Below are 1153433 nucleotides of genomic sequence, written 5' to 3'. Positions count from 1 at the left end.
TCCCTCTGGTAGCATTTTCCTTCTGTCTGAAGGATTTTCTTTAACAATAATTTTATTTTATTTTATTTATTTTATTTATTTATTTTTTTGAGACAGTCTCGCTCTGTCGCCCAGGCTGGAGTGCAGTGGCCGGATCTCAGCTCACTGCAAGCTCCGCCTCCTGGGTTCACGCCATTCTCCTGCCTCAGCCTCCCGAGTAGCTGGGACTACAGGCGCCCGCCACCTCGCCCGGCTAGTTTTTTGTATTTTTTTAGTAGAGATGGGGTTTCACCGTGTTAGCCAGGATGGTCTCGATCTCCCGACCTCGTGATCCGCCCGTCTCGGCCTCCCAAAGTGCTGGGATTACAGGCTTGAGCCACCGCGCCCGGCCTTAACAATAATTTTAAAGCAGGTCTGCTGGCTCTTAGTTTTCCTTTATCAGAATGTTTTTAAATTTATTTTGCCTTCCTTCTTGAAGGATATTTTTACTGGATATAAAATTGCGGTTTCAGAGGGTTTTTCCTTGTTGCACTAAAATGTTGTTTCACTTCCCTTTGTCTTCTGTAGTTACTAATGAGAATTCCACAGCCATTTGAGTTGTTACTTTTCTATAAATAATGTGTTATTTTCTTCTGGTCAACTTCAGATGAGTTTTGTTGTGGTTGTTGATTTACAGGTTTGCTTACAATGTGTCTGGGCATGGATTTCTTTGAGTTTATCCAGTTGTGGTTTGTTGAGCTTCTTGAGTCTGTAGATTTATGTCTTTCACCAAATTTGGAGATTTCTAAGCCGTTATTTCTTTAAATACTTTTTTGTGCTGCTCTCTTTATCTTCCCTTTCTGGAACTCTGAAAACATAAATGCTAGATCTTTTGGTATCATCTCACAGATCCCTGAAGCTCTATTCATTTTTTAAAACAATTCTTCTCTCTGTTGTTGACTTTGGGTAAATTTTATTGATGTGTCTTCAGGTTCACTTACACTTTTTTCTATCATCTAAGTTAGAAAAAAGTGTAAGTTTTATCTGTTGAGCCCACTGACCACTTTTGTTTTTCAGTTTCATGTGTTTTAGTTCTAAAATTTTCATTTATTTCTTCTTTATATCTTCAATTTCATTGCTGAGACTTTGTGATTGTTTTACATTTTGAGAGTATCTGCTCTTACTTCTTGGAGCATTTTCATAATTGCTACTTTAAAAATCTTTATCAGGTCTAGTAGTCTTTTGGTGCACTCTTTAGAGTTTTCCAAGTATAACATCATAGCATCAGCAAAGAGAGATAACTTGATGTCCTCTTTTCCTATTTGGATGCCTTTTATGTCTTTCCTTTGCCTGATTGTTCTGGCTAGGACTTCTAGCACTATGTTGAAAAGAAGTGGTGAGAGTGTATGTCCTTGCCTTGTTCCAGTTCTTAGGAGGAATATTTTCAGCTTTTGCCCATTCAGTATGATGTTGACTGTGGGTCTGTCATAGGCAGCTCTTATAATTTTGAGTTATGTTCTCTTGACACTGAATTTGTGGAGGGTTTTTTTAAGTATCATGAAGGGATGTTGGATTTTATTGAACATTTTTCTACTTCTATTAAGATGATCATATCATTTTTGTTTTAATTTTATTTATGTAGTGAATCACATTTATGGGTTTGTGTATATTTCCTGACATCCCAGGAATAAATTCACTTGATCATGGTGAATTAACTTTTTGGTGTGCAAAGTCTCATGATATAATGTCAACATACAAAAATCAGTAACATTTCTATACACCAGTAATGTTCAAGCTGAGAACCAAATCAAGAACACGATCCAAGGCCAGGCACACACCTGTAATCCCAGCATTTGGGGAAGCCACAATGGGAGGATCACTTGAGCCTAGGAGTTTGAAATTAGCCTGGGCAACATAACAAGACCCCATCTCCTCCTCTTCCTCCTCCTCCTCCTCCCCCCGTCCTCCTCCTCCTTCTTCTTCTTCCCCTTCTCCTCCTCCTCCTCCTCCTTCTTCTTTTTCTTCTTCTTCTTCCTCTTCTTCTTCTTCTTCTTCTTCTTCTTCTTCTTCTTCTTCTTCTTCTTCTTCTTCTTCTTCTTCTTCTTCTTCTTCTTCTTCTTCTTCTTTGAACGCTGTTCTATTTACAATGGCCATATGCACACATAAATAAAATATTTAGGAATACATCTAACCATGGAGGTGACAGATCTCTACAAGGAGAACTACAAAACACTGCTGGAATAAATCACAGATGACACAAACAAATGAAAAGCATTCTATGCTCATGAATTGGAGATCAATATTGTTAAAATGTTTATACTCCCCAAAGCAATCTACAGATTCAATGTGTTCCTATCAAATTACCAATGTCATATTTTACAGATTTAGAAAAAACTATTTTGAAATTCATGTGGAACCAAAACAAAGCCTGAAGAGCCAAGGCAAACCTAATTTAAAAAATAAAGACAGAGACATCACATTACCTGACTTCCAACTATACTTCAAGGCTACAGTAACGAAAACAGCATGGTACTTATAACAAAACAAAACAAAACAAAACAAACATATAGACCAATGGTATGGAAGTAGAGACCCCTGAAATAAAGCCACACACCTACAACCAACTTATCTTCAACATGCTTGACAAAAATAGTGGGCAAAGGATACCCTATTCAATAAATGGTGCTGGGAAAATTGGCTAACCATATGCAGAAGAATGAAATTGGATCATTACCTCTCACCATACAAAAATTAACTCAAGATGGATTAAAGACTTAAACATAAGACCTCAAACTATAAAAATCCTAGAAGAAAACCTAGGTTAGGACCTCAAACTATAAAAATCCTAGAAGAAAACCTAGGAGATACTCATCTAGACGTTGGCTTAGGCAAAGAATTTATGACTAAATCTTCAAAAGCAAATGCAACAACAACAAAAAAAGGAAAAATTGGGGCCTAATTAAACTAGAGAACTTCTGCACAGCAAAATAAATTATCAACAGAGTAAACAACATACAGAATGGGAGAAAATACTTGCAAACTATGCATCTGACAAAGGACTAATATCAGAATCTATAAGGAACTTAAATAAATCAGCAGGGAAAAAAATAATCCCATTAAAAAGTGGGCAGAGGACATGAATGGGTACTTCTTGAAAGAAGACATACAAGTGGCCAACAAACATGAAAAAATGCTCAAATCATTAAGCATCAGTGAGAAGCAAATCAAAACCACAATGAGATGCTGTCTTAAACCAGTCAGAATGGCTATGATTAAAAAGTGAAAAAATAACAGATGTTGGCCAGGTTGCAGAGAAAATGGAACACTTATACACTGTTGATAGGAATGCAAATTAGTTCAGTCACTGTTGAAAGGAGTTTGGAGATTTCTCAAAGAACTTGAAACAGAACTACCATTCAACCCAGCAATCCCTTTACTGGGTATATACTCAAAGGAATATAAATCGTTCTACCAAAAAGGCATTTGCACTTGTATGCTCATTGCAGTGCTACTTACAATGGCAAAGACACTTAATCAACTTAAGTGTCCAACAGTGGTGGATTGGATAAAGAAAATGTGGTACATATGCACCATGCAATAATGCACACCATAACAAACAATCAACTCATGTCCTTTGCAGCAGCATGGATGCAGCTGGAAGCCATTATCCTAAGTGAACTATTGCAGAAATAGAAAACCAGGCTGGGTGTGCTGGCTCACGCCTTTAATCCCAGCACTTTGGGAGGCAGAGGCAGGCAGATTACTTGAAGTCAGCAGTTCAAGACCAGCCTGGCCAATACTGCAAAACCCCATCTCTACTAAAAATCCAAAAATTAGCCAGGTGTGGTGGTGCGCACCTGCAGTCCCAGCTACTCTGGAGCCTGAGGCAGGAGAATCACCTGAACCCAGAAGGTAGTAGAGGCTGCGGTGAGCAGAGATTGCACCACTGCACTCCAGCCTGGGTGGCAGAGTGAGACTCCATTAAAAAAAAAAAAAAGGAAAAGAAAACCAAATACCTTATAAGTGGAAGCTAAACCTTGGGTACATATAGACACAAAGATGGGCATAATAAACACCAGATATTCCAAAAAGGGAGTAGGGAGGGATAAAAGTTTAAAAACCACCTATTGGTTATTGTGCTCAGTACTTGGGCAATGGGATCATTAGAACCCCAAACCTCAGTATCAGCATCATGCAATATGCCCATGTAACAAACCTGCACTTGTACTCCCTAAATCTAAAAACAAAACAACAACAAAAAACTTTATCAGATAAATCCTACATGTATGTCATCTTGGCATTGGTATCTGATGATTATCTTTTCCCATGCAAGATGGAGATTTCCCTGGTTCTTCATATGCTGATTGCTTTTGAATTGTATCCTGGACATTTTGAATATTATGATACAGAATTCTGGGTATTTGTTTTGTTTTAACAGACAATAAACCAATGGGTTCAGGTACAAGTTCCAACCAGTTTTCTGTGGTTTCAATGTAATTTCTTATTTCAGAGCCTATTCAGTGCTATTCAAATCTGTCTTGCATGCTTACCACACAGTGGCTAGTCTGGGACCTTGGCAGTGTTCTATGCTATATCTGTACTTCAGTTCTTAAAATCAATGGTATGCTCTTTAGGGTCAGATCCGTGCATGTGCCACTTCGAAGTGAGCCCAGGAGCAATTTTGTAGAGCTGCTTCCTGATCTCCTCCCTTATAGAAATCTCCCTAGTACTTTCTGATTATCTGGGGCTCCCATTTTGGTTCTCCAACCAGAAAGTTGGGATTATTTTTATTCACTCAATGGTACATGCACTTTTTGCAACTACACTGATATCCAGAGCCAAGCACAGAAAGAAAGAAGAAAAAAGCAGTGGAGGTTTGTCTCACCCTCTGAAGATCACAGCTCTTCTATCAGAGGAAAGTTTCCCTCTCTTAGCATTTTAGATTCTTGTAGGCCTCACTGTCACCACCATTGCTGACATTGCCATGCCACCATGGAATTTCCTAGGGGTTGAGTATGAGAGAGTGGAGAAAAGAAAAAAAGAAAAATATGCTTTTCCCACATGTTCTGAGCCTTAGGAGACCCTTGGCTTGTCCTTGAGGTCCCTCTGCCCATGCAAATGCCCACGCAAATGCCCACATTTAGATTTTGTGTTGCTTTGGCCGGGCACCTAGCTCACGCCTGTAATCTCAGCACTTTGGGCCACGGCAGGCGGATCACCTGAGGTCAGGAGTTCTAGACCAGCTTGGCCAACCTGGGGAAACCCTGTCTCTACTGAAAATACAAAAATTAGCCAATCATGGTGGCGGGTGCCTGTAGTCCCAGCTAGTCAGGAGGCTGAGGCAGGAGAATCACTGAACCTGGGAGGCGGAGGTTGCAGTGAGCCAGGATCGTGCCGCTGCACTCCAGCCTGAGCAACAGAGCGAGACTCTGTCTCAAAATAAGTAAGTAAGTAAGTAAGTAAATAAATAAATAAATAAATAAATAAATAAATAAATTTTGTGTTGCTTAGAGTTCAACTGGGTATATAAAAGGGAAAAAATGGTAAACCCACCATAAGTTTTATGGTACTTTAAATTCTGGTCTTCTTTGCCAGTCACCAGCTACCATGTAATTTTTGGAGTCCTCAAATAGCTGTATTCAGCATAGAGTATGTTTACTCCATTTTCCCCAGAATCAGACACTTTTATCTTGTTTGAGCCACTGAATTATTATTATTTTTTTTTAATTTTTATTTCTATAGTTTTTGGGGGAACAAGTGGTTTCTGGCTACATGGATACTTTTTTTAGCAGTGATTTCTGAGATTTTGGTGCACACCTCACATGAACTGTGTACACTGGACCTAATTTTTTTTTTTTTTTGGAACAGTGTCTCACTCTGTCACCCAGATTGGAGTGCAGTGGCACAATCTTGGTCCACTGCAACCTCCACTCCCAGGTTGAAGTGATTCTTGTGCCTCAGCCGCCCAAGTAGCTGGGATTACAGGGTTGTGCCACCACACCCTGCTCATTTTTGTAGTTTTAGTAGAGATGGGGTCTTACCAAATTGGCTAGGCTGGTCTCAAACTCCTGGCCTCAATTGATCCACCCACCTCGGCCTTCCAAAGTGCTGGGATTATAGGCAATAGCTACCACACCCAGCTCCAATGTGTACTCTTTTATCACTCACCCCCTTCCCACCTTGCCTGCCCTCACCCTGCCCGTGAGTTTCTAAAGTCCATTGTATCATTCTCATGCCTTTGCATCCTCATAGCTTAGTTCCCACTTGTAAGTGAGAACATATGATATTTGGTTTTCCATTCCTGAGTTACTTAACTTAGAATAATGCTCTCCAACTTCATCCAGGTTGCTGCATTATTTCATTCCTTTTTATGGCTGAGTAGTATTCCATGGTGTATATATACCACATTTTCTTTATTCATTTGTTGGTTGATGGGCATTTAGGCTGGTTCCATATTTTTGCAATTGCAAATTGTGCTGCTATAAACATGTGTGTGCAAGTGTCTTTTCTGTATAATAACTTCTTTTCCTCTGGGTAGATACCTAGTAATGGGATTATTGGATCAAATGGTAGTTCTCCTTTTATTTCTTTAAGGAATCTCCATACTGTTTTCCATAATGGTTGTACTAATTTACATTTCCACCAGCAGCGTAAACTGTTCCCTTTTTACCACATCCATGCCAACATCTATTATTTTTGACTTTTAAATTATGGCCGTTCTTGCAGGAGTAAGGTGGCATCTCATTGTGGTTTTAAGTTGCATTTCCCTGCATTTGTGATACAGTTCCCTGCATTAGTGATATTGAGCATTTTTTCATAAGTTTCTTGGCCATTTGTACACCTTCTTTTGAGAATTGTCTATTCATGTCCTTTGCCAACTTTTTGATAGGACTATTTATTTTTTTCTTGCTGATTTGTTTGAGTTCCTTGTAGATTCTGGATATTAGTTCTTTGTCAGATGCATAGTTTGCAGATATTTTCTTCTACTCTGTTGGTTTACTCAGCTGATTATGTCCTTTACTGTGCAGAGCTTCTTAGTTTAATTAGGTCCCATCTATTTTTGTTTTTGTTGCATTTGCTTTTGGTTCTTGGTCACAAACTCTTTGCCTAAGCCAATGTCTAGAAGAGTTTTTCTGATGTTATATTCTAGAGTTTTTATGGTTTCAGAACTTAGATTTAAGTCTTTGATCCATCTTGAGTTGATTTTTGCATAATGTGAGAAATGAGAATCTGGTTTCACTCTTCTACATGTGGCTTGCCAATTATCCCAGCACCATTTGTTGAATAGGGTGTCCTCTCCGCACTTTATGTTTTTGTTTGCTTTGCCAAAGATCAGTTGGCTGTTAAGTATTTGGCTTTTTTTCTGGGTTCTCTGCTCTGTCCTATTGATCTATGTGCCTATTTTTATACCAGTACCATGCTGTTTTAGTAAGTATAGCCTTGTAGTATAATTTGAAGTCAGGCAACGTGATACCTTCAGATTTGTTGTTTTTATTTAGTCTTGCTTTGGCTATGTGGGCTCTTTTTTGTTCTATATGAATTTAAGGATTGTTTTTTCTAGTTCTGTGAAGAATGATGATGGTATTTTGATGGGAATTACACTGAATCTCTAGATTGCTTTTGTTGTATAGTCATTTTCACAATAGTGAACTACCCATTTATGAACATGAAATGTGTTTCCATTTGTTTGTGTCATCAATAATTTCTTTTAGCAGTGTTTTGTAGTTTTCCTTGTAGAAATCTTTCACCTCCTTGGTTAGATATATTCCTAAGCATTTTATTTTATTTTATTTTTTTGAAGCTGTTGCAAAGGAGATTGAGTTCTTTATTTGATTCTCAGCTTGGACGTTGCTGGTGCATGGCAGTACTACTGATTTGTGTACATTGATTTTTGCATCCTGAAACTTTACTGAATTAATTTATCAGATCTAGGAGCTTTTTGGATGAGTCTTTAGGGTTTTCAAGGTAAACGATCATATTGTCAGCAAACAGTGACAGTTTGACTTCCTCTTTACTGATTTGGATGCCCTTTATTTCTTTCTCTTGTCTACTCTGGCTAGGACTTCCAGTACTATGTTGGAGAGGAGTGGTGAGAGTGGGTATCCTTGTCTTGTTCCAGTTCTCAAAGGGAATGCTTTCAACTTTTCCCCATTCAGTATTATGTTGGCTGTGGGTTTGTCATAGATGGCTGTTATTACATTGAGGTATGTCCTTTCTATGTCAATTTTGCTGAAGGTTTTTATCATAAAGCAATGCTAGATTTTGTCAAATGTTTTTTCTGCACTTATTGAGATGATCATATAATTTTTGTTTTTAATTCTGTTTATGTGGTGTATCACATTTATCAACTTGCAGATGTTAAACCATCCTTGCATTCCTGGTAGAAAACCCACTTAATCATGATGTATTATCTTTTTGATATGTTGTTGGATTCAGCTAGCTAGTATTTTGTTGAGGATTTTTGCATCTATGTTCATCAGGGATATTGATCTGTTTTTTTTGTTGTTGTTGTTATGTCCTTTCCTGGTTTTGGTATTAGGTGATACTGGCTTCATAGAATAATTTAGGGAGGATTCCCTCTTTCTTTATCTTTTGGAATACTTTCAGTAAGATTGGTTCCAATTCTTCTTTGAACGTCTGATAGAATTCAGCTATGAATCCATCTGGTCCTGGACTTCTTTTGTTGGCATTTTTTAGATTACTGTTTTGATCTTGCTACTTGTTATTGGTCTGTTTGGGGTTTCTATTTCTTCCTTATTTAGTCTAGGAGGGTTGTATATTTCCAGAAATTTATTAATCTTCTCTAGATTTTCTAGTTTGTGTGCATGAAGGTGTTCACAGTAGCCTTGAATGGTCTTTTGTATTTCTGTGGTATTGATAGTAATATCTCCTGTTTTGTTTCTAATTAAGCTTATTTGGATCTTCTCTCTTCTTTTCTTGGTTAATCTCGCTAATGGTCTATCAATTCTGTTTATCTTTTCAGAGAATCATCTTTTTATTTTATTTATCTATTGTATTTTGTTTGTTTGTTTCAGTTTCATTTAGTTCTACTCTGTTCTTTGTTATTTCTTTTCTTCTGCTGGGTTTGGGTTTGTTTTGTTCTTGTTTCTCTAGTTCCTTGAGGTGTAACATTAGATTGTCTATTTGTGCTCCTTCAGACTTTTTGATGTAGGCATTTAATGCTAATGAACTTTCCTCTTAGCATCACTTTTGCTGTATCCCAGAGGTTTTGATAAGTTAGTTGTGTCACTATTATAGTTCAGTTCAAAGAATTTTTAAATTCTGTCTTGATTTCATTTTTGACCCAAAGATCGTTCAAGAGTAGATTATTGAATTTCCATGTATTTGTATAGTTTTGAGGTTTCCTTTTGGAGTTAATTTCCAGTTTTATTCCACTGTGGTCTGAGAGGATACGTGATATGATTGTGATTTTCTTAAATTTATTGAGCCTTGTTTTGTGGCCTCAATAAATTTAATGGTCTATCATATAGTCTATCTTGGAGAATGTTGTATGTGCTGATGAAAAGAATGTATATTCTGTAGTTGTTGGGTAGAATGTTCTGTAAATATCTGTTAAGTGGATTTGTTCTAGAGTATAGTTTAAGTCCACTGTTTCTTTGTTGAGTTTCTGTCTTGATGTCCTGTCTACTGCTGTCAGTGTAGTATTGAAGTCCTCCCCACCCTACCTCTGTTATTGTTGCCATCTATCTCATTTATTAGGTCTACTAGTAATTGTTTTATGAATTTGGGACCTTCAGTGTTAGGTGCATATATATTTAGGATTGTGATATTTTCCTGCTGGACTAATCCTTTAATCATTATACAATGCCCTTCTTTGTCTTTTTTTTTTTTTTTTTTTTTAACTATTGTTGCTTTAAAGTCGGTTTTTTTCTGATATAAGAATAGCTTCTCCTGCCCATTTTTGGTTTCCTTTTGCATGGAATTTCATTTCCCCACTTTACCTTAAGTTTATGTGAATCCTTATGTGTTAGGTGAGTCTCTTGGGGACAGCAGATACTTGGTTGGTGGATTTTTATTCATTTTGCTATTCTGTATCTTTTAAGTAGAACATTTAGGCCATTTACATTCAATGTTAGTATTGAGATGTGAGGTACTGTTCTATTCATCATGCTAGTTATTGCCTAAATACTTTAGTTCTTTTCATTGTGTTATTGTTTCATAGGCTCTGTGAGACTCATGCTTTAAGGTCACTCTGTTTTGGTATACTTTGAGTTTATTTTGCAAGATTTATAACTCCTTTTAGCATTTCTTGCAGCACAGGCTTGGTGGTGGCAAATTCTCTCAGCACTTATTTGTCTGAAAAAGACTTTATCTCTCCTTCATTTATGAAGCTTAATTTTGCTGGATACAAAATTCTTGGCTGACAATTATTTTGTTTAAGGAGGGTAAAGATAGAACCCCAGTCCCTTCTGGCTTGTAAGACTTCTGCTGAGAAATCACCTGTAAATCTAAAAGGTTTTCCTTTCTACGTTACCTGATGCTTTTGTCTCACAGTTCTTAAGATTCTTTCCTTTGTCTTGACTTTAGATAACCTGATGACTCTGTGCCTACATGATAAATCTTTTTGTGATAAATTTTCCAGGAGTTCTTTGAGGTTGAGGTTCTTGTATTTGGATGTCTAGATCTCTAGCAAGGCCAGGAAGTTTTCCTCAATTATTCCCTCAAATAAGTTTTCCAAACTTTCAGATTTCTCTTCTTCCTCAGGAACACCAATTATTCTTAGGTCTGGCTATTTAACATAATCCCAAATTTCTTGGAGGCTTTGTTCATTTTTTAAAATTCTTTTTTCTCTTCAAGGTGTGAAGTTCTTTCTTCTGCTTGTTCTAGTCTATTGTTGTAACTTCCCAGTACATTTTGTATTTCTCTAAGTGTATCTTTGATTTCCAGAAGTTGTGATTTTTCTTTATGATATCTGTTTCTCTGGAGAATTTTTTAATCCATGTCCTGTATTTTTAAAAAATTTTCTCTAAGTTGGTTTTCACCTTTCTCTGGGATCTCCTTGAGTAGCTTAATAATCAACCTGCTGAATTCTTTATTTGGCAATTCAGAGATTTCTTCTTGGTTTTGATCCCTTGCTGGGGAGCTAGTTGATCTCTTAGGGTGTTATAAAACCATGATTTGTCATACTACCAGAATTACTTTTCTGGTTCCTTCTCATTTGGTTACACTATTTCTTAAAATTGTTCTTGGATTTATTTTTGAATGGATTGTGGTTTTTCATTTTTTGTTTTGTGGTTGTTGTTGTTGATCTCTTAAGGATAGGACTTTAATGTTTATTTTAGCCTAATTTGATTCTTGGTGCTTATAGGGGTGAAGACTCTGTATGAGATCTTCAGTTAGAGAGAGTTTTTGTGTGCTTAATTTCCCCAACGCTGGTTGTAGTAATTATATTCTTGGTGTGTGGGCAAGTTCACTGTCTCCTATGGAGTTGGAATGGCAGGGATCTCTTGAAACTTACCTTGTTCTCTTGTGTTGTATACTTTATTTATTTATTTATTTAATTTAAAAAATTTTTTCCTGGTGTTTTATTTACTGAGTTGATGATTCAGGCTTCAGGCCATCAGGAGGTAACCCTGGGTATGCACCAGTTATGACTAAGGCGGGTAGGTAGATGTAATATCCAGTGAAGGGCCAAGGTCCCAGCCTTGATGAAGGTGGCTGAGGGAGCACTGAATTAGATGTACTGGGGTTTTATCAGGATGAAGAGTGGGAGTTACTTCAGTTCCCCTGCCAGGTCATCAAGAAAACTGTTCACCTCACAGCCTCACTCTTGTCCTGGTGTTTCAGCTATTCAGATTGGACAGGTACCTCTTTTCTCTGTACGTAGGGAGGAATTGTGACTCTGCCTCTCTTGCAGGCCTGAATCTGGGGTGTGGTCCTCCTGTGGGGCTGCACTCACTCTGGATTGTTCCAGAAACACTGTCTACAGGTGCCTCCATGTTGCGTTTCTGTCGGGGAAGCCCTAGCTGTGTCTGCAGTACAGTGCCAGAGGGGAACAAGGACCTCTTCTCCAGGGCCCTTCATGATCACAGAGGCCACTTGCCTGTTGGGGTATAGGTTCAGACTTTCCCTACTGTACCCAGCGCTGCAATTGTGTTTCTGCTGTGAGAAACTTCCCACCAATGGAAAGAACTAAAACTCAAGGCCTGCTGATTCTTTGTCCCACGGGGTAGTCCCTTGATATGGTACTCTCTCCTTTCCCCTAGGGAAGGGGCTTCCTGGGAACTGGACTGAAGTGATTGTTATTGCTCTTTTGGTTTTAGCCACCCAGTGGGGCCATCAGGCTCTGGGCTGGTGCCTGGGATTTTCTGCAGAGCCCTGTGATGAGCCATGAATACCAACACTTGTTCTAGTGGAAGTGGCAAGGGAGTGAAGTAGACTCTGAGAATCCTTGGTTGTAGATATGCTTAGTGTGCTGGCTTTCTGAAATGCTGGTTATGCATTTGTCACATGGACAGACTCAGGGCCTCTGGTTAGCCAGGACAATGCAGGCAGTGGTATTAACTGTCATTTTCTCCTTCCTGGGAGCAGGGTCGATATGCTATGAGTTGCTGTAATGGCCTGAGTTGGTTGGCCTCCAACCTGGAGGTGGCACTTTCAAGAGAGCACCCGCTGCAGTATTAGCAGTGGGATTTGAGTTTGCCCTAAGTTGGCCAGGGGAGGTATTCTGGTTACCACATAATGGGCGGGGCCATGAAACCTCCAAGAGTTTGTGTCTTTTATGTTCAGCTACTAGGGCAAGTAGAGAAAAACCATCAGGTTGGGGCAGGATTAGGTGGGTCTTGGTGGGACTCTCCTTGGGCAGGGCCACTGTGGGGGATGAGGGTTGGTTCTCAGGCCAATGGGGTTATGTTTCAGAGGTGAGAATGGCTGCCTCTGCTTAGCAGTATTGCTTGCCAGGGAAGTTGGGAATAGCCGGTAGTGCAAGGCCTCACCTACCTCCCACGCAATTGGTGAAGCTGGCCTTGCTGCCTCAGTGCCCCACTAACAGTGCCAAGTTCAGATCCAGGCAGCCTGTGCATGCGAAACTCAGACCTTGCCCCAGGCCATAAGCTACCTTACTGAGCAAGCAAGCTTGGCTTTCAGGCCTCACTCTTCCCCATCTACCCACAATGTCAGCTGTGGCTCCTGCCCTCATATCTGCAGCAGTTTCTATTTGCCCCCTGGATTCTGCTCAAAAAAGTTAGTGCCAATCCAAATCATTGCACAATCCAGTCAGAAGCTTCTTACACTCTATGACCCCTCCCTAATTCTACTGGCTGCCTTCCCTGAGGGCTCCTGTGAGATATAGTCAGGGATGGCCTCCCTGGGCTTGAGCAGGAGAATGGCAGTGCCTATAAGGCTCTTCCTGCTGTTGCTTTTACTTTTATATTTTGCACAGCTCCCTACATCCATTCCAGCTCTAGGTAAGGTTAAACCTTTAACCTGTGATCTGTATTTTCAGATTCCCTAGTAGGGATGTGTGTTTAGAGGCAGTTTTCCCCCTTAACACTTTGGGAACTCACAGTTTTTTTGCCTGTCTCATGGAATTTGCAGTGGTATGTCACTTATTTCAAAGGATCTGTGAATTCTTTCAGTTTTCCTGGGATAGTCCTGCGGTGATTCTTGGAGGAAAAGCTTGTGGTGTGAGTCTCCACATGCTTTTCTGTACATCCAAATGAGAGCTGCATGTTAGCTCTGTCTCCTATCTGCCATCTTCCCCGCCACTCACCACTGAATTATTGTTTTTCTTTTTTTTTTTTGTTATGCCAGCTAGGCTCGTTGTAACTTATTGAGTTCATTCCCCATCAATTTGGTCTTGCTGTCTTAGTCCATTTTTTGTTGCTTAGAATACCTGAAACTGGGTAATTTATAAAGGAAATAAATTTATTTCTTACAGTTATGGAGGCTGAGAATTCCAAGGTCAAGGATGAGGAATTTCTTGCTAGTGGGGATTCTCTGCAGAGCCCTGAGGTGGTGCAGGGCATCATGTGGTAAGGGAGCTGAGCACAGTAGGTTAGGTCTCTCTTGCTTTGCTTATAAAGCCACTAATGCCACACCCATGACAACACATTTACTTATTAATCCATGAGTGGATTAATTCCATGAGTGGATTAATCCACTGATGAAGGCATAGCCCTCAGGATCCAGCGGCCTCTTAAAGGCTCTACTTCTCAATACTGCCACATTAGAGATTAGGTTTCAACATGAGATTTGGAGAGGACAAACAATCAAACCATAGCACTTACACTGCATCTACTCTGCACTCTTTTAGCCCTGGATCAATCCTAGAACCCACCTTCCTGCCCTCGATATTCAGGATGATGTGCTAGACTGGAAACAATTCATCCAACCATGTGGGCTGGTGGTCTTTCACTTGTTAAATATCTCTACATAACTCCTTTCCCCTTCTTCACACAAGTTCCTATTAATGTTTGTATTGCTCCTCAAGACCCTTACTGCCATCCTCTCACTCTTTCAGAAAATGTCTTTACTGCCTGCTTCTCAGAGAAAATGTAGCTACTAAGTAGCTTCTTACCGCTCACCTGTAGATATGTTTATTCATGTGTCTTCCCTCTTGTTTTAAATAGAGACATCCTTTCTCTCCTCCTGTCAAAGAGATATTGTTTCCAGGTGTCGTGGCACATATCTGTAGTCACAGTTACTTGGGGGCTGAGGTGGGAGGATTCCTTGAGCCCAGGTGTTCAAAACCAGCCTGGCCACCTAGCAAGACACCGTCTTAAAAATCATGTTACTTGGACACGGGAAGGGGAACATCACACACCGGGTCCTATTGTGGTGAGGTGGTAGGGGAAGGGATAGCATTAGGAGATATACGTAATGTAAATGATGAGTTAATGGGTGCAGCACACCAGCATGGCACATGTATACACACGTAACAAACCTGCATGTTGTGCACATGTACCCTAGAACTTAAAGTATTAAAAAAAGAATCATCTGTTACGGTTAATTTTAGGTGTCAACTTGACTGTACTAAGGGATACCTAGGTGCTGGTAAAGCATTATTTCTGGGTGTGTTGGTGAGGGTGTTTCCAGAGGAAATTGGTGGAGTTGGTGGACTGAGTGGAACAGATCTGCCCTCAATGTGAACAGGCACCATCCAATCATCTGGGGTCCCAGATAGAACAAAAAGGTAGAGGGAAAGGCAAATTAACTTTCTCTCTCAGAGCTGGGACGCTCTTCTTTTGCTACCAGATGTCAGAACTCCAGGTTTTCTGGCCTTTGGACTCTGAGACTTGCACCAGTGGCTCCCTGGGTTCTCAGGCCTTCAGCCTCAAATTGAGAGTTACATCATTGGCTTCCCTGGTTCTGAGGCTTTTGGACTTGGACTGAGCCATGCTACCAGCATCCCAGGGTCTCCAGCTTGCAGACTGCAAATTATGGAACTTCTCAGCCTGCATAATTATGTGAACCAACTATCCCAATAAATTCCATCTTATTTGTCTATCTATCTATCTATCAATCAATCATAAATCATCTATCTATCTATCTATCTTTATCATGACTCCCAGAGTTGACAACCCATCTGTGACACAGCCTCAGGAGGTCCTGAGGACATGTGCCCAAGGTGGTCAGGGTACAGCTTGCTTTCATACATTTTAGGGAGACATGAGACATCAATCAATATGTGTAAAATATACATTGTTTCTGTCTGCTAAGGTGGGACAACTCACGCTTCCAGGTCAGAAGTAGAAAAAAAGACAAAAGCTTGAATTCTTTTGAGCCCTCTACTGAATACACAACTTACTCAGGCTCAGTGAATCTGCATTTTCACATAAACAATAGGGCAGAAGAAGGAATCAAATATGCATCTGTCTCAGGTGAGCCTCAGAGGCATGACTGGGATGACTTTGAGTTCTGTCTGTTCTTTGTCCACAAGGAATTTCCTTGTGGGAAATTGTGAGGGAAGTATGTAGCTTTTTATGTTTGTGGCTATCTTATTTAGGAATAAAATGGGAAGCAAGTTTGCCTGACACAGTTCCCAACTTGAGTTTTCTCTTGCCTTAATGATTTTGGGGTCCCAATATTTATTTTCTTTTCACACTATTCTCTTTCTCTCTCGGTCTCTCTCTCTCTCTCTCTCTCTCTCTCTCTCTCGTTGGTTCTGTCTGGAGAATGCTGACTAATACAGCCTCCTATTCTTCAATGTATAACATAGAAAGTCTATATCTTATTTCAAGTATTACAAAACTTTTCTAATATTCCTCTGGTATTAGTCAGGGTAATCTAGCAGGTATAATAATGTATTAGTCCATTCTTGTACTACTATAAAGCACTACCTGAAAATGGGTAATTTATGAAGAAAAGAGGTTTAATCAACTCACAGTTCTGTAGGCTGCACAGGAAGCATGACTGGGAGTCCTCAGGAAACTTACAATCATGGTGGAAGGTGAAGGGGAAGAAGGCACATCTTCACAGGGTAGAACAGGACAGAGTGCGAAGCAGAAGGTGCCACATACTTTTAAACAACCAGATCTCATGAGAATTTTATCATGAGACAGCACTGGGGGATGGTGCTAAACCATTAGAAACCACCCCCATGATGCAATCACCTCCCACCAGGCCCCACCTCCAACACTGGGGATTACAAATCAACATGAGATTTGGGTGGGGACACAGAGCCAAACCACATCAAATAATATCTAGATCCCTTAGACTTACCAGAATAAAAATTTATTTTGTACTCATGAAAAGTTCAGTAAATGTGTTCTTAGTTGGGTGGCTCTTCTGGGCACCTCATGTCTGATTCAGGGATCCAGGTCCCTTCCATCTTGTCACTCAACCATCTTTAACACAAGGTCTCTAGGTTTGCGGTGGAAGGGAAGACAGCATGAGGTAGGTTCCTTGGATACTTAATCACCTTGGCTCTGAGTGACCTACACACTTTAACTCACATTTCCTCAGCCAGAACTATCACATGGTTCTACCTGGAGATAGCTGAGAAATGTCATCCTGTGTTGAGCAAATGATTCCCAACATTGAATCTACATTGTAGTAGGAAGCCCAAATCTTCAGTGGTCAGCTGGCTATTTCAGCTATACTTTTTACCTCTGGACTTACCACACATATCCATCCATATGGAATCCATAGTAATCTTTCCTAACACAGATATGAGTTTGTCACTTCCCCATTTAGTACTCATCAGTGACTTCCCCCTGCCCACTGAATGAAGTCTAAACCCTCTATCAAGGCATTCAAGACCATTTTGGATTTAGCCTTTCCAGCCCCATCTTCTGTAGGGTCTTAGGCACTAGTCCCACCAACTGCTTCCAGTTCCCGGAAGCTACCTACTTAGCTTTATTTAATACATTAACACACGGTTATTCATTTTTCTGAAATGTCCTCTTTGCTGTGTCTAGTGGGCAAACTTCTACTCTGTTTCAAAAGCCAGTATAAGCAGCTTTTTTCTGTGGCCTGCTCCTTAAGTATTGTTGATCATTTAGTTCCTCTGTCACCACTGAGGTTTTGGCACACCTCTATGGTAGGACCCTTATGCTGAGTTGCAATTGTATTTTCATCTATCTGTCTATTTCTCTCTATGAGCTCCTTGAGAACTGGGACCATGACTTGCTATCTTTGTATCTCCAGTGCCTAATATAGTGTCTGCCACATGATGGATGCTTAATAAATGTTGATGTAATGAAAGAATAATTAAATGAATGAATAAATAAGTGATGTACAATTTAAAATATTTCTTATACTTAAATTTCAGTTTAATATTTATTCAATATTTTAAGATTCTTAGACAAAAGTATGAGCTGCACTATATTTTCTGTGTCTTCTAATGAGGAAGAATGGAAGGCATTAAGTTAAAACCTTACAGAAATGCACTAACATAAATTCTTGATTTGGTGAGGGAGCTTCTTCACAATCAACCAACTTAATGAAAGTGATACAAGAGTAAGCTGAAGCTTACAAGGAGGTTAAAGGGACACAGATTCTTAATGATGCAGAAATAGTAGTGACAGTTTCAATTCTGGGAAGTCAAAGTGTACAGAGAACAATGATAAAGACAGAGAATTTCAGTGATTGAGACAAAAAGCTTGAGGAAACGTTATTTCAGGAAGTAAATTATAATGAAAGGTAAAGAAGGTAACCATGCATCCCTGAACTCTTCCCTCCGGAAACATCAAAACACAACTTAACTATATTTAATATAAATAAATATGAATTAATTGTATTTTGTTAATAATTCTTTGAAAATCACTATCCATCTTTGTTATATATAGTAATTCTCTTTGTCCCCAACTTTTATTCTAGATTCAAGGGGTATGAGTGCAGGTTTATTATATGGGCATATTGCTTGATGCTTAGGTTTGAGGGTATGGATCCCATCACCCAGGTGGTAGCATGGTACCCAACGGGTAGTTTTTCAGTCCACACCCATCCTTCCCTCCCCACTGTGGGAGTCCCCAGTGTTTGTTGTTTCCATCTTTTATGTCCATATGTACTCAATGTTTACCTCACACTTATAAGTGAGAACATGTGTTATTTGGTTTTCTGTTCCTGTGTTAGTTTGCTTAGGATAATGGCCTCCAGTTGCATCCTTGTTTCTGCAAAGGATATGAGTTAGTTCTTTTTTATGGCAGTGCAGTATGCCATAGTCTATATGTACCACATTTTACTTACCCAATCCACTGTTGATCAGCACCTAGGCTAATTCCTTGTCTTTGCTATTGTGAATAGTGCTGCAATGAACATACGAATTCAAGTGTCTTTTTGGTAGAATGATTTATTTCCCTTTGGGTATATACCAAGTAATGGGATTGCTGGATCAAATGGTAGTTCTAAGTTGTTTGAGAAATCTCCAAACTGCTTTCCATAGTAGCTGAACTAAGTTTCATTCCCACCAATAATCTATATAAGTGTTTCCTTTTCTCCACAGCTTCATTAGCATCTGTTATTTTTTGACTTTTTAATAATAGGCATTCTGAATGGTGTGATATGGTGTCTTACTGTGGTTTTAATTTGCATTTCTCTGATGATTAGTGATGATGAGCATTTTTTGATGTTTGTTGGCTGCATGTACATCTTCTTTTGAGATGTGGCTGTTCATTCATTTGCCCATTTTAAATTGGATTATTTGGTTTTTGTTTGTTGATTTGTGTAAGTGCCTTGTAGATTTTGGATATTAGACCTTTGTCAGGTGCATAATTTGTAAATATTTTCTCCCATTCTGTAGATTGTCTGCTTACTCTTATAATTTCTTTTGCTGTGCAGAAGCTCTTTAGTTTAATTCTATTCCAATTGTCAATTGTTGTTATGATTGCAATTGCTTTTGGGAACTTAGCTATATATATATATATATATATATATATATATATATATATTGCCAAAGCTGATGTCAAAAAGACTGTTTCCTAGGTTTTCTTCTAGGAGTTTTATAGTTTGAGGTCTTACATTCAAATCTTTAGTCCCTCTTGAGTTAATTATAGTACATAGTTAAAGGTAGGGCTCCAGTTTTATTTTGCATATGCTTAGCCAGTTATCCTAACACCATTTATTGAACAAGGGTATCCTTTCCCCATTGTTTGTTTTTGTTGACTTTGTCAAAGGTCAGATGGTTGTAGTTGTGCAGTTTTATTTCTGGGTTCTCTCTTCTGTTCCATTGGTCTGTGTCTGTTTTTGTACAAGTACTATGCTGCTCTGGTTACTGCAGCCTTCTAGTATAGTTTGAAGGTAATTCTTTTTTTTATTTTTTTGAGATGGAGTCTTGCTCTGTCACCCAGGCTGGAGTGCAATGGTGCCATCTCAGCTCACTGCAACTTCTGCCTCCCTGGTTCAAGAAATTCTCATGCCTCAGCCTCCTGAGTAGCTGGGATTACAGGCGCCTGCCACCACTCCCAGCTAGTTTTTGTATTTTTAGTAGAAACAGGATTTTACCATGTTTGTCAGGCTGGTCTTGAACTCCACACCTCAGGTGATCCACCTGCCTCAGCCTCCCAAAGTGCTGGGATTATAGGCGTGAGCCACCGGGTCCGGCCTGAAGGTAATTCTTAATAAACATATTAAATTAACCAGCTTATCACTGCATCTCTAACCAGTCTATAAAAGTGGAAGTCACTGTACATTGAAAAACAAACAAAAAACCCAGGCCAGGTGCAGTGGCTCACTCCCATAATCCTAGCATTTTGGGAAGCCGAGGTGGGAGGATCGCTTGAGCACAGGAGTTTGAGACTAACCTGGGCAACATAGGGGGACCTCCATTTCTACAAAAAATTTAAAAAGAAAATTTTTCAGGTATGGCGGCATGCACCTGTGGTCTCAGATACTCAGGAAGCTGAGGTGGGAGCATCACTGGAGCCCGGGAGGTGGAAGCTGCAGTGAGCTGTGATGGTGCCACTGCATTACAGCCTGGAGGAAAAATAAACAACAACACAAATACCCTGAAGCCTGCATTATCTCCTCCAGACCATCTAAGGTATTGTCATAATTTGCATGGTCTCCAACTTGATCTATACTGGGACATTGCCTCCCAGGGTGGGTGGGTTGGGGCTAGTGGGGAGCTGGAGTGAGGCAGGAACCTACTTTACCAAACTGAGATAAGAGTCAGGAAAACTATCCCAGCTGTAGATGCTGGTGCAGAGCAAGAAAGGAGTCTAACACTGTCTCAACCCTCATTTCTGACATTAATTTTGGCAGGACATGTAAGCAACAGTGGGAAGCCTCCCTCTCCATTAATTTGGAGCTAAGAAAAACAAAAGGTCACCTTCTGAGTTGAACTAGTAAAATTCACATGAAATGGATGTGATTAGTCACCTTTTGGAGTAAAGCTAGAGAATATCTGAAATGGTTGGACTTCAGAAGACTGCAATCAATGTAAATGATTTGGGTGTAATCAGAGGCAAGCAGGTCCAGAATATGAACATCATTTAGTAGAAGGCATTTAATCAATTGTATTGTAAGGTGTTGGTGTGGGGGAAGGTTGGACAGAAAAGGAGGTGGCCAGCTTGGACTATGGAAATCCCAAGGAATCATAACCAGGCAGTGTCCAACCAAGCATGGTGTGGAGGAGAGACCCTGCCCTCTATGCCCTCGTGGTTGCTGGAGAAGTTGCTCTGCTGGAGGATGGTAGTGCCTCTTCTGGTCTCTCCTCAACAGTCTGGGTGCCCTTTGCACAGCACCTAGGTTGATTCCTGGTCTTTGTTATTATGAATAATGCTAAAATGAACATAATGAGTGCAAGTGCCTTGTTCACCTGTTGTTGGTTTTCCAGGCGTTCTGATCCTAGGACAGGCTGCCCTGGATGGTGGACATAAGCTTTTCAGTCCCTGGGAGGAAATGTCTCCCATCGTGAGTTTATCAGTTGGTCATGAGGTTAGACTCATGGCTTTGATTAACTTGAGTGACCTCAGATTCTGAAAACTTCTGAGACTTGATGAGGGTAAATGATGGAATTTGGAAAGTGGTCAGTTCCTCAAGGGCATACTACCCGTGAGACCCTGTGGTTGGCAGCGTAGCCTTCTCTTAGAACATGCTGATCTCATCGTCAGTCCCTTTGTGCCTTCAACAGGCACTGTCTACTTAGGTCAATGACTGTCAAACATATCAGACTCAAAATCCTACTTTTAAATGAATGTTTTATTATGTTCTCTTTACTATTCTGAAAAGAAATGCACAAGTAGGCCAAGGCAGGAGAATCACTTGAGTCCAAGAGTTTGAGGCTGCGGTAAGCTATGATCTTGCCACTGCAGGATCCAGCCTGGGTGACAGAATGAGACCCTATCTTTAAGAAAAAGAAATTCACAAGTAATACCACCTCCTACTCATATATATTTTTAAAAGTCATTATTAAAATTAAAAATCTGGTAAAGAGAAATACTTTGTAATAAAATCATGTATATTAGCGAATTCTAATGTTGGGGATGACTAATTGGAAGGCCTAACGAAGTAGTTACTTTGAGATCAGAGTGAAGGTGGCAGAGGCATGTGTAGACAGACAGGTGTGCTGGCAACTCAAATACCAAGAGTGATGTTGCTGTCAGTGAAGTGTGTTTCTGAAATTGTGACTACTATTGGCAGAGTTCCAAACCAAAGTACAGTCTTCCTTGCTTTAAAACTGCAGAGAGGGCCAGACGCAGTGGCTCACGGCTGTAATCCCAGCACTTTGGGAGGCCGAGGTGGGTGGATCATTTGAGGTCAGGAGTTCGAGACCAGTCTGGGCAACATGGTGAAACCCAGTCTCTACTAAAAATACAAAAGTTAGCTGGGCATGGTGGCGTGTGCCTGTAATCCCAGCTACTCTGGAGGTTGAGGCATAAGAATTGCTTGAACCTGGGAGGCGGAGGTTGCAGTAAGCCAAGACTGCACCACTGCACTCCAACCTGGGCAACAGAGCAAGACTGTCTCAAAAAGAAAAAAAAAATGCAGAGAGAGCATGTATGGAAAACAGTGTACATTAAACTTTGCAAAGGTAATCTGTGTTTCTAAGTAAAATGGAATTCCATTTCACACCCAGATAATTATAAACAGGTTTTTCACACAAATGTTCAGTGTGACTTCTGAAGGTTTTACAGGCACAAGAACATTTCTTGGTTGTTGTGCCTGTGCTGCACATGACTGGATAGCTAGCATCCTTGTTTCCTTCTCAGCAAATGCCACCAGTACTACTCCAATAATTATGACAGCCAAAAATGTTCCTTCAAGTGTCTGATATATCCCCTAGGCGGTGGTACCGCTGCTGTTGAGACACTGAATTAAGTGAGCAGGAATCGATATGAGGGTCCAATAATGCAAGTGTGCTGTTTCCCACAGCACACTCATTCCATGGCCTGGATGACAGAAAACCCTGGGTAGCAGAAAGAAGGCAAAGACTGCATGAGAATGGGGCCAAGTGTTAGGTCTAGGGGGGAAGCAATGTTCCAGGCATGACAATATGTCAGAACTTAGGAGGGGAAACCAGGATAACAGTTCACCTCTGGGACTTTGGCCAGCATATGAGTGGGGCCAACACAGAAAGAACTGTGGCTCTGGGCCACATGGATGCCCAGGTTTGTCCTCGGTGCCTGAGATCCCAGATCTGGCTGAAAAGGAAGGATTAGGGGTCAGTGCAGGAGCCTGGAAGCATTGGCTTTGTTCCTAAAATTTGAGTCTGGGGATATGACTTATTTCCAGATTCCTTATGCACAGCCCCACTCAGAAATGCCTCAGTGTCTTGCATGAACTTAAGTCTTCTCAAGTAATAGCAGCAGAGAAGAAAGCAGAGGCAGGAGAGACAACAGCCTCCGTTTATCAGTGCCAATCATGTGACTGAAAAGGGGATGTCTATACCACACCATCTGATTTTCTTACATCAGAGTATTCTTTGTTCTCATTTTAACAGAAATGAATCAACTCATTATTCAAACAAAAATATGTGTTCAAGAGAATAAGAGTTGAATGGTGTTAGCAACCATGTCTCACTCCACCCCACACCAACTCTGTTGGTTTCCTCTGGATGGACACAAAACAGCTGCCTCGAACTCAGATTTGGAGTTCATTTCCACAAGTATGGTCATGAAGGTGTGGCCATGAATTGAGGCAATGCTTATGCTGAATACCACAATTTACATGGGTAAGTAGATAATTATGCTGAGAGCCCAGGCTGAGTCCAGGCACCACAATCCATGCTTTGTAACTCAGAAGCCGAAAAACACTTCCATAAACCCGATATTCCCTGAAGACCTTCTGAACAGGATGATGCCTCATCTCCTGTGCTTCTGATCCCAAAGCCATATCCAAGATAACTATCTAATCTCTGCTCAGGATTCAAACTACTTAATGTTTTTACTCCATTGAGCAGGCTCCTTGGTGGATACAGATTCTGCAAAACAATAATTAAAAAAGCTCTTATCTCATCTATGAGGTTCTATTACTTCATCTGTCCCACATTCATTATAGTAGATGGTCATGAGAAGAACAAGTTCAGCTTTATAGTCCTTAAAGAAATGTATTAGCAAAATTGAGTTTTAAACAAAGAGATAGAGAAGTATTCTGTACATGAGAAAGATTTTCCATTTTAGCATATAAAAAGAGGGAAGGAACTAAAGAAGAAATTATCTGCAATTACAGAACAATCAAGGAGATAGCTGACTTGTCTTCTCTCCCATTCCCATAAGCTTTGATTTAATCATGCTTAAGATATTGCAGAATTACACTCCTGAAGTCCCGAGTCAGTGTGCTGGCCTCTCTGACATCTTCCATCCCTCCACTCTTTCCCATTCTCTCCTGGGGTCTCCTATCTCCCTATGGACAGCTTTCTCCAAGCCTGGCTCTGCCCCTACCCCTTGAGTACATGCCTGGGTAGATTTGAGGGCTACTTGCCTTTTGGGTTTTTCCTTCAGTGCCACAGAGCAACAATTTGATCCCCTAGTAGTTTAAGATCTGAGACACCACTAGAAGTTCCTCTGAACAAAGCATTCTATGAAAAGGAAGGGGATCTACATATATGTGCTAATATATTTATCTCTGCTTTTCTTCTGTGTCCTTTGGATTTTCTTCCTGTGTGTATCTCATTTTAATCAAGATATACTTCCCTGTCCAGAAACCCTTAATAGTTACTTATTGCCCAAAAAAATCAAGTCCAAGTTTGTCAGCAGAGCATTCAAGATCCTCTGTGATTTGCTCCCTCACGTGCATTTCCAACAAATCAACTCTAGCCAGAGTGAGTCTGTATAATTCAGTGCTGAACGTGTAGCCTCTGTAGTCCAGTCCCAGCACAGCCACTTGTGAGCTGTGTCCTCAGGTGAGTTGCTTAACTCTATGCCTCAGTTTCCTCAACTGTGAAGATGGAATAATAATAGTAGTAATTTGAGTTGTGTGTGAAACAAGAGAATTGATAAATGTTGTGGGCTGAGAACAGGGCCTGATCATAATGTACCAATGTACTACTCTCAACACACTTGCACTTTTCTATCTTTGAACATTTTTTCACAGTTACCAGTTTTTGAAATGCTCTTCCCTTCTCTCCACCCCTCTAAATTCTTCCCATCCTTTAAAGTCCTGATCAAATTTTTCTTGCAAAAACTTTCCTCAACTGTTCAATGTACAGTGTTCTTTTCTGTTTATTGTTCTTATGATCTATTCCACAAATTTTGCAAATAATCATTTGTTGCATCATGGAACTTTTTGTATTGCCACCTTGTATGTTAACTTTGAATGTAATTTTGCCTTGTCCCCCACCAACTAGCCTGTGAATTCTTGGAAGCAAGGACTCAGGCCTGTCTTTGTATACCTGGTACATTGTCTTTCCAATAGTGGCTCAATAAATATCTGTTTATTTGACTTATTTGATTCACAGGTTGAATGCAAGTTTGCCAGATGCCTTTGGAAGTGGTGAGCTAAAGGGAGAGTAGAGGAGTTAGAACCCTTGTTATTTGCTTGTAAAATATTTATGTTTCTGTGTAAGATGTTCCATTTCCATCTTGGAAGCACTAGAACTGTCTGATCGGTGGAAATCCACTAGGATGAGATCAGGCGCTGTTTTTGGCCAGAGGGAGAGATTTGGCAGCCAGATGGGCTCTTAGAAGAGCAATTTAACCAGATGCAGAATGGCAGAGGCAGAGTCCCCAGGCCTGGCTATAACACAAAGGGGTCTCCTGAAGCACAGTTGCTTCCACAAAGAAGTTTTGCAAATTCAGGCCTTCCTTCCTTGCTGCTTGATTTTCCCCTGGGTGGAAACCTTTGGCATCTGAGAGGGCCAGGGACAGGTAAGACAGGAAGAAGAGCTAGTGTGTTACTGGGCCAAAGACTTCTGAGTTCTAGTCCAGATTTTTTCCACAACTTCCTGGGTGGCCTTGGACCTTATGTCATCTCCTTAATCTTCAGTTCCCTCATCTATCATGAAGGTGTTGGATCAATACGTAATCTCTACAGTCTCTGCTGACTCTCATAGTCTATCACTCTATGATTTTTCTCATAGTGGAGTCATTAGTATCTACTATGCTGGAGACAGAGACCTCCTTTGCCTGGAATTAATATTCTTCTGGTTGGTGAGATGCAATCAGAACTCTGGCCAGTGGAGCTCAATTGAGTCAGTCCCTAGGGTGCGAGATGATCTCATTTTATGGGGAGTGACCCTGCTTACAACAACTTGGAATCCTTTACCTTCTCCACCACATCTGGGAAAGTAAGGACTTGGGATATATGATAATGAAGAGGGGGCAGGGTAATAATGGGGCAAAGGATTAAACTGGAGCCATATCTGATTATTTGGTCAATTATCCTTGCCTCTAGATTGTCACTGAGGGTTCCCTTTCTGTAGTCCCTGACTGAAGTCACAGTCATTAATGACGGTAGAAGTCCAGGGAGATGAAGCACTGAGGCTTGGTGCCAAGTATGTACAAGTGGTCAGAGACCCCACCCAGGCCTTGGACTTGGCCTTATGGGTACGTTCTCCAGGCCTGCCCCCACCTCCCACTGCCAGAAGGTGCTCCTCCCCCAGCACCCCCCACCCCAGATGTCCTTGGCAGCCTTCCTCAGGTGCTCCTGGCTGCTCTCTGCTCCTGCACCACCTCTCCCTGTCAAGTTAAACCCATAGTAGCCCCTCCCACTAACCCTCCTCTACTCCCCCAGGTAAGACAGTAGGTCTGCCTTTTTTAACTCAGATCAGGCTACTGGGTGTGAGATCCATGAGGCCATGGCCTTGTGTCTCTTGGTGACTATGAGCTTATCTCGGGCCCGGAAAATCATGCTGAGTAGGAAGATATTCCTGCTGCTGCTGCTGCTGCCACCATGGAAAACGGTGCTGTGTTCCAGGAGCTGGGAAATAGTGTGGCAAGCAGATGACCCTGTACAGCAGAACATTGATGACCTTCTAGAAGAGACCCAGAGATAAGGTGGGAACAGCTTGTGTGGAAAAGGGAGAGTCCTAGAAGCCAGTCCAAATATTGCAGATGGAATTATTGTGAGTCAGGGCTTTCTACAAAACCATTTGCCAAGACAGCTCACATGTTTGCAAGGCAAACATGTAAGCACAAGCTTACAAAATGAAACAGGCAGCTCAATGGCAGGCCCTGGCATGTTGGTGGGAGGTGGACAAGTGAGGACCATGGGCCTTTCACCTGTCCATTTCTCTCGAGCTGCTGTGGGGGTCCTCTAATGCTGTATGAGTTCTTTGACTTTCCAATCTATTTAATAGAAGAGAACCTGGGAAGTTAGCTCATCCAGGTCATGCCTCTGTTACTATGCTGGATGTTACCTGCAGCATGTGACAACAAGCAAGTTCTGTTCTTTCAATAAATGCCTCAGAGGAAGTGCCCACCCATTCATTCTCTGTGACCCATTCTAGTGTTTAATTGCTGTGAAATCTTGAACAATAGGCCTCACATTGACCTTGAGATGCCCCCTTGGTAGTTTACTTTTATTCCCTCTATTTCCTATTGATTACAGGTGGGGAATAGCCACTGACCAAGGTTTCCACTTTAGAGGATGCTTTTAAATACTTGACCATAACAGGCCCCCTTAACCTACACTTATTTAGACCTAATAATTTTAGAAACATTTTACACACTTATTTACTTGATCACAATCTTTTCCAACTATTCCATGATCTCTGCTACTGACCACAGCTGTCCTCCCCCGACAGAGCTCCCCTCTCCTTTCTAGGCACCCCATCTCTTCCCTACCTATGAAATTTTTCCATCTTCAATGTACCAACATTTGAAGAGCTGTATAAGCACAAAATATTTAATTTGGGAACAGTGTCTGTGGGAAGGAATGCTTTGTTAGTTTCCAAAGTAATGCAAAGCTTAATTTTAGAAAGTAATTTACTCTTTTTTTTTTTTTTGGTTCTGGAAGTCACAGAGATTATGGATTGCTCTGCAGAGGCAGCCTGCCTGATGATGCTAGCACTTTGCAGCACTGGGTTTTTCTGCAGCAGTTTCATTTTTATTCTCATTCAGAGACACAGTGGGTCAGTTCAATAGAAACATTTACTCACGGAGGTCAGGGCCTGTGTCTTGTACAGCCTGTTTGTATGGCCAGGGACTGACAAGGACAAGTAAGTGGGAAGTATTCTTAAATGTTGAATTGCATTGCATTGCCTGTCTGCCCCCCAACTCCCTACCTTGGTCTTAAACTTGGTCCAATCAGGTTCTGGAACTAGGAAAAAACAGCTATCAGGTATTGGGCAGGATGGGGACAGGAGGGATCAGATTATACCACTGCTACCTTCCATGGCTCCAGGAGAAAGTTAAGGTGACAAGATTGAAGAGTATCATGTCCTACCAGATCTAATGTTAGTCTCTTCCTCTCAGAGACACACATGACTAGGAGCTGAAACATAATAGGAATTGGGATAGGAATCTGAACCAATAGAACAGGGACCATGAAATGCAGAAATTAGGAGGGTACATCACCACCGCCATAGTAGAAGTATTTGGGGCCGGAACTGAGATAGGCTCTTGATATGTAGCACTGCCCCAGAGCCCTCTGTGGGCTCCAGGTGAAGCAGCCTTCAATCATTTGCGGGGGTGCCTTTTGACTGTCAAGGCATACTTTGGTGCCTTAATACCACGATCAGTGACATTCCCAATTCCCCAGAAAGAAAATTTAAACTCTGTTTTCCAAGGGTACACACACACACACACACACACACACACACACACACACACACACACAGAGTCTCTCTCTCTCTCCCGACTGTGTTATAAGCAAAAGTCAATTTGAGAGGAAGACAATGAAGTCCCCAAGAGAAAATCACTGTGAGTAAAGATACTCTGTCAGAGTGGACCAGACTCAACCAGAGAACCTGAATCGTGGAGGACAAGAGGTTCCAGGCAGAGCATGAGACTCTCTCTGTAGTTCTCACCTGAAGTCCCTCAACCTCGAATCCTAAGAGTTCCAGTATGTTCTGGAAACGAGGGGCGTGGTCTTAATTAGAAAACAAAAATCAAAACGAAACAAAAACATGTAAACAAAGGTACAATCATTCTGGAGTTGGCATCTTCTCTAAAAGACCTGGAAGACCTGTCCTGCTGGCCAGGGAGGAGCTGACTATTGGAGGTCAGGGGTTTCGAGGAGGTGGGCAACGGCGGCGGCAGCCAAGGGGGAGGAGGCAGCTGTAGCGCGGCACGGCAGCCCACTCCGAGGACAGAGACGGGAAAAGGAAAGACATGACTGCACAGCCAAATGTGGCAGAGTTAGCCACTTTTGCAGTATAACATATTTTATATTTTATTCAAAGTGTTATCTTCTGCCAGATCTTGAAATCTTTCAGAGCTCAGTATGTGGGTGGGTTCAGCTCCATATATTTTTCATTAACGTCTACTAGTAGGCCTAGGATAGTGCAGAGAGACAAGGATAGTGCAGAGAGACAAGAAAGAACCACGCCAGAAACACAGATACAGAGAAAACCAGGCTGACAAAAAGATACATAGGGAGAGGTACTGGGTGATCTTGAGAAAAGCCATTTTCTAGGTTCAGAGGAACACAGAGTTCTAGGAGCAATTTGGTCAAGAGATTCAGGAAAGCCTATTAAGACGGTGTTCTGCGAGACGCTAGTTGCGTACCCCAGGATGGAGATCTGGCGGTCCTGGATTAAGGCTCCCCGAACTGAGAAATGAAGAGAAATCGCAAAGCTTCATTGTTTTGTTTGTCCCTTGGTTGGGCTCCAGGCAACCTGCGCGCTGGAGTTCTGACACACTGCTTGAGCGCCCCCTGCTGACCACTCTGCAGAACTTCACCGTCTGGGCCCAAGGTGAAATCGAATTACGTAATTTCTCGAGCTTTGCCCACCCCATTTTTACATTTTTATTTATTTTTTATTTATTTTTGTATTTTTCCAAGTTCCTGGCTTCTCTGAAACCTACTGTCTAATGCCAGCGCTTGAATGCTCTGCTGCCAAGGTCCTAAGGTCCAGTGAGGGTAGTCCTGAGAGACCCAGCCTAATGAGAGGGCACGTAGGGGCTTGGCTGCACATTTATGAAACACGTGCCACATACAAACTGCTGCGGAAAGGCCCAAAGGGATTTCATTTGGTTTTTCGTGTTCTTGCCTCAAACGGGAGGCTAGAATTAAACTGCCCTTCTGGGGCTGGGGTGAGAGCCCTTCCCCGCCCAGTTCTGACCTTTAGAGCAGCCTTCCAAAGTAAATCCCTGGAAGAGCCTCTCAGAGCACCAGCGATGGCGCGCCTCCCTCTTTCCTTTCCTTATCTCTCTCCCTGTTCATCTTTTCTTTCTTCTCTGCTTGGGGTGGAGAAATTGCAATGTGCAAAGCCCCTGGGGCGAGAGGGAGAGAAATACAAGTCTCCGCAAATGCCAAGCCTATGTTACTGCTAAGAATAGCCTTTATCTCTGGGAGGAAGCGCAGGAGACCTGGTTCCTGTTTCTCTCTCCCTCTCCCCTCCCTCCTTTCTCCCTCTCTTCTCCCTCCCCCTCACACCCGATGAAGGTTGATTATAAAGAGGGCAGTGAGCCTGTCTTTCCTAAAGTGACTGAGACTTGAGTCACAAAGGCTAGAGAGGGGATGTGGGAGGAGAGAATAAGAGTCCAGAGGACCAGGGTGGGAGGGAATGGAGAAGGCAAGAGCAGCATGGGGGGAACAGGAAGAACAGGACACGGGAGCCTGCAGTCAACTGATTGACAGGGGTGGTGGGACCCTCAAGTAGCGTCCCTGGGGTCAGCAGTGGGGGCAACTGGGGCTTTAGGCACGCCCCCACCTCCGCGTTCTGGCAGGACATAGCCATCACCTTGAGGGATGGGGACAGGTTTCCAGACCTCTGGCTAGTATATGGGCTCACAGTAAGCAACTCATCTCCTCAGAGATTAGAAACCCAAATTATATCTCTCAAAATCAGGTTCTTTCAGGCTGGGAGTGGTGGCTCACACCTGTAATCCCAGCACTGTGGGAGGCCGAGGCGGGCAGATGGCTTTAATTCAGGAGTTCGAGACCAGCCTGGGCAACATGCACAAACCCCATCTCCACAAAGAAATGCAAAAATTAGACAGGCTTGGTGACTCGTGTCTGTGGTCCCAGCTACTCAGAAGGCTGAGGTGGGAGGATTGCTTGAGCCTGGGAGGCAGAGGTTGTAGTGAGCTGAGATCATGCCACTGCACTCCAGCCTGGTCAGCAGAGTGAGACCTTAAAGGTCAGAGGCACATGGTGAGAACAGCAGAAAGGATTCTCTTTCCTTTGTAATGAAGAATTAAACAGATATTACAGTTAACTGCCTTGCAGGAGTGACCCTCAGGGAAATGGGGTCACTTATGCTTTGGTTTCTTCATTACCTGCTGGGCCCCTGCCCCTTGTTTCTTTCTTTTGTCCATCTTCCCTCCCAGCTTGCCCTCTTTCCTCTTTTCACGAGTGCAGCTTTTTGCCCACACCGTCAGTGATGTTCCCTGGCTCTGGCTTCCTCCCCCACTCACCTTTCCTGTCGCTGCTGGATCTTCTTTTCTGGTCAGAATGCTGTTGTGGAAGGAAGGGGAAGAGGGTGTTGGCACATCTGCTTGGGGACCCAAATGTCTGATGCCTTGCAGATTTCTAACAGGACTAAGAGGTATCCCATAGAGTTTGAGGAGAGTCAGGCTCTAGGTCTTTCTTGACTCAACATCAATCTGCAAAGCACCGCTGAAAAATTACTAGACAGCTGCCAGCCCAGAAGTTGTATTATCTCCTATCTTGAATAGCCCTTGTCCACTTCTACCATAGAAAAGTATTTTAGTGACTCATGAGTCAATAGGAGCAGAAGGGCCTTGGCAGGCACTGCATAAATACATATTATGGTTATTTATCACGAATGAAGGTGGCTCATAAATAACTGAAACTGGCCCAGTTCTGCTTCTGTTGAATAAAAGGAAAAACCCAAAAACATCAAAGGATAAAAAACAAAAGGGGAGCGCTCTGCAGAAGATGGCATTACTTTGTGTTCTATAGCTGAATAAATTATAGCAATTGCTAAAATGCTCCTGGAGAATAAACGATTTTAGAAGAGACCTGCTCAGCAGCCCCGAGTTGTGGGTCTGGGCTGCCCGTGACCAGCAGAGGGCAGACTTCAGTTATAAACGGAAGACTGCCGAACAGATAGTGGGGAAATGGTAATTGATGGTTCAAGGTTGCAAATTGCTTATTCCATGCTGTAAATACTCACTTTGGGCCTATGCATACCCCCAGAGATCATAGTCCAAGATTCTTGATAGGTTACAAGAGACTAGATTTCAAGGAACCAGCTCCTTGTAATACATATTTTTTTGTTCATAAGGTTAAAATCTGGGCAGAAAGGGCTGGTTTTGCACAAACCTCCCTCTGGGTGCCACAAACTGCTATTTAATGTGCAGTCACTGAAGTGACTTGTCCCTGTCCTGGCCCTGACACAGCTACTCACAGCCGCATATAGTTTGGAGTGGAAGTGTTGGGGCTTTGTATCCGACTTGGAAAAGCAGGTGCTGTGTCATGGACTTGGTGAAAAAGTCCCTACTGTTGGTCATTCCCCTTTGTTTAATGAATAGAGAGAAGTCTGCTCCTGAGGAAACAGAGAAATAGGAATGAAGAGTATTGGAAATGTTTCCTTAAGATTTGGGTCAGCGTAGCAACTTGACTCCTAGGTATATATCCAAGATAACTGGAAACACATGTCCACACAAAAACCTGTGCACAAGTATTCCTAGCATTATTAATCACAGCCAAAAAGTGGAAACAACCCAAGTGTCCATTAACTGATGAAGGACTAAACAACATGTGGTTTATCCATATAATGGAATATTATTCAGTCATAAAAATGAAGTATTGATACATTACAACATAGATAAACCTTGAAAACCTCATGCTAATTGAAAGAAGCCAGTCACTAAAGACCCATATTGTATTATTCTAATTACATGACATGTCTAGAATGGGCAAATTCATAAAAGGCAAATAAAAAATGAAATAGGCAAACAGAAAAACAGATTGATGATTGACTGGGGTTGGGGAAGGGAGACATGGGACTGACTCCTAATGAGCATGTTATTTCTTTGGGGGATGATGAAAATGTTCTGAAATTAGATAGTGGTGATCGTTGCATATCTCTGTGACTATATGGAAAGCCACGGAATTCTATACTTTTAAAAGGTAAATTTTAAGTATGTGAATTATATCTCAATAAAGCTGTTATTAAAAAAAGATTTGGGGCTGGGCACAGTGGATCATTCCTGTCATCCCAGCACTTTGGGAGGTTGAGGTGGGAGGATCACTTGAGCCCAAGAGTTCAAGAACATAGTAAGACCCCATCTCTACTGAAAAAAAAAAAAAAAGATTCGGACCAAAACAGACATTAACAGACACTATAGAAGGAAACTCAGAGCAGGAAACAAGGTGAATATAAAGAGAACATTTGACTTCTGGGACAGCCAGCCCTACCCCCATCCAAAAAAGTACTTTGGATGAGAACAGAGTAGGTTTAGTTCAGGTTAAAGACAGAGGCAGCCAAATTCAGTGTAGGAAGCAAAGAGAATTATCCACAAAGCTGAACTGACCTTGCATCTTCTCCAGCTGACCCACCTGTAAAGAGTTAACACCTCTCTGATCATGCTGGCTTTGGTAATATGGGTGCTGGTTCACTCAAGGCAAGAGGACCACATTTGAGCTGATGTCATGGTGACAGAAGGTGCAGAGGGAAATAAGGGAGAATCACACTCATCAAACCACAGTAACAAGAAAGGCTTCCCAAGCTCTCAGGAGGTGGCAAGGAAGGAAGGTGATAATAGTTAAGTCACCAGCTCAGCTGCCAGGGAACTTCATGGTTACACTTGAGTTCCAAGTATATTACCAGTGACACCCAAGAGGCCAGAAGAAGCCTGTGCTCTATTCCTTCTGTAGTAGCCGCCACAGCACCTTGCAGAGGTTGGGCCTATGAGAGCCCTTAGTAAATACTTGGAAAAGGTGGATAAATTAAGAAATAGATGAGCACACAACTCCAAAGGGCAAGGGAAGTACCCTGAATGACAGAAGCCAGGGCCAGGTGCAGCCTTGTTCAGTGCATTGGAGAGGAACTATCCTTGAACGAGAAAGATAAGGAGATGCCTGCTCTTTATCAGAGCCATCCACTCATCCATCACGGGACTTGCCCGGCTGAGTTTAAGCAGGGCCATGTCTCAGGCGCATCTGGACACATCCGTCTGCTATGGCATGCTTGGTATGCCTCATTTCTCACCTTCCTCCAATTCCTGGGCAGAAACTGTAATGTGTTGATATCATTGTGTGAGATAGAGCCAAACTTTGTATTGTTTAGAAACAAAACATCCTAGAAGATGCACTAGAAGATGCACTTGTCACTATGTCCTTGTCACTATGAAGATATTCTGCATAAGAGCAGGCCTTTTAAAATTTGTGTTTACTGATTTGAAAACAAAACAAAACAAACCTCTCTGTTCTGTAATTGCGTTTGGTGATCAGGGAGAGCAATGATACTAGGGTATGATCAAATGTTTTCCAGTCCTGTGTTTTTCTCCAAGTCTGGTCCTCTGGGTGAATGTTATGCATTTCAGGGAGCCAGGGAATAGATCTAACTATGCCTTACAAAATTAGCTTAATTATAGATTCAGCCAAGGCATGGGAACTCAGTAACTAATTATGTATCTAGAGCTTCATATGGGCATTGGAGCCAAAGCTCCACAGAACTCTTTATGTAGTAAATGAGAGGTTAAAAACAATGGCTAAATACCAATTGTTTTAAATAAATTATATGAGTTCAGTAGTGAAAAGAATTGGATTTGGGAGTTGGGCAGATCTGGGCTTAAAACCTGGTTACTTCCTTCAGTTATGCCTTTAGTAAGTCTGTATTGATCACCTACAATGTACAAGGCATTCTTTTAGGCATTGACAATAAAAGCACAAATGAGAAAGACAGTCTGTATCCTCAGAGAGCTTACAGTCCCACAGCTACACTAAATACCTGTTATCTTTAAAAGGTTACTAAACCTGCTGGGTGCCGTGGCTCATGCCTGTAATCCCAGTACTTTGGGAGGCTAAAGTGAGTGGATCACCTGAGGTCAGGAGTTAGAGACCATCCTGGCCAACATGGTGAAACCCCGTCTCTACTAAAAATACAAAAATTAGCTGGGCATGGTGGTGGGCACCTGTAATCCCAGCTACTTGGGAGGCTGACGCTGGAGAACGCTTGAGCCCAGGAGGCGAAGATTGTAGTGAGCCAAGATCGTGCCACTGTACTCCAGTTTGGGCAACAGAGTGAGACTCTGTCTCAAAAAAGAAAAAAAAAAAAGGTTACTAAACCTTTCTGTGTTTACATCTGTAAAATGAAAACAAAAACAAAAACAAATTTGAAGGTTGTTGTAAGGATTAAATTGAATACCATAAACAAAATGCTTCGAATATTGCATTAAAATAGTATTGCTTCCCTTCTCCTTATGTATATCCCCTTGGTACCGTTTTATCATTTGCTACCACTTACTACTACCTTTAATTGAACATTCCTAGCTTAAAGGGAGACCAAATGTGTCAGGGGTTTGAAATGGAAACCCCAAAGCAACTCCATTAGGTAACAGTATGTGTTGTAGTTGAGGACATGGGGGTTGACATCAGAGAGACCCCAATTAGAAACTAACCCTGTTACTTGCTGATTTGGAGCAAGTTATTTAACCTCTCTGAGCCTCAGTTTCCTTCTCTGTGAAGGCTAATAACCCTATTCTCCCAGAGTTGTTGAGAGGTTTAGTGAGATGCTATATGTAAAACACTTAGCTCATTGTCTGGTACATCATAGGTGCTTGGCAACGATTGTTACTCTTATTTGTTTGTCTTACTTTTAGAATATCAATTTTTAGGGCTGGCACTTGTCTTGAATAGCATTATGGCCAATTTCTCATTTTACAGATAAGGAAACTGAGGTTCAAAGCAGGTTGGCCAAATCATACAGTTAGTTGGTGTCAGAATTGGAATCTCTGATTCCTGCCCCAGTTTTCTTTGCCTCTACTTCATGTTCAGGGGTGGATTTGACTAGAATATTGGTTTTAAGGAACATTAAGTTCACACATGTAGGATGTGGTAGGAAGCCTTTTTCCTTTCCCAATCCTCAGTTTCTTCTTGTACAGTGATGGAGTTGTCTAAATGATTCTACTCAAGGTTTTGAGACACAATGTCTTTTTGAAGAGTAGCTAGGAAACACAGGTAACCATGGACAACTTCACTTCACCTGCCCTTGCTAGGTTCAAGCTCTTGATCTTCCAAAGATTAGGTGCAAACAGATGGAAGATTGTAGCCCATGTCCTCCCCTACAAGGCAACCATGCCTGGCCTTCCAGGTGGCTGCTCTTTCAATGGAAGTGATTTTTAAACTGCAGATCATAACTTATTAGTGAGTCTTGAAATAAATTTAGTGAGTATTTCAAAAATGGAAATAGAAGTGATTTTAAAATATCAAAGTATGCCACAAGTTATAATAATCAGTATTACTTTGTGAAATCCTTGTTATATATGTCATATTTGTGTGTGAATTTATGTACTGTGATGTCACAATTTTAAAAATATTTTTTACCGTGGGCTGTAGTCCAAAAAGATTGAAAACTACTGCTTTAAGACATAATTTGTGTTTCCTGCAATTTAAAACAATTCTCACTTTTAAATTGCACATTATTCATTACTCAACAAATGTTTATTGAGTGCCTACCAAATGCCAGGCACTCCTTTAGGCACTGGGAATACAGCAGTAAACAAAAGAAACAAAAATTCCTGCACTCATGGAGCTTACCTTCTGGTGGGAGAAACACAAGCAACACATAGGTAAGGTACAAAAGGTAGGAAACACAGGAGAAAGGCAAGAAGGAAGGATGAGAGGAAGGAAGGAAGAAGGAAGGAAGGAAGGAGGGATGGAGGGAGGGAGGGAGAGAGGGAGGAAGAAAGAAAGAAAGGAAGAAAGAAAGAAAAGAAAAGAAAGAGAAAGAAAAAGAGAAAGAAATAAGAAAAAGAGAAAGAAAGAAAGAAAAAGAAAGAAAAAAGAAAGAAAGAAAGAAGGAAGGGAAGAAAGGAAGAAAGCAAAGGACATTCATAAACATTTAACCCAGTAAAAACACTGTTGGCATTTTGGTGTATGTCCTTACTGACTTTTCATCATATGCACATGTCATTTATCTTGCCATTTAGAGGACTTCCAGGGAATAGTCCTCACATAAATGTGCAGGATGCTGCTGACCAAAGTCCTGTCCTCTGAAGCATGAAAGGAGAGGCTCTGCTTTCCTCTCTGCCTGCTTCCCTCCTCCCTCCTTCTTTCTCTTCTGTATTAATTGCACTACCAGGCCCTCGGCCTTGGGCACAGAGACTTCTGCTGCATGTTAATTAGGCACAGCACCACCTGACCCTGCTCACTGGGAAGTTCTATGTCCGAGTTCTGTTGCATACTGTCCTTTAATAGCCTTAATGATTTAATCATTTTATAGATTGAAAACACTGAGGTCCAGAGAGGTTGTGACTTGTCTGAGTTCTCACAAACGGTAAACGGAGGCAAGAGTCTGAAATGCCTTGGGCTCCACCGCCTGAGAGCCCGGGTTTGGCCCCTTCATCTGCTGTGCATTTCACATTCCTTTCTTATTGTGCCAATATAGTCAAAAGAATTTCTTTTCTGATACTAAGCTGTGATTTTAAGTTTTTGTTTTCTAACAGGTACAAACTGGTTAGACTCGTCCTGGCTTAAGTGACCGTTAATTTAGTAAATCTCCTTGGTTTTTGTGACTTCTATGCTAAAAGTCTTAAAAATAAATGTAATAAGAAGCTGCCCTTGGGTCCAGCAGAGAAGAAGATAGAATTGGATCCTTTTCAAAGCCAGTGTTTACAATCACATGCCTCTGGCTTTCTCGTTTACTTTAATAAGCTATGTCATGAGGTAACTTTATCTTTACAGATACTTTTTTTTTTTTTTGAAGGAGAGATGGTTTTTAGCAGAGAACAAGGAACTTAAAATCAAGAGGTTTGCGTTCTAGTTCCAATTCTGTTAAGTAACCCTAGACCAGTCACTTGCCCTCTGTGAGCCTAAGCTGTGGTCAGTGGGGCCTCAGGACTTCCAGGACATATTTCCGGGCTACCACTGGAGACCTACAGTGAAGGCTCAGAGGCTGCCGTCCCAGAACCACACTGCCCCCTTGTCTCCCTCCCTCCCCTACTCAGAGCAGCTCTCCTTTCATTTGTTTTAAAGGGTACAGTCTGCATAAGATTTTATTTAAAAGAAAAGTTCTGCTGTTGTCAGTATATAAAAATCACCAGACCAGCTAGATGATCTGAAAGATCCTTTCCAGCTCTAACGTTCTGGAGTGTCTGAGTTTAAAGATCGGCTCTTGCTTTTTTTTTAGCTACCTCTTTGCTCCATGGACATGCCAACCAATCACCTCTAAATTATAAATATTCTCTCTGCTGCCCCCAGCTGACTGCAAGCTATGTATTATGCTGGCTATAAAGATCCTGGAAATGAGCTTGTCTGCTACTCCTGCCCTAATAATGTTGTGACCGGCAGGGAAGAACATTTGTAGCAGTACTTATTTGCTAACCAGGGATTTTATTTTATTTTATTTTTAAGCTTGCATTTGTTTTAACCGCTTGAGAAAAACAGTTCCAGAACTATCCCCAGCCCTGACCAGCACAGCAGCATCCTCATTCATATGCTGCTGCTTTGTCTGGCGAAAGGCATTCTGCAACACCATTCCTAATCGCTTCCCACTGTGGTAAGCAGCTATTTGGATTGGATCCCACATCCTCTCCTGGACATTTTGTTTGTCAGGCTGTCTGTCTTACTGCATGCTCCCAAAGTTTCCTCTGAAAGCCAGTGATCTTTGGCTGCCACTGCAGTCCGGCCAGGCCTGAGCCAGGCTGTGCCTGCCCTGCCCTACCTAGAGCACCACATCCCTCTCTGGTGCTGATTTATTTCACATGCACTGTGCCTGCTTTGCCCAGAGTAGAGCAAGACCAATTTTTCCTTTACAAATAAGTGATTTAAACTTTCATCGAAAATTCACTGGTGCTAAAAGCAGACGAAGATAAATCAGCATTTTCTACTCACTACATGTCAGTAAGGTTCAAGTATTTGCTGCTAGATGTGTAAATCAGGATATAGGATGGGAGAAGCAAATGCTGATCGCACTCTGAGTGTTTCTTACCTCCCTTCATCCTTATAATAACACTCCTAGGTAGATATTCTCATCTCCATTTGTTAGAGGAAGAAACAGGCTGGGGGAGGTAGAATAACTTGTCTAGACACAGTTAGGAAGTGGCAGATGCAGGAATTGAACTTGTTCTATCTGGCACCAAATGCCCTGTTCTTTCCACGACACCATGCTGCCTTCTTGATGAGCATGCTGACTCATTTGGGAAGTTATGTAAGCTTGTAAATCACATTGAGATTCCCAGATAATGTGACTGCATAAAGAAGAACAAAGTGCTGCCACGAGTGGCTTTGGTGCAGTGACAGAAGCACAGGGGAGAGGCTCTGCACTGTCGAGAAGGGGTCAGCAAAGCTGTTGAGAGGAGAGGGGCTGCACCATTGGGCCCCAAACCACAGGCGATCGTTTATCTCTTCCCTTCCCAACCTGTTCTGTAAATAAACAGGTTTTAATTATAAATATATGAATAAAGCTATCTATTCATTTAATTCACAGACAGTTACTGAAAATCCAGTCCAAGCTTTGACCACCTGCAGAAGGTGTGCCAAAGGTGCCCAGGGTCAGATGGCTTGGCACCACTCCAGTCACCTGCATCAGGCGAAATAAGCAAGGTAGATCTTTAGCATCATCCACATATGCTTTAATTGACTAGGGGAGTGTCATAATCAGATTTGCACTTCGGAAAGTTATCCCAGGCCTCTGTTGGGAAAGGGAGAAGGGAGGCAATGCAGTGGTGCTGTCAGTGACCCACCCACATCCAATTAGTATGCACCCCACACTCCCAAGGCCTGTGACCCTCTGTGCTCTGGCTTGGCAGCATGCACAGCCCATACACAGTGCAGGAGGGCAGGCCAGACGTGCTGGGTAGTTGATGTCCCTGAGATCAGCCCTCAAACAATGATGAATGGGAGAGTTGATGGGTAAACACCCCAGCTTCCTTGCCTGTTGGTTGGGATAACTCTAAGTCGTATTCTACTCTGTGTCTTAGAGTTTCTCAGTGAGGTGGAGCTCCAGTGGAGTTTCTCAGTGGCATGGAGCTCTGCAGTGCTTAGTAACACGTCCTTTATTGACTTCTTCCACTTCCCTGTCCTGCTCTCTGAATCAACTCCCAGGGTTTCCTGAGATCACCTCTCAAATGAACTATTTATAGTAGAATCCATGTTCCAGGTTTTGTTTCCAGAGGAAGTCGGATAAAGACCATTCAGAAGCTGGTGTGGTGGTTCATGCCTATAATCCCAGCACTTTAGAAGGCTGAGGTGGGTGGATCACTTGAGGCCACGAGTTGAAAACCAGCCCAGCCAACATGACAAAAGCCTCATCTAAAAAAGAAAAAAAAAATACCATTCAGTACCTCAGTGTCGAGATGGATAATGTGCACTAGACAAAGGGAACAGAAGTGGGAATGGAGAAGAGGGGGTTGCTATGAGAAATATTCACTCTGAGATTTAGAACTTCATTATAAGAAACTCCTACATTCAATAGTAATAATTAAAAAAACAACAACAACAACAAAAAACTAACCCCTAATTTTAAAAATAGGCTAAGGACTGGAATAGACATTTCTCCAAAGAAGACATACAAATAGCCAACAGGCATATGAAAATGTTCAACATCACTAATCATCAGAGAAACACAAATCAAACCATAATGAGATACCACCTCACACCTGCTAGGATGGCTGTTTTATATATATAAAGATAACAAGTGCTGGTGAGGATGTGGAGGAAACTGGAACCCTCATGTACTATTGGTAGGAATGCAAAATGGTGCAGCCACTATGGAAAACAGTGTGAAAGTTCCTAAGAAAATTAAAAATAGAACTACCATATGATCCAGCAATCCCACTTCTGGATATTTATCCAAAAGAATCGAAATTAGAATCCCAAAATGATATTAGTATACCCATGTTCATTGCAGCACTATTCACAATAGCCAAGATGTGAAAACATCTTAAATGTCCATCAACAGATGAACGGATAAAAAGAAAATGTGGTACATACATACAATGGAATATTATTCAGCTTTAAAAAGGAAATTTGGCAATGTGTAACAATATATATGAACCTTGAGGACATTACACTAAGTGAAATAAGTCAGTCACTGAAAGGCAAATATTGCATGACTCCACTTATATGAAATATCTAAGATGAAGTATCTATGATTCAAATTAATAGAATCATAGAATGGTGGCAGCCAGGGCTGGGAGGAAGAGGAAATGGGGAATCACTAACAATGAGCATTGTGTCTCAGTCAAGCAAAACAAATCAGCTCTGGGGAGCTGTTGTACAACCTTGTACCTATAGTCAACAATGATGTATTGTATACTTAAAATTTTGTTAAGAAGGTAGATCCTGTGTTAAATGTTATCACGATTTTAAAAAACCGGTTAAATGGAGGGGTAAGAGAGAAAGGAGGGAGAGAAAAGACTCTACAAGAATTCTGGGTCTGTTGCTTAAGCTCCTGGGTGGATACTGATGCCTTACACTGAACTACAGAATACATTTCAGGGGTAAGAAAGTAAATCCAATTTCGGATATGTAGGAGAAAGTGACATCTGGCTCTGTGATGTCATTTGCAAAAATGAAAGTGCCCCCTTTGCCAAAAGCATCTTCCCAAACCTCTTACCATAGTGCTTGAAATTCTCTATTACTCACTTATTTGGCTTGCTTTTTCCAGAAGACTATTTTTAAAATGCTCCTGAGATTATTGATACTTTTGTTACGTGTGATAATAGCATTGTGGTTATGTAGGAAAAAACCTCCTTAACTGTTAAAAATACATGCCAAAGTATTTAATGGATAATATACAACACTGTGAGGGACTGCTTTCAAATAATCCAGCAAAAAGAAAAATGAAGGGTATATGTAGGGGGATGGATAAAACAACATGGACAAAATATTTAAAATGATAAAGCTTGGGAATGAATACAGAGGGTCCATTATACCATTTCCTCTACTTTTGTGTGGGGGAAGTTTCCATAACAAAAAAATAGAAGTTACCCTGGTATTTTTAAAATGCTTTTGGCAGGATATCTTATCCAATTGTCTTTAACACCTGTGAAAGAACAACCACAAAAGTGTGTTTTGAAACTTTGGTTGGGTTTCATATATTTAGAATATTTAGAAGAAAAGGAGGCTGGTTCTTTCAAAAAATAGACTTGTAAGGAGCTGGATTTTCAAAGAGAGAAGAAACCAAGATTCAGATGTAGAATTTCATATGTTTTTTGCCAGCCATGTGATTCCTTCCACCATTTTCCAGAGCATAAGAAGGCATCTCATGACCCTCCATCATGCCTTACCACGATGGTCAGGGCCTTTGTGTACCTGCTGTTATTTTATCTCCAAAATGCTCTCTAGGCATCCATTTCAAAGATGAAGGAACTCAGGTTGGAGAGGTCAGGTTTTCTGCCTATAGACCATAGAGTGATCAATTCCAGGGGCATTGGGAGAAGGGCCCAGGTGTGACGTTCCATGTATCTGACTCCAAAGTCTGGTATGTTCTACAGCCTTCAGTCTAGTTTGCTGTGGTTGGCCTTAGGTCACCTTGCCATTCCAAGAAGTGGTCATTCACAAACTAGCTTCAGCAGAATTGATTTTCTGGGAATCAGCCTGTTTCTGCTGAGGACGAGCTTAAACCAAGAAAAATTAACAGCATGCCTCCTTGGGCAGGGACGATAGAGTGATAGAGTTCATAGACCAAGTGAGAACTGTCAGGAAAGCATCGTGTCTGTTTATTCCACAGCCTTGAGGCATTGACAGTTGACAGGAAGGGTGGAGGTGGGCACAACACCTAGAAGAGGCAACTGGGTGGAAAGCAAAGATAAATACAACTGTAAAAAAGCATATAATTCCATAAGCAAACATAAAATGCTTTAAAAAGTGGTGTTTCCTTATCTAAGTACTTACTGATGCTTTTTAGAAAACCAACCTTAGGGCTTTGCACAGTGGCTCACACATGTAATCCCAGTGCTTTGGGAGGCCAAGGCAGGTGGATCATCTGAGGTCAGGAGTTCAAGATGAGCCTGACCAACAGGACAAAACTCCATCTCTACTAAAAATATAAAAATTAGCTGGGTGTAGTGGCGGGCGCCTGTAATCCCAACTACTTGGGAGGCTGAGGCAGGAGAGTCACTTGAACCCAGGAGATGGAGGTTGCAGTGACCCAAGATAGAACCACTGGACTCCAGCCTGGGTGACAGAGGGAGACTCTGTCTCAAAAAAAAGCAAACCAACCTTAAAGTCAAGTAAAGAAGATAATTAAGTAAATTATAATTATTTCCTATTGTTGGAGTATTATATGTCCATAGGATAGTTTATGGATGTTATTATCCATAATAAAGTTTATGGAAAACTGTTTATTTAAAAAATTTAACTGAAAAAGCAGAATATAGAATACACATAGGATAATTACAATTTTCTAAAACATCCTGTGTGTGGAAAAAAGATTGGAAGAAAGAAATGTCAAAAATGTTATGTGATTGTCCTTAGGCTGATGAAAGTTGGGTTTCAAATATTTTAATTTTTCATTCTATTTTAAAATTTTCCTATAATGAAATGTATTACTTTTGGAATGGAAAAAATGCTTTAAAACCCCCAAAGAACTTCATTTTACTTTTTATCCTTCTTTAATCCAGGGTAATGCTTATAAGAACAAAGGAAGTTAAAGATAATTCATGTTGAGAATTTAAGTATAATTTGGTAGGAACTCTGAGCAAGTGATACTAAGTTACGCCTTGGCTGCCCTAAGTTAGCCATATACACATTAAGCAAACCTCATCACTGGGTCTCCATCCCCTTTCCTTGGTCAGGTGACTATGAAACACTAAGAAGTCTGTTCACCTGGCTGGGCGCAGTGGCTCACACCTGTAATCCCAGCATTTTGGGAGGCCAAGGTGGGTGGATCATGAGGTCAGGAGTTCAAGACCAGCCTGGCCAACATGGTGGAACCCCGTCTCTACCAAAAATACAAAAAATTAGCCAGGCGCAGTGGCAGGCACCTGTAATCCCAGCTACTCAGAAGGCTGAGGCAGGAGAATCACTTGAACCCGGGAGGTAGAGGTTGCAGTGAGCTGAGATCGTGCCATTGCACTCTAGCCTGGGTGCCAGGCTTTTTTTGAGACTCCATATCAAAAAAAAAAAAAAAAAGAGAGAGAAAAAAGAACTCTATTCACCTAAAGATCATACCAATGATGGCAGAATACAGACTCTAGCAATAGGTCTAGCAAAGTTTGGTATATTCCACAACCTTCAGTTTAACTTGCTGTGGTTGGCCCTAGGTCACCTTGCCACACCAAGAAGTGGTCATTCACAAACTGGCTTCCACTGAATTGATTTTCTGGGAATCAGCCTGCTGCTGCTGAGGCCAAGCTTGAACCAAAAGATAGGAGACCTCAGGAGGTTAAATTCATAAGCCAATATTTTTAATTAGCCATCCTTGGTATATTTAACAAGTCACAAGAGTTAGATTCTGTAAATAATAGTCTTTCAGAGGCCAGGCCTGTGCTGCATTTTTAGAAATTCAGAGTCAGCCCAGGCAAAAATTTCAATGATATATTTTACCTGGAGAGAGAACATCTCTCTAAGACTGTTAAATCAAAAGCTATACTACACTCACCCACAATAGCTACAGAATTCCTTGGCAGGGGCTAGTGGTTTCTTCTAGCTGATTCTGAAATTGAAATATTGAATATCTGTCATTTAGGAACATGAAATTCAGCAGCTTTCTTAAAGAAACTTAAACCAACATGGGAGAAAAATATAAAAAGTTTCCTTATAACCTAACCAGCATTACGGCCTGCCATGCACCCCGAGTCCTGGGCCAGTTTCTTCAGGAGACATGTGGAGTAAGAAACAGAAATTGTTCTTAAGGAGAGGGAGAAAAAAAACAAGTACAAAATTGCCCGTAATATCAAATAGAATAAAAGAAGTAGGATGCAAATTTAGGGAAGAGAAAAATCACCTCTACTTGGGGGCCATAAGGGAAGATTTCCAGAGAATGAGGCATTTGAAGCAGACCTTGATAGACGTAAGATTTCAGTCAGCCATAGGCAGCAGGGAAGGTACAAGATAACACTGATGGAGGGAAGAATATTATCAAGCAAAAGAAGATATGAAAAAAAAGATGACATGTTCCAATCCAAATTTCTAAAAATGCAAATGGCCCTATGAACTGAGTACCGGGGAGTCATGGCCTGGCCTATGGTTGGGCTTTGTTTTGCTGGGTATGAACTTATAGCTCTGTGAACTTTGAGATTCAGGTGGAGGAGGAGGCTGCTTGGCTGGTGGGGCTCCCAGAACAGACTTATGGAGTGGGGGAGAAGAGGAATGAGAGCTCTTACTGCTACAGAGATAAGAACTTGGTAGGAAGCAAATAAGAGATATTAAAAAGATATCATTGGGGCATTTTGCTTTGTCATATAACTCCCCTCCTCTGTATCCACATAAATCTTTGATCACAATCGACATTACTAGACAATGTGTTAGACTTGAATTTTGAGTGTTTGTGTGTGTGTGTGTGTGTGTGTGTGTGTGTGGTGGTGGGGGGTGTATGTGTGTATGGGTTGAGGGGTGGTGGGTATAAAGTACACCCTGGAGGTGAGAGTGGGATGAAAGCAGAGGCAGCAAGAGGGGTGTAGGCACATTGGTGAATAGACTTACCTGGAAGTGAAGAAAGACAACTAGTCATTCATTCATTCACCACTACTATGTTGTACCAAACACTGTGCTAGTGTCGAGATGCAGTGGATCCAAGTCTGATGTGGTCCTGGTCTACAAAGAGCCTGCATTCTCGTTGGGATGGGGGCAGAGATGAACTAAATAATTTTAAAAATGCATAATTAGGATTGCAGTTAGTACTATGAAGGAGAAGCCTATATTGCTATGAAAGTTCGTAGAGGGATTTGACCTTGTTGGTTAGTTAAGGGGCTATAGAATTGAGTTCTGAAGGACGAATAGGAATGTAGAGTGTAGTGTTTAAGGTAGAGCAAAGAGTAAGTGCAAAGGCCCTGTGGAAAGAAGGAACTGAAAACAGGCCAGCATGTCTGAAGCATAGACAGTGATGAGGAACATGGAGTCAAGCACTGCTGAAGAGACAGGAAGCAGACCACCATTGGGTGTTACAAGTCAGGTAAGGGTTTAATTGGGGGTGATAGGATCATTTATATTTAAGAAGGCCACTCTGGCTGCTGTATGGAAAAGGAATGAGAGTATGACAAGAGTAGATGTATGCAAGAAAATCAACTAAGAAGCTGCTTCTCTCCCCAGGGAAAAGATGATGATAGGACTATACTTTATCACAAATAAGAAAGCATGACATAGCCTCAGCTAAGAGGATTAACTCTCTTTTATATTTAAATTGAAAATGTGCAAGAAAATGTCACCTTACCCTTTGTAGGAAACGTATTGTTCCTTTCAAGTACAAATATGTGCTTATGTAAGTGACTTTAGCAATAAGAACAGATATATGCTAACACTAGGATGAAAAGACTGTCTCTGAAGAAGTGGAATGCAAAATGTAATATTCATAAGCTTTTGGATGTCTACCTGACAGATGTGTTTCTAAGTGTACTGTATATTTTGGGCAGAATTTTTTTTTCTTGGCTGGTTTGTATACAGCACACTGAATGGATAGAGGAAGCAAAGCATTATATATGAGTTACTTTGTCTTTATATACAAACAATTCACAGAGGCATTCCCACTAAAATGCTTCCATTTCACCTTCAATTCATCTTGTATACTCTACTTTTGTTCAAGGAGAAATTAACAAATCACAATGACATTGGGAGATTATAATACATCTCTATAGATGAAATAGACAAAATGAATAAAGGTATGAGAGATTCAAACCACGCAATTAACAAGCTTGATCTAACCCTGCACTCAATAAATACGGAATATATATATTCTTTTTAAGCTCACATGGAACTATTATATACATTGACTATGTATGATTACAAGGTAAGTTCATTTTCTAATAACAGAATATACAAAATTTTTGTATTTTTCTACGTGTATGTTAAATTTCCATAAAATGACTTGTTTTTTTAAAAAGCCAAACGAAACCAGAGCAAATAAAGATCAAGTCTCAAAGAGAGACTCAGCAAATTTCAAAGAGATATCACACCAGTTTCTCTGACAATAATACAATTAAATTAAAATTTAACAATAAAATGGGTTCTGTTAAAAAACAAAGTAGACAATCCTCTAGCAGAATGGATGAAGGAAAAAGCAATAATATTAGAAGTAAAGGGAGGAACATAATTATAAAGAAAAGCAATTTTGGAAAGCAAAAAATGCATTTCTAAAGAATTTGTGACTTAAGAAAAAAATCATACAGGAAACTATCAAATACTCAGAACTGTATACCAATGAAAATGATAATAACTTGTGGAGATGTAATTAAATGAAATGTACAGGATAATATGCATGTATTATAAGCATAAAAACAAAAATGAACGAGATAAGCATTCGGTTTAAAAATCTGGAAGAAAGACATTAGAGTAAGTGCAAGAAAAGCAGAAGAGAGGAAAAAGTATTGATTAGAAATGATTAACTAAATCAAAATGGAATCCCAATCAAAGTTCCAGCAATTTACTTTGTGGATATCAACGATCTGACTCTAAGGTTTATATGCAGCAGCAAAAGACCCAGAATAGCCAACACTATATAAATAAATACTGGGCCAAAGACCTTAACAGACACCTCATCAAAGGAGACACACAGATGACAAACACATGAAAAGATGCATCATGTCATGTGCCATCAGGAAAATGCAAATTGAAACAACAATGAGCCACCCCTATACACCTATTAGAATTGTCAAAATCAGAACACTGACAACATCAAATGCTGGAGAGAATGTGGAGCAACAGGAATGCTCATTCATTGCTTTTGGGAATGCAAAATGGTATAGCCACTTTGGAAGACGGTTTGATGCTTTCTTATAAACAAAATATACTTTTTTTTTTTTTTTGAGGTAAATTCTAACTCTATCACCTAGACTGAAGTGCAGTGGTGCGATCTCAGCTCACTGCAACCTCTGCCTCCCGGGTTCAAACCAACCTTGTGCCTCAGTCTTCCGAGTAGCTAGGATTATAGGCACCTACCACTATGCCTGGCTAATTTTTGTATTTTTAGTAGAGAAGGGGTTTCACCATGTTGGCCAGGCTGGTCTCAAACTCCTGACCTCAGGTGATCCACCTGCCTTGATCTCCCAAAGTGCTGGGATTACAGGCGTGAGCCACTGTGCTCGGCGAAAACTAAACATATTCTTACCATACAATTCAGCAATTATTCTCCTTGGTATTTACCTAAAGGAATTGAAAGCTTATATCCACACTAAAACCTGAACGTGGATGTTTATAGTAGCTTTATTCATAATTACCCAAACTTAGAAGCCACCAAGATGTCCTTCAGTAGGTGAATGGATGAATAAATTCTGGTACCTGAAGGCAATGGAATGTTACCCAGCCCTAAAAATAAATGAGCTATCAAGTCATGAAAAGATATGAAGGAGCCTTAAATGCATATTTCTAAGTGAAAGAAGACAATCTGAAAAGGCCACATACTGTAGGATTCCAACTATTGACATTCTAGAAAAGGCAAGATTATGGAAAGAGAAAAAGATCAGTGGTTGCCAGAGGTTGGTGAGAAGGTGAGAGGAAGGTTAAATATGCAGAGCACAGGTAATTTTTAGGGCAGGGAAAATAAACTGTATGATACTATAACATTGGATATGTGTCACTATAGGTTTGTCCAATACATAGAATGTGCAACACCAAGAGTAAACCACAACGTAAACTATGGACTTTGGGTAATAATGATGTCAATGTTGGTTCATCAGCTGTAACAAATGTACTACTCTGGTGGAGGATGTTGATAATGGGGGAGGCTATCTATGTGAGGGCACAGGTGGTATATGGACAATCTCTGTATCTTCCTCTTAATTTTGCTGTGAAACTAAAACTTCTCTAAAAAATAAAATCTTAAAAATGGGTTCTATTAAAAGACAAAGTAGACAATCCTCTAGCAGAATGGATGAAGGAAAAAGCAATAATATTAGAAGTAAAGGGAGGAACATAATTATAAAGACAGTGGAGGTTGAAAAAATTCATAGGATGAGATCAGAAACTCTATGGCAGTACATTTAAAACAAGATATTTGAGAAAATATAAATTATCAAAATCAATTCAAGAAGAAAGAGAAAAACTGAACAAACCAACAACCATTACAGAAATTAAAATGATAGCCAAAAATCTCCCCTGAAAAAAACATTGAAGGCCCAGATAGTTATACAAGTTAATTCACCAAGCTTTCATCAAATAGATAGTCCTATCTTATACAAACTGTTTTGGAGAGTTAAAAAAAGAAAAAAAAAAACAAGAGAAATCTATCTAACTCATTTCATGTAAATATACTACCCCCATTAAAAAAGAAGGAAGTATATCCCATGTATTCATGTAAATATAAAAAAACTAGACAAGAACAAAATAAGATAAAAAAAACCTTTAGAGCCAATTCACCTATAAACATAAATGACAAAATTCAAAGTAAAATGCCAACAAATGTAATTAATCAGCATATTAAGAAACATACATCATGGCCATGACATAGGATTAATTCCAGAATGCAAAACAACTCCACATCAAAACAACTTACCAAAGTTATCTGCCTTTTTAATAGACTAATAGAGAAAAAAACGAACAATAGATCTTAAAAATGTTGAAATAGCATTTGATCAATTAAACACCCATACATGATTTAAAAAAAAAAAAAAACGAACAAACAACTTTTGCCAAGGAATATAAGGGAATTTTCTTAACTCAATAAAGGGTTTCTGTCAAAACTTATAGTAAGCATCATATATGATGGTGAAATATCAGATGATTTTCTTTTTTTTTTTTTTTTTTTTTTGAGACGGAGTCTCGCTTTGTCGCCCAGGCTGGAGTGCAGTGGCCGGATCTCAGCTCACTGCAAGCTCCGCCTCCCGGGTTTACGCCATTCTCCTGCCTCAGCCTCCTGAGGAGCTGGGACTACAGGCGCCCACCACCTCGCCCGGCTAGTTTTTTGTATTTTTAGTAGAGACGGGGTTTCACCATATTAGCCAGGATGGTCTCGATCTCCTGACCTCGTGATCCGCCCGTCTCGGCCTCCCAAAGTGCTGGGATTACAGGCTTGAGCCACCGCGCCCGGCCCCAGATGATTTTCTATTAGAGTTGGGAACAAGATAGGAGATCCCTTATTTCCACTATTACGCAACATTGTACTACAGGTCGTCCTAGAGAATGCAATAGGAGAGAGACAGAAAATAAGTTTAAGACTTGGAAAAGAAAAGGCAAGACTGCTATTTGCACGAGATATGACTGACTACATAGACGAATCCTAAGGAATATAAAGAAAAGCTAATAGGACTAATAAAAATTTTAACAAGGTTACTGATTTCAAGATAAGTATATAAAAATCAATAATATTCCTATATCCCAGCAATAACCAACTGGAAGATGAAATTGAAAAAGTAAACAATAGCAGCAATAAAAATCTATTACTGTATTAAAGAGGCAAGAGTTATTTATGGAGAAAGTTACAAAACATGATTGAAGGACATGAAAGGAGATCTGACTAATGATCACGATGGGAAGATACAATATTTACAAAGATGTCTATTCTCTCCAAGTCAAGCTATAAATTTAGTGCAATTCCAATAAAAATCTCAATGGATTTTTTCATAAGATTTGATAACTTAATTGTAAAATTCATCTGAAAGAGAAGAGGAACAAATGTAACTTAGACAATTTTGAACTATAATAAAACAGAGGGATTTGCCCCACGAAATAACAAGACATTACAAAGCCATAGTAAAAACACATAGAAAGTAACACATGTTTGTCATGGACAGGCCTTGTAGTCTCAAAGTGCCTGCTGGATACATTACCACGTAGGAAGAAAGTAGTCCTAGATGGGTCTTTTCTAAATATCATAAACTTCTGTGACTTAGGTGTACCTATTGGGTGAAAACAGTTGTATGCTTATTCATGAATTGGATGAATTCATGAATTGATGACTTGGACAGTGCCCAAGTCAACAGAACTACAGAGGAGTTGGATACAATGAAAGCCAACCTCCCATGTGGTGCTTTGGGGGCAATCTAGATTGAAGTGTCAAACTGACCCAGTAATGTCTTATTTTGGAAGAAGAGTAAGTGCTAGGTAAACAAATACAAAGTGGGTTATCAAGCTCAAGTAGGACCCTGAAAACCCTAAAATATTGTTCTTATTCTCCCTTAGGGCTGCTGTTCATTCCAATATTGGGAGGCAACCAAACAGATGACTGTCCTTGCTACCCCATGTTCCTGGATCTTCTTACCAATTAAATTAATTCACATAGCACTCTGTGTCTCTTCCTTGCAGCCTTAATAAGACTAACAGGAAGATCCAGGTTTGAGGAAGATCCAGGTTTTGGAGGAAGCGTCTTTAAGAAAACTTACACAAAATTACAAATACAATTAGATATAAATGAGAAAAATCACAATAAATTATAAATTTAAAACATAAACATCACAAAATGAAATATATAAAAGAAATAATAAAATATTTGTATTAATTTTCTGATATACCTCTATGTTTTTTCCTATGTATTTTGACTGCATCCACTTTGTTTACCTCTTCAGATGGCAAGCTTGTTGTAATACTGTATTCTATAGAGGAAAATGCAAGATAATACAGTGCTTTCTGGAGTCACCTTTCTTACAGTTTTTATATCCACCTGTTCCCCAAAACACTGCCCTATCAACATAACTCAACCACCCCTTCCCATCTGCATTCCTTCTTCACTTCACCACATCATCCCCCTTCTTCCAGCCAAACACAGGTACATATACTTTGTCCTTGTAACCCATGACCTGATAAATTCTGTTAGGAGGTTTCTTAGGAAGTAAAAGGCTTCAAAACAGGAAATATTCATTGATGAAATGACAACTTGTGAAATTTTTCCCCACTTAAATTGTCCAATCTTTTAACCTTAGGGCCTATACCCACTTCTATCAAAATCCTGGTCGTTCACTTGGAAATATCCAGCCCTCAAATGCAACTGAAATCTATTTCAAATTAAAAGCGCAAATTTGCAAAAGATGTGGAATTTCATGACCTTGAAATTGATGTTAGTAAACTGCTGGATCCACATGCAAAGTCATTAATAAAGGAGGACTTCACAGAGTTGGACCTGATAACAAATGAAAAAGAGAAAATCAATGAGAACGATGTTGACATCAGTACATCAAAAGGAAATAATCTGATTTCAAAGGATTAAGAGAGGACTTCGGGAAAACTAGATAAATGCTTCCAAAACTTTTGCAAATAAGACCCTGCTGCAAAAATCAAATGCACAATGAAGGATAATGAGCCATATAAAAAATTATGTCCCTCCTCCAAAACATTTGAGTTACCAGAATTAGCACATACTTGCAACTGTAACCTAACGTGTTAAATATAAGATAAATTCATTTTTATAAGTTTTGGTTGAATTTTTTTTAATATAAAGTTCAAATCAAGTCTTTTTCTTTCACTCTTTCACCATGGAATATACGTCTCTATTTTTAATGGATTCACTGTAAGAGGGTCTTTTCTGGTACCAATTATCTTTGGAAAAGAAAGACCTTTTGTACTCATCTCTGTTTTACAAGCCTGCAATATATTTTAATACCACCACTCCCCCACTGGAAATTGTAAAAAATACAGACTCTTGGGTTCCTCTGCCATACCAGTTTTGAATCTCCAGGTGGAGGACACGAACTAGGAGTTAAAAAAATTTTCCATATTTTAATTTACTAATTATTTTTACTTCTTCTTCTTTTTTTTTTTTTTTTTAAGAGGTGTAGTCTCACTATGTTGCCTAGGCTGGACTTAAACTCCTGGGATCAAGGGATCTTCTGGCTTCAGCCTCTCCAGTAGCTGGGACTGCAGGTACATGTTACCACACCTGGCTAAACTCCCTATTTTTAACACTCATCATAAGCAATCCTCGTGATAATCAGGCAAGTGTGGTAATAGCTACTTTAAGTCATCCAAAGCTTTCTCTCTTTATAGTAACCTTAAGAAATCTTTAACCTAGTCAGCTGGTTTTGAGGTAGGAGGTAGGACTAGGACACCGAACCAAATTGAGCACTAGCCTGAACAGGTCGGAGGTGGAAGCCGCTTTCCATCAGATAGGCACAGCAGTGTGTCAGTTCATCATTGCCATGGCAACACCCGGGAGTTACCACCCCTTTCCAGGGCAATGACCTGATGACCCAAAATTTACTACCCCTTGCCTAGAAATGTCTGCATAAACTGCCTCTTTTTTTTTTTTTTTTTTTTTTTGAGAGGGAGTCTCGCTCTGTCGCCCAGGCTGGAGTGGTGCTATCTCGGCTTACTGCAAGCTCCGCCTCCCGGGTTCACAGCATTCTTCTGCCTCAGCCTCCCGAGTAGCTGAGACTACAGGCTACCACGCCCGGCTAATTTTTTGTATTTTTAGTAGAGACAGGGTTTCACCGTGTTAGCCAGGATGGTCTCGATCTCCTGACCTCGTGATCCGCCCGCCTTGGCCTCCCAAAGTGCTGGGATTACAGGCGTGAGCCACCGTGCCCGGCCAAACTGCCTCTTAATCTGCGTGTTATTAAAAGTGGTAATAAATGTGGGTATAGATGTGACTGAAAGCTGGTCTGAGCTGGTGCTTTCTGCCTATGGGGTGGCTCTACTCTACAGGAGCAGTCACGGCTGTGACACCACCAAAGCTGGAACACCGCCTCTTCAATAAAATTGTTTTCTTCTACCTCCGGGTTGCCCTTGAATTCTTTCCTCGGCAAAGCCAAGTACCCGGGCTGCCTAAGCCCCACTTTGGGGCTCGCCTTCCCCGCGTCAGTTCGTACTCGCTGGACTCATTCCTTTATCCTTTTATTGTTTTTACATGCTCTCCTTCCTAGATCCGTGTCTAATCTACACAGCTTTCTGAAACTTTATGTAGTCTTTAGAATTTTATAACCTGCTCCTGCTTTTCATATTGTATTATTATTATTTTTTTTTTTTTTTGAGACGGAGTCTCGCTCTGTCGCCCAGGCTGGAGTGCAGTGGCCGAATCTCAGCTCACAGCAAGCTCCGCCTCCCGGGTTTACACCATTCTCCTGCCTCAGCCTCCCGAGTAGCTGGGACTACAGGCGCCCGCCACCTCACCCGGCTAGTTTTTTGTATTTTTTTAGTAGAGACGGGGTTTCACCGTGTTAGCCAGGATGGTCTCGATCTCCTGACCTCGTGATCCGCCCGTCTCGGCCTCCCAAAGTGCTGGGATTACAGGCTTGAGCCACCGCGCCCGGCCTATTGTATTATTTTCTTAATATTTCAAAACACCTTTGAACAAGTCAGAATTTCCTTTTTTTTTTTTCTCCTTTAAAATTGAGTCTGAGTAACTCGTCTTGTGTTCATTTATTCTACATTCCCTCAGCCTGCATTCTCATGAGTCCATTTTGCTCTATATTCATCTGGACATTAGACTACTTTGCAAATATTACCATTTCTGCCCGTTCTTTCTGTACTGCTTGATTGTCAGCACCTGGAAGACAAACACCTCATCTTCCATTTTGTCTGGATTTCCCCCACTGAGCCTAGAAGACTGACTTAACACTGACTAGTGTGCTGTGTGCTTCACGCGGTGGGTGCTTAATAAACATTTTAAAACAGTATTAAAATGTTGAATAAATTTGACAGCAGTGCTGCTTCTCATCATTTCAAACGCCAACACTTTCTAGGTCCCTTTTCTAGCAACCATTTTCCAACATACCTACATGCCTCCAGACATTTCAGCCAAGCTGGGCTCTCTTTTGATCCATCTTTCTTTGCCCGAGTTATGGAAATATTGTTTACATTTTTTCCCCTGAGGAGGGAAACCCAAAGACCCTGCTGTGAAACTTGAAGTTGCTTTTTCACCTTGGTAATTGGGGGAGAGGGAAGGACAGCAAGGATAGAGAAGGTTTTATTTCCAATTACTTCAGTTTTCGCCCCAGATCGTCTTTTACAATAAGATACAATGCCCCTATGAGTATTTTCACATCTTTATGTTTTTAATTTATTTGCATCTGAAGAGTGCTAAGGATTTTAGGCAAGAGGTTTTAGTATTTTAACTAAGATGATTTCCTCATGAGCTTTATTCAATACCTCATTTTCTTCTTGACCTTCTATAGTCAGTCAGGCAACATTTCTCTTATAACATCATTTGTCCTATTAATCATTATTTCTTACCTGTGAAAAATAAGCTTACACTTAATCTTGTATGAATCTAGCATGGTAACGTACAGAAAAGCTTATTCTCTTCTTCTTGGGTAGGGAATTCTGTTCTGCTTAATCTATTTGTTAGCTTATTTAATCCTCACAACAACTTTGCTAGGTGGACAGGAGTCATTATCTCCAGGATAAGGAAAAGGAAACTCAGAGACGTTAAGTGACTTATCCAAGTGACACAGCACTGTTAGACCCACACTGAAAACCCGGACTTCTGACTCCACAGCTAGTCCCACACAGCTCAGCTTTACATAATAGGCCCTGGTTGTGTCAGTAGAGACAAGGCTGGTAGGAAGAAGCAGCCGAGTGACAGATGAGTAGGTAGGGAGCGGCGGTGGGGCAGGTCGAAACGCGAGAAGAGCACTTCGCGCATGCGCATATCACTGAGCAAACACAGCCGTGTTCAGGAAGGTAGGAGAAAGAGGCGGAGCTCCTTGTTAACGCCATCGCCAACCTCTGCTAACGCGCAGGCGCGCTTCCTGAAGCTGAAGGTCCGCATAAAGACAAAGGGCCTCAGAATCGCGCAGGCGCAGTTGTGCCCTGGGTCGCCAAGATGTCGACCTCAAAGTATAAGCCGTCGCACCTGGCCACTCTGCCCGAGAGCCTCGACCCAGCTGAATACGACACATCTCTGGAAACCCGGCGGGCGCAAGCCGAGCGGTTGGCTATAAGAGCCCGGCTGAAACGAGAGTACTTGCTTCAGTACAACGATCCCAACCGCCGAGGGCTCATCGTGAGTGCGGGGCCTGCCGGGCGGGAATAGGGTCCGAGTCCTGGGAGAGACCGAGAGAGACCACGCAATGTGTCGGCCACCGTTCCCGATCAGTATCGCAGACGCAGGTCTTCTTCAAGGCCTAGCCAACTCACTACCCTTTCACCTTTGCCAGAGCTTGGCCCTCGAGAGGACCGGCTCTGGAGTCAGACCTGACTCGGTTTGAATCCTTGATCACTTCCTGCCTGCGTGACCTTAAGAAAGTTACTCACTCTGCTTATCCTCCCTCGATTTTCTGTCTGCAAAATGGGCGTAATATAGTGCTTACTCTTTTATCAGGCTGTTAGGATTAAATGAGATAGAGCGTGTGACTGGCCTAACACAGTGCCTAGTTCGTAAGGCGTGTTCAGAAAATGTTTCTCTCTCTATATATGCATATATATATATATATAAAATTTTAAAGAGCTGGTGTTTACTTTTCAGTTCACACCTCATAGGGGTACTGCTCTCTCCTGATGAGAATACAGTGATTCCTTCAGCCTGCATCTTTTAAAGACCCTGCAGCTTGTTGAAGTTCTAGGCTTTGGAGTCAGAACCCAAAGCACTACTCATTGGCTAACTCTATTACTTTGGGCAACTTTAACTCCTCTGAATTATAGTTTCCTGATTTCATATATAAATGATGTGCATTCTTTATAGAATTATGAGGTTAAATAAGATAGTCTGTGTAACATTCCCAGCACATAGTATATGCCCAGTAAACTGGTAATTAACAGGTATGCTTCTATCAGATAGTTTTCTATACAGGAGCTAAATAGGTCAAATACGATGTTAACAGAACAGGACATTTCCCACACGTTGCGTTGGTGTTTTGGAATTTTGGGAAGTTATGAGGATTGAATGAAAGTTACAGTGTGCCAGGCACTGTGGTAAACTTTACATATCACAACTATTTGGATAATTAAGCTCTACTACTGTCCCCATTTTACAGATGAGAAGACAACGTGGGAAGGACAAGTAGGTCATATAGAGGTGCCCCTTTAGCAGGTGATAGAGCAAAATTCTAACCCTGGTTTGTGTAACCCACAGCGTCTGCTTTTAACTAGTAGGCTGTACTGTCTCCAGCCAGAACCTTGTTAACTTGGGAAGAGGGTGCAGAAAGACACATTTATTACAAACTCACATGATTGGGTTTGATGTGTTAGTGTGATGCATTAAAAGAGAATAAGGCCTCAGTCAGACCTGAAACTGAAACCAAGATCTTCTATCTTCTAGCTCTATGCCTCAGGGTAGTTTCAATTTTCTCATGTGTAAATAGAGGTAATACTACCAGTCTCTTTGGTTTTGTTGATTAAATGAGTGTGTGACACTATCATTCATTAATCAATACATGTAAATTGTCTTGCCTAATTTTTTTTTTTTTTCTTGAGAGAGGATCTTGCTCTGTTACCCAGGCTGGAGTGCAGTGGTGCGATCTCGGCTCAACTGCAACTTCTGCCTCCTGGGCTCAAGCTGTCCTCCCACCTCAGCTTTCCAAGTATCTGGGACCACAGATATGCGCCACCACGTCCGGTTAATTTTTTGTATTTTTTATAGAGATGGAGTTTCATCATGTTGCCCAGGCTGGTCTTGAACTCCTGAACTCAAGCGATCCTCCTGCCTCTGCCTCTCAGAGTGCTGGGATTACAGACTTGAGCCACTGCGCCCGGTCATCTTGCCTACTCTTTAAGAATGATTGATTGAATCAGTAAATAATTGCTCAGGGTCTATTATGGCCCTATTTTACATGCCAAGATAACAATGGAGATCAAAACAGGCAAAAATTCCTGTCCTTGTAGAACGAACTTTCTAGTAGGGGAGACAAGAAACAAGTTAAACAATTAAAATCATTTAACATATTAGGTAGTGGTAAATGATTTAAAAAAAAAAGCAGGGGAGATTTGGAGTGTGAGTGAGTAGTAGGGCAGGGAGGTAGCTACAATCTTAGGCTCAGGGAAGGCCTCTGTTTGAAGGTGATATCTGAATAAAGATCTGAAAGAAGTGGGGTGAGGGACCTAGCTCTCTAGGAAAGTAGCATCAGGGAATAGCAAGTGCAAGGGCCCTTAGGCAGGAGAGTGTCAGGTTAATTGAAAAACACTGGAGAGACCATTGTGATTAAAGTGGAGAAAGGTGAGGGCAGAGTGGGACAAGATCACACCAGACCTCGTAGGTCATTGTAAGGACTTTTACTGAATAGGGAATTTCGTGATCTGGACTTAACAAGTTCTCTGGCTGCTTAGTTGAGAATTGACTATGGGGAAAAGGACAGGATCAGGGAGACTAGGAGGCTTTTGTAGTAATCCAATCTGTTGATAGTGGCTACCAGGGTGGTGGCAGAAGGCGATGAGAAATGGTAGATTCTGGGTGTATTTTAAAAGTAGAGCCAACCAAGTTTGCTGATAGACTGGATGTGGTGTATGAAAGAGGAGTCAAGGATGACTCCAAGGTTTTTGACCTAAGTGATTTTAAGAATGAAGTTGCCTTTTACTAAGAAACACAGGAATGTGAGAGGAGAAGGTATGGAGGTGGAGTAGACTATTGGGAAATCAGTTTGGGATATGTGACATTTTAGACGCCTGATAGACCGTATGTCAGAGTTGAGCAGTTGGTTGGATATTGAGTCTGGAGTTCAGGGTGGAGTTACAGGGCTGGAGGTAAAATGTTGGGAATCATCAGCCTTTAGATAGATTATTTAAAGATTATTTACTCCCTTGACACTGTCAAGGGAGTAAGTGTAGATAGGAAAGACGAGCAAGGTCTGAGGTCCGAGGTCCAATATTAAGAGATTGGGGAGATGTGGAGGAAAAGAGCAAAGAGATGAAGAGAAAATGGCCATAGAGTTGGCAGGAAATCCAAACAGGTGTGGGCCTGGAAGTCAAGTGAAGAAATGATTTCCAGGAGTTTTCACCATGTCAGATGCTACTGAGAGTCCACTGGACTTTTAGTGATGTCAGAGGAGGAAAACTCTTCCTAGTGTGTCTTTTGGAACCTCTCTTAGTAACATTACTGGGCTTAATGAACTATGTTCATGGGGCAATTGGTATTTTTATGAAATGAAATGTCTGTTTCTGGAAGACAGATCTGGCAGATATTAAAGCACAGAGAGGTGACTAGCAGATTGAGAAGTCTGCCATTTGATAGTCATTCAAATACATTTATAGCAGAAAGGATGTAAAAATAGATGCATTAATCCTTTCAGCTATTGAGCTTTAACATCCTCTTGGACCTACATCTGTGTCTTGACCCTCTTTCTTCTTGTTGGCAGTATAGGCATAATAATAAACAATGCTGCAGAAAACTTGCATGTGCTTTCATTTTAATGTGCTGTGATAACATCAATAGTTTCTAGAACAGCAGAAGATATTTTGGGACTTTGTATATAGTAGTGAGTGCCTACACCCTTGAGGAATTTCAGTCTGACTGAAAGGAACCAGGAGCATTTCCATTATAAAGTTTTTTTGGTTTTTTTGTTTTTAAAACTTCTGAGCTGCAGCTGATTATCTCAGGGTAAAATTGTTGTAATTTAGTTTGAAATATGACTGTGAAATTATTTTAGTTCTACAAATCATGACTTCTTGATGTTGGTTAGGACCTTGAATATGCATGTTATATACTAAAGTCTGAAAGCTGATTTTATTTGCTTATTTTTATCTGTCAGTTAATTGGGGAGACTAATTTTGTAAAATCACTTGGGCATTTAGCTAATTAAATTTAATTATGTTTTTGTGGGTAGATTTGCTGTCCATGGATAGTTATTCTAGTATAAATATATGAAAATGGACAATTATTTTCTTAACCAAGACAGTCTGATTATTTTTCTTTAACAACTTTGACCTTTCTACAAAACTTTTAATAGTGTGAAATGTCTGAATTAATGCTTTTAAAATATCAGTCAAGTCAGCTTAAAAAACTTACAGTTCAGCTAGCCTACCCCCTCCTTCATTTTCCTACAGCTTATTTGTAGCCTGGAAAGACTATTTTGGTAATAGCATTAGAAAGGATCCTGGAAACAAAATACAAAGCATGGTAGAGCATATGAAATCTGTTTCTCTTCATTGGGAATACTGCATGGTTCTGATGGTCACACTTGACAATGACGCTAAGAACAGTCCAGAGAAGAATAGATAAAAATGACAAAGGAGAAAAAGTGGCTTCTATGAGAGTTTAAAGATTAGGATTCTTAAGTAAACAGAAAGCTAATTGGTGATATGAGCCTTCTACATACTGGAGGATTTGAACACGATCATCAGAATTCGAAAAACACCAGAAATGAAAGATCTTTCCTGAAACTGTTTAGGAGTATTCATGATATACCCTTAACTGTTCTAGAGAACAAAATGTGTCTGTGCTCCTTCACAGAAGTCCCTATGAATTTGTTTCTCAATGTGATCCTTCTTAAGCTCTATAGCTCTTTGTTTTCATTAATTTTAGGAAAATCCTGCCTTGTTTCGTTGGACCTATGCAAGAATAAATGTCTATCCTAATTTCAGACCTACTCCTAAAAACTCACTCCTGGGAGCTCTGTTTGGAATCGGGCCCCTCATCTTCCTGTATTGTATTATCAAAGCTGACAGGGTAAGTATTCAGACCAGATGTTTAGTATTTGAGTGACAGGGTCCCTCGCTAGGGGCCAGCTGCAGCTCCTTCTCCACCAGTGCCCCTCCCACCTTGGGGCTGTACGCTGCCTTCCCTTCCTCTCTTCTTTTATCTTTATTCCTTTCCAGCAGGAGTTAAAACAAAGTTTTCAGTTACCTTTGTCTATTTTTCTTAGTTCATTTGTTTTTAAAAAAGATGATGTTTATTGGGTGAAGTATTAGCAGAATACATAAATCATTTAGTGCGTTTCCTGTTTGTGTGAATTCTGTTTACGTTGGTCACATTTTGCGAATTAATGTTAAAACCTATTAATACTCTAGGGACAGAGAAGCACAAGCTGCCTGTGGGGAATAGCTGCCATCAGCAGCCTGGGTATATGATTGTAGAGAAAGTCAAGCTGATCTTTGGCACCAAACTGTTCCACATCTGGTACTAAAGCCTGAGCTGCAGCCCCCAGGATTGTGTTGCCACTGGAGCCCACTCATCTAGCTTTGTCTTTAACTGGCCCATCTGCTTTCCCATTAGAGCTCGTGTATTTTGATTATCTAGTAAATGATCTACTTAGCAGAAAGGTAGTCCACACTTTCCCAGAAAGTGTTTGCATTTTGCTGTCAGTGTATGCTTTTAAGTGGGATAATATATTTCTAATGACTAAAATGTGAGTAAGATGTTTTTGAATAGGAGCATTTTCTTACTGTCTCTTTAGTTCCTTAGATTACTATTTCTTCGCACACTCCCTGGGCTTTAGACAGCGGGATTGCAATTAGGTTTGGAGTGTTTCATTCTCTTTGTCAGTTGTATCATGGGTTGTGCCAAAATGCAGTTTTTCTTGTCTTTTTTATTATTTATTTTTATCTAATATAGCCAACTGGCAGAATATATTGTTTTTAATGTACTTTTTTTCTGTCTATACAGGATAAGAAAGAAAAACTTATCCGGGAAGGCAAATTGGATCGAACATTTCAGCTCTCATGTTAAGTCTGGCAATGATGACTATATGTATTCCTGCCTAAATAAATAGTTTATTAATCATTAAGTAGTAGTTTCTCTTTCTTAGTATTACCTTGATTCAATGTTAAAAACTTATTAACACCCTAATAACACAGAAGCAGAAGCGGCCTGTGTTGGGAATCACTGCTGTCAGAGTGACAGCAAACATTTGCTGGACGTTGAATGAATGAACATAAATCTCTTTCCTCATTAAACTGTGAGCTCTTAGAGTACAGATTCTACAATCAGTTGTTCAACAAGCAAGTGTTAGCTATGAGCCAGGCATTATGTTAATGTGCAGAGAATACAACAGTCAATAAGACAGAGCCTGTTCTTAAGGAGTACATTCTCTGACAGCTGTTTATTGAACAATTATTTCAGTGCTTACTACCTGTCTGGTACTATTTAATACCTAAGCCCTTGTCTGGCCCCAGCTGCAGTGGTAAATGCAGCCAAACTAACACCAATGTAAAAAATACAATCGAGATTCAGGAAAATGATGTAGGCAAGCTGATGAGAAGCAGTTCCACCTGAGGAATTTAGGAAGGTGGCATTTGATCTAGGCTCTGAAGTTCACAAGGCTGACAGGACAAAACAGAAACATGAAAGGGTAAGGTGTGTTGGGTATGGCTGGGTTGTGGGCTACTGTGAGGTGAGGAGATGGAGAGTGGAGGTCATGCTGAGGAACAGAAATATAATGGTTAGGGGCGTGAGCTTTGGAGGTCAAATCTGGGCTAGAATCCTAGCTCAAGTTTAAACAGTTGGAATACTGGGCCTCCATATGCTCATCTATAGCATGGAGATAGCCTGCTACCTCACAGGGTCATGAAGATGACAATGAAATAACAGTATTATGCTTTGAAGTTAAGTCTGGAAACAGTAGGGTGATAATTTCGCCACAAAGGCAGAGTAAAGTCAAGTGCTGTAGATAGCATGCTCTGTAGGGCTGGTTTAGATGGTATATTGGTCTTAACTTTCAAAGGCTATTCACGACTATACGACTCCACTTTGATTTGATGCTTGCGTTAGCCTGGGTTGCCCCAGAAAGCAGAGACTGAGGGAAAGGCTTCTATGCAGGTAGTTTATTTTAGGAAGTGAGCCGAAGGAATAGAAGATTGGGAAGAGTGAAACATGGAAGGAGGGAAAGCCAGCAAACATGTGCCATGAACCTGTTACCTCTGAGAGTAACGGGCTCCCACTTGGGACCTGAGAAGCCCTGTGGAATGTACATTGAATTTTCCAACCAGATGTGGGAAAAGCCAATATTTGCCTTGTCTCCATTGGTCAAGGCTTATCCCATGCAATTCTCTTGTACATCAGGGTATGGACATACCTTGGAATGGCTGACTGTTTTTACAGGCATCACACATGCAGGAGAAAGGAAGCTTAGAGCAGAAAGCAAGTGATGTGCAGCTGAAGTAAAGTATTGTCAGGTCACGCCTGCAGGCAGCTGACAGTTACAGCAGTAGAGTTAAAAGGTGGACCAAGAGGTGGTGAGGTAGGCACAAGAGGTATAGGATTTCTTCCTCCACTTCATGCACTGCTTGGATCTGTTTGTACATACACAGTCCAATCTATAACATGTCCTTCAAGGTGATGGCTGTGTACAATCTACAGAACCCTCAGTATGGACCATTAAGGGAACAAGCTACAGTACATACTGTTGCAACTGGCCCATTCATCTCCCCTCAATGTACTTACTAGATTTCCCTTCCTTGGCCATCATTTTAGCAGGTCTAGATTGCTAGCCAGATGGAGTCACCAAAGCCTTCATTTCTAAGGACCAGAATCTTAGTTACTCTATCATCGTCAACCCTTTGTTGTAGCAATTGCATGTTTACAGTTGGGCTGGAAGTGGAAGCACCGAGTGTTCCAGTGAATCCCCTGGGATCCAGACATTACCCTTTTTGCCCCATTGTGTAGCAGCAACCCTAGCTCCAGGGGTCACTTACTGCTGCCAGTATGGAAATTTCTTCTTTGGTCTACTGTTTCCCAAATACAAGAAGTACCAGATTATTTTGTTTCCCTGGTGAAAGTGTTCTTACGCCTCAGCATGGGAATCAGGACTTCTTATCCAGTAGAACCCAAATTTGGAGAGAGGGGAAGCACATGTTCCACCATGAGTCACTGGGATGGCAAAAGGGGCCAATCCTACTTCTTGGTTCTCAAGAGTCATAAATTCTAGCTGTTGGGGCATAGCACTGTATCTGTGACCACTGGTTCATTGCATGTACCACATGGTCAACCCTGAGCCTCAATCCTGCTACATGTCCTTAAGCTGGTACTTTAAGCCTTTAGTAGGCTTAGCTAAATTCATTTGTGCCCTAGAGCTGTTGTGTCCATCCAACCACACGGCAGATCTTCTGACTGTCCAGATCTTGATGGGCAGTTCTGGTTGAACGGTCACCTCATCTCAGACTGGGTGCCCAGCTGCTTTTGGAATGGTGAATTTTTCTTTGCTGCAGAAGGCATGGCCTTCCTCCACAACCTAAGAAGTCAGCACTGCAACTATTCTAGTGCCAAGGTCTTGCAGGAGACTCCAAGCAGCATCCTTAGCTACCACAGACACCTAGACTATTGGCTCTATCGTGTTATGTGACCCAAGTGGTTGCTGATTACACTGCAGCCTGGATCTGCTGCAGAGTCCTTTCTGGTCTCCATTCGAAACTGGCAGCTTATAGCCAGGCATGCCTAGTATGTGCCTAGCTAATTGGAAGGCTGAGATGTGAGGATTTCTTGAGCCCAAGAGTTCAAGGTTGCAGGGAGCTATGATCATGCCACCCACTCCACTCCAGCCTGGGTGACAAACTGTGACCCTGTCTCTGGAAAAGCAAAACTAGCAGCTTTACAAATCACTGCATAAATGGGTCAGAGTACTGTTCCCAAGTAGGGTACAACGTTGTGTCCAGAATCCAGAGGCCCACAAAGTGCTGTGCCTTTTTCTTTGTAGTGGAGGGTGTGAAGTGGTTCAACTTGTGCTTTACTTTGGAGGGGCTATCCTGGTATGCCAAAGATCACTGGATACCCACAAACATCACTGATACAGGAGGCTCCTAAGCCTTTATAGAGATTATCTCCCACTTTCTGGATCTCACACTAGGACACTGAAGTAATGAGGAACCTAATCTATGAGTAAACAGAAGCTTTAAGGCAGAAATACTAGAAGGTGTGACAAACAGCAATTCAAAGGGGCCAGGGTGATAGACATGTGGGAGTAGCTGTGTGTAATGGTGGAGTAAAGATCCATGAATTCCTGCAAAATGGATCTTAAAACTATTTTGGATCTACAGCTACCATCCTGTGCCCATGAGACTTGACCAAACCTTATAATTTCCATGTGGTTCCTGTTTGCTAATTTGTCTCTGCCTGTATCATTACAATAACGGTAAGACCCTGCCTCTTCCACCCATCTTAATGACCATTATTGTTACATTGTTCTCCAGATCTTAAAGAATTGTATTACTTTATTCTCATTTTGCTAGAGGGCAAAAACAGAAGGAATCCTACGGTGACCTTCAGTCATTTTTTCTAGATGACTTTAGTGTACTCCGTAGTCCCCACTTATTCAGTTATCTGAAGTCAACCACAGTTCTAAAATAGGTGAGACAGTACAATAAGCCATTCTGAGAGAGAGAGACAACATTTCCATAACATAACACTGTTTACTATTATTATTACAGTATATAATGACAGTTCTATTTTACTATTAGTTATTGTTTTATTCTCTTTTGGTGGCTAATTTCTAAATGAAATTTTATTATCGGTATGTATTTGTAGGAAAAAACAGTATACATAGGGTTTGGTACTATCTGTATGGTTTCAGGCATCCACTGGGGGTCTTGGAATGTCTTTTCTGTTGATAAAAGGGAACATGCTATTCTAATAAGAATACAAGTATACAAGTCTATTATAAGAAAATTACAAATTTCCAAAAAAGAAAATTACAAATTAGTTAAGTAAAAGAATAAGATAAAAGCCGCTCCCAATTCCATCACACAGGGATGATATTTTGGTGTACAGCTGTCCTTCGGTATCTGCAAGGGATTGGTTTGGGACCCCCTGTGGTTACCTAATTCCTCAGATGCTAAAGTCCCTTATGTAAAATGGCTTAGTATTTGCATATAACTTATGCACATCTTCCTTGAAATCATCTCTAGATTACTTATAATACCTAATACAATGTAAATGCTATGCAAATAGTTGTTATACTGCCATGTTTATTTCTATAATTTTTTATTGTTATATTGACTTTATTTATTTAATTTCAATCTATGGTTGGTTGGATTCACAGATGTGGAACCGTCGGATATCGAGGGCCAACTGCATATCCTTCTAAAACTTTTTTTTCTCTGTGCTTATATATCTTTTCTTTTTTCAACAAAATGAGATACACTGTGCATAATAATTTGTAAATTTTTGGCTCAATGATTTGTCACAGACATCTTTCCATGCAATGACTTTTCTGCAACATTTTAAATAACTGCTAGTATTCCATGTGTCTACCACAATTTATTTAACCAATCTCATAGTTGAACATTTCATTTTCCAAGTTTTTCTTTTTTCTGAGACAGAGTCTCGCTCTGTCGTCCACGCTGGAGTGCAGTGGCACGATCTCAGCTCACTGCAACCTCTGCCTCCTGAGTTCAAGTGATTCTCCTGCCTCAGCCTCCCGGGTAGCTGGGATTACAGGCATGCACCACCATGCCTGGCTAATTTTTGTATTTTTAGTAGAGATGGGGTTTCACCATGTTGGCCAGGCTGGTTTCGAATTCCTGGCCTCAGGTGATCTGCCCACCTCGGCCTCCCAAAGTGCTGAGATTAAGGGAGTGAGCCACTGCGCCCGACTCGTTTTCCAATTTTTTTGCTGTTTAATTAATGTAATGAATGCTCATGCCACAAATTCTTGTGTGTGTCTTAACTTTTCTCATAGGATAAATTTCTGGGAGTGAAATTTCTGGATCAATAAGTATTCAAATGTTTTGTTTTGGGTGTAAATATGAAAGGTTTTATAATTTTATATTCCTGGGCAATGAATGCAGTGTCTGTTCCCTGTACCCCGAACATAGTCACAGAAGCCAAACTCTTTGCCCTTGTATCCTTGCTGTGTCACTTACTGGTGAAGTGACCTGGAAAGTGTTTACATTCTTTGTGCCTCAGTTTCCTTATCTTTATAATAGATGTACTAATAACACATAGTATTGTTTAATGATTTATTACTAATAAATGCAGGGTCTCACTTTATTGCCCAGACTGGAATGTAGTGGCGCCATCATGGCTCACTGCAGCCTTGACTTCCTGGGCTCAAGATCCTCCCGCCTCAGCCTCCCAAGTAGCTGGGACTACAGGCAAGTGCTACCATGCCCTGCTGGTTTTTGTATTTTTTTCGGAGAGACAGGGTGTTGCCATGTTGCCCGGGCTGATCTCGAAGTCTTGGGCTCAGGTGATCCGCCCACCTCAGCCTCTCAAAGTGCTGGGATTACAGGCATGAGCTGCTGTGCCCAGCCTGTATTTCCTTCTCTCTCTCTCTCTCTCTCTCTCTCTCTTTTTAATTGAAAAAAGAGAGGAGGTCTTATTATATTTCCCAGGCTGGTCTTGAACTCCTGAGTTTAACTGGTCTGCCCACCTTGGCCACCCAAAGTGCTAGGATTACAGGTGTAAGCCACCCGACCTGGCTCTGTTTTTCTGATAGATCTTTTTTCTTAATGATTTTAAGGCTTAAACAATATATATTAAAGACATTAATTCTTGATCATGCTAGTCTTCTTTCATCAGGAGTTATTTTTGTACCCCTCAGTAACAGGAAAAATATTTACAGTATATTCTTGGTACCTAAATGTTAAAAGAAGGCAGTACCTGAAGGAATTTTTACTTAGCAGGATTTTTAAAAAACATGTTTTAACGTTAGGAATTATTGAACAGTGTGTTCCTATGGGTTTAATCAGTTTCAATAGATTTTTTTATCAGTCAGGAACAACAAAAAGTCTGAAATCACACCGGGCAGTGGTCTGGTGCGGGCAACAATTGCCACCTCATCTGAGAACCACATGCTACCATCTGTCTGACCAATGCACTAGCTCTGGGCACTGGGCACAGGAGCTCACTCTGGTACTATTGAGCATCCAAAACATGATGTGTGCAATGAGAAAGGTAACCAAGAACCAGATCATAAAGCCCTTATCACATAAAGAGTTTAGGCTTTAGCCTGATGTCAGTGAGAGTCACTGAAGGGATTAAGCAGGACAAACCTGATTGGATTTTCATTTCTGGAAAATCATCTGGTTCCTGGATGGAGGATGATTGCAGGACGAGAGAGGCTGCAGGAGGACCATAATCATGTTCATTTTCAATCAGACATAATTTTCAATTTTTGAGCCAGCCCTCAATGCAGAACAAAGCAATCCCTGCCAATACCAAGATGACTCATTTGGATGTGAACTTGTTGAAAGCTTTATGAAAGTCTAAATACATTATCTCTATGAGTTCTCCTTTACGCACATGCATGAGGAGTCAGTCTTACAATTCCTCACACTTTTATAACAACCTCTCCCCGTCCCTGTAACAATGTTGCTTCCCTAACAGGCTGGTTCAAGTACTATGTCTTTTTACCCTTTATTGTGGATCCTGGAGAAAAGGATAACATCCATTCTCTGATTGAAATCCCAGTGGGTCCAGTCTCTGATTTATTTTCCTTTTTACGTTTTCTCATTCCTAGTGGCACCTGGCAGTCTTCTCATAGCTTATTATCTATCTCTATATTCCTCAGGATAGTTAATGGGGTATTTGAAAAAATCAGAGATCTGCACAAGAAGCTCTCTCGATCAAATTTGTATGGTTACAAAATATGGATAGCACTTTAAAATTACTAAAAATGTAATTCTATACATATATTCAAAGATTCTGGATTTTCAAAGCTTTCACTGCCACTGTCTTTTTAAAAAAAACCTTTTATTTTGAGTTCAGGGGTATATGTGCAGTTTTGTTATATAGGTAAATTGTGTGTTGCAGGGGTTTGGTGTACAGATTATTTCATCTAGATAATAAGCATAGTACCTGATAGGTAGTTTTTTGATCCTCACCCACCACCCTCCTCCCACCCTCCCCCAGTGGTCTATGGTTTCTTTCTTTGTGTCCGTGTGTACCCAAGGTTTAGCTTCCACTTATGAGTGAGAACATGCAGTATTTGATTTTCTGTTCCTGTATTTGTTTGCTTAGGATAATGGCCTCCACCTCCATCCATGTTGTTGCAAAAGACATGATTTCATTCTTTTTTATGGCTGTGTAATATTCCATGGTGTATATGTACCAGATTTCTTTATCCAATCCACTGTTGACTTGATCCACTTTGATGATTCTGTGTCTTTACTATTGTAAATGGCACTGCAAGGAACACACAAGTGCAAGTGTCTTTTTGGTAGAACGATTTATATTCCTTTGGATATATACCTATAATGGGATTGCTGGGTCAAATGGTAGTTCTGTTTTGTCATTTGAGAAATCTCTAGACTGCTTTCCACAATGGTTGAACTAATTTACATTCCTTCTACCAGTATATAAGCATTCCCTTTTCTCTGCATCCTCATCAGCATCTGTTATTTTTTGACACACTGCCACTTTCTACCTTTGTGTGAACAAATAGCATTTTATCGTGTTTCTATTCCTCATTTAGAGAACCCACTTATACCTATAAATACGACTAATACTTCCAATAGTTTCCCCTATGGCTGCATTGTTTACAGCCATTTCTGTGGTAAGATAGAGACTCTTCATTTTGCTGATACTCACTGTGGCCCGGAGAGACATGGCGCCACATCACCTATTTGGAGAACCTTCATTTTGAGTTACCAAGAAAGAACAGAGCACATCAATCTCATTGCCAAGCTTCAGGATTCAAAGTATTAAAGGAAGCTCAATTCCTGACATCTGACCTCTGAATTTCCTGGAGCTAGATGTCTGGTGGAACGTCTGAGATTTCTGGAGCAAACCTGGCACTAGAGTTCACTTGTCCCCTTAATCACAAGGAGTATCACGTTATCAGTTTTGAGTTGTTATTCACTTCTATCACCAACTGTATTTAAGTAATTCACCTATTATTTAATAACTACGCTTTGAGGAATCTTGGCACTGGGGGAAGGAGAAATTTGTCTGAAGTTGCTCCATAAATCAGTATAGGAGGTACTCAGGGGCTGAATTCTGGTATGAAATTATTGAGGGTAGGAGGAGAAGGTGGTAGGAGACTTCTGAAACTTTGCAGATTTAAGCACTTAAAAAAAAAAACAAACTCACGTTAGACTGGGCATGGTGGCTCACGCCTGTAATCCCAGCACTTTGGGAAGCCAAGGTAGGTGGATCACTTGAGGTCAGGAGTTCAAGACCAGCCTGGCCAACATGGCGAACCCCTGTCTCTACTAAAAATACAAAAATTAGCTCAGCATGGTGGCACACACCTGTAATCCCAGCTACTTGAGATGCTGAGGCAGGAGAATCACTTGAACCCAGGAGCAGAGGTTGCAGTGAGCCAAGATCATGCCATTGCATTCCAGCCTGGGTGACAAAGAAAGACTCCATCTCAAACAACAACAACAACAACTTACATTATATGTTTCATATCCATTAAAAACATGAGTTTTCTAGAGAGGGTTTTACTCATATATTACAGAAAATGGAGAAAACATCAGAGAGTATTATTATTTTGTATGGGATGACTTGGGTGGAGGGTAGATGGAGATGGAACTGGCCAACTTCCCTGAAGCCATCTATTATAAGCGGAGCAGGCAGCTTACCCTCCAAAATCATGTGGTGCAGAAAGGGTGGCCCAGAAGTGATTTGGTCCTTTCAGAACAGTTTTTCAGGCCGCAAGGAGGAAGAGCTGCTGTCAATCTGCAGATATTGGGGATGGTTGGATTTCTGGAGATGCTGGGGTAGAGGAGCCTATGTCCTATTGAATTCTTGTAGGTGTGCAGGCCTCCTCTGCATTGATCAAACACTTATTGAGCCCCTATCATCTGCTGAGCATTGAGGATACTAATATGAAGAAGATACAGCTCCTTCTTAGAGGAACTTATAGTGGACAAAGACAATTACAGCAGCCAACACTACTAACTCTGACTTGTGTTCCAGGCACTATGCTAAACTAAGGGCTTTAGACACCTCTCAAAATACCTCAAAACAACCCTTTCAGGTAGGTCCTAATAGCCCCTTTATGCCAAAGAGATTTAGAAGGATTAAATACTTTGCCTGAGTCCACGGAGCTAATAAGATGGGACTTAAATCTGAGCAGTCTGACTCCAGAGAACGTATCTTCAACCATGTTTTGAAAGGGATAAAGACTGATGCATTGGGGATCCAGGTACTGAGAAAGGACAACTGATCCAGCCTGGAGGGTTTAAGAGATGGTGCCTTAGAGAGCAAGGATTCCTGCTTGTGTCAGAGGTGTTCAAACCAGAGCGACTCCATATTAAATAGGGATTGAGTAAAATAAGGCTGAGACCCTAATGGGCTGCATTCCCAGGAGGTTAGGCATTCTAAGTCACAGGATGAGATAGGAGGTCGGCACAAGATACAGGTCATAAAGACCTTGCTGATAAAACAGTTTGCAGTAAAGAAGCCAGCCAAATCCCACGAAAACCAAGATGGTGACGAAAGTGACCTCTGGTCATCCTTGCTGCTCATTAAACGCTAATTATAATGTATTCGTCTGCTAAAAGACACTCCCACCAGATCCATGACAGTTTACATATGCCATGAAAATGTCAGGAAGTTACCCTATATAGTCAAAAAAGGGGAGGAACCCTCAGTTCTGGGAATTGCCCACCCCTTTCCTGGAAAATTCATGAATAATCCACCCCTCGTTCAGCATATAATCAAGAAATAACTATAAGTATCCTTAGTCCAGCAGCCCAAGCTGCTGCTCTGCCTACAGAGTAGCCATTATTTTATTCGTTTGCTTTCTTAATGAACTTTCTTTCACTTTATGGACTCACTCTTTCTTGGGCAAGATCTAAGAACCCTCTCTTGTGGTCCAGATTGGGATCCCTTTCCAGTAACACTGTACTTTTAGGTTTCTAGCACATTCACAGACTTATAGAATGTTAGAGCTGGAAGGATCTTTAAAGATCTGCTAGTCTCACAGTCTAATTCTGTAGGAAAAGTTTGGACAGGAGAAATGACTTGTCCAGTTCTTTGAGAAACTCTACAAATTCAAGGATTAGGATTCTAGGTTTTGATTAGGAACTACTGTTCCGATTGCCCATGTCACCTGCTTGTGATTAGAAGTGAAACTGTCAGGCACTAAAGACGATGACCAGTTGACTTTCTTACCTCATACAAACAGAAGACTTGAAAAGCCATTTTAATAGGGAAAGATTTAGGAAGAAATCAGGCAGATGTTTGAAGCAATTTCGTGTGTGTGTAAAGTATTAGCAGATTTGTCTCTTCTTAGGGCTGTGGGAATGAAGATATTAGATTTAAGCTCAAAAGTCTCCCATATTGTTTGTTCTTGCTGGAGTGCCACAATACAAGAATCCATGGCGGGCACTAGCTATTGCCCACCAATAGCACCTATCTTTTATTTCTTTCCAATAGAACCCTGATTTGTTCAAGAGCTGGTGGGGATCCCTTTATCTCAGGGAGGGTGAGCATGACCCCAGCCCCAGAGAATGAATCAGGGATTCACAGGGATTGGTGTAAGGGTGGTCATGTGACCCAGTTCTGCCCATGGGGCCTAAGGAAAAATCTGCAGGGAGGGCTTCCTTTCCCTCCTCAGGAAAGAGCTTTCTGTTCATTCATCCTTTTGGTTTCTCCCCCTTCCTTTGACCTGGAACATGCATGTGAGGCCTAAAAATGAAGACAATAAGACAAAATGCCAGGAACAGAAAATCAGAAAGCACGTGGGTCTGGGATAAGTTTATCATTTTCCCTATCCTAAACTGCCAAACCTCAGACTTTTTCTTTTGGGAGATAAAGCCTTAGATGTTAGCTAATGTTAGATTTTCAGATACTTACAATTGAATGCACTCTTAATTGATACATATAAAGTGAAGTGATATCAAACAATATGCCTGCCCTTCAGATTTTAATTTTATTCATAGAATCCAAGATAAAGGTAGTAAATGCTCATGAATGAGCGAAACTGCCCCATTTGTTAAATTTCTCTTCTGGGAACTGTATAGAGTTGCATACACTTGGTTACAGGGTTTACAGCGTTTCACAGTCAATAGTGCCATGGTGGGTTGAGTCGAAGCTTCTAACATAATTTCAGCTTTTAAAAACCTAGTTTAGGCTAATTGGAGTCCCAGGGGCCCCCATAAGCTAGATGATGTCGCATCTGTGCTCTTACATACTACACTGCCTCACAAAAGTATAAATTTTGAGTATACTTCAGATTTTGTGATGTAATTATATAAAGACAATAGCTAAAGAGCCATTATCTTATAATGGCTAATATTCATGTATGCTCTCCATGTCCCGAAAACCGTGTGGGTGCCTCTAGTGCATTACCTCATTTAACTCTCAGAAAACCCCTGTGAAATAAATCATTTACTTCTTTCAAACGAGGAAGGTAAGACTTAGAGAAGTTGAATCACTTGCACAAGCTCATTCAGCTATGAAAGTGCAGTCTGGATTCCAGGGCCTGTATTCTTAATGACTATTCTTTTGAAAAAATTAAACTAATTGATAATGGTTATTATATTGATAATTTGACAATTATATTAAAAACTAATATATCAAGATCCAAATTTTAAAAACACCCTGAAATAATAGCTACTTGTTATATAGTGCTTATTATGTAAAAGGTTCTATTCTAAGCAATTTTCCTGTCTTAACTCATTTAATACACTAACACTATGAGGTAGGTACTATCATTATTATTTTCAAGCTGAGGAAAAAGAAACTCAGAGAGGTTAAGTAACTTGTTCAGGGTCACACAGCTAACACGTTGTAGAATCTGAATTTAAACCCAGGCAGTCTGGCTCTAGCATCTATTCTCTTATCTATACACTACTCGGTTTCACAAAATGATACATTTTGGACATAACTCAGGTTTGGTGATGTAGTTATATAAAGTTAATTATATCAAATTGAAGGCTAGCCGATTACTAAATATAATAAAGAAGTTTAAATGCCAGCACTCAAGCCTATTTTTTCATTTTAATAGTTAAATATCTTTCTAGAAGGACACAATTTCCTTCACACGTGCAAGTGATAACTCTTTGGTCACTCTGGAAAGTCACAATACAGAAACAGCACATTAATTTGTAACTTACAGAAAGTTTATATCTAAGCCTTAGGTTTTTTAAAACTTCCCTCTCCTCCTTCCTTTGATACAGCTTCGATAAGTGGAGGAACACCGGGGCTCTTGTCTCGCATCGAATTGGAAAAAAACTACACGGACACATGTGGAGTGGTTTTAAGGAGCTGAGAGTTTAATAGGCAAGAAGGAACTGAGAAGCCAGAAAGAAGAAACTCCCTGCAAGCCTCTTGTATCGGTTGGAACCCAGAGAGCCCGCCAGCAAACAACACGAAGCGGTGTGGAGCAACACACTGTTTTTTTTTTTTTTTTTTTCCCATTCACATCGGTGGATTATTTACTTATTTTTACTTTTTAAAAATTATTATTATACATTAAATTCTAGGGTACATGTGCACAACGTGCAGGTTTGTTACATAGGGATACATGCACCATGTTGGTTTGTTGCACCCAACACCTCATCATTTACATTAGGTATTTCTCCTAACGCTATCCGCCCCCAGTCCCCCACCCACCAGCAGGCCCCGGTGTGTGATGTTCCCCACCCTGTTGTCCATGTGTTCTCATTGTTCAACTCCCACTTATGAGTGAGAACATGCGGTGTTTGGTTTTCTGTCCTTGTGATATTTTGCTGAAAATGATGGTTTCCAGCTTCATCTATGTCCCTGTGAAGGACATGAATTCATCTTTTTTTATGGCTACATAGTATTCCGTGGAGTATATGTGCCACATTTTCTTTATCCAGTTTATTATTGATGGACATTTGGGTTGGTTCCACGTCTTTGCTATTGTGAATAGTGCCACAATAAACATACGTGTGCATATCTTTATAGTAGCATGATTTATAATCCTTTGGATATATACCCAGTAATGGGATGGCTGGGTCAAATGGTGTTTCTAATTTTAGATCCTTGAGGAATTGCCACATTGTCTTCCACAATGGTTGAACTAATTTACATTCCCAACAACAGTGTAAAAGCGTTCCTATATGTCCACATCCTCTCCAGCATCTGTTGTTTCCTAACTTTTTATTGATCGCCAATCTAACTGGCTTGAGATGGTATCTCATTGTGGTTTTGATTTGCATTTCTCCCAACAGGCTGTTTTAATGAGTACCTGAGTGCAGGTGGGCTGAGGCCTAAAATGGCGTCAGCACCACATGAGGACAGGGCAGGGGTTTTATAGTCTCCTGTAAACAGGAAGTGTCTCAGTCTGATGTAACTGCTACCAGGTACCCGGATGGCCTCTTTGTCAGTCTTCAGGGGGTATGTGTCTTCTGGCCAGCTGTCTTCCTGCTTCTGCTGTCTTGCTGACACATGCTGCTGGCACAAGTGGCCTGGAGCCTTGAGACTGGGCCTGAGGAGGGAGGAGTTACTCATTCCCTTAAGCTTTCAGGCCCTGGGGAGAATCTTTCACTCCCCTGTACAGAGAGACAGAGGGAGGGGGGCTCCCCCAAGCGCCATGGATATCAGCCAGTTTTATGAGTAGGCTGGAGGAGGCGGTGTCTGATTTGCACAGGGCTCAGGGGATTGGTTTGACCAGGCATGTCCTTCAGATAGCCCATGAAAAAGCTGGCCCTCCCCCCCTAGCCTTTTAATATGCAAGTACAGGTGGCCATGATGTTCTACATAGGGGATATGTGGGGGTGGCCATATTGCCAGGCACATGCAGGGGCAAGGGCAAGAGGACAAGGCTGGGAATCACCATGTTGGGTGGACCCAGTTTCTAATGGCCTGCATTTGCATATCAAAGGTTACCTGACTGGCCCTAAGTGCCTGGGCTTTACAAGAAAGGTTTCTGAAGATGCTTTAAAAAATGAAAACTTCCGAAGGACCTCTTTTCCTCTGTATCTGCCCAAAATAATTTCTTAATAACTCCTACAACACCTTGACTCTCCCTGTGCCCCACCTGAGCACCCTTGCAGAATTTGAGCTTATTATGGGAGGTAGTGCCCCTCCCCACACTGCTGTTATAAATAAAGTTTCAGTGCTGCAAAAGAAATAGCACTCAAATATAAAATTATCTTTTTAATTCTCAGCAGGGCAAGGTACTTCTATAGAAGGGTGCACCCTTACAGATGGAGCAATGGTGAGCACACACTTCGACAAGGGAGGGGAAGGGGTTCTTATCCCTGACGCACGTGGCCCCTGCTGCTGTGTCGTTCCCCTATTGGCTAGGGTTAGACTGCACAGGCTAAACTAATTCCAATTGGCTAATTTAAAAAGAGTGACAGGGTGAGTGGTTTGGCGGGAAAAATGGTTATGACAGAGCAGGTAATCTGTCAGGGTGGAGAAGGTAATCAGAATGAGTCAGGGTGGAGAAGGTAATTGGAATAAGTCAGGGTGGAGCAGGTAATCGAAAAAGTTTACTTTATGAGGAAGTTAAGTTTAAAAGTAGAAGGCAAAGAATTGAACATACTGACATATTGATTCTTTGAAAAGAAATTTAGAACTCATACCTAATAGCCTCTCCTCTTGCATTTCCTTACAGCAATTTCTTTTCAAACTTTTTAACATGTCTTGGCTTAGTTGTTCTGCTGGATTTTCCAAAAGAAGAAGCTTCTCTGGATAAGGTGGAGGTTAGTTAAGGGAAGTTTTAGTAAGTGCCATTTTTATGAGCCTCTGTAGCAACCCACAGATGCATGGTGTGGCACAGCACCCGACAAGAATAAGTACACCCATTACGGCTGTGAGGGAAGTAAGAATTGAGGCTATTATTTTTTTTCCATTTACCAAACCACTTTTCTAGCCATTCTATAAAGGGGTCATTTACCCCTGAGTTGCTGGCTAACTCACTGGGTAGAGCAGTCAGACCTTGCAATGCCTTTGTTATACTTCCATATAAGTTGTTTAGGATGAAGGTGCAACATTGAGTTTTAATCATGACGCAAACTCCTCTTCTTTCTGCTAATATCATATCCAAGGCTATCCTATTTTCCCAAGCCATCTGGCTAGTAGCCCCTAACTGCTCAGCTATTTCTTTAACAGCATCTCTAGTGTGGTTAATAAATCACTGTTGGTTGTAATAGATGTAATTTATCCAATCTATATTTTTTTTTTTTTTGAGACGGAGTCTCGCTCTGTTGCCCAGGCTGGAGTGCAGTGGCACGATCTTGGCTCACTGCAAGCTCTGCTTCCTGGGTTCACGCCATTCTCCTGCCTCAGCCTCCTGAGTAGCTGGGACTACAGGCACCGGCCACCATGCCCAGCCAATTTGTTTTTTGTATTTTTAGTAGAGACAGGGTTTCATTGTGTTAGGCAGGATGGTCTCGATCTCCTGACCTCGTGATCCACCGCCTGAGCCTACCAAAGTGCTGGGATTACAGGCATGAGCCACCACGCCCAGCCCAATCTACATTTTTATTAATTGTCACCCACCAAAATATTGACTCAAATCCTGCAGCTATTTGATTTTGGGCTTTAAATTGATTTGGTATTCCTCATGGGACTCCGATTGCATTTAAATAGACATGAGAGTCGAAAGACCCATAAAGGGCTTCTCTTGCTTTATGATGTCTTATTTATCCTTCCTCTGGTTGATGAAATTCCAGGGTGAAAGGGATAGCCAACTGGACTAAAGCACAAGTGCCACTCCAGTTATTTGGCAGAGTGTCCAGTAAAGGTCCACCACACATCTGCTCGAGGATGAACAAGGGCTGACCGATTAAGGAAAATTGAATTGAAAATTCTAAAGCTCACTTCATCTCTTCAGGTCTCCAAGGAATGCTAAGTTTCCTCCCTGTCATGAGAGACATGAAGTGAACTTAGTGTCGGGAGATGGAAGCTTGATGGCTCTTGGGGGCTGACCCACAGGGTGCTGGACTTCAGGATACAGCAGAGAGAGTGCATGGCATGACTTGTTACTCCAGGCTGAAGAATCCTGGAAAAGAGCTATCATGCAGCCCATGCCCAGTCGACTGGAGGACCACCCTAGTGGAAAGGGGACAATATGGGCCTCTGGCCTGCAGTGCACACAAGCATAACAGTTGCTTTTGTTTAACGTGTGGACGGAATATTTGATCCATTCCAACCAGGCATTTGCATCTTGGTATCCTGTCTTAATTGCCAAAGTTTGTTTTAAGTCTTTAACTTCTACAATAGCTATCTTGGTCTTGTTAGATAGTAGAGAAGCAGTTGTTCCATTGTGAGAGGTTTTGGAAGAAGGCTTAGAGGAAGATGTGGGTGGTGGGGGATCAAAGAAATGCATTTCAAAGAATCCAAAGGGTCTGTCCCTGAAACCTTAACCCGCATACCATAAAACCGGCTTAAAGAAGTGAACCAGCTTAGAAAAGGGGAAGAACTTTGAGGGTTCCAGACAATAACCTGTATAGGATTGCACCAGTTTAGCTGACAGTTGGCAGGGGAGGCTGTCCCTCTAGTAAAATGAATGTACGGTTTTAGGAAATTACAAAAACCAGTTGTGGCAGTCCATTCTTGCTCTTTAGTGGCCCACAGAACATTGGACCAACTATGGCATGAAAGTGCTACATCAGGGAGCAAGACTCCTGGTTGACACTGGGGTCTTTATTGAAATCTCCTCAGATTAAATGGTCCCAATTCACTAATGACCAGTCTGAGGAGAGTCAGGAGGGACAAAGGTACTTTTCTGAAATAGAGAGCTGTCTTTGACTTGGCAAGTTCCCACAGGGTATAACAAGGCAAGCATTAAATGCAATAATTGAGGCAAAATTGACTTGGTTATGTTAATAACTAGATGGTCAGCAATAGAGCAAGGAAAGAAGAAGGAGTAATAGAATAGATGAAAGAGACTTAAATTTTTCTTAGCTTTAGGTTGGTAGGGTCTTCCCCCGGGACTATGGCCCATGGCTCTGGAGAGGGGGCGGCACTTTCTTGACTTGGGTGTGATGAGTTCATCCCCTTTTCACTATACAAACAGCAGTCTCAGTGGTTAGCAGCACAAGGTAGGGTCCTTCTCAGGCTGGCTCGAGTTTTCTTTCTTTCCACCCTTTGATGAGAACATGATCCTCAGGCTGGTGCTGGTATACTGGAAATTCTACGGGTGGTACCTGTGCTAAAAGACTTTTGGTTTTGAGGGAAAGGGAAGTGGAAGATAAACCAAGTATATAATTTCTAAGAAATAGATCTTTTGTTTTAAATGTGGGGACATCAACAGTGGACTTTATAGTCCTTGGTGCCTTCTTACTGAGAAATCTCCTTTAGCACACATTTTTATTAGTTTTTAGACCAAAGAAAGTCAAACACCATTTTATATTTGACAGTGCTTCCTGTATGATTTTTATACCAGATAAGCTAAACTTCACCTTTATATTAGTGTGTTATTAATGTTAAACTTAATTTTAATAAAGCCTTGTACACATTTTAATCCAATTTTTAATGTCTGACCATAAAGTAAGATTTTTATAGAATCTTTTTAACCTTTTACAATTTTTGTTAAAGAGCAGGTTAATGCTTTAAGAAAAACCTGTTGTGCTTTTATTTTAATGTCCAGTTCACAGAAAAACTGGATGATACCCCTTTAACTTTAGCCAATATGTTTACACACAGAATTTTCTTTACAATTAACATTTCAAAACTTGCTTAAACCTTTAAAACAAAATATTTTTTAACCTTTTAATAGGTAAAAATCGACATTCTTATGCCTCCTTATAATCGATTTACCAAAGGTATATTTTACTTTCCTTATACACCTTGCACATAAACTGTTTCTTCAATAGTTTTACATTCAGGAGGCCTAATTACTTTTAAACTACACAACACATCTTTCATAAATTCCCTTTTATAACATTTTTTTCCTCACGACTTTCACAGACAATTCTTAGACATGCCTCAACTTTCGGACTTGTTGCAAATATCCCTTTCTTTAAACAACCAGTTAATTTATTTTAGGACAAGATTTTACCATATAACATTCATTTTTACACAAAGATGATAATCATTCTTTTCCAAAGTAAACTTCCTTCATGTCTGTGGACTAGACTGTCTAAGGCCACAAGATCAGAAGTTAGCATGATACATGTTACACTGTTAAATTTTAGCAAACTTTACTTTTGTTGAAAACATTGTAAAACCTTGTAAGTTTGGGATTTCAATTATCCTTTGCTATTAATAAGACCTTGTTTAGTCCAAATTAACTTAGAATTCGTATAGATGGTTCCTTCTTGATTCTGTAAGTACTTTAAGGCTTGGCTGAGTGCAAACAGATTGCATGTTTGAGCAGACCAATTATTAAGCAGTTTTCCTAACTCTGCTTCTGCAAGAATTTCTCTATCAATTACTGAATACCAATTGTGTCTTTTACCCTCAGTCACCTGGGAGGAACCATCTATTGTCCTGTCCTGAAGGGAGTTCCTCCTAGGTCTGGTCGGACCATTGTATGGTAATTAATTGAGATTTAGATCCCCGGTTAGAAAACCTGCTGGGTTAAGGGAATTATCAGTGGTTAATGTTAAATCATCTTTTTCTAACAGAATAGCCCCATACTTTAAGATTTTTGAGTTAGTAAGCTACCTTTTGCTTTTTCTTCTTCTTTTTTTTTTTTTGACTTAGAATAGTTCTAAACTGGTGACGTGTGCTCACAATGAGGTTTCCTCTAAAAGTTATTTTTCTACTTCTGGTAGCAAAGCTGTTGCCGCTACAGATTGAATGCTTTTGGGCCATCCACGGGTTACTGGTTTAAGGATTTGTATTTATTTATTTTTTATTATTATTATTATTATTATTATTATTATTGAGACGAAGTCTAGCTCTGTTGTCCAGGCTGGAGTGCAGTGGTGCAATCTTGGCTCACTGTAAGCTCTGTCTCCTGGGTTCATGCTATTCTCCTGCCTCAACCTCCCAAGTAGCTGGGACTACAGGCGCCCACCACCATGCCTGGCTAATTTTTTTGTAGTTTTAGTAGAGATGGGGTTTCACCATGTTAGCCAGGATGGTCTCAATCTCCTGACCTCCTGATCCGCCCACCTCAGGCTTCCAAAGTGCTGGGATTACAGGCGTGAGCCACCACGCCTGGCCTAGGATTTTTGATAGGAAGGCTATGGGTTGTCAGTGGCCTCAGTACTTTCAGGCTACGCCCTTGTTTACAGTGACAACAAGGTGGTATTGGAGTGTTAGAGTGTCATGGAGAAGACCTTCAATTATCAGTTATAGGTTTTAAATTTACCCTGGCTTTTAAAGGAATAGGGTACACTGTTTTCTCTTTACTACTTCTGTCTCTCTCTTTCTCTCTTTCTTTTTCTCTTTGAGTTTCTGTCTCTCTCTTTCTCTCTCTTTGACTCCCTCTTTTTCTCTCTCTCTTCCTCTCTGCCTCTCTCTCTCTCTCTTTCTCCTCTCTCTTTCCCCCCATCTCTCTTTCCTCTCTCTCAGTCTCTCTTTCCCCTCTGTCTCTATTCTCCCCTGTCCTTTTCCTCTCTGCTGTTCTTTCCCTGCCTCTGCCAGCCACTTATGCTGCTGTTCTCCCCTCTCCTTCCCCTTCCCCTAGAAGAAGCACTAGCGGGAGAGGAGCTACTCTTTCTTCCCCCAAGAAGAAAGGAAAGGGGAATTCTGAATATTTTTCTTACTACTGGAGGTTTGTGTGGGGTTTAGTACCCCCCATTGGGATTTCTCACCTCTTTTTGAGGTTCAACCTCCCCCATGGGGATTTCTCACCTCTTTTTGAGATTCAACCCCCACCATGGGGGATTTCTTACCTCTTTCTGAGGTTCAACCCCCTCTCATGGGGATTTCTCACCTCTTTCTGAGGCTCAACCCCCTCTCATGGGGATTTCTCACCTCTTTTTGAGGTTCAACGCCCCCCATGTGGATTTCTCACCTCTTTTTGAGGTTCAACCCCCATGGGTATTTTTCACCTCTTTTTGAGGTTCAACCCCCCTCATGGGGATTTCTCACCTCTTTTTGAGGTTCAACCCCTCATCATGGGGATTTCTCACCTCTTATTAACCTCCAAGACATCCCATCTAAGGAATACTTCACTGCCCCCATGGCTTTCTTTCCCTAGTCCCAACTAAGGAATGCTCTACTGCCCCTGTGATTTCTATCTCCTTGATATATCCTAACTAAGGAATGATTTACCACCTCACAGCTTTTTCCTTAGTCCTGATCACCAAGGGAATACTTTACCTGCTCCTGCGGCTTCTCCTTCCTTGATTTGTGCACAGAGTGGTTGTCGCAGTATGCGAGGATCCTTTAAGCTATGTTGCTGGCCAGTTATTTATTTATTTATTTTTCTGTGTTGCTGAGAGCTCAGATTACTCCTCGCACTGGGTGGGTCTTGATTTCTCACCCTTGAGGCTGCCACAAGGGGGCAGGGCACGCCTCCTCATGAGTGAGAACCAGAGAGTGTCCCCAGAGGGGAATGTAATCCTGGACGAGCCCCCAAATTGTTATAAATAAAGTTTCAGTGCTACAAAAGAAATGGCACTTGAATATGACATTTTCTTTTCAATTCTCACCAAGGCAAGTTACTTCTATAGAAGGGTGTGCCCTTACAGATGGAGCAATGGTGCGTGCACACTTGGACAAGGGAGATGAAGGGGTTCTTATCCCTGACACATGTGGCCCCTGCTGCTGTGTCATTCCCCTATTTGCTAGGGTTAGACCACAGAGGCTAAACTAATTTCAATTGGCTAATTTAAAGAGAGTGAAGGGGTGAGTGGTTTGGCAGGAAAAATGGTTATGACAGAGCAGGTAATTGGAATGAGTCTGGGTGGAGAAGGTAATAGGAATGAATCAGGGTGGAGCAGGTAGCCAAAAAAGTTTGCTTTACGAAGAAGTTAAGTTTAAAACTAGAAGGCAAAGAATTGAACATACTGACATATTGATTCTTTGAAAAGAAATTTAGAACTCACATCTAACACTGCCCTGAAGGGCAATACTTCAGCTCATCCCATTATGTTATGCAAATGTTGGGAGACTTAGGGATTTTTCACCTCCTTTCTGTACACCTTAAGAAACCCTTACATGGATGGGCCTGGTGGCACATGCCTATAGTCCCAGCTGCTTGGGAGGCTGAGGCAGGAGGATCATTTGAGCCCATAAATTTGAGGCTAGCCTGGGTAACATAGTGAGACCCCTGTCCCTGAAAAATAAATAAAACAAAACCAGTCCCTGATTTGGACCAGGATCTGAGGTTGAAAACAGAGGGTGCTTTGGATAGTGATTTGAAATTCCTAAAAGAGTGGCTCTCAGCCTTGCCTGTGCATTGGAATCACCTGAGGAGTTTCAAAAACATTCTCATATTTGGGTCTCATGACTAGTGTTTCTATTTAGTTGATCTGAGGCGTGCTCTGGGCACTGTGAGTTATAGAGCTGTGAAAAGATCCAATGCACAGACGAACTTGAGAACCACTGTTTCTAGAGCAGGGTTTCTGAACATCAGCACTATGGGCATTCAGCACCATGTAGTTCCTTGTTGTGGGAGATTGTCCTGTGCATTGTAGAATGTTTATCAGCATCTCTAGACTTTACTGACTAGATGCCAGGAGCACCCTCCCCAGTTGTGACAACAAAAAATGTCTCTAGACTTTGCCAGATGTCTTGGGGTAAGAGGGACAAAATTGCCTCTGTTGAGCACTGTTGGTCCTGAGCCATTGCTAGTAGTTCGGGCTGTGAAAGACATCTTTCAGAAAGAAAGAGAGAAGGTGGCTGTTATTCCACCCTTCTCTAAGAAAAAAAAATATGTATAAAGATGCCAAGGGGATCTGGCAGAAAATTATCCTGTCATTGGAAGAAACCTAGTCAGGGTGCTTTCTGTTCTTTAAGGTTTTCTATTTCTAAGCAAAGAGATGGCATATTTCTTGGGGAGCATAGTAGAGGAAGGCATCTTAGAAAACAGGGAATTAAGAAAATGATACAGGAAACTCTAGCTGATCTGAGGCACAACAAAAGGAAATGAAATATTTTTATAATTAGTATGAACAGTCTGGCTTGGATGAAATCTTGCCTCCAGCTAAGGAGTTGCAGCCAGCAGTGGGGTGACAAAGTAAAAGGGCTTGGGTGCTAAGTGGATGTCAACCAGAAATGTTGCATTAGCCCTAGGAAGGCTTTGCCACCAAATTGAGAGTAGAGTGAGCTGAAATGGGTGAGAGTTGATATATGTGTATAAGAATAGCGATAGAATGAAGTAATAAGGGGAAGGCTGGGGTTTGTGAATGAAATATTTTAGTGGTTGTCTTAGTTATTGGTTGAGAGAAGAGTCCAGGAAGCACCCTAGGAGAGTGGGGAAGTGAGAGGGAAGGGGAAGATGTGAATAATGGGTGCATTATCAAGAAGTTGCCATGTGGGCACTTGGAGTAGAATCCCTCTGGGAGCTGCAGAAAGTCAGGGCAGAACACAAACCTCAGAGGTACGAGGTGACAGAGCTGCTATATTAATCCATTAATTCCTATTTGTCATGGGTTAAGGGCTACATCCAAGGCCATTAATTCCTCAGCACTTTGGTTGAGTTCTGGCTTTGGCTTCAGGCAGAGTTGCCAGTGCTGGCAATTTCCAACTGGCACTGAATGGTGATTGCTGATGGGATGTAGGTAAGCCACTGGCAGCCTCTGCTACAGTGGTCAATTTTAAAACTTATTTTAAAGTACTGACTTCTTTGCTAGTTAATGTTTAATTTTTAATAGACTTTTTTATATGAAAGAATATCGGGACCAAGCATGGTGGCTCATACCTATAATCCCAGCACTTTGGGAAGCCAAAGTGGGAGGATAGGTTGAGCCTAGGAGTTCAAGACCAGCCAGGGAAACATGGCAAGATCTTATCTCTACAAAAAATAAAAAATCAGCTTGGTGTAGTGGTGTGTGCCTATAGTCTCAGTTACTCAGGAGGCTGAAGGTGGGAGGATCACTTGAGCCCGGGAGGTTGAGGCTGCAGTGAGCTGAGATTGTGCCACTGCACTCCAGCCTGGGTGACACAGTGAGATCCTGCCTCAAAAAAAAAAAAAAAAAAAAGAAAAAAAAAAAAAAGGTATTCACGTCTGTCAGCCTTAAAGATGTCTTCACCTTAGTTTTTGAGACCATGAAATACCATTGCCAGAAACCTAGCAGTCCTCCCAGCCCTGTCCTTAACTCTTCTTTGACTCACCCATTACATCTAATCCACCAAGTCATTTCAGGTCTACTCTCAAACATTCTGCAATTTATCCACTTCTGTCTCTGTTGCTACCTCATTAGTTCAGGACAAGGTTTATTTTTGCTTGGACTATTGCAATAGCTTCCTCTTGGGCACACCACATTCACTCCTCTTTCAGGCACTTGAACCCATGAGGCTTTTTCTTAAAATGCTTCTTCCCCTCCCACCTCTCCCCATCCCCGCTCTTCCAATGACTTGCTCCTTCCTATTAGGTCTGGTTAAAGTCACATCTTCACTGAAGACCTTCCTTCCTCTGAAGAAAGATCTCTCTCAGGTCATACCATTTGTTATTCCATATCAATCCCTGTTCGATTTCTTCTCAGCACATTCCACAGTTTGTAATAATTTTGTTTACTGTGTTGTCTCCTTCTCTTTATTTTATTATAATCTTTTTTTGAGACAGAGTCTTGCTCTGTCACCCAGGCTGGAGTCCAATGGTGTGATCTTGGCTCACTGCAACTTCTGCCACTAGGGTTCAAGCATTTCTCATGCCTCAGCCCCCAAGTAGCTGGGATTACAGACATGTGCCACCATGCCCAGCTAATTTTTGTATTTTTAGTAGAAATGGGGTTTCGCTATGTTGGGCAGGTTGGTCTTGAATTCTTGGCCTCAGGCAGTTTGCCCGCCTTGGCCTCTCAAAGTCCTGGGTTATAGGTGTGAGCCACTGCATTCGAACTCCTTCTATTTATTTATTTATTTATTTATTTATTTATTTATTTATTTTATTTGCTTTCTCTCCAGGTGGAAGTCATGTCATCTCCCTCTCTATAATGTAACCTTGGTAAGGGCAGGACCATGCCTATCTCCTTGACCACTTATCCCTAGTAGGATTGCCAAATTTAGCAAATAAAATACAGGATACCCACTTAAATTAGTATTTCAGGTAACCCATTAATAATTTTTTAGCATAAGAATGTCCAAGTATTGTGCAGGACATACTTACACTAAAAACTATTTGTGGTTTGTCTGAAATTTAAATTTAACTGGGCCTCTTATATTTCATCTGGCAATCCTAATCCTTAGGCCCTGACACATAGCTGACTCTCACTACATCTTACTGAATGAAAATTTGGTAGCAGCATATCAAAATTGCTACTATGGCAACAAAGCTGGGGAAATGTGCTAAAAGTACAGAACTGAAGTAGTGAAAAACATCATTTTCCATCATATTTCTGTTCATATTTGCCTGTCTTTTCACACCAGGAGACTCTAATCAACTCTCATCCAAAGTCTTGGGCAGCACAGTACTCTGGGAGGGATGCTGACCATAGGAAGGGAACTGGTAGGTACAGCTTTTCACACAGTGGAAATTTTTGTCATGGCCTTGTACTCAGACCTTGATTTTCTTTGGCCCTTATCTCTCCAGACTGTGAGCTCCTTAAGGGGAAAGCCTGCTTCTTTTTATTCAATCCTCCATCCCCAGCATCTTCATCTGTAGCTGGTAGTAAGGATTCAACATGTGGTTCCCGAATGGACTGATAAATGAGTAAAGAGTAGGATAACTAACTCTCCTGGTTTGACCAGGACTGAGGGGTTTCCTGGGATGCGGGTCTTTAAGCGAAAAAATTGATGTAGTCCTGTACAAACTGGGACAGTTGATCACCCTAAGAAAATGAGTGGTTCTCACTTCTTGGTGGCTGGTGTTCTTCTCCAGTATCATCATATTGGCTGCTACGTGACTACCAAGATTAGACAACCTATTGGCCTGGTTCCTTATCCATTGAAAGCTGGATGTTTGGAGCGCTCATGATCCCCTAAATTTCCCCGTGTCTGGATTGGCTCCTAAGAGCTTTGCCATACCTCCAGTCTCATCTCATGGTCTTAATGCTTGGCTTTATGGCCTGGTCTTGTGATACCTAGCACATGCCTGGACTTGTGCTCCTAGAATGAAGACCTTCAGGTCAACCACACAGGAAAGGACCCTGGGCCTTGGTTCAATCTTAGCAAGACTTACCTGACCTGCTAGGTTTGTTTCATCAAGACCTGATTATGACCAATCACTACTTCCACAGAACACCAGCAAGTTTATTGAGTAATTAAGGTGACAGCCATAGAACTTTGCAAATGCGTTTCCGCAAAAGTTCTGAGTTACTTGACTATGAAAAGTGAGTTTTCATTTTAACCAACCCCCGCTCCCAATACTACCAGAAAGCATAAGATTCTGAAAAAACCTTCACAAATCTACTCTTAATTATGGTAGCAATGTTCCAGTCTCAATTAGGTTCTGCTGGGTTCCTGGAATTGGGAGTGAAGTGGCTCTTGAGTGGCTCCCAGCACTTGTAGTAGTTCTCATCCAAACACTTGGAGGCCTTGAGTCCCCACTTGGTGACCGCTAGACTTAGAGATGATTCAAACATAAATGCCTGGAGGAAGTGAGGATGGGGATGAGAAAAAAGAGGTGAGATAGATAATAAACATGTTTGATTAGATGTCAACAGAAGGTATGGGTAGGTAAAATCTTCCAATAACAAATTAAAGATTTGTGTGCTAGCATGGTGAGGAGAGCAGGCTCAAGCCCTGAGTTGTGGCTCTGGTCCTACCATTTGTAAGCTGATGAGACCTGGTACAAGACCCTTAACTTCTCAGGGCCTCAAGTTTCATTCTGTAAAATAAAATTTAGCCCTTAAGCTTCACATTGTCTTCATGGTATTAGGGAACTAAGTCTGCTAGATCCAAGGGCAGACGTGGGAGAATCCTGGGAATATCCACCTTCTCAGGGACTTCACTGACTGTGGCTATGTCCTTGTGAGAAAAGGCATACTTCCCACTTTACAGAGGAGGAATTAAGGCTGAGAGCCGGGAAACAACTTGCTTAAGGCGACAAGTCATGGCAGAGTTGGGATTTGAGCCTGTCTTTTCAGGACCCTGACCAAAAGATGGGCTGGGAAAAAGAAAAAAGAGGGAGTACAGGGGGAGAGGGAGGTGAAGGAAAAGGCAGGAATGGCTGTAGCACTTTTAAAAGTCATATCTCAAAAGTGTCTGAAAGGTGGATGTTTCACTGTCAGGAGGTTTTTGTCCACAACAGAAAGAATATGCAAATACTCTGTGCATCTTAGATATTACAGCTTCATCAATTGCTGATTTTTCTTACCCAACATGGCTTTAAAAACAAAACAAAACAAAACCCCAAAACCAAACCCTACAATTTTTATATGCTCACATTTGGAAATTTGTAAAATATAGATAGGCAAAAAGAAAATAATAGAATTATCTTGTGCCACAACCCAAAGCACCCACATTAATGTTTGGGCTCTAATATACATTAACTTCTTTTTTTGCCTAAAACAATGGATATGAGTATCCCTGCCTGAATTTCTGTGACAGACTTGATGGAAAGACTGGATGAGATCATATGGAAGTGCTATGCAAGTTATACAGCACTATTCAAGATGCAGAAAAGGCTTTCAATAAAATTCAGTATATCTTCATGTTAAAAACTCTCAATAAACTAGGCATTGAAGGAACACATCTCAGAATAATAAGAGCCACCCATGACAAACCTGCAGCCAACATCATACTGAATGGGGAAAAGCTGGAAGCATTCCCTTTGCAAACCAGCATAAGACAAGGATGCTCTCTCTCACCACTCCTATTCAACATACTCTTAGAAGTTCTGGCAAAGAGCAATCAGGCAAGAGAAAGAAATAAAGTGCATCCAAATAAGAAGAGAAGAAGTCAACCTATCCCTGTTTGCAGATGACCTGATTCTATATCTAGAAAACACCATAGTCTTGGCCCAAAAGCTACTTCAACAGATAAACAACTTTCAGCAAAGTTCATGATACAAAATCAATATACAAAAATCACTAGCATTCCTGTACACCAACAACAGTCAAGCTGAAAGCTAAATCAGGAATGCAATTCCATTCACAACTGCAACGAAAAGAATAAAATGCCTAGGAATACCCCTAACCAGAGAGGTGAAAGCTCTCTACAATGAGAATTACAAAACACTGCTCAAAGAAATCAGAGATGACACAAACAAATGAAAAAACTTTCCATGCTCATGGATAGGAAAAATCAATATCATTAAGATGACCATACTATCCAAAGCAATGTAAAGATTCAATGCTGTTCATGTCAAAATACCAGAGACATTCTTCGCAGAACTAGGAAAGACTATTTTAAAATTCATATAGAACGAAGAAAGAGCCCAAATACCCAAGGCAATCCTAAGCAAAAAGAACAAAGCAGGAGGCATCATGCTACCCAATGTCAAAGTACACTACAAGGCTACAGTAATCAAAACAGCATGGTAATGATACAGAAACAGGCACATAGACCAACGGAACAGAATAGAGAGCCCAGAAATAAGGCCACACACCTATAACCATCTGATTTTCAATGAAGCTGACAAAAACAAGCAACGGGGAAAGGACTCCGTATTCAAGAAACAGTGCTGGGACAACTGGCTAGGCATATGCAGAAGATTTAAACTGAACCCCTTCCATACATCATATACAAAAATCAACTCATGATGGATTAAAGACTTAAATGTAAAACCCCAAAACTATAAAAACTCTGGAAGACGACCTAGGCAATACCATTCAGGACATAGCCATGGGCAAAGATTTCATGACAAAAACATCAAAAGCCATTGGCAACAAAAGCAAAAATTGACAAATGGGATCTAATTAAACTTAAGAGCTTTTGCACAGCAAAAGAAACTACCAACAGAGTAAATAGACAACCTACAGAATGGGAGAAAATGTTTGCAAGTGACGCATCTGACAAATGTCTAATATCCAACATCTATAAGGAACTTGAACAAATTTACAAGAAAAAATAAACAACCCCATTAAAAAGTGGGCAAAGGACATGAACAGATGCTTTTCAAAGGAAGACATACATGCAGCCAACAAGCAAATGAGAAAAAGCTCAATATCACTTATCATTAGAGAAATGCAAATCAAAACCACATGAAATACCATCTCACACCAGTCTGAATGGATATTAGTAAAAAGCCAAAAAATAACAGATGCTGCTAAGGTTGCAGAGAAAAGGGAACACTTATACACTGTTGGTGAGAGTGTAAATTAGTTCAACCACTGTGGAAGGCAGTGTGGTGATTCCTCAAAGAACTAAAAAAAGAACTGCCATTCTACCCAGCAATCCCATTTCTGGGTATTTACCCAAAGGAATGTAAATCATTCTACCATAAAGACACATACATGCAAATATTCATTGCAGCACTATTCTCAATAGCAAAGACATAAAATCAACTTAATACCCATCAAGGACAGCCTGGATAAAGAAAATGTGGCATATATATATATATATATATAGAGAGAGAGAGAGACATACATAGAGACATTTGTCAGATGCATCATTTGCAAATATTTTCTCCCATTCTGCAGGTTGTCTATTTACCCTGTTGGTGGTTTCTTTTGCTGTGCAAAAGCTCTTAAGTTTATTTAGATCCCGTATGTCAATTTTTGCTTTTGTTGCCAATGGCTTTTGATGTTTTTGTCATGAAATCTTTGCCCATGGCTATGTCCTGAATGGTATTGCCTAGGTCGTCTTCCAGAGTTTTTATAGTTTTGGGTTTTACACACACATATTATATGTATGTATATATACACATACATACATATATTATATGTATGTATACATATACATACATATATTATATGTATGTATATATGTAATGGAATACTATGCAGCCATAAAAAAGAACAAGATCATGTGTCTCTCAGGAACACGATGGAGCTGGAGGCCATTATCCTTAGCAAACTTAGAGGAACAGAAAACTAAATATTGTATGTTCTCACTTCTACATGGGAGCTAAATGATGAGAACTCATAGACACAAAGAGGGGAACAACAGACACTGGTGCCTACTTGAGAATAGAGGGTGGGAGGAGGGAGAAAATCAGAAAAAATAACTATTGGGTACATTTAGTACCCGAGTGATGAAATAATCTATACAATAAACCCCTGTGACATCAGTTTACCTATATAACAAATCTGCACATGTACCCCTGAACCTCAAATAAAAGTTAAAAATAAATAAATAAATAAATATGTAAAAGATAAAAATGAGTAAGACCTAGCATTTGATAGCATAACAGCGTGACTACAGTCAATAAAAATTTAATTGCACATTTTAAAATAACTGAAAGAGTATAGTTGGATTGTTTGTAACACAAAGGATAAATGCTTGAGGTAATGGATACCCCATTTATCCAATGATGTGATTATTACATATCATATGCCTGTATCATAATATCTCATGTACTCCATAAATATACATACTTATTATGTATCCATAAAAATAATAAGTAATAAAAAATTTGAAAAGCACTATTCAGACATAATGATTATTATGGCTATTCCTATTGTCTCTTTGCTGGCTGCTTCTTAAAAGCCTCTCCATTTGGCTGGATTAACAAAAGCCCCATCCAGCTGACTTTGAAGACGGTGTTGTGTCAAGTTAATCACTCCAAACAAGAATAAGGATAAGGTATATAGATAGACCTGGGTCTGAATTATACAATGGGAAATGGTGAGGACGACCAAAAGTTAGGTCTTGGTAAGATGTTGGACCCTCTGTCCTCAGGTATTCTGGCTCCTTGATACCCAGGGTCTCCCATCCTAGTAGGAGAGCTCTTTCTCACTAGTAATTCAAAGCATTGCTCCTCATAGAAACAGCCCTGTCCTATGCCTCACTGTTGTAAAACACAGCTCCCTCATAACATTGACCACCCAAAGCCAAATTGGGGCACCAAAGGTTATTGAGTGGCAACTCCGGAAGAGCCTCCAGGAATGCACCTCCAGGAGACTTCAGAGGTAACAGCTTAACTGAGACTGCCAAACTGCATCTCATTGAGATGTAGGGGTTCGACAGAAACTCCACAGAGGCCCTTGAAATGGGAAATAGAGCCAAAGCAAGCAAATGGGACTCTGTATACCCTCCTTTTGCAGAGGAGCTCCACCAACTCTGGCTCCAGGGTTGGGACTGAAAGCAAACTGCACTAGACAGAGGGAGATAATACTCACTGCTTAGGGTAATTTGCAAGCATGAAGCAGGCAAGTCTGTGCTATGGATTTTAAACCAGGTAGCATTCAAGGCATTTATTTTAAAAAGTAAAGCAAATTTGCATGTGATTTAGCATAAAATTACTCCCCGTGGACCATAAACTCTACCTCGAAGAATGCAAAATAAAATCAAGCACTGCAGCCAACTGCAATTGTGTTCGGCCTCAATGTTTACAGCCTGACACAGGAGGAATACAAAACAGGTTTTAAATCCCATCAGTTGCATCCATGCCAAAGCAGAGCAAAGAAAAATGAAAAAAACAGCTGAGAATTGCTTCTCACAAGCCCTGACTATAGTGAGGCAAGGGCTTTTTGACCCTTCTTGGTTTGAAACATGTGCTGAAGGTGACATCCTGCCTCCACTACTATTGTGGCCCTGGAGGATTACTTCAAAAAGCAGAAGACTCTGAGACATAGCATATTCCTAGGGCCGCATATGGATACAGGAAGAGGCTTCACATAGTATTAATAATATTCCCTTACATTTGAATAGTGTTGGACAGTCTGTTAGGTTCACTTATAGCCATCTGCTGGGTTGGATACTATATCCATTTTATAGATGGGGAAAATGAAACACAGAGAAGCTAAGTGAGTTGTTCAAGATCACACAGGAACTAAGAGATGGGACCTGAACTCAGAACCCAGGTCTGACTCCAAGTCCGAAGATCTTTCTACACCACCACAACAGAAGTCTAGCATATACACAAGGATGTGTGTATATATACATGGAAATGTACTTATGCAGTCATGTAACTCTCCCCCTTTTGACTCTTCCTCTGTGACTTTGGAGAAATGAAAAATGGCCACCTCTTTCAGCAAGGGTGGGGAGTTCAGAGGCCGCCGGAATCTGGCAGTTAACATACTTACCATAGTGCCATCGGCAATCCTCTCAGGTGCCAGCTTGGCCTTGCTGGCCTTCTCAAAGCAGTCAGCATCAGGTCCATGGGGGGTCATTGTGCTGTGCAGACTGCCTCCACCCGGCAGGAACCCACCTTGCTTTGCCTCATAGTGACCTCGGATGAGTCCCATGAACTCACTCATGCAGTTCCCTGGGAAGGTTGAAGCAGGATTATTTTTATTATCCAAGCAAGGCAAGACCAGTAAAACACAAAGATCCCTTAAGCATTATTTCTGCAGAATTCCAAGAACATAGGAGAAACTAATAAATTGTATAGGATTAATAAAGAATGTGGATTGACAGAAGAACAATCACAAAACATTCATATTGGCATTCTTGGCAGGCATGGCTCTACTCCATGGCCATGTGGATTATCAGAGGTCTTGAGTTCCACTATCTTACAGGAATCAGGCTAGATCTAAAGAAAATCAGGGCCCAGAGAAGACAATAATAATTAAAATGGTAGTCATAATAAAGAGTGAATGTACTCTATCATGTAAGCTTACAAGCCCTCTATCAAAGTTATCTTATCTCCCAGATCATAACCCTTTCCCAAGCAGCTCCACTGTAGGACACAGCAACACCATATTTCTAATTCCCAATCTAGAAGGCTTAGATTGGGTGTGTGTGTGTTTTGATGGATGATGATGTAATGAAAAGAACTCCAGACTTAAAGTCCATTATCAGATGATAATCTGTGTGAAAGAGTCTTGGTATGTGTATAAAACAGACCAGAAATGCTATTTATTATGACAAATATTATCTTCTATAGATGAATCTGTTATCCTCTTGTTTTTCTGTTCTTCAAAATGTCTTCTGGATTTGTTTTTATTTTTTCTATTTTCATTGATACCCTATTCATAGAGTCCTAAACCTTAAAATTGGAAGGGATCCTTACTTCTACTCAATGTAGAAGAAATTTCTATATCTTTCCTGACTGATTACCACCTGGGCTCTGCCTGGATGTGAATGGAAGTTTTCCACTCTACAAAGCGTATCATATTATTGAAGAGCTCTGTGCGTAAGAAAGCTCTTATATTAAATGGAAATTTGCTTTTATATGAGTTAAATTCATTGGTCCTAGTTTGCTTTCTAGAGTTACACAAAATTTAACAAAAACCACCATGCTTCCACTCTTGCAATCTTATGCTTCTATTGAAATAAAGCTCTTTATTAGAGTAGCAATACAATAGAGCAGGAATTAAAGAAATATAACACCTGAGCAAATTTAAGTGTCTTTGCATCTCAAACCACACATCTACTCATCCATTCATTCATCTGTCCTTTTCCCCCTTCACCCATCTGCCCATCCAGCCAGCCAGCATATATAATTAGATACTGTGCTGGGTACCATGAGACAGAGATGAATAAGAAATAGATTTTAAAGCTACTTAAAAAAGAAATAATTAACAACAACAACAACAACAACAACACAGCCTTTAAAGCTACTCATAGTCTGTCCTGTGAGAGTACTGAGAGTGTAAACCAAGGACGGAGTAGAGAGATGTGGCAGTTGCAACCCTTACAAAATTACACTGGACAGGATGCATGCCTGCCCTCTTGCTTACATGTGCAGTATAACCAAGTGCCAAATGCTTTTATAATTTACTAAGCAACCACACCCACCCTGCTCAGAAACAGAAAGCTACTGCAGGCCCCTACAAAGTGAGTGAGAGTTTGTGAGCTCCTGCTGAAGAGGGAGACCCAGACCATAGCTCTACTTGTTTCTCTATGAAGTGGAAATACAGAAAAAGCAGCAAATGTAAGCATAAAGTGTCTAAGTTTAAAAAACAGTTCAGCTCATGACTTAAATTTGGTGTCACGCTCCTTGCTCTAGTATGTGTCCTCAGGGTCACCTTCATGGCTTAATTTTAAGAAGAGAGCAAAATGGAATTCAGCTTTGATCTGAATATGAATTTAGATAGCAATGAGCTTGGTGATGACATTTCTATATCATTTTCTATATTTCAAAGGACAGTGGGAGGATAGACCTTGCCTTTCTGATTAAAGCTGAATCTAGTTGACTAGGGCACATTAAGATGATCGGAGGCAATATTTCTATAGAAATAATTCTCCATTTTCTCTTATAATAAAGTCACATCAAAGTAGCAAAGATTTTGAGTATTGCCAAGGCAATATTTTTAATATCTCTAGAAAACTCTTTTCTAACCTGGGATTCTGTAGTTTTTTCCAACTAACTCAGAGTACCCATACCTTTATAAGATCTACCCTGGGGCCAAATTTACTTTGAGAGTCATTAAAAAACTACAGGAGGCATCTCTCAAGGTTATTTGTGTCAGGAAGTCTGAACTACAAATAAAAATTAAGGAGTGGGTTGAGACCCTATAGCACAGTAGCAAACTTGTCTAAATCAGATGACTCTATTATTCCTCCACCTAGGGCCAGGGACATGCTCTAGGCTGGTATTTCTCAACAAGCAGTCTGTAAACCTCCTTCATCAGAATCCCCTGACTTGCCAGTGAAAAAAAATGCAGATTCTGGCCAACCACGGTGGCTCACACCTGTAATCCCAGCACTTTGGGAAGTCAAGGCAGGTGGATTGCTTGAGTTTAGGAGTTCGAGACCAGCCTGGGCAACATGGCGAGATTCCGTCTGTGCTAAAAATGCAAAAAAAAAAAAAAAAAAAAAGCCAGCTGTGATGGTGCACACCTGTGGTCCAAGCTACTCAGGAGACTGAGCAGGGAGGATCACTTGAGCCTGGCGAGTGGAGGTTGCAGTGAGCTGAGATTGTACAACTTGCACTCCAGCCTGGGTGACAGAGCGAGACCCTGTCTCAAAAAAAAAAAAAAAAGAAAAAAAAAAAGGCAGATTCAGCATCACTTGGGAACTTGTTAAAAAAGCAGATTCTTAGGTCCTATCCCAGACCTACTGAAGCAGAAATTCTGAGGATGGAGCCCAATAATCTGTGTTTTAATAAACCTTCCAGCTGACTCTGACACATGGTAAATGTAAGAACCACTACAGGCACACAGAGTAACCTCAATAAAAGAACAAGAGTGAAACAGTGAATTATTAAGGAGTAGCATGTGAAGTACAGACTATCAGCCAGGGAAATTTTCTCTCCTTGACAACAGGCCTGTAGGTCACTAACTTCCAGGAGGAGAAAAGTTAGAGTCCTTAGTAGGCTTGACATTTTTTAGAAGGGACTTATGATGCTATTCACAAAATAGCTGGTGTCTTTGCAGTGGTAACCGATTGTTTTCTTTTCTCTACCATGATGGTGTTATCTGAAAAGGGGATGCTGGCATTTGACCATGGAGTGGCCTTCGTCCGTCCTGAGGGCCTTCATTCCTGATGCTATAAAATAGCTAAATTGGCCATTCAGTGCACTGTTGTTTTCTGTTGAGCCCTGACACCTGGGAACTGGTATATATAAAGAGGGACCTAATATAAACAGAAGGCCCTGGAGTTTACTAAAGAAAGGAATTTGTTTTCTAGAATGTTCCAGGTGGAATGCCTCTTAGAGTCTTCCCAGAACTCTATGTACAAAAAAATGCACACTCCAGGAAGTAGAATTGCACACTGACCTTTGATTGGATTTTCAGCTAGCTATTGCACAATTAAAAATGTCAACCTCATTAAGTACAGCCATGAAATACTTTATTCTTGTTGACACATTCACTTATTAAATAAATATTTATTAGAAGCATGCTATATATCAGGCACTATGCTAGCCATACCAGTTAGTGGTCATGAGTGTTTGCTCTGGAGTCAGACAGCCTGCAATTAAATCCTGACTCTACACTTAACTTGCTGTGAGTCCTTGAGAGAGTTACTTAATCCCTCTTGTGTCAGTTTAATTTTCTGAAAAAAGGGGCGGGGGGGGGGACAATAATACTACTTGTCTCTTACAATTATTATAAACACTTCATGAGTTAGTTTTTTAAAAAACTTGTAACAGGGCCATAGAAATTGGCCAATAACTATTAGGTGCTAAGAATAATAATATTAATAAAATAAAAATAGTAGATTTGTTAGGTCTTGTACTAGGCAACAAATATTCTGTAGAAACTCTTTCCAGAATAGAGTCTATTCCCTAATGTAGGCTGCAGTCTGCTTTGCCCTGCCAAAATAATTGGAGAATGCACATTTCTGTTTTTCTCTCTCTCTCTTTTTCTTTCTCTGGTTCTCTGAACTAGACTTAGGTGATGAACTTTCCCAAAACAACAGACTAACTAACAATTTCCCCAGCATTCTCCAAAACGAAACATCTAAAATGTGAGGAAACTTGTTTAGAAGCCTTTCTAACAAGGCTTCTAAACTTTACCAGCCTTTCTGCCTCTTACAGGGACAGACAAACCGGGAACCAGGCTCAGAGTCAATGCATCACTATTGATATAATTTGGATGTATGTTCCTTCCAACTCTCATGTTGAAATGTGATCTCCAGTGTTGGAGCTGGGGCCTGGTGGGAGGTGTTTGGGTAATGGAGGCAGATACCTCATAAATGACTTGATGCCGTCATGACGGTTATGAGTAAGTTCTCACTCTATGAGTTCACATGAGGTTTGGCTGCTCAAAAGAGGCTGGGACTTCCTCTTTTCTCTCTTGCTTGCTCTCCTCATGTGATACGCCAGCTCCCCCCTTGCCTGCCACTATGATTGTGTTTCCTCAGGCCTCATTAGAAAAAGATGCCAGCACCATGCAGCTTGTACAGCCTGCATAACCATGAGCCAAATGAACCTCTTTTCATTATAAATTAAGTAGCCTCAGGTATTCTTTATAGCAATGAAGAATGGACTAACACAATTACCATCCCTTAAAGAGATTAAAGCTTGGGGATCAGCACTAGGCCTTGTGAGGCAGGATCCTGAATTCAAGCCAGGGTAGGTGTCCAGAAACAACCCAGGCATTATTCCCAATGGGTAGTGCTCACTGCTTTGTTGTCTCTTTGGCTTGCAAATGTGGCTTGGTAAAATAGAGACTTACTATGGTAATAAGGAGGCCTGAAGGTCTTATCAGCAACCCCCCATCGAGGTGGGAAGATGACAAAATCAGCGATGGCCACTCCAGGGCGGACAGACTTGGCAGTCAACACTGTGAAAATGGATGGGTCCTGTGAATACACAAGGAGAGACCGAACGCACGATGCAAGGGAGGTGACTGGACAATGACACATATTGCATGCATACATGAAGGTGTTTGCAAGTGACATGCTAATTTCTTTTTATTTATTTTTATTCAACTTTTAATTTCAACTTTTATTTTAGATACAGGAGTACATGTGCAGGTTTGTTACACAGGTATATTGTGTGATGCTGAGGTTTGGGGTAGGGATCTGATATGGTTTGGCTGTGACCCCACCCAAATCTCATCCTGAATTGTAGTTTCCATAATCTCCACATGTTGTGAGAAGGACCCAATGGGAAGTAATTGAATCGTGGGGGTGGGTTTTCCTGTGCTGTTCTCGTGATAGTGAATAAGTTTCACAAGATCCGATGGTTTTATAAAGGGCAGTTCCCCTACACATGCTGTCTTGATTGCTGCCACACAAGACACGGCTTTGCTCCTCCTTCGCCTTCTGCCATGATTGTGAGGTCCCCCCAGCCATGTGGAATTGTGGATACATTAAACCCCCCTTTTTTTTTAATAAAGTACCCAGTCTCAGGTATTTCTTCATAGCAGTATGAAAATGGACTAATACAGGATCCCATCACCCAGGTAGTGGGCATAATATCCAACAGGTAGTTTTTCCACCCTCCCCCTTTTAGTAGTCTCCAGTGTCTATTTTTCTCATGTTTATGTCCATGGGTGCTCAATGTTTAGCTCTGACTTATAAGTGAGAACATGCAGTATTTGGTCTTCTATTCATGCATTAATTTGCTTAGGATTATGGCTTCCAGCTGCATCCATGTTGCTGCAAAGGGACCGCCTAATTTCTGATCAAACAACAGAAGTCTGGGCTTGTCATCAAGGTGCAGTAATCACTCATATGACTTTTTCCTCTTGCTGTGCTTGAGGCAAAATGAATTAACACCAGCTGAAAGGATTCTGAACTACTTTTTCACCCTGCTGAGCCCACATTACATGCAACCTATTACCCCGTGGGTCTCAGAACCAATAGTGCCTGCTTCTCAATCTCAGGTCAAGTTGACTAGAGCTGAGATGTGCAGCAGAAGGGATGCTCAGAGCGAAGTGGAAATAGAAATAAAGCAAAATCCAAGTTTTGGTGTAGGTGTGCTCCTCTTTGGGAGAACACAGAGATTCCAGATTGTATCCATTGGCAGAAAAGTCTGAGAAGTCGTTCATTGCTTTCCTACCTTTGTTTGACTTTCAGGTCTAAAACACATCATTTACATCACTAGTCTTCATAGTGGTAGCGTAAGATGGAATAGGTTGAGGGACGAGATTATACTTTTGAAAAATCTTCAGAATTCTTCAGTGAAAAGATTGAGATTCAATTTAATTGAAATCAACAATCATGTTCCCTTTCAGATGCCATGCAAGAGTCTGGAGATTCAAAGATCATGGGGATAGATTCCCTGCTTCTTTAGCATTAACTGGGGGGTGGCGGTTGGGCAGCTAATTCTACCTGAAAGGGTCAAAGAGGGCTTCAAAGAGGAGGTGACATTTGAGGTAAGTATTCAAGAATGAACAGAAAGAAAGAAAAAGAGAGAGAGAGAAAGAGAGAGAGAGAGAGAAGGGAAGGAAGGAGGGAAAGAAGGAAGGAGCACATGTACCCTTGAACCTAAAATAAAAGTTTAAAAGAGAGAGAGAGAGCGGAGAAACCTACACATGTACCCTTGAATCTAAAATAAAAGTAAAAAAAAAAAAAAAAAGAAAGGAAGGAAGGAAGGTGGGGGGGATGGGGGAAAAAGGGAGGGAGGGAGGAAGGACTAAGGAAGTGGTAAGGAAGGGAAATGACATTTTAATCACAGAAAACACATGAAAGTGCACAGAGATTTTGTTAAGAGGAGATAAGGCTAAAACCCCAGTGCATTGACAGAAGGGAGAGGGGCAAGAGGTGATACTGGAAAATGAGTCCAGGGACAGATGGTGAAGAGCATCAAACACCACGCTTCAGAGCTCAGACTTAATCCTAAGCCATGGGAAACTTGCAAAGGCTTTCTAATGAGTACAGTGGTAGCATGATCAGAACTGAATTTTGGAAAAATAATTATAGCAGCAATACAGAGAAGATTGCACCTGTGTAAATTCAAATAAAAATAAACCCAACCCTTATTGCTGTGAGAGCTGACATTTCTGCATCTGTCATGGGAAATGGTCTAAACTATTCAAGCAAAGGTAGTGAAGCAGCAAAGGTGGTGAAGTAGCAAAGGTAGTGAAGCAGCAAAGGTGGTGAAGCAGCAAAGGTAGTGAAGCAGCAAATCAAGCTTTATCAGTGTCTCGGGATCCTTTCTCATGCTGCTTGTTTGGGGTCTGATATCTCACTTTTCTTTTCCCCTTTGCTTTTATTAAGAGTTGCTGCTGTTCGGAGAGGTGGTTTTGGCCCCCCAGAGATAAAGTGAACTAGCTCAGGATGATCCTTTTGCCTCTGAGTCTCTGACTTCTGCTCTAATCATCCTTCCAGCCTGTGGGTTAAGTTCATCTCTTATGAAGTGGGCTGCAGAATGAACTGCCCCCCACCCCCCGATCTCAGAACCATCACTTTATTAAGAATGTAGGGTCTTGGGAGCCTGCACTGCAGACCAGACACTTATTTGTGGCCCCCTAACTGAGTGAAAAATATGACCAAGTTCATGCTCTAGAATTTCTTTTTTAAACTCAAGCACTGAACGTTATGAGTAACTTTAGAAGTGGGCTGTTCGTTCTGTCACTGCCAAATACAGCCAGGAGTGAAGGCACTGGGGTGAGAAGTCAGAGATCATAGAGGAGACTCTTGAGAGTTGTGAGGTCAGAGGCTTCTTCAAATTCACAAAGTTCCTTTCTCCTCATTCTACCACTGACATTACCACTTGGTTGTTTTGGGGGATAAATTTTCCACAAAGAAATTGTTTATCCACTTAGTTTGGCAAACACAAGTCAGACTATCACGAATGCTCTGTAGAGAACAAAGCTGTGTTCACAGGGAATGTTGAGTATCTGGCTTGGCTCCCCTACTAGCTATGTTATTTACTCCTTCACCATAAGATAAATGACTATATCTAGGGCTTCCAACGATGACTCTGGAAATGTCAGGAGTCTACTGTGGACCCCTCCCACCAAAGGGTTGCCTCACCCCAATGCCCCTGCAAGGTTCAGACTTACTGCATGGTCAAAGGCCACTGAGTTGATAACCATGAAATTCTTCAGGTTGTACTTGTAGGGTGTATAATTCCCGTGCCAGGCCACAACATTGAATGGGGAGACATCCTAATCACAAAAAGCAGGAAAGGATGATTTTACCATCAAATGCTTTTGTAACTGTGATCCCACAATATGTACTGGGCATACCTCTCTCTTCTTTTGATTTAATTTTGTTCTTGATTTAATTTTACTATCCTTTGGGAGAAGTACAACCCTGAATCATTTTGTGGTTGCTCCACACACCCTCTACTTAGCCACTAACCCTATTTTTCTGGTTCATAAGCTGCAGCTGCCTTCTGATCACAAATGCAGCAGAAGCACAGCACATTCTCCAAGTAGTGCCTTTTCAACAATTTTTAACCTAACTGTGAGGATCTGTGGATGTCAGCAATTCTCAAACAATCTGGGCTACCTTCTGTTTCCTGGAGCAGAGAGTACCTGCTGTGATAGTTCTCCAGGTAATTTCAGCCTAGAGGAACTTGCAATAGACACAGTGCCTGGGTTGGTGAGTCCAGGAGAGGGGAGAAGGCCTCTAAAAGTTCCCACTCCAAGGACTTGAGATTTCAGAGCAATCCTAACATAATATTTCTTGGTCCTGTCCTGGGGTAGAAGAGGATCAGTGTTCTGCTATAGGAAGGTTGTCCCTTCTGTATCTATGGGTCTGAAAGCTCTAAAGATTTTAATGAAGGCACTACTCATAGAGGCATGGTTAGGGTTAACTGGAATGACTAGAAGTGTTGAGGTATCTGAGCCTAGCAATAGTGGGAAGACACTGCCATTCCTGGGCATGTGGAATAAGGAGGGAAATATTGTTATAGTAGTTCAGCAAATGCTAGGACTATAAAGAAGGGTGCTACCCAGTGGTGTGCTGGTAAATATTTAACAACTAGCACTCTGAAAAAATATATAAAGCATTGACATATAGTGTTTACTGATTTCTAAGGTGGATATAGTCTCACCATGATGATTTTCTAGCTACCAACATGACATCACTGAATACAGAGTTGGACAGAAGTGTGCATATCAGCTTTTGCAAGTCACTATGAATCAGCTCCAGCATACCACTAGGGCTGTCCAACAGGAACTGAGGTCATATGGGGGATGCAGCTACTGCCAGAAACACAGTCCTAAACAGGGAGGAAGCAGGGGAAGAAATCTCCCAATTTGTCTTTCCTCCTGCCTTGCAGTTTCCTGTGGGTTGAACCCAACAGGAGCCAGCTGGCTAGAGAGCCTGGGTGATACAGTTAACCTTCCAGGACACAGATCATGGCAAAGAGGGAGAATGGATCAGTGGGGACTCACACAGAGAATAACCAGCACAGGGTCTACCTGGAAAGTGCAAATCTTTCTGGAGGAGATACTGGCTGGTTCTAGAATTGTGGTTCTTTAACAATTGTATGTAAACAATGATCTGGGGAACATGCTTAAAATGAATGTAGGTTTCCATGTCCCATCTCCAGAGCTTATCATTTTTTGCAAGGCTAGAGTAATATCTGAGGATCTGCATTTTTTTTTTTTTTTGAGAGGGAGTCTTGCTCTGTTGCCCAGGCTGGAGTGCAATGGCATGACCTTGGCTCACTGCAACCTCTGCCTCCTGGGTTCAAGCGATTCTCCTGCCTCGGCCTCCCAAGTAGCTGGGATTACAGGTGTGCACCACCACGTCTGGCTAATTTTTGTATTTTTAGTAGAGACGGGGTTTTGCCATGTTGGCCAGGCTGGTGTTGAACTCCCGACCTCAGATGATCCATCTGCTTCAGCCTCCCAAAGTGCTGGGATTACAGGGGTGAGCCACCATGCCCGGCCTAGGATCTGTATTTTAAACAAGCCTCCTTGAGGGTTTCTGATACAAATAGCCGTGGAATTTTGAGAGACCCTGACCCAGAGAATAAGAAAATAACAATGTGTCTGCTTCAAGGGTTAGTTTTAAGTGCCAAACTGGTTGGCCTCAGCTGGTTCGCATTATCTCTAGATGTTGCCTGAGAAGAATAACATACCTTGGAAAACATAAGGAATAAGTCAAATAGACAAAATGAAGCAAATGAATAATGCTAAACAGAAGAGATCTTTGGGTTCTTCTTATTATATGATTATTTTATTCTAATATATATTCAGTATATTTCATAATATGTTATAGAGTCCATATTACATTGTTGTTATTATTATTTATTAAGATCTGTGCCTTTGCTTGTGTCCTGAATTTGCCAGCCTGGTGGTACAAACCAAGCCAAGCTAATTAACTGAATTCTACTTGTTTTGTAGAATTGCTTGCATTTGAAATAGGGTGGTATTGGAGAGTATAAATCTTGGTTGATCTGTTAACTCATTTCCTTTTCAGAACATATTATGCTGCCCATATATTATGCTTTCCACACCATTTACAGAGACCCACATATTGCTAAGATTTTCATTGCTTGGTGAGTAGAAAGGGCACAGCCTTTGGAGTCAGATAGATATGGGTTCAAATGCTGGTTCTGCCACCTACTGTGAAGTTGGTAAATTATTTATCATTACTGGCCTTTTTCATGACTATGAAGGTATCATTGACTACTAGAACTATTTGCTTTATCTGTAGTGCCATAGTGGTATGATAACAATGAAAGGATATATGTAAAGTTTCTAACACTCGCCTTGGCAATCAGTAAGTGCTCAATCACCCTTCATTTCCTCCCCTGCCTGCCAACCCTCTTACTTTACCTGTTTGGCAGCAAACAGCTTGCCCTGGTATTTATTAATGACAGTGTAACCACCTGGTACTTGGCGATCCTCATACCAGGCAACGGGTATCAAGAAATCACGAGGATTGGCCAAGCCATTGGCCCCTAGAACACAGTAACCCAAAAGTCTTTTAGAAACTTCCAAAACATAGGAAAGACGCCCATGGTTGCATGAAGAGAAAGGCTTTCTTTCATGTCAAGAGCCACTCCACAAATCGCTTTCATTGCTTAAAGATTCACTGGATTTCCAGTCTGGTACCTTTTAGGAAGACCCAAGGAATCTGGTCAGAAAAAAATTCACAAAAACCAGCATTACCTTCTAAGGTTGTGGAGTGACTATGGTTAACAAAACCACCTTATATGCATTATCTTATCACTACAGGTGAGGGGAAGGGAAAAGAGAAAGAGACCTGAAAAGAGGAAAAGGGAATATCTGATAGAACTCTAGAACTTTTTCTTTTAAAGGAACGCCTGAATACTCTAGAACTCATGACAGTCCTTGATCTCAGATAGGAAGGGTTACGTGCTGTTGCCTGAGGCATGCCTCTGCTCCTTAGACAGAATTCAGATTCCAAGTCTGAAAACTGCTCTCCAGCCTGAAAAACCCTGTCTGCCACTCAGGAAGAAGTATTTAGGACCTGCCTGCTTACCTTTGGTTAGGAGTGAGTGTTTCCTCCAGAGAAAGAAAATAAATCAAAAGAGCAAACATGAAAAACGTACATGCAAAAACAATGCAACTCTGAGAGGAGCGAGCTGAGGAGTGTTTTACCATTTCCAGCTCCTGGGGTTAAAAAAAAATAAGCCCCCGGCTGGTTAGCAAATTATAGATATTTTCCAGAGGGTACATGTTCCATGGAACCTGGAGGCTATGCTGACTATAGAGCAGCAGGAAGCCAGAGCAGAGTGGGAAGAGTGGGCGGTGAACAGGATGACAGACGGCCCACCACGGCTCCAGCTGCCTCTTGCTGCCTCCCACCTTCCTCTGCATATTTGGATTCCTCAGGGGAGTTGACCAGAAGGCACACACTGGCCTGTCCCTGTTTGCTCTAAAAAGCTGTTGACAAGGAAGGGAAGAACTGGGAGATGTGACCAAAGAGGAAACCAAGGACCAATTTTTCCAGTCACTCCTTTCACTCCAAGAGACAGTTTGAGAACAACCCCTCCTAACATTTTCACTTCCTCCAGCTTGCCAGAAGAATGGGGGTTGGGGGGACCTTGGTTCACTTTTGAATGTTTTGATCTGCCTCCTGGAGTGTGGTTTCTAGATCCTTCATAGCACTGAGTTATGTACTTTTTTGACTGCTAAGTGTGTGGATTTGGTGGGGTGTACACAGAGGTTCGTAGACTATGTGTCACCCAGTCCATCCCTCCTTTCCATAGGAATACAGCCCAGGGAGTTTTTATGGCCTTCCTACTTTATAGTCTTACAATATACAAAACAAAAAGCAACCCAAACCAATCCATTATAAATCTCACTGACTTAACAAAAAGATCTTCCTCTTAATCACAAAGCTCATTCTCACTTGTATGCTTTTGCAAAGCTGTTCCCTTTCCTCTTTACTCTCCTCAACTTTTCATAAAGAATTAGTCAAATTCTCATCTCTTCTGTGGAGCTGTTTCTGGCGACCCTAGCCCACAGTAACCCAAACTTCTATATTCATTCCTGTACACACTATGCAACCAGAAATCTATTACATGCTGCCTTTATCTCCAATGCCTATATACTATTCTAGAGAGATTTATAATAGATTGGTTTGGGTTGCTTTCTGTTCTGCATATATTTTCTGGCAGACCCTTGGTCTAGAGAAGAATTTGTCTAGAGAGAAAAGTGGAAGTTTGAGTGAGACAGCGAAGGGAGAAGGATGTTTAACTTTCATGCAATTATCTGTGTCCTACATCTCAAGCGAGGCGTAGAGGCTTGCAATGAAGATTTACCAATTGGTCCAAGGTCAGGTAACTCAAAGTGGACACCGTAGACCTCCAAGAGGTAGCCCCTGGTCTCCTCAAAGACATCTATGCTGAACCGCATTCCTCTCTGGAATGGAAAGCAGACACTGGTGTGCCTTCTGAAATCACAGCTGTAGTTATAAAGAAGCTGCCCAGAGCCATAGCATGTCCCACATGCAAAAGTAAAGCTCTGGTTTGTTGAGCTGCTTGGGAGGTTAACAGAGCAAACATGAGTTAAAAAGAAAAACTTAAATCCTAATCACATATTGACCCAAGCCAATTCTAGTCTACCCTCTCATTGGGTCCAGAGATAACGGAAGCCTGATTTAGCCACATTTAAAAAAAAATGTCCACCTTCACTGCCTCTACTGCCATTAGTGGGAACAGGGCCTTATCCAGAGTGTAGGTAAATATTTAGGAAAGTGCAGTGACAAGTGGTCTTTGTTTTAGAATTATGTGCTATATTAAAACAAAGCAGGCACCCAAGCTTGCTTACTCTTCAGCACATGGAACCTTCTGCATAACTCAAATTCCCTTCTCGTTGCCCAGACATGACAGAGAAATTTTAGAGTTGGAAATAGCAGCAGCTGAAACATCTGACTGCTCCCAAATTAGTGAGAGGCAGGGAAGAGAAGGGGACACATCACCAACCTGAATGACGCAGATCTCATTGGGCTGTACAAGCATCTTGCCAAACTCAGTGTAAATGAGAAGGTTCCCTTTCTGGGGAACTGAACAAAAAAAGACAGGGCAGTGGTGAGCAATTCTTTTGGTGTGATAACCATTTCATGAACAGGAAAGGCTTAAGGCTGCATTTGCTTTTTCATTCCAAATGAAAAGAGCTTTCTTGAGTCTCTTGGGGAAAAAGATAAATTCTGACAACTTAGATTAGTTATTTTCCTATCTAGAAGAATGTGAATAAAACAATGACTCTGCTTTTTTGGTCACCAGGCAAGAAACTTGTATATGCACAATTTTGTGACATGGCCAAAAAGGGGTAGCAGAAATAGGATGGAAAATCACCCATTTCTGATAGTTCCAGTGAAAGGCTGACGTTTGCTTGTGTAACATATACACCAAAATGTTGATTCCAAAATATTGATACTAAAAAAACCATCAAATATAATAGGCAGACCAGAACAATATCTGATAGACTTTACCTTTTAGATGGTCTCATGAAAATTTGAATTTAAATTGCAGTTACTAATGATAAATGGGCTTTTACTGAGTGAGTTTGAAGGCAAATACAGTTACCTTAATAAGTTAATCCTATTAGTATTAGTCTTCATTTCTTTTCAGCTGCCCAGGTCTCCCATATCAGAAAGGTCCAGAAGGGAAGGGCAAAGACAGACAAGGAAATAGAATAGGAGCTTTGAGGTACACTAGAAATCTTTTCCAGACCACCTGTGGCCTCTAGACCTCAGTCTCTGGATTGCACTAAATGAAATAAGAGATTGGAGAATGAAGGAAAATAATGTGCATAAAATTAGAAAGCAGCTTGTAGTTAGGGGTCAATTAACAGTGAGGAGGTCGGAAGTCTTCAGAACTCACCAATCAAGAAGTCCCCATCTGAATTGTAAAAGCATCTGAAATATATAGAGTAATTCTTGTGATTTTCATTTCTAACATTATCTAGACAAATTACTTCATAACACAAATCATTGTTTAGTGCCTATGTACCAAGCTAAGAGCTGGGTATAAAATGGGGAGCAAAATGACCCAGGCTCTGCCCCTGTGGAACTTAGAGTCTAGTGGGGAGTCAGAGAGCAATCAAATAATTACAGAACAATATCACTGCAGACAGTAATGACCCTGTGAAAATCAAGTTCAAGGGAATGAAAGAATAGGGACTTGGTTAGTTTGAAGAATCAGCAAAGGCTTCTTCAAAGAAGGGACACATTTGACCTGAGGTCTGAAGGTGTTATCTAGGTGAGGGTTTGGAGAAAGGAAAGAATGTTCCAGGCAGAAGGAACAGCAAGTGCAAATGCTTAGAAGGAGGAGGGCACGTGGCAGGTTGAAAGAAGTGAATGAAGCCCAGTGTGGCTCAAGTGGAGAGAGGGGAGGTGGGCTGATACAAAATTTGACCCAAAGAGAGGCCTCCAGAGCCTTGTCATAGGGCTGTGATCTTGTCCCTGATTCATGGCTCACAAATCGCCATTGGGCTTTGGACACAAATGGTCCAGTTCCAGAGGTAGTGTATAATAAGGCAGGAATGCCATTTGCATACTTTGTTTTGCAAAGCCAGTATATAAGCTCCTCTACTTAGGAATTTTAAGCTTACACAGAACTATTAGCTGAAGCCAAAGTCGGGTAGCCTGCTACCAACAGGTGGTCCTAAAGGAAACTCACACAGTGTGACCTGGGACTCAAGAACAGCCCTGGGGAATCTTAGAAATTAAGGATATTCAAAGGCACATGTTCTCAGGATCTCCTGAGGGCTGGGTCATGGGTCACTGGTCACTCATATTTGGCTCAGAATACATCAATTCAAATATTTTACATATTAATAGTTTGACTAATTTTGTCGACAATAATTTGGCACCTGGACAAATTGGGCTTCAGAGAAGATTCAGAACCCTGAAGGAGTTGCCTGAACTCAGAGCTAAGGTACCAGCAGGGACCCATTGAAAGCGCCTTCAACTTTGGGCTTCTCCTCTGATGGAACTAAGTCCTTCTGAGCACTGTTTCGTTGACAGTTCTTGATTTTTTTCCTCCTAGGAAGTTCTCATTTAGGTTCCTAATTCTAGTTCACAGGTGCATTCTAAAGGATTTTCTCCATTGCATTTTTCTTCTTCTTTCGTCTTTCTTCTGTCTTCTTTCTTCTTTCTTCTTTCTTCTTCTTCTTCTTTTTTGAGATGGAGTCTCACACTGTCCGGCCTGGAGTGCAATGGTGTGATCTTGGCTCACTGCAACCTCCGCCTCCCAGGTTCAAGCAATTATTCTTCCTCAGCCTCCTGAGTAGCTGGGATTACAGGCGCCTGCCACCACGCCTGGCTAATTTTTTGTATTTTTTAGTAGAGACGGGGTTTCAGTATGTTGGCCAAGCTGGTCTCAAGCTCCTGACCTCGTGATCCACCCACCTCGGCCTCTCAAAGTGCTGGGATTACAGGCATGAGTCACTGTGCCCAGCCTCCATTGTCTTTTTCTAAAGACAACAAGAATGACCCCCTTTTGGGTACCATGTTTGGTTTCCAGTTTGGAGGTGCATTCTAAATGGTCTTCTCCATTGTTTTTTCTCCCAAAATTTAGCACAACTGGCTTGCCTGCGCATTCGCGTGACTGTCATTTTTGTACATAAATGAGAGACTGAGCTCCTAAGCTCTGAAGAGAAAGGGCATTTTGTTCCTCCCAGCTGAAAGGCACCCTGGGTGACTAGGGGCTGAGTTGCAGTGTCTGGGGGATTCATCCCCTGTGATGTGCAGTGGCCCTACAGGGAACCCCCCAGCAAATTAGTTTAAAAAGATTTGTCCCGGAAACGCGTATAAGAGCTGACCACTTGGCATTTTGAGGCCTGTCAGAGGTGCTAGATCTCTAGAGAGAGAAACTGAGACAGCTAAGAGGGTGGAGACGACTCAGCAGTGAAACACTGTGGAGTCCTGCCTACAAACAGTACACCAATCCACCACCCAAAAACCCCTAGGCCACAGCTCAGTTCCAAAAAAAAAAAAAAAAACAGGGTACACAAATAATCTAAGAATGAGGAAAGACAAGGAGAAAGGTGCCTCTACTTGCAAGTGTTTGCGTAAAATGGAAAAGTTCAAGGGCATGCCAGGGTTTCTAGTACTCCAGCTGGTTACCTATTACAGTTTGTTGTGCACATTTTAAACCGATGGGAAAATTGTATCATTCAGAGCCCAAAGGTCAACCTGCAACTACAGAGTTTCTAAGTTCTCTATTTCTCTGTTTTCTTTTTTGCCTGCTTTAAATCTGCTATTACTTTTCTACTGAGATAAAAACCACAGGTTGGGCTGGGCGTGGTGGCTCACTCTTGTAATCCCAGCACTTTGGGAGGCCGAGGCAGGCGGATCACAAGGTCAGAAGATCGAGACCATCCTGGCTAACACAGTGAAACCCCCTCTCTACTAAAAATACATAAAAATTAGCCGGGCGTGGTGGCGGGCGCCTGAAGTCCCAGCTACTCAGGAGGCTGAGGCAGGAGAATGGCGTGAACCCGGGAGGCGGAGCTTGCAGGGAGCAGAGATCGTGCCACTGCACTCCAGCCTGGGTGACAGAGAAAGACCCCGTCTCAAAACAAAACAAAACGAAACAAAACACCACAGTTTGGATGTGATGTACACCTTATATGTGTTGATTGATGTCTTATGCCTCCCTAAAATGTATAAAACCAAGCCGTAGCCCAATCATCTTGGGTACATGTTCTCAGGATCTCCTCATGGCTGTGTCCATTGGTCACTCATATTTGGCTCTGAAAAATCCTTGAAATATTAAACAACAACAACAAAAGGATATTTGGACTCAAAGTCAAAATGCCTTTCGATCTACTCCTGCATTCCAGGGCTCCATCCTCCCTTTTCTGTTTACATTGTTATGTGATGTTCTTGTTTATATCACGGATATCAGTCAAGATAAATGCCTTTTGTCTCATTGATCATCATTGTCAATAAATATATATCAATATTGCCTTGAGAAAAAAACCAGTAACAAAAATAACTATGTACGTGCATATGTGACTTCAGAAGAGTGAAACCTGGAGTTTGCCTTCTGGCCAACAGCCCTTAGAAGATGGGCATGTCCTGCCCTAGAACTGAGCCACTTACCTGTTCTCCATGGAGGTATTGCAGAGGAAAATGTGGATAGCAAGCCCATTGTTAGACTTTATGTCTCCAGCTCCACACAAGGTGTGCAGGCCCTGGGAGAGAGCCACAGAAGAGGGAAAGGTTAATGTGAATGATGCCCAAGAGGCAGCCCTTCCACTGGTCCCTGAGGGTCATGAGGTACATTTCTACTAGGGTCTTCGCTTTGGGACTGGTGGGACATTTGGAATCCAGGCAGCCTCTGAGGAGCCTGAATTACTGACTCATGTTTGGTAGTTTGTGGTTTACCCTAGTCTCCAGCCATGGCCTAAATCTGGATTGTCTCAGTGGCTATATCAGAAGAACTTACAGAGCATCAGTTCATTACTTGGTATTTTATCAATTTGATGCTTGACATCAACTGGAAGAAGAGATTCTGTTGGAGGTACCATCAGGCATCTAGGAGGCTTGGGGAGGAAGGTTGCAGCATCAGGGACCAGTTAATGCCCCTCAAGTACACTCCACTATGGGCAGCCCTCTGCTTATGAATAGGGTCAGCCTAATCTCTCTGGAACAGGGCAGAGGACTGCATTCTGACAGATTGTGTAATTCTCTCTGCTGTGTGACCAGATGATCCACAGTTCAAGAAACCTTAACACGTGGGTCTTCTCAAAATAGCCCTCAGCTCCAAACCTGCAGATAGAAAGCCAAAAGAAGGGAGCTCTGCTCCTCCAGATAGCTACAATTCACACAAGAAAGGAGATGGGGGTATCATTTTGTATTTTAACTCAATTTGTAAGTTTAGGGTGTATTTAAGTGAGTCTACACAGGGTTTGGAGCATTTAATAAAGATGAGAACTTCAAGATGTTTCCAACAATTTGTCCTGTGGCTGGGCACTTGGACTGTCCCTAAGTAAGCCATGAGCTGAGGCTGGTCTGCAGAACCCTCCACTGGTCTCTTTGAGTCCCACTTCCTTAGAGCTCCTTTCTCCTCTCCCCCAGATACTCCTTGCTCTGGGCAGTTATTCCAATACTCCCGGGACCTATAACTACCAAACAGAGCTTCCAATCAGCATTGTACTAACTAGAGTTGCCATGCTGAATTGACGCCATTCTAGCCCAAGCATCTACTTCAGGGAGATCATGAACTTGGATGGGAAATATGTTATTATATTTACTTCTGCTAATCTCTGAGTGAAATTTATCATTTCCTTCAACTAACATGAATGTAGGCAACAAATTACAGTGGTATTAGAGGTGCCTATAACTTTATCAGTGATAAAAATCATTATAGTCGTTATAGATTCCTCAAAATATATTTATGCTCATACCATAATTATTAGATGTTTTCCATAGATATTATGATTTAGCACATTAACAAGAAAGCATATGAATGACGATAAACCAAATCAAATTTGTTTTTAATAGTATTTTTATCATTATATTTCAATATCATTAGCTTCTTTGTAATATTATATAATTTATTTTATATATTCATAAACAAAGACATCATCAGACTATCAAAGCGAGCAAAAAGATTAAAAGCCCCCATTCTAGCCAAAAGAAAGGAGCTTAAGTAGGAAAATGTTCAATTGCCATTGACCTTTCTAAGATATAAATAGTTCATGAATACCCTTTGGTGTCAGGGGCCATATGGTTTCTGTAAGTAAGACATCGCTCCGCCAGCCCCCAAAGCATACGCAGGTGGTTTTGTCTCTGCTGCCTCCTGATAGGGCTGCTTCTGCTTGGCATTCAGCCTGCAAATGGTTGGCTCACTCACCACAGAAGAGAGGAGAGCAGTAGGAAGGGTGTGGATGGGACTGACTTACACTCACAAAGTCTACTTTCTTCTGAGATGCTTTTGGAATCTCAAATGGTTTCCATCTAAGCTGGAAAAAAAATACACGTACAGAAAAATTACTTCATAAGGGTAAACCATAGACATTCTAAATAAATTGCATCAATTACATGGAAAAGAAAGGACAGCTACCCCCTCTGTGAGGCTCTACTTGTGATTTTGTTATTTTAAAATGATTATCCATCATTTCCTTAAAGGGAATCTGTTAGTGTTTATGTTATTTGTGCATGTGCACATGCGCTTGTGTGTGTTTAAAACTATATGAATATAAACTGCTTTTGTTCCTTAGCACTTTAAATTATAAAAACAAAAGAAAACCATTGCTTCCTCTTTTAGAAGCTATTTGTTTCTTTTAACATTTTGCTCAGGCACATCAGTGAGTTTTGACTGATGCTGCTTTTCATGCTATTTATAATCAGGTCCCTTTCCTGTCATGCCAGCCTCTCTGTGTGGGCTCCTGACACTGCAGGGGAAGGTTCTACTTCTACTTCAAGCCCTTAGAGTTCTAAATTATTTTTTTAAGAGAAAGAAAGAGCACCCAGCTGAGATCTGATTTGGTAAATGCAGTACCAGGTTCAGTTGCTTCACCAAACCCCATGTTTGTCCCTAGGCTGCCTGACAGTTCAGTTTAAATCACAACAATCTTTAATTTAATAATGAAATGATCTAAGGAAGAGGGGAGGAAAATCAGCAGGTTTAGGTCCTTCTTGAAGTGTCAGCCCAGCGCTTATTAATCAACTTGGCAGCAGGCCTGACTTAGCCAGGCTCACAGCTGATAAGCCCAGCTGCCACGTTTCATAGAGTGACCTGCACCCTGAGGACTAGCTCCACTGGCTGCAGCACCTGGTCAAGGTGGGCATGGCAGGACCTCCATCAGGTCATAGGGCTCAGCTCATTCTGTATTTCAGGGAGGGAGCCAGATGGGAAAGGAAACAGCAAGTGGAAAAGGCAGCCCTGGGATTACTCTGCCTCTCTGACATAAACAGGCAGCAGCCTTCATTTCTTAAAAGCAAAGCAGGATGGTTACATTCTAAGATACTGAAAAAGGATGTAAAATGTTGATTTGGGAAACAGTGCTGAAATCATGCTTCAGAAAGAAGGAAATGCTTTAGGACTAATTTCATTAAGGATGTTATCTCTTAGGGATGTAATAGGGGGACCTGAGGGCAAGGATCTAGGAAATGGTTTCTCAACCTTGGCACTATTGACAGTTTGCACCAAATAATTCTTTGTTGTGGGGAGGTGTTCTGTGCATTGTGGGATGTTTAGCATCATCCATGGCCTGCCTCCACCAGGCTCCAGTGGCATTCCACCAGGTTGTAACAAGCAAAAATGTCTCCAGACATTGCCAAACATCATTTGGGGGGAAATTTTCTCCCAGTTGAGAACCACTGACCTAGGAGGATATTTCCCTGACATCAGGAAGTGCCACAGCTAAGCGCTGCTGGATTTTTTAGGGGAAGTTCTGGTCTACCACTAACCATTACCTGCTGCTTCCTTCTGTAGTAACAGAGCAGAGTATTTATACCCAGGAACATTGTTAGGAAGACTATAATACCTAGAATCCTAGTTTCAGAAAGAAAATCCAGAGAGAGTCATCTTTCTGGATTTCCCAGTAGAAGGGATTTAAGTATCAGATCAATGGTTGCCTGGGTAACCTTTTAGCTCTATCCAGAGATTCTCAATCCTGGCCACCCATGAGAATCACATGGACAGCCTTTGAGACCAAGACCAAATTAAATCAGAATCTGTGAAGGTAGGGCCCAGACATATTTTATAAAAGTTCTTCTAATGTGCAGCTAGGCTTTAAGAATCAGCACACCCAATCCAGAGGTTCTGTGATTCTTGTATTGATGAACCAAGCATCACGCTCGGAAAAGTCCACCCAGTCAACCAACCAACCAACCAACCAACCAACTGATCAATCAACTAAATTCTGGCATCTTGGGCCATATGTGGCAGTGACAATGACAGTTACTAAATAGCAAGAATGATTAATTAGTACAAGTCTAAGGATTTACAAATCTAAGGAAAAAAGTGACCAAGAAAAAAGAAGAAAGAGCAAGGGGAAAGAAAGGAGAGAGAGAGAGAGAAAGAGAAAGAAAGAAATAACGAGAAATCCCAGTATCTGGGGATTTCCTGCCTGGTTTGTTGTACTGGGACGATACCTTTGTACATCTGCCTGATGTTAAAATACGTGTGGTAAGGCCAGGGGTGGTGGCTTACATTTGTAATCACAGCATTTTGGGAGGCCAAGGCGGGTAGATCACGAGGTCAGGAGTTTGAGACAAGCCTGGCCAACATAGTGAAACCCCATCTCTACTAAAAATACAAAAATTAGCTGGGTGTGGTGGTGTGCACCTATAATCCCAGCTACTTGGGAGGCTGAGGCAGGAGAATCATCTGAACCCAGGAGGTGGAGGTTGCAGTGACCCAAGACCTCACCATTGCACTCCAGCTTGAGCAACAGAGTGAGACTCTGTCTCAGAGAAAACAAACAAACGAACAAACAAACCTGTTGCGAGTAGAAACAAAGTCCTGGCCCTCAGAGAAGGGCTTTGTTTTCTTTGAGTGGAAAAGACTGAGTCAGAGAGAATGGTGGGTTGACCAGTTCAGCTGGTCATTTTTCAAGGTCTTCTGTAGCACATTAGCCCTCAAGTCATGAGAAGAGAGCCTGGAGTGGTGGATGAAAATGCAACTACATTTCATATTGAGGGGAGCATACCTTCAATACCCACAATCTGGAAGAAGCAACGACCTTGATGAACCTTTTCTAATGCAAAAAATGATCCCCACCAAATGACAGAGATGGTATATGGAGAGGAGTCATTTATCTGTTGGCCCTGATGGCAGAAGATTATGCAGAGTCTATATTCAGATCGTACTGGGCCTGTATCATGAAGGATAATAAAATCCCCAAGGTGGTTCTAATAAACTCAGTACTCACAAGAGAAAGCAGAGATTTCGGTTGGGAGCTCTGATGTGATATTTTGGTAAGTGTGAGGAGGGAGATTTGAGCAGAGGATTAATAGGAAGAGTCCATGGAGTGCATGGTAGAAACATCTATTACAGCCAGCTGCAGCTTCATTGTAGGCTGTGGAGCGGTAACTCTCTGATCCTAGGCCAGACCAAAAGGACAGTGCACTGAAGACTTGGTTTTTGCTGCTGTCTCTGTTCCCATTTACTCTGTGATCTTCAGGAAAGCCATTTTCTCTCTCCAAATTTTGTTTTTTTCTTACACATAACAACAGGGTGCTGGGTGAGAACTATAGTCCCATAATTCTCTCCAGAGAAGAACCTCTGAAAGAAGTAAAGGATGCTTGCTGACTGATTTAGTCCTTGTTATGGGCTAAATTGTGTCCTCTTCCAAATTTGTGTGTTGAAGCCCTAACCTCCAGTGTGACTATGTTTAGAGATGGGTTTTAAGGTTAAAAGATATCATTAATGTGCGGCCCTAATCTGATAGGATCGATGGCCTTATAAGAAGAAGAGACCTCTCTCTCTGCGTGCACTCAGAGGACAGGCTATGTGACGATACAGTAAGAAGGACTGTCTTTAAACCAAACAGGAGCCCTCACAAGACATCAGCCTTCTAAAACCTTGGACTTGGATTCTCAGTTTTCAGAACGGTAAGAAGATACATTTCTGTTGTTTAAACTACCCAGTCTGTGGTATTTTGTTATGGTAGCTTGATCAGACTAATATAGTCCTACAACTTTTCAAAATAGTTCATTTTATTTATACTATATACTCTTGTTAAATAGTTTCTTCTATATAGAATTTACTTATTAAACATTTCAAAAACAATAAAATTAATTGTAACACCCAAGCAATGGCTTGATTATAGTAGGCGTTAGTATTTGTTGAATGACTGAATAGATGAATAAATCTAAGGCACTAAGAACATTGCTAAGAACAAGACTAAGGCAAATTTTTGAGATTTTTTTTTTTCTGGGATGGAGTCTCGCTCTGTCACCCAGACTGGAGTACAGTGGCACAATATCGGCTCACTGCAACCTTTATCTCCTGGGTTCAAATGATTCTTCTGCCTCAGGCTCCTAAGTAGCTGGGACTATAGGTGTATGCCACCATGCCTGGCTAGTTTTTGTACTTTTAGTAGAGATGAGGTTTCACCATGTTGCCAGGCTGGTCTTGAACTTCTGACCTCAGGTGATCCACCTGCTTCGCCCTTCCAAAGTGCTGGGATTACAGGCATGAGTCACTGTGCACGACCTGTGAGATCTTTTGGAAGTCAAAATAACATTCAGGCAATAGCTAGAAAATCAAATATTTCTAAAAGTCCAAAGGTGATTTCTAAAATGTCAGTTCTTCATATGTGTGTGAAATCATCACTTCCATTTCTTTTCTTTTTTAAAAAAACTTTTTTCCAATCCTGCTACTTCTGTAGATCACTTCTATATCTTTTCTGACTTTCTGTTCAATCGTTCTATCAACAGTTGAGAGAGGGGTGTTGAAGTCTCCAACTAAAATTGTGGATATGTCTATTTATCCTTTTAGTTATATTATTGCTTCACATATTTTACAACTATATTCTATGAGTTCTATTGGAAGATAAACTTTTACTTGCTAGAAATGTGGTGGTCAAAAATAATTTGAAAGCATCTTTAAGGGTGTCCGAAGTTAGAATTAAAAATTATTTAAGATTGCCAAAGGAGGAAGACAGAATTGGTGTCAACACTTGATGATCAAGATTCAAAATTCATACTCAGAAATGAAAAGGAAATATTAGATAATTGACCTAAGTATTTCCAGTTACAATACTGGGAGTTGAACTAGATGATCCAAGTATCCCGTTCAAAACTGAGATTCTTTAATTTACTGAGATTCCCTCCAAATTTCCCATGGACTCAACTAGATTGGATGACCTGAGTACTCTCAACAACACTGGCTGAGGATAGACAGACATATCATTAGAAGTCAGTACCACCTATCCAAGAATTTTGAAGTAACTTCTAGGTGAAATAGTCATCATAATGTACATATTAGTCTGTTCTCACATTGCTATAAAGAAATACCTGATACTGGGTAATTTATGAAGAAAAGAGGTTTAATTGGCTCACGGTTCTTCAGACTGTACAGGAAGCATGATGCTAGCATCTGCTCAGCTTCTGAGGAGGCCTCAGGAAATGTACAATCATGACAGAAAGTGAAGCAGGAGCAGGCATGGCTTACATTGTGGGAACAGGAGAAAGAGAGGGGGGGGAGAGACAGAGAGAAAGAGAGAGAGAGAGAGAGGTGGGAGGTGCCGCACACTTTTAAATGAGCAAACCTCATGAGAACTCACTCACTAGCATGAGGACAGTACCAACACGGATGGTGCTAAACCATTCTTGAGAAACTGCCCCCAAGATCCGATCACCTCCTGCCAGGCCCCACCTCCAACATTAGGGATTACAATTTGATATGAAATTTGGGTGGGGACACAGATCCAAACCATATTATTCTGCCCTTAGCTCCTCCCAAATCTTCTGTTCTTCTTACATGTCAAAATATAACCATGCCTTCCCAGCAGTGCCCAAAAGTCTTAACTCATTCTAGCATTAACTCAAATGTCCAAAGTCTCATCCGAGACAAGTTAAGTCCCTTCCACCTATGAGCCTGTAAAATATAAAATAAGTTAGTTACTTCCAAGATACAATGGGGGTATAGACATTAGGTAAATACTCCCATTCCCAAAGGGAGAAATTGGCCAAAACAAAGAGTCTACAGGCTCCATGTATGTCTGAAACACAGCAGGGAAGTCATTAAATTTTAAAACTCCAAAAAAATCTCCTTTGATCTCATGTCCACAACCAGGGTACACTGGCATGAGGGGTGGGCTCCCAAGGCCTTGGGCAGCCCCACTCAAGTGACTTTGCAGGGTTCCGCACCTGCAGCTGCTCTCATGGGCTGCCATTGGGTGTCTGTGGCTTTTCCAGGTGCATGATGCAATCTGTGGATGGATCTACCTTTCTGGAGTCTAGAGAATGGTAACCCTCTTCTCATAGCTCCACTAGGCAGTGCCCCAGTGGGGACTCTGTGTGGAAGTTCCAGCCCCACATTTCCCCTCCACACTGCCCTAGTAGAGGTTCTCTGTGAGCACTCCGCCCCTGCAGGAGGCTTCTTCCTGAACATTTAAGTTTTTCTGTACATCATCTAAAATCTAGTTGGGGGCTCTCAAGCCTTAACTCTTGTATCCTGTGCACCTGCAGTCTTAACACCACATGGAAGCTACCAAGGGTTATGGCTTGTACCCTTTGAAGCAGTCCTTGGGTCTCTTTGAGCCACAGGAGAGCTGGAGCAGCTGGGATGCAGGAAACAGTGGCCTGAGGTTATGCAGGGTAGCAAAGCCCTGGGCCTGGCCCACAAAATCATTCTTCCCTCCTAGGCCTCTGGGCCTGTAATGGGAGGAACTGCCCCAAAGGTCTGTGAAATGCCTTTGAGGCCTTTCCCACATTGTCTTGGCTATCAGCATTTAGCTCATTTTATTTATGTAAATTTCTGCAGCCTGTTTGAATTCTTCTCCTGAAAATGGACTTTTCTTTTCTACCACATGGCCAGGCTGCAAAATTTCCAAACCACTCTACTTCCCTTTAAATACAAGTTAAAATTTAAATATAAGTTCAAATCTAAATTTATTTTTAAATGTAAGTTCCAACTTCAGGTCATGTGGGCATAGGCTGTTAGAAGCAGCCCGGTCACATCTTGAATGCTTTTCTGCTTAGAAATTTCTTCTACTAGACACCTTAAATCATCATTCTCAAGTTCAGAGTTCCACAGATCCCTAGGGAAGGAGCACAATGCAGTCAAGTTCTTTGCTAAGGCAAAACAAAAGTGACCTTTGCTCTAGTTCCTAATAAGTTCCTCATTTTCATCTGAGATTTCCTTGGCCTGGACTTTATTGTTCATATCACTATTGGCATTTTTGTTTCAACAATTTAACAAGTCTCTAGGAAGTTCCAAACTATCCTTCATCTTCCTGTCTTCTGAGCCCTCCACACTCTTCCAACCTCTGCCAGTTACCCAGTTCCAAAGTCATGTCCATATTTTCAGGTATCTTGATAGCAATGTCCCACTCCTTGGTATCAATTTTCTTTGTTAGTTCGTTCTTGCACTGCTATAAAGAAAGACCTGAAACTGAGTAATTTGTAAAGAAAAGAGGTTTGCTTCGATCATAGTTCTGCAGGCTGTACAGGAAACATAGCAGCTTCTGCTTCTGCAGAGGCCCAGGAAGCTTTCAATCATGGCAGAAGGCAAAGAGGGAATGAAGCATCTCGCATGATGAAAGCAGGACCAAGAGAGAGTAGGGGAGGTGGTTGCATAATGGGGGTGGATTTCTCACAAAGGGCTTAGCACCATCCTTTTGGTGCTGTTCTCATGACAGTGAGTTCTCATGAGATCTGGTCATTTAAAAGTGTGTAGCACCTCTCCTCTCTGTCTTGCTCCTGCTCCTGCTCCTGCCATCTGAGATGCTTTGCTCCCCCTTTGCCTTCCACCATGATTGGAAGCATCCTGAGGCCCCTCCCAGAAGCAGAAGCCACTATGCTTCCTGTACATCCTATAGAACTATGAGCCTCCTTTCTTTGTAAGTTACCCAGTCTCAGAAATTTCCTTACAACAGAATGGACTAATACAATGTATAAATAGCTGTTAGCAGAGAGACCCAGGGTAATTTGTGGTGGTGAGTTTCAGTCAGACTAAAAAGATAGGAAGTATTAAAATAAAACAGTAGCTCACTTGAATTCTTCAGAAACTTTGGAAATTTGAGGAAAAAAAGGTAGCATGAATTATGTGGAGAGAAATCAGGTTTTGGTTGATCCACTGGAGTTCTTTGAGGTGATAGGAAGAGTATAGGTAAGGAGGATCCACGTCACTGTAATTTAGATTTCTAAAAGTCTTTCAGGCCAAGTGAGGTGGTTCACGCCTGTAATCCCAGCACTTCGGGAGGCCAAGGCGGGCAGATCACCTGAGGTAAGGAGTTCAAAACCAGCCTGGCCAACATGGTAAAACCGTGTCTCTATTAAAAATACAAAAATTAGCCAGGCATGGTGGTGGGCACCTGTAATCCCAGCTACTTGGGAGGCTGAGGCAGGAGAATCGCTTGAACCCAAGAGGAGGAGGTTGCCGTGAGCTGAGATCACACCACTGCATTCCAGCCTGGGTGACAGAGCAAGGCTCTGTCTCAAAAAAACAAACCAAACCAAACCAAACAAAACAAAAGTCTTTTGTGAGGCTACAAATGAAGATGAACCATCAAGGATAAAAACTTGGATTCTCATTTGACCTTGCCCTTGAATGTAAACCCAAGAGCTTTAAATCCGTTACCCAGCACCTAGCACAGAGTACAGAACATAATAGTCACTCAATAAATATTTGTTGGATGACATTTAATTCTCACAACAACTCTCTGAGGCTCCCTATGATTATTATCTCTATTTTAGAAGTGAAAAAACTGATGGTTTAGAACAGTTAAATTTTCTCTACTAAGAACTGATGCCAACACTTTCTCAGCCCCTCTTACTAACCTACACCCTGAGCCCTTTGATCTTAGCCTGTCTTGACCTGTTTCCCAAATTATTCCTGATCTCCTTGGCTCCTAAACCCAAGCTTTCCCTCCTTTTAATGGTCTTGTACCTGGTCTTCCAAACTGACCTTTGTTTACTGTTCCTCCAGTGCTGAATCACCCTGGCCAGTCTGATTCCCGGGACACCAACCCTGCTTAGGTCCTTCAGGGTCAACGTTCTTGTCTAATCCCCTTATATTAATTCTTTCAAACAATATTTATTGAACCTATCTGTGTGCTGGATTTGATGCTAGATGCTGGAGGTGAACATGACATTGTCTCTTCCCTCAGGGAATCCATTACAGAAGATCCTGGAAATGTGAAAACCTCATGATAGAAAAACAAGGAAGTGGATCAGCAAATAACTTTGGAAGAGAAATGTAAATAGAAATGTTCCCTCAGGAATGAGTCCTGGCACAGGGCCTATTTAACATTCTTATATATGGAAAATAAGAGATATAAGCAATGAAATCATCTGGTTTGCAGACAGCTCCAATATCTTTGCAAGAAGTGAAATGTAAATTGATGGAGATGAACTGTAAAAAGAGCTAGCAAGCTGTCCAAAAGGGCTGAGCAGGGGAATGTGCACTGCAATGCTGGAACACACCACTGAATGCATTTAGAGAAATGCAATCTAGTTTATTTACAGAATGATAGGATCTGAACTGTTAGGGAGTAAATTCAACGAATACTTGCGATTCTATTTGGAAGAAGGCATGTACTGGATACTGCAGATCAGATGAAGATTATAGAGCCATAGAATCTTAAATACTCTGAGAAATATTGAAAGGGCGTAATGAAGAAATCATGAGTGGGATTTAGATGGGTGAATATTTGTGAAGGAAGAACAGGAAATCTCAAGTAGATAAAAGAGCATCCAGCATGAAGGCAGGAGAACTTAGGGAGTTGTCCTGGAATGATGATGGTTTAGTGTGACTGATAGGTAGGGGACATGGAAGGGAGTGGAGAGTCTGAAAGGCTGTGACAGTGAATCAGAGCTGTTGATCTCTTATCTTGGAAGTCTGCACTGGATTGGCTGGGCAGTGGAGGGGGTGGGTGATAGTTAGATTTAAAGATTTTTGGGATGATAATTTAGCATGCTGATTCTGGCAGCACGGTGTGGGATAGGCAGGGGAACACATATGAATCGGGTAGAAGGTCATTATAATAGTCTAGATAAGAAGAAGTGAGGTCTGAACCAGGTGGAGGTAGGAAAAGGAAAAAAGGAACCAGAGAGATCCTGAAAGCACACTCTACAGCAGAATTTCATAAAGTGTGGTCCAGCACCAACCTGCATGGAAATCATCTGGGGAGACTCCTGAGTACCACCTTAGACCTACTGAACTAGGATCTCTGAGGAGCAAAACTGAGGAATCTACATTTTCAGCAAGTTCCCTGTTAACTCTTATGTATACTCAGGCATCACCATTCTGTGGACTTGGCACCTGATTCAGTGTAGTGAGCTAGCAAAATCCTCTATTGCTAAAGGAGTTCCTCCTGTTAGTATGTCCCACTTGGTTATTTCTTATCAACAACAACTATCCCTTCATCTCTAAGGCAAAGAGAATCCAAAAGAATGGGAATCCTTAGTTGATATTTGGAGGGAAAAAGAAGCAGAAGGAGAGAATTATGGGCTAGATTGTATTCCTCCTCCAAATTCATATGTTGAAGTCCTAACCCCCTGTATTTCAGAATGTGACTTTATTTGGAGATGAAGTCTTTACAGGAATAATTAAATCAAAATAAGGTCACTAGAGTGGACCCTAATCTGATATGATTGCTGTCCTTGTAAGAAGAGGAAATTTGGCTATAGACACAGAAGGAAGATGATGGGAGGAGCCAAGGAGAAGATACAAGCCAACGAGAGAGGCCTCGGAAGAAAGCAACCCTGCTGATACCTCAATCTTGGAATCCAGAACTGTTAGAAAATAAATCTCTTTTGCTTAAGCCACCCAGTATCTTTTTGTTATGATAGCTCTAGCAGACAAATACAGAGGGGAAGGGGAAGGTTGGGCTGAAGAGAAGGAGAAGAAAAGCGGAGGATAAGAAAGACAGTAAGGAAGGGGAGGAGAAGCGAGACAGTAAGTACTTCCGCTTCTCTCAGAGGAGAGATGATGATAAGGGGGAGGTGAGAGTTGTATTAGTCCATTTTCACGCTGCTGATAAAGACATTCCCGAGACGGAGTAATTTATAAAGGAAAGAGGTTCAATTGGACTTACAGTTCCAATTAAGTGGCTGGGGAAGCCTTACAATCATGGCAGAAGGCAAGGAGGAGAAAGTCATGTCTCACATGGATGGCAGCAGGCAAAGAAAGAGCTTGTGCAGATAGACTACCTCCCACCAGGTCCCTACCATAACAAGTGAGAATTCAAGATGAGATTTGGGTGGGAGCACAGTCAAACTATACCAAGAGTCTAGTTCAAGACCTTGAAGGCCACTTATTTTGCAGGTTTAGGAATCATGCAATGTCATGGAACCCAGGGAAAAAGGGAGATTCAGGAAGAAAAGAAGGAGGTCAGTTGTTCCAGGCTGGGATGTTGAGGAGAAAAGGATTATATTTAACGTGGATTTACTACATAATTGCAAAAATGGAAAAAATTCAAATATCTCACAATATAGGAATTGTGTTATAAACATTTATTGGATTTTAATATAATATCAAAAATTATCTACACTCAAGAAGTTTAAAAAGACATGGAAGAAGGTGCAAAATATGATATTTAAATAAAAACAATTTAAAACTGCTTTACACCATGAGCTTAATTATAGTAAATATATATGTAACTGATTTTTTTTTTTTTAAAAGCACTATTATAAGTGTATTCACAGCCTCTTCCTCTTCCCTTCCCTGATCTCTACAGGAAATTTAGATTTGCCTATTCTCATTGGAGTCCCTTGAACTCTAGTATAGACATGGAGGTCAGTGTTATGTGTGTGTGTGTCTCCCAGCCAAAGGGGATAGGGGATCTACAGTGCAGGAATCATTTTCTTGAGGCAGAATGTACAGGGAGGAAGACAGAGGTCAACAATCAATGTTGACAAGGCATGAAGAGCTTGGGGAAGGTGAGAGGTGAGGTGAGGTGAGAGAAGACAGATGTGAGAGGGTTGGGGTCTGGGAAAAACTGGAAAAAGGGGATTTTAAAAAGTGTTGCTGTGGGTCATATATTGGATACTCTTTAATGTTTTCAGGAAAAGCAAGTAAAGATTTCCCTCCCCTCTCCTCCCCTCCCCTTCCCTCCCCTCCCCTTCCCTTCTTTCTTCTTTCTTTCTCATATGGTTTCACACTGTTGCCCAGGCTGGAGTGCATTGGCATGAACAGGGCTCACCACAGCCATGACCTCCCAGGCTCCAGCAGTCCTCCCACCTCAGCCTCCTGAGTGCCTGGGACTACTGGTGCTTGCCACCATGCTCATCTACTTTTTTTCACTTTTTTGTAGAGCCGGGGTCTTGCTATGTTGCCAGGGCTGGTCTCAAACTCCTGGACTCAAGTGAACCTTTCATTTTGGCCTCCCAAAGTGCTGGGATTACAGGCATGAGCCACTGTGCCTGGCCAGATATTATTTTAAATTACTTTTGGTTACTGGCTACAAGGGAGCCTAGGACTTATTTATTTACATATAGGTACAAAAAGAAAAGGCTTGAAAGAACCCAAAACATTAAAAGTTGTTAACTCTGTGTTAGTGGAATTATTGGGCATTGACACTTTTATTTTTTAAATAAAAATATGTATTAATTAGAGAGTGACGCACTATTGTGCAAAGAGGGTATAAATATTTTCAATACAGTCATCTGGGCAGGCTGAATTTCATAGGGTTAAAGAGTGAATGGAAGTGATACAGTGGGTTTAGATTATTTCTCAAGGAGTCTGGCTGTGAATAGGAGAGACTTGGGCAAGAGAGGCAGGAAAATCCAAGACATTCATGGAGGTAAGGGGATTTCAGGATGGTAAAACCTGGAAAGTTTGACAAATTAGACAGCAAATACCCTGTAAGGGTGTATTGTTTTGAAACATTTTTTTATAATTTGCATGTACTGGAGACAGAAGGCATTTTATGATATGTTCTTTAGTTAGCTTTGAGGTATTTCTACTTGGTCTTATACTGGTTAAGAACCAAGAGGTAGGCTGGGCGCAGTGGCTCAAGCCTGTAATCCCAGCACTTTGGGAGGCCGAGACGGGCGGATCACAAGGTCAGGAGATCGAGACCATCCTGGCTAACACGGTGAAACCCCTTCTCTACTAAAAAAATACAAAAAAAAAAAAAAAAAAAAACTAGCCGGGCGAGGTGGCGGGCGCCTGTAGTCCCAGCTACTGAGGAGGCTGAGGCAGGAGAACGGCGTAAACCCGGGAGGCGGAGCTTGCAGTGAGCTGAGATCCGGCCACTGCACTCCAGCCTGGGCGACAGAGCGAGACTCCGTCTCAAAAAAAAAAAAAGAAACAAGAGGTAATTTTCTCAGCTGAGTCTCAACTGAGTCAATAATCTGATTTTTCAACAATCAAGAGGTTAGAGATGAAATAAAGAAAAGTAAATTTTAAAGGACCCTTAAAGAGAAATGCTAATTCAGGAATTCCAGCTGAAATCTGTAAAATCATGGTTAAAATGGATATAGATTAGTTCATTAAATTCTGAGACTTCAGAAATTAGAGGCAGACACATAAAATTAGGGATACTTCCTATGTGAGATAATAATGAATTGAATTTATGTCCTCAGGCTGAATTTAAATACACTCAAAAAGAGGCTACATTAATTCTGGGATAACTGATTAAATATACACTAAAGAAAATGAAGGCTTTAGGGGGCGCAGCCCCCAGTCTTCCTGAGAGGGTGTCAAGGATGACAGTGATGACAGCATATTGCATGATGCAGTCTTTGGGACTAAACGTTAAACACGAGGACACATCAGGCAATTCTCAGGTCTTCAAATTCCCAGAGATGACTAATGTGGATATTTGGTGAGGCTGATGCAATATTGGATTTGGTCTATGACAGCTGAAGACATGCCTATCACACAGGCTTCAGCTGGGAAGGACTGTCAGAGGGGTACCTAAATATAATTTTCTCAGCCTTTCTTGCTGAGAGTCTGGAGTACATATTTGGAGGAGGTTATGAGGGAGAAAGTGATGAATGCAAAATACTGTGGTTAAATAATGAAGTATAAAATTGGAAAGAGATATTAATGTGTAAAGAAGAAAAATGAAAAGACAAAAGGGTAGATTTTGCAAGAACAGCCAGGGTTTATCAGGGAAAGAGAAGTAGTTGGCAGGTGACAGAGGTCACAAGTCAGAAAGATCATAAACTGCTACCTGGATGGAGCCAGTGTTCACAGAGACACCGAGACACTATTGAACTCTGAGGCACATCTCTCCCAGTGTGTGTGAAGACAAGATCTCAAAGGAACAGGGAAGATATTGGAGAAGAAATTCATTTGGTGGCTACCAAACAGAAAGTGTTCAGGGAATTCAAAACAGGAGAAAGGCAACAAGCTCAAGGACAAAAGCAAAGCCATTCTAACCATAGGTTAGGATGGGAAACATGGGAAGTGAGGAGAAGGGGAACAAATATGGGCTGACAGTCTACTAGAAAACAAGCAGAAACTTCTAATACAGCTATTATTATTATTGTTATTATTATTTTGAGACGGAGTTTTGCTCTTGTTGCCCAGGCTGGAGTCCAATGGCGCAATCTGGGCTCACCACAACCTCCGCCTCCTGGGTTCAAGCGATTCTCCTGCCTCAGCCTCCTGAGTAGTTGGGATTTCAGGCATGCGCCACCATGCCTGGCTAATTTTGTATTTTTAGTAGAGATGGAGTTTCTCCAAGTTGGTCAGGCTGGTCTCGAACTCCTGACCTCAGGTGAGACTGGTCTCGAACTCCCAATCTCAGGTGATCCACCTGCCTTGGCCTCCCAAAGTGCTGGGATTACAGGCATGAGCCACCATGCCCGCCCTGATACAGCTATTTTGATGCCTTTGTGTTAATTCAAGCTTCTTAATCCAGTTGCTTCAGACTTCTTGTCAAAATGTCTGTCAACTATTTATGAAATAATGAATTAACATGTACAACTTATATACGTGACTCTCACTTATGATGGGAGACTTCCAGTAATATTTTATTAATTTCTACAATATTTTTGAGTTTTTATAAGTATATGTTACTGATATAATCAGACAAAGCTAAGCTGGGTGCAGTTGTTCATACCTGTAATTCCAGCACTTTGGGAGGCTCAGGCAGGCAGATCGCTTGAGTCCAGGAGTTCGAGACCAGCCTGAGCAACATGGTGAAACCCTGTCTCTACCAAAAATACAGAAAACTAGCCAGCCATTGTGGTGCATACCTGTACTCCCAGCTACTCAGGAGGCTGAGGTAGGAGGATCATCTGAGCCTGGGAAGTCAAGGCTGTAGTGAGCTGTGATCACACCATTTTACTCCAGCCTGAGCAACAGAGTGAGACTCTTGTCTCAAAAAAAAAAAAAAAAAAGCTAGAAAAATTCTCTTAGAACAAGGTTATCTTCCCTGGATATGTCACCCAAACTCCAAAATAATTCCTATGAAAGGGTGTATTCATGTTAAATAAAATGTGGCAATGATAGTCAAGGAAATAATAATATATAATAAAGGAATATTACTGAGCATATTACACATCACACATTTTCCTTAAAGGTTAGGTTTAAAACCTAATCCCTCACCCAAATTAAACTATATAAAAATGTGGCTCCACTGTCGTCCACACAACTACAAACAAATCTATGAAGATTTATTAAGGTTGAGAGGATTAGACAATTGTGATTGATATGAGCAGGGAGGAGCCCTGGAACTCCCCAGCCTACCCTGTCAACTACTAGTGATTTGATTGCTATCTTGAAGCAAAATAATAATAAATAATTATTTATTATTAGAAATAAACAATAATTTAAATTCTCCAAATCTGCCCATGGACTTATCTTATAATCCCTCATTCAGTTAACTTTATATACATAATTACTATACCCATATTACTTGAACCCACATGAGACTCAAGAATGAGGTGAAGTCAGGGTCCCCAGGTTGTGCCCTGCACAAGGGCCTTGTCCGACTGAAGGGGAAAGGGAGGAGCTGAATGCCCAGCCTGTGTCCCTTTGTGTCGGGGACAGAGTCTGAGGGATTGGGGGTTAGAATAGGGGCTGCATTTTGCAATGTGCTTGAAGGCAACATATAGGCCAGCTAGGGACCAGGGAGGATGTCTGCTTTATGCATTAAACTTCATGCAAGTTTAAGGGTCATTATTTAGACTAAATGTCTTAGTTTCAAAGTGGCTATGAGGTAGACAATATTTTAAACACCAATTCACATTTTTCCACCCTAAATGCCTCCCTCCCTTCCTGTCCCTGGTAGAGAGGGGTGGTAGCATACAAGCAGACGCTTACTTTGCTGAGATTTCCATAATTAAGACAAGAGAGAGAACTGGGCAGGAAACCAAAAGTGTCTATAAATTATTTCGACTTTTGTCTTATAAAAAGTCTAAGCACTTAGGGGAGGGATATTTGCAGGTATAGACAAAATGTCTTGGTAAACAAAGGAGAAGCAGGAGATTTCCTTGGGCTGTGGAAAGTGGGGGTAGGGAGAGAGGGAGGGAGGGGGAGAGAGAGAGAGAGAGAGAGAGAGAGAGTAGGAGGGAGGGAAAGATGGCAGAAGACGACTTCAGAGTAAAACATAATATCAAATGTAGAAATAAATTTACCTGAATAATGTAAATTCAGGTAAATATAAACAGCTGTATCAGAATCATGGTTCTTGCCTGTCACATGCCAGGCATTGTACAAAGCAGGTTCACACCTATTCTCTCATAATCTTCACAATAGCACTGCAAGGTAGATGTTATCATCCCATTTTAGAGTTGAAACATCATAGCTTAAGACACAGCTAGTAAGTAGGGGGGCAGGGATGCAAACCCAGGTCTGTTTTTCTTCCTGCCTTACATACCTATTATCAGCGACATGTACCTAAACTCGGGGACAAAGGCAATACACTGGGGTTCTCAGAAGGTTAAAAAAAAAGAGAGCTCAGTCCATTATAGCACTGGGTCTATCTCATTGCTATAGTACTGGTTCTGTCTCATTCTATCTTATATACTCTGGAAGCAGAGAAAAAGCCCACTATTACTAGACCAAAAAGAGGAAACACCTAGAAAAAGAATGGAAGTCCTAGGTCTGAAGAGACTGTGATAGTGATCTGTGACCACAATAGACTTACATAATTCAGCCCAGACAGCAAGACTCTCACCCCTATGCCAGATTTCAAAGGCCTCTCTTCAAAGATATCAGTATTGAATGTGTTTTCTGTATTTCGTGGTAAGTTTAGATTAACAAAAAAAACCTATGAGCATGTAGATATTTTGACCAACCTACATAATTTCCACTCATCCAATTCACCTGAGCAGTTCTACTAAGTCCGAGTTACTCCTGTGCCCATCTATATGCCATTAGGCTAGAAAGTTACAAGTTTATGTGTGCACGTACACACATGCGCGCGCGCGCGCACACACACACACACACACACACACATATGCAGGCTGTTAATCAAATTTATCCTAAATCTGCCTCCTTACATATTTTAAGTTCTGCCTAAAGGTTTCTCCATACATAGTGAACCATAACCTAATTGGATGTGTAACCTACTCTTATGCCAATCATTGTGACACACCGTTAAAGCTGTGTTCAAGAAAGTCATATGCTGAGCTGCAATCAATCTGGCTATTTCTGTACCTCATTTCTGTTTTCCGTACATCACTTTCCTTTTTCTGTCCATAAATCGTCTTCTACTAGTATCTGTGCTGGAGTCTCTCAGAACCTATCCTGGCTCAGGTAGAACAATTTGTGAATTGGCCTTTACCCAATTAAATTCTGTTAAATTAGATTTGTCTAAGGTTTTTCTTTTAACAATATGTATATACATAATCAATCAATCAGCTCCAAAATTCCCACCTCATATGGTTTGGCTGTGTCCCTACCCAAATCTCATCTTGAATTATAGTTCCCATAATCCTCATGTTTTGTGGGAGGGACCCTCACAGTGGGAGGTAGTTGAATCATGGGGATGGTTACCCTCATGCTGTTCTCATGCTAGTGAGTTCTCACAAGACATGATGGTTTTATAAGGGACTTTCCCCCTTTCGCTTAACATGTCTCTCTCCTGCTGCCATGTGAAGAAGAATGTGTCTGCTTCTCCTTCTGCCATGATTGTAAGTTTCTTGAGGCCTCCCCAGCCATGCAGAACTGTGAGTCAATTAAAAATATTTCCTTTATAAATTACCCAGTCTTGGTTACTTCTCCATAGCAGCGTAAGAATGGACTAATACACCACCCCAGTTTGAGCAGAAAACAGACACACTTTAGCATTTATTAAAATAATGCTTTAAAAAGCTACCTATTTTTTTCAATGACCATCGTATTCTATTTAGGTATTTCTAGTCAAGGCTTTGGATACATGATATGCTTCAATTCACAGGACCAGGTTACCTGGTTAGGATCAGGATCAACTTCATCCCAGTTGTGAGTGACATGGCCTTCATCAATGGATTCAAAGGGCTTGTGAGAAACTGAAGGTAGAATCCTATACAGCCAGCTAGAGGGAAAACATATGAGATATACAAGCCTTAGAGTAATGTTTTAAGTGATACACAGAATGACTCAGGCAGTACCATCAGGAAGACACGCAAGTCAACAACGACCTGTGGACTCTAATGTGTGAAGCTGTGAAGCAATGTCACGGCATTACTTTTTAATGGCCATCTGCTGCCCACAGCCCTGGCCTCTTCTCACCTTTTCACTCCACCCATCATGTTTCAAATTGACTTTGACTCATGCTTATTTCCATGCGGCCAAAAAATGAAGAATTGTCTTTTCTAAAAACTGCAAGGAAGCGGGGAAGTACCTTGGTGGGTATCTGTGTAGGAAAATCCATAGAGAAACATCAGCTTATGTGTCTCATAGGATGCTAGTCCCTGCTCTGGAAGGCAAGAACAACGAGTTCTATGTAGCTTGAGAGAATATGGGTGGTATCGTTGTTATTTTTGAAATAATAAATCAATTTTCTCCTTTAAAATCATAAAAGTAATACATGCCAATGGTAAAAATAATTCAAGTAATTAAAAAAGTCCTGAAAGGTAAATGGTGCCTTCCTCCTTCAGTTTCTTCAGGGCTATTCCTCAGAGGCATCAGAGCTTAATGATTTTCTTATATATTTCTTACATATTCTTTCAGATACATCCAATGCATTTCTAAGCAAAATTGTCAGATCATTTTAATACTTTATTATCATACTAACCATGTGTGAGTGCCTGGTCACCCACATCTTCACAAATCTGGAGTATTGCTAAAAATTTTAGTGTTTTAGGTGAAAAATAGTATCTTATTTTATTTTGTATTTCCTTTATTAGGAGTTATAAAATACAAAATATTTCCAAAAAACAAGTCTATTCATTTGTTGATTGGCTCTCTATAGATTTTCTATGAATTACTTGTAAAAGTCCTTTATCATTTTCTATTGGGTCTGTCTTTTTGATACTAATTTATAAGAGAAACAGATGCTGGAGAGCCTGTGGAGAGATAAGAATGCTTTTACACTGTTGGTGGGAATGTAAATTAGTTCAACCATTGTGGAAGGCAGTGTGGTGATTCCTCAAAGACCAACAATGAGAAATACCATTTGGCCCAGCAATCCCATTATTGGGTATATACCCAAAGGAATATAAAGCATTCTGTTATGAAGATACATGCACACATATGTTTATTGCAGCACTATTCACAATGGCAAAGACATAGAATCAACCCAAATGCCCATCAATGATAGACTGGATAAAGAAAATGTGGTACATATACACCATGGGATACTATGCAGCCATAAAAAGGAATGAGATCATGTCCTTTGCAGGGACATGGATGGAACTAGAAGCCAATATTCTCAGCGAACTAAAGCAGGAACAGAAAACCAAATGCCACATGCTCTCACTCATAATTGGGAGCTGAACAATGAGAACACATGGACACAGTGAGGGGAATAACACACACTGGGGCCTGTTGAGGGGTGGGAGTTGGGGGAGGGAGAGCTTAAAAAAATGGCTAATGTATGCTGGGCTTAATACTTAGGTGATGGGTTGACAGGTGCAGCAAACCACCAGGGCACACACTTACCTATGTAACAAACCTGCGCATCCTGCACCTTTACCCCAGAACTTATAATAAAATAAAAATAAATTAACGCCTCTGTACTCCAAAATTTTAAGACTGTATGTCCACGTTTTATTGTAGTACATTTATGCCTTTATTTGTTTTTCTTTCTTTTCTTTTTAAAACGTGTCCTCTCTACCAGGACCAGATCTCAGGCTTCAGGAAGGGAAGAAGACTCTGTAAAGGAATCCTAAAGGACACCAGGATGAGAACCTTCCAGAAGCTGGAAAGGACATTGAAACTCACTAAGAGGGACCCAAGTCCTTTCAGAGGCTACTACACTGACAAAATACAGAAGGACAATGGAAGACCAGACCTGAATCAACAGGCTCTGGCCCTTTTAAGCCCAAGGACAGTCTATCTCAGTGGGTTGAGTTGGCCTGGCCCAACATTGAGCCATCTGGGGGAAAATGGGCTACATCTGTTTAGTTTCCATTTGATTACTCCATCTCTTCATGACGTGACCTCGGACCTTGGTCTTACTAAGCCTCTCCAGCTCCCAGTATATGAAGTTCAGAGCATGTGTGTATGTCTTGGAACCACCTGTGTGATTCTGGGAGAGTTACTAAACTTCTTGAACCTTATGTTCTTCATCCTTGTCTCCTAAGATTGTTGTGAGGACTCAAAGAGTTTGTGTACCAAAAATGCCTGGCATACAGGAGGTGCTGGCTTATTAGACATTTGTTAAATTGCCTTTCTTCTCTTAATCTTCTGAATTTTTATCATGGTCCACATTTTCCAAATTCTCTCTCCTCACTCTTGCCTTTTTGAGACCCAAGGGATCAATCAACTAGCTAATCTGATAAAAATTAATCCTTGATAGGTAGGTAGGTAGGTAGGTAGACAGACTCTTTAATAGTTTTGTGGTGGCCCTGCATGCTGTGGTTCAGATGAGTAGTAACTAAGAATTTCAGGCTGGCCTACTTTTGGATGGGACTGGTCCCATCTTCCCACTGGAGATTTTGAGTGGAAAGCATTTCTACACAATTCTTGTGGCTATCTTTGAAGAGTTCTTCTAAAGAGATGGGTGAGCCATACCTAGTATCCCTTATTTTTTAGCTGAGTTTATAAAACTCCCCAGGCAGCACTACATTGCCCTGAACAGAGATTTAATTCTGATTCAGGGAACAGTGCCAGCTTCTTAATGAAATGCCAACAGCTCCTTTTCAGCCTCCTGGAACAAAGCTCAGCTCCTGCTGGCTGAAGATATTGCTGAATAATGGGGACAGGCAGCAGAATCTGGAGACCAGGTGGCCTGTTAGGGAAAGGGCCACAAAGTCAAGAACATAGTCATAGAGGCCAGGTTGTCATAAATTAGAATGGACAGAATTATCTGTGTGCTTACCTTACCCTGTCTATTTGGGCTTACAGAGAGAGAGAGAGAGAGAGAGAGAGAGAGAGGGAGAGAGAATTAAATAGTGATGGAATTGTCCCCTGATTTTTGACATGTATAGAAAACTTTCTCTATCTCTTCCTCTTTCCACTCACATATCTACTGAGAGAAAAGCACTGTTGATACTGACATTGTAACATAGCACCTGCCATATATCATGCCCAGTTCTCTTGACAGCCTCCTAGAGATACCCTGGAAATGAGGCAGAAACTCTGCTATGATGGCAATACTTAATGATAGTTATTATGACAATAACTAGCATTAACTGAACACTAACCATGTACCGGGCAATGTGCTAAGCTAAGATAATGTGCTTTACACACATCCTTTCTTTTAATCCTCACCACAGCTATGAAATAGGTACTATAATTATCTTTGTTTTACGAATGAAGAACTAGAGGATCCAAGGGGGCAGATGATTTACCTAAGGCCACACAGCTGGAAAAGGAGCCAGGATTTATACTCAGGGGGCCTGCCTCCAGGGTGGCCATGATTAAACCGTGCAATCTTTATCATTTGTTTGGTCCATTATAGTTTTGTACTTACTATCTCATTTGCTTCTCAGAAGGATCTGTGGAGATAAACCCAGGCTGCCCTAATAAGCAGTACAAGACCACAAGCCCTTCTCTCCAAGTCTCTGGTATCAGCAGCATTCCTCTTCACAAATGCCTTAGCCTAAAATTTCTATAACTAGACACCATTTGTTTAAATCACAACACTTACTGCCTCCCAAAACTATAACACATACTGCATCCAACCTGAGTTAATCAAGGGATCATGTTCATTGACCTGGATGTAGCATTACAGCAAACATGGAACATGGCATACTATGTTAATGAAAATGATGGTTTCTAGCAAAGGCAAATTTCAGAATAAAAACCTTATTAATTCAAACCACAGTGGGCCTTAATACATGACTTTTAACTATCCAAGCTTGGATTACCCAACATTTTCTTGCAAAGACCATACCTCTAGTCAGCTGAGAGAGATATTGCTCTGAATCTTCCCTAATTGTGACTTTGTCATTATAAAACAAAACAAAAACAAAACAGGTAAACCCCAAGCCAAAACTCAACAGGACAGTCTTTAGAAGAAGGCCAAACTATTAGGAATATTTTCTTCTGAGTATAAGAGATAATTTGTAAATGGAACTGGACATGTGTATTTTCCCGGCTCTGTGCAGTTTTCCTTCACCTTCTTCCAGTAGTCACTTGGTGCTAGCTGGGAGGAAGTCCATTCTCTTCCGACTATGACCCAGACCATAGCCTATAAGAAGCAGGATCTTGGGCAACTCTGGGAGGCTGTGGCCCAGGGGAAGGAGGCAGCACAAAGTCCCTGTCATAGTTCCCACAGTCTACAGGTCAGAATTCATCTAATCCTTGTACCTTCTCTTATTGGTGCTCCGTGGACAAGTGAAAGCCGATCCTGAGAGCTGCTCAGCGTAGAGATTGTAGGGGCAGACCTGAGGATTATTCTGAAATAAAGGATGCAATAAACAATATTACTCCAAAAGCATCCCACCTTCCCACCAACCAACTCAGTAGGGGGATGGGGATACTCTGGGCCACTGCACATGACCATGTCCAACCCAATATGTTTCTTGTAACGACTTCTGATGTGACTTGCCCCCCGATTATAAAAGTAATATATACTTATTGTAGAAAATGTATAAACTATATGATATCACCCATTATCTCACAACCAGAAATAACAGAGTGTTAACATGTTGGTATTTTTCCTCGCATTCTTAACCTCCAAAATTGTGACGCTATGATACGTATAATCCTGTAATAATCACGCTTTTTTTCTTTTTTTTTTTTAAGAAAACATTATACCATGAGGATTTTTTATGCCATGATACAGCCTTCAAAAAGTTTTGAAAATATTTTGTTTACTGTGTTGTTGCTTTTCTAACCAGCAATAGTATGAACATCTTTGTGCATACATGTTAAAGCATCTTGTTATTTTCTCATAATTGTCACATCCATGGTGCTCAAGGGGAATATGAGGAATTCCCCTTAACCCTGGATTTTGGGAATCCTACTGGAAACCCTACAGTTAATTTTACTAGTTTGGATTGGCTGCTGTGCCACCAATCCAATTTTAATCTTTGTATTGTCATTGCTCTGTATCTTCATTGCCCCTATGACTTGGGAAACCCCTAGACAGTTCACAGGCTAGACTGGAAGAGCCACAGTGGGTGGAGGCACTTTGGCCTGAAAGCTAGTGATCCAGGAATAGGATTCAGAGCTCTTCTAAGCACGTTATTTGCTTGTACCTGTCCTTCTGGCAGGGAACCTGGGCAGCGAGGATCCTCTGAAGCACACTCATTCCCAAATCCAGAAATGTACTGTATGTGACAAAGACATAAATGCCACCATTAGTAGGATTTAAAGAGCATTTCACAAAGTTGGCAGTCCACAAATGTAAGAATTTCTATATAGACATACGTTTGTGTATGACGTTCTATGTATAATATCTTTACTGTGTCTTGACATATGAATCATTTAGGGAAGACAATATGCTTTCTGTGAATTTTAAAGACTTCCAATTAATCAGAAGAGTGCTGGATATTGCATAGACCTCTCCACCTTTAGCTGTACTTAGCTGATTTATGGGTCTACACTGTAACCTCCCTGAACTTGAGACTCCATTTCCCTTTCAAACTCTGGAAAAAAAAAGAAAAACCATCTAGGAAGAGATGTGTGGGTCCAACCCCTGACAGCAAAACCCTCTGCAAACTAGCCTTGCTGCAGGCAGAAGCCTCTGCTATCTGCCTCACCTATGGAACACATCTATATTTGTGTGAATGCATGAAAATAAAGTTTAAAGATATGGGTGGCCTTCAGGAGACATGCTAGCCCAGAATCTTTTCACAATGATACAATGAAACCTACTCTGATTGCCATCTCTTCACTTCACTCCCAGAGGAAACAAAAGTTAAAAGGTTTCTCAGCAAGGTTAAGTCACGGGGAGCTCCTGAAACTTACTCTTACAACACTCAACACACTTGAGAGTTCTTGTGCACTGTCTGGCTCTTTTGCTAGCCTAGAAGCTGCATGAAGGTGGGACTATGGCAGTCTTGGGTCAGAGAAAGTAATCAGTGGAAATCTATTGATTGATTGAGTTTTTCACTTAAAGCCAATTCTAATATAAGTGTATGTGTGCTGCTGTAAATAGGGTTAGAAGCCTCTTTGCTCTAACTTAAATACCAATTGATTTTAGCCCAGGATAATGAAAGTGCAGTCTTGCTCAGCGAGTGAAATGCCACCATCTGAACACATCTCCTTAAGAGATATAAGAAGGGTGGAAGCAGGTGAAGGGTAGGCCCTCCAGAGTGCTCAGCAGCATGGAGATGTAACAAGCCTGGATGTGTGAGTGATGATCAGGCCAACAACAGTCTATATTTGGAAGAAATATCAGATGTGAATGTTATGACCTGGGAAGCAATGGAAGTGAAATGATTCTTTTTGCCTTCAGACTCAATATTTTGCATATTTGAAAATTTGTCATCACAAAAAATACTAAGCTATATACTGATTTGTTAAAAGCAGCAGCATGCAGTTAGGATATCTTTGGGGAAATGGCAGAGGCCATCCAGCATTCTGATTCTCCGCTGCATCCAATTTTCTTCTCTCAAAATGAACCCCATGCTCACCATCAACGGGATTGAATTTGAGCTGCTGAGAATTGGTAATAACCCCAAATTATCTTCAATTCTGTGAAATGGAATTTTAGACCAGCCTATGACTGAAGCCACTGGGCATTACAGTGCCTTCGCTTTGTTCAACTGCCGCATTGTTTCTCTCTGCAAGAGAGGAAAGAAGGCTGGAGTACAGCTGAGCTTTCTGGCAGGCACCGGTGGATTTATTCATTAACCTTCCCCATTCTTTGTAACTGCTTGCCTCAGAAGAGAGTTCAGGGTTATGTGTTTGCAACAAGAGCTAGTATATATGTTTCTGAAGCCCTTAATTCAGACTGTGCTTTAAAAAATAGAAAAGAAAGTAGAAAGAACAGCTGGTGGTTTGGAAGGGAGCCACCAAGCACCAAGAGGTGTGAGTTCTGAATCCGTTTCTCAATCTTAGCTGCAGTGCATTGGCTAAAGAGGAAGGTGAAAACTGCTGAGTCACTATCAAATCGATTGGTTTTTCTGATCCCCTGAGAGAAAAATTACAGATGAGTTTATTACAGCTTTAAAATGCCATGTCCCTCACTGCCAAAGGCATCTGAATTAAGGAAGCAGTATTCGCAGCTGCTTTCTCCAGACATTGAGCTCAAGGACAGAATCTGAACTCTGCTTTTATCAGCTGCGAAAATCCAAGCATTCATTTCCAGCTGGTTCAGTGCCTATGTAAAAGTATATTGGGTACAAAAATAAGACTGAAAACCTAACATTAAGCAAGTGTGTTTGTATGTTTTCTACAGTTCAGATTTCTGAATAATTTGATCCGACAGAAAAATATGATTTCTTTTCAAGAGAATTATATGCATACTTTCTAAATGCAAGAATAAATTTCTGAGCTCCATGTGACTTTAGTACCATCAGTTCTTTGGCAGCTTACCAGTATACAGCTTTTTAATTCTCACCTGGTCCCCAGGATATGGTTTACTTGTCAGAGTAGTTTTATGAGGTGCTTTCTCCTGACTCTGATTCTAGGTAACACCTGATGAGATGAACAGATGGTGCACCTCACTTCCTCTTACTGGGCATGAAGGAAAGAGAGAGGAGTCAGGGGAGAGATGAAACTACTGCTACATTTTTTTTTTCTGTGGAAAAAGAGTCTAATATTTCTAGTTAACCTTGATGGGAACATAGAACATAGATTGTAAAGAGAACTTGCAGATTATTGCAGTAGGCTGAATAATGGCTCGCTCTGACAGATACGTATGGCTTAACCCCAAAACCTGTGAATGTTACCTTTTCTAGCCAAACAGACTTTCGCATATAAGATTAAGGAATTTGGGATGGAGAGATATCCTAATTATTTGGGTGTATCCTAAATGTCATCACAAGTGTCATTATAAGAGGGAGGCAAAGGGAGATTTGACTTATAAGAGGAGAAAAGGTGATGTGATTACAAAAGCAGAGAGATACATTTTTTTGAAGATAGAGGAAGAGGCTACAAACCAAGGAATGTCGGTAGCCTCTAGAAGAGGAAACAGAATCCATGGAAAAGGCAGGGAAACACAAACTCTCATAGAGTCTCCAGAAGAAACCAGCCACACTGACACCTCGACTTTACCCCAGTGAAACTGATTTCAGACTTGTGACCTCCACAACTTCAAGATAATAAATTTGTGCTGTTTTAAGCCAATAAATTTGTGGTAATTTTTTACAGCAGCAACAGGAAATCAGTTGTGTAGAATAGCAGGCTCTGTCTCTGGCTAATCATTAGAATCACTCCAGAAGCTTGTTACATACAAACCCAGAGCCAGCGAATCAAGGATTTGGTGGTGGGGCTCAGAGCCTGAATGTTAAGCAAGCTCTTTGTTTCAGAAATGAGGAAACCAAGGTTGGGAGAAGCTAAGCAACTTACTCAGATACACAGGGTATTTCATTTTAAATTTAATTTTATTATTGTATCTTTTGAATTTTCTTCCCCTAGCTGTACTTTTGTGTAAATGTGATTTCATTTATGGCTTTGTGTTGACATATTCATTAAAATGAAGAAATAAAAGATGAGAAACAGTTTAAACATTATGTAATGTTTATTGAGTAGAATGAATATGATGCAATCCGGTTTTCTGTGCTCGGATTCCTGACCTCTGGAGTTAACCTTTCCTTGTAAAGATTAGACAGCAGGCGGGGAAGAATGCCTTTGAAACTGAGAGCAAAGACTGGCATGCAATTTACATTGATGTCCTGGTGCTGTGCATAATAAGTTGCTTAAACATGACAGCAGGATAAGATTTTATATATAATTTATTTATAAATGGTAAAGATGTTTCCAACCCCTGCTGAACTTCCTCACAGAATGTTCATCAGAAAACAAAGTTTCTATCTACTCTTTCTTCCAAGACTTCAACTCCTACCATTGACATCATGACTCTCAGTTCTATTCCCCTTGCCCTGCCCACTCCACTGAAATCCAACCACCACCTAGGTATCTCAATTTGGCTGTCCTCCCATCAACTCAAATTTGGCTGACAGAGTTTTGGATTCTAGAGCATGCAGGCATTCTGTATGTGCTGTGCCTTTGCACTCACTCTTTCCTCCAGACCCCATCCTTCTTCACTTGGCCAGTTCCTACTTCTCTCTTAAGATTCAGTTTGGGTACAGGCTCCTTTAGGAAGTTTCTTTTGACTCTTCCTAGCCCAGACTCAGTTCCTCTACTATATTAATCTGCAGTATCATGCACTAGCACAAAATATTTGCTGAATGAAAGAATGAGAGTTAACTTTTAGTCAGGCATAAAGATAAAAAACCAAAGTCTTTCACTCTGGTGTTGAGTGTTTTCAGGATTCCCATCAAATAGGAAGGTGTTTGATTCTTCAAACTCAGAAACACCTCCCTTTAACTGATGGATTCTTCAAACTCAGCATCCGTTAGAGGGCATTAGGGCACTTCTCAAACCCTGCATTCTGGGAAGATGTCTGTTGTGGGGTGGTCTGGCCCACTAGGCCTGAGCCAAGGTTCTGGGCAGTTCTGTTCAGTTACACATGCATGTGTTGAGCACTGATGCAAGCCTGGGCTGGGCGCTAGGCATGGCTTCAGATATTAGGTACATATTCTGTTTTCCTTGCCTTAAGATAACCAGTCTAGTAGGAGCCACTGAGGCCCCTTTTTGAGCCTAGACTTTGCATTCAAACATACCCTGGTTCTAATCCAGTCATCTATTGGCAGTGACCTTGGGCAAATCATAGTCTCTCCAAGCATTACTTTTCTAATTGAAACAAGAACCTCTCTCTACACGCCAGATTTATTTTGAGGATTATGAGTTAATTCATAGTTAAAATGCCTAGCGCCTAACAGCATGTAACCCACACATACTTTTCAATTGCGCATTACTTAAAAGAAGAATGATTTCCTAGAGGAGGTGCTAGGGCTTCTACTGGCCAAGGGCTGATGGCTGATTCAGAGCCTCAATTAACTAAATAGATTAAGCATATCTAATTGGTCACCGGAAGTGGTCCATGAAGCTGTAGCAATGGGAAGGTGTCAGAGCAGGGGGTGGGAAAGAGACATGGTGAGAAACGTGTGTGTCCGTAGTGGAGGGGAGCTCTTAGGATGTCTACAGATTTCCAAGACAATAATTGAAACGAACAAAGGCAAGGGATGACCAATAAGAGCTTCATTTCTTTCCTTTGTTACCCTTCCCTTGTTCTTCAGCCCCAGCCATGCCCAGACACCACAGTGAAGCCTCTGAACACAGGGGTTTGAACCAGGGCCTCTCCCAGTCTTTTCCAACTCTGATACCCTGGAGTTCTCAGAAGCTTCCATAAATTTTGGCTGAAGAAGGCACAGTAAACTTGCCAGCTGGTTTCTTACCTTTAACTCAGCCATTTTTTCTGTCTTCTATGTATGATGACTTCAGGAAACCCAGGCCCAGAGGATATAAAGCCACAATGCTTCTTTCTCCTTCAAACCACTCTTTGGATATTCTGGTTCCCACTGCTTCACTGCGCTTCACTGGTCAGCGTGTCACTCAAACTAGCTGAAAGAATTGCCTAACTCATACATAGGGACAAAGTCCAACAAGCTTATTGAACAGGTTACACAAATGCTTTTGGTTTTTACAGTTTGTTCCTAAGTGTTTGCAGAGGCTTCACTCCTCTTCACCTGAGGTACAGATTGACCAATTATTTGTTCCAGTTAAAAATAAGCTTATTTCAAAAGGCAGAGAATTTGAAGCTATCAGGGAAAGGAACTGTGGCAGATAGTGCCTGCTGTTTGTGGTGGAGGATTCTCTGCTCAGTCCTGACTCAGGTTAGGAAGGAACAGGGCAGTGCTGAGTCTCCTGGAGAGCAGTGAGAACACCCCCAGACGTTTACCAGCTGCAGATGTTTACACTGGGGTAAGATGTTTACACACAGCCACCTGAAGACAGGGACCGGGACCAGAATCAGTTTTCTGCAGGTGCTTCCCAGGAATGGGCTCAGGTTCTTGGTTGAATCATTGAGAGCCTGAAACATTTCACTTAGAGCAAACTGAGATGTTTCCTACTGCTCCTTTTAATTTCTTAAAGTACATTTAGTTTTCTTATACATTCTTTAAGAGTTTTGTTTCCTAATGCCTTTATACTTCTAAAACAGACCAAGGGATTACTTTCCAGCCACCTCCTCTATGACTCCCTTGCTCTTCATCTTGGCCGCTCTCCTTGGTCATTGGCAGGTAGCAGCTTCATGACTAGTAGTGTTCAGAAAGGGGAAGACATATACTGAGTGCCTGCTTTTGTTAGATTTTTCCATATCGAATTCCACAAGAACAATCTTGTAAATTAGGCATTATCACAACTCAAATGCCAACAGACGAGGAAGTGTAAATGAATAAAGTAGGCTAGCTGATTTTTCAAGATAAGATGAAGCTCCAATTTTTAAACATTGGCAATTAGAATGAGAGAGAGAGAGAGAGAGAGAGAGAGAGAGAGAGAAACCACCCTGTGGTTGATGGCAAAAATGCCCAAATTCTTCTTGTACACTATCGAAATGAGGACTCAGAAACTCTGATTACGGGAGCAATTAGGTGCTCTTCGCCTCAGTCTGATGTCCCTGCACATCAGTTCCATGAAGTCCATTTTCAGAATGAACAGAAAAACAACAGTGTCAGGGCACCTGGATTATATCATGAATGCCTTAAGTTTGAGGAATTCTAAGAACCCGAGCTAAAACTAATATGGATCAATTCTTTTGGAAATAGCTTTTCTTAGAGCACTGTAGGGAAGAAGAGCTTTCTTTCTTCACACATCACTAGGTTCACAAATGAGGCACCTATAACAAAAGACAGATTATTGAGAAAAGCACATAAATTTATTTACCGTAAGTTTTACATGACAGGAATCTTCAGAAATGAAGACACAAAAGAAACAGAAAAACTTGCGTATTTTTATGTACAGTCTCATGCAGAAGTATAATCAGAGGACAAAAGGACATAATCTAATGGTAATAAACTGGAGAACTTAGCAAGTCCTATTTGTCCAGATTCTTCTTGGTGTTTCTGTATCTGTGAGGATATAGGGTACCTATGGAATGAAGGTTTTATGATCTACTTCAGGGGACAGTCACTTAGGTTTTATGGCCTGCTTCAGGGGAGAAGGGGTAAGAGGAAGGTATGAGAAACCTTGCTTCTGCAGTTTTCTCAAATATCAGGGTACAATATTTTGGGGTTGTGTGTCCTGAATCCCATCAACATTAAGATGGAGAGACCAGCCCAAATCTTTAGTTGGATTCCAACTAAGTCTTATCCACCCAAGGGACAGAGGAGTAGTCATAGATACGCCTTCACATCTGGTCACCTTCATTGGTTAGACACTGAAATCACAACAGGAAAAAAAAAAAAATCTTTATTGCTACCAACTTGTCCCATCAAGAGAGTAAGATATACATATGTAAAGAGATGGAGTCCCACTCTATCGCTGCTGGAAAGCAGTGGTGCAGTCATGAATCACTGCAGCCTCAAACTCCTAGGCTCAAGTGATCCTTCTGCCTCGGTCTCCTAGAGTGCTGGGATTATAGGTGTGAGCCAGCACCCACCCACTTTTTAAAAAATATTTTGACATTTATACTTGTTTATTATCTAAAAGCATTTTTTTACCAATAGTTCTCAAGAAGTCCTAGCAAAAATTATGCTTCATGCTTTTTTGAAGAACTCTAGCTAGTAACATTCATTTGTGCAAAAGCCTTATTATGCTGCTGCTGCTAATAATTGAAACAAATTTACCTTAGATTATTAAAAACTATTTTTTTCTTGGAAAACCTTAATTCAAGGAATCAAGCTTGGCTGCAGAAAGAAATAGAGTTAAGGAATACTGTTAATTTTTCCAGATTGACCCTGGAGTCATCAGCAATGGTTTATTTATTTACTTATTTATTTAAGATGGAGTCTCACTGTGTCACCCAGACTGGAGTGCAGTGGCATGATCTTGACTCACTGCAACCTCCACCTCCCGGCTTCAAGTGATTCTCCTGCCTCAGCCTCCCGAGTAGCTGGGATTACAGGTGTGTGCCACCAGGCCTGGCTAATTTTTGTATTTTTAGTAGAGACAGTGTTTTGCCATGTTGGCCAGGCTGGTCTCAAACTCCTGATCTCAAGTGATCCACCCACCTTGGCCTCCCAAAGTGTTGGGATTACAGGGGTGAGCCACCGCACCTGGCCTATTTTTATTTTTTAAATAAGATAGAAAATAAAAAAATCAGGGTGAATTTTTTTTTTAAATTAAAAGAAAGAGGAAGAAAGCATAGGGAAGGAAGGCATTTGATTTATTTCTTAAAGGAGAAATACAAAGAGCTTTAGTTGGGTTAGGTCTCTGTGTAGCATTTCGTTTCCACTTCCCAACTCTATAGCCTATCCCACAACACATTTGTGACCAATTCTACATATAGATCATGATTTGCATAGCTTTCCTTTGTGTCAAAAAGAAACCAGGGCTATGTCCTTTCAAAGAGGAAGTAAAGAAAGGCTGGAGAACAGTCTAGCTGATGAAAGCTGCTTTAAAAAAGCCATAAAAAAGGATGAGTTTGTGTCCTTTGTAGGGACATGGATGCAGCTGGAAACCATCATTCTCAGCAAACTATCACAAGAACAGAAAACCAAACACCACATGTTCTCACTCATAGGTGGGAACTGAACAATGAGATCACTTGGACTCGGGAAGGGGAACATCACATACCGGGGCCTATCACGGGGAGGGGGCAGGGGGAAGGGATTGCATTGGGAGTTATACCTGATGTAAATGACGAGTTGATGGGTGCTGACGAGTTGATGGGTGCGCACACCAACATGGCACAAGTATACATATGTAACAAACCTGCACGTTATGCACATGTACCCTAGAACTTAAAGTATAATTAAAAAAAAAATCCTTTTCCAAATTCCCAAGACTGCCTTTCTAAAAGGACTCTCTAACATTCTTATTTTAATATTCTCTTGCAGCATACCTTGATTTCCAAGGTACTTCTGAAACCTAATTAAAATGGAATAGAAAGTGAATTTGGTGTTTTCTACCTAGGTTTTAAATGAGAAATGAAAACTGTATATTTATTATTATTATTTAAAAGTATGGAGCAAAATCAGGAGTGCAGACCTGCAGCAGAGCCAGAGAGAGAATATGAGTGATAAAGTGTTGAATAAATTGTTTTTAGAAATCAAATTCACATACTAAGGAAGAACTGGGGCAGAGAAGATTAAGCAAGCAAAAAGATAGATTAAAAAAATGATGAACAATTATGGACACACACACACACACACACATACACACACACCCCACCCCCAAAAAGCTTTGGAGTCATTATGAAATCCAAGAATCCTAGTTCATAATTCATGTAAATGTGTTGCTGTGGAACTTATTTTTACTTCTCTCCATAAATACATTGTTGACACAAGAATAATATTCTTAGTTTTCTGACTATAGCTAAGGGACATTTCAGGAGTTGACTTTTCCTTAAAAAAAAAAATGGAGAGGAGGCTGTACATCTCTCTCATTGCCCTTGCGCAGGTATTAGATTTTGCCCTACCTATTTCCAAACAGAAAGCCTAGACTGCATACAGCAACAACCTTAAGAGTGAGGGAGTTGCCAATTTTTTCACATCATTTTACCAGAATTCTTTTTTTCTGGTATTGCTGTTCTCTATGTATTATTAATTTGTATTTATATTTAACTCTGGCTATCAGTCCACCTCTTCCAGTCACTGAGCCATTTGCAAAGGAGAGAAGAGGGAGCCAAGGGTAGATATTATTTAGGCATTCCTGTGTGTGACGAGGGTGGAGACAAATAACACGATCTTGCATCTTTGAAAATGACAAAGATTGTTTGGGGTGGACAACTCAGGGCTGGTTAACAAGGCCTTTTCCCTCAAGAAGGTAAAACAATAGAGATACATTTTTGAAGTACTTAATTAAGCTTTCAGCAATGTGTGGGGAAAAAGTACAGACCCGTAAAAACCCTCCCGTTGTAGGCAAGAGTAAATTTTCTCTGCAGTACACTGTCATTGCTCATTTACTGCATCATTTTGACAACATCTCATATTTCCACAAGGCTTTTACATAATCTATACACAGGGACAGAAAGGTAAGGAACACAGAGAACAGGGACAAAGTTTGGACCTCCCGTGTTGTCACTTCCTATCATTTTTCCATTAAAGGGTGAGGCTGAAGGGTAGCATTTAAGATGATTTCGTTAAAAGGCTGTGATGGTAATAACTGAACACAGCAAGAGGAAAGCTGTGAAAAACTGCCACTGCTTGCTCACTCTTCCAAAGGATGAGTGTAACTCAGTCATAATGAAGGCTCTTTAATGTTCCTGCCCCAAATCTTTTCCGATCAGGAAAGCCTGGAATCTGTAGGCAAGAAAGATAATTATATTAAGTCTCAAGCAATAAAAGTTCAAATACTAATAGTAATTTTTCCCTTCTTTTCCATTTCTGTATGGCAGTGTGTTGTTCCTTAAAAAAAAACCAGCTTTCTGAGGTTTTACTCAGAAAGCCACAGATTAAATAATAAAAATAAATTTTACCAAAATGGAAAACATTTGCCAACAAATTGGTGATAGTGTCATCTAAATCAGAAAGAATGAAGGTAAATCTCATAATACCTACTAGACTTTTATATAAATTATTTGTATTGTGACAGACCCTGAATGTATACTCTTGGAGTCCCAAGCAAATTATTTTCCTCTTCTATTTTATAATACAATCTTATTTCTAGATTATTCTTGTTTCCTAGATCCTTATTTTCCCTTTGTTCTGATTTTCCCCTTTTGTATTTAACAGGATAGAAGGAAATCAGTTGCTTGTGCCTACAAAGGGCTTTTCCCAACTTTTTAAAACTACTTCTGAACTTAAATTTGGAAATCACCTATCTAAATTTAAGAATCTATTTTATCAAGAAAAGATAGATACCAACCTGATTACCTTCTCTTAAAAAGTATCTCTTCTCTATGACCTGTGAAAAACAAAGATTTTAAAAGCTTAGCACACATACCTGCAAAAAGTGGCTAACTGAAACAACCACTAATGGTACTAAAAGGAATATATCCAAACTAAGAATCTTTTCCGCAGCAGTAGACATGTAGTAGAGTGAGCTAAAAATCTGGTGTTAATTAGATCAGAATTGTGGGAGTATTTCCATAAAAGCCTACCTCATTCCAAAACGCATTAATGATAGATCAAAAAATAAATAAATAACAGAAACTAAATAATGACAGAATGACATAAGAACCCATGCAATTCTTAGAGTATGGCAGCAAATCTGACTCTAAGTTTCCTAGCAGTCAGTCCCAAAAGGTACTAACCAGAATCCATAAGATAAAAAAAGCACTTGCCTGCTACAATAGTCTTGTCTATTTCTTAAAGAGGGGACTGTTTAACATAGCAAACCACCACATCCCTATAGTAAGTGGTGAAAAATTCTATATGTCCTCAATATAGACAGATGACACAACATCAAAAGCAGTCTAATGACTGTTGTAGAAAAAACAAGTTCAAGCAGTAGATGTACCTGCACAAATCCATCACCATTATTGAAAAGAAACCCTCAAAATATATGTTCAAATGTAATGAGTTTAAGAACACCATGTTTTCATTTTTTTTCCCCAAACTGCTGTGAACACTAAAGAGCACTATGTTTTCAGATGATGAAAAACATTTTCAAGAAAAATAAATTCTGTTCTGACACTTCAGAAACTGCAGTGGTTACAGAGGAAGTATTATAAATGTCTCTGATTTAGGATGGCTTGACTACGATTTTTTGACTTTATGGTGGTGTGAAAGCAACATGCACTCAGTAGAAACTGTACTTTGAGTGCCCATACAATAGGCATTTTTTTCACTTTCAGTATAGTATTCAATAAATTACATGAGTCATTCACAACTTTTTAATAAAATAGGCTTGTGTTAGATGATTCTGCCCAACTGTAGGCTAACGTAAGTGTTCTGAGCATGTTTAAGGAAGGCTAGGCTAAGCTCTGATGCTTGGTAAGTTAGGTGTAATCAATGTATTTTTGACTAACAACATTTCCAATTTACATGGGGTTTACTGAAATATAACCCTATCGCAAGTTGAGGAGTATCTGTATTTCCTTTACACAGACCTGCTGTGGTAAGAAAAGTTAATCGGATAATGATACAGATCAGCTGGAGATGAACTCTAAGACATTCAAATCTGAAATTATGCAGCTAAGAGTTCCTCTGAATTAGAACAGAGCATGTTCTTCTAAGGCCAAGGCCAGCTTGCTCTCTCTGGTACGACAGCGATTCATTCAGATTCTTGCTGTCTTAAAGACTATAGCTGGATTATTTTTAGCCACAAGACACCAGGGCAAAGTTGCATTCACTTACCCCAGAGGTAGAAAAGTTGGTTTATCATTAGTGTACATCTTAAAACAATCCCACAAAAACCAAGAAGGAGACTGATTCCCTTTCCTGTCTATGGTAGGACAGGAAAATCTGATTATTCTGGAGTGTGAGGAATTACTATTAGAAGGAGTTAGACTTCCTTTTGGAGAAGAAATCTTTTTTTTTTTTTTTTTTTTGAGATGGAGTCTTGCTCTGTCACCCAGGCTGCTGGAGGGCAGTGGCACGAACTCGGCTCACTGCAAGCTCCGCCTCCCGGGTTCACACCATTCTCCTGCCTCAGCCTCCCGAGTAGCTGGGACTACAGGTGCCCACCACCACGCCCAGCTAATTTTTTGTGTTTTCAGTAGAGATGGGGTTTCACTGTGCTAGCCAGGATGGTCTCAATCTCCTGACCTTGTGATCCGCCCACCTCGGCCTCCCAAAGTGTTGGGATTACAGGCGTGAGGCACTGTGCCTAGAAAGAGAAGAAATCTTTATGCTAAATTCTGGAAGAACTGATGTATAGAAACTGGGTGAAATTTGGTTGTCAGCTCCTTTGATTTCAGGCAACCACCTCAGTCTGGAGGTCTGGCCAACCTCCTAACCCACATACATTTTGTTGTGATTCAGGCAATAAAAAGAGAAGTTACCTTTTTGGTTTTGGTCATAATTCTTTACCCCTGACTTGCAGCGTGTACTCCTGATTTTTTAAAAAATAAAGCCTTGCCTGACAACTTGGATTATACCAGTCAATAATCCAGTTTCTCTAGGATGTAATTTAGTATATCTTATTTTTTAATTTTAGAACTAATAAAAATTTAAATTTAAACAACATACTGTGGGATCTTCCCAGGTCAGGGCAGATCTGTAAGATGTTGCTCATAGGGGACAAATTTTGTATTGATGCGGCCACGGATCTAAACCAAATGGAAATTCTTACATTTTAAGTTTGAAAGCAATGTGGAGAGAAAATCTGGCTCCTTGCAGTGCTGCACAACATTTTTCATGTCATGGCACACGTAGAAAATGCTGATATTTGCACAGCACACTGGGGAAAATGGAAGAGGCTGCCAATCACCCAACCCCCCACCCTGAGGGCTCTGGCTGCTCTGAGAATTGAGGGAAATCAGTATCTAGGCACATCTGTACCCTATTTGCCACATACCGGTTAAGAAGTTTTGCAGTGAGGCAAAATTTTCCTAGTGGCCTAATATTAATTGAGGAGGGTACTGGAGCTTATCTAATGCTGACAAAAAGGCCGAATATTAAATCCCAAATTAACTAAACCTGGGGCTTATCTAATACTGAACAAAACGGCCAAATATTAAATCCCTAAACAGTTAAAAGAAAAAAATGATTGCTAAAGAAGAGCTATGGGGAAGATGATTTTCTTAGGAGATGTCACTTAAAAAGAAATATAACACAGGAGTTAACCTTTTTCAATAATACAGGCAGAAAGATCCTATTTTACCTTACTATGCAATGTCAGCATTGGGCAAACAACTTAAACTTGGTCAATACTATGTGCAATGCAGTTGTATGGCCTTGTGAAGGAAAGACAAACAGTGCTCAAATTTACCAGTATGCTGAGTCATTCTACATTTTCCTTCCAGTTGAGGACAATAAAATGATGTTAGCAGAGAGTCAATAATTGGAATGCAAATATTTCTGAGAGGGAAACACTAGGAAATCTAGACGACGACATTACCTTAAAAGGTAACAGTAACATTTATGTGGAGAATATTAACAGCTGGGAGAGCAAAAAGAACTCAGGGCTTTAAGCAGAATCTCCTCAGTTCAGTGCCTTTATGTGGGTGGGAGGGTGAATAAGTGAAAAAAAGAGCTAGAAAATGGGTAAATAGAAATTATTATTATTATTTTTTTTTTTGAGACGGAGTCTCGCTCTGTAGCCCAGGCTGGAGTGCAGTGGCCGGATCTCAGCTCACTGCAAGCTCCGCCTCCCGGGTTCACGCCATTCTCCGGCCTCAGCCTCCAGAGTAGCTGGGACTACAGGCGCCCGCCACCTCGCCCGGCTAGTTTTTTGTATTTCTTTAGTAGAGACGGAGTTTCACCGTGTTAGCCAGGATGGTCTCAATCTCCTGACCTCGTGATCCGCCCGTCTCGGCCTCCCAAAGTGCTGGGATTACAGGTTTGAGAATAGAAATTATTTTAAGGAGAGGAATTAGATATCTTTTTAAAACCCCCATTTAAATCCAGTAGCTTTTACCCTTTACTTAGAGAACACTGGTGATGGAATAAATATGTCAGCAGGCCTTGGGCAATTATACCAACAGATAAGAGAGACCAAAACAAGTATTAGTCAGGCTGTGAAATTTTGGACAAAAAAAAATAAAGGGTCACAGGATTCTACAAAAAAATTTTAAACTCTCATAATATATAAATTAAGTTTAAAAATAACTTAATTGAAGCCATTACCTTATCAAAAAACCTACTGAGCTTGACAGCATTGGAAGAACCTGCAGCTAAGTACCGTGGATTTGTGCAGTCCTAGAAGATAAAACATAAGATCCACAAGTGAAAGTTAGGAAACCCAAGCTCTTTGCTATTCATAACTCATCCTGTTGCACATTTCTATAGGCATAATACTGTTAGGTATAATACTCTCGTAAAATATTCAAATAATTTTCAAATTATGGTGCACAAAGCAAGGAGGAAAGTACTAAAGGAAAATACGGTCACTTAATCTTTGTCATTTAAACAATTTTAGAGTATATCAAATCAATGTATTCATCATCAAATAATTCACAGAGGAAGACAAGATTACTAATATTTTACTAATAACAAAACCAAGGTACTAATGGAGTGACCTACCTACATTTACCCTGAAAACCAGAGAGACAGCCATGAAAAACAGTAAGCGTTTCACTTTTGTACTCGTTATTCACCAGTGCTCAACTAATTTAGTACCATGCAGTTCATATGAACTGCAGAAAGCATGAAAATAAGGATTTAGAGGCGCAAAGAACAAACAGAACAATTGCCAAGGGTTTCTCTTTGGATGCAAGGTACTACATCTTTTGGTAGGCCACAAACATATATTATTTTTGGTAATAAACATCTACTACTATCGTTTGATAATAAAGATATATTACTACTCTTGGATGGAAGTTTTTTATAGGGGAAAAAAATGGGCCCAGAAGGGACAGAACAATCTGGAACATTAATCATTACAATAACTTTAAAACCTTAAAAGGCCTACTATTCGATGGAATCCCAGTGTAGCTGTTTTGTTTTTTGCTTGTCACTCTTGACTTGTCACCTTGTGAGATAGAGTACTTTGATTTTTACCTGAAATGTACCTAAGACCAAACTATAAGGGCTACCATGTAAGCTCCTTTGCAAGCATGAAATTTTATCTTTTAGCTATACACCCTCTGTGCCCCTAGAAATTACTAAAATTACTGTTGTTACATTTATTCTGTTTTTGTAATCTCCAGGCCCACAGGATTCCTTTCTAATGAAGCCTCCTATTTTATTCATATGCAACATTCCAAGGCTCACATTTTAAATTTTGGCCAGAAATTATAATACATTCTCCAAAACTACAAAAAAGAGAGGCTACAACAAAGTTGTCAAAGATCACAGAGTACTAGAAATCAGGGGTCTTCAAAGCCAGCAAGCTCTAAATCGGAATACCTATTCCAACATTTCTACTCTGTGTAACATTGGTTAGGTAACTAAACCTTTAAATTTGGGCTTACTGATTTGTGGAATGGGGATAACAATATTTTATCTGATGGGATTTTTGTGAAAAATTAAATAATCCATACCTGGATACAGTGGGTAGTAGAACATTAGTCCTTCTCTCTTCAATCTAAGAAAATGCTAGCAGAGTGAATTTTCAAGCACAACAAGCACTTACCATAATAAAGATAATTCCACATATGGATTACATAGACTGAAACATCATTGCACAAACTATGGTATTTGAAATAGTGTTTGAACACATTTCTACAGCAATTGGGGCATATAAGAGACAAATCTTAGACCTGTGGTAGAAACGTTTTATAAAATAGATATTGATTAGCTAGTCATCAGAATGTCAAAAGTTTGAGACAATTCTAAATAGAGCTGAAGTACTATATACAAAAACTAAAGCAAACAAAAACACACCCCCAAAACCTTAATTCTATGGTACCATAATTTCAGGTCGAGCAGCCTAGAGAAACACTATGATTTTTGGGATGAGAAATTTAGAGCTGAAAGAGTCATCTGCCATTTATCATAGCTGAGGGAAAAGTCTGAAAATTAATAGCTCTAAATAGCTTGTCTGAGCTTGAGAAAGGACTATTAACCAGGGAAGATACTTCAATATGATCACTTCAAAGTAAATACATAACAGAGAAAATTTTTTACGGGGTACAAAAAGCCTAACAGGATTTTAGAAAATAAGTAATTGTTCACCTATTTATAATTTAAACAATTTGCATTTATTCAGGCAGTTATTTATTAACTTTGATTCCACCTTTGATGTATACATTTGTTAATTCTTACTTTTCTACAGTTTCAAGTAAATTTATACAGTAACTGATGTTAGCACTAATATTGTTACATTAGTTTTTATTTGAGGCTTTATATTTAATTGCTGAATCTTTTTGATGGCTATTTCTTTTTGAAACTCTCATATTCAATCTTCTTCCTCATTTTTTCCTCCCTTCATTCTCCGAACCTCTCCTAGTCTTATTTGTGCTGTGTTCTTGAAGCTGTACACTGATAAAGTCCAAAAACATGTTATATTTGAACTCTTTGGGGACTATGTGTGCTGAAGTCTCACTAACTGAGTACCTTTACATCTGACTTACAGTTAAAACAAGGCCTTGGCTTTGTAAGGCAAGTAGGAATAACACACACACACAGACACACACAGACACACAGGCAATTATCACAGAAACCCACAAGCACTAGAAACAGATACATTCTAAAATATATTAAAAGTAAGCACTGGAACAAATTAAGTGTTTTCAATGGTAAATTTCCCTTTGGAAATAATGTTCAAAGTAATCTCAGCACTTCTTCAACAAGAATATTGTATATCTATATAGCAAGAATCCTTTGGAATATCATGGTTCAGTGCTGACTACCTGGGGTATGCCCATCAATATTCCATTGTGGCAGCTAAGAAAAATAAGGGGCTCTCCACTGCAAAGCAGAATGTAAAAAACAATGGAATGACAGGCAGAAGCTGGGGGTAGAGGTGGGGCTGAACCAAGCAGTGTTTACAAACGTTGATTCACAGAACAAGGCATCAGAATCACCCGAGTTATTTGTTAGAACTACAGATTCCTGGTCCTCCTGCCAGGCTTTATGAATAAAAAGCTCCAGCTGTGGGGCAGTTATTCAAAATTTTCCATAGGTACTATTGGTAATATAAATACACAATCCGATTTGGGTAACTGTTGGTCTAGATGATTTCTAGGAGATTTTTCAGCCGCCAAATTCTCAAGGTGAGTTGAAGGATTAATTAAGTGGAAAAGAGGCTTAACTGTAGAGCACAGGCTCTGAATCTGAATACCCCATTTGACCTGGGTAACCTTCCTTGGTCTTGTTACCTCTCTCCTTCTTGTCTTCATCATTAAGAAGAGGACAGTAATAGTATCTGTCTTATAGAGTTGATTGTGAAGATGATGCATGTGAGATCATATATGTAAATAACTAAAACAGTTTTCAACCCCTAAGTGCTCAACAAATGTTGGTCACTAGTACTATTGCACCACCACCACTGCATTTCTGGAATGCCAGTGCACAGTTGCAGAAATCCTATTTGTGAACAACATGACCATGACTGAAGTTGCTGGCCAGGATCTTTTTCTGGGATCCTAACAGGCTTACATGACAACCATTTCTTAGCTTTTTTAAGCACTCAGTTCTAATTGAGCTAGTTATCTTATCAAGGGACTCAATCCTCTATATATGCATAAGTATACATAAATTAGTCCTTATGAAGCACTCCTAGTTTAAAGTTTGTAATTTTTTCATGTATCTGTTAGGTTGCCCTTTAAGGTAAAATTTGTAGTTTAAGAAGCTAAGAGGCTTTTTACAAGCAATAATAATAAACTTATAATGCCACTTTAATCAATTTATTTTAATTTTGGTGTGATTTTTAAAAACTTTCTCAAGAAAAAGTCCATGGACCAGGTGCAGTGGCTCACGCCTGTAATCCCAGCACTTTGGGAGGTCAAGGCGGGCAAATCCCTGGCAGTCAGGAGTTCAAGACTAGCCTGGGCAACATGGCAAAACCCCATCACTACTAAAAATATTTTAAAAATTAGCTGGACATGGTGGTATATGCCTGTAAACCTAGCTACTCGGGTGGCCTAGGCATGATAATTGCTTGAACCCAGTAGGTAGAGTTTGCAGTGAGCTGAGATCACGCCACTGCACTCCAGTCTGGGCGACAGAGCGAGACTGTCTCAAAAAAAGAAGCCCATGATTTAAATTATTCATAGAATAAAGTTGGAACATTCCAACAGATCAACATAAAAGGCTGAAGTGACTGTGCACATCTCTCAGTCTAGATATGTTGATTCCAATCTTGACTACATTTTGGACTAGAATCCAAAAAGCCTGATTTCAAGTATAAAGTTTCTTTCACTAGAATATATAATTTGAACATGTCTTTAGTTTTGTCTTTACGTGATAATAATACAAGCATGCATTAGTGAAAATACACACCAAATTAATTTCTTCTGGATTGAAATCCTCAGCCAGGAAAGCAGTCCTAGTTAAAACTTCATGGCGCTTTGTTTCATGAATCTGGTCCAGCTTAGTCCCTATTACCAACAGCGGTATTTGGTTATCAGCAAACTGTTCTCGATCATAATCCCTGTGATAAATAATAATGAAGAGGTGAAGAGAATTTACCTTTCTGATGTAGATGTGTAATATTTAAATGCAACTAACTTAAACTATTTTACTGAAAATTAACTGATTTTTGCTGCCTTCACCTATAAATCCACTTTCCTTCCAACTTCTTCCATCTACTTGTTCTTTTATCAATCCATCCTCATCATCTATCAAATTCCAGCTATTCATCTAACTTCTCAAAATTTGGTCCCATGTTTTTATTGAATGTTGAATAATACTGAATAATTGAACAACTAAGTGCCCATCAAGTATATTATAGTCAGTGGACTTGACTTCCAATGTAGCTCTGTCTTCTAAGGCTAACATAACAACTCAGGAATGTTTCAGAGTAGAAGCAGAGAGTGGATTTAAGTCTCTGTGTAGAGAAAACCCAAAAGCCTAGCATGGTGTGCTGCAAGACAAAATGGCAAGCTTCTTGGGTACCTTTTGGGGTATGCATTAGCTCTGTATCTACAATACACATTTCTGTCTGAATAGTAAAGAAATAAGAAGAATAAGAAAATAGAAATAAGGAAGCTGAAACCCAGAATAAATCAAATATAGGTGATACTATAGCCTGAGAAAGGTGGGTTAAACACATGGAAATGGAAGGAAACAGCTGAAATGCAAAATGAATAGTAAAAGGAAAGAACTTAGTACCAAGTAGTTGTTTCCTGAAATGAGAGCCATGGGAGATAGAGGACGGGCAATAAGAATCACTTAGGGTTAGTGGCCTTGGATCACTGGCTATTATAATCCTTATTTTTTAAAAAAATTATTATTATTATTATTATTATTATTTTTTTTTTTTTTGAGATGGAGTCTTGCTCTGTCGCCCAGCCCAGGCTGGAGTGCAGTGGCGCGATCTCGGCTCACTGCAAGCTCCGCCTCCCGGGTTCACGCCATTCTCCTGCCTCAGCCTCCCGAGTAGCTGGGACTACAGGCGCCCACAACCGCGCCCGGCTAATTTTTTATATTTTTAGTAGAGACGGGGTTTCACCGTGGTCTCGATCTCCTGACCTTGTGATCCGCCCGCCTCGGCCTCCCAAAGTGCTGGGATTACAGGCGTGAGCCACCGCGCCCGGCCTAAAAAAATTATTTATCCAAAGAACAGAGTGGTGATGTAAATTAAACTTTTCATTACTGAAAAGAACACAGAGGCCATTGCTGTTGAATTAATTTAAATTCTACTCACATATTAGAAATAAAGCAGATTTGGATTTCTGACACGTCATAAGCTCAATTTACAACAGTCAGCAAAATCTGGTTGTGCACAATTTATGACAGTAAATCAATATTGCATAATCCAATCACTATAACCCAGTTGAGCAAAGCTTTTTTTCTTCCTTTAACACTACCTTTTCTTTCTCTTAGAGAAATTCTAAATTGGGGTAAGGGGGAAAGTTACTAAGTATTTATGTCCTTCACAATAATCTTACAGAGCCTCAACAAACTGTTCAGCCTCAGAACACAACTGTTTTAAATATATAACCTCCCATCTCACAAAAATATTACCATTCTATTTATTGCATCAAAGTCAATAATAGCATGATCAAGACCTTTGATTATTCATACCAACAGCAACCCTAATTAAAGAGACATGGTTCAAAGCTGCAATTCGCTTTGTTAGGGAATAAAGTTTTGAGCGTGTCTTTTGTTTAGGACTGTTTCCTTCTGTCTCACATACAAATTTTTGCATATCTTCTATCAAATACCATCTTTGATGTACATACATCTCTCACATAGTCTTGCACAATTCCTTGCACATTGACACATATAAAGCATACATATATAGTTTGCTCTCTTATTTCTCTTTTTAGGTTTCCTTTTATCTTTTTCATAAAATCTTGCAGCATCCAATATAAAATTTAATCTTGAAATCTTTTCTGGTAACCTTCTGAAGGACTTTATCATGGATGGATAAGGCTGATAACTCCTTAACATCACAGAGAGACACACAGCCATGTATCATATTATATGCGTAATACTGGGTGGAAAAATAAAGACAAAAAACTTGCATCTTTCAGATCACTGTATTTAATTATTACTTTAGAGAAGATTTAGAATTCAGAGAAACAAGTTTAAAAGACAATACAGGGAGACAATCAGCAAATCCAGAATATAGGAAACTGTACAAGACAAACAGCCATCTTCTACAAATAAACTGCTAGGAGGTTGGAAAAAAAACAACTAAGAAGGGAGAACCTAAGATTTGACTCTTAAGAAATGAAATACAATCAGAGGACTTTATTTAGATACTGTTTCAAAAAAATCAACTACAACATTTATGAGACAATTGGGGAAATTAAAATAATATTTGGTTATTAAAGAATTATTATTAAAGTTTTGGCTATGATAATTATATGCTGTCATGTTAAAAAAAAAAAAAGCCCTTATGTTTTGAAGTATATATGGATGAAGTGATAGGATGTTTTAACATTTGGTTCAAAATAATCCAGTTGAGAGTGGGAGAAGATAGAAAGCAGGTAGAGATATGGATGAAACAAGACTGGCTATATGTTGATAATTGTTGAAACTAGGTGACAGGTATATGGGAGTTCATTTTCCATTCTTCGTATTTACATACGTTTAAAATTTTCTATAATAAAAAATTAAAATTTATTGTGGTAAAAACCACATAACATTTATCTAAATTGTTTAAATATGGCTAAAAACTCAATCTGATATAAAAGATATATATGCTAAGCAGTCTTGCTCCTACCACTGCACCCATCCACCCATTTCCCCTGGCCCCCTATAGGTTATCATTTTTGTTAGTTTCTTATTTATCTTTTCACTGATTCTTTATCCAAATATAAATATATATTCTTATTTCTTTCCTTTCTTACACAATAGAAGGTATATGATATATATTCTCTGCATTTTGATTTGTTAAACCTAATAATGTACCCTTTGTAGATCTTTCTAATTTAGTTCATAGAGATCTTCCTGATTATTTTTCAAATGTTGAATACTACTCCAGTATGTGGATATGTCATTATTTAGTCTATGAATCTTTTGTTGCTCGGACACTAGGGTTGCTTCCAAATCTTTTGATGCTAAAAAATAATGCACCAACAAAGCACACCAATGTATTAAGGTTGTTTTATACATTTGCAGGTTTATCTATAGGATCAAAATGAAGCTGTACTGTCAAAATGCAAATGGGTACAGAATTTTTACTGAATTCCCTCACATAAATACAGATTTCATTCTGATATGAATATGCTGTCTCCTAATCCTAAATTTAAAGATAAGTTTCTTAAGTAGAAATTTTAGTAGAAAATAGAGAACAAGCTAGGTTAATGAAGACATCAGTGATGAAAGGAATTGAGATAGGAAACCAGAAATATCAACTAGGCTTTGAAATATAGGTTTTAAATTAGTTGTGCTTATTCTTTATTAGGTATTGCAGGAATCTACATATATATACTCAAACTTATATTACATTTAGGTTTCACATAACAATTAGACTTCCACACAGAAAACAAAGTCTTTGAAAGACTTGCTTCAATCAAAAAATAGAAAATGGGGTTCTGTTCTAGGTAAGACAGAATAAGCAAACTCTATTTTGTCTTTCCCAGTGAATGCAGCTAAAAAACCTGGACAGGATGCATGAAGTGGCTATTTGAAGACTCTGAAAAATTCATAGTGAGCATCTTGAGGAAGACCGCAACGTGAAGAACCATTGAATTAGCAGTTCCCTTCCATATCCCCTTGTCTGAATGCAACTCAGCTTAAAACTCAGAAGTGCGAACAGAAAACTCCAGAAGGCGGCCTGCAGTTCTGGCTCATGAAACAAGAAAGGGGGCTCCCGAATACTTGGAGATAGCGTAGAAATACAATATTTTTCCTTCTGTTGTAAGCCAGCCTCTGAGCAATTTCATGATAGTTGTGGCAAAGGCGGTAACACAAGCAGAATGCTCAAAAGCAACAACAGTCCCCAACCTTGTTGGTACCAGGGACTGGTTTCATGGAAGACAATTTTTCCATGGACAGGTGTTTCAGGATGAAGCTGTTCCACCTCAGATCACCAGGCATTAGATTCTCATAAGGAGCCTGCAACCTAGATCCCTCACACGCACAGTTCACAATAGGATTCATGCTCCTATGAGAATCTAACGCCTCTGTCGATCTGACAGGAGGTGGTAATGCCCACTAACCTGCCACCCACCTCTCACTGTGTGGCCTGGTTCCTAACAGGCCATGGACCAGGGGTTGGGAACCCCTGCTTATGAGTACAGAGGAAGGGAAATTTTTCCGATTGACAGAACTGGATCTCAAGATGGTGGGGCAAATTCCCATTGCTTTTATTCTTTGTCCTTCTACTACTTGGCCCTGGGGACATAGGTGCAGTTGTGCAAGTGCATGAGAAAATTTGGCTTGGGGACCAAAAAAGGGAGCCCCAGCAAATCACAAAGTATGGCAGAGACTGCAGAGAGGGTAAAGTGTGAGAAAGCAACCCCATGAAGTAGTTCATGAATGCCTGAGCTCATTGTCAAAGCTGTGCATGCATGGATTTGATCCTCCTTAGCATTCCAAAGACACTGAAAACTGAAACAACAGAGATAACACCCAAGTCACATACTGGGTGTTGCACAAATATAAAATAAGTGAAACCATATAAAGTATGCTCTTAGATCATGATAAAATTAAGCTAGAAGTCAATAGTAAAGAATAACTTGAAAGCCTCTAAATACATGGAAACTAAATAACACATTTCTAAACAGCCGATGGGAAAATCTCAAGAAGTATTAGAAAATATTGTGAACTAAATGAAAATAAAAGTAAAACATTCAAACATTTGCAGGATGCAGCTAAAGCAGTGTTTAGAGGGAAATTTATAGCATTAAAATGCTTGCATTAGCAAAAATGCAAGGTATCCAATCAGTAATCTAAGAAGCTATAAAGAGAGAACAAAATAAAGCAAAAGCAAGCAGTAGGAAAGAAATAAGAGCAGAAATCAATTAAACTCTATACGGAAAAACAATAGAGAAAAATCAATGAAGCCAAAGGTTGCTTCTTTGGAAAAAAAAAATCAATACAATTGATAAACCTCTACAAGTCTGACAAGAAAAAGAGAAACATAAAATACCAAAATCAGAATGAAAAAGGTCATATCACTACAAACCGTGAAACTATCAAAAGGCCTATAAACAAATACTATAAACAACTCTATTGATATAAATTCAAAAATTTAATGAAATAGATGAATTCCTTGAAAATCACAAACTACCAAAACTCATCCAAGATGAAATAGATAACTTGAACAATCCTATTACTAAAGAAGTTGATTTTGTGGTTAAAAACCTTTCAAATAAGAAACCTCCAGGCCCAGATGGTCTCTTGGTAAATTCTGCCAAACCTTCAAAGAAGAAATAACACAATTTCTCCTAAAAAATAGAAGAGGAAGGAATACTTCCAATTCATTCTATGGGGCCAACATTATCCTCACACTAAAACCAGTCAAAGACATTATGAGAACAGAAAACTACACACTAACGCTTGTCATGGATAAAAATCCTGAAGAAAATATTAGCAAATCAAATCCAGCAACATATAAAATGAGTAATATACCATGACCAAGGAACGGAAGGCTGGTTCAATATTTGAAAATCAGTGAATGTAATCCACCAATATTGAAAATCAGTGAATGTAATCCACCATACTAACAGCCGAAAGAAGCAGCCACACGTCCATACCAATTGATGCAGAAAAGGCTTTTGACAGAATTCAGTATCTGTTCATGATATTAATAAAACTATCAGCAAATTAGGGATATAATGAAATTTTCTCAACCTGATAAATGGTGTCAACCAAAAAACCTAAAGCTTACATCATACTTAATAGTGAAATGACTGCTTTCCCCCTAAGATTGTGAATAACACATAGATATTCACTCTTATCACTCCCAGTTAGTACCCTTTTGGAAGTTGCTGCCAGTGTGATAAGGCAAGAAATAAGACAACAAGCACACAGATTGAAAAAGAAAAAATAAACTTGTCTATGTAGAGCATCCTAAGGATTTTACTAAAAACTCCGGTCACAGGATACAGGTCAGCACTCAAAATCAATTCTGCTTTTTTATACTAGCAATGGACAATTTGAAACTGAAGTTTAAATATACCATTTATGGCCAGGTACAGTGGCTCATGCCTGTAACCCAGCACTTTCAGGTGGATCACCTGAGATCAGGAGTTCGAGATCAGCCTGGCCAAGATGGTGAAACCCTGTCTCTGCCAAAAATACAAAAATCAGCCAGGTGTAGTGGCACATGCCTGTAATCCCAGCTACTTGGGAGGCTGAGGCACAACTGCTTGAACCTGGGAGACAAAGGTTGCAGTGAACTGAGATCGTGCTACTGCACTCCAGCCTGGGCAATAGAGCAAGGCTCAGTCTCAAAACAAAACAAAACAAAAAACAATTTATAATAGCTTCAAAAATATTAAATAATTTGGTATAAATCTAATAAAACATGCACAGGATTTGTATGATGAAAGCTACAAAATGCTGATAAGAGAAATAAAAGAAGATCTAAATAAATTTAGAGATACATTGTGTTCATGAACTGGAAGATGCAACAGAATAAAGATATTAATTCTCTCCAATGTGATCAATAGGTTTAATGCATTTCTAATAAAAGTCCAACCAAAATTTTTGTCAATATAGACAAGCTGATTCTCAAAATTTATGTGGAAAACAAAACTATAATAGCTAAACAATTATGAAAAAGAATAAAGTAGAAGGAATCATACTGCTCAATTTTAAGACTATAATCAAGACAGTGTAGTACTGGTGAAGGGAGAGACACATAGATCAATGGAACAGAACTAGAGTACAGAAATAGACTCATACTAATATGGTCAACTGATTTTTGGCAAAGGAGCAACAGCAATTCAATGGAGAAAGGATATCTTTTCAATAAATGGTGCTGGAATAATTAGACATTCATATGCAAACATTAACCTCAACCAAAACCTCACATCTTGTACAAAACTAACTTAAAACAGATCATGAATCTAAATGTAAACTTAGAAAACTTAAAATGTTTTATATAAATGGTTTACTATAAAAATGTAAAACCATACAATCTGTAGAGGAAAACATAAGAGAAAACCTGCATCATCTAGGATTAGGCAAAGAGTTCTTAGACATGATATCAAAAGCACAATCCACAGAAGAAAAAAAGAGTAATCAGACTTCATCAAAATTAAAACTATTGCTTTGTGAAAGATACTGTTAAAAGGAAAAGATAATCTATACACTGAAAGAAAAATCTTTGCAAATCAAACATCTTACAAAGTGTTACGCAGGGGAGTACATTCCTGTGATTGCTGCAACCTTTCAAACCAATTGTGAAATAATTCTGGGCTTACCCATTTGTTACCAAGACCCCAGTGGGCACCAAATCCCTGTTGAGAGCTTCCAATGACCAACGACGCAAGTTTTGGGAGGACTTCTTATTTGTTAAGTCGTGTACGAAAATAATACCTAAAATAATCAGAGAAAAAAATGTTAGTCCCTTAACAATTCCTCTTCATTTCACAATTGGCCAAATGAAGCTTAGTAAATAGAAGCATTAGGTTGCTTAATGAATCTAGCATTCTAGTATGACTAACTCAGACACAACTATTTTAAAATTTCCTCTACAAATATTTATAAATGATTAGCCATAAACTTTTCTGTCAGTTTTATAACTCTTTATTTTACAAGGGCTGACGAAATGCCATTAAACTTTTAGCAGATCTTTACTTCATTCAACACTTTTTGAGTGCCTACTCCATGCCTGTTCCTACTTGTAGAACCACTTCATTAATCAAGAGAATCAAAACTACTTCAAGTACATATGAAATTATTCATCCAAAAAGCTATGTTGTTTCTTCACTGTACATAGTACTGCCATAGATACCAGTACATACATGTATTATTTATACTCATTACTTATACTCACTAAAAATAATACTAAGTAATGAAAATCTACTAAAATAGTACTGATATGATACAATTGCTATTCTTTAGCTGACAAAATAGTGTCCTGTAGATCACCTGAGGCTAATCTACTCAAATGTCTAATTTTCTAGTTCTTTGAATAATGTTTAGTCATGTAAGCTTCCTACCTGTAAGAGATTTAGTTATGAGAGCAAAAGAAATATGCCACTACAAGAGAGTGGGTGGAGACATTAAATAGTAAAGAAGTATGAATAGTAGAAAGTACATGCATGGATTTCGATAGACTGAGAAAAATAACAAAATGTAATGAGGCCCAGAAATACAATAAAATACAACTGAAGAGAATCAATTAAAATCCTAGATAGAAAGGTAAATCCAGGAATTAATTATTACAGCAAGATATAGACAAAAGAGAAAAACCTTTGATGCCCACTAGAATTTAGGATATCATCTTATGGTCAAAACACTATAGGTTTCAAACTCCCAACCCTTTTCTATATTACCCAAATTGTGAATAGGACATGAAACCAATGATCCCTCCATCTTCAAGAGGTGGTATGTGTCAATTTGAAAAAGAAAAGCAGAATAGGTAGAATTAGCTGGCTTCTACAGTTTTTACAGCCATCTGTGTAACTAAAGGGCTTGTACAAGCTATAGTTGAGTTGTTCCAGCCAGCTTAGATAAACCTGCATCTCTTCTGGTGTCTGAAACTAATAGAGATCCGACACTTGCCCTAATATCCAACTGTACCCACTCTTCCTTCCTCAATGAGCGGTTTTAATCAGCATCGGTGGCATAGATTTAAAAAAAGGAATAAAGAACTACCATTAAAGACCACAGCTAATATTTATTCAGTACTTATGTGCCAAATATTGTGCTTTACATGTGTTACCTAATTTAATTTTCAGAACAGTCCTATGAAGCAAGAATTATTATTATCTTTATACACAAGAGAAAACTGAAGTTCAGAGAAGTTGAGTAACTTGCCCTTGGGCACATGATAAGTCAGAATTTGCACACAGGTAATCTGACAGTAAAGACATAAAGACTAGTGGTAAGCAGAATAAAATCTCATTTTAGGGCAAACAACTGGCATATATTTTCTGCCTTTTCTTTTCCCCAGGTTATAAACATGGCAAAACTACAGGTGAGAATTTTGGACGGGGGAGTGAAAGGATTACAAAGGCCTAAGTTGGCTATTAGATGGACAGGGAAAACTTTATTGAGGATCTTTAGGTAAGACTTTTGAGCTTTTAAGGGCATTTGAGTACCCTTTTCCCCTATTCTTTCTCTTTCATTTGGGCTGAGAGTTCTTGCTTTGCAGAACATGTGCTAGAAGAACCAAGGTGGGGCTGAGATGAAAGGAGTCAGGGTTATGGCAAATGGTAATATATCTTAATCTTAAGGGAGAGAAGTAAAGACACTTCTGTCTCAAAAATACCCAAACATTGAAGGTGTTATATATTCAGACTTCTCTGTGCCAGATCAGATAGATATCTTACTTTGACAAGTAATTTTACTGATACAAGTATAAGTCTAAACTAGGTTTCACTTCCCTCTCTTTCTCTAAGAGGTCACCTCACACTATACTAGTCTTATTATTGTTTTTCTTATTTATATGCATTCTATTAATATATACCATTATATATACTTTTCTGCACGATGATGGCATATATTAAGGTCATCTTATAACTGTATTTTGTCTCATTTATGAATGCTTTGTTTCTTTATTAAGACTGTGACATTTTCAGATAGAATTCTGAGCTAAATAGGATATAAGTCTGAACTGACACATCTCATTCTATATCCTATAATATGTATCCAGTGAAAAGAACCTTCTGTACGTCTTTTTGTAGAATCTACAACACCTCATGATATGAGAAGACATCAAAAGAGGAATATAAGGAATGAACATACTGAATAAATGTAACGCTTACCTAATATTGAGTGAGATCTAAGCACAGCATAAATGAGGTCTATTAATGGCTATGCATTTACCAGGGGGGAAATGCCAACTCCTTCGGTATATTAATCAAACAGAAGTTGGAATTATGTTTCACAGTAAAGACAGATTTTAAAAATGAATTTTTAAGAAGACTAAGAAAGAAACTGTATTGGCAAATCATAGGTATAAGCAGTTTAGTCTCTTGATATAGAGTAGGTACTCTATGAAAGGAAATTATGTCCTATATTACACACCTCCATCTGGAAGTCTGCTCCAGGTATTTGAATATTTATAACTGGATAAAATTTCTGCACCCATAAAGACTCCCTTAAGCAGCTCTTCATAAGTAGCTAAGAAAGAGCCTTAGGGCTCTTTCTAAGGGGCAAATGAACAAAATCCCTCTATCTCTGTGATATCTGGCTTAAGACTATGAGAATCCTATGGTCCTACTGTACTTAGTCAACTCACTGGAGAGATAGCACCCCCAGAGGACAACATTTTAAGTTCCATGTTTTATGTCAAGTATCAAAAATATGATTTTATTTCTCAATATTTAGTTTATGACAATCATATAAATAGAAACACTTAAGACAAAGCACAGGTTCAATGTTCTGAATTAAATTAGATGGCTACAATGTAGAAACACAAACTGGAATGTACTATGCAGATTTAAATCAAGGGTTGTGAGTACATTACATCTTTCTCAAATTAAGATGAGTCTGGCATGCTATGGCATTCCATATCAGATGATCTATACTCTTAGACCATTAATATAAGATAGAAATTAAAAAATGCTTTACCATTTACAGAGTTGTAGAATACTGCTCTTGTGCTTTTCACGCTGCTGGCACTGCCCACAGAGCCTCCAACATCCCATAATTCTATGTAGTAGGTCTTCTCTTCTGGGGTTCCTTCTTTGTAATCATGAACCTAACAAATCAATTAAAATAATATAGCCACTAAACAAACTAGTAAGTACCCTTATTCCAGTTTAAAGCATTTCAGCATCTTACTCTGAGTTTCTGATCGCTACTTCTTATCTTTTAAGCTTACTCTCTTTAATACTTTAATAATTTCTACTCCAGAGGACCTTTTGGTTAATTGATCTTAACATCTTTCACAGCTCTCTGTTCCACTTCCAAAGCCTTACCACCCTCTTAACTAAGCATAAATTCCATGATCCATCATTACAGTCACTCCTTTGCCCCTCTCTCATATTGCATTCATCTGACAAAATTCCACTCTGGGTTATATCTACCTTTTGCCCTTTTCCATGTCTACAACCCAGCAACCGAATGTGGAGTTCAGAAAAATACGCATTCAAGATAAATGGATTCTTCCTAAATTTAAGTGTACCTTTGGAGCTGTCTTTTAATCAATTCCACAGTTAATTTACCATTTTTCTCTTCCAGATAACTATTCATACTTATTATTCTTTTTAAACTTCCAGTATCTCTTCCCCATCCTCAATCACAACTAACTTTGCTTCCTACTGCAGAAGCAATTAGAAAAGAACTTCTACAACCTGTTCTTCCTGTATTTATCCACCTTCCTCCATCTGTGCCCACATAATCTGCTTTCTTTCTTGTTGTTTTCTTAGGCTGCCTGTGTCCCTAAGGTTAAATCCTCTCTCTATGCATGAGATCCCATCCCCAGTTTCTTGCTCAAAGATGTAATTCTACCAGTTCTCCCCTCTCTCCCTTATATCATTAAAATTTCCTTCTCAGCTGGATAATCCTCACCACACAATTCAATTCTCAGCATACAAACATGGCATAATTTTCCTCATCTAAAAAAAATCCTTCTCTTGACCTCAAGTCCTCTTCCAGCTACCATGCCACTTTCCTTTTCCTTTTCACAGCAAAAGTCTTCCAAAGAGTTGTCTATTCTTAGTGGTAATTCTTTTCTTCACATTATCTTTTGAACTCATTTCTATCAAACTTATGCCCTAATGACCCCAATGAACTACTCCTTGTCAAGGTCACCAATGACCTCCACATTGCTAACTCCAATGGTCAATTAACAGTTTTCATTTTACTCCACCATTTGATCCACCTAGTCACTTCTTGTGTCTTGCAATATTTTTTCACCTGGCTTCTGGGATATCACACTCTTCTAGTTTTCTTCCTATCTCATTGGCTAGTGCTTTTCAGCTTCCATTTGGGTTCTTCTTCTCTCTCTGATTTCTAATTGCTAATGTGTCTCAAGGTTTAGTTCTTCAGTTTCTTTTCTTTTCTATCAATACTTGTTCTTGTGGCAATTTCATCTAAAAGGCAGTTTTATTCTTCCAGTTACTTGGGCCAAAAACTTAAGACTGATCCTTGACTCCTTTCATATTGCATTATTGCATTTGTCAACAAGCTCTGTTGCTTTGACTTTAAAAAAATGTGGCAAAAATCTGTTCATTTCTCCCTATCTCCACTATTACCACCCAGGTCAAAGTCTGTATCTCCTTGCCTGAATTGATGTAATGGTCTCTAACTGATCTCCCTACTAGAGGCATCCCCCAACCTCCCTGTTTGTCTTCCATACAGTAGCTAGAGTGATCCTTTTAAAATGCAAGTTTTATCATATGCCCTTTTGCTCAAAATCCTCCAATGACTTTCTCACTCACAGTTATCTCCAAAGACTCTCTTTTCCTTATGTCTAGGCTCTACAGGCATTTATTGCCTGTACTGTATAACTATTCAGAAACAAATTATGATATGTGGCAAGCAGATTAAAGTATGCTGGTTCCTGAGTACACATTGGCATCTTCCAAGAATTAATTTTTTTTTTTAAGAAATATACATGCCAGTCTTACTGAATCAGGACCTTTGGGATTAAATACTAGGCATGTATATTTTGAACAATTCTCCAAATGATTCTGCTGTAACCCCCTCATTAAGAACTGCTGCTTTTATAGAATGGGACTATTCTGGTATCAGGAGGCCTAGATTCTACTCCTTGATTGCCACTGATTATCCTTGGTATCTTGGAGCCTCAGTTCCTTTGCCTATAAAATGAAAGAGTTGTATTATGTGATTTCTAAAGTATCTACTGGCTTTGACATCATAATTAAAAAAACAAAATCAGTAGTTAAAACAGATGTCATAAAATGCACTAAAACTCACATACTACATTCAACTTAATGCTTTACACTTTTACTTATTCACATTTTTTTCGTCCAAATCCTTTTGGCCAAGGAAAAATTTAAATAAATATGCTACTCTATAAACAGCCACATTAACATTAAGAAGACAATTATCAGACTGACATCAAAGACAGTATGACAGAAAAATGAAAACAGCACAGTCACAGCAGCTGAGGACCATTTGGGATAATGGAAATTAATTTTGTATACTACAATAGAAGGCATCACTATTTTGTTATATGGCAAAAATAACTTATAATATGTGATCATGCCAAGTCAGCAATAAAAAAGTTAAACCAAGAAGAAAAAACACATGTTTTAGCAAGATTTCTAAGCAAAACAATGAGAAAAAGCAGTATGAGGTCTTATAAGGAGTAAGTTTTCTGTCATGAAAAAGCTCAGCCACTTCAGTTAAGTCTTTCTGATCCTACCTTCCTTCTGGGCCCAAATCAACCAGAGCACGTTTTGCACTCCTCCTATTTGCTTCCATAGCATCCTACACACCTCTATCATTTCACTAAGCACACTGTCTTATTTATCTACTGATATCTCTTCTTCTGGGCTCTGAGTGTAAGGGCAGGGACCATGTATTATTCATCCTTTAGCCCTAGAAAATAGCATAATATCTAGCATATATTAGATGCTTAGACAGGTTTGTTAAATACATGAATACATTTTGGATAACTCATCCTCCAGGTTTTTATTATATTCAGTTTATTATTTACCAAATTCCAGTGTTTCTCCAGTACAGTTCCGAGAGCAAACTAAATCAAAACCAATAGGAAATTTGTTAAAAAATACAGATTCCTGGACTGTCCTTGAAGCTTCTGGGATGGGGCTCAAAAGTCTGTATATTTTTTTTAAGTTCCCTAGGTGATTCTGATACATGATTAAGTTTGGCAACCACTGCAGCACACCATTTTTTTCTCTAAATTATTTCAAGTATTTCATGTTGCCTCCTCTAAAAGACTATAACTCCTCTGAGAATAGCCACTATCCAATATAAATTTCTAGGCAGCATACCCTCTTTGCCTTGCATTGTACCAAACCTGTTAGCCAGCACCTTTCAGGCTATGCATATTCCCAAGCCAGACTGACTCACTCATCTATACTCTTCTCTACTACAAATTACCTTTCCTAGTCAAATCCTTTCCTGTTTCCTTCTGAAATCAGAAGATAAGGTGTCCTCCTTCCTTTCCAACTTAATTAATACTGGCTAAGTTTAACCTAATTCACGTGGAATGAATCCCAATGACTTTAAATCAGTAGCTTACAGCTTGTAGTTATGACATCACATCTTTCATATGTGTGAGTAATCTCCAAGGGAAAGCCTGACATTATAACAAGTATTGCTCTCGACACAGTAAGTAGTACTTTGGTGCTATACTGAGAGCCCAACATGATGGGAGGTAACGCTAAACTCCTTTGACTCCTTTCATATTGCATTATTGCATTTGTCAACAAGCTCTGTTGCTTTGACTTTAAAAAAATGTGGCAAAAATCTGTTCATTTCTCCCTATCTCCACTATTACCACCCAGGTCAAAGTCTGTATCTCCTTGCCTGAATTGATGTAATGGTCTCTAACTGATCTCCCTACTAGAGGCATCCCCCAACCTCCCTGTTTGTCTTCCATACAGTAGCTAGAGTGATCCTTTTAAAATGCAAGTTATATCATATGCCCTTTTGCTCAAAATCCTCCAATGACTTTCTCACTCACAGTTATCTCCAAAGACTCTCTTTTCCTTATGTCTAGGCTCTACAGGCATTTATTGCCTGTACTGTATAACTATTCAGTGTGTTTTATATTTAAAGCAGGTCATTGAGGATCTGATACTTAGAGTCACTGCAGACCTTACAGCTATACAATAAAGGATTTTCTTAACAGGAAGCAACAGTACAGCTGATCATCAAATGGAAAAAGGAATACTCCTCAACGATGCTGCCACTTTGGACCTTCTCATTTATTCAGCTTTTGACTTTTTCTTGAAAACAATATTAAGACCTATGTACATACGGTTTTGTTTCATTTGAAGAGTTCATTCATTGTAACTTTTAAAATGCAGAAACACATTTAGAAAGAAAATGATACACATCAAGAAAGAACAGTGGATATTGTAGATGCTAATAAGTTTGGTTCAGTATTTGTACCTGCAGAATCATTATTAAAGAGAGGAAGGGAGGTAGGAGGTCTTAGGAGGGAGTTGGTAACAAAGAGAGAAAGGTGAAAAAGACATACTAGGAGAATATACCACAGGAGCAGAAATTAATTTCTCTCATTCACTGCTATACTTCCAGTTCCTTGCACAGTGTCTGATACCAAGGAAGTATGCAACATATGTACTGAAGGAACAAATGAACAAATGAATAGTGTCAAGGTTACTGCTACTGTCTCTTCCCTGCTGGTTACTGCTCTTTTGCCTTCAGTCAAGCTTAATGTTTTCTATTTTTTAAAAAGCCCTTCACTTTCCCTTCCATTCTGTAATCATTTGCTCCTTTATTTAATGTCTAAACTTTGTGAAAAATTGATTTAAACCTGTCTCTGTTTCCTCTCTGCCAGTCATATCATTTGGTTTCTGCCACAAATATTCCATTACACTTTCATAGGTCAGCAGAGACTTTATCATCACCATATCCAGTTTTATTTTCCTCTCTCAGTCCTCATATTGCTACTGTTTCAAACTAAAAATCAATCCCTCTATGAAGTTCTCCTCTCTCTTTGCTCTTGTAGTTCATTTTGGCTATCCTCTTATTTCTTTGATTAGTCTTTCTCTGACCCCTCTTTTCCCATCAACTCTCTAAATATATCCCAAGATTCTCCCCACCTTTTTCTAAATTTTCTCTTTTAGAAATTGAATCAGTTCTAGCGGTTCAGGATTATTTCTATAAATATGATTCCAACTCAGAATCGTCTTTTGAGCTTTAGCATTTCATTTCCAGGACAGTTCCAGTTGGCTAGCTCACAGATACCTCCTTTCACCATGTTTGGAACTGAACTTACTATTGTTTCCTTCTTTTTCACCTATAATATGGCCCTCTTCTTGGGGACAGTTCATCTAGCCACTTACTCAAGCCACCCATTCAATCATTAGTGTCTAGGATAATTTTACACTTACTTTCTTGAACTATTATAACACTTATTTTCTATATCAGTGCTGTCCCCATGGAATTTTCTACAGCCATAGAAATGTCCAATACAGGCTGGGTGTGGTGGCTCATGCCTATAATCCCAGCACATTGGGAGGCTGAGGCAGGCAGATCACTTGAGGCCAAGAGTTTGAGACCAGCCTGGTCAACACGGTGAAACCCTGCCTCTACTAAAAATACAAAAATTAGCTGGGCATGGTGGCACGTGCCTATAATCTCAGCTACTCGGGAGGCTGAGGCACAAGAATCTCTTGAGCCTGGGAGGCAGAAGTTGCAGTGAACCGAGATGGTGCCACTGCACCCTAGCCTGGGTAACAAAATGAGACCCTGTTTCAAAAAAATAAAAAAATAAATAAATAATAAAAAAAAGAAAGAGTGGATGAAATGTCCAATACAGTAACCATTAGCAACATGTGACTACTTAGCAATTGAAATGTGGCTTGTTTAACTGAGGAGCTAAATTTTTAATTTTAGTCAATTTAAATTGCCACATGAGGCTACTGGCTACTATATTGAACAGTATGAGAATTTTTTTTTTTCTTAATACTGTTCTGGAACAAGAGGCAGTACAGAGTAGTGATCAGGAACACAGGTTCTTGAAGCAGATTGCCTGGGTTTGAATCTCAATTCCATAACTTACTAACTATATGATCCAGGACAAGTCATGTAGCGCCTCTGCGCTTCAACTGCTTCTATGTCAAACGAATAGGGGCACTAATAGTTTCTGCCTCAGAGGGTTGTGAGAATTAAATGAATTAGTATGAAAATGGATGCCTAGCCAAAGTAAGCAATAAAAAGTGTCCCACCTCATATGCTTAGTGAAGACAGAGACTATTCCTTTAACTTCTCCCCAGTGCCTGTATATTGATATGCTGTCCAAAGAGGAATTCAATAAATATCAATTGTATGAAATGTGTAAACTAGAGAGTTAAATTACCATTAAAGTGAACTAGAAATGACAAATCAATTTGCTTATTTATAATTTGTGAAAAGATTAAATTTGTTAAGTCTTGTTTTCATAATTAAGAGTAGCCATGCATTTATATTACTCCCATTAGACTTGGGGCAGCGAAGTTAAAGACAGGAATGAATGAAGAATACTACAAAATAAAACTTTTCCTTCTTTTCTCTTCAGTTCAGTTGTGAACACCTCTGTACTAAATACTAAATCCAAAATTTTCATAATTACTGAGCACATACATTAAACTCATTAGCTTCACCTGGTACTTAAGATTAAACAATTACATCATCACCGCTATCATCTCTATTTTCAGTTGGCTCTTAATAGATTTGAAGTAAAAGAGGCAACTGTTTCTAAGAGTTTTGAGAAGTGTGTATTCATGAATCTACACTAATTCTGGAGATCCCTTCTCACAGGTTTCACTAAAACAAACACTATAACTGCAATATAAAAGCTGCTACAGGTAACAGTGTTCTCCCAAGTTATTTAGGTAAAGGCTTTATAAGCTTCAGTTATTCTTTCTATAGAAAAGAACTGTTCACTTTATTATAACAACAAAGTGATTTACATGTCTATGACAACTTTCCTTAAGGTTATCATTTAAAAATGCCTCTTACTTATGTTGTCACTCAAGCAATGCATTATTCTAAAAAATGGAAGACGTGGCCAGGCATGGTGGCTCACTCCTGTAATCCCAGCATGTTGGGAGGCCGAGGCGGGTGCATCACCTGAGGTCAGGAGTTTGAGACCAGCCTGGCTAACATTGTAAAACACTGTCTCTACTCAAAATACAAAAAAAGTTAGCCAGGCGTGGTGGCACATGCCTGTAATCCCAGTTACTTGGGAGGCTGAGGCAGGAGAATTGCTTGAACCTGGGAGGTGGAGGTTGTAGTAAGCCGAGATCGCACCACTGCACTCCAGCCTGGGCAACAAGAACAAAACTCCATCTCAAAAAAAAAAAAAAAAAAAAGACAGAAGTCAACTGGCTTAAGATACAATGAACAGTAAAGCAAGTCATTTTCAGCTGTGTCCCATTCTTCCACAATAATACAATTCAGGTAAGACTGTCTTTAAAGGAATCAATTAGTGCCACACTCATTCCAGTAAACCCAGTCACATAATTATATGACATTTGACTTTTTGTTTTGTTTTTGAGACAGAGTCTTGCTCTGTTGCCCAGGCTGAAGTGCAGTGGCCTGATCTCGGCTCACTGCGACCTCCGCCTCCTAGATTCAAGTGATTCTTCTGCCTCAGCCTCCCGAGTAGCTAGGATTACAGGTGTGTGCCAGCACGCCCAGCTAATTTTTGTATCTTTAGTAGAGATGAGATTTCACCATGTTGACCAGGCTGGTCTCGAACTCCTGACCTCATGTGATCCAATGACTTTTGGCCTCCCAAGGTGCTGGGATTACAGGTGTGACCCACCGCACCCGGCCCCAAAGCAGAAGTTTCTAAAGGGAATTACTTCTAAAACTTGGTCAGCGTCTTGAGAACTAACTAGTAATCTCATGTTGGCCTGCTCTCTGGGACTTTGCACAAAAGCATTCCTTGCAGACAAAATCAAGTCTCCACTCTCACATACAGGGGACTGCTGAGATAAAGTTTCTTTTGGAAACTTTGCCACCAGCTATACTCAAGATATTTATATCCCAGTTATCCTCTGTTACTATATATATTGGGTCCTTAATTGGTCTCTCATATTCTTATTCCCAGACTGCTTTTGCTTCCTCTACCCATCATTAAACTCCTAATTGTTTTCTTCTCCAAATATTTCCACTTTTCTTCTGGAATCTTACTCCACGGTTACAAAATTCCATTATATCCTACCCTCAGTCTCATTCTATTAACAAATCTCTGCTTCTGCCTTGAAAACACAACTTCTTATGTCCTCTCAGATAGATGCTGTTCACTTTTCAAAATTCTAATTACCTTGGAGTTCAGAAAATAGGAAATGCCTTGCTTACTCTCCAAAGCTACTTCTAGTGTGTTATTCCTCTACTCTTATATTAAAAATCTGTCTTCTTTAGATGCTCTGGACCATCAGCTATACTCCCTTCCCTCCTTGTCTTATCGTTAATATGTACTAGCTTCCTATTAGCATCTCATTCTTAGTCTTGTCCCTCTGTTCTATAAGTCCTGTCATTAAACACTTCTATATCCACTTGGCGATCTGATTCCACACCTTACCCAGTATTTCTCAAGGCATTATTCACCTACAACAGAATCATCAAGATGCTTCTTAAAATGCAGATGCTTGGGCACCAATCATAACTCTGAAGTCAGAATATCTGGGGGCAAGGCTCAAGAACCAAATAAAAATACTAAGACTGTCAGACTGGTCATCAAAACAAAATTTAGTGTATCTTACTTATAAGAGATATCCCATAAATGTTAGGACACAGAAAGTATGAAAGTTGAAATATGTAAATAAGGTAAACCACACAAGCACTAACTAAAAATAAGTTGGCTTTAACTATTTTAATATCAGACAAAATAGTCTTCAAGGTACAATGTATTACCAGATATAGGGAGGTGCATATTAAAATAATAAAATGTTAAACCCTTTAGGAAGTTCAAACAATCATAAATTAGTACTCATCTAGTAATATAATCTCAAAGTATATAAATGAAAAATGGACAGAAATAAAATGAGGAACAGACTAATTCACACTTATAGTTGGAGATTATATTACTCATTCCTTAGCAATTGATGGAAAAAACAGACCAAAAAAAACCCCCACCCAATAGAGATGGAGAAGATTTAAAAAATGATTACCACATATTTAGAACACTGCACCCAACGATTACATAATATACTTTGTTTTCAAGAGAATATGAAATTTTTATCAAAATTGACCATAAAATTGGACATGGAGCAAATCTCAACAAACTTCAAAGGATGAAAGCATACAGCGTATATTCTCTAAGCACAATGAAAGGTAACTGAAATCAATCATTAAAAGATAATAAACATTGTCAAATGTTTGGAAATTAAGAAGCATATTTAGAGTTTTTACAGGACTGCAAGGTTGGTTTAACATTCAAAAAAATTAATCAACATAATTTACCACAGTAATGGAATAAATCAGGAAAATCATGATTATCATGAAGAGGTGACTGGTAAATTCGACACCCATTCATGATACAAACTCTCATTGTAAGAGGAATAGAAGGACATTTCTTTAATCAAATATACCTATAAAAAACCCTCTAGCAAATACTTTACTAAATAGTGTTATACTGGAAATTTCCCATGAGATGGGAATGAAACAAAGATGCTTGTTGGTGCCACTTCTATTCAACATGGTACTGGAGTTTTAGCTAATTCAGTAAGACAAGCAGGAAAGAAAACCAAGACAAGAGGTGAACAACATGAATAGAATGCATGCTGGGTGGGGATAGGAAAAAGGAGTAGGGCAGAAGGCAGGGAAGGGGCAGAAAATTGGACTAAAGTTCAATTACAACTTAACATTGTAAAGCACTAGACCATAACTTCCCTCTTACTAAGCTTCTCTGATCCTTCCTACAAACCTGTAGACTCAATAAAGCACATATTATTGACCTCTGTTTTCCAGATGATGTAACTATGCCTCAAAGAGGTAAACTGATTAGTCTAAGGTCACTCTTTCAGAAGTGAAGGGCAATTGACTCAGGAAGTGAGGGTTTAAATCTAAGTTTCTTTTCAATATGTCATGCTCTTTCACAGAATGGGAGCTAGAAAAATCCAAAGGGAAAATTTGTTCAGAACTTGCTATTGGGTCTCCCAAACCTAAATAAAGTTGCCACTGAATTTAGGAATATGGTTGGCCAAAATGACACAAAATAGGTCAGCTCCTACTTCAAACTTATAGAAATGCTATAAAAATATTTTGAGACAGAAAGACTAGACAGAGGAGAGACAGAGAAGACTAGCTCAAGAGAAAGTTAGGAGAAAGGAAGGAATATCCCCAAATGCTAGAAATGAAGAAAAAACTTAAAATCAGAGTGAGATATGATTTTAAGTTTTTTAAGTTCAGAGGAACTGACATAGATTCAGATATAGCTTCAGGGCTGGTGCCTGGAGTCTTAATGCCCATCCAGGAATAGCAGACCTGTTTTCCAGCGTTCAAGGCAAAAGTATATGTGGATGAGTGATGAAGACTAGACTGTAGTTGCCTTTTTGAAATCTGGACCTTTGATGAGCTGCCCTGTGAAAAGAGAGGTGGAAAAACATTGTCCACAGGCTCAGGGAAATGGCAAAAACTTTCAGTCAGGGGCCTCAGACAGAAGGTAGAGATAAAATAAATGGTCCACAAGAAATGGAAACTACAGGTCTGTGCTGCAATCAGATGCTGGGGGAATTTACATTACCTAGATTTACATTATCTGAGCTGAGAAATTGAAATCCTTAGGGTCTTGGCAATGACAGAAATGAAAAGGCACTGTATAGGGATACTTTCACAATATAGCATACAGCACTTCCAAAGGGAGAGGAAAAAAATCCTGTTGAAGATGTGATCATCTTAAAGAATTACAAGCCATACAAGGAGATACATTTCCATGAAGCAGAGTAGCATATATAGCAAGAAGCATAGCTACCTCTCCTCCAGAAAAAAATAACTATGTTAGAAATGATTAAAATAAAAAAACAGACACCATAATGAAGGATCAGGACACTTTGGAAAATTTTTACATTTTAAAAAGAACTAAAAGGAACATCTAGAAATTAAAAAGTATAGGTACTTGGGATGAAAAACAGTGTAGATATATTAAAAAGCAGATTAGATATAATTGAAGAGATTCTTAGTTAACTGGAAGGCAGATATGAGTACACCATCCAGAAGGCAGCAAGGAGAAATATTAACAGTTATGAAGAACAAAAATCTCATAGAAAGCCAAGAGGAAGGGATAGAAGAAATGAGGGAAGACAGATAATGACTTAAAATTCTGAAGAATAAAGACATGAGAACCATGACTACTACTGAATAGGATGAATAAAAACGAACCTACACCTAGATACAGGTTAGCAAAACAACGAAATATCAAAGATTAAAAAAACACAAAAAATATTTTTAAAGCAACCAAAGAAGAAATTACCTTAAAAAGGAATAATAATTAGGCTGATGGAAGATTTCTAATCAGCAGCAATGTAAATCAGAGCTATGGAACAATAGTTTCAAAGAACAGAAGGAAAATAACTATCAATCTAGCCAACTACGTTGCCTTCCCTATGTTTCTTAACATAAAAGAGAGAGGTGTGCCAGCAGATGAGAGACTTGTCAGAACTAGCTGGCATTAGCAAGGACCAATGATATCTGGGAAGATATTTAATTTAATTAAAACTATACCTAATTCCTAAACACAAGATGGAACAAATGACCCAGACATGAAGCTCCAGGAGCTTTTGCCTTTGCATTATATTTCTAGCTGAAAGCTGGCCGTCTTAATAGCACAAGCTTAGACAGAATTATTTACGGAGGATGCTATGTGAACTCTAGATAAATAGCATAGTGATTAAAACTGAAGTCTATGGCATCAAACTGTTCAAATCTTGACTTTGCCTTAGTTTCTGCACCTACACATCTCAGTTTTAAAAAGGTGAAATAAGAAGAGACATGTAAAGCAACTGGCATAGTACCTGGCACACAGTATGAATGTAACAAATTCTAGCTATTGCTATTAATCTTGACCATAGTACTGTAATTTGATCATGTAACCAGAAGCAGTTATCTTTAGTACAATTATTGAAAAACTAAAATATAAAAGACACATACTCTGACATCCACTGAGCAGCCCACAGTCCATGATGGATTTCCCAGTACTTGATTTTGGCATAGAAGATGGACTAATGAAGATTTCCCAACACCTGTAAGAGATACAAGAACTCTAGTCATGTAAGAGACGATGCTGAAATCTGTTTTGGAAAGAGTAAGACTAATACCACACAGGAATAATGTTAAGTAAAGCATAGTTGTTAGAATGCCATACCAACAATATAAGCTTCACTGAATAAAGTGAAGATGGTAAAAGGCAGTGGTTCTCTCAAATTTAGTATCAGAATCAACCAGAGGGTGGGTTAAAACATGGAATGCTGGGCTCCACCCCCATACTTTCTGATTTAGAGGGTCTGTCTTGGGGACCAAGATTTCTAACAAGTTCCCAAGTGATACTGATACTGGTCCAGGGGTCTCACTTTGAGAACCACTGGTCTAGGGCAATTTCATATTAATGAATCCCTTTCCTTTTGAATGATTTAATCAATTTAGCCTATTTTAGAATTGTAGAATCTCAACAGATCTTAGAAGTAATCCCTCTCTCCTTCACACCAACGCTGAGGTCCCCTCCATGGCATCCTGTTAGAGGGTCTTCGGTCTTCCAGACTGAGCTTGAATACTGTCAGTGAGAGGGATTCACCATTTCACAATTCTAAATTTAGACACTCCAGTTCTCCCACATGGTGATTTAAAAAAAGCAGCCAATCACTTAGCCCAGACTTAGCTTTTGGAAAAAAGATCAACTCCCTCTTCTACATCATGTCCCTTTAAGTCACCATTTGATCTTCTTTTCGATTTCTTGGGCTTAGGGAAACCTAGTTATTAATGCTAAGGATAGCATTCAGAGATTTGTATCAAGAGGAAAGGGAATGAGCTCTTCCTCTACATCCATGTGTGGAGTCACTCACACATTCATTTAACAGCATTTTTGGGGTTCCATTATGACAAACATGGTTGGTATTTTTACAAATCACTAGTTTTATCAAAAATTTAGATCATCTCTTTGATCCTACTGTGTATGAACCTATTGTTTATGTTAATTTTTATTATTAAAAGTTACATTTACAACCTAGAAAGTATGTACAAATGAAGGCCAGGCACGGTGGCTCACATCTGTACTCCCAGTGCTTTGGGAGGCTGAGGCAGGAGGATCACTTGAGCCCAGGGGTTTGCGACCAGCCTGGGCAACATAGCAAGACTGCATCTCTACAAAAAACAAATATTAAAGAAATTAGCCAGGCACGGTGGCCTGTGTCTGTAGTCCTAGCTACTCAGCAGGCTGAGGCAGATGATCCCTTGAGCTCAGGAGTTGGAGGTTGCAGTGAGCTATGATCACACTGATGTACTCCAGCCTGGGTGACAGAGTGAGACCCTGTCTCTCTTAAAAAAAAAACAAAACAAACAAAAAAAACACCTTAAGACTACTGTCAACATGAAGGTTTATTTAATTCCACATGAAAAGTTTTTCTATGAGCAGGTGGTTGTTGTGATTATATACACAGTATACTTAAAAACAATAAAACAACATAAGCCTCTGCTTCCATAGCTTGTTCTGTCTGGAATATCCTACCCATCCTCTCCTTTCCCTCCCCTCCCACATTGGCCTGGTGAATTTACCTTTGGAGACTCAGCATCATTCTAGTTATAAAGTATTTTCTGACCCAACACAGGGAGAACTAAGCATAACATCCACTATCCTCTGGGCCTCCACTGTACCCTGTACATTTTCCTACAGAGCACTTAAAATACATTATCATATGTGTTTGTTTATAGGTTTTATCAACTCTATTTAATTTTAAGTTCCTTGAGGGTTCCCATGCATCTTTTTTATCTTCAGTACTTAGATCAGAACCTTAATTAGAATTTATTGACTAAAAGTTTCCATATTATTCCAAAATCTTCATAAACATTTAAAGTATCTCCATAGTACTTCAAAGAGTAGACATAAAAATTTACTTAACCGTTCTTCCATTATTAGATATTTAGGGTGTTTTGAAATTTTTGATATGCTAGTGAAAGGTTATTTCTGTTTAAACCTTTGTTTAAAATTAAAATTATGTCCTTAGTATACCTTCCCAGAAGTAAACTCAGTACTTAAAAGGAAACATTTGAAGTTCTAGATATGTATTGACAAATAACTTCATGGGGTTATGGTGCCATCAGCCATACACTTGAGCCTGCAGGTCTTGTTGCACCTCAACAGTATCATGTAGTTGGTTTTTCATCTTTGTTAACCTGATAAAGGAATAAAAGAGACATCTTGGCCAGGCGCTTTGGCTCACGTCTGTAATCCCAGCACTTTGGGAGGCTGAGGCAGGCAGATCATGAGGTCAGGAGCTCGAGATCAGCCTGGCCAACATGGTGAAGCCCGTCTCTACTAAAAATACAAAAATTAGCCGGGCGTGGTGGTGGGCACCTGTAAGCCCAGCAACTTGGGAGGCTGAGGCAGGAGAACTGCTTTAACCCAGGAGGTGGAGGCTGCAGTGAGCTGAGGTCGGCCACTGCACTCCAGGCTGGGTGACAGAACAACACTCTATCTCAGTGGGGCGGGGGGGAGTGACATCTTACTTTAGTCTGCATTTCTTTACTTTCTGATAAAGATCAAAGATTATCATTATGATTATCCTGGCAAATCAGTTGTTTTTCCTCTCATAAATTCTCTGTGGATCTGTTCTGTACGTTTATCTACCGAGTTTTAGTGTTATTAATTGATATGAGCTCTTTATCTATTAAATATATTAATCATTTTATGTATGTGTAATTGAATCAAACATTTTACCAGGCTTCCCTTCATTCTTTTAATTTTTTTACATAGAAACATTCAAGATTTTTAAACACTCAAAATTATATTTGTCATTGAGTTTACTGCATTGTATCTGATATCTGTAACTTTTAGGATATACCATTGATTCTGTATTTGTAAATAGGTTTGTTTATGTTCAAGGAATGTATCTAGCCACTTAATTGCTTGATGCAACACTTGAGGCCTAGTTTAGCTTAATTGTGTTAGGGTAAACATTTCTAGGCAGTAAAATTGTATAGCTCTCCATGAATTAACTGCTTTGGGTGATTAAGTATTAGCTAACACGGGATGAAACCCTAAACAGTAAGAACAGTTGAAGTGCTAGGGAATAATGGCTAATTTCATTTCTTTAAGAATTTTGGGAGCTTCTGACTCTATGTGTTCACCTTTAGAACTAAATTGGATCAAAAGAATGCACTTGACGTACTTGGGGGGAAAAAAGTCCCAATATAAATAAATGTCAGCTCCAAATACAGCTATTTGGTAACATGTTAAACTAGTCCCTAATCTCTGAAAGAAAGAGAAAACCAGATGGTAGTGAGACTTTCAGGGTTCTTCACCAAATTACCAAATATCTCAATAGGATAGAAAACAAATCTCCAAATATCAACTCATTTCTTTCTTCTTTTTATTTTTATCTTTGAGATAGGGTCTCACTCTATTATCCAGACTAGAGCGTAGTGGCACGATCCTAGCTCACTGCAGCCTCAAATTTCCGGGCTCAACTGATTTTCTCACCTCAGCCTCCTGAGTAGCTGGGACTACAGGCGTGCACCACCACGCCTGGCTAACTTTCTGTATTGTTTTTGGTTTAGAGAGGGTCTTGCCATGTTGCCCAGGCTGGTCTTGAACTAAGCTCAAGCAATCCACTCGACTCAAACTCCCCAAGTGCTGGGATTATAGGCAAGGGCCACCTTGTCTGGCTAAGTCATTTCTTTATATATTTGTGAAACCCTCAACATTTTATGAGGGAAATGGTCTTTATTTAAAAATAAACTTTCAGGTTTGAAACAAAGGCAGAGGAAGTGTAAAAAGTGTATTCTAACCTGTCAGACTGTGTACTATTAAATGACAGTTAAAAGGAGACTGACAAAATTGCCTTTTAAAAAGATAAAAAGACAATAACTAACTTTGCACATAAAGGTTAACATTAGTGAATGTGTGACAACATCTGCACATAAAGGTTAACATTAGTGAATGTGTGACAATATCAATCACTTTCCTGGCCATCACAGCTGTGTCTTCTGCTTCACAACTAAACCATAAGGGTGGGGGGGTGGGGGTAGGGAAGCTTATCAATTGCCTGATTACTTTTCCACATTTAATGTAGCAGCTAATTCTACCCCTGTTATATGATGCATTAATTCCACAGTTATAACCCCAGAACCTAATACAGTGCCTGCTGGAAAGAAAATAAATTGACTAGTTGCAGCAGTTTGCAATATGAAGGGATTGTTACATACAACAGAAAATGGAATTATAGAGGACAGAAAACACTCACTTAACATATCGTGAAGAAGTCTGTTAGTTCTGGATTCTAAATTCTACTCAGTGATACTCTTGCTAAGTCCCTTTAGGCCACCATTACTTTCTTTATCTGTAAAACTGAGTGATTTTATTAAATTAACTTTGGCACCACTTCAAGCTACCTGATAGAAATGAAGTCGACATAAATTGTGATTATGTCCATTGAGTTTCAAAAGGCAACTTTCTTAGGGGAATATTAAATAATGCTCTCTGTAAAATATTTCGTAATGCAAATAATACTCAGGGCAATGTGAAAACAGTCTTAACCTATCTTTGCCGGCCACAATTTTATTTAGTTTCTGTTAAGCTAGTTTTCAAGCCTCTCCACCTCCAAGCATCTAGCACAATGTCTCTGCTCACAACACAAGCTCTTAGGCCAACTCCAGAAGAGCACATCTATAAAATGCAAGTTCAGCATTTATTGAAGTTACTAAGGAGAGATGAACTGGGGATTATGGAAGAAAAGATAAGGGCAGTGAGGTGGGAGCTGGAAATCCAGAAGTCAGCTGTAGTTCTCAAATGTCCCAGGGGTCAAAATAATTTTTCTTTGCATCCATTGAGATAAAAAAAAAAAAAAAAAAGAATTTTAACACTAGGATTAAATTCGGCTCAGCGTTAAATCCTAGCTGCTTCAGAATAAAACTCTTACTTTAATTTCTCTATCGTACAGTCTAGGACATAATAGGTTTTCAATGAAGATCAAACGAGAACCAGGAAGTCAAGAAGCTCAGTTAAGAATAAAACAGGACCACCACCCAATATGTCACTGCGTCTTTATAACTTAGCGTTTAAGTTTGTGGACTCTGCGTTCAAAAGGATTCTGCCACTCACATCTCTCTGCCTCACTACTCTCATCCGTAAAATGTGATCATAGGACTGATCTCAGAATTAAATGAGTTAATGTATGAGAAGCGCTTGCCAGTTCACGTTTGTCAGTGCACGTTTGACTTCCTTAATGAACAAAATCTCTTGAAGGCACGGTCCTACTAACTTCTGTACCCTTAACACAGAACTCCATACAATACTCAATGCCTGCCTTTTTTTTTTTTTTTTTTCCAAATAAAATAACTGACAATACACTCTAGGCTGCAGTCTTCTGGGAGACTGATGTGGAAAGCCGCGAAGGAAAAAGACCCGGGCTCCGCGACCCCCACCCGCGCGACGCTGCCGCCGCCGCGTCGTCACACGGAGCAAAGTCCCCTGGGAAGTGTAGTCTTCAGGACTTCGGAGGGACTTCAGCCACGGGCCGAAGAGCCAGGGAGTTGAGGGAAGGAAGGTAAGGGGAGGGTTACTGGGTAACTCAAAAGTGTCTGGAGCCCCAGAGGTGGGGTAAGACGCTCACCTGAGTCTCCCAACACCAGTACCTTCACCCGATCCAGGGACGCCATCTTGCCACTGCCTTCCTTGGGTTAACGCCTGTTCCGGGATTGTAAGCCAATCAGAGTTGGGCATGGAGGGCAGAGCTTTCAATTTCATTGGCCGCTCGGAGCGTGACTGTCTGAATCGAAAGCTTCACTGAGCTGATTGGCTGGTCTGGTAGCGGGGTGTTTCCCCAGCTGGTCGCAGGAATAGTGCGTTTTCTTTGTCGCGTAAGAGGCGTGGCTCATTTAAGCCGGTAGTTGAAGAGCTGAGGGCAGCTGTAGTGGGAGTGTTCCAGGATTCGCTTTGGTAAACCTTGTTCCCTGTTCCTTGTTCGGAGTTCCCTGGCCGGGCATTGCATTTCATGATTTCTTCTTCCTTTCGTTCCCTCTTAACTGTCCTCCCCTATTGAATTACCCTCTTGCCTTGGTCCTCTTGGTTCTCCAAAGAACCATTGACCCCGGAACGGCCCGTGTGGGACCTCGGGTAGGGCGGGCTTGGGTGCGCCGAGTGTGGCCCTAGACCCAACTGGGAGATTCCGAGGGAGTTTGGGGTCTCGGGGTCTCGCAGTGGGGAGGAGTGCACATCACCGAACGCGTCTCGTGGAGGGCAGCTGGGTCCGAAGGTTTCGCAGTAGTTTGCCGCTATGTGTTCAGTGAAGGCGTGGAAAGTGCCATGAAATGTGGTACCAGAACACCGCAGTTAGATGTGTAGAATCCCAGGTTGTTCTAGAACTGGCGTAGTGGTGTACTGAAGTAATCTAACTGGACTCTTCGCATCCAGCTTTTTTCTCCATTCTGCAGTCAGCGCACACTTTTAACATCGTGAATTTGATCCACTCACCTCCAGCTTAAAACTGTTTTAAATTTAAGAAGAGAGTGCCCAATAGCCTGTCCAATTCTACCGTGGAAGCAAGAGTGGAGGAAGTGAAGCGGGGGGAAGCTGGCAAAATGAGCCATGTTGGAACAACACGTGTCTAGGACACATATGGAAAGTTTTATGGAAGTACTTGTCTGGCTGTGCTAGATACTGGAAATTAATTGGTGAACAAAATGAAGTCTGGTCTTAGAGATAGACATGGAGAAAGTACAAGAAGGGAGAAAGAGCCATGGAACATGTGAGAGGGGATGATTGTACGCTACCTAATGGGGAGTCTGGGAAGGCCTCTATGAGGAAACGTCATTTGAGACTTGAAGGATGATTAGGAGAAGGGGGTTGGCTTAGTTGTAGGGGCAGAAGGAACAGCATGTGCAAAGCTCTGGTAAGCACGGAAAGCACATGTGGCTTATGGAATTGAGAATATGCTAGTGTGGCTGGATATGAGGCTGACAGAGTAGACAGAGGGCAGAGGGTGCATTCTTTTCAACTTTGTTTCTCTAGCTCCGTGCCTGGTGCACAATAGTCCTTAAATGTTTATATGATTAAAATACACGTGTCTGGACTGGGGTAGGGAGGTGAGGCTGGGATATGACTCATGGACTATGAAGATCAAAGGAAGAAACAAAAGGTCCTAGGAGGTACCACACTCAGAAGTCTCCAGAGACCAGCCATACTCCTTCCCTAATAATGCCAGCTGCTATTCGTCTTCAGCTTATTGTTTCCATGTGGGACCATGGGCTCACTTTTTCCTCAGATATTTCCAATTTTTCAGGAGGAGCTGGAAGTTGAAATTTATGTGAACTCTTACAATTTTTAAATGTTGACAACTAATTCAGAAAATTTTTGAAACATTTCTTTGGGTGAAACAATGCGTTGGGGGGCTGCCAGTTTGAGAATTCTTACCTAAGACCTCTAGAGATTGAGTAAGGAGATTCAGTGTGAGTGGGAAGTGGTGGAGGAGAGAAGTTAGTGGTCAGGAGGGAGGATTTTAGAATGCACAGATTTTGAACAAGGTGGCACAGCTTCATTTCATTCCTAAGCTCTAGTTTCATTTGTTCAGCTACCTGCTGGGCATATTCAGAGGAATATCCTATGGTATTTCCTCAGAGACACTTCTAAAAATGATTTCCTCATTTCTTCCATATCTGCTCCTCTTCAAGTGTCACCTATTTCTCATGGCAGTACTTTTCCTAGCTACACTGGCTCAAAACAGAGCTATTTAAGATTTTTCCTACTCTCATATTCTGTATCCAATATATTTTGTTGGGTCCTTGTTATGTTTTTTTCTGTAATAACTTTCATTCATTCTGTTCTCTTCTTGCAATTTTTTGCCTTCTTCCGTAGTTTGATTTTATACACCCAATACTTCCACATTGCCTCCACCTTCACTCATTTGAGTCCATTCTTCATATTGGTATAAGAGTCGTTTTTCTAAATAGGGGATTTATTATGAATGCCAGTACGTAATTGAACTCTTATGCCAGCCCTGAAAGCAGAACACTTTGCATTAATTATCTCACTGAGTTCATACATGAACTGTGTGAGCAGGGGACCGTTAATCACTTTTTTTTTTTTTGAGGGTCATGTCCTGTCACCTAGGCTAGAGTGCAGTGGCTCAATCATGGCTCATTGCAGCCTTGACCTCCTGGCTCAGTTGATCCACCTCAGCTGGTACTACAGGTGCACGGCACCATACCTGGCTAAGTTTTAAAATTTTTATAGAGGTGGGGTCTTACTGTGTTTCCTAGGCTGGTCTTCAACTTCTGGACTCTAGCAGTCCCCCCATCTCGGCCTCCCAAGGTGTTACAATTACAGGTATTAGCCACTGCACCTGGCCTAATCACTTTTTATATATAAAGAAACTGAGTCTGAGAATTTTCTGGGGTCAGGGGGGCTAAGAAATACTGGAACTGGGATTTAAACCCCAAAACTGTTGGATTGTAAAGTCTTCACATCACTCCCTGACTTTAGTCTTCACAGCTCCCTAGGGTGTTTTAGGCAAAGGAAACAGGCTGAGCGATTAGTGGCACAGGGACCTCTCCATGCAGGATGAGCATTGGCAGGATATATAGTAGGTACTTTTGCTGTATAGTAGAGCCACCTAAAGAGCTTTAAAAATTTGTGTGATGCCAAATCTGGCCGCCCCGAACCACCTGAGACAAAACCTTTAGGAATGGGGCCCATGGTCAGTATTCTTAAAACGTTCCCTAGATGATTCTGCTTTAAAACCAGGCTTGAGAACTATTAGTCTGGGACATGGCATGTATGGAGCAGGGAAGGAGAATACAATAGTAGGAAATAATCCTGGAAACAGGTTATATTGACATTTTTTTGCTGTTCTTTGTTGAATGTTTCAGAAGCCATATGTTGTGTTCTGACAACTGTTGAGGATGTAAAACAACAAAAAACCAAAACTGGGTTCAAGTACAATGTACAGACCAAACTGAGAAGGAGAGCAAAGTGTGTCCAGTAGTATGGCTGTGGTACTACTTTGGTGTCTACCCCAGGCACTTGCCGGGCATCCTTAAGCCCTGGGGTAGCGGAAAGGCTCTAGGTTCACAGATTTGGATCTAGGTGCTACTTTGTTATATCTTATAATATATAGTCATACCTGAGTATTTATAACCTAAAGTACGTGTTTTCTTTTGACTGCCTTTTCCTTTATTACACGAAGGGCCTTATATTTTCCCCCCAAAATATGTGCATAGATTGGTTATAGATTGGTGTGTAGAGTTTCCTTATAGTATGATACTATGGATATCAAAACATTTCTTATTAAAAGAGTATTAAATCTGTTGCGGTTGATAACCATTGATTTAAAATAAAAAGGTCAGTTGAAACTAGTATTAATAACAGAATATGATTCTCCATGAAATATTTCAGTGGGATGTCTGTTAAAAATTATCCTGTGGAGCCTGGCCAAGATGGTGAAACCCTGTCTCTACTAAAAATTCAAAAATTAGACAGGTGTGGTGGTACACGCCTATAGTCCCAACAACTCAGGAGGCTGAGGCAGGAGGATCGCTTGAACCCGTGAGGCAGAAGTTGCAGTGAACTGAGCTCGCGCCACTGCACTCCAGCCTAGGTGACAGACTGAGACCCTGTCTCCAAAAAAAAAAAAAAAAAAAAAAATTCTGTGCTGGGTGTGGTGGCTCACATCTATAATCCCAGCACTTTAGGAAGCCCCCAACATGGGTGGATCCCTTGAGCTCAGAAGTTCGAGACCAGCCTGGGCAAAATGGTGAAACCCTGTCCCTACAAAAAATACAAAAATTAGTCAGTCATGGTGGTGTCCACCTGTAGTCTCAGCTACCGGGGAGTTTGAGGTGGGAGGATTGCTTGAGCCCAGGAGGTTGAGACTGCATTGAGCCAAGTCACACCACTGAACTCTAGTCTGGGCAACAGGGCACCTGTCTCTATTAAAAGAAAAAAAAAAAAAATTCCCTGTGGGCTAGGGAAATTTAACTTGATTTAATCTATGTGGATAGTCTAGCCATTTTTAGTTTGGAACATATTAAGTTGATATGCAAGCTGTCCTTCCTAAGCACTTTAATTACATTCTTATTAATCACAACAACTCCATTGAGGTAGTTGATACTATCCTTATATCTTAGAGAGTAAAATGTGGCTTGAAATTGTTTAAGGGATTTGCTCAGGATTACATAGTTACCAAAACACAGGCTGGTACTCTGAATTTCAAAGCCCAGGTTTTTTTTCTTTTTTTTTTTTTTTGAGACTGAGTTTCGCTGTTGTTGCCCAGGCTGGAGTGCAGTGGCGCAATCTTGGCTTACCGCAACCTCCACCTCCAGAAGCCCAGGTTTTTAAATTAAACCACATGCCAATATGGGCTTTGAGAAGACAGCTTTCTGGGTCATGGTATGGAAATGAGATACACTTAGTTTCTGCTTTGTTAAGGGATTCAGTATTTAAGAATATTTTGGGCTGCGCTCCCTCTCTCATTTTCTACCTTTTTAAGGACTGGATGGTCTTTCCTTGATTATGAGATTTAATTTTTCAAGGTTAGTAAAACTATCTGGATCTAAGTATTACTTTCTTTCAGTTTTACACCAGTTAATGATTTTGTCAAACACCCCAGGTGGTGATTACTTATGTGTTTATTGGTTTGTTGTGATATTATTGTGAAAGCATGAGTATGTAAAACATCCTAGAATCTTGGTAGAAAAATTTTACTCAAGAAAAGAAACAAAGACACTTTTAGGAAATGCTAACTGCTAGTTTTCTCAGGGTTTCCAGCATTCCCAAAGAATAGTGAGCATTTCATGTAGCTTTTTTTGTGTTTCTCTTCTGAAGTAAAGGAGACTTGACATAATATATTGTTTTATAAATAATAAGTTACTTTTTAATCAAACATACTCTAGATCATAAAAGTAGCTATTTAAGAAATATGTAAAACTTTTTGTGTGTAATCTTTTGTGCACTCTAGAGGAAAATCTTGTTCTGCTCTGTTAAATGCTTAGATATTAGGAATGTTTTAAAACTCTTTGAGTACTTCTCTGGCACTGCAAGAATGGTGGATATGATTACCATGTTTTTATACCTGGCTAATTTTCTATTTTTTTCTGAATTCAGTATATTTAAAGTTGGAGTTCGTTGCTAAAGATGGCAGACCCAGATGTCCTCACTGAAGTTCCAGCAGCATTGAAGCGGTTAGCCAAGTATGTGATCCGGGGATTTTATGGCATTGAGCATGCCTTGGCCTTGGACATCTTGATCAGGAACCCCTGTGTGAAAGAGGAGGATATGTTGGAGCTGCTCAAGTTTGATCGGAAGCAACTTCGATCAGTTTTGAATAATTTAAAGGGAGACAAGTTTATCAAATGCAGAATGAGGGTAGAGACTGCTGCAGACGGAAAAACCACTCGCCATAACTACTACTTCATCAATTATCGTACTCTTGTTAATGTGGTAAAATATAAATTAGACCACATGAGAAGGAGGATTGAGACCGATGAGAGAGATTCGACCAACCGGGCTTCCTTCAAATGTCCTGTCTGTTGTAGTACTTTCACAGACCTAGAAGCTAATCAGCTCTTTGATCCTATGACAGGTGAGGTTTATCCAGTTTGTGAATCTTTAAAATAAAGTGTGTACTACTCTTTTTCTTAAATTGACTCATCTAATTTTTAAACCATCATATATATTATTATAAAAGTGAATGGATCAGTGTAAGTCACAGCATGCAGTCAGTCTTACTGTCCTGTTTGGCTGTCGCACTACTTTGAGAAGCCTTTGCAAAGCCTTTCTCCTTCACAAGGGAGTTTCTCACTTATGGCCCTCCTACCTCTGCCCACCCCGCCTTATTTACAACTGCAATCTACTCTGAAGGGTTGATTTCTCTACCACTTTGAGGCTGTTCTAATTTTATTTTTGATCTCTAGACAGTTGCAATACAGTGTATTTAAATGCTTTGTTAGTAAAAGTAGAAAGTGGTATCAGGAGTATATAACTAGGGCATGTAATCTGGATTTGGGGAAGGCCTCTGGAAGAAGTTAACGTTTGAGACCTAAAAGATAGTAAGAGTTAGCCAGATGAAATAAGAGGGGAATTCTTTCTAAGGTAAGACATTTAGTGTCCTTTAGATAGACATTATTATTGGAAGAAAATTGTCAACAAGATATATAATTGGCCTGATTTGATTGAATAGTTTTAAGGATTTTTAACACAATTTAGAAATGTTTCTGAAAATATAATATGTATTTTCTGCATATTTCTGAAAATACATTTTCTGAAAGTACAATATGTCTAGCATAAACATGAGAAACTTTAAATTTCTCAGCTATATAGTTATTTTATCTTGTTATCTGTTTACACAATAAAAAGAGACTAGTTTTGCTAAATACTTAATGGATCAATTTTGTCTTATTTTCTACAGGTAAAAATCTATAGAAGGACTCAATGCTATTAGATTAAGTCATTTTGTTATGATTGAATTCAGGAGTATAGGCTGCTTTTCAGTTCATAGATCTGTCTTTTTAAAAACTTCATCTGAAAGTTTAAACTTTGACCCATGAAATATTTTGTCGTACAAAAGTACAGATTTCTGTGTATGTTTTATTTTCTGATTTTTATGTTATATATGGTACATTTTAAATAATTTTAAAATTATTTTTTTAAGTGGGAAATAACCCCAATATAAATTCAGGTTATGACAAAAAGAGCCAGAAACAATCTGTGACCTTTTTTTTCTTATTTACTGTGAGGCAATGATTTTGGATGCATTTAAAGAATTCACAATTAAACATTTAATTTGTCTGAGCCTAGCTTTTTACCTTGAAAGGGCTCCACAAAGAGAGATCTTGATTATAAGAAAGTCTTAACCATCCTCGGTATGAGAATTGCTTGAGTGTTCTATAGAGAAAGGTTGTAGAATATATCTGGAGTTCTTCAAAATAGGCTAGAAAAGTCTCATGATTCTTGCCATTCACTCTAACAGATTTCTTACAGGAGGTCTGGGTTTGGTTTTGTAATTCTCTATGGATGTTGGTTTTAACACTCTTGTTAAAGAGATGTTTAAGATGTTGGCTTCATCACTCTTGACCACAGTAAAAGGTGTTATCCAGTCCCTTAGAACAATCTAAAATAACATGCTTCTACTACATTTATTTGTCATTTGAGTCATATTTAATTTAATGAAACTTTCCAAAAGGAGATGATTTCTACTACTTATATATCAGTATTTAGGAGATTGATCATGATACTCTTGAATTTCACCTAGATTCTGAATGAAACTAGTTGAACTCAATAGATGGCCTGTGAAAGAGATGGCCTAACATTCTGGTACAGTCAAGGGACTTGAATCAAGGAGTTAGGGTAGAGGGCATGAAAGTATTTTATGAAATAAAGCTAAAACTGAAACAATTGAGTTGTGACCAGTGTGAACAAAGACTATTTTTAATGTGAGGGCTATGGTCAGCATGAAGATGAAAAGAAGGGGTACCTGAGAGCAAGAATAAGTCACTTAATCTTGATGTCACTCAGGGGAGGGTGCCCTTATCAGCCAACACTGTTTGACTTAATTGGCAGTTATGTCCTACAGTGAAGCCTGAGGTATTATGATTAAAAATTTATAATCATTAGGGACCCTCATTCTGAGAACATACTTGCCTTTTTATTGTAATGTGGCTTTTCATTTAGATGCTCCTTTAAGGGGAAAATGTGCTGATTAGGCAATATTAGGCCCCGGTTGCTTGCCAGTTCTGATGTTGTGAGTTTTGTGTTTGTTTTGTTTTGTTTTTAAACTGTTAATACCCAACAACCTCCTTTGGTCTATACATTTCTTTTAGAAATCTTTGTATTTTTCTTTATTATTCTTTCTTGTTTTGCTCAGTATTCATCTCTCTCTTCTCTACTCCCACCCCATTATGAGGAAGATGGGCAATAAAAATTTGGTGTGTATAGTAAGGTAGGAGGGAACTTTTTCTGCTGTGATAATTATACTTTGTGTAAATTGGTAGATTGCAGTTTTCTTTCTAAGCCCAGTCCTGTACAAATCCAGTTTCCTGGTTGCTAGAGGAGATTGATAATATTTCTGATCAAGTGATGGAAGTATTTAATGGACTTCTACCTGCATTTCTTTTCAGTAGTTCTCAGATTGACTTGTGGTGTGCATGAGCAATTAGGGGATACTCAGGAATTGGATTTGCAGCCTTCTAGGCTTTACTGTTTTCCCTGACAGAAAATGCTTAACTCAAGTGTATGGGCAACTCTCTGCCACAGGACAAAGGGTAGTAACTCCTAGATGAGCTCCTGAGGACCACCTGCAAATTCTGGACTGAGGAAACAGACCAGCAAGGATTGTTTACCATTGTTAATTCACACATAAGCCATCGATCTTCCTACTTCAGTTTACCACTTTTCCCTACTCCATCTCTACTTTTCCTAAAGATTGTAGATTTTCTCCATACTTTCCATTTAGATTTGCTTTTGGTATTTCTGGGTTGAACTCTCTTCAGATGTATAGATACATTATTTACTAAAATGGAATAACCTATTCTTTGCACACTAGTCCCTCAGAAGCTTAATCATTAAGGTAAAACCAGCTGTTTTAAGTTTCTAAAATATGGGAGGATTATGTAATCAAAGCAAAAACATGACATGAAATCTCTCAATGAATCAGCAAAATAACATCTTGTGTTTCATAAATGCGTGTTTTAGATTTAGCAAGCTTCCTGACCGTTTAAATAGACTTAAGTATTTCTATTTTAGCAGTCTCAGCCATGGGTGATTGAGTTAATGGTACTTCTAAGTTAAGTTCAACAGCATGCTTCTCCTGAGGGGGAGAGGGGGATCTTATCTCTTTTTAGATGTTAAGGTTAGATGATTTGGAAATAGCTTTATATTTTCCATTTTTAGTTTAAAAATTATGCAACCATAATGCCAGGGACAAATTTGAAGAGAAAAAAATCACTCACAAAGCCACCAGCCTTTTACATATTACCTACAATTACAATCATAGCTTAGAATAGTTTATGATCTCTTGGTTTCTTAATGTACCAAACTCTCCTGTTTCTATCTAGTGTTCAAAGTATGTTTTAATAGGTGTAATTTTTTCCCATTTTCCTTTCCCCTCCTTTTGGGCACTTCGGTGGTATCTATTTTTTGCTGGTATAGATAAGATGCTTTGAATACTTTTGTATATATAGCATGTTATTCGTGTTCACATTTTTCCTTATGAATTCTTGGCAGCGGGAATATTGGGCAAAAAAATACAATTTTAGAGCTTCTCTAAAAACATATATGGCGTTGTAGTTTTACTATGGGTGAGTGGAGTAGAATTGTTAGATGTTTGAATTGGAAATAATTTGGGAGCCCCTTTTACTGCATTCACCTAGAGAAGGAGTCACATTTTAAATTTTGACATGAGATAATTTAAATTTTTTTAAAAAGGAATCTTATAAATGTATATTTAATAAAATCTTAGAAATAGAAATTGAGAGATTATCGAGTTCAACTCATCAAATAATGTGTATGTGGGTGCAATGTACATGCCTGTGTTGTACTTTTGGATTTGGAAGATCTTATAATGTAATAAAGAATAAATTTAGGGGTATATACATTGCTAGACTGTTTTAGATTTACTATTAAGGGAGAATATGACACTTCTTACGGAGATTCATCTTGTTTTGTTTGGCTCCATGGAAAGACTTAGCAACAGATTTTAGGATTAGCATAAAAATGTCTTTGATAATTAAGTAAGTCTCTAATAAATAACTCTTAAAACAGCCAACAATTGAATAGTTCTCTTCTAGTGATGAGCTCTGAGTCACTTGGAATAGTCAAGTAAACTTGGTATCTACTTAAGATATTCATATGTAAGTTTGGAGTTAAATTATATGAGTCCCTTCTTGGCTTGTGACTACAGATAAAGCTTTTTGATTTGGACAGATCCGTTTCCTGATGGCCTCATTCATTGAGATTCCTTTTCTGTTCCCTTACCCTAACGTTTAAAAATTATTAGGATTCTGTATTTGTGAGATTCAGTTAAAGAGTTTGCCTTCATAGGGCAGGCTACTTTTTCCTGTCTTCATCTCTTTCTACTTAGGATAGGAGATACCTTTAAAATTTTTTTTAATTAAAAGAAATGTTTTTGTGGCTAAGTAAGTGTTTATGTTTATGGGGTACATGAGATGTTTTGATATAGGCATGCAATGTATAATAATCACGTCATGGAGAATGGCATATCCATCCCCTCAAACATTTATCTTTTGTGTTACAAACAATCCAATTATACTCTTAGTTATTTTTAAATATATAATTATTGACTATAGTTACCTGGTTGTGCTATCAAATAGTAGGTCTTACTCATTCTTTCTAACTATTTTTTTGTACTAGTTAGCCATCCCCCATCCCTACTACCCTTTCCAGCTTCTGGTAACCATCCTTTCACTCTCTATGTCCCTGAATTCAATTGTTTTGATTTTTAGATCCCACAGATAAGTGAGAATATACAATGTTGATCCTTCTGTACCTGGCTTATTTCACTTAACATGATGATTTCCAGTTCCGTCCATGTTGCAAATGACTGAATCTCATTCTTTTTTGTGGCTGAATAGTACTCCATTGTGTATGTGTACCACAGTTTCTTTATCTAGTCATCTGTTGATGAACACTTAGGTTGCTTCCAAATCTTAGCTATTGTGAACAGTGCTGCCGCAAACATGGGAGTGCAGATATCTCTTTGATATACTGATTTCCTTTCTTTTGGGTATATACTTAGCAGTGAGATTACTGGATCATATGGTAGCTTTATTTTTAGTTTTGTGAGGAACCTCCAAACTGTTCTCCATAGTGGTTATACTAATTTACATTTCTACCAGCAGTGTACAACAGTTCCCTTTCCTCCACATTGCTTGCCAGCATTTGTTATTGCCAGGACAGGAGGTATCTTGTAAGCAGTGTTTTCAATTCCTGAAGTGCTAAAAACACAAACAAGAAGAAGTCTTTCCAAGGTTGTTTTGCTCAGTTGTTGAGTTCTCAGTCTTTGGAATCTTACCCAGCATGGGTTAATTAGACAATTATGCTGCAAAGCTCAAAAGTATGGATTGGGGAGTGGGGGGAGCAAGAGAGGGGGGTGTTTATTAGAATAAGTTAAAATAGATATAAAAACACGTTCTGGAAAGATAGGAACAAGTATCATTCCTCTTCTACCCTTCCCCCCCAAAATCTTTAGGTCTGATTTTTAAAAATTCTGCAGCTTTTGATTTTGAGGATTTGAGAACTTTTTTAAAAAAACAACGTTTTGGCTGGCCTCAGTGGCTCATGCCTGTAAACCCAGCACCTTGGGAAGCCAAGGTGGGCGGATCATTTGAGGTCAGGAGTTCGAGACCATCCTGGCTGACATAGCAAAACCCTGTCTCTACTAAAAATACAAAAATTAGCTGGGCGTGGTGGAGCGCACCTGTAATCCCAGCTACTTGGGAGGCTGAGGCAGGAGAATCCGTTGAACCCAGGAGCCAGAGGTTGCGGTGAGCTGAGATTGCACCACTGCACTCCAGCCTGGGCGACAGAGTGAAACTTCATCTCAAAAAACAAAACAAAACAAAAAATCTTTTATCTTTTTTGTATTTCAATGCCAATGACATAAGAGCTAATTTATTTGCTTATTTGTGAAGAGTTGCTTTCTGGTTTTGATGCTTTGGGGTTTGATATAATATTCTATTCGTTATTGTCTTTCAGATAGTTGAGATGAGTTTGATTTGGGCCTAATTTAGAGAATTTATTGCAAGCTTTAATATTCATCCATGTACCATCCTTCAGTTTGTTGTTTTCTACCCTTCTTCTCCCACATTGTACCTTTTTTCCCCTTTATCATAAATTCCAGAATTGAGGAATGATGCATGATTAGAACAAATTCAGGTAAATTCCTATTTAAGGAAGGAGAAGCCAATTTTATTGATTAAATTGAATTTTGGAGGGTGAGGTTGTGTTGTGTAAATCATTGATACATTTGATTCTGAATTTCAAAAACATTAAATCTGATTTTTCTTTTGCATGCAGATGAATGAGTATTTTGCAGTGTTATGTGTTCTGTGGTGAATTTTTAAAAGATAATTTTTCAAATTTCTTTTTATTATAGGTAAAATAATTAAATGTAATGTAAAACTATGTTCCTGTCATGTGTGCTACTGTTTGCTAATAGCAACTCCTTTTTCTATACATTTTCCCTTGCCCAGTTAAACTGAAGAAATTTGCTTTATGAAAATAAAGTTTAGGAATTAGACTAAAAGGTGACTTTTTGAGACTTCAAAATTACGTTTTAATAGATATTCCCCTGAACATTATAAGTTATAAAAATTGCAACAAAGGACTTGATAATGCTTTCAGAAAAGCCCAGGAATGACTGTATAGCTTCTGCATATTGATTAAGAGGGAATTGAATGTTTTTGGAGAGTTCAATATGGCATTCATTTTCTTTCTTTTAAAAGTACATAAGTAATATATGGCCGGGAGTGGTAGCTCAACGTGTGTAATCCCAGCACTTTGGGAGGCTGAGGTGGGCGCATCACATGAGGTCAGGAGTTCAAGACCAGCCTGGCCTACAGGGTAAAACCCCGTCTCTACTAAATATACAAAAAGCTAGGCGTGGTGGCGCACACCTGTAGTTCCAGCTACTCGGGAGGCTGAGGCACGAGGATCGCTTGAACCTCGGAGGCAGAGGTTGCAGTGAGCCGAGATCATGCCACTGCCAGCCTGGGCAACAGAGCGAAACTCTGTGTAGTAAAATAAAATAAGTAATATATGAATGAAAACTTGGTAAAGACACAAATAGTAGAGAGCTATGTAAACTAAAATGGCAAACTAGTTTTTCCTCTCTGTGACTTTTCCACTTACCCACCAATTTTCTCTGTCATAACAGAGAAACTATGAAGTTTTTGCTTATCCTTCCAGTCCTGTTACCTTGTATCCCTAACACCATCCTTCAGAAGCCCTTTAGAAATCTAACAATGCATAGTGATTCTTTATTTTCTTTTTAAAAAATTTTATTTTTTTATTATACTTTAAGTTCTGGGGTACATGTGCACAACATGCAGGTTTGTTACATAGGTATACATGTGTCATGTTGGTTTGCTGCACCCAACAACTTGTCATTTACATTAGGTATTTCTCCTGCTAATCCCTCCCTAGCCTCCCACTCCCTGACAGGCCCTGGTGTGTGATGTTGCCCGCCTTGTGTCCATGTGTTCTTATTCAACTCCCACCTGTGAGTGAGAATATGCGGTGTTTGATTTTCTGTCCTTGTGATAGGTTACTGAGAATGATGGTGTCTGGCTTCATCCATGTCCCTGCAAAGGACATGCACTTGTCCTTCCTAATGGCTGCATAGTATTCGATAGTATATATGTGCCACATTTTCTTAATCCCGTCTATCATTGATGGTCATTTGGGTTGGTTCCAAGTGTTTGCTATTGTGAATAGTGCCACAATAAACATATGTGTGCATGTGTCTTTATAGTAGCATGATTTATAATCCTTTGGGTATACCCCCAGTAGTGGGATGGCTGTGTCAAATGGTATTTCTAGTTCTAGATCCTTGAGGAATCACCACACTGTCTTGCACAATGGTTGAACTAATTTACACTCCCACCAGTAGTGTAAAAGCATTCCTATTTCTCCACATCCTCTCCAGCATCTGTTTCCTGACTTTTTAATGATTGTCATTCTAACTGGTGTGAGATGGTATCTCATTGTGGTTTTCATTTGCATTTCTCTGATGACCGGTGATGATGAGCAGTTTTTCATACGTCATCTATGCTGTATATGCATATGTTGGTTGCATAAATGTCTTCTTTTGAGAAGTGTCTGTTCATATCCTTTACCCACTTTTTGATGGGGTCGTTTGTTTTTTTCTTGTAAATTTGTTTGAGTTCTTTGTAGATTCTGGTTATTCGCCCTGTGTCAGATGGGAAGATTGCAAAGATTTTCTCCCATTCTGTAGGTTGCCTGTTCACTCTGATGATAGTTTCTTTTGCTCTGTAGAAGCTCTTTAGTATAATTAGATCCCATTTGTCTATTTTGGCTTTTGTTGCCATTGCTTTTGGTGTTTTAGTCATGAAGTCTTTGCCCATGCCTGTGTCCTGAATGGTATTGCCTAGGTTTTCTTCTAGGGTTTTTGTGGTGTTAGGTCTTACATTTAAGTCTTTAATCCATCTTTAGTAAGGAAGGGATCCAATTTCAGCTTTCTACATAGGACTAGCCAGTTTTCCCAGCACCATTTATTAAGTAGGGAATCCTTTCCCTTTTTCTTTGTTTTTGTCAGGTTTGTCAAAGATCAGATGGTTGTAGATGTGTGGTGTTATTTCTGAGGCCTCTGTTCTATTCCATTGGTCTATATATTTGTTTTGGTACCAGTACCATGCTGTTTTGGTTACTGTAGCCTTGTAGTATAGTTTGAAGTCAGGTAGTGTGATGCCTCCAGCTTTGTTCTTTTTGCTTAGGATTGTCTTGGCTATGTGGGCTCTTTTTTGCTTCCATATTAAATTTAAAGTAGTTTTTTCCAATTCTGTGAAGAAAGTCAGTGATAGCTTGATGGGGATAGCATTGAAATTATAAATTACCTTGGCCAGTATGGCCATTTTCATGATATTGATTCTTCCTATGCTTGAACATGGAATGTTCTTCCATTTGTGTCCTCCTTTATTTCGTTGAGCAGTGGTTTGTAGTTCTCCTTGAAGAGGTCCTTCACATCCCTTGTAAGTTGGATTCCTATGTATTTTATTCTCTTTGTAGCAGTTATGAATGGGAATTCACTCATGATTTGGAGCTCTGTTTGTTTATTATTGGTGTGTAGGAATGCTTGTGATTTCTGCACATTGATTTTGTGTCCTGAGACTTTGCTGAAGTTGCTTATTAGCTTAAGGAGATTTTAGGCTGAGATGATGGGGTTTTCTAAATATACAATCATGTCATCTGCAAACAGAGACAGTTTGACGTCCTGTTTTCCTAACCGAATACCCTTTATTTCTTTCTCTTGCCTGATTGCCCTAGCCAGAACCTCCACCACTATGTTGAATAGGCATGGTGAGACAGGGCATCCTTGTCTTGTGTTTATAGTATTCTATGATGGTAATTTGTATTTCTGTGGCATTGGTGGTGATATCCCCTTTATCATTTGTTAATTGCGTCTATTTGATTCTTCTCTCTTTTTTTCTTTATTAGTCTGACTAGCAGTCTATCTATTTTGTTGATCTTTTCAAAGAACCAGCTCCTGGATTCATTAGGGTGTTTTGTGTCTTTGTCTCCTTCAGTTCTGCTCTGATCTCAGTTATTTCTTGCCTTCTGCTAACTTTTGAATTTGTTTGTTCTTGCTTCTCTAGTTCTTTTAATTGTGATGTTAGGGCGTCAATTTTAGATCTTTCCTGCTTTCTCTTGTGGGCATTTAGTGCTGTAAATTTCCCTCTAAACACTGCTTTAAATGTGTCCCAGAGATTCTGCTATGTTGTGTCTTTGTTGTCATTGGTTTCAAAGAACATCTTTATTTCTGCCTTCATTTCGTTATTTACCCAGTAGTCATTCAGGAGCAGGTTGTTCAGTTTCCATGTAGTTCTGCAGTTTTGAGTGAGTTTCTTATTCCTGAGTTTTAATTTGATTGCACTGTGGTCTGAGAGACAGTTAGTTTGTTGCGATTTCTGTTGCTGCAGAGTGTTTTACTACCAATTATGTGGTCAATTTTAGAATAAGTGTGATTTGGTGCTGAAAAGGATGTATATTCTGTTGATTTTAGGTGGAGAGGTCTGTAAAGGTTTATTAGGTCCACTTGGTCTAGAGCTGAGTTCAAGTCCTGGGTATCCTTGTTAATCTTCTGTTTCGTTGAGCTGTGTAATATTGACAGTGGGGTGTTAAAGTCTCTCATTATTATTGTGTGGGAGTCTAAGTCTCTTTGTAGGTCTCTAAGGACTTGCTTTATGAATCTAGGTGCTCTTTTACTGGGTGCATATACATTTAGGATAGTTAGCTCTTCTTGTTGAATTGATCTCTTTACCTTTATGTAGTGGCCTTCTTTGTCTCTTTTGATGCAAAGTGCTTCTTAAATACTTTGTTAAAACAGCTTATGGTTAGTAATGCTTGATCAACTTCTCATAATATTGTATGGTTTTATTTAGAACACTTATTATGTTGAATCCTTTTGCATAATCATTGTGTTCAGTGTTCATGTCATTTCCAGAAGTTTTTTGGGTTTTCTTTTCAGCAGTGGCTGTAAGACAGTAAAACAAGAGGATATTAAGATTCCAGAGCCCTGACTTTTAGTCTTAGTCATGTTAGTAACTGTTACCTTGGGCAAATCCTGTAACCATTCTTGGCCTTCTTTTAGCATGTGTAAAATGGTAAGTTCATCCTATTCTATATCATATATGGCTTCTCTCAACTCTAATTTTATACTTACTCTTTGATTTGGAACATATTTGACATTCTAAAAGTATGGAGAAGCTTGGGGGTTTTATCACTGGTTTTAGAGGATTATGTTAGTCACTTTGGGTTAATTTAGAAGCCTTGGTTAGGAATTGGAACCCCCCAGTTATAGTATTCATATAGAAAATATGCTCTGTTTAATTATGTCATCTTCAGAAATGCACAGGCATAATGGAGAATATTTAAGCTGGCTTATTTTTCCAAGCTCCCCAATTCACTACCTTCCATATATATATATATTCTATTGGCTATTGTCTTTCAGATAGTTGAGATGAGTTTGATTCTGCATGCTGAAATGAATTTGATTTGGGCCTAGTTTAGATAATTTATTGCAAGCTTTAATATTCATCCATGTACTATCCTTCAATTTGTTGTTTTCTGCCCTTCCTCCCCCATATTGTACCTTTTTTCCCCTTCATAATGAGGTCCAGAATGGAGGAATGATGCATGATTAGACCAAATCCAGATAAATTCCCATTTAAGGAAGGACAGACTAAATTGAATTTTGGGGGGTGGTTTTATATATTTCATAAAATATTCAGTGGGAGGGGAAAACAGTATCTAAATATGCTTCCTAAGCTATGTGGTGGTTGGATGTTTACGGTGCAGTAAAATTAATCATATATGTTAGTGTTATGTCTTGAAATTTTATAGTTTCCTCCTTATCTCACTAAAATCCTGGGAGTTCTGTTTCTAGCTACTTAGTTTTAACATGGAACTCTGAAGTGTCTTTTGTTTTTTTCTTTTTCCGGGAAGCTTTTTGAGTGAAGGGGAGTAAAAAACTTGGATTCAAAGTTTTTTCATAAGATTGTCCAGAAAAATTATGCATGCCATTATCTCTTGCTTAGATTTTGCAAAGCTCTCTTAGATAGTTTCCTTGCTTTCACTCTTGCTTCCCATGTAGACTGTTTGTCATAGCAACTAGTGCTCCTTCTAGCATATCAGGGCATGCCACTCCTCTGTTAAAAATTTTACAGAGGCGTCTTCTTTCCCTCAGAAAAGTCAAAGTCCTCAACAGAATTTATAAAGTCTTCTAGTTGCTTCTTCCCCAATTTCACCTTTTGGAGACTATTTCTATCACTCTTCCCATGTTCACAGCAGCCACCTTATTTGTGCTTTGTGTGCACCAGGCATGCCTTTACTTTATTTGCCTTTTTGCATGCTATTTTCCCTTGTCCAAACATTTGCATGACTTGCTCCCATCAAGTCTCTGCTCATACATTACTATATCAGAGAGGCCTGCCCTGAGTTTCCTGTATAACAGAGCAACACCCCTTTCCCTTCACCTTCTTTCTTCCCTGCTTTTTTCCCCCATAATACTTATATACTACTGATGTGATTTTTTTGTGTCTTAACTACCCCCAACTAGAATGTGAGGGCTATGAAAGTAGCTCAGAAGATGATTGGCTGAACTTCTTAGGAAGTTCTGAATGTCAGAAGCCCTGAGGATATCAAACCCACTGTTCTGGGGTGAGGGCTCTGTAGCAGCAGACATTTGATCCTCCCTGTTTCCTTGGCCAGCCTTGAGGACATGGGCTGCAATATGAGTCCCACTTGAGCACTGAAGCACCCTGTGCCATATCAAAGCATTTGAGCTTATTTTGATTTTTTAAAAATTTGTGGGAAAAATGGCTGAATATTTCAGTTGCAACTAATGCCTTTGCAAACATTTGTCAGTGAATTGTGGGCATTAGCTGATGGCTTATTCATTGTATATACTGGACTGAAGAGAGAAAAATATAATGCTAAGTACTGACTAATTGAGGGTTTGACTAATAGTGTCTTCTGCCCATAGTATAACGGGTCTATGTCCTTTTTGTCAATTATGCATTTCCAGGGCACATACATGTCAAACTTAAGAGAATAAACAAGTTTTTGGTGGGGTTTTCTTTTTTTTTGCTTTGGTTTTTTTCGTATTTATTTATTCTCTTAACTGTGAATACCCATATAATTACAGTGAGTAACATGTATGTTAAAATGAGTAATATGTTGGAAGCAGTTAAGTTGAAGGCCTTGGCTGGTATAATATATACCACTTAAATTTTCTTCTGTGTTTAGCAAAGGAAAAATGTCAAGTTTCAAATTTTGCTGAGCATTACTGGTTTTTTTTTATTGTTGTTACCAATCCCTTCCCCCCACCCTCCCCACTGCCAATTCATTTTTGCTTTTACTTTTATTATTTTGGAGAAAGTTAAAATTAAAATGGTGTAGAACTCTTTCCCTTCCCCCCCCTTCTGCCACTGTCCCCCTCATCCCCACAATTAGGTATCCATTTCTTTTCTCATTTGGAGTGATAACTAAGCTTCCGTAGAAGAATCCTGAGTCATAAAATTGGGACATTCCTATACTACTGAGTAGATAACCCTAAAATATAGCTTTGAAATACTATTTATAAAAGGTATTTTTTTCTTCCCATTTTCAATGCCTGTTGGTTATCTGCAGTTGGATTTATTTTTATTTGTTTGGCAAACCTGATAGGTTAAGACTCAGCCAAGTAAATGCGAGGTATGTGACAGGCACTTATGTTTGTTAAATAAATTATTTGTTATAAATCTTTTCTCCTATTCAATATTTTTAAAAAAATAAAGCTAATGTATATACATGGGAAAAGTTTGCTAAATTGTAGCTGGCAGGGCTGATAGGAGGTTGGAAAAGGAATGTACAATTCAGGATTAGTGCATTTAGTATTTTGAGACAGATTTGTATTTGAATCCAAGTTTAGTGATTTTTGTTTTCAAGCTATGACTTGGTAAACTTAACGCCTCTTAAGCGTTCATTTGCTTTTATGTCAGATTTGGGTAGAATTATTGCATAGATTTGCTTCTGATGAATATATAGGAATATTTGTAAGTAGCTTTCTTAGTTCTTTTTGTGGTTTCTGAGTATAGTTGATCAAACAAATGTGTTGTCATAGAACTCCTTTTTTCTTCCTAACCCCATCATTTGTCAAGCTTTGCCTAAAGAATCTTTGTAGCCTTCATTTTCTCTCTGTTGCCACATTCTTAGATCTAGCTTGCATGTTCCCCCTTGCATGCCTTGGATTCACCGTTTCTGGTTTTTGCCTTCTTGATCTTATATGTGAAAAGGGAAAAATTGTGCAGAGCTCTGAGTTTCAATTCCAGTTTCTTCTCTCATTCTTGAGTAATATAGTCTATGCACACTACTTAGTGTAGAATGGTCTAGTTACAAGAAGAGTTGGGATGTTTATCATATTGCTTAATAGCAGCTCTCTACCAGGTGTAGGCATCAGAATTCCTTGTGTAACTTTAAAAATTCTCATTCCTGGGCCCCACTCTGGACCTCCGGGATCAGCATTTCTGGCATGGAGCCTGAGTATAAATTCCACAGGGGATTTTTATGCAGACACTCAGTTAAGAACTGCCTTATTGGGAGGCCATCTCAAGCCACTCAAGCAGATCAATATATGTAAATACTAGTTTTCATGACCTAATGGTCTTTCCTAACACCCTTCTATGGCTTTCCTATTACTAAAGAATAAAGTCAAAATGAAGCGTATCATTCAAGATCCACTTATGGTCACCCCAGTTTATCTTGTTAATTGTTTTTTATCATTCTTTTTGGTATTTTCCTATCAGACTGAAATTGCAGTCTAGCATCATTTTTCAACCACTCTACTTCTCTTATGATGATCTAGAATGTCCTATTCCTTTACCCCTTCATCTTCTTCATCTTTTATTTTCTAAACTCTATCTCAAAAAGGTTTACCTTCTCGATAAGCTGTTCCTAGTGCCCTCAGCTAGAAGTCACATTCCTTCTTTGAACTCCAAAACATTTATGTACTTTATTTTTTGCACTGATCCCTGATTGTTTTATCTCCAGACATCTTTCTTCCCTGCTAAAGCTTCTTGATGACTGGTTCTGTCTGTGTATGCCACCACCACTCTCTCAGTTACTTGGGTGCTTCCTTGGTACATAGTGTGTGCTGGGTTTCCATGTCCTCCTGCCCCTTGCCACTTGCCCCTTCTGATTTCAGGAAAACTGATTTGCATTTTTATAATGCGTAGTGAAATGTATACAAAATGCTGCTGGTGTATTAAACCAGTCTTAAGTCATTTTCCATAAAATGTCAAATTTCTTACTTTTCTTGGATTTTTTAGGGTCCGAGAAGAAAAATAAGAAATTCTACATTTGGCTTTGACAGGCTTCTCATTTACAACTAATGTTTTTGTGATAAATATAGGGCTCAGAGATGTCGGGCTAGCTTTTCCTTTTGTAATATTTGCTAGACGTGGTAATTATTGGGAGACTATTCTCCATGGATCTCTCACATGTTGTGCATGTCTTACGAGCAGAGATACAGACTGCATTTTTCCTGGACTATCATTTTCAAGGATGTTTATGTAGTGAGCTGCCTTGGAAGACAGAGATAGTATTTCTCTTCAGAGCAAAGAGCAGGTTTGCTTATGGTCCAGTATAAAAAGTGTCTCCTTCCAGAGCATGTTTACATAGAGTTTAGTGCAGTAAGGATAATGCCACCCTTCAGTGCAAAGAATGGGCATGCTTATGCTCATTTAAAATATTTGAGTTCCTATTAAGCTCAGGTTTTCTTTCCTGTAACACAACCCATTGCATGTGTAATTGTTACCTGGCCCTTGTATCACACCCCATGGAAATTGGGGCATGGGGAACTGGCTTAAATATTGACACTGGCTACTGCTATTGCCTTGAGTAGTAAAGTTCTTTGTCTCTGACCTGGAGTCTTGTGTCTTCTACCAGCACCCATAAAACTGGCAGAATAACTTGTTAGCTTACAAGTAGGGTAAAATCTCAGACCCTTCACAGTTCTTAATAATAGTTTTAAAGCTGCTCTTTTCATACCTGCAAAATCAGCCCTTCTGTAAGTAACTCTTGTTAAATTTGGCTGAGATTAGAATTCAGTTGCCTTATGACTATATACTTTGTTTATTTTTCCCTCTATTCTTTTTCATGAAAATAAATTACTCTAGTTAAAGGACTGTCATTCTGAGATTGTCCTTCTGTGAAATAATGGTATTAGTAGTGTTCTCTATCTTTCTCTCTTTTCCCCAAATAAAAGCACTGCTGTTTTACGAGGATGAGCTACACTGACAAGCATGTTGATTTGTTTACTTAAAGCTGAAGTTTGGAGTACATATTGTCTTGAAATGAGAAATGGGGTTTTTGGGAGGACATTTTTTAAAAATTCAGGTATAACATGACTTTTTAATGATAAATTAGATAAATAGTAAAACATGTTGGATAATGATAATGCTAAGGGAAAAGAAAATGAAAGAGGATAAGATTGTTTGAGTGGACAAGACAGTATTGAAATTTTAGATAATGCTGGCTATGGAAGGCCTTACTTATGGCTTCTGAGTAAAAACTGGAGTAAATTTGGAGATGAGCCATGTGATTTTCTGGAGGGAAGGCATCTGGGTAGAGGGCACAGCAGTGCAAAGGTTCTGCAGCAGAGTGTGCCTGATGGGAAGCATTGAGGAGGCCAGTTTGTGATGCTTTGAAAACAGATAATGAGAGGGTTGGAGTATTGACCTCTGTCTTAGCTGTGTTTCTTGACTTTACTCCGGAGCATTTGCTTTTATGTTTATATATTAACCCCCTTTCCATTTGAGAAATGGGATTCCTTTCTTTAAAAACATATTCGAAAAATACAGAACTAGATAACTTGTCTTCCAAACTATTCTTAGTTCTCATTGACAGTCTCTGTAGGTGCTTATTTTTCAACAGTCAGTTTAAGTCCCAGTCTCACATTGGTGTGTTTTTTAATTCAGCAGGTATTTGAGAGCTATATTCAACCCTACTTTTTGTAGTTTATTTTTAAGCCCCCACATGATTATATTCCTTGCTTCTGTTGAAGAGAAGAGGCTGAGACAGCTTGGAACAGTTAGAGAATAATAAAACATTCTACCTAAAACCCCTCTAGCCAAGGTTGCTTCTTACCCTTTGTTACCAAATATAAAGGCTAGTTTTCAACTCTTGTTGGCCTTGAAATATTAGGACTATACCATTTCCTTGGAACACCATCCTGTCACTCTGGTTGCACCATTTCTGTTTCTCAAGGATTCCTCATTCCTTGAGTTTATGCCTTAACTGCCTCTTCTCACTCTCTTTAATCTCTCTGGATGCTCCTATCTACTATATGGCTTCAGTTACCACCTATAGGTTGTTGATTCTCATATCTAAATTTGTAGTCTAAACCCCTCTCTTGGGCTGAGTTGTTAGCAGTTGTAATAAGTTGGCTTTCTACGTATTCATTTTTATATTTAAAGCAATTTGATATCTTTTACTTAAAAAAAAACAAAAACAAAAACAAAACTTGTTCTTCCTGTCTTTACTTTGGTAAATAGTATTCTTGTCCATTTGATTAAGTTATAATCTTTATGTTGGTGACCATTAGTCAAAGACTATCAGGTACACACCTGTAGTAAACAAAGTTAAGTTTATTGATGCTTTCCACAGCAAGGGAAGCCACATACTGTGGGGAACCATGAAATGTCAGTAAGATGATGTTGGACAGACTTAGAGAATGTGGGCTTTTGTTGGGTAATTTTGGGGAGGATTCAGGGAAGCGATGAAGGTTTCCTTTGGATTAGATGCTGTGAAGAAATGGGGAAATTCTATGATTGGATATCTTAATAAATCTTATCTAGGAGATGACAAGAACAGGGTGACGCTAAAACTAATTGGTAAAGAAGCAGCAGTCACTTGTGCAAGATGGGATTTTTTGTGGTTTGCATGGAGTCCTTGCTTTTGTCTGTTCTCAGACGCAATTCCACAGTGGCTTGGGTTTGCCTCACTTCCATCATAGTCTGATGTTGGTGGTCTGTGAGATCCTGTTTGACAGAAAAATGCTAAAGTCTAGTGAGTGCTGAGCCACCTTCCAGCTCTGAGGGGTTGCTTTTCTCTCTCTTTCTCAGTTATTTGGGATAGATGTAGATTAGGTGGCATTCAGACAATAGGAAGATGTATTTTAGGGTATTCGAACAAATAATTTACATGCTATTGGCTATGTGTGAGGGGCAGTAAAGAAAATTATTATACTGGTAATATATCAGTAGGCTCTAGTGTTATGTTGAAGTAGAGATCACTTGGTTGTTTATTCTTTATGTATCAGTCATACATGGGGCCTTTTATAGCTAAATGTTTGAGTACTTAACTATTTGCCAGACACTAAGTACTTATATGTTCTCTTTTAATCTTTCAAGTAAGTTGACTCAGAAAGGAAGGATGTATATTCCTGTCTTTGGGAATAACCAAACTGGAAATCCAGGTGTGGCTAGTGGTGTAGACTGTTAAGTAATGTTTAAGAATGTGAGTTTTAGCATAATAGATTGGATTGATTAGATGACCAGAAACTCTTGGTTTTAGGTATTTATTTAGCTTTCCGCATTATGTAGGCCCAAATGTGTAATGTGAACAAAAAGAAAAGAGAAAAGCTGCCAAGAAAGGGTATAAGTTGTGGTAAGCTGTAAAAAATTTGGCTTTAAGTTAAAATAAATATATGTTAGAAATATTGTGATTAAAAACTATGCTGAAGTTAGGGATGAAATTACTTTGAAATACATCAAAAATGATAGATGGATAGATATGTGATGAATAGCAAAATGCTAACTGTAGAATCTAAATGGTGTTCACATGGCTGTTCACTGTGAAATTCTTTCAACCTTTGTGTATATTTGAAAGTTTTAATAATAAGATATTAGGGGAGGGTGGAGATATAAACTGTCTGCTAAAGTCTTCTCCCTGACCTGAGATACTTATTTTCTCTGTAGGAACTTTCCGCTGTACTTTTTGTCATACAGAGGTAGAAGAGGATGAATCAGCAATGCCCAAAAAAGATGCACGCACGCTTTTGGCAAGGTTTAATGAACAAATTGAGCCCATTTATGCATTGCTTCGGGAGACAGAGGATGTGAACTTGGCCTATGAAATACTTGAGCCAGAGCCCACAGAAATCCCAGCCCTGAAACAGAGGTGAGTGTAGGCCCTGTGCTCTTACTAAGAATACTTTTCAACCTGTTCTTGTTTTAACTACCTATACTTTGGAGAGCAAGAGTGGGTAATTTACTAGGAGACTCAAGACTGTAATGTTACACAGGTTCTCAGTTCTGCCACATTTGTCTTATTATCATGTGCCTGTGATGAAATTCGTTTGTTCTAAATGCAGAACACTGTGGACTTTAGGCAAAAGTCTTTAAATATTTAGGTTTGACTTCAAGTACTCATTCTGCTTGGGCCTGTAGCAACTCAGCCAATTGTTAGCTAATCCTAAATTAGTTGTGCCACTTGGGTATATTTGAATTTTCCTAGCCAGCTTCTGAAGGCTGAAGTCCTTTAAGGAATTCAGCATTTTCTTTTTTGTTTTTGAAGCAATTTAACCACCTTTCTTTCTTAGTTGTAATTGCAACTTCCTTGAAAGTAAAACATAGCTGGTGTTACCTGTGGGTTAATACTCCTAATAGTGGCTCCCTATTTTTATCAGTGTTCCCTAATGTTTGAATTGCAGAGGTAGGCTTAGTTTTGCCATGCCAGAAAAAGTTGTTTATATTTTCTTGAAAAGCATAAACGAAAATGGGGGTCAGGGAGTGCTCTCCTACTCTACCCTTTTTTTTTCTCTCCGTCTTCCCAGCATCAAGTAAGGGATATCTTTATTTAGATACCCTTCACTCCACCCACTCCCTTCGAAAGAGCTGAACAATCAGGTTGTATCTGTATAGTTTTTAGGAGCATTCTTAGTATTTTATTTCCTGTGGAACTGATGTTACAGAATAGCCAGTCCTGAGTAAATTTGGCTTCTTTTAGATGATTAAAAGCAATCCAATTCTACAGAAAATTTTGTGTCTGTAAGAGTTATGAATTTTCTAATCCAGTACCATGTGTCAGTTAGGATGCCTTTGCCTGTGATAACAGAATATCTAACTCTAGTTGGAATTAGAATCCAGTCTAGAAGTAGATTGAACAGTAAGAAAATTTGTCTTGCATGACTGGAAGTCCTGAAGTAGTACAGTTCAAAACTGGTTAGTTTCACAGCTCAATTATATTTTCAGGGATCTAGATTTGTTCCATCTTTCTACGCTGCTGAACTCAGCCTGTTGATTGTCCTCTTGGAACCATGAGGGGAGCTAGCCTAAGATGGCCATGTATTTCTAGGTATCACATGCAGATGAAAATGTTCAAATGCAGAAAAAGGGACCATCCCTTCCTTGTGTCCTATTTTAAAACTGAAGAAAGGTTTCCCAGAGGGCCCCCTAGGATACTCTATTTATCCCCGGATGTCTCACTGGCTACAGTTGCCTTATATGCATATTTCTAAACCAGCAGCTGGCAAAGGAAATGAGATCACATGACTGGTACTTATAGTAGTTAAGGTTTACCTTCCAGGACTGGGGAAGGTCCCAGAGCTCTTTGGAGCAAATTGCCATTGGTATTTTAATAAAGCCAATAAGCAAAGAAAGAAAGGAGCCACAGTTGATAGGAAACTAATAACATCCGTATCACAGATAGCTTTAACTTTTGGTACTGGTTATTTCTTTCTTTTTGTATACGAAAAGGATTTCCTCTTTTGAAAAAGGAATTTATTTCTTTCTGTATCTTTTTCAGTCCTTTTAAGTTATATTGTAGCTCTAACATACAAGGTTATGAGGGAAATTGATTTTACAAAAATACAAAATTTTCTAAGCTTATGGGGGGGATTATTTCATGTTGAAGTATGCATCAGTGTACTATTTGATTTCTTCCTACACAATATACTATCGGAATTATTCTGATGTTTCCTCTCCTACCTGTAGTTATTTGTCCTGTTTATCAAGATGCTTCTCCACTACAATAGCATTCAGTCACCCACCACCACTGACTTCCTGTCTCTAATGTTCTCCACCTACCACAATCCAGCTCCCCTTCCAGGATCTTTATTTCGATATCCCCCACTCACTGCAGGCCTGAGATGAGTCTTAGTGGTACAGTGACACCAGAGGCCCAATAGCAGCTCTCTGTATCAGGTCACTTTCTTCTCATCAGGAATGATGGTGACTCCAGGGATGAAGAAGAACCAGGAAGTAGAGGAAATAAACTGATCAGGAAAAAAGGATACCCAACAATCTGGCCATTAAGAAAAAAGGGAGGAAATGGAGGCAGACAAGAAAGACAGAATGGGGTTCCTAGAGCTGCCAGCCAGACCAAAGTAAAACCGTTTCCATGTGGTCAGGAAAAAAAACATTAGGTTAGAAGATGTTACTGAGGTTATAATATCCCCACCAAAGCATTTGACAAATTCCACTCCTTGTATATAACATCCTGGAGGTGATATTGATTTGGCCTTTCTGTACTATAGGAGTATGGAGTTTTGAAATGGCCCATCCTGCCTCAGTACAAGAGAAGAAGCATCAGTAGAGTGGTATGGGAGCTCAGAGATGATAGCTCTTTTTTTTTTTTTTTAATAAGTGGCAATATTGTTAGTTTGATTACTGATCTGTAATCAGTTAAATTGTAGCTTGTCCCTAGGTCAGAAACCAGGGGCTATCTCTGCAGAACTGTCAGTAGGCCTAACCCAAGAGTTGATGGACAATTCTATCCTTTCAGCAAGTCAACCTATTGATGATATATAAAAATCTTCCTGTCTTTCTAAAGTGGAATTCTCTGCTAGTAATCCCTTTTTCATCATCTCTTAACACCTTAAAGATCTTTAAAAATTTAGTTTTGAAATAATCTTCCCCTCTCTGAACAGGAGTTATATTTTTTAAAAGTTCTAAAATTTCTTAAATAATATAAAAAGATTCAAACATGAATTGTCATTTTTGTCATCTTCAATTAAAATTGTTCCAGATTTTAAAATTTGTTTGACTTGTGGTCAAATGTCTGCTGCCTCACACTGGAATAAAACCCATCTTGAATTTCTGTGACAGAATACTGAAAACAAAAGACTTTTTAAAAGTACTCTTGTGTTAACATTTATTTTAATTGTTCTGTTCTTGCTCTCTAGCTTTCTTGTTTTTCTCAAAGTACTCCTCATACCTTCATGAGATAGTCTTTAGTCAATGCTAAAGATAGAGAATAGAGAAAAACTCTGTGTTCAGGATTATATATAAAGAGAAACAGTAACCTCAGAGTGAGTGAGTCATTTAAGTCTGGATCAAGGAAAGATAAGGATGTGGTTGGCCAGATCAGAGAAATATGCCTATTCTGTCTCTCCCAGGTGGGGTTAGCTAACTCGGGGAGATACATTTTGGGGTGGTGGATATATAGAGCAGACTCAGCACATCAAGATGGGGGTGTTGGCTGAGGATAGAAGAGGCATTGAAAGGAGTCAGAGAGACAAATGGGTGCAGGAGGAGAGGCCAGAATGTAGAGTAAGCCCAGAAACATAAAAAACCAGATCAGACCAAGAGAGAAGAGAAAGAAAAGTGAATGCTGAAGGAGACAAAACTTCAAAAAGCCAACCTATACAAAGTAAGCAGCATCATATTACAGTGACGCTACAACACAGCCTTTAAAAGACCACCCAGAACAGATGGAAGATAGAAAATGACTAGGGACAGTTAATAGTTACATTGAGATGAACGAGAAGTGATACACAAAGTAACATCAATGAATGCAGAAAGAAATAGCAGAGAGAAACCAGTTATTTGCATTTGCAATTGTAGCATAAGACTTCAGAATATAGCAAAAAAAAAAAAAAAAAAAAAAAGATGGTTTGGATATGTTTACAGAGAGATGCCTCATAGTCCTAGATTTAGAGAGCAAATAACTGGTAGAAAGTAGGAGCAGTGAGGAGGCAAAAGAAGTGATTGAGACATGGAACAGGTAGAACAGGCACCGGGAAGGAAAAGGCTGTGGGAGAAAGTGGTTTACAAAGTAGCCCTGGGAACAGAGGTGGAATAATGAAAAGAATGCAAAGGCAGTACCTGGAAGGCATGGATTAAATGACTGGATCAGTGTGGATTGGACAACTGGAAATAACATTATTTTTTTGTTGCACAAGTAGCAGTGGCCCTATAGATATCCAGAGGTAGGACAGGATAGGTGGGGTAGCTAAGCCCAAGTTTACCTCCAGAGGATGGTCAGAAACAGTGTAATTAGGGAAAGATGTGATGGGCTAATCAGATACACGGACACAGACCTCAGCTAAGTATGAGTTAGAAAACCCTGGTAGATAAGAAGTGACCCGGAAAGAAGTGAAGAGTAAGGGAGTAAGCAGAGATGAAGTAAGACAAAAGTGAAGGCAAAATAGTGAATGGCTTAGGAGCAAAGACTAATGAAGTATTTATTAGATTCAGAATGAGTCGGCGCTTCACGCGGGAGATAATTCAGGATCCGTGGAAAAGAGTGAGAAAAATGGATGAAAAATAAAGGAGAGACGTGAGGCCAGGTCAGTCATGGACACTGAAAGAAACACCCAAAAGGTTTGGAGTGAGCAGGCAGTTCAAGAAACATGAAGATGGTTACAGGATAAAAAATAGCTGTCTGGACAGAGGGAGGTGGAGGGTGGAGAAGCATATGTAGAAGTTGAGGTGGAAAGCGTCAGTAGCAGGCAGAGAAAGGCATGAGCTCAGAGAATCAGGATATTCAAAAGAATTTGGAACAGATTGAGAGTGAAACAGGCAGATAAAATGGGGAACCATCAGAAATACTGAAAACTTGGCCTAACACAGAGGTTAGGGGGGAACATAAGTGCCTAGAAGATAAGGACGTGATCAGACCTGGAACAGGCTAACAGACAAAAAAGATCATGGGTGGTAAAAGTAAAAAGCAAAACAAAATAGACTGAGTGAAACAGACCATTGTCACTGCAGAGTAGAATCTGGTTGGGGATGGATACAGAGTATCAGCATAGATGTGGAGATAGAAAGATACAACTCCATAGAAAAGAAGCTAGTCTCTGCAGAGGATTATACCTTATTCCATGGGTGGCCGGAGAAGAACACTACTTGAGGTCAGTCTTTGTAGAATAGTTTTCTAGCTTTTTCCATGATCAGCACACAAAAGAAAGGAAAAAGCACATAGAACCACTTTGAATTATTCTGGGTTGAGCTGAGATAACATTTTTAAAAATTCAGTGTGTTTTGTTTTTGTTTTCTATACAAAATACTGGGAGAGATTTTTGCCAGACTAGTGGCTTTAAGTAGATGATGTCACCATATCACTCTCTCCTTCTCCAAGTATTAATAGATTTATTGAAACATCTTAAATCTATAAAACCTCAGTCATTTATATACACCAGAGGATCCTGTGTTTGAGGAACTTAAATATAAATATGATGTGTTTTTCTAACACATGCACCTTTTACCCTGAGGTTTAGAAGCCCTTTCTTGGCCTTGTTGAAGCATGTGTGCATGATTACTAAATAGCATTTACATGTAGTATTTCAGTAATTGCCTCCCCAGCTGCCCTTCTTTTCCAACATCAAGACATTAATTTTTCTTCTTCCTATACCTCTATTCTTTTTATATAGCAAGGACCATGCAGCAACTACTGCTGGAGCTGGTAGCCTGGCAGGTGGGCACCACCGGGAAGCATGGGCCACCAAAGGTCCTTCCTATGAGGACTTATACACTCAGAATGTTGTCATTAACATGGATGACCAAGAAGATCTTCATCGAGCCTCACTGGAAGGGAAATCTGCCAAAGAGAGGCCCATTTGGTTGAGAGAAAGCACTGTCCAAGGGGCATATAGTTCTGAAGATATGAAAGAAGGTAAGAGTAGAAGTCAGCAAAATGGATATGTCTTAGGTTCAGTAGAACATGAACTTGGTTTAGTGGGAAGCTGCCTGAGCGATTCTGGATCTGTTCTACAGAACAATTAATTGCATTATATTAGGAAGTAAGAAATTGAGCAATAAGATAAAAACCAACTAGTATACTTGCATTGCCCTTCAACTTAGTGAAAATAACAAATAGCCTTTTAAATTTTCAATTTTAGATTTGAAAAATTGTCATTTTATCTTAATTTCTTGGAAAAATGCTATCTATTGTTTTCAAGGTAGCCATACTCACCTCTCCTTTAATCTTATATTACCCTGACTTATATGCATTTAATTTTTCTGAATTGGGAGCCAAAACTATACACTCCCCCAAACTTTATGTTGTTTCTTCATAAATACCAAGGAGTGTGTGCTACCTGAAATATATACAAAGAGTCCACATGAATAAAGGATTGAGCATTCTCACAGTCCAAGATGGTTAGCAGAACTTTGTTCTAGAGGATTTTGGAAATTTCTGAGCCATAAAGGGTTAAGAATTGCATACTAATCTTCAGAAGTTAGAGAACTGCAAGATTTTACTTTTTTAGTCTAAGTTACTGGATTCAGGACTTTGAGTGATGATAGTTTACGAGTATGTAGAAAATGGGAGGCGAAAATGGATGACGATGACTCAAGCTGGAAAGTAGAGAGGAAAGGTGTCTCTATTTCTGGCTGGATTATATCAGTGTAACAATCTATGTGCTCCTACTCCCAAGTTAATATATCGTTACTAACATATCACCAAACTCAAGTTACTAACATATCACCTGAGTTTGGTGATCTGTTAGTGCCAAAGAATAATCAGTAACTGAAAACCACTTGTTTTTTGACCTTTCTCCTAGCCTCTTTTCCCTTTGGTATTAGCATTTAGTATATGTATATACTAGAAACCGTGAAGGTAATGTGGAGTTTGGTAGTGATGGTAAAGCAGCTAATATCTCCACTGTGCTTCTCTTTGATATATTAATTTTAATAAGAAAAAATTTTCCAAGGTAACCATACTTTACCTTCCTTCTTCCTCACTGATTAGCCTGCCACGTTGGTTTTTTTGACGGAGTCTCGCTCTGTTGCCTAGGTTGGAGTGCAGTGGTGCGATCTTGGCTCGCTAAAACCTCTGCTTTCCGTGTTCAAGTGATTATCTTGCCTCAGCCTCCTGAGTAGCTGGGATTATAGGAGCAAGCCACCATGGCCAGCTAATTTTTGTATTTTTAGTAGAGATGGGGTTTCGCCATGTTGTCCAGGCTGGTCTCAAACTCCTGACCTCAACTGATCTGCCTGCCAAAGTGCTGAGATTACAGGCATGAGCCAGTGTGCCCAGCCTGTTGTGCTATTTACATTCAAGCTGTTTTAGATTATACAGTAGTTAGGCTATACTACTATTTAATAAATTTGTTTTTCCCACCTTGGCTTTTGCCGGTTTTTAAAGCAGCCTTCTTTTCTTTGAACTTAGGAAGAAAACTGAATAAAATAAAACTATTATTAACCAACATTATATATTAAGCTCATAAGTTTAACATTCTAGTTTACAGTTCCTAGAATGATAGAATATGAATCGTATGGGCCTTAGTTATCTGGTCTACTTAAGTTTTATAAATATTTATTTCAACATAAAATAGGATAGTATATTGTCATGTCTAAATTTGTCTTAAGTTTCTTGATAGTAGAGCAGACTCTATCCAGTGAATGTATGAAGTGGGTCTTACACTTGATTTTCCTCAAACTTCAAGTCATGTTGATATCTTTCACAACTGTATTAACTTCAGTCATTGTTCTCATTACCATACTGAAGAAAGTTCTAATTCCTTTTGATTATGTTTTCCTTAAACAGTTCTCTTTTCCACTGTTACCACCTCCTACTGTTTTTGTTTATTTTTGTCTTTTTCTGGACCATCTCTAATTGTAATATACTTTACTTGAGACATAGTGACCAGAATGATACATGTTGTTCATGCATGGATTCACCATTGATTTGAGTTTTATTTCCAGTATATCTTTCTGGTTTTTACTTGAGATTTTCTTTTTTGCTTTGGTTCTGGAAGCATGTTAAGACCAAAAACTTTAGAAACACATAGAGGTACTTTTTAGGATCTTCTCTGCCTTGAATTCAATAGCTTGGATCATATCTTTCAGTATATTTTAGATTATTTTTCTGTAGGCAGATTTTCTTGCACTTGCTGAAATAGAAATAGATCTGCTACTTTTCTGCCCACGTATACAACCTTCAGCTCTTCCTATGTTTTTTTGCTGCAATTTGGCCTTTCGGTACCCACAATTGTTTAGCATCAATTCCGTGAATATAGTTTCCCAGTATACATCTTCTTTGTAATTTATAACTCTGTTGAAAAAGACTGTTCCTAGAACCACTGTTTCTACTTTATCATCCAGAAATTAGCTCACTCATTTATCCTTGTTTTTTGTTTTCTGTCTTCATCTGTAACAGAATAATTCTTTTTTTCTCCAAACCTCTCAAGACCCTTGTCGAAATCTGTTACGTGTGACTTAATTTAGTTTACAAAACTAATTTTCTTTTTCCCTAATTTTATATTTAAATATTAATCAAAATAGTGTGTTGATATTATTAAACTATTTGGAACATTCTTTTAGGAGCAATTATTGTTTTAAAGGCTTGCATGCATTCCCTCTTTTCTTTCTGTTGTAATGCTGCATTGGCAGTAAGCTCTAGGGAGGAGGTTCAGCCTTTGACAATATTTTGAAGTAGTTAAGTTTGATTTTAACTCTCATTTTGACAGTCATGTTACCAAAAGCCCCTTTTCTCTGACCTAAATTTTTAACTTATCTGTTTCTATTTCCCTTTCTGTCTCTCACCTGCCCAGTATCTCATTTTAGGAGTTCTGTGCTTTCTAAAATATCCAGGGTTTTAGCTAATTCATTCTAATGTGTTAATGAAAAGATGTTTTCACTTTATCCATAGTCAGAATTGACTATTTCTGCGCCTTCTCGTGATAGTGATGGTGATGATGATGATGATAGGTAGGTAGATAGATAGACAACACTATTCTAAGTGCCAGGCCCATTCTAGACACTTCACAGACATTCACTTAATCCCCACAGTAATCTAGTGAAGTAAATACTATTTTCCCCCTTTCTGTACTTGAGAAAATTGAAGTGGAGAGATGAAATAACTTGGCCAAAACATATGGCTAAATAGTGTTAGGATTCGAATTAGGGAGTCAGGTTCCAAACAATACTTTTAATCTTTTTATATATTTTAAATGGCAGTATGTTTGGTAGTAGTATCAGAATGCAGAATGCAGGTAGTTTTCTTAAATATTGAATCTGCAGTATATCAGGTACGATATGTACGCAAAATGATAGGAGGTGTGTGGTGAAAGAAGCTTCATTCCTAAAATTAGATTCTTTCTTTATACAGAGTTTGAAGTATGCCTAGTTTGCTTCATGAAAATAAAACTCACATTTATTCACTCATTTGTCAAATGTTTATTCAGTGCCTAACAGAGTGGCAGGTACTATCCAGGTAAATGGGATATATCCATGAATAAACAAGATAAATATCTGTTGTGGTGGAACCTACACCCTTGGAAAGGGGATGACAAAGACAATAGATGTAAGTTATTCATTATGTTAGGAAATAAGTGCTATGGGGGAAAAATAGAGCATTGGGAATGTAGGGATGGGATACATTTAAAAGATAACATTTGAATAAAGACATGAAAGATGGAAGGGAGTTAACTGTGTGAGTACCTAAAGGAAAAATATTCCAGGCAGAGGGAACAGGCAGTGCAAAGGCCCTGAGGTAGGAGTGTGTCTGATATGTACAAGGAATACCATGGAGGCTACTGTGACTAGACGAGAATGAGCAGGGGAAAGAAATAAGAGGTAGATGGTCAGGAAGGATTCCAGATGATGTGGTATCCTATAGGCCATTGCAAAGCTTTTACCTTGAGTGAGATAAAAAGCCATGTTTTGAGGCCGGGCGCGGTGGCTCAAGCCTGTAATCCCAGCACTTTGAGAGGCCGAGACGGGCGGATCACGAGGTCAGGAGATCGAGACCATCCTGGCTAATACGGTGAAACCCCGTCTCTACTAAAAATACAAAAAACTAGCCGGGCGAGGTGGCGGGCGCCTGTGGTCCCAGCTACTCGGGAGGCTGAGGCAGGAGAATGGCGGGAACCCGGGAGGCGGAGCTTGCAGTGAGCTGAGATCCGGCCACTGCACTCCAGCCCGGGCGACAGAGCCAGACTCCGTCTCAAAAAAAAAAAAAAAAAGCCATGTTTTGATTTTCTATTATGCCAGCTACCGTAGTCGAGTCGATTCTTCATAGACATTATTGTTTATGTTTTTATCCAGAATCTTAGAAAGTCAATGCTTTTATCACCTCATTTTACAGAAAAAGGTATTGAAGTTTAGAGATTAAATAACTTGCCCAAGATGCTTGTGTATAGAAGAACCAGGATTCAACTCTATGCTATAATACTGTTAAAGCCGATGTACTTGACCATTATACTACTTAAGTTCCAGTTTGTAAGAAATATTTTGAATATTTTATGGACAGCAGCTCAAAAATAGAACCAGTGAAGTCTGTTATTTTATTGTATCATTTAAATATATGTTAAAATATTATCTATATGTTATAAAGAAATGCCATTTATATTTAAGATTATTGACTTTCTGAGTTTTACTCCCCAGGGGGCATAGATATGGATGCATTTCAGGAGCGTGAGGAAGGCCGTGCTGGGCCTGATGATAATGAAGAGGTCATGCGAGCACTGCTCATTCATGAGAAAAAGACTTCCTCTGCCATGGCTGGTTCAGTGGGGGCAGCCGCTCCAGTGACCACTGCCAATGGCAGTGACTCGGAAAGCGAGACCAGTGAGTCAGATGATGATTCTCCACCCCGTCCGGCAGCTGTGGCTGCGCATAAACGAGAAGAGGATGAAGAGGAAGATGACGAGTTTGAAGAAGTAGCAGATGACCCCATTGTCATGGTGGCTGGCCGTCCGTTCTCCTACAGTGAAGTGAGCCAACGGCCAGAGCTAGTGGCCCAGATGACACCAGAAGAAAAGGAAGCATATATAGCCATGGGACAACGCATGTTTGAGGACCTCTTTGAGTGAGATTTCCCTACTTCTTTCTCCTTTCTCTAATGCTTAGTTCAAAAAGAAATGTCTCATCTTTGAAGAAAAGTATTTAAGTGGCTTTCTGCCCCTCTTGATGGTGATCCTTGTGCAAAGAATGATGGTAGAGAGTTTGACTTTTATGCCAGAAACTTTCCCAGCAAGGTGGGGTGCTGGGAATCCTACCCTTCCTTGCTGTCACTACAGTACTAATATTTTACTGTATTTTCTTTTCTTTTCTTTTTCTTTTTGAGACGAAGTCTCACTCTTGTCTCCCAGGCTGGAGTGCAATGGTGCAATCTCGGCTCACTGCAGCCTCTGCCTCCTGGGGTCAAGTGATTCTCCTGCCTCAGCCTCCCAAATAGCGGGGATTATGGGCACCCGCCACCACACCTGGCTACTTGTTTGTATTTTTAGTAGAGACAGGGTTTCACCGTGTTAGCCAGGATGATCTCGATCTCCTGACCTCATGATCTGCCTGCCTCAGCCTCCCAAAGTGCTGTATTTTCTTACCTAATTTTTTTCTTGCCTTATTAAGACATAATTTTCTCCCTTCTGAAATGAATGAGGGATGTTCATAAGGTAAATCTTTCCCATCCATCTGTTTACTACAATAGGTTACAATAATTCACTGATCACATCCATTTTATCTGTTCTAGCCAGGCATTCCAAACAACTTCTTATACTGCTGCCCACCAAAGCAGCTTGCCAACAGTCAAATCATTGATTGGGGGGAAAAATCCTGAAAGTTGCTTAGAATTTGAGCATTTCCTCAAAATTGAGATAGGTCAATATGTAATGGGAGGTGGAAGTGTGTGTGGAAGGGGGATAGATGTACTTGAGTCTCATGATTAATGTCTAAACCAGAATTTGTGTCTTTAGAACTGACCAGACTGTTAGATTTAATTGTATTGCTTAATGTCTTTTGGTTTAGGTTTGGGATGATAGAAAGCAGAAAGTGTAATTGGTAAACCCTTAGGAAGAAACTAGAAAAACACGGACATTGGACGAGAAGTCTGTGTAAAGGGTTGAAGAGTGACAAACATTGTGAACAGTGCCTTAGAACTGTGTCAGTTAGTCTGATTTGCAAATCCTTTATATAAAGCTGAGACTGGTCCTGGTTTTGTTCCCTTTGGGTACAGACCTCTTGTCAGTGCTATAAATTGTTTAATGAGGCCATTCCAGCAGAAATCAACATAGAATAATTGATTACTCTTCTCTGTCACTCTCCCTCTTTCTAAACATCATTGAAGGCTGTCTCTCTTTTGATTCTTGTCAGACATGGTATTTTAGGGTACATCCAGTATACCATTGAGCATTGTAACCTCAACAAACAGTTTATTTTGGGTTCTGATATGTAGCATGGTATTTTCCCTAAGGCAGAACTCTAAAGAACTTTCACACAAGGGTCTATAACAATTGTATATCTTAAAATATTTTTCCTTGCATTGTAATTTTTAAGTATTTATCATTTTATAGTACACGTGTAAAGGATATATGAGCCTCGTATGGAGTGATGTTTCATTTACCTGGGTTGTATTAATGACTGAATGTTGACAATAAATCTATTTTATACTGACTGAAATTTGTTCATTTTAAGCCCTGTAACATCTTGGAGCATATTAAACTGAAAATTCTTCCCATTAAAAAATGTTAAAGACTTTTTTATTAGTCATATTTTAAATAATAGATGCATCATATGGGATCTAAACTTTTTGTGCAGTAAGATACCTTTGTACCTTGTATACGTATTCAACTTTTACACTTGATCTTAGCCAAAAGACCAGGAAGCAATGTTATTCAGCTTTAAACGTTGTTTTTTAAACTTTTATAGTTCTAGAAGTTAATTTAAATAAAATGGTAATCAGATGTTAATTTTTAAAATGTAGTTAATTTTTTAAACTATTTTTTGTGAGTGTGTTCGTGTGTATGTAGAATTCGTGTTATGAAAAAATGTCACAAGCGAATATGGAGATAAGAATAAAGGTATTCATTGCAGCAGTATTTGAAATAGAATAAAAAGATAGATACACTCACTAAATCTGTATTTCGTCCTAAGTACTCAGGACACCAAGGCAGGAGGATTGTGTAAGCCAGGAGTTCAAGGCTAGCCTGGGTAACATAATGAGATCCCATCCCTCCCCCAAAAAGAATGTATTGAGAGAAAAGATATCCATAATGTGTTAAATATTGGATTCAGTTTTTCTAGGGGAGTGTGTATTGCGTGTGTGTGTGTGTGTGTGTGTGTGTGTGTGCGCGTGTGCGAAGGAGAAAGTAGCTAACATATAGTGAACTATGTGCCAGACACTATTTTAAGTGCTTTATATATGTTAACTCATTCAATCTTTTATAATACATCTGTGAGGTAGGTATACATATATAAATATATATATGAATTAGGGATGACAATTACAGTGATCTTAATATGTTGTTATGAGAAAGATATTTTTATTTTGAAAGAGAATCAAACACATTTAATGAAAGAAATAGTAGAGTGTCAAAAGCAAGGTCTTTTTAGGTTAATGCTAGGATTTTTAGGTGAGTAGGCCCTCAGTTAAGTAAAATGAAAAAATCCAGAGTTTATCATTTTTTTGGATAAACATCTCTAAATTACTCAAAATCAATGGGAAGATACAATTTAATAGGTAACTATCCCCCATTCAGTGACATCTAATAAGACTCAATAGAATTTATATTACTTTATCAGATAGGTTTATCTCTTGAGTGGCAAAATAATCTGGTGAGGAGAGACAGTCAGTGACAGAAGGACCAAAAATGGCAGCCCTGCCGATTAGCCTCTGAAGCTCTAGTAAGGGCAGGCTCACACCCAAGGTTGGTAGATACATGTAGTCACTGTGTTTCTTGACCCCAGGAAAGCTAGAGTCATCACCACACACAGCCCATAAGCGATGATGGAGGAGCTTGGTTTCCCTGAATGTGGTTGACTATATTCGTGTATCTCAAGTGTCAGCTGAACAAGTATCCCAGCTTTCCCACTGTCCTTTAAGATTTAAATAGAACTTTTTATCCTAACATGTTGGACTACTTCTTCTAGTATCATTTCTTTTGGGAGATGACAGTTTTTTGCAGGTGGTAGGGGACAGGGGAGTATAGGCAGGGAGCTTGTATCCTCTGGCTTCATGTTTCTGCTTCCCTGGCTTTTCCATCTCTCCTCTACACCACCTGTCCTTGACCCCCCAGTACCATCAACATAAGTTTGTGTAGCAGATCTTCCCTGAAGCTTTTACAGTAGAGAGCAAAAGCAGCAGGGCTATGAGAGAGGGATTTTTGTTTCTGTATTCCTTTTATTTTTAGTTGACATATAATAATCGTACATATTTGTGGGATGCAGAGTGATTATTTCTTCCAACTTTTAGGCTCAGGGGTATATGACATGCAGGTTTCTTATATAGGTAAATTGCGTGTCATGGAGTTTGGTGCACAGATTATTTTGCCACCCAGGTAATAAGCACTGCATCTGATAAGTAGTTTTTCAGTCGTCACCCTCCTCTCACCCTCCACTCTCAAGAAGGCCCTGGTGTCTGTTGTTCCCTTCTTTGTGTCCATGTGTACTCAGTGTTTAGTTCCCACTTATAAGTAAGAACATGGGGTGTTTGGTCTTGATTCTTGCATTAATTCACCTGGGATAATGGCCTCCAGCTCCATCCATGTTGCTGCAAAAGATAGGATCTCATTCTTTTTTATGGCTGCATAGTGTTCCGTGGTGTGTATGTACCACATTTTCTTTATCCAGTCCACCAGTGATGGGCATGTGTTTTTATGGTAGAATGACTTATATTTCCTTGGGTATAAATATACTCAGTAATGGGATTGCTGAGTTAAATGGTAGCTCTATTTGGGGTGTTTTTTTTTGTTGTTGTTTTTTTTGAGACAGTCTCTCTCTTGCCCAGGCTGGAGTGCAGTGGCATGATCTTGGCTGGTGTGCCGCAGCCTCTTGAGTAGCTGGGATTACAAGTGTGTATCACTACGCCCAGCTAATTTTTATATTTTTAGTAGAGAAGGGGTTTCACCATGTTGGCCAGGCTGGTCTCGAACTGACTGCAGGTGATCCACCCGCCTTGGCCTCCCAAAGTGCTGGGATTACAGGTGTGAGCCACCATGCCTGGCCAATTTCTGTATTTTTAGTAGAGACAAGGTTTCACCTTGTTGGCCTGGCTGGTCTCTGACCTCAGGTGATCTGCCTGCCTCGGCCTCCCAAAGTGTGCTGGGATTACAGGTGTGAGCCACCATGCCCAGCCCAATAGCTCTGTTTTAACCTCTTTGAGAAATTTCCAGACTGCATTCCACAGTGGCTGAACTAGTTTACATTCCCACCAGCAATGTATAAGCCTTCCCTTTTCTCTGCAACCTTGCCAGCATCTGCTCTTTTTGACTTTTTAATAATAGCCATTCTGACTAGTGTGAGATGTTGTCTCATTGTGGTTTTGATTTACATTTCTCTAATGATTAGTGATACTGAACATTTTTGTATATGCTTGTTGGCCACGTGTATGTTTTCTTTTGAGTAATGTCTATTTTTTTTGCCCATTTTTTAAATGGAATTGTTCATTTTTTGCTTGTTGATTTAAGTTCCTTATCGATTCTGGATATTAGACCTTTGTTGAATGCATAGTTTGCAAATATTTTCTCTATTCTGTAGGTTGTTTACTCTGTTGATAGTTTCATTTGCTGTGTAGAAGTTCTTAAGTTTAATTGGGTCCCATTTGTCAGTTTTTGTTTTTATTGCAATTTTTTTTTTATTATTATACTTTTAGGTTCTAGGGTACATGTGCACAATGTGCAGGTTTGTTACATATGTATACATGTGCCATGTTGGTGTGCTACACCCATTAACTCGTCATTTACATTAGGTATATCTCCTAATGCTATCCCTCCCCCTTGAACAATGCATTTGTTTTTGACATCTTCATTGTAAAATTTTTGCCTGGGCCTATGTCCAGAATGGTATTAACTAGGTTTTCTTCTAGAGTTTTTGTAGTTTTACGTTTTATATTTAAGTCTTTCATTCATCTTCAGTTGATTTTTGTATGTGATGAAAGGAAGGGGTCCAGTTTCAGTCTTCTGCATATGGCTAGCCAGTTATCCTAGCACCACTATATTGAATAGGGAGTCCTTTCCCCATTGCCTGTTTTTGTTGACTTTGTCACAAAGATTGGATGATTGTCGGTGTGTGACTTTATTTCTGGGTTTCCTGTTTTCTGTTCCATTGGTCTATGTGTCTGTTTTTATACCAGTACCATGCTATTTTGGTTACGGTAGCGTTGCAGTATAGTTTGAAGTCGGATAGTGTGATGCCTCTGGCTTTGTTCTTTTTGCTTAGGATTGCTTTGGCTATTTGGGCTCTTTTTTGGTCTTCTCATATGCGAAAATAATTCAAACCAGGTGAAGGATATTTTAATTAAGGGATTAATATAGGTGGCAGGTTTAGGATTGAGGTTGTAGCAAATCACAGCAAAAGCATGAGTTAATTTGGTTTCTCCTTCCTCATCTTGCCAAGTTACTTCATTTCTAGTCATCTGAATGCGTGAGGGAGAAATAATTGATTCATTTCATAACTTGTTGGTATTACCTGAGACAACTGGACACTGAGTGGAAACAAGTTTGGGAAGAACAGTTCATTTTATTTTCTAGCGGTTGGCTTGATGGCTGGACCACAGTTGAAAGACTTACATATGCACTTTCTTATTCTCTTTATTCTTGAGTTTAAAAGTAGAAAATAACAATCAAAAAACAAATATAAAAATCCTTAGAATTTAGAAATTGGTATAATTTCACCTTTGTTTTGTTTCCACTAAAGCTACTTTATGTCATCTCTAACAGAGCTGAGCTATCACTTGATTTTTTTTAATATCTAAAAATGAGGAAGATTTCCAGAAAGGAACTGGCACTATAATAAATTTACTGTGAATTCTGTTGGTTCTTTCTGCTACAGAAGAAGCAAAATACGCAGTGAACAAGATAAGTACAGGTACTTTTAAAACATCTAATGCCAAAATGGGTTGGGAAGGGGAAAGAGTTATGAAATTTTACTTCTTCCTTTGAAGAGCTAAAGGAATGAACCTATTTTGACATGTCCTCGGGGCAGGAACAAGTACCTTAGCTTCTCTTCAGAAAGAGCTTCATGACCTTCTGAGTATCAGAGGTGGCCTTTCCTATTCTAGTTGCAAAGCAGGTAGGCCTAGTACACAATCCAGTTTCGACAGTCAACCCACGTTTCCCATAATGCAGAAGTGCATAATCTCCTACCTAATGTAAGTAAGTCTCAGAAATTAGTCTGGAAAGAAGGCTGGTGCCAGGTCTGAAAATCCCTTCAATCGTTGAGGCATACAGGATGGTTGTACAGTTTTTTGTTGTTAATGTTTTAATTATTTAAAAATTCATTCAATAGGAAATGTATATAGTAAAAAATGAAAACTCCCCAGCCCACCGCTGTCTTACTAGACTGAGGTAATCATTGTTGATAGTTTAATGTGTATCCTCCCAGACCTTTTCTAGGCCTTTAGAAACCACACATACATACTACAGTGCTGTTTACACAAATGGAATCATATTATACACATTGCCATTTGATTTTGAAATATCTTGGAGAGCTTTCCATTCAGTATATTTAGATCTTCATTTTAAAAAATAAAATAGAATTTTATAGTTGTATAATAGTTTATGTAAAAATTCCTTTATTGACGGGCATTTAGATAGTGTCCAGTTTTTCACTATTACATGCTGTAATCAATTACTCATTTTCATTTTCTTCGAGTTATTTCTACAGAATAGAATCATAAAAAAGAAATAACCAAACAAAGGGCATGTCTATTTTAAACTCTGATATATACTGCTAAATTGCTCTTCAAAAAGATTGCTGGATAATTTTAAACAGAGGAGTAATTTGTAGTATTTATACTGGATTGGAGTTTAAACCTAGAGATTATTAAGGCCATTTCAATAGTCTTGGTAAGTAATTTAATCAAAAGACCTGAGCAAGTCAATGGGGATGAGAAAGTGGGGACAAATTTAAGAAACTCTGGGGAGGTAAAATTAATGAGATTTGGTGACTGTTTGGATAGGGCAGTGTCTTGGATGATTCTCAGGTGTCGAGCTGGTTAGTTATTCCATTAACGCCATAACAAATACAGGAGAAGCAGGTTTTCCTCCTGTTCCAGACTCAGTAAATGTCACCACCATTTTACCTACAAGCTCAAGCCAAAAGTCTCAATATTTGACTATCCTTTCTTTTTTTTATCCCACATCCAACTTACCAGCAAGTCCTGTTAGACTCAAAATATTATCTGATTTTGAAAGTAGAGGTGACAGGGCTTGCTAATAAATTGAAACTATACTCTAAATCTGACTTCATTGCTCCCACCACCTCCACCCTACTCCCAGCCATGTGAACTCTCACCTTGACTACTACAGCAACCTCCCAGCTGGCCTCACTGCTTCCTTGCTTATCCCCCTCTCACACATACATGCATTTTAACCAATTCCCACACACAAAGGGATCTTTTAAATGTAAATTAGATTATCTCACTCCCCTTAAAACCCTTAATTGATTTTTCTTAGAATAACATCCAAACTTACTCTATTCAGTAGGCTTTACATGGTCTGGCCCCTGGCTGGCTACATCTGCTAGTCTACTCTCTAACCATATTGACATTCTCTGTGTTTCTCAAATGTGCCAGCCTTTTTCCTGCCTTAGATCTTTGCCCTAGCGGTATACTTCACTCTTGTCCCTGTTATTTCATTCTCAGCTTCAGCACCACCTCACAGAAGTCAGTCTTCTTTCTCTAAAGGAATCTCTTCCATTCACTATCATATATATTTTTTTATTTTCTTCATAGAAAAATTATTTGAAATGAACTTGTTTATTTCTTATTTGATTGTTTATGTCTATCAACCCCTCAAAAGACTAAGCTCCTTGGGGGCATATAGAATTAATTCTGGCACATAGTAGGGTCTCAATAAATGTTGAATGGATAGATGGACAGAATTGGCACTAGGGAGAACATAGCATTTCTCCACCAGGGCTCATCATCTTGTTCCTGCTTGAATGGCAAGTCAGTTAATTATGTTCATTTGTGGAACATGTTACCTAGGGCTGTGTCTCCAGGACCATCAGTAGGGGATGCTAGGATATAGCTTCTAGGGCATAGCCAATGAGATGTTTAGAGGCGTTAGTACCCATTAGCTTTAATGTTTTTAGAAAAGGGAATTAAGTGAGTACTTTGTCTAGGGCTGTGGTGTTCAAATACTTGCATTTTTCCTCACATACAAGTTTTTTACCTGAATCCTGTGCCCACCCTCCTCTCCTCCCCTACCCTCTACCTGAAAGGTAGGTTTTACTTTGTTTGTAGGCTCTTTGTTCTTGGGAATGAATGGATTTTGTTTCTGGTTTATTTTTTTCCCACTGAGGAGGTAGGTTGGGGTGGTTGGGGTAATGTGTTTTGTTTGTTGCTTTTTTCTTGAAGTAGAATAGAATGGAAGGAAACTGTAGTAATGGTGATAAGGAACTGAAATTTTTAATTACTGAGACCAATGGTGTGATATTAACAAAGCTGCTGACTTTTGGGTCACTGAGGAACCTGAGCACCCTGTGAAGCTATGCCAGAGATGGAGGAGCTAAGAGCCAGTCCTAAATCAGAGGAGAGTTGGAAGCCCAATGTGTTGATCTAGATGCATGTATTAATAGATATTGTATGTTAAATTGCTCATGTGTTTATTATCTATCCTCCCCCGCCCCACTAGAATGTACACTCCATGACAGCAGAAGCTTTATCTTGCTTGCTCCCTGTAGTATTCTGGCTCAATGCCTGGCACATAATCATTAATAACTATTTGTTGAATGAATAAGCAATTAAGTGGCAACTTCTTCAGGCCATGAGTAAACTATGGACCTTATATAAAGGGCTTCTATTTTCCATTTATGTCGTTATTTCTATACCTCATATCTGTGATGCTATTTTGTATTAATTTTTTTGTCCAGAACTTCCTGTTTGGAATGCTTACAGATAGTAAGTGCTGATCTGTGTAGCAAAGGGCATTTTCTCAGCACCTGGTGAAGCCACTTAACCAAAAATACCAAGACTTGCGCATTAATTTGTTCACTTAGTCTACCTTAAGATCACTCTTTAAAGAGGACATTTGTAAAGAACAAAGATTGCGCTGTTTGTTTTGTTTTTAAATCTAGGAGTTTTATTTTTTTCATAAAAAATGGTGGTTCTGTGGTTGCCTTCATGATATCAAAGACCCAGTTTGCTTTTATCTTTATGCTTAGCCTGCTTTGGCAAATGCTTGTTGCTTCATAATGCCTGATCCATCTTCACCTTCAGGTAGAAGGAAAGGAGGGTATTGGGGGATAAATGTGTATGCCAGCTGAGTCAGTATTCCCCCACTTTTTTGTGTGTGTGGTGAAATTCACTTAACATAAAATTAACCATTTTAAAGTGAACGATTCAGTGGCAATTAGTATATTCATGGTATTGTGTAACCCCCACCTCTATTCCGTTGCAAACCACTTTCATCACTACAAAAGAAAACCCAGTATCTGTAAAACATTTACTCCTCATTCTCCCTTCCCCCAAACCCTTGGCAACCACCAGTCTTCTTTCTGTCTCTGTGGATTTACTTATTATGAATATTCCATATAAATGGGATCATATGGTATGTGATCTTTTATGTCTGGCTTTTTCACTTAACATGTTTTTGAGGTTTTTACATGTTGCAACATGTATCAGTATTTTGTTCCTTTTTATGGCTGAGTGGGTATCCCATTATATGTATATACCACAATTTTGTTTATCCATTCAGCTATTGATGAATTTAGGTTGTTTCCATATTTTGGCTATTTTGGATAGTGCCCCTATGAATGTTTTTGTAAGTATTTGTTTGAGTACCTGTATTCAGTTTTGGGGAGTATGTACCTAGGAACTGTTGGATCATATGTTCTATGTTTCTGTGCTATTTCATTTTAAAGTAATACTTCTTCCTGTACTATCTGCAATAATTACTGTTATCCAATGGGGAGTAGTACAAGATGACTTGTGGATGTGGGAGTCAACACAGAATACCAGAACTCTAGGGTCTGTGACCAGAGAAGATTTCCTGGCAATAACTACAGAGGAGAGATTACTAGGAAATATGCATATGAGGTAAGAATTCGGGAATTCCAGGCCCCAACCCTCCACCCCCGGGAAGGAATTAGGTTCTCTAAGTCACCCTTTACATTTTTCCTGGGATTCAGTCTCTTAGTCAAACGATGGATTCATCCTAGCCTTCTAGCGCCTTAATCTGGAACTGTGACCTGTATGCTACAATTCTCTGTCATAGTCAAGCCTTCAAGTACAGGATCAGCGGTGGGCTAATAGCTTCATTTGGTTAAGCATGGAGGTGAGGCCCTTCTGTTTGAACATACTTGGAACTGTAGCAATATCAGGGGTGGTAGTGATGGCAGTTGTTAGCATCCAGAGGATGGATCCAGAGCAAAATTGCCTCTCACAGTATTTACGCAGTATGGAGTCAGCGTTAATCAGCGCTATTCTACCAGCTTCAAAAATTGGAGGCTGGCAGCTTTTAATTTCAGGGTAGTGACCTACCTGGGAGGTCTAAAGAATGGTTCTGACAATGTTCCAAGAGAATCTTTTCCTGCTGCTGTGTGCTTGTGTGCAGGTATTATGTGTATGTAGGAGGGTGGAAAAAAGGCAAGACAAGGTGGGCCTTTATGTTTAGTGTGTGGGTGGGGAGGACCTACCGTGTGGTATATGTCAGTCACATTTCACATTTCTGACAGTCTGTAACTTCTGGTAAATTTAGTGATAATTTCTTTGCTGCTTTTTTCACTGAGACGCATTAAGCTATAAAATCATCACAGTGTTATGGTCATCTGTGTCCATGTTTCCAGCATCATTTAGGCATCTGGCTGCTTCCTACTGTTGCAGCCTTCTTACCCCTCTCACCCCCTCCCCTGCCCTACCAACAGTTGGGAACAAACACTCCCCAAGCAGAGAACGAACTGAAAGAATGTGACAGTGGCTGCTTCTCCCTCCTCAGCTACTAGTTCTCAAGAAGCATTTTGGGCCACTTTGAAAATTCTTAACTATGTCCTTGCTGCCCTCCCCCTATTTGACTCACAGATGTCTTTCCACACCACCTCCCCATCCCCCAAAATGCACTTGGTAAGTCCCTTTCTAAACTTGCCTTTCTCCTTGAGTGATACTCTCCCTAGGCTACGCCTTGGATCCTCCCTTGATTTTCTTCCCTCCTCTGTCCTGCATCCTCTTCTCCGCAGTCATCACTTCTGGAACAAGCCTCTTAAACCTACTTCCAATGGTGAGCATGAGTGGTTTTCATGTGCTTCCCTGCAGTTTTTATTCCTTCCCCACTCTCCATCCATGTGATTCAGCTGGGATTGACACCCATCATAGTGACTGGATATGGGCTCCAGGACAATCACGTTACCTAAGGGTTTTTGTTGAAATGGAAAAAAAAAAAAAGCCACTCTTTTTTTCTATAAGGATTACTAAGACAGAGACTAGAGGTGGGGAGAGACAGATTTCCAATCATGACACTTGAGCTCCTAAATTCTTCCACGCTTGTAGCCATTCTTACCCTTACAATGATTTCCTGTTGTGTGAATCAATACATTTTATTTTATTCTTGGGCCAATCTGAGATGGGTTTTTATCCCTTGCAATTAAAAGAACTGACCAAGACAAGGCCTGTCAGCCTACTGTTATCTCCACTTCTGCAGTTCCCTCTGGGCCCTATTCAATTGGAGATAGCATCTTGCCCATATCCTTAACCTTCTCAACCCCTGCCACTGACTCACTTCAGCATTAAAATTCCTACATACACTAGGGCTTTTTAGTCTATCAAGAGGCTTTCCTGTCTAATTCGATCTTTACATAAAGCTTTGAGGAAGATAGAGGAGGAATTTTTATCCCTTTTCTTCTGCTGAGGAAACAAGTTGAAAGAAGTTTATGCTGATTTACCCGTTTCAAGCTTCAAGCTATTCGTAGTCACTGCTGGGACTCAAACCTGATTTTCCTAACTGCAGATCTAGAGTTTCTCTTCTTTTCTTTTCCTTTCCTTTCTTTTCCTTCTCTCTCTGTTTCTTTTTTGTTTATTTGAGATGGGGCCAGGTTGGCCTTGAACTCCTGGCCTCAGGCAATCCTCCCACAGTGCTAGGATTATAGGCCTGAGCCATTGGACCTGGTCTTAGAGTTCTTTCTTTTATAAATTGTGTGTTGCCTCCCCTGGGTAGAAACATGGCTGTAATGTAAACACACTGCCTTCTCCCATGGAAACCTTTTTTTAACACCTGTAAGGCCCTGTGGGACAGAAGGCCTTTGTTTCACTATCTTTCAGATTGCTGTCCTCCATTTTTCATTATTTGGATAACATTTCATCTTTGTGTACCATCTACCACAGTCTTTGTTTCTGTTACAGGTTCCTTCTCAAGGACTTATTCTAGTTTAAAAATATGACTTTTGCCCAAATTTGATTTGGGTCCTAGTGCCCATTGGAGAACCCCTTGACTTCTTCCATCCTTCAACAACCCAAGACCTCCCACAAAGCCCGTCAAATCATTCATCATTTCTACTCTTCCTGATCTGCTTCTTATGATCCCATTCCTGGGCTGGGAAGTGCAACAGCAAAGAGACTAACGCATGCACTATTGGCCTTGCTGCCTATTTTCATCTGGGCCCTTTCTGCTGTGCAGATCTCCAGGTGGCTACATTCCTATAGTGGCTGCTTCTCAACCTTTGCCAGTCTGTTCATTGTCTTGCTTTCTCTATTTAATGTCTGAAACCAGTTTGCCTTCATAGAACTTCTATAATAAACATTATTGTTTGCCTACTTAGCATCTATTGCTTCCTTCCTTATAATATCTGATTTTTACTAAGGGATCCCCTTACCAAGGAAGTACATGTGTTTTAAGAGAAGCTAACTCTATACTCATATCCACAGTTGGTCCTGATTGAGCCAAGGGTAATTACAGTAGTAATTGGGGCTGTTCATAAATATTCTGGTTCTCCTTGGGACATAGTAGAATTCTATTTCCCAGCTTGTTGAAGTTAGGAGTGACCATATGACTTGCTTTGGTCAGTAAAATGCGAATAGGAATGATATATGTCACTTCTAGGCAAACACCTTTAAAAGCCAGCGTGTGATTCACCAGACCACCTTCCCTCTGCTGCAATGGTTGCTAAAGCCTGTGTCAAGGTGAAGCCTCCATTAGCCTCCATCTTAGGGTGACTATAATGGTAGAGCGCCCCCTGCTGACACACACTGGCATGTAGTGAGAGCAATAAAATTTTAGCTGTATTAAATAGACACTGAGATTTGAGGGTTGACTGCCATTGCAGTTTAAGTCCTAACCAAAATAGTAATCACGTCCTCTAACCTGTACCTGGGTCAGGAACCTAGCCTAAGCCAAGGAATAGGTTGAAAAAAAGCTTGTGACTCAGTTGGTACACTGACATGAGAAGGGAGATTTGCTGGGGCTTTGATGAAAGAAGTAAGTTACTTTTAGGAAAGCCATCAGAAGAGATGAATCCTCTCTTTCTCTGGATGTTGTGTGTAAACGTGAAGCCTGGAATTATTGTAGTCATCTTGCTACCTGCCTGAGGATAAAGCCAATGCAGGGGGAGAGCAGTACTAAAAAGAATCACAGAGAAATGAAGCCAAAGCCCTCATTGAATCATAACCAATCATTACTCTACTTCTGGACTTTTTCATTTAGGAAAACCAATAAATTTCCTTTACTGTTTAAGTCTTTTGAGTTTTCTGTTACCTGCCTCCAAAAGCATCTTAACAGTTGCAACTTCTTTCTCAGTTCTTATTTCCACTTCCCACTCTTCCATTCAGTCTAAAAGAAATAATAACTAATAATGGCATTTGTTTAGAGAAGACTTACTGTGTAGCTGACACTATACGAGTGCTTTTCAGAAGGAGATTATCATTCCATTTCAGAGTAGCAAAATGTGTGAGCTCCTTGAGAGCAAGATATATGTATTTTTAAATTTGTAGTTTTTGTAGAGATGAGGTGTTGCTAGGGCTGGTCTCAAACTCCTGGCCTCAAGCAGTCCTCCCACCTTGGCCTCCCAGGTGTTGGGATTACAAGCGTGAGCCACCGTGCCCTACTTGTAAGAATCTTTTCTTATTTGTACATATTTGTTTTCACTGCAATTATGATATAGTACAAAGCCGGTACTGAGCAAATATTAACTGAACAAATATAAGTTGACCTTCATCCTTAAAGGGCTTACAGTATTGTTGTATAGTCAAGTGTTAGAAACCTGGATGATTCGAGACCAATACAAGACAGCATGTACTGTTACTAAATTGAAGATCCAAAGGGCATGGTACTAGCAGTAAAGGCTATGAAAGAAAGATATTGTTATTATCATGATTGCCTGAAGGTTGGGAGCAAAAACTTTTTGGAAAAGGTCAAATTTGATCAAAAAAGAAGGATCAGAATTGAATAGTACAGCAGATTGGGGGAGTGGATATCACCTAAAATCAGGGCAATAACAGAAGCAATAAATAGCATGGTGTCAAAAAGAACTTGGTGCATTGAAGAGCATGCAGTATATCCAACTGAAGTGCTCAATGTTAGACCTTTTATTCATTTTTCTAATCACAATAGACAATAGAAAGCCATTTGCCTTTGAATTGCTTGAGGTAGACTTGATATAAAAGAGGTATTGTGGCCACTACTCTGACTATATACTCAAACCCCTTGCACACAGTAGTTAATGATGTTTGTAAACTTGCAAATGCATCCATCCATGTACTGTTTCTCCCCAAAGAGAGCAGAAGCTTCCAAGGGCTTTTGTGCCAAGCATTCTGCTTCTTTCCTGGCTTTCTTAACTCAATGCTAGACACATACTGATGTACAGTAGGCCCTCAGTTAAGTACTGACTAAATTGATTCAAATTGTCTGGTTTGGGGAAAGAAGTTATGTGCCTAGTGAGCCTGGTTTCTCAGCACATTAACACTTCATCAAACCTCTGTCAGATCAGATTCTCAATAGGATATCTTAAATACATGCTATTAAAATACCTAAGTAGAAGTTCCATCTGTTTGAATAGACTGAGCCTGATGAATCAGCCAGAGGTGGGAGGCTGATCCAGCCAGACATGAACCCATCGGGTGGGGAACAGGCAGCTAGCTCTCCCTCCTTTTGCTACCCTGGTAGTGCTCACACTACAATGTACAGATTTATAAAGACAAAACATGATCAACCAGTTAGCAAAACGCAAAAACTGGAGCAAACTGTAGGGCATTGTTTGTAGGCTCGTTAACAGAGGTCCGGCTGGAACCCCGCATCCCAGCTGTAGATCACGCTGAAGCCCTTGTTAGAGTAGGAGAAAGAGGAGCTCTGGGACCTGCCCTTTTCACAAATCCTGGGCCACTGGAGTCTAGATTTTGTTTTCGTGCCATTGTAAAAAAATGTTTAAAAGACACACACACAAAAAAACAGGACTTATTTTGAAAACTGTCACCAGTGAAGTCACTAAGGACTTAAAGACAAAAATACAAAGATGGAAAAATGTTGAGGAAGCTGCATCCTTTTATATTTGCCCAGCAAAATTTTGGACAAACATCCATCCTTAATGAGATGTCATCAAGCCCAAATTTCCAAATGGTCTTGGCTGCCAGAATTCTAGTTACAATCAACTTCTCCCCTTTCCCATTTTCCCTTAAATACCCTGGTTGTGGGTTGCATTTTTTGATGCTGTGATTAAAGAAGGAAAATGATTTTGGGGTCACTCTTCACACCGAAATACATGTTTCAAAATGTTCTTTTCTAAACTTTGCTTCAATTGGTAGCACTTAGTACACAAGGCCTTGCACACAATAGGTGCTCAGTAAATAATTTGTTGAATTAAATTGAATCAGACTTTCATTTTTCTAAACTAAGAAAAAAATTGAGTGTGTTTTCTTATTACCACCACTGTCTGATTTCTCTTCTGCTGTGCTGTCAACTTGCCTTCCGTATCTGTAGCCTTAGCCCAGCCCCGCCCCCAACACAAATACATGCAAACACAGTCCCATGCTATCCCATTCAGGTGTTTCTATTGCTCCTTTATGGGTCTGCTTATGGTATTTACTTTGTTAAATGAGAAGGTAAGTGAAAAGAATAATGTCTAAGAGTCAAAAGACCTGGATTCTCGTCCTACTTGTGTCATTTACTTTGGATCTTAGGTAAGTGACTATATGCTCAGATTCCTCATCTCTGAAATAATAATAATAATATTGACCTACCTCCCAGGATTGTTGTGAATATCAAATGAGCTAATATATGTGAAAACCCTTTGAGAACAGAAAAGGCTTTTTAAAGAACTGTTCTTATAAGAACCTCACCCCAGTTCATGCACCCAATAAAGAACACCAGCATCAAAAAGGTCTCCCATACTGTGTTTCCCTGGGAAATGGGTTCCTTCTCACCACCTTTCTCCAGGAGAGGCTTACTGGCTGACTTCCTGGGACACATTTAATCTGATGAATACACTGAGGTCCAGGGTTGGACCCTCAGCTTTGCAGCACCAGAGACTGGATCTTGGCAGAGCCTCTGAGTTGATCAGACTCAGAGATGCTGACTCATACTAATCCACAAGACTGGTATATAACCAGAATGCCAGTTGATTAATTTACAGTGGGAAACATTTGGCCTGATCTGCCCCTTTTCTCCCTATAGGCCAGTTGCATGGGAAGAGAGATCATCTGACAGTTGCTCAATGAATAAGGAACTTTGACAAAGGGAGTTACATTATTCAGTGTTTGATAACATAGGACTCTGCTCAACTGGAGCCTCTGTCTCCTCAACAGGAATCTGCTCCAGATGATCTAGATGTTTCAGGCACTTTGGCGGAAGCCCCCATTCCTGAACCATGCACACAGGAGCCGTTGTACCATGTGTGCCCTTTTCCCCACATTCTCTCTGTTGACCAACACATTGCTCTTTATATATATTAATCCTTTTGAGACTTCTTGCAGTGCAACTGTGGTTCCCAAAGCCAGTCTGCTGACCAGAAAGAAGCTGGTTGCCACAAAAGCACCTGGGGTACATGTAAAGAAATAATGGGCTTGTATAGCTCTATTGGAAATTCTAATAATTAGGTCTGTGGAGGGGTCTAGGAATCTGAATGTTTACAGGCATCCCAAGTGACTCTGATCATCAGCCAGGTTGGGGAACCACTGATATAAAAGTCTTATTTGGTTAAGAATCTATTCTACCACTTTAAGATGACTTTGCATATCCATTACAGACCGATTGTATAGATAAACTCTCAGAACAAAACATTACTTCCTACTTCTCAAAGGCCAGTTGCTGTTGTATCCTTGAGCCTGCTTCCTTCATTCTTTCTTTCCTTCCCTCTTTCCTTCTTTTCCTTCCTCCCCCCACCCCTCTCCCTTACATAAATATTTATAAATACATAATGCATAAGGAAGCTTACCAAGAGGAGGCTGTAGCAGTTGACACTCCAAGAGCCAAAACCAAAAGCTTCTTTCAGGTGATAATAGACTTGGAGGATTAGGATATATAAGCCTGGTGCACAGACAGCTCTAAGGCCAGCCAGTAATACCAAGGCCTGACATTGAACAATCTTGAGATAATTTCTCTGCGGTAAGCAACCCTGGGCCTTGGCATACTTCCTGAGTTGATGTGCTGTAGGAAACAACATTATGCTCCCAAGGGACCTTGAGGGAAACTCCAAGAACCATGTTCCCGTCCCACTCATGACAAAGCAGACAGCCGTCTTTCCTCTCAAATATGGCTCCCATGTTGCTAGCACCTGGCGGTGCCTTGCTTCCAGCAGAGCACCAAAATCAGGACAGCAAAGTGAGAATCAAATCTAAGGAGGGATGCCAATGTGTGATGGGCATCTCTTTATACCAGGCTCTGTGTTCCCATACTATATATCCTATGCACCACAAAAATCACTGAAACAGGTTTCAATATCTCCATTTTCCAGATGAAGAAATTGAGGCTCAAAGGGATGAAGTAACTTGCTAAATAAAGGTCCTGCAAGCAGTTAAGTGGTGGAATTGGGATTTGAATCCAAGCTCACTCCATTCCAAATTCTATGTTCTTTCCATAATCCCATGCTGCTTAGTAAACAGGGAGGTTGGAAGTGGGAGTTTTGAACATAAGCTTCATTTGCTATGCATACGTATTTATAGATAATTTTTATAATTTCTCTGTATAGAATGACATAAATAAATACATATTTTTTTCAAATATTCCATAACAAGTATCACATTCCTACATATAAAATATACTAGCATCTAAATCTGCATTTGGTTAATCCTGATTCTTTTCTCAGAGGGAAAAGGGTGGTTATAATTAGGGATAGGACTGGGAGTCAGGATACCTAGTTTATAGTCCTGGCTTTGCCTTTCACTCACTGGGTACATTGGGAAATTCCTTTTTTCTTCCTGAGCCTAATTTTCATCATCTGTCAAAGGAAGGGTTGGATTAGATCTTTTACATGCTAGGATTCTAAAAATCTAGTAACACTGTTGTTACCATGTTTCTTAATCGTTTTAGATCAAAGCACAGAAATTGAACAGTAGAAAAAGAAAGCTGAACACATATATTAGAAGCCTGTTTAATAATAACTAATTTTATTGAACACTGTTTGTATGCCAGGGACTGTACTAACTAGTTTGTATTACTTATTTTGATTACTTCTTATCACATCAACTCTATTGTTATTTATCCATCTCTTAGGAGTAGAGAGGTAAGTAATTTGCCCAAGATCACATGGCTGGTAAGTGGAGAAGCCAATGCTGAAATCCAGGCCCAAGCCTAGGGCTAGCTCCTAAATATAGTCCTAGCCTCCACTCTTGCTTTACAGCTCCCACTGTGATGACTGTGTAGGACATTTATTAAAATTGCATTTGAGATTATCTGATCTTGGGACATGAGGAAAAAGGAGGGCACATATCAGCCCATGTAACAGAATTTTCTAGAGATTATTGCTATGATTATCTCCCTTAGGAAAGGAAGCTGTAAAAGTTATATAGAATATGTTCAGGTTCAGAGAATCAACTGCATCAGAGAAAACATTATACTGGTCAGCAGGCCCTAGACATAAAATTACTTCTATTCCTTAATATTATTAGTAAGCTTTGTTTTCCTAACGCCAAGGTCATAAAAGTTAGGCCCCAGTTTCTCTGCCTAGGTCTAAGTAGGAGGAAATAAATCAAGAAGGAGAAGAACTTTTCTTGCTCTTACTGATCTGTGGAGGTGAAGGCAAGTGGGAGGAAGAAATGGTTGCTGGCGGGTAGATAAAGAACTATCAAAAGGCTGAGTCCTGTACAGATGGGGATGCTGTATTTGATATCCACCCTATTCAAATGATGCCTTGATATCTACCTATTGCCTCTGATCTCCCTGGACAGGGAAGTTGGGTGGCAAGGCTGAGCCATGGTCTAGGATGAACTATAAAAACATTATGAACCATTTCCATCCCCAAAGGATAATACCTAGACAAAACTACAAGAATGTCCAATCTTGGGAGCTGGGATGGAATAGAGAGCGAGCTACCAGCAATGCCACTACTTCTTTCTGTTTTCTTCCTTGCTCACTACCCACATTAAGTAGGACTCTTTTTCTTTTTTGTGAGCTTTGTATTACATGTCACGCAGGTGGGTTGGAGAGAAGTGAAAAAGGCTGTCTATAAATTGCTGTAGCTAATTTAGAAGTCATTTTGCATCGTGTACCCAAGCCTACACTTTCAATAATGTCAGAAAAGTTTGCTTTACTTTTGCAATGCATCGATAGGTTAAATGGCATTTTTATTAAACCTACAGGTGACACAAAGCTGGAAAGTATACTTATAGCTACAGAGCTAAATCAGAATTCAAAATTGTCTAGACAGTCTGGAGTTTCTTGTCTAACTCAATAAGTTGGAATATATCAGAAATAATTGCAGAATTCTATATTTAGGGTAAAAAGAAAACCATCATATAAGTTCAGGATGGAGATGATTACCCGAACAGCATTTGTTCATATGAAAGGACTGGGGACTTTATCCACAAGTTGAATATTTTCCAACATTATCATGTGTCTGCTGGATAAAAACAACCCAATCTTTGACTGCATGAAGGGAAGTGAGGGAGAGATTATAGGAAGCCCTGGTCCTAGTGCAGTGGGCTGTGGTCAGACCACACTGAAGTACTGGGTTCTGTGGTAGGTACCACAATTCTTGGGGGATTTTGATCAACTAGAAAAAAAGTAATGGGTTGGTAAGGGGTAGGAAATCAGGAATAGTCGATATAAATTATCACATTTAGCCTAGAGAAGAAAAAAAAAGTCAACCAAAGGAATACCATATCCTAGTCTGCAAATATTTAAAAGGCTCCTTGTGTGACAGGCAGAATAAATTTGTTCTGCCCTGTCAAGATGTAGAGCTAGATTAAAGAGCAGAAGTTAAAGAAGGTAGATTTCAGTACAATATAAGAGCTTTTCAATACCTGAGCTGTTGTCCTAAAGAAAGAGAGAGCTCCTAGCATCTAGAGGTACTATAGCTATGGCTACCTTAAAGGAGACCTTTACACTGGGCAGAGGTGAAGTACGAAGAAGACACCACTGTCTGTTTTGCCAGGACTGGATTCCTTGCTCTTATTTCACCTGATATTTCGTATATATTCTTGGGCTTCAACTTGGAAGCCATCAATTTTGGCTGAAGAACCAGGCCCATGACTTTCTGAGCAGGGACTACCACTTCGGAATGCCTGAGCTTATAGCCCCTTCCTTAGGAATTCTCTGAACAGTGAAACTCACTCTCTTGTACTTACCCATTTGCCTAATAACAGAATGGCTCACTTTGCTTCTTGAGCATATATTAGGCACTTATTTTTTTTTAATTTTTATTTATTTTTTTGAGACAGAGTTTCACTCACTCTGTCACCTAGGCTGGAGTGCCGTGAGTGGTGTGATCTCGGCTCACTGCAACGTTTGCCTACCAGGTTCAAGCAATTCTCCTGCCTCAGCCTCCTGAGTAGCTGGGATTACAGGCATACACCACTACACGCAGCTAATTTTTGTATTCTTAGAAGAGGTGGGCTTTTGCCATCTTAGCCAGGCTGATCTCAAACTCCTGACCCCAAGTGATTCGCCCGCCTTGGCCTCCCAAAGTGCTGGGATTACAGGCATGAGCCACCACGACTGGTCACATATTGTTTCTGCTATAGAAATATTTTATTACTCCATAGATTGCACTTTTATTTCTTTGAATTTCATTTGTTAATATTTAGACATTTTTTTCTGAACAGACCTTTGATAATATGATGATTTTAATAATAATTAGAATTGTTACACGAAAAGAAACGAAAATTTCTGCTCAGAGGCTTGGCTGTACTGTTAATAATAGTGCCAGGAAGCCAGGTGCGGTGGCTTACACCTGTAATCCCAGCACTTTGGGAGGCCAAGGCAGGCAGATTATGAGGTCAGGAGTTCGAGACCAGCCTGGCCAGCATGGTGAAACCCTGTCTTTACTAAAATTACCAAAAAAAAAAAAAAAATTAGCCGGGCATGGTGGCGTGTGCCTGTAGTTGCAGCTACTTGGGAGACTGACACAGGAGAATCGCTTGAATCCGGAAGGCAGAGGTTACGGTAAGCTGAGATCACACCACTGTACTCCAGTCTGGTGACAGAGCGAGACTCCATCTCAAAAAAACAAAACCAAAACAAAAGAAAACAAAAAACAAACAATAATGCCAGGAAACTTCTCCCTGCAAGATACATCTATTCAGCCCCTAAGAGAGTTGCTATCATGCCCCAACCCATCTTTATCCTACTGGGAAAGGCAGGTAGCCTCATTCTTAAAATCCATTATCCAGGAGCTTAGGAGATATAAAATCTAAATTTCTTTTCAGGAGATGTAAGAGACTGGAAAAACTAGTCCTTTGGTTTTTCACACACTACTCAACACAACACTTCTGACACTGGATGTGTGAATTCTTTTCCCCACACACCAAATAATTTTCCACTGGACATCAGGAGGGTGTCCTATAATTCAGTTCTGACACATCTACCTAGAGTAGATCTCACAGGTTGAGGGCGCAGCCTCTCAAGACTCCCTCTCGCTTTAGATGCCAACTGCAAGTCCCAGGTTGCAGCCTGTACTCCTGACTGTCTGGCTATAAATTGGGGTTCTCATGACCCTCCTCCTCAGGTTTTATTAATTTGCTAAAGTGGTTCACAGAATTCAGGGAAACATATTTACCCATTTATTGTAAAGGGTTTTATAAAGGATACAGAAGAAGAGTCAGATGGAGAGATGCCTAGGGCAAGGCATGTGGGAAGGGGTGCTCTGCTCCAGGCACCTTTATGTGGTCAGCTCTCCAGTGGCTCCCTGAACCCACTGCTCCTGGGTTTTTAATGGAGGCTTCATTACATAGGCATGATTGATGATATCACTGGCCATTGGTGATTGACTCAACCGTTAGCCCCCTCCCCTCCTGGGAGGTCAAATGGTGGAACTTAATGTTCCAACCCTCTAATTACAGATTGGTTCCCCTGGCAAACCAATAGAGATGGGGTTTTGCCATGCTGCCCAGGCTGGTCTCAAACTCCTGAGCTCAAGCGATCCTTCAGTCCCGGCTTCCCAAAGTGCTGGGATTATAGGCATGAGCCACTGTGCTCGGCCATCTTCTCATTTTTATAACAGTCCAATTCCCTAAGATAAACCCATGATTAAGTTTCTAGTTTCAATATCTTACAACCAAATAAATGTAGTAGTTAAGAGTTCTGACTTTAATGTCAGATAGACCAGAGCTCATATACAGAGTACCCACTGAGAAGTTACTTACTTTCTTCAGCTTCCTTATATGTAAATTCACAGATTTGTAAAGAGGATTAAGTGAGATAAAATATGTAATGTGCTTAGCACAGTGCCTGGCCCAGAGTCAGTGTGCAGGAAATGTTAGAGCTCATTAATATGTATTATAATCAAATAAAATATGAGGAGACTGAAAAAGAATAAAATCACCCATAGTTCCACCACCTGAACTGATTTTGAACTATTTTCTTTTTGTCTTTTATCTGTGTGTATGAGAAAGAAATGTTATATATGATTCTGAGAGGCAGTCCTGGTAGTTAGAATGCCCTTTGTTTGCCAAGTCATCATAGGTGGTGGGGATAAAATCTGGAGGTGGAAGCTGGGGTGTGTGAGTGCAGAACTGCTCTGCATAATGAAGGGAAAAGGCAAATGAGATTCCCTAAGGGAGAAATAGTTTAATCCCTGGGTTAGATCTTTTAAGCACTCCCTAAAGACAGAGAAGGAAGCCATTAAATGTTCTGAGTCTTAGAACTACCCCTGTTAGACTAGATCACCTTTGTAATATCTTTTATACCAGTTCCCAATTTGCTGAGAGTACTAAGTCCCTGAGAACTGAGCCTGAGACACTTGTGCCGAGAGCCCTTTATCAATCCTTCTGTCTCCTTCAAGTCATTCTTTTCTGACCCATTCCTCCTAGGCAGCCATGGTGGTCTCTTCCATGTTTCCCTATCTCAGGTCAGGCTCTTTTGAAAGTGGGCGTACACATGACCATCTTAAATCACATTAGTCAGTAGTTCTGCGGATACCTTATTAGTAGGGAATCTGGATCAGGAAGATTGCTTTCCTATGGGCTTGGGTAAAAGCCACTAGAACCCAAGGAGACAATACTTGTCCAAACTGATTTACAAACAAAAGCTAATGTTACTGAGTGGTAACACAGGGAAAAAATTTATTTACTACTAACATCTAGGAGCCAATATTTTAATTTAATAATTTACTTTTCTTTATTTCTATTCACAAGTTGAATATTTTAGATTGGTTTGAAAGTTATCACTTCTCTATGCTGTTCTCTCTCAGCCTCTATTTCTATTTGATAAGCAATTTGAGATTATTAATGCAATTTATGAACCTATGGAAGAAGAATGTGAATGGAAACCAGATGAAGAAGACAAGATTTCGGAGCAGTTGAAAGAAAAGGCCAAGATTGAAGAAGAGAAGAAAGATGAAGAAAAAGAAGAGCCCATAGGAATTCCTGAATTTTGGTTAACTATTTTTAAGAATGTTGACTTGCTCAGTGATATGCTTCAGGAACATGATGAACCTATTCTGAAGCACTTGAAATATATTAAAATGAAATTCTCGGATGCTGACCAGCCTATGAGTTTTGTCTTAGAATTTCACTTTGAACCCAGTGAATATTTTACAAATGAAGTGCCAACAAAGACATATAGGATGAGGTCAGAACCAGATGATTCTGATCCCTTTTGATGGACCAGAAATTATGGGTTGTACAGGGTGCCAGATAGATTGGAAAAAAGGAAAGAATGTCACTTTGAGAACCATTAAGAAGAAGCAGAAACACAAGGGACGTGGGACAGTTTGTACTGTGACTAAAACAGTTTCCAATGACTCTTGCTTTAATTTTTTTGCCCCTCCTGAAGTTCCTGAGAGTGGAGATCTGGATGATGATGCTGAAGCTATCCATGCTGCAGATTTCGAAATCGGTCACTTTTTACCTGAGCACACAATCCCAAGATCAGTGTTATATTTTACTGGAGAAGTTATTGAAGATGATGATGATGATTATGATGATGAAGGCAAACAAGCAGATGAGGAACGGGAAAAAGAAGGAGATGAGGAAAATAATCCAGACTATGAACCAAAGAAAGATCAAAACCTAGCAGAGTGCAAGCAGTAGTGAAGCAGGATGTATGTGGCCTTGAGGATAACCTGCACTGTAATAGCCTGAACACAACTCTTATTTACTTATAGGCTTACGCTTTTGTATTTTCTTGGTAGACTAGGTCATTTTTTTTAAAGGACAGGAAACTGATATTTTAAAGACCAATTTGTCCTACGTAGAATTTTAACTAGTTTTTCCGCCAGATATGTTGAATGCACAAATTCTGTCACGCATGTTCATTCATTGCTACGTAATTTGGTTCTTCTGGAACATTTTCATGTAGATCTTGGAGTACAACTGTGAAAATTAACAACTGCTAAAGGAAACACTTTTTTTCGTAATTTTTTCCTTAAAGAACCAAAGTATTTTTTTCAGCTGGTTGTTGAATAGGGTTAAGTCCACTTGGATTAGTTGTGCCTTTCATTAATTTGTTACAGAAATGCAGTGACTTATATTAAGACAATTCATTGTTTAAAAATAAAATTGACAAGACAACTATATGGTTAAGAATTTCCAGTATGACCACATCCAATAACTGTATTAGATTGTTAATGGATTATTGTGTTATAGATGACACAGTTAACTGTAAAGTAACCTGACTCAGGATAGTTACTGGTACCACAGTGAGGTGAATAAAACAGGATTTTCAGAAGTTAGCCCTAATTTAACTGTACTTTTAAATTTAACCTCCATTAACTAAGCATCTTTTCTTTGTGGTAGAGTCTACCTTCTGCTTCCCTGGAAAGGATGAATTTACATAATTTGACAGGCCTATTTTCAAGTTATTTGCTATTTGTTTGCTTGTTTTTGCTTTTGCAGCCTAAAATAAAAATTTCAAATACAATTTTGTTCTTACAAGATAATGTCTCAATTTTGTACCAATTCAGGTAGAAGCAGAGGCCTAGCTTGAATTAAGGGTTATACTCAGTTTTTACCACATTATTGAAGAAAAGGGGGGAAAAAAAAAGCTTTGGAAAGACATACTATACTAATAAGCAACTGTGGAAGAGGAAGAGGAAGAAGAAGAAAGAAGAAGGAGGAGGAAGAGGAGGAGGAGGAGGAGGAAGAGGAAGAGGAGGAGGAGGAGGGGAAGATCTTAAGTGATTTGATGCTTTTTGTAAAACAAAAATTATTCTTTGGGTTAGAGCTAGATAAAAGGCCCCAAGCTTCTGTGGTTTATTCTAATTCTTATTGCTTAAAGCATGAGTATGTCACTTACCCATGCTTCTTTTACTATGTATTAAAATGTGTAGTACTGTTTACCTAACTACCTCATGGATGTGTTAAGGCATGTTGAGTTAAATCTCATAAAATGTTTCTCAATCTCATTAAAAGCTCAAAATTTGGGGCCTATTTGTAATGCCAGTGTGACACTCAGCATTTTGTTCACACCACAGTTTGATAACTAAATTGGAAAACAAAGGTTAAGTACCTCTGTTCTGGACCTGGGCAGGCAACACTCTTTTAGATCTTTGTGTGGCTCCTATTTTTACAGAAGTGGATGGACGCACTATTTCACAAAGTCCAAGAATTTTTTTCAGGTGTTTTTGCTGACTGTATAGTAGTAAATACTACGGGGATAGCACTATAGTATTGTAGTCATGAGACTAAAGTGGAAATAAGACTATTTTTGACAAAAGATGCCATTAAATTTCAGACTGTAGAGCCACATTTACAATACCTCAGGCTAATTACTGTTAAATTTGGGGTTGAACCTTTTTTTGATGACAGCGAGGCTGGACTATTGGGTTGTCATTTAGAGGAAGGTCTAGATTTCCTGCTGTTAATAAAATTACACTGAATTCATTTTTAGAGGTGATGAAAACTTCCTTTCTGAGAAGTTAGTGTTAAGGTTTTGGAATGTGAACACATTGTTTGTAGTGCTATCCATTCCTCCCCTGAGATTTTTAACTTACTACTGGAAATCCTTAACCAATTATAATAGCTTTTTTCTCTTTATTTTCAAAATGTTTTCCTTTGCTTTGATTAGACACTCTGTGCTTTTTTTTTTTTTTTTTTTGGTAACCACAGTTCATCTAAATTCAGCTTTTTCTAACTTTAAAGTTGGAATCTCATTTCTAATGAACTGAAGTAGCAAAATCATCTTTTTCATTCTTTTAGGAAATAGCTATTGCCAAGGTGAAGATGTAGATAATACCTAGTCTTGTTATATAATGGTGATGTGGTTTGCAGAAGAATTTTCTTTATAAAATTGAAGTTTCAAGGGATGTCAGTGTTTATGCCATTTTTCCAGTTCCAAAATGATTCCATTTCATACTAGAAATTTGAAGTATGTAACTTGAAATCCTTAATAAAATTTGAATTTAATTATATAAAAAAAGAAAGTTATCACTTCTTCATTAAGTAAATCTGGACCCTAAAGATTGAAGATTCTGTTTGTTGCCAGAATCATAACTCGATTAGAAAGATTAAGAGGTAAAAAGAATGAAATGGAATAGGCCTTCTATGGCTAACGTTTGGGAAAAAATTTTTTATAGAAACAGAAGCTTCTTCATTAGCCACCTATTGATAGATTTTAGGCTGTGTCTAATTCACAGTCATTACCCCTCACTAGAACCATTTTATGGCCTTTTGGCTTAACTAGTCACTCAGTTTGATAGAGATTGTTAGGAAGGGGGGAAAATAAATTTGGAAATCTTAGATAAAAATCACTTGAGAAGATGTTAGAGAATGTCCTACAAATAAATACTACATGTAAATATTCTATTAAGCATTTGGTAGAGAGTTGGCCAAGATGACCCCTAGCAGGTGCACAAACTAAATTGGGGTGGGGATGGGAGTAAGGACAGGTAAGATTTGGAAGCAGCAAGAGCTTCCCAGGCAAAGTCAGGACCTTTTGGGGAATGCAGCTGGAAAAAGGGGCAGTGTAAGAGGAAAAGAGCTCAGCACTACAAGTCCAGAGTGTTAAGCCCAAAGAGTCCAAAAGCTGAGGTTCTGGCTTTGCCAAGATACCAACATGGAAGGTAGGAGTGCATAGAGATGACTGGGGAATCCCAGGTAACCAAAAGATTCAGGCTCAGAGGAGCCATTAGGGCTTCAAGAGAAGCTTTCCTTGTACACATTTCAGGATTATTTGGCTCCTATACTAACTAGTACTTTTTAGCTTTAAGTCAAAAACAATCTAATAAAAAATGTGGCTTAAGTAAAATGGAAATGTGCCTTTCTCTCAAGCAACGTAAAGTTGAGCAGTCGTTAGTCCAGAGCTCGTATAGAAGCACCACAATGTCAGTGAATCCCACCCTTATTCTTTCAGATGCCAACATCCTTAGCATCTAGTTTCAATCTTCAGTATTGCTTCGTGGTTAGTCACAGTTAGTTACTATAGCTCCAACCATCACACCCACCATACAGGGAGGAGGAAGGAGGAAGAGAGGAAAACAAACATACACTTATCACCTAAGTCAGCCAGTCCCCTTTAAAGAGCATTCTCTTCAGTACTCCACCCTGTGATTTCTGCTTACATCCTTTCACCAAATCTGTTTGATATGACCAATCCTAATTAAAAAAGAAGCTATGGAAAGACAGTTTTTAAACTTGGTACTGAGTTGCTGTCAACAAAATTGGAGTTCTCTTAGTAAGATAAAAGGGAATAATGAACATTAAATAGCAATTAGAAATCTCTGCCACAACCTCCTAACCAAAGAATGGCTGAAAACTTATTTCCAACTCCCAGTTATGTGTTGGGTGAGGCTCTAGATGTATTGATGTTCTTGGGATGCTTTTTCATTGATTCCAGGGCAAGGCAGTTTATAGACAGCTTATTCCAACACTGGGTTTGAACTAAGTTGAATTATGGAAAAATAATGATAATAAAAAGGGAATGCCTACAGGAACAGTCTAAAGGAAGTGAACTAATATGATTTGACTCTTGTCCCCACCCAAATCTCATTTTGTAGCTCCCACGTGTTGTGGGAGAAACCTGGTGGGAGATAATTGAATCATGGCAGTGGGTCTGTCCCATGCTGTTCTCATGATGGTGAATAAGTCTCATGAGATCTGATGGTTTTAAAAACAGGAGTTTCCCTGCACAAGCTCTCTCTTTGCCTGCTGCCATCCATGTAAGATATGACTTGCTTCTCCTTGCCTTCCACCATGATTGTGAGGCTTCCCCAGCCATGTGGAGCTGCAAGACCATTAAACCTCTTTCCTTTGTAAATTGCCCAGTCTCAGGTATGTCTTTATCAGCAGCATGAAAGCAGACTAATATATGCATCATCATAATGGTTACAGTGTTGGGTGAGGTGATGGGATCATGACTTTTCTAGTTTTCTGTTATGCATTTGTATTATTTCAAATGTTCTTGTATTCTTTTAATTTCCTATTGAATTCTTTTTTCTATTTTAAGACTCCCTGGAGAAGGAAGGCATTTGGGCTATCCTACTTAAAGTGAGACATATGCCCAATGTGCAAATTAAGCCAAAAGGCCATAAAATGTGTTTAGGAAACAAACCAGGGCATGTGAGATTGCACTTGCATAAACATGTTGTATGTGTGTAATATTGATCTCCATCTCACAGGGGAGCAATAATGAGCTGGCAAAGGCTCCTGGGAGAGAAAATTAGAGGATGAGAAAGCTACTCCATGAAAGTTATTGAAGAGTAGGTGGCATGTTTGGAGGCCTTTGGTAGAAAGACCTGGGTTCTAGGCCTTTTCCCATTCTTCCCCTTAAACAGCTGCATGATCCTGGGGAGATTAACCTATTTAGTCTTGGATTTTTAACCTATAAAATGGGAAAATAGAATAATATGATAATTAAAATCCTTTGAAATATAAATAATTTTATTTTCCATAACTGCTGAGCCAAAAGAGAAAATGATGAAATATTTTGGGAAGTGAGGCTAAGGGGGAATGAAAACAGACAAGTAGCCTAACATATGAAGAGGTTTCACCAAGAGTAAGAAACTTAGAATAACATGAAAGTAAGAAAACCATTTGGGGGCAATTTTAAGTGCATAGTAGCTATGTGCAACCTCTTTAGATTGGGAGAATCACCCAACTGATGAATCGAACTCTGTTGTTGAATTGAACATCCTGATGGCAGTTCTAGCACCAGGAGGGGATTCCTCATGTGCATCTGGTTGTAGCCACCCAATTAAAATTCCCACAAAAAGGAATTAATTTTATAACTATCTAAGTCAGTGAAATGGACTAATTTCCATTAGGAAGATTTCTAACGCAATTATTTTTAAATAGCATTAATTCCACAATTCTTTTAACCTTGCCATGTAGCTTTCCCTAATGCCTGTTCCTCCAACCCCAAGTCCTTTTATTTTTAAACCTCTACAAGTCTTTCCCTCTTTAAATTTAGGAACATCCCCTGATCAATTTATCTTCCTTTTCAAATTGCTTTTTAATTGAAGTATATGTACTTTTAAGTGGAAAATTCAGTGTGTGTGTGTGTGTGTATCTGTGTGTAGGCACACATGCCCGTGCAAGAGACCGCTATGGTTCTTCTCAAACATTTTTCTGGAAAATATCTTATAATATAACATACTGCTCTAATGAGATAGTTTTTTCAAATGCAAATAATGCCCCGAATTCCATAGAAGAAATGGAGTTTCTTTCCCTGCACTATCAGACTAATTACAATTATTTTGTTACATTAGCTCTTCCTTGAGCAAAACCTTGCTCATTTATCCTGCCTTCAGCAGCTTGAGGATAAGGAGATAAATCTGTTTCCTGGGTTGGTGGGTAAGCCAATGAGCAGAATGTTAAGGAAGAGGAAGAAGAATAGTGGAGATTTAGCCCAAATTCAGTGGAAATTCAGGCTTCTTTCCTTCAACTATGGCCTCAATGCATCCTCTACTCTTTGAACTCTGTAAGCCTCAGCCTTCACATTTCTTTGATAAATTCAGGATTCTAAAACTTCTGGTCCAAGTTCCTGTTTTCGTTTTCAGCAAATGGCACTCTCATAATTCCTCACAAGTCTGCTCTTTCAAAGTCTTCCTTCACTGTAACATAGAGAGAGAAAACTGTTCCCATCCTTCTTCCCTTATTTTATCCTGTTTATCCAGAGAAATAGGTATCTCTTTGTCTATAGTTAATTCTTGCAATTGATACTCCTCCAAAATCCTGGGAGAACTTATTTCTAGATAAACCTGAATGAGTTGGGCTATCTAGCTCTTCCTTCAAGGCCAGATTAGGTACATAATTGGAGACTAAAAACAAAACAAAACAAACAAACAAAAACCCTGAAACAAAAATAAGCAGTCTAGGTATTTACTAAAGTTTCTTAAGGAGATGGGGAAGGAATATATAAAACTTCTTGAAATATATTGTTGATTTTCCTTTCTAAATCCCACTTCCTTGCCTGTATCTCCTCCCTCTACTTCCCACTACCCAGTCTTTCCTTCTGGAAGTGAAATTAATTATCTGAAGCCATTTGGCTGCTATCACATTTTCTAGTGATCCTCTCTCCTCATTACATGGCACAACTAAGGCTCAACAATTAGCTGCCCAAGAAAATTTTATTTTTCTTTAGAGCGCAGGGGATTGGGTGATACGCATCATTCAACATTATAGAACAAGGATAAGAATTATACTTCATAGAGTTGTTGTGAGAATTAAGTGAGATAATATAAGCCAAATTTTTAGGATAGTGACTGGCACTAGGTAATAACTCAATACATTTTAGTTCCTATCATTTTTAGCTATTTTTTCCCAGCATATAACAATTACGTTTGCTTCTCTAGCAGTTTTTATTTTGCATTTGCTCATGTTCTCTGTCCAAACCAACCTAGATTTTTGGATCATTTCCAACTATTATTTTCTTTTTTAAAAAAATGCTAAGCTTCTTGAAAAGATAAGCTATGCTTTATGCCTATTGCCTCCTCAAGTCTCTGATTTCTAAGAGTTTAAAGAAGTGAAAAGAACATGAAAAGGATGTAAGGACACATTCCAATACAAACTATAACTTTACAGTGCTCTGTTATTACCAGAAGGATGATGAAAAGAAGGGAATATCGGGCTATGTGGAGTGGGCCAGAAAGACTTTAGCAGAGTTTGGAACAAGAGGAAAATAATTTTTGGCATAGAATGGGGAAAGGCATTCAGATGGGCAAGAACTGTGGTTTGGAGCAAAAATGTAGAAATGTGTTCAGAGAACAGGAAGAGTTTTAAAACAAAGCATAATGTCTGAAATAGAGCAATGAAATGTGAAGTTATTGAACAGTACTATTTATGATAAATAAAGAGGTAACTGGTAGAGAGCTTAAAGTGAATGTAAAAGTGTCCAGATTTAATGAAGGCAGTAAGTAATATTATGTAATTCAGGCTTATAATAACAATAATTATTATTATTTTATATTATTATTATTATTATTATTTTGAGACAGAGTCTCACTTTGTCACCCACGTTGGAGTGCAGTGGCGTGATCTCAGCTCACTGCAGCCTCAGCCTCCCAGGTTCAAGTGATTCTCCTGCCTCAGCCAACCAAGTAACTGGGACTCCAGGCACAGGCCACTAAGCCTGGCTAACTTTTATTTGTATTTTTTTGTTGAAACGGGGTTTCATCATGTTGCCCAGGTTGGTTTCGAACTCCTGAGCTCAAGTGATCCATCCACCTCGGCCACCCGATGTGCTAGGATTATAGGTGTGAACCACTGCACCCGGCTAGGCTTATAATTATTAATAATGACCATGTCGGTCTTATTTTTAGAGGGCTTACTACTATGTGCAAAACATGTGCAAGAACCTCCTGAGTGGTTTTCCTGCATTTCCTCTTGTTCTGCTAATTCTTTCCTCAACATAACAGCCACAGTAATTTTTAAAAATGCAAATCTGATCATGTTATTGACTCCTCCACATCTTTCTTAAATCCTTCACCAGCTTCCCTTTCCTCTTAAGATAAAGACCAAAATCCTAACACATCCTTCTAGGCCCTACTGTATCTGACTCCAGCCTCTTCAGCTTCAATTCTTGTACTCTTTTTGTCCCTTAAAACAAGCACTGCTGTCTCTTGGCTTGGTGCTTCACATGTGTTCTTTCTTTCTTTCTTTTATTATTATACTGTAAGTTCTAGGGTACATGTGCACAATGTGCAGGTTTGTTACATATGTATACATGTGCCATGTTGGTGTGCTGCACCCATTAACTCATCATTTACATTAGGTATATCTCCTAATGCTATCCCTCCCCATCCACTCCTCCCCACAATAGGCCCTGATGTGTGATCTTTCTTAATCCTGGACAGCTCCTGCCTACACCTCTGGGTCTGATTTACACTGCCTCATCCTCCACATCTCCGAGAAACTTTGTCAGGGTAAGCCTAGGCAACCTCTCCTATCGATTCCTTTACAGTGTGGACAGCTGTGGGGGTACACCAAGTGGATGTCCCTTCAAGATCTTGCCATTCAGCTGAAAGGAGTGCAGATGACTAACTGCCTTCAGCTGTTAGTGTCTCAGGGCCTGCCTTAGCCACACTTTTCTGGAGAAGCCCCAGTGTCGTGACTGGACGTAGTAAGGGGACTAGCATCTGATCATTTCTATCCAATCTGGGATTCCTCTATCAGGCAATCTTTGTTTCCAAGTCTCTCTTGAATTGGCCAAGACTTTGACAGAAGAGCACCCTTAATTTTTCTCTAACATTAACCCCCAATGAACCTTGTATGCTTCTGACTCTTTCTCTGAATCTACTCTCTGCAGAACCCAATGACACATAGCATTTACCATTATTTCAATCTATAATTTTATTTATGTAATACTTAGTTAATATAGACACCACACTGCAAATTTATGAGAGGAGAAGCCACATCTACAACTCAAAGCTGTATCCTTAGTTATCTTCTAAAATGCTCAATATATAGAATATCTCAAAAAATATTTGTGGAAAAAAGTGAAGAACTTTTACATGAGCTATCTCACTAATTCTTTGAGAAATATACTATCACTGCGCCCTTTTACAGGTGGGGAAACTGAAGGAGAGAGATTAACTTGCCCAAATTTGAATCCAAGTGTGTCTGATTTCCAAGATCTTCTGAATCTCTATTTAATTTTCTTCCTGAGCAGATGAACAAGAAGTTCAGAATGGCTCATCAGCTAGGATCCTTGGGTTTTTACATTGCTAGTTTTTTCTTTTATCAAACATTGTGAGTTTGATTTGGAAAAGGATCTTAATTCATTTCTGTATTTCTAATAATGCCTGGCACATAAAAGTGCTTGCTCAGTGTGTAGTGAATTGGATGAGCAGTGGAGGACGGGAATGATGCTTGAAATAGATGGTTTTTGCTGGTCTCTACAGACTCTACTGCTTCTCAAGAGAAACCGATGTCCAGGACAGCTGGAGCACAGCTTTATTTGATAACAGCTCCTCTCCTCCATATCTAAGGCTATATGGCAGGGTTCTCTGTAAAGAATTTCCATTTGTGCTGCAAAAAGCAGTAAGTGGACCTGAGAACCAATCGTTTTCCTCTTGCCTTCAGAGTTATGATGCACTTGATGCAGCTGGGAATGAATTATTGCAGCAGATCTTGGAAGGAACGTTAAAGAAAGATTTAGCCTATTTATTTTGTAAAGGGAAGAAATTGAGGTCCAGAGATATAAAGCAAGCCAAAATGGAACTGGAACGAGATCTCATGTCTCTCCTTTGCAGACTTCCAGCCTACAAAAGAAATTAAGAATCTTCATTTTACTTCCTAGCTATGAGGCTAAACTTTGCCTCAGAGAGAGTCATGCAGCCACCTTTTGCTGGGATGTGACCCAGGGAAAGAGGTATGGACCGTGGCAGGCACAGAAGATTCTAGAATGACAGTACTGTGCAAGAATCAGTATTTCCTAGACAAGCACAACTTCTGACAATAAGATATACTCACTGGAAAGAGAAGTATAATTGCTTGACTAGAGGTACCTAACCTAGTTTGGATTTTATTGTTGGAAAGTCTGATCAAATTTGAGTTCTTCTGTATGACTTTCTCAAATATTTAGTGGTTCTAGCCTAAAGCAATCACTGCTGTCTTCCAAGGAGCTCTTACCACTGCTGTGACATTGAGTCTCTTTCTTTGTGAATATTTGTACCTTCCTGGTGTTATTTTTATCTTATAAATTTAAAAGGAAGCCAAAATAGGCATATGTCCTGCCAGAGGTCATGCCACTTCAATATTAGGACCAATCTCTCTTCATTTATGAGGGTAAAGGCAATTCTCAGGCTGGGAGAGATGGACCAGACAGCCCCAGTTCTCTCCTGGCCACTGGTCCTCCCTGGTACCCATCAGCCTGCCAGGAGCTGGTACTGCAACTCTGTCTTAGTGCCCATCATTCTCCTGGTTGGCTGGGAGGCCCTGCTGGGTTTAGAGAGGGTCAGGGCACAATGCCAGGCAAGATGAGAGGCCACAGAGAAGAAGTGAAGAAAAAAAATCCTGGCAAAATGCATCAAAACAGTACTGAAAGTAAACCTTGGTGTGGACTGAGGATTGGCAAGAAAGTGAAGTATCCCTGTCCAAGGTCAGAGCAGTGCAAACATTCTCAAGCTGGAAGCTGAAATCAATTTTTCTTCCCTTTCAGTCTGGCAGCTGCATATGGTGGGTACGTCGGAAGCTAGAACACTAAGAATCAGCCCTGGCAACAGTAACACTAGGAAAAGGCAAAGGGGCCCACAAAGGACTGGGGCCAAAAGGGGCATTGATCCTTGTTGTTAAGCCCCTTGCTAACAAGGCAGAGCTGGTCCCTGGCCTATGAAGGCATCATGGGAGTATCGATTCTTGTGGGTTCCTATTTTTATCATAATTAGTTTTTCATGAGTTTTTTTTTAAAATAATTCTTTAAAATAATTATATGTCCTCATAGCTAAGGCCATGTTTTGATGAGAGGGGAATAAGAAGAGACTCTTCCTCTATTATGAGGCTTAAAATTCAGGACAGGGAAGCTGCTGCACTTCTGATCAGTCAGTTCTTGCCAAGACAGGTCCAAAGATTTTGGATCAATGGAGGACAGAGGAAGGGAGGTGGGGAATGTAGGGAAATCAAGCTCCTTTTCTGTCTCTTCTGCCACACTGCTCTGTGGAGTGTATAAGGGTGAAGGTAATTTAAGGATGGAAAAGGAAGCAAGGGAAAACACTGTCCAGTGAACAAAAATATCACAGAATAAGAATTTTTAGAGACAGAAGAAAATCCATATTTTGAAAACTTAAATGTGATAGATTCTCACACATTTATAGCTTATATAGATCTGTAAATGAACAAGTAAACTGAGAAGGGAAAGGAGGAGAGAACACATTGTCCAGAACAAGGTCGGCTGTAGGCAGATGACAGCCTCCGCAATGGAGAAGACAGAGGAGATGCAGTGGAGCCTAACAGTCTTCCCTTTGCACATTTCAAGTCAATGAACATTTGTTGAGCGCCTATTAGGTGCCAAGTATTGTGCTGGACCCTGGACATTTAGAAGCTAGTAAGTTATACCATCATAACATTTTAGAGAATAAGGTAGATCTGTTCATAGACAACCTCAAAACAAGGCATAATGTGACAGGTTCAACAGAGGTAGAAGCTGTATGTTACAGGAAGACAGAAGAGGCTAAGGGTGATTCTATCTAGTAGATCACAGAATCCTTCAAGGAGGAGGGGTCATTTGATCTAAAAATTGAAAGATGATTTTCTTTTCTTTTTCTTTGCTCTATACATTGATGTTTTATTTGAATAGGTAAATTCATTAACTTAAGAACATTAAATCCCTTCACTTTGCGCTAAAACAACAGCAGCACAATATGTATGATGAATTCCTAGGGATATTATCATTCTGTATCAGAGCTCAGGTTCACATTTGATTGTTCCAATAGCAGTGCAAAGGGTCTTTTTTTTTTTTTTACTTTTACTTTAAGTTCTGGGATACATGTGCAGGTTTGTTATATAGGTGTACATGTGCCATGGTGGTTTGCTGTACCTATCAACCCGTCATCTAGGTTTTAAGCCCCACATGCATGCATTAGGTATTTGTCCTAATGCTCTCCCTCCCCTTGTCCCCCATCCCCCAACAGGCCCCAGTGTGTGATGTTCCCCTCCCTGTGCCCATGTATTCTCATTGTTCAACTCCCAACATGTGGTGTTTGGTTTTCTGTTCCTGTGTTAGTTTGTGCAAAGGGTCTTATGGAAACAAGAGAGTGCAGAGTCCAGAGAAAACCTAACAAGCTACAATAAGAAACAGAAACTTCTCCAGCGAAAATGACAACTCATTATTTAAGAAAAGCAACACTGCCCTTTCCCCAATAATATGCAGCTACTGCATCCTTGTGATTGTAGATCAGATCATATTTATAACCCACTGTTATAGTGAAATTGCTTAAGACCATAGGAAGTATTAAAGTCAGAGACTGGATCACTTCATTCAGGTGTTTTAATTAGAGGTCAGCAAACTTTCTGTAAAAGCCCAGATAGCAAATATTTTCAGCTTTGCAGGCCACATGGTCTTTGTTGCGACTATTTGACTCTGCCATTATAGCATGAAAGCAGCCACAGACAAGATGTAAATGAATGAAAGTGGCTGCGTTCTAATAAAGCTTTCTTTACAAAAACAGCTGGATTTGATCCTAGAGCCATAGTGTTCCAAGCCCTGCATTTTTTTTTTTTTTTTTTTTTTGAGATAGAGTCTCCCTCTGTCGCCTAGGCTGGAGTGCAGTGGCGCAATCTTGGCTCACTGCAAGCTCCGCCTCCCGGGTTCACGCCATTCTCCTGCCTCAGCCTCCTGAGTAGCTGAGACTACAGGCACCTGCCACCACACCCGGCTAATTTTTTTGTATTTTTAGTAGAGACGGGGTTTCACTATGTTAGCCAGGATGGTCTCGATCTCCTGCCCTCATGATCAGCCCGTCTCAGCCTCCCAAAGTGCTGGGATTACAGGCATGAGCCACCGCACCCGGCCTCAAGCCCGGCTTTTACTAATCACTTTAAAGTGACTCCTCCCCATTCCTGCTACACTCTCACTTCTGCAACATGAAGGGCTGTGGAGGTATCCATTAAGAGCATAGCTCTCCTTTCCAATCCCACATTAGTATTTTCCAATCAATAGTTATTTTCCTTTTTATGTTTAAGAATCAAAACATTCTCTCCTGGCTGGGTGTGGTAGCTCACGCCTGTAATCCCAGCACTTTGGGAGGCTGAGGTGGGTGGATCACTTGAGGTTAGGAGTTAGAGACCAGCCTGGCAAACATGGTGAAACCCTGTCTCTACTAAAAATACAAAAACTAGCTGGGCATGGTGGTGCATGCCTGTAATCCCATCTACTTAGGAGGCTGAGGCAAGAGAATCACTTGAATCTGGAAGGTGAAGTTTGCAGTGAGCCGAGATCACACCACTGCACTCTAGCCTGGATGACAGAGTGAGACTCTGTTTAAAAAAAAAAAAAAATTATATCTCTACTCTTTTACATAAATTTATGCCTCCATTTTTTTTTCTACATCTATCCAGGCATATCTCAATGATCATATGGATTAATATTTCCTTATCCTTAGCAACAACTGTGGCTAAGCTGCTCTGGAAACAGAATTTCCAGAGCTCCATTCTGAAATGTCGCACAGATTGCTAGTTGTTTACCTCAATATCTATTCTTCTCTTTCCATAGTTATATAACTCCCAATATTTATCTAGGCACACAGCCACCCAGAATATAGACATTTCCCACTCTCTTTGCAGCTAAGATTAAGTTCTAGCTAATGTGACATAAGCAGAAAGATTGTGCAGCACCTTCCAGGAAACAGTTTGAAAATGCAGTCACTGAGTGCCTTCTCCCCTTCTTCTTCATCTCTTTCTCCATTATGCAACCTGGAAAAGGGAGGTGATGACTGAGCTCTAGCTGCCATCTTGGACCATGAATATGGACTTTGTCATGAGGATGTCAAAACAGAGCTGGAGGAAGCATTAATATTAAGGACTGTGGATTCTCATACTAGTCCTTGACCACCTTACTTTTTCTGATAGAAAAATAAACTGCTCTGTTTAATTCACCATTGTTTATAGTCATATCTATTCCTAATGAATACATTCAGTTACTTCAAATTTTTTATTTTTATTTTTATTTTTTTTTGAGACAGTCTCGCTCTGTCGCCCAGGCTAGAGTGCAGTGGTATGATCTTGGCTCACTGCAACCTCTGCCTCCTGGGTTCAAGCAATTCTCCTGCCTCAGCCTCCTGAGTAGCTGGGACTACAGGTGTGTGCCACCACGCCTGGCTAATTTTTGTATTTTTAGTAGACAGGGGGTTTCACCATGTTGGCCAGGTTGGTCTTAAACTTCTGACCTCGTGATCCACCCATCTTGGCCTCCCAAAGTGCTGGGATTACAGGTGTGAGCCACTGCACCTGGCCCTTTAACATTTTAAATAAGGACTTTTTTTAAACAAAGGCTGAGATGAGCTTCATTATAGTTCTTAATGACTATTTTAGAAAACAGTAATCATCTTACATTTTAAAATCATTGGATATTTATATTTGTTAAATGTGGCAGGATGGAGCACAAGAGTTGTCTATCTGAATTTATTGGACTTTTGTACTATAGCTTTAAAATGTTCATTGCTTCTTGTGAATTCAAATAACAAATAGAGGCAACTGAGAAACATTTACTATGTTAAGTAAGCCTAGGATATACAGCCTGCCTGGTTCTCTTAGCAACAGTTGTTAAAGCAACAGGGCAAAGGTTGTGCTGTATAGCCAGGTTAACTGGACACTGTCAGGTTGCTGAACAGAGCAGTTCCTCTCAGAAGGGCTGAAGGTGGGCAGGCAACATACATACAAATGCAATTCATTCATTGCCTACTTACACTCTAGGCCTGCAATCATCTGCAGCAATCCCCCTATCCACACCCTACAACCACCAGTCAAGCTTGAACTGTATGGCTAGCTTCTTGTGGATTACAGGTTAGTGATAGCACCAGGAGTTCCCATAGGTAACAGTTTACATTCTTGATTCTTTGGAGAGGAACTTGTCTTTTGGTCACCAATCACACTGCCTGAGTTTTCACACTGCTGTAGGAGGTCCCTGTGAGGGGAGACCTTACAGAACAATCCTTTCCTGCTCATTACCCCAATACTGGGCAGCATAATTTGTCTTTTTTTCTTTACACTTAGCATGGGCATTCCATGCCATGTTGATTTGTAAGACACAGGATAGACACAAAAAGGATTACCTACAAGGCTGCACAGTGGCCCTGTGTTTCTCTATCTGCTGCTAGCTGGGCAACCTGGAAGCAAAGATTGTTCTTTTCTTGTTGCACTTTACCTTAGAAAATAAAAAGTAATAAACCACAATTCTTTACTTTCATTGCTCAGAAATGCTCTAAGGCAGTGGCCATAAGGTTCCTGAAAGACTTGTCTTTCAAGGGCCCAAGATATCCCAGCCCCTGCTTTTTTGTCTTTCCAGCCTTAGTTCCACATACTCTACACTTCTGTATTCTCTTACTAGAATGAGATGCTACTGCCCTTCATCCTGCAATGCCACATTTTAGTTGGATCTACTATGTGACACCCTATTCCTGGTATCAATTTCAGGTTTAGTTAAGTTCCTTTGGTTGCAAGGAACAGAGACAAATGGGGTGAGGGAGTAGCTATTCTAAGGGTATACTTGAACTATAGTCGAGCCTGAAAATCTGGTGAGAGCCAAAGCAATCTAGAAAATAACTGCTTTTTTGAATTTTCTCAGGGACATATGGCTTCTCTAAATAATATCATCTCTGTGACTTTCTTGTTTCTCCGGATTGCTTTCTCTTCATTCATTCACAAATATTTATTGATGTGCAGGATACTGCTCTATGTACCAAGAATGAAGTGTTGAAAAAAATAGACAAAATCATGGAGTTCAGACTTTAACAGATAGAGACAGGCAACAAGCAGATGATAAATATATAATGCCAAGCAGCAATAAATGCTATGGAGAAAAATAAAGCAGGGAAGGAAAATAGGCAATAGCAGGATGCTATTTTAGATAGGATAATCAGAGAAAGTCTCTCCAAGAAGGTAAAATTTGAGCACAGACCTGAATGAATTGAGAGAGGAAGCCACAGGGCTAGGATCTTCCCGGTAGAGGAAGCAGCAAGTGCAAAGACCCTAAGACAAGAATATGCTTGTTGTGCTAGGATCAACACCAGAATCAGCTGGGGATGGAGTGCTGAAAGTAGAGGGAAAATTCACGGATAATAGAGTCAGAAAGGTATCCAGGGATCTGATTAAGTAAGGCCTTGTAGGGTCTGGTAAGAACAGTCATATGTTAAATTTGAATTATTTATTAGCATGAGGCAGGATTGACAAATTAAAAGCATGTGATCTGGGACCAGATTCGTTTAGGTTAATCTCTTAGTTCTGCCAATTTCTAGCTGTGAGATATTTTGCCTCAGTTTCTTCTTCTGTGAAGTGAGTATATTCATAGCTTCTGTCTCATGGGGTTGTTGAAAGTATTAAATGAGTTACTTACAAATAAAAGCATGTAGAACAGTGGTTAGAACGCCATGCCTTGTGGGCCAATCCTGTTCACTATTTGTTTTTTATGGCCAGAAGAATGCTAAGAATGTGTGTTTCTTTGTTGTTGTTGTTTTTTTAATTTATAAATGGTTTAAAAATATAAAACTATTTCTTATTTTATTTATTAATTTTTTAAAATCAGGCAGGTTCCCAAGCCAGAATAGGCTCAGAGACTCTCAAAATACTATTTCTTGACTTATGAAAATTATATCAAATTCAAATTTCAGTGTCCAAAAATAAAAGTTTCTTTTTTATACACAGACATGCTAATTCATTTACATGCTATTTATGGATGTTTTCATACTATAACAGCAGAGTCGAGTGGTTATGACCAAGGCTATAAGGCCTACAAAATGTCAGATATTTGCTATCTAGCCATTTTTAGAAAAAGTTTGTTGACCTCTGATACAGAACATCAACAGGTATGAAAACACTCGATACTTGTCAGCTGTAAGCTTTAGTAGATAGTTCAGTTACTGCTCAGTCTCTACTCTTTTCTAAAGGAACATTTCACACAGTCCACACTGGCCTCAAATCTGTGTCATTGCTTTGCATTGTGCTTGCCATGGCTTCCCAATCTCAGCGTGATCTGGCTTCTGTCTCCCTCTCTGATCTCATCTTTCCCTCTTGCTCACTCTGCTCCAGTTGCCCTGGCTGTCTGTCAGTTCTGGGAATCTGCTGAGAATTTCCTTCCTCCGGGTCTTTGCAATTGCTTCTCCTTATATTTGGAACATTCTTTCCCCAGCTATACACAAATCTGAATCTCCATCATTCTTCAGATCTCAGTTTAAATATCACATCTCAGAGAGCCCTTCCCAAACCACCTTATATAGAGTGTCCCTCCCCCTTGCTATTCCTTGTCCAAATTCTTTATTTACTTCATTCATGGCAATAATAATCACCTGTCATTCTTTCATTTATTTATTTGTTTCACTGCTTTTTGTCCTCTTTCCCACTAGAATGTTAGTTCCTTGAAGACAGGCACTTTATGTTTTTAATTATTTGTTATAGTATAGTACTGCACTCTATAAGTATTTGTTGGATGAATGAATGATATTTTTGCTTCAACTCTCATGGTGAAGTACACTAATTCTCTTGTTTGTTGATTTGTTTTTCTCATACTGTCATACTAAGGAAAATGATTTATCTTATCTTTTTCTCAAGGCTATGTCACAGGTCACTGGCTGGGCTATTGTTTGGCTGACTTTGGTCAGATAGCCTTCCCTGGTCTAATGAACTATGGCCAGGAGTTGGGAATGAGGTGGCATCACAAGGGACAAACTGGCTCCTTTCAGCGGGACCTATGGACAGACAGCACAAAGTGGGGTGCAATCAGGAAACAGCTTTGTACTTTCCCTTTACTGCCTGTACTCTGCAGTTACATCTTCATCTGCTCTCAGATGAAATCTGGGGTAGAGCTCATATCTTATATGCTTACCATTAGACAATAAAGTCTGTCTCCTCTGGTCACTTGATTTCTTAAAACAGCCTTAGTTCAATAATTAATATATCTAGTCCACTATAATAGTAAAAATTTTGAAATTCATTCAAAGTTACATCTTTTCGTTTTCCCCAATTTGGACCTGCTTCAAGTGGAAGCTTGCTGTGCAGGTGGGTGTGGATGGGAGCACGTGGGTTGTTTCCCTTCCTTCTGCCCCACTCACTAGGCTCTCTCTGGCTCCTTTAATATTGAAGTACAGGAAGGCAGCAGAGGTGTAGGATAGCAAAAGTCTGACTAGCACCACTTTAGTGGTCTTAATTTCCTCTGGCTATGGCAGAGATGCAAGCAAAGCACCTAGTGGTACTGTTGTGACCTCCTCAAACATTCCCCTGGTGGGTTACTCAACCGTACCCTCCTCCCCTACTTGCAACTTCTGTACCCATAGATATTTCTGAGCTTCTTTCTGCTGAAGATTGTCTTATCCCCCTCTAAAAATCCTCCTGGGCACTCTCCTAACCAGTTCCGGGCCAGCAGCCTTTCTTCTGTGTTTCTCACAACTGATCAATGGCACACAAGCACCTTAGCCCTTTTGTTAGCAGTGACCTAGTTACCTACCAACAAGATAATGCTATGTCTTGCTAGCTCAGGTTACTTCAGGCAGCCTTTAACCCTCTAGATTTCTCATGATTGACCTGGAGACACATACTGAATTCTCTGATGCTGTCCTTGGCACTCCTGTCACTGGGCTTGGGGTACTGTGGAGGGCTCCATGTTGGGACAAAGTGGGCACAATAGAGAAAGAAAATGACAGTTCCACAATTCACTCTAGAATAAACCTTTTTTTTTTTTTAATTGCCAAAAACTTCCTCAGCATGTTCAACCTTATTTTTACAGGCAGGGGTTGGGTGAACAATTAATGGTCATAAAGCTGTAAGCCCTGCTCTGAGGAGCTTCGCCTCACTTTTGAATAGGGAATGGATTGCAATTCATTATCTTAGGGTTCTCAGTCAAAAAGAGACAGAATCTCTCCTACTCTTTTTTTGAGACAGGGCCTCATTCTGTCACCCAGGCTGGGGTGCAGTAGTGAGATCCTGGCTCACTGCAGCCTCAACTTCCCATACTCAAGTGATCCCCCCACCTCAGCCTCCCAAGTAGCTGGGAGAACAAGCACATGACACTATGCCCAGTTAATTTACTTTTATTTTTAGTAGACACAAGGTCTCACTATGTTGCTCATGCTGGGCTTGAACTCTAGGCTTAAGTGACCCTTCCACCTCAGCTTCCCAAACTGCTGGGGTTACAGGCATAAGCCATCAAGCCTGCCTCTTTTTAAACATTCTATTACATGTCTGGTACACTCTGAAATGTTACATGTCTCATGCATAAAACACTCATTTTAAATCATGTGTGTAATGGTTTTTATTAATTCTATAGACTGCATTATAGACTTTTCAGTTCTGGAGGGTTTACAAAGGCCCATGGCCAAAAGGTTTTAACTTCATTTATGGACTAACTTTGGGTCTATATCAAAGACATCATGAGGAAAAAAAAAAAAAAGACAAAGAAAAGGAAATTTTTGTAATAGGTTTAGGTGTTCTGAGTAGGGTGGTATGGTTTTATTGCATGGTAGATTCTACTTCTATCCCTTGAGGCATCATTTTTGCAACACAGCTTATAAAGGCAGCAGAAGGTAGTTCTGCGTTTATTACTTGTGTGTTGGTGGAGTGAGAAAGAACAATTTCTAATTTCTGCCAGTAAAATTCTTTTCTGTTCCTGTCTGTTGAGCTTGTTCTGGCAGTATTCGTATTCTCCCTCCCCCTTTCTCCCCCTAGCCTTAACAGAGATACATTTGTGCTCATGCTGGATTGATGTAGGAAAAGTGAAAAAACTCTTCTTTTTTAAGAATCATTAATTTCTCCTAGAATTCACAAATTACGATTGAGTAGCCTACATGTCTAATTGTCTTCTCTGCTATAAAATGGAGAAAGCTTATGAAGACAGATGAAGAGTTAAACGCTTTGTGGCATTTTATCAACAGCCTGTGTCTCTTTAGCCCTCACTAGTTGTTTTTCTCTACTCCTTTATTCATTGACCACTCTTTTCTATGCTTGTCCTTTTTTGAGTGTGGGTGATATTGTTCTGGATCAGAGGAGGTACCTGGTGTATGTTAATAAATAAATGACTGCTTTTCTAGTAGTATCTACCTATAAAAGTTTCCATGGGTACTGTAACACTCAATGGGCCTCATGTGAGGGCTGATCAGATATATGGCTTTTAGGTCAAGTGGCCATGAAACTGGAGGGATAGTCATAAAGGGGAGGTCTCTTTTCTAGTTGATGCTAGTTGTCTATATACTCAACCTAAACAAAAATAGTTTGATCCACACTTTATCTTCCCAAGGGTGACCTTAACTGGCTAGGAGAAGAATAATGGTAGACTCTTACACACTCTGGCTTAAAAAAAAAAAAAAAACAAACAAAAAAAAAACGTAAAAAGAGCATGGGTCATATTTTACATCACTCCTAGTTAATGCCTGAATGAACCGTTGACATAGCTCTTAGGAACCCCACCCACCAACAAAGCTGTTAATATTTAGTTTTCTTCTATAGCAATAAGGAGTTTTGTGGAAGATGATCTTTGGGAGCCCTGGGGCATCCTCATACAGAGACCTGGCTCCCTTACATTAGAGACCATACTCTCTAGTCAGAAAGAGCAGCTGCGGTAGTTCACCATGCATGCCTCTCTCTCCTTTACAAGCTCCTTCTCTACCTTACCTTTTAAAACTTAGTTTTATCTTATCTTAGTACTTATCTGAGTAAAAACTGCCATTTATTGATCTTTTACTATATGCAAGCCACTGTGCTAAGCACTTTACATACATTATCACATTTAATCTTTCAATATTCCATCTTAAGTCCTGAATTATGCTCTTTCTTTTTTCTATTCACTCTGGGGAGCTCATCTGTTCCAAAGGCTTCAGCTATCACCACCATACTTAATCTCAAAATCTGGATATATCTACATCCCCAGGTCCATACCACCAAAAGCTCAGTTGGTGTTTTCCCATGGATGACTTGCCATCACCAGTCTCGACTTCAACATCTCAGAAACTCTTCCCACTCTCCTCTTCTGCCTTATTTTTTGTGTATTAAATTGTCATATTTGCCATAAGTCAGATTTAAATCTTACAGTTATTTTAATACATAGGTATCTATATATGATATAGATACATATCTCTCTAAATATATATCTATATGTATGATGTATGTACATATAGATATATGGAGAAAGAAGCAGAGAGAGAGAGAGAGAGAGAGAGAGAGAGAGAGAACAAGTCCTGATGATTTTTCTTCCCTCTGTCCCTTCATCACAATGCTACTTCAGGCCTCCTCACCTCACATATGAATTACTTCAACTGACTGTAGGGGCCTCCATGATTCTAGACACTCTGCTCTTTGATGCCTTTCACCACCACCCTTGGCTGCTCTTCTGTACACCCTTTGAGGTGTTGCCATTGAGGCCCATTGAGTTGAATCCACATCCTTATTTTGGCTGTATTTATTGAACTCTATCCATGCAAGCAGTTGACCTGGATTGAAACCTATTTTAATCCTCAAGACTGTGCTTGCTTTCCTCAGTGACAACTACTTGTTTCAGAATAAGATGAACATAGGATGAAATTCACAGATGGAAACTCAAACTACATTTGTATAGAGTTTGCCTAATAATAAAATACTACCAGCTTAGGCCAGCATCAGCTCCTGAAGACTGTCTCCTTTGTGCTGGACCCCAGCCATGGCAAATGAAGACATTTCAACACCTCCAGCCAAATTAATCTGCAAAATATGGCTCAATTTTTAATAGCTTTCCATCTGTAGTCCCTTAAAGAAAACTTCAAATTTGAAGAAAACAATAGTAAGATGCCTACAGTTTATTTCAGCCACTGAAATCCTCTACTAAATTTCAAATTCAATCATAGGAGTATTGCCCCTAGTTGTCCTCGGTTTGCACTTTAAGCTGCACCCAAAGTTCCAGCATCAGTTTTTTAATGATTCTAAAAAAGGATGAGATAGCATATGTTCAAGCTGAGCAAGTTACTAGGATGCCAATTGTATGTTTCTGTAAACTTTTGATTGTGAATTTCCTAGGCAAATAGGACTTCTCTGGCTAGTTTTGCTTTTAACTAAGGACATGCCCTTTAGTTCAAATGAATATCAAAGATTATTAGACTCTGATCTGAAGTATTTCTTAAGGGTATTCATAGTGCAGAGACATGGATTTGTGATCTGGCTGGTAACTTGCGGAATAACCAACAAATGTCTTTTCTCCATCTCAGTTTCCTTCTCTAATAAAGGAAGGCAACAATGGTCTCTTTCCATTCTCCCAGGGGTATCAAAGGATTAAGGATGTTGGTGAACATTATTAAAAGAGAGGTTACCTTTAATTAAATGTAAAACTCATAAATATAATCACATCATGGCAATAGCTGAGTTTTATTACAGGTCCATACAATGAACAGTTTTTGTTACTCATTAGTCAGCCTCATTGTCATGACCACATTGATTTCAGTCCGAAAAGTCAGATTATCAGAAACATAAACATTAAATTTGATTCAAGCTGACAGCACTCATGGCCTTGAAAATCTTTAGGTAGAATTAGAAACTAGGCAGTTGTCAAAATCTGCCTCTGGAATCTTCTACACTTTTCTAAGATTTTAGTGTTTGGGTTCCAGAGGCTGGCTGCTAATAGTAGCAGAAGATACGTCAATCTGATTCCAAACTCTCCAAGCCATGATGAAAAGCTAAACATCTGTGATGATCACAGTAACTTCTTTCCACTGCCTTCCCAGTAAAAGAATACCACGCATTATACCACAAACTGATACTACTGACAACTCATTCTTTTATTAATTCAGCACCTACTGTGTATAAAACATTCTTTCTAATTATGGGAGGTGGGGAGAAAGTTTTAAATGATGAATAAGACCCAATCTCTATCCCAAAGGAATTTATAATCCAACACAAATATGTTGTATTATCAATATCATAATTTATATTTCATATCTAATAATGGAATTATTTGTCTACTTTCTTTCTTTTTATACATCCAATAGTGTAAAAAGCTTCAGATGAGTGGTTTGAAAGCTTAAGTCTTTCAACTGGCTCTGCTATTGACCTGCTTATTTGACTTTGGTAAGTCACTTTACTTATCTGGGTTCCAGTGTTTTTAATCTGTAAAATTCGGAGCTTTAAAATTCTACTCACTCCTCTAACATTCATCAGCTATTGTTACAGTACCTACGACATACCTACTACATGCAAGGCAATGGTCAGTTACTTGGGATGCCTTAGTTACTGAAACAGACACATATGCCTGCCCTCCTCCTCCCTCACATTCTACAGGGAAGGAAGACAAATAATGAACAGTAAACACAATAATAAATAAGTAAAATAATTTATCAGAAGGTTACAGTCCTATGGAATAATGGGCACAATGTAAGAGGGAATCAGAAGTGTGGGATGGGGCAGAGTTCCAATTTTATACAGAGTGGTCAGCTGGGACTAAGGAGATGTCATTCAAGCAAAGACTTGACAATGCCCTGTCCAGTGCCCTCTAAAAAGTATTTTTTTTTTCCTGTATGGTATGAAGGAAAATTATTAAAGAAGTGCTGGAGCAAACACCACAGAAATAGTGTTACTGAATCAAACTGGGCTCTACTCACCCAGCACAGTAAGGCCAAACATTCACACTGAAAGTTTGCAGTGGGAGAAGGAGGGCGTTTATTTGCAAGATGCCAAGAAAGGAGAATTGGGCAGCTCACGCTTAAGATCCGACCTTTCTGATACAAGTAAGGGTTTTAAAAAGCAGGGATAAATTTCAGGAAAACAGAAGTTACAGGCAAATTATAAATGGAGGTTATATATTGCTGTGGCCTAAAAAGGTGGATATCTTGAAGCAGGTGGCTTATAAGTCATAGGTAGAGTTAAAAGTTTCCTGATTTGCAATTGTTTAAAGAAGAGAAGCTGTGTTTTAAAATCTGGGGTCAGCAGAAAGAAAGCGTAGGTCTGGCTCATGGGCATGGCTTCCTCACAGGGTTGTCCAAGGAAGAGAATATAGCCATGGGTTCCTAGTTTGTTTCTGGTTGAACCAGTAAAGCCCCTTCCTCATCCCTCTTTTCCACTTATCACTAGAGACAGAAACTGAAAACCGTCACTTCAGGCTGCTAAAAGCCTAAAATAAAACAAAGCAAGACAGAACAACAATAACAACAACAACAAAATAAGGTGGGTTGGATAAACTTGCACCCCTCAGGAAGAACTTTAGAACAAAGAATGACTGTTCAGTCCTCAGTTTCTCCCTAGCTGAGGTCTATGTGCCAGTGGATTTGTTTGATGGGGGTCCAGGTCTCTAAAAAACAACTCAGGGACATATGTTAAGATGTTATTGCTAGTTTCTATATGGAACCAAACATCTCACAGCTCTAACTTCCCTGGCTATTGTTTTAAGCTACTATTACCTCTTGCTTATCAAGTTGCTCATTTACTTTTCAGGACTAGCTAAGTACCTGGAATTTCCCTTGAAGGAACTCAAGATTTTCTTTTATTTCCTGGCTCCCTGGGGAGAGGGTGCGGGGTAGGGGAGAAGCAGGCCCCTAAGAGGAGTCTAGACTCCATCCCAATGGCCCAGCCTTTGTTGCTTTGCTCTTTCCTTTCCTTGCAGTTGAAGCCAGATATAAGATCTAGAACTTCTTTGTCCAATATAGTAGTCATTAGTCATATGTGGCTATTGAGTTCTTAAAATGTGGCTAGTTCAAATTGAGATATTCTGTAAGTGGGAAATACAAACTGGATTTCTAAAAATGTAAATACTTCCTTAATGTTTTTGTATTAATTTCATGTTGTAATGGGAATATTGTGTGCATGTTGGATTAAATAAAATATATTTCTAAATTTAATTTTGTTTTTTACGTTTTTAATGTAGCTACCAGAAATTTTTTTTTTTAAATTTCTTGTAGAGACAGGTTCTCACTATGTTGCTCAGGCTAGTCTTGAACTCCTGGCCTCAAGCAATCCTCCTGCCTCAGCCTCCCCAAGTATTGGAATTACAGGCATGAGCCAGTGCATCTGGACTGCTACCAAGAAAATTTAAATATGCACATAACTCACATGATCTTTCTATTGGGTAGCACGTATCTAGAACTTGAAATGGGGGTTTTGCTATTAGCATGTATGTCACTCTTGCCTTGGTAGGTAAGTCATCTCGTTTTGCTAGTTGTCTTTCCTTTTGTATTCTTTAGAATTCTTCTCCCTAGGGCCTCTGGGTCAAGGAATGCAAGCATAGGATTCACATTTCTAGAATTCAGGATACTTTCATGCTATCATCAGCATATAATTTGGGAGAGGTAGAAGAGGAAAAGAGATTTAGGTCCTGGGATAGAATATGATTCAAGGGCATGTTTTAGAAACTATAAGACAGACTATTTTGATTATATTGTTATGCTAATGAGGGTACATTATTTTTATCTTTAGCATTCATTCTGCACTTAGTGACAGAAAATGTTAGCTGTCATAAGTGGTGAGTGAGAGTAACGCTACTATAAAATAGAATCCATTTTCCCCACACCATAGCTAGTCATGGAGGTCAACAAACTGTGAAGGGTCAAACTAAAAATTAGGAGAAATACCTATATAAAATACAGATATCTCTTTTTTTATAGAGTCAGGATATAGCATGGGACCAATTCAACATACAGTTCTAAACAATTCCCTTACCAGATTCCTGAATTTCCCTGAACCATGTTTTTTAAGGTAATCAAGGGCCAGAGAGGGTGTTGAAAGATTGTTCAGCTACCTTTCTTTAAGTAAGCAAAGAACTAAATCCTTCAGCTCAAGGAGTTTTTTATTCTCTTTATGATTCCCCAAGGATAGCAATAAATCTTACTGACTGACTAGAGATTCCACAATCTCCCTTAGAAGCCCATTTCAGTATTTTATCCCTCATCAGTAAAGAAAGCATTGCTGGTGTACAACCAAATATAATATTCTTCATTCTAAGCTAATCTTCCATTCTCTTTTTTCCTCTCCTCTCCTTGCTTTTGTCTTCTCCCCTCCCCTCCTTTTCCCTCCCCTCCCCTCCCCTCCTCTCTTCTCTTCTTCTTTCTCCTTCCTTCCCTTTTCCCTCCTTCCTCCCTCCCTCCCTCCCTCCCTCCCTCCCTTTTCTTTCTTTCTTTCTTTCTTTCTTTCTTTCTTTCTTTCTTTCTTTCCTTCTTTCTTTCTTTCTTTCTTTCTTTCTTTCTTTCTTTCTTTCTTTCTTTCTTTCTTTCTTTCTTTCTTTCTTTCTTTCTTTCTTTCTTTCTTTCTTTCTTTCTTTCTTTCTTTCCTTCCTTTCTTTCTTTCTTTCTTTCTTTCTTTCTTTCTTTCTTTCTTTCTTTCTTTCTTTCTTTCTTTCTTTCTTTCTTTCTTTCTTTCTCTTTCTTTCTTTCCTCTCTTTCTCTCTCTCTCTTTTTCCTTGTCTTCTCTTTTCTTCCTTTCTTCTCTCTCTTTTCCATGGAGAACAACTGATAAGCACTAGCTTCTCAAAAATTTTTAAAGTACATAAGCAGTTTAAATGCAATTCATCTTTCTCTTCTTCTTTTCCCCAAAACATTAGTTGCAAAGCTCTACACAGTTGCACAGTATTGCTCCCTACCTTATATTTATGTGTGTGTTTCTGTTTATAAATCAACTACCTGGAGTTTTCTTTGACTTTCATCCTGTTTATTTTCTCACTTATCTAGGTTACTATCAATGTTTTTTCTTTCATTTTATCTTACCAAATAGATGTGTTCCTGGACCTACAATATCAGAATGTCATAAACCATGGCACTACTAAAATATACGTTCCAATAAGGAACCAACAGAAATCAGGTTTCACTGAAGAACACAGAAGTGAAAAGCACAAAGAATATGGGATTGCAAGGAAATCTATAATTGAAAACCAGACAAGAGCCACTCACCACAGAACATCAGGGAAGATGAAAAGATAGAATTTACTGAAAATAAAATAATTCCTACGTATCTGGAATTAAGTTATATAATCTGAATAATCTCAAATAATAGGCTATTTAGAAGGCCCCTTCCCCTCCAGTTTAGAACAATTTGGTTTGGGCTTTTTTGTGCAGACCACTTTTCTTTGAGAACAATGGAGATTAAATCTTGTTCAAGTCCCAAAGGTTCTTCTCATCTTTCTTCTTCAACCAGTGCTCCCATTAGTGAGTTATTCAATCTAACTGCTATTGTCTTGCTGGGAACCAAATAAAATTCTAAATGCAGGAAATATGACCAGGTCAGAAGAATAATCACTTCAATAACAATGAAGAATACTCATGAGTCAACTGCTTACTGATGGACCAATCATCCTGGAAAAGTGAGGGTAGAATCATACTGCCTTTTGTGACTGTGTGAGTGGGAAAGGACAATTCCTAGAAAGATAGATGGTGACTACAGGTGTCTGATACAATTACAACTATCTAGTTTCTTCTCTGTGTCTTTCACTGGTCTGTGAGTTCCTTGAGAGTCGTGATGGTGTCTCATTCATCTTGGGATCTCCAGCTCTCACATCAGGGCTCAAGACAAAGTAGGTATTCCATAAATAGTTGATTTTTGAATAAATAAATATATGAATGAATGACTCAAGTTATCTATCCATGAAGGACAACAAGTGGCAATGCCAACATTTCAAAGTAAAATTATTTATTTCTTTAAAATGCCTTATTAGTAATCTAGTTTATGAATAATTCCACTCTACACTGATGAAAAATTAGTAGAGTCCCTTTATTTTATATAAATTAGTTTGGAAAATAACATGTAAAAAGAATTTTATATATATGTATATGTACATAGATGTATGTAGATGTATTTGTATCTGTCTGTCTGTCTGATAGTACATGGAAATGAAAATCAAGGTGATCACCAAGGAGAGTAGCAAGTGAATATTGAATCTGATTTTAATTGAGTGGTGGTCATGAATTGATGGGGAGATGCTGAGAGCCACCCAGGCAAAGGGAAAGATCATAAACAAATGAAAAAAAATGAGAATGATCAAGAGTTGAGAGAAAAATGATAAGGCTACCAATTTGGTTTGTAGTAATATTTCTTGGTACTAGAGTAGCGGAAATATTAATACACATGCGTATCTATCCATTTCTTTCTTTTTGAGCCAATATGAAGTTGGAAGGAATTAGATTCTTAAGCAAAAGAATGACATGATGAAAAGGTTGTTTTGAAAGTTGTGCCCAGAAGAACTGGATGCCAGAGGAAGAAATTTCAGTTGGGAAGATATCATAATGCTGACAATGAAGCGACTAGGGCCTCCATGAGAATAATGCCTATGGGATTAGATAGGAAGAGGGATACAATGAGGATATATGTATCCTCTCTTTTTCCTCATTCAAAATCTCCAAGTTAATTTTTACTTTTTGTTGTTCCATGTATACCTCATGGCACAAAGTTCTATGGTTTGTTCTATGAATGTCTACCTACCTCTAGGCCTCAACACTGTCTTTGGGACTTTCTTCTGAGAGGGTCTTTAGAATTGCCTTTTCTCTCTCTCTCTTACTGTCACCTTCTTTGAAGGCCAAGAAAAGGAATCTGTTCTCTCCCCAAGAGTTGTCATCCTGCTACCTGTACTAGTGCTGGCTGGCGCTCTACCGTCGAATTTGTCTGAGTCTGGCTTCAAACTGCAACTCATCATCTGCCTCCAATTCCACAGATTTGCCTCTTCCTTCCATCTTTTCTTCATATGTCTGTAATGCTCTTTTGTTTTTGTTTTGTTTTTTGAGACAGGGTCTCATTCTGTCACCCAGGTTGGAGTGCAGTGGTGCAATGACAACTCACTGTGGTCTCGACCTCCCCTGTTTCAGATGATCCTCCCACCCAAGCCTCCGGAGCAGTTGAGACTATAGACACATGCCACCATGCCTGGCTAATTTTTTATCTTTTGTAGAGATGGGGTTTATCCATGTTGCCCCAGAGTTGGTCTCGAACTCCTGGACTCAAGCAATCCTCCCACCTCGGCCTCCCAAAGTGCTGGGATTACAGGCATGAGCCACCATACCTGGCCCACTCTTTTGGATTCTCCAGGGGTATCCTAGATCAGTGCTTCACAAATTTAAGTTGCATAGGAATCACCTGGGGGTCATTTAAAATGTAGATTCTACTTTAGTAGGTCTGGGCTGTGACCTGGGATTCTGAACTTCTAAAAGCATCTCAGGTGAAGCTGATGCTGCTGATCCATGGATCACACTTTGAGTAGCAGGGTCCTAGTCCTAGAAGACCTGGAGACTCTCTTCTTGCAGGGGTATCCCAGCTCAGGTCTACATAAGCCACCTCATTCTAATGTGGTCACCACTGCATCTGCCTGGCCCAGTTATGCTCCCTTTCACCCTCATTCCTGGATCCCTGAGCGTCCAACTGAGCCTCCCTGGGGACTTAGCATAAGTGGAATCAACCTCATATCTGGTCACCAAACTTTAGAGAACCTCACACAGGCCCTTCCTCTCAGCCTCAAGGTTTCTAGAGCAGCTCTCTGTATTCTGCTTTTCTTTTGTAGCTGTTGCCGTCCCTGGAGATCTGCCCCAACTTGACCACAGAGTGGGACACAGACTCCTTAGCTCCCCAGTCACATGGCCTTTTGAAGGGAAGCTCACAGGCTGTATTGGTTTTAAGGATTTTCCTTCAAGTTGTGTTGCCAAAACAATTTTTACTGTATTTATAGTAAAAATTATAAACATAAAGAAGTTACAAAGATTAAGGTTCTTAAAATCCTGGTCCCTGTTTTACACAACTGCAGTTATCTTCCTCTGAGATGGTAAAATAGATGCCTAAAATCTTTTCCTTCTGTTGTGAAAGTTCTACATTCTTCTGGATGCCTTATATCTGCTATCTTACGGTTTCTCCCTGCTTCTCTGGCTTTGTGACCTCACTTCTTGGTTGCTGTCCAGTATCTGACCCAGCCTCCCTATCACCTTCTCACTTCTTGGCTCTTCTGACTCTGAATTTCTACTCTGGTCCTTTTCCTGCTTCAAACTGCCCAACCCACTGTTTTTCCTCCTCAAAGGAGGTGAGGAATCAGGAAACTCTGTTGGCTTGACAGCAGCCTTTTAGATGTTTTAGAGTGCTACCTTGCCAATATTATTTGACTTCAGTTCTGGCTCCTGACTAGTACTTTGGACCTTGCCTGTGTTTATGCTATGCCTTTTTCAACTGCCTGAGCATGCCATGAAATTGATTGTTTTCTGACACTTAATTTGGACTCCTGTCCCTATCCCCATTTTCCAGTTCTACCACAGACCTGTTGTCAAACAAGTTCTTGGCATAGAGCAATCAGGGCTTTCTCACATCTGTATAAGATTTACTACGAACAAGCTGACTGTTCTTGCTCCTCTTTAAAAGAGTTGAAAAATCAAAACCGTGTATTCTATATTCAAAATAAACTGAAAGGAAATATGCATTTCTTTAAAAGTCGACCCAAGTATCTATGAACAGATGAATGGATAAAGAAAATATGGTATATATACACAAAGGAATATTATTCAGCCTTAAAAAAGAAAAAATTCTGTCATTTGCAACAACAAGGATGAACCTGAAGGACATTACGTTGAGTGAAATTACCTAGGCATATAAAGACAAATACTTTGCGATCTCACTTACTATGTGGAATTAAAAGAAAATCAACTCAGAAACAAAGAAAAATGGTGGTTACCAGAGGCTAGGGTTTGGGGGATTGGGGAGATTTTAGTCAAAGGACATAAAATTTCAGTTAGAGAGAAGAAATAAGTTAAAGATATCTATTGTATATCATGGTGACTGTGGTTAATAATAATACACTGCACACTTGAAAACTGCTAAGAATAAATTTTGTGTTCTGACCACAAAAGATACATCTGTAAGGTAATGCATATTTGAACAGCTTGATTTAGCCATTCCACAATGTATACATGCATAGAAGCATCATATTGTATACCATAGATACATGCAATTGTGACTTGTCAATTAAAACATAAATTAAAATGTAAAAAGTTAACTCACGACTCACAGACTGCACTGGCCTATGCATATGCTGTTTCCTCCTAACACTTTCCCCTCTGCGTTTTACATAGCTGATTTCTTCTCATCATTTACATCTCAACTCAAACATCACCTTCCAGACTCCCTGACCCTCTAAGATGTTTCCTCCTTCTTGTTCCACTATGCTCAGATACTTTATTCTGTTTGTTTTCTGCCTAATCACAAATGGTACTTGTATACTTATTCATATCTTATTTTTATTCATATCTATTTTATTTATTTATTTATTTATTTATTTATTTATTTATTTATTTGAGACAGAGTCTCACTCTGTCGCTCAGACTGGAGTGCAGTGGCACAATCTCGGCTAACTGCAACCTCCGCCTCCTGGGTTCAGGCAATTCTCCTGTCTCAGTCTCCAAAGTAGCTGGGATTACAGGCATGTACCACCACACCCAGCTAATTTTTAGTAGAAACAAGGTTTCACCATGCTGGCCTGGCTGGTCTCGGACTCCTGACCTCAGGTGATCCACTGCCTCAGCCTCTCAAAGTCCTGGGATTACAGGCATGTGCCACACCATACCTGGCTAATTTTTGTATTTTTAGTAGAGATGGGTTTTGCCATGTTGGCCAGGCTGGTCTCAACCTCCTGACCTCAGGTGATCCACTCACCTCGCCCTCCCAAAGTGCTGAGATTACAGCCCTGAGCCACTGCGCCTGGCCTCATATCTATTTTATTTTTCATATACTCATTAGGCTATAAATTCTAAAAGGACACAAGAACTATGTTTGGTTAGTTTGATATTAAATAAAGAGCATGCTGATTTAAATAAGTATTTAAATATGCATGGCATGTTGTAGGTGTTCAATAAATATTTGGTAAATGAATGCTTCAGTTGGATCTAACCTTGATAGGAGACAAATATGCCAGCATTGACTCAATAAAACTATGTGATGAAGAGTGTTTTAAGGCTTTTCATTGACGATGAATACTCAAAACTTTGAGTTGAAATAGGCTGAATGGGAAGCCTGTAGAAATACATATATTAGAAACATTTTTATTAACTGTAGTTGGGAGTAAAAGTGCACCCTGGCTGGAGTCATGTGGAGTCTTATAATCCCATAAATCCTAGATAGGTTTCAAGGCTAATCAGCAATCAAGCATGACAGGCCCTTGACCTAGTTTTTGCTGAAATCCCTCCTGAGACCATCGAACCTGATAAATTACTGGATTAGCAGACTAAAGATTAATGGTGCCTTCTGGTTCAGATGGTTTGAAAAGCTGATGTAAGGCATTCATATCCTCTTAGTCTGTCCCTTGAAAGATTTTTTTTTCTGCCCTTAAATATTTTCTGTAGCTCCTGTATATAACTGAAAGGATAACCACCTGTGGATTTTTGTTTTTCTTTCAGTACAGTTAAAAAAGCAGATGTGAGATCAAGAAGTGGATGGGGAGAAGGACAGCCTGGTATGATCAGGGAATGGCACTCTGCATGAGTTTAGAAAAGTTAAATGTAAGGTTAAACTCCCTGACAAAAGCACCGAAGATAACTAAGAATTTTCTGTCATGGTTGTGAGAAGGAGGACAGTGAAGGCTTTTATGCAACGTTCTCAGTCTCTATTCACAGAATAAGGCTCCATTATGCTTAGATTATTTGACTTTATTAAATCTAGGCAAAGCAAGCCTCATGTTAAAGAATAACACATATATGCACGTGGGTAAGTGTAACTGGAAAAGGAGAAGAGGAAGGTCACTGTGTGGACAGCAAAAAACAAGAACAAGGTTCTCCCCCTGGAGTGTGAAATCATTAGAACTTCAAAAGTGCTTGGCAGGACTAAAAGTCAAATATGCGAATACCATATGACTCAGCAATTCTACTTCCAGGTATACACTCGACAGAAAGGCACATATCATATATATATTCACCAAAAAGAAGGTATTTGAATGCATATAGAAGCACAATTTATAATAACCTCAAATTAGAAACTACCCAAATGTCAAATAACAATAGAAAGGAAAAATAAATTGTGGTATATTCACACCATAAAATACTATCCTGCCATGGAGAATTAAGATATAAAATTGTTCATGACAATATGAAACAAATGCATAAATATACCATTAAGCAAAAGAAAACAGGCACACAGAGTACATACAAAATGATTCAAGTTCTATAAAACATGAATACAGGCAAATGTATGCTATCAGAAATAAGAATTGCAGTTACCCTTGAAGAGGAAAGTAGGGACTACAGGGGGTCACTGGGATTTAGGGTTTCTGGAATGCTGGCAATATTCTTCTTGATCTGGGTATTGGTTAAATGACTGTATTATGTTTTTGAAAATTCATCAAGTTGAATGCTTATATGTACTTTTCTGTAGGTATATATTACATATTAATTTTTTTAAAAAACCTTCTTTGGGACTAAGGATCCTCTGCTTCCCCAATCATCAAATGAATACTCTCTTTTCTCCCTGTTTTCATTCTTTTTTGTCAGTATCTTGAAAATTTAAAAGAGGAACAGAAGTAGTGATTTAAAATGGTTAAAACCAAATGAAAAGATAACAAAGAAAGTTAAAAGTAAAAAAAGAAGAAAAAGGAATGCAAGAAAGAAAGAAAGAAAAAGAAAGGAAGGAAGAAAGGAGAGAGAGAGAGAGATCCCATCAGCCAGTGTCAGCCCTTACCACTCGCTTCTGCTGATAGCTACTAGACCTTCTCTTCGAGAATAGCCATTTTCCCTTGGCCTACCCATAACAGAATAGCCAAGTTCTACACAGTCTAGGGATTTTGTCAGAAAGACATGGCTGAAAGAGGAAGGAGAAATTTTTAAAAAGGGGAGGAAAGGATAAAAAGAAGGAAAGGAAGCCTCCACCTTCAGTGGGGCACTCTATAAATCACCACTTGCAAACTGCTCTGAAAACGTTTTACATTTTCTTGTCACTTAACTTTCAATGACTATTTTGGGAAATATGCTCAATAAAAAATATTAGGTTGTAATATTCAAATAAAAACATTTAAACAAGATACAACTTCTTCATTTATTCTTTAATATAAACAAAAACACTAAACTTACTTATTCTTTCAATTCTATGACCAAATTTTATCTTTTATCTATTTCAAACAGTATTTATGTAAGTGAATTGCTTTTGTTCTCAGAAAAGGTTGTTGGTCTGTCTGCAGGAAATGAGACTAAAAATTACTTTCTGACAAGACTCTCTCAAGTGGTTGAAACCTTACCTGGCTTGGATCAGTGAATTAAGCCACAGAATACAGAAAAAAGAGTCAAACATTTCAATCCCAAATATCCTTAATGTATAGCATGATTTGTGATGGCTTTTACTTATTTATGGAATGTCTACAAAATTACTTCTAAATGAAAAAGGTCAATTGACTTTTATCTACACAATGCAAAATCTTCAGAAACATTTTGATCCATTTTCCATCCAGAAAGGAAGTATTAACATATGCATCGTTATTGTTTTCCACTAAGTTGGAAAACAAACTCTCAGAAGTCAAAAGAAGCCTCATGGCCTGCAGTCCTAAGTAGAAGAAACTCCAGTGACCACTTGGTACCAATTCCTCATTTTTATAGATGGGCAGGCAGAGACCACTCAAGGTTACACAGATGGTGACTAGAGCCCAGGCCAATACATTTGTGTCATCCCTGGGTAATATGTGATATATGTTATCTATTACTTTTAAGACTGGTTTCAGTTCAGTTTCAGGGCACAGAAGAGACTTAAACTATTTTCAGTTTTTAAACTCTAGCTATTAAACAATGATTATAGAACTGGGAGTGCAAATTGTAGAATAAATGCCCCCCGAAGCCTCTTCTTTAAAAATATATTCCTACAATAAAATTTTCTCCATTCCTCATCCTTTCTTCCATAAAAGATTTCTTCTTTCCTGCCTGTTCCCAATATTACATAGTCTTTCATTATCTGTTTTTATTCACTCAACTCATTCTTTTTATTTCTAGGTTCAATTGGAGGATGATTTTAAATTAATTACATAATGAAAATGTTCACATACAGACCTTTCAGTAGTTTAAATAACCAAGTTATAAGAATACTGAAGTATGAATAAAATTCTCTTACATGAAATTCTACCCAAATTCTATTTCTTTTTGAAAAGTATTTTGGTGCAGAACATCCTTCTGAATTCTTGAAAATAAATTATTTCTCTCCACCTTAATCTTGAATAATTGTGAAATTTAAAGTATACTTGGTAAAAAATATTGTTATGTATATTTTTTACAAAGTCTTTAAAATAAAAGAATGTTTATTTTTCTCCTTTGGAAAAACTAAGACTTAAAAGAGTTGTCTTAGACACTAGAGTATCATGAGACGAGGATATAATATTTTAGTTTACAAAATATTTTGAGACAAATTAAACTTGCTTGATTCTTATAAAAGCATGAGAAATAGGCATGAGAAACACTATTATTGAATTTCACAGACGAGGAAACTGAGACTAAAAGAGGTGAAGAAATGTTTGCACAGTCACATAGCAATTTAGCGGCAAGAAACAACTTGAAACTAGGTTTTCGGTCTCTAAGTTCTGTATGTTTTTTAATGCTATATTAGAGCTTCTGCCCCTCTTCTCCCTCACTCTCCTATCAAGTGCTCTTCCCATTCCACAAAGTACTTCTAAGCTGGACTATTCAGAGAATATACGCAGGAAGACATATTGGATTAAGAATTCTGGCTGCGTAAGCCTTCACCCTCCTACCCAAATGAAAAATTTCTGGCAAAGCCATCTGTTTAGTCAAGCATTTGCCTGATGGCTGTGGGAGGATCGACAACTGTACCACCATGGATTCAGTCCCTAGAGAGTAAATATTGAAACATGTGTTTGTTTCTGTACATGTGCCTCAGAGCTCAGTGATGGGCACATTTTAAAGATCTAAATAATAATAGTCACGGAGATGCTGCCAGTCCTAGTGCTACTGCAGTACCTGAGCGTCACTTGAAGGAGAGCTGTGGCCATTTTGCTGATTATACGACTTCCCTCCCATTTATGTAATGTTTCCAGCCAAATCCCTGCTGTCCCCATATACCTCCCTTGATTCTCTCCTTCCTACTCTCCCAGCCATATTTTCTCTTTTGAAGGGGCCCACCATGTATTCCCACGGGTTCTTGATAATGGATTTCTTTTTTCTTTTTTTTTCTTTTTTTTTTTTTTTGAGATGGAGTCTCACTCTGTCGTCAGGCTGGAGTGCAATGGTGCGATCTCGGCTCACTGCAACCTCCTCCTTCCGGGTTCAAGTGATTCGCCTGCCTCAGCCTCCTGAGTAGCTGGTACTACAGGCACGCACCACCACGCCAAGCTAATTTTTGTAATTTGTTTTAGTAGAGACGGGGTTTCACCATGTTGACCAGATGGTCTCGATTTCTTGACCTCTTGATCCGCCCGCTTCAGCTTCCCAAAGTTCTGGGATTACAGGCCTGAGCCAGCCTGCCCGGCTGATAATGGACTTCTTCCAAGGAGATGCCTAAGTTTCCTTCTTTCTTTTTTTTTTTTTTTCCTCCATATGGTAGGATACCTACTCCATGTATCAGTAAGAAGCAAATAACACAGTTATCAAAGATTGCTTGGGTAGGGTATGCATCAGATGTTGTAGGAATATACAAAACAAATAGAAACCTGTACCTGCCCTCAAGAACCATTACCACTGGTCTGGAAGATAAAGAATGAGATCACCTAAGAAAAGCAACCTTTAACTAGATGCCCCAAATTATATGTGATGGTACATACAAAAGAGTCAAGAGAATTCTGAATAAAGGAATCAGGTGGTGTTACACAGGGGTGGCTTTTAGGAAGAAGAGAAAATGGTGTCAAGCGGTGATTTAGGTGGGCTTAGAGCCAATAATCTTTATCAGCACTCATTCTGAAACTACCCCAAATAAACCACTTACCACAGTACACTAGATTACTTTAGTTCACATAATCCTCTGACAAAAGTGTTATGAATCCTGTTTTAGATGATGCAGTAAAGGGATTAAGATGGTTGATCAAAGTCACATGGCCTAATAAGTGGCACGTCTGTCCAACTCTGCAGCTCATGGTCTCTCCCCTTTCCATAATTTAAAGTAGTTAAAGTTGACTATGCTAGGAAATGTTATTTTTTCTTACAGGTTTCATTTTCAATTACATTTTATTTTTGTGAGTAATATATGCATATAGTTTATAAAAACATGACAAATTTAGCAGTTCCCCATCTACCTTTCCCTCCCCATCTTCAGGCACTGCTTCTCAGAGGCAACCATGTCCATTTTTATTTATTTTTTTTCATTCTATCACATTCTCCATATTTCAAAATGATATGCTTATACTATTTATTACTTTATCATTTTAACATTATCTATTGTTATCTTATTTTTGTAGATGAAGATTTATGTTTTATCTAGCTCCACCTCTTCTTCCTCTCTCTACTGCATCTTTTCAACAGTTACATAATTTTTAAGGTAAATTAATATTCAATGCTTACATTATAATGTAGATACTGTTTATTGCCCACTAGGTAATGTACCTTGACTATGTTTCCTTCGTGTACAACTTTTTGCTTTTTTGGAGTAAAAAAATGCCTCAATTTTTTAACAATCTTGTTTCTTATATTCCATATATTTTTAAAATGCCTCACAATGCTGTTTCCATATGGTTAAATGTATCAGATAATTTATCAGTTATCTTTTATTTTTCGGTCTTTGAGAACCTCTCTCTGCCCCATCTCTTGTCTGGACCAATTGCTCTGCTGTCACCCTTCACTACTCTCCTTTGCTGGAGTTCATGTTTCCTGAATTCTGTATCTTCCTATTACTCTATTGGTTTTAGTGGAGCACATCCTCCAATAGTACTCTAAGAAAGCATATGTTAAAGGAATAGTTTTGAGTCCTCGAATGCCTAAAAAGCCTTTATTCTTACAAATGATTGATAATTTGACTATGTATAGAATTTAACATTAAATTTTCTCTTAGATTTTTGAAAGTATTTCTCCACTATCTTACAGCCTTCAAGTGTTGCTATTGAAAAGTTCAGTGACTTTCAATCCTTTCCTTTGTGATTTTTCTCTGTCTTTTTTTTTTTTAATTTTGTCTTTATCTCATGCTATTATTTTCTACAAGTCTTGGGTACCTGGGTCTTTCTCTTATCTCTCCCCTTCTGTTATCCATCTCTTTGTCTTCTATTCTATATTTAAGAGCTTGCCACACCTTTGTATTCCAAGCCTTCTATTGCATTTTTATTATCAAATTTTTATTTACCAAAAGTTCTTAATCTCTAATTATTCTTCCCTCCCCATTTTTGCTTCATGGATGCAATCACTTCTCTTTTTTCTCCCCACAGATATTAAGTTATGAGTATTTTGTTATTGGAAGCATTTTTTTTTCTTCTCCTTGTGTTTTCACTGTTTGTTTTATGCCTTTCTTTGTTTTGGTCTGTTTTTCTTATTGAAGGTTTTCTTCAACTGTCTGGTAGTCCTTTCCTCCCCATTTGTATTTAAGAGTGAGGAACTACAAAGCTGGAAGCTCTGGGTGTGGAGGCAGTTAGAATGATAGAGCAGCCAAATTGTTTGTTGTTGTTGTTGTTGTTGAAGACTTGCAAGTGCCAGTGTTGGGTAGTTATGTTTTCTCAGGAGTCATTCAGTTTCTCCAGAGAAAAATCTCCCATCTATTGTCTGGGGGCAACAAGCTGGCCTCTGTGAGAGAGAGCTAATGGGAGGAAGCAGACTAGAGGTGAGCTGTCTTCCTCTTGAATACATAGGCTTTCATTTATTTCCCCTATTTTTAGCTCCAAGCCTCACCCCGTTCTAGCGATGCTAGTATTCTCAAATTTAGAGTCTCCCTGGTCCATTTTTCCAAGAAATAAATCTCTAGTCTTATGCAAGGATAAAGGAAAAGACCTGGGGTTGTACCCTATTGATATATTGATTTCAGTCAAGCCCTGTTTTCAGCTTTGCTCTTGCATTTGTCTCCAGGAACGCCTGTCCATCCAAATTCTGAGTCTTTTGGAGATTCTATGGAAGAAATCACTCAAATCCTCATTTATGTCACACTTTGCAAGACATTTCTGTTGCTTTCTTCTTTCTGCTAAGACAACTTTTATTTCTTCATCCACTGAACTTCTTTTCTTGTTCTCTTTAACCTAATCAGTTAAAAAATAAACAAAATTACTTTACCTTCATTTTAGTGGGTTTCTGCGATATGGAAGATACGAGCATGCCTAATCTGCCATGTTTAGTATCATTACAGTTTGTGTTCACTGGAAGCAGATGCTGAGATAGTTTGGGGTTCAAGGTTAGAGATCAATGTTGTGAAAGACAGTGGGAGGAAGCAGGATTGAGCAGAGGAAGCAGTCCAAGCATGATGCAGGTCTGTCAAAGCTTCAGCCAACCCAGCAGGGAGCTCTGGAGTGAGCAGTGCTGGTAAGAATTGTCCTTCATCCAGCAGAAATGGCTGGGCTTTCACTCCCTGCCTCACTGGGATGTGGGCTGCCCTAGGAATGGTGTGGCTTTGGCCAAGGCAGCTCCCTGGAGCTGTGGCTGACTCTGAAGGAGCTGACAGCTGTAGGCTATCTGCTGACTGTACTCCTCACAGCTGGGCTGTCCTTCCTTGAAGGGGAATTTAGGTAGCCGTGTCTACCATAAACAGGAAGCCCACCATAGGTTAAAAAAAAAAAACCCAGCTTTTTAAAGACATAATCCATGTAACATAAAATTTGCCCATTTAAAGTATACAATTCAATGACTTTTAGTATATTCAGAGTTGTATATCCATCACCACTATTCATTTAGAATTCAATTAGAGTTGTATATCCATCACCACTATCAATCTTCATTACTAAAAAGAAAAACTCTGCTCCCCTTAGCTGTCACCTCTCAGTCCCCTCATTACCCTCATTCCTAGGCAACCACTAATTTACTTTCTGTGCCTATTTTGGACACTTTATATACATGGAATCATACAACATGTGGTCATTTGTGACTGGATTTTTCATGTAGCATAATGTTTTCAAAGTCCATCAGTGTTGAAGCATATATGAGTTATTCATTTCTTTTTATTGCTAAATAATATTCCATTATATGAATATTATTTATCCGTTTACCAGTTAATAGGCATTTGAGTTATTTACATGTTTTTACTATTATAAATAATGTGCTGTAAATACTCAGGTGCAAGTTTTTGTGTGGATGTGTTTTCGTATGCATGTGTTTTTATTTCTCTTGATAAGAATTCCTAGAAGTGGAATTGGATCATATGGTAGCTCTATTTAACTGTGTGAAGCCCTGCCAGACTGTTTTCCAAACAGCTACCCCATTTTATATTCCCATCGGTAGTTTATGAGAATTCCAGTTTCTTCACATCATTGCCAATACTTGTTATTATCTGTTTTTTGATTATAGTCATTCTAGTGGTGTGAAGTGATATTCCTTGTGGTTTTGATTTACATTTTCTTGATGGCTAATAATGTTGAACGTCTTCTCATATGCAGAAATATCTATTAAAATCCTTTGTTCATTTAAAAATTGTGTTATTTGTCCTTTTATCATTGAGTTGTAATCTTTCTTTTTAGGCTCTAGATTCAAGTCCCTTATCAGATACATAATTTGCAAACATTTTTCTCCCATTCTGTGAGTTGTCTTTTCACTTTATTAATAGTGTCCATTGAAGCACAGAAGTTTTAAATTTTTGATGATGCTCAGCTTATCTAGTTTTTCTTTTATCATTCATGCCTCTGGTGTATCATTCATGCCTCTGTATGTTTTTTAATGCTATATTAGAGCTTCTGCCTCTCTTCTCCCTCACTCTCCCATCAAGTACTCTTCCCATTCCACAAGGTACTTCTAAGCTGGACATATCTAAGAAATCATTCAATAATCTAAGGTCATGAAGGTTTATACTTATGTTTTCTTCAAAGAGTTTTATAGTTTAGGCTTTTAAATTTAGGTCTTTTCTACTTTAACAATTCCAAGTTAACAGCAAAAGAATCTCAGCAAAATACTTCATATTGAAACTTTGGCAGTAGCAGCAATGTGACCAAGTAATAATAGGGCTAGAGGGGACCAAAAAATAAGAGCCTCCCTTCTGTCCTATTCTTCCCAGAAGAGAGAAAATCCAAAAGAATGTGAATCATATGTGTCTAGTTCCATTTTCCTGAGCTCACATCATTCAATAAGCCCACTCCACCCTGGGGTAGAGGAAGAGGGCTCGGTAAGTTCCTCCCAAACTTCCCCCTTTGGAGCGTTAATGGTTTCTCTCTCCCAGACCTAACTTAGATGAGCATTTATTGGCAGGAATTATGTTCACAATGTATTACTAAATGAAGATTATTTCAAAGCAATATGGATGGTGGGGGGAGTATATACCATCCCAAAGTGTTAGTAGTGCTTAACTCTCATAAGTAGGATTGGGAATGTTGTTAATCTTGTCTTTCCTTACCTGTACTTTCTAACATTTATAATTCAAATAATAAAAAAATGGCTTTTGTAACAAGAAAAAAATAGATTTAGATCTTTGATTCATTCTGAGTTATTTTTAGATGTACTATGAGGTAGGGGTCCAAACGAGGATATTCAGATGTCCTAACTACCATAAGAAAAAAGCTATTGAACATATATATTCTATATGCAGCATTATATTGGGCACTGTAGAATACAGAGCCACTGTCTTCTTAATGGCTTCTATTTTCCAATTCTTATTCACTAGAACATTTACCTGTAAAATTTTATTTATTTTTTGCTAGTATTAAAGTGTTGAATAGAATAATGGTCATGCACAGAGTATTTAAAATATACCTCATAAGAATTCTTTCATGGTTGATCTGCTGTTCATCGCACAGTTCATTTTGAGTAGGTTTGTTTAAGCACTTATGAATTCAGGAAAAATGGATTGGCTACCTGGTATTTGCCAGGCATTGAATTAGGTGCCACAGATACAAAGAAATATAAAACATGCTTTTTTTCTGTGTTTGAGCTCACAGTCTAGTGGGAGAGAGTGATACATTCTTAAGAAATGTCAGCTATCTAAACCACCATTCTAGCTCACACCAAATCATCCTGTCCATGACATTCTAAGAGATTTACTGAAATCATAATTTGTCTTTGGAATTCCTTCTATTCAGTATACCTCTAATCTTATTAAGGGAAATGATGTTTTTCTTTCTTTGCATCCCATGCTGCCTTCTGATATTCACTGCTTCACTTTCCATGTGCTTACAAACCATTGTAAATAAATCAGTTTCAGACCTTTGGAAAGATGCAATTTTATACTTATTTGTCTATGGTTCCTAGTCATAGAGAGCTACTCTCTCTTCTACCCTACCATTTTTGTTAATTGGGCAAAAATTATCCATTTCCAATCTTCAATTTCCTTTACTATCTTCTGTGATCACTAAATGTTCACTTATAATGTAAAAATTGACACCGAAATTGACTTTACTTGCTAATTTAAAGTTAGTCAGGAAAATTTTCAATCTTATATATGAAACATTTTCCATAGTAGTCTTCTTTTCCATCACAGTTAATTGTAATCACTTAATAGTGGACCACATATGGCAGAGAGATATACTCCAAAATTAAGAGCTGTAATTAAGAAATTACACTGTACAAGGTAGAAAAACAACAATTTTCTTTAAAAAGATAAGGTGACTCTATAATTTAATGAAATGGGAAAATATACAAGGAAGAGTATAAAGACTTTACAATTATCTAATCTTTAAAGTATAGCATATGTTTTCAGTTCTAAGGTTACTAGTAAAGATGGTAAAACTTATCTGAATCTCAAATCTTCTTATCTTAAAATAAATACACTTTGGTCTGAGGCATGGTGCAGATTTATAGATGTCTTTCCTACCTTTCTTCTCAAATTCCAGCCTCCTCTTGGCTACTCGGATTCTGGGGGTCTGATTATATCTTATTTCCTATGAACTGGCTTAATTGGCCTTCTTGCTTCCTCTCAGAGCAAATTCCTTTTTTTTCCTCTAGTTTAAAACTCCCAGAATTCATTGAGTCCTCACATTTAACCAGGATTTCTCATCTGAGGGATGTGCCTTATTCACAGAATGGCAAAGTATTTGACGTGTTCCTTTCTGAGCTCAACTTACTTATTCTCACAACCCTGGGTAATTTGAAGATAAGGAATTACTAGAGAATGTAATGTTTCCTCAAGGTTTCAGGATTTTGTAGAATGAGTGAATCTTTCTGTGAATGAGTGAATCACCTATGATTGCAGATAATGCACACAGCAGAAGTTTGCAAGATTGTACCAATTCATTATTACTCAGGACATTCTTTAAAATTACTTTAAAAATTACATCCATGATGTCTAATTTTTTGTCCATTTTCTCCTTTTAAAAATACAGAGCCATAGAAAACATTCTTAAGTGATCCCAGCCTCCCATGAACAGATATTTTAATATAATAAGAAAATCCAGGAAATGGAAAATGCTTTTGTAAAAACCACAAAAACAAATGATTATAATCCAAATCCACCAATGTTTCTAACTCATGATTAGAAGGAAAATATTTTAAGTATTTCCCCTTATTTTTATATGCAGTCAAAGAATTATGTAAGTGGTATTTATTGTAAATTCACTGTTTATACTGCACCATGATGAGAGGAGCACTCTATCTGAAATCATTATGAATTATTGTTGGCAGGAAGAACAGCCAGAATAAGTGATTAAAAAAGAGAATAAGACAAGGGTCTGGTGGGGATAGGGTGTGGAGCTGCAGCTGCTACCTCAGCGTGAGAACAGAGACCTGTTATGCACGCAGGAGGAACACATGGTCTGCTTCCATCCTTGCAGAGCCCTTATTTCCGCTGAGTTCTCTGCTGACTCTAGTTCTCAGTCCAGAAGGAACTGGCACAGTGTTTACTACCTGGAGGGATCAGAAATAAAGAGTAAGCCCCCCATGGTGCCTCTGAACAAGTAAGCTTAGAAAGCCACAGAAGGGGAGACAGATTGCTAATAGCAAAGGGGTAGGGCATGGCTTCTGTAGTATTGTCCTAAGGGAATTCTATCTATGGGCAACCAGGAAGAAGGAAGAGTAAGATCTCTGCCATACAAATATCTCATTGCCTGGGTAGAAACTGGTTGAGATGATGGCCGTGTGTTTGTATACCATTTAGAGGACTGCTTAGGAAAAATGGGCACACAGAAGCAGTCATTCCTTTGTTGGAAATTGCCTTTTGGCAATTTCCTTCCCTTGGCATAGTGAGCCCTCATTTTTCACATAAAATGCACTGGCACCTAGACACAAAACTCCTTGGAAATTCCCCTGAGTGTACTTTCTGGGACATGCCAGGTTCATGGCAGTAACTTGGGATCACAGAACTTTAGAATTAAAAAGCCAGAAGGGGCCTTAGAGGTCATCCAGTCAGCTGTGTATGCCCAACAGATTCTAGGTGAATCATGAGTTTTCATCAAGTTAGGCATCTGCCTGTGAATTTGGATGATGTCACTTCAATGCTGACAAATGATCAGCCTGGCTAGAGCCAACACTTGTGTGGGGTGCTTCATCCACAGGCGTTAGCTGGTTAATTTGATGATAAATCAGTTCTTTTTGACTCAGTGGACTGCAGTACCAGCAGTTTTGCCTGGTCTGGGCTTCATTTACCTGTCACTGTCACTGTGATTGCTGGGTCTCTGAGTTATTCCTTTCCCCACTCTACTGATGCTAACTTTTTAGCAGACTAGCTAATTGGCTCACTCTTCTGTCCTCTGCCCAGTCCCCTCCAGCCTACTGCCTTTTCACAATCTCTGTATTCACATCAGGGAAAAAGGAGTAGAGATCAGGTCTCATGTCTGAGGATGAGGGTTGATGGTCCATCTTCTCCCCAACTAAAGTTCTTCCCTTCTCTTCTGATGTCAGGATCTCTCCATTCCTCTCATCCCCTTCCTCAGCAGCATATTGGGAGGATTAGGCAATGGAAAGAGATGCATTTAGCCTAATTTCAGGCTACAGGTCAGGGAATGGGATCAGTCCATGCATAGAGATTTAGCTCCAGAGAATACTCTGCAGTTAGGTGAAAATACCATTGTCTGCATCCTTAAGTTAACGTGACCTCCTAGCTACAGAAGCAATGAAGCAGAGGTGGGGCTGGCTGCAGGCCTTTCTTTTAAACTCACTTGGCCAAAAACTGTCTCCTAACCTGAGGCCATGTGCCTGAGAAAGATAAAGGAATGTTGACAGAAACCAGATGGACTATTTGACAGAGATAAACCAAAACAGGAAAAGACAAATTTCACGTTAGAGATGAAAACAAGCAGGTCTGTCCCTACCATCTCTGAACCAAAAAGTAATTCTAATCTTGTCGAAAACCTTGAGAATTATGATAGTTAAATATCAGTACTAAGGGGGAAAATACCCATATATTCTGAATCAGTGATTTTCAAGCGTGGCTTCACATTGAAATCATCTGGGGAGCTTTAAAAAGTACTGATGCCTTTGTCTCACTCTCAGAAATTTTGATTTAATTGGTTTGGAGTGCTGGCAAGGCACTGGGATCTTTCAAATTAGCCTAGGTAAATCTAATCTAACAGTCAAGACTGAGAACCACTGTTCTAAAAGGAAATTGTCATATGCAACAGCGTAACTTTCCAGAGATTATATTTTTTCTTTTCTTTAGAGAGAGAGGCACTGTAAAAGCACCATGGAATCACCTTAGGCCTCTCTTTCAGAAGAGAAATTACTGTGGAACCTGAAGGTGGTTTCTTTCAGACAGGCAATTGGATAGGAGTTCTTAGAATCTGAACTCAATAGTTACTGTCTAGAATAAGGGGGGTATAATTAGATGCTTTGCATTTTGACAGTTCAAAAGCAAAGGTTACATAACCCTTAGTTTCAAATTTCCAGATAGAGAAAAGGGATAGCAGTTGAGGGTCCCCTAATGTCCTGGCAGATATCTGTAAACGACTGTTATCTTTGCTTTTCCTGCTGTGTACCTGAAAATTCCCACTTCCTCTCATCAAGTTTCTAGCTCAAATATCAGCTACCCTCCCTGAAGCTTTTCCTGGCCACCTCAGGTAAAATTAATCTATCTTGCAATCCTAGAGTGCTGCATGCATATTTCTATTCCCGCACTTGTCACCTTATATTACAGTTACTTGTTTACATGCTTGTCTTCCATCATAGCTAGACTGTGAACTTCCTAAAATCAGAAACTTCACTTTTTATCTTTATGTAATAAATGTCAAGTCATAAATGACATATGATATGTGCATAACAAATATTTATGGAATTAATCAGAAACAATAAACTAGGTTCTTAGAGAGTCCAGAATTCTATTTCACTTACAATGTAATTGAAATAAATGTACAATGAATGGTAGAAAGCAATAATGTAGAACAAATTTTTTGTCTTTAAAGTATCATGAAATTTGTTTAAATACAGAATAAACAAGAACATAAAATGCATAAGGCAGAAATTTCCCAACATGCCATCAGTCAGTGGTCCAGGGGCTTGGAGCATCGTGTCTGGAAGGGTAGAAGAGTGGCTGGAGGTGAGGCTGGGGATACTCACTGGAACTCACTGTGGGAAGCTCTATGTGCAATGGGAGGCATTTGGACCTTGAGGGGGGTCTCTAAGCAGGAAATGACAAAATTAGATTTGCCATTGGTTTAGAAAAGCATCAATCTTTGGCTTGCTGGTGGATTTACCACAGCATCGTAAAGTGGGAAGACCAGGGAGGAGTTTACTATCCAGGTGAGTGACTGGAAAATGTGTCTTCTATTCCTGTTCCAAATAATAGACCTCCCAATTGTTTTAGACTTAATTGTGTCTCCCCCAAAATTCACACGTTGAAGTCCTAATCCCCTAGTACCTCAGAATGTGACCATGTTTCAAAATATTTAAAGGGGTAATTAAGTTAAAACAAAGAAAGTTAGGGTGAGCCCTAATGCAATATGACTGATTTCCTTATAAGGAAAGGACATTAGGACACAAACAACACACACACACACACACACACACACACACACACACACACACACGGAAGGCCATATGAAGATATGAGGAGAACACAGCCATCTGCAAGTTGGGAGAAAGGTCACAAGAAGCCAACCTTGCAACACACCTTGATCTTGATTTCTGGCTCCCAGAATTGTGAGAAAACACATTTCTTTATTGTTATATTCATTTGTTAAAGATACCATAGCAAACTAATACATTAAGAAACTTTTAGGACATAATTTATTGTTAAGTTGTATGCTGCTCTTACGTATTATTTTTTGCTACCTTAAGCCCCAGGACTTGAAGCAGTTTGTGGGGCAGAGAACAGACATTTTAGCACAGTGTCTTTCACTAAACTTTAAAATAGGGATATCCTAGAAGTGCCCCCTAGAAACCTAGGGTTTGAGCAAACAATATGAAACCTTAAAGATAATTTTTCATCTATTTTAGATTTTTTAAATGAATATATTAGAAATGGATATTTACCATTTTTCTCCCCCAACCCGATTCAACCCCAAACATGCACTCATATATATTTAACCACATATTCTATTGAGAGAATCTGCAATATAGCTCTAGTGGCAAATAACCCTGTCTTACTTTGCTTGGTGACAGTGACCACAGGGGTATCATTTGAATCAAAGGGAATAATGTACAGACTGAGCTGACTGAGCAGGCTCTCTCTCTCTCTCTAATTTGAACCAAGAAAGCTAGAAACTGAGGACATTGGTAGCTGAGTAGTGCTTATGGTGGAAACAGAATGACTATTGCTGGAGTTTCCTGATTTGCTTGGTTTTTTGGAGGCCTCTTGATTTGTAGATCTGTATCATTATTATAAGCCCCACAGCCCCCTTTACTTGAACCATGTTAAGTAGATTTCTCTTCCCTGCAAGCAAATGTGCCACAATACAAAGGATAAAATTAATTCTAAGGCTGAGATTAAGCTTTAGAGACTAAAACCATGAATAACCACATATATATCCTGAAATATATGTAATTCCATATATCCTTTTATTTCCTAGAACAAGAGACAAAACCTATACCACAAAGAGGGAGAGGAAACTGAGGTGGTAAAGTAGCTGCTTCCATGATTCATGTAAACTTTATTTTTAATCTTCTTAATTTTCATTTGAATATGAATGAGTATATATGTATGAACACACACACATGCAAAATATACCAGAGAAATGGATAGTTTTACTAGGGAAAAGAAAAAAGGCAGAGGATATGGAATTGAAGCATGAAGTTCCATGATACACACAGAAAGCAATTTAAAATCTACCCCTATAATACTGAAATGTACAGATGAAACCGAAAGGTCTTATCTAAACCTATATATTATTCTGAATAAGGAAAATTTTAGTAGCTTTCTGAATTGCAATTGAATTCCTATATGTGAGCATTTAAATCATTCTTAATTCTCTGAAAACACTTGGTGAGGTGATTTTGAAGTGTGAGTTATTTTCCTCTCCTCTCTGACTCAGTTTTGTGAAGCAAACATTGCTTTTTATGGGCACTGTCATATATTCAGGCTAATGGCCCAGCTTTCTTTTCCTCATTAGAGGACGTACAAGGTTTGGGGAGGCTTTCTGGATTCAGCTAATCTACATTTCAAGGCAGGGCTTTGCATTCAACATTAGATCTGAGAATGGGATTCTATGTGGAGGAGGGATGGCCCTCCAAGGGACAGGCCTGGGCGCTTTCCTCTTCCTGACCAGGACTGGTTGCCCTGCAGATGGCCCTCTGACTGGCTTTTCTTAGGAGAAGAGAGAAGCCAGGCAACGGGCATCTGGCCTTCCCTTTATAGCACCTGTGACAGAGAAAATAATTAAAAACCAAATATTAAGTGATCAGTCTAGAGTCAGAAACATGGAGGCCAGGCTGACTCAGAGGACAGAGGAAGCAAAGCAATAAGGTGAAGTACTAACCATATATGGACAAGACAGGATGGTCTGGTATTTATGTGCACAGATACTGAGTCAGCCTGCTGGGGCTCAAACTCCAGCCTGCTGTTTGTTTATGAGTTTCTTGACCTCCCCAAGTCCTAATTTCCCCATCTAGATAGACAATGGTAATAATAGTACCTACCTCATAATGTTGTTAATTAAATGTGATAATATATGTAAGATGATTTGCATTCCATCTCATGTGTGACAAAGGTATTATGTTATTAATATAAAGCTTGCCAACCTAGAGGAGAGATATGCAGTGAAGGGGGGCAGGGCCATGGGCCATAACACAGAGGGGAGATGGGGTGGCATACGCTGCATCTCACACCACATTGTTCTCTACCTGCATTTGGCACAGAGGGAAACCATGTTCCTCTGGCTGGGCAGCTGCACCAACACATAATAAAATAAGAGATTTGGAGAACTCTTCACAAAGCAAAGAACAGCTGTGCCTTTCTCCTCCGTTTAGCTTATTTTTGTTCCCCATGAAGGCCACTCTAGCTACTGAGATTAAAAACAACATCCCTCTCTCCACCGCGCCCCCCCTCCAAAAAAAAAAAAAAAAAAGTCTTTCTCCAGTGAACCAAGAGATTTAAGTAGCAGCTCCAATGACAGAATATCTGACTGGCTGTCTGGCTCCTGTGTGCTGGCGCCTCTCCATCCCCACCCATCCCCATCCTAGTTTTGGCTTTCCTAGTCAGACTTCTCTGCATAGCAGCAGAGGGTGTGCTCAGCAGCTCTGCCCAATGACTGATGGACCTGCAGCAGCCCCCGCGGAGCAGGCCAGGCAGTGATTCAGACTTCAGAGCATATTTGAAGGGTATAGATTCTCAGCTGCCAGTAACTGCATTAGACTTGCACTTGGTTAGTGATGGGCACTTCGTGGTCACTTTTCTGATTAATAAGTTACCTTACCTATGTGACCCTCTTTCCAACTACCCTTTATTTTTGCCCCCCTCCCCTTATATCAATTTCCTTATTTATCCTTGTGAATAACTACATATTTCAATATCTTTGGATATAAATTCCTCTCTCTAATCTGATGGACACATAAAACTTAATTGTGGGAAAGTTCCATTTAATAACAGGCAAGGCTGCTCCAAGGAAGCACCTATATGCCCAAAGCCTGTCTAGTGGGAAAAGAGGGTCCTCAGCTGGCCTATACATCCCATAGACATTTCATTCAGCCCTCAGGTTCCCAGATTCAGGGGACTCTCAGTATGAGCACAAGTACTATCAGACTATTCCTTCCAGAGCCTGGACTCTGAGCCTTCAGGGACAAGTCTGGTACCTCTCCTTTTGTGCTATAATAATGTACACACATATTGTGTTTTTCAAAAATGGTGGTTGGCAGTGCACACAGACCTGTAGTTGATTGTGACTGAGATATTTATAACATAAGGACTAGACTACAGCACTAGAGTTCAACAAAGTTTTCGCAGAGATTGTTGTAGTGAAAGTAAGTGAGTGTGGAGAAGGAAGTTGGCAGGCTCTGAAGACCCCACCCCTATTCAACAGGAAAAATTCTGCTTGATGAGTTTTGCATATTTGGTTCTGTGCTGGATATCTTCTGTTTGCTTGTTTAAATCCATTCTCTGTCCTTTTCATTTTGCCTTTTGTCTCAGGAGGCTGACTTCTATGGATTGCATTAATTGGACTTCCTTGACCTTTAGCTTTCTATTGGGTTCAGTCAATGGAAGAAGCAGCAGGAGATTGGAGGTCAGAAGGAGAGAGAAGCAGGGGTATTTCTTTTCCAGATTCCTTCATTTCTAGGTTGTGGTTGGCAATGGCTTCATTGATCTACGAAAGCCCACCTCTCTTATTTGGTGGCCCTCTCCCATAGCTTCATTTCTTGCCAGGTCTTGATCATTACTCTGCCCTCTTTCTTGCACCTTCAGGCCTAGGGGTGGCAACACCATTCCTGGCCCTGAGGTACTCTCACCTTCCCTTGTAGTTTTCCCTTTATCCCACCCAGACCTTTGTGAATAGTCCTTTCATTAAACTCTATTCACTTTCCCTTTTTGAGTTTTCCTTCAGTGTGAATTTGTCATGTTAGGACTATGACTGATCCAGTCTTCTATTGTAAGGTTTCGTTTAGTAAGAGATTTTACTGCTAAATGAAATTTGTGAAACCACGGCACTGGACAATCAGAAGCATTGTGAGAACAAATGTCATATTCTTTGTGGTTGTAAATTACCCAAGATGGCTACAGCAATGTCTTAAAAAAATCATTAAATTCATGATCTTTACTATACAGTTTAAAGTTTGTATTAAGGAATATATTTAATTCAGTACTAACTAAATTGACTTTGGAATCAGACAGGCTTGCAGTCTGACTCTGGCACTTACCAGCTCTTTAATCTTGAGTAAGCTATTTAACTTCCCCAAGCCTCAGTTTTCTCATCCATAAGAGAGAAGCAATAACATTCTCTATTTCATGGAACTGTTATGAGAATTAAATGAGTTGATGTACATAGAGTGTTTAATGCTGAGCTTGATACTTAGCTTGATGCCCAATAAACTTTAGTGTTTGCTATTATTATTTATAATAATAATATGGTGAAGAATATATCAAACTAGCAAAAGTGAGCCATTTGAAGAAAAACTAGTTTGAAAATCTAAAGGTCTGGGTGGGTAAGCAACAAGTGCTTCACTTAGACAAAGACCAGACCTGGTTCTGCCTGCCTCTTGCAAGCATCTAAATCAGCCTTCCTGTCCAAAGATCTGTGGTGAAACAACATGCATTCTGGGCCAGCAGAGATTCACTGGCCATAACAGTAAATTAAGACAGGCATATAAAAGGCAGAGAAAGCAGAAGTCATATACGGAAGTTGAAGAAAACCTCCTTCAAATCTTGGTTCAAATATTATGCTTTCAATGAGACTTACCCCAGACCTACTAAAAACTGACTCACTCCCAATCCCCAGAGCTCCTGATCTCCCATGTCCCACTCTATTTGTTTTCTTCACTCCATTGCACCCATCACCTCCTAGCATACCACACAATTGCTTTATTTATTTATAACATTTTCTGCTTACTGTCTCTCTCTTCCAGCTAGAATATAAGCTCCACAATAGCAGGACATTTTTGGCATGTACACAGATGTTTTCCAACTCAGTACTCAATAAATATTTGTTGAATGTTGTTGAGTCATCTCTGCATTACATTGTGTATGACGTTTGGTTACCCAAAGATGCCAAGTGATAACCACTGGGTGATTATTTGATTGTATTCAATGGATGTTTACATCAGTTTTACAAGTTAGTCATCATTTATGACTGGTCCCACACTTGAATCATGTCTGCTTAAAAGTCTGGCACAAAGTGGGCACTCAATAGGTATTATTCCCCCCATGTTGTGGAACTATGTGTTGTGTTTAGCTTTTTTAAAAAAATTAGTTTTCATGTACAGGTATCTGTGCAGGTGGGTACACTGCAAAGCACATCTGCGTTTACACGCGGTGTTAAAAGCTCTCAACTATCTGTTTGCAGCTTATCAGAGAGAAGACATTAATTGCTTCTTTAATATCCCTTTTTCACTTTGAGTGTTCCCTCTCATTTCCTTCCTTCTTTGGTTTTCCTAAGTTTTAGCCATTTAGTTTGTTTTCCATACTGAGTGGTTGATAGCACAGAAACAAGCAAAATCCAACAAAAAATTTTTAATCAATTTAGGTCCTGTTTGTACTGTTTTTTCCTTTTCCGTATTAGAAAGTCTCATGACTCCTGTCCAAATTATCTTCTAGGGTAATTAGGAGTCCTTTCACTTGCTTTCCTCTGATTGAAGGTGGGATTGAAAATTGATTTGATAGTTCATAGCAATAAGTTCAAAGGCATAGTCCAAAAAGCTGGAATTAAGTCCAAAACAAAGGATTTATGGTGGAGGATACATGATGTTAAGTGGAAGTATTTTGGAAGGGGAAACCAGAGTTTTCTGATGCAATAAGAAGAAAGCTTTTAAAGGATACGTGTAACATGAACTGTTAAGGGTTCTCATCTGCTCTGGAAGGCTATTACCCGTTTCCTGAAGACCCGTGGAGATAAGGCATTATCATAAGGGATAACAAATGGGTTCTATATTATGGATCAGTTGAGTCTGGTCGTGGTAGTAGTTGACAGGAACAGTGTTTCTCAGAGTGTGGACCCCCAACCAGCAACATCAGCATCACTTGGAAACTTGTCAGAAATGCAAATTCTTGGTCTTTGCTCCAGACCTTCTACATCAGGAACTCTGAGGTCATCTCTATCTTAAATAAGTCTTCCAGGTGATTCTGATGCACCCCAAAGTTTGAGAATACAGGGTTGCAGGAGTGTGTTGAGGATTCTAATCTGGGCTCCGTGTAGAAAAAAAAAACAATAATTCATCAATGATGTCTGCCATGAACATAGGAGGGAGGGATGGCAGCAAGTGCTCTATGTATTTGCAATCTCATTTCTGGTGGAATTGATAAACATCATGCAAACAAATGAGCTAAACAAGATAGTAGTTACCCAAAAGTTCTAAAGAACTGAAAGGACAATTTTTCAAAGTAAATAACAAATGTGGATGAAAAGGTGCCAGTGGACTGTTGGAGAGCCACATAACTCCTTGTCCATATATAGTGCTTTCAGGGAGACTTTAGAAAATAAGAGTTTCACTCTAAATTTGGCAAGATGTAATGGTAATAAACATCATATTTATAGCAACATGAAAAAAATAACTCACAAGTATCCAGAGCTTCTTTTCTCTTGATCCATAAGGAGAATTATGTGTTTGCCAGATGAGTTTTATGGGTCTATCCTGGGCAGAATCAGTGTGAGAGGTGAAGAAGATAATTGAAAGGAACCCAGCTAGAAGGGCTTGCTCTATAGGGGTAAGAGAAGAGAGTTATTGGAAAACTAAAATAATAGACCAAAAAGGTGAAAGAAACTGGGGATCAGAGTAAGAGTGGGCTGGTTTGGGGAAGAGGTTTATTCTGAGGTTTGAAGTTGGTTTGGAGATAGAACTAAAGAGGATGAAAGCTATACAGAGAGAGATGGAGAAAGAAAAATTTAAGAACTTTTTCTATGTGTTAGGCTAAAATTTCCATTTGGTATTTTTGAGAGACTTCTGTAAATATTTAAATTGCTTTTTAGTTACTATAATACTATCAATCATTATTATTTTTGTTGTTAAACTGTTTTTCTTTCAGAGTGATGCCATGCTAAAGCTGAGCTTTATTTAGATTATTTGTATAGTTTTTTGTGTGTTTATCTTCTGTCTTCCTCTAAAAATGCTTTATTTAAAGTGGCATACAGAGAACAGTAATGCTAAGAGCTTGTGTTTGTTAAAAATTTTGCAATTATAAAGTCATTTCATACATTATTTTCAGTAGAATATTATAGTGATGCAGGCAGAAGTGACATTATTATCCCCGTTTTCCAGATGAGGACACTGGAAATCTGTGGAGTTTCTGCCTTGCTTGGAGTGAAATAACTAGCAAATGATGGATTTTGGGATTCAAACTTGGATGTTCTAACACCAAATGCTCATTCTTTTTATTACTTCTGATGGTACTAAGAGTGGTATAACGAAACAAGTCTCCTGTAGTTGAAGGTAAATTACTTTAAACTTTAAATTTATACAGTATCTCATAAGCTGTGGTTATACATGTAGCCACATCTTGGCAGGTAAGGAATTAGGATCTCATCTGAAAGGCGAGATTATTACAGAAATAAATTTCCTGAGAAGAGGAAAGTTTTTTAGATTAGAAATTGGATCAGTAATAGGTTGCAAGCAAAAGCCACCTAGTCTTGCTTAGTCTAGCTACAGATGATTAAAAGGAACTCTTGGTGGAGATTATTAAGAGAAGACTTTGAGGCTATGCACATGTCTCAGACAGCAGGCACATGCAGGACAGATAGCAAGAGTATCAGGAACCTGTGCTTGGAAACTGTATTGATTTTACATTTTTGTACTCTTATTTCCCTTTCTTCTCTTCCCTTCCTATAGTAGAGTTGTGCTGAAAGTTCTAACCTGCCTAAGCCATGCCAAAGGAAACCAAGGAAAGGGGTTTTCTTCCTATTCGGGGTGCAGTTTTATTGTAGACCCCTGAGGATTCAGAATGGTGGCATCAATGGGAAGGTGAACCCCAAGGACATAGAGTTGGGGTGGAGTGGTCAGTTGTCTCCTCCCACCTAGAGATCCCATTCCTTGAAAAATCGGAAAAATGTACTCTTTTATTTTTGTTTTTTATTCCCCTTCTGAGAGAGAATCTCTGAAAAGATGACTGCCGAGAGTGTCCAGTTCACATGATTTGTAGGAGAGATGAGTCAGGATGAAGGGGTAGTGAGAAAGAAAAATTAAATAGTTATTTTCTAAATACAGAATTTAAAAATATATACTAAAAATAAAATTGTTTAAAATATTAATAAAATGTTCAGAATGAAGTTTTTTTCTATTGCTCTCTAGTTTTTGCATTTCCCAAACTCAAAAGAATGTTTTCTTATGTAACAATCTGCACAATGTCAGTTGACAAGCAACACAGTGTAGTTCTCAAATACAAAAGTAAAAATCAGGATACCCATCCATTTTCCCAAGCTGAGAAGAAGAAAGAATGAAGATATTTCTTTGCTTGTAGAATTCTCATTTAAAAGTTGGGAAGTTTTCCTATTCTGCTGATTAAGACTTGAAGCTTGTGGGTAAATAGTGGTTGCAGCAGAAATCTGCTCCTTAGAGACTGGAATCAAGAAGCATATTGCCCTAACACTTAAAACACATGAGAGGGAGAGACAGAGAGAGACAGAGAGAAAGAGAGAGAGAGAGAAAGAATGAGAGAGAGAGGAGGAAGAGAAAGAGAGAAAAAAGAATAAATAAATCTAAAAATAAAAATATGGCAATTAGAATATGGATTTCCACAAAGGAATTGAAAGATCATTGATAGGCAAGGGTTTATATAGATATGAGTGAGAATACTGGACTATATTTCAACAACATTAGCATATCTTCCTAGCTTATATAAATTGCCATTGAAGTTTTACTTATGTGGTGTTATTGCATAATCACTTGCTTGACCTTGGCAGTGAAGTAAAGCTTGTAGGACTAGAAATTTGTTTATATTTAACCCATCTCTACATTGGTATGTGCTGTAGGTTGGCATTTATATGCAAAGTAGCCAATTATCTATATTTTTCTTTGTTTCCCCTACAGCAGAATGGTGAAACCAGTTTCTTGCATGTATAATTCTAAGAAATTTAATGCTAATGAGGAAAAAGAAAGACTCATATACTGTCCAAAATGTATAATTCCAGTGCTACTGGGATGACCAAGTGCATTTTTATATGTAAGAAGTTCGATGCAGTTTATTTTTTAAAGAAATCTTTCATAGATATAAGAGAGGAAGAACCACACAAAAGAAAGACAAGTTGCGTTTCTCACCCTTCTCTCACCAGATGTTCTCCTGTTGCTGCTTCTGCAAAGTGAACAGAGTGAGGTGGCCAATTAACTTCCTTGAGTAACCAAATATTTAAAACAAATGAATACAGAAAAACCTTTCAGCGGCCTTCATTTGTAGGCAAGGTAACCACAGAGAAGCAGTCAATAAATTGACCAAGCACTTGTAAGAAGAATGTCTTTATCACAGGGCTGTGCTGCTCACTGACAGTGCACCTAACTGGCTTCTTAACCCGGGCAGCTCCTTTGTCCCAAACCCAGGCTCTGCTTCCTTTCAGGGTCTTGGAATAAGTCCTACCCAATTTGTTAATTTGAGATAAAGTCCGATTTGTTGCTGGCCCCTGTCTAAGCCTGGTGTCCCATCTGTTCTTGGTTAGGTTTATTTGCTATCTCCTAATTACACCACTGACTGAGCTTTCTGCCAATTTCTACAGCTCTCATGTTATTCTCTGAAGCTTATGTATTAGTTTGCCAAGGCTGCTGTAACACAGTACCACAAACTGGATAGCTTGAACAACAAAAATTTATTGTCTCACGGTTCTAAAAGCTAGAAGTCTAAAGTGTCACCAGGGTTGGTTCCTTCTGCGGGCTATGAGAGAGAATCTGTTCCACAACTTTCCCCTAGTTTCTGGTGATTTGCTGGCAATCTTTAGCAATTCTTTGACTTGCAGAGGCATCACCTTGATCTCTGTCTTCAGGCTCACATGGTGTTGTCTCTTTATAAGGATATCAGTCATCTTGGATTAGGGGCACACTGTACTTCATTATGACCTCATCTTAACTGATTACATCTGCAGGGATATTATTCCTAAATAAGGTCACATCCAAGAAACTGGGGCTTAGAACTTCAATGTATCAATTTTGGGGATACACAATTCAACCCATTCAACCCATAACAGCTTATTAACTCTTGTCCTAATTTCCAAATGCTGCCCTGCTTGATTTCTGCCAATGGCCTATACATGATTTACCTTTGATTGCTTATTTTACTACACAGCCCTCTTAGATTTGATTTGAACTTCACCTGACTGTGCTCATGATCTTTCTGCCCTCTTTTTAGGACACTAATGTCCTAGGTCTATATTTACCATGAGATTTACATCTCACTGTGTCTAGTTCTGTGTGGTGGGCAGAACAATGATTCCCCAAAGACATCCGAGTCCTAATCCCCAGAACCTGTGCATATGTTAAGTTCCATGGCAAAAAGGAATCAAAGTTGCAGATGGAATCAAGTTTGTATTCAACTGCCTTTAAAATAGGGAGATTATCCTGGATTATCCAATTGGGCCCAGTGTAATCAAGCTTTTAAAAGTGAAAGAAGGAGATAAAAGAAGACAGAGGAACATATATGCCAATGGAAGTATGGTTCAAACGATACTTTATTGCTGGCTTTGAAGATGCAAGAAGGGGGCTTCAAACTGAGGAATGCAGGTGGCCTCTATAGATGGAAAAGGCAGGAAGATGTATTATTTTCTATGGCTTCCAGAAAGCTACACAACCATGCTGATACCTTGATTTTGGTCCAGTGAGGCCCATGTTGGACTCTTGAAGTACAGAATTATAAGTAAATTTGAATTGACTTAAGCCACTAAGTTTGTGGTAATTTGTTAAGGCAGCAACAGAAATCTAATACATTTTAGAATAAAAAATTCCTGGGCATGCCCTCATATTTAGATGCCAGCCTTTATCCTACCCTGAAAGTTCTTCCTGTTCTCCTAGGCTTATTCCAATTAATTTATTTCACCACTGCTTCAAAACTTAGAATTAACATGCATTAGATGTAACATGGTGTAACAGAATTTGCATGGGTGTTGGAATCAGACTTGACTGCAAATTCTGGTTCTGTTACTTTTTAGCTGTGTGACCTTAGATAAATTATTAAACCTTTCTGAGCTTCAGTTACCTCTCTTTTATCTACAAAGTGGAGATAATAAGACATACCTTTTTCTGTGAGGATTAATAATAAAATCTTTAAATGCGCCTAACACAATGCATTGTATATGTTAGGTATTCAGTAAGTGGTAGCTATTCTAAAGGCGTTTTAAATTCTTAAGCCCACCATTTAATTTTTCTAGCACATGTTATTTTTAAAGCAAGGCTCATTTTATTATTATTATTTTTGAGACAGGGTCTGTCTCTTGCCCAGGCCAGAATGCAGTGGCGCAATTTCGGCTCACTGAAATATCTACTTCCTGGCCTCAAGTGATCCGCCCATCTCAGTCTCCCAAGTAGCTGGGACCACAAACACGGGACCACATCTGGCTAAATTTTTTTTTTAAATTTTTTGCAGAGACAAGGTTTTGCCATGTTGCCCAGGCTGGTCTCTAATTCTTGGGCTCAAGCAATTGCTGGCCTCAGCCTCCCAAAGTGCTGGGATTACATGTATGAGCCACCGCGCCTGGCCAAGTCTCATTTTAGATTCAAAATATAAACAAGTAATGGGATCTTGAAAGGAGGAATCAGTGAGGCATTGTGTCTTATAGCACTTATTGGTAAATGGATAAATATTCAGGAATAAGAAAACACAAAACTGTCAAAAATATGTCCAATTATTTTTTTGTAGGAGACACCCTGAGACAGAAGAGGACAGCACTCAGGAGACTGAGTTAATTGTGAAATATGTGCTGTCCTGCAGTAGGCAGAGAATGGGAAGATATTTGCTCTGTTGAATAATAACGATGTAAGTAACGTGAAAGCATTTTGGAAGATAATATGCATGTCTCCTTTTGCCTTCAAAGGACTCTACATACCATGGCCTAAATCTGCTTCATTGTGTCATCATGAAGTTGCATACCATAAAAGATATTTAGGAAAATGTTAGTTATAAAATATGTAAAAATTACTTATAACAAAGAATAGTTTATTTAAAAACTATTTTTAAAAGTTTCTTCTGGTTTTCTGTCCTTGTGATAGTTTGCTCAAAATGATGGTTTCCAGCTTCATCCATGTCCCTGCAAAGGATATGAACTCATCCTTTTTTATGGCTGCATAGTATTTTATGGTATATATGTGCCACATTTTCTTAATCCAGTCTATTACTGATGGACATTTGGGTTGGTTCCAAGTTTTTGCTATTGTGAATAGTGCCACAATACACATATGTGTGCATGTGTCTTTATAGTAGCATGATTTCACATGTTCTCACTCGTAGGTGGGAATTGAACAATGAGAACACTTGGACACAGAGCGGGGGACATTACACATGGGGGCCTGTTGTGGGGTGGGGGCAGGGGGAGGGATAGCATTAGGAAAAATACCTAATGTAAATGATGAGTTAATGGGTGCAGCAAACCAGCATGGCACATGTATACCTATGTAACAAACTTGCACGTTGTGCGCATGTACCCTAGAACTTAAAGTGTAATAATAAAAAAAAGTTTCTTCTATTTAAAAAAGAACCGGGGTGGGGGGCGGAATGAATAAGTAACACTGAAACATTGCAGCAAAACTTGATAGAGTGAATTAAAATTTTTCTTTGAGAGTTAAAAATGATTCTTCAAGAAACAGCAATAGTTATTGAGGATCTTACTGTACTCAGAAAAACAGGGGCAACCTCCCTAAGACAGTACCTTCTGAGCTTAAGTGCAGAGATGTAAACTTCACAATATTTTAAAACCATGACATTAGCAACCATTGCATCTGGCTCAGATAGTGCAGTTTTAGCTAATATTTGTCAACTAAATGAGTAGAATAAACTCACCTGAAAATACATTTTGAATCTCAAGAACCAGGGAACATAAGTAAAATACTCTTATTAAGAAATAGTAGTTGCCATTAGTCAATTCTTGTTGCTGCAAATTTCTTAAATCTCAAATCTAAAAAGGGAAATACAGGACTAGAAAACAAGTGGAATTACTGTTGGAGGAACAGATGGGATCCAACAGATAATTCCAGTTGCAGAGAGCAAAAGACGTGGGTAGAGGTGAAGTCAGAACAGTAGGTATAAGGTAGAGGCTCTCCAGAGGGTGAGGGAAGATCCATGATGGGATAGAAGTACAGCACCTGAAAGAAATACATACTTCCCTCCTGGGGAGGAGCCAGAAGCCAGATTCAGACAAATTGGAGGTCAGAGTGTGGCATCAGAATACATGTGGTACACAAGGAAGCAAATGGGATTCATGAGGAAGTAAGAAGTTACTAGCTATGTCTAAGGGAGAGAGGAATGAAGAAATAGAACCAGGAACAACAAGATGTCACTCAGGATCACTGATCAGGAGTAGAGTAGGGAACACACCATGAAGTTTTAGAATCCAGCAGGCAGTTAGTCCTAATGATGAACTTGTGGGCATAGCCTATTTTCTATAATATCTTCTGACCATTATTTTCAATTTGTAAAATGGTCAGGCCTGGCCAGGTGGACAACAGTGTGAGTCTTGGCAAGCAACATTCTTGTGATTTGATATTACAAAACAGAATGTCCTAAGGTAGTAGGTCCCAGGATACAGTCTGGGGCTCTGCCAAAGAATTCCAGAAACACGATGGCAAGGCCTGTGCAAGCCAAAGTCATTGGTGCCTCTTGCTTCTTGTCTGATGAAGATGTCCTCATCTTCTTCAGCTAGTGACAAAATTAAACACTCACTCCAGACCAATACATAAGCCAATTTGTGATTAAAACAAGATAAACTTGTTTTAATTTGGGAAATTCTATAAATTTTAGAAATATGTGAAATGAGACAAATGAGATATCAGATGGCCAGAGTCAGTTGAGAACTTCCTAATTCATCTCAGTTACTGACTTATGTAATGATGTCTGGCAAATGGCCTTGGAAAAGGAGTTCAAGTCCCAAACTGCATTTATAATTCCAAGTGGTATATATTGGTGATATCTGGATCTTTGGGTTGGGAACACCCTAACCTCATTTCAAAGATTGATAAATGGGTGGTTATATGATGTAAGAGTGTTTGCTATCACTTACCTAGATGAACAAGTAAGTAGACCTGGCTACAATACAGAAAAACCCCCAAAACATTGCAGTTTAATGCTACATGCAACCCACATCTAATCAGAAATAATATTATTTTAATTCTGCCTCCTAAATATCTCCCAAACAAAAAATAATTTTTTTCCTCAACTTACTGTGACATTGACCTAGTTCAAGCTCCTTCGCCTGGACTATTAAAACAGCTTCTTAATTGGTTTCTAGTCTAGCTTTCCCTCATTTATTCCAATTTCTTTTCCATACACAGTGATTACTGTTTTTCTAAATATCCAACCTGATAATTTCATTGCTATGATTCAAACCTTTAGTGGTACCCAGTTTTTTTGTATAAAGCCAACATTTCTTAAAATGGTCTATGAAGATGTTCATAATCTGCTTGTCATTTGTTTTTCCAATTTGAATTCCACATTCCAGCCCCACTGAACAACTTTCAGCTCCCAAATGTCATGCTGTCTCACCTCTGAGTCTTGCACTTTATGTTTTCTCTGCCTGTAACTTTCTTCATTGCCTCTTTCCTACTATTGCTACTATTTCCTACTATTGCACCAATGCTCATTATCTTTATACATTGCAGAATGTCACATGAAATGTGAAAGAAGAGGTGAGTGGGCTAATTTCTACTCACCGCTCAGGTTTGGGCAGGCAAACTACTTGTGCTCACAGTATCCATCTTTCCTTCTTTATCCTTGGCATGTGGATAGACTACATTTCCTAGCCTCCCTGGAAGTTAGGTGTGGTCATATGACTAAATAAAATGTGAGTGGAAGTGATATGCCTGCCACAAGCCCATAAAAAAACCTGTCACAAGCAAACCAAACCTTCCTCAACCTCTCCATCCACCCATCTCACTGGAAAGGACTCAGAGGACTTTGAGGAGGATGGAGTCCTAAGAAAGGTGTCTGGGACTTTCATTTGACTGTAACATGAGCAAGAAATAAATCATTAGTGTGTTGAACTGTGGAGAACTTGGGGTTGTTTCAGCAGCTGGCATTACTATCCTTAAGTGACTCAAGGTTTTTGTTGCCTTACAACTTTGGGAAACCTCTAATTGAAAATATTTGTCTTCTCTATGCTACTATAAGCTTGGTAAGGGCAGACACCATTATCTTATTCACTGTTTTATCTTCTGTTCTTATTACAATGTCTGTACACAATGTGTAAACACCCGAAAATATCTCTTAAATGTTAAATCAATGGGCTTTATATTGAAGCTTAGAAAATTCACATTTCAGTTTCCAGAGATTAAACATATAGGATTAAATTTAGAAAGTACATTTAATTCCTTTATCTGACAGAGCAGAAACTGGGAAAACTGGGAAATTCTTACATCTTAACAAGCAAACAACTTGAAAGACCAAATCAGCATTTTGGGACAAGAAAGTTAGTACAAAGTGAGGTTTACATTTTGATACTCGAGCTGGTCTGCTGCTTGATTTTACTTAAAAGAGGTAAGGATATCTGTCATGTGGCATGTCAAGAAGCTTCTGAAAAGCTGAAATAGGCTCTAATTTTTCTTATCAATTTTCAGAACTCTAGGCAATTCAAACCTGTTCAAAGTGTCAGTTGACATGTCCAGTAACGGTCGGTGCACTTTGTTACAAGACCACAAAAGGTAATAGTTGTCTACTTATGAGAAAAATATTACCAAGAGAAAGAAACTTGTCATCTCCACAGCATTAACATAAAACAATTTGTAGTTATTGAATACAATGGATCTCTACCTTTGGCCAAGGTTTTTTTGTGTGTGTGAAGTGACCACAATCTTCTCTCTTAATTAGGGTGTGATGGACTTTAGAGTAGCCCATAGAAATCATCCTGAAAACAGAAGAATGAATGAATTTTCAGAAAGAAAAGAGGTAAGAGAAAATGAGTGGGAGGGAGAGAGAAAGAGAGACAGAGACAGAGAGATCACATACTAGAATATTCTCTATGTGAATAAAGAGCCTAAGATTTTCATACTTCATGGACCTTCCTCAACTAGAAGAAAGTCTGCTGCTGCGGATTTTCACTAAAATTAATTATGGCATGGATAGGAGAGAATAAGGAGAAAGAAGTATTCATAATTTACTATACTTCTACTTTTCTTTTATCTATAAGAAATTATTGAATTTTTTTCCTTACCTTTTTGCTAAAGGATTGCAAAAAATACAGTTTCAGATTGGATATTAAAGGCAAACAAAATTAGTTATCTGTTCTAAATGTATTATTTGTTTCTTTCTTGCTACAGAAGCCTGATGACTAGTATGCCAATTATGATACTTTTCCTTTCCTATTCTTTTCAGCTTGGGATAGCCACATGATGGAGTTCTCTCCAATGAGACCTAAGATGAAATCTGTTGATGAAATTTCTGGGGATTTTTTTTTTAAATTAAAAAGGAACATATACTGTTGACACTGTTCTCCCTTACTTCCAGCCCCCTCCTATTCTTCTTACTTTGAATGCATATATGGAGTCTACAGCTTCAGAGGCCATTTTGCTACTATGAGGCAGTTAGCATGAGGACAAAATCCAACATGCTTTGGATGATAAAGCTGAAAAATAGAAAGAGCTTAGGCCCCTGGCATTGTTGAGACGATTAATACCAGCAGAGATAAACATTTATCTCTAGACTCTCTGTAATATGAGAAAAATAAACCACTATATATTTAAGCCTTCATTAGTCAGATTTTCAAAAACATTCAAACACTTGGCCAATACATAGAGGCAGAAGAGTAGAGAACATATTGAAACATATTTAAGACTCACACCAGATTCCAATGCATACCTTTCTCTTGCTGATTTGCCAGAATCGTCTAGGATACAGGACTTTTACACATTTGGATATTCAGTTTAATGGTAGAACTTTGAAGATGGGAACAATGAGTGAAAACCATTTAGTTAAGAAATGCTGTTGCCAGTTACTTAAAAACAAAGCCTGTGCAAATTTTTAAAAAACGTTTTATAGGCTGTAAATCAAAGAAAATACTAAGGTGAATTTCAATCATTTTAGAGGTTTATTTCGCCAAGGTTAAGGACACACTCAGAAAAAAGGAACACACATACACAAAATACAAAATTAGCTGGGTGTGGTGGTGCACACCTGTAATCCCAGCTACCTGGGAGGCTGAGGCTAGAGAATTGCTTGAATCCAGAAGGCAGAGGTTGCAGTGAGCCAAGATCGGGCCATTGTACTCCAGCCTGGGCAACAAGACTGAAACTCCATCTCAAAAAACAAAACAAAACAAAACAAAACAAAAAACCCAACCAACCAAACAAACAAAAAACCCCCAAGAAACAAAGCAAAACACAGGAACAATCTGTGATACATGCTTTTTCCACAGAGGATCTAGGAGCTTCAATATTTAGGGGAAAGAGCAGGCAGTAGGAGAAAGAGGAAGGAAAATAAAAAGAGGGGAAGATAGATAAAGGGGGCAGCTGTTGCATTCTCTTGAGTCTTCAATTAGTGTTCACTGAATCCACATCTTATATGTGGATTTTTATATATGTCAATTTATGACATATATGACTTATATATGTCAATTTACATTGTCAGGGTGAAATTCGACAGATTTGTTTTAGGGTAAAGATCTTGGGGCTTACACGGAATTTTCTGGTAAGCAAATTGTGAGGGAGGTATGTAGCCTTTTATCTTTGTAGCTATCTATTTAGGAACAAAATGGGAGGCAGGTTTACATGACCCAGTTCCCAGCTTGACTTTTCCCTTTGGCTTAGTGAGTTTGGAATCCTGAGATTTTGTTTTCCTTTCACAGGCAAAAGCATGTTTATAAGAACATAGATACTATATCACATGGGACTGACAGACTGAGATATTATTCTTACATGTGAGGCTTTTTTTGTAGTTACTCAGGATTAAGAACAGGATTGGTCATCAAGTCTGGGGCATAGCTGTCGATGAAGAGTTAAATGGTGTAAAATATTTGCTTTAAAATATTTGAAGAGATTTCTTCTGAGCCATATATGAGTGACCAATGGCCTGTGACACAGCTGTCAGGAGATCCACTAAGGTGGTCAGGCCATAGCTTGGTTTTATACATTTTAGGGAGACATAAGACATCAATTAACACATGTAAGATGTACATTGGTTTGGTCTGGAAAGGCAGGACATCTCGAAGTCGGGGCTTCCAAGTCACAGGTAGATGCAAAGATTTTCTGATTGGCAGTTGGCTGAAAGGTTAAGTTATTGTCCAAAGACCTAGAATCAATAGATGGGAATGTCTGGGTTAAGAAGAGGAGTTGTGGGTTATTCAGAGGAAGCCTCCGGTAGCAGGCTTCAGAGGGAATACATTGTAAATGTTTTTAATCACTGCTGATTCTTTCCTGAATCAGGAAAAAGGCCTGGAAAAGGAAGGGGATTCTCTTTAGAAAGTAGATTTTTCCCACAAGAGACAGCTTTGCAGGACTATTTCAAGATATGGCAAAGGAACATAATTTGGGGTGAAACATTTCATTTTCTTTCAGGCCTGCTATCTGTCATGTGATGCTATACTAGAGTCAGGCTAGAATTTGGTATCTTGTTGCTACAAAGTCTGCTTTGTCAGTCTTAAGATCTATTTCAATGTTAATGCTAGTCAGCTGTGCCAGAATTCCTACAGGGAGGAGGAAATAATGAGGCATGTCCAACTCCCCTTCTCATTATGGTCTGAACTAGTTTTTTGGGTTAACTTTGAAATGCCCTTGGCCAAGGGTAGGGTCCATCAGTCAACCAAGGGGCTTAGAATTTTAGATTTTTGTTTACGTTGCTAAACCCATAGCCTAAGACAGATACACAGACTTGATTGTGGGATTGGAAAAGATAAGTGACTGGTGGATAATTGTCTAGAAAATTTTGGTAAAGTCATGGCTATGTATCCCCATCAACCTATTAAGAGGATTAGAGATATTTTATTAATTCTTAATTTTAGAGGGTTAGAATCTTGGAACCGCCTCATCAAATGTCACTCAGTATTGGAGTTAGGGTAGCTGAACCATTGATCTAAACCAGAACATATGAAGAAAGAGCAAATGTTTGGAATCAGAAGATTTAAGATCAGTGCTCTGACAATAGTTCATTGACTTTGGGAAAAATCACTCTGATCCTCAGTTTTCTCAGCTGCACAATGGATATAATAATGCTTTTTCTCTGTTCTTTCTAGGGTTGTTCTGAGGCAGAGATAAGAAAGTGTGTGTAAGGTCTTTTTGTATACTGTTAAATGTTACATGGATGTTAATTGTTATGATGATGATGATGATGATGATGATATGCCTAATGTGCAGCCTGGTATTTTTCAGGGATTACTAATCTGTCTTTATTACTTCCTTCTAGTAATCACAGCAAACGCCTGAGCAATGTCATTCTATAAACATCCCTGGTTGGGTTTAGGGAGCAAACAGAAATCTAGGGTCCAATTGCTGGAGTCATCTCTGTGATATCAGCTAGCACATTTCTGAAAACTCCTCAACCTTCATGACAACCTGAAATGTGATTTTCAGCTCAGACCCCTGTCATTTTCTGTCAGAGACTGAGAGATTTTTAGCACAGGAAGAAAAGCCTAAGAGTCCTTTCCTTCTTGGCCTTGAAAAGAAAATATAACTGTTTGGCAGAAAAAAAAAAAAACATTCACAGGTCTGACAAAGAACTAATATTTATTCTTTTAAAATGTACTTCTGAAATAGTTCAGATATATAAAAAAATTTTAACAATTATAATGAACACTCACATTTCCACCCACCTTAAGAAATAAAACACCAACAAAATAAGACTTTTGGTACCCCTCTGAAATTGTATCCCAGATAAGCAGTATCTTGAATTTTGTTGTTTGTCATACATTTCTCGGCATTTTTGCCGTTGATCAACATCAATTCCTTATAAGGGCATATCTTTAGCTAGGCATGGTGACACGTGCCTGTAGTCCCTGCTACCTGGGAGGCTGAGGTGGGAGTTCACTTAAGCCCAGGAGTTAGAGGTTACAATGAGCTATAATCATTGCCACTGCACTCCAGCATAGTGAGACCCTGTCTTTATAAAAGGTATTTTTTAAAACAATTTTTTAAAGTGAGCAGAATCTTTCCAGACTTATCACAGTTCTATACATCAATATTCCTTCTTCATCTCCTGTTTTAAAGGTTATAGCATTTCTTTTTAAAATTGTAAGTTTCTCACTAACATACACGTTTTTGACATCTTAAGAATTGAGCTTGGTGAAATATATATATTTGGTCAAAAATAAAGCACCAATGTTCATTATCTTTATACATTGCAGAATGTCTCCCCCGCTCCCCCCTCTTCCTGAACCTCTTCTCCCTTCTTTATTTGCATTGGCATGTGGACTTCTTGTTCCCACCAAATGAGTCAGTGAGATAGAACGGATGTCAGTGTCTCCTGAAAAAAAAAGATGCCATACTGTCTTGTAGAGTCACAAAAAGCATTAGTTTGAGCCAACACTGAAAAAACTTGGGAGAGCTCACATAAAAGTCTGGATTTCTGGCTTCTTTAGAAAATGCTGATAACACACTGCCAACATTCCCACATAACAATCATCCACTTGAACCAAGAAGCAGCTGCGTCTTTTAAATGGGGCACCTTCCATTTTATCATGTGATGTTCCTATCACTCCTTTTTTCTCCCTAAGAACAATGTCAGTTGTCATTTATTACTATACTTGGACTGCTGATGTTCCTTATGGTAGAGGAAAAAGTTTTTTCCTTACCCATATAAATACTCTCGAAAGTAGGGAAAGAAAAAACAAAAAAATCAATCAAAAGGGCCAAACCCACTCTGAAGTCGCCCTTAAACAAGCAGATAGTCTAGGAAAAAAGTGTGCTCACTCCAAAATCACAACTTTAAGAGAAGCTCCCCTGACTTTTTTTTTAATCAATTAGATTGCTGCTTCTAAGACCGTCTTCTATAGCAATTTACTTCAGTAACCTGTCACCCCAAACCCTCACACCAACTTCCAGTCTCCTCTAGATTCATATGTAATTTTAACTTAGACTTAAGACAATGAGTGGAAAATGAGACAAGAGAAATGTAGGAAGAGGATAAATGTTAAAAGACTCTCAACATAAAAGACTCCAAACATTCAAAGACATCCCAGCTTTGAATTCAGGGATGAGGCACAGAAATCAACACACAGTGGATACGATTATTTAAAAACAATTTCACAAAAGGAGATCCACTTTAAATATAATTTAAAAAGTGTTGCTGCTAAGGTTAAGGTTTTTTTTTTTTTTTTCCTAACATCTCATCAAATTTAAGCCAGTCTAAAATGGGATGATAGAGAATAAGCTCTAACCTTGGAAATTATATTTAGGTTGTAATGACTGAAGCACTTGGTAGGCCAATAGAAAATATTAAAAATGAAGAGAGGCAAATTAAAGAAATTGTAAGTATTTAGCTAGCAGCATTCAAGGAAAAAAGGCACTGTGTATCTGGCCTCTATATAAAACACAGGAATTCCAGCCACTAGCAAGGTGTTCTCTGGACAGAGTAGGTATAAATCATTTGGCTTCTATATAAATTATTCAAGTACTTCTTTGTCACTTTAAGCTTAAGAAGAATTTTATAAATATTATTATGGGAAAAGTATGTCTTAGCTAAGAGACATGAGAACAAGTAATCCTTGATGTATGAATAACTATCTGATTTAAAAGCAACTGGTAACATTGTAGTATTTTCTCCATATTACTCACAACCCTGTCCCACATATCACTCTTCCCATAGGTGATACCCCGATATTTTTTCTACTTTTGCAGGTCACATGAAAAGTGAAGGATAGAGGTAAGAAATAAAATGTTATGGGTGTCTAGAAATATTAACTCTGGCCGTGGGTTACTACTCCAACAGCAGTCCCCCTCTTCCACCTCTTTTTCCTTAGACCCCTTGGCCACCTCTGTCATGGGAGGGAGAGGGTCAAGGGAAAGCTGCTGAAACAAGATACATTCTTGTACCTTCATGTAGAATTCTGAATGTCTTTTCCTATAGAAATACTATTATAAATTGTGGTTACATTTAGTTTAAATAGTACTGAGTGTACCATACTTAAGCATGTTTTTTGCTAGATCAATCCTTTTGAATTAGCCTACGACTCCAAAAATGATTGAAAAACATATTCCACAGTCATAAACATATATGTACAAGTGAAATTTTGGAAGCAATCTGTTTCTCAGTTTGAGAAATGCCTTGGTCTCTCATTATTATAAATTATTGCCCATTATTAATTTATAATCACCCTGGCTTTGTTATCTTTGAATTTAGGGTAGGAAGAATTAATGCTGAGTTAAGATTGAAAGTCCTAAATTGCAATACTGAGATTCATTCATTCACGAATAGCTACTATATATTAGTAGGCACCGTACTAGGTTTTGGGATACAGAATGATTAAAACAGATGCACTCCCTGCTGTCATGAAACCTGCAGTTTATATGAGGGAAGACAAATATTAAGCAGTTGACCACACCAATAATTAACTATGAGTCCTATAAAGGGACAGTGCTGGGGGGGAAAAAAAAAACAAAAAACTTAAGTAAGGGAACCTGACCTCTTGTGGGAGCTAGGGAAGACTAAGGAAGGCTATATGGGGCTTGAAAGATGAATATGAATTAGCCACTTAAACAAGTGGAGAATTAGTATCCCAGTTAAAGGGACCAGTATCTGAAAAAAACCCGGGGTGAGAAGAAGCTTGGGGCATTGGAAGAAATAAAAGGAGGCTAATGTGTCTAGAGCATATTAGCATGAGCAAAGGCTGGACTAGCAGGTAAGGGCCAAATAAAGCAGGATGCTTTAGGTCATGTAACAGATTTTAGACTTCTCTCTAATATCAATAGGAAGCCACTGGAGTATTTCATTTATTATGATTATAATTAGCATCTTGCTATGCTGCACAGGCTGCACTTGAACTCTTGAGCTCAAGTGATCCTCCTGCCTCAGACTCCCTAAGAGCTAGGACCACAGGTGTGCACCACTGCACTTGGCTCTGGAGCATTTTAATCAGAATGATGTGATTAGATTAAGCTTAGAGCCAGTCTCTAATCTCTAGTGACTCCACATAGATGTAGTTATATCCTTAAATTAGCTTGTAGCAAATAGCTGCCTCAGTCCACTCTACTGCAATCAGCAGCATTCTATATAATGCATTTCTAAGCTCCTTCTTAAACTAATTCCTCAAAACATAGGATCATTTTGTCCCACATTGCCTCCTAGAAAAATTAACTAACTCTTCAGTATGTGGAATAAACAGTTACTGTTTTCTTTATTTCATCTTTACTCTTTTAAACTCTAAATAATTTATTACTTCTTCTACTAGCCTCTAAGCTCCTGTTCAGAAGTTTGACAGGAATTCAGAATCTATGTCAACTGTCAGGCCACTAGGAATTCATTTAGGGAATTGAAGTGGCAATTTATTAGCAAACTGGTGTGGAAGCCCATTTTCTTATCTTTGTACTGTATTTTTTTCTGCATTTGGGCCATTCTGAAAGTGGCAGTAACTCATGGCCTGAGACAGTAAATGCAGTGTTCAGATCGCTGAATTTGTGCCACAAGAGATTGTACTGGAAGAATTTTATTACAAAATGCTTTATATTATAAGCACATCCAGTGACTCTTTGGCATCAATCTCCTCTAAAAAATTAAATAATCAAAAGTAACTAAATATAATTCAAACCTACCTCCAGACTCGTGCTATTGTTTTTTTTTTCTTGCATATGCAGAGCTCTCTGATTATCCAGAGAGCTCAGCCTGCAGAAGCAGTGTGTGCGGGGGCGGGGTGGACAGAACAAGATTTTGGCCCTCCATTGCAAACTGTTGCCTTTTCAAATGATGCACACATGCTTGGTCCATCTGTCATCAAGGACTCTGCAGAATAGTCAAGTAAAACTTTCTATTCCATGTTTGAAGCTGCACTGCCAAATATTAGTAACTCATTTTATTTATAACCGATTCTCCAAAGTAGGAAAAACAGGTGGTACTCATGAAGAACTCAATAGTAGCCAAATTTCAAAGGTCAGATGCTGCAAGTATGGAATAAGAGGAAGCATTCTGTGTTCATACTCTTACTATAAAAACGTTTGCCTGTGGATCCTTTCCCCAACTATGATAGTAGTACTTAAGGCTGCCCAGGACCTCTTTCTAGAGCCTTGCCCCCAAACCCCAGCCAAATTACTGTTCTCCAGGAAGTTCCCCAGGCTGCAGACTTTTAAAAATACTCTCATGGGGACTCCTTCCTAACTCATTTTATGAGGCCAGTATCATCCTGATACCAAAACCTGGCAGAGATACAATAAAAAAACTTTAGGACAATATCCCTGATAAGCATCGATGCAAAAATCCTCAATAAAATACTGGAAAAATGAATCCAGCAGCACATCAAAAAGCTTATCCATCATGATCAAGTCAGCATCATTCCTGGGATGCAAGGCTGGTTCAACATACGCAAATCAATAAACGTAATTTGTCACATAAACAAAGCTAAAGACAAAAACCACATGATTATCTCAATAGATGCAGAAAAGGCCTTTGATAAAATTCAACATCCCTTCATGTTAAAAATTCTCAATATGCTAGGTATTGATGGAACATAACTCAAAATAATAAGAGCCATTTATGACAAACTCACAGCCAACATTACACTGAATGGACAAAAACCGAAAGCATTCCCCTTGAAAAGCAGCACAAGACAAGGATGCCTCTCTCACCACTACTATTCAACATAGAATTGGGAGTTCTGGCGAAGGCAGTCAGGCAAGAGAAAGAAATAAACGGTATTCAAATAGGAAGAGAGGAAGTCAAACTGTTTCTGTTTGCAGATGACATGATCGTATATCTAGAAAACCCCATGTGTTAGCCCAAAAGCTTCTTAAGCTAATAAGCAACTTCAGCAAGGTCTCAAGATACAAAATTAATGTGCAAAAAACACAAGCATTCCTATACACCAAGAACAGACAAGCAGAGAGCTCAATCATGAATCAACTATCATTCACAATTGCTACAAAGAGAATAAAACACCTAGGGATACAGCTAATGAGGGAAGTGAAGGACCTCTTCAAGGAGAACTACAAACCACTGCTCAAGGAAAGAGAGGACAAAAACAAAAAAACATTCCATGCTCATGGATAGGAAGAATCAATATTGTGAAAATGGCCACATTACCCAAAGTAATTTATAGATTCAATGCTATTTCCATTAAAATACCATTGATACTCTTCACATAATTAGAAAAAACTACTTTAAAATTAATATGAAGCCAAGAAAGAGCCTGTATAGCCATGACAATTCTAAGCAAAAGGAACAAAGCTGGAGGCATCACATTGCCCAACTTCAAACTGTATTACAAGGCTACAGTAACCAAAACAGCATGGTACTGCTACCAAAACAGACACATAGACTAATGGAACAGAATAGAGACCTCAGAAATAAGACTTCACAGCTACAACCATCTGAACTTTGACAAACCTGACAAAAACAAGCAATGGGGAAGGGATTCCCTATTTAATAAATGGTGCTGGGACACTGGCTAACCACACGCAAAAAACTGAAAGTGGACACCTTCCTTACACCTTATGCAAAAATTACCTCAAGATGGATTAAAGACTTAAATGTAAAACCGCAAAGTATAAAAACTCTGGAAGAAAATCTAGGCAATACCACTCAGAACATAGGTACGGGGAAAGGTTTCATGATGAAAATGTCAAAAGCAATTGCAACAAAAGCAAAAATTGACAAACGGGATCTAATTAAAACTAAAGAGCTTCTGCACAGCAAAAGAAACTATTATCAGAGTGAACAGACAACCTACAGAATGGGAGAAAATTTTTGCAATCTATCCGTCTGACAAAGGTCTAATATCCAGAATCTACAAGGAATTTTTAAAAATTTACAAGAAAAAAACCAAAGAACTCCATTAAAAAACGGGCAAAGGACATGAACAAACACTTCTCAAAAGAAGAGATACATGCAGCCAACAAACATATGAAAAAAAGCTCAACATCACTATCATTAGAAAAATGCAAATCAAAACCACAGTGACATACCATCTCATGCCAGTCAGAATGGTGATTATTAAAAAGTCAAAAAAGAGCAGATATTGGCGAGGCTGTGGAGAAAAAGGTATGCCTTTATACTGTTGGTTGGAATGTAAATTAGTTCAACAATTGTGGAAGACTGTGTGTGGTGATTCTTCAAAGACCTAGAACCAGAAATACCATTTGACCCAACAGTTACATTACTGGGTATATACCCAAAGGAATATAAATCATTCTGTTATAAAGATACATGCACACATATGTTCATTGCAGCACTATTCACAATAGCAAAGACACAGAATCAACCCAAATTCCCATCAATTATAGACTGGGTAAAGAAAATATGGTTCATATATACCATGGTATACTACGCAGCCATAAAAAGGAATGAGATCATGTCCTTTGCAGGGACATGGATGGAGCTGGAAGCCATTATCCTCAGCAAACTAATGCAGTAAGAAAAAACCAAACTCTGCATGTTCTCACTTATAAGTGGAAGCTGACAAAGAGAACACATGGACACAGGGAGGGGAACAATACACACTGGGGTCTGTTGCTGAGGGGAGCAGGGGGAGGAAAGGCATCAGGAAAAAGAGCTAACACATGCTGGGCTTAATACCTAGGGATGGGTTGATAGGTGCAGCAAACCACCATGGCATATGTTTACCTATGTAACAAAACTGCATATCCTGCACATGTATTCCAGAACTTAAAGTAGTAAAAAATACCCTCATGGTCCTCCATTTCCTTCCTGCGTGGTTTTGTGCTGATAAATTATGGTCATCTAATCTCAAAAATTCATCCACAAATTGTTTTAGTGATGATTGTTTGGTGTTAAACCCCTCCTGGAGATGACTACAAAAAACAATGGCTATAATGTCAAAAGACTTTAGCTACATTGCATGTCAGTAGGCAAGACAATATCGTGGGCAGGAAAGATCTTTCTCTTGTTGGTCTCTTATACTGTGATCATGAGAACAGCAACAAATTTCTGAGGAATTAAGAATAGAAGAAATACTGGGAGACAGCTTAATAAAGTTCAGATTTTCAAAAGGGAAAGAAGGATGTGTTTTGACCGTCTAGTATCCTTCTTTTTTTTATATAACACTGATTTTTTTCTGTTGGGAAATTACCTCTTTCCCCATTGGAGTGGAATATTACAATGCCTTGATGTCCTCTAGCCAGGGGATGGGCTTGTGACTCAATATAGCCCATCAATTTGCACACTTTGAGTGACTATTAAAATGACCGAATTTTTGTGGACTTTATTTACCCTGATAGGGCACTTTAAACAGGCCATCCATTTCTTCTTGCTGTTGAGACACCTAGAACTAGCTTGGTTCTTGGTCTTTCTGAACCTGGTTATTTAATCTTCTCTTTTTAGTTCTTCCAATGAATTCTTTTTTATTCTGTTGTTTGCAAACAACAGAAAAGGACACTAATTGCACAAATATTCATTCTAAACTGGTAAATGTGATATTTATCCTGTAAGTTTCTAGAGAGATTATCTACTAAATCTAATTCTTCTACTATTGATGTGGTGGGACTCCTATTCCTAGTCCCTTTTGAAGTGAAGTATGCTCATGTGATTTTCTTTGGCCACAGAAAGGTGATTTGGAGTGATATGTAGCATTTCTAGGTAGAAACTTTGAAAACCAGTGTGCAGTTTGCCACTGTTCTGGTGATCAGGGAAGTTTGTGTCAAAATGAAATCTCTATTAGCATGGGTATCTGAGGGACTATGATGAAAAGAGCTCCTCTGCTGCCCTACATTAGGCTTCTAGTATAAGGTAGTTATAAACTTTTGCCATGTTAAACTATTGAGATTTGGCCAGGTTGGTAGCTTGGGGGGATGTTATTTTGACTAACATAAGAGTGACTTTAGAGGATGTAGAAAAATGGGTAGTTATTTCTGGTTGTCAGCCAGCATGGAGTCCTCAAGGATAAGACATGTTAGATATTTTACTCTCACTTTTAAAAATCAGAGTTGTTAGACCAGAAATATAAGAGAAATGGAAAAGGCTGAATTTTTCTCCTAAAGTAATATATAAACCCTATTAACAAGAAAGAAGAGGGCCAAGCGCGGTGGCTCACGCCTGTAATCCCAACACTCTGGGAAGCTGAGGTGGGCAGATCACGAGGTCAGGAGATCAAGACCATCCTGGCTAACATGGTGAAACCCTGCCGCTACTAAAAATACAAAAAAATTTAGCAGGGCATGGTGGACAGCGCCTGTAGTCCCAGCTACTCGGGAGGCTGAGGCAGGAGAATGGCGTGAACCCGGGAAGCGGAGCTTGCATTGAGCCGAGGTCTCACCACTGCCCTCCAGCCTGGGCGACAGAGTGAGACTTGGTCTCAAAGAAACAAAAACAAAAACAAAAACAAAGAAGAAAGAAGATAGAATCTGTTTAAATTATTTTTATTTTAATGATAAATATAAATAAAACTATAAAGCAAGATCATCAAATATGAATTATAAAAAAGCTACAAAACTAGTATTATTAAAATTCATCCCATTAATTAAAATAAAATTGCTATTTAGTAATGTGAACATGGTACTGACTTCCATAGGTTTAGTCTTCTGATTCTATCACATGCCATATGATGATTCAGGTCACCCACGTTTTTTCTTTATTTGAAACACTGCAAAATCATCATTTATAGAGGACACAGTGATGTCATCTAGCCTGCTTTTGGTGTGCATGCATCATTTAAGTATTAAGGCATTTCTTTTTTTAACTAAAAACAATTAGAGTAGTACTTTTTGGTACCAATGTGAGGATAAATGCAGACCCAGGAACAAAAGTAGTGTGCCAATCCTCAGTTATAAAAGGGTCATTCAAATTATATTGAATACATTTGTATCAATTAAAAAACTATTATTAAAATGAAATGATAACATTAGCATAATTCTCATAAGAGACTTGAGAATCTGAGAATATGTGGATTACCAAGAACTGCATGAAATAGTCCAAAAAACATTGCACTTGTTGTGAAATATCAACATTTCAGCAAGACATGACATCTCTCACAACACTGGACATCCTCATGGATGAACAAGATAATAATTATTGAACCATAGCAATAATTCATGGAATGTTTACTAATGGGTCAGAATCAATCCAGAGAGAGGTTTCTAGTGACATAGCTCAGAGCCTTATCCCAAACTTGTTTTATTTTGTAACTTAACTGAAGCCACCAGTAAAAGTGCAGAATGTGTTAAACAAATATATTAATGACAAGCTGGAGATGAAAACAAATATGGTGCATGAAAAAGAAATATGCAAAACAACCTCTACTCCACCTCCCTTCCAATATTTGATTCCTATATCATCAGATGTCTATTCCACCCATGAGCCCCCCCTTTTGGAGTCATGTACTGACCCCAAGAAGATCACTCCTCCTCATTTCTGTCTCTTTCTCCAGTAATATAACTGTCTTTATTCTTGGTAATTTCCTCATAGAGATGGATAATCCTTCCAATTGCCTGACTTTTTGGTTTCTTTACCTCCTTCCTCTCTTCCAATGTCCTTGTCTTCCATCTTCCTTCAGTCACTCTACAGGCGTATCTTAAATTTTGTAACTGTGAATAACTGAAATCTCTGCATAATCTCAATCTCAAACTTTCTATTCTTACCTCCTCCTCCTCTAACCTTTTCAGTTCATTTCTTTCAGTACCTGAATTCCAACAATCCTTTGAACCCACTAAGACCATAAAGTATCTATTCTACTATCTAATCACTCACGTCTTTTGTCCCTTTGTTATTCAGTTTGAATTCTATGATCTATCAGTATACTAACTCCAGTACTTATACCCTTACCTTCTTTCCACTTGCCACTCTCTCACTATATTGCTTTCACTTGTCTTCAATCAAGACTAAATCCAATTTTATGCCATTACATATCTGTACTTGTTTAGTCAATATGACTAGAAAAAAACACAGAACAATGTTGACTTGTTTCACTTTATATTCATGATCATTAACCTTAAGTGGACTCTTAATGCTGCCTACCAATTACACATACGCCTACTCTGTTAGATTCAGATAATTATTTCATTCTTCTCCTTTCTCTTTAAATTTTCAATACTTCTTCCCTCATAAGCTTCACTTTTAGCTTATGACCTTGCTTCCACTTTGCCTGATAAAATAGAAGCAATATTTAAGAACTTGCAAAAACTATACCACCTTTTCTACCTTTCTTAATATACTTGTGACCATATACTTTGCTTTCTCCTCTGTTATTATGGATAAGTTCTATGTACTTCTAAATAAGTCCAGGTCTTCAACTTTTCTAGATCTTTTCCCTTCTCTCCAACTCAGGGATGTCCTCCAACTATTCTTCCTACTTTCATGCATCATTGATTTCTCAATAGTAAACATTCCGTTTTTATTATATTATCATAAAATAAATAACTAAATAAATAGATAAACAAATTAGCCTTTTCTTGAACTCACTTCCTTGCCAGCTCACATGCCATTTCCCTTTACAAAAAAACCCTAAGGAAAAGGTATTTATACACTTGATCTCCAATTTCTCTCTTCTCCTTCTTCCTGGAATGCATTCTAAATAAGCTTTTACCCTTGCCACTCCACCACAACCACTCCTGTCAATATCATCCATGACCTCATGTCCTCATCTTATTAGACTTTCAGCAGCGTTTGACAGACATTAGCACTCCCTCCTTTTCACTTGGCATGGACAAAACACTCTATTAGTTTTTCAACTACCTCATTTACTGTTCCTTTTTATTCTCTCTTCTTGGTTATTACTCATTTCTTTACATTGGAATGCCTTAGGTTTCAGTCATTGCATCTCTACTCTTTTCTATCCATACCCATTCCCTTGGTGGTTTGATCCAGTACCATGATTTTTGTTTGTTTGTTTGTTCAGAGATGGGGTCTTACTCTGTTGACCAGAGCTGGAATGCAGGCCTACAGGTGTGTGAGCCACTGTGTCTGGCTCTTTAAATGCAATCTAAACACTGGTGATTCACAGCTATAAATTTATAAAGACATTTATATAGTTCAGGTCTCTCCCCTGAATGCCTGACTTAAATACCCAAATGCCAATGAACACGACCAAAATATTAACAGGTCTAAAACTAAGTCCTGATCTGCCCTTAAAAACTTTCTCCCCCGAGTTGAACAATGAGAACACATGGACACAGGGAGGGGAACATCACACACTGGGGCTTGTCAGGGTGTGGGGGGCTAGTGGGGGGATAGCATTAGGACAAATACCTAATGTAGATGACAGGATGATAAGTGCAGTAAACCAGCATGGCACGTGTATACCTATGTAACAAACCTGCATGTTCTACACATGTGTCCCAGAACTTAAAGTATAAAAAACAAACCAAAACAAAAAAAACTTTCTCCCCTCTAAGTCTTCCTTGATCAGTCAATGGCAACTCCATTTTTTAAACTGTTCAGGCCTGAGACGATAAACTTCCAGCAGTTGTCTAACAGCTTACACCAACTAACTATTACTTACTTAACGATTCTTCATATTAGTACTTTTTTTTTTTTTTGGTTATTGATCAATTACCTATCCCATTCTTTCAAGTTAGAGACTTTCCATTTTATGGTATCTAAGACTAAGAAGATAATCTCTACATCTCTGGGAACTATAATTTAAGAGGGCTACAGGCATCTGGAGGGTGTCAAGAGGAAAAATCACCAAAATATTGAGAGAAAGTAAAGCCAAGTTTATGAGAAATAGGTGAAGAAATTGAGGATAGAGGAAAAAAAATCGAAGGAGAAGTTATATCTGTTGTCAAGTATTTCTATAGTCCTTCATGTGGAAGGATGATGACCACAATTTGAACTATCTATCCTAGTAAAGTTAAGCCATTAGGAATGTGACAATGCTTTCTTCTGGGAATGGATAGACTTGATAGTCAGCCACTAAAAGAACATAATACTGCAAGGCTTAGGCCATTTAGTTCCCAAGTCTATATATATATGTCTATGACTCTCTCTCTCTCTCTCTCTCTCTCTCTCTCTCTGTGTGTGTAACAAAAAGGAAAGGAATAATATCTTGAGATATTTTACAGTCTTAATATATTGCTATATGTCCATGATTGTTACTTTGCAATATCTACTAGAGTATAAAGGAAACCCTTTATTCAGTGTCCCAAAACAAAAAGTTTAGTTAGATGTTATCATACCTCATCTGAGAAAGAGATGGTCAACTGTCTCATAGGTAGAGAAGTAGTGATTGGATCATGTCCAAAGAACCAGACTCTAGATGAAAATGTTTCTGTCCAATCCTCTTAAGAGAGAGCCTTCTTTTCTTCTCAGATATGTACAAGTTTAAGGAAAGAGATCTTTCTCCCAAGGGCTGAAAAACAAATTGGAATTATATGTGATATCTGTCATATGTAGTTCTGAGTCTTTCACCTACGCTTTATAAACAATAACCTATTATTTAATTTTTGACTGGACAAGGAGAAGAGGTTATTTCCCTGAGTTTCAGCTACAAATTCTCAAAACAAACAAACAAACAAACAAACAAACTTCTTTTAAGACGAATAGGTCAAAGTTGTAGAGTAACAGATTTTGACTTCCTATGAAAACGACTTATCATTTCCAGGATGTGTTGCCTCTAGAGCAGTGGCTCTCAATCTTGGCTGCAGTTGAAATCACTTGAGAGGGTTAAAAAATTCTGATTTTTGAGTCTGGCCCTCAGATTCTAATTTAGTTGATCTGGGCTGTAGCTTCAGCATGGTGATTTTAAAACGCTCCCACAGGTGTCCCATTGTGCAGCCAAGGTTGAAAACCTCTTTTCTAGAGATATTTTAGTCCTTCTTTCTGTTACTGAGGATAGATGAGGGAAGATGGGGGTGAGGGTAGTGTTTCATGTATGTGTTGGAGGACCACTCTGAGCAAATGTTGCTGAAATAATGTAAGCATTAAACAGTTTATTGGAGTAGGTAGCCTTTTATGTTTTCCAACCTTGAGATTCTGTTATCTTGTGTCTAGCTTTCACAATGCACATATATGGAAACAAGGAAATGTATACAAGGATACAAATTCCACTGAGCTATACAAATTGAGATGATTTTGCTAGTATAGCTGTATTCTTAGTTGCTGCCTCTTTGGGTGAGTAAACTATTCTTTTATTCTGACTGCTTTTCAATGCACATGACATAGTTTTATTAGACTACATTATACACAGCATCATTGAGTCAAAGAAAAGTCATTAGCCTGCTAGAAGAAGCTTCTTAAGCAGCTGTGAGGGCTCGTTAATATACATTATGATGTTAATAGCGCACATAAATGTGTGTTGAGTGGGTAGTAGGGGACAGAAATTTAAACCAAATTAAAAATGTGAGAGAGACTGCAGCACACGGGAAATAAATGATCATTGCCACTAGTCTCAATTCTTTTTCTTTTTTTCAAGGTCAAGTTGGCAATTTTTCACAACTCCTACCCACAAATGCCCTTCCCAATTGATTGACTCTTATAGCTAGAAGCTCTTCTTACACCCAGGAGGCAAGCTTGCTTTTTTTATGCTATTAGAAAAAAATCTAAATGCCAAAGTGAAAAGAATACTGAGCTTCTGTTTATTTTTATCTGAAAATCAAAACATCAGGCAAACTCTAAAGCAGTTAATTTCGATTTTAATCCAGGATTTAAAAAAATGAAAAAAAATGAGCTCAAATGACTAAAAAAAAAAACCTGAGGAAAACTGTTAACTATTTTAAATAACCATAAATAAAGCCTTATTATAACACTGCTAGGTAGGAATCTCCTAATTCTTCCCACTCAATAAAGCATGCTATCTGATGTGGCAAAAGAAAGAAAATCTTTCATTTATCATTCCTATTGCAGGATGAAAGAATATCTAATGCTTCCATAACTGTGTAGGACTTTTTCTCATGGATTTCTTTTCCCTAAAATTTAACCATAGCTTAAAGAATCAGGGTAAACTATCATAATTTTGCACATAGAGAAGGTGAGAAGTCTCTAGGGATTCTTAATTGTTATATTGATAAACAAAGTGTATTAGTCTGTTTTCACACTGCTAATAAAGACATATCTGAGACTGGGCAATTTACAAAAGAAACAGGTTTATTGGACTTACAGTTCCACGTGCCTGAGGAGGCCTCACAATCATGGCAGAAAGCAAGGAGGAGCAAGTCACATCTTACATGGATGGCAGCAGGCAAAGAAAGAGCTTGTGCAGGGAAACTCCCATTTTTAAAACTATCAGATCTCATGAGACTCATTCACTATCATGAGAACAGTGCAGGAAAGACCTGTCCCCATAATTCAATCACCTCCCACTAGGTCCCTCCCACAACATGTGAAAACTGTGGGAATTAATTCAAGATAAGATTTGGGTGGGGACACAGCCAAACCATATCACAAAGAGAGATGTACATGATGTTTGATACAAGTAGGAGAGTGTGATTAAATGGGAGAAGGCAGGAATAAAGTGGGAGGTAGGGGCTGTTAGTAGGGTAGGAAGATAACATTTCCAAGATCATCATTTAATTCTAAATATTATATAATGTATCAACCTGCTTTCAAAGTTCCAGTCTACAAATATTCCCTTTTTTAAGTGGCCTAATCTATGAGATGCAGAGAAAAAATGTGCTCTTTTTCTCCAAAGCCCAACAATATCTGAAAAGAGGTATAGGATGTAGAATTGACGGAACACAGGAATTAGTCATAGATTGGCTGTCACCAAGTGAGGGAGACGAAAGGATCAAGAATAATTTCTGGGTTTCTGGTATGAGAAATCTAGCTGACTGAAGTACCACTCACTGAAATGGGGAACAGGAGTAGTTTAGTTTGGACATGTTTTTTTGAGATTTCTAGAAGACATTCCAATGGAGCTATCCAGTAGAAAGGTGACTGTGGTTCTGGAGTTCAGAAAAAAGATCTGGGCTCCAGTTATCAATTTGTAGGTGACTAGCATATAGATGGTATTTAAAGCCATGGGATTAGACAGATCATAGGTTGTAGAAATTAGAATGTAGAGTGTGAAGAAAGAATATCTAGAAGAAAGACTTGAGGCAGTCCAATTCCTTTTGTGAAGAGGGGGAGGGTCCAGAAAGGAGTGGCCAGAAAATTAGGACAACTAAGAGAGTGAACCATAGAAGCCAAGAAAGTGAGTATTTGAAAAGGAGAGAGAGTCAACTGTATTGAGTGCCTTTGATAAATCAAATAGGAAGGAAGTTGAAGTGTACATTGAATTTAAACCTGTTGAACATTGGGAACCTTAGCAAACACACTTGCATTGTAGTGGTGAGAATGGACCAGATTAGTATGGGTTAGATAGGGAAAATGAGGAAGTTTAAAGAACTTTGAAATATTTATTCGTCTATAAAGGAGTAGAGAGATACAGGTAACTGAAAGGAAATATGGGAGTCAAGGTAAGTTTTTTGTTTTGTTTTAAGATAGATGATTTTATACCATGTTTAAATGCTGAGGGAAAGATCAAAAAGGAAATGGCTGAAGATGTGGGAGAGAGAAGGAGCTACTAAATGGGGCGAGGTTCCTGAGAAACCTGGAGGGGTACATCCAGAGCTTGTGGTTTGGGACAGAAGGAGAAATCTCTCAATTGTCAAAGGGGTGGGGTGGGGATGGGTAATTAGAGAAGGCAAGAATGAGTGCTGATGTTAGTGTTGTCTACAAGATTTGATGATAGGATGATGAGGACATTCACATTGAGTGGCTTCCATTTTCTCTATTTATGGCAAAGTCATCAGCTGGAGTTGCAGTGGGAAAGGAGAAACTGGAGGACTGAGGAAAGTAGAAAGATTATGAAACAGTTGTAGCAGGTAATGACCTTGTTTCATTGGTTATGTTAGTTTACATTTGGATCTTTAGTAGTTTGTTTTCTAGTTCTACCACTCTGCCTCAAAATATTATAACATCTCTCCAATTCACTCATATCCCCTCCAGTCCCTCTCTTTTTGACTCTTTATTTTCTCCCTTTTTTCTTTACTACCAAACTTCTTGAAATGGCAATTTGAATTAATTGCCAATTCTTGCTCATATATCATTTGCTCCTAAATCCTTAGGATTTAAGGATCCTAGGGGGTTGGGAAAAGGAAGATGACCCAGTGAAGAAGATGAAAGGGACCTCAAAGAAGTCAGAAGAAAATCAGCATAGAGTCACATTAACGAAGCTAAGTATAGAATAAGATTCCAAAAGAGCTAAAAGTCCATCTCAATGCATTCACCTCTTCTTTACTGAGGAATAATTGGTTATTCCTTCAATACAATCACAAGACTCTGTTTTTACAATTCACATCAATAATCTTACTACAGTGGTTCATTATTAGTTGTTTATATGTCTGTCATCCCCCTATACTCAATTGTTATTAGTTCTTCAAGTTAGTATTACTCTGTTTTTCATTTCTTTTTTCTTTATGATTTTTGTCCCCTATAACATCTAGAATTGTACCTAGTGCAAAATCGGCACACAATACATATTTGTTGAATAGGTGAAGTATTTTATCTAACTTGTGACTTAATTATCTTCAAACTCAGGCCTGAAATCCTAGCATGAAGCATGAAGCATGAATATTATATACTAGTGTTCATTCATTCAGTAAATATTTACAAAATACCTACCACATGTCCGTCACTATTGTTAATCTAATGTGCTGGGGATATAACCATAGACAAAAGAGACAGAAATCGATTTTTGTAAGCCATTTTACAAACCATAAAACTGACCCTTCTGTCTATTTCTGGTATTTTTCCTCTTTTGTATTCTTGTCCTATCAAACGCTAAGGCCTTCAGGAAGCCTGATATGCATAAAGGGAATAAGGTTCCTTCCTCATCATCTTGTTTGCTTCCCACACTCCATGAAACACATGTTTTTGTAGCTACTAACTTTAATTCTTCCAACTTTCTTCCTTTCTTGGACTGTGGAAATCTCTCTAAGAGTTGACGAATTATAAATATGGTAACTGTATTTTTATATTTATAAATTAGGGCACATATTCTTACAAAAAGCTTATTTTTTCTTATTTGTAAACTAATTTACATAACATCTTATTGTGGTATAAAATTTAAATCATATTTAATTATATATATAATAAATACTGTTTAAAAAGTATACAATTACATAAAGAGAAATTAAAAATTCAGCCAAGACAAATGTTAGTTAATACAATATTTGCATTGTCACTTTCATCATCTGCTGTTGAAATGATGGCACATTATTCTTCTCATACTTGTTTGAAGAACTCAGTTTGCTTAATAATTGTTTATTCTTTCCATTTTTTCCCCCCGAATTTCTTGGCAAGTCTCTGAGTACTCCATGCAGATTACTAGGAAAGATTTTACAATGCCAATGTTATTTAAATCTCCAAAAATTGTTAATGAAGAAACAAACAATAAAGAACAAAAAAGCAAACAAAAGCTTTCCTCAATTCTGGAGTTTAAATAGACAGAGACTAAATTTATATATTTTCCTTCCATTTATGGAAGAATAATGTTTCTATGTTGAAAATCTTTAAAAATATTCAACCATCATTGATCTACAGATACATTTGTCTCATTTTGCTAGCAAGTTCTTGTAAAGACACAACTTAAGGCCACAGTGTTCCTTTAACAGATAATATGACTGAGTTAATTACCTACTTTCCAAGATTTACCACTCTGTGTCTCCCCAGTGGAATCTAGCCAGCTTAGAGTGTCTTAGATTTCCTTTCTAAATGAGTTTTCCTTTCTAGATGACTAGGTAATTATGAACCTACAAATATTCAGCTACATACTACCCAAGGTCCAAATCATAACAAACAGTATTTTATAATTTTCATGTTAAGTTCTTTTACTTTGCATAGTAAAACTAAATTTTTTTTCTTTCAATTCTTTTATAATCACTAATATTAACATGAGACTTTTGGTGCTGAAAAATAATAGTAGCAAACATTTACGGAAGTTGTCCTATGTGCCAGGCAGTGTTGAGTACTAGCATGAATTCTCTCACTTAATCTTTACAAAAATCTCATGAGGTTGGTAATTTGATATTCCTTTGGTAGATAAGAAAATTGAAGCACAGAGAAGTAACTTGCCTAACATCACACAACAAAAATGTGGCAGCCTCAAATCTGTCTGAAACCACAGTTTTTACTCTTAAAAACAAACTATCATGTATCCCTCTCCCCTCTAGGTTTTGCCACTCAAATTTAAAAACAGCCTTATGGAAAACAGTGGTATTTGTTGAGAAACTGGATGTTTTTTGATGGTTTAGGAAAACAACAATACAGTTTTTTTTTAATTTAAAGTTTTAGTATATTTAGAGGTACACAATATTTAAATAGGAACTGTTCCAGAAAATTCAAGGTATGTGGTCTCCATAATTAAAGAACATTAAACACAGACATACTTAAAAATTATGCAAAATAAAGTAATATTTGCATTAAATAAAGAAGGATTATGGCTGAAGACAGTAGAGAACTGGGAATAATGGGGAGGAAGGAATGAGACTGAGAAATAAAATTTGTTTTTCTAACTGCAGAGAGCTAGAGGGAGAAAAACCCATAAATCACTCTGGCTGTTACTGAAAAAATGCTTGTAAAGTTCCTCAGCTTGGCAAAGGTTAAGAGAACAATAATGTTTTGTCAGCCCGAGCTAGCCAAGGAGCTGATTAGAACAGAAAGCTTATCCTTCATAGCCAGAGAGGACCCATTTAAAGGGTTTTCTTGTTTTAGAGTCTGCAATAAGACAGGCATGAAGTCACTCATCCTTTTCTTTCCCTCATGACTATGTTTTTGAACTTCTGCTTATGGTAAAGCAAAGTCATGCTGGTATCCTAGCTTACTGTCTGAAACTCCAGTGTGCCAATTTTAGCAGAGCTAATAATTAATATGGCCATTTACAAAATAATAACATTATAACCCTTTGTCAGCCATTATGAAAAATTAATTCAGTAATGGCATTATTAAATTTGTTATTGCCATTATGAAAATAAATACATATCCCTACTTAAACTGGTGCAATCTTCATGAGTCATGATGAATTAAAGTTTCAGGAAACAAGAGAGGCTAGGTCTAAAAAGAATTGTTTCCTCTTGTCTCCATATTCCAAACCCAAGAAAAGCTTACATCCCTTTGTAGTTTTTTTCATCTAGATCAGGATCAAAGAATGTATGGTCTATGGCCTGAATCTTGCTCACAACTTCAGTGTGAATAAAAATTCCAAGGGTTCATATTTCTGTTCATTTTGTCTACTACTGCAAAAACCAAAACTGGTTTTTAAAGGTCTCTAGTATTATTTTAAGATGAAATTCTCCTTCTGTAGATGTATCTATATTTCTTTCTTTTCCCTTTCAGCTCTCCTTGTTCTTATTTTCTCATTTCCCCCCCTCACATAACAATAACACACAAAACTGTAATTTTTATTTGATAAAACTGGATGAAAGTTTGTGTCATCATTTTTTAAATTTAGAAGTAAAACTTAGAGATTACTAAATTTCTCTCTAGCCCTAAAGTTCTATGAAAACTTTTATAGTTCCTCCCTCCAAACCGAAATCACAATCACATGTTTTACATTGTCATGTTTTTCTGTTCTGTTTAGTTGATTATGCTTAGCAATTCTTATCATTTTAAAATCTCTCTGAATTTTGTCAACATCTAAATGAAAAAATCAATGTAGATGGTATGGGATTTCACTTTACAAAAGTCCCTTGTAACATGAGCTCTCCACAGAGACCTAACCTCTTAATGAGGGTATAAATTTGCACAACCTTTTAATAATAAAACTTAGAATTACATATGAAGACATATTATTTTGACATAATAATATCCCCTAAAATACTGAAACTTTACCAAAGATTTAGTATGAAGGTATTCTCATTATTATTTATAATAGTATAAATATAGAAATAAAATATTCAAGAATATGGAAATGATTAAATAAATTGTGGAATATTTGCATGATTAAATATAATATTGGCATTCAAAAATGATGTGTCTGAAGAAGAATATTTAATGAAATGGGGAATGCTTACAACAAAATGTTTAGTTAAAAAAACCTAAAAATCAAAATAGTATGTACTAGACACTTCCAATTTATTTAAAAATGTCCTAAAAAGGACTAGAAATAGATGTCTAGATTTTCTAAAGTTCTCTAATACATGCACCTTACTTTTATAATCAGATATAAATGTACACATATGTAAATAGAAATATATTAATAAAAATGTGATTGCCAGGAATCTCTAATTGGTAGAAGAAGACTTTTGAGAATTCTCGTGTTTTTTGTCTACTGTGGGCCACAGTTCATCTCTGTTGGCCAGTACCTACACGGATACCATTTTAATTACCTTTTCAATAAGTCTGTGTAGTGTTTAGGAAGAGATTGCAGTGAATCTTGACTAAACAAATCATATGAAGACAGAATTTTTGATTGGAAAGAACCTTAATAGTCACCTAGTCCAAATCCTCTTTCTCTTCCTCAATTTCAGCTATAGTCAATCCACAGATGCAAAGGAATTTCATATTAATAGTAATGGGAACATAAATTCAAATCTAAAGCCAATTCCTATAAACAACTTTACTAAAGTACAAAATAATGAAAATGATGACAATATTATTTATTTGTAGTTTGCATTCTACAAGTCACTCTTATATGCAGAATTTCACTTGTTTCTTATACTACCCTATATTTATTCCCATATAAAAGGGTAAATTGAGGCTTAGAGGCTAAAAGTGCTTGTTAGTGCCACAGTTAGTAAACTTAGGCCCGTCCCAACACTAAATCTTTTTTCTTACCACATCACAATGTGATGGATGAATATGTGAAAATTATTTTAGAGTATGCACAAAGAGCTGATTTTAAGTACATGTTTAACAGCATATATTTGAGTTTTGCCCCTAGCAGGGCAAAACTATTTGCTATTCTGTTATTGATTTTGTGCCCAGCCATATTTTGTGTCTTGGTTCTATCCTAATGACCCCTGCCTATTTATCTGAAACCCATGACAGCTATGACACTATCTAATTAACCCTGTGGTTTTTCTTTTGTGGGCTTGGACTGGGAATAAGAGTTTTAATGCTGATTGTTATTTACTGCCATATAATAGAAAGCTGACAATTATTAACCAGTACTCCTCTTGAAGGATGTATAATAGGGTCAAAAAAGAGTTAGATAAAGACTCAGAAAGGAAAGGTAATTCCTAATGCTCTGGAAAAATTTGCCAGAAAGGATATAGGTGGAACCTGTTTACTCAGCTATGTTCTCTTACTGAAATTCTAACTTAAACTGGCAAATAATAAGGACACTGCTATAACTTGATGGAAGGGTCAGAAGTGGGTGACAAATTAGGTTGCTCATGCCAGGATCTAGAAGCTCACAGCATGCACATTGGAAATGTTCACACTTGCTAATGTAAACAATTGCCAGCCCCACTTTATGGTAAGTATTATGTCATAATTCTCCCTCCACCCAAATTCTCCTTCCAGCTGTTCTGATATTCACTCAGACTACAGCCTTTCTCAGCAAATTAATACTGCCTTACTACATCTAATTAGTTATTGATAACTGATTTTCTTCAATTTTAATGGGGTACTCCCCTGCGATTCTCTTAATGTATTTCAAATTATGCTGAGATTTCTTGTGAGATAAGAACGTCCCATTAGCTTGCCGTTCCCAAAGTCCTCTGTTTCTCGTACTCAGTGCCCATGAACTCGCAAATGTCTTTCTAGTTCTAGTATCCAAACTCCTGATCAGATATTTTCCATTTTTTTCTGTTTTGTTTTATCCTAATACTTGAATTTGTCATAATTAACTTTCCTAATATAAAACACCTTTATAAAGGGATTTCTTTGGGTCCTTAACAGAAAACTACTAGTGTAAGGAAAGAACTTTGTAATAAGATTGATATTAGTCCAAATTCTTGTTTCAAAACCTACCAAATGTATGATATTGGGCTTATTACTTAACCTTGCTTTGCTTCAGTTTTTTTTACCTGTAAAATGGAGTTATCTATAGCTACCATACATTATTGTTGTGAGGATTAAATAAGAAAATAAATGTAATTTTTTTTTTTTTTTTTTTTTTGAGATGGAGTCTTACTCTGTCGCCCAGGTTAGAGTGCAGCGGCGCTATCTTGGCTCACTGCAAACTCCGCCTCCTGGGTTCAAGCAATTCACCTGTCTCAGCCTCCCAAATAGCTGGGATTACAGGTGCCTGCCACCATGCCCGGTTAAATTTTGTATTGCAGTAGAGACGGGCCACCAGGTTGGCCAGGCTGGTCTCGAGTTCCTGACTTCGTGATCCGCCCGCCTTGGCCTCCCAAAGTGCTGGGATTACAGGCATGAGCCACTGCGCCTGGCCGGAGATAGGATATTTAAAGAGGTGATTAAGCTACAATGAGGCCATGAAGGTGGACTCTAACACAACCTGACTGGTAGCCTTTAAGGAGAGGAGATTTAGGCACGTGGAGAAATCACACGAGGGATGTAAGCCCACAGAGAAAAGACCATGTCAGGCCACAGAGAGAAGGTGGCTGTCTGAAGCCATCGAGAGAAGCCTCAGAAGAAACTAAATGTGCCGATGCCTTGATGTTGGATTTCTACCTTCCCAAACTGTGTTAAGTTCCTGTTGTTTAAGCTATCCAGTCTATGGTATTTTGTTATGGCAGTCCTGGAAGACTAATACACATATATCCACTATTTTAGGTGGAGAATTGACCCGCCACCTTTTTTCTATTCTAGTTTCTAGTTAGTCTTCTAAGCAGTATTAAATAATAAGGCACCGATTAAGAGCATGATCTTAGAAGTTAGACAGCTTTGAATTCGAAGACTGGATTGTCCACCAAAGTGACCTTGGGTGAATTTTTAAAGTATTTCTGAGCCCCAGATTTCCTCATTCATAAAATGGGGACAATATCTATCATATAGAGTTATAATAAAGATCAAGTTTAAAGAGTTGTATGTAAAGTTCATAGCACAATGTTTAACATAGTGCTAAATAACTGGTAGATTTATTATTATCTCTATATACAATGGATTATTCACATATGGTTTTGTCAATTTGGTTTAGTTTTCTCTAACCCTAGCCAGTTAAATTTTCTTCTTCGTGTGAAACGCCACACATGTACGTACTTTCTACAATTATTTAATTATTTTGCAGGTGTGGAAAGGCAGCCTCTCTTAGCTTCATTGTTGGCTTGAGTCCAAAATCACAAACACTTAAAGTGAGTTGTGACGTATTTTCAACATACATCCTAAAAATCCTTCCGATGTACTAGATTTATTTAAATGCTTTGATGATTTTGCTCCATGGATCAAGCTGAAAGTATTTTTCTTCTTGCAGTTCTTCATACTTGTCATTTTAGGAAGAAGTCAAGCCTTATTCAGAAGCTGTACCTCAATCATTCCTCTCCACAAAGTATTCTTCCAGTTTGCAACTATCATTACCCGATCCAACTCTAAAGTTTCTTACATTATTTATAAAATATATGCTGTGGTCTGGTCTTATTGCTGTTAACAGATGGTTTATAAGATAACTTCTTATTGCTTTTTAATTAATCGAGGATGAAATCTACTTGCATAGGTATTTCATTATGCTTCTCTCACCTAGTAAGATTTTTAGGCCATTGTTTCTGCTGTCTCCTTACACAATGTACTCTGCCTCTTGCTTAATTCTATCCTTTGCTCACAGTTTGTGAATTGGCATCACAATATCTTCTGTCCACAGGCTCTCTGAGACTGCAATTATGTTATGATTTTTACTTGCTGCCATTCATTTAAATTAATGTTAACTGGGCACTTATTATGTAGACGGCATTATGCTATTCACTGTGGAGGAACACAGATATTTGAAATAGTACCAAATAGTCCACAGTCTAAGCATCCTAATGATCATATTTTTTTAGGCTTCCAATATTTATTTGGAAAAGTTAATATGTTTTGACTTGGCTTTTCTCCCACTTCCTATACCTATTTGTTGTCCCATCTGAAGAGACGTCTACTTTGTCACCTCTTTTTTAACTCAGGCAGTCTATTGAATTCTCTCCAGGGTCCTCAAGAAGGATCTCTGTCAATCTTTTGTGTACTTTTTTCCTCAGCTCTCCCCCAATTTTTAGAATAAAAACCATTATTTAGTTTGCGATAATAAGGTGCTAGTGATGATCAGTTTAAGAGGTTTTGTTTGCAAACATTACATCTCACTTTGCTGAACTGGGGCTCTTCTTCTTCTTCACTCCCATCAAAGTATCAAACCATTACTTGCTATAGGCTTGTTTTCATTTATTAGAAAAATGAAAACTCAGCCACTTTATTATAACCTTCCTTGCCTCTGTTTTTAAAAAGAAAAGCCAGACATAAAACAAGGAAAGCAAACTCTTTAGCCTTAACTGGCATCCATACTTTGAGGTGAGCAATGGGCCAGGAAGAAGAGAAGAAAAAATGGTGGAAAAGAGTAAAAAGAAACCTGTTGTTAGGGACCCAATATACAATTTGGAACCCTACCAAGATCTAGTTTGTGTCAGACATAGCACTTGTTTCCACCATTATTTTTACCCCTTTCAAACGTTGTGCAATTGGGTACCAACTCATATATCTTTAACTGATAAAAAATATTAATAAAACAACTCTTCAAAACCCTTTAAATGCCTATTTTAAGTGAAATATTGTGCCTGGTGCTAAATAATCTAGGGAAATATACAATTCCATGCTTGCCTTCAAGAAGGTTACTGTCTAGCTGTGGCAATGAGAGACTACCAGCAGTGTAGGGAGTCCCAAAAGGAGTGAAATAGTTATTCAGGACAGAAAGATTCAATAATGAGCTGAGGATCTGCAAAACTGAGCTCTATTTCATCTTTACCATTTCCTTCCTATGTCCTTGGACAAGTCATCATCCTTCAAGTCTCCTGCTTCCTCTTTCCCACTCTCTTCCTTGAAATGATCACTAATGAGTTCTGTTGTGATGCCCAAATTGAAGTCTCACTTAGCTGTGGCCCGCTGAACTGCCCTTCATTTTGCAAAGACATCGGGGTCCAAATTTTCCCCAATTCAATAGCAGGTGAGGGCTCAGAGCCAAGTCTATCCTGATACAGTTTTTTTTTTTTTTTTTTTTCTGCACTGAATAATGCATCTTTCAAAATGATTATTGTGACTCACAGAGATAGCTTAAATATATTCTTGATACGGTTTACAGAGTGAAAAATATTTCTTTAAAGAAATTAAATAGATATCTTTGCATATGTGAGGATGATGGGGAAGGAGTAATTCTACTTACTAGAGAGCAAGGTGAGCAATCAATTCCTTAGGCTCTAGAAGGCTATATATTCTGAAACCATTGAAATACAATTCTGTCTGGCAGATACGAACTATTAAGCCATTATTAGGTAACGGCAGGGGTTAATCACAGATACAAGTTGAGTGCAGGTGGCAGGAGAGTTACAGGAGTCAGATAGATGCTCCTGAAGAGCGGGAAGAGGCTCGTAGAAATGAAAAGGTGCAAAACACTCGCCCAGTTCACCATACTGTCCAGAGCCATACCTAAGGTAAGCAACCTTCCCCGCAGCCTCAGACTCCAGGCGCCCAAATTCGCACGCTTGCAGGCATTCTATTGATTCACACTTGCGTCCTTCAACAGGGAGCGCCAATTACATCCCCCAGAGCACGACCCCCCCGCATACTGGCCAATACCGCTGTCAATCAAATACCTCACCTACTTCTGTAAATTCTCCCCTCCCGCTGTCATTGGCTTTACCTTCGGCCTATCCACAGTTATCTTCCGCCCTGGAGACCGCGGAACTTACCCTATCGAATCTAGGATTGGCGCCGAAGCTACTCCCGCCCTTCGACGTACCGGGCACTCCGCCCCCTTCACCGCCCAGCTTTGCCAGGGAAGAAGCAGGGCGGGGCGAGCTAGAGGCCGGCCCGGGGGCGGGGTCTGCCTCCCACGGCGGGAGGGCGGAGCCTGCGCTGGAGCCTGACTGCTCGGTTAGGACCTCGGAGAGCGCCAGGCGCCGCGACCACAGGGACCAGAGAAGCGGCTGGAGCCGGGCCGGACCCACGCCTTCGAGCCCTCCTCCCTCGGCCCCCTCAGCTTCCCGGGCTGGCAGGCGGCGAGTGGCGTCTGAGGAAGGTGCCTAAGTCCTGGGTCAGATAGTCATCCCTCTGGGACGCCGCCGCCGCTGCCGCCGTCCAGCCGTGGCTCCCTTTGCACCTGTGTGTGTCTGTGAGTGTGTGTGTATGTGTGTGTTTGAGAGAGAGAGAGACAGAGAGACACCGAGCGCACCAGCGCGCGAATGCGCGTGTTGAGGGTGTTTGTGTGTGTTCTGGCTGGGCGCGCGAATGCCTTGGTGTGAGGTGTTTGTGTGTTCGCGCGCCCGCGGGCGAGAGCCCCGCGCCTCAGCGCTTGGCCTGAGGGAGGGACAGCGGGAGCGGCGGCTCTGCGCGCCCAGAAGACTGACGCGGGACTCGGGCCGCAGCCGTCGCCGCCACCGCTTCACGTCCCCCGAGGGCGGCCGCCGCGCAGCGGAGAGAGCGGACGGCGGGAGGGCGAACAGGCGCGAGAGCGCGGCGGCGGCGGCTGCGGGCTGAGGTGGAGGGAGGGGAGCAGGAGATGGGGAGAGGGTGGAAAGAGGACGCGGGGAGGGAGATGATGGGGAGGTGAGGGGGAGGCGGAGGGAGAAGTGGAAGCAGACGGTGTCGCCGTTCTCCCCTCCCCCCCGGCAGCTGTTGCTGTGGGTCACTCGCAGATGTTTTGGGGTCCGGGCTGCTAGGGGATGGGGACTAGAAAAAGTATCCCTCCCCCCCGCTGCCTTTCATAGTGACAAAAAAGGAAGCGTTGAAGCTGATGGGGGAAGAGCCCGGAAGGTGGTGGCAGAGTAAATACCGGCTCCCCCAACATCGTTTTTCTGAAAATAAAATATTCTGAGCTGAACGTTTCGAAGAAGGAAAGCCCGCCCTTAAGAGAGAGACGGAGTCTTGTTCTGTTGAACTCTGGTTTGATTGTATAATAATGATGATATAATGCTAATGACGATGATGACACTGCCTTTTATTTTTACCCCAGTGCTGATAAAGCGTAGTTACAGCTGGGGATACAGTCCTTGAATATCTGATGTATGAGGAGGGAATACTGTTGCTTTTGGAGTTGTGTTATATTTATCTTTTTTTTTTTTTAAAGGATATGCTTTTTGGAATTAAAATTTGGCAAACGAAGCCTGACTCTTTTCCAGTCGGTTATAACCAATGCTCGTAAAATGGGAACTGACTTGACTAGTGAAAAGAGAAAGGTCTTGACTAGTGAAAAAACCAAGGTCTAATTGCATGTGTTAAGTCACCCCTTTCCCTTTTTTTCCTTTGAATTTCTCAACAGTGTTTAAAATGAAGAAGTTTAATTTCCGAAAAGTTTTGGATGGCTTAACTGCCTCCTCCCCTGGCAGTGGTAGCAGCAGTGGCAGTAACAGTGGTGGTGGGGCTGGAAGTGGTTCCGTACCTCCCGCGGGGACTGCAGGGGTTCTCAGAGAGGAAATTCAGGAAACCTTGACTTCAGAGTATTTCCAGATTTGCAAGGTAAGCTTTGAATTGGCTTAAAGCCTATTATTTCTTTATTATACTGTTGTGAGGAAACAAGGAGGGAAAAACACACCAGGAACAGGAAACGTTGAGATGTCAGCATCAGAGTCTGCTGCAGAAAGCTCTGTGGGTAAATCAGTTTGGCTGAATAGATATTTTAGGCGTCAACTTAAAAAGCGATAATAGTTTAAGGGGGAAATGAGCACACACAAAAAGTAGAATTTGCAAGATAATGTTAAGATCCAATAGTGGACGGAATTTTTAATATTTTTGTATTATATTAACTGAAGAAACAAATAGTCATTTTTTGTGTGTTGTCAGAGAAAATAATTGTTATTTCACTGTTCAGTATGAAATGAATAAAGCTACTAGCATGTTGCTAGGATTAAATAGATAATAGAAAAATATGTCCATTTTAAAGGGGCCAGTGACTTTGCTTTAAAATTCTGAATAAAATCACCTCCACATTCTTAAACTCTTCATAAATACACAAACGGACAAATGCACAGGCTTATAAGAACTTGTTGTAGTTGTAAGAACTCAAAAATAGCCAGTGTTCTAGTTTAGTGAAAAAACATTTTATGTAATTATACTTCAATATTGAACTTCTAGTTAATATGCAAAAGAAAGAGTTTCTGATAGGTAGAGAAGATGAGAATTTATAAAACAAGCATTAGGTTAATGCATAGAGATATCGTTATTGCTATATTTGTTATATTTTATGATATAAAGTGATTTATAATTTTATTGCCACTTTTTGAGTTGTCTTGGAATGTGCCTATTATATGCAACAAAAGCTACTAAGTTATTTATGTCATATAAATGAATATAATTTTGTAAATGTGTTTGGCTACATAAGAAGAAATAGAAAACTTGCAAAATTATAGAAATTAACAACTTTTAAAATACTGTCACAAAAGAAAAGTTTTTTGAAATTATTAAAATAATTTTTTGGTAAACAAGTGATACATGTATAATGAGATATATTTCAATCACTGCCTCAGCCTATATTCCTGACAGGGTCATTATGAAAACATTAAATAGTTTTAGTATTTAATAATAAACTAATTAATAAACTAATAACTATAGTTATTAGTTTACATAAAAACAAGTTTATTTAGAGTTAAGTTAGATAGACAGATTTAATTCTAAGCTACTTTGTGAAATTTGTGAACAGTAATGATTTTTTTCCTCAATAGGAAATAACAGATATTCTGTTAGATGAAGGAAGGTCTTAATAGTGGTTATGAGACAAATGTAAAAGAGTCTTGGAGTTCAAATTTGAACTGTTAGGCAGGGGAATTATGCCCTGATTCTTTAATCTTCGAAGTGTTTGCAATTTTCACGATCAGATTCTGAAAATACTTTCCAAATTCTCTCAATTCATGTATATGACAGTGATACAGGAGAATTTTACCAGAGGTAAAATTGGTATAGGAAAGGTAGACTTCTGAAACAGAATGGCATTGGGCTGTTGAGGTCATAAAGCTTGTAGAGAAGGTTTTAAATAAAAAACTTAAGGAAAATGGGTGAATGCAAGAGAGAATGGAATACATAGTTATCTTCCCATTTACTCAGGTAATAGATAGTCATAGGAAGTGGCAGAAGTTAAAAACATATGGCATAATAGGAAGAGCATTGGCCTAGGAATCAGAAAATTTGTGTTTTATTTAAAGTTCCGCTAGTTGATAGCCATATAATCTTGGGTAAGCCATTTATCTCCCTTGAACCTTCGTTTCTGCATCTGTAGTATGGGAATAAGTATATCTGCTCTCCTTAACTAACAGAGGGTGATTGGGAGGATCAGACAGAACAAGGTGAAGGTAATGCATAAATGGAAAGGATGATAAAATATATATTAATATTATTGTTAAAGTTTTTAAAATCTCATGTTCATAGTAGAATGAATATAACTAGTGGGTTACAATAATATTAGCTTATGATTTTCAAATAAATTGTAAGATAGATAGCTATATAAGTTGTCCACTAACAGTATTGAAGTCTTATGAAATGTGTAAAATACTGTGGCATCTTTAGATAGGAATATAGTTATTTATTTATTTTTTTTTTTGAGGCAGAGTCTTGCTCTGTTGCCCAGGCTGGAGTACAGTGGCGCAATCTTGGCTCACTGCAAGCTCCGCCTCCCAGGTTCACACCATTCTTCTGCTTCAGCCTCCCGAGTAGCTGGGACTGCAGGCGCCCGCCACCACCCCCAGCTAATTTTTTGTATCTTTAGTAGAGACGGGGTTTCACCATGTTAGCCAGGATGGTCTCGATCTCCTGACCTCGTGATCCGCCTGCCTCGGCCTCCCAAAGTGCTGGGATTACAGGCGTGAGCCACCACGCCGGGCAGGAATATAGTTAATTTTAAAAAGTGGTTATATGGATGTATTATAGTTACCTGGTCTATAACAAAATATATAAAAATGGACTAAGGAAATCCCAAAATTAGAACCGCTACTGAAATGGGGACTTTATTTAGATTCATAGACTCACTGATTAAATGTGCAAAAAACATTCTCTTCTGAGTTCTAAGGAGTTGTCATTCTGGGTGCTTCTACCTTTTCAACATGGGCAAAACTGAAGTATAAATCTAGACTTGGCTGTTTGAAAGCCTCCTCTCTACTATATCTAATTAGTCATCACATCCCATCTATTCTATTTCCTTAGTGTTTCTGAAATTTATGATCTTTTCTACATCCCCAGTACTTGTTTATTCCATCATATTTTCTTGCTTGGTCTTCTGAAATCACTTTTTAACTGATCTCTTTACTTCTAGTTTTACCTTATTATACTTCATTTTGTTACAATAACGGCTATTTCTGAAATGCAATGTTAATTAGGTAATTTCCTTGCTAAAAATTCTATATTGGTTTCCCTACAGCAATGATGCTCTTAAAATGAAAGTCTTATTTGAAACCACAGGAAATAACATCTATTCAAACAAATAAATGTGGCACCTTATGGGCACACATCTGTTTTAGAAATTATAAGAATAAATTATACAGCCAATTGAAAAAAATTGTTTTTTATATTTGCTTTTTGTTGTGTAATATCACCCATAGGAAGTTAGTAGGATGTTCGCTAGCCTTAAAAAAGTGAAAGTATAAAGCTGTACCCTTCATAATAAACAAAATATCTATAAGAAGCTCACAGCCATAGAAATGGCAGAAGAAACTTTGGTTCAAGGTCAGCTAAAAAAAAAAAAAAAAGTTAATGCATTGGGTTACTGCAATCTAAGTTCAGAATGTGTATGCATTTGAATGCTTGCATTGTCCAGGTATTTGTGAAATATATGAACTGCCTTTCCTGAACTTGAATTCTGTGAAATACAATTTGAAACTATTGCTCTATAAAATAAATTTCAAATTGCTTACCTTGATGGGTATAGAGTTTCCTTCAGAAGGGATTCCTGTTTACCTTTCCATTTTCATTTGCTTGATTCCCAAAGTGTACTGCATTCCCTAAAAAAAACCATATTTTCTCATATCTCAGTGCCTTCTCTCATTCTCTCATTTCTGACTAGAGTAACTTTTCTACATTCATATGACTGGATAATTCCCAGCCATCTTTTACCTCATAATTCAAACATCACCTCTATGAGACTAGCTCTGACCACTGCCACCTCAACTACCCACCAGGGTTCTCTTTTTTCTTTTTAAAAACCTCTTCTATGTTTTTTCTGTAGCATCTGGCATATACCTATAGTGTGAATTTATCATCTTCTTGTGATTAAAAAAGTTTCTTAAAAATCTGTCACTGCCCTTATACTATGAACTCTTTGAGAAGCAAATAAGTGTTTTTTTTTTCTTGTTTCCTTCTTATTGCTAGGGTATACACTATCTAGCTGGCCAGTAATTCTCAACTCTGGTGTCTAAAATAGAGATTTCCAGCACCTCCCTATTCCTAGAGAATCAAACTCTCTAGGAGTGAGTCCTAGGCACTTGCATTTTTTTTGAATGGCCCCACAGGAGATTTCTGTGCACAGCCGTTAGTGAGAACCATTATAGTGCATACTTGATACACTTTTTAAATGAGTAAAGATGCATATACATGATTGGTCGATTAATTGAAAAAGATATTAAAGCAGAGAGCAATTACTACTTATATATGCCTTAAACATTTTATTTTAATTGAAAACATCTAAATATACAATTTACAAATCATTTGATAAATGACTAAGTTTTTCTGTTGAATATTGATTCTGTGTGAACTTCTCTTCCATAAACCTTTCCAAATTCATATCTACAACTTTCAGTTTTGCTTTATTTAATGCAGAGTAAGAACTTACATGCTTTTGAAGCAAACCAAGTGTCAAGTCCTTCTAGATTATATATACAGTGATACGTATAAAGTAAGGCTTTATTTTGTTCACATCTGTATCATCTATGTATAGAATGGTGCCTGGCCCATTGAAGGCAGTCAAATATTTGTTGAGCAAATAAATGAGTAAATTAAAGGAAGGAAGCTATATAGAGTGGTGTGTTAAAAGCAAACTAGATATTATTTTGAACAGCTTCTTGGAGTTGCTTTTATGAAATAACTTTTATATAAAGAGGTAGAAAGCATCTAGTGAAAGAGTTGATACCACTTTAGGAACATGGTATATGCTTTTCAAAGAGATGTAGAAAAGAAGATTGTAGGAGGATTCAATTAAATTTATTTCAGTTTTTATTGAAGAAGATATTAGGAACATTCTTATTTCCAAATGATCTCTTTGGGGGAACAGCTCAGAAGTTTTAGATTGACAGTGACAAATGCACGGGGTGTTCTAGACCTAATTAACAAAAGATAAAAATAAGTATATTACCAAAAAAATAAGAGTAAAATAAATATATTACCGGAACCAGATAACATAATCCCTAAATTTCTGAATAAACTCTTAAATTAGCCAACTCACTATTTATAATCATTCATAAACTGTTTTTATAAATGGTCATAATGTTAGAAACAACATGTAGTTTAACTAGTATAACTTCTGCAGGGAAATGGATTTATAATAATGATCCTCATATCTGACATAATATCAGATCATACCAGGTAAATAGGTATGGATCAGAGGTACAGGCATGAACTGTAGAGCATTGGGCTTTCCAGGGCCCTAGCAGGATGAAAGGAGACTAAATGCCCAGATATTCTTGAATACTATCTCTTCCTCAAGATTTTCATTGTCTCCACATTCCCCTAATTTCACTCCATTTTACTTAAGCAGTTTTGCAACTGAGATTGGGACAAGATCATGATCACAGTTCCACAGTTATAAAGTTTTCATCCATAAAAAGAATAACAGAAGATTCCCTGAGATATGTGGATTTGTTTCATTTCTATACTTAAAAACTGGTAAAATAAAAGGTAGTACAGTTGGATAACTGATTATGGATTTAGCTTCTGACAATGACTTCATGCTCCTGTCACCAAAAAGCACAGTAGAGGCATCTTTAAGAATGGTAATGGAGGCAAACAAGGAAGAATTAAGCTACCATTAAGACTGATATGCTAAGAAGCATAATAACCAGGAAGAATTAAAGATTTTTTTTTCTTTTAAGAACCAGAAACCAAAACCAGATGATTCAGTACTCCAGGCTGTCTGCTTTGCTTATCCTGAGGGCATAAGGGTGTAGGGGCAGTCTTGAGTCAAGGATTATGGATGTGTAGAAAGTATGTTTGCAAAATTTTAAAGTTACCTAGAGGGCAATCATGTTTTCTCACAAAAAGTCCTTTAGTGCTAGTATTTATCAGCAAATTGGGTTGTTGATCTCATATAGTATGGTGGTTCTTATGTTCTTAAAAACAAATAGTGCTGTCATACTTTATGTATTTCTCATACAGAGCTAATTAAAAATCTTAACATAATTTCCAAGTATGTTTATCTGTAGGGTTATTATCAGTGAGTAAACCAAATTTCTATTTCTTAAAATTTAGCACATTTCTGTAGATATTTCTCTGCCCTCACTTGAAGATTTGCCTGTGAAAAATCTTAGGATTAGGTTTCATATTTACTTTTAATAATAGGGTGATTATACTGATTTCCTATATTATAGTTCTGTAAAGCCATTTACATATTGGTTCAATAGCAACAACTTTGATTACATCCATTAAAGGTCTCAAGTAGAAGCCCTGCTTTAAACTTTCAAATTGAGTTTGTTTCTCTCATAAGAGAAAAATGGAACTTTTTGTTCCTACTTAAGTATCAAAATGATGATCTTTATAAAAAAGCTTTTGTTTATAGTGACAGTTATTTTCTTTTTTAGTTTTAAAAGGAGGATAACTTTTCTTCTTTTTAGTATTTGAAAGGCTAATCTTTTAATGTGCACACTATACTAGTGTTTTTATATAAAAATATAGATTAAGTATTCTGAATAATTGTTCCTAATTTTCTAGGTAATACTAAAATGTCTTTATAAGGACTAGTAAAAAAAATAATTGATTAAGTTTTATACAACCAAAAATAGAAATAACATTTAAAGGATTTAGAGAAGGTAGTTATAAAGAATAGAATATAAGCCCTCTAAAAAGTATATAATAAGTTCACCATGATACCTAGGGAGAGGCTTGATTAAATGAAGCATTCATAGTCACTGAAGGAATGCAGCAAGAAGGTATTTTGGCATGTTTATTGTTGAAAAGATATTTTATTTATTATATACCTTTAAAAATAGGACATAAACTGTTCTCAGCCAACTGACTATGATAAGAATGAAATAATGCTTTCTGGGATTGATTTATCAGCAAAATCACCTATGATGTATTCTTGACTTATCTAACATATTAGAAAGAAGAATATGATTTTAGTTTTATTGGAAGCCCAAACTTACCAGTTAATATTGATGGTGTATAGAATTATTTTGAATATAATGGTATATAATGATGCTATATAATCAATATAATGAATTTGAAATTGAAAATATAGTATTTGTTTTAGTTTCAGTTAAGTGTTTTATATTTATTATTATCTTCTTTTATTTTTAGACAGAGTTTCGCTCTTGTTGTCCAGGTTGGAGTGCAATGGTGCGGTCTTGGCTCACTGCAACCTCCACCTCCTGGGTTCAAGCGATTCTCCTGCCTCAGCCTCCCAAGTAGCTGGGATTACAGGCACCCACCACCATGCCCGGCTAATTTTTGTATTTTTAGTAAAGATAGGGTTTCACCATGTTGGCCAGGGTGGTCTCGAACTCCTGACCTCAGGTGATCCGCCCACTCCAGCCTCCCAAAGTACTGGGATTACAGGCGTGAGCCACTGTGCCTGGCAAGTGTCTTACAATTCAATAAATCTCTCTTTGAATTGACAATAGCATAAAATCAACATCTTATTTGGATATGTAAATTTTATTATAAATAAAACCGATCATTTTGGTGGTTTTAGATGCAGATTTAATACCTGAATTTAGAAAGTAAAGATTGGAATTGAGAGAAAATTGTTATACTTCTTTTACCTTTCTTTTATTTTTACTTTACCAAAATGAACACAATAAAATTAGTTACACTCTGAAGAAAACTAATTGGATTGGCTAATGTTCAGTTTAATTTGTTCCTATAAATTGACTAAAAACCTGTCTATAAATCTGTAAACTGTAAAAGTTTGAAAATTATTAGTAGTATAATAAATTTTGAAGTTACATTGAGTCTGGGGGAAATGCTTACAGTTGGTAAACATCCATGTAGGTGGAAAATGTGAAACTAGCAAAGGAGACAGAGAAGAACCGAGCAGAATGATATGAGGAAAACTTAAGAGTAGAGGCAGGTAATCTGAAGCATTCTTTAGAAAGAATAGTAAGAGACAAACTCAGGCTTTGTGGAGTGGTCAAAGACAGTAAAAACAAAACAAACTTCAAAACAACAAACAAATAACAGAATTGTCAGAGACAAGTGAATTAGGCCAAGAGGAAATTGATTAGGGTAAACATATTTTCAGTAAGGTGATGGACAGAAATAAGGTCAACACTATAATAAAGAATATAATTCATAGCATCAGTACCAAGAGTAGAAGTAGGGGAGATGTGTGAGGAGTTGACTTTATAGAAAAGAAAAGTGGTAAAAAAATAGCCGTAGTAGATTTTAATATCATTTTGGTATACTGTAGGGGTGGTGATGCAATTAAGCCACAGAAAAGCAATTAAGGATACCAGAAAGGGAATGGTAGGGTGGGGAATAGAGGTAAGATTTGCCTTTTAATTTAAATAGCAAGGGGTGGCCATGGTAGCACATGCCTGTAGTCCTAGTTACTGAGGAGGATGAGGGGGAGGAACCCTTCAGGATAGGAGTTTGAGGCTCTAATGCACTGTGATCATGAATAGCCACTAATAGTACTCCAGCCTGGGCAACATAGCAAGACCCCTGTCTCTAAAATAAATAAATAAGTAAAATAAAACAGTAGGTATCTAATTTGGAATTTTTCTCCTTACCTGACAAGATACATATTTCATTTGAATTTTCAGTAAGATCTGTGCTTTATGTCCTTTCAGGTAAATAAAAGCATGTAATTCTACTAGAAGATCATGTAACTTTTGTATTGTTGCTTCAATTACCAAAAACTTATTGGCTTAAAACAACACAAATTTATCATCTTATTGTTCTGGAGGTCAGAAGTATGAAATGGATGTCACTGGGCTAAAATTAATGTGTTCACAGAACTGCATTCTTTTCTGGAGGCTGTAGGGGAGATTTTGTTTTCTTGACTTGTGCAGCTTTTAGAGGCTGATCACAATTCCTTGGCTGATGGCCCCCTCCCATCTTCAAAACCAGCCTCCTTCCATTTTCAAAGCCAGTTGATCTTTCCGACACGTCACCACCCTGACATTGACTTTCCTGCCTCCCTTTTTTATATTTAAGGATGCCAGTGATTACATTGGGCCCACCGGGATAATCCAGGTTAATCTCCCCATTACAAGGTTAGTTGATTAGCAATCTTCGTTCCATCTGCAACCTTAATTCCCCTCTGCCATATAACCTAACTTATTCACAGGTTCTTTGGGGGCTGTTATTCTCTGTACCTAGATGTTCATCACCTCACCTGTTTTTGTTTTTTGAGTTATTTTAAAATTTTAAACACACAAGAACAGAGAGAATAGTATTGAACCCTCAGCTTCAACAGTGACCATCCTTGGCTAATCTTGCTTATTTATATTATCTTATTTGCTACTCTTACATTTCATTATTTTAATGCAAATCTCAGACATCGTACCTTTCCACCTGTAAAAACTTTACAGAACAGATAAGCACTTCCCCTCACCCTGTGCTTACACTATAATCCTAAAGACCATTATCATAGTGAAAAAATTAACATTTCTTTATATAATCTAACATGTAGTTAATGTTTAAATTCCCTTAGTTGTCCCATATTGTGTTTTTGTAGTTGATTTGTTTAGATTGGGATCCAATCAAGGTCCATGTTGCATTGTCACTTGGCTTGAAGTTATCTTAATTCAATTTGTGTAAAGTCACAGGTTTTTTGATAAGATCAGCTATCTTGTGCTTTTGTGTATATTAATGAAAAAAAAACCTCATTGTCCTGATTTCTTTATGAACTGGAAAGCTATATGTGAGGAAGTGGGTGGGTTGTTCAGTGCATCACAAGATGACAAATAGAGAACTTTTAAATGTTTTCTAGACATGGTAACATTCTTTAAAGAATGGGAAAAAGAATATTTTTAGCTCATCCTGAGAGCTGTTGTACTATTTTGTGATGCTACTATAGGATAGGCTTTGCTGAGAATGTTAGAAAAAAGTGTCATGAAAGACATGACTAAATAAAAGTGGGGTGGGATTCTTTAAGTTGCACTCAATGTTACTGATTTTTATCCATGAAATAAATTATTTGAGGGATAGGATGAGATTCAGTTTTGTATAGCTCTTCTTTTAAGTGAAAGAATAGAACATTTGATAAGGATTCACTCTACAGTTACTTAGAATAGAATTATATAGCAAAAAGCTGAAAGTGAATTGGACAAAGTCTGTTTTATTAGTAACTTAGATTTCTTCACTTGGGTGAATAGGCTAAATATACTTGAAGAATTGAGTTGTAAAGTGGTAGGAAGAGGATTAAAATACTGATGAGGAACACATTTTGATTTGTTGAGTTCCATTTTTGAATAATCTTACATTACATTTATTGATTACTTACATAATTCCAAAGGGACCTTATTCTGATTCTCTGCCATCCTATAGTAGTTTATTGTTGGATCTTTCTTTGCTTTTTCCAGTTTCATCTTAACCAAAACTCCTTTGCTGTTTGAGGTAATATTCAATATTCTTGTGCTCTGCCATAGCTCCCCACTAGCTATTTGGTGAATTCAGTTACTTATTATTTAAACATTTACTGAAAGCATATTTTATATATAATTCTAAACTAGATTTTTAAATTGGGCAACCTTTTTTTAAGAATGACTTTGCAAGGCAAGCACACACTCTGTGAACCATTTATATTTTTATGTGATTAACAGAATAATTTGCATCATGTGAACTTTAATTCATGTTTTGTAACATTTATGAAACTCTCCCTTATTCCTTTTCCAGTGGCTCAAGTTTTTTGCTCCCTGTCCCTTCCTTTCTTTCTTCCTTGTATTTCTACTATTTTTGAATTATTTTATAATGTATTTGATATCTTTTCTTTGTACTTAGCTTATGTTAATTTCCATTTATGTCTTCTTGGATAAAATAAAAGAACCTGGAAAATGTCTGAAATATATTTCTTTTGGTACAATTTCATTTCCCTAACAAATCTAATACTTACTGAGACTATTAACATACCAAAATAACTCTAAGTCACAGTTTCTCTTTTATTCACCAATTTCTTTTTGAAAGGATTGAAAAGTATTTAATCTGGATCAACTCAGTATAATTATCAAATAATTATCTTTAAATCATGCTTCTTTGTTCTCTGCTAACAGACTCAAATTTCTTACAATTTTTTTTTTTTGAAAAATGATTTGGGGTACTTTTTTGATTTAAAAAAATTTAATACTTTTAATTGATGCATAATAGATGCACATATTTTTGGGGTACATATGGTAATTTAATACATTTATATAGTTTGTAAACATCAAATAAGTGTAATTGGGATATACATCACCTTAAATGTTTGTCTTTGCTTTATGCTAAAAACATTATAATTATTCTCTTCTAGCTATTTTGAAATGTACAATACATCACTGTAAACTATAGTCACCCTACTGATCTACTAAATACTAGATATTATTTCTTATATCAAAATATATCCCACCTTCCTTTCAGGCTTCTGGTAAACAATATACTCTCTGTCTTCATGAGATGTACTTTTTAGCTCCTACATGAGTGAGAACCTGTGATACTTGTTTTTCTGTGCTTGTTTTATTTCATTTAACATGACTTCTCGTTACATTCATGTTACTGCAAGTGACAAGATTTCATTCTTTTTTATGACTGAATAATATTCCCTTGTATATATATACCATATTTTCTTTATCCATTCGTTCATTGATGGGCACTTGGGTTGATTTTATATTTTGGCTATTGTGAGTAGCGCTGCAATAAACATAACAGTGCCAATATCTCTTTGATATATTGATTTCCTTTCTTTTGAACATATACTCAGTAGTGGAATTGCTGGCTGTTCTATTTTTAGTTTTGAAGAACCTCCATGCAGTTTTCCTTAGTGGCTGTACTAATTTACATTCCCACCAGCAAAGTGTGAGTTCCCCGCCTCCACATCCTTGCCAGCATTCATTATTCCCTGTCTTTTTAATAAAAGCCATTTTAACTGGAGTGAGATGATATCTGATTGTAGTTTTGATTTGCATTTCTCTGATGATTAGTGATGTTGAGCATTGTTTCATATACCTGTTCGCCATTTGTATGTCTTCTTTGAGAAATGTCTTCTCAGGTCTTTTCCCATTTAAAACTCAGATTATTTATTAATTTTTGCTATTGAGTTGTTTGAGCTCATTATATATTCTGGTTCTTCATCCCTTGTCAGATGAACAGTTTGCAAATATTTTCTCCCATTCTGTGGGTTGTCTCTTTACCTCGTTGATGGTTTTCTTTGCTATACAGAAGATTTTTAGCTTGATGCAATCCCATTTTCTATTTTTGCTTTTGTTGTGTGTACTTTTGAGGTCTTAGAAAAAAATAATTGCCCAGACTGATGTCTTGGAACATTTCTCCAGCATTTTCTTCTAGTAGATTCATAATTTTAGTTCTTAGATTTAAGTCTTTAATCAATTTTGATTTGGTTTTTGTATATAGTGAGTGAAAGGGCCTTGTTTCATTATTTTGCATATAGATATCCAGTTTTCCCAGCACCGTTTGTTGAAGAAACTCTCCCCAATGAATGTTCTTGGTAACTTTCCCAAAAATTAGTTGGCTGGAAATGTGTGGATTTATATCTGGGTTTTCTGTTCTGTTCCATTGGTCTGTGTATCTTTGTTTATGCCAGTATCATGCTGATTTGGTTACTTTAAGTCTGTAGTATATTTTGAAGTCAGGTAGTGTGATGCCTCTAGCTTTGTTCTTTTGCTCAGGGTTTCTTTGGCTATTCAGGATCTTTTGTGGTTTTCATATAAATTTTAGGATTTTTTTTGTGTGTTTCTGTGAAGAATGTCATTGGTGTTTTGATAGAGATTGCATTGAATCTGTAAATTGCTTTGGGTAGAATTGTCATTTTAACAATATTAATTTTTCCAGTTCATAAGTGTGAAATTCTTTCCACTTGTTCGTGTCTTCCTCAATTCCTTTGTCAGTGTTTTACCTTGTAGAGATCTTTCACTTCTTTAATTAAATTTATTCATAGGTATTCATAGGTATTTTATATTCTTTGTAGCTATTCTAAATGGGATTGCTTTTTTATTTCTTTGTTCAGATTGTTCACTGTTGGTGCATATAAATGCTTCTGATTTTTTTGCATGTTGCTTTTGTATCCTGCAACTTTACTGAATTTGCTTATCAGTTATAACAGTTTTTTGGTGGAGTTCTTAGGTTTTTTAAGTGTAAGATCATGTCATCTGTGAACAAGGCTAATTTGACTCCCTTCTTCCAATTTGGATACCCCTTTATTTTTTTTTCTCTTGCCTAATTGATATAGTCAGGACTTTCTGTATTAGGTTGACTAAAAGTGGTGGAAGTGGGAATCCTTGTCTTGTTCCAGATTTCAGAGGAAAGACTTTCAAATTTTCCCTGTTCAGTATGATGTTACCTATGGGTTTGTCATTTATAGCCTTTATTATTTTGAGGTATGTTTTTTTCTATCCAGTTTACTGAGGGTTTTTCTCATAAAGGGATATTGAATTTTATCAAATGGTTTTTCTGCATCTATTAAAATGATTGTATGGTTTTTGTTCTTGGTTGTATTCGTGTGATGTATCACGTTTATTGTTTTGCATTTGTTGAGGATTGTCACATCTGTGTTAATCAGGGATACTGGCCTGTAGTTTTATTTTTTTGTTGTATCTTTGTCTGGTTTTGGTAATGCTAGCCTTGTAGGATAAGTTTGGAAGTATTCTTACTTCAATTTTTTTGAACAGTTTGAGTAGAATTGCTATTTGTTTTTCTTTAAAATGTCAGGTAGAATTCATCAATGAAATCATCAGGCTTTTCTTTGGTGGGAGACTTTTTATTACTGCTTCAGTCTTATTCCTCATTATTGGTTTGTTGAGGTTTTCTATTTCTTCTTGGTTCAATCTTGGTAGGTTGTGTGTGTCCAGGAATTCATTCCTTTGTTCTAAATTTTCTAATTTGTTTGTATACAGTTGTTCATAATAGTGTCTAATAATTCCTTGCATTTCCGTGGTCTCAGTTATTATGTCTCTATTTTTTTTTTTGTTTCTGATGGTATTTTTTTGGATATTCTTTTTTTCTTAGTCTAGCTAAGAGTTTGTCTATTTACATTTTCTTTTTCTTTTTTTTTTTTTTTTGAGACGGAGTCTCGCTGTGTCACCCAGGCTGGAGTGCAGTGGCACGATCTCGGCTCACTGCAAGCTCCGCCTCCTGGGTTTACGCCATTCTCCTGCCTCAGCCTCCGAGTAGCTGGGACTACAGGCGCCCGCCACCACGCCCGGCTAGTTTTTTGTATTTTTAGTAGAGACGGGGTTTCACCATGTTAGCCAGGATGGTCTCGATCTCCTGACTTCGTGATCCACCCGCCTCGGCCAAGCTTTTCATTTCGTTGATCTTTTGTAGTTTTTTTAATTTTCAACTTTATTTCTTCTCTGATCTTTATTATTTCTTTTTCTATGAATTTTGGGTTGGATTGTTCTTGCTCTTCTAGTTCCTTGAGGTGTATCTTAGGTTGTTTATTTGAAGTCTTTCTGCTTTTTTGATCTAGGTGTCTAATGCTATAAACTTCTCTCCTAGTGCTGGTTTTACTGTATCTCATAGATTTCAGTATATTTCCATTTTCATTTGTTTCAAGAAATTTTTAAATTTCCTTTTTAATTTTTTTCATTGACCCATTGGTCATTCAGGAGCATGTTGTTTAATTTTCCTGTGTTTGTGTAGTTTCTGAGGATCCTCTTTTTCTGGATTTTTAGTTTTGTTCCTTTGTGGTCAGAAAAGATATGTCATATGATTTTTACTTTTTTGAATTTGTTCTAACTTGTTTTATGGCCTAAGATATGGTCTGTTTTGGAGAATGTTCCATGTGCTGATGAAAAAAATGTGTATTCTGTAGCAGTTGGGTGAAATATTTTGTAAATGCCAATTAGATCTATTTGGTCTAGTGTGTAGTTTACAGTGATGTTTGTTGACTTTCTGGCTGGATGATCTGTCTGTTACTGAGAGAGATTTTTTTAACTGAATGTTTAACACATTTGTAGTAATAGAAGGAATGCAACAAGGATTAGAATTTTATAATTACAGTAGACATTTATGCAAAAGATGTTTCATTTTTCAAAGATGTTTCTCCTATGTCTCTATCATTTCTATCTTTCTTAAAGCAGTAGTTATTACCATTCTCATGGACAAGCATATTTCATTGTGTTAGACAGTAATTATACCAGTATGTTTCACATCATTATCATTTTCAAAAACTCTACTCTTCATTTCACCACACAATCTCATGCATTGTTTCACAGTACAATTGTATTCCACTTAAATTAGAAAAGCCCAAAGAAATTAGAGCAAAAACAGTCAAATTCATGTGAATGAATGCTAAAGGACCAAAGATTTTAAAGTACTGATTTAGTAACAGTTACTAAATCTACAGGCATAAGACTTCTATTTATTCATATTATTAAAACTGCAGTAATAGAAATTAAAGCTACATTAATGAAAAGTGAATAAGGAATGAGATCAGTAATATTTAAATATAGAAGCTATGTATTTTGTGATTAGTATCTGGTAAATACCTTAACTATCTATCTTAAATTCTGGTCTCAGAGAAAATGTCAGAGACAATTACAGAGAAGATGCTTCATATTGTCAAGTCCATTTTTCTAACTAATGAGATCCTTTGGGAGAATGGCTTTAGTCTTTCTTTTTGTCAGAGATTTCCATTGGTCCTTTTGTTGGTAATCCATTTGTTTGCATCCTTACAGTCTACCTCATCTTTATTTTATTTATTTATTTATTTATTTATTTATTTATTTATTTATTTATTGAGACGGAGTCTTGCTCTGTTGCCCAGGGTGGAGTGCAATGGTGCGATCTCAGCTCACTGCAAGCTCGGCCTCCTGGGTTCACGCCATTCTCCTGCTTCAGCCTCCCCGGTAGCTGGTACTACAGACGCCCACCGCCATGTGTGGCTAATTTTTTGTATTTTTGGTAGAGACGGGGTTTCACCGTGTTAGCCAGGATGGTCTCCATCTCCTGACCTCGTGATCCGCCCGCCTCGGCCTCCCAAATGCTGGGATTACAGGCGTGAGCCACCGTGCCCAGTCCTCGTCTTTATTTTAAATTGCTGTATTCCTGTATAGTTTTATAGGCTATATATAACTAACAAAAGGGGAAATAAGAGGGTATATGTATGGCTCTAGAATTATTTTGTATTTCCAGAACATAATTGAAATGGTGATACAAGGAATGCACACCATTGCCTGGGCTTCACCTCCTGAACTGCAACCATGAAGCCCTAATGACAATGTCCATACTTCTGGAGAAAGGGATGAGTAGCAGCCTAGAGTGGGTTGTTGAAGTACCCTACTATTATTGTATTGCAGTATACTTCTCTCTCTAGATCTATTAATGTTTGCTTCATATACTTGGAAGCTCTGGTGTTGGGTGCATTGTTATTTATAATCGTTATATCCTACTGCTGAATTGACTCCTTTATTATTATATAGTGACCTTCTTTGTCTGTTTGTATAGTCTTTGATTTGTAGTGTATTTAATCTGATCTACATATAGCTACTCCTGCTCTTTTTTGGTTTCCAGTTCCATGGAATATCTTTTTCCACCCCTTCAGTTTCTGAATGTGGGTTTATTGTAAGTAGTATATAGTTGGGTCTTGTGTCTTTATCCATTCAGCCACCCTATGCCTTTAGTTGGATAACTGAATCCATTTACATTCAAGATAATTATTGGTAAGTAAGGATTTACTACTGTCATTCTGTTGCATGTTTTCTGGTTCTTTTGTAACTCTTTTCTTAATTTCTTCCTTTCTTACTGTCTTCCTTTGTGGTTAAGTGATTTTCTCTAGTAATATGCCTTAATTTGTTGCTTTTTATTTTTAGTGAAGCTATAGGATTTTGCGTTGTTATTGCCGTGAGGCTTACACAGAACATCTTATAGATATAACAAGTTTATTTCAAAAAGATGACAACTTATATTAGATCACACAAAGAATAGGACAAATGAAGAAGAGTGGGAAAAAATCTCTATACTTTAACTCCATCTTCCCTCGTTTTGGATTTTGTTGTCTCCATTTATGTTTTTAATTGCTTATCTGTTAACAGATTGCTCTAGGTATTATTGTCTTTGATAGATTTGTCTTTTAGGTTTCATACTAGAATTATAGGTGGATTGCACACTACAGTTCCAGTATTAGAGTATTCTGGGTTTGTCTGTGTACTTAATTTTACCAGTGGGTTTTATACCTTCACATGTTTTGTTTTTGTAAGTTAATTTAAAAAAAAAATTAGATGAAAGAACTCCCTTTAGCATTTCTTGTAAGATGGGTCTGGTGGTGTTGAATTCTCTAAGCTTTTGTTTGGGAAATATTTTATCTCTCCTTCATAGTTGAAGGGCATGTTTGCTGGATATAGTATTCTTGGATGACAGTTCTTTTTTTTTTTTTCTTTCTTTCACCACTCCTTGCTGGCCTATATAGTTTCCATTGAGAAATCTGAATGGATTAAACCTTCTTTTTCTGTTATTTGCATATTTTCTCTTGCTGCCTTTAGGATCCTCTCTTTGTCTTTGACTATTGAGAGTTTCATTATTCAAGCCTTGGGGTAGTCCTATTTGAGTTGAATCTGTTTGGTATTCTACGTTCCTGTACTTGGATATTTATCTCTTTTTCAGTTTTGGAATGTTTTCTGTTATTATTTCTTTGAATATGCTTTCTACCCCTTGCCCTTGCTTAACTCTATCTTGACTATCAGTAATTCTTAGATTTTGTCTTTTGGGGTAATTTTCTGTATTTTGTAAGCAATCTTTATTCTATTTCATTTTTCTCCTCTGTGTATTTTCAAATGGCCTGTCTTTGAGCTCACATTATCCTTCCCCTGCTTCATACATTCCGCTGTTGAGGGCCTCTAGTGAGTTTTTCAGTTTAGCAAACATATTCCTCAGTTCCAAAATTTCTGTTTGATTTTTAAGAATCATTTCAATCTTTTTGTTAAATTGCTCTGATAAATTTCTTTCTTTTTTTCTTTTTCTTTTTCTTTTTTTTTTTTGAGATGGAGTCTCCCTCTGTGGCCCAGACTGGAGTGCAGTGGCGCGATCTCGGCTCACTGCAACCTCTGCCTCCCAGGTTCAGGCGATTCTCCTGCCTCAGACTCCTGAGTAGCTGGGACTACAGGTGCATGCCACCACGCCTGGCTAATTTTTTGTATTTTTAGTAGAGACCGGGTTTCACTGTGTTAGCCAGGATAGTCTCAATCTCCTGACCTCGTGATTCGCCCGCCTCGGCCTCCCAAAGTGCTGGGGTTACAGGTGTGAGCCACTATGTCCGGCCAATTTCTCTGATGCATTTCTGAATTGCTTCTCTGTGTTGTGTGGGAAGGCTGGCTAGGGGTTCATGCCCAGCAGACCTGACAGATGAACTTCCTATAGCATGACACTGTTGAACAACCTCTAATTTGGTGTCTCCTTTGGCTGAGTTACAGAGCAGAATCTCCAAGGCTAGGGATGCAGTCCTACCTCCCCGCTTTGTTTCTCTTTGTCGTCAGGGATATTTCTTACTTCAGATACCCCTAATGCTTTCCCTGGTTTGGGGTAGATACAGGGCTCCTATTAGGGTACCCAAAATGTGGGGGAAGCTGGTTGTCTACCTTGAGCTCACTTTTTCCAAAGCAGAAATCATGAATTGGGGGAAATTTTCTTAGCTCTTGGTGCCAGGCAGATTGGTACGAGAGGCATCACAGATATGGAAATCTTATTCTCTTTATTGTCTGCTTGGAGTTTTTTTCACTTCCCTGTGGCCCTGGAAACTGACTTGTTCTTATATTTGAATTTTGGGATATTTCTGGTAATAATCTCAGCGATGTATATTTGTTTTGGTTTTCTGTGTGGGCAGTGAAATGACCTTGCTTGTATGCTGCTATTTTGGAACCTGTAGTCTCCCTCATACTACAATTTCTGTCTTCATACAAAGCAGGATTACATATTTACTAGAAATAATTTTATTTATTGCTAATGTTTTTACACTGCTCATATATTTTGTTCTGTGAAGAGCTACAGATTCAGAGAACTTGGAACAAAGATAAACAATGAGAGAATAGGGTGCTAAGAGCTGAACATTTGGGAGTTGACAATTGAAAGCAAAATAAGAAAGATCAGGGAGGGAAGTATGTGAGGGAAAATTTACACATAAAAATCAGATTTTAAGTACTCATTTCAATGAGTTTTGATAATTACATACATCTGTGTAACCATCAGTCAAAACAAGATATAAAATATCTTAAATTTTCTAAAAATTTCCTGACACTTTCCAGTCGATTTCCCATCCTTACCCCATTCCGGAGGCAATTAAATTCTGACTTTTTTTCTGCCCCCTGAGATGGAGTCTCTCTCTGTCGCCCGGGCTGGAGTGCAGTGGTGCAATCTCGGTTCACTGCAACCTCTGCCTCTGGGGTTCAAGCAATTCTCCTGCCTCAGCCTCCAGAGTTGCTGAAACTACAGGCGCGTACCACCACACCTGGCTAATTTTTGTATTTTTAGTAGAGACAAAGTTTCACTATGTTGGCCAGTCTGCTCTCAAACTCCTGACCTCGTGATCTGCCCTCCTTGGCCTCCCAAAGTGCTGGGATTACAGGCAAGAGCCACTGCGCCTGGCCTAAATTCTGACTTCTATCACCATAGCTTATGCTTATATGTTCTTAGACCTCATATAAATAGAATCATATGGTATACAGAGTGTGTGTGTGTGTGTCTTTTACACAACACAATGTGTTTTTTAAGATTTGTTGAAGTTGTTGAATGTACAGTGATTTGTTCTTTTTTTTTATTGCTGAGTAGTAGGTAGAGAGAAAAATACTTCAAAAGTATCCATACTTCAAACATGCAGATGCAGGCAATGATTATTGTTTTTTCTGGGTGCATTTCATTTTAGTATTTTTTATGTTTAGTTTTTTGTTATGTGGAAATTAACAAAGACCACTCAAATGAGGACATAGGCTATTCAGATTTTGCTGTGGCAAAGGAGTCACCCACCATTGTTTGCATTTGGCAGAGACCCAAACGCAGGCAGAAGAGTGGAAGAGCTTTGTAGTGAAAAAAGGGTAAGCTTTAAGTATGTTCTTATTGTAAGTTGTTGGCATGGGAAGCTGGAGGCAGGCTGTGTACAAGGGAGACATTCTACGTGATTGGTTTGGGAAGCATATTTGGCTTTCTGTAGTCAGTATTGAGTTGGAAGTGTTGTGAATGAGGGACCTGCGGAAGTTAGGGATCTGGCAGTCATTGGCCATTTCCTGATTATTCTGGGCCGATGATTGCGGAGATTGTGGTTTGACTTCCCAGACTGGTTGCTGCAGGGATTGTGGTTTGGCTTCCTTGTCTGGTTGCTACAGAGGTTGTAGGTTAGAGTTCTATTATCATATGTATTTTACTAATTGTATATTATATTGTATAGTCAGTCTCTTGGTTATATTTTGGTATGTGTTACGGATCTTATATAGAATTTTACATCCTATTTTTTTCACTTAATATTAGAATATAAACACTTTTTGGTTGTTAAGGATTTTTTTCTTTATATAAATTTAATGGCTGTATAACAATCAATCTAGAAGATGTACTCTTATTATTGGAAATTTAGTTTTCATTCAGTTTTTCTCTTCTTACAATAATGCTGTTATGAACATCTACGAGCATTAAACCTTCAGCATATTTAGTATTATTTCCCGTGATGAGATTTCTAGTTGTAAAATAGGTTATAGGTCTTATCTTGTTGAATTACTTTCCAAAAGGATTCGCCTAGTAATATGTAACAGTCAGTTCAGTGGTATTCTTACCAGCTTTCGATATTTAGAAATATTTTTACTAACTTAGTAAGTGAAAAATATACTTTTGTAATTATTTAATTTATATTTTATGGTTACTAGTGAACTTGATTATTTTCCAATATACTTATTAGCCAGTTGAGTTTTTCTTTTTATGAATTGTCTTTTCATATCCCCTTTCTCCCTATTTATTGGTTCCTAGTAATTTCTATTAGCTTGTATAAATTTTTATATATTAAATTGATCAATCTTTTATCTGGTATAGTTTTGTAAAATTTTTCCCAGTTCATTATTTGCATTTTGTTCATGATAGTTCTAATTTACATAATTAATATTTTTTCTGTTGTCAAATCTATTGACTTATCCTTAGTGATTTCTTTTTTCTCCTCTACAATCCAGAGTTTTGATTGAATATTCATTTCTATTTTCTTTTACAGTTTGGTGTTATGATATATCACATTTTGACATTTTTATTTTAACCAAGTTTATTTTAGTATATAGTATGACTCCAAAATGATGTTTCCCCCAAACAGCCCATCAGTTGCACTACACCATTTAACTGCTTCTTCCCTCTTCCATTGAATGTGGTACTCCTTTGTCATATATTAACTTTTGAAATGTACTAGGATTTATAACTGGGATAGCTATGTTTTTCTATCTTTCTACCTGTTCTTGTGGCAATCACATACCAATTTCATTTTTCAGTCTAAAGGCTGACCAAAATATTATGTAGACTGGGTTTTGGAATATTTAAAAGAAAATACAGTTTGTGTGCTTATCAGCCAAAGACTGCATACTTGTAGTTAAACAAAGTTGGGTTTTCTTTTTTTTTTTTTTTTTTTTAGAATAAGGGAGACTATATACCATAGGGAGGGCTTGTTACAGGATTTGAACTTGTGTTAGGTCATTTTAGACAAAGTTCAAAGAAACACGAATTGGGTATTGTCAGAAAGTGGGATAATTCTATCATTTGTTATCCTAAGAAGTTTTATCTAAAAGGTAGGAAGAGTGGCATGAGGCCACATAATTGGTAAAGAAGCAGCAGTTGCATATGTTGACTAGACAAGGGGAGCCTTTAGCTATTAGTGTGGTTTGTACAATGTTCTTACAGTTGTCACTACCCAGATTCCACAGTGGTTTTATTTTTGTCTTGCTTCATCATGGTCATAGAGTGGTTTTGTTTGGTGTTGGTTTTCTGTGAAATTATTCATGGTCCTTCCAAAAGAGAACACCATCGCCTAGCACTTAGTGCCAGGTAAACTGCAGCTTACAACTGTTAGAAGTTGCTTATTTTTTCTTTTGTTAAAAAATCAATTTATTACTTTTAAAGTCATTTTTGTAGGTAAAGTTGCTAGAATATGTTGCTAAGCAGGTATGCTTTAAGAGCTAGATAAGAAAAAAATTTTCTCATTATTAGGCAACAATTTGTATTGGTTGATTTGCAGCAACCAGACAAGGAAACCAAACCACAATCCCTGCAGCAACCAGTCTGGGAAGTCCAACCACAATCTCTGCAATCATCAGCCCAGAATAATCACGAAATGGCCAATGACTGCCAGATTTGTATTTGTTACATAATTGTTGGACAACAGCTATTGTTACAGTGTAGTTATATACAGTCACATGTCACTTAATGATAGGGATAGGTTCTGAGAAATGCATTGGTATACAATTTGGTTATTGTGTGAATGTCACAGAGTGTACTTACACATAGCCTACTACACACTTAGCTATATAGTGTAGCCTATTGTTCCTAGGTTATAAGCCTATACAGCATATTGCTGTACTGAATATTGTAGGCAGTTATAACAGAATGGTAAGCATTTGTGTATCTAAGTATAGCTCAACAAAGAAAAGGTACAGTAAAAAGTATGGTGTTATAATTTTATGGGTCCACCCATAATATGTAGTCCATTGTTGACCGAAATATCATTATGCAGCACATGACGTTATGAACTTGAAATAGTGTTCTTGGAAACAACCCTCTTAAGTATATAAATTTCTTATGCTCTTTTTATTTACATGATTTCTCTATTTATTTACATTTTCTTTTCCTCTCCACTTTGAGAAAGTAATGCAGATTTTATTTCCTCCATATAATAGTCTAGCAGGCAGCCATTTTTAATTCTAGCAAATAAATAGAAGATTTGAAGTAACTTTTATGTTTCTGAGAGTAGTTCAACCCAGCAATTCACTTTAGTATTTTGGTGTAGTTAGGTGAATCCACAAAATTCCAGTTACTATAGAAATAAAGTGAATTTAAAAAAATAAAACTGTTTATAGAAGCTATTATAAACATAAAATTAAATTCCAAAAATCCTACAGGAAGCTCTGCTGTGTATGAATTAGGCTGAGTGAGATAAGTTGCCTATAATATTCTGATATTTTACCTAAACTGTGTAACATTAGCCAGAGCAGTTATTTTAACTGAATCTCAGAAGATAAATTATCTGGCCAACATCACTGCAAACATTTTATACTGCCAGAGTAGTCTCACTGCTGTTTTATTCAACCCTTCCCTTTTAGTCATTCTCTCATACTGGCAAACATAAATTGTTTGATAAAATAAAATTATTTGAGGTAAAATAATATCTTTAACAAATATATATTTTGATGAGAGCATTGTATTAGTATTTGGTAATAAGATAGCCAGACTGTTGAATTAATCATACTCAGAAACTTACTGGATCAGGTGGAGATTCAGACAAGGAAGTGTATAGGGCATAGTCACAGAAGGAATTTGTCTAAAAATTTTATTTACTTGCTTTCATATGATTAAGTATAGGCAGAGATTAATATTTAAGATGAAAATTCCAGATCCTAGAAGAGTAGAGGAAAGAGTGATATGGGAGGAACTATGATAGTGGACAAGAATTTAAATAGCTTGATCTTGAAGAACTAGGATTAAAGATCATTTAGGAACCAGTAGCAAAATTAATTAAATACCAGGTCTACTGACCAAAGTTTTAAAAAAATCTCCTTAATCTGGCAAGTGGATTACTTTTAAAGGAATGATTGTAGTTTGCTGAAACCATCAATTCCATTTTGAATGAAATCATCAATCATTTTCTTGTAACTTCACACTGCAAAAAATTTTGAGCTTTTTTTTGCCCTTCTTACTCTCTCTGCTTAGGTTAGCTCTAATGAGTTGTTATTTTTTTTTTCATGATTTATTTCTTTCCCTAGTTTTCTTTCTTTTTTTTTTTTCATTTCTCTTTGTTTGGTCTTTCTTTTTGCTGTCTCAGTTGTTTGTGCCAAGTTACATTTTGCCCGTGTTCCAAGATCAAGAATAATTTCTGGTGCTAAATTGTCTTGAGGCATTTTAAAATTTCAGTATAGTGTAAATTTCTCTTATGACTTCTTTGACCCATGTGTTATTTAGAAGTGTGTTGTCTAATCTCCAAGTATTTTGGGGGTTTCCAGCTATCTGTCTGTTATTAATTTCTACTTTAATTACATTGTGGTCTTAGAGCATACTTTGCGTGGTTTTTAGTCTTTTAAATTTGTTAAGGTATGTTTTATGGCCCAGAATGTGGTTTACCTTTGTGAATGTTCTGTGTGAACTTGAGAAGAATGTGTGTTCTGCTGTTGTCGGATAAAATATTCTATAAATGTCAATCAGATCCAATTGATTGATGGTACTTTTTACTTTTACTATATCTTTACTAATTTTTGGCCTGTGGGATCTGTTAATTATTGAGAGAGGGGTGAAGTCTCCAATGATTATAGTGGATTTATCTATTTCTCCTTGTACTTGTATTAGTTTTTGCTTTATTTATTTTGAAGCTCTATTGTTAGACACATAGACATTAAGGATTCTTATTTCCTCTGGAACAATTAGCCCCTTTATCATTATGTAATGTCTATCTTTATCCTTGGTAATTTTCCTTCTTCTAAATTTGGCATTATCTGAAATTACTATAGCTACACCTGTTTTCTTTTAATTAGTGTTTGCATAGTATCTTTCTCTGTCCCTTTAGTTTTAATCAGTTCTGTGTCTATATTAAAGTGGGTTTCTTGTAGACAACATATAGTGGGAGACTGGTTTTTTTAATCCACTTTGACAGTCTCTGTCTTTTAATTGGTATATTTAGTCCATTGCCATTTAAAAGTTATTGATAGAGTTGAATTAATGTCTATCATATTTGTTACCATTTTTATTTGTTGGGTTTGTTCTTTTTGGGTGTTTTCTTTGGTCTTACACTCTTTTTCTGTCTTGTCTAACTTTAATTGAGCATTTTATACCATTCAGTTTTCTCTCCTCTCTTAGCTTATTAATTCTACTTATTTTTATAGTTATTTTTAGTGGTTGTCCTTAGGTTTGCAATATATATTCACAACTAATCCAAGACCCCCTTTAAATAACAATGTGACACTACATGAGCAGCCATGCAAGTTCCCTTATAATAAAGTATTTCCAGTTTTTCCCTCCTGTCCTTTATAACATTGCATTCATTCATTTCACTTATCCATAGGTTATAATCACCAAGAACATTGTTGCTATTATTATTTTTGAAAAAATATGATCTGTTAGCTCAATTAAAAATTTAATTTAAAAAGTTTTTTTTACCCTTATTTATTATTTCCCTAACAGTCTTTCTTTCTTTATATAGATCTACATTTCTGACCCATATCGTTTTCCTTCTTTCTGAAGAATTTCTTTTAGCATTTCTCGCAAGGAAGATCTGCCGGTGACAAATTCCCTCTATTTTTGTTTGTTCAAGAAGGTTATTTCTCCTTCCCTTTTGAAGAATAATTTTATTGGATGCAGAGTTCTAGGTTGGTGTGGTGTTTTTCTTTTAACACTTTAAATATATCACTTCACTTTTTTATTGTTTGCATTGTTCCTGAAGAGAAGTCTGATATAATTCTTACCCTAAGTCCTCAATAGATAAAGTTTAGTTTTTCTGCCTTCTTTTAAGATTTTTCTCTTTGTCTTTGATCTTCTGTAGTTTGGATATAATATCCTATTCATGTATTTTTTGGTATTTATCCTATTTGGTGAGCTGAACTTCCCAGAATTGTGGTTTGGTGTCTGTTGTTAATTTTGGGAAATTCTCAGTCACTATTGCTTCAAATATTTCTTCTGTTTCTTTCTCTTGACCTTTCTGATATTCCCATTATGTATTTACATTTTTTGATAATTATCTCATAGTGATAGGATATTCTATTCTTCTTTTTTCTCTTTGCATATCAGTTTGAAAATTTCTATTGAATTTTCTTCAAGGTCACTCTTTTCTTTTTTCAGCCATTTCCAGTCTATAGATGAGCCCATCAAGGACATTCTTCATTTCTGTTAGAGGGCTTTTGATTTCTAGCATTTCTTTTTGATTCTTAGAGTTTCCATTTCTCTGCTTAAATTACTCACCTGTTTTTACATGGTATCCACTGTTTTGTTATAAAGCCCATAGCATATTAATCATAGATTTCAAAAATCTCTGTCATGTCTGATGCAGTTTTTGACACTTGTTGTCTCTTCAAACTGTGTCTTTTTTGGTCTTTTAGTACATCTTGTAGTTTTTTAAATTGAAAGAAAGGATGCACTGGATTAAAGGGACTGAGGTACATAGACTTTTAGTGTGAGATTATGTTTATCTGGTTGGGGTCAAACTGTATTCTTTGCTGTAGCTGTAATGTCAGATGCCAAAATTTTTTTTCTGGTGTCCTTGTTTTGTTATCTTCAGTTGTCTTTCGGTTCGCTTAGAGACTCTTTCTTAAATAAAGTCTGATACACGCAGTTTTTTTTTTTTTTTTTTTTTTTTGCGGAGTCTCGCTCTGTCACCCAGGCTGGAGGGCAGTGGTGCGATCTCGGCTCACTGCAACCTCCACCTCCTGGGTTTATGCCATTCTCCTGCCTCAGCCTCCCGAGTAGCTGGGACTACAAGTGCCCACCATCACGCCTGGCTAATTTTTTTGTATTTTTGGTAGAGACGGGGTTTCACTTACTAGCCAGCATGGTCTCGATCTCCTGACCTCGTGATCTGCCTGCCTTGGCATCCCAAAGTGCTGGGATTACAGACATGAGCCACTGCACCCGACCACATGCAGGTTTTAAAAGTTGTTTTCCCCTATTATTATAGGAGTCCTATTGATGTGGTGTTAAAGTGTGAAGGAGGGAAAACATTCTGTAGGTCTATGATTAGGACTCAGTCTTTTAGTGAGCCTGTGTCCTTGGGCTGTGACTGTCACAAGTGCTTCTCAGATTGATTTATTTTTCTTTTATTAGGTGAGACAGGAAGGCTAGAGTTGGTATTTCTTTTCTCTTCCTCTACCTGGAAGGCTAGAGATGGCTGAAGATGGGCATATCTCTTCCTTCAGTTTGTAGGCTGTTGTAAAACCTCACTCAGATAAGGTTTTACTTAAGTAAACTAGTTTCCACTTAAAACTAGTGGAAACTAGTTTCTCTTGAGGACAGGTCTTGTTAAGAACAGAATGCTCTGAGTATGTTTCAAAATGGCTCCTTTTTCTTTCCCTCTGCTGGAAGCAGGTTGAAATTTTGTTCTGATCTTCACTGTAATAACCTGATGGGGCTCCTGCAGATAAAACTCACAAAAGTGTAGGGATACCTCTAACCCTCCCCATACCACCAGAGTTTTTAACTCTCAAACTTGTTCACATTAAACCTCTAGCAATTTATCAGTTACATTTTAGGCTGTAATCACTGTAGCCTTGAACCCTGTTACTGGTTCCCACATGGAAGTTTCCGCCCTTAGGCTTCTGCTCAGGTATGTTGTGATCCCCATATCTGACTGTCTGTCTCTCTGTTTTTGGGACAGCAATTTGTCCTGTGACCTTAGTTTTCTGATAGATCTAAGGAAAGTTGTTGATTTTCAGTTTGTTTTCTTTTTTCTTGTTTTGCGGGGCAGAGTGATGACTTCTAAGCTTCCACATGCAGACTAGAAACGGAGACTTCAATATCTTAAAAAACAAACACACAGACAAACAAAAACACTTAAAACCTTAGGGTCCATGTTGGAATTAATTTATATACTTAAACAAAGATCTCAGTATCATAATAATAGTAAATAATTGTTAATGATTTACAACCTTCTGAGTTACTTTGTAGACACAAATCTGATTTTGATATGCAATAATGGGGCATAAGCTTAACCTTTTAATTATACTGAGGTTTACTATGAGTTATTTTAAATTTGAGAAGTATTTAGTGAATGCTTAAGATGTATCCAGCATTCTTTTTCTTTTAAAAGTTTTTTTTTTGTTTTACAAGTAATGTATCTTCCTTGTAAAAAAGTTAGAAAATACAGGTAAGCAAAAACAGAACAATCTATTATTTTACCTAGATATAACCATCATTAATGTTTCACAGTATTTATATGCAGATGTTTTTTCTGTGTTTATGATTACATGTAAAAAGTTTTTTTATATAAAAATGGGATTGATACATTCTTCTTGGTAATATTTCTACTTAATATGTTATTAACATCTTCCTTATCTGCTCATTTATTTATTTTTTTATATATGGTTAAGTGGTTCATAGAATTCTATTAAGTATCCTGGCTTATTTAAATCAATCCTCAATTATTTCTAATATTTTACTTTCCTAAAGATAGTACACTAAATGTCGTTGTGCATCTTTATATATTTAGAATTCTTCCTTAGGATAAATTCCTAGGAGAGCAACTTCACAGGTAGACAGTTAGCATATTTTTAAAGGTTTTTTGATATATGTGACCAAATTGTCCCACTGAAGGGTGGTACAGGTTGAGCAACCCAAATCCGAAGTATTTGGTTATTATACTGTGGTTCCTTTAACTCAATGGTTGATCTTGTCTCTACCCCAGTCTATAATCCTTTTGAAAGCCATTTTTGTCTCTGGTCTTAAATTCATATAGGGCAAATCAAGTTCTTTGATCTTGAGATAGGATCAAACTGCTGAAATGCTATAAAGCTCTCATTCTAAAGCTATCAGTCATACTGTGTGTATTCACTAGGTTGGCGACCTTGAACAAGTTGATTAGCCTTTCTTTTTCTTTTTTCTTCTTAGAGACAGAGCCTTGCTCTGTTGCCCAGGCTGGAGTGCAACGGCAAAACCATAGCTCACTGCAGTGTCAAACTCTTGGGTTGAAGAGATCCTCCCACCTCATCCTTCCCAAGTAGCTGGAACTACAGGGGCGCAACACCATTCCTGGCTAATTTATTTTTATTTTTTGTAGAGATGGAGTCTCACTATGTTGCCAGGCTGGTCTCAACTCCTAGGCTCAATTGATTCTCCCACCTTGGCCTCCCGTAGTGCCGGGATTACAGGCTTGCGTCAGCACTCCTGGCCTTGATTAGCCTTTGTAAGCCTCAATTTCTTCATTTGTAGTGATATCACCTATCTCATGGAGCTATAGAAATAAATGAAAATTAAATGATATAATCCATGTAAAGTGTTTTTCATTGTGTCTAGTACATAGTAAACAAATGGTAGGGATATCAGCCCTGGGTGCAATGATTGTATACATGCAGACTTCTTTGTTTATTTCTAATGTAGCAACAGGACAGCTGTCATTTTCAAGTTCTTTGCAACTGCCAACAAATAAGCTAAGAAAGAAAGACGTGGACTGTACTGCTTTATTGGTAGGGTCAAAAATACTATTTCTGTAAGTAGATTGTATATTTAGATTTTATTTTATTTATAATGGATGCTCAAAATGTTCCCCCTCCTCTGTTCACTACTGGAAATTGAAGAAGGTCCCATCTGAGGAAAAGAAGTGACCCACAGATACCTAAAAGCTATTTATATTTATAGAAATAGCAACAGTACCTGATATCTCAGTGGACTGTTTGAAATGCAAGTGTGTAGCTCATGAGAGAATCAGACTAAAGCAACAGCAAATCATCTTTAGTAGTTTAACACCATAATTAGATAACTCATCTTTTTCAATCATCGAATATAACATTAAGCATAACCCCATCCTTGTTTCTTTTAAGAATACACTATTGGTGAGAAATATAGAAATACCTATCAGGTGTCTATAAGTTTAACATGGTTTCCGGTACATGTATTTGTATTAGAAGTACAGATGGAATTGGAAGGGGACCTTAAAATGATCTAGTTCACTCTTTTATTTTATAGATGAAGAAACTGAGAGATTAAGTAATGTGTCCAGTTTAGATTGCCAGTGACAGAGCTGAGAAGTGAACTACATCTCCTGACTTCTAACAAAATATTTTTACATGTCATTCTATTTCTGTAATTTTATTTCACAAGATTTTCATTTTCTTTAAAAGTGATTTTTATTTTACTCAAAAGCCAAATATTTTTCTATTACTGCTAATTTCCATTTTTATTATATATCAATGAGAAAGATCATTAAATTCATATAATGTTGTTTGATAGCTATATAGACACATAAAATAGATTCAGTACAAGATGTATTTATGTTTTTCAAATGTGATACAGTATTAACTTGCAATGTGTTTGGATGTTAAATACTCTGGGGAGAGAAGTTAGTGTAGCTAGGAAGAAAATAAAAGTTTCAGACAAGCAGGAGAGTTTAAGTGGAAGTACTAGGGCAGGAAGAAAGATGGAGTGGAAGCCATGACCATAAAAGATACTGCGAAATGGAATACCAGATTTGAGTTCCTAAGAGTCTAGAAGTGTATGATGATGAGACTGTGTTCATTTGAGGCTGATATTAATTAGTGATGATTTGTTGAGTTGAAAGAGAGGACAGAATGATGAGGTCAAGGTGTATGATAAATCGAGGCAAGGATGTTGAAGACTCTGAGGCTGTTGATAGGGTCCAGAGTAGAGATAAAATATGTAAGCCAGATGGTAAAATCACATAAGAAGATGAAAATGAGTCCTAGGGGTGGAAAAAAAAAACAGTGGAATTGATTTGTAGAGCACCATCTGGCTACATGAGAGACTGTTCTTTCAGTCTTGTGTTCTTTATTGAATAATAAAGGTGATAGAATTGGATATCCTTTGGGGGTTATACCCATGGTTAGTTCATGTTATTAGTGTGCTGGTATTCCTATTACTCTGTCACTATATATTTATATGTATATATACTTTTCAATAGCAAGAATTGGGCCTGTTAATATATATAATTTGATGTGTTTCTTTGAAGGTATGTTTTAACATATATATATATATAATATTATGAAAGGAGGTGATAGTATGAGAGATGATGAGTTAGTTTAGAGATGGTAAATGAATTTATTTTGAACTTGATTCTCTCGTATTTTGAAAGGATGCTTTTCTTTTAAGTACTATAAACTTATATTTACATAATATCTTCAATTTACAAAGCATATTAACATGCATTATCTCAAACATGAGTCTAAGACTTTTGGGGTAATATTAACAGTGTGAACTACAGGATAAAAGTTACTCATATATATGAATTTTGATGAAAATAAGTAGTATTTTGAATGCCTGTAAGGCTCTTGAGCTTTAAACAATAGAATCTCTGATCTCAAGTAATTAATATGGTAGGGAAGAAACACAGGGAGTAAAGAATAATCTACTTTTAATCTATAATAGTCACTAGATTTAATAATATATTAGTATGCATAGCGTATTGGCAATTATATAACTGCATGAAATATTGTACAAATGTGGGTGCTCATTCTGTTCTAACATCCTAGCATTATATAATTCAATTTAATATGGTGACAGTAGTCACAAGAATGGTCAGTGGGAAAAGGGTGAGAATGAAAGCTACTGAACTTTTTAAAAACAATTTAAATGTGCCTTCATTACTATGGAAAGTTGAGACAGCAGCTCCGAATACAGAGATAATTATATATTGATTTAAACATTATTCTAGATAAAGAATTTATTTAAATATTTACTAAATACTTTGTTACAATTATTTACCTTTCGTAAAATATGACATAATAGTTTTGAAGGAAAAACTGCTTTTATACACAAATCATATCAATGAACTGGAAAACACTAACTATTAATATTTATTTGTATCACTAGGCTCAGTGAAGGGGGCAAATGGAAGGCATGGTCCCTGTTTATAATGGAGTTTAGAACTTATTTGGGGAGACCAAAGTGCCATAATCATTTTTCAATAATTTTGAATAAAAATGAAGAATCTGTTCAAAAAAGGAAAAATTAAATGTCTCCACAGTGAGCTGATTATTATTTTCAAGGAGAATTCAGTACACATATGCTCCCATAAGCATTTAAACACAAGCATTTAAAACACCTAAGCTGTGGTGTTGGCTTAGCATTTTAACAAATGTTTTATGTAGCAGTAAGGCTTTGATTTGGAATTTGAGAAGATAAATAGGTGAATATTTTATTTGTGAAAAATGCTAACATTTAGGACCTCATTTGTTTAATCACTGTGTATAAATAATTTTATGACTATTAGCTATTTGAAGATACTTTGAAAAGATATTTTATTAGCAGCTCCAATCAAAGCAAAATATTAAAATTGTTCTTGAGATATATAAACAAATAATTACTTCTTGAATACTAAATTCTGATGGGATTATTGTCACAGCTACAGTATAAATTGATGACATCAGTCTGTATTTCTAATAAAATTATAACAATTGTATTGTAATTTCTGTAGTATTCAATGAACATTGAGATATATGAATATAATCCTGCTATTAATGAACATTATGAAAACAGGTTAATCTAAGTTCCAAGCTAGTGAAAAGTATTTTGTCTTTCTAACCACTTTATATAATAGAAAATATATTATTCAATGTTATTGAACAAAACCTTTGCTTTTAGAGTTTTTACAAATTTAACAGACTTCAAATTTACAGCTAGAAATATAAATAAGAATTTCCTCCCTTTTTTTGTAATTGCTTATTGCTAGTATAGGTAATAGGTACTGATTTTTGTTTTTGTTTTAATCTTCTACCTAGATAATTTACCACATTCTTTTATTTCCAAAAAATTTTTAGTAATTTGTTTCTTATTTTCTTGTATTTATATGCATTATTTCAATTTATTGTCTTACTGAATTAGCTTGAATTTATAAAACAAAGTCGAATAATAATGGGAATAGCAAATATATATGTTTTATTCCTGATTTTAATGGGAATGACTATAGTTTTTTGCTGTTTAGTATATTTTTGTTATGTTCATTATGTCATTTTCTTCTAATCCTAATTCACATATTTACCTGGATTGACTGCTAAATTTCATCAAATGCCTTTCCAGAATCTATTGATATAATCATGGTTTTATTCTTTAATTTGTTGATTAATGAATAATGTCAATACAAATCCTTATTCAACTTCTTGTTGAAATCTAACAGATATATATTTTAAATTTTATTTTCCCTTCCATGAAAGAGAAAAAGTACGAATAATTTTCTGGCTTTGTAAATAAAACTAATTCATATTTATATTTTTCTGAAAATGCTATGTCAATTAAAAATTATTATCAGGGGAAAAAATTAAGTAAAACAAACAATTAGAATTAGATTTCTTAGAGACTAAAGATTACATTCACAAGAGGTAGCAGCAATCTGTAAAGTACAGCTGTCTTGTAAGACTCCTTTGTAGAAACAACATTTGCAAAGACATTTATGTGATGAAGAATATCGTTTGCTTTTCTGTATCTGTATCTTGCCAAGGTTTAGTTTGTAAGCAGTTAGAAGTTCTCAAAATTTAAAGGCTAGGGTCTGGAAAACTCAAAATTTAAATTAAGGAAAGGAAAATGGTAAAATAAGTTAGTAAATACTAGTAAATACTAGAAATTACAATACAATTGTTATAATTCTATTAGAAATACAGACTGATGTTATCAATTTATACTGTAGCTGTGACAATAATCCCATCAGAATTTAGTATTCAAGAAGTAATTATTTGTTTATATATCTCAAGAACAATTTTAATATTTTGCTTTGATTGGAGCTGCTTTGATTGGAGTATTTACTCTAGTATTTACTATATATTTAATATCTATACTTACATTTGTGGTATATATATTTAATATCTATACTTACATTTGTGGAATAAAATGTGTTTGGCCATGATTTATCATTGTTTGGATACATCACTGGTTTTCATTTATCAGTGTCTTATTTAGTGTTTTGCACCTATATTTGTAAGTCTTCATTTGCTTTATAATGCTTAAAACAATCTGAAGTTACATAGACTATAAAATATGATGAGTTTCTTGTGAAATTACTGCTATATTCAAAATAACATTTTCATCCTTTGTGGCCCTTTGCAGCAGCCCATCCATCTTTTCTGCCTTGGACCCATGAAACAACTGTTTTCTCTTTCTTTTTTTTTTTTTTTTTTTTTTTAACTGTGGATCGTTAGTATCTTATAGAGTTTATTTTTCTCTCTGTCTCGCTTTCTCTCTTTTCCTCTGTCTCTTCTCTCTCTGAATATGTGTATCTGATGTTTAGCATATTGAAAGATGAGGGCAATTGGGGAAAGAGTTTGGGATTGATTTAGTGATAAGTACATAAAAACTAAGGAAATGAAGAAAATTAAAAAAAAAAATTAGCCCCAGGGAACAAAAACATTTGTGTGGCAAAGTAAAAGAGTAGCAGTTGGTAGAGACTGAACAGTTAGGATTTTTTTGGAGGATGGGAATATGGAAAGCATGCTTGTATGTGTAATAGGGGTAGGTGAGAAAGAGAATCCTTTTTTTTTCCTTTGGAAAAGTTAGCAAGTAGCAATGTAAAAATGTTATTTTGAGACCCGTTAGGTAAAAATACCAAAATAAAGAACAAAAGAGATTGAAAAGTGGTTGCATATGGGAAGTAGGAAATGGGAGAGGGAAGGAGACATATGACTTTTAATTATCCTAATATGTCCTATGGAATTATATGACTAGTTAAACTATGTGCATGATAAAATATGTTAAAAATAAAACTAGCATGAGAAAAGAAAAAAGTTAGATATAAAATTTCAAAAAATAAGTTAATGAACATATATCCCATTTCTATTATATATATTTCCAAATATAAAATGGGAGTGGATTAGTACTTTATTCTTTAAAAATTTTAATTTACCTTTTGGATCTTTGAATGTGATAGTTTTCTTATTATTTCTTTTTTTTTTTTTTTTTTTAGTTTTCTTATTATTTCAAGAGATTTGTAAGTCTTACTGAGAAACTAGTACTAAGACTTCCATTGCCAATGACCAGTGGCAGTTTACATGAGCAGGTAGTTTGCCACACTTGTGCATACAGAACAATCTTACTTTTTAAATTTCAATCACAATGTGATGGAGTTTCATATGAACTTGTTATTTCTATCACCATTATGCCACCCTATGGTGTCATATGCATTATAGACCTTTTACTGAGTCTTTTCTTTCATCCAAGAGAGCAGGAAATTATTCAGCAATACTTTCAGTGACCCAAGATGACATCAGATTTAGGTAAGAGCTGTGAACATACACACATAATCCTAAAAAACTCAAGGTTTAAATGATTTGGCTGTTATTGAAAACAAGTATCATTGAAATTGAGGGACCTTTCTCAACCATGAGAGTTGCTCCATAGTTCCAGTAATAATTGGCTTTTGCTTACCAAAGTGGCAAAATATGTTGTGTCCATCACGTTCCTTACTACAGATATTTTATCTCAAATTATATTGATTCATGACTCACTGCATAAATTTTGAGACAGTTTATATGCAATTTCTGAATTCAAGATCTGGAATGATATGCCCCAATCCACACTTTACCCAGAGCGTAACATTTGTAGACCAAACACCAGACAAGTAACCTAATATCAGAGAAGGCATAGCATATATTAGGTAATCACAAATATTTACTGGCAAATCTTCTACCTAGAATAATTTTTAAATAAAATAAATGTATTGCATAATTGGAATATTCTATTCCCTGTTACATATAGGTATTATTATTATTTTCTATACATGGTAGTTTGCAATGGTTACATTAATGTTATTAGGTGAAAGCTGGTACAATGCTTCTAGAAGTTCTGTGTTCAAATGTAGAAATGATAGCTTTGGCATATCAGTATTATTTGGATATGATATATATATGCAATGTCAATCAAAAAAATCAGATGAAAAATATGTCCAAATATGTTGAATTTATTTGGGAATTAGAAATGAAGTTTTTTTAACCTGAGATGCATAGCCATGCCAACCCATGTATGCATCTGAAGAGGCGAGAGTAAAGGGAAGCTGGTATTGGCAAAAGGAGAAGTTCACATAAGCTGCTTGGAAATAGAGGTCATTGGTTTTGAAGACTCAAAACCAGAGTTGGCATCAGTTCCTTGTTGGAAACGCTATTACTGGGCAAGTGTTCTTTCAAGAGGATCTTATATGAATTATAGCAGTACTGAAAAAAGAATTTCTTTTGGAGTTGTTTTAGAAAGTCCTTGAGACAGTCTTTATCTCAGACATGCAAGTGTGAACTGTTCATGCTTTTTACTTTTCCAGCTTTGGTTTGTTTGGATCTACTAAAAGTGATTTCATTCTGGTATCTGCAACTTTCACAGCATCAACCATTAATATGGTAGCATGCTAGAAGCCTTTAGAATCAAAAGCCATATTTATTTTTTTCATTTTTTAGGCTGATGATCAATACTGGGAAGCATTCCTCATAAGTTAACTTGGTGATCTAATATTTACTTCTTTTTAAGAATGAATGGTTGGGGTATGTATTAGGATGCAAGTTAGGCTACTGTAACAGGCCATAGTAACTGTGGCTTAAACAATACAGAAATTTATCTTTCTTGTATGAATCTGTCCAATCAAAAGCAACCTTGAACTGATTCAATGATTGTGTGGTGTCAATAATCCAATAAGATCTTTCTATCTTGTTCTGCCATCATCAATATATGGCTTCCATCTCATATTCTAAGGTGGCTGTTCTAACTCCTGCTATTGTATCTATTTTCTAATCAGTTAGAAGGTGAGAAAAATAGAATATTTGCCTTTATCATTAAGAATATATTATATATCATTTCTTCTGTTTTTCTTTGTTCACAATCTGGTCTAGCCTGCAATAGAGGCTGGTAAATATAGTATTCAACTGGATTGTTACCTGCTAAACTAAAACTTCTATTAGTATAGACGAAGGGAAAAATGCAGACATTGGGAAACAGTAGGCAGTCCCTGTCACAGGTGGTTTTGAGGCCATTTTGCAGTATTATGATAGTATTAAGCCTGGACAATCAGGCCTAATATACATTCTGCTTTGCCAAAGTACTGCTGTTAGTTCTATCCTGGTCCCTTTGTGTTCCCAATTATACTAAGAAAACTAAAACTAAAACTACACTAAAATACTCAGATTTTTTTGGTAGCTGGGTTCTGGTTAGATTCTGCCAATAGGAGGCACTTACACCAGATTAAAAAGTAGAGGGGAAGCAAAAGTCATTTTGTTTCTGGTAGTGCCTCTTGCAATATCAGCACTGAGTACAGTTTACGTATTTCATCCTCAGAAGTGGTAGCAACTTCCTTACCTTAGGGTAATATGACCAACCCTTCCACATATTTGTAACCAATTCTTTCTATTACGTATTTATTTGCTTCAAATATCTAGATAGATTTTTGTAGCTATTGATACGTTGGCCACTTCACTTCATTCCTGTAGTATTTTGAAGGGAGAGTGGAACAAAAGAAAACAAGCAAAGCAAAGTAGCATCAAGAAGAGCTAGATATTTAGGAAACTCGTTTTTTACTAGCTTTGCTACTATTATCTTACTTCACTGAGCATTAATTATAATATTTCAAGAACACTTTTTGACTTTGTCTAAAACTGAGAATTTTTTAAGTTGTTTTTTAGTTGTCTTCAAACTGTGTTCTATGTTTTTGCGCCTTTTTATTCTACTGCATCTATATCATTCCCGTTGATGTCCTTGATTCTTTTGAAATCAACTAGGTACCCCAACTGATCTCAACTTTTTATTGCATACTTTGTCATAATATTATTTGCTGTTCTTGAGGAGAAAAATATTCTTTTATTTCAAATTGAAATATAACCCACCCACCATACAATTCACCTAAAGTGTACATTTCAGTGGTGTTTGGTATATTCACAGAGTTGTGCAACAACCTCCACGATCAATTTTAGAACATTTCCATCAGTTCAGAAGGGAACGTTGTGTGCATTAACGGTCAATTCCTATTACCCTGAACCCCCATCCCTAGGCAACCACTAATATAAATTCTCTTTCTATAGATTTTCCTATTCTATACACTTCATGTAAATGGAATCATGTAGTATGTGACTAGCTTCTTCAGTTAGCATAACATTTTCAAGGTTCGTCTATGTTGTAGCACATATCAGTACTTCATTTTTTAAAATTGATGAATAATATTCTATTGTGTGGATATACCACATTTTTTTTTTATTTATTCATCAGTTGATGGACATTTGAGTTGTTTCTTTTTGGCTGCTATGAATAATGGTGCTATGAACATTACAAGAGCTTTGTTTATATTTATGTTTTCATTTCTCTTGGGTTTATGCCCAGGAGTAGAATTGCTGAATCATATGGTAACTCTGTATTTCATATATTGAGGAACTACCAATCTATTTTCCAAAGAGCCTGCATGGTTTTATATTTCTAACAGCAATGTATTAGGGCTCCAACTTCTTTACATCTTTACCAACATGTGTTATTATATCTGTTTTGTATTATACTTATCCTAGTGGGTGCACAGTTGTATCTTGTTGATATGATTTACAGTTCCCTAATGGCTAATGATGTTGAGGATCTTTCTGTGTTTATTGGCCATTTATATATATTATTTATTTATTATATAATAAATGTCTGTTAAGATCCTTTGCCCATTTTAAATTTAGGTTATTTGTCTTTTTATTGAACTTTAAGGGTTCTTTATATATTCTGGATATAAGTTCTTTTTCAGATATTTGATTTGCAAAGTATTTTCCCATTCTGTGGATTATCCTTTCACATTTTTATTTCAATAGTTTTTGGGGAACAGGTGGTTATATAGCTAAGTACATTAGTGCTAATTTCTGAGATTTTTGGCATCCATCACCTGAGCAGTGTACACTGTACCCAATGTGTAGTCTTTAGCTCTCATCCCACTCCCACCCTTCCTCCTGAACCCCCGAAATCCATTATATCACTATTATGCGTTTGTGTCCTCATAGGTTAGCTCTTACTTATATGTGAGAACATATGATATTTGGTTTTTCATTCCTGAGTTACTTCACTTAGAATAATGGTATCCAACTCCACCCAGGCTTCTGTGAATGCTATTATTTCATTCCTTTTTATGACTGAGTAGTATTTTATGGTATATATATACCACATTCTTTTTATTCACTCATTGGTTAATGGGCATTTAGGCTGGTTCCATATTTTTCTGTGATTGGAAATTGTGCAGCTATAAGCATGCATGTGCATGTGTCTTTTTCATATAATGATTTTTTTCTTCTGAGTAGATATCCAATGGTGGGATTGCTGGATCAAATGGTAGTTCTACTTTTATCTCTTTAAGGAATATCTATACTGTTTTCCATAGGAGTTGTACTAGTTTATATTCCCACCAGCAGTGTAAAAGTGTTCACTTTTCGCCACATCCATGCCAACATCTATTATTTTTTGATTTTTAAATTATGGCCAGGCTTATAGGAGTAAGGTGGTATCTCATTGTGGTTTTAATTTGCATTTTCTTGATAATTAGTGATGTTGAGCATTTTTCATGTTTGTTGGCCATTTGTATATCTTCTCTTGAGAATTGTCCATTCATGTCCTTTGCCCACTTTTTCATGGGATTATTATTTTTTAATTGTTATTTTTTGCTGATTTGTTTGAGTTTCTTGTAGATTCTGGATATTAGTTCTTTGTCTGATACATAGTTTGTGAATATTTTCTCCCATTCTGTGGGTTGTCTGTTTACTCTGCTGATTATTTCTTTTGCTGTGCAGAAGCTTTTTAATTTAATAAAGTCCCATTTATTTATTTTTGTTTTTGTTGCATTTGCTTTTGGGTTCTTGGTCATGAACTCTTTGCCTAAGCCAATGTCTGGAAGAGTTTTTCCAATGTTATCTTCTAGGATTTTTATGGTTTAAGGTTTTAGATTTAAGACTTTGATCCATCTTGAGGTGATTTTTGTATAAAGTGAGAGAAGAGGATCCAGTTTCATTCTTCTACACATGGCTTGCCAATTACCCAGCACCATTTGTTAAATAGGGTGTCCTTTCCCTACCTTATATTTTTGGTTGCTTTGTTGAAGGTCAAATACCTTGTCAAAGTATTCAGCTTTATTTCTGGGTTCTCTATTCTGTTCCATTTGTCTACATGCCTATTTTTATACCAGTACCATACTGTTTTGGTAACTATAGCCTTGTAGTATAGTTTGAAGTCAGATAATGTGATGCCTCCAGATTTGTTTTCTTTAACTTTCTTTGATGGTGTCCTTTATAGCACATAAGTTTTTGCTTTGGACAGAGTTCAATATGTCTGTTTTTTGTTTCGTTGCTTATGTTTTTGGTGTTATATTTAAGAAACCATTGTCTACCTTTCCACAGTGTAGATGTACATCAAAACATCATGTTCTAACCATAAACATTTATAATTTTTATTTGTCAATTAAAAAATAATTTTAAAAACATTACCTAATCTCAAGTCACTAAGATTTAAACATATTTCTTTATTCTTAGAGTTTTATAGCTTTGGCGTTTATATTTAAATATATGATCCATTTTGAGTTAATTTTTGTGTATGTTATAAGTAAGGGATTTAACTTGATTCTTTTGCATGTGGATATAGAGTTGCTGAACACCATTTGCTGAAAGGATTAGTCTTTCCTCAATGAATTGTCTTGGCACTCTTCAAAAATGAAGGGACTGAAAATGTGAGGATTTATTTCTGGAATCTCATTTCTGTTCCATTAATCTATATGTCTATCCTTATGCCAATATCTTATTTTCTTGATTACTTTAGGTTTGTATAAGTTTTGAAATAGAAAAATGTGAGTTATCTAACTTTGTTCTCTTTCAAGATTGTGTTGTTGTTATGAGTCTCTTGGATATCTATATACATTTTAGGATTAGTTTGTCATTTTTTGCAAAAAAGCCAGCTGGGATTTTGACAGAGGTTGCATTGATTTTAATATCAATTTGGAGAGTATTGTCATGTTAACGTTTAATCTATAAATATCTGGGATGACTTTTATTTAGGTCTTCTTTATTTTTTAAAATAATATTTTGTAGTTTTCAGAGTACAAGTTTTGCACTTCTTTTGTTCATTTTGTTCCTATATATTTTATTCCTTTGAATTCTATTTATTATAAATGGGGTTCTTTATTTTATTTTTAGATAGTTTATTATTAGTATACAGAAATACAATTGACTTTTTATTTTTTAAAAATTTCGCTTTTAAGTCCTCATGAAAACATTTATTATAGCCTAATGGTAAAGCACTGGATTTATAATCCTGATTTTGCCACATGATGAATCAAGACATTTATCTTCGTAAAAGCACTTTGAAGCAGTGACTTAAACTCACCATTTCTTTAGTTCTGACAATTAATGTCATTTTTCTTCTTTTGGCATTGATGGATGCTTGATCATGCAACTATATAAAGTACCCTGTGCCCTTATCAATAAACAATATCCTTGGTCAATGAATAAAGGTGTGAACAATTTTTAAAATTCTTTCCATATAGTTTCTTTTTCACTCTGTCACCCAGGCTGGAGTAGAGTGGTGTGATCATGGCTTACTGCAGCCTCAACCTCCCGGGCTCAAGTGATCCTCCGACCTCAGCCTCCAGAGTATCTGGGACCATAGGCATGCACCACCATGCCCATCTATTTTTTTTTTAATAGAGACAAGGTCTCACTATATTGCCCAGGGTGGTATCGAACTCCTGGGCTCAAGTGATCCACCTACCTTGACCTCGCAAAGTGCTAGGATTGCAGTTGTAAGCCACTGCACCCAGCCCATTTTCCGTATAGTTTCTAAGCAATTGTCAGGCATTTTTGTAACAAAAAATGGATCTAATGGACATGCTTGAAATAGATTCACTTAAAGAGTCATTGAACAAACATGATGTGAAATATAAACGTGTAGTGGGGAAAGCTCATTATAAATAAGCAGCAGTGGAAAATTATACAGTAATTTGTTGCCAGTAGCTCCAATAGCCTTGAAAGATCTCACAATTGACTTTTTTTTTTTTTTTTTTTTTTTTTTTTTTTTTTTTTTTTGAGATGGGGTCTTGTTCTGTTGTTCAGGCTGGGGTGTAGTGGCATGATCATGGCTCACTGCAGCTTCAGCCTCCTGGGCTCAAGTGATCCTTCTGCCTTAGCCTCCTGAGTAGCTGGGACTGCAGGTGTGCACCATCATGCCTGGTGAATTTCTCTCTCTCTCGCTCTTTTTTATTTTTATTTTTGAAGATATGGGGTCTTGTAATATTGCCCAGATTGGTTTTGAACTCCTGGACTCAAGCAATACTCCTGCTTTGACCTCCTAAAGTGCTGACATTACAGACATAGGCCACTGTGCCTAGCTCACAATTGAGTTTTTTACATTAGTTTTATAACCTTAACTTGCAGAGCTCCTTTATTAGTTCTAATAATTTTTTAGTGTATTTCTTAGGATTGCATTTATACAAAACTGTGTTCCCTGCAGGTAGATTTAGTTCTTGTTTTCCTATCTGGATGTGTCTTATTTCTTTTTCTTTTCTAATTGCTCTGAATAGGATAGAACCTTCAGTACAATATTGAATGGAAGTGTATAGAGTGGAAACACTTGTTTAATTCCTAACCTTAGAAGGAAAACATTGATTCTTTCACTAATTTTTATGATGTAGGTTTTTTATACATGCCATTTATTAGATGTATAAGGCAGGAACAGAAAGAAAAGTTGAAAGAATTATATTGTGAACACTCACTCATATGTATATTCTTACCACTAATATTTTACAGTTATTTTGCTATATTCACTTATCATGTATCTATCCATCCATCTGTCCACCCTTTTATCTATATTATTTTGTGGATGCATTTTCAAGTTGCAGATGTCAGTATACTTTACCCTTTAACACCTCAGTATACATAGCATTAAATAGATTTTAATATTTGTTTCTAATAATTCCTTAACATTTTTGAGGTATAATTTACATGCAGAGAAATCACAAATTTTATTGTACCATTTTATGAGTTTTAACTAATGTATATGCTTGTGTAATCCAAACTGCTATGAAAATACAGAATATTACATCTTTACTCAAAAAAATTTCTTCATATTCCTTTCCAATCAATAACTCTTCAAGACAACTACTGTTCTGATTTTATAAACTTTTTGTGTGTGGCTTCTTAGCATTGTGTTTTTGAGAATCATTTGTGTTGCTGCATCTATCAGTAGTTTGTATCTTTTAATTGTTGAGTAGTATTCCATTGTATGATTATATCATATCACAGTTTGTTTTTTGATTCTCTTGTTGGACACCTGGGCTGTTTCCAGATTTTTACTGTTTTGAATACAGCTGGTAGTGTCTTACTTATACAAATCATTTTATGAACATATACTATTAATTTTCCTGAGTATACACATAGGAGTGGAATTGCTAGATTGTAAGACAGATGTATGCTTAGTTTTATAAGAAACTGCAAGACATTTTTAAAAAGTGTTTGTATCATTTTACACTCCCATCAACAATGTATGAGTTTAGGTTACTCCATATCTGTGTTAATGTTTGGTGGTAGCTTTCTTTTCCTTTTAACTAATTTTAGACATTCTGGTGGCTGTATAACGGTATCTTGTGATTGCAATTTTTATTTCCCTGGAGACTTATTTGTATTATGTACTCTCTTTCAGACAGTTCGGCATGGTTTTCCTCATCAGCCTACAGCATTAGCCTTTGATCCAGTTCAGAAAATCTTGGCTATTGGGACGAGAACAGGTGCTATACGAATGTATCCTTAATTTTTGGTTCATTATTTGCCACATTAATGCCAATTACATTTCTTGAAATATTCAGGTAAGAGAAATATTTATGACCAAATGAACTTTATTATTTTCTAAGAAATGAGTAACTATTGTGAAAAATCTATATTTTCAAATTTATTGGCATATTTTTAATGTCTTTGAAATCAGTATTGATGTCTCTTCTTTAACTCCTGTTCTTTGTAATTTGTATCTTCTCTTTTTTCCTTATCCATCTGCCTAGAAGTTTATCAATATTATTGATTCTCATGATTCTCACAAAGAATCAACTTTTGGTTGCATTGCTCTTCTTTATTGTGTTTCTATATTCAATTTCATTGAATTCTGCTTTGATCATTTAAATTTCTTTGCTTTTGGTTACCTTGGGTTTAATTTGATCTTCTTTCTCTAGTTTTTAAAGTGGAAACAGGTAATTAATTTGAGAACTTTCTTCTCTTCTAATACGTGCCTATAGTACTATAAATCTCCTCCCAAATTCTACTTTAGTATCATCCTGTTTTTTAAAATTAAACTTTTTATTTTGGGATAATTGTAGAAGCACATGTAGTTATAAGAAATAATACAGAGATATTCATATCTTTCACCTACTTTGCTCCAATTGTAATATCTTAGAAACCTATAGTGTAATATCACAATCAGGATATTGACATTATACAATCAAGATACGAAACATTTCTGTCACCACAAGGATTCTTCACATTGCTCTTTTATAGTCACACCTTGTCCCTCCAACCCCATCCTTGACCCCTAACAACCACTACTTTGTTTTTCATTTCAATAATTTTGCACTTCAAAAATGTTATATAAATAGAATCATACAGTTAATAATTTTTGGTGATTGGCCTTTTTCACTCAGTATAACTCTCTGAACATTCATTCATATTGTTGCATATATCAATAGTTTATTCCTTTATACTGAATTGGATAATATTCCATGGTTTAGATGTATCACAGTGTAGCCATTCACCTGTTCCAGGAAATTTGACTTGTTTCCAGTCTTTGGCTATTCTTACTAAACAGCTATGATCATTCGTGTACATATTTTTGTGTGACCCTAAGTTTTTATTTCTCTGGTGTAAATGCACAGGAGTACAACTGAAGGGTCATGTGATAATTGGATATTTTAGTTTTAATTTTTTTAGTGTACCATTCAGTGTTATTAAATAAATTTATAATATTATGCAACCATCATCACTGTCCTTTTCTGTAACTCTTTCACTTTGTAAAACTGAAATTCTATACCCATTAAATTATAACTCTCCATATTCCTCTTCCTCTAGCCCCTGGAAACCACCATTCTGCTTTCTGTTTCTATAATTTTTACTACTCTAGGTAACTTATATAAGTGAAAGCATACAGTATTATTCTTTTTTGGGACTGACTTATTTCATTCAGCATAATGTCCTCAACATTTATCCATGTTGTAGCCTATGTGAGAATTTCCTTTTTAAGACTGAATAATATTTCATTGTATGTATATTTCATATTTTGATATCTGTTCATTAATTTATGGACATTTGGTTTTTTTCCATGTTTTAGCTATTATGAATAATATTGCTATGAACATAGGTATACAAATATCTCTTTGAGACCTTGCTTTTAGTTCTTTTGGGTATATATCCAGAAGGAGAATTGCTGGATCATATGATAATTGTATTTTTAATTTTTTGAGGAACTGCCATTCTGTTTCCCATAGCAGCTATACTAGTTTACATTTTCACCAATAGTAATTGCCCTTTGATCCAAATATTTTAAATTTTAATGAAGTTCAAGTTGGCTATTTTTTTCTTTTGTTGCCTGTGCTTTGGGGTCATATGTAAGAAATCTTTACCAAATCCAATGGAATGAGGTTTTTACCCTGTTTTCTTCTAAGAGTTTTATAGTTTTAGGTTTTACATTTAAGCCTTTTATCAATTTTTGAGTGAATTTTTGTGTATAGTAAAAGAGTCTAATCTCACTATTTGGCATTTGGATATCCCATTTTCCCAGCACCATTTGTTGACAAGGCTGTCTTCTCCATTGAATGGTCCTGGAACTCTTGTCAAAAATTATTTGATCATACATGTTAGGGTTTGTTTGTGGGCTCTCTATTCTATTCCACTGATCTATAGGTATGTTTCTATGTTACTACTACACTGTTTTTACTTACTGTAGCTTTGTAGATTGGAAACCAGATAGTGTGAAACCTGAAATTAGATGATTTTTCAGCACTTATTGAAATGATCAGATAGTTTTTGTTCTTGATTATGTTACTGTGATATATCATGTTTATTGATTTGCATATGTTGAACCATTCATGAATTTCTGAGATGATTCCCACTTGATAATGATAAATGATTTTTTAAAAATATGTTGTCTAATTGAAATTGATTTGTGAGTATTTTGTTGAGGATTTTTGCATGTAGGTTGATCAGGGATATTGGCTTGTAGTGTTCTTTTTTGTTCGTTATTAGGATAATGCTGGTCTCATAGAATGAGTTGGAAAGTATTCCCCGCTTTTCAATTTTTTAATTAGGAGTTTGAGTAGAAGAGGTATTAGTTCTTTAAATGTTTGTTATAATTCAGCCATGATACTATCAGGTCTTGGGTTTTTCTTTTTTGAAAGATTTTTTTTTTTAAATTACTGCTTAAATCATGTTACTCATTATTGGTCTGTTCAGGGTTTCTAATTCTTCATATTTCAATCTTGGTAGGTTGTATATGTCTAGAAATTTATCAATTTCTTTGAAGATTTAAAATTTGTTGGTGCATAGTTGTTCGTAATAGTTTCTAATGAGCCTTTGTATTTCTGTGGTATGAGATATAATATATCCTTTTTAGTTTTTCATTTTATGAAATTTTGTTGTTGTTGTTGTTGCCATGATAAATCTCTTTGTTCACCGAGGTCAATTGGAGGCTCTGCCTTAGTCTTCCTTTTTTTTCTTTTTTTTTTTAAATTATACTTTAAGTTCTAGGGTACATGCACACAATGTGCAGGTTTGATACATAGGTATACATGTGCCATGTTGGTAGCTGCACCCACCAACTCATCATTTACATTAGGTATTTCTCCTAATGCTATCCCTCCCCTAGTCCCCCACCCCCCGACAGGCCATGGTGTGCCCCACCCTGTGTCCTAGTGATCTCATTGTGCAATTCCCACATATGAGTGAGAACATGCAGTGTTTGGTTTTCTGTCCTTGTGATAGTTTGCTGAGAATGATGGTTTCCAGCTTCATCCATGTCCCTGCAAAGACATGAACCCATCCTTTTTTATGGCTGCATAGTATTCCATGGTGTATATGTGCCACATTTTCTTAATCCAGTCTATCATTGATAGACATTTGGGTTGGTTCCAAGTCTTTGCTATTGTGAATAGTGCCACAATAAACATATGTGGGCATGTGTCTTTTTTTTTTTTTTTTTTTTTTTTTTTGAGACGGAGTCTCGCTCTGTCGCCCAGGCTGGAGTGCAGTGGCCAGATCTCAGCTCACTGCAAGCTCCGCCTCCCGGGTTTACGCCATTCTCCTGCCTCAGCCTCCCGAGTAGCTGGGACTACAGGCGCCCGCCACCTTGCCCGGCTAAGTTTTTGTATTTTTTAGTAGAGACGGGGTTTCACCGTGTCAGCCAGGATGGTCTCGATCTCCTGACCTCGTGATCCGCCCGTCTCGGCCTCCCAAAGTGCTGGGATTACAGGCTTGAGCCACCGCGCCCGGCCTTGGGCATGTGTCTTTATAGTAGCATGATTTATAATCCCTTGGGTCTATACCCAGTAATGAGATTGCTGGGTCAAATGGTAATTCTAGTTCTAGATCCTTGAGGAATCGCCACACTGTCTTCCACAATGGTTGAACTAGTTTACACTCCCACCAGCAGTGTAAAAGTGTTCCTATTTCTCCACATCCTCTCCAGCATCTGTTGTTTACTGACTTTTTAATGATTGCCATTCTAACTGGTATGAGATGGAATCTCATTGTGGTTTTGATTTGCATTTCTCTAATGACCAGTGATGATGAACATTTTTTCATGTGTCTGTTGGCTACGTAGATGTCTTCTTTTGAGAAGTGTCTGTTCATATCCTTTGCCCACTTTTTGATGAGGTTGTTTGTTTTTTTCTTGTAAATTTGTTTGAGTTCTTTGTAGATTCTGGATATTAGCCCTTTGTCAGATGAGTAGATTGCAAAAATTTTCTCCCATTCTGTAGGTTGCCTGTTCACTCTGATGGTAGTTTCTTTTGCTGTGCAGAAGCTCTTTAGTTTAATTAGATCCCATTTGTCAATTTTGGCTTTTGTTGCCATTGCTTTTGGTGTTTCAGTCATGAAGTCCTTGCCCACGCCTATGTCCTGAATGGTATTGCCTAGGTTTTCTTCTGGAGTTTTTATGGTTTCATGTTTAACATTTTAAATCTTTAATCCATCTTGAATTAATTTTTGTGTAAGGTATAAGGAAGGGATCCAGTTTCAGCTTTCTACATATGGCTAGCCAGTCTTCCCAGCACTAGTTGTTACACAGGGAATCCTTTCCCCATTTCTTGTTTTCGTTAGGTTTGTCAAAGATCAGATGATTGTAGATGTGTGGTGTTATTTCTGAGGCCTCTGTGCTGTTCCACTGATCTATATATCAGTTTTGGTACCAGTACTATGCTGTTTCGGTTACTGTAGCCTTGTAGTATAGTTTGAAGTCAGGTAGCGTGATGCCTTCAGCTTTGTTCTTTTTGCTTAGGATTTTCTTGGCAATGTGAGCTCTTTTTTGATTCTATATGAACTTTAAAGTAGTGTTTTCCAATTCTGTTGGGAAAGTCATTGGTAGCTTGATGGGGATGGCATTGAATCTATAAATTACTTTGGGCAGTATGGCCATTTTCACGTTATTGATTCTTCCTATCCATGAGCATGGAATATTCTTCCATTTGTTTGTGTCGTCTTTTATTTTGTTGAGCAGTGGCTTGTAGTTTTCCTTGAAGAGGAAGTTGAAGTTTCAACTTCAACTTCCTTGAAGTTTTCCTTATTAGTTGCATTCCTAGGTATTTTATCCTCTTTGTAGCAATTGTGAAAGGGAGTTCACTCATGATTTGGCGCTCTGTTTGTCTGTTAATGGTGTATAGGAATGCTTGTGATTTTTGCAGATTTATTTTGTATCCTGAGATTTTGCTGAAGTTGCTTATGAGCTTAAGGAGATTTTGGGCTGAGGCGATGGGGTTTTCTAAATATACAATTATGTCATCTGCAGACAGGGACAATTCGACTTCCTCATTTCCTAATTGAATACCCTTTATTTCTTTCTCTTGTCTGATTGCCCTAGCCAGAACTTCCAACACTATGTTGAATAGGAGTGATGAGAGCGGGCATCTCTGTCTTGTACTGGTTTTCAAAGGAAATGCTTCCAGTTTTTGCCCATTCAGTATGATATTGGCTATGGGTTTGTCATAAATAGCTCTTACTATTTTGAGATATGATCCATCAATATCTAGTTTATTGAGAGTTTTTAGCATGAAAGGGTGTTGAATTGTGTCAAAGGCCTTTTCTGCATTATTGAGATAATCATGTGATTTTTGTCATTGGTTCTGTTTGTGTGATGGATTATGTTTACTGATTTGTGTATGTTGAACCAGCCTTGCATCCCAGGGATGAAGCCAACTTGATTGTTGGGGAATAGGCTTTTTGATGTGCTAATGGATTAGGTTTGCCAGTATTTTACTGAGGATTTTTGCATCAATATTCATCAGGAGTATTGGTCTAAAGTTCTCTTTTTTTGTTGTGTCTCTACCAGGCTTTGATAGCAGTATGATGCTAGCCTCATAAAATGAGTTAGGGAGGATTCCCTCTTTTTCTATTGATTGGAATAGTTTCAGAAGGAATGGTACCAGCTCCTCTGTGTACCTCTGGTAGAATTTGGCTGTGAATTCATCTGGTCCTGGACTTGTTTTTGGTTGGTAGGCTATAAATTATTGCCTCAATTTCAGAGCCTGTTATTGGTCTATTCAGAGATTCAACTTCTTCCTGGTTTAGTCTTGGGAGGGTGTATGTGTCCAGGAATTTATCCATTTCTTCTAGATTTTCTAGTTTGCGTAGAGGTGTTTATTTTCTGATGGTAGTTTGTATTTCTGTGGGATCGGTGGTGATATCCCCTTTATCATTTTTTATTGTGTCTATTTGATTCTTCTTTCTTTTCTTCTTTATTAGTCTTGCTAGTGGTCTATCAATTTTGTTGATCTTTTCAAAAAACCAGCTCCTGGGTTCCTTGATTTTTTGAAGGGTTTTTTGTGTCTCTATCTCTTTCAGTTCTGCTCTGATCTTAGTTATTTCTTGCCTTCTGCTAGCTTTTGAATTTCTTTGCTCTTGCTTCTCTAGTTATTTTAAGTGTGATGTTAGGGTGTCGATTTTAGATCTTTCCTGCTTTCTGTTGTGGGCATTTAGTGCTATAAATTTCCCTCTACACATTGCTTTAAATGTGTTCCAGAGATTCTGGTACGTCGTGTCTTTGTTCTCATTGGTTTCAAAGAACACCTTCATTTCTGCCTTCATTTCGTTATTTACCCAGTAGTCATTCAGGAGCAAGTTGTTCACTTCCATGTAATTGTATGGATTTCAGTGAGTTTCTTAATCCTGAGTTCTAATTTGATTGCACTGTGGTCTGAGAGACAGTTTGTTGTGATTTCTGTTCTTTTACGTTTGCTGAGGAGTTCTTTAGGTCCAATTATGTGGTAAATTTTGGAATAAGTTTGATGTGGTGCTGAGAAGAATGTATATTCTGTTAATTTTGGGTGGAGAGTTCTGTAGATGTTTATTTGGTCTGCTTGTTGCAGAGCTGAGTTCAGGTCCTGGGGATCCTTATTAACCTTCTGTCTCATTGATCTGTCTAATTTTGACAGTGGGGTGTTAAAGTCTCCCATTATTGTTGTGTGGCAGTATAAGTCTCCTTGTAGGTCTCTAAGGACTTGCTTTATGAATCTGGGTGCTCCTATATTGGGTGCGTATAGTTAGGATATTAGGATATTAGGGTAGTTAGGCCTTCTTGTTGAATTGATCCCTTTACCTTTATATAATGGCCTTCTTTGTTTCTTTGGATCTTTGTTAGTTTAAAGTCTGTTTTATCAGAGACTAGGATTGCAACCCCTGCTTTTTTTTTTGTTTTCCATTTGCTTGGTAGATCTTCTTCCATCTCTTTATTTTGAGCCTATGTGTGTCTCTGCACTTGAGATGGGTCTCCTGAATACTGATGGGTCTTGATTCTTTATCCAATTTGCCAGTCTGTGTCTTTTAATTGGGCATTTAGCCCATTTACATTTAAGGTTAATATTGTTATGTGTGAATTTGATCCTATCATTATGATGTTCACTGGTTATTTTGCCCATTAATTGATGCAGTTTCTTCATAGCTTCGATGGTCTTTACAATTTGGCATGTTTTTGCAGTGGCTGGTACTGGTTGTTTCTTTCCATGTTTAGTGCTTCCCTCAGGAGCTCTTGCAAGGCAGGCCTGGTGGTGACAAAATTATCTGAGCATTTGCTTTTCTGTAAAGGATTTAAATTCTCCATCATTTATGAAGCTGAGTTTGGCTGGATATGAAATTCTACATTGAAAATTCTTTTCTCTAAGATTGTTGAATATTGGCCCCCACTCTCTTCTGGCTTGTAGGGTTTCTGCCAAGAGATCCACTGTTAGTCTGATGGGCTTCCCTTTGTGGGTAGCTCGACTTTTCTCTCTGGCTGCCCTTAACATTTTTTCCTTCATTTCATCTTGTTGAATCTTACAATTATGTATCTTGGGGTTGCTGTCTTCTCAGTGACTTACTTTGTGGTGTTCTCTTTGTTTCCTGAAGTTGAATGTTGGCCTGTCTTGCTCGGTTGGGGAAATTCTCCTGGATAATAACCTGAAGAGTGTTTTCCAACTTGGTTCCATTCTCCCCATCACTTTCAGGTACACCAATCAAACATAGGTTTGGTCTTTTCACATAGTCCCATATTTTTTGGCGGCTTTGTTCATTTCTTTTTACTCTTTTTTTCTCTAAACTTCTCCTGTCACTTTATTTCATTAATTTGATCTTCAATCACTGATACCCTTTCTTCCATTTGATCGAATCAGCTTTTGAAGCTTGTGCATGTGTTATGAAGTTCTCATGCCATGGTTTTCAGCTCCATCAGGTCATTTAATGTCTTCTATACACTGTTTATTCTAGTTAGCCATTCATCTAATCTTTTGTCAAGGTTTTTAGCTTCCTTGCAATGGGTTTGAACATTCTTTAGCTTGGAGAAGTTTGTTATTACTGACCTTCTGAAGCCTACTTCTGTCAACTTGTCAAAGTCATTGTCCGTCCAGCTTTGTTCCATTGCTGGCGAGGAGCTGCGATCCTTGGAGGAGAAGTGGCTCTCTGATTTTTAGAATTTTCAGTTTTTCTGCTCTGGTTTCTCCCCATCTTTGTGATTTTATCTACCTTTGGTATTTGATGTTGGTGACCTACAGATAGGGTTTTGGTATAGATAACCTTTTTATTAATGTTGATGCTATTCCTTTCTGTTTGTTAGTTTTCCTTTCAACAGTCAGGTCCCTCAGCTGCAGCTCTGTTGGAGTTTGCTGGATTTCCACTCCAGACCCTGTTAGACTGGGTGTCACCAGTGGATGCTGCAGAACAGCAAATGTTGCAGAACAGCAAATATTGCTGCCTGATCCTTCCTCTGGAAGCTTCGTCCCAGAGGGGCAGCCGCCTATATGAGGTGTCTGTTGGTCCCTACTGGGAGGTGTCTCCCAGTTAGGCTACAACAGGGGTCAGGAACCCACTTGAGGAGGCAGTGTGTCCGTTTTCAGAGCTCAAACACCATGCTGGGAGAAAGACTCCTCTCTTCAGAGCTATCAGACAGGGACGTTTAAGTCTGCAGAAGTTGTCTGCTGCCTTTTGTTCAGCTATGCCCTGCCCACAGAGTTAGATTCTTGAAGCAGTAGGCTTTGTTGAGCTGTGGTGGGCTCCACCCAGTTGTAGCTTCCTGGTCACTTTGTTTACCTACTCAAGCTTCAGCAACGGTGGATGCCCCTCCCCCAGTCAGGCTGCAGCCTCGCAGATCAACCTCAGACTGCTGTGCTAGCAGTGAGCAAGGCTCAGTGGGCGTGAGACCCACCGAGCCAGGCACAGGAGAGAATCACCTTGTCTGCCGGTTGGTAAGACCTTGGGAAAAGTGCAGTATTTGGGCGGGGAGTGTCTTGTTTTTCCAGGTAGTCTGTCACATCTGTCACAGCTTCCCTTGGCTAGGAAAGGGAAATCCCCCGACACCTTGTGCTTCCTGGGTGAGGCGATGCCCCACCCTGCTTCATCTTGCCCTCCGAGGGCTGCACCACTGTCCAACCAGTCCCAATGAGATGAACCAGGTACTTCAGTTGGAAATTAAAAATCACTCATCTTCTGTGTCGATCATGCTGGGAGCTGCAGACTGGAGGTATTCCTATTCAGCCATCTTCAGTTGTGCAATTTTCTAGAGTAGTGCTAAGCTGCTTGGACTAGCAAGCCTGGGCTGGGTTTTTTAGGTCTTCTTTCCTTTGTTCTTACTCTAGCTAAAGGTTTTCAATTTCATTTATTTTTTCAAAAAATTGATTTTCATTTTGTTGATATTTGTTTTTCTGGTCTCAATTTTATATCTTTAAACTCTAATGTTTATTATTTCTTCTATTAATGTTGGTTTTGAATTGTTTTTGCTTTCTGTTTCTTGAGGTGCAGTGTTATGATGTAATTTTCTAATTTTTATGATGTAGGCTTTTTATTGCTATAAACAACTTTCCTCTTAGAACTGCTTTTGCTATATTTCATAGGTTTTAGTATGTTGTGTTTCCATTTTAATTTGTCTCAAGAAAATTTTCAATTTTCTTTTAAATTTCTTCATTAAACCATTCATTGTTTAGGAATATGTTGCTTAATAATTATGATTTTATACAGTTTCTGATGTTCCTTCTGTGGTTTATTTCTAATTTTATCCCATTATGGTCAAAAAAGTTTTTTAATGATTTTGACTTCTAAAAATTTATTAAGATTTGTTTCGTGACCTTATATATGGTCTGTCCCAGAGAATGTTGCATGTGCTGTTGAGAAAAATGTGTATTCTGCAGCTGTTGGATGGAATGTTCTATAAATGTCTGTTTGGTCCATTTGGTCAAGGATGCAGTTTAACTCTGATGTTTCTTATTTGATTTTCTATTCAGATGATCTGTCTAATGCTGAAAGTGGAGTGCTGAGGTTTTCTACTGTTATTGTGTCACAGTCAATCTCTCTCTTTAGGTCAGTTAATATTTGTCTTATATATTTGGGTGCTCTAGTGTTGAGTGCATATATATTTATAATTGTAATATCCTGTTGTTGTATTAACCCCTTCATCATCATATAATGGCCTTCTGTATCTTTTTTTTTTTATCATTCTTGACTAAAGTTTATTTTATCTGATATAAGTATAGCCACTCTTGCTCTATGTTGGTTTCCATTTTCATGTAATATCTTATTCACCCCTTCACTTTCAGTTTGTGCGTTTCTGTAGGGGTAAATTGAGTTTCTTGTAGACAGTATATAGTTGGGTCTTTTAAAAATCCATTCAGCCATTCTGCACTTTAATTTTTAAAATAAATTTCAATAGCTTTGGGGGTAAAGATTGTTTCTGGTTACACATATAAGTTCTTTAGTGGTGATTTCTGATGTTTTAGTGAACCTGTTATCTGAGCATTATATACTATACCCAATGTATAGTCTTTTATCCCTCCCCCATTCTGAGTCTCCAAAGTCCATTATATAACTCTTACGCCTTTGAATCCTCATAGCTTAGCTCTCACTTAAAACATATGATATTTGATTTTTCATTCCTGAGTTACTTCACTTAGAATAATAGCCTCCAGCTCCATTTAAGTTCCTGGAGAAGACATTATATCATTCCTTTTTATGGCTGAGTAGCATTCCATGGTGTATGTATACTATTTTTTCTTTATCCACTTGTCGGTTGATGGACACTTAGATTGGTTCCATATCTTTGCAATTGTGAATTGTGCCACCATAAACATGTGTGTGCCTGCGTCTTTTTCATATAATGACTTATTTTCCTTTGGGTAGATACTCAGTAGTGGGATGGCTAGATTAAATGGTAGTTTTACTTGTAGTTCTTTAAAGAACATCTATACTGTTTTCCATAGTGTTTGTACTAATTTGCATTCCTATCAGCAGTGTAAAAGTGTTCCCTTTTTACCACATCCATGCCAACATCTATTTTTTTTTTTGACTTTTAAATTATAGCCATGCTTGCAGGAGTAAGGTGTAATCTCATCATGGTTTTAATTTGCTTTTCCCTGATAATTAGTGATGTTGAGTGTTTTTTCACATGTTTGTTGGTTGTTTGTATATCTTTTCTGGGAATTATTTATTCATGTCCTTTGCTCATTTTTTGATGGGATTATTTGTTTTTTTCTTGTTAATTTGAGTTCCTTGTAGATTCTGGATACTAGTCCTTTGTTGGGTGGATAGTTTGTGAAGATTTTCTTTCACTAGGTGGGTTGTCTGTTTGCTGATTATTTCTTTTGCTGTACAGAAACTTTTTAGTTTAATTAGGTCCCATTTGTTTATTTTTGGTTTTGTTGCATTTGCTTTTGGGGTCTTAGGCATGAATTCTTGCCTAAGTCAATGTCCTGAAGAGTTTTTCCAGTGTTATCTTCTAGGATTTTTATGGTTTGAGGTCTTATATTTAAGTCTTTTATCTACATTTAGTTGATTTTTGTGTAAAGTGAGAGATGGAGATCCAGTTTTATTTTTTTACATGTGGCTTGCACTCTTTTAATTGAAGACTTTTGTCCATTTACCTTCAGGATTATTTTCTGTTGACATTTTATTACTTGTTTTCTGATTGTTTTGTAGATACTTTCTGTTTTCCTCTGTTACTGTTTTCCTTTGTGGTTAAGAGAATTTCTCTGGTAGTATGTTTTGATTTTGTGCTGCTTATTTTTAGTCTATTATTCATAGGTTTTTGCATTGTGGTTACCATGAGGCTTACAAAAATTCAGGACATTTAAAACTGATTGTGACTTAACTTTTACTGCATAGAGAAGAAAAGTATTATAACAAAACCAAACTCTACCTTTTAACACCACCCCCTGAATAATTTAATTTATTGGTGTTTCAGTTTACATCTTTTTGTTTTATCTGTTCCTTGACCAGTTATTGTAGTGATTATTGATTTTAATAGGTTTTTGTCTTTTAGCCTTCAGACTCAAGATATAAATGGCTTATTCAAATTGCAGTTTTAGAGTATTCTGAATTAGTCTTTTTTTTCTTTTTTTTTAAATTTATTTATTATTATTATACTTTAAGTTGTAGGGTACATGTGCATAACGTGCAGGTTTGTTACATATGTATACTTGTGCCACGTTGGTGTGCTGCACCCATCAACTCGTCATTTACATCAGGTATAACTCCCAATGCAATCCCTCCCCCCTCCCCCCTCCCCATGATAGGCCCCGGTGTGTGATGTTCCCCTTCCTGAGTCCAAGTGATCTCATTGTTCAGTTCCCACCTATGAGTGAGAACATGCGGTGTTTGGTTTTCTGTTCTTGTGATAGTTTGCTAAGAATGATGGTTTCCAGCTACATCCATGTCCCTACAAAGGACACAAACTCATCCTTTTTTATGGCTGCATAGTATTCCATGGTGTATATGTGCCACATTTTCTTAATCCAATCTGTCACTGATGGACATTTGGGTTGATTCCAAGTCTTTGCTATTGTGAATAGTGCTGCAATAAACATAGGTGTGCATGTGTCTTTATAGCAGCATAATTTATAATCCTTTGGGTATATACCCAGTAACGGGATGGCTGGGTCATATGGTACATCTAGTTCTAGATCCTTGAGGAATCACCATACTGTTTTCCATAATGGTTGAACTAGTTTACAATCCCACCAACAGTGTAAAAGTGTTCCTATTTCTCCACATCCTCTCCAGCACCTGTTGTTTCCTGACTTTTTAATGATTGCCATTCTAACTGGTGTGAGATAGTATCTCATTGTGGTTTTGATTTGCATTTCTCTGATGGCCAGTGATGATGAGCATTTTTTCATGTGTCTGTTGGCTGTATGAATGTCTTCTTTTGAGAAATGTCTGTTCATATCCTTTGCCCACTTTTTGATGGGGTTGTTTGTTTTTTTCTTGTAAATTTGTTTGAGTTCTTTGTAGGTTCTGGATATTAGCCCTTTGTCAGATGAGTAGATTGCAAAAATTTTCTCCCATTCTGTAGGTTGCCTGTTCACTCTGATGGTAGTTTCTTTTGCTGTGCAGAAGCTCTTTAGTTTAATTAGATCCCATTTGTCAATTTTGGCTTTTGCTGCCGTTGCTTTTGGTGTTTTAGACATGAAGTCTTTGCCCATGCCTATGACCTGAATGGTACTACCTAGGTTTTCCTCTAGGATTTTTATGGTAGTAGGTCTAACATTTAAGTCTCTAATCCATCTTGAATTAATTTTCGTATAAGGAGTAAGGAAAGGATCCAGTTTCAGCTTTCTACTTATGGCTAGCCAATTTTCCCAGCACCATTTATTAAATAGGGAATCCTTTCCCCATTTCTTGTTTTTGTCAGGTTTGTCAAAGATCAGATGGCTGTAGATGTGTGGTATTATTTCTGAGGACTCTGTTCTGTTCCATTGGTCTATATCTCTGTTTTGGTACCAGTACCATGCTGTTTTGGTTACTGTAGCCTTGTAGTATAGTTTGAAGTCAGGTAGCGTGATGCCTCCAGCTTTGTTCTTTTGACTTAGGATTGTCTTGGAGATGCGGGCTCTTTTTTGGTTCCATATGAACTTTAAAGCAGTTTTTTCCAATTCTGTGAAGAAACTCATTGGTAGCTTGATGGGGATGGCATTGAATCTCTAAATTACCTTGGGCAGTATGGCCATTTTCATGATATTGATTCTTCCTATCCATGAGCATGGTATGTTCTTCCATTTGTTTGTGTCCTCTTTGATTTCACTGAGCAGTGGTTTGTAGTTCTCCTTGAAGAGGTCCTTGACATCCCTTGTAAGTTGGATTCCTAGGTATTTGATTCTCTTTGAAGCAATTGTGAATGGAAGTTCATTCCTGATTTGGCTCTCTGTTTGTCTGTTACTGGTGTATAAGAATGCTTGTGATTTTTGCACATTAATTTTGTATCCTGAGACTTTGCTGAAGTTGCTTATCAGCTTAAGGAGATTTTGGGCTGAGACAATGGGGTTTTCTAAATATACAATCATGTCATCTGCAAACAGGGACAATTTGACTTCTTCTTTTCCTAATTGAATACCCTTGATTTCTTTCTCTTGCCTGATTGCCCTAGCCAGAACTTCCAACACTATGTTGAATAGGAGTGGTGAGAGAGGGCATCCCTGTCTTGTGCCAGTTTTCAAAGGGAATGTTTCCAGTTTTTGCCCATTCAGTATGATATTGGCTGTGGGTTTGTCATAAATAGCTCTTATTATTTTGAGGTACGTTCCATCAATACCGAATTTATTGAGCGTTTTTAGCATGAAGGGCTGTTGAATTTTGTCAAAAGCCTTTTCTGCATCTGTTGAGATAATCATGTGGTTCTTGTCTTTGGTTCTGTTTATATGCTGGATTATGTTTATTGATTTGCGAATGTTGAACCAGCCTTGCATCCCAGGGATGAAGCCCACTTGATCATGCTGCATAAGCTTTTTGATGTGTTGCTGAATCCGGTTTGCCAGTATTTTATTGAGGATTTTTGCATCAATGTTCATCAGGGATATTGGTCTAAAATTCTCTTTTTTAGTTGTTTCTCTGCCAGGCTTTGGTATCAGGATGATGTTGGCCTCATAAAATGAGTTAGGGAGGATTCCCTCTTTTTCTATTGATTGGAATAGTTTCAGAAGGAATGGTACCAACTCCTCCTTGTACCTCTGGTAGAATTCAGCTGTGAATCCATCTGGTCCTGGACTTTTTTTGGTTGGTAGGCTATTAATTATTGCCTCAATTTCAGAGCCTGCTATTGGTCTATTCAGGGATTCAACTTCTTCCTGGTTTAGTCTTGGAAGAGTGTAAGTGTCCAGGAAATTATCCATTTCTTCTAGATTTTCCAGTTTATTTGCGTAGAGGTGTTTATAGTATTCTCTGATAGTAGTAGTTTGTATTTCTGTGGGGTCGGTGGTGATATCCCCTTTATCATTTTTAATTGCGTCGATATGATTCTTCTCTCTTTTCTTCTTTATTAGTCTTGCTAGTGGTCTGTCAATTTTGTTGATCTTTTCAAAAAACCAACTCCTGGATTCATTGATTTTTTTGGAGGGTTTTTTGTGTCTCTTTTTTTTTTTTTCTTTTATCAGTGAGTTTTACACCTTCAAGTGTTTTCTTATTATACACTAGTGTCCATTTATTTTAGATCGAACAGCTTTTAGTATTTCTTGTAAGACAGGTCATGTTTTGATGAATTCTCTCAGCTTTTGTTTGTTTGGGAGTCTTTGAATGTGTTTAAATGATAACTTTGCTGGGCACAGTATTCTTGGATGGCATTTTTTTCCCTTCTCTTTCAATATAACATCCCATTATCATCTGGACTGCAGGATTTCTACTGAGAAATCTGCTACAATCTGTATTCAGGATGCTGTTCAATGTGATGTTTCTTTTCTTTTGTTGCTTTGAGTATCCTATCTTTTCATTTCACTGATTATGATATGCCTTGGAGATTTCTCCTTTGGGTTGAATTTGATTGGTGGCCCCTGAACTTCCTGTACCTGGATGGTGTCTTCTTTCTCCAGATTTTGGAATTTTTATCCATTGTTATTATTTTTTTTTACATATGCTTTACAGGTCTTTTCCTTCTTGTCTCCTGAACAGTGGCCTGCTGTTTCTTTCCATTCTAGAGGGAGCTTATATTGAGCACTAGAACTAAAACAATTCACTAGAACTAACTCATTGCTCTTCCATTGTTGCCTGGTCTGTGGAAGACTTACAGTGAACAACAGAACTTAAATGCTGCTCTGGAATTAAAACCCTGCCCTGTTGTTTCCTGGACTGGGACAACTTATAGTGAGCACCAAACGTTAGACGTTGCCCTAGAACTGTATTGTTGCCCTGCTATTGTTTCCCAGTCTGGGGACGACTTAAGCAGAAAGTAGGACTTAATTCTGACATTTTAGTTTTCTCTGTAGGAGGGAGGTTCCAGGTCGAGCACCTGGGCATTGGGAAAAATCTGGTTAGAAATTTGGACCTTCCTGCAGATTGTGTTCTCCAAAGCCTTATGGTACCAGTCAGTTGCTTTTACAATTTTATTTATTTATTTAAAAAAAATTTTTTGTAGATTTTTCAAGTGCAATTTTGTTACATGGATATATTGGGTAGTGGAGAAATTGAGGATTTTGTACCCATCACCCAAATGGTTTATGTCGTACTCAGTAGGTACTATTTTATCCTTCGCCCGCCCACCCAACTCCTCAACTCTATCCCACCTTTTGGAGCCTCTAATGTTTATTATTCAACTCTGTATGTCTGTGTGTACACACTGTTTAGCTTCTACTAAACATATAGTTAGTGAGAACACGTGGTTTTTGACTTTCTATTTCTTTCTATTTCTGAGTCATTTCACATCTTAGGATAATGGCCTCCAGTTCCATCCATATTGCTGCAAAATACACAACTTTATTCTTTTTATGGCTGAATAGTATTCCATGGCACATAGATACATACACACACACACGTATACATTCATCTATATACACACATATATAAGCATCATGGAATAATACATATATGTACACATGTATATGTGTGTATATATATCACATTTTATGTATGTGTATATATGTGTGTGTATATATATGCATGTGCCATGGAATACTAGTATAATATACTACTATGATATACATGTGCACACGCACACATACGCGCACACACACACGTATATGACAGTTTTTTAACTAACCCTTCATATCATTCATTGATGAACACTTAGGTTGATTCTATGACTTTGCTGTTGTGGTTAGTGCTGTGACCTACTGTGACAAACAGGGAATGTGATGTCTCTAGCTTTATTCTTTTTGCTTAGAATTTCGTTGGCTATTGGGACTCTTTTTTGGTTTATATGAATTTTACAATTATTCTTATTCTGTGGAGAATGGTGTTGGCATTGATAATTTGATAGGAATTGCATTGAATATGTACATTGATTTGGGCAGTATGGTCATTTTAATGATATTGATTCTTCCAATCTACGATCATGGGAGTTTTTCCATTATTTGTGTCATCTATGATTTCTTTCATTGGTGTTTTGTAGTTCTCCTTGTAGAGATCTTTCACTTCCTTGGTTAAATGTATTTCTAGATATAAATTTTTCTAGCTGTTGCAAATGCAATTGAATTCTTGATTTGCTTCTCAGCTTGATCATTATTGGTGTATATAAATGGTTTTGATTTTTATACAATGATTTTTATATTCTGAAACTTTACTGAATTCATCTATCAAATCTAGGAGTTTTTTGGAGGAGTATTTAGGGTTTTGTAGATATAAGAATATATCATCAGTGAACAGAGATAATTTGACTTTCTCTTTTCCAATTTGCATGCCTCTTGTTTCTTTCTCTTTTTTGTTGCTGTAGCTGTAGCTGTAGCTGGGACTTCTAGTACTGTGTTGAATAGGAGTGCTGGAAACTGGCATTCTTGTCTTTTCCAGTTGTTAGGGGGAATGCTTTCAACTCTACCTCATTGAGTATGATGTTGGCTGTGGATTTGTTGTATATAGCTTCTATAATTTTAAGATATGTTCCTTATATGCCTAGTTTGTTGAGAATTGTTATCATGAAGGGGTCCTGGATATTATCTAATGCTTTTTCTTCATCTATTGAGATTGTCATGTAGTTTTTATGTTTTTAATTCAGTTTATGTGGTGAATCACATTTATTGATTTGCATGTGTTGAATCATCCTTGCAATTCTGGAATAAAACTCACTTGATTGTGGTTTATTATCTTCTTGATGTGCTGTTGGATTTGGTTTGCTAGTATTTTGTTGAGGAGTTTTTGCAACTCTGTTCATCAGAGATGTTGGTTATAGTTTTCCTTTTTGTTGTGTGTCTTTGCCTGGCTTTGGTATCAAAGTGATGCTGGCTTCCTAGAATGAGTTAAGTAGGATTTCCTTCTTGATATTTTGGCACAGTTTTAGTAGGACTACCATAAGTTCTTTTTTGTACATCTGGTATAATTCAGCTGTGAATTTGTCTGGTCCTAGGCTTTATTTTCATAGGAGATTCTTAAATTACTGATTCAATTTACTACTCATTATTGGTATTTTCTGGATTTCTATTTCATCCTAGTTCAATCTTGGGAGGTTATGTGTTTTCAGGAGTTTATCTGTTTCCTCTAGGTTTTTAGTTTGAGAGTGTAGAGGTGTTCATAGTGGTCTCTGGTGATTTTTTTTTTTGCATTTCTATAACATCAGTTGTAATGTCAGAAATTACCATTTCTAATTATGCTTATTTGAATCTTCTCTCTTTTATTCTTGGTTAATCTAGCTAGTCTATCATTTTCTAAAATATTTTCAGACTACTAACTTTTCGTTTCTTTGATTCTTTGTATTTTTGTTTGGTCTCAGTTTCATTTAGTTCTGCTCTGATCTTTGTTGTTTCTTTTTTTTTTCCTGCTACCTTTGGCTTTGTTCTTGTTCTTGAGGTGTGACAGTAGGTTGTCAATTGAAGATCTTATTATCTTTTTGAGGTAGGCATTTAACACTGTAAGCTTGCCCATTAGCACTGCTTTTGCTGCATCCTGTATGTTTTAGTATGTTGTGTTTCTGTTTTAATTTGTTTCAAAAAATTTAAATTCCCAGCCTAATTTCATTATTGATGCAACAATCATTCAGGAGCAGGTTGTTTAATTTCCACATATTTGTATAGTTTTGATAGTTTCTGTTGGTGTTGATTTCCAGTTTTAATTACACTATAGTCTGAAAAAAATACTTGATTTCAATTTAAAAGTTTTATTGACACTTGTTTTGTGGCCTGACATATGGTTTTTCTTTTTTGCAGGATACTTCATGTGCAGAACAGAAGAACATATATTATGTGGTTGTTGGGTAGAATGTTTTGTAAATTTCTATCTGTTCTATTTAGTCTAGAGACCAATTTAAGTACAGACTTTCTTTGTTGATTTTTCTGCCTCAATGATCTGTCTAATGCTGTCAGTGGGGTGTTGAAATCCCCCACTATTATTGTTTTGCTATTTATCTCTTAGATCTGGTAGAATTTGTTTTATGAATATGGGTGCTCTGGTGTTGGGTGCATATGTATTTAGAATTGTTATATTTTCTGGTTGAACTTATCACTTTATCATCATATAATGTCCTGCTTTTTTTTTTTTTTTTTTTTTTTTTTTTTAACCGTTGTTGATTTAAAGTCTGTTTTATCTGGTGTAAGTATAGCGATTCCTGCTCATTTTTGGTTTCCATTTACATAAAATATCTTTTTCTACTTTTCAATTTTGAGTCTTTAAATGTCTTTATGAGTTAGGTGGGTTTCTTATAAGAAGCTATCGTTGGATCTTCTTTTTTAAAATTCATTCTGCCAATCTATATCTTTCAAGTTAGGCATTTAGTTCATGTACATTCAAGGTTTATATTCATATGTGAGGTTTTTGTTCCTGTCATAATGTTAATTGTTACTTAGGTGGTTTGCAATCTTGGTTGTGTAATTGTTTTATAAATTCTACAAGTTTTTATATTCCTGTGTTTTTATGATGGCATTGCCCATTCATTTCCACATTTTAAACTCCATTGAAAATGCATGTATAGCTAGTCTAGTAGTGATGAATTCCCTTAGCTTTTTCTTGTCTAGGAAAGATTTTATTTCATTTTCATTAATGAAGCTTAATTCAGCAGGATACAAAGTCTTTTACTGGATTTCTTTTTCTTCAAGGAGACTGAAAATAGGACCCCAGCATCTTCTTGTTTGGAAGGTTTCTGCTGAGAAGTCTACTGTCAGTCTGATGGTATTTCCTTCACAGCTGATTAGCCACTTCTTTCTTACCACTTTTAGGACTTTCTCTTTCATGTTAACTTTGGATCATGTTAACATGGCACTATATGCCATGGTGAAGTTTGTCTTGCAATGTGTCTTCCAGGAGTTTTATGACTTTCTTGTATGTGAATGTCTAAATCTCTAGCAAAACCAGGGAAGTTTTCCTAAATTATTCCCTCAATTTTTTAATACTTTTTACTTCTTCTGAAATAATGATAACTCGTAGATTAGGATGTTTAAATAATCCCATGTTTCTCAAAGGCTTTGCTTGTTTTTATTCTTAATTTTTTTTTTTTGTCTAATTGGGTTAATTAAAAAGCTCTGTTTTCTAGCTCTGAAATTGTTTTTGTTTGTTCTAGCCTGTTATTAGGGCTTTGATCTCTATTTTGTGGTTCCTTTAATGAATTTTCAGTTCCAGAAGTTCTTTTTAAAAAATAATTATCCTTAGTAAATTTTTGATTCATATTCTGAATTGTTTTTCTGATTACTTTGTATTGGTTTTCAACTGTCTCTTGGATCTTATTGAGCTTCCATACCATACATACTTTGAATTCTTTATCTTTGAATTTTCATTTTGCATAGGATCCATTGCTAGAGGGCTGATGTGATCCTTTGCAGGTGACACAACACTTTGTTTTTTCATACTGCCAGTGTTCTTATGCTGGTTCCCTCTCATCTGAAGAAGCTTTCACTTCTTATCTTTGAGTTTAGTTTTGTTTTGATGGGACATTGTATTTCCCCCTTGAAGGTATGGTTGTCATGTATGTCATATATGATTGTTTGGCTTCATTTCTAGGTGCTTTCAGGTAGCAAGGCACTGTATAAGTTCCCTGGTTATAGATAGCCTTTGTGCAGTGGCTTTTTTAAATGCCAGTTTTAGTAGCGATGTCCTGGGCATTTGAGCAGGCTAACTGCCTTCTGCAGGAACAGGATTGTATTTGTCTCAGGAAGCTTATCTCATTCCTCAACACTGTGGACTTCCATTATCAAATTTTGTATTGTGTTGTGCAGTTCAACCCCCAGGCTAGTAGGTAGCACCTATGCATAAGAGTGGCTGTGGCAGAAGCAGATGGGTATGGGCTTGATCTTTGTTTACTGAGAGGTGCTCTCTGTTGTTTCAGGTGATGGGCTGGTCTGTGGAATGCCCAGTTTCCAGGAATTCCTTGCTGAGCTTCTGTAGATGGGGGGACAAAGCTGGGTGGAATTGGACAGCCAAGCTCACCCATGAATACCCTATTGACAAGAGCAGATATCAACACTGACAGGAGTGGCAGGGAGAGCTCCTAGTGAAATGTACTGAGTTCTCTGAAGGAGAGGAATTGACTGCACCAGCTTCACATCCTAGGCAGGTGGGAATGCAATCTATTTCCCTGTTATACCCCTGTCCCAGGGCTCATAACTCTCAGTTTAATCAGACGTGGTTGTCTACCTCCAGGCCACATTGTAACTGAGGGCTGCAGAAAATTCCTGTCCTATGGCTGTCTGTGGAAGTGGCTTTGGAGTAGAACCTCTTATCTCAGCTGCAAACAGACAGCTTTGTGGTGTGCCTGGCCTCCAATGCAGGAACACTGCTGCTTTGTGTATAGATGGGGAGTGGCTCCACTTTTCGGCATGTACAAGTGCATGCCAACTGTGATGTTGTCAGCTGATTGGGTTGGCCTGACCTAGACCCTGGAATGATCAGATGCCAGTTGTGGTGGAGTGGGCAAGGCAGTCCCCAATTTCCAGGCCCCTAGATGGCCCCTTGGATGATATGCATGAGTCCTGGTTGGACTGGACTGGTGGATTTGTCCTCAGGTCCCTACGGTTCAGGTGCTTCCTATGATAGGGAGGAGTGGGCTGGTCCCCAGTCCTCCAGCAGAATGCTCAGGCAGGGTGACTGTGCTGTGGATCTGCCACCAAGGGAGGGTGGACCTTTCTCTGCCTTGAGCAGTGGAGGCAGGCAGCTGTGATACACATGTTTTGCTCACACCTCCATCTGACAGCGGTGGCAGTGGTATCTGTCCTTGAGGCATATGAAAGTGCCTGACCTGCCTGCTTCTTTCTGGCCTTAGGGTGGCAGAGGCAGCAGTGATGGCAGGAGTCTAAGGGCAGAACACAGGCGTCTGGGATCTGGGCTCTCAGAGTGGTGCTGGCTTCAGTGGAAATGCTCAGATGGGGGCAGGGTGGCAGCACTGTGGGTCTGCCATGGTATGTGTGTAGCCGGGCAGGCCTCTCTCAGTGGAATCAGCAGTCAAGCAGTTATGGGATGCTTAGTTTGCTCACTTCTCTGTCCCACAGCAGTGGTGGTGGTATCTGTCTTTGGGGCCCTGTGAAGATGTTTGGCTGCCCTGCTTTCTCTCTGACCTGGTGGCTGAGGCAGTGATACTGATGGCAGACCCAGGGTAACACACAGGCCTCTGGGGGTTGGGCTGTCAGACTGGCACTAGGCTATAGCTGCTCAGGGCTCAAAAGCGTGTGGGACTTCACATGAGTTCAAAAATGCCTTTGTGTAATTTCTAGGCAGTTCCCTGTTATCCTGGAGGCCTGAGAGGACTGAGGGACTCTTCTGCAGATAGAATTGAAAAAGTCTATTATAGGAGTGTGGAGCCCTAGGGGTCTCTCACTCACCTTTTCCCCACATCAGGGAGCTTCTACTAGCTTCACACCTCTCCCAGCCTAGTAGGCTGCTTGGATTCATTCTTATTTGCTTTCTGTGATTCTTGTCACTTCTCTGTTGAATTCCAGTGTTCTCTCTTAGATAATTCATTCAAAGTGTGTATATTTACTTGAAATTTTGATTTTTCTTAATGGTAGAGGCACCTACTTAATGGAAGAGGCACCTAGCTGCAGCTGGCCAGCCATTTTGACCCCTACTTCCAGTCAGTCTCTTAACTGTGGCATCCCTGGTGATCAGAGCACAGAGTAGCTGCTGAGTTTCACACATCAGTTGCTATGATCAGCATCCTGCTTTTTGTTCCTAGTTCACCCCAGATGATTCAGCCACTCCACTCTCAGTGCTTCCCATGAGATGGGACTGGAGTAGGCTTCCTGTTAAGACTCTTCTCTTAGACTCATGAAGAGGTTGAAGATTCACCTCCAGTTCTCCTCTCTCACCTCAGAAATCACAGGTCTAGAGAAATTCTCTGTGAGTGATATTATGCCAGCTTGGGGGATAGGCTGATGGAGCCTAAAATGACTGTTTCTTTTACCAGTCATGGCTTCTTTTGATTTTGTGGACCCAGGTATTTTCTCCACTTCTCCTCCAAACCCAGAGTTCTGGTGAACTCAGGATAGTATTCTCATTTTTGAATAGTTCTTTGAATTTTTGTGTTGGGGAGTGATACCAGGGCGTCTTCTATTCTGCTATCTTGCTGATACCCTGAGATCTCCTGCATGCTGACTTTGTGTCCTCCTATTTTGCTCAATTCATTTATTAGTTGTAATAGGATTTTTTTTTTTGGTGGGGAAAATCTTTAGCGTTTTACATATGTAAGATCATATTATCTGCAAACAGATTACTTACCTTGTTCTTTCCAACTTGGATGGCTTTCCTTTCTTTCTTTCCTTTTTTTTTTTTTTTTTTTTTTTTTTTTTTTTTTTTTTTTGCCTAATCGCTCTGGCTAGAACTTCTAGTAAGTACGATGTTGAATAGAAGTGGTGAAAGTGGGCATCCTTTTCTTATTGTTGATTTTAAAAGAAGAGTTTTCAGTCTTTCACCACTGAGTATGATGTATGATGTATGGTATGGGTTATTCACATATAGCCTTTATCGTGTTGAGTTAGTTTCATTTTATTCCTAGTTTGTTGAGAGTTTTTATTATAAAATGGTGTTGAATTTTGTCAAATGCTTCTTCTGCATCAATTGAGATTTGTGTGTTTTTTCCCATTCAGTCTATTGTTAGATATTACATTGATCAATTTTCATATGTTGAACAATTCTTGCATCCCAGGAATAAATCCCACTTGGTCATGGTGTATAATTCTTTCAGTATGCTGCTGTATTTGGTTTGCTAGTATTTTTCTGATAATTTCATGCCAGTGTTCATAAGCGATATTGTTCTGTAGGGTTTTTTTTTTCAAGTAGTGTCTTTGTGTGACTTTGTTACTAGGGTTCTGTTGGCCTTATAAAATAAGTTAGGAAGTACTCCGTCATCTTCAGTATTTGAAAAAGTTTGAGAAGGATTGGTTTTAATCCTTCTTTAAATGTTTGTTATAATTCCCCTGTGAAGCCATGCAGGCTTTTCTTTGTCAGGAGATGTCTTTTGTATATAATTATGGGGCATAATATGATGTTTTGATATATGTATATGTGGCAAAATGATTAAATTAAGCTAATTAGCATATCCATCACCTGAAATACTTATCTTTTTTGTAGTGAGAGCATTTGAAATCTGCTCTCTTAGCAATTTTCAAGTATGTAGTATACTATTATCAACTATAGTCACCATGCTGTATAATAGATCTCTAAAACTAATTCTCCTGACTAACTGAAACTTTGCATTTTTTTCACCAACATCAGAGTTGAGATTTTTTTGACAACTGAGTCTGTTTCTTTACTTCTTGTAGGTCTATTCAGATTTTCTATTTCTCTGTGGTTTAGCGCTGGTAGATTTTGTGTTTCCGGGACTTTGTCCATTTCATCTAGGTATTCAGTTGGTTGATGTGTAATTGTTATAGGATTGCCTTATCATCATTTTTATTTTTGTATAATGAGTAGTAATGTTCCATTTTCATTTCTGATTTTAGTAGTTTGAGTCTTCTCTTTTTTTCTTCGTTCATCTAGCTAAAGGTTTGTGAATTTTATTGATCTTTCCAAAGAACCAACTTTTGGTTTCGTTGATTTTTTTCTATTGTTTCTCTGTTTTGTAATTTATCTCTGCTCTAATCTATTATATCCTTTGTTCTGATAACTGTGGGTTTATTTTGTTGTTCTTTTTCTAGTTCCTTATGTTATAAAGTTGTTTATTTGAGACTTTTTTTAAGTAAACTAAAATTTTTGGCCTTAGTACTGTTTTTGCTGCATCCCATGAGTTTTGGTATGTTTTCATTTTCATTTGTATTTAACTATTTTCTATTTTCCCTTCATATTTCTTCTTTGATCAATTGGTTGTTTAACAGTGTCTTGTTTAATTTCTTCAAATTTGTGAATATTGCAGTTTTACATCTGTTGATTTCTAACTTCATCCCATTGTGGCTGGATCATCCTTTGTATGATCTGTATTTTTGAAATCTAGTGAGACTTAATTATTGGCCTAACATATGATCTGTCCTGAAAAATGTTCCATGTGCACTTGATTAGAATGTATACGCTATGGTTTGGTTGAATGTTCTGTATATGTCTGTTAGATTAGTTGATTTATTGTGTTAAATTCTCTCTTTATCTTCTATCTGGTTGTTTTATTTAATATTGTGGGTATGACATTGAAGTATGCAACTACTATCATAGAACTGTCTATTCCTTCAATTTTGTCAGTTTTTGCTTCGTATATTTTGATAGTCTGTCATTAGATAAGTAAATATTATTGTTGTATTGAAACATTTTGTTAATATATAATTACCTTCTTCATCTCTTGTAAACTTTTTACATTTAAAATACATTTTGTCTAATATTAGTATAGACACACCTGTTCTGATAAGAAGCTGAGAAAACTAAAGGAAGATATGGAGAAAGTCAAGAAAATTATGTATAAGCAAAATGGAAATATTGATAAAGAAATAGCAAACAAAAAAATTAGAAATTCTAGAGCTGAAAATTACAATACTTTAAATAAAAATTTACCAGAAGGATTCAAAGACAGATTTAAGCAGACAGAAGAAAGAATCAGCAAACTTGAAGATAGGGCAATGAAAATTTTTGAGTCTGAAGAAAGAGAAAAGGTGGAATGTAAGTGAATGGAACAGAAGGGACCTGTGGGACACCATCAAATGGACCAACATGTGTATTGTGGGAATCCCAGAAAGAAAAAAGAAAGATATAGAGAGAATATTTGAAGAAATAATGACTGAAACTTTCTGAATTTGATGAAAGAAATGAATATAAACATCCAAAATGCTCAACAAATTCCAGGTAAGATGGATTCACATTGAAACACATTATAATCAAACTTTTAAAAGGCAAAGCAAAGAAAGAATCCTGAAAGCATATTTAGTTTTCTAAGAAGATGCCAAACAGCTTTCCAGAGTAGTTGTACAATTTTATGTTCCCACCAGCAGTGTGTGAATGGTCCAGTATTTCCACATTATTACCAGTATATTGTATTATCAGTATTTTTAAGTTTTAGTCATTTTGATAATTCTGTAGTAAGAATTGTGGTACTAATTTTCATTTTGTGCTGGCTAATGATGTTGAATAAACAGATGTTATTTGCCATCTGTATAATATCTTCCTTGAAATATCTATTTATATTTTTTGCCCATTTTATATTTTGATTATTTCTTTTTTTTTAAGTTGTGTTTCAAGAGTTTTTATGTATTCTAGAGACTAGTTCTTTGTTGGATATATGGTTTTCATTTATTTTCTTTCATTTCTTAACTTGTATTTTCACCCTCTTAACTTGAGAGGGTTCTACACAGAGGACCACTTATCAGTTTTTTAAAAAATAGATTGTGTTCTTGGTTTCACCTCTTAGAATTCTTTGCTTAGCTCTGAATATTGATGATTTTTTTCTTTTTTTAAAAAATAAAATGTACAGTTCTACCTTTTATATTTCAATATGAGTTTTATTTGGAATTAATATATTATTTGTATTGTCTTAATCTGATTTTGATATCTGGATAATACTATCTTCATAAAGTGAATTAGGAATGTCCTTTCTGGACATTATTGTGACAAATTGATGTTAATTCTTTGTTAAATGTTTGGTAGAATTCTCTAGTGAAACCACCTGGATATGGAGATAATTTCATGAGAGATTTGATATTCCAGATTTAATTTACTTAGTAATTACAGAACTATTTTGGTTGTTGTCTTCATCTTGGTTTAGTTTTTGTAGTTTGTAGTCAGTTTTACCTAATGGTTTTTCAGGTATATTGAATTTTTTTTTTTTTTTTCAAGAACTAGCCTTTTGCTGCAGTTGATTTTCTCCTTTTTTTTTTTCTCTTATTATTTCTTCCTTTCTCTGATTTTAGTTTATTTTGCTCTTTTTTCCTAGTTTCTTGAAGTAGGAACTAAGATTATTGATTTGGTACTCTGTCTGCTGTAAGGTTTCAATAAGTGTTATTAATTGTTCTCTCTGCACTGCTTTAGCTGTTTTAATACAGGTGCTTTTTTCATTTAGTTATATTTATTTTTCAAAATTTCCTTTGAGACTTCTTTGAATCACGAGTTACTTAGAAGTATTCTAATTAATTTGCAAGTGTTTGGAAATTTTCTTCTTGTTTTATTATTGATTTCTAGTTTAATTCCATTGTGTTAAGAAAAAACACTCGCTTCACCTTAGTTGTTTTAAATTTTAAAGTTTTTGGGGTTTGTTTTATTGCCTAAGGTATGGTTTGTGTTGGGAATACTCTGTGGAATCTGGAGAAACATGTCTGTTGTTCTTTTGTTGGATGAAATGTTCTATATTTGTCAAATAGATACTGTTGGTTGATTGTGTTGTTGAGTTCTATATCCTTGCTAATTTTCTTAAAAAAATTTTTTGAGATGAAAGGGGTACAAGTGCAATTTTGTTACATGAGTATATTATGTAGTGGTGTAGCCTAGGCTTTTAGTGTGGCTGTCACAAATAGTGTCCATTGTACCCACAAGGTCATTTATCATTCCTCTCCCTGCTCCCACTCTTCCACTTTTCTGAGTCTCCAGTGTGTATTATTTCACTCTCTTTGTCTGTGTGTACACATTATTTAATTCCTACTTGTAAGTGAGAATATGTGATATTTGACTTTTTATTTCTGTGCTATTTCACTTAAAATATTGGCCTCCAGTTCCATCTATGTTGCTGCAAAAGACATGATTTCATTCTTTTTTTATGGCTGAGTAATATTCCATGGAGTATATATACACCACACTTTATTTCTCTTATTATCCATCGATAGGCACTTAAGTTGATTCCATATCTCTGCTATTGTGACTTGTGCTGTGCTAAACATATAAGTGCAGTTATCTTTTGGTATGATTTCTCTTCCTTTGGGTAGGTACCCAGTAGTGGGACTGTTGAGTCAACTGTTTTATGTTTTTCACAGAAGTTGTGCAAATTACATTCCCACAAACAATATATAATTGTTTCCTTTTATGTGCATCCTCATCAACATCTGTTATTGTTTGACTTTTAAATAACAGCCATTCTGACTGGTGTAAGATGGTATCTCATTGTGGTTTAATTTGCATTATTCTGATGATTTGTGATGTTGAGTATTTTTTCATAGGTTTATTGACGACTTATATGTCTTCCTTTGCAAAATGTCTATTCATGTCATTTGCCCAGTCTCTAATGGGTTTGCTTTTTTTTGGCTGTTGTTGAATTGTTCAAATTCTTTATAGATTCTGCATGTGACTAACTTGTCGGATGCATAGTTTGCAAGTATTTCTCCCATTCTGTCTGGTAGTTCTATAATATGCTGAAAGTGGAATAAATTGGGGACTATAACTCAAATTTTTGTTTCTCTATTTCTCTTTCCAGCTCTACTAGTATTTGTTTTACATGTTTTGAGGCTGTGTGGTTTGCTTTGTACTCACTTAGGCTTGTTATGCCCCACTGGTGAATTGATCCTTTTATCACTATGTAATCTTTTTATTTGTCTCAAGTAATTTTTTTCTTTAAAATCTACTCTAATATCCATATAGTGACTGTTGCTTTTTTAAAAATTAATATTTGTATGGTATATTTCTTTCCATCTTTTTGCTTTAAATTGATCTATATGATTGTATTTGAAATTATTTATTGTAGAGAACATTTTTTGGATCACTGAAGAAAATCTATGTCAATTTGCTTTTTTCTTTTAAAAAACTTATTTATTTATTTATTTTTAAATTGATTCTTAATATTTCTCTATATTTATGGAGCATAGGCAGTATTTCATTACATGCATACAATGTGTAATGATCAACTCAGAATGTTTAGGATATCCATTACCTCAAGTATTTATTATTTATATATGTTGAGAACATTTTAAGTCCTCTCTCCTAGCTATTTTGAAATATAAAATAACATTGTTTTTAATTATAATCACCCTACTCTACTATTGAACATTAGACTTCATTCCTTCTATCTAATTGTATATTTGTACCCATTAACCAACCTATCTTGTCCTCCCCCCATACAACCTTCCTCACCTCTGTTTAACTATCATTCTATACTCTACCTTCATGAGATCAACTTTTTTTATCTACTATGTATGAGTGAGAATATGTGATGTTTATATTTCTGTGACTGGCTTATTTTACTTAACATGAGGGACCTGCAGTTCTATCCGTGCTGCTGCAAATGGCAGGATTTTATTCTTTTTTTAAATAACTGAATAGATTTCATTTTGTATATATACCACATTTTTCTTATTTATTTATCTATTGATGGACACTTAGCTTGATTCTATGTCTTTGCAGTTGTGAATAGTGCTGAAATAAACATGGAACTGCAGATATTTGTTTGTTATACTAATTTCCTTTCCTTTGGATAAATACTCAGTAGTAGAATGCTGGATAATATGGTAGTTCTATTTTTAGCTTTTTGAGGAACCTCAATATTGTTTTCCATAACGCCTATACTAATTTAGATTGCCACCACCCGTGTGTAAGAGTTCCCTTTCTCCACATCCTTTCCAGTATCTGTTATTTTTGTCTTTTTGATAATAGATATTTTAACTGGAATGAGATGATATCTCATTGTAGTTTTGATTTGAATGTACCTGATGATTAGTGATGTTAAACATTTTTCATGTTCCTTTTGACCATTTGTATGTCTTCTTTTGAGAAACATCTGCCCTGGTCTTTTGCCCAGTTTTTTATTTTTTATTTTTTATTTATTTATTTTTTATTATTATTATACTTTAAGTTCTAGGGTACATGTGCATAACGTGCAGGTTTGTTACATATGTATACTTGTGCCATGCTGCTGTGCTGCACCCATCAACTGGTCAGCACCCATCAACTCGTCATTTACATCAGGTATAACTCCCAATGCAATCCTTCCCCTCCCTCCCCCCTCCCCATGATAGGCCCTGGTGTGTGATGTTCCCCTTCCCGAGTCCAAGTGATCTCATTGTTCAGTTCCCACCTATGAGTGAGAACATGCGGTGTTTGGTTTTCTGTTCTTGTGTTAGTTTGCTAAGAATGATGGTTTCCAGCTGCATCCATGTCCCTACAAAGGACACAAACTCATCCTTTTTTATGACTGTATAGTATTCCATGGTGTATATGTGCCACATTTTCTTAATCCAATCTGTCACTGATGGACATTTGGGTTGATTCCAAGTCTTTGCTATTGTGAATAGTGCCGCAATAAACATAGGTGTGCATGTGTCTTTATAGCAGCATGATTTATAATCCTTTGGGTATATACCCAGTAATGGGATGGCTGGGTCATATGGTACATCTAGTTCTAGATCCTTGAGAAATCGCCACACTGTTTTCCATAATGGTTGAACTAGTTTACAATCCCACCAACAGTGTAAAAGTGTCCCTGTTTCTCCACATCCTCTCCAGCACCTGTTGTTTCCTGACTTTTTAATGATTGCCATTCTAACTGGTGTGAGATGGTATCTCATTGTGGTTTTGATTTGCATTTCTCTGATGTTTTGCCCAGTTTTTAATGGGATTATTTATTTGTTTGTTTTTGCTGTTGAACTATTTGAGTTCCTTATATACTCTGGATATTAGTCCCTTGTTAGGTGGATGGTTTGCAAATATGTTCTCTTATTAAACACGTAGCCTCTTCACTCTGTTAATTGTTTTCTTTGCTCTGCAGTAGGTTTTCATTTAATATCATCTTATTTGTCTATTTTTGTTTTTCTTGCCTGTGCTTTTAAGGTCTTTTTAAATAAATCATTTCTTATACCATGTCCTGCAGTGTTTTCCCTTTGTTGTCTTCTAGTATTTTTATAGTTCCAGGTCTTATGTCTAAGGCTTTAAGCATTTGGAGTTGAGTTTTGCACATTCTGAGAGATAGGGGTCTAGTTTTATTGTTCTACATATGGATATATCCAGTTTTCCTAACACGGTTTATTGAAGAGACTGTCCTTTCCCCATTGTATGTTCTTCACACCAAAATGAGTTGGTTGTGAATATGTGGATTTATTTGTGAATTCTGTGTTCTGTTCCATTGGTCTACGTGTCTGTTTTTATATCCGTATCATGCTGTTTTGTCTATATTGCCTTGTAATATATTTTGAAGTCAGGCAGTGTGATGCTTCCAGCTTTGTTTTTTCTTTAGGATTGCTTTTGCTACTCAGGTTCTTTTTGGTTTGGTATAAATTTTAGGATTTTTTTCTATTTTTTGTGAGAATATCATTGATTTTTTAATAGAGATTGCATCGAATGTACAGAGGGCTTTGTGTAGTATGGTCATTTAAATAATAATATTTCTTCCAATTCATGAGCGTGGGATATCTTTCCATCTGTTTGTGTCCTCTTAAATTTCTTTCATCAGTGTTTTGTAGTTTTCCTTGGAGAGGTCTTTCAACTCCTTTGTTAAATTTGTTCCTTTTTATTTTGGTGACTGTTGTAAATGGGATTGCTGTCTTAATTTCTTTTTCAGCTTGTTCACAATTGATGTATAGAAATGCTACTGATTTTTCTATGCCAATTATTTTGTCCTGCAACTTTAATGAATTTGTTTATTAGTTCTAAGAATTTTGTGGTGCGGTCTTTATTTTTTTTCTTTATTTTTTTTATTATACTTTAAGTTCTAGGGTACATGTGCACAACGTGATTGGGTTCTTTATAGGTTCTGGATATTAGCCCTTTGTCAGATGAGTAGATTGCAAAAATTTTCTCCCATTCTGTAGGTTGCCTGTCCACTCTGATGGTAGCTTCTTTCGCTGTGCAGAAGCTCTTTAATTTAATTAGATCCCATTTGTCAATTTTGGCTTTTGTTGTCATTGCTTTTGGTGTTTTAGACATGAAGTCCTTGCCCATGCCTATGTCCTGAATGGTATTACCTAGGTTTTCTTCTAGGGTTTTTATGGTTTTAGGTCTAACATTTAAGTCTCTAATCCATCTTGAATTAATTTTCGTATAAGGAGTAAGGAAAGGATCCAGTTTCGGCTTTCTACTTATGGCTAGCCAATTTTCCCAGCACCATTTATTAAATAGGGAATCCTTTCCCCATTTCTTGTTTTTGTCAGGTTTGTCAAAGATCAGATGGCTGTAGATGTGTGGTATTATTTCTGAGGACTTTGTTCTGTTCCATTGGTCTATATCTCTATTTTGGTACCAGCACCATGCTGTTTTGGTTACTGTAGCCTTGTAGTATAGTTTGAAGTCAGGTAGCGTGATACCTTCAGCTTTGTTCTTTTGGCTTAGGATTGTCTTGGCAATGCAGGGTCTTTTTTTGGTTCCATATGAACTTTAGAGCAGTTTTTTTCCCAATTCTGTGAAGAAAGTCATTGGTAGCTTAATGGGGATGGCATTGAATCTATGACTTACGTTGGACAGTATGGCCACTTTCACAATATTGATTCTTCCTATCCATGAGCATGGTATGTTCTTCCATTTGTTTGTGTCCTCTTTTATTTCACTGAGCAGTGGTTTTTAGTTCTCCTTAAAGAGGTCCTTTACATCCCTTGTAAGTTGGATTCCTAGGTATTTTATTCTCTTTGAAGCTATTGTGAATGGGAGTTCATTCATGATTTGGCTCTGTTTGTCTGTTATTGGTGTATAAGAATGCTTGTGATTTTTGCACATTGATTTTGTATCGTGAGACTTTGCTGAAGTTGCTTATCAGCTTAAGGAGATTTTGGGCTGAGATGATGGGGTTTTCGAAATATACAATCATGTCATCTGCAAACAGGGACAATTTGACTTCTTCTTTTCCTAACTGAATACCCTTGATTTCTTTCTCTTGCCTGAGTGCCCTAGCCAGAACTTCCAACACTATGTTGAATAGGAGTGGTGAGAGAGGGCATCCCTGTCTTGTGCCAGTTTTCAAAGGGAATGCTTCCAGTTTTTGCCCATGCAGTGTGATATTGGCTGTGGGTTTGTCATAAATAGCTCTTAATATTTTGAGATACGTTCCATGAATACCGAACTTATTGAGAGTTTTTAGCATAAAGGGCTATTGAATTTTGTCAAAGGCCTTTTCTGCATCTATTGAGATAATCATGTGGTTTTTGTCTTTGGTTCTGTTTATATCCTGGATTATGTTTATTGATTTGTGTATGTTGAACTGAAGAGCTTCTGCACAGGAAAATAAACTACCATCAGAGTGAACAGGCAACCTACAGAATGGGCGAAAATTTTTGCAATCTACTCATCTGACAAGGGTCTAATATCCAGAACGTACAAAGAACTCAAACAAATTTACAAGAAAAAAACAAACAAGCCAATCTAAAAGTAGGCAAAGGAATTGAGCAGACACTTCTCAAAAGAAGACATTCATACAGCCAGCAGACACATGAAAAAATGCTCATCATCACTTGCCATCAGAGAAATGCAAATCAAAACCACAATGAGATACCATCTCACACCAGTTAGAATGGCAATCATTAAAAAGTCAGGAAACAACAGGTGCTGGAGAGGATGTGGAAAAACAGGAACACTTTTACACTGTTTGTGGGATTGTAAACCAGTTCAACCAGTATGGAAAACAGTATGGCGATTTCTCAAGGATCTAGAACTAGAAGTACCATATGACCCAGCCATCCCATTACTGGGTATATACCCAAAGGATTATAAATCATGCTGCTATAAAGACACATGCACACCTATGTTCATTGCAGCACTATTCACAATAGCAAAGACTTGGAATCAACCCAAATGTCCATCAGTGACAGACTGGATTAAGAAAATGTGGCACATATACACCATGGAATACTATACAGCCATAAAAAAGGATGAGTTTGTGTCCTTTGTAGGGACATGGATGCAGCTGGAAACCATCATTCTCAGCAAACTGTCGCAAGAACAGAAAACCAAACACCACATGTTCTCACTCATAGGTGGTAATTGAACAATGAGATCACTTGGACACAGGAAGGGGATCATCACACACCAGGGCCTTTTGTGGGGAGTGGGTAGAGGTGAGGGATAGCATTAGGAGATATACCTAATGTAAATGACGAGTTAATGGGTGCAGCACACCAACATGGCACATGTATACATATGTAACAAACCTGCACGTTGTGCACATGTACCCTAGAACTTAAAGTATAATAATAAAAAAAAGTGTATAATAAGCAGGAAAATAAAATGTACTTTTAAGTAAAAAATATACTTAATAAATATGTGAAAAAAGAGAGAGAAAAAAAAGGAAAATTCTTTTCTTTAAGAATGTTGAATATTGGCCCCCATTCTCTTCTGGCTTGTAGAGTTTCTGCCAAGAAATCTGCTGTTAGTCTGATGGGCTTCCCTTTGTGGGTAATCCGACCTTTCTGTCTGACTGTCCTTAACATTTTTTCCTTCATTTGAACTTTGGTGAATCTGACAATTATGTGTCTTGGAGTTCCTCTTCTTGAGGAGTATCTTTGTGGTGTTCTCTGTATTTCCTGAATTTGAATGTTGGCCTGCCTTACTAGGTTGGTGAAGTTCTCTTAGATGATATCCTGCAGAGTGTTTTCCAACTTGGTTCCATTCTCCCCGTCACTTTCAGGCACACCAATCAGATGTAGATTTGGTCTTTTCACATAATCCTGTATTTCTTGGAGGCTTTGTTCATTTCTTTTCACTCTTTTTTCTCTACACTTCTCACTTCATTTCATTCATTTGGTCTTCAATCACTGATACTCTTCTAGTTGATTGAGTCAGTTACTGAAGCTTGTGCATTTGTCACATAGTTCTTGTGTCATGGTTTTCATCTCTATCAGTTCGCTTATGGTCTTCTCTGCATTGATTATTCTATCCATTCTTCTATTCTTTTTCCAAGGTTTTTAGTTTCTTTGTGCTGGGTACGTAGTTCCTCCTTTAGCTCTGAGAATTTTGATTGACTGAAGCCTTCTTCTCTCAACTCGTCAAAGTCATTCTCCATCCAGCTTTGTTCTGTTGCTGGCGATGAGCTGCATTCCTTTGGAGGGGGAGACGTGCTCTGATTTTTTGAATTTCCAGCTTTCCTGCACTGCTTTTTCCCCATCTTTGTGGTTTATCTGCCTTTGGTCTTTGATGATGGTGATGTAGTGATGGGGTTTTGGTGTGGGTGTCCTTTCTGTTTGTTAGTTTTCCTTCTAACAGTCAGGACCCTCAGCTGTAGGTCTGTTGGAGTTTGCTTGAGGTCCACTCCAGACCCTATTTGCCTGGGTATCAGCAGTGGAGGCTGCAGAAGATAGAATATTGCTGAACAGCGAGTGTTGCTGTCTGATTCTTGCTCTGGAAGCTTCGTCTCAGAGGTATACCCAGCCGTGTGAGGTGTGAGGTGTTGGTCTGCACCTAGTCAGGGATGTCTCCCAGTTAGGCTACTCAGGAGTCAGGGACCCACTTGAGCAGGCAGTCTGTCCATTCTCAGATCTCAACCTCCGTGCTGGGAGAACCACTGCTCTCTTCAAAGCTGTCAGACAGGGACATTTACATCTGCAGCGATTTCTGCTGCTTTTTGTTTAGCTATGCCCTGTCCCCAGAGGTGGAGTCTACAGAGGCAGGCCGGCCTCCTTGAGCTGTGGTGGGCTCCACCCAATTCGAGCTTCCCGGAAGCTTTGTTTACCTACTTAAGTCTCAGCAATGGCTCAGCAATACCATTAAGGTATTTATATTTTAGAGATTAAGTCTGCCAGTTATAAAAATGTTATCTGTTTGTTTTCTCTTTTTGTTTTCTTTTCTTATTTTGAAATAGGATTTTGCTCTGTCATCCAGGCTAGAGTACAGTGGCATTATTATGGCTCACAGCAACCTTGACCTTTCAGGCTCAACCAATCCTTTCACCTCTGCCTCCGCAGTAGCTGGGATCACAGGAGTATGCCACCATGCCTGGCTAATTTTTTTATTTTTTGTAGATGTGGGGCTTCCCGATGTCAACCAGGCTGATCTTGAACTCCTGGGCTCAAGTGATCCTTCTGCTTCAGCCTCCCAAATATCTGGAATTACAGGCATAAGCCACCACACCTGGCATTTCTTCTTTTTCTTGTTCTTCTGTTTCTCTTTTCTTACCTTCCTGTGCCTTAATTGAACATTTTTAATGATTTGAGGTTGATTTATTTATGTTGTTTTGAGTATATTGCTTTGTAGAATTTTGTTAATGATTTTTCTTGGTAGTACAATAAACATGTAAATTATCACAGTATACTGGCATCAACATATTTTTACTCTTAATGAGGCTTGGAAACCTTACTTCCATTTAAGTGTCCTTACCCTAGAATAATATAATTTTCTTAAGCATTTTTTTACATACATTGAGCACCATATCAGATAGTGTTATAATTGTGGCTTCAACATATGACTTAAGAAACTAATAAGAATTAGAATAGTTTATTATATTGAACCACATTTTCCACCCATTCTTATGTTACTATTTCCTCTCTGACGTTTCTTTCTTACCATTTCCTTTCTCTTAGGGAAATTCCTTTAGCCATTTTCAAGGGTAGGTTTTATAGAATCAAATTATCTTAGTTTTTCTTCATCTGAGAATGTCTTTATTTCACTCTCATTCCTAAAGGATATTTTTTTCTGGGTATGGAATACACAATTATCAGTTTTATTTCAGAACCTGAAAAATGTAACATTTCCTTCTGGCCTCTATAGTTTCAGAAGAGAGACATGCTATCCTTCAAATTCATTTTTATTTGTAATACAGTATTTTTTTCTGGCTGCTTTCCATATTTTTGTTTTGTTTTGTTTTAGTTTTAATAGCTTAATTATAATGTGCCTTTGCATGCATATCTCTGAGTTTATCTCATTTGGTGTTAACTCAGATTTCTGCATCTGTAAGTTTACATTTTCAGTAAAATTGGGAAATTTGTAGTGATCATTATTTTTAATTAAAAAAATTAAATTAATATAATGTATATTTAAGCTATACAATGTCATATATATTTTTTTGAACTGATGACTATAGTCAAGTCACTTAACATATCTTTGTCTTCATACACTCACATAGTTACCATTTTGAGGGGTGTTGAGGAGACTTAAGGTCTGTTCTTGTAGCAAACTTCAAGTATATAACACAGTATTAGTTGCTATAGTCGTCATGCTCTAAATTAGACCGCTAAAACTCGTTCATCCTATATAACTGAAACTTTGTACACTTTAACCAACATCTCTCCATTTTCCCAACCTGCTTGCCACTGGTAGCCACCATTTTACCCTGCTCCTATGAATTCAACTTTTTTAGATTTCACATATATGTGTGATCACACATTGTTTTTCTATCTATGTCTGGGGTTTTTCACTTGTCTTAATGTCCTCCACATTCATCCATGTTGTTGCAAATGGGAGAAATTTCTACTTTTCTTGCTTTCCAACTTTTATTCTAGGTTCAGGGGGTACATGTTCAGGTTTGTTACATGGGTAAATTGCATGTCATGGGGATTTGGTCTACAGATTATATCATCCCTCAGGTAATGAGTATAGCAGTCAATAGTTTTTCAATCCGTACCTTCCTTTCAACCACCACCCTCAAATAGGCACTGATATTTCATCATTTTTATCGATGTGTACTCAATGTTCGGCTCCCACTTATATAAGTGAGAACATGCAGTATTTGGTTTTCTGTTCCTGTGTTAACATGCTTAGTATAATGGCCTCTAGCTCCATCTGTGTTATTGCAAATGAAATGATTTTATTCTTTTTTATGACTACATAATATTCCATGTTGTATATGTATTACACTTTCTTTATCCAGTTTACTGTTGATGGACATTTAGGTTGATTCCATGTCTTTCCTATTGTGAATAGTGCTTCACTGAACATATGCATGCATGTGTTTTTGTGGTAGAATGATTTATATTGTCTTGGGTAAATACCCACTAATGAGATTGTTGAGTTGAATGGTAGTTCTGTTTTAAGTTCTTTGAGAATTCTCCAAACTGGTTTCCACAGAAGTGGAACTAATTTACATTGCCATCAGCAGTGTATTCCCTTTTCTCTATAACTGTGCCAATATCTGTTATTTTTTGACTTTTCAATAGCCATTCTGACTGGCATGATATATTTTGTTGTGGTTTTAATGTACATTTCTCTAATGACTGAGCATTTTTTCATATGCTTGTTGACTATGTGTATGTCTTCTTTTGAGTAGTGTCTGTTCATGTCTTTTGCCCAATGTTTAGTGGGCTTGTTTTTTGCTTTTTAATTTGTTTTTAAGTTCCTTGTAGTCTGGATATTAGATCTTTGTCAGATGCATAGCTTGCAAATATTTTCTCTCATTCCATAGATTGTCTGTTTACTCTGTTGATAGTTTCCTGTGCTGTGTAGAGAGGCAGTGAAAAAAGAAAACTTCAGATCAATATCGTCTTTGAACGTAGATGCAGAAATCTTCAATGAAATACAAGCAAACTGAATTCAGCAGCACATCAAAAAGCTAATCCACTATGATCAAATACACTTTATCCCTAGAATGCAAGGTTTCTTCAACATATGCAAATCAATAATTTTGAATCATCATATAAACAGAGCTAAAAACAAAAACCACTTGATCATCTCAATAGTTGCAGACAAAGCTTTCTATACAATTCAAGATCCCTTCATGTTAAAAACCCTCAACAAACTAGGCATTGAAGGAACATACTTCAAAATAATTAGAGCCATCTATGAAAATCCCAGAGCCAACATCATACTGAATGGGCAATAGCTGTAATCATTCCCTTTGAAAACCACAACAAGACAAATACTCCTCCTTTTACCACTCCAGTTCAACATAGTGCTGGAAGTCCTTGCCAGAGCAGTCAGGGAAGAGAAAGAAGTAAAGTCCTCCAAATAGGAAGAGAGGAAGTTAAACGATCCCTGTTTGCAGACAGTATGATTTTATACCTAGGAAACACTGTAATCTCTGCCCCAAAGGTCCTTGATCTGATAAACATCTTTGACAAAGTTTTTTTTTATATTATACTTTAAGTTTTGGGGTACATGTGCAGAATGTGCAGGTTTGTTACATAGGTATACACGTGCCATGGTGGTTTGCTGCACCCATCAACCCGTCATCTACATTAGGTATTTCTCCTAATGCTATCCCTCTCCTAGTCCCACACCCCACAACAGGCCCCAGTGTGTGATGTTTCCCACTCTGTGTCCTTGTGTTCTTATTGTTCAACTCCCACTTATGAGTGAGAACATGTGGTGTTTGGTTTTCTGTTTTTGAGTTAGTTTGCTGCAAAGTTTTAAGATACAAAATTGATGTTCAAAAATCAATAGCATTCCTCTACACCAAAACATCCAAGCTGAGAGTTAAATCAAGAATGCATTCCTCTTCACAATAGTCACAAAATGAACAAAAATCTAGGAATGCAGCTAACCTGGGCAGTGGAAGATCTGTACAATCAGAATTACAAAATATTGCTGAATGAAGTCAGAGATGACAGAAATGAATGGAAATACACTCCAATCTAATGGGTAGGAAGAATCAATATTGTTAAGATAGTCAATGAATTTCTTGATTTCTGCATAATTTCATTGTTTACTCAAAAATCATTCAGGAGTAGATTGTTTAATTTTCATATAATTGTATGCTTTGTGAGATCTTCTTCGTATTGATTTCTGTTTTTATTGTCCTGTGGTCTGAGTGATGGAGTCTCGTTCTGTCACCCAGGCTGGAGTGCAGAGGCATGATTTTGGTTCACTGCAGCCTCTTCCTCCCAGGCTCAAGTGATTCTTGTGGCTCAGGCTCCCGAGTAGCTGGGACTACAGGTGTGTGCCACCGTGTTCAGCTAATTTTTGTATTTTTAGTAGAGATGTGGTTTCACTGTGTTGGCCAGGCTTGTCTTGAACTCCTGACCTGAACTGATTGATCTGCCTACCTTGGCCTTCCAAAGTGCTGGGATTACACCTTCTTTGTTATTTTTGATGTTGTGATTTAAAGTTTGTTTTGTCTGAAATAAGAATAGCAACCCCAATTCTTTTTTCTTTTCCATTTGCTTGATAGATCTTTCTCCGTCCCTTTAATTTGATCCTATGTGTGTCATTACATGTGACATTGGTCTCTTGAAGACAGCGTACAGTTGGGTGTTGCTTCTTTATCTAATTGACTATGCTGTGCCTTTAAAATGAGTCATTTAGCCCATTTATGTTCAAGATTAATATTGACATGTGCCAATTTGATCCTGTCATTGTGTTGTTAGCTGGGGTTTTTTGTAGACTTTATTGTGTAGTTGCTTTATAGTGTCAATGGTCTGTGTACTTATATATGTTTTTGTGATGGGTGGTAAGTCTTTTCAGGTTTAGCACTTCCTTAAAAGTCTCTTGTAAGGTAGATCTGGTGGTAACAAATTTTTTTAGCATTTCTTGTCTGAAAAATACTGCATTTCTCCTTTAGTTTGGTGGGATATGAAATTAGTGATTGACATTTCTTTTCTTTAATGATGTTGAATATAGGCCCCCAATCTTTTCTGGCTTACAGGGTTTCTGCTGAAAGTTCTGCTGTTAGCCTGATGGGGCTCCCTTTTTAGGTTACCTCCCCTTCTCTCTAGCTGTCTTTGATATTTTGTCCTTCACATTGACCTTGGAGAATCTGATGACTGTGTTTTGGGGGTGGTCATCTTGCATAGTATCTTCCAGGGTTCTCTGAATTTCCTGAATGTGAATGTCAACTTCTCCAGTGAGGTTGGGGAAATTTTCATGAAGAAAATCCTCAAATATGTATTACAAGTTGCTTGCTCTCTCCCCCTCTCTTTCAGTGATACTAAGGAGTCATAGATTTGGTCTATAAAAAATTCCATGTATCTTATTCATTATGTTCATTCTTTTACATTCTTTTTTCCTTATTTTTGTCTTGACTGAATAGATTTGAAGAACCAGTCTTTGAGTTCTGAGGCTCTTTCCTGAACTTGGTATATTCTGCTGTTAGTATTTCCAATTGAATTATGAAATTCTTGCGGTGAGTTTTTCATGTCTATCAAATCAGTTAGGTTCTTTCTTAAATGGCTCTCTCATCTTTCTGCTCTTGAATCGTTTTACCGGATTTCTTAGATTTCTTGTATTGAATTTCAACTTTCTCCTGAATCTTGATGATCATTGCCATTGCCATCCAGATTCTGAATTCTATGTCCATCATTTCAGCCATTTCAATTTGGTTAAGAACTATTGTGGGGAAGCTAATGTGGTCATTTGGAGGTAAGAAGGCACTCTGGATTTTAGAGTTGTCAGAGTTCTTGCACTAATTCTCATCTGTGTGGGCTGAGGTTCCTTTAATCTTTGAAGTTGCTGTCCTTTGGATGGCGGCTTTTTGCTTTTTATATTCTTTGCTACTTTTGAGTGTTTGACTGTGGTATAAGTTGGGTTTAGTTGACTACCTTCATTTCTGGGTGATTTCAGGAGGCCAAGGCTCAACTCAGTACTCTTGGGCTGTGCACTTTAATCCTGGGGGTGCTGGGACCAAGCCCATGGCTTTGTTCTCTGGCTTCTCAAAGTTAAGCATCTGATGTACTGCAGGTCGAGTAGGGGAGGGGCAAGTGTTTCTGGTCCTCTGGCAATGATGCTGCATTGGTGGATGCTGGCAAAAGCACTTTGTCAGGGTGATGGCAACAGGATCCATGCCCACATGCATGTGCTGGGAGTGGCAGGTGGAAGCAGCATGACAGGGTCTGTGCATAGGCGTGTGCACTGGCATAGGCAGTGGGGAGGCTGCAGGTGGATGCATGCTGGCAAGGCCCATGTGAAAAAACTCTCTGATAGTTAAGCTGGGTCTTCCAGTAAAAGAGCTATGGCAGTAGCTGCTGGGAAGTGCCCTGTGGAGCATCTGAGGCTACACTGCAAGTGGATGTGGTCAGGCAGAGATCTTCTGGAATTCTTGCAGAAAGGGGATACTCAGATCAGACTGGTCACATCCCACAGGCGTGATAGCTCTGTTCTTTCCAGGTTTGACAGTTTAAAAAGGCCTAAGCTACCTGTGGTGAGGCTTGTGTGGTGTGGTGAGGCTTGGGGGATGGATATCCCTGGCCATGCTCCACTACAGCTATTCCCACATCAAACCCTCTGGGCTTTGCAGGCTGAACTCCTGTTTCTGCTAACTCCCAAGCAGCCCCCGCTTGGAGCTCGTGGAGTCTCCTGCAGCTAGGAGTCCTTAGTTAAATGGCAAGAGTAGGCCACTCCATGCCTATTTAACTCACTCCTTCTCCAGGAGCTTCGTGGGGTCAGGAATGAGTCCTGGTGCTCTGTAACCCTGTATAGGGTTCCTGGCTTCCTCTTCCTTCAGCCCATATTCTGCATTCTCTGTTCATTCACTCTCAAAGCCTTCCTTCTGAAGATTTCCTTGGAGTGTGCTGATCTTCATGGTCTGGCCACTCAGTGAAAGAAGCTCTTCCTAGCTGTGTCCAGTCAGTCATCTTGGCTCTTTCCTCTTTTTCAAGGCTGAATAATATTCCATTCACCACATTTGTTTCATCCATTCATCCACTGACAGACACTTAGGTTGTTCCCATATTATGGCTATAATGAATAATGCTTTAATGAACCTTCGAGTGTAGATATATCTATGACATACTGATTTTATTTCCTTTTTTCATATATACCCAGTGGAGGGATTACTGGATCGTATAGTATTTTTAACTCTTCGCGGATCCTTTTTACTGTTTTCTAAAATGGCTGTATCAATTTATGTTTTTCACTAATAGTGTACAGGTGTTTCTTTTTCTTCACATTCTCATCAACACTTACTTTTCTTCTCTTTGATAATAGACATTCTAACTGATGTGAGGTAATATCTCATTGTGGTTTTGATTAGTGCTTTCCTGATAATTAGTAATGTTGAGCGCCTTTTCATATATCTGTTGTCCATTTCTGTGTCTTCTTTGGAAAATATCTATTCAGGTCATTTTCCTGTTTTAAAATTTGAGGGTATTTTTGTTATTGACTTATATGAGTTTCTTTTATATATTGCATATCAGATATATGGTTTGCACATGTGTTCTGCTAATCTTCAGTGGCCTTTAATTTTGTTGATTATTTTATTTGCAGAAACTCAGTTTGATATAGTCCCATTTGTTTATTTTTTTTGTTCCTACCTTTCCTTTTGGTATCATATTCAAAAAAATCATTGTCAAGATCAGTATCAAAGTATTTTTACCTATATTTTCTTTTAAGAGATTTATGGTTTTAAGTCTCATGTTTAAGTGCTTAATCTATTTTCAGTTGATTTTTGTGCATGGTACAAGATGAGGGTTCAATTATTTTGTATGTGGATATTTAGCTTTCCTAACATTTTTCAAGAGACTGTCCCTTCTCCATTGTGTATTTTTGCCACCTTTGTTAAAAATTAGTTGTTTGTTCTCTATTATATGCTTATTTTAAATTGCCTGACTGTGTCAAAACATCCTATGTACCCCATAAACATATATACCTACTATATACCCACAAAAAAAATTAGCTGATTTTTTAGGCATAGGTTTATTTTGGGGCTCTGTATTCTGTTCCATTTTTCTTTCTCTTTTTATGCCAATACCATACTGTTTTGATTATTGTAGGCTTGTCATATATTTTGAAGTTAATAAGTATGTTATCTCCAACTTTGTTATTTTTTAAAATTAAGATTGGGCCAGGCATGGTAGCTCATGCCTGTATTCCCAGCACTTTGGGAGGCTGAGGAGCGCAGATGATGATGTCAAGAGATTGAGACTATCCTGGTCAACATAGTGAAAACCCATCTCTACTAAAAATACAAAAATTAGCTGGGGGTGGTGGTGTGTGCCTATAGTCCCAGCTACTCAGAAGGCTGAGGCAGGAGAATCGTTTGAACCGGGGAAGAAGAGGTTGCAGTGAGCCGAGATTGAGCCACTGCATTACAGCCTGGGTGACAGAGCGAGACTCTGTCTCAAAAAAAAAAAAAAAAAAAAAAGAAAGAAAGAAAAGAAAAGAAATTAAGATTGGTTTGGCTATTTGGGATCTTTTGTGATTCCACATGAATTTTAGGATTTTAAAAATGTATTTGTGATTTAAAAATATGTTTGTGAAAATGTGAAAAATGTCACTTGAATTTTGATATTGATAGCACTGAATCTAGATTGGCATAGTATGGGATTTTAACAGTATTAATTCTTCCAATTCATGAACATGGGCTATCATTTTATTTATTTGTGTCTTCTTTAGTTTGTTTCATCAGCATCTTCTAATTTTCATTGTAAAAGTCTTACACTTCTGTAGTTAAATTTATTCCTAAATGTTTTATTGTTTTTGATGCTTTGTAAATGTGATTTTTTAAAAAAATTCTTTTTTGGGTAGTTTATTCTTTAGTATATAGAAACACTAGTGATTTTTGTGTGTTGACTTTGTATTCTGCAACTTTATTGAATTTGTTTATTAGGTCTAAGTTTTTTAAAATAATTAAGTCTTTAGACTTTTTAAAATATATAGCATAATGTCATATGCAAACAAATAATTTTACTTTTTTTCTTTCCAATTTGGATTTTTAAATTTCTTTTTCTTATCTAATTGCACTGGTTAAGACTTCCAGAATTATGTTTAATGGAAGTTTTGAAAGTGGGCATCCTTGACTTTACTGGAGAAAAAGCTTTCAGTTGTTTTGCCATAGAATATGATGTTAGTGCTGGGCTTTTTATAAATGGTTTTCATTCTGATGAAGTAAGTTTTTTCTATACCTATTTTGTTTAGAGTTTTCACTGTGAATGGGTGGGGAACTTTGTTGAATTTTTTCCTGTATCTGTTGAGATCATTTTATTGTTTATCTTTCATTATCCTGTTAATGTGGTTTATCACAATGATTGATTTGTATGTGTTTAATCAATCTTGCATCTGAGAGATAAATCCCATTTGGTCATGGTGTATGGTCCTTTTGAATTTGGTTTGCTAGTATTTTATTGAAGATTTTTGCATCAGTGTTTATTAGAAATATTTGCCTGTAGCTTTTTTTTTCTTGTGGTGTCTTTTTCTGGCTTTGCTATGTTGACCTTATAGACAGTGACCTTCTTAAGTGTACTTAGTTTCTGTTAGTATTTTTGTGAGTTGAGGTTTTTCTACCTGAATAATAATTTCATCTACTAATAAGGCAGTTTTCTTTCCTCTTTTATAATCTGTTTGCCTTTTATTTATTTTTCTTCCCATACTGCAGTGGCTAGTTCCTCCTCTATAGTGTTTTATAGGATAGGTAAAAGTGGACAACCTTGCCTCGTTTCTTATCATAGGAGTTAAATGTGTCATCTTTTAGATAACCTTTAGCAGGTTTAGGAAGTTTCTTTCTATTCCTTCTTTGCTGAGATTTTAAAAATTATTAATTAAAATTATTACAATTTACAGCTTTTAAAAACATTTATTGAAATTATCATACTTTTAAATTTTTAAATTCTGCTTGTATGTATGTTAAACTACATTAACTTTTGAAAGATGTTGAACTTTACTTTTCTGTGATAAGCCCCCTTAATTATGGTATATTATCTAATATATTGTTCTTTTTGATCACTAAGGATTCTGTTGACTGTTTTTCCATGCTTTTAAAGAATATTTGTCTGCAGCTTTCTTTTATGATAATGGTTTTGGCTGATGTAGTTATTAATGGAATTCTGGCCTCAATATATTTAATTGGGAATTATTTGCTTCTTTTCTATATTTGGGAAGAGTTTATGTGAAATTGGTATTTTTTTAATTCCTTAAAAGTTTGCTGGTATTCAACAGTGAAATGATTTGGGTATGAATTTTTTTCTTGGAAAGTTTTAAACTAGAAATTAAAATTCTTTAATAGATATAGCATCATTGTTCTCCTCAGGAATGAGATATTCAACTCTGTTAATCATTACTTGATGCAGCAGGAGATAACAGCTTGAAGGTGGGATATTATTCACTAGTACTTCTGATCTGTTGTTTACACAGGCAGAATGAGCATCAGTGGCTAGAGAAAGCCTTTAACTGCTGGTAGTTGAAGGTTAGCGTGCCTGCATAGAAATTGTAATGGTCAAAAGAATATGGTCAGGATACTGACAGCATCTTCTACAGATAAACATCTTTTACTACACAGTTACTCTTATGCTCCATGTTAAATTTACTATGTAAACTAATTCTTACAGGTGGTATTTAGTTGTGATATTGAAAAAAACGTAATAGAGTTAGTGGAAAAAGCTATACTTTCCTGCTGCTATGGTTAATTATAAGGTTGTAAGAGATATTTATCATTTTTTTTCTTTTACCATTTGTTATAGATTTTCCTTACTCTCAGCCAGCACTTCTGCTATTTTAGGTTTCATTCCTACTGGGTTTATGTAGGCCTTTTTTGGGTGTCTGAGTACTTGTTAAGCTGTACTTTCTCCGTTTGCCCATATGTGATTACAACTGGGCATGGACACATCAATAATAAGCTTCTCCTGGACCACTTTTTGTAGCAACAACTCTAGCTCCTCATATTAATCGGGCCAGTTCCCAGTATAATAACTCATTCCTTCACCAGCTGGTCTAGTGTCATGAGAGATTCTAAAGTATCCAAGTGGTAGCCTTAGCTTTACTGTAATTCTTATATCCCCTTGTAGAAGCATTCCCTCCCCCAGAACTAATATCTCTAGTGCAACAGAGACTAAATTTATATAGACAGGAAGCACACATTTCCAAAATAGACATCGAGAATGATGGTGTGAGGAGAGGACGCCATTTCTACTTCTACTTTTTGGTTCCCAAACCTATATATTACAACTAATGGGGATACAACACCAAATAATGGACATTGACTGGAAGTATTAATCCTCATCTTGAAATATAACACTCTTGAAACTATGTAGTATCATGTTTAAACTGGTTCCTTACAATGGTTTAAGAGGCTATTCCAGCACATTCTTAGGCTGCTAGATTTTAGTTTATGTGATAAATAGCACTACTAGTATATTCAATGGTAATGTGCTAGTATATTCAAATGGTAAGATTTATTTCATCTCCTTCATTGTCAACTGAGTCCTTTGGTTTGAGGCAGTTTTACATGGAATGTATTGATGGTAAATCACTTTATGTTTCTCAGATAGTGGTCCAGTACAAGGTAAATCCATATTTGGAATATGTAGCAATCCTAATAAATAAAGTATCTGTCTTTTCCAGGATGGAATAGGTTTCTTATCATTTAATATAGTGAGCATTTTTTTTTTTTTTACCAAGTGGGTGGTTGATCTTTTGAGGAATGATAGATACCATATTGATGGTTTAGCTTGGATTCTTCTGACTGGTTGGATATTCAGTAGAGACGGTGAGTAGATGAACTTTAAAGAGAGGGATTTCACAACGCTGGTTCCGTGCGTAGCCTCCATTCCTGCCACCTGGTCACTCTGTTCCTCATTATGAAGGCAGTGGGGTGGCTGAGGACAGACAATGGCTGACTTATCTTCACCAAATGATCATCCTACTTAACTGGGTTTTTAGTGTCTCTTCAGTGGTAGACATACCATGTTAGGCATTGACATAAGAAATAAGAATCCACATACCTTGCGTGCACTCCCATAGATTCATTCACATGCTTCTTCTCCTTCTTTGTCTCTAATCTTCCAATTTATTATTTTCCAGGCTTCTCACCAACCAATCAGGCCATTTGCAACTGCCCAACAGTCTGCATTTATCCTTCCTCACATTACTTCTCGGTCCACACCAAGTTTATGACTAAGTGTACTGCTTGGAACCTTGCTCAGTGGGAGGAATTCCCTTTACCACTGTTTTTCCATAACCACATCTGAATGTGGTAGCGGTTCATTTATCACTGTACCACCTTATGGAGATGACCCATTTATTAAAGAGGCCCATTCTTATTTCTCCTCTTTGTGGTAGGTATAAGGAAACACCTACATGTTCATAGGTATGAGCAGAGGAAGCAATAATAGTGCAATTAGAGAAAAGTGAAATGGGGATCTGAGTCACTTATATAAGTTTATAAGTTTATATATAAGTGACTCACATCTAATTCTGAGATCTGGGTCTAATTCTGAATGTACCACTTCTATCATGTTTTTGTTGTTTTACCAACTCTTTTTATTTGGTGGATCATAATATTTTTTCTAGATCATCTATTTAGTGTCTACAAGGGCCTAGTAGCACGTCAGGAGTTTCTTTTTGAATGATGAAAGTTCTCTATGCAGGCAGCATGGCCTTGCTCAAGAACTCGAATGGCATCTGCTTGGACTCCTAAAAATGGGTATGTTTTCAACACATCAGCAGTTGCACACCACATGCTAGAGGCTATGTTGACATGTTCTAGTAAAGATACTTCATCTGCCATTACAACTGTGATTGAAATACCACTTGGTTAAATTTGTAGGAATTTATAGTTGTCTTCTATGATTCATGTGATTTTTGGAGAACTCAGACCTATTAATTAATTGGGCATATGAGGGGCCATGATAGTGTTTTGAGTCTCGCAGTTCAAAAGTCCTTAAAAGATTCAAGTATTCCCCTTTCACCAGTACATAATTGTTTAGGTAAATGACTATATATATCTTTGGAGAAGGAGTGAGGGAATCACTACTAAATATAGTTGTTGTGGCACTGCAGCATCTTCTTCAGGAGGAATTGGTCTCCCCTTCAATTGATAGGCTTTGGATCTGAGAACTGGCTCATTTATGGAAATTGGGCAAGGTATTTTAATTTACCATTTTAGTGTCTAACATTAGTCTTGTGCTATTCCAGAATTCTGGTTTTTTTCCCCCATTGATACTAGAGAACCTAGTATTATAGCACTATCCCCTACCATCAATCCTGGCATGCAGAAGAAACTATCTCTGAGCGTCTCACTAGCAGATAATAGTTGACCCTTGAACAACACGGGTTAGGGGAACTGATCTGCCACATAGTCAAAAGCTCATGTACAACTTTTGACTCTCCAAAAACTTTACTAATAGCCTACTGTTGACTGCAAGCCTTACTAATAACATAAACAGTCAATTAATACCTATCGCATACATTAAATGTGTTGTATACTGTATTCCTATAATAAAGTAAGCTAGAGAAAAGAAAATATTATTAAGAAAATCATAAGAAAGAGAAAATATATTTATTGTTAATTTAGTGGAAATAGATCATCATAAGGGTCTTCATCCTTTTTGTCTTTACTTTGAATAGGCTGAGAAGGAGATGGAAGAGAAGGGGTTAGTCTTGCTGTCTCTGGGGTGGCAGAGGCAAATAAAAAATTCATGTGTGAGTGGACTAACATAGTTTGAACTCATGTTGTTCAAGGGCCAATTGTACTTATTGCTTTGGTGAAAGAAATATTATTTGGGTTCAGTAGGGGAATATAGTCAGTTGGCTGTCTTTCTTGTATTATGTTTTAAATCTAGTATGTCTACCTCTTTGAGTTTTGGGACTGCTTTCTTTGTACTTCGCCAAGGTAGTTATAGCATCTCAACCTCATTATCATAGTCATTTTTAAGCCTTGGAACTATCCCGATAACATTTTAGGATTGGCTGCAGGTGTAGTTCCTACCATGCTAAATCCTCCTTCCTAGAAAAGTGTCTCTGCATCAATAAAATCCCCCTCGCATTATTCATTCTTATATGCTATACTTTCTCCAGTTCAGTGCTTCCAACATCCATTTCTCAGTATGGTCTCCTGGTTGTTGCCAGTACATATTAGATGAGTCCTGCAACCCTTTCTTTTATAGCAGGGACAATATTTTCCCAGTTTGAGTATTCTGAGATTTTCAGATAATTGGGAGTCAGCCTAGCGGATACTCAAATGGTGTAAGGACAAGTGATACTAGTGCACTACTATCAGTTCTTGGTACCCTCTATTCCTTTCAAGCTTTATCCTCATTTGCCTGCTTACCATTATAGCTAAATGTACTGTAGGTAAGTATTTTCTGTACTTAGAAAACACTTAGAATGCTATAACAAAGTCTAATAAATCTGCCATCCAAAATGAACAGATGTTACTCCTGGTAATATTCACTTTTTAAAGAAAATGACAGTTATTACAGATACAATTAAGACCCCAAATCCTCTTTCTCAGCCCCTTTCCCATCCAAAGCTGGACACTTACAATGAATTTGCTATATCTTTTTTGTTTTGTTTTGTTGTTAAACTTTTTCAGCAGCTTTATTGACATATAACTTGGCTACCACATAATTTAATCATTTAAAGTAAACAATTCAGTGATTTTGGTATGTTCATGGGGTTGTGCAATAATTACTACAGTGAATTTTAGAATATTTACATCACTCCAGAAAGAAACTCTGTATCCATTAGACAGTCACTTTCTATTTTCTATTTCCCCCAAATCCTTCTAATTCTGGCTACTATGGATCTAATTTCTGTCTATATAGATTTCCCTATTGTGGAAATTTTATGTAAATGAAATCATGCAAGATGTAGTCTTTTGTGAGTGACTTATTTCACTTAATATAATGTTTGCAAAGTTCATGCATGTTGTCGCATGTATCAATACTTGATTTTTTTATTGGCAAATCAAATTCCGTTGTATGAATGTACCACATTTTATTATGTATTCTTTACAGTAGTTAATGGATATTTGGATTGCTTTTCTACTTCTTGGTTATTATATATCATGCTGCCATGAATATTTATGTACAGGTTTTTGTGTGCATATGTTTTCATTTGTCTTGGGCATGTATTCAGGAAGGGAATTGCTGTGTCATGTGATAACTATGTTTTACATTATGAGGAGCTGCTATTATTGAATTCCAAAAAGGCTGCATGGTTTCACATTCCCACCAGCAATGTGTTAGATCTTAAATTTCTTTATATCTTCCATATGGATATCTTTCCCAACACTTGATATAGTTTATTTTTTTGAATATAGCTATCTTAGTGGCTGTAGAGTGGTATTTCATGGTGGTTTTGATTGGCATGTCCCTGGACTAATGATGTTGACCTGCTTTTCATGCATTTATTGGCAGTTTGTATATTTCCTTTAGAGATATGTCTATTTAAATGTCTTTCTCAGTTTTAGTTGGGTAATTATTGTTGTTATTACTATTCTTAGATTTAGGGGATACATGTGCATGTGCAGATTTGTTACATTGGTATGTTGTTTGATACTGAGGTTTGGGCTTCTAATGATCCCATCACCCAAGTAGGAAACAAAGTACCTGATAGGTAGTTTTTCAACCCTTATCCACCTTCCTTCTTCCCTCTGCCCTTTTGAAATCTCCAATATTTATTGTTCCTATCTTTGTGTCCATGTATACTCAGTGTTTAGTACCCACTTACGAGTGAGAAGATGCAGTATTTGATTTTCTCTTTCTTTATTAATTTGCTTAGGACAATGGCCTCCAGCTGCATCCATGTTGCTGCAATGGACATGATTTTATTCTTTTTTTATGGCTTCATAGTATTCCATGGTGTATATATACCATATTTTCTTTATCCAATCCATCACTGATGGGCATCTGGGTTGATTCCATGTCCTTGCTATTATGAAGAGTGCTGTAATAAACATATGAGGACAAATGACTTTTTGGTGGAATGATTTATTTTCCTTTGGATATATACCCATTAATGGGATTGCTAGGTCAAATGGTAATTCTGTTTTTACTTTAAGGAATCTCCAAACTGCTTTCCACAGTCTCTGTGCATCCCCACCAATGGTATATAAGTGTTCCCTTTTCTTGGCAACCTTGCCAATATCTGTTATTTTCTGACTTTTTAATAATAGCCATTCTGACTGGTGTGAGATGTATCACATTGTGGTTTTAATTTGCATCTTTCTGATGATTACTGATGTTAAGCATTTTTTATATGTTTGTTGGGTGCTTGTATGTCTTCTTTGGATAAGTGTCTGTTCATGATCTTTGCCCGCTTTTAATGGAGTTGTTTCTTATAGGTTTTGGATAGTAGTCCTTTGTTGGATGCCTGGTTTGCAAATATTTTCTCCCATTCTGTAGGTCATTTGTTTACTCTGTTGATAGTTTCTTTTGCTGTATGGAAGTTTTTTGGTTCAATTAGGTCCCAACTGTCAATTTTTGGTTTTGTTGCATTTGCTTTTGAGGTTAATATCTAGAAGGGTATTTCCTAGATTTTATTCTAAGATTGTATAGTTTGAGATGTTACATATAAGTCTTTAATCCATTTTGAGTTAACTTTTTTTTTATGGTGAGAAGTAGGGGATTAATTTCTTTCTACATATGTTTAGTCAGTTTTCCCAGCATCATTCATTGAATTAGGATATCCTTTCCCTGTTGTTTATTTTTGTCAACTTTGTCAAAGATCAGATGGTTGTAGGTATACAGCATTATTTTTGGGCTCTCTATTCTGTTCCATTGGTCTACATGTCTGTTTTTGTACCAGTACCATGCTGTTTTGATTACTGTAGCCTTGCCATATAGTTTGAAGTCAGGTAATATGATGCCTCCAGCTTTGTTCCTTTTGCTTAGAATTACATTGGCTATTCAGGTTCTTTTGGTTCCATATGAATTTTAGAATTTTTTTTTTTTTGTAATTCCATGAAAAGTCATGTTGGTAAATGGATAGGAATAGTGTTGAGTCTGTAGATTGTTTTGAGCAGTATGGACATTTTAATGGTATTAATTCTTCCAGTCCATGAATGTAGAATGCTTTTCTATTTGTTTGTGTCACCTACAATATATACCTCTTTCCTCAACAGCCACCATAGGAAAACACTACTAACCTTCTGTAACCACATATTAGAGTTGTCTTTTTCTGAGTTCCATATAAATGGAATTATACAGTATATATTGCTTTTTGTCTGAGGTATTTCCTTCAGCATAATGATTTAATCTTGTAGTTCAAGACTTATTTATCAGTAGTTCATGACTTATTATTGCTGAGTCATATACAAATGTATAGCTATGTCACAGTTTGCTTATTTATTCACTTGTTCATGGACTTGTTTTTCTACCTTTTGGCTACTATGAATACCAAACATTAGGTGTCTTATGGCAAATATATATTTAACTTCATAGGAAATTGCCAAGCTATTTTCCAAAATAGGGGTACAATTTTACACTCTCACCAGCAATGTGTCACTGTTTCAGTAGATTCATATTCTTTCCAGTACTTGTCTGTATTTGCAGATCTACGTGATTGGTTATGTAAAAATCTCAATGAATCTAAAAAGCAACTATTAGACCTAATAAGTAAACTTAGCAAGATTACAGAAACAAATATTTAATAATTATATTTTTATGTGATATGAGTAATCAATTGAAAAACTAAAAATTAACTTTAATGTTGATAAAAATGATAAAGTATTTAGGGATAATTGAACAAAGGATATGCAAGACCTCTATGCTGAAAATTATAAAACATTGCAGATAGAAGCTATAGAAGACTGAAATCAGTGGAGAAAAAGATCATGTTAGTATATTGGATGACTCAGTGTCATTAAGATGTTATTTCTTTCCAAATTGCTAGAGATTCAATCCAATTCTATCATGATCTCAGCACAGTTTGTTTTGTTTTTGTTTTTATTTTTGGTAAATATTGACAAAGTGATTTAAAACTCTTTAACAAAATAGTAACAAGTTGACCCAGCCAGGGATTAATACAAGAATTTATGATTGGTTTAATAATTTAAAAAATCAGTGAATTGGATTTCTGGTTTCAACTTCAACATGCAAAGAGCTTGGAAGTTGTTACTCCCATTCTTAAAACGATAAGATGTTGATCAGTCTTAAAATTAACAACTTTTCTTGGAACTATTAGAGAACTGAGATTTCAGTGGGAACCTACAGCCAGAAGCCTGAAGAGAAAAGCAAATCCAGATAGTCACAGATAATACAGAAGTCGCTAAAGCCATAAACTGATAGGGACACTCAAATAGTAACTTTTTTCAAATTGCTGGGTGCTGAATGTGGGACTAGCATGAGAATGAGAAACTGCTGGGTACTGAAATGTTAGGGAACCCTCAATACTTTTACCTTTACGGAACCCACTGGGTTCTCATGGTAGAGATCTGAGAAAGATTCCTTCTTGACTCTGGCAGGGCAAAGGGAAGAATAAGCATTGTAAAATATACTCAGAACATTCTCCATAACAAAAAAGTATTTTCCTGGAAAAAAGGCTTTACTAGAGCCTTATCCAAGGTAGGGGAAGGGCATTGCTCCAGCTTTAGCCACCTTGGCCTTCCTGTCTCATCAGATGGGGGTAAAATGTGTTACAACTGGAAAAACACTTGTGAATGTCACAGCCCAGACACACAGATGCATTATATCAAGACTGAGATTTAATCATAAAATCATTGAGCATTTTCCTTCTTCCACATCTTACCATAACACACTAACCATTTTTCATATAATAACAAGTGCAGACTCTGTCTCAGGAGGAATATTTCAAGAAGTTCAAAGTCAAGAACAAAGATACAAATGAAGACACTAGAGAAATTTGAAGTCTCTGGCATATATGGCCATAGCACACATCAAGTGCACTTATACAGATTAACATAAATACTCTAAAGGTCATTTACCTCAGTTCCTGTGAACCAATACAAACGTGGTTTTCAACAAAAAATTACAAGGCATTCCAAAGACCAGAAAAAGTACAATCATCTAAACAGATACAGCAATTAACAGAACCAGAGTCAGCAATAGCATAGATTGTGGAATTGTTAGAAAAGGAATTTAAAATAACAATGAAACTATGTGAAAAGATTTAATGTATAGATTAGACAAAATGTATACAGGTAAGCAACATGCAAGATGAATAATGAAAGCCTAGAGGTGGAAACTCTAAGATTCAAAAGGAAATTCTAGAAATCAAAAACAGTGTACAGAAATGAATGACTTTGATGTACTTATCTATAGATTAGACTCAGACATGGAATGAATCACTGAGTTTGAAGATAGATAAATAGAAATTTCTCAAATGGAAATGTAAAGAAGGAAGGCAATTGGGGGTTGGGTGTTAAATAGAATATCCAAGAACTGTGTGACAATTTCGAAAGTGTAACATAGTAGAATATCCAAGAACTGTGTGACAGTTTCAAAAGGTGTAACATAGGTGTGCATTTGGACTACCAGAAGGAGAAGAAAGAGTGAGCAAAACAGAAGAACTGTATTTGATCTTTGAAAAACATAATGTAGCAAACTCACATGAGGACAGATAGATAATCTGAATAGACCTATATCTACTGAAGAAATTAAACCAATTATTAGTAATCTTCCAAAACAGAAAGCACCAGGTCCACATGTGTTTGCTGGTGAACTCTAACAAAATATTCGAGGAAAAAATTATATCAGTTCTCTGTAATCTCTTCAAGAAAATAGAAGCAGATGGAATATTTCCCAATTCATCCCAGGAGGTTTAGCATTACCCAAGTATCAAATCCAGACAAAGACATTACAAAAAAGGAAAACTACAGACCAGTATGTCTCATGAATATAAATGCAAAAATCATCTACAAAATATTAGTAAATCAAATCCAACAATGTATAAAAAGAATTATACACTATGACCAAGTGGGATTTATTCCAGTTATACAAGGCTCATTTAACATTAAAAAAAATTATGTAAACCATCACACCAACAGGCTACAGAAAAAACAATGAAATGATTATATCAGTAGATGCAGAGTAAACATTTGACAAAATCTCACACCCACACATGATAAAAACCCTTGATAAAGTAGGAATGGAAGGGAACTTCTTCAACTTGATAAAGAACATCTACAAAGAACCTACAGCAACATCATACTTAATTGTAAGGAACTAGATGCTTACCTACTAAGATCATGAACAAGATAAGGATGTATCCCCAAGGATTTTTATTTGACATCTTAGTGGAAGTCCTAGCTGTAACACAGTAAGATCAGAAAGACAGAAGATATACAGATTGGGAAGGAAGAAATAACACTATCTTTGTTTGCTGATGACATGATTATGTAGCACATCCCACGTAATCAACAAAAATGCTTCTGGAACTAACAAGTGATTCCAGTAAGGTTGCAGGATACAAGGTTAATATATGTAAGTCAGTTGCTTTCTTATATTACCAGCAATGAACAATTAAAACCACAGTATCATTTACATTGGCACCTAAAAGAACTGAAATACTTAGATATAAATATAAGAATATACATGTAAGATCTATATAACGAAAATCAGAAGACTCTGATGAAACACATCATAGAAGATCTAAATAAATGGGGGGGCAGAGTGTGATGGTTCTTGGCTGTAATCACAACATTTTGGGAAGCTGAGGCAGGAGGATTTCTTGAGGCCAGGAGTTCAAGTCTGGCTCGGGACAATGTTGTGAGACCCCAGTTTCTAAAAAAAAAAAAAATTAGCAATGTGTTGTGGCATGCGCCTGTAGTCCTAGCTACCCAGCAGACTGAGGTGAGAGGATCACTTGAGCCCAGAAGTTCAAGGTTGCAGTGAGCCATGATCATGCCACTGCACTCCAGCCTGGGTGACGGAGGGAGGCCCTTTTTCAAATGAATGAATGAATGAATGAATGAATGAATGAAGAGATATTCCATGTACATGGATAGAAAGATTCAATATGGTCAAAATACAGGTGTTTCCAACTTGATCTATAGGTTCAATTTAGTCCCAGCAAGTTATTTTGTAGATAATAGCAAACTGATTCCAAAGTGTATATGGAATGGCAAAAGACCCAGAATAACCAACACAATCTGGAAGGAGAGCCGTTGGGAGACTGTCATTACTGGACTTCAAGTCTTATTGTAAAGCTATAGTAATTAAAGACAGTGTGGTACAGGTAAAAGAATAAATAAATAGATCAATGATACAGAATAGGTAACCCCAAAATAGATCTATATAAATATAGTCAACTAATCTTTGACAAAGAAACAATGGCAATTCAGTGGAGAAAGTATAGTCTTTGAAACAAATGATGCTGGAACAACTGGACATCCACATACCAAAAAAAAAAAAAAAAAAAAAAAAAAATTCCAGACACAGTCCTTACATCTTTCAGAAAAATTATCCCAAAATGGATCATAGACTTAAATGTAAACCACAAAATTATAAAACTCTTAGAAGATAACAGAGGAAAACCTAGGTGATGTGGGTTTGGTAATAGCTTTTCAGGTACGATAGTAAGAAAAGAATCGGTAACTTGTATTTTATTAAAATAAGGCACAAAATGGCAGATAGGATGCAGAACTAACTTGCAGCTACCACTTGGATGGACAGAGCAGCATGTGGAGACCCACATCATGAACTTTTACTTCATGAACTACTGCAGGAACATACCAAGAAAGACAAGAAAATCCATAGACCCTTTGAAGGAGGTGGATTGCTGCTGCATCCTCTGTGGGACAGCCAAGGAACTGTGAGCCTGCTTGCTTTCTCAGCTTAGAGACTTGTAGCCTGAGGCAGGTTCTCAGCCCTGCTCACTGGCTGCCTGGAAGTAAACTCTGTGCTGTTGAGGGGGTACAGTGAGAGTGAGACTGGGCTTTCGGCTGCAGGCTCCCTGGGAACTAGGTGAGGCCTGTGGCTGCAAGCTTTTCCCCACCTCCCTGGTGACCTGTGGGATGCCCCCGGGAACATATCTCCATTGGCCTGAAAACTACACCCCCATTCCTCAGCAGCCACAGCAAGCCCTGCTCAAGGAGAGTCTGAGCTCAGACATGCCTAACCCTGACCCCAACTGATGGTCTTTGTCTTCCCACCCTAATCGGAGACAAATGACATAATCCCTTGGGAGCTGTATGGGCCTGCCCACTACCTGAGAAACCTGAATACTTATCCAACGGTGACCATAGGGCAAGCTTGTATCCTCCCTATACAACTGCAGCTGATGTGCTCTTGAAACCCCCACCTCATGGCTGGAGGCCAACGAACACAAAACCAACACACTTACCAAAAATACAACCAAGGACCTTCACAGAGTCCACTTCACTCCCTACCATCTCCAGTGGAGCAGGTGCTGGTATCCATGGCTTAGAAACCTGATAATGGATCACATCACAGGACTCTTGCAGACACTCCCCACCCAGTACCAGCCCAGAGCCCAGTAGCTCCACTAGGTGACTAGATTTGCAAGAGAAATAACAATCACGCAATTTGGCTCTCAGGAAGCTCCACCCCAGGAGAAAGGGGAGAGCACCACATCAAGGGATCACCCCACGGGACAAAAGAATCTGAACAGCAGCCCTGGAGTGCCAGATCTTCCCACTGACATAATCCACCCAAATGAGAAGAAACCGGAAAAACAATTTTGGTAATATGACAAAACAAGGTTCTTTGACACCCCCAGAAAATCACACTAGCTCACCAGCAATGGATCCAAACCAAGATAAAACCTCTGAATTGCCAGAAAAAGAATTCAGAAGGTTGACTATTAAGCCAATCAAGAAGCCACCAGAGAAAGGTGAAGTCCAACTTAATGAAATAAGAAAAAATGATACACAATACGAATGGAAGACTCTCCAGTGAAATAGATAGCATAAATTAAAAAAACAATCACAACTTCTTGAAATGAAGAACACACCTAGAGAACTGCAAAATGCGCTGGAAAGGCTCAGCAATAATATTGAACAAGTAGAAGAAAGAACTTCAGAACTTGAAGATGGAGCTTCTGATTTAATCCAATCCAACAAAGACAAAGAAAAAAGAAAAAATAATGCCTCCAAGACGTTTGGGATGATGTTAAATGGTCAAACCTAAGAATATTGGTGTTCCTGAAGAAGAAGAGAACTTGAGTGTTGCAAATTAAATTAACAAATGACAGATTAATGGTAGAATGAGTTTATAAATTTTATTGATGGTAATATTCTTATTTTACCTGAATGGGGCTTCACAGAAAAGAAGTGGAAACCCAAAGAGATGGTTAGACTTGAGAGCTTATATACCACTAGAAGTTACCTGAATTCCAGAGCTGAATGTATCCGAGAGCTGACAGAATACTGAAAGCTATTTGAATTTCAAACACCAAGAGAAGAAATATCTCAATGCTCAACCAGAGGCATTCAGTAGCAACCTCAAAAAGATTTTACCTTAGTGGTAAGACTAAAGAAATCCTAAAGTAAAGCCACTCTAGACCCATCCTAATTCCCTAATGACATATGAGGCAAAGCATCTTTTCATATTTGTGATCCATAGAGCCTCTTTGGTTATATATGTTCAGAAATTTTACCAATGTTTAAATTAGGTTGTTTTCTTATCGTTGAATTTTTAAAGTTCTTTAAACTTGTGGACAGCAATTCTTTAACAGATATGTGTTTTGCAAATATTTTCTCCAAGTCTGTGGCCTCTCTTTGATTCCTTTGAGAGTGTCTTTCGGGCCAGGGTGGAGCAAGATGGCCGAATAGGAACAGCTCCAGTCTCTAGCTCCCAGCGCGAGCGACACAGAAGATGGGTGATTTCTGCATTTTCAACTGAGGAATGCAGCTCATCGCCAGCAATGGATCAAAGCTGGATGGAGAAAGACTTTGACGAGTTGAGAGAAGAAGGCTTCAGTCCATCAAACTTCTCAGAGCTAAGGAGGAATTACGTACCCAGTGCAAAGAAACTAAATATCTTGAAAAAAGAATGGAAGAATGGATAACTAGAATAATCAATGCAGAGAAGGCCATAAACGAACTGACAGAGATAAAATCCATGACACGAGAAATATGTGACAGATGCACAAGTTTCAGTAACCGACTCGATCAACTGGAAGAAAGAGTATCAGCGATTGAGGGTCAAATGAATGAAGTGAAGCGACAAGAGAAGTCTAAAGAAAAAAGACGAAAAAGAAATGAACAAAGCCTTCAAGAAGTATGGGATTATGTGAAAACACCAAATCTGTGTCTGATTGGGGTGTCTGAAAGTGAGGGGGAAAATGGAACCAAATTGGAAAACACTCTTGAGGATATCATCCAGGAGAACTTCCCCAACCTAGTAAGGCAGGCCAACATTCAAATTCAGGAAATACAGAGAACGCCACAAAGATACTCCTCGAGAAGAGGAACTCCAAGACACATAATTGTCAGATTCACCAAAGTTGAAATGAAGGAAAAACTGTTAAGGGCAGCCAGAGAGAAAGGTCGGGTTACCCACAAAGGGAAGCCCATCAGATTAACAGCAGATCTCTCAGCAGAAACTCTATAAGCCAGAAGAGAGTGGGGGCCAACATTCAACAGTCTTAAAGAAAAGAATTTTCAACCCAGAATTTCATATCCAGCCAAACTAAGTTTCGTAAGTGAAGGAGAAATAAAATCCTTTACAGAAAAGCAAATGCTTAGAGATTTTGTCACCACCAGGCCTGCCTTACAAGAGACCCTGAAGGAAGCACTAAACATGGAAAGGAACAACCGGTACCAGCCATTGCAAAAACATGCCAAAATGTAAAGACCATCGATGCTAGGAAGAAACTGCATCAACTAACGAGCAAAATAACCAGTTAATATCATAATGACAGGATCAAGTTCACACATAACAATATTAACCTTAAATGTAAATGGATTAAATGGTCCAATTAAAAGACACAGACTGGCAAACTGGATAAAGAGTTAAGACCCATCAGTTTGCTGTATTCAGGAGACCCATTTCACATGCAGAGACACACATAGGCTCAAAATAAAGGGATGGAGAAAGATCTACCAAGCAAATGGAGAACAAAAAAAGCAGGAGTTGTAATACAAGTCTCTGATAAAACAGACTTTAAACCATCAAACATCAAAAGAGACAAGGCCATTACATAATGGTAAAACGATCAATTCAACAGGAAGAGCTAACTATCCTAAATATATATGCACCCAATACAGGAGCACCCAGATTCATAAAGCAAGTCCTTAGAGACTTACAAAGAGACTTAGACTCCCATACAATAATAATGGGAGACTACAACACCCCACTGTCAACATTAGAAAGATCAACGAGACAGAAAGTTAACAAGGATATCCAGGAATTGAACTCATCTCTGCACCAAGTGGACCTAATAGACATCTACAGAACTCTCCACCCCGAGTCAACAGAATATACATTCTTCTCAGCACCACATCGCACTTATTCCAAAATTGACCACATAATTGGAAGTAAAGCATTCCTCAGCAAATGTACAAGAACAGAAATTATAACAAACTGTCTCTCAGACCACAGTGCAATCAAACTAGAACTCAGGACTAAGAAACTCAATCAAAACCGCTCAACTACATGGAAACTGAACAACCTGCTCCTGAATGACTACTGGGTACATAATGAAATGAAGGCTGAAATAAAGATGTTCTTTGAAACCCATGAGAACAAAGATACAACATACCAGAATCTCTGGGACACATTTAAAGCAGTGTGTAGAGGAAAATTTATAGCACTAAATGCCCACAAGAGAAAGCTGGAAAGATCTAAAACTGGCACTCTAACATCACAGTTAGAAGAACTAGAGAAGCAAGAGCAAACACATTCAAAAGTTAGCAGAAGGCAAGAAATAACTAAGATCAGAGCAGAACTGAAGGAGATAGAGACACAAAAAACCCTCCAAAAAATCAATGAATCCCGGAGCTGGTTTTTTGAAAAGATCAACAAAATTGATAGACCGCTAGCAAGACTAATAAAGAAGAAAACAGAGAAGAATCAAATAGACGCAATAAAAAATGATAAAGAGGATATCACCACCGACCCCACAGAAATACAAACTACCATCAGAGAATACTATAAACACCTCTATGCAAATAAACTAGAAAATCTAGAAGAAATGGATAATTTCCTGGACACTTACACTCTCCCAAGACTAAACCAGGAAGAAGTTGAATCCCTGAATAGACTAATAGCAAGCTCTAAAATTGAGGCAATAATTAATAGCCTACAAACCAAAAAAGTCCAGGACCAGATGGATTCACAGCTGAATTCTACCGGAGGTACAAGGAGGAGCTGGTACCATTCCTTCTGAAACTAAAAAGAGGGAATCCTCCCTAACTCATTTCACAAGGCCTACATTATGCTGATACCAAAGCCTGGCAGAGACACAACAAAAAAAGAGAATTTTAGACCAATATTCCTGATGAACATTGATGCAGATCCTCAATAAAATATTGGCAAACTGAATCCAGCAGCATATCAAAAAGCTTGTCCAACATGATCAAGTGGGCTTCATCCCTGGGATGCAAGGCTGGTTCAACATATGCAAATCAATAAACGTAATCCAGCATATAGAAGACAAAAGCCACATGATTATCTCAATAGATGCAGAAAAGGCCTTTGACAAAATTCAACAGCCCTTCATGCTAAAAACTCTCAATAAATTTGGTACTGATGGAACGTATCTCAAAATAATAAGAGCTATTTATGACAAACCCACAGCCAATATCATACTGAATGGGCAAAAACTGGAAGCATTCCCTTTGAAAACTGGCACAAGACAGGGATGCCCTCTCTCACCACTCCTATTCAACATAGTGTTGGAAGTTCTGGCTAGGGCAATCAGGCAAGAGAAAGAAATAAAAGGTATTCAGTTAGGAAAAGAAGTCAAATTGTCCCTGTTTGCAGATGACATGATTGTATATTTAGAAAACCCCACTGTCTCAGCCCAAAATCTCCTTAAGCGGATAAGCAACTTCAGCAAAGTCTTAGGATACAAAATCAATGTGCAAAAATCACAAGCACTCTTATACACCAGTAACAGACAAACAGAGAGCCAAATCATGAATGAACTCCCATTCACAATAGCTTCAAAGAGAATAAAATACCTAGGAATCCAACTTACAAGGGATGTAAAGGACTTCTTCAAGGAGAACTACAAACCACTGCTCAGTGAAATAAAAGAGGACACAAACAAATGGAAGAACATACCATGCTCATGGATAGGAAGAATCAATATTGTGAAAATGGCCATACTGCCCAAGGTAATTTATAGATTCAATGCCATCCCCATCAAGCTACCAATGAGTTTCTTCACAGAATTGGAAAAAACTGCTTTAAAGTTCATATGGAACCAAAAAAGAGCCTGCGTTGCCAAGACAATCCTAAGCCAAAAGAACAAAGCTGGAGGCATCATGCTACCTGACTTCAAACTATACTACAAGGCTACAGTAACCAAAACAGCGTGGTACTGGTACCAAAACAGAGATACGGACCAATGGAACAGAACAGAGTCCTCAGAAATAATACCACACATCTACAGCCATCTGATCTTTGACAAACCTGACAAAAACAAGAAATGGGGAAAGGATTCCCTATTTAATACATGGTGTTTTAAAAAGTACACACCTTAATTAAAAATACATTATTGCTAAAACAAACAAACAAACAAAAGCCTGCTAACAATCATTTGAGGCTCCAGTGAGCTATAATCTTTTTGTTGTGGAGGGTCTTGCCTTGATGCTGATACCTGCCAACTAATCAGAATGGTGGTTGCTGAAGATTGGCATGGCTCTGGCAATTAAAACAAACAGTGGAGTTTGCCATATCAATGGTCTTGTCTTTTTCACAAAGGATTTCTCTGTAGTATGCAGTGCTGGTTGATAGTATTTTACTCATAATAAAGCTTCTTTTAAAATTTGGAAAAAAAAAAAAGAAAATGTGGCACATATACACCATGGAATACTATGAAACCATAGAAAAGGATTAGTTCATGTCCTTTTCAGGGACATGGATGAAGCTGGAAATTATGATTCTCAGCAAACTAACACAGGAACAGAAACCAAACACTGCATGTTCTCACTCATAAGTGGGAGTTGAACAATGAGAACACATGGACACAGGGTGGGGAACATCACACACCAGAGCCTGTTGTGGGGTGTGGGACTAGGGGAGGGATAGCATTAGGAGAAATACCTAATGTAGATGACGGGTTGATGGGGGCAGGAAACTACCATGGCACATGCATACCTGTATAACAAACCTGCACGTTCTGCACCTGTATCCCAGTACTCGAAGTATAAAAAATATATAAATTTCCAGAATTCCCAGGCCCCACCTTAGAACTATTGTATCAGAAATTCTCAGGGTAGGGCTCAGCCATCTGTGTATTAACATGTGCTCTAGATTATTTTGATGCATGATAAAGCTTGAGAATCAATATTTTAGGAAAACTCAGTGGCTTTTTAAACTTGATCAAATAAAGCAATAGCTCCCCTTTCCCCAAGAAAGAAAGGGAGTTTATTTTTTTAATTTTTATTTATTTTTTATTTTATTCATTTATTTATTTATTTATTTTTATTTTTATTATACTTTAAGTCCTAGGGAGTTTATTAAAAGGATATTGGGTAACTAACTGGGAGAGTTGGAAAAATGAGTTCAAACAGGCTTCCAAGAACAACATCGCAAACCATGCTATAGAATTGACCTAATGTAGATTGTATTGACACTCTTTAAACAAATTATGATCTCTTCTCCCACTGTATCTTTATTGCATGTAAGAATTACTCAGAGAAGGAAAAGGCTGAAAGATAAGCAGCAACCAGTTCATGAAACACCCCATAAACCACATGATTAAAACCCCATAAAGAATTTGGATATTATTTTCATGGCAGGAGATTTTCATTGTGGAAATGCCATTCCTTCAACAGAAGGCCCATCCATATTATGAAGGGAAACCTGCTGTACTCAGTGTTTGCTGATTTAAATATTAATCACATAAAAAGTATCTTAATAGCAAGATTTAGACTGGTGTTTGGTCAAAAACTGGGTACCTAAATGGACATAAAATTAACCACTACACAAGGAGACCAGTTAAGGAGTTGCAATGTGCAAGATTTGATAGTAGCATTAAGAATGGGCAAAAATAGATGTACTCAAGAGATACTTAAAAGTAGAACTGACTAACATAATATGTTGAATTTGGAATAGAATAATGGATTATAGGCCTGACCATCTTAGTGGATGATTTTGCCACTCACTGAGATAGGATACAGAAAAAGCAAAGCAGGCTTTGGTAGGAAATATAACCAGTTTGTTACATGCTAAATATAAGATTTTTGTGATACATGCAAGTAGAGTAATCTACTAGGTATTTAGATGCATTTTCTGAAATTTGGGGAAGAATTCTGAGCTGCAGATAAAGCTTTGGGAATCATAAACATATAATGGTAATTGAAAGCTGAGATGTCCCAGGAGGAGTGAGTAAGGTATGAAAAGAAGTAGGTCTAGAAAAGAATGTAGGAAAATATATAAGAAGTAGAGAAAAATAATTTCCCAAGGGAACTTGAGAAGTGATGGCCAGAAAGAAAGAAATTGGAGAGTCTTGTTACTATAAAAAGCCAAAGGAAGAAGAATGTATCACGTAGAAAGGTTGGATTATAAAGTCAAATTTTCCAATAGGGATCAAATTAGATAAAGATTGAAAAGTGATAATTGAATTTAGCTACTAGAAAGTTGTTATTTGTGACTTTATTAGCCACTAGGTAATAAATTCATGTGATTTTTATGGTATGTTTACTCACTTGGTGTTAAACCAATATATTACCAAGTAATCTGTAAGTGTATTTGTAATTTTAGCATTAACTGTTACATATTCTTGTAACTAAGAACCTTTTTTAATAATTGAAAGATAAATTATAGTGTTTTATATAAAATTATACACTTTGAGTTTTATGAACATTTGTTATAATTATATAAACTAAATGTCACCACTGAAAAGTATCAGACTGTGAAAACATGAATTAAACTGATTAATAAATTACTGCTTTAAGAAATACTTAAAAGATCTTGAAATATTTTAACTCTTATTAAAAATAGTATTTTCTCATGCCATTTCTATGTTTTAAAAAATTGATTCTATGCAGGTCTTTTGGATAGTAACTACTAAAATAGCACTAGGAAACTAGGCTTTGGATATTATTTTAAAATGAGTGTCTATAAAATACCACTCTCTAGGTAGCAAATGGAGGTTAGTAATATAAACAAGACAGAAACCATTGGTTTCTTTGTTTTTTTTTTTTCTTAAATTTATATACATTTAAGGGGTACAAGTGCAGTTTTGTTGCATGAATATACTACATAGCGGTGAATTCTGAGTTCTTAGCGTAACCATTACCCAAATAATATACATTATACCTATCAAGTAATTTCTCATCCCTCATCCTCCTCCCTCTCACCCTTCTGAGTGTCCGATGTCTATTATTTCACACTTTATGTCCATGTGCACACGTTATTTAACTCCCATCTGTAAGTGAGACTGTAATATTTGACAGTTTCTGAGTTGACCTAACTTAACAGCCTCTAATTCCGTTCATGTTGCTGCAAAAGATATGATTTCATTTTTCATGGCTGAATAGTATTCCACTATATATCTCTCTATATAGCTGTACCTATATCATCTATCTATCCATCCATCTGTCTATGTACCTATCTAGCTCACATTTTCTTTATTGAATCATCCATTAATGGACACTTAGATTGATTCCACATATCTGCTATTGTGAATAGTGCTGCAATAAACTTATAAGTGCAGTTATCTTTTTGGTATAATGATTTCTTCTCCTTTGGGTAGATACCTAATAGTGGGATTGCTGGATTGAATAGTAGTTATATTTTTACTTCTTTGAAAAATATCCATACTATTTTCCATAGAGTTTGTACTAGTTTATATTCCCACCAACAATGTATAAGTGTTGCCTTTTCTCCACATCCTTGCCAACTTCTGTTATTTTTTGGCTTTTAAATAATAGTCATTCTGACATAAGAAGATATCTCATTGTGGTTTTAATTTGTATTTCTCTAATGAATAGTGTTGTAGAGCATTTTTTATATACTTGCTGGCAATTTATAGGTCTTCTTTTTTGGAAAAAATGCCTGTTCATGTCCTTTGCCTGTTTTTTAATGGGGTTATTTGTTTTACTGTTGTTGAGTTGTTTGAGTTCCTTGTAGGTTTTGGTTATCAGTCCACAGTATAGTTTGTGCATATTTTCTCCCATTCTGCAGGTTGGCTGTTCACTCTGTTCATTGTTTCCTTTGCTGTCCGAAGGTTTTATTTTAATTCAACCCCACTTGTCTATTTTTGTTTTTGTTGCTTTTGCTTTTGAGGTCTTAATAATGAATCCTTTGCCTAGGCCAATGTCCAGAAGAGTTTTCCCAAGTTTTCTTCTAGTAGTTCTATAGTTTGAGGTCATACATTTAAGTCTTTACTCCATCTTGAGTTGGTTTTTGTATATAGTGAGAGATAGGGGTCCAGTTTCATGTTTCTGCATATGGCAATCCAATTTTCCCAGCACCGTTTATTGAAAAGAATGTCCTTTTCCCAGTGTATGTTTTCATTACTTTATCAAGTATCAGTTGGATGTAGACAATGTGGCTTTATTTCTGGGTTCTCGATTCTGTTCTATTGATATATGTGTCTATTTTTATATCAATATCATGCTGTTTGGGTTACTGTAGCTTTGTAGTATAATGTGAGGTCAGGCAATGTTATGTCTTCAGCTTTGTTCTTTCTGCTTAAGATTGCTTTGGCTATTCTGGCACTTTTGTTTGTTCCATATGAATTTTAAGAGTTTTTTTCTAATTCTGTGAAAAATGACATTAGTATTTTGATAGAAATTGCACTGAATCTGTAGATTGCTTTGGAATGTATGGTCATTTTAATGAATCTAGATGAATTTAAGGAAAGTTGCCATTTTAACAATATTGAATCTTGAACATCTTCATTTGTTTTGGTCTTTAATTTCTCTTTGTAATATTTTATAGCTTTCAGTGAACAGGTCTTAAAACATCTTTTGTTAAACTTATTCCAAAGTATTTCTTGATGCTATTTTAAATGAATTTTTCTTAATATATAATTGGTCTTTGCTAGTAGATAGAATTACAATTGATTTAAAAATTTGGGGGCTGGACATGGTGGCTCACAACTGTAATCCCAGCACTTTGGGAGGCTGATATGGGCAGATCACTTGAGGTCAGGAGTTTGAGACCAGCCTAGCCAACATGGTGAAATCCCATCTCTACTAAAACTATAAAGATTAGCTGGGCATAGTGGTGGGCTCCTGTAATCCCACTTACTTGGGAGGCTGAGGCAGGAGAATCGCTTGAACTCAGGAGGCAGAGGTTGCAGTAAGCTGATATTGTGTTACTATACTCCAGCCTGGGCAACATGAGTGAGACTCCATCTTAAAAAAAAAAAAATTGATTTTGGGTTCTACAACCTTGTCATTTATTTGTTTCAGTAATATTTTATGGCTTTCTTGTTGTTTTCCTATATAAATTTTATGTTTTCTACAAATAGAGTTGTCTTCCTTTCCAGCCGGCATGCTTTTTATTTATTTTTCTCACCTTAATGTACTTGATAGTACTTCTAGTATCTAGCATGATAGTAAATAGAAATAATGATAGATGATTCTTGCTTTATTCATATCCTAGGTAGAAAGTATCGTTCCTCTTGCTGTTAAGAATAATGTACAAATTTTCCTTAAATGCACTTAATCAGATTGAGGAAGTTCACTTTTCCTAGTTTGCTGGGAGATTTTATTATGAAAGCATCTTAAATTTTGTCAAATGCTTTTTCTGTATCTATCAAAATGATTGGTTTTGTTTTCAGTTGATAGGATGACTTACATTGATCGATTTTTAAAATGTTCAACCAACATTGCATTCCTGGCATAAATCCCACTGGTTATATTATATAATTCTTTAAACATTTTTAAAATATATATATTTTCTAGAGATGAGGTCTTTCTCTGTCACCCAGACTCGAGTTCAGTGGCATGGTCATAGCTCACTGAAGCCTCAAATTCCTGGGTTCAAGCAATTCTCCCATCTAAGCCTGCTGAGTAGCTGGGACTACGGGCATACATCATCATGCACAGCTAATTTTTCAAAAATCTTATTTGTAGAGATGGGGTCTCACTATGTTGGCCAGGCTGGTCTTGAACTCCTGGCTTCAAGCAATCATTCTGCTTTGGCTTCCCAAAGTATTGGGATTCCAGGAGTGAGCCACCACACCTGGTGGCTTTTTTTTTCTTTCTTTTTTTCTTTTTTTTTGAAAGGTTCTACTCTGTCATCCAGATGGGAGTGCAGAGGTGTGATCAGAGCTCACCATAACCTTAAACTCCTGGACTTAATCTTCTTGCCTCACTGTCCTTATTATCTGGGACCACAGGTATGTGCCATTGAACCCAGCTAATTTTATTATTTTTTAAAGTTTTGTAGAGATGGGGTCTTGCTATGTTGCCCAGGCTGGTCTTGAAATCCTGGCCTCAAGTGATCCTCCTGCCTTGGCCTTATGAAGCACTATAGGCTTTTTATATGTTGTTGTATTCAATTTGCCAACTTTTTTGATTGGTATTTTTTGAATCTATATTCATGAGAGATATTAGTCTGAAGTTTTCTTGTTTTATGATATCGTTTGTCATGATGTGGTATTAGAGTAAAAGTATTTTTATAGAATGAGTCAGAAAATCTTTCCTCCTCTCAATTTTTCTGCAGGAATTTTATAGAATTGGCATTATTTTTTCCTCTAAATGTATCATAGATTTTATTTTATAAGTAATGGTATCTTGACCTGGAGTTTTCTTTGAGGAAATAATTTTAATTAGAATTAATTTGTTTAGTTTCATTAATTTGTATAGTGCTGTTAAATTTCCTGCTTCTCCTTGGGTAATTTGTGTCTTTCTGGAAATTTATCCATTTCATTTAGATTGTCAAATTTATTGGCATAATTTTGTAAATAATATTTGTTTGTTGTCTTTTTAATTTCTAAAGTTTTTTTGGTAATATTCCTTTCCTTATAAAGGAAATGTGTGTTATTTCTTTTTACCTTGATCACTCTGGCTGAAGGTTTATTAATTTCATTGAATTTTTCAAACCAGCTTTTGGCTTCACTCTTTTTTTAATCGTTAATCTGTTTCTATTTTACTGATTTATCTGATCATCTTTATTATTGTTCTCCTTTTTTTCTGGTTTTGATATTAATTTGCTCTTCTTTTTCTAGCTTCTTAATATGAAAGCTTACATAATTCAAGATATTTTTCTTTGCTAATATAGGTAGCAAAGGCTGTAAATTTTTCTCAAAGTGCTGCTTTAGCTGCATCTCACACCTTTGGTATGTTATATTTTTATTAGTGTGTTAAATTATTATCTAATTACTCTTATGGTTTTTTAAATCAATGTTTATTTAGTAGTTTGTAATTTAATTTTCAAACATTTGGAGAGTTTTCTGGATGTTATTAATTTCTAATTCAATTATGGTCAGAAACTATACTCTTTATGATTTCAATACTTTCAAATGTTTTTATGCTTGTTTTATAGTTCGAAATATTTTATCTCTTAGTAATTGTTTCTTTTATACTTCAAAAATATACGTATTCTGCTCTTTTCGGGTTGTGTGTTTTATAAATGCCAATTGGGTCAAGTTGGTTGATAGTCTTTTATTTATGTCTTCTTAATTTTTACTGATTTTGTCTTATGTTAGTTATCGAGAAAGAGGTGTTAAAAACTCCAACTGTAATTGTGAATTCATCTGTTTCTCTTTGTGGTTCTATCATTTTTGTATCATGTATTTTAAGCTCTGTAATTAGGTGTATAATTTAGGATTTTTATGTTTTTTAAAAATAATTTGACCCACTTATTATTATGAAGTGACCACCTTTAACCCTGGTAATGTTCTGTGTTCTGAAATCAACTTTACTGTATATTAATATATCTTTCCACCTGTATCTTGATTAATGTTAGCATGGTGTATAATTTTCCATGTTTTAACTTTTAACCTATTTGTATATATTTAAAGGAGGTTTGTGTTCAAAGCACATACTTAGGTCTTGCATTTTTGTCTTCTCTGACAATCACTGCATTTTAAATGGGGTGTTTACCCTGTTTGCGTTTAGTGTGGTATTGGTATGGTTGGGTATAAACCTACCATCTTGCTCTTTGTTTTCTATTTATCTTGCTAGTTCTTAGTTTCCCCCAACAATGTTCTGCCTGATTTTTGTTAAACTTTTTAATGATTTCATTTTGTCTCCTTTGTTGGCTAATTTAGCTATAATAATCTTGGTGATTGCCTTATGATTTATATTAATAGTGTACAGCTGTACCTTATCAAAGTTTACCTTCAATTAATGTTATACTACTTTATGAATGGTACAATAGTAAAGTTTCTATTTCTCCTACTATTGGCTTTTGTGATATTGTTAACATCATTTTACTTCTACATATGCTATAAACCACAAATGTACTATTATTATTTTTGCTTTAAACAGTAAATTATCTTTTAAAGATAACTTATATTTTATATTTACCCATATATTTATCATTTGAAATGTTCTTTATTCCTTTTTGTATATCCAGATACTATTTGATATCATTTCCCTTTTGCCTGAAGACCCTCTTTAACATTCCTTTTAGTGCAGGTCTTTTCAGGATGAGTTATTTCAGGTTTGTGTGTCTGAAAAGTGTCTTTATTTCAGTTTCATTTTTGAACACAATTTAATTTTGGTCATTATTTTAAAAAATATTTTATCTCTTCTCTCCCTCCTCTTTCTCTTTTTTATTACTCAAATTACAACTTATTAGGCCATTTGACAGTGATCCGCAGTTCATTGGTGTGCTGTTCTTTCTCTATGCCTCAGTTATTTTTTTCTCTGTGTTATATTTTGGATAGTTTTTCTTGACTTATTTTCAAGTTCACTAATCTTCAATGTATTTTTTTTAATCTCTAGATATTCTATTTGAGATAGGTAGGTAGATGGATGGATAGATAGATCTATCTTCTGTGTATCTACTTAACATGCTCAATCTCCTCTCTACCTTCTTCAACATATGCAGTGTAGTATAATAAATGTTTTACTATCTCTGTCTATTATTTCTATCCTGTTTTATTTCTGGGTCTCTTTCTACTGATATTTCTCCTTGTTACAAGTTATATTTTTTAGTTCTCTGCATTGAATGGCATAACTCTTGAATTTTACCTTTTTGAGTGCTAAAGTTTTTTGTATTTGTATAATTATCCTTGATCTTTGTTTAGTATGCAGTTAAGTTATGTGGAATAGTTTGATCCTTTTGTAACCTGGTTTTAAGTATTGGTAAGCAGAACCAGAGCAGTCTTTATCTTAGGGAGGAATTTTTCCTCATACTGAGGTAATATTCTCTGAGTACTTTGCATGTGAATTCTGAGGGCTTGCACTTTTGCTGGTAGGAACATGAAACATTCTTGCCTCAATATAAACTTTGCTTTCGGTTTGTTTTCTTGATTTCTTTTTCAAGAAGTATGCTTTTTCTTCTTGGTTTGTTCTTTCCTCAGTCTCAGGTAGTTTTCTCAAACTTATTCCTTCATTAGTACTTAGCTAAAGATTTGAGGAGGACCCTTCTGCAAATCTCTAGAGCTCTTTTTTGTGTCACATTTTCTTCTTTGCTACTCAACCCTATGAACTCTAGTTGTCCCTGGCCTCCCTAGACTGTTAGTTCTGTCTCCTTACTCAGTAGGCCTGCTAGATTTTATCTGGGTTCCCCCTCCTTGTGCTGGAGTCTTGAAATTCTCTCTAGGCAGTAAACTGGGGCTATCATAAGCCTCGCCTTATATATTTTCTTTCTTTCGGGGATCATTGTCATTTCCTACCTGATGTGTAGTGTCTTAAAATTTGTTACATAAATTTGGTAAGATTTTTAATTGTTTTAGGTAGTGAGTAGATCTGGCCCACATTCCTCATTATGACCATAAGTGGAGACTCTCATCTAATTTATATCTTTATGCAAGCAAACAAATGATAAGTAAATATACGTATGTATCAGATCATTTGGTATAGAATATGTAAGTAAATTTTGTTATATGGTGTTTTCTCATTCCTTTTTTTAACCTCCATTCCTCCTCCTTCCTTTTTTTCTCTCTCTCTCTTCCCTATATGTTATGTAGTATAGTGTAGATGACTTGTTACTATTTATTTTCTAGTTTTCTTGTTTTTTTACCTTATTTGTCATGTTTTTCTATGTAGATATTTTATACTTTTATTTAGTCAACTATGTCAATCAATTTCTTTATGATCTCTGGGTTTTAAATTATGCTTAGAAGATTTTTTATATGTCAAGATTATCAACATATTTACCTGTGTCTTTTTAAACTCATCTTATGATTTAATTATGTCAAATTATTGACTCATTTTGAATTTATTTTAGTGAAAAAAGTGTTTAATCAATTAAAATATCTTAAATGAAATGAGGTGTATCTGGATTCCCAATTCTTTTTTAACTCCATGGAAAAAGCTGCTGTCTTTCAAATTCCTTACTGTCATTCTATTTTTCAAATTGTTGGAGTATTAAACATCTGAGCTATACAATTTAACTTACATCTACTAAGAGTAAGATTTTTCAACTATTTATAAAAATAAGGGAAACTAAAAAGCAAAACATCTGATGCTAAATAAGTTAGTTTCTTTACTCATTAATATTGGTGCTAATTAAATGTTAGAATCCTTGACTTTTATTATATTAGACTCGGGAGACCTGGTGTTGATTGCTATTGCCAACATGAAAGTGGCGCAGCTGTCCTACAGCTCCAATTTTTGATCAATGAGGTAAGGATTATTTTTTGACTACTTAAATCACACACTCCCCCACTACACAGTGAATCAGTTAATGTAATTTTTAAATACTGTGATTCTAAATGCTTAAATATATATGCACTCAATATTACTTCTGATTACATTTTTCACAAAAGACTGTACTCCTGTATTGGTTTATTTATTAAATTCTAAAGAAAAAAGATTGTATATATCATATTCTGTTATTGTTACTATATAGCATAATTTAGTTTAATTATTTAAATTTTTAAAAAAATCCTAATGTCCTTTGATTGCTTCACTGGCCACTAATTTGTTTTTCTATCCACTCACTTCCCACCAACTTAAATTTTTTAACCAAGGCCTAACTTCATATTTGATCTTTATCTTCCCTGAAATGATCTTTTTGCTTATATACATATTGGCCCTTTTATCTGTATATATCTCCAAATGCATCTGTTGGAATAGATATGCATTTGTATTTATTTTGTGTCCATAGCTATTATGGGAATTAGCTCTCTACTTTATCTACATTTTTATAAAATTATGGTGATAAGGAACTCTCTGAAAACAAAATATGTATTTATGAAGCTCAGAGAGGTTGCAGATATTACATTAGTAGAAGGCTACTTGAGGCTTTCTTGAATCAGATTTTTATAGTGGAAATTAGAGTCTTCTAGAGCTTATTTTATATTAAGTGAGCCAGTCAATGCAAAAATGCTTTAAAAGTTTGTGCCATGCCAAATGCAGGCACTTAGAAAATTGAATTCAGTGCCTCAGAAAAAAAAGTTTGGTTATTTTTTCACGGCATGACAATGATCTTTCATTCAGTGTCTGCATATATTTGCATATATCTTTATCTGTATATCTTCCTAAGAACTTACATTGTAAATGTGGGTAAAATGTCTCATAGAACTTCATATCAGAGATAACCCGAGGCAAGAAAGATATTGGCAAATGCTCACTTTTCACTTCTCTTGGCTCAAAATCTTTCTCAGAAGACTGTGAGATCCTCTTTATTGACGAACCTAGCATATTTCAAATGTAGGCACACTTGCTGTGGGGTACTGAAATGAGAAAGAAAGGTAAAGAAAACATTTGAAAAATATTTCGTTGTAATAACTGCTCATTATTATCTAGAATGTCAGGCTTCTTGAGGTCTCAGTGCTACTCTGTAGTTCCTTGTTGAGGGATCTCAGCTGTTTGCCTTCTGCATGGATATACACTTACAGGCATAATTTGTTTCCATGTGATTTGTATTGGATCTGATCCTTTGAGATTTGTCTTCCAGGTCCTAAGTTTGCCCCTGTGGTACATAACTAAGAATAAATAAAGACAAGCCTTCAACCTCCTTGCCTTGTTCACATCATTTATCCTGAACTACTCGCCCTATGTACCTCACACAAAGTTTCTGTATCTTTTCCCAACTTCCCAGTTTCTGACCTGACTGGTTTTTCTATTCTTAGTTTTAAATATTTTCACAGATCTTTATAGTGCTTTTGGTAGGTTCACTTTGTTTTTATAAATGAACCTGGACACTCTGCTGATGTGCTTACTTTCACATATCTGTCTCTGTTGGTGCTGTTAGGCTTAGTGGTATCGTTCACTTCCCTCCAATGATAAGTCACATCTCAGTTTTATCACAGAATTAAGAATGCTGGCTGGGCGCAGTGGCTGACGCTTGTAATCCTAGAACTTTGGGAAACTGAGGCAGGTGGATTACGAGGTTAAGAGATCAAGACCATCTGGGCCAAAATGGCAAAACCCTGTCTCTACTAAAAATACAAAAATTAGCTGGGCATGATGGCACACGCCTGTTGTCCCAGGTACTCGGGATGCTGAGGCAGGAGAATTGCTTGAACCTGGGAGGCAGAGGTTGCAGTGAGCTAAGATTGCACCACTGCACTCCAGCCTGGCAACAGAGCAAGACTCCATCTCAAAAAAAAAAAAAAAAAAAAAAAAATATTACTGCGTTCCTCACTAGAATTATTTAGGTATTACACTAAGATATTATTGAATATATGCTACTTCAATTCCATTTTGCCTTTGGCATGTTATATCTTCTGTATAGCATGTAACTATCTCTTGTAGAGCATGTTTTATTGTTGTTACATATCATGTTCTATCCTCACCCTATCTCAGGTGAACTTCCACCTCTCTGGGAAATGAGACCAGTATACTGTATCTCAAAAAAATCAATTGTAGCTCATCAAATGCTTTCAAGGAATCCTAATAGATTTCTAGTTGGTTTATAGGAAGCATATGTACAGTATACAAATAAAACAGGCAAACAAACACAAAAATTCTCAAAGCATGTATAGAATACCTCCTATTTCATGGCAGGAAATTATCTGAGTTTATGTTAAGATATACATATCAATATATACATCTTTGAACATGTATATAGGTAATTAGATACAAATATGCAAATCATTTAAATTTCTAAATATTTTCGTGAATATGATCTTTGATTATGTTTCTATTTTTATAAAGCCATTCCTCTCTGAGACTAAAATCACTCATACCCAATATGAAGAGACCCATCATAGGATACATGAGCATTTTTTTGGCTTAGAAATTGTTACAGAAGGGCATTTAGATTCCTATCTTCTCTCTTCTAATTCAGAAAGAAGAAATAAATGCTAGCGATTTCAATATAGTTCTTCCTAGCATCTAATTGGGATATCTGTGATTGATACTGTAAACTATGAGAGATTACTTCTAACAAAGTACTTTGGAAAATATAAAAAGCCTTTCAGGTATCTCAGGACAACCAAGGTTCTGAAAGATCACTCTTAGAGAACACATTTAATGCTCTGGATTTAGGATCCATTAATGGATAAGCATCGACATTTTCAGCTGGTCAACTGTCATTATGGTAAAAGTTCTAACATTTTTAAATGATCTGATTTAACCCAGTAAATAAGTAGTTTAAGCATATAAGCAAAGTCATACAAACAGTTATTATCTGTCCATATGCTTTCTGCCACATTAAGAGGTAGAAAATATCCTATTGTATGTGAAATAGGATTCATTTGTATTTGGCGGTGCTGTATAAAAAGAATCTTAGTATAATTTTATAGTTATACTAAATTCTAGTTGGAGAAATGTTTTCTTTTATTATGGATATTTTCCTTTACTGTTGATGAAGCTTCTTAGACTATAAGAAGCAAATTAAATTATACCAAATATACTTTTTAGGAAGAATATACACTTTCCAAATATACAGAAAATTCTTGCACAGGATAATTTTTATATGACCTGTATTCAATTTTGTAAGACTGCATTGAATATTTGCTTCTCTGTAAGGCTATATAGTATATGTGTAAATAGTAGAAACAAAAACATCCCTAAACTATTTTTTCCCAAAGAAAAACCTTTAATGATCATAATGATGCTATAATAATTAATCCTCTCTATTGGTAAATAAATATTCCTTAAGCTAGTCTTTCTGACAGTCGAAATGCAGTGGGTCAGTTGCCTCTTCTACTTTCAGCATTCCTACCCTTCCTGATTGAAGTTTATGCACCTATCCTTCCTGATATTTCTGGGTTATATAGACGCAAGTAACTCTTCAGGTAGTAAAAAAATTGAGTAAATTAGCTTGTTTGTGCTTCACAAAAACCCTTAATTAAGTAAATCACACACTTACTTTATCTTTTTTTTGTTCTAGGGTGCCTTGGTCAGTGCAAGTTCAGATGATACACTTCATTTGTGGAACCTTAGACAAAAAAGGCCAGCCATTCTCCATTCTCTTAAATTTAACCGAGAACGGTAAGAACCTATGGATTAAACAATTTCTTAATGTACAACAAAATTATTTCCTGAGGAAGTTTCTGTTAACTTGACAGGTTTTTTCCCTCATAATCTCAACAGCTAGAAATAATTTAATGTTTATGCTTACTTTCATAGTGGTTTCTTTTTTGTAGAAAATGCATAATTGATATAGATCCAGTCACCTACTAATGCAATGTTTATTAGCTTAAGGAACTTTTGGGCTGTGATTATGGGATTTTCTATGTATAGAATCATATTATCTTCAAAGAGAGATAGTTTGACTTCCTTTCTTCCTATTAATATTTACAAGCTTTTTATTTCTTTCTCTTGCATGATTGCTCTGCCTAGGACTTCCAGTACTATGTTAACTAGGAATGGTGAGAGATGGTATCCTTGTCTTGTTTTGGTTTTCAAGGGGAATGCTTCCAGCTTTTGCCCATTCAGTATGATGTTGGCTATGGGTTTGTCATAGATGGCTCTTGTTATTTTGAAATATGTTCCTTCAATGTCTAGTTCGTTGAGGGTTTTTGACATGAAGGACATCAAATTGTACCAGAAGCCTTTTCTGCATCTATTGAGATAGTCATGTGGTTTTTGTTTTCAATTCTGTTTATATAGTAAATCACATTTATTTATTTGTGATTATTAAACCAACCTTGCATCCCAGGATAAAGCCTGCTTGAGTGTGATTAACTTTTTCATGTGCTGCAGGATTCAGTTTGCTAGTATTTTGTTGAGAATTTTTACATCTGTGTTCATCAAGGATATTGGCCTGAAGATTTTTTTGTTGTATTTCTGCAGGTTTTGTTATCAGGATGAAGCTGGCCTCATAGGATGAGTCAGAGAGGAGTTCCTCCTCCTCAGTTTTTTAGAGTAGTTTCAGTTAGAATGGTACAAGCTATTCTTTATGCATCTGGTGGAATTTGGCTGTGAATCATTCTTGTCCTGGGTCCTTTATGGTTGGTAGGCTTTTTATTACTGATTTAATTTTGGAACTCTTTATTGATCTGTCCAGGGATTCAATTTCTCCCTAGCTCAATCTTGGGAGTTTGTATGTTTCCAGGAATATATTCATTTCTTTTAGGTTTTCTAGTCTGTGTGCATAGAGGTGTTCATAGCAGTCTCTGAGGGTTTTTTATATTTCTGTGGGGCTGGTGGTAATGTCTTTTTTGGCGCTTATGATTGTTTATATGGATCTTCTCTCTTCTTCTCTTTATTAGCTTAGCTAGTGGTCTATCATATTTCTTATGTCAAAAAATCAACTCTTGTACTCATTGATCTTTTGTATGTTTTTTTTTTTTTTGCATCTTAGTTTCCTTCATTTCAGCTCTGATTTTAGTTATTTCTTGTCTTTTGCTAGCTTTGGGTTTGTTTTATATTGTTTCTCTAGTTTCTCTAGGTGTAATGTTTGGTTGCTAATTTGAGATTTTATGAATTTTTGATGTGGACCTTTAGCACTATAAACTTTCCTCTTAGCACTACTTTAGCTGTGTCTTAGAGATTCTGATATATTTTCTTGGTTCTCAGTAGTTTCAGAGAATTTCCTGATGTCTGCCATAATTTCATTGTTTACCCAAAGGTTAGGACCAGGTTGTTTAATTTCCATCCAATTGTATGGTTTTGAGTGATTTTCTTAGTATTTATTTTTATTTTTATTGCATTATGGCCTGAGAGTGTGGTTGGTCTGGTTTCATTTTTTTTAGATTTTCTGAGGATTGTTTTATGTCCAATTGTGTGGTTGATTTTAGAGCATGTGCTATGTGCAGATGAGAAGACAGTATATTCTGTTCCTTATGGGTAGAGCATTTTGTAGACGTCTAATAGTTCCATTTGGTCATGTGTTAAGTTTAGATCCTGGAAATCTTTGTTAATTTTCTGACTGGATGGTCTATCTAAAAACCGTCAGTAGGGTGTTGAAGTCTCCCACTATTATTGTTGGGAATCTAAGTCTCTTCGTAGGTCTCTGAGAACTTGCTTTATGAATCTGAGTGCTCCTGTGTTGGGTGCATATATATTTAGGAAAGTTAGGTATTCTTGTTGAATTGAACCCTTTACCATTATGTAATGTCCTTCCATGTCTTTTTTGATCTTTGTTGGTTTAAAGTATGCTTTGTCTGAAATTAGAATAGCAACCCCTGCTTTTTTCTGTTTTCCATTTGCTTGTTAGATTTTCCTTTATCCCTTTACATTGAGCCTATGGGTGTCATTACATGTGAGATGGGCCTCTTGAAGACAGCATACCATTCAGTCCTGCTTCTTTATACAGCTTGCCACTCCGTGACTTTTAATTGGAGAATTTAGCCCATTTACATTCAAGTTTAATATTGGTATGTGTGGATTTGATCCTTTCATCATGTTTCTAGCTGGCTATTGTGCAGACTTGTTCATGTGGTTGCTTTATAGGATCAATAGTTTTTATTCCTAAGTGTGTTTTTGTAGTAGCTTGTAACAGTCTTCGCTTTCCATATTTAGTACTCCTTTCAGGACTTCTTGTAAGGCAGGTCTTGTGGTCATGAATTCCCTTAGCATTTGCTTATCTGGAAAGGATCTAATTTCTATGAGGTTTATGAAGCTCAGTTTGGCTGGATATGAAATTCTTGCTTGGAAATTGTTTTATTTAAAAAGGCTGAATATAGACCCCTAATTTCTCCTGGCTTGTAAGGTTTCTATTGAAAGGTCCTCTGTTAGCCTAATGGGGTTTCCTTTGTAGGTGACTTGCTTCTTCTCTCCAGCTGCCTTTCACTTTTTCTCTTTTATTTTAGCCTTGGAGAATCTGAAGATTATGTGTCTTGGCCATGGTCTTTTGTGTAGTACCTCACATTGGTACTGAATTTGTATTTTGGCCTCTCTAGTGAGGCTGGGGATGTTTTCATGGATGATATTTTGAAATATATTTTCCAAGTTGCTTGCTCTCTCCTTATCTCTTTCAGGGACACCAATGAATTGTAGATTTGCTCTCTTTACATAATCCCTTATTTTTTTAGTGTTTTGTTCATTTTTTTTCTCTGACCAAGTTAGTTCAGAGAACCAGTCATTGAGCTCTCAGATTCTTTCCTGAACTTGGTCTATTATTTTGTTGATACTTACAATTACATTATGAAATTCTTGTAGTGTGTTTTCCACTCTATCAGATCAGTTTGAGTCTTTTTTTTTTTTTGAGACGGAGTCTCTCTCTGTTGCCCAGGTTGAAGTGCAGTGACACAATCTTGGTTCACTGCAACCTCCGCCTCTCTGGTTCTAGCGATTCTCCTGCCTCAGCTTCCTGAGTAGCTGGGACTACAGGTGCACAGCACCATGCCTGGCTAATTTTTGTATTTTTAGTAGATGGGCTTTCACCATCTTGGCCAGGATGGTCAATCTCATGACCTCATGATCCATCTGCCTTGGCCTCCCAAAGTGCTGGGATTACAGGCATGAGTCACCACACCCAGCTGAGTATTTCTTATAATGGCCATTTCATCTATCAGTTCTTGTATCATTTTATTATAATCCTTAGATTCCTTGTATTGGGTTTCCACTTTCTCCTGAATCTTCATGATCTTCATTTCTATCTAGATTCTGAATTCTGTTTCTGCTATTTCAGTCTGGTTAAGAATTCTTGCTGGGGAACTAGTGTGATTTTTTGTGGGAAAGGAGACACTCTGGATTTTTGAGTTGCCAGAGTTGTTGTGCTGGGTCTGTGTGGGCTGATTTTCCATCAACTGTGGTGTAATTTGAGTATAGTCAGTTGACTTCCTTTCTGGATGTTTTCAGAGGACTGAGACTTTATGCAGGACATTTATTTGTAGCTGAGTTCTTGTCCTTGGTTTCACAGAGAGGTAGATATATTAGCAAAATGATTTTGATGTTGAAAAATATTTTTGGGTTGTGATCCAGTAGATGCCACTTAAGCATAATGAGCAGTAGGCAGGCTTTGCTTAGCAATGTGGCACCTCTATTTCTTCTCAACTGTATCTCTTAGTGTTCTGAAAGTGGGCTCCTCTCCCACTTGAGTGCTGGCTACATGTCATTTCTTGGTACTCCCAGGCTGCACACCACAGCCCTGGGGCAAGCTCAGGCTTTATGTTCCTTACCTTGCTTGGAGACAACAGGGGAAGGAAACTTGCCAAGGTCAGTGACTGTGGCTGAGGACCTTTCACTTGTCTCTTGGGGCTCTACCCTAGAGAAATGCAGAGCTGCTGACAGTGCAGTCAGCCTGGTGTGAGGTGGCTGTATTATGGGCCCAAGCTTGGGGGGCACTGCCTGGTGATGAGCAGGGGGGATGGAGGGCTCATGGGGGAGACAGACTAGCCTCTTCTCCTTAGGGCAGCTGCAGTTTGTTCAAGGTGTAGTTAAAGCATTCAGATCTTTGCTGCTTTCCCAGCCTGAGGTTGATATGGTGGGCGGTGGGGGACAGAGAAATGTTGGGTAGAGAAGGGTGGTGTCCCTGGCAAGGGCTTCACCCTCAGGCCTTTGCCTGTGAACCTATGTGAGAACAGGCACTACTGTTTTGCTCCCAAATGTTGTATTTTCCAAGACCACTCTGGCCTGCCATGCCCCCATCCTGTGCCCATATAAACCTGAGAGACCTTAGCGGGCATGACACACACAAGTGGCTGAACATCAAAAGGAGCAGAAGAGCACACTGACAGACACCAGCAGACACAGGCAGGCCATCAAGGTGGGACGATGCAGAATTCATTTGGGGCTGGACTCCAGGGAAAGGCCACCTTCCCACTCCACCTCACCTTTTGTTCCCCATCCACCTCACTGAGGGCTACCTCCACCACTCAATAAAACTGTGCACCCATCCTCCAAGCCCACTTGTCATCTGATTTTTCTGGTATACTAGGGCAAGAATCTGGGATACAGAAAGCCCTCTGTCCTTGCCATAAGGCAGAGGGTCTAATTGAGCTGATTAACATAAGCCACCTGCAGACAGCAAAACTGGAAGAGCCCACTGTAACAGCCCACTGTAACACACACCCACTGGAGCTTTGGGAGCTGTAAGCACTCAACCCTAGACACTGCCATGGGGTCAAAGCCCCAAAGCACTCCCCATGATCTGCCCATCTGCATACTACCCCCTAGGGGTTTGAGCAGCAGGGCACAGAAGAAGCAAGCCACACCGCTGTCGCATGTACTGTGATGGGGATAAAGGAACATTCCTCCTGTTTCAAGGGCAGAAAGGGTAGTACTGCTGCAGTGGCAGTGGTAGAGGGGCTTTCAGTTGCCTCTGGGAGCTGTATCTGAGGGAACACAGAACGTTGCTACTGAGGATGTTCACCCGAGGGGGTGGTGCCTGCACTGCTGGCCTGAGCTGGGGGCCCTGCTTGGTGTAAGAGGAGGGGCTGGAAGGTTCACAAAGAGGAGACTGGGCTTGTCTCTTTATAGTGACTGTATTATGCTAGCAGTGTGAATAAAGTCCTCAGACTCTTTGTTTCATCTGTAGTCCAAGGGCAGCAAGGGCAGAACTGCTGCCAAGGCAGTAGCAGAGAGGCTTTTACTTCCTTCTGGGAGCCCCGCCCCAGGGAAACACAAAGCCACCAGCAGTGGGAATGTTCAGCTGAGGATGAGGCAGCTGTTCTGCTGTCCCAACCCAGGGACCCTGCTTGGTGAAGAGTTGGGAGTGAGAACTCACAGGGAAGACAGACTGGGCTACTCTCTGTACTGTGGCTTCAATGTGGTGTAGGTTCCAGTGTAACAACCAGGCCCTTTGTTCCTTCCCCAGCCTGAGGGCAGTAAGTGCAGTACCACTGCAGCTGCTATGGTAGAAGGGCTGTGGGTTGTCTCTGGGATTTCCTCCTCAGTGAAATGGAGAGCTGCCACCTACTGAAGTGCTCAGGCAGGGCAGGGTGATTGTGCTGGGAGCCCAGGTCAAGAGGCACTACCCAGTGAAGAGTAGTGGAGGCATGTGGACAAGTCTGGCTGCTTTTCCATAAAGTGGCTGTATTGTGCTAGAGGTTTCTATCGGTCCCCAACCACTATAATTCCTCTCAGTCTCTAGGGCAACAGGAGCAAGGGCTGCAGGGCAGCAAAAATTGTGGCTTGCTTGCTTCTTCTGTGAGCTCTGTCCCAGAAAAGCATAGAGCTGCTACTAGCCTGAGAGCCTAGGTAGGGGGTGGCTGGAGACCCCAGTAGGGAGCCACTGCCCAGAGAAGCATAACAGGGTTGGGGACTCATGTAGAAAACAGTTTGCTGCTTTTCTGTAAGGTGGCTGCACTGTGCGAGGGGTTGATGGTAGTCCCTAATCACTGTGTACCCTCCTGATCTTGAGAGTATCAGGAGGGAAGGTTGTAGAGCAACAAACAAGGTGGCCTGCCTCTCCCTCTGAGAGCTCTGTCCCAGGGAAGTGGAGAGCTGGTAGTGGCCCAAGAGCCCAGTGTGGGGTGACTGAGGTTCTAGGTCAGGAGGCCTTGCTCAGTGAGAAGTAGCAGGGATAGGGGCACATGTGGAAAACAGTCTGGCTACTTTTCCTTAAGGTGGCTGCCTTGTACTGGGTGTCTACATTGCCCCTAATCACTGCGTACCCTCCCCAGCCTGAGGTCACACAGGAGGGAGGGTTGTGGATGTGGTCTGCCTCTCCCTCTGGGAGCTTGTCCCAGAAAAGCACAGAGCTGCTCCTGATCTGAGAATTCTGGTACGACTATGGTGGCCTCACTAGTGTCCCAGGCCGGTGGGCCTTGTTACTCTTCAGCCACATGAAATCGGCCCCTTTCCTGGGGATGTGTGAGGGAGCCTGGCCTCCTCCATTGCTAGAGCTGCAGCTGCTGGTGTTGAGGTGCCTGGGGATCCAATACTCCTCGGAGTCTGGAGGCCCTGGTTGCGGGGATCATGAGAAATGGGATCCTGAGTCCAAGGATGCAAAGGTCCATGGCAAAAGTGTGAAACCCTGGGGACTGTCACTCACTCACTGTTCCCTGTGGTGCAAGGACTTCCCTGGCTCCATGCCACTTTTGGATGGGCAATTGTCCTGTCTTGCTCTTCTCTGTTCACTGTGGGTGATGCTGTTTCCCTGATAAATCCCCATGTTTCCACCTGGATGTTCTGGTTGAAGAGCTAGCGTCCATTCACCACTGTTTTTTCTCTCCATGAGAGTGGTGCTCATTAACCACTTCTAGTCAGCTATCTTGCCCCAAATCTCTGTACTTAGTCTTTTTTTTTTTTTTAATGAGGAAGGGAATTTATATTTTAGATATTTCTGAAACTAGATAGGACTTATTTCTTTAGTCCTAATTTTGGTTATTTTAGTTTAAAATAAGTAATGTAGCAGACATTTCAAGAATATCGAAAAAATTTAAGATCAGTAAAGAGTTGTTATACTATTTATTTTTCTTTACCAGTAAAATATTACCCATTTAGATTACCATATTGATTTTATCTTTCTCTCTGCTGGTAAAATTTTTCTTCTAATATGTTGAGTAGATCTGACTGTATAGTTTTATGTGGTTGGACAGAGTGTTTTTATTTCTCCCTCACAATTGGAATATTGAAGGAAATGTTCTGGCCCCTTTTATGGCCTTTTTGGGAGGAAGAATTGATTAGTGGTGATGATTTCCAATTGTAATTTTATTATCTCAACTGAATTAGATTAATTGGTAGAAATATAAAAGAGCAAGCTGACAGATTTGAGATAAGTTTCAATCACAGGAACTTTGAAAATGTTTTAATGCTTACATTAAAGATAAATGTGATATTTATCTCTTAAGAAAGATACATACATATTGTCATATAAGTTGAGAATATTCATTACGATCATAACTTATTGTAGGAGATGAAATTATCAAAGTATGGTGAATGGGAGGTTCAGGTCATTTAGGATAATTTAATCAAGCATCTTTTGGGACAGTCTCCAAAACATCTGATATTAGCCATATAATTATGTAAATTTTCTAAGTATGCTTATGTTTATGCTAAATGTGTTTCAGTTTATAGAATTTATACTATAAATTTGAGCTTATTTTATTAAGGCACCTACAGTCTTTAGTCTTACAATGTTTGAAGGCAGCAACCAGTCTTAGATTGTTAAGTAATAGGCTTTTATTATTATTATTACTATTATTGGAGTATTGTTATTGGAGACAGGGTCCCACTCTGCCTCCCAGGCTGGAGTGCAATGGTGTGATCATAGCTCACTGCAGCCTCAAACTCCTGGGCCCAAGCAGTCCTCCTTCCTCAGCCTCCTTAAGTGCTGGGACTATGAGCATGTGCTACCATGCCCAGCTATTTGTTTTTTAAAGTAGAGATGGTTTCTTACTATGCTTTTTTTTGAGACAGGGTCTCACTTGTCACCTAAGCTGGAGTACAGTAGCATGAGCATGGCTCACTACAACCTTGAATTCCTAGGCTTGAGCAGTCCTCCCACCTTAGCCTCCTGAGGTGTGCACTATGATGCCTGGCTAATGTTAATTTTTTTTTTTTTTTTTTTTGGCAGAGGCAGAGTCTCTCCATGTTGCCCAGGCTGGTTTCAAATTCCCGGGCTCAATCTCTCCTCCCACCTTAGCCTCCTGATTAGCTGGACCATATGTGTGCACTACGATGCCTGGCTAATTTTTAATTTTTTTTTTTTTTTTTTTTTTTTTTTTTGTAGAGACAGAGTCTCTCCATGTTGCACAGGCTGGTTTCAAATTCCTGGGCTCAAGCAATCCTCCCACCTTAGCCTCCCAAAGTGCTGGGATTAGAGGCATGAGCCACTGTGCTTGGCCTGGGGTTCTCACTGTGTTGCCTAGGCTAGACTTGAACTACTGGGCTCAAGCTATCCTCCTGTCTTGGCCTCACAAAGTATTAGGATTACAAGTATGAACCATTGCATCTGGTAAGGCTTATATATTCTGTTTCTGGTGGATGATCCTTGGACTTCTTACAAATACAATTTTAAACCTAAATAAGGAAGAAAAAAAAGTCTTGATTTTTGTAATGCATGATCTTAGTAGTGAATAAAATAAAACACTCATATTTTAGGCGTAGCAGTCCTTGCTATCACAATCATAAATGTATGTAATACTGGAGAAAGCATAGAATTGTTTTATATGGCTTTTGAGTGAAATTCAAATGTAGGCTATGACATATAGACCCTTAAATTATCTGTACTTATGTATATTTAATTTTTCTTACTCTAGTGTTCTGCTACTTATTATCAGAGAATTTCTGAAAAATATTAGTTAAACTGGCAGGAAGCAATATTTTGTTGAAAACTCTATAATTTATGAGATCTCTGGCAAACTTGATCCATCTGAATTGACTTTTGCAGACCCAATTTATAACCCACATTTAAAATATTATTTTATAAAGGCAATTTGAATTGGCTTTGATTCTTTTCAAAGTGTTGCATAACTAATACATTTACTGGGTTTGACATTCAAAAGGTACAACAGTATATACAATAAAGGATCTTCTATTCCTGTCCTCTGGACACTTACTTAGTTCCCCTCAGCAGAGCTAAACAGTGTAATTAATTTATTGTTTCTTTATAGACATTCATTATGTACCTATATAAGCAAATACAATATGTAACATAATTTTATTTCTTATACATACATAAGCAAAAGAGAAAATCATATATTTTCATATATAGAGAGAATATCATATTTTTTTGGTTAAACAAATTAGCAAGACCTTTAAACAAATTAGCGAGGTCTTTATAACATAAAGAGGGAAAAAAGCAAGACACAAAATATACATACATATTTATATATATTTTATATATACACAATATATTGTTAAACAAATTAGCAAGATCATTAGAGTATATTATAAAGAAGGAAGGAAGCAAGACACAAAACTGTATAACATGCTACATAAAATGAAAATAAATAAACTACAGCTAAATGCAAATGGATGAAACTCATAAATACGTTGCTGAGCAAAAGAAGCTGAAAGCAAACAACTGCATATATATTATTCCATTTTTATATGCGTCAAAAAACAGGCAAATTATACTATGTTAATGTAGCATGTTATACAGTTTTGTGTCTTGCTTTTTTCCCTCTTTATAATATATTCTAAAGGATCACTCTTTATATAGACTCTCCCCTATTTTTTCGTTTGTGTGTAAATTGTACTGAATCATCAGGAAACTGTTTAAATCTTAAGTGTATACCTTGAAATAACTTTGCCGTTGTATAACAAACACCTAAGTCAAGATACAGAAACTTACTAGAATCACAGAAACTCCCCTATGTTACCTTCCAGTCACTTACCCCCAGGTATCCTAATTTCCAACTCTATAGATTAATTTTGCCTGTTTTTGACATGTATAAAAATGGAATACTGTATATGTAGTTGCTTGCTTTTGGATTCCTTTGCTCAGCACTGTATTTATGAGTTTTATACATGTTGCATTTAGCTGTAGTTTACTTATTTTCATTGTTATGTAGTATTCTATTTCATGAATATTCCACAATTTGATTAACCATTCTATTTTAGTTCTTTCTCTTAAACTTAACTTTTGCATTTCTATTTTTTGTAACATTTATTTCTTTAGAAAATATATCAATAATTTGGTATAATTATAAAGAATATTATTTTTTGATTCTCTTTACACTCTTTTTGTCTGTCTCTCATTCTCTCTCTCTCTCAATCACTCTCTCTATCTTCCAAATACACACTATAGCCTGACTCATCATATTGTTTTGTGTCTCCCAGGTAGCATAGCACCTTCCTCTTTTATGTATTTAGTTTTGTTGTTGTTGTTGTTTTAATTTTTTCTTATTATACTTTAAATTCTGGGATACATGTGCAGAAAGTGCAGGTTTGTTACATAGGTATACATGTGCCATGGTGGTTTGCTGCACCCATCAATCCGTCATCTACATTAGGTATTTCTCCTAATGCTATCCCCTCCCCTAGACCCCCATCCCCCAACAGGCCTGGTGTGTGACATTCCCCTCCCTGTGTCCATGTGTTCTCATTGTTCAACTCCCATTTATGAGTGAGAATATGCAGTGTTTGGTTTTCTGTTCTTGTCTTAGTTTGCTGAGAATCATGGTTTCCAGCTTCATCCATGTCCCTGCGAAGGACATGAACTAATCCTTTTTTATGGCTGCATAGTATTCCATGGTGTACATGTGCCACATTTGCTTTATCCAGTCCATCATTGATGGGCATTTGGGTTGGTTGCAAGTCTTTGCTATTGTGAACAGTGCTGCAATAAACATACATGTGCATATGTCTTTATAGTAGAATGATTTATAATCCTTTGGGTATATACCCAGTAATGGGATTGCTGAGTCAAATGGTATTTCTGATTCTAGATCCTTGAGGAATCACCACACTGTCTTCCACAATGATTGAACTAATTTACACTCCCACCAGCAGGGTAAAAGTGTTCCTATTTCTCCACATCCTCTCCAGCATCTGTTGTTTCCTGACTTTTTAATCATAACCATTCTAACTGGCATGAGATGGTATCTCATTGTGGTTTTGATTTGCATTTCTCTAATGACTGGTGATGATAAGCTGTTTTTCGTATGTTTGTTGGCTACATAAATGTCTTCTTTTGAGGAATGTCTGTTCATATCCTTCGCCCACATTTTGATGGGGTTGTTTATTTCCTTGTACTTTTGTTTAAGTTATTTGTAGATTCTAGATATTAGCCTTTGTCAGATGAATAGATTGCAAAAAATGTTCTCCCATTCTGAAGGTTGCCTGTTCACTCTGATGATAATTTCTTTTGTTGTGCAGAATCTCTGTAGTTTAGTTAGATCCCATTTGTCAATTTTACCTTTTGTTGCCATTGCTTTTGGTGTTTCGGTCATGAAGTCTTTGCCCATGCCTAAGTCCTGAATGATATTGCATAGGTTTTCTTCTAGGATTTTTATGGTTTTAGGTCTTACCTTTAAGTCTTTAATCCATCTTGAGTTAATCTTTGTGTAAGGTGTAAGGAAGGGGTCCAGTTTCAGTTTTCAGGATGTGGCTAGCCAGTTTCCCCAACACCATTTATTAAATAGAGAATCCTTTCCTCATTGCTTGTTTTAGTCAGGTTTGTCAAAGATCATAATGGTTGTAGATGTGTGGTGTTATCTCCGAGGCCTCTGTTGTGTTTCATTGGTCTGTATATCTGTTTTGTTATGAATACTATGGTGTTTTGGTTACTGTAGCCTTGTAGTATAGTTTGAAGTCAGGTAGCATGGTGCCTCCAGCTTTGTTCCTTTTGCTTAGGATTGTCTTGGCTATGTGGGTTCTTTTATGGTTCCATGTGAAATTTAAAGTAGTTTTTTTCTAATTCTGTGAAGAGTGTCAATGGTAGCTTGTTGGGGACAGTATTGAATCTATAAATTACTTTGGGCAGTATGGCCATTTTCACAATATTGATTCTTCCTATCCATGAGCATGGAATGTTTTTCCATTTGTTTGTGTCCTCTCTTATTTCCTTGAGCAGTGGTTTGTAGCTCTCCTTGAAGAGGTCCTTCACATCCTTTGTAAGTTGTATTCCTATGCATTTTATTTTCTTAGTAGCAATGGTGAATGGGAGTTCACTCAGGATTTGGCTGTTTGTCTATTATCGGTGTATAGGAATACTTGTGATTTTTGCACATTGATATTGTATTCTGAGACTTTGTTGAAGTTGTTTATCAGCTTAAGGAGATTTGGGGCTGAGATTATGGGGTTTTCTAAATATACAATCATGTCATCTGCAAACAAAGACAATTTGACTTTCCATCTTCCTATTTGAATGCTCTTTATTTCTTTCTCTTGCCTGATTGCCCTGGCTAGAACTTCCAATACTATGTTGAATAGGAGTGGTGATAGAGGGCATCCTTTTCATATGCCAGTTTTCAAAGGGAGTGCTTCCAGGTTTTGCCCATTCAGTATGATATTGGCTGTGGGTTTGTCATAAATAGCTCTTATTATTTTGAGATACGTTCCATCAGTACCTAGTTTATTGAGTGGTTTTAGCATGAAAGGGTGTCAAATTTTGTCGAAGGCCTTTTCTGCATCTATTGAGATAATCATGTGGTTTTTGTCATTTGGTTCTGCCTATGTGATGGATTATGTTTATTGATTTGCATATGTTGAACCAGCCTTGCTTCCGAGGGATGAAACCGACTCGATGTTGGTGGATAAGCTTTTTGATGTGCTGCTGGACTTGGTTTGCCAGTATTTTATTGAGGATTTTTGCACTGATGTTCGTCAGGGATATTGGCCTGACATTTTCCTTTTTTGTTGTGTCTCTGCCAGGTTTTGGTATCAGGATGAAGCTGGCCTCATAAAATGAGTTAGGGAGGAGTCCCTCTTTTTCTATTGTTTGAAATAGTTTCAGAAGAAATGGTACCAGCTCCTCTTTGTACCTCTGGTAGAATTCAACTGTGAATTCATGTTGACCTGGACTGTTTTTGGTTGTTAGGCTATTAATTTCTGCCTCAATTTCAGAACTTGTTACTGGTGTATTCAGGGATTCAACTTCTTCCTAGTTTAGACTTGGGAGGGTGTATGTGTTCAGGAATTTATCCATTTCTTCCAGATTTTCTAGTTTATTTGCACAGAGGTGTTTATAGTATTCTCTGATGGTAGTTTGTATTTCTGTGGGATCAGTGGTGATATACACTTTATCATTTTTACTGCATCTATTTGATTCTTCTCTCCGTTCTTATTTATTACTCTAGCTAGTGGTCTATTTATTTTGTTGATCTTTTCAAAAAACCAGTTCCTGAATTTATGGATTGTTTTTGAAGGGTTTTTCATGTCTCTATCTCCTTCAGTTCTAGTCTGATCTTAGTTATTTCTTGACTTCTACTAGCTTTTGTATATGTTTGCTCTTGCTTCTTTAGTTCTTTTAACTGTGATATTAGGGTATTGGTTTCAGATCTTTCCCACTTTCTTCTGTGGGCATTTAGTGCTATAAATTTCCATCTAAACACTGCTTTAGCTGTGTCCCAGATATTCTGGTACGTTGTGTATCTTTGTTCTGATTGGTTTCAAAGAACATCTTTATTTCTGCCTTAATTTTGTTATTTATCCAGTAGTCATTCAGGAGCATATTGTTCAGTTTCCATGTAGTTATGTGGTTTTGAGTGAGTTTCTTAACCCTGAGTTCTAATTTGATTGCACTGTGGTCTGAGAGACTGTTTGTTATGATTTCTGTTCTTTTGCATTTGCTGAGGAGTGTTTTACTTCCAGTTGTATGGCCAATTTTAGAATAAGTGTGATGTGGTGCTGCAGTGAAAGCATATTCTCTTGATTTGGGGTGGTGAGTTCTGTAGATGTCTTTTAGGTCCACTTGGTTGAGAGCTGAGATCAAGTCCTGAACATCTTTGTTAATTTTTTGTCTCATTGATCTGTCTAATATTGATAGTGGGGTGTTAAACCCTCCCACTGTTATTGTGTGGGAGTCTAAGTCTCTTTGTAGGTCTCTAAGAACTTGCTTAATGAATCTGGGTGCTCCTGTATATGGTGCAAGTATATTTAGGATAGTTAGCTCTTCTTGTTGCATTGATCCCTTTACCATTATGTAATGACCTTCTTTGTCTCTTTTGATCTTTGTTGGTTTAAAGTCTGTTTTATCAGAGACTGGGATTGCAACCCCTGCTTTATTTTGCTTTCCATTTGCTTAGTAAATATTCCTCCATCCCTTTATTTTGAATCTATGTGTGTCTGTGCATATGAGATGGGTCTCCTGAATACAACACACTGATGGGCCTTGACTCTTTATCCAATTTGCCAGTCTGTGTCTTTTAATCAGGGCATTTAGCCTGTTTACAATTAAGGTTAATATTGTTATGTGTGAATTTGATCCTGTCATTATGATGCTAGCTGGTTATTTTTCCCGTTAGTTGATGCAGTTTCTTTGTAGAGTCGATGGTCTTTACAATTTGGTATGTTTTTGCAGTTGCTGGTACCGGTTGTTCCTTTTCATTTTTAGTGCTTCCTTCAGGAGCTCTTGTAAGGCAGACCTGGTGTTGACAAAATCTCTAAGCATTTGCTTGTCTGTAAAGGATTTTATTTCCCTTTGCTTATGAAGCTTAGTTTGGCTAGATATGAAATTCTGGGTTGAAAACTCTTCTCTTTAATAATGTTGAATATTCCCCCCCAAACACACTGTCTTCTGGCTTGTAGGGTTTCTGCAGTGAGATCTGCTGTTAGTCTGATGGGCTTCCCTTTGTGGCTAACCTGACATTTTTTCCTTCATTTTAACCTTGGTGAATCTGACGATTATGTGTCTTGCGGTTGCTTTTCTCAAGGAGTATCTTTGTGGTGTTGTGTGTATTTCCTGAATTTGAATGTTGGCCTGGGCCTGTCTTGCTAGGTTGAGGAAGTTCTCTTGGGTAATATCCTGAAGAGTGTTTTCCAACTTTGTTCCATTCTCTCCATCACTTTCAGGTATACCAGTCAAACATAGGTTAGGTCTTTTCACATAGTTCCATATTTCTTGGAGGCTTTGTTCATTCCTTTTCATTCTTTTTTTTTCTAATCTTGTCTTCACGCTGTGTTTCATAAGTTGATTTTCAGTCTTGATTTTCATTCTTTCTTCCGCCTGATTGATTTGGCTGTTGATACATGTGTATGCTTCAAAAACTTCTCGTTCAGTGTTTTTCAGCTCCATCAGGTCATTTATGTTCTTCTCTAAATTGGTTAATCTAGTTAGCAATGCATCTAACATTTTTTCTAGGTTCTTAGTTTCCTTGCATTGGGTTAGAACATGCTACTTTAGCTCGCGGGAGTTTTTTATTGCCTACCTTCTGAAGCCTACTTCTGTCAAATTCATTCCCCATGCAGTTTTGTTCCCTTGCTGGCGAGGAGTTGTGATCCTTTGGAGGAGAAGAGTTGTTCTGGTTCTTGGAATGTTCAGCCTTTTTGCGCTGGTTTCTCCCCATCTTTGTGGATTTATCTACCTTTGGTCTTTGATGTTGGTGACCTTTGGATGGGGTTTTGGTGTGGATGTCCTTTTTGTTGATGTTGATACTATTCCTTTCTGTTAGTTTTCTTTCTAATAGTCAGGCTGTCTGCTGCAGGTCTGCTGGTGTTTGCTGGAGGTCTACTCCAGACTGTTTGCTTGGGTATCACCAATGGATGCTATAGAACAACAAAGATTGCTGCCTGTTTCTTTTCCTGTAAGCTTCATCCCAAAGGGGCACCCGTCAGATGCCAGCTGGTGCTCTCCTGTATGAGGTGTCTGTCGACCCCTGCTAGGAGGTGTAGCCCAGTTGAGGAGGCAGTCTGTTCCTTAGCAAAGCTCGAGCACTGTGCTGGGAGATATCTATTCAGAGCTAGCAACCAGGAATGTTTAAGTCTGCTGACGCTGTGCTCACACCCGCCCCTTCCTCCAGCTGCTCTGTCCCAGGGCGATGGGAGTTTTATCTATAAGCCCCTGACTGGGGCTGCTGCCTGTCTTTCAGAGAGGCCCTGCCCAGAGAGGAGGAATTTAGAGAGGTAGTCTGGCTATAGCACCTTTGTGGAGCTGCGGTGGGCTCCATCCAGGTGGAACTTCCTGGCAGCTTTGTTTACACTGTCAGCAGAAAACCACCTACTCAAGCCTCAGTAATGGTGGACGCCCCTCCCCCCACAAAGATGGCATGTTTCTGATCGACCTCAGACTGCTGTGTTGACAGCAAGAGTTTCAAGCCAGTAGATCTTAGCTTGCTGTGCTCCGTGGAGTTGGGATCCACTGAGCTAGACCACTTGGATCTCTGGCTTCAGCCCACTTTCCAGGGGATTGAACGGTTCTGTCTCACTGGCATTCCAGGTGCCACTGAGGTATGAAAATCAACTCCGCAGCTTGCTCGGTGTCTACTCAAATGGTTGCCCTGTTTTGCTCTTGAAACCTAGTCTGCGGGTTGTGAAGACTGTGGAAAGTGTAGTATCTGAGCTGGAATGCAGTGTTCCTCACAGCACAGTCCCTCACGGCTTCCCTTGACTGAAGGAGGGAGTTCCTCAACCCCTTGCACTTCCTGGGTGAGACAACCCCCCACGCTGCTTCTGCTCGTCCTCGATGGTCTGCACCCACTGTCTAACCAGTCCCAGTGAAATGAACTGGATACGTCTGTTCGAAATGCATAAATTATTTGCCTTCTGTGTTGATCTCACTTGGAGCTGCAGACCGGAGCTGTTCCTATTTGGCCATCTTGCCAGCCGCCCTTGCATTTCTATTTAAGTTTAAGAAATGGCTTGAAAAATTCCACAAACACCCTTGTGAGATTTTGATTAGAACTACCTTGAATCTATAGATAATTTTCGGGAGAACTGACGTGGCTATGGGAGATGGCAATATTGACTCTCTGTCATTGACAATGACAATAGTGATTCATTCAATCTGTGGACATATGTTATATTCCTTTGTTTGCTTAGAGTCTTTGCTTTCCCCAAGTAACATTTATAGATTTTTTTGTAGAGGTGTTCCACATTTTTTTAGGTTTTGTCTTAAATATTTGATTTTTTAAAAATTTTCAACTTTTAGACACAGAGGATGCATGGGCATGTTTATTACATGGACATATTGTGTGATGCTGAGGTTTGGGCTGTGGATCCTGTCACCCAGGTGGTGAGCATAGTACCAAATAGGTAGTTTTTCCATCTAGTATGTAGTTTGCCTTCCTCCATCTTCTAGCAGTTCATAGTGTCCATTTTTCCAATGTTTATGTCCATGTGTGCTCAATGTTTAGCTCCTACTTTTAAGTGAGAACATGTAGTATTGTTTTCTGTTCCTGCATTAATTCTTTTAGGATTATTGCCTCTAGCTGAATTTTTGTTGCTGCAAAGGTCGTGATTTTATTTTATTTTTTATGGCTGCATAGTATTCTATGGTGTATATGTACCACATTTTCTTTATCTGATCCACTGTTGATGAGCACCTGGATTGATTCCATGTCCTTGCTATTATGAATAGTGCTGTACTAAACATATGAGAGCAGATGACTTTTTGGTAGAATGATTTCTTTTCCTTTGGGTGTATACCTAGTAATGGGATTGCTGGATCAAATGTTAGCTCTGCTTTAAGTTCTTTGAGAAATATTTGATATTTTTAATGCTTTTGTAAATGGTACTTATATATACATATTTTATAATATATTCATACATATTTATACATTATATAAACACACACACATCTTTTATTTGTTTTTGTTACCATATTACACTGGGTAGGACCTTGTATTAACTATTTATTGCTATGTAACAATATTACCATAAACTTAATGACTTAATACACATTTATTATCTCATAGTTTCAGCGGATTAGGAGACTAGTCATAGCTTACTTGAGTTTACAAAAAGTTTTAAAAATGTTTTTCAGAGATAGAGTCTCACTATGTTGTTCAGGCTGGCCTCAAACCCCTAGGCTCAAGGGATCCTTCTTTTTCAGCCTCCCAAGTATCTGGAACTACAGGCATGTGCCACCATGCCTGGCTTATTTAAGAATTAAAAAATATATATTCTTAGCTGACTTTTTAGTTGCAGGGTCTTGCAAATTAAAATTGTGGCCAGGGCTGTGCTATCTTCTGAGGTTTGACTGGGAAAGGATCCTTTTTCAAGCTCATTTTGTTGTTGGTAGCATTCACATAACTTGCATGTTGTTGGATTGAGGGCCTAAACTTTTTGCTGGCTGTTTGGCCAGAGGTGATCCTCAGTTTTTTGCCGTATGCCCTCTCAATAAGCCAGCTCACAACAGAATACCTTGCTGCTTCAAAATCAATAAGGGTGTGAGTTTCCTTACAAGATGGAGGTCATAATCATATGTGATCACAGAAGTGCTATCCCATGACCTTTGTCATATTCTGTTAGTTAAAAGGAAGTCACAGGTCCATGCACACTCACGGGCAAGAATACTATGAGGTGGGACTTGTGGAAACTACCTTTGAGTTTGTCCCCTATAGGCCTCCAGTATAGTACTGACTAAAATGGACAAGAATGGTGGTTTTCCTGTCTCATTACTGATTGTAGGGGGAATGTTTGCATTACTTCACCTTTAAGTGTGATGTTTGCTGGAGGATTTTTGTAGATGGTCTTTGTAAGATTAAGAAAGTTTATTTTGCTCTTATCTTCCTATAAGGATATATGTATATATGCTTATAGGAAAAACATATTTTAAACCATTGAATGGGTGTTGAATTTTTTCATATACTTTCTCATGTATCTATTGAGATGTGACAAGACCAGCTCGGTTGGGGAGACCCTAACCCAGCAGCGCTAGAGGAATTAAAGACACACACACAAAAATATAGAGGTGTGAAGTGGGAAATCAGGGTTCTCACAGCCTTCAGAGCTGAGAGCCACGAACAGAGATTTACCTACATATTTATTAATAGCAAACCAGGCATTAGCATTGTTTCTATAGATATTAAATTAACTAAAAGTATCCCTTATGGGAAATGAAGGGATGGGCCAAATTAAAGGAATAGATTGGGCTAGTTAACTGCAGTGGGAACATACCCTTAAAGCATAAATCACTCGTGCTATTTTTGTGGCGTAAGAATGCCTTTAAGCAGTTTTCTACCCTGGTTGGGCCAGGTGTTCCTTGCCCTCATTCCCGTAAACCCACAACCTTCAAGCTTGGGTGTTAGGGCCATTATGAACATGTCATAGTGCTACAGAGATTTTGTTTATGGCCAGATTTTGGGGGACTTGCTCCCAACATGTCTCCCTTCTTTGATTTGCAAAGAGATAAAAGCAAGGGCAGCTTTGTCACAGTGAGCTACTTTTCGCAGGAGTCAGGATCCGCGTCTGCAGACTATACAAAGACAAACAACATAGATTAAAAGCACAGTCATCATTGAAATCACAGAGCTTCCAAGTGTTTTTATGCATTTAAATGGTTTACTAGCTGCTAATTTGTCTGGAGCTCCTTTAAGCACTCCAGTTCCTGGCATTAAGGTCAGGTGTGCGTGGGATGCTTTAAATATTTGTTCTTTTAATTTTGCTGTATCCAAAGACAAGTTTGTAGAGTGTCCTTCTAGATGCTTTTTTATTCTTTCCCAAATTTTGATCTTTGTAAGAGAATTTAATAGTGTCCACAAATCCTTATGTTTAACTCCTAGAGTGGGCCATATCATTTGCAGTTGAGGTGACACTATACTGCCATGGTTCCAGATAATAGGAACTTTTGCCATACTTCTTATCATTTCTACTATCTGACCATTTTGTTCAGATCATCTGAACATAGTGTGGCCCTGGCACACAGACTGAGAGGTGCAATTCAAGCTAAGCATCCCCTTAGAGGTCCAATTAATAACTATTCCATAGGAATCTTTGTGTAGCACCTCTGCCTGTTCTGCAAAGCAATCTTCCTAAACAAGTACATTCATTTTTTCTAACTGGGTCCAATCCTGTTTACAGAATAGGTTTTTAAGGGCGATATGCCTCAATTATAGGAGCAGATTTATTATGGTAAATAGTGAGATCAGAGGGCATGTGTAACTTGTCATAGAGTGATTGCATCCAGGCATTATTGCCAGTCCTTATTGAAGGAATACTCATGGCAGTGGTGATAACCGCTATCATAGCTACCATTAAATTATTCATTGTGACTGGTTGTCCCACTTTCCTCAGGTTTTCTTCTGCCATCTGTGACAGCTTCTTGATCTGTCCCCAGGTGGGTGGCTGTGTTCGACGGGTGTTGCTCGTGACAGGTGGGGTCCTCCTCAGCGTCAGTCTCGACATGACTGCAACCGTGGGGTCCTCAGGATCCTCACAGAGTCTCTTCCTTGGCTCTGACTCATGATAAGGTTTCAGGTGTCTTGATGGTATCCAAATCGGTTGTTGATTTTTGCCTGGAGAAATACAAGCATAACGTCTACCCTAAGTTATTACTTTACGTATTTCCCGACTTTTTGTTATCGGATCTCTCCACCAAATCGGTTGTTCTGCTTCTGTCTTTGCAGCTGATTTCTGTAGATGCTGTTCAGCTGCTGATAACATCTGGCCTTTGGGCAGGCTCAAAAAATTTAAAGTTAATAATGCTAGGTTCAGTTACATCTGTGGGGTTCTGTCATTGTTTCTCCCTTTCTGCTTTTGCAACTGCTGTTTTAGGGAGAGATTCATTCTTTCCACTATGACTTGTCCTTGAGAATTGTATGGGATACCAGTAATGTGTTTAATATTCCACATAGAGAAAAATGTAGCTAGAGTTTGGCTAGTATAGCCTGGGCGTTATCTGTTTTAATAGAAGCTGGAATGCCCATCACCACAAAACACTGCAAAAGATGATGTTTAACACAGACAGAAGACTCTCCTGTTTGGCATGTAGCCCAGACAAAGTGAGAAAATGTGTCCACACATACATGTACATAAGCTAGTCTCCCAAACAAGGGAACATGTGTGACATCCATTTGCCAAATAGAGTTAGGTTCCAGTCCTCAAGGATTAACTCCTCCTGTAAAAGATGAGGAAGGTACCATTTGGCAAAATGGGCATCACTGGATAATAGCTTTAGCTTCTTTCCAGGTAATGCTATATCTGCGTTTGAGACCAGAGGCATTAATATTGGTGAAATTGTGAAAGTGTCTAGCATTAGATATTGCAGTAGCAACTAGGCAATCAGCCATTGGATTCCTGCAGTCAAAGGTCCTGGAAGAGGTGTATGAGCTCTAATGTGAGTGATGTGAAAAGGGTGCATTCTACTCCTAACTGCTGTTTGCAGTTGGATAAATAAAGTCATCAGTTGTTCTTCTGTATGAAATCATAACTGAGCATTTTCAATTAACTGTGTGGAATGAACCACATATGAAGAATCAGAAATCACATTAATAGGCATATCCAAAGCAGTCAATACCTCAATTACAGCTACAAGCTCCGCTTTTTGAGCTGAAATATAGGGCATCTGAAAAACTTTACTTTTTGAGCCAGAATAAGAAGCTTTATCATTACTAGACCCATCTGTAAAAACATTCTCAGCACCTTCAATTGGCTTAAATTTAGTTATTTTAGGGAGAATCCAATTAGTTAATTTCAAAAACTGAAACAGGTTCGTTTTAGGAAAATGATTATCGAGAACACCCATGAAGTCAGCTAAATGGGTTTGCCAAGTAAGACTATTTATAAAAGCTTGCTGTATTTGTGCCTTCGTGAGAGGTACAATAATTTTTCCAGGATCATATCCATGTAATTTAACAATCCGAGTTCTCCCAATCCCTATCATAGTAGCGATTTGATCTAAATAAGGAGTTAGAGTCCATGAATTAGTATGTGGAAGAAAAAGCCACTCTACTAAGTCCTGTTCTTGGACACTAACACCAGTAGGTGAATGCTGAGTTGAAAAGGTTAGCAGATCTAGAGTCTTCTCTGGATCTATTCTATTTATCTTTATGGATATCTATTTAGCTTTATGGATTTCTTCTCAATCAGTTGTAACTCTGCCTCTGCCTCCTTTGTTAATTGCCGAGGGCTAGTGAGACTAGGATTTCCTTTAAGAATAGAAAATAGGTTACTCATGGCATAGGTAGGAATGCCTAGAGCAGGTCATATCCAAATAATATCCCCCCTAGTAATTTTTGAAAATCATTTAATGTGTTTAATTTATCCCTATGTATGGTTACTTTCTGTGGCACAATGGTAGTGTCATTTACTAAGGTCCCCAAGTAGGAGTAAGGAGTAGTAGTCTGAATTTTGTCAGGAGCTATAATTAAACCAGCGTGAGAAATTGAATTTTGCAAGTGATCATAACATTGGAGTAATATTTCTCGAGTGGGGGCAGCACAAAGTATATCATCCATATAGTGAATAATGTAACACTGTGAACATTTTTTGTGAGTAGGTTCAATTGCTTGCCCCACATATGTCTGGCAAATAGACTGTTTAACATGCCCTGTGGCAACACTTTCCAATGATAATGCTTAGCAGGCTGCAGGTTGTTTACTGCAGGAATTGTAAATGCAAACCTTTCACAGTCTTGCTCAGCTAAAGGGATAGTAAAGAAACAGTCTTTTAAATATATGACTATTAAAGGCCAATTTTTTGGAATTATAGCAGCAGAAGGCAATCCTGGCTGTAATGCTCCCATAGGTTGTATAACTGAATTGATGGCTCTTAAGTCAGTTAACATTCTCCATTTTCCTGATTTTTTCTTAATTACAAAAACTGGAGAATTCCAAGGAGAAAATGTTGGAGCTGTGTGCCCATTTTCTAACTGTTCAGCAACTAACTCCTCTAAAGCCTCCAGTTTTTCTTTGCTTAGCGGCCATTGTTCTATCCAAATTGGCTTATCTGTTAACCATTTTAAAGGTACAGGTTCTGGAGGCATAACAATGGCCACCATCAAAAATTATTTCCTGATCTTTGGCAGGAACTTTGTTTTTCCGCTTGAAGTGCTTCTTTCAAACCTTGCAAATTTTTTCTAGTCCCATACCAGGGACATACCCCATTTCATGCATTGTATGTTGACTTTGAGGGCTATATAATTGTTCTGGAATTAGAACTTGTGCTCCCCATTGTTGTAATAAGTCTCTTCCCCATAAATTTATAGGTACAGAAGTTATAATTGGTTGAATAGTCCCAGGTTGTCCATTGGGCCCCTCACAATGCAAAAGATAACTACTTTGATATACTTCAGCGGCTTTACCAACTCCAACTATGTTAAATTGAGCAGGTTGAATTGGCCACGTGGACGGCCAGTGCTGTGGAGAAATGATTGAAATGTCCACTCCTGTATCTACCAAACCTTTAAATTTCTTTCCTTGAATAGTTATTTCACAGGTAGGATGTTTATCAGTAATTTGATTTACCCAATAAGCTGCTTTGCCTTGTTTATTTGTGCTTCTAAATCCTTCTGTTCATTTAATTTCATTTTTTCCCATTCCCACATACAGCACAATCAGGAGCTGTGCTATGCGCTCTCCTGGCTCTGCTTTCCAGGGAACAGACTATAACAATTTGAATTTCCCAATTATAATCTTTTTTTTTTTTTTTTTTTTTGAGACGGAGTCTTGCTCTGTCACCCAGGCTGGAGTGCAGTGGCCGGATCTCAGCTCACTGCAAGCTCCGCCTCCCGGGTTTACGTCATTCTCCTGCCTCAGCCTCCCGAGTAGCTGGGACTACAGGCGCCCGCCACCTCGCCCGGCTATTTTTTTGTATTTTTTAGTAGAGACGGGGTTTCACCGTGTTAGCCGGGATCGTCTCTCGATCTCCTGACCTCGTGATCCGCCCATCTCGGCCTCCCAAAGTGCTGGGATTACAGGCTTGAGCCACCGCGCCCGGCCCCAATTATAATCTTAATTAATGACTCCTGTACATATTTGTACGCCTTTTAAACTCAAACTAGACCTTCCTAAAAGTAATCCTATTGTCCCTGCTGGCAAGGGTCCACAGACTACTGTTGGGACCTTTTGCAGGAGTTCCCCAGGCAGAAGGCTCACAGCTTTTGTGCAGCATAAATCTACTGTGGCACTACTGGCTGTGGCAGGGGACAGTCATTGTACAGGTATGAGGGAATGGCCTGAGCTGGAAATGCCACAGTTTAGAATGGGGACCGGGACGGGCCCCTTATGGCGTTTTCTGAAATTGGGTTCCCATCTTTATCAAACTTAGAGTGACACTGACTAACCCAATGTTTTCCTTTTTTACATTTTGGACATATATATTTTAGGCTCAACAGTTTTCTTTTTTTCCCTATCTGGTGGCCTGACTCGCTGGTTTTTTCTACATTTTTTTTTTTTTTTTTTTAGTATGACCATGCTTCCCACAGTTAAAACAAGCTGCAGGAAATGGAGTATTTCCTTTATCCACTCTCAGTTCTGCCATTGCCTGTGCCAACAAGGTAGCTTTATGCAGATTACCTCCAATACCATCACAGGCCTTGATATAATCAACTAAATGTGCTTTCCCTCTGATAGGTCGTAGAGCAGCCTGGCAATTGGGATTAGCATTGTCAAAAGCTAATAACTGCAACACTATATCCTGAGCAGCTGAATCTGCAATCAACTTTTTAAGAGACTCCTGTAACTGAGCTATAAAATCAACATATGGTTCCCTTGGTCCCTGTTTTATAGCACTAAAGGGAGGGTACTGTTCCCTACCTGCAGTGATTTTTTCCCAAGCTCTAATGCACACTTCTCTAAGCTGTTCTATGGCATCATCCTGCATGACCAGTTGTACATCTAAACCAGCCCAGCTGCCAACCCCTAAAGTTGGTCTGCAGTTATATTAATTTGAGGTTGGGCCTGGGCATTGTGAGCAGCCTGAATGGAAGCTTCATCTGCCCACCAAGTTTTAAATTGTAAGAACCAAACAGGAGTTAGACAAGCTCGAGTAAGAGCATCCCAGTCAGTAGGAATCATCCGGCTGGAAATGGTAACGTTCAACAGTCCCATTACAAAAGGAGAACCTGGTCCGTACTGACTTATTGTTTGTTTTAATTCTATGAGTAATTTTAAAGGAAAAGGCTCAAATGTAGCTGTAATATTTCCCTGTTGATCTGTGGGGTATATCCTAACAGGGAATTGCCAAGCTTCTAAATCACCCTCTTGTCTAACTTGCTGAATTCCTGCCTGAGTAGAACTAAGAGTAATCGCTTGAGGCACGGCTCTAACAGTCACTGGGGCAACTACTTTTCGCCCAGTGTCCTCCGGAAAAGAAAGGTCTGGGGGGTCGTTTTCCTTCAAAATAATAAGGAGGGGGTGCGGAAGGGTAGGGATGAACCTCTCCTTCCTTTGCCGCTTTAACTTTAGCTGGCAAATAAACACGCTTTGTTACCTTTTTTGTTACTTGGCTATATATACTCTCCTTCCTCCTCCTCATTAGTGTGAAAAAGTTCCAAGGTGGAACGAACCACACCCCATACCTGTCCCACTCTTACCCTGATGCTTCTGAGCTCCCCTTCTTACTCACCATGGGGATTGCTTTAAGAGTACTCGGGTGTCCTCCAGCTAGTTTTCCATTCCACCTGTCACTCCAGCGACCCTTTGACCTGGATTCAAGCCTCACAATGGACGCCACTTGCCGAGACCAGCTTGGTTGGGGAGACCCTAACCCAGTGGTGCTAGAGGAATTAAAGACACACACACAGAAATATAGAGGTGTGAAGTGGGAAATCAGGGTTCTCACAGCCTTCAGAGCTGAGAGCTCTGAACAGAGATTTACCCACATATTTATTAACAGCAAACCAGTCATTAGCATTGTTTCTATAGATATTGAATTAACTAAAAGTATCCCTTATGGGAAACAAAGGGATGGACCAAATTAAAGGAATAGATTGACCTAGTTAACTGCAGCAGGAACATACCCTTAAGGCATAAATTGCTCATGCTATTGTTTGTGGCTTAAGAATGCCTTTAAGCTGTTTTCTGCCCTGGGCAGGCCAGGTGTTCCTTGCCCTCATTCCTGTAAACCCACAACCTTCAAGCTTGGGTGTTAGGGCCATTATGAACATGTCACAGTGCTGCAGAGATTTTGTTTATGGACAGTTTTGGGGCCAGTTTATGGCCAGATTTTGGGGGGCCTGCTCCCAACAGAGATGAGCATGTAATTTTTCCCTTTTTAAATGTGTTATTGTGGTAAGTTACATCAGTTGATCTTTGAATGTTAGATGACCCTTGCATTCCCAGAATACATACAAATTTTGTGATGTATTAGCATTATTATATGTGCTAATATAGGCTGGGTTTGCTAATATTTTGCTAATAAGTTGAGATTTTAATCTCTATGTTCACAAAAGTTTAGTATGTAAGTTTCCTTTCTTTTGATCCCCCTGTCAAATTCTCACTTCACAGTTATGTTGACTTTATGAAATGAATGGGGGATGTTTCCTTTTCTCTATACTCTACAAATATTTGTGGAATTTTGGTGTTCCCTCTTAAAATTTGGAAAAATTCATCAGTAAAGCAATGTAGGTTTTCTATGTGGGGCAATTTTAAATGACATATTACATTTCCTTAATAGGTGTAGAAATGTTCAGATATTCTGTTTTTCTTGAGTCAGTTTTGGTAAGTTGTGTTTTTGAAGAAATTTTTTCTATTCATCTAATTTTTCAAATTTATTAGCCTTAATGGTAGGGCCTGTAGTAGTTTACCATTTTCAATTTCTAGTACTGGTGATTTTTGAGTTATCTTTTTTGAAAATAAGTCTTCTGGAGATTTATAATTTTTTCAATATTTTCAAAGTACTGATAGAGTTCTTGATTTTCTCAAATGTATATATATTTTTCTAGTTTATTGATTTTTATTCTTTTTGCCATCTTCATTGGGTTTGGTTTACTGTCTTTTAACTAGATTCATGAGATGGAACCTTACATAACTGATTTCAGTATTTCTTCTTTTCTAATATATGAATTTAGGGCCATAATTTTTCCCTGAAAATTGTTTTAGCTCCATCCAACAGATTTTTTTGTCTAATCTTTATTAATGTGGAACTAAAACTTTTATAATTTTTCTTGTAGTTTCTTATTTGAACCTTGTGCTGTTTAGAAATCAGTTTTCAAGAAGTTGAGGGTTTTCTATCTCTTGTTAGTAAATAATAAAATGCCACTGTGGAAAGATCATCGTATATGGTTTCAGTTTCTTTGACATTTGTTGAGACTTGTTTTATGATTCAGCACATGGACAGTTTTAGTAAATGTGCACAAACTAATTTACTCATCAGTTACTAGGTTCAATGTACTATATATGTAAATTTGACTAAGTTCATTAATTGTGTTGTTAGATCTGTAAATTCTTACTAATTTGTTTATATTCTATCTGATATTAAGAGAGGACTGTTAAAAGCTCCCATTATGATTATACATTTGAGAATTTCTCTTTTTAGTAGTAATGACTTATGTGCATTGAATCTAAGTTGTTGGATGTATACATTTATATTCTGTATATGTATTTATTACTTTATCATTGTAAAATATTTCTTTCTCTGTAGTAATATATCTTGTCTTGAAATATACATTGATATTTGCATAGCTATTCCATCTTTACTTGGTGTTTGCATGGCATATATATTTCCATTATATTATTGTCAACTTCTCCATAGTCATTTTTAAGCATATAACTTTAAAAAATTAGTCTGACAATATTAGTCAATTTTTTCTTTTTTTGAGATGGAGTCTTGCTCTGTCACCAGGCTGGAGTGCAGTGGCACGATCTCAGCTCACTGCAACCTCTGCACCCTGGGTTCAAGTGATTCTCCTTCCTCAGCCTCTCAAGTAGCTGGGCCTACTGGCGCATACCAGCATGCCAAGCTAATTTTTGTATTTTTAGTAAAGACACGATTTCACCATATTGGCCAGGATGATCTCAATCTTTTGACCTTGTGATCTGCCTGCCTCGGCCTCCCAGTGCTGGGATTAGAGGCGTGAGCCAATGCACCTGGTGACAATATTAGTCTTATACTTGGTGTACTTACATTTAATATAATTTACTGATATAGCTAGGTTTTTATCTGCTGTATTTTTATTTCAGTCTTTATGTTTCTTTTTTATTTTACTTTCTTTCTACTTAAACTTTTTATTATCCTATTTTTCTCTATATGACAGTAATATGTACTTTTTCACACTTTTTGAGAGGTTATCTTTAATAACCTCTTTTTGAGAGATTTCAACATGAGTCCTTCACTTATTTCAATCTAAAATAGAGCATTTCTTTTACCACTTCTTTAATAATGACAGCAACTTACACTTTACCTCTATTTACCATCCCTCTTGCTCTTTGGATTATTATTTTTCTGTATTTTATTTCCACATCCATTTTAAACCGTATAATACATTGCTAATATAGTTTAGTATGTTAATATTGTTTATATTCATATATATTTATCAACATATGTATTTATTCTTTCTTTTGATCCTCATTCCTTACTATAAGTCTACTTGGATTCTTTTTTTTTTTTTTTTTGCCTGAAAAATTTTCTTTAGTCTTTATTTTACTGCAGCTTTGTTAGAACAAATTCTCTCTGTTTTTATTATTTTACTTTTTAAAACACTTTTTTATTTCATGATAGTTGCAGATTTGTAGGAAGTTGCAAAACTAGTACAGAGGTTTTATGTTCAATTCACGCCATATGTTAATGTCTTACACGCATTCGTGTGTGTGTATATACTTGAATGTGCATAGTTATATGTAATTTTATCATACCTACACTCATGTAACAACCACTATAATCAAGACACAAAATGGTTCTATCACCACAAAGATTGTTCTTGTGCTACCCTTTTATAGTCACTTCCATTGTCTTCCCTATCTCTCCTATTTCTAACACCTGAATCCACTAATCTGCTGGCCATATTTATAATTTTGTAACTCAAGAATGTTATACAAGTGGAATCATACAATATGTAACTTTTTGGGATTGTATTTTTACAAAGTATAATTTCCTGGAGATTCATTCAAGTTGTATACATCAAGAGTTTATTTTCTTTTATTTCTGAGTAATATTTTACAGTGTTAATGACTACAGTTTATTTAACTATTCACCCATTGAAGATATCTAGATTGTTTCCATTGTTGAACTTATTACAAATAAAGTTGCTATGAACATTTGTATGCAAGTATGTTTGTGATAAGTTTTCATCTCTTGGTGTAATTTCCCAAGAGCGCAATTGCTAGGTTGTATGACATTTGTTTACATTTATAAGAAGATGCAAAGCTATTTCCTGGAGTGGCTGTGTCACTTTATATTTCTGCCAGAAATATGTGGAAGATCCAGTTTCTCTGCATACTAACTAGAATTTTGTGACATCTAGGTCATGTCCTTGGTGCCTTAGGTTTCAAAGATTTTCTCCGATTTTTTTTCTAAAAGTTTTTATTGTTTTACATTTAAAACTGTAACTCATTTTGAGCTATTTTTTGTTTAAGGTATGAGAGTTAGGTCAAGGTTGTTTTTTCTTCCCCTATGGATGTCCAATTGCTCCAGCAGTATTTGTTGAAGACTATTTTTTCATTAAGTAATTGCTCTTGTACCTTTGTTGAAACTCAGTTGAATGCTTTTTCAGTCTTTTTGATGTAGGCGTTTAATGCTATGTACTTTCCTCTTAGCAGCACTTTTGCTGTATCCCAGATATTTTGATAAGTTGTGTCATGATTATTATTCAATTCAAAGAATTTTAAAATTTCTTTCTTGATTTCATTGTTAACCTGTTGTGGGACAATCAAAGACTGGAGAGACCGAAAAAGGTTCAGGAGAGTTTCTTAAGGTGATCAGTGGCTCAGCCGGACATATGTCCAGAAAGTCTGAGCCCTGAACAAAGGGCTTTTCCTACTTTTAAAAATCTTAAGGTGGGAACTACATGAGGCAGGAAGCAAATTACGGAAGCAAGAAACAAAGTCTACATTACAGCATTTCTTACATCTTGAGAGAAACATGTCTTGCAACCTAAACTGATTGGTCTTGTGACCCTGTAGCCGTGCAGGAACTCGTTGGGCCTATAATAAACTTTGAGGTATGTGGAGTTGGGGAGTGTAGATAAGGTTCACTGTCCACAGAGAGAAGACAGGCTGTTAATATTCCTTTTTAACTTGAGTGTAAGCAGCGGGGTGGGGTGGGGAGGGGGTCACATTTTGCAACAACTGTAAGAGGATTTTAAAATTTCTATTACTACTACTATTAGGTTATAGTTGATTTCATTATTTCCTTCTTCATTCCCCCCTTTTGGTGCTTGACACAAATGTAGATTAGTAAAGAGCACCACAGTTAGCTATTTCTTCTTCAGTGGGTACATACTCATCTTGGGATACCAGTTGGTACTTTTGCAGAGCCGCCAAGAACAGACATACCACCACCTGAAGAATGGCTCTGCTGCTGACTTTTTCTTGTCCTAGATTTTTAGAGGTGGTTTTAATATTATTTAGTTTACTGAGATGTGCAGATTGGCAGGCATCAAAATATATGAAGACAGGCCCTTTATGCGAGTAAGGGAATACTTCTGTTTTGTTTACAAGTTTACTGACCCCGGTTTCTGTGGGGTTTGTATATAATGGCATTAGGGATTTGCCAATTTGGACTTTAAACTCGAAGTTATAGGGCAAGAACTCTGGGTCATAACATACTTGGGGCTGCTCATTTCCAGGATTGCAGACTGAGTAACTAGTCTGGTTATAGACACAAGTTCCTGTATGAGTCCCTGTACAGTCATAGTAGGTCTGGTATAACAGAGTTTTAGTCACACCTTTTCCAGACCAGGCTTCTATCATACAGTGATGACAGAATCCTGGTCCCCATTTATAACCATAAGTGAAAGTGTCAGTGGCTTTAGTATTACTAATATGATTAAACTTATACTATGCATGGGCACCCTTCTAGGCAAGAAGCTTGGCAGCATTTGCAAAGATAACATGACAGTGAAATAATCAGTACGAGTAAGAATATAACTATGTTTGTAAATTTAATCCACATTTACTTATCTATCATTGACTTCCTTAGGCTTCAGCCATGCATAGACTAGTCTGCTTCTGGTTGTGTGACTAGAGCAGGGCTTGATGTTTCCTCAAGCTTCAGTTGTGCATGGACTGACCAGCCTCTGGTGCGGCTGGAGCAGGGAAGTTGTCCTTGTCAGCAGTGGCTTGGTTTCATCGCAGGATCAGCCGTGTTGGGTGGTCTGGGTTTTGTTGACTGGTTCACTGGTCCTGGGCAGCGGCTGCTGTTGGTTTCAGCTGGCTATGATGAACCCAAGGTGTGATACCTGCAACTTTAACAGCAGTGGGGATAGACGAGATCACAATATGGGGACCATCCCACAAAGGCCCTAAAGTGGTTGGGTTTGATCGTTTGACCCAGAGTCTCCAGGTTGGAATGGATGTACTGCATCTGTGAGGCCAACAGGTATTTTTTCTCTTACCCACCCTTGTATTTCCTGCATGGCCTCACCTAAGGCTTGTATTTGCCTTCTTAAGGTTAATTCCCCAATTTCTTTTAAATCACCTTTTATCTGAGTTATGATCGGGGGTGCTCAGCCAAACACTATCTTATAGGGTGAATACCCAGTTAATTTATTAGGGGTGCACCTGGCTTGGAGAAGGACCATGGGCAGCACCTGATCCCACCTTTGATGAGTTTTTTGGCAAAACTTCTTTAACAGCTGTTTGAGTGTCTGGTTCATTTTTTTAACTTTTCCAGAACTTTGTGGGTGATAAGCTATATGCAGTTTCCATTTGATTTTTAACATCTGTGTCAGCTGTTGTACTATTTCTACCACAAATGCTGGGCCATTGTCTGTTCCTAAAGTTAAAGGCAGTTCAGATTTAGGAGTAATGTCCTTTAGTAAGATTCTGGTTACTTCCTGAGCTTTCTCTGACCTGGTGGGAAATGCCTTCATCCACCCTGAGAAAGTGTAGACAAACACTAGCATGCACCAGTAGCCTTTGGCTTGAGGCAGCTCGGTAAAGTCCACAAGCAGGTTTTCACAGGGTGTAGCTCCAGTTTCTTGAATCCCTGGGGGCTGTGTTGGCCCCTGCCATAGATTGTTTTGGGCACAAGCCAAGCATTGCTCACAAACGGCTCGAGTGATGGCAGTTAGGAGCGGCACATAGAAACGCCGTACTATAAGAGTTTCTAATGCAGTTTTTCCCGTATGCATTCCTTGATGAAACTGCTTTATGAATCAGGGGGCTATTGCTTGTGGGACGGCAAACCTCCCATCTGAGAACTTCCACCAACATCCTTTCTGGTAACTTCCACTCTCCTGCTCAAACGAAGCCTTTTCATTAGAGGAGTATTTAGGGAGTTCTGTTAGGGGAAGCTCCAGTAAGGGCATGGTAAGGGTTTCCTCTTCCTTCTTAGTTACCTCTGTCATTGCAGCTCTTTTGGCTTCTCTGTCCACCTTTCTGTTTCCTCTAGCCTTGTCACCTCCTCCTGTTTGATGTTCTTTGCAATGGATGACTGTTACTTCTTTTGGAGTCCATACGGCTTCTAAGAGCTGCTCTATTTCCTTTTTATTTTTGATTTCCTTTCCTTCAGTAGTTAATAATCCTTTTTCCTTATATATGGCTCCATGGGCATGCAAAGTGGCAAAAGCATACCTTGAGTCAGGATAGATGTTTACCGACTTTTCTTTGGCTAAGAGCAATGTTCTAGTGAGAGCTATTAGCTCACCTCTTTGGGCCGAAGTTCTGACTGGCAGAGGGCGGGCTTTGGCTACTGAACTCAGTATTACCACTGCATATCCAGCCCTTCATATCTGACACCTTCAGATATGAAGCTGCTTCCATCAGTAAAGTATTCAACATCTGGGTCTCTTAAGGGCTAGTCCTTTAAGTTTTTTCGGCTTGAGAAAACCTCATCCACTGTTTCCACACAACAGTGATACCCTGGGCCACACAATGGGGGCTTTCCATGCTCCATCCATTCTATGGGCAGCAGTGTGGCTGGATTTAGAGTGTTGACAGTCTGCAGGGTTATGTAGGGATTTTCACACAAATGCCCTTGATATCTTAACATCTTAGGGTTAGAAAGCCAGTGATGCCCCCTCTTCTCCGTCAGGGTGACAATCATGTGGGGCACCCAAATTATTAACCTTTGTCCAAATGTGAGCTTGTTAGCATCTTCCACTAACAGGGCAGTGGCTGACAATGCCTTGAAACAGGGTGGCCATCCCATAGCCACCAAGTCTAGTCGCTTGGACAAATATGCCACGGGCCGATACCATGACCCTAGTGTTTGTACCAAGACTCCTGTAGCTATTCCTTTTCTTTCATGGACATACAGGTAAAAAGGCTTTGTCATGTCTGGTAGTCCTAATGCTGGGGCCTGGATCAAAGCCTTCTTGATGTCTTTGAAGTCCATGTCCTGCTTTTTTTCCCACAGGAGGGGTTCTTTTCCCCGCCTTTGGTAGCCTCATACAATGGTTTTGCCAAAAGCGAGTAATTAGGAATCCAAATGTGACAGAAACCAGCTGCCCCTAAAAACTCCTGCACTTGTCGCCTAGTGTCAGATTGAGGAATGCCACACATGATCTCTTTTCGCTCACGTTCAAGCTCACACTGCCCCTGAGAGATGTTAAAGCCAAGATACCTTGCTCTTTGGCCACAGATTTGTGCCTTTTTCCTTAGACACCTTATAGCCAGCCTCCCACAGAACACGAAGGAGGCTTTCTGTGCCTTGAAAGCACTCTTCTTTGTGGGTACAACCAACAATAAATCATCCATGTACTGCGACAAGACACAGATGTAACTTGGTGGCACAAAAGCCTTCAGGTTCTGAGGCTAGTGCTTCCTTAAAAATGATTGGGGAGTTTTTGAATCAGTATACTTGGACCCTGGTCCAAGTATACTTTGATGAGCCCCACTCAAAGGCAAAGATGTCCTTGCTTTCAGAAGCTAGTCAGATGCAGCAGAATGCATCCTTTATGTCTAAGCATGTAAACCAAGCAACGTCAGCAGGAATTCGCGCAAGCATTGTATATGGTTTGGGCACAATGGCATATAATATAGCTGCAACCTTATTTATGGCCCGCAAATCCTGTACTGGCTGGTAATCTCTGGAGGGCTTTCACTGGTACCAATGGAGTTTTCCAAGATGAGGCACATCTTCGTATTATCCCAAATTTAAGGAGCCAGTCAATATGCTTTGTAATCCCAAGGGTGGCTTCCGCTGGGATGGGATACTGACGGATTTGGACTGGGTAAGTGCCCCGCAGCAGTTCCACCACTACGTACACCTGATTTATGGCTAGCCCCAGGGGACTGTCTTCCGCCCAGCTTAATACTTCTTAAACTGATAAGAAACTTCAGCAAGGCCTCAGGATAAGGATACAGAATAAATGTGCAAAAATCACAGGGATTCCTATACACTAACAGTAGACAAACAGAGAGCCAAATCATGAATGAACTCCCATTCACAATTGCTACAAAGAGAGTAAAATATCTAGGAATACAGCTAACAAGGGAAGTCGAGGAGCACTTCAAGAAGAACTACAAACCACTGCTCAAGGAAATCAAAGAGGACACAAACAAATGTAAAAACATTCCATGCTTGTGGATAGGAAGAATCAATATTGTGAAAATGGCCATATTGCCTAAAGCAATTTATAGATTCAATGCTATTCCCATTAAACTATTATTGACATTTTCACATAATTAGAAAAAAATACTTTAAAAATCATGTAGGACCAAAAAAGAGCCCGTAAAGCCAAGACAATCCTAAGCAAAAGGAACAAAGCTGGAGGAACCTCACTGACTTCAAACTATACTACAAGGCTACAGTAACCAAACAACATGATACTGGTACCAAAACAGACACATAGACCAATGGAACAGAATAAAGACCGTAGAAATAAGACCACACATCTGCAACCATCTGATCTTAGACAAATCTGACAAAAGCAATGGGGAAAGAATTCCCTATTTAATAAATGGTGCTGGGAAAACTGGCTAGACATATGCAGAAAATTGAAACTGAACCCCTTCCTTACACCTTATAGAAAAATTAAACCAAGATGGATTAAAGACTTTTTGTCTTTTTTAATGTATTTAGCACTACACATTTCCCTCTTGGCAGTCTTTTAGCTGTATCTCACAAATGTTTGTATTTCCAATCTTATTAAGTTCATTGTATTTTAAAAAATGTTCTTGTGACTTCTTAGACACAAAGATTACAGTGAGGCATGACATTATCATGTTTTGGTCAAGGATGGACAACATATAAAATAGGAGTCTCATAAGATTATAATGAAGCTGAAAAATTTATATTGCCTTGTGCATTCATAGCCATTGTAACATTATAGCCCAATGCATTGCCTTTTTTTATATTTAAGTATATTTAGATATACAAATTATGTAACAATTGCCTGCAGTATTCAATACGGTAACATACGGTACAGGTTTGTAGCCTAGGAGCAATAGGCTATACAAGTTGTGCATTCCTTATCCAAAATGTTTGGGACCAAAAGTGTTTTGGATTTTAGATTTTTCTGAATTGGAATATTAAGATTATTCCTACCAGGTGAGCATCCCAAACCTGAAAATTCAAAATCCTGAGTGCTCCAATGAGCATTTCCTTTCAGTGTCATGTCAATGCTTAAAAAGTTTTGGATTTTTAAGCACTCTGGATTTTGGGTTTTGGGATTTGGGATACTCAACCTGTACCATGTAACCTATATGTATAAAAAGGTGTACTATCTAGGTTAGTGTAAATACTTACCCTCTATGTAAGAGCGATGTTTGCACCATGACAAAATCACCTAATGATGCATTTCTCAGAACTTATGCCCATTGTTAAGTGATACATGACTATGTTTAGAAGTGTTTTTCTTACTTCTAAGTACTTGGAGATTTTATTGTATATTTCTTTTACTGATTTCTAGTTTGATTCCATTGTTTTCAGTGAAAATATTTTTATATGGCTTGAGTTATTTTAAAATTGTTGAGGTTTGTTTTTCAACCCCAGGATGTAGCTCATCTTTGTATATGTTCTGTGTATGCTAGGAAAAAAATGTCTATTTTGTTGTTGTTGACAGATTATGCTATAAAAGTTCATTAGATTCTATAAGATGATGATCTTCTTGCACTCTATATCCTTACTGATTTTCTCTCTAGTTGTTCTAATAATTGCTGAGAGAGAGGTATTGAAGTCTCCTATAAGAATCACAGATTTCTTTTTTCTCCTTTCAGTTCTGTCATGTTTTATTTAATGTATTTTGCAGCATTCACATTTGGTGCATTCACATTTAGGGTTGCTATATCTTCTCGGTAAAGTGACCATTCTATTATTATTTGGTGTCCCTCTCTGTCTCGTAATTTCCTTTACTGTGAATTTTTCATTATCTAACATAATATAGTGTCTTCTTTCTGGTGATTCATGTTTGCATGATATATCTTTGTCTATTCTCATACTTTAAAGTTAGCTATATTTATATGTTCAAAGTATATTTCTTATAGACAAGCATATACTTGGGTCATGGTTTTTAATTCTTTCTGTCAGTCTATATATTTTAATTAATGTTTACATGAGATATAATTATTGATATATTAGGGCTTAGGTTCTCCATTTTATTTTTTGTTTTTTGGTTGTTCTATTTGTTATTGCTCTGGTTTTTTTTTCCTTGCCTTTCTGTGGTTTGATTGAGCACTTTTTAGAATTCCATTTTGACTTATTATTAATTAATTTTAGTGTATTTCTTTGTATTACTTTTTAAAGAGATTGCCATAGGTATTTTATTATATATAAACAACTTACTGGAATCTACTGCTGCTACATTTTACCAGTTTGAATGAAATGCAGAGACTTTTCCTTTCTTTACGTTCCTTTACGTCTCTCATTTATAATAAATTTTATTGTTTTCTCCTATACATATTTTGAACCACCTCAGACTATGTTATTTTAGCTTTAACCATAAAATATAATTTAGAAGCCTCAAGAGGAGAAGGAAAAAAATGTGTAAATACACTTAGTATATACACATAGTACATTTGCCCATATTTTTACTCTCTTTTTTTTTCATACATGATTTTTAAAGGTTTCTTCTATCAGATTTTTTCTGTTTAGAGAACTCCATAAAGCAATTTTTTATTGGTCTTTTAATGAAAATATTTTTAGTTTTCCTTCCTGATAATGTCATAATTTCTTCATACCTGAGGGATATTTTTGCTTAATATAGAATTCTAGGTTGGTAGTTTTTCTTTGTTTTTCATTTTATACACCTGAATAGCATTCTACTTCCTCTTGGTCTCTGTGTTTTCTGATGAGAAATCTGCTGTCATTGGAAATTTTCTCCCACAGTTAAGGTGCTGTTTTTTTCTCTTGCTGCTTTAAAGATTTGTTTTCTTTTCTTCCTTGTTTTTATTTCAGATAATTGGCTGTGATTTGCGTTAGTGTTTATTTCTCTGGGTTTATTCTGTTAAGTTTTGCTCAGCTTCTTGCATTTTTTAGCCATTATTTCTTCAACTGATTTTTCAGTCTCATCCTCTTTTCCTTTCATTCTGTTACCTTGATAATATGATTGATAGATCCATTGGTTTTGTCCCGTAGGTTTCTGAAGCTCTGGTATTTTTTTACTTCTATTATTTGTTTGTTTAGATTAGTAAATAAATATTATTTCATCCTCTAGGCCACTGGCTCTTTTTTCTGTCCTTGTTATCCTGGTGTTAACTTATCCACAGAATTTTAAATTTTCTTTATTATATTTTAAGTAGTAAAATTTGTATTTGGTTCTTTTTATTTACTTTTTCTTTGCTGATACTTTATATTTTTTATTTGTTTCATATGTGTCTGTACTTGTTGAAACCTTTTTATGATTACTTCTTTTAAATATTTGTTAGTGAATTCTAATATCTATGTCATCTTGCTGTTGGTGTCTATTGCCTTTTTTCATTCAAATTGAGATTTTTCTATTTCCTACTATAATGAGTGATTTTTAAATTAAAACCTGGGCATTCTAGGCATTGTTATGAGGTTTCACTTTTTATTTAAATCCCTTTATTAGGGGGCTGTATTTGACATTGCTCTGGCAGGGGAAGGTCAGATGTTGTGTTATCAATGACAAGTGGGAAGTGAAGTTCAGGTGCCCAATTTAAACTCACTGACATCTTAGATAGGGAGAGACACCTTGTAGCTGCTGGGTGGGGTGGGATTTTTGGCTCTCCACTATGCCTCCACTTTTACCCCTTTACAGGGAAGAATAAGAGTACCTCATTACTGCTCCTCAAATGGATTCTACTGACCCAATTCTCATTCAGAAATTGAAATATTTTATCCATATAAATGTAGAAAATATTATTTCTGTTGTTCAAGAGCATGAAAATAGACTTCTTTACCTCTGCCGGAAATCATGGCTTTTTCCCTTGTGGAACAGAAAGGGAATGAGTTTAGTTAATTATTTGTAAAATATTTTAAAGTCTCTAAAGGAGGTATATACAAATCTGAATTATCTAAAAATTGTTGTACCTATGAGTAATCAGTTTTGGTCATTTATTTGTACTAATAACATTGTTGATCATGTACAGTTTAGCTTTACTTCATGGGGACACAATTAGTGCCTCAGATGGTATGAATTTTTTATAAACTGTAGAATATCTGAATTCTAGATCTGGAGAGTATTTGGAAATTATCTATTTACAACCTCCATCTAAATGTCAGAACATGAATGAGAATATCTCACAGATTAGCCTAACGTTTTTGAAGACCTACAACTCTTGGAAAGTTCATTCAAGTGTAACCAAAAATTGCTTTTTTAAACTTCCTTATACATGCTTACTACTTCTATTATCTGTAGCTATATGAAATGTCTATCTTCCAAAACAAGGTTACTTAAACTACCAGTTAATGAAATTATTCCTTAATTTAATATTAGTAACCCAAGAAATCTTTGCATGCTATGATTTTCTAACATTTCATCATCCCAATTACCATTCCCTGAAAGGACAGAATTTTTTTTTATATGCTTTAAGTTCTGGGGTACATGTGTGGAACGTGCAGTTTTGTTACATATGTATACATGTGCCATGGCGGTTTGCTGCACCCATTAACCTGTGATCTACATTAGGTATTTCTCCTAATGCTATCCCTCCCCTAGTCCCTCACCTCCCAATAGGCACTGGTGTGTGACGTTCCCCTCCCTGTGTCCATGTGTTCCTACAGTTCAATTTCCAATTATGAGTGGGAACATTTGGTGTTCGGTGTTCTGTTCTTGTATTAGTTTACTGAGAATGATGGCTTCCAGCTTCATCCACGTCCCTGCAAAGGACATGAACTCATCCTTTCATGTGGCTGCATAGTATTCCATGGTGTATATGCACCACATTGTCTTTATCCACTCTATCACTGATGGGCATTTGGGTTGGTTCCAAGTCTTTGCTATTGTGAATAGTGCCACAATAAACATATGTTTGCATGTGTCTTTATAGTAGCCTGATTTATAATTTTTTGGGTATATAGCCAGTAATGGGATAGCTGGGTCAAATGGTATTTCTAGTTCTAGTTCCTTGAGGAATCGCCACACTGTTTCCACAATGGTTAAACTAATTTACACTCCCACCAACAGTGTAAAAGCGTTCCTATTTCTCCACATCCTCTCCAGCATCTGTTGTTTCCTGACTTTTTAATGATCGCCATTCTAACTGGCATCAGATGGTATCTCATTGTGGCTTGGATTTGGATTTCTGTAATGACCAGGATTAGCTTATTTTCATATGTTTGTTGGCTGCATAAATGTCTTTTTTTTTTTTTTTTTAAGATAAAGCCTCGCTCTGTCACCCAGGCTGGAGTGCAGTGGCACAGTCTCGGCTCACTGCAAGCTCTGCCTCCCGGGTTCATGCCATTCTCCTGCCTCAGCCTCCCAAGTCGCTGGGACTACAGGTGCCCACCACCATGCCCAGCTATTTACTGTATTTTTAGTAGAGATGGGGTTTCACCGGTTAGCCAGGATGGTCTCGATCTCCTGACCTCATGATCCGCCTGCCTCAGCCTCCCAAAGTGCTGGGATTACAGGAGCGAGCCACCGCACCTGGCCATAAATGTCTTCTTTTGAGAAGTACCTGTTCATACCCTTTGCCCACTTTTTGATGGGGTTGTTTTTACCTTGTGAACTTGTTTAAGTTTCAAGTAGATTCTAGATATTAGCCCTTTGTGGATGGATAGATTGCAAAAATATTCTCACATTCTGTAGGTTGCGTGTTCATTCTCATAGTTTCTTTTGCTATGCAGAAGGTCTTATTTTAATTATATCCCATTTGTCAATTTTGGCTTTTGTTGCCATTGCTTTTGGTGTTTTAGTCATGAAGTCTTTGCCCATGCCTATGTCCTGAATGGTATTGCCCAGGTTCTCTTCTAGGATTTTTATGGTTTTAAGTCTTACATTTAAGTCTTTAATCCATCTTGAGTTAATTTTTGTATAAGGTATAAGGAAGGGGTCCAGTTTCAATTTCTGCCTATGACTAGCCAGTTTTCCCAACACTATTTATTAAACAGAGAATCCTTTCCACATTTCTTGTTTTTGTCAGGTTTGTCAAAGATCAGATGGTTGTAGATGTGAGGTGTTACTTCTGAGCCTTCTATTGTGTTCTATTGGTCTATATATGTGTTTTGGTACTGCTATCATGCTGTTTTGATTACTGTCACCTTGTAGTATAGTTTCAAGTCAGGTAGCATGATGCTTCCAGCTTTGCTCTTTTTGCTTAGGATTGTCTTAGGAATGTGGGTTCTTTTTTTGGTTCCAATTGAAGTTTAAAGTAGTGTTTCCCAATTCTGTGAAGAAATTCAGTGTTAGTTTGATGGGGATAACATTGAATCTATAAATTACTTTGGACAGTATGACCATTTTCATGTTATTGATTCTTCCTATCCATAAGCATGGGATGTTTTTCCATTTGTTTGTGTCTGCTCTTATTTCCTTGAGCAGTGGTTTGTAGTTATCCTTGAAGAGGTCCTTCATGTTCCTTGTAAGTTGTATTCTTAGGTATTTTATCTTCTTTGTAGCAATTGTGAATGGGAGTCCACTCATGATTTGACTGTTTGTCTGTAATTGGTGTATAGGAATGTTTGTGATTTTTGCACACTGATTTTGTTTCCTGAGACTTTGCTGAAGTTGCTCATCAGCTTAAGGAGATTTGGGGCTGAGATGATGGAGTTTTCTAAATACATAATCATGTCATCCGCAAACAGAGACAATTTGACTTCTTCTTTTCCTATTTGAATACCCTTTATTTCTTTCTCTTGCCTGATTGCCCTGGCCATAACTTCCAATACTATGTTGAATAGGAGTTGTGAGAGAGGGCATCCTTGTCTTGTGCTGGTTTTCAAAGGGAATGTTGCCAGTTTTTACCCTTTCAGTATATTGGCTGTGGATTTGTCATAAAAAGCACTTATTGTTTTGAGATACATTACATTGATACCTAGTTTATCGAGAGTTTTTCGCATGAAGGGCTGTTGAATTTTGTTGAAGGTCTTTTCTGCATCTATTGAGATAATCATGTGGTTTTTGTCATTGGTTCTGATTATGTGATGGATTACATTTATTGACTTGTGTATGTTGAACCATCCTTGCATCCCAGGGATGAAGCCGACTTGATCATGGTGGATAAACTTTTTGATGTGCTGCTGGATTCAATTGGCCAGTATTTTATTGAAGATTTTCGCATCGATGTTCGTCAGGGATATTGGCTTGAATTTTTCCTTTTTTGTTGTGTCTCTGCCAGGTCTTGGTATCAGGATGGTGCTGGCTTCATAAAATGCATTCGGGAGGATTCCCCCTTTTTCTATTGTTTGGAATAGTTTCAGACAGAATGGTACCTTTTCCTCCTTGTAACTCTGGTAGAATTCGGTTGTGAATCCATCTGGTCCTAGACTTTTTTTTGAATGGTAGGCTATTAATTACTGCCTCAATTTCAGAACTTGTTATTGGTCTATTCAGGGATTCGACTTATTCCTGGTTTAGTCTTGGGAGGGTGTATATGTCCAGAAATGTATCCATTTCTTCTAGGTTTTCTAGTTTATTTGCATAGAGATGTTTATAGTGGTAGTTTATATTTCTGTGGGATCAGTGGTGATATCCACTTTATCATTTTTTATTGTGCCTATTTGATTCTTCTCTCTTTTCTTTCTTATTAGTCCAGCTAGCAGTCTGTCTATTTTGTTGATCTTTTCAAAAAACCAGCTCCTGGATTCATTGATTTTTTGAAGGGTTTTTCGTGTCTCTATCTCCTTCATTTCTGCTCTGATCTTAGTTATTTCTTGACTTCTGCTAGCTTTTGAATTTGTTTATTCTTGCTTCTCTATTTCTTTTTTTTGTAATGCTGGGGTGTCAATTTTAGATCTTTCCTGCTTTCTCTTATGGGAATTAAGTGCTATAAATTTCCCTCTAAACACTGCTTTAAATGTTCCCCAGAGATTCTGGCATGTTGTGTCTTTGTTCTCATTGGTTTCAAAGAACATCTTTATTTCTGCCTTAATTTCATTATTTCCCCACTAGTCATTCAGGAGCATATTTGTCTTCAGTGTAATTGTTTCAGTGTAATATGTGGTTTTGATAAGTTTCTTAAGCCTGAGTTCTAATTTGATTGCACTGTGGTCTGAGAGACTGTTTGTTATGATTTCTGTTCTTTTGCATTTGCTGAGGAGTGTTTTACTTCCAGTTGTATGGCCAATTTTAGAATAAGTGTGATGTGGTGCTGCAGTGAAAGCATATTCTCTTGATTTGGGGTGGTGAGTTCTGTAGATGTCTATTAGGTCCACTTGGTTGAGAGCTGAGACCAAGTCCTGAACATCTTTGTTAATTTTTTGTCTCATTGATCTGTCTAATATTGATAGTGGGGTGTTAAAGTCTCCCACTATTATTGTGCGGGAGTCTAAGTCTCTTTGTAGGTCTCTAAGAACTTGCTTAATGAATCTGGGTGCTCCTGTATATGGTGCAAGTATATTTAGGATAGTTAGCTCTTCTTGTTGCATTGATCCCTTTACCATTGTGTAATGACCTTCTTTGTCTCTTTTGATCTTTGTTGGTTTAAAGTCTGTTTTATCAGAGACTGGGATTGCAACCCCTGCTTTATTTTGCTTTCCATTTGCTTGGTAAATATTCCTCCATCCCTTTATTTTGAGTCTATGTGTGTCTGTGCATATGAGATGTGTCTCCTGAATACAACACACTGATGGGTCTTGACTCTATCCAATTTGCCAGTCTGTGTCTTTTAATCAGGGCATTTAGCCTGTTTACAATTAAGGTTAATATTGTTATGTGTGAATTTGATCCTGTCATTATGATGCTAGCTGGTTATTTTTCCCATTAGTTGATGCAGTTTCTTTGTAGAGTCGATGGTCTTTACAATTTGGTATGTTTTTGCAGTTGCTGGTACCAGTTGTTCCTTTTCATGTTTAGTGCTTCCTTCAGGAGCTCTTGTAAGGCAGGCCTGGTGATGACAAAATCTCTCAGCATTTGCTTGTCTGTAAAGGATTTTATTTCTCCTTTGCTTGTGAAGCTTAGTTTGGCTGGATATGAAATTCTGGGTTGAAAACTCTTCTCTTAATAGTGTTGAATATTTTCCCCCAACTCTCTTCTGGCTTGTAGGGTTTCTGCAGTGAGATCTGCTGTTAGTCTGATGGGCTTCCCTTTGTGGCTAACCTGACCTTTCTCAGTGGCTGCCCTTAGCATTTTTTCCTTCATTTCAACCTTGGTAAATCTGATGAATATGTGTCTTGGGGTTGCTTTTCTCGAGGGGTATCTTTGTGGTGTTGTGTGTATTTCCTGAATTTGAATGTTGGCCTGGGCCTGTCTTGCTAGGTTGGGGAAGTTCTCCTGGGTAATATCCTGAAGAATGTTTTTCAACATTGTTCCAATCTCCCCATCACTTTCAGGTACACCAATCAAACATAAGTTTGATCTTTTCACATAGTCCCATATTTCTTGGAGGGTTTGTTCATTCCTTTTTATTGTTTTTTTAAAATCTCTAATATTGTCTTCTTGCTTTATCTCATTAAGTTGATCTTCATTCACTGATATCCTTTCTTACACTTGATGAATTCGGCTATTGATACTTGTGTATGCTTCACGAGCTTCTCGTGCTGTTTTTTCGTCTCCATCAGGTCATTTGTGTTCTTCTCTAAACTGGTTGTTCTAGTTAGCAATTCCTCTAACCTTTTTTCTAGGTTATTAGCTTCCTTGCATTGGGTTAGAATATGCTCTTTTAGCTTGGAGGAGTTTGTTGTTACCCACCTTCTGAAGCCTACTTCTGTCAGTTAATCAAACACATTCTCCATCTAGTTTTGTTTCCTTGCTGGCGAGGCACTGTGATTCTTTTGCGGAGAAGCAGTGTTCTGGTTTTTGGAATTTTCAGCCTCTTTCCACTGGTTTCTCCCCATCTTCATGGATTTATCTACCTTTGGTTCTTGATGTTGGTTACCTTCTGATGGGGTCTTTGAGTGGACGTGCTATTCCGTTCTGTTTTCCTTCTAACAGGCCCCTCTGCTGCAGGTTGGCTGGAGTTTGCTGGCAGTCCACTCCAGACCCTGTTTGCCTGCGTAGCACCAGTGGAGGCTGCAGAACAGCAAAGATTGCTACCTGTTGTTTCCTGTGGAAACTTCGTCTCAGGGGGCACCTGCCATATGCCAGCCAGAGCTCTCCTGTGTGAGGTTTCTGTCAGCCCCTACTGGGAGGTGTCTCCCAGTCAGGAGGTATGGGGGCCAGGGATCCACTTGAGCAGACAGTCTGACCCTTACTAGAGCTCAAACACTCTGCTGGGAGTCGGCTGCTCTCTTCAGAGCATCGGGCAGGGATGTTTAAGTCTGCTGAAGCTGTGCCCACAGCAGCCCCTTCCCCCAGGTGCTCCATCCCAGGGAGATGGGGGTTTTATCTATATGTCCCTTACTGGGGCTGCTGCCTTTTTTTTCAGAGATGCCCTGCCAAGAGAGGAGAAATGTGGCAGTCTAGCCACAGCAGCCTTGCTCAGCTGCAGTGAGCTCTGCCCAGTTCGAAGTTCCTGGCTGCTTTGCTTACTCTGTGAGCTTAAAACCGGCTACTCAAGCCTCAGCAATGGTGGATGCCCTTCCCCCAACCAAGCTCAAGTGTCCCAGGTTGATCTCTGACTGCTGATGTGCTGGCAGGGAGAATTTCAAGACAGTGGATCTTAGTTTGCTGGACTCTTTGGGGGTGGGACCCACCGAGCCAGACCACTTGGCTCCCTGGCTTCAGCACCCCTTTCCAGGGGAGTGAACAGTTCCGTCTCGCTGGTGTTCCAGGCGCCATTGGAGTATGGAAAGAAAAACTACAGCTAGTTCGGTGTCTGCCCTAATGGCCACCCAGTTTTGTGCTTAAAACCCAGGGCCTTGGTGGGTTAGGCACCAGAAGGAATCTCCTGGTCTGTGGGATTGTGAAGACAATGGGGTAAGAACAGTATCTGGGCTGGAGTGTGCACCCTTCCTCAGGCTCAGTCCCTCATGGCTTCCCTTGGGTAGGGGAGAAAATTCGCTGACTTCTTGCAGTTCCCAGATGAGGTGATGCCCCACCCTGCTTCAGATCACCCTCTGTGGCCTGTACCCACTGTCCAACCAGTCCCAATGAGATGAACCAGGTACCTCAGTTGGAAATGCAGAAATCACCCACCTTCTGTGTCAATCTTGCTGGGAGCTGCAGACCAGAGCTGTTCCTATTCGGCCATCTTGACAGCAATCCCCTTGTTTGCTAGTATTTTCTAAGCTTGTTACATTTCAAATGGAGCTAATTGAAATGTGATCTAAAACAATGGATTCCATTACTGAATATATTATACTTAAGATTACATTTAATTTTGTAATCTTGGTTATAGAGTGGTTATACTGTGGGTTTATGTTGAACTTAAAGACAAGCAATACTCCCGTTTTTTTTCTGTTTTAACCATTGTTAAACCAAGTTTTTCCAATCATATACTTTAGCAGTTGATATTTTTTAAATGAAAATGTAGAATTTTCTGTGTATCCCTATTAGTATAATTTTCTGTTCAACCTATGGTACTGATATCAAGATATGTGTAGAGCACATTATATTATCAAATATCTTGATGATTTTTAGAGTTGATTTGAAAATTGGTAGAGATTGTTTGATGACTGCTCTTTTTCAGTAGAAGGGGAGATTGTTTGATGACTGCTCTTTTTCAGTAGAAGGGTATATAAATTAGCAGTGTTTAAATTTGAGTAAGATAGTTGCATTACTTTATTTACATTGCCATAAAGGGATACCTGAGACTAGGCAAGTTATAAGAAAAGATATTTATTTTGGCTTATAGTATTGTAGTCTGTACAGGAAGTGGGATGCCAGCATCCGCTTCTGGTGAGCACCTCTGAAAGCTTACAATCATGGTGGAAGGAGAAGGAGGAGCAGGAGTATCATGTGGTGAGACAGGGAGAAAGAGACAGAGGCAGGAGGTGCCAGGTTCTTTTAAACAACCAGGTCTCATATGAACTTATAGGGTAAGAACTCACTCATTATCGTGAAGATAGTACCAACCCATGATGGTGCTTTCCTCATGATAATGAATGAGTTCTTACTCTATAAGATTAGTCATCAAGGCAGAGAGATCTGCCTCCATGACGCAAACACTATACCCATTTCCAACACTGGACATCACATTTCAACTTGAGATTTGGAGGGAACACACACTCAAACCATATTATGAAGCCAGAGGCATGAAATGACCCAGCTGTGGAATGGAATGGTAAAGTTCAAGTTTTGTCATGAATACCTTTGTAGAGTGGCCTGGCCTGCTCCACTTGCATCTGCAAGGATGATGGATCCTCCTGGTGTGGCCTGGTCCAAAAGGCCACTCTGGTCATTGGTCCCTACAAGGAATCTGGTTTATAATTGGCATGTCTGCAGGGAGCATTCACTGTACTCCCTTCAAAGGCCTCCAAGGAAGAAATTGTGCATTTTTTTTCCAGAAAGAAAAAATTATCTCCATTTCAGGCACATTATCATGGTCCCCAGCATCCTCCCACCTCACAGATCCTGCAATTTTAGTGCATTCTGGACTCCAAATAACCCTGTATATATAGAGAGATAGAGATTACCTCTATCCACCTAGATTCATAAGTTTCCCCAAAATGATCTTGGCATCAATGAAGGGAAAATTCAGGTGCATTTCACCATCAGCCTCACAGTATGGCAGCCATTCATTTGTTCTGTGACTTCCTTACCAGGTGACCAATCTGCCTTTATGAGAAAAAGACAAAGATATAATAGAAAGGATGGTGGACGAGTGTCTGACAAATTGGTATCAGGATTCAGTGACCTTTGATGATGTGACTGTTGAGTTCACCCAGAGGAGTGAACTTTATTGTACATGATTCAGAGATTCCTCTGCAGAGACATGATACTGGAGAACTGCAAGAACCTGGGCTCAGTAAGATTTCAGCTCTCTGTACACAGCCTGAACTCTTGGTTACAACAAAAAGAGTTGAAGACAGTTGAGAGTGGAATTATTCAAGAAGCTACAATAGAGGGGAACTCTGTGACTGTAAGAATTGTAGAGAAATCTTCAGTGAACAGTTATGACCAAGAATGAATCAGGAAGAAATTGAAACCCTGAACAGACCAATATCAATCAATATGACACACATGAGAGCTCAGAATAATGGGAACACTTCTGAGTGTAACTGGTATAGAAAAGACATCCATACTCTGCAGGAAAAAACCTCTATTGGACAGGAGCTTCCTTAGTTTAATTAGTTTGCAAAAGTCTTCACCCTGACTCCAAGCCTTTCTATGCATCTGCAAAAAAACCCTACAAATTTAAGAAATGTGGAAAAGCTTTCAAGTATTTTCAGTCCTTAAAAATGCCCCACTTAAAAGGCATAGAGTGGCAAGGTAGATGAAAAAAGCAAGACCCACCTGTCTGCTGTCTTCAAGAGACCCATTGCACACCTAACAGTACCCACAGGATCAAAATAAAGGGTTGAAGAAATATCTGTCACACAAATAAAAAAAAAAAAAAAAAAAAAAAAAAGAGTTCCTATTCTTGTATCAGATAAAACAGACTTTAAACCAACAACAGTATAGAAGGATAAAGAAGGACATTACATAATGATAAAGGGGTCAATTTGACATGAAAATTTAACTATCCCAAATATATATGCACCCAAATTGGAGCACCCAGATTCATAAAACAAGTACCCCTAGACCTTCAAAAAGACTTATACAGCTACACAATAATAGTGAGGTCTTCAAAACCCCATTGGTAGCGTTAGACAGATTCTTGAGGCAGAAAACTTAACAATGAGATTCTGGATTAAATTCAACACTTGACCTAATTGGAACTAGTGTACATCTACAGAATACTCCACCCATCAACTATAGGATAACCAATCTTGTCATCTGCACACAGAACATACTCCAAACTTGATGACATTCTGGTCCATAAAGCAAGTCTCAATAAACTCAAACAAACTGAAATCATATCAAACATACTCTCAGAAAACAGTGGAATAAAAATAATCAATACAAAGATATTTTATTACTACACAATTATTTGAAAATTAAAAAAAAAAATGCTCCTGACTGACTTTTGGTAAACAATGAAATTAAGGCAGAAGTAAAAAAAGTATTTGACATAAATGAAAACAGAGACATAACATACTAGAATCTCTGGGATGCAGCAAAAGCAATGTTTAGAGGAAAGTCTATAGTGCTAAATGCCTGTCCCAAAAAGTCACAAGGATCTCAAATTAATGATCTAACATCAAATCTAGAAGGAATGGAAAAACGAGAACAAACTAATCCTGAAGCTAGCATTGGTAAAGAAAGAACTAAAATCAGAGCAGAACTAAATGAAATTGAGACCCCAAAATCCATACAATGTATCAACAAAACAAAAAGTTGGTTCTCTGAAAGAATAAATATTAGTAGAACACTAGCTAGATTAATAAAGAAAAAAAAAGAGGGAAGATCCAAATAAGCAATCAGAAGCAACAAAGGTGACATTATAACTGATCCCACAAAAACATAAAATATCCTCTAATACTACTATGAACACCTCTATGCACACAAACTAGGGTATCTAGAGGAAATGGATAAATCCCTGGAAACCCAGCCTCCCAAGAATGAATCAGGAAGAAAGTGAAACCCTGAACATACCAATATCAAGTTCCAAAATTAAATCAGTAGTGAAAAACCTGCCAAACAACAACAACAAAAAAGTTCCAGACAAGATGGAGTCACAGTCGAATTCTATCAGATGTACAAAGAGAGCTGGTATCAATTCTTCTGATATTATTCCAAAATTCAGGGAAGAGGGACCTCCTTTATTAGTAATTTTATGAAACCAGTATCACAGTGAGACCAAAACATGGCAAAGACACATTGAAAAAAAGACAATACAGGCCAATATCCCCAATGAACATAGATGCAAAAATCCTCAACAAAATACTAAGAAAAAGAATCCAACAACACAACAAACACTTAATTCACCATAATCAATTAGGCTTCATTCCTGAGATGCGAAGTTGATTCAACATATGCAAATGAATAAATCACAACATAAAAAGAATTAAAAACCATGTGATCATCTCAGTTTACACAGAAGATGCTGTTGATAAAATCTAACATCTCTTCATAATAGGAAACATCAACAAACCAAGCAACGAATGAATATATAACATAGAATAGTAAGAGCTATTTGTGTTAAACCCATAGCCAATATCATACTGAACAGGCAAAAGCTGAAAGCATTTCCTTTGAGCATTGGAACAAGACAAGGATGCTCACTCTCAACATTCTTATTGAACAGAGTACTGGAAGTCCTACCCAGAGCAATCAGGCAAGAGAAAGAAATAAAAGGTATCCAACTAGGAAAAGAAGAAAAAAACTATGTCTTTTTGCTGATGATATAATTCTATACCTAGAAAACCCTAAAGACTCCACTGAAAAGCTCATGGAACTGATGAGTTCAGTAAAGCTTCTGGATACAAAATCAGTAGCATTTCTAGCTGCCAATAATGTTCAAGCTGCAGACCAAATAAAGAAAACAATCCCATATACAACAGTCACAAGCAAAAAATACCTAGGAATACATCTAACCAAAGATGTGAAATATCTTTGTAAGGAGAAGCACAAAACACAGCTGAAAGAAATCATAGGTGACACAAAAGAAATGGAAAAATATTTCATGCTTATGGATTGGAAGAACCAATATTGTTAAAATGGCCATACTACCCAAAGCAATGTAAAGATTCAATGCTATACTTATCAAATGACCAGAGTTATTCTTTACAGGATTAGAAAAAACTAGTATAAATTCATGTGGAACCAAAAAACAGCCCAAATAGTCAAATCAATCCTAAGCAAAAAGAACAAAGCCAGATGCATTACATTACCTGATTCAAACTATACTACTGTAAGTGTACAGTAACCAAAACAGCATGGTAAGCAAAGAGAGATAGACCAATGGAACAGGATAGAGAACCCAGATAAAGCCACACACCTGCAGCCATCTGATGTTTGACAAAGTCAACAAAAATAAGCAATGGGAAAAGTACTCCCTATTCAATAAATGGTGCTGTGACACTTGGCTAGCCATATGCAGAAAAATGGACTAGACTTCTACCATATACAAAAATTAACTCAAAATGGTTTAAAGTTTTAAATGTCAGACCTCAAACTATAAGAATCCTAGAAATCTTGTGAAATATCATTCTGGACATTAGCCTTGGGAAAGAATTTATGACTAGGTCTTCAAAAGCAATTACAGCAAAATCAAAAATTGACAAGTGGGACCTAATTAAACTAAGGAATTTCTGCACAGCAAGATAAACTGTCACCAGAAGAAATACATATACTACAGAATGGTAGAACATGTTTACAAACTATGCATCAAACAAAGGTCAAATATCCAGAATCTATAAGGAACTTAGATAATTCAACAAGCAAGAAACATATAACCCCATTAAAAAATTTGGCAAAAGACATTAACAGAGACTTCTCAAAAGAAGACATATAAGTGTTCAACAAAAATGAAAAAATACCCCACATAACTAATCATCAGAGAAATGCAATCAAAACCACAATGAGATATTATCTCCTACATGTCAGAATGGCTATTATTAAAAAGTCTGAAAACCACAAATGTTGGCAAAGCTGTGGAGAAAAAGGAATGTTTGTACACTGTTGGTGGGAATGTTATTAGTTCAGCCACTGTGGAAAGCAGTTTGGAGATTTCACAAACAAAACCGAACTACCATTTGACCCAGAAATCCCATTACTGGGTGTATATCCAAAGAAAAATAAATGTTTCTACCAAAAGGACACATGTATGTTCATTGCAGCACTATTCACAATATCAAAGACATGGAATCAACCCAGGTGCCCCTTGACAGTGGATTGGAGGAAGAAAATTGCTGCATATACACTACAGAGTATTATGCAGCCATAAAAAAAAAAAATGAAATCATGTTCTTTGCAGCTACATGAATGCAGCTGGAGGCCATTATCTTAAGAAAATTTACACAGGGACAGAAAACCAAACACCACATGTTCTCAAGTATACATGGGAGCTAAACATTGGATGTACTTGGACATAAAGATGGCAAAAATAGACACTAGAGACTACTAGGGGGCAAGAGTTAATAAACTGACTGTTGGGTACTATGCTTACCTCAGCATCACTCAATATACCCATGCAGCACACCTATACATGTACCTCCTGAATCTAAAATAAAAGTTGAAATTATTTTTAAAAACCACAAAATAAACATACATGAATATATAAAAAGACAAGACAGTATAGAGAATATAAAGCTTAGTACATATGACATAAAATGCTTGCATTACAAATGATTTCTGTTGGTTAAGAGAAAAGTTAGAGAAAATTAGATGATTAGGTGATTATTTTAAGAACAGAAAAGAAAATTAAGTAACAGTCTTCAAAACAAAGTTCTTAGTGTTTTGCTACTTAAGTTTTAGTGAGGAAATACATTTGGGTATTTAGTGAAGACAGGGTATTACATAAATGAATGAAAATAATAAATATTTATCATTCAGTTCTGTCAAATTATTTTTAATTATGAATTTCCAAAGGACTATGAGTGTGTCAGATAATATGTGTCTGTAGCATCTAGGTACTGGTACATAGTATCTGTGAAGTGTTTATTACAATAGTAAATCTTCTATATGTCAGTCATCATATGAATTTATGACTGCTCATGAAATCTTTTGACCATATATTTTCATTGCTTGATCCAGGCAAGATAATAAAAATGTTATAATTTTAACTCATATGGTAGATAATAGATAATATCCTGACAAAAGAATGAAGAAATAATAGAACACAAACAAGTAGAAACCCATCTCATGCTCATGCATGGGTAGAATCAATATCGTGAAAACGAACACACTGCCAAAAACAATCTATAGATTCAATACAATTCCCATTAAAATACCATCATCATTCTTCACAGAACTAGAAAAAACAATCCTAAAATTAATGTGGAACCAAAAAAGAGCCTGCATAACCAAAGCAAGACTAAGCAAAAAGAACAAATCTAGAGACATCACATGACCTGACTTCAACTATACTACAAAGCTATAGATAACAAAACAGCATGGTACTGGTATAAAAATAGGCATGTAGGCAAATGTAACTGAATAGGGAACCCAAAAATAAAACCAAACACTTACAGCCAACTGATCTTCAACAAACCAAACAAAAACATAAAGTGGGAAAGAACACCCAATTCAACAAATGGTGCTTGGATAATTGGCAAGTCACATGTATTAGAATGAAAATGGATCCTCATCTCTCACCTTATACAAAAATCAACTCAAGACGGATCAAAGACTTAAATCTAAGACCTGAAACCACAAAAATCCTAGAAGATATCATTGGAAAAATTCTTCTAGACATTGGCGTAGGCAAAGAGCTCATGACCAAGATGCAACAAAAACAAACATAAATAGATGGGACTTAGTTAAACTAAAAAGCTTCTGCACAGCAAAAGAAATAATCAGCAGAGTCAACAGGCAACCCACAGAGTGGGAGAAAATCTTGGCAAACTATGCATCTGACAAAGGACTATATCCAGAATCTGCAATAAACTCAAACAAATCAGCAAGAAAAAAAAATAAAACAAATAATCCCATCAAAAAGTGGGCTAAGGACATGAATAGAAAGTTCTCAAAAGATGTACAAGTGGACTGGGCACAGTGACTCATGCCTATAATCCCAGCACTTTAGGAAGCCGAGGCAGGCAGATCATGAGGTCAAGAGATGGAGACCATCCTGGCCAACACGGTGAAAGCCCATCTCTACTAAAACTACAAAAATTAGCTGGGCGTGGTGGCATGCGCCTGTAGGTCCAGCTACTCAGGAGGCTAAGGCAGGAGAATCGCTTGAACCTGGGAGGCAGAGTTTGCAGTGAGTCGGGATCACGCCACTGCACAATGCACTCCAGCCTGGCAACAGAGTGAGACTCCGTCTCAAATAAATAAATAAATAAATAAATAAATAAATAAAAGATGTACAAATGGCCAACAAACATATGAAAAAATGTTCAACATCACTAATTATCAGGGAAATGTAAATCAAAACCACAATGTGATGCCACCTTACTCCTGCAATAATGGCCACAATTAAAAAAAAAAATAGGTGTTGGCATGGATGTGGTGAAAAGGAAACACTTTTACACTGTTGGTGGGAATGTAAACTAGTATAACCACTCTGGTAAACAGTAGGGAGATTCCTTAAAGAACTTTTGATAAAAAAAATCAAGCTGTTAGAATAAATATGGTGAAAAGGTGCAGACTAAGTATGGACACGTGAAACTCAATGGAACCTGTGCAGTTAGAACCATATTCATATTTTGAGGTTATTTTATTTCTGTAAAAAAAATTCAGCTGTCACATTAATAAATGTTCATTTAAATTCTGGTTGTAGTTTTTTGTAATTAGTTTGGATTTTTTGTTTTATGTGTGTAAAGAGTCATAAGTGTGAAAAATTTATATTTTATTTTGTTTTTATACATAAGCAAAATTTCTAAAATAAGTCAAAAGTAAAGAATATAAAAAAATTCAAAGGTCTGCACATTACTCAAAGTTGAGAAACATTGATTTATTTTGTGTTTTGATCATTAATGGCCCAATTGAAACACAACTTTCTACATTAGCTTTTCTTGATTTTTTTTACTGTAATTAATCTCTTCCTTCTTTGGAGTTTATAGAAATTATTACATTTTAGTTTTATTTTTCTTACCTGTCTGCTTGTTTTGTCTCTGTTGTTAGATAGTATGATTTGAAGAAAAATGGATGTGTGTGTTATAATCTGGGACAATACAGCTTTAAAAATTTAATTTAAAGTTCCAGGATACATGTGAAGGACATCCAGGTTTGTTAACATAGGTAAACATGCGTCATGGTGGTTTCCTGCACCTAATAAACCCCTCACATTGGTATTGAGGCCTGCATGCATTAGCTATTTATTATGACACTCTCCCTCCCTTCCAACCTCCCCCGACAGGCCCCAGTGTGTGCTGTTCCCCATTTGTTCTCATCGTTCAGCTCCCACTTATAAGTGAGAACATGTGGTGTTTGGTTTTCTGTTCCTGCATTAGTTTGCTGAGGATAATGGCTTTGAGCTCCATCCTTGTCCCTGCAAAGACCATGATCTCATTTCTTTTTATGGCTGCATAGTATTCCATGGTGTACATGTATCATATTTTCTTTATCCAGACTATCATTGATGGGCATTTGTGTTGATTCAATGTCTTTGATATTATGAATAGCGCTGCAATGAACATATGCATGTATATATCTTCATAATAGAATGATTTATATTGCTTTGGGTATATACCCAGAAATGGGATTGCTGGGTCAAATAGTATTTCTGGTTGTAGGTCTTTGAGGAATTGTCACATTGTCTTCCACAATAGTTGAATTAATCTACATTCCCACCAACAGTATAAAAGCATTCCTATTTCTCCACAGCCTCGCCAGCGTGTGTTGGTTCTTGACTTTTTAATGATTGCCATTCTGACTGGAGTGAGGTGGTATCACATTGTTTTGATTTGCATTTCTCTATTGACCAGTGATATTGAGCTTTTTTTTCATGTTTTTTGAACACATGGATGTTATCTTTGGAGAAGTTTCTGTTCATATCCTTTGCCCACTTTTTAATGGATTCTTTTTTCTTTCTGGTAAATTTGTTTAAATTCCTTGTAGATTCTGGATATTAGACCTTTGTCAGATTAATAGATTGCAAAAATTTTCTACCATTCTGTAGGTTGTCTGTTCACTCTGATGATAGTTTCTTTTGCTGGGCAGAAGCTCTTTAGCTTAATTAGATCCTGTTTGTCAATTTTTGCTTTTGTTGCAATTGCTTTTAATGTTTTCATCATGAAATCTTTGCCCATGCCTATGTCCTGAATGGTATTGCCTAGATTTTCTTCCAGAGTTTTTATATTTTGGGATTTTACATTTAAGTATTTAATCTATCTTGAGTTAATTTTTGTGTAAGTTGTAAGGAAGGGATCCAGTTTCAATTTTCTGAATATGGCTAGCCAGTTCTCCCAGCACCATATATTAAATAGGGAATCCTTTCCCCATTGCTTCTTTCTGTCAAGTTTGTTGAAGTTCAGATATTGTATGTGTGGCCTTATTTCTGAGATCTATATTCTGTTCCGTTGGTCTACATGTCTGTTTTGGTACCAGTACCACGCTGTTTTGGTTACTGTAGCTTTGTGGTATAGCTTGAAATTGGTTGGCATGGTGCCTACAGCTTTATTCTTTTTGCTTAGAATTTTCTTGGCTATATGGGCTCTTTTTTGGCTCCATATGAATTTTAAAGTAGTTTTTCTAAATCTGTGAAGAATGTCAGTGGTATTTTACTAGAAATAGCATTGAATCTTTAAATTACTTTAGGCAGTATGGCCATTTTCACAATATTGATTCTTCCTGCCCATGAGCATGGAATGTTTTTATCCATTTGTTTGTGTCCTCTCTGATTTCCTTGAGAAGTGCTTTGTAGTTCTCCTTGAAGAGCTCCTTGACATCCATTGTTAGCTGTATTCCTAGGTATTTTATTCTCTTTGTAGCAATTGTGAATGGGAGTTCATTCATGATTTGGTTCATTCATGATTCTCTGCTTGTCTATTGTTGGTATATAGGAATGGTTGTGATTTTTGCACATTGATTTTGTATCCTGAGACTTTGCTGAAGTTCCTTATCAGCTTAAGAAGCTTTTAGGCTGAAGCGATAGGATTTTCTATATGTAGGATTATGTTATCTATACAGACAGTTTGACTTCCTCTCTTCCTATTTGAATACCCTTTATTTCTTTCTCTTACCTGACCTCCCTGGCCAGAACTCCCAATACTATGTTGAATAGGAGTGGTGAGAGAGGGCATCCTTGTCTTTTGCTGGTTTTCAAGGGGAATACTTCTGGCTTTTGCTCATTCAGTATGATATTGGCTGTGGGTTTGTTCTAAATGTCTCTTATTATTTTATGTTCCATCACTACCTAGCTTATTGAGAGTTTTTAACATTAAGAGATGTTGAATTTTATCAAAGGACTTTTCTACATCTATTAAGATAATCCTGTGGTTTTTGTCTTTAGTTCTATTTACATGATGAATTACGTTTATTGATTTGAATATGTTGTTACCAGCCTTGCATCCTGGGGATGAAGCCAGCTTGATCATGGTAGATAAACTTTTTGATGTGCTGTTGGACTTGGTTTGCCAGCATTTTATTAAGGATTTTTGCATTGATGTTCATCAGGATATTGGCCTGAAGTTTCTTTTTTAGTTGTGTCTCTGCCAGGCTTTGGTATCAGGATGATGCTGGCTTCACAAAATGATTGACGCAGGAATCCTTCCTTTTAATTTGTTTGGAATAGCTTGAGAATAAATGGTACCAGCTCCTCTTTGTACCTCTGGTAGAATTCAGCGGTAAATCTCTCTGCTCCTGGGCTTTTTTTTGGTTTGTAGGCTATTTATTACTGCCTCAGTTTCAGAACTCATTATTTGTCTATTCAGGGGTTTAACTTATTCCTGGTTCAGTCTTGGAAGAGTGTATGTGTTCAGAAATTTATCCATTTCCTCTGGATTTTCAAATTTATTTGCATAGTATGCAAATAAATTAATGCAAATAAACTAATTTATTTGTTTATAGTATTGTTTGATAGTTGTTTGCATTTCTGTGGGGTCAGTGGTGATATCCCCTTTATCATTTTTTATTGTATCAATTTGATTCTTCCCTCTTTATTAGTCTAGCTAGCGGTCTATTTCACTATTCTTTCAAAAAACCAACTCCTAGATTTGCTGACTTTTTTAAAGGTTCTTTCATGTTTCTATCGCCTTCAGTTCTGCTCTGATCTTGGTTATTTCTTGTCTTCTACTATTTTGGGGGTTTGTTTGCTCTTGGTTCTCTAGTTGTCATATTATAGTGTCGATTTGAGATCTTTCTAGCTTTTCGATGTGGACATTTAGTTCTATAAATTTCCCCTTAACACTGTTTTTTCTGTGTCCCAGAGATTCTGGTGTATTGTTTCTTTTTTCTCATTGGTTTCACAGAACTTCTTGATTTCTGCCTTAATTTCATTACCCAGGAGTCATTCAGGAGCATGTTGTTGCATTTCCATTTAGTTGGGTGGGTTTCTTAATCTTAAGTTCTAATTTAATTGCTCTGTGGTCTGAGAGACTGTTATGATTTTAGTTCTTTTGCATTTGCTGAGGAGTGTTCTACTTCCAATTATATGATCAATTTTAAAGTAAGTTCCATGTGGTGCTGAGAAGAATGTATATTCTGTTGTTTTGGGATGGAGAGTTCTGTAGATATCCAGTCCACTTAAGCCAGAGGTGAGTTTGAGTCCTGAAGATTCTTGTCAACTTTCCGTCTCAATGATCTATATCGACAGTGAAGTATTAAAGTCTCCTGTTATTATTGTGTGGGAGTCTAAATCTTTTTGTAGGTTTCTAAGAACTTGTTTTATGAATCTCGTTGCTCTTGAAGTGAGACATAGAAATTTAGGTTAGTTAACTCTTCTTGTTTTATTGAACTTTTTACCATTATGTAATGTCCTTCTTTGTCTTTTTTCATCTTTGTTGGTTTAAAGTCTGTCTTGTCAGAAACTAGGATTGCAACCCCTGCTTTTTTCTGCTTTCTATTTGCTTGGTAGATGTTCCCTGACCCTTTTATTTTGAGCCTATGTGTGTCCCTGCATGTGAGATGGGTCGCTTGAATACAGCACACCAATTGGTCTTGACTCTTTATCAGCTTGCCATTCTGTGTCTTTTAATTGGGGCATTTAGCTCATTTACATTTAAATTTAATATTGTTATGTGTGAATTTGATCCTGTCATCATGATGCTAACTGGTTATTTTGCAGACTTGTTGATGTAGTTGCTTTATAGCGTCATTGGTCTTTGTCCTTCAGTGTGGTTTTGTAGTGGCTGGTAACAGTTTTTTGTTTATTTGTTTGAATGCTTGTTTGTTTTCATATTTAGTACTTCCTTTAGGAGCTCTCACAAGGTGGGCCTGGTGGTGACAAATTCTCTCAGCATTCGCTTGTCTGAAAAGGATTTTATTTCTCCTTCACTTATGAAGCTTCATTTGGCCATATGTGAAATTCTGGGTTGGGTATTCTTTCTTTAAGAATGCTAAATATTGACCCCTAATCTTTTTTGGCTTGTAGGGTTTCTGCTGAGAGGTCTGCTGTTAGTCTGACGGGCTTCCTTTTGTAGGTTACCTGGCCTTTCTCTCTGGCTGCCCTTAACATTTTTTCTTTCATTTTGACCTTACAGAATCTGATATTATGTGCCTTGGGGTTGATCTTCTTATGGAGTATCTTACTGGGGTTCTCTGGATTTCCTGAATTTGAATGTGGGCCTCTTCTACTAGGTTAGGGAAGTTCTTGTGGATGATATCCTGAAGTATGTTTTCCAACTTGGCCCTGTTCTCCCTGTCTCTTTCAGGTACTTCAATCAGTCAGAAGTTTGGTCTTTTTACATAACCCCATAAGTCCTGGAGGTTTTGTTCATTGCTTTTCATTCTTTTTTTTTTTTTTTTTTTCCTAATCTTGTCTGCCTGTCTTGTTTCATCACGATGGTCTTCAAGCTCTGAAATTCTTTCCTCCACTTGGTCTATTCGGCTATCAATAATTGTGGGTGCATTGTGAAGTTCTCATGTTGTGTTTTTCAGGTCCATCAGGTCATTTACGTTCCTCTCTAAACTGGTTATTCTGGTTAACAGCTCCTGTGATGTTTTATCATGGTTGTTAACTTCTTTGCATTGGGTTAGAACATGCTCCTGTAGCTCAGTGAAGTTCAATATTACCTACCTTCTGAAGCCTACTTCTGTCAATTCATTCATCTCAGCCTCTGCCCAGTTCTGTACCCTTGCCAGAGAGGTGTTGCAATAATTTGGAGGAGGAGAAGCGCTCTGTTTTTTGAGTGTTCAGTGTTTTTTCATTGATTTTTTTCTCATCTTTATGAGTTTATCTAGCCTTGAACCTTGAGGCTGCTGACCTTTGGGTGGGGTTTTTGTGGGGGACATTTTTGTTAACGTTGTTGCTTTCTATTTGTTACTCTTTTAACAGTCAGGCCCCTCTTTTGGTTTGTTGGGGGTCCACTCCAGACCCTATTTGCCTGGGTCCCTCACATACCTGAAGGTGTCACCAGTGGAGGCTGCAGAACAGCAAAGACGGCTGCCTGCTCCTTTCTCTGGGAGCTCCATCCCAGAGGGGCACCAACCTTATACCAGCAGGAATGGTCCTAAATAAGGTGTCTGGTGACCCTTATTGGGGGGGTCTCACCCAGTCAGGAGGCATGGGATCAATAATTCACTTAACAAAGCACTCCAGCTGGCCTTTGGCAGAGGGGGTGTACTGTGGTAGGGAGAATCCCACTCATCTGCACTTCCCAGGTTCTGCAGAGCCATCGGGGGAAAGACTAAGTCTACTGATCCATAGAGACCATGGCTGCCCCTCCTGCAAGCAGCTGCATCCCAGGGACACCAGAATTCTGTCTGTACACCCCTAGCTGGGATGTACAGACAGAAATTCCTGCAGAGAGGCCCCATCCAGTGAGGAGGGATGGGTCAGGGTCCAGCCTAAAGGGGTAGTATGGCCATGATCCGCCACAGCCGCTGTGCTACACTTTGAGGAATTCTTCCTGAGTCCAAACCGCTCAGTCTTCCACCAGCAGGGAAAAAGTGGCAGACTGGAGCTGCAATTATGGCTGCCACCACTTCCCCCAGGACTCAGTCATCTTAGGCAGCAGGCAGCTGCAGTGATGGCAGCTGCCCCTCCCCTCAGGAGCTTGGTAATCTTAGTCTCTAGCTGAGTGACCTCCGAGAATCTGCACAGCTCTGTGCTTGGGACCCAAGGCCCTGGTCACATAGGCTCACAAAGGGGATCTCCTGATTTGCGGGTTGCACAGATTCATGGAAAAAGCATGGTTTTCTGGGTGGGGGAGCACACCCACCACTTTGCTTGGCTGGGAGCGGGAGCTCCCCTTATTACTTGCAGCTCCCAGGTGGGCCTTTGTTCCACTCTGCTTTTCCTGGCTCTCTGTGGGTTGTGCCCACTGCCTAGTCAGTCCCAATGAGAGAACTTGGATACCTCAGTTGCCGGTGCAGGATTCACGTGCAGTTTTTGTTCTTCTCTCGCTGTTTTTATTCTTCTGGGTGCAAGCCTCTGGCCGCAGCTATTTCCAGTCAATCATCTTGGTCCCTCCACCCAACAATACTTTTTTATAAAGAGTTATTCACTGAAGATTGAGTAAATGGATGAATGGATGGAAGGCTAAGGATATCTTCGATTATTTAGTGATAGTTAATATGGATATAGGAACAACATTATTTTTCCAAGGCTTACATGTAATAGAAAAAAATCCTTCATCTATCAGGTAGTGGTGAAAGAAATAAGTTACAAATGACAGTGTAATTATTAAATACAATAAACTAAGTTGTATAAAGGTGTTGGCTAATCATATAATAGAGTTAGCAATTACACAGCACAAGCGTTATTGTATCTTTTCCTTCATCTGTGGCAATCATTCTAAGTAATCCTATTACTCTGTTTAGGGGGGGTTCAGTTAAAACCTGAGAATGTTTATCTAGTTGTTGTAACCACTACCCATCAGTTGGACATTGAATATAAGGTGAAACCTGCCTGATATAAAGCCTCTAGTTTATATTTAATAAGGATGAGGAAAAAAGTAGTTACTAGTTCAAGGAATAGTTTTAGTTTTGTCTCATTACTGAAACCTGCAGTTCTTACACTTTTCTTCTTAATCCTGGAAGTGACTATGTAATATTGAGGTTTGCCTTTTTTCTACTTGAACCCGTATATTTGTGTCTTCTTTAACGGGATTAGTGTTTTTTCCACTATCCCTGTAATTCAGAAAGGATGATCTTAATTCTCTTTAAAGTGAGTTTCCTCTTTCTACCTAAGATTGAACTGAAAATTGATTCTTCATTGCCTTGAAACATGACCATCAAGTTATTTCCTGTGCAACATTATTAAATATCCCTTGGCAACAGCAACTCTAGATTTTAGGTTTTAATCAAAATTTTCCAACATCATATAGGCTACACATTAATTATACTGTCAATTAATTATATTGTCGATAGTAATTGCTTGTGTAATAGCAGGGCTTTTAATTTTTTGAATGTAGTGTGCAGGGTAGTTTGAATAATAGATGAAGTTTGGTTCAAAGAAACAGGCTGTTGAAACTTCACCGAACCAGACCAAGAATATAAATTGGACACACTGGATGTTCACTTTTATTCTTTTTTTTTTTTTTTTTTTTTTTTTTTTTGTGACACGGAGTCTCACTCTGTCGCCAGGCTGGAGTGCAGTGGCACAATCTCAACTCACTGCAACCTCTGTCACCCGGGTTCAAGTGATTCTCCTGCCTCAGCCTCCTGGGTAGCTGGGACTACAGGTGCACACCACCACGCCTGGCTAATTTTTTGTATTTTTAGTAGAGACGGGCTTTCACTGTGTTGGACAGGATGGTCTTGATCTCTTGACCTTATGATCCACCTGCCTTGGCCTCTCAAAGTGCTTGGATTACAGGCATGAGCCACCGCACCTGGCCTTTTTATTCTTATATAAAGAAGTACAAGACAATATCATATTGGAAGTATATCATTCACATTTTTTTAAAAAAAATTATTGGTCTGTCTGACAAGAGATAACTATGAACTTATCCTCCTTCTTTTTTGTAGAGTAACTAAAAAGCATGATTAGGCCAAACTAGAAGGAGTGATAATGTTGTGAATAAAGGACTCTGGTAAATTCCCATATTTCCTGTGTAGGAGTCATGGTTGCTCTGGCTATGTAACAGGTCCTAGAGCTAGTCAGAAAGCCCACTGTGAAGATGAGAACAGAACAATAAAACCAAGGGAAGAGTACAGTGAATCTCTGACTTTATAAGTTTTCTTTTTACTGCTTAGATATCAAACATCTGAATAAAAACTGAATAATTTATCATCTCATGTAGACATAGCTACCACTTCTCTGTGAACTCTGAAATTTATGTATTTGAAGCAAATATTAAATTTATGAAATGTGATAATATGAAATTCATGTATTTGAAGCAAATATGATCTTAAAAATAGAAAACCATGTAGTTTAGTGGAAAGATATTAATTTTGTAACCAAACAGGAAAGGATATCAATCCCGGTTTTGCCGCTTATTAGCTGTAAGTCTTAGGCAAGTGAACAAAAAAATTCAGCCACAGTTTCATTTTTGTATAACAGAAATACATATCTGTCTTGCTGTTTTCAGAATTAGAAGCAATGTATATTAATGCCCATATAGGCACTTATTAATAGTGCTTATTATCATTATTGTTTGTAATGCTATAATATTGTTATTTATCCTATACTCTCAATGAATAACTACATTGAGTATATAGTACATTTTATTATTTATATTGCTATCACTACATGATACATGTAAGGAAAATATAATGCTGACCAAATGTAAAATTTAGATATTTTAATTACGATTTTCTTTCTTTCAGAATTACTTACTGTCATCTACCTTTCCAGAGTAAATGGCTTTATGTTGGAACAGAAAGAGGAAATACACATATTGTAAATATTGAATCTTTCATTCTTTCTGGATACGTTATCATGTGGAACAAGGCAATTGAACTGTAAGTTTGAACTTGGATATCACTTTATTGGCTTAAGTACTTCATATAGTTATGTAGCATATAGGTCAAATTACAGTTAATTGATATACATCTATTACTAATTTATAATGAATTTGAGTGAAAAGTTCAGTAAAATAACTTAAAGCCATAAAAGCTTTTAAAAATACATATTACAATATTTTAGGCTTTTCAAATACCATAAATAATTAAGGTTTATGTCTAAAAATTTGATGACAAAATAGTAAGGCTTACTCTGCAAGTTATACATGGAAATCTCACTTCATTATAATCAAGCTTAATATAGCCACTTTCAGTGAGAATGAATTGTGTTATGTAAAAATAATCATGATCACTGCATATGATTTTAATGCTTGTAGCTTATTCTTTACTTGCCTCATTAAAATATTGTTCTGGGCTCAAATATCTTTTAGGTTATGTTATATATAGTTTTTTTGGGTATATGATTGATAGCAATTACCACTTTGGCTTTGGCACTGATATTTAAGTTTCTGTACATGTAAAATGTGAAATTCTCCAAATACCAAACTGTGGAATTTCAAGCCATCTGTATTATACCACTTTGCATTGCTATAGAGGAATCCCTGAGACAGGATAATTTATATAGAAAAGAGGTTCAATTGGCTTATGGTTCTACAGGCTTTACAGGAAGCATGGTGCTGGCATCTGCTTAGCTTCCAGCACGGCCTCAGGAAGCTTACAATCATGGTAGAAGTTAGGAGCAGGCATGTCACATAGTGAAAGCAGGAGCAACAAGAGGAGATGGGGGGAGGTGCTACACACTTTTAAATAACAAGATCTCACAAGAATTCATTCACTACTGCAAGAACTCACTTACTATGGCAAGATCTCACTATTACAAGAAGAGCCCTAAGGGAATGGTGGTAAACCATTCAAGAGAAATCCACTTCCCATGATCAAAGTACCTCCCACTAGGCCCCACCTTCAGCATTAGGGATTACAATTCAACATGAGCTTTGGGCAGGGGCAAATATCCAACCTATATCACCATCTATTTGTAGTATATACATAAGCAATTCTTCTACTAAAATTATTAATCAGAAAAACAACTTTTATTTAATACATGTTTATGCTCTGTACATATTAGGTCCTTGATAAGATGTTTGACTTGAAGCTGGCTCATTTTCTGCCTCATATATAGTCTCTAAGTTACAAAATTATTCTGCAAAATTCTGATTAAAACACCCTATTTTTGTGAAACTTGATTCTGGAAATAAATCTTTTACCTAGTCTTAATGTTTCAATATGCATGTATATTGCTTCATAAGGAAGGTTGTTACTAGTTATACTCTTGTCATGGTACTCCTTTTGTATTATGTCTGAATGGGTCTTTTATTAATGATAATTCTTTCTCCCTCATTAGATTAGGAACTGCTCCAGAGCAGGATTTTTTTTTTATTGTTCTTTTCTTGTTCTTCATACTTGGCTTATTTCTATGCTTTCCAAAGTAGATACTAAATGATTGATGACATTATTGAAGCATCAGTATGATAAATTGTTACATACACACTACTATTGGCTTACAACTTTCACTTAGGTTTTCAAGATAATTGGTTTGAGCTATTTTGCTCGTTTTATTGTTCTGTGTGAATATTTCTAAAAACGTTAATCTTATAAACAATTATGTTTCCCCCCAAAGTTACTTTATTAGGTATTTGGGAGGGTCCTTTTCACCTGTAATCCTAGTCCTATAAAAGGAATAAAAGGGCTGAATTTAATAGCTTTTACATAATATTGTTTCAGGATGTTGATAAAAACACATAGGCTTAGATGAACAAGAGAAGATTCAGTTACAGAACTTTTAAACAAATTCAATATTAGTGAAAATATATAGATGCATCATTTATGTTCAGGTTGAATGCTGCTAAAGTAATTGAGAATAATTTATTGTCTTAAGCAAATCAAACATTTCACCACTCTTGCAATGCTGTTCTTATATTCGTTTATGTAACAAATCCTTTTCATGGTTCAGATTACTACCTGAACTAGTGACTTCTACTTTATTTTTATGTATTTATATAGTCTATACAATTTCAAGACTAATTGAAGAGTTTTAAAAATGTATATTATAAGGGAGGCTAAAATCAGGAGAAATTAAAGAGCTGATATAAGGCATTTTTATTTTTCATAATATTATACACATGATTCAGCATTAGAATAGCATCTACTATTTTATATATAAACATGTGTTTTATAGAGTTGTACATGCCTCTGAAAATGTTCTTGAAATATCTCTGAGCAATTATTAGTAAACCACATGCCATCACTTCCTGAATGTCTCTTGATTTATTTAGACCAGATTTCCAAAAATATGTTCCATAGAATTCTAATTCCACTGTGACAGATAACATTTTAAATGCCAATTTCCAATCTCCCAGAACTGTCTTTTCATTGCTGTCTACCTCTAGTGATACATTAGAAAATGTATGTAATTTCCTGTTAATATGTGTGAAGTGTATGGGACAGTAATAAAATATGCATTTAATTAAGAAGACTCATTTAATACATATAATTTTAGTCCATGAATTTTAATGATATATTTTCTAAGTAGGACAAATGCAAGAATTATCTTTAAAAAATGAGATTGTTTCTATTTTAAGTCCTTATTGAAATATTTTTCATTTAATGTTTATTTTTCAGCTTGTTTCAATTTTAATGAATTATTCTAATTGTAATTAGAGGCAATTCCCAAGAGTATGAATAGTTGTGTTTCCAAAATGTATATATTGGTTATTTGGAACCTGGGACAAATTTTTCATTTAAACAGTGATATTTGAAGAGTACCTTATAAAATAACAGTATAGAACTAAACTACCATTAAAAAATATTTATATGGGAAAATATATTCCAGGTGATAGCATAGAAACAGCTATTTCTGTAGGGCAACCCTAACATTTTTTTTAAAACATAAGCTTTTTTTCACATATGATTAAGATTTGAGCGTGAAATTTATAATCAAATCATGAAAGCAAAAGACTCATGTTTAACATAGTTCACGCATCATTCAAGCATGTTTATTGAGCTCTATTATATGGTAGATACTAGAAACAACTATGAACAGAGAAGACATAATTTCTATCCTGCTGGGACTTCCAGTTTAATGAAGGCAAAGTTAAATAAAAAGGCAATTACAATATATTGGTAATATAATATGGCAATTTCATAAGAAGGACATCTATTATAATATAGACATGGGCTCTCAAAGTGGTATCTGTGAAGAATGCTACATCTACACTGAGATCCAAGGGGTGAGTTTCAGTTAGATGAGTAAAATACCAGGGACAAGGACATTCCAGGCAGAGGGAACAGAATATTTAAAGGATGGAATGTAAGATAATTTTCTGTTCTATGCCCAGAAATTTTAAGTACTACAGTTTTTAGTTTGTTGGAATGGCTTGGGGATAGGATAGCAAGAGATAAAGCTGGAAGGTAATCAGGTTTTATAACATGAAAGGTCTTGTAAGCCAATTTGAGAAGTTCAGACTTTAAGACTAATAGGGAGCTAGATTTCGAGGGTTGTAAGCAGATCTCAATCAAATCTATATTTTAGGAGTACTACCCTGAATGCAGGTATGGAGAAATAATTGGAGAGAAAGGAAGACTGTGTTCTTGGTAAAAATTATGTTGGTGGTTGTAGGAGTGGAGATAAACGAACACATTAATGAAATATTTAAAAGAGGTAGGATGACTTCCCAGTGTTTGCCTTGAGCAACGGTGTATAATGGTGCCATTTAGTGAAAGTGCAAGAGATTGAGTAGGTTGAGAGTAAAATAATAAGTTCAATTTTAGGTCCATTGAATTGCATGTGTTTATAAGACTTTTAAGTGGAGTTGGTGTAGAAGAATGGTAAGAGGCAGGATATATGGATCTGAAGGTAATGAGCGATAGAATTTACGGGGTTGTTAAAACCAGATGAAAAGATGAAATTGTGCATGAAGAGTATGTAGAGAAAAGTTAGCAAACTAATAGCCATTGAACTAATTATGACTCATAGATATGTTTTGTTTTGGCCATCAGAGTATTTAAAGATGCTCTGAATTATTATTTTCTAATATTTAAAAATTGGTAGAATGAAGATAAAAATTTGGACTTTTTGGTGAAACAATCCTAGTCTAGCATTCCTGTATGGCAATAATCAACTGCAAATGAATAGTAACTTTCCTTATGTAGGTGGGTAATGTGCTATCCAGGTTGGTACAGTGCTTATTCAGCCTATTTAACTCATTTGCAATACCTGCCTTATTCCTGTAGGATTTTGAATTTGTGGCCATATATTATATGGGAATGCATGGCAGTCTAGGACAGGATACCATAGAATATCAACATTTAAGATATGGGAAGATAATGAAAAGTCCGTAATGGAAACTAATATCAAGAAGGCTACTTTAGTGAATGGGAGAAAGATAACTAAATAGGGATACCTAGAAGAATTACTGCACATTTTTTTAGGTGGCTAGTACATGACAATAATTCATTGATAATTCTATCTAAAGTAATTTTTTTGTAATTTTCAGAATCCAGAGTCCACAGATGCTTTTTTATTTTTAGGTCAATTTCTCATGACCATAAGTTTTGCCAGGAGTGCTTTGTGGGTTTTGGAAGTTTAATGTTAGGGAACAAGCCAGAAGAAATATCCCAAAATATTAATAGGCATTACCTCTACGCAGTGAAATAATGTGAACGCTTTTTCCTCTTCATTTTTGATGTGTTCTACGTTTGTTTAAGATAATAAATAACATTTCTTCTAGAGTCTGAAAAAGTAACTACAAATGACAGAAGTTTAATGTTAGATTATTTTCAGAACTAGAATATTTTATAGTTTCAGGATCTAAACACAAGAGTCTTGCATGTGATCCAAGTAGTGTTTCCCAAAACAAATTTCTGTGATCTCATTAATATGATCAATGAAAAAGAATTCAGTGGACTAATAATTTTGTAAAGTACCGAAGATTTACAATGTTCATTTGCATACTACAGACTCTAAGAAATTCTGTAGGGGAAAAAATATTTAATTTTGTTTAATTCAGGGTTTCCCAAACTTTTAAAATATGGAACGCTACCTTATCAGAGAGTACACTTTGGTAAGTGTTAGTGCAGTCAAACCAAGAGACAGAGAGGTTATGGTTTGTTGGCAATTATGAGTTCCTGGAGGATAATTTAAAGACATTAACCCTTATCCGAGGAATTTATACCTTTATAGAACACTGCATTTATGTATAAATGATATGTTACATATAAATGTGGAAAGAATTAAAGAAAGCTCTGTAAACTTTTTATGAAGCCCTGTTTAATTTCTTTTCTTCCTGCATATATTCTAAAATGCAAATAGTAACTCTGATTTCCCATTATCACATCAATCATAATACATACTATTTATTGAATGCATACTATGTTTTGCCATAGTATTAGATGTTATATGTATCTTCTAATCTGCACAATTATTCAGTAAGGTCAGTGCCAATATTTCCACTTTTAGATGAAAATATTTAGGATGAATCCACTGACAAAATTCATCAATATCCAATGAATCTGTGTTTATTCCCCTTCGTCACTCTGAGGAGTCAGTATCAGGAGGTTCTAGAATTAATTTGTCACTTTTCTCTGATTCCAAGTAGTTTCTAAGATTTAAATCTTCATTGTTTTGTATAGAATCTTTGATCATTTTCATGTGTGCTTAAGAAAGAAACTGAAACTATGTTAATACAATCATAATAAGAGTAATTTGGCACTGTTAGATCATGGAGAAAGGCTGTGGAAAGTGGAGCAATAATAAAACCCTTGTTATATCAGGTCATATCATATTTAATCATGACATAATCATTTTCAAAGTGATGTAAGTTAAACTAGGAATTATAAAAGAAACATGCCAGATATGAGAGTAGAATAAATTTAAAGTCAGATTGATAGAGAGCCCAAGTCTTTTAACAATATTCTGTTAGACTCATAATTATCTGTAATTTATTATACTAAATAACCTGATAAGTGTGGTATAACCAACGAACTAGGTTTCACTCCAATTTGTCATTTTTCTGTAAGAGGGTTATCACTAGAGTAGATTTATTTTTAAATCAAAGGTGCCATTGTACTTCAGGGGAAAATAATCAGAGGAGATTTCATGTAAAAGGAAATCTTAAATCACGTATGTACTTTGCAATTTAATTGAGACAGGTTTACACTTATCTTTGTATATTTTATCTATGTAAAGAAAAATTCAATTAAAAAAATTCAGAGGCGCTTATCTGACAACAAACATTTCAAATAATAAAGAACCCCATTGTTATACGGCTCTTTGTGTTTTAACCCGATTTTTAAAAAAAACATAAATAAGTAGTTTGCAGTTAGTAAATAGAAATGCAGTTAGTATTGGTAAAGTAAATCAAAAACTTAAGTGAATCTGAGCTTAACCCTAGAATGCTGGGATTTTATTCCAGTGTAATCTTAATTTCTTTGTTTCAGTCTCTAGCAGTAAGGTATTTTAATGTTTGGTTTTTAATTACTGTTTTGAATTGATTTGACAGATCCACCAAGACTCATCCAGGTCCAGTTGTACATTTAAGTGATAGCCCAAGAGATGAAGGGAAAGTGAGTATTATGATATCTTTATTATTACTTTTATTTTCCTCATTCTTGAAAAAAGGTGTTTCTTACTATTATTTTATATCTAATATCTAGACCAGTTGATAGCATTTTATATTATTTAAAATGAAAATGTGTTGACTCAACGAATGAGTAAATGAATGAATGAATGAATGATTCATGCTACTGATGGTCCGAAATTAAGTCTTTAGCTTTACTGAGAGATAAAATCAGTATTTAATTCTGGCATTTTGAGGACGATAACATGTAGAACAACTTTAATTTTCAAATACTCTATGCTTGAATTTAATAATGTGAATAAAATTTGCCTTCGTTACTCAGTTTGGTAATGAAAAATAACCAATATTAAATAACATAAATTAGCCAATCTTGATTTCATTAACATGTACTAATATATAAAATGTTATCAGATTACAGAAGTAATTCTTATTCATTTTGATTATTTCAAAATTTGCGTTTGATGGTGATGAAACAGTAGAAAACATGAAAATTAGATATCTTAATATTAATTAATTACTATTAATAAATTATTTAGTATATAGGTTGGGTTCTTTATTTTTAAAGGATAGAAGCTGAATTAGCCTATCAAAAATCAAACCTGAAAGGCAAGTCCACCCACCCATGGAATAACACTGGATCCCTTCAAATTGATCCACAAGTACAATGTAATTCCAATCAGGTGCCATCAGAGTTTATTTTTTAAGAATTCAAAAGGTGATTTTAAAATTTATTAAGAAAAGAAAATGTATACAAATAGCCAAGACATTTTTGAAAAAAAAAAATACAGTGTTATATTGGTACAGGGGTACACAAGAAGACCAATGTATCTAAATAGATACATCCCCAAATGGTTCAGATATTTGGGAAAATGTTATATATTTTAAAGAAGATATCTGAGGACATAATTAGCTATTGAATAAATGGTGTTGGACAATTGGTTCTTCACTTTGAAAAGAATAGTAAGACCTCTCTGCCTCATATATACATAAAGAACCAATGTTTAATAAACATTAAAATCACAACTCAGAAAGTATTCAAAGACGCTTGTAGGATAGGGTTGTTAGTTACTGTGGAGTAGGGGCACTCTTGGGCAAAATCTAAAAACTTTAGGGCATATACTATAACAAGACTATCATAATAAGAGGCAACAAAGTGGGAGGTAATATTTCCTACATGTCACAAATAATGAACATGTAAAATATATAAAGAACTTGTATGAAATACTCATCTTGTAGTAAGAAATCAGTATATAATATCTAATGACTAAATCAGAAAATAGCAATATAAACATATTCAGACATGAAAATAAGTCTACCAAAAAAGATGATTTTAAGAGTTGATGTCGTTGCCTCTTATTTCTAGAGAGAAGGATTTGGCAGTGAGGAGGAAAAAGCCTCACTAGTAATTAGGGAAATACAATATACAATTTGTCAACATCAGACTGACAAAATGTTAAACACTAAAAATATTAATTTAAAAATATCAGAGAATGGAAAAAGCACTGGGAAATAGCCATCTAAATATATGTATATATACCAGGATGACCAATTAAGCATTATCAACATTTAAAACATATATTCATTTTTAGAATTTATTATGACCTAGAAAATATCATTCTGATATCTATACTGTTTATGTGACTAAGGGTGCAAACTATTAAAATAGTCTAAATGTCTCTTAATAGAATATTAAATAAATGAATGCTGATATATTCATACTGTGGAATGCTCTGTTGATATGGAAAGTTCTTTAAGACACGTTTTTTAAAAGAAAAGTTGCAGACCAGTAAGGTATAAAACCACCTGAACATTGCCTTTATATTTGTACTTATATATTCAAATGCCTAAGAAAAAAAAAGCCTGAAAGAATATAGACAAATCTGGGAGGAGACTAGAGATTGGAATTGGGGAAAATGGTCAAAGATATTCTTATTTTCTTTGTGTTGTTCAAATTTTTATGAAAGAATATAATGTGGCAATTGTTTAATTACAAATTAAAAGGACTGCAAAATAAATGAATATTGGCATCAGAAAACTATAGGTGTGAGTTGTGGCTCTAGTATTTATTAGCATATAATCTTGAATAAATCACTTTACTTCTTGTATATCAGTTTTTCCATCAATAGTCTTTTGTCACAGAAGTCTTTTTTTATTTTAATATATTCAGTTTTATCATTCTTTTCGTGTGATTCTTGCTTTTCGTTTCTTATTCAGTAAATATTTCCCTTCCAGAGAGAAAATACAATTTTATTTTTTCTATTGGTTTTAAGATCTTGCATTTCACAGTTAGATTTTCATCTTCATGTAATTTATGTTATGATGGTTTGATACAGTAGAGTTTTATTTGCACATGTAAATAATTCATTTATTGTATAGTCAATCTATTTTCCATTGATTTATATATCTCACTCATATATCAAGTTCCCATATTTGGGTGGGTATTCTGGGCTTTCCCTTTTGCTGAATTGTTTATCTACTATTGTACTAATGACATACTTTATTAACTGTAATAACTTACAAAATGTCTTGATATCTGGTAAGCTGGTCTCTTTTCTTTTTCTAAGTTATCTTGGCTATTTCTGACTCATTATTCTAGTATATGAATTTTGGAATCAGCTTATCAAGCTCAATGTGAGTCTCAACTGGGATTTTGTTTGAAATTTGAATGTATAACTTAGAGAAAATTTACATGTTTAAGATATGGGTGTTCCGTTTAAAAATATGATGTGTTTACTTTGGCTTTCATTTGTTTTGCTATATAAGTTTTTTTTGTAGAAGTCTTTTATATCTTCTGCTAGCTTAATTAGATAATAAGTACCTTATAGAGTTTACTGCTCTTGTGACTTAATCTTCTTAAAATGTTTCATAATTGATTATCTTTAGATTATGAAATATGTTGATTTTTTAATATTTTGTATTCAGCTGCATCATTGAATGTTTTGTTTTTAATAGCTGTCCTTAGATTCTCTGGAATATTCTATGTATAAAAACAGCAAATATAGACAAATTTTCTTCCTTTCTAATATTTATTGGTATACATATCTTTTTTGTTTTGTTGACTAGGACCCCAGTGCAGTGTTGAGTAAAAATGGTTTTAGTGGGAACTTTTCTTTTGTTTCCAGCTTCAAAAGAAATGCCTCCATGATTTCAGCATTAAGTAAAATGGTTGTTGCAGATCTTTGATTGCTTTTATGAAGTTAAAAACATTCCACCTATTTCCAATATTTTAAGAGTTTAAAATTATGAATGGTGTCAAATTTTATTGAATGCTTTCTACACGTATCAAGATTATTATTTCTTAATTTGTTAATTTGTTGAATTATGTTAATAGATTTTCTGACTTTAAACATATTTGTATTTCTGGGATAAATTCAACTTGGAAGGGGAAAGCTTCCCTTGGAAGCTAATTGGTGAAGTTCAAGAAGGAACAAACTGCTAAAGTTAAGGTTCCTACAAAATCAAGTTAATATGGTTGGGCGCTGTGGCTCACACCTGTAATCCCAGCACTTTGGGAGGCCGAGGTGGGTGGATCATCTGAGGTCAGGAGTTCAAGACAAGCCTGACCAACATGGTGAAACCCTGTCTCTACCAAAAACACACAAAAAATTAGCCGGGCATAGTGACATGCGCCTATAGTCCCAGGTACTCGGGAAGCTGAGGCAGGAGTTTGCTTGAACCCAGGAGGCAGAGGTTGTAGCGAGCCGCATTCCAGTGCATTCCAGCCAGAGCAACAGGACAAGACTCCATCTAAAAACAAACAAACAAAAAATCAAGATAATATCATAGAATCAGAAAATAGGCCATCTTTCCCCCAGTATATCATTTATAAAGAAACTGTGCATTGGTCTATCAAATACAAAAGGGTACTCTTGAGCTGAGAGATGCCTGTATTGATTTGATACAGTATTGAGTGAATCTGCTTGAATTCTCTCAGCTTCTCTTGTCTCCCAAATAAGGGCTGCTTGCTTCACTTCAGGTTTGGCAGAATTAATTGACTTCATGTAGTATTGCTTCCTGAAGTTAACGAGCTATTCCCAGGTCTCTGGCTACTTTCATTAATTCTGGATTCAGAAGACGTGCTACAACATAAGGCATTCAATCTGGCTTCCCTAACACATGCCAAAGGGGTCAAATGACACAATTCTGAAGAGAGGGAGTGTTAATCTCCATGGAGAGAATCTTGACCAATGTTAGACAAGAGACAAGTAATAAATTCTTCCTGTCTTCCTCCTTATTATTTGGCTAATTTGAGTCATAGTTTTCTCACATAAACTTTTGGAGATTTCTTGCAAGACCATGCTAGCACACCTGTTAAATGACCGGTGATGTCTCTTCCACTTCTCCCCATGAAATAGTGATTAGTGTGATAATGAATCATCTTTCTTTTATTATTACAACCCTGAGATTGCACTCCTCCCTTAATACTAGAACTAAACCCTGCCTCAGGCTTTTTTGTACACAATCCTTGTTAAGATAACAGTTACTACAATTATTCTAGATAAGGGACTGGAAACTATAGCCACGAACCAAATCTGGCATGCTGCCTGTTTTCTCAAAATGTTTTATTGAACACAGCCATGCTCATTCATTAACATATGTCTGTGGCTGCTTTCTTGCTATAAGAGTAAAGCTGAGCAGTTGGGCCTGCAAAGCCTAAAATGTTCACTATCTGGCCTTTACATAAAAAGTTTGCTGACTCCTGTTCTAGTTTGTAAACCCTCAGTATTGGACTTTTGAAGTTAGGTTGTCTCCTGTCTAAAATCAGCAAACCTGTTGAAGGTGCCAGGTGAAGTGAATTAAACCCTTCCATGCAGTGACATCACAGTTACTTTAAAAATGTTCTTCTGTGAGTAGGGACTAATCTTTCTCTGCTAGAAAGATAAGACAAAGGGAGATCAAGTAGTCAAGGTGTTTAATTGATATGGGGTAATGATAATTACATAATGATAATGAAATAAAATAACTTCCTTTGAGGGCACTTATATTAGTTTCCCATTGTCAAAAGAAATTATCATAAATTCAATAGCTTAAAAACAAAACAATTTATTATCTTTCAGTTCTGTAGGCCAGAAGTTCAACACAGGTCTCACTGGACAAAAATAAAAGTATCAGCAGGGTTTCATTCCTTTTTAGTAATTCTAGAAGATAATCTGATTTCTTGCCTTTTTCAGAGGCTGCATACATTCCTTGGCTTGTAGCCCCTTTGTCTATCTTCAGATCCAACAACATAGTATCTCTCTGACTCTTCTTCCACAGTTGTGTCTCTTTCTCACCACAACTGGGAAACGTTCTTCACTTTTATAAAGTCTTTTTTGTTGTTGTTGTTATGTAAGGAACATATTGACAGATTCCAAGGATGAGAGTGTGGGTGTCTTTGGGAGTCCTTTATTCTTCCTGCATCATCTCAGAACACTTAATTACTGATTTACCAAATCCCAGAAGTCCTCTAAGGTAGATTTAAAGGAACTCTTACCTTATGTAGCTCTAGGGAAGACTGTGCTAAAAATAGGCCCAGGAGCTGCTTATAAGGAGACCAAATACATAACTTTGATAGGTCCCATTTGTTAAAGTCAGAGCCCTGATAAGGAAAGAGTATGACCGTCGTATATTAGTTTCCTATGGCTGCAATAACATATTACCACAAAGTGGGTGACTTAAAACAAATAAGCTTATTTTTTCCTAGTTCTAACAAGCAGAAGTCTAAAACTAAGGTATCAGTTAGGCCATGCTCCCTCTGAAGACTCTAGGGTAGAACTCTTCCTTGCCTTTTCCAGCTTAGGTGGCTCCTGATGTTCCTTGACTTGTGGCAGTATAACACCAATCTCTGCCTTCATTTTCCATTTTCACATGGTCTTCTCTATGTCTTCTCTTCTTTTTATAACAGCAGCAGTCATTGGATTTAGGGTGGGCCTAGGATGGGATTTAGGGCCCACCCTAAATCCAGAATGATTTCTTCTTGAAATCCTTAACTAATTATATCTGTGAAGATTCTATTTCCAAATAAAGTCACATTCTGAGGTTCTGGGTGCACATGAATTTTTGAGGGCACTATTCAACCATTAACCTGGGATGGAGAAATTTGTGTAGATAAGCCTGAGAATATTGCAAACCCCAGCAACCCCCAATTTCCTCAAACCCTTCTGGTCAGCAGAAGTACCTCTTTTACCATTTTTGGAGGAGAGCAGTTTCCCTTTTCTGGGTGACTGTGTAATGACTTCACCTAAAATAATTTCCTTGTATGATGATGTTTTTCCCCACAAGACCGCCTCCAATATCATTACATCCAGGCAAACAACCAGAATCAGATCTCAGATCTCAGCACAGCCTAACACAGAAGCATAAATCTTCCTCCAGGAATAAATAAACTATACTTGAAAGAATTAGAATACCTGCCAAAGGAATTGAGGATATGACTAATATGGTCATTCACCAATGAAATGTGTTTAGAGTGGTTTTTAAGGACTTGAACTTGGGGGCTGCATAGAGGAGAGTTTATTTTTATGGGGGCACTTACTTATGATTTTGGATTTAGTGCTTTCACAGGGACACTTGGATATGGTCCTAGTAGTAATTTGCTGGGATAGTCCCTTGAAGCCTAGACTAAAAAAAAGGCATAGAGTAAATAGAGATGTCAGAGTCTTTTGGTATAGTATTAAAGAAGGTATCAGGGAGATGATAATGTTAAAATGAATGTATTATGTTTGTTCTGGCAACTCACCTTTTGACTGTGTTCCCTAGGTGGCTTCTGAGGAGACTGTCTTCACTTAACCTAATAAGAAATGCCCTAGAAAGGCAAATATTAACATATTTGAGAAGCTTGGTAGTAGTTGTCTTTTTTAAGGCCCTTGTTGACAGCAGGAGTTGATGGAAGAGAGCCAGGTTCCATAATATTCATGGATTGTAGAGGCCAGGTTGCAAAATTTAACCATCTGGCAATATGGGCTTAATTACCATAATAAGCAGCAAGGCTGGAGTGGCAATGCAGGAGTCTATGGTAATGGCTAATATATCATGATGTTTCTAGGAGCAAAATAAGGTGGGAAGTTGACTGGGATGTTGTTTGCCTTGCGTGATCAGAAAAAAATTAAGAGCAGTTTAATTTTTTACAATCACCATCAAAATGGAAAATCACAGTATCTCATCAGGTTTTCAAATATAAGTCAGTTTGCAGATTCAGAATCTATTGATTAAAAAAGGAGCTAGTTGTCCCTGAAAAAGAATCCTGAAATGCTATAATAAGCACATATAGTAATTATAGAAACATCTGTGATCATTTGCAGGAATGACTGTTTAGTTTTCAGGACTGTTAGATATAGGGTCAGAGCAGACATTAATACTGGGAAATTTTAAAAAAAGCAATTATGGTCCTCCAGTTAGAGGCAAGACATATGGAATTAAATAACTAGTTGATAGATGGAGTTTTAGCCCAAGTCTAATCTCACAGTAGATCTAGTGGGTATGCAGACATACCCAGTTATTTTCTCCAAATGTATAATTTGGACAGATATTCTTAGTAGCTGGAATAATACACATATTGGTTTTCTTACACTGTAGAGGCACATAGTAGGAAAGGAAAATGGAATCTCCTGAAACTGTCTTCCGCTGCCAATATTGTAATCAGAAGCAATACAGCATCTCTGAAGGAATTGCAGAGATTAGCACAATTAGACTTGAATGATGTAATGGTAGTGGTCACCAATACATTATTGTTGAGTTCCATTGTGTAGGTTTTGCAAAAAAACAAAATTGATTGAGGTTGGTAATAGTACATCACTATAAATATAACCAAGTGACAGTCCCAATCACAGCTGCCTAGCTGTTGATACTTTTATGGGTGTAGATCAACACAACCTATGGTATCTAATATGCAGTTATATATTTAGTGAAATCTTTTTTTCACATGGATGTGGGATGGACCCTGTAATCATCAACAGAGGAAAATGAAAGAAAGGACTGCAGTATAAATTCAGAATCTTTCTCCAGGACTATGTTATTTTTCCTGCTCTCGGTCTTAATATAATCCTCAGGAATCTTGATTGTCTGGACATTCTTTAGAAAGTATACCATTTCACTTTTTGACTATGTAATGCTAACTGGATCTGGTGAGCAGACCTGGCGAGTACCTTTATAACTCATAAGATTCATGTTTCAGTGGGTGGGAAGAAAATAGCACAAACATCCAGGGGCCTGTACCAGATATGAAGATTTTGAGAGTCTTAGTGTCTGGGGCATACAGAGCATCTCCTCTAAATTAAAGCGTAAGCAATTTTACTTCTCCTAAGAAAGTGTCACATCACTTGATGGGGCTTTTGGTTTTGAATAATAGTTTATAATGTCCTTGAAATTACTGAACCAACTAATTTTTATATCACCCAAAAGTCTGCCAGTTTTGAGTGAAACCCTAGAGAAAAAGCTGGTAGTGTTTGTCCCCTAAGTCAAAGATGCTTTGCAAGCTACCCTACCACTTGGGATGCATGATTTTATAGATCTGATAGAGCTTAATGCATCTGGTGGATAAAATGTTCTATTCAAAGCCCTCTAGAGAAGTCATAGCAGTTACTATCCATTTTCAAAGCAACTCCTGACATGCTCCTGGGCCCTTGTAGAGAGTGAACCATGGAACACCGAATGACTATGTAACCTGTGCTGTCCCTCATGAGTTACATCTTATATTCACTGAGTCATAAAATTGGGTGGGAGACATGGTATATTTAGGATATTAGCCTTGAGCTTTCAAAAGTTATTAGTGAATTAGATGTACATGGACGCCAGAATTCCATCTGTTGCAAAAATGCCTCCCTCTCAACCTACTTATATAGTCTCATGGGATTGGCAGGAAACACCTAAAACCAATTGACAGAGGAGGAAAGAAGTTATGCCTGCTCCATAGACAAGTCAGAGGATTGGTTGGCATTAGCTGGTTACAGACTGTTGCTCAATTACATCTCTACTAAGAGCTAACCCTGAATGACACTGGTAAAGAAAATCATCAGTATGGGTAGAGTCAATAGCGGTATACTGTATTATGCATTTCATATGAATAATGACACAATACTTTGAAATTCAGAAAAATTTTCTTCCACTTGAAAATGTTAAAACTCTTCATTAAACAACTATTAGATCAAGTAGAAAATACAAATCAAAATAGGTGAACATATAAACATCAAAAATTGTGATATATATATATCAGAATCTATGGAATATAATGAAAATAATTATCAAAAACAGTTTGTAGCCTTTAAATCATATATCAGTAGAATTATAAATTAAAATACATAAATCTAATATGAAACACGGAAAGCTAGAAAAGAGATCAAGAAAACAAAGCAAAAGGAGGCATAACAGACATAAAGAGATAAGAGCAGAACTTCAGTCAGTTCTGATTTTAAGCTATGTTATAAATTAATCAACATACTAGTTCTTTGAATAGAACATAAACAAAATATGCAAACCAACATTCAACCTAATCAAGAAAAATAGGGAGAAAACAAAGTTACACAGAATAATATACGAAACAAGAGGAAATCATACTAAAACTAAGGACATTTTTAAACTTTTGAGTTAAATTATTTTACACAGCGCTAAGCAAGTAGATATAAAAGCCTAGGTAAAATGGGTAATTCCAAAGGGAAATTGTTAACAGTGATATGGAGACAGAAATTTAAGAAAATGAGAAAGTTATTAAGTTAGTACTCCTACCCAAAAGTATAAGACACAGATGACTTCATAATGGAATTTTACTAATTTTTCAAATATTAGATAATACCAATGCTATATAGACTGTTCTTAAAAAGGGATTGCCAAACTATGGCCAGTGGGACAAATATGGCCTGCCTGTTATTATTTTAAATAAAGCTTTATTGGAGATTGTGTAGTCTGCAAAGCCTAAAATATTTACTATTTGGCCTGGTACAGAAAAAGTGTACCAACCCCTGTTCTGAGTATAGTTTCAAAAAATAAAAAAATTTAAATTGTTTTTATAGAACAATTATAAGAGTGATAACTAAACCTAATAAAAGTTGCATAAAAAGAAAACTGGATTTATTGGGTATATTAATATCAATGGAAAAGTAGTGACATCAGCAAAGTGGCAGAATAGGAAGGGATTTCATTCTCACAAACACACAGATTCAGCTACAATTCACACATAAATTCCCTTTGTGAGAAATGACAAAGTAATTGAAAAGTTTCTGAACCCCAGGAGAACATGAAAACAGATCATTAACACCAGTGAGGAGATTCAGGTTACCTTCTTAGCAGAAACCTTGCTCCTGGTGCAGTGCCATATGATCAAGGAGAGATTTCCTGGGTTGCAGCTTCACCCAAGAGAGTTAAGAACTTTGTTCATATGTTCAGTACCTCAATTTTTCCAAAGGGGCTCCCCAGAGAATTGACTTCTGTCTTGCCAGTCTTGGAGCACTGACAGCTCTGAAACAGCCTAGCTGCCTAGACAAGAACGGAGGCAGCAAATTGCGCTGATAAGCGCTTTTGACCCTCCCTGCCCTGCTGCTCAGCACAGAGGACAGATGAAAAATACCCTCTTTCAGCTTACCCCTTAGGTTGAAAAGTGGATCTGTGCATCCAGTGCCCCAACTTCTTTGGAGGTGCCAAAAATACTAGCATAAATCTTAACAGTCCTGAAGCTCTGATGGGTCTGGAACATCTAGCTGCCTGGGGAGAACCAAGGTGGTGGCTTGAGCTGGTAGATGCCATAGCTACCCCATTGGGGTCAGCACAGAGTGAGAAGATAAAGACCACAGATGCCTGTATCTCCATGGGAAAGGAAAGAGTAGATAGAAGTCCTCAGAATCTGTGTCTAGGCCAATTGGTGGAGAACTTCTCTATGAGGACATTTCAGGAAGACAGAGAGATGCCTGCTTTGTCTAATGTGCAGAAAGCAACATAGAGAGTCAAGGAAAATGAAGAATCAGGCAAAAAATGTTTAAACAAAGAATAAGATAATGGAAACCAACCATAATGAAATAGGTTTATATGACTTACCTGATATAGAATTAAAATAACTCTCATAAAGAGACTCTCTGAGATCAAGAATGCAATTCATGAACAAAACTAGAATTTTCAGCAAAGAGAAAATATTTAAAAATACTAAACAGAAGACATGGAGCTGAAGAACACAATAATAGAACTGAAAAAAAAATCACTAGAGGGATCAACAGCAGACTACATAAAGTAGAAGAAAGGATCAGTGAACCCAAAGACAGGTAACTAGAAATAATTCAGTCAGCAAAAGGAAAAAAGAATGAAGAACAGGGAAGAAGGCTTATGGGACTTATGGGGTAAAATTAAAGTGGGCCACTATGTGTATTATAGAAGATCCATAATGAGAAGAAGCATATCAAGGACCAGAAGGCTTATTTAAACAAATATGAGAGGTAGGCATGGTCGCTTGTGCCTGTATGCCCTGCACTTTGAGAGGCTGATGTGAGAGGATTGCTTGAGTCCAAGAGTTTGAGACCAGCCTGGACAACATGCTGGTGGGAGGCCTTAGGAAACTTACAATCACGGCACAAGGCAAAGAGGAAGCAAGGCATGTCTTACATGGCAACAGGTGAGAGAGCGAGCAAAGGGGAAGTGCCACACTTTAAAACCATCAGATCTCATGAGAACTCCCACATTATCCAGAGAACAGCAAGGGATTATTGACACATGGTGAGACCCTGATTTTATGAAAAAGAAGCTGGAACTATAGGCACCCGCCAACACACCCAGCTAATTTTTTTGTATTTTTAGTAGAGATTGAGTTTCACCATGTTAGGCAGGATGATCTTGATCTCCTGACCTCGTGATCTGCCCACCTCTCAGTATGAGTTCTTGAGGAGACATTCAAACCATAGCAATGGTGAAGTAAGACTCTTCAGTGAGAGTCACCCTACACAACTCACCATAATGTAGAATCAGTGGGAGTGCTAAGCTTGTTTTCCTGCAACTATATGGTCCCATCTGGGGTTGATGGCTCATCAGGAATTAGATTAGTGACAGATCATCAGGAATTAGATTCTCATAAGGAGCATGCAACTTAGATCCCTTGCATGTGTGCTTTACAATAGGGTTCGCACTCCTATGAGAATCTAATACTGCAGCTGATCTGACAGGAGGTGGAGCTCTGGTGGTAATGTGAGTGACAGAGATCAGCTGTAAATACAGATGACTCTTCATTTGCTTACCTGCTATTCACCTCCTGCTGTGTGGTTTGGTTCCTAACAGGCCACAGACTGGTACTGTGGCCAGGGTTTGGGGAGCCCTGCTCTAGACCACCCTGTGTCATGAAAATCCACAACAGTATCCAATGGGCTAAAGTTCCAGTCTGCATTACCACTGGTTAACTACAGTGGCCTCAAGCTCCCAGTAATCCTCAGTGGCAGGCAGGCTATAGCTACTGAAGGCCTTAGCATGTCCAAGTGCCAGACAGAAACCCATGGCTGTGGTGGAATGAACTTGGATTCTGGCCTGCATCACCACTGACCAACTACAGTGCCCTTAGGCCCTGAATAAACCTCAGTGGCAGGCAGGTTATACCTGCTGTGGGCCTTAGGCATGGCCTGGTGCCATGCTCATCTTAGTAGCAGTAGACTTTGGGTATAAGTTCAGCAGCCGAAGGATAACTCCTGCCTCCCTTTTTCCAACACCAGGCAGCACAGCACACAGAGAGAAATCATTCACTTGGTGAAGGAAAGGAAGTATAAGCATAGAGTTTTGCTGTAGAACCCAGTATAGTGCCCACCACAGTAAAACTCAACATCTGGCAGATCCCTCCCCACCACAGCTCCTGACACTGGACTGGTATGCACAGGCAGAGCCTCTAGACCTGCCCTGGTATCAATTAGGAACCCATGGACCCCAGCAAAGCAGACTCAGGACCCAACCCACATCACTTCTTGCCTACTGCAGCAGCCTTGAGACCCGATAAACCTTAGTTGCAGTGCTTAATATCACTAATCATTAGGGAGATCCAAATCAAAGCCACAATAAGATACCATCTCACACCAGTAAGAATGGCTATTACTACAATTTTTAAAAAACAACAGATGCCAGCAAGGTTGGAGAGAATAGGGAACACTGGTACACTGCTGGTGGGAATGTAAATTAGTTAAGCCATTGTGGAAGGCAATCTAGAGGTTTTCCAAAGAACTGAAAGCAGAGCTACCATTTGATCCAGGAGTCTCATTGCTGGGTATATAGCCAAAGAAATAAAAATTGTTCTACCATAAAGACACATGCATGTGTATGTTCATTGCAGTACTATTCACAATAGCAAAGACACGGAATCAGCCTAACTGCCCATCAGTGGTGGACTGGATGAAGAAAATGTGCTACATATACACCATGGAATACTACACAGCTATTTTAAAAAATGAAGTCGTGGCCTTTGCAGCACAAGGAGGGAGCTGGAGGCCATTATCCTAACCGAATTACCACAGGAACAGAAAACCAAATACTCCATGTGCTCCTTATAAGTGGGAGCTAAACATTGTGTACACACAGACACAAAGAAGGGAACAGTAGACACTGGTACCTGTTTTAGGGTGGAAGGTGGGAGGAGGGTGAGGATTGAAAAACTACCTATCAAGTATTATGCTAATTACCTGGGTGACAAAACTATTTGTACACCAAACACCTATAACGTGCAATTTCCCCATATATGTACCAAACCTGCACACATACCCTTTAAACCTAAAATAAAAGTTGAAAAGAATAAAAATGTGTTAGTTTTTTGAAAATATAAACAAAATTGGCAAACTTTTAGCTAGACTAAGAAAAAAGAATGAAGACCAAATAAATAAAATCAGAGATGAAAAAAGTTACATCTGATACCACAGAAATGCAAAGGATTGGCAGACTGTTATGAACAATTTTATGCTAACAGATTGGAAAGCCTAGAAGAAATAGATAAATACCTGCATACCAAAACGAGGTAAGGACACAATAAAAAAGAAAACTACAGGCAAATATTCCTGATTAACATAGATGCAAAATGTTTAACAAAATACTCAACCGAATTCAACAGCACATTAAAAATATCATTCATTATGACCAAGTGAGATTTATTGCAGGAATACAAAGATGGTTCAACATATTCAAATCAATAAACATAATACGTCATATTAACAGAATGAAGGACAGAAACCATATGGTCATTTTAATACACGGAAAAAAGGCATATGACAAAAATCATCATTCCTTTATGATTAAAATTTTCAGTAAACTAGATAGAAGGATTGTACCTCAACACAATAAGGGCCACAATTGACAGACCTACAACTAACATCACACTGAACGGAAAAAAGTTAAAAACTTTTTTTCTGACATCCGGAACAAGGTAAGGATGTCCACTCTTGCCAGTCCTATACAACATAGTACTGGAAGTCCTAACCAGAGCAACTAGGCAAGTGAAAGAAATATAAGGCATCCAAATTTGATAGGAGGAAGTTAAATTGTCCCTTTTTGCTGATGACATGATTTTATATATAGAAATCCCTAAATACTCCACTAAAAGACTTTTAGAATTTATAAATGAGTTAGGTTGCAGGTTATAAAACCAACATTCAAAAGTTAGTAGTATATGTATATGCTAATAGTAAATTATCTGTGAAAGAAATAAACAATTCTATTTACCATATCCATTAAAAAAACTGGACATAAATTTAACTAAGGAGCTGAAAGGTGTCTACACTGGAAATTATAAAACATTGATAAGAGAGGTTGAAGAAGACACATAAATGGAAGCTATTCCATATTCATGGATTAGGAGGATTAATATAGTATATTTACCACTCAATGTGATCTATAGATTCAATACACTTTCTATCAAAATACCAATACCATTCTTCACAGAAATAGAAAAAACATCACAAAGTTTGTATAGAACCATAAGAGACTCTAAGTAACCAAAGCAGTCTTGACCAAAAAGAACAAAGCTGGAGGCATCACATTACCACACCACAATGCTATAGTAACCAAAAGAGCATGGTGCTGGCATAAAAACAGACACATAGGCTGATGGAACATGTTAGAGAGCCCAACATAAAAATCCACACATTTACAGCCAATTGATTTTTGAATGTGCCAAAAACATGCAATAAAGAAAGGAAAGTTTCCTTAATAAATAATATTGGGAAAACTGTATATGCACATGTGGAAGAATGACATGAGACACTCATTTCTCACTGTATTAAAAAATTGAAATAGATTAAATAATTAAGTGTAATTCCTCAAACTTCTATGAACCTACTTGAAGAAAACACAGGGGAAATGCTTCATGACATGGGTATTGGCAAGGAGTTTCTTGAATAAGAGCTCAAGAGCACAGGCAACAAAATTAAAGTAGACAAATGGGATTATATCAAACACAAAAATGTTTGCATAGCAAAAGAAACAACAGAGTGAAAAGACAATCTACAAGAGAAATGTTAGTTATAGAAAAATAAATGTGTTCTTACTCATACTGGAGGGCTAAACAAAAATTGAGCTTGTAGAATTAAAGTAGCATTGTGGTTATTAGAAATTAGGAACGGTAGAAGGCAAGGGGAAGAAAGGGAGAAGTTGGTTAATGGATACAAAATTACAGCTATATGGAAGGAATGAGTTTTAGCATTCTGTAGCACTATAGGTTGAATATGATTAAAAATTATTTAGTGTACATTTATAAAAGCTCAAAGAGAAGATTTTGAATGTTCATAACACAAATAAATGATGAATATTCAAGGTGATGGATATGCTAATTATTGTGATTTGGTCATTACACATTGTTTAAATGTAAAAAAACTCTCTCATAAACATGTACAATTTTTATATGTCAACTAAAAAGAAAAACAATGACACGTCGAATTTTAAAAATCCCTATGAGAGGGGTACTATTTCGCATGAAACAATTATGGCAGAATATGAATTAACTTACCCAAGATCATGCTGCTGGTAATTATCAGAATTAGTGTGCAAACCTAGACTGTATCGCAGAGTCAATGCTCTTAACAATCACACTATAAGAACAGATATAATAAATATTTACTTACCTGGAGGATATAAATTCTATTTTTATTCCGAGTTCTGAATCAAAATGGTAATTCAAAGGCAATGAGAACATTAACCTCATCACCATCAATTAGGCTCAAAAGAAAATGGTACATATTCTATTGCAGCCAGTCAGGATTAATTCTCAAATTTATGAAACCTGAAGAGGGAGGACAATGCAAAGGAAACCGTACTTAGTAGCAGAACAGTTATTACTACAAGCAGACTACAAAGTATTTTAAACAAACCATCACTTATGCTGAAAGTGACAATAAAAGACTTGGAAAAAAAAGACCACCTACAGAATGAGAGGAAATACTTGTCAACCATACATTCAAAAATATAAGGGACTCAAACAACTCACCATAAAAAACCAAACAACCCAATTGAAAAATGGACAAAATATTTAAATAGACATTTTTCAAAAGAAGACATATTATAAATAGCCAATGAGTATATGGTGAAATGCTCAACATCACTCATCATCGGGGAATGCAAATCAAAACCACAGTGAGCTATCACTTCACCCCATTTAGAACTGCCATTATCAAAAAGACAAAAGATAATAAGTACTGGTGAAGATATGGAGAGAAGGTAATGAAAATTAGTACAACCATTTTAGAAAATAGTATGGAGATTGCTCAAATTAAAAATAGAACTACCATATGATCCAGCAATACCACTACTGAGTATATAACTAAATGAATTGCGGTCAATATATCCAAGAGATATCTGCATTCCCATGTTCATCACAACATTATTCACAATGGCCAAGATATGGAATCAACGTAATTATCCATCATTGGATAAACAGATAAAGAAAATATGATATATATTCACAATGGAATACTATTCAGCCATATAAAATAATAAAATCTTCTCATTTGAGACAACATGGATGAACCTGGAGGACACTACGTTAAGGGAAATAAGCCAGAAGCAGAAAGACAAATTCCATATCATCTCACTCGTATGTGGAATTTTTAAAAATCGATTACAATGAAGTAGAGAGAGGAAAGGCACTTACCGGCAGCTGACGTGGTTAATGAGGAGGAATGGATGAGGGCATGTTGGTCAAAGGATAACATAATTATAGTTATGTAGCAGGAATAAATTTTAAGAGATCTAATGTATTACAAGGTGATTATAGTTAATTATATATTATACTGTTGAAAAACGTAGAGAGTAGATGTTATGTGATCTTATCACAAAATGATAACTATGTGAGGTAATGTTTTTGTTAACTATAACAAGTTTAACCATTCCACAATGTATATATATTTCAAAATACTGTGTTATATGTGATAAAAACATACAATGTTATCTGTCAATATAAAAGAAATAAATTTTTTAAAGACTGAAAAAATACCGAAATTGAAAGAAAAGGATGTTAAACAGCAATGCAATAGCAGAAGGAAGTGTGAAACTTAGGCCAGGCATGGTAGCTCAGGTCTGTAATCCCAGCACTTTGGGAGGCCAAGCCGGGCAGATCACTTGAGGTTGGGAGTTCAAGACTAGCCTGACCAACATGGAGAAACCCCATCTCTACTAAAAATACAAAATTAGCTGGGCATGGTGGCCAATGCCTGTAATCCCAGCTACTTGGGAGGCTGAGGCAGGAGAATTGCTTCAACCTGGGAGGCAGAGGTTGCAGTGAACTGAGATCGTGCCGTTGCACACCAGCTTGGGCAACAAGAGTGAAACTCTGTCTCAAAAAAAAAAAAGTGTAAAACTTATTGATAAGGGTAAATATACAAACAAATTCAGAATACTGTAGCATAATGATGATGGGTACATCACTTAATTCTATTAGGATGGTGCAAAAGTAATTGTAGTAAAGTAATTCAAAGGACACAACTATTAAAAATAGCTATAACTGAAAATTATGTTAGAAGATACACAATATAAGTAGATGAAAATTGTGACAACAATACTATAAAGTATGTGTCAGGGGAAGATAAGTTTAAGTGTAGAGTTTTGGTATACTATTGAACTTAAGGTGTTATCAGCTTAAAATAGAGCATTAGATTTTATGTAAGTCCTAAAGTAACCATACACACAATGAATGCCTAAGAAGTTACACAAAATAAAAAGAAATCAAAGCATATCAATAAACAAACATAAAGGAAGACAGCAAGAGAGGAAAAGACAGACAAAAGAATTATAAGGCAAACAGAAAACAACTAATGAAATGGCAAATCATTCCCTGTCGATAATTATTTTAAATGTTAATGAATTGATCTCCCCAATCAAAAGACACAAAGTATCTGAATTGATTTAGAAAAATAAAAAATAAAAAACAAGACCCAACCATATGCTGTCTACAGTAAACTCCCTTTCCATTTAAGGATATATAAAGACTGAAAAAGATGTTTCATGCAAATGATAATTTATGTAAATAATAAACAAAAATGAGGAGGGATGGCTATTATTATAGGAGACTCCATAGACTTTAAGTCAAAAAATATCAAGAGACGAAGAAGGACAATGAAAAGGTCTATCCACCAAGAAGAAAATAATGATTATAAATATATACATATCTGATGTCAGAGCACCTAAATATATAAGGCAAATATTGTCAGAACTGAAGGGAGAAATAGAGAGCAATACAATCACAGTAAGAGGCTTCAGTACTCCGCTTTCAATAATAGACAGATTATCCAGATATATTAAAAGGAATCAGAGGGCTTCAATAGCACCATAGACCAAATGGACTTAACATATATACAGAACTTTCCACCCAACAGGAGCAAGATATACATTTTTCTCAAGCACAAATGTAATATTCTCCAGAATAGATAACATGTTAGGCCATGAAACAAACCTTAATACATTTAAGAAGATTGAAATGATACCAAGTATCCTTTCTGACCACAATGTAATAAAACTAGAAATCAATAGTGGAAGAAAACTCCAAAATGTACAAATACATAGAAATTAAGCAATACATCCCTAAACAATCATTGCCTCAATAAAAATCAAAAAAGAAATTAGAAAATGTCTTGAGACAAACAAAAATGGAAACACACTCTAACAAAAATTATGGGATGCAGAAAAAGCAGTAGTAAAAGGGAAGTTCTAGCAATAAATGCTTACATTAAAAAATAAGAAAGACCTGCAAACATACAACTTTACCTCGAGGAACTAGAAAAGGAAGAGCAAACTAAGCACAAATGTAGAAGAAATAAGGAAATAAAGATTAGAGCAGAAGTAAATGAAAAAGATAAAAAAGAAAATCAATGAAACAGTTATTATTTGAAAAGATCAACAAAATTGACAAACTCAGCTACACTAAGTAAAAAAGATTTAAAACTCAAATAAATAAAATTAGAAATGAAAGGAGAGATTTACAACTGATGCCACAGAAATAAGGATAATAAGAGACTAATAAGAACAGTTATATACCAACAAACTGTATAATCTAGAAGGATTGAGTAAATTTTTGGAAACATAAAACCTGCCAAGACAAACCATGAAGAAATAGAAAGTCTAAGAACTAGATAGAGATTGACTCAGTAATGAAAAACCTTTTAATGTAGAAAAGCTCAGGATGGCTTCCCTAGTGAATTCTACCAAAAATTTGAAGAATTAACATCGATCCTCAAATTAAAAAAAAAAAAAAACCTGAAGAGGGAAAACATTATCATCAGTATTCCCCTGACATCAAAACTAGTCAAATATACCACAAGAAAATAAAACTACAGGTGAATATTCATGATGAAATAGATGCAAAAATCCTCAACAAAATACTGGCAAACTGAATCCAAGAGCACATTAAAATAATCATGCATCATGATCAAGTGGGATTTATCTCTGAAGTACAAGGATGGTTCAACACATAATAATAACACTTTCTGATTTTAAGCTAAATTACAAGGCTACAATAACTAATATGTATGACAATAGCATAAAAACAGACATATAGACCAATGGAACAGAATAGAGAGCTCCGAAATAATCCACACATATGTGGTCAACTGATCTTTGACAAGGGTGCCAAGAATACACAGTGTAGGAAGGATAATATTTTAAACAAATGGTATTGAGAAAACTGGATATCCACATGTAAAAGAATGTAATTAGACCTTTTTCCTACATCATACTGAAAACATCAATTCAAAATGGATTAAAGACTTAAACATAAGACCTTAAACTCTGAAATAAACATAAGACCTTAAACTCTGAAATATGTAGAAAAAACATAGAAGAAAAGCTTCATGACACTGGTTTTGACAATGTCATGGCTCTATAAACATGACACTGAAAGTAACTACAATGAAAACAAAAATAAACATGTAGGACAATGTCAAACTAAAAAGCTTCTGCATAGCAAAAGAAACAATCAACAGTGTGAAAACACAATGTAAAGAATAGGAGAAAAATTTTGCAAGCCATATATCTGTAAAGGATTAATCTGCAAAATACATAATAAACTCATACAACTCAATAGTTAAAAAAAAAAAAAATCTAGTAACCTGATTTTAAAATGGGCTTAGGTCTTAAATAGACATTTCTCCAATGTCTGTACTATAAAGTATGTGTCAGGGGAAGAGAAGTTTTAAGTATAGAGTTTTGGTATAGTATTGAACTTAAGGTGTTATCAGCTTAAAATAGAGCATTAGCTTTTATGTAAGTCCTAAGGTAACCACACACACAAAGAATGCCTAAGATCAGGTATATGGAAAAGTGCTTAATGTTACTAATCATTAGAGAAATGCAAATCAAAACCAAGAATAGATATTAGGATGGATGTATATATATTTTAGACCAAATGACACCTTTTGACAAGGATGTGATGATACTGGAACACTTGTATGGTGGGACTGCAAAATGGTTCAGCTACTATGGAAAACTGTGGAGGGTCCTCAAGAAATTGAAAATAGAACTACCTGTATAATACAGCAATCCCACTTCTGGATATTTATACAAAAGAATTGAAATCAAGATCTCTAAGAGAAATAAATCATAATACTTTTGGCAATAGCCAATATGTGGAAATGGCCTAAATGGCCATTGGCAGATGAATAAATAACATGTGGTTACCCAGCCCTTATTAGGGATGGAGAGTATTCCCTCATATACCTATAATACACATAGTATTTCTACAATGGGATACTTTTCAGCCTTAATAAATAAGGAAATTTTATAATATGTGACAACATGGATGAACCTGAAGGATATTATGTGAAGTGAAATGACCAGTCATAGAAAAATAAATTCTTCACTATTCAACTTATATCAGGTATCTAAAATAGTCATATATATAGAATCAAAGAGTGTAATGGTGGCTGATGGACTGGGAGAGGTTGAAATGCAGAGACACTAATCAATGAACTTAAAGTTTCAGTCAAGCAAGCTTGATTGATGTATAAACTTTAGAAATCTGCTGTGTAACACTGTATCTACAGTCATCAGTAATGTACTATATATTTATAAATTTGTTAATAGGGTAGATCTCATGTTCAGTGTTCTTACTACAATAAAATAAAATATTAATGGAAAAACCTTGAATAAAATATTAGGAGACAGAAACCCACCAGCACATTAAAAAATAATTCATTATGACAAGTGGTGTTTTACCCCAGGGATGCAAGGATAGATACTATTACAAAATCCATCAATATAATTTATATTGCTAATAGGTCTAAGAAAAAATGATTATCTTTATTGATGCTGAAAAAGTCTTTGAATAACATTTAGCATCCATTATATTTCCAGTTTTGATAATCAGATCAGTCCTTCCACTGGGAGAATTCTATACTCTACAAAAATATAATTTGAAACATGTCATCAAATTATTTTCAACAAACAAAATTTGCAACAATTCATCAACATTGAATCTTCACTAAGGAAAAACCTAAAAGACTTGTTTAAGAAAATGGAAATGATCTATTATATAAGAACAGAGATGAAGAAAAGAATAAAGAACCACAAACATGCGTTAAGCCAAGGAAATGTTTTATAAAAATAATGACTTCTTGGAGTGTAATATATTGAGAATTATGATACAGGTTGGGATGATGTTCACTAAATTTAATTGGCAATGTCTTTGTGATGGTTAATTTTACACATCAAGCTGACTGGATTAAGGAATACTCAGTGAGTTGGTAAAACATTATTTTTAGTGTGTCTGTGAGAGTGTTTCCAGAATAAATGACCATTTGAATTAGTAGACTGAGTGAAGAATATCTGCCCTCATCAGTGTGAGTAGACATTATCCAGTTTATTGAGGTTAGTATAGAACAAGAAAGACAAAAGGTGAATTTGCTCTCTCTACTGGAACTGGGACATCTATCCTTTCCTGCTCTTGAACATCAGCTCAATGTTCTCAGGACTTCAGACTCTTCTTACAACAGGCCCCTCCCACTTTTCTGGTTCTCAGGCCTTCAAACACAGACTAAATTACAATCCCAACTTTCCTACTTCGTCAGCTTATAGAGAACATATTGTGAAACTTCTAATCCTGCATTATTACATGAACCAATTTGCATAATAAATTCCTTCTTATATGTCTATGCAGCTATATATCCTATTGATTCTGTTTCTCTGGAGAACCCTAATACAGTCCTTATAATTTCCAGAAAGTAGCACAAGTACTAATTTACATTATAATTTGATAAGTCATGAAAAATTTTTATTCTGGTGGGTAATACTAAAAGAATAATAAATGTATGTATAATGGATAAGTTAATAGAGTGGAAAATTAGGATAAGAAAAAAATTACTAACCAACCCCATTCCCAAAAAAAGGGAGGACACATTAAACAAATGGGATTTGTATTTACAAGATAAGTAGGTAGCTTTGTTCTAAAATATGTCAGCAATTATATTAAATGTAAACTGACTAAATAGGCTAATTACCAGACAATAATTTGCAAGCTGGTAAAACAACAATATGCAGTTACAAGAGATACACTTTAAACTTACAGATGTAGAAAAGTTTAATGCAAAACTGCAAAAGGATATAATATGTAAACCATAACCAAAGAAAACTTGTGTAACTATACTAATATCAGAGAATATAGACTTTAAGGCAAAAACTTTTTTAAGGATGATATTTTATAATAGAAATTGGCTAATTCAGCTGAAGATGTAATAATCCTAAATGTGTATATATCTAATGATGACATAGATATATAGTATACAGGTAGTGCTTACTTTGCATGGTACCATGTTAACTAAAACATGTGCTTATCTGAATTGTGTTTTCATTTTGCATGGAATCATGATGTGTGTGTATGTATTATTTGATAGAACTAAAAAATATTTTAAAAATTGGACAGAACTAAAATGAAAAATACTCAAATCTACAATTGCAGTTGGAGATTTTAACAAACCTCTTCCAGTCACTGAGAAAACAAGCAAAGAAATAATTAGGATAAAGAAAACTAAAACCACACGATTAACAACTTAACCAAGTTGACACATACAATACATTATGTATATAGTACTCGCAGACCACACATTATTTTCAAGCGCTCATAGAGTATTTACCAAAGTTGTATACTTGCTGAACCAAAAAACATGCTAATACATTTCAGAGGATTAAAATAATAAACAATACGTTCTCTAACCACAAGAGAATCTAGCAAGATTATCAATAAGAAAAAGATAAACGAAAAATCCCCCAATTGTTTAGTCATTAAGTACTACACTTCTGAATAGCTTCTATGTCATAAGTCAGTATAAAAATTAGAATATATTTTAAACAAAATTGAATAACAATATGACATATCAAAATCTTGTGGAGTGTAGCTAAAGCTGTGCCTCCAGTAAAATTTATAGTTTATATTGCATTTATTAAAAAGTGAAGATAAGTTGAAAATCAATGATCTTAGTATCCAACCCAGTAAGTCAGATAAATAGTGAATTAAACTCAAAGAAAGTAGTAGAAAGATAACAATAAGTTATAATGGTTAATTTTATGTGTCAACTTGACTGGACCTTCAGGTGACCAAATATTTGGTCAAACATCATTCTAAAGGTTTAGGTGAGGATGTTTTGGTTGAGATGAATATTTAAATCTGTAGACTGAGTAAAGCAGATTGCCATTCCTAATGCGGGTGGGTCTCATCAATCAGCTGAAGGCCTGAATAGAACAAAAAGGCTAACCCTCTTTGAAGTAAGAGAGAATTCTTCCTGCCTGACTGCTTTTGAACTGAAACATCAGCTTTTTTCTGCCTTTGGACTCTAACTGAAACATCGGTTCTTCCTGGTTCTTGAGCCTGCTGACCTTCAGACTGGAACTATACCATTGGTTCTCCTGGTTCTCAGGTCTTCAGACTCAGACTGGAACACCATCAGCTCTCCTGGATCTCCTGCTTGCCAACTCACCCTGCAGATCTTGGAACTTGTCAGCCTTCATAATCACGTGAGCCAATTCCTCATAATAAATATGTTTCTCTATACATAGAAAAACATCTATTGGTTCTAGTTTTTCAGAGAACCCTAATTCAAAACATGAGAGCAGAAATTAAAAGAATAGAAAACAAAAAATTTAGTACATTAGCAAAAGCAATTCTTTGAAAATACTAACAAAATTGATGTATCTCTGGCAAATCTGATCAAGAATGAAAGAGAAGGCACAAAAAAATCACAATCAAGTTAAGCTCCCTCTAGGAGTACAGTTTAACTTTTCAGAGTCAGTCAATGCAATTCACAGAAATAAGGAGAAAAATATATGGTAATAAAAATAGATAATAAGAAGCATTTAATAAAATTTACCTTCTCTTCATTATAAAAATCTCTTGGTACACTAGGAAAAGAAAGGAATTTCATTAATATGAACTTTGTTAATTTTCCCAAAGCTATGAAAACATCTTCCTTAATGATGCATTAATATAAGTTTTCCTCCTGAAATGAGAAATGAGACAAAGATGGCTATGATGTATCTCTTTAATTTAACATTGTACAGCTATTCACAATATTGATCATTAGATGAGAAGGAATTGGAACTCATAGACATTTAGTGAAAATGAAAACATGCAGTGGTTGGTATAACCACTTTGGAAAACTGCTTGGCAGTATCAAAGTTAAACATACTAATATCCTATGGATCAATATACATTTAACAGAAATGCATATAGGTATTTACCAAAAGATATGTACAAGGTTGTTCATGGTAGTATTATTACATCAACTGTAAAATGAATAAATTAATTTGTGGTAGTGCCATAGCCAAACAATGAAATGCTATTTTAATAATGAAATTAAATTAATTAATAATACAAATATAATAGAAATAGAAGCAAGAAAGAGAGCAATGTGTATTGCATAATTCTACCTGTCTAATTCAAAACAGGTAACAGTAGCCTACAGTGGTAGAAGTCAGGATAGTGGTTATTTTTAGAGAGGAGAGTGGGAATATTAACTAGGTAAGAGTATGAAATAGGCTTCTGAATGGCTTGCGTTTTTTTTCTTGTATTACTTGTCCTTCTATTGTATTTTTAATGTGGATTGTAGTTTCATGGGTATGTTTACTTCATCAGAATTCATTAAATATACATCTATAATCTCTGTACATTATATATATTTCAACAAAAATATTTATCTTAAAATTAAACACCTATTCCTAATAAAAGAAATTTATAACATATAAATCAATGTATACTTCTTTAAATCTCTCTCTCTCTTTCTATGCCCTCATCCTCCCTCCCCAGAATTCAGGATCTTATTTAATGGGGAAATACTAGAGGCATAGCCACTAAAGTCAGGAAGAAGGCAAGGGTGCTCAACCTCTCCACTATTTTTAATACGCTAGGATGATTTTTAGCAAAGCAGTTAGACAAATACAAACAATTAGAGACATAAAAATTGGAAAAAATAAGGTAGTCTCTATTTTAGATTATATGATAATATATCTGGAACCGCAAAGAGAATCAACCTTAAAATGAATACAAACAAAAGAATTTAGAAGGTACTGTATACTAAAATCTAGTTATAGAAATGATACCCTATTAGAAAAGGTAATGAAGAGAAGAACCTACATAAAATAGCAGTAAGAAAGTTAAAATAACTAGGTATAAAATTAGCAAGAAAATCAGTATGTGGAAGACTTTCAAACTTCCTAATAATGTAAAAGTATACTTGAATAAATAAAAGGTGGTATCCTTTGCTCTTGAATAAGGTGGCTCATTATTTTTTCTTCTACTTTCTGAGATTTACTTTTTTCTTTACTTTTCAAAGTCAAATGCTTATGTAATTAAAACATTTTCAGTTTTTCTTCTCTACATACATATTTACAAAACCATAAAACTTCCTCTTAAGATATATCTGTGTCTTATGAGGCATTTTTGTTCAGTTCTGTTTTATACATTTCATTATGATTTCTTCTTTGCTAATTAATTATCTACAGATATATTTTTTAGTTTTCAAAATATTTTTGTCATGACTTCTAATTTTATTTTACTGTGGTTAGAATATAACATCTACAATTTTGATTTTTTGGTATTTAACAATTAATTTGTTATTCACCAAATACCTATTTTTTTCAGACACTAGTGTAGGTTCTAATGATATCATGGTGAAGAAGTAACCCTACTTCTTTGCCTTTATGGTACTTACTTCTATTGTGATATACATTTTCTCTTTAAAAAATATGTATATATAATTTGTGGTTTGGGCATTGTTCCTGTTTTGGTGTGGTCAAATATTATTGCAGAGTGCTCTTATTTTTGTCTTGGTTCCTCATGGTCACAGAGTGGCCTTGTCTAATGTCTCCTGGATGTCAGGGAGGTTCCTTTTCTCTTTTCTAATTCTCTAACTGATTCTAATATCATGTTTTCTAAATCATAATCTTGTATACTTATCTCAACAATTTATGGTGTTTTTGAGGTTCAGTCTGTTATATTTTGTGATTTACTGGGGCTATTGCTAGCAATGTTTTATAAGCAAAGCAACTTTTATCTTTCAGATATTTACTTTAAGAAAATGTAATAGTGCTTTAGGATATTATTTTATTAAATCTTGGGGCTCAAATTTAGAAAGATTATATTATTCATTTTATTGCTTAAGTTATATTTTCCAAACTTTTTAGGCTAATGAATCTCCTTGCCAATATCTCCTTGCCAAGAGTCTCATACACTCAATAAAATTGGTTTTACTGGCTGGGCACGGTGGCTCATGCCTATACTCCCAGCACTTTGGGTGGCCAAGAGGGGCAGATCACCTGAGGTCAGGAGTTCAAAACCAGCCTGGCCAACATGGTGAAACCCCCATCTCTACTAAAAATACAAAAATTAGCCAGGTGTGGTGGCAGATGCCTGTAATCTCAGCTATTCAGGAGGCTGAGGCACAGAATCTCTTGAACCCAGGAGGTGGAGGTTGCAGTGAGCAAAGATCATGCCACTGCACTCCAGCCTGGGCAACAGAGTAAGACTCTGTCCTCTGTCTCAAAAAAAAAAAAAAAAAAAAAAAAGAAGAAGAAGAAGAAGAAGAAGAAAGAAAAGAAAAGAAATTGGTTTCATTGTTCATCATGTTCTCTTGTATGTAAAAAAAAATCAATTTGAAGTTAAAACATATCTTAGTACAGTCACATCTATTTTATTTTAAGAAATATTACTCAAGTATGTATTTAGTTTTGACATTTTCACTTTGCAAGTCATATATGCCATTTACTTCAAGTTAACATGTAAAAAACTCCATTTTTTTGTCAAATTGATTTTAACATTTTTTGTGTGTGATTTAATAACCAAGCATTTTTGTTATAGCTTCAAAAATAAATGTATATTGCTTTAATGAACTGATATTTGAAAACATTTGTGTTTTTACTGCGAAAACTACTAGCTGGTTTATTTTTGTTATTTTTTGTGTCTCATTGTAAGATGTCGAGATAAGTGATAAGGTCTCAGGATGCTCTGCAGGCTGAGGTATCACCACCACTATATTTTCTTTCCTTACCAATGTTTTTTTGAAGTTATTAATACATCTTTATGCAGTGTATAAGAATTTTCATCAAAGGAATACTATTAATGTATTTCAAGAAAATCATCTTAAGGCAAATCTGTCAGAAATATATCATTATTTTAACATTGGCTATTTTTATCTTTCCTCTTATTTTTTTTCCCTAACCAATGATAGGTAAATTTACTGTCATTGGTAACAAAAAAATAGGAAGGATACAAATAATAATTGAGAATCATTTAACAGCAAAAGTTATCAGTATGGCTAGCACTGTTTAGCTTAATGACTGAGTCTTAAAGATGATCATATTATAATCATGATGTGTTCTCAAATTCTTCGGTTTTAAAGAAATAATATTTTATTAATCATCTTATTTATTGATTTAAAAATAAATATTAACCTTTTTAATGATGTGAATCTCTAGAATACCTTTATAATCTTCAGAGGGTTCATAAAACATCAGTTTAAAATATTGAATTCAGTCAAAGAGAAAATAGGATTTGATAGAAGAAATTTGAAGCCACATTTCTCAAGTGCATAGGACTTAATCTTATCCCATTTCATGTTTTATTTCATCTTCATTTTCTATCTCATTTTTCTTTTCTTCCAATTTTCATACTTATTTTATATCATGTCATATATATTTATATTCTTCCTCACTTCCTCTTTGAAATTAGGTGGAGGTTATTGGTAAGTGTTCATATTGAAGCAGAGTCTGTGTGCCATTTTTTTTTTTAATGTAGAAAACCTATATTCAAGTTCTAGAAAAATTGGTATTCTAAATAAGGTTGTGTTATGTGGTATGATTTTACTTTATTAACATTAAACTTTATTTGAAGCAAGTTAAAATTAATGTTAGAATTAAGAAAATGATTGTTCTAATGTTTTCCAGCTGCTAATAGGTTATGAAAATGGTACTGTAGTATTCTGGGACTTGAAATCTAAAAGAGCAGAACTGAGAGTTTATTATGATGAGGTAAGTGATTTCCACCGAAATGTTTGAAACAGTATTGTGATGTTATGCCTGTTTACTGCTTTTAAGCTTTGTACTTTACCAATATGTTTAGCCTTGGGAAGTTGTCTGATTCTGACCCAATGCTTCACACTGTCTTTTGGTATTTGTGTAAGTTCCATCTCTGGTTTTTCTCTTAAGAGGAAATTCTGCCTTGACTGCCTATTTTGGGGCTCTCTTGTGGCATCTTATATCCTTTGCATTTGTTAATAGGTCCTGGCTTGTACTCTTACACACTTGGGTGCCTGTCACCTGTAGTATATCCCCAACTTTGTCTCAACTGCTTTTCCTTTCTCTAGGCTCCATGCTACGTTGTGCCTCATTGTCCTTAAGGTCTCTAAAGACACTATTCACACCTTCCTTAGAAAATTCCTTTTCAGAGGCAAAAGGTTCAAGTCAGTTTGAAAGGTCTTGTCTTCTAATACTTGTCTTCTTAGAATAAAGAAAAATTTTGTAAATAGTAATACTTAGTAAGTGACCAGATCTTAATAAGTGACACTTATTAAATGACAAGATCTTGAAGTAAGTTTTATTGTACATAATTGAGACTTGAGTAAGCTTGCATTTAGGGGAAGCAACAAACTCCTATTCATCAAGGAATAATCTCCCAGTTGACACTTCAGTTGTTCAGATATTAATTCCAGGCCATTCATTATTTTTCCATTCAGGAGAGGCTAACAAGAAGATGGTAAAACTGGGAGCAACAGATTAAAAGGGAAATTACCTTTTGTGCCTGTGGAAACAAAGGTGATCATCTGTGCTATTAATTCAATTTGAAAATGGTGGGAGGAGGAAGAGATAGGAGGAAAATATAGGTCAAAAATTTACATCCAGTAAAACCTACTCTTATATAGGAAAAGTGCCAAATAATTTAAGGCAGCAATGAAATAATTGGAAAATGAAAACCACACACATGTTAATTTTAGAACACTTCCTCATTTTATCATTGGAGGGATAAAAAATGTCTCCAAATGAACCTGTAGTCACCGTAGAATACTTTACATGTTCTCTTCCATCCCCCTCATAGCAGTTAATTGTTTAAGTTTTGGTGCTTAAAGATATAAGCCTTCACCTATTTCATAAACTGTACAATTCATTATCAGTGGTTCTCATAGTGGTAAAAAAAGTTTAGAAAGAAAATAAAATGGCAGCTGGGTAATTTTTTCATGATTGGTGAAAAATAATCTGATAAGTAATATCATTCAGTTATGTTTTTTATAATCAAATTCTTGAGCATCTTGAATCATAAGAAAAGAAGGTCCTAGTGAGCTAAGCTAGGATTTTCCTTTTGTTATACAAATCATAAAGATGGTGATGGATAGTGCTCCCTCTCCTCCCTCTCTCAACACTAGCAGCTAAATAAGAATATGAACACCATGGGAATATTTAGTCAGTTGGAATTAGAATAACCAGTTCAAAACGAAACCCAGAGGAAAATGCTGAATCATCTAGCTTTCCTATGGCCTTAAACAGTGTGGAAGAAACGTTTTGAGCCTTAAAAAGAGAGTAAAATTGCAGTGAAATTTTAAAATAAGGATTAGCAGCTGCCTAAGTGAGTTAGTACAGTACCACAATATATGTAATTTATACCTAGAAGTTTTTGACATCTGATATATGTATATAAATCTATCATCTTTATCTACTGTAATGCATCATTATATGCTCTATTGTTTTAATAGAGATAGTTAAATACTTCATTTCACTACCAAACTTTTCAGCCTCTCCTCAGCACTTTACCTCTCATATCTAGAAAACATGCTTAATACTTACCTGAAATGGTTTTTTATAAGTCACCAATGAGCTCTTCATTACTATACACAGTGACCTCTTCTTAGCCTTTACATTCCTCACTAAACCTGTGGCTTTACCTCAGTTTCTCCTCCTTAAAATAATTTATTCACTTGACTGTGTCTTTCCACTTCATTTATCATACCTCCTTTCTCCATAACTGATTTTTCCCTTACCTCTCCTTTACATTATTAATATTCTTCAGGATACTATGTCTTTACCCTCATTTCTTCTCTCCCCAATTTATACTTTCTAATGTTTATATTCTCTTTTATCATTTCAAATATTACCTTTATGCTACAAAAAAAAAAGAACATCCATATATCTGTAGCCTTTACCTCCCTCCTGAACTGTAGATCTAAATATATAACAATATATTAGATAAATCCAACGAAATATCCCATTGGCACTGAATTTGTATTTAAATATCTAAACCTCCTTCTATGTTTTCTTCTGGTTTTTAAGTCTTGTTTAGTTAATTCAGCCTAGACCCCTCAAAGTAATATTTGTCTCGTCCATCAACATGTAGTATATGCAATCAGTTTCTGCAGTCTTTCTGATTCTGACTTTATATTGTCTCTTTTATTTCCTCTTTTCTCATTCCCACTTCCAATGTCCTATTTCAAGTTGTTATCTTTTGCCTGGATGACTATAAGAGCATTTTAACTAATCACAACCACTTTTCCTTTGATATCTTACCTCTTCAATATATCCTTCATTAACAAGATTATCATTTTAAAACAGATTATGGAATTCTCTACAACAGAACCTTTGAATAGCTCTCAATTGTCAACAATACAAAGTCCATATTGCTTGACATGAGATTTAAGGTCCTAGTGCTATCATTCCTCTTCAGTTAAATTTACAGCATCCTTCTACACATTCCCCACATTTCAGACATATTACTCACTATCTTCTATATATATATAACATTTATTTCTTATCTCTGAGCCTTTGTTCCTTCTAACTTCTCATCATGAACTGCCTTCTTTCCTCTTCTGTATATCAAAATTCTGTTAGGTCTTTAGCCCCTGTAAAACTATTTAGACAATTTAACTAGCCTCTTCATAAATAGCCATTGATGAATTGAGTTTTGTTTTGGAAATCCAAGATTATTTTTAGAAACAAATATACGAATTTTACTTTCACATTAACTGTAAATTTTTTCTTTCATTACGTCAATAATTCTTAAGTAATCTTTCACAAAGAAATCCCTCAGAGTTTGGCCTGAAGAAAATTTTTTAATTTCTTAAGAACTGCTGTATTTCCTTTTTTCCATATTGTTATCCAGTTTTTTGGATTTCCTTCTTTCATGTTTTAAAGAAACTCAGTCTCAGCCACTGAGTTGATAAAACTAGCTAGTATTTTATGTTTAAAATTCTGTTTTCTATCTCTTAAAATTCTTTTTAGATTAGTTGTATTAATTTTGTTTTTTCAGTAAGCCCTCTGAGCTCCCCTCCCTTTTTTTGAGAAAAGAGTAGGGTACAATCTAATAAATAGAAATTGAATGTTTATCCATTAAGTTAGATCAAATGCTAGCTACTCAGTAATGCACTACATGAAACCCTGATCTCTAATAACAAGTTGGTTTTACATGCTTGTTTTTCTAAACAATAAATATTCTTCTTTAATAGTACTGACTTACTTTGGCTTTATTGTAACTATTATTTTTATATCTGTCCTTTCCAGTAGACAGAAATTCAGTGAAATAAGAAGGTTCAGGGCTGAGAGTGCCTTTTCTGCCTCCACCTTTGATGGCAAAACAGTTTGAGACAACTTTAAGTTAAATGAGGCTCATCAAAGTTAACATGTAGGGGAGGCAATAAGATGTGACTTTCCCTTGCACCACCTACAGAAGGGAGAAGAAATAAGCAGAGGAGAAGAGAAAGAAGTATTTTTCCCTCTAACTTCCTCTGCTGGACTCTAGCAAAAAAGAAATCTCTGCTTAGTAATGAAGGCCACAGAGTGAGAGAAAACACAAGTCCAGGGTTTCATGTTGCTTTTTCCATTTAATCAATCTTATTTTCTTGATGATATGTTTAATAATTACTTTAGCCATCAGTTATCTGCAACTCTAATAATACTGATTGCTTAGAACTTTTATCAGTTATGTACGTATAACTTAGTTTGGAACTTTTAGTTGTATGTGTCTATGTGTGATGTTTCAAACAATAAATATGATTAGTATTCACTTATATTAATCTTCTCTCTCTTGCTATTTTATAAGTGTCTTTAAGGAAAAGATGTTGTATGCTTCTTTTCTGCCTTTATATCTACTATAATTTTTCTCATAGTACTTAGTACTTTACCCAAGTTCTGCATATACTTTATTAATTTAGAAAGAATACCAAAGGTGTGGAAATGTGTGTGACATTAATTACAAATTCAGTCAGAAGATATTTATTGAGTACTTACTTTATGCTGGTCGCTATGCTAGCATTGGGAATAGAATACCTTGGGAAAAAGGAATACAGTCAGCCCTCTGTATCCATAAATTCCTTATCCTTGGATTCAACTAACTATAATGGAAAATATTTTAAAAACAAAAACAATTTTAAAACAATATAATAATTTATAATAATACAAATAAAAAGACAGTATAGTATAACTACTTACATATCATTTACATTCTATTAGTAAACTAGGGATGATTTAAAGTATATGCAAGGATATTCATAGGCTGTATGCAAATAGTATGCTGTTTTATATCAGGGACTTGTGCATCTGTGGATTTTAGAATCTGAGGGAGTGTGGGAGTTCTCTAACTAATCCCCAATGGTTACCGAGGGATGGCTGTAATTACTTTTGAATCTTATGTGACTCAAAACTGCAGAGTTAATCTGAAAATATAAAAGAAAATTTAGACCTTTCTTGCTTTAAATTGATTTAAATAGTATATGCAAGAGGGCAATACAGTGCAATGATTGACAGTTTTTCATAGTTAGACCTTGGTTTTGAGTTTTGTGACTTCAGCAGGTATCTCAGTCTCTCAAGACCTGTTTCACCATGTGTAAATTGAAAAATCAATACCCTTTTTTATAGGATTAAATGAGATAATGTGTATAAAATGCTTGCCATGGGGTTTGGCACATAGAAAGCCTTCGGACGGTAGCTCTTAAATTATTTTTTTAGTTGGCTATGTTAGGAGGAAATAGGACTTCATCTTATCAGAAATTACATTCTGATATGGGTCAGAAAAAATATGTTTTTAAAGTGTTATTAGTATAATAATTTTATATCAGAATAGTCTTTCTTTGGAATATAGAATGATATAACTTATCTACTTTTTCCCCCTCTACTTGTTTTTAATTGTTATTTTATTAGGCTATTCATTCAATTGATTGGCATCATGAGGGCAAACAGTTCATGTGCAGCCATTCAGATGGTAGTTTGACTTTATGGAACCTGAAAAGCCCAAGTCGCCCTTTCCAGACCACAATTCCACATGGTAAGATGTATGCTTTCAAGAGAAATAAACACTGACTACTCAGTGCCTTGACTTAAAGTAAGATAGATGGTATTCATGTGTTTGGTAGAAAAAGGTAATAGGACATAGCTTCTGGTTCTAAATACCCCTTTTATGCCACCTACAGATCCCTACATTGTACCCCAAACTTTCCATACTTCCCTTCTTCCTGCCAACCCACATCCCTGCTTTGTAAGCTGTACTTATATAGTGTCCCAGCCAAAAGTCGGATAATGGATGGTTGATATATCTGAGGCAGAGGAGATAATACAGGAAATTTTGTTGCTTTTAAGGGTTGAGGAGCCAGTGAGAGAATTGCACTATTTAGATCTGACTTTCAGACTTAATTCCTATACTGCTTTATAGTCTATTGCTTTCTAGATTCTCTACTTGTTTCCATTTCTGCCATTTGATTCCACTAAGTTATGAAGACTGTGGTTTTAATTTTAGTTTTTACTTTTCTTTTTGGGTTCCACATTGAAAAGCGCATTTTAATCCTAAGTGAGGATTTTAATCTTAATCAAGAATTTATATTGGAACTGTATACCTACCGGGGAAGAATAAAAAATTCAAATATATAAATATGTATAATTCAGATGACTAAATTATTTGATAATATTGGTGATTATCTGAGTTCTATGTTTACCTCATACCGTTGATTATTTGTAATAATAGATATGTCAGAACCTAACAGTTGATCAAAAATATTCTATTTTACAGTTTCTGAGCATTTGTTATCATGTCACATTTGGAAAATAGTGGTATGTTTTCTGTAATGGGTGACCCATAGATCACAAGCATTCTTAGAATTATTTCATGATGTGTCTCTGCTATTTTTTTGTACCATGATCACTTGCTCCATCAGTAAATGATTAAATTATTGCAACATTCTTCCAGGATGTAAATGTTTTAGCCTTTAGCTGGTTTACTTAGAGATTACTTTACATTTCAATGCTTACTTAGAGATGCTTTATTTAGAGATTGCCATTACAGAAACCTTGGATAGATATTAGCTATACATACCAATCAGGATTAACTATTTATTTATATGAGAGGCAATAGGTTCTCTCCACACACCCCGAGTTAACCCCCAATTCTCATGCCTTTTATTTGTAAAAGTGTAATATGAGTTAGTTATAAATTTTCTACTTACTTCCTTATGTTCTTCTCAAATATCAGTTTCTATTAGTTCTTTTGGCTAGACTGGACATTTGATACTTTTATTTTTTTACCATATCCATATTTATTTCATCAGTTTTGATTGTTTTCTATTATTCTGGTTTTCTGTTGAAATAAAGTTCTATTTACAGGTTGTTCAACACATCAGCCTTGATGTCTTTTATAATATGTAAATCAGATTATGTTCCTGTTGCCTCACAATAACATAAGCACCAGTGATTTTGATAATAGAGGCATTTATTGTCATATCTGTTCACATTCTTTGGGTTTATTTTTTTTCCTTTTGTTTTAGCCATTGTTCTAAAATAAAACTTTTCTCTAAGTACCATTTTAGATATATCCTACAAGTTTTTAAATGTAATATTAATCATATATAATTTTCATTAATATTTAGTTTGAGATATTTTCTATAATTCCTATTATAATTCTCCTTTGACCCCCATTAGTTATTTAGACATGTGCTTTCTAATTTCTAAACATTTTCATATTTATTATTTGTGTTATTATTATTAATAAAAGATGGGTCTTGCTATGTTGCCCAGGCTGATCCTAAGCTTTTGGAGGCCTCAAGTGATCCTCCCTCTTTGACCTCACAAAGTGCTAGAATTACAGGTGTGAGCAACCACACCCAGCCTTAATTTCTTAGCATGTTTTTTTATGATGGATTTTGAAATTGTAGCCAGAGAATATGACATAACTAGTTCTACAAAATTTACTGAGATTTGCTTTATAATCAGTGCAGAGCCAATTACCATAGCATTCTAAGTGTGCTTGGGAAGAATGTACATTTTCTAATTGTTACATAAAGGTCAAACTTGAAATGGTGTTTTTCATTTTGTATGGTTTAAATCTTTGCTAATTTTTTGTTTTGATATTTCAATTCTTAGAGAAGCGAGTTAACATTTCTCTTATAATGAATTTTCCTTAGTAATTCTGTTCATTTCTGTTTTACTTTAAAAAACAAATAGGTTAAGGTAGTTGATGGTGTTTTTCAGATTCCCTGTAATTGAACTGATACTTGTCTAGTGCTATCAATTGCTGAGAGAGTGGTATTAAATTTCCTAATATGATTATAGAAGTGCATGCTTCTCAGTTTAATTCTGCCCATTTTTGCTTTATGTATTTTGAGGATCTATTATTAGGCATCCATTACATATCCTATAAAGAGCATAGCCCACCTTTTGTATACACAGATTCTTCACCCATAGATTCAACAAAACCAAAGATCAAAAGTATTCTGAGAAGAAACAATTAAAAATACAAAAATTTAAAATAAAAGAAATAAAAAGAAACAATACAGTGTTAAAACTACTTGTGTAGTGTCACACTGTATTGTGTATAAGTAATCTAGATATGATTTAAAGTATACAGGAGGATGTATGTAGGTTATATGCAAATATTATGCCATGTTATATAACAGACTTAAGCATCTGAGGATTTGGGTATAGGAGGGGGAGTCCTGGAATCAGTAGATACTGGGAATAACCATAGTTGAGTCTTGTGCTTTTATCTAGTCACAGAGTTCAGTCTATTAATATTAAATGTAATTACTGATGAGATTGAATTTTAGCCTACCACTTCATTATCTGTTTGGTGGGTCCTGTCATATTTTTCCCTCTTTTCTCTTTTTGCCTTCTTGGGGGTTATTTCAATTTAATTTAACTGAAATTTTAATTTAAATATTATAATTTCATTTCTATTATAATTTCATTTTAATTTAAATATTAATCTAAGCATTTTATTTTCACATATTTTTTATTGGTTGCTCCAGGGATTACAATATACTTCCTTAACTATTCAAAGCCTATTAGAGCGAACATTGTGACACTTCACATAAAATGTGCAAGTCTTGTAACCATATAGATCTATTTCTCTTCCCCTACTGTCCTTTATGCTACAGTTATCATATAGTACATCCAAATATATTGTTATAATTTTTGGTTTAAATAGTCACATGTCTTTTTTTTAATTAAGAGGAAAAATAGTCTTTTGAATTTTCTTTGCTATTTGTAATTTGCATTTGTTCCTGAAGATACAAGAACATTATTTAATTTTTCTTTTTTTAAAATTTTTTTATTTTGTTATTATTATTATTATATTTTAAGTTCTAGGGTACATGCGCATAACATGCAGGTTTGTTACATATGTATACTTGTGCCATGTTGGTGTGCTGCACCCATCAACTCGTCAGCACCCATCAACTCGTTTTAGGCCTAGTGGAAATGAATTCACGTAGCTTCCTTTATCTGGAAGTTCATTTTTGTTTTGTTTTGCCTTTTTTTTTTTTCTTTTTTGGAGGCCATTTTTTTGGATTTAGATTCCTGAACTGAGAGTTTGTGTGAGCATGCGTGTTTTGGTTTTAAGGTGATGAACACTTTATATGATCTTCTGCCTTCCATAATTTCTGAATGAGGAATCTGTAGTAGCTTGAATTTTGCTTCCTCTTTATATAATGTGTCACTTTTCTCCAATTGCTTTCAAAATTTTGCGGGGTATCTTTTATTTTCAGCAATTTGACTACTTTATGTCTAGGCTTGGTTTCTTCAAGTTCATTCTGTTAAGGGTTCTACCAAGTTTCTCATATATATTATATGTGTGTGTATATATATATATGATATATAATTTGCTGGGTCATCAGCTGTTTTACTCAAGATTAGCACTGTTGATGGCATTGTTCTTATAGCTGATTGCTGCTGTTACTGCAGACATCGATTTTTCCTGTTCAGTAGTTTCAAATATGTATTTATGGTTTCAAATGTGTATTTTTCAGTTGCAGTGCTACCAGTTACACATGCATACATACACACATACATATACAACACATATCTACATATATGATATTAAACCAAATCCTATCAAATACTTAATAGCGAAAATTTTGCTCAGAAGCAGGATGGGGTGTCCACAATTACCACTTTTATTTAATATTTTCCTGGAAATGCCAGCCAATATTATTAGACTTGAAAATGAAATATAATATTTAAAAATTTAGAAAGAGTATTCAAAATTTTAGTTACTTTTTCATAATGCAATTAGACAACACAAAACAAAAATGAATTAGGAAAACTATTACATGCAACAGTAGAATTCTGTACACAAAACAAACAAAATATAATGGATGAATAGAACCATTTTAGATCACAGCACCCACAAGAATACATGGGAATAAGCCTTAACATACATGTGAAGTATTATTTCTATACGGAACATACAACAGAAAACTTGAATAAATTAAAAACATACCATATGTATGCATAGTAAATTCAACATTATGAAGACGTTGATTTGCCACATATTACTTTGTAAATTCAGTTTGTCCCCAAGAAAAATAATTACAGGGTTTTCCCTGACAAAAACGAGCAACGGGGAAAGGATTCCCTATTTAATAAATGGTGCTAGAAAAACTGGCTAGCGATATGTAGAAAACTGAACAGGACCCCTTCCTTATACCTTATATAAAAATCAACTCAAGGTGGATTAAAGACTTAAACGTAAGACCTAAAACCATAAAAACCCTAGAAGAAAACCTAGGCACTACCATTTAGGACATAGGCATAGACAAAGACTTCATGACTAAAACAACAAAAGCAATGGCAACAAAAGCCAAAATTGACAAATGGGATCTAATTAAACTAAAGAGCTTCTGCACAGCAAAAGAAACTATCATCAGAGTGAATAGGCAACCTACAGAATGGGAGAAAATGTTTGCAATCTATCCATCTGACAAAAGGCTAATATCCAGAATCTACAAGGAACTGAAACAAATTTACAAGAAAAAATCAAAAAACCCCATCAAAAAGTGGGCAAAGTATATGAACAGAGACTTCTCAAAAGAAGATATTTATGTGGCCAACAAACGTATGAAAAAAGGCTTATCATCACTGGTCATTAGAGAAATGCAAATCAAAACCACAATGAGAAACCATCTCACGCCAGTTAGAATGGCAATCATTAAAAGTCAGGAAGCAACAGAAGCTGGAGAGGATGTGGAGAAATAGGAATGCTTTTACACTGTTTGTGGGAGTGTAAATTAGTTCAACCATTGTGGAAGACAGTGTGGCGATTCCTCAAGGATCTAGAACCAGAAATACCATTTGACCCAGCAATCCCATTACTAGGTATATACCCAAAGGATTATAAATCATTCTACTATAAAGACACATGCACACATATGTTTATTGCAGCACTATTCACAATAGCAAAGTCTTGGAAACAACCCAAATGCCCATCAATGATAGACTGCAGTAAGAAAATGTGGCACATATACACCATGGAACACTTTGCAGCCATAAAAAATGAATGAGTTCATGTTCTTTGCAGGGACATGGATGAAGCTGGAAACCATCATTCTCAGCAAATTAACACAGGAACAGAAAACCAAACACTGCATGTTCTTACTCATAAGTGGGAGTTGAACAATGAGAACACATGGACACAGGGAGGGAAACATCACACACTAGGGTCTGTCGGGGGATGGGAGCAAGAAGAGGGAGAGCATTAGGACAAATACCTAATGTATGTGGGACTTAAAACCTAGATGATGGGTTGATGGATGCAGCAAACCACCATGACACATGTATACCTATGTAACAAACCTGCACTTTCTGCACATGCATCCCAGAACTTAAAGTTTAATAACTAATAAAAAAAGAAAAATAATCACAGGGTTTTTAAAATTAGATGAGCAAATATGTAGCTAAGATAAACACAATAGGAAAATTATTTAAACAAGGAGTAATGGTTAATTACAGGCAGTTTGGAAGGTTTGGTGCCCTGAATGATTCTTTCTGAAATAAATAAAATGGTGAATATATCAGGTTTTTTTTTTTTAATTTTAAATGTCATTGAGATGGTAAGCATGAAAATAAGGAATCTAAAGACTCCAAAAGAGAATGTTAAACTAGAAACTCTGAGAGATAAGTAAGTGACAACAGATTTTGTTCTAAATTATCTGCTATACTTTGGAGAGCTTCAACTTCATTCTTTAAAAAACAGGTTTATTGAGATATAGTTCACAACAGCAATTTAAAGTATAAGCTTCAATGATTTTTTAATATATTCATAGTTGTGCAATCAACACAATTATTTTAATCATTTAATAAATTTAGAACATTTTCATCACTCCCCCGAAAAACCCCATACCCACTAGCAGTTCATTTCCATCCCCACTCCTTCAGCCCTAGGTAATCACTAATCTTTTTCTATCTCTCTATAACTCCATTAAAAAATGAGTGAAAGACCTGAATATACATTTATCCAAAGAACACATGAAAATGGCCAACACATATGTAAAAAGGTGCCCAGCATCATTTATCATCAAGGAAATGCCAATCAAAACCACTATGAGAAATCATCTCACACCTATTAGGATGACTGTTATCAAAAAGTCAAGAGATAACAAATGTTGGCAGGTATATAGAGAAAAGGGAATCTTTGTAAACTATTGGTGGGAATGTAGATTGTACAGTCATTATGGAAAACTAGTAGAGTATGGAGATTCCTAAAGAAATTAAAAATAGAACTAAGATAAAAACCCAGCAGTCTCTCTTATGGATATGTACCCAAAGGAAATGAAATCGCTACCTTATAAAGTTATCTGCACTCCCATGTTCATGACAATATTCACAACAGCCAAGATATGGAAACAACCTAAATGTCTGTTGACTGATGCATGGATAAAGATACCAAGCTATTTAAATACAATGTAACATTATGCAGCCTTAAAAAAGAAAGACATCCTGTCATTTGCCACAAGGTAGCTGAGCCTGGAGGACATTATGCTAAGTGAAATAAGCTAGACACAGAAGGAAAAGTATTGCATTGTCTCACATGTGAAATTTGTTTAAAAAAGTCAAATATACTGAGATAGAGAATAAAACAGTGGTTACCAGGGGCAGGAGGGCTTGAGGGAGAAAACAGGGAGATGTAGGTCAGAGGATACAAAGTAGCAGATATATAGATAAATAAGTTGAAATCTAATCCACAGCATAAGGACTAAAGTTAATATAATTGTATTTGAGAGTTCTGCTAAGAATTTTAGCTGCTTTTGCCACCAAAAAAAGGGTTAAATATGTGAGATGATGGATATGTTAATTTGCCTTACTACAGTAACATGTTTATCATCTATGTACATTCCATAACATCATGTTGTATACCTTAAATATATACGATCAAATTTATTTTTAAAAACCAAGTGTTTCAGCTCCAGGTAAGGTTTAAAAAAAAAAGTGTACGCCTTAAAAGTTTGGAAGTTCCTTTAGTTTGTATATGAATGTTTTTTCATCTTTTGCTAATCTCTAAATGCCTCCATTTCACCCACAGTATTGAAAGATGTTTTATCTGCATATATATAATTCTGCGTTGGGAACTATTTTCCCTTAGCACTATGATGATATTATACAACGTTTGCCAGGCTACCATTTTATTGTTGGAAGTATTCAGTCATATAATTTTCATTCTTTTGTGGTGACATCCTTTCTGTGACTTCTATTACAATTTTATCCATACTTTGATGTTTTATGATTTCATTAAAGTGTGTCTAGTTTGGACATCTCATTCCTTATCCTGCTTTAGTTGTAGGAAAAACTGGTTCTTATCACATGACCATGAAATATTAGGCTCGCAGACACTTTGAAGGGTGAGAAGAGCAGGATTTATTGGGTGAAAAGGAAAAAAAGGGAAGCAAGGACTCTCAGCAAAGTGAGAGTCCTGCTAATAGACTTCCTGTCTCACAGATTGAATCCCAGGTTACTACCCCCAAACAGAAGAGGTCAGGCACCTCCCAACTGCAAATGGTGTGAACTTCCTGAGGCTCCATCCCAGTGGGCATTCCTCCCAGTGTGCAGGCCGGTTGGAGATTCTCCAGGGACCCCTTTATACTTGGCGTGTCTCATTTTGGAATACATTGGGGTTTTTTGATCTATAGATTTATATTTTTTATTTGTCATGAAAAGTTACTGTTATGTATTCTTTAAATATTGCCCCTGTTCCGTTCTATCCTCTTCTCAAATGTATTTTAGACATATTAAGCTTTTCTTTTTTATTTTTTGGAGATAGGGTCTGGCAATGTCACCCAGGCTAGAGTAAAGTGGTGTGATCCCAGCTCACTGCAACCTCTGCCTCTTGGGCTGAAGTGATCCTCCCACCTCAGCCTCCTGAGTAGCTGGGACTACAGGTGTGTGCCACCACACCCAGCTAATTTTTGTATTTTTTGTAGACACAGATTTTCACATGTTGCCTGGGCTGGTCTCAAATTCTTGGGCTCAAACAATCCTCCAACATCAGTCTCCCAAAGTGCTGGGATTACAGGCATGAGCCACCATTCCTGGCTTTCATATATTTCAATATAATGTTTTTTTCTGTCTCCTTGCTTTTCTGTACTGCATTCTGAGTAATTTTTTTCAGATATAACTTCTTTCACTAATTTTCTCTTCAACTATGTATATTCTGCTTTTTGTGAAATAAATTTTCTTAATTTCTATAATTAGTTATTTCTAAAGTTAATTTTGCAGATTAGAATTTTACATATTCATAATTTACAAATCTAATAATCTTTTGGTCTTTGGATTAATATCCTTTATTTCTTTAATTGTTACATACACATGTCTTCTATATTCTGGGTCTAATTATTCTAATGTCCATAGTTATTGGAAGTATAAAGCTGTTTATTGTTTCTGCTGATTTTTATCATAGTGTCTAACTTCCTTTTAGTGTAATGATATTGGGTTGAAAGCTCATTGCTCAATATTAATACGTTGAGTAGGATTAAATTGAGGATTTTGAAAGCTTTTTTTTCAAAGAGAGTCTTCTGTTGCTTCTCTGACTTACTTTGAGATGAAACAAAGCACAATATCTGCAACTTACTCTCAGCTCAGAAGTGAAATAATAGCATATAAAGAGAAAGAATATGATAAGGCAATTGTGAGAATAAACAACTAGAGAACTTGGGTAAATGGCATAGAAGAGTTTTTTTTAGTAAATTTTCCTTAATTCTATATCAAAATAAAACTGTTCAGTAAAAAAATGAAGAAGCCTAAAAATATGCCAGACTAGGATTAGCAGTCTTTGGAGGATACCATTTCTGAAATAAAGGAGGATATGACTCTTGGAGGCCAAGTGGTAAAGAGAAACAAAGAAGCAAGCATTGATAATAGAGGGCCCTCCAGAAACAAAAGAAAATTACAAAATCAGAATACATATCAACACCTCCACACACACATAAATGAAGTACAATGAATAAAACTGTACTTTGCCAAAATAAGAAGTTGCTCTAAATCTAAGAAATATACAAAGCTAACCTAACTGCTATGTGTTAATTCTGGTCCACAAAGAATACACACTTCAAATTAACAACTGTTGGAATCCATCCTCATTAAAAGATGTTATAAAAGAAAAAAGTAAATAGAGAGTAAAGATATTTTAACTGCTAAAAATTATCATCAAAAACAACCACAGGTAGTTTGGGTTTCGCCTTCTAGATGTAGACCTGGAAAGAGTATAGCTCCCACTTTAGGGAAGTGGTGTCTGCCATTTCTGAGGCTTGAATAGGCTGTTTTCCCCTCACAGTGTAAACAAAACCACCAAGAAGTTCAAACTGGGTGGAGCCCTCCTTAGCTCAGCAAAGCCACTAAAGCCAGACTGCCTCTCTAGATTCCTTCTCTCTAGGCAGGGCATCTCTGGAAAAAAAAAAAAAAAAAAAAAAAAAAAAGGCAATAGCCCCAGTCAGGGGCTTACAGATAAAACCCCCATCTCCCTGGGAGAGAGCACCTGGGGGAAGGGGAGGCTGTGGGTGCAGCTTCAGCAGACTTAAATGTCCCTGCCTTCTGACTCTGAAGAAAGCAGCGGATCTCCCAGCACAGCATTCAAGCTCTGCTATGGGTCAGATAGACTCCTCAAGTGGGTCCCTGATCCCCATGCTTCCTGACTGAGAGACACCTCCCAGTAGGGGACAACAGACAACTCATACAGGAGAGCTCTGGCTGGCATCTGGCAGGTGCCCCTCTGGGACGAGCTTCCAGAAGGAACAGGCAGCAATCTTTGCTGTTCTGCAGCCACCACTGGTGATACCCAGGCAAACAGGGTCTGGAGTGGACCTCCAGCGAACTCTTGCAGACCTGGAGAAAAGGGCCCTGACTGTTAGAAAGAAAACAGACAAACAGAAAGGAAGAGCATCAACATCAACAAAAAGGACTTACACTGAGAAACCCCATCTGAAGGTCACCAACATCAAAGACCAAAGGTAGATAAATCCACGAAGATGGGGAAAAACCAGCACAAAAAGGCTGAAAATTCCAAAAACCAGAATGCCTTTTCTCCTCCAAATGATCACAATGCCTTACCAGCAAGAAAACAAAACTAGGCCGGGCGCGGTGGCTCAAGCCTGTAATCCCAGCACTTTGGGAGGCCGAGATGGGCGGATCACGAGGTCAGGAGATCAAGACCATCCTGGCTAACATGGTGAAACCCCGTCTCTACTAAAAAATACAAAAAACTAGCCGGGCGAGGTGGCGGGCGTCTGTGGTCCCAGCTACTCGGGAGGCTGAGGCAGGAGAATGGTGTAAACCCGGGAGGTGGAGCTTGCAGTGAGCTGAGATCCGGCCACTGCACTCCAGCCTGGGTGACAGAGCGAGACTCCGTCTCAAAAAAAAAAAAAAAAAAAAAAAAAAGAAAACAAAACTAGATGGAGAATACATTTGACAAACTGACAGAAGTAGGCTTCAGAAGGTGAGTAATAACAAACTCCTCCGAGCTAAAGGAGCACATTCTAACCCAATGCAAGGAAGCTAAGAACCTTGAAAAAATGTTAGAAGAATTGCTAACTAGAATAACCAGTTTAGAGAGAACATAAATGACCTGATGGAGCTGAAAAACACAGCACAAGAACTTCATAAAGCATACACAAGTATAAATAGCTGAACTGATCAAGCAGAAGACAGGATATTAGAGATTGAAGATCAACTTAATGAAATAAAGCATGAAGACAAGATTAGAGAAAAAATAATGAGAAGGAATGAACAAAGCCTCCAAGAAATATGGGACTATGTGAAAAGACCAAACCTATATTTGATTGGTGTACCTGAAAGTGAAGGAGAGAATGGAGCCAAGTTGGAAAACACTCTTCAGGATATTATCCAGGAAAACTTCCACAACCTAGCAAGAAAGGCCAACATTCAAATTCAGGAAATACAGAGAACACCACAAAGATTCTCCTCGAGAAGAGCAACCACAAGACACAATTGTCAGATTTACCAAGGTTGAAATGAAGGAAAAATTGTTAAGGACAGCCAGAGAGAAAGGTCAGGTTACCCACAAAGGGAAGCCCATTAGACTAACAGCAGATCTCTCTGCAGAAACCGTACAAGCCAGAAGAGAGTGGGGACCAATATGCAATATTCTTAAATAAAAGAATTTTCAACCTAGAATTTCATATCCAGCCAAACTAAGCTTCATAAGCAAAGGAGAAATAAAATCATTTATAGACAAACACATGCTGAAAGATACTGTCCCCACTAGACCTGCCTTACAAGTGCTCCTGAAGGAAGCACTAAACATGGAAAGGAACAATCGGTACCAGCCACTGCAAAAACATACCAAATTGTAAGGACCATCAACACTCTGAAGAAACTGCATCAACTAATTGGCAAAATAACCAGCTAGCATCATAAAGACAGGATCAAATTCACACGTAACAATATTAACCTTAAATATAAATTGGCTAAATGCCCCAATTAAAAGACACAGACTGGCAAATTGGATAAAGAGTCAAGACGTATCAGTGTGCTGTATTCAGGACACCCATCTCAGGTGCAAAGACATATATAGGTTCAAAATAAAGGGATGGAGGAATATTTACCAAGCAAATGGAAAGCAGAAAAAGCAAGAGTTGCAATCCTAGTCTCTGGTAAAACAGACTTTAAACCAACAAAGATCAAAAGACACAAAGAAGGGCATTACATAATGGTAAAGGGATCAATGCAACAAGAAGAGCTAATGATCCTAAATATATATCCAACCAATACAGGAGCACCCAGATTCATAAAGCAAGTTCTTAGAGACATACAATGAGTCTTAGACCCCCACACAATAATACTGGGAGACTTCAACACTCTACTATCAACAATAGACAGATCCACGAGACAGGAAATTAACAAAGATATTAAGGACTTGAACTCAGCTCCAGACCATGTGGACCTAGTTAGGTCACCAACCTATATATATGCAACCAATACAGGAGCACCCAGATTCATAAAGCAAGTTCTTAGAAACCTACAATGTGACTTAGACCCCCACACAATAATAGTAGGAGACTTCAACACTCTACTGTCAACATTAGACAGATCCACGAGACAGGAAATTAACAAGGATATCCAGGACTTGAACTCAGCTCTGGAACACATGAACCTAATAGACATCTACAGAACTCTCCACCCCAAATAAACAGAATATACATTCTTCTCAACACCACATCGCATTTATTCTAAAATTGACCGCATAATTGGAAGTAAAACACTCCTCAGCAAATGCAAAAGAACAGATATCGTAACAGTCTCTCAGACCACAGTGCAATCAAATTGGAACTCAGGATTAAGAAACTCACTCAATACTGCACAACTACTTGGAAACTTAACAACGTGCTCCTGACTACTAAGTAAATAATGAAATTAAGGCAGAAATAAATAAGTTATTTGAAACCAATAAGAACAAAGACACAATGTACCAGAATCTCTGGAACACAGCTAAAGCAGTGTTTAGAGGGAAATTTATAGCACTAAATGCCCATAGGAGAAAGTGGGAAAGATCTAAAACTGACACCTTAACATCACAATAAAAGAACTAGAGAAGCAAGAGGAAACAAATTCAAAAGCTAGCAGAAGACAAGAAATAACTAAGATGAGAGCAGAACTGAAGGAGCTAGAGACAGAAAAACCCATCAAAAAATCAGTGAATCTAGGAGCTGGTTTTTTGAAAAGATCAACAGAATAGATAGACCACTAGTCAGACTAATAAAGAAGAATAGATAGAAGAATCAAATAGACACAATAAAAAATGATAAAGTGGATATCATCACTGATCCCACAGAGATACAAACTACTATCAGAGAATACTATAAACACTTCTATGCAAATAAACTAGAAAATCTAGAAGAAATGGATAAATTCCTGGACACATATACCCTCCCAAGACTAAACCAGGAAGAAGTTCAATCCCTGAACAGACCAATTATAAGTTCTAAAATTGAGGCAGTAATTATTAACCTATCAACCAAAAAAAAGCCGAGGACCAGATGGATTCACAGCCAAATTCTACCAGAGGTACAAAGAGGAGCTGGTACCATTCCTTCTGAAACTATTTCAAACAATAGAAAAAGAGGGACTCCTCCCTAACTCATTTTATGAGGCCAGCATCATCCTGATACCAGAACCTGGCAGATACACAACAAAAAAAGAAAATTTCAGGCCAATATCCCTGATGAACATTGATGTGAAAATCCTCAGTAAAATACTGGCAGACCAAATCCAGCAGTACACCAACAAGCTTATACACCACGATCAAGTTGGCTTCATCCCTGGGATGCAAGGCTGGTTCAACATATGCAAATCAATAAACGTAAACCATCACATAAGCAGAACCAACGACAACAACCACATGATTACTTCAATAGATGCAGAAAAGGCCTTCTATGCAGAAGAGGCCTCTGATAAACACCCCTTCAGACTAAAAACTCTTAATAAACTAGGAATTGATGGAACATAACTTAAAATAATAAGAGCTATTTATGACAAAACCACAGCCAATATCATACTGAATGGGCAAAAGCTGGAAGCATTTCCTTTGAAAACAGGCATAAGACAAGGATGGCATCTCTCACCACTCCTATTCAACACAGTATTGGAAGTTCTGACTGGGGCAATCAGGCAATAGAAAGAAATAAAGGGTATTCAAATAGGAAGAGAGGAAGTCATATTGTCTCTGTTACATGTGATATGATTTTATATTTAGAAAACCCCATCGTATCAGCCCAAAATCTCTTTAAGCTGATAAGCAACTTAAGCAAAGTCTCAGGATACAAAATCAATGTGCAAAAGTCACAAGCATTCCTATATACCAATAATAGACAGAGCCAAGTCATGAGTGAACTCTCATTCACAATTGCTACAAAGAGAATAAAATACCTAGGAATACAACTTACAAGGGATATGTAGGACCTCTTCAAGCAGAACTACAAACCACTGCTCACGGAGATAAGAGAGAACACGAACAAATGGAAAAGCATTCCATGCTCGTGGATAGGAAGAATCAATATCGGGAAAATGGCCATATTGCCCAAAGTAATTTACAGACTGAATGCTATCCCCCTCAAGCTACCATTGACTTTCTTCCCAGAATTAGAAAAAAACTACTTTAAATTTCATATGGAACCAAAAAAGAGCCCGTATAGCCAAGACAACCCTAAGCAAAAAGAACAAAGCTGGAGGCATTACACTACTTGACTTCAAACTATACTACATGGCTACAGCATGGTACTGGTACCAAAACAGAGATATAGACCAATGGAACAGAACCAAGGCCTCATAAATAGCACCACACATCTACAACCATCTGATCTTTGACAAAGCTGACAAAAACAAGCAATGGGGAAAGGATTCCCTATTTAATAAATGGTGATGTGAAAACTAGCTAGCCACATGCAGCTAACTGAAACTAGACCCCTTCCTTACACCTTATACAAAAATTAACTCAAGATGGATTAAAGACTTAAATGTAAAACCTAAAACCATAAAAACTCTAGAAGAAACGTACCATTCAGGACATAGGCATGGGCAAAATTTCACGACTAAAACACCAAAAGCAATGGCAACAAAAGGCAAAATTGACAAATGGGATCTAATTAAACTAAAGAGCTGCTGCACAGCAAAAGAAACTATCATCAGCGTGAACAGGCAACCTACAGAATGGGAGAAAATTTTTGCAATCTACCTATCTGACAAAGGGCTAATATCCAGAATCTACAAGGAACTTAAACAAGTTTACAAGAAAAAAACACACAACCACATCAAAAAGTGGGCAAATGGTATGTACAGGTACTTCTCAAAAGAAGACATTTATGCAGCCAACAAATATATTATAAAAAGCTCATCATTACTGGTCATTAGAGAAATGCAAGTCAAAACCACAATGAGATACCATCTCACGCCAGTTAGAATGGCAATCATTAAAAAGTCAGGAAACAACAGAAGCTGGAGAGGATGTGGAGAAATAGGAATGCTTTTACACTGTTTGTGGGAGTGTAAATTAGTTCAACCATTGTGGAAACACTATGGTGATTCCTCAAGGATCTAGAACTAGAAATACCATTTGACCCAGCTATCCCATTACTGGCTATATACCCAAAGGATTTTAAATCATTCTACTGTAAAGACACATGCACACATATGTTTATTGTGGCACTATTCACAATAGCAAAAACTTGGAACCAACCCAAATGTCCATCAATGATAGACTGGATAAAGAAATTGTGGCACATACACACCACGGAGTACTATGCAGCCATGAAAAAGGATGAGTTCATGTGCTTTGCAAGGACATGGATGAAGCTGGAAACCATCATTCTCGGTAAACTAACACAAGAACAGAAAACCAAACACCGCATGTTCTCACTCATAATTGGGAGTCCAACTGTGAGAATGCGTGGACACAGGGAGGGGAACATCACACAGTGGGACCTGTCAGGGGATGGGGAGCTAGCGGAGGGATAGCATTAGGAGAAATACCTAATGTAGATCACAGGTTAATGGGTGCTGCAAACCACCATGGCACATGTATACCTATGTAACAAACCTGCATGCTCTGCACATTTGCCCCAGAACTTAAAGTATAATAATAATAATAATAATAAAAGAATAGTGCTCCCACTTTAGCAACAACAAGAAAAAGCTAGACAAACTTTAAATTAACAACTTTTATTAAACTTATTAGAGAACTCAGGTTGTAGGGCAAACAACTATAGTTTACTCTTGAACAACATGGGTGTGAGGGGCACCAACTCCCCACCAATGCAATAAAAAATCTGTGTATAAGTTTTGACTCTCCAAAAACTTAACAACTAATGCCTACTGTTGACCAGAAGCTTTACAAGTAACATAATTGATTAACAACTATTTTTTATATTATATGTATTATACACTGTATTCTTACAATAAAGTAACTTAGAGGAAAGGAAGTGTTATTAAGAAAATCATAAGGAAGAGAAAATACATTTAGAATAGGTACTGTATTTATCAGCATCATAAGTTTGTGTTATTTGTTTACAAGATGAATCATGTCTGAAATGGTGGACAACTGCAGCTGCAGACCTTGATTTCTAATATATACCATGCAATTCAGCTTTTTCTCATAATGTCATGATTTTTTTTCTGCTTGTTAGGAACATTTCCAGCATCACTAGTGGCACTTTGTGTGGGTTCCATGATGCGATTTAAGGTTTTTGATATTGCATTAAACACGAGGAAAAATATGTAAGGACCAGAGAGATCACTTTTTACTGCAATAAGCAATATGCTGGAGAGATGAACTGCTCATACTGAGACGACTAGTGTCACATGGCATTTTAAGCAGATATTTGCAACACTTGAGCTTGCTGCAATAGCAATAAGAGGTAGCTTTGAAATTATTTCAGAGTTCTAGTATGGATTATAATTAATATACAGTTATGGTTTAATACTGCATCTTTACAGTTTTTTGCATTTCTCTTGACTACAAATGGCACCTGTACATTCTATAAATATTTGTGTATATGTTTTAATATATTTTAACTTTTATGATTTGTATACATTTTATGGTAGTAAATGATAATACAGACTAGTATCTATATATTTTCTACATATTCATGACTTAGCTTTTCCTTAGTTTTTTCTGATATTTCTAGGCTAAAGCTGTTTGCATGATTTTTCAGATTGTCTTAAATCTCCAAAAACTTCCAATATATGTATTGAAAAAAGTTTGTGCATAAGTTGACCCATGCAGTCTAAACCCATGTTACTGAAGGGTCAACTGTAATTTGAAATCTGGGGAAAGAAAGGTGCATTTGGGGAGAAATAAGACCTGAATCTTTGCTTGCTTAGGGCAGACACCCTTGGAGGCCACTAAAGCCAATAGAAAGATTTTGCAAAACTTTTTAAATGAATTTCTGAAGGTTGAATATGGACTAATGTGAAGGTATAAAGCCCCCTGGGGCTACAGACAAGGTCTCTGTACCCTCTTTCAGCATTTTCCTCCATGACCTTACTAACCAACCACAGGGAAAATCAGAGTGAATCCAGAGAAAGCTTCCTTCAGGGTTCTTGCTAGAGAAAGGAAACAGCAGCCAAAGCCAAATGTCCTCTATTTATTTTATTGACAAAAGACTGTAGAGGAAGAAGAGTAACAAAACTGTCAATTTAGGGCACTGGATGAAATTCACTGAGCTGGGGAAAGGGAACAGGGAAAAATCCCCAGACAACCCTACCTTTAGAGGAATGGAAGGAATATATGCCAGGCCTGCACAACTGCTGGAAGAGGGAGAGAAACACTTTTGAAGCTTATCCTGCAGAAGCTTATCCTGTACTGTGTTCATGGTACAAATAAGAGAACACTATATCTACTGTCCACACACCAGTTTACCAAAATTTAAACTATATGACATGTAATGAGAAAAAATAACAGTAGATACAACTGGACAAACTGTAGGAGACAGATTCTCTCTGGGGAACAAAGATTGAGAAAAACCCTCTGGCAAATAGCCGACGCCCTAAATACCAGGTATCTCTAGAGAAATTTGAAGGTTTGGTGCACTGAAGGTAACCATAGCAACAATAAACTTCAAACTCAGTTTAACTACTGGCTAGATTAATGCTAACACCCACACTAAAGGCCTAGAAAAAAAAATGTTGATCTCCAAGCATAAAACATTTATCTCCGTATCTCTTGTCCTGTACATGTTCAACATTCCGCATAAATTTATCAGGCATATTCAAGGCAAACACACATAGTCTCAAGAGACAAAGCAAGCATGCTAATACATTTTAAATTATAAGTTTTAAAATGTATATTTTAAACCTTATGACAATCGCTAAAAGTTTTTCAAGTATAAATGTTAAGTAAATAGTGGAAATGAAATGGAACCGTTAAAATGCTCGGTTAAACCCACAGAAAGCAGAAAAGGACAAAAAAAGAAATAAAGAACAAGTAGAAAATAACAAATATGGTAGATTTTGAATCCAAATATATCAATATCCATTTTAATGCTTAAACATGCCAGTTAAAAGACAATGATTCTAAGATCCAATTTTGAAAAAAGCAAGACTCAACTACATGTTGTCTATAGGAAACAAACTTTAAATACATAACTGTACATAAGTTGAAAATTAAAAAAAGGATATAGCTTACAAATGCCAACCAAAAGAAAGCTAGTGTAGTTGTGCTAATTTCAACAACACAGATATAAAGGAATATTATTAGAGACAAAGAGTGGCATTACCCAATAATAAAGTAAAAATAAAGGCATTTCTCGAGAAGACATAATAATCCTAACTGTGTATGTACCTAAGACAGCTCTTCAAAATACATGAGACAAAAATTTATAGATCTGAAGGGAGAAATAGATAAATCCACAGCTATATTTGGAAACTTCAAAACTAATCTCTCAGTAATTGATAGAAGAAGTGGGTATAATATTGGTAGCCTGAACCCTATCAACTGATTCACCTAACTGACATTTATAGAACAGTCAACACAACAGTAGCAGAATGCACATCATTTTTTTAAAAGTGGAAATGGGGCACTAATCCAAATAGCCCATGTTATGGGCCATGAGATACACCTTAATGAATTTAAAGTAATAGAAATCATACAAAATATGATCACAAACCGTAACAGACTGAGGTAGAATAACATAAAAATATCTAGAAAATCCTCATTTGTTTGGAAATTATACAGTTCACTTCTATATAACCCATGAGACAATGACAGAATCTTAAGAGAAATTTAAAAATTTTTGACCAGGTGTGGTGGCTCATGCCTGTAATCTCAGCACTTTGGGAGGCTGAGGCAGGTGAATCACTTGAGGTCAGGAGTTCGAGACCAGCCTGGCCAACATGGTGAAACCCTGTCTGTACTAAAATACCAAAATTAGCTGGGCATGTGGCACACACCTGTAATCCTAGCTACTTGGGAGGCTGAGGTGAGAGAATTACTTGAACACAGGAGGCAGAGGTTGCAGTGAGCCGAGATTGCGCCATTGCATTCCAGCCTAGTGACAGAGCAAGACTCTGTCTCAAAAAATTTTTTTCTAAAATGAATAAAAATGAGACTATAGCATACCAAAATTTGAGACATGGTAATAACACAGAATTTGGGTGGAAATTTAGAGCATTATATGCTTACATTAGAAGAGATCTAAAATCAGTAAGCAAGGCTTACTTAAAACTAGAAGAGGAAATCAAACCCAAAGCAAGAATAAAGAAATAAATAATAAGGATTATAGCAACTATCAATAAAATTAAAGACAAAAGAAAACAGATAATCAGTGAAACCAAAAGTGAGTTCTTTGAAAAGGTTAAAATCAATAAACATCTAGCCAAACTGGCCAAAAAAAAAAAAAAAAAAAAAAAAAAAAAAAAAGATGAAGTATTGAAAAACTGTGATTTAACACTCCCAAAATAACTAATATTCTTAAGCATTTTCAGATATGAAAAGTAATCCCAAATCAAATTTAAAAATTAATACAGAAATGGTCAACAAAACCTTAGGAAATATGAAATAAAAATCAACTGACCTCAAGAAAGTAAGTCAATAAAAAGACAAAATCATCTCAAAAATAAAGATAAAATTACAAAGAACAAATATACTCAACTGACAACCCAATAACAGTGATTGGGAAAAGGGATGAGAATAACCAATAAAACAAACATTATGAAATGGAGTTTTTCTTTTAAAAAGCAGAGCAGAAAGTAATAAATATAGAAGACCAGCAAAGAAAATATAACGAAAGTTTAATTGAAGTCTCTAGAAAAGAAGAACAAAGCACTAAACAGAAGTAATATTTAAAATTATAATTGAGTTAGCTTTTTGTAAATAAAAACTCTGAATCTATATATTTGAAGGACCTACTTTGTGTCTGGGAAAATTGGTAACTCAGATATGTTTTAGGAAATTTCTACTTTTAAGACAGAGGGAAAAAATCTGCTAGGCCAATATGCAAAAGACTAGATCATTTATAAAGGAAAAAAAAATGGGTGGCATCAGAATTCTCACCCACAATGAAGCATCACAACATATATTAAATATAACAATGAACAAAACAAATACACTGTAATATAATATGGCATGGCTAAGCCCACGTCATCAACTATAATCATAAATTTAGATAGGCTTAATTCATCTACTAAAATAAAAATATATTTACTTTTTCTCATCAAAGAACACAGGCAACAATATGAAAACACATCTCACTGAGTGGGGAAAAATATTTCTAAATTATATATCTCATAAAGGGTGAATATCCAGAATACATAAAGAATTCCTACAACTCAACAACAACTACAAAATAACTTAATTTTTAAAATGGGCAGACAATTTGAATAGACATTTCTTCAAAGAAGATATACCAATTAGCCAATTAGCACATGAAACGATGCTCAACATCACCAATCATTAGGAAAATGTGAATTAAAACCATAATGAAAATACCACCTCACATCCATTAGGATGACTACTGTCAAAAACAAAACAAAACAAAAACTAGAAAATAACAAATGTTAGCAAGAATGTGGAGCAAGTGGAACATTTTTGCACTGTTGGTGCACATTTAAAATGATATAGCTTCTGTGGAAAACAGTATGGTGGTTTCTAAAAAAAATTAAAAGTAGATTTACTATTTGATCTAGCAGTTTCACTTCTGGGCATATACCCAAAAGAAAGGAAAGCAGTGACTTGAGATATTCGTATACTCATATTCATTGCCTCATATTCAAGAGCAAAAAGGAGGGAGCAACTGAATTGTCCTTCAACAGATGACTGGATAAACAAAATGTGGTATATACACCAAATGGAGTATGATTCAGATTTGAAAAATAGGGAAATTCTGAACATGCTACAACATGGATGAACCTTGAGAATATTATGCTAAGTGAAGTAAGCCAAGCACAAGAAGACAAATACTGTATGATTCTATTTATATGAGGTATCTATACTATCAAATTCACAGAGGCAAAAGGGAGAATAGTGATTGTCAGAGGTTAAGGGAAAAGGGGATATAAGGAGTTATTGTTTAATGGGTTCAGAGTTTCAGTTGAGGAAGACAAAAAGTTCTGGAGATTAATGGTGGTGATGGTTGCACAACAATGTGAATCTACTTACTGCCACTGAACTGTACATGAAAAAATAGTTGATGTTAAATGTTATGTAATTTGTATTTTACTACAATTAAAAAAACAAAAACTACATTTTCTAGTCTCCCTTGCAGGTTAGTTGGCCAAGTTTCCAAGTTTCAGTGAGTGAAAGATGATGGCACATTACATCTGTTGAAATACATATGGAATATTTTTTAATTGGCTATATGTTAAATCACAAGGAGAATCATAAGGTCTTATAAAGTAGGGATAATAAAGCATCTTTTGATGACATTGAAGTAAAATAAAATTAATTAAAAAAATAAATGATTTTCTACTGATTTATATAAAAACTCTTTTTAAAACAACATAAAATAAAAGGGGAAATAAGTTCTCAGAGTGTGAGATGGGGAGAATCTGCCTCTCAATGCACATCTCCACTGGGGAATCTGAAAATCCAGATCACAGGAGAAGGCTTTAACCTTACCTGGAGCTGAAATAGATTTAGGGAACGGTGCAAAATATGAAAGTAGAAGTTGCATTGAGAAGAGCCATGTAGGCATTCTCAGTCTCCAGCTCAAGCCCAGGGAAGCCATCCCTGACTATATCTTAGAAGCACCCTCAGGGAAGGCAGCCAGCAGAATTAGGGAAGAGTCACAAGGTGAAAGAAACTTCCAGCAGTATCTTGTGTTAATTTCTAGTGGGAATAAACTCCCTTTAAAAGAATCTGTGGCACAAATGGGAACTGCAGCAGACACGAGCACAGACATGGGCACTTGGCATTACAGGAAGATGGGGAGGGGCATGGCCTGAAAGCTGTGCTTGCTTTCTCAGTAGGAAAGCTTATGACTTGGGGCAGGTGCTCAGCAAGGATACCTCCCCCCATCAACTCAGTAAATTAAAAACTGGAGAAAAAGAAAATAAATAAATAAATTGTACACCATGAGAGAACGAGATCAGCTTCAAGAGATCCCTGCCATTCCAATTCCATAGGAGACAGTGTGGACCCACCCACACACGAAGAACATAACTACAAGAACCAACATCAGGAAAAGTCAATGCGCAAAGACTTTTGGAGGAAGTCATACAACTAAGGAACTCATACAAAGTCTTCACCTCTACAGGAATAAAAAGTCAAAATAGGCAAAAATAAACATTCAAGTATGATCCATAAGAGGGAAAAAAGTAATTCTAAGCAAAAAGTACCATACATAAACAGTCCAGTCAAAAAGAAATTCAAAAACAATTTGAAGAAATAGTCTACCCAAATGAGAAGGAACCAGGAAAGTAATTCCAGTAATATGATAAAATAGGGTTCTCTAATACCCCTAAATGATCACACTACCTCTCCAGCAATGGATCCAACCCAAGAAGAAATCTCTGAACTGCCAGATAAAGAATTCAGATTGATTATTGAGCTACTCAAGGAAATACCAGAGAAAGGTGAAAACCAACTTAAAGAAATTAAAAAATATATACAGGATATGGATGAAAAATTTTCCAGAGAAATAGATATCATAAAGAAAAAACAATCACAACTTCTGGAAATAAAAGAGACACTTAGGGAAATACAAAATACAGTGGAAAGTTTCAACAATAGACTAGAACAAGTAGAAGAAAGAATTTCAGAGCTTGAAGACAAGGCTTTCAAATTAACCCAATCACACAAAAACAAAGAAAAAAGAATTTTAAAAAATGAACCAAGTCTCTAAGAAATATAGGGTCATGTGAAATGGCCAAACCTAAGAATAATTAGTGTTCCTGAGGAAGAATAGAAATCAAAAGTTTGGAAAATTTATTTGAGGGAATAATTGAGGAAAACTTCCCTGGCATTACTAGAGATCTAAACATTCAAATACAAGTAGCTCAAAGAACTCCTGGGAAATTCATCACAAAAAGATCATCACCAAGGCACATAGTCATCAGGTGGTCCAAAGTCAAGATGAAGGAAAGAATCTTTAGAGCTGTGAGACAAAAGTATCAGGCAAGCCATAAAGGAAAACCTATCAGATTAGCAGCAGATTTGTCAGCAGAAACTTTACAAGCCAGAAGGGTTTGGGGCCCCATCTTTAGCCTACTTAAACAAAATACTTGTCAGCCAAGAATTTGCTATCCAACAAAACTAAGCTTCATTAATGAAGGAGAGGTAAAGTCTTTTTCAGACAAACAAATGCTGAGAGAATTTGCCACTACTACACCAGCAGTACTGGAAATGCTAAAAAGGAGTTTCAAATCTTGAAACAAAACCTCAAAATATACTAAAATAGAAACTCCTTAAACCAGAAAGCTCATTAGGGCCTATAAAACAATAATACAATGAAAAAACAAACAACCAAACAAGGTATTTAGGCAATAACTTACATGACAATAGAACAGTACCTCACCAGCTGGATGCAGTTGCTCAGTCCTGTAATACCAGAACTTTTGGGAGGCCAAGGCAGGTGGATCACTTGAGGTCAGGAGTTCAAGACAAGCCTGACCAACATGGTGAAACCTCGTCTATACTGCAAATGCAAAATTAGTCAGGCATGGTGGCTCATGCCTGTAATCTCAGCTACTTGGGAGGCTGAGGCAGGAGAATCACTTGAACCTGGGAGGCGGCAGTTGCGGTGAGCCAAGATTGTGCCATTGCACTCCAGCCTGGAAAACAAGAGTGAAACTCCGACTTGAAAAGAAAAAGAAGAATAGAAGAGAAGAGAAAGAAGCGGAGGGGAAGGGAGGGGAAGTGAGGGGAAGGGAGGGGAGGCGAGAAGGAAAGGAAGAAAGGAAACAGTACCTCACATCTCAGTACTAATAATGAATGTAAATGGCCTGAGATTAATGTGCCATTGCACTCCAGCCTGGCAACAAGAATGAAACTCTGTCTCAAAAAGAAAAGAAGAAAACAAAAGAACAGAAAAGAAGGGAAGAGAGGAGAAGAGAGGGGAGGGTATGGGAGGGGATGGGAGTGGGGAGGGAAGGGGAGGGGAGAGGAGGGAACAGTATCTCACATCTCAGTACAAACATTGAATGTAAATAGTCTGAACCTGGGAGGTGGAGGTTTCAGTGAGCGGAGATCATGCCATTGCACTCCAGCCTGGGCAACAAGAGTGAAACTCCCAGAAGAGAAGGGAAGGGAAGGGGAGGGGAGGGGAGGGGAGGGAGAGAAGAGAAGGAGAGGGGAGGAGGGAGGAGAGGGGAGGATGGGAGGGGAGGGGAGGGGGCGAAGGGGGGAAGGAAAGGGAGTGGGGAAGGGAGGGGAGAGGGAGAAGAAAGGGGGAGGGGAGGAGGAAAGGGGAGGGAGAAAGAAAGGAAACAGTATCTCACATCTCAATACTAACATTGAATGTAAATGGCCTAATGGCCTCACTTAAAAGATACAAAATGGCAAAATGGATAAAACGTCACCAACTGGCCGGGCAAGGTGGCTCATGCCTGTAATCCCAGCACTTTGGGAGATGAAGGCAGGCAGATAACTTGAAGCCAGGAGTTCAAGACCAGCCTGGCCAACATGGTGAAACCCCTTCTCTACTAAAAATACAAAAATTAGCTGGGCGTGGTGGTGGGTGCCTATAATCCCACCTACTGGAGAGGATGAGGCAGGAGAATTGTTTGAACCCAGGAGGCAGTTGGAGGCTGCAGTGAGCTGAGATTGTTCCACTGCACTTCAGCCTGGGCGATAAAGTGAGACCCTATCTCAAAGAAAACAAAAAACAAACAAATACAAACAAACAAAGAAACAACCAAGTGTCCACCATCTTTAAGAGATTCACCTAACACATAAGGACTCACACAAACTTAAGGTAAAGGGGTGGAAAAACATATTCCATGCAAACATAAACCAAAAGCAACCAGGAATAGCGATTCTTATGTCAGACAAAATAGACTTCAAAGCAACAACAGTTAAAAAAAAAAAAAGAAGGAAAATACCGCAATCCTAAATATATATGTACCTAACACTGGTGCTCCAAAACTTATGAAACAATTACTACTAGACCTAAGAAATGAAAGAGAGATGGCAACACAATAATAATGGGGGACATCAGTATTCCACTGACAGCACTAGACAAATCATCAAGACAGAAAGGCATCAAAGAAATGGTAGACTTAAACTATACTCTAGACCAAGTGGACTTAACACATATTTACAGAATATTCTACCCAAGTGCAGAACATACATTCTTCTCATCAGCACATGGAACACTCTCCAAGATAGACAATATGATAGGCCACAAAATAAGTCTCAATAAATTTAAGAAAATCAAAATCATATCAAGTATATTCTCAGACTATGGTGGAATAAAACTGGAAATTTATTTTAAAAGGAGTCCTCAACACTAAAAAATAAATGGAAATTAAATAATCTGCTCTTGAATTATCTTTGGGTTAATAAGCAAATCAAGATTTACATTTAAAAATTATTTAAACTAAGCAATAATCGTTACACAACTTATCAAAACCTTTGGGATAAAGCAAAGCTGTGCTAACAGAAACAGCATTAAATGTCTACATCAAAAAGTCTGAAGGAGCATACCTCGAAGAACTAGAGAAACAAGAACAAACTAAATCCAAACCCAGCAGAAGAAAAGAAGTAACAAAGATCAGTGCAGAACTAAATGAAGTTGAAACAAAAAAGATGCAAAAGATAAATGACACAAAAAGCTGGTTCTTTGAAAAGATACACAAAATTGATAGACCATTAGTAAGATTAACCGAGAAAAGAAGAGAGAGGATCCAAACAAGCTCAATTAGAAATGAAAGGAGAGATATTACAACCAATACCTTAGAAAAGCCAAAGATGATTCAAAGCTACTATTAATGACAGACCAATATCCCTGATGAACATAGATGCAAAAACTCCTTAACAAAATACTAGCTAACTGAATTTAACAGCATATCAAAAAGATTATACATCATGATCAAGTGGGTTTCATACCAGTGATGTGGGTGAATATATGTGATACATCACATAAACAGAATTTAAAACAAAAATTGGTGAGGAAAAAGTACTTGACAAAATCCAGCATCCCATTAGTATAAAAACCCTCACAAAATTGGCATAGAAAGGACATATGTGAAAGTAATAAAAGCCATCTAAGACAAACCCACAGTCAACATCATACTGAATAGAGAAAAGATGAAACCATTCCCCCTGAGAACTAGAACAATACAAGGATGCCCACTTTCACCACATCTGGTCAACATAATACTGGAAGTCATAAATAAAGCAATCAGACAAGGGAATAAAATGAAAGGCATCCAAATTGGAAAAAAGGAAGTCAAACTGTTGCTGTACACCAATGATATGATTGTATACCTAGAAAACCCTAAAGACTAATCCAGAAAGCTCCTAGATTTGATAAATAAATCAGTAAAGTTTCAGGACAAAACAAATCAGTGTACCCAAATAAGTAGCACTGGTATACACCAACAGTAACCAAGCTGAGAATCAAATCAAGAACACAGCCTCTTTTACAACAGCAAGCAAACAAGAAAAAGAGAGGAAAAAAAAATGGAAAGAAAGGAAGAAAGAAAAGAAAGAGAAAAAAGAAAGAAAGAAAAGGAAGGAAGGAGGAGGGAGGAAAGAAAGAAAGAAAAAGGAAAAGAAAGAAAGAGAAAGAGAGAAAGAGAAAAAGAGAAAGAAAAAAGAAAAGAAAAGAAAGAAAAAGAGAGAATCCTCCCTAACTCATTTTATGAGCCCAGCATCATCCTGATACCAAACCCTGGTAAAGACACAACAAAAAAGGAGAATTTTAGACCAATATCTCTGACGAACATTGATGCAAAAATCCTCAATAAAATACTGGCAAACCAAATCCAGCAGCACATCAAAAAGCTTACCCACCATGAACAAGTGGGCTTCATCCCTGGGATGCAAGGCTGGTTCAACATACACAAATCAATAAATGTAATCCATCACATAATCAGAACCAATGACGAAAACCACATGATTATCTCAATAGATGCAGAAAAGGACTTTCACACAATTCAACAGCCCTTCATGCTAAAAACTCTTGATAAGCTAGGTATTGATGGAACATATCTCAAAATAGAAAGAGCTATTTATGACAAATCCACAGCCAATATCATACTGAATGGGCAAAAACTAGAAGCATTTCCTTTGAAAATTGGCCCAAGACAGGGATGCCCTCTCTCACCACTCCTATTCAACATAGTGTTGAAATTTCTGGCCAGGGCAATCAGGCAAGAGAAAGACATAAAGGGTATTCAATCAGGAAAAGAGGAAGCCAAATTGTCCCTGTTTGCAGATGACATGATTGTATATTTAGAAAACCCCATTATCTTCACCTAAAATCTCCTTAAGCTGATAAGCAACTTTAGCAAAGTCTCAGGATACAAAATCAATATGCAAAAATCACAAGCATTCCTATACACCAATAACAGACAAGCAGAGAGCCAAATCATGAGTGAACTCCCATTCATAATTGCTACAAAGAGAATAAAATAGTTAGGAATATAACTTACAAGGGATGTGAAAGACCTCTTCAAGAAGAACTAGAAAGCACTGCTCAGTGAAATAAAAGAGGACACAAAAAATGGAAGAACATTCCATGCTCATGGATAGGAAGAATCAATATCTTGAAAATGGCCACACTGCCCAAGGTAATTTAGAGATTCAATGCCATCCCCATCAAGCTACCAATGACTTTCTTCACAGAATTAGAATAAAATACTTTAAAGTTCATATGGAACCAAAAAAGGACCTGTATAGCCAAGACATTCCTAAGCAAAAAGAACAAAGCTGGAAGCATTATGCTACCTGACTTCAGACTATACCACAAGGCTACAGTAAACAAAACAGTACAGTACTGGTACCAAAACAGAGAAATAGACCATGGAACAGAACAGAGACCTCAGAAATAGCACCACACATCTACAACCATCTGATCTTTGACAAACCTGACAAAAACAAGCAATGGGGAAAGGATTCCCTATTTAATAAATGGTGCTGGGAAAATTGGCTAGCCATAAGTAGAAAGCTGAAACTGGATTCTTTCCTTACTCCTAATATGAAAATTAATTCAAGATGGATTAGAGACTTAAATGTTAGACCTAAAACCATAAAAACCCTAGAGGAAAACCTAGGTAATACCATTCAGGACATAGGCATGGGCAAGGACTTCATGTCTAAAACACCAGAAGCAATGGCAACAAAAGCCAAAATTGACAAATGGGATCTAACTAAACTAAAGAGCTTCTGCACAGCAAAAGAAACTACCATCAGAGTAACAGGCAACCTACAGAATGGGAGAAAATTTTTGCAATCTACTCATCTGACAAAGGCCTAATATCCAGAATCTACAAAGAACTCAAACAAATTTACAAGAAAAAAAAAAAAATCAAAAAGTGGGTGAAGGATATAAACAGATACTTCTCAAAAGAAGACATTTATGCAGCCAACAGACACATGAAAAAATGCTCATCATCACTGGCCATCAGAGAAATGCAAATCAAAACCACAAGGAGATACCATCTCACCCCAGTTAGAATGGCGATCATTAAAAAGTCAGGAAACAACAGGTGCTGGAGAAGATGTGGAGAAATAGAAACACTTTTACACTGTTGGTGGGAGTGTAAACTAGTTCAACCATTGTTGAAGACAGTGTGGCGATTCCTCAAGGATCTAGAACTAGAATTACCATTTGACCCAGCAATCCCATTACTGGGTATATACCCAAAGGATTATAAATCATGCTGCTATAAAGACACATGCATACGTATTTTTATTGCAGCACTATCCACAATAGCAAAGACTTGGAACCAACCCAGATGTCCATCAGTGATTGACTGGATTAAGAAAATGTGGCACATATACACCATGGAATACTATTCAGCCATTAAAAAGGATGAGTTCATGTCCTTTGTAGGGACATGGATGAAGCAGGAAACCATCATTCTGAGCAAACTATCGCAAGGACAAAAAACCAAACACCGCATGTTCTCACTCATAGGTGGGAACTGAACAATGAGAACACTTGGACACAGAAAGGGGAACATCACACATGGGGGCCTGTCATGGGGTTGGGGGATGGGGAAGGGATAGCATTAGGAGATATACCTAATGTAAATGACGAGTTAATGGGTGGGGCACACTAACATGGCACATGTATACCTATGTAACAAACCTGCACATTGTGCACATGTACCCTAGAACTTAAAGTATAATAAAAAAAATAATAAAAAGAAATTTTAGATACTTGTTTTAGTAAATGTTTTATTGAAATAAAATGACATTTCCTACAATTTACCCATTTACAGTATACGATTCAGTGATCTGGGGTATGAGTATATTCACTGAATTTTGTAACCATCACCAAATCAATGTTTCGATATTTTTGTTACTCTAAAAAGAAACCATGTACCTATTACCAGTTACTCCCCTTTCTCTCCAAACCTCATGATTCTAGGCAATAACTACTTTATTCTTTGTATGTATGAATTTGTCTATTATAGCCATTTCAAAGCAATAAAACCATACAATATTTGGTATTTTGTCACTGGCTTTTTTCACTTAACAAAATTCTTTCAAGGTTCATTCATGTCATACGAGTACTTTATTCCTTTTTATTGGTAAATAAGATTACATTTTATCATATTTTATTTATTCTTTTTTCAGTGCTTTTTGAGGCCTAGGCAGGAGGATTGCTTGAGCCCAGGAGTTCAAGGCTGCAGTGAGCTGTCTTGAAAAAAAAAAAAGTAATTTTGTGTTTAACATTTAGACGACATAACAGACTGCTATAAGTGGCCTCATAGAATGAGTTGGGAAGTGTTTCCTACTCTTCTGTTTTTTGGAGAGTTTGTGAAAAATTGGTACTAATTCTTCCTCAAATGTTCGGTAGAACTCAACAGTGAAGTCCTCTGGTCCTGGGCTACTCTTTGTGAGAGGTTTTTCCAATTACAAATTCATTTCATTACTTGTTATGTCTATTCATATCTTCTAAAGTCAGTTTTGATAGTTTGTGTTTTTCTGGGAATTTATACATTTTGTACAGGTTATCTAATTTATTGGAATATTGTTATTCATAATACTCCATTACAATCTTTTTAATTCTCTGAGATAGGTCCCTCTTTTCACCTTTTTTTTGTTTTGTTTTGTTTTGTTTAGACAGAGTCTAGCTCTGTCACCAGGCTGGAGTGCGATGGTGAGATCTTGGCTCACTGCAACCTCCTCCTCCCAGGTTCAAGCGATTCTTCAGCCTCGGCCTCCCGAGTAGCTGGGACTTCAGGCACACGCCACCATGCCCAGCTAAATTTTGTATTGTTTTATACAAAAATTAGATGGGGTTTCATTATGTTGGCTAGGATGGTCTTGATCTCTTGACCTTGTGATCTGCCCGCCTCGGCTTCCCAAAGTGCTGGGATTACAGGTGTGAGTCACTATGCCCGGCCTTTACTCTTGATTATAATAATGTTAGTTTCTCTTCTTGTCTTGGTCAACCTAGCTAAAGTTTTGTCAATCGTTTTGACCTTTTCAAAGAACCAACCTTTTTTTCAGCTTTATTGAGTTACAAGAGACAAAAACTGATTATATTTAAGGTATGCAACTCAATATTTTATATAAATTAACATCCATCACTTCACATAATTGTCATTTTCTTCCTTTTCCCCTTCCCTGCTTCACCCTCACAACCACCATTCTACTTTCTCTAAGTGTATTTTCACTTTTGCATATGTGAGATCATGTAATATTTGTCTTTCTGTGTCTGAATTGTTTCACTTAGCATAATATCCTCCGGGTGCATTCAAGTTGTCATAAATGTCAAGATTTACTTTTTTATAAAAGCTGAATAATATTTCAGTGTATTTGTGTGTGTGTGTGTATCATATTTTCTTGATCTATTCATCTTTTGATGGACAGCTTTTAGGTTGTGTTCATATCTTGGCTAAGTGAATAATATTGCAGTGAACACGGGAATATAGATATGTCTTTAAGATACTGATTTCCTTTGGATATATACCCAGAAATGAGATTGCTGGATCTGTGGGAGTTCTATTTTTAATTTTTGAGGAATCTTCATACCATTTTCTGTAATGGCTGTACCAATTTACATTCCCATCAGCAATGCACAAGGGTTCCCTTTTCTCCATATTCTTGCCAACATTCATTATCTTTTGTCTTTGATAATAGCCATTCAAACAGGTGAGATGATTTCTTGTGGTTTTGATTTGCATTTCCTTAATAATTAGTAATGTTAAACACTTTTTCATACATTTGTTGACCCTCTGTATGCCATCTTTGAGATATGTCTATTCAACCCTTTTACCCATTTTTTAATTGGGCTGTTCGGTTTATTGCTATTGAGTTGTTTGAATTTCTTATATAATTTAGATATTAACCCCTTATCAGACATAAGGTTTAAACATTTTTTCCCATTCTGTAGGTTATTTTGTCACTCTATTGCTTGTTTTCTTTGCTCTGCAGATGCTTTTTAGTTTGATTCAATCCCACTTAACTTTGTAATATATTTCAAAATCAGAAAGTGGGATGCCTCCAGCATTGTTATTCTTGTTCAATATTGCTTTGGCTATTTGGGGTCTTTTGTGGTTCCACGTGAATTTTAGGATTTTTTTTTTCTATTTCTGTAAAGTATTTCATTGGTATTTTCATAGGGATTTCATTGAATCTATGGATCACTTTGGATAGCATGGGGATTTTTAACAATATCAATTCTTTTTTTTTTTTTTTTAAAAAGACAGTCTTGCTCTATCACCCAGGCTGGAGTGCAGTGGCACGATCTTGGCTCACCACAACCTCCATCTGCTGGGTTCAAGCAATTCTCCTGCCTCAGCCTCCCACGTAGCTAAGATTACAGACACCCACCACTATGCCTGGCTAATTTTTTTTGTATTTTTAGTAGAGGTGGGATTTCACCATGTTGGTCAGGCTGGTCTCCAACTTTTTACCTCAGGTAATCCACCCGCCTCGGCCTCCCAAAGTGCTGGGATTACAGGCATGTGCCACCACACCCAGCAATATTAATTCTCCCAGTCCATAAAAACAGATATCTTCCTTTTATTTGTGTTCAAAGAACCAACTTTTTGATTATTTGTTTTTCTATATATTTTTTCTTTTATACTTCATTAATTTCTGCTATAATCTTTATTTCCTTTTTTCTGTTTGCCTTCAGTTTAGTTTGTTTTTTATTTTTCTATGTTTTAATGTGGATGGTGAGGATGTTGATTTAAGTTTTTTTCTTTTCTTTTCTTTTTTTCTTTTTTTGAGATGGGTCTCATTCTGTCATGCAGGCAGGAGTGCAGTGGTGTGATCATGGATCATGGCTTACTGCAGTCTCAACCGCCCTGGCTCAAGTGATCCTCCCACCTCAGCCTTTCAAGTAGCTGGGACTACAGGCCTGTGTTACTATGCCCAGATTATTGATTGATTGATTGATTGAGACAGGGTCTCCCTATGTTACCCAGTGTGGTCTTGATACCCCGGACTCAAGCAATCTTTCCACCTCAGCCTCCCAAAGTGTTGGGATTACAGGTGCAACACACTGTGCTCAGCCTTTTTTTTTTTTTTTTTTTTTAAACATACTTACTTATAGCTATAAATTTTCCTCTCAGCATTTCTTAAGCTGCATACTGGAGTTTTTAGTATGTTGTATCTTCATTTCATCCTTCACAAAGTATTTTTGGTTTCTTTCATTTGTTATTAAGTCAGATATTAGTATAGCCACTGAAGATTTCTTATGGCTGCTATTTCCATTTTATGTCTCTTTTTACGATTTGCTTTAAACTTTTGTGTATCTTTGATCTAAAGCATGTCTCCTGTAGAAAGCATATAGTTGGATACTATTTGTTTGTTTTGTGCAGTCATACTATATCTTCCTTTTGATTGGAACGTTTAATCAATTCACATTTAATGTTATTGTTGGTCATGTTAGATTGATGTCTTTAAATTTAGTTTTTATTTTCAATATGTTCATGCCTTTTTTCCCTGCACTCCTCCTTTACTGATTTTTTAAACATTAAATGAATATTTATTTATTTATTTACTTTAAGTTCTGGGATACATAGGCAGAACGTGCAGGTTTGTTACATAGGTATACATGTGCCATGGTAGTTTGCTGCACCCATCAACCCATCATCTAGGTTTTAAGTCCCACATACATTAGGTATTTGTCCTAATGCTCTCCCTCTTCTTGTCCCCCATCCCCCGACAGACCCCGGTGTGTGATGTTTCCCTTTCTGTGTCCATGTGTTCTCATTGTTCAACTCCCACTTATGAGTGAGAACATGCAGTGTTTGGTTTTCTGTTCCTGTGTTAATTTGCTGAGAATGATGGTTTCCAGCTTCATCCATGTCCCTGCAAAGGACATGAACTCATCCTTTTTTATGGTTGCACAGGATTCCAAAGTGTATATGTGCCACATTTTCTTTATCCAGTCTATCACTGATGGGCATTTGGGTTGTTTCCAAGTCTTTGCTATTGTGAATAGTGCTGCAATAAACATATGCATCCATGTGTCTTTATAGTAGAATGATTTGTAATCCTTTAGGTATATACCCAGTAATGGGATGGCTGGGTCAAATGGTATTTCTTGTTCTAGATCCTTGAGGAACCACCACACTGTCTTCCACATTGATTGAATTAATTTACACTGCCACTAACAGTGTAAAAGCATTTCTATTTCTCCACAGACTCACCAGTATATGTTCTTTCCTGACTTTTTAATAGCCATTCTAACTGGTGTGAGATGGTATCTCATTGTGGTTTTGATTTGCATTTCTCTAATGAGCAGTGATGATGAATATTTTTTCATATGTTTCTTGCCCGCATAAATGTCTTTTGAGAAGTGTCTGTTCATATGCTTCTCCCACTTTTTGATGTTTTTTTTTTCTTGTAAATTTGTTTAAGTTCCTTGTAGATTCTGGATATTAGACCTTTGTCAGATGGATAGCTTGTAAAAATTTTCTCCCATTCTGTAAGTTGCTTGTTCACTCTGATGATAGTTTCTTTCACTGTGCAGAAGCTCATAAGTTTGATTAGATCCCATATGTCAATTTTGGCTTTTGTTGCCATTGCTTTTAATGTTTTAGTCATGAAGTCTTTGCCCATGCCTATGTCCTGAATGGTATTACCTAGGTTTTCTTCTAGGGTTTTTATGGTTTTAGGTCTAACATTTAAGTCTCTAATCCATCTTGAATTAATTTTCGTATTAGGAGTAAGGAAAGGATCCAGTTTCAGCTTTCTACTTATGGCTAGCCAATTTTCCCAGCACCATTTATTAAATAGGGAATCCTTTCCCCATTTCTTGTTTTTGTCAGCTTTGTCAAAGATCAGATGACTGTAGATGTGTGGTATTATTTCTCAGGACTCTGTTCTGTTCCATTGGTCTATATCTCTGTTTTGGTACCAGTACCATGCTGTTTTGGTTACTGTAGCCTTGTAGTATAGTTTGAAGTCAGGTAGCGTGATGCCTCCAGCTTTGTTCTGTTGACTTAGGATGGTCTTGGCAATGCAGGCTCTTTTTTGGTTCCATATGAACTTTAAAGCAGTTTTTTCCAATTCTGTGAAGAAAGTCATTGGTAGCTTGATGGGGATGGCATTGAATCTATAAATTACCTTGGGCAGTATGGCCATTTTCACGATATTGATTCTTCCTATCCATGAGCATGGTATGTTCTTCCATTTGTTTGTGTCCTCTTTTATTTCACTGAGCAGTGGTTTGTAGTTCTCCTTGAAGAGGTCCTTTACATCCCTTGTAAGTTGGATTCCTAGGTATTTGATTCTCTTTGAAGCAATTGTGAATGGAAGTTCATTCCTGATTTGGCTCTCTGTTTGTCTGTTGCTGGTGTATAAGAATGCTTGTGATTTTTGCACATTAATGTTGTATCCTGAGACTTTGCTGAAATTGCTTATCAGCTTAAGGAGATTTGGGGCTGAGACAATGGGGTTTTCTAAATATACAATCATGTCATCTGTAAACAGGGACAATTTGACTCTTCTTTTCCTAACTGAATACCCTTGATTTCTTTTTCTTGCCTGATTGCCCTAGCCAGAACTTCCAACATTATGTTGAATAAGCGTGGTGAGGGAGGGCATCCCTGTCTTGTGCCAGTTTTCAAAGGGAATGCTTCCAACTTTTGCCCATTCAGTATGATATTGAGTGTGCATTTGTCATAAGTAGCTTTTATTATTTTTACATATGTTCTATCAATACCTAGTTTATTGAGAGTTATTAGCATGATTAAGGGCTGTTGAATTTTGTCAAAGGCCTTTTCTGCATCTATTGAGATAATCATGTAGTTTTTGTCACTGGTTCTTTTTATGTGATGGATTATGTTTATTGACTTGTGTATGTTGAGCCAGCCTTGCATCCCAGGGATGAAGCCGACTTGATCATGGTGGGTAAGCTTTTTGATGTGCTGCTGGATTTCCTCTGCCAGTATTTTATTGAGGATTTTGTATCGTAGTTCATCAGGGATATTGGCCTGAAATTTTCTTTTTTTGTTGTGTCTCTGCCAGGTTTTGGTATCAGGATGATGCCGGCCTCAGGAAATGAGTTAGGGAGGAGTCCCTCTTTTTCTATTATTTGAAATAGTTTCAGAAGGAATGGTTCCAGCTCCTCTTTGTACCTCTGGTAGAATTTGTTTGTGAATCCATCCATTCTTGGACTTTTTTTGGTGGGTAGGCTATTAATTACTGCCTCAATTTCAGAGCTTGTTCTTGGTTTCATTCCAGGATTCAACTTCTTCCTGTTTTAGTCTTGGGAGGTTGTATGTGTCCAGGAATTTATCCATTTCTTCTAGATTTTCTAGTTTACTTGTGTAGAGGTGCTTATATTATTCTCTGATGGTAGTTTGTATTTCTGTGGAATCAGTGGTGATATCCCCTTTATCATTTCTTATTGTGTCTATTTGATTCTTCTCTCTTTTCTTCTTCATTAGTCTAGCCAGCAATCTATTTTGTTAATCTTTTCATAAAACCAGCTCCTGGATTCACTGATTTTTCGAAGGGTTTTTCATGTCTCTGTCTTCTTCAGTTCCACTCTGATCTTAGTTATTTCTTGTCTTCTGCTAGCTTTTGAATTTGTTTGCTCTTTCTTCTCTAGTTTTTTTCATTGTGATGTTAGTGTGTTGATTTTTTATCTTTCTCACTTTCTGATGTGGGTATTTAGTGCTATAAATTCTGCTCTTAACACTGCTTTAGCTGTGTCCCAGAGAATCTGGGTTTGTTATATCTCTCTTTGTTCTCATTGGTTTCAAAGAACTTTTTTATTTCTGCCTTAATTTTATTATTTACCCAGTAGTCATTCAGGAGCAGGTTATTCAATTTCCATTAGTTGTGCAGTTTTGAGTGAATTCTTAATCCTGAGTTCTGATTTGATTGCACTGTGGTCTGAGATACTGTTTGCTACGATTTCCATTCATTTGCATTTGCTGAGGAGTGTTTTGCTTCCAATTATGTGGTCGATTTTAGAATAAGTGTTACGTGGCACTGAGAAGAATGTATATTTTGTTGATTTGTGGTGGAGAGTTCTGCAGTTGTCTATTAGGTCCTCTTGGTCCAGGGCCAAGTTCAAGTCCTGAATATCCTTGTTAATTTTCTGTCTTGTTGATCTGTCTAATATTGATAGTGGGGTGTTAAATTCTCCCACTATTACTGTATGGGAGTCCAAGTCTCTTTGTAGGTCTCTAAGAACTTGTCTTATGAATCTGGGTGGGATATTGACTCATATCCCAGTGTGTGGCTACTCCTGTTGGGTGCATATATGTTTAGCATAATTAGCTCTTCTTGTTGCATTGATCCCTTTACCATGGTGCATATATGTTTAGCATAATTAGCTCTTCTTGTTGCATTGATCCCTTTACCATTATGTAATGCCCTTCTTTCTCTTTTTTGATCTTTGTTGGTTTAAAGTCTGTTTTATCAGAGACTAGGATTGCAACCCCTACTGTTTTTTTGCTTTCCATTTGCTTGGTAAATATTCCTCCATCCCTTTATTTTGAGCCTAGTGTGTCTACATGTGAGATGGGTCTCCTGAATGCAGCACACTCATGGGTCTTGATTCTTTATCCAATTTGCCAGTCTTGTCTTTAATTGGGGACTTTAGCCCATTACCAATATGGTTATGTGTGAATTTGATTCTATTATTATGATGCTAGCTGGTTATTTTGCACATTAGTTGATGCAGTTTCTTCATAGTGTCATTCGTTTTTATATGTTGGTATGTTTTTGCAGTGACTGATACTGTTTGTTTTGTTTTTTTTCCCCCCATATTTAGTGCTTCCTTCAGGAGCTCTTGTAAGGCAGGCTGGGTGGTGACAATATCCCTCAACATTTGCTTGTCTGGAAAGCATTTTATTTCTCTGCTTACTAAACTTAGTTTGGCTGGATATGAAATTCTCGTTTGAAAATTCTTTTCTTTAAGAATGTTGAATATTGGCCCCCTCCTGGTTTCAAGGGATTTTCATGCCTCAGCCTCCCAGGTAGGTGGGATTACAGGCACTTGCTACCGTACCTGGCTAATTTTTGTGTTTTTAGTAGAGACAGGGTTTCACCATGTTGGCCAGACTGGTCTCCTGGCCTCAGGTGATCCACCCACCTTGGCCTCCCAAATTGCTGGGATTACAAACATTAGCCATTGTGCTTGACTCTTCTTCTCCTTTTTTTTTTTTTTTTTGTCCAATTTTTCATTATACATGTTGTATCTCTATGTTCTGCAAACTCAATCATATATTGTTTAAATTAAATTATAATGAAATCTTATATAATTGTATGTCTTTTAAGGATGTTGACAAAAATGTATATCCTGTATATATTCATAGAATCTGTTACATTGATGTTTTTGCTTATCATTTTTGGTTTTCCTCATTTGTTGCTGTAGATTCAAATCACCAACTGTGGTATCTTTTCCTTGTTCCAGTATTGCTTTGCTCTCACCCACCTCCTTTGTGTTGTTACTGGCAAATATATATACAGATCTCACAATACAATTACATACATATTGTCTTATATAATTGATTTTTGAATCAGTTAAAAGGTGCTTGGAGAATAAATATGCAATTATGCCATTGTAATTGTCTACCTAGTTACCTTTACTGGTACTCTGTTCTTTGTGTAGATTTGAATTACTTGCTGGGGTCACTTTCTTTCACGCTGAAGGACTTTCCTTAGTATTTTTTGTAAGATAGCTCTGTTATCAACAAATTCTCTCAGTTTTTGTGTATCTGGAAATGTCTTTATTTCATCTTTATTTTTGAAAGACAGTTTTGCTCAACATAAGACTCTTAATTAGCAGATTTTTTTTTCTTCTACTGTTTTGAATATGTCATTTCACATTCCGTTGCCTTTCAGCCTCCATTGTTTCTGAAAGTTAGCTGTTAATCTTAATAGGGGTCCTTTGTACACAGTTTTCAAGGTGTCTTTTTTTCTTTTAAGCATGTTTACTGGGATGTGTCTGAGTAGAGATTTCTTTATCCTGCTTGAAGTTTATTGAACTTCTTAAACCATAGATAATGTTTTTCATCAAATTTAGGAAAGTTTTCAACCATTATTTTAGGAAATATTTGTATTCCTTTCTTTCCTTTTCTTCTGTTATTTCCATTATGTATATTCTTGTGATTAATGGTATTTGACATTTCTTTGAGATTGTTCATACTCCCTTCATTCTTTTTTTCTGTTTCTTTTTTTCTGTGCTGTTTCAATAATCTTCTTCTTCCAGCATCAGTCTCTTATACCCTCAAAATTGCTCTATTAAATGAAGTCACATAAATATTTTTGAAACATTGCTTTACACTCATCACTCCCTAACTTGAAAGCTTCTTATAACTCTCTATTTTCTATATTGAAAATAAGTTTAGAGATTGCCATTGATTAGCTATTTTGTACCTCATTAACATTATTTCCTCTATTCCCCTTCATGAATCTTTTAATCTAGTCAAACTGGCCTGTCAGTAAAACCAGTTTTAATCTCAACCTCTACAGCACTTCATGCTTATCATTCATTTCATTATAGTACTTCATAATGTCATTTTAACTTATTTTTTAATATAGTGAATTTTAAGCCTCTGGAATTTAGTTTTTTAATACCCTAACACTTGGTACACTACTCTGAATGTCAGGAATAGTAAGGAATTTAATTGTTGATAATGTTGTTATATACAACATGACAAGTAATCATGTTTCAATTACTGACAGTCAATAAATATAATTGAAGCACAAAAATTCTCTCCCAAGAATAAATTGTTAGAGTTGGAAATTGAAGGAAAATGTTAACGAGAAAATTATGTAATTATTCTTTCCCACTGAAATCAATTGATGACTCTGATGTATATTGATTAAAAATGCTTTAATATGTACAAACAACCGCAAATATACTGTTTTGTTCAATTAATGATTTGACAATTTAGTGAAGTGCTGGATGGAAAAGACATATAAACTAAGGGGAGTGGAACTCTCCCCTGGCTGTGTCACTTTTTTTATTTCTCTCTATTCCCACATCATTACCAAAGCCAGTAATCTCCAACCATCTAGTTCTCAATCTTAAGACTATTGTTCAGGGCCGGGCTTGGTGGCTCACGCCTGTAATCCCAGCACTTTGGGAGGCTGAGAACGAGTGGATCACTGAGACCATCCTGGCTAACACAGTGAAACCCTGTCTCTACTAAAAATACAAAAAATTAGCCAGGTGTAGTGGCACATGCCTGTAGTTCCAGCTACTCAGGAGGCTGAAGCAGGATAATCACTTGAACCCAGGAGGTGGAGGTTGCAGGGAGCCAAGATCACACCACTGCACTCCAGCCTGGGCGACAGAGTGAGACTCCATCTCAAAAAAAAAAAAAAAAAAAAAGACTATTATTCAGACAAGTTCCTGAGCAAAAGTTTTCTCTTTGTAAGGCATCATGATATACATATAATGTCAGTAATTCTATTTTACATATGGCACAGATATGTATATTTTAGTACAGTGTGAATGATTATGGTCAATTTTATATTATTTGTTTCTTGTTTAGTAAATATAGGGTAAAATAAAGAAAAGGCAATTTCAGAAAGCATGCCAAGCAGCAGATATTGATTTGTTGTTTAATTCCTTGCCCTTTAAACACGTTGAATAAAACTATCTTGATATCCTATTTGGATTTGCTTATGTCATTGTGAAGCTAATCTGAAAATTTAAAGCTATATGCATGTAAACGTCTATGTAATAGATACGTGACTATAAACAACTGTGGTAATACAAGAATAAATAAGGGTACTTACTGAAAATGAAAAAGAAACAAACATTGCATTTCAGAACACATGCCAATTTAACCAAAATGAGACATAGAAGTAAACTGAAAGCATAACTAGAAAGATAAGCATGTTATGTGCAGAAGTAGCTTCACTTCTATTTCCTCCTCTTTTTGATCCTTTATTCAAAATCTTACGGAGTCTAAACAAAATAACCCATCTCCTATAAGAAATTATCATTTTTGTTTTATGCAAAATGAATACATCATTAAAATGATTTTTAAAAATCAAGAAATGTAGTATTTGTGTTCATTGTCTAATGGAAGTTTTTAAAAAAATGTATTTGATAGAATAATTTTGATAGTTCATTATATGCTTTAAATAGCAAGTATTTCTCTGTATGAAAGGAGTTTGCATGTATTATAGATAAAATATTGATCCTAGTGTGGATTGTTATTGTTGTCCTAGTCTGTTTTGTGGTGCTGTAACAGAATACCACACGCTACACAATTTATAAACAATAGAGGTTTATTTGGCTTATGATTTTGGAGGCTGGAAAGTCTAAGATTGAGGGGCAACATCTGATGAGGGACTTCTTACTGTGTTGTAACATGGTGGAAGGTATCACATGTTGAGAGATGTACAACAGAGGGACGGGGCCTGAGCTAATCCTTTCATTAGAAACCCACTCCCATGATAACCAACCCATTCTCACAATAACTGTATTAATTCAAACATGAGGGCAAAGCCCCCATATCCTAATCACCTCTTAAAAATCTCATTCTCAATACTATTGCACTGGGGATTAAGTTTCCAACACATGAATTTTGGGGGACACATTCAAACCATAGCAATAGTAATAAATTTCATTATGTAGATAAGTATGTATGTGTGATCTTCAATTCTAAACTTACTTTGTCTTCAAACTTAAATAATTAAAATAACTCCACATGAAATTAGATCTATGTGTGAAGAATGTAAAGCAATAAAAGTTATATAATTTTACAGGTAATTTGATGAATTATATAGCAGACAAGTATTGCAACTCTAAAGATTGTTTACAAATTCAACAAAAATATGAGGATTCATAGACATAAGTTTATCCTGTTATGACAAACACATAATTACATTATTATTCCTTTGTCTTTAAATTCCTTTAGTCAAATTTTTTAATTCTTACAGATGAATAGAATTTAAATTAGATTTAATTAAATCTTTTTTTTCTTTAGGAAAAAGTCAAAGAGAAGGAAGAAAATCTGAATCTTGTAAACCAATTCTTAAAGTAGAATACAAGACCTGCAAAAACAGGTATGCATTTTTACTTTAGGGAAAGAGGAATATGAAGCAGAGACAAAAAAGGCAAATGATCTTTAATGTTAATATATTGTTTAAAGTTTTACATAATTGTAAATACAACTGAATCCTCCATATTAACATAACTGATTTTTTATTGTCTCAGACATATCTCTGATAATGATTATTATGAATATTGCAAATATCAAGTGTTAATTATTTCAGGATTCTTAATGAGCATTTAGATAAGTATTATACACAATAATTTTAACAGTAAAGGACTTCTGACCATGCATACTACAAGTAGCAGGATTTATTAAGCAGAAGCAATGTGTCCATTGATATTGCATGTGAAAGACTTAAATACATAACCAAGTCTCTGTACTTTAAGATCTTACATTCTGAAGTCAGAAGATTACAGTTTGTTGGAAAGATAAAGTTATGTACATTAATGTAATAAAAAGTACTAAATTTTAAGATGGTGAAAAATAAAAAAAAATTAGTATAATATTATTTTGTTTTTAAAGTAGCCATATCCAGGTGAGTGCCCTGCCTCACGCCTGTAATCCCAGCACTTTGGGAGGCTAAGGTGGGTGGATCACCTGAGGTTAGGAAATCGAGACCAGCTAGGGGAGCATGGCAAAAACCTGTCTCTACTGAAAACACACAAAAAAATTAGCTGGGCATGGTGGCACGTGCCTGTAATCCCAGCTACTTGAGAGGCTGAGGCACAAGAATCCCTTGAACCCAAGAGATGGAAGTTGCAGTGAGCCGAGATGGTGCTGCTACACTTCAGCCTAGACAACAGAGCGAGACTCTGTCTCAAAAAAAAAAAAAAAGTAGCCATGTCCTATATATCAACAAGTTCCTTTTACCTGGCAATAATAATTAGTGGCAATATGCTCATTCAGAATTACCATAATAAATCTTGCCTAAACATTAAATTTATTTTAATTCAAATTAAATAATCCTACTTTATATTAATAATATGCTCATTTTATAATGTTTTCTTGGTATCATAGGTATACTGAATGTTTGTTTATAACTGCTCTTCTAAAATTTTAATAGTACAAAATTATGGTCATTTTAAACCAGTTATTTTATCTATATATAAATATCTCTTTAGCCTACTATGCATTAACTGATAAAAATGACCACTGTTTTATACCATTATAAGTATTAGAATGTTTCAAATTTAATCATTATTAATGGAAATATGAAATATATGACATATATTTTGCCTCTTAAAATATTACTTATAGTTTAAGCTTTGCTTGAGTCTTCAGGTTCAAAATTATTTACAATATTTGTTATATGGTATTGCACTTCAAGGATTATTAAGGTGCAGGACACTATATTAACTATTCCTAGCAGCTTGTAGTATTATTTTGTGGGGTTTTTTTCACATATATATATAAATATATGTATATTTATATATAGTTTATTATACTTTAAGTTTTGGAATACATGTGCAGAACGTGCAGGTTTGTTACATAGTTATACACATGCCATGGTGGTTTGCTGCACCCATCAACCCATCATCTACATTAGGCATTTCTCCTAATGCTATCCCTCCCCTAGCCCCCCAACCCCCAACAGGCCCTGGTGTGATGTTCCCCTCCCTATGTCCATGTGTTCTTGTTGTTCGACTCCCAATTATGAGTGAGAATATGCAGTGTTTGGTTTTCTGTTCCTGTGTTACTTTGCTGAGAATGATGGTTTCCAGCTTCATCCATGTTCCTGCAAAGGACATGAACTTATCTTTTTTAATGTCTGCATAGTATTCCATGGTATATATGTGCTACATTTTCGTTATCCAGTCTATCATTGATGGACATTTGGGTTGTTTCCAAGTCTTTGCAATTGTGAATAGTGCTGCAATAAACATACATGTGCATGTGTCTTTATAGTAGAATGATTTATAATCTTTTGGATATATACCCAGTAATGGGATTGCTGGGTCAAATGGTATTTCTGGTTCTAGATCCTTGAGGAACTGCCACAATGTCTTCCACAATGATTGAACGAATTTACACTCCCACTAACACTGTAAAAGCGTTTGTATTTTTTCTACATCTTCTCCAACATCTCTTATTTCCTGAGTTTTTTGGTTTTTTTGAGATGGAGTCTTGCTCTGTCACCAGGCTAGAGTGCAGTGGCATGATCTCAGCTCACTGCAACCTCTGCTTCCTGGGTTCAAGCAATTCTCCTGCCCCAGCGTCCCGAGTAACTGGGACTACAGGCGTGTGCCACCATGCCCAGCTAATTTTTGCATTTGCTTTAGTAGAGACAGGGTTACACCATGTTGGCCAGGATGGTTTCCATCTCTTGACCTTGTGATCCACCCATTCTCAGCCTCCCAAACTGCTGGGATTGCAGGAGTGAGCCAACACGCCGGCCTGTTTCCCAACTTGTTAATGATCGCTGTTCTAGGTTGCATGAGATGGTATCTCATTGTGGTTTTGATTTGAATTTCTCTAATGACCAGTGATGATGAGCATTTTTTCATGTTTGTTGGCCACATAAATGTCTTCTTTTGAGAAGCGTCTGTTCATATACTTCGCCCACTTTTAGATGAGGGTTTTTGTTGTTTTCTTGTAAATTTGCTTAAGTTCCTGGTAGATTGTGGATATTAGCTCTTTGTCAGATGGATAGATTGCAAAAATATTCTCCCATTCTGTATGTTGCCTGTTCACTCTGATGATAGCTTCTTTTTTTTCTTTTTTCTTTTTTTTTTTGAGACGGAGTCTTATTCTGTTGCCCAGGATGGAGTACAGTGGCGCGATCTCGGCTCACTGCAAGCTTCACCTCCCAGGTTCATGCCATTCTCCTGCCTCAGCCTCCCAAGCAGCTGGGACTACAGGCGCCCGCCCCCACGCCTGGCTACTTTTTTGTATTTTTAGTAGAGACAATGATAGCTTCTTTTGCTGTACAGAAGATCTTTACTTTAATTAGATCCCATTTGTCAATTTTGCCTTTTGTTGCCATTGCTTTTGGTGTTTTAGTCATGAAGTCTTTGCCTATGCCTATGTCCTGAATGGTATTGCCTAGGTTTTCTTCTAGGTTTTATGGTTTTAGGTCTTAAGTTTAAGTCTTTAATCCATCTTGCATTAATTTTTGTATAAGGTGTAAGGAAGGGGTCTAGTTTCAGTGTTCTGCATATGGCTAGCCAGTTTTTCCAGCACCATTTATTAAATAGGGAAGCCTTTCCCCATTTCTTGTTTTTGTCAGGTTTGTCAAAGATCAGATGGTTGTAGATGGGTGGAGTTATTTCTGAGGCCTCAGTTCTGTTCCATTGGTCTGTATATCTGTTTTGGCACCAGAACCATGCTGTTTTCATTACTATAGCCTTGTAGTATAGTTTGAAGTCAGGTAGCATGATGCCTCCAACTTTGTTCTTTTTGCTTAGGATTGTCTTGGCTATACAGGCTCTTTTTTGCTTCCATATTAAATTTAAAGTAGTTTTTTCTAATTCTGTGAAGAAAGTCAATGGTAGCTTGAGGGGGATAGCATTCAATCTATAAAGTACTTTGGGCAGTGTGGCCATTTTCATGATATTGATTCTTCCTATCCATGAGCATGGAATGCTTTTCCATTTGTTTGTGTCCTCTCTTATTTCCTTGAGCAGTGGTTTATAGTTCTCCTTGAAGAGGTCCTTCACTTCCCCTGTAAGTTGTATTCCTAGGCATTTTATTCTCTTTGTAGTAACTGTGAATGTGAGTTCACTCATGATTTGGCTCTCTGTTTGTCTGTTATTGGTATATAGGAATGCTTGTGATTTTTGCAAATTAATTTTGTATCCTGAGACTTTGCTGAAGTTGGTTATAAGCTTAAGGAGATTTGAGGCTGAGACGATGGGGTTTTCTAAATACACAATCATGCCATCTGCAAACAAAGACAATTTGACTTCTTCCCTTCCTATTTGAATACACTTCTTTCTCTTGCCTGATTGCCCTGGCCAGAACTTCCAATACTATGTTGAATAGGAGTGGTAAGAGACTGCATCCTTATCTGTGCCAGATTTCAAAGGGAATGCTTCCAGCTTTTGCCCATTGAGTATGATGTTGGCTGTGGGTTTGTCATAAATAGCTCTTATTATTTTGAAATATGTTTCATCAATACCTAGTTTATTGAGAGTTTTTAGCATGAAGGGATGTTGAATTTTATTAAAGGGCTTTTCTACATCTATTGAGATAATCATGTGGTTCTTGTCTTTGGTTCTATTTATGTGATGGATTACATTTATTGATTTGCATATGTTGAAGCAATCTTGCATCCCAGGTATGAAGCCTACTTGATCGTGGTGGATAAGCTTTTTGATGTGCTCCTGTATTCGGTTTGCCAGTATTTTATTGAGGATTTTCGCATCGATGTTCATCAGGGATATTGGCCTGAAATTTTCTATTTTTGTTGTGTCTCTGCCAGGTTTTGGTATCAGGAATATGCTGGCCTCATAAAATGCATTATGGAGGAGTCCCTCTTTTTCTATCGTTGGGAATAGTTTCAGAAGGAATGGTGCCAACTCCTCTTTGTACCTGTTGTAGAATTCGGCTGTAAATCCATCTGGTCCTGGGCTTTTTTGGGTTGGTAGGCTATTAATTACTGCCTCAATTTTAGAACTTATTTGTCTGTTCAGGGATTCGACTTTTTCCTGGTTTAGTCTTGGGAGGGTATATGTGTCTAGGAATTTGTCCATTTCTTCGAGGTTTTCTTTTTTTTTTTTTTTTTTTTTTTTTTGAGACGGAGTCTCACGCTGTTGCCCAGGCTGGAGTGCAGTGGCGCTATCTCGGGTCACTGCAAGCTCCGCCTCCCGGGTTCCCACCATTCTCCTGCCTCAGCCTCCTGAGTAGCTGGGACTACAGGCGCCCGCCACCACGCCCGGCTAATTTTTTGTATTTTTAGTAGAGACGGGGTTTCACTGTGGTCTCGATCTCCTGACCTTGTGATCCGCCCGCCTTGGCCTCCCAAAGTGCTGGGATTACAGGCTTGAGCCACCGCGCCCGGCCGCTCTTCGAGGTTTTCTAGTTTATTTGCGTAGAGGTGCTTATAGTATTCTCTGATGGTAGTTTGTATTTCTGTGGGATCAGTGATGATGTCCCCTTTATCATTTTTTACTGTGTCTATTTGATTCATCTCACTTTTCTTATTTATTAGGCTGGCTAGTTGTCCATGTATTTTGTTAATTTTTTCAAAAACCCAGCACCCGAATTCGTTGATATTTGAAGGGTTTTTCATGTCTCTACCTCCTTCACTTCCACTGTGATCTTTGTTATTTCTTGTCTTCTGCTAGCTTTTGAATATGTTTGCTCTTGCTTCTCTAGTTCTTTTAATTGTGACATTAGGGTGTTAATTTTAGATCTTTCTTGCTTTCTCCTGTGGGCATTTAGTGCTATAAATTTCTCTCTAAACACTGCTTTAACTGTGTCCCAGAGATTTTGGTACATTGTGTCTTTGTTCTCATTGGTTTCAAAGAAATTATTTATTTCTGCCTTAATTTCATTATTTACCTACTTGTCATTCAGGAGAAGGTTGTTCGGTTTCCAAGTAGTTGTGCAGTTTTGAGTGAGTTTCTCCATCCTGAGTTCCAATTTGATTGCACTGTGGTCTGAAAGTGGATCGTTTGTTATTATTTTTGTTCTTTTGCATTTCCTGGGGAATGTTTTACTTCCAATTATGTCGTCAATTTTAGAATAAGTGCATTGTGGTGCTGAGAAGAATGTATATTCTGTTGATTTGTGGTGCAGAGTTCTATAGTTGTCTATTAGGTCCACTTGGTCCAGAGTTGAGTTCAAGTCCTGAATAGCCTTGTTAATTTTCTGTCTTATTGACCTGTCTAATATTGACCGTGGGGAGTTAAAGTCTCCCACTATTATTGTGTGGAAGTCTAAGTTTCTTTGTAGGTCTCTAAGAACTTGCTTAATGGATCTGGGTGCTCCTGTATTTAGTAGGATATATATTTAGGATAGTTACCTCTTCTTCTGGCATTGATTGCTTTACCATTATGTAATGCCCTTGTTTGCCTTTTTTGATCTTTGTTTGTTTAAAGTCTGTTTTATCAGAGATTAGGGTTGCAAACCCTGCTTTTTTTTCTTTTTTGATCCCTTTACCATTATGTAATGCCCTTGTTTGCCTTTTTTGATCTTTGTTTGCTTAAAGTCTGTTTTATCAGAGATTAGGATTGCAAACCCTACTTTTTTTTTCTTTTTTGCTTTCCATTTGCTTGGTACATTTCTCCATCCCTTTATTGTGAGACTATGTGTGTCTTTGCACATGAGATGGGTCTCCTTAATACAGCACACCAATGGGTCTTGGTCTTGACTCTTTATCCAATTTGCCAGTCTGTGTCTTGTAATTGGGGCATTTAGCCTGTTTACATTTAAGGTTAATATTGTTATGTGTAAATTTGATACTGTCCTTATGATGCTAGCTGGTTATTTTGCCCATTAGTTGATGCAGTTTCTTCATAGTGTCTATGGTCTTTACAATATGGTATGTTTTTGCAGTGGCTAGTACCAGTTTTTTGTTTCTATGTTTAGTACTTTCATCAGAAGCTCTTGTAAGGCAGGCCTTGTGGTGGCAAAATCTCTCTGCATTTGCTTGTCTGTAAAGGATTTTATTTCTCCTTCGCTTATGAAGCTTAGTTTGGCTGGATATGAAATTCTGGCTTGAAAAGTATTTTCTTTAATAGTGTTGAATATTGGCCCCGACTTTCTTCTGGCTTGTAGGGTTTCTGCAGAGAGCCCTGCTGTTAGTCTGATGGGCTTCTCTTTGTGGGTAACCTGACCTTTCTCTCTGGCTGCCCTTAACATTTTTTCCTTCATTTCAACCTTGGTGAATCTGACGATTTGTGTCTTGGAGTTGCTCTTCTCGAGGAGTATCTTTGTGATATTCTGTTTATTTTCCGAATTTGAATGTTTTGCTTGTCTTTCTAGGTTGGGGAAGTTCTCCTGGATAATATCCTGAAGAGTGTTTTCCAACTCTGTTCCATTCCCCCCATCACTTTCAGGTACACCAATCAAATATAGGTTTGATCTTTTCACATAGTCCTATATTTCTTGGAGGCTTTGTTTGTTCCTTTTCATTCCCTTTTCTCTAATCTTGTCTTCATGCTTTATTTCATTGAGTTGATCTTCAATCTCTGATATCCTTTCTTTCGCTGATCAATTCAGCTATTGAGACTTGTGTATGCTTCACGTGCTGTGTTTTTCAGCTCCATCAGGTCATTTATCTTCTCTAAACTGGTTATTCTAGTTAGCAGTTCCTCTAACCTTTTTTCAAGGTTCTTAGCTTCCTTGCATTGGGTTAGAACATGTTCCTTTAGCTCAGAGGAGTTTGTTATTACCCACCTTCTGAAACCTACTGCTGTCAATTTGTCAAACTCATTTTCCATCCAGTTTTGTTCCCTTGTTGGTGAGGAGGAGGAGGAAAGGCTTTCTGGTTTTTGGAATTTTCAGCCTTTTTACACTTTTTTTTCTCATCTTCATGGATTTATCTACCTTTGGTCTTGATGACCTTCGGATGGGGTTTTTGTGTGGACGTCCTTTTTGTTGATGTTGATGCTATTCCTTTCTGTTTGTCAGTTTTCCTTCTAACAGTGAAGGCTCTTTTCTCCAGGTCTGCAGGAGTTTACTGGAGGTTCACTCCAGACTCTGTTTGCCTGGGTATCACCACGGGAGGCTGCAGAATAGCAAAGAATAATGCTGCCTGCTCCTTCCTCTGGAAGCTTCATCCTAGAGGGGCACCCGCCAGATGCCAGCCAGAGCTTTCCTGTAAGAGGTGTCTGTTGACCCCTGTTGGGAGGTGTCTTCCAGTCAGGAGGCACGGGTGTCAAGGGCCCACTTGAAGAAGCGGTCTGTCCCTTAGCAGAGTTCAAGCACTGTCCTGGGAGATCTACTGCTCTCTTCAGAGCCAGAAGGCAGGAACATTTAAGTCGGCTGAAGCTGTGCCCACAGCCACCCCTCCCCCAGGTGTCTGTCCCAGGGAGATGGGAGTTTTAGCTATAAGACCCTGACTGGGGTTGCTGCCTTTCTTTCAGAGATGCCCTGCCCAGAAAGGAGGCAGCTAGAGAGGCCCTCTGACTACAGCTTCTTTGTGGAGCTGCAGTGGGCTCTGTCCGGGTAGAACTTCCTGGCGGCTTTGTTTATGCTGTCAGGGCAATAAGGCCTACTCAAGCCTCAGTAATGGTGACACCCATCCCCCCACCAAGCTGGCACTTCCCAGATCGACCTCAGACTGCTGTGCTGGCAGCAAGAATTTCAAGCCGGTGGATCTTAGCTTGCTATGCTCTGTGGGATTGGGATCCTCTGAGTTAGACCACTTGGCTCCCTGGCTTCAGCCCCCTTTCCCAGGGAATGAATGGTTCTGTCTTGCTGGCATTCCAGGTGCCAGCGAGGTATGAAAAGAAACTCCTTCAGCTAGCTCGGTGTCTGCCCAAATAGCTGCCCAGTTTTGTGCTTTAAACCCAGAGCCCTGATGATGTTGGCACCAGAGGGAATCTCCTTGTCTTCGGGTTGTGAAGACCATGGGAAAAGCGTAGTATCCAGGCCAGAATGCACTGTCCTCACAGCACAGTCCCTCACAGCTTCCCTTGGCTGTGGGGGGAGTTCCTCGACCCCTTGCGCTTCCTGGGTGAGGTGATGCCCCACCCTGTTTCTGCTCACCCTCTATGGTCTGCACTCACTGTCTAATCATTCCCAGTTAGATGAGCTAGGTACCTCCATTGGAAATGCAGAAATCACTCACCTTCTGCGTTGATCTCACTGGGAGCTGCAGACCGGAGTTGTTCCTATTTGGCCATCTCGCTAGCCCAGATTCTCCTTCACTTTTATGTATTTTTAAAAATCTTTTCTTTTTCCTTCAGTTTTGGGCCACGAGGATTTCTTATAATTTTTATTGTGTTATCTACTATATCCAAACTTTTGGTTTTCTTTAGACTTAGAAACTTGAAAACCAAACTTGTAAAATGAGAGTAAATAGATTCATATAAAAGCCTGAGAGGTTCTTCCATGACAAAGTATATATGCATGGACTTTATGACATCTATTTTATTGCTCAGAAGTCTTTTAAAATATGTATTTCTGTTGGATTCTCAACAGTATTCAGTTTAATTCAGTTAAAACAACATTTAATAGTTATTACTATAGTTTAGTAGTTATTACTATATAATATATAGTATAATATATATTTTTATTTAATATATTTATATAATTTAAATTATTTATATAAATATAAATATAAATTTAAAATATTTAATATATTTATATATAATAATATACTATATATTTATACTATATATAATATAATATGTTATATATTATGTTATAATATATAATATGTTATAATAATATGTTATATAATATGTTATAATAATATGTTATATAATATGTTATAATAATATGTTATAATAATATAATATGTATTTATATTATATATAGTATAAATTATACAATATAGTATATTCTATACTACAGAGTATACTACATAGTATATTATATGATATGCTATATAATACATAGTACTATATATAGTATAATTTAGTTGTTATTACTATATACCATGTACTATACAATTTGTTTGATGTTCTGAAATAAGATTACTGCTTGCTTTTGAATTTGTTATGTTCTGGCAGTAGAGGCAAGGACATAAACTAGTGGTTTCTATACAACATAGAAGTTACTTTTGTAGAGATATGCTATGAGAGCACAGAAAAAGAACACCTAACCCAGCCTTGAGGGGAGTAGGAAAGAGAACCATGAAGAGAGAAATCAGGAAAATTCTTTGGCAATGAGATGCCTGAGATGGGACTTTAAGGATTGACAGATGTTGCCAAGCAAAGGGAGGAAGAGACAAAACTGAAGAGAACATATTTTTAGAAATAAAAAACTCAAGTTAAGGCAGTGTAAAATAATTAAAATCATTGGCAATGAAGTAAGACAGTTGTGTGACCTTGAAAAGTTTAATTCTTTTAAAGTTTAGTTTCCTTGGTAGCGGAGCAAGATGGCCGAATAGGAACAGCTCCATTCTCCAACTCCCAGCGCGAGCGACACAGAAGACCGGTGATTTCTGCATTTTCAACTGAGGTACTGGGTTCATCTCACTGGGGAGTGCCGGACGATCCGTGCTGGTCAGCTGCTGCAGCCCGACCAGCGAGAGCTGAAGCAGGGCGAGGCATTGCCTCACCTGGGAAGCGCAAGCGGGAAGGGAATCCCTTTTCCTAGCCAGGGGAACTGAGACACACAACACCTGGAAAATCGGGTAACTCCCACCCCAATACTGCGCTTTAAGCAAACAGGCACACCAGGAGATCATATCCCACACCTGGCCGGGAGGGTCCCACACCTACGGAGCCTCCCTCATTGCTAGCACAGCAGTCTGTGATCTACCGGCAAGGCAGCAGAGAGGCTGGCGGAGGGGCGCCCGCCATTGCTGAGGCTTAAGTAGGTAAACAAAGCTGCTGGGAAGCTGGAACTGGGTGGAGCTCACAGCAGCTCAAGGAAACCTGCCTGTCTCTGTAGACTCCACCTCTGGGGACAGGGCAATAACAAACACAGCCGAAACGTCTGCAGATGCAAACGACTCTGTCTGACAGCTTTGAAGAGAGCAGTGGATCTCCCAACACGGAGGTTGAGATCTGAGAAGGGACAGACTCCCTGCTCAAGTGGGTCCCTGACCCCTGAGTAGCCTAACTGGGAGACATCCCCCACTAGGGGCAGTCTGACACCCCACACCTCACAGGGTGGAGTACACCCCTGAGAGGAAGCTTCCAAAGCAAGAATCAGACAGGTACACTCGCAGTTCAGAAATATTCTATCTTCTGCAGCCTCTGCTGCTGATACCCAGGCAAACAGGGTCTGGAGTGGACCTCAAGCAATCTCCAACAGACCTACAGCTGAGGGTCCTGACTGTTAGAAGGAAAACTATCAAACAGGAAGGACACCTACACCAAAACCCCATCAGTACATCACCATCATCAAAGACCAGAGGCAGATAAAACCACAAAGATGGGGAAAAAGCAGGGCAGAAAAGCTGGAAATTCAAAAAATAAGAGCGCATCTCCCTCGGCAAAGGAGCGCAGCTCATCGCCAGCAACGGATCAAAGCTGGACGGAGAATGACTTTGACGAGATGAGAGAAGAAGGATTCAGTCCATCAAATTTCTCAGAGCTAAAGGAGGAATTACGTAGCCAGCGCAAAGAAACTAAAAATCTTGAAAAAAAAGTGGAAGAATTGATGGCTAGAGTAATTAAGCAGAGAAGGTCATAAACGAAATGAAAGAGATGAAAACCATGACACGAGAAATACGTGACAAATGCACAAGCTTCAGTAACCGACTCGATCAACTGGAAGAAAGAGTATCTGCAATTGAGGATCAAATGAATGAAATGAAGCGAGAAGAGAAACCAAAAGAAAAAAGAAGAAAAAGAAATCAACAAAGCCTGCAAGAAGTATGGGATTATGAAAAAGACCAAATCTACGTCTGATTGGGGTACCTGAAAGTGAGGTGGAATATGGAACCAAGTTGGAAAACACTCTTCAGGATATCATCCAGGAGAACTTCCCCAACCTAGTAGGGCAGGCAAACATTCAAATCCAGGAAATACAGAGAACGCCACAAAGATACTCCTCGAGAAGAGCAACTCCAAGACACATAACTGCCAGATTCACCAAAGTTGAAATGAAGGTAAAAATCTTAAGGGCAGCCAGAGAGAAAGGTCGGGTTACCCACAAAGGGAAGCCCATCAGACTAACAGCAGATCTCTCGGCAGAAACTCTCCAAGCCAGAAGAGAGTGGGGGCCAATATTCAACATTCTTAAAGAAAAGAATTTTAAACCCAGAATTTCATATCCAGCCAAACTAAGTTTCATAAGTGAAGGAGAAATAAAATCCTTTACAGATAAGCAAATGCTTAGAGATTTTGTCACCACTAGGCCTGCCTTACAAGAGACCCTGAAGGAAGCACTAAACATGGAAAGGAACAACCGGTACCAGCCATTGCAAAAACATGCCAAAATGTAAAGACCATCGAGGCTAGGAAGAAACTGCATCGACTAACAAGCAAAATAAACAGTTAACATCATAATGGCGGGATCAAGTTCACACATAACAATCTTAACCTTAAATGTAAATGGACTAAATGCTCCAATTAAAAGACACAGACTGGCAAACTGGATAAAGAGTCAAGACCCATCAGTCTGCTATATTCAGGAGACCCATCTCACACGCAGAGACATACATAGGCTCAAAATAAAGGGATGGAGGAAGATTTACCAAGCAAATGGAGAACAAAAAAAAGCAGGGGTTGCAATACTAGTCTCTGATAAAACAGACTTTAAACCATCAAAGATCAAAAGAGACAAAGAAGGCCATTACATAATGGTAAAGGTATCAATTCAACAGGAAGAGCTAACTATCCTAAATATATATGCACCCAATACAGGAGCACCCAGATTCATAAAGCAAGTCCTTAGAGACTTACAAAGAGACTTAGACTCCCATACAATAATAATGGGAGACTTCAACACTCCACTGTCAACATTAGACAGATCAACGAGACAGAAAGTTAACAAGGATATCCAGGAATTGAACTCATCTCTGCAGCAAGCAGACCTAATAGACATCTATAGAACTCTCCACCCCAAATCAACAGAATATACATTCTTCTCAGCACCACATCGTACTTACTCCAAAATCGACCACGTAATTGGAAGTAAAGCACTCCTCAGCAAATGTACAAGAACAGAAATTATAACAAACTGTCTCTCAGACCACAGTGCAATCAAACTAGAACTCAGGACTAAGAAACTCAATCAAAACCGCTCAACTACATGGAAACTGAACAACCTGCTCCTGAATGACTACTGGGTACATAACGAAATGAAGGCAGAAATAAAGATGTTCTTTGAAACCAATGAGAACAAAGATACAACATACCAGAATCTCTGGGACACGTTTAAAGCAGTGTGTAGAGGGAAATTTATAGCACTAAATGCCCACAAGAGAAAGCAGGAAAGATCTAAAATTGACACTCTAACATCACAATTAAAAGAACTAGAGAAGCAAGAGCAAACACATTCGAAAGCTAGCAGAAGGCTAGAAATAACTAAGATCAGAGCAGAACTGAAGGAGATAGAGACACAAAAAACTCTCCAAACAATCAATGAATCCAGGAGTTGGTTTTTTGAAAAGATCAACAAAATTGACAGACCACTAGCAAGACTAATAAAGAAGAAAAGAGAGAAGAATCAAATCGACGCAATTAAAAATGAAAAAGGGGATATCACCACCGACCCCACAGAAATACAAACTACCATCAGAGAATACTATAAACACCTCTACGCAAATAAACTGGAAAATCTAGAAGAAATGGATAATTTCCTGGACACTTACACTCTTCCAAGACTAAACCAAGAAGAAGTTGAATCCCTGAATAGACCAATAGCAGGCTCTGAAATTGAAGCAATAATTAATAGCCTACCAACCAAAAAAAACCCAGGACCAGATGGATTCACAGCTGAATTCTACCAGAGGTACAAGGAGGAGTTGGTACCATTCCTTCTGAAACTATTCCAATCAATAGAAAAAGAGGGAATCCTCCCTAACTCATTTTATGAGGCCAAAATCATCCTGATACCAAAGCCTGGCAGAGACACAACAAAAAAAGAGAATTTTAGACCAATATCCCTGATGAACATCGATGCAAAAATCCTCAATAAAATACTGGCAAACCGGATCCAGCAGCACATCAAAAAGCTTATCCACCATGATCAAGTGGGCTTCATCCCTGGGATGCAAGACTGGTTCAACATTCGCAAATCAATAAACGTAATCCAGCATATAAACAGAACCAAAGACAAGAACCACATGATTATCTCAATTAATGCAGAAAAGGCTTTTGACAAAATTCAACAGCCCTTCATGCTAAAAACGCTCAATAAATTCGGTATTGATGGAACGTACCTCAAAATCATAAGAGCTATTTATGACAAACCCACAGCCAATATCATACTGAATGGGCTAAAACTGGAAAAATTCCCTTTGAAAACTGGCACAAGACAGGGATGCCCTCTCTCACCACTCCTATTCAACATAGTGTTGGAAGTTCTGGCTAGGGCAATGAGGCAAGAGAAAGAAATCAAGGGTATTCAGTTAGGAAAAGAAGAAGTCAAACTGTCCCTGTTTGCAGATGACATGATTGTATATTTAGAAAACCCCATTGTCTCAGCCCCAAATCTCCTTAAGCTGGTAAGCAACTTCAGCAAAGTCTCAGGATACAAAATTAATGTGCAAAAATCACAAGCATTCTTATACACCAGTAACAGACAAACAGAGAGCCAAATCAGGAATGAACTTCCATTCACAATTGCTTCAAAGAGAATAAAATACCTAGGAATCCAACTTACAAGGGATGTAAAGGACCTCTTGAAGGAGAACTACAAACCACTGCTCAGTGAAATAAAAGAGGACACAAACAAATGGAAGAACATACCATGCTCATGGATAGGAAGAATCAATATCGTGAAAATGGCCATACTGCCCAAGGTAATTTATAGATTCAATGCCATCCCCATCAAGCTACCAATGAGTTTCTTCACAGAATTGGAAAATACTGCTTTAAAGTTCATATGGAACCAAAAAAGAGCCCGCATCTCCAAGACAATCCTAAGTCAAAAGAACAAAGCTGGAGGCATCACGCTACCTGACTTCAAACTCTACTACAAGGCTACAGTAACCAAAACAGCATGGTACTGGTACCAAAACAGAGATATAGACCAATGGAACAGAACAGAGTCCTCAGAAATAATACCACACATCTACAGCCATCTGATCTTTGACAAACCTGAGAGAAACAAGAAATGGGGAAAGGATTCCCTATTTAATAAATGGTGCTGGGAAAATTGGCTAGCCATAAGTAGAAAGCTGAAACTGGATCCTTTCCTTACTCCTTATACGAAAATTAATTCAAGATGGATTAGAGACTTAAATGTTAGACCTAATACCATAAAAATCCTAGAGGAAAACCTAGGTAGTACCATTCAGGACATAGGCATGGGCAAAGACTTCATGTCTAAAACACCAAAAGCAACAGCAGCAAAAGCCAAAATTGACAAATGGGATCTCATTAAACTAAAGAGCTTCTGCACAGCAAAAGAAACTACCATCAGAGTGAACAGGCAACCTACAGAATGGGAGAAAATTTTTGCAATCTACTCATCTGACAAAGGGCTAATATCCAGAACCTACAGAGAACTCAAACAAATTTACAAGAAAAAAACAAACAACCCCATCAAAAAGTGGGCAAAGGATATGAACAGACATTTCTCAAAAGAAGACATTCATACAGCCAACAGACACATGAAAAAATGCTCATCATCACTGGCCATCAGAGAAATGCAAATCAAAACCACAATGAGATACCATCTCAAACCAGTTAGAATGGCGATCATTAAAAAGTCAGGAAACAACAGGTGCTGGAGAGGATGTGGAGAAATAGGAACACTTTTACACTGTTGGTGGGATTGTAAACTAGTTCAACCATTATGGAAAACAGTATGGCGATTCCTCAAGGATCTAGAACTAGATGTACCATATGACCCAGCCATCCCATTACTGGGTATATACCCAAAGGATTATAAATTACGCTGCTATAAAGACACATGCACACGTATGTTTATTGCAGCACTATTCACAATAGCAAAGACTCGGAATCAACCCAAATGTCCATCAGTGACAGACTGGATTAAGAAAATGTGGCACATATACACCATGGAATACTATGCAGCCATAAAAAAGGATGAGTTTGTGTCCTTTGTAGGGACATGGATGCAGCTGGAAACCATCATTCTTAGCAAACTATCGCAAGAACAGAAAACCAAACACTGCATGTTCTCACTCATAGGTGGGAACTGAACAATGAGATCACTTGGACTCAGGAAGGGGAACATCACACACAGGGGCCTATCACGGGGAGGGGGGAGGGGGGAGGGATTGCATTGGGAGTTATACCTGATGTAAATGATGAGTTGATGGGTGCAGCACACCAACATGGCACAAGTATACATATGTAACAAACCTGCACGTTATGCACATGTACCCTACAACTTAAAGTATAATAATAATAAATAAATTTTTTAAAAAAGTTTAGTTTCCTTATCAATAATGCCTATCTCACTATGATATTCATGAGAATTAAATGAAATAATGGATACAGCCTGTAATGTCTTCAGTTTGATGAAGACACATAGTGGGTTTCTTAATAGATATGTTACTATTATTGTTGTCATCATTATTTCATATTGTTAAAATTTTTCAAGTGTTCTAATTTTTTTGCTAGTCAATAATACAACTATGTGTAAATTAATTCTTCATAATTGTAATGTGAAATAATCATATTATTGATCATAATTACTGTCATCCCACCTACTTGTATACATTAGTACAATGCTTCTATTTTTTGTGATTACTACTTTATTACCTCTGGAGCTTAGCACACAAGGAGATTAAAAAACAGAGGGGCAGTGAAGTTAAGAATACTAAAATTTATTGCCACAGCAAAATGGGCCACAGTTAGGAAGTAGAATTATATAGCTATATCCCTGCTCCACCTATTATACAGCAGAAACTATACAGTTAAAAGTCAGGATGACTGTCATAGAAACAGGAACCTTAGGAAGAGCTCTACCATATGACCTGCAGCCATAGGGTCTCTTACTGGACTGCATAGGTAGCACATGTAAGGATGTGTTTTCTTCTTAGTTTTGTCAGACCAGCCAATTGCAGACTTGGTTTACATTTCCAGGGATAAACAGCTATGTATATGGGAATCATTTATCCCCAGTCACCAATTTACTTACTGACACTCCAACTGAGATGGCCTCTAGGATTAATAATTGTATCCTCTTCAAGATAGGAATATTGATGTATTTATTATTATTATTATTATTATTATACTTTAAGTTCTAGGGTACATGTGCATAACATGCAGGTTTGTTACATATGTATACTTGTGCCATGTTGGTGTGCTGCACCCATCAACTCCTCAGCACCCATCAACTCGTCATTTACATCAGGTATAACTCCCAATGCAATCCCTCCCCTCCCTCCCCCCTCCCCGTGATAGGCCCTGGTGTGTGATGTTCCCCTTCCCGAGTCCAAGTGATCTCATTGTTCAGTTCCCACCTATGAGTGAGAACATGCGGTGTTTGGTTTTCTGTTCTTGCGATAGTTTGCTGAGAATGATGGTTTCCAGCTGCATCCATGTCCCTACAAAGGACACAAACTCATCCTTTTTTATGGCTGCATAGTATTCCATGGTGTATATGTGCCACATTTTCTTAATCCAGTCTGTCACTGATGGACATTTGGGTTGATTCCAAGTCTTTACTATTGTGAATAGTGCCACAATAAACATACGTGTGCATGTGTCTTTTATAGCAGCATGATTTATAATCCTTTGGGTATATACCCAGTAATGGGATGGCTGGGTCATATGGTACTTCTAGTTCTAGATCCTTGAGGAATCACCATACTGTTTTCCATAATGGTTGAACTAGTTTACAATCCCACCAACAGTGTAAAAGTGTTCCTATTTCTCCACATCCTCTCCAGCACCTGTTGTTTCCTGACTTTTTAATGATCGCCATTCTAACTGGTTTGAGATGGTATCGCATTGTGGTTTTGATTTGCATTTCTCTGATGGCCAGTGATGATGAGCATTTTTTCATGTGTCTGTTGGCTGTATGAATGTCTTCTTTTGAGAAATGTCTGTTCATATCCTTTGCCCACTTTTTGATGGGGTTGTTTGTTTTTTTCTTGTAAATTTGTTTGAGTTCTCTGTAGGTTCTGGATATTAGCCCTTTGTCAGATGAGTAGATTGCAAAAATTTTCTCCCATTCTGTAGGTTGCCTGTTCACTCTGATGGTAGTTTCTTTTGCTGTGCAGAAGCTCTTTAGTTTAATGAGATCCCATTTCTCAATTTTGGCTTTTGTTGCCATTGCTTTTGGTGTTTTAGACATGAAGTCCTTGCCCATGCCTATGTCCTGAATGGTATTACCTAGGTTTTCTTCTAGGGATTTTATGGTTTTAGGTCTAACATTTAAGTCTCTAATCCATCTTGAATTAATTTTCGTATAAGGAGTAAAGAAAGGATCCAGTTTCAGCTTTCTACTTATGGCTAACCAATTTTCCCAGCACCATTTATTAAATAGGGAATCCTTTCCCCATTTCTTGTTTTTGTCAGGTTTATCAAAGATCAGATGGCTGTAGATGTGTGGAATTATTTCTGAGGACTCTGTTCTGTTCCATTGGTCTATATCTCTATTTTGGTACCAGTACCATGCTGTTTTGGTTACTGTAGCCTTGTAGTATAGTTTGAAGTCAGGTAGCGTGATGCCTCCAGCTTTGTTCTGTTGACTTAGGATGCGGGCTCTTTTTTGGTTCCATATGAACTTTAAAGCAGTTTTTTCCAATTCTGTGAAGAAATTCATTGGTAGCCTGATGGGGATGGCATTGAATCTCTAAATTACCTTGGACAGTATGGCCATTTTCACGATATTGATTCTTCCTATCCATGAGCATGGTATGTTCTTCCATTTGTTTGTGTCCTCTTTTATTTCACTGAGCAGTGGTTTGTAGTTCTCCTTGAAGAGGTCCTTTGCATCCCTTGTAAGTTGGATTCCTAGGTATTTTATTCTCTTTGAAGCAATTGTGAATGGAAGTTCATTCCTGATTTGGCTCTCTGTTTGTCTGTTACTGGTGTATAAGAATGCTTGTGATTTTTGCACATTAATTTTGTATCCTGAGACTTTGCTGAAGTTGCTTATCAGCTTAAGGAGATTTGGGGCTGAGACAGTGGGGTTTTCGAAATATACAATCATGTCATCTGCAAACAGGGACAATTTGACTTCTTCTTTTCCTAACTGAATACCCTTGATTTCTTTCTTTTGCCTCATTGCCCTAGCCAGAACTTCCAATACTATGTTGAATAGGAGTGGTGAGAGAGGGCATCCCTGTCTTGTGCCAGTTTTCAAAGGGAATTTTTCCAGTTTTTGCCCATTCAGTATGATATTGGCTGTGGGTTTATCATAAATAGCTCTTATTATTTTGAGATACGTTCCGTCAATACCAAATTTATTGAGCGTTTTTAGCATGAAGGGCTGTTGAATTTGTCAAAGGCCTTTTCTGCATCTATTGAGATAATCATGTGGTTTTTGTCTTTGGTTCTGTTTATATGCTGGATTACGTTTATTGATTTGCGTATGTTGAACCAGCCTTGCATCCCAGGGATGAAGCCCACTTGATCATGGTGGATAAGCTTTTTGATGTGCTGCTGGATCCGGTTTGCCAGTATTTTATTGAGGATTTTTGCATTGATGTTCATCAGGGATATTGGTCTAAAATTCTCTTTTTTTGTTTTTTCTCTGCCAGACTTTGGTATCAGGATGATGTTTGCTTCATAAAATGAGTTGGGGAGGATTCCCTCTTTTTCTATTGATTGGAATAGTTTCAGAAGGAATGGTACCAGCTCCTCCTTGTACCTCTGGTAGAATTCAGCTGTGAATCCATCTGGTCCTGGACTTTTTTTGGTGGGTAGGCTATTAATTACTGCCTCAATTTCAGAGCCTGCTATTGGTCTATTCAGGGATTCAGCTTCTTCCTGGTTTAGTCTTGGGAGAGTGTAAGTGTCCAGGAAAGTATCCATTTCTTCAAGATTTTCTAGTTTATTTGCATAGAGGTGTTTATAGTATTCTCTGATGGTAGTTTGTATTTCTGTGGGGTCGGTGGTGATATCCCCTTTATCATTTTTTATTGTGTCTATTTGATTCTTCTCTCTTTTCTTCTTTATTAGTCTTGCTAGTGGTCTATCAATTTTGTTGTTCTTTTCAAAAAACCAACTCCTGGATTCATTGATTTTTTGGAGGGTTTTTTGTGTCTCTATCTCCTTCAGTTCTGCTCTGATCTTAGTTATTTCTTGCCTTCTGCTAGCTTTTGAATGTGTTTGCTCTTGCTTCTCTAGTTCTTTTAATTGTGATGTTAGAGTGTCAATTTTAGATCTTTCCAGGTTTCTCTTGTGGGCATTTAGTGCTATAAATTTCCCTCTACACACTGCTTTAAACGTGTCCCAGAGATTCTGGTATGTTGTATCTTTGTTCTCATTGGTTTCAAAGAACATCTTTATTTCTGCCTTCATTTCGTTATGTACCCAGTAGTCATTCAGGAGCAGGTTATTCAGTTTCCGTGTAGTCGAGTGGTTTTGATTGAGTTTCTTAGTCCTGAGTTCTAGTTTGATTGCACTGTGGTCTGAGAGACAGTTTGTTATAATTTCTGTTCTTGTACATTTGCTGAGGAGTGCTTTACTTCCAATTATGTGGTCAATTTTGGAATAAGTGTGATGTGGTGCTGAGAAGAATGTATATTCTGTTGATTTGGGGTGGAGAGTTCTATAGATGTCTATTAGGTCTGCTTGCTGCAGAGATGAGTTCAATTCCTGGATATCCTTGTTAACTTTCTGTCTCGTTGATCTTTCTAATGTTGACAGTGGGGTGTTGAAGTCTCCCATTATTATTGTATGGGAGTCTAAGTCTCTTTGTAAGTCTCTAAGGACTTGCTTCATGAGTCTGGGTGCTCCTGTATTGGGTGCATATATATTTAGGACAATTAGCTCTTCCTGTTGAATTGATCCCTTTACCATTATGTAATGGCCTTCTTTGTCTCTTTTGATCTTTGATGGTTTAAAGTCTGTTTTATCAGAGACTAGTATTGCAACCCCTGCTTTTTTTTGTTCTCCATTTGCTTGGTAGATCTTCCTCCATCCCTTTATTTTGAGCCTGTGTATGTCTCTGCATGTGAGATGGGTCTCCTGAATACAGCAGACTGATGGGTCTTGACTCTTTATCCAGTTTGCCAGTCTGTGTCTTTTAATTGGAGCATTTAGTCCATTTACATTGAAGGTTAATATTGTTATGTGTTAACTTGATCCCGCCATTATGATATTAACTGGTTATTTTGCTCGTTAGTCGATGCAGTTTCTTCCTAGCCTCGATGGTCTTTACATTTTGGCATGTTTTTGCAATGGCTGGTACCAGTTGTTCCTTTCCATGTTTAGTGCTTCCTTCAGGGTCTCTTGTAAGGCAGGCCTGGTGGTGACAAAATCTCTCAGCATTTGCTTATCTGTAAAGGATTTTATTTCTCCTTCACTTATGAAACTTAGTTTGGCTGGATATGAAATTCTGGGTTTAAAATTCTTTTCTTTAAGAATGTTGAATATTGGCCCCCACTCTCTTCTGGCTTGGAGAGTTTCTGCCGAGAGATCCGCTGTTAGTCTGATGGGCTTCCCTTCGTGGGTAACCCGACCTTTCTCTCTGGCTGCCCTTAAGATTTTTTCCTTCATTTCAACTTTGGTGAGTCTGGCAATTATGTGTCTTGGAGTTGCTCTTGTCAAGGAGTATCTTTGTGGCGTTCTCTGTATTTCCTGAATTTGAATGTTGGCCTGCCCTACTAGGTTGAGGAAGTTCTCTTGGATGATATCCTGAAGAGTGTTTTCCAACTTGGTTCCATTTTCCCCCTCACTTTCAGGCACCCCAATCAGATGTAGATTTAGTCTTTTTACATAATCCCATACTTCTTGCAGGTTTTGTTCTTTTCTTTTTCTTCTTTTTTTTTTAGATTTCTCTTGTCGCTTCATTTCATTCATTTGATCTTCAATCGCTGATACTCTTTCTTCCAGTTCATCGAGTCGGTTACTGAAGCTTGTGCATTTGTCACGTATTTCTCGTGTCATTGTTTTCATCTCTGTCTATTCGTTTATGGCCTTCTCTGCATTAATTATTCTGGTTATCAATTCTTCCACTCTTTTTTCAAGATTTTTAGTTTCTTTGCACTGGGTACCTAATTCCTCCTTTAGCTCTGAGAAGTTTGATGGACTGAAGCCTTCTTCTCTCATCTCGTCAAAGTCATTCTCCATCCAGCTTTGATCCGTTGCTGGCGATGAGCTGCGTTCCTTTGGAGGGGGAGATGTGCTCTTATTTTTTGAATTTCCAGCTTTTCTGCCCTGCTTTTTCCCCATCTTTGTGGTTTTATCTGCCTCTGGTCTTTGATGATGGTGATGTACTGATGGCGTTTTGGTGTGGGTGTCCTTCCTGTTTGTTAGTTTTCCTTCTAACAGTCAGGACCCTCAGCTGTAGGTCTGTTGGAGATTGCCTGAGGTCCACTCCAGACTCTGCTTGTCTGGGTGTCAGCAGCAGAGGCTGCAGAAGATAGAATACTGCTGAACAGCGAGTGTACCTGTCTGATTCTTGCTTTGGAAGCTTCCGTTCAGGGGTGTACTCCACTGTGTGAGGTGTGGGGTGTCGGTCTGCCCCTAGTGGAGGATGTCTCCCAATTAGGCTACTCAGGGGTCAGGGACCCACTTGAGCAGGCAGTCTGTCCGTTTTCAGATCTCAACCTCCGTGTTGGGAGATCCACTGCTCTCTTCAAAGCTCTCAGACAGAGTCATTTGTGTCTGCGGAGGTTTCTGCTGCTTTTTGTTGTTGTTGTTGTTGTTGTTGTTGTTGTTTAGCTGTGGCCTGTCCCCAGTGGTGGAGTCTACAGAGACTGGCAGGCGTCCTTGAGCTGCTGTGAGCTCCACCCAGTTCGATCTTCCCAGGGCTTTGTTTGCCTACTTAAGCCTCAGCAATGGCGGGTGCCCCTCCCCCAGCCTCGCTGCTGCCTTGCCGGTAGATCGCAGACTGCTATGCTAGCAATGAGGAAGGCTCCGTGGGCGTGGGACCCTCCCGGCCAAGTGTGGGACATAATCTCCTGGTGTGCCCGTTTGCTTAAAGTGCAGTATTGGGGTGGGAGTTACCTGATTTTCCAGGTGTTGTGTGTCTCAGTTCCCCTGGATAGGAAAAGGGATTCCCTTCCCCCTTGCATTTCCCAGGTGAGGCGATGCATCGCCCTGCCTCAGCTCTCACTGGTCGGGCTGCAGCAGCTGACCAGCACTGATTGCTTGCTACTCCCTAGTGAGATGAACCCAGTACCTCAGTTGAAAATGCAGAAATCACCTGTCTTCTGTGTTGCTCGTGCTGGGAGCTGGAGACTGGAGCTGTTCCTATTCGGCCATCATCAGGAATATTGATGTATATACTGACTACCATTACAATTATTAGGTTCTCTTAAGCTAAAGAAAATTATTTTCTCTGATGGTGATTGATGATGAGCATTTTTTCATGTGTCTGTTGGCTGTATGAATGTCTTCTTTTGAGAAGTGTCTGTTCATATCCTTTGCCCACTTTTTGATGGGGTTGTTTGTTTTTTTCTTGTAAATTTGATTGAGTTCTTTATAGGTTCTGGATATTAGCCCTTTGTCTGATGAGTAGATTGCAAAAATTTTCTCCCATTCTGTAGGTTGCCTGTTCATTCTGATGGTAGTTTCTTTTGCTGTGCAAAAGCTCTTTAGTTTAATTAGATCCCATTTCTCAATTTTGGCTTTTGTTGCCATTGCTTTTGGTGTTTTAGACATGAAGTCCTTGCCCATGCCTATGTCCTGAATGGTATTACCTAGGTTTTCTTCTAGGGATTTTATGGTTTTAGGTCTAACATTTAAGTCTCTAATCAATCTATCTTGAATTAATTTTCGTGTAAGGAGTAAGGAAAGGATCCAGTTTCAGCTTTCTACTTATGGCTAACCAATTTTCCCAGTACCATTTATTAAATAGGGAATCCTTTCCCCATTTCTTGTTTTTGTCAGCTTTGTCAAAGATCAGATGGCTGTAGATGTGTGGTATTATTTCTGAGGACTCTGTTCTGTTCCATTGGTCTATATCTCTATTTTGGTACCAGTACCATGCTGTTTTGGTTACTGTAGCCTTGTAGTATAGTTTGAAGTCAGGTAGCGTGATGCCTCCAGCTTTGTTCTTTTGGCTTAGGATGGTCTTGGCAATGTGGGGTCTTTTTTGGTTCCATATGAACTTTAAAGCAGTTTTTTCATATTCTGTGAAGAAACTCATTGGTAGCTTAATGGGGATGACAATGAATGTATAAATTACCTTGGGCAGTATGGCCATTTTCACGATATTGATTCTTCCTATCCATGAGCATGGCATGTTCTTCTATTTGTTTGTGTCCTCTTTTATTTCACTGAGCAGTGGTTTGTAGTTCTCCTTCAAGAGGTCCTTTACATCCCTTGTAAGTTGGATTCCTAGGTATTTTATTCTCTTTGAAGCAATTGTGAATGGAAGTTCATTCGTGATTTGGCTCTCTGTTTGTGTGTTACTGGTGTATAAGAATGCTTGTGATTTTTGCACATTGATTTTGTATCCTGACACTTTGCTGAAGTTTCTTATCAGCTTAAGGAGATTTGGGGCTAAGGTGATGGGATTTTCTAAATATACAATTATGTAATCTGGAAACAGGGACAATTTGACTTCTTCTTTTCCTAACTGAATATCTTTTATTTCTTTCTCTTCCCTGATTGCCCTAACAAGAACTTCCAACATTATGTTGAATAGGAGTGGTGAGAGAGGGCATCCCTGTCTTGTGCCAGTTTTCAAAGGGAATGCTTCAGGAAACAACAGGTGCTGGAGAGGATGTGGAGAAATAGGAACACTTTTACACTGTTGGTGGGAGTGTAAACTAGTTCAGCCATTGTGGAAAACAGTGTGGCGATTCCTCAAGGATCTAGAACCGGAAATACCATTTGACCCAGCCATCCCATTACTGGGGATATACCCAAAGGATTATAAGTCATGCTGCTATAAAGACACATGCACACGTATGTTTATTGTGGCACTATTCACAATAGCAAAGACTTGGAATCAACCCAAATGTCCATCAGTGACAGACTGGATTAAGAAAATGTGGCACCTATACACCATGGAATACTATACAGACATAAAAAAGGATGAGTTCATGTCCTTTGTAGGGACATAAATGCAACTGGAAACCATCATTCTCAGCAAACTATCACAAGAATATAAAACCAAATACCACATGTTCTCACTCATAGATGGGAATTGAACAATGAGATCACTTGGACACAGGAAGGGAAACATCACACACCAGGGCCTATTGTGGGGACGAGGGAGGAGGGAGGGGGATAGCATTAGGAGATATACCTAATGTAAATGACGAGTTAATGGATGCAGCACACCAACATGGCACATGTATACATATGTAACAAACCTGTACGTTGTGCACATGTAACCTAGAACTTAAAGTATAATTTAAAAAAAAATTATTTTCTGCTAGTCTTTTAATCTGTTCCTATTATGGCAGGAACTTTATGTATAATTAAGTTCTCCAAGCCTCAATATACCCATCTGTTAAATGGAGATAATAATAGTAGTTATCTCATTTGGATGTGATAAGGATTAAATAAAATAATGCATGTAAAATTCTGCATACAATGCCTAGAATATAATAAATACTCAATATATGTTAGCATTTAATATTTATTATATTATGTTACATAACTTGTTTAATCTTGTTGCCTTCATTGGAGCAAACTTTTAATGCTGTTTTCTTTATGTATTTTACAGATTATACTTACAGTAGAATTAACTATTTTTCTTTTGGCATACAGTTTCATGTTTCTAAACACATGTATAGATTTCTAAAACTATCACCACAATAAGAATAAAGAATATTTCCATCATTTCCCACAACTCTCCCATTCTGTTCCTTTATAGTCACTCCTCTCCCCAACTCCTAACCCTTGGCAACCACTGATCTGTTCTGCATCACTATAGTTTTGCATTTTGGAGACTGTTATATATATGCGGTTATATATTACGTAACTTTTTAAGCCTAGCTTCTTTCACTCAGCAGAATGCCTTTGAGTTTCATACACATTATGTATCCATAATTTGTTATTTTTTATTAATGCTTTCTTTAAGTATGAGGACATTTCAAGTATATGGTCATATATTTCTTTTATAAGAGTCCATCTGATAGGTATCCCTTAATAGAATCTTTGTATTAAATAACACCTGACACAGTTTAGTGTGCTACAACATGTAGTGTGGTACAACATTATCAAACAACTGTGTTCCTTTAATTACTAATGATATTCATGGAATAAAAGGGACCTGAAATCTAATAAATGTGAGAAATTCTGAATTCTATAAAAGTAAATTGGATTGCTTGCCATATGATTTCTCATAATTTTTAACATATGCTATGAAATGCAAAATTCCTAAAAGAAGATATGGTTTTGCAAGTGCTTATCAAATTATCAAATTTAATTTTTTTCTGCTGAACAACTACCACGTTGTATTCCACAGTTTGAGAAACATTAAATGAAAAATGAAAAATGTGGGCTTTTGAGTCTGGGTTTGAATCTTTGTCCTGGTACTCACTAGCTTCTTGATCCTGGACAAGTTTAATCTGCATTAATCCCAGATTCTTCATGTATAAAATGGGACTAATAGTACTTTCTTTGTCAAGGTTGTTGTGAGGATTACACAAAATTTACTTTATATGTACACATAGCACAATATATGCCACATGGTAAGCACTCAGTAAATGGTAGCTATTTATTACTAGAGGCAATATATAGGAGTGTTTAGAATCACAGGCTTTGAAGTCTGGTAGATCTCAATTTTCTTTTGGTTGTTTCTTCTTAGCTGTTATTTAACCTCATTAATAAAGTGAGGACATTGCTTATGAGGATTTAATATGATAATTAAATATTTAGTACAGTTAACCATGAGTGGTTCCCTGAGCACTTTCTTGAGGAAGTAACTTTTTATGTAATCACTGAGTAGTTTATAGAGAAATGCATAAATATTAACAACTAAATTCAGACCCAGAGTATTCTGATGCAGAGTCATAATTAGAGCAGAAGAAATTTTACTTCCTTTCAATATTGGAGAGGACATATTTCCAATGTATATACAAAAAAGCAGGGGAAGTAAATTGCTACTTATCCTATGTTTGGATTAGTATTAGGGAATGAGAGTAAATTCACCTACTTATACACAGGAAAAAAATAGATACTTATGGCCTTTATTAACATTAATAGTAGATAATTAAGCTTAATATTTATGAAAAGATACTACATTCTCTTAAGTCATGGCCTTTATATTTGCAAAACAAAGCAACAAACAAAGGTAAACCCCCCCCCACTATAACTGTATTAGAAATGCTTTTTAAATCTGGATAAATCTTATTAATAATATAAATATACATTTTATAGAAATAACAAATGTGCTTTTTAGTGGCACCATTAGTAGTTGGGTGATTTACCATATCAAATCACTGGTGCAAGACTAGTACTCAAATCAACTGAAGTAAAATAAGTTAGAGTATTTTTGTTTATTTTGCTTATAACTCAAATATTTATGTGAGAATATTAAGATAGAATTATAAACAGAAAATAGTACATGCATTTTATATGTAGGTTTGTTTAGAAACTTTCTTAAAAAGCCCCCCTTTTTGGTTATATAGCCAGCATAAGATTAGTAAATGTCCCACTGATAATGTTTGGTGCCTCAAACAGTACAAAATAGAAGAGAAAAAGAAATCTCATAGAGCGATTTCTAGAAACAAGTAGATCCTTCAGCTTAGCAAATGGGATGTAAGTGAATTATGTAGATGAGCATTATGTTCTCAAATAATTCGATACAATAAAGCCTCTAGTTCTTTAAAAAAATTAGAAAAGAATATTTTCAATTTGGTATTTACTTCTGACTTCTTGAAAATACTTCCTGCTAACACACTTTTTCTTTTGTACACCTACACTAGAGATATGTAAGTATTGATTTGAGAAATGAAAAATGAAAAACTGTGAAAAGATTTCATAATTTTCAGATAGCTATAATGTTTTAGAGGCATCTTAACCCCACTCTGCTATCTAATTGTGTCTTATAAAGCAACAGACCCAAAACCTTGTGTAAGTTAGTTGAGCAAGATATATAGAGGATATATAGATATATAGACTGCCCACAAGTAAAATAGAAAAGGCAATTTATCTTTGATTAGCTATTCTTCTCTTACATATTACCTTTCTCCATCTTTTTATCTTTACTCTTTTTTCATAGAAACTCCATTATCTAGAATTCTTATTTTACCCTCTGCCATTCTGAGCTTTCCACTGTCACATTTCATTTTATATTAAAATTTGTCTCTTTTCTCTTGTAGAAATTTTAGGCCCCACAGGCCAGCTAGTTAATCTGATATTCTAACATAGACTAATACTCTAATGATAGTGATTTAGAGTTTGAGAACCAACTAATGTATGTGAAGATGTCCTTTTGAGAGTCAGTGAGCACATCTACCTCTCTCCAAGCTCACTGCCTTTCCCCAAACCTACCCCAACATCTTTAGACTGATCCATTAGTAAATTTAATAGTGAGAATGTACATCTAGAAAATGGGAAATGGTAGAATAGTAGGTTATTGAATTAGAAATTTTGAGCCAGGCAAGTTTTTTGCTGTCATATTATATGGCATACAACAAAACCTGTTCTTTATAGGTTCAGTCCTGTGACTTTGTGTCATTTTAAATGACTTCTGAGTCTCATTAATGTTTTTTTCCTATGTAGCGAACCATTCATAATATTCTCTGGTGGGCTGTCCTATGACAAAGCTTGTAGAAGACCAAGTTTAACCATCATGCATGGAAAAGCAATTACAGTACTTGAAATGGATCATCCTATTGTTGAATTTCTAACTTTATGTGAAACGCCTTATCCAAATGGTAAGTAACTAAAATGAAACTATTAATGTTGAAAATCATTTTTGAAATGACAAGTTTCTAACAAAATTAAGGTTAAATATTTTCAGTTTTGGCAGTGGATGTCTACTGTGGTATAATGCTGTGAGCTACAGGTGCTGGAACAGGTTCTGCAATTGTACCTACTTGACAAACTGGAAATAACACAGATGTAGTACAGCAATCCTGGCATTTCAGGTTCTAATATCAGGTAAGTGCTTTAAACTTTGATTAGATGGTGGAAGCTGAGCTGGGAGGGTCTGATAAGGGTCCAGGGTGAAATCACTTGGGGAAGCTGAGGTCTCTTAATAGCCTCTCTCAGACCAGCTCCATCAATTCCATCCCAAAGCCAATCAAAGTTAAAGCACTTACCTGATATCAGTAATCTGTAACTGTGGTGGTGCTGCATCTGTTTCACATCTGGCTTTGCTTCAGATGCAACTGCAGCACCTCTGATTCCTCTAGGATTGCGGATGTGTGGATAATGACTTTTTAAAATTTTGAAAATAGTCAGAAAGGCCTTTGGGAGGAGAAATGCTTATATATTTTTATTATCCTGAATATAAAGACTTTTTGTAAACACAACAACTAGTTATGTTGTTATGCAATCTGTATAATGAAATCTAATGATGATGAAATATTTTAATAATGTGGCCAGGTGCGGTGGTTCATGCCTGTTATCCCAGCACTTTGAGAGGGCAAGGCAGGCAGATCGTTTGAGTTCAAGAGTTCGAGACCAGCTTGGGCAACATAATGAGATTCCATCTCAAACAAACAAACAAATAAATAAATAAATAAATAAATCTAAAAAGTGAGAAAAGTGAAAACATAAAAAAGGAAATACACATCATGTTACAACAACATAGTATGTGTATATACATTACTATGTTTTTAAGAGGGAATATGCAGATATAAGGGAAAGAGCACTGGACTTGAGGACAAAATATGTGAGGTTATGATTTAGCTCTGCCACTTACTAGCTAGGTGACCTTGGGCAAGTCACTTTACATTTATGAGTTTTATTTATCATTTGTAGAAAGTGAATAGTAATATGGTCTCCACATGACTACTGGAAGGTTAAGTGAGCATACTTCCTAACTATAAACATATATATGTTGTGAGTTCCATTATTATGTGTATTAACTTACTTTATTTAGTCTCACATTTAAAAGATGGGATAAACTGATATTAAATAATAGTGTAGCACTTTATTTCCAAAGTTACTAGGGACAGACAATTTACTTATGTTTTTAATTGTCAAATAATTATTGAATCATTCTATGGCCCCAGTACTACAAGAACTTGTTGAGCATACAGATAAAGTATTAAACTAATCTCTGATGTCAAATTGCAAAAAATCTGGTCAGATGAGTGAGATTATTATGACTTGTTAAGTTTAAGTAATGAAAGACCTTAATTAAGTGCTGAGTTGTATGGTTCAGAGTATAAATAATGTATTAATTTTTAAGCTAAATAGTCATGGTTTCATGCATAGTAATAGCAGTGTTTGGAAAGAGAGAAAGGTAAGTCTGATTATGAGACAGTAGAGTTGTTTAGAGAACAGAAGAAGAGAGAAACTGTCTTGTAATATTTATGAATCATCAGAATATAAGTGTTCTTTGGAGTTACAAAAATGAATGATGAAAGAATGTATGAAGAAAGAACAGAGGACCAACAGCTGAGCTTAGGAAAATGCGTCCTATGAAAAGCCTCGAAAAAGAAGATGTGTGAGCAATAGAAATTGAGAATGTGTGGTCTGTGTGTATATAAATGTCTGCACGTTGGTAGAGATGTTAGGACAATTTCTAATAATGTTCAATAAAGTATAAATGCAATGTAACCATTCCTATTCACTTTCAAGCCATATATAAAAACCTTTGTTTTTTAGGAAAGTGGTAATGAGGATGGACCTTTTCACTTGTCACAAGCTAGGAGATGTACTTTAACTCTCTTGACAGTGCCAGAAAGGTTTCTGACCATATACCCATCTCAAGCAGAACCTAGTCCAAACCAGGACCCCAGAAACCTTCCTAATCTAGCTCCTTCATTAGAGGATTATTCTCCAAGTAAATCGCATCCTTGAGTACATCCCCAGCTGTAATGTCTGGGATTATCATTGGTGTTGGATTGTGCCCCAGGACTCTTGGGGCACAATTGGTAGCTCTTGGAGAGGAGGGTCAGTAGCGTTAATGAGGCCAACTTGAGAGATGAGAATTAGGGTAAAAGCCAGTTCTGAGGCCAGATCTCCTTGTGAGGATAACTCTAATATTATTTCCCCCTTTCTGGGAGAAGGAAATATGGACCTGGCAGATTTGTACAAAATCCTTTCCCAGGAGGTGTACAGGGGCCAATGGGACAAGCAGAAATGACTGCCAATGAGGAGTCCTAGTTGGAAGGGGATCAGTAAAGATTAGAAACTACCACAAATGTGTTGGCTACCCTGACCATCTGGATGAATTTAGAACTCTACGAAGGAACACTGAAAGCATGCCAGGGTTAAGGAGGACTAAAGAAAGGGCCTTGGGCCATTGCAGGCTAAATGGCACACCACAATTCTTTGCCAATTGGGCTTTTATTATTCCCTTGGTCTGTTTCACCAGTCCAGAGGACTAGAAGTTGTAAGCACAATTGAAATGTTGATAAATAGGCCAAATTATACAAATGTTTTAAATAATTTGCTCTGCAAAATGAGTTCCTCGTGCATTATGAACCCCTTAAGAGACTTCTCATGTTGGTATAAATTTTCCAACAGGTCCTTAACTACTGCCATGGCTGTGGCCTGTTGACAATAGAAGGCTTCAGTGCAATGCTAAAACATGCAAACTGTAACTAGTACATACCAATATCCTTGAGAGATGGGGAGCTGAAAAAAATATTGTTGCCATGCCTCAAAGGGACTTTTTGGTAATGTGAAGTGGTCCATGAAGGCATGAAATGGTTTTCCAATATGGTATTGTGGACATATTTCACACAGATACTAAGGTTGTGAGCTATCCCAAGGCATGCTTGCCATCTGTGTAAGTAATTGGCCATTTTACCTTTGGCTAAAAGACATGTCTAGTAAGAGCATGCAGTTCTGCCTGTTGGACAAACCTGACATCAGGAAAGATAAGTAAAGTGGCAGAATTAAGCAAGTTATATTGGGTCATGGTAAAGGGAGGTGAGAACAGAAAAAGAATTGCATAGTTTGCTAGGCTTCTTGTGACATGAATTGAGGAGAGCCCCATTAGAGTGTGGAACACAGACAGTGAGGGGGGCCCCGTTGCTATTTTCACTGTGGCTTTTACAAAAGAAGAGACAACATCAACTTCTTTGAGACAAGAAGACTATAGTATCCTATGGGTCCAGTTTGTGTCCAATTCTGATATTTTAATTCATCTAGTTAGTTAGATTTTAAAAGGAGAAATACCCTGAATGTCCCCAGAGCATCCCTATTCTGGACTGGGGGAAGAGGACTAGGGGACTCCATCAGGATTTAGTTATAACCAAATATTAGAGGATCTTACGAGAATTCAGAATCTAGTCCAGTCCATAGCCAAATAACAAGGACTTGAGGGCAATGCACAATGTTAGAATCTAGTAACAGATAAACTTTTGCTTTACTTAGAAGCATAACTTTTCCTCTCCACATTGATCATATAAGAAATCTCAGATATTAGAACCTCTTGAAGCTAGATGGCCAGACCAAGTCAGGCGTTAGATTTTACTTATAGTCTTAAGGTTCTTGGGCCTACCAGAAAGTGACAGTTTTTACATACTCACTGTAAAGCTAGGAACTCCTGAAGATAGGCATTTTAGGCACATTCTTACATATAACATTTCAGTCTATACCTTGGTAATATAACCAATGTTCCCAATTGTTTCCTGTTTTCAAGAGAGATAAGATTTTTATTTAACTTACATAAATAAAAATAAGAATACTCATTTATAGCTTCTGAATTTTAAGGAATCAAGTAGGGAAAAAAAACCAAATGCTTCCACCTTTGTTCAACAGAGGATACTTTACCAAAATACTGCAAACTATAGATAGCTTATGTCAGAAAATTTCCTTGAATTTGGAAAATAAAACATTTAAGCAACAAAAACATTATCCTTATCAATTACTTAATTTCATTTAAATAATTTTGTTTGGTTGGCCAGGTGCAGTGGCTCACACCTGTAATCCCAGCACTTTGGCAGGCTGTGTGGTAGGATAGCTTGAGGTCAGGATTTCAAGACCAGCCTGCACAACATAGCAAGACCTGTCTCTACTAAAAGGCAAAAAAATTATCTGGGTGTAGTCATACATGTCTGTAGTCTTAGCTACTCCAGAGGCTGAGGTAGGAGGATCAAGCTTGAGCCCAGGAGATGGAAACTGCAGCAAGCTATGATTGCATCACTGTACTCCAGCCTGGGGAACAGAGTAAGACTGTGTTTCAAAAAAATTTTTTTTCTTTATTTTGATTAGCAATTTTAGACTATAGCTCATTGCAAGTACTTCTAGAGAAGAATTTAAAACAATTGCTGTGGATGACAAAAAGCCAGAAAAATCATAGCCAAAGATACGATGAGAATTTTCAATTGACAAGGCAATTTAGATATTTCGGTGGCACACAATCATTTAACATAATAATCATTATTATGACACATATCTTGGCATATCAGAATTTTAGGGATCCTATACAATTTCACGCATTTTAATAACACACACAAATATAACTTAAGGGAAGTTAAACACCATTCCTTATTTGACAGAACTTCCTGTATTATTTACCAAATAAACCTAATCATTTAATATCTGTACAAGATGAGAGATAAACCCTTTGAGGCTCTTCAGGGGGGCCTATGTGGAAAATTGTAAAATTAATTTTAGGCCAAAAGGCTTAATTTAAGATTGGGCCCTGGAGAGACCTGCCAAAGTTGTCAAAAAGTTCAAAAACTACTTTCTTTAATAGAATGGTAGTTCACTGCTAAATAATAGTTACTTATTCAGTCAAAGTAAGAATAAAAATCAGAAGACTTCAAAAGCAATACAGAAAGTTACATGGATGTAAAAACCTTAACCCTTGTAAAGGCTCAGTTTTCTGAAGTAGTCAAAACCCAACAAGGACAGCATGAAGTACAGGACAGAATCTATGTTTCCTAGGCTCAAATATTCCTTGAGCAGGGAATATATGGTTCTTAGCAAGAGCATATGAAGTTCTGGTTACATAAAATAATTCAGACATATAAAGAAAAGCCAATAGTACTCAATCAAGTTATACTGAATAAAACATTGCTTTTCTGGACCTTCAGGATAAAAGTAAAACCAGAGAAACTAGGTAGTTCTCAGGAAGAGGCGTGACAGAAATAGAAACGTGTTTGTAAATCAGAGGATGGTTGTTAAACACATTTCAGAATTAAAAATCAAAACCTCTTGCAATCTTACTAAAAGCAATTAATATTTAAGAAATCTTTGTTGACTGGGTGCAGTGGCTCTCACGCCTGTAATTCCAGCACTTTGGGAGGCCGAGACAGGCGGATCACGAGGTCAGGAGATCAAGACCATCCTGGCTAACACGGTGAAACCCCGTCTCTACTAAAAAATACAAAAAACTAGCCGGGCGGGCGGTGGGTGGCGGGTGCCTGTAGTCCCAGCTACTCGGGAGGCTGAGGCAGGAGAAAGGCGTAAACCCGGGAGGTGGAGCTTGCAGTGAACTGAGATCCGGCCACTGCACTCCAGCCTGGGCGACAGAGTGAGACTCTGTCTCAAAAAAAAAAAAAAAAAAAAGGAAAAAGAAAAAGAAAAGAAAAGAAGCCTTTGTTGTTTTAACATAGGGGACCAAATTTTTAAACTTTGTATCAGTGTATTTTAACATCAAAGTTTATTCTTTGGAAAGACTGTCACAAATAATTTCTTTTAATTATAGCCAGCTTAATCACACCCAGAATTTCCTTCACAAGTTCCCATTCATGAACCTTATCATGATTTACTCAGACCATCTATGGATTACTGAGACACTCTGCCTCACTCTATATGTCCTCTTTCTTCTTAAGTTAGCAATCATGTCACTCTAGGAAAAAGATTTACCATGCAAGACTTTCTCATACAAAATTATTCTCTTATCTTTACATCTATAACTTTTCTTATATCTCTTTCTCTCTCTCTTATTTACAGTTCCTTTCTATCTTGTTTCTATTTCCTTCCTAAATCCACATTTTGACACTCCCTTTAAATAACCTTTGACTTAGAAAAAAATATTTTTCTCAATAAAAGACATTTTTTCCACTTATAATTTTTTTCTCTTATTAAACACACCTGACTTTGGTATATTTTATATACAGAATCATATATCAACTGGAATTTTTAGCTTCTAGTAACCTTAAATTTTATTAAAAACATAGGAAGTACAAAATCTTGAATTGCCTGTTACATATCATTATTTAATAGGTAAGAACCATTTTATTTTTAATATTTTTCAATTTTTTATGTTTGTTTTAGAGACAGGGTCTTGCTCTTTTGCCCAGGCTCGAGTGCAGTGTCATGATCATGGCTCACTGCAGCCTCAAACTGTTGGGCTCAAGCAATCCTCTCACCTCAGCTTCCCAGGTAGCTGAAACTCTAAGTGTGTGTCACCATACCTGGCTAATTATTTTATTTTTGTAGAGATGTAGTCTTGCCTTGTTACCCAGGGTGGTCTCAAACTTCTGGCCTCAAGCAATCCTCCCACCTTAGCCTCCCAAAGTGCTGAGATTATAGGCATGAGCCACCATGCTTGGCCAAGAGCCATTTTATAATTGTCAGAAAAAGATATTTCCCTATAACATATTTTTATGCATATTTAATCTTTCTATTAGTCTTTCTAGTCTTTCTATTAAATTTAAGAAACCAAGGACAACTCTATTTGTGTTCAGCAGTTTGTTTCAGTTTTTATCACATTTGAAAATGCCTTGTACATTTAATGAGTATCTATTATTTAATTTAGGATTTCATATTACATAAAAATTTATTTATAGCTATTTATCCCATTTACCTTTATTTCTTTGTTTTTAGCAGTGTGCTGAGATTACTTATGAAAACAGGTAATAGACAAAGCTAGTCATCATTCCAAATTATTTAGCTATTAATTATTTTATATAACTGCATGTCAGGCAAACATTATAAAAGTAATGACCTTAAAGTCCAATAATTCAGAGGACACAGGCATTCCCATCAATTCGACAATCTTGAACTCTTCCCATTTGCCAAAAAATTTCTAAGTCACATGAACTTGAAAAGTGCCTGGTCTTATTTGCTTGATTTATGAGTACTCATCTATTTGTAAGTCAATTTGGTATCATAGACAAATACAGCCAGACTTGTACATGCAGCCAGATACAAATAATGATCATGTAGCTTTAATTTTTAAAACTTTAGCCATATGTCAGGCATAACTCACTAGTTGAAAGGGGCAGTTAGATTCATACTTCATCACTGTCAAACTAACATTTTTAGTTTAAATTTTTCTGTTCCATGTAGCTGAAGCCCCTTACTGAATTTCAGAGAAACCAGAGTAGCAAAGTAGTCAGGTGGACCGGCAGGAAGAGAGGAGCTAGTGGAAGAAGTTTAGCTCTAGAGTAAATTAGAAAGCTCGTAAGTCTCTTTTCTACATTAGTTATTACCCAACGTTCCTAGATCATAGAGGATCCCCAGTCCCATTATTTTTAATCCTATCAGAAACTGTGGTATCTGGTGGGCTGATTGATGGGCAGCTTCTTCCTCTACCTGCCCAGGATGGTTAGGGCATTCCCATTTCCAATGGTCCTCTTGTTTACAATATGCACATCGTGGCCTCAAGACTGTATGGCCATTTTGGCCAGCAGTGGGGTCCCTAGGGGTCTTACCCATGGCCATTTGTTTTTCCTAGCATGCTCCATCTTGTGCCTCAACTGGTTGTGGGCAAGAGCCACAGCAAGCAGCATAGCTTGTTGTCTCATGTTACATTGCTTTTGCCCTTCCTGGACTTGAACAAGATGAATTAAATGCCTTAAAGGCAATCTCGACTACTTGAGATATTGATATTCCCAACACCTTTTCTACTTTCTGTAGTTTTCCTCTCATACCAGGGGCACTCTGACTGATAAAACTCTTAGGTTACCTGGGTGTTCGGGTCAATGTTACTGTATTGCCCGAAGGCTTTAAAGACCACAAGAAAGGAAGAAGCATTTTCTTTGGCCACTGTTGGACCTTTATGCCTTGTTCTGCTGAAGTCCTGCTACAATTACATTCCTCATTTTGCTTGGAGGTTTATCTCAGATGGTTAGAGCAAGGCCCTGCACTAGACAGAGATATATATATTTTGGGTCTGTAATGTGGTACTTATGGAGATTCCTTCCCAGTGAATCACCAATGGGTTGGGTATCCCCTAGTCACCTAGGAGTACCTACAAGGGCTGGAGGGAGCAATGTAGTCCCTCAATTAAATAATTTTCTAATTAGGCTGTTTCTGTACTATCAAAATGTTAACCACTGTTTAAGCCAAATATTACTGCTTATATCAGAATACAAACAGAAACAGAAACAGCCAATCAAACAAGACAAACCACAGCATTTTGGACTCTGAGTTTGATCCCCTCAATGGGAGCAAACAGACAAGGCTCAAACTTGTCCCTGTAAGCTTCAGACATCTTTAATCCATTCTGGATGGGGAAGGTTGATCTCCAGCCCATAATCAAGCAAATAATTTGCTCAGTCTAGTTGATTGGAGTAGACAGCAACTCTGAGTCAGGCCTCCTTGGCTGCCACTGGCAGCTTCTTCAGGGTTTGCTGAGTGGTCTTAACAACATTAAACAAGTGACTAGACAAACCCGAAACTTAACACATAGACATATACACATCCAAGTTCCAAGTTCCCATTCAAGTTTCTAGTCAAATTTATAATCAAGAGTACCACGTGAACATACCCCTTATTCTCCTTTCAATTAAAGTTGAAATCCCCTAACAAAGCCCCCTTGTGGAGGTTGACAAGGCCCCCTAGTGGAAGTTGATAAGAAAGGAGCTGAGAGTTGGTCACTTGTACAGAGATTAATTCACCACAAAATAAAAATAAAAATAATGAAAAAATGTGTTCCAAAATTCAAAACTTCTCTTTGCTGCAAAAATGAAAGTAAAAGCACCAAAAGTCAGCAGGGCCATGCTGGAGAGATAGGAACCAAGAGCAAATCACTGAGTAAAACACCTGGACAGCTGCTCAGACCCTCAGGTGGATCCCATCCCTAATATGGAGCTAGTGAACCACAGGCAGAAATCTCCTGAAAGGATTTAGAGAAGTCTGATCTGGGTCACCAACTTTGTTGTTGAACTAAACTGGGTCCATTTGCCCATGCACAATGGAAAGCCAAACACTGAAGAACCAAGTTTTTGCAGCAAGAAAGGTTTATTGTGAGTGAACTGGCAAGGAGACAGATCTCAAATCTGTCTCCCCAAGCTGAGGATTGGGGCAGGTTTTATAGTCTGAGGGTAATGAGGCATGATCCTAATTGGATCTTGCCATAGGATGATGTCAGGAGGTATGCTCTGATTGGATCCTTCCCTGGTGTGATACCAGGGCTGTCTGATTGGATCCTGCAGCCCGCCATGCAATGTATGCTTCTTAATTTTAGTGCATGTTCCTTGTTCTGGACACTTAGCTTCTACCTGTGGTTGCATGCTTGGTTTATCTTGGCGTGTTCGTGGCCTTCAATCTGGGTGTCCATGGCAACTGAAGAGCTTTGTTATGTTAAAGTTGAACCAGATTGATCTGATGTGTTTACACAACCTATAAATATATTTCTAATTACATTGAATTTAAAGTAAACTTTTTATTCTAAGCAGTGTTGTTCTTATACGGATGTGAATATATGTCATATCCCAGAGAAGCAGAGATACTATTCCCCAGTACATCTTCTTGTAGGCATAAAATCAGATCTAAAATACAAAGGTTATGGAAGAAAAAGATAAATGTTTGTGAGATCAAGTGACAGATTCACTGTCTTCACATAATCCAATATTATCATCACTCCATGATTACTGAGATATATTTAACTCTATACTATGCTACTTTTAATTTTTTGTTGTTCTTTCTAGTGATCTTAATATTAAATTTGAGAAGCACACTTTTTAAGTGCTCTTTGTTACTTCTTACTTTGGTTTATAGTTTGGTCTTCTCACATCATTTAAATAATATTTGTATAGGGATAAAGGAAGTGCAGTTTTGCTGATTTTATAATATATACAATATGGAAACTTTTCTTTTTTTTTTTTTTACTTGTAGAATTTCAAGAACCCTATGCTGTCGTAGTACTTCTGGAGAAAGATCTCATTGTAGTTGATCTGACACAAAGCAAGTAAGTTATCCATGTACAGATTAACACTTTTAAACTCTATTTATTTTAGATAATTGGCATTTGTATTCTTTAGATAGAAAATATTCTTTGTGTGAATATTGGTTTGCTAGAATTACAGAAATGCACTTTGGTTCAATGGTGAAAATGAAACCAGGAGAATTTGGGAAACACTGAGAAAACTGTAAGACAACTTAAAGGCAGCACCTGATGTTTGGACAGAAACATTGAAGACTCAGGACACATAAAACTGATCACATTTTTGTTGTTTCCTTAAAGAAAATCAATCATTATGAAAACTTGTGCAATGTGATAGCTAAGTAATGGAAAATGACACATGATAAAAGTATTATTGCACTACTGCAGCAGACAACACAGAACACCAGAATCTCAGGGGCAGAGAAGACTGGGGCCTTCTTTTACTTTTTTCCTTTTTCATTATGTTACAGGCAATTGAAAAAAGTGTAGAATACTGCTATTATAGTGGTGCTCTCCACTCCTTTACATTGTCAGTAAAAATCTTCTGTCCATTTTTATTATAATGGTAATAGCATGAAACTAATTTCCATCATTTTATGTTCTTCCACTGATTTTTTAGCCTCATATATTTGTAATACAATTTTGTAAGTTGTCTCTCCTTGGCCTGGAATAACTTTCTCTTCAATTTTTCTCTTTACCAACATCTTACCTGTAAGATTCTCAAGTCAGATATCACTTCCCTATTTTTTTAAAAAATTCATTATCTGTATAATTTGGTAAGATATCCTAATATGGGCTCTCATAACCCCCACATTTCTCTCTTCATAGCTTTTGACACAGATACAATTTTCTATTTGCTGTTGCTTAAAGATTGTCTTCCCGCTAGGCTGTAGACTCCATGAAGGAGGGGCTCTGTCTCCACATGGAGTCAGATCTCAATAAATTTTTGTTGAATAAATCAATCCGAATTCTACTCTTCAAGTTGTTTGTAAATGTAAGATCCAGGGTTCTTCCTCATACTAATTTGCAGATATTATTCTGAGGATTTTAAAAGGGATGTAGGATTTGGGCCATGAAATCATCATAACTGGGAATTCTACTTAGCTGCCCTAATTATCAACATAAGACTTTTTGTGTAGATGTAAGGATTTATGCTTATTCCTCTAAGAAGTTCTAATATGAGTCTTATTAAAATATACTCTTCTAATCTCATTGGTATTCAGCTCTTCTTTGTATGTCATATTTGTTGGTTACTCATACTTTGCCTAAGTATCTAACATCCTTGCAGGCCCATTATACTTTACCTTTCATGGCCACTTTCTTCAGTGTGTGTATGTGTGTGTGTGTGTATATATATAATATATATATATATAAATTATATATATAATATATATAAATTATATATATAATATATATAAATTATATATATATACACTGTATATATATATATTCTTTCGTTTAAATTTTATTTTATTGTGACAGAATATGCATAACATAAAAGTTACCATTTTATGTATACATACATTCTTGTGGTTTTCATTACCCTATATAAGTATGTGAATTAACATTTTGTTTGCAAGTTTTCTCTAACATTTTACCTTTTTTAGCATGTATTAAAATCTCTGTGGCATTCCCACTTCATTGGCTGTTACATGGAATTTAACATGTCAAAAACTGAGTATGTTCTCTTTCCCTCCAAATGGTTACCTCTCAGCTATATTGAATGTTAAACAAGTTATAACTTTGGAATCCTTTTCATTTTTTTTTCTTTTTATCTTTTTCTCTCCATTTAATCCCCAACCCAAAGGCAAGCATTAGGGTTTAGAAATTATTTCTATTCTTGATTTCTTGGATTCATATCTTCATTTCTATTTTCACAGCAACCAGTTTATACTTTTATGTCTAAATTCCTCTTGTAAATTTTTAGCTACTTCTCTTTTTAATATCTTTTTGCCTACTCTTTGCCAATGTACTAAAATAATTTTTCTCAAAAAATTTCATAATATTTAACTTTGTCAGGAGCCTATTATTGTTACCTCTTGCTATTATCAAATTCTAAATTGTAGGCCTTGCCTTCAAGGGGATCCATTTATCTTCTAACTCTTTAATCTTAGAAATGTTAATAATTTGTACTTTGAAACAGAGAATCTCTGATATATCTAGTTTAACCTCTGGTACCTCTAGTTTAACCTACTTGTCACTTAAAGAGACATGAATTGTTCCTTTAACCTGATTTTGCATATATAACTATTCTTATTTGGGATACTATCTGCAACATTTCAGATTGGTAGAAAGAGAACTGCTGCCAGAACACACACACATACACACACACACACACACACACACACACACACCCCATATTTTCTGGAGATTGGACTAAACTCCTAATTTTTTAATTAAGTTCCTAATAATATGAGAAAAAACTGTTTTCTAACAGGCACCTCCTACCCTAAAAAAACACATAGTTTCAGAAGTTATATGATGACACCTGGAACAGATATGGCATAGAATAATACTAATTTCCTCCTTGCGCAGTGCCTGGTACATACGATGTTCTAAATAGCTACAGGGATTTTAAATTTGATTTCATACTCATTTCCTTTTTAAGGTTATAGTAAGCTTGAGGATATGAAAGTTATTACATCCATAAGTCTTCATTCCAACTATGTTCTCTAGTTTACATAGGAAATGATCTTTTGGATATACACAGTCACATACACACAAACCTACATATGACACACATCTTTTCATTATTCCTGCAAAAAGTTTAAAAGTTTCCTGTCTATTACGTCTTTGTCTTAGTCCCTTTTATATTGTTATGAAGGAATACCCAAGGCTAGATAATTTATAAAGAAAAATGATATTTTGGTTCACAATTCTGATGTCTAGAAAGTCCAAGTTTGAGTGTCTGCATCTGTTGAGGGTCTCAGGCTGTTTCTACTCATTGCAGAAAGTGAAGGGAAGTCAGAATGTGCAGAAATCACATGGTGAGAAAGAAAGCAAGAGAGAGAGGGGACAGGTTTCAGGCTTTTTTAAACAACCAGCTCTCCTAGGAACTAAGAGTGGGAACTCGCCCCTGAGGGAAGGCATTAATCTATTCATGAGGAATCTGCCCCTGTGAAGGTGAAAAACATCCCAATCATAGCATTCTTCTCCTGAATCCCCAAAACTCATGTCCTCACATATAAGATACAATCATTCCTTTCCAATGGTCTCAAAATCTTAATTCATTTTAACATCCATTCAAAAGTTTGAAGTATTATAAAATATGAAACAAGTTCTTTACTTCCAAGGTAACAATGGTTGTATAGGTGTTGGGTAAACATTTCCATTCCAGTAGGAAGGCGTAACAAGTCTTATGCAGCTTTAAAACACAGCAGAGTAGACATTAAATCTTAAAGCTCCAAAATAATCTTCTTTGACTCCATGTCCTGCATCCTGGAAACACTAGTGCAAGGAGTGGTCTCCCAAGGCCTTGGCAGTCCTGTCCCCATGTTTTTGCTGCACACAGTCCATGTGGCTGCTTTCATATGTTGGAGTTGAATGCCTGAGGCTTTTCCAGACTGAGGTTGCACACTGCTGGTGGCTCTGCCTATGTGACAGGTTTCAGCATGGGCACCCAGGCTTTTTGATATATCCTCTGATATCTAGGGGGCAGCTGCCAAGCCTCCATGGCTCTTGTGTTCTGGGTGCCTGCAGACTTAACACCATGTGGATTCACAAGGCTTATGGCTTGTGCCCTCTGGAGCAGCAACCACAGCAGCAACTGGGTCCATTTGAGCCATAGTGGGAGCTGGAGTTGTAGGAATGTAAGGAACAGCGACCCAAAGGGGCACAGGGCAGTGGTGCCCTGGTCCTGTCCCCCAAAACCATTCTGTTCTCCTAGGCTCCTGGGACTGTGATGGGATGGGTGGCCTCAAATATTTCTGAAATACCTTTTGTCCATTGTCTTGACTATTAATACCTTGCTCCCTTACTGGTCTTGCTAATCTCTTTAGCAAGTAGTTGCTTAGATTCCCCTCCTGAAAACACTCTTTTCTTTACTACCACATGGCCAGGCTGCAAATTTTTCAAATGTTAATGCTCTGCTTCTCTTTTAATTATAGATTCTTCCATTAGGTGATTCCATTGTGGACATAATTTAGTGTAAGCTCTTAAAAGTAACAATGCCACTTCTTTTGCTTTTTTGTTTTTTTTTTTGAGACGGAGTCTCGCTCTGTCGCCCAGGCTGGAGTGCAGTGGCCGGATCTCAGCTCACTGCAAGCTCCGCCTCCTGGGTTCACGCCATTCTCCTGCCTCAGCCTCCCGAGTAGCTGGGACTACAGGCGCCCGCCTCCTCGCCCGGCTAGTTTTTTGTATTTTTTTTAGTAGAGACGGGGTTTCACCGTGTTAGCCAGGATGGTCTCGATCTCCTGACCTCGTGATCCGCCCGTCTCGGCCTCCCAAAGTGCTGGGATTACAGGCTTGAGCCACCGCGCCCGGCCAACAATGCCACTTCTTGAGCACTTTGCTGCTTAGAATTTTTTTCTGCCAGATACTCAAGGTCATCACTCTTAAGGTTAGCCTTCCACAATGCAGCCAAATTCTTTGCTACAGTGCCACAATGCAGCCAGGTTCTTTGCTGCAGTGCAACAATGGGGATATTTGCTCCAGTTCCCAATAAGTTCCTAATTTCTGTCTGAGACCTCATTAGCATGGCCTTTTCTACCCATATTTCTGTCAGTATTTTGGTCACAACTACTTAACCAATTTCTAAGAAGTTCCAAACTTTCCCTCATATTTTTATCTTCTGAGCTCTCCAAACTCTTCCAACTTCTACCCGTCACTCATTTCTAAAGTGCTTCCACAATTTCAGGTATCTTTATAGCAACACCCCGTTCCTCAGTACTAATTTTCTGTCTTAGTCTGTTTTGTGTTGCTATAAAGGAACACCTGAAGCTAGTAATTTAAAAAAAAAAAAAAAGTTTATTTTGTTTACAAGATTGGGCATCTGTATGTGGTGAGAACCTCAGCTGTTTTCACTCATGGCAAAAGGTGAAGGGGAGCTGAGCTGGTGTGTGCAGAGGTTACGTGATGAAAGAAGAAACAAGCAAGAAGGAGGAGACTCCAGGCTCTTTTTAACAACCAGCTCTCACAGGAACGAAAAGGGAGAACTCATTCACCTCCTAGACAGGACATTAATCAATTCATGAGGGATCTGCCCCATAAGCCAAACACCTGTCATTAGGCTCCACCTCCAACACTGGGGACTAAATTTCAAGATGAGATTTGGAGGGGACAAACAAACGTCCAAACCATAGCACCCCCACTGAAAGAAAGTCAAAATTTATTTATATTTTAATATTTGTAAGGATACGAAATAAATATTTACCATTGTATGTAGGTAAAGTTCTTAGTTTATTTTTAGTGAATTAACTAAGTAAACTTGTTATATAATAGTTTCAGATTAATAGAATTCATTGTATCTATATTAGCAAAGCAATGCCACTGTGGAATGTTAGAATTATGAGAAGTAAATTTTGAGCTTGAGTAAAATTTTACTAGCATTAACATTACATTTTATAAATTACTGTTACAAAAAGATCATTTTTGTTCATACAATTCTTGTTTTATGGTACTTAAAAAACAAGTGAAATTTATAGTAAACGTTTAGAGACATTTTAGGGCTTACTTTATCAAAATTATTTTCTATTTTTTCTTTGTAAAATAACACTGATATATTATCTTTATCTATTAGTTTTCCAATCTTTGAAAATCCATATCCCATGGACATTCATGAATCACCAGTTACATGCACAGCATACTTTGCAGATTGTCCTCCGGATTTGATTCTAGTACTGTATTCCATAGGAGTCAAGCATAAAAAACAAGGATACAGTAATAAGGTAAAAGTAGAAATTATAAATAACTTTTCTTGTATTCATATCACATGATCATACTTTTTCCCATTGCTTTATTTTCTTACATTCCATATAGGAGGACTTGAACTAAATTATTTCTAATTTAAAAACCAACATCTATTAAAGACGTAACTTCTTAAATTCAAACTTTCTAAATGCTACTTAGCTTTAAGCCTACAGAGGTATAATTTCTTATATAGAAGGTATATAATTATATACTGATATACTTATCTATTACGTGCATTTATATACTAAGCATGTACTTATATTAATATATATTTGAGTCATAAGATATAAGCTTTATTTTAGATGAAAACTTATGTTTTAAGAAAACAAAAAGACTCAAGTCTTCCTAGTTAATAATTAATTAATGGTTTAGGAAACATAATTATTAAAAGTCATTTGTTAAATAACATTCTAGAATTTTTTATTATAGTTTACTACAAGATTCAACTATTTATAATTGTAACAGATTATCTATTATGATTTCTGTTATTTTCCCAGGGCTGTTGGGATGGACAACTTCAAGAGACACTATTTACATAGCTTCTATGTTAAATGGCACCACAGTAGTTTGGTGGTACACAGACTATATGAGACTATATGACACATGTAGCAACACTGTATTTGTACAATTAAAAATACTTCTTTGATTTGTTTATATAAATGGTAAGATTGACTAAAATCTATATTTTTAAGGGAGATGGAATTGTGCATTTAGACGTGTTTGTTCAATGAAAAAATTAAAAGACAGCTACACACTTCATTCTTGATTATTTTACAGTTAGTTTGTCTAAGTGAACTTTTTATCATTATTTTAAGCTATTTTCATTTTAAATTTCTAAGCCATTTGAACATATATACATACTTTCTGGATAATCTATTTAGGAGTGGCCAATCAGTGGAGGAGCTTGGAACCTTGGAGCACAAACGTATCCAGAAATTATTATTACTGGGTAAGTAGATGTGTTTTGTGAGTTATTAATTCATCAACATAAAGATGTTTACTGAGTCTTGATACTTTTCCATAATTGTGTTCTATGCAGAATAATAGTTTAAGTAAAAGTAAAGATATAAGAAATTGCTTCTACCCAAAGATTCTCATCTTGACAGAGGATATAATCAAACCATTGGAAACATAATAACAAAAAAGAAAGCATAGATTATATCACCAGGAGAAAGTCAAAGTGGGGAAGTCATGAGATATTAGTCTTCACTGGAAATCACAGAATATTAGCTTTACAAAGGCCCTTACAAACACTTACCTATTTCTGCCAAATTCAGGAATCACTGCTCTATATCTGTACGAGGTGGTTATTTTAAATATTTCTCAAAACTTACAGCACCAGAAATAACACTTCTTTGTATGACAACCCACTTGATGTTTTAATATTAGAAACAAAAATAGAGACATAGCTAATGATAAATATGAGATTTAAAAGGTAATAAGCGTTCTGCTAATGGGAAGATAAATATACTTTTTCCTATTCTTCCCACTAAATGACTAAAAACTCTGGATATTATATATAAGATAAACATAAGATGACTAGGAAATGTGAAGAAGCGTCAGACCAGGTAGGACCCCTAAGTCTTAAAGAATGACATGGAAGTCAGTTCCCTAAGTTTTCTTTCTGCCTCATATATCCCAGAATTAGAGCTAAAGAAGCTAGTAACCTAGAAATGTGAATGGACACAGATGAAAAATCCCAACAAAACCTAGCTCTCTTTAGCCATGAAATGAAGAAAGCAGCAGTATATCAAGACAGAAAACATTTAGAAAATAATCTCTCTACTTAGGTTTAACAACACACACACACACACACACACACACACACACACACACCTTCCTCCCACACACACAACTGTGGCCCTCCCCAACTCACTCCAGTAAAGGCCAAGTGGAGAGCTTAGACTTTCACCCTTGTCAAGTTATAATGAGGTACCCCAGCTTCCCCAGAGTGTCAGATAAAGCAGAGTAGGGAGCTGGGACTTTGAATCATGGGGTGAAACCCCTCTCTTGTGGTGTCAGTGGGGAGCTAGAATTCTCACCACTGTCCAGCAGTAATGAGTAGCTACCATTCCCTATCCCCTTCCCTGTGTCAACAGAAATAAATGAGGAAGGAGAGAAGAAAGGGTGGGACTGAAAAGTATTAAGGAAATAATGGCTGAAAACTTATCAAATTTAGCAAAACAACATGAACCTTCAGATTCCAGAAGCTGAGCAAACCCCAATAAATCTATACCAAGATAAATTATCATCAAATTTCTGAGCAGTAAATACTAAAAGAAAAAAATCTGGAAAGTCACAATAGAGAAATGACATCTAACCTATAGAGCCAAACCAGTTTGAATGACAGCAGATTTTTCATCAGAAAAATCTGCCTGCCAAAAGGAAAAGTGAGTATTTTTCAAGTACTGAAAGAAAAAGAAATATCAATCCTGAATCCTATACCCAGTGAAAATATCCTTCAAGAATTAAGGCAAAATAAAGATCAAAATCCATCATTTCCAGATGCAATAAACTAAGAGAATTTTTCAACACCAAATCTACCTTTAAAAAAGTAACTACAGGAAGTTCCCTACACAGAAAGGAAATGAGCCTTGGTTCATCAAGAAGGAAGAAATAATACAATAACAAAAGTATGGATAAATACAATAGGCTTTCCATCTCTTGAATTTTTAAATGTATATTTTATGGTTGAAGCAAAGATTATAGTAACAGTGTCTGATGTTACTATAATCACATTGACTGGTATGGTTCTAAATGTGTATAGAGGAGATATTTAACACAATTATAAATGGGAGAGGATAAAAAGATGTAAAGAAAGTTAAGGCTTTTATATATCTTGAACTGGTAATAAGATGACACTGGTAGAATGTGATAAGTTGTGATACAATGTAATACCTAAAAAAACTTTAAAAATTATGCAGAGGTGTACTTAAAAACACTACTGACAAATCAAAATGGAAGCACTATAATATTTCAAGTAACAGGAAGGCAGAAAAAGAGGAAACAGGAAAAAAAGCAGAAAAAATTATATGGTTTACTGAAGCCCTAACATATCAATAATTATATTAAATATAAATGGTCTAAATACTTCCATGCAAATATGAAAATTGATAGAGTGGGTTAAAAACATGACCAGCTATATGTTATTTGCAATACATTCACTTCAAATATAATAGCATAGACAATTTGACAGTAAAAAGACAGAAAAAAAAGTATGAAAAAGAATTAATTGAGAGTGACATCAGCAAGGTAACAGAATAAGAAGCCCTAGACTTTGTTCTCTACAGATACACTCACTTTACAACAATATATGGTTCAAAAAGCCATTATGATAACTTCAGAAACCGTTTAGGAAGTCACAGTACCCCAGACAAGCTCAAAGCCAAGAATGGTCACACTGAAATGGGTAAGAAAAGTGTGGCATTTCAGAAACATCAGTCCTTTTTCTGAGCTGGCACAGCTCACAATTAGGAAAAGTGCAACTCATGGCTTCACCTTTTTGAGGGAAAGAAAAGAGTGGAAGATATATGCAATGTTCTAGATTTATAGTGGCTGCTCAAGGGACTAATTTCTGTATCATGTGATAGAGATCTGGCATACTCTGCATGCCTGGGTGCCACTGAGAGCAAAATATATTTCAGTGGCTTGTAGCATCAGAGAACCTGCAGTATTTCAGACAGATACTAGGGGCAGCAAGATACTACAAGTTCCTGAAAAAGAAACTGGAAAACTTCACTAGTTAGGAATTACATGCACAAGCCCAGAGAAGATAAATTCCCATAAAAAGTTTGAGAGGCTCTTAGAATCTCTACCTGAACTGATTTATGAAAAATGTCCCCTGTACAAAGTCAGTCCATAAGGATGTGACTACTTTTTCATATTAAAGTCAACAAAAAGAAAGCATACAAAGAGACAGGGAAACATGGCCCAATCAGAGAGACAAAAAAAAAAAAAAAAAATCCAGTAACTGATTTTAACCCTTTTCCTACTTGTCCCAACAATACTCACTGGTAGCACTTGCAGCTGTGACATTTATGCCAAGATAACTTTACCTCAAAATATCTCACTTTTATTATTATTGTCGTATCACTCTAGTATATTGACTTTGGAAATAAAAGACATCATTGTATTTACAGCATTCTGTTTTTAGTAGTGGTATTTCCATTTACAAAATATAGTAATTCTCCATCACTGAAAATGTCATATCCTAGAAAACACAGCATTCCTACGTGTGAAGGTAACATCATTCATGTACAGCTTTTGGCTGAGGATTCATTTGGTGAATTTATTTTTTCCGTAATAGACTATTCTGATGTTAGTTCTGTTCAGAAATAACTCCAGGAACAGTTTTCATGTTTTATTTTCACATTGAAAACCAGTCAGATTTTCTTCAGCCTCAAAAAGTGTATTTATGTAAAATTAAACGAGCACTGGAAGCAAGCTGTACTTTTTTATTCTAAATGGGAAAAGGGTTAAAGAAACAGAAATCTGTGTATTACCTGACAAAGAGTTCAAAATAATCATCTTAAAGAAACTCAATATATTAGAGAATACAAATAGAAAACTAAACAAAATGTGGGAAATGATGCATGAACAAAATGAGAATATCAACAGAGTTTGAAATTATTAAAAAGGAACAATTCTAGATCTGAAGAATACGGTAATTTATTTGAAAAATTCATTAGAGAGTCGTCAACAACAGACTTGGCCAAGCAAAAGGAAGAATCAGTGAACTGGAAAATAGGTCACTTGAAATTACTGAGTCAGAGGAACAAAAAGAAGAGGGCCTAAGACCCTTATGAACACATTCAAGTGGACTGATGTATACATTATGGGAATTTAAGAAGGGGTGGGGGGGGGAGAGAGAGAGAGAGAGAGAGAGAGAGAGAGAGAGAGATAGTGAATGGAGCAGAGAGAATGGAGCAGGGAGCTTACTTGAAGAAATAATGGTCAAAATTTTCCCCAGTTGGAGGAAAGAAATGGAAATTCAAATTCAAGAAGCTTAAACAAGTCCAATAATATGAACCCAAAGAAGCTCATAAAGAGACACATTATAATCAAACTGTCGAAAATAAAAGACAAAAAGAAAATCTTGAAAGCATCAAGAAGAAAAATTCTTATCACATGCAAGGAAATCCCCATGAGATTGTCAGCAGGTTTTTCAGCAGAAGCATGGCAGACTAGAAGGGAGTGGGATAATATACTTAAAGTGCTGAAAGAAAAAAACCCCACCAACTTAGAATACTATATTTGGCATAACCCACTTCAAAAATGAAGGAGAAATAAGCCCTCCCTATATAAACAAAAACTGAAGGAATTCATCAACACTAGACATGTCTTACATAAATTGCTGAGAGTTCCTTCAGTTGAAACAAACACACTAGACAACAACACCAAAGCATACAAAAACTTAAAAGCTCTCTGGTAAAGTTAAATTTATAGACAAATATAGAATATTGTAATATTGTAAAGGTGGTGGATAAATCACTTTGATTTCTGGCATATAATTTAAATAATAAAATTACTGTAAAACTATGATAATAGATGCAAAATATAAAAATATGTAATTTGTGACATCAATAACATAAAGAGAGGGTGAATGTAAAGGAGTAGATTTTTTTGTATGTAGTTAAAGTTGTTATAGTTTAAAATAGATTGGTATAACTAGAAGATGTTTTATGTAATCCTTATGGTAAACACAAAGAAAATGCCTATAGAATATGCACAAAAGAAAATGAAAAAGGAATAAAAGTATGTCACTAAACAAAAAAATAAATGAAACCCAAAGGAAGCCAACAAGAGAAGAAAAGAAGGTCAGAATAACCACATATCATATAGAAAATAGTAAAATGGCATTAGTAAGTTCTTCTGTACCAATAATTATGGTAAATGTAAATGGATTAAACTCCCTAATCAAAAGACATAAAATGGCTTGATAGAAAAAAGTAGAACTATATACTGCCTCCAAGAAACTCACTTTAGATTTAAGGACACACGTAGGTTGAAAGTGAAAGGATAGAAAAAGATGTACCATGCAAATTGTAACCAAAGGAGAACGAAATGAACACATCTATATTGGACTTTAAGCCAATAACTCACAAGGGACAAAGAAAGACATTACCTAATAATAAAAGAGTCAATCCAACAGAAAGATATAAAAAGTACAAACACATATGAATGTAACAGCAGAGCATCAAAATATATGAAGCAAACATTGACAAAATTGAAAAAATGAACAGAATAACACAATAATAGTAGTATATTTCAATACCACATTTTCAATAATGAATAGATCAACTAGGCAAAAGATCAAGAAGGAAACAGGGTATTTGAAAAACACTACAGAACAATTGGGCCTAACAGATATACAAAACACTACACCTAGCAATAGGAGAAAAACATTCTGCTTAAGCACATGGACCTTGTTCCAGGATAAGTAATATGTTAGGCCAGGGGTCCACAACCCCTGGGCTGCAGACCAGTACCAGTCCATGGCCTGTTAGGAACCAGGCCACACAGCAGGAGTTAAAGTGGCAGGCAAGTGAGCATTACCACCTGAGCTCTGCCTCCTGTTAGATCAGGTACAGCATTGGATTCTCATAGGAGTACGAACCCTATTATGAACTGCACATGCAAGGGATCTAGGTTGCATGCTTCTTATGAGAATCTAACTAATGCCTGATGATCTGAGGTGGAACAGTTTCACCCCAAATCCATCTCTCACCACCCCCGTCTGTGGAAAAGTGGTTTTCCACAAAACTAGTACCTGGTGCCAAAAAGGTTGGGGACTGCTCTGTTAGGCCACACATCTGTAGATGCAAGTTATTAGTAATGTTAGTTCTTTGGTTGAGTGGTTTCAATACGATTATATTCTGTATATTAAATCTGTTACATACATTGTTATTTTCATATCAAGTATTACATGATGAAAAATAAAATAGAATTAAATTTTGTCAGGGTATATAGAGTCTCAGACCAACATCCTGCAGATTTTTTTTAGTAATAAAGTTTAAAAATATCTGTAAGTTTATAATTAGAGTAAACATACAAAGTCATTCATAGTCTTTATTTGTAATAGCCAAAAACTGAAAACAACCCAAATGTTCATCATTTGGTGAAGGGGTAAATAGAGTATATCCATACAATGGAATACTATTTAACCACAAAAAGGAACAAATTATTAATACATGTAGGAAAGATTATCCTCAAAAACATTATGCTAAGTGAAAAATGCAGACACAAAAACAGTAGATATTATGTGGGTTCCACTTATATAAACATTCTAAGAAAAAAAAAATTTATATAGGCAGAAAGTAGATTATTGGGGATCTGCTGGGGATGGGAAACATGGTTCCATATTGCCATGAGTAATTTTTTGGAGTGACGGAAATGTCCTAAAACTGGATGATGATGTCAATGTGACAACTGTGTAAATTTACTAAAAATTATCAAACTGTACACTCACAGTGGTTGAATTTTACAGTTATGTAAATTACATCTGAATAAAGCTATTAACAAAATAGAGTAAGCCACTCAGTGACTAACCACCTCTCAAAATAAAAAATCAGTTGACCATATAAATATGGTTCTATTTCTGGACTCTCTACCTTGTTTCACTGCTGTATGTGTCTGTTTTTCACCAGTAGCACAAAAACTTTATTGTAGCTTTAGGGTGAGACTTAAACCTTATGTAGTTTGAGTTCTCCAACTTTGTTTTTAGTTTTCAAAATTACTTTGGCTAATCTAGTTTCTTTAAAAAAATAATTTCAGCTTTTATTTTAGATTCAGGGATACATGTGCAGGATTGCTACGTGGGCATATTAGACACAGGTAGTGAGCATAGTACCCAACAGGTAGTTTTCAACCCAAATCCCTCTCCTTCCCTCCCTGCTCTAGTAGTCTGCAGTGTCTATTGTTTCTGTGTTTATGTCCATGTGTACTTAATGTTTAGCTCCCAGTTATATGTGAGAACATGTGGTATTTAGTTTTCTGTTCCTGTGCTGGCTTACAACATCCATGTTGCTGTAAAGGACATGATTTCACTCTTTTTTATGGCTATGTAATATTCCATGGTACATATGTACCATATTTTCTTTATCCAGTCCACTGTTGTTGGGTGCCTAGGTTGATTCCGTGTGCCATTGTAAATAGCATGGCAATGAACATACAAGTGCATGTGCCTTTTAGGTATAATGATTTATGTTGCTTTGTTTATATACCCAGTAATGGGATTGCTGGGTCAAATGGTAACTCTGTTTTAAGTTCTTTGAGAAATCTCCCAACTGCTTTCTATTTTCAGTAGTGGCTTAACTAATTTACATTCCCACCAACAATGTTTAAGCATTCCCTTTTCTCTGCAATCTGGCAAGCATCTGTTACTATTCAACTTTTTAATAATAGCCATTCTGACTGTTGTACAATTGTATCCTATTGTGTTTTGATTTTCTTTCTTTCTTTTTATTTTATTTTTTTTTTTTGAGACAGACTTGCTCTGTTGGCCTGGCTGGAGTGCAGTGCCATGATCTCGGCTCACTGCAATCTCTGTCTCCTGGGCTCAAGCAATTCTCCTGCCTCAGCTTCCCAAGTAGCTGGGATTATAGGTGTGTGCCACCATGCCTGGCTAATTTTTGTATTTTTAGTAGAGACAGGGCTTCACCATGTTGGCCAGGCTGGTCTAGAACTCCTGACCTCACATAATTTGCCCCCCTCAGCCTCTCAAAGTGCTGGGATTACAGGTGTGAGCCACTGTGCCTGGTCATGTTTTGATTTTAATTTTTCTGATGATTAGTGATGATGAGCATTTTTTCATGTTTATTGGCTGCTTGTATGTCTTCTTTTGAGAAGTGTCTGTTCATGTCTTTGGCCCACTTTTTAATGGGGTTATCTGTTTTTTGCTTTTTGGTTTTTTCAAGTTCCTCATGGATTCTAGATATTAGACCTTTGTCAGATGCATAGTTTGTAAATATTTTCTCCCATTATGTAGGTTGTCTGTTTAGTCTGTTGATAGTTTCTTTTGCTGTGCAGAAGCTCTTGAGTTTAATTAGTTCTTACATGTCAAGTTTTGCTTTTGTCACAATCATTTTTGGGGGCTTGGCCATAAATTCTTTGCCAAGGCTGATATCAAGAAGGGTATTTCTTAGGTTTTCTTCTAGTATTTTAGTAGTTTGAGGTCTTACATTTAAATTGTTAATCCATCTTGAGTTAAATTTTGTATATGGTGAAAGGTAAGGGTCTAGTTTCACTATTTTGCATATGCCTAGCCACTTATCCCAGCACCACTTATTGAATAAGGAGTTCATTCCCCATTGTTTGTTTTTGTCAGCCTTGTCAAAGGTCACATGGTTGTAGGTGTGAGGCTTTATTTCTGAGTTTTCTCTTCTGTGCCATTGGTCTATGTGTCTGTTTTTGAACCAGTACCATGCTGTTTTGGTTACTGTAGCCTAATAGTATAGTTTGAAGTTGAGTAGTGTGATGCCTCCTGCTTTGTTCTTTTTGTTTAGGATGACTTTGGCTATTCAGGCTCTTTTTTGGTTTCATAAGAATTTTAGAATAGTTTTTTTTCTACTTCTGTGAGGAATGATGCTGGTAGTTTGATAGGAATAGTGATGAATCTGCACATTGCTTTGGGCAGTATGACCATCAGTTTGTTTATTTCTACAAAAAATTGTTTTACCATATTTTAATTGTGGTTACACTGAATGTATATGCCATTTAGGGGAACAAACATCTAATACGTGATACAATTATCAATAACATATATCTCCTTTTATTAATGCCTTATTTTTTGGTCAACATCTTACAATTTTCAGCATACAGATCTGGCACAAACTGTGTTAGATTTTATCTATTTCTTGGTTTTGGCACTGTCGTAAGTGGTACTATTTTGTTATTTCCAAATGTCTATTGCTATTCCATGGAAATACAATTGATTTTTGTATATTGATATTGTGTCTTATAATTGTGCTAATCATTTATGAGTTCCAGTATCCTTTGTGTAGAATCTCTGGGATTTTCTACATAGCCATAAAATCTGCAAATAGAAATAATTTTATTTCTTCCCTTTTAGTCTGTATGCCTTTTATTTCTTTTTCTTCCCTATTTCAGTGCTTAACACCTCCAATAAGATGTTGAATAAGAATGGTGAGAGTGAACATTTTTTTGCTTTGTTCCTGATCTTAGGGGAAAACATTCAATCTTTCATTATTATGTATGTTAGGAGATATCTGTAGGTTGTTCCTACACACCTTTTATCTGGTTATAGAAATTTCCTCTGTTCCCAGTTTACTGAAAGTTTTTTTAGGAATGGATGATAAATCTTGTCAAATGCTTTTTCTGCATTTATTGAGATAACAATATGGATTTTCTTTTGTAATCTGTCAATATGGTGAATTTTAATATGGTAGTTGATTCTTTAAGTGTTTGTCTTACATTCCTAAGAAAACCCACTTAGTCATTATGTACTATCCTTTCTATATATTACTTGATTTGCATTGCCAATATTTTGTTGACAGTTTTTATGCCTATTCTCATGAAGAATATCGGTTTGTAATTTTCTTTTATTGTAATGTTTTTGTGTGGGTTTGGTGTCAGAGTAATGCTGACTTCATCAAAAGTGTTGGGAAGTATTATATCTTCTTCTATTTTCTTGATGAGTTTTTATAGAATTGACATTTGATTATTACCAAATAATGATGCAACTCTAGATACATTTGGTGATTTGCTTTTATATTTTGAAACTTAACTTCAATTTTACTATGATATTCAATTCATATTTATATTAATATCAAAATTATCATTTTATTGAATATAAATAATTTTACATGAAAATATGTTGTTCACTTTCCACGGGCCATGTTTCATTGCTCTCCATTACACATATAATCTTTTTACAGTAAAGTCTAAGGAATTATTGTTCTTTTTCTAATCTTTAGATTTTAGTATATTGTTTGAGAAATGAACCATTGTTTTAAGCTTAGAAATAGTTTAGCATACATTAGTTTTCATTAACGTGGTATTTTTGAATCAAAATTGTATCAACAGTAACTCAAGTTTCTGTACATTTGGAGTGATTATTATTTTTATTTAGTATACTTTAATTAATGCTAATTTATTTCTCATCTAGTCATGCAGATGGATCAATAAAATTTTGGGATGCTTCTGCAAGTAAGTTTCAAGTTTCTGTACAACAGAAACCAATTGGTTAGTATTTACTTATAGCCAACTACCACTTTTTAGTTTGGGCAATTAAAATTTCAGATATATTTTTAGCATACATATGTGGCTGTGTTACAAAAATCCACTACCTACATTGTTAGATCAGTTGAAAGTATTATCTCTACTTTACTTCTCTTCTGTAATATAAGGTAAACAAGACTAAGTCACTCTTTGTCAGCAACCCGTTATATCCACAAGAGGCATGATACATCAGAAAAAGTACCAAACTTTGTCAGATTAACTCTGTTCAAGGAATTTCCTTCACGTCCTACCTGTGTGGTCTTCGCCAAGTGCTTATATCCCTCCAGTCTTCTCTTTTCTTCCCCACTCATCTACCACATCCTGCAAAGATCAAATGATTTGATAACTGTAAGAACTCTTTTTAAATTCTTGAGAATTATGTAACTTAAAGAATAAATAAGGTACTCTGCTCAATGTTGAAGGTCATGCAAAGATACTTAAGACTTCATTATACTCACATATACCCTTCCAGAAAAATTGTGGTCATTAGAAAAGGTAAAGAAATGCACATATATAACTATAGGGAAAGCAATATAAGAACTCTAAATGCAGATTATTTAGATCAGAAATGAGAGAGCCTTATTGAGACCTGGTAGATCCAGGAAAGGTATTTTGATGGAGTTAACATTTAGTGTGAGTTTTGGAAGATAGTTAACTTTTGACAGGAATAGGAGTGAAGAACAAGTTAACAGTGACTCTAAGTTTCTGCATATGAGTAACCAGGAAGATGTAGGTAACTCTTTTGGAAAGAAGGAATATAAGAGAGCTTTGAATTTTTTAGTAAAACCAGAAAATTCAAGTAAAAATATCCAGCAGGTAGGGAGAAAAGTCAGAAATGGAAACCAATGAAGAAGCAGCATAAAAGTGATGTTTGAAGCTGTAGAAATGAATAGCTTCTGAGGAAGACTACAATAAACACACAAGCAGAGGAAGAAGGTTGAATATTGACAATATTCTTAGCCCACAAGGTAGAGTCCCTTGAACAAGCAAACAAACTATCAGCAAGAGAAGAGCATTAAAAGATCTAAACTCACGCATTCTAAAGTCCCCTTCTGATTTCACATAATAAAAAGCAAGTGCCTAAAGAGAAACTTCAAAGGGCAACAGACTTTCTGTTGATGAATCTTTGAGTTTGTTCCTGGAACAAAATTCATTGCATAGTGATGCCAATGCTCCTTTCCCACCGCCTCAGTCACTTTTTGGCTTTTAAAATGTGGAGGACCGGGCGTGGTAACTCACATCTGTAATCCTAGCACCTTGGGAGGCCTAGGCAGGCGGATTGCCTGAGCTCAGGAGCTCGAAACCAGCCTGGGCAACACAGTGAAATCCCATCTCTACTAAAAGAAAAAATATATATATAAATTAGCCGGGTGTGGTGGCATGCACCTATAGTCCCAGCTACTTGGGAGGCTGAGACAGGAGAATTGCTGGAACCCGGGAGGCAGAGGTTGCACTGAGCCTAGATCAAATCACTGCACTCCAGCCTGGGTGACAGAGCAAGACTCCGTCTCCAAACAAAATAACAATAATAAATAAAATAAATAAATTAATTAAATTAAATTAAATGTAGAGAACACTTTAACACTTTAATTATTAGAGTGAATAACACCATTAAGCATGCATAATAATATTTTGAGAAGGTAGTTTTTAAATAAATATTTTATCACATTTAGAATATAAATTGCAAATGATGGCAGCATGTTTAATATTTTTACTGTAATCAAGGTCAATCTCCAACTTAATGGATGTCTAAAAAAAATCACTTGGTTCGCTAACTTTGTGAAACACTGTCTAATACAGAAAGCAAAATGAATTTGAATAACTGAGTTTATATTATTATGTATCTTAGTTTTCTATTGCTGAGTAATAAATTACCACAATTTAACAGCTTAAAACAATACCCATTTGTCATCTCACTGTTTCTGTGGGTTAGGAATTTGATTATACCTTAGCTAGGTCCTCTGCTCGGGGTCTCACAAGGCTGTAATCAAGGTGTTGGCTGGGGTTGCGGCTTCATGAGACTCAAGGTTCTCTTCCAAGCTTATGTCATTGTTGGCAGACTTCATTTTCTTGCACATTCAGAGCTCATGGTAGCTTGCTACTTCAAAGCTAGCAAGAGAGAGTGTCTCTTTACCTTCAGGGAGGGCCTCAGTCCCTCTTTTAAGGGGGCCATCTGATTAGGTTTGGCTTGTTAAGAATAAGCTCTTTGTTGATTAACTCGAAGTCAACTAATGAGGGACCTTAATGATGTCTGCAACATCATTTTACTGTTGTCATGTAACATAAATAATCATAGAAATGATATCCTGACCTCAGAAGCCAGGCTATAGCACCCAATACAATCCTTTGCCCATTTTTTAAAAAATCTATTTTAGCTTGACATATTTCAAGCTTACAAAAACTTGCAAAAAAAAAGTACTATGAAATGTTTTGTACCTCTCAACCAGATTCTCCAAATATTCTTTCCCTCTCCCCGGCTCTCTCTCTTACTCTTTCTCTCTTTCCTCCTCACATTTTTCTCTCACACACATGTACATATATACATATAGCTTTTTTTCTTATCCATTTGAGAGTAAGTTGGAGACACATTACATACCCCTAAATACTTCAGTGTGTATTTCCTACAAACATTCGCTTACATAACCAGACTTTAGTCATCAAAACCAGTAGATTAACACTGACACAACACTATTATCTAATCTGCGGATTTTATTCAGCTTTTGCAAATACACACACACACACATATATATACATACATGTATATATATGTATGTATATGTGTGTGTGTATATATATTTGTTTATTTATTTATTAGACAGAGTCTCGCTGTGTTGCCCAGGCTGAAGTGCAGTGGCACAATCTTGGCTCACTGCAAGCTCTGCCCACTGGGTTCCCGCCATTCACCTGCCTCAACCTCCTGACTAAAGTAGCTGGGACCACAGGCGCCCACCACCACGCCCGGCTATTTTTTTGTGTGTGTTTTTAGTAGAGACGGGGTTTCACCACGTTAGCCGGGATGGCCTCGATATCCTGACTTGGTGATCCGCCTGCCTCGACCTGCCACAGTGCTGGGATTACAGGTGTGAACCACCGCGCCCGGCCGCAGATTAATATTCTTTACAACAAAAAATTCCAGGATTATTTTTGCATTTAGTCATTGTATGTTCTGAGTTTTAAAAAATCTGGAAAAGTTCCTGAGTCTTCATTTCATGACATAGAGGTTTTTGAGGAGTTCAGGCCAATTATTTTATATAATCTCCTTCAGTCTGGTTTTGACTAATGTTTCTCATTATTAGATTCAGGTGATGCACTTTTCACAGGACTCATATTTAAAACTTTACTCAAGGATCCTTTGTAGAATCATAGTTCTTTTATAGAGTTATTATCATCTGGTCTCCAATGGAAAAATATTCCCCCAAATATTCTTGAAAACAGTTCACAAACACAATTTAGGAGATTATATCTGACCCTTTCTTGACACAGAGCCACTCAGAAAAGATCCCTTCTTAAATAGTTACAGATTCTTGGACTCCCAATATTGCTAACTGGTAAATTACAATATTTCTTATCTCAAGGAGTGTATAAAAATTTGTTGAGAGGAGTAAACCCTCTAGGAATACCATCACCCTCTCATCTAGCAATGAAAGGGGAAAACTGAGATAAAGAATTAAGGAGTCTCTGCTAGGGAAGAATTATTTTCAATATTCCCATTTTAGACTTTCTGATCCCCAATATTTTCATCAATAAATAATGATTAAAATACTTCCTTCATGAGACTTTTCTGAGAATGACTCAAGAAAGCAACTATATATTCTTTGGTATGTAGTATATATTCAAGGAATGTTTATTTTTTCCCTGTAGTCTCCCTTTAGCTACTGTACTATATGAAAGCGTGGCATTAAATGCTTACTAGATAAATGTAATTCACTTTGTCTACTTAGGTTTACTTTTGTGGTTTAACAAATATATTGGTAAAGCTTTAATAACATCTAAGAATTAAGTTTAAATTAGAAGATAACTGTGCTTCGATGTCTTATAGTAACTCTGCAGATGCTGTACAAGCTAAAAACTTCAAAAGTGTTTGAAAAACAGAAGGTCGGAGAAGGAAAACAAACATGTGAAATTGTAGAGGAAGACCCATTTGCCATTCAGATGATTTACTGGTGTCCAGAGAGCAGAATATTCTGTGTATCAGGAGTCTCTGCATATGTCATAATTTATAAATTCAGCAGACATGAAATTACAACAGAAATAGTGGTAAGTTATTTAAAATTTAACTTTCACTTTTACAGTTATTAAAAGAAAGCTATTATCATAGATTTGACTACTACTTGGTATAGCTTCCATGAAGTGTGCACTATGTGGTCAGTAATACAATTCGCAGGATTTTAAATTATTATTGTTACTTACTATAACATAAAAATAAATGGTTTGGCTTAAAAGGCCAAAACAATTCTCTATCAAACCTTGATGTTTTTTTCAATGTCAAAACAAGCTTAGTATTTTAAGTTAATCTTGTTACAAATTAAACATGTCACAATTTTCTCATTTTTCTCTTTGATTTTATGTGAGTCGTAGCTACCTGGCCAAAATAAGTCAACTCTACAACATGATGGTTTGAAATATGTATATATTGTGGAATATATACCTATATATTCTTCTATATATACTAATAAAATGTATAGGTTTTATACCTGTAGTTATTGATTTTGCATAAAAATCAAATTAATGCAGGCTTTCTTTGTTCTATACTTTTATTAATTTTTAAGTTTATCTGATTTGTATTTTCTCATCAACTGTTTGCCATACATGATTATTTCTCAGCTACAATAAGGTTATTTTTAATGATTTTCTGTGTAGCAACATTTTTATGGGGTGGATCTAACTGCGGGGCAACCTTACCTAATCTTAATTTTTAAATCAATGAATACTTCACTTATTCAAAAGAATAATGATTTTATGGGATAAATTAATTCTAAATGAAGCCACCTATAAACAATTGTCCTTCTCTACCTTGCCCCTTTTACCAGAATATAAAGATTATTTACTATAGGCCTGTGTGTAAGTGTTTTTACCTCAACAGCTAAAATTAATATCACCCTTTTATTATATAGTAGCTAAAAGCCAAGGCTTTGGAGTCAGATAAACCTACGTTTTAATTCTGGCTTTCCCATTAAATATCTGTGTGACTCTGAGCAAGTCATAAGTCAGCAGTAGAATGTAGCTATGATTCAGTTTCATCATGTGTATAATTCCCTGTGTAAATAAAATGGGAAAATAAACTTGAAATACAGATACCAATTTCATAGGGTTCTTGTGAGGATTGTATAAAGACATTATAATAGTGTCCTTACTGTAGTGAGCACTCAATAATTGGTAACTGTATTGTCACCACCAGAGGTTTTTCTATAGTTTTAAAATAATTATGACAATAATTTTGGTAATATTCCCATAATGACATTTTTGTAAGTAATTGTTTTCAATCTCAAAAATGCTCACTTTTACATTGTAAGGCAAATATGTGTTATAAAATCATCTCTAATTAAATCATTTAATGTATTTTATGCATTCATAAAGTATTTAGTTTTAAAACTTTTTTAGTTTAAAAAAGGTTTTTAGGTCACCTTTTTATTCCTATATAAATTGTTATATGCTTTTTATCAAGTAATTCTGATCAACTAATTAAATTAAACAAAAGCCAAGGTAATGAAACAACCAACCAAAAATATGGAATTTCTACTGGAAAATTTTTAGTGAATTAATGCAAAGTTAAAAATGCAATGAAAGTTTTTTATACTAAATACTTTAAACAATTTTTTTATACACACACAAACATACACAATACACACACACATACATGTTTGTGTGTGTATATGAAAAAAGTTTAATTTCTTTCATTGGAATAACCATAACCAACTTCTCATTTTATTTTATCACATATCAAATTGTAATTTATACTATATCGTAAAATATATTTATTATATAAAAACTTATCTTCACTGAGTTATTTTTCTTTTAATTCTGAAGTTTAAAAATTTACATTTTTTGTGATTGCCATTGAATATTCCATATAATTAACTATTTGATTTAGTATGAGATACTGCTCAACTTTACTATAAGTAGTATTGAACTTATTAATTTGAAAAAAACTGTGTGAATGATTCCTAAAAAGTTATCAGGTATTTTAATGTGATTATTTATTATGACTTAGATTAAATTAATGATGATTATTATTGTGGCTTAGATTAAATTTAAACTTGATTTTTTTAAGTCATTAGAGGTACGACTTCAGTATGATGTTGAAGATATTATTACCCCTGAACCAGAAACAAGTCCTCCGTTTCCAGATCTCTCAGCCCAGCTTCCTTCTTCAGGGAGTCTTTCTGGGAGCACTAACACTGTTGCTAGTGAAGGAGTAACAAAGGACAGTATCCCATGCCTCAAGTAAGAGTTTCTACCAAATTTTAAAACAGTTTTATATATGAATCATATGTCTTTGAAATTGTGACAAATAAAATTAATTTTCTCTAATTATCAAGTTGTTGTCAAGTGATCTACAATTCTTCAGGGGTTAACCTGGTCTTTTTTTTTGAAAATCCGTGAAGAGGGCATAATATTTTCATCCTTCATTTACTTATTTATATATTTCCTTCCCAGAAGGACTCTAAAGAAAACATGGCTTTGATAGAATAGGAAGTTTGGCAGGGCAGAAACTTGGCCACTTGCTTGGTAGTTTCCAACTGAAAAAGTATATTTATGGGGTGTGATGGCTCACGCCTGTATTCCCAACACTTTGGGAGGCTGAGGTGGGAGGAATGCTTGACGCTAGGAGTTCGAGACCAGCCTGGGCAACATAGCAAGACCTTGTATCTACAAAAAGTTTAAAAATTAACTGGGTGTGATGGTACACGCCTGTAGTCCCAGCTACTAGGGAGGCTGAGGCGGGAGAATCACTTTAGCCCAGGAGTTTAAGGTTACAGTGAGCTGTGGTCCTGCCACTGTACTCCAGCCTGGGTGACAGTAAGACCCTGTCTCCAAAAAAAATAATAATGATAATTTTTAAAAGTATGTTTATGTAATTTATTTAGCTTTCTTGGAACCAAAAAGAAAACCAAGTTTACTATCTACTACAAGAGTTCTATGTTAGAAAAAAGGATTTCTCTCATTATTGCTAGTATATTGCATAATCTTTCTTTTTTAAAACTGTTATTTATTAATAAACTAAACAAAGATTTACATCATGTTCAATAAAACCTAAAGTTAACAAGCCCATGGTAATATTTTATTGTTTTTATGATTTTTAGTAGTAGAGTATAAATTACTACTTACTGCTTCTATACCATCAAACCAAATATTTCTAGTATTAGCCGGCTGGAGAATTAAGCCTAAGCAGGGAATTTCTTTGAGCTGCATATCTACATTTGCCACTCAAAAAACTTTAGACAACTAGTTTTCCCATTTCTTACAAATATGCTTATGGAAAATTTAGAGATAAGATTTTAGGAGCAAAATTCATACAATTAGCAGATGCTATACATTTGTAATCATTGATTGTCCTCTCAAAACTTTTCTTTTGAAGCACATAAAAAGAAGGAAATATGAGCAAATATTACTGGGAGGAAAATCTACAAAGAGGAAACATCATCATAAAATTTTAGCTCATGGATATATTTTTTGAAAGTAGCATCAACAGTATTTGATAATTGGTTGGTTGGAAAGTATGAAAGAAGGATATTAGATTTAAAGGAAAATAAGAATTCAGATGCTAGATATGTATACTGGAGGGTAGGTTAATGGTCATTTGTTTTATTGTTATGCTTTATAACTGATATATATGTAACATATATTACATTAGAAAAATAATTACATAATAAAAATAACTTAAAATAATATTCTCAAAATAAAAAATTGAAATGTTAAAGGCCAGTTGAAGTTGCGGACCTAACTGACTGAAAAGCCACATAAAGAAATAACTAAGTAATCATAAAGGACTCAGTGCATTTTGAGAAAGCTAGAAGACACCGTCCATCTCCATGCTGCCTGCAATGCCTGTGTTGTATATTTCTGTAGCATGATTCTATGTAAATTCTCAAGATAAGTTTGACCATGTTTATTTAAACTGTGTATAATAGGATTGTTTTTGCTCTTAAAGTGTTAAGACACGGCCAGTGCGAATGCCTCCAGGATATCAAGCAGAACTTGTTATTCAGTTGGTATGGGTAGATGGTGAACCTCCACAACAGATTACTAGTCTTGCTGTAAGCTCAGCATATGGAATGTAAGTAATTAAACTTTTTTCTGATATGTATTATTTAGCTAATATGTTTGATTTTTTAGATGTTCCCTGCTCAAGTCCTAAAAATGAAAAGAAGCCCTCACCTAGATTTTTATTAAATTAAACAATATATAAGAAAAATAATTTAAATTCACATTGTGGTTTTTTGTTCTTTCCTGAAGTCAAACCTGTGATAGTGTTCCCAATTTTGATGTTAGTTGGAGATTGTTAGGATTTTATTACACTTATACTTTATTGTTTGTTTTTATATTCTTTTTTTTTCTCTTTATATTTCACTTTCTTTTGACTTATCCTTTCGAGTTCACTAACTCCCTCTTCAATTGTGTCTAATCTGATGGTATTATTTTTCAGTTCTAGACCTTACATTTGATTATTTTAAAACATCCTGTTCTCTTCCTAAATTACCACTCTTTTCTTTATTTATTTGAATGTACTGAATATATAACTTTAAAATGTGTTACTTTAAATATGTGTTTGACATTTCCATATTTGGTATCCAGTCTATTACATTTCTTAGTTTTGGGTTACATTATATTATGTTCATGTATGCCAGTTTGTATGGTTTTTTTCTTAGTTGTTTCTGTTTTTTATAAATTGAGAAATGAATATTATAATTTGAAGTTCTAGATGATATTTTCCTCCAGAAAGTATCTGCATTTCCTCTGGCAGTCTAGGTTAAAAAACTACTGAAAGGTGAGAACAACATAATTCAAGCAGACATCAGGTCTTTGAAAGTTGGGTTTTATTCCCATTAAAGTCTAATTTAATTTCAGTTAATCCTTATTTCTAGGTTGTAGCCCTCCATAGAGGTTGTGTCAAACTATACTCCCAACAACAATGTTTAGAATGTCTACTTTCCTACAACCTTTCCTACAACAATGTATAATCAAACTTTCCATCCTGGTCAGTTTGTTAAGTAAAGAGTAGTGTGTTATTATAATATCAGTAAAATTTTCTTATATCTTAAGTGAAATTGAACATCTTTTCCTGTTTTGTGACATTCTGTTTCTATTCTTTGTCCATTTGTTTGTAAAGTTGTTGGCCTTCATAGAGATTTGTGAAAACTGTTTACATATTAGGGAAGTTAGCTTTCTCTATAGTGTAATTTGCAGTGATCTTCCATGCTTTTGTTTGCTTTATGACTTTGTTTAAGATGGTTTATATTTTAAAGAATTTTTTGCAATTCTATTTTTTGTTATCTTTTATGGCTCTGAATTTCTGTCTTATTTAAAAAGTCCTTCCTCACTTCAAGATAATAATAAAAATGTAATAAAAACAAAAAAATTATTATGTTCTCTCTAATATGGTTTTTGTTTCTTTTAGATGTTTAAAGCTTTAATCTATCTGGAATTTTTTAAGTATAAGATATGAAATAAGTATTAAACTATATTTTTCCTGATGAGTAAGAATTGTGCCAAGACCATTTCCTGAATAGTTCATCTTTCTGTGCTTATTTGGAATCAACTTTTATCAAATAATATATTACCTTATATATTTCACTTTTATGTCTGTACTTCCTAAGCTGAGTCTTATAAGCTTCAAGAGAATGCCTTGAAACCATCAGTAAGGAGTCCATGGAAAACAGTCTTATCTTTGAGTACCTGGAGTTTTCTTCGGGGGGGTGTGGAGGATATATGTGAACATAGTGCTTGCTTCTTGACTAGAATATTATTTGATGGGAAAGCTGGCAACAACAGTTGATGGATGATGGGAGAGGAGGAATGGACTGTGGGACAGCCTATTGTTTCATTATTTGATATGGTAAGAATATATGATTATTCTCTAGCCCAAGTAATTACCATGAAAGATAGATGAGCTCAAGCCATCTTCTGAGTTCCTTTCTCTAGAGGTTGACCTGTAAAGACAAGGAGACTTCAGAATTCAGAGACTATAAAGATGTATCACCTGGTTCAGAAGCTGAAGGTTGTTAGAATACATCAGATAAAAAATACTTTCCCTCATAAGGGAACTGTGGAGGTGAAAGTTATTACAGAACTTCTGTATAACTTGTACTTGTTTGAAAATAACAGCTTGGACATCTATCTCATAGAGAGCCTCCACTGCCAAAATCCTAGCTCATGTGGCTACTAGAGTAAATTCCACCAAGTTTTAAAGAAAGAAATTGTACAAGTATTACATTAAATGTTCCTAAGAATTATTAAAGATGAAATCATGTTCATCTCATTTTATGAGGCCAACAAAACTTGATGCAAAAACTTGAAAAGGGCATTACAAAAAGAGAAAGTTGTAAGTCTATATCATTTATGAACATAGTTTTAAAATCCCAACCAAAATATAGATACTCTAGCAATTAAAAAAGGTAACATATCATAACCAAGTTTGGTTTACACCAGGAATTCAAGGTTTTTAAACATTTTAAATGAATCAGTGTAATTCATCACATTAACGAATAAAGTAGAAAAACTATAGGATGGTCAGGAATGCAAAAAACAGAAACATCTGATAAAATTAAATATCCATTTATGACTTCAAAAGAAACTAATAGCTAAAATGGAAGGAATTTTTCTTAATCTGATACATTTTAGCAAATATGCTCTATGGTGAAATGTTAGAAGCTTTGTCTTTGAGGAAAAAACAAGAGAAGTGTCTTAGTCTATTTGGGCTGCTTAAAAAGATATCTTACAAATGGGTAATTTGTAACAACCAGGATTTATTGCTCACAGTTCTGGAGACTGGAAAGTCCAAAATCAAGGTCTCAGGAGATTGAGTGTCTAGCTCTCTGCTTTGCTCTGTGCTTCAAAGATAGCACCTTCTAGCTTTGTTTGCACTTGGTAGAAGCAGTGAACAAATTCCCTCAGACTTCTTTTATGAGAAAATGAATTCCATTAAGAATAGCGGAGACCTCCCAAAGACCTAATTACCTTCCCAAGGCCCCAACTCTTAATACCATCACCTTGGGGATTAGATGGTCTGAATTTGGGGAAACACAAAAATTCAGACCACAACATTGTGAACCTGCTTCCCAAAATTTGTGTCCTTCTCATATTTAAAATACATTCATTTGATTCTAATAGCTCCAAAAAGTCTTAAAACATTTTAGCATTAACTCAAAAGTTTCATGTTCAAAGTCTCATCAAAATATCATCTGGGCTGGATGTAGTGGCTCACACCTGTAATCTCAGCACTTTGGGAGGCCAGGGCAGGTGGATCACCTGAGGTCAGGAGTTCAAGACCAGCCTGGCCAACATGGTGAAACTCCATCTCTACTAAAATTGTAAAAATTAGCTGTGCTTGGTGGCACGTGCCTGTAATCCCTGCTACTAGAGATACTGAGAATCGCTTGAATCCAGGAGGGAGAGGTTGCAGTGAGTTGAGATTGCGCCATAGCACTCCAGCCTAGGTGACAGAGCGAAACTCCATCTCAAAAAAAAAAAAAAAAACACAAAGTCGCCTGAATCATATATGGGTGAGAGTCAAGGTATGATTCATTCTGAGGCAGATTCTTCTCCAACTGTGAGTTTATGAAATCAAACAAGTTATATGTTTCCAGAATACAATGGTGGGATCAGCACAAGGTAAATATACCCATTCTGAAAGGAAGAATTAGGAAACAAAAAAGGGGTAATAGCTCCAAAGTAAGTCCCATAAAACTCCCATCTCCCTGGGACAGAGCACCTGGGGGAAGGGGCGGCTGTGGGCGCAGTTTCAGCAGAGTTAAACGTTCCTGCCTGCTGACTCTGAAGAGAGAAGTGTATCTCCCAGCACAGCGCTTGAGCTCCACTAAGGGACAGACTGCCTCCTCAAGTGAATCCTTGACCCGCGTACCTCTTGACTGGGAGACACTAGCCCGCATGGGTTGACAGACACCTTGTACAGGAGAGCTCCAACTGGCATCTGGCGGCTGTCCCTCTGGGACAAAGCTTCCAAGGAAGGAACCGGCAGCAATCTTTGCTGTTCTGCAGCCTCCACTAGTGATACCCAGGCAACAGGGTCTGGAGTGGACCCCCCCAGCAAACTCCAGCAGACCTGCAGCAGAGGGACCTGACTGTTAAAAGGAAAACTAACAAACAGAAAGGAATAACATCAACATCAACGAAAAGGACATTCACACAAAAACCCCATCTGAAGGTCACCAACATCAAAGACCAGTGGTAGATAAATCCACGAACATGAGGAAAAAACCAGCGCAAAACTATGAAAATTCCAAAAACCAGAAAGCCTATTCTCCTCCAAATGATCACAACTCCTCACCAGCAGTGGAACAAAACTGAGTGGAGAATGAGTTTGGCAAATTGACAGAAGTAGGCTTCACAAGGCGGGTAATAACAAACTCCTTTGAGCTAAAATAAAGGAATATGTTGTAACCCAATGCAAAGAAGCTAAGAACCTTGAAAAAAGGTTAAAGGAACACTAACTAGAATAACCAGTATAGAGAAGAAGATAAATAACTTGATGGAGCTGAAAAACACAGTACGTGAAGCATACACAAGTATAAATAGCCAAATCAATCAAGCAGAAGAAAGGATATCAGAGATTGAAGATCAACTTAATGAAATAAAGTGTGAAGACAGGATTAGAGCAAAAAGAATGAAAAGGAATGAACAATGCCTCCAAGTAATATGGGACTATGTGAAAAGACCAAACCTATGTTTGATTGGTGTACCTGAAAGTGATGGGGAGAAGGGAAGCAAGATGGAAAACCCTCTTCAGGATATTATCCAGGAGAACTTCCCCAACCTAGCAAGACAGGCAACATTCAAATTCAGGAAATAGAGAGAATATCACAAAGATACTACTCGAGAAAGCAACCACAAGACACACAATCAACAGATTCATCAAGGTTGAGATGAAGGAAAACATGTTAAGGGCAGCCAGAGAGAAACGTTGGGTTACCCACAAAGGAAAGCCCATCAGACTAACAGAGGATCTCTTGGCAGAAACCTTACAAGCCAGAAGAGAGTAGGGGCCAATATTCAACACTCTTAAAGAAAAGAATTTTGAACTCAGAATTTCATATCCAGCCAAACTAAGCTTCATAAGCAAATGAGAAATAAAATCCTTTACAGACAAGCAAATACTGAGATATTTTGTCCCCACCAGGCCTGCTTTACAAGAGCTCCTGAAGAAAGCTGAGGCAGATTCTCCTCCAACTGTGAGCTTAAGAAATCAAGCAAGTTATATGTTTCCAAAATACAATGGTGAGATCAGCACGAAGTAAACGTACCCATTCTAAAGGAAGAATTAGGAAAAAAAAAAAAGGGGGTAATAACTCCAAAGTAAGTCCCATAAATCTCCCATGGAGTTTTGGAAAGAAAAAACTGGTACTAGCCATTGCAAAAACATACCAAATTGTAAAGACCATTGACAGTAAGAAGAAACTGCATCAACTAATGGGCAGAATAACCAACTAGCATCATAATGACAGGATCAAATTTACACATAACAATATTAACCTTAAATGTAAATGGGCTAAATGCCCCAATTGAAAGACACAGACTGGCAAATTGGATAAAGAGTCGAGACCCATTGGTGTGCTATATTCAGGAGACCCATCGTATGTGCAAAGACACATATAGGCTCAAAATAAAGGAATGGAGGAATGTTTACCAAGAAAATGGAAAGCAAAAAAAAAAAAAAAAAAGAATTGCAATCCTAGTCTCTGATAAAACAGACTTTAAACAACCAAAGATCAAAAAAGACAAACAGAAAAAGACAAACAAGGGCATTGCATAATAGTAAAGGGATTAATGCAACAAGAAGAGCTAACTATCTTAATATATATATGCACCCAATGCGGAAGCACCCAGATTCATAAAGCAAGTTCTTAGAGACAGACAAAGAAACTTAGACTCCCACACAATAATAGTAGGAGACTTTAACAACCCACTGTCAATATCAGACATATCAACGAGACAGAAAATTAACAAGGATATTCTGGACTTGAACTCAGCTCTGGAACAAGTGGACCTAACAGACATCTACAGAACTCTCCACCCCAAATCAACAGAATATACATTCTTCTCAGCACCACAATGCACTTATTCTAAAATTTACCACATAACTGGAAATAAAACACTCCTCAGCAAATGCAAAAGAATGGAAATCATAATAAACAGTCTCTCAGACCACAGTGCAATCAAATTAGAACTCAGGATTGAGAAACTCACTCAAAACCACACAACTGCATGGAAACTGCACAACCTTTTCCTGCATGACTACTGGGTAAGTAATGAAATTAACGCAAAAATAAGTAAGTTATTTGAAACCAATGAGAACAAAGACACAATGTATCAAAATCTCTGGGACACAGCTAAAGCAGTATTTAGAGGGACATTTACAGCACTAAATGCCTACAGGAGAAAGCGGGAAAGATCTAAAATTGACACCCTAACATCACAATAAAATGAACTAGAGAAGCAGGAGCAAAAATATTCAAAATCTAGCAGAAGAAAAGAAATAACTAAAATCAGAGCAACACTGAAGGAGATAGAGACATGAAAAACCCTTCGAATAATCAGCGAATCCAGGAGCTGGTTTTTTGAAAAGATTAACAAAATAGACGGACCACTAGCCAGACTAATAAAGAAGAAAAGAGAGAAGAATCAGACACGATAAAAAATGATAAAGGGGATATCACCACTAATCCCACTGAAATACAAACTACTATCAGATAATACTATAAATACTTCTATGCAAATAAATTAGAAAGTCTAGAAGAAATGGATAAATTCCTGGACTCATATACCCTCGCAAGACTAAACCAGGAAAAAGTCGAATCCCTGAACAGACCAATAACAAGTTTTAAAATTGAGACAGTAATTAATAGCCTACCAACCAAAAAATGTCCAGGAGCAGATGGATTCACAGCCGAATTCTACCAGAGGTACAAAGAGGAGCTGGTACCATTTCTTCTGAAACTATTCCAAACAACAGAAAAAGAGAGACTCCTCCCTAACTCATTGTATGTGGCCAGCATCACCCTGATACCAAAACCTGGTGAGACACAACAAAAAAAGAAAATTTCAGGCCAATATCCCTGATGAACATCGATGCAAAAATCCTCAGTAAAATACTGGCAAACCAAATCCAGCAGCACATCAAAAAGCTTATCCACCACAATCAAGTCAGCTTCATACCTGTAATGCAAGGTTGCTTCAACATACACAAATCAATAAGCGTAATCCATCACATAAACAGAACCAACGACAACAACCACATGATTATCTCAATAGATGTAGAAAAGACCTTTGATAAAATTCAACACCCTCTCATGCTAAAACACTCTCAATAAACTAGGTAGTGATGGAACGTATCTCAAAATAATAAGAGCTATTTATGACAAACTCACAGCCAATATTATACTCAATAGGCAAAAGCTGGAAGCATTCCCTTTGAAAACTGGCACAAAGCCGGGCGCGGTGGCTCAAGCCTGTAATCCCAGCACTTTGGGAGGCCGAGGCGGGCGGATCACAAGGTCAGGAGATCGAGACCACAGTGAAACCCCGTCTCTACTAAAAATACAAAAAATTAGCCGGGCGCGGTGGCAGGCGCCTGTAGTCCCAGCTACTCAGGAGGCTGAGGCAGGAGAATGGCGGGAACCCGGGAGGCGGAGCTTGCAGTGAGCCCAGATCGCGCCACTGCACTCCAGCCTGGGCAACAGCGTGAGACTCCGTCTCAAAAAAAAAAAAAAGAAAAGAAAATTGGCACAAAATAAGGATGCGGTCTCTCACCACTCCTGTTCAACATAATACTGGAAGTTCTGTCCAGGGCTATCAGGCAAGAGAAAGAAATAAAGGTATTCAAGTAAGAAGGGAGGAAGTCAAATTGTCTCTATTTGCAGATTACATGATTGTATATTTGGAAAACCCCATCATCTCAGCCCCAAATCTCCTTAAGCTGATAAGCAACTTCAACAAAGGGGCAGGATACAAAATCAATGTGAAAAAATCACTAGCATTCCTATACAACAATAACAGACAAACAGAGTGAACTCTCATTCAGTTGCTGCAAAGAGAATAAAATACCTAGGAGTACCACTTACAAGGGATGTGAAGGACCTTTTCAAGGAGAATTACAAATCACTGCTCAAGGAAATAAGAGAGGACACAAACAAATGGAAAAACAGTCCATGCTCATAGATTCAATGCTATCCCCATCAAGCTAACATTGACTTTCTTCACAGAATTAGAAAAAACTACTTTAAATTTCATATGGAACCAAAAGAGAGCCCGTATAGTTAAGACAATTCTAAGCAAAAAGAAAAAAGCTGAAGGCATCATTCTACCTGACTTCACACTATACTACAAGGCTACATTAACCAAAACAGCATGATACTGGTACTAAAAGATATATCAACCAATGGAACAGAACCGAGTCCTCAGAAATAACACCACACATCTACAACCATCTGATCTTTGACAAACCTGACAAAAACAAGCAATGGTAAAAGGATTCCCTATTTAATAAATAGTGTTGGGAAATCTGGCTAGCCATATGCAGAAAACTGAAATTGGACCCCTTCCTTAGACCTTATACAAAAATTAAAGCAAGATAGATTAAAGACTTAAACATAAGACCTGAAACTATAAAAACCCTGGAAGAAAACCTAGGCAATACCATTCAGGACATAGGCATGGGTAAAGACTTCATGACTAAAACACCAAAAGCAATGGTAACAAAAGCCAAAATTGACAAATGGGATCTAATTAAACTAAAGCTTCTGCACAGCAAAAGAAAACTAACATCAGAGTGAACAGGCAACCTACATAATGGGCGAAAATTTTTGCAATCTATCCATCTGACAAAGGTCTAATATCTAGAATCTACAAGGAACTTAAACAAATTTACAAGAAAAAAACAACCCCATCAAAAAGTAGGCAAAGGATATGAACTGACACTTCTCAAAAGAAGACATTTATGCAGCCAACAAATATATGAAAAAAAGCTCATCATCACTGGTCATTAAAGAAGTCCAAATTAAAATCACAATGAGATATTATCTTTGTGATTTTAGAATCACAAATTGTGATTATTAAAAAGTCAGGAAACAATAGATGCTGGAGAGGATGTGGAGAAATAGGAATGCTTTTACACTGTTGGTGGCAGTATAAATTAGTTCAACCATTGTGTAAGACAGTGTGGTGATTCCTCAAGGATCTCAAACCAGAAATATTATTTGACCCAGCAATCCCATTACTGGATATATACCCAAAGGATTATAAATCATTCTTCTATAAAGACACATGCACACATATGTTTATTGCAGCACTGTTCACAATAGCAAAGACTTGGAACCAACCGAAATACCCAACAATGATAGACTGGATAAAGAAAATATGGCACATATACACATGGAATACTATGCAGCCATGAAAAGGTATGAGTTCATGTCCTTTGCAGGGACATGGATGAAGCTGGAAACCATTCTCAGCAAACTAACACAGGAACAGAAAACCAAACACCACATGTTCCCACTCATAAGCGGGAGGTGAACAATGAGAACACATGGACACAGGGAGGAGAACATCACATACTGGGCCTGTCGGGGGTGGGGTGCTAGGGGAGAGATAGCATTAGGAGAAATACCTAATGTAGATAATGGGTTGATGGGTGCAGCAAACCCCCATGGCACATGTATACCTATTTAACAAACCTGCACCTTCTGTACATGTATCCCAGAACTTAAAGAATAATTAAAAAAAAGAATAACTGAAAGATATATATTAATGATTACCATATTATTTACTTGAATACACATTAAACCAATAATAGATTGATTTCATCTAATGAATGCAAACAAAGCATTTGTATATAATAAAAAGGGAAAAGCAGAGAGAGAAAAACCACGGCCACTTTCTAAACAATGAATTTTCTATTTTTTTTCATTGTGAGATGCTAATGATTTAGCAACCAGCCAAAAGACCAGTCAGGGTATTTGCTTTTGGGCAGCTGTCTGAATCATCAACTAAACTTATTTATTTCTAGGTTTTCCAAAAGGCTTTAGCTGTTCAGTTTGTCACACATATATGGAAGACATTTTCTGTATTATTTATGTCATTATCATTTAGTAGTATGTCCATCTGAATTACACCAGGTCTTTATCATTCTTCTTGTTATAATTTCTCAATTTCACCCTTTTGGTCAAACTCAGCCCCCGAACTGACTGACCATGAGGGCCTCAGTCTCTTTATAGAACACAGTATTAGTTGTATGGCAATGCCTATGTAGCAGCATTTAAATATCTGGACGTTAGACATTAAGGGAGGAAAAAAGCATAAGACAATCATGATTATTATAAGAAATATTTGGAAACCACTTGATGTTCAAAATCCTGGTTGGCCTAACTCTAACCAGGAAAATAATTTTCAAAGATTAATGTCGTCAGCTGTAGTTAACTCAGTAACCTTACTATTCCATTCACTATTGTTTCCTCTTTTGAAGAACATATCAAGGGGCAAATGTTAAGTCAGAAACTGTGAAGGGTCTAAGTTGTTTCCCTCTTGGAAAATAGTAAATTTGTCTGTGACAGTATTATATATATATATATAGACAGAAAATACTCCTCTTGGTCAGAACACAGACAGTTTATTAGTGACAGCAAACACAGCAGCTTAGTGCAAGATCTTGCATCAGTTCCCTGAGCCCACAGGGGAACATGGTGAATGGCAGATGGTACTTGCATGTGCACCTGGGTGCATAATAAAAGAGGAACTCCAAGTTTTAAAGACTCACATCTTATGTAGGTCTGCTGGTGAACTGCCCATTTATCTTTACTCTGGAACATAAGCAAATATTCTCTGGGGAAGAGGAGAGGTTTTTTTTTTTTATCTCTACTACCCTGAAATGTCTCAAAGTAGGGAGATGCCCCTAAGCTTTACTATACTGGGATGTCTCTTTATACAAACATACTTAACTGTAAATGCCTTCACTAAAAGGACTGTGCAGTACAGTGAAGGGCTAATGGAGAATGGTCTACCAATTGCAGTGTGACCTGTTGTACATTATTATTTAGGATTAATGGAGCCAGTTTGTTTATATTAGCCTGTGAGATCCTTAGAGCTTAAGTTGTATTAGTTGCCATTTGAGTCTATGTTTTAGAGGTAAATTGCATATCTCACATTTCAGTTTAAGAATTTTTTGCTGGAATAGAATTCTTATAAGAACCTCTGAAATCCAGTCTTGTTCCCCTTTGGATATGTTGTGATATTGGACTTTTGGTAAAATATGAGTGACTGAGGGTTTTGCTCTGAACTTGGAAAAATAATATAACAAATTTAAGAACTGAAAATTGGTCTTACTCTTTCAGTGTATGTTTCCTAAGAAGAAGAACTTTTTTTTTACATCATAAGCATAGTGTATTTATTAAAATAAAGAAATTCAACATTGATTCAGGACTATTTTCTACTTCACATACCATATTAAGTTTCTAGATATGTCCCAGTAATGTCATTTATATTATCTATTCCCAGAAGAGAATCAAATCCAGGATCTTGCATTGCTTTTAGTTTTCATTTTTTCTTAATCTCCTTTAATCGGGGGCAGTTCTTCCACATTTTTTTTAGATGGAGTCTTGCTCTGTTGCCCAGGCTGGAGTGCAGTGGCATGATCTCAGCTAACTGCAGATTTCGCCTCCTGGGTTCAAGCAATTCTCCTGCCTCAGCCTCCTGAGTAGCTAGGATTACCGGGATGCACCACCACACCCAGCTAATTTTTGTATTTTTAGCAGAGATGGTGTTTTGCCACATTGACCAGGCTGGCCTTGAACTCCTGACCTCATGTGATCCGCCCACCTAGGCCTCCCAGAGTGCTGAGATTACAGGCGTGAGCTACTGTGCCTGGCCCAGCATTTAGTTTTTAACCTTCATATTTTTAGAGTACAGCCAATTATATTGTTAACTGTACATCAGCTGAGTTTGTCTGATATTTCCTCATGATGAGAGTAAATTAAGCATTTTGGCAGGAATACCACAGAAACAAGGTAATGTCTTCTAAGTTTATCTTATCAGAAGGTACATGATCATGGATTGTCCTAATTTTAGTGGTACTAATTTTGATTTCTTGTTAAGGTCGTATCTACCAGGTTTCTCCACTATAAAGTTGCTGTTTCCCTTCATAGATAATAGTTTATGGGGAGATACTTGAAAGTTTGTAAACTTCTTACTCATCAAACTTTCACCCATTACTTTTAGCATCCATTGGTTATTCTCTGTTATCCCTTCTATATTTCTAAGATTATACTATTAAAAGAGCATGACTCCCTATCCTAGATAAACATTTATTTACTTGTTTACTATATAAGTATGAAATCGTGGATTTGCATTTTATTCACTGAGTTAAGATCTGTTACTATCATTTGTGCCTGTGATGCTCTAATTCTTCCAGATTTGACCATATGGAGCCCCATCAAAATAGCTTCTATGTCCTTTTGATATGTTCCCATCGTTTTTCAGCAGTTTGCTATTTTCCAGTACAATGTGATGTTCCATGTGTATCTTGTATATTCTTTAGTCTACCCCTGGAATCAGCTATCTTAGTCTTCTTTTATTGGAGAATGTTATTTAGAAAACAGTATCTGTGCACAATAGATGCTCATTTCTACTGTTGTCATTGCTTCTAGCCCCTATCAGTATACAGAGCTAAGAAAAAACATAAACATTGAACACTTTTTGATATATATGAGATACAATTTTGAAGGATGTATAGAGGTTATAATTTTGAAGTAGCTTATCAATTTATTCTTTTATATTTCTTGCTTTGGATTCTTCTGAGAAATCTTTTTATCATGAATGGCTTGTGAATTCAGTCAAATCCTTTTACTGCATCAATTAAAACTGTATAAGTCCATTCTCACACTACTATAAAGAAATATCTGAGATTGGGTAATTTATAAAGAAAAGAGGTTTAATTTACTCACAGTTCTGCAGGCTGTGCCGGAAGCATAGCTGAGAGGCCTCAGGAAACTTACAATCATGGTGGAAGGTAAAGGGGAAGCAAGCACATCTTACTATGGTTGAGCAGGAGATATTTGTGCATTTTAAAATTTTCTTCCTGTTATTGATTTCTAGTTTTATACTATTGTGATCAGGAAGGGTACTTGATATGATTTCAATCAGCTAAGACTTGGTCTAACATGTTATCTGTTCTGAAGAATGCTTCACATGTGCTGGAGAAGAATGTATATTCTTCTGCTGTTGAATGGAATGTTCTGTATTTGTCCGTTAGATCCATCTGCACTAACATATAGTTCAGGTCCAATTTTCTTTATTGATTTTTTTGTCTAGATAATGTATCTATTGTTGAAAGTGAGAGTGTTGAAATGCCCTACTTTTATTGAATTGCTGTTTGTGTCTCCCTTCAGTTCTGTTAATATTTGCTTTACATATTTAGGTGTTCTCATATTGAGCACATATGTATTCATAGTTGTTATATCTTCTTGATGAATTGACTTCTTTATCGTTATATAATGATCTTCTTTCTCTTGTGACAGTTTTTAACTTAAAGTCTATTCTTTTCTGATATAATTAAGCTACTTCTGCTCTATTTCAGCTTCGATTTTTATAGAAATTCATTTTCATCCCTTCACTTTCAGCCTATGTGTAAGGCTATGGTTAGTCTCTTGTAGGCAGCATATAGTTGGATCTTAATTTTTAATCCATTCAGCCACTCTTCCTTTTGTTTGGAGAATTTAAACCATTTACACTTAAAGTAATGATTAGTAGGTACAAATTTACCATGCCATTTTTATTTTCTGGTTATTTTTAATGGATTCTTTGTCCTTTCTTTCTCTCTTGCTGTGTTCTTTGTGCTTTGTTGATTTTCTGTAGTGATATGCTTTGATTCTTTTCTCTTTATCTCACATATATCTACTATGTTTCTGTTTTGCAGCTACCATGAGGCTTATGTGGAACATCTTATACTTAATAACAGTCTATTTAGAAATAATAACAACTCAACTTCAATTTCATTCAAACTCTCTACCATTTTGCCTGTCCCTCTCCTCCAGCACACATTCTATATTTTTATATATTTTACATTGTGAGTTTATTAACAAAATAACAAAATATTATACCTATAGTTATTTTTAATACTTTTGTCTTTTAACCTTTATACTGTACTTAAAGTTGTTTTATACACCATCATTTCAGTACTACAATATTGTGAATTTAACTATAAATTTAAATTTACATGTATATTTTGTTTTTATATGATTTCATGTTACTAATTAACACCCTTCCATTTTAGCATAATTAGATCCCCTTAGCATTTCTTGTAAGACAGGTGTAGTGGTGATGAACTTCATCATTGCTTTTGTTTGTCTGTGAAAGTATCTCTCCTTCATTTCTGAAGAACAATTTTGCTAGATACAGTATTGTTGGCTGGCAGTTTTTTTTTTTTCTTTTTACACTTTGAATAAATCATCCCATTCTCTGGTGCTGTATGGTTTCTGCTGAGGAGTCTTCTGTTAGCACTATGAATATTCCCTTGTATATAACAAGTTACTATTCTCTTACTGCTTTCATTTTTTTGTTGTTGTTGTTTGGCAGTTTGATTATAATGTGTCTGTGTGAAGCTGTCTTTTGGATTAAATCTGTTTGGGAACCTTTGAACTTCATAAATCTGAATATGTGTATTTCTTTCAAGGTTATCAAAGTTTTCAACCATTATTTCTTTAAATGCACTCTCTGTCCCTTTCTCTCTGTTCCTCTGAATCTTCCATAATGTGACTATTGGTTCTCTTGATAGTGTTCCATGAGGTTTCTTTTCTGGTTTTTGTTATTTTCAGTGTTCTATAGGGTTTCTTTCCTCTTTTCTATTCTTATCTATTTTTTCTACTCTGATAGTATAATTTCAAAAGATCTGTCTTCAAGTTTTCAAATTCTTTCTTCTGCATGATCAAGTTGGCTATTAGAGCTCTCTATTGCATTTTTTTCTTTCATTCATTATTTTTTTAGCTTCAGAGTTTCTATTTGGTTCTTTTTTGTTATTTATATCTTTTTGTTGAACTTTAAATTTTATTCATGTATTATTTTCCTTTGTTTCTTGAGTTGTCTGTTTACTTTTGTGTCTTGCCGAGTTTGAACTTCCTTAAAAGAACTAAAAATAATTGTTTTGAATTTCAAAAATAAGTATTTTGAATCATTTTTCAGATAACTAAAGATCTCCATTTTGTTGAGGTCAGTTCCTGGATAGCTATTGTGTTCCTTTTCCAGTGTTATCATTCCCTGCTTTTTTGTGTTTTAAGTGAACTTGCTTTGATGTTTGTATATTTGAGGCAGCAAGTCACCTGATCTGGTCTTTTTGAAGTAGATACAGTGGGGAAATACTTTCAGCTGTGAATGGCTACAAGGCACCAGCTGGATGGGGTGCAACATCTCCTGTTTTAAGAAAGACACAGTGGTATGATCTCAGTGCAGTTTAATTAGTTGAAGTCAGTGTTGGTAAATATTGCAGGTATCCATGGCAGAAGCCAAATCTCCAGATGTCTGTAGTAACTATAGTGGTTAAGGCTGTTAAGGTCCTCTGTATTGAAAGCTACTGAGTTTCTCCTATTCAACTTTTATCTCACATAGGGAAGTTCTTAGCCAAAGTGATTTCTCTTGGCACCAAGTCTGATGTGCTGGCACACATGCAGCTGTGGTGGTGTTGGGATCCTGGGCACTGGTGCACTGTCAGCAGTGCCGGTTCTGGGTGCAGGTGCTCAGAGCAGCCATGAAGCCAGGGCTCTGTGGTCAGAGGCACATGTAACTGAGGTGGTGCCTGGGTCATAGGTGCATTTTTTCCTTTGGCATTGACACCAATCTCTGAGGCCTGGGCATACACAGATTGCCCACAGAGTAAGAACCTGTGTCATTTTTGGGGCATGCCATAATGACTTGGTCCCAGGAGTGATGAGACATAGTAATAGCATGGAACATAGCAGTAACATGGGTCCAGTGACAACAGGGTGCATCAGAGGCCTGTCAGGTCACAGTAGGAGCAGGATGCAGAGCAGTAGTCTGAAGCCCCAGTGAAAGTAGGTAAAAGCCCTGACTTATAACCCAAGGTAAGAGAGCAGTCAATTATTTACTTATGAATACACAATGGCTTCATCATCATTTGTTGAAGACTATATATGTTTCTTAGCACTTTTGTCAATTATTATTTGACCATGTATGTGTGAGTTTATTCCCAGGTACTCATCTGTTCCACCAATATCTAGGTCTGTCTAGATATCTAGGTCACCAATACCAACCTGTCTTGATTCCAATACTTTTAATTAAGTCTTAAGATTATATAGTCTGTATCCTCAAACTTCCTTATTTTTCAGAACAATTTGGGCTGTTCTAGGTCTATTATATTTTTCTATATTTTTTACAATCATGTTTTAAGTTTCTCAAGTAAAAAAGAAGTCTGCTGAGATTTTGTTTGAAATTGCTGTGAATTTGTAGATCAATTTGGGGACTTTACTAACCATTAAGCAAGGTACATCTTTCAATTTATTTAAGTCTTCTTTAATTTCTCTCAACAATAATTATAATTTTTAATGTACAGATTTTCCACATTTGCTGTTAAATTTATTCCTATGTATTTCATAATTGCAATGCCACTATGAATGTTGATTCAAGAGTTCCATAAATTTTAGTTCTGTGAAGGAGGTTCATAGTGTTGCTCACAACTTCTGTATCCTTACTGATTTGTTTTCTCTGATTATTCTGTCAGTTATTAAAAGAGGAATGTTTGTATACTCCACCTTAATTGTGGATTTGTCTATTTTCCCTTTCAGTTCTATTGGTTTTCCTTCATGAATTTCAAAGCTTTATCATAAGATGAATCCACATTTAGGATTGCTATATCTTCTTAATAAACTGATTCCTTAATCATTCTCCCTATATGTCTCTCAAAATTTCCTTGTTCTGAAATATACTTTGTCTATATTAGTATAGTCATTTCAGCATTTTTTAAATTAGTGTTTTCATTGTAAATATTTTCCATCATTTTGGTTTATATTTAAAGTGGATTTGTTGTAGGCACCATATAATTGGGTCTTACTTTTTATCCACTCAGGCAATCTCTGCCCATAATTAGAGTATTTCAATCATTTACATTAATATGCTTATCTACATGACTGGGTTTAAGCCAAACATTTTCCAATTTGTTTTTCTATTTGTCCCCCTGCCCCCCACCCTTTTTTTTTTTTTTCGCTTCTTTTTCTCTGCCTTCTTCTCAGGGAAAGATTGCATATCTTTTAATGATTCCATTTTATTTTCATTATTGATTTATTAGGTATACTTCTAGTTTTTTTTTGTTTGCTCTCAGGCTTATAATATGTATCTTTGAATTATCAAATAAGTAGTTAAATAAATGGAGTGATACCACTTTTCATATTTTTAATAACTTTACAACAGCATACTTCTATTTATCCTCCTGTTTTTTGCATTATTGTCATAAATTTACTTCCATGTGTTATAAACCCCACAATACATTGTTATTGATTTTGCTTTAGTCAATTATCCTTTAAAGAAATGAGAAAAGTCTTTAATATTACTTTTCATATTTAACATTTTTGTTGCTCTTCATTATATAGTGGAGATCCATATTTCCATCTGGAATCATTTTTTTCTAAGACTTCCCTTATTATTTTTGTAATCCATTTATGTGAGTGATGAATTCCTTCAGCTTTTGTTTTTTTGCAAAAATTCTTTTTCCACCACTTGAAAGATGTATTTGCTGGGTATACAATTTTAGGTTGACATTATTTTTATTTCTTACTGTAAAGATGCCACTCCATTATCTTTTGGTTTGTATAATTTCATTTAATTTTTTAAAATGATTTCATCATTTTAATTTTTACATGTAAGAAATATGCTTTTTTATCTGCCAGCTTTTAACATTTTCTTTTCATTATTAGTTGTCTTCAGCAATATGATTATGATGCCTTTTTATTTTTCTTCATTCTTATTCTGCTTGGGATCTTTAAGTTTCTATTATCTGCAGGCTTATTACTGTCTTCAAATTTTGTCTATCATTTATTTAAATTGGCTATCATTTTTTCAAATATGTTTTCTGTTCTTCTTCTTTTATGAAACTCTAATTATGGAGTTTTGTTTTTTAAAGTTTTAAAAATCTCATTTCATTTTAGCTAATTTCTATTATTTCTTCAGGTTCACTTAGTCTGGGATGTTGTAAACAAAAATACTATAAATTGGGTAGCTTATAAACAACAGAAATTTATTTCTCACAGTTCTGAAGGCTGAGAAGTCTAATATCAAGGCACCAGTAGATCTGATGTCTGCTGAGAAGCTGTTCCTTATAGATAGTACCTTCTAAATTCATCATCACATAATGGAAGGGGTGAGGCAGCTCTCTAGGGCCTCTTTCATAAGGGCCCTAATTTTATCCATGAGAGCTCCATTTTCATGACTTAGTCACCTTCCAAAGTTCCCACCTCTTAATACAATCACCTTGGGGGTTAAGTTTTAACATATTAATTTTGGGAAAACACAAACATTCAGAGGATAGCATTCTCTATTCTTTTCTAGTGTAATGTCTAATGTGTGGATAATGTTTAAATTTCATATACATTTATCTCTCTGAGGCTTTTTTATGTCTTCCATTCCTTCCTTGGTCACATTCATGTTTTCCTCAACCTTCTTGATTATCTGTAATATTCTTTTAAAGGCACGTTCAATATTTTTCATCTGCTAGTTTTATCATCTCTTTCATTTCTGGATATGTTTCTATTGAGTTATTTTTTCCTCTGGTTTTCATATTTTCCTGATTCTTTATATGCCTGCTACTTTTTATATACTGGATATTGTGAATTTTACATTTTTGGTGGTATTTTTGCCTTTTTTCAGTAGTGTTCAATTTTTTCCTGGAACGAAATTAAGTTACTTGGAATCTGTAGCTAATTTGTCTCACTACTGAAGTGACGCTCCTAGATCTGATGTTCCATGTATTAGATCTCTGCAGTTTCGTTGGTAGTAACATAAAATATTCTTAGCCTTTTGTGAGCTCTGGGAATTGTTCTGCCTTATCTTTTTGGTAGCTCTTTTATAGGCCCTGAGTAGCTTCTACACATGGATGCACAGATTAGTACACAGCCAAAGTCTCAAGGATATCTGTCTGCAAATCTCTGGTATTCTGTCCCTGTGCAGTTTTTTTTGCCTTATTAGTTCTAGCTATTTTTGCAGCCTCAGTCTCTCATCTCGACCTCCTCAACTAGATGAGACCATCAACCTCTCTATGAGTTCTAGTTTCCTGTACCCAAGCCTGGGAACTATCTTCAGTCACTAACACAGAACATTTGTGAAATGTATTACCTTGGTTGCTATCCTTCTCTCATCTTCTTCTATGTTGCCTGTTGACCAATATGTGAAAACTGTTGTTTAATATGTTTTTGTCCAATTTTCTAGTAATTTAAAATAGGAGGTTAAATCTAGTCTCTTTTCCGACTTTCTGACAACTACTGCCTGATTTCTCCAGCCCTAAGCTATAACTTCTCAGTATTTTTATTTTTAATTCCAATACAAAAATAATTATTTATGGTATATAGAAGGTCATGCATCCTAGTTGCCTACATTTTTTCAGTCATTATTGCATTTAGAAACTCTGTCATGTCTGTAAGCAGAAGTAATTTGCTATATTTTAACATAAAAAGTTTAAAGATACTAACTTGTTATAACTGGTAACATGTATAATATTGCATTTACTTATAATATTAAGATCAATTCTTTTTGCATGGAAAAATTTCAACATACTTTAAAAATAATTTTCTGACTTGGTACTCATAAAAGCTCTGTGAACCAGATAAATATAGAAGTGTAATTATCACTATAAAGAAGCTAAGGCCAAGCAAGATTCATTACTTTTTCTCAAAGTCACGTATCCTATAAGTGATAGAGATGAGAATTAAACCCAGATCTGACCAGTATAACAATACTTTTTTTAACTTTCCAAAGTTTGTCTTACTGGAAGATGTAGAGCTCTATGTGAATTAGCAAAACATCTAGTATAGGTAGAAGTGTTGTTTTTGTTGTGTTTTAACTTGTGTGATGTAGTGGAAAAAACCATTTTAAGAATAAGCAGATGGTTTGTAAACATGATTCAATCTAAATAATAATACAACATGGAATGTATATAAAACAAGCAAAACAACATTCATATAACTAGTGTTTATTTAATTTACAAAGCAAAAATACAGACAGAATTGTTAAGCTAGAGGACATATTGTAAATGGAGAAAAATGAGAGTTAATGTATGCCTAATGGTTAAGACAATCAAAATGCCTACTTAGAAGAGCTGTCTTTTTTAAATTTTCAGGAGATTTAGTTAAGTAATTAATCAAATGGTCTTTATCTTTTGAAAGGGGCACAAAATAAAGAGCACAAAAGTAAGAAAATTTAACTTTTTATATCTCCTCATTTCGTCAATGCCTTTGATATATGAAGTTAATTTTTATTTTTCTCTCTTTCAAAAGATAATTAATTCGGAGTCTAGTAATTATAATTTTATTTGAAAAAGGCATCTAATTACATATGTAAGCATCTTTAGCTAGTGACATTTCTTGACCTCTCCCCCTTGCATAGCAAAAAGGTTTTGTGTGATTCTTCTGTGAAAACATAAGGTCTAGTTAAAGAGCGGATTGGGTAATCATGACTTACATGATAAAACTGCTGGCAAAATATAATTGCCAATCATCCTTTTTTTGGAGTAAATTGTATGCCTATTATATGAAGGCAGTTTATCCGTCAGAAAGGCAAGGCATCCTTCTTGACTTTATACAAATCACTGCCCAACTTCCCCAACCCTAAGACATTACTTTTCAATAATCCTATGATCGATTTGAAGATAAAAATAATCATGCTTGTTGTGATATATTCTAGTTGCATTTTTTTTTCTCTCTCTCTTAGAGTTGCATTTGGGAACTGCAATGGGTTGGCTGTGGTGGATTTTATACAGAAGACAGTACTGTTAAGCATGGGGACCATTGACCTATATAGATCAAGTGACTTATACCAGAGACAACCACGGTCTCCTCGAAAAAACAAACAGTTCATTGCAGGTAGGAGATAAAACAAGATGAGTTATGAACTTGATTTGTTCATCTATGTTCTTACTTTTAGATTTCTTGTCTTTCTTCTGTGATACTATTCTAATGCATGGCAAAATAAAATCAACATAATTTACAAAATCACGTAAGCAAAATAAATTGGGCAGAAGCATTGTGAGAACCTTTGACAGGGTTAGGGGTGTGTAAGTTTAAACTTTAATTTCCTGTTGAAGTTAAGAAGCATCTCAAGTTTCTTAGGTTTAATTCCTAAAAAAATAGAAAATAAGAAGCTATTAAATGTAAAAATGCTACGAAAATTAGGGCTCTGTAGTTGAAAAAACTGCTTGCAATGGTTGTGTTAAACAGGTTGACTTCTAAAATATCTAGCCCCTTTAAAAAGATAGTTTTAGGTCATTCACTACTTTTAATTTTTTTAATTAATTCCATAGTGTAGCTGACACCTTTCCTTGTTGGATGATGACCTTCCTGGAGGTATTTTCACGATTCAGTAAACATTTTTCATTAAAATTTTTAAAGTACTATGACAGATGGCATTTTTTTTTTTGGCAGGATCAACAAATTGATGTATTTAACTGTAAAAGAAAATAAACTTAAGGTTAATTAGGATTTAATGCCAAACTTTGATATGCCAATTATCCAAAGTTTTACTGAAATTTTAGTATATATCCAAATAGTTGACTTTGGAAACACTGCCAAAGTTTTGCATATTTTCTTTCCGTTGACAGTCCGGTTGGTAAAAAAAAAAAAAAAAAATTAGGCCAAAAGGTTGAGATGAAAATGCTTCTATAATATTAAGTGTTATTTTAGACAATCCTTTAAAATCTTCTACTTTGGGCCAGATATGGTGGCTCATGCCTGTAATTCCAGTACTTTGGAAGGCTGAGGTGAGAGGATTTCTTGAGGCCAGGAATTCAAGACCAGTCTAGGTAACACAGTGTGACCCCATCTCTAATAATAACAATAATAAAAATAATAACTTTTAAATTTTTTTAAATAAGTAAAATAAAATTTCTACATATATTATTTAAAATAATCTATTGAATATTGATTACATTACTAAATATAACCATAGGAAAATATTTTATAATAAAAAATAAAAAGGGTATATGATGGTAGGTGTTATTTTCCAAATAGCAGGCATGTCAAATTTAACATCCAAATGTGATAATAAATGAATTTCCTTTTTGGACTAATGAAAATTGTTATACTGAAACTCTTCTTGTTATCCTTTCTTTTGCAAAACTCAATCATTTCCAAATTACCAGTTTAGACCTTTTTGAGGGGCGCAAAATTTCTCTTTCAGAAACCAAGGGTTTTTAGTGAGGAATCTCAAATTTTAGCAATATTTTAGGAGAGCTAGAAATTTCAAATTCTAGAGATTTTGCCTCTATCACTACCAGATTTTGAAAGGAAGACAAAATAAAAAGCAATTGTACATTCACATAACATAAGGTTTCCTCATGATTGGGAAAGACAAGTTTGAAGTTGATGGACTCTAGGGTAGAAAGGTGTTGGGGGCAGTAGGCTATTTATAATTAAAAATTTAGTTCCTCAGTCACAATAACCATGTTTCAGGTGTTCAGTTTGCAATGCTAAAAGCACCAATATAATCAGAAAAGCTGTGAATCCTATGATAACATCTAAATCACTTGCTGGATATACACAGTGGGGCAAAAAAAGTATATATTTTGACAAAGGTAATGCAATTGTTATTTAATTTAAATTAAACTGCTTGAACCTTAACAGTTACTACTAGAGCTTAGAACATTGATGACTTTAAAATCAGGAAAATCTGTGAAGTTATAAACTCAGTTTGTGTTTAGTGTACAAGATAACAAAATCAGAACTCACTTTATATTATAACAATGAAATATTAAAGACTGAAATCTTTAGCTTTCTTTTTAATTGTGGAAGGATTAAAGACAATCATTTTTATATTAGTGAAATAATTTATACATATTAGTTACAAGCCAAATAATTGTATTTTGTAAAAACATGTAAGGAAAATATGCCATCTACTTTTATAAGACATTTAAATAAGATATAAATATTTATAAATATTTTTTTATTAAATATTTAAATAAAGATTAAAATTATTACCACATTCTCATCATTCATCTATCACCTCTTACTTTATAATTGATTTATTTTATTAATATCTCCTCTCTAATTTAATTACCTAATCTTGCTGCAATTTCTTCATCTTGGCTGTTCTAGATTCTGGTATGATATCACTTCCTTTCACTTTAGACTTTTTTTCTCTTTCTTCTGCCTGCTGCTGATGCTGGTGTTCTGGCATGTTCCAAAGACAACTTTTGCATGCGTGGCCTGTCTAACTTTTATCCTGATTTAACGAAACGGATCCGTACTTCCTATCAGAGTAAGTTATATAAAGGTTAGGCAAATAGCCTTTTTAAGTCATAATGCTTGAGTTAAATCCATACATCAGTGCTCAGTAATGTGTTTCTTTTTTTTTTTTTTTTTTTTTTTTTTTTTTTGAGACGGAGTCTCGCGCTGTCACCCAGGCTGGAGTGCAGTGGCCGGATCTCAGCTCACTGCAAGCTCCACCTCCCGGGTTCACGCCATTCTCCTGCCTCAGCCTCCCGAGTAGCTGGGACTACAGGCGTCCGCCACCTCGCCCGGCTAGTTTTTTGTATTTTTTTTTTAGTAGAGACGGGGTTTCACCATGTTAACCAGGATGGTCTCGATCTCCTGACCTCGTGATCCGCCCGTCTCGGCCTCCCAAAGTGCTGGGATTACAGGCTTGAGCCACTGCGCCCGGCCCAGTAATGTGTTTCTTAAAACACATTCAGCATGCATGCAAATTTTTGTTTTGTTATGGTGTGCAACCTGATAATTTTCATAAAAATTATTATAGAAATATTTCAATCCATTATTGTCCTGTACCCATTCAATCATACCCATTGTTTTTGTGTTTATTTCAAACCATGCAGACCATGTCCTGCTATTCCAACAGTCACTGTCTTTTATTTTGAGAAAGAAGAGCTATGATGCCCTGTAAATAATAAAACTTATTACTGATACCAGTATCAGTAATAAGTCAATGCTTTCTTATTTTGGCAGCCTTATGCTTTGGCCATTTTATAGTACTATTCTAACCAGGGACTAACCATTTGCTTCTTTTAAATAATTATATCCCTTGAAGATAACGAAGTATTCCTGATTTCTGATTATTTTTATTAAAATATACAAACACATATTTCTATGGTGATTTAAGGCACCCAAACATTATAAAGTAGGATAATTAAGGTAAAAAGTAAATGAGTAAATAAGATCAACATTTACCATGGTAGCAAACACAGATCCGAAGTTGTCTAGAGTAAGCAATTATAAAAACTGGTATAGAAAGGATGAAGAGTGAGAGTGTGTGTGACTGGAGGTACAGATGACACTAGTGATGTTATGGGTAAATATTTATTGACATAAAAAAAGTTTATCATATGTTAATATATTCTGTTAAAAAGCAGGCTGCTTTACAATATGTAAAAAAAATGGCCTTAGAGTTGTGTAACATATACATTTTATACACACACTCACACATATATGTTGTTTGTAACCTGAATTTCTTCAGACCTCACCAGTTCATAGATACTAATGGAATCTTATCAGTAACATAACCTAAAACTTTACTGGTTTATGCCCTTAGCTTACATAAGTCAGTCTCTGTGAAATCCTCAAAATGTTCCTGGGAGTGTCCAGAAGTTGAGTAATTTTTGCTCATAAATATTCTCTAGTTTTCTACTCTAGCAGAGCACCCCCTTTTAGGAATTCTTCCCACTCTCTCTGTTCCTGTTGCCATGTGTGAGAATATTGGTATCTATGTTGGCTTCTGCTGCTCCTAAAACAGAAGCTTATTTGATACTATGATAACTATGATATTTCTTGACATCTGAAAATTGTATGAAATTTCAGTTCCTGTAATAAAGTTTTATTGGGACATAGTCACAATTATTCATTTATTTATTGTCCTTCAGTGCTTTCACACTACAATGGCAGAGTTGAGTAGCTGCAGCAGAAACTATATGGCCACAAGGCCTGAAATGTTTATTGTCCTATTCTTTACATTAAAAATTTGCTGATTCCTGCTCTGTGCCATTTTTTCACACCCATCCTCTGCACCACATAAAGGATTTCAGCCAAAACTTTTCTGTAAATAGTCTCAGCATGGTTTAATACACATATTCAGACTTCAGAATCCCAGTTTAGCCTTCTGAAGGTAGGATCTCCTACATTGTGTGTGTGTGTATGTGTGTGTGTGTGTGTGTGTGTGTGTGTGTGTGTGTGTAGAGACAGAAAAGTTTCTGGAACAACACTTTGTGGATTTTATAGACTTCTTTTAGCTTTACAATATATTCTGATTTTTCTGTAATAAACTTGTAATTATTTTATGGTAAGAAGCTAAATTGGAGACTGAAGATCAGGAGCAGAAACGGGCTCTTAGATCATCAGGATCCAATAGTATCAGCCATGATGTAAAGTTTTAAAAAGTTCTGAGAAATCTCAATAATATATTTTCTTATATTTCTTATATTTCCTTCAGAATTTTTTTTAAAAACCTTCATTCAGGATCCTCTAAAGTATAATTTCTATCAACATCTTCAAATGGATTTTCCACTATTCTCCTCTTAAGCCAAATTTTTGCATCTTACTACCATTATGATTTACTCATATTATTCCCTCTCTGGAAACGCCCTACTAAAAGTTTACTTTCTATAGTAAGCCTTTCCTACCACCATCAGAGCCCCGTTGTGCCAATTCCTTTATTTAAACGCTTCCGGTGTCCAGGTTTGTACACAGTACAGGCTTGCTTGAACCATTTAGTTGACATTTAGCCTGGATTCATTTGTATGGCTCCTTACTTTTATACTTATGCTCTACCTTTCCAAATGCATGACAAGAATCTCAAGATCATATCTAAAATTCTTTATATTCTCTACATCTAGCAAAAGTCATAAGATCTGTAAGTAAATGATGATGTCAGTAGGATAGACAGAGCATGGCAGCAGGCATTTTTTCTCTCACATGAACTACCAGGGAACTTTTCAAATCTGACAAATGAGAGAAGAACTAGGTACTGAGTTCACCAGAATTTTTTTTTTTTTGATTTCAATAAAATTAGAAACTTTTATTTTCAAAATATACTACTATAAGAGTAAAAATACTAGTCATGTAGTCATATAGGTAATATTTACAATACATGAAATCAACCGTGGAATTACACGTTAATAAATAACAAGTACTTCCAGATCAATAAGACAATTCAACAGAGTAAAAGGCAATACTACTGTTAGTGTTTTTTCTCGGTATCTCCCTGCACCAACTGAAGTTTCTGTTCTGTATGTGGGTGTGGTTGTATTTTTTAGTGCGTAGATACCAATAGTATTTTATATAACTTATGAACTGTGGCTATGAGCAACATCAAACAACACTGTTTGTCTCATCTAATGCTTTTGGCCTAAATTCTACTTCCTCTGGTATTAGGTTTATTGTCTTATTGTTTTCATTTGCCTGATGTGTTTTTTCCATTCATTTGATTTAAGTTTTTGGAATGACTGTATTTTAGATGTGTCTGGCATACGGCATAGATTTTGGCTTTGCTTTATAAGCCAATTTTAAAATCTTTTTATTTAATAGGTGAGTTCAGCCTATTCATGTTTATTGACAGAACGGATGTGTTTGGGTTTGGTGCTTTCATTTTTTGGTATCCTTTCAGTTTGAATTATATTTTGTTTACTGTGTTTCTCAATTTACTGTCTCCTTTTAAAAAATTATTTTGGTATTTAGAAAAGTTTGCAAGTTTGTTCTATTAATTATTTTTGTATTTGTAATTTTTATAGTCCCCAGTTCCCTAAAGTTGCTTCCTCCCACCCTGGCCTTGTATTTGTAGCATTGTACTAACTGGCTTTCATTTTTAGGGATTATCCTTTGACTCATCTATGACGTACCCCACAATTATTATCTTTCTTTTTTTTTTTTAATTTATTTATTATTATTATACTTTAAGTTGTAGGGTACATGTGCATAATGTGCAGGTTTGTTACATATGTATACTTGTGCCTTGTTGGTGTGCTGCACCTATCAACTCGTCATTTACATCAGGTATAACTCCCAATGCAATCCCTCCCCCCTCCCCCCTCCCCATGATAGGCCCCGGTGTGTGATGTTCCCCTTCCTGAGTCCAAGTGATCTCATTGTTCAGTTCCCACCTATGAGTGAGAACATGCGGTGTTTGGTTTTCTGTTCTTGTGATAGTTTGCTAAGAATGATGGTTTCCAGCTGCATCCATGTCCCTACAAAGGACACAAACTCATCCTTTTTGATGGCTGCATAGTATTCCATGGTGTATATATGCCACATTTTCTTAATCCAATCTGTCACTGATGGACATTTGGGTTGATTCCAAGTCTTTGCTATTGTGAATAGTGCCGCAATAAACATACGTGTGCATGTGTCTTTATAGCAGCGTAATTTATAATCCTTTGGGTATATACCCAGTAATGGGATGGCTGGGTCATATGGTACATCTAGTTCTAGATCCTTGAGGAATCGCCATACTGTTTTCCATAATGGTTGAACTAGTTTACAATCCCACCAACAGTGTAAAAGTGTTCCTATTTCTCCACATCCTCTCCAGCACCTGTTGTTCCTATTTCTCCACATCCTCTCCAGCACCTGACTTTTTAATGATCGCCATTCTAACTGGTTTGAGATGGTATCTCATTGTGGTTTTGATTTGCATTTCTCTGATGGCCAGTGATGATGAGCATTTTTTCATGTGTCTGTTGGCTGTATGAATGTCTTCTTTTGAGAAATGTCTGTTCATATCCTTTGCCCACTTTTTGATGGGGTTGTTTGTTTTTTTCTTGTAAATTTGTTTGAGTTCTTTGTAGGTTCTGGATATTAGCCCTTTGTCAGATGAGTAGATTGCAAAAATTTTCTCCCATTCTGTAGGTTGCCTGTTCACTCTGATGGTAGTTTCTTTTGCTGTGCAGAAGCTCTTTAGTTTAATGAGATCCCATTTGTCAATTTTGGCTTTTGCTGCTGTTGCTTTTGGTGTTTTAGACATGAAGTCTTTGCCCATGCCTATGTCCTGAATGGTACTACCTAGGTTTTCCTCTAGGATTTTTATGGTATTAGGTCTAACATTTAAGTCTCTAATCCATCTTGAATTAATTTTCGTATAAGGAGTAAGGAAAGGATCCAGTTTCAGCTTTCTACTTATGGCTAGCCAATTTTCCCAGCACCATTTATTAAATAGGGAATCCTTTCCCCATTTCTTGTTTCTCTCAGGTTTGTCAAAGATCAGATGGCTGTAGATGTGTGGTATTATTTCTGAGGACTCTGTTCTGTTCTAATGGTCTATATCTCTGTTTTGGTACCAGTACCATGCTGTTTTGGTTACTATAGCCTTGTAGTATAGTTTGAAGTCAGGTAGCGTGATGCCTCCAGCTTTGTTCTTTTGACTTAGGATTGTCTTGGAGATGCGGGCTCTTTTTTGGTTCCATATGAACTTTAAAGCAGTTTTTTCCAATTCTGTGAAGAAACTCGTTGGTAGCTTGATGGGGATGGCATTGAATCTATAAATTACCTTGGGCAGTATGGCCATTTTCATGATATTGATTCTTCCTATCCATGAGCATAGTATGTTCTTCCATTTTTTTGTGTCCTCTTTGATTTCACTGAGCAGTGGTTTGTAGTTCTCCTTGAAGAGGTCCTTTACATCCCTTGTAAGTTGGATTCCTAGGTATTTTATTCTCTTTGAAGCAATTGTGAATGGAAGTTCATTCCTGATTTGGCTCTCTGTTCGTCTGTTACTGGTGTATAAGAATGCTTGTGATTTTTGCACATTAATTTTGTATCCTGAGACTTTCCTGAAGTTGCTTATCAGCTTAAGGAGATTTTGGGCTGAGACAATGGGGTTTTCTAAATATACAATCATGTCATCTGCAAACAGGGACAATTTGACTTCTTCTTTTCCTAACTGAATACCCTTGATTTCTTTCTCTTGCCTGATTGCCCTAGCCAGAACTTCCAACACTATGTTGAATAGGAGTGAGTTCACCAGAATTTTGCAAAAGTAATCATAATTTCTAACTAGAGACCTAACGTTTTAAGTCAGAAGTAAAATCAAGTAAGTAGAAGGACTTAAAGAAATCCTCTGTATCTCTACCAGTGAGCTCCACAGGGGCTCAGACAAGCCCTAGGATTTAAAATCAGATTTCCTAAAAGTCTTCTCTGAATGATCAATATTGTATATTATGAAAAGGGATTGATTCTTTAACCACTCAAAGGTATATCCTACAATTGCTTTTCAAAATACATTTTATGAAAATTTGACTTGAAGTTTAACTATTGGATAATACAATCTGATTATATTTCTATAGTCTCACTTTATTACAGTAGACACTGTTCAGCCTTTTCATGAATTGTTTCTTAACTTTCAGAAAAGCATATACGCATTGTTCATATTTGGGGTGATAGAACCCAGTTCCATTGATTATGTGTTCTACTCTGCTAGTCAATTTGACTCAGTGTTATATTATCTAATAGTGATTATAACCCTTTGAGGCAGATTGGTACATATTAGTATATTTCTCTATACATGAGAAAATTGAAGTTGAAAAAAATGAAATTAGTCTCTCAAAGTCACACAGAATAAGTGGGACCCAAACTTATGCCTATCTGACACTAAAGTTACTCGATAGGCTTTTCACTGTATAATCTTGGATCTCTAAGTGTCTTTTTAAAAGTTTCAGGAACATTGGAAACCAAGTCCTTTATTTTATAATCAGAAAACACCTCACTTTTTGCACACTATCAATGAAATTATATCAATGACTCCTTTACTGGTCAACTTATTCCATAGGTTAGGCTCCAAGCAGCTGACCTCCCCAAATCTTTAAATTACCAATCTGCAAAACTTTCACATCATAGAATAATAAAATTTTGTAGTTGAGAGAAAACTTTCATATTTTACAGACTATGATTTTTAGAAGCAGAAAAACGCTTTGAAAAGAACAGCAGAGATCTGATCAGATTTACATTGTTTTACCTTTTCCATTTATTAGCTACTTCATACATTTATAATCTTAAACAAGGCATTTAATCACTCTGAGTTTCTTTCTTCTAATATATAAAGTAAAAATCACAATTTCTATCTCCCTTAGAGAGCTGTAGAACTTTTCTGGGTTAATGTTAATAAAAGTGATTCTATAAATGTTAGTTATTATAATTATTATAAAAGATGAACCAACCCACATCACAGAGAGGTTAAATAACTTCCAGAATCATAAGCAATCTGTGGAATAGTTAGGGCTAAAACTCAGGCTGCTGCCTCATTGCTTAGTAACAGTTCTACTTGTGATAATCACATAAATTTTGCTATTTAAAAACTGATATTATGCCATTTGAATTAAGGGAAGTTTGAAAAGTAGGCTTAATTTAGAGGATTGTCTACATTGCTTGTGCATCAATTTCTAGTTGTGCATTAATTTCTAGTTATGCAACAAGGGATCCTTTGGAGAGTCCCGGGCCTATTATCCCTTTCTTTTCAGAGGGCAGGGGGATGATAACAGATCCTAAAAACATCTGAAAAATAAAGAAGAAATAAAATAAAAGGGAATGATAAGAGAACTAGCCAAGAAAGGCAAATAAGTATTTTAAAATGAACAGAAAGACAGGAATGGAGAAATAAACAAAAAAAATTAAAGAAGGAATGCTTTAAGAAACAAAAATCAGGCTGGGCGCGGTGGCTCACGCCTGTAATCCCAGCGCTTTGGGAGGCCGAGGCGGGCGGATCACAAGGTCAGGAGATTGAGACCACAGTGAAACCCCGTCTCTACTAAAAATACAAAAAATTAGCCGGGCGCGGTTGTGGGCGCCTGTAGTCCCAGCTACTCGGGAGGCTGAGGCAGGAGAATGGCGTGAACCCGGGAGGCGGAGCTTGCAGTGAGCCAAGATCGCGCCACTGCACTCCAGCCTGGGCGACAGAGCGAGACTCCGTCTCAAAAAAAAAAAAGAAAAAGAAAAAAAAATCAGCAAAAATTATGGTGAACAATAAATGGGGAAAAATTCATTCATTGAGCATCTCTTGTGTCAAACATTTTTCTAGGCATTAAGTATATAGTGATGAGTGAAACAGTTATGGTCTTTTCCTTTCATTTATAATAGGTAACATACAGATAAATAAATTCATAGATAATTGAAAAAAGGTGGCAATGCAATGATAGGGAAAAATGAGATAAGGTGGACCTATTTTTGAGGGTGTTATCAGAGAATGGCCTATCTAACACGGAAACATTTAAGTGAAGTTTTGTAAGATAAGAAATAGTCAAAGCTTTAGATTCTCACTACCAACCAAGATAGAAAGATAGAGTAACAGGTACCAGATTTAACCTCCTACCTGAAAACCCCACACCCATTCCCCCAAAATAGACAAAATAAATGAAAACAATGGTTTTTAAGACACAGGATATCAAACAATGAAAAAAAAGTGATGGGACAGATGGGAAACCTAACAATCATACCCATTTACTAATCTCAACATAATTTCTGGACGTAGCAAAGGGAGGGGAAGCCCAGGAGGAAACCACTGAGCTTTTTAAGCTGGGAGATGAAGATGAGAAACCAGAGGAACTAAAGCATCTGCAGCTCACAAAAGAATTTCAGAGAGCTACAGTGTTTCCTCCTAGAGCAAAATGCTGATCAACGTATACATATGATGCAGCTATCCAGGAACAGGAAAAGAGCCAATTGAAAGGATTAAAGGAAACAATGCCCAACACTCAAATAAAGGAAATACTGCCATTCCCACTACCCCAACTAGAAAAAGTTTTTAACTCACATCTACTTCTATTTAACATTGTACTGGAAATTTTAGACAGTGTTGTCAAGCAAGAATAAGAAATAAAAGTTATCTAGATTGGAAAGGAAGAAGAAGGTAAATAGTTTTGTTCACAGAAAACATGATTGTCTGTGAAGAAAACTTAATGAAATCTGCCAAAAACAGCTACTAGAACTAACACTGTGAGTTTAACAATGTGCAGGATATAAGGTTAATATACAAAATTCCATTGTATTTCTATATGCATACAACAATCTGAAATTGAAATTTAAAATTACCATTTACAATATCATCAAAAATAAGAAGTACTTAGCCATAAATGAGACAACAGATATGAAAGACCCACACATGGAAAACCAGAAAACATTGCTGAGAAAAGTTAAGAAGACTTAAATAAATAGTTACACCAAGTTTATGTCTCACAAAACTCAATTTTATTAAGATGGCAGTTCACTCCAAATTGATTTGTAGTTTCATTGCTAGATCCCAATAAAAATCCAGCAGATGTTCTTGTAGGAACGACAAACTGATTCTAAAGTTCATACAGAAATTCAAAGGATTTAGAGTAGCCAAAACAGCTTTTAAAAAGAATCTCTTCTTGCATTAGTTAACTTAGAATAATGGCCTCCAGCTCTATTCATGTTGCTGCAGATTACATGATTTCATTCTTTTTTATGGCTGTGTAGTGTTCCATGGTGTATATGTACCACATTTTCTTAATCCAGTCTACTGTTGATGGGCATTTGGATTGATTCCATGTTTTTGCCATTGTGGATAGTGCTGCAGTAAACATATGCACGCATGTGTTTTTATGGTAAACCACAAGTTATATTTCTTTGGGTATATACATAATAGTGGGATTGCTGGGTTGAGTGATAATTTTGTTTTAAGTTCTTTGAGAAATTGCCATACTGATTTCCCCAATGGCTGAACTAATATACACTCTTACCAACAGTGTGTAGCATTATCTTTTATCCACAGTCTCTCCAACATCTGTTATTTTTTGACTTTGTAATAATGGACATTCTGACTGGTGTGAGATGGATCTCACTGTGGTTTTGATTTCCATTTCTCTAATGATTGGAGGTGTTGAGCATTTTTCAGATGCTTGTTGGCTGCATGTATATCTTCTTTAGAAAGGTGTCTATTTATGTCCTTTGCCTACTCTTTAATGAAATCAGTTTTTTTTGTGTTACAAATTTGTTTACATTTCTTATAGATTCTGAGTATTAAACCTTTGTTGAATGCATAATTTGCAAATATTTTCTCCTATCCAAAATGTTGTCTGTGTACTCTGTTGATAGTTTTTATAGCTGTGCACAAGCTGTTTAGTTTGATTAGGTCCCATTTGTCAATTTTTGTTTTTGTTGTAATTGCTTTTGGCATCTTCATCACGAAATCTTTGTCAGGTCCTATGTCACATGGACATAAAGAAGTGAACAACAGACACTGGGGCCTACTTGAGGGTGGAGTATGAGAGCAGGGAGAGGATTTTAAAAATACCTATCAGTTACTATACTTATTACTGGCTGACTAAATAATCTGGACACCAAATTCCCACAACATGCAGTTCACCAACCAAGTATCTGTTCTCTTCAAGAGACTCGCCCAATACATAAGGACTCACATAAAGTTAAGGTAATGGAGTAGAAAAACACATTCCATGCAAATGGACACCAAAAATGAGCTGGAGTAGTTATTCTTATATCAGACAAAACAGACTTTAAAGCAACAATAGTTTAAAAAGACAAGAAATGACATTAAACAATGATAAAAGGACTAGTCCAACAGGAAAATATCACAATTCTAGATTTATATGCATCTAACACTGGAGCTCCCAAATTTATAAAACAATTACTACTAGACCTAAGAAATGAGATAGATAGCAACACAATAATAGTGGGGTACTTCAGTGCTCCACTGACAGCACTAGACAGATCATCAAGACAGAAAGTCAACAAAGAAACAATGGACTTAAACTATACCCTAGAATAAATGGACTTAACAGATATTTATAGAACATTCTACCCAACAACTGCAGAATATACGTTCTATTTGTGAGCACATGGAAGATTAACCGGGATAGACTATATGATAGGCCACAAAACAAGTCTCAATAAATTTTTAAAAGTCAAAATTATATCAAGTACTCTCTCAGACCACAGTGGAATAAAATTCACACAGTGGAATCAACTCCAAAAGGAACCCTCAAAACCCTGCAAATACATAGAAATTAAATAATCTGCCCCTGAATGATAGTTGGGTCAATAATGAAATCAAGATGGAACTTTAAAAATTCTTTGAACTGAATGATAATAGTGACACAACCTATCAAAACCTCTGGGATACAGCAAAAGCAGTGCTAAGAGGAGAGTTCATAGCATTAAATGCCTACATCAAAAAGTCTGAAAGAGAACAAATAGACAATCTAAGGTCACACCTCAAGGAACTAGAGAAACAAGAACAAACCCAAACCCAGCAGAAAAAAAGAAATAGCAAAGATCAGAACAGAACTAAATGAAATTGAAACAAACAAAAAATACAAAAGATAAATTAATCAAAAGGTGGTTCTTTGAAAAGATGAACAAAATTGACAGAACGTTAGTGAGATTAACCAAGGAAAGAAGAGAGAAGATCCAAATAAACTCAATTAGAAACAAAAGGGAAATATTACAACCAATACAATAGAAATACAAAAGGTCATTCACGACTACTATCATCACCTTTATGCACACAAACTAGAAAACCTAGAGAAGATGGATAAATTCCTGGAAATATACAACCCTCCTAGATTAAACCAAGAAGAAATAGAAACTCTGAACCAACCAATAACAAGCAGTGAGATTGAAACGGTAATTTTAAAAATTGTCAACAAAAGAAAGTCCAGGACCAGATGGATTCACAGCTGAATTCTATCAGACATTCAAAAAAGAATTGGTACCAATCCCGTTGAAAATATTTGAAACTATTCCAAAAGATAAAGAAAGAGGGAATCCTCCCCCAAATCATTCTATGAAGCCAATATCACCCTAATACCAAAACCAAGAAAGGATATAACAAAAAAAGAAAACTACAGACTGATATCCCTGATGAATGTAGGTGCAAAAATCCTCAACAAAATACTAGCTAACCAAATCTAATAGCATATCAAGAAGATGATCTACCACAATCAAGTGGGTTTCATACCAGGGATGCAGGGATGGTTTAACATACACAAGTCAATAAATGTGGTATATCACATAAACAAAATTTAAAATCATATGATCATGTCAATAGATGCAGAAAAAGCATTTGATAAAATTCATCATCACTTTATGATTAAAACCCTCAGCAAAATCAGCATAGAAGGAAAACAACTAAGGGTAATAAAAGCCATCTATGACAAATTTACAGCCAACATTATACAGAATGGGGGAAAGCTGAAAACATTTCTCCTGAGAATTAGAAAAGAACAAAGATGCCCACTTTCACCACTTCTAGTCAACACAGTACTGGAAGTCTTAGCCACAACAACCAGACAAAAGAAATAAATAAAGGGCATACAAATCAGTAAAGAGGAAATCCAACTGTCGCTGTTTGCCAATGATATGATTGTATGCCTAGAATACCCTAAAGACACATCCAAAAAGCACATAGATCTGATAAGTGTATTTTGTAAAGTTTTAGGATACAAAATCAATGTACACAAATCAATAGCACTGCTATATACCAACAGTGACGAAGCTGAGAATCAAATTAAGAACTCAACCCCTTTTACGACAGCTATAATGAAATAAAATAAAATACTTAGGAATTTACCTAACTAAGGAGGTGAAAGATCTTTACAAGGAAAACTACAAAACACTGCTGAAATAAATAATGGACAACACAAAAAAATGAAAATACATGCCATGCTCATGGATGGGTAGAATCAATATTGTGAAAATGACCATACTATCAAAAGTAATCTACAAATTCAATGGAATTTCCATCAAAATACCATCATTATTCTTCACAAAACTAGAAAAAAACAATTCTAAAATTCATTCACACAGAACCAAAAAAGCCCACATAGTCAAAGCAAGACTAAGCAAAAAGAAAAAATCTGGAGGCATCACATTTCTTGACTTCAACTACACTACAAAGCTATCGTTACCAAAACCTCATGGTACTGATATAAAGAGAGGCACATAGAACAATGGAACAAAATAGAGAGCCCAGAAATAAAGACAAATACTTGCAGCCAACTGATCAACAAAGCGAACAATAATATAAAGTGGGGAAAGGACACCCTATTTAATAAATGATCCTGGCATAATTGACAAGCCACATGTAGAAAAATGAAACTGAATCATCATCTCTCCCCTAATACAAAAATCAACTCAGGATTAATCAAAGACTTAAATCTAAGACCTGAAACTATAGAAATTCTGAAGATAACATTGGAAAAACCTGTCTAGACATTGACTTAAACATAGACTTTATGACCAACAACCCAAAAGCAAATGCAGCAAAAACAAAGATAAATAGATGGAACTTAATTAAACTAAAAACTTCCTCACAGCAAAATAAATAATCAGTAAACAGACAACCCATAGAGTGGGAGAAAATTTTCACAAACTATGCATCTGACAAGGACTAATATCTAGAATCTATAAGGAACTCAAATCAGTGAGGAAAAAAATCAAATAATTCCATCAAAAAGTGGATTAAAGACATGAATAGACAATTCCAAAAGAAAATATACAAATGGCCAAAAAACATGTAAAAATGCTCAGCATCACTAATTATCAGGAAAATGCACATCAAAACCACAATGCAATACCATCTTTCTCCTGCAAGAATGGCCATAATTTAAAAATCAAAAATAATACATGTTAGCGTGGATATAGTGAAAAGGGAACCCTTTCACACTGCTAATGGGAATGTAAACTACTACAACTACTATGGAAAACAGTATGAAGATCCCTTAAAGAACCAAAAGTAGATCTACCATTTGATCCAGCAATCCCACCACTGGGTATCTACCCAGAGGAAAAGAAGTCATTATATGAAAAAGACACTTGCACATGCATGTTTATAACAGCACAATTCACAATTGCAGTAATATGGAACCAACCAAATGCCCATCAATCAACGAGTGGATAAAGAAAATGTGATATATCATGGAATACTACTCAGCAATAAAAAGTAATGAAATAATAGCATTTGCAGCAACCTGGATGGAGCTGGAGACCATTATTCTAAGTGAAGTAACTCAGGAATGGAAAACCAAACATTGTAAGTTCTCACTTATAAGTGGGAGCTAAGCTATGAGGATGCAAAGACATAAGAATGATACTATGGACTTTGGGGACTCAAGGAAAAGGGTGAGAGGCAGGTGAGGGATAAAAGATGACACATTGGGTACAGTGCACACTGCTTGGTTATGGGTGCACTAAAATCTCAGGAATCACCATTACTTATCCATGTAAATAAACACGACTTGTTACCCAAAAACCTATTAAAATGAAAAAAATTAAAAAATATTTAAAAACTAAAACAACTCAAATTTTTGTTAAGTAAATGGATAAACAAATTCTGGCAAATCCAAACAATGGTGCTCTACTCCACAATAAAAGGGAATATACTATTGATAAATGCTACAACATGGATGAATCCAAAATAATTGTAGTGAGTAAAAATAATCAGGAGAAAAAGGACACATTACTGTATGATTCCATTTATACAGAATTCCAGGAAATGAAAACAAATGCATAGTGTCAGAAAGTAGATTAGTAATTGCCTGGGAATGGGAAGGGACACATGTGATGAGGGCTGGAAGAGAGGGTTACAAGAGGGCACAAAGAAACTCTTGGGCATGACAGATGTGTTTATTATGTTAATTGCAGAGATGGTTTTATGGATGTATACGTATGTCAAAATGTATTCCAATAGTACATTTTACAAACATATTACTTAAACCTTAACAAGCCTATTTTTTAAAAGAAGAACTAACGCAAAGAAGAGCAGGGAACAGCACATTCCAGACAGAGTGAACAGCTTATAAGAAGGTTATAGGCTGGGCGCCGTGGCTCACGCCTGTAATCCCATCACTTTGGGAGGGCGAGGCAGGCGGATCACCTGAGGTCAGGAGTTCGAGACCAGCCTGGCCAATATGGTGAAACCCTGTCTCTACTAAAAATACAAAAAGTTAGCCGGGTGTATTGGTGGGCGCCTGTAATCCCAGCTACTTGGGAGACTGAGGCAGGAGAATCGCCTGAACCTGGGAGGCAGAGGTTACAGTGAGCCGAGATGGTGCCATTGCACTCCAGCCTGGGCAACAAGAGCAAAACTCTGCCTCAAAAAATAAATCAATAAATGAAATAGAAGGTTCTAAGATGGTAAAGGGCTTAACTATATCATCTAGAAACAGGAAGAATGCAAGGAAGCTGACAGTGTTGTGCAGAAGAGAAAAAATAAGTGAAGATTTTGTTGTAGAGATGAGTAAGGACAAGATCATAAAAGCTTCTGAAGTAATTATAAGAAATTCTATTTTAATTTAAGCAGGGGAATGATACGCTTTGGTTTATGACTAAAAATATCCACACTGCTGTGTGAAGAAAATATTGTGGAACCAAAAAGGAAAGCAAGCTGGTGTACCCATTAGAAGGCGAGTATTGCACTCCAGCAGGAAATGAAGGTGGCCTTGACTAGGGTGATAGCAATGCTGTGGGAGAAAAAAGGATAGATTCAGAAATCATTAGCATTTACAGAGCTACTGATTATAATTCAATGTGAGAGATAAGAGAGTGGAATCAAAGATTATTCCCAGATTTTGGCTTGAGCCACTGATTGTGATGATATTTTTCACAAAGGTGAAGAAGTTTGAGATAGGAGGGGGCATGTGGTGGTAGGAAATAAAGAGTTCAGTTTTAGACATGCTAAATTTTATTATGTCTTTTGTATAAATGGAGATGTCAAGTGGACAAGTAAGTCTGAATATCAGATGAGAGGTCTAGGGCAATAATTTGAGTCTTTAGCGTATAGGTGGTATATAATGGCATGGGAATAAATGAAATTACCTAGAAGAAGAGGAGGGGAAGGAGGAAGCGGAGAAGGAAGATGACAAGAGAGAAAAAGAGAAAGCGAGAGAGAGACAGAAGGAAGTAGGGAAGAAAAGGAGACTTGTGGATAGAGATGTCAGGAATTTGACATTTAATTTCAGGAAGAAGAGGAGTTGCCGGGGAGAAGAGAAAAAGGAAAAGACCTTCACAGAAGAGAAAACAAACAAACAAACAAAAACTGGGGAATGTTTCAAGAAGTAGTAAACTCCATCAGATGCTACAGATAAGCTAAGTAGGATAGGTTCAGAAAAGTGATTAGAGTGTGTCTGGCTCTGCGAAAGTTGTTAGTGACCCTTTAAAAAGCAATTTTAGAAAAGCAATTATATAGAAGCCAAAATATTGTTAAACTGAAGAGCAGCAGGTGAGGAAACAGCACAACTGAATACCTCTTTAAAGATATTTGGTTATGAAGGGGTGCCAAAAAATAGATTAATACCTGGATTGGAGTAAGATGTTAAAAGGAGCAGTTTGGAGTTTTTTAAATTTTAGAGAAAAGAGCATATTTTTAATTTATGTGAATATAGAATGATCCATAGAAAAAGAGATTGAGAATAAGCGAGAGAGGGGATAACTAAAGGAACAAAACTCTTAAGAAAGTGAGAAGGAATGGGAATCAGAGCACAGGTACAAGGACTGATATTTAATAGGAGGCTTTGTCTGTTATTATAGACAGACTTTTTAAAAGAAATGAGAGAGCTACAGAATGAAGAGATACATTGAAAAGTACATTGTTTCAATGAGAGATGAAACAAGTGATTGTTATATCTGATTTTCAGTTCAGTATTTTAGTAGGTTTGTTTTTCTTTTAAAATCAGTTTTACAGTGTAGATTTCTTACTACAAAGCTTTGTATTGAAAATCAACTACACTGAATTGTAATTAGTAGGAAAAAATACGTTTCTATCTTTGAATTTACAAAAATCAACAAAAACATACAAAATACGGGAGATACTACTTAGCAGTATGTGTGAATGTTCTTAACGTTAGTTAATAGTAATCTCATTGTGAGTCAGAAGGGCATATCACGAGGTCAGGAGATTGAGACCACGGTGAAACCTCGTCTCTACCAAAAAAAAAAAAAAAAAATTACAAAAAATTAACCGTGCGTGGTGGCAGGCGCCTGTAGTCCCAGCTACTCGGGAGGCTGAGGCAGGAGAATGTAATGAACCCGGGAGGCGGAGCTTGCAGTGAGCCAAGATCGCGCCACTGCACTCCAGCCTGGGCAACAGAGTGAGACTTCATCTCAAATAAATAAATAAATAAATAAATAAATAATAAATAAAACAGGCTCTCAACTAGGCGTGTTATTGTCCCCCAGGGATATTTGGCAATGTCTGTGGACTTTTTGATTGCCACAACTGAAGAGTAGGGATAGTCTACTGACACCTACATCTACAATGTATTTCTACAACAAAATATTATCTGGCTGAAATGTGAAATCAAATTGAAAACATTTAGAACATAATGGTAAATAATAATTTAGTAAGAAAAAGTTTTAAAGTGTAGACTATATGGATTCTATTTTTCATTTTTTGATGAACCTTAGTGCCGTTTTCCATCGCAGCTGTACCATTTTACATTCCCACCAACAGTGTACAATGATTCCAATTTCTCCACATCAGCATTGTTATTTTCTGTTTTTGTTTGTTTGTTTTGTTTTTTATAATGGCCATCCTAACAGGTATGAGGTGATATCTCATTGTAGTTACTTCTGCATTTCCCTGATAATTAGTGATGTTGATTAGTGATGTTATTTTTGTATAACTATTGGCTATTTGTATTATCTTACATAATATGTGACAATAAATTCAAAATACATTTAAAAATTAAATGTAAAACCTAAAACTGTAAAACTTCCAGAAGAAAATATGGGTGAAGAGCTTCATAACATTGGTCGTAGCAACGAATTCTTGAATATGACATGAAAGGCATAGGTAATAAAGGCAAAAATACATAAGTGATACTGCATCAAACTAAAACCTTCTACACAACCTAAATATCTGCAGACAGATGAATAAATAAAGAAAATGTGGTACATACATACAATGGAATATTAGCCTTAAAGAAGAAGAAAATCTTGTCATATTCTACAACATGATGAGCCTTCAGGACATTACACTAGATGAAATAAGCCAGTCATAGAAGGACAAATACTATATGATTCTACTTACATGGCAGCAGAAGGTAGAAGAATGATTGCCAGGATCTGTGGAGAGAGAAAAATGGAGAGCTGCTCTTCAGTGGATACACAGTTTGAGTTATACGAGATGAATAAGTTCTAAATATCTGCTGTACAACAGTATGAATATGGTAAACAATACTGTAATGTACAGTTAAAATTTTATTTAGAAAGTAGATTTCATGTTGTGTGTTTTTTACCATTGAATATATGTGTTGATTATATATGTAGAGTTAAGTGTCTTTTGGCTTCCTCTCCTAATTATAAGAACCTTTGTGAACTCAGTGTAGGGTAATAATCACCAACAGCATCTTTTCAACTGTATTTGCTCTCCTAGCAGATCTTGTAACCATCAACATGGAAGGATAATATATAATCCTATATTCATCTTTGACCTCTGAATTGAGGCATTAGGTTGACAAAAAATCAAAAGCAAGTTTCATGAAATCATCTATCGTTGTCATTTTTTAAAACAGCATTGTTATCTTTTCCCATAGCAACATGAAAAGCAAACAAGGAAGATATTTTATAGAAATAATTAAGCTGGTGATGTTTTTCCTCCTTGAGGGTTTCGTATTCATAGAAATCTTGAGGATAAAGGTTTCATATTCTAAAACTGTTTTTTCAGAGACAGTAACATTTAAACGTTTTTATGGAAAGGTCAAGGCACCCTTTATACTTAGTACCAAGGAACCTAAATTGGACTTTTTGAATAAAAGGCATTCCTTTCAAAAACAAAAGTTCACATGATTGCTTTAACAATATATTGCACAGTAGTAGGAACTATCAGTTAACTTGAATACAGGTCAATAGAAATGATCCAAACAGAAGCAGAGTTAAAAAATAATAATAATTAAGCTAAATGGATATCAGTGACTTTGGCTGAAATTTTTTCCAAATTTGATGAAAAACATCAACTTAAAGATCCAAGAAGCTCAGAACACCCTAAACTAGAAAAATACAAAAGGGCTGGGCATGGTGGTTCATGCTTGTAATCCCAGTACTTTGGGAGGCTGAGGCAGGCGGATCACTTGAACTCAGGAGTTCAAGACCAACCAGACTGACATGGTGAAACCCTGTCTCTACCAAAAACTACAAAAAATTAGCTGGCCATGCACTTATGGTCCCAGCTACTTGCGAGGCTGAGGTTAGAGGATCACCTGAACTGGGAGGCAGAGGTTGCAGTGAGCCTTGATTGCCGCACTGTACTCCGGCCTGGGCAACAGAGACCCCATCTCAAAAAAAAAAAAAAAAAAAAAATATATATATATATATATATACACACACACACACACACACACATACACACACATATATAGATATATAAGAAAACCACACTTAAGACTTTATAGTCAAACTACTAAAACTAACATACAAGAGAAAATCTTAAAAGCAGTACAGAAACATACACACATACACAAATATAAGGGAACAATATGAATAAAGAGTGATTTTTTTCCATCAGAAATAATTGAAGCTAGAGACAACATAATGACATCTTTTAAGTGCTAGAGAAAAATAATTGTCAATCCAGAATTCTATATCTAGCAAAAATATCATTCAAAAATGAAAGTACATGAATTAACAGATCTGTACTATAAGCAATAAAGAAAATTTTTAAAGCAGATGAAAAAAACAGATGGAAAATTATGAATACAGGTAAGAATGAAAAGCACTAGAAATAATAAATATGTGGGTAAATATAAAAAGGTATTTTGTCTTTCCTTAAATTCTTTGTTACTTTTTCAGAAGTAACAATGTATTATGGGATTTATAACATGTGGAAGTAGAATGTATGACAACAGTAACACAAAGTATAGAAGAGAAGTATACAGAATTATACTGCTTTTTTAAACATAGGAGAAGTGATGTAAGAATAATTAAAGATAGACTGTAATGAATCTAACAAATAGATGCACATTATAGTCCCTAGAACAACCATTAAAGAAAATAAAACAGAGAGGTGTAGCTAAGAAGCCAAAGAGATGGTAAAATGGAATACTAAGTATATTTTATTTTCTCGAAAGACAGAAATGAGGAACAGTAAAAAAAAAAAAATAGAACTGAGGGGACAAATTGAAAACAATTAGAAAGATGATAGACATAAACTTAACCCCATAAAGATTATATTAAATGTTAATAGAGTAAACATTCCAAAAAAAGAAAAAGAGCTTCTGAGATAAGATTAAAAAGAACAAATACCAAAAACAGTGTATATACTGTTTATAAAAGATGCACGTTAATTATAGAAACATAAATAGGTTGAAAGTCAAAGAAGGGGAAAAGAATTCCATGAAAACACTAACACCAAGAAAGCTGATATGGCTATATTAATATTAGATGAAGTAGACTTCAAGGTAAGGAGATAGAGAAACAGTTCAAATTAATAAAATAAATGACCAGAATGATTTAAAAATCCTACATACTTGCATAAACCTAATAAGAAATATTCAAAATATATGAAGCAAAAACTGTCAAACCTAGAAATAGACAATGCTACCATCATTGATGGAAATGCATCATTTCTCTTTAGTAACTGACAGAACAAAGAGACAAAAATTGGTAAGGTTATAAAAAACTAAAGCAACTCTCTTTACCAAATTGATCAAATTGCATACACACCTACACAATGCAATTGAAAATACAAATTATTTTCATGTAAACATGTAAGATTCATAAGGATAGACTGCGCGGTAAAACAAGTTATAATAAATTACAAATAATTGACATTAAGTAGAATACGTTCTCTGGCCACAAAAGGAATTAAATTAGGAATCAACAATATGTATAAATTCCCTAATACTTGAAAATTAAGCAACACATCTCTAAATAGCTTATAGCTTAAAAAATAAATTACAAAGGGAATTTTAAAATATTTTTGAACTCAGTGAAAGTACAAACACAACATATCAAAATTAATGAGATGCTACTGAAGCAGTGCCTAGAGGAAAATTTAGAACATTAGATGCTATGTTAGATTTTTTTTAAATCTCAACTTCATGATCAAAAGCTCTTAAGACATTAAAAAGTAAGAGCAATGAAAACCACTCAATGTAAAGGAAATAATAATCATCAAAAATGAAATGGAGCTCAAACCAGAGTAGATCAACAAAACCCCAAAACAGTTCTTCAAAAATATTATATAAAACCCTAACAACACTGATCCAGAAAAAAAAAACAAAGTAATACCAGGAGTGGAAAAAAAAGCATTACTGTGGATTCTACAGACATGAAAGATAATAAAGTAAGATTATTAACTCTATTCCCAGAAACTGGCAATTTAGATGAAATTAAGAGATCCCTTGAAAGACAAAACTTACCAAATCTAACACCAAACACATTGGAAAGTATAAGTAACTCCTATCATGAAAATTTTTGAATTCAAAATTAAATACCCACAATGAAGAAAACTACAAGCCCCAGATGGCTGCACTTGTTAACTCTATCAAACATTTAAGGAAGAAGTAACACCAATCTTATGCAAATTCTTCCAGGAAATATAAGAAGAAGGAAATCTTTCCAACTGTTTATCTGAAACCAGCACAATGTTGATAACTAAAACTTGACAAAGACAGTACAATAAAAGTACAAGTCAGTCTCGTTTACGGAACTAGATGCAAAAATCAGAAATAAAATATTAGCAAGTGGAAGACAAACATATAAAAGAAAGATAAAGCATCATAACCAAAGTGGATTTATCCCAGGAATGCAAGTTTAAAATTTGAAAATCAATGAATGTAAAATACTGATTAACATAATAAAGGAGAAAATAATACAATCATCTCAATACATGTGAAAACATTTGACAAAATTAAATATTTTAAAATAAAAATCCTTAACAAAACAAGAATAGAAGAATATTTCCTCAATAGAATAAATCCTACTAAGAAAAATCTACAGCATCATACTTGATTGTGAAATACTGAACTTTTTTTTTTAGAATCAGTAACCAGAAGAGGATGTTTACTATCATCACTTTTATTCAACATTGCAGTTGATAACCTAGTAAGGACAAAAAGCAAGATTAAAAAATTATATGCCTAAAGATTAGAAAGAAAATTTAAAACTCTCTTTACTTGCCAATGGTATGATGGTGTAGGTAGAAAACCCAAAGGAAACTACAAAAATAATAAGTGAATTTAGGAAGATTGAAGAATGCATGTTAGTAGACAACAATTAATTATATTTCCATATAAATAACAGCAAACAATTTGGAAATGAACTTTAAAAAAATACCATGTACAGGATAGACTTCCAGCTGGCAGCCTGAGGAGTATCATGGACCTATTCCTGAGTGAAAAAGGATAATTTGTGAAAGGTATTTTAAAAACAACCACGTACAATCTCCGGAAATTTTCCTAAGGGCATATAGCAAATGAAGAAATATTTATTCAAGAAAATCTACTGAAACTTGGTAGAAACAATGAGAGTCTGTGGCACTTGAACCACAACTCACTTAATTCCTCTCCCCCTTCCAGGTTGCCAGCATTTCTCATCCCCTCCAACTCCAAGTTGAAGAGACCAAATTCCTGGGAAGTGTTATCAAGAGGTCAGAGGCTCCCTTCTGCCCATCCCCCACTCACAGGACAGAAGCTCTACCCCATGCATAGACCTCAGTACCATAAATACTGAGTCCCTGATTACCCTTACCCCATCTTGCTCGTAGGGCAGAAGTTTTATGCTAGAAAAGATAAGCTAAGAAGACCAGAGGATACCACCTTTGCCCAGGGCCCAGACTAGTGGCTCAAAGGTTTTTCCCAGGAAAGAAACGCAGTCTACCTGAATAGAGAGCTTCAAAGCCCTCCCCAAAGTGACTAGCCTTACACGAAACAGTGTGGAAAAGTTCAAGCCTAAGTGTGCTCTCAAAACCAATGGGAAATTTGGTGATAATGAAATGAGAGGAAGTAATTGATAGCACCTCTTAATTAGGGGCAACAAACTATACCATATGTAAGCTAGTTCACCAGTGAGAACCAATGAAAGAGACTGCTAAGAAGAGCCCTCCTGGGATTTAAACCTCAAAGACTAGCCTCAAAAATGACCCCTTATCAAATTAAATTAGATCAGAATACTGTACAACGTATGTCCCAGGGTACTGTCAAAAATAATAGAACATTTCATGGATGCTAAGCTTTAAAAACAATAAAATAATAGAGCAATTACCCAGCTGTGATTCAGCAGTGTAACAGCTGTATATGATATTAACAGAGGCAGACAGCTTAACAGAGAGATGAAGGAGATAGTCAAAGAGAAACCTGCTAAAATTACTGCCATCCCAGAGTGACTGTATATACACTGAATACTGTGCCTTCTGAGAAGCAACCTCAAAATCTTCACAATGTAGAGGAAATAAACCTCATGAAAATAGTCTAGCCGAGGCACTAAATAAATAAATAAGCAAACAGCAAAAACTGGAGGGGAGAGAGAGGAATCAGTCATCAGTACCTGGAAGTGCTACAATATATTACCTAAAATATCCAGTTCTCAACAAAATATCATGAGACTTGCAATGAAACAAAGTGTGGCTCATTCACAGGGAAAAAAAAGGCAACAAAAATTTCCTGTGAGAAGACCCAGATGTTGGATTGAACAGACCAAGACCTCAAAACCACCATTATAAATATGCTTAAAGAACTCAAAGACACTATGCTTAAAGAAGTAAAGGAAGCTATGATGACAATGTCTCATCAAATCAAGAACACAAATAAAGAAACAGAAGTTACAAAAGGAACCAAATGGAAATTCTGGAGTTGAAAGGTACAGTAAGTGAAAAGAAAAATTCAGTAGTGGGACTCAACAGTAGATTTGAACTAGCAAAAATAATGACAAGTAAACTTGAAAATAGATTGATAGAGACAGTGCATTCTGAAGGACAGAGAGAAAAAAAAGTGAAGAAAAATAAAGCCTCAGAGAAACATGGGACACAATTAAGGGCACCAACATATACATACTAGGATTAGCAGAAGGAAAGGAGAGACAGAGAAAGGAGAAAAATATGTGAAAAGATAATGACTGAAAACTTCCCAAATTGGCCGGGCGCGGTGGCTCAAGCCTGTAATCCCAGCACTTTGGGAGGCCGAGACGGGCGGATCATGAGGTCAGGAGATGGAGACCATCCTGGCTAATACGGTGAAACCCCGTCTCTACTAAAAAATACAAAAAACTAGCCGGGCGAGGTAGTGGGTGCCTGTAGTCCCAGCTACTCGGAGGCTGAGGCAGGAGAATGGTGTGAACCCAGGAGGCGGAGCTTGCAGTGAGCTGAGATCCGGCCACTGCACTCCAGCCTGGGTGACAGAGCGAGACTCTGTCTCAAAAAAAAAAAAAAAGAAAACTTCCCAAGGAAAAGCATTAATCTACACATCTAAGAAGTTCAATAAACTCCGAGAAGATAAATGGAAAAATATCTACAACCAGATGCATCATAGTAAACACACTGAAACATGCTTCAAGGCAAAAACAAAAAGAAAATCTTGAAAGCAATAAGAGAAAAACGACGTGTCACATACATGGAACTCTTAACAAGATTAACAGCTCATCAGTAACAATGGAGGCCAAAAGGGAATGGGATGACATATTCAAATTGGTCAAATAAAAAAACTGTCATTCAAGAAACTTATATCCAGAGGGGAACAACACGCTGGGGCCTGTTGTGGGGGCAGGGGGAGGGAGAGCATCAGGATAAATAACTAATGCATGTGGGGCTTAATGCCTAGGTGATGGGTTGATAAGTGCAGCAAACCACCATGGCACATGTTTACCTATATAAGAAACCTGCATGTCCAGCACATGTATCCCAGAACTTAAAATAAAATTAATTTTTTTAAAAAACTTTATATCCAGCAAAAGTATTTTTCAAAAAATTAGCTGAAATAGACATGGTCAGGTAAACAAAAGCTGAGAGAATTTATTACTAGCAGAGCCACCTTACAAGAAATACTAAAGGAAGTTTTTCAGGCTGAAAGAAAGTGAACCTAGATTGTAATTTAAAACTACACAAAGGATCAAAGAGCATTGTTAAGGTAACCATGTAATTACGAAAGAATATAAATGCATATTTCTTCTCTCAGCTAATTTTTAAAGCAGTTTATAAAACAACATATGTATATGTAATTGTTATTTGGGGATCTATAACATATAGAAATTAAATATATTTGTCAATAACAGTACAAAGGAAGTGGGTGAGAGGAAAGTTGTGTTTGAGTAAACAGTAAAATGGTAAATCAGAAGGTTATAAATATATTCTTGTTCTTCTTATTTCTTAGCTTTTATAAAAGAAATAAAATTATATAAAGTAGTAATTATAATGTTTTATTGGTTTATAAAATGTATAGATTTAATTTGTATACCAATAACGGCACATAGGAGAGAATACAGCTATTAAAAATGAACATTTCTGTATCTCACTGGAATTAAGTCAGTATACATCTGAAGTAGACTCCGATAAGATGTATGCAGTAAGTTCTAATGTATATGGTAAGTTTTTCCACTAGGAAAACTCCACAAAATATGGTGAAAGATTAATTAAAGGAAAAAAATGCCACACAAGAAAATATTCACTTAATGCCAAACAAAGTAGTGAAAGAGGACTAGAGGATCAAAAAAAGACATAAGACAGAGAAAACCAAAAGGAAAATGACAAGTGTAACGCAAATATATCGATAATATTAAATGTTAAGGGATTAAACAATCCAATCAAAAGACATAGACTGTGAGACTGTTTTTAAAAAAAGTCAAGATCTGACTATATCCTGTCTATAAGAGAGATTTTAGATTTAAAGGTATAAATAGGTTGAAAATGAATGGAAAAAGATCATATGAACAACAGCCATAAGAAAACTGGAATTACTATACTAGTACCATTTGAAAAAATGGATTTTAAAGCAAGCAGAATGTCACTAGAAAAAAAAGAGACCTTTTATAATGATAAAAGTGTCAATCAATCAAGATGATATAATTATAAACATATATGTCCCAAATAACAGAGTTACAAAATACGTGAAGCAATGCCTAACATGATCAAAAAGATAAATTCAACGATAATTGTTGGAAATTTCAAAAGTTCCACTTTTAAAAATAGATACAATAACTAGACAGAAGATCAAAAAAGAATGAGATGACTGGAAAAATGCTATGTAGAAGACCTCGATACCAAAATCTCCAAAATATTGCAGAAAGAAACATTTTTAAAAATTATTTAAATGGAGGGGAATACCAGGTTTACAGGTTGGAAGACTCAATTTTTAAAAGATCTTTCGTCTACCAAATTAAGCTCTATGTTTATCACAGTCCTATAAAAAAAATCTAACAATTATTTGTAGAACTTGAGAAAGTGATTCTAAAATTTATATGGAAATACAAAGGATCTGGAATAACTAAAACACTCTTGGAAAAGAAGAACAAAATTGGAGAACTTCACTACCTGATTTCAAGATGTGCCTTGAAGCTACATTAATTATGAAAGTGTGGTAATTGAAAAAAAAAGACAAACCAATCATTACAAAATAAAAAGTCCAGTAATAGATCCACACGTGTATGGCCAATTTGTTTTTGACAAAGGCACCAATAAAAATCAATGAAGAAAGTCTTTTTAACAAATAATAGTGGAACAACTGGGCAAACAAATAGGAGGAAAAATGAACTTTAATCCCTACTTCATGTCACAACGAATCATTTTTAAAGTTCTAGAAGAAAACAAAGAATAATATCTTCATGACCATAGGTTTGGCACTGACTACTTAGACAGGAATCAAAAAGAAATTACAATAAAAATAATAAATTGTTCTTAAAGTAAATTAAATTTCTGCTCATCAAAAGACACTATTAAGAGGCCAGGCGTGGGCCGGGCACAGTGGCTTACGAGGCGGGCGGACCACGAGATTACAGATCTTGAGGAGATCCAGACCACCTGGCTAACACAGTGAAACCCCGTCTATACTAAAAATACGAAAAATTAGCCGGGCGTGGTGGCGGGCGCCTGTAGTCCCAGCTACTCTACTCCAAAGGCTGAGGCAGGAGAATGGCGTGAACCCAGGAGGCGGAGCTTGCAGTGAGCCGAGATTCCACCACTGCACTCCAGTCTGGGCGACAGAGCGAGACTCCACCTCAAAAAAAAAAAAAAGAAAAAAAAAAAGGGCCAGGCATGGTGGTTTATGCCTGTAATCCTAGCACCTTGGGAGACCAAGGCAGGTGGATCACTGGAGGTCAGGAGTTGGAGACCAGCCTGGCCAACATGGTGAAACCATGTCTCCACTAAAAATACCAAAATTAGCCAGGCACGGTGGCCCGCACCTGTAATCCCAGCTATTTGAGAGGGCTGAAGCAGGAGAATCACTTTTACCCGGGAGGTGAAGGTTGCAGTGAGCCAAGATTGCCCCGCTGCACTCCAGCCTGGGCAACAGAGCAAGACTCTGTCTCAAAAAAAAGAAAAACACCATTAAGCAAATTAAAAGATAACTCACATACTGAAAGAAAATATTCATAATGCCTATTTTGACTAATAATTCTTACCTAAAATATATGAAGAATTCTTACTACTACATAACACAAATGTAAGCAGTCCAACATAAAGAATAAGCCAAAGAGTTGAATAGGATCATGAAGATATATGATTAGCCAATAAGCACATGAAAATGTTCCAACTATCAATAGTCATCAGAGAAATTTAAAATCATAATAACATACTACTATGACCAGAAGGACTAAGATTTTAAGAGACTATATTACCTAGTGTTGGTGGAGATATTGAGCAATTGGAACTCCCGTAAGTTGCTAGGGAGAATGCAAAATGAACAGCCCCTGTCGTAGCATAGTGGAAAGATTATGGAAGTCTTTAAGGGAAAAACAAAAACAAATCAAAGATTTTCACATATAGGTATTTATTGTAGCATTATTTAGTATAGTAAAGATTGGAAAATCCAAATGTTTCACAATGGAGGAATGTTAAATTAAAAGTATGGTATATCTTTATAATGATTTAATAAAATGTTTTAAATGGTGGAATTGTTTATGAAATAAATGTTATTTAGAGAAATCAGAATATGAAACTGTCTTTATTGGATTAAAAATCATCATGGAAGGGGCCAGGCATGATGGCTCACACCTGTAATCCCAACACTTTGGGAGGCCGAGGCAGGCAGATCACTTGAGGTCAGGAGTTCGAGACCAGCCTGGCCAATATGGTGAAACCTTGTCTCTACTAAAAATATAAAAATTAGCTGGGTTTGGTGGCACACACCTGTAATCCCAGCTACTTGAGAGGCTGAGGCAGGAGAATTGGTTGAGACCCAGGAGGTGGAGGTTGCAGTGAGCTGAGATGGCACCAGTGCATTCCAGCCTGGGCTACAGAGTGAGACTCTGTTTAAAAAAAAAAAAAAAAAAGGAAGGAAGAAAAAAGCCAAAGTTATGATGAAATTGTGTATTTTTTAATCCCCTCCATCACTTTTCTGTATCTTCCAAGTTTTCTAGAGGGACAAAGCATTACTTCTATAGTACAAAAAATGTTTATTTTAAAATAATGATTGCTTTGAATAACTATATAGTATTTAATGATGATAACTATAAAATTATTTGCTTTAGGGTTTTGACACATTGTAAATTGGCACATGGAAGTAGTTTTACTATTATTGTTAGATCCATATTCAGTTCAGTTCCTACCTTCATCAGGAAAGTAGGTGAATTCAGAAGGAGCTAGGGAAAATGACAGAATCAATAGACAGTACAGAAATAGAAATGATGGTGTTTTCCAGACAAATGAGCTTAGCTCTTTAACCACCAAATTTTGCATTTTAAAATTTTGATGAAACTCTTTCTAACATATGCATCATGCTTTCTTACTTACTAACTATATTATAGTGACCAAATCCCATCCTACCTCCTAGCTGTTTAGCTTTGGAGAATTGATGTAATAACCTTTCTTCCTTGTTTTCTTATCTGTATGATGGGGTTAATATTAAAACCCCTCTCATTGTATTGGTAGGTGTGAAAAGGATAATTTATACAAAGTATTTAGCAGAGGATTGGGTACAAAATAATAGATGTCACTTTCTGTTATTACTATTACTACAAAGAACGTGTGGCACAGTAGCCATTCAATAGATTTGATTCACTGACTCAACTTACAATAATGTCTTTAAAGCCTTTCAGAGATCTGTAAAACACCTACCTCTGTTAAATGGTCCCAGATCACTCACTCACTAGTCATTATAGTTCCTTTCTCTGCCCATTCTTTCACTGTTCCACGTTACTTTTCTTAATGTTTCTAGTTCTAGCAGCCTCCTCCTCTTTATAACTTGCAGTTTCTAATTTGCTGTCAGATAGCAAAGCCTGTTTAAGTCAGTACACTTTCAAGGAGTGCCTGGAAAACTCTTATAGCAACTCTGTGGATTAACATTTATTGCTTATTTAGTCAAACTTTTTCCTATCTAATTTGTATATCTAGGGTTAAGACTGTGTTCAACATAGTTTAGTTTGATGAATATCTATTTCCAGATTAATGGTAACATTTATATCAGCAAATATTATGTGTACTATGATTATAAACAGAAATTTAAAATTGGATGAGCATTAAATTGAAAGTCTTGAAAATAATGTTCAATGAAGAAAGAAATAGAGCAAACAATAAGCTTTGGAGTTGGTATTCAGTGCTCTATCAGCAACTGAAATATGAGTGCAGAATAATATAGTATGTAAAAATCTGAGTCCTGTGTCCTTTTCAAGCTCTGTTATTGACTTCTCTGACTTTGAATAAATAGCTTAAACTCTTTGAAGTTACAGTTTCTCACTTATAAAACACAAGAGTTGGGCTACGTTGTCACAAGGCACCTTTCAGTTTCAAAATTCTGGGTTTTTTTGGACCTACCGCAAGCTTATTGTTATAAATTGTATAAAGAAGAGGGTGATGGGAAAGAATAGGAACAAAGATTATTTCAGTCATTGAAAATAGCTCTCAAATGTTTCTGAGCATGGAGACAGATTAAAATAGAAACTATGAATATTTATTTCACAAAAGAAAGTCTGTGAGACTTTATAACAAAGATAGAAAAACCATAGTGAAGAACATTTTACAAATACTATATAAATACAGATTGGCAAGTACAGAGAATTATAAAATGTTTATTAATCTGTGTGTCTATTGTTGCATTTGTCAGAAAAGTGGCAGAATAAAAATTAAGAAATATGAGAAAGAGAAAAATATAGTTCTTATTATAAGGAATTTGATACTATTGAACAAAACACAGTATGTAATATACAATACTACATTTTTATAAATAAATACAAAATTTAGAATTCGTAGCGGTTTTTAAAGATCTTTTAAAAGCCAATAATCATATCGCCTGAGAGGATATTTGATTAGGTATTGTTAAAACCCCTTCTAATTCTTATTATTTATTATCTATTTTCAGATAAAATTGGGTCATTTATTAAAGTAGCTATTTCTTATAAAAATAGTAAAAAAAAGGATTTTATATGTTTGTGCCATCCATGTTTAAATAATCTTGTGTGTCAATCAGTTACTGCTCCTTATTTTTTCCTGTATCATTTGTTTAAACAAATTTTCAAAATAGGCCAGGCATGTTGGCTCACACCTGTAATCCCAACACTTTGGGTAGGTGAGGTGGGAGTATTGCTTGAGCCCAGGAGTTCAAGATGAGCCTGGGCAACATACTGAGACCCTATCTCTATAAAGAGAAAAAAAATTAATAAAAATATTTTTAAAATTCAGAATAATTGACATAACTTTGTCATGGTAAAGTAGTTTTCACATGGAAAAAAAAGCCTTTTAAACTTGTAGGAATTAAGAAATTAGAATAACCTACAAAAGACTAGGAAAATTTATCTCATTTTTTTCATTGTATTTTCAGGTTTAACTGAACTGAATGACAATCCAGTTCCCCTAGAACTTGAGCGCTGCAAGTCTCCTACCTCAGGTAAACGTGAGTGGTATTTTTCAAGATTCTGGTAGTTCACTGGAGTAATCTATTGCTTTATTTTCATGATCTTTATAATGTGAAATTTATAATTTTAGTAATTAGGTGTAATTCCATTCATTAAATTTACTGTAAGCAAATTTGATTCCAAATATAAAATATGAATAAATGTCTTTTAAAATACTTTTATCTCAAAATAAAATTAAGATCAGAAGTATAAGTGCAACACTTTAAAAGACATTTTAAAGGAAAGTTATTTTGCAGATACATTAATAATGCTTACTAAGTATCAAATAAAAATTGGTAATATACAGAAACTTGTCATCCTCTGGCCAGAGCTGAATTAGTGAGAAATATACAGTATACATGCAGGAGCAAATGATACCATTCCTCTGGACCACAGTTTGGAAACATGTATATTCATTAATTGACAAAGAAAAATGATAATAGAATATGATATGAAGCAAAACATCAAGACAAAGTGTGTACCCATTAAAATATATTTAAAATGTGAGAATAAGATTCCCAGGGATACATCTTTAAGGTACTGTATGTCAAAAAAAAAAGTTAACAGTTATTTTTGGGTGGTGGGATTATGACTGGTTTGCCTGTTTTTTTAAATTTTTATGTATTTGATAATTCTGATTTTTCTATAATGTATATATAGTTTTGTGTAAGTTTCTAAACACCAAAATAATTAGGTTTGTCTTTACTGAATGACAGATCTGTTCTTACAGACAAGAAATTATAGTTCATTTTTATTTTTATTATTTTTTATTATATTTATACTTTAAGTTCTAGGGTACATGTGCACAATGTGCAGGTTTGTTACATATGTATACATGTGCCATGTTGGTGTACTGAACCCATTAACTCGTCATTTACGTTAGGTATATCTCCTAATGCTATCCCTCGCCCATCACCCAACCCCAGGACAGGCCCCGGTGTGTGATGTTCCCCTTCCTGTGTCCAAGTGTTCTCATTGTTCAATTCCCACCTATGAGTGAGAACATGCGGTGTTTGGTTTTCTGTTCTTGCAATGGTTTGCTGAGAATGATGGTTTCCAGCCTCATCCATGTCCCTACAAAGGACTTGAACTCATCCTTTTTTTATGGCAGCATGGTATTCCATGGTGTATATGTGCCACATTTTCTTAATCCAGTTAATCACTGATGGACAGTTGGGTTGGTTCCAAGTCTTTGCTAGTGAATAGTACCACAATAAACCTACGTGTGCATGTGTCTTTATAGTAGGATGATTTATAATCCTTTGGATCTATACTCAGTAATAGGAAGACTGGGTCAAATGGTATTTCTAGTTCTAGATCCTTGAGGAATCACCACACTGTCTTCCACAGTGGTTGAACCAGTTTACACTCCCACCAACAGTGTAAAAGTGTTCCTATCTCTCCATATCCTCTCCAGCACCTGTTGTTTCCTGACTTTTTAATGATCGCCATTCTAACTGGTGTGAGATGGTATATCACTGTGGTTTTGATTTGCGTTTCTCTGATGGCAGTGATGATGAGCATTTTTTCATGTGTCTGTTAGCTGCATAGAAGTCTTCTTTTGAGAAGTATCTATTCATATCTGTCACCCACTTTTTGATGGGGTTTTTTTTTCCTTCTTCTAAATTTGTTTGAGTTATTTGTAGATTCTGGATATTAGCCCTTTGTCTGATGAGTAGATTGCAAAAATTTTCTCCCATTCTGTAGGTTGCCTGTTCACTCTGATGGTAGTTTCTTTTGCTGTGCAAAAGTTCTTTAGTTTAATTAGATGCCATTTGTCAGTTTTGGCTTTTGTTGCCATTGCTTTTGGTGTTTTAGACATGAAGTCCTTGCCCATGTCTATGTCCTGAATGGTATTGCCTAGGTTTCCTTCTAAGGTTTTTATGGTTTTAGGTCTAGCATTTAAGTGTTTAATTGATCTTGAATTAATTTTTGTTTAAGGTGTAAGGAAGGGATCCAGTTTCAGCTTTCTACATATGGCTAGCCAGTTTTCCCAGCACCATTTATTAAATAGGGAATCCTTTCCCTATTTCTTGTTTTTGTCAGCTTTGTCAAAGATCAGATGGTTGTAGATGTGCGGTGTTATTTCTGAGGCCTCTGTTCTGTTCCATTGGTCTATATCTCTGTTTTGGTACCAGTACCATGCTGTTTGGTTGCTGGAACTTTGTAGTATAGTTTGAAGTCAGATAGCATGATGCCTCCAGCTTTGTTCTTTAGGATTGTCTTGGCAATGTGGGCTCTTTTTTGATTCCATATGAATTTTAAAGTAGTTTTTTTCCAATTCTGTGAAGAAAGTCATTGGTAGCTTGATGGGGATGGCATTGATTGGGCAGTATGGCCATTTTCACAATATTGATTCTTCCTATCCATGAGCATGGAATGTTCTTCAATTGTTTGTGTCCTCTTTTGTTTCATTGAACAGTGGTTTGTAGTTCTCCTTGAAGAGGTCCTTTACATCCCTTGTAAGTTGGATTCCTAGGTGTTTTATTCTCTTTGAAGCAATTGTGAATGGGAGTTCACTCATGATTTGGCTCTCTGTTTGTCTGTTATTGGCATAGTAGAATGCCTGTGATATTTGCACATTGATTTTGTGTCCTGAGACTTTGCTGAAGTTGCTTACCAGCTTAAGGAGATTTTGAGTTGAGATGTTGAGGTTTTCTAAATATATAATCATGTCATCTGCAAACAGTGACAATTTGACTTCCTGTTTTCATAACTGAATACCCTTTATTTCTTTTTTTTTCTTTTTTTTTTTTTAATTATACTTTAAGTTCTAGGGTACATGTGGATAATGTGCAGGTTTGTTACATATGTATACTTGTGCCATGTTGATGTGCTGCACCCATCAACTCCTCAGCACCCATCAACTCGTCATTTACATCAGGTATAACTCCCAATGCAATCCCTCCCTCCTCCCCCCTCCCCGTGATAGGCCCCGGTGTGTGATGTTCCCCTTCCTGAGTCCAAGTGATCTCATTGTTCAGTTTCCACCTATGAGTGAGAACATGCGGTGTTTGGTTTTCTGTTCTTGCGATAATTTGCTGAGAATGATGGTTTCCAGCTGCATCCATGTCCCTACAAAGGACACAAACTCATCCTTTTTGATGGCTGCATGGTATTCCATGGTGTATATGTGCCACATTTTCTTAATCCAGTCTGTCACTGATGGACATTTGGGTTGATTCCAAGTCTTTGCTATTGTGAATAGTGCTGCAATAAACATATGTGTGCATGTGTCTTTATAGCAGCATGATTTATAATCCTTTGGGTATATACCCAGTAATGGGATGGCTGGGTCATATGGTACTTCTAGTTCTAGGTCCTTGAGGAATCGCCATACTGTTTCCATAATGGTTGAACTAGTTTACAATCCCACCAACAGTGTAAAAGTGTTCCTATTTCTCCACATCCTCTCCAGCACCTGTTGTTTCCTGACTTTTTAATGATTGCCATTCTAACTGGTGTGAGATGGTATCTCATTGTGGTTTTGATTTGCATTTCTCTGATGGCCAGTGATGATGAGCATTTTTTCATGTGTCTGTTGGCTGTATGAATGTCTTCTTTTGAGAACTGTCTGTTCATATCCTTTCAAACTATACTACAAGGCTACAGTAACCAAAACAGCATGGTACTGGTACCAAAACAGAGATATAGACCATTGGAACAGAACAGAGTCCTCAGAAATAATACCACACATCTACAGCCATCTGATCTTTGACAAAGCTGACAAAAACAAGAAATGGGGAAAGGATTCTCTATTTAATAAATGGTGCTGGGAAAATTGGCTAGCCTTACGTAGAAAGCTGAAACTGGATCCTTTCCTTACTCCTTATACGAAAATTAATTCAAGATGGATTAGAGACTTAAATGTTAGACCTAATACCATAAAAACCCTAGAAGAAAACCTAGGTAATACCATTCAGGACATAGGCATGGGCAAGGACTTCATGTCTAAAACACCAAAAGCAATGGCAACAAAAGCCAAAATTCACAAATGGGATTTAATTAAACTAAAGAGCTTCTGCACAGCAAAAGAAACTACCATCAGAGTGAACAGGCAACCTACAGAATGGGAGAAAATTTTTGCAATCTACTCATCAGACAAAGGGCTAATATCCAGAACCTACAAAGAACTCAAACAAATTTACAAGAAAAAAACAAACAACCCCATCGAAAAGTGGGCAAAGGATATGAACAGACAGTTCCCTTTATTTCTTTCTCTTGCCTGATTGCCCTGGCCAGAACTTCCAACACTATGTTGAATAGGAGTGGTGAGAGAAGGCATCCCTGTCTTGTGCCTGTTTTCAAAGGGAATGCTTCCAGTTTTTGCCCATTCATTATGATATTGGCTGTGGATCTGTCATAAAAGACTCTTATTATTTTGAGATATGTCCCATCAATACCTAATATATTGAGAGTTTTAGCACGAAGGGCTGTGGAATTTTGTCAAAGACCTTTTCTACATCTATTGAGATAATCATGTGGTTTTTGTCTTTGGTTCCATTTATATGCTGGATTACATTTATTGATTTGCATATGTTCAACCAGCCTTGCATCCCAGGGATGGAGCCCACTTGATCATGGTGGATAAGCTTTTTGATGTGCTGCTGGATTTGGTTTGCCAGTATTTTATTGAGGATTTTTGCATTGATGTTCATCAGGGATATTGGTTTAAAATTCTCTTTTTTTGTTGTGTCTCTGCCAGGTTTTGGTATCAGGATGATGCTGGTCTCACAAAATGTGTTAGGGAGAATTCACTATTTTTCTATTGATTGGAATAATTTCAGAAGGAATGGTACCAGCTCCTCCTTGAACCTCTGGTAGAATTCAGCTGTGAATCCATCTGGTCCTGGACTTTTTTAGGTTGGTAGGCTATTAATTATTGCCTCAATTTCAGAGCCTGTTATTGGTCTATTCAGGGATTCAACTTCTTCCTGGTTTAGTCTTTGGAGGGTGTGTGTGTCCAGGAATTTATCCATTTATTCTAGATTTTTTAGTTTATTTGTGTAGAGGTGTTTATATTATTCTCTGATGGTAGTTTGTATTTCTGTGGGATCGGTGGTGATATCCCCTTTATCATTTTTTATTGCATCTATTGGATTCTTCTCTCTTTTCTTCTTTATTAGTCTTGCTGGATTCATTGATTTTTTGAAGGGTTTTTGTGTCTCTATCTTCTTCAGTTCTGCTCTGATTTTAGTTATTTCTTGCCTTCTGCTAGCTTTTGAATGTGTTTGCTCTTGCTTCTCTAGTTCTTTTAATGATGATGTTAGGGTGTCGATTTTAGATCTTTACTGCTTTCTCTTCTGGGCATTTAGTACTATACATTTCCCTCTACACACTGCTTTAAATGTGTCCCTGAGATTCTGGTATGTTGTGTCTTTGCTCTCATTGATTTCAAAGAACGTCTTTATTTCTGCCTTCATTTTGTTACGTTCCCAGTAGTCATTCAGGTTGTTCAGTTTCCATGGAGTTGAGCAGTTTTGATTGAGTTTCTTAATCCTGAGTTCTAGTTTGATTGCACTCTTGTCTGAGAGACAGTTTGTTATAATTTCTGTTCTTTTACATTTGCTAAGGAGTGCTTTACTGCCAACTATGTGGTCAGTTTTGGAATAAGTGCGATGTGGTGCTGAGAAGATGTATATTCTGTTGATTTGGGGTGGAGAGTTCTGTAGATGTCTATTAGGTCCACTTGGTGCAGAGCTGAGTTCAATTCCTCGATATCCTTTTTAACTTTCTGTTGCATTAATCTGTCTAATATTGACAGTGGGGTGTTAAAGTCTCCCATTATTATTTTGTGGCAGTCTAAGTCTCTTCATAGGTCTCTAAGGACTTGCTTTATGAATCTGGGTGCTCCTGTATTGGGTGCATATATATTTAGGATAGTTAGCTCTTCTTGTTGAATTCATCCCTTTACCATTATGTAATGGCTTTCTTTGTCTCTTTTGATCTTTGTTGGTTTAAAGTCTGTTTTATCAGAGACTGGTATTACAACCCCTGCCTTTTTTTGCTTTCCATTTGCTTGGTAGATCTTCCTCCATCCCTTTATTTTGAGCCTATGTGTGTCTCTCTATGTGAGATGGGTCTCCTGAATACTGCACACTGATGGGTCTTGACTCTTTATCCAATTTGCCAGTCTGTGTCTTTTAATTGGGCATTTAGCCCATTTACATTTAAGGTTAATATTGTTATGTGTGAATTTGATCTTGTCATTATGATGTTAACTGATTATTTTGCTCGTTAGTTGATAAAGTTTCTTCCTAGCATCGATGGTCTTTACAATTTGGCATGTTTTTGCAGTGGCTGGTACTGCTTGTTCCTTTCCATGTTTAGTGCTTCCTTCAGGAGCTCTTGTAAGGCAGGCCTGGTGGTGACAGAATCTCTCAGCATTTGCTTGTCTGTAAAGGATTTTATTTCTCCTTCACTTATGAAGCTGGATATGAAATTCTGGGTTGAAAATTCTTTTCTTTAAGAATGTTGAATATTGGCTCCCACTCTCTTCTGACTTATAGAGTCTCTGCTGAGAGATCTACTGTTAGTCTGATGGGCTTCCCTTTGTGGCTAACCCGACCTTTCTCTCTGGCTGTCCTTAACATTTTTCCTTCATTTCAACTTTGGTGAATCTGACAATTACGTATCTTGGAGTTGCTCTTCTCGAGGAGTATCTTTGTGGTGTTCTCTGTATTTGAATGTTGGCCTGCCTTGCTAGGTTGGGGAAGTTCTCCTGGATAATACCCGCAGAGTGTTTTCCAGCTTGGTTCCATTCTCTCCATCACTTTTACCTACACCAAACAGACGTAGATTTGGTCTTTTCACATAGTCCCATATTTCTTGGACATTTGTTCATTTCTTTTTACTCTTTTTTCTCTAAACTTCTCTTCTCGCTTCATTTCATTCATTTGATCTTCAATCACTGATACCCTTTCTTCCAGTTGATCGAATCGGCTACTAAAGCTTCTGCATTCATCACATACTTCTCGTGCCATGGTTTTCAGCTCCATCAGGTGAGTTAAGGAGTTCTCTCCACTGGTTATTCTAATTAGCCATTCGTCTAATCTTTTTTCAAGGTTTTTAGCTTCTTTGCGATGGGTTCGAACTTCCTCCTTTAGCTCAGAGAAGTTTAATTTTCTGAAGCCTTCTTCTCTCAACTCGTCAAAGTCATTCTCCATCTAGCTTTGTTCCATTGCTGGCGAGGAGCTGCATTCCTTTGGAGGGAGAGAGGTGCTCTGATTTTTAGAATTTTCAGCCTTTCTCCTCTGTTTATTCCCCATCCTTGTGGTTTTATCTACCTTTGATCTTTGATGATAGTGATGTACAAATGGGGTTTTGGTGTGGATGTCCTTTCTGTTTGTTAGTTTTCCTTCTAACAGTCAGGACCCTCAGCTGCAGGTCTGTTGGAGTTTGCTGGAGGTCCACTCCAGACCCTGTTCGCCTGGGTATCAGCAGCAGCGGCTGCAGAACAGTGAATATTGCTAAACAGCAAATGTTGCTGCCTGATCGTTCCTCTGGAAGCTTCATCTCAGAGGGGTACCCGGCTGTGTGAGGTGTGAGTCTGCCCCTACTGGGGGGTGCCTCCCAGTTAGGCTACTTTGTGGTCAGGGACCCACTGAGGAGTCAGTCTGTCCATTCTCAGATCTCAAACTCTGTACTGGGAGAACCACTACTGTCTTCAAAGCTGTCAGACAGAGACAGTTAAGTCTGCAGAGGTTTCTGCTGCCTTTTGTTCAGCTATGCCCTGCCCCCAGAGGTGGAGTCTACAGAGGCAGGCAGGCCTCCTTGAGCTGCAGTGGGCTCCACTCAGTTCAAGCTTCCTGGCTGCTTTGTTTACCTACTCAAGCCTCAGCAATGGCAGGTGCCCCTCCCCAGCCTCGCTGCCACCTGGCAGTTCAATCTCTGCTGTGCTAGCAACGAGCGAGGCTCCATGGGCGTGGGACCCTCCAAGTTAGGCATGGGATACAATCTCCTGGTGTGCCGTTTGCTAAGACCATTGGAAAAGTGCAGTATTAGGGTGGGAGTGACCCAATTTTCCAGGTGCCATCTGTCACAGCTTCCCTTGGCTAGGAAAGGAAATTCCCTGACCCCTTGTGCTTCCCAGGTGAGGTGATGTCTTGCCCTGATCCAGCTCATGCTTGGTGGGCTGCACCCAGGTCCTACACCCACTGTCCAACAAGCCCCAGTGAGATGAACCCAGTACCTCAGTTGGAAATGCAGAAATTGCCCATCTTCTGCACTGCTCATGCTGGGAGCTCTCGACTGTTCCTATTCAGCCATCTTGGAACTGCCCCTCAATTCATTTTTATTTACATTATTTTAATTTGAACTTTATACAAATTTACAGAAGTTTAATAATGCCATTATAAAGCAGTGAGTTTGGACTTGTAGAAATTCATTTAGAATTGCAGCATTTCTTGGATTTATTCCATCCCTGAAAAGTTGTTAGTTCTTTATTCTTATTCTTCAGGAATCTAGGCTATGTATAATCTAGTTATATCCTATGTACATTTTTCTTTTAGTCATATATTTTTAATCCTTATTTTATTGGTCTTATTGTAAAGATTGTCTCATATGTTTATTCTTCCTTTTGCATTCTCATTGACACCAGCCCAATTTAGGTATTTATTGCCCCATACCTATGGTGTCATACAAATATTCTAGTAGGTGTCTATATTTTCTCTCTGCACCTTTTATGATTAATTTTCCATGTCATGTTGTAAAATTAATATTCTTATTACATTGATCATATTTTCCCATGGTTATAAATCTTCAATATAAAATATAATTCAATATCTTATATCAAATTTACATACCTAACTTCAAATTTTGTTACAGCTGGCCAGGCACAGTGGCTCATGCCTATAATCCCAGCACTTTGGGAGGCCAAGGAGGGAGGATCACTTGAGGCCATGAGTTTGAAGACTAGTCTGGGCAACATAGTGATATCCCATCTCATTAAACATAATAATAATAATAATTTTAAAAAGTTTTTAAAAGATCATTGTAGCTGTTCTACCTTTTGGTATTTTCATATAACTTTTATAAAGAATTTGTCAGTTCACACACAAACATGCTTAGATTTTTATTATGATTTCACTGGATCTATAGATCACCTGGGCAGAATTAACATATTCAACAATATTGAAATTTTCATTCACTATCTCTCTATGTGTGTCTACTTTCTTTCGGTAATATTTTTGGGGTTTTTGGTAGAGATCTTGCACATCTTTCATTAAATTTATTCCTTTGTGTGTTTTTTTCCTATTATTGTTATTTTTATGTCTTTTCCTAATTATTTGTGGTTAGAATATGAAAATACACCTAATTTTTGTATATCGAGCATGCATCAAGGAAATTTGCTAAATCTATTCCTTTTTTTTTTTTTTTTTTTTTTTTTGAGATGGAGTCTTGCTCTGTCGCCCAGGCTGGAGTACAGTGGCCGGAGCTCAGCTCACTGCAAGCTCCGCCTCCTGGGTTTATGCCATTCTCCTGCCTCAGCCTCCTGAGTACCTTGGACTACTTGCGTCTGCCACCTCACCTGGCTAGATTTTTGTATTTTTTAGTAGAGACGGGGTTTCACCGTGTTAGCCAGGATGGTCTTGATCTCCTAACCTCATGATTCACATGTCTCAGCCTCCCAAAGTGCTGGGATTACAGGCTTGAGCCGCCGCACCCAGCCTGAATCTATTTCTTAATTCTTATAGTTTGTAAAATCCTTTTGGATTATCTACATATCCAAGTATGTCCCTTGTGAAAATGAAACTTCCGTTTTCTCCTTCTACAGGAAAAAATTGGCTAGGGCCTTCAATACAATGTTGAATAGATGTGATATAAGTAGCCTTTTTTTCTTGTTCCCAGTCTCATTGATAAGGCTTTCAGTAATTCATAATTAATTAATATAATTGTTGTCCATTTTTGGTAGATATGCTGCTTTTAGCCCTTTGCCTATGATGTTTCTTCTTTTGTTAATGTTATAGCAGGTTTAGTAATACCACCACAATGCACAATGACCACACTTTTTTATATACTTTTTTTATCTTTTATTTTTTATTTTTAATTTTTTGTTTTTTGTTTTTTGTTTTTTTTTTTTTTTGAGACGGAGTCTCGCTCTGTCGCCCAGGCTGGAGTGCAGTGGCCGGATCTCAGCTCACTGCAAGCTCCACCTCCCAGGTTCACGCCATTCTCCTGCCTCAGCCTCCCGAGTAACTGGGACTACAGGCGCCCACCACCTCGCCCGGCTAGTTTTTTTGTATTTTTTAGTAGAGATGGGGTTTCACTGTGTTAGCCAGGATGGTCTCGATCTCCTGACCTCGTGATCCGCCCGTCTCGGCCTCCCAAAGTGCTGGGATTACAGGCTTGAGCCACCACGCCCGGCCTTATTTTTAATTTTTTAATTTTTTTAAATTATTATACATTAAGTTCTAGGGTACATGTGCACAATGTGCAGGTTTGTTACATATGTATAGATGTGCCATGTTGGTGTGCTGTACCCATTAACTCGTCATTTACATTAGGTATATCTCTTAATGCAATCCCTCCCCCCTGTCCCCACCCCACAATAGGCCCCGGTGTGTGATGTTCCCCTTCCTGTGTCCAAGTGATCTCATTGTTCAGTTCCCACCTGTAAGTGAGAACATGCTGTGTTTGGTTTCCTGTTCTTGCGGTAGTTTGCTGAGAATGATGGTTTCCAGCTGCATCCATGTCCCTACAAAGGACACAAATTCATCCTTCTTTATGGCTGTATAGTATTCCGTGGTGTATATGTGCCACATTTTCTTAATCCAGTCTGTCACTGATGGACATTTGGGTTGATTCCAAGTCTTTGCTATTGTGAGTAGTGCCGCAATAAACATACGTGTGCATGTGTCTTTATAGCAGCATGATTTATAATCCTTTGGGTATATCCCCAGTAATAGGATGGCTGGGTCAAATGATATTTCTAATTCTAGATCCTTGAGGAATCGCCACACTGTTTTCCACAATGGTTGAACTAGTTTACAGTCCCACCAACAGTGTAAAAGTGTTCCTATTTCTCTACATCCTCTCTAGCACTTGTTGTTTCCTGATTTTTTAATGATTGCCATTCTAACTGGTGTAAGATGGTATCTCATTGTGGTTTTGATTTGCATTTCTCTGATGGCGAGTGATGATGAGCATTTTTTCATGTGTCTGTTTGCTGTACAAATGTCTTCTTTTGAGAAGTGTCTGTTCATATCCTTTGCCCACTTTTTGATGGGGTTGTTAGCTTTTTTCTTGTAAATTTGTTTGAGTTCCTTATAGGTTCTGGATATTAGCCCTTTGTCTGATGAGTAGATTGCAAAAATTTTCTCCCATTCTGTAGGCTGCCTGTTCATTCTGATGGTAGTTTCTTTTGCTGTGCAGAAGCTCTTTAGTTTAATTAGAACCCATTTGTCAACTTTGGCATTTGTTGCTGTTGCTTTTGGTGTTTTAGACATGAAGTCCTTGCCCATGCCTATGTCCTGAATGGTATTACCTATGTTTTCTTCTAGAGTTTTTATGGTTTTAGGTCTAACATTTAAGTCTCTAATCCATCTTGAATTAATTTTCATATTAGGAGCAAGGAAAGTATCCAGTTTCAGCTTTCTACTTATGGCTAGCCAATTTTCCCAGCACCATTTATTAAATAGGGAATCCTTTCCCCATTTCTTGTTTTTGTCAGCTTTGTCAAAGATCAGATGGCTGTAGATGTGTGGTATTATTTCTGAGGGCTCTGTTCTGTTCCAATGGTCTATATCTCTATTTTGGTACCAGTACCATGCTGTTTTGGTTACTGTAGCTTTGTAGTATAGTTTGAAGTCAGGTAGCGTGATGCCTCCAGCTTTGTTCTTTTGGCTTAGGATTATCTTAGCAAGTGGGGTCTTTTTTGGTTCCATATGAACTTTAAAGCAGTTTTTTCTAATTCTGTGAAGAAAGTCATTGGTAACTTAATGGGGATGACATTGAATGTATAAATTACCTTGGGCAGTATGGCCATTTTCACAATATTGATTCTTCCTTTCCATGAGCATGGTATATTCTTCTATTTGTTTGTGTCCTCTTTTATTTCACTGAGCAGTGGTTTGTAATTCTCCTTGAAGAGGTCCTTTACATCCCTTGTAAGTTGGATTCCTAGGTATTTTATTCTCTTTGAAGCTATTGTGAATGGGAGTTCATTCATGATTTGGCTCTCTGTTTGTCTGTTACTGGTGTATAAGAATGCTTGTGATTTTTGCACATTGATTTTGTATCCTGAGACTTTGCTGATTGCTTATCCGCTTAAGGAGTTTTGGGGCTAAGGTGATGGGGTTTTCTAAATATACAATCATGTCATCTGCAAGCAGGGACAATTTGACTTCTTCTTTTCCTAACTCAACACCCTTTATTTCTTTCTCTTGCCTGAGTGCCCTAGTCAGAATTTCCAACATTATGTTGAATAGGAGTGGTGAGTGAGGGTATCCCTGTCTTGTGCCAGTTTTCAAAGGGAATGCTTCCAGTTTTTTCCCATTCAATATGATATTGGCTGTGAGTGTGTCATAAATAGCTCTTATTATTTTGAGATACGTTCCATCAATACCGAATTTATTGAGAGTTTTTAGCATGAAGGGCTGTTGAATTTTGTCAAAGGCCTTTTCTGCATCTATTCAGATAATCATGTGGCTTTTGTATTTGGTTCTGTTTTTATGCTAGATTACATTTATTGATTTGTGTATGTTCAACCAGCCTTGCATCCCAGGGATGAAGCCCACTTGATCATGGTGGATAAGCTTTTTGATGTGCTGCCGGATTCGGTTTGCCGGTATTTTATTGAGGATTTTTGCATCGATGTTCATCAGGGATATTGGTCAAAAATTCTCTTTTTTTTTGTTGTGTCTCTGTCAGGCTTTGGTATCAGGATGATGTTGGCCTCGTGAAATTAGTTAGGGAGGATTCCCTCTTTTTCTATTGATTGGAATAGTTTCAGAAGGAATGGCACCAACTCCTCCTCGTACCTCTGGTAGAATTCAGCTGTGAATCCATCTGATCCTGGACTTTTTTTGGTTGGTAGGCTATTAACTATTGCCTCAATTTCAGAGCCTGCTATTGGTCTATTCAGGAATTCAACTTCTTCCTGGTTTAGTCTTGGGAGAGTGTAAGTGTCCAGGAAATTATCTATTTCTTCTAGATTTTCTAGTTTATTTGCATAGAGGTGTTTATAGTATTCTCTGATGGTAGTTTGTATTTCTGTGGGGTCAGTGGTGGTATCCCCTTTATCATTTTTTTATCACATCTATTTGATTCTTCTCTCTTTTCTTCTTTATCCTTGTTAACTGTCTCATTGATCTGTCTAATGTTGACAGTGGGGTGTTAAAGTCTCCCATTATTATTGTACGGGAGTCTAAGTCTCTTTGTAAGTCCCTAAGGACTTGCTTTATGAATCTGCGTGCTCCTGTATTGGGTGCATATATATTTAGGATAGTTACCTCTTCCTGATGAATTGATCCCTTTACCATTATGTAATGGCTTTCTTTGTCTCTTTTGATCTTTGATGGTTTAAAGTCTGTTTTATCAGAGACTAGGATTGCAACCCCTGCTTTTTTTGTTTTCCATTTGCTTGGTAGATCTTCCTCCATCCCTTTATTTTGAGCCTATGTGTGTCTCTGCATGTGAGATGGGTCTCCTGAATACAGCAAACTGATGTGTCTTGATTCTTTATCCAATTTGCCAGTCTGTGTCTTTTAATTGGTCCATTTAGTCCATTTACATTTAAGGTTAATATTGTTATGTGTGAACTTGATCCTGTCATTATGATATTAGCTGGTTATTTTGCTCGCTAGTTGATGCAGTTTCTTCCTAGCGTCGATGGACTTTACATTTTGACATGTTTTTGCAATGACTGGTACGTGTTCCTTTCCATGTTTAGTGCTTCCTTCAGGAGCTCTTGTAGGGTAGGCCTGGTGGTGACAAAATCTCTAAGCATTTGCTTGTCTGTAAAGGATTTTATTTCTCCTTCACTTATAAAGCTTAGTTTGGCTGGATATGAAATTCTGGGTTGAGAATATTTTTCTTTAAGAATGTTGAATATTAGCTCCCACTCTCTTCTGGCTTGTAGAGTCTCTGCTGAGAGATCTGCTGGTAGTCTGATGGGTTGTGTGTAACCCGACCTTTCTGTCTAGCTGCCCTTAAGATTTTTTCCTTCATTTCAACTTTGGTGAGTCTGACAATTATGTGTCTTGGAGTTACTCTTCTTGAGGAGTATCTTTGTGGTGGTCTCTGTATTTCCTGAATTTGAATGTTGGCTTGCCTTACTAGGTTGAGGAAGTTCTCCTGGATGATATCCTGCAGAGTGTTTTCCAACTTGGTTTCATTTTCCCTGTCACTTTCAGGCACACCAATCAGACATAGATTTGGTCTTTTCACATAATCCCATATTTCTTGGAGACTTTGTTCATTTATTTTTACTCTTTTTTCTCTAAACTTCTCTTCTTGCTTCATTTCATTCATTTGATCTTCAATCGCTGATACTCTTTCTTCCAGTTGATTGAGTCAGTTACTGAAGCTTGTTCACTTGTCACATAGTTCTCGTGTTATGGTTTTCATCTCTATCAGTTCTTTTAAGGTCTTCTCTGCATTGATTATTTTAGTTATCCATTCATCCATTCTTTTTTCAAGGTTTTTAGTTTCTTTGCGCTGGTTACGTAGTTCCTCCTTTAGCTCTGAGAAGTTTGATCGACTGAAGCCTTCTTCTCTCATCTCGTCAAAGTCATTCTCCGTCCAGCTTTGTTCCATTGCTGGTGATGAGCTGTGTTCCTTTGGAGTGGGAGATGCGCTCTGATTTTTGAATTTCCAGCTTTTCTGCACTGCTTTTTCCCTATCTTTGTGGTTTTATCTGCCTTTGGTCTTTGACGATGGTGACGTACTGATGAGGTTTTTTTGTGGGTGTCCTTTCTGTTTGTTAGTTTTCAATCTAACAGTCATGACCCTCAGCTGTAGGTCTGTTGGAGTTTGCTTGAGGTCCACTCCAGACCTGTTTGCCTGGGTATCAGCAGCGGAGGCTGCCGAAGATAGAATATTGCTGAACAGCAAGTATTGCTGTCTGATTCTTGCTCTGGAAGCTTCATCTCAGGGGTGTACCCTGCCATGTGAGATGTGAGTTGTCGGTCTGCACCTAGTGGGGGATGTCTCCCAGTTAGGCTACTCAGGGGTCAGGGACCCACTTGAGCAGGCAGTCTGTCCGTTCTCAGATCTCAGGCTCCGTGCTGGGAGATCCACTGCTCTCTTCAAAGCTGTCAGACAGGGGCATATACCTCTGCCGAGTTTTCTGCTGCTTTTTGTTTAGCTATGCCCTGTCCCCAGAGGAGAAGTCTACAGAGGCAGGCCGTCCTCCTTGAGCTGTGGTGGGCTCCACCCAATTCAAGCTTCCCCGCAGCTTTGTTTACCTACTTAAGCCTCAGCAATGGCAGGCACCCCTCCCCCAGCCTCGCTGCCACCTTGCAGTTAGATATCAGACTACTGTGCTAGCAATGAGGGAGGCTACATGGGCATGGGACCCTCTGGGCCAGGTGTGGGATATAATCTCCTGGTGTGCCATTTGCTAAGACCCTTGGTAAAGTGCAATATTAGGGTGGGAGTTACCCGATTTTCCAGGTGTTGTGTGTCTCAATTTTCTTTGACTAGGAAAAGGAATTCCCTTCCCCCTTTCGTTTCCCAGGTGAGGTGATGCCTCACCCTGCTTCAGCTCTCGCTGGTTGGGCTGCACCTGCAGACCAGCACCAACTGTCCAACATGCCCCAGTGAGATGAACCCAGTACCTCAGTTGAAAATGCAGAAATCACCCATCTTCTGTGTCGCTCACATTGGGAGCTGGAGGCTGGAGTTCCTATTCAGCCATCTTGGGCACGGCCTCCTCCATATGTATTATCTTTAATCCTTACAACATCTATGTAATACTAGTATTGTTCTTATTTCATATGAATGGAGAAATTATGGCTAAGAAAAATTTTATAGCTTTCCTAAGGTCACTGTGCTAGTAATGACTTAGTCTGAACCCAAGTCTTCGGACTTCAAGTTCCTCTGATTATTTGGTCCAAATTATTTGGCCTCCTATTATGTATACTAAAAAAAAAAAAGTGGGTTGAAAAACTCAGTTATCACTGTAAGTTTATAATTCAAAATAGACATTAACCTTAAAGGAAATGAAGTTTTATAATCATTGAACAAGTATATGACATTAATAGTCATGGACTCATTAACATTGTCCAAATAGAAATATATTGCATATTTTAAAATGAAAGTAGTGTCACAACATTAAACATTGTCATGCTGGAGCAAATTCTAATAAAAAATACCTCTTTGCCCAGTTTTATCTTAACCACATCTTGGGAAAAAAGGGGAAAATTGCAACAAAATTAGAGATATGTAGGCTTTTCATGGCTCTATCATAGCATGGTGACCCCAGAATGCTTGCTTTTTTTTTGTTTTTACCTTTGTCTATATACATACCAGATGTTTTTATCTTATCTTAATTTCTGGCTTAGGGAAAGATAAAGACAAATGAAATTTGTTTCTGTATTCCAACCAGTCAATTAATCAGTAAATAGATAAATTCATAAGTACGTAAACTAAAAACATTTTAATCCAAGCAACTTTTAGTTTAATTTAATGTTGTGTTTATTTATTTCAGAGAATATATCCAGACCATACAGGTGGTATCTTCTGTATCAAGGAGATTATGTTGCTTAGTGGAAATAGCATAGCTTTGAAGTTAATTTTAGAGAAAAATTTGACCTTACCCTGTCACTTTCTACAGTTATAACTTTAGCAGGTTTCTTACACTTAATTGTGTGCCAGTGGTCAGAACATAGATGCTCAATAACATATGGTAGTGATTATTATAAAAACAGTGGTGAATATCCATGGCCTGAAGAGACTCAGCTTGGTCCCTTTGACCATTCCTAACTTCCAAATATTTGTTGTAGCTTAGCCATAACAAAAGTAGAAATTCTTCACTGGAAATCAAAAAGTAAATTCTGTCATTTCAAAGCAAGAAGCAACTAATCAGAAGCTTTGAATTAGAAACTTCTAACCTATCTCTTTGTGATAGCTCCATTAAAGTAGTAGCCATATGCAGACTTTGATTCAGCATTTAATCTGTTCCTAAAATTTAATTCAGATGTAGAACCAATGATATGACTGAGACTTATTTGTAGCCAATACAACATCCTTATGATGAACCGGGCTGCATTATCCATTGACTTTGAATTGAATTAGGAGTCAGCAGAAAGGCATATGAATATACAGATGACTGAAGAAAGATGATACAGTCAAGACACATGAAACCCCTAGACAAAACCATATTGTAATGCCTGCCATTCTATTTTTATTTGAGGATAAGCATAAAACCTCATTCTCACATAAGCTATAGTAAGCCACCAGACTATTGATTACTCTGCTGCAATACTATAATTGAACATAAATTTGGAAAGAATGAGTCTAGGAGTACAGATTAATACTTTCGCAAAGGTTTATAATCTGCTGCTGTTGGGAGGCTAGGCCATCATCTGATCTTTAGGCCAGAATTTATAGATGACTATTATTGTGTATTTTGCCATCAGTGGATCCTTTCACTCATTTTCATAATTTTTAGTCTCTCATGCTATACCACTAGGTAATTCAGAAGTTGAAAGATGTAATTAGGTAAGTGATTAACCCAATCTGTGGGGATGCTTTCCTATGTATTTTGTTTATTTTTTTAGTCATATTTATTAAAGTACAATTTATGTAAAATAACATTCACATTTTAGTGTATAATTCTACAGATTTTCTTTCTTTTGTTTTTGATTTTGTTTCTATTTTCAAAAAGTATGCCACAGCATGTTAAAGTAACACAAATTTCCTGACAATTTGCCCAGAATCTAACAAGACTGTGGGCATAAGAAATCAAATTGTTATAATTTTAACACTTGCTGTGGAAGCAAGCAAGCCCATTATTTCAGAGAAAATAAATAAGCCCCGTATAATTCATATTTGTTAGGACATACTATTGTGCAGAGGAAATAACAGTATTATATACAATTGGAGGCTTTATCAAGTGTACTGTTTAATGCTAGGCACTAGATTTTCTTTTTCTTTTTTTTTTTTTTTTAAGACGGAGTCTCCCTCTGTTGCCCAGGCTGGAGTGCAATGGCCCAAGCTCTGCTCACTGCAAGCTCCGCCTCCTGGGTTCATGCCATTCTCCTGCCTCAGCCTTCTGAGTAGCTGGAACTACAGGCACCTGCCACCACGCCCGGCTAATTGTTGTTGTTGTTGTTGTTTTTGGTATTTTTAGTAGAGACGGGGTTTCACCATGTTAGCCAGGATGGTCTCGATCTCTTGACCTCGTGATCCACCCGCCTCGGCCTCCCAAAGTGCTGGGATTACAGGCGTGAGCCACTGCGCCCAGCCGCTAGGCACTAGATTTTCAGTAGAACATGTTGCCCAGATAAATTATTTCTGACATAGAATACTATAGAATGACAATCTTTTCTTGCCAACTAAGTTTAATAATGAAAATAATAGCTAACCTTGAATGCTTGCCATATACCATACACCATGCTAAGGGCTTTACACACATTCCTTTCATTAATCCTGACAAGATTCTTGTGAAGTACAGACTATTATTATCCTTATTTTACAGAGGAAGGGAAGCATCAATCTTTCTGAAATTAAATAACTATTAGGCCAGGGCAGATGGTTGAGTCATGATTTGAATCCATGTCATTTGTGTTCTTAAAGACTAGGCTTCACGGCTGGGCGCAGTGACTCTCGCTTGTAATCTCAGCACTTTGGGAGGCCGAGGCAGGTAGATCCCCTGAGGTCAGGAGTTCAAGATCAGCCTGAACAACATAGTGAAACCCGTCTCTACTAAAAATATAAAAAATTAGCCGGGCATGGTGGCATGCGCCTGTAATCCCAGCTACTCAGGAGGCTGAGGCAGGAGAATCGCTTGAACCCAGGAGGCAGAGGTTGCAGTGAGCCGAGATCACGCCACTGCACTCCAGCATGTGTGACAGAGCAAGACTTCGTCTAAAAAAAAAAAAAAAGAAAGAAATCTAGACTTCACTTCATAAATGCCAGGAAACCTACCATGGAGAAAAACAAGGGTGTCTGTGTGGAGCTGCACAAAAGGAAAACAATGCATCTAACCTCTCCTATTCCTTGTAACTACCACCTTCCATTCCTAATTAGAAAATGGAAGATAAAAAATATGATGAAAAATTTTAATTACTCAAAAAAAGAACTAATCATAATCAGCTTAAAAAGCCCAGAAATTATATATATATATAAAACATATATATACAACATATATAAAACATATATATAATGTACATTTGTATTTGTATGCACATATATGTCTAATTCAACAACTAAGAACAATATGGCTTCTCTTATGTGGAAAATCTGAGCTGCACTTCAGGAAGTACTTCTTGTGTACCCTTCTTATCCTGGGTAAAAGTCCTGTGGATTGGTTAATACTCACGAAGACTTAAAAGATTGCTTTTTGAAATGCCATCTGTCAACCTCTTGATGTCAGTATAACCTGCAATGCTTCTTAAAATACAAATTCCTGCTGACCTAAGAGTACCTGGAGGTGTCCACTAAGTCTCTCCTGGTGCTTTAAGATCTGGCATGTGGGAGCAAGAACAAGTTAATTACTCTTTATTGGCCCAGAGGTTAGAACTGAGACAATAAATGGTAAAGAAAAGTAGTTTGAGCTTGAATAGCAGGAAATTTTGTGGCAATTATAGCAATCCCAAATTAGAATGTTTTTAATACTTTTGGAGGTTCTATCATGGAAATACTCAAACAGATAGAATGTGAAGAATGTAGTAGGGGCCGGGCGGGTGGCTTACGCCTATAATCCCAGTGCTTTGGGAGGCTGATGCAGGGGGATTGCTTGAGGTCAGGAGTTCAAGACCAGCCTGACCAACATGATGAAACCTCATCTCTACTAAAAACACAAAAATTAGCCGGGCATGGTGGCAGGTGCCTATAATCCACCTGCTTGGGAAACTGAGGCAGGTGAATCGCTTGAACCCAGGAGGAGGAGGTTGCAGTGAGCCGAGATCGTACCACTGCACTCCAGCCTGGGTGGCACAGCAAGAGTCTGTCTCAAAAAAAAAAGAAAATGTTGTAGGATAAATACTTGTGTTGAGTAGGATATTGCACTTGATGATCTCAAAAATCCCTTTGACCCACGATTCTTCAGCTTTCTTCCCTGTGTAATGTGCTAATTCAGTGAGTAGTAAGGTTTCGATTTCCTTATTCCCCTTTAACTAATAATACAAAATGATAGTGATGCATATGCATTAACTTAGATAACAGTAAAAATGAAGAAATTTGGAGAGTTATATTCCCATAAGCTTATTGCATAGATTAATAGGTATTCATTTTCTTTCCATGCATTTCCAAGACTACTTGCCTCTTACTCTCTTACCTTCTGCATCTAATAACCCAAATTTCTCAAATATTATTGTGTAACATATTCTCTAATACTTGAATGCACGTATTTTCTCAGCCCACTAGGCCCTTTTTAGAATAACTCTTCACCCCTACTCTCTGACTATACTGTTCAACATTCATTCAGCAAACACTGTATAACTACTCTTTGCCAATACTTTACTAGATATTGGGAATATAGTCCCTATCTTTGGAGAACTCAGAGTTTCAGGATGTTAGTGGATAACAGAGTAAAAATATCAAGTATAATAAAATGTGTTAAGTGTAACAAAAGAGATGTGCACGGGTTCTGTGGAAGTTAAAAGAACCAAATATAGCCTTAAATTTGAAGCTACCTGCAGAAAGGAAGTGATTTTTGAGCTGCCTTGAGGATGTCTATGAGTTTTACTAGTTGAGCAGCTGAGAAGTAGGATCATTCTGTGAACAAACAACAGAGGCCTATTATTAACACTGTTAATAAGGAAGCTCCCTAATTAACCCCCAATCTGGTCATTCCTTTTCTTTCTTTCAGTTAATACAATTGAAGATGTTATCTGTGAGGGGGCCTCAGTTTTCAGGTGGGAAGTAGTCTACAATAAGTCAGAAAGGTAGACAGTAAACTGGAAGCGGGGAAGGGAATCTCAAAAAGTGGAGCAGATTTGAGAGCCACAGTAGTCAGATACTATTAGGTTGGTGCAAAATTTCTTGCGCTTTTGCCATTACTTTTAATTATATTATATTATTATAAATCAAGTTATCTAAAAAATCTTTATAAACTAAGAAAACTCCTATAATTTATTTGAAAACTTCCCCCTTATTATTTATTTGCTAATGAAATTTTTACATTAGGCACTTTATAAAACATTTATTTTTATTTGCCATTAAAAGCAATGGCAAAAACCACAATTAATTTTGCACCAATCAATAGAAAGCAGGTGAATTTTCCATCAGAAAGAATAGTGGGGAGTAGGAAGACACCTGTCATTGTAGTCATTGTTCAGCTATAAATCTGAGCTTGCTGATACTAGGCAGAGACTATTCTCTTTTTGCAAAAGTCTTTGTAATTTATTTGGAGATAATTAATACTATTATATATAGATATATTGAAGACCTTATTTTAAAACAAGGCAGAAACAATGAAGAAGATAAATTAAGAAACAAATCCTTATATTATAATGAATCAGTTCCTGTTAAAAAATTAAATGAAAGATTATTTTAAATAATAAATGCCCCACCCCCTCAGTCTATCTAAATTATGAATCAATTGACAAAATAGACTTTATTAACCTTTTTGTGAAGCATAATTATTGCATATATTTGTTGAATTTGTCATATTTCAATAAATAGCATATTTTGTTTGTGCTCATTATAAACCCAAATTATTAAAATCTGATTTGGCTTCCTCTTAATCGTAATAGAATTATTTTTAATATCTTTTTATAGAGACAATGCCTGCTACTGTTATTTTATTAGAGTGATAATATTTATGTTTCTTTTTGTTACAAATTATAGTCAGCAAACTACAGCCTGTGGGCCAAATCCAGCTTGCCACCTGTTTTGGTATGACTTGTGAATTAAGAATGGGTTTTAAATTTTTAAATGATTAAAAAAAAGACAAGTAGTATTTCATGTGACATATGAAAGTATATTTATGTTTATATTTATATTTATGTTTTATAAACCTATTATAAAATATGCTATAAATAATATTTAAGCTGAAACATCAGAGATCATGTCAAAAATGTTACTTGGCAGATAAGAACATTAAGCTGCAGATTGATGAAAGGATTTTTCCAAGGTTTTATAACTAGGTAGTAATAATTCACAAATCTGTGAAACATGTTTTCTGATTTTAAATTGAGTATTCTTTCTGCTGTTATCATCTTACATCTTTATTTTCAAATAATTTCGGGTTATAAAGAAAACAACTCATTAAGAAGTATAAATTAATTGGTAGTAAATTTGAATCTTATAGTATTTGTTGACAGATAGATTTCCAATGTGATTTTTCCTAACGGATTTCTTTATTTGATAACATGCTTTCGAGTTAAATATTTTATAAAGTGCCTATGTAAAAATTTCATTAGCAAATAAATAATAAGAGGGAAGTTTCCAAATAAATTCTAGAGGTTTTCTTAATTTATACAGACATATTTTAGAAAACATGATTTATAATAATTTTATTTTCAAATATTTTATGTTTTCAAGATTTTCTTATCTATTTCATGCAACATGATAGTATTCAATATTGATGTCATCATTTCATCTACCATAGGCATAGTAAAATTTGCTTGACTATATCATATGTAATAGAACTTTCTTCTTCCTATTTAGAAAAAAATATGTTGACAGAGCTGATCAGTTTTTACACTTTTCATTGTTAATTTTATATGACCTTATACATCTGTTGCAATATCTCTTTACCTATTAGATTTGTGTGAAGTTAAGTTTTTGTTCTTTCCAAATTAAGTAAGAAACTACTTGTCACACCACATATGACAAAAATCTACGTAAAGATACACTTGTTTAATGTAAGACAATTGCTTTTCACATATTTCTGTTTGCATATTAAATATTTACTACTGAATAGCAAAACACTAATATTAGAACAATATTTCTGCTTCCATACATGCTCACTAAATGTAATGTTCATCAGAATTTTAATAATTATACTATAAAGCACACTGTTCCCCCACATTCCTCTTTAATTTTATATTATTAACAACTGCCTGTTTCCTTTTTCTGTTGTTTCAGTTAAAGGATCAATAAAATTAAGTCTCTCAACAGATCTTAAGACTGATCTTTGTACGGTAGGCAAAAGCCAACAATTGTAAGTTTTCTTATATTCATTTGGCTGAACATTTTTACCAACCAATCCATGAATGACACATGTCTCCTAGATGGCAGAGTTTGATGCTTTCCAAAAAGGCTTTCTTAAAAATCACTATACAGTTCTGTTGGCAGCATTCAACATTTTGTTTGTTAACAATCATTTACAAAATTGTGTTTTATAAATCATTACACACCAAGGTATGTAATGTTTTGTTTGCTTTCTTATTATCATGCAAATGTTTTAAAACATTGAATAGTCACAAATACAGACACTTTATGACCCCTTGTAATCATATAAATGACCATGGTATTCTGGAGTTATTTCTCCTCTTTTGTATATTAGTATTATTTAGAATTAATTCTGTTTAACGAAAAAGAATCTGACATATAAAGAGCTCTAGCCATTTTTCTATTTTAGGGAAGTTATAGAAAGTTTATTTCAGTTTTAGTTCTTGCAGTGGTCACAGACTTATTTGTAAATCTGACTCTGAAATAAAGTAAGCCTTTATTAAATAGGCCTTCATACATTTTTCATTTAGAAATTTTGTCTGCTTCTTCCAGCATGGGTTTTTGTTTGTTTGTTTGTTTTTAGGGAGTTTTTGTTGAAATTTTATTGGATTACTTTTATTTTCATTTTCTCTACTCTGAACTAAAGCATAGCATTAAATCCTACCAAAGTCATAGTTAAAATAACAAAAATACTCTAATTAGTCTTTGCATTATTATTCGGAGTTTACAAAACTAGTTCACATTATTTTATTTGATTTTTAAAGCAACCTTTTAAGGTTGTTGTCACTTATTTTTTCCAAGAGTAGAAACAGGTTATATTGTTAATAAATTGTAGAGTCAAGATTTGAACCTAAGCCACTGAACACGGTATCCAAATTTATGGAGTATATTCACACATATTATCTCATTGTATTTAAATAATTGTCATAACACGTGATTTATGACACTTAAAGTGTAATTACTTGTAATCCTATATGAATTTGATTAAATAAGATAATGAAATGCAGAGCACTAACATATTAGCGATTGTCATTAATCCAATGTGACTATTAAAGAAATTGTTATGAAGTTAGGATTTTACAAGTATAATTGATGTCAAAGGAAGAACCAACATTATAGTCTCATTTATTAAGCTTACTGTGTTTCAGAAACTATGCCATATGATTTATACATATTGTCTGAGATAAGGTAGGTGATAGTTTACTTTACAAATGAGTAAATTACAGCTGTGAAAAATTCAAACTTGTCTAAGTTCACGTAACTACTAGCAATACTAAAATTTAATTTAATTCAAATCGATATGATTGACAAGCTTGTAATCCTACAACTACCATCATTTTATGCAGCATGTACTGTGACAAATGTCAAATGAAAACTGTTTAAAGATTAATACATTTATTTATATAAATATGCATTCTTGACATTTATTCATATAACAAATCATAATTTCCTTCCTAAAATATTTAAAAATAAGAAAGAGTATTGCCAACCTACTCCTATATTTATTAGAAGTAGCAAAGAGAGCTTATAGTTATCATTCTAATCTGGAGGTCAGTTAGGTATATTGTTATTAATAAACATTTTCAATATATCTCTAAATGTCAATTTCTCAAAGTCTCCAACTCTCTCCCTCCCAATTGCTTCATTCTCACTATTCTCATGCATATTTAAAAATATGAGTTATGAAAATTCAAATATATAGAACAGATAGTCAAGTGCTTATCACCTAAATGAAGGATCTTTTGCACTTAAAAAGAGTCACAATAAGATTTTATTAAATTACTATTTCTAAAAATTTGTCAATGTTATTTTTAAAACTTATTCCCACAAACTTACAGAAAAATGTCATAAGGCTTCTGAAAGAAGATAAATATCTGTATATGTGAATTCTTCCTGTATAAAACCTTGGGGTAAAATATACCCCTGGGTTGTTTGTAATATGCTTTAGGAAGATTATTTTCTAGTAGCCTACAATCTATTAGTGAAGGAGGTAGAAATATAGGAAGGTGTTTCAGTAAGCCAATGAGGGCCTGAATTAGGCTAACAACAATGAAAACAAAAGGAGGAAAAAAGGATTTACTGTGGGAGACTTTGCAACTGATGAGATTGGGAGCAGTGGGGGAATAGGGCTGGTAAGGCATAGGAAGTAGGAAGAGTCAAGGGCTACAGAGTGCTGAGAATAGTTCCAATGGAGAATACCTAGTTTGAAAGGGAAGGAAAATGAGTTTGAGTTGTTAGGTTGATATTCATGTTAAACATTCAGTGAGCATTTAGAAATGTAGGGCTGGACTGCCAGGGTGTCTCAAGCCCAAAGTAATAGATAAGATTTGTCTGTATAAAAGGATTAGTGACTATGTATATGAGCAATTCACTGACAACAAAGAAAAAATGACATGTTGGACAGCTTTGAATATTAATGTAATTTCATTACAACAATCATTAACCAGAGTAACAGTATAACACTAAGAATACAATAATAGTAATAATAGTAAAAATCTCATACATTACATACTTAAGCATTCAGAACCTTTAAGTAGTAGCATTTTCTGAAGTAATTTCCAAATTCATGGGAAATTGCTTTCTAACTAACATTGTTTACATTTAGTGAAAAACTATCTTGTTTTCTTATTTTAAACAAAGATACAGTTAACCCTTGAATAATGTGGGGTATTAGGGGCACTGATCCACACAGTTAAAAATCTAAATATAACTTTCTTTCCTGAGACAAGGTCTTGCTCGGTCACCCAGGCTGGAGTGCAGTGGTGCAATCATAGCACACTGCAGCCTCCAACTCCTGAGCTCAAGGAATCCTCCTGCCTCACCTTCCTAAGTAGCTTCCTAACACCTTCCTAACTACAGGTGTGCGCCACCAGACCTATCTAAATTTTTATAATTTTTTATAGACATAGGTCTCACTATATTGCCCAGACTGGTCTTGAATTCCTGGTTGGCGTTAAGCAATCCTCCCACCTCAACCTCCCAAGACTCTGGGATTACAATCTTGAGCCACGACACCCAGCCCACATATAAATTTTGACTTCCAACAAATTTAACTACTAATAGCCTACTGTTGACCAGAAGCCTTACTGATAACATAGACAGTCAATTAACACATATTTTGTATGTTATACATATTATATGCTATATTTTTACAATAGAATGAGAAAATAAAGATAGGAAAAAGAAAATGTTATTTACAAAACCATAAGGAAGAGAAAATGTACTTACTATTAATTAAATGAAGGTGGATCATCATCCTCATCTTCAGATTGAGTATGCTGAAGAGGAGAAAAAGGAAATTTTGGTCTTGTTATCTCAGGGATGGCAGAGGTAGAAAAGGTAGAGGAGGTGGAAGGGGAGGCAGGAGAGGCAGACACAATAGGTATAGCTTTTATTGAAAAAAGGTACTTAAAATGCTAGAGGAGTTTTGTCTTTTTTTAAAGATGGCAGATTGGAGGCATTAGTATGCCTCTCCCACTTATAAAGACAAAATAGTGTATAGGTTCATGCTGTGAACTTTTTTCCAAGAAGCAAGGCAAGAACTTATTCGGAAAACTAAAGAAAACTAAAAAAAAAAAAAAAAAAAAAAAAACTACTTTGAAAGAAGCAGTGGGCTGCAGCCTACATTGTGAACCAGGCAGAAAACTGTAATCCTCAGAGTGTGAGGTGGTGATAAACTTCCTCCAAGATATATATTCCCAATGAGGAACCTGGCAATCAGGGCCATGAAGGAAGGCCTTAACCCTACCCTGTGCTGGAGCTGATTTAGTGAGCACTGGGGAGTATATGAGAAGGAGCAGCATTAAATCATGCTTTGAGAATTCCCAGTTTCCAGGAGGGGCAGAGGGAAGCCATCGCTGATCCTATTTCACAGGTCATGTGAAATAGGATCAACTTCCACAACCTCATGGAAGTTGGCCAGCTAATTCAGATGGTGGTTGCAGGTAGAGAGAATCTCCCAACATTTGTGATATAATCTCAACTGGGGATGAACTCCCATGGCCAGAACCAAGAGGCCAGTGGGAAGTGTGCCATAGACATGGTTGCAAGAGCTGGGCACCCCTGCTTCATGGGCAGATTGGGAGGGGCATGGCCTGAAAGCCACAGTTTCTATCTCAACAGGGAAGGCTTATGGCATAGGGCAGTTTTGAATTCTGAGTGCAGACTGTCGAGAACCTAGCTAGCTGCTGCTAGTGGAACACTGTAGGTGTGAAACCTGCCTTGCCAAGTATGTGGGAACTGGGTGGGGCTTACTGCTGCCTGCTACTCCCCACTCTCCTAGCAGACTCTTCTGGACATCAGAGGCAGCTGCACTTCTCCCTGGAACATTACCCCAGCAGCCAGAGAACTGCCTTCTGATTTCCCCGGGACTGCTTCTTGCACCCACATGTGGAGAGCCAGAGTGCAAACTTAACCTGACCCAGCCACCACCTGGCTTTGCTCCTCTACCCACCCTGATGGCTTAACACAAAGGACAGAAACTTTTGGGAGGTCTATGGCCTCACTCAGTGCCTGAGACAGTAGGGTGCCTTTCCTGGGTAACACTTGAGATATCAGAGTACCTCCCCTGGGTAACTAACATAAGATAAGCACAAATCCCACCATTACCACCACAGCTGGTGCCCTTTTGCAAATGCCACCCCCTGGCTGGAAACCAACTGACACAGTCCATAACAGCATCTGCAGGCAGAATAACACAGCACCCAGGAAGGAGAAAACTTGTGCATCACCTCAGCTATCAACATTGCCTGCATCACCCTGGCTAACCAAGAGATTCTGAGTCTGTTCACATGACCAGTTCATTACTACTGCAACTGGCATTTGAGAAAGCCAACACAGTAAGCCTATTTATAACCAAGGAATCTCACAGAATCTACATAACTCGCCTGCCACCATCAGAGCTGGTGCTAATACCTGCTGCTGGAAGACTTGAGGACAGGTCATGTGCCTGGATCCCTTGCAGACATTCCCCACTACCATTCTGGAGTGTGGCAGCCTCACTGGGCAGCTAGACCCAGAGAAGCAGCATTCATAGTAGTCTGGCCTTCAGGGACTCCTACTGCTAGGGGAAGAGGGAGTGCACAACATTAAGGAAGCATCTTGTGGGACAAAAGAATCCAGATAGCAGGTCTTGAGTACCAAACTTTCCACATGTGGGAAGTTTCTTTCAGCAGAGGCACTGGTGCACTGCTGAGCTCAGCAAGAAAAGTCTGCAGCTCTACCCCAACAGTCAGGCAGCCTGGGTGTTCATGAAAGATCTTGGAGATGGAAACTTCTCCCACTTGCTCACCACTGCAGACACAGTGGAGGCTTCTCCCATGGGAGCTTAGCATGAGTGTACCTGTAGACACCCTTTCTGGAACATTTCAGGGTGACTGCTTGTTCACAGAAGGAGCATCCTCCAAGTTCAGGCTTGCATGAGAGGTAGAATCACGGTTCCTCTTTACTTGGAATACCAAAATTCCTGCAGATGAAAAGAGGTGCCTGTCTAATCTGAATAGCTGAAACACTGGGTGAGGAGTGTGTCTGGGAGTTGAGTAGCTTTCCTTCTGGCCTGGCAGAGGAGCTGAGGTGGCTCTCTCCCTTCTCCCTGAAAAGACCACAGTGCATTTCACTGAGAGTTCTCCCAGCTACCTTTGTCAAGGCTGTGATTTCTCCCCAACATTGGGTATTGCATTTACCCACGTACTTTAGCTACATCTGGTTTTTACCCCCAGATACCTCCCCTACTGGCCTGGAGCCTGAACTTTTCAACCCAGTAAATAAAATGTTGGGGAAAAAAATAACTAAATAAAAAAGTACATACCAATGGGGAACAAGATAAGCTTCCAGAAACTTTTGCCATTCTAGCCCTGCAGGAGACAGTGAACCTGCTCACATACCAAGCACATTGCTATCACAACCAGCATCCGAGAAAGCCATCATACAAAGACTTTCCATAACCAAGGAACTCATACACAGTTTTCACCTCTGAAAGTGCCCAGAGCCAAATTAGGTTACAAAAACTGTAATCATTAAAGTCACAACTTCAAGGAGACAAAAAAAAAAGAAATTTTTAAAAATTACAGATGAATTAAAAATAAATCCAAAAATAATTAGAAGAAATAGTTTACCCAAATGAGAAGGAACCAGAAAAATAATTTCAGCAGTATGACAAAACAAGATACTATAGCACCCCCAAGAGATCATACTAGGTCTTCAACAATGGATCCAAACCAATACGAAATCTTTAACACACCTGATAAAGAATTCAAAGGGTTGATTATTAACTTACTTCAGGAGATACAAGAGAAAGAAGAAAACTAACATAAAAAAATTTAAAAATAACAATTCAGGATATGAATAAAAACTTTTCTATAGAGATAGATATTTTAAAAAAAACCGCAGAACTTCTGGAAATGAAAGACACATTTCAGGAATTATGAAATATAGCAGAAACTTTTAACAATAGACTAGACAAAGTAGAAGAAAGAATTTCAGAGCTTCAAGACAAAATTTTGAATTAATTCAATCAGACAAAAATAAAACAAAAAAAGTTTAAAAAATGAACAAAGTCATCAAGAAATATGGGATTATGTAAAACAACCAAACTTAAAAATCACTGGTGTTTCTGAAGGAGAAGAAACAAAAAGTCTGGAAAACCTATCTGAGGGAATAATTAAGGAAAACTTCACTGGCCTTGCTAGAGATTTAAACATCCAAGTACAAGAAGTTCAAAGAACTCCTGGGAGATTCGTTGCAAAAAGGACATCACCAAGGCATTTGTCATCAAGCTGTTTAAAGTCAAAGTGAAGTAAAGAATGATAAGAACAGAAAAAAAAAAAAAAAAAAAAAAACTCCAGGTAACCTATACAGGAAAACCAGAAGGGATTTGGGCTTTATCTTTAGCCTCCTTAAACAGAATAACTATCAGCCAAGAATCTTGTAATCTAGCAAAACTAAGTTGCATAAATGAAGGAGAAATAAAGTCTTTTTCAAAAAAGCAAAGGCTGTGGGAACTTGCCACTACCACACCAGCCCTATAAAAAAAAATGCTAAAAGGGGGCAAAATCTTGAAACCAGAGGTCAATATGTACCAGAATGGAAACTCTTGAAAGGCTTAAACTCATAGGGCCTATAAAATAATAACACATGAAGAAAATAAAGCATCTAGGTAGCAATCAGCATGATGATTGGAACAGTACCTCACATCTCAATAGTAATGTTAAATGTAAATGGTCTAAATGCTTTAGTTAAAATATACAGAATGAAATTAAGGCAGAAATCAAGAAGTTCTTTGGAACAAATGAAAACAAAGATACAACATACCAGAATATCTGGGACACAGCTAAGTCAGTGTTAAGAGGGAAATTTATAGCACTAAACACCCACATCAAAAAGTTGGAAATATCTCAAATTAACAACGTAATGTCACAACTAAAAAAACTAGAGGACCAAGAGCAAACCAACTCCAAAGCTAGCAGAAGACAAGAAATAACCAAAATCAGAGCTGAACTGAAGGAGATTGGGACACACACACACACACACAAAAGAAACATTCAAAAGATCAATGAAATTAGGAGCTGGATTTTTCAAAAAAAAAAAAAAAAAAAAAGATAAGCTGCTAACTAGACTAATAAAGAATAAAAGAGAAGATTCAAATAAATGCAATTACAAACAACAAAGGGGAGGTTACCGCTGACCCCAAAGAAATACAAGTAACCAGCAGGGACTACTATAAACACCTCTACGCACAGAAACTAGAAAATCTAGAAGAGAGGGATAAATTTCTGGACATAGACACCCTCCTAAGACTGAACCAGGAGGAAATTGATTCACTCAACAAACCAATAACAAGCTCCAAAATTGAGCTTGTTAATAATAGCCTACTGGTATGGTTTGGCTGTGTCCCCACCCAGATCTCATCTTGAATTGTATCTCCCATAATTCCCATTGTTGTGGGAAGGACCTGGTGGGAAATAATTGAATCATGGCAGCAGTATCCCCCATACTGCTCTCGTGGGGAGCAGTCTCATGAGATCTGATGGTTTTATAAGGGGAAACCCCTTTTGCTTGGTTCTCATTCTCTCTTTGCCTGCCGTCATCCATGTAAGACGTGACTTGCTCCTTTTTGCTTTCCACCATGATTGTGAAGCTTCCCTAGCCATGTGGTCCAATTAAACCTCTGTCTTTTGTAAATTGTCCAGTCTTGGGTATGTCTTTATCAGCAGCATGAAAACTGACTAATACCCCTACCAACCAAAAAAGTCCAGGTCCAGAAAGATTCATGGCTGAATTCAACCAGATATGCAAAGAAGAAATTCCAGCTGAACTATTCCAAAAAATTGAGGAGGAAGGACTCCTTTCCAACTCATTCTTTGAGGTCAGCATCATCCTGATATCAAAACCTGGCAGGGACACAACAACAAAAAAGAAAACTTTGGGACAATCGCCTTGATGATCTTTGATGCAAAAACCCTCAAAAAAATATTTGCAAATCAAATCCAACAGCACACCAAAAAGCTATTCCACCACAATCAAGTAGACTTTATTCCTGGATGCAAGGTAGGTCCAACATATGCAAATCAATAAATGTGATTCATCATAAACAGAACTAAAGATAGAAACCACATGATCATCTCAGTTCAACATCCTTTCATGTTAAAAACTCTCAACATACTAGGTAATGAAGAAACATACCTCAAAATAATAAGAGTCATCTATGACAAACCCACATCAACGTCATACTGAATGGGCAAAAGCTGGAAGCATTCCCCTTGAAAACTGGCGCAAGGATGCTCACCTACCACTCCGATTTAACAGAGTATTGGAAGCCCTGGCAAAGAGCAATCAGGCAAGAGAAAGAAATAAAGGGCATTCAAACAACAAGAGAGAAAGTCAAACAATTCCTGTTTGCAGATGACATGATTTTATATCTACAAAACCCTATAGTTATAGAGAAAAAGCTCCTGCAGCTGATAAACACCTTCAGCAATGTTTTAGGATACAAAGATCAATGTACAAAAATTACTAGCATTTCTATACACCAACAATAGTCAAGCCAACAGCCAAATCGAAAACACAATCACAATTGCCACAAAAAGAATAATATACCTAGTAATACAGCTAAAAAGGGAGGTGAAAGATCTCTACAATGAGATTACAAAACACTGCTTAAAGAAAATAGAGATGACACAAACAAATGGAAAAATACTCCATGTTCATGGATAGGAAGAATCAGTATCATTAAAATTGCCATATTGCCTGAAGCAATTTAGAGATTCATTACTATCAAACTACCAATGACATGCTCCACAGAACTAGAAAAAAAAACTATTTAAAATTGATATGGAACCAAAACAGAGCCCAAATAACCAAGGCAATTTTAATCTAAAGAACAAATCTGGAAGCATCATGTTACCCAACTTCAAACTATACTACAGGGTTACAGTAACCAAAATAGCATGGGACTGATACAAAAACAGACACATAGACCAATTGAACAGAATAGAGAGCCCAGAAATAAGGCCACACACCTACAACCATCTGATCTTCGGACTCCTTATTCAATAAATGGTGCTGGCATAACTGGCTGGCTAAATGCACAAGATTGAAACTGGATCCCTTCTTTACACCACATACAAAAATCAACTCGAGATGGAGTAAAGACTTAAATGTAAAACCCAAAACTATAAAAACCCTGGAAGGCAAACTGGGCAATATCATTCTGGACATAGAAACTGGCAAAGATTTCATGACGGAGATACCAAAAGCAATCACAATAAAGGCAAAAATTGATAAATGGGATATAATTAATCTTAAGAGCTTAAAATTAGTCCTTTGCATCTGACAAAGGACTAATATCCAGCGTCTAAGCGGAACTTAAGCAAATTACAAAAGCAAACAACCCCATTAAAATGTGGTCAAAGGATATGAACATCTTTCAAAAGAAGACATACATGTGGCCAATGAGCATATGAGAAAAAGCTCAATATCAGTGATTATTAGAGAAATGCAAATCAAAACCACAATGAGAGGTCAGGCATGGTGGCTCATGCCTGTAGTCTCAGCAGTTTGGGAAACTGAGGTGGACAGATCGCTTAGGCACAATAGTTTGAGACCAGCCCAGGAAACATGGCAAAACCTCGTCTCTACAAAAACTACAAAATTTAGCTGAGAGCAATGGTGCATGCCTGTAGTCCTAGCTACTCGGGAGGCTGAGGTGGGAAGATCACTTGAGCCCAGTAGGCAGAGATTGCAATAAACCAAGATTGTGCCACTGCACCCCAGCCTGGGCGTCATCAAGACCCTGTCTTAAAACAACCAACCAACCAACCAAACAAACAAACAAAAAAACCCACAAGGAGATATTATCTCATACCAGTCAGAATGGCTATTAATAAAAAGTAAAAAACAAAACAAAACAAAAAAACAGATGCTGCAAGGTTGCAGAGAAAAGGGAATGCTTATACAATGTTGGTGGGAGTGTAAGTTAGTTAGACTATTGTGGAAAGTAGTGTGGCAACTCCTTAAAGAGCTGAAAACACATCTACCATCTGACTCAGCAATCCCATTACTAGGTATATATCCAACGGAATAGAAATCATTCTACCATAAAAACACATGCACATGTGTATTCACTGTAGCACTTACTCACAATAGCAAAGACATGGAATCAACCTAAATGTCCATCAATGGCAGATTTAATAAAGAAACATGGCACATATACACCATGGAATACTACACAGCCATAAAAAAGAATGAGATCATGTCCTTTGCAGGAGCATGGATGGAGCTGGAGGCCATCATCCTTAGCAAATGAATGCAGGAACAGCAAACCAAATACTGCATGTTCTCATTTACAAGTGGGAGCTAAATGATGAGAACACGTGGACACAAAGAGAGGAAAACAGACACTGGGGTCTACTTGAGGGTGGTGGGTGGGAGGAGGGAGAGGATCAGAAGAAACAACTTATTCAGTACCAGGCTTAGTACCTGGGTGATGAAGTAATCTGTACAACAAACCCCCATGACATGAGTTTACCTATATAACAAATCAGCACATACACACCTGAGCCTAAAATAAAAGTTAAACAAAAAAATTAAAAATCACAAACCAAATATCAGCTCTCTTCAAGGGACTCACCTAATGCAAAGATTCTTACAAACTCGAGGTAAAGGGGTGGAAAAAGATATTCCATCCCAATATAAGAAAAAGCAGCAGGAGTAGTTATTCTCATGTCAGATAGAACAGACTTTAAAGCAACAACAGAAAAAAAAAAGTCATTATATAAAGATAAAAGAATCAATCCCCAGCAAGAAGATGTTACAATCCTTAATATACATTACTTACTCCTTACTATGGAGCTTCCAGATTCATAAAAAATTACTACTAGATCTAAGAAAAGAAATAGACATCATCACAATAATTGTGGGGGACTCAACACTCCACTGACAGCACTAGACAGATAATCAAGGCAGAAAGTGAACAAGAAAATGTTGTACTTAAACTGCATTCTAGAACAAATACAACTAACAGAATTTACAGGACATTTTACTCAAAAGCTTCAGAATGTACATTATTCTCCTCAGCACATGGAAAATTCTCCAAAACAGACCATATGATAGTCCACAAAACAAGTCTCAATAAATTTTTAAAAATTGAAATTATATCAAGTACCTTTTTAGACCACAGTGGAATAAAACCAATAATTAACACCAAAAGGAACACTCAAAACTATACAAATGCTTAAAAATTAATCTGCTCCTGAATGATTTGGGGGCAAAAAATGAAATCAAGATGAAAATTTAAAAATTCTTTAAAGTGAATGATAGTAGTTACACAAGTTATCAAAACCTCTGGGATACAGCAAAAGCAATGCTAAGATGAAAGTTTATAGCACTAAATGCCTACATCAAAAAGTCTGAAATGAAACAAGCTGGCAACCTAACATCACACCTCAAGGAACCAGAGAAGCAAGAACAAACCAAACCCAAAGCTACCAGAAGAAAAGAAATAATAAAGATCAGAGCAGAATTAAATGAAATTGGAACAAAGAAAAACAACACAATAGATCAACAAACAAAAAGTTGGTTGTTTGAAAAAATAAAATTGATAGACTATTAGCTAGATTAACCAGGAAAAAAAGAATCAAACAAGCTCAATTAGAAATGAAAATGGATGGCCAGGTGCGGTGATTCATGCCTGTAATCCCAGCACTTTGGGAGTCTGAGGCGGGCGGATCACTTGAGGCCAGGAGTTTGAGACCAGCCTAGCCAACATGGTGAAAGCCTGCCTCTACTAAAAATACAAAAATTAGCTTGGTGTGGTGGTGCCGCCTGTAGTCCCAGCTACTCGGGAGACTGAGGCAGGAGAATCTCTTGAACCTGGTAGGCAGAGGTTGCAGTTCTGTGAAAGAAAGAAAAAGGAAGGAAGGAAGGAAGGAAGGAGGGAGGGAGGGAGAGAGGAAAGGAGGGAAGGAAGGAAGGAAGGAAGGAAGGAAGGAAGGAAGGAAGGAAGGAAGGAAGGAAGGAAGGAAGGAAGGAAGGAAGGAAAGAAGGAAGGAAGGAAGGAAGGAAGGAAGGGGGAAATGGAGGCATTACAGCTGATACCACAGAAATACAAAAGATTACTTAAGACTACTATGAACACCTCTGTGAACATAAACTAGAAAATCTATAGGAAATAAATAAATAAATTCCTGGAAACATACCACCTCCCCAGCTTGAATCAGGATGAAACAGAAATTCTGAACAGACCAACAACAAGCAGTGAGATTGAAGACAGTAATTTAACAAAGTTGTCCTCCCAAAAAAAGCCAGGGGCCACACAAATTCACAGCCAAATTCTACCAGACATTCAAAGAATTGGCACCAATTTTACTGAAACTATTCTAAAAGACTGAGAAAGAAGGAATCCTTCCTAACTCATTCTATGAAGCCAGTATAACCTTGATACCAAAGCCAGGAAAGGGCATACAAAACAAAACAAACAAAAAACCACAAAATGACAGAGCAATATTCCCGATTAACATAGATGCAGAAATCTTCAACAAAATACTAGCAAACTAACCCAACAGCACATCAAAAAGATATTTCACTATGATTAAGTGAGTTTTATCCCAGGGTTGCAGGGATAGTTCAACATATGCAAGTCAATAAATGTGATTCACCACGTAAACAGAATTAAAAACAAAAACCATATGATTATCTCAATAGATGCAAAAAACATTTGATAAAATACAACACCCTTTTAAAAAACCCTCAACAAATTAGATATAGAAGGAACATATCTCAAAATAATAAAAGCTATATAAGAAAAACTACAGCCAACATCATACTGAATGGGGAGAAGTCAAAAGCATTCCCCCTAAGAACTGGAATAAGACAAGGATGCCCATTTTTACCACTTTATTCAATATAGTACAGGAAGTCATAGCCAGGGGAAGAAAGGAATTCCAAATCAGAAAAGAGGAAGTCAAACTATTTCTATTTGCTGACAATATGATTGTAAAACTAGAAAAACCTAAAGATCCCTCCAGAAGACTCCTGGATTTGAGAAATTAATTCAGTAAAGTCTCAGGTTAAAAAATCCATGTACACAAATCAGTAGCTCTGCTGTATGCCAACAACAACCAAGTGAGAATCAAATAAAAAACTCAATCCCTTATACAATAGCTGAAAAATAAAAATAAAAATAAAAAATAAAATAAAATAAAAACCTATGAATATATTTAACCAGGGAGGTGAAAGATCGCTACAAGGAGGACTACACAACACTGCTGAAAGGAATCATAGGTGATACAAACAAATGGAAATACAAGCCATGCTCATGGATTGGAAGAATCAATATCTCACAAATGATCATTGCTCAAAGGAAGCTACAGATTCACTGAAATTCCTATCAAAATACAAAATTATTTTTCACAAAATTAGAAAAAAACAATCTAAAAATTCTTATGGAACCAAAAAAGAGCCCAAATAACCAAAGCAATTCTAAGCAAAATGAATAAAGCTGGAGGCATCGCATTACCTGACTTCAAATTATACTACAATCCTATAGTAACCAAAACAAGATGTTACTGGTATAAAAGTAGATACATAGACCAATAGAACACAATAGAGAGTCTAGAAATAAAGCCAAATACTTACAACCAAATGATCTTTGACAAAGTGTAGAAAGGCACAAAATATTATTTTTTCAAGGTAGTAATATCTTTTTAAAAATTTTTTTAAATTATACTTTAAGTTCTAGGGTACATGTGCACAAAGTGCAGGTTTGTTCCATAGGTGTACATGTGCCAGGTTGGTTTGCTGCACCCATCAACTCGTCATTTACATTAGGTATTTCTCCTAATGCTATCCTTTACCCAGCTTCCCACCCCCTGACAGGCCCCAGTGTGTGATGTTCCCCGCCCTATGTCCGTATGTTCTCATTGTTCAACTCACAAACATGAGTGAGAACATGTGGTGTTTGGTTTTCTGTCCTTGTGATAGTTTGCTGAGAATGATGGTTTCCAGCTTCATCCATGTTCCTGCAAAGGACATGAACTCATCCTTTTTTATGGCTGCATAGTATTCCATGGTGTATATGAAGGCACAGAATATTATAACACTGTGATTGCAGTATGTAAATTGCTCATATCTTAAGTAGAAAGACCCAGGTGAACCAATCAAAAATAACAACTTTTCAAGTCATACATAGTATAATAACATATAAATAGAAACAACAAAAGTTAAAAAGCAGGGAGACAAAGTTAAAGTATAGAGTTTTTATTAGTTTTCTCTTTGCTAGGTTTGTTTATGCAATCAGTGTTAAGTTGTCATCAGTTTAAAGTAATGGGTTATAAGATATTATTTGCAAGTCTCATTGTAACCTCAAATGAAAAATAGAAAAATAAATGGGATTACATCAAACTAAAAAGATTCTGCAGAAGAAAGGAAATAATCAACTAAGTGCAGAGATAACCCACAGAATGGGAGAAAATATTTGCAAACTACTCCTCTGACAAAGAATAATAACCAGAATATATAAGGAGCTCAAACAACTCTATAGGAAAAAAAGCTAATAGTCTGATTTTAAAATGGGCAAAAAATCTGAACAGACATTTCTCAACATAATACATATGTTGACTAGAAAACAGGGTTATGTGCTCAACAAGCACATAAAGGTGCTCGACATCCTTGATCTTCAGAGAAATGCAAATCAAAACTACAATGAGGTATTATCTCACTCCAGTTGAAATGGCTTATATCCAAAAGACAGGGAATAACAAATGCTGACAAGGATGTGGAGAAAAGCACTGTTGGTGGGAATGTAAATTAGTACAGCCACTATGGAGAACAGTTTAGAAGTTCCTCAAAATACTAAAAATGCAGCTACCATATGATCCAGCAATCCCACTACCAAGTATATAGCCAGAAGAAAGAAAATTAGTATATGGAAGAGATATCTGCACTCCCATTTGTTGCAGCACTATTCACAGTAGCCAAGATTTGGAAGCAATTTAAGTGCCCATCAGCGGAGAAATGGATAAAGAAAATACGGTAGATGTACACAATGGTGTAGTTCAACCACACCAAAGAATAAGAGATCCTGTTGTTTGCAAAATGAATGGAACTGGGCGAATTATGTTAAGTGAAATAAGCCAGACATAGAAAAACAGACAACATGTTCTCACTTACTTGTGGGAACTAAAATTTATACAGTTGAACTCATGGACATAGAGAGATACTAGAGGCTGACAAGGGTAGTGAGGGGAAAGTGGGATAGTTAATGAGCATAAAAAATAGAAAGAATGAATAAGAGTAGTATTTGCTGGCACAACAGAGTGACTGCAGTCAACAATATTGTATATTTTAAAATAACTTAAATAATATAATTGGACTTTTTGTAGCACAAAGAAAGGATAATTGCTTGATGTGATAGATATCCCATTTACCCTGATTATTATACACTGTATGCCTGTATCAATATATGTCTTGTACCCCATAAATATATACACATACTATTTACCCATAACAGTTAAAAATTAAAGAAAGAAAAATATTCACAGACAAGTGAACCTGCACAGTTCAAAACCTTGTTGTTCAAGGGTCAACTGCATAAACATTTCTCCTTCCTAATAAACAGGAGTTTTAATTTAAAAACCTAAAAGTGAATTAATAGAATTCAAGCCTTGAATATATGTAATTGAGGGGCTGGCACATAACATTAGGAATTATACTAGAATACTATTAAGTGCAACATTGGTCCCCCTAAGCCCTTACAAAAAAAAAAAAATCTGCTACAGGATTATCTCCAGCCAACAAAAAGATACATGGAGAGGCCATGGTTAAAGGACAAGTGCTATTTAATTCATTTAATTGTAGAACTAAAATTAAGCAATGGTGATAAATATGATTGTAAAATAGAACGTAAAGTTAAAATCCACGACAATACAAATACAATAGTGTAATTTTAAAAATTGAAATATAGGAGGCAAAGAGGAGGTTAAAGTACCCAATAAAAGAGTTAAAATTCTATAATTATATTTGGTGGTTAATTGGTGGTGGATTGAGAGCAAAGAGAAGTAGAAGGAAGAGGAATTATACTAATTTCACCTTTCAAAAGGGGAAATCAATTTGTACTATACATAGGGGTTAACTTAATAAGCAAAGAATTAAGAATACATCTTCAAGGTGACCAGTAGAAAAGTATTAAAATACCCAAAATTTTTAAAATTACAAAGAAGATTATATATATGATTATATATATAAGATCTTTATATATATGATTATATATATACACATTTTTTGTATATATAATAAAAGTGAGTACAGAAAGCAGTTTTTTAATTAAACTTTAAGTTCTAGGGTACATGTGCACAACATGCAGGTTTGATACATAGGTATACATGTGGCATGTTGGTTTGCTGCACCCATCAACTCATCATTTACATTAGGTATTTCTCCTCATGCTATCCCTCCTGCAGCCCCCCACCCCCTGACAGGCCCCAGTGTGTGATGTTCCTCACCCTGTGTCCAAGTGATCCCATTGTTCAATTCCCACCTATGAGTGAGAACATGCGGTGTTTGGTTTTCTGTCCTTGTGATAGTTTGCTGAGAATGATGGTTTCCAGCTTCATCCATGTCCCTGCAAAGGACATGAACTCATACTTTTTATGGTTGCATAGTATTCCATGGTGTATATGTGCCACATTTTCTTAATTCAGTCTATCATTGATGGACATTTGGGTTGTTTCCAAGTCTTTACTATTGTGAATTGTGCTGCAGTAAACATACGTGGGCATGTGTCTTCATAGTAGCATGATTTATAATCCTTTGGGTATATACCCAGTAATGGGATTGCTGGGTCAAACGGTATTTCTAGTTCTAGATCCTTGAGGGATTGCCACACTGTCTTCCACAATAGTTGAACTAATTTACACTCCCACCAAGAGTGTAAAAGTGTTCCTATTTCTCCACATCCTCTCCAGCATATGTTGTTTCCTGACTTTTTAATGACTGCCATTCTAACTGGAATGAGATGGTATCTCGTTGTGGTTTTGATTTGCATTTTTCTGATGACCAGTGATAATGAGCATTTTTTCATGTGTCTGTTGGCTGCATAGAAGTCTTCTTTTGAGAAGTGTCTGTTCATATCCTTTGCCCACTTTTTGATGGGGTTGTTTGATTTTTTTCTTGTAAATTTGTTTGAGTTCTTTGCAGATTCTGGATATTAGCCCTTTGTCAGATAGGTAGATTGCAAAAATTTTCTCCCATTCTGTAGGTTGCCTGTTCACTCTGATGGTGGTTTCTCTTGCTGGGCAGAAGCTCTTTAGTTTAATTAGATTCCATTTATCTATTTTGGCTTTTGTTGCAATTGCTTTTGCTGTATTAGTCATGAAGTCCTTGCCCATGTCCTGAATGTTATTGCCTAGGTTTTCTTCTAGGGTTTTTATGGTTTTAGTCTAACATTTAAGTCTCTAATCCATCTTGAATTAATTTTTGTATAAGGTGTAAGGAAGGGATCCAGTTTCAGCTTTCTGCTTAGGGCTAGCCAGTTTTCCCAGCACCATTTATTAAATAGGGAATCTTTTCCCCATTTCTTGTTTTTGTCAGGTTTGTCAAAGATCAGATGGTTGTAGATGTGTGGTGTTATTTCTGAGGCCTCTGTTCTGTTCCATTGGGCTATATCTCTGTTTTGGTACCGGTACCATGCTGTTTTGGTTACTGTAGTTCTTATAGTATAGTTTGAAGTCAGGTAGCATGATGCCTCCAGCTTTGTTCTTTTTGCTTAGGATTGTCTTGGCAATATAGGCTCTTTTTTGGTTCCATATGAATTTTAAAGTATTTTTTTCCAATTCTGTGAAAAAAGTCATTGGTAGCTTGATGGGGATGGCATTGAATCTGTGAATTACCTTGGGCAGTATGGCCATTTTCACGATATTGATTCTTCCTATCCATGTGTATGGAATGTTCTTCCATGTGTCTGTGTCTTCTTTTATTTTGTTGAGCAGTGGTTTGTAGTTCTCCTTGAAGAGGTCCTTCACATCCCTTGTAAGTTGGATTCCTAAGTATTTTATTCTCTTTGAAGCTATTGTGAATGGGAATTCACACATGATTTGGCTCTCTGTTTGTCTGTTATTCGTGTATAGGAATGCTTGTGATTTTGCACATTGATTTTGTATCTGGAGACTTTCCTGAAGTTGCTTATCAGCTTGAGGAGATTTTGGGCTGGGACAATGGGGTTTTCTAAATATACAATCATGTCATCTGCAAACAGGGATTATTTAACTCTTCTTTTCCTAATTGAATACCCTTTATTTCTTTCTCTTGCCTGACTGCCCTGACCAGAACTTCCAACACTGTTTTAAATAAGAGTGGTGAGAGAGGGCATCCTTGTCTTGTGCCAGTTTTCAAAGGGAATGCTTCCAATTTTTGCCCATTCAGTATGATACTGGCTTTGAGTTTGTCATAAATAGCTCTTACTATTTTGAGATGTGTTCCATCAATATCTAGTTTATTGAGAGTTTTTAGCATGAAGGGCTGTTGAGTTTTCTCAAAGGCCTTTTCTGCATCTATTGAGATAATCATGTGGATTTCATCATTGGTTCTGTTTATGTGATGGATTATGTTTATTGATTTGTGTATGTTGAACCAGCCTTGCATCCCAGGGATAAAGCCAGTCTGATCATGTTGGATAAGGTTTTTGATGTGGTGCTGGATTCAGTTTGCCAGTATTTTATTGAGGATTTTCACATCGATGTTCATCAGGGATATTGGTCTAAAATTCTCTTTTTTTGTTGTATCTCTGCCAGGTTTTGGTATCAGGATGATGTTGGCCTCATAAAATGAGTTTGGGAGGATTCCCTCTTTTTCTATTGATTGGAATAGTTTCAGAAGGAATGGTACCAGCTCCTCTTTGTACCTCTGGTAGAATTTGGCTGTGAATTTATCTGGTCCTGGACTTTTTTTGGTTGGTAGGCTATTAATTATTGCCTCAATTTCAGAGGCTGTTATTGTTCTATTCAGAGATTCAACTTCTTCCTGGTTTAGTCTTGGGAGGGTATATGTGTCCAGGAGTTTACGCATTTTTTCTAGATTTTTTAGTTTATTTGCATAGAGGTGTTTATAGTATTCTCCGAAGGTAGTTTGTATTTCTATGGGATCAGTGGTGATATCCCTTTTATCATTTTTTATTGTGTCTATTTGATTCTTCTCTCTTTTCTTCTTTATTAGTCTTGCTAGTGGTCTATCAATTTTGTTGATAATATTTTCGAAAAGACCAGCTCCTGGATTCATTGATTTTTTGAAGGGTTTTTTGTGTCTCTCTCTTTCAGATATGCTCTGATCTTAGTTATTTCTTGCCTTCTGCTAGCTTTTGAATGTGTTTGCTCTTGCTTCTCTAGTTCTTTTAATTGTGATGTTAGGGTGTCGATTTTAGATCTTTCCTGCTTTCTCTTGTGGGCATTTAATGCTATACATTTCCCTCTACACACTGCTTTAAATGTGTCCCAGAGATTCTGGCACATTGTGTCTTTGTTCTCATTGGTTTCAAAGAACATCTTTATTTCTGCCTTCATTTCGTTATTTACCCAGTAGTCATTCAGGAGCAAGTTGTTCAGTTTCCATGTAGTTGTGCGGTTTTGAGTGAGTTTCTTAATCCTGAGTGTTAATTTGATTGCACTGTGTCTGAGGGACACTTCGTTGTGATTTGTGTTCTTTTGCATTTACTGAAGAGTGCTTTACTTTCAATGATTTGGTCAATTTTAGAATAAGTGTGATGTGGTGCTGAGAAGAATGTATATTCTGTTGATTTGGGGTGGAGAGTTCTGTAGATGTGTATTAGGTCTGCTTTGTGCAGAGCTGAGTTCAAGTCCTGGATATCCTTGTTAACCTTCTGTCTCGTTGATCTGTCTGATATTGACAGTGGGGTGTTAAAGTCTCCCATTATTACTGTGTGAGAGTCTAAGTCTCTTTGTATGTCTCCAAGGACTTGCTTTATGAATCTGGGTGCTCCTGTATTGGCTGCATATATTTTTAGGATAGTTAGCTCTTCCTGTTGAACCCTTTACCATTTTGTAGTGGTCTCTGTCTCTTTTGATCTTGTTCGTTTAAAGTCTCTTTTATCAGAGGCTAGGATTGCAACCCCTGCTCTTTTTTTGCTTTCCATTTGCTTGGTAGATCTTCCTCTATCCATTTATTTTGAGCCTATGTGTGTATTTTCATTTGAAATGGGTCTCCTGAATACAGCACATGGATGGGTCTTGACTCTTTATCCTGTTTGCCAGTCTGTGTCTTAATTGGGGCATTTAGCCCCTTTACATTTAAGGTAAATATTCTTATGTGTGAATTTGATCCTGTCATTATGATGTTAGGTGGTTATTTTGCCCGTTAATTGATGCAATTTCTTCCTAGTATCTATGGTCTTTACAGTTTGATATGTTTTTGCAGTGACTGGTGCCGATTGTTTGTTTCCATGTGCTTCTTTCAGGAACTCCTGTAAGGCAGGCCTGGTGGTGACAAAATCTCTCAGTATTTGCTTGTCTGTAAAGGATTTATTTCTCCTTCACTTATGAAGCTTAGTTTGGCTGGATATGAAATTCTGGGTTGAAAATTCTTTAAAAATGTTGAATATTGGCCCCCACTCTCTTCTGGCTTATAGGGTTTCTGCCAAGAGATCTGCTGTTAGTCTGATGGGCTTCCTTTTGTGGGTAACTCGACCTTTATTTCTGGCTGCCCTTAACAATTTTTCCTTCGTTTAAACCTTGGTGAATCTGACAATTATGTGTCTTAGAGTTGCTCTTCTCAAGGAGTATCTTTGTAATGTTCTCTGTATTTCCCGAATTTGAATGTTGGCCTGCCTTGCTACACTGGGTAAGTTCTCCTGGATAATATCCTGAAGAGTGTTTTCCAACTTTGTTCCATTCTCCCCATCACTTTCAGGTACACCAGTCAAACTAGATTTGGTCTTTTCACATAGTCCCATATTTCTTGGTGACTTTGTTCATTTCTTTTTACTCGTTTTTTCTATCTTTTTTTCTCACTTTATTTCATTAATTTGATCTTCAATCACTGATACCATTTCTTCCACTTGATCGAATCAGCTATTGAAGCTTGTGCATGCATCACCAAGTTCTCATGCCATGGTTTTCAGCTCCATCAGGTCATTTAAGGTCTTCTCTACACTGTGTATTCTATTTAGCCATTCATCTAACCTTTTTTCAGGGCTTCAACTTCCTTGCAATGGGTTCGTACATGCTCCTTTAGCTTGGAGAAGTTTGTTATTATTGACCTTCTGAAGCCTACTTCTGTCAAGTCGTTAAAGTCATTCTCCATCCAGCTTTGTTCCGTTACTGACGAGGAGCTGCAGTCTTTTGGAGGAGAAGAAGTACTCTGATTTTTAGAATTTTCAGCTTTTCTGCTCTGGTTTCTCTTCATCTTTGTGGTCTTATCTACCTTTGGTCTTCGATGTTGATGACCTACAGATGGCGTTTTGGTGTAGATGTTCTTATTGTTGATGTTGATGCTATTCCTTTCTGTTTGTTAGCTTTCCTTCTAACTGTCAGATCCCTCAGCTGCAGGTCTGTTGGAGTTTGTTGGAGGTCCACTCCAGACCCTGTTTGCTTGGGTATCACCAGTGGAGGCTGCAGAACAGCAAATATTGCAGAACAGCAAATATTGCTGCCTAATCCTTCCTCTGGAAGCTTCATCCCAGAGGGACACCCACCTATATGAGGTGTCTGTCAGCCTCTACTGGGAGGTGTCTCCCAGTTAGGCTACACGGTGGTCAGCGACCCACTTGAGGAGGCAGCCCGTCTGTTCTCAGAACTCAAACCCTGGGTTGGGAGAACCACTGCTCTCTTCAGAGCTATCAGATAGGGACGTTTATGTCTGCAGAAGTTGTCTGCTGCCTTTTGTTCAGCTAAACCCTGTCCACAGAGATGGAGTCTAGAGGCAGTAAGGCTGGCTGAGCTGTGGTGGGCTCCACCCATTTCAAGCTTCCCGGCCATTTTGTCTACCTACTGATGCCTCAGCAATGGTGGATGCCCCTCCCTAAGCCAGGCTGCATCCTCACAGCTCAATCTCAGATTGCTACTCTAGCAGTGAGCAAGGCTCCATGGCTGTGGGACCTACGGAACCAAGCACAGGAGAGAATCTCCTTGTCTGCCCATTGCTAAGACTTTGGGAAATGCCTCAGAATTGCTGTTTTCTCCCTCCCTCCCTGAGCACCCAGATACTCTACACACCACATCACTGCTGCCAAGAGGAGGGGTGGCATCCGTGATTCAGAGCTGTTTTTTCTCTCTCCTCAGTGCCTCTTTTAATGCTATGAAGTTAAAACCAGGTGTTATGAGTGCTCACCTGCTTCTTGGTTCTTATGAAAGTGTTTTTGTTTTTTTTTTTTTCTGTGTAGATAATTGTTAGCTTGGTGTCCTTGCTGGGGGTAAGGGGAGATGATTGGTGGAGTTTTCTATTCTGCCATCTTTCTATACCTCCTATCTTTGTCCATTATTGAATTGAGTTGTTTATTTTGTTTTTGTTGAGTTTTAGGAGTTCTTTACATATTCCAGATAATAGTCCCTTACCAGATATATGATTAGCAAATATTTTCTTCCATTCTGTGCATGGCCTTTTTACTCTGTTGATAGTGTCAGTTGAGGTACACAGTTTTTAAATGTTTATGAAGTCCCGTTGTCTATTTTTACATTTCTTGCTTGTGCCTTTGATATCATATTTTAGAAATTGTTACCAAATGTAATGTCATTAACTTTTGCCCTTGTAGTCTTCTTCTTAGAAGAATAATCAAGTTTTACCTGCACCATTTAGTGAAGAGACTATTCTTTCTTAACTCAATGGGCTCAGCATCCTTGTCAAAATTGATTTGACCATATATGAGAGTGTTTGTTTATGGGATCTAGATTCTATTCCACTAGTCTATAAGTCACTCCTTTTAACAGTACCAAAATGTCTTATTACTGCTGTCTAGTAAGTTTTGAAATCAGAAATTGTAAATCTTCCAACTTTATTCTTCTCTTTCAAAATTATTTTGGCTATTAGATTTGGCCATGAGATTCCAGATCAAGTTAAGGATGTGTTGTTCTATTTCTGCAAAAAAATAAAAAAAAAAAAATGGATTTTCACAGAGGTTGCATTGAATCCATAGATCACTTTGGGTCATATTGACATCTTAATATTAAGTCCTCTAATCCATGAACATGGGATACATTTTCCTTTATTTATATGTTCTTCCACTTTTTTCAGTAATGTTTTATAGATGTCATTGTACAAGTGTTTCATCTCCTTGGTTAAATTAATTCTTAAGTATTTTATTCTTTTTCATGCTATTGTAAATGAAATTTTTTATAATTTCCTTTGCTGATTGTTTATATAAAGAAATGCAACTGACTTTTTTGTGTTGACTTTATATTCCTCTACTTTACTAAATGTATTTATTAGCTCTAATAGTTTTTTGTGGAATCTTTGTTTTTATAGATGGCTTTTATTATATTGAGATAATTTCTTTCTATTTCTAGTTTGTTGAGAGTTTTTATTATAAAAGGGTGGTAAGTTTCATCAAACGCTTTTTCTGTTCAATTGAAATGATCATGTGGGTTTTTCCCCTCTTTTTTTGAGTCTCCATCTGAGTCTGCTTGGTATATTTATTTTATTAATTTGTAACCTTAATATATTGCAATGATTAATTTTCACATGTTAAATCATCCTTACATTCCAGAAATATATTCCACTTGGTTATAGTGTATAAATCCATTAATATGCTACTGAATTCTATTTAATAGTATTCTATTGAATATTTTGCATCACTGTTCATGAGGAATATTAATGTAGTCAGTATAGTCTATAGTTGTAGTGTCTTTCTGTAGCTTGGTAACAGACAGGGTAATGCTGGCCTCATAGAATGAGTTAGGAAGTGTTGGTCCTCTTCAATTTTTGGAAAAATTTACAAGGACTGATATTATTCTTCTTAAATATTTGGCAGAATACACCAGTGAAGCCAACAGGTTCAGGGCTTTTTTTCTTTCTTTTTTATTTTAAGCAGAAAATTTTTTATTACTGATTAAATCTCCTTACTACTTATAAGTCTATTCATGGTTTGTATTTCTTTGTGACTTCGTCATGGTAAGTTTTGTGTTTTAGGAATTATTTTTTCATCTAGGTTATCCAATTTGTTGGCATACAAATGTTCATAATACTCTCTTAAAATTCTTTTTATTTCCATAGAATGAGCCATAATGTCCGCATTTTCACTTCTGATTTTAGTAATTTGACTCTTCTCTGTCTGTTTCTTATTACATATAACTAAAGGTTTATCAATTTTGTTGATTTTCTGAAGACCCAACTTTTGATTTCATTGATTTTCTCTATTGTTTTTCTATTCTCTGATTTTTAATCTCTGCTCTAATGTTTATGTTTTCTGCTACTAGCTTTGGGGTTTTTTGTTTTTTTTTTTTTCTTTTTTTTTTTTCTTTTTCTACTTTCTTGAGTTGTAAAGTTAGGTTGTTGGCTTGAGATCTTTCTTATTTTTTATTGTAAGTATTTATAGCTACAAATTTCTCCCTTTGCACTGCTTTCACTGTATCTTATAAGTTTTTGGTATGTTGTATTTTTGTTTTCATTTATCTCTAATCATTTTCTAATTTTCTTCCTGATTTCTGCCTTGATCCATTGGTTGTTTAAGAGTGTGTTGTTTAATTTCAACAAGTTTGTTAATTTCTCAATTGCACTTATGTTATTGATTTCTAACTTCATTCCACTGTGCTTATAGAAGACACTTTGTATGGCATCTATCTTTTTAAGTCTATCAAGACTTCATTTATGGTCTAACATATGGCTTATCCTGGATAATGTCTCATGTGCACTTGAAAAGAATGCGTATAGTTTTGTTGCTGTATAGAGTGTTATATATGACTGTTAGATCTAGTTGGTTTATTGTATGTATTAAGGCCTCTTTTTTCTTATCTTCTGTCTGGTTGGTCTATCTATTCTTCAGCGTGGAAAATTGAATTGTACAACTATTATAGAACTGTATATTTCTGTTTTCTCTCATTTTTTGCTTCATATATTTTGATGGTCTCTCATTAGAGGCTTAAATATTTATAATTGTTATATCTTCTTAATATATTCAACTTTTTAGAAAATATAATGTCCTTCTTAGTCTCTTTTAACTTTATAAATTTAAAGGCCATTTTGTCTGATATTGATATGGCTACCCCACTCTGTTTTAGATACCATTTGCATGGAATATCTTTTTCCATCCTTTCACTTTCAATTTATTTGTGACTTTGTATCAAAAGTGAGTCTGTTATAAACCATGTATGGCTAGACTATGTGTTTTTATCCATTCAGTCAATCTCTATCTTTTGAGTGGAGGCTTTAAGTCACTTACATTTAAAGTAATTGCTGATAAGGAGGGGTTTCTGTTATTTTATGATTTCTCTTCTATAGGCCTTATAGCTTTTTTGTAGTCCATTTTTTTATTACTGTTTGTGTGTGGTCTTGTGTGTGTGATTGTGTGTGTTTAGCTGACCGTTTGTTAAATGGGATGTTTAGATTCCTTTCTCATTTCCTTTTGGTATATTTTATAGCTATTTTTATGGTTACCATTTAGCTTACATTTAATATCCTAAAGTTATAACTCCATGATTTGAATTGATACCTGCTTAACTTCAATAGCATACAGATATTCTGATACTTTACAGCTTCTTTCTCACTTCTTTCAGTTGTTGATGTTCTAAAATTACATCTTTATACCATATGTACCCCACGACATGAATTAATAATTATTTTAAATGTATTTATCTCTTAAATTATGTAGAAACCAAAAGGTGTGGTTATAAGCCATTGTTCCAATAACACTAGCTTGTACAATTGCCTTTGTGTTTGTCTTTATTGAGATCTTTATTCCTTCATACGACTTTGAGTTACTACCTAATATCATTTTATTTCACCTTGCAGGACTCCTTTGCGCATTTCTTACAGGGCAGATCTGGTGGTAATAATCTCCCTTAGCTTTTGTTTATCTGGGAATATTTTAATTTATCCCTTACTTTTGAAGGACAGTTTTGCCAGATATAGGACTCTTGGTTTAACTTTTTTTCCTGTTGGCATTTTAAATATATTGATTCCTGCCTTCTACCTTCCATCCAAAGTTTTCATAGTCAGCATCAAGAATATGCTGATTATCTTATTAAGGATGCCTTGTATATGATGAGTCACTTCTTTATTGGTGCTTTCAAAGTTCTCTCGTCTTTGACTCTTTTATTTTATTTTATTTTATTTTTTGAAACAGGATCTCACTTTGTCACCCAGGATAGAATGCAGTGGCCTGATCGATCATGGCTTATAGCAGCCTTAACATCCTGGACTCAAATGATCCTCTTGCCTCAGCTTCCTGATTAGCTGGGACTATTTGCCACCACACTTGGTTAATTTTTTTTTCTTTTTCTTTTTCTTTTCTTTTCTTTCTTTTTTTTTTTTTTTTTTTTTTTTATAGAGACCAGGTCTTCCTATGTTGCCCAGGATGGTCTCAAACTCTTGAACTCAAGTAATCTTCCTGCCTTGGCCTCCCAAAGTGCTGGGGTTATAGGCATGAGCCACCTTTGACTTTTGAAAGCTTTGCAATAATGTCTTGATGTGAGTCTTTTTATCTTCCTTGGAATTCATTGAGCTTCTTGGTTGTTTATATTCATGTGTTTCGTCAAATTTGAGAAGTTTTCAGTCATTATTTATTCAAATATTCTCTCTGCCCCTTTCTGTCTCTCTTCTCTTTTTTTTTCTGGAATTTCCACAATACTGACTTTTTACTTAACGGGGATGCACATGTCACTTAGCCTCTGTTCACCATTTTGAATTTTTTTCTTTCCATTTTTCAGACTCGATAATATTCATTTTTTAATCTACAAGTTTGCTAATTCTTCTGTCTGCTCAAATTTGCCTTTGAATTTTTCTAGTGAATGTTTCATTTCAGTTATTATACTTTTAAGCTCCAGAGTTTCTTTCTGGTTTCTTTTTAGGTTTTCTATCTCTTTACTGATATTTCTATTTTGTTCATACATCCTTTGATTTTCTCCCCATCTTTCTTTAGTTCTTGAAGCATCATTAAGACAGTTGTTTTAAAGTATTTATGTAGTAGATCTATCCTCAGGACTTTTTCAGGGATAATTTCTGTTGCTATGTTTTTTCTTTCAATGGGTCATCCTTCCTTGTCTCTTTGTATACATTTTTTTTTGTTGTTTAAAAGGGAACTTTTAAATTTAATAATGTAATAATTCTAGAAATCATATTTTCTCAATTTTCTAAGGTTTATTTTGTTGCTGTTATTGTTTTAGGTTTTATTTATTAATTTGCTTTATAGTTGTAATCTGTCTCTGTGCCAGATTGGTCTGGGGTGTAATCTTAAGGTCTTCTTAAGCCTTTTCTGAGCCTTTCTCTGGATATATGTGGCCATTTTCTAATTTTCCCTGTATATGAAGTTGTTTTCTTAATGTCTAATTCTTTAATGTCTGACTCTCGAAAGAAGGAAAGTAGAAAAATGAAGGAGTTGATGGAGTGGCAGTGGAGCTTTAAATCCCTTGGAAGTCACTTCAAACAGAGGGCATGGGGCTTGCAGGAATGAGGGTAAGTGTAACAACAGTGGCTGCGCAGTTCTTTGTTTGCACTTCTGTGATCAGAAGCAGTCATCAATGATCAGGACACAAATCCCTGATTTGTTTAGGATAGAGGGGGTTTTTTTGTTTTGTTTTGTTTTTGGTCCACCCTGTTTCCTGAAAGCTCTGTGCATGCTGTTCCAGGAACATGTGCACAGCTGCCTGGCAGGGGATTGGGAGTGGGGTATAGGTAGCTACTACTGTGCTAAGAGCTAAAATTGACCAAAATTAGCTGCAATTTACCATCTAAGCATTCCCCTGAAAGTTGTATGTCTTCAATAAACTCCAGAGTTCCACAGTAGTTCTTTCAAATTCGGTCAGTGCAATTGTTGTCTAGGTGGGCAGAGTTTTCTGGTGCTTCCTATTCCATCTCAGAATCCTCCTGTTTGGCTTTTAAAAAAAATAGTTTATATCCCTTTATTGAACTTCTCTTTTTTCCGGTATTGTTTTCCTGATTCTGTTTAGTTTTTTTTCTTTCTTCTTTGTTCTTTTGTAGGTCACTGAAATTCTAAAGATGATTATTTTGAATTCTTCGTCAGGCATTTCTTAAAGGTCTCTTTCTTTGGGGTTTGCCACAGGAGGTTTATTTTGTTCCTCTGGTGGTATTGTGTTTCTTTGATTTTTTTTTTTTTTTTTTCATATTCCTTGAAGTCTGCAGTCACTTCCTCCAGTCCTTATTCACTGACTTCAGAAAAGACTTTCACCAGTCAATTCACTAGAGATTCTGGCTTGTAGGTTTTCTGTTGAGAAATCCACTTTAGTCTGATGGTCTTCCCTTTGTAGGTGACCTGTCCTTTCTCTCCAACTGCCTTAAAAATATTTTCACTCATTTTGACGTTGGGGAATCTGATGATTATGTGTCTTGGGGATGGTCTTCTTGTGGTCTTCTTTGCTGGGTTTCTCTGCATTTCCTGAATTTGAGTGTTAGCCTCTCTAGCTAGGTTGGGTAAGTTCTTATAGATAATGACATGGTTTGGCTCTGTGTCCCCACCCAAATCTCATGTCGGATTGTAATTCCCAGTGTTGGAGGAGGGGCCTGATCAGCAGTGATTGAATCATGGGGGTGGACTTCCCCCTTGCTGTTCTTGTGATAGAGTTCTCCTGAGATACACTTGTTTAAAAGTGTGTAGTGGCTAGGCGTGGTGGCTCACATTTGTAATCCCAGCACTTTGGGAGGCCAAGTCAGGTGGATCACTTGAGGTGAGGAGTTCAAGCCCAACCTGACCAACATGGTGAAACCCCTGTCTCTACTAAAAATACAAAAAAAAATTAGCTGGGCGTGATGGCAGGCACCTGTAATCCCAGCTACTCAGGAGGCTGAGGCAAGAGAATCACTTGAACCCAGGAGGCAAAGGTTGTGATGAGCCAAGATTGCACCACTGCACTCCACCCTGGGCAACAGGGAGACTCCATCTGAAAAAAAAAAAAAAAAAGTGTGTAGCACCTCCCCAGTTCCTCCTGGCAATGTGAAGATGTGACTGCTTCCCCTTCACTTTCCGCTATGATTGTAAGTTTTCTGAGGCCTCCTCAGAAGCAGAAGCCTGTACAGCCCAAAGAACCATGAGCTAACTAAACACCTTTTCTTGATAAAATACCCAGCCTCAGGTGCGTCTCTATAGCAGTGTGAGAATAGACTAATACAGATGATGCCATGAAATGTGTTTTCTATGTTGCTTCCATTCTCTCCATCAGTTTCAGGGGTGCCAACGAGTCATAGATTCAGTCTCCTTACATAATTTCATATTTCATATTTCTCAGAGGTTTTGTTCATTCATTTTCATGCTTTTTTCTTCATTATTGTCTGACTCTATTATTTCAGAAAGCCGGTCTTCAAGCTCTGAAATTCTTTCCTCAGCTTAGTCTATTCTGTTGTTAATACTTGTGATTGCATTATGAAATTCTTGTAGAGTGTTTTTCATCCCTGGTCTGCTCCATTACAGGTGCTCCCATGCCAAACCCTCTGGGCACTGGCTGGAGTTCTTTCCTTAATGCTTCTCACTTCTCTAAGCAGCTTTCCCTGCCAATTCAAGTGTCCATTGTGGCTAAGGGGTCTCCTCCTGCTGGGATTCCAGAGGCCCATGGCGATAGCAGGTTGTTTCTTGACTGCTCTACTCATTCCCTTTGCAGGAGTCATTGGGGTCAGGGAAGAAGTTGTGGTGTGCGGTAGCCCAATGCAGGTTTCCCAGCTTTCTTTTCCTTAAGGACAGCCTCTGTGTCTTCCCTTCATCTGCTCTCAATGCCCTCCCTCTGAAGATCTGCAGGAGTGTGCCAGTCTTCCCAATATCCTGGTCTCTTGGTGGGAGATGTTCCCCTGGCTGCATTTAGTCAGCCATCTTGGAGCAGGAATTCAATGTATGCTTCTATTTCTGTTGGAAAAAAAATTAGATTAATTGCAGAAGGATACTCAAAGAAAATATTAACTTTTTGTCTAAATGGAAGTGAGAATCTAAGGAAGTTAAAATTTTTAAAATTAAAAGCTATTTTTAAAATAATAAGTAAATTGGAGGTAGAAGCTACAATACCCAGAGATCATGGCTAGAACATGGCATTGTTTAATATATTCAAGAGTAAAACTTGTTCTTAACCTTCTTAAGCAAATAATTTTATCTCAATATATTAGGAGCCTATAGCAAGTAGGTAACAATGTATCAGGTAGAATATCTAGGAAAGAATTAATGCAGTAGGAAAACAATAGGGATCCTCTGAAGCATGGAAGTTTGAGATGGGAGCATAGAAAAGGAAGCAAGGCACTCAGTTGAATTGGCTCACACCTAGGAGGGATGCTCCAATGCAGGAGAAATGGTAAGAGATTCCTAGCAGTTGACATTCCAACCACAAATGCCTGCAGTCCTAGCTATAAGAAAGCCCTCTGGCCCTCTTGGGCCCTGAGCCTAGTATAAGGAGCTTCCTGGAGTCCACGAGACTGCATTGTTCCAGGGAGGGAGTTCGTGCTGGGACCTCTGGGACCCAAGCTGCTGCCATATGGTGCCATTTTGAGAGCAGAGTCAGCACCAAACTACATCCTGCCCTGTTGCCCAATGAATCCTGCATCTCCAACATCCCTCCACATCCACCCAGAAGGCTGCAGTGTTACTATGCCAGCTGACCCAGTGGTATAACCGCATTTCTGGCACCCGAGCCATGCAGCACCCTATATCCCAGGAAGCTGGTGATCTAGCATGTCAGAGAGGCTGAACACTCACACACCTCACCCAGGGGAGCAGGGATCAGCCTGCCTGCCCTACTATGGACACCACTAGTGCCTGTATACCACACCCAGAGGCCTAGGGACTGGGCCACCTGGCTCACTGCTGGCACCCATGCATGCCATCCAGTGGCCTGCAGACTGGTCCTACTGGCCTGCTGACACCACCAGTGTCTGTGCACTCCACTCAGGCACCAGAAGACCCACCTGCTATTGCCCCTGCCAGTGCCAATGCATGCATCCTACCCAGGGACTCAAGGAGCAGGCCACCTCACCTGCCAGCACCTGTGTGTTCCACTTGAGGGCCCAAAGACCTCAGGGCACATACTACCACCACTGACACCTGCATGTGCCACCCAGGGAACCAAGAACTGGCCCACTGCCATCACTGCTGATGCTCACATACCCCACCAAGAGGTCTGAGGACCAGCCCACTTGGCACCTCCATCCCCAGCAAATCCTCACCACAGCCTCCAAAAACAACTGCAGCCTATGCCACTAAGGAACTTGCAGATACCTCCGATACTGATTACAGTCAAAGTAATCACATAGAGACTACACTATGGTGCCCATCCAGAACCAAAGCAAAAGCCATGTACCTAACTTACATTATAGATACATCAACAGGAAAAAGTATTTCTTTATGGAAGCTACTTTATAAAATTGGGAAAAGTGACAGTTATACCAGCTGTAGAAATATCAATGTGAGAACACGTGAACACAAAAAATCAAGAAAACATGATACCTCCAAAGGAACACAATAATTCTCCAGTAACAGACCCCAAAGGTAAAAAAAATTCTATGAAACGCCTGAAAAGGAATTTAAAATAATTATCTTAAGGAAATCCAGCAAGATACAAAAGAATACAGATAAATACAAAGAAATAAGAAAAGCAATTCATGACCTGAATGAGAAATTCAACAAAGAGATAGATATCATAAAAAAAAAAAACACACACGCAACAAATCCTGGAGTTGAGGAATTCAGTGAATGAAATAAAAAATACAATTGAGTACTTTAACAGTAGACTAGACCAATCAGAAGAAAGAATTTCTGAACTTGAACCCAGGTCTTTTGAAATAATCCAATCAGACAAAGGTGGCACGGGGGTGTTGTGGAGGGAGGAAAAGAGGGAGGGAGAAAGAAGAAAGAATGAGAAGGAATGAGGAAAGCCTAGGAGACATGGGAAACAAGCAAACAAATAATCAAATTTTAGAAGTTCCAGAAAGGGCCGGGCGCGGTGGCTCAAGCCTGTAATCCCAGCACTTTGGGAGGCCGAGACGGGCGGATCACTAGGTCAGGAGATCGAGACCATCCTGGTGAACACGGTGAAACCCCGTCTCTACTAAAAAATACAAAAAACTAGCCAGGCGAGGCGGCGGGCGCCTGTAGTCCTAGCTACTCGGGAGGCTGAGGCAGGAGAATGGCGTAAACCCGGGGGGCGGAGCTTGCAGTGAGCTGAGATCCGGCCACTGCACTCTAGCCCGGGCGACAGAGCCAGACTCCGTCTCAAAAAAAAAAAAAAAAAGAAGTTCCAGAAAGAGCAAAGAAGGAAAAAGGCATAGAAAAATCCTGCATGTTCTCACTTATAAATAGGAGCTAAATAATTTGTACACGTGGACATAGAATAATAGACATTGAAGACTCAGAAGGGTGGGAGGGTCAGAGGGGGAGTGAGAAAGGAGAAATTACTTACCAGGTACAGAGTACTTATTCAGATGTGATTCCACTAAAAGTCCAGACTTCATCACTATGCAATATATTCATGTAACAAAATTGCACTTGTACCCTTTAAATTTATACCAAAAAAAGAAAACTTAATGAAATAATAACTGAAAACTTCCCAAGTGTTGGAAGAGATCTAAACATACAGATATGGAAGGTTCAATAATCCCCAAATAGATTTAATTTTAAAATGTCCTCTCCAAAGCACATTATGGTCAGAATCCAAAAGGTCTGGATCTCAGTGTGCATTACATGTGCCTCTTAAACCCTACTAAATATATCTTCAAAATTGCTACTCCTTCTCAAATATTTTACCTGACCCTGTAGTCAAATGTTTAAGCATACAGATAGTAAGCGAACAACTCTGGATTAGAAGTCTGCCTCCATGATTATTACATATGTGATATGAGAAAATTTCCTGATTGTTTTTTTCTGAGTTTTCGTTTCTTCATCTGCAAAATCAGGATAATAGAAAAAAAAAATACCCTACATTGCAGGATTGTTGTGAAGGTTAAGTGAGGTAATGTGTATAAAGTGCCCAGCATTTAAGTGTTTGATAAATGTTAACTCCCATTTTTAAAAAATAATAAAACATGCCAGCTATTTAAATGGTGAAAACTAATTTTCATCTTTGCAGTATCTGCAAGGGAATCCAGGAAACATACAATCATACCTTTTCAAACTCTATAATACAGTAAGGCTATATTATAGTGGATACCAAGTACTAGTTCTTCATGTTCAACATGGCCATTAAATATGATTTTTTTCCTTGGCACTCTATCATCATTTGTATGACCAAATAAACACATTTTAAAATGTATTCTGCATATTGCTGAACTATGAGATGATGTTTCAAATATAATTTGTTAGCATTAAGAAAAATAAGACATATTTTAATGCACTGCCAAGTTTTTAAGTTCTATCAAAACAGAGCCAAATGCACAAGCTCTAAATAAACAGTACTCTTAACTTGGACATGAGTAGTTTTATACTCTGGAAAAAGATGACAATAGTAATTAACTTTTGTTCTGAGTTTACTGTATGCCAGCACATGTTCTAGCATTTGACATGTATTATCACAAAAAAATCACAAAAACTCCATTAGGTAGGTAATAATATTCCACATTTACAGAAGAGGCAACTAATGCATGAAGACTTCAGTAATCTATACAACTAGTATGTGGCAGCACTGGGATTTAATTCCAGGCAGTCTGGCCTGGCCCCAGAACCAATATTCTTATGTACCCTTCTTAACTGCACAGTAAGATGCTTCTGTTCTTCTAGGGTTTTTTATGGTTTTAGGTTTTACATTTAAGTCTTTAATCCATCTGGAGTTAATTTTTGTATAAGGTGTAAGGAAGGGGTCCCGTTTCAGTTTTCTGCGTATGGCTAGCCAGTTTTCCCAGCACCATTGATTAAACAGGGAATTCTTTCCCCATGGCTTGTTTTTGTCACGTTTGTCAAAGATCAGGTGGTTGTAGATGTGCGATATTATTTCTGAGGCCTCTGTTGTGTTCCACTGGTCTGTATATCTGTTTTGGTACCAGTACCATGCTGTTTTGGTTACTATAGCCTTGTGGTATAGTTTGAAGTCAGGTAGCTTGATGCCTCCAGCTTTGTTCCTTTTGCTTAGGATTGTCTTGGCTATCTGGGCTCTTTTTTGGTACCATATGAAATTTAAAGTAGCTTTTTCTTTAATTCTGTGAAGAAAGTAGCTAGATGGGAATAGCATTGAATCTATAAATTGCTTTGGGCAGTATGGCCATTTTCATGATATTGATTCTTCCTATCCATGAACATGGAATATTTTTCCATTTGTTTGTGTCCTCTTTTATTTATTTGAGCCGTGGTTTGTAGTTCTCTTTGAAGAGGTCCTTCATGTCCCTTGTAAGTTGTATTCCTAGGTATTTTATTCTCTTTTGTAGCAATTGTGAATGGGAGTTCACTCATGATTTGGCTCTCTATTATTGGTGTATAGGACTGCTTGTGATTTTTGCACATTGATTTTGTATCCTGAGATTTTACTGAAGTTGCTTATGAGCTGAAGGAGATTTTGGGCTGAGACCATAGGGTTTTCTAAATATACAATCATGTCATCTGCAAACAGAGACAATTTGACTTTCTCTCTTGCTATTTGAATACCCTTTCTTTCTCTTTCCTGATTGCCCTAGCCAGAACTTCCATTCAGGACATAGGCAAGGGCAAAGATTTCATGACTACAACACCAAAAGCAATTGCAACAAAAGCCATAATTGACAAATGGGATCTAATTAAACTAAAGAGTTTCTGCACAGCAAAAAAAACTATCATCAGAGTGAACAGGCAACATACAGAGTGGGAGAAAATTTTTGCAATCTATCCACCTGACAATGGGCTAATATCTAGAATCTACAAGGAACTTAGACAAATTTACAAGCATAAAACAACCCCATCAAAAAGTGGGCAAAGGATATGAACAGACACTTCTCAAAAGAAGACATTTATGTGGCCAAGAAACATATGAAAAAAAGGTCATCATCACTGGTCATTAGAGAAATGCAAATCAAAACCACAATGAGATACCATCTCACGCCAGTTAGAATGGCAATCATTAAAAAGTCAGGAAACAACAGATGCTGGAGAGAATGTGGAGAAATAGAAACACTTTTACACTGTTGGTGGGAGTGTAAATTAGTTCAACCATTGTGGAAACAGTGTGGCGATTCCTCAAGGATCTGGAACCAGAAATACCATTTGACCCAGCAATCCCATTTTGGGGTATGTACCCAAAGGATTATAAATCATTCTACTATAAAGACACATGCACACGTATGTTTATTGAAGCACTATTTACAATAGCAAAGACTTGGAACCAACCCAAATGGCCATCAATGATAGACTGAATAAAGAAATGTGGCACATATATACCATGGAATACTATGCAGACATAAAAGAGAATGAGTTCATGTACTTTGCAGGGAAATGGATGAAGCTAGAAACCATCATTCTCAGCAAACTAACACAGGAACAGAAAACCAAACACCACACGTTCTCACTCATAAGTGGGAGTTGAACAATGAAAATACATGGACACAGGGAGGGGAACATCACACACCGGGGTCTGTCGGGGGATGGAGGGAAAGGGGAGGGAGAGTATTAGGACAAATACCTAATGCATGCAGGGGTTAAAACCTAGAAGACAGATTGATAGGTACAGCAAACTACCATGGCACATGTATACCTATGTAACAAACCTGCACATTCTGCACATGTATCCCAGAACTTAAAGTAAAACTTTTTTTAAATGCTTCTATTCTATCTTTTTAAACTCCAAGCACTTAAAGTACTTTCATTGTATATTTAAGTTATGCAACAAAACATTTAATACTATAATGACAAAATACATGGTAGAGCTATGGAATCAATTTTCAGCTATGTTACACAGCCAAAATATTTTTAAAGAGAATCTTATGCTTAATAAATATCTTTTGAAATTTTTGGCTAACTACTAAAATTATGACTAAATCTTAAAAGAACAAGGACTTAACTATGTTCATGTGGTTTAGAAAATAAAGGAATTGTTGCTTATCTTCATTTGTTAATCCATACACTTGTATTCTTTCATATTAAGAGTTAATTATTATATTTATTCTGCCTTCCTCCTCTTGGCACAGACCATGTAAATGGACACTGCACAAGTCCAACTTCTCAGAGTTGCAGTTCTGGAAAACGTCTTTCTAGTGCCGATGTTTCAAAAGTAAATCGCTGGGGTCCTGGAAGACCACCATTTCGAAAAGCCCAGTCAGCAGCCTGCATGGAGATTTCTTTACCGGTTACAACAGAAGGTATGTTAAACATATTAAATTTTTTTGGTACAGTTAAAATTTGGTTTACCATGGTAATGGGAACAGAGATACAGGATGGAGATCACATGTGAAAGATATTTAAAAACTACTAGTCAGTGAATACCTGAGAGCCTGATGGAGCTGTGGCCATAACTCCAACTCCATTCCTCACTCCACCTCCTTCCTCACCTGGAAAACCAAAATGTCTCTGCTTATAGGTAACTACTCGCTCCTCTGTACAAAGGGAGAGCTATGCCTTAATCTGTTCCCTACCCTTCCCGTAATAATTAAGAGTTTATTTCGATCCCAATGGTAAGCTTTTTGGTGTCTCTATCCGTAGATATTTAATGTATTGCAACCTTAATTTCCTCAATTGTCAAATGAATGTGACCAAGAACAAAGGCAAGATATTAAATTCTAAAGTTTTCTATCTTCATCTTCATATATTTTTAAAAGGAAGGTCTAATTGTTTATTTATGGAATGAGTGTGGGGCGGTGGGGGAGGGGAGTAAATTACAAGAGCCAGAGACCAGACATTTTTACAGAGGGACAAAAAGGGAATTTTGTAACTTTGCTGCAACTGTCCTATTGATAAGGAACTTTAGAAAGAGAGATAGGAAAAAAAAATTTTAGGAAAATTTGCTATAGTAATTCTATGCTGTGAAGTAAGTCTCTATTTACTACTCCTGAAAACTTTTGACAGTGATCTATATTGGTCCTCAAATTTAAAAAAATTATATTTAAGCGTTTGTTTTTTTAAATATTATGCTATACTAAATCTGATCCCTTAGATATGCAGATAATGATGTTATTTCTCTAACAGGTGTCTATGAATATCAACTTTGTATGGTGATGAACCATGAATGGAAAAGATTTGGAGCCATATAATAGCTAGCATGTTATAAAAGAAGCACTATGTAAGGATTATAAAAGAAGTAGCCCCCGTTTAATTTTTATTTTTTTAAGAGAGAGGATCTCATTCTGTTGCTGAGGTTAGATTACAGTGGCACAATCATAGTGCACTGCAGCCTCTAACTCCTGGACTTAAGCGACGCTCCTGCCTCAGCCTCCCAAGCAGCTGGAGGTGCAGGTGCACACCACCACATCCATCTTATTTTTCAGTTTTTGTAGAGACAGTGTCTCACTAAGTTGCCCAAGGTAGTCTTGAACTCCTGGCCTCAAGCACTGGGGTTACAGACAGCTATGAGACACCACACCCAGCCAGAAGTAGCACTCTGAATCACTGTAATGAGAGGTGGGAATTTTGAATTTTAGATACTTCTACCTCTAATTTGTCCTGGATTCTGGGAAAATTACTAAACTCTAAGTCTGTCTCCAAATCTGTAAAATATATAACCTCCAAACTCCCTCTTGTCTCTAAATTTTATGACAATTATTTTTATAAATTTGCTAAGAGATAAAAAGGAGAAATTAGAAATACTATATTTTGTTTCCTTTTCTATAAAAACTATTATGAGTTACATGTGTACCTATCAAGAGGAAAAAGAGAGTGAAGGCCATAGAAAGAAAAATATGAAGAACTTGTACTCTGTAGATTATAAGAGCAGGACAACCTTGATAACATTTCACTGAGCTGTATAAGTTTATGCTTATTGGAGTGTGCACATGTACAAGTGTTGATGAGAGGAGAACCTGAAACCATCCTGTTTTTTTTGTGTGTTTTTTTTTTTTCAAGTGAGCTGAAGCACTCTCAGAAAGATTACCACTATCAACAGGATGGCATATAGTCTATACTCTTTGTTTAGCCCTAGGCAAAGTTAGGACTGGATTTGAATTAAAGGTAACAGCCTGAAACTAGTTCAGGGAGATAAAATTTGCATTTTGGCCTTGGTAGAAATGTTAATTTTTACAATTGTAATTACTCCAGATATAGAATATGTTTGCCACAGAAGATTTGTGATCCAGATAAGCCCTTTCATGCCAATCGTCACAATATTGTTTTTGGAACTGACAAAGTGTTAGGGACACTTCCAACAATTTAGAGGTAGGAGGGAAGCACAATTTCAGTGATATCGGAAATTCTTATAACCGTTACTATTTAGACTAAATCTTTTTTCTAGGTAAAAGAATTTCAACTAACTTGTGAGTTAACATAGAGAAAGAAAAATGGTGAGCCAGAACTCAGGAGCCTCCAATTCTAGTCCTAGGTCTGCCTAAGCTTATGAATTATACTTCTAGACTTCAGTTTCTCCATCTTCAAAATAAGGGGTTAACTGGATAAGCTCCCTCCTAGGTCAATTAACAAACAATGTAATTTTACTTCCTCCTTGTAATTTCGGTTTTTATATATTAAATCCCTGATGTTATTGTGGAAATATGCTAACAATTTGTGTGGGGTTTTTTATGTATTTCCATAGAAAACCGAGAAAATTCCTATAATCGTTCCAGAAGCTCTAGTATCTCCAGTATTGACAAAGATTCTAAAGAAGCAATTACAGCACTATACTTCATGGAATCCTTTGCACGGAAAAATGACTCTACCATCTCTCCTTGTCTGTTTGTTGGAACCAGTCTGGGAATGGTGTTAATCATCTCCTTAAACCTACCATTAGCAGATGAACAAAGGTTTACAGAGCCAGTCATGGTATTGCCAAGTGGTAAGAGTTTGTATTCATTCATTCCTTCACTGTTAGTTTTTCAAATTTAGATATAAGGTATTATAAACATAAATTTGTATTGGAGCAAAGGTTATAAGTATTCTGCACAATGGGAACTATTAAGAATTTTATATATCATATACCATCCCAACATTTGTCATATTGTAGCTTTCCTTTGGAGTAAAAGAGTACAAGCATTTCTTTGGTAGTAAACTGTGGAAGTGCCAACCTGAACAATGACATGGTAAATAAGTTCCTGAAAAGCACTGAGGAAAACCTAAATGCAAAACTTAAATTTATTTTTAACAAATTGAAGCATTTACCCAAAGTTCCATGCCAGATTAGAGCATGAGTGTTTTTACATAATCCTTGAAGAACTCAGAATAATTAAGCTAGAAGCTGTCTGACCTAAAGTGGATTTCTAAAGACTTTTATAACCTTCTCATCTTGTTTCAAAAGCGTGCCACACAATTTCTTTCCTATTCATGCTAGTGCCTAGAGAATTTGACCAATGTTATAAGTGTTGTTGTCAAGCATATGTTGTATTCTCTTCCTCCTTGAATTACCTTTTTTTTCTTTTTGAAGAAGAGATGAGTGTGATTCCTCCTGTTATTCCTAATTTGTTCTTATCACTAATTTTATTGTTTCCCTATTTCCTATATAAGAAATTTTCAGATAGTTTTTAAGTTAAAAAATTTCATTAATCTGTAGGATAAGGGTTTTATTGTAAAAGGATATATATAGAAGGTTACAGTTGTGTTTCCTTTCACTGATGTGCTAAGTTCATATGAAAAGATTGTAGGTAGAATAGTCAGTTCTCTATTAATGTGGCAAATTCAGATTTGTGTTTTAAAAGTTAATTGTGACGATTACTTTAACATATAGTTCACATGAAAAAATATATTTTACTATAGTCCTAATTGTGAGAAAATATACACAATTCTTTTGACTGGTGAATTAGTTGGAGTCAAATCAATGAGATCATAATGAATTATTAATTATTAATTCAATTCATTTTTTAACTCAATAAAAGATTACATATATTGGACATCTAATATGTACCAGGCATTCCTCACAAGTTTAAAGGTAAAATCAACTTCCACTGTCACACAAGTTTAAAGCTGTAAGTTAAAGACAATTTCCTAACTAGAAATATTCTAACAAATGTAGTTTTCTGTATCACAAGCATAGAAATAAGCAATCCCTGGACTAGCAAAGCAGGTCTCTCAGTATTATAGGGAAATTCTTTGCCATTCTTAGCACATATATTTAGACCAAAAAATGATGACAGAATACAAAATAAGTATAGATTTAACTTTTGGCATTATTTTGTTAATATCTGAAAACTTTTTCTTTATCTACTTAATAAGATTTAATGGGAAGCTATCTTCTCCAAGTCTCTATGTCACTATTCTTTCAAGACTTTAGTTAATAATATGTGTCAACATCAATTCATTGGCTGGGCACAGTGGCTCATGCCTATAATTCCTGCACTTTGGAAGGCTGAGGGAGGAAGATTATTTGAGGCCAGGAATCTAAGGCCAGCCTGGGCAACATAGTGAGACCCCATCACTACCAAAATTTTTTTCTAAATATATATATTTAAAAAAATTGCTGGGTGCAGTGGCTCACACCTATAATCCCAGCACTTTGGGAGGCCAAGGTAGGAGGATTGCTTGAGCCCAGGAGTTCAAGACCAGTCTGGGCAGCATAATGAGACCCCATCTGTACAAATAATTTTTAAAAATTAGCCAGGTATGGTGGTGTGCACCTGAGCCCAGAAGGATGAGCATGCAGTAAGTCATAATCTCACCACTGCACTCCAGCCTGGGTGACAGAGTAAGACTCCATCTCAATACAAAATAATAAATAAATAAATTAATTAATTCAAATGTGCCACACTTATACAAGATGTTAATAATAAAGGAAATGACAGAAGGGGTACGTGGGAACTCTTTATACTTTCTGTTCAATTTTCTTTAGATCTGAAACTGCTGTTAAAAATACATTCTTATTAATTTGTTGAAAAAAAACTGTATATAAAGGAGAAAACCATTAGTCTGGGTTCCCATGTTTGTTCTATAATTAACCATTACAAGAAAGAAAACCTACTTGGGAGCCATAATTTATGGCAGTAAAAAGAAAGGAGGGAAAAGATAAAGGTGACAGAAAGCTTGTTTAAATTTAAAGTAGAAAATTTTGTGCATCCTCTTTCAGAGCTTATTTATTGACTATCTGTCCTAGTCTTCACCCTCCTTGCCATATCTATTTTCTTTCCTATAACCATGAGTCTCTGCCCAAGCTTATGGGAACTATTATGGGTACTGTTTATGTTATTATGGTTGCTGCCACAGCTAATGGGAACCATTAAAGAAGGTTTGGATTTAAGGGCATTTAGCACTTTTCCATTGTCAGTGCTGAATTGAGTGACATGCTCTCTGGCCTTGAATGCATCTTTTTTTCCTGTAAAAACATTGTTAAATAAACTTTTGTCAGTCGGCCCAGGAAAATTCATGAGTCAAATAGTTTCCTTAGACTTGAAAACAGTCTACTTTGAAATGTATCCACTCATTCAACAAACATTTACCAAGACCATACCACTGAAGTAAGCACTGGAGATACAATGGTCCCTGTTTTCAGAGACTTGTAGGGAAAAACAAAATTAAACACAAAATTACAATAAAGAAAATATAATAATGGAAATTACACTAAGAGAAATAAAGAATACTGTGGCAGCATGGCAGGGGGATTTGGGGAAGAGCTCCCTAACAAAAATAACATCTGAAGTGGAAGTTGGACAAGTTTGGGAGTAAGTGTACAGTACTGATGTTTAAGAGTAATTTGCGGGCTGGGTGCAGTGGCTTATAATTGTAATCTCAGCATTTTGGAAGACCAAAGTGGGAGGAATGCTTGAGCCCAGGAGTTCAAGACCAGCTGGGCAACACTGGGAGACCCTGTCTCTAGAGAAAAAAAAATTTTTTTTTGAAAGAGTAATTCAGTACAACGTGAGTAAAAATCTACAAGTAAGAGAGGACATGGCATAGCTGGAGCCTGTAGATAGAATGATACTAAATGAGGATGGAAAAGTAGGCAGGGAATGATTATACAGTGCCTTATAAATCGTGTCAAGAAGGAGAAGACTACCTAGTGTTTTTTGTTTTTGTTTTTGTTTTTCAGTACAAAACTTGTGATGCAAAACACTGGGTTGTTTTTTTTCAAGATCTAGTTATTAAATTTTAAATTTTATAATTGTAAAAATCAAAATATAAAGAAAAAAATGAAAATTCTACCACTAGCAAACTTTGTCCCTTCTCTGTCCCCCTTCCCCTCTTCATTTCCTCCCCTAGGAATTTTACTCTCCACTAGCAACTCGGTGAGAAATTTATTAAAACTCATTTTAAATTTTATTTATTTCTACTGAACTCTTTATGCTGCCAACTATAAATTATTCTATAATGATCAGTTCTGCCATACAAAGTACCTAGCACTGCTTTGTAAGATATATATATATGTTATATATACACACACATATAAAACATATATATATATATAGCTCATAATCAAACTCAAGATTTAAATTCATGATTAAAGTCAAGATTCTCCTTGACTTTAATCATGAATTCTCCTTACCCCAGTGGTAGGCTGCTTTTTCTTTTTCTTTTTTTTTTTTTTTTTTTTTTTTGAGACTGAGTCTGGCTCTGTCGCCCAGGCTGGAGTGCAGTGGCCGGATCTCAGCTCACTGCAAGCTCCGCCTCCCGGGTTTACGCCATTCTCCTGCCTCAGCCTCCCGAGTAGCTGGGACCACAGGCGCCCGCCACTTCGCCCGGCTAGTTTTTTTTTTGTATTTTTTAGTAGAGATGGGGTTTCACCGTGTTAGCCAGGATGGTCTCGATCTCCTGACCTCGTGATCTGCCCGTCTCGGCCTCCCAAAGTGCTGGGATTACAGGCTTGAGCCACCGCGCCCGGCCTGTAGGCTGCTTTTTCATTGCTATAAAGGAATACCTGAGATTGGGCAATTTATAAAGAAAAGAGGTTTAATTGGCTCACAGCTCTTCAGGCTGTGCAGGAAGCATGGCGCCGAGATTTGCTCAGCTTCTGGTGAGGCCTCAGGAAGCTTCCAATCATGGTGGAAGGCAAAGAGGGAACAGACACATTACATGGCAAGAGGAAAAGCAAGAGAGAGAGGAGGGAGGTACCATATAATTTTAAACAACCAGATCTTATGTGAACTAACAGAGAGAGAACTCAATAATCACCAAGGAGATGGTTCTAAGCCATTCATAAGGGATCCATCCTCATGATCTAACACGTCCCATTAGGCCCTATCTCCAACATTGGAGATTACATTTCAACATTAGATTTGGAGGGGACAAACATCCAAACCATATCAACCTCCAAACTAGTTATTTTTAACACTCTTTCATTTCTGTTAGTAGAATATTAACAGAAATATAATTAATAGCCATCATACTACCTAAATCACCTCCATAACTTCAGTTTTTTTCTTCTGACCCTTTTACTCACTGCCTTCAAACTGGTCATATGCCAGTATTATTTTTATCATTGAATTTTTACTTTTGGACCTACCCTGTCTACTCTGGAGTTGTCCCAGCCTTACTCCCTAAGTCAAACTTATTTTCCAGCATTCAATTCCTTTAAAGTCTGCTTCTCCATTGAAGAACTAGTAAGTTAATTTATATAAATATGAAAATAGGTTAATGTGCTTTCTTATAGATATAATATGAAACTGGTTAATAGACTTTTTCTGGAAATTATTTAATTGAAATTAGAATGATAGTATTTTTAGTCCTAAGTCTAAACTTTGATGAAAAACTTTATTAAAATATTGTTTAGTTAAGATCTTTTGATATAAGATGGGTATATTTCAAATATACTTATGAAATTCATGCATTTTATCTCTTATAAACTGCAATAAGAACTAATACAATAATAGCATAGTTAAACATAATCATTACATTTGACTGAACAAGAATAACAAAGGCCTCATACAGAATACTCAACATATATACTCCCCATTTATAGGTTTCAATATTTAGCACCTTTCGGAGTTACCAGTATCTATTATTCTATTTCATATGTTCATGTGTACCCATTGTTTAGCTTCAGCTTATAAGTGAGAACATGTAGTTTTTTACTTTCTGAGTCATTTTATTTAGGATAACAGCCTCCAGCTGCATTCACATTGCTGAAAAGTGCAATGATTTCATTATTTATTTTATTATACTTTAAGTTCTAGGGTACATGTGCACCATGTGCAGGTTTGATACATAGGTATACACATGCCATGTTGTTTTGCTGCACCCAGCAACTCATCATTTACATTAGGTATTTCTCCTAATGCTATACCTCCCCCAGATCCCTAACCCTTGACAGGCCCCAGTGTGTGATGTTCCCCGCCCTGAGTTCAAGTGATCTCATTGGTTTTCTGTCCTTGTGATAATTTGCTGAGAATTATTGGTTTCCAGCTTCATCCATGTCCCTGCAAAGGACATGAACTCATCCATTTTTATGGCTGTGTAGTATTCCATAGTGTATATGTGCCACATTTTCTTAATCCAGTCTATCACCGACGGACATTTGGGTTGGTTCCAAGTCTTTGCTATTGTGAATAGTGCTGCAATAAGCATACGTGTGCATGCATCTTTATAGTAGCATGATTTATAATCCTTTGAGTATATACCCAGTAATGGGATTGCTGGGTCAAATGGTAATTCTAGTTCTAGGTCCTTGAGGAATCGCCACACTGTCTTTCATAATGGTTGAACTAGTTTAGAGTCCCACCAACAGTGTAAAAGCGTTCCTATTTCTCCACATCCTCTCCAGCACCTGTTGTTTCCTGACTTTTTGATGATTGCCATTCTAACTGGTATGAGATGGTATCTCATTATGGTTTTGATTTGCATTTCTCTGATGACCAGTGATGATGAACATTTTTTCATATGTCTGCTGACTGCATAGATGGCTTCTTTTGAGAAGTGTCTGTTCATATCTTTTGCCCACTTTTTGATGGGTTTGCTGGTTTTTTTAGTGTAAATTTTTTTGAGTTCTTTGTAGATTCTGGATATTAGCCCTTTGTCTGATGAGTAGATTGCAAAAATTTTCTCCCATTCTGTAGGTTGCCTGTTCATTCTGATGGTAGTTTCTTTTGCTGTGCAAAAGCTCTTTAGTTTAATTAGATCCCATTTGTCAATTTTGGCTTTTGTTGCCATTGCTTTTGGTGTTGTAGACATGAAGTCCTTGCCCATGCCTGTGACCTGAATGGTACTGCCTAGGTTTTCTTCTAGGGTTTTTATGGTTTTAAGTCTAACATTTAAATCTTTAATTGATCTTTAATTAATTTTTGTATTAGGTGTAAGGAAAGGATCCAGTTTCAGCTTTCTACATATAGCTAACCAGTTTTCCCAGCACCATTTATTAAATAGGGAATCCTTTCCCTATTTCTTGTTTTTGTCAGGTTTGTCAAAGATCAGATGGTTATAAATATGTGGTGTTATTTCTGAGGCCTCTGTTCTGCTCCATTGATCTATATCTGTGTTTTGGTACCAGTACCATGCTGTTTTGGTTGCTGTAGCCTTGTAGTACAGTTTGAAGTCAGGTAGTGTGATGCCTCCAGCTTTGTTCTTTTTGCTTAGGATTGTCTTGGCAATATGGGCTCTATTTTGGTTCCATATGAACTCTAAAGTAGTTTTTTCCAATTCTGTGAAGAAAGTCATTGGTAGCTTGATGGGGATGGCATTGAATCTATAAATTACCTTGGGCAGTATGGCCATATTCATGATATTGATTCTTCCTATCCACAAGCATGGAATATTCTTCCATTTGTTCGTGTCCTCTTTTATTTCCTTGAGCAGTGGTTTGTAGTTCTCTTTGAAGAGGTCCTTCACATCCCTTGTAAGTTGGATTCCTAGGTATTTTATTCTCTTTGTAGCAATTGTGAATGGGAGTTTACTCATGATTTGGTGCTCTGTTTGTCTGTTAATGGTGTATAGGAATGCTTGTGAGTTTTGCACATTGATTTTGTGTCCTGGGACTGCTGAAGTTGCTTATCAGCTTAAGGAGATTTGGGGCTGAGATGATGGGGTTTTCTAAATATACAATCATGTCATCTGCAAACAGGGACAATTTGACTTCCTTTTTAACTAATTGAATGCTCTTTATTTCTTTGTCCTGCCTGATTGTCCTGACCAGAACTTCCAACACTATGTTGAATAGGACTGGTGAGAGAGGGCATCCTTATCTTGTGTCGGAAAGGGAATGCTTCCAGTTTTTATCTATTCAGCATGATATTGGCTGTGGGTTTGTCATAAATAGCTCTTATTATTTTGAGATACGTTCCATCAATACCTAGTTTATTGAGAGTTTTAAGCATGAAGGGCTGCTGAATTTTGTCAAAGGCCTTTTCTGAGTCTATTGAGATAATCATGTGGTTTATGTCATTGGTTCTGTTTATGTGATGGATTACGTTTATTGATTTGTGTATGTTGAACCAGCCTTGCATCCCAGAGATGAAGCCGACTTGATCGTGTTGGATAAGGTTTTCGATGTGCTGCTGGATTTGGTTTGCCAGTATTTTATTCAGGATTTTCACATCCATGTTCATCAGCGATATTGGTCTAAAATTCTCTTTTTTTGTTGTGTCTCTGTCAGGCTTTGGTATCAGGATGATGTGGGCATCATAAATTGAATTTGGGAGGATTCCCTCTTTTTCTATTGATTGGAATAGTTTCAAAGGGAATGGCACCAGCTTCTCTTTGTGCCTCTGGTAGAATACAGCTATGAGTCCATCTGGTCCTGGACTTTTTTTGGTTGGTAGGCTATTAATTATTGCCTCAATTTCAGAGTGTTATTGGTCTATTCAGAGATTCAACTTCTTCCTGGCTTAGTCTTGGGAGGGCGTATGTGTCCAGGAATTTATCCATTTATTCTAGATTTTTTAGTTTATTTGTGTAGAGGTGTTTGTAGTATTCTCGGATGGTAGTTTGTATTTCTGTGGGATCCGTGGTGATATTCCTTTTATCGTTTTTTATTGCATCTATTTGATTCTTCTCTCTTTTCTTCTTTATTAGTTTTGCTAGCAGTCTATCAATTTTGTTGATCTTTTCAAAAAACCAGCTCCTGGATTCACTGATTTTTTTAAGGGTTTTTTGTGTCTCTATCTCTTTCTGTTCTTCTCTATTCTTAGTTATTACTTCTTGCCTTCTGCTAGCTTTTGAATTTGTTGGCTCTTGGTTCTCTAGTTCTTCTAATGATGATGTTAGGGTGTCGATTTTAGATCTTTCCTGCTTTCTCTTGTGGGCATTTAGTGCTATACATTTCCCTCTACACACTGCTTTAAATGTGTCTGAGATATTCTGGTACATTGTGTCTTTGTTCTCATTGGTTTCAAAGAATATCTTTATTTCTGCCTTCATTTCATTATTTACCCAGTAGTCAGTCAGGAGCAAGTTGTTCAGTTTCCATGTAGTTGTGCGGTTTTGAGTGACTTTCTTAATCTTGAGTTCTAATTTGATTGCACTGTGGTCTGAGAGACACTTCGTTGTGATTTCTGTTCTTTTACATTTACTGAGGAGTGCTTTACTTCCAACTATGTGGTCAATTTTGGAATAAGTTTGATGTGCTGAGAAGAATGTATATTCTGTTGATTTGGGGTGAAAAGTTCTGTAGATGTCTATTAGGTCTGCTTGTTGCAGAGCTGAGTTCAATTCCTGGATATCCTTTTTAACCTTCTGTCTCATTGATCTGTCTAATACTGACACTGGGGCATTAAAGTCTCCCATTATTATTGTGTGGCAGTTTAAGTCTCTTTGTAAGTCTCTAAGGACTTGCTTTATGAATCTGGGTGCTCCTGTATTGGGTGCATATATATTTAGGATAGTTAGCTCTTCTTGTTGAGTTGAACCCTTTATCATTATGTAATGGCCTTCTTTGTCTCTTTTGATCTTTGTTGGCATAAAGTCTGTTTTATCAGAGACTAGGATTACAATCCCTGCTTTTTTTGCTTTCTATTTGCTTGATAGATCTTCCTCCTTCCCTTTACTTTGAGCCTATGTGCATCTTTGCATGTGAGATGGGTCTCCTGAATACAGTACACTGATGGGTCTTGACTCTTCATCCAATTTGCCAGTCTGTATCTTTTAATTGTGGCATTTAGCCCATTTACATTTAAGGGTAATATTGTTATGTGTGAATTTGATCCTGTCATTATGTTAGCTGGTTATTTTACCCATTAATTGATTCAGTTTCTTCATGGCATCAATGGTCTTTACAATTTGGCATGCTTTTGCAACGGTTGGTACCAGTTGTTTATTTCTATGTGCTTCTTTCAGGAACTCTTGTAAGGCAGGCCTGGTGGTGGCAAAATCTCTCAGTATTTGCTTGTCTGTAAAGCATTTTATTTCTCCTTCACTTATGAAGCTTAGTTTGGCTGGATATGAAATTCTGGGTTGAAAATTCTTTTCTTTAGGAATGTTGAATATTGGCCCCCACTCTCTTCTGGCTTGTAGGGTTTCTGCCGATAGATGCCCTGTTAGTCTGATGGGCTTCCCTTTGTGGGTAACTCGACCTTTCTCTCTGACTGCCTTTAACTTTTTTTCCTTCATTTCAACCTCAGTGAATCTGACAATTATGTGTCTCAGGGTTGCTTTTCTCAAGGAATATCTTTGTAATGTTCTCTGTATTTCCTGAATTTGAATGTTGGAGTGCCTTGCTAAGTTGGGGAAGTTCTCCTGGATAATATCCTGATGAGTGTTTTCCAGCTTTGTTCCATTCTCCCCATCACTTTCAGGTACACCAATCAAACTAGATTTGGTCTTTTCACCTAGTCCCATATTTCTTGGAGGCTTTGTTCGTTTCTTTTTACTTTTTTTCTCTATCTTGTTTTCTCACTTTATTTCATTAATTTGATCTTCAGTCACTGATACCCTTTCTTCCACTTGATCAAATCAGCTATTGAAGTTTGTGCATGTGTCACCAAGTTCTCATGCCATGGTTTTAGTTCCATCAGGTCATTTAAGGTCTTTGCTACACTGTTTATTCTAGTCATTCATCTACTCTTTTTTCAAGCTGTTTAGCTTCCTTGCAATGGGTTTGAACATCCTCCTTTCGCTTGGAGAAATTTGTTATTACCAACCTTCTGAAGCTTACTTCTGTCAACTCGTCAAAGTTATTCTCTGTCCAGCTTTGTTCTGTTGCTGGTGATGAGCTGTGATCCTTTGGAAGAGAAGAGGCACTCTGATTTTTAGAATTTTCAGCTTTTCTGCTGTGGTTTCTCCTCATCTTTGTGGTTTTATCTATCTTTGGTCTTTGATGTTGGTGCCTAGAGGTGGGGTTTTGGTGTAGATGACCTTTTTGTTGATGTTGATGCTATTCCTATCTATTTGTTAGTTTTCCTTCTAACAGTCAGGTCCCTCAGCTGCAGGTCTGTTGGAGTTTGCTGGAGTTCCACTCCAGATCGTTTGCATGGGTATCACCAGCAGATGCTGCAGAACAGCAAATATTGCAGAACAGAAAATATTGCTGCCTGATCCTTCCTCTGGAAGCTTCGTCACAGAGGGGCAACCACCTATATGAGGTGTCTGTCGGCCCCTACTGTGAGGTGTCTCCCAGTTAGGCTACACAGAGGTCAGGGACCCACTTGAGGAGGCAGTCTGTCTGTTTTCAGAGCTCAAATGCCATACTGGGAGAACCACTGCTGTCTTCAGAGCTGTCAGTCAGGGACGTTTAAGTCTGCAGAAGTTGTCTGCTGCCTTTTCTTCAGCTATGCCCTGCCCACAGAGTTGGATTCTAGAGGCAGTAGGCCTTGTTGAGCTGCACTGGGCTCCACCCAGTTTGAGCTTCCCAGCCACATTGTTTACCTACTCAAGCCTCAGCAATGGCAGACGCCCCTCCCCCAGCCAGGCTGCCACCTTGCAGATCAATCTCAGACTGCTGTGCTAGCAGTGAGCAAGGCTCCATGGGCATGGGACCCACCAAGCCAGGCACAGGAGAGAATCACCTTGTTTGCCAGTTGCTATGACCTTGGGAAAAGCATAGTATTTGGGCGGGAGTGCCCTGTTTTTCCAGGTAGTCTGTCACGGCTTCCCTTGACTAGGAAAGGGAAATCCCCTGACCCCTTGTGCTTCCCAGGTAAGGTGACACCCCGCCCTGCTTCAACTCCCCCTCCGTGGGCTGCACCCACTGTCCAACCAGTCCCAATGAAATGAACCAGTTACCTCAGTTGGAAATGCAGAAATCACCTATCTTCTGTATTGATCAAGCTGGGAGCTGCAGACCCGAGCTGCTCCTATTTGGCCATCATGGAACACCCCCCCAGTCTTTACATTTTTTATATAGCAATTGAAAGGAATCCTGGGCATTTAGATCTTCCATTCCTCAGCTCCACCATTCTTTTCCAGCCTTATAGTCTTTGACCTTTCACTACATATCCTGGACCCTAGACAAACCAAACTCCTTGTCATTCACTTAATAAGCCCAGTGTGTAGTCACTTAATAAGCCCAGTGTGTGTATATATATATCATATTTTTAATCCAATTGCCCATTGATGGACACTTAGGTTGATCCCATGACTTTGCTATTATAAATAGTGCTGCAATAAACATACACGTGCTTGTGTCTTTTTGATATGATTATTTCTTTTCTTTTGTGTAAATACCAGGTAGTGGAATCACTTGATCAAAAGGTAGTTCTATTGTTAGTTCTTTGAGACATCTCCATATTGCTTTCCATAGAAGTTGTACTAATTTAATTCCCAGCAATACTGTATAAGTGTTCCCTTTTCTCTGCATCTTTGCCAATATCTATTTTTTTATTTTTTATTAATAGCCATTCTGACTGGTGTAAGATGGTATCTTATTATGGTTTTAATTTTCATTTCTCTGATGATTAATGATGTTGAGCATTTTTTTTTCGTTTCTTGGCCATTTGTATGTGTTCTTTTGAAAAATGCCTGTTCATGTATTTTGCTCACTTTTTAATGGAGTTATTTGTGTTTTCCTTTTTGAATTGCTTGAGTTCCTTATAGATTCTTGGTATTAGCCCTTTGTCAGATGCATTGTTGGCAAATATTTTTCCCATCCCTCAAGTTGTTTATTCACTCTGTTGTTTATTTCTTTTTCTGTACATAAGCTTTTCAGTTTAATTAAGTCCTATTTGTCTATTTTCAGTTTTGCTGCATTTGCTTTTGAGGTCTCAGTCACAAATTCTTCCCCTAAGCCAATGTCCACACAAGAGTTTTTGCTAGGTTTCCTTCTAACATTTTGATAGTTTCAGGTCTTACATTTAAGTCTGTAATTCACCTTGAGTTACTTTTTGTATATGTTGAGAGATATGGGTCCAGTTTTATTCTTCTGCATATGGCTTCACAATTTTTGCAGAACCCTTTATTAAAGAAGATGTTCTTTTCCCAGTGGATGCTTTTGTTGACTTTCTCAAAGATCAGTTAGTTATAGGTATATAGTTTTGTTTCTGGGTCTTCTATTCTCTTCCATTTATCTATGTTTATAACAGTACTCTGCTGTTTTGATTATTATAGTCTTGTAGTATAATTTGAAGTCAGGCAATGTGATACCACCAGCTTCATTCTTTTTGCTTAGGATTTCTTTGGCTATTCAGACTGTTTTGGTTCCATATGAATTTTAGTTATATTTTTTCTAATTCTGTGAAGAATGCTGTTGGTAAATTGATAGGAATGGTGTTGAATCTGTAGATTGTTTTGGGCAGTATGGTCATTTTAATGATATTGATTCTTCCAATCTATGAGTATGGGATGTTTTTTCATTTGTTTGTGTCGATTTCTTTCATTAGTGTTTTTTAAATTTTCCATGTAGAGATCTTTCACCTCCTTGATTAATGTATTCCTAGGTATTTTTTAATAGCTATCATAAATGGCATTGAGTTCTTTTGGTTCTCAGCTTGATCATTATTAGTGTATAAAAGTGGTACTAATTTTTATTCATTGATTTTTATATACTGAAACTTTGCTGAGGTCGTTTACCAAATCTAGGAGTCTTTTGAAGGAGTCTTTAGGGTTTTCTAGTTATAAGATCATATAATCAGTGAACAGCAATAATTTGACTTTTTTTCCAATTTGAATGCCTTTTATTTTTCTTTTGCCTGATTGCTCTGGTTAGGACTTCCAGTACCATGTTGCATAGGAATGGTGAAAGTATACATCCTTGACTTGTTCCAGTTTTTAGGGGGAATGCTTTCAACATTTCCCTGTTTAGTATGATGTTGGCTATGGGTTTGTCATATATGACTTTTATTATTTTGAAGCATATTCTATGTCTAGTTTGTTGAGGGTTTTTTTTTTTTTTTTTTTTTTTTTTGATGGAGTCTCGCTCTGTCGCCCAGGCTAGAGTGCAGTGGCGCGATCTCAGCTCACTGGAAGCTCCGCCTCCTGGGTTCAGGTCATTCTCCTGCCTCAGCCTCCCAAGTAGCTGGGACTACAGGCACCTGCCACCACGCCCAGCTAATTTTTTTGTATTTTTAGTAGAGAGAGTGTTTCACCGTGCTAGCCAGGATGGTCTCAATCTCCTGACCTTGTGATCTGCCCGCCTTGGCCTCCCAAAGTGCTGGGATCACAGGCGTGAGCCACCGCGCCTGGCCAGTTTTTTGTATTTTTTAGTAGAGACGGGGTTTCACCATGTTAGCAGGATGGTCTCAATCTCCTGACCTTGTGATCCACTTGCCTCAGCCTCCCAAAGTGCTAGGATTACAGGCTGTTGAGGGTTTTAAGGGATTTTTAGATTTTTAAAATTCACTGAAAAAAAATGAAATTCCCTTCAGGCACTATCAAAAACGAAACTTCACTTACCCTTTTGCCATTTGTTATTGGCATGAATTCAGACTTTTGCCAGAATAGGGCCCCTTCTTATATAGACAGATGAAAAAAATCTATTATCATTCTTTGTGAACATTCAATGAACTATATATAGAGTTCTTTCCTTAATAGAACAGAAATAGTAAGTAACCCTTTAGATGTGTGACTGGCAAACATTGAAAGATGGTCAATTATACACATGCTTACTTGGGCTGTAGTTTTGAGGTATTTGCAATTTTACATCTTTTTTCAGGCTAAACCAAACCCAAAACAAAACTAAACTCTTCTATTTCATATAAGAAAAGTCTGAAACAGAAGAAATAATCTTGGAGTGTGGAAATATAAATTCAAAATGAAAATTTTTTCAAACAAATAGGAAATGAAAAATTATGACTTTTAATTAAGACTGAGTTTTCCAAAAGCAGTCTTACAGATGAGTATGATATATACATTAAATTGTTTCTGCTAAGCCTTTAGTCAGTAATAAAATATTCTTGGGCCGGGCGCGGTGGCTCACGCCTGTAATCCCAGCACTTTGGGAGGCCGAGACGGGCGGATCACGAGGTCAGGAGATCAAGACCATCCTGGCTAACACGGTGAAACCCCGTCTCTACTAAAAAATACAAAAAAAAAAAACTAGCCGGGCGAGGTGGCGGGCGCCTGTAGTCCCAGCTACTCGGGAGGCTGAGGCAGGAGAATGGCGTGAACCCAGGAGGCGGAGCTTGCAGTGAGCTGAGATCCGGCCACCGCACTCCAGCCTGGGTGACAGAGGGAGACTCCGTCTCAAAAAAAAAAAAAAAAAAAAAAAAAAAAAAAAATATATATATATATATATATATATATATATATTCTTGCATTTTCTCCATACATATGGTCAGGAAAAGTCTAAAGAAAAAAGTATCAGAATTATTTACTTTGCTGTTTGTTCTTATTTCTTGGGAGGCCAAAGCAAAGCAAAACAAAAACAAAAATACATAATTATTAGGTGCAGAAAGCCATGGGTTTAGATTACAGCTCTCCCCATTTCGCTTTGGTGACTTGGAACAGTTACTTAACTTCTGTGAGCTGTAGCATCATAAAAAATCCAAGACAGCTTCACCTAAGTTTTTTTTGGGAGGACTTCATGAGATAATTTATGTAAAACATTAGCACATAAAGCATACTCAACAAGTGTTAGTCCTACTTCATTTCTTTTTCTAAAATTTTATTCTGGTATGAACATTTAACATGAGATCTACCCTTGTGACAGACTTTTATGTATATAATACAGTATTATTAGTGACCAGGTACAATGTTGTATAGCAAATCTCTAGAACTCATTCAGCTTTCATGACTGAAATTTTCCACTATGTTATTAGCAACTCCCCACTTTCCCCTCGCAGCACCTGGTAATTATCATCTTATTCTTTGATTCTATGAGTTTGACTATTTTAGATGCCTTATATAAGTGAAATCATGCAGTAATTGTGTTTCTGCTACTGGCTTGTTTCACTTAATGTCCTCAAATTTCATCTATGTTGTTGCATACTGCATAATTTTCTTTTCTTTTAAGGCTGAATAATCCACTGTATGCATATACCAATTTTTTTTACCCATCCATTTGTTGACAGACATTTAGGTTATTCCCAAATCTTTGCTATTGTGAATAATGTTGCAATGAACATAGGAGTATGTATCTCTTCAACATCCTGATCCTGGGATACATATCCAGAAGTGGGTTGCTGGATCATATGATAGTCCTATTTTTCAATTTTTGAGGAACTTTCATACTTTTTTCCATAGCAGTTGCACCATTTTGCATTCCCGGCAACAGCATACAAGGGTTGCAGTTTCTCCACATCCTGCCAACACTTGTTTTTGTGTTTGTTTGTTTGTTGATAATGGCACTCTTAACAGATATGAGGTCATGGTTTTGATTGGTATTACCCTAATGATTAGTGACAGTGAGGATGATTACATATACTTGTTGGCCATTTGCATATCTTCTTTGGAGAAATGTTTATTCAAGTCCTTAGCCTATTTTTTAACAACAATAAGTGTTAATTTTTTGAAAACTAAATTTAATTAAAATTAAACAAAATTGATAAACTCTTAGTTAGACTAAGAAAAAAAGAAAGAAGACTAAAATAAAATCAGAAATGAAAATGGAGATATTACAACTGATTACCACAGAAATAGAAAGGATCATAAGAGACTATTATGAACAATTATATGCCAACAAACTGGATACCCTAGAATAAATTTATACGTTCCTAGAAACATACAACTTACGAAGACTAAATCATGAAGAAATAGAAAGTCTGAACAGAACCACAACTACTTGGGAAATTCAATCAGTAATCAGAAACCTCCTAACTAGGAAAAGCCCATTTCTCTTTTTTAAGGAATATTTTCACTTTAATTATTTTGGTTGTCCTGACAACAAATTCTTATTAATGATACGGAAATTTGAAGTGCATTAAATCATTGAAATTACAAACCTAGAGATTTATCTATTCTATTACCTATCACTTTTGTCTGTATCAAAATCACTTGAAGGATTCATTACAACACAGATTACTGGGCCCCACCCCCAAAGTTTCTGATTCGTTAGGTCTGAGGTAGGGTCCAAGAATTTGCATTTTTAGCAAGTTCTCAGATGCGCTGAGTCTACAAATGAAACCTTAGTTGCCACTTTTGTCTACTGATGCACAGGGTTCTGCTCCCAGAAGGCTCTCTGCTCTTAAAAAGTCTTAAAATTCTTAACAATTTTATCTTTTGATGTATGCTGTGTAAGTGAAGACCAACGAGACAATAGAGCATGCACTAGGGGCTTGAAGCGTCTGCTTATGCACAGTCTACCTCCCACCTACCTCTCACCTAGGCGATGACTTAGTTTGTGGGGAGAGAGGCATTCCACTTTCGCTTTCCACTTCTGTTGGGGCCTGGAGTATACACAGAGGTGGTCGGGGTCAGGCATATGCCTGGTGACATTTTGGGGCATGGAGGCAGCCATCCTTATCCTGAGTTGGTGGCACTTCGTGACTCTAGCATGTGGTCAGCCAACCAGAGGCCATGTCTTAGATTGAGCCTCTTAATCAGTCCTGTTCAGGTAGCTAGCACTTCCTAGCAAACAGTTTTAAAGACTTTCTGGGAGTCACCCATCTTCTATGGTTTGAGGTAGCAGGATGGGATCTTATTGCTGTCAAGAGGAGAAACTTGGCAGCCATCAGACTCAAATGTGCTTAAATAACTGAAGTCATGTAGTGAGACCCTCAGATACCTGTGAAAATCTGCAGTCATCTTCCAAGTATTCTCAAGCTCAAAGAGGTATCCCCATACCTAAGAATGTGCTCCCTCAGGTCTGGTCTGGACTTGAAGTACCCTGTCTTCCTCCTTCCAACCTTCCTGAGACTGACTGGTTTGTCTCTTCTGGCCAACTCCATGTGGATAATTATTTCATAGCTCTGGAGACTATCTATTGTGTTTTTGCTGCAGTTCAAAATAGAGGTTAAATGTTCTTGTAAAGAATATTACAAAGATGAATAATAAAAAATCATGTTAATAATTTAAAATTTTAACTTTCCTTTACATAGAAAATAAATAGCAAATATAAAAACACTAAAGAGATAGACCACAGAAGAAAGAAAAAAGCTTTATAATTTACTACCTTCAATGGTACCTCTTCTCCCAATTTTTGAACAAAAAGGCCCCCATAATTTGTGGGCCTAGTGCATTTTCATTTTGCGCTAGGCCCACAAATTGTGTAGCTGATCCTGAGTATATAATATAAAATAGGAGTTTTAAAATCCATAACTAAGAGTGAACTGGAGTAGTCAGGAAGTTAATAAGTGTTTATTGAGCACATGACATGTCCAGCAGATATTATAATAAGCACTGAAGATAAAGTAATGACGAAGTCATACGAAGTTTCTGTCCTCAAAGAGCTGACATTCTAGATAGGAATTGAGAAGTTCCATGGAAGTTGAGAGACAATTAAAGTTTAAACAATGTATATAAGGGAAAAGGAAAGAAAATATCTCAGACTCCTTAAGACTCCAACTTTAATATAATTCTTCAGCCTCACTGGAACCTTAATCTATTGATCTTTCCATTTTCATTGTCATTCACCCCCTTCATGTTCCCACTTTCTAATTTAAATTTCACAGCCAAGCTCTATAATGCCTTTCTTTCATGCATTTTCAACTCTCTTGCCTCCTTTGTGCTTTGTTTGCTTTGTCACGCTTATTCAGCTTGATCTCAAACCTGGTTAAATTCAACTCTACCTATCCTATTTCTAGGCCCATGTAGCTGAGTATGGCTAGAGAAAAATATATAACCACACTAAATTGTCTCATTTTATCATAAACCATCACTAACTTCAAGTGGGCTCTTATGCTGCTAGGTAATCATACTATATTTTCCTACTCCTTGCCCCTGCACTCCTGGACAACAATTGCATATTTTCTTGTTTATCCTTTTGGTTGTTTGCATGTGTGTGTGTGTGTATGTGTGTGTTTTGTTTTGTTTTGGTATAGATGCGGTCTCACTCTGTCACCCAGGCTGGAGTGCAGTGGTGCAATCATAGCTCACTGTCGCCCTGAACTACTAGGCTCAAGTGATCCTCCCGTCTCAGCCATGTGAGTAGCTGGGACTACAGGCATGCCATCATGCCTGGCTAACAATTACGTATTTTCTCTAGTCTGTTCAAATCTCCAAAACTTACTTTTCTATCTTCAATCTCAGCAATCACCAAGTGTCCTCTTTTATTGAGAAAATTGAAACAATCAGATAAAAACTTCAACAGCTATCATCACATCTACCAACCTATCTGCTTGTATCTCCATGGCCTGCATATTCTCTCCTGTTACAATTACTAAACTAAGCTTCTAACTAGGTGATTCATTTAACAGAATCATTCTATCTCCTGGCATATCCTAAAGGGAATCAAGGTTGGAAGCAGGGAGAGCAGTGAAGAGGTTAATATAATAGTCTGGATGAAAAATGGATAGAGGCTTGCTTGAACTGGGTGGTAGTTATTCACTATACTCCACTTATACTCTAGACTCTGCTTATACACTAGACTCCACTTATATGCTAGACTCTACTTGCTTTCACTTACTTAAGAAAGTCAATCCAGCAACTTTTCCTTTGTTTCCTTTATAATAAATGTTTTTCTTTCTACTGAATTGTTATATAAATATATTGTTATATCTTCCATTAAAAAAGAGAAACAATAGATTCTAGGCGGTTTTAGTCATGGGCAATATAGTAGTGAATAAAACAGACAAAAGTCCTTGCCTTCATAAAACTTACTTTCTATGGTAGAGATAGATAATATGTATGATAAATAAGTAATTATATGGAATAGTAGATACTAATAAGTACTAAGGAAAAAAATAGAGCAGAAAAGGAGATAGGAATTCTTGGTCATTTTTCAGGCAACATCTTATTTGACATATCAGCAACGTATTACACAGGCTACCATTCCTACCTTAAAACACTTCAAATTCTAGAGTGCTATTTTCACCTGATTTTCTTCCTACTTTTTGGCTCTTCCTTCTCAATCTCCTTGGCTTGTTCCTCCTCCATTTCAGTGGACTTAAACCACAATGCCCCAAGACTGATTCTTTGAAACTTTTCTCTTTATATTGAAGCACTAGATGAATTCAGCCAGCTTCATGCCCTTAAATGTCATTTTTTTTTTTTGAGACGGAGTCTCACGCTGTTGCCCAGGCTGGAGTGCAGTGGCGAGATCTCGGCTCACTGCAAGCTCCGCCTCCCGGGTTCCCGCCATTCTCCTGCCTCAGCCTCCTGAGTAGCTGGGACTACAGGCGCCCGCCACCGCGCCCGGCTAATTTTTTGTATTTTTAGTAGAGACGGGGTTTCACTGTGGTCTCGATCTCCTGACCTTGTGATCCGCCCGCCTCGGCCTCCCAAAGTGCTGGGATTACAGGCTTGAGCCACCGCGCCCGGCCCCTTAAATGTCATTTATAATCTGATGGATCATACATTTATATTTATAGTCTGGACCTCTCCCCAAATTCCTAACATATATGCAGTTATTTGATATCCATTTGGATGTTTAGTAAGTATCTCAAACTTAACATGTTCAAACCTGAGCTCTTGGTATTCCTCTCATTCCTCCCACACTTTTCTACATCTATTAATGACAATTCCATTCTTCCAGTTTCTCAAGTCAAAAACATTAGAATCATCCTTGACCCCCATATTTCTTTCATACCCTAAATCCAATTTGTTAACAAATCCTGCTGGCACAACCTTTACAATATACTCGGATTCTGACATTGCTCACCATCTCTACTATTACCACACAGTTCAACCAAGCCTCTATCCATTTTTTACCCAGACTATTACACCAACCTCTTCACTACTCTCCCTGCTTCCAGCCTTGGTTCCCTTTAGGATATGTCCAGGAGGTAGGGTGATTCTGTTACATGAAAGTTAGATTACATCACTTCCATTCTTAAAATCCTTCCATCTCATGCTAAGTAAAAGTCTAGGTCTTTACCATGTCCTAAAAGAACCAACATGATCTGGCTCTACTTTATCTCTCTGATGTTACCTCCTATGAATCTTCTTGGCATTCTAGAAAGTCAAGATCTATAAAGAATCTGAGATTTTATTCTACTTGCAAGCTAATAAAGTTAGGTTGCCAGTTTCGATGCTGATAGAAGACATGAAACTCCTGGCTCAGAGACAAAGGATAATTTATTATTCATAACAGTTGTAGAATATCAGTATTTTGTGCTGGTTTCCTGAACCCTAATTCCCACAGGATGATGAAAAGAAGCCTTCCCTTCTTTATTAGTTTGTTCAGGTTGCCATAATGAAATACCACAGACTCAGCGGCTTAAACAACAGCAATTTATTTTCTCACAGTTCTGGAGACTGAAACTCTAAGTTCAAGGTGCCAGCAGGGTAGATGTCTAGTGAGGTCTCTTCCTTTGGGTTGCAGATGGCTGTCTTCTTGCTGTGTGCTCACATGGCCTTTCCTTTGTGTACACATAGGGAGGGGTAGAGAGAGAGAGAGCATGTACTCTGGTATCTCTTTTTAAAAGGACACTAATTCTATCAGATTAGAGCCATACCCTTATGATCTCATTTAATCTTAATTATTTCCTTAAAGGCTGCATCTTCAAATAGATCCATAGTGGGGGGTGGGGCTTTAACATATGATTTTTCTTGTAAGAGGTTGGCAGAGGATGCAAACATTCAGTCTATAACACTATTTAAAATTTATCTACCTTTTTTCAAGAATTCCTATATTCTTTTCTGCTTTTTTTCCTTAGTACTTACTACTATGTAATATCCCATATGATTACTTATTTATCAGACATACTATCTCTACCACAGAAAGGAAGTTTTATGAAGGCAGAGACTTTTGTCTGTTTTATTCACTACTATATTGCCTTTAACTAAAATAGAGCCTAAAGCACATAGAATGTGTGCTTTATACTATATGTCCTTGATACTATATGTATTGATTGAATGAAGGTTGTAGTGGGCAAGGCTAGTTATTTGGGAAAGCTGGAGTAAAGTACACTCCTAGCCAGTGAGATCTTCTTTAAGAGGAAAGTCCTAATTAATTAATTGTGTGGTCAGTTACTTATGGTAGATTTAATTAAGATCTTATTATTGAAGCCTGTAAGTTTAAGCATACATTGTAAGTGTATTTCTGAAGTAGTAGCTGCTTACAATTTAGATTTACTTGAGTTTTTTCCAGTTAGAAAAGATTAAAGGAAGAATCCTGAAAGATTAATAATACATTGTTTGGAAAACTTAACCCTGTATAAACCTAATGAACAGAATATAATCAAAGCATTTATGACTAAAAATTAAGAAACAAAGCAGCTGTTTTGGCAAGGGCAGCTTATTGAGAAATTCATTTTGATGCTGACAGATTGTATGCAATGAGTATAAGTAAAATGGCTTTCGAAATGTGGATTTCTTGTCTTTTTAACCTACTGTCAGCCATCTCTAAATCAAGGATGCAAAGATATACTTAGAAAAGTCTTTCTATGGCAGGTAGTTATGCAAATGTGGTTTTACTGAATAGCAGGATCAATCCTAGGTTAATTTTAATTAAATAATTCTTCATAGCTTTTGGCATTTTTCCTTCATGGGAGACTGGGAGAGATGTTCTTTTATCCCTTAACCCTTAAACTGCAGCACCTAAACCTCTACTCCCCTAGCCTCTGCAGTTGCCCGTATGTACATTTATAGATTTCTTGAAGTGGATTTAAAAACACAACTAAGATCATCCCAATATACTCTTTTCAATTTTATAAATTTTAAGGACTTTGTAAGTGCTTTCTAAATGAATATATTTTTATCTGTCACCCTTCCCTTTTCAAGTCTCTGTCACATGTACACCCTTGAGGCATATCAGTCTAAGCTGACATACTTACTCTCTCTGCATGATGTAAAAGGACAAAGGAAAGAAAGGGCTAATAGGGTACTGCGTAGGGAAGACTCTGGAAATATCCAAAGATCACTAGAGCCCAAACTACCTCCTAAGCTTATAGTATGTTGTCCTCCAAGACTGATGAAAATCACCTATAGGCAATAATCTGGCATACATTGTCAATCTTAGAGAATCCAGGTGAGTAAAACCTCTTTCTGTGTAAAGATGCAAAAGCCTGCCTAAGAGCTGAAAGTAATTGTTTTGTCTTTTTCATACAATTAAAATTGCCACCATGAATTCTAGATATTGAAATTTCTTCTTAAGTGTTTGATTTTGAAGAAAAATCAAGCATTTTCTAGCAAATTGGTTTATGAAATAAAACGGTATAAGACGGTGTGATTATTTTTTCAGTTGAAGTTATTTCAATAAATAAAATATGTACATTTTTTAAATTTTCTTTTTTATAAAAAGACTTTAAGGGGGACTATATAGTATAATGAAAGAATCCTGGGGTAGGAATCAGAAAAATCTGAGTTCTAAACTAGGCTCTGACCTAACTTGCTATGTGACCTGGCCCAGCTTTCATAATCTTTCTGGGTCTGTTTTTTCTTCTTTTTTAATATAATGAGAGAGTTGGCCAGTTGATGTCTTAAATTCCTTTTAGACCTAACATTCTATGAATCCAACTTATTATAACAGATGAACTCACAAATCTACAAATTCCTGAACAACAGGTGCTGGAGAGGATGTGGAGAAATAGGATCACTTTTATACTGTTGGTGGGATTGTAAACTAGTTCAACCATTATGGAAAACAGTATGGTGATTCCTCAAAGATCTAGAACTAGATGTACCATATGACCCAGCCATCCCATTAATGGGTATATACCCAAAGGATTATAAATCATGCTGCTATAAAGACACATGCACACGTATGTTTATTGCGGCACTATTCACAATAGCAAAGACTTGGAATCAACCCAAATGTCCATCAGTGACAGACTGGATTAAGAAAATGTGGCACATATACACCATGGAATACTATGCAGCCATAAAAAAGGATGAGTTTGTGTCCTTTGTAGGGACATGGATGCAGCTGGAAACCATCATTCTTAGCAAACTGTCACAAGAACAGAAAACCAAACACCGCATATTCTCACTCATAGGTGGGAACTGAACAATGAGATCACTTGGACTCGGGAAGGGGAACATCACACACCGGGGCCTATCATGGGGAGGGGGGAGGGGGGAGGGATTGCATTGGGAGTTATACCTGATGTAAATGATGAGTTGATGGGTGCTGACGAGTTGATGGGTGCAGCACACCAACATGGCACAAGTATACATATGTAACAAACCTGCACGTTATGCACATGTACCCTAGAACTTAAAGTATAATAATAATAATAAATAAATAAATAAATAAATCTACAAATTCTTATACATTAGGGAATATTATGACTCTATAGGTATAAATTATCACACTGTAAAACTTTAATTCCCCATAGACGCTTTAGAATGAATTTGACATGTCAGTGATGTCCAATTATTTTTATAGGTACATTCCTCTCATTGAAAGGAGCTGTGCTAACATTCTCCTGTATGGACCGAACGGGTGGATTAATGCAACCGCCATATGAAGTTTGGAGGGATCCAAACAACATAGATGAAAATGAAAAATCTTGGAGAAGGAAAGTGGTAATGAACTCATCTTCTGCATCCCAAGAAATAGGAGATCATCAGTATACAATAATCTGCTCAGAAAAACAAGCCAAAGTCTTCTCACTGCCTTCTCAGACTTGCCTTTATGTTCATAACATCACGGAGACATCTTTTATACTGCAAGCAAATGTGGTGGTCATGTGTAACAGTGCCTGCTTGGCATGCTTTTGTGCTAATGGACATATCATGATAATGAGGTACTTGCCTTCTTATAAATTATCTGGTAATCACAACACCAGCAAGGTACAATTCTAAAAAATATATGTGTTATGTGCAAGATGTTATCAAGAAGCAACCTGAGATCATTGTTTCATTATGTTTCTGGATGTTTTATTGTTCAACAATTTGTTGAGAGTTTGGGGTTTTTCTGTTTTGTTTTGGTTTTTCTTTTTTGCTAAAAATGCTTGGCATTGTGAGTGAAATATATTTTTAATTGCTATCAAGGAATCTAAGAAAAGAATGATTTTTCAATCATTCAACAAATGTTTATTGAGCATATCTCCCAGATGCTATGCTAAGCACTGGAAATAAAAGATGAATAAGCTAAGTGGAAAAGAAGTTAACTTTTACTTTTCCTGTGTTTCATACTTCACCCAAGAAATTTACATACAGAATTTCATTTGATCCTTAGAACTTCTCTAGGACACAGGAAAATAAAGTATTATTTGCATCCTCCATTTTACATGTGTTAATAAATTAAAGTTACACAATTTGCCTGAGGTTGCAAGTCTAGGAAAAGTGAGGCCAGTCTGATAACTAAAAGTTACCAGACACTTTTATAATAAAATATTGGCCAAGAGATTTCATTCTACTGTAGTGAAATGAAAATTTATGAGACACAAAAATAATTATCATAAAATGAACTCATAAACATATACTATATAGAAGTCATTGTCATTCTTTTTAATATCTCACTTATTTCCAAAAGTCATTGAGACAAGCATTGTGCTAGGCTTGTGAAGGATATAAAAATTAGTAAAACATGGTCCTAACCCTTAAGAAACTCACTGTCTAACTGGGGAGATAAGATAGATACACAGACATTATAACAAAAAGAAAATGTAAATTCCAACAGAGGAAATATGGGATTGAATTTTCTAGCTACAAACTAAGTTCCCAGAGTTCAAAGTCACAGCATAGTTGAACATGTATTATAAAAAAAGAGTTGTTGGGAGGACAGTAACATGTAGAGATAGTTTGAAGCAAATTGTTGAGGACTTTGAATGTTGAGTTTGAGATTAATCAATTAATAGGAAATGGGGTTTTAAGCAGGTAATTAACCTTCTCTAGCCATGTGTTAGGACATACACAGGGAGAAGTTGAGATAGGCTTTTGAACTGAAGTGGTCTCTATATTGAAGGCAAGGAGGAAACAGGTGTAAGGGAAACTTACTGAATGCAAAGCTGATTTGTTGTGAACAGTAATGAAGGTTATTAAATCTCGAGGTTAGAAGAGAGTTTAAAGGTTAAAACATTTTTTGAACTTAGATAACGGTTATGTTATTAGCATATAGGAAAGTCAGAAGGATTTGAAAAAGCTGATAAAGAGAAATTTAATAATAAATTGAGAATAAATATTTGAAATGTGAGGTGTTATAAGCCATCCAGCAGAGATTTGGCAATAAATTTAAGATTTGCACTCTTAGAAAAATATATGTGGAAGATCCGGCTTTGGAAGTCATATATATAAATGCATCAGTAAAAGTTATGTCAGCAAATGAGATAATAAAAAAGATAGCATAAAAAGAAACAAGAAATTGATTGAGCTGAGGATAGAAACTTGGGGGTATTCTACGTTTACGTAGTGAAAGAAAGAAGAAGATGCAGCAAAGGAGATTGAGAAGAAGTCATTAGAAAGATAGGAAAGGACCAGAATTGTATAACTTCATTAAATAAAAAGAGAAGAATATTAAAACAAAAGAGGTGGTCAAGAGGTAGTAAAATATAGCAGAGAGATCAAAGAATTTGGGTACAAGAAAAAAACAGTAGATCTCACAACTGGTGGGATATTAATGATCTTTGAGAAAGCAAATATTAGCAGCATGGTGGAAACAAAAGCTAATTTTCAAGGAGACAAGAATAGAGGCAGTGGTGTAGATCAGAGTTTGGCAAATTAATATCCAAAACAAAATCTACCTCCATTCCCCTATCTGATTTTGTACAGCCTGCAAGCATTAAGAATGGTTTTTACATACTTAATGGTTGAAAAAACTCAAAGAGAAGAAGAATATTTCATGATATGTGAAAATTATACGAATTTTAAATGTCAGTGCCCATAAATAAAGGTTTTGGAACACAGCCACACCCATGTTTCTGTATATTGACTGTGGCTGCTTTTGCACTACAGGGCAGAGTTGAGTAGTTGCAACAGAGACTATATGGCCTAGAGAGCCTAAAATATTTACTATCATAAATATTTATGGGCCCTTTTTCCCTGGTATTGATTATTCTTTCAGGAAATTTTGTGGTTAAAAGAGAGATGAGTCAGGAAAGTCATTTAAGAATGAAACTAGCTTTTGAGAGTTTTTTTTTTAAATACGGAAAATATGAGCAGATTTGTAAGCCAAGGGAAAGTAGTGAAGGAGAAAATTTTGAATAGAAATAATCATTTTATGATCTGTTCATTCTCTCATATATTTCTGATTCTTTTCAATCTTGTTCCCCCTTTCTCAAACTGTTTTTAGAAATTTCTGATAAGGTCATTTCAATCTTGTTTGAAAATGATTTAACTCACAGACATGCCTCAGATTTTGGGGGAAACAAAAGGTCTATTTGTGTATGTGTGTAAGTGGGTGTATCTCTCACACACATACACTGAGTCATTGATAAATGGTATCTGTCTTCCTCTGTCCTTTATAAAAGCTGCTTGACATGATAATGGTTACTTTGATATTGTGTCATAGTAGAAATTCTTCATGTTTTCCTGAGGATCCTCAAAACTCACTGAAAAGGAAATAATTTTTATAGGATTTTAATAATACATATACATAAAGTGTAGCTAGGAAACAATGGTGTGTACTCTGCTGTATAGTTTAAAGAAATGAATCCTACAAATTAGCATGCACCTGGACTCATTCATTTTCCCATAGAGTATATTCCTAGGATCTTTTCAGACCCTAGCAGAAGGTAACTCTCCTGAGCCCAGTCTTCTCAAGTCCTAGTTTTCTGACAGATATCAGGTAGCTAGCCAATGGTTACCTAGATCCTAAGTACCCAGACCCAGAAAAGCAAGTTTGAGAGTAGAGAGGAGAAATAGAAGAAGCTTATTTTTGTATGAATTCTCAAACTTGGCTGTAACAGACACTTTTTGTGAGACCTACCTTGTTACCTGACGCTGTTTCTTTATTAAAGTATCCTGCATAGAAGAAAGTCTTTTTTCTTCTGTTATAAAAGCAATTGTTTCCTAGAAGTTAGCAACTGCTCTCTTTTCCTACCTGAAGTGACTACACCTCTTTAATTTTCTTTTCTTGGCTTACTTATTATTATACAATATAGACAATGTAGCACATCAGAAAAGTCGGTTGGAACCTCTTCCTCAACTCCACCCTTTAATTTGACTGAATCTATCATGGAAATCTGTTTAACTGGGATTGGTTTGGACTTATATCTTAAGGAGCTTAGTTACCAGAAGTGCTATAACAGATCATCTTTTAATATATTCTTAAGATATTAAGTAATTCGTTCATCAATGAAGCTTTTGAATCCAGTGTGTCATTTACATTTACAGCACATCTCAATTCAGACAAGCCATGTATCAACTGCTCAATAGTTATATGTGGTTACTGGCTACCATATTGGAAAGCACAGTGCTTATTCCAATAGCACAGATTTCAGGTCCCATTTTACATAGTAAATTTCCAGGTCTCAAAGTAGAGTTACAAACCACTTTGATAAAGGAAATCAGTATTTTTTTCAAGGTGCTGGTTTTACGATCTGGGATAATTTAAAATCATTGTGCACACTTAGAATCAGTACAACGGTTTCAAAATTTATTTAATTACAAGTTTACCTTTTTCCTTTTGGCATTAAAGTTCAGATTAAAAGGCAGTGAGACTGGTTTTCGTCAGTGGTTTGTAAAACTGGCTCGAAAAACAGTATCCAAAAGGACATTCTGATGAATATTTTAGCAAAATTATCAGCTACATTAGGATAAGCATATACCCATGGGGTAAGACAATTCAGATGTGTGGTATTCATTTGGATGTGCAAATTCTGATCTATTATTTATAACTTATTCTCATTCCCTTACAGTCTTGGCCATATTTACTTATTAGTCATGCCTCCAGTGCAGTTGCCCTAAGTTATGAGTAATTTTCATTTCCTGTGTATAGAGTAAAGGAATGGGGAGCAAAGCCACTTCATTTCCAGGCACAGTGAACTGGACCCACACCACATCACTGTCAGTTTTGCCTTAAAGAAAGACAATCGACCGAGTATACAGTCAGACACTTTCTAGCTGTGGTGTTTCTGACATAACCAAATGCTGTAAGTCATTGTAGGAACATGTGAAGTGCTACAAAAAGTGCCCCGGAAATTGCTGGTCACTGCATTTAATCCATCAAGAACATTTGCTAAGCATCTATGTGAAACTGTGCCTGTGAATTTTTTTTTTCATGTATATGATTTTATGTGAAAGTCTAGATTATTGGATCTTAAGACCCATGTCCAGGAACAGGAGTCAGCATAAGGATGCTGAACTCTCCTTCTGGCTGTGCCTGTGACTCCAGAGTCCTGTCTTACTGTGACTTAAAGTTTGATGGAGAGAAAGCTGTAGGATCCATAATTTCTGCCAGGAAACCAGGGTCTTTCTGTTCCTAACCTGAGAATGGGCACCCAGTGTTCTGAGAACACTTTCTGGGCTAACATGGTCCTCACACAGAGCTGAGAAAGAACGTGTTCCCCCTCCTGGGAAGCACATGTAAAAGTTAAGAGCCTGAATCTCTTCTAAACCAGTAATTGACCTCTAAGCACCCACCATACTACTGCTACATTCAGGGCAGAAGACACTACTCTTTGTAATCCAGCCACCACCAAAATGGGAAAAAAAGGAAGGAAGGAAGGTTAAGCCATTGGATAATACTGAATCTGTTTCCCTAAGTGACTTAATCTTAGAGCAAGCATAACATCCAGGTTAATTTTTGTAAGATATCTCCTTTTATTATCACCCTCATCATAGTTCCCGATTATCTCTTAAAGTAAGTGGTTTATTGACATTAGTATTTCTGATAATAGTTTACAAACTACTATAAACAAATTTATAAACATTACTATTTCTGATGAAAATAAAGTTGCTTCTCCCTCCAAAAAAAGGAAAGGAAAAGAAAAAAAGAAAGTCTAGTTTATTACCACTGTGCCTTGAAGATAAGAAGAAACAACCAGGCCTGGTATGGTGGGTCATGCCTATAATCCCAGCACTTTAGGAGGCCAAGGCAGGTGGACCACTTGAAGTCAGGAGTTTGAGACAAGCCTGGCCAACATGGCAAAGCCCTGTCTCTACTAAAAATACAAAAATTAGCCAGGTGTGGTGGCACACGCCTGTAGTTCCAGCTACTCAGGAGGCTGAGGCGTGAGAATCACTTCAACCTGGAAGGCGAGATTGCAGTGAGCTAACTCCACTGCACTCCAGCTTGGGTGATAGAGCAAGACAAATATAAAAATTATAATTAAAAAAAGAAACAACCATAAAATAATAGAATAAAAATTGCTGTTTTTATGTAAAGATCTGCTTCTAATAACCTGCATATGATATATGGATTTACTTTTTTCCATTCAGCCTACCTAGTCTTCGCCCAATGTTGGATGTTAATTATTTGCCACTGACAGACATGAGGATAGCACGAACATTTTGTTTTACCAATGAAGGACAGGCATTATACCTCGTCTCTCCTACAGAAATTCAGCGGTTAACATACAGCCAAGAAATGTGTGATAATCTACAGGTAGGTCAGGAGGTACATTTATGAAAAAGACATTGGACATGGTTGAGAGAATGAGAAAGATGTCTAAAAACTAAAATATTATTAAGTCAGACAATAAACATGCCTTTCCAATAACATGTTTTGAACATATATTCTTCATTTTGAGCCTACCAACTTCTAGTATAGTTCTAGGTATTGCACAGAAATGATAAGAGGGAGACAATGCAAAGATCATTCACATTAATAGCTAATCTTTTTATTTATTTATTTTATTGTTTTTGTCCATGGAGAATCTTATGAAAGATTATAAACTCTCCCGTCAGGGTGGAAAATATGTATGTACATACAAAAACTTTCCATACCATTCAGGGAGTTCAAGAACTCTTGAAGAAACCTTGTGATTAAGGGACACACAAAACAAACATATGTCCTGTGGGTTAGAATTGAGCATTTGCCTTTGATTGTAGCAGTAAGCATAGCCTAGAAACAGAATAGATATAAATGTCTAACCTTGCGTAAGAATGGTCACAACATTTTTTAAAAGCATCTTGGACATTTAACTAGTTAAACCCCCTCATTTTACAAATAAGAAAACTAAAACATATTTATTATAATATAGGGGTTAAGAACATAAGCTCTGAACTACTCAAGTTGTATTTTGGCTCCTCCATTTGTGTGATTTTGGGCATTTTACTTAACTTATCTGTACACTCTACTTTGGAGCATTGTTGTCAGAATTTAGTAAGAATTCATGTAAAGGACTGAGCTCCGTGCCTGGAATATAGTATGTTTTTTTTAAAAATAAATAATAATAAATATTAGTATCATCACCATTGTCATTCTACAGATATTTATTGAGTTTTTACTATATGCCTAATACTTGGCTAGACTCTAGGAACATGCTAATAAATAAGAAACAAGTCCCTGCCTGTCAGTGTGGAGAGACAGAAGTAAACAGACAATCACACTACTCTGTGAAAACTGCTATATATGGCTGTGCCAGTACTGGGGAGACATAGAAGGAGGACACCTGGGTTGATGGAGCAGAAGGGAGGCAGTTTAACCAGTTGACTCTCTAACGTGCTTTTTAAAAATTTTGTGACTATCCTTACTCAAGGGTAGATAAACCTTTACAGCTATACTGTTTCTAGTCTATGCATACTGCTACAATCAGAGACAAATGCCCAATTCTAACTCACTGGATATATATTTATTTTGTGTGTCCCTTAATCAAAAGAAGTTAGAGAAGGATTATGGGCACAACTGACTTCCAAATGGTAAATAGGAGTTATCCAGGTGACTGAATGGTTGGGGATGAAAAAGGTAAGATACTTTAGACAGAAGTCGCATGCAAAAGCCTCAGGGCTAAGGAAACTGCCAAGAAAGTGCAGAATTGGGAAGTGAAAAGAGTGGAGGTGTTGTGCTGGAGAATTAGTCGAGTAGATCTTGCAGCCCCTTGTAAGCTCCCTAAGGAATCTATTATAGCATTTAACCCAAGGGCAGTGGTAAGTCATTAAAAAGTTTTAGCAGATTTATTTATTAAAATAAATATTCTGGTTAGTATGGCAGTTGGTTTTCAGGAAGCATGAGGATGGAGAAAAGTTAGCAGATTCAATAGCTATAAAGTGTAATCAGTTGGATTTAGGGTTATTAGATATAGGAGTGAAGGAAAGGAAGGAATTAGTCATTTCTCGGTTTCTGGCTTGGGGAACCAAATAGATGATGGTGCCATTTCCAAAGAGAAGGGCTTCAGGAGGAGGAGCACAAGTCTCAGTAGAGGTAAGGGGAGATGATGAAGTTAAAATCATACTGGAAGTTTGTAGGAAACCAATATTAGGTCACAGATCTCCTGACTCAGTCTAAGTTCCTTTCTCCACACTGATGGTTCTTAAACTCTGGTTAAGAACCTTGCAAGTCTGGTAAAAATATAGATAATGAGAGTACATCTATGTAGATTCTGATTTCATATATGTGGAATGCAGCCTAGATATGTGCATTTCTAACAAGCATTTCTCTAGTCATTGTAAAGCTCACCAAATATTGAAAACAATTGTACTTCACCCTACACAGTAGCTGCCTATTTTGACTCATTTAAATTATCTTTAATCATTTTATAATTTTGTACTCCTACAAAAATAGATCCAACCTTCCACATACCACCAAAGCTTTCCTATTTCATAGGGCAGTCTATGCTTGGTTCAGGGAAGGGTACCAGGATAAAAAAGAGGCTATAGTGACTGAAAAGGGATCAGAAGTCTAGTGGTAATTATTGAGCACAGGTGGAAATTAATCCTAGGGTAGATATACTAGCTTCCCATACTTTGGTGGAGGGAAGAAGAGAAGAGGACAGATAAAGGAAAATTTTAGAATGTTTGTTACTATAGAAGGGGAGGAATAAAAGAAATGCCAGAGGGAGAACTGTGAGCACAGCAAAAATCACCATGAAAATACATGAAAAGCACACTGTTTTTTTTTTCATGATGTCTCCTAATATACCACAGTGTTACCTTTTTGTATATTAATTGATTTTTTAATGCTTTTTTCTTTGAATTTGATACAGGACATGCTAGGAGATTTGTTTACTCCCATAGAGACACCAGAAGCTCAAAACAGAGGCTTTCTTAAGGGACTGTTTGGTGGAAGTGGACAAACATTTGACAGAGAAGAGCTCTGTGAGTAAATTCCTGATTGTAAAAATGTATTGCAAAATAGAAGACATGTTTCTGTGTATGTGTATGTGTGTGTATAACTTAATGTAATATGTGATCTCAAATTCTAGACTACATATTTTTTGCTTCTTAAAGTTTGAATATTTGTTTCCTTCTGTACCAGAAAAATTATTTGCGTTTACCAAACATGAAAAAAGTGGTCACTTCATATTAGGAAATTGTGTAACAAAAATGATATATATAATTCATACAAATAATGAACAAGTTAATAAATATCTAATTTACAAGTAGATCATACCTGCATGGCAATGTGAAGGTATTCAAAAAAGTCTAGAAAAAAGATTTTTGAATCTGCCTGACTTTAACCACTGCTGGAAAACAGATTCCTTATTCAGAATGTAAGATTTATCAATCCTACAGAATAAATTACTTAAAAAATCTACCAGTGAGACTTTGATAAACAAAATCGAAAAGTATTACTGTTTATCAAAGTCTCACTGGTAGATTATTTATTTATTTATTTATTTGAGACAGAGTCTTGCTCTGTCACCCAGGCTGGAGTGCAGTGGCCTGATCTCGGCTCACTGAAACCTCTGCCTCCCAGCTTCAAGCGATTCTCCTGCCTCAGCCTCCCAAGTAGCTGGGATTACAGGAGCCCACCATGCTGGGCTAATTTTTGCGTTTTTAGTAGAGACGAGGTTTCGCTATGTTGGCTAGGTTGGTCTCGAACTCCTGACCTCAGGTGATCTGCCCACCTCACCCTTCCAAAGTGCTGGGATTACAGGCATGAGCCACAGCGCCCAGCCTCACTGGTAGATTTTTAAATAATAGGAAGATACTAGGGAAAATTTTCAGAGAGAAGGTATGAATATATTTTCCAGAATATCCTACCATCATTTGGTAGTATAGATCAAAATTCTCTTTCTCTGGAACTTTTAACTATGCAAAAACATCTAGGTCCCTTCATACAATAGAATATTATTTGGCCATGAAAAGGAATGAAGTACTGATACATGGTACAACATGGATAACCTTGAAAACATCTTGCTAAGTGAAAGAAGCCAGACAAAAAAAGGTCACATATTGTATGATTCCATTTATATAAAAGGTCTAGAATTCAGAGAGACTGAAAGTAGATTAATGATTGCCAGGGGCTGAGGCAAGGAAGGAACAGGGAGTGGCTGCCAATGAGCATGGGGTTTCTTTTTGGAGTAACGTATGTGTTCTGCAATCAGATAGTGGTGATGGTCCTACAACTTTGTGAATACACTAAAAACAAGTGAATTGTACACTTTAAATGGATAAATGTTATGTGAATTATATCTCAATAAGGCTCTTATTTTTAAAAAATTAGATTCCATCAACTCTTATTAAAAAAAAAATCTAGAATCCATTCCAGTATTACATCCTTGGGAATTCTAACTAAATTTCTGCCAAAATAGCTGTATTTTTCTTAAAAAAAAAAATTTAAAAGACAGAATCTCACTTGGTTGCCCAGGCTTTAGAGTAAAGTGGCACAATCATAACTCACTGCAGCCTCAAACTCCTGGGCTCAAGTGATCCTCCTGCCTCAACCGCCTGGGTAGCTAGGACTACAGGCACATACTTCTATGCTTGGCTAATTTTTGATAGCTGTTTTTCAATTAAAAAATATTTTTCTTTATTGAGCGCTGCTGTGGTGGTATGCACTTGTAGTCCCAGCTACTTGGAAGGCTGAGGTGGGAGGATTTCTTGATGCCATGAATTCGAGTCAGGCCTGGGCAACATAGCAAGACCCTGTCGATAGAAATTTTTTTTCACTTCATTGAAATTGAATAAAACTGAGCTTTGTAGGTGACTGAGAAATTCTTTTAGTCTTTTAGAAATCACATTTTTTTTTTTTTTTTTTTTTTGAGACAAAGTCTCACTCTGTCACCCAGGCTGGAGTGCAATGGCATGGTCTCGGCTCACAACCTCCACCTCCCTGGTTCAAGAGATTCTCGTGCCTCAGTCTCCTAAGTAGCTGGGACTACAGGCACATGTTACCACTCCCAGCTAATTTTGTATTTTTAGTAGAGACAGGGTTTCACCATGTTGGCCAGGATGGTCTGGAATTCCTGACCTCAAGTGATCTGCCTGCTTCAGCCTCCCAAAGTGTTGGGATTACAGGCGTGAGCCACTGTGCCCAGCCACAAATTTTTAACATATGTAACTTATATGGGTAAATGTTATGTTTGTTTTATAAGTCAAATTTTTAACATATGTAACCATCATTCATATATTCATATACCCCATTTTTCAGTGTTTACGGAGAGAGAGAGAGATAGAAAGAGAGAGGAAGAGAACCTGAGGCCTAGAAAGGCTTATATATGAAGGTGAACAGAGAAGTCTGAAATAAAAACTTAGGCAGAAATTTAAGCAAATGATCAGGCCTAAGCTTGGAAGAGACATTTATATGGCTTAAATATGAAGTCACATATGTGAATATTCCAATTCAGCATCAAGAAATGCAATTATGCCATATTGTATGGAACACACACACATACAAAAGGCCTATGATAACAATGTATCTCACTGTCTCTTTCTTAGCATTTTTCTTAAGTGCTAACATCTCCAAACACATATATGATGCTCTTTTAATGAGAATTATGACAGTAGAATGTAATGTTAGTTCTTTGTCTTGGTGACAAGCTTGACTGTTTGAATTACTGACAAAATGTTTTAAATTGCTATTGCTTATATTCTCAGTTGGGGAAGCTTCAGCAGGAAAAGCATCCCGCAGCCTTGCGCAACACATTCCTGGACCAGGTAGTATAGAAGGGATGAAAGGCGCTGCTGGAGGGGTGATGGGAGAGCTGACCCGTGCACGAATCGCACTTGATGAAAGAGGACAGAGGCTAGGAGAGCTGGAAGAGAAAACTGCAGGCATGATGACCAGTGCAGAAGCATTTTCCAAACATGCACATGAGGTAAACTGCCTAAGTAAATACAGACATCTTCATACAGGAGTAACTTTAAGCATTTAGGCTCTGAACAAGAACGCTTAAACAGAGATCCACATAAGTAATCCTATATGAGAATCATGGTAGCCTGGATCTCTTCTAAGTATTATAATTCCCCCAATGCTTGGGAGAGAAAAGGTTTTTTGTTTGTTTGTTTGTTTGTTTTTAAATACTTTAAGGTATCGATACTTATTTACCTTAGGGAATAAAGAAAATTATCCATTGATTCTCATACATCTGGGATCCACATCCTCCATTTTGTCTCAGTCATGAAAAATCATCTTCTATCAGCTGAGTCTTTACAGCTTATTTTTAAAATCTTTCTCATATGCACTTTATTTCACAAAATAAAAGAAGCCATTCAGTTTAAGTTTTGAGATTAGATTTGCATGATTAGCTCAAAAAGGCCTTGCTTTAAATAGCACTTTTAAAGTATTTTAGCATCTTATGGTGGCTATTTTTTTCTTTGCAGTTAATGCTGAAATACAAGGATAAGAAGTGGTACCAATTCTAACTTCTAAAGAAGCTGTGACTGCTTTGAGAAACCATATTCAGGGAAACCAAATTTATTCCCAGCATCACTATTCAACTGCTAGAAGCCAGTTTCTTCTACAAAATGTTCCATTTACAGTCAATCTGAAATTATCATAAAGGAGATGTATCAGAGACGCTGTACAACCCAAAGGCTGGAGCCCTGGTTAAAATCCCAAGATATGGCTGAATTTGCCTTTTCCCATGTGGAATGGAGCTATCATCTTGGCATGTCATTCGATAAGGATTTATATTTAGGAACTACGGGGAGTCCTCTTGATTTGAAAATTCCTGTACAAACAAAAGCATTAATGCACTTAATGAAAACAAATCTTTGCATGATAAATTAACATCTTAAGAGGAAAAGAAAAAAAAAAGCATGTTGTGATAGAAGAAAAAAAAAGATTCATGGTAAACTATTTCTATCAATTGGGCCACACTCAACAATTTAAAAAATCTGCATTTGAAGATGTCAGTGCATTTCAAATATATTTGCCATACCCAACTGAAAAGGAAAACAAAACAAAACAAGAACCCAGAGTTTTCTCCTCATCCTTTTACTAGAACATTATTGAATTCTTATGGCAAGAGTCTGATTAATGTTCTCTCTCCATGTTTTACATCATTCACAGTTCTGTCATAATCAAATATTGCCAGTATAGTAAATTATTCCCAACACAATTATTTTCATTTCTATCACCTTCAGAATGGGTTGCTGTTTTTAGCACAAACCATGCAGGGTTGGGTCACCTCAAAGCATTTTCTTCAGCCTGGCTTGTACTCTATAGGGGAGTTGGTAGTAGGTTTGGGGAATCTATAGGAATAATAGTTAGCTATGAGAACTGACTTCACAAAAAGGGAAATTTCACACACCCCAATTTCAGTTTCTAAAGTGATATATTTTAAAAGCTTCATTTGTATCCTTGTCTGCCAGTTACACAGTATATTACTGTTCAAACCCAGTAGGGCCTGCAATCGAAAGGTGCTCTTGCAGCCTGACATTCACAAACCAAACCAGATAACCAAACTGGTCATTCTCTTTAGTGTGATTCAGTAAAACCTCAGTTAATGTTTTGGGAAAGGGATTCTGATTTATGACATTTCTGATTTACAAGGGCTTTCATTAGAAAATACCTTTCGGTTTGATATTTACCACTGGAAATCTTTATAAAATATAGTGATGTGTTTGCTATCTTGGCCTCAGTCATCATTATAGACAACAGAAATACATAAAGAGTTTAATGATACAAAATCAATGTTTTTGTCACTGGGTCAAATAATATAAGCCACCAGATTATGTCAATAGATGCCAAACACCTGTCCCTTATTAAAAACTCTTTTAAAGTTGGAATAAAGAATATCCTTAACATGATACAAGGTATCTATTGTAACTCACCAGAAAAGCACCAGAATCAAAACCAAATAGACACTACCATTTCACATGATTCTGGAAGTCAAAAGTTATAGGAATGTATATATACATATTCCAGGACCCATCCTGTAATATGTTGTTTATTCAAAAAAAATTTTAATTATGGTTTTGGCTTATTGCATTTTTGTTAATCAAGGTCTTACTGGATTTACATTTGTGTTAAGACTTCACAATTTTCCTGAATTTCAGGTTATTTTATTAGCCAAAAAAACAGTATTTTTATTTCCTTTATAGTCTAATTTTTTGCCAGAAGTTGTACTTTCTAGCAAATGTTTCTAGTGGTACAATGTTCTCAGTAATTTTGAGAAAACAAAGATGAGTGAAAGAGTTAAGATAACGTACACTAGGACAGCATTTCTCAGAGTCCTTGAATCCTCTTGTTAAAAAAGCCTCTCTGTGAATCTCCCAGACTCCTGTGAACAGCCTTATGGTAACAGAATCCAGCTTGGAAACACAGATATTACATGACTGTATAATGTATAGAATTATAAAATTATATGTTAAAAATATTAAAGAAACTTAAGATTAGGATCTAGAAAACACTAGTGGCCAAATTGCAATGTATTATTTGTACCACCAGTTTCAAAGACTTAGTTTTCTGATTTTCAGAACAAATACTTTATCATTTCTGTATTTTAAAAAAAAACCTAAAAGAGTAAAAAATTAGTTTATTTTAGAAATAATGAAATTCAGTCCAAAGTAGCAGTACCTTTGATGAGTATCTCTGAAGCCCTCAATAAGATTTAACTTGTTTTAACTTGATCTACATCGAGATTTCTCAATAGCGGCACTATTAGCTGAAAGTCTTTATTGTGGGGAACTGTCCTGTGTATTGCAGGATTTTAGCAACATCCCTGGCCTCTGTCTACTAGATGCCAGTAGGAACCTCCTAGTAATGACAATCGAAATGTCATGGCCAAAATTGCTCCCAGTTTATAGCCACTATTCTACATCATATAAAGAGGTAGATTGTGTGAATATGTAATATATGTTGTATAAAACTGTACAATAAGTATACAATGTCTTCGCAAGATAAATTATTATACCCAAAATTACATGTGTGGTTCATATGCAATAAAATACAATTTTGAAGAAAGCGTATAGGAATCAGTGAAAAATAACAACTACAGAATATTTTAAGGCACATAGAGAAAATATCAAAAAGGACATTATAGTATTTCACTGTAGAAGTGCTTAAAACTTTGGTCTCACTGAATAGATCAAAAGTTTATAATTAGCACACCAATTGGAAGTAAACAGGTGCTTCTAAAATGCTTGAAAAGAAAAGGCTCTTTGAAGTAGTTTAAACGTGTCTTTCAAAATTGTTTTTATAAGCCCTTCCTTAACGTAAGGGTACTTCATCTCACAAACTCCTGGTTAGTGGAATCCGAATTAATGAGGTTTTACTGTATCAAAATTATTTTTATAATTCAAAGAGACAGCAATAAGAAGAATCTAATGTGGATGTGATTTTTCTCTTTGAACATTTCTGTTCTGTTGCACTGAACTTAGCGTGCGTGCACACACACACACACATCGCCACCACTACCATCATCATCTTATCCTCACCTTTGGAAAATGAGTACTGTTGATCCATGTAATCCTTTGCATAGTCTCATCTTTCCTATCTTTCTTCTATTCTGGAACATAAGAAAAATACTCCTAGTAACGTGGACAATGATACAGAAAGTGACTCTGAGCCTTAGTTACCATCAAAATTACACTTTATCTGCTAAAGCGATATCAGAAGGCTTGCAAACCACAGTCCCAACAAGTTGACCTTGTCTCCCTATGACTTCCTCAAAAGATAAGGCCTTTTTAGTGTTACAGCAGAAAATGGGCCTTTTAATTTATTCATCTATGAGAAGCTAGAAGTACTTCTCTGATAATAACATGAGCAATAATCCCTACCTTGAAATCATCCATTAATCTTGGAGTTTGGAGGGAGGGATGATTGATTCCTCATTGGTTTTAATCGCCTACAAAAGCAGTACTACTGACTTTGCTTCTTACACTTCACTGAGCCCCAGACTTTAGGGCCCCAATCACTGTCAAGATCATTGTCCGATGGAACTTTGGAAGGACAGTGACAGAACTGAATGAGATGTTTTCCAGTGATTCAGTCACAAAGATAAGTCTTTCAAATCTTTTGAAAGTGATTCTCAAATTAATAAATCAAAATCCAACTATTTTCCCTCAAAGTTTTTAGGGATCTGAAAGGAAAAATTTACTGTTGGAGTCCCTTTTTATGTGACCAATGTACCAGTTTTAAAGGTACCATCTATACTTTATCTACATGAAGGGATCACCATGACTTTGAGAGAAAAAAGAATCAGATTAGGCCTAAGATTGGTTGAAGATTAAAATAGACTCTTACGTTCAAGCAGAAGGGAAAAATGAAGCCAATCTAGAAAAGTAAGCTAAACATCCTCTCCTTGGCTTAGGATCATTGGGACAAACTGGGAGTATATCTGTGTGATTACACCCTGCTGCTATGAGAAAAAAGAACTGTAACCTGACCATGTTGGCTCACACAGGGCAATGCCAAAAGAAGTCAAAACGTGGCCAGGCACGGTGGCTCAAGCCTGTAATCCCAGCACTTTGGGAGGCCAAGACGGGCGGATCACGAGGTCAGGAGATCGAGACTATCCTGGCTAATACGGTGAAACCCCGTCTCTACTAAAAAATACAAAAAAACTAGCCGGGCGAGGTGGCGGGCGCCTGTAGTCCCAGCTACTCGGGAGGCTGAGGCAGGAGAATGGCATAAACCCGGGAGGCGGAGCTTGCAGTGAGCTGAGATCCGGCCACTGCACTCCAGCCTGGGCGACAGAGCGAGACTCCGTCGCAGAAAAAAAAAAAAAAAGAAGTCAAAACGTATCAGGTCTTGGTCTCTGTGTCAGGAGAAATGTGGTAGCTTTCACAGCTTCTTCACCTCTGTCCTCTGTCACGCAACTCCATTTTTGGCTGGGTGCCATTTTTGGCTGGGTACTATTTCACATGCACACTGTCCTGGGTGCCAGAAATACTTGTGGTGTACCTGGTTTGAGCAGTACTCTAATATGCACCATTCCAGGGAACATAGTTGTTAACATAACAAGTTTAGTGTGTGTATTTGCAGACAACATAGCCCTGAAAGCATGAAATGTAGAATAGGTAAGGTCTGTCTCAGAAAAGGAGGAGGAAGTACCAATTTGGTGCAAGAAGATTGTGGTGAGGAAGGACATGGGAGCCACAGTGAAGTGAAAGAGGCTTTAAGGAATCAGATACACAGATGCTTTGATTTCCATATTTATCTAGAGGAGTGATTCTCAACCTTGGCTCTACATAAGAATCACCTCAGGAAATTTTAAAATTCCCAATTATATTAAAATCGTTTGGAGTGGGAACCAGATACCAATATTTGTGAAAGCTCCAAGGTGGTTCTAATATCCAGCCAAAGGTGATTATCACTGCTTTATGGCCAACTAAGGAAAACTTGTTTGTTTGCCTTGGCTGGTGCTCCAGCCCCAGTTCTGAGTGGTCAGGGAAGGCAAAATGTAAGATATTGTAATGGTATTTATTCTGGATGTCTCAAAGAACAAAAGAATTTGGGAATTTCTGACCAGGCAATGCCCCATTAACTCTTAATAACCGTCTTTGTGATAGTCTCCTATGTGACTTGTCCATCAATTATTCCAATTAAAAGGTCTAGGTTTTTTTTTTTCAACTGTCTTACACATGTGACATCACAAGTTACCAGAAGTAGCACAGTACATACAACAGCATATAAAGCTAAGTGGAAAACTAATTCTTCATATTTAGACAGTGGAAATTCTCAAAACAATCATTTGCTAAATTAGGTCCAAATTTATTATTCATTCTTCTGGAGGAGACATAGGTACCAGGTACCTGTTCTGTTGTAGGTATATTTCACTGGACTTGGTCTTAGCAAAAAGGAAGAACAAATCTTCCTTTTTGATTGTTATCTCAATCAAAAGCTCCCAGGGCCACTTGGATTTATTTGCTTAGTTTGGACATATGTTTAAAGGAAAAGAATACCTGTAACTTCCTGTATGACATCCAGTGCCCTGAAAGAGTGCTTACACCTTCAAAAAAGGAAAATCCAGCCTATCAAAGGCAGTAACGCATACTGAGAAGAAACTCAGAGTTATCGCCCTCATACTGCTTTCCCTCTGCTGTTGGCCCACCCTTCTTGACCGCAAAGCCAGAAAATAAACTAGGTGGTGGTTTTGGACAATTGTACACAGGATCAGAATCTCTAATAACCTATAATTTTTAGTACTTAATTATGTGATGTTTTATTCTAGGAAATAAGAAACAGATGACATCATTGATGTATCTTTCTTTCATCTTCAGAATTTTTGCATCTTTTCAGAAAATGACAAATTACTATTTTTCTGTTGCACTCAGCAATTGTGACTATACTTAACAAAATTCTTGTAGTCTGTAGAGATATCAATAAAATTGTATATGTTTGTACATAGATGCTCTCTTATGTCATGATGTCATGCACTAATGATTTTTGCCAAGATTACATATGGACAGAGGTAAGACCCATTTATAACACTATGAACTATGGTTTTGCAAAGTGTAATTGTTTTCAAAAGGCAGGGAGGGGGTGGGAGAGCAATGTACAGCAAATCTATCAAATACAACTTCCCAAAACTCACACGTTTTGCTAGAATTTATTAACCCAATAGCCATTCAAAATCTCCATCAATTTGAGGAAATGTGTTACTTTTTGTTGGAAGAATTTAAAGACAACTTTTGACGATGTTGATTGAAGTTCACCTTCAGTGAAGTACAAGTAAAAATAATTTGTTAATAATGCATCAAATGAAACCAAGGTGGATAAGATGTGCCTACAAACTTAACATGCAGACCTTACTTCCTCACTTCTTTTCAGCTCAGGCTTTGTCCCCATCCAGGCAGAAAAATTAAGCTACTATGGGCTTATTCCAGCTCTTAGTAGTTATGATAAACATTCATTAACTCAAGACCTCCAACAGTTCTCGGAGAGTGTGCTCTCCTGCACCCCTGGCTTTCATAAGCATAGTTAATTACTCTCCAGGCACTTTCCCCATATTTATCTATACTCTGGCTGTAAACAACTGACTTTATTCTTCCAAATCCTGTCTAATTTAATCTCAGGAAAATTTCCCCACCACAATTTTTTTCCTAATTTTAGTTCCATATAAAAATGGAGAAAAACAGCCAACCAACTCTAGGCTAAAAAACTTGTTGATTAAAAATACAAATATGCATACTGACACTTTAAAATACAAAGTCCTTTTCAGAATTTTTCTCTCTCAGAATTTCTTCAAGGAGATCCATTTACCTTATTTTTGAATTACAATAACTCAAGCTTCAGATACTTGCATTCAATATCTGAAATACTGTTTCGACTTCCTTTCTTCCTCCTTCCCTTCCTTCCTGTTTCTTCCTCACCCCCTCCCTCCCTCTGTTCCCTGCTGCCCTTTCCTCTCCTCCCTTCCTTCCTCCTTTCTTTCCTTTCATTCGTTCACTCCAAAAGTCAGCCACACTCAAAAAGGTTGGTGATGGCATCGCCATACAAAGACTGCATTGGAGTAGGGTGAAAAGGAAACAGCCCACAAAAGACAGCACTGGAGTGAAGTGGCAGGGTCAACCCTTCAGTGGTCAGTGATGGTGTGTGATGTTGGCATTGGAACAGGGCAGAAGGCAGCCCAGTGGGGTCAGGAGGTTGGCTACATACAGGGCATTGAACAATTAACAAGAATACTGATACTATGGGAGCCAGGTTTCTCACTGATGGAGAACAAAGAAAGGAAAAAATTAAAAGGGAAAGCTAGAATAAACCCTAGAGTATTAGATTACAATTGGAAGTATCAGTGTAAATTTTTACATATATATAAAGTGTGTATATAATGTATACAAATATAGATGGGTATTGCTACATACTTTACATACATATGTGATAATAAAGATGTGTGTGTGCACATGTGCCTGCATAGTACATATATATTTCCTAATTCTGCACACCAAGAAGACAGGGAGCAAGCCCCTCACCCGCTGGAGCAATGAGCACAACTAGTGCCTGGATATTGATTTCCAATTACTATTCTCTGCTAAAAGGAACTGGAGTTCTCTGAAGAAATGTCTGATTTTAAGGTTAGAACATTTTTGTGTCAGAAAATAAAGTATTCAAAGAATAGGGACATGTCAAAAGGACACAGCAGCTACCTTAAAGGCTACACAGGACAAATCAGGTATAATTTGAGCATCAAGGCCAGGTGCAGTGGCTCATGCCTATAATCCCGGCACTTTGGGAGGCCAAGGAGGGAGGATTGCTTGAGACCAAAAATTCGAGACCAGCCTGGGTAACATAGCAAGACCCTGTCTCTACCCAAAATAATAATAATAATAATCATAATAATAATAACAAAAAGAAAGGAAAAAAGAAAAAGCATAACATGTCATAACAGAAATTTAGTAAGTACCCACTAGCCCACATTGATATAAATAAAAGCAGAAAGCGAAAACTCTTCCTTACAATAGAATATCAACAAATAAATAAATGTAGATGGAATTTTAAAATTACCATTTGGCAACCATTATCGTAATGACTTGGTCAACAAATACCAGTGGATGCTAAAACTAGTGAGGTAAAGTGGGACAGAGGAAGAGATATTTCCACAGTCAAAGTATCTTCACAAAAAACATTTGCTAATCATAAAGAAAAATATAACTAGAGAAACATGGCAGACACCACCTTAATCAAGTTATCAAAGTTATCACCACCAGCAAGGGAACAAATCATCATGTGCAACCTGACAGGATGCAGTGAGTGAGAACCCACAACACCTCTGCAATATTCCTGCCAAAAATGCAGGATCAAGGTCTAATCATGAGGCAATAAACAAAAACAAATTGAATGACATTCTATAAAATATCTGCCCTCTATTAAACATTTTCAGTGTCCTAAAAGTCAGAGAAAGACGTGTTCCGGATTTAAAGAGACTATACGGTCATGACAACTAGGTGCAACTCTTGGTCTTGGATTGGACCCTTTTGCTATAAATGACATAACTGGAGAAATTAACGAAACCTGAGTGGTGATTTCTGACTTGATTGGGATTCTTGGTACTATTCTTCAAACTTTCACCTAGGTTTTAAATTATTCCAAAATAAAACTACAAAAATAAAATATTTCCAATCTTGCTGTATTACCTGTACTTCAATGGCATTGTCTTCTACCTTTCATAGCAAATGGACAGTTGCTTTGCAGCTTAAACAATGGTCTCGTGAGCTGGTTTGGGAATCCAACCATTATTTAAACATTTTTTTGAAATGTGTTTTAATTGCACAAATAATACATAAATGCATACTGTAATAATCATATGATAAATTTAGACAAGATCAAGTGAGTATTTCCTTTGGTTACCTCCTACTCATCGAAATTAACAAGTTATAGTTTGCTGTGTTTCCTTCTAAATATTTTTCTATGCTGCAACGTGCTTATTCATGTCTCTACTATGTCTCAGATCGTTCTATGTCAGTACCTATAATTCATTCTTTTTAACTCACTTATATTATCCCAAGGTGTCAATAAACCATAACTTGTTACCACTCTTTTACTAGTATTTAGATATTTTCCAGTCTCTTGATATTACAAACACGACTGCAGTGAACATTTGCACATGTGTTTTCCGTATGTGCAAGTGCTTAAGATGTTAATGTCAAGTGGAATTGCTGAATTAAACAGCATGCTCGTTCAATTTAAATAGATGTTGACTAAATTATTCTTCTACCAGTGTATAAAAATTAGTTTCCTTTCATCTTCACCTATTTTCAAATATTTTTATTTTTTCACACTGTTAAAGATGAAAATGGCATCTTATTGTTTTAATTGGAATTTTTCTGATATGAAAAGGTTTATTCCTCAGTGAGGCTTTCTGCAGAGAGCAAGCCAACTTGAGAAAACAAGGAAGAGACTGGGTTTTTATTGTAGTCAGAAGGTGGGCCAGGGATTGCAGCATGGGGTTTGCATGGTTTGAAAATCCCACTGGCACCAAAGAAGGGAGCATCGGATTTCCTCTCAGCTTACTCAGATGTGGACAGAAGAGGAAGTGGGAGAATAGAGGCTCAAAACTTGTCAGCAAACATCAAAAGATGGAGTCAGACTCCACTACAGATCATTTGTCTATTGTTGATTTTTAAAATGTAGCTTAGCTTCTATGACTGATTTTTCCTTGCCTTGGACTCTTCCTAGGAATTGTGTAGTCTCTCCCTCCTCCTCCCTGCAAGATTGGCTTCTGGGTTTAGGAGAAGGCTTACATTAACCCATGATAAAGGAGGAGGTGTGCTGGTCCTTGTCTTCCTCCCTGGATCCTCTGGGACTCAGTAACAGTGGCTGGTCTGTTGTGACCCTTGAGTACCTTCCACTGATATGTGCTGAAGTACAACTGGTGAATGTGTGGTTTGCTCTCACTCGGGGTTAGCACCATATGGTCCTCGCTCGCTAACTCAGCCTTACGTAGGCTATGGATCTGTTCTGAATTTGCTGTTGTGCCATGGCCCCTGGGTTAGACTGTTCAGTGTCTTTCACAATTTAACCTTATTGATGTCACTTTTTCATACTGAAAATTTTTCTTTATAATGTAGTCAAGTTTTATCTTTTACCTTTATGATTTTAGAACTTTGTTTTACAGAAGGCTTTTATTTCTATAAAGTTATAAACATTCTCACATTTTTAAATTTACTTTCATAGCCTTCTTTTAAATATTTAGGCTTTTAATCCATCTGGAGTATTTTGTGAGCATTTGACATAGAGATCCAACCTCATATATTTTACCAATGGATACTCTTATCACTACGTCGCTGTTTATGAACAGCCTATCTTTCACTACTGATTTGAAATGACATTTTAATCATTTCTCATATATGTATAAGTCTGTTTCTTAAATTCTTTGTGTTTTTTTTTTTTTTTTTGAGATGGAGTCTTGCTCTGTCGCCCAGGCTGGAGTGCAGTGGCGTGATCTCGGCTGACTACAAGCTCCGCCTCCCGGGTTCACGCCATTCTCCTGCCTCAGCCTCCCGAGTAGCTGGGACTACAGGAGCCCGCCACCACGCCTGGCTAATTTTTTGTATTTTTAGTAGAGACGGGGTTTCACTGTGTTAGCCAGGATGGTCTCGATCTCCTGACCTCATGATCTGCCTGCCTCGGCCTCCCAAAGGGCTAGTATTACAGGCGTGAGCCACCACGCCCAGTCTAGTCTGTTTTAATACTCTTACTTGTCTATTTCTATCCCCTTATCAAGCTATTATATCTTTGTGATACATCCTAATATCTGATACAAATCTTTGTTATTTCTCAAGTTTGATAGGACTGTGTATTTTTTTCTTCAGGTGAGTTTTAAGATATTATCTATCTAAAAAAATATAAAATCCTGATGAGACTTTGATGGAATTAAAGTTATAGATTAAAAATTAATGAAGTTTTTTGTTGGCATCGCTTCCTTTGGGACATCCTTATCTTTTTGTCACAACCATTTCCCTAATTTCTGTTAATTGTGCCTTCACTGTTTCTCAGGTTGCTTATCTACCATATCTCAAACAGCAGCAGTGTCAGCATTCCCAGGAAGGTAGTTATTCTGTAATTCCATTTATGTTCAATTTGAATTTCACTTCCAGTATTATCATTTTTTTACTTCTCTGGTACACTTTCATCTTTATTAGCCAACTTCCACTTTTGATTATCCATTTTTGTAGAAGGTGGATTTACCATTGGGAGACAAGCAATCAACACAACTACACTTTGCCATCTGTAAGTAAAGTGAATAACAGATGTGAAATGACCAATCATAGACAGCTTTTGGAAGAAGTGATGTAACTGGTCCTCATCATGATGCATGTATGAATTTCCTATTACTGCTACCAATTCCACAAACTTACTAGCTCAAAACAACTCAAATTATTATCTTGCAGTTCTAAAGGGCAGAAGTCCAAAATGGTCTTAACTGGGCCAGAGTCAATGTGTTGGCAGGGCTACATCCCTTCAAAAGGTTCTAGAAGAGAATCCACTTACTTACCTTTTCCAATTTTTTGAGGGTTCCTGCATTCCTTGGCTCATGGACCATTCTTCCAACTTTAAAGTCAGCAGTGTAGCATTTTGCAATCTTTCTCTGTTTCTGTTGTCGTATCTTCCCTGACTCTGACCATCTGCTTCCCTTTTATAAAGACTCTGTTGATTACAATGGAACCATTCAGATAATCCAGGATAATCCCCCACCTCAAGATCTTTAACTTAATCACATCAACAAGGTCCCTTTTGCCATGTAATATAACAGTTCACAGATTTTAGGAATTAGGATGTGAACTTTGGGATGAGAGGCATTATTCTGCCTAACACAATGTGCATTTCTTATTTACACAGTGGTTGTGGTTTGAAGAACTATCAGTGAAGTTTGAATTTCATGCAGTTACTCACAGTTAATATCCACTGGTAACTGAAATTTGAACTGTGTTGCAGGGAAGACTCGTGTTATTAAGTAAATCATAGTAACTGGGATTTCTGCATACCTGAATCATGCAAAATGGGGATGGTCTGTTTCAGGTCCAGCTGACAGGTCAAACGGAATGAGAAAATGCATGTGACTACACAGACTAGGCCACGGCTGCAGAGAATGAGGCAGAAGGGACTTTTGTTTGACCTCATGTTTGAAGAACACTCACAGGTAAACAAATTGAGCTTTCTCTTGTCCAAAATCTTTCAAGCCTACCAGAATACTGACAGCACTTCAGCTTTTAAGAAACATAGTACAGTGGGGCACGCCGAAGATGGCCGAATAGGAAGAGCTCCAGCCTCCAGCTCTCAGTGTGAGCAACACAGAAGACGGGTGATTTCTGCATTTTCAACTGAGGTACTGGGATCGTCTCACTGGGTGACAGTGGCATGTCGGACAGTTGGTCCTGGTCCACGGATGCAGCCCAACCAGCAAGAGCTGAAGCAGGGAGAGGCATCGCCTCACGTGGGAAGTGCAAGGGGGAAGGAAATTCCTTTTCCTAGCCAAAGGTAATTGAGACACACAACACCTGCGAAATCGGGTAACTCCCACCCTAATATTGCACTTTACCAAGGTTCTTAGCAAATGGCACACCGGGAGATTATATACCACACCTGGCCCGGAGGGTCCCACGCCCAGGGAGCCTCCCTCATTACTAGCACAGCAGTCTGAGATCTAATTGTAAGGCAGCAGCAAGGCTGGAGGAGGGGTGCCCACCATTGCTGAGGCTTAAGTAGATAAACAAAGCCACCTGGAAGCTCGAATTGGGTGGAGCCCACCACAGCTCAAGGAGGCCTGCCTGCCTCTGTAGACTCCTCCTCTGGGGACAGGGCACAGCTAAATAAAAAGCAGCAGAAAACTCGGCAGAGGTAAATGCCCCTGTCTGACAGCTTTGAAGACAGCAGTGGATCTCCCAGCATGGAGGTTGAGATCTGAGAACGGACAGACTGCCTGCTCAAGTGAGTCCCTGACCCCTGGGAGACATCCCCCACTAGGTGCAGACTGACACCTCAACCTCACACGGCAGGGTACACCCCTGAGACAAAGCTTCCAGAGCAAGAATCAGACAGCAACACTCACTGTGCAGCAATATTCTATCTTCTGCAGCATCCGCTGCTGATACCCAGGCAAACAGGGTCTGGAGTGGACCTCAAGCAAACTCCAACAGACCTACAGCTGAGGGTCCTGACTGTTAGAAGGAAAACTAACAAACAGAAAGGACACCCATACCAAAACCCCATCAGTACGTCACCATCATCAAAGACCAAAGGCAGATAAAAGCACAAAGATAGGGAAAAAGCAGTGCAGAAAAGCTGGAAATTCAAAAAATCAGAGTGCATCTCCCCCTCCAAAGGAATGCAGCTCATCACCAGCAACGGAACAAACCTGGACGGAGAATGACTTTGATGAGTTGAGAGAAGGCTTCAGTTGATAAAACTTCTCAGAGCCAAAGGAGGAACTACGTAACCAGCGCAAAGAAATTAAAAACCTTGAAAAAAGATTGGATGAATGGATAACTAGAATAATCAATGTGGAGAACACCTTAAAAGAACTGATAGAGATGAAAACCATAACATGAGAACTACATGACAAATGCACAAGCTTCAGTAACCGACTTGATCAACTGGAAGAAAGAGTATCAGTGATTGAAGATCAAATGAATGAAATGAAGTAAGAAGAGAAGTGTAGAGAAAAATGAGTGAAAAGAAATGAATGAAGCCTCCAAGAAATATGGGATTATGTGAAAAGACCAAATCTACTTCTGATTGGTGTGCCTGAAAGTGACGGGGAAAATGGAACCAAGTTGGAAAACACTCTGCAGGATATCATCCAGGAGAACTTCCTCAACCTAGTAAGGCAGGCCAACATTCAAATTCAGGAAACACAGAGAATGCCACAAAGACACTCCTCGAGAAGAGCAACTCCAAGACACATAATTGTCAGACTCACCAAAGTTGAAATGAAGGAAAAAATCTTAAGGGCAGCTAGACAGAAAGGTCGGGTTACACACAAAGGGAAGCCAATCAGACTAACAGCAGATCTCTCAGCAGAGACTCTACAAGCCAGAAGAGAGTGGGAGCCAATATTCAACATTCTTAAAGAAAAGAATTCTCAACCCAGAATTTCATATCCAGTCAAACTAAGTTTCATAAGTGAAGGAGAAATAAAATCCTTTACATACGAGCAAATGCTTAGAGATTTTGTCACCACGAGGCCTGCCCTACAAGAGATCCTGAAGGAAGCACTACACATAGAAAGGAACAACAGGTACCAGTCATTGCAAAAACATGTCAAAATGTAATGTCCATCGACGCTAGGAAGAAACTGCATCAACTAGCGAGCAAAATAACCAGCTAATATCATAATGACAGGATCAAGTTCACATGTAACAATATTAACCTTAAATGTAAATGGACTAAATGCTCCAATTAAAAGACACAGACTGGCAAATTGGAAAAGAGTCAAGACTCATCAGTTTGCTGTATTCAGGAGACCCATCTCATATGCAGACACACACACAGGCTCAAAATAAAGGGATGGAGGAAGATCTACCAAGCAAATGGAAAACAAAAAAAAGCAGAGGTTGCAATCCTAGTCTCTGATAAAACAGACTTTAAACCATCAAAGATCAAAAGAGACAAAGAAGGCCATTACATAATGGTAAAGGGATCAATTCATCAGGAAGAGCTAACTATCCTAAATATATATGCACCCAATACAGGAGCACCCAGATTCATAAAGCAAGTCCCTAGAGACTTACAAAGAGACTTAGACTCCCATACAATAATAATGGGAGACTTCAACACCCGACTGTCAACATTAGATCAACGAGACAGAAAGTTAACAAGGATATACAGGAATTGAACTGAACTCTGCACCAAGCAGACCTAATAGACATCTATAGAACTCTCCACCCCAAATTAACAGAATATACATTCTTCTCAGCACCACATCGCACTTATTCCAAAATTGACCACATAGTTGGAAGTAAAGCACTCCTCAGCAAATGTAAAAGAACAGAAATTATAACAAACTGTCTCTCAGACCACAGTGCAATCAAACTAAAACTCAGGACTAAGAAACTCAATCAAAACCGCTCAACTACATGGAAACTGAACAACCTGCTCCTGAATGACTATTGGGTATATAACGAAATGAAGGCAGAAATAAAAATGTTCTTTGAAACCAATGAGAACAAAGATACAACATACCAGAATCTCTGGGACACATTTAAAGCAGTGTGTAGAGGGAAATTTAGAGCACTAAATGCCCACAAGAGAAAGCAGGAAAGATCTAAAATTGACACCCTAACATCACAATTAAAAGAACTAGAGAAGCAAGAGCAAACAAATTCAAAAGCAAGCAGAAGGATAACTAAGATCAGAGCAGAACTGAAGGAGATAGACACAGAAAAAACCCTCCAAAAAATCAATGAATCCAGGAGCTGGTTTTTTGAAAAGATCAACAAAATTGATAGACCACTAGCAAGACTAATAAAGAAGGAAAGAGAGAAGAATCAAATACACACAATAAAAAATGATAAAGGGGATATCAGCACTCACCCCACAGAAATACAAACTACTATCAGAGAATACTATAAACACCTCTATACAAATAAAGTAGAAAACCTCAAAGAAATGGATAATTTCCTGGACACTTACACTCTCCCAAGACTAAACCAGGAAGAAGTTGAATCCCTGAATAGACTAATAGCAGGCTCTGAAATTGAGGCAATAATTAATAGCCTACCAACCAAAAAAAGTCCAGGACCAGACGGATTCACAGCCGAATTCTACCAGAGGTACAAGGAGGAGCTGGTGCCATTCCTTCTTAAACCATTCCAATCAAAAGAAAAATAGGGAATCCAGCCGGGCGCGGTTGTGGGCGCCTGTAGTCCCAGCTACTCGGGAGGCTGAGGCAGGAGAATGGTGTGAACCCGGGAGGCGGAGCTTGCAGTGAGCCGAGATCGCGCCACTGCACTCCAGCCTGGGCTGGGCGACAGAGCGAGACTCCGTCTCAAAAAAAAAAAAAAAAAAAAGAAAAAGAGGGAATCCTCCCTAACTCATTTTACAAGGCCAACATCATCCTGATACCAAGCCTGACAGAGATACAACAAAAAAAAGAGAATTTTAGAGCAATACTCCTGGTGAACACTGACGCAAAAATCCTCAATAAAATACTGGCAAACCGAATCCACCGGCACATCAAAAAGCTTATCCACCATGATCAAGTGGGCTTCATCCCTGGGATGCAAGGCTGGTTCAACATACACAAATCAATAAACGTAATCCAGCATATAAACAGAACCAAAGACAAAAACCATATGATTATCTAATAGATGCAGAAAAGGCCTTTGACAAAATTCAACAGCCCTTCATGCTAAAAACTCTCAATAAATTCGGTATTGATGGAACGTATCTCAAAATAATAAGAGCTATTTATGACAAACCCACAGCCAATACCATACTGAATGGGCAAAAACTGGAAGCATTCCCTTTGAAAACTAACACAAGACAAGGATGCCCTCTCTCACCACTCCTATTCAACATACTGTTGGAAGTTCTGGCTAGGGCAATCAGGCAAGAGAAAGAAATCAAGGACATTCAGTTAGGAAAAGAAGAAGTCAAATTGTCCCTGTTTGCAGATGACATGATTGTATATTTAGAAAACCCCATTGTCTCAGCCCAAAATCTCCTTAAGCTGATAAGCAACTTCAGGAAAGTCTCAGGATACAAAATCAATGTGCAAAAATCACAAGCATTCTTATACACCAGTAACAGACAGAGAGCCAAATCATGAATGAACTTCCATTCACAATTGCTTCAAAGAGAATAAAATACCTAGGAATCCAACTTACAAGGGATGTAAAGGACCTCTTCAAGGAGAACTACAAACCACTGCTCAGTGAAATAAAAGAGGACACCAACAAATGGAAAAACATACCATGCTCATGGATAGGAAGAATCAATATTGTGAAAATGGCCATACTGCCCAAGGTAATTTAGAGATTCAGTGCCATCCCCATTAAGCTACCAATGACTTTCTTCACAGAATTGGAAAAAACTGCTTTAGAGTTCATATGGAACCAAAAAAGACCCTACATTGCCAAGACAATCCTAAGCCAAAAGAACAAAGCTGGAGGCATCACGCTACCTGACTTCAAACTATACTACAAGGCTACAGTAACCAAAACAGCATGGTACTGGTACCAAAACAGAGATATAGACCAATGCAACAGAACAGAGTCCTCAGAAATAATACCACACATCTACAGCCATCTGATCTTTGACAAACCTGACAAAAACAAGAAATGGGGAAAGGATTCCCTATTTAATAAATGGTGCTGGGAAAATTGGCTAGCCATAAGTAGAAAGCTGAAACTGGATCCTTTCCTTACTCCTTATATGAAAATTAATTCAAGATGGATTAGAGACTTAAATGTTAGACCTAAAACCATAAAAGCCCTAGAAGAAAACCTAGGTAATACCATTCAGGACATAGGCATGGGCAAAGACTTCATGTCTAAAACACCAAAAGCAACAGCAACAAAAGTCAAAATTGACAAATGGGATCTAATTAAACTAAAGAGCTTCTACACAGCAAAACAAACTACCATCAGAGTGAACAGGCAACCTACAGAATGGGAGAAAATTTTTGCAATCTACTCATCAGACAAAGGGCTAATATCCAGAACCTATAAAGAACTCAATCAAATTTACAAGAAAAAAACAAACAACCCCATCAAAAAGTGGGCAAAGGATATGAACAGACACTTCTCAAAAGAAGACATTCATACAGCCAACAGACACATGAAAACATGCTCATCATCACTCACCATCAGAGAAATGCAAATCAAAACCACAATGAGATACCATCTCACACAAGTTAGAATGGCAATCATTAAAAAGTCAGGAAACAACAGGTGCTGGAGAGGATGTGGAGAAATAGGAATACTTTTACACTGTTGGTGGGACTCTAAACTAGTTCAACCATTGTGGAAAACAGTGTGGCGATTCCTCAAGGATATGGAACTAGAAATAGCATTTGACCCAGCCGTCCGATTACTGGGGATATACCCAAAGGATTTTAAGTCATGCTGCTATAAAGACACATGCACACGTATGTTTATTGCGGCACTATTCACAATAGCAAAGACTTGGAATCAACCCAAATGTCCATCAGTGACAGACTGGATTAAGAAAATGTGGCACATACACACCATGGAATACTATGCAGCCATAAAAAAGGATGAGTTCGTGTCCTTTGTAGGGACATGGATATGGCTGGAAACCATCATTCTCAGCAAACTATCGCAAGAACAGAAAACCAAACACAGAATATTCTCACTTATAGGTGGGAATTGAACAATGAGATGACTTGGACACAGGAAGGGGAACATCACACACTGGGTCCTATTGTGGGAAGGGGGGAGGGATAGCATTAGGAGATATACCTAATGTAAATGATGATTTAATAGGTGCAGCACACCAACATGGCACATGTATCCATATGTAACAAACCTGCACGTTGTGCACATGTACCCTAGAACTTAAAGTATAATAATAATAAAAAAAGAAACATAGTACAGGTAAATATGGCAAAAGAAATAATGATTTATCTTCCCTCTTACTGCTGTCATCTCTGCCTTTTTCACGCCCCCAAAAAAACTATGTCTCTTATGCATTAATAGTCAACTACTGATAATGGATTACACTTTCTAAAGCAACTATCTTTTTTTCATTATTCTGATTAATAAACATAAAAGAGCTCTTCTGGTGACTGATTAAGAATATAATTAGTGCTTTCTATGAACAAGCTATGGAGTAACTAAATAAGGGACATGGGTTTCTGACACTCTTAGACCAACTACAATTTTTAACAAAACAATTGTTGATATAAAGTTTCTCATAAATTCACTTTATTTCAACAGCAAAAGATTAGCTCCACCCCTCTGATTGGGATCACAAAGTACAGTCTTTTCAGCATGGGTTTTCTCACGATGCCACAAATAGAAAGAGGCACTAAGGGACTGATAAGGGGGTATTTTCTGTCTCTGGCAGTATTATATTTACCTGCAATAAAAACATCTGATCTTACAGAACAGGATACCTCTTGAAGAGGTATAGTTTATTTTATAATATGTAAGTGTTCCAAATACATTCATTGTATGAATGAGGGAAGGAAAAGCAATAAGAAACATTTCACGAATATTCATTCCTAGACTCTAACTATACCAAGTCTTACCACTTTATAGAATTCATAATTTATTAGCTAATACTATTTTAAAATACTATTTCGGTACTTTAAAATTGATATTAGAGGGAAAAAAGTCACACACAATGCCTAACACCACCAGGGTGAAACCAAATCTTTATCTGCCTGTGGCTCTGTCGGGGTCGATAGAGGCAGCAGCTTCATATTCTTCATGGTTTACCCAGACAGAGGTGGAGCCAAAGTGCTAAGTGCATATTTCAAGCATCTGTTCTGAATATGTTTAAAGCCACAGTAAATTACAAAAGGCAAATTCATAGATGCTCTTTGAAAGTGAATGTAACTATTATACTTGGTATTTTACTTCCCCCACTCTCCCAGAAGATGCTATAAAGACAGATCCTAATATATAGGTTGAAACTCTCACTATAAAATCACTAGGCTAAGTCTATCAAGACTTGAAAGTTTGTTTTCCTGAGGAAGGTGAGAGGGTAATCTCTGTTCTTTCCAGGCGACTGTATCTGCACAGGCTTCCCTGGGAGGACTTCATCAGCAGCACAGTTACACATCAAAGTCCTTCAGCTCTCCCCAGCTGGCACCTATTTTCACTTTCACTTTCAATTTCACAGACAGTTTTACAGCACTTTCCATTTCATTCTTGACAATCTGAGCTACCTAAGGGGAAAAAAAAATGAGGTTAACAAACTCTCTGCTCAGTCAAAGAATGTTTCCCAAGTCACCCCCTGAGAAGGTTATAAACCAGACTGGAGCTCTTCACCCAATGGTGCTTAAAATGCTAAATCAGAAAAAATAAAAATAAAAATAAATACATAAAAAGACATCTCGAACTCTTCTTCACGGATGAGCAGGAGTTTCTGAAAGTTTTTTCTAGAATGCTTGGAGCTTGGAAACCCTCAGGGAAAGACTCCAAATTTGTGTTTAATTCCTCCAAGACAAAAACATCTCTGCATTGGCAATTTCTTCACTGATTAAGAACGAGTACAAAATGGAACACTCTTGGCAACTTCTCTACCTGTAAGGACTCAACATTTATACAGCCATCCTGGGGCTAGGGTAGAGTTCCAAAATCCTCATGCATAGGAAAAAAAGCTGTCAGCCTGACAATCCAGTGTCTTGGCTTCCTATAGAATGGACACAAGCATTGCAAAAATACCTGAACAACATCTTCTTCTGCCACTTCATACAGGAGTTCATCATGGAGTTGAAGGATGAAAAAGCCTCCTCTGACTGGGCAGAACATCCCTTGCAGTTTTCTCTTTCGTAATAATCCTGCTTCATGAAAAAGGAGCAAAACTGATCAGCATGTCGCTGAGTCATAGGAGAATGTTTTTAGAGATCCTGACTAACTCTGAGGAATGTTAATGAAAAGATTAGAACACACAAGATTAAGAACTATCAGGAAAATAACTACTTGCTGGTTGCTACCTATCCTAACTATCCAGTGTAAACTCACCAACTTCCTCCCAGAAAGAAGGAGTCTCCCGAAGAAGTCAGTAAATGGGGTGTGAGGAACTCTGCTCCAAGCTCTAGTCCAACTTATTTCTCACGAATAACTAACATTTTCTCTTTCCATGGAGTCCCCCTACCACCACCTGAGTAATAGCACCAGGAAGGTATGGGGCCTGATTCCTGCCCCAGGAAAGCAAACTAATACTGTTATGCAGTGTTTCTTAAGGGGGACACCCCCTCATGTCTTTGTATGGCCAGAAGTGTCATCATGATAGAACTGATGCTTCCCCAGTTGAACCGTACACACTCTAAACAAGTAATTCTAAACCTAGGCTCCCAAAGTGGACTTCAGAGACTACATAAACCCCTTGCGGTTATATATAAGAGTCTATGTCTGTACGTTTTTCTATGGAGATAATCCATACCTTCCAGTGGCCATAACTTCAAAATATGTACTAGACTTAGTTACTATTTCCCCATTAGCTGGACCTAGTGGTACAGATTATGCCCTTCTGCCCAAAAAGATAAAGCTCCACATGAACACCTTTACTGGAACTGCCTTTACTTGTTTGCTTAAACCTCACAGCAGACATCTTCCTTTCTGTTGTCCAAATTCTCTGCTTATCTTCCAGGTCCAGCATGAGTACCTTCTCCCTCAGTATCTGGTGCTTCCCTCAGAGATAGAGTTCTTCAACTGTCACTATCTGCAGGGCCAGTTTGCTCAGAGGTGGCTCTCACACAGTAAGCAAACAAAAGCACCTGAGGCTGGAGCAAGCTGCTTCCACACTAGGACTGCAAAGGCTGTACCTCTGTTCACCAGTTCGGCTGAAATCTGATCTGCCCCATGAAGCCACACTTGGCTCACACCATTGACTGTCTGGATGCTCTAGCTTTCTGATGACCATGGCTTAGACCTCTTGATTTCCCTTGGCTACCTGGCTTCTGATGCAGAATGCCACGATGTTCTTGTTCCCCATGTGGTCTGTTTCCTCACGCTCACCTTCCTTTCATCCCACTGACCTAGCACCACTTTAAGCTGGCATGACACCATGAAGCCATCCTTAGTGACAGAGTCATATCGCCTTCCACTGACTCTTAAAGTCATTATTGTCTGTATCCTCATTTTGACATTTATCACTCTGCTGTGTGGAATTAATAAAAATACTTTAGTCCGGTATCATACCTTCCTCTCCTTTCTTAAATAGACCTTAAATTTAAACATAGATTGATAACTTTTACTTCTAAATCCCCAAAGCACACAGCACAGTATTACTCCCCAAATAAGTTTAATTATATTCTCCCTCTATTAAATATAAATGTGTATGTGTGTGTATATACACACATAGTCCCACACTCAAAATGAACGAGGGGTCTCAGATATTTTGGGGGGAGACTGATGACAAAATTAATAATCCTCACTTAATGAGAAAATAAACTTCTATATCTACATATTTTCGTACATAAGTGAACACGTTATAACTGACTGTATTATTCTCTATAACCTGTATGTATGTCTGTTCCAGAAATAGCAAATCTTATCCTCAATAGCTGAGCGCGACCCTTCTGCCCCATCTCTAGCAGCTTTTTCTTCCTCTGTATGCACCAAACCTTAATTTCTTCCCAGGAAAATTTAAAACATGCCTCCTGGCTGGGCATGATGGCTCACGCCTGTAATCCCAACACTTTGGGAGGCCAAGGCAGGCAGATCACTTGAGGTCAGGAGTTCTAGAGCAGCCTGGACAACGTGGTGAAACCCCTTCTCCACTAAAAAAAAAAAAAAAAAAAAAAAATTTTAAATTAGCCAGGCATGATGGCATACTCCTGTAATCCCAGCTACTCGGGAAGCCGAGGCAGGAAAATCCCTTGAACCTGGAAGGCAGAGGTTGCAGTGAGCAGAGATTGTGCCACTGCACTCCAGCCTGGGTGACACAGTGAAACTCTGTCTCAAAAAAAAAAAAAAGTCTGCTGTCATGGTTTGACAATCTCAGTGACAGTGAAATAGTATTTAAAGCAGAACTATGGACATGTGACAGAAGAAAAAAAGAAAATTTCACTGTACTTGTTAGTACAAGAAATAATTTATCCAAGCAATAAAGCGAAAACTGAGGGAAAATATTCTGAAAATAAGAACAAGAAAACAATGTCAGCAAAGTAACATATGTGATAAAGAGATCAAAAGTATATTCTAAGACCAGAGAACACTGAAGGTCATAAATAGGAAAATCAACATGTTCTTAAAATATGGTCTGAAGACCACAGAGGATCCCAAAATCTGCAGTCAAAATTACTTTCATAATAACACTATGAAGCTATTTGCCTTTTTCAGTTTCATTTTCTTATAAGAGCACAGCTCACAGGTGAGTTTGTTATTACTTTAAATGCTTATGTTTTAAAATTCCGTTTTAATTTATAATATGGTAAATATATAGACATAACCCACAAAAACAAGAGCTCTTTGAAATCCTTAATAATTTCTAATAGTCTAAAGACATCGTGAGACCAAAACATTTGAGAACTGTTGAGAAATAAAATAAAAAATACTTCCCATTTACATTTCCGATATAATTATTCTCGCCATGTCACAGCATAGGACTCATCTATGAACAAACCTGTTCGGTCACTTTGGAGCATACCCTCTCGATGGCCATGGGATTTGAAAGTTGAGTGGAAGGTCTCTAATTGCTTCTGAATGTTAACTGTGGCTATTTTGACAATATCAGCTGCCGATCCTTGGACTGTTGTGTTGATAGCTTGACGCTCAGCCTATAAAAAACAATTAACAGGTGCTCCACCAGATATGCCAACATGATTTCATACCTTCCTTCAGTGTCCACAGATCAGTGCTCACATTAGCAGCCAGACTGGAAAGCTGGACTGAGATGTGACCCAGGACACCAACTATCAGGATGCATCCTAAGAATAACAACTATCATGGTCCATGTCTCTAGATTCTGGGGTTTCCACATTAGGGCAGACAAAAATATAAGAAGGTCAGATTGCTTCAGCTTAGTATCTTGACTACTTAGTTAGGATCCAAAAACTACTTTGCGCTTAGAATGTATTTATCTCGTCAGTGTCTGGCTGTTCTAGGCATCATTCTAAAAGATCTACTACTCAAAATAATCTTAATCCTAAATAAGTAGAATATCATTCTTTGGGATGTGGGTTGGAATGTTCTAAGCACACCCTCTATACCAATGGCTTCTTGGTCTTATAGAGTTTGAGCCCAGCAGGTATGGAGCCCTCTGATGTGAATCAGAGCTTTTCATGGGCTGCTGAGGCAAATCCTTAGCGGCTAGTGAAAATGCACATCCTAGATCCCTGGGTATTCAGTTATAACTTCCTGGAAATGACTGCTGCCAAGTGCTTCCTGCCCACTAAAATTAATCATCTTGGAAGAGTAGAGGAGGCAGTTTAGGTTAATATCCAGGTGTCATCTATATATGAATATCATTCCCAGTGCCCCAAAATATCTCAGAAAATGAAAAAGGTCTACTCCAGGGAGCGGGGTGGGGGGTGTCAATGTAATACGAGAGGTATTCTCTAGTCCTCTGTCACCTGAGCTGTACCCAACTTGTAGTATATGAAATGTCTGTAATCTCAGCTACTCAAGAGGCTAAGGCAAGAGGATCAGTTGAGGCCAGGAGTTTGAAACCAGCCTGGGCAACACAGTGAGACCCTGTCTTTAAGAAAAACAAAATAAAACAAAAACCTCTCTCTGCAACTAAAATTACTAATGAGAAGGAGAAAAGGCCACACACAATGTGGGAGAGAAATATTTTCTACACATGTAACCAGTAACAGGTTCCTAAAAATTGATAAGAAAAAATGCAGAAAACTCAACAGAAAATTTAAAAAGAAAACCAGAATAGGTATTTACCCATGAAAAAATAACTAAATGGCTAACAACACATTTATAAGGTTGCTCATTTGTAAGGTTACCTCACTAGCAGCCAAGGAAACACAAATTAAAACTACAGGACACTACTTTATACCCACCAGAATAGCTAAAATTATATTAGCTTAACAGCAAGTGTCGACAAGAATGTAGAGCAGTGAGGACTCACATACTCTCACGATGGGAGGACAAACTGCTGTAACCTCCACAGAAAACAATTTGGCTTTATCTACTGAGTTGAAAATACGCAGCAATCCTACCACTGTGTCTTTACCAAACATCAATGCACCAAGAACCTTGTACAATCATGTTCAAAAACACAATAGTTTAGCTTCAAACTGAAAACCCAAGTTCTTATCAAGAGAAAAACAGATAAATTATGGTATATTCATATAACAGTATACAGCTGTTCCTACATGAAACAACAAGAATGACTTACCCACGTAATTTTGAAAGAAGCTAGATACAAAAATATACATATATGACGTATACGGAGCTCAAAAAATACAAAACAAAACTACAGTGTTAGAAGTTATGGCCGGGCGCGGTGGCTCAAGCCTGTAATCCCAGCACTTTGGAAGGCCGAGACGGGCGGATCACGAGGTCAGGAGATCGAGACCATCCTGGTTAACACGGTGAAACCCCGTCTCTACTAAAAAATACAAAAAACTAGCCGGCCGAGGTGGCGGACGCCTGTAGTCCCAGCTACTCGGGAGGCGGAGGCAGGAGAATGGCGTGAACCCGGGAGGCGGAGCTTGCAGTGAGCTGAGATCCGGCCACTGCACTCCAGCCTGGGTGACAGCGCGAGACTCCGTTTCAAAAAAAAAAAAAAAAAGAAGTTATAACAGTGGCTCTTTCTGGAAAGGCGATGGGTGGTGATTAGGAGGATGCATGAGGGGCGCTTCTGGGGCACTGCCAATATTCTATTTCTTGCCCTGAGTGGTAGTTACACAGGTGTAGCTCTGTGATAATTTAGTGAAATCTACATTCTCTATGTGTGAGAATGTACTTTTCAGTACAACAAAAGTTTGAACAAAAGCAAAAACCAAAACAAACAAAAACCAAAAAACAACCTGGCTATGTTTACTCTATTCCTAATTCAGAGGGCTGGAATTTTTTTCCTCAGCAGCAACATGATGAATCAGAACTTTAACACTGAAGTATCTGGCATGAAAAAGCCTTATTACTCTCTCACATCTTCAGGTGCAATAATATTTTCACAAACATATGATTCATTTACATTAATAACTATATATTCCATGTTTTATCATGTAAATTCCAGAAAACATAATCAGTTCCTATTAGATCAAGTCCAAATTTCTCAGCTTGCCATTAAAAGCCTTCTGTCATTTAGAAGAAGCCTTTTAGTCTCCTAGCTAGCTTCCAGCTGGCTCCATCTATCCAGGAGAAAATTATCTACCCCTACGTGACAACTCAAACTCTCCATTCCTACCAGTTTGGCTTCTAGCCAGTCCTCACTCAGTTATCCTTTCTCATTCCCAACAGCCTAAACTTTAAATAGCCTTCAAGAATCTGTTTAAGTCTTTCTTTCTCCTGAAACCTAAATAATTAAGTATATCAATGATGTTTTCATATATATATTTTTTTGTTTGCATTATCTCTTCCAAGACTTAAAACTTAGGTTTCCTAGTCCATCAACTAAAGTTACTAGTTCACTTAGAGATACAGTAAAAGCCTGATAAATATCTGATATTTGCATGTGGATATATGAGAGGCTACAGAGTAAAGAAGTAACAAAAAGCCAACTATTCTTCCACAGTCCCTAAAAGCATTAATGCTCAGAAGGCTTTGAGCTCGACAGAAGTTTAGCTGGGTATTTTCACTACATGCAATGTCTAATGAGCACTAAAACACAAAGTTATGGGTGAAGGGCAAAAAACATCTAGTTAAAATAGGAAGATTTGAATTATACTAGAAGCTTAAATACTCAGGTACACAGAATACTTTGATGAATCCCAATGAATTCAGAAAGAGACTTAAACATAATTTGAGCACATATCAATAAATCTTTTAAATGCTGTTAAAAATAACCTTATTCACTATTTGGGATATCCTAATAATCTCTGACGAGATAGTGGTTTTTTTGTTTTTTTCTTTTGTTTTTAACATAGGGTCTCATTCTGCCACCTAGACTGGAATACAGTGGTTCAATCATGGCTCACTGCAGCCTCCAATTCCTGGGCTCAAGCAATCTTCCCACCTCAGCCTCCCAAGTAGCTAAGACTACAGGCATGCACTACCTCAGTCAGCTATTTTTTTTTTTTTTTTTTTGTAGATATGGGGGTCTCACTATGTTGCTCAAGGTGGTCTCAAACTCCTGGGCTCAAGCAATCCTCCTGCCTCAGCCTTCCAAAGTGCTGGGACTACAGGCATGATCCACCGTGCCTGGCCAGATAGTGTTTTTAAAATAAGCAAACAAGTAGAATGAACCAAAAATTAATCAAAATTTAGTGACTGGCTAAACTCTGAGGAATGTTAGCAATTTGGTATGATATGATAAATTAATATATGATATAGGAAACAAAGAATAATTAGCAAATGTAAAAGTTAAGTTTATTTACAACTTATTACCTAAGCTAACAAATAATTGGTTTACTGCAACAGAACATTTAAAGTATTATTAAGTAAAGACACGTTTACATTAATCCCCCAGACTCTGTTCAGCAAATACTGGCATGTGCCATCACTTCAGAAGTCCTTAATGAAACCAATGGTTGACTTTGTCTACACAGAAGATACAATTAATATGCCAGTAATCCCTAAAATGGACATTTGTAGTATTTACTCTGCTGAAAAAGTACATGTCATTGAAATGTTAACTTAAAATTCCTAAAAAATTTCAACATACGTGAGCTTTATGATAAGGGTTGTTGTCTTTGATTCCTGGTAAATATCTACGCCTTCCCAAAATGGTCTGAACAAACCCATCTCTTTTACAATTTTTCACTGTCTCTCTCATGAATTGATTAATCCCTACGAAGAAAATACAGAAATAATTAATTAGAACTGAAGTATATCCTTCACTTTATTCACTGGTTTAAATATAGCAAAATATACCAAAACCCCACCATGATTCTTAACATTAATATGATATCATCAAACCAGGCATACAAACTTTCACCTTTTCTAGACTCAAAAAGTTAGAAATAAAAGACACTTTAGAAATGAAATACTCTAACTCTTTGGGGTTTTTTGTTTTTGAGACAGGATCTTGCTCACCCTGTCGCCCAGGCGGGAGTGCAGTGGTGCCATCACAGTTCAGTGCAGCCTGGATCTCCCCAGGCTCAGGTGATCCTCCCACCGCAGCCTCCTGCGTAGGTGGGACTACAAGCACCACATCACCATGCCAGGATAATTTTTGTATTTTTTGTAGAGATGAGGTTTCGTAATGTGGCCCAGGCTGGTCTCAAACATCTGAGCTCAAGTGATCTGCTCACCTCAGCCTCCCAAAGTGCTAGGATTATAGGTGTGAGGCACTGTACGTGGCCTTTGTTTTTTGAGTAACAACAACAAAAACAAAACATAAAACTAAAAATTCCAGAACAGTGCAGATATCTAAGTGTTTTTACTCCAGGATCTTAAGATTATTCCCCATCACTTTTCACAAGTTTCTGTTGATTGTGTGAATCCTCTTTTACTCTCTCATCTTATTCCTAGGTTTAAAACATTTCAATAGCTCCTTATTACCATCTACACTATGATCCAAAGTAGGACCTTGCTGAAATTAATGCATGAGTTATGATAAATATTTCACTAGGAATAAACATGACCCACTTCTTAAAATTAAAAAAGACTATGTGTAGCGTAGTATTCAAATGTATTCGTATTTCCTAGACCAGCATTCATCCTTTGCAATCTGGGTCGGTCATTATGTCTTAAGCATCTCCAGGATGAATCCTTTTGCCATATTGTTGGCAATATGTGATCAATAGCATGGGAATTTCCAAAAGCCATCAGACTCTCGTCTTTTTCTGTTTAAGAATTACTGTGATATTTTCGGGTGAAGAGGAAAGAAAATGGTGAGATTTAGGAGGCTGCACCTCTACAAAATCTCTTACTGAACTCCGATGAGACCTCCAAATACTCAAAGAGCTACTTTAAAAAACAATCAGTGCTGAGGTATAATTTACATGCAACAAAATGCACTCACTTTAAACAGTTTGAGGCATTTTAACAAATGTACACACCCCTGCAGCTACTACTACAAGATACGAAACATGTTCATCTCCCTTTACAGTCAGGCCCCATGATCACCCTCAGAAACTCACTCATCTGCTTTATGACACTCTTGAGTTTCATGTTCATGAATATCATACAAATTGAATGAGACTGTATATGCTCATTTGTGTTTGCCTTCTTTTGCTAAGAAAAACATTTTTAAGAATCATCAATATTGGGCCGGGCGCGGTGGCTCAAGCCTGTAATCCCAGCACTTTGGGAGGCCGAGACGGGCGGATCACGAGGTCAGGAGATCGAGACCATCCTGGCTAATATGGTGAAACCCCGTCTCTACTAAAAATACAAAAATCTAGCCGGGCGAGGTGGTGGGCGCCTGTAGTCCCAGCTACTCGGGAGGCTGAGGCAGGAGAATGGCGTAAACCCGGGAGGCGGAGCTTGCAGTGAGCTGAGATCCGGCCACTGCACTCCAGCCTGGGCGACAAAGCGAGACTCCGTCTCAAAAAAAAAAAAAAAAAAAAAAAGAATCATCAATATTGTACTGAGTATCAATATTTAATTACTATTCTTGATCTATACTATTCCGTTGTGGACGTATAACAAAATTTGTTTATACGTTTTGCTGTTGATAGACATGTGGCCTGTTCTCAGTATCTGGCCGTTGTGAATAAAGCTGCTATAATATTAATGTACGAGCCTTCCTTTGGACATGCTTTCATTTTTCTTGCACAAATACCTGATAGTAGAATTGCAGGGTTATATAGTTAAATGGATGTTTAACTTTATTCAAAAGAGCCATACTGTTCTCCAAAGTAGTTTTACCATTTTACAATTAAATGAACAATGTAAAAGATGGTGTTTTTAATATTGGCCATTCTAGTGTTTTGTAATGGCATCTCTTTGTTTTTTGGCATCTCAATTTGCTTTTGCTTGATGACAAATAATGACAATGTTTAATATGGTCATTCATATTTTTGGAAAGTGTCTCCTCATATCTTTTGACCTTTAATTTATCGGATTGTTGAACTTCTGAGCATTGAATGGTAAAAGTTCCTTCTGGATATACATCCTATGTTCAATAGAAGTACTGCAAATATTTCTTCCCAGTTTGTACCTTGCTTTTACATTTTTCATAATTTTTTTATTTTTGTGGGCACATAGTAGGTGTACATATTTATGGGGTACATGAGATATTACGATGCAGGCATGAAATGCATAATAATCACATCAGGGAAAATGGGGTACCCATCACCTCAAGCCATTTATCATTTGTGTTGCAAACATTCCAAGTATACTCTTTTAGTCATTTTTAAATGTACAATTTATTATTATTAACTATAGTCACCCTGTTGTGCTAGCAAATACTAGTTCTTAGTCATTCTAACTACTTCTTTGTACCTATTAACAACGCCCCCCACCCCCAACACCCTTCCCAGCTTCTGGTAACCATTATTCTACTCTCTATCTCCACGAGTTCAATTGCTTTAATTTTTTGCTGAGTGACAAATAACTGAGAACATGTGAAGTTTGTCTTTCTGTGCCTGGCTTATTTCACTTAACATAATGACCTTCAGTTCCATTCATGTTGTTGCAAATGATAAGATCTCATTCTTTTCTATGACTGAATAGTACTCCATTGTGTATACGTACATTTTCTTTATCCATTCATCTGCTGATGGACACTGAGCATGCTTCCAAATCCTGGCTATTGTGAATAGTGCTGCAATAAACATGGGAGTGCTTGCAGATGTCTCTTCAGTATACAGACTTCCCTTCTTCTGGGTATGTACCTAGCAGTGTGATTGCTGGATCATATGATAGCTCTATTTCTAGTTTCGTTTTTTGTTTGTTTTTGAGATGGAGTCTCACTCTGTTGCTCAGGCTGGAGTGCAGTGGCGTGACCTCAGTTCATTGCAACCTCTGCCTCCCGTGTTCAAGCGATTCTCCTGCCTCAGCCTCCCGAGTGGCTGGGATACAGGCACCCACTACCATGCCTGGCTAATTTTTCTGTATTTAGTAGAGACGGGTTTCACCATATGGGCCAGGCTGGTCTCGAACTCCTGACCTTGTGATCCGCCTGCCTCAGCCTCCCAGAGTGCTGGAATTACAGGCGTGAGCCACGGCACCCAGTCTATTTTTAGTTTTTTTGAGAATCCTCCAAACTGTTCTCCACAGTAGTTGTACTAATTTATTCCCACCAAAAGTGAATGGCAGTTCCTTTTTCTCTACATCTTCGCCTGCATTTGTTATCACTTGTCTTTTGGATAAAAGCCATTTTAACTGGTGTGAGATGATATCACATTCTAGTTCTAATTTGCATTTCTCTGATGATCAGTGATGTCGTGCACCTTTTCATAAACCTTTTTGCCATTTGTATGTCTTTATTTGAGAAACATCTATTCAGAGATTTTGCCCATTTTAAAATCAGAGTTGAACTCCTTATATATTCTGCTTATTAATCCCTTGTCAAATGGGTATCTGCAAATATTTTCTCCCATTCTGGGCTGTGTCTTCACTTCGCTGGTTGTTTCCTTTGTTATGCAGTTTTTTTTTTAACCTGATGTGATCTCATTTGTCTATTTTTGCTGTGGTTGCCTGTGCTTGTGAGTATTGCTTAAGAAATCTTTGCCCAGACTGATGTACTGGAGAGTTTCCCCCATGTTTTCTGGTAGTAGTTTCACAATTTGAGGTCTTAAAGTTTTTAATCCATTTTGATTTTTTGTATATAGTGAGAGATAGGGGTCCAGTTTCATTCTCCTGCATATCCAGTTGTCCCAACACCATTTATTGAAGAGACTGTCTTTTCCCCAATGTATGTTCTTGGTACCTTTATTGAAAATGAGTTCACTGTAGATGTGTGGGTTTCTTTCTGGGTTCTCTATTTTGTTTCATTGGTCTTTGTGTCTGTTTTATACCAGTACTTATCCTAGTACCATGTTGTTTTGGTTACTGTATGTCGGTAGTATAATTTGAAGTCAGGTAATGTGATTTCTCCAATTTTGTTCTTTTTGCACAGGATAGTTTTGGCTATTCTAGGTCTTTCATGGTTCCATATAAATTGTAGTACTTTTTTTTTTTTCTATTTCTGTGATGAGTGAAGAATGTCATTGGTATTTTGATAGGGAATGTATTAAATCTGTTGATTGATTTGGGGAGTATGAACATTTTAACAATATTGATTCTTTCAATCCATGAACACGGAATATTTTTTCATATTTTTGTGTCCTCTTCAATTTCTAGCATCAGTGTTTTATAGTTTTTCTTACATAGCTCTTTCACTTCTTTGGCTAATTCCTAAGGGTTTAATTTTATTTGTAGCTATTATAAATGAGATTACTTTCCTGATTTCTTTTTCAGATTGTTTGCTCCTGGCATATAGAAATGCTACTGATGTTTGTATGTTGATCTTGTATCCTGCAAGTTTACTAAAGAATTTGTTTATCAGTTCTGATAGTTTTTTGATGGGGTCTTTAGGTTTTTCCAAATATAACATCGTATCTTCTACAAACAACGAGAATTTAACCTCTTCCCTTCTGATGTGGATGTCCTTTATTTCTTTCTCTTATCTGATTGCTCGAGCTAGGACTTCCAGTACTATGTTGAATAACAGTGATAGGGGAGAGATAGGGGTCCAGTTTCATTCTTCTGCATACCCAGTTGTCCCAACACCATTTATTGAAGAGACTGTCTTTCCCCAGTGTACGTTCTTGATACCTTCATTGAAAATGAGTTCACTGTGGATGTGTGGGTTTCTTTCTGGGTTATCTATTCTGTTCCATTGGTCTTTGTGTCTGTTTTATACCAGTACCATGTCGTTTTGGTTACCGTATGTCTGTAGTATAATTTGAAGTCAGGTAGTGTGATTTGAAATAATAGTGATGAAAGCAAAAGGGGGCATCTTTGTCGTGTTCCAGGTCTTAGAGAAAAGGCTTTCACTTTTTCCCCATTCAGTGTGACACTAGCTGTGGGTCTGTCATACATGGTTTTTATTATGTAGAGGTATGTTTCCTGTATACCCAGTTTTTTGAGGGTTTTCATGATGAAGGAATGTTGAATTTTATCAAATGCCTTTTTGGCATCAATTGAAATGATCATATTGTTTTTATCCTTCATTCTGTTGATATGATGCATCACAATGATAGATTTGCATATGTTGAACCATCCTTGCATCCCAGGGATAAATCCCACTTGGTCATGATGAATGATCTTTCTAATATATTGTTGAATTCCATTTGCTACTATTTTGTTGAGGATGTTTGCATCAATTTTCATCAGAAATATTGGCCAATAGGTAGGTTTTGTTTGTTTGTTTTGATGTGTCTTTGTCTGGTTGTTATTAGGGTAATACTGGCCTCATAGAATGAGTTTGGAAGTGTTCTCTCCTGTATTTTCCAGAACAGTTTCAGTAGGATTGGTATTAGTTATTTAAATTTTTGGTAGAATTCAGCAGGGAAGCTATTGAGCCCCAGGCTTTTCTTTGTGGAAGACTTTTTATTATGGCTTCGATCTCATTATTTGTTCTTAGACTGTTCAGGTTTTAGATTTCCTCATGGTCCACTCTTGGCAGGTTGTATGTGTCTAGGAATTTACCCATTTCTTCTAGATTTTCCAAATTACTGGCATATAGTTGCTCATCTTAGCCACTAATGATCCTTTGAATTTCTGGAGTATTCATTGTGCTGTCTCCTTTTTCATTTCTCATTTTATTTATTTGGATCTTCTCCTTTTTCTTAGTCTGGCTAAAGTTGTGTCAATTTTATCTTTTCAAAAAACTAATTTATTTTCAGGTCAGGTGCAGTGGCTCACACCTGTAATCCCAGCACTTTGGGAGGCCAAGATGGGCAGATCATTTGAGGTCAGGAGTTCGTAACCTGCCTGGCCAATGTGGCAAAACGCTGTCTCTACTAAAAATACAAGAACTAGACAGGCATAGTGGTGCACACCTGTAATCCCAGCTACTTGGGAGGCTGAGACAGGAAAATTGCTTGAACCCAGGAAATGGATGTTACAGTGAGCCAAGATCATGCCACTGCCCACCAGCCTGGATGACAGAGCAAGACTCCATCTCAAAAACAAAACAAAACAAACAAAAAAAGAAAAACAAACAAAAAATAACCAACTTTTCGTTTTGTTGTTCTTTTGTATTCTTTGTTTCAATTTCATTCTTTATTTCTGCTCTGATCTTTATTATTTCTTTTCTTCTACTAATTTTGGATTTGCCTTGCTCTTACTTTGCTAGTTCTTTAAGATGCATTTTAGGTTATTTATTTGAAGTTTTTCTTCTTCTCTTTTTTTAATGTAGGCACTTATAGCTATAAAATTCCTTCTTAGCACTGCTTTTGCTGTATCCCATAGGTATTGGTATATTGTATTTCTATTATCATTTGTTTCAAGAAATTTTAAAATTTCCTTCTTAATTTTTTAATTGACTCACTGGTCACTCAAGAGCATATTGTTTAATTTCCATGCTTGTATAGTTTCCAAAATCCCTTGTTAGTGATTTCTAGTTGTATTCAATTGTGGTCAGAGTAGACACTTGATATTAGTTTTTTGAATATTTTAAAACTTGTTTTGTGATCTAATATATAGTCTATCCTAGAGAATAATCCATGTGCTGAGGAGAAGAATGTGTATTCTGTAGCCATTAAATGAAATGTTCTGTAAATATCTATTAGGTCCATTTGGTCTCTATAGTGCAGATTTAGTATAATTTCTTCATTGATTTTCTGTCTGGAATATCTGTCCACTGTTCAAAGAGGGGTGTTGAAGTCTCCAGTTATTATTATTGGGATCTCTCTCTCTCTCTCTCTCTCTAGCTCTAATGATATTTGCTTTATATGTCCAGGTGCTCCAATATTGGGTGCATATTACAATTCTTATATTCTCTTGCTTAATTGACTCCTTTTACATTATATAGTGACCTTCTTTGTCTCTTTTCATAGTTTTTTTTTGTTTGTTTGTTTTTTGAGACGGAGTCTCGCTCTGTCGCCCAGGCTGGAGTGCAGTGGCGCGATCTCGGCTCACTGCAAGCTCCGCCTCCTGGGTTTACGCCATTCTCCTGCCTCAGCCTCCTGAGTAGCTGGGACTACAGGCGCCCGCCACCGCGCCCGGCTAATTTTTTGTATTCTTAGTAGAGACGTGGTTTCACCGTGGTCTCGATCTCCTGACCTTGTGATCCGCCCGCCTCGGCCTCCCAAAGTGCTGGGATTACAGGCGTGAGCCACCGCGCCCGGCCTCTTTTCATAGTTTTTGTCTTGAAATCTATTTTGTCTGATACAAGTATAGCTACTCTTGATCTTTTTTGGTTTCCATTGGCATGGAATCTCCTTTCCATCCCTTTATTTTCAATCTATATCTTTAGAGGTGAAGGGTGTTTCTTGTAGGCAACAGATCACTGGGTCTTGTTTTTCTTTTTTTGAAAAATCTATCCAGCCGCTCTGTGTCTTTTTATTGGAAAGTTTAGTCCATTTACATGCAATGTCATTATTGACAGTTAAGGACAACACCATTTTATTGTTTTCTGGTTGTCCTGTGTGTGTTTTTTTTCCCTCCTTTTTTCCTTCATTCCTGTCTTCCTTTTAATAAAGGTGATTTTTTCTGGTAGTATGATTTAATTTCTTGCTTTTTAGTTTTTGTGTATCTGTTATATTTTTTTTTAATTTGAGGTTACCATGAGACTTGCAAATAATGTCTTATAAGCCTTTTTGTTTTCTTTGAGAAATAGTCTCACCCTGTCTCCCGGGTTGGAGTGCAATGGCGCAATCTCAGCTCATTGCAACCTCCGCCTCCCGGGTTCAAGCGATTCTTCTGCCTCAGTCTCCCAAGTAGCTAGGATTACAGGCACCCACCATCATATCCAGCTATTTTTTGCATTTTTTGTACAGATGGGGTTTCACCATGTTGGCCAGGCTGGTCTTGAACTCCTGACCTCGGGTGATCTGCCTGCCTCTGCCTCCCAAAGTGCTGGGATTACAGGTGTGACCCACTGCACCCAGCCCACTTTTTAACTTTTTGTTGTTTCTATTTATATCTTATTATACTGCCAATGTCTTGAAAGGCTTTTACAGTTATTTTTGATTAATATTTTTGTCTTTCTATTTAAGATAATAGTAGTTTATATATCACAATTACAATGTTATAATAGTCTGTGTTTCTCTGCATACTTACTATTACCAATGAGTTCTGTACCTTCAGATGATTTCTTATTGCTCATTAACATCCTTTTCTTTCTAATTGTAGAACTCTTTTTGGCATTTCTTGTAGGACAACTCTGGTGTTGATAAAATCCCTCAGTTTTCATTTGTCTAAGAAAGTCTTTATTTCTCTTTCATGTTTGAAGGATATTAATATTTTTGCCAGATATATCATTCTAGGGTAAAAGCTGTTTTTCGTTTGGCACTTCAAATATGTCATGCCACTGTCTCCTGATCTGTAAGGTTCCCACTAAAAAGTCTCCTGCCAGACACACTGAAGCTCCATTGTATATTATTTGATTATTTTCTCTTGCTGTTTTCAGGATCCTTTCTTTATCCTTGACCTTTGGGAGTTTGATTATTAAATGTCTTGAGGCAGTATTCTTTGGGTTAAATCTGTTCTACAACTTTCTTTTACTTGAATATTGATATCTTTCCCTAGGTTTGGAAAGTTCTTTATTATCCCTTTGAATACACTGTCTACTCCTATCTCTTTCTCTACCTCCTCTTCAAGGCCAATAACTCTTAGATTTTCCCTTTTGAGGCTATTTTCTGATGTTGCAGGTGTGCTTCATCCTTTTTGAATGGATGTCTCCTCTGTGAATTTCCAAATAGCCTGTCTTCAAACTCAGTAATTCTTCTGCTTGACTAATTCGGCTATTAAGAGACTCTGATACTCTTCAATATATCAATTGCATTTTCCTACTCCAGAATTTCCGCTTGATTCATTTTTTATTTTATTTTATTTTTCGAGATGGAGTTTCATTCTTGACTCCGAGGCTGAAGTGCAATGGCATGATCTCGGCTCACTGCAACCTCCGCCTCCCAGGTTTAAGCGATTCTCCTGCCTCAGCCTCCCAAGTAGCTGGGATTTACAGGTGCATACCACCACGCCCAGGTAATTCTTGTATTTTTAGTAGACATGGGGTTTCACCATGTTGGCCAGGATGGTCTCGATCTCTTGACCTCGTGATCTGCCCACCTCGGCCTCCCAAAGTGCTGGGATTACAGACGTGAGCCACCATGCCCAGTATTGCATTGTTTGCTTCAGTATCAATGGGGGTAAAGGACAGTGCTGATTTAAAAAGAGCATAAAAGAAGGTTTTGGGATGATAGAGTAATGGTTCTATATCTTGGTTGTGGTGTAAATTTTATGACGATATGCATTTGTCAAAATTCACAGAACTATATACCTTTTTCAGGGTGAATCTTATTATTATATGTAAATTATACTACAACAAACAGGCAAAAAAGATCATTTAAGACAATACTCAAACTGCTCCGTAACAGCAATTGTTCTCAGAATTCCCCCATATATTTAATTAGCAATTATCAGAGTTCCTAGTATATATATTCAATAGTTAACTGTTTCGAACTACAGCTATCCAAACCAAAGCACCAGTCAACTCCTAGATTTTATGGGTTGTTCACAATGACACAGTAGATTTATATCAACTGCATTTTATTATTCTGTCCCTACTTTAATGAAAAATATGAAATAAGATTATCACATTCTTAGTAAGTGATTATAAGGTTAATATTTTTTACCCTTAACAATGCCTGATGAAAATGTCTGACTAATAGATATTTCAAAAGAAAACTCCATTATACAAATTTTTTAAAATATAATATGGTAAGATGGTTGAAAAGAATACTATCTAGAAGATAAATTACCTGTGTATCTGGATTTGAAGGAGTCAATATAGCAAGCAGCATCATTTTCTTTAATGCCCATCTGCTCTCCCAAAGATTTAGCTCCCATTCCATAAATGATCCCATAGCAAATCTGAAAGGGAGTCATCCAACAAATAAAGGTTATAAGTACATAAAGTGCAAATAAAAGGGTTCATTAGGATTGGAATTTCGGCAAACTTTTTATTTCACAGTGAGTCAAAAAATGATTAGATTGCTTTTGGTGGGTTAGATCCAGAGGCTGATATCCAGCAAACATCTTTTCTGCCTTTCAGCATTACTTTTTGAGAGAGAGAGAGGAAGGCAGGAGGGAGTATCAATGAATAGGTATGTGTGATCTAAGGAAAAATTTATTTTTGACTATTTGTCATTTATCCAGCAGTCTTTATAGCAACTTTTTACTCCTCACAGAACTTCATTAACTTCCACTTCAAGTGCTTAGGAGTCAGGGAAGAGAAGCATTACAAACATCCCTCTTCTTGCCCTTGAAGACTTGAAGAGTAGAAAGAGTAGGCTTCGTGACTTTATGACGAAGACGTAACTGGTAAAAAATATCCTCTTCACCTCGCAGCCACCTAAAATGCTACAACTGCAGAATTCGTTTCACTTAAATACAAACAAAAACACCTAAGAAAATTTTGGGAGTAGTGAAGGGAAATGATCTAAACAGGCCATTAAAGAAAGTCTGATTTAATCATAAGGACTGCCGGGGTTCAAAGCCTAGCTCTATCATTCACAAAATGTATAATCTTGCACAAGTCACTTAACCAATTTGTACCTTAATTTCTTCATCTATAAAATGAAGACAGTGATATCTATATCATGGGATTGTTAGGTTTAAAGGATTGCTAGGTTTTACTTGTAACTGTTTAGGAAACTGACATAAAGCAAGCTCTGTATACATATCATTAAATAAAATCTAAAAAGATAACTCGCATGATTATCAGAATTCCGAAAAAAACTTTCAGCATAAGCTAGCTAAAGTCTACCCCCATCCCCACGTTTTTTAATATATTGAGAGAGGGCTTTTTTCCTTTCCTTTTTTTCTTTTTCACGTTTTGTTTTGTTGTTACTACTGTTGTTTTTTTATCTCATGTTACTTAGTGCTGTCTGAGATCTCAGCAAGGCTCAGGGATTAGGTGGTTCGGTGCCTGGTGATACAAACAAAAACTGGAATAGCATGAACACTCTTAAATCATGTGAGAATCTATTAAATAGAAGCAGCTGTCTCCGGCGGGGAAGTGTGTTGGATAGGAAGTCAGGGTGCTCAAGTTCTGGCATTCTGAATTTATTCTGGCTCTACCACTTACAGCTACATGACCTTAGGCAAATTACTTTCTGTGCTTCAGTTTCCTCCTCTATAAAATGGTGATGGTAATAATAATAGCTATCTCATGGGTTATGAGAATTAAATATGGGAATATTACCTATTTTACCTAGGGTTTGATTCTTGCTAAATGCAGGATGCCTCTGGGGATTAAACAGACAGAGAGGACAGAGCTGGCTTTTTAAATAGTGGAAGAAACAAGTGTTGGTGCTAAACAGGTGGTTAGAGAAAGTGTTCCATGCTTGATGAGCCAGTCAAGAAGTACAGCTGTGAGGCTGGGTGCCGTGGCTCATGCCTGCGATCCCAGCACTTTGGGAGGCCAAGGTGGGAGGATCACTTGAAGCCACGAGTTCAAGACCAGCCTGGGCAACAAATTGAGATCCCACCTCTGCATAAAAAATAAATAAATAAATAAATAAATAAACAAACAAACAAACCCTATAGCTCTGAGGAATTAGAAGTGTAAATGTGAAACAAAAGCACAAAAACAGCAGGATCTCAGAGTACGGTGATGTGCATTTACGTCAGCTAGCAATCCTACTGTCTTGCAAATGGCATCAGATTTCCCACAAGCCATGTGGTAAGAAAGCATCAGTGTTAATCCAGGCCAGGAAATGGCATAAATGTGGCCTTTGACTTACTCTTTGCCTAATAAGTGGATTAACTAACCAATAACTTCAAGAGCTAAAAAGCTATCAGGTACTAACTATAATCTACAGGTCAGCAATATTTTTCAACAAACATTTAGAGACCACCTTCTATACAAAGCACTATGGCTTGATGCTATAAAAAAACACAAACACGAAAATATGGAACTTTACCTCAGAACACTTACAGACTAGAAAGATTTTTTTTTTTTTTTGAGATGGAGTCTCGCTCTGTCGCCCAGGCTGGAGTGCAGTGGTGCTATCTCAGCTCACTGCAAGCTCTGTCTCCTGGGTTCAGGCCATTCTCCTGCCTCAGCCCCCCGAGTAGCTGGGACTACAGGCGCCGGCCACCAAGCCCGGCTAAGTTTTTGTATTTTTAGTAGAGACGGGGTTTCACTGTGTTAGCCAGAATGGTCTCGATCTCCTGACCTCGTGATCTGCCTGCCTCAGCCTCCCAAGTGCTGGGATTACAGGCGTGGGCCACTGCACCCGGCTTAGAAACATGTTTTTTTAAGTATACACATGAGCACACATGCGGGTGCACACTAACACACACACTCTTACCACCACTGCCACAATGACATCTACTGAGTACCAGGCACTGTGACCAGCCATACAATGGCTTTAAATGCATATGGTTTTCCTGACACGAAGTAGCCTCAGATCTCAGTCTTTTTGGTTCTTTCTACTGCCACCACAAAAGAAAATATAATGAATACCATGAGATAAGCTCAGATGAAATGTGCTTTGAAAGATCCAAAGTTGGAGAAACTGTTTCTCAGTTGCAAATAATTGAGACCATTTTAAAATTTTTTTGAGTCACTAAATTCTTCTCCTTTATATTAAGCATGTTTACAAAAATCACCTGTTTTGCCTGCTGCCTCAGATCATCCCCAACAGACTCTGGCTCAATCATCTTCCATTCTGCTGCAATGCTCCTGAAAACATCAGCTCCAGTGTTTAACACTTGAATGAGACGACGATCATGGGATAAATGAGCCAAGATCCTCAGTTCAAGCTGGGAGTAGTCAGCAGCCAGTATTAAACCACCTGAAGTAGAAGTGATTTCAGAAAAGCTAGGACCAAGTTCTGTATCACACAATCCAAATTTTATATCATATAATTGAGTAGGATGACAAAAATTTAGTTCTAACTTAGAACTTTGAAATCACATGCCAAAAGTTAAAACCTTCCTCTTAACATGATGGAATTCGGCTCTGTATCTTAGGTCATTTTTTTCCATGTAGCTTTCAAGTACATATAATATGGGTAAAGCCACCCGGACATCTGCCCACTGTGGAGTGTGTTCCTCAGTGTTCCTACAGCACCTGGCACATAATCCAAAATGGTGCTTTCGTGCCTCTCTTATTTTGCTCTGAGTACTTATGAATTGGAAGCTTAATTTTCCTTTTCATTCTACAGAAAACCTTGCACAGTTGCTGGTAGATAATAGGCCCTTAACAAACGATTGTTGAATGAATTAATTAATGAAAAAACTGGTGTCCAATGTGTGCAAATGTTAAGTGGGCTGGAGAGAAATGTGTGCCCTGATTTGACAATAACAAAGTCATTCAGTGAAAAAAATCAAGTGGTCAACAGGTGAGCAAGTTATTAAAAGGATTAAAATAATTTACCTATAGATTAGAAATGGGAGGATTAGATATGCATGACAAAACAAAAACAAAGTTAAAAAATAAAAGCAGGGTCAAAGAAAAATTAGAAAAATATTTGCAACTGATATCACAAAGGACTCATTGCCATTTCACAAAAAGAGTTGTTACTTGTGGAGGAAAAGACAAACTATAAATAAGAAGTTCAGACATACTAAAAACAAAAGAACCTTAAACATATTAAAGAATGCTCAACTTCATAAGAGAAATGAAAAATCTATGGCAAGAAACAATTTTTCTTCACCTATATTGCAAAAATTACAAAAGTCAGACAATACTCTGTGACAAGGCTAAGGAGAAAAACACTCGTACATCGTTACTGAGAAGTAAAATGGTAATCTCCTCCCCATTAGTTGGCAATTTAACAATATCTATTGAAATTAAACAGGTTTTTACTCCATGACTCAGCAAACAAGCCCACAGATTGCTGCACAGACTGCCTGCACATAGTTTAAACTGGTTTTTGTTTAAATGTCCTTATTGATAAGCAGAAGTCTCTAGTGTAGAAACATTACGGCCGGGCACAGTGGCTCACGCCTATAATTCCAGCACTTTAGGAGGCCAAGGCAGGCATATCACAAGGTCAGGAGATCGAGACCATCCTAGTCAACATGGTGAAACTCTGTCTCTACTAAAAATACAAAAATTAGCTGGGCATGGTGGCACATGCCTATAATCCTAGCTACTTGGGAGGCAGAGGCTGGAGAATTGCTTGAACCAGGGAGTTGGAGGTTACAATGAGCTGAGATCCTGCCACTGCATTCCAGCATGGTGACAGAGTGAGACTCCGTCTCAAAAAAAAAAAAAACAAAAAACAAACAAAAAAAGAAACATTACATGAAAAAAGCAAGGTACACAATAGTATATACAGAATGCTAATTTTGTGTAAAAATAGGGAAAGAAAAGATTATATACCCATATTTGCTTATATCTGCATAAAGAAATACTGTCAAAATACATAAAAAACCTCATACATGTAGTAATCTGTAAGAGCTGGGAAGGATAGTGTAGATGACAGGGAAGGAAGAAAATACCATCAAAAAACATAAAAAACCTCATACATGTAGTAATCTGTAAGAGTTGGGAAGGATAGTGTAGATGACAGGGAAGGAAGCAAAGCTTCCCAATACACATCTTTTACATCATGTTGATTTCTGAACTATGTTAATAACCTATTCAAAAACAGAGATAAATACTAATTTAAAATAGAGGTTGAGCATCCCTAATCCAAAATTCCAAAATCCAATATGCTTCAAAATCCAAAACTTTTGAGCACCAACAAGATGCTCAAACGCCACGCTCACTGGGGCATTTCAGATTGTGGATTTTTGAATTAGAGATGTTCAACTGGTAAATATAGTGCAAATAAAAAAAAAAAGTCTAAATCTAAAACACTTCTAGTTCCAAGCATTTCACATAAGGGATACTCAACCTGTAAATGACCACAACTTTGGTGGACTTCCTACCACAGACAACTATAAAATTGGACAAATTATAAGGAGAAAAGTTCTCAGATGTTAGACAACAAGCCATGCAGAACTATAATCACTGAGAAGGGTAGAAAATTAGGTGAGCCACACAAAGATCTTAGGGATCTGAATGGAGGCATTTTCCAGAATCTGTAGCAGGGAAAGGGAGCTGAAACACAGCACTCTATCTCTCTCAACCAAGGAAACAGAGTCTAGAGTTTGGGGCTTTGAGGCAGCTGGAATTTGGAGAGAAAAAAGGTGTGCATAAAAGGAGCACCAGAAATATGCACAGGAATCTCCTTGGATTTTTGATCAAATATTAAGTTGTGCAGGGAGAAAGTGCAGGGCACCAGGCAAAGAACAAACACTGAAGAAATAAATATTACTAAAGGAAGAACAAATACTGCATAGCTTTCAGCTGAACAACTACTTCAACAACATATTCTTGAATGCTAAGAAATGATCAAGCTGTAACAAGACTGAGAAGAAATCTTGTTTAAACAACTTTAGCACCAAGCAGACTCCAGAAAGGCCATACCTTATGAACAGGAATAACCTAGCCCTAGAGTGCAGGCTACTCTAAACATTTGTTAGCAAACCTTTAAAGGCCTCAAAATGACCAAGCTGATGTGAAAGTAAATTGTCTGACAAAAGAAAACTTTATATTCTATTAGTGAAGACTGCAAAATCCAAAGATTCAACAAGGTGGCAACCATAACGTCCGCATACTAGCAGCAATGCTTCAGTATTTGTTAATTTAGTGTTCACTGTGGCTTTGTAGAATGCAACTACTATGAATAACAAGAATTAATCACATTTTACAAAAAGCGAAAGATCTTCAAATAACCCACCTGATATGATTTGGCTATGTCTCCATCCAAATCTCACCTTGAATTGTAACAAAACTCACACGTCAAGAGGCAAGGTGAAGATAATTGAATCATGTGGCTGGTTTCTCCCATACTGCTCTCATGGTAGTAAGTCTCACAAGAGCTGATGGTTTTATAAACGGGAGTTCCCCTGTATAAGCTCTTGCCTGCCACCATGTAAGATGTCAAGATGCCCCTTTGCTTTTCCTTCATCTTCCACCATGATTGTGAGGCCTCCCCAGCCATGGGGAACTGTGAGTCCATCAAACCTCCTTCCTTTGTAAATTACCCAGTCTCAGGTAGGTCTTTATTAGCAGCATGACAACGGACTAATACACCACCAAACAATTACCCATAGATTCTATAGGTAACCTAACAGTATTGTAGATCAATCAAATTGCAAGTGTTTCTTTTTTGGCTTTGGATAAATTGTTCCATAACAGAGAAACTGCTTAATTAATATTCTGAATAGGCTTTGTCTCAGTGGACTTCCAAATTTTATTAGCTTACAAAATCAAACCAGTGACACAGATATTTTGGAATCTTTCACATTTGTCAAAGAAGAATTTTAAATAGATACAAAAAAATTGGTTTTTATCATACTGACAATGCTCTAGCTTTGTCATTAAAAACCTCTATTTTTTTAGAATTTTAAACAGGAGAATGATGTTTCCCTATTTCTTCATTCTACTATATATATAAAAAAGATTTATATTCAGTTTTCTAAATCAGACCATCAAAAGTGTTACAATACAGTTAAAATTATTTTATATATGTGTACAAATGCTGAGTCATCACTAGCTTAAGGAACTGTTGAAAATTTCTGACAATGAATTTAACAATCTTGTGTACTCTGTCAAAGCTCATTCATGAAAGAGTCCTACAAAGATTTACTGTACTCCAATTCAATATTTTCTTGAAACAAAAGAATATTTGCCAAGTATTCAGTAATCAAAGACAAAAAGAACAATGTGATTTATGTTTTTTGACTGATATCACACAGCATATATTTGAGGTTCCAAGAAAGTGAAAAATGTACTTCTGATCTAGCTAGACAGGTAAGAGAATTTATTTGGAAATGAAAACTTTTCATAAAACCAATTAATAATGGGCGGGGTGCGGTGGCTCACACCTGTAATCCCAATAATTTGGGAAGCTAAGGCTGGAGGATCACTTGAGCCCAGGAGTTCCAGACCAGCCTGAGTAACATAGTAGGACCCCCATCTCTACCAATAACAACAATAATAATGATAATTTTATGCATTTTTCAAGAATAAATCAATATGCAGTATAGTTTAATTACAATCAACATGTTATATAAATTGAAAATATTAAAAATTTTTAAAAATGCTCTGATGTTGATGAATTTAGAGTCGCTTTTTTATTTAAGTAACAGTCCTTTGAATTTGACATACTATAGGTACACATCCCTAATCTGAAAATTCAAAATCCAAACTGTTCCAAAATCTAAAATTTTCTGAGCACTGGCATGATGCCACAAGTGGAAAGTTCTACAACTGACCTGTTGTAACAGGTCAAAGTTATAACTTTGTTTCATGAACAAAATTTAAAATATTGTATAAATTACCTTTAGGCTATGTCTATAAGATGTATATGAAACATAAATTTCATGTTATGACTTGGATCCCATCCCCAAGATATCACATTATATATATGCAAATATTCCAAAATCTGAAACACTTTTGGTCCCAAGGATTTGAGATAAGGGAAACTCAACTTGTAATAATGAGTAACATAAGAGTAAATTTACTTAACTTGTATAGACATTGTTTTGTAATGGATGTTTCTGCTTCAAAGTCAAATTAATACTTCTAAAAAAAAGATGAACCAGCTTTGTCAATGCAGATGCAATTTTTTAAAAAATGAGTCTCTGGTACTCAATTCAGTTACTGGAAATTTTTTTTTTTTTTTTTTTTTTTAAGATAGGGTCTTGCTCTTTCGCCTAGGCTGGAGTGCAGTGGCATGATCATGGCTCACCGCAGCTGCATCCTTCTGGGCTCAAGTGACATGATATTCCCACCTCAGCCTCCTGAGTAGCTGGGACTACAGGTGCGCACCAACATGCCTAGCTAATTTTTTGACTTTCCGTAAAGATGGGGTCTCCCTTTGTTGCCCACGCTGGACGTGAAGTCCTGGACTCAAGCAATCTTCCTGCTTTGGCCTCCAAAAGTGCTGGGATTACAGTTGTGAGCCACCACGCCTTGTGAGAAATACTTTCAAGTATGTTTGAAACAACTTGGGCATGTGATCTACTTTTTCAAAATATAAGTTTTATAAAATCAAGCATACCTTGCTAATTGGACTTTATTATACCTCACAGATATTGCAGTGTTTTGTTTTGTTTTTTTAAAGAAATTAAAGGTTTTTAGCAACTCTGAGTGGAGCAAGTGTATCAGCACCATTTTTCCAACAGCATGTGTTCACTGTGGCACATTTTATTAATAGTAATGCCCACATTATTTCAAACCCTCTCATTATTATCTGTTATGGTGATCTTTGATATTACTGTTATTACAACCCATGAACCACACTCATGTAAGAGTGAACTTCATTGATCAATTTTGTGTGTGTTCTAACTACTCCACTGACTGGCTGTTCCTCTACCTTTCTCCCCTCTCTCTCAGAACTCCCTATTCCCTGAGATACAATATTAAAATTAGGCTAATTAATCACCCTACAATGGCAATGGCCTCTATGTGTTCAAGTGAAAGGGAAAGTCACATCTCTCGTGTTAAACCAAAAAGCTAGAATTGATTAAGCTTAGTGAGGAAGGCATGTCAAAAGCTGAGATAGATTGAAAGCTAGGCCTCTTGTGTCACACAGTTAGCCAAGTTGTAAATGCAAAGGAAAAGTTCTTGAAGGAAATTAAAAGTGTGACTCCACTGTACACACAACTGATAAGAAGGCAAAACAGGCTTATTGCTAATATGGAGAAAATTTGAGTGGTCTGGACAATAAAACTCAAACCAGCCACAACATTCTCTTAAGCCAAAGTCTAATCCAGAGCAAGGAGACTCTGATGTACTATTCAGCATGTCAATTGCATTTTCCTACTCCAGAATTTCTATGAAGGCTGAGAGGGGTGAGGAAGCTGTAGGGAAAAAAAAAAAAAAAACAACTGATTCATGAGTTTTAAGAAAACTCTGTGGCACTCCAGCCTGGGCGAGAGTGAGACTCGGTCTCAAAAAAAAAAAAAAAAAAAGAAAGAAAGAAAGAAATTACCATACACCTTGGCTGGGCGAGGTGGCTCACGCCTGTAATCCCAGCACTTTGGGAGGCCGAGGCCGGTGGATCACCTGAGGTCAGGAGTTCAAGACCAGCCTGACCAACATGGAGAAACCCCGTCTCCACTAAAAATACAAAATTAGTCGGGTGTGGTGGCCCATGCTTGTAATCCCAGCTACTAGGGAGGCTGACGCAGGAGAATCGCTTGAACCTGGGAGGCGGAGGTTGTGGTGAGCCAAGATCGCACCATTGCACTCCAGCCTGGGTAACAAGAGCAAAAGTCTGTCTCAAAAAAAAAAAAAGAAATTACAATACACCACACAGACCTTCTGGGGACTCCCTTGGATAACTTTGATAGAATTTTGTATGCTGATAGTTTAGATATAAGTAAAACTAAAAATTGCCAAGCAGGGCATGTCATCATAGGTCTGAATTCACCATTGGCAAAAAGTTTCTGATGGAATTTAAATAAATTCAGATGGTTAATTGTGCTCACTAGGACTTGCCAGTTGGTGAAAGATTAAAGAACAAATATGTATACTAACAGTCGGGATGATCTGCAAGTTACATCATCACTTCCAAATGTCTTGACAACAAAAGGTTTACGACTAGAGTACTGAGGAGAGGTCAGGCAGAATGAGAATAGCTTTACGGGCCACCCCATGCAATAGGAAGCAGCAGTGCAGAAAAAGAGAGAAAAAACATAAAAGCAAACAAGTTAGAAGGAGAGAAAAACTGTGCCCTTACAGGTCAAGGGAGAAGAGAAATTGAAGGAGGAGTTGATTAACAGTGACAAATGCTGTAAACAAGTTAAAGAGGATGAAGACTGACAAAATCAACTGGACTTTGCAAAGAAGTTTATGACGTTAGAAAACATGGTTTCAGCAGACTGTTGCTGCTGAGCACACACCATAAAAGTTTTCCACAGAGCAGATCATGGAGACGATGACGGCTATAAACCTGGCACGACAAAGGAGAAAGGCAGGCTCCACTGTAGACAGAAAGATGGAGGGACCAATGCATGCTCTAAATCTCACTCATATGTCAGGCTTTATCCATGCTTTGAAAAACATTCTCACAGCAATGAGAAGCTTCAAAGCTATCAGCCACCTTACCTGGGAAAGGCACAAAGGCATGTCGCATGCTAATTGAAAATGGCATTCCTCTGTCTGCAGCTCTCTCCTCCATCTGTGCCTGGCGTCCAGGGTTCAGGCTGCAACCCTTCTTACTTTTTCCTCTGTGGTGCAAACAACATCATCAGTTAGACATGAAGCAGTCTCAAATATATGAAAAAGGTCTGATTTTCAGTAACATCAGTATTTCCATCTAAGAAACTTAATAAAACCCTTATCTGAGGGCTGGATGTGGTAGCTCACACCTGTAATACCAGCACTTTGGGAAGCCAAGGCGAGCAGATTGCTTGAGCCCAGGAGTTCAGGTCTAGTCAGGGCAACAAAGTGAGACCCTTGTTTCTACAAAAATTAACTAGGCATGGTGGCACACGCCTGTGGTCCCAGCTACTCAGGGGGCTGAAGTGGGAGGATTGCTCGAGCCCAGGAGGTAGAGGTTGCAGTGAGCTGAGATCGCGCCACTGCACTCCAGCCTGGGCAAGAGAGCAAGACTCCATCTCAAACAAACAAACAAACAAAAACAAACAAACCTTTATCTGAGACTCATTTTAAAGCTTAACAAAGACATTAGAACTTTTTTTTAGCAAACAGTCAATTAAGCATGAATTAGATTCTTTATAGATGGGACTCAGAATTCAAAATGGTCTAGGACAGAAATGGGTATGTCTGAAACATAAAATTAAGCTAATTTCATTTATTTGTCTAATAAGCTATTTTGAGCCATTCATACTTAAAAAAGTTTATTAATACAGATACAGAGAAACAGTGCCTACCTGCCCATGGGAGGTAGGCCTTTGCCTATAGCTTGAGGTGGGCTTTCTCCTACTAGTGTTGGCATTTTGATTTCAAAATCTCTTGGCACATTCTGAATATTTGGTTCTGTAAAGGTTATTCGTCCTAAAATCAAGCAGAATAAAGATATAAAATTAGAAAAAAAATCTGGTATTTGTTTTAACAGTATTCACATTTCTGGATTATCTTAAAAATGCAGACTATCAATGCTGAACTGAAATAAATTTACATTTAAATATTTTTCATCATGTTCATGTGTCTAACAATGATAAAATAAGTACAAGACCATCCCAAAATATATGAATGTATGAATTGGCTACAATACTATGTTTTACACAGAAAACAATCTCACAATGAGAAGTAATTTGATAAACTGAACTATTCCTATGCTAAAATGAGTATCAGATTTCAGCCCTATAACATGTTAGTGGCCAGATTCGTGAGTAAAGGCTAATCAAATGGATCTTAGGAGAAACAACCACTGAAGCTTCTAAAAAGCCCATCACTTTCAGACATCATCTGGCTGTTTTTCTTCATCATTATCATTCATCAAGAGAATCAACAATAGTACTGACTAGAAGTACTGAATCAGGTGAAACTTGAATCAGGTGGTTAATAGTAAATTTTCCAGTGAACAGAAAGCTGTTTTTTTTAAAAAATGCTTATAAGCCTGGCCAACACAGTAAAACCCCGTCTCTACTAAAAACAAAAAAAATTAGCTGGGCATGGTGGCGGGTGCCTGTAATCCTCAGCTACTTGGGAGGCTGAGGCAGGAGAATCGCTTGAACCTGGGAAGTGGAGGTTGCAGTGAGCTGAGATCATGCCACTGTACTCCAGCCTGGGCAACAAAGTGAGACTCTGTCTCAAAAAAAAAAAAAAAAAAAAAAAGCTTATAAAACCTTTATTTCCCAATATATTTTACATCTTTTGTTTACTTATTGGTTGAATTTCTCTAAAACATGAAAACATGTTAAGTATCACTCCAAAAAAGTTTGAGTAATTTTGTTACTGTGATTTTTATAACACTATCAGTAACACTAAAACTCTATTTTATGACACACTCTTCATTGTAACAGGCTGTCTACTAGCTATGTATAACTCTATCGTCTTCTGATAAACCAGACATTTTAAGTGACTTGGACATTGTTTTTCTGAATGATCCCCTGATATTATATATTTGTCATTTAGCTTTTAGCACAAAATAAGTGCTCCATCAATGATAACCTTTAACATAATTATTGTCATTAAATGGCCTGTGCAGTGTTACAAAGCTAACAAACAGCAGAGGAAGGCACCCAAGGCTCTTTTTACGTCAACACATTGTCTTCTTTTCTATAACACTTAATATTCAGCACACTACTCTGGTCTATTAGTTGAATTAATAAGGCAACACTGGCAGACCAAAAAAATGGTAAAAATAAATTACAAAGAATGAATATATAGCTTAATGGACATGAAGTATATTCATGAAATGGCTTTGCTATGCTTAAGCTTGTATTTCTAAATATTATAAAAGTTATAAAATATTATTAAAATACATTTCTAAATTCACTAAGTAAAATCAGTAACAAAATCAAAATAAACGTTGCATATTTATTTGTTCTTTACAAACAAATAACAAAGCAGAAGGCTTATTACTGATTTTACCTTCTGCTTTGTAAAGAACAAATAAATGTGCAACACCATTGAAAATTCTACGTTGCTGGGCATTATGGCTCATGCCTATAATCCCTGCACTTTGGGAGGCCGAGGTGGGTGGATTATGAGGTCAAGAGATCGAGACCATCCTGGCCAACATAACGAAACCCTGTCTCTACTAAAATTACAAAAATTAGCTGAGGCAGGAGAATCACTTGAACCCAGGAGGCAGAGGTTGCAGTGAGCTGAGATCACGCCACTGCACTCCAGTCTGGCGACACAGCGAGACTCCATCTCAAAAATAAATAAATAAATAAAAAATAAAAATTTAAAAAAGAAAATTCTAGGTTGATGTTGTCTTTTCATCCCGGAGGGTTTTATTTTACATACGTTTATATTATTAGCATATGTTTCCTTTTGTTGTTGTTGTTGAGATGGAGTCTTACTCTGTCGCCCAGGCTGGGGTGCAGTGCCGCTATCTCGGCTCACTGCAAGCTCCGCCTCCCGGGTTCACGCCATTCTCCTGCCTTAGCCTCCCGAATAGCTGGGACTATAGGTGCCTGCCACCATGCCCAGACTAATTTTTTGTATTTTTAGTAGAGACAGGGTTTCACCATGTTAGTCAGGATGGTCTCGATCTCCTGACCTCATGATCTGCCCGCCTCGGCTTCCCAAAGTGCTGGGATTACAGGCGTGAGCCACTGTGCCCGGCCTAGCGTATGTTTCAAAGTGAAATTTAAATACTAACAGGGCAAAATATCACTAGGATGGGACAAGTTTAGAAAGTTTAGAACAAGGGATAAAGCAAGTAGAGAAAAGCAGCGCCTCATGAAGCTTCCGCACTAGGTAACAGCAGCAACTGATAGTGAGCACTTTCTAGGAGCCATGCACTATTCTAAATACTCTACATCTATGAAACTATTTAATCCTCAGAATTACCAGGTGAGGTAAGACTGTTATTACCTTGTTTATTTGTTTATTGGTTTATTTATTGATTGACTGAGACAAGGTCTCACTCTGTTGCCCAGGCTGAAGTTCAGTGGCTCAATCACAGTTCACTGTAGCCTTGACCTCCCAGGCTCAAGCGATCCTTCTATCTCAGCCTCCCAAGTGGCTGGGACTACAGGCACAAGATACCACACGCATGGCTAATTTTTTAACTTTCTAAAGAGACATGGTTTCACTATCTTGCCCAGGCTAGGCTCAAACTCCTGGGTTCAAGTGACCCTACCATCTTGGCCTCCCAAAGCGCTGGGATTACAGGCAGCAGCCACTGTGCCCGGCCCATTACCTTCTTTTATACATGAAAAAACTTAGGCATTGAGAGGTTAAGTATCTTGTCTAAAGATTCACAGAACCAGGATTCAAACCCTGATTTCTGATGTCAAAGCCCACATTCTATACCACCAATCTAAACTGCCTGCCTCCTCTATGAATGAGTTAAAGCCACCCTTTCTTCCACTACACATCACATTTGGCAAATATTTAGAGTTTTGTATTGCCTAGAGAAAGAATACATTTTTCTTCATAAGATTACACTCTTACTTATCTCAAGAGGACCATGAGATAACCAAAGGACTCTACAGCTTTCTTTTCTGCTTGGGTAAAATAAGACACTTACTTATACAGATGCCCCAGAGGCCTACTGAGATCAACTTGGAGAAATCTTAAGAGGCTCAAAAAAGAGCTGGGACTGAAATCAGATAAGACCACTGACTCAAATATTTAATTCCTGTGTATACTCATACTGAAAGCACTGTCTCAGACATCCCAGTTACTCTACACAAGTACTTAAAAGCAGGAACCAGGCTGGGTACAGTGGCTCACTCCTGTAATCCCAGCACTTTGGGAGGCCGAGGCGGGTGGATCACCTGAGGTCATGAGTTCAAGACCAGCCTGACCAACGTGACAAAACCCCATCTCTACTAAAAACACAAAAATTAGCAGGGTGTGGTGGTGTGTGCCTGTATTCCCAGCTACTTGGGAGGTTGAGGCAGGAGAATCACTTGAACATGGGAGGTGGAGGTTGCAGAGAGCCAAGATCGTGCCACCACACTCCAGCCTGGGCAACAAGAGTGAAACTCTGTCTCAAAAAAAATAAAAAATAAAAAATAAATAAATAAATAAAAATAAAAGCAGGAACCAATACTCATCTCTGTACCCAGGTAGTATCTATCTATGCTTTGGAAAAAGCATGTATTTTATAGGTGTAAAACTTTACTGAACCCCTTGATCAATACTTGAATTCTTGGCCATCATAAGAAATATTGCATATGAAAATGTTTTTACTTCAAAATTGGATATTGTTTATACTTAAGATTTCTCATCACCTGTAGCAGTGTGCGACTGTGATACAGGATAGATTCTTTCCATTCCAAGAAAAGGATTAAGACGCTTTTCCCGCTGAAGGGGAAAGACCACTTTGGTAATAGCATTAGTGATTCTTCTCCATTCTAATATCAAACCTGGTAAAGGATGTAATGCCTTTAATTTATTTAAAACATCCTGCCAAAAAAACATAATAAGGTAAGATTGAATTCTTGTCCAAATTCCATAGCAAGTTAGAATCTCTTTTCTGTAAATAATACAATCTCAAAATTAAATTTGAGAGTAATATCTACAACTCAAAACTCTTACTTGGGTTTTTTTTTAAACCACCATATTGATAAAACTATAACTACAGTTTATAAAATGCAAATGTGGTAATACTGAGCACTATCAATTTAAAACTACCTTTTTCAAAAAAAATCAATGAATTGTCAGTCTAACAAAGTAACTGCCTCCGCACACCCCACCAAAAGTTTATTTTACATCATCTGTTTTCTTTATGCATTTTCCTCCTTCACTCCTCACATGACTGGAAGTATACCAGTTGTTTTTGTGCTTGCCCGGATACTTAATATGGTTTCCATATGAAGGTAATCAGGAGACATTTATTTTTAAAAGTTTGAATTTTTCATACTATAGACTTTCAGTGAACTATTAAGGAACAGAAACTTGTGAGTTAAAAGGCCAGTGAGATTAAATTAAAAAATGTGCTATAGCCTGGAGCTAAAGAAACTTCCTAGGAGCAGACAAATCATAGATAACGGTATAAGGACCACAATTCTACACAAGGGCAACTTGGATAGCTCTATGGCTATATTTTCTACCCTATTTTTCCCCTGAAACATCAGTAAAAAGTAAAATTAAGCCCTTTCTTCCATCCCACTAATGCATATAGTTTCCATGGATTATGATTAACAATTTTACTTTGAAATTAGCAGATTAAATTCTTAAATCAGGGCCTGGTGCAGTGGCTCATGCCTGTAATACCAGCACACTGGGAGGCCGAGGCAGGAGGATCCCTTGAGGTCAGGAGCTCAAGACCAGCCTGGCCAACATGGTGAAACCCTGTCTCCACTAAAAATACAAAAATTAGCCAGACATGGTGGCTCAACTTTATAAACCTTTATACCATGTTAATGATAGGAAGGAAGGACACAACTGCTAACTTAGATTATGATTCAGATTTTCCATGCTGGAATATCTCCACAGAATTTGTGGGCTACCAAACCACAAACCAATGTGTTAATTTATATCTGGGTAAATTCAAATGGTAGGCTAAGATCTTGATTTCATCAGCATTCTTTCTAGACACCAAAACGTTAAAAGCAGTTTAGGTTCTGCCCTGCTCTGTGACTGCCCCAAAGAGCACCTTACTAGTGCTGAACTGTCTTCCCAGCCTTAGCTTGCGTCCATTGTCATTCCCTCTTCTGGTGGAACCCAGAGTTTTCTTGCTGCCTTGGTTTTTCATCTCTCCATTTGGGGGCAACTTCAATTCCAAAAATAAAACCTGCAAGAAATTAATGCCTCTTTAGTCAAGAATGAAACTTGCAAGGACTATCATTTAGAAAATATTTTAAGTTATTTTAGAAAACAATCTCTACAGTTCAACGTGGATTGAAATAATGTTTCTCCGGATAATTTGGAATTACCACATTTAATAAATGATGGCAATGAAAATGTATATGTCAGGTAGTCGATCCATATTCTAATTAGGCACTATCAGATTAATACTAACACAGGCCTTTTTTTTTTTTTTTTTTTCTTGAGACAGGATCTCACTGTCACCCAGGCCAGAGTGTAGTGGTGTGATCACAACTCACTATAGCCTTGACTTGCTGAGCTCAAGTGATCCTCCCACCTCAGCTTCCCGAGTAGCTGGGGCCACAGGCGTGCACCACCATGCCAGGCTAATTTTTGTATCTTTGGTAGAGACAGGATTTCGCCATGTTGGCCAGGGTGGTCTCAAACTCCTAAGCACAAGCAGTCCACCCACCTTGGCCTCCCAAAGTGCTGGGATTATAGGCATGAGCCACCACACCCAGCCAGCTTTTAAGTAGTCAGGAACACAGGCATGTATATACGCTGTGCTGAGCAAATGGCAAACAAGTTATTAACATTGAGACTTATTGCTGTAAGAATTGTGAGCTCTCCTAAATGAGCCTGTTCAATCAGTTAAGCCCCATAGATCAACACGGAAGCTTACATGCTATTGTCTCATTACAAAAATCAGAAAACACTAAAGTAGGAAGGGGTTTAAAAAGTCATCTAGTACCACCACCACAATGCAGGGCACTGACAGTCCCTAGGCACAAAAAGTTAGGAGAAGGTGGCCAATACAATGTGGCAATAATGAATGCTAGAGAGGGCTGGCAGCACCCACTGAAGATACCAGGACCACGCTGTGCAGAAGGTGGAAGATCCCATGTAACACTCACAAGCTCAGATTAGAGGGGATGAAACTAGGGCAATTCAGAACATTATCTACTATACCTAATCATTCACTTATATATTTTGAGTGGGTTTTAATGAACCTTGAATTATTTTCCCAGTAATAATTCTAAAAATTGAAACTATTTGTATAAGCACAAGAATTTTTCCCACAAGTTGGGCCAGGGATGGAAGGGAAGATAATCCCTGTGCTTCCCTAGAATAGTAATGATGACAGAAATAATGATCTGGTTCCAGTTTCAACTGGGGTCTTAGGAATGAAAGGTACTGAGGCTTTCTGCAGATGTCAGTAACTACTTAGCCCAAGAACTGTGTTACACAGATGTGAACATATGCATGTATAGGGATTAGGGTTGCCACACATACCAAATAAAATTACAAAATGCCCAGTTAAATTTGAGTTGCATGGGGCATACTTATACTAAATTGTTATTCATTGTTTACCTGGCATTCAAAATTTTTTATTGACAAATTATAGTTGTATACATTCATGGGGTACAAGATGATGCTTTGATGTAAGTATACAATGTGGTGTGATTAAATTAAGCTGATTAACATATTAATCACCACACTTAGACCTATCATTTTTTATGGTAAGACATTTGAAATTTACTCTCTTACTTTGAAATATATAATACATTATTATTGACTATAGCCACCCTGTGTACAATAAATCTTAGAATCGATTCCTCTTGTTTATCTGAAACTTTGTACCCTTTGATAAACAATTCCCCATTCCCCTATCTAAAACTTTATACCCTTTGATTAGCAACTCCCCATTTCCCCACTCCCTACTTCCCCAGCCTCTGGTAACAACTGTTCCACTTTCCACTTCAAGGAGTTCTTCATTGGATTCCACATATAGTGAGATCATCTGAAACATATGGTACTTATCTTTCTTTAACTGGCTTATTTCACTTAGCATAACATCCTCCAGGTTCATCCATGTTTTCAAAAATGACAGGATGAAATACAAAATTGAAACTGGATGTGCCATATTTTATCAGGCAACCCTAGTACAGGTATCGAAGGGTACACGAATGGCAGTATAGGAGAAAAAAATCAAGTAACTGGATAGGAAAAATAAAACACTATTAAAGTAACAATAAGGCAACAAACCCAGGAAGAGAGATCCATTATGAATAAAGACAACACAAAGATCTCAAGTTATATATGTAGAAGTTCTTTAGCTTAAGCTTTTTTTTTTTTTTTTTTTTGGTGAAGCTTTCAGAATTAACTGTGAAACTTCTCATATGAATTACCTTCCAGGTAACTGCCATTTTGACATGCAGGACTAAGAAGAAGCCAATATCAAAGGTCCTTTACTCTTAGTCCAGGGTTTGCTTGAGACCTATAGCTTACATGCTTTCAGGCCCATCTGAATCACAAGGGCAGCAATTCCTGCCTTGCCCCAAACCTACTTGTGCTGAAACAGAGATTCTATATTTTCTATAAGTTCCCTATGTAATTTTATGTGCAGTCAGCTAGGTATTGGCTTGGGGACTTTAAAAGCGGATACCAAAAAGAAAAAAAAAGGGCACCACTGAATTCAACACATGAATAAGAGAAATCAAGTTCCTCATTTTCTTTAAAATATGTTAACGAAGGAACAGAAAATCAAATACTGCATGTTCTCCCTTATCAGTGGGAGTTAAATGAGAATTCATGAGCACAAAAATCCCTTTTTCATTTAATCTCAGAAAAATGTCCAGTTTCGTATTCTATAGAAAGATGTTAGGGCAAGCAAGGAAGGGGTAAGGGCTCATGAAATGACTAACTTTCTGGAGAAATAGCTATGCTGTCATGCAACCACCACTACCAATCATTTCTTCAACAAATACTTAGTGAGTCCCTCCTCTGTTCCAGGCAAATCTCCTTCTTGAGGAGCTTACTTTCTAGAAGTCCTCTTTATTACCTTCCTTTATTTGTAAATTATATCTGTATATAATTATAATTTATAATCTGTATAAAATATACAGATATAATTTACAAATTAGATGCTAGAATATCCCCAAAGCAATCTGGTTAACTGGCTGTTTCATTTTAGTGATCTTTAGTGTTCAGGTAAATACACACACACACACACACACACACACACACACCCCACAATCATTTTAACTCTAAAAATTATTTATCTATATCCCTATCCCCATGATACAACCTCAGCGATGTCATCTGAACTGGTGAAAGAAAAACTGTGGCCAGCTAGTTGATAGGCCTGGGTCTCAATTGCATCCAGCTTGGCTTGCATTATGTGTTTCTGACTTTCACATTCTGCAGTACTAAAGCCAATTCCATTTAGTTCGAGCAAGGCCAAGCAGTACTGAGAGGGCATTTCCACCTTACGGAAAACATCTGGAAGAAAAAAGAAAATTGAAATGTTAATTCATTGGCTAAGTGGCTAGATTAGCAGCCTTACTTAAACTATACAGAATTCATCTAGAAAAATCCAGAAACGCTACCAATGTATCCTTCAGGAGCCAGTCTCCCAAGCAGCATCCTCAAGCCAACAATGAAAGGTGGAAAAGTACAGGCCAGTTTAGCACTGGACAACTATCCTTGTCTCTGCAGAGAGTAGAAGAGTTGGCAATCTTATGACTAGTCTGGATTACAAGAGACTATATTTCTCCAAAGATGTTTCTGCTTCTACTCTTAGCAGGAGCATAACAATCAACCTTACTTTGAAATCCAAAATGCTCCAAAATCTGAAACTTTCTGAGCACTGACATGACACCACAAGTAGGACAGTCCATACCTGACTTTATGTGACAGGGCACAGTCAAAATGCAGGTGTACAACACAAAGTTTATTCAGCGTCTCTAAAGGAAAAAAGTCCCTCTTTGCCCCATTCAGTTTCAATATCTCTTTTCTGCCAGACAACCACAGACTGCCTACATGAGTGACTGAGACAGTGACACCTTTGCTTTCTGAAGGTTCCGTGTACACAAATTTTATTTTGTGCACAAAACTATTACATTGTATAAAATTATATTTAGGCTATGTCTATAGGTATATATGAATTCTACATTTAGACTTGGGTCTCATCCCCAAGATATCTCATTATGTATATGCAAATATTCCAAAATCCAAAAAAATCTGAAATGTAAAAACACTTCTGGTCCCACATTTTGGATAAGGCAGACTTAACTTATATATTAAAGGCCCTGAGAGGACCTGAAGCAAAGACAACTATTTAATTTTATTTTAAGTGAAAGTCCCAAACTTATTTGACCATTAAATCCTTTTTTCATATAATACTTCTTAACATCTTGAAAAGTAAGCATCCATGGAATGTACTATAGGAAATGCTGTCCTAAATCATTAAGAAAGAATCCCTAACACTTCAGCTTCCAGTATTGAGTCACTAGGAATCTGAGCAATCCTGGCCCACCCTCCCCAGCTCCACACAAGCACATAATTCGAGGCACTGCTGGTCTCAATTAGCATGAGAAATCTCCAGGGACACCCATAACCACCATGAAAAGCAAAGAAACAAATGAGAGTTACTGGCTTCTAACCACCTGCAGAAGGTACGAAGCTGTCAGAGCCTGGCTTTAGAAGCCTGGAACTAGTGGAGAAATTCATGTTACTTGAGACTAGAGAAATAATGAACTTGGGTCAAAACAGGAACAATCGGAGAAGCACAAAGTAAGACTGGCAGGAAGCTAGACTGCATCCATAGCCATTAGGAAGGAGCAAGGTCGTTATGGGAATGGAATCCCATAGCAAAAAAAGTTAAGGAGATATGGATCCTTGAAACAACAACAGGATGAGGAGCTGAGTCTCAGACTCCTTTTCTGAAACAAAACTCTCAAAGGTTACTGTGGTCCTTGGATGCGGAGTAGTGTGGTACCCAGCAGAGGCAGGAGCAAAACCTTTCTAAGGGAAGATTTCCCCACATAAGTCCTGCAGGGATCCTTGATCATAATAAATCCTGTATGAACTCACAAAAAATGTGAAAAATACAAGACAGCAAAGAAATGTGAATAGGACTCAGAAGAAACAACCAAGAACAAATTCAGATCCCCAAAATTGCAGATAACGACTAGTTAAGAATATTGCACAACTGTGAATGAACTACTTACAAAACAAAAAGTGACTAGAAACAAAGTAAAATAGTAGGAAAATAGAGAACAAGTGTGTATCAATAATCATAATAAGCAGAAATACATCAATGATCACAATAAATTGGCAAATTTGCAAAAAAAAAAAAAAATATGGTAAGCCTGAAAAATAAATAAGCTATACTTTGTTTATAAGACATGTCTGAAGATAGGAACCTAGAAAGGTTAAAAGGGATAGAAAAAAGCTATATGAAGTAATATTAAGAGAAAGCTGATGTTGCCATATTCATATAAGAAAACAGACTAAGAATAAAAATCATTATTTGTTATACAGATGGTCATAATACAATAATAGAAGGTTTAATTCACCAGGAAGACAAATCAATTTTAAACACATACACACCTAATAAAATGGCCTCAAAACAAAACTGATTGAATTACAGGGAAAATAAGACATAGAATATTTTGAAAACAACTTTGACTTAACAGACATATAAAATTGTGCATCCAGAATTAGAGTACACATTCTTTTGTGTGCACATAGAGCACTTACACAATAGTTCAAGTTTTAGATCATTAATTGTTCTCTAAAAATTTCCAGAATAAGTATTATATAACCATGTACTCTAACTACAACACAATTAAGTTTAAAGATAATAAAAATACAAAATAAAAGTTTCTAAATATTTAGGAATTAAAAATCATTCTTCTAAATAATTTTTGAGTGAAAAAATATACCAGAAATCTAAAAATATCTAGCATGATAAGAATATTATATATCAGGCCAGGAATAGTGGCTCACACCTGTAATCCGAGCACTTTGGGAGGCAAAGGCAGGAGGACTGCTTGAGGGCAAGAGTTCGAGACCAGTCTGGGCAACACAGCAAGACCCCCATCTCTACAAAAAACAAAAAAAAGTTGTGTGTGTGTGTGTGTGTGTGTGTGTACACATCAAAATTGTGGAATACAATAAAAGTAGTGCTTTGAGGAAAATTTATAGCCATATATATATACATTTTGTGTGATACAGATCCTCACTCTATTGCCCAGACTGGAGTGCAGTGGCAGAATCTCTGCTCACTGCCAACTCCGCCTCCGGGGTTCAAGTTATTCTCATGCCTCAGCCTCCCAAGTAGCTGGGATTACAGGTGCATGCGACCACACCCAGCTAATTTTTGTATTTTTAGTAGAGACAGGGTTTCACCATGTTGGCCAGCTGGTCTCAAACTCCTGGCCTCAAGTGATCCACCCACCTCAGCCTCCCAGAGTGTTGGGATTACAGGCGTGAGCCACTGCACCCCGCCACCTTATATTCTTAAGTTAGAAAAGAAAAAAAAAATTTGAGAAGTAATGGTTTTAAGGTCAAAGAGGAATACTGAAAAAGGACTACAAAATAAAGTAAGGGGAAATAGATAATATAGATGTGGACAGAAATCAAGGAAATAGAAAACAAAAGTAATAGGAAGAATCAAAGACAAAAGTTGGTTCTTTGAAAAGACTAGAAAACTGGCAAAATTTCAAGTGACATTAAATAATAATATTATGAAAGAAAAAGAGGATATAACAAATAAACCAGAGATGTAAAAAAGAGAGACTTAGCAATAGCTGGATACCAATAAATTTGAAAATTTAGATGAAACATAAATTCCTTAAAAATATATAGGTTGGGAATGTCACAGCGGAGTAATAAAAAGAAAAAAAAATTGGAAAAAAATAGATATATATAGCTTACCAAATATACTCAAAAAGAAATAACTGAATAATCTTACAGTTATTAAGGAAATCAAAGTTGTAGTAAAAATATCTTTCTATATCAGATGAGAATACCTCCTGGCTAACAGAAAAATTTTAAAAATAAAACGTATCTATATCTCTTTCTACAAAGAAATAATTATATTCAAACTAAATCTGATAGCTGTCTACATTCTCTCCCAAAACTTCCCTTATCTCAATGCACTTCAATTCTTGAATTCTATGAATAGGAAAGCATTAACAATGTATAAAAATGCATTTAATACCTCCTAACCACCCTTTTTTTTTTTGAGATGGGGTCTCACTATGTGGTCCAGGTTGGTCTCAAAATTCTGGGCTCCAGTGATCCTCACACCTTAGACTCCTGTGTAGCTGGGATTACAGGCAGAAGCCACTGAGCCAGGCTAGCCATACATTTTTGAAAGTGCAGAAAAAAAGGAGCTTTCAAAAGCACATTGAAATGGTGAGAGTTAAAAATTATAATAATCAACTAACATAATAAGCACCTGCTCTATGACGAACACTGTCCATATTATATTCACTATCTTATTTAATCCTTAGAACAACTTTATAAGAACCAGACTTACAGTTTCAGTAGTTTGCCCAAAGTCCCTCAGCTCGTAAGTGGATAGTCCAGATCCAAACCCTAGTCTGTATGAACTCATCCATCTATTTTCTAGTACCTATTGATCAGTCAATAAATTCAGTCATCTCCTCACAATGAAGCCAAATTTGTTCTACTTCACATCTCTATCATAAGCATCCGTTAAGCTCTCTGTAGTCAGGGTGCTCAATCTGGGCCAGCAGATAACAATGACAATAAATTCATGTTATTTGCTATGAGGGAACAAAGAGACTCTCATGACTATCCTTTGCTGTGAAAAAACATCTGTTGGTTAACAGTTTCAAAAAGAAAAGAGTTAACTCTTTGAAATCCATTAAGGATGTCTTCTAAGTGTGAATAAAAATTATTTGATAAAGTTCAAATACAAAATTAGCAACAACTGCATAAATGCCATTTTGTAATTTTCTTCACACAAGGGCCAGAAGTCAGCAAATTATGGCCAAACTAACACTAGATGCATGTTTTTGTAAAGTGCTATTGGAAGACAGCCATTTGTTTTGGTCTTGTCTACAGCTGCTCTTTTGCTACAATGGCAGAGTATTCGTGATAGAGATTGTTTGGTTCACAAAGCCAAAAATATTTACTTACTCTCTGGCCTTTTACAGAAAAAAAGCACTAGACAATCCAAAGGTAGGATTTACATAAATACGTGATTTACCCATTTTTTATAAAGAGTGGCTAAATCTCTATCTCTAATCTATAACATAAAAATGCCAGAAACTTGGTTTTTACCTTGAAGGTTTTCCTTCTGCAACAGAGAGTTGAGCTGATTCATAGAGTTGAAGATGAGAATGGACTCCACAGATGCTCTGTATCGCCCAGAATGCTCACTGCCAGCATTTAGCCCCAGGCTTTGAATCCCTTGGCTGGTCTCCATCCCTTCTAGGAGTGGAAGCTCATGAGGAAGAAAACTGGTAACTATGCTATGAAGAGTAGGCTCCTGAGAATCTGGATCTAGTAACCAGCATGCCACCTGAATGGGATAGCAATGAGAATATTTTCCTGATTTTTTTCGAAGACACTTTTGTACCTCTAAATGAAAAGGGAAAAAAAGAAAGCTTATTTCTAACCTCACTCATTTTCATTTAATATTTATTCAGTGGTTTTCCCAGGAAAGGAGAAGGAAAGAATAATTGTAACAGGACTCATTTTTGGTAGTAATAACAGCAATGGCTTTCAAAGAAAGAAAAGTTGTAACTATTCCATTACTACAATGCTCAGGCCGATCCAGTTTAGCAGTAGGCTTGACAAACAAGTGTGTCTCAGCAAACTCAAACCATGCGTCTGAAAATGAAGATGGACTCCTCCACTAGGCTAATTTGGGCTAAGCTACTATAATAAAGATGGGCTACTGTGAGGTTTTAGGTATATTTAGTTCTTTCAACACCAAAAGAAGTGAGGTATCGGGCGCGGTGGCTGCCGCCTGTAATCCCAGCACTTTGGGAGACTGAGGCGGGTTGATCACCTGAGGTCAGAAGTTCAAGACTAGCCTGGTCAACATGGTGAAACCCTGTCTCTACTAAATATACAAAAAATTAGCTGGGTGTGGTGGTGGGCACCTGTAATCCCAGCTACTCAGGAGGCTGAGGCAAGAGAATTGCTTGAACCTGGGAGGTGGAGGTTGCAGTGAGCTGAGATTGCACCAATGCACTCCAGCCTGGGCAGCAAGATCAAAACTTTGTCTCAAAAAAAAAAAAGAAGTGAGGCATAAATGTTTTACCATTAAAAGTTTATATCCAGAGTTTCAGAAAGCCTCTAGACTTTCCCCTCAGGATGGGGGGTTTGTCACCAGAAAACCATCCAATTATTCATTTGATTGCCATTTCCAACCTCCTCATGAGTAGGAGTCCTGTAGTTTCTAATACTAGATCAAGCAGATCATTAACTGGATTAGAATAAGGGAATCTAAGCCCTGTTCACAATTCTGACAATTACTTTACTATATGACTCAATTATTTCTTTTGTAGGTTAAGAATAAAGTTTTATAGGGGAATACTGAATGAAACAGTCTCATGTAAAGGTTAACAGGTTTTTTAACTGAGTCATCATTATGAAGAGTGCATCAAACTTTGCTATTATAAAGGAAAGTTCTCAGGAGCCAGTAAGGGGATTTGCCTCTATGCTAAATGGCCACTAACTACAATCCTTTTTGACATCTTATTCACACTCTTTTCCAATTTTCTGCCTCCACCCTTATGAATATTTAAAACCTTCTGCTATCATATACCCAAATCTGTTCTCATTTCACTTCCAATTTACTATTAGACAGAAAACTTAGGACTTATGACCCAAATTAAAATTTTTTCAAAATCTCTGAGGAAAGACATAAACTTTAGGGCTCCAAATTTGTGACATCTCTGTTTTTATCTACACAGAGATATTTGGTGCATGATATTCTATTCTGGGTAGATGAGATTATTGAATAAAGAATTGACTAAAATTCTTAAGCTGCATTACTGAAGCTAAGGAAATACCAAGTCATTTAAGAATTAACACTAAAAATGTTGTTTTAAGTATATAAAAATTAAATAAGACATAGAACCTTAGGATCTTCATAACTTTGCTCCAAGGAGATGCCACAAGAAAGAAGAAGAATTTTATAGCTCTGGATGAAGTCATAGATGACAACAGAACGTTCTTTATCAGATTCCTTTCGCAAGCAAGATTGAAGGTGCCATATCCTGTCTTTCAAAGTCAGGCTTGGATCTAGAGAAGGTGGAACCAAACTGGCACTAATTTCTTTAAAAAAAAAAAAAAGGAAAAAACAGTTTTAAGGCAAAAACTACATGTTTTCATTTGAAGCAGCAATCTTTAGTAGAAAGACTGAAAAAGACTAGAAGCCTAAGGGTCTGGTTCCATGTGACGAGTAATTCAGCATCTTATCAAGGTCATATCAGCTATGGAGACGAAGTGCATCATAATCTAAAAATTATGGTTTGGGCTAGAAGATTTTTAATGCTCTACTTAATTAGGTGGGAGAAAATATTAAGCATTAATACTTCTAAAAACAAAATTTCCCAGAATGAGGAGTTAAAGACAGGAAAAGTATTTGGAAATAAATTTTAAAGAGAGATTTAGTATGAACAGATACTATTCTATCCAAATAAAGAAAAAGCTTAAGTAACTACTCACCCCAACATATTTTCCTGCAAAACAACTGAAAATAGTTCATGCTTACTAAGGAACAGACACTATACAGCATCCTTTAAAATGTTTCCTTATTAATTTTGCTCCTGTCCAAAACCAACCTATCAGCTGGGGTATCCAACAACCACAGTCAGATCACAGGGTATTTCCAGATTACATCCTTTCCATTCCAAAGACTTCTCCAAAGTTTATATGATTCGACTACTATAGACCTCTAGCTCAACGATCCCTCTAGATGAGTTTCAGACCCATTCAATGGGAGGACAGAAGACTGAAAATAAACCGCCATACTTTAGTCTTCAAAAGCAAACCCTGAAAATGGCAAGAGAGTTCCTGAGGTTTCACTGCCCCCTCAGAGGAAAAACCCATAGCATTAATAGCCTCATGTGACAGGCAGGGAGAAGTAAGGAAGTGCTTCTTAAAACATTAATTATAGTTAATATATGCAATAACGTACATGCCAGCTGCTCTCCAAAAAATTACAAGTTTTGCCGGGCACAGTGGCTCACGCCAGCACTTTGGGAGGCCGAGGCGGGTGGATCACCTGAGGTAAGGAGTTCAAGACCAGCCTGACCAACATGGGAAAACCCTGTCTCTACTAAAAAAAATACAAAATTAGCCGGAGTGGTGGCACATGCTTGTAATAGCAGCTACTTGGGAGGCTAAGGCAGAATCGCTTGAACCCAGGAGGTGAAGGTTGTATTGAGCCAAGATCAGGCCATTGCAAGCCAGCCTGGGCAACAAGAATGACACTCTGTCTCAAAAAAAAAAAAAAAAAAAAGAAATTTAAACTCTAAAAATAAATCCTAGGTAAATATCAGGAAATTATTCTCAAAATATAAGATCACTACCCTAATGGATGTTACACTAATTACATAGTGACTTACTCAAATACTCATTACTTACCAGAATGCTTTTGTTCCTTCTGCAATGAAAAATAATAGGCATCCCTTCCACCCCAGCATACTGCCAGTCCAACCACCAAGATGTCATCACAACCTTTAATAGGAAATCCATCATCTCTAATAGGAATTTCCTGAGGTGAGCTAGCTAAGTAAAACAAAAGTGAAATAGTTAAAAATCTCTAAAAATAAAGACATTATATAAATTGTTAAAACAATTATAATAAAAAATCTATCTTTGATAGGCAAAATTTCCTTAAAAAATAGGTATTTGGACAGTCATTTTAAGTATAAGTAAGATCCTTCCAGGTTTCTCATCAATTAAGATAACCGTCACTATGAAAAAGCAACCAAAGATTTGTTAAATCTATAGTGATTAAGTTCAAAAAAGAGAGGCTGCATTTCAAATTTTATAACTCAAACAAAAATACAGATCATTTGCATACTACAAATATTTTACAGCAAATTCAGCAATTCTTGGCTAAGAAACTCCAGAAAAATAAAGACTATTATTCCCTAGTGAAGTATAATTTTGTATCTAGAGTCAACATTTTTTCCTAAAATAATGTATCTCGAATTTTATAAAGGTCACGAATCAATCTGTCTTATTGATAATTATATCCCTAGTATCAGGAAAATAACTGGCACATAAGAACTTAGTACATATTTATTAAATTTAGGTGAACTTTTTTATCCCTCTAGCCTCTATTATATAGCCTGATACAGAAAATGTGCTCAATTTTGTTTGTTGCATCAAAAATGGAAAGAGCTATTCAACACTAAAAGTACATAAAAGTTGTGGTTAACACATCTGCTCCATGAATTGAAAATCAGACAAATACCCAAACTTTTATGAACAAATTAATTCATAAAATAGCAAGGTTTAATAAATCTAATCAAACACCTGATTTCCACAGCAGGTTGTCAAGCTGTCTACAACTGGTCCCCACAATCCAGAAGGCAGAGTTCATGCAATAAGACAGGAATATACATAGCCTTACTTGACCAAAAGGTTCAACTCTCTCAAAACCTGGAAGGGCTCCGCAAGGTTTGGAAGCAACATTTCCGTATACAATTCATGACTATCAATGGAGGTCTAAATTCTACTCAAGATAAATCTTGGAAAATGTAGCTAATGTACACTGTGAAGAACAAAGTTCCTATTAGCAATGTACTTTTGTAATTACATAAGCAAACAAGGATATTACAATTTAATAGAAAATAATTTATGAGGCCACGCATGGGGGCTCACGCCTGTAATCCCAACACTTTGGGAGGCTGAGGCAGGTGGATCACGAGGTCAGGGGATTGAGACCATCCTAGCTAACACAGTGAAACCCCGTCTCTACCAAAATACAAAAAAAAAATTAGCTGGGCGTGGTGGCGTGCGCCTGTAGTCCCAGCTACTCAGGAGGCTGAAAAAGGAGAATTGCTTGAACCTGAGAGGCAGAGGTTGCAGTGAGCTGAGATCACACCACTGCACTCCAGCCTGGCCAACAGCAAGACTCTGTCTAAAAATAATAATAACAATAATTCATGAGGCCAGGTGCAGTGGCTCATGCCTGTAATCCCAGCACTTTGAAAGGCCAACGCAGGCGGATCACTTGAGGTCCGGAGTTTGAGACCATCCTGGACAACATGATGAAACCCCATATCTACTAAAAATACAAAAATTAGCCAGGCACGGTGCACATGCCTGTACTTCTAGCTACTTGGGAGGCTGAGGCAGGAGAATCACTTGAACTCAGAAAGTGGAGGGTGCAGTGAGCCAAGATCAAGATCACGCCACTGCACTCCAGCCTGGGCAACTGAGCAAGACTCCATCTCAAAAAAAAAAAAAAAGGAAAGAAAAAGAAAAAAAAGAAAAGAATTCATGAGCACTGATGATTAATAAAAACCATTATGTTACAACATTAATATACCATAAAAGAACTGTCACATTCATATTCAAAATATATATTATCCTTATTTTTGTAAACTTTTATTCTAATATATATTACATGTTCCTTTTATACTGGAGGGCAACTACCATTAATTATCAATTTAGGTATGCTGAATAAATAAGGCTGTTCTATACATAAATCCACAGCGGAGATACACACTACAATTTGAACAGATTATATTTAATACCTAACATTGAGAAATCTCTTATCTCAGTCTACTAGTTTATAAACATGAAAAAATAAAATTAAAAAAGTTCTTACCTTGCTTAAACCTACCACCAATAGTAGCAGTTTTAGAAGATGTGAAACTTCTAATCTTTTCACAAGCCAGTGAGATGGAAAATCGCTTTTTGCACCGCCACTCCTTAATGAATGTTTGAAAAAGATTTTGGTCACTTGCTATATCAATTATGGCCAAACTTTCTGAACTGCTTGAGGCTGGAGTTAACTGTAATCCATCCTGTGATAACTGAAGTGAAAAGCCTGTGTCACTAATAGGGTTGTTGTCTTTGAACCCATTTCTACTCTCTGGACTTAAATCATGGTTTTTAATATCTGAAGGTGAGTCAAATAAATAACTTTCACCAGGTTGTAAAACATTATTAGTTTTCCAACGGTTTACAGGTGTTTCAAGAATCCCTGGAAATGTCAGCTTAGAAGCAGACGTTGGAACGGGTGTAGGAGGAATGAGACCATTATCATCAACTATATCGCTTTCTTTACGAGGTAAGAGGGATGAGGTTTCACCATGATTGGCATTGTTTTCTAGAATCTCAATCTTGCTTTTTACTTCACTATTAGAAGAAAATGAAATTCCCTGCACTTGGTTTGTCTCCAAGTTTGAAATAACTTCTTGTTCTTCATTAAACTCTGTATATTTTCCATTCAAACTAGACAAGTTTATAGTCACTGATTTTAGGTTTTCATTTTCTAGTGGACTGGACACTTTATCTAAAATCCTTTGCAGTCCTGGACTTAGATCAAATGATGCCCCTGACCATATGAATGAATGATTTTGCCTGGTCCCAGTTAATTTTGATTTTTCAGCCCTTTCATCTTGACCTCCTCCATCTTGATCACCTTGGTGGTGCTCATCAAGTACTGGATCATTTAGTTCTAATGCTCTAGGATATACTACAGTATGATGCTTCTCTTGAACAGGAAATATATCCGCATTGTCCAAAGCTTCAACCATCTGAACAGAATCCATTTCTGAAAATATAACAGATTCATCATTGGAAAAAGTCAACTGCTGGCAGGTATCTTGATTCTCATTTACATTTGATTTTTTAATTAGGTCTTCTTGTTGTAGACACAGAGAATCACTAAAATGGTGTGATGTTACTTCTGAAGGAAGGGGTTCTTTCGTTTGCACATCAGGTAATTGTTCTTTTACTAGATAGTCATCACTGAAACTATCAAAGAGTAAACTATCACTCATATTCAAACTTGTTTCAGGAACTGGAAGACATTCTCCTTCTATACCAGTGGGAGTTCTCTTTTGAGGAATCAGAGGTATAACTGGTTTCACAGTTTCTTGTGTTTGATAACCTTGAAGAAAACTATTTAATTGAGAATCAGTAACAGAAAGTTCATTCTTTTTAAAACAAAGACCATTTTCCTCCAATAGTATTGGAGAATGGAAAATTGGGCTTTCTGGAGTCAGGATATCAACCCCATGTGAATCAGTGCTTTGTTTCATAGTACCTACAGTCTTAAGATCCAAATGATCTATCTTAGTCACGCCTAGAGGATGCTGCTTAGCAGGAAAAGGAATGTGACACTCTTTCTGAAAAGAGTTCATCAAGTTCTGTTGGACTACGCTCTTCTGCATTATCCCTGCTGCCAGGTTGGTGTCCTTTGCTCCTAGTTTGGTACTTTCAGTTGCCATCTGTTGCATTATTTTCTCTGACTGAGTATCCAGGTAGAAACTATCTTCAAAATCACAGTCAGAAATATGATTATTTCTAGTTTTGTTTGTTGTGTAAGTACCCGTTTTTTCTTGTAGTCTAGAAATATTTAGAAAATTCTCATGCTGGCCTCCTGATTTGCTAAATGCTCCAGTTGATGGAAGTACTTCACTGGGTATCGCAGTTCTGCTTATATCATCTCCTAATGCCTGAAAATGACTTGGTTTATTTTCCTCCGTATTAAGCTTTATCCTTTCACAATTAATAGTAACATTTGAGTCTCTATTTATGTAACTACTGACTGCTTCACAGGGCATTTGTCTCTCTATTATATTTTTCTGTTTGGTAAAAGTGCTTGTCTGTTCATGAGATTGCTTTTGCGGGTACTGGTTGATTGGATCGGTGTCACAGTGTTTCACATAAACATTCTGGTTTTTTGAATCATTTTGTATCAGCACTTCATTTATTTTTTCTGCCTCAACAGCTACTCCTCTGCCCTTTTCACCAACCACACTAGTAGCCTGACAAGTCACATTTTTACTCTGAGATCCTGTGACAATATCTTCCACAAAATTGTCATTAGTTAGTGTTATGTTCCGTGAACAACTTTGCTTTATTTGTAATGGGAATGATGTTTTGTTATCTTTTTCCTTACCACTCAAAGATACATTTTTATCAAATGGCCCTGAATTTCTAAACTCTGTATTCTTCTCATCTAAGGTAAATGGGTCTTCACAAAGACTAGGATTAGACAGAGTCTGTCCCTGTAAATGGATTCTACATGCTCCAGAGTCTTTCAGGGGGCTGCTGTCCCTAGATTGCTTTAGATGCTTTCTATGTTTCCAAGATCGAAAACTTCTGCTCATCTTTTCTGAATTGAAATTCAAAGGTGCCTTTTTTGTTTTCTCTGAAAAAGTCTTAACAACTTTCTTATTGCTTGTTTTCCCCTCATTCTGAGAGGCTCCTGGCTTCTCTTTATTTATATCCAAAGAGGCCCATTTTCTTGCTCTGAAAATGGAATGTCTCTGATGTTCTTGATTCCCATCCTGGAAATTACAATTAAAGGAACTTGTATGCTCTCTACTTTTATTTAAGTCTTGCACTATATTTGGTGAATGCTTAATATAAGAATCACTAAATATTGTGTTACTTTTGTTCTTTGATGTTAATTTTTTATAAGAACTCTTAGTTTGGGATATAAATGTGTGTTCCTTTACTTCTGACTCACTGTGAGTCAATGAACATGTACTAGAATGTAACAGGGCACAGGGATTCCATTGCACTCCCATTTCAACTAAGTCCTGCTGCAGAATCATTCTGGCTTCTTCCACTATAAGGGCTGCTGCTTCCCTTTCAGTTAAACCTTTTCTGCCAGTCACCCAGATAGTTCGCATATTCCGACGTTCTTCAACTGCTTCCTCTTCCTCATCCACTGCCTTCCGGGCACTACACAGAGATGGGAAAAGACAGAAATGAATTCATTCATTCGTAAGGCAAATATTTATTAAACATTCAATCTGAGCTGTTCTAGGAACTGAAAAATAGCAATGAAGGAGAGAGAGAAATGTATCTGCTCTCATGGCACACTCTAGCTGGGGAATTCAGAAAATAAAGGTTTAAAATGCATTCTATATTACCTGGTGATGAGTTGTATACAAAAATGAGGCACCAGAAAGGGGTGGGTGGTTCTGTAGCTTTTAAACGGCATAATAAAGGAAGGCTTTGCTAAGACAGATTCTTTAAGTAGAAGCCTTTAAAAAAGTGAAAGCCATAAAACTTTCATTGAAAAACATCCAGCCAGGCGCGGTAGCTCACGCTTGTAATCCCAGCACTTTGGGAGACCGAGGAAGGCGAATCACTTGAGGCAAGGAGTTCGAGACCAGCCTGGCCAACATGGTGAAACCCTGTCTCTACTAAAACTACAAAAAATCAGCCAGGCATGGTAGCAGGTACCGGTAATCCCAGCTGCTTGGGAGGCTGAGGCATGAGAATCGCTCAAACCTAGGAGGCATTACAGTGAAACAAGATCACACCACTGCACTCCAGCCAGGGCAACAGAGCAGGACCCTGTCTCATTTAAAAAAATTTTTAGGCCGGGCGCGGTGGCTCACACCTGTAATCCCAGCACTTTGGGAGGCCGAGGCGGGCGGATCACAAGGTCAGGAGATCGAGACCACGGTGAAACCCCGTCTCTACTAAAAATACAAAAAATTAGCCGGGTGCGGTTGTGGGCGCCTGTAGTCCCAGCTACTCGGGAGGCTGAGGCAGGAGAATGGCGTGAACCCGGGAGGCGGAGCTTGCAGTGAGCTGAGATCGCGCCACTGCACTCCAGCCTGGGCGACAGAGCGAGACTCCATCTCAAAAAAAAAAAAAAATTTTTAAAAGGCTGTATGCAGTGGCTCATGCCTGTAATCCCAGCACTTTGGGAGGCAAAGATGGGTGTATCACCTGAGGTTAGGAGTTCAAGACCAGCCTGACCAATACGGTAAAACCCTGTTTCTACTAAAAATACAAAAATTGGCCGGGTGTGGTGGCATGGGCCTGTAGTCCCAGCTACTTGGGAGGATAAGACAGGAGAACTGCTTGAACCCAGGAGGCAGAGGTTGCAGTGAGCCGAGATCGCACCATTGCACTCCAGGGTGACAGAGTCTCGCTTTGTCTCAAAAAAAAAAAAAAAAAAAGACAAGAAAGAAAACAAATCCTCCTATACAATACACAATATAAACTCTGGACAAAATATATGAAGGGACTAGAAAATGAACAAAAAAGAAAGCAGAAACTGGAGGGGGGTTGAGACTTGCAAGAAAGAAATGGCAGTGGGTGAATTTTCACTTTTTACCTGAAGGCAGGGTCCAGTCAATACCCTGTAGGTTGGCTAAAAACTTAGATAAAAACCTGGAGTTCACTGATTGGCAGAAGTCAGAAGAGAGTTAAGAGTAACTACATTAAGGAGAATGACGTAAACCCGGGAGGCGGAGCTTGCAGTGAGCTGAGATCCGGCCACTGTACTCCAGCCCGGGCGACAGAGTGAGACTCCGTCTCAAAAAAAAGAAAAAAAAAAAGAGTAACTACATTAGTTGGAAATTGAAGGCAATATAGAACAGATAACTAGTGAAGAACAACTCCTAATTCTTCATATAAACTCTGCCCAAATCTCTGACTGACCTCTAAACTGTGCAAGTGTGAACAGATTCCAAGTGGTCAGTTAAAATAAACCAGGGGTCCTCAACCCCCGAGCTGTAGACCAGTAACAGTCCATGGCCTGTTAGGAACTGGGTCGCACAGCAGAAAGTGAATTATAGGCAAGGGAGCACTGCTGCCTGAGCTCTGCCTCCTGTCAGATCAGCTGCAGCAAACCCTATTGTGAACTGTGCATGCAAGTAATCTAGGTTGTGTGCTCCTTATGGGAATCTAATTGTTTCATCCTAAAACCAAACCATCTCCATCACCCTCCTACCCCCACCTCTACTCCTGGTCTGTGGAAAAATTGTCTTCCATGAGGAAGAGATATGCAAGAGCAAAGAGGATAGTAAGATACTATACCCCATCCCTTCTCACACAGGTTAAGGTCTCAGAGCTGGGAGTCAGGTTTAAAGTGAATGGGAGGGAAGAAACACTGAACTGGAAATAAGATTGATGCTTCCATCTAGAACAAATTGTTTAATACCTGAAAATAAAACTGGTTGTTAGTACCTCAAAGTAACTAAATACCTATAGAATCTGCCTGAGATTTCATATAAGAGAGAGTTCCAAAAAACAGTGGTAGAAAAAATAATTAAGCTATTCTTTGATTTATATACTGAGTCTAGCCCATTCAATAAATTGGTTATGCAGACATACGCACACAAAAAAAATCAAGGAATCTTCTCACAAATTGTTTTGAGGGACACTAGCATTCCAAAAAACATTTCAGAGGAATGTATTTTAAAATGCTTTTGTCTAATGAAAGTGTAAGATGAGCCTGAGATATATAATGAAATCACATCAAAATTATCAAAATCCATCAAAGCAGATCAAAATCAAAATGCATCAAAGCAGAAAGCATTGATACCAAACTTTTGCTCAGTTTTTTTGAGACACGATCTTACTCTGTCTCCCAGGCTGGAGTTCAGTGGCGCTATCAGGGCTCACTGCAGCCTCAACCTCCCGGGCTCAACCAACTCTCCAGCCTCACACCCCCAAGTAGCTGGGACTACAGGCACATGCCACCACACCCAGTTTTTTTTTTTTTTAAATTTTAGTAGCGATGAGATCTTGCTATGTTGCCCAGGCTATTCTTGAACTCCTAAGCTCAAGCAATCAGCCTCAGCCTCCCAAAGTACTGGGATTACAGGCGTGAGCCACTGTGCCCAGCCCCACTCAGACATTCTAGTAGGAATGTTTTTAAGTCATGTATTATTTTTAAAATATACAAAACAAAAAGTAATCTGCAAGGGGGAAAAAGTTGCCATATTTTCTTCCACTTACACCAAGTATATAATAAGATTATTTAACACAAAAATACTTTAATACATTATCTACTATTTTAAAATTAACATTTTTTTAAATTTAATAAGCCCATGTAGGTAAAGGTATTCTCTTACCTTTTGAAAGGCACAGCACTTTTCAGAATCACCTCCACCTCCACAATATTTGCCCTAGCAAGGTCCGCCACAGTATGAAAGCCAGAAGCATAGAGAACCCTGGCTCTCTGAGCATTTAGTAAGGATACCCGAACCAGGTCACACAGCTCCCTCTGGATGCCAAATGTAAGACGCTTCTGAAATTGGGAAAGTAGTAGTTCCATGTTGTGCCAGCCCAGACGGTTGGAAAACACTGTAATCATCCCTAGAACATTCATAGAATAATTGTTGAATTGATTTTTTTTTTACAGATGAATTCGCCATTTCTTTAGATGTATTTATATTTCCTTGTTTTTTCCCTGCAAAATTGTAAGATTTAACAAGGCCCAAGGTGTAAGTTAACAAGGGAACAGACATATATTAAGAGCCTTAACTAATTGGACAATAAATGTGATAAGTTTTATGAGATGACATTAAATGTCATCTTATTTATTCTTCATCCTGAAGTTAACACAAGAAAACTGAGGCAGAGCATATAAACACAAAACAAACAAGAAGCCCTCACCCTAAATCATTTCTCTCTCTCTTTCTTTCTTAAGCAAAAGAGAACTCTTAAAAAGGTGTTTAAAAAGGTGTAAAGGTGCTGGGCGCAGTGGTTCATGCCTGTAATTCCAGCACTCTGGGAGGCTGAGTAGAGCAGATCACCTGAGGTCGGGAGTTTGAGAACAGCCTGACCAACACGGAGAAATCCCGTCTCTACTAAAAGTACAAAATTAGCCGGGCATGGTGGCGCATGCCTGTAATCCCAGTTCCTCGGGAGGCTGAGGCAGGAGAATCGCTTGAACTCAGGAGGCAGGAGTTGCGGTGAGCCGAGATCGCGCCACTGCACTCCAGCCTAGGCAACGAGAGAAACTCCATCTCAAAAAAAAAAAAAAAAAATTAGGGATTCTTTCCACCTAGAAGAAAACAAGAGAGTTGGTTTCAATATTCAAGTGCTGAGAGAACTAGAAAGAGAGAAGTTCCCATGTGCATTTTCTTCAAAGAAGGGTTGCTGAGCTCAATAGCTGCACTGTCTTGGAATAAAGAAACCAAAACAAGTGCCATGTCATAAAGACATCTGTGGAATTAAAATTGTTTTACACTTCCCTATAAGAACATAAACCCCTTGAGGCAGTCTTTCATCTTTGATGACAGTGAGTCTAAGAGTGAGTCCCTCCCGGCTGGGCGCGGTGGCTCAGGCCTGTAATCCCAACACTTTGGGAGGCCGAGACGGGTGGATAACGAGGTCAGGAGATCGAGACCATCCTGGCTAACACGGTGAAACCTCGTCTCTACTAAAAATAAAAAAAAAATTAGCCAGGCGGGGTGGCAGGTGCCTGTAGTCCCAGCTACTCGGGAGGCTGAGGCAGGAGAATGGCGTGAACCTGGGAGGTGTAGTTAGCAGTGAGCTGAGATCGTGCCACTGCACTCCAGCCTGGGAGACAGAGCAAGACTCCGTCTCAAAAGAAAAAGTGAGTCCCTCCCTTCTTGCCACTATCTCTTCTCATCTTCCCCATAGTACTCCCTCATAAGCACATATCTTCACGATGAAACCTCTTATACATATAACACAACCTCTCATAGCCCATAGTTTCCTTCTTAAGGGCTTGTAAGGATTCGTTAGTAAAATCAGACTCAGAATTTCTCGTTTGCTTAGGGTTTAATACATTAAGGTAGACCTTAGAATAGATCATTTTTGTAACAGTCAGACAGGAGTTCAGAAATCCCTCTCCATCTTCCATCCTTCTCCTTAACAATATGTATTAATCAGTACCTTTTTTTTTTTTTTTTGAGACAGAGTCTTGCTCTGTCGCCCAGGCTGGAGTGCAGTGGCGTGATCTCGGCTCACTGCAACCTCCACCTCCTGGGTTCAAGCAATTCTCTGCCTCAGCCTCCTGAGTAGCTGGAATTACAAGCACCCACCACCACACGTGGCTAATTTTTTGTATTTTCAGTAGAGATGGGGTTTCACCATCTGGGTCAGGCTGGTCTTGAACTCCTGACTGCGTGATCCACCCGACTCAGCCTCCCAAATTGCTGGGATTACAGGCGTGAGTCACCGCACCCGGCAATCAGTACCTTAATGAGAAAGGGGAGACCACAGAGAACTCTGTTTCGTTTCTTCTTGCAACAGGAAAAAGAAGAAAAAGGAAAACAGAAAGGAGGATAGTCAGCAGGTTGCTAAGGAATAGAGGCCAAGACATTCAGCTAGTTACCAATCCTCTGTAACATGGTACTGAGCCCTGAGGAGCCAGAGTTTTGAATTTTCCGATGATGACAAGAACTGTACAAAATTATAGCACTTTTAAAGAGGCCTACAATAAAATGGAATTTGAAAAAAAAAGCAATCTTAACTCGACTTCAAATCATCGTCTTGAATAACTATGAAACCCTTTGTTTAACTGACCTGCATAAACAGCAGCTGACTGTTGCAAAGATTGAATCTGTCCACGATTGCATCCATATTTCTGATTAATTTCCCTTAAGGGAACTTCACTGATTAAATCTAATAGCACAAGACTGGTGAAAAACCTGGGAATAAATCATCAAAAGCATGGTAAGAGATCATTCACGTCTACTAGGAGATACAATGTGTGTTGCAAAATGACTAAGAACTGGAAAGGCAACAGAGGACTTACATAATACATTCTGGTAAGATTCTTAATAGAAAATAGGGTTACTGGCCGGGCGCGGTGGCTCAAGCCTGTAATCCCAGCACTTTGGGAGGCCTAGGCGGGTGGATCACGAGGTCAGGAGATCAAGACCATCCTGACTAACACAGTGAAACCCCGTCTCTACTAAAAATACAAAAAATTAGCTGGGCATGGTGGCACATGCCTGTAGTCCCAGCTATTCAGGGGGCTGAGGCAGGAGAATCGCTTGAATCCAGGAGGCGGAAGTTGCAGTGAGCCAAGATTGTGCCACTGCACTCCAGCCTGGGCAACAGAGTGAGACTACATCTCAAAAAAAAAAAAAAGAAAGAAAGAAAATAGGGTTACTGGACAAAGATTGAGATCAATGCTTGCAAAGCAAGTTTTGACATGCATTAGTACTATAGTAAAGAACTAATGTGTGTATAACAAAAAGTTGCCCATATTCAATATTGCTGCTATCAAGAAATGAGACTTGGTTCAAGAAATGTGATGACACAAAAATTTAAAAGATAACTTGATATACAGTTACATGTAAATCATTACTCCAATAAAATGACAATATAAATATAACATCCAATTTTGATTTGAAAGGCAACAGTAGCAAAAGTAATCCAAGTATATAAATCCTTATAAAATTTATACTTAACCATATCATAAATAATATACTAAAGACTGCTTTTTAAGAAAAATCATTTCATTATATTTCTCTTTTTTTTTTTTTTTGAGATGGAATCTCACTCTGTTGCCCAGGCTGGAGTGTAGTGGCACAATCTTGGCTCACTGCAACCTCCATCTCCCAGGTTCAAGCAATTCCCCCACCTCAGCCTCCCAAGTAGCTGGGATTACAGGTGCACACCACCACAAATGGCTAATTTTTGTATTTTTAGCAGAGACAGGGTTTTACCACATTGGCTAGGCTGGTCTCGAACTCCTGACCTCAAGTAATCTGCCCACTTTGGCCTCCCAAAGTGCTGGGATTACAGGTGTGAGCTACTGCACCCGTCCAATTTCATTATATTTCAAAGAAGCTAACAGCCTGTATCAATTTATCCACCTGAATCTTTTAATTAGCTCTTCTTCCCTATTGGTAGTGAATCACTTCTAAGCATGATATAAAGCATAACCCCAGGTGAAGTCACAGTAAATTGGTGGTTCTTCTGATCAACACCTTCTTTACAAAAGAGAGGTAATTAAATATTATACTTTAAAATATAAGATCTTTATATATAAGGGCTACTAAACTGTGAACTGCAGAAAGAAACTAAAATACCAATAAATTCATTAAATACAGAAAACTTGCCAGGCATGGTGGCTCACACCTGTAATCCCAGCACTTTGGGAGGCGGAGGCGGGCAGATCACCTGAGGTCAGGAGTTTAAGACTAGCCTGACAAACATGGAGAAACCCCGTCTCTATTAAAAACACAAAACTAGCCGGGCGCGGTGGCTCAAGCCTGTAATCCCAGCAATTTGCGAGGCCGAGACGGGCGGATCACGAGGTCAAGAGATCGAGACCATCCTGGCTAACACGGTGAAACCCTGTTTCTACTACAAAAAATACAAAAAACTAGCCGGGCGAGGTGGTGGGCGCCTGTAGTCCCAGCTACTCGGGAGGCTGAGGCAGGAGAATGGCATAAACTCGGGAGGCGGAGCTTGCAGTGAGCTGAGATCCGGCCACTGAGCTCCAGCCTGGGCCGCGACAGAGCGAGACTCTGTCTCAAAAAAATAAATAAATAAAAATAAATAAAAAACATAAAAACACAAAACTAGCCAGGCATGGTGGCACATGCCTGTAATCCCAGTTCCTATGCAGGCTGAGGCAGGAGAATCTCTTGAACTCGGGAGGCGGAGGTTGCGGTGAGCCGAGATCGTGCCATTGCACTCCAGCCTGGGCAACAAGAGCAAAACTCCATCTCAAAAAAAAAAAAAAAGAAAATGAAAAAAAAAAAAACTGAAAAATCTTATACTTTGCCAAAATTTTGATTTTATTGACAATGAAAGTGACTACAATAAACTGGGCATCTACTACATGCAAGACACTGTGTTAAATACTGGAAAGCCCAGAGACCTTGATGTTTACCTTTTATGGATAGCCATTTGTCGATGCTGTCTCTCAGTTCTGGTTACTACTTTTCCTTTCACACAGCGGGCCAAGAACCCCTCTTCAACTCCCACTAGCTCTGCCACCCTTTTCATTGAAGTTGGCAACTTCTCCCATAAACAGAAAAATCGATACCAATCAATAGTAGTCCAATCCTCGAACATAGGTGTAACCTAAAAGAAAAAAGTATTATTCATTAACTAAAACTATTACATTACAAAAAACCATTATACACAACCTTCATATTAAAGACAAAAGCCAGGCGTGATGGTATGCACCTGTAGTCCCAGCTACTCAGAAGGCTGAGATGGAAAGATCGCTGGAACCCAAAAGTTTGAAGCTGCAGTGAGCTATGACTGAGCCACTGCACTCTAGCTCAACTGACTGGGTGAGACTCTGTCTCTAAAAAAAATGAAATAAAATAAATAAAATGGCCAGCTGTGGTGGTTCATGCCTGTAATCCCAATGTTTTAGGAGGCCGAGGCAGGAGGATCACTTGAGCCCAGGAGTTTGAGAATGCAGTAAGGTATGACTGTGCTACCGCACTCCAGCCTGGGCAACAGAGCAAGACTCCATTTCAAAAAAAATTACAATAAAATAAAATTACTTAAAATAAAAAGACAAAGACCTCAGGATTTATAAAATGTCTAACTGCGATAATACCTCATTTATATGGAAACATCATTTATTCACAAACAATGCATTGCCAGGACAAATGGAAAGAGATCATTAAGCATACAAACTGGATTTTATAGAACCCAAGTCTTTTTTTTTTTTTTTTTAAGACAAGGTCTTGTTCTATCATCCAGGCTGGGATACAGTTCACTGCAGCTTCAACCTCCTGTGCTCAAGCAATCCTCCCACTTCAGCCTCCCAAGTAACTGGGGCTATAAGGTGAGTGACACCACATCTGCCTAACTTTCTAATTTTTTTGGTGAAACTGGGTTTTATTCTGTTGCCCAGGTTGGTCTCTGACTCCTGGCCTCAAGCAATTCTCCTGCCTCAGACTCTCAATATGCTGGGATTACAGGCGTCAGCCACTGCACCTGGCCAGAACCTAAGTTTTTAATCATAGACACTTTTAGTATCAATATTCTAACTGTAGTTAGAATCTTAAGCATTCTGACTAATTTTCAAGAAAGAATCAATAACATAGAGGAGAGAAGGGAAGAATCAATATTCAGAATTGATATATACCCAAAATGTCAAGATTCAACAAAAATTATGAAACATATAAGAAATAGGAAAGTGCATCTCAAACACAGGGGGAAAAGCAGGCAAAAGAAATAAAAAGAAATACCTTTGAGAGGCTCCAGCTACTGAAATAAGACTTCAAAGCAAACATTATAAACATGGTTTAAAAAAAAAAAAAAAAAAAAGGGCATGCTTGAAGTAAAAGGCACGACGCCAATGTCTCATTAAGTAGAGAATACAACAAAGAGAAAATTATTTTTTAAAGAACCAAATGAAAATTCTGGAGTTAAAAGTACAATAACTGGCCAGGCACAGTGGCTCGTGCCTATAAACCCAGCACTTTGGGAGGCTGAAAGGAGAGGACCACTTGAGCTCAGGAGTTCGAGACCAGCATGAGCAACATGGTGAAACACTGTCTCTACAAAAAAGTACAAAAATTAGCCAGGGATGATGGCATATGCCTCTGGTCCCAGCTACTTGGGAGGCTGAGGTGGGAAGACTGCTTGAGCCCAGAAGGTCAAGGCTGCAGTGAGCCATAACTGTGCCACTGTACTCCTGTCTGGGCAACAGAGCAAAAACCTGTCTCCAAAAAAAAAAAAGTGCAATAACTAAAATGGGGTTTACTATGTTGCCCAGGTTGGTCTTGAACTCTTAAACTCAAATAACGCTCCTGCCTTGGCCTTCCAAAGTGCTAGGATTAAAGGTGTGAGCCACCGAACCTGGACCTAAAATGGATAATTTACTAGAGAGATCAACAAGATATCCAAGCTGGCATAAGAAAGAATCAGCAAACATGAATAGATTAATAATGACTGCAATCTGAAAGAGGGAGAAGAGAAAGCAGAAAAAATGAACAGAGCCTTAAAGGAATACGAGAAACATTAAGTATACCGACATATGCATAATGAGTACCAGGAGAAGACAGAAAGGAAAAGGAAAATCATCTGAAGAATTTATGGCTGAAAGTATTCCAAATTTGATGGAAAACATTAACCTACATATCCAAGACACTCAGTGAACTCCAAGCAGGATACATACAAAGACATCCACACAAAGACGCATCACAGTCAAAACATTAAAGCTAAAGAAAAAAAATCTTGAAAACAGCAAGTCATCGTGTATAAGAGAAACCTGATAAGATTAACAGCTAACTTCTCAACAGAAAAAAGAAGGCCAGAAAATGCAGTGAGATGACATATCAAACCACTCAAAGAAAAAAAAAATCTGTCAACTAAACATTGTTTTTTCTTTTGAAACAGGGTCTGGCTCTGTCACTCTGGCTGGAGTGCAGTGGCACAATCTCAGCTCACTACAACGTCTACCTCCTGGGCTGAAGCCATCCCCCCACCTCAGCTTCCCAGGTAGCTGAGACTATAGGTGCATACCACCACACCTGGCTAATTTTTGTATTTTTCTGGTAAAGACGGAGTTTCACCGTGTTGCTGGTCTCAAACTCCTAGGCTCAAGCCATCTACCTGCCTCAGCCTCCCAAAGTGCTGGGATTACAGGCATGAGTCACCATGCCCAGCCTCAACTAAGAATCTTATATAAAGGAGAGTTATTTTTCAAAAATAAAAATATAACAGAAACATTCCCAGATAAACAAAACCTGAGAAAATTTTGCTAGCAAATCCATTTTATAAGAAATACTAAGGCCGGGCGCGGTGGCTCACGCCTGTAATCCCAGCACTTTGGGAGGCCGAGGCGGGCGGATCACGAAGTCAGGAGATCGAGACCATCCTGGCTAACACGGTGAAACCCCGTCTCTACTAAAAATACAAAAGTGGTGCGCGCCTGTAGTCCCAGCTATTCGGAGGCTGAGGCAGGAGAATGGCGTAAACCCGGGAGGCGGAGCTTGCAGTCAACCGAGATCGCGCCACTGCACTCCAGCCTGGGCGACAAAGCGAGACTCCGTCTCAAAAAAAAAAAAAAAAGAAAAGAAAAGAAATACTATACTAGCCAGGCGCAGTGGCTCACGCCTGTAATCCCAGAATTTTGGGAGGCTGGGTGGGCAGGGGGGTGGAGGCTGGATCACTCGAGGTCAGGAGTTCAAGACTAGCCTGGTCAACATGGCAAAACCCTGTCTCTACTAAAAATACAAAAAAAAATTAGCCAGAAGTGGTGGCGCATTCCTGTAATCCCAGGGACTCAGGAGACTGAGGCACGAGAATTGCTTGAACCTGGGAGGCAGAGGTTACAGTGAGCAGAGACTGCACCACTGCACCACTGTACTCCAGCCTAGGCAACAGAATGAGACTCTGTCTCCAGAAAAAAAAGAAGAAACAAAGAAATACTAAAGAAAGCTCTTCAGCTTGAAAGAAACTCACCCAAAACCATATGTCAATTCCAAACAAAAAAATCAAAGAGCATCAACAAAGGAAATTATGTGGGTACATATAAAAACAGTATCATTACATATTTCTCTTTTCTTCTGAGTGATTTAAAAGGCAATTTATAAAACAATATGCATATAATTGTACTGTATTGGGTTTGTTTGTTTGTTTGAGACACAGTCTCACTCTGTTGCCCAGGCTGGAGTGCAGTGGCACAATCTCAGCTCACTGCAACCTCTACCTCCCAGGTTCAAGTGATTCTCATGCCTCAGCCTCCTGAGTAGCTAGAATTATAGATATGCACCACCACACCCAGCTCATTTTTATATTTTTAGTAAAGATGGGGCTTCACCATGATGGCCAGGCTGGTCTTGAACTCCTGACCTCAAGTGGTCCACCCGCCTCAGCCTACCAAAGTGCTGAGATTACAGGCATGAGCCACCACGCCCTGCCAATATGCATATAATTGTATTGTTGGGCCCATAACATATAAAAATCACAATATATTTGACAGTATCAGCCCACAGGAGGCAGGTGAAAGCAAAGCTGTACCGAACTAAGGAAATGACAAGAGATGGTGTCCCAAATCCATAGAAATAAATGAAGAAAAAAACACAATCATAAATAAGAACGTTAATGAAGCAAACTCTGTAAATGTATATTTGCTCTCCTTTCTTCTCTCAGCTTCTCTAAAAACATTGAATTACATAAAATACTAAGTATAACAACGTACTATTAGGTTTGCAACACATAATGATGTCATAAGTACAACAATGGCACAAAAAAAGGAATCAAAATAGAGTTATTTAAGAATACTTCTTTATCTCACTGCAATTAAGTTAGTATAAATTTTCAGCTGTACCTGATAATCCCTTGAGTAACCATAAAAAAAAAAAAGAGAGCAAAAAATATAGAGAAAAACGTACAAAATTAAAATGTCATACAATTTTGTGCTGCATAGTCACATTTTGGTCAATGACAAACTGCATATATGACAGTAGTCCCGTTAGATTATAATGGAGCTGAAAAATTAATATTGTCTAGTGACATCATAGTCATCAAAACATCTAACATGTTGCATTACCTTTTCTATGTTTAGAAATGTCTAGATACACAAATACTTACCATTGTATTACAACTGCCTACAGTATTCAGTAGAGTAACATGCCAAACAAGTTTGTAGCCTAGCAGCAGTTAGGTTATACCATATATCCTAGGTGTGCAGCAGGCCATAACATCTAAATTTGTGTGAGTATACTCTGTAATATTCACACAAGAACAAAATTGCCTAAAGATGCAATTCTCAGAATGTATCACTGTCCTTAAGCGATAATGACTATACTAAAAAATAATCCCTTCATTCAAAAAAGAGCCGTAAAAGAGGTACAGGGGAACAAATTCTCTGAGAATATCGACCGTAGTTGAAAACTTCAATACCTGACTTTCAACAATGAATAGAACTACTAAGAAAATCAAAAGGAAATAGAAGACTAAAACAACACTTTAAGTCAATTAGACCTAAGAGACATCTATAGAACTCCACCAAACCATAGCAAAATGTATAGCTGTCTCTTATTATCTGTGGGGGACTGGTTCCAGGACCTCCTGCAGATAACAAAATCCATGGATGCTCAAGTCTCTGATATAAAATGATAGTGTCTATATATAACCTAGACACATCCTGCCATATACAGAGTAATCATCTAGAGTAATTATAATACCTAATACCACATAAATACTAGGTAAATAGCTGATAAACTGTATTATTTAGGGAATAATGACAAAAGAAACTATAAGTTCAGTACAGAAAAAAAAATTTTTGAGATAGTCTCACTCTGTCACCCAGGCTGGAGTGCAATGGCGCGATCTCGGCTCACTGCAACCTCTGCTTCCCAGGTTCAAGTGATTCTTCTGCCTCAGCCTCCCAAGTAGCTGGGACTGCTCCCAGTCAATACTTACGACTCCCAAGTAGCTGGACTCCACGCCCAGCTAATTTTTGTATTTTGTAACTTTGTATTTTTAGTACAGACAGGGTTTCACCATGTTGGTCAGGCTGGTCTCAAACTCCTGACCTCAGATGATCCGCTGAAAGAAAGAAAAGAAAGAAAGAAGGAAAGAAAAAGAAAGAAGAAGGAAAGGAAAGGAAAGGAGAAAAGAAAAGAAAAGAAAGAGAAAAAGAAAAGAAAACAAAATTGAAAACTATTTAGCTGGACTGATCAAGAAATGGTGCAGGACGATTCAAATTACTAAAATCAGGAATGAAAGAGGAACCACCCCCATCATCCTTACATAAATAAAAAGGATTAGAAGGGAATACTATGAACAACTAAATGCCAACAAATTAGATAATCTATGTGGACTATTTTCTGGAAATACACAAACTACCAAAACTGATTGAAGAACAAATAGAAACTCTGAATAGTTATAATAAGTAAAAAGATTAAATTCATCATCAAAACATTTACTCCAAAGTAAAGCACAGGCCCAGGTGGCTTGACTGGTGAAATTCACCAAATATTTAAATAACAATTAACAGCAATCTTTAACAAATTCTTCAAAAAAAAAAAACAGAAGAGGAAGAAATATATCCTAACTCATACTGTGCAGTTAATATTACTCCAAAACCACACAAAGACATCACGAGAAAAGAGAACTACAGGTCAATGTATCTTATGACGAAAATACTAGCAAACCAAATAAAATACTAGCAAACCAAATCCAGCAACATAAAAAGGATTATACAACCTAACCAAGTCAGATACTCTCTTTTGGAATGGAAGTATTTATCCAATGCCTATACCCCCATTGCATCTTGGGAGTAACTAACTTAGCTTTTGTTATTTCACAGCCTCATCGGTGAAAAGCACTAGCCTTCTTTCAGATGAGACTTTGGACTTTTGAGTTAATGATGCAATGAGTTAAGACTTTGGGGGACTGTTGGGAAGGGATGGTTGTATCTTGGAATATGAGAAGGTCATGAGATTTAGGGGCAGGGTGGATTTATATAGTTTAGATATGTGTCCCCACCGAATTTGATGTTGAAATGTAATCTTCAATGCTGGAGATGGGGCCTGGTAGCAGGTGATTGGATCATGAAGACCGTTTCTTATGGTTTAACACCATCCCCCTTGGTGCTGTCATTGCAACAGTGAGTTCTTGTGAGATCTGGTTGTTTAAAAGTGAGTGGCACCTCCCACCTCTCTCTCACTCTCTTTCTCTTGCTCTGGCCATATAAGATGTGCCTATTTCCCCTTTACTTTCTGCCATGATTGGAAGCTTTCTGAGGCCTCCCAGAAGTAGAAGCCACTGTGCTTCCTGTACAGCCTGCAGAATCATGAGCCAATTAAACTTCTCTTCTTTATAAATTATCCAGTCTCCATAATTTCTTTACAGCAGTGTGAGAATGGACTAATACAGTAAGCCAAAAAGAATAGCTATGAACACTGAAAAAGCAGAGCAATGAAGGGAAACTTGCCCTACCAGAAAGTTTTTAATTAAAACAGAGCCACTGGCACAAAAATCAGTCAAACTGGTCTTTTGTCAGACCAAGAAGTGAAACAGAAATATACACAATGACAAATGGAATTAGAAATGTACCCAAATACAAATGGAAATACAGAAGATAAAAGTTGCCATCTTGAGTCATTACATAAATTAATTTTTTAATAAATGATGCTGAGATTACAGATAGCCATTATGAAAAAAACATGAAACTGAAGAACCATATGCTAGAATACACTCCAAATGAAGCAGAGCTCAAAATAGGGGGAGGCCAGGCACAGTGGCTCACACCTGTAATCCCAGCACTTTGGGAGGCCGAGGCAGGTGGATCACCTGAGGTTGGAAGTTCAAGACCAGCCTGACCAACATGGAGAAACCCCATCTCTACTAAAAAAAAAAAATACGAAATTAGCCAGGCATGATGGCGCATGCCTGTAATCCCAGCTACTCAGGAGGTTGAGGCAAGAGAATCACTTGAACCCAGGAGGCGGAGGTTGCGGTGAGCCAAGATTGCACCTTGCACTCCAGCCTAGGCGACAAGAGCAAAACTCCATCTCAAAAAAAAAAAAAAAAAAAATAGGGGGACCACAACTATACAATTACTTGAAGAAAATGTGGGTGAATTCCTTAATAATCTCAGAGCAAAAAAAAGTTCTCACTAATTCGAAAGTTCATAAATTCAACTGCATTTTTTTAAAAATGCTAGATAAAACATACGATAGGCAAAGTCAAAAGACAAGTGAAAAACCAAGAGGAAAATCCTTCTACTTACACCACAAAGCACCAATCTCCCTAATATATAAAAAACCTTTAAAACTAAAAACAAAACAAAAACAAACAAACACCACACACAACAGAACAATGAACAAAAGACATGGACAATTCACTGGGGAGGGAGATGGGGAATCCTCCCATTAGCAATCACTCCCCATTTTCGTCCAGCCTCCTCACACTCCCCCAGCCCTGGGTAACTACTAAGGCACTAAATGTACTTTTTGTTTCTATGGACTGCCATTCTGGACATTTTATATAAATGGGGGAAAATGTTCAAATTTACTCATAATGTAAAAAAATGTAAACTAAAACTACACTCAAAAATACAAAAGCTTAACAATATTCTCACTACTTGCGAGGCCGTGAAAAAACAACTACTCTCATATATCACTGGTAAAACAGGAAAATGATACAAACTCTACAGAGATCAACTTTGCAAAACCAAAATCACTTACGGTTTTTCATCTCACCCAGCAGTTGCACTTCCGGGAGTCTTTCCTAAAGATACACCTCCATAAAACTAAACACTGTGTGTACCACATTATTTACTGCAGCATAATTTGCCACAACAAAATATTGAAAACAATCCAAATGTCCATCAATACGGAACTGATAGACTAAACAACAGTACATCCACCTACACAACAGAATTATAGTTATAAAAAAGATTAAAAAATGAGTTCATATGAAGTGATTTCCAAGATACACTATTAAGAAGAAAAAGGTATAGAATAATGTATACAGCATGCTACCCTCTGTATAAAAAAGGTGAAGAATATGTATGACAATTTTTGTAAACTTAAAAAAAGAGAAGAGATACATCAAAAAATGAATGAAAACAGTCATCTATGAAAGGTGGGTAGAAAAGGTGTGGAAGGGATGGTCATAGGAGTCAGACTTCTCTGACTATTCTTGTTTATATAGTTCTGACTTTTGAATCACAGAAATATTTTATATATTCAAAATCTAAAATAGTACATGCAAATACTAAATGTTTTGTCTAACTTAAAACATAAACGTATTTTAACTGCCAGTGCTTTGAGCTAGGGGTCAAGGCCTTTTGAGCACGAGTCTGTTGATTAGAATTTACCATGGCTTTCTTAAACCATAACCACAATACATTGTTTAAGAAATCCAGTTTTTTTTTGGCCGGGCGCGGTGGCTCAAGCCTGTAATCCCAGCACTTTGGGAGGCCGAGACGGGCGGATCACGAGGTCAGGAGATCGAGACCATCCTGGCTAACATGGTGAAACCCCGTCTCTACTAAAAAAATACAAAAAACTAGCCGGGCGCGGTGGCGGGCGCCTGTAGTCCCAACTACTCGGGAGGCTGAGGCAGGAGAATGGCGTAAACCCGGGAGGCAGAGCTTGCAGTGAGCTGAGATCCGGCCACTGCACTCCAGCCTGGGCAGCAGAGCGAGACTCCGTCTCAAAAAAAAAAAAAAAAAAAAAAAAAAGAAATCCAGTTTTTGTTCTGTAACGTGAAGTTAGAAATTAAAGATAATTGCTGGCCGGGTGCGATGGCTCACACTTGTAATCCCAGCACTTTGGGAGGGCGAGGACGGTGGATCACTTGAGGTCAGGACTTCAAGACCAGCCTGGCCAACAAGGTAAAACCCTGTCTCTACTAAAAATACAAAAATTAGCCAGGTGTGGTGGCATGCACCTGTAGTCCCAGCTACTCAGGAGGCTAAGGCAGAAGAATCGCTTGAACCTGGGAGGCAGAGGTTGCAATGAGCCAAGACTGTGCCACTGCACTCCAGCCTGGGCAACAGAGTGAGACTCTACTAAAAAAAAAAAAAAAAAAATTAGAAATTAAAGATCATTGCAAAATAAACTTTCAGCAGTGTCCTTTTGGTTTTTCCCCTGTCTAAATTCCTGTAACTTTTTCTCAGAGCTTTCAGTTATCTCACTTATATTTTTTTGTTTGTTTTTAAGAGACGAGGTTTCTTGCTGTCACCAAGGCTGGAGCATGGTGGTGCGATCATAGCTCACTATAACCTAGAACTCCTGGGTTCGAGTGATTCTCCTGTCTCAGCCTTGTAAGTAGCTGGAATTACCCGCATGCACCACCACACACAACTAATCTTTAATTTTTTTTTTTTTTTGGTAGCAACAGATTCTTGCTCTGTTGCCCATGCTGGTCTCAAATTCCTGGCCTCAGGTGATCCTTCTGCCTCAGCCTAATTTTCTCAGAAGCAAACTGACATGAACAAGTTTGGGAACACAACTAACTCTTGAAGGGCATGCAACTCGAATGGTGAGAGAAGTACACAAGACCACTAACCACAAACATTCAGCATAATAACACTGCCAACAGTCTTCATATTTTAGAGAGGAAACAGGAGTAGGAATAGTTACGTAATTTGGCAAATGACTTACATAATGTTTATGGGAGAATTTACTAGAAACAATAGATAATGTTATTAAATATTTATTCAGATACCAAATATTCATCAAAGACTATCAGCCCTGAGGTGGGAATTATTATCTCCATTTTACAAATGAGGAAATGAAATCTTAAGAGAGGTTAAGTACTTACCCAAGGTTGTACGATTACTAAGTGATGAGGCCAAAAGTTGAACTAAGGCAGTCTGACCCTAAAGCCCACAATCTTAGCCACTGTATAATAAATGAGACTTATTTTTAAGGCCATGATAGATGACCGGTGAAACCTGCTTTGAGATTCCTCCCAGTCACATTCTTGGGCACAGACCTTTGAACCTATCATGCATTATGCGAGTTTGTAAGAAAAGAAAATTGGCACTGTCTAGATATTTCCGCTCTGCTCACTACATAGTGTTTTTTATTGAAACACATTTCCTGATCAGCCCCCTTCATTCTAATGAGACTTTCAATTTTACTCACCTCCCCCTATCACTTGCTTATCAAAATGCATGCATCTGCTCTTAACTGACAAAATTAATTCTTTCTGATCAGGTTCTTGCCAGAGAATATGACCAACACTATCCAATTCTTATTAATATCTTTGTTATACAAAACAATATTCACAGAGCACTGTCTAATGTAAACAAACTTTTAAAATTCCTTATGGCATTTATTATAGAGATTTTTATCAACAATGTTAAGTTCCAAAGTATCCTTTTAGGACTAAATTTCTCTTAGGCAGGGAAATGCAATGTTTTTCCTAAACTTGGTTTGTCTTTTATCTTATGAATATTAACACTAATCAAGCTTCCCTCTTTCTTTTAGTTGCTAGAAAACCCAGAATCAAAGTTGACAACAGCATTGGACATGACTTAATGGCATGCATATTTGTGTACTGACCTTTGCTTGAGTTTTACATCATGATCTTATCTTTAATTTTCTGATATTACATTTTCCTTTGCTGTTCTTTTATACATTGTAAAATATATATTTTTTATAAACCAACTCAAATATTTTTTGAAAGGAGGCTGGAGAAAATAAATTTAAAAGTAACTAGAACAATTTAGATTATTACTTTAAAACAATTCTCTTCTTACCTTTTCTCTATTCTCACCAGTACTAACCTATGCATGGAAAACAGACAAGATGTTCTGTCAGGGTATCATTGATGTTCAGAATTATATATCTATTTTTTCTCCCTATTTTCACAAATATAATCGTTAAAACAGAACTTACCAGATAGAGAATATGAAGATCATTCTCTAAAACAAAGCCCTTCATTGCTCTTTGCAGGTCAGCAAAAATATCTAAAGTATCAGCTGGAGAAAGTGAAGAAGAAAGAGTAGCCGAACCAAGATGTGTTGGATGATACACCTTTCCTGGTTTAGGGTTAGGGTGAGGAAACAGAGGAACAAACACTCAAAATAAAACAAAATACTATCTTTCTGTATTCCAAAGCTAACCCTCCCGGCTGATAAATTTTACAAATAGTACTTTATCCAGCGCATGAAAATGTATGAGCAGGCTCTATAATAATGGTCTGAAGTTGCTAAATACAATACTGATTTACTAAAAATGAGTTGATACACTGCTCAAAATATCAAGTTCCTTTTATACTACATGAAAAGACAATTTCCATTTACTGAGCGGTCATACACCCTCACTAAAGATGAAAAAGTGAGTAAACTGCAACTGAGAAGTCACACTTACCTTCTGTTCCATCACTGGCTTCTGTACTCTGGATGAATTCATTTTCTAGCAGCCACATCACGCAGGCCTCAATTGCTCCAAGCTGAACAGACTCTTGATTTCTCTGAATTCCTTGCTTCCCTTCTTTCATACTTGCAGCCAAAAATGTGCAGGCAGCATAAGTATGCATATCTTGTGATGTACTTGCCACTCCACCAACTATTATCTGAAAGAAGATATTTGAAAATTTCTGTAACTTTTTAATAAAACAAGCAAGCCGCCAGGAGCGGTGGCTTACGCCTGTAATCCCAACACTTTGGGAAGCCAAGGCGGGCAGATCACGAGGTCAGGAGATCCAGACCATCCTGGTTAACACGGTGAAACCCTGTCTCTACTAAAAATACAAAAAAGTAGCCAGGCGTGGTGGCGGGCGCCTGTAGTCCCAGCAACTTGGGAGGCTGAGGCAGGAGAATGGCGTGAACCCGGGAGGCGGAGCTTGCAGTGAGCCGAGATCACACCACTGCACTCCAGCCTGGGAGACAGAGTGAGACTCCATCTCAAATAAATAAATAAATAAATAAAACAAAACATGCAAGCCCTCTGAATATAAAATAAAGAAAGCTATTTCATTCTCATTTTTTAAAATGTTCTTAGAATCTTAATGTAGAGATTTTTTATTAACTTTCTCATCACCACTCACTGTAACTGTTGATAACACCTGATGACAACAGAAAAGTTCTCCTTAAAGTAGATAAAATATTTTCTTATAAAGAAAAACAAATGGGCCAGGCATGGTGGCTCACGCCTATAATCCCAGCACTTTGGGAGGCCAAGGTGGGCAGATCAGAAGGTCAGGAGATTGAGACCATCCTGGCCAACATGGCGAAACCCCGCCTCTACTAAAAATACAAAAATTAGCTGGGTGTGGTGGCAGGCACCTGTAGTCCCAGCTACTCAGGAGGCTGAGGCACGAGAATCCCTTGAACCCAGGAGCCAGAGGTTGCAGTGAGCTGAGATGGCGCCACTGCACTCCAGCCTGACAACAGAGCGAGACTCCATCTCAAAAAAAAAAAAAAAAAAAAAAAAACATAAAGCACCAGGCACAGTGGCTCACACCTGTAATCCCAGCACTTTGGGAGGCCAAGGTGGGCAGATCACCTGAAGGCTGGTTCAAGACCAGCCTGGGCAACATGGTGAAATCCCATCTCTATTAAAAGTACAAAAATTAGCCGGGGATGGTGGTGTGTGCCTGTAATCCCAGCTACTTGGGAGGCTGGGGCAGGAGAATTTCTTGAACCCAGGAGGCAGAGGTTGCAGTGAGCTGAGATCATGCCATTGCACTCCAGCCTGGGTGACAGAGTGAGACTCTGTCCCAAAAATAAATTTAAAAAAGAAATAAACCTAAGAGTTTCATATACTAATATTTTACCACTTTAATTTAGGCATAAAAGAGCAAATGGTAATTTAGCAAACTCTCTCTTACCTCCAGAATAGCTCGTATCATGCTGGCAGTTACTTCTTCTCCTTCTCGTCTTTGCAGACAGCTGCGAACAGGCTTTAGAGAACCCTGAAGGAGAGCTATCCCTTTTGATTTCTCAGAGTTCTTACAAATTAAGATACTCTCGCCTATAACCAAAAGATATGCATTTGAAAAATCCCAATATAGTTCCATAAGATATCTGCTAAACAGATTTTAAGTTGATTTACTTTGCTTAAAAGGAGACAAGAGATGATAGTGGTTGTTATGGTAATAAAATTATGGCTATTTTTTTGAACTCTGGACACAAGGGGATCAGAATATGCTACTCCAAACTATGCCACTTTGGCATAAGGATTATTTTGAGCTGAAGGCCTTTGGGAGGCAGCAAACACAGAAAGAACTCTTTGTCCTCCGTCCTCTCCCTACCTGCCTAAAAGCAAGAATAAATTTTTCCCTTTGTGATGATGTTTTCCCTCCCCTCTCCCATACAACACAACAACCCTTACTTATCACTGGAGACAGATCAGCACTGAGATGCGTCTGCACAAACAAACTCTACCTACTAAAATAACTTCTATCTTCCATCAGTTTCCCCCACATATTTACCTTCTCACTATTTGTTGCCCCTAAAAGCCCAGATACCTTTTCCTTTTTCTTGTCACTTCTCCACAATTTACTGTCCATTGTTAAAATGTTATATAAGACCCCAGGTTTTAACAGTTTCTCAGGTCTTCAATCCTTTTCTATAAAGGCTTCCATGTATATAAAAATTAAAAGATTAGCATCAAATAAAGTTTAAATGCCTTGTCTCCTGTTAATCTGTCTGTTAATGTAATCAGCAGGTCCCAACTGCAGAACCCAAGAAAGTAAAGGAAAAGTCTTTTTCTTCCCCTACAGGATTAACCATTATTATTGAACAATGAAGTAATTAATAGAGGTACTTTCAAACCTATAAAGTAAAATGCAAATGTAAATTGTTACCAGTTATATGATAAAATAAATTCAAAAATACTTGTAGATACCCAAAATACTTGTAGATACCCAGAATTAGGAAATATTACAACATTTACTAATCTAAATGCTTTATTGTGACAACCAAATGAACAAAAATACATGAGAGCACTTATATGTTAAAGCTGTATACAACTATACGATTTGAACAAACTATCATTGCAACAATTATGACTGGAGAGAATCATAATTTTTCTTCAAAAATGAATCCAATACTGTGGGAAAGAAAACAGGTAAGAGGTTCAAAAACACAAATGAAGAATACTTTTTTTTTCTTAATAAAAATAAAACTGGCACAATGCTGGAATATCCTTACCACCCCCAGCAAAGAGAAGGTACAGATTATCCTTCCCAACTGCCAAACTGAGAATCAAAATAGGACAAAGTAAAGGGATTATAAACTCGATGATCACTGGCTATTTATCCCAGAAATGATTATAAAGATAGGCACCATTAAAAAATCAAAACAGCCAGGCAACCAACATGGTAAAAAAACAAAACAGCCAGCCTAACCAACATGGTGAAACCCCATCTCTACTAAAAATACAAAATTAGCCAGGCATGATGACCCATTCCTGTAATCTCAGCTACTTGGAAGGCTGAGGCAGGAGACTCGCTTGAGCCCTTGAGGTAGAGGTTGCAGTGAGCCAAGATTGCACCACTGCACTCCAGCCTGGGCAACAAGAGTGAAACTTCACCTCAAAAAAAAAAAAGCAGGGGGGCCAGGCGTGGTGGCTCATGCCTATAATCCCAGCACTATGGGAGGCCAAGGTGGGCGGATCACCTGAGGTCAGCAGTTCAAGACCAGCCTAACCAACATGGTGAAACCCTATCTCTACTAAAAAATGCAAAATTAGCCGGACATGATGGCACATTCCTATAATCTCAGCTACTTGAGAGGCTGAGGCAGTAAAATTGCTTGAACCCAGGAGGTGGAGATTGCAGTGAACTGAGATTGCACCATTGCACTGCAGCCTGGGCAACAAGAGCAAAATTCCATGTCTAAAAAAAAACAAACAACAATAACCAAAAAAAAAAAAAAAACCCCAAAACTTGGGAAAAAGTCTGAAACTTATGCATGGACCACAAAACCGAATAAAAATTGCAAGATCTAGTATGACAAACTATCTCACTTTGACCTCATCACCCGTTCCACTCCCCTAAGTCAGCATAGTACCACACAGAAAGGAATCCCCAGGGCTCATAGCTTCTACATTGGGAAAAGAGAACCAGAGAACATATAGCTTCCCTAGCATTTCAAGAGGCTTCCCAAGAAGCCAACTCTATTCTCACCTCACAGAGAACATGCTGGGTAACAGCACAGCTAGATCACCTGGGGTCAGGCAGAAGCAAAGCAAGGAGGCAGAGCTCATGGCAACCGGCATGCAGATCTTGGTGGTAGCTCTGTGTACCTGCCAGTGGTGGTGCCAATCAGAGGTACCAGCTAACAGTGTAGCCCACCACAAAGCCAAACTGATCACTTCCAGATGTGGTAGGAAATTCTACCTGGCTTGAATCTTTAGATGGTCAGCCTCTAGGCCCAGTGTCAAACCTCATGAAGACCCTGCCCAGGAAGGGAGATGACCATCACAGTGCATTTTGGAAAGGAGCAGGGGCTAGTTCTGCCAAACCTGGGGTTTTAAACAGTGCTCAGCTCAGCCTCAAGGACCTGCCCCAGGTGGAAGATGCCTATCATAGTGTATTTTTGCAAAGTGCAGGGACTAGTTCTGCCATACGGGTGGAAGTTTAAACAGCCCTCAGTTCAGTCTCAAAGCCCATTCCAAGTCCCCACCTAGGCAGGGAGGCAAACCTCAGATATGCACTTATTTTATTTTATTTTTAGAGGGGGGATCTCTGTCGCTCACACTGGAGTGCAGTGGCATGATCATAACTCACTGAAGCCTCAAACTCCTGGGCTCAAGCGATCCTCCCATCTCAGCCTCCCAAGTCACTGGGATACAGGCATGAGCCACCATGCTCAATCATGCATTTCCACTGAGCATAGCAGCTGGTCCACTGGTCCAGAATAGCAACTCCACCTAACCTCGGGGCCCAGCCTGCAACACTATCCAAGTGCAGATCTCAAATAGGGGTACCACCTGGCCAAGGAATACACTCTGGGGCCCAGCCAAGAGGTGACTGCAATGCCAAACGAGCAACTCTGCCTGATTGTAGAGCTCAGCTAGTGGGTTCACCTGATAGCAGAACCCAGCCAGCAGTCCCACCCAAACTCAGAGCAAAGGCAGCAGCCCAACTATCTAGAGAAGCCAAAAGCAAGCTTTGTCTGCTCAGGGCTGCTATCAGTTGGCCTATTCAGAATCAAAGGCTAGACAACTGAAGTTCTATCCCTGTCAAAGAACATCTATAAAAGCCAGAGATAGCTGTCTCCTCAAATGTGCAGATACCAACACAAGAACACAGATTACAAAGAACCAGGAAGCCAAGATACCTTCAAAAGAAACTAACAAAGTTCCAACAATGAACCCTAAAGAAATGAAGATCTGTGAAATGAGAAAGAATCCAGAATAATTCTCCTAAGAAAGTCCAACGAACTACAAAGATATATGGATAAAAAAATCAAATAAAATTTGGAAAACAATATACAAACAAAACAAGAAGTTTGACAAAGAAATAGAAACAATAAAAAAGAAAGAGAAATCTTAGAGATGAAGAATACAATGACTGAACTGAAAAATGCAATGAAAGCTTTAGCAGCAGGCTTAAATCAAGCAGGAGAGAGAGAGATTAGGGAGTTGGAGGGATGAGAAGATGGTCAAAGAGTACAACGTTTCAGTTAGACAGGAAGAATAAATGATAAGTATTTGGGGGTGATATGTTAATTGGCTTAATTCCATCATTTTGCATTGTATACAGATAGCATCACTGTGTGCCTCATAAATATACACAGTTATAATTTGTCAATATCCAATTTTTAAAAATCACATGAATATAACACCTGGCTTTTGCAATGGCTACAAAACAGCTCAGCTTAAGAAAGAAAACAATCAACTAGCATTAGCAGCAAGATACACAAGCCACTTTGGCCTGTTTAAAGGTCTTTTGCGGCTTTGATTCTTCAACAAAACAAACTGCGCTTTTTCTGAATGGGCAAGGTTTATGAAATGTCCAGATGAACATCAGTATATATGTACAGGTTCCTGCAACCACCTGTCTGGGGAGGACTCATCCACATCACAAGAGGGAAGTCGAAATTATTTAGAATCAAATAATTTATTACTGACTGCTGAACCTGCAAATTGCTATTTTGGCACAAAGCACTATCTTCCTAAGCTGGAAGATTCTAAGTCATCTATGGAAAGACTGAAGTGTCATTTAAATAAAACACCATGTGCTATCCAGGAATATCACTTATAAAATGCACAGAATTTCCAATGATGCTACATGATACAAAAAGCATGACCAAGTATTTAAATCTCCATAGTGAATATAAAACACTATATTCCTATATTCTTGATTAGCTTGAAGTTATGAGCAAGTCATATGACATCCTGAAATACAATGATATGCAAGGTCAAAAGCTTGGAAGTCTTTAAGACCTCAGAAATGAACTTATTACGTATATTTTAGTTCTGTTTGAATGTTATCTGATTTAAGGCTTGATAATTATCCCAGGGCACTAACCTTCCAATTGTTCTTTCCCATAATATATACAAGCTAAGAATATAACAAGGCAAATAAGAACTCATCTTATTTCTTATTTCTCCTTATCTTCTACATTAACTAAGAGACCCTCTGTCCCTGAGAGAAGATTATCTGTGTAAAATGGACTTATACTCCATTCCCCAGAGGTCTGAGTGCACTGAGAATTGAGGATGGGCAGAGGTAGGCAAATAGGAATGGGAAGGAAGAATCTCACTCTCTTCCCCCAACTCTTTCTAAGCATATACATATAATCTGCATATTTTGTAGGTAAAGTAAGAGAGAAACAGGATAAACTTATCTGATGTCAGCTGTAGGAAAAATCCAACAAATTGGAAGTTGTTGTTTTTTTTTTTAATCATCAAAATTTTCAGGGCTTAAAAGAAAGGCAGACCAATGCCCTTCAGGGATTGTAAATGAGTCATTTATTATTGGGGCTGAGACTGAAAGCTGTTCCAATAGCCATTCACGTCTTCTTAAGTATTAGTTGAGCACATGGCCACCCAAGCTAAAGATTATATTTCTCAGCCTCTCTTGGGGAATATAACAATGTGAAATGCAACCATGTGAAAGTTGGGGAATGTAGCCATGTGAAAGTTCTGGCCCACTGTACGTGAAGAGAAATACTATGTGCAACTTCTGAGCAGTGGCCTCTTTGCTTCCTTATCTCCCCTTCCTGATGGCTGAAATGCAGATGTGATGAGAGAGACGAGACTAGCCATCTTATACCAAGGATAGAAACTATATTGCTGAAAATGTTAAAACAAAATAGAAGACTAGGTCCCTGACACACTATAACCGTCATATAAGGCCTAAATTACAGTTACGTCATATAAGGCCTAGAATACAATTTTACTGTTATATGAGAAAGAAATTAATGTCTATCTTGTTAAACACCTATTGTATTGGTTTTTGTTACAGCAGTGAATTTATATTCTAACTAATCCAGTTACCGATAAATTATGGTCAATTTTTAGTATTTGTGGTAGTCATGTTCTATAAACTTGCCACGAACACAGAATACTGAACGCTTGCTGCCAAGGAAGATAGATGATTAGGTTCCTGCAAGCCTCTAGTAAAAACGTTTTCATCACTTAATCAATACAAAACCTTGTTTTATGCATGTTTCTGTTTAAAGATATCTTATTTAATGTATACAGTTGTTTACATTGCGCTCCAGCAAACAGCATTGTAATTCATGCCTACAGAAAACTGATCACATATTTTCTCCATAAGGCACATCACAGCCTTAATGCACTAGGGAACATTAGATAGCATTTCAGTACTTTGCTTGCGGGTCATGTTAAACAGCAAAATCACCCACTAAAAGCACAAAAATGTGAAAAATGTGGCACTAACTAGCCCATTAAAAAGAAGCTTGCTCACAGTATAAGAGCTGAAACAAGAATGCAGAGCTTTGGCTTGTTCAACCGCAGCAGGGAAAGTGTGCTTGGAAAGATTCAAATTTTTCACAGATCTGCATACGTCTGCAAAAGCCCCAGAGGTATTATTTCGGGATTCTGAATAAATTCTGTTAAGGTGGAAAATTCAAATATGGAATCCATGAATAATGAGAACTGACATATTTGGGGACTTCATGTGACAAGTCAGTTTATTCTAAAAGTTACTTCCTCAGTGTACTACGCAGGTTCCTCTGCCTAGAATATCCATTTCCTATCCACTTTCTGTATTCTCCTGGATTTCCTGATTTCTCTTCAGTAGCCACAGAACTGTTTGCCTGTGTGTTTTTTTTTTTTTTTTTTTGACATATCTAATAAAATATTGGAATCAATTATGTCCTAGGGTAGAAAGATAACAATTATGTCCTAGAGTGGAAAGTGGCAGGGAATGTTCCTCCCAAGGTTCTTTAATGTTAGATGGCTGATAATGATTTAGTTACACATATAACGATACAGCACATTAGAAATAAAGTTTGCTGCCGCTTTGACATTTAATTCAAACAAACCTCTTCCTCACTGCTTAAGACAAAACTTTTGTTTGGATTGCTGGTAAAAAAAAAAAAAAAAAAAAATCATAACTTGCTGGTACAAGGTAAGAAAATGAAAAGGTGTTTTTTCAGAGCCAGCACCGATTTCAAGAAAAAAGATGGGATGTCAAGTTCCTATTCCCGAAGTGTGAAGGTGCATCCCACCATCCTTGTCTGATTTCTGAGACCAGTCACCTAAGTTGAACTAACGTCTGTGAAAATTAATTAGTGCTAAAGAGTAGACTATACTTAGAAATTAAAAATCATATTCCAGCTAAGTAATAATAAGTCATCTTGATTTACATAATACTAAATCATTTTATGGTATACAATACAAAAGAAAACCTTAATTCAACATTTGTAGAAAATCAACAGTTGATGATATATATATATGAAAATTATAACTCTTACTCACTATAAATAAGTGAATCCAAAATGATGATATGAGTGCACTGGATAATAAAGAAATATAGCATGATGAGAAACAGGTTGCCAGGCACTAGTCAAATTTCAAGTAGACACTGTCCTTCAGCAATGCTGCTACAATTAAATTCAAACTCACTTACCTACTGTGTCCACTCCTTTCCTGCCAGCACGACCAGCCATCTGCTTATAAGTAAGAATATCTAAAGGTCGACCACCAAAAATAGGGGTTCGAATAATCACACGACGTGCAGGTAAATTCACCCCAGAAGAAAGAGTAGAAGTCGCCGCCAAGACCCGAATGAGACCTTGACGGAAGGCTCCTTCAATAATATCTCTCTCTTCTAAAGTAAGACCTAAAAAAAGGATGTTTTTATATATTTATTGATATATAATGAAAATATTATACGTGACCACTTACAAATGGATTTGAGTCTGCTTCAAGCCTCTAAAGATATTTGAAACTATTGTTATGACTGCTGACAAAGGAGTCATCACAGTCTACCTCTTTAACAGTATAATCTGGCCGGGTGCAGTGGCTCATGCCTGTAATTCCAGGACTTTGGGAGGCTGAGGCAGGTGGATCGCTTGAGGTCAGGAGTTCGAGACCAGCCTGGCCAACATGGTGAAACCCCACCTCTACTAAAAATACAAAAATTAGCTGTGTATGGTCATGGGCACCTGTAATCCCAGCTAGTCAGGAGGCTGAGGCAGGAGAATCACCTGAACCTGGGAGGCAGAGTTTGCAATGAGCCGAGATCACATCATTGCACTCCAGCCTGGGCAATAGAGCGAGACTCAGTTTCACAAAACAACAATAACAAAAAAAGAGTAGAATCTGCTGCCCCTAGTATACCTCTATCTTATTTTCTGGACCAGGGGTCCACAAACTTTTCCTGTTCCTGTGGAATAGCAGGTCTCTGCTGTAACTATTCGACCCTGCCACTGTGACATGAAAGCAGCAACAGAACAAATGGGCATGACTGTGTTCCAATAAAACTTTATTTACAAAAACAGATGGTAGGCTAGACTTGACCAGCAGACTATAACTTGCTAATCACTGTTCCAGATAATAAACTCCTTATGGATAGTGATATGCCTTATTCATCAAGATATCTTCAGGGCCTATGCATCACATTGGTCAGATATACTTCTGACATAAATACGTGATGAATAAAAACATGAGTAAATGAAAAACAGCGTATAGAATATATACTTATCTGGCTCATTTTCAATTTTATTTAAAAATTTAAAGGTCTGGGGTTCTAATTTTAAAACTAAGTGGTGGGTACACAGGTGTTCACTTTTTTAGTATGCATCATAAATTACATACAATGTAAATTTTGTGTGTGTGTATATATAGTAGTTTCCCCCATCTGTGGTATTGCTTTCCACAGTTTTAGTTTCCCAAAGTCAAAAATATAAAGAGGAAAATTCCAGAAATAAGAAACTCATAAGTTTTACATTGCATGCCCTACCACCCAGGACATGAATTATCCCTTTATTCAGTGTATCCATGCTATATACACTACCTGCACTATATACTGTCACTATATAGGAAAGAACATAGTATATAGAGGGTTTGGTACTATCTGTGGTTTCAGGCATCCACTGAGGATCTTGGAACATATTCTCTACAAAGAAAGACTACTATATACCATATATATAAATATATATACCCCCTCACACACACACACACATTTCAAATGCATTTAAAAGTTTTAACATGCTATGAAAAAACATCATATATGTGGGGCTGGTACTATGCATGGTTTCAGATATCCACTGGGGATCTTGGAACATAGCTTCAGTGAACAAGGGGAGACTACTATATACAAAGAAGTAAATTGAAACATATTTGTTTTACTCTTGTTTAATCTATCACACAATTTCGCTCTGTCACCCAGGTTGGAATACAGTGGCACGATCTCGGCTCACTGTAACCTTCCACCTCCTGGGTTCAAGCAATTCTGCCAGCCTCAGCCTCCCAAGAAGCTGGAATTACAGGTGCGTGCCACAGCGCCAGCTGATTTTTGTATTTTTAGTAGAGATGGGGTTTCGCCATGTTGGCCAGGCTGGTCTTGAACTCCTGACCTCAGGTGATCCACTTGCTTTGGCCTCCCAAAGTGCTGGGATTACAGGAGTGAGCCACCACGCCCAGCCCATACAATTTCTTAAAAAGAAATCTAAGGATATTAAGTGTGTTTAACAAGAAATAAATTTACACAAATATAAAAGTTAAGACAGTACGAGGAATTTTGGAGGTTTCTTAATAACAGATTATAAATATGAAATACCTGCATGATGAAATGCTACTCCCCATGGTACAGTTTTCTGTAATACAGAGTCTAGTCCTGAAGGCAAACGTCTTAACTGATCCATCACTTCCAGGAGTTCTTTTTGTTCTAGATTTACTGGTGGGCATTCAGAGGGTTTCACCAATCCTGTCACAAAAAAATTACCAACACCATTTGCTTCTAGCTCCAGCTTCTTTAAGTGGTATCTGTCTAAATCATAATAGAACTAAATAGCAGAGGAGTGGTTCTGAAACTGCTGCATACTACAATCCCCTGGAAATCTTTTAAGAATACTGATGCCTGATTCTTAATCCTGGACATTGTTATATAACTGGTGTGGGGTGTGACCTGGACATGAAGAATTTTTAAATCTCCCCAGGCAATTCCAATGTGCGCCAAAGTTTAGGAAACTGTATAAGGGTAAGACCAGGCCCACAGGAGGGGATCAAAGGAACCTGCTGGGGAAGTAGAGTATTACAGATACTGATTACCACTCAAAGCCCCAAAATCAAAACCCTTGCTCAAGGTGTGTACCACCAACCAGCAGTAGCAGCATCAGAGGGTTTCACCAATCCTATCACAAAAAAAACCTACTTCTCTGTTAAATTATTCTTGTCTCTTTGGCATTAATCTGGTAGTTAATTACATACCATCCTCTGTTTTTTTGTCTTCTCCCCCAGTAAGAGCTTAATGTTTTTTTGAGACAGGGTCTCACTCTGTCACCCAGGCTGGAGTACAGTGGCACAATCACTGCTCACGGCAGCCTCAACCTCCTGGGCTCAAGCAATCCTCCCACCTCAGTCTCCTGGTTAGTTAGGACCAGACACATGTGCCACTATGCCCAGCCAGTATTTTTTTTTTTTCATTTGTAGAGATAGGGTCTCCCTATGTTGCCCAGGCTGGTCTCAAACTTCTGGGCTTAAGCAATTCTCCCACCTTGGCTTCCAAAAGTGCTGAGATTACAGGCATGAGTCACCACCCAGCCTTAACTTTCTTATATGCAGTAAAAGCTTTACGTACTTATATGTTGTCTTTAAAAATTGTCCAGACTTTTGGATTTTTGAACTTGCAAAACTTTTCATAAAAAGTAATTATATGCCTGGGCATGGTGGCTGACACCTGTAATCCCAGAACTTTGGGAGGCCAAAGTGGGCAGACCACTTGAATCCAGGAATTTGAGACCAGCCTGGGAAATGTGGCAAAATCCCATCTCTAAAAAAAATACAAAAAAATTAGCCAGGCATGGTGGCATGCACCTATAGCCCCAGCTACTTGGGAGGCTAAAGTGGGAGGATCACTTGAGCCCATGAGGTAGAGATTACAGTGAGCTGAGATCATGCCACTGCATTCCATCCTGGACAACAGAGCAAGATCCTGTCTCAAAAAAAAAAGAAAAAGAAAATAAATAAATGTATGTTCTAGAATTATTATGTGTCACTTGAAAATAATAAAAAATATATATATTTAAATATATATCATATTTCATGCATTTTTAAATTTTTAGGAAAACTTTTCTTAAAATTTTAAGAACTCACAGAAAGTTGCCAATGTTTTATTTTGCTGAGGGCAATTAATTTTTTAAAACCTTATCTATCAATATTTTTATTTCAAAGGAGACATTTAACATTAAAAACTGACTAGGAATAATTTCAGAATGTAAACTGCAGCTTTATAAATAATATGCTGCCTTGTCTTTATTTTTCTGATAAAAATCTCATCATAGACCAGGCTCCAGTCCAAGCACTAGCATTTGAGAACCACTGCTGCAAACCAAGATGACAAAATCTCGAGAAAAGAAAATGATGATGATTCTGGTCATTAAGGATTATAAATGGCCATGGTAAAATGTAAGGAAATAAGCTAACCTGGTATAGAAAGTACCAATAAAGGGGAAACTGGAAGAGATAATACACTGTTAGACAACAGCCTAGCCAATATAAACTTCAAGCAAAGTTTACTTGTTAGAGCTAGGCTTTTTTCATCACTTATCTTCATGATGTCACTGGTATAAGTAATTAATAAATAAAATATCTAATATTCTGTGACTAGAACTGGTCCCTGTCTTCCTTATATTTATCTTGGACTCCAAAGCACCACAGACTAGTAAAAATAGTGAGGCAACAGTGTTCACTCTAGAATCAGTAAAAATATCTAATGATTATAGCCATTGGTATATACTAGATCACCATTTGGCAACAAAAAAGAAACAAACGGATAAATTAACAACCTGGGTGAACATCAACCACACCAGGTTGAGTGAAAGCAGCTAGATACAAAAGACACATACATACTGTATGACTTCATTTACGTGAAATTTTTAGAAAAGCACAAGTAATCTAAAGTGATAGCAAGCAGAGATCAACAGTTGCCTAAGTCTGGGATAGAGGGAAGAGACAGCAAAAGAAAAAAGAATATTTTAGGGTAATGAAAATGTTCTAGGTATTGAATATAGTATGGTTAAACAGATGTATACATTTGTTAAAATTTATCATATATATACAAAATTGGTACATTTTCTTATAAATAATACCTCAAAGCTGATTTTAAAATAGATTTGTATATACGTGTGTGTGTATATATGTGTATAAATACACACACACACACACACACACACACACACACACACAAGTTGACTGTTAAACAACACAGGAGTTAGAAACAAAGAAACCCCCAGTCAAAAATCTGCACACAACTGGACTTCTCCAAAACTTAACTACTAATAGGCGGTGGCTCACGCCTGTAATCCCAGCACTTTGGGAGGCCGAGGCAGGCAGATCACAAGGTCAGGAGACAGAGACCATCCTGGCTAACACGGTGAAACCCCTCTCTACTAAAAATACAAAAAATTATCTGGGTGTGGCGGTGGGCGCCTGTAGTTCCAGCTACTCGGGAGGCTGAGGCAGGAGAATGGCGTGACCCCGGGAGGCGAAGCTTGCAGTGAGCCGAGATCGCGCCACTGCACTCCAGCCTGGGCGACTGAGCGAGACCCCGTCTCAGAAAACAACAACAACAACAAAAAAAGAAAACAAGAAAGAGAAAATACATTTACTATTCAGTAATAAATCATCATAAAGGTCTTCATCTTCATCATCTTTACCTTGAGTAGGCTGAAGAAGGAGAAAGAGGAGGGGTTCGTCTTGCTGTCTCAGGGGTGGCAGAGGCAGAAGTGGTGGCAGTAGAGGCAGGCACACTTGGTGTAACTTTACGTAAATACATCGTAATTTCTGCCTGTTTTTGCTTTTTTATTATCTAAAAATGTTTATATACGGTACCAATCCTTTCGCCATTTGCTGTCGTTTCAGTGCCTATATCATAGGAGGGTCTGTGCCATAAAAAAAGTCAGAAGCAGTCTTGTATAATTGGAATCCTTCTGCCAAACTGTCTAATGTTAACTTGTTTTCTGGCACTGCTTCTTCTGTCTTCTTACTCATCATCTGGCACTTGTTTGGAAGCACTCATTTTATTCAAGACATCTTCTGTTAATTCCTCTGGTATGGTGTCTACTAGCTCTTAAATTTCTCCAAGATCCTTATCTTGAAACCATTTACCTCCACCATTTTTTTTGCCATTTTCACAATCTCTTTCATGATTTCATTCATTGGCTCTGTCATAAATCCTATGTGAAGTCATGTGCAATATGTGGACAGTTTTCTCCAGCAGGAATTTATCATTTTGGGCATGCTGGCTTTCACAGCTTTCCCTATAACAACAATGGCATCTTCAATGAAATAATCCTTTAAGACTTTCACAATGTTCTATCGGGGTTCTCTTCCATAATGTTGACAGTCCTTTCCGTAGAGTACCGTGCATAATGAGCTTTAAACGTCCTCATGACCCCTTGATCTAGAGACTAAATTAGAGATGCTGTGTTTGGGGGTAAGTAGATCACTTTGATGCCTTAACTGTTGAACTCAAGAGGTTCTGGATGGCCCGGGGCATTGTTCAATATCAAAAGAAAGTTAAAAGGCAGTCCTTTACTGGCAATGTATTTCCTGACTTCAGAGACAAAGCATCAATGAAACCAATCCAGAGAAAGGGTTCTCACTCTCCAGTCCTTCTTGTACAACCAAAAGACTGGCAACCAGTGTTTATCTATTCCCTCTAAGGCTTGGGGATTAGCTGTTTTATAGACATGAGTAGTCCTGATCATAAACCCAACTGCATTTGCACAAAACAAGAGTTAGCCTGTCCCTTCCTGTTTTAAATCCTGGTGCTTTCTTCTCTTCCTTACTGATAAATGGGTTCTTTGTGGCATTTTCCGCCCCCCAGAATAGGGCATTTTCATCTGCATTAAAAATCTGTTCAGGCAGATATCCTTTCTCTGCAATAATTTTCTTAATGGTATCTTGGAACTCATCTGCAGCCTCTTGGTCTTGCATCTCCTGTTATCTTGACACTTTTTCAAATTAATACAAATCACCAAAAAATTTTCCATTATGTATTGAAAAAAATCCACATATAAACCTCTAAAACTGGCCGGGCGCGGTGGCTCAAGCCTGTAATCCCAGCACTTTGGGAGGCCGAGACGGGCGGATCACGAGGTCAGGAGATCGAGACCATCCTGGCTAACACGGTGAAACCCCGTCTCTACTAAAAAATACAAAAAACTAGCCGGGCGAGGTGGCGGGCGCCTGTAGTCCCAGCTACTCGGGAGGCTAAGGCAGGAGAATGGCGTGAACCCGGGAGGCGGAGCTTGCAGTGAGCCGAGATCCGGCCACTGCACTCCAGCCTGGACGACAGAGCGAGACTCCGTCTCAAAAAATAAAATAAAATAAAATAAAATAAAAATAAACCTCTAAAACTATCCAACCATCTTTTGCTGGCATTAAATTCTCCAGCTTTAGATCCCTTTGCTTTAAGTTGCCATATGGATTTCACTTTTTCCCAAATCATAGTAGTCTATAGGTATGCGTTTCTTTTGTGTGTGTGTGTGTGTGTGTGTGTGCGCATGCACGTGTGCATCTGTGGCGACAGGGTCTCACTCTGCCACCCAGACTGAGCTGAGCACAATGGCATGATCATGGCTGACTGTACCCTTTACCTCCCAGGTTCAAACAATCCTCCCACCTCAGCCTCTCAAGTAGCTGGATCTATAGGCAAACACCACCACACCTGGCTACTTTTTTCTTTTTTTTTTTTTTTTTGAGATGGAGTCTCGCTCTGTCGCCCAGGCTGGAGTGCACTGGCATGATCTCGGCTCACTGCAACCTCTTCCTCCCAGGTTCAAGCAATTCTCCTGCCTCAGCCTCCCAAGTGGCTGGGACTATAGGCATGCACCACCATGCCTGGCTAATTTTTATATTTTTTAGTGGAGATGGGGTTTCACTATGTTGTCCAGGCTGGTCTCAAACTCCTGACCTCAGGTGATCCGCCCACTTCATCCTCGCAAAGTGCTGGGATTACAGGCGTGAACCACCGTGCCCGGCCTAACTTTTTAACTTTTGTAGAGATAAGGTCTCACTATGTAGCCCATGCTGGTCTTGAACTCCTGGACACAAGTGATCCTCCTGCCTTGGCCTTCCAAAGTGCTGGGATTATCGACGTAAGCCACCTCACCCAGCAGGTGTGCCTTTCATATAGTGATCCTGCAGCCACATCAAACTGCATTTTCAAAATCAGATGACAAAGTATTTCACAAAATGTGCAAAGCTGCAGCAATAGCTTCATAAATTTCCTTCTTTTTTTACAATAGTACTTGAGCTCAATTCATTTATCTTAAAATAATAAATGCATCTGCAGACCTCAATTTATGGTACATAGCAAGCAATTCAATTTTTTCATAGAATGCCACAACTTTTCTCTGCTTCTTGGGAACACTTCCGGCATCACTAGTGGCACTTCAGATTGGTCCCATGGTATTATTCAAGGTTTACAGCACTGCACTAAATATGATGAAAAGTACATGAGAAACATGATAAATTACTTTTTACTGCAATATGCAAATTATGAGAGACACAAACTGCTCATATGAAGATGATAAGCGTCACATATTTTAAGTGGATACTCACAATACATGAGCTTACTGCAACAGCAGCAGGAGGTGGCTATTAAATTAGTACAGTAGTACAGTATATATTACGGTTAATTTTATGCAGTTATGATTTAACACTGCCTCTTTACATTTGTTTACACTCTTCTTGACTGTGAATGGCGTCTGTGTCTATGTGCATAAGTTTTGATAAATATTTATTTATTTATTTATTTATTTATTCGAGAGAGGGTCTCACTCTGTCATCCAGGCTAGAGTAAAGCAGCGTGATCTTGGCTTACTGCAACCTCCACCTCCCAGGTTCAAGTGATTCTCCTGCCTCAGCCTCCCATGTAGCTAGGATTACAGGTGCCCACCATCACACCCAGCTAATTTTTGTATTTAGTAGAGATGGGGTTTCACCATGTGGGCTGGGCTGGAAATTTTAATTTTTTTTTTTTTTTTTTGAGATGGAGTTTCGCTCTTGTTGCCCATGCTGGAGTGCAATGGCGCGATCTCGGCTCACTGCAACTTCCGCCTCCTGGGTTCAAGTGATTCTCCCACCTCAGCCACCTGAGTAGCTGGGATTACAGGTGTGCACCACCACACCCAGCTAATTTTTTGTATTTTTAGTAGAAACGGGGTTTCACTATGTTAGCCAGGCTGGTCTCGAACTCCTGACCTCAGGTGATCCACCCTCCTCAGCCTCTCAAAGTGCTGGGATTACAGGTGTGAGCCACCATGCCTGGCAGAAATTTTAATTTTTAATAAAAGATTTGGGCCGGGCACAGTGGCTTATGCCTGTAAACCCAGCACTTTGGGAGGCCGAGGCAGGTGGATCACTTGAGATCAGGAGTGCAAGACCATCCTGGCTAACATGGTGAAACCCTGTCTCTACAAAAATTAGCAGGGCATGATGGCAGGTGCCTGTAATTCCAGCTACCGGGGAGGCTGAGACGGGAGAATCACTTGAACCCAGGAGGCAGAGGTTGCAGTGAGCCGAGATCGTGCCATTGCATTTCAGCCTAAGCGACAGGTACGAGACTCTGTCTCAAAAAATAATAAACAAATAAATAAATAATCGATTTGTGTATATTTTAAGGTAGTATGTGATAAAATAGACTAGTATCTACATATGTTTTAGGCTACATGACATATCTTTTTCTTTTTGTTCTTTAATGTTTTCATGTTTCTAGGCTACACAGCTTGTCAGTTTCTTCAAATTAACACATATCGCCAAAACATTTTCTAATATATTATGTATTGACAAAAATCCACATATAAATGAACGCACACAATTCAAACCCATGTCGTTCAAAGGTCAACTTATACATATATATGCATCTGTGTATGATTTTTTTCAGAGTTACACTTTCCTTTGGAAATATAAAGAAGATATGGTTATTTTCCCCAAAGAAATGTCTACATGTGAAGTTTTGCATCCAATTTAGGGGCTCTGAAGATCAAACTCTTAAAACCCATGGATCCCTGATAAAGAACTGTAGCATATACCCAGTATTCTAAAAATCTAAAGCTGATTAGTCTAAGCATGTGTGTGTATACATAGTCTATACTAGGGACGGAATATGACTAGAATCACAAAAGCACAGTTTGGTAAAAAGGGTACCACCTAGTGGGCAGGCAGTGGCAATGATTAACAAAAGCCATGTTTTTGCTAATATAATCACTACTGTTACTTTCAAGCAAATGTACTAAGCATGAAGGCTTTCCTTTCCATCCATAACTCACCCTCAGTTTGATGATGTAGATTATAAAACTCTCGAGCAATGATATCTGCCAGCTTCTCACACCATGCCTTTGATGGACAAAAAAGTAATACTGAATGGTTATCACGAATCGTCTCATAACATAAACTAACAACATGGTCCTCATCTCCCTAAAAAAGAAAGATAAATAACCACTTTAGTGGTACTTTCAAAAGATTCTCACATCAGTTTAAAAGCACTCATTTTCCTTTCTGGGGAAGCTTTTTCTTCTTGAAGGCACAATAAAAATCAGTTACAAAGTCAATAACAAAAGAAAGGAAAAAAAAAGAAGAAAAAATAAACTCCTAATGATGAAAGGTGAAAGAAATACTTACTATTCATTCAACTAATATTTATTGAGCTCCAACCTCAGGCAATGGGAATACAATATTGAGTAAAAAGAAAGTCAAGATCCTAATAGTCAAGGGGTTTATAGTCTCACCAAGAGACACATTAAAATACAGATGTCCCCAACTTCAAATGGTTGGACTTTACGATTTTTTTTATTTTACAATGGTGCAAAAGCAGTATGCATTCAATAGAAACCATACTTTGGGTGCCCATACAACTCTTCTATTTTTCACTCTCAGCACAGTATTCATTAAATTATAAAATATTAAAGACTTTATTATAAAACAGGCTTTGTGCTAGATGATTTTGCCCAACTACAGGCTAATGTAAATGTTCTGGAGAACATTTAAGGTAGGCTAGGCTAAGCTATGATATTCAGTGGGTTAAATGCATTAAATGCATTTTCAATTTACAATGAGTTTATCAGGATATAACCCCATCATAAGTCTAAGAGCATCTGTACGAAATAAATATGAAATACAATAATAATATATACCATTAAAAGAGAGTTTTAGTGTTTTGAGGTCTCATATTTGACAGAAAGATCTGAAAGAAAAATTGTCCTGAGAAAGCAATTTAGCTGAGATGTGAAGGTGGGGAAACATTATCTCAATGAAAGGTAACACATTTCAAGCAAACAAAAGGGCACATGTGAATACCCTGTGGTGGCCCTGCAAGTTCTCCATACTGGAAGTATCTCAATGTATGTATTAAAAACTAGATTAGGCCAGGCGCGGTGGCTCAAGCCTGTAATCCCAGCACTTTGGGAGGCCGAGACGGGCGGATCACGAGGTCAGGAGATCGAGACCATCCTGGCTAACACGGTGAAACCCCGTCTCTACTAAAAAAAATACAAAAAACTAGCCGGGCGAGGTGGCGGGCGCCTGTAGTCCCAGCTACTCGGGAGGCTGAGGCAGGAGAATGGCGTGAACCCAGGAGGCGGAGCTTGCAGTGAGCTGAGATCCGGCCACTGCACTCCAGCCTGGGCGACAGAGCGAGACTCCGTCTCAAAAAAAAAAACAAACAAACAAAAAAAAAAAACAAAAAAAACAAAAAAAAAAAACTAGATTAATGCATCCATTTATTCACTCATTAAATGAATATTTACTATATGTCAAATATTGTTCTAGGTACTGGGGATGGAGCTGCGAACAAAGCAGAAAAAAAGCTCTACCCTCATAACGTTTCTACTCCAGTAGGAAGAGATAGATAATAACAAAAACGAGGTAAGTAAAACACATAAGGGGCTGGGCACAGTGGCTCACTCCTGTAATCCCAGCACTTTGGGAGGCCGAGGCCTGAGGTGGGGAGCTCCACACCAGCCTGACCTACATGGAGAAGCCCCGTCTCTACTGAAAATACAAAATTAGCTGGGCGTGGTGGCGCATGCCTGTAATCCCAACTAGTAGGGAGACTGAGGCAGAAGAATCGCTTGAACCTGGGAGGCAGAGGTTGCGGTGAGCTGAGATCACGCCATTGCACTCCAGCCTGAGCAAAAAGAGCAAAACTCCATCTCAAAAAAAAAACAAAAACAAAAAACACATAATATGTTTGGTTTTGAAAAGTGCTAAGGGAAAAGAAATAGAGACCATTTGAGGGAGAACATTATAATTTAGATAAGTTGGCCAGGGAAGGTCTAAGACAGTGACATTTGAGTAAAAGTCCAAAGGTGAAAGAGTAAACCACACTGATCACACTGATGCCCCTAAGGGGAAGGCATTCTAGAAAAAGAGAACCTGAGGTGGGAAATTCATGGTATATTAAAAAACAGGAGAGGCTAGTGTGAAGGAAGTGAGAGGGAACATAGTAGATAGAGCCAGAGCACTAAGAGGGGCGGGGGGTATAGATCATGTAGGACCTTACAGACTACTATGAAGACCCTGGCTTTTATTCTAAATGAAACAAAGCCACTGCAAGTTTCCGAGAAGAAGGATAACATGATCTGATGTTCATTTTAAATAGATCACTAGCTCCTGATGTAAGCATAGACTGAAAGAGACAAGGTCAGAAGCAGAGAGAACAATTAGGAAATATTTCAATAATCCAGGTAAGAAGTATAGGTGGTTCAAAAGGGTAGAGGCACAGACATGGTAAAAGAAGAAAAAAAATTAACAGGAAAGCAAATGAATGTGTTCACACATAAATGTATTGAAGTAACCAAGGCATAGCCAGGTGAAATATGGGGGCACAGAGCAAAGATTCCACACCAAGCATGCAGAAGTTACAAATGCGTACCTAGATAGTTAGTGAAACACATAAATTTAGTCCTATTCCCAATTCTAAAATGACGCTTAGCTATGTTAGTACTCAGAAGGACAACTCTGCATAAAAACAGCAGATGCCTCACTCCACCAATGTACATGAGTCAGTTCTTTAACCTCAGGATTAAAGTGTATTTGGGAGTATGGGAGGACACTTATTTATCAAGCACTTTCTAGATGCCAGACAATTTTTTTAAATCATATTTAATTCTTACAATATTCAAGATAAAGATTATGATATCCTATTTAATAGGTGAAGATATGAGATTCAGATAGGTTTTGTGATTCAACTACTATCTCAGCCATATCAAGTATCTCTATTAAGTATCAGAGGTAGATCTATCAGACTACAAAAATAATATTCTTTTCACTCTACTATATATTATACCTACCATTTAACAACAAAGTTAATCTTCCATACTAACAGTGTAAACTAAACCATAAGAAAATATTTTCCCAGTAAAAAGAAAAAGCCACAAGATCAGTTATTTTTTTTAATGTTTATATTATATATTAGGAAACAATTATTTAAATTAAAGGTACAACTACATTTCCTCTCTTACCATCACCACCAATATTTTTTTTTGGCAGGGACAGAGTCTCACTCTGTTGCCCAGGCTGGAGTGTAGTGGCATGATCTCGGCTCACTGCAGCCTCTACCTACCATGTTCAAGCAATTCTCCTGCCTCAGCCTCCCAAGCAGCTGGGATTACAGGCACCCACCACCACGCCCAGCTAATTTTTGTATTTTTAGTAGCGACAGGGTTTCACCATGTTGGCCAGGATGGTCTCAAACTCCTGACCTCAAGTGATCCACCTGCCTGGGCCTCCCAACGTGTTGGGATTTACAGACGTCAGCCACCACCCCCAGCTCACCACCAATTCTTTAAGAGGAAACCAATTAGCTTAATATTAATCCTAATGTATATGTAACTCCCAATTACATCATTCAGAAATTGTTAATTTGCTAGAAAATGAAATCAAACACACAGATACTAATAGTAGTGATGTAAATATATTTATTTACCTTCACTTGTAGCATAGGTTCAAATTCCCTCACAAGTTTCATTGAAGAGTCATATATGGAATTTCCAACTTTTACTGACTCCAAAAGCGGTACAGGGCGAAAGTCTGTATGGTAGTGTTCAGCATTCAACCAGGAAGCCACAAGCTCCAAATTAGGAAGCGTAGCACTCATGCCAACAATCTGCACAGCATTAGACAGAGAACTGGCTAAATCTGCCTGACTATTAAAAAAAAATGAAAAGAATATTAAAAGATAAAAAATGCATTAATAATTAGTGTTGCTAACAATATTTATGGTTATGTCCTTTGGTACACACATGCATACATTTCTTTAGGATATATACCTAAGAATAAAATTACTGAGCCACAGATTGAGTCACAGATTATCTTCAATTTAGATAACCCCACATTGTTTTCCAAGGTAACACCTCCACAATCTGTGTTTTCTATTGTCCCATAATCTCGTCACCACTCGGTATTGTCAATCTTTATAATATGTTAGCAGTTATAGAGGGTACGTGGTAGTATTTCTTTTTTTTTAGACAGGGTCTTGCTCTGTCACCCAGGCTAGAGTACAATGGACCTGTCTCAGCTCACTGCAACCTCTGCCTCCCAGGTTCAAGCGATTCTCCTGCCTCAGCCACCCGAGTAGCTGGGACTACAGGTGCGTACTACCACACCCAGCTAATTTTTGTATGTTTAGTAGAGACAGTGTTTCACTGTGTTGGCCAGGCTGGTCTCGAACTGACCTCATGATCCGCCCACTTCAGGCTCCCAAAGTGCTGGGATTACAGGCATGAGCCACTGCGCCTGGCCAGTATTTCTTTGAAGAAGTAATTTACAGTTCCCTGATAACCAGTGAGACTGAGCATCACTTCACGTGTATGAACCACGTGGATACCCTGGTGGTGGTGGTGGTTGTTGTTGTTGTTGTTGTTGTTAGAAACAGAGTCTCGCTCTGTCGCCCACTCACTACAAGCTCCGCCTCCTGGGTTCATGCCATTCTCCTGCCTCAGCTTCCCGAGTAGCTGGGACTACAGGCACCCACCACCACACCTGGCTAATTTTTTTGTATTTTTAGTAGAGACGGGTTTTCACCATGTTAGCCAGGATGGTCTCAATCTCCTGACCTCGTGATCCGCCCGCCTCAGCCTCCCAAACTGCTGGGATTACAGGCGTGAGCCACCGTGCCCAGCCAATACCCTGTTTCAAAAGCCTGGTTTTTTGTCCATTGATATAGTGGGTTGTGTTTTTCTTATTCATTTGTAGAACTTTTAAATGTCTGGATAGTGACTTTCCTCTTCCATTTTTTGCTCTGTTTTTATTATTTTATCAAGCTTTCTGTTGCATTATTTTACTTTTTTTTCTCTAGACAGGGTCTAGCTCTGTCAGCAGGAGTGCAAAGGCGCAATCTCGGCTCATGGCAACCTCTACCTCCAGGGTTCAAGTGATTCTTACGCCACCTGAGTAGCTGGGATTGCAGGTGTGCATCAAGACGCCCAGCCAGATTTTGTATTTTCAGTAGAAACAGGGTTTTGCCATGTTGGGCAGGCTCGTCTAGAACTGGCCTCAAGTGATCTGCCTGCCTCGGCCTCCCAAAGTGCTGGGATTACAGGTATAAGCCACCAGGCCTGGCCTTTTTTCTAAGTTATTGGGATGGATCATTAAATAATTGATTCTCAGTCTCTCTTCCTTATAATATATGTGTTTTATGCTATCAATTTCCTTTTAAAAACAACTTTTGCTGCCCTTCACAAGTTTTGTTAGTAAATATTTTTATTATACTTTCAGTTCAAACTATTTTCTAATTTCTGTTGTGATTACTTTTTTGATCTAAAAAATGTCAAAATTGTGTTTATTTCCAGTAATGTAGACATTTTCTAGTTATGCTTTTCTTATAGCTAATTTCACTGCTGTTAGAAAATAAATGATATGAATTCATTAAAATATGTTAAGACTTGCTTTATGGTCCAGCATATGGAAACTTTTTAATAAATATTCCATGTGTAACTCAAATGAACATGTATTCTGCTGTTTTGAGGTAATTGTTCAATATATATCCATTAGGTCAAATTTGCTGATTATATTAATCATATTTTCTATATCCCTAGTGATTTGGGATAGAGATGGTTATCTGCTTGTTCTATCACAAGAGAGATGTGTTCAATTCTCCCTTAACTGAAAAGAACCTATTGAATACCCAGCACAATGACTAAAAATAGACCAACACCAACACACATCAGTATGAAATTTCACAGCACTGTGGAAAAAGAGGAGCGCCTAAAAATTCCCAGACAGAATTTAAAAAATTGTATACAAAGGATGAAAAACCAGCACAGCACTGAATTTCTCAATAGCAATGAGAAAATGAAGTAATGCCTTGACAACTCTGAAGGAAAAGTATTTCCAATCTTGACTTTTATACCTGGACAGTCCATAATTATGGAGACTGGGTATGGTGACTCATGCCTATCAACCTAGCACTTTGGGAGGCTGAGGTGGGTAGGTCACCTGAGGTCAGGCAATCGAGACCAGCCTGGCCAACATGGTGAAACACTGTCTCTACTAAAAATACAAAAATTAGCTGGGTCTGATGGCAGGTGCCTATAATCCCAGGTACTCGGGAGGCTGAGGCAGGAGAATCGCTTGAACCTGGGAGGTGAAGGTTGCAGTAAGCCGAGATTGCACCACTTCACTCCAGCCTGGGCAAAAGAGCAGAACCCCATCTCAAAAAAAAAAAAAAAAAAAGAAAGAAAGAATTATGAGGCATTTTCAGACATGCAAGTTCTCAAAAAATTTATACCTATATGTGTTCACTGAAATAAAGTAGAAGTTCCTGGAAGATATTCCCACCAAAACAAGAAGGTAAATCAAGACAGATACATGGTCAAAAAACTGGTTGGGGGAAGGGAATCCCAAGATAGCTGCTATGTAGCATATATATAGATTAACCACCTATCTAGACTGGAACAACTTGAAGGGCTTTAGGAAAATCTTCAAGAAGATGACTGGCAGAATAGCAAATGAGGTAGAATACACAGCTGGGGAGGAGGCTAGGGATAAATTAGCAGTAAGTTTCTGGAAAACCAAGCCATCAAACAAAAAAGACAGTTATTAATTTCAGAGAAGACAAAAAGTTGTTTAGAAAAGCAAAAGTAATCATATTACACTATAGCCCAGTTACCAATGTTATTTATATAGTCATAATAGCGTAACACTGAATAAGGATCCAAGCAAAATCGTAACATAACTATATTTGAAGAAGAGGAAGATAATGAGAGGATAATGAGAGACTGCAGAGAAGGGAGAAGATTGGGTAGTGGTTAGTAAAGAATTTAAAAGAAAGCTAGATCTTCATCTTTCATAGTAAAAGTCAATATATAAGGTCTGAAATTTAAAAAATTAAGTAGCCACAAGTAGAGATGCTGCTGTAAATATTTTTAAAAAGCTACAAGAGTTGAAAGGTTGAAGTAGCCTCTGAGAAGTGAGGGCTAAAAAAATATTATTTTTCAAAATTAGCCTGACTACTTATATATATAGTACAGAATACAGAAATAGATTTTTTAAAATCTATAATAAAATACAGAAACTAGATTTTTTAAAATCTATAATAAAAATGTATACATTGGAAGGGTGAACAGTCAGAAAATTAAGAATGTTTACAAAGTAATCTGAAATCAGTTTCAACCTGAAATACTTTTCAGGTTGTTGTTAGAGACATGGTCTTGTTCTGTAGCCCAGGCTGGAGTAAAGAGGCACAAGCATACCTCATTGCAGCCTGGAACTCTTGGGCTCAAGTAATCCTCCTGCCTCAGTCTCCTGAGAAGCTGGGATTACAGGCTTGTGCCACCATGCCCAGCTAATTTTTTATCATTTATAGAAATGGGGTCTCACTGTGTTGCCCAGGCTGGTCTGGAACTCAGGCTCAAGTGATCCTCCCATCTCAGCCTTCCAAAGTGCTGGGATTACAGGTGTCAGCCACTATGCCTGGACTGACTTCTTCTGGAACAAAAACAAACTACTATACATGAGTTTTCTCAATAAGAAAAATATTACACTCCCTTAATTTATTTAACTCATACTTATACACTTTTTCAGACACTTTCTCAACACTGTTTGAAATCTCAGGAACTCAGTTATTTCACGTACTCACCAAGATGCTGATTTCCGAGTAATATAGCAAATCTTGGTCAGCAAAAGTTCCAGCAGATACCCTCGGTGAGAGTCTCCCAGCATATGTAATTCATCCACAACCACCATTCCTAAAAAGATTTTCCAGATACTAGGTTTTTACAGAATCTCACATCCACGAAGAATTTTTTTCCAACTTTTATTTCACTCTATTTTATTTCCTTTATATCAACTTTTATTTTGGATTCAGGGGGTACATGTGCAGGTTTGTTACCTGGGTATATTGCGTAATGCTGAGGTTTGGAGTACGATCCCATCACCCAGGTACTTAGCAATAGTACCCTATTATTAAATAGTTTTTCAACCCTTGTTCCCTTCTAGTAGTCCCCAGTTTCTGTTGTTGCCATCTTTACATCCATGAGTACTCAAAGTTTAATTCCCACTTACAAGTGAGAACATGTGGTACTTGGTTTTCTGTTCCAGCATTAATTGGCTTAGGATAATGGCTCCAGCTGCATCCATGTGGCTTTGCTACAAAGGACATGATTTTACTCTTTTTATGACTGTGACAAGAAGAAATTTAAAAGACTCAATATCTTATATCACACATTGATATAAGATATAATACATTGCAAGTAATGCAAATTTCAAACCATAAATCAAAAATCATATTCCTTATAATGGGCAATTCTTTTCCAAGATGCTTCAGGTATTACAGGCAGCTGTACTACAAGGTATACTGGATCTAAAAATCAATTATAAGCTTACTCAGGGCTAAACAAACCCAGGGAAAACTGCCTCTCATCACTCTTCTAAATTGGCAACTTCACTGAAATAAACATACAATGAAATATCAAAGACATCTATGTCAGTTTTCAGTGTATTGACTTTTCAATGGGAAAATGTATATACTCATGTTGGTAAGTAGCTTAGAAAAAAACAGAAGAGGGTCCAAAAGAAAAAGACAATTTTAAGAGATTTTTAATATGGTAGGCTAGTGAGTCACCATACTGCAAAACATAAATATGATCACAATGTCCTTCACTACTTGGAGAATTTAACCAATGTATATACTTGGAAAAATTCTTAAGAATTACTGAAAATTCAGTATCAACCAATACTTTCTTTAGTTAAACATTTTCATAACAACATAGTTTCCACATGCACTGGTATTCTCCCCATCCCAAATTCTCCCCACCAAAAAACAACTTTCCGGTGAAAAGGAATTTGAGGAGACAATAGGGAACTTCCTAATGACACATGATGTTCTTTTTCCTATCAATAAGCTATCTCCAAAATTGTACTGTCTAATGAGTTATTTTAGCACTTATTCATTCATTCATTCAAAAAAAAAAGTATTCTGTCTACCATGTGCCAGGCACTGTGCTAGGTACATCAGAAATAGCACTTACTAGGAGTCTATTGCAACTCTCAAATATTTAAAGTCCAATGGGGTCACAAGTAATAAGACAATTCTGATACAAATCAATTACAATTTCTCTCTCCAAGCTTTATGGAGCATAGCCCATGTCTGATTCCCACCCTCCACCCCTACCCTACCATAACTTTACCATGGTATTTTTAAGTGTACCACATTCTCAATAAGTAGCTGATATTCTTGCTACTTCTGCTGCTGAAATCCTTCTATGCCTGTTGCTACCTCTACATAATGGCCTTTCCATAATGGCAAAAAAAAATGCATTAAGATAGAAAATCTTCCCAGAATCCCAAGCTCAAATAGAGTGTCAGTTTCTTTAGCTTCCTACCATTTCCATGCGAAATGGTAGACTCTAGGTCCAAGCCCAAAATAGACATCATAGCAGCAGAATATAGTAACAAAAACACATACACATAACTGCAAAATGGCAGATCTGGCCCAGCAGCCTTCCTTCTATTCCTGTTAAAGTTTAGATAAGAAAGAAGCAAGGAGAAGTTATTAAGGGCTTAAGGATATCCTCTACATTCTGTAAAGTACAAAAATGCAACATAATGGCATCAATAACAGCAGCAGGACACAAAACTTATAAACACAGCATTCCTAACATTACAGATGCCAATTCTCGCCTCCAGAAGTAGACAATAGACAATAGAAAAATAAAGGGGACCTACAGAAATCACAACAGCTCCACTTCATTCCATCAAAAATAGCAACAGAAAGTATTTACTTATTTTCTAACTTTCTTACCTAACAGATCCATCTTATTTTCCTCTATGAGGCGATTGATCAGACCATTGGCTCTCTCAATTGTGCAGACTGCAATATCCAATGAAGAGAAATGCCTTGATGGAGAGGTGCTGCCCATATAACCGTCTACTTTTATTCCTACTTCCTGAAACAGACTCTGAATTGAGCAAAAAGGAACAATACAGGTGAAAAAACTTGAAATTCAAGAGTTATAAACTGGTTCTATCCCAGAACATAGACATAACTATCTAAAGACATCTACCAGATTAGTCATCAGTTGTTTCTGGCCAGGACACACCGGTTCTTTTTAGATCATATACTAAAAATATAAAGTTTAGAACTGACAAAACTTAGATTTCTGTTAAGAGTCAAAAAAAATTATGCAATTTTAATGACAGCATAATAATCTAAAAAGTTCTAAGAGCTATTTATAGGAATTAAAATTGGAGAAAAACTACCTCAAGCACTAACATTTTTAATCTAATAAACAGCAAGAAACGAGTTATAACACTTTAAGAAACAAATTTATACTTTATGAGGAAAATAGTCTCATTATCCTAATGACCAATTTTTTAATGTAATTGGAAGAAAAACTTTTAAAAGTCAAATTCAGTGGGATTTTTATAATAATTTTTTTTTTTTTTTAGTTTAACTTTTAACTAACATACCTTTCAATAAAAAGGATCCTTTCATCATTTTTTTACTTTGGGTCTAAGTTGAGTGATGTTACCATGTAGGACCAGCTTTGTTGGCTATTGTGCCTCTGAAATAACTGTTAAAAAGATTTATAGAACCATAGAAATTTAGAGCTATTCATTCAATAAAATTTTCCTGAGTGTTTACTGAGTTAACCCACAGTGCTAAGGGTTAACATCCTAATTTTACAAATAAAAAAACTGAGGCCCAACAGGTTATATGCCTGGCCTAAAGACATAGTTAGTCACAAAACTGGGACTAGAACCCACATTTCTTTAACAATCCGTATAACGATCTTTCCATTCCAAAAGCACATATTTTTCACTGCAGAAATCACAACAGTAAATTTATTCCATTTAATAAAACACTGTATTTGTGAAAATGCCCTAAAAACTGTGAGCATCATATTGATGTAAACTACTATTAGTCATTTTTGCAGAACAGAGGAACAGATCACATACCTGGAGCTTTACATAAGCACCAATGGATCTTGACCTTCATCCCCTAAATATTCCTAAATAGACCTCAATTAGAGCAGGATATGCTTCCTTAAACACTCCTTCCTTTCTATGCTTCAGTCTAGTCCAACTGTTCAATTAAATGCTGATTCTTAATGTGCATGTTTATATGCTAGTTTAAGTATTTTGTTTATTTCCTAAGAAAACGTTTACAAATTTTTACACAATTCTCACCAATTATTCTTTTGATTTGATGGCCCCTTCTCCTTAATAATAATTTTTTTAAAATTTCCTTCTGTGATTTTTTTAAATTTTTTTTTTTTTTTTTTTTTTTTTTTGAGACAGAGTCTCACTCTGTTGCCCAGGCTGGAGTGCAATAGCACGATCTCGGCTTACTGTAACCTCTGCCTCCCAGGTTCAAGTAATTCTCTCACCTCAGCCTCCCGAGTAGCTGGGATTACAAGTGTGAGCCACCACGCCCAGCTAATTTTTGTATTTTTAGTAGAGATGGGGTTTCACCATGTTGGCCAGGCTGGTCTCGATCTCCTGACCACAGGTGACCCACTCACCTCAGTCTCCTAAAGTGCTGGGATTACAGGCGTGAACCACCACACCTGGCCCCCTGCTGCAAATTTTTAATGCTTTCAGCAGTCACCTCTTAAAGCTACATGGGATGCAATAAAGAAACTTTGTTTTCCACTTACTTTCATAATTCTATTTCAAATGAATGAAACCAAGGCTGCCAATAATGAGCCTTTCACTATTTCTAACTTAGTAAAAAACATTACCTGGAGGTAGTATTTCTTCTCTTTAGCCACAGAAACAAAGGGAAGAATAAACAAAGCTTTCTTCTGCATTTCCAAAACCCGCTTCAAAATAAGTAATTCTGCCACAAGAGTCTTCCCAGCACTTGTAGGAGCTAAAACATGATTATTCCACAATATTATAAGAAAAAAGTAATATTTGGTACAATTCATTAATAAATGTTTTAAGCCATGTGTAGTACTACAGAGCCTAAGGCTAACGGATCACTAAGGGCCCAATAGCACTTAAAATCTTTACACACTGAAATTCCCTTTACTTTAAACCAGCTGTCTTAATAGCCTCAACTAAAAACAGTGTAAACAAATCTTTATATCAGCAATATATGATGAATATATTGAGTACCTAGTTTATACCTAAAGATCCTTTCCTTTAAGTACCAAATGGGTAAAAGGTTTGCTTTGAGGAAGTAGATGAACAACTTTATTATGATAGGAGCTATGATTGAAGTTGAGGAAAAGGGCTGGGCGCAGTGGCTCACACCTGTAAACCTAGCACTTTAGAAGGCCGAGGCCGGGGGATCACTTGAGGTCACGAGTTTGAAACCATCCTAGACAACATGGTAAAACCCCGTCTCTATTACTATAAAAATAAAAAATAATAATAGCCAGGCGTAGTGGCAGGCACCTGTAATCCCAGTTACTCCAGAGTCCGAGGCACAAGAATTGCTTCATCCTGGGAGGCAGAGGTTGCAGTGAGCCGAGATCACCCCACTGCACTCCAGCCTGGGTGACAGTGAGAGATTTCGTCTCAAAAAGAAAAAAAAAGAAGTAGAAGGAAAGGAGTTGCAAGGAATCTTATGGAAAGAAAACAGAGAATTTATGAGAAGGTAAGGAAGAAAGACAGGGATAGCCGGGGTGGTGGCTGACACCTGCAATCCCAACACTTTGGGAGGCCGAGATGGGCAAGGTGGTGTGCGTCTGTAATCCCAGCATCTCAGGAGGCTGAGGCCTGAGAATCACTTAAACCCAGGAAGCGGAGGCTACAGTCACACCATTGCACTCCAGCATGGGTGACACAGCGAGACTCCATTCCAAAAAAAAAAAAGGAAGGAAGAGGAAAGGAAGGCCGTGCCTAAGAAACAGCATATGGTACAAAGGGCCTACAAGAAATCCTGGCATGTTCAGATGACATAGTAGGTAATTTACTAAGCATGGAGTATAAAGTACCCCAGGGGTATAAAAGAAGAGATATGAAAGTGCCACAAGAAGAGTTTATAATCCCACTATTTAAGGAGTTTAAACCTTGTCCTGAAAGCAATGCAGTGTGACCGATGAGTTTTATGAAAAGGAGTGACAAGATCATATTTGTACTTTATAAAGATCTCTTTGGACTGGGCACGGTGAATCATGCCTGTAATCTCAAAACTTTGGGAGGATCACTTGAGCCCAAGAGTTCAAGACCAGTCTGGGCAACACAGTGCCACCCCCATCTCTACAAAAAATTTAAACAAAAAATTTTTTTAAAAAGACCACTTTGGGGTTGGGTGTGGTGGCGGGCGCCTGCAATTCTAGCTGCTCGGGAGGCTGAGGCAGGAGAATCGCTTGAACCCGGGAGGCAGAGGTTGCAGTGAGCTGATACTGTGCCATTGCACTCCAGCCTGGGCAACAAGAGCGAAACGCCATCAAAAAAAAAAAAAAAAAAAAGGACTTCTTTGGCTGCAGGAGCAGGGCAAGATCAGAGGAAAAGAATGAACTAGTTTCAAAGCTACTGCATAATCTAGAAGAAAGATGATAATGAGCTGTACTAGGTAATGGACCTAAAAATAGAAAGGAGGAGTCAGAAGCAAGAGGTAACAGATACCAGGACTTGGTGATTAATTGCATAAGCTGGTGACCAGAATTCTGAATGATACCCAAGTTTCAGTTTCAAGCAATTGAAATGGTCAAGCCATTATGCCACTGCCACTGACTGTGACCTCTTAGCATTTACAAGTATTTTATTTTGTATTTTATTTTTTGTAATGCCCTTTCACAATACAAGTACTTTCTATGTGCCAAAACTGCTCTGAGTTCTTATATATTAAATAATTTAATCAACCCTAAGTACTACCAACGCACACATACTCACAAACACATATATATTCTCTCACTCTTCCTAAGTAATCTGTGAGGCTGCATAGCCAGTGATAGCTTTCAAATCCAACCAGTCTAATTCCACTGGCTGAACTTATATCTGCTGATAATTATTTAATTCTTCCTTACAGCCATAATGAAAAAATCTGTGTGACTCGAAATTTCGGAGAAAACTGACACAAAGGAATTGCATCTTACCAAATGATTAGATTTAAAGTCAGTGTAGAAAGCATGGGTTAAAAATTGTGTATGTCATAGTTGCCCTTGAAAACCCATATAGGGCCAGGCGCGGTGGCTCATGCCTGTAATCCCAGGACTTTGGGAGGCTGACTTTGGATCACCTGAGGTCAGGAGTTCGAGACCAGCCTGACCAAGATGGTGAAACCCCGTCTCTACTAAAAATACAAAAATTAGCTGGGCATGGTGGCAGGCATCTGTAATCCCAGCTACTCAGGAGGCTGAGGCAGGAGAATCACTTGAACCCGGGAGGCAGAGGTTGCAGTGAGCCGAGATCACGCCATTGCACTCCAGTCTGGGCAACAGAGCAAGACTCCATCTCAAAAAAAAAAAAGAAAACCCATAAAAATTGTATATAAAGTATATTACATATTATTTGTATAATCAACCCTGTACAAACAGGTCAATTTATAGCTGGGCACAGTGACTCACACCTATAATCCCAGCATTTGGGAGGCTAAGGTGGGCAGATCACTTGAGGTCAGAAGTTCAAGACTAGCCTGGCCAACATGGTGAAATCCCATCTCTACTAAAAATACAAAAAAGTAGCCAGGCCTGGTGGCACATGCCTGTAATCCCAGCTACTTAGGAGGCTGAGGCAGAAGAATCGCTTGAACCTGGGAGGTGGAAGTTGCAGTGAGCCCAGATAGCGCCACTGCACTCCAGCCTGGAGCGAGACTCCAACAAAAAACAAAAAAAAAACAAAAAACAAAAAACAAAAACTCAATTAACAAACATATAACGATAATACTCATACCCTGAAAAGCAACCAGGATCAAATGGGGGAAGGGCAGATTTACATCTCCCATTGTACACTCACTGGGATATTATGTTTCTTGAGAATGATGGCAGACTGAATTGCCCACTCTTTAAACTGTCATTTTTCTTACTTCCCCCGTCCCCAAACAATAAAACTTTTGTAACTTAAATATAAATAAACTCCACTTTTCGCACAGATTTTAAGATTTTCTCTAGTTATAAAGCACTGCCTCATTCACCTTTTAAAAGAATCACAACTACCTCAATAGAGTATTGTTTACATTCATATCTTAAAAATAGTAATTAATTTACATAAATTTCGATACCTGAATAAACTAAATTCTTTCCTTCCAGGACTTGTCCCAGCAAAAGGCACTCTGCCTGCCATTCGAACATCTTTTTTACACCAAAACTGTGGTATTTTTCCAGAACTGCTTTAGGAAGTCCCCAGTTTGCCAATAGTAGCTTGTCTATTTGGTAGTCAGGAACTGTAGGCTTGCATTCTCCTTTTAGGAAAAAGAAAAAATTAAAAATTTAATTTACTTCTAATATATGAGTTTTACAATTAGCCCTTCACCGTGTGTTGGAATTCCAACATGTTGAAATGAAGCTCTTTAAAGCACATCCTGACTTCAAGAATCTTATGAGAAATTGACCATGTATAGAAAAGTAATAAATTGTTGTTTACTGCATATAATAAAAACAATTCCTTAAAAGCCTCAAACAAACAAAAAAAGCGTGTAATACACAGTAGATAAAGGGTGTTGGAACTACAGGTGGAGTTGGGGGAAGAGGGCAATATGGAAGCACTACAAAGCTAAGTTAGATGAGTTTCTATTTATAGTAAGTTTTAGTTCCATGACGACTGCACAACTAACGATTTTTAAAAACTGGGTCAACATCCACAAGACACCCAACCAATCTCATTACGAATCCCTTCTAGCCTTCCTCTGGACGCCCAACAGCCTGTGCCATACTCTAGGCCCAGCAATCCTGTCTTAAGGGTCTGTAAGGAGTACTGGGTACTGTGAGGAAGGAGCCCCCCAACAGGTGATGGGATTTGGCTAACTAGGAAGTTGTTTCTGTAAAGGTCGAAAGACCCAGAAGCCACGTGAATATTAATACCAGGCGATCACTGAAAACACGCGTATGTCTGAACAGAAAGTGACCTGCCACACCAGGCCCGAGTCACAGAGAAGGGAAGTAGAAGCCCAGTGGGGTATGCAGTGAAGCAAGTCCCGTGGGGTGAGGACACCTCCCGACCCATGGCCCGGCGGAGCTGCCTCCGTTGCCCGCGGCCTCCCGGGTTCCTGGAGCACCTGCAGCTGCGGCCGACTGACGGCTGCGGTCCTTCAGGCAGCGACCCAGGCCCGGCGGCGGACTCAGCACGGACCCGGAGAGGAGCTGGGGGCTGGCACTGCTGTCACCGCCACTTCCCGAGAACGAATCTGAGCCTGATTCTGAACGCCGCCGTTTCCCACTCCGACGCAGAAGATTCATGGCAAATCCTTCTCGGCCGATCAGGGCAAGCCACAGTTCCAGCGTCCTCCCTCTCGGGAGAACCCTGGCCAGGCAAAAGGTGCGGTCATTTTCCCGCCGGTCTTCAAACTCAAGCCTCCCGGCCCGCCCCGGAACCATAGAGTTACCCGTGGCGTAACTAACCCGAAAGCCATAGAATCGTGGGGAAGGAGCGGCTCTCGCTGGTGTCTAAGACTTCCGGCCTCCAGCCTCCGTGGTTGGTTAATATGAGAGGTAGATTAAATAGGAAGAATACAGAATCTACAGTTATAACCATACTGACCTAAAAACCTTCCTTCTCTTTTTGTCCATTTCCGGTCTGAATAGGAAGGCCATGCTAACTTCATAAAATAGGCTGCCCATAATAGGCAGATCAGGGAAGTAGCTCTTCTTAACGTATTGGTATTTTGTAAAGAATTATTTCAGATTGAGAAGCATTAATGCAAGATAGCCTACGGTTTCTAATGGAGCATAATTTCCCCCTTTCACCTAGTGTATGATGGTAGGGTAGGGCTATTTCTGAACACAATTTCCATTTTAGCCAGCATGCATTATGAGGAATATGTAACGAGGAACTGGGAATTGCTGGCTGACAGACCCCTGAGACACTGTATGAACGCCGCGAGGAAAGGGCTCTGAATATACCCGAGGGATCGTTATGAGCCAAGAGCTTAGTAATGCATCTGCATTGTCCCTTTTGTAAAGGTAGAAGCGAACGAGTTCTGAACGTAAAACAGTGAACATTCATTACCTAGTTGCACAATTCATTTCACCAAGAAAACCTAGTAGGTCCCAAGCCTGACCTGAAGAGGCTGTGCAATTCTAGAGCACTAAAAATCTCAAAAGGTCCAGTCCAATTAAAAAACAAAACAAACAAACAAACAAAAAACTCGAATACAATCTGGAAAATAACATTCGAACCATCAATTCTTTCCTTGAAAACCTATTTTAAGTGATTTAAATGACAATATTCTAAAGTTCCACGAGATGGCGACATTACTCCGTGAATGAGACATTTTTCCTTCACCTTTTATGCAATCAACAACTATTTATTGAGTATCTACTGTAAGCTAGCCACTGGGTAAACGGCAGTGAAATGGCATAAAATGGTTCCTGCTCTGGAAGAGAAAGAATCTAGAGAACAAGGCAGACATTAAACAAGTCAGTCAATGAAGTGTGCCGTATGCTCGGGCAGAAATGAATAGAGTACTATTAAAGAAATAAAAGAGATCCGGCCGGGCATGGTGGCTCACGCCTGTAATCCCAGCACTTTGGGAGGCCAAGACGAGTGCATCACCTGAGGTCAGGAGTTCTAGACCAGCCTGGCCAACATGGTGAAACCCCGTCTCTACAAAAATACAAAAATTATCCGGGCATGATGGCGGGTGCCTGTAGTACCAGCTACTCTGGAGGCTGAGGCGGGAGAAGAGAATTGCTTGAACCCAGGAGGCGGAGGTTGTAGTGAGCGGAGATCACACCACTGCACTCCAACCTGGGTGACAGAGGAAGACTCCGTCTCAAAAAAAAAAAAAAAAAAAAAAAAAAAGAGATCCCTGGATTGTAGTTAAGAAAGAACTTTCTCAGATGCAGTGTAACTTAAGGGTTCACAGTGCAACTCTGGGGGCAGTCAGTCTAGGTTTGAAGACTTAGTAGCTGTGAGATCTTGGGCAACTTGCTTAACCCTTTTTTTTTTTTTTTTTTTTTTTTTTTTTTTTGAGACGGAGTGTCCCACTCTGTCGCCCAGGCTGGAGTGCAGTGGCTTGATTGATCTCTGCTGACTGCAACCTCTGCCTCCCAGGTTCAAGCGTTTCTCCTGCCTCAGCTTCCCAAGTAGCTGGGACTACAGGCCCACACCCGGCTAATTTTTGTATTTTTAGTAGAGACAGGGTTTCACCATATTGGTCAGACTGATCTCGAATTCCTGACCTCAAATGACCCGTCCACCTCCACCTCCCAAAGTGCTGAGATTACAGCATAACTCTTTTGTGCTTCCATGTCCTCATCTATATGATAGAGGTAATAATTGTAACAACTTATTTGGTTATTTTGAGGACTGAATAAGTCAATATGTGTAAAGTGCTTAGAATAGTGCCGGCACGTAATAAATACTATTCAGAGAAAATATTTAGATGTTCTAATATAGCTCCCAAATTAAATTCAGCATTTTGTTGGGAAAAGACTAAGCTAGAAAAATCTCTTACAAAGCTATTCTATTTTTATTATTAGGTGAACTATGATCAAATGAGAAAAATAATTAGAAAGGAATTGAAAGGAATGTTTTATGCCATCCTACCAAAAGCCTGGAGAATATTTTAAAATATATAATTTATTTTAAATGTTCAACATTTCTAATTTTTTCAGAAAAACTCTGAAAATGGAGAAGAGAAGGCTGTTTCTCAAAAATATTAAAGAAAGATATTTATGCTAACAGTCATCATAATAAATAACATTAAAATACCAGAAGCATTTTCCATCTGTATTGTGTCTAAGCTTGTGTTCCTTGGAATTTTGTCTGTGATAATTCTTCAAGGAGGCTGGACATGGTGGCTCACACCTGTAATCCCAGCACTTAGGGAGGCCGAGGCAGGCGAATCATCTGAGGTCAGGAGTTCGAGACCAGCCGGGACAACATAGTGAAACCCCGTCTCTACTAAAAATACAAAATTTAGCCAGGCCTTGTGTTGCACCTATGGTCCCACCTACTTGGGAGGCTAAGGCAGGAGAATGGCTTGAACCCAGGAGGTGGAGGTTACAGTGAACCAGGATCACACCACTGCACTCCAGCCTGGGTGATAGAGCAAGACTCAGTCTCAAAAAAAAAAAAAAAATCTTCAAGGTCTGAGTAAACCCCTCCAAATAAAATTTACACATACTTCTGCCAGTTACCTGGGAGACATACCAATTGTGGATCACTTTAAATTTAATCTTTGGCTTTTTTTTTTTTTTTTTTTTAAATATAGAAGTAGTAGAATTTTGTTAGATACCCAGAGTCAGGTTTGTGCAGGCTTGCATCCCTATTGTCTCAATCTGCAGGACAGATATTTCTCTGCTTTATTTACTGAGAGTGCTGCTTTTCTTGGGTTTTGGCTTTCTGCAGAATTTTTTTTTTTTTTTTTTTTTTTTTTGAGACAGAGTCTCACTCTGTTGCCCAGGCTGGAGTGCAGTGGTATGATCTCAGTTCACTGCAATCTCCACCTCCCAGGTTCAAGTGATTCTCATGCCTCAGCCTCCCGAGTAGCTGGGATTACAGATGGGCACTACCACGCCCAGCTCATTTTTGTATTTTTTGGTAGAGATGGGGTTCCACCATGTTGGCCAGGCTGGTCTCGAACTCCTGACCTCAAGTGATCCACCGGTCTTAGCCTCCCAAAGTGCTGGGATTACAGGCATGAGCCACCACACCTGGCCTATACAAAGAATTTTCTATCTTACCTCCCACCCTGCTAGGAACAACAGATTCCTATCCCTCAAAGTCCATAATTCATGCTCTCGACTCCAGGGGGAACAGCAAGTATTACTATGGAAAACTTTGGGTCTAGTGCTTTTCTTAATCCTCTAGAATATGTTTGACATTTCTGTCCTACAAAGGATTCCCTGATTTTAATCAGCTTAGTTACGAATTTTAAAAGTTTTTAAAATATAATATTTAGAATTTTAAGGAAGGTGTGCCATACTCAAAGTGGTTTCTTTTTCAGTTTAATATTGCTAAAAATAGAAGAAAAAAAAACCCTCAAATAACAATAATTGATGTACATTCAAAAACATCATCTGATTTTTTTATAATTTACATAAATTATCAAGAGTGATTTGCCATGGAAATTTCAGAAGTTATATGGAAAAATAAAATTTTACCCAAACTAGGCCAGGCACAGTGGCTGACACCTGTAAACCTAACACTTTGGGAGGCCAAGGTGGGAGGATCACTTGAGCCCAGGAGTTTGAGCCTAGCCTGCACAACATAGTGAAACCCTATTTATACAAAAAATTTTAAAACTAGCCAGGAGTGGTGGCATGTGCCTGTAGTCCCAGCTACTAGGGAGGTTGAGGAGAGAGAATAGCTTGCACCCAGGAGGTTAAGGCTGCAGTGAGTTGTGATGGCACCACCGCAATCCCCCAAGTGGCCCTGTTTAAAAAAAAATAAATTACTCAAACTACATTTGTGAATTTACTAAAACAGAATTATCTACCCAAACTGAAAACTCTTTTTCTCATGTGAGTGGAAGTGATTTACAAAAGGGCAAAAAAGAAAGAGCTGCAAAATAAACAATGAATGTGGAATAACAGTAGTACTAATTAGGTCTAAGGTACTCAGAACAAAGGAGATGGTAATTAAGGGGATTTTGTGTTTGAAATCCAGTGACTTTCAACTAAAACAAGTCCAGTGGTACACATTAGAATCCCCTGAGAAGCTTTTAAAATATTATAATATCCCTGGAAAGTCTGAGTTAATTGAGCTGGGATGGAGTGCAGGCACTGGCATGTCTTAAAAGGTACCCAGGTATTCTGACATGCTGGAATTGAAAACCACCAGTGCAGCCGGGTGCGGTGGCTCACGCCTGTAATCCCAGCACTTTGGGAGGCCGAGGCAGGCAGATCTTCTGAGGTTGGGGGTTCGAGATCAGCCTGACCAACATGGAGAAACCCCGTCTTTACAGAAAAAAAAAAAAAAGAAAAAGAAAGAAAAGAAAAGAAAGGCCGGGCACAGTGGCTCATGCCTGTAATCCCAGCACTTTGGGAGGCTGAGGCGGGTGGATCACGAGGTCAGGAGATCGAGACCATCCTGGCTAGCACAATGAAACCCGTCTCTACTAAAAATACAAAAAAAATTAGCCAGGCATGGTGGCACGTGCCTGTAATCCCAGCAACTTGGGAGGCTGAGGCAGGAGAATCGCTTGAACCCGGGAGGTGGAGGATGTAGTGAGCCAAGATTTTGCCATTGTACTCCAGCCTGGGTGACAAGAGTGAAACTTCATCTAAAAAAAAAAAAAAAGAAAAAAGAAAAAAAGAAAAGTAGATTAATAATGTAAGCTATATAGTCAGGCATGGTTGCTCATGCCTGTAATCCCAGCACTTTCGGAGGCCGAGGTGGGTGGATCACGAGATCAGGAGTTCAAGACCATCCTGGCCAAGATGGTGAAACCCTGTCTCTACTAAAAATACAAAAAAAAAGTAGCCGGGTGCAGTGGTAGGTGCCTGTAATGCCAGCTACTCAGTAGGCAGAGGCAGGAGAATCACTTGAATTGAAGAGGTGGAGGTTGCGGTGAGCCAAGATTGCGCCACTGCACTCCAGCCTGGCCGACAGAGCAAGACTCCATCTCAAAAAAAAAGAAAAAAAAAAAAAAAAAAAGAGTTAGAAGATGAGGGGAAAGTTGAAGCTAAGTGAATTAGCAATTAATTTCAAAAAGCAAAATTGTTCATATTGATATTTAAGTGAAAAAAGTGACTTGTAAAATTTAATAGGAAGCATGATACAAATATTTTGGAAAAATATAAACACATAGACACACTCAATAGAAATAAGTACATTATGCCGGGCACAGTGGCTCATGCCTGTAATACCAGCACTTCAGGAGGCCAAGGCGGGCAGATCACCTGAGGTCAGGAGTTTGAGATTAGCTTGGCTAACATGGTGAAGCCGCTATCTACTAAAAATACAAAATTAGCTGGGTGTAGTGGTGCACACCTGTAGTCCCAGCTACTTGGGAGGTTGAGGCAGGAGAATCGCATGAACCCGGGAGGTAGAGGATGTTGTGAGCTGAGATTTTGCCATTGTACTCCAGCCTGGGCGACAAGAGTGAAACGTCATCCAAATTTTTTAAAAAAAGAAAGAAAAAAAGAAAAGTAGATTAAAAATGTAAGCTATATAGCCAGGCGTGGTAGTTCATGCCTATAATCCCAGCACTTTGGGAGGCAGAGACGGGCAGAACATCTGAGGTCAGGAGTTCAAGACCAACCTGGCCAACATAGCAAAATAGCAAAATTTCTACTACTAAAAATACAAAAATTAGCCAGGTATGGTGGCACACACCTGTCATCCCAGCTACTTGGAAGACTGAGGGCAGGAGAATCACTTGAACCAGGGAGGTGGAGGTTGCAATGAGCCTAGATAGCACCATTGCACTCCAGCCTGGGTGACAGAGAAAGACTCCATCTGAAAAAAATTAAAAAAATAAAAATAAAAATAAAATAAAATACTGCTTGTATCGGGTCATTCTTGCATTGCTATAAAGAAATACTTGGCCAGGCGTGGTGGCTCATGTCTGTAATCCCAGCACTTTGGGAGGCCAAGTCAGGTGGATCACTTAAGGTCAGGAGTTTGAGACTAGCCTGGCCAACATGGTGAAACCCCATCTCTACCAAAAGATACAAAAACGAGCCCGGCGTGGCAGCATGTGCCTGTGATCTCAGCTACTTGAGAACTGAGACAGGAGAATCACTTGAAGCCAGGAGGTAGAGGTTGCAGTGAGCTGAGATCGCACCACTGCACTCCAGCCTGGCCAATAGAGCAAGACTCAATCTTAAAAAAAAAAAAAACAAAAAACAAAAACAGGGCAGGATGCAGTCGCTCACGCCTGTAATCCCAGCACTTTGGGAGGCCGAGGTGGATGGATTACTAGAGGTCAGGAGTTCCAGACCAGCCTGACCAACACGGTGAAACCCCATCTCTACTAAAAATACAAAAATTAGCTGGGCATGGTGGCGCACGCTTGTAATCCCAGCTACTTGGGAGACTGAGGCAAGAGAATCTCTTGAACCCGGGGGCGGAGGTTGCAGTGAGCAGAGATCACGCCACTTCACTCCAACCTGGGAGAAAGTGAATGAAACTCCATGAGCCGGGTGCGGTGGCTCAAGCCTGAAATCCCAGCACTTTGGGAGGCTGAGACGGGCGGATCACGAGGTCAGGAGATCGAGACCATCCTGGCTAACACGGTGAAACCCCATCTCTACTAAAAAATACAAAAAACTAGCCGGGCGAGGTGGCGGGCGCCTGTAGTCCCAGCTACTCGGGAGGCTGAGGCAGGAGAATGGCATAAACTCGGGAGGCGGAGCTTGCAGTGAGCTGAGATCCGGCCACTGCACTCCAGCCTGGGCGACAGAGCCAGACTCGGTCTCAAAAAAAAAAAAAAAAAAAAAAGAAACTCCATGAAAGAGAGAGAGAGAGAGAAGGAAGGAAGGAAGGAAGGGAAGAAAGGAGGGAGGGAGGGAGGAAGGGAGGAGGGAGGGAGGGAGGGAAGGAGAGACCTGAGACTGGGTAATTTATAAAAGAAAGAAGTTTAATTGGCTCAGGGTTCTGCAGGCTTTACAAGAAGCATAGTGCTAGCATCTACTCAATTTCTAGGGAGGCCTCAGAAAGCTTATAATCATAATGGAAGGCAAAGGGGAAGCAAGCACCTCACATGGAGAAAGGAGCAAGCAAGAAGGAGAGTGCAGGGGTGGGGGTTGGGGGTGCCACACACATTTAAATGACCAGGTGTTGTATAAACTCAAGAGTCTGAGAGCTCACTTATCACCAAGAGGATGGCCCAAGCCATTCATGAAGGATCGGCCCCCATGATCCAAACCTTCCACCAGACCCCACCTCCAACACTGGGAATTACAGTTCAACATGAGGTTTGGGTGGGGACAAATATCCAAACTGTATCACTGCTCAAATATATTGTCTCTGTCTCTCCTTCCAGATTTCCAATTAGAAATATATTAACCTTTCCCACTCTATTCTCCCCATTTCTTAATTCCTATCTTTCTTTCTTTCTTCTTTTTATTTATTTATTTATTTTTTTTTAGACAGAGTCCTGCTCTGTTGCCCAGGCTACAGTGCAGTGGTGTGATCTTGGCTCAGTGCAACCTCTGACTCCCAGGTTCAAGCAATTATCTTGCCTCAGCCTCCCCAGTAGCTGGGATTACAGGTACCCACCACCACGCCCCGCTAATTTTTTTGCATTGTTTAGTAGAGATGGGGTTTCACCATGTTGGCCAGGCTGGTCTTGAACTCCTGACCTCAGGTGATTTGCCCATCTCGGCCTCCTAAAGTACTGGGATTACAGGTGTGAGCCACCTTGCCTGGTCCCGTTTCTTAATTTCTTCCTCCTTGGGAAAGGATATTCCCAGCAGCTGGGATCTTGGCATTTCCTCTTCCCGTAGACTATCTTGTGTCCTCTATGAAAAATTTTCAGGAAACTGTTTGGACTTGAGGGCTTTTGCTCACTTAGTTATGGAAGATCAGCTTTAAACATTGATTTTAGGGTTTTCCTGAAATATTTTGTCACAATCAAAATTGTTGTTGATCAAGGCCTACCCATTTCTTTTATAAATGAGAAAGAAAAAAAGAAAAAGATTACATTAATTCATGCAATTATTCCACAGATATTCTGATTTAAAAGTTATCTTCTCAGTGAGGCCTTCCTTGACCACCCTTTCTCAATATCCCCCATTGGCTCAGCTCTGTTTTCTCTTCCTCTGCTTTATAGTCTTCATAACACTTTTAAGTCTCTGTAACGTATTATTTACTTTTTTATTTATTTACTTTTTTATTTTTATTTTTTGAGACAGAGTATTGCTCTGTCACCTAGGCTAGAGTGCAGTAGCATGATCTCTGCTAACTGCAACCTCCCCTTCCCAGGTTCAAGCAATTCTTCCACCTCAGCCTCCCAAAGTAGCTGGGACTACAGGCGCGCACCACCATGCCCAGCTAATTTTTGTATTTTTAGTAGACACCTTTTTTTCACCATGTTGGCCTAGCTGGTCTTGAACTCCTGGCCTCAAGCAATCTGCCTGCCTGGGCCTCCCAAAGTGCTGGGATTACAGGCATGAGCCACCACACCAGGCCATTTGCATTTATTTACATTTTTATAGACTTTCTCACCAGAAAGTAAGTTCCATGAAGGCAGGAACTTTGCCTTCTATGTCTTATCTCCAGCACTTAGTTACAATGTATGACACATAGCAGACACTCACAGATATTTGTGGAATGAGTGAATGACCACTGTGTCAGACACATTGCTGGGCTCTGGGATACAGTGATGAATGAATGAGACACAGTCTCCCCTTTTGTGAATCTCAATTTCAAACCATCTGACTACCTTTTCTAAAGTTTTTCACTTTAGAAAAAGTTGTTCTTTGACTTGGAAAAAGAGAGGTTTAGTCTGAGGAAGGCTTTACTGAGTGTGCTATGTTCCCTGAGATATAAATATTAACCACTCATATTAGAGACAAGAATTGTGAGCATTTGAGAATGATTCCTAAACTTTGAATCTCCTGGAGTTTGATATTTGTGCCCTGATTTCCTTAGTCTGATTTGTCCTTTTTCTTCCTCCTGGAATGAGAGAAGGAAGAGCTATAAAAACCTTGAAGAAGACTTTTTTTTTTTTTAGATACGGCCTCACTGTGTTGTCCAGGCTGGACTGCAGTGGCTTTTCACAGGCACAATCAGGACACTGTAGCCTACAATGCCCAGGCTCCAGCAACCTTCCTGCCTCATCCTCCCAAGTGGCTGGACTACAGGCCTGCACCACCACATCCTTGAAAGAGGCTTTTACCAATGAAGGAAGAATGAGACAAAGGTCAAGGATTGAATTATATTTCCAGTGGCTCACACCTGTAAGCCTAGAACCTTGGGAGGCTGAGGTGGGTAGATCACTTGAACCCAGGAGTTTCAGACCAGCCTGAGCAACATGGCAAAACCCCATCTCTACTAAAAATACAAAAATTAGCCAGGCGTGGTGACCCGCACCTGTGATCCCAGCTACTCAGGAGGCTGAGGTGGGAGGATTCCTTGAGCCCAGGAGGTGGAGTTTGCAGTGAGCTGAGATCACACTACTGCACTCCACTCCAGCCTGGGTGACAGTGTTACCAGAGGGTCCTTGTTCTTAGAGCTCCCAAAATGGTGGCAGGCCGCTTCCAAGGTGGTGGCAAGCCTCTTGTTCTCTGACCTGGGGTTCTTGGCCTCACGGATTCCAAGGAATGGAATCGTGGGCCATGCAGTGAGTGTTATAGCTCTATTCAGCTAGATTAGGACGAACCCTGGGCACTTAGCCCGAGCAGGAACAATGGCAAGCCTCTAGTCTGATTGGGAGCAGCAATGGGCACAGAAGTGCAGCAGACACCCTGCTGGATCCGGAGGGTTGGAAGTCAGCGGCGTGTCTGTGACGGCAGCAAACAGCAGTGGTGGATGGCGAGTGAAAGCTCAGCTCCAGTCATAACAAACACGGACCAGAAGAGTGTGCAGTTACAAGATTTAATAGAGTGAAAACAGAGCTCCCATAAAATGGGAGGGGACCCAAAGGGGGTTGCCACTCTGGGCTTACATGCCTGGGGTTTATATCCCAACCATCGTCCCTCCCCCTGTGCTCTGAGGCGATATATGATTTGACTATGTCTTTACCTCCTGCTTTAGCCTAATTTGTATTTTAGTGAGCCCTCTTTACTATCTGATTGGTCGGGTGTGAGCTGAGTTGCAAGCCCTGTGTTTAAAGGTGGATGCAGTCACCTTCTCAGCTTGGCTTAGGGATTCTTCTAGGAAATCCAGCTATTCCTGTCTCTCAACAGAGCAAGACTCAATCTCAAAAAAAAAAAAAAAAAAGGAGCTAGGCATATTGGTGCACACTCATACTCCCAGCTACTCAGGAGGCTGATGCTGGAGGATTGCTCGGGCTTAGGAGGTCGAGGCTACAGTGAGCTATGATCATGCCACTGTACTGCAGCCTGGGCAACAGAGTGAGACCCTGTCTCCAAAAATTAAAATAAAGAAGATTTCAGTCATGTGCTTTCTTTTTCTGTCTAATCTTATCTTCATCTTTGTCAACTCTGCATCTCTGCCTCTGTTTCTTTTCCAGATGTTTTTAAAAATTTCTTTCTCTGTCTGCCTCTGTCTTCAAGAGTTTCAATTTCTTTCTTTCCCTCAGTCACTGCTCCAGCTCTTTCACTGTCTCTCCCTCCTCCTATATTCTCCTTCTCTGCCTCTGACTTTCTGTTTTTCTATCTCTGAATCTTATTGAATTTTTTCCTTCTTTCACACTTCTAATTTTTGTGACTCATCTCTATATATAGAGTGGGGGTTGTGAGCAAAATCTTTGGAGTCAGAAAAGTCTTGAATTAGAACCTGGCTCTGCCACCTCCTGAGTATAACCTTGGGCACACTGTGCTATCCATATAAGCCCCACTTTTTTTTCTTACTGATAAGAACATAATCTGGCCGGGTGCGGTGGCTTACACCTGTAATCTCAGCATTTTGGGAGGCCGAGGTGGGTGGATCACGAGGTCAGGAGTTCGAGGCCAGACTGGCCAACATGGTGAAACGCCATCTCTACTAAAGAGGCAAAAAATTAGCCGGGTGTGGTGGCACATGCCTGTAGTCCCAGCTACTCGGGAGGCTGAGGCAGGAGAATCCCTTGAACCTGGGAGGCGGAAGTTGCAGTGAGCCAAGATAGCACCACTGCACTCCAGCCTGGGCAACAGGTCTAGACTCCATCTCAAATATATATATAAAATAATCTATTTCAGAAGTTTGCTATGAGAGTTAAATAAAATGCATAAACGGGGACCTGGCACACCATAAGTGAATAAGTTCACACTATCCCCCAAGCAATCAATCACTAAACAAACAAGAGCTGTTGTTAATTATTTTACGTCTGCCTCCCTCCAAGACTTATTGTCTTCCTGGGGTACAGAATGCTAATGATTAGGGAGTCTAAAAGTATGGAAAAAAACCCCACTTTGGTCTTTTCTTACCCTAACTCTCAATATAAGACCATCTCACCTGGGGTCACCAAAATGTATGTGGGGATTTCTCCCCAGCAGCAACCAATTCTGCAGCAGTTTCTCCAATGGGCACCAGTTTAGTGTCCTCTAATTGAGTTCAATTCTGACACTACCTACCTGGAAATAATATCTGATCCGGCAGGTCAAGAGCTCAGTCCCACAAGGCTGTCCCCACTTCAGATGCCTGTTGCAAGCACAGGTTATGGTCTGTGCTCTGACCAAATGGCTATAAATCTGGGTTCCCACAACCCCATCTTTGGGTATAATTAATATGCTTGAGTGGCTCACAGAACTCAGAGAAACATGTTTTTGTTTTGTTTTTGAGACAGGGTTCATTCTGTTGCCTAGTCTGGAGTGGAGTGGTACAATCCTAGCTCACTGCAGCCTTGACCTTCTGGGCTCAAGGGATCCTCCCACCTCAGCTCCTGAGTACCTGGGACTGCAGGCATTGCCACCTTGCCCAGCTAATTTTTTTTATTTTTTGTAGAGACAGAGTCTCACTATGTTGTCCAGACTGGGCTCAAACCCCTGGCCTCAAGTGATCCTCCCACCTCGGCCTGTCAAAATGTTGGGATTACAGGCATGCGCCACTGCACCTGGTAAACACTTTACTTATATTTACTGGTTTATTAATAAAGGATATAATAAAAGATACTGAAGCGCCAGATGAAGGGATACCTACGGCAAGGTTTGTGGGAAGGGGTGCAGAGCTTCCATGCCTGCTCTAGGCTCACCACCCTTCAGGAACTTCATTATGTTCAGCTATCCTGACGCTCTTCTAAACCCTGTCCTCTTGGGTTATTATGGAGGTTTCACTGTGTAAGTGTAATTGACTGGATTATTGGCCGTTAGTGACAATCTTAACCTTTTGCCTTCCATCCTCACCTTGAAGACTGGAGGGTGGGGCTGAAAGCCCCAATCCTCTAAGCATGCCTTGGTCTTTCTGATGACCAGCCCCACACTGAAGCTACCTAGGGGCTGTCAGCTACCAGTCATCGTGTTGACATACAAAACACACGCTTATCACTCTGGAAATTCTGACTTTCCAGAGCTCTGTGCCAGGAAATATGCATGTGCATATATATCTTATTGTAAATCACAATATCACAGATGATGTAATGTTCTGATTGCTCCAGTGATGTTAATCGCTTTAATCTTGTTAAAGTAATCAGAACCAAAATGGTGTCATTTATGTTAAAAACAAAAGCAAAAATCCTGATGAAAAGAGCTGGGGAAGGCCATGAATAGAAGGTCCTCATGCTCATATGCATGATAACAAAAACTATCACAAAAGACTGCAAAAAATACAACCTTGCACACAGGATATCACAATCTTACACAAAAAACACTTCTGCAAGGACATCTGCCTAGCAATTGCCTGTCCAACCTCGGACTGGCATCACCCTTGTTATTGACTTTTGTAGCTGGGGATAACTGTTTCAAAAGAATTATGTAATTCTCTTCATTTTTTCCTTTAAACATCTTTGCCTTCCTCTACCTCCCTGAATATGCCCATAATTTATTATGGCATGCGTATTCCCTTTGCAATGCTCTATTCCCAGATTTGTATCTTTTCCTTTTAGAGAGCCTCTTTCCATTTGTTACTTAGGTCGACAACCTCAGAATAACCCCAAAAGGTTAGGTAACATGCCCAAGGTCGGCCGGGAACGGTGGCTCACGCCTGTAATCCCAGCACTTTGGGAGGCCAAGGCAGGCGGATCACGAGGTCAGGAGACTGAGACCATCCTGGCTAAAATGGTGAAACCCCGTCTCTACTAAAAATGCAAAAAATTAGCCGGGCGTGGTGGTGAGCGCCTGTAGTCCCAGCTACTCGGGAGGCTGAGGCAGGAGAATGGTGTGAACCCGGGAGGCAAGATTGCACCACTGCACTCCAGCCTGGGCGACACAGCGAGACTCCGTCTCAAAAAAAAAAACACATGCCCAAGGCCACACATCTAGTAAATAAATGCCTAGATGCATATATTCTGGCTCCAGGGCCCATTCTCACTGTTTTCTACATTTTCTCACTCTCCTTATCCTTCCTTTTCTGTCCTTCTCCTCACCTTGCAGATACTTTTGACTTCTGGGAGAACTGCCAAAGTTTTATTTACATCTTTGCCTTCTTTTAGCTCTTCACGTTTGAACAAGGGCACTGGCAGTCAGGAGTTAGGGAGGAGTCTTAGGCCCTGCCAAGCTCAGAGGAGGGCAAGCTGGAGAAGAGGCACCTGGGGATAAGGAAGAATGAGTCAATCAGACTTTCAGAAACAGGACCAGCTGCTGGAATAAGGGTCTTGTCCCAAGGGCACCAGTCTTTTAGGATGAATAAATGGATTTACTGGAATGAAGACACAATATCCCCAACAACCATAATCTATGCCACATAGCTGCACAGGATCTTCCCTCAGGGTGTGGGTGGAGATCAAGAGTAGGCCCCTAAGGCTCCTTCCAGACAATTTCCCTCCCTTTCAACACAAGCCATGGGCTTCTACTTCTGCTGACAGTTCTCTCCTGGATCATTTCTGAAGCTGGGAATCTTCGCTGTCATCTGGGATGCTCTCACCTAGGACATTCTCTCCCCTTCCTGCTACAAGGTACTCCTGCAGTCCTACCTCTTCACAGACTGGCTTCTATCTGCAAGAAAGGGATGTGCATTTCTCACCAGTTAGGAAAACAGAAGGGCAGAGAAAAGGAAGGAGGAGCTGCCTGAGGGCAAAGCTGGGCTTGTCCCTACCCTAGGTCCACTCAAGGTAAAACTCAGCACATAAACAGGCTGACTGAAAATGGGGAAGAGATGAAGAAAGAGTTCAGCAAATCTGATTTATTTTAAATTTTCATTTTTTTCTCATTAAAAAAATAATAATTAAATAGAGACAGGGTCTGGCTATCTTGCACAGGCTAGTCTCAAATTCCTGGGCTCAAGTGATTCTCCTGCCTCGGACTTTGAGTGTTGGGATTAGAGGCATGAGCCACTGCACACAGCCTTTTTCTCATTCTTATTAAAAAACATGAAAATAATGAATTATGCGACTGTTCAAGGGAATCCCAATCCCTTAAGAACCCCTATTAACAGTTTGCTTCCTTCTCTCTTTAATTTTGTTTTTCTTTATTGGCCTTTTTGCTTCAGTACATTTTCTTTGAGATGGAGTCTTGCTCTCTTACCCAGGCTGGAGTGCAGTGGCTCAATCTCAGCTTACTGCAACCTCTGCCTCCCAGCCACAAGCAATCCTCCTGCCTCAGGCTCCTGAGTAGCTGGGATTACAGGCAGGCACCCCTGCGCCCGGCTAATTTTTATATTTTTAGTAGAGATGGAGTTTTGACATGTTGGCCAGCCTTGTCTGGAACTCTTGACCTCAAATGATTCACCCGCCTCAGCCTCCCAAAGTGCTGGGATTACAGGCATGAGCCACTGTGCCTGGCTGAGAAATTGAGTTTTGAAAGAGATTTAGAGAGTGGAAGGATAAAAGAGGAGAAATGGAGGAGAAAGGGAGGGAAGGAGGGAGGAGACGGATAGGAGTGCAACAGACTGACAGGAATAAGAGAATTTGGTAGGTATAGATAATTAAGAGACATTTAAAAAGTTGGTTGATGGGCTGGGCACAGTGGTTCACACCTATGGTCCCAACAACTCCGGAGTCTGGGGTGGGAGGGTCATTTGAGTCTGGGAGGTCAAGGCTGCAGTGAGCTATGATCATGCCCCTGTACTCCAGCCTAGTCAACAGAGCAAGATCCTGTCTCAAAAATGCATAAATAAATGAAAGTTGGCTGGGCGTGATGGTTCATGCCCATAATCCCAGCACTTTGGGTGGTTGAGGTGGAAGGATCATCTCTCTCTTTTCTTTTTTGAGATGGAGTCTCGGTCTGTTGCCCAGGCTGGAATGCAGTGGCCAGATCTTGGCTCACTGCAACCTCTGCCTCCCTGGTTCAAGCAATTCTCCCACCTCTGCCTCTCGAGTAGTAGTAGCTGAGACTACAGATGTGCACCACTGGGCCTGGCTAATTTTCGTATTTTTAGTAGACATGGGGTTTTGTCACGTTGGCAGGCTAGTCTTAAACTCCCAGCCTCAGGTGATCCACCCGCCTCAGTCTCCCAAAGTACTGGGATTACAGGCATGAGCCACCATGCCCAGCCTGGGAGGATCTCTTGAAGCCAAGCCTAAGCAACATAGGGAAATCCCGTCTCTACAAAATAATAATAACAATAATAATAATAATAGGTGTGGTGGCATGCACCTGTAGTCCCAGTTACTCAAGAGGCTTACTTGAGCACTGGAGTTTGAGGCTGCAGTGAGCTATGATCGTGCCAGCAGTGTCTTCAGGGGAGACCCTATCTCTAAAGAAAAAAAAAAGTGAGATACTGCTGAAAAGAATAAGATAGAGATTTTGAGAGAGATATTGAGTTAAATTGTGAGGTTTCTCTGTAGCTACTGTGTTAGCTCTTTCTGCAACATCTGTCAATTATTGCCCCATTTCCTGGATCGATCCTTTAATGAGTAAATTTTTTTTTTTTTTTTTTTTGAGATGGAGTCTTGCTCTGTCTCCAGGCTGGAGTGCAGTAATGCAATCTCGGCTCATTGCAATCTCTGCCTCCTGGATTCAAGAGATTCCCCTGCCTCAGTCTCACGAGTAGCTGGGACTGCAGGCGTGCACCACCACACCTGGCTAATTTTTTATGTTTTAGTAGAGACCGGGTTTCACCATGTTGGCCAGGATGGTGTTGATTTCCTGACCTCATGATCTGCCCGCTTCGGCCTCCCAAAGTGCTGGGAATTACAGGCGTGGCATCTTTTTAATGCCAAAAGATTTAGGCATTGCCGGGCGCGGTGGCTCACGCCTGTAATCCCAGCACTTTGGGAGGCTGAGGCAGGCGGATCACCTGAGGTCAGGAGTTCAAGGCTAGCCTGGTCAACATGGTGAAACCCCATCTCTACTAAAAATACAAAAATTAGCCAGGCGTGGTGGCAGGCGCCTGTAGTCCCAGCTACTAGGGAGGCTGAGGCAGAAGGATCACTTGAACCCAGGAGGTGAAGGTTGCAGTGAGCCTAGACCACACTATTGCACTTCAGCCTGGGCAACAAGAGTGAATCTTCTTTCTTTTTTAGGATACAGACCAACAGCTTTCATGTTTTGTTTCTAGATCTGATACATTAGTCTAAGACTTGTGCCCTCTGGGCCAGCTGACAGAGCAGCAGGAAGGATCGAGGGTCAGAGACTCCTCCCTGGTCCAGAGAAGTGTAGGCTAGCAAGCTGATAGTACAACCAAAGTGGGAAGCAAGAGACAACTGTGTTATAGTCATAATTGAGACCCCTTCCACCCTGCTTAGTCCCAGAATAGTGCTTGTTACCAGTAGGTGCTCAATAAATAGTCATCAATGAATGAATACATTTAAAAAACAAATAAACATGAATAAGTAAGACTTCAGTCATTTTGAGGGAGATGGTGGCAGCGTTGGGTGGGCACAGTACTACAGAAAAAACAAAATTAAATGTCAAGAAAAAGCATCAGCCACAGTGATAAAAGATACATATCAGACTCTGGCATTATGGCTAATCAAGCTGCAGCTCTGAAAGTTCAGGAGAGGCTGGGCACAGTGGTTCATGCCTGTAATTCCAACGCTTTGGGAGGCCAAGACGGGAGGATCACTTGAGGTCTGGAGTTTGAAACCAGCCTGACCAACATGCTGAAACCCTGACTCTACTAAAAATACTAAAATTAGCTGGGTGTGGTGGTGGGTGCCTGTATGCCCCCCAGCTATTCGGGAGGCTGAGACAGGAGAATCACTCAAAAAAAAGGAGATGACCGTATTTGAGAAATACGAAGAATAGAATGAGAAGGTCATATAAATCCAATAGAAATTCCAGGAGAACCCATTAGCAAGAATGGAAGAAAAACAATATGGCTTAGAAATGTTCATAATTAGAGAAATTCAAGAGTGTTTAGATTGAAGACATACAATGAGACATAAACGAGATAAATAAAAACAAATCTTACTTAGACAGTTTCAGCTAAAAATATAGACTCTGGACAAAGCACACATCTTTTAAAAACAACCAGAGGCCGGGCACAGTGGCTCATGCCTATAATCTCAGCACTTTAGGAGGCCATAGCGGGCGGATCACGAGATCAGTAGTTTGAGACCAGACTGGCCAATGTGGTAAAACCCTGTCTCTACAAAACAATACAAAAATACACACATACATATATATACACACATACACACACACACACATACACACACATATAGCTGGGGTGAGGTGGCTTGCGCCTATAATCTGAGCTATTCGGGAGGCTGAGACAGGAGAATTGCTTGAACCTGGGAGGCAGAGGTTACAGTGAGCAGAGATCGTGCCACTGCACTCCAGCCTGGGTAACAGAGCAAGACTCCATCTTAGAAAAATAAAATAAAAGCAACTAGAGAGTAGAGAACAATTACCTGCAAGGGAATAAAAGTTTGGATGTTAGCAGACTTCTCAAATAAATGGCTTCTGTACTCACCTAACCTATTTTGCAAGAATGATAACATAATAAAGACATTTTTAGACAAAGAAAGTTTGAAAATGTTTACAATTAGAACTATTGTTGATTCTACATCAGAAAAAATAAAGCTGTGCCCAAAAGAAAGAGGATGAAAGAAGCAATGATGATCAAAGCACTTGATAAACATGTGGTTAAATCTAAATAAATATTTATGACAAAAATAATAACGACCGCTTTTAGGAACATAAAAGCAAATTTAGGCTGGACATAGTGATTCATGCCTGTAATCCCAGCATTTTGGGGAGCCAAGGCAGGAGGATCACTTGGGCCCAGGAGTTCTAGACCAGCGTGGGCAACCTAGCAACACCCCGTCTCTACAAAAATATTGTTTTAAAAATTTTTTTTTTTTTTTTTTTTTTTTGAGGCGGAGTCTCGCTCTGTCGCCCAGGCTGTTTTAAAAAATTAACTGAGGTGGTGGTCCTTACCTGTAGTCCCAGCTACTGGGGAGGCTGCAGTGAGAAAATCATTCTAGCCCAGGAGGTCAAGGCTGCAGAGTCATGATGGCACCACTGCAGTCCAGCTTGGGTGACAGAGTGAACGAACACCATCTCTAAACAAAGTATAAATAAAAATAATGTAACTTTAAATCTTGCATATAACTTACATACCATTTGAGAGGGGGAGAAAATAAAATGCAACCATTCTAACAGAAAGCTGGAAAAGTTAAAAACACACAAAGATGGTAAGAAATCTGGTAGAAATAAGTAGTGATCCCCCCATTATCCATGTGGATACATTCCAGGATCCTCAGTTTCTTCCTACACAACCACATCGTGTAGGCCAGGTAGCTTATACAGCATGGATACACTGGACGAAGGAATGATTCACATCCTGGGAAGAGCAGTACAGCCAATTTAAAATTTGAGCATTAAAAAAAAAAAGGGCTGGGCGTGGTGGCTCACTCCTATAATCCCAGCACTCTGGGAGGCCAAGGCGGGTGGATCACTTGAGGTCAGAAGTTCAAGACAGCCTGATCAACATGGTGAAACCCCGTCTCTACTGAAAAAACACAAAATTAGCTGGTGGGTTGCACACGCCTCTAATCCTACCTCCTTGGGAGGCTGAGGCAGGAGAACCACTTGAATCCAGGAGGTGGATATTGCAGTGAGCTGATATCATGCCATTGCATTCCAGCCTGGGCAACAAGAGTGAAACTCTATCTCAAAAAAAAAAAAAAAAGAAAAAAGAAAAGAAAACTTACACATTTTTTATTTATGGAAGTTTCCATTTAATATTTTTGGATGACAGTTGACTAAAACCACAAAAAGCAAAACTGTGGATAAGGTGGGATTACTGTGTTCTTATCCTATCAAATATAAATGGATTATTCCATATGAAAATTCTCAGATTGGATCACTATTTTAAAGACACACTTCTAAAACTTTATTTTCATTTTTTTGAGGTAGGGTCTTGCTCTCTTGCTCTGTTGCCCAGACTGGAGTAGATTGGTGCAATTAGGGCTCACTGCAGCCTCAACCTCCCAGGCCGAAGTGATCCTTCCACCTCAGCCTCCCAAGTACCTCAGACCACAGGCGAGTGTTACCACACCTAGAGGAATTTTACACCTAGAACAACGCAAGCGTAAAAGTAAAAATGTGGTTGCATCAGAAAGCACAGGAGCCGCCTTGAAGGGTAGTCAAAGGTAGGAAGTTTGAGTATAAAAAAAGAATAATGACTATTTTCAGCAATAGTTACACTATGCTCTAAGCATACTTTTATTGAATGAACAAATTAATGAATGAAGGGTGGAACATCAGGGTGTGTCTGGGTGGTGCAGGGGCAGGAGGAGGTCTGATTGTATAAAAACTGCATTTAAATACAGGGTCTTCCGCATGAGGACACACTAAGGAAACTGCATTTGCAGAGAGAGACACACCATGCAGGACTGAAAATAGTTAGTCTAAGGGATTCTTGACAGGTAAGCATGGGGAGGCACGGAGGGTAGCCAGAATGTGGGGCTTTAAGTGCTCAAAGAGGATTTGAAAAATCAAAGGAGCAATATTAAAGGGTGCAAACCACTCAGCCCATTCACATTAGAGGGACATGATATAGAGGGTTGCAAGTAGGGGACAGAAGAAACCTCAGAAAGACTGACTGTTCACCTCATGAAAATCAGGGAGTGAATGTGAGACTCCTTACTTACTGAGTGTGGTTGTCTGTTCTGCAGGGCTCCCAAGCTTTCCCCACCTGTGTTAGCCAGACCTTTGGAAATCCTTAATTAGAATGTAAACTCCATCATAGCAACTATTTTTGTGTACTTCATTCATTGCAGAATCCACAGACTTATGTAAGTGCCCATTTGTAGGTGGTAGGCAATAAAAATTTGCTGAGTAAATGTGGTTCTGCTAGTGGCAATTCTGCCTTATGATCTCCATAGCCTTGATGAGGGAAAGCACTGTAGACCAGTTGAATCATTTGCTTCTTTGTTTCTTTAATATGCTAGTTTAAGCTGCAGACTCTCAATGCCCATCCCAGGAAAGAGGGCCAGGGTTTATAGACTGTGTGTACAAGAGTCAGTAAGACCTGATTCATTCCCATCTATGCTTCTCCTCTACCTGGCCAAACTTTTAGATCTCATGTCTCTTCATCTTTAAGAGGTTGATAATAATTGTCCATTATCCCGTGTGTTTGCCGAGGATCACAGGAATCATGTATGTGAAGCACTTGAATGTCTGACAGTATCCTAATGCTGCTACTGAATGTTACGGCATCATTTCTTCACTCTTAGGATCGTACTGAAGAACAGATGCTTAGTTAAGTTTAATTTCTTTTCAATTAAATGCCAAGCCTTAGGCCATTCCTTGTTATTGCTGTTCAAACTTTTTGGTCTCAGAACCTCTTTATATTCTTAAAAATTGTTGAGGACTCCAAAGAACTTTTGTTTCTATAGGATAAACCTAGATATTTACCATATTCAAAGTGAGAACTGAAAGATTAAAATATATTTATTCATTCCTTTCAAAATAAAATGATAAATGCATTGCATGTAACTATATTTTCCACACACACACACAAATTGTGAGACCAATGGCATTGTTTTACATTTTAGTACTTTAGGGCTTAATGGAAGATAACAGAATTCTCTTCTGCTTTGCAGTCCCTTTTCTGATGCATTACTTTGAAGTGTAAGAAGATAATCTGACCTTATACAGATATGATGCTAGGAAAAGGAGTATTCTTATAGCCTTTGAAATAATTGTGGATATTCTTTGAAACTACAACACAAACTCAACAAGTAGCAGTTTCTTAAAGATGAGTTGCAATGTGAAATTTGTTTTCTTTTTTTGAGGCAGAGTCTCACTCTGTCACCCAGCCTGGAGTACAGTGGCATGATCTCAGATCGCTGCAGCCTCTGCCTCCCAGGTTCAAGCGATTCTTCTGCCTCAGCCTCCCTAGTAGCTGGGACTACAGGTGCGTGCCACCACGCCCAGCTAATTTTCATATTCTTAGTAGAGACGGGGTTTTACCATGTTGGTCAGGCTGGTCTCAAACTCCTGACCTCAAGTAATTCACCCTCCTCGGCTTTCCAAAGTGCTGGGATTACAGGCATGAACCACCATGCCTGGCCTGCAATGTGAAATTTGAAATCATATGAATGAACTTTTCAAACTCTGTCACATTAAAATCCATTGGCCTACATTGGACTTTGAGTGGATCTTTTACCCACGCATGATTTTGTAACATACTGGTCATTTGCAAAATATTGGTTTATGAATTAAGAAGCTCTTCTAAATTTATTCCCCTACACATTTGTTATAGAATAAGAGTGAAAAAGTAAAATAACATGCAAGATGTCACCACTGAGGGAGGCTAGCTGAAGTGTGTGCAGCACCTTCACCATATATATTATTTTGCTCTTGTGAATCTGAAATTAGTTCAAAATTAAAAGTAAACAAAACAAAACCAATAAATAATATGGTAATTTTTGCTTTCAATATTCATATACATTCCAAATAACTTTTACAAATTTAAGACCTATTATATGTAACCAGATATTTACCATATTTGTGGCTTTTCCTTTATTCTTGAAGTTCCAATTTTCCCTCTTAGGAAGAACTTTCTTGAACACTCCATAGAACAGGACTACCAGCCACAGATTCTCATAGTTCTGAGAATGTCTTCTTTTCACCTTCTTTCCTGAAAGATATTTTCCCTGGATATGGAATCTGAGTTGATTGGGAGTGATGGCAAGTGGTGTAAAAAAGAATCTAAGTTGACAGTGGAACAAAACCTTTGAAGTGCTAAAAGAAAAGAACTGTCTTTGTTTCTGATGAGAAATCTGTGGTCATTTGATCTCTATCTTTTCGTATATAGATTGCACTTCAACAATCTCATCGAAGAAATATCCCTCTACTTTGAGTCACAAAGATATTGACACACGATTTCTTTTGTTATTTCTAAAGTTTCATTTTTGACAAGTACAGCTAGAGTATTTCTCTATGTTATAAAATATGAATCATTTTCCAGCTGAGGTAGAGCAATTGGGGGTTAACCTCACTTGCCAGATGTAATACAGCAAGCTCAGGCTCCTTGAAAGCATTGCTATCCAGCGAATGAATTCCTCATCAGCATTCCCTATCTCATAGGCCTTCCATCTCAGATTCAGACACCATGATGAACAGAATGGCCCCAGGGAATCGCCAGCCAGACCCTTTCATCAACAGGAAAGATCCCAACATGAAGATGATACAACCGCAGGATCCAGCTAGTCCCAGTGAGTATCATCCTTCTTTCTCCTCTTTCTCTCTCTACTGCCCCCTTCTCATGTGGCCCTGTAATTGCATTTTGCATTTGTTTTAAGGCAGCTATTGATTGTTGCTAAAAATCTATTCAAAAAGTCTTCCCATTATAAAAGGAGAAATACATTTCAAATCAAATGGGCCTTTGGTCCATGGTTGATTCAAATTATGAGAGATAAGCTAAGAATATAATATGTAGAGCAAGTGAGAACGTTTTTCTAGGAGAAAACATCTGAAGCATAGAGAGATAGAAATTGAGAAATCTCCTTTTCCAAGGCAGGTATATTGTGGCCCAATATGGTGGAAAAATTAAAATTAAAAAAAAAGCTCATTATTCAGAGTAGTAGTGTATACATGTATAAAAAGATTTATTTACATAAGGTGGATCTTAGTGAATTGTTCTGAAATATGTATTTGTTATTTGATATTTTACCCTGGAGGTTTTCCAAACATTGTTTTTTCTATTTTTAGTAGAGATGGGGTTTCACCATGTTAGTCAGGATGGTCTCAATCTCCCGACCTCAGGTGATCCACCCGCCTTGGCCTCTCAAAGTACTGGGATTATAGGCGTGAGCCACCGCGCCCAGCTAACTCCTGACCTTGTGATCCGCCTGCCTCTGCTTCCCAAAGTGCTGGGATTACAGGCATGAGCCACCAAGCCTGGCCGGCTTATTATTATTATTATTTTTTTTTTCTTTAAAGATGGAGTTTTGCTCTTATTGCCCAGGCTGGAGTGGAATGGCGCGATCTCGGATCACTGTAACCTACACTTCTTAGAATCAAGTGATTCTCCTGCCTCAGCCTCCCAAATAGCTGGGATTACAGGCATGCGTGACCACACCTGGCTAATTTTTGTATTTTTAGTAGAGAGGGAGTTTCACCATGTTGATCAGGCTGGATGGTCTTGAACTCATGACCTTGGGTGATCTATGAGCCTCAGCCTTCCAAAGTGCTAGGATTACAGGTGTGAGCCACCAGTGCCCGGCCAGGCTTAATATTATTAATATGTCAGTACTACCTAGGCAATTTACAGATTTAATGCAATCCCTATAAAAATCCCAATGGTGCTTTTTGCAGAAACTAAAAATGTCTATCCAAAAATTTATATAAAGTCTCAAGGAATCCCAAATAGCCAAAATAATGTTGAAAAAGATGAACATATGAACAAAGCTAGAGGCCTCATATTATGTAATCTCAACATTTATTACAAATTACAGTAATCAAAGAGTGTGATGCTGGCATAAAGACAGATATATAGACCAATAGAAGAGAACAAAGTCCAGAAATACATCCTTGCACATATAGTCAACAAGGGTGCTAAGGCCATTCAATTGGGACGGGACAGTCTCTGAAACAAATGGTGTTGGGAAAACTGAATATCCACATGCAAAAGAATGATGCTGGATCCTTATCTTACCACACGCAAAAATTAAAATGGATCAAGTCCTAAACACAAAAGCTAAAACTGCAAAGTTCTGAGAAAAAACATAGGGGAAAAGCTTTATGACATTTGATTTAGCAATGGTTTCTTGTATATGACACCAAAAGCACAGGCAACAAAATATAAATAGATAAATCAGACTACATTAAAAATAAAAGCTTGCATGATCAAAGGACACAATCGAAAGGGTGAAATGGGGCTGGGCATGGTGGCTCATGCCTGTAATCCTGGCACTTTGGGAGGCCGAGATGCGTGGACCACCTGAGGTCAGGAGTTCTAAACCAGCCTGGCCAACATGGTGAAACCCCATCTCTACTAAAAATACAAAAAGTAGCCAGGCATGGTGGCAGTCGCCTGTAGTCCCAGCTAGTTGGGAGGCTGAGGTGGGAGAATCGCTTGAACTTGGGAGACGGAGACTGCAGCAGAGATCATGCCACTGTACTCCAGCTTGGGTGACAGAGAGAGACTCTGTCTCAAAAAAGAAAAAAAAAAAAAAAGTAAAATGGCAAACTATGGAGTGGGAGAAAATATTTGCAAAGCATTTATCTAATAAGGGGTTAATAGCTATAATACATACAAAACTAGAACTCAACAACAATAAAAAAAAAATCCAATTAAAAATGGGCAAAAACCTGAGGTCAGGAGTTCAAGATCAGCCTGACAACATGGAGAAACCCCGTCTCTACTAAAAATACAAAATTAGTCAGGTGTGGTGGTGCATGTCTGTAATCCCAGCTACTCGGGAGGCTGAGGCGGGAGAATCACTTGAACCCGGAAGGCGGAGTTTGCGGTGAGCCAAGATCACGCCATTGAACTCCAGCCTGGGCAACAAAAGCAAAACTCCATCTCAAAAAAAAAAAAAAAAAAAAAAAGGCAAAAACTTGAATAGATCTTTCTCCAAAGAAGATATACAAATGGACAAATCCATGAAAGATGTTCAGCAACATTAATTATTAGGGGAAAGAAGATCAAAACCACACCCATTAGGATGACAACTATCCAAGAAACAGAAAATAACAAGTATCAGTGGGGATGGGGAGAAATTAGAATGCTTGCAGGAATGTAAAATGGCGCTGCCGCTGTGAAAAACAGGATGATGGTACCTCAAAAATTAAAAATAGACTCACCATATGATACAACAATTTCACTTAGAGGTATATACCCAAAAGAATCGAAAGCCGGGTCTATGCTGGGCATGGTGGTTCACACCTATAATCCCACTTGGGGAGGCCAAAGCAGGAGTTTGAGACCAGGCTGGGCAACATAGTGAGACTCCATCTCAAAAAATTATCCAAGCATGGTGGTAATCCCAAAGTGCTGGGATTACAGATGTAAGCCACCGTGCCCAGCCGAAAAAAAAGTTTTTTAATTAGCCAGGAGTGGTGATAGTGCCTGTAGTCCTAGCTACTCAGAAGGAGGAGGCCAGAGGATTGCAGGAGCTCAAGAATTCAAAGTTGCAATGAACTGTGATCGTGCCACAGCACTCCAGCCTGGGCAATAGAGCAATACTTTGTCTCTAAAAAAAGAGAGAGAGAGAGAAAGAAAGAAAAATCCTATTTGCCAGATGAGATGGGCTGGATTCCTGAACAAATAAATGAAGAGAGGAAACCCATTTAGACCAGTGGGTTATATTCAGGTGCAAAGACATGGGGTTTATTCCTAGTTTTTTCTATTTCATAATAAAAAAAAAAAATTGGCTAGCTCTTGCACAGAATATTCCTAGTTTCTAGAATAACGAACGTGTGAGAAAGATGAGAAGACAGAAGCTACTATCCACTGTCCTGAGGTTAAGTAGGGTAGAAAGACTGAGTACCAGAGAATAAAAGTAAAACAGAAAACTTTTCAGTGCAGGCAGGCAAACTAAAACTCAGAGGAGCCAGTTTCCAGAGTGAACAGACTGAGTACACAGAAAATTGAAGAGGTAACTCATGTCCTATCAGAGACAAAATCTCAGAAAGCAGAGAACAGAGCATTGTTACACAGGGCTCAGCCATTCAGAATCAAGACCTGGGATCTGCATTTTCTGGATCTTAAGCCTGGTTGGAGGAAAGGCATGGGAGATTCACCATAGTGATTTGTTTTTTGGTTTTTGTTGTTTTGGTGGGGGGAGAGATTGGTAATGTAAATGTAACCACCCCTTCTTTATCTCTGCCCTGAAGCAACATGGAGAAGGCATCAAGAACGTACTTCATTCTCCCACCAACAGTATGAAGCGCTAGAAGCTCTGTTTAGCCAGACCATGTTCCCAGATAGAAATCTTCAGGAGAAACTAGCTTTGAAACTCAACCTGCCGGAGTCAACAGTAAAGGTCTGATCCCCTGTGGTGTGCTTGATACCCCCATCCAAGCCACATTCACCTATCCAGCCTGGAAATTCCCCACCCTCCACCCCTGCCCCACAATTGTATTTCATTGAGTACCTACTGAAACGGTATCAAACTGGGGACAGACTGGCCTCACTCATGCAGTTTGAAAAATGAGAAAAAATGAGGTTCAGAGGCAAAGTGACTGGGCCACAGAGATAGGAAATAGTGTTGCTAGAATTAAAACTCCAGAAATCAGATTTTTTACATTTGTACTATAGAGTTCAAATAGGGGAAAGGTGCTCATCCAGACAGACTCCTCACTTAGAGTCTTTTTAAGCAAAGCCCTGCAATCTGTTTATTCATAATGCTACCAACAGGCAAATAATCCTCTAACCTCTGAGCCTGCTAAAGCCCATGACATTTTTCTTTTTCTTCTTTCTTTCTTTTTTTTTTTTTTTTTAGAGATGGGAGTCTCACTGTGTTGCCCAGGCTGGTCTCAAACTCCTGAGCTCAAGTGATCCCCTCGCCTTAGACTCTCAAAGTGCTGGTATTACAGATGTGAGCCACCGTGACTGGCCATACATTTTTTTCTTGTTTTTGTTTTTGAGACGGAGTCTCTCTCTGTCACCCAGGCTAGAGTGCAGTGGCACTATCTCCACTCACTGCAAGCTCCGCCTCCTGGGTTCACGCCATTCTCCTGCCTCAGCCTCCCATGTAGCTAGGACTATAGGCACCCGCCACTGCACCCGGCTAATTTTTGTATTTTTAGTAGAGATGGGGTTTCACCGTGTTAACCAGGATGGTCTCTATCTCCTGACCTCGCGATCCGCCCGCCTCGGCTTCCCAAAGTGCTGGGATTACAGGAGTGAGCCACTGTGCCTGGCCGGCCATACATTTTTATTGGAGTATTCCTTACAGTAGAGGCCTCCTGAAATAATCCTTAAAAATCCTTCAGTTCAAATTACTCACCTCTCCCTAGATCCTAGATCCCTGAACCAGCCTCTCTTCTCTAGAGTTCAGGACCCTGTCTCTGAACCCCCATCACAAACCCTGAAACACACCCACTTTCTTCCTTTCTGGGGCCCCAGACCTGATCTTCGTCATCCCTCCTATTGACTCCAGTCATGCCCATCTCTGCTTTTGCAGAGCCCAGTGTCATGGTGAATTTGAGAGGACATTAAGATTATAACCTGGCTGTTTTCACTCAGGAGAAGCTTCAAATGCCTTCTCCAAGAACAGCCCACAATCTCCCCTCTTCCCCCACTCCCAGGTTTGGTTCAGGAACCGGCGATTCAAATTGAAGAAGCAGCAGCAGCAACAGCAGCAACGGCAGCAGCAGCAGCAGCAGCAGCAGCAGCAATCAGCAAAGCAACGAAACCAGATCCCTTCATCCAAGAAGAATGTGCCCACCTCCCTCAGAACGTCCCTCAATCCTTATGCTTTTTCTCCTGTGATTTCAGATTTCTACAGCTCCCTTCCACCTCAGCCCTTAGACCCTTCCAATAGGGCATGGAACTCTACCTTCACTGAGAGTTCCACAAGTGACTTCCAAATGCAAGATACTCAGTGGGAGAGGCTGGTGGCCTCAGTACCTGCTTTGTACTCTGATGCCTATGACATATTCCAAATCATAGAACTGTACAATCTTCCTGATGAGAATGAGATATCCAGCTCTTCTTTCCACTGTCTGTATCAGTATCTCTCACCCACAAAGTACCAGGTAGAAGGACAGGGTTCCTCTCTCAGCACCTTTGCTGGTCCAGCTGTAGGCCTATCTCCCGCACAAACCTGGCCCAGTATGACAAGCCAAGGCTGTCAAGCCTACAGTCAAGCCAACAGATAGCCTGGAATTTCAGAAAACCTCCAATATGGTAGACTTGGGACTAGAGTACTAATAAATATGGACCATTTAGAAAGGAGGTCTTCTTGCCTCTTGCACATGACTTTTTTTTCCTTTGTCTCATTTTAACCCAAACATCTGGGTCTGTGCCTCTGATTTCCATGGGAATGTTGCAAAAAGAGTTTTCCAAGTAGAGCTGGGCACTACGTAATCAGCCCCACAATTCTCCCTGAGAAGCCTGCCTAGTCCCTTACACGGCCAATGAGACGCCAAAATTCCCTTCCCAAAACTATCCTGGAGTTTCTAAAAGTAGGACAGTGGTTTTGGGGGTTTTCCACTTCATTTTTATGAAAGTAGGTCTCACTCTGTCACCCAGGCTGGAATATAGTGGTACAATCACAGCTCATTAAAGCCTTGACCTCCTGGACTCAGGTGATTCTCCCACCTCAGCCTCCTGAGTAGCTAGGACTACAGGTGCCCACCGCCACACCTGGCTAATTTTTGTTTTTGAGACAGAGTTTCACACTGTCACACAGGGTGGAGTACAGTGGCGGGATATCGGCTCACTGCAACCTCCACCTCCCAGGATTCAAGTGATTCTCCTGCCTCAGCCTCCTAAGTAGCTGGGATTACAGGCATGTGCCACCATGCCTGGCTAAATTTCATATTTTTACTAGAGATGGGGTTTCACCATGTTGCCCAGGCTGGTCTCGAACTCCTGACCTCCAGTGATCTGCCTGCCTTGACCTCTCAAAGTGCTGGGATTACAACACTTTGAGCCACTGAGCCTGGCCAATTTTTGCATTTTTTGTAGAGACAAGGTTTTGCCACGTTGCCCAGGCTGGTCTCGACTTCCTGGACTTAACGCCGTCCACCTGCCTCAACATCCCAAAGTGCTAGGAATACAGGGGTGCACCATTGCACCCAGTTGGGTTATCCAGTTTAAAAACACTTTTTTTTTTTTTCAAGGAAACCAAAGAAAACATCATCCACTTTCTGTCTGTATCGTTCCGATTTTAGTATATGTGTTGCGGAAGTGAGCACACTATCGTCCACTTTTAATGAGAAGAAGTCATAAACTTACATTTTGTTTCCAATTTTTAGGGTTTTTGTTGCTGCTGTTGTTGTTTTTTGAGACAGCAGTCTGTCACCGAGGCTGGAGTGCAGTGGCACCATCTTGGCTCACTGCAGCCCCTGCCTCCTGGACTCAAACAATCCTCCCACCTCAGCCTTCTGAGTAGCTGAGACTACAGACACACATCACCATGCCTGACTAATTTTTGTATTTTTAGCAGAGACGGGGTCTTGCCATGTTGCCCAGGCTGAGTTTGGGTGTTTTTTTTTTAAGGGGACTTTCAGTCCTAATTTGAGGGGAAATTACTACTACCACTAGTTTTAATATATAGTACAATGAAAAAAAAAATTTATATATATATATAGTACAATGGTCCAGACATAATAAAAGGTGTAAAAACTGGCACAGGAAGAAATAAAAACAGTTTTGAAGGTGAGATGATAAACTTGCAAATCTAACAAAATAAAAATAGTCAAACTTTTAGAATGGTCCGGGCTTGGTGGCTCATGTCTGTAATCCCAGTACTTTGGGAGGCCGATGCAGGTGGATCACCTGAGGTCAGGATTTCGAGACCAGCCTGGCCAACATGGTGAAACCCCATCTCTACTAAAAATACAAAAATTAGCTGGGCGCGGTGGTGGGCGCCTATAATCCCAGCTACTGGGGAGGCTGAGGCAGGAGAATCACTTGAACCTGGGAGGCAGAGGTTGCAGTGAGCCGAGATCACGTCATCACACTCCAGCCTGGGGGACAAAAGTAAGACTTCGTCTCAAAAAAAAAGCCGGGCGTGGTCACTCACGCCTGTAATCCTAGCACTTTGGGAGGCCAAGGCAGGTGGATCACGAGGTCAGGAGTTCGAGACCATCCTGGCCAACATGGTGAAACCCTGTCTCTACTAAAAATAACAAAAAAAATAGCTGGGCGTGGTTCAGGAGCCTATAATCCCAGCTACTCGGGAGGCTGAGGCAAGAGAATCGCTTGAACCCGGGAGGCAGAGGTTGCATTGAGCCAAGATCGCACCATTGCACTCCATCCTGGGCAACAGAGTGAGACTTAGTCTCAAAAAAAAAAAACCCAAAACTTTTAGAATGACATTTTAGCACATTTTCCAGGCACATGATTAACCTACGAAATTAGTATCATTTCTGAACACTAGTAATAAAGAAACATAAGGGCCAGCCGTGGTGGTTCACACCTCTAATCCCAGCACTTTGGGAGGCCAAGGCGGGTGGATCACATGGTCAGGAGATCGAGACCAGCCTGACCAACATATTGAAACCCCATCTCTACTAAAAATAAAAAAAACTAAAAAAAAAGCTGGATGTGGTGGCACATGCCTATAATCCCAGCTACTCGGGAGGCTGAGGAAGGATAATTGCTTGAACCTGGGAGGTGGAGGTTGCAGTTAGCTGAGATTGCACAACTGCACTCCAGCCTGGACAACAGAGCAAGACTCTATCTCAAAAAAAAAAATAAATAAATAAATAAACATAAGATAAGTACCGCTCAATGAAAAATGTACAAGTACCTAGGAATTCATGAAGAAAATACCTCTGTGGAGAAAACTTCAGAACTTAAAAAAGAACACAGAAAATGTTTTGAATACACCAGGCATGGTGGCTTATGCCTGTAATGCTAGCACTTTTGGAGGCCAAGGTGGGCAGATCACGAGATCAAGAGATCGAAACCAACCTGGCCAACATGGTGATATCCTGCCTCTACTATAAATACAAAAAAAAAAAAAAATTAGCTGGGTGTGGTGGCACACATCTGTAGTCCCAGCTACTTGGGAGACTGAGGCAGGAGAATCACAAGGATTGAAATTATGCAGTGTGTTCTCCAAACATGATGGAATGAATTTAGAAATCAATAATGGAAGAAAATTTGGGAAATTCACAAATATGTGGATATTAAACAACACATTCCTAAATAACCAATGGTTAAAGAGGAAATCACAGTCTGAGCAACATGGCAAAACCCTGTCTCTACAAAAAATACAAAATTAGCTGGGCACGGTGGCCAGAGCCCATGGTCCCAGCTACTCGGGAGGCTGAGGTAAGAGGACCCCTTGAGCCACAGAGGTCGAGGCTGCAGTGAGCCGTGACTGTGCCACTGCACTCCAGCTTGAGCAACACAGTGATACTGACAATAGATAAATAAATAGAAGAAATTATAAGTAAAATTGGAAAATACTTGTAACTGAAAAAAACAAAAGCACAACAAACCAAAACATGGGATAAAGCTAAATCAATGCTTAGAAGGAAATTTATAGCTTCAAATGCTTACATCTTTTTGTTTTACAAAAAAGGTCTCAGATCAATAGTTTTACACAGGAAGGAAGTGGCATAGTTTTTATTACTATCTGTCAAATTAAACTTTAAGGCAAAACTTTTTTATTGAGAGGGAGTCTTGTTCTGTCACCCAGACTGTGCAATCTCAGCTGACTGCAACCTCCAACTCCCGGGTTCAAACAATTCTCCTGCCTTAGCCTCCCAAGTAGCTGGGACTACAGGTGTACGCCACCACACCTGACTAATTTTTGTATTTTTAGTAGAGATGGGGTTTTGCCATGTTGCCCAGGCTGGCCTCAAACACCTGAGCTCAAGTTATCCTCCTGCCTCAGCCTCCCAAAGGGCTGAGATTACAGGTGTGAGCCACCTCACCTGGCCAAAAGAGTTTTTTTTAGAAATAAAGTATATTAGACAACAACAAAAGGAACAATTAACCTGAAATACATAATAACTCTGAACTTGTATATACTTAAAAACATTACCCAAAATATATGAGACAAATTTTAACAAAAATTAAAATTCTTAAGAAAACTTCACCAATACATAAAGTGTGGTATATTCATACAACACTCTCAATAATTGATAATAACAGTCCAAAGAAAGCAGAAAGAAGGAAAGTCTAGAGCAGAAATAAATAAAATGGAGAATAGAAAAGCAATACAGAAAAAATTTATGAAATCAAAAGCTGGTTCTTTGAAAAGATCAACAAAATGGCAAACGTTTAGCTAGATTGACCACCCCCTCAAAAGACTCAAATTATTAGAATCAGAAACAAAAAGGCAAGATTTTATCACCAAACTTATAGAAATAAAAATTATTAGAAAGAAATACTATGAACAATTGAATGCCAACAAATTAGATAAATGAAATGGACAAATTCCTAGGAAGACACAGAATACCAAATCTGACTCCAGAAGAAATAGATGTTGAGAATAGAGCTTGCTATGGTATGAATGTGTCCCCCACAGCTCATGTGTTAGAAACTTAATCCCCAAAGCAGCAGCGTTGAGAGGTGGAACCTTTAAGGGTGACTAGGCAGAGCCCCCATGAATGGATTAATGCCATTATTGTGGGAGTGGGTTAGTTATCTCAGAAGTGGGTTCCCGATAAAAAAGGATGGGTTCAGTGCTCTTCCCCAAAATCTTTGTCCCCACCCCCACCTCTCTCTCTTTTCTGTCTCTCTCTCTCTTTCTCTCTGTCTCTCTTCCCTCCTCCTCTCCCTTCCTTCTGCCATAGGAGGATGAAACATGAAGGGTCTGGCCAGATGTGGCCCCTCCGTCTTCCATCTGAGACTGGAAGACTTCCCACCTTCAGCACTGTACGAAATAAATCTGTCTTCTTCATCAATTACCCAGTCTCAGGTATTCTGTTATAACAACACAAAAGCGGACTAAGACAGAGTTATAACAAGCACGGAGATTGAGTTAACAATTGAAAACTTCCCACAAAGAAAAGCCGAGTTCCAGATGGCTTCACTGCTAAATTCTACCAAAATGTTTAAAGAAGAATTGACACCAATCCTTCACAAACTTTTCCAAAAAACAAAAGAGGAGGGAACTCATTTTATGAGATCAATATTGTCCAGATACCAAAGCTGAACAAAGACGCCATAAGGGAAGTACGGACTATAGTGAGTATCCCCTATCGGAAATGCTTGGAACCAGAAGTGTTTCGGATTTGGAGTTTTTTGCATTTGGAATATTTGCACATACATAATGAGATATCTTGGGGATGGGACACCAGCCTACACACAACTCATTTATGTTTCATATATACCTTATATACATAGCCTGAAGGTAATTGTACAATATTTTAAGTAACTGTGTGCATGAAACAAAGTTTTGACTGCGTTTTGACTATGACCCATCGCATGAGGCCAAGTGTGGAATTTTCCTCTTGTGGTGTCACATCAGTGCTCAGTTTTGGATTTTAAAGCGTTTTGGAACTCAGATTTTCAGATTGGGGATACTCAACTTGTAATATCTCTTCTGAATATAGATGCAGAATTCCTCACTAAGGTCCTTTTGTAGTTCATCAGTGTGATGACTGGGCATTCACGCGAATGTGTGAGAGTGCCACCCTGGAGCCTTGTTTCAATTTTGGCACATTATGCATCTGACTTGAAAAAACAAATTCTCAATAAAATACTAACAAACTAAATTTAGCAATATGTAAAAAGGATAGATACCATGACCAAGTAGGGTTTATTCAGGAATGGAAGATTGATTCAACATTAAAAAATTCATCAATGTAATACACAATATTAATAGAACAAAGGACAAAAACCACATGATCATCTTGCTGGGCACAGAAAAAGCATTTGATGAAGATCCACACTCTTTCTTGATTCACTCAACAAACTAGAACAATCAAACTCCTCACCTTCAACTTGATAAAGGTCATCTACAAAGATCCACAGGCAACATCGTACTTATTGGTGCGAGACTGAATGCTTGTCCCCTAAGATCAGGAACAAGTGAAGTGTGGCCACTCTCACCACTCTTGTTAAACACAGTGCTGGAAGTTCTAGGCAGGGTAAAACGGCAAGAAAAGGAAGTAACAGGCATCCAAATTGCAAAGAAAGAAGTTAAAATATTTCTGTTAACAGATGGCATGATCTTGAAAATCCTTTGGAATCCACAACAAAACTATTAGAACTAATAAACCAGTTCAGCAAAGTTTCAAGATTCAAGATCAGTGTAGAAATTTTTTACAATTTTTAAACTGCTATTTGCTCATTCCAAATAAGTTTACCTCCATGGACATATATGTATGGAAGAATCCAGGGGAAAGGTTAATTCGATGGCTGTTAATCACAGCCAAATTTAGCACATCTGCTCTTAGTCAAAATACATTCAAATACATTCAAATAACAGCTGGCATTGTTGAGCACTTGCTATGTGGTATATATCATTCATGTGCCTTATGTGTACTGACAGTTACATGTGGTCAAACCAAGTATCATCGCCATTCCACAATGGAGAAAACTGAAATAGAAAATGGTTAAGTAAATTGGCCAAAATCACATACCTAATCCCAGAACTTTGGGAGGCTGAGGCGGGAGGATCATGAGGTCAGGAGTTCAAGACTGGCCTGACCAACATGGTGAAACCTGGTCTCTACTAAAAATACAAAAATTAGCCAGGCATGGTGGCGTGTGCCTGTAATCCCAGATATTCAGGAGGCTGAGGCAGGAGAATCACTTGAACCCGGGAGGTGGAGGTTGCAGTGAGCCGAGATCCTGCCACTGCACTCTAGCCTGAGTGACAGAGACTCCATCTCAAAAAAAAGAAAAAAGAAAAAAAAAACACCAAAGCCAGGATTCTATTTGCTTTTTTCTTCACAAGATCCTGAATGAGTTTATCTGAAGATGATAAGATAAAGAACACTAGACTGAGAGTTAAACAAGCTCTCTGGGGCTTTCCTCTGGCTCTTCCACTTACAAGATGTGTGACCTTGGATGAGCAATTTCCCTTTTCTGAATCTCTGTCTCCTCATCTGTAAAAAGAGAGAGTTGGACTAAATGACAGCTAAAGCCTCCTACAACCTCTAATTCTCTCCCACTGGATTTACTCTACACCTGGTTTCTGAATTACAAACTCTCCCTTTTCCAGCCACCTAGGAAAGACGAGGACCAAGGGAGGACACACACTTACTTGTCATGACAAGAGATAGGAGAAACTGAAGCAGGACAGCATGTCACTTACACAAGTTGCTGCTTCAGCCAGTGATGGGTTTAGGTGAGCAGCATGGTTATAATTAGAGCAGCAGCCAGTCCTGAATGCTCTGACAGCCTCCTCCAGCACAGCTGGGCTGGCCGATTGCACATGTAGGAATCTGAGAGGCTGCTCTTGAAAATGATCCTTCTTAAAAGGATTTTCTGTCTTCCTCTAGGGAAGGAAAACCTATTGATATAAAACTTCACTTCCCATTCAGTTTCCCCTGCTAAATGCCACTCCAGGAGAGACTGAGTGTTGATAAATACAGGGGAAGGAAAAAGTCGTAAGCTGAGCCTGGTCACATTGCCCCTTGTGATATCGTTTTATTTTTAACTCGCAACACTTGGACTACTTCTGTTGAAGTTTTCGCTCCTTTCCCTGCCTTCCCAACAGAACTGTGTCCTCTACTGCAGCTGACGCAACCCAGCCACATCCCAGCAATCCGCTTAGTTGCAATCAAGGGTTCAGGTGCAAGCAGATGCTGACTCAGCCCGTTCCATTAAGGTAAGCATTCAAACAGGAGCAGGTGCACCATGAGGAGGATATTCAGAGGTGAATATGCAGATGAAGCTGAGCGCATATCACTTTTGTGTCCTGTGGAAGAGGATTGTTAAGCAAATTAGTTATGTAAAGATGTGGGGGAAAGGCAGGCACTGAGAATGAGATCCAGCCATGTGTAAATTTCTGCTTCCAATTCAAGAGCAGGTAGAGTACTTGCTTTCTGACAGCTTAGGTTCTTTCTTCTATAATCAACCAGAGTAGTTATGATATCTGTAAAGTTACAACATGGTGATGGGTGGGGGGATCTGGGGGAGTGGAGGAGGTGGTGAGGAAACAAGTGGAAGGCCTAGAACCCAGGATTTCTATTTCCTTTTCTTTCTTTTTTGAGACAGTCTTGCTCTGTTGCCCAGGCTGGAGTGCAGTGGCACCATATTGGCTCACTGCAGCCGCTACCTCCCAGGTTCAAGTGATTCTCCTGCCTCAACCTTCCGAGTAGCTGAGACTACAGGCACACACCACATCTGGCCAATTTTTGTATTTTTTTAGTAGAGACGGGGTTTCACCTTGACGGTCAGGCTGGTCTTGAACTCCCGGCCTCAAGTGATCTGCCCCCCTCAGTCTCCAAAATTGCTGGGATTACAGGTGTGAGCCACTGTGCCTGGCCCAGAATTTCTATTATTTGTTTATTTAATTCATTGTAATTATTTTTTTTTGAGACAGAGTCTCCCTCTGCCGCCCAGGCTGGAGCACAGTGGCGCAGTCTCAGCTCACTGCAACCTCCACCTTCTAGGTTCAAGAGATCCTCTGCTTCAGCCTCCTGAGTAGCTGGGACTACAGGCCTGTGCCACCACGCTTGGCTAATTTTTGTATTTTTCGTAGAGACGGGGTTTCACTTATTTCTACAGGTTTTTGCCTGTTGGCCAGGCTGGTCTCGAACTCTTGGCCTCAAGTGATCCACCCCCTTTGGCCTCCCATAGTGCTGAGAATACAAGCAAGAGCAGCTGCGCTTGGTCAGAATTTCTCTTTTCTGAAGTCTAAATGTTGTGATCTTTTCTCCAGTCAATACTTGCTGTGTTTAATTGCAAGTCATTCTCACGTAGCTTAAAATTTCATCTGCTGTGTCATACTACCGGTTAATAAGCACAACTGTATTTTATGTATGTACTATTGAAACTCTGCAGAGTTTAAAACCTTTTATTCTCCAACAATATTCTCTAAGTGTGGCCCTCTTCTCCCCAGCTCTCTTGAGTCCAAAGTGCATCCATGAAATATAAGTGAGATATTTTTCAAGTTAAGAAACTTATACAGGCTTATGCACCAAAACCAAAGATTGTTATAAGCTTGAACAATTTTGCATATTCAGAGGGATAAAAGTAAAATAACTAATGATAATGAGGTATCAAAAGTTATACGTATAGACAGTTTCTCGCTTCTAGAATAACTGTATAGTGTTGCATGCACTAAAAATTGGCAAGGTAAGGGAACAGTGTTTATTTTCTTGTTTTTCACTGGTTCAAAGTTCAGCTAAGGACGTCCTGGGAAGTGGCCTATGCAGGAAAAGGGATTCTGTACACTCTGACCTTTGATGTGTACAGGCTAAAGCCACCAATGCCAAGTAAAAGGAGACCAAAAGTAACTATTCAGATACCTTAACTCCTGGTTCCTTCCTGTCTGTCTCTGTAACCTCCATATGTACCCCAAGTCTCTGTTATAGGTGTCTGGGTTATAATTATGTCTGTTTCCTGAGCACAAGCAAATTCACTGTGTATAATCACCTAACTTCATTTAATTTTTCCAGGGCTTCCACAGCAGCAAGGTCTCCAAGGTGTATGCTGGGGCGCGGTCCTGGTGAAACTAGGGTGTGTTGGCTTACAAGTAATCAAGCAGACAGGTTGAGTCCCAGATACCTCTAGACAATCCAGTTACTTTAGCACTTTCTTGGCCAATACAATGGTAATTTAATAGAATAGTACTGATACATAAACACCAGATATGAGAATTAACTAGCTAATTCAATAACTAATAAGTATAAAGGTAGAGAGATTTCTAGTATAGCTGGAGAAATCAGATTGCGAAGTGGAATGGATCTGGAAAAGGGTGGCTATGTTTTAGGATAAAGTGAAGGTACTGGAATCGCAGCGTCGAAGCCAAGGATTATGGAACCTAATGTGGGAATTATCCTCAGCAAATTGATTGTGATAAAATCTCAAGAAGGCAAAGAGATTACTTTAATAATTAACTTCACAAGTTTTCTTTCCCTACAATTAAATATTTCCATAGTAGAGAAACAGGTCAACAATGCATAATTAAAGTAATTAATTGGCTGGTTAATAGGTTAAGAGTTAAAAATATCTTTGGCCTTTAAATTTTAACCTCATCACTTTCCCTGAAGTTAAAGCTCAGAAATAAATCATTATTGCCAGGGCCAGCCACATGAGGAGGCAGAATGGTTTAGTCACTGACATCATGTGAGGGGTGCTGAGAGGGCCCCTTGCCTAAAAATATCTCCCTGACATCAACCCTGTTTGCCGACTAACTTTAAAATTATAGAAAAGAATGTTAAAACTATTATCTGCTAATCCCATTCTCTTTTGCTTGAGTCAGTGATTTAAATACACCTGCTATATGTGTTAGCATGACTTTGTTGGCCAGCAACACTTGGTCACCACCTCCTCCTTCTTCCAGGCTTCGTCCTACTCTGCCCTTGGTAGGACTGCCAACATGCCTTGGCTGTCACCACTCAGGTAGCCTTGTGTGGTGCTGTGATATCTACAGACTCTCAATAAAACTTCAAAGCACAATAGAAAAAAGGCACTTGACTAGAACCAGACAATCTGGGAGCATAGACAAGACATTTCACTTCTCAGACCCTCAGTTTCTCTTCTAGGAAACAAGGAGGTTAAAACAGACCTTTTCCTTTCAAAATGAGGTCCTTAGAACATCAGCTTCATCTGGAGTTTGTTGCAAGGGAAGAGTCTCAGGCCTCACCCGGGTCCCATTGGATCAGAATCTGCATTTTAAAAAGGTTGCCTGGGTGATTCCTTTGCATGTTGAAGTTTGAGAAGCTATGGAATAGCAGATTTCTTATTATCTGCCTGATCCAGAGTTCGGATTCTATGACTGCCAAGTGTTAAAAAGAAAAAGTACTTTAATCCCCTGCAAACAATCTGGCAGTGCTCAGAGTATCTATTATAAATCCAGCCCACTGAGGTCTTTTCTTCAATGAGGCCTACATTAACCTAAGTTGAAATGATTTCCTTTTCACCTTAAAAAAAAAAAGCAGCCCCAATTAGCATACATCTGACATCACTCTACTTTCTTCCTAAATTTGTTCCAAATTACTCTCACAGCTTTTAAAATGCTGCCTTTTTAATGGTTCAGTTTAATTCAATTCACTCCTATTCAATGTTCTTTGACTGAGTGCTGGGGGCAGTGTTGGCTCTACTCACCCTTCAGTCCCTAGAAGCCCAATTGGTGGGTCCTAAAAAGGTATTATCACCCTCTGTTGATATTCCGGTCAGACCTCCTTCCACTGCCTGCACACACCTCGCTGGCGACAACACTTGTGCCCATCATTGGAACCTCTCTCACCATTCTCACCATCACAGCAACTTTGCCAGGTTCTGCCAACTGCCACAGTCAATCACAAGAGAGAAGGCAAGTCTCAAGGACCTCGATTTCCTTTTTTCTTAATGAGCAGAATAACTCAGATGAGCAATAAAAATTACAAATTTTGGCCTAGGAAACAAAGATGCCTTCAAGTTGTCTGTACGGCATCTACAAAGTTTCAGTCCTAAAGCTGCACTATTCCAATTCCTAAGTGCTTAAGGAATGGCTCATGGTGATTAAAGGGGGCCGAAAGTGGGGGGAAGTGTGGAGGTTTACATTCTTAAAAGAGTGGGGAAATAATATTTTAAAAATAGAATTTTAATATCATCAAACTGACAGTGGAATATAAGATACATTGGAGTGAGGGGGACTGAAAATGGAAAGGCCAGACACGGGCTACAGGAGGACAGTGAGAACACATGAAGGCCTGGAGGAGGGAGTTGACTGTGAGAATGACCTTCCTCATAGAGTGACTCATCTATTACACACTCCTTATTTCATCTCATTTGATGCTCGTGCAACCCTATGAGTTATTATAGGCCCTATTATTATTTTTTTTTTAAAGACAGAATTTTACTCTGTTGCCCAGGCTGGAGTGCAGTGGCATGATCTTGGCTCACTGCAACCTCTGCCTCCCAGGTTGAAGTGATGCTTGTGCCTCAGCCTTCTGAGCAGCTGGGATTACAGGTGCCTGACACCACACCCGGCTACTTTTTTGTAGTTTTAGTAGAGATGGGGTTTCTCCATGTTGGCTAGGCTGGTGTCGAACTCCTGACCTCAAGTGATCCACCTACCTCAGCCTCCCAAAGTGCTGGGATTACAGGTGTGAGCCACCGTGCCCTGCCTATAAGCCCTATTTTTGAATTAATAAATTAGCTTTAGGGAGATTAACTTGTCAAAAATCACTCAGCTTATTCATAGGAGTGCTCATTGATTTACTTTATATTGGGGGTGTCAGGTAAGGATTCTCTGTGGAGGTAACATTAAGCAGAAAACTAAGTGGCAAGAAGGAGTCCACAGTGCAAATACAGAACGAGAGGAGAATTCTCCTGGTAGAAAGAGCAGGTACACAGGCCCTGTGCTGGAATAAGTGACAAGACCAGAGCAAAGTGCATAAGGGCGGGAGGTCAGGTAAAAGAGCAAGCAGGGGAGAGCTCATGCATGGCCTCATGGGCCAAGAGAAGGATTTCAGAGTTTATTTCCTTGTGAAGGGAATCCACTGGAAATTTTAAGTGGGGGAGTAATAACCTAGTTTTGTAAATTGTTAAAAATTACACTTCCTGCTTTTAAATATGGCCAATCCATTCTCCCCAAAATAGAAGCTTTAAAATTCCCCTGTCTTAGCAGTGAACATAATATGATTTAGATTTAAATATTCCAAAGATTCACACAGAACTAGATTTTACTAGATGTGCTAGATGTAGTTTAAATGGAATATGAGTTGGTGGAAGGACCTGGTGTGTGAATTGAGACATGGTGAAAATGGAAGGAGTAAGACTGATCATAAACCCATTGCAAGGATGACGCCTGGCATTGGGCAGTGGTGGAGATGGAAAGAAGTGGGTAGAATTTGCCCACTCCTTTTCCAGATCTTTCATCAAGGCCTTCCCACCTAACTGGCAATCCTTCCACCTTGGTCTCCCACAGTGCTGGGATTACAGGCACGAGCCACTAAACTGGGCCCAATTTACTCCTTTCTGCGTGGTCCACACAGCACCACAATCTATATCAAATCGAGTTGCTGCCCCCTTGCCAGGTGCTAAATGCTTCCCTATTTCTTTAAAAAAACAAGTTATGCCTAAGGCTCACACACCTGGTCCTTCCACCAGCCTATGTTTCTTTTTTTTTTTTTTTTTTTTTTTTGAGACGGAGTCTCGCTTTGTCACCCAGGCTAGAGTGCAGTGGCCGGATCTCAGCTCACTGCAAGCTCCGCCTCCCAGGTTCACACCATTCTCCTGCCTCAGCCTCCCACGTAGCTGGGACTACAGGCGCCCGCCACCTCGCCCGGCTAGTTTTTTGTATGTTTTAGTAGAGACGGCGTTTCACCGTGTTAGCCAGGATGGTCTCGATCTCCTGACCTCGTGATCTGCCCGTCTCGGCCTCCCAAAGTGCTGGGATTACAGGCTTGAGCCACCGCGCCCGGCCCCTGTGTTTCATTTAAACTACATCCAGCACATTCCATGTAGATCTTCGGACTACTTAAGTCTAACCTATATTAGTTTGACTGCTGTCTCCTACAGGGGAACTTTAACACTCATATTTTGGAGAAAATGTGTAGACCATATATTTAACTTCTGTTCATTTTTAAGAGGATAGAACATACTGCTTTTTCAGACAAGAAGCAAGAATTTAAATGTGAACACAGGGGCCAGGCGCGGTGGCTAATGCCTGTAATCCTAGCACTTTGGGAGGCCGAGGTGGGTGGATCACCTGAGGCCAGGAGTTCGAGACCAGCCTGGTCAACATGGCAAAACCCCCGTCTCTACTAAAAATACAAAAATTAGCTGGGTGTGGTAGCACACACCTGTAATCCCAGCTACTCAGTAGGCTGAGGAAGGAGAGTCGCTTCAACCCAGGAGGTGGAGGTTGCAGTAAGCCAAGATCCTGCCACTGCACTCCGGCCTGGGTAACAGGAGCGAGATTCTGATTCTTAAAAAAAAAAAAAAAAGTGAACACAAGGCATAGAAATTAAAAGGGAAATGACACCTGGATAGCCATACTCTGTCTCAGGCATAGATTTTTGTCAACCTTTTCACAGTGAAGAGTTTCTATAATCTGAGTGCTTTGATCTAGTAGATATTTCATTTTAAGTATCAGAAACCATATTGTAGTGCATACACACACACACACACATATATATGTGTGTATATATATATATATATTTTTGTTGTTGAGACGAAGTCTCACTCTGGTGCCCAGGCTGGAGTGCAGTCGCATGATCACAGCTCACTGCAGCCTCAATCTCCCAGGCTCAAGCAGTCCTCCCGTGGCAGCCCTCCAAGTAGGTAAGACTACAGACATGTGTCACACTTGGCCACACTTGGCTTTTTTTTTTTTTTTTTTTAGTAGAGACAAGGTCTTGCTATGTTGCCCAGGCTGGTCTCAATCTCCTGAGCTCAAGCAATCTCCCACCTCGGCCTCCCAATGTGCTAGGATTGTAGACATAAGCCACAGCACCTGACCTACGTAGTGCATATTTTTTAACCCTACAACCTTCCCTTTCACATTTGTATCCTCTGAAATGCAAAGCCATTGGGCCTGGATGCTCCTCTTGTTTTCTCTGCCCAGAGAGGGCACAGTATGGGATATGATCCAAAGAAGTACCAAAAAAATCACCATAAGGATGGAGGTGCTTCCTAAGGAAGGGCATCTGGCTCCTTTACAACCTGAAAAGATCAATATATGTGGACACTATTCTATGCCCCATCTCTAGCAATGGGCTTGCATTTTCCCCAGACCATGTGGATCAAACACCTGTGTCTCTGTGGGTCTCTGAGGGACAAGTGTGATGTAGCAAAGAGTATGGAGTTTGAAGACAGAAAGGCCTAGGCCTCTTTGTGCTTCAGAATCCTTATTCGTAAATTGGAAATGGTAGTACCCACCTCACATGGTTGTTGTGGGAATTAAATGAGGTGTTATGTAAAAGCATAGGAAAGGCACTAATATTTCATTTCTCTGCCTCCATAACACCCAAAACTCAGAGAAATCTGTCAATCTAGGAAAGTCAGACAAACCCCATGGAGGATAAGGATCCTGTTACTGTGCACAGGAGCAGAGAAGATTGGGAGAACAGGGCATCTTCTATTGCAAGGCAACCAATGATATATCTAATTTGATCATTTTGGGGCAACACCAGTTGGCTCCTACTTAAGGTGATCAATCAACTGTCCAAGTTTGCCCAGGACTCAGGCATTTTCTGGGACATGGGACTTTCAGTGGTAAACCAGGAGAGTCCCAAGCAAACCAGGACAAATTGGTCATCCCACTTACCCAGTCATGATTAGACTATCGAGAGTTCCAGATTGACCCTTATCTCAGTGAGAACAATTTCCCCCACATATACAACAAAAGGCTCAGATGTGATTTGTTCACAGATGTGAGGCTATTTCATCTTCCCCCTTCCTTTCACTGGCAAACTTCTCTGGAGTGGTCTCTACTCACCACGCCTTTCTGCTCTGCACACGTCCTCTCTCAGTCACTCGTCAGGTGTAGCTCCAAAGCCTGGTAGGAGATCTTTAAATAGCAACATGAAAAAAACCAAAAGCATCTTTGTTATCCCTTAAAGGGAAATTTTCAAGTAACTTCAAAGAGCTGGAGAGCAATAAGGCTGTACCATAAATGTTTCCAGCTTCAATAATACGGTTCCCAAGAAAATACTATTCCCAAGAACCATATTCCATAGTGCTGAAGGATAAGAAATGATTGAGCTTAAGAGTTAATCACCAGTATGCCTCCAGCCAGACACATTCCTGCTGCTGGGGCAGAGTTCTCACCGCACACATGGAAGCACACAGAACTAGCCAGCCCTTCTTTTCCTTCCCAGGAACTGAGCTCAACTTAATGACAGAACAGCATGGCAAATATGAAGTTAGACATTCCTGGAGCTGGTAGCTTTTTTCACAGAGCCTTATTCCATTTGTGATTTTCCCCTTCTTTCCCATCTAAAAACCAGCAGGGGACTCTGAATTATCCAGACTTTGTCCTCATTGGTGAATTTATCTTCTGAATAAAAATAGATGGTCACATTCTCTCAGCCAGGACAGGCCCTGCCAACAATGGAGTATATGCTTACTAGCTTTCCTTCCTCTATCAGCAAACAACACATTTTCAATGGCTAAGGGTCACACTGCACAGCTAAAATGCCACACTTGCTCTGGCAAGAGCTCTTTGGGGACCTCCCATAAGCAGTAGCATTGTCATCATTGTTCTTAACTTGGCAGTATCACTTGAGGCTGTAGCTCACTCTTTCCTTTGCATCTGTGACAACATAATCCTGACTCTTTTAGCTCTCTGGTCTCTCCTTCTCTGGTTCTACTTCTTCCTAATTTCCCCCAAAGCCACCATACTTGGCTATGTAATTCATGGCTTCAGTTTCTATTCTGTGTTTTTACTTCCCCACATACGGCTTCCTCTCTCACTTGCAAGTGGATACTTCTCAAATCTGCATCTCCACATTCCAGTCCCTCATCTTCCCATCCATGAGATCTATCACCCTCTCAAGCATCTTGTATTAAACTTGCAGGACCCATCTTTCCTCCCCAAATTGTTCCCTCTTTAGATCTCTATTTTTCTCAAAAATTATAGCCAACATTCTTTCTCCCTGGTTTGAAATCTTGGCATCAACTTTGTTTCCTTTTTTGCCATCCCAGCTGGAAATAAAAATGTGATTCTCCCTTTGTAATGTCTTCTGTGTGTCTCATCTTGACTATTTTTACTGTCATCAGTCTCACCCATCCAAGCTTCCATCGCATTCTCCACACAGCAGTATCTAACTCTAGGTCTTCCTACTCCATTTATTCCTCCAGTACTCCTACTTAACACCCCAATTACAGTGTTAAATGGCTCCCTACTGTGTATCAAATAATTCCAGATACTTTAGCCTAATATTTAAAAATGTCCACAGAAAGTCCATAATGGACTCTTTTTTTCCAAAAGTGACTGGAATATGGCAGGAATCCACCTGCACATTACATTGCATGTTAAGAGATCAGTAGCTGGACTCTTGGACCCAAAAGATGTGTTTCCTGCTGGATCCTATTCTGCTCCAACACAGTCCATTTTTGTCCATTCAGGCTTCTCTAACAAAAGATTCTAGACTGGGCAGCTTACAGACAACAGAAACTATTTGGAGACTGGAAAAGCCAAGATCAAGATGCCAGCAGATTCCGTGTCTGGTAAGGGCCTTCTTGGGTCACAGACTGCCAACTTTTACTCCTGTCCTCATGTGGTAGAAGGCACAAAGGATCTCTCGGGCTTCTTTTATAAGGGCACTAGTTCTATTCATGAGGGTTTTACTGTGATGTCTTAATTGTTGCCAGAAAAGAGTGCCCTGATCCAGACCCCAAGAGCGAATTCTTAGATTCTCACAGGAAAGAATTTGAGGCAAGTCACAGAGCACAGTGAAAGAGCAAGTTTATTGGAAACTACTCTGTTACAGACTAGGACATCCTCAGCAAGAGGAGGAGTGCTCCATCTTTTGTTAGCCTCTGTACTTATAAGAAACTATAAAGAGGTAAGTTAACTTGGAATGTGCAGACGTGCTCCGATGTGCTCACTAAAGGTAGTGGCTGTCAGTGTTATCGATGACCATCAATACTTTAACCTGAACTTGCTCATTAACGTTATCTTTAAGTAAAGAGGGCTACACTCTCGGGACATATGGACATTCTGTAGGCTTGGTGAGAGATGTTTTGTCTGGCCATAAATATTCTGTAATTATAAGTGGTGGTCAGCTTGGGATGTGGCTATTTTCAGATCATAAGTATTAACCCTACAGGTGCCTTGTGGGTGCCTCACTATTCGCTTAAAGATGACATCACTTTGGTCATGTTTTTTTTATTATTATTATACTTTAAGTTCTAGGGTACATGTCCACAACATGCAGGTTTGTTACATATGTATACATGTGTCATGTTGGTGTGCTGCACCCATCAACTCGTCATTTACATTAGGTATATCTCCTAATGCTCTCCCTCCCCCCTTCCTCTACCCCACGACAGGCCCTGGTGTGTGGTGTTCCCCACCCTGTGTCCAAGTGTTCTGATTGTTCAATTCACACCTGTGAGTGAGAACATGTGGTGTTTGGTTTTCTGCCCTTGCAATAGTTTGCTGAGAATGATGGTTTCCAGCTTCATCCATGTTCCTACAAAGGACATGAACTCATCCTTTTTTATGGCTGCATAGTACTCCATGGTGTGTATGTGCCACATTTTTGTAAACCAGTCTACCACTGATAGACATTTGGGTTGGTTTCAAGTCTTTGCTATTGTGAATAGTGCCACAATAAACATACATGTGCATGTGTCTTTATAGCAGCATGACTTATAATCCTTTGGGTATATACGCAGTAATGGGATGGCTGGGTCAAATGGTATTTCTAGTTCTAGATCCTTGAGGAATCACCACACTGTCTTCCACAATGGTTGAACTAGTTTACAGTCCCACCAACAGTGTAAAAGTTTTCCTGTTTCTCCACATCCTTTCCAGCACCTGTTGTTTCCTGACTTTTTAATGATCACCACTCTGACAGGTGTGAGATGGTATCTCATTGTGGTTTTGATTTGCATTTCTCTGATGGCCAGTGATGATGAGCATTTTTTCATGTGTCTGTTGGCTGCATAAGTGTCTTCTTTTGAGAAATGTCTGTTCATATCCTTCACCCACTTTTTGATGGGGTTGTTTGATTTTTTCTTGTAAATTTGTTTAAGTTCTTTGTAGATTCTGGATATTAGCCCTTTGTCAGATGGGTAGATTGCAAAAATTTTCTCCCATTCTGTAGGTTGCCTGTTCACTCTGATGGTAGTTTATTGAGATGGAGTCTCGCTCTGTTGCCCAGGCTGGAGTGCAGTGACATGATCTCTGCTCACTGCAACCTCCACCTCCCCAGTTCAAGCAATTCTCCTGCCTCAGCCTCCAGAGGAGCTGGGACTAAAGGTGTGTGCCACCACGCCCAACTAATTTTTTGTATTTTTAGTAGAGATGGGGTTTCACTGTGTTAGCCAGAATGGTCTCGATCTCCTGACCTTGTGATCTGCCCGCCTTGGCCTCCCAAAGTACTGGGATTACAGGTGTGGGCCACCATGTCCGGCTCTGGTCATGTTTTATTAAGCCAGAGGCCTGATAAGTAGGGGTTCCTCTAACATATTTTCCCCTTCTGTCACAAGTGGACTCTTAATCCTAAGGGACACTGAAGGGTGGGGGTCAGTCTTCTGGAACCTCTTCCTGCTGAGAAAGGTCATTGATATTAACCCTGCCTAACTTTAAGGGACCTGTCATGCTGGGAGGGGTCTTAACCAGAGGTAGCTTGAAGCTGTTGCAGTTGACTGGAGGAGCAATAGGTCTGTAGGTTTGTAGATCACTCATAAGTTGATATCCTGAAACATAGAAAGTTATATATAAACATAGAAAGTCATACAAAAAAAAGTTTCTATAAACACAGAAAGTTATATATAAGAATTATAGTTATAATTATAAATCATGATATATGAGTACCATACGTTGTGAATTAAGGATTAATAATAAGAATAGGACCATGCAAAACATACAAAATGTGCAGCAACAATAAAATCCACAATGTAAAGCTATGCCTATTCCAATTATTATAGCCAGGGTAACAAATGGAACTTTTTCCACCATGATGGCCCTGACCCAAACCATGATGCTAGTCATTATCTAAAGACAGTGTGCGATTAGAGATGGCTTTAATTTGTTGATTTATATCTGGAGGGTCAAATAAATACTGTCTGAGTTATTTGAGATATATATACAATATTTAGTTCTGATAATAGCACAGGTTCCTCCCTGTGCTGCAGTCAGAGTATCTAGTGACATTCTGTTTTGCGTGACAGCCTTACGCATATAATACATTTCAGCATTTATAAAAGATGTATCTCACAGGCTGTTACTTAAACCCCATTGGGTATCATTGACAATGGCCTCAACATGCCAGATAGCATCTTCTGATCTAATAGATGGTAGAAAGAGTGAGGCCAAGTGGTTATACCCACGAAAAATGGATCTGGCCCATATGCTGGTTATGTGGAGAAGGTTGGCTGGCTTTTTTTTTTTTTTTTGACGTGGTCTCACTCTGTTGCCGAGGCTGGAATGCGGTGGCATGATCTCGGCTCACGGCAACCTCCACTTCCTGGATTCAAGCAATTCTCCTGCCTCAGCCTCCCAAGTAGCTGGGATTACTGGTGCACACTACCACACCCGGATAATTACAGATGTCTGAAATTCCTGACCTCAAGTGATTCATCCACCTCGGCCTCCCAAAGTGCTGAAAGTGCTCAGATTACAGGCATGAGCCACTAGGCCGGCCCAGCTGGCTTTTTAAAATAGTCTTTGTCCAGTGACCCAGGGTCAAGATAAGCTTCACGTAGCAGATAAGTCCATTTGTTGCAGGACTATGGTATGTTGGCATTGTCTTGCAGGAATCCATCCCATGACACAAGTAGCATTTGTCAAAGCATCAAGGGAGTGATTCCATTGTTCCTAACACAATGGGACTACCTGACTTAGGTGTGCTGCAGAGGTGGTTAGTCATATAAAACCATCCCAAATTTGAAGAAATCATTTTTCAAAACTGGAGTTTTTGAGCTTTTTAGTTCGGATGTTTATCTTTGGGTCTAGAAAGGAGGTACCCAGTGCAAGAAACTTTTCTGTGGTCTCATTTGCTGAGAATGGCTTCCTATGCCCAGAATTGCTAAAAGTGTTATTAACTGGCCATTGGGTTACATTGTTCCAAGTCAGGCCAGATATTTGTGCTCCTATCCATTATTTAAGTCCCTCTAAGTATTCTGTAAGTTACCTAAGCATGTCCTGTGTGGGGGATATCCACCAGGGCAAGCCTGAGGTGCTAGAGAAGGGCAATAGCTCACAAATCCAGCAAGAGAACATTGGCGTAGTCCTGTGCCCATTGTAAGAAAAGATTTGAACCTCCAGCAATAGTGAAAGGAAGGACAGAAGCCCCAAAACAGATACGAATAAAAGAGAAGCTGTATTCTATAGTTACATCCTGTAAGGGCATAGATATTGCTTACCCACAGCTGGGACAGACTCATACCAGTAAAAGTAAAAGATGACCAGGAGGAGGATCAGGAAAACTAACCTTGCCCCCAAGCTTATCCAGAGCATCACGTTGTAAGAAGAAACTTCCAAGGATTTCTCCTGAAGAGGAAGTGTAGACCTTTTACTGGCTCACAAGAGTAGACTAGATTAGCAGACTGGGTGTTGGTAGCTTGTGGGGCTTCATAAGAAACAGGTTTAATTCAAGACAAATGTACCTAACTGTGAATCCCTTGCAGTTTAACTGCTATTGGAGTGCTCAGAGCACTTGATATGGTCCTTTCCACATTGGGGAAAGCTGGTCGCTAGAGACCCTTCCATTTATGTCTTTAGTAAGGTTAAATACCCTAGTTGAACTGAAACAGAATTTTCCTCTCACGTGGGGAGGGAAAGCCTTTTATATCCATATTCACACAGTGCGTTTTGCATTTGTCCTAGATTGATGACATATTTTTGTAATTAATGAATCATTTCATCTATTAGGAGATTTGCAGTTAGGAAAGGGCTTCCTTATGTTAATTCAAAAGGACTTAATTATAAGTTTCCCTTTGGAGCAGCTCAAACCTGCCGTAAAGCTACAGGCAATAGAGATAGCCAGGTCTCTGATGTTTCCTGGCAAAATTTAGCTAGAGTCCTCTTTGGCTTATGATTAACCCTTTCCACCTTTCCAGAGGATTGGGGTCTCCATGCAGAACGAAGATGATATTGGATTCCCAATGCCAAGGATAGATATTGGGTTATGCCTGCCGTGAAAGAGGGGCCATAGCTACTTTGCCGTCTTTCAGATAACCCGAACTGAGGAATTATTTCTTTTAATAAACTTTTAGATAGGTGTGGTGTGGTGGCTCACGCCTGTAATCCCAGCACTTTGAAAGGCCTAGGCAGGCGGATCACCTGAGGTCAAAATTTCAGACTAGCCTGGCCAATATGGTGAAACCCTGTATCTACTAAAAATACAAAAATTGGCTGGGTGTAGTGGTGCATGCCTGTAGTCCCAGTTACTTGGAAGGCTGAGGCAGGAGAGTCGCTTGAACTCAGGAGGTAGAGGTTGCAGTGAGCCGAGATCATGCCACTGCACTCCAGCTTGGGTGACAAGAGTGAAACTCCATCTCAAAAAAAAAAAAAAATTTAGAGACCTCTAAGGCTCTTTTTTTTTTTTTTTTTTTTTTGAGATGAAGTCTCGCTCTGTCGCCCAGGCTGGAGTGCAGTGGCATGATCTCGGCTCACTGCAAGCTCTACCTCCCGGATTCACGCCATTCTCCTGCCTCAGCCTCCCGAGTAGCTGGGACTACAGGCGCCCACAACCGCGCCCGGCTAATTTTTTGTATTTTTAGTAGAGACGGGGTTTCACTGTGTTAGCCAGGGTGGTCTCGATCTCCTGGCCTTGTGATCCAGCCATCTCAGCTTCCCAAAGTGCTGGGATTACAGGCATGAGCCACCGTGCTGGGCCGAGACCTCTAAAGCTCTTTTGGATCAAGTGGGGTAAAGCCTTAACCTAACCAGTGAAGGTAATAATAAACACCAGTAAATAATTGAATCCCCTACAGAGAGGCATTTAAATAAAGTCTAGTTGCCAGACTTCACCCAGATAGATTCCTCTATGTTGGACAGGTTTAACTAGAGATGGGGGCAATGCCTGGCTGTTTGGGTTATTTTGGGCACAGAGCTTTCAGGCTCAAGTCATCTGTTTTAGTATCTTGAAAAGTTTTCCCATAAATAAATAAGGTATCAACTGAAATAAAGAATCCCTTCCCAAATGAGTGGAATTATGAAAATGCTTAACTATTTTCCACTGATTGACACTTGGCATTAGTAATTTATTACTATTAGCCAGCCAGAGGGGGCCTGGGCCAAATCGTGATCCCTGGCTCATTTTTGTTCTTCTTTGGAGTACACTGGCTCAGCTATATCTGGGGCTGCGGGCACTAGGATGCCCATAAGCGTAACTGGCTCTTTTAGTGCAGTGGCCTTGGCCCCTACATCTGCAAGGGCATTTCCTTTAATAATATCATCAAAATGTGCTCTGCAATGAATTACAGCCATTTCCTTTGGCAGTAAAGCAGCATCTAACAAGCTCAAAATATCTGAGTGATGTTTTCTGGGGGAGTCCTTAGCGGTCAGGTGTCCCCACTCTTTCCAAATGTTGGCATGACCATGAAGCATTAAAAAGGCATACTTGGAATCATCATAAATGTTAATTTTTACATCCTTTTCCAATTGCAGGGCCCTAGTAAGAGCAATTAGCTCAGCTTCCATCTGTAAACCATTCTGCCTCAGGATTGTTAAGGGGCTCATCACTTAAGTTTGGCCTGCTAGAATAAATTGCTCCGTAACCTGTAGGCAGGAATGGTTTACAGCGTCTGTGGACTCTGGCAGACAAGCAGCTGGGTTTACTTGGCGAATTTCAAGAGTTATGTCTGGTGTGTCTAACAGTAAGGTCTGATGCTTTAATAAACATCCTCCCATCATCCACTGGTGCCCTTTAGCCTCTAGGAACCCCTGGACTTGGTGTGCGATCAAAACCTCCAGGTGCTGTCCTAATGTTAGTGTATTAGCTTCATCTACCAGAAGAGCAGTAGCTGCAACAGCCCCAAGGCATCCAGGCCATGCAGAAGCCACATGGTCTAGTTGCTTAGAAAAGTAGGCTACTGGCTGTGGAATACTCCCCAATTTTTGGACAAGAACATCCAAGACCATACCTTGCTTTTTGGCCACATAAAGGAAAAATGGCTTATCCAAGTTGGGGATTCCTAAGGCTGGAGCAGAGCCCAATTTCACTTTGACAGTATTGAAGTTTTGTCTGCAATTCTCATTCCAATCAAAGGGTTTTAAATCTGTCCTTTATAGAACCTCACATAGAAGCTTGAAATGTTTGCCCAAATCCAGGCACTCATAAGTGGCAGAACCCAGTCATTCCTAAAAAGGCCCACATTGGTTTCTTGGTCTGGGGCTCTTGAATGAGCTTCCTTCCATTCTGAGGCTATTGCTTGGGTACCAGAGGTTAAGATATATCCCAAATTGATTCTGGAGGAGTGTTACAAATAAGAAAAAGAGAAACAAATAGTAAATAATAAAAAATATAAAAAAAGACATATCCAAAATATTTGACTTTCTGAGTAGAAATCTGAGCCTTGTGTGGTGACACCCTCTATCCACTAGTTCCCAGGAAATTTAGCAATTTAACAGTAGTATTATCTGAGTTCTCTTTAGTTGGGCTAGCAATGAGCAAATCATCTACATACTAGATAATTGTGCCCTTTTGCAGTTGTAGATTCTTCAAGTCCTTAGCTAGAGCATTTCCAGACAAGTGTGGGTTATCCCGCAGCCCTTGAGGGAGAACTGTCCAGGTTAGTTGTGAGGTTGAATGAGTATCTGAATCATTCCATTCAAGGGCAAACAGAGGTCGTGGATCTGGATGCATTAGGTGCAGAAAAATATATCCTTATCTTCCTTTTTTCTCTCCTCAGGGGACAGGAACAAAAGTAACACTCGTTTGCTTTATGCTCTCCAAAGGTAACCATGGCTTGCAACCGAATCAATAAATTCCTCCCCAGTAAGGGGTAGGACATGCAGGTAGTGCTAAAAAGCCATGCAAGAAAACAAGAGTCCCTGAAGGACAGCTTAAAGAATAAGGAAAGTGGCAATTCAATGCCCGTACAGCTATGAGAAGACAGGCTCCATTATGCTGGGTCAGAACAAAGTAAACTGCTCCCGTATTGAATAATAAATTAATAATCTTATCTGCCACTTCAAGAGTCACCTGAGGCTCCTCGAGAGCAATGGCTAATTGTCCAACAGGAACTGAGGTGTGAAGTCTGGGGCCGGTCACTCTTAGGTCTGCTGGGCCATTATGGGTTCAGGAGCCAACAACTCTCTTGGGAGCACAGGCCATTCCCTCTTCCAGTGACCAACCTCCTTACAGAAAACACATTGGTTTACACCCAGGGCACAGTGGCCCAGGGCACAGTGGCTCAGAGGCCCAGAATGGGGCTTTCTGCCTGCTCACTTCCTCTGGCAGGGCTTGGGGGATAAGGGGCTGACTCTGAAGGGATAGAGAGCTCAAAGCTGCAGCTAAAAGCTGGGCCTTTTGGGAGGTTTGCTTTACTTTCTCTGCTTCCTCTGCCCTATCTTGCCCATTGAAAACTGTAAAAGTCATGTCTAAAAGCTGATTTATGGAAGTCTGGGGGCCTAAGGTTGCTTTTGTAGCTTCCTGCAGATATCAGGAGCAGACTGGGTTATGAAATGAACTCCTAGCAATGCCTGTACCTCCTTGGAGTCAGGGTCAGTGTTAATATGTTTCCTCAAGGTCTCAATTAAGTGCCCTTGGAACAAGGTTGGGTTTTCATCCTTTCCCTGAGTAATTTCCCTGACTTTACCATAATTAACAGGCTTTATCACAAATCTCATTGCTTCAAGGAGGCAATTAATCATATGGTTTCTCCTCTCTAGGTTCTTACTTCCTTTTTTTGTTGTTGTTTTTTTCCTCAAGATGGAGTCTTACTCTGTTGCCCAGGCTGGGGTGCAGTGGCAAGATCTTGGCTCACTGCAACCTCCGCCTCCCAGATTCGGGTGAGTTCTCCTGGCTCAGCTTCCCAAGTAGCTGGGACCACAGGCACATACCACCAGGTATGGCTAATTTTTGTGTTTTTAGTAGAGACAGGGTTTCACCACATTGCCCAGGCTGGTATCAAACTCCTGGCCTCAAGTGAGCTGCCCACCTTGGCTGCCCAAACTTACTTCCTCTTAATAACTCCTATTTAGGTCCCAGTCAGGCACTGCTGTGCCTCCTACTGGATAGATGTCATGTCCCTGGTTGCAGGCTGCCCCTCCATCTTCATATGCTTTAACAGCTCCCCTAATATGCTGCTTTTCTTCTTCTGCGAAGCAGGTAGACAGAAGTATATGCAAATCTTGCCAGGTTAATTCATATGTCAGTGTTAGTCTCTCAAATTCATCTATGAATTTTCCTAGACCCTCTAAAAACCAGCTGAATTTTTCCTGGTGTAAGGCTGTCAGGCACAGAAAAGGTATAAGGCTGTCAGGCACATATACCCATAGAGTGCCCCGTCACCATCTGCCAACTCCTGAAGAGAGCAAAGAGTCAACTTTGACAGCTGGTAAGAGGCCCCACTGAGAGTGGTGCTAGTGGGGCTCGGCTCTTTGGGTAATGAATGTAAGACAGGGCTTGAAGGGTAAGGAGGAGGTGATGGCAGGACATCAGACATCCCCAAATAACTAGGAGGGGTTAATAATACTTTGGATACTTCTGGGGAACTAGGAGTCTGACTTTGTTCCTCCGGAGCACTTGAACTTACAGTGGGGAGTCCAGGACCAGCTGGGGGAAGCCTGGGATTAGGAGGCACTTACATAAGTGGTCATGAATTATGTCTAGTCCCTCATTTTTCTTTCCTTCTATCAAGCATATACAAACGTATTTTAAATCCTTATCCTGGCTAACCATTAGGAAGGCCTGCACATAGAGTATTTCTCCACACTTAGTTTCCCTTCTACAAAACAAATCAAGCCGAGGTATAGTGTTTGGGGCCGCTGTAACACCGGAGGTCCACCTTTCTGGTCCTCTCAAAGGATATTGGGACCAGTGTTATATTAAAAAAAAAAAAAAATCATCTTAAGCCCATCCAATTTAAACCTTCCCTAATAGGTTAAAATGCACCCTAGCAGTGAGCTCTTCAGGACAGATACGGCATGAGAACTGGTATACCAGGACTGAAGGTGCTGAATACCACTCCTTGTCGGCAAGATTGTACTGCCTCCAGCTGAGCTCCACTAAAAGGGACAAGAGAATTCTTAGTGCCAATTTGGCCAAGGGAGGAACTCCTGGAGCCAGTAGTGTCCCCTTGTTCATATCAGATAATAAGAACAAGTAGGCAGACTCATGGTCACCTGAGGCAATGCCACGAGGAACCCAGCAAAAAAAAGATGTTGAACCAAACAAGGGAAGTGGGCAAGCTGTAACTTGGGATCCCGTGACAAAACTATTTCAGGGCAAAAATGACATTCTGGGTCTAGGAAACAGGGCCCAGCTGTCCGTGACCAGCCAATGAAAGATGATCTTCTGATTAACAGATAAGAGAAAACTGTTAAGAAAAAGTCTCCTGTCCTCCATTCTGGGGCTAATTGTTTGCAGGGACAGACATAAGAGAGGCTTTTGCTTGAAGGGCATTTCTAATCTTGTCACATATGGCTGTTAAATACCACACTTCAACTTGTAACTGCAGCAATGGAGAAGTTTTTGCCCATCTCTTCCAATAATTAAGGTACAAAAAGACTAGATCCTGAGCGACTTCTTGTTTCCAGTGTCCCTCAGACAAGTGATGAATTAAGTCAGAGGAGAGGCAAGGAAAGTAAAAGCTAAACTATTTGGTGGCTGGGCGTGGTGGCTCATGCCTGTAATCCCAACACTTTGGGAGGCTAAGGTGGGTGGATCACTTGAGGTCAGGAGTTCAAGACCAGCCTGGCCAACATGGTAAAACCCTGTCTCTACTAAAAATACAAAAATTAGACCGGGCATGGTGACTCATGCCTGTAATCCCAGCACTTTGGGAGGCCGAGGTGGGTGGATCACGAGGTCAAGAGATCCAGACCATCCTGGCCAACATGGTGAAACCCTGTCTCTATTAAAAACACAAAAATTAGCTGGGTGTGCGGGCACGTGCCTGTAGTCCCAGCTACTTGGGAGGCTGAGGCAGGAGAATCGCTTGAACCCAGAAGGCGGAGGTTGCAATGAGCCGAGATTGTGCCACTGCATTCCAGTCTGGTGACAGAGCGAGACTCCGTCTCAATAAAAAATTAAACAGGCGTGGTGGTGAATGCCTGTAATCCTAGCTACTCAGGAGGCTGAGGCAGGAGGATTGCTTGAACCCAAGAGGTGGAGGTTGCAGTGAGCCGAGAGGGAGATCGCACCACTCCACTCCAGCCTGATAGAGAGAGACTCTGTCTCAAAAAAAAAAAAAAAAGAAAAAAGAATATGCTAAACTGTTTGGGCCATCCTTTCTGTGGCAGCCTCAGGGCTTCTGTGAAACAAAGGCAGAAAGCCAACAGGAAACAAGAAGCAGGACACTCAGGCCAGCAACAGAGAGCACAAGGTGGATTACTCCCAAGAAGATAGTGGCAAACATCTCATAGGGCCAAATCCATTTTCCCAAATAAACCCTGGGGCTTTTAACTCCTTGGGCCCTGGGCTTCAAATCCAAGCAGCAGTGGACAAGCATCCTTGTCCCCTGGAATGGCTTAATAACTCTAAAATGAGCCCTACTTACCCAAAGTCGGCCAATTAATGCTGCACAGACTGTTTTCCTTCTGAGTGGGAGTCTCTTCTTATTGTCAATCCCCACACAAGGACACCAGAAAGATGTTGCGGGAAAAGAGGGTCATGATCCAGACACCAAGAGTGGGTTCTTGGATTCTCACAGGAAAGGATTTGAGGCACGTGAAAGAAGCACATTTGCCAGGCTCAGTGGCTTATGCCTGTAATCCCAGCACTTTGGGAGCCCGAGGCGGGTGAATCTCGAGGTCAGGAGATCGAGACTATCCTGGCTAAAACGATGAAACCCCCACAAAAATTTTGCTGGGTGTAGTGGCACATGCCTGTAGTCCCAGCTACTCAAGAGGCTAAGGCAGGAGAATCACTTGAATCTGGGAGGCGGAGGTTGCGGTGAGCCAAGACCGTGCCACCGCACTCCAGCCTGGGCAACAGAGAGAGCATCTCAAAAACAAAAAAAAAAAGGTAGCACATTTGTTGGAAACTACTCAGTTGCAGACTAGGGCATCTGCAGCTGAAGGAGGAATGCTCCCTCTTTTGTTAGTGTCTCTACTTATAAGAAACCCGAGGAGAGCAGATTACTTGAGGTCAGGAGTTTGAAACCAGCCTGGTCAACATGGCAAAACCCCATCTCTTCTAAAAATATTAAATTAGCGGGGCATGGTGGTATGTGCCTTTAATCCCAGATACTGGGGAAGTTGAGGTGGGAGAATCATTTGAACCCGGGAGGCGGAGGTTGCAGTTAGATAGTGCCACTGCACTCCAGCCTGGTCAACAAAGCAACAGAGAGAGACTCTGTTGCAAAAAAAAAAAAAGAAAGAAAAAGAAAGAAACTGTAAGGAAACTATAAGGAGCTAAATTAAACTGGAAACGTGCAGATGTGTTCACTAAAGGTAGTGGCTGTCAGTGTTATCAAAGACCAAAGACCATCAATCTTTTAACCTCAGCTTGCTCATTAACATTATCTTTAAGTAAAGAGGGCTGCCCTCTCAGGACATCTGGATGCTTTGTAGGCTTGGTGGGAGAAGTTTTGTCTGGCCATAAATATTCTGTAATTTTAAGTGTGGTCACCTTGCGATGTAGCTATTTTTAGACCCTAAGTATTAACCTTACCGGTGTCTTGTGAGTGCCTCGCTATTCACTTTAAGATGGAGTCACTCTGGTCATGTCTTATTAAACCAGAGGCCTGGTAAGCAGAACTTCCTCTAACATAATCACTTCTCGAAGGCCCCACCACCAGACACCCCCACATTGGGAATTAGATTTCCACATGTGGATTTGGGGGGGACATAAACATTCAGACCACAGCACAGTCCAACCCTCTCAGCCACCCCGCTGTGCTCCTCTCCTTCTCTGGCTTTAACACCTTTGTTTATCTTCTGCTGGCCCTGACCCTTTTTGATGCTTCTGTTTGCGACTTCTCCCCCGGCCCCTGACTAGGGCTATTAGGAGTATAGAGCACTCTACTGTGATTCATCTTTCACACTCAGTAGCCCCAGTGGGGTCCAGAACAAGGGTTCTCATTTATTAATGGGCGTAAGACTCGGACGGGGAGTGTGTTAAGCATGTAAATTCCAGGAGTACATCCTTCCCTCAGGTCCAGAGGTACAGCCAGCATCTGTGGCAGTGGAACTTTTTGTGAAGATGGGAATGTTCTATTCTGTATTGTCCTAAAGATGAGCTACTAGCCACACATGGCAATAGAGCACTTGAAATGTGGCTAACGTGATTGAGAAACTGAATTATTCATTTTATTGCATTTTGATTAAATTTAAATAGCCACATGTGGCTGGTGACTATCATATTGAACAGTGCAGATCTATAGGGCTAGCAAGCATCACAGCTGACTCTAATGAACAATAGTGTTTAAGATTGTAACAAGCCATCCAGGTGACTCTTATGCTCACTTACTGGCAAGTAGTAGTAGGTAATCAACAAATGTTTGTTGAATAAATGAATGAGTGGAGGAACTAATAAAATGAATGAACCACACTATAATTTCCTTGTGATTTAAGGCTGTTTCTCCTGAAAAAGAAAATGTGGGGGACTGTTCCAGATTAAAGAGGCTAAAAAGACTTGACAATCAAATAGAATAAATTGACATTAAAAGGATCCTTGTTCAAAAATGAGCAGAGGTCTTAAAGCCAGACATAGAAAGATACATATTGCATGTTCTCGTTCATATGTGGGAGCTAAAAAAGTTGATCTCATGGAGGTAGAGAGTGAATGATAGTTACCAGAGCCTGGGAAGGGTGTAGACGATAGTGGCAGAGGGAAGAAGAGAGGTTGGTGAATGGATATGAACAGACAGAGAAAACAAGTTTTAGTGTTTGGTAGCAAGTAGGTGACTATAGCTAGCAACAGTGTATTGTATATTTCAAAATAGCTAGAAGAGAGTCCTGGAAATGTTCCCAACACATAGAAATGATAAATACTTGAGACGACGACCTAAATATCCTGACTTGATGATTACAGATTCTATGCATATAAGAAAATATCACATGTACACCATAACCATGCACAAATATTATGTATCAGTTAAAAATATTTGGGCCGGGCACAGTGGCTCACATCTGTAATCCCAGCACTTTGGGAGGCTGAGGTGGGTGGATCACGAGGTCAAGAGATCGAGACCATCTTGACCAACATGGTGAAACCTCGTCTCTAGTAAACATACAAAAAATTAGCTAGGCATGGTGGTGGGCGCCTGTAATCCCAGCTACTCAGGAGGTTGAGGCAGGAGAATTGCTTGAACCTGGGAGGCAGAGGTTGTAGTGAGCCGAGATTGCACCACTGCACTCCAGCCGGGGCAACAGTGTGAGACTCTGTCTCAAAAAACAACAACAAAATTTTAAAAAATATATAGTTAGAAGAAATAAGTTATAGTATTTGATAGTACAGTAGAAAAATTATAATTAACAATAATTTATTGTATATCTCAAAATAACTAAAGGAGGCCAGGCACGGTGGCTCATGCCTGTAATCCCAGCAGTTTTGGAGGTCAAGGCAGGTGGATCACTTGAGGTCAGGAGTTCAAGACTAGACTGGCCAACATGGTGAAACCCTGTCTCTACTAAAAACACAAAAATTAGCTAGGCATGGTAGTGCATGATTGTAATCCCAGCTACTTGGGAAGCTGAGGCAAAAGAATTACTTGAACCCAGGAGGTGGAGGTTTCAGTGAGCTACGATGTGCCACTGCACTCCACACCGGGTAACAGAGCAAGGCTCTGTCAAAAAAAAAAAAAAAAAAAAAAAAAAAAAAAGCTGAAAGAGAAGAATTATAATGTTCCCAACATAAAGAAAAGTGTTGGCCGGGCGCGGTGGCTCAAGTCTGTAATCCCAGCACTTTGGGAGGCCGAGGCGGGCGGATCACAAGGTCAGGAGATCGAGACCACAGTGAAACCCCGTCTCTACTAAAAATACAAAAAATTAGCCGGGCGCGGTGGCGGGCGCCTGTAGTCCCAGCTACTCAGGAGGCTGAGGCAGGAGAATGGCGGGAACCCGGGAGGCGGAGCTTGCAGTGAGCCGAGATCGCGCCACTGCACTTCAGCCTGGGCAACAGCGTGAGACTCCGTCTCAAAAAAAAAAAAAAAAAAAAAAAAAAAAAAGAAAAGTGTTTGAGGTGATGGATATCCCAATTACCCTGATTTGATCATTCCACATTGTATACAGGCATCAAAATATTGCATGTACCCCCAAAACATGTACAACTATTATATATCAATAAAAATGTTTAATAAATAAAAATATTAAAAATTTAAAAATAACTATAATAGACATTTTGGAGACAACTGGAGAAATGTGACTATAGGCATTATACATGATATTAGAAAAGTATTTTTGTTTTCTTAGGTGAGATAATGTTACTATAAGTCTTCATTCTTAGGAAGTACAAGCTGAAGTACTTAGGGATAAAGCATCTTATATCAGCAACTTTCTTTCTTTCTTCCTTTTTTTTGAGATGGAGTTTCGCTCTGTTGCCCAGGCTAGAGTGCAATGGCACGATCTTGATTCACTGCAACCTCTGCCTCCCGGGTTCAAGCAATTTTCCTGCCTCAGCCTCCCTAGTAGCTGGGATTACAGGCACATGCCACTGTGCCCGGTTAATTTTTTTTTTTTTTGTAGTTTTAGTAGAGACGGGATTTCACCACGTTGATCAGGCTGGTCTTAAACTCCTGATGTCAGGTGATCCACCTGCTTCGGCCTTCCAAAGTGCTGGGGTTATAGGCTTGAGCCACCGCTCCCGGCTGGCAACTTATTTTCAAGTGGCTCAGTCAAAACTGTGTGTGTGTGTGTGTGTGTGTGTGTGTGTGTGTATGTGTGTGTGGTTGGGGGGTGGAGGGAGATTGAGAGAGGGACAGAGAGGAGAGAAAGAAAGGACACAAAAATGGTAAAATGTTAGCAATTGCTGAATCTAAATAAAGTATGTTTTGGTGTTTGTTGTATGTATTCCTTCACCTTTTCTGTATATTTGAAATGTCTTTTTTTTTTTTCAAGTTGGGGGAAATTTTACCCACAATGAATTGGCAAATTCTAAAGTAAATTTTTTTTTTTTTTTTTTTTTTTAAGACAGAGTCTTACTCTCTTACCCAGGCTGGAGTGCAGTAGTGCCATTACAGTTCACTGCAGCCTTGACCTCTCAGGCTCAAGCAATCCTCCCACGTCAGTGTCACTCTCAAGTAGCTGGGATCATAGGCATGCACCACCATGCCCCACTAATTTTTAAATTTTTTTTTTTTTTTTTTTTTTAGTAAAGACAGGATATTGCTATGTTTCTCGGACTGGTCTTGAACTCCTGGGCTCAAGCAATCAACCCACCTCAGCCTCTCAAAGTGCTGAGATTACAGGTGTGAGCCATTGCACCTGGCCAAATTTTAAACTTATGGATGTACTGACATTTGGATGCTAACCTCCCCTCCATCACAGACTAACACAGTGCTGAAAGTATGTTACGAATTCTCTGGACCAGATATTGCAAACTGGCAACCTACAGATCCTATCTGGCCAGTATTCATGTTTTTCTTTGGTTCAAATAGAGTGTTGTTTTAAATTAAGTTAGTTGTTAACATTTAAAATTCAGAGTATTTTTATTTTGATATATTATGTAGTAAAATATTTTGCATTGTGATGAAATATAAAATACTACTTTACAATAGCAAACATGTATAGATCACTTCCTGTGAAACAAGCACTGTTCTAAGAGTTTCATGTATATTTAGCTCATTTACTCCTTACAGCAGCACTATGGGATAGGTACTATTATTATCCTCTCTCTACAGATGGGGAAACTGATGAACAAAGAAGTGAAGTAACTTTCCCAAAGTCTTCACAGCCACTGACTTGTAGCGCCAGGGTGTAAACCTGTGCAGTCTGCCTTCTAACCACTAAACCATATCACCACTCACAAAAGTCCACATCCCCAAGGTCTCTGGAAAAACCAAGTCTGGCAACACATTTCCACATGGCATCAATTAACCAGGGCTGAGAAATTTCATTTCCCTGAAGACAGGGCATTTTCTCTTTCACTTGCCAGAGTCTCCGTTCAGTCAACTTCTGGGGCCTTTGGGGTTTTGACCCCTGCTCTAGCACAGCTGAATATACCAGGGGAAATGGCATGTTACAGATATTTCACAGACACCTACACACTGCCCCAGACCAAGTTAGATGTCAGGCTGACCTCTAAGTGGACAGGAAGCCCCAGTGGAAGAGAAGATTAGAAGGTAACGTAGGCCAGATTGTGGGTAGAAGAGTGTTTAGAATGCCAGGATAATTGTCAGCAGACAATGGAGAAAGTTACAGGAAGCAGAAGTTACACATCCCACGGTTGGTAATACGCCCTATCAGAGGGCAGTGGGGGTCGGAGAAAATAGCATGGGCCAGCATGGCCTGGACTACAAAGCTGATTCCATCACTTAGCAGCTGTGTGACCTTGGACAAGTTACTTACCTTCAAGCTTCTGTTTCCTTGACTCAAAAATGGGGATAAAGACACCTCCAGGATGGTGGAAGGAATTAAATGAGACAGTGTGTGAAGTCTCTTTAGCCCCTGTTAGTACAGGTAACCTAACTGCTTTTCTTACTAATCATTTATATTCATATTTTCCCCTAGAGCTAAGAAGCAAGAAGAAATTGGGGCACCATGGTAAGCACCAGGAGCTTATTGAAGCTTCACCATTGAGAGGTCCAGGTCTTCCTTCATTTATCCTGTAGCCCAAGCAGCTAGCAGACTTGCTCTTACGGGTTGATGATGTTTATCAACTTTTTTCCAAACCAGAGATCCTGGACAGAACTTGGAAGAAACTGATGCAGAGTAAGGGGAAAACAGTTGAGAAGGATTTTTGAGCAAAGAGTTTTAGTGAACATTTAAATAAAATAGTCAAAAAGCCAGCAATAATCTAAATGGCTAGCAATTCCTTCATTCAGCAAGCACTGAATACCCACAAAGGTCCAGGGCCCATGCTAGATGCTAGGGACAGAAATGCGAGCAAAACCAGAGCTGGCTGCTGTCCTCCCAGCCCGCCCTCTGGTGGTAGTTGATTAAATGATAGCACACCCATATTCCGGTATGTTACACTGCCATTATGAAGAAAGTCTGTAGAGAATAACTAATAAAACAATCTAGTTTCGTGTTCTAATAGCAATGTAAAAAGCAGGATGAAGAGTTGTATCCATAGTATTATCTGTATGATATAAATAACCTGTAATCCACAACTCAAAAATAACAATTGTCAACAGTGTAGTCCATTATATTCAATTCTTTTTTTCCTATTCTAAACACATCTACCACATATATACAATAAACTGTTGCAAAACTCTAAAAAGTACTTACAGTTGTTATTTCTGGATTGTGGGATTGTGATTTTCCATATATTTCAAGGTTTCTACAAAAAGCAGGCATAAACAGGAAATATGTCAATTAAAACACAGTCACAGACATGCACAGAGCATCTCCTCAGTATTCATTTGTTTTCTTTCCCCTGTCCTTGGTGTGTCCAGGGGAAAGCCCGCAGGCCTCCGCCAGGGCACCACAGGCATTGTGAGGGATGCTTCAACCGCCACTGCCACATTCCTGCGGAACCCAACGTCTCCTGCCTGGTAATAAGCTGCCACCTGCTCTGTGGTGCCACCTTCCACATGTGCAAAGAGGCAGAGCACCAGCTCCTCTGCCCTTTAGAGCAGGTTCCATGCCTCAACTCCGAATATGGCTGCCCTCTGTCCATGTCCCGCCACAAACTGGCCAAGCACCTGCAGGTGTGCCCCGCCAGCGTGGTCTGCTGCTCCATGGAGTGGAACCGCTGGCCAAATGTGGACTCTGAAACCACCCTTCACGAGAACATCATGAAAGAGACCCCCAGTGAGGAGTGTTTGGACACAGCCCTGGCCCTGCAGGACCAGAAGGTCCTCTTCAGATCCTTGAAAATGGTGGAACTTTTCCCAGAAACTAGAGAGGCTACTGAGGAGGAACCAACTATGAATGGTGAAACCGGTGTGGAGGAAATGGGAGGAGCAGTGGGTGGAGTGGATATCAGTTTGGTACCACATGGTTTGTCAGCAACTAATGGGGAGATGGCAGAGCTAAGTCAAGAAGAACGGGAGGTGCTAGCCAAAACCAAAGAAGGGATGGACCTGGCTAAGTTTGGCCAGTGGGAAAATATTTTCAGCAAAGAGCACGCAGCCTCTGCTTTAACAAATTCGTCAGCGAGCTGTGAGAGCAAGAACAAGAATGGCCCAGAGAAGGAACAGATTTCCAGTGGCAATAACATGGTAGAAGGAGAGGGCGCTCCCAAAAAGAAAGAACCACAGGAAAATCAGAAGCAGCAGAACGTTCACACAGCTGTGGAAACCACAGGGCTTGCCCCTTGGCAGGATGGTGTTCTGGAAAGACTGAAAACAGCTGTGGATGCAAAGGACTATAACATGTATCTAGTGCACAATGGGCGGATGCTGATCCACTTTGGTCAGATGCCTGCTTGTACACCCAAGGAGAGAGACTTTGTTTATGGCAAGCTTGAGGCTCAGGAAGTTAAGACTGTTTACACCTTCAAAGTTCCTGTGAGCTACTGTGGAAAGCGAGCTCGACTTGGAGATGCCATGTTGAGTTGTAAGCCGAGTGAACACAAGGCAGTGGATACTTCAGATCTGGGGATCACTGTGGAGGACCTGCCCAAATCAGATCTCATCAAGACCACCCTCCAGTGTGCTTTGGAAAGAGAACTCAAAGGCCACGTCATCTCTGAATCCAGAAGCATTGATGGACTGTTCATGGATTTTGCCACACAAACATACAACTTTGAGCCAGAACAGTTTTCCTCTGGGACAGTGCTGGCTGACCTAACCGCTGCCACCCCAGGGGGACTCCATGTGGAGCTGCACAGTGAGTGTGTCACCAGGAGACACAACAAAAGCAGTTCTGCCTTCACTTTCACTTGCAACAAATTCTTCAGGAGGGATGAGTTCCCCCTGCACTTCAAGAATGTCCACACAGACATTCAGTCTTGTCTCAACGGCTGGTTCCAGCATCGATGCCCCCTCGCCTACTTGGGATGTACATTTGTTCAAAACCATTTCCGTCCCCCGGGGCAAAAGGCAAAAGTAATCTACAGCCAGGAGCTCAAGACCTTTGCCATTAAGCCGGAGGTTGCTCCAGAGCTGAGCGAACGAAGGAAGAACAACCATCTTTTGGGTCATGGAGGAAAAAGCCAGAATTCTTTAACCAGCCTGCCCCTGGAGATTTTACAGTACATTGCTGGGTTCTTGGACAGTGTCAGCCTGGCCCAGCTCTCCCAGGTGTCTGTGCTGATGAGGAATATCTGTGCCACTTTGTTACAAGAGAGAGGGATGGTCCTTTTGCAATGGAAGAAGAAGAGGTATTCCCATGGAGGCACCTCCTGGAGAGTCCACAGAGAGGTAAGTCAACACTCATTTATTGATGGATTGATTGACTCATTCAGCAATTTTTTGTTTCATTTTTTACAAACAGGTACTCTCTCTGTTGCCCAGGCAAAAGTGCAGTGGTGCAATCATAGCTTACCACAGCCTCGAACTTCTGGGCTCAAGTGATCCTCTTGCCTTTGTCTTCCAAGTAGCTGGGACTACAGGTGTGCATCACCACATCTGACTAATTTTTAAATTGAGATGGGGTCTCACTGTGTTGTGCAGGCTGGTTTTGAACTCCTGGTCTCAAGTGATCCTCCCATTTCGGCCTCCGAAAGTGCTGAAATTACAGGTGTGAGCCACTGCACCTGGCCTTAACAATTTTTTTTTCTTTTTTTTTTTTTTTTTGAGATGGAGTCTTGCTCTGTCGCCCAGTCTGGAGTGCAGTGGCACAATCTCGGCTCACTGCAATCTCCACCTCCCAGGTTCATGCCATTCTCCTGCCTCAGCCTCCTGAGCAGCTGGGACTACAGGCACCCACCACCATGCCTGGCTAATTTTTTGTATTTTTAGTAGAGATGTGGTTTCACTGTGTTAGCCAGGATGGTCTGGAACTCCTGACCTTGTGATCCGCCCACCTCGGCCTCCCAAAGTGCTGGGATTATAGGCGTGAGCCACCATGCCCAGCCCAACAAATATTTTTAAAGGGCTTTTTTTTTTTTTTTTTTTTGAGACAGAGTTTGCTCTTGTTGCCCAGGCTGGAGTGCAATGGCATGATCTTGGCTCACCACAACCTCCACGTCCCAGGTTCAAGTGATTCTCCTAGCTGGGATTACAGGCATGCACTACCATACCCTGCTAATTTTATATTTTTAGTAAAGACGGGGTTTCTCCATGTTGGTCAGGCTGGTCTCAAACTCCCAACCTCAGGTGATCCACCCGCCTCAGCCTCCCAAAGTTCTGGGATTACAGGTATGAGCCACTGCACCCCGCCCTTTTTTTTTTTTTTTTTTTTTTTTTTCTGAGATGGAGTTTTGCTCTTTTTGCCCAGGCTGGAGTGCAATGGCACAATCTCGGCTCACCGCAACCTCTGCCTCCCGGGTTCAAGCAATTCTCCTGCCTCAGCCTCCCGAGTAGCTGGGATTACAGGCATGCACCACCACACCCGGCTAATTTTGTATTTTTAGTAGAGACAGGGTTTCTCTATGTTGGTCAGACTGGTCTCAAACTCCCAACCTCAGGTGATCCACCCCCATCAGCCTCCCAAAGTGCTGGGATTATAGGTGTGAGCCACTGCGCCCAGCCTTAAACAGCTTGTTATGTGCCAAGCAGGGTACTAGGCATGGGAACAGTTGCTGAGAATAAGACTGACTCAAGGAGGTCAGTTTAGTAGAAAAGACAGACCTATAAACACATAAATAGCAATCCAGAGGGTAGTGCCTGTTCATCTGTGTATGTGTGCTGAATATCTTCTGTTTGCTCATAAGACCCATTCTCCATCCTTCTCCACCCTGTCTGTCCCCCAGGAGGCTGACCTGGACAGATTGCCTCAGCTGGCTTCCTTGCCCTCCAGCTTCCAGTGGGGATAACCTAAATGGAGCATGTCAGCAGGAGATGGGAGGGAGGGAAGAATGAGGTTGAAGTATCTATTCTCCTGGTTTCCCCCTCTGCATGGTTCCTCCCCTTTGTGACACTTTGAGCAGGTGCTGTCCCTCCACTGAAGGTGGCTTTATCAGGTGGCTCTCTCCACAAAATTACTCACTCCGGGATCCAACGACCTTCCTCCTTCTTTTTCAGGCCCAGGGCATAACTCTCTAGGTAGCTACTCACCCTGGGTACTGCACTGTATCTCGTGGCTTTCCTATACCTTGTTCTCGCGTCTGTAAATCATTCCTTTAAAAAAAAAATTCTCTTCAAATTACCAAGTCTGAGAGTGCTGCCTGTTCCCTGCTCTGACTCTGATTGGTACAGGAGGCCAACAAATCTCCTCAGTCCCATGTCAACTCATTTTTTAAAACAGTTTTTGCCTTTGATAAAGACATTTTGAAATTCTAAATGAATTTGGCCCACTGATTTCCCCTGGTTCAAATGCTAATTTAATTGTTCAAAAAACACTCTGCTGTATAGATCAAAGAACCCTTCCCTTCAGAAATACCTTGTTCCTTTTCCCCAATAGGTCATGTTTGTTTAAGTGTATTATAACTTCTACCAGCTTGTACCATACTGAAGTGAGGCTCCTAATTCATCATATCCCAGTGCCTGTAGCATCCTTTCTCATGGTAAACATGTTGGTAATATGAACCATGAATTTATGATGCCCATTTAGGTCAATAATTCCATAATCTCACTGTTGAATTTCTTCCTAGTATGTGGTATTTGCAAATTGGCATCGGGGAGTTAGAGTTGTTTGCATCTATTTTTATTGATTATGTCTAAAACATTTTGTATGTTTTCCATTATTTATTCCTGAGCAGTCTTCCTCAAAAAGTAATTACAAGACTCTCTCTCTCTCGTATACGTGCCTGAATTCAAGTGTTAAATAAACACTGACTGCCAACCTAGCACGTATTAGGAGGAACATGAATGAAGACTAACACACTGCCTTCAGAAATAGTACTGTCTAAAAACGCCTAACATCAGATGTAAATAATTTAATTTAGACACTAGAAATCCCATTATTTTTTGGCTCAAGTTTGTCCCCAGTTCAATGCTGGCTGACCACTCTCAGATATTATTTGGGACAAGCTAATTTCCTTGCAGAAAGAAAGAAAATTTAGTTGGGGCTAAAGGATACTCACATTAGAATGGATTTTTAAAGTAAAAAGGGAAATAGTTCTAAGATCTCAAAGAAACCACTTTTCCTACATAGCAACAAGGACAAGAAACTGTAGGTGAAGTAGTCAGGTTGAAAGAGTATTGGGCTATGCCTACTCACATAACCAGACTTGAAAATGGTGACTTTGCCATTACATCCCAGGTGGAAAGACCAGAGGATATTTCAGAACTCATAGAATTTTCCTATGGGGTTCCCATTCTAGTGAGACTCTTATGAGTTAGAATACTTTAATTTCGAGCAATAGAAAATCAACCTAAAGTGGCATAAACAATAAAGGGAGTTTATTGGATTGTGTAACTAAAAAGTCTAACGGTAATGGCTTCAGGTAAGGCTTGATCTAACAGCTCAAAAAATGTCCCCAAATGACATCTCTTCTTTCTGTTTTTTACCTCTACTTCCTCAATAATGGCTACATTGTAAGATAGTTCTCACTCAGTGGTCCCTGGTGATTGCCGGCAGCTCCTAGGACTTCAGCTTCGCAGTTCAAGTACAGAAAGAAAAAGAGAATCTGCTTTTTGGTATCTCCAACAAAAGTTCTGGAATAAGAATTGCACTGGTACTAATTGTCCTGATTTGAACTGTGCATCTACTCTAAAATTAATCACTTGCTGGTGGAGGAGCAAGGGAGAGTGTGTGTCAATATACTGATTGGTGTTAGTGATTCTCACAACTACAGGGCTGGTTGGGAAGATTATTGGTTGGCAGGGGGAATTAGGAGTTGGATGCTGGAGAAGGGGCTACCAAACGTCTTCAGGAGCCACTAAACACTCTGGAGTCTAAGAATATGAAGAACAGAAGGATATTTCCTTATAGTGCCCAAATAAATCCAGCCAGAGGGTAACACCCCTATATTCACCTTTGAACTTCTATCTTTTTCAACAGATCTGGCAGTTCAGCAGCCTCTTCTCCAAAATCAAGAGCTGGGAGTTTAATGAAGTCACCTCCATGTCCGAGCACCTGAAGTCCTGTCCTTTCAACATCGTAGAGCACAAAACTGACCCGATTCTTTTGACCAGCATGTGTCAGCCCCGTGAGCAGGCCCGAGAGAGCTTAGTCTCCACCTTTAGAGTCAGACCACGAGGAAGATACGTCTCCTAAAAATGCAGATGCCACCCGATGCACCCTTCTTGGATTTCTTCTCGGAGTTCCTGAAGTAGGACAGAGTGTGGTTTTGAGGATTCCCTTCTGTAAACTGCCTATTTGCTTATCAGGGTGTATTGGAACATGCAATGTCCTTCAAAACCTCAACACAAGGCCAAAGAATTTCCTAAGCCATGTCTTGTACCATAGTGACATATTAGTGACTTATTTCCTTTTTTCTTTTCTTTTGTGTTTTCTTTCTTTCTAAAATAGATTGGTCTGAGAAGAAAATAAGTAATTTGAGGCCATTTGGAAGATGGACCCAATTTCTTAAGCGATGAGAGAGCATGAAATTCCATAATCAGTACAGGCCTGTGCTTTTATGGGCTTTTTAGTTTACAGAGCACTTTCAAATTTATGGGACAGGAAATGCAGAATGGGACTAAGGTACAAAGAGTTACTCCCCAGGGAATGCAGGGTGAAGGGAACAAAGCTGGAGGCTCTGGAGCTGGGTCTGTTTTGATGGTCAAGTCCAGGGCTCGTTTTGGCCATTCTACTGCCTCTAGGCCAGGGTAGTTCTAACACAGCCTGACATAGGAGAGCCCCTGACTGAGCATGGCAGCCTTGAAGATACCACAGGCCAAAACATGAGGGGCAGAAATGGGGTCACAGAGTCTGTTGTTAGAATCTTGGCAACATACAGCAGGAAAGCCTTGAGAAATGGGGAGTCCAAAGGAGACACCGTATTTATGGAGAACATTAGGACAAAAAGCCACAAGCCTACTTTGTAACATTTTAATAACTTAAGGGTCAAGATGTTTTTTCCTCAGAAAATTATGTTCTGAGTTAGGCAGAACCTAGGCATGGCCCTGGGCCACCCTGTGCTATCTGAAATGACCTCAATACACTAATGCCAACCTCAGCGTCATGCCAGAATGCACAGGGTAGCCCAGGAGACCACACCTTTGGCAAAGTCCAGACAAGGCCCACTGCAGTTCCTATGGCACCAGTCACCAGCTCCTAGACACCACTTGGGTACCCCATTGGGGTCTTGGAGAGGAAGACATGTGAACCTAATGGCTCCCTGAAATTGCTCCTACCCATCCATATTGCTGGTCATGCATTCAGTCTGACAAAAATGGATGATACTGCTATTTTTGGTAACAAACAGTGAATATTCATAAGAACAAAAGTAAAAGAAAAAAAGACACAGTAGAAACTAGCATCCCCTAAAGCAGGGCTTCTTAAGAGACTTGGAATATTGACTTTTTTTTTTTTTTTTTTTTTTTGAGACGGAGTCTTGCTTTGTCGCCCAGGCTGGAGTGCAGTGGCCGGATCTCAGCTCACTGCAAGCTCCGCCTCCCGGGTTTACGCCATTCTCCTGCCTCAGCCTCCCGAGTAGCTGGGACTACAGGCGCCCACCACCTCGCCCGGCTAGTTTTTTGTATTTTTAGTAGAGACGGGGTTTCACCATATTAGCCAGGATGGTCTCGATCTCCTGACCTCGTGATCCGCCCGTCTCGGCCTCCCAAAGTGCTGGGATTACAGGCTTGAGCCACCGCGCCCGGCTGGAATATTGACATTTTTAAATGGATAATTTTTTTTTTTTTTTTTTGGGTGGGGAGGGGATGGAGTTTCACTCTTGTTGCCCAGGTTGGAGCGCAATGACAACGATCTCGGCTCACTGCAACCTCCACCTCCTGGGTTCAAGCGATTCTCCTGCCTCAGCCTCCTGAGTAGCTGGGATTACACGCCTGGCTAATTTTGTATTTTTAGTAGAGACGGGGTTTCTCCATGTTGGTCAGGCTGGTCTTGAACTCCCGACCTCAGGTGACCTGCCCGCCTTGGCCTCCCAAAGTGCTGGGATTATAGGTGTGAGCCACTGTGCCCGGTCTGAATTGGATAATTATTTGTTGCAAGGGACTGTTCTGTGTGCTACAAGATACTTGGTAGCATCCTTGGCCTATCCATTAAATGCCAGTAGCACCCCCACAGTGGCAACAACCAAAAATGTCACCAGACATTGCTAAAGGTCGGGGAGCAAAATGGCTCCCGGTTGAAAATCCCTAAAGGATGTCATACTAGTGACAATAAGTTAGGATATGCTTATTTTTTGGTGCAGCAAAATCTTATCTCACATAGTCATCCATAATAGTTATGATTTAATACAGCTCTTTATTTATGAAATAGGTTTTAGACACGTGGTGATTTTAAGTTGGGAACCGGATGGAAATGATTTGTTTGGTATGCCTTCATGTCCTTCAGCCACATGCAGGAATGTATCCTTTCAGCTCTCTTTGGTTATACCTGAAGCCAGGAGTGTTGAGTTATTAGCCTTGTGTTTATATTCCTCTCACTGTAATTGGTATCATTTTCCCAGCAGTCCTAGCAGTCCTCAGGCAAGTGGGAAATAGGAAAAGAAAAGGACAGGGATTGTACAGAAGCAGATGATAAAAAATTTAGCCAACAAAAGAAAGAGTCTAGTCAATCTGGGTACTTGTTATTGCCTGGGTTCTCTCTAAACATGGTTCAGAGCTGGTGTAGATGAAGTAGGTGAAACCTCTGAAAAGAGTGGAGAAGGCAGTAGAGCAAGCCCCAGACCAGAAATACGCTCATCTTTTCATTGTCATGTGCCACTTGGCACTATTTGGTAATGTCACTCTATTTTTCCTGATTCCATCCTTTGGTTTATATTTCATATTTGTATATAAGGCACCATTTTCTAAAAATATGACTAGGGTGTGACCTAAGGTTTTATTCTGTGAAGATGAGTAACTGGAAAGAAGCTAACACTACAGTGGGAAGAAAGGAAGAGAGTTGTCCAGGTGGTAGTTCCACATGTTTTGAATCTAGTCCTTCCTACATGGAGGAAAAAAGCTCCTAAATTCCACTCTGGGTTTGTGATTTTAATAGAAATAGAAAGGGAAACTACAGACCCATGGAGATGAAATTCAGGGGCTATGGACGGATAGAGGAGAAAGGTGCTACTTAGAGAATGGAGGAGAAAGGTGCTACTTAGAGAATGGAGGAGAAAGGTGCTACTTGGAGAAAGGAAGAGGGCAGAGGGCTTTCCCTTCCCAAACTGGGTGGGTGGGGGCAGCCTCAAGAGAGTGGCACTGCCCACAACTGCTTGTGGGTTGTACACTTCAAACTGCACTCTTCCCCTCCAGTTGCTGCCTTCAGAGCCGTGTTGAAGCACGAGCTTCAATAAGACAAGCACACTTCATAGTGAGAGGGCAGTGGCACCAAAGCCCTTCAGAGCGACTATGGATTAGACAGAAATGATTTGTGAGAGGAAGCTGGAGTGAACGGCATGAATGGCAAGTGTTATCTGACAGAGGCAAGACAGCTAGATGTGGCTTCAGATTTAGAAACAGCTGAGGGGAGCAAAGAGGGACTGTGTACACAGGGAGGGGACATATCTACGGGCAGAGCCCTTGGTGAGTATCATCACCAAGAAAGGCAAGTCCAGAGTAGAGATCAGCTGAACATGGAGGATGGGTCTGTAGAACTGGGCCAGAGAGGATCTTGCTGCCTTAGTAGCATAAGGGTCTGGAAAAGAAGTTTCTGTCTCACAACAAAGGAAAAAGTGAAAAGCAAGGTGGAACTTGAAGATGTGTCACGAAAATCACTATAAAAATCTGATTTATGTGTGATATCAAATCAAACTGAAGTGAAGAATGAGACTGAGTATATCTGTGGTGACTGACCTCTGTATACTAGAAATCTCAATGTCTCTAGAAGAGGAAATAAAAGCTGCTTTGCACTCTGAAAGGCTAATTGGGTGAATCTTATGAGTTAAGTCTAGAGACAGATGTGTGATTCACAGGCATAGAAGTTGTCGCTGAAACCAAGTATGTATCATGAACAAAGACCAGAGCACAAGCCAAGCTTGTCCAACCTGCCTTATTGTGCTGTTGTTCTGTTTTGTTTTGTTTTATGTTTTTAGCAGCCTGAAGCCATGGTTTTTAGTTTCTGTCTCTAGTGATAAGCGGAAGAGAGGAATGAGAAAGGGGCTTTACTGGCCCAACCAGAAACAGAAACTATGAACTCATGACTGAATTCTCTCCCTTGGACACCCTGCTGGGCAGCTCACCAACTCTATAAAGCCCTGGAGCAACTAACTATGGGTCTTAGCAACTCATTCTAGCTCCTCCTTGATTCCAATGCCTTCTCCATCTTTTCTTTTTCTTTCTTTCTTTTTTTTTTTTTTTTTGAGACAAGGTCTCACTCTGTCACCCAAGCTGGAGTGCAGTGGTGCGATCACAGCTCACTGAAGCCTTGACTTTGACTTCCCAGGCTCAGGTGATTCTCCCACCTCAGACTACTGAGTACTGGGACTATAGGCCCACACCACCATGCCCAGCCATTGCTCAGGCTGATCTGTTTTGGACTGGGTTTAAAATGCCTAAGGAGGCCAGGTGCAGTGGTTTATGCCTGTAATTCTAGCACTTTGGAGGCTAAGGGGGGGACGATCACCTGAGGTCAGGAGTTCGAGACCAGCCTGGCCAACATGGGGAAATCCCATCTCTATTAAAAATTTAAAAATTAGCTGGGCGTGGTGGCACACACCTGCAGTCACAGCTACTTGGGAGGCTGAGGCAGGAGAATCTCTTGAACCCGGGAAGTGGAGGTTGCAGTAAGCTTAGATCATGCTGCGGCACCCAAGCCTGGGTAACAGAGCAAGACTCCTTCTCAAAAAAAAAAAAAAAAAAGTTCAACCTAAGGAAAAGGCCTAGCCTTTGACATCTAGGGTGCAGGAGAATTGGCAGTGGTAAGAGAAAGTCTCCTGGATATGTCTGCAAGAGGAAAGGTTGGAGCCTTAAGATTTGGGGCCATGAGGGCCACACAAAAAGTATTATCTACCTCAGCATACAGGTGAACCATAGTCTCACTTTATTTCGAATTTTAGGACTGAACAGAAAGAAGGTTCAGAGATATTTCTTCAGGGAAGGAAAGTGGGCAAATAGCACAACCAGGCAAACCACACAATCTAGACGTACTTTTCCGGGTAAACAAACCAGGAAGCCCAGAGCTCATAGAGGACTAGAGCAGAGCTTGGGGTGGTAGAGAGGTGTTCAGGGGGAAGGAGGCAAGACCACAAGAGAAATGTCCACGAGCTCATCCAGGGTAGAGAGGACTCTTGGGGAAGGGGACCTCCTTCCCCATGCTATCTCTGCCCCAAGCCCTTAATGAAGCGGGAGAGGGAAGTCTGTCCAGAATCTCATCTGGTTAGACATCTGCAAAAGGAATAGGGAGGGGGTGGAGGCAGAGCCACTTTGGACTTGGGAAATCACAGTTGCAGTGGACAGTGAGCTCCAGTCACTCCAGAAGCTTGACATAATTTGCAGGGAAGAGTCCAAAGTGGCCATGGCAACGTCCCCGCCACCAGCCCTCGTCCACCATCTCAATGTCAGTGATTACGTCGTCCGGATCAAAGGAAAGCTCATCACTTCCCTCTGAGGAGAAAGTTGAGGGGATATTAGAATGGTCAGACATGAATGTCTCTTCTCCCACGTCCCCTTGTCTTATATCAGGGGCCTGCAGGTACCAGGCTCCTCAGGCCACTCCCAACCTACCTCCTTGGTAATCATATAGGGCCACAGCTGAGATCCCCAGAGTCCCAGCTCCAACCGGGCAGCCTGATCCTGCATAATGAGAAACACAAACATGGTCTCATCAACATGAAGAAGGCAAACAGAGAAAGATCCTACTGGGGCAATGGAGAAATTCTTCTTCCTCTTACCCTCCCCTGGACATGACCAAATTCTCCTGCTTCTCCTCCCATCACTCACCAGCCGGAGCAGAAGAAAAAGAAGAACCTTCAGGCTCGAGCACCTCCTCATAGTCCCCCTCTGGTTCATCCTCCTGCTCATGCCTGTCCATCTCCTCCACATCCTCATAGTCATTCTCGGGCTCGGGCTCAGGCTCTGCTTCATATACTGGCTCTTCTTCCACCTGGAGGCCTTCCAGAGTCCTAGGGGGCAGAGCTGGGGGCTCCTCGTTGTCCTGAGAAGAGACAGTGTGGAGCAGTGTGACTTCCACTCTCCAGGAGGACTCAGTGGAGGAGTAAGACCCCTGCCCTTCACCACCCTGCCTCTTCTCCCCTCCACCCTTGCCTCCATCTAACAGACTGTCCTGGGGAACATAGCCTTTCATCCATCTTCATTCCTCAACCTCCTCCCACACCCACCCACCCAAAACACATTCCAGAGACAATGGGAAGAGAATGTAAAAGGTGTGAGGGGAGGGAAGTAGAAAGTGAGTCAGATTCTTTGGGAGGCCAAGAAAACATTGAAGCAAAAGCACATTGTTGAGCTACCACAGCTAGGATAACCAGCTGTCCTAATTTGCCCAGGACTGAGGAGTTTCCCAGAAGGCAGGGTAGGGTCTTCAGTACTGACACCAGAACAGTGCAAGGAAAACAAGGATGGTTGGCCACCCTGCACAGCCCACCTTCCTAAGACTGGAGGAGATGGGGTGAGGGCAGAGAATCTTTTTTTTTTTCTTTTTTTTGAGATGGAGTCTCGCTCTGTCGCCCAGGCTGGAGTGCAGTGGTGCGATCTCGGCTCACTGCAAGCTCCACTCCCGGGTTCACACCATTCTCCTGTCTCAGCCTCCTGAGTAGTTGGGACTACAGGTGCCCGCCACCACGCCTGGCTAGTTTTTTGTATTTTTTAGTAGAGATGGGGTTTCACCGTGCTAGCAAGGATGGTCTCGATCTCCTGACCTCGTGATCTGCCCGTCTCAGCCTCCCAAAGTGCTAGGATTACAGGTGTGAGCCACCGCACCCGGCCGGCAGAGAATCTTTGAAGGTTTGCTTACCTCCAGGAGAGTCTGCCTAACGGGCAGCAATGGCACTGGTTGTTCCCTGCTGGTTCTCACAGGCTCAGGCTCTGATGATGGAGGAGTCCCAGCTGGAGGCCAGGCCTGTGGAGAATGAAGCATCTCTCAAGTTAGCAAGCCTCCATCTTCACTCTTTTTTTTGTTTTGTTTTGAGACAGACTCTCGCTCTGTAGCCCAGGCTGGAGTGCAATGGCGCGATAGCTCATTGCAACCTCTGCATCCCGGGTTCAGGCGATTTTCCTGCCTCAGCCTCCTGAGTAGCTGGGAGTACAGGCACGGGCCACCATGCCTGGTTAATTTTTGTATTTTTAGTAGAGACAGGGTTTCACTATGTTGGTCAGGCTGGTCTTGAACTCCTGATCTCCTGACCTCGTGATCCGGCCACCTTGGCCTCCCAAAGTGCTGGGATTACAGGCGTGAGCCACCACGCTTGGCCCATCTTCATTCTTTTTTTTTAATTTTATATATTTTTTGAGACAGGGTCTCACTCTGCTGCCCTGGCTGGAGCATAGTGGTGAGATCATAGCTTACTGTAGCCTCAAACTCCTGGGCTCAAACGATCCTCCTCTCCAAGTCTCCCAAGTAGCTGGGACTATGGGCACGCACCACAATGCCCAGCTAATTAAAAAAAATTTTTTTATAGAGACAGGGTCTTACTATGTTGCCCAGGTTGGTCTAGAACTTCTAGCTTCAGGTGGTCCTCTTAACTTGGCCTCCCCAAGTGCTAGGATTACAGGCATAAGCCACCACACCATGCATGTCTTTACTGCTACATTTACCAGGAACACCCTCTCCTGCTCTCTGCCAATTCAAATGGAACTCATCCCTCAAGATGAGCTCCAACCTGAAGTGACGGCCCCTTCCTCATAGTTCCTACAGCAATAATTGGCTGTGCTGGCTGGTGACTTGCTTTCTGTGGTACTATGTAAATCTTGAGGGTTTTTTCTGACATTCTGATAGGAGGTCCAATTACAGTCAGACTGAAGTCTTCTAAAGACAGAGACAACAGACCCTGCCTAACCCAGGGGAGGCCTTTGCCTTATTTTCTGCCAATGGTTTGGACCCCTTAGGCTCCTGTCTGGGCAAGAGATCCCGGATGTGGATCCCAGCGGGCCAGGCACTCACCTCTGAGGAGATTTTCTTGGGCAGTGGGGCCGGTACTGTGGGCTCTTCCATAGCTATCACTGGCTGTGGAGCCTCAGGGCTCATCTTTGTCACAGCCTTTCGCTCCTGTTGCCTCCTGGCTACCTGCTGTGCCTTCTCCTCTTCCTCTCGCTTCCTCTTCTCCTCAGCCATGGACTCAAATTTCGCCTTCAGCCCACGAGCACCACTAGAAGCTGCAGACACAGGCAAGAAGAATTAGGGATGTCTTGGATTGGAGGGTGGGGAAGGGCATGGCACTTGAAGGAAGAAGGGGAATCAGTTAAATATCCAGGAGGAGGGATTTGTGGGACAGGAAGGTAAAGAGGTATTGACAGAGGAACAAGGGGATTATAGGAGGATGGCATAGCCCTGAAGCCTGGATTTTTTTTTTTTTTTTTTTTTTTGAGACGGCGTTTCACTTTTGTTGCACAGGCTGGAGTGCAATGGAGCGATCTCGGCTCACTGCAATCTCCGCCTCCCAGAAATCAGGCGACTCTCCTGCCTCAGCCTTCCTGAGTAGCTGGGATTACAGGCATGCGCCACCACGCCGGCTAATTTTGTATTTTTAGTAGAGACGGGGTTTCTCCATGTTGGCCAGGCTGGCCTCCAACTTTAGACCTCAGATGATCCACCCGCCTCGGCCTCCCGAAGTGCTGAGATTACAGATTTGAGCCACTGCGCCCGGCGAAGCCTGGATTTTTATAAAGCCAGGCTATGTGACCTCGTGTCTTTTTGTTTTGTTTTGTCTTGTTTTGAGACAGGGTCTCAGCCCAGGCTGGAGTGCAGTGGTGCAGTCATGGCATACTGCAGCCTCAGCCTCCCAGGCTCAAGCAATCCTCCTACCTCAGCCTCTGGAGTAGTTGGGACCACAGGTGTGCACCCCCACACCCGGCTAATTTTTGTATTTTTTGTAGAGAGGGGATCTTGCTGTGTTGCCCAGCCTCATCTTGAACTCCTGGGTTCAAGTGATTCTCCTACTTCAGCTTCCCAAAGTGCTGGGATTGCAGGTGTAAGCCACCATGCCCAGCCCACCTGTGTCCTTTCTAAATTGTAAACTTTGGGCTTCCAACCAGCATCCTCCCCTGTCCATATTCCATAAATCTGTATGCCTTCTTCAAGCCACCACTCATCCTCAACCCCATCCGAAGCTCCTATCCCTATGTGTCCTTCCCAAGTGGTTCCCCACCAATGTTCCCACGCCACCCCACCCCCGCTCCATGCCACACTTTGTTCTCTGCCTCCAGTTCCTTCCCCGACGTCACTCTTTCTATCCACTTGACTTGGTTCTTTCTTTCTCTCTCTCTCCCTCTCTCTCTCCTTCCCTCCCTCCCTCCCTCCTTCCCTCTCTTTCTCCTTTCCTTCCTTCCTTCCTTCCTTCCTTCCTTCCTTCCTTCCTTCCTTCCTTCCTTCCTTCCTTTCTTTCTTTCTTTCTCTCTCTCTCTCTCTTTCTTTCTTTCCCTCCCTCCCTCCCTCCCTCCTTCCCTTCTTCCTTCCTTCCTTCCTTCGTCTGTCTCTCTCTTTCTTTCTTTCCTTCTTTCTTTCTTTTTATAGAGTCTCACTCTGTCACCCAGGTTGGAGTTCAGTGGCATGATCTCAGCTCACTCCAACTTCCACCTCCTAGGTTCAAGCAATTCTCCTGCCTCAGCCTCCCAAGTAGCTGGGATTACAGGCATGCACCACCATGCCTGGCTAATTTTTGTATTTTTTATAAAGATGGGGCTCCCCCAGGTGGTCCAAGCTATTCTTAAACTCCTGAGCTCAAGCAATCCTCCCATCTTAGCCTCCTGAAGTGCTGGGATTACAGGCGTGAGCCCTGCCTTACCTGATTTTTCTAGGAGAGACAGAATCTGGGAATATGAGGATAGGGATCAGGTCTACCTTAGCTAATCTAGGTAGTTAAAGGCATGGAGGATATAGGCTGGGGAAGAAAAAGAATGAGGGAGAAGGAAGTGAGGTGCATGGAGAGTGAATCACTAAGCCTCACCGGCTTCTATGGGCGTCGTCTTCTTATAAGCTGTGGTTGGGGCCTCCATTTCATTGAAGCCGACAGCGCTCTGCAGGCAGGAGAACAGCACATGTGTTGCGGGAGAGAGGCAGGGGTATTGGTGACCTGGAGGTGGTTTTGGGGGTTGGGGACCACTATAGGAGGTATCCCTAACCATTGGATGCTCAACAGCTGGACAGCATGTTCCAACGTTGTTTTGTGGTAGAGAGGGGGTAAAGAAGTTCTTAACTGCTGGGTTCAGCTCCCCCTTTCGAAAGCTCAGTGACCTTAGAATCCCACGTCTCCAAGCCCAGTTGCCTAAAATGTAGCAGGGCCCGTGGCCAATGCATGAGGAGGAACTACTATAGGGAGGACCGTGGCATGGGGTGGGAAGAGACTTAAGATTGGGTTAAGCAATACGAAGAAATCAATACAATTTCCAGTCCAACACCACCTTTCCCTGTGGTTTATCTGTGTCTCTGTATGCCTCTCCCACTGTCCTCAGTCAAAGCTCAGGCTTTGGAAGACATACCCCTTGGACGCTGAGGGCAGTCAGTGGGGAGTGCAGGACAGCAGCGGACAGGCTCTGTGTGCCCAGCACCACCATCCCCTCCCTCTCCCAGCCTTCTTCACACTCTTCTCTGCTCACTTTCCTAAACTTAGAGAACTTCTTAAGACATTGGTGTTCTGGTGCTTTACCTTATCCACTCGGTCCTTCTGGATTCCATACTGGCCACCAAAGCCCTTGGCATAATCTGCAGGACAGAAAGTTCTGAGTTATAGGAGATCAAAATGCCGGGAATGGGTAGTAAGAAGAATCAGTGGGAAGAAAAATAGGAATGTGGAAAACAGACATAGGAGGAAATGTGAGAATCAGAGGATAGAGGGAGGCATGGATGGGAAGAGAAGGAAACAGATGGGGAAAAATCTGGGAGAGAATGGAGAAGAGAATGATGGAAATAGGGAAACATGGAAAGCGGAAAGCAACAGATAAGGAAAAATGTAAAAGAAATAGGAAAAAAATACAGAGGGCACTCCAGTCATCCCTATGGGTTCCAGGGAAGCAGTAAACCTCTTTATCCTCTGTGAGGACAGCAGAGAGCCCTGTAAAACTCATGGCAAACCATCTTCTGACCATCACCTAGCCTGTCTGTCCTCATTCCTTCCTCAATGCTCCCTTCTCTCTCACCTCCCTCCTAGGCCCTGCTCTTAATCCTGCTATTTTCCTCTCCACCTCTCCTCTCTTCCCTCACTACCACCATCCATCCCCTACATGTGCTTACTGCCTGTGCACCCCCTGCTCTGCACATCTGCCCCCTCTGTATTCTGGGGCCCCTGGGTGAGCTTCCAGAAAGGAAGGAAGGAGAGCCCTGTGCTATCTGTGACTTTCTCCCTTCCAACCCCAACTCACCTCGCTGGGACTCGTGTTTCTCCGTCTCTCCCTTGTAGTCATATCCCAGAGCTGCTTTGTCCCGTTTATCCTTCTCCACCCCATACCGGCCACCAAAGCCACGAGAGTAATCTGCGGTCAAAGGAGCAGTCATGAGAGCCCACCCTTAGGCTCCAGCACACAGGGAAGCGCTGGAGAAGAGAGGTCAGCAGGAATGCGTGCAGAGTGTTAGGGGCCTGGGGAAAGAGCAAGGCTTGAATATAGGGGAATTAAAGAGAAACCGTGACTTAAGTAGTCTTTGAATTGAATATTGCTTACTTTTTCCCTCTCTTCTCTCATTTCCATGCCAAGATGAGAAGAACATTCCCATTTTCTCCCTTCTTCTTCAAGAAGGGGCAAGTATAGAGAGTGAGGAGATTGCAGAAAAAAAAAGGCAGATACATGAAATGTATGCCTTTCCCCTACTCCCATATAAGCACATAGAAATGTCAGATAAAACATAACACTTTTGTTTTAAAGAGTGAAGCTCAGGCTGGGCACGGTGCTCATGCCTGTAATCTCAGCACTTTAGGGGCCAAGGCAGGCGGATCACCTGAGGTCAGAAGTTTGAGACCAGCCTGGCCAAAATGGGGAAACCCTGTCTCTACTAAAAAATACAAAAATTATCCAGGCATGGTGATGTGTGCCTGTAGTCCCAGCTACTCGGGAGGCTGAGGCAGGAGAGAATCACTTGAACCCAGGAGGTGGAGGTTGCAGTGAACCGAGATTGCACCATTGCACTCCAGCCTAGGTGACAGAGCGAGACTCCATCTCAAAAAAAATAAAAATAAAAAGTGAAGCTCAGAAGAAAGGAAGGAAACAATTCTGGCTCCAGAAACCAGAAACAAAGAGAGGAATCAAAGCTGTATGTGTGAGGGTAATTATGAACTGACACCACAGAAAACCCAAGGGCATTTTGGGGGGATTTTTTTGTTTGATTTTAGAGGCAGGCTCTTGCTCTTTTGCCCAGGCTAGAGTGCAGGGTACAATCATGGCTCACTGTAACCTTGAACTCCTGGGGTCAAGCAATCCTCCTGAGTCCCTGGGACCACAGGCACATGTCACCATGCCTCGCTAATTTAAAAAAAGTCTGTAGTGATGGGATCTCACTATGTTGCCCAGTCTAGCCTTAAACTCCTGGGCTCAAAGGACCCACCCCCCTCAGCCTCCCAAAGTGCTGTGATTCCGTGTGTGAACTACCACACCTGTCAGATTTTAAATTCCAAATGTAATGAACAGGGATTAGGATCGAGGCTCTGCAATTCTAATTTCCATATAAGAATGGGGGAAGAGGGAAGAAAGCCAGAAACGAAGCTCTGTCCACTCCTGTAAGAGAGTGCTAGAAAAATTCTACTCATTTACCCAGGAAAATCATGAGCGGGGCTTGTAGCCTGTTCAACATTTGATAAGGGGAAAATTTGCTTCTTAAGACATGGAAACTCTAAGCCTACATCTGAGTGTAGAGTGCAAATACACAATTTTTTTTTTTTTTTTACTACTTATGTGATGCAGGAATTCTAAGCTGAGAAATTAACTAAATACTGATCCAGGAAAATATATATTGTTGAAAGAGTAAGCATAAGAAAGATGGCATGAATATGAGACAAAGTTATCTCAAGACAAAATGTATTCTAAGAGACAAGAGAGACATGCTACAATGATAAAAGAACAATACCTTTCATCGGAAATATGTAGGCTGGCATAAACCTATTCACAGAACCAAAATTCATGAAGCTCTCAAATAAAAGAAAAATGTAAAAAGCCAGGTGTGGTGAATGCCTGTAGTCCTAGCCTCTCAGAAGGCTGAGGCAGGAGGATGGCTTGAGCTCAGGAGTTTGAGACCAGCCTGAGAAACATAGCAAGACTCCAACACACACACACACACACACACACACACACACACACACACACACACACACACACAAATAATGCAAAAGCTGACAGAAGTAGAAAGAGAAACAGACAAACCTGTAATAGTAGTTGAAATTTTTAACACCACTCTTCCATTAATTGATAGATATTTTAGGCAAAAAGGAATCAGTAAAATTATAGAAGATACAGACATTATCAATTAATAAGACCTAATTGACTCTTATACGACACTATACCCCAAATACAGAATATACTTTTTTTCATGCATATAGAACAGAACATTGACCAAATAGACCATGTACCGGTCCATAAGTCTCTAAGACAGTAAGTCTCAGTACATTTCAAAAGACTGAAATATTAGATCATATTCTGATCACAATAGAATTAAAGTAAAAGTCAATACCAATAAAATCATCTAGAAAATTTCCCTGATACTTAGAAAATTAGTAACAACTTTTAAATAATACATGTGTCAAAGAAGAAATTACAAGGGAAATAAGAAAATATTTTTAACTGAATTTTTTTGTTTTTGCTTTTGTTTTTGTTTTTGAGACAGGGTCTCACTCTGTTACCCAGGCTGAAGTGTAGTGGCACAATCATGGCTCGCTGCAGCCTCAACCTCCTGGGCTCAAGCGATCCTCCCACATTAGCCCCCTGAATAGCTGGGACCACAGGTTTGTGATGAATGAAAATTACAATACATATAGTATTTGTTGAATGTAGCAAATGGTTGTAGTGAATGTAGTGTTTAGAGGGAAATGTATAGTTTTTTAAGTGCCCATATAGTAAAGGAAGGCTTAAAATCAATTATCTAAGTTTCTACCTTAAGAGGCTAGAAAAAGAACAAACTAAATCAACACTAAGTAGAAGAAAAACATAATAAAGATATGAGCAGAAACCAATACATTTTTTAAAACAGGTAAACAATAGAGAAAATTAGCAAAGCCAAAAGCTTGTTCTTTGGAAAGAATAATAAAATTGATGAAATTCTAGTAAGAACAATTAAAAAGAGAAAAAACACAAATAAATAAGATCAGAAATGAAAATGCTCATTTCATATCACTAGAAATCTTACAGAAGTTAAAAAGAAGAGACTATTATAAATGAATTTATGCCAATAAATCTGACAACACAGACAAAATGAACAAAGTCCTTGAAAAGCACAACATACCATAACCAACTTAAAAAACAGAAAGACTTGAACTCCATGGGAAAAAATAATAATAAAGGAAAAAAAAGTCCATTACTATTAAGACCTCTAAAGTTGAGCCAGAAGTAGAGGCAATATTTCCCTGGATGAGGTACTTACTAAACCCAGGGCACATGAAAGTTTCATAAAACAAATATCCCTCTTCTTCACTCAAATAAGTTTATAAACAAAGATTACGAACCATCAAGGAAATAAATAACCGTGAGGAACAGCAGATTAGTCAGAAGAACTCACACAGCCAAGAACTGCAAATAATATAAAATATGAAAGAAACTATAAAGTACATGTTTAAAATAATTAAAGAGCTTAAAGAAGTGTTACAGGGAACCATAATGAAACTATAATGTCTTATGGAAAATGAATCAGCAGATATGCAATAGAACTGAAAGAAACTCCAGAAATGAAAATATCTGATGTGGTGGCTCATGCCTGTAATCCCAGCACTTTGGGAGGCCAAGATGGGAGGATCACTTCAGCCCAGGAGTTTGAGGCCAGCCTGGGCAACATAATGAGACTTTATCTAAAAAAAAGAGAGGGAAGGGAAGGGGAGGGAAGGGAAGGGGAGGGAAGGGAAGGGGAGGGAAGGGAAGGGGAAGGAAGGGAAGGGGAGGTGAAGAATGATGCAAAATAAAGACTTTTTCTTTTTTTTTCTTTTTTTTTTTTTGAGACGGAGTCTCGCTCTGTCGCCCAGGCTGGAGTGCAGTGGCGTGATCTCGGCTCACTGCAAGCTCCGCCTCCCGGGTTCACGCCATTCTCCTGCCTCAGCCTCCCGAGTAGCTGGGACTACAGGCGCCCACAACCGCGCCCGGCTAATTTTTTGTATTTTTAGTAGAGACGGGGTTTCACCGTGGTCTCGATCCCCTGACCTTGTGATCCGCCCGCCTCGGCCTCCCAAAGTGCTGGGATTACAGGCTTGAGCCACCGCGCCCGGCCTATAAAGACTTTTTCAAAGACTGAAAGCTCTTTCACAGACTCATTAAAAGAATTATCAATGGATATATTTTAGCAAGAAGGGAACAGAAGATGCAAAGGTGAAACAAAGAAATACAATAAGCAATGATGAGTTAGAAAATAGAAGACGCAAAGGTGAAACAAAGAAATACAATAAGCAATGTTGAGTTAGGAAACAGGTAAATACCTTGGTCAATTTAAATAAGCATTTACTAGGTAATAATAATGATTCATTTTTGTGGGGTTTATAAGATGGGACCAATAATAAGATGGAATGAGATGGAACCAATATACTGAACGACAACAATATGGTTGGTTAAAAAGAATGTAGTTAAAATGTTCTATGTTTCACATATACTCAGGAAGAGATTGTGATTAATTTTAAATTTAAGTCAAAGATGCATGTTAAAATTTGGCAATAACCTTCCAAAATAAAGGAATAGAAAACCTTATTTTCGATCCATTAGAGAAAAAAGAGGGATTCAAAAACTTGATCAATATTATAGAAAGCAATCATGGAGAAAAAGAGAAGCAAGTACACACTGAGTTTAAAAAGCATATAAAATAGGGCTGGGTACGGTGGCTCACACCTGTAATCCTAGCACTTTGGGAGGCTGAGGCGGAGGATCACGAGGTCAGGACATAGAGACCATCCTGGCTAACACGGTGAAACCCCATCTCTACTAAAAATACAAAAAAAAATTAGCCAGGAGTGGTGGCAGTCACCTGTAGTCCCAGCTACTCGGGAGGCTGAGGCAGGAGAATGGCGTGAACCCGGGACGCAGAGCTTGCAGTGAGCCGAGATCGCGCCACTGCACTTTAGCCTGGGTGACAGAGCAAGACTTCCTCTCAAAAAAACAAAAAAGCAAAACAAAACAAAAGTATATAAAATAGCGCTGGGTGCGGTGGCTCATGCCTACAATTCCAGCACTTTGAGAGGGCGAGAGGGGAGAATCACTTGAGCCAAAATGTTTGAGACTGCCTGGGCAACATAGTGAGACTCCATCTCTACAAAGAATAAAGAATTAGCCAGGCATGGTGGTGCACACCTGTAGTCACAGCTACTCAGAACGCTGAGGTGGGAGGATCGCTTGAGCCCAGGAAGTCAAAGTTGCAGTGACCTGTGATTGTGCCACTGCACTCCCGCCTGGGTGACAGTGCAAGACTCTGTCTCAAAAACAAACAAATGAACAAAAAGTAAATAAAATAGTGGTGAGCTGGGTCATGGAAGTTAAAGAACTGATGACAACTGTTGGAAGATAAAGTCTTAGCAGAAGAGCCTGCCAGTCAGATTGCCGAGGCTGAGTGAAGTCCAGTGTCCTTGCCTTTCTGAGATGTGTGCTTCTCCACTTCTCCTTTATAATCAAAGCCGACTGCTGACTACAGAGAAGAGGAGAGAGAATTGGTTAGAATCCGAGCTGACAGGTTTTCCCCTTCCTGACCTCCCCTTACTCCCAGCCAGTCCCAGAGGTAGTTTGTAGGGGCTTCAGGCTGAGTATGGGTGTTTAATGTAGAAACAGGCTGGTATGGACACAAGAGACTACAGAGCGATGAACATTGGCCCTGGACACAGACGGTTCTAGGTTCAAACCCTACATCCCCTATTTATAGTTGTTGAAGTTTAGGCATGTTCCTTTATATCACTAAGCCCCAGTCTCTTTTAATATAAAATCAGGAGAGGCATGTCTGTCTTGTCTACTTCAAACGTAAAATGAGAGAAATGATCCCTCTTCATTTGGGATATCACGAGAACTAAATGGGACAAGGTAAAGTGTCTACTTAGGTTCATTCGCTAACTTAGTGCTTTTCTTTCTAACGAATCCTCACAAAAGTGAAATGTAATACCTAGAAAAGCGCCTTGTAAAGTATAAATCACTCTGTTCATGAAGAGACATTACCCTATTCCCAGTTGATAATGCTGTACTTCTTCTCTTTCATTACTCAATAATGGAAACACAATATGTGGATTTTGGTGGGATAACTGCAACCAGGAGAGTCTGGATCCTAGCCAGCTCCAGGACTGGACATGTTGCCCAGATACTCAACATTACCGCAGAGTTTTGTTCTCCATCTGGCTCAGGAACTATGGGTATCTGAGCAAGTCTGGGGTTTTGCATCTTAAGAACTAATTAACATGTATTGTTTCTTGATTTACATGACACACTGACTGGGTGATTCCATTTGTGGCTTGTGAGCAAAAGATGTCAGAATCGGAGATTAAGCAAAGGCAGGCAAGAGGGGGGCCAAGATGGAACAGGGAATTCCATCCTGATTCTAGAACATTGCATGCTCCATATTCCACTATTGCCTTCTACATCTTCCCTTAGCTTTGCAGTATGTTTTAAACTTTCCTGATTTTTTTTTTTTTTTTTTTTTTTTTGAGACGGAGTCTCGCTCTGTCGCCCAGGCTGGAGTGCAGTGGCGTGATCTCAGCTCACTGCAAGCTCCGCCTCCCGGGTTCACGCCATTCTCCTGCCTCAGCCTCCCGAGTAGCTGGGACTACAGGCGCTGCCACCACCTCCGGCTAGTTTTTTGTATTTTTAGTAGAGACGGGGTTTCACCGTGTTAGCCAGAATGGTCTCGATCTCCTGACCTCGTGATCCGCCCGCCTCGGCCTCCCAAAGTGCTGGGATTACAGGCGTGAGCCACCGCGCCCGGCCCTGATTTTGTTTTTCATGGATTTCCCCCCCATGATGCAAACAATTAATGTTCTAGAACTTAGCTTTAAGGATTCATGCCCACCTAATTAACAACTGTTGGTAAAAACAAAGAAAAAATCTCAGCTAGCTATGAAGAAGATGTCCTCTCTCTGTGTGCAGCTGCAGGGCAGGAGATACCATTCTGCACCATAAAAAATGAGCTCAAAGAATTTGACCTAATAAGGTGTGGAACTAAAAACATCAATGAGTTATCAATCTTACTCTCCTGTCAACAATATGATGCTGTAATCATATGATACTTTTTTTCTCTTTAAAACAACATTTTGTTTCGTTTTGTACAAAGGAGTCTTTAAAAACATCTGGACTTTCTAGATTGATGCTAAATCCTGTAAACAGTAACCCTAATTAGTTGTTTAACTTGATTATCTGCTGCCATGGTAGTAATATTTATTATTATTATTTTATTTTTATTTATTTATTTATTTATTTTGAGGCGGAGTCTTGCTCTGTCGCCCAGGCTGGAGTGCAGTGGCCGGATCTCAGCTCACTGCAAGCTCCGCCTCCCGGGTTCCCGCCATTCTCCTGCCTCAGCCTCCCGAGTAGCTGGGACTACAGGCGCCGCCACCACGCCCGGCTAATTTTTTGTGTTTTTAGTAGAGACGGGGTTTCGCCGTGTTAGCCAGGATGGTCTCGATCTCCTGACCTCATGATCCGCCCGTCTCGGCCTCCCAAAGTGCTGGGATTATAGGCTTAAGCCACCGCGCCCGGCCGGTAGTAATATTTAAACTGACAACTCTGTTTTCCTAAAAGGCATGAGTATTTATATGGTTTTGATGTTAAGCCAAAGAAGAGCTTAGACGATTCTCTGTTCTGTCAAACCAGTGGCTTGAGGAATTCTTCATTCAAACAGACAGTTTGAGAGGCTTCTCCTTATTTGAATCGCTGAGCTCAACATGTGGCTTCCAACATTGGCACCAAGGAACTTGCTGAGGGAGGTATCCCTGTGATGGTGTCAGGTCCTCACAGCATCCACTGCCCTGTCTTCCAACAAAGAAGCATGTGCCTCCATCCAGAGGTGAGTGTGGGCAACTTTCACATGACTGGAGGTGGGTGGTCGGGAGAGAGAGTGATCACTTACCTTGTCTGCCCTGTCCCTCTCAACTCCGTACTTGCCCCCAAAGCCTTTGGCAGCATCCGTCTGAGAAGAGTGCTTCTCCACCTCGGCAACATACTCATGGCCCACTGCACTCTGAGAAGAATCAAGGATGGAGTGAGTGAAATGATAAAAATGACCTTAAAAAAATAAATACAGAGATGGAGTGGGATGTAGGCATGTAAGAAATTCCATTCTGGGTCAGATCTATGGCCTCTGACAGTGGTGCCAAGGAATATGCGATGGGAGAGCAAGGTGACTTTTTCTGGAGACCTGCTCATTCCTGTTCTTCTTTAATACCATTAGTAATCCTTCATTCTGAACACTCCCATAGGATGGGCTGGGAACCAGGGGATAGAGACTGGATAGACAGAGCAGTGTTTAAATCAGAAACAAAAAGAGCTGAAACAAGAGCATTGTGCAGCAGAACACAGTGTAGTGTGGGGTAGTGTGGAGGAGAGACCAAGGGGACTGATCGGACGCCAGAGCCGGGATGGAATTTTCACTAGGAGAGCCAGTGATTTTGTTCTAGATCTTTGCTCCTGTATGGCCATCAAAGTTCAGAAGTGAACTCTGAGCTTTATGCAACATGTAATGTAGGACATATATATAAAAAATCACTAAATACACAGTAAAGAAAATAGTAAAGAGAAGTTGTAACATAGATATAATACATAAACATTTAAAAGCAGCAAATGATTTTAAAACATATTTTTTCCTTCTCCACTTATGCTCCCTGTCTTCTTGGTCTAGGAGTTACAGTGTGGTTAGGGCTACAACAGGCCAGCAGTTCTAATATATAGGCTCTTATTTTCTGCCACGTATATCTTATGTGTTGAGATAAGAAAAATTTGATACAAATAATATGATATTTGTATCAATAATATTGGTCTCAATAATATTAGAGACCAAATGAACACTGTACTTTTGAATGAGTTTTAACTCATGAACCAATAAATGAGTCAAAAAATATATATTTTGATCTAGAACAAAAGTATCTGGGTGTTCTAGTGAAATATTTTATATATACTTAAATATTATATACTATATATTTATGAATAAACTATTTATAATATAAATATATTGTATCATATAATTATAATATATTAAGATATACATATAATATAATTTATATATTTGCATTTACTTATAATGTTATATATTAATATATATTTATAAATATATGCATAATTATATAAGTAAGTATATAATATATAATGTATTTATATATTAATTATATACTTATATATAATATATACTTATATATAACTATATATTATATATAACAGATACTATATATAAATATATAACTATATAAGTATATAAATATATTATACATAAATATATTGATATATTATATATTAATATATATTAATGTTATATATAATCATATATTTTATATGTCACATTATATAATATATAATCTACATTATTAATATGTAATATGTTATATATTATATTTTATATCATTAATATATAATATGTAATATATAATATATACTATTAATATTATATATTATACTATATACTATATACTATATAATATATAAGTATATAAAAATATATATTATATTATATTTATTATGATTATAATATAATATATATTATATTTATTATATATTATATAATCATACAAATATATAATAAATATATACTTATATAATAATATACTTATATATAATTGGCTCTTATAGTATAGAGGTATATAATTATATATAAGTATATAATTATTCATAAATATTTACAAAATATATAAATAGATATATCAATTTTTTAAATGTATATTTTCAAAGCAAATCTTTCCCTTTCAAATTACCTTGTCCATTCGGTCTCTTTCTACTCCAAACCGACCTCCATAGCCATGGGATGCTTTGGGCCCTGACTCCATCTCTTTCTTCTTGAGAACATCATGCTCCTCCGATACTTTGTTCCTCAGCTGGTGGATGCTGGAAGAAACCACATGACCAAGGATCATCTATCCCAGGAAGGTCAACAAACCCATCTTCCCAGAAAAATGGAAGTCTTGAAGTCTGTCCTGTTTATTTTCAGTAATAACCTGGGCCCCCAGAGTATACTAGTGACAGGTCTAGAAGTAAAAGATCAGTCTGGCCTACATACCATAGCCTGATTTAAACTCTCCATAGGCCAAAAATATTTCCTCTAGTCTGTTATTTTGCTCACTAAAATAACCTTCTGACCTTTTAGTCCCATTTTTCATGTTCTTAAATATTAGAGGACAATGATACCTATATTCTGATAACTGGAAAGTTATTTTCTTTTCTGAATGGATCTGCTTTCTATCAATTAGAGGATGTGTCTCAAAAAGCAGAAAAATATTCACATACCATTGGACCTACACATTCTAGTTTTAGGAGTCTACACCAGGGAAACTATTTTAAATATGGCAAAGCTTAATATCTAAATGATACTCATTGAAACATAGTATATAATAGCAATAACTAAGAAACAATCTATATGACCAGTGGTTGGGTAATAGTTAAATAAATTGAAATATTACCGTTCACTAGTGTACTAGGAAGTCATTAAAAACAATGCTTATAAAAACACAGAATTGGGGAAATTTATTTAAACATTAGTAGTATTTTTTTTATGCTTTTTGGTCATGAATTAAGATCTTCTGCCCCTTCCCCACAGCCTGATAATACCTGAGAGAACTAATAACTAATGAAAACTAACTAACAAAATCCACTCACAGTAATTGCTATGACATGTTAAGGCTCAAATTATCTTGATTTGAAGGGACACCTTTATCCCTAAGAGAAAGTACCACCAAAAAAAGGCATTCTCTTTCTTACTTCACACCCACTTCCATCTTTACCATGAAGGTGACTGCAATACTTAAGAGGGTGGAAAGCCATCTTGGCCAACCTCTTTGGCTTGAGGATATGAAGTGATAGCTCAGCACCAAATGACAATCAGATCTGTTATTTGGACACATAAGGATCAGTGGATTGTTGGAAACATTTGGGCAAGAGAATCCTAAATAAGAAATTTGACTTTCTGTAGCAAGCAATGAGGGTTTAGGGTATTGAGACAGTGATATTACTGGGACTTCACCAGCTCAAGACAACCAGACACATTGGTTATACGTAGAATGGCTGTCTCACAGCAGAAATTGTCTTCTTTTACAGAAGAATAGATCCATCTGGTGGCCTTTAATGGATAATTCCACTAAAGGTCTTTTAAAAAGGCTTCTCAGCTTTAGCCACAGTTAATTTTAGAAAGCTGGCTATGAACCAGATGAAATTAAGCCAAGTGCTGGAAGAACCCCCTGTTCCCATGCCTCCTCTAAACTCTCTGGCAGCATTGAAAGCAGAGATCTTGTGTTGTCAGTTCAACACCAACACTGTGTCAAAAGCTACTAGTACCAAGGACATGTAAATGCCTGCCCAGTATCTTCCAACTGAAGTATTCAGATGAAAGATGAAGAAAAGGGGGCCAAAATTTACTTTCAAATGGAAAAAATATGCAATTTTTAAATGAGTATAATAATTGTTAAATGGGTTATAACTATATTATAGTTAAAACAAGTTTTTAAAAGGGATTAGAAAATGATACTCAGGACTATTCATCTAAAGGATAACAGAAAAACTAGTCAGGGGATCATATCAATAGATGATATAATTTGAATGAAATTGTTGAGGCCCAAAGAAAATAAACTTCTTTAGGTTATAGCTGAAATCATTCTAAACAGATTATTATTATTATTATTATTATTATTATTATTATTGAGACAGAATCTCGCTCTGTCACCCAGGCTGGAGTGCAGTGGCATGATCTCAGCTCACTGCAACCTCTGCCTCCCAGGTTCAAGCGATTCTCTTGCCTCAGCCTCTGGAGTAGCTGGGATTACAGGCATGCATGTCACGCCCACCTAGATTTTGTATTTTTAGTAGAGACAGGGTTTTACCATGTTGATCAGGCTGGTCTCAAATTCCTGACCTCAAGTGATCCTCTTGCCTTGGCTTCCCAAAGTGTTGAGATTACAGGTGTGAGCCACCACGCCCAGCCTAAACAGGTCTTAATTATATCATTCCTTCATTTGATAGCTATTAACTAAACAGCTTTTAAGTGTGAGGTACTATTAGGCTCTGAAGACATAAAGATGTTTAATGTATGGAGATAGAGGACAGCTAGAAGAGACAGAAAGGAAAACAAGAAATTCCAATTCAATATGCTGTGTTGTGCCTAAGAAACTTGACACATTAACTCTCAGATATCCAATTTAAGTTTTATAAGACTTTGGATTGATAAAGCAATGCAGTTTATGTGAACCAAGCAAAATGTAGCACCTCAAAGGTGACTCATTCCTCAATCTGTGTTTTTTTTAATTACAAAACTAAAAGTGCAAATGTAAGGCCGGGCGCGGTGGCTCAAGCCTGTAATCCCAGCACTTTGGGAGGCCGAGGCGGGTGGATCACGAGGTCAGGAGATCGAGACCATCCTGGCTAACATGGTGAAACCCCGTCTCTACTAAAAATACAAAAAACTAGCCGGGCGTGGTGGCAGGCGCCTGTAGTCTCAGCTACTTGGGAGGCTGAGGCGGGAGAATGGCGTGAACCCGGGAGGCGGAGCTTGCAGTGAGCCAAGATCATGCCACTGCACTCCAGCCTGGGAGACACAGCGAGACTCCATCTCAAAAAAAAAAAAAAAAAAAAAAAAAGTGCAAATGTGAGTGACTCAGAATATAAGGTTTTTGTTCACAGATGTCATTATCATGTATGTAGAAAATCCTAAAGAATTCACACAAAAAAAGCTACTAAAGCATTGTGCATTTGCAGGGTCACAGTATACAAGTCATATCAAAATCAATTGTATTTTTACATACTGGCCATAAACATTTGGAAACTGAAAGTTAAATATAAATACATGAAATAACATGAAACATTTTAGGATAAACTTAACAAAGTATGTGCAACACCTAAACACTAAAAAATATTTCTAAAAATATTAAAGAAGACCTAAATAAATGGAGAGATATCCCATGTTCATGGATTGGAAAACTCAATGTCATTAAGATGTCAATTCTCCCTAAAATGATCTATAGGTTCAGTGCAATCCCAATCAAAATCTGAACAGGCATTCTTGTAGGAATTGACTAGTGAATTGTAAAACTTATGTGAAAATGTAAAGTCCTGAAATAGTAAAATTTTTTTTTTTTTTCTTTTTAAAGGAGAGCAAACTTGAGGACTACATGATTTCTTGACTTACAAAGCTACAATAATCAGTGCAGTATGGTATGCTGTCAGGGTAGAAAATAGATCAACAGAACAGAATAGAGTCCAGAAATAGACCCACATGTATGTGGTCAAAGATGCCAGGTAAGTCAATGGGAACAGGATACTCTTTTAATAGTGTTGAACAACTAAATAATCACATGGAAAAAAATGAACCTCAATCTTGACCTCACACTGCACAAAAAAGTCAACTTGAAATGGATCATAGACTTAAATGTAAAAGCTAAAACTGTAAGTCCTTTAGGACAAAACATCAAAGAAAGTCTTCACAACTTTGGGGTAGGTGAATATTTCTCAGACACATAAAGCATTAGCCCCATAATTTTTTTTTTCAATAAATTAGACTTCATCAGGATTAAGATATTTTGCTCTTAAAAAGATGCCATTAATAAAATGAAAAAGCAGCCAGGTGCAGTGGCTCATGCCTGTAACCTTAGCACTTTGGGAGGTCAAGGCAGGTGGATCACAAGGTCAGGAGCTCAAGACTAGCCTGGCCAATATGGTGAAACCCCATCTCTACAAAAATTACAAAAATTAGCTGGGCATGGTGGCGGCTGCCTGTAGGCTGAGCTACTGGGGAGGCTGAAGCAGCAGAATCGCTTGAACCCAGGAGGCAGAGGTTGCAGTGAGCTGAGATCATGTCACTGCACTCCAGCCTTGGCGACAGAGCAAGACTCTCTCTCAATAAATAAATAAACAAATAAAGTGAAAAAGCAAGTTACATTCTTGGAGAATACACTTGTAAAACTCATATTTCACAAAAGACTTACATCCAGAATATATGAAGAACTTTCAGCAACTTAATAAAAAGACAAACAACTCACTTTAAAAGTGATAAAAAGATGTGAACAGATATAAAATGGCAAATGAAAATATACTCAATAAAACTGGTCACCAAAGAAATTCAAATTAAAATCACCACATACTTAAAAGAGTGGTTAAGTTTGTTGTTGTTGTTATTTTGTTTTGTTTGTCTTTTAGAGAAGTTCTCAGTCTGTCACCCAGGCTGGAGTGCAGTGGGGCAAACATGGCTCACTGCAGCCTCAACCTCCTGGGCTCAAGTGCTTCTCCTGCCTCTCAGCCTCCCGAATAGCTCAGACCACAGGTGAGCATCCCCACACCCAGCCAATTTTTAATTTTTTTGTAGACACAGAATCTCTCCATGTTGTCCAGATGGTCTTGAACTCCTGGGCTCAATTCATGCGCCTGCCTTGGCCTCCCAAAGTGCTGGGGTTACAGGCATGAGCCACTGCACCCAGCTAAATTTAAAAATACTAACAATGGCAAATGTTGACAAAAATGTGGAGCATCTGAAACCCATACATTACTGGTAGGAATGAAAGAGGGTAAATTCCCTTTGAAAAAGAGTTTGAGTCTCTCTTATACCTGATGTAAATGACGAGTTGATGGGTGCTGACGAGTTGATGGCTGCGGCACACCAACATGGCACAAGTATACATATGTAACAAACCTGCACGTTATGCACATGTACCCTAGAACTCAAAGTATAATAATAATAAAAAAAAAAAAAGAGTTTGAGTCTCTCAAAAAGTTAAACATACACTTATTATATGACTCAGCAATTCTACTTCTGGCAATTTCCCAAGAGAAATAAGGATATGTCAACAAAAAGATTTGTATCCAAATGCCCATGACAGTTTCATTTGTAATAGATCCAAATTGTCAATAATCCAAATGTCTATCGACAGGATAATGAATAATCATACTGTGACATATCCATACAATGGGACACTACTTGACAATATAAAAGAACAAAAGACTTATATACACAACACCATGGACAAATCTGGAAAACATTATGCTGAAAGAAGACAACACAAAACAATACATTCTATATTATTCTGTTTGCATGAAATTCTATGCCAGACAAAACTAATCTATAGTGACAAAAAGATCAGTGTTTATGGGGTGTATTGACTGCAAAGAGGTGCAGGGAAATTTTCATGGTAATAGATATATTCTGTATCTTGATTGCATTGGTGGTTATATATATAGGTGGCTGTATTATATATATATAGTCAAAACTCATTGAACTATTTGCTTATAATGATTAGGTATCAATAGAGTTAATTTCTGGCTGGGCGTGGTGGCTTACACCTCTAATCCCAGTACTGTGGGAGGCCGAGGCAGGTGGATCACTTGAGGTCAGGAGTTCGAGACCAGCCTGGCCAACATGGTGAAACCCTGTCTCTACTAAAAATACACAAATTAGCTAGGCAAGGTGGCACATGCCTGTAATCCCAGCTACTCAGGAAGCTGAGGTAGGAGAATTACTTGAAGCCGGGAGGCAGAGGCAGAGGTTTCAGTGAGCTGAGATTGCACCACTGCACTCCAGTCTGGATGATAGAGTGAAACTCCATCTCAAAAAAAAAAAAAAAAAAAAAGTTAATTTTTGAAAAATAATAAAGTGAAGAAAACATTAAATGAAAGAGACTTTGGGCACTCATAAAGAGGTTTGTTTATTAAGTGATTGTAGTATTATTAAAGCCAACTTATCAAGTACTTTGTCACTGTAAACAGAATAGCAAGCAGCCTTAGGGAATGGCAATAGCTTAGCTCTTGGGAATTTGCATTTTATTTCAACAAGAGAATTATGGACATGACAATATTATGTTTATTAGACAAAAACAATATAATGGTTAAGATTTCAGCCCATGGAGTCAGACTGAGCCAAATTCAAATTACTACAGGTTGAGTTTCCCTCATCCCAAACGCTTGGGACTAGAAGTGTTTTGGATTCAGAATTTTTTCAGATTTTGGAATATTTGCATATACATAATGAGATGTCTTAGGGACTAGACCCATGTGTAAACAGGAAATTCATTTATATGTCATATACACTATATTAAGAAAGGTATTAAAGAAGACCAAAATAAATGGAGGTAACTTTATTTTTCCCTTGGGGACGCCGAAAAACCTGTGTTGTGCACCTGTATTTTGACTGCAACCATCACATGTAGTCAGGTGTGGAATTTTCTACTTGTGGTATCATGTGGGCTTTCAAACATTTCAGATTTTGGAACATTTTAGATTTTCAATTTTTGAATTAGGGATGCTCAACCTGTATCTCTCTATCATTGGACAAATTGCTAAACATTAATATATCCATTCACTTTTCTGTGAAATCAGGATGCCAACGTCATCTATGATATAGGGTTGTTTTTAAAAAGTACTGTGTTTTGCATGACATATAATAGCTTAATAAATGTTGGTCATTATTCTTAAGTTACAGCCATGGCTCTTCCCAGTACCCCTGTAAGGTAAACAGGGATGGTACTATAATCTCCAGTCACCGCTGGAAATCAAAATAGGATGGTAAAATATTATTACTCTCCTCAGCATCATGAGCCCTTTTACAGCAGAGCTGGAATCAGTCCGTAGAGCTCCAGAATTCTATTTCAATACTCTTGGTATTACACCATTCTTTATTTCCACTTGCTGTAAAATGTCAGGGCACAAGAAAGAGGACAGGGTCACTGAGGCAGACATCCTATGGTTATAGCTCAGTAAAGATTTAATCTAAAGGCCAGACAGGTTCCAGGAAGTGCTGAAAGATTATTCCAGAGTGGTGCCACTAAGTGTGTGGTCCACAAGCTGAACTGTTTCTGTTTCACGGGGAAATAAGAATAAAAATTGAGAATATGTGTTTAGAAACTTTTATAGCAATTTGACATAGTGATTTTATTCTCTTTCTTTTTTAGAAATGAGGTCTCACTATGTTGCTCAGGCTGGAGTGCAATGGCTACTCACAAATACAATCCCACTACTGATCAGTACTGGAGTTTTGACCTGCCCCATTTCTGACCTGGGCCAGTTCACCCCTTCTTAGGCAACCTATGGTCCCCGACTCCTGGGAGGTAGGAGGTCACTATGTTGATTCAGAATTTATTGTGGAGACCCAATCAGCATAGAGCACTATAGCCCAGAACTACTGGACTCAAGTGATCCTCCTGCCTCAGCCTCCTGAGTAGCTGGGTCTATAGGCACAGACTAGCATGCCTGACAACATCGTGATTTTATATCTGTTGAATTTAAAAATACAAACTGTGTTTGTATTGTCTATGTTATTTTTAACCATTTATTTTTCCAGAAACTCAATTTTATTTTATTTTACAAAAGTTTCAGTCTGTGACAGGTTTGAAAATAAACAGACTGGTCAAGGGAAAAGACATCCTTGAGTCTTGAGAATGAATGGACAAGAGTGGAGAAAAGAAGGTGGAGAGAAGGGTGATAGTTCTTGAAAACCAGGCAGTTCCTTTACAGAATGCATAAGGGACGCATAGGACCATTTGAGTTATTCACTGAATTACCAAATTACTACCCAAACTAAATTTATTCAAGCAGACCTAAAAAGAGACATCACGCTGTGGGGAAGGTAGTAAGATTAGTAAGAACTACAACCACTTCCTTTTCCTGCTTTTAGTCGTCTCAGCTCTACAGCTACTGTTTTGTTTTGTTTTGTTTTTGTTGTTGTTGTTTTCATTTTGGGATCTGTCAGTGTTAGAATCTACAACTACTGTTCTCCTCTCCAATTTCCCCCTCTTTTCCAAGGACCATGGTGATTCCCATCAGATGTTAAAGACTGGCTTAGCCCACACTAACCACGGGGAATCCCCAAATAGTGGAAACTTACTACTGGAAAGTCCTCTAGAGGTCTTTTTGATCCAGATGGGCAAAATGAGAATCAGAGAGGAAAAGGGACTTGTCTAAGGCCACCTGGCCTGTTACCAGTAGATACCAGGCTTTTACTCCTTGATAACCTGGGTAAATGGGAGATGAGAGAGCTTTTTTTGTCAATACCTCCATCATTTATTCTATCAGATATTCAGTTAGGTTAACAAGGAAATGTGCAGGGTCACCATGTTGTACAACTCCAGGGAGCACCAGTCAGGGTGATCTGTATACAGGAGTTGTGCAATACAACAGTACAGGTAGACACCACTTAGGAGAAAAGAGGGCTGTTGTCTGTTTACATGTTCGTTAGATTTTAGAAAGGAAATCTGATTAAACTAACCTATGTTAACAGGAAACAAAAATAACATCACTGAGCTGCTCAGAAGTGCTAAGTACTGCATTAGACATTGGCTATCCCATTGAATTCTCACTACACATCTTCTGGGTGGCTACTTTTTTTACATTATTTCATTTTTTTATTAGGGTTGCTATTTTTTTTTTTTTTTTTTTTTTTTTTGCCAATGCCTACTATATTGCAAGTTGTCATGGTGGAGTGTTGGGAAAAGTTTTCAATTAGCAATAATCACACCTCAGATAAACCTCATTGGCTACAATACCACCACTGTGCAAAGCTAGAGTTGCTATTCTTATCCCTGTTTGATAAATAAGCTGAGGTTCAAAAAAGTTATGTGACTAAGTTCACATTGCTAAGAGTGGCAGAGTTAGGAATTGAATCTAAATCTATCTGATATCCAAATTCAAGCTCTTTCCGTAAGATTATGGCAGGAATTTAGGAGACTTCCTTAAAATATTGTACTCCTACCTCCTATATATGAAACAGGCACTGGGAGAAAAAAGGTACGAAGTATGCAGCCTCATCTGGACAATTCCCAGAATACTAGCACTGAGTGGCTTTTATTTAGAAAAGGAAAAGGGTCCTTTTTTTTTTTTTTTTTTATCTATGAGTCTATAGAGGGGTATCACAGAAACTTCCTGAATGACCCTGTTCCATTGTTTCAATCTTTTTCCAGAATGGCATGGTTTAAGAATAATATTCATTATAGGTACTTAATTAAAACATTTATTTATTTATTTATTTATTTATTTATTTATTTATTTATTTATCAAGACTGAGTCTCGCTCTATTGCCCTGGCTGGAGTGCAGTGGCGTGATCTCAGCTCACAGCAACCTGTGTCTCCTGGGTTCAAGAGACTCTTGTGATTCGGCCTCCTGAGTAGCTGGGATTACAGGCGCCCACCACCACGCCTGGCTAATTTTTGTATTTTTAGTAGAGACAGAGTTTCATCATGTTGGCCAGGCTGGTCTTGAACTCCTGACCTCAAGTGATCTGCTTGCCTTGGCCTACCAAAGTTCTGGGATTACAAGCATGAGCCACAACGCCTGGCCGAAATCATTTATTTCTGATTAAACAATGTGGTACTGTCATCCAGTTGTATAAACTTGTGCCAGGCTTTCACAGTGTGTTGCTTGTGCAATGTGGTCATCCACTGACACTTTTTAAAATCTAGAGGTAAAAACACTGCTCTTAGGGTGTGGTGGGGGGAGTTAAAAATGGAGCTTAAGACTTTATTAATCTTGCCATTTTGTGTGTAGTTGCTGAATGCTTGCTTGTTACACTATTTATTGTGTCTACCTTGCTACTAATGTTTGACATTCTGATACTATCCAAAGCAGATGGTCCTGGTTAGATGATCCTGAATAATCCATGGAAGAGAGGAGGGGATCTCTCAGCCTGAATATATGACATATCCCACAGAAACCCTTGGATATGTCTGTAAGTTCCTTTTATCTTCTGGTATCAGAGGGTTTTGTTTGTTTGTTTGTTTCTGGTAAGATGCAAATGGGGCTATAATCTTAAAGATTCCTGAACATCATTGCCAAAATAGTTTTTATCAACAGGTTTTTCAAGTGTTATATTTCTTCATATTACCATTCGTGCCTTCCAACTTCTGTCAAATAGCTAAGTACAAATCTGTATTTTAAAAGTTATTTGGGCCAGGTATGGGAGCTGAAGTGGCCTCTTTTTATAGCATTTATTCTGAGTTCTTCACCTTGACATTTTACTGAATTATTCTTAGTCCATCTGAAGGAAGTCACCCTGAATTCTAAATACACATTTATATTTATCTGAAGAGATAGACAGGAGATAGATGACTGCCAGGTAGATAGATAGAGAGGACCTTAGTATTTGGGCCACTTCCTCTCTGAATCTCTCATGCCTTACTAAAGGAAGGGAGGCAGTTAATCCAATAGACCCCCACTTAGGGAAATAGCAGAGTTGTTAGGTATAAAAGACAGATAATAGCGTTGAGGAGGGTAAGAGGAGAGACGTAAAATAGAAGTACACAATGACACACAAGCTACACACAGGAACAGACTCTAGAAAAAACCAAACACAGTAATACATAGACATGAACTACCCTATCCTTTTCCTCCCTCACCTTCCCCCAAGTCTCTGAGTTTTCTTTGGGCTCTTCCCATAACCCCCTTCCTTTTCCCCAGTCCTTTTGGCACTTACTTGATGTGTTCTGTGCGTCCAGAGCCCTCGATGGTCTTGGCTCCCCACCGCTGCTCCTTCTCAGAGATGTCATTCTGCAAATGACAGCACACTCAGTAATATGTGACGGCAAGAAATGTGCCACATTGAGAAGGGCCACACAACTGATACATGCCCCCCATGTCCCCTGTGTCCACTGCCTTCTTCAGTCTGGGTCTTTACTCACATCCCCTCTATGTTTATCCCATCCTGACCCCATGTAAGAATTAAACTGGTGAGGCCGGGCATGGTGGCTTATGCCTGTAATCCTAGCATTTTAGGAGGCCGAGGCGGGTGGATCTCTTGAGGTCAAGAGTTCAAGACTAACTTGGCCAACATGATGAAACCCCATCTCTACCAAAAAAAATACAAAAATTAGCCAGGTGTGGTGGCGTGCACCTGTAGTCCCAGCTACAGGGACTACTCGGGAGGCTGAGGTAGGAGAATCGCTTGAACCTGGGCGACAGAGGTTGCAGTGAGCTGAGACTGCACCTCTGCACTCCAGCCTGGGTGACAGAGTGAGACTTGTCTCATAAAGCAAACAAACAAATAAAAAACACAAAGAATTAAACTAGTGAGCTCTGAAACCTCCATTCTTCCTCTGCATACTTCATGCCTACCCCATCTGGTCTCCTACAGCTTTTCAATCCCCCAGTTACACATGTCCAGCTTGAATCCTGGGTCATGGGCCTGGGGAGACCCAGGTTCACCTGCTTCTCAATTTCAGTATAGCCTGCCATCGCCTGTCAATCACACCATCAAACTCACCCACGCCTGTCTCCTTTCATCCCTGATACCAGGTATCGTGCATGCCCCACAGGCGACAGCCAACTGTCCTACCAATTAGTCCCAGTAAGAGGGCTGTCTCAGTCCCAGAAGGCCCTTTTCCAAGCATCCTCAAAGGTCACAGAGTTGACCAGATGCCCTCGCCACCCCACTCTCTGCAATATTCAAGCAAAGCTACTTCCAAACTCACCACAAAGTCAGGATCTGTGTCCCAATCATCACCCTGGGTCTCCACGGAAACAGACACATCATGGCCCACTACAGACTTCCACATCTGAGAGTGACAAGAGATGGGAATAATTAGGGACAAAAAAGGATCAAGAGGAGGGAAAATAGGAATGTTGAAGTCAAAATATAGAAGCCCAATATTTCCTGCCATTTTTTTTCTTAGAAGAAAATAGAAAATGAAGCAAAGCAAATGGGAGTTGTAGGAAGGCTTTTCTGCTCAGTTACAAGAGGAGAGATGGGGCTTTATTCAAGACAAACCAATGTGGCCTGGGCCCGCTTGGAGCTAGAGAGAAGTTGCCATGGGTGTGGGTAACACTAGGTAACCTGTAAGTCAAAATTGCTGGAATTGTTCACTTGTGTCCCGAGGCCAGCCAGGCAGTGGCTGAAGGTGGTTGGCAATGAGGGGTGCTATAATATCCCTAGAATTATGGCCTCATTTCACTCAGGTTTCTATATACGATTCCTTTGTCACTGTTGAAATACCAATTGGTTCAGTTTCTCACAAGTGAACATCTACGTCTCTCTTTACAACCTGCTGAACTATACTGAGAATTTTTCCAGCCTCTTGTCCAAGTGATGTCCCACCTTCACCCTGAGACTGGTCACTTCACAGCTGCATAAGGTCAATAGGGACAGTTGGCTGACATTTCCACACTGAAGAATGCATGGGAAAGCATTATTTGCTGGGAATAAGTCAGTTATTACTCAATTTTTAAAAAATGGTTCAATTATATTTCTAAAGAAAAGTAGTTCAAAAAATAGCATGTTTTCAAGTTGACAATTTATCATAGAAAAGAAAAAAGAATCATATATAATAAATCTTATTTTGAACATTAAGAGGTATTCAGTTTTTATCAACTAAATAAATGTTGCAGAAATATTTAGAGAACACTAGCTTGGAAGGGTGCCAAACTTACTCTGTTAGAGCATCCCCAGTGTTCTAGTCGGCCTTCTGGACTGTGCAGAAGGAAGAGCAGCATGGTTGCTCTGCATCTGTGGATCTTGGTGTGAAGAAGTAACAACAGACAATGCTCATCTGCTATGGTCGCTACTGAGACTTCTTGACCCTGGCACGACTTGCTAGCTGGCAACCCTTCCCTCCTCAGACACCTCATCCCATTGGATACCTTCTTCATGCTCTCCATTGTCTCCAAAGAGTTCCTTTACAACTACTCCTCGGGTTCTCCTGTCTCCACCTAGGCCTTCAGATTCTCCAGTTTTCTATTTCCACTTGAAAACTCCATCTTCTCCATTGAGCAACCCCTTAAAAACCAGCCCAGGGGAAGCCTGGGGTAAATCAGTTAAAGAGATGCTAATATCTGCCTGGGCAGATATTGGGCAGATATTGACTGAGTCAGCCGTGAGTCACGGCTGAAAGCAGCTCGGCTTTCCCTGACGTGGGTGGAGACAGCAAAACAAGACTTAGAATCCTGCATCCTTACTACCCCTCTACTTCTCATCCCCTGGCTCCTGGGCTGCTGTGCAACAAAAGGACTGTCACACACAAAACTGGAATGGAGAAGTTTCTGAAATAGTCATGAGCAATAAGGAAGCAATGAGGACTGATGGTCCCATCCTCTTTCCTGTGGCTCCTCTGAGGCCTCAGCCTGACTCTCCCATTCACCCATTTTTGAAATAAAGAGTTTCTGAAATAGAGACAATTTATCTAATATCCTTGACCTATTGACCAGAAACCAGAAAGGTAAGAAGTGCTATCTAGAGGTGAGAACCAGAGAGTAATCTGGTGAGGCCTTGTTGCGATGCTGACCTCCTGCATCAAAGTACACGGACTGGGAGTCAGAAGCCCTGGCTGTCACCCCAGCTCTGTGACTAAGCCTCTGAGAGACCATCACAAGGGCATCAACAGAGTAGGTACTCATTTGCCAGGTATGAGACCAGGCGATTAATAAATACCAACTTGAATAATTTGCCAAATCAGCAATTATCTCTGATTTCCCCAGTGGAAAATAATGAAGGGGTTAACCTAGCTAATCTGTAAAGTCTCCTTGATTTCTTACATTCGGGGATTCTGTGATCTACAATCACAGAAACTAGCCCCAGCAGAACCATCATGCCTTCTCTTGGGCTCCATCAGCACTTGGTACTCAGTGCTACTTTACATCAGTGACTACTTCCTTATCTGTTACATTTCCTATGTGGGTTTGTTTCCCTGAGACCATATGCTCTTCAAGGGCAGACAGTTTTCTTCTCCTGTGGTCCTCCTCCCAACCCAGTACCTAGGGGAGACATGCCTTAGACTGGGTTGTAGATTGTCAGCAGAAACCAGGCAACACTTTGCTTGACGTTTGTGCTAGATGGCTCCTGAATCATTTGCCTTGAGTTTAAGTCCCTCCCTTCTGTTTCTGTCTACAGATGCTGATTTGCTACAACCACTCACAACCAGGCCTTCTGGCCATAAAAGGATAAAAGCCTACTAGTGGTGACCTTGCCCATCACCAAGGACTAAGAGCCAGGTAGGTTCCTCCTCAACAATTACTGTGTTTCCCGACTGTCCCATGGCTCAGAGTACCCACCTCCACCTGTGCGAGCCTCTGTTCTAAGCGCCCGGCTCCTCGCGTCCACACCGACTCCCTCTCTGGCTGCTGCCACTTCGGAGTGAGAAACTGAGCTGCTGCTTCAGTTCCGTATTCAGGTTTTCGTCATTTCCTGCCACCCCATCCTCACAGCTACTTCCTGAAATTTGAGTCAGTTCCTTCTGCTTTAGACACTTAAATTTTAAAAGGATTAAATGTTTCTGTGCCTGGTCTTTTTGCAAGGTTTTGACAATGGGGGTCATAGGGCAGTCATAGAAAATGCTGCTTTGACTCTGACTTTGTAATCTAGTGAGAGAAACAAACATTCAACCAGAAAACATATTAGAGAATTCCATAGAACAGCACTGTATCCTAAATAGGGTGGCAGTTACGTTTGAGACTGTAAAGGAATTCAGAGCATTTGGTATGGGATGTATTCATCAAGAAAGGCTTTATGGGAGAAGTCATTTATAAAAATGTGGATTTTGAAGCATGAGACTTAAAAAGAAACTCACCCCTATATTACCCACGGCACTTAAAAGTGGAGTTTTCATATAGATGTTCAAATAAACATCGACCAGTTGAATGCCAGAAGGAATAACTCATAAGGGAAAAGGCAAGACATGGAAGGAGAAAGTTTCCTAGCTTGTTTGGGGCACTGTGGAGTCTGAGCTAACAAACTAAAGATTTGGCTCCAGATATTAGGAAGAATTCTGAAAGAACCAGGTGCTGGTCAGCTGATGGAAGGTCTTTGTGGCCTCCTATTTCACTGCGTGTCAAGACTTGCTGCCCCTCCCTTCCCTCTTGAAGTCAGACGTGCTGAGGTGACTTGTTTTGGCCAGTGACAGATGCCACTTTCTGGCGGAGACCGTAAGACCACTGCAAGCTTTGCTATGCTCTTTCACCACTGCCCAAGGCAACCTGCAATTCTCCATGTTGGCTCCTCCAGCAGACTGAGTCCCTGAGTGAGAAAGAACACAAGTGGAGCCCCATCCACCATGTGAGGGAATTGGAGTCTTTCACTAAATAGTCCTTTGTTTTGGCTACTGCGAATTTGAGGGTGTCTGTTATTGTATCTGACCTAGCCTCTCCTAATCTTGATTGTCTGTGGACTTCCTGATTTGTTCACAACGGTGCATTCTCCAAGGAGTTTAAGCAGGACTAGATGAAACTGGCCCATGATACAGGCACTTTTCTGCATTAGGAATATGAAGCCTCTGTCACTTCCAAATCTAAGGATTCTATGCCTGGGGGAGCTTTATTTATCCCTCCTACTTTATTACCTATTTATCGTGGTGGTACCGAAGTTATAAGGAAGAGTACATTTGTAGAAGGGAAAATAGTCTTGTAAAATCACTTGGAATCCTCATGTAGTGTCAAAATACGAATTAGACTATATACTGTGACACACCATCCAGGTACATAGTTCTCCGGAGAAACTAGAAATCAGAGATGACACCAAGAAGCCCCATCTTTCTTTAGCAAATGTCACAAGTTCATTACTGATGAGGTAGTGAGGTGTATCACACAGAAATAGAACGGGCCTTGAAATCAGATAGACTTGTTCAATTAAACCATTTACTGTACTTTGAGAAAGTGAGCTAGCTTCTCTCAAGCAGCAACTTAATATAAAAAACCGTAATAGCTGGTCACGGTGGCTCCCGCCTCTAATCCCAGTACTTTGGGAGGCCAAGACGGGTGGATCACAAGGTCAGGAGTTTGAGACTAGCCTGGCCAACGTAGTGAAACCATCTCTACTAAAAGTACAAAAATTAGCCAGGCATGGTGGCAGGCACCTGTAATCCCAGCAACTTGGGAGGTTGAGGCAGGAGAATCGCTTGAAACTGGAAGGCAGAGGTTGCAGTGAGTCAAGATCGTGCCACTGCACTCCAGCCTCAGCGGAAGAGTGAAACTCGGTCTCAAAACACAAAACAAAACAAAACAAAACATAATGCCCATCTAACCTGCTACATGCTATTAAGCTTCTCTTCTCCCATTCCCACCCAGAGGGATCCCTAGGGGTCTAATGTTTTCACTATGTGCTAGACAAGAGTTCTAGGACCATGCATGGACCTGCATCAATTTCATGCCCTAAGGCCCAGCTTATTTGATTCAGTATTAGGATAGATTTTCCTCACTGCATTCATCACCTGGGGTCTAGCAGCTAAGGCTGGAAGAATGCCTGCAGCTGTCACTGATATTGGCCAGTGAGAAGAAAGCCTGAATATGTAGAGCTTTCTACCCTGTAACCATTTCTGGCTACCTCCTTCCCTACTTCTCTTACCCACCTTCCACCCCGCCAGCATGCAAACACAGGTACTGAAGCACCTGTGCACATATCCATTCACTCACACATACACACACACACACACAAACTCTTCATTCTGAAAATAATTTTATTATTTTACAGTTGTTCAGGAAACTTCCCAGGATGTTGTGACCAAGATTTAATCACCACAGTAGATTTAGAGCAGATCGGTCAGCCCACTGGTCTTCTCTCTTCTTTAGGGACAGAATAGGCAGTGAACACATCATGTATACAGTAGGGAGAAAATAACCAACTGGTAGGATGGGGGAGGGGAGGGGAGGCAGGGAATAGGCACAAATGGAATTCAATCCTGGCTGTCCTTCTCAGGTCTGTCTATATTTAATTTTATCTTCCCTATATTCTCCTTCCATTGCCACAGAGGACAGAGACAATGGGGCTGAGAAACTGTAATAACTCTCACTAACAGCAAAGTAGTTTAGTACTTCAAGAGGCCAGGAGTTGCAGTGTGGTGTTAGACCAGTCAGACTCCTGGCTGAGAGTCAATGCCTACTACTGGCTCCCAGTGGCCCCTGGGCACTGTCTCAGGGCCCACATTCCAGGAATATCCAGATATTCCTGGAACGACAAGAATTGGAACCCTGCTGTCCATAGATGCTTCTCCCTGCCCTTTGGTGAAAGGAAAGACTTGGGCCACTTAATACCTTAGTATACATGTGATCAAGGGCAAAAGCAAGGGGATTCTATCCTTATAGTCTAGGACCAGAAATTCTCCCTCCAATTATATCTGAAATTGGCAGGGAAGAAGATGCTGTCCTCCCACGTGATCTAATAGCTAAAACCCCTAGGGAGTTCCTTCAGCTCTCACCACCGTATTCTGCAAGAGACCTAAATCAGACATCCTATGAGGTGATGTGTTCATTTCCCTGAACTTTGTTTATGGCAGAGCCACCTTCCCCCTGAAACAGGAGAAAATACAGGCAAATGAGGCAAAGAAAGTTATCAATCAAAATGATACTGAACTTCAGATTATTAGGTTTATTGAAACCATCCTCTTGGCTTAGCTGACATTCCTCAGTATCTTTTACAGGACCACAAAAGATCAGGGTCCTGCAAAATCTCAACAAATATTAGGCTCAACAAACCAACTGTGATTCTCAGATTAAGCAGAAGTGTTCAGGCCCAGGGCAGTAGAAGAAAGCAGACTCGCCAGTCCCTGCAGCTCCAACCTGTCCTCGTATCCACCTCTGTTTTTGCAGGCACTTTCCGTGGAGAGTTGGAGAGAAGACCTGTAAATGGGAAGACTGTTCCACTGGAATTGATAGTTCTGATGTTAGAGGTGAGAGAATTCCAAGTTCTGAGGCGAGTGGTCCAAAGAGTAACAACTAAGTCTATAGATGGCCCGTAAAACACAGAATGAGCAGGACATGAATCATTAGAAAGTAGACGGCTGCTAGAAGTGGCACTCGGGTCCGTGAATGACAGAGTGAACGCAGGACTCGCTTCCATCCAATGCCACTCCGGGTCTGAAAGAAAAATGTGAAAGTTAGAGAGTTTTCACCCTATAGGGCTACGCTGCTTTCCCTCCTAGTAGTCTTGCACTTAAGCAAAGCTGACCCAACCACTGTAGAAAGGGGTATCCTGAGAGGAAAGTTGCCTCAGAGTCAACAACTTGGCAAATTCCACCAGGTTCTTCTAATCTTCCCCACCCTTCCAGCCTTAGACTCATCAGCTGTTCAGTGGCTGGACTTCCACATTCCTTCTCCTCAGCTCCTTGCCCCCAATACAGCCAGCCCTGTCTGATAGTAGAACACCCTCTCTTTATCCTTTTTCCTTCTTACCCTTCGACAACTGTTGCTTGTAAGATCTATTAACAGTGCCTGCTCCTGAGTGCCACAGGAGCCAATGATAGGAGTCCGGGAAGAGTCCCATTCACTGTGCTCTAACCTGAGTTGAGGAAAAAAAGAGGCATAGCATTGGTTCATAGCATAAGAGGCTGATCAGGCCAAGTCTTCCCAGTCATCCTGCCACACAATGCAGCATAGGAGGAGACTTGTAGCAAAAGCTGCTCCCACAGACATAACCTGATGCAAGGGCGGTACCAGCAGATTCCCATACGTTCCTTCAGCAGCAGCAAAATGTGATGATAACTATCAGGAATTGACTGCCTACTTACTGTGTATCAGGCTCTAGGCTGGGTGCTTTACATACATTTAATCCTCAGGTTTTGGGGTTGGTCTTATTATCTTCAAAGTGCTAAGGCTTACAGAGGTTAAATTACTTGCCCACGGCGGCACAGCCAGTAAGCAGTAGAGCCAGAATTTAATACCCAGCTTTGTCTTTCAAGCCTCACGCTCTTCTTTCCACCACACACCTGACTTGGAGAAACTCGTTATATATTTTTTTCTTTTATTAAAGGCTAATAGGCAAAAGCATCCAAGGAAGATTTCTGTGGGGTTTTAAAAATTAAATTGAACTAAAAAAATTAAATTGAATTGGCAGTCTCTACTGCCTTCTGGCTCATTTTTTGCTGATTTGCTTATTTAATACTGGAACTTCTCCATTTAATGAAGAGGCTGTCATTACTCACTCAATGGTTATGTCAAACGAACAAAGGAGCTGCATGTAACAGCACATTTGATCAAGCATTTGCCTACAGGGATGAACTTTTTCATTGGGGTAGGGAGGATGAAACCCTTTCCTCCATTCTTCGTGCTTTCTCCTTATGAAAGGATATCCATTAGTTTAATACTCTTGGGATCTCTGCAGGACACATTCTTTTCTCCAGGAGAGAATACCTTAATCCAATTTGTGAGTCTAGAAAGAGAAACTGAGCATGCACAGCCTAGCTCCTTCTTTCCTGCTTCCCTCCTGAGAGCCAGGCTGACTAAAGAATACACCTTCTGTGTCTATTCCCCCATGCAATAAGCTTTTCAGAAGCAGCTTTGATCTGGAACAGCATGGTCTGTTACCATGGAGGTCAGTCTGTCAATGTAGGCTAGGCTGAGGAAGGAAGTCTGTAGGTATTGATGAGGAAGATAGTATTGGCTGCCTTTATACTGGAAGGCCACTGAGTTCCACCTGCTCTATAGAGTACATGTGAGATTCTAATGTTACAATGGTAGTACCTGGACTAGGTAGGCAGCCCTTAATTAGCTATCCCAATTTCCATTCCGCATCAGGGCTAAAGAGGGAATTGTGGCTTGAATTAATATGGCTTGCCCACAGGCTCAAGAATCATCATCCCACACATGCAGTCTCAGCTGGTTTGGGTCAGGTTAGTTACACAAGAGGGAGATCAACCTCCCCATTGGCCAGGTTTCACCGGTCTAAACAATTCCATAGCAAGTGGAAGACAAACAGTCATGGGGCCACAGGCCTGAAAACGCTCGGCAGAGATGGCAAGACACCACACAAGGCATTTAAGCAAAGCTGGCCCACCCTCGAAGCTGCATATCAAGGCCTGAATAGGTGATGAAAATTAAGAGGTTGTGAATATGTTGGATTGGAAAGAAAGGTATCTCAAGTAAGACCTACTCAATGGGGCTGTCACCTCTGCCACATAAACTTTGCAAGAAGGCATTAATATCAGAAATGTCATTCTCTGAGGAAAGTGATCATATACATAGGTGGCTTTCTCCCAAAATATAATCAAAGTGCCTGCTTTTAACGATATTTTCCATGGAAAGGGACTTCCAGCAGCAAAACACTTGTAGCAACTCTCTATCCTCTCATGCATAGTGATTCTTTTGATGAATTGAGAATAAGGAACGAGGGATGTGTAGCTCTGCCCTTCCGAGTTACACTTGGAGCAAACTGCTCATAGGAAGCACAGTTCGCTCTGTTACTCCAATGCTCTAGTTTGGCAAGAGCAGGATTTTCTGTGAAGGAGGTCTACCTTGGCTCAACATTGTCTGTGACTAGGAGGGAAAGTTCAGGGTTAGGAAGTGCATTTGCCAACAAATAGAAAAGCCACATTCTTTTAACATCATTTTTAAAGCAGTCTTTTAATCTCTCAATCTTTTAATCTTTTAAAAAAGATTTCAATGTATTCAGATCTCAGGTAGAAAATGAAGTTGTCACTTACCTGGTCCTCTAGAAAACCCAACACCTACCTCATATAGTTATTGCTGGGATGAAATAAGATATCTTTCAATAATGGTAGATATCATTATTATTCTCTAAGAACAACTGCTTTAGAAAACACTGACTCTCCTACACTCCCAAAAGTACAGTGTTCTCTTGGGTGCCCACAATGTTGGTAAACTCATTGCAGCAACTACCTCAAGATGAGAAAAAGATCTTAAGAAATCCTGAGTCTGGCAGGAAATGTACACGAGTATGATCAGAAAGGATCGGAAGGGAACAGAGGCGATATCCCTCAGCCTTTACCGTCTGATCTGCTCCTCGGCCAGAGAGAGAGCATTCTCGGCAGCCACTCTTTGGTCTCGTTCTTCTTCCAGCAGCTTCCTTAATTCATTCACTTCCTGTCTGGTGTTGCACAGCTGCTGCTGAGCTTCAGAAAAGCTTCAGGATGAAAGGAAAACAAAGAGTATCACTAGATGCAGAACACAGTTGCTAATACAAGGGATTCAAAGTCTTCATAAGGTTGTAAAGCAAGAAAATTCATAGAAGCCTGTCTGAACACGGTATTTTAAAAGCAAAGTTGTAGAAGGATTAAATGAAGCTGCAGAAAATACCTAAAGAAATTTCAGGAACTGATTATCTTTCATTTTACTATCATAGAATCGTTAGTGGTGTGTGTGTGTGTGTGTTGGTGTTGCTCTTTTTGTTTTACAAACTTTTCACACACAAATGTTAGTTATTATTGTTACTATTTGATCCTCACATCACTTCTGTGAAGCTAATAAGACATATTAACTCCAAATAAAAGACTCCAGTTAAATCTAGATTACTGCCTAATTTCTGGACTCTAGTGTATGCTCCAGGGTTGAGAGAGCCACTCCCCTACCTTTGCTGCGGCTCCCTTAGTTCCTCAGGATCACTCTTTCTGTGAACTCCATTCTTTTCCTGGGGAGCTCCTGGAGCAACATCTATATTTAGTGGCCCCTGGAAGAAGAATAAGCTTAGTAATTCAGTGACGAAAGCTCTTAAGAAAGTGTACTCGAGCAAAACGAGAGCTCGTTTACAGAGGATTATCCCCGCTTATAATTCTCAAGTCCAAATTTAGAAGTCAGAAGCTTCTGCTCTAGCAGATTACTCACCTACATAAAACTCTCGTCTTGATTAGATTTTTCTCCCAGATTCTCATTCTTGAATTTCTCCTCTTAAAAGTAAAGTCTGGGCCGAGCACCGCGGCTCACGCCTGTAATCCCAGCACTTTGGGAGGCCGAGGCGGGTGGATCACAAGGTCAGGAGTTCAAGACCAGCCTGGCCAAGATGGCGAAACCCTGTCTCTACTAAAAATACAAAAAAATTAGCCAGGTGTGGTGGCAGGCGCCTGTAATCCCAGCAACTCGGGAGGCTGAGGCAGAGAACTGCTTGAACCCGGGAGGCGGAGGTTGCAGTGAGCCGAGATCGTGCCACTACACTCCAGCCTGGGTGACAGAGCGAGACTCCGTCTTAAAAAAAAAAAAAGTTAAGTCTGCTGTGGATGTTTATGGATTTTCCAGATGCCACTTTGATCCTTCCCTTGCTCGCCAGCCCCTCCCAAACCCCTTCTCCTCCTCCGTATCCTATATGTCTTCATACTAATTCTCAGGCTCCTCCAACTTCAATGCTGCACTCCTCTCCCTGGCTGTCAACAGTGCTGCCTGTTTCGTTTCTCAGGTCCGAAGTTTCCTACAATTTTCTTATTGCTTAAAGCAAAATCAATACTTCCTCTGTTTCAGAGTACCAAAAGTCTCAGTCATCGCTGTTTCCTACTCATGTTTTGATTTCTCTCCCACCATCTCACTGATCTTTTTTCTTCTAATTGCTTCACTGTAATTTTTCTCAGACCTTATTCCCATGTCAATTAACTCTTTCTTCTCTCTCATTTTCTTCCCTGACACCTAATTACATTAACTTCTTCCGTAACTTCTTCCATACTTCCACCACTTACACTAAATGTCATCACACTTTTCCCAGTCTCTCACCTTCTCCTTACTCACCGCCTGCAGCTCTTGAACCTGCTTCTCCAAGACTGCACAGTGATTTAAAAGGTCACCATAGTGCTGCTGGTTCTCACGAAGACTCTGACTGGTATCGCAGAGCTGAATGGAAAGGGTGTTTTTCTCTTCCAGTAGCTGAGAGAACTGAAACAGAAGCGAGGATAAGCACCATCCTGCAGTACTATAAGCAGTGCTTAGGCGAACTGTTCTGAGTTTTCAGGATCGAATTTTCCTATGGAAGACCTTTGTTTCAGCAACAGCAACAATAGCACTTTGTGTTCCTTCAAAGTTGGAAAAAGCATAATTTTTTTTTTTTTTTTTTTTTTTACCAAGACAGAAAACAATTCTGGAGGAGTAGCAGAAAGGTTTTCTTGTTTTGTTTTGTTTTTTTAAAGGGTGCCCAGTACATTAACTGAAAAACCATGAAGCAGAAATCCATAAGCAATCTAATAAGACAGGCTATTCTGGGTACATAAGAGGGAGAAGGCAGTGCCTCAGGTCGAAGTTCACGCTACTAACAAATGACTATAATCTCCAGAACTCAATATGGCTGGAGAGAGCTGTCACCCCAAAATGTGTGCAATAATATGACTAGGCAGATTTCTCAGTACCATAAAGGGTTATAAGTTACTGAGAGAATAGAATAAAAAGTTATAAAATGTGGTAGAAGGGAGAAACAGAATAAATCCCAACATACACATAGGTGTATGTCAGAAACTGTATTGGGAGCATAGATTCTCCCAGGTAGAAACATTTCAGTCCCTTAAAGCAGAACTCTCCTCTACTGCATGACTAACAGGTCATCATTCAGTCTTCCCTTGAACGTGTTCAGTGTTAGGGTGCCCACTACCTGACAAAGCAACCCGAACCATTTAAAAAACTGAAAATTCGTTTTTATATTGAATGAAAAATTTACCTATTGTAGCTTCTCCCCATTGATTTGAATTTGGTACTCTGGAACTACAATTCTCTCACTTGCAGGCTGTCAAGTTTTAAGTTTTAGTTGTGATTAGCCTCCAGGTACATTAATAACCACAGAGATGTCTCTCCAACTTATATACTGTAGGACCATGTACATTATATGAGAGGAACCCAGTATACCAGTTGCATGTTCAGTCTTTTCTTGATGATTCTTTTTTGTAAGTTTTTGTGAAAAAAAGTTGAAACAAACAATGTTTTAGAGGAGAGGCGACAGTTTTCTAGAGACAACTGTGAGAAAGGGCATTTGATGCATATAAAAAATTAGAACAAGAGAATCCATACATAGTTGTAAAAGTGCTCTGTTAGCTGAAAATTGCTCTTCGGATGTAGGGTTATTTTTTGTTTGTCATTCTGAACAGCAATGTTAGCTTACAAAGTACTTTCACTAGTATCATCTTATTTGAGACAGACAGAGAAAGGATTTCTGTCCCTGTTTACAAATGGCTAGTAGATGTCAAACCAGGACTCAAGTGTGGTTCTTGATTCCAAGTCTAGAGCTCTATCTACTATCTGATGGTGTCCAATCTGACAGTCTAGCAATGAAAGTTAAGAAAATTATAGAATTTTGTTTTCATCCATCTCATGTTTTTACGTTTTTACGTTTCTAGCACATTTTTACATTATATACAAACATCCAACCAGCTGGTAGAAATGCAGTCATCCTTTATTACCTATGGGGTATTGGTTTCAGGACTACCCCTGGACTCCCAACTCCCAGTATACCAAAATTTAAGGGTTGCTCAAATCCCTTATATATAATGGCAGGGTATTTGCATATAACTTATATGCAACCTCCCATATACTTAAAATATTTTTAAATTCATGCATAATAGATGTACATATTTTCAGGATACATGCTACAATGTAATATATTCATATAATTTGTAAAGATCAAATCAGTGTATCTGGAATATCCATCACCTTAAGTATTTGTCTTTCCTTTATGCTAGAAGCATTTAAATTCTTCTCTTCTAGGTATTTTTAAATGTACAATCGATTGTGGTAAACTATAATCACCTATTGATTTACCTAACACTAGGTCTTATTTCTTCTATCAAACCATGTATTTGTACCCATTAATCAACTTCTCTTCATTCCCTCCTTTATCCTTCCCAGCCTTTAGTAACTACCCAATGCACTCTCTACCTTCATGAAATTAACTTTTTTTTGCTCCCACACATGAGTGAGAATGTGATATTTGTCTTTCTGTTCTTGGCTTATTTCACTTAACATAATGTCCTCCAGCTCCATCCATGTTGCCATGAATGACAGAATTTCATACCTCTTTATAGCTAAATAATATTCCCTTGTGTATATATACCACATTTTTAATCTATTCATCTGTTGATGGGTACTTAGGTTGATTCTATATTTTGTTTTTTATGAATAGTGCTGCAATAAACATGGGAGTACAGATGTCTTTTTGATATATTGACTTCCTTTCTTTTAGATATGTGGGTTGCTGAATCATATGGTAGTTCCATTTTTTGCTTTTAGATATACCTCCATACTGTTCTCCACAGTGGCTGTACTAACTTACATTGCTAACAGTGTATGGGAGTTCCCCTTTCTCTGCATCCTTGCCAGCATCTGTTACTGCCTGTCTTTTTGATAAAAGCCATTTCAGCAGAGGTGAGATGATATCTCACTATTGCTTTGATTCACAATTCTCTGATGATTAGTGATGCTGAGTTTTGTTTTAATATCTGTTGGCCATTTGTATGTCTTCTTTTGAGAAATGTCTATTCAGATGTTTCGTCAATTTTTAAATTGAGTTATTTGTTTTCTTGCTATTTAATTGTTTGAGTCCCTTATATATTCTGGTTATTAATCCCTTGTTAGATGGGTAGTTTGCAAATGTTTTCTCTCATTTTGTGGATTGTCTCTTCGCTCTGTTGATTGCTTCCTTTGCCGTACAGAGCCTTTTAGCTTGCTATAATCCTATTTGTCTGTTTTTGCCTTGGTTGCCTGTACTTTTCAGGTCTTACACAAAAAAGCCTTGACCAGATCCATGTGCTGAAGCATTTTCACAAGTTTTGTTCTAGTAGTTTCATAGTTTCAGATCTTAGAATTAAGTCTTTAATCCATTTTGATTTGATTTTTGTATGATGAGAGATAGGAGTCTAGTTTTATTTTTCTGCATATAGATATCCAGTTTTCCAGCACTATTTATTGGAGAGATTGTCCTTTCTCCAGCGTATGTTCTTGGTGCCTTTGTCAAGGATAAGTTGCCCCTAAATGCCTGGCTTTATACCTGGGTTTTTAATTGTTTCATTGGTGATCTGTGTGTTTGTTTTTATGCCCGTATCATGCTGATTAATCAGATAGTGTGATGCTTCCAGCTTTGTTTTGTGTGTGTGTGTGTTTTTTTAGATGGAGTCTCACTCTGTCACCCAGGCTGGAGTGCAGTGGTGCAATCTCGGCTCACTGTAACCTCCACCTTCCAGGTTCAAGCAATTCTCTGCCTCAGCATCCCAAGTATCTGGGATTACAGGCGCCCACCACCATGCCAAGATAATTTTTGTATTTTTAGTAGAGACGGGGTTTCACCATGTTGGCCAGGCTGGTCTTGAACTCCTGACCTCAGGTGATCCACCTGCCTCGGCTTCCCAAAGTGCTGGGATTACAGGCGTGAGCCACCACACTCGGCCCAGCTTTCTTCTTTTTAATCAAGATTGAGTTAGCTATTTAGGAGTTTTTGTGGTTACCTACACATTAATTTTTTTTTTCCATTTTTGTGAAGAATGTCATTGGTATTTTGATAGGGATTGCATTTAACCTGTAGATTGTTTTGTGTAGTACTGTCATTTTAATGTTATTAATTCTTCTAATCCATGAGCATGAAATATCTTCCCTTTTTTAGTGTCCTTTTCAATTTCTTTCAGTGTTTTATAAATCTTTCACTTCTTTGGTTAAATTGATTCCTAAGTATTTTAAGTTCTTTGTAGCTATTGTAAATGGGATTGCTATCTATCTGTCTGTCTATCTATCTATCTAGATCGATCGATCGATCGATCGATCGATCGATCTATCTATCTATCTATCTATCTATCTATCTATCTATCTATTTTTGAAACACAGTCTCGCTTTGTCGATCTATCTATCTATCTATCTATCTATCTATCTATCTATCTATCTATTTTTGAAACACAGTCTCGCTTTGTCGCCCAGGCTGGAGTGCAGTGGTGCGATCTCAGCTATTGCAACCTCCGCCTCCCAGGTTCAAGTGATTCACATGCCTCAGCCACCCGAGTAGCTGGGATTACAGGTGTGCACCACCATGCCTGGCTAATTTTTGTATTTTTAGTAGAGAAGGGATTTCGCTATGTTGGCCAGACTGGTCTTAAACTCCTGGCCTCAAGTGATCTGCCCACCTTGGCCTCCCAAAGTGCAAAGATTACAGGCATGAGCCACCATGGCTGACTGGGATTGCTTTCTTGATTTCTTTTCCAGATTGTTTGCTGTTGGCATATATAAATGCAACTGGTGTTTGCCTGTTGATTTTGTATCCTGCAACTTTACTGAATTCGTTTATCAGTTCTAACAGTTTTTTGGTGGATTCTTTCGGTTTTTCTAAGTATAAGGTCAGATCATCAGCAAAAAAGGCTAATTTGACCTCTTCTTTCCAATCTGGATGTGCTTTATTTTCTTTTGCCTAATTGCTCTAGCTAGGGTGTCTAGTAATATATTGAATAACAGTGGTGAAAGTGGGCATCCTTGTCTTATTCCAGATCTTAGAGGAAACGCCTTCAATCTTTCCCTGTTCAGTACAATGTTATCTGTGGCCTCCATATACTTTAAATAATCTCTAGATTACTTATAATACGTAACACAATGCAAATGCTATATAAATAGTTGTTATACTGTATTTTTAAAATTCATGTTTTTTTCCTGAATATTTTCAATCTACAGTTAATTAAATCTGTGAATGCAGAAACCACCAATATGAAGGGCCAACTATAAATATAAAACCTGAACATCTGACAAAAGAATTAGGGCAGTGGCTTAGAGAATAATCTATGCTGAGAGCCCATCTACTACAATCTCATTCTGGGGCCCAAGAAGCAATTCTCCTAGTTAGCTGGGGCTCATTCAGAGTGAGACTAAGCTCATGAGATTGTAAGCTTCATGAAGGAATATGTGTATCCTCAGTACCTAGCACACAGCCAGGCTCATGGAAGAAAAATAATAGTTATTAGTTTAATGGCTGAATAAGGCTAGGAATGAGGTGCCTTTCTTACAGATGAGTTCTAAAGGAAGAACTGTTTCTCACTCAGAATGACAGTGACCGATGCAGTGTTTCTCACACTTCAAGTGGAATTACATATCTCAATAAAGGTGTTAACACAACTTTATCACTTAGAACCCAGTATATAAATATACGTAGTTAAAACTAAAGTTTGTCAAAGACAGACAAATTCTTTATTATATATTACATACATGTTTTTACCTCATTTCTTTTTCTGTAAAAACACCAACTGCACTATTTGTAATAGCCCCAAACTGGAGAAGCCCAAATGTCCTTCAACAGAATAGAGATTGTGGTATATGCCTACAGTGCAATACTACACAGCATGAGAGTGGAAAAATGACACTATATGCAACGACATGGATGAATCTCACAAAATAAATGAAGCAATACAAAAGAGAAGGTATGACGCCATTTATATGTAGTTCTAAGTGGGTAGGAGTGAACAGAAGACACAAGGGACTTCTGGAGTTCTGGTATGTTCTGATTCTAGATCTGGGTGCTGATTATATAGGCATCTTCACTTTGTGAAAATATATCATGATGTACTTATGATTTATTTACTTTTCTGTATGTTTTACTTCAATAAAACATTAAAACTTTTTTAGTTGTTACCCACCAAAATGATTTCATCATTAATTAATGGTCCTGAATTTCAGTTTAAAACACTGTCCTAGACAGACAAATGCCCAGTGTGATTCAGAGTCTAATGTTTGGAGAGTAAATGTAACAGAGATGAGATGGGAGTTAGTTTACGAAAAAAAGAGACAGGCTAGAGCTGTAAAGGGTGGAACTTCCGGAAATAGCTGATTTGCTGGAAGGGGAACTGCATGGGAGCTGCTCTGGAGTCCCTTTGAAAACTCCCAGACAAATCTACCAATAAAGGGTCTGCAGTTTAACCAATTCATTTGGGCCTGCAAACTTTAAAAACTGCAAATGTCTCCTCCAAGTTAATAGTGTAGTTTCTGATACTTCAGTGTCAATTAGTTGAATTTAACTACATTTAATAAGTACCTTCTATATATGCAGTCACTGTGCTTTTCCACATACATGATCACGTTTATCTCAGACTGACTTCCTCCTAACACCTCAGGCAAGTTACTTACTACTCCAGGGCCTTTTTCCTCATCTGTGAAAATAGCCTAGTGATCTTTATAATTTTTGGATCACAGATCCCTTGGTCAACTGATGAGTTCTTGTGATGAAAAGCTTATACACACACACTATTGTGCATACAATTTTTGGGCATTCTTGGCTCTCCTCAAAGCTAATCTCTGGACTTCTGATTCTGATTGATCTCTAAATATCTTGTAGTTCTATCATAGACTACTTAGCTGAGTTCCTCTCAACAGGGCAGAACTAGGGCAGGTGCCACTAAAAAATATTTTGAATAGCCAGGGAGCAACAGGAGGACAGTTCTTAAGAGGGTGGGGTAGGGAGTAGCCTCAGCATTAATACAAGTGATACAGGTCAGGGGGAAGGCTTCCCAAAGTAGTTGGCTTCTTCACTCTTACTCTCTGAATTTATCCAATCATTCCCAAGGACTCACCAAGGGCAAAGAACAAGAAATGGCCCTGTGTCCAGGGCTTTGGAATAAGCACCCAGGTCCTGAGAAAGGTGAAACTTGTGTACCCTAAGATATGCTACAGCTGGGACTCTATGCTGAATCAGCTTCTATTTGCCTTCCTGTTCCAGTCATGGAAAAAAGAAACTGAATTCCAGTCTAACAGGAAACACTTACCTTGCTGTTCAGTTGCTGAATTCTTAATTCCTTTTGGTGAATTTCCTTTAAGCTGTCATTGAGCTGGGTCCTGAGAAGTTCTGTCTCATAAATCAGATTTTGTGACCCATCTGGGGAAGCTGATGTCTCTGGGGATGCCTGCCAGGACACAAGCATTGATGAAATTCTCTCCTAAGATTGCTCATGCTTAATTCCTTCCCTCTAGAAATCCTGTCCGCCCCATAGGAAGTCATAAGGTGGCTTATGGGCACTTAAAAGTGGCAGATACTTAATTTGTAGTAAGTTGATGCTTTCTGGTTTAGTGCCTTTAAAAAAAAAAAAAAAAACTTTCTCTGCAATCATTATCATTTGTTTAAAAATTTATCTCTGAGTAACAATCAGCATTGAAATTACTCACCTGTCTTTGGTATTGCACTTTGAGGGGCTGAGCCTGGGAGGAAGAAGACCTCAATTCCCTTATAAGATTCTGCAGATGACTGAGCTGCTGATCTTTATCTGAAATAGCCATAAGGTACTGTTCCTTCATTCTCCTCTCATGTATTTCCCAGGAACTCTTCTCCATCCTAGAAAAAACATGACACAATCACAGGTAAAAATATATGTGTAGCTGGGCATGGTAGCTCGCACCTGTAACCTCAGCACTTTGCTTATCTTCAAAGTTACTCAAATTTGGAAGGTAAAGAAAGAAAGGCTAAGAAAAAGGTGGAAAGAGAAAATGTGGAGAAAAAACAGAAATCTTTTTTTCTCTATCTCTTTTTCTCTTCCCCAAGGGTCAATTATATAAGGAAATAAGGAAAATAAATATCCTTTTAGATTGCCATTAGAGGAAATTTAAAGAAGAAAGGCTGCAGGAAATAAGTCTTTAGAGGCCTTTAGCGCTTTGCAGCTCTTCTTAGGTTTACACTAGTAGCTGAACACTTTAATATTTCTGTAGTTCTAGGTGATGTGGAGATAAGATTAGAGGATTAAGCGATGCTCTGACACGGTACCAGTCACCTTTGGAGGACCCTGAATTCAATGCTCAGCATTAAAGTGCATCTGAAGGACACAGCAAGCACCTAAACTTTTGATGATATATTAAGATTCTAACAGAATAAAGCTGGGGTGCTAATCCCTGAAGAAAAATGGAGGTCAAAATGGAGCAATTTATCTTTTCTCTTGAGATTCAATTTCGAAAAGAAGAAACAAATTTATATTTCTAGAGAGCAAAACTCAGTTGCTTTGCCTTTTTTTTTTTTTACTTGCTCTGCAATCATCATCATTTGTTTAAAGAAAAAAAAATTGTTCTTGTATTATCTGGGGAAGCTGCCAACTCCATGCAATGAGCTTGATACATTTCACTTATAAGCAAGTCCATAAAGATGTTAAATATGAAAATCTTTTAGATGTAATTTTACTCCATAACATTTAAATCACTGAATTCTAAAAAGCATTTTGCTATATCAATGTTGCTTAAGGTTTAAAATCTTGGGTGTCTGAAGATTAAGAACTCTCTTAGAGATGTTATGATATTTATACTATATTGACAGTTGTCATTCTAGTGGCCCCTTGTAAGCTGGATAGGAATTGAGACTCCAACTCGTATTTTCCGTATTCATTTGCCTCTTGTCCTCTAACATTGGTGAGACAAAGCGGGTGCTGTGTGATCAGCAGCAATGTCCAACATGGTAATTCTCCTTTTAATATCAAATCTTGAAAGCTTTTTGAATTTTTCTTTTTTTTTTTTGAAACAGGGTCTCACTCTGTCACCCAGGCTAGAGTGCAGTGGCATGATGTTGGCTCACTGAAACCTCCACCTCCCGGGTTCAAGCAATTCTCCTGCCTCAGTCTCCCAAGCAGCTGGGATTACAGGCGCACGCCACCATGCCCAGATAATTTTTGTATTTTTAGTAGAGACAGCCAGGCTGGTCTTGAACTCCTGACCTCAGATGATCCACCCGCCTTGGCCTCCCAAAGTGATGGGATTACAGGTGTGAGCCACCGCGCCCAGCCAAGTTTGAATTTATTAAGGCAGCATGAACCATCTTAAGTTAAACAGTTACAACCTCCCCAAAATGAGGCTGCAGCAACTAGACCTGTTTTTATACACTAAGTGTTTATTCTTGGGATTAAATTTGTTAGAAAAATTGAATTTAAAAAAAATCAGAATTATAGATCCTATCTTAATTTCTTCTGCCATGATAGCATTGTTATTGTTCTGTTCCTTAAAAACAAGAGCTAGGATTTCTGGTTCTAGACAAAATAAAATAAACACATTTCTCCTTATTCCTCCAACTAAGGCTGAGTATCCCTAATCAGAAAATCAGAAATACTCCAAAATCCAAAACTTTTTGGGCACTGCAATGACACTCAAAGGAAATGCTCATTTAGATAATGCAAATATTCCAAAATCCAAAAAAATCCACAATCCAAAACACTTCCAATCCCAAGCATTTCAGATAAGGAATACTCAACCTGCATAGATAAAACCCTTTGGCCTTATAAATAAAAACAAACATAAGAAAATTTAGAAAGATGAAGGTGGCAAGCCAGCTAGGGATCCCCAGACTTGAGGAATGACATGGTGGCAAGTTCCTTGGTTTACCATTTGTATTCTGCATATCCCAAACTGGATACTGGAGAATTCCATGACCCAGGAACACCAATGAGTACCAGGTTTACTCTGTCTTGACAAAGGACCAGGAAGGGACAGTCTAGTTAGACAGAGACATTCATGATAATAACCACCATACTCCAGGCAAACAACATGGAAAAACCACAGTATCTCACCACTCCCATTAACAAAGACCTGGTAGATGAGCTAGTTACCTTCTTGGCTGGTGATAACAAGGTACACCTCACCCTCCCTACTGGAGTAGTGTCAGAAAAGGCCAAGTATGGAGCTTGGGCTCTCATGACCACCTAGTGTTAAGAAGGTTCCTCTCTCCGACTGCCCTTCCTCCCCCCACTCCCACTGTGGTATCACTGGAGGCAACATGTGGGGCCTGGACATCCACCTCCACCATAACAAGGTTGATAAGGCACTCTTCCTTGTCCCTGCAGAGGTGGTATCAGAAGAGACCAAGTGGGGAATCTGGGACTTTGAGTACCACCCAGTAGTAACAAGATGCCCCTCTTCAACCATTCCCCATAGTGTCAGTGGAGGCTAAGCGGACAGCCTGGACTTTCACCACCACCTGGCAATAATGAGGTGCCCCTCTCCATTCCTTCCAGCACAGTATCAATGGAGGCCATGTAGGCATCATGGACTTTCACTTCCCCTGGCAGTATCAGGGCATCCCTTCCTTCTAGGGGTATCAACGAAAGTTGAATGGGGTGCCTGGAGTTCACCATCCACCTAGTGTCTCCTTTCCTCTGCTGGTGTGTTGTCAGTGAAGCCTGCTAACACAGAAGATTCAAATAAGACTGAAAGTCTTATAATCTCCAAAATGTTCGGAATATAACTAAAAATCACTCATCATACCAAGAACCAGGAAAACCACAACTTGATTAACAAAAGGAAATCAACAGATTATAACATTGAGGTGACACAGATATTAGAATTATATGACAAGAATTTTACAGCAGCCATCATAGAAATGCTTCAACAAGCAATTACTAAGATACTGGAAAAAGTATAGAAAGCTTCAGCAAAGAAAGAGAAGATGTAAAGAAGAACTGAATGGAAATTTTAGAACTGAAAAATACAATATCCAAACCAAAAAGCTAACTCACTGGGTGCCACAGCAGAATGGAGGTAGGAAGCAGAGAACTTGAAAATCAAATAGAAAATACCAAATCTGAATGATAAAGAGAAAATAATCAATAAACTGGATTTCATCAAAATTAAAAAGACCCTGTTGAGGGAGATAAAAGATAAGCTGCAAATTGGGAAAAAATATTTGCAAACCACAAATCAAACACAGAATGCATACCTATAATATATAAAGAATGCTTAAAACTTAACAGTAAAAAGTTAACCCAATTAGAAAATGGACAAAAGGCACAAACAGATATGTCATCAAAGAGGATATATGGATGTCAAATACGCACATTAAAAAGATGTTTGGCCATTATGCAAAGTGGTTTTGCAGTTTCTTAAAAAACAAAACATTCACTTACTCTATGAGCTAGCATTTGCACTCCTGGGCAATTATCCCAAAGAAATGAAAACTTATGTCCACACAAAAACCTATATACAAATGTTCATAGTAGCACTATTAGAGTAGCTAAAAATTAAAAACACTATGCATGTCCTTCAACAGGTGAATACAGTGGTATATTCATAATATGAAACATTATTTATAATGAAAAGAATGAACTACGATACGTACAACAATACTGATGGATCTCAAGGGCATTATGGCACATGAAAAAAGCCAATTTCAAAGGGTTATTCCAGTTAGAAAACATTCTAAGCCGGGCACAGTGGCTCACGCCTGTAATCCCAACACTTTGGGTGGCCGAGGCAGGCGAATCATGAGGTCAGGAGATCGAGACCATCCTGGCTAACACGGTGAAACCCCATCTCTACTAAATATACAAAAAAATTAGCTGGGCATGGTGGTGGGCGCCTGTAGTCCTAGCTACTCGGGAGGCTAAGGCAGGAGAATGGCGTGAACCCAGGAGGTGGAGCTTGCAGTGAGCCGAGATCGCGCCACTGGCTCCAGCCTGGGCCACAGAGCGAGACTCCGTCTCAAAAAAAAAAAAAAAAAAAAAGAAAAGAAAACATTCTCAAAATGACAAAATTGAAAACAGGTGAGTGGTTGCTAGGGGTTGAGGATGCAAGGAGGGTAGGGAAGGGAGGAACGTGACTATAGACTAGTAGCACAAAGGACGTATTTGTGGTGATGGAGTAGTTCTGTGTTTTGGTTTTGGTGGTGCTTACATAAATACACATGTCACAAAATTGTATAGAACCACACACACAGATACTCAAATGCATGTAAAAATGGTGGAATCTGAATGTGGTCTGTGAATTGTACCAATGGCAGTTTCCTGGTTTTGATACTGTGCTACAGTTATATAAGATGTTACCACTGGAAGAAACTGGGTGAAGTGTACATAGAAGCTCTCTGCACTATCTTCCCAAATCTACAATTATTTCAAAATAAAAAGGTAAAATGAAAAGAGTTGAAAAGGAGGGATTATCGTACCTGAGCTGATGCAGCTCATGCTGCCAGGAGAGGTTTTCCTGCCTGAGTTCTTCTTGCATAATCTGAAATGTTTTTGTCTTATCTTGATACTCCTGAAGTTGAGCCTTCAGTGGACGTAACTCTGTGATCTCTTGATTAATCTGTAAGTATTGCTGCTGCAGATTCTTCAATTCCTTCAGCTTTAACCAAAGGGAAAGTAAAAGGATTATTTGTCACATCTCATTCATTTAACTATAAGTAATTGGTAGCTCCCTACTAAGCAGTCAGACACTACAACATGAAACCAGCACCTAACAGTCCACTGACGACATATCACTGCAGCATAAGTCTCTAAAGTGGTGAAATACATGCAGCTAGGCTGATGGAAATCACCCATGGAGCTGCCATCGAGGCTGCAGGGTCTGACTATTCCTGCAACTTCTACTCCTTTTCCTGGTTCCTAAGGTCGTAAGCTCACTTTAGGGCTACAATTCTGATGTGGGGTAGACTTAAGAGACCTACAGCTTCACTGTGGGTGGTCACATCCTAAAACAAGAACTAGTCATGTGTCCTTGTTAGGGTTCTTAACTTTCCTACAGGCCTATCAATCTTAATTGTAGCTTAGTGGATACTGATTATAAAGAAGGCACTGCTGCTCAGTGGTTAAGGACACAGGCTCTGGAGTTAGATATCGTACTACTTCTTGGACATGTGACCCAATGCATGTTCTTCATACCCTCTAAGTCTTAATTTTCCTCATCTATTAAATGAAGATAATTATAGTACCTTTTTCATAAGAATATGAGAAGTAAATGAGCAAATTAATGCACTTCACACATAAAGTTAGTGATGACGATAGACTTGCCTTTAATTAGCAACACTGCCTACCTACATTTCAGATATATTTTCAAGCTCTTTATCTCTAATACTCATTAAAAGCTTAGTAATACTTGGGAGAAATAATATCAGGACATCTGGGAAAAGATGGGGGTCTTGTTCACACACCTCTTTCACCCACTTAGAAACATCGCTAAAGCTAAAATAATAGCATTTTTTAAAGCACAAAACACAAGAACAGGAAAAACAATAGAGAAATCAGCAACAATAAAATTAATTTTGGAAGCTGAAAAGCAGATGAGTAAGTGGTAACTGACTTAACAGATCTGAGAAAGCAGAATCTAAAGCTGACAGTAAGAAAATCCAAGAATCAGTAGAACGTAGTCTGCAGAATCTTCAAAAGGCTCAGGAATTAGCAGCATCATGTACCTCTGGAAAATACGGTGATGGGGGTGGGAGGGAGGTGATAGCTGAGATAAGGAGGTCTAGATGAAAGCTGCCTAAGAAGCAATTTTTTTTTTTTTTTGGAGAGACGGAGTCTCAGTATGTTGCCCAGGCTGGTTTCAAACTCAAGGGCTCAAGTGATCCTTCCACCTTGGCCTCCCAAAGTGCTGGGATTACAGGCATGAGCCACTGTGCCTGGCCAGAAAACAACTTCATCCATAGATCCCCTCCTCAGCTCCACACTTTTTGTTACTCCAACAGACAACTAATTTTATTCTCTGGAGAGGTAAAAGAAGTATCTGTGGACTATGGCACATGAGGCACAGTTGCAAGTAAGGGTACTGTTCCAAATAGAGTGAATGCATGCTTCCTGAGTGCTTGAAGCCTTTCCCCTACTGAGCTTGAAGACTGCTGGTAAAAAGCCTTTTCCCTCCACAATGGAAATGAGAAGTCTTCTCTTGAAAATCTGACCAGCCCAAGAGAAACTAAAGATACTGAGATAAGGGCTACCAATAAGCTCAATAAGATCATCATGCAATGAAACTCCATTGGTAAGCCCTACCCACAAGCTTTTAGACCCTCCCCTTAAACATGAAGAGTACACCGAGGATTAACCTTCACCTGAAGAATGGCTAACATTAAGGAAGGGAAGAAAACCAACTGGAGAAGGTAATTTAGAAGAGATTATCAGGTGAGAAAATGTAATGTACTCAAAGATTTAAGAGATAATATTGTAAATAAGAAACATTATAGCATAAATTAAAAATTATAAAGAAAAACTCATTATAAGAAAATGTCAAAAAACAAAACTACCACCACTAGCCTTAGAAAAAGAAGTTAAGGGATCCTGAGCAAGATGGCCTAATAGGAACAGCTCCAGCCTCCAGCTCCCAGCACAAGCAACACAGAAGACGGGTGATTTCTGCATTTTCAACTGAGGTACTGGGTTCATCTCAGTGGGGAGTGCCCAACAATCGGTGCTGGTCAGCTGGTGCAGCCCAACCAGTGAGAGCTGAAGCAGGGTGAGGCACTGCCTCACCTGGGAAGCGCAAGGGGGAAGGGAATCCTGTTCCTAGCCAAGGGAAACTGAGACACACAACACCTGGAAAATCAGGTAACTCCCACCCTAATACTGCGCTTTACCAAGGGTCTTAGCAAACGGCACACTAGGAGATTATATCCCACACCTGGCCTGGAGGGTCCCACACCCACGGAGCTTTCCTCATTGCTAGCACAGCAGTCGGAGATCTAACTGCAAGGCAGCAGTTGGAAAACACTCTGCAGAATATCATCCAGGAGAACTTCCCCAACCTAGTAAGGCAGGCCAACATTCAAATTCAGGAAATACAGAGAATGCCACAAAGATACTCCTCGAGAAGAGTAACTCCAAGACACATAAAGTTGAAAGGAAGGAAAAAATCTTAAGGTCAGGCAGAGAGAAAGGTCGGGTTACCCACAAAGGGAAGCCCATCAGACTAACAGCAGATCTCTCGGCAGAAACTCTCCAAGCCAGAAGAGTGGGGGCCAATATTCAATGCTCTTAAAGAAAAGAATTTTCAACCCAGAATTTCATATCCAGCCAAACTAAGTTTCGTAAATGAAAGAGAAATAAAATCTTTTACAGATAAGCAAATGCTTAGAGATTTTGTCATCACCAGGCCTGCCCTACAAGAGACCGTGAAGGAAGCACTAAACATGGAAAGGAACAACCAGTACCAGCCATTGCAAAAACATGCCAAAATGTAAAGACCATCAATGCTAGGAAAAAACTGTATCAACTAATGAGCAAAATAACCAGCTAATATCACAATGACAGGACCAAGTTCACACATAACAATATTAACCTTCAATGTAAATGGACTAAATGGTCCAATTAAAATACACAGACTGGCAAATTGGATAAAGAGTCAAGACCCATCAGTTTGCTGTATTCAGGAGACCCATGCAGACACACACACAGGCTCAAAATAAAGGGATGGAGGAAGATCTACCAAGCAAATGGAAAACAAAAAAAAGCAGGGGTTGCAATCCTAGTCTCTGATAAAACAGACTTGAAACCATCAAAAATCAAAAGAGACAAGGCCATTACATAACGGTAAAGGGATCAATTCAACAGGAAGAGCTAACTATCCTAAATATATATGCACCCAATACAGGAGCACCCAGGTTCATAAAGCAAGTCCTTAAAGACTTACAAAGAGACTTACACTCCCATACAATAATAATGGGAGACTTCAACACCCCACTGTCAACATTAGACAGATCAATGACACAGAAAGTTAATAAGAATATCCAGGAATTGAACTCAACTGCAGCAAGTGGACCTAATAGATATCTACAGAACATTCCACCCCAAATCAACAGAATATACATTCTTCTCAACACCACATCGCACTTATTCCAAAATTGACCACATAGTTGGAAGTAAAGCACTCCTCAGCAAATGTACAAGAACAGAAATTATAACAAACTCTCTCTCAGACCACAGTGCAATCAAACTAGAACTCAGGACTAAGAAACTCAATCAAAACCGCTCAACTACATGGAAACTGAACAACCTGCTCCTGAATGACTAGTGGGTACATAATGAAATGAAAGCAGAAATAAAGATGCTCTTTGAAGCCAAAGAGAACAAATATACAACATACCAGAATCTCTGGGACACATTTACAGCAGTGTGTAGAGGGAAATTTATAGCACTAAATGCCCACAAGAGAAAGCTGGAAAGATCTAAAACTGACACCCTAACATCACAATTAAAAGAACTAGAGAAGCAAGAGCAAACACATTCAAAAGTTAGCAGAAGGCAAGAAATAACTAAGATCAGAGCAGAACTGAATGAGATAGAGACACAAAAAACTCTCCAAAAAATCAATGAATCCAGGAGTTGGTTTTTTGAAAAGATCAACAAAATTGATAGACCACCAGCAAGACTAATAAAGAAGAAAAGAGAGAAGAATCAAATAGACACAATAAAAAATGATAAAGGGGATATCACCACCAATCCCACAGAAATACAAACTACCATCAGAGAATACTATAAACACCTCTATGCAAATAAACTAGAAAACACAGAAGAAATGGATAATTTGCTGGATACTTACACTCCTCCAAGACTAAACCAGGAAGAAGTTGAATCCCTGAATAGACCAATAGCAGGCTCTGAAATTCAGGCAATAATTAATAGCCTACCAACCAAAAAAAGTCCAGGATCAGACGGATTCACAGTCGAATTATACCAGAGGTACAGGAGGAACTGGTACCATTCCTTCTGAAATTATTCCAATCAATAGAAAAAGAGGGAATCCTCCCTAACTCATTTTATGAGGCCAACATCATCCTGATACCAAAGCCTGGCAGAGACACAACAAAATAGAGAATTTCAGACCAATATCCCTGATGAACATCGAAGCAAAAATCCTCAATAAAATACTGGCAAACCGAATCCAGCAGCACATCAAAAAGCTTATTCACCATGATCAAGTGGGCTTCATCCCTGGGATGCAAGGCTGGTTCAACATATGCAAATCAATAAACGTAATCCAGCATATAAACAGAACCAAAGACAAAAACCACATGATTATCTCAATAGATGCAGAAAAGGCCTTTGATAAAATTCAACAGCCCTTCATGCTAAAAACTCTCAATAAATTCGGTATTGATGGAACTTATCTCAAAATAATAAGAGCTATTTATGACAAACCCACAGCCAATATCATACTGAATGGGCAAAAACTGGAAGCATTCCCTTTGAAAACTGGCACAAGACAGGGATGCCTTCTCTCACCACTCCTATTCAACATAGTGTTGGAAGTTCTGGCTAGGGCAATCAGGCGAGAGAAAGAAATCAAGGGTATTCAGTTAGGAAAAGAAGAAGTCAAATTGTCCCTGTTTACAGATGACATGATTGTATATTTCGAAAACCCCATTGTCTCAGCCCAAAATCTCCTTAAGCTGATAAGCAACTTCAGCAAAGTCTCAGGATACAAAATCAATGTGCAAAAATCACAAGCATTCTTATACACCAGTAACAGACAAACAGAGAGCCAAATCATGAAGGAACTCCCATTCACAATAGCTTCAAAGAGAATAAAATGCCTAGGAATCCAACTTACATGGGATGTAAAGGACCTCTTCAAGGAGAACTACAAACCACTGCTTAGTGAAATAAAAGAGGACACAAACAAATGGAAGAACATACCATGCTCGTGGATAGGAAGAATCAATATTGTGAAAATGGCCATACTGCCCAAGGTAATTTATAGATTCAATGCCATCCCTATCAAGCTACCAATGACTTTCATCACAGAATTGGAAAAAACTGCTTTAAAGTTCATATGGAACCAAACAAGAGCCCGTGTTGCCAAGACAATCCTAAGCCAAAAGAACAAAGCTGGAGGCATCACGCTACCTGACTTCAAACTATACTACAAGGTTACAGTAACCAAAACAGCATGGTACTGGTACCAAAACAGAGATATAGACCAATGGAACAGAACAGAGACCTCAGAAATAATACCAGACATCTACAGCCATCTGATCTTTGACAAACTTGACAAAAACAAGAAATGGGGAAAGGATTCCCTATTTAATAAATGGTGCTGGGAAAATTGGATAGCCATAAGTAGAAAGCTGAAACTGAATCCTTTCCTTACTCCTTATACGAAAATTAATTCAAGATGGATTAGAGACTTAAATGTTAGACCTAATACCATAAAATCCCTAGAAGAAAACCTAGGTAATACCATTCAGGACATAGGCATGGGCAAGGACTTCATGTCTAAAACACTAAAAGCAATGGCAACAAAAGCCAAAATTGACAAATGGGATCTCATTAAACTAAAGAGCTTCTGCACAGCAAAAGAAACTACCATCAGAGTGAACAGGCAACCTACAGAATGGGAGAAAATTTTTGCAATCTACTCATCTGACAAAGGGCTAATATCCAGAACCTACAAAGAACTCAAACAAATTCACAAGAAAAAAACAAACAACCCCATCAAAAAGTGGGCAAAGGATATGAACAGACATTTTTCAAAAGAAGACATTCATACAGCCAACAGACACATGAAAAAATGCTCATCATCCCTGACCATCAGAGAAATGCAAATCAAAACCACAATGAGATACCATCTCACACCAGTTAGAATGGCGTTCATTAAAAAGTCAGGAAACAACAGGTGCTGGAGAGGATGTGGAGAAATAGGAACACTTTTACACTGTTGGTGGGATTGTAAACTAGTTCAACCGTTGTGGAAAACAGTATGGCTATTCCTCAAGGATCTAGAACTAGAAATACCATATGACCCAGCCATCCCATTACTGGGTATATACCCAAAGGATTATAAATCATGCTGCTATAAAGACACATGCACACGTATGTTTATTGCGGCACTATTCACAATAGCAAAGACTTGGAATCAACCCAAATGTCCATCAGTGACAGACTGGATTAAGAAAATGTGGCACACACACATCATGGAATACTATGGAGCCATAAAAAAGGATGAGTCTGTGTCCTTTGTAGGGACATGGATGCAACTGGAAACCATCATTCTCAGCAAACTATCGCAAGAACACCGCATGCTGTCACTCATAGGTGGGAATTGAACAGTGAGATCACTTGGACATGGGAAGGGGAACATCACACACTGGGGCCTATTATGGGGAGGGGGGATTGGGGAGGGATGGCAAGGGAGTTATACCTGATGTAAATGAGGAGTTAATGGGTGCTGATGAGTTGATGGGTGCAGCACACCAACATGGCACATGTATACATAGGTAACTAACCTGCACGTTGTACACATGTACCCTAGAGCTTAAAGTATAATAAAAAAAAAGAAAAAGAAAAAGAAGTTAAGAAAATCTATCTATGAGACAAAGAAAAAAATTCCTTAGACATTAAAAATAGAATGGCAAAAATGAAAAAAAATTTGGAATCAAAATACAAAGGTAAGAAAATCTTCCAGAAATACAGCAAAAAAAGAGAGAAAAGGTAAGAAAATTAGAGAAGCATTCAAGAAGGTCCTACATCTAAATAACAAAAATTTCAGAAATAAGACAACAGAGAAAAAGGATAGAAGAAAATGGTAAAAAAATAATTCAATGAAATTTCCAAAAAGCTGCGAGTATGATATCTTAGATTCAAAGGACTAGTTAGCATGATAAAGAAAAAAAGACCTATACCAAATTATACAATCAAAAAATTCCAGAATAGGGGAGAAAGGGAGGGAAGGTGGGGTGAGGGGAAGGGAAGTGAGAAACAGATGACATACAAAGGATCAGGAATCAGAATAGCTTTAGATTGTGAACCACATATAACCTAAAAAGCTATAAACCAATGTTTTCACAGTTTTGAAGGGAAATTATTTTCAGCCTAGAATTCTATATCCAACAAAACTATCCACCAGGTAAGAGAGATAAAAAGACATTTTCAATAAATTTACCTTCCATGTATCATTTCTTAGGGAGCTACTGAATGACTTATTCCAAGAAAAAGATGGCACAAAATCAAGAAAACGAATACATAGAATAGACGAAATAGGAGATCTAATATAGGAGAAAAGTGAAGGGAAATATTCTAGGATAGAAAGTGTATCCTAGGAGTACAGGGCCACTGGTTCATGTAGAAGGAAATCAGGTACTCCAGGAGAATTTTCTTCCTGAAGATGACATTGATGGCAATAAACATCTTGAGAGGAGATGTGGACAAATGGCAGTAAATCTGAGGTTAAATTACATTAAGTGCAAAGAAAACTAAGTAACAACAATAACAAAAACTGTTATTAATCTGGGAAAAACAGACTCAGGAAAATAAAAGTAACATGTCTCTAATGCTCTAGTAGCATTTGTAGTCATAAAAATGCAAATCTGAATTGGTTTAACCAAAATTAAAATTAAATTATATCAAGAAAATGAGGAAGGTCAGGCGTGGTGGCTCACGCCTGTAATCCCAGCACTTTGGGAGGCCGAGGTGGGCGGATCACAAGGTCAGGAGATCAAGAACATCCTGGCTAACACAGTGAAACCCCGTCTCTACTAAAAACACAAAAACTTAGCTGGGTGTGGTGGTGGGCGCCTGTAGTCCCAGGTACTTGGGAGGCTGAGGCAGGAGAATGGCGTCAACCTGGGAGGCGGAGCTTGCAGTGAGCCGAGATCGTGCCACTGCACTCCAGCCTGGGCGACAGAGTGAGACTCCGTCACAAAAAAAAAAAAAAAAAAAAAAAGAAAAGAAAAGAAAAAGAAAAAGAAAAAAGAAAATGAGGAAGGGGTTTGTATTAAAATGTGCACACACTGGCTGGGCGCAGTGGCTCACGCCTGTAATCCCAACACTTTGGGAGTCCAAGGCAGGCGGATCATGATGTCAAGAGATTGAGATCATCCTGGCCAACATGGTGAAACCCCGTCTCTACTAAAAATACAAAAATTAGGTGGGCATCGTGGTGCATGCCTGTAGTCCCAGCTCCTTGGGAGGCTGAGGCAGAAGAATCACTTGAACCCGGGAGGCGGAGGTTGCAGTGAGCTGAGATCGCACCACTGCACTCCAGCCTGGGGACAGAGCAAGACTCCGTTTCAAATAAATAAATAAGTAAAAAGTGCATACACTAATAGGTTTTACTGTGAAAGCAGGGGGAGTAGAGCGCTAAACCCTGTTAGTGTAAAGAAAGTCAATAGTTGATGCAACAAATGAAGAGCCAAAAATGCAATATAAGCATGATATTTAGATACAGAGGAAATACTGAAATAAGCTAAAAGGTTGACAGCAAATTGCCTCAGAAGAAATGGGGTTGATGTAGTACTACTCTTAGCTTTTCCCACCAAACATTGTAGAATTTAGTGACTAATTAAATATGTGCCATATAACTTAATTTTTAACTCAAACCCCAAAACGTATTTTTGTTTTGATTTAAGGCAAAAACATATTCCTTTATGCAATCCATTCAATCCATAGTATCTAGACTAGAGGTATCCTAGAATGGATCATCAGAAAGCTGTGTGCCTGGGACTGCATTTTAGCTCCTTGGAGTGGTAGTTTTAGTGAACTGGACATAATTCTTTTGCTATGCACTTACATTAAGGTACAGCTAAATAAAAACCCTAAAAAACATATTATTATATTTACTGTAGAGAAGTAATGGATGTTTCACAACTGCATAGTGTTCTCTTTATGGGAACACAGAAGAAATTTCTTACAGGCCTCAATACTTAAAGACTATTCTTGTCTTGAGTAGGTGATTTTTCTTTCTCCTTTTCTCCTAGACGATGAATACTGCAGTCATGCATGTGGTTTTCATTCCCTCTTTCTGATGGCTAATAGAAACCTCAGAGCAAACTATGGATCCCGCTTTCTAACACAGTATAGAACATAGTAACTTCCCCTTGGGACACTAACCTTACTCCTGGTTTAATCTTTTTCTAGCCTATCCTCTTTTTCTCTTCCATCTCAGTCCCTTTTATTTTATCTTGAAAAACTGTTTATATCTTTATATGCTACCCCAAATCATTTTCAAAATGAGGAGCGCATAAATACAGGCACCCCTAGAGATATGCCATCTGCTTAGTCAATTCTATGCTAAAGATGTACAAACAAGTATAAGACATGACACTTACCAGGAGTTTGCAATCTAATTGGGGAAATAAAAAATAGTGTATAGAAATTAAACACACGCACACACACACACACACACACACACACAATATGGCAATATGGGACAAATGGTAAGTAAAGTACTAGGGAAGTACAAAGGCAAAAGACAATCAGGCAATCACGAAATATAAGCAGAGGATTTGAGCTCTGGAATGACCTTTAAATAGTGGGAAATAGATACTCAAAAAAGGAAAGCAATTGGGAGAACATTTTGGCTGCAGATGATAATATGGGTAAGTAGGAGGTACCAGGTATGATTATTGTGTACTGAGTAGATCAGTTTGGCGTGAATGAAGGGTATGAGTAGGGAGCAGTAAAAGGGAACGCTGGAAAGGTATGGATAAATTATAGGGTCTTGACCGGGTGCGATGGCTCACGCCTGTAATTCCAGCACTTTGGGAGCTGAGGCAGGTGGATAACCTGAGGTCAGGAGTTCAAGACCAGCCTCGCCAATATGGTGAAAGCCCATCTCTACTAAAAATACAAAAATTAGCTAGGTGTGGTGGTGCATGTCTGTAGTCCCAGCTACTTGGGAGGCTGAGGCAGGAGAATTGCTTGAACCTGGGAGGCGGAGGTTACAGTGAGCCAAGATTGTACCACTGCACTCCAGTCTGGGTGACAGAGCAAGACTCCATCTCAAAAACAAACAAACAAACAAACAAAACAAAAACAGGGTCTTAAATGCCAGACTAAAGGGGGTTTGAATACTAAGTCTATTCGAGAGATAATACAACTTTTAAACATTTTTAAGTAGTGCAATAACAAAATAGAGTTTCAGAAAGACTTATTCGGCCATGGTCTGAAAATACTGGAGAGATGATAACCTGGAAGCAACATTATTACAACAGTTTAAGGATAAAGTGTTAGAGCTTATCTTAGGATGTTGAAGATGGAAAAGAAAAATATTTGAGGCACATTGTGAATAAAAGAGTGATACATCTTGAGGGTTAAATAAAATAAAATCACAGTTATGAGCCTTTGAGAACAGAGTAATATGACTGTGAATTACAGAAACATGAAAATAAAAAAGTTGGCTTGGCTGTAACTATCCAGCAAACAAAAATGTGCAAAGTTGAGTGCGTAGTGTTTATAACAGATAATAATAATAAAGCAATTCACTGAATTAAACATAGTTAGCTAATTCAGAATCTATCCTAACAGCTCCACGAAAAAAGATTTTGACTTGGAATGTAATCAATACCAGCATATCATAAATTACAGCTTTGAGGCACATACTGTCCTGATGAATAGAACCTTTTGCATTTACGTTCTGAAAAGACAGACAAAAGGCCAAGCTCTCAGGGCAAAGTTAACTGAACTCAAATTATTTAAAAAATATAAACAGGTATGCGTATGTTGGAAGTCAAAACCACAACTGAACAGAAGGGCTTTGTTCAGATTACAGAAGGGGAAAGACTGTCTATAATATAGGATATTAAGTGAAATAGGAATGAATACAATTACCTACAATGAAAAGGAGAAACTGACTCTACAGTTAGGGGAAATAATCTTTTCACTAGAGCTAATCTTAAAAATTAGAATTTTCAGATTCTGGGTATGGGTCACATTTCAAAATGGAAAACCCAGCCTTTCAAAACTCCATTTATTTCCTATTTGGCCTATTTTCCTACAAATACAAAGCCTTGACAGAGTTAAGAGACTATCATGAAAGTGAAGACAGTAACATTGCAAAGTAGAATCCCCTAACAAGCCAAGAGTGGTGGCTCATGCTTGTACTCCCAGCTATTTGGGAGGCTGAGGCAGGAGGACTGCTTGAGCCCAGGAGTTCAGTAGAATCCCCTGACAACCTGGCTTGGCTCATACAGTTCCAGTTTTTGCCCCTGAATCTTGGGAGACCTGGATTAAACTCCTGGCTCCTACTAAAAGCTGTCAAATGTCAGCATTAGGAAGCCTCTTTAGCTTTTTCTCCCATTGGAAATGTTGGGTATTAAAAGGAGTGGGTAAATGGTTCAGCCTGCAAATAAAACTTTACAAAAAAGTCATTTAAACTTATTTAAAGAAACTCTTTTTACATTTAACTTTTTTTTATTTTTGACAAATTAGGGTTTAGTTACCCATGAGATGAACTGAGTCCTTCCTGCTCCAAATTCTACCCGATAATCTATTGCTAAATTGTAAGCAAGGCACTAAATGGTAACACTTCCACTCTAAGAAGGCGCTAAGTGATCCTTTTGCTTTCTTTCAGTTAAGCTATGACAAATTCTGGAAACATTTACATGTGTCTTTGTGTATATCAAATATATAAAACAGCTTTCCACCTCTCAGTCCTTTTATAACAAATGGAGAGTTTTTGTGCCAAGGAAATTTCTGATTTTTTTTCTAATGGTATTGGCAGGTTTCGCAATTTAAATCATGTTTCTGTGTTTCTCTAAGAACAAACAGAACCTGTGGGATATATAATACTTCCCCTGAGTGCCCAGATAATATGTATAAGAATGTGTTTATCCTTTTCTGTAAAAATAAATTAAAAGAAAGGTTCAAAAACTCTTAAACAGATCAGAAAGAAATAACTAGCTACTCACTAGTCTGTCTCTGTCATTTTGGAGTGAAGACATAGCCTTTTTTAAACTCTGTACTTCAGCCAGGCTGGTGGCAGGCTGAGCTGCAGACCTCTGCTTCCCTTCCTCTGACTTTCGAAATTTCTCCAGCTCATTCCACAGGTGATCTCTCTCATTCTGTAGACTGGCCATAGCCTTGGAAAAGGACTGCACTTGGTTATAAGAATCTTCTAGTTGTGAGGACAAGTGAAGCAGTTGCTCATCTTTGGATAGGAGCTGTTGGTTAAGTTTCTCAAGGTAAGATAAGCTGTTTTCCTCAGGCAAGTCCATTGAAAAGGTGGTTTCAGAAAGAAGAGCATGTCTTTCTCTGTTTAAGAGTCCCTGTTGTTCTTTCAACTGTGCCAATTCCTTCAGACTGGCATCATATTTCCTTTTCAGTTCATCAAGTTCCTCATTGGCATGATCTCTACTATTTTGCAAGGAACTCATAGACCTTCCAAAAGACTGAATTTGTGCTGTGAGATCTTTATTTTCTTTGGTGACCATGAGTAATTTCTGTTCCATCTCCACCAGATCTCTTGCTAGTTCTGCTACTCTCTCTTCTGCTGTTTCAGTTTCATTTCTCATTATCCCTGCATCATGATGAAGATGCTTTAATTCTTTCTTCAGTTTATCTTCAATTTCACCTACCTTCTTGGCAGCTTCCTTTTGAACACAAACCAATTCTTCTTCCAGTTCTGTAATTCTCTTTTGAGAGGAGGAAAGCAAAGCACTTAACCTCTGTAGCTCTTCTTCTTTTACTTTTAACTGGGCATGATAGATTCCTAAAGTACCTTCTTCTTGCAAGGCTGTTACTTGTCTCGTTAGCTGGGATACAGACACTTTCAAACTCTCAATCTCTTTAGATAAATCTCGTTTCTCCTCTTGCAGGGCATTAGAGGACCTCTGCAGATCCTCATTTGCTTCCTCAGATTCCTTCAGCTTTTCTTCTAATTTAGCATATTTATTTTTCAGCTCCTTATTTTGCTGAAGTTGAGCTTCAAGAAGTTGCTTTTGTTGGCTGTCCTTTATTGATATCACTTGGTTCAGGTCTTCTCTATATTGGATCAGTTCTGCATCTAGCTTGGCATTCTCAGAATTGAGATCATCCATATGACTTCTCAAGCCTCGTATTTCTTCTTTAAGCTTATTATTCTCAGCAGCAGCCTCTTGGATGAGTTGGTCTTTTTCCAAGATTACAGAGAGATGTCGCTCTTCCAGCTGCTGATAGTCACCCACTATGCGGTCTCGATCATTTTGGAGAGAAGACATGGATTTAACAAAGGAATCCAACTGTGCCTTTTGCTGAATGTTTTCCTTTTTGATGGCATTCAGTGTTTCCATGAGCTGATTGGTTTTGTCAACAGCCTTCTTGTTCTCCTCTTCTAAAACAATATTCTCCTCTTCCTCCTGGGACAGCAGGTTTTCCAGCTCTTTAATTTCTTTATCATGTTGCTGACGCAGTTCAGCAATAGCTACTTGGATTGCCTCTTCCTTGCCAGAAAGCAGGCTTATCATCTTTTGCTCTTTCATATTTATTTCTTCATGCAGCCTACTGGTCAGTTCTCTGGAGGCCTGAAGATCAGTCTCCAGTTGTTCATAACTGAACTTAGAATTTTGAATATCAGCCTCTTGCTGCCTTATGATCCCTTCCAAATTTTCTTTTTGTTCCTTACATTTTTCTAAAGAGTTACTTAAATCAGTCAGCTGGTCTTTGAGAATGTTAAGTTCTGATTCCAACTTAGCTAATTCATTCTGAGAATTGTGGTATAGGTGGCGTGTCTCTTCTAGCTGGGACAAAAGTTCCTTGTTTTCCCCCTGTAGAGTATCACAGACCTTCTGTTGAAGCTGGACCTCTGTCTGGGCCTTGGACTCCCAAATCTGCTTGTCATGTTCAAGCCTGAAAGAGAGAGAAGGTCATTAGTTACAGATTTCAAGAAAAAAACTATGTTTCCCAAAGAACAAATACTATAACATGTACTCAATAGATTTACAAATGAATTAACATTCATAACAGATGTTAAATGTTTTACTGAAGATGTATTAATTCTCTGTACCTACATATTTATCTACTGAGTGCTATGTATTAAAGGTATATCACACCTAAGGGTTCATATATTTAAGTCATAAACTCCAAAATATGTCATTTAGTGACATGGTTTTCGACATCCTGAAAAGTAACATTTTCTCCTACTTTATTCTACTTTGCTCCAGACAAGCTAATGTCTGGCTTCTCTAAGGGATAATCTTGATAGGAAAGGCAGTGAGGAAATCTATTTTAGAACAAAAGGGTCCTATTAGAAGCAAGGAATACAAAGGATGAGAGACATTGTTAGTTCTAGAGCTTAAAAAGTGATATAAAATTGAAATTTGAGAAAAAATAACTCTACAAGGCATATGCAGTATCAATTAATGTGGACTACAGGAAGGAGAAAAGATGAGACTATCTAGGACACCAAGGCAATTAATTTGAGAGTACTCTGGTAAAAATCCAGGCAAGAGTAGTTGAAATGGAAATGAAAAGAAATACAGAGGCCAGGTGTAGTGGTTCATGCCAGTAATCCTAGCACTTTGGGAGGCCGAGGCGGGTGGATCACCTGAGGTCAGGAGTTCGAGACCAGCCCGGCCAACATGGTGAAACCCTGTCTCTACTAAAAATACAAAAAATTAGTTGGACGTGGTGGTAGGCTCCTGTAATCCCAGCTACTGAGAAGGCTGAGGCAGGAGAATTGCTTGAACCCAGGAAGTAGAGGTTGCAGTGAGCCAAAAGCACGCCATTGCACTCCAGCCTGGGTGATAAGAGCAAGACTCCATCTTAAACAAAACAGAAATAAATCTCTCAATAGAAAGATGGGAAGAGAAGATGTGAACTTTTCATGTTCATGCAGTTGTAGCAGGATTGTTCTTTGCCAAAAAAAGAGTAGATGTGAGAGGGAATATATCTCCCATGGGAATTTATGCCAAAATTAGTCCCATTGTCTAAAAGGAAACAAATAGTTTAGAGACTTTCTTTGCTTCCAGTTACGTCTGGAGGAGGAAAAAATTCACTACTCATTTACCTGGAAATGTTAATCTTTAATTCCTCCATATGGATGGACATCTGTCTAAGCTGATCCTTTAGAACACTGCAATTCTCTTCTTTGAGTCTAATTTCTTCTTCTTTGGTTTGAATCGCATCACTAAACTTCCTCTCCCATTTCTTAGCTTCATCTATTACCCTGTCGCGATCATCCTGGAGGGAAGACATGCTCTTAGTAAAGGCTGCAAGCTGGGCCACAGTACTGTCCAAGTTTTCCTGAACTTGCTGAATTTCCTTGTCTTTCTTGTTCAAAGTAACCTGAATCTCTCCAACTGTCTCTTCCAAGTGGACTTTTTCTCTGCGCAAAGCATCCAGCTTCTCTTGCATATTCTTCTTCTCTTTCAGGTGCTTCTCTTCTGCCTGTTCCAGTCTTCGCTCAAGATCTTCATCCTTTTGTTTCATTTGGCTTTTAACTGATTCTTTATTTGACTGGAGTTCCTTTTTCAACTTGAGATTGTCTGCTAGGACCCTTGCTGCTTCACTTTGTGTGTCATCTAGCAGGACTTTGAAGCTAGCTAATTCTGCTTGTGCCTTTTTGCGGTGTTCAACTGCTTGAGCCAGATTTTCTTTGGTTATTTCCAAATCTTTTTGAGACTCAGTTTGAACAAATTCTAGAGCTTTAACAGTTCTCTCCAGAGCACTAATTTTCTCTTGATACCTGATGCAGTCCTTCTGTAGCTGCTTTACTTCTTGTTGTTTTTCTTTTAACAGTTCCTGAAGTTCCTTTGCATGGCTTTTATTTCCAGGTTCTTTCTGAGCACCTTGTATTTTCTCCAAATATTCCTTTCGTATTTCTGATTCCACCTTAGTTTTTTCCTTGACTAACTGCTGCTTTTCTTCTTCCAATTCACTCACACACTTTTTAAGGTTCTTCATTTCAGATTCCAATAGCTCATTTTTTATTTGGGCATCTGTAACATCCTGACAATAATTCCCAATGCTTCCATTAAGTTCTGCTAATTGATTCATAAGCCTCTCTTCCAAATCATCTTTCTCTTCTTCTGCTGTCTCCTTTAGTTTGGTAACTCTGGAGAGTTCTTCTTGGATTTGCTGATTTAACAGGTTCATTTTGCTTACTTCTTCCTGAAGCAGTTTTAGTTCACCATCCTTTGTTGATATCTGACTCAGTAAGGCATTTCTCTCATTTTCTAGAGTCTGGCTAAATTCCTTGTTTTTCTGCTTCTCCTCCTCTAATCCAGCAATTCTTTCCTTGAGCTGATCAATCTGCTGTAGGTAGTTATTAATTTCATCATGTGAGCTGACATCCTCACTTACAGCAGGGTTGGCACTGTTCTCTGAAGGAACCGATTCTGAACATGCAGGCCTTGTGCTCATACTCAGAGAGTCTTGATCTTCAGTCTCACCTGGTATAGACTGTGTGGCCTCTTCCATGACATTCATTTGGTTATCGTGTTTCTCAGTGGCCTCTAGGTTAGCTTGTTTAGATACATTACTTTCTAACTGATGCTTTAAATCTTGAACCTCTTCACTTAGAGAGTCTTTCTCCGACATTAAAGACTGAAACTTCTTAGAAAGGGTTTCATACTCCATTTTGACCCTTTCAAGTTCTTCTTTCATGCTGGCATTGGAAGAAAGAAGTGTTTCCATACACTCTTTAGCTGTACCTCCTGCAGGGTGCACCTCTGCCCTAAGCCGGTCATTCTCTTCTTCCAGCTCTAGGATTTTCTGCTGTTTAGATTTAGCAAACTTTCTCATCTTTTCTTTCATTTCCTCCATTTCTTTCTCAGCTTCCTGCAACTGCTTTTCTGTCTCCTTCTTGTTTGCCTCTGTGCTTCTTAACTTGCCATACAGTTCTTGTTTCTCTTGCCTCACAGCTTCCACCACGTGCTGAATCCTTTCTGCTTCATTACTAACATTCTCATAGGACTGCAGAAGAATTTCATACTCTTTTTGTAGTTCCTTGTGTTTCTCTTGCCACTCACTACTTTCTGCAATCTTAGAAGACTTCAAAGATTCAATTTCCTTCACTAACTTTTCCTTGTCTTCAGTAAGACCCTCTAGAGCTAGTTTTAGACTTTCACAGGAGCCACTGAGACTTTGATTTTCCAATAAAGACCTGTCCATTTCTGTAATGAGTTTGTCTCTTTCTTCTTGAAGAAGAGCTAACCTTCCTAAGACTCTATCTTTTTCTTTATTTTGAGCAGAAACATGGCTTTCCACATCTGCCAGAGACTTGGTGAGATGTTCAATGGTATCTCTGGCCAAAGACAATTCCTCTTGGAGACTTTTGTTTTCTTTTAGTGCTTCTTTTCGGGAAATAAGGGCAGCTTGCAGTTTCCTTTGTATTTGTTGCTTTGCTCTACTTTCTTCTTCAATCTCTTCTGGTTTTTGCTTCATTTCACAAAGTTCCACCTGTAGCTGCTTTATCCTCTCATCATGCTCTTTGGCTTGCATATCTAGTTGTGTATGTAGAGCCTTAATTAAATCTTCTTGTTCTATTATCTCTGTCTGTATTTTAGTGAGAGCTGCTTCTTTCTCACGAAGTTGTCCAGAAAGGTAGCTAACGTCTTCTTCCTTTTCGCTTATGAGTTTTTGTAGTTCATCTAGCTCAGGTTGCAATTCTCTTAGATGTTCTAGACCAGCAATTTGTAGTTGGCTGCTTTCCAATTTCTGCTGCAGGCTTTCTGCACGAACTTCAGCTTCATGGGATGCTGTCTTTAGACTCTCAATTTCTAAACCCTGTTTATTTATCTGGTCTTGTAACTGAAATACCTCTTCTGATTTTTTAGTAAGTTCACTTGTTGTAGAACTAATTTTCAATTCTAACTCTTCTTTCTCAGTCTCTATTTCCTTCAGCTGGGCCTTAATCTGGGCAACAGAAGTTCCGCCCTGCAGAGCACTCGCATCTTCAGAATGAGAAGGCCAGTCTGGGCACAAGTTGGACTCTAAAACAGGTTGAGTGTGATGCTGTTCTGTGGCTTTGAATAAAGGTTCTTCTAAACCCGGAGTGGGAGAGCACCATTCCTGCTGGTCAGGGCTTGGGAGTTTTCCGTCTATGGATTCCCTTACTTGAATCTGGAGTTGCCTTAGCTGGTCTCCAATATTCTCATTTTCCTTGCTTTGCTCATCAAACTGTTCTTGCAAGCGATTGTAGTCATCTTTCTGTTGCTTTAGCTCCTCCCTAAGATGTCTTTCTTTTTCCTGTGCCTTTTTAAGAATTGCCTTGCGGGAGGTTAAGGCTTCCTGTAGCTTCTTTTGAAGTTGCTCCTTTTCTTTTTCAAGGGCCAGTATCTTTTCTTCTAGTTCTGGTTTCCAGTGTTCACCACTATCTGTACCAGGTGGACTTATCACCACTGTTTCCTTTACAAGTGCTACGGAGTCCCCATCACTTGCATCCGTGTTACTTGTGGTTAACTTCTGGATAATTACTTGGTTTTCACTGATTTCTGCTTGGAGCAAATCTATTTGGTTTGTTTTATCTTGCAAGGTCTGATTCATCTCTTTGACCAGAGCCTGTAATTGTTCTTCAGCTGCCATCTTTTCTTCCAAATCCTTCCTTATATGCTCTAGTTCCACTTCTTTCTCAGATATTGTCTGTTTTAAAGAAATTTCTATTTCTTGGCACTTAGAAGTCACACATTTTTCTGAGTATTCTTTGTTTTCTTTATCTTCTTCCACTTTTCCCCTCTCACTCTCACTGAGTGGGATCTCTTTCTTAGATTGATCTTTCAAGTTGGCTAATTCCTCTTCCAATCTACTGACTCTTTGAAGAAGCTCCTTTCTGTTAATAAGAGCTGCCTGGAGCTTTCTCTTTCTCTGCTCATTTTCTTTCTTCAGAAGGTCAAATTCATGCTGGAGTTCTTCCTTACTTATCAGTCCTGCTGGGCTCATCTCATCATAATTTTGTTTAAGGCCAGAAACAACTTCATTATCTTCTTCTACTTGCTCTTTTTTTGCTTCCTCAGCTCTGGATAATAAATTTAGCTGTTCTTTAAGAGTCTTAATTTCAACCCCAAGAGAAAACTTCTCTTCATTAAGCTGAACCATTTTCTCAGTCATACTAAAGCTGATTTCTGTCACTTGTTGATCCTTCTCCTCGATGGTTTGTTGGAGGGTTTCCACATCTCTCTTTTTCTCCAGTAAGAGCTGATCCATTTTTGCTATTTCAAGTTCCTTCTGTGAAAGAGCCTGGGACAGTTCTTCGACCTTACTTGAGATATGCCTCACACGTTCTGCCCCCTCAAGCACTTCACTTTCCTTATTTTGCAGCTGGCTTTGCAGGCTTCTTATCAGGGTACTCTGCTCAGAAAACTGAAGCTGCACATCATCCAGTTCATTCTGTAAAACTTCAATTTTCACATCTTTAGATTTGGCTTCTATGCTGAGACTATGGATCTGTTCAGTGAGCAGGTTGTGATGAGCAGTTTGGCTTTCATAGTCAAATCTTCTTTGCCTTTCTGCTTCTGCAAGGTTCATTTCCAGTTGCTTTACCTGAGCCCTCAATTCTGTTACTACACTAAGTTCCTTCACCTGAGCGAGAAGCTGGTCTCTTTCTTCAGACAAAGCAGTGAATGCACTGCTGCTGTTGTCAGCATTTTTCTTAAACTCCTCAATCAACTGGTTTAGGTTGCTAATTTCCTTAGCTTTCTCATCTAAATTTTTCTCATAGATTTCTTGTGCTTTATGAAAGTTTAGCTCAAGCTCCAAAATTTGACTTTTTAACCTTTCCAACTCATCCTGATGACACTGACCAATATCTGGTACAGCAGAAAGGGATTTATCACAATCCTGCTTTGTTGATTTCAATTCTACTCCAGCATCATTTAAAGATATTTCCTCAGATGTTCTATTTTGATGTTCAGTGCTCGCCTGTTCTTTCTCAACTGCTGGAAGACTGCTCTCTTCATTTGGCATTAAGGGAAAATTTTGCCCTGTATCTTCAAGAAATACTTCCATTTTAATTGGAGCTATTCCCTCACCCTCCATCTGTTTCATTTCTTTCTGGTCAAGGACCTCATGATCCCCTTCCTCAGCCCTTTTCCCCTGGAGCTGTAATTTAAGAAATGCAATTTCCTCTTGAGCTTCTTTCATTTCCAACAATAAAACTGATAATTCTTTATGTTTCTGAGAAAATGTGTTTTCTAGAACATCTTGTCCACTTTCCTCAGTAGAAGAGCTCCTCTTGTTGGCATCATCAACAATGCTGATCTATTTTTAGAAAAAGAAAAAAAAAAAGCTTTAATCAAATGTTTTACAACATTAAAAAAAAAAAAGCCCAATTAAAAACTTGTATTTCATCTTCTACAACTTCAGACTTTTTGGTCAAAACCTTCTTTGTACCATAACACTGCTAAATCCTTTTCAAATCAGTTTGTCTTTCCCAACCGGACCTCCAAGGACACTCTGCCAATCCTGCACTGAAGTCAAGCCCTATTCATAAGACCTAAGGAAACCTGGAATTCATTTTCTGGAGATTTCTTACATGAGAAGCTTTTTTTTTTCTTCAGAATAAAACTCCTATTAAAAAAAAAAAAAAAAGTAAGCAGATCCTTTTGTTAGGAAGCCACATTATTCCTCAAGGGCATGTATGATTCTATCAGTGACTTACTGATTAGAAGAACATAGCTAACTAAACACAACACAGCTAACAATAATCTTAAATCAACAGAATGATACTAAGCAACCATACACTTATAGTAATTTTCAGATTATAAAAAGGATCATTCTCTAAAGATCTCTTTTTATTTAATCTTAGTAAAACTGTGCCAATCTTATCTCATCTCTTCACTGAGAAACTCTTCTGAGATGAACAAAGAAGTTGAGACAGACGATAACCCAGTATTAAAAAAATGGGTTATCAAATCCCAAATCAGTAGCTACTATATTTGTGTTGCTTTAGGACAATGAATTCTAATATTCAGAAACAAGTAACAATAAATGAGATATAATAACCATTATGAATCTCTTTAATAGGTCTTACAGTATAGGTAATGTACTTCTCTGACAACACTAGAAAATTATAGACGTGTTTTCATATGAAGCTACCTTCTCTTAATCTAGTTCATGTTCTGATTATATTAAGAACATATCACTTACCTCACTGACTTCTCTATCTGCTTCCCCAATTCTATTCTGAGCCTCCAGAAGAGTAATCTGAGAAGATAGTTTTTCTGAAAGTCACAAAATAAATATCTTTAGAAGATATATATGGAGTGTATGAACAAACAGGATTGCATGTGAAGCTATCTGAAATGCATGAAATAATTTTTTTACAAAATAAAATAGTTTGGGAGAGGAAAAAGCCTCATTAAAATAAAGAAGTGGCAAGAGGATATGATTACATGAGATATAAGATAGAACAGTACTAGGTGATGATAATGATACTGAATGAAGTATACTAAATAGTGGAAGGTTTGAAAGGAGAAGGATGCCAGGGTGCAGGACATAGAGCAGCAGCTATTTCTGTGGCATAATCCAGAACTTCTAGGACAATATACATAATTTATCTATAATCCTACCATGTTTGTAATATATATTTGGCATTAATATAGCACTTACAGTGTTCTTCAATGTTCATAAAGATATCAAATTTTAGCACGAAAAGGGAGCTATCCTATCTCCTCAATGATCATACAAGGAAACAAAGAAATGACATGACCCGAAAGATTATGCAGCTAGTTCAGGGAGCTGGGATTAGAATCCAAGTCTTTGGAGTTTTAACCCAAGTTCTGTTACAATGTGTATATATTGAGCATCGATATCAATATCCTCAAGAAGCTTATATTCTTTCTGAGAAGATAAAACAGATATACCAAAGGAAAAATACATATATATATATTTTTTATACTGTATCCAAATGTCTTAATGTGACCTACAGGAACCCTTATGCTTTGACCCTACTAATTCTGCAACCTCCTCTTCTTGTATTGCACCCTTTTTGTTCACTCTGCTCCAAAAACACTGGCCTGTTTTCTCTTCTGCAAACTTATCAAGTTCATTCATACCTGAGGACATTTGTACTGCTTTTTTCTCTGCCTGGAATGCTCTTTGCTTAGCCTCTTTGCATGGCTGTCCCCTTTTCATCATTCAGGTTTAAAGTCCTCGGAAAGGCCTACTCTCACTACTCCAATTCTGCGTTCCTCTTCTCCAAGGCATACTTGAAATACCCTGTTTTATTTTTAGCCTAATACTTATCATTCTCTGAAACTTTCTTATGTGTATAAACAGGTTTGCAGTCTTTCTTCCCCTCCAATATGATCATAGCTATATCCCCAGGAACGACAATAGTGCCTGGCACATAGGAAAGGCACCATAGATGAGACAAGTGAATTCAAGACACTATATAATATGTTCAGACACTTCACAAGATTACTTGAAAAAGAGGTACAGTGGTAGAAATGTCAGTGCAAAAGGTGAGTTGAAAAGAACATGACATACAAGGTAAAAGTAATCTGTGAGGCCAGACACAAAAACCAATATAGAAAACCTTAAGGTCAGTGATCCCTGCAGGAAAGAGCAAAGGAATGGAACCCATATAATACCTCCAAACCATGTGAAACCACATGGACAGGATACAGATTGTTTGCAAAACTGCAAAATAAGCATCATGGATAAGGTCTCAAAGAAGTGCTCTGAATGGGTTAAATAATGAGCTGAATTTGTGGTGTTCTTTACTTATTAGAAATAATGGGAATCATCTGATACAAGTGTATAAGCTTCCATTTAGATCTAAGTGGAAAACTGTAAAATGGTTACGTTAGAAATACTAGCTCTATAGAGTTTAATAAAAGTTTTACAACCTTTACTTGCTATTCATTCTCACTCCTAAATGATAAAGTGTAGTACTCAGTTAATCCAAGATGAATTAGATCAACAAAGCATTAATGATACGCTACTAAATCCATAAAGTCTACATGAAGCTTATGATAAGTGGAAGGAGACACATCTTCATTCTCACTAACTGTTCACACACAATCCAATAGGATAAAATGCTAAGTTCAGTTCAATCCAACAAAACTTTATTCAGTATCCATTATTTGCCAGGTAGTATACTTGTTTTGGGTAAAGCAAAGATAGAAAAAAAAAATGGCCCCTGCCCTTGAAGAGCTTATAAACTTTAAGAGCTTATAGTAAAAAAGACAAACATATAAACAGATCATTTTAATACAATGTTAAAAGTATAAAAGGATACTATGGAAGCACACAAAAAATCATTTAACCCAACTTTTGGGGATCAGTACCAAATTCCTGAAAAAGATAATATACTAGTCAAGGCCTGAGAGATGAGTAAGAATCATCCAGACTAAAGGAAAGGAGCAGGATTCTAAGTAGGGTACAGCACAAGCATAAACCACTCACTCACAACATAGTTTCTACCTTTAAACCTTTATACTGATCTCTGTTACCTCATCCCACAAATTTACTACCAGAATGTCCTTTCTTTCTTCATTTTACCTATTTTAAAAATCATCTTACTAAGGTCCTGTTCAAGCCATACTTCCTATAGGATACAATGACCATTCCAAAATGATTATGAGTTACAAAGAAATCCTGCAGCATGTATAGTCCATAATGCAAAATGTTATGTAAACACTGATACTATGCTCTAATTGTTTAATGTGTATTAATTTTATCTTTCATAGTTACCAGCTCTATTATCTAAATCTTTATTATCATGGAATCAGAGAATTCTACATGTTACACATAAATAATGATAAAAGTAGAGGTACTTGTGGGATAAGAAGACAGAGAATTATGGTTTTCTTTTATACATACCATTCTCAGCTTTCAGCTCCTCCAGCTCTATAGAACTAAGGAGCAAGGCTCCCTTTTCATTCTCTAGTTCTACCACTCTCTTCTGCAAAGAAGCAATATTCTCCTCAGTGACTGCCTAAATTGTAGAAAGACAACAAATTAATGATTCTCCAGTAGAAAATTCTCACACTAATGCCCAGATAGCCTCTAGCATTTTTGTCTTCTAAAAGTTCTCCAGCCATGAAAATACTTTAAAAATAACATCTACTTATCTGCCTAGGTAATCTTTGAAGAAAAGTGTTTTATCTAAAGATTTAGAAAAAGAAATAAAATATTTCACACAAATATCAAGTTCATTGGCTTTTAAATTTAAGATTGAAGCCTGGAATACAAAGATAGAAATTCCAAGTCTATAGCATAAGAAAGAACATTTTCAGGTTCACAAACAAATAATATTAAAAGATTAGATTAATGCCACCAAGTAACATGGTCTCTCTCCTGAAGGAGAATGAACATGAGGAGAGGTTCCACAAAGAGGAATAGAGGCAAAGGAATATGTACCTCTTAAGAAAGGAAGAATATTTATAATTTTTTTCCAAGTATAATAAAAATTCCCTTGCCTTAATTTATACATCCAGAATTTTTGGTCCTAAGGATAGGCATATATCTAATTATGCCACATCTTTAGTTTTATGTCTTTACATATTTTTTTTATTCTCCATGGGTATTATTCTATACAATTTTCATACAATTGTAGAATTTTTAAGCCATGAGGGTCTTCACAGCATACTTGACCCCAAAATCTTCATCCGATGTTTAAAATAAATAGCAAGGGATGAATTTAGGGTTTTTATGGCTTTTATTTTGAGGGAAGTTCCCAGTTTGCAGTACACAGGGCAAGTAAAACTCTTAATAGAATAGCCACAGATATTTCTGGCTTGAAGAATGAGAAGAAAGAGTTTGGGACAAACATAGCTGCTAGGAAGTGAGGAGGGAGATCAGAGAGAAGAAAAAGAGTTAGGAAGGAGGAGCCCTGAATTCTGTGTATAAACTTAGCTGAAATTGCCGGCTGAACAGTGGCACTATGTATTTGTTGAACTGACTTAAAGCAGCCCAGCTAAGGCAAAAATAACTGAACGGAGTTTTGATGCCTCTCTGTCATAGGCCAGAGTTTGGGGTTTGAGTCCAACTTACTGTCTGATAAAAAGTAACTAAAATTTTAGAAATAATAAAATAGAATCTTGAGAACAAAACACAACATCTGGAATTCAAAACAAAACCATTCACACATAAAGAAACAGGAAAGTGTGACCCATTCTCAAGGAAAAGAATGTAATCAACAGATTCTAGCTATAAAACGATGCAGATTTTGTAAGTAGCAAACAAGAATTTTAATAAAGAAGCTATTTTATCTATGCTTAGGACATAAATGAATATGCTCATAATGAATAAGAAGAAAGGAAATCTTAGTACGAACAAAGAAAATGTAACAATGAACCAGTTTGAAATTCTATAACTAATAAACATAATACCTGAAATGAAAATTTCGATAGGCTTAATAGAATATAGACAACAGAAGAAAGTCTTGGTGAACTTGAAGATAATAAATCAACAGAAATTATCCAACCTGAAGACGGAAGAATAAAAAAAAAAAAATGAATACAGGGACACGTGGGACAATATTAAAAGGTTCAATATATGTGTAATTGGAGTACCAGAAGAGACGAGGGGCAGAATAGGAAGAAAAAATATTTTAAGAAACAGAGATATAGACCAATGGAACAGAACAGAGTCCTCAGAAATAATACCACACATCTACAGCCATCTGATCTTTGACAAACCTGACAAAAACAAGAAATGGGGAAAGGATTCCCTATTTAATAAATGGTGCTGGGAAAATTGGCTAGCCATAAGTAGAAAGCTGAAACTGGATCCTTTCCTTACTCCTTATACGAAAATTAATTCAAGATGGATTAGAGACTTAAATGTTAGACCTAATACCATAAAAACCCTAGAGGAAAACCTAGGTAGTACCATTCAGGACATAGGCATGGGCAAAGACTTCATGTATAAAACACCAAAAGCAACAGCAGCAAAAGCCAAAATTGACAAATGGGATCTCATTAAACTAAAGAGCTTCTGCACAGCAAAAGAAACTACCATCAGAGTGAACAGGCAACCTACAGAATGGGAGAAAATTTTTGCAATCTACTCATCTGACAAAGGGCTAATATCCAGAACCTACAAAGAACTCAAACAAATTTACAAGAAAAAAACAAACAACCCCATCAAAAAGTGGGCAAAGGATATGAACAGACATTTCTCAAAAGAAGACATTCATACAGCCAACAGACACATGAAAAAATGCTCATCATCACTGGCCATCAGAGAAATGCAAATCAAAACCACAATGAGATACCATCTCACACCAGTTAGAATGGCAATCATTAAAAAGTCAGGAAACAACAGGTGCTGGAGAGGATGTGGAGAAATAGGAACACTTTTACACTGTTGGTGGGATTGTAAACTAGTTCAACCATTATGGAAAACAGTATGGCGATTCCTCAAGGATCTAGAACTAGATGTACCATATGACCCAGCCATCCCATTACTGGGGATATACCCAAAGGATTATAAATCATGCTGCTATAAAGACACATGCACACGTATGTTTATTGCGGCACTATTCACAATAGCAAAGACTTGGAATCAACCCAAATGTCCATCAGTGACAGACTGGATTAAGAAAATGTGGCACATATACACCATGGAATACTATGCAGCCATCAAAAAGGATGAGTTTGTGTCCTTTGTAGGGACATGGATGCAGCTGGAAACCATCATTCTTAGCAAACTATCACAAGAACAGAAAACCAAACACCGCATGTTCTCACTCATAGGTGGGAACTGAACAATGAGATCACTTGGACTCGGGAAGGGGAACATCACACACTGGAGCCTATCATGGGGAGGGGGGAGGGGGGAGGGATTGCATTGGGAGTTATACCTGATGTAAATGATGAGTTGATGGGTGCTGATGAGTTGATGGGTGCAGCACAGCAACATGGCACAAGCATACATATGTAACAAACCTGCACGTTATGCACATGTACCCTAGAACTTAAAGTATAATAATAATAAAAAATAAAAATAAATAAAAATAAATAAAAACTAGCTAAACAAACAAACAAAAAAAGAAATGGTCAAAAATTTCTCAAATATAAGGTTATATATGTAAGAAACTCAACAAAAGCAAGCAAGAGAATGACAAAGAAAACTATAACTAAGTACATCACAGACAAGGATAAAAGGAAAGTCTAAAATCTCCATAGGCAAATGATACTTTACATACAGAGGAACAACAATTTGAATGAATACTGACCAATTTTTAGGGAAAAAATATAGGCCAGAAGAGGGAAACACCTTCTTTAAAGTACTGAAAGAAAGGCTGGATGTGGTAGCTCACGCCTATAAGGCTGGATGCAGTGGCTCACACCTATAATTCCAGCACTTTGGGAGGCCGAGGCGGGTGGATCACCTGAGGTCGAGAGTTCAAGACCAGCTTGACCAACATGGAGAAACTCTGTCTCTGCTAAAGTACAAAATTAGCCAGGCGTGGTTACTCATGCCTGTAATCTCAGCTACTCGGGAGACTGAGGCAGGAGAATCGCTTGAACCCAGGAGGCACAGGTAGCGGTAAGCCGAGATCGTGCCATTGCACTCCAGCCTGGGTGACAAAAACGAAACTCTGTCTCAAAAAAAAAAAAAGTTCTGAAAGAAAAATTGTCAATCCAGAATTATAATATCCAGTAACAAATATCATTCAAGAGTAAAAGTAAAATAAAGACATTTTTAGACAAGGAAAAAACTAAGAAAAATTTTTCACAGACAGACCTATACTATAATATTATGGGTTGTTGTAGAGGCTGAAGAAAATGGTATCAAATAGATATCTGATCATCAGAGAGGAAAGGGCATTACAAATGGTAAATATGTGGATAAATGTTAAGGTCAATATTTTCCCCTTAATGTCTTTCAAATCTATATAACCGTTTTAAGCACAAATATTAAAATTGTGTGCTGAGGCTTATCACTTTTGTTAATATAATACATACAACAACTGTGGCATAAGGAATAGGGTAAGGGTATATGATTATAAAGATTCTACCTTTTAAGTGAAGTAGTACAGTATTAACTCTAAGAAGACTGAAAAGGATATATGTTGTACTTCCTAGAGCAACCACTTAAAAAACTTTCATAAAAAGATATAGCTCAATACCCAATAGAGGAGTTTTGCTTCTGCTAAAGACTGAGTAACATGGAACGGATTTAACCTCCTACCTGAAATAGCAATAACCAAAACCAGACAAAATAATAAAATAATCATTTTCAGAATACTGCATATCAAGCAACAAAGGATAATTATCTCTGAAAGAGGCAGAAAACAAATAAAGTGATCCCTAAAGCTGACCAAGCTTCATGACTTAAGAGAGTTTTCAGCTTATGATCCAAGAAGGGGGAACATAGGCTGAGCCTGGTAGACTCCCTAAGTTCATGAGACAGAGCTGACAGTCCAGAAAGAGCAAGATAGCTGCAGTTCACAGAACAGAATACCAGATGGGAAAAAGTCACATGCGGAGAAAACTCTGCAGATCTGCAAAGGGACTGAACAAGTGTTCAGTGAAGTACAGAGCAGCACATGAATGTGAGGAAAGCATCCAAGGCTACCTGAACTACCCCTACCTATCTGAAGAGATTAAAGAATAGCACCTGGTGCTCACACAAAACCTGGAAGAGTGTCAGTTATATAGCCAACTGTGAAAAAACACTTCTCAGGGCATTGAGTAGGATACTCAGCAAGGTCTTGCCTCAGGAGTAAGGAATGACTGAGCACTGATTCGAACCCTCCTAACAAATCAAAGCAGCAAGATCTGAAAGGACCAAGTTTTTTTCAAAGAATTTAACTGAATCCCATAAAAAAGCTCCAAAATATGTTAACAAAACAAAGATAGAAACAAAGGAGAATCACTTGAACCTGGGAGGCAGAGATTCCAGGTTTTGACTAATTTGACTAATTCATGGCAGAAAATCTTCCAAAACTATAAACACAGAGATTGAAAAAGCTCAATGAACCCCAATCACAAGAAACATGCTATGTCAAGGCACATCATAATTCAAGTGCTCAAAAACAGTGGTAAAATCCTAAAAGCAGGCAGGAAAAAACAGAAAGAGAGAAGCATGACAGATTTCTTATCAAAAACAAAATGCAAGGGCCAGATGCAGTGGTTCATACCTGTAATCCCAGCACTTTGGGAGGCTGAGGGGGGTGGATTGCTTGAGACCAGAGTTCGAGACTAGCCTGGCCAACATGGCAAAACCCCATCTCTACTAAAAATACAAAATTAGCCAAGCATGGTGGCTGGTGCCTGTAATCCAAGCTACTCGGGAGGCTGAGGCAGGAGAATCACTTGAACCCGGGAGGCGGAGGCTGCAGTGAGCCGAGATTGCGCCACTGCACTCCAGCCTGGTAACAAAGCAAGACTCCGTCTCAAAAACAAACAAACAAACAAACAAACAAACAAAAAAACCATGACCAGCAGACTTGCACATACATCCATGTGCACGCATACACAAAAATTAAAAGAAGTCCTTCAGAGCCAGGTCCAGTAGCTCATACCTGTAATCCCAGCACTTTGGGAGGCCAAGGCAGGATCATTTGAGCTCAGGAGGTTAAAACCAGCCATCCTAGGTAACTTAGCAAGACCTCATCTCTACTAAAAGTAAAAAAAAAAAAAAAGTTATCTGGGTATCATGGTGCATGCCTGTAGTCGCAGTTACTCTGGAGGCCAATGTGGAAGAATCACTTGAGCCCAGGAGGATGAGGCTGCAGTAAGCCATGATCATGCCACTGCACTCCGGCCTGGGCGACAAAGTGAAAACCTGTCTCCATTATAAAAAAAAAAGTCTGTCAGAGAGAAGAAAAATGACACCAGATGGAAATATGGAGCCAGGGTTTGGCAAACTTTGGAGGTCCGCATAAATAAAGTTTTATTGGAACATAACCACAACCATTTGTTTCCCTTCGCTCTATGTCTATTCTTGCTGTACAATGGCAGAGTTGAGTACGTGCAACAAAGACTATCTGACCCACAAAGCCTAAAATATTTACTATACATAAAAGGATTGGCAATCTCTGATCTACCACCAAAGAATGAAAAGTACCAGAAATGGTAACTGCAATGGTAGTTAAGATTTATTTTCTTATTTTAATCTCCTTAAAACATAAACGTAAATGCTTTATATGTATTAGCCAAAAACTGTCCACAACCCAAATTATCCATCAATGAGTCAATGGTACACAAATTGTGCTGTTTACAACATACTCAACAATACAGTGGAATGAATTATTACTAAACAGACATTAGGATGAATCTCAAGTATGCTGAGTACAATAAGCCAACAAAAAAGTATATATACAACTTATATAAAATTTTAAAAAAATCTGTAATGACAGAAAGCAGATCAGTGTTTGTCTAGTAGGGAAAGATGTGAGGGAAAAGATTAAAAGAGGACATGAGAAAACTTCTAGAGATGATGAATATGTTCATTTTCTTGATAGTAGTGATGGTTTTACATGTTATCCAATTGTGCTGGGTGCTGTGGCTTAAACACCTGTAATCCCAACACTTTGGGAGACAAAAGCAGGAGGATCACTTGAGCCCAGGAGTTAGTTTGAGGCCAGCCTGGGCAACACAGTGAGACCTTGTCTCTCCAAAAAAAAAAAAAAAAAAAAAAAAAAATTGGCCAGACATGGTGGCACATGCCTATAGTCCCAGCTATTCAGAAGGCTGAGGTGAGAGGATTGCTTGAGCCCAGGAAGTTAAGGCTGTAGTGAGCTCTGATCACGTGACTGCACTCCAGCCTGGGTGAGAGTACAAGACCCTGTTTCAAAAAACAAATGAACAAACAAACAAAACCCTCTTTAAACTGTATACTTTAAACGTGTACACATTACTGTATGTTAAGTATAACTTTAATAGAGCTGTTTAAAAGAAAAAGTTGTCAATCAATAAATGAAAATTAAATTCAAGAAACTTCTAATTATCAAATAGAAGGCAGGAAAAAAGAAGGGAAAACAGAGGGAAAAAAACAGAAAGCAAAATGGTAGACCTAAATCCAATCACATCAATAATTACATTAAAAGGACTAAGCACTCCAATTACAAAGAAGAGAAGAAATTAAAAAGTATAACCCAACTATATGTTGCCTTCAAGACATTCACTTTAAAGAAAGACATAAGTTAAAAGTAAAAGGACAGAAAAGAATATACCATTCAAGCAATAAACATAACACTGAATACTTTTATTAATGCCAGATACAGAGAAATGCAAATAAAGAAGTATTACTAGAGATAGAGTAACATTTTGTAAGTGAAAAAAGGAACATTTTATCTGAAAGATAAATGTGTATGTACTAATAACAGAGATTCCAATTACCAAGAGGCAAAAAATGACTACATTAAAAGGAGAAACAGACAATTCCACAGTCGTAGTTGGAGATTTCAACCCCCTCTCAGCAAATGTTTCAATAACCAGACAAAAATCAAAGACAAATATAACCTGAACAATACTATGATCTAAGTGCTATTTGTAGAACATTAAATCCAATTACTACAGAATACACACTATTTACAAGTATACAAAGTATGTTCACCAAGACACCATATGCTGCATCATAAAATAGGTCTCAATAAATTTCAAAGGATTGAAGTCATATAAAACATATTCTCTGATCATAATGAAATTATATTAGAAATCAGTAAGATATATAGAAATAAAACCAAATAGCTGGATATTCTACAACAACATGTTTATTTAGAACACACTTCTAAACAATCCATGGTCAATGAAAAAACCACAGAGAAACTCAGAAAAATCTTCAAAAACTGAAATGATTAAAAAACCACAACATAACAAGCTGTGCTTAGAGGGAACTGTGTTAACTTTAAATGTTCATATGAGAAAAGAAGACCTGAAATCTTTGATAAAAAGTTTCACCTTAAGAAGCTATAAAAAGAAGAGCAAAGTAAATCCAAGTAGAAAGAAACACTAAAGAGTAGAAATCAATGAAAATGAAAATAATCAGCAACAGAGAAAATTAACAAGGCCAAAAGTGGCTCTTTGAAAAGATTGGGGAAAAAAGTTGAATAAATTCTAGGTAGACTGATAAAGAAAATGAAGCACAAATTAACAACAGCAGGGATCAGAGCTTACAGGCATTAAAAGGATAAAAAGTAAATACTGTAACCAACATTATGACAAAAACAGAACATCTTCAATGAAATGGACAAAACCCCAGGAAAAAAAAAAAAAAAAAAAAAAAAAAGCCCAAACAAACCAAAACTGGCACAGAGTGAAAAAAAAACAATAACTTATTATTAGCCTTATATCTGTAAAGGAAATTCAATTCATTATCAGAAACCTTCCGAAAACTCCAGACTCAGATGGTTTCATTGGTAAATTCCTTTTTTTTTTTTTTTTTTTTGAGACGGAGTTTTGCTCTTGTCCCCCAGGTTGGAGTGCAATGGCGCGATCTCGGCTCACTACAACCTCCGCCTCCCGGGCTCAAGCGATTCTCCTGCCTCAGCTTCCCGAGGAGATGGGATTACAGGCATCTGCCACCATGCCCAGCTAATTTTTTTTGTATTTTTAGTAGAGATGGGGTTTCACCATGTTGGCCAGGCTGGTCTTGAACTCCTGACCTCAGGTGATCCGCCCACCTTGGCCTCCCAAAGTGCTGGGATTACAGGCGCAAGCCACTGCACCTAGCGGTAAATTCTTTTTAAAAAAAGTATTTAAAAAATTATTTTCAAAAACTGAAATAATACCAATCACATACAAACTCTCATAAAATAGAAAGAAAGGAAATACAGAAAATAGAAAAGGGAACATATTATGAGGCTGCCATACCCTTAATACCAAAACCTGATAAAGATATTATAAAACAAGAAAACCATAGACTAATATCCTCCATAAATATGAATACAAAAATCCTTCACAAAATATTAGCAAATCAAATTCAGTAATATAGAAAAAGGATAATACAGTTGACTCTTGAACATGTGTTTGAACTACATGAGTTCACTTATATGCAGATTTTTTTCAACAAATATATTGGGGTTGGGTGTGGTGGCTTATGCCTATAATTCTAGCATTTTGGGAGGCCAAGGGAGGAGGACTGCTTGAGTCCAGAAGTTCTAGACCAGCCTCGGCAACATGACGAAATTCCATTTCCACCAATAAATAAACAAACACACACACACAAATAGCTGGGCATGGTGGCATGTGCCTGTAGTCCCAGCTACTTAGGAGGCTGAGGTGGGAGGATCACTTAAGCCCAGGAGGTTGACGCTGCAGTGAGCTATCATCGCACCACTACACTCCAGCCTGGGCGATGGAGTGATTCTGTCTCAAAAGAAAGAAAGAAATAAAATTTAAAAAAAAACAAAAACAAAAACAAAAACAAAACTGGTCAGGCGCAGTGGCTCACGCCTGTAATGGGAGGCCAAGGCAGGTAGATCACCAATGGTTAAGAGGTATGGTTAGGAGTTTCAGACCAGCCTGGCCAACACGGCAAAACCCCGTCTCTACTAAAAATAACAAAAATTAGCCGGGTGTGGTGGTGGGCACCTGTAGTCCCAACTACTTGAGAGGCTGAGGCAGGAGAATTGCTTGAACCTAGGAGATGGAGGTCGCAGTGAGCTGAGATCACACCACTGCACTCCAGCCTGGGCAACAGTGAAACTCCATCTCAAAAAAATAAATAAATAAATAGAAAAAATTTTAGGAGGTTTGCTACAACTTGACATTTGTTATTACTCATAGAAGAACCACATAGCCTAGAAATATAAAAAAAAGAAAGAAAGAAAGTTTATTTTAAAAAAATTAAGAAAAAATTAAGAAATAGCAAAAAAACTAAGAAAATTTCCTCTACAAGATTGAGGATGATCTGATAGAGGAAATTCCTTAAAAACCTAAAACTAGTATCACAGCCAATGGCAAATTATGGAACACTTTCTGCTTAGATTAGAAACAATCCAAGAAGGTCAAGTCTCACCACTTCTATTAAACAGTGTACTGGAGGCATAAAAATTAGAAAGAAATGAAATTTGTCTTTATTTTCAGATGACATGATTGCTTACATAGAAAATCCTAGAGAATCTACAAAAAGAGACTAAAACCAATAAAATTAATTTGTTTATCAAGGTCACAGAATATAAGCTTAATAAAATTCAGTTGTATACTTACATATTAGCATACATTGGAAAATGAAATAAAAATAATTCCATCTATAATAATATCAAAAATATTAACTACTTCAGAATAAATGTTATAATGTGCACAGTTTCTCCAATGAAAACTAAAAAACACTGCTGAAAGAAATTAAAGATCTGAATAAATGTAAGTACACACTATATTCGTAGATTTAAAAGTTTAGTAAAGATGTCAATTCTCCTTAAATTGATCAATAGATTCCACACAATACCCATTCAAAATCTCATCTGTCTTTTTTTAAAAAGAAGAATTTCAGAAGCTGATTGTATAACTTATGTGGAAAGGACCTGGAATAATCAAAGCAATCTTGAAAAGAAGAACAAAGTTGGAGGACTTATACTATTAATATTTGACTTCAAGACTAACAACAAACTACAATAATGAAGACTGTGATACTGGCATAGGGACTGACAAATAGATCAATATAACAGAACACAAAATTCAGAAGTAGATGTATTAGTCTTTGATTTTCAATGAAGGCAGCAAAAGAATCCAATGAGGAAAGTAAAGTCTCCTTAAGAAATGGTGCTGAAACAATGAAATATCCATATGGGAAAAAACAAAACAACTTGACCTTTACCTTACAATACATACAAAAATTCATTTGAGATTCAGAGACTTCACATGAAAACTAAAACCATAAAGCTTGTGGAAGAAAGCATAAGAGAATATCTTCATGAACTGGAGCTAAGCAAAGGTTTCACAGGACACAGGAAAAAAAACAATAAAAAATGATAAATAATTAAGTTCATCAAAATTTAGAAGTATGTGCCAATGAAAAGATGTCATGATGAAAATGAATAGGCAAAAGCCACAGCATGGGAGAAAATATTCACCAAATATATGATAATAGATTGACATTCAGAATATATAAAGAATTCCTACTTGATAATAAAAAGACAAAGAACTCAATTTTAAGAATGGGGAAATGATGTAAACAGACACTTCACCAATAGAAGGTATACATATGGCTAAGAATCTCAAGAAAAAAGGTTCAACATAATTTGTCATCAGGGAAATGCAAATTTAAACCACAATGAAATACCACTATATACCCATTAGAATGACCGAAATGTTTTAAAACTGACACCACCAAATCTTGGAGAACATGTGGAACAAATGGAACTCTCATAAATTTTAGGTGGGAGTATAAAATAGTACAACCACAGCCGGGTGTGCTGGCTCATGCTTGTAATCCCAGCACTTTGGGAGGCCAAGGCGGGCAGATCACGAGGTCAGGAGCTTGAGACCAGCCTGGCCAACATGGTGAAACCCCATCTCTACTGAAAATACAAAAATCAGCCGGGCATGGTGGCGGGCGCCTGTAATCCCAGCTACTTGGGAGGCTGAGGCAGGATAATTGCTTGAACCCGGGAGGCGGAGGTTGCAGTGAGCCAAGATGGCACCACTGCACTCCAGCCTGGGAGACAGAGCAAGACTCCATCTTGGAAAAAAAAAAAATAGTACAACCACTTTGGGAAAAGATCTGGCAATTCCTAATAAAGCTAAATACGTAGGTACACTATGGCCCAGCAAAGCAATTCCTCAACTAGTATTTACTGAAGATAAATGAAAACATATGTCCACATAACTACTTGTATGAGAATGTTCATAGCAGTTTAATTCATAACAGCCAAAGCATGAAAAAGCACAGGTGTCCATCAATAGGAAAATGCAGTACAATCATGTAAAAGGAAAATTCAGCATGTTCATAAAATGTTTCTCAGCAATATTAAAGAATAAATTATAATACATGCACAATACGGTTGAATCTCCAAATATGCTGAGTAAAAGCTTTACACGTAAGAGGACCTATTGTATGGTTAAATGTATATGATGTTGTAAAACAGGCAAAATTAATCTATGGTGAAAAATCAGTAGTTGTCTTTGGAGGGGAAGGGTGAGGATGACTATAAACGGGTACAGGGATACTTTGTGAGGTGATGGTAACGTGATATACCTTGAATAGGGGTTTGGGCAACACAGGTGTATGCATTTGACAAAACTCAAGGAATTGCATACTTAAGATCTGTGCATTTAAAGGTTTATAAATCTTACCTCAAAAGAAAAAGAATAATTACAAATAAATATTGAAATATAGTGAATGATATGAATGCTGACATACTTAGGGGGAAATGTACTGATGTCCACAACTTACAGTGAAATGTATTACAAATTTAAGATGAATTGATGGATGGGCAGAGGGATGAATAAATAGATATTTGATAAAGCAAACATGGTAGAATGTTCATGATAGAATTCAGAGGGGTATACAGACGTTCACTACAAAACTCTTTCAACTTATTTGAATGGTTGGAAAATATCTTCACAAAACATTGGAGGAAAAAGTCAAGAATGGGAGAACAGAAGAGACTGGAAACCCTAGATGCTAGAAACCAAGAGGCAAAAATTTTTATCAGTGGACAGTACAGCCCGGGAACGACAGGACTGTGCTGACCAATATGTCTGTGAGTTTGGAAGGGTATAATCTTACAGTGGAGATGACTGAATCTAGTTTTCTCAACTTGACATTAGTCAATTAAGAACATCAAACTAACCACCTTCATTTTGATATTCAGGCTCAATCAGCCTGCATCAGCCTTCGATGGTTATAATCTAGCTCTCTACAGAGATTTTTGTAGAAGGAAGAGAGAATATACTGGCCAATCAGAAGCTACCTGGCCATTATTTTTTTTACTGTTAATTAATTAATGGGAACAACATGATTTCCATAGTAGACTTTTAAGTTTGATTAGACTGACTTGTGTTCACTAAACCTGATCAAATCTTAGTTTATCAAAAAAAAAAAAAAAGACTTCTGAACTGGGAAAATCAACTATAAAAGCAAAAGTAATGATTCATCTCCAATACAAATTGTTAAGACCTTAAAATCAGAAAGGTTTCTGAGACCATGGTATTTGTTATCTATTAGTTTCTTATTCTTTATTGTTGAAACACTGCATTAATGCCTTTCATGATTCCTTTCAAATAGAATTGTCCTCAAAAAAGTATTTTTTTCAGGCAGAAAAAACATAAGGTTTATATAGCTCTCTGGAATAAATCCTCATTAGAGCACTGAAGTACAGATACAGCAAAGACAAACAGTTAATATTCATAAGAAGTTCACATTTAATTACCTGTGTGCCCTCATTATAAACATCTGGGAAACAAGTCTGAGATGCTGTTTCATGTTGTTGCAAGGGCAGTCTATTTAGAAATTGGCTAATTTCTTTGGATTTTTGCTGGAGTTGATCTAAGGAAAAGAAAACAAATAAATGTAATATTTGCTTCAAGTCTGAAATGTAGTTATTATTATCTTCTAAGGATACACTGTATGCTGTTTACTAGTTTAGTTACCTTAGTTAAAATTAGGATGCCAATGACAACATTATTAACTGTTTAAATGTTCTCAAGGACCAAAGGACACCTCAGTAAGTCACTTCCTTCAAAAGTAAAAAGTAAAATAAAACAGGCCTAGGCTTTTTTTTTTTTTTTTTTTTTTTTTTTTTTTTTTTTTTTTTGAGACGGAGTCTCCCTCTGTTGCCCAGGCTGGAGTGCAGCGATGCAATCTCGGCTCACCGTAACCTCTGACTCACGGGTTCAAGTGATTCTCTTGCCTCAGCCTTCCAGGTAGCTGGCATTACAGGCGTGTGTCACCATGCCCGGCTAATTATTTTTGTATTTTTAGTAGAGATGGGGTTTCACCATGTTGGCCAGGCTGGTCTCGAACTCCTGACCTCAGGTAATCCCCCCACCTTGGCCTCCCCAAAGTGCTGGAATTCAGGCGTGAGCCACTGTGCCCGGCCCTAGGCATTTTTTAAAGTTCATTTTCCATTTCCCCCTTGAAAATGGCTTTAGGGTTTTTGTTTTCTTCACTCTCAACAGGTGTTATGGATTCCACCAAGACTCCACCACATGGTTTTAAACATTAACATACTTAAGAGAACAGCTTGCTCATGTAACACCCTGGTCCTGTGTGATGCCCTTCAAAACTGTCTGGCTAGGGCGCGGTGGCTCACGCCTGTAATCCCAGCACTGTGGGAAACCGAGGCGGGCAGATGATCTGAGGTCAGGAGTTCGAGACCAGCCTGACCAATGCCGAGAGGCCCTGTCTCTAGTAAAAATACAAAATACAATGCATGGTGGTGCATGCCTGCAATCCCAGCTACTCGGGAGGCTGATGCAGGAGAATCACTTGAACCCGGGAGGCGGAGGTTGCAGTGAGCCGAGATCACGCCATTGCACTGCATCCTGGGCAACAAGAGCAAAACTCTGTCTCAAAACAAACAAACAAAAAACTGTCTGGCTAACGTTGTTATTCAATACAAATTTTCTTTTTCTTTTTTTTTTTTTTTTTTTGAGACGGAGTCTCGCTCTGTCGCCCAGGCTGGAGTGCAGTGGCGCGATCTCGGCTCACTGCAAGCTCCGCCTCCGGGGTTCACGCCATTCTCCCGCCTCAGCCTCCGAGTAGCTGGGACTACAGGCGCCCGCCACCACTCCCGGCTAGTTTTTTGTATTTTTAGTAGGGACGGGGTTTCACCATGTTAGCGAGGATGGTCTCGATCTCCTGACCTCGTGATCCACCCGCCTCGGCCTCCCAAAGTGCTGGGATTACAGGCTTGAGCCACCGAGCCCGGCCTCAATACAAATTTTCAACTTAACTCTTTCTAAAATCTTTTGTTTATGTCTATGTCTATGCCAATCTATTAGTAAAGGTTATAATTTGGGGAAGAGGATTGGTGAGATGGAGTATTAGTGTTGAGGAAGTTTCACTTTTTAATTTATAAAGTTCTAAAATGTTCAACTCTTTAGAGGCATATATTACTTTTATAATAACACATTTTTAATGCAAATCAAAACCACAATGAGATACCATCTCACACCAGTTAGAATGGCAATCATTAAAAAGTCAGGAAACAACAGGTGCTGGAGAGGATGTGGAGAAATATGAACACTTTTACACTGTTGGTGGGATTGTAAACTAGTTCAACCATTATGGAAAACAGTATGGCGATTCCTCAAGGATCTAGAACTAGATGTACCATATGACCCAGCCATCCCATTACTGGGGATATACCCAAAGGATTATAAATCATGCTGCTATAAAGACACATGCACACGTATGTTCATTGCGGCACTATTCACAATAGCAAAGACTTGGAATCAACCCAAATGTCCATCAGTGACAGACTGGATTAAGAAAATGTGGCACATATACACCATGGAATACTATGCAGCCATCAAAAAGGATGAGTTTGTGTCCTTTGTAGGGACATGGATGCAGCTGGAAACCATCATTCTTAGCAAACTATCACAAGAACAGAAAACCAAACACCGCATGTTCTCACTCATAGGTGGGAACTGAACAATGAGATCACTTGGACTCGGGAAGGGGGACATCACACACCGGGGCCTATTATGGGGAGGAGGGAGGGGGGAGGGATTGCATTGGGAGTTACGCCTGATGTAAATGACAAGCTGACGGGTGCAGCACAGCAACATGGCACAAGTATACATATGTAACAAACCTGCACGTTATGCACATGTACCCTAGAACTTAAAGTATAATAATAATTAAAAAAAAAAAAGTTTCCTTTATACCTTCTTAAAGGATAAATTTTCACCTATAAGAAATCAGGTGAAAAGAGATTTTCACCTATAACAAAAGCATTGAGACCCATTCATCTTTAGATTTATGGATGACTCCATGCAATTTAGTCTCCTAACCTATGTACCCTAGATATGGCCTAAGTTTTCCAAAAACTAATTCAAATCCCACTTGTTTCAGTCACTGAATCCTTCAGATCAGAGTCATATTTAACATAGCATTCTATTTAATATCTGGAACATCACTATCACATTTTTAGTATTATAATGATAATTATAATATTAAGACAGATTATAGCCAGTCAGAGGCAGGAAAAATGCATCAAGAAGTTCAGAAGAGCTGTTTTTCTCAGTCCTTCTATTGGTTCAATCGGTTTGAGCAAAGATTTCATTAACGGATCCCTGAAAATATGAAATACAAGCCACTCAGGTGGTAGAGACACAGACTTCAAAAGCAATCAGCTACTGACCTTCCAGCTGCTCAATGGTCTGGGCTGACTGAACTGCCTGTTCATCCTTCTCTTGGAGAAGCTTTGAATTTTGATCCTTTAGAGCATCACAGGCAGACTGCAGCTCTTGTCCAGTCTTTTGAAGACTCAAAATATGAGAGGTCTTCTCTTCCATTTCTGCTTTGTGCTTCTGCTCCAAAGCACTATACCGAGACTCTAGTTCAGCCTGGGCTTGGCCTGCTTGCTCTAACTGTTGTAAAAGATGACGCATTTCTTCTTGCAGATTATGGAAGGATAATTTTCTCTCTGCCACTTCAAGTTCCATCTTTTCCAGTAGAATCTTGGACTCCTCTCTTTCTGTTTCCACAGTGTTCCTTAAAGTATTATGCTCAGCTTCTATCTGCTGTAACTGCTGAGAGAGAATCTAAGAAAAAAGACAGAGTCTCATGAGCCATAAATATATTATTTCATTTCAACAAGCATTGTAAAGTGCTGCTTCTTGTAGGACAGAAAAAAATGGAAATATGTTTCTATGCTCTCCTAGAGAGAAAGCCCTTCTCAAGAAGGAGAGTTGAAAATTAAGAGGAGAGGAACTGGCTGACTTTCTCCAGCAGCACACAGGCACCCAGAAAAACAAACAGAGAATGCGGACTGTAGCACCAATTCTGCATTATGATGAGACTACTTGAATGTGACAGGATAGGGACACAAGGAATCCAAGGGCTAGAAAAAAGGTAGTTCAAACTGTCAAGCATGGGTCCATACAGGACACGGAAAGGAGCAAGGGTAAGGAAGAATTAACATACTGGAGGAGCAAAGTGGAATTCAATGGAGTTCAATGAGAATGAAGATCAGGACAATATGAGAAAGAAAATGGCAGGATGGATTATAGTCAGATCAGCATTACTGATTACCTCAAGGGAATATTGCAGAATGAGATCATTTCAATCCAACAGAAGGTCAATTGACAAAAACAAGAAAAGATGGGACTGTACATAAAGCACAAAAATCATTCAAGACAGAGAAGAGTAACTGATGAAAAAGAAACTCACTAAAGGATAATATAGGCCAAGTATCCTTTATTCTAAATGCTTGGGACCAGAAGTATTTCAGTTTTCCATTTTTTTCAGATTTTTGGAATATCTTGGCTATCTTGGGGATGCGACCCAAGTCTAAACATGAAATTCATTTGTTTCATATACATTGTATACACATAACCTAAAGACAATTTTATACAGTATTTTAAATGATTTTGTGCATATTTGCCTTTGACCTGTTACCCTGTTCCACAAGGTCAGTTGTGGCATTTTCCACTTATGGTGTCATGTTGGTGCTCAGAAAGTTTCAGATTTTGGAACATTTTGGATTTTCAGATTAGGCATACTCAATCTGTATGACATTCCAGAGAAACTAGGACCCTAGACCTAAAATGGCAAAGGGAAAGAGCAACAATAAAGAAGGGCAATGTATGCTCCATGAGGGAAAGAACTGTATTTATTTTTGCTCCTAATTGTACTGCATCCCCACCACTTAAGTACAAGGTATTCGTTGAAAGAATGAATAAATGGCATCAATTCTCTGAAGACTTTAAATAGGCTTTTTTATCTACTGCCTGGCAAACCAAAGTGGAAATGAATACCCCCCAAGGCAGGAAGTAAAGATTAGGAGGCAGTACCTGGTTTCTCTGCTCAGCAGCAGTCAGCTCCTGTTGCAGCAAGTCAACGACCTGAGCACGGCCCACCAAGGATTCTTCGTGTTCCTCAAGCTTCCTTTGCAGCACCCTCAATTTCTGAGAAGAAAACATTTTAGACATAATGTGCTAACAAATGAGTGCTTGTATTTGCTTCTCTTTCAAAATGTCATGTAGATTTGTGTACTAAAATTTTGGGGTGTTGAAAATGACAGTCTAAAGAGTGGGAGACCAGCATGCCATGCTCCCCATCCAGTAGCAACAAAGACTCTCCAAAATGTCTTCTCCAGAGCACCATCAACAACCAGACCCAGATACAAGCAAGTCCCTGAATTAGGGAGCCTCTTTAAAAATTAGAAAAAAACAATGACACATATCTGCCTTCAAAATCATAACAGTTAATAACCTGTACCTAGATAGCATAGGTAACATGTACATCTCACCCACCCAAGAGAACATTCTCTGCAGGCAAGAACCATTTCTCTCCTCCTAGTTTCATGCACTGAGCAGGCACTTGAAAAACACTTGTTGAATAAATAAATCAACGATAAGCATATACAATTAGTATTCTACTTAATAATATGTTGTATTCTAACACTTTATTTAGTGGTGCATTCTGAAAGAGTGCTTAGAACTTAGAAGTTTTTGCTCTAATTAACTCTAATTACTTTTCACTCTAATTAAACAGATCAAACATAAAGTATCACTGAAGTGCCTTTCAGTACCACACTGCACTACACACTAAGTGAAATCAAATACTTTGAGTTAGTAGATGGTGAACTCAAATACAATGAAGCCAATTTTCAAAATCTACTCAAATTATTTTTAAAAAGAATTACTGATCTAATAAAAGACTTCGTGGCTTCAAAATCATTCTTTTTCATCTCTAATTTTTTGAATATTTAAAACTGACTTCATTGATTTGAAGCTTTGGGTTAGGTGTGTAATGCACAAAGGTAGCTATAATCAGAAAACTGAAGAGAAACCAATTTTTGACTATCACATAAATTCACCAACTAAACTCAGCTTTTGAGCACCAACAACCTGATTAGAGGGGTAAAAGGCAAGAAAAGGATAACAAAAAATAAATAATTTTTATGCAACAGAAGACAAGGACACCAAAGAGGCCAATAAGGAAAACACTAACACCAGTGAAGAGCAGTGGGTAAGGGTAGGAAAGTGGCTGTGATGGATTAAATATTAACCAAAATGACAGTCATTCTACTGAGTTTTAGCAACACACCTGTTGCATCTCTGTTTCCACATCTGCCTGGGTTACTAACTGAAGAAGCTCATCTTCATGAAGACGAACTTGTGTTTCAAAGCGGGCATCTTTCTCTCGGACCACCTGCTGCATGGAACTCAACTGAAGACACATACCAGAGAAACTATGCAAGTTACACTCCCCGAATATTGCACAAATAAAACTCACAGACTACTTTCCAAGACAGACACTGAGACTTGATAATAGCTTTTTAAAGTGAAATTTTGATTGTCAAGGATGAGGACATTGGAAGAGAGATAGGCCAGACAGTAACTACGAAATGTGAGAGAAAGCCTATTTTCAAATTCAGAGGTTAGCCTAACATAAATTTTGATCAAAAATTATACACTCATGGTTACTAGAAATGTTTTAAATATACAAGAAGTGTATTTTTTAAAGTTCTAGAAAGATTAAGATATTAAACACATAAGGTGAAGTTAAGTTAGATTTCTATTAAACCATGGACACTTCTTGCTCATGGCTGAAAAGCTTTCAATAAAATTCTCATGCCCTATAAGTGAAAATTCAAACTAACATATCATTTATTCAAGATTCTCTGCAACTGGAAATACTAATCTATCTTTCTAGTCTTATTTTCAAAGAATTGCTTCTAATAAAGAACCTGGTGTGCTTCTAAATCCACACCACCTCCCCAGACAGCTGTTTTCAGCTGTCACTACCTGCAGCCTTCTAGATCATGCTCATTTTTAACTGGCTCTGAACAGAATGAAATGGAAATAAATAGACTGATCGTAAGCTGCTCAGTATCAGTGCTTCGTCTTCTTTTTAGGTTGTGCGTGTGTCCATCTGCTTATTCATCTCCTTAAGATCTACAGTGGAGCATGCTGCTTAGCTGTTAGCTTGCCCATTTTGCATTGGTCCTTTACTGCTGCTATCGCAGTTTGTGACACCTTGAACCAACTTTGGCTCTCTTTTTTGGGAGGAGAAAAGAAAATCCTCATAATTTTTTATTATCTGGATTCCGAACTCACTAGGAATTTGGACTCTTGTGTTTCAAGTGTGTAGGCACTGGAGTCTTTCATTAGCCAAACATTTCTAACTCCTTTCCCATAAATGTTCTATATTCTTTTTCTTCTCTGCAGTTTTGCTCACACCATTCCCCATCACTGAAATTATCTTCCCCAGCTTGTCTAGAATATTATCTATCTATCACGGTTTTGCCTAAATCCCAACTTTTTCATATAATTTTCCTTAACTGTCATACTCACAGTGACCTCTTTCGCCTCTCAAAATATTTTGTTTGTACTGCTGCTTGCTTTGGCACTTACTCAGAAAGCCTTAAATTATGATGAATCTCTTAATACGTTTATATATCCTGGCTTTCCATATTTTAGCAACATATAGGTAAAAACCTATTTTGTATTTCTTCATCCTGCACTGTATATACTGCATATACATAAAAAGGACACAATAAAAATTAATAAAAAATTAAAAAAGGACACAATAAAAGCTAATAGGTAAAACCAAGAATTTCAGGATATACAATTTTAACGGTATACACACCAGTAGGCCAACCACAGAGAGAAGGCACCATTAATACTACAAATTATTAATAAAGTAAACACCTAATGGATAAGATTAGGTTTAGCAATGTACAAAAGTACTTCAGGGAAAAAAATCTTTCATGATTCATAAGCATTCCCCCACTGCACCTCCCCCCCCCACACACAAAAATTACAGTGCCTGTAATCCCAGCACTTTGGGAGGCCAAGGTGTGAGGATCACTTGAACTCAGGAGTGCGAGGCCTGCCTGGGCAACATAGTGAGAACTTGTCTCTTCAAAAAATGTAAAAAATGTAGCCAGATGTGGTGGTACATGCCTGTAGCCCCAGCTACTTGGGAGGCCGAGGTGAGTGAGAGGATGGCTTGAGCCCAGGAGATTGAGGCTGCAGTGATCTATGATTGTACCACTTGTACTCCAGCTTGGACAACAGAGTGAGACCCAATTTCAAAAATAAATATGTGGGAATGGGTGGCCAACCAAGAAACCTAGAAAAATAGAAAAAGTTGAGGATGCCAATCCAAATGGTATCGAATCGATAGACGAAAAAAATGGGAAGAAGAATGTCACATACTAGTGCCATTTAACATAAAATCACATGACCTACACCACTTTCTCATTACAAGCTCACTAAGTAATCTAACTTCCTATTAATAATTTATAATTTATCTTCCTATTAAGATAGATATTATTTTAGGGAAAGAATGAATCTAATTATTTTTCTTTCTTTTGGTTTACTTATTGATCTCTTCTGAACTCAGCATGAGCCCATTCCTAAAAGACTTGAATCTCTGTCTGCTATTAAAATTAAGTTTCTGGACCTGCAGAACTAAGAAACAGTCATCAATTAGGCTACAGAAAATTAATCAAGGTAAATAACACATTGTGAGGTTTTCTGGTGTTCCCTAATGACACACTTACCTATCACACATCTCCTAATCTCTTCTACTATATATCCTTCTAATTTCTAGTGCAACACCCATGCTACTATACTTTTATCTACTAAGATTTCTTAAAGTGACTCATTGCTCTTTATCCTGATTTTGTGAGGTCCCTTCCACCCCTACCTGTGCAGCTTGCTCTGCCTGTGTCTGGCTGAGCTGGGCTTGTAAAGTGCTAATGAGTTCTTCCTTCTCCTGGAGCTGTTGCTTCATCATTACAAATTCTTTCATCTCTGTAGAACTCTTATCAAACTGAAGACATAGAAGGAAAAAAAATTAAGCAAAAGAATTAGCATTATTAATTCTTTGACCTCCCTTTCTTGCTTGACCTAAATGCCTACCACATTTCCGTCTAGTTTCCATTGAACACAAAGGGAAATTGCATGCATTATCAAAATTTTATTTGTCAGAAGAAGACAGAAGCAGTAGTGGCAATTTTTCAATTTCTCTGAATCCTCACATAGAGATAGTACGAGATAGTGAAACCAAAAAAACCACATATGACATTTACGGTAAAATTAGGCAGACCGTCCTAAAAACCATAAAATATAGGCTAGTAAGGACAAACCACCAAAACCCACAAGAACTACATTGTATTAGTCTTACATCATGTAAGAAAAAGAAGGCAGCAACAGAGTGAAATCTGATGGCTCTGAAAAAGGGACACCACTAAACAGCCAATGTATTTATTTGTTGGAATGCACAGTTGGCCAATTTTAATATAGTGGCAGGGCTTTGCCATTCCTTAATACTAGGTAAATGCAAGGGGTGCACAGTAAGAAGGTCTAAAAGGGTTAGAGCAATCTAGGCCCCCGGAACTCTCAAAACTGACTCATCATGGCTCCCTTCTGAGACATGAACCTGTACTAAGAAGAAAGTGCCAGGAGTGACATAAAAATTATGCAGAAAAGGAATTAAAGAGACAGAAGAAAGAGGTCTACAAACATACTGTATAATTCAATATCAACTAGTCACATGTGGACATAGAGGGCTTGAAATGGGTCTGATAGAAAAGAAATATTTTTAATTTTTAACATTATTTAATTTGAATTTGAAAACCGAAGTATAAATTATTTTTCCATTAAGTACAACTTTGTTTTGGCATGACTATATTTCATCTTATCTGTTGCATCATGTAAGTTACTGTTGAGGTGTTGCACAAGTAACAAATGTATATGTAGTTGGTATCAATGGGTTGATTCAGTGTAACTTTTATCTAGACCCCTATATAACATTGTAATGTGTTTATTTGTATACTTCATGCAGACAGCTTGAGTAACAGTTGATACCAATTTAATCATAACTAATAAATTGCAAGATAAACATTATAACTGAATTTTTGAAGTTCAAAAATAAATATAGACATTGCAAAATTTAAAATGAAGGTCTTCTACTGTTGTATAGTTGGTTCCTTTTCACTTCTAAGTAGTATTCCAGTGTGTGGATATACCACAGTTTAAATACCTCCCTACTGATGGGCATGTGAGTTGTTTCCAGTCTTTAATTATTACAAATAAACCTATTACTATTGGACAGTGCTGATATAAACCAAAGCGAAGGGCAGAAGGAAGAAAGCCAGGAAATCTCAGAAATCCAGCTTCCATATCTTTGAACACAACACAAAAACAACAGAAAAAGGAAGTCTGTTAAGAAAAGCTTTCTTGAATCAAGCCTCCTTCCAAATAGAGGTTTAGGAAAATGAATTTCACACAAAAATAAGGAACAGAAAAGGATGAAGGTCATATCCTATATAAAGTTACTATTAAAAAAAACAGAGTAGCCCCCACTAGCAAGAGGACCCTCACCAGATGCAGCCTCTCACCCTTGGTCTTCTCAGCCTCCATAACTTCTTATAAATTACCCAGTTTCAGGTATTCTGCCTCAAGCAAGAGAAAACGGACTAAAATGGAAAATTGGTATTGACAAGTGGGGTCATTGCTGATAATGATTATTTGAAAATGTGGAAGCAGTTTTGGAACTGGGTAATGGGCAGAGGCTGGAAGAATTCTGGGGAACTAGCTTAAAAAAAAAAAAAAAAAGCCTAGATTCCAATGAGGGGTTTGAAGATAAGACAACTACAGAAAGTTTAGCACTCCTTGGAGATTGGTTAAGCTGTTGTGACCACAATGCTGACAGAAATATAAATAGTAAAGCCCATTCTGGTGAGGTTTCAGATAGAACTGAGGAACAAAGTATCAGAAACTAGAGTAAAGCCCATCCTTGTTGTAAATTAGCAATGAACTTGGCTGAACTTGTCCAGTTTTCATATGGCCAAGAACTTTGTAGAAGGCTGAGCTTGAGAGTGATGAACTAGGGTACATGGCAGGAGAAAATTTTAAGCAGCAAACTGCTCAAGCTGCTATGTGGTTACTTCTATCTGCTTACAGTGAACACAGAAAAAGAAAACAGAGCAAAAAAAAAAAAAAAATTGGAAAATTTGCAACCTGGTCACGTGGTAAAGAATGGAAGATTTCAGGATGGGAATCCAAGAATGCACAGCCACCACTTGCTAAAGAAATTAACACGGTTAAAAGGGAGCCAGTAACTAATAGTCAAGACAATGGGAAAAGGCCCTAAAGGCATTTCAGAAGGCATTTTAGAAACCTTTAAGGCTGCCCCAACAGCTGCCATCACAGGCCCATGGCCCTAAGAGGACAGAATGGTTTCTGTGAATAGGCCTTGAGATACCACTGCTCTGTGCCACTTCAGGACACTGCTCCTTGCAGGTCAGCTGTTCTGGTCAGTGCAAAGCAGCCCCAAGTATGGCTCATGCCACAGCTCAAAAGGTATGAGTTGTAAAACTTGGTAACATCCACATGGTGCTAATTCCGCAGGCTCACAGAAAGCAAGAGCTGTGGAGGCTTGGTAATCTCCACTCACATGTCAAAGGATAAGTCAGGGGGCTCAGGCAGAGACTTGTCTCAGGGCAGAACCACCAGCGACAGCCCCACTAGAGCAATGCCAAGGGGAAATGAGGGGTTGGAATTGCCCTACAGAGTCTCCACTAGAGACTAGTGGAACCATGCCTAGTGGAACCATGGTGTGGAACTACCACTGCCATACCAGAACTATAGAGCTACCAGTGTGCAATGCAAAGTCAGCCTGGGAGAGCTGCTGGCTGGATGAAGCCCAGCAAAGCCATAGGGGCAGAACTGCCTGAGGTCTTAGGGACCCAACCCCTGTACCTGTACAGAAGATGCTGAAAATGGAGTAAAAGAAGGTTTTCTGGAATTTTAAGGCCCAATGTCTGCTCTCTTGGTTTTCAAACTTGCTTGGGGTCTGTTATTCTCTTTCTTTTTGCCTAGTTCTCCCTTTTAGAATGATGACGTGAATCCTATGCTTGTCCTACCATTGTATCTTGGAGGTAGGTAATATGTTTTTATTTCATAGGCTCACAGAAGAATTGGTGCAGGAATGAGCTAAGACTTTGGGGCTGCGGGGATAGAATTAACGTATTTGCATATGGGAAGAATATGAGTTTTAGAGGGCCAAGGGTGGAAGGCTATGGTGTGAATGTCCTCTCCAAAACTCATGTTGAAACTGAATCCCCAATGTGACAAGAGGCCTTTAAGAAAGGACTGGTTCAGGAGGTCTCTGAACTCAGGAATGGATTAACACATTCATGGATTAATGAATTAATGGGTTGTCATAGAAAGGGAACTGGTAGCTTTATAAGAAGAAGAGAGACCTGAGCTGGCCAATTAGCACACTCAGCCCCCTCACTATGTGATGCCTTGTGCTGCCTTGCGACACCACTGAGAGCCCTATCAGCAAGAAGACCCTCACCAGATGCAGTCCCCCAACTTTAGACTTCTCAGCCTCCATAAATGTAAGAAATAAATTCTTCTATTTAAATTAAATTAAATTTCTTTTATTATAAATTAAAAACAAAACTAAGGAGCAGAATGATATGATTATAGGTGATAAAAGCATACCAGAGGCACACTAAAAAAAAAAAAAAAAAAAAACAATCCACATTGCAATCTATTTCAAAAAGTTTTTAAAAATTAAGAAAACTATACAGGCCAGGCATGGTGGCTCACACCTGTAATCCCAGCACTTTGGGAGGCCCAGGCAGGTGGATCACTTGAGGTCAGGAGTTCCAGACCAGCCTAGCTAACATGGTGGAACTCCATTGCTATTAAAAATACAAAAAAATTAGCCAGGCATGGTGGTGCATGCCTGTAATCCCAGCTACTCGGGAGGCTGAGGCAGGAGAATTGCTTGAACCTGGCAAGCAGAGGTTGCAGAGAGCTGAGATCATGCTGCTGCGCTCCAGCCCGGGCAACAGAGTGAGACCCTGTCTCAAAAAAAAAAAAACAAAAAGAAAAAGAAAAGAAAAAAAAATTATACAGAGATGAGAGAAAAACATAAATCAGATTTAGAAAAATCAGAAATGAAGTTGACTGAACTCATGAAAAATCCAATATAACAGAAAAACTCATTGCACTATAGAAGATAAAAAACAAAAAAAAACACAAAAGTAAACAAAAAACAGAACGCCTAAAGTGAAATAAAACAACAAACAAAAAAACAAACTTAAAATGTGTGAAAAGATGTATTGAAAGAGTATATTGGGTATCTACAAATAACAACTAAAAATGACAAACACCAAAGCATATTCTTTTTTTTTTTTTTTTTTTTTTTGAGACGGAGTCTCGCTCTGCCGCCCAGGCTGGAGTGCAGTGGCCAGATCTCGGCTCACTGCAAGCTCTGCCTCCCGGGTTCACGCCATTCTCCTGCCTCAGCCTCCTGAGTAGCTGGGACTACAGGCGCCCGCCACCTCGCCCGGCTAGTTTTTTTTTGTATTTTTTTAGTAGAGACGGGGTTTCACCGTGTCAGCCAGGATGGTCTCGATCTCCTGACCTCGTGATCCGCCCGTCTTGGCCTCCCAAAGTGCTGGGATTACAGGCTTGAGCCACCGCGCCTGGCCCACCAAAGCATATTCTAATAAAATTACCAGACAAGAAGAAAGGAAGAAAAGGAGACTGATATATACATAGATAAATGCCCATTGTGCATCTAGAAAAATGTATTTGTCACATAATAATCCATTGGTTTTAGTGATTCGTTAACCTAATGATTATGAAGTAAATTCCATCCCTACCTGTGCAGCTTGTTCTGCCTGTGCCTGAGTAAGCTGGGCTTGCAAAGTGCTGATTTGTTCCTCCTTCTCCTGGAGTTTATGTTTTATCTTTTCTACTTCCATCTCTTCCTCTGTAGAACTCTTGTCATGCTGAAAATGCAGGAGATAAAGTCATTATTTAAAAGAATTACAATTAATATATATTTGATATTTTCTTCTAATTTTTCATTTACAACCATTTAGTTATAATTTTATTAAACTGATGGGAGCAAGAAAAACCAGCTGATCTAACAAATGAGAAATCTTAGGGTTGTCCAGTTTTCGTATGGCCAAACAGTTCCTCACACCAAGCATGTGAACCCAAAACTGTGGACAACATAGAAAACAGCTATCTGAAAATACTGGAGAGCAACCAAAAGCAGGAAGATACTGGAGGGGATGTGATAATTGGAAGAAATGGCACCAAGTGTCCCATTTTGACAGCTTTTATTCTGAGGGCAAAACCAGTCAGTGCCATGCAGGACTAAACCTTAATAGAAAACCCAAAGTCTTGCTGCCTTGAAGAATCAAGGAGCGAGCTCAGGAAATTATAGCTGTTGTTAAGTGAGAAGCAAAACGTCAGAAAAGAGCCAGTGAGGGGAAATCCAAATTTTTCAATAATCTATTTTTTTTTCCAAAAGCTCTCCCTTAGACTGAGATTCTGCCTCACTATAAATTTAGTCCCTCCCAACCCCCTAAACAAAGCTATTTCTGCTTGCTGGAATTACAAAGAATACTTGTATACTTTCACATAAGTCAGTCAAGCACCTGAGGACTGTTGTCATTTCTGCAACTATACTTTCCACAGAATACCTAGCTCTGTATTGAGTATATAATAGTTAAAGGGTTGCTATGATTGATTGCTGAAACTTAGAAATCATTTCTTTAACAGAAGAAGAAAATGAGCTCTAAGACATTGATTTCTTTAAGGTCTCAGAGCTAAAAATTAAATTAAAAAGCAGAATATAAAATGGGTAATTTAAAAATCTGACATCATAGCTGAGGAGAAGCTGGAGGGAACAAAGCAATACGAGGAGAGAGGCTGGTGCTACCACAGTGAGGGGAAGATAACTGACAGAGGAAAAACCAAAAGGAAAAGAAGGATCAAGATGAAATTATTTGAGAAGATTGAGAAAAGCTTTTAAAATAAGCTTCAAGAAGTTAAATAAGGTTATCAATTCAGGAAAAGTAATGTCCTCTGATCATTAGCCCCTGAGAGGAAAGACTAAGCAGGAACTGGGTCACTAACTAGTGATCCCAAGAGTTGTGCCTAGAAAATTGATTAAAATCTCATTTCCCAAGAACTAAGGATACTAGTGGGTCAAGGAGTAAAACAAAATGAAACTAAAAAAATAAAAAGATTTCTTACACACAGTAAGTCTAGGCTCACTCTATAATTTCAGTATGTATGTGATATGCCTGCCTCCATATAATCTGTACCAAACTCTCCACAAAACTGAAGTTTCTTGTTCTCTAAATATCTAACTGAATGTGAATATGTGGAGTTTAACCATAGAGGAAAGATAATGAAAATTTGAGTAATGGGACAATATTCCTCACAGGGCAGTACTTTCCTTACTCCTCCTCTGTATCTCCAACCTTAAACTGCTTTGTTGGCTGCAGTCATAAACCTAGAGAGCCTCCCTTTTAGAGAGTCCAAGGTAATTCAGCTGATTCAGCCCACATGCATGAAGCTTTAATCCACCACTATGTGACTATATGAGGACACAGAATATTCTGTGTTAAGTCACTGAATTAAAAAATTTCAGAGCTGGAAGAAACCTTAGAGATAACATAGTTTAATCTTCTAATCAATGATGAAACGCTTCTAAAAGGTAGGTTTCCCTCCTCTCTAAATGCCTCACTTCAGTACTTATTTCTTCCTGTAAGCCTTTTTTAATTCCCTGAAAGTCTAGGTCACAACTGGCATTTCATATCCATGTTTTCTGTAGGCCTTTCATTCTCCCTGTGTGTGGCCTACAGTCCAGCTGAACTATAAGCTCAATAAGAAAAAAAAACAAAAAAAACAAAACATTATTTAGTGCTGTATCATTTTAGCATCCTAAATGTTTGTGATTGGTGAAGATCTGCTGTATTCGTAGGTTTTTTCAACTTAGGAAATACACACTATACCCAGTCACCATACCTTGGAAAGTTGCTCCTCTGACTGAGGTTCTGTCAGCAGAACAGTCCCTCCTTGTGCTTTCATTTCTTCTATGTGTTTATTCAAAGAAGTTAATTTGGCCTTCGCATGAAGTTTTAGTTTTTTAATTTTGTTATCAGCAGCTTTTTTTTCTTCCTGCCCGAGAACAATGATGGTAAATACATAAATGTTTATTTACCTCTTATCTAGCACATACTAAAAGTTATTTTTATTATTATTACTTTTAGAGACAGGGTCTCTCTCTGTCACCAGGGATGGAGTGCAGTGGTGCAATCACAACTCACTGCAGCCTCTAACTCCTGGGCTCAAATGATCCTCCTATCTCAGCTTCCAGAGTAGCTGGGACTACAGGTGCCCACCACCATGCCTAGCTAATTTTTAAAAAAATTTTTTTTGTGGAGACAGGGTCTCACTATGTTGCCCAGGCTAATCTCGAACTCCTGGCCTCAATAAATCCTCCCATCTCAGACTCCCAAAATGCTGGGATTACAGGTGTGAGCTACCACGCCCAGTCCAAAAGTTATTTTCAGTAGGCATAAGGTTATAGTACTAGGGAGATCATTAGATTCTCTAATAATCTAAGTGGAGACAAAAATCAAAGTGAGTAGTGTATCATCTGTCCTTTATCAAACGCTCCACAAGAAAGGATAAAAACAATAGTACCTGTAGAGCTTCATCTTTCTGCTGCAGTTGAACATCCTTCTGTCTAATAATATCTTTTAGCTCCACCACCAATTGCTCTGCATAAGCCAGGCGCTCTTGAACATCTTCTTGTGTAGTATTATTAAATTCCATGTCAGATTCTTGGTGCAATTCCTAATATTTAGGAAAAAAGTTGCCAATGCACCAGGTGTTAGTTTCCTAATAGGAGTTTCTTCATTCCAACTTCTTATGTTTTGCCCAATTCATATTCTTGTTAACTCAAGAATCTAACTCTGATCCAATAATAATCATTATCATAGCCATTACAATGTATTAAGTATTTTATAAATGTTAAACATTTTACAAACATTATCCCATGTATTATCATCCTAATTTTACCTAAGAGAAAAATAAAGAAAAGCAAAAATCATAAACCAGTAAGGGTAAAGGCCAAAAGTTAGAGAGTAGTTAAGTAAAACTCTCTTAACCACTAAGCATTACTTCTTGTCTTCTCAGAAAACTAAGGACTTTTATTAATTCCTTATGTGGACTTCAGAAAATATAATACATACTGCCAATTTGTGTCATCTTAAAAAAAAAAAAAAGAAAATATAATACAAACTATAAGAGAAGTGGTAAATGAAGTTATAAAGCAAACAGATATTCTGACACCCAAAAGGTGTTCCAGTTTCCCCATTTGTCACTTAGACCTTTCCTGTGGAACAGGAATAGCCAAGGATGAGAACAAAGGACTTAAAACAATCTGGCACTAAACAAGACCCAGGGAGACAAATGAGAAAGTCCTTTCAAATTGTATTCAGGACTTGTTTCCCATCACTGTGGCTTTTAAGCTAAAAACTTACAAGGATCACTTATAAAATTTCAGTATTTTTCTAAATCCTCGCTTCAACTAGCACCAGGGAGGCTTCTCACACCCTTCTATCTTAAATTATTTTCCTTAGAAGAACACAGAGCATATGTCTTACCAGTTCAAATCAGAACAGAACTACTCACAGGGTCTAAGGGAGCCCTCATATTCTGATCAGTGTCATCATCTCCTGATAATTCATGCAAAACAACATTTGCTAATCCTGATAATCGGCTCAGCATTTCTGCAGGAAAAGAAGGGGGAAAAAAAAACTAAGAATCAGCAAAATGAACATAGGCTTCTCCTATATTGATAACCATATCATCCGCAAATGAAAAAAGAAAACTGTACAGGTGATTTGTATTAGACACAGTCTGCAGCACAATGATGTCTTCAAAAAGGCATTTGAGTACTTACAGTGTAGTCACACATTGTTCTTTTCAGTGGCAATTGTACAGAGGTTATCACCATCACTAACATCATTTCTAAAATAAAATACAAGTACCTAATCATTAAACATTAATACAATGTTAAATATAAATATATAATTGTTAAATACACCTTAAAGGTAATTTTTATCTTTAATGCCCTTCTTTCATAGTAGTTTCACTTTCAAACATGAATTTCTTTTTTCTTTCTTTTTTTGAGACAGGGTCTTGCTCTGTCACACAGGCTGGAGTACAGGGACACTATCTCAGCTCACTGCAACCTCTGCTTCCTGGGCTCAAGCGATCCTCCCACTTCAGCCTTTCGGGTAGCTGAGACTATAGGCACACACCCAAACATGAATTTCTTATTCTTTCTTCCTCTGCCAGACAGTTATTTTCTCCCATTTGTTCAAATAAACTCCATGATACTGCAACATTTTTCTTTTTATGTGCCCCATGAACCCCATTCTTTCAGAAAGCTTTCTTGATAAACCATGTGGTTTTGCTAAAATTTAAATATAAACTTTGTTCAAAATGTACAGCATTAAATGCATATATTAGAAAAGGAGGAAGGACAGAAATCAGTAACCTACAATTCTTCGGTAGAAAATTAGAAAAAGAAGAATAAATTAAAGCCAGTGTCTAAGCAGGAAAAAAAAAATCAGAGTAGAAATTAATAAAAATAGAATAGAGAATATCAATAAAACCAAAAGTTGATTATCTGAAAAGATCAATAAAATTGATAAAACTCTAGTCAAGATGACCAAGAAAAAAATAGAGAAGACATAAATTATTGGCATCATAAATAAAAGAGGAAACATCATTAATGATCTAACATATACATTAAAAGATAATAAACACTACAAATAGCCCTATACTTTTAAATTCATTGATGTAGATAAAATGGGTCAGTTCACTGAAAGATACAAGCTACCAAATCTCAAGAAGAAATAGAGAACCTGAATATAAATGAGTAGATGTGTGTGAGTGCATGTGTGTGTACACACACACACTCATATATATACATACACATATAAATACGAAATTGAATTCATACATTAAAAACCTTCTAAAAAAAGAAAACTCCAGATTAAGGTGGCTTCATTAGCAAGTAACAACAAACATTTAAGGAATAATACCAATTTTATATAATATATGCCAGAAGATAGAAAAGGAGGGAACACCTTCTAACTTATTTTACCAGACCAGCATTGCCCTAATACTAAAAGCAGACAAAGATATTACAAGAAAACTACAGACCAATGTTCCTCATAGTCACGGTCAACAAAATATTCAAAATACTCCATAAAATATTAGCTAACTAAATCCAGTAATATATAAAAAGATAATACATCACAACCAAGTGGGGTTCGAGAAATGTAATGCTAATTCAAAATATGAAAATCAATGTAATTCACCATATTAATAGACTGAATGAGGAAAACCATATAATATCAATAGATTCAGAAAAAGCATTTGATACATTTCAATATCTATTCATGATTATGAATTCACAATGAGAATAATTCATTCTCAGCAAACTAAGAATAGAAGTAAATTTCCTTAACCTAATAAAGGGCATTTTTAAAAAACTTACAGCCAACCTCATAATTACTGGTGAGAAACTGAATGTTCTCACCATATGAGAAACAAGGCAAAGATGTTGTCTCTTACTACTTCTATCTAACACTATACTGGAGTTGCCCAGCCAGTGCAACAAGCAAGAAAAAGAAAAGACATACAAATTGGAAAGGAAGAAATAAAACTGTCTCAACTATCAAAATGATTGTCCAGGTAGACTTTCCTTAAAAAACAACTCCTAGAATAAGTGAATTTAGCAAGGTTGCAGGATACAAAGTCACTATATAAAAGTCAACTTGCAGGCCAGGTGCGGTGGCTCACGCCAGTAATCCCAGCACTTTGGGAGGCCGAGGCGGATCACAAGCTCAGGAGATCGAGACCATCTTGGCTAACACTGTGAAACCCCGTTTCTACTGAAAACACAAAAAATTAGCCGGGTGTGGTGGCAGGCACCTGTAATCCCAGCTACTTGGGAGGCTGAGGCAGGAGAATGGCGTGAACTCAGGAAATGGAGCTTGCAGTGAGCCTAGATGGCTCCATCTCAAAAAAAAAAAAAAGTCAGCTGCATTCCCATTACAATGAACAAGAGGAATTTGAAACCAATAGGAATACCATTTACAACAGCACTGAAAAAGAAGAGCAGGACTTGGGTAGACAGCTAACAAATATTTGCTGAATGCTGAAAACTACTGAAAAACTGAGAAAGAAATAAAAAATCTAAATAAATGTAGAAATAGAACATATATGTGCATTTGAACTCTATAATATTAAAGTACCAATTCTCCCCATTTTGATCTATAAAATTAGTGCAATTCCAAACTTAATCCCATCAAGCTTTTAGTAAACATCAAAAAGCTGACTCTAAAACATATGAAAAGGCAAGGAGTGTGGAAATTACTAACTACAATTACAAGATGGTGCAGCACTGGTGAAAGTACAGACACACAGATCAATGGAGCAAAATGGAGAGCTTAGAAATAGACACACACAAATCGAGTCAACTGATTTTTGACAAAGGTACAAATGCAATTAAGTTGAGAAAGGACAATCTTTTCAATAAATGGTTATGGAACAATTGGACATCTACAGAAGAGTGAACCTTGACATACAACTCGCACCTTATACAAAGCATATCTCAAAATGGATCAAAGACCTAAACTTAAAATGTAAAGCTTTCAGAAATAAACACAGGAGAAAATTTTTGTGATGCTGAATTTGGCAGTGAGCTTTCAGACACCAAAAAAGCACAATACATTATAAAAAATATTGATTAAAAATTTATCAAAACATACAACTTTTGCTCTGTGAAGACGATGTTAAGAAAATGAAAAGACAAGTCATTGAAGCTGGGCGCAGTGGCTCACACCTGTAATCCCAGCACTTTGGGAGACTGAGGCAAGCCGATCAGTTCAGGCCAGGAGTTCAAGACCAGTCTGGCCAACATGGCAAAACCCCACCTCTACTAAAAATACAAAAATCAGCTGGGCGTGGTGGTGCATGCCTGTAGTCCCAGCTACTCGGGAGGCTGAGGCACAAGAATCGCTTGAACCTGGAAGGCAGGGATTGCAGTAAGCTGAGATCATGCCACTGCACTCCAGCTTGGGCAACAGAGCGAGACTCTGTCTCAAAAAAAAAAAAAAAAAAAAAAAAAAGACAAGTCACAGATTAGGAGAAAATATTACAAATAGCATATCCAGTAAATAACTAGTATCCAGAATAAAAAAAATAAAAATACATTAAAACTCAACATCGGCCGGGCGCGGTGGCTCAAGCCTGTAATCCCAGCACTCTGGGAGGCCGAGGTGGGCGGATCACGAGGTCAGGAGATCGAGACCATCCTGGCTAACACGGTGAAACCCCGTCTCTACTAAAAAAAAATACAAAAAACTAGCCGGGCGAGGTGGCGGGCGCCTGTAGTCCCAGCTATTCGGGAGGCTGAGGCAGGAGAATGGCGTAAACCCGGGAGGCGGAGCTTGCAGTGAGCTGAGATCTGGCCACTGCACTCCAGCCTGGGCGACAGAGCGAGACTCCGTCTCAAAAAAAAAAAAAAAAAAAAAAAAAAAAACACAACTCAACATCAATAAAGTAAAACACCTGATAAAGAAATGTGCAAGAGATGTGGATACTTCACCAAAGAAGATACGTGGATGGTAAATAAATATATGAAAAGATGCTTAAGTTAATCTGGCATTAGGAAAATACTCATTAAAAGTAAAATGAAATACCACTACCTACCTATTAGAATTGCTAAAATATGTATTTTTTAATGCTGGCAGGGATATAGAACAACAGGAACTTTCAGTGCCTGCAGATTAGAATACAAAATGGTACAGCTACTTTGGAAAACTGTTTGACAGTTTCTTTAAAAGTTAAACGTACATTTACCAATCCCACTCCTAGGCATCTAACCAAGTTTATAGTAGGTTTGCTCATAATCACAGATTCTGAAAATAGCCAGGATATCCTTTAACAAGTGAATGAGTAACAAACTGTAGCACATCCAAACAATGGAATACTACTCAGCAAAAGAATGAGCTATTGATTCACACAACACAATACTTAAACCTAAAATGCCTTTTGCTACATGGAATAAGCTAAACACTAAAAGATACACACCATACTCTTCTACTTATATAACATTTTGAACAAGTCCAGAAATAAACCCACACAAACATAGCTGTCAGGGCTTGAGGGAAGGAGATGTGGCTGAATATAAAAGAGCAACACAAGGGAATGTCTAAGGTGAAGGAACTGTTCTGTATGATCCTGAAGTGGTAAATTCATAACCATGTGCATTTGTCAAAACTCACTGAACTGTACATTCCAAAGAGCAACTTAATTGTACACAATTTTTTTAAAACTTCACCCAGGATGTCAGGAGTTCCAAAAATGGAATGCAGACTGTGACAAATAGATCTAACTATATTATAAATATATGATATAACCGCACTGAAGGAGATGGGGCTAACCTAAGAAACAAAAATGGTGTTTTGACTGGGTACTATAAGGATAAAGACAAAAAGAACTGACATAAACACTGTACTCTAGTTGGTAAATTTCTTTCTCACAGTGGTATGGATTGGCAATTCTGAAACTACTTCATTGTACACTAGAGTTAAACGAGTAAGTAAATTGTAGATAATGAGATTCAGGTTTTTTACCATCAGTGAAAGAAGTTACAAATAAACAAGGCAAGAAGGCTAGGATAAACCCCATGGTACTGGATTAGAGTCAGAGATATCAGTATGAACTCATGTTTATTTTAATATATATGTAAATAGATAGATGCAGAAATAAGTATAGATATGTATGCATTATAAATAATCAGTTATTACAGAGAAATATATATTCTAGTTGTGTCCACTGAAAACTCCTAGAAACAGTAACACCTCGGTAGCAATGAGTGCATCCAGCATCTAGATCTTGATTTCTAAATGCAAATCTCCAATAAAAGGAACTAGGGCTCCTTGGAGAAATGGCTGCCTATCTAGGGTTGGGGCAGGGAGCTAGAAAGTAAGGAAGTGTTCAAAAAAGGAAAAGAAAAAAAATGGGGTATGTGACCAGGAGCCAACCTGAAGGAGCTCCCAATGACCAATGCTAGAATAATTTGAGTCGCAAAATAAATAACAATGGTATTGGATTATATGGATTATAACCCAAATAAAAAATTAAATATCCATCAGTCAATATTGACATAAATAAATTAAATAAATTAATAATAGAGACAAATCTTCCTTACAAAAGAATTCCAAATAATTTATGTAGCTACGACCCCCTCTAAAAAGTGGAGCTGAATTCCACTCTCCTTCAGTATGGGCTGGACTTAGTGAATCATTTCCAAAGACTAGAATATGAAAAAAGAAAAATAGCAACATCAGTGGTGAGACTTGGCAACCAACACCTCAACCAAGTGATCAAGATTAACATCACCAGTGATAAATCATCGTAATATCATGTAACCCCTGATATAATGTGATGAGAAGGGTACTTTATCTCTGTGGCATTCTTCTGCAAAACCCGTAAGCCCAGTCTAATCAAGAGAAAACGGTAGGAAAGCCCACACTCAGGGACATTCTAGAAATACCTGACCAATACTCTTCAAAACTGTCAAAGTAATGAAAAACAACAAAAAACTAAGAAACAGTCACAGATGAGAGAAGACAAGGAGACATGCTGATTAAATACAAAGTAGGCCGGGCACAGTGGCTCACGCCTGTAATCCCAGCACTTTGGGAGGCCAAGGCAGGTGGATCACTTGAGGTCAGTAGTTCGAGACCAGCCTGGCCAACATGGTGAAACCCCATCTCTACTAAAAAACACAAAAATCAGCCGGGTGTGGTGGCATGCACCTGTAGTCCCAGCTACTGGGCAGTCTGAGATGGGAGAATCACTTGAATCCGGGAAGCAGAGGTTGCAGTGAGCTGAGATCGCACCACTGCACTCCAGCCTGGGTGCCAGAGTGAGACCCTGCCTCTAAATAAATAAATAAATAAACGCAAGGCAGTATCCTGGATTGGGTTCTGAAACAGAATAAGGACATTAGTGGAAAAAATGGTGAAATCTGAATGAAGTCTGCCTATAGTTTAGTTTATGGCATTGCACCTGTGTTCTTTGTTTTGAAAAACTTACCATGGCTGTGTAAAATGTTAACATTAGAGGATGCTAGATAAAGTGTATACAATAACTGTCCATCTAATCTTCCCAAGTTATATGTAAATCTAAAGTTATTCCAAAATCAATTTACTTTTATAACCACTGTGTAGGCTACATATTCAGATCAGTGTCAACTGCTAGTCCATAAAGTTCATGAAAGTGAGAAGCATATTAATGCTTTGATAGGAAAAATCAAAATACAACTGGACTGTGCATAGTATTAGTTTACATGATTATGCCTAATTTTACATTTTGTAATAAAATGTAAAACATTTTAAAACCCTCATCAGAGGCCAGGTGCAGTGACTCATGCCTGTAATCCCAGCACTTTGGGAGGCTGAGGCGGGTTGATCACAAGGTCAGGAGTTTGAGACCAGTCTGACCAACGTGGTGAAACCCCGTCTCTACTAAAAATACAAAAATTAGCCAGGTGTGGCGGCACGTGCCTGTAATCCCAGTTACTCAGGAGGCTGAGGCAGGAGAATCACTTGAACCCGAGAGGCAGAGGTTGCAGTGAGCCAAGATCGCACCACTGCACAACAGAGCAAGATTCCGTCTCAAAACCAAGAACAACAACAACAAAAAACACCCTCAGCAGGAAGAAATATAAAAACTATTGTACAAAATAAACACTTAAATGAAACTAGGCTCTGCTACAGTTTTCTCCTACTGGGGATAATAATAGTGTTTAGGACAGCCATGGTTTTTAAGAAAGAAGTGATGAGAAATATCTGTTTTTTTAATAGGTTGTCTTGGGTAATCTAAGTAGCACATCACTTGGAAAAGATATGTGAGACAGAGATAGAAAAAGTGAACTGTTCCCTAGGAAGGCAATGCAGGAGCATATATAACTTCATATCTAAATACTGGAAGGGCAACACAGTGTCATACATGAGTACACAGGGCCATATATAACTATTTATTCAAGGTATGAGAACCACAGCTATAGTCAGGTTAAAAAAAATCACAATTCAGCAGTATACAGATTCTAAACTTTCTTTTTAACTTTAGAGATCATATTTTTTTTGGTATATAATGAAGGAAATGAATACCATTACTAAAGAGTTTCTTAAACATACAGATTTCTACTAATCAAAGAAAATCATAATGGAACCTAACTTATCAAACAGAATCACTTTATCTTCAGATTTTTCAGACCACTTTGGGAACAAAGAAAACAAAATAACCAACTGATGGGGTTCTGAGAAGATGGGAGTAGCAAGGGGCCCCATGGATTTTGTATCTTCCTTTATTCCCACATAAAAACAGACAAAGCAACTAGATAACAAAAGATCCACGCACAGCCTTCACCAAAAAATTACAAAGTTTCCTACAAACCCCAAAATAAACGTGGATATAGACAAACCACCAACAGTCACAAGATCTGGGTGTCACTGGTGTTTAACTGGGAGGAAACTGAGGGAAGCCAGAGGAGTGTGACACCAAGAGGACCTCAAAAGAGCCAGTGAGCATTCACTGGCAAATGTGCCAAGCCAATTACAGAACAGTAGTTGATATAAGGAGGAGTCTTCCCATTCCAGTAACAGGTACCTGCCAGGGGCCTACAAGGGCTGAAAGAGCTGAGGCAGTCTGGACCTTTATTATAAATTCTCAGAACTGAAGAGTTGGGGCTCTCTTGCAGGATAGGGTCCCACACTGAGGAGAATCTGCTAAGAGGAGAATTAAAATTAAGTGACTAAGGAAAGAGGAGGTCCAGATAAAGAGCGGGTAAAAGTGGCAAGGAAAGAAAAGCAGGAAATCTGAGAAATCAGCTGCCATATAGTTGAACAATGTCTGAAAACAGCACAAGAAGAAACCTTATCAAGTTAGAAAAGCTGTATAAAATCTCTTTCTAAAAGTTCAGCAACACTAAATTCATATTAAAAATGAACTACTGAGGCCAGGCGTGCTGGCTCATCCTGTAATCCTAGCACTTTGGGAGGCTGAGGTGGGATGACCACTTGAGCCTAGGAGTTCAAGAGTAGCCTGAGCAATATAGCAAGATCCCATCTCTACAAAATTTTTTTTTTAAATATTAGCCAGGCATGGTGGCCCATGCATGTAGGCCCAGCTATTCAGGAGGCTGAGGTGGGAAGACTGCTTGAGCCCAAGAGGTGGAGGCTGCAGTGAGCCATAATCACACCCCTACACTCCAGCTTGGGTGACAGAGTAAGACCCTGCCACCCCCCACCCCCCCCCCCCAAAAAAAAACAGCAACTGAAAAGTATCACACTTCAGATACGTTACTAGAAGGAAAAAAAAGGAGGAAAACAATCATAATAACATCCAGACAGAAAATGGAAGCATGTCAGAGAGCCATGCTCAAAACACAGTTCAAAACTATAACCACCTAAATCTACTTAAGGAACTAAAAGGCATTTAAAATGACATAAGATGTGAAAAAATAAACACCAGAAATAGAAAAACCCAGAAATAAAGTGAAAACAAGAAGTGACTGAAAAATTTAAAAAATCATTTTGGAAATGAAGACAAAACTAGAAGGAAAAGGAAAATGAGTAAATATAACAAACCATGCCATTAAAAAAAAGCAAAGTTGAAATGAAGGATAATTTTAAAAATCAAAAAGAAATGACCTAAAAACTAGACATGCAACTACCTTATGACCCTCAATTCTATTCCCCAGCATTTATCTTAGAGAAAAGAAAACTTAAGTTCACACAAAAACCTGCAGTATATAAACATTCATAGCAGTTTTATTTGTATTAATAGATGGTTAAACAAACTGTTATATACCGGGAAATGGTTAAACAAACTGGTACATACATCCCATGGAATACTTCTCAGTAATAAAAAGGAACGAACTACTGATGAACCCAACAACTTAGATGGATCTCCAGAAAACTACACTGAAAGAAAAAAAAAGCCAATCCCAAAAGGTTACATATTATACAATTCCATACTTCCATAACATTTTTGAAATGACAAAATTCTAGAAATGGAAAGATTAGTGGTTACCAGTGGTTAGACAGGGGTTGGGGTGGGAAGTGACTGTGGTCATAACAAGGTAACACAAGGGATCCTTGTGGTGGTGCAACTGTTCAATATCTTGACTATGGCAGTGGATACAGGAACCTACACAGGTGATATAATACTACAGAACTTAATAATACACACACAGACATATATAATGAATATACAAATGAATACACAAGTAAAACTGGGGAATATATCAATCTCAATATCCTAATTATGATATTATGTATTAGTTTTTGCAAAATGTTACCGGAGGAAACAACAAAGTGTGTAAAAGAGCTCTGTATTATTTCTTACAACTGCATGTGACTCTACAATTGTCTTCATATTTAACAAACAAAAGAAAAAGAAATGGACTAAATGCAACATGATATCCTGAATTGAATCCTGGAACAGAAAATGGACATTAATGGAGAAACTGGTGAAATGTGAACGTCTGGAGCTTAGTTAATATTAATGTACAATGCTGGTTTCTTAATTTTGTACACTGCTAATGTCACATGTTAATCTTAGGGAATACTAAGCAAAGGATACACCAGATTTCTGCACTATCTTTGCAAATCTTCTGTAGTAAACTTTCTGTAGTGATCTGAAATAATTCCTAATTATCTGTTTATTTTTTAAAAATGTAACAAATTAAGAGTTACAAAGGATTTGCAAGAAACTGATAAATACTGAAGTAATGTGAATAACAGGATTCCCTGAAGAAGAAAAGCAAACCAACAGCACAAATATGAAAAACCATAATCCAAGAATACTCATTTGAATTTTTTTTAAAAAAGATTTGAAACTACATCTTGAAAGAGCCCACAGTGTACCTCAGAATGTCAACTCAGAATGACCAACAAAATGGTCTGGTAAAATTACTGGACTTAAAAAAAAATCCTTTAGGATTTAGGCTCAAAGATCATATGACTAGTAAGATAAAGAAAAGAAAACATTAGATTTTTCAACAGCAATGTTTTTGCCAGAAAAAAAAAAAGAGTTACAAATTTAAGATATTCAAGAAAAGAAAAAAGTGAGCCAAGGATTCTATTTCTGGCAAACATAACCTTCAGATATAAAAAACAGACAAAATATTATGAACAAGCAAGAAAATTCATGAAATATGAATATTCCCTTAAGCCTTTCCTAAAGAATTTATTAGAGGCAAAACTTGAGACACTCCAAATGACTAAAGAAACATCATTATAAGAACTAGTGGTGAGCATTAAATATAAGGTCATTAACAGAATTAAGACTAAGTAAAGACTGAGGAAGAGACAGCATAGTATGTAATAATTATATGCTCTGACAATATATAGGACAACCATGAAAAAAAATTGGGAAGAATGTGAATAGCATATGCAAAAAATAAAAAATATTTTTTAAACAGTTTTCAATAATTAAAAGTAGTTGTCTATGGTCATACTACCCTGAACACACCCGATCTCGTCTAAAGTGGTTGTGGTGCTGATATTAGTATCACTACTCCTAGATTACTATATGTGAAATGTAGAGTTAAAGCAAATGAGTAATTATGGATATACTAATTCTGTATTTTCAGTTATGAAAAGAAGATACAGATATAATACAGAAGAAATTAAGAACCCCAAAATACAAACTTTGTATTGATCTTTGAATCTGAATAGGAACAGTGTGAAATGACAATTCAGTATTTTATATTTGTTCACATATTTTCCTAGCTCTGTCCACTGAAAAGGCTTAAAAGTAATGACAAATTGAGAAGCAATGAATATCTCTAGTGCCTAGATTGGGGTCTTGAAATACTCGTTCCCATCTTTAAAAAGTTTTTAAAAGGAGGTTTTCTTAGAGAAATGGCTAATTCTAGTTCTAAAGTGGAAATGTACAAAATGATCCTGAAACATCTTGTCATACAAAATAGGAAGCTTTCAAAGGACACAGGTTCCTATTGGCTAAAAGTATAATTTGAATATATATGAATAAGAATTATAGCACACTGGGTCATACTGTCCACAGTAATTTATAGATTCAATGCCATCCCCATCAAGTTACCAAGGACTTTCTTCACAAAATTGGAAAAAACTACCTTAAAGTTCATATGGAACCAAACAAGAGCCCACATAGCCAAGACAATCCTAAGCAAAAAGAACAAAGCTGGAGGCATCACGCTACCTGACTTCAAACTATATTACAAGGCGACAGCAACCAAAACAGCATGGTACTTATACCAAAATAGATGTATAGACCAATGGAATAGAATAGAGACCTCAGAAATAACACCACACATCTACAACCATGTGATCTTTGACAAACCTGACAAAAACAAGAAATGGGGAAAGGATTCCCTACTTAATAAATGGTGCTGGGAAAACTGGCTAGCCATATGTAGAAAGCTGAAACTGGATCCCTTCCTTAAACCTTATTAAAGACTTAAATGTTAGACCTAAAACCATAAAAACCCTAGAAGAAAGCCTAGGCAATACCATTCAGGACATAGGCATGGGCAAAGACTTCATGACTAAAACACCAAAAGCAATGGCAACAAAAGTCAAAATAGACAAGTGAGATTTAGTTAAACTAAAGAGCTTCTGCACAGCAAAAGAAACTACCATCAGAGTGAACAGGCAACCTACAGAATGGGAGAAAATTTTTGCAATCTGCCCATCTGACAAAGGGCTAATAACCAGAATCTACAAAGAACTTAAACAAATTTACAAGAAAAAAGCAAACACCACCATCGAAAAGTGGGCAAAGGATATGAACAGATACTTCTCAAAAGAAGACATTTATGTAGCCAACAGACACATGAAAAAATGCTCATCATCATTGTTCATCAGAGAAATGCAAATCAAAACTACAATGAGATACCATCTCACGCCAGTTAGAATGGCGATCATTAAAAATCAGGAAACAACAGATGCTAGAGAGGTTGTGGCAAAATAGGAACACTTTTACACTACTGGTGGGAGTGTAAATTAGTTCAACCACGTGAAAGACAGTGTGGCAATTCCTCAAGGATCAGAACTAGAAATACCATTTGACCCAGCCATCCCATTACTGGGTATATACCGAAAAGATTATAAATCATGCTACTATAAAGACACATGTACATGTATGTTTATTGTGTCACTATTCACAATAGCAAAGACTTGGAACCAACCCAAATGTCCATCAGTGATAGACTGGATTAAGAAAATGTGGCACATATCCACCATGGAACACTATGTAGCCATAAAAAAAGATGAGTTCATGTCCTTGGCGGGGACATGGATGAAGGTGGAAACCATCATTCTCAGCAAACTATCACAAGGACAGAAATCAAACACCGCATGTTCTCACTCATAGGTGGGAATTGAACAATCAGAACACTTGGACACAGGGCAGGGAACATCACACACCAGGGCCTGTCAGGGGGTGGAGGGCTGGGTAAGGGATAGCATTAGGAGAAATACCTAATGTAAACGAAGAGTTGATGGGTGCAGGAAACCAACATGGCACATGGATACCTATGTAACAAACCTGCACGTTGTGCACATGTACCCTAGAATTTAAAATATAATTTTAAAAAACCCAGTTAATCAAAATTAATACCTCTAGGAATAGAAATTGTAAATACATAAATTTCCATGGAAAAATTATAAAATAAGCCACCAATGCTAAAACACCAGGAATAGTTGCTATTAGAAAATTCTACCCAATGGTCAAAAATGAGAGAATCTAAGTGCTATAGAAGTTGCTATTTATATTGCTCCAAAATATAGAAAAAGAAAATGAAAAATTGCAAACCATCTCCCTACAAATATTGATGCCAACATTCTAAATACATTTTAATTAGAATTTTAAATAAAATATTAGCAAACTGAATCTGACTAGATACTGAAAAAAATGATCACCAAGTGGATTTATTCTAGTAATTCAAATATCATTAATTATTATGAAATCCACTATGGACACCCATACCACTACCACATGAGTTTCTGATTGACCCTCCCCAGAAAGAAGCGTGCCCACCAGCATCCTACTGAGTATCACTGAATATCATAGCAAACGAAGAACACATACACATGAACACAGGGTAATAATGATAATATTAATGGCAACAATTACTGAGCAACATTTAATTTAAATGTAAGTAAGTGTACCAGCACTTTATATACTCTTTAATCTTAACAAAATCTGCAAGATAAGTATTATCATCATCCCCATTTTATAGAGGGAAAACTGACACTTAGAAATTAAGACATTTCAAGGTCCCTCAGTTAAATACATAATACAATAGCAGCCAGGCAGGGTGGCTCACGCCTGTAATCCCAGCACTTTAGAAGGCTGAGGTGAGAGGATGGCTTGAGCACAAGAGTTCAAGACCAGCCTGAGCAACATAGTGAGACCCTGTCTCCACAAACATTTTTTTTTTTTAATTAGCTGGGCATACTGGCATATGCCTGTAGTCCCAGCTATTCGGGAGGCTGAGGCAGGAGGATCACTTGAGCCCAGGAGTTTGAGAGTGCAGTCAGCTATGATCACACCACCGTATTCCAGCCTAGGCAACAGAACAAGACTTTGTCTCAAAAAAAAGAAAGAATAAAATAAAAAAGATTAATAGAATAAAATAAAAAGCTATTTAAAGGAAAAACAGATTACTTTTCTCACATAACCATTTAAAAATATGTACATTTTAAGGAAGGAAAGATTAATATTTAAATGAGATAAAAATCTGGGAGAGTGCTAGAGATGTACCAGTTCAGGCAAGACAAAAGGAGTCTCTCATAGATTGATTCAACAATCTCAGAGATCCACAGGAAAGCAGGTGACATAGTGAGAAGTGCACTAAACTGGGAGCCAAGGAACTGAGTTTTCAGTCCTGGCTCAATAAGAAGCTGCATCATGCCAAGGCCAGGGATTCCATAAAACACTACGGCAAATAAAACAATTCCTCAAAGTCTATGCTGGCCACAGCTTTCACAAGGACCTTAACACTTATGTGTTAAAGTGGCACTAGAATTAAGTAAGTTTTATTTTCTCCAAGTCTTCACTGTTATCAACAATTGTTCTTACAACAACCACCTGGTGTTGAGCATTATGCTAGGAACTATAAAAATACAAAAAGAAATATAAAGCATGTCCCTAGTCACAGAAAACAGAACAACATGCACAGGAAAATAAGCAAAATAACTGAAGACAGTGAGTGCATGCCTGTGTGTATATGCACACACGCCATCTATTTTGGAATTTAAATCATATTTTCCCACAGAAACACAGAGAAGGTGGTTAGGTTTCAGTTGAGGTGACTCCAGAAACTTATTTCGTGCTTATTTAGTTAAGCCTCAGTAGCTGTCCTTAATTCTTTAAATCTCAAAATGATTTTCAACCAAGTTGAGGGGCTAATAGGTAGTGCTGTATGGCTGAAAATAACATATTCGATATTGTGACATAATTTTACAATTAGAAAATGAACAACTATTTTTCATGATGCAGACGCCACTATTTTAATTAAACAAATTTAAAAGTAAGTGGTAGCTATAACATACATACACAGCATGACCAGCCAAGCACTGCTCCAATATCTTTATACATAACTTACTTCTCATTATTTAACTCACTTTATTTATTTATTTATTTTGAGACCGAGTTTCACTATTGTCACCCAGGCTGGAGTGCAGAGCACGATCTCTCTGCAATCTCCATCTCCCGGGTTCAAGCGATTCTCCTGCCTCAGCCTCCCGAGTAGCTGGGATTACTGGTACCCGCTGCTACGCCTGGCTAACTTTTTGTATTTTTAGTAGAGAGGGGGGTTTCACCACGTTGGCCAGGCTGGTCTCAAACTCCTGACCTCAAGTGATCCACCCGCCTTTGCCTCCCAAAGTGCTGGGATTATAGGCTTGAGCCACTGCGCCTGGCTTAACTCACTTTATCCCTAAAACAAATGCAAGAGGGAGTACTGTCAATATTCCCAGTTTTAAGGTGAGTAAACTAAGGCAGAAGGATGTTAAGTAATTTCCCCAGTCACATAGTTTGACAAAGCTTCTTGATGGGTGAAGACACACAGAAAAAATTTTATTTTCTGAAATTACCCAATATTCTTCACTCAGGTTGAAAACAGAACGAGGGGACAAGGGCATTATGTTAATAGTTAGGTAAGTACTTTTTATTTTTTTAAGCAGTACGTAAACTAAAATGATTCATAGTAATATGGCCCCAAATAATTCCATATTGTTTAAACTACAGACAGGTTCACACAAGGGACCTAGGATATATATACATGGATGTTCACTACAGCAGTGTTTTGATGGTTAATGACTGAAAATCTAAATGTCCATCAATGGGGACAGGCTAAATATAATTTTTATATTTTTACAAAGGACTGCCATGTAGCCATCTAAAAGGATGAAGCAGTTTTATACCCATGGATATTGAAAGTGCCTAATACACAGTATGAAAGGACAAAAGAAAGACGTAGAATAGCATGTGTATTAGCATTCCACTTGTGGGAAAGACAGAAGCGGGTATGTATTATCATGTGCTTTATTATGATCAGAAAATTTCTTAAATATAACCAAGAAATTATTTACAGTGCTTACTTCTGGGAAGTGGGGAATGGAGATGGGTAGATCAGTAGATAGAAAAGAAAAAGACTTTTCTTTTTACATTGTATCCTTCTGTATTAAATTTCCTTTTATCAAAAGCATGTAGCTGATCTTAAAATAGCTTAATTAAAAATACAGCAACATAGAGCCTAGTCTCCTTTTACATAATGGTTTCTAACCACAGACTGGTATGTAATGATCAGTGGTATTCCTAATAGTAGTTAACCTAGAGAAATTAATGAATGATTTATTTTATAAACAAGGATAAAGTCAACATCCCTTTAATTAATCCATTAATCAAAGGGAGAAAAAGAAAGGGGGCCTATAAATCTCAAGCAGAAGGTTGAAAAAAATCTTCTAAAGATTATTTTTAAGAAAGGCTGCATTCCAGAGTCTGGATGCCAGAAATGCCAACGACCTTCTTGAAAAACAAGGAAGTATCTTTACGTGATTGTCAAATTGGATTGGGAGGTCCCAAAGGGTGGACAAGGCTTTTTAAAAATTTCATTCTTTTAAGTTTATACTTTTGCATATTTCATATTATACACAACATATTTACAGTGGTAGTCATACACTATGAATAATTAAACATACAATATTTGGGGAGATGCATGCTCAAAAATGTTTTACTGATGGGGAGTGCAATTAAAAAGGTTTGGAAGCTACTGTGGTTGTAAAAAAAATTAATGCAGTGAAGAGAAAAACATTAAATGGTCATTCTGTGGTCAAGCGATGAAAAGTAAAAGCTATGAAGCAGTTAATGTACAATGCCTGCAACTTTGGAGTACTCTTCAACTTTTTCCTGCATCCATTACAAAACCAAATCCTGCCATTTTTCCAATAGAATATTTCCTGAGTTTGCTCCTTCATAACCATTCTGGCCATCTAAATCTTATAAATTCACGCTTTTGGAAAGGCCTCCGGCCCTTCTGTAAAAAGCCCTCCACTTGCCTGCATCTTGCACAGAACTGTAAGAAGGTCCTTTAAGTGCTCGGCCAGCTTCCAACTATCTCAAAAACTGAAAGTACTTATTCATGATTTTAAATATCCCTGTCCCACTCTCAAAGTGTCCGCTCCCCGCAGACCAACTGGAGCTCTTTAAATAAGTCAGACAAATATATTCCTCATTCCTCAAGGGACTCACCCTCCCTTTCACACTCCGGTTGTGCAGATTAAACAGACTCCACACCATCAAACCAAGTTATTTTTCCTCGAGAACTCTCCTCGAGGTTCCTTTTTCTCTAACAGCCTGCCCACCTCTGATTCCTGGGATTTTCGTGTTGACGGGATCGTTGGAATCTTTCCTCTCTTCTCATCTTTCCAGTAACCCATTAGCATTAGCAGGATCACTGGACAGGCCTCCGTTTGCATTAATATCGCCAATGATTCTGTGATCTCCGCCCTCAAGACCTTTGATTTCTTTTGGTCCCGCCTCCCCTTCGGGACACTAAGTTTGTTTAGGGCCTGAGCACAGGGGCCCGGCAGGTTCTTTCCGACGTCAGCGGCTGCGTACCGAGGCCGACTTAGGCAGGCCGCTCCAGGAACAAGGCCGTGCGGACAGGACTGACCTGGGCGCTTTTCCCCGTCGCTCGCAGGGGAGAAACGTGCCGGGGAGGGGACAGACCGTGAGCAAGTGGTCCAAGTCTGCGCAGGGCGACCCCGAAAGCCCTCCGGTGGGGCCGAGAGGCTTGTGGGCTACTAGAACGAGGCCTGGTAGGTGAAGGAGGCGGGTGAAGGGCCGGATCCAGGACTGAATCCGGGAGAGGCGGGGCGAGGAGGGGACTTCAGTGTAGCTGCTTGGGCAGCTCCCGCGACCCCTCTGGCGGGGGTGACTGTTATTGGACTCGCAGAGGGAAGAGTTGGGGAGCGTCCCCCACTCACCTAGAAGCGCTGCCGCCTGAGGCTTCAGCTGCCCCCCTCCCAATTCAAGCCACGTCAGCTCGGGAACCCCGTACGCAACACCTTCCACCGCCGCGCCCCGCCAGGGACTCAGCCACTAGCAGTTGGGACGGAAGATGGGATTAAGACACCGACCAATCAGGACTATCGGCAGTGGGTTACCAGGGAGACCAGGCACGCCTTGTTTGTTACCAACCTATCAACAATGACGGAAACCAATCAACGACAGAAGATGCCCCGCTTCCTCAAAGAAACAGCCAATGGACCCTAAAGAGTGAATGAGGGGCGTGATTAGACGCGAGTAGGTGCCCCGGAAGAAGATCTGGGGAGGGACAGGAAATGCCGAGTGGGCGGGCGTTCTGGGAAAGGTCAGGTGTTCTCAGTGTGAGGTGGTTATGCTGGTTTCGTCTAATTCCTCCGCTTAGTAGGCTGTGACTGACCGAGACTGCGGCTTGGGCTTCCGTAGAGACTTGAGACTGCGGGCACCCCCTGCCATTAGGATTGTTGAATGAGCTGTGAGAAGGGAGTCGGGGATATGGGACTCTTAGAGTCAAAAAATACTGGAGCCTCTTAGTTCTTCGTCTAATATGACCTTTTGATTTTGTTGATGAAAAATAATTAACCACAGAAGTAACTTGCCCAAAGTCAAACAGCGACTTAGTGATGAAACTCGAACTAGAACCCGGTGTCAGTGTGAAAGAGGATCAGCGATGTCTGTAAGGACATGATTGTGAGAGAGAGAGTAGTGACTACTAGAAAGGTGCCTCTTACAAAGTGGAGCCTGAGCCAGGACCTAAGCAAAGATTGAGAGTTGAGGGCTCAGGCTCTGCAATGGGTGTCAGTGAAGCGCTCCAGCAAAAGACTGAAAGCACGCATGCTCTCCTTAAACCCCAAGGAAAGGGAGGGAAAGTAGCCAACTCCCAGTGACCTGTCATTTCAGGCACTCTCTAGGCTATAAGAATAATGTTAGTTTGAATTTATTGAATCTTACCGTGCACTCAGCTGGCCCATTGTATGTATACTCATCTCAATGATTACATAACTTCGCAATTCAAACATCAGCTCAGTAAGGCCTTTCCTGGCTGCCCATCTTACAGAACTGGAGGTCATTATGCTAAGTGAAATAAGTTTGGCACAGAAAGACAAATATCCCATAGTCTCACTCATGTGGGAGCTTAAAAAGTTGATCTCATGGAGCAGAGATAAGTACCAGAGCCTGGGAAGGTGGAGTTGGGGGAGGCAGGGAAGAGATTGGTTAATGACTACAAACATATAAGGAATAAGTTCAAGTGTTTGATAGCACAGTAGGGTGACTATAGTTAATATATATATATATCAAAATAACTAGAAGAGAAGATTAGAAATGTTCCCAACACAAAGAAATGATAAATGTTCGAGGTGATAGATACCCTAAACACCCTGATTTGATTATTACACATTGTATGCATATATCAAACTACCACACCCCATAAATATGTACAAATATGTATCAATACAAACATAAATAAAATTGCTGCATGCACTATACTTCTTTGCTTCTTTTTCCCCCTAAGCATTTTGCCATCTAACATACTATATATTTTATTCATTTATCTTGTATCTCTCTTCTCATTAGATTATAAGCTCCAGGAAGGTAGTAATTTTGATCTCAGCTTTATCTCCAGGTCCCAGAAAATATAGAGGAGGGCACTCAATATCTATTAAATTAATAAAGTATATGTGATTATCCTTATTTTAAATGCAAGGCCATAAGACTACAGAAGGTTAATTTGCACAAGGTCCCATGGTGAGGGGCAGAGACAGAATTTGAAGTGGCTATTCAACGTCAATGCTGCAGCACTTTATGAATACGTCATATTCTTATATCCCTCATTGTATCCACCCAGCAAAGTCCTAAACCTGCATCAGTCCAACTATTGGTCTCTACTCTTACCTTTGGGGAGCAAAATGCTGCAGGAGACATCAGGACAATAATGACATCAATGTCCTGACCACTACACATTCAGTTTCCAGCTGAACTCCATCTTCAGCACACTCCCAAATCCTTCTTGTCTTCAGCTTCCTCTCCCATTTGCCACAATTATTCAAACCTTTAACATCCTCTTTAAGTCCCAACCGCATATCTACACCTCACACTCCCAGCAGATGAACTTGCTTCTACCTTAGAGAAAATAGAAACCATCACTGAGAGTCCTATTGTACTCCCTTACACAAAATTTACCTTTCTACATACCTATTTTCACATTCAACCTTAGAATTTATCTTTCAGTTTTAACAGAATAAAACTTTCTTATGGGAGAAGAGATTAGAATTTTGTCTGTCTAGTAAGTCTTCTTATGACTCTACCTTCTATTATTGGGTGAGCACATTATGGTGAGAATTATAGTGAACACTAGGGGCACGAAGGAAGAAAATGAGGTGGAAAAGTTAAAGAACGAAACTGATATTATTTCTAAGTTCACTGAAGGACTGGAAATAATTTAGAATGCAACCTAATGGAAGCAATTTAGGCTCTGAGAGGGTGATCAAGATAATAAAAGATAATTAGGAGTTGCCCCAGCAAAAAAGAGGGTACAGAATAGTGGAGGTAGAGGGAGCAGCATGTGCATGAACCATTTGGGCAATTTGACATAAGTGACATGACTGAACGAATAGGCAAAGAGTAGGTCATAAAATTGTGCCATTTTATGCTAAGGAGTTTGGATATGACTCTAAGCTCCAGAGCAGTTACAGACTGCAGAAATCACAGAATTGTGGAGTCATTCAGATGTCCCTTAGAGAGTGACCATTTCCCTAACTGCAAGTACAGGGAGGAAAAGTTGAAAGACAAGAAATGTCACATTCTCTGTGATTTACTGTTGCCCAATTCCCTCTACCCTTTTTCAGTTCTTTCCTCATCATCCTCTTACCTTACCCTATACCAAATGCAAACTTATTCCAAAACTTTCATGCAGCCTTATTTATTAAGGTATCTTCCATACCTAATATATCTTCAGCATAGTATATACTCAATAAATGTTTGTTAAATAAATAAAATATCCAACATATAATTCTATATGAATAAATCTTAAAATCTTAGAGAAATAAGAAATTGTCTCGAAAAATATAACTTTGAGACATATCAATTATATGCAAAAACATACAATCACATGATCACATCAATCAATGAAGAAAAAAATTTTCACAAGAAGAAGAGGGAAGGTAAGGAAAGAAGAAGAGGGATGGTGGGGGGAAAAGAAGGGAGATGCGAAAGAAAGAAGAGGGAAGGTGAGGAAAGAAAGTGGGGAAAGAAGAAGAGGGAAGGTGGGGAAAGAAAAAGAGGGATGGTGGGGAAGAAGAAGGAAGGTGGGGGAAGAAGAAGAGGGAAGGTGGGAGAAGAAGAAGAGGGAAGGTGGGGATAGGGAAAAGAAGCTGAGGAAAGAAGGTGGAGAAAGAAGAAGGAGGGAAGGTGGCGGAAGAAGAAAAAAAAAATCAACACCCATTCATGATTAAAAAAAAAAAAAAAAACCAAACTCAGAAAACTAGCAATAGAAGGATATTTACTCAACTTGATAGAAAAATATTGCAAATTCTTAATGGTGAGAAACTAGATGCTTTCCCTCTAAGATCAGGGAAAAGGCAAGGATGTCCCCTCTCACTACTCCTATGTGACATTATACTAAACCTACCTAATGTAAGATAAGAAAGGGAAATAAAAGATATTCATACTAGAAAGTAATAAATAAAACTGTCTTTGTAGATGACATGATTTTTTATGTAAAAAATACCTAAGAATAAACAAAACCCTCCTGGAATTAATAGGCAATTTTAGCAAGACTACCAGGTAAAAGGTCAATTGCTTTCCTAACACCAGCAAAGAACAGTTGGAATTTGAAATTAAAAACACAATACCATTTACATTACCCTCAAAAAATAAAGGGAAAATAAATACTTAGGCATAAATCTAACAAAATATGCACAGGCTTTATGTGAAGGAAACTAGCAAACCTCTGATTAAAAAAATTAAAATCTAAATAAATTGAGAAATATTCTCAGAAAGCATCAGTATTGTTACGATGTCAATTCTTCCCAACTTTATCTGTAGATTCAATAAGATCTCAATCAAAATCTTAGCGCATTATTTTGTGGATACCAACAAATTAATTCTGAATTTTATATGAAAAAGTAAAAGACCCAGAATAATCTCAAGAAGAACGAAGTTTGTGGACTGACATTACCCAACTTCAAGGCTTACTAAAAAGCTACAGTAAACAAGACAGTATGGTATTGGCAAACAAATAGACAAATAGACCAATGGGACAGAATGGAGAGCCCCAAAATAGATCCATGGAACTGTAGACAACTGATCTTTGACAAAGGAGCAAAGGCGATTCAATGGAGAAAAGAGTCTTTTCAATACATGGTGCTAGAACAACTGAAAATCCACATGCAAAAAATGACACGCACCTTATACCTTTGATAAAAATTAACTCAAAATGGATCTTAAGATGTAAATATAAAATTTAAAACTATAAAACATCTATAGGATAACTTGACTCTAGGTGACTTTGAATTTGGTGATGGCTTTTCAGATACAACACCAAAAGTATGATCCAATGGGGGTGGGGGAAACGTAATAAGTTGGACTTGATTAAAATGAAAAACTTCTGCTCTGCAAAGGCGCTGTTAAGAAGATTTTAAAAACAGTGCACAGACTAGGAGAAAATATTTGCAGAATACCTATTAGATAAAGGACTGTTACCTAAAATACACAAGGAATTCTTATAATGCAAAAATTTAAATTAAAAATAATTCACAAGCGGGCAAAAGATCTGAACAGACACCTCACCAAAGAAGATATACAGATGGCAAATAAGCATATGAAAAAGTGCAGCCGGGTGTGGTGGCTCATACCTGTAATCCCAGCACTTTGGGAGGCTGAGGCAGGCAGATCACAAGGTCAGAAGTTTAAGACCAGCCTGACCAACATGATGAAACCCCCATCTCTACTTAAAAAAATACAAAAATTAGCCAAGCATGGTGGCACGCGCCTATAATCCCAGCTACTCAGGCGACTGAGGCAGGAGCATCGATTGAACCTGGGAGGCAGAGGTTGCAATGAGCTGAGAGTGCACCACTGCCCTCAAACCTGGGTGGTGACAGAGCAAGACTCTGTCTCAAAAAGAAAAAAAAGAAAAGAAAGAAAAAATACTCAGCATCATATGTTACTAGGGAATTGCAAATTAAAAGAACAATAAGATACCACCACACACCTATTTGAATGACAAAAATCCAAAACCCAGACGTCATCAACTGCTGGCAAGGATGTAGAACAACAGGAACTCACATTTATTACTGGTGGGAATGCAAAATGATACAACCACTTTGGAAGACACTTAAGCAGTTTCTTACAAAGCTAAACATAGATCGACCACACGATCCAGCAATCATGCTCCTAGATATATCCAAATCAGTGAAAATGTATGTCCACAAAAAAACTTGCACATGAATGTTTATAGCAGCTTTATTCACAATTCCCAAAACCTGAAAGCAACCAAGACGCCCTTCAGTAGATAAATGGATATACTGTGGTATTTCATACAATTGAACATTATTTTGTGATAAAAAGAATTGAGCAATCAAGCCATGAAAAGACATGGAGGAACGTTAAATGCATATTGTTAAGTGAAAGAAATCAGTCTGAAAAGGCTATATACTGTGTGGTCCAGCAGTATGACATTTTGAAAGAGGCAAAACTATAGAAACAGTAAAAGAAAACCAATGGCTGTCATGGATGGGGTTGGGAAGGGGCAAAGAAGGATTAATATATGGAATAGAGACAGTATTTTAAGGGAGAGAAACTATTTTGTATGATACTGCAATGGTGGATACATTGTATTGTGCATTTGTCAAACTCCATAGAACTGTATAACATAAAGAGTAAATTTTAATGTAAACTGTGGACTTTAGTTAATGATAATGTCTCAATATTGGTTCATCAAATGTAGTAAACATGGTAATAATAGGGGAAACTGCTGAGAGGTGGGAAGTGAGGGGAGGATGAGATGAGTATGTAAAGCTCTGTATGTCTGCTCAATGTGTCTGTAAATCTAAAACTGTGCCACAAAATAAAGAAATGCATGTGTATACATATATTTCCAAATATGACTCAAGAAGAAATAGAGGAATCTTACAACTTCTAGAAAAAAAAACATTTAAAAGTTGTTAATCTCAGAAGAAAAGTATGCAATCCAGGCAGTTTTTCAGGCAATTGCTTTTGGGGCTTTGCTATAGACTGAATATTTGTGTTCCTGGCAAAATTCATATGTTGATGTCCTGTCAATTTT

The 1153433-nt window shown here is 38.1% G+C and overlaps 10 protein-coding genes, 3 long non-coding RNA genes, 1 other non-coding gene and 2 pseudogenes across 38 annotated transcripts; 8 read left to right on the top strand and 8 right to left on the bottom strand.

Annotated features, from left to right (window-relative positions):
- Positions 1-39662: 39662 nt before the first annotated feature.
- LOC112424694 (uncharacterized) lies at positions 39663-55674 on the bottom strand. Of its 2 annotated transcripts, XR_011620324.1 has the most exons (5): positions 55291-55674; positions 51639-51719; positions 44642-44695; positions 42352-42830; positions 39663-40347 (listed from the first exon to the last, which is right to left on the bottom strand). It is a non-coding gene; the product is annotated as an uncharacterized lncRNA (long non-coding RNA). The 2 variants fall into 2 exon arrangements; XR_003015555.2 differs by lacking the exon at positions 39663-40347 and having other exon boundaries at positions 41911-42830.
- Positions 55675-55773: 99 nt separating this feature from the next.
- Positions 55774-61712, top strand: LOC105470317 (NADH:ubiquinone oxidoreductase subunit B4). Its single transcript, XM_011722177.3, has 3 exons — positions 55774-56062; positions 60512-60655; positions 61592-61712. The coding sequence occupies exons 1-3, from the start codon at positions 55883-55885 to the stop codon at positions 61652-61654; spliced, it is 387 nt and encodes a 128-aa protein (XP_011720479.1). The 5' UTR covers positions 55774-55882; the 3' UTR covers positions 61655-61712.
- Positions 61713-87025: 25313 nt separating this feature from the next.
- LOC105470316 (homogentisate 1,2-dioxygenase) lies at positions 87026-143915 on the bottom strand. The gene is made up of 14 exons (XM_011722176.3): positions 141140-143915; positions 135929-136000; positions 135036-135124; positions 130548-130653; positions 112462-112521; positions 110657-110748; positions 107430-107464; positions 106530-106609; positions 105867-105966; positions 103912-104036; positions 101179-101283; positions 97900-98026; positions 92920-93101; positions 87026-87378 (listed from the first exon to the last, which is right to left on the bottom strand). Exons 1-14 carry the CDS (start codon positions 141152-141154, stop codon positions 87229-87231), a joined length of 1338 nt encoding a protein of 445 aa, XP_011720478.1. The 5' UTR covers positions 141155-143915; the 3' UTR covers positions 87026-87228.
- LOC139362045 (uncharacterized) lies at positions 114071-132534 on the top strand. The gene is made up of 3 exons (XR_011620323.1): positions 114071-114246; positions 115957-116119; positions 132400-132534. It is a non-coding gene; the product is annotated as an uncharacterized lncRNA (long non-coding RNA).
- A 130-nt stretch (positions 143916-144045) lies between the features above and the next one.
- LOC105470314 (RAB, member of RAS oncogene family like 3) lies at positions 144046-183716 on the bottom strand. Of its 2 annotated transcripts, XM_011722174.2 has the most exons (9): positions 183562-183716; positions 177890-177981; positions 176228-176323; positions 165698-165827; positions 162379-162493; positions 154832-154982; positions 150575-150646; positions 146709-146747; positions 144046-146143 (listed from the first exon to the last, which is right to left on the bottom strand). In XM_011722174.2, the coding sequence occupies exons 1-9, from the start codon at positions 183605-183607 to the stop codon at positions 146078-146080; spliced, it is 807 nt and encodes a 268-aa protein (XP_011720476.1). In that variant the 5' UTR covers positions 183608-183716; the 3' UTR covers positions 144046-146077. The 2 variants fall into 2 exon arrangements, with proteins under 2 accessions (XP_011720476.1, XP_011720477.1); XM_011722175.2 differs by lacking the exon at positions 176228-176323.
- Positions 183717-183779: 63 nt separating this feature from the next.
- Positions 183780-220356, top strand: LOC105470308 (general transcription factor IIE subunit 1). Of its 2 annotated transcripts, none has more exons than XM_011722168.2 (5): positions 183780-183887; positions 189048-189525; positions 208184-208355; positions 213829-214070; positions 218786-220356. In XM_011722168.2, exons 2-5 carry the CDS (start codon positions 189078-189080, stop codon positions 219211-219213), a joined length of 1290 nt encoding a protein of 429 aa, XP_011720470.1. In that variant the 5' UTR covers positions 183780-183887; positions 189048-189077; the 3' UTR covers positions 219214-220356. The 2 variants fall into 2 exon arrangements, with proteins under 2 accessions (XP_011720470.1, XP_011720469.1); XM_011722167.3 differs by having other exon boundaries at positions 208154-208355.
- A 22783-nt stretch (positions 220357-243139) lies between these two features.
- Positions 243140-243974, top strand: LOC105470424 (nucleosome assembly protein 1-like 1 pseudogene; annotated as a pseudogene).
- A 93058-nt stretch (positions 243975-337032) lies between these two features.
- On the top strand, positions 337033-830646 carry LOC105470313 (syntaxin binding protein 5L). 5 transcript variants are annotated; one of them, XM_011722169.2, is made up of 28 exons: positions 337033-337179; positions 338419-338615; positions 381903-382000; positions 455384-455465; positions 459124-459224; positions 522451-522585; positions 529143-529206; positions 558042-558125; positions 563274-563397; positions 605370-605448; positions 633950-634104; positions 644369-644441; positions 650155-650302; positions 651206-651273; positions 661450-661526; positions 665602-665819; positions 667834-668006; positions 669715-669840; positions 690711-690862; positions 693180-693251; positions 723859-723924; positions 783932-784102; positions 786481-786720; positions 810526-810886; positions 816462-816627; positions 819167-819278; positions 822003-822223; positions 822729-830646. In XM_011722169.2, the coding sequence occupies exons 2-28, from the start codon at positions 338427-338429 to the stop codon at positions 822768-822770; spliced, it is 3597 nt and encodes a 1198-aa protein (XP_011720471.1). In that variant the 5' UTR covers positions 337033-337179; positions 338419-338426; the 3' UTR covers positions 822771-830646. The 5 variants fall into 5 exon arrangements, with proteins under 5 accessions (XP_011720471.1, XP_011720472.1, XP_011720474.1 ...); XM_011722170.2 differs by having other exon boundaries at positions 337034-337179; positions 661450-661490; XM_011722172.2 differs by lacking the exon at positions 693180-693251 and having other exon boundaries at positions 337034-337179; positions 661450-661490.
- An 11014-nt stretch (positions 830647-841660) lies between these two features.
- LOC105470305 (DNA polymerase theta) lies at positions 841661-948791 on the bottom strand. 6 transcript variants are annotated; one of them, XM_011722163.3, is made up of 30 exons: positions 948478-948791; positions 947485-947664; positions 944054-944184; positions 942112-942268; positions 939949-940057; positions 935797-936016; positions 932141-932288; positions 924424-924570; positions 922270-922482; positions 915049-915191; positions 913587-913791; positions 913113-913255; positions 901667-901860; positions 899341-899465; positions 896916-897159; positions 890684-893778; positions 888484-888627; positions 886973-887169; positions 885163-885403; positions 880151-880344; positions 876911-877048; positions 875544-875718; positions 871557-871680; positions 870769-870890; positions 863265-863449; positions 860408-860519; positions 850213-850337; positions 846055-846208; positions 843150-843268; positions 841661-842650 (listed from the first exon to the last, which is right to left on the bottom strand). In XM_011722163.3, the coding sequence occupies exons 1-30, from the start codon at positions 948656-948658 to the stop codon at positions 842537-842539; spliced, it is 7779 nt and encodes a 2592-aa protein (XP_011720465.1). In that variant the 5' UTR covers positions 948659-948791; the 3' UTR covers positions 841661-842536. The 6 variants fall into 6 exon arrangements, with proteins under 6 accessions (XP_011720465.1, XP_011720463.1, XP_011720462.1 ...); XM_011722161.2 differs by having other exon boundaries at positions 932141-932207; XM_011722160.3 differs by having other exon boundaries at positions 843150-843265; positions 948478-948790.
- A 13792-nt stretch (positions 948792-962583) lies between these two features.
- LOC139361793 (uncharacterized) lies at positions 962584-971494 on the bottom strand. The gene is made up of 3 exons (XR_011619432.1): positions 970969-971494; positions 967394-967518; positions 962584-962658 (listed from the first exon to the last, which is right to left on the bottom strand). It is a non-coding gene; the product is annotated as an uncharacterized lncRNA (long non-coding RNA).
- Positions 971495-976577: 5083 nt separating this feature from the next.
- Positions 976578-977387, top strand: LOC105470304 (arginine-fifty homeobox). The gene is made up of 2 exons (XM_071090243.1): positions 976578-976613; positions 976724-977387. The coding sequence occupies exons 1-2, from the start codon at positions 976578-976580 to the stop codon at positions 977294-977296; spliced, it is 609 nt and encodes a 202-aa protein (XP_070946344.1). The 3' UTR covers positions 977297-977387.
- Positions 977388-982677: 5290 nt separating this feature from the next.
- On the top strand, positions 982678-982780 carry LOC112424710 (small nucleolar RNA U13). Its single transcript, XR_003015579.1, has one exon. It is a non-coding gene; the product is annotated as a small nucleolar RNA U13 (small nucleolar RNA).
- A 1746-nt stretch (positions 982781-984526) lies between these two features.
- On the top strand, positions 984527-1019634 carry LOC105470303 (F-box protein 40). Of its 3 annotated transcripts, XM_011722156.3 has the most exons (5): positions 984527-984882; positions 994281-994382; positions 1011667-1011699; positions 1012554-1014464; positions 1018150-1019634. In XM_011722156.3, the coding sequence occupies exons 3-5, from the start codon at positions 1011697-1011699 to the stop codon at positions 1018363-1018365; spliced, it is 2130 nt and encodes a 709-aa protein (XP_011720458.1). In that variant the 5' UTR covers positions 984527-984882; positions 994281-994382; positions 1011667-1011696; the 3' UTR covers positions 1018366-1019634. The 3 variants fall into 3 exon arrangements, with proteins under 3 accessions (XP_011720458.1, XP_011720457.1, XP_011720459.1); XM_011722155.3 differs by lacking the exon at positions 994281-994382; XM_011722157.3 differs by lacking the exons at positions 994281-994382; positions 1011667-1011699 and having other exon boundaries at positions 984529-984882.
- A 3586-nt stretch (positions 1019635-1023220) lies between these two features.
- LOC105470302 (hematopoietic cell-specific Lyn substrate 1) lies at positions 1023221-1053761 on the bottom strand. The gene is made up of 14 exons (XM_011722154.2): positions 1053655-1053761; positions 1051083-1051166; positions 1050089-1050162; positions 1039412-1039541; positions 1037581-1037691; positions 1035108-1035162; positions 1029732-1029842; positions 1029020-1029075; positions 1028321-1028390; positions 1026319-1026530; positions 1025173-1025277; positions 1024143-1024356; positions 1023927-1023995; positions 1023221-1023806 (listed from the first exon to the last, which is right to left on the bottom strand). Exons 2-14 carry the CDS (start codon positions 1051164-1051166, stop codon positions 1023670-1023672), a joined length of 1428 nt encoding a protein of 475 aa, XP_011720456.1. The 5' UTR covers positions 1053655-1053761; the 3' UTR covers positions 1023221-1023669.
- Positions 1048052-1048182, bottom strand: LOC112424701 (U4 spliceosomal RNA; annotated as a pseudogene).
- A 3171-nt stretch (positions 1053762-1056932) lies between the features above and the next one.
- Positions 1056933-1147323, bottom strand: LOC105470301 (golgin B1). 11 transcript variants are annotated; one of them, XM_011722142.3, is made up of 23 exons: positions 1147090-1147323; positions 1129422-1129489; positions 1129151-1129248; positions 1128158-1128310; positions 1127477-1127629; positions 1125313-1125441; positions 1120332-1120457; positions 1117722-1117844; positions 1116464-1116577; positions 1114810-1115212; positions 1111870-1111985; positions 1098420-1098534; positions 1095741-1095814; positions 1089664-1094852; positions 1086590-1088504; positions 1074140-1074318; positions 1069402-1069567; positions 1069005-1069142; positions 1062019-1062177; positions 1060893-1060990; positions 1060313-1060447; positions 1057762-1057867; positions 1056933-1057446 (listed from the first exon to the last, which is right to left on the bottom strand). In XM_011722142.3, exons 3-23 carry the CDS (start codon positions 1129244-1129246, stop codon positions 1057312-1057314), a joined length of 9822 nt encoding a protein of 3273 aa, XP_011720444.2. In that variant the 5' UTR covers positions 1129247-1129248; positions 1129422-1129489; positions 1147090-1147323; the 3' UTR covers positions 1056933-1057311. The 11 variants fall into 11 exon arrangements, with proteins under 11 accessions (XP_011720444.2, XP_011720445.2, XP_011720443.2 ...); XM_011722143.3 differs by lacking the exon at positions 1147090-1147323 and adding an exon at positions 1146466-1146763; XM_011722141.3 differs by lacking the exon at positions 1129422-1129489.
- Positions 1147324-1153433: the final 6110 nt, after the last annotated feature.

This window comes from Macaca nemestrina, chromosome 2, assembly GCF_043159975.1.
Source record: "Macaca nemestrina isolate mMacNem1 chromosome 2, mMacNem.hap1, whole genome shotgun sequence".
NCBI classification, from domain to species: domain Eukaryota; kingdom Metazoa; phylum Chordata; class Mammalia; order Primates; family Cercopithecidae; genus Macaca; species Macaca nemestrina.
Note: the sequence above shows the minus strand (reverse complement) of the source record. Positions and strands in the feature narration are given on the sequence as shown.

What these genes read in the sequence shown, in the direction of transcription:
- LOC105470317 (XM_011722177.3), top strand. Translation starts at nt 55,883, where the DNA reads ATGTCGACCTCAAAGTATAAGCCGTCGCACCTGGCCACTCTGCCCGAG. An exon ending in CCAACCGCCGAGGGCTCATC is followed by an intron (nt 56,063 to 60,511) that starts GTGAGTGCGGGG and finishes CATTAATTTTAG; the next exon opens with GAAAATCCTGCCTTGTTTCG. An exon ending in GTATTATCAAAGCTGACAGG is followed by an intron (nt 60,656 to 61,591) that starts GTAAGTATTCAG and finishes CTGTCTATACAG; the next exon opens with GATAAGAAAGAAAAACTTAT.
- LOC105470316 (XM_011722176.3), bottom strand. An exon ending in AGCTGTTTGCTGCCAAACAG is followed by an intron (nt 101,284 to 103,911) that starts GTAAAGTAAGAG and finishes TTTTGTGATTAG; the next exon opens with GATGTCTCCCCATTCAATGT. An exon ending in GGATTGCCGATGGCACTATG is followed by an intron (nt 87,379 to 92,919) that starts GTAAGTATGTTA and finishes CACTTCCTCCAG; the next exon opens with GCATTTATGTTTGAATCATC.
- LOC105470314 (XM_011722174.2), bottom strand. Translation starts at nt 183,607, where the DNA reads ATGGCGTCCCTGGATCGGGTGAAGGTACTGGTGTTGGGAGACTCAG. An exon ending in GCTGCTCAGTGGATGTCAGA is followed by an intron (nt 176,324 to 177,889) that starts GTATGTGTCTTT and finishes CTCTTTTCACAG; the next exon opens with GGCAGCTCATCAAAGGTCCA. An exon ending in CCTTGAACGCTGGAAAACAG is followed by an intron (nt 165,828 to 176,227) that starts GTCTGCTATTCC and finishes TTGATTTGTTAG; the next exon opens with GTTCATGATTACAAAGAAGG.
- LOC105470308 (XM_011722167.3), top strand. Translation starts at nt 189,078, where the DNA reads ATGGCAGACCCAGATGTCCTCACTGAAGTTCCAGCAGCATTGAAGCGG. An exon ending in GCTCTTTGATCCTATGACAG is followed by an intron (nt 189,526 to 208,153) that starts GTGAGGTTTATC and finishes TTTTCTCTGTAG; the next exon opens with GAACTTTCCGCTGTACTTTT. An exon ending in TTCTGAAGATATGAAAGAAG is followed by an intron (nt 214,071 to 218,785) that starts GTAAGAGTAGAA and finishes TTTACTCCCCAG; the next exon opens with GGGGCATAGATATGGATGCA.
- LOC105470313 (XM_011722169.2), top strand. Translation starts at nt 338,427, where the DNA reads ATGAAGAAGTTTAATTTCCGAAAAGTTTTGGATGGCTTAACTGCCTCC. An exon ending in TGGAACAAGGCAATTGAACT is followed by an intron (nt 522,586 to 529,142) that starts GTAAGTTTGAAC and finishes TTGATTTGACAG; the next exon opens with ATCCACCAAGACTCATCCAG. An exon ending in TGAAACGCCTTATCCAAATG is followed by an intron (nt 634,105 to 644,368) that starts GTAAGTAACTAA and finishes TTTTACTTGTAG; the next exon opens with AATTTCAAGAACCCTATGCT.
- LOC105470305 (XM_011722163.3), bottom strand. Translation starts at nt 948,658, where the DNA reads ATGAATCTTCTGCGTCGGAGTGGGAAACGGCGGCGTTCAGAATCAGGC. An exon ending in AGCCAGTGATGGAACAGAAG is followed by an intron (nt 913,256 to 913,586) that starts GTAAGTGTGACT and finishes ACCCTAAACCAG; the next exon opens with GAAAGGTGTATCATCCAACA. An exon ending in GAAGGAACAAAAGCATTCTG is followed by an intron (nt 887,170 to 888,483) that starts GTAAGTAATGAG and finishes TTTTTTTTAAAG; the next exon opens with AAATTAGTGCCAGTTTGGTT.
- LOC105470304 (XM_071090243.1), top strand. Translation starts at nt 976,578, where the DNA reads ATGCCCATCTCTGCTTTTGCAGAGCCCAGTGTCATG. An exon ending in TTGCAGAGCCCAGTGTCATG is followed by an intron (nt 976,614 to 976,723) that starts GTGAATTTGAGA and finishes CCCCACTCCCAG; the next exon opens with GTTTGGTTCAGGAACCGGCG.
- LOC105470303 (XM_011722155.3), top strand. An exon ending in CCTGGAGAGTCCACAGAGAG is followed by an intron (nt 1,014,465 to 1,018,149) that starts GTAAGTCAACAC and finishes CTTTTTCAACAG; the next exon opens with ATCTGGCAGTTCAGCAGCCT.
- LOC105470302 (XM_011722154.2), bottom strand. Translation starts at nt 1,051,166, where the DNA reads ATGTGGAAGTCTGTAGTGGGCCATGATGTGTCTGTTTCCGTGGAGACC. An exon ending in AGAGGGACAGGGCAGACAAG is followed by an intron (nt 1,035,163 to 1,037,580) that starts GTAAGTGATCAC and finishes TCTTCTCTGTAG; the next exon opens with TCAGCAGTCGGCTTTGATTA. An exon ending in CCAAGAAAATCTCCTCAGAG is followed by an intron (nt 1,025,278 to 1,026,318) that starts GTGAGTGCCTGG and finishes CATTCTCCACAG; the next exon opens with GCCTGGCCTCCAGCTGGGAC.
- LOC105470301 (XM_011722142.3), bottom strand. Translation starts at nt 1,129,246, where the DNA reads ATGCTGAGCCGATTATCAGGATTAGCAAATGTTGTTTTGCATGAATTA. An exon ending in AGGCAGAACAAGCTGCACAG is followed by an intron (nt 1,120,458 to 1,125,312) that starts GTAGGGATGGAA and finishes CTATGTCTTCAG; the next exon opens with TTTGATAAGAGTTCTACAGA. An exon ending in AGGCGGTGAGTAAGGAGAAG is followed by an intron (nt 1,060,991 to 1,062,018) that starts GTGAGAGACTGG and finishes TTCTTCTTCCAG; the next exon opens with GGGCCACTAAATATAGATGT.